Source organism: Gnatocerus cornutus, chromosome 5 (assembly GCF_029298725.1).
Source record: "Gnatocerus cornutus isolate USDA-ARS CGAHR chromosome 5, icGnaCorn1.1, whole genome shotgun sequence".
In the NCBI taxonomy this organism is placed as follows: Eukaryota; Metazoa; Arthropoda; class Insecta; order Coleoptera; family Tenebrionidae; genus Gnatocerus; species Gnatocerus cornutus.
The window spans coordinates 13,299,287-14,409,321 of NC_142237.1; the positions used below are offsets into that span (position 1 = coordinate 13,299,287).

The 1,110,035-nt window shown below is 35.0% G+C and overlaps 151 protein-coding genes, 4 long non-coding RNA genes, 1 other non-coding gene and 6 pseudogenes across 226 annotated transcripts; 89 read left to right on the forward strand and 73 right to left on the reverse strand.

The window, feature by feature from the left end:
* Window positions 1–3,582: 3,582 nt before the first annotated feature.
* cbt (Kruppel like transcription factor cabut) lies at window positions 3,583–5,105 on the reverse strand. Its single transcript, XM_088037409.1, has 2 exons — window positions 4,920–5,105; window positions 3,583–4,748 (listed from the first exon to the last, which is right to left on the reverse strand). Exons 1-2 carry the CDS (start codon window positions 4,974–4,976, stop codon window positions 3,870–3,872), a joined length of 936 nt encoding a protein of 311 aa, XP_087893535.1. The 5' UTR covers window positions 4,977–5,105; the 3' UTR covers window positions 3,583–3,869.
* A 5,093-nt stretch (window positions 5,106–10,198) lies between these two features.
* LOC148174759 (potassium/sodium hyperpolarization-activated cyclic nucleotide-gated channel 2-like) lies at window positions 10,199–11,878 on the forward strand. Its single transcript, XM_088036915.1, has one exon. It carries the CDS (start codon window positions 10,199–10,201, stop codon window positions 11,876–11,878), a length of 1,680 nt encoding a protein of 559 aa, XP_087893041.1.
* A 2,848-nt stretch (window positions 11,879–14,726) lies between these two features.
* ush (Zinc finger protein ush) lies at window positions 14,727–96,803 on the forward strand. Of its 2 annotated transcripts, XM_088036684.1 has the most exons (4): window positions 14,727–15,061; window positions 41,623–41,679; window positions 93,501–95,689; window positions 95,745–96,803. In XM_088036684.1, exons 1-4 carry the CDS (start codon window positions 15,022–15,024, stop codon window positions 96,342–96,344), a joined length of 2,886 nt encoding a protein of 961 aa, XP_087892810.1. In that variant the 5' UTR covers window positions 14,727–15,021; the 3' UTR covers window positions 96,345–96,803. The 2 variants fall into 2 exon arrangements, with proteins under 2 accessions (XP_087892810.1, XP_087892809.1); XM_088036683.1 differs by lacking the exons at window positions 14,727–15,061; window positions 41,623–41,679 and adding an exon at window positions 73,222–73,425.
* Window positions 48,740–50,629, reverse strand: LOC148174761 (uncharacterized). The gene is made up of 2 exons (XR_015770173.1): window positions 50,036–50,629; window positions 48,740–49,283 (listed from the first exon to the last, which is right to left on the reverse strand). It is a non-coding gene; the product is annotated as an uncharacterized LOC148174761 (long non-coding RNA).
* Window positions 96,804–100,274: 3,471 nt separating the features above from the next.
* Window positions 100,275–101,453, reverse strand: fs(2)ltoPP43 (female sterile (2) ltoPP43). Its single transcript, XM_088037176.1, has 3 exons — window positions 101,226–101,453; window positions 100,842–101,176; window positions 100,275–100,791 (listed from the first exon to the last, which is right to left on the reverse strand). Exons 1-3 carry the CDS (start codon window positions 101,379–101,381, stop codon window positions 100,389–100,391), a joined length of 894 nt encoding a protein of 297 aa, XP_087893302.1. The 5' UTR covers window positions 101,382–101,453; the 3' UTR covers window positions 100,275–100,388.
* Window positions 101,454–101,582: 129 nt separating this feature from the next.
* On the forward strand, window positions 101,583–102,791 carry Chmp1 (charged multivesicular body protein 1). Its single transcript, XM_088037175.1, has 4 exons — window positions 101,583–101,769; window positions 101,891–102,154; window positions 102,206–102,407; window positions 102,460–102,791. The coding sequence occupies exons 1-4, from the start codon at window positions 101,736–101,738 to the stop codon at window positions 102,581–102,583; spliced, it is 624 nt and encodes a 207-aa protein (XP_087893301.1). The 5' UTR covers window positions 101,583–101,735; the 3' UTR covers window positions 102,584–102,791.
* A 241-nt stretch (window positions 102,792–103,032) lies between these two features.
* On the forward strand, window positions 103,033–110,773 carry LOC148174764 (uncharacterized). Its single transcript, XM_088036145.1, is given in 15 exon segments — window positions 103,033–103,377; window positions 103,533–104,120; window positions 104,173–104,408; window positions 105,530–105,873; window positions 105,925–106,169; window positions 106,226–106,529; window positions 106,934–107,058; window positions 107,109–107,220; window positions 107,268–107,365; window positions 107,412–107,821; window positions 107,870–108,333; window positions 108,385–108,577; window positions 109,778–109,997; window positions 110,049–110,217; window positions 110,268–110,773. Coding segments are annotated over 14 exon segments (3,876 nt in total). The 5' UTR covers window positions 103,033–103,377; window positions 103,533–103,571; the 3' UTR covers window positions 110,675–110,773.
* An 839-nt stretch (window positions 110,774–111,612) lies between these two features.
* LOC148174765 (uncharacterized) lies at window positions 111,613–114,029 on the forward strand. Its single transcript, XM_088036916.1, has 7 exons — window positions 111,613–111,625; window positions 111,670–111,742; window positions 111,794–111,819; window positions 111,888–111,975; window positions 112,105–112,214; window positions 112,297–112,364; window positions 113,513–114,029. The coding sequence occupies exons 1-7, from the start codon at window positions 111,613–111,615 to the stop codon at window positions 113,669–113,671; spliced, it is 537 nt and encodes a 178-aa protein (XP_087893042.1). The 3' UTR covers window positions 113,672–114,029.
* A 1,627-nt stretch (window positions 114,030–115,656) lies between these two features.
* LOC148174766 (BPTF-associated chromatin complex component 1) lies at window positions 115,657–116,420 on the forward strand. 3 transcript variants are annotated; one of them, XM_088037324.1, is made up of 4 exons: window positions 115,657–115,739; window positions 115,847–115,938; window positions 115,984–116,082; window positions 116,140–116,420. In XM_088037324.1, exons 1-4 carry the CDS (start codon window positions 115,722–115,724, stop codon window positions 116,369–116,371), a joined length of 441 nt encoding a protein of 146 aa, XP_087893450.1. In that variant the 5' UTR covers window positions 115,657–115,721; the 3' UTR covers window positions 116,372–116,420. The 3 variants fall into 3 exon arrangements, with proteins under 3 accessions (XP_087893450.1, XP_087893448.1, XP_087893451.1); XM_088037322.1 differs by having other exon boundaries at window positions 115,705–115,787; XM_088037325.1 differs by lacking the exon at window positions 115,984–116,082 and having other exon boundaries at window positions 115,705–115,787.
* Window positions 116,414–117,271, reverse strand: LOC148174767 (putative RNA methyltransferase CG11342). The gene is made up of 2 exons (XM_088037321.1): window positions 116,991–117,271; window positions 116,414–116,944 (listed from the first exon to the last, which is right to left on the reverse strand). The coding sequence occupies exons 1-2, from the start codon at window positions 117,165–117,167 to the stop codon at window positions 116,414–116,416; spliced, it is 708 nt and encodes a 235-aa protein (XP_087893447.1). The 5' UTR covers window positions 117,168–117,271.
* Window positions 117,272–120,810: 3,539 nt separating this feature from the next.
* LOC148174768 (uncharacterized) lies at window positions 120,811–123,796 on the forward strand. 3 transcript variants are annotated; one of them, XM_088036220.1, is made up of 4 exons: window positions 120,811–121,045; window positions 121,302–122,296; window positions 122,957–123,146; window positions 123,195–123,796. In XM_088036220.1, exons 2-4 carry the CDS (start codon window positions 122,196–122,198, stop codon window positions 123,729–123,731), a joined length of 828 nt encoding a protein of 275 aa, XP_087892346.1. In that variant the 5' UTR covers window positions 120,811–121,045; window positions 121,302–122,195; the 3' UTR covers window positions 123,732–123,796. The 3 variants fall into 3 exon arrangements, with proteins under 3 accessions (XP_087892346.1, XP_087892347.1, XP_087892348.1); XM_088036221.1 differs by having other exon boundaries at window positions 121,302–121,653; window positions 122,244–123,146; XM_088036222.1 differs by having other exon boundaries at window positions 122,244–123,146.
* Window positions 123,797–143,392: 19,596 nt separating this feature from the next.
* trbl (tribbles pseudokinase 2) lies at window positions 143,393–159,650 on the forward strand. Its single transcript, XM_088036046.1, has 5 exons — window positions 143,393–143,553; window positions 143,807–144,184; window positions 147,849–148,138; window positions 157,155–157,346; window positions 158,641–159,650. The coding sequence occupies exons 2-5, from the start codon at window positions 143,885–143,887 to the stop codon at window positions 158,885–158,887; spliced, it is 1,029 nt and encodes a 342-aa protein (XP_087892172.1). The 5' UTR covers window positions 143,393–143,553; window positions 143,807–143,884; the 3' UTR covers window positions 158,888–159,650.
* A 14,678-nt stretch (window positions 159,651–174,328) lies between these two features.
* LOC148174770 (NADH dehydrogenase [ubiquinone] flavoprotein 1, mitochondrial-like) lies at window positions 174,329–176,661 on the reverse strand. Its single transcript, XM_088035949.1, has 5 exons — window positions 176,546–176,661; window positions 176,190–176,417; window positions 175,619–176,142; window positions 175,017–175,249; window positions 174,329–174,967 (listed from the first exon to the last, which is right to left on the reverse strand). The coding sequence occupies exons 1-5, from the start codon at window positions 176,592–176,594 to the stop codon at window positions 174,565–174,567; spliced, it is 1,437 nt and encodes a 478-aa protein (XP_087892075.1). The 5' UTR covers window positions 176,595–176,661; the 3' UTR covers window positions 174,329–174,564.
* Window positions 176,662–176,819: 158 nt separating this feature from the next.
* Tap42 (immunoglobulin binding protein Tap42) lies at window positions 176,820–178,078 on the forward strand. Its single transcript, XM_088035950.1, has 2 exons — window positions 176,820–177,065; window positions 177,110–178,078. Exons 1-2 carry the CDS (start codon window positions 176,943–176,945, stop codon window positions 178,016–178,018), a joined length of 1,032 nt encoding a protein of 343 aa, XP_087892076.1. The 5' UTR covers window positions 176,820–176,942; the 3' UTR covers window positions 178,019–178,078.
* A 1,619-nt stretch (window positions 178,079–179,697) lies between these two features.
* On the forward strand, window positions 179,698–317,077 carry LOC148174772 (uncharacterized). 4 transcript variants are annotated; one of them, XM_088036211.1, is made up of 11 exons: window positions 179,819–179,845; window positions 218,288–218,350; window positions 259,897–259,954; window positions 301,477–301,567; window positions 301,633–301,943; window positions 303,079–303,262; window positions 303,311–303,661; window positions 303,711–305,733; window positions 306,511–306,579; window positions 310,941–311,006; window positions 316,467–316,527. In XM_088036211.1, the coding sequence occupies exons 3-10, from the start codon at window positions 259,902–259,904 to the stop codon at window positions 310,961–310,963; spliced, it is 3,105 nt and encodes a 1,034-aa protein (XP_087892337.1). In that variant the 5' UTR covers window positions 179,819–179,845; window positions 218,288–218,350; window positions 259,897–259,901; the 3' UTR covers window positions 310,964–311,006; window positions 316,467–316,527. The 4 variants fall into 4 exon arrangements, with proteins under 4 accessions (XP_087892335.1, XP_087892337.1, XP_087892334.1 ...); XM_088036208.1 differs by lacking the exon at window positions 310,941–311,006 and having other exon boundaries at window positions 316,467–317,077; XM_088036209.1 differs by lacking the exons at window positions 218,288–218,350; window positions 310,941–311,006 and having other exon boundaries at window positions 179,698–179,845; window positions 316,467–317,077.
* Window positions 276,227–277,762, reverse strand: LOC148174773 (uncharacterized). Its single transcript, XM_088036059.1, has 2 exons — window positions 276,358–277,762; window positions 276,227–276,304 (listed from the first exon to the last, which is right to left on the reverse strand). The coding sequence occupies exon 1, from the start codon at window positions 277,119–277,121 to the stop codon at window positions 276,624–276,626; it is 498 nt and encodes a 165-aa protein (XP_087892185.1). The 5' UTR covers window positions 277,122–277,762; the 3' UTR covers window positions 276,227–276,304; window positions 276,358–276,623.
* LOC148174774 (uncharacterized) lies at window positions 288,925–290,183 on the reverse strand. The gene has a single exon (XM_088036750.1). The coding sequence runs from the start codon at window positions 290,134–290,136 to the stop codon at window positions 288,955–288,957; it is 1,182 nt and encodes a 393-aa protein (XP_087892876.1). The 5' UTR covers window positions 290,137–290,183; the 3' UTR covers window positions 288,925–288,954.
* Window positions 317,078–320,732: 3,655 nt separating the features above from the next.
* On the reverse strand, window positions 320,733–328,935 carry chic (profilin chickadee). Of its 2 annotated transcripts, none has more exons than XM_088036038.1 (4): window positions 328,649–328,935; window positions 323,236–323,407; window positions 321,413–321,512; window positions 320,733–321,327 (listed from the first exon to the last, which is right to left on the reverse strand). In XM_088036038.1, exons 1-3 carry the CDS (start codon window positions 328,757–328,759, stop codon window positions 321,415–321,417), a joined length of 381 nt encoding a protein of 126 aa, XP_087892164.1. In that variant the 5' UTR covers window positions 328,760–328,935; the 3' UTR covers window positions 320,733–321,327; window positions 321,413–321,414. The 2 variants fall into 2 exon arrangements, with proteins under 2 accessions (XP_087892164.1, XP_087892162.1); XM_088036036.1 differs by having other exon boundaries at window positions 320,733–321,331.
* Window positions 328,936–329,281: 346 nt separating this feature from the next.
* On the reverse strand, window positions 329,282–333,575 carry eIF4A (eukaryotic translation initiation factor 4A). Of its 2 annotated transcripts, XM_088036157.1 has the most exons (5): window positions 333,450–333,575; window positions 332,317–332,959; window positions 331,027–331,478; window positions 329,920–330,109; window positions 329,282–329,343 (listed from the first exon to the last, which is right to left on the reverse strand). In XM_088036157.1, the coding sequence occupies exons 1-4, from the start codon at window positions 333,467–333,469 to the stop codon at window positions 329,965–329,967; spliced, it is 1,260 nt and encodes a 419-aa protein (XP_087892283.1). In that variant the 5' UTR covers window positions 333,470–333,575; the 3' UTR covers window positions 329,282–329,343; window positions 329,920–329,964. The 2 variants fall into 2 exon arrangements, with proteins under 2 accessions (XP_087892283.1, XP_087892282.1); XM_088036156.1 differs by having other exon boundaries at window positions 329,282–330,109.
* Window positions 333,576–334,019: 444 nt separating this feature from the next.
* LOC148174777 (uncharacterized) lies at window positions 334,020–337,002 on the reverse strand. 2 transcript variants are annotated; one of them, XM_088037075.1, is made up of 2 exons: window positions 336,664–337,002; window positions 334,020–336,241 (listed from the first exon to the last, which is right to left on the reverse strand). In XM_088037075.1, the coding sequence occupies exons 1-2, from the start codon at window positions 336,746–336,748 to the stop codon at window positions 334,902–334,904; spliced, it is 1,425 nt and encodes a 474-aa protein (XP_087893201.1). In that variant the 5' UTR covers window positions 336,749–337,002; the 3' UTR covers window positions 334,020–334,901. The 2 variants fall into 2 exon arrangements, with proteins under 2 accessions (XP_087893201.1, XP_087893203.1); XM_088037077.1 differs by lacking the exon at window positions 336,664–337,002 and adding an exon at window positions 336,289–336,574.
* Window positions 337,003–337,998: 996 nt separating this feature from the next.
* Window positions 337,999–339,401, forward strand: LOC148174778 (uncharacterized). Its single transcript, XM_088037177.1, has 2 exons — window positions 337,999–338,274; window positions 338,321–339,401. The coding sequence occupies exons 1-2, from the start codon at window positions 338,140–338,142 to the stop codon at window positions 339,392–339,394; spliced, it is 1,209 nt and encodes a 402-aa protein (XP_087893303.1). The 5' UTR covers window positions 337,999–338,139; the 3' UTR covers window positions 339,395–339,401.
* A 58-nt stretch (window positions 339,402–339,459) lies between these two features.
* Window positions 339,460–340,726, reverse strand: Rab18 (RAS oncogene family member Rab18). Of its 2 annotated transcripts, XM_088037178.1 has the most exons (5): window positions 340,646–340,726; window positions 340,402–340,505; window positions 340,041–340,350; window positions 339,865–339,990; window positions 339,460–339,818 (listed from the first exon to the last, which is right to left on the reverse strand). In XM_088037178.1, exons 2-5 carry the CDS (start codon window positions 340,467–340,469, stop codon window positions 339,708–339,710), a joined length of 615 nt encoding a protein of 204 aa, XP_087893304.1. In that variant the 5' UTR covers window positions 340,470–340,505; window positions 340,646–340,726; the 3' UTR covers window positions 339,460–339,707. The 2 variants fall into 2 exon arrangements, with proteins under 2 accessions (XP_087893304.1, XP_087893305.1); XM_088037179.1 differs by lacking the exon at window positions 340,646–340,726 and having other exon boundaries at window positions 340,402–340,639.
* Window positions 340,727–340,916: 190 nt separating this feature from the next.
* Window positions 340,917–341,857, reverse strand: Polr2G (DNA-directed RNA polymerase II subunit Rpb7). Its single transcript, XM_088036591.1, has 6 exons — window positions 341,737–341,857; window positions 341,573–341,682; window positions 341,361–341,520; window positions 341,261–341,311; window positions 341,073–341,210; window positions 340,917–341,024 (listed from the first exon to the last, which is right to left on the reverse strand). Exons 1-6 carry the CDS (start codon window positions 341,746–341,748, stop codon window positions 340,974–340,976), a joined length of 522 nt encoding a protein of 173 aa, XP_087892717.1. The 5' UTR covers window positions 341,749–341,857; the 3' UTR covers window positions 340,917–340,973.
* A 201-nt stretch (window positions 341,858–342,058) lies between these two features.
* Window positions 342,059–356,764, forward strand: LOC148174781 (uncharacterized). Of its 8 annotated transcripts, none has more exons than XM_088037767.1 (14): window positions 342,059–342,118; window positions 348,931–349,158; window positions 351,182–351,261; window positions 351,351–351,515; window positions 351,942–352,139; window positions 352,196–352,810; window positions 352,858–353,369; window positions 353,416–353,754; window positions 353,805–353,982; window positions 354,118–354,286; window positions 354,339–354,509; window positions 354,563–354,791; window positions 354,862–355,000; window positions 355,345–356,764. In XM_088037767.1, exons 2-14 carry the CDS (start codon window positions 349,050–349,052, stop codon window positions 355,399–355,401), a joined length of 2,961 nt encoding a protein of 986 aa, XP_087893893.1. In that variant the 5' UTR covers window positions 342,059–342,118; window positions 348,931–349,049; the 3' UTR covers window positions 355,402–356,764. The 8 variants fall into 8 exon arrangements, with proteins under 8 accessions (XP_087893893.1, XP_087893890.1, XP_087893895.1 ...); XM_088037764.1 differs by lacking the exon at window positions 342,059–342,118 and adding an exon at window positions 348,481–348,619; XM_088037769.1 differs by lacking the exon at window positions 342,059–342,118 and adding an exon at window positions 348,481–348,619 and having other exon boundaries at window positions 353,805–353,970.
* Window positions 342,110–343,811, reverse strand: Dus2 (Dihydrouridine synthase 2). The gene is made up of 6 exons (XM_088037773.1): window positions 343,608–343,811; window positions 343,423–343,561; window positions 343,040–343,372; window positions 342,706–342,993; window positions 342,331–342,657; window positions 342,110–342,277 (listed from the first exon to the last, which is right to left on the reverse strand). The coding sequence occupies exons 1-6, from the start codon at window positions 343,774–343,776 to the stop codon at window positions 342,169–342,171; spliced, it is 1,365 nt and encodes a 454-aa protein (XP_087893899.1). The 5' UTR covers window positions 343,777–343,811; the 3' UTR covers window positions 342,110–342,168.
* On the forward strand, window positions 343,828–345,018 carry LOC148174783 (uncharacterized). Its single transcript, XM_088037778.1, has 2 exons — window positions 343,828–344,375; window positions 344,423–345,018. The coding sequence occupies exons 1-2, from the start codon at window positions 344,222–344,224 to the stop codon at window positions 344,836–344,838; spliced, it is 570 nt and encodes a 189-aa protein (XP_087893904.1). The 5' UTR covers window positions 343,828–344,221; the 3' UTR covers window positions 344,839–345,018.
* Window positions 345,075–346,484, reverse strand: LOC148174784 (uncharacterized). Its single transcript, XM_088037777.1, has one exon. The coding sequence runs from the start codon at window positions 346,184–346,186 to the stop codon at window positions 345,431–345,433; it is 756 nt and encodes a 251-aa protein (XP_087893903.1). The 5' UTR covers window positions 346,187–346,484; the 3' UTR covers window positions 345,075–345,430.
* On the forward strand, window positions 346,585–348,121 carry LOC148174785 (uncharacterized). Of its 2 annotated transcripts, XM_088037776.1 has the most exons (3): window positions 346,585–346,757; window positions 346,807–347,061; window positions 347,117–348,121. In XM_088037776.1, exons 2-3 carry the CDS (start codon window positions 346,812–346,814, stop codon window positions 348,043–348,045), a joined length of 1,179 nt encoding a protein of 392 aa, XP_087893902.1. In that variant the 5' UTR covers window positions 346,585–346,757; window positions 346,807–346,811; the 3' UTR covers window positions 348,046–348,121. The 2 variants fall into 2 exon arrangements, with proteins under 2 accessions (XP_087893902.1, XP_087893900.1); XM_088037774.1 differs by having other exon boundaries at window positions 346,585–347,061.
* A 35-nt stretch (window positions 356,765–356,799) lies between the features above and the next one.
* LOC148174786 (FAD-dependent oxidoreductase domain-containing protein 1 homolog) lies at window positions 356,800–358,636 on the reverse strand. Its single transcript, XM_088037772.1, has 6 exons — window positions 358,183–358,636; window positions 357,864–358,132; window positions 357,593–357,818; window positions 357,397–357,542; window positions 357,124–357,349; window positions 356,800–357,074 (listed from the first exon to the last, which is right to left on the reverse strand). Exons 1-6 carry the CDS (start codon window positions 358,495–358,497, stop codon window positions 356,820–356,822), a joined length of 1,437 nt encoding a protein of 478 aa, XP_087893898.1. The 5' UTR covers window positions 358,498–358,636; the 3' UTR covers window positions 356,800–356,819.
* Window positions 358,637–363,075: 4,439 nt separating this feature from the next.
* On the reverse strand, window positions 363,076–365,395 carry LOC148174787 (pancreas transcription factor 1 subunit alpha-like). Its single transcript, XM_088035919.1, has 3 exons — window positions 364,949–365,395; window positions 363,567–363,877; window positions 363,076–363,298 (listed from the first exon to the last, which is right to left on the reverse strand). Exons 1-3 carry the CDS (start codon window positions 365,161–365,163, stop codon window positions 363,147–363,149), a joined length of 678 nt encoding a protein of 225 aa, XP_087892045.1. The 5' UTR covers window positions 365,164–365,395; the 3' UTR covers window positions 363,076–363,146.
* Window positions 365,396–370,203: 4,808 nt separating this feature from the next.
* Window positions 370,204–374,416, forward strand: rngo (DNA damage inducible 1 homolog rngo). Of its 2 annotated transcripts, XM_088035917.1 has the most exons (7): window positions 370,204–370,306; window positions 370,651–370,942; window positions 370,992–371,180; window positions 372,610–372,864; window positions 372,910–373,142; window positions 373,195–373,390; window positions 373,618–374,416. In XM_088035917.1, the coding sequence occupies exons 2-7, from the start codon at window positions 370,681–370,683 to the stop codon at window positions 373,815–373,817; spliced, it is 1,335 nt and encodes a 444-aa protein (XP_087892043.1). In that variant the 5' UTR covers window positions 370,204–370,306; window positions 370,651–370,680; the 3' UTR covers window positions 373,818–374,416. The 2 variants fall into 2 exon arrangements, with proteins under 2 accessions (XP_087892043.1, XP_087892042.1); XM_088035916.1 differs by lacking the exon at window positions 370,204–370,306 and having other exon boundaries at window positions 370,365–370,942.
* Window positions 374,417–374,443: 27 nt separating this feature from the next.
* On the reverse strand, window positions 374,444–375,416 carry LOC148174789 (cuticlin-1). Its single transcript, XM_088035920.1, has 5 exons — window positions 375,214–375,416; window positions 374,914–375,167; window positions 374,734–374,867; window positions 374,554–374,684; window positions 374,444–374,505 (listed from the first exon to the last, which is right to left on the reverse strand). The coding sequence occupies exons 1-5, from the start codon at window positions 375,284–375,286 to the stop codon at window positions 374,486–374,488; spliced, it is 612 nt and encodes a 203-aa protein (XP_087892046.1). The 5' UTR covers window positions 375,287–375,416; the 3' UTR covers window positions 374,444–374,485.
* A 729-nt stretch (window positions 375,417–376,145) lies between these two features.
* LOC148174790 (ATP-binding cassette sub-family C member 4-like) lies at window positions 376,146–377,040 on the forward strand. Its single transcript, XM_088036917.1, has 5 exons — window positions 376,146–376,207; window positions 376,254–376,478; window positions 376,523–376,802; window positions 376,833–376,967; window positions 377,011–377,040. Exons 1-5 carry the CDS (start codon window positions 376,146–376,148, stop codon window positions 377,038–377,040), a joined length of 732 nt encoding a protein of 243 aa, XP_087893043.1.
* A 43-nt stretch (window positions 377,041–377,083) lies between these two features.
* On the forward strand, window positions 377,084–379,042 carry LOC148174791 (putative multidrug resistance-associated protein lethal(2)03659). Its single transcript, XM_088036079.1, has 4 exons — window positions 377,084–377,167; window positions 377,224–378,438; window positions 378,496–378,835; window positions 378,884–379,042. Exons 1-4 carry the CDS (start codon window positions 377,118–377,120, stop codon window positions 379,040–379,042), a joined length of 1,764 nt encoding a protein of 587 aa, XP_087892205.1. The 5' UTR covers window positions 377,084–377,117.
* Window positions 378,984–380,452, forward strand: LOC148174792 (ATP-binding cassette subfamily C member 4-like). Its single transcript, XM_088036080.1, has 2 exons — window positions 378,984–379,318; window positions 379,368–380,452. The coding sequence occupies exons 1-2, from the start codon at window positions 379,072–379,074 to the stop codon at window positions 380,255–380,257; spliced, it is 1,137 nt and encodes a 378-aa protein (XP_087892206.1). The 5' UTR covers window positions 378,984–379,071; the 3' UTR covers window positions 380,258–380,452.
* A 1,721-nt stretch (window positions 380,453–382,173) lies between these two features.
* Window positions 382,174–386,547, forward strand: LOC148174793 (putative multidrug resistance-associated protein lethal(2)03659). The gene is made up of 10 exons (XM_088036918.1): window positions 382,174–382,242; window positions 382,289–382,516; window positions 382,563–382,993; window positions 383,042–383,198; window positions 383,259–384,473; window positions 384,524–384,863; window positions 384,914–385,064; window positions 385,110–385,340; window positions 385,391–386,284; window positions 386,414–386,547. The coding sequence occupies exons 1-10, from the start codon at window positions 382,181–382,183 to the stop codon at window positions 386,545–386,547; spliced, it is 3,843 nt and encodes a 1,280-aa protein (XP_087893044.1). The 5' UTR covers window positions 382,174–382,180.
* An 80-nt stretch (window positions 386,548–386,627) lies between these two features.
* On the reverse strand, window positions 386,628–388,943 carry LOC148174794 (uncharacterized). Of its 2 annotated transcripts, none has more exons than XM_088036001.1 (6): window positions 388,330–388,943; window positions 387,802–388,279; window positions 387,621–387,745; window positions 387,447–387,571; window positions 387,198–387,404; window positions 386,628–387,151 (listed from the first exon to the last, which is right to left on the reverse strand). In XM_088036001.1, exons 1-6 carry the CDS (start codon window positions 388,687–388,689, stop codon window positions 387,058–387,060), a joined length of 1,389 nt encoding a protein of 462 aa, XP_087892127.1. In that variant the 5' UTR covers window positions 388,690–388,943; the 3' UTR covers window positions 386,628–387,057. The 2 variants fall into 2 exon arrangements, with proteins under 2 accessions (XP_087892127.1, XP_087892126.1); XM_088036000.1 differs by having other exon boundaries at window positions 387,796–388,279.
* Window positions 388,944–389,464: 521 nt separating this feature from the next.
* Window positions 389,465–393,408, forward strand: LOC148174795 (putative sodium-dependent multivitamin transporter). 3 transcript variants are annotated; one of them, XM_088035996.1, is made up of 10 exons: window positions 389,465–389,554; window positions 391,058–391,229; window positions 391,282–391,503; window positions 391,549–391,705; window positions 391,752–391,935; window positions 391,985–392,255; window positions 392,302–392,448; window positions 392,503–392,727; window positions 392,772–392,944; window positions 392,991–393,408. In XM_088035996.1, the coding sequence occupies exons 2-10, from the start codon at window positions 391,107–391,109 to the stop codon at window positions 393,247–393,249; spliced, it is 1,761 nt and encodes a 586-aa protein (XP_087892122.1). In that variant the 5' UTR covers window positions 389,465–389,554; window positions 391,058–391,106; the 3' UTR covers window positions 393,250–393,408. The 3 variants fall into 3 exon arrangements, with proteins under 3 accessions (XP_087892122.1, XP_087892125.1, XP_087892123.1); XM_088035999.1 differs by lacking the exon at window positions 389,465–389,554 and adding an exon at window positions 390,207–390,403; XM_088035997.1 differs by lacking the exon at window positions 389,465–389,554 and adding an exon at window positions 390,796–390,895.
* A 693-nt stretch (window positions 393,409–394,101) lies between these two features.
* On the forward strand, window positions 394,102–395,595 carry LOC148174796 (GTP-binding protein Rheb homolog pseudogene; annotated as a pseudogene).
* A 1,801-nt stretch (window positions 395,596–397,396) lies between these two features.
* On the forward strand, window positions 397,397–400,200 carry Hsp83 (Heat shock protein 83). The gene is made up of 2 exons (XM_088037851.1): window positions 397,397–397,544; window positions 397,859–400,200. The coding sequence occupies exon 2, from the start codon at window positions 397,859–397,861 to the stop codon at window positions 400,022–400,024; it is 2,166 nt and encodes a 721-aa protein (XP_087893977.1). The 5' UTR covers window positions 397,397–397,544; the 3' UTR covers window positions 400,025–400,200.
* Window positions 400,201–401,249: 1,049 nt separating this feature from the next.
* Window positions 401,250–402,619, forward strand: PIG-S (phosphatidylinositol glycan anchor biosynthesis class S). Its single transcript, XM_088037860.1, has 3 exons — window positions 401,250–401,386; window positions 401,448–402,432; window positions 402,485–402,619. Exons 1-3 carry the CDS (start codon window positions 401,332–401,334, stop codon window positions 402,588–402,590), a joined length of 1,146 nt encoding a protein of 381 aa, XP_087893986.1. The 5' UTR covers window positions 401,250–401,331; the 3' UTR covers window positions 402,591–402,619.
* TM9SF4 (transmembrane 9 superfamily protein member 4) lies at window positions 402,608–405,299 on the reverse strand. Its single transcript, XM_088037852.1, has 7 exons — window positions 405,111–405,299; window positions 404,671–405,059; window positions 404,465–404,620; window positions 403,936–404,417; window positions 403,464–403,881; window positions 403,232–403,415; window positions 402,608–403,151 (listed from the first exon to the last, which is right to left on the reverse strand). The coding sequence occupies exons 1-7, from the start codon at window positions 405,120–405,122 to the stop codon at window positions 402,912–402,914; spliced, it is 1,881 nt and encodes a 626-aa protein (XP_087893978.1). The 5' UTR covers window positions 405,123–405,299; the 3' UTR covers window positions 402,608–402,911.
* Window positions 405,300–405,379: 80 nt separating this feature from the next.
* Window positions 405,380–406,999, reverse strand: CstF50 (cleavage stimulation factor subunit 1 Cst50). The gene is made up of 3 exons (XM_088037859.1): window positions 406,825–406,999; window positions 406,198–406,774; window positions 405,380–406,149 (listed from the first exon to the last, which is right to left on the reverse strand). Exons 1-3 carry the CDS (start codon window positions 406,908–406,910, stop codon window positions 405,499–405,501), a joined length of 1,314 nt encoding a protein of 437 aa, XP_087893985.1. The 5' UTR covers window positions 406,911–406,999; the 3' UTR covers window positions 405,380–405,498.
* A 101-nt stretch (window positions 407,000–407,100) lies between these two features.
* On the forward strand, window positions 407,101–407,978 carry LOC148174801 (uncharacterized). The gene is made up of 3 exons (XM_088037863.1): window positions 407,101–407,491; window positions 407,537–407,708; window positions 407,757–407,978. The coding sequence occupies exons 1-3, from the start codon at window positions 407,426–407,428 to the stop codon at window positions 407,903–407,905; spliced, it is 387 nt and encodes a 128-aa protein (XP_087893989.1). The 5' UTR covers window positions 407,101–407,425; the 3' UTR covers window positions 407,906–407,978.
* Pink1 (PTEN-induced putative kinase 1) lies at window positions 407,972–410,471 on the reverse strand. The gene is made up of 4 exons (XM_088037854.1): window positions 409,885–410,471; window positions 408,688–409,795; window positions 408,540–408,638; window positions 407,972–408,379 (listed from the first exon to the last, which is right to left on the reverse strand). The coding sequence occupies exons 1-4, from the start codon at window positions 410,178–410,180 to the stop codon at window positions 408,164–408,166; spliced, it is 1,719 nt and encodes a 572-aa protein (XP_087893980.1). The 5' UTR covers window positions 410,181–410,471; the 3' UTR covers window positions 407,972–408,163.
* Window positions 410,472–410,836: 365 nt separating this feature from the next.
* LOC148174803 (protein brambleberry-like) lies at window positions 410,837–412,971 on the forward strand. The gene is made up of 4 exons (XM_088037855.1): window positions 410,837–411,219; window positions 411,269–411,923; window positions 411,975–412,364; window positions 412,414–412,971. Exons 1-4 carry the CDS (start codon window positions 410,968–410,970, stop codon window positions 412,779–412,781), a joined length of 1,665 nt encoding a protein of 554 aa, XP_087893981.1. The 5' UTR covers window positions 410,837–410,967; the 3' UTR covers window positions 412,782–412,971.
* Window positions 412,972–413,075: 104 nt separating this feature from the next.
* On the forward strand, window positions 413,076–417,712 carry LOC148174804 (glycerol-3-phosphate dehydrogenase, mitochondrial-like). Of its 5 annotated transcripts, XM_088037850.1 has the most exons (9): window positions 413,077–413,292; window positions 414,199–414,323; window positions 414,995–415,377; window positions 415,422–416,473; window positions 416,518–416,727; window positions 416,777–416,976; window positions 417,041–417,139; window positions 417,182–417,283; window positions 417,405–417,636. In XM_088037850.1, exons 2-9 carry the CDS (start codon window positions 414,222–414,224, stop codon window positions 417,537–417,539), a joined length of 2,283 nt encoding a protein of 760 aa, XP_087893976.1. In that variant the 5' UTR covers window positions 413,077–413,292; window positions 414,199–414,221; the 3' UTR covers window positions 417,540–417,636. The 5 variants fall into 5 exon arrangements, with proteins under 5 accessions (XP_087893973.1, XP_087893974.1, XP_087893976.1 ...); XM_088037847.1 differs by lacking the exon at window positions 417,041–417,139 and having other exon boundaries at window positions 413,076–413,292; window positions 414,220–414,323; window positions 417,405–417,712; XM_088037848.1 differs by lacking the exon at window positions 417,041–417,139 and having other exon boundaries at window positions 413,076–413,263; window positions 414,220–414,323; window positions 417,405–417,712.
* A 28-nt stretch (window positions 417,713–417,740) lies between these two features.
* On the reverse strand, window positions 417,741–419,939 carry Dlic (dynein light intermediate chain). Of its 2 annotated transcripts, none has more exons than XM_088037858.1 (7): window positions 419,787–419,939; window positions 419,543–419,733; window positions 419,077–419,486; window positions 418,789–419,018; window positions 418,629–418,740; window positions 418,430–418,579; window positions 417,741–418,150 (listed from the first exon to the last, which is right to left on the reverse strand). In XM_088037858.1, exons 1-7 carry the CDS (start codon window positions 419,834–419,836, stop codon window positions 417,896–417,898), a joined length of 1,398 nt encoding a protein of 465 aa, XP_087893984.1. In that variant the 5' UTR covers window positions 419,837–419,939; the 3' UTR covers window positions 417,741–417,895. The 2 variants fall into 2 exon arrangements, with proteins under 2 accessions (XP_087893984.1, XP_087893983.1); XM_088037857.1 differs by having other exon boundaries at window positions 418,397–418,579.
* Window positions 419,940–419,969: 30 nt separating this feature from the next.
* LOC148174806 (uncharacterized) lies at window positions 419,970–422,377 on the forward strand. The gene is made up of 4 exons (XM_088037853.1): window positions 419,970–420,372; window positions 420,425–420,501; window positions 420,555–421,335; window positions 421,388–422,377. The coding sequence occupies exons 1-4, from the start codon at window positions 420,281–420,283 to the stop codon at window positions 422,247–422,249; spliced, it is 1,812 nt and encodes a 603-aa protein (XP_087893979.1). The 5' UTR covers window positions 419,970–420,280; the 3' UTR covers window positions 422,250–422,377.
* LOC148174807 (uncharacterized) lies at window positions 422,343–423,518 on the reverse strand. Its single transcript, XM_088037862.1, has 3 exons — window positions 423,198–423,518; window positions 422,733–423,089; window positions 422,343–422,608 (listed from the first exon to the last, which is right to left on the reverse strand). Exons 1-3 carry the CDS (start codon window positions 423,385–423,387, stop codon window positions 422,343–422,345), a joined length of 813 nt encoding a protein of 270 aa, XP_087893988.1. The 5' UTR covers window positions 423,388–423,518.
* Window positions 423,519–423,579: 61 nt separating this feature from the next.
* Mo25 (calcium binding protein Mo25) lies at window positions 423,580–426,291 on the reverse strand. The gene is made up of 5 exons (XM_088037861.1): window positions 425,564–426,291; window positions 425,347–425,515; window positions 425,135–425,299; window positions 424,968–425,072; window positions 423,580–424,646 (listed from the first exon to the last, which is right to left on the reverse strand). The coding sequence occupies exons 1-5, from the start codon at window positions 425,950–425,952 to the stop codon at window positions 424,464–424,466; spliced, it is 1,011 nt and encodes a 336-aa protein (XP_087893987.1). The 5' UTR covers window positions 425,953–426,291; the 3' UTR covers window positions 423,580–424,463.
* A 727-nt stretch (window positions 426,292–427,018) lies between these two features.
* LOC148174809 (UDP-glucuronic acid decarboxylase 1-like) lies at window positions 427,019–428,640 on the forward strand. Its single transcript, XM_088035929.1, has 5 exons — window positions 427,019–427,187; window positions 427,241–427,473; window positions 427,523–427,922; window positions 427,971–428,291; window positions 428,337–428,640. Exons 1-5 carry the CDS (start codon window positions 427,127–427,129, stop codon window positions 428,573–428,575), a joined length of 1,254 nt encoding a protein of 417 aa, XP_087892055.1. The 5' UTR covers window positions 427,019–427,126; the 3' UTR covers window positions 428,576–428,640.
* A 349-nt stretch (window positions 428,641–428,989) lies between these two features.
* On the forward strand, window positions 428,990–430,984 carry P58IPK (dnaJ homolog subfamily C member P58IPK). The gene is made up of 4 exons (XM_088037317.1): window positions 428,990–429,210; window positions 429,256–429,366; window positions 429,420–429,619; window positions 429,673–430,984. Exons 1-4 carry the CDS (start codon window positions 429,111–429,113, stop codon window positions 430,756–430,758), a joined length of 1,497 nt encoding a protein of 498 aa, XP_087893443.1. The 5' UTR covers window positions 428,990–429,110; the 3' UTR covers window positions 430,759–430,984.
* Window positions 430,985–432,511: 1,527 nt separating this feature from the next.
* LOC148174811 (sialin-like) lies at window positions 432,512–434,804 on the forward strand. The gene is made up of 11 exons (XM_088036919.1): window positions 432,512–432,561; window positions 432,610–432,781; window positions 432,830–433,493; window positions 433,539–433,815; window positions 433,860–433,980; window positions 434,028–434,191; window positions 434,338–434,376; window positions 434,465–434,556; window positions 434,597–434,609; window positions 434,676–434,726; window positions 434,783–434,804. The coding sequence occupies exons 1-11, from the start codon at window positions 432,512–432,514 to the stop codon at window positions 434,802–434,804; spliced, it is 1,665 nt and encodes a 554-aa protein (XP_087893045.1).
* Window positions 434,805–434,990: 186 nt separating this feature from the next.
* Window positions 434,991–438,531, reverse strand: LOC148174812 (sialin-like). Its single transcript, XM_088035749.1, has 7 exons — window positions 438,451–438,531; window positions 436,936–436,998; window positions 436,713–436,881; window positions 436,002–436,665; window positions 435,687–435,963; window positions 435,517–435,637; window positions 434,991–435,465 (listed from the first exon to the last, which is right to left on the reverse strand). Exons 2-7 carry the CDS (start codon window positions 436,974–436,976, stop codon window positions 435,286–435,288), a joined length of 1,452 nt encoding a protein of 483 aa, XP_087891875.1. The 5' UTR covers window positions 436,977–436,998; window positions 438,451–438,531; the 3' UTR covers window positions 434,991–435,285.
* Window positions 438,532–439,050: 519 nt separating this feature from the next.
* Window positions 439,051–443,122, reverse strand: LOC148174813 (vesicular glutamate transporter 1-like). Its single transcript, XM_088035821.1, has 5 exons — window positions 443,014–443,122; window positions 440,810–440,984; window positions 439,820–440,760; window positions 439,655–439,775; window positions 439,051–439,607 (listed from the first exon to the last, which is right to left on the reverse strand). The coding sequence occupies exons 1-5, from the start codon at window positions 443,070–443,072 to the stop codon at window positions 439,410–439,412; spliced, it is 1,494 nt and encodes a 497-aa protein (XP_087891947.1). The 5' UTR covers window positions 443,073–443,122; the 3' UTR covers window positions 439,051–439,409.
* A 654-nt stretch (window positions 443,123–443,776) lies between these two features.
* On the forward strand, window positions 443,777–451,795 carry cnk (connector enhancer of ksr). The gene is made up of 11 exons (XM_088036039.1): window positions 443,777–443,968; window positions 444,022–444,185; window positions 444,238–444,774; window positions 444,827–445,077; window positions 445,130–445,322; window positions 446,409–447,141; window positions 447,192–447,851; window positions 447,903–448,117; window positions 448,166–448,973; window positions 449,024–449,811; window positions 449,863–451,795. Exons 1-11 carry the CDS (start codon window positions 443,911–443,913, stop codon window positions 450,061–450,063), a joined length of 4,608 nt encoding a protein of 1,535 aa, XP_087892165.1. The 5' UTR covers window positions 443,777–443,910; the 3' UTR covers window positions 450,064–451,795.
* A 347-nt stretch (window positions 451,796–452,142) lies between these two features.
* GC (gamma-glutamyl carboxylase) lies at window positions 452,143–455,269 on the forward strand. Of its 3 annotated transcripts, none has more exons than XM_088035833.1 (10): window positions 452,143–452,299; window positions 452,480–452,651; window positions 453,036–453,191; window positions 453,241–453,406; window positions 453,457–453,642; window positions 453,689–453,852; window positions 453,898–454,163; window positions 454,210–454,435; window positions 454,485–454,784; window positions 454,833–455,269. In XM_088035833.1, the coding sequence occupies exons 1-10, from the start codon at window positions 452,297–452,299 to the stop codon at window positions 455,252–455,254; spliced, it is 2,061 nt and encodes a 686-aa protein (XP_087891959.1). In that variant the 5' UTR covers window positions 452,143–452,296; the 3' UTR covers window positions 455,255–455,269. The 3 variants fall into 3 exon arrangements, with proteins under 3 accessions (XP_087891959.1, XP_087891960.1, XP_087891961.1); XM_088035834.1 differs by having other exon boundaries at window positions 452,143–452,259; XM_088035835.1 differs by lacking the exons at window positions 452,143–452,299; window positions 452,480–452,651 and having other exon boundaries at window positions 453,098–453,186.
* Window positions 455,270–457,117: 1,848 nt separating this feature from the next.
* LOC148174816 (uncharacterized) lies at window positions 457,118–457,818 on the reverse strand. The gene is made up of 2 exons (XR_015770122.1): window positions 457,374–457,818; window positions 457,118–457,318 (listed from the first exon to the last, which is right to left on the reverse strand). It is a non-coding gene; the product is annotated as an uncharacterized LOC148174816 (long non-coding RNA).
* Window positions 457,819–459,214: 1,396 nt separating this feature from the next.
* On the forward strand, window positions 459,215–460,836 carry LOC148174817 (macrophage metalloelastase-like). Its single transcript, XM_088036920.1, has 5 exons — window positions 459,215–459,222; window positions 459,264–460,063; window positions 460,266–460,278; window positions 460,326–460,696; window positions 460,763–460,836. The coding sequence occupies exons 1-5, from the start codon at window positions 459,215–459,217 to the stop codon at window positions 460,834–460,836; spliced, it is 1,266 nt and encodes a 421-aa protein (XP_087893046.1).
* Window positions 460,837–465,744: 4,908 nt separating this feature from the next.
* On the reverse strand, window positions 465,745–466,573 carry LOC148174818 (sodium channel protein Nach-like). Its single transcript, XM_088036921.1, has 5 exons — window positions 466,471–466,573; window positions 466,200–466,419; window positions 465,987–466,155; window positions 465,820–465,939; window positions 465,745–465,753 (listed from the first exon to the last, which is right to left on the reverse strand). Exons 1-5 carry the CDS (start codon window positions 466,571–466,573, stop codon window positions 465,745–465,747), a joined length of 621 nt encoding a protein of 206 aa, XP_087893047.1.
* A 591-nt stretch (window positions 466,574–467,164) lies between these two features.
* LOC148174819 (pickpocket protein 11-like) lies at window positions 467,165–468,135 on the reverse strand. Its single transcript, XM_088037558.1, has 4 exons — window positions 468,025–468,135; window positions 467,820–467,973; window positions 467,674–467,771; window positions 467,165–467,625 (listed from the first exon to the last, which is right to left on the reverse strand). The coding sequence occupies exons 1-4, from the start codon at window positions 468,119–468,121 to the stop codon at window positions 467,468–467,470; spliced, it is 507 nt and encodes a 168-aa protein (XP_087893684.1). The 5' UTR covers window positions 468,122–468,135; the 3' UTR covers window positions 467,165–467,467.
* A 56-nt stretch (window positions 468,136–468,191) lies between these two features.
* LOC148174820 (sodium channel protein Nach-like) lies at window positions 468,192–469,374 on the reverse strand. Its single transcript, XM_088036922.1, has 7 exons — window positions 469,299–469,374; window positions 469,031–469,250; window positions 468,815–468,983; window positions 468,629–468,768; window positions 468,455–468,584; window positions 468,259–468,408; window positions 468,192–468,206 (listed from the first exon to the last, which is right to left on the reverse strand). The coding sequence occupies exons 1-7, from the start codon at window positions 469,372–469,374 to the stop codon at window positions 468,192–468,194; spliced, it is 900 nt and encodes a 299-aa protein (XP_087893048.1).
* A 419-nt stretch (window positions 469,375–469,793) lies between these two features.
* LOC148174821 (adenylate cyclase type 6) lies at window positions 469,794–554,106 on the reverse strand. The gene is made up of 26 exons (XM_088035765.1): window positions 553,914–554,106; window positions 532,886–532,925; window positions 519,293–519,397; window positions 494,235–494,477; window positions 493,773–493,967; window positions 491,293–491,518; window positions 491,096–491,187; window positions 489,196–489,384; window positions 488,852–489,001; window positions 488,081–488,202; window positions 487,731–487,823; window positions 487,237–487,383; window positions 480,490–480,648; window positions 480,278–480,419; window positions 479,792–479,889; window positions 479,158–479,317; window positions 479,011–479,108; window positions 478,873–478,963; window positions 478,707–478,823; window positions 478,536–478,658; window positions 478,301–478,476; window positions 471,808–471,938; window positions 470,940–471,049; window positions 470,669–470,888; window positions 470,321–470,577; window positions 469,794–470,183 (listed from the first exon to the last, which is right to left on the reverse strand). The coding sequence occupies exons 3-26, from the start codon at window positions 519,395–519,397 to the stop codon at window positions 469,941–469,943; spliced, it is 3,687 nt and encodes a 1,228-aa protein (XP_087891891.1). The 5' UTR covers window positions 532,886–532,925; window positions 553,914–554,106; the 3' UTR covers window positions 469,794–469,940.
* On the reverse strand, window positions 475,025–475,324 carry LOC148174822 (uncharacterized). Its single transcript, XR_015770107.1, has 2 exons — window positions 475,245–475,324; window positions 475,025–475,197 (listed from the first exon to the last, which is right to left on the reverse strand). It is a non-coding gene; the product is annotated as an uncharacterized LOC148174822 (long non-coding RNA).
* Window positions 482,040–482,657, reverse strand: LOC148174823 (uncharacterized). The gene is made up of 3 exons (XM_088035427.1): window positions 482,610–482,657; window positions 482,352–482,553; window positions 482,040–482,301 (listed from the first exon to the last, which is right to left on the reverse strand). Exons 1-3 carry the CDS (start codon window positions 482,623–482,625, stop codon window positions 482,040–482,042), a joined length of 480 nt encoding a protein of 159 aa, XP_087891553.1. The 5' UTR covers window positions 482,626–482,657.
* LOC148174824 (uncharacterized) lies at window positions 484,032–484,986 on the reverse strand. The gene is made up of 3 exons (XM_088035766.1): window positions 484,899–484,986; window positions 484,639–484,847; window positions 484,032–484,590 (listed from the first exon to the last, which is right to left on the reverse strand). The coding sequence occupies exons 1-3, from the start codon at window positions 484,908–484,910 to the stop codon at window positions 484,119–484,121; spliced, it is 693 nt and encodes a 230-aa protein (XP_087891892.1). The 5' UTR covers window positions 484,911–484,986; the 3' UTR covers window positions 484,032–484,118.
* On the reverse strand, window positions 485,421–486,506 carry LOC148174825 (uncharacterized; annotated as a pseudogene). Its single transcript, XR_015770106.1, has 3 exons — window positions 486,439–486,506; window positions 486,179–486,394; window positions 485,421–486,124 (listed from the first exon to the last, which is right to left on the reverse strand). The product of XR_015770106.1 is annotated as an uncharacterized LOC148174825 (transcript).
* On the forward strand, window positions 499,088–499,907 carry LOC148174826 (uncharacterized). The gene is made up of 3 exons (XM_088037242.1): window positions 499,088–499,145; window positions 499,189–499,484; window positions 499,533–499,907. The coding sequence occupies exons 1-3, from the start codon at window positions 499,137–499,139 to the stop codon at window positions 499,834–499,836; spliced, it is 609 nt and encodes a 202-aa protein (XP_087893368.1). The 5' UTR covers window positions 499,088–499,136; the 3' UTR covers window positions 499,837–499,907.
* LOC148174827 (uncharacterized) lies at window positions 500,025–501,047 on the forward strand. Its single transcript, XM_088035767.1, has 3 exons — window positions 500,025–500,139; window positions 500,184–500,419; window positions 500,471–501,047. The coding sequence occupies exons 1-3, from the start codon at window positions 500,131–500,133 to the stop codon at window positions 500,781–500,783; spliced, it is 558 nt and encodes a 185-aa protein (XP_087891893.1). The 5' UTR covers window positions 500,025–500,130; the 3' UTR covers window positions 500,784–501,047.
* Window positions 501,277–502,274, forward strand: LOC148174828 (uncharacterized). Its single transcript, XM_088035429.1, has 4 exons — window positions 501,277–501,332; window positions 501,411–501,456; window positions 501,502–501,743; window positions 501,797–502,274. Exons 1-4 carry the CDS (start codon window positions 501,277–501,279, stop codon window positions 502,107–502,109), a joined length of 657 nt encoding a protein of 218 aa, XP_087891555.1. The 3' UTR covers window positions 502,110–502,274.
* Window positions 502,653–503,706, forward strand: LOC148174829 (uncharacterized). Its single transcript, XM_088037014.1, has 3 exons — window positions 502,653–502,731; window positions 502,783–503,030; window positions 503,080–503,706. The coding sequence occupies exons 1-3, from the start codon at window positions 502,723–502,725 to the stop codon at window positions 503,369–503,371; spliced, it is 549 nt and encodes a 182-aa protein (XP_087893140.1). The 5' UTR covers window positions 502,653–502,722; the 3' UTR covers window positions 503,372–503,706.
* On the forward strand, window positions 504,126–505,141 carry LOC148174830 (uncharacterized). The gene is made up of 3 exons (XM_088037013.1): window positions 504,126–504,323; window positions 504,410–504,630; window positions 504,682–505,141. Exons 1-3 carry the CDS (start codon window positions 504,315–504,317, stop codon window positions 505,010–505,012), a joined length of 561 nt encoding a protein of 186 aa, XP_087893139.1. The 5' UTR covers window positions 504,126–504,314; the 3' UTR covers window positions 505,013–505,141.
* LOC148174831 (uncharacterized) lies at window positions 507,336–508,135 on the forward strand. Its single transcript, XM_088036655.1, has 3 exons — window positions 507,336–507,441; window positions 507,497–507,732; window positions 507,778–508,135. The coding sequence occupies exons 1-3, from the start codon at window positions 507,433–507,435 to the stop codon at window positions 508,040–508,042; spliced, it is 510 nt and encodes a 169-aa protein (XP_087892781.1). The 5' UTR covers window positions 507,336–507,432; the 3' UTR covers window positions 508,043–508,135.
* Window positions 512,312–514,268, forward strand: LOC148174832 (brachyurin-like). The gene is made up of 6 exons (XM_088035430.1): window positions 512,312–512,378; window positions 512,426–512,573; window positions 512,619–512,788; window positions 512,840–512,929; window positions 513,715–513,854; window positions 513,907–514,268. Exons 1-6 carry the CDS (start codon window positions 512,312–512,314, stop codon window positions 514,075–514,077), a joined length of 786 nt encoding a protein of 261 aa, XP_087891556.1. The 3' UTR covers window positions 514,078–514,268.
* A 5,088-nt stretch (window positions 554,107–559,194) lies between the features above and the next one.
* Window positions 559,195–564,731, reverse strand: yps (Y-box binding protein ypsilon schachtel). 2 transcript variants are annotated; one of them, XM_088036233.1, is made up of 6 exons: window positions 564,539–564,730; window positions 563,834–563,931; window positions 561,926–562,251; window positions 561,501–561,825; window positions 560,242–560,274; window positions 559,195–560,073 (listed from the first exon to the last, which is right to left on the reverse strand). In XM_088036233.1, exons 1-6 carry the CDS (start codon window positions 564,612–564,614, stop codon window positions 560,029–560,031), a joined length of 903 nt encoding a protein of 300 aa, XP_087892359.1. In that variant the 5' UTR covers window positions 564,615–564,730; the 3' UTR covers window positions 559,195–560,028. The 2 variants fall into 2 exon arrangements, with proteins under 2 accessions (XP_087892359.1, XP_087892360.1); XM_088036234.1 differs by lacking the exon at window positions 560,242–560,274 and having other exon boundaries at window positions 564,539–564,731.
* Window positions 563,533–563,668, reverse strand: LOC148174834 (small nucleolar RNA SNORA53). The gene has a single exon (XR_015770217.1). It is a non-coding gene; the product is annotated as a small nucleolar RNA SNORA53 (small nucleolar RNA).
* Window positions 564,732–564,992: 261 nt separating the features above from the next.
* fws (Conserved oligomeric Golgi complex subunit 5 four way stop) lies at window positions 564,993–567,864 on the reverse strand. The gene is made up of 11 exons (XM_088036326.1): window positions 567,720–567,864; window positions 567,412–567,665; window positions 567,203–567,365; window positions 566,986–567,146; window positions 566,702–566,938; window positions 566,438–566,655; window positions 566,247–566,390; window positions 566,066–566,199; window positions 565,826–566,014; window positions 565,583–565,775; window positions 564,993–565,533 (listed from the first exon to the last, which is right to left on the reverse strand). The coding sequence occupies exons 1-11, from the start codon at window positions 567,769–567,771 to the stop codon at window positions 565,026–565,028; spliced, it is 2,253 nt and encodes a 750-aa protein (XP_087892452.1). The 5' UTR covers window positions 567,772–567,864; the 3' UTR covers window positions 564,993–565,025.
* A 32-nt stretch (window positions 567,865–567,896) lies between these two features.
* Window positions 567,897–569,404, forward strand: mTTF (mitochondrial transcription termination factor). The gene is made up of 3 exons (XM_088036327.1): window positions 567,897–568,662; window positions 568,709–568,959; window positions 569,007–569,404. The coding sequence occupies exons 1-3, from the start codon at window positions 568,129–568,131 to the stop codon at window positions 569,386–569,388; spliced, it is 1,167 nt and encodes a 388-aa protein (XP_087892453.1). The 5' UTR covers window positions 567,897–568,128; the 3' UTR covers window positions 569,389–569,404.
* Window positions 569,384–570,448, reverse strand: l(2)k14505 (ATP synthase mitochondrial F1 complex assembly factor 2 homolog l(2)k14505). Its single transcript, XM_088036328.1, has 5 exons — window positions 570,334–570,448; window positions 570,091–570,284; window positions 569,934–570,044; window positions 569,696–569,876; window positions 569,384–569,648 (listed from the first exon to the last, which is right to left on the reverse strand). Exons 1-5 carry the CDS (start codon window positions 570,401–570,403, stop codon window positions 569,398–569,400), a joined length of 807 nt encoding a protein of 268 aa, XP_087892454.1. The 5' UTR covers window positions 570,404–570,448; the 3' UTR covers window positions 569,384–569,397.
* A 123-nt stretch (window positions 570,449–570,571) lies between these two features.
* On the reverse strand, window positions 570,572–578,463 carry Cul3 (cullin 3). The gene is made up of 8 exons (XM_088036017.1): window positions 577,924–578,463; window positions 577,182–577,379; window positions 574,164–574,349; window positions 573,280–574,041; window positions 573,060–573,230; window positions 572,200–572,307; window positions 572,027–572,151; window positions 570,572–571,971 (listed from the first exon to the last, which is right to left on the reverse strand). The coding sequence occupies exons 1-8, from the start codon at window positions 577,987–577,989 to the stop codon at window positions 571,272–571,274; spliced, it is 2,316 nt and encodes a 771-aa protein (XP_087892143.1). The 5' UTR covers window positions 577,990–578,463; the 3' UTR covers window positions 570,572–571,271.
* Window positions 578,464–578,971: 508 nt separating this feature from the next.
* On the reverse strand, window positions 578,972–579,962 carry LOC148174839 (coiled-coil domain-containing protein 43-like). The gene is made up of 2 exons (XM_088035352.1): window positions 579,688–579,962; window positions 578,972–579,641 (listed from the first exon to the last, which is right to left on the reverse strand). The coding sequence occupies exons 1-2, from the start codon at window positions 579,862–579,864 to the stop codon at window positions 579,186–579,188; spliced, it is 633 nt and encodes a 210-aa protein (XP_087891478.1). The 5' UTR covers window positions 579,865–579,962; the 3' UTR covers window positions 578,972–579,185.
* A 136-nt stretch (window positions 579,963–580,098) lies between these two features.
* jub (LIM domain-containing protein jub) lies at window positions 580,099–584,232 on the forward strand. 2 transcript variants are annotated; one of them, XM_088035348.1, is made up of 5 exons: window positions 580,100–581,471; window positions 582,682–582,851; window positions 582,912–582,974; window positions 583,025–583,190; window positions 583,239–584,232. In XM_088035348.1, exons 1-5 carry the CDS (start codon window positions 580,319–580,321, stop codon window positions 583,472–583,474), a joined length of 1,788 nt encoding a protein of 595 aa, XP_087891474.1. In that variant the 5' UTR covers window positions 580,100–580,318; the 3' UTR covers window positions 583,475–584,232. The 2 variants fall into 2 exon arrangements, with proteins under 2 accessions (XP_087891473.1, XP_087891474.1); XM_088035347.1 differs by having other exon boundaries at window positions 580,099–581,471; window positions 582,682–582,974.
* A 70-nt stretch (window positions 584,233–584,302) lies between these two features.
* On the reverse strand, window positions 584,303–585,600 carry LOC148174841 (mitochondrial inner membrane scaffold 1-like). The gene is made up of 3 exons (XM_088035350.1): window positions 585,368–585,600; window positions 584,875–585,306; window positions 584,303–584,823 (listed from the first exon to the last, which is right to left on the reverse strand). The coding sequence occupies exons 2-3, from the start codon at window positions 585,225–585,227 to the stop codon at window positions 584,406–584,408; spliced, it is 771 nt and encodes a 256-aa protein (XP_087891476.1). The 5' UTR covers window positions 585,228–585,306; window positions 585,368–585,600; the 3' UTR covers window positions 584,303–584,405.
* Window positions 585,601–585,646: 46 nt separating this feature from the next.
* On the forward strand, window positions 585,647–588,845 carry dbo (Kelch-like protein diablo). Its single transcript, XM_088035349.1, has 4 exons — window positions 585,647–585,852; window positions 585,906–587,050; window positions 587,158–587,644; window positions 587,695–588,845. Exons 2-4 carry the CDS (start codon window positions 585,981–585,983, stop codon window positions 587,884–587,886), a joined length of 1,749 nt encoding a protein of 582 aa, XP_087891475.1. The 5' UTR covers window positions 585,647–585,852; window positions 585,906–585,980; the 3' UTR covers window positions 587,887–588,845.
* Window positions 588,846–588,958: 113 nt separating this feature from the next.
* Window positions 588,959–591,698, forward strand: LOC148174843 (ATP-binding cassette sub-family F member 2). Its single transcript, XM_088037369.1, has 8 exons — window positions 588,959–589,069; window positions 589,317–589,685; window positions 589,736–589,924; window positions 589,971–590,238; window positions 590,295–590,493; window positions 590,542–590,862; window positions 590,913–591,308; window positions 591,356–591,698. The coding sequence occupies exons 2-8, from the start codon at window positions 589,328–589,330 to the stop codon at window positions 591,473–591,475; spliced, it is 1,851 nt and encodes a 616-aa protein (XP_087893495.1). The 5' UTR covers window positions 588,959–589,069; window positions 589,317–589,327; the 3' UTR covers window positions 591,476–591,698.
* LOC148174844 (transmembrane protein 98-like) lies at window positions 591,688–593,018 on the reverse strand. Of its 2 annotated transcripts, none has more exons than XM_088037375.1 (5): window positions 592,759–593,018; window positions 592,539–592,697; window positions 592,254–592,488; window positions 592,001–592,207; window positions 591,688–591,955 (listed from the first exon to the last, which is right to left on the reverse strand). In XM_088037375.1, the coding sequence occupies exons 2-5, from the start codon at window positions 592,691–592,693 to the stop codon at window positions 591,872–591,874; spliced, it is 681 nt and encodes a 226-aa protein (XP_087893501.1). In that variant the 5' UTR covers window positions 592,694–592,697; window positions 592,759–593,018; the 3' UTR covers window positions 591,688–591,871. The 2 variants fall into 2 exon arrangements, with proteins under 2 accessions (XP_087893501.1, XP_087893500.1); XM_088037374.1 differs by having other exon boundaries at window positions 592,539–592,720.
* Window positions 593,019–593,125: 107 nt separating this feature from the next.
* Rrp6 (exosome component Rrp6) lies at window positions 593,126–597,321 on the forward strand. The gene is made up of 9 exons (XM_088037368.1): window positions 593,126–593,310; window positions 593,362–593,754; window positions 593,803–593,984; window positions 594,661–595,339; window positions 595,403–595,551; window positions 595,603–595,765; window positions 595,814–596,248; window positions 596,298–597,092; window positions 597,137–597,321. Exons 1-9 carry the CDS (start codon window positions 593,212–593,214, stop codon window positions 597,233–597,235), a joined length of 2,994 nt encoding a protein of 997 aa, XP_087893494.1. The 5' UTR covers window positions 593,126–593,211; the 3' UTR covers window positions 597,236–597,321.
* A 51-nt stretch (window positions 597,322–597,372) lies between these two features.
* LOC148174846 (chitinase-like protein Idgf4) lies at window positions 597,373–599,505 on the reverse strand. The gene is made up of 5 exons (XM_088037372.1): window positions 599,339–599,505; window positions 598,546–598,805; window positions 598,192–598,495; window positions 597,975–598,143; window positions 597,373–597,922 (listed from the first exon to the last, which is right to left on the reverse strand). Exons 1-5 carry the CDS (start codon window positions 599,448–599,450, stop codon window positions 597,451–597,453), a joined length of 1,317 nt encoding a protein of 438 aa, XP_087893498.1. The 5' UTR covers window positions 599,451–599,505; the 3' UTR covers window positions 597,373–597,450.
* Window positions 599,506–599,770: 265 nt separating this feature from the next.
* Window positions 599,771–602,707, reverse strand: LOC148174847 (chitinase-like protein Idgf4). 2 transcript variants are annotated; one of them, XM_088037370.1, is made up of 7 exons: window positions 602,551–602,707; window positions 601,104–601,354; window positions 600,922–601,054; window positions 600,700–600,870; window positions 600,224–600,652; window positions 600,143–600,175; window positions 599,771–600,075 (listed from the first exon to the last, which is right to left on the reverse strand). In XM_088037370.1, exons 1-7 carry the CDS (start codon window positions 602,648–602,650, stop codon window positions 599,864–599,866), a joined length of 1,329 nt encoding a protein of 442 aa, XP_087893496.1. In that variant the 5' UTR covers window positions 602,651–602,707; the 3' UTR covers window positions 599,771–599,863. The 2 variants fall into 2 exon arrangements, with proteins under 2 accessions (XP_087893496.1, XP_087893497.1); XM_088037371.1 differs by lacking the exon at window positions 600,143–600,175 and having other exon boundaries at window positions 602,551–602,706.
* Window positions 602,708–609,878: 7,171 nt separating this feature from the next.
* LOC148174848 (uncharacterized) lies at window positions 609,879–611,469 on the forward strand. Of its 2 annotated transcripts, XM_088037629.1 has the most exons (5): window positions 609,879–610,168; window positions 610,213–610,392; window positions 610,439–610,603; window positions 610,651–610,860; window positions 610,915–611,469. In XM_088037629.1, the coding sequence occupies exons 1-4, from the start codon at window positions 609,968–609,970 to the stop codon at window positions 610,834–610,836; spliced, it is 732 nt and encodes a 243-aa protein (XP_087893755.1). In that variant the 5' UTR covers window positions 609,879–609,967; the 3' UTR covers window positions 610,837–610,860; window positions 610,915–611,469. The 2 variants fall into 2 exon arrangements, with proteins under 2 accessions (XP_087893755.1, XP_087893754.1); XM_088037628.1 differs by having other exon boundaries at window positions 610,651–611,469.
* On the reverse strand, window positions 611,023–612,690 carry SCCRO (defective in cullin neddylation 1 domain containing SCCRO). Of its 2 annotated transcripts, none has more exons than XM_088037626.1 (3): window positions 612,600–612,690; window positions 611,700–612,293; window positions 611,023–611,650 (listed from the first exon to the last, which is right to left on the reverse strand). In XM_088037626.1, exons 1-3 carry the CDS (start codon window positions 612,600–612,602, stop codon window positions 611,462–611,464), a joined length of 786 nt encoding a protein of 261 aa, XP_087893752.1. In that variant the 5' UTR covers window positions 612,603–612,690; the 3' UTR covers window positions 611,023–611,461. The 2 variants fall into 2 exon arrangements, with proteins under 2 accessions (XP_087893752.1, XP_087893753.1); XM_088037627.1 differs by lacking the exon at window positions 612,600–612,690 and adding an exon at window positions 612,434–612,524.
* A 72-nt stretch (window positions 612,691–612,762) lies between these two features.
* Window positions 612,763–614,726, forward strand: GluRS-m (putative glutamate--tRNA ligase, mitochondrial). The gene is made up of 7 exons (XM_088037625.1): window positions 612,763–612,987; window positions 613,033–613,267; window positions 613,313–613,508; window positions 613,559–613,773; window positions 613,830–614,061; window positions 614,102–614,560; window positions 614,608–614,726. The coding sequence occupies exons 1-7, from the start codon at window positions 612,876–612,878 to the stop codon at window positions 614,695–614,697; spliced, it is 1,539 nt and encodes a 512-aa protein (XP_087893751.1). The 5' UTR covers window positions 612,763–612,875; the 3' UTR covers window positions 614,698–614,726.
* Window positions 614,664–672,519, reverse strand: LOC148174851 (diacylglycerol kinase eta). Of its 4 annotated transcripts, XM_088037623.1 has the most exons (15): window positions 672,283–672,519; window positions 664,170–664,280; window positions 626,956–627,036; window positions 626,397–626,539; window positions 625,076–625,271; window positions 623,500–623,591; window positions 622,454–622,656; window positions 622,204–622,400; window positions 620,180–621,180; window positions 619,695–620,023; window positions 619,117–619,382; window positions 618,631–619,069; window positions 617,824–618,196; window positions 616,804–617,773; window positions 614,664–616,756 (listed from the first exon to the last, which is right to left on the reverse strand). In XM_088037623.1, exons 1-15 carry the CDS (start codon window positions 672,424–672,426, stop codon window positions 616,454–616,456), a joined length of 4,848 nt encoding a protein of 1,615 aa, XP_087893749.1. In that variant the 5' UTR covers window positions 672,427–672,519; the 3' UTR covers window positions 614,664–616,453. The 4 variants fall into 4 exon arrangements, with proteins under 4 accessions (XP_087893749.1, XP_087893748.1, XP_087893747.1 ...); XM_088037622.1 differs by having other exon boundaries at window positions 617,824–618,154; window positions 619,117–620,023; XM_088037621.1 differs by having other exon boundaries at window positions 619,117–620,023.
* Window positions 657,598–661,978, forward strand: LOC148174852 (uncharacterized). Its single transcript, XM_088036309.1, has 2 exons — window positions 657,598–657,663; window positions 657,710–661,978. Exons 1-2 carry the CDS (start codon window positions 657,652–657,654, stop codon window positions 661,946–661,948), a joined length of 4,251 nt encoding a protein of 1,416 aa, XP_087892435.1. The 5' UTR covers window positions 657,598–657,651; the 3' UTR covers window positions 661,949–661,978.
* Window positions 672,520–674,164: 1,645 nt separating the features above from the next.
* Window positions 674,165–676,135, forward strand: ebi (transducin beta like ebi). The gene is made up of 6 exons (XM_088037187.1): window positions 674,165–674,368; window positions 674,441–674,728; window positions 674,776–675,056; window positions 675,114–675,266; window positions 675,319–675,510; window positions 675,558–676,135. Exons 1-6 carry the CDS (start codon window positions 674,311–674,313, stop codon window positions 676,056–676,058), a joined length of 1,473 nt encoding a protein of 490 aa, XP_087893313.1. The 5' UTR covers window positions 674,165–674,310; the 3' UTR covers window positions 676,059–676,135.
* Window positions 676,136–676,266: 131 nt separating this feature from the next.
* LOC148174854 (tRNA-uridine aminocarboxypropyltransferase 1) lies at window positions 676,267–677,385 on the reverse strand. The gene is made up of 2 exons (XM_088036605.1): window positions 677,090–677,385; window positions 676,267–677,041 (listed from the first exon to the last, which is right to left on the reverse strand). The coding sequence occupies exons 1-2, from the start codon at window positions 677,291–677,293 to the stop codon at window positions 676,304–676,306; spliced, it is 942 nt and encodes a 313-aa protein (XP_087892731.1). The 5' UTR covers window positions 677,294–677,385; the 3' UTR covers window positions 676,267–676,303.
* Window positions 677,386–703,664: 26,279 nt separating this feature from the next.
* ich (zinc finger protein ichor) lies at window positions 703,665–715,391 on the forward strand. Of its 2 annotated transcripts, XM_088036660.1 has the most exons (3): window positions 703,665–703,776; window positions 713,158–713,729; window positions 713,760–715,391. In XM_088036660.1, the coding sequence occupies exons 2-3, from the start codon at window positions 713,246–713,248 to the stop codon at window positions 714,650–714,652; spliced, it is 1,377 nt and encodes a 458-aa protein (XP_087892786.1). In that variant the 5' UTR covers window positions 703,665–703,776; window positions 713,158–713,245; the 3' UTR covers window positions 714,653–715,391. The 2 variants fall into 2 exon arrangements, with proteins under 2 accessions (XP_087892786.1, XP_087892785.1); XM_088036659.1 differs by having other exon boundaries at window positions 713,158–715,391.
* A 7,267-nt stretch (window positions 715,392–722,658) lies between these two features.
* Window positions 722,659–748,995, reverse strand: jbug (filamin-type immunoglobulin domains fbug). The gene is made up of 18 exons (XM_088037559.1): window positions 748,514–748,995; window positions 740,970–741,212; window positions 740,694–740,917; window positions 738,609–738,750; window positions 738,341–738,504; window positions 737,382–737,670; window positions 737,169–737,332; window positions 735,530–736,811; window positions 735,313–735,480; window positions 732,296–732,670; window positions 730,418–731,266; window positions 728,292–728,513; window positions 727,914–728,242; window positions 724,632–726,465; window positions 724,146–724,585; window positions 723,695–724,097; window positions 722,976–723,640; window positions 722,659–722,929 (listed from the first exon to the last, which is right to left on the reverse strand). The coding sequence occupies exons 1-18, from the start codon at window positions 748,854–748,856 to the stop codon at window positions 722,798–722,800; spliced, it is 8,268 nt and encodes a 2,755-aa protein (XP_087893685.1). The 5' UTR covers window positions 748,857–748,995; the 3' UTR covers window positions 722,659–722,797.
* Window positions 748,996–753,484: 4,489 nt separating this feature from the next.
* Window positions 753,485–754,722, forward strand: LOC148174857 (uncharacterized). The gene is made up of 2 exons (XM_088036923.1): window positions 753,485–754,354; window positions 754,408–754,722. The coding sequence occupies exons 1-2, from the start codon at window positions 753,485–753,487 to the stop codon at window positions 754,720–754,722; spliced, it is 1,185 nt and encodes a 394-aa protein (XP_087893049.1).
* A 1,438-nt stretch (window positions 754,723–756,160) lies between these two features.
* LOC148174858 (sodium-coupled monocarboxylate transporter 1-like) lies at window positions 756,161–758,724 on the reverse strand. Its single transcript, XM_088036365.1, has 8 exons — window positions 758,503–758,724; window positions 758,179–758,456; window positions 757,913–758,135; window positions 757,723–757,863; window positions 757,452–757,670; window positions 757,135–757,405; window positions 756,919–757,088; window positions 756,161–756,858 (listed from the first exon to the last, which is right to left on the reverse strand). The coding sequence occupies exons 1-8, from the start codon at window positions 758,667–758,669 to the stop codon at window positions 756,642–756,644; spliced, it is 1,686 nt and encodes a 561-aa protein (XP_087892491.1). The 5' UTR covers window positions 758,670–758,724; the 3' UTR covers window positions 756,161–756,641.
* A 435-nt stretch (window positions 758,725–759,159) lies between these two features.
* On the reverse strand, window positions 759,160–761,140 carry LOC148174859 (sodium-coupled monocarboxylate transporter 1-like). The gene is made up of 7 exons (XM_088036924.1): window positions 760,974–761,140; window positions 760,650–760,927; window positions 760,383–760,605; window positions 760,193–760,333; window positions 759,922–760,140; window positions 759,605–759,875; window positions 759,160–759,555 (listed from the first exon to the last, which is right to left on the reverse strand). The coding sequence occupies exons 1-7, from the start codon at window positions 761,138–761,140 to the stop codon at window positions 759,160–759,162; spliced, it is 1,695 nt and encodes a 564-aa protein (XP_087893050.1).
* A 3,963-nt stretch (window positions 761,141–765,103) lies between these two features.
* LOC148174860 (L-selectin) lies at window positions 765,104–767,093 on the forward strand. The gene is made up of 4 exons (XM_088035812.1): window positions 765,104–765,247; window positions 765,302–765,437; window positions 766,297–766,457; window positions 766,605–767,093. The coding sequence occupies exons 2-4, from the start codon at window positions 765,308–765,310 to the stop codon at window positions 766,965–766,967; spliced, it is 654 nt and encodes a 217-aa protein (XP_087891938.1). The 5' UTR covers window positions 765,104–765,247; window positions 765,302–765,307; the 3' UTR covers window positions 766,968–767,093.
* Window positions 767,094–767,635: 542 nt separating this feature from the next.
* Window positions 767,636–769,727, reverse strand: LOC148174861 (folate-like transporter 3). Its single transcript, XM_088036790.1, has 3 exons — window positions 769,360–769,727; window positions 769,101–769,308; window positions 767,636–769,049 (listed from the first exon to the last, which is right to left on the reverse strand). Exons 1-3 carry the CDS (start codon window positions 769,681–769,683, stop codon window positions 768,349–768,351), a joined length of 1,233 nt encoding a protein of 410 aa, XP_087892916.1. The 5' UTR covers window positions 769,684–769,727; the 3' UTR covers window positions 767,636–768,348.
* Window positions 769,728–770,197: 470 nt separating this feature from the next.
* Window positions 770,198–772,493, reverse strand: LOC148174862 (folate-like transporter 2). Its single transcript, XM_088036926.1, has 6 exons — window positions 771,518–772,493; window positions 771,263–771,467; window positions 770,485–771,215; window positions 770,419–770,422; window positions 770,302–770,352; window positions 770,198–770,250 (listed from the first exon to the last, which is right to left on the reverse strand). The coding sequence occupies exons 1-6, from the start codon at window positions 771,827–771,829 to the stop codon at window positions 770,198–770,200; spliced, it is 1,356 nt and encodes a 451-aa protein (XP_087893052.1). The 5' UTR covers window positions 771,830–772,493.
* Window positions 772,494–773,470: 977 nt separating this feature from the next.
* Window positions 773,471–774,057, forward strand: LOC148174863 (uncharacterized). Its single transcript, XR_015770201.1, has 3 exons — window positions 773,471–773,689; window positions 773,765–773,850; window positions 773,907–774,057. It is a non-coding gene; the product is annotated as an uncharacterized LOC148174863 (long non-coding RNA).
* Window positions 774,058–774,709: 652 nt separating this feature from the next.
* On the forward strand, window positions 774,710–776,217 carry LOC148174864 (folate-like transporter 3). Its single transcript, XM_088037822.1, has 3 exons — window positions 774,710–775,039; window positions 775,092–775,296; window positions 775,429–776,217. The coding sequence occupies exons 1-3, from the start codon at window positions 774,710–774,712 to the stop codon at window positions 776,130–776,132; spliced, it is 1,239 nt and encodes a 412-aa protein (XP_087893948.1). The 3' UTR covers window positions 776,133–776,217.
* On the reverse strand, window positions 776,172–777,412 carry LOC148174865 (ankyrin repeat domain-containing protein 16-like). The gene is given in 4 exon segments (XM_088036927.1): window positions 776,172–776,185; window positions 776,307–776,780; window positions 776,829–777,038; window positions 777,089–777,412. Coding segments are annotated over 4 exon segments (954 nt in total). The 5' UTR covers window positions 777,345–777,412.
* Window positions 777,413–777,485: 73 nt separating this feature from the next.
* Window positions 777,486–778,410, forward strand: LOC148174866 (microtubule nucleation factor SSNA1-like). The gene is made up of 3 exons (XM_088037824.1): window positions 777,486–777,778; window positions 777,836–778,035; window positions 778,091–778,410. Exons 1-3 carry the CDS (start codon window positions 777,727–777,729, stop codon window positions 778,196–778,198), a joined length of 360 nt encoding a protein of 119 aa, XP_087893950.1. The 5' UTR covers window positions 777,486–777,726; the 3' UTR covers window positions 778,199–778,410.
* Window positions 778,305–798,283, reverse strand: cnn (phosphodiesterase 4D interacting protein centrosomin). 3 transcript variants are annotated; one of them, XM_088037820.1, is made up of 10 exons: window positions 798,120–798,283; window positions 788,955–789,010; window positions 785,119–785,309; window positions 784,902–785,072; window positions 784,000–784,143; window positions 783,054–783,890; window positions 781,585–781,662; window positions 779,458–781,533; window positions 778,898–779,411; window positions 778,305–778,842 (listed from the first exon to the last, which is right to left on the reverse strand). In XM_088037820.1, the coding sequence occupies exons 1-10, from the start codon at window positions 798,176–798,178 to the stop codon at window positions 778,601–778,603; spliced, it is 4,368 nt and encodes a 1,455-aa protein (XP_087893946.1). In that variant the 5' UTR covers window positions 798,179–798,283; the 3' UTR covers window positions 778,305–778,600. The 3 variants fall into 3 exon arrangements, with proteins under 3 accessions (XP_087893946.1, XP_087893945.1, XP_087893947.1); XM_088037819.1 differs by lacking the exon at window positions 798,120–798,283 and adding an exon at window positions 795,998–796,337; XM_088037821.1 differs by lacking the exons at window positions 784,000–784,143; window positions 798,120–798,283 and adding an exon at window positions 795,998–796,337.
* Window positions 786,464–786,993, reverse strand: LOC148174868 (uncharacterized). Its single transcript, XM_088037823.1, has one exon. It carries the CDS (start codon window positions 786,984–786,986, stop codon window positions 786,561–786,563), a length of 426 nt encoding a protein of 141 aa, XP_087893949.1. The 5' UTR covers window positions 786,987–786,993; the 3' UTR covers window positions 786,464–786,560.
* A 112-nt stretch (window positions 798,284–798,395) lies between the features above and the next one.
* mRF1 (mitochondrial translation release factor 1) lies at window positions 798,396–799,735 on the reverse strand. The gene is made up of 2 exons (XM_088036268.1): window positions 799,122–799,735; window positions 798,396–799,074 (listed from the first exon to the last, which is right to left on the reverse strand). The coding sequence occupies exons 1-2, from the start codon at window positions 799,630–799,632 to the stop codon at window positions 798,407–798,409; spliced, it is 1,179 nt and encodes a 392-aa protein (XP_087892394.1). The 5' UTR covers window positions 799,633–799,735; the 3' UTR covers window positions 798,396–798,406.
* Window positions 799,736–799,797: 62 nt separating this feature from the next.
* On the forward strand, window positions 799,798–803,643 carry Gnf1 (germ line transcription factor 1). The gene is made up of 11 exons (XM_088036269.1): window positions 799,798–799,935; window positions 799,984–800,629; window positions 800,677–800,828; window positions 800,877–801,000; window positions 801,050–801,901; window positions 801,949–802,169; window positions 802,215–802,561; window positions 802,612–802,869; window positions 802,920–803,133; window positions 803,183–803,356; window positions 803,405–803,643. Exons 1-11 carry the CDS (start codon window positions 799,927–799,929, stop codon window positions 803,501–803,503), a joined length of 3,096 nt encoding a protein of 1,031 aa, XP_087892395.1. The 5' UTR covers window positions 799,798–799,926; the 3' UTR covers window positions 803,504–803,643.
* A 574-nt stretch (window positions 803,644–804,217) lies between these two features.
* Window positions 804,218–807,441, forward strand: nan (transient receptor potential cation channel subfamily V member nanchung). The gene is made up of 14 exons (XM_088035978.1): window positions 804,218–804,361; window positions 804,405–804,583; window positions 804,635–804,722; window positions 804,769–804,945; window positions 804,993–805,182; window positions 805,233–805,386; window positions 805,437–805,587; window positions 805,634–805,737; window positions 805,784–806,272; window positions 806,320–806,581; window positions 806,629–806,810; window positions 806,856–806,972; window positions 807,023–807,148; window positions 807,200–807,441. Exons 1-14 carry the CDS (start codon window positions 804,271–804,273, stop codon window positions 807,332–807,334), a joined length of 2,445 nt encoding a protein of 814 aa, XP_087892104.1. The 5' UTR covers window positions 804,218–804,270; the 3' UTR covers window positions 807,335–807,441.
* Window positions 807,442–807,542: 101 nt separating this feature from the next.
* Window positions 807,543–808,618, forward strand: LOC148174872 (von Willebrand factor C and EGF domain-containing protein-like). Its single transcript, XM_088036928.1, has 6 exons — window positions 807,543–807,858; window positions 807,913–808,031; window positions 808,077–808,334; window positions 808,392–808,430; window positions 808,480–808,508; window positions 808,553–808,618. The coding sequence occupies exons 1-6, from the start codon at window positions 807,581–807,583 to the stop codon at window positions 808,616–808,618; spliced, it is 789 nt and encodes a 262-aa protein (XP_087893054.1). The 5' UTR covers window positions 807,543–807,580.
* Window positions 808,619–809,514: 896 nt separating this feature from the next.
* On the forward strand, window positions 809,515–810,754 carry LOC148174873 (uncharacterized). The gene is made up of 6 exons (XM_088036602.1): window positions 809,515–809,623; window positions 809,671–809,899; window positions 809,951–810,069; window positions 810,121–810,375; window positions 810,440–810,478; window positions 810,530–810,754. Exons 1-6 carry the CDS (start codon window positions 809,575–809,577, stop codon window positions 810,673–810,675), a joined length of 837 nt encoding a protein of 278 aa, XP_087892728.1. The 5' UTR covers window positions 809,515–809,574; the 3' UTR covers window positions 810,676–810,754.
* Window positions 810,755–812,751: 1,997 nt separating this feature from the next.
* On the forward strand, window positions 812,752–814,077 carry LOC148174874 (uncharacterized). The gene is made up of 6 exons (XM_088036235.1): window positions 812,752–812,971; window positions 813,020–813,242; window positions 813,290–813,408; window positions 813,459–813,716; window positions 813,774–813,812; window positions 813,862–814,077. Exons 1-6 carry the CDS (start codon window positions 812,923–812,925, stop codon window positions 814,011–814,013), a joined length of 840 nt encoding a protein of 279 aa, XP_087892361.1. The 5' UTR covers window positions 812,752–812,922; the 3' UTR covers window positions 814,014–814,077.
* Window positions 814,078–814,887: 810 nt separating this feature from the next.
* On the forward strand, window positions 814,888–816,120 carry LOC148174875 (von Willebrand factor C and EGF domain-containing protein-like). Its single transcript, XM_088037071.1, has 6 exons — window positions 814,888–814,995; window positions 815,044–815,266; window positions 815,318–815,436; window positions 815,485–815,739; window positions 815,800–815,838; window positions 815,889–816,120. The coding sequence occupies exons 1-6, from the start codon at window positions 814,914–814,916 to the stop codon at window positions 816,032–816,034; spliced, it is 864 nt and encodes a 287-aa protein (XP_087893197.1). The 5' UTR covers window positions 814,888–814,913; the 3' UTR covers window positions 816,035–816,120.
* Window positions 816,121–816,251: 131 nt separating this feature from the next.
* Window positions 816,252–817,657, forward strand: LOC148174876 (uncharacterized). 2 transcript variants are annotated; one of them, XM_088037073.1, is made up of 7 exons: window positions 816,252–816,421; window positions 816,506–816,725; window positions 816,772–816,908; window positions 816,958–817,209; window positions 817,257–817,295; window positions 817,349–817,503; window positions 817,553–817,657. In XM_088037073.1, the coding sequence occupies exons 1-6, from the start codon at window positions 816,370–816,372 to the stop codon at window positions 817,492–817,494; spliced, it is 846 nt and encodes a 281-aa protein (XP_087893199.1). In that variant the 5' UTR covers window positions 816,252–816,369; the 3' UTR covers window positions 817,495–817,503; window positions 817,553–817,657. The 2 variants fall into 2 exon arrangements, with proteins under 2 accessions (XP_087893199.1, XP_087893198.1); XM_088037072.1 differs by having other exon boundaries at window positions 816,253–816,421; window positions 817,349–817,655.
* A 50-nt stretch (window positions 817,658–817,707) lies between these two features.
* On the reverse strand, window positions 817,708–819,007 carry LOC148174877 (inward rectifier potassium channel 18-like). The gene is made up of 3 exons (XM_088036929.1): window positions 818,949–819,007; window positions 818,402–818,897; window positions 817,708–818,351 (listed from the first exon to the last, which is right to left on the reverse strand). The coding sequence occupies exons 1-3, from the start codon at window positions 819,005–819,007 to the stop codon at window positions 817,788–817,790; spliced, it is 1,119 nt and encodes a 372-aa protein (XP_087893055.1). The 3' UTR covers window positions 817,708–817,787.
* Window positions 819,008–820,872: 1,865 nt separating this feature from the next.
* LOC148174878 (ATP-binding cassette sub-family C member 4-like) lies at window positions 820,873–825,045 on the reverse strand (annotated as a pseudogene).
* A 774-nt stretch (window positions 825,046–825,819) lies between these two features.
* On the reverse strand, window positions 825,820–830,001 carry LOC148174879 (ATP-binding cassette sub-family C member 4-like). The gene is made up of 9 exons (XM_088036930.1): window positions 829,829–830,001; window positions 829,551–829,775; window positions 829,075–829,505; window positions 828,867–829,023; window positions 827,611–828,816; window positions 827,232–827,565; window positions 827,036–827,186; window positions 826,753–826,983; window positions 825,820–826,706 (listed from the first exon to the last, which is right to left on the reverse strand). The coding sequence occupies exons 1-9, from the start codon at window positions 829,903–829,905 to the stop codon at window positions 825,820–825,822; spliced, it is 3,699 nt and encodes a 1,232-aa protein (XP_087893056.1). The 5' UTR covers window positions 829,906–830,001.
* Window positions 830,002–831,248: 1,247 nt separating this feature from the next.
* On the reverse strand, window positions 831,249–834,995 carry LOC148174880 (ATP-binding cassette sub-family C member 4-like). Its single transcript, XM_088036931.1, has 7 exons — window positions 834,782–834,995; window positions 834,384–834,540; window positions 833,120–834,331; window positions 832,730–833,074; window positions 832,547–832,674; window positions 832,206–832,436; window positions 831,249–832,156 (listed from the first exon to the last, which is right to left on the reverse strand). The coding sequence occupies exons 1-7, from the start codon at window positions 834,993–834,995 to the stop codon at window positions 831,249–831,251; spliced, it is 3,195 nt and encodes a 1,064-aa protein (XP_087893057.1).
* A 1,300-nt stretch (window positions 834,996–836,295) lies between these two features.
* Window positions 836,296–840,681, reverse strand: LOC148174881 (ATP-binding cassette sub-family C member 4-like). The gene is made up of 9 exons (XM_088036224.1): window positions 840,578–840,681; window positions 840,306–840,533; window positions 839,828–840,258; window positions 839,625–839,781; window positions 838,352–839,566; window positions 837,974–838,298; window positions 837,771–837,921; window positions 837,494–837,724; window positions 836,296–837,444 (listed from the first exon to the last, which is right to left on the reverse strand). The coding sequence occupies exons 1-9, from the start codon at window positions 840,652–840,654 to the stop codon at window positions 836,546–836,548; spliced, it is 3,714 nt and encodes a 1,237-aa protein (XP_087892350.1). The 5' UTR covers window positions 840,655–840,681; the 3' UTR covers window positions 836,296–836,545.
* Window positions 840,682–845,214: 4,533 nt separating this feature from the next.
* LOC148174882 (putative multidrug resistance-associated protein lethal(2)03659) lies at window positions 845,215–849,805 on the reverse strand. Its single transcript, XM_088037318.1, has 7 exons — window positions 849,722–849,805; window positions 849,446–849,679; window positions 848,967–849,400; window positions 848,765–848,921; window positions 847,105–848,720; window positions 846,828–847,058; window positions 845,215–846,781 (listed from the first exon to the last, which is right to left on the reverse strand). Exons 1-7 carry the CDS (start codon window positions 849,787–849,789, stop codon window positions 845,871–845,873), a joined length of 3,651 nt encoding a protein of 1,216 aa, XP_087893444.1. The 5' UTR covers window positions 849,790–849,805; the 3' UTR covers window positions 845,215–845,870.
* Window positions 849,806–850,523: 718 nt separating this feature from the next.
* LOC148174883 (sialin-like) lies at window positions 850,524–852,197 on the forward strand. Its single transcript, XM_088036599.1, has 3 exons — window positions 850,524–850,631; window positions 850,762–851,616; window positions 851,664–852,197. The coding sequence occupies exons 1-3, from the start codon at window positions 850,601–850,603 to the stop codon at window positions 852,173–852,175; spliced, it is 1,398 nt and encodes a 465-aa protein (XP_087892725.1). The 5' UTR covers window positions 850,524–850,600; the 3' UTR covers window positions 852,176–852,197.
* A 2,391-nt stretch (window positions 852,198–854,588) lies between these two features.
* LOC148174884 (putative carbonic anhydrase 3) lies at window positions 854,589–857,908 on the forward strand. Its single transcript, XM_088035831.1, has 7 exons — window positions 854,589–854,953; window positions 855,300–855,338; window positions 856,716–856,865; window positions 856,915–857,035; window positions 857,079–857,181; window positions 857,231–857,464; window positions 857,514–857,908. The coding sequence occupies exons 1-7, from the start codon at window positions 854,902–854,904 to the stop codon at window positions 857,703–857,705; spliced, it is 891 nt and encodes a 296-aa protein (XP_087891957.1). The 5' UTR covers window positions 854,589–854,901; the 3' UTR covers window positions 857,706–857,908.
* Window positions 857,909–858,067: 159 nt separating this feature from the next.
* Window positions 858,068–867,483, forward strand: LOC148174885 (ATP-binding cassette sub-family C member 4-like). The gene is made up of 9 exons (XM_088037509.1): window positions 858,068–858,187; window positions 858,236–858,460; window positions 858,506–858,939; window positions 864,189–864,345; window positions 864,394–865,614; window positions 865,663–865,990; window positions 866,039–866,189; window positions 866,236–866,466; window positions 866,512–867,483. Exons 1-9 carry the CDS (start codon window positions 858,111–858,113, stop codon window positions 867,417–867,419), a joined length of 3,732 nt encoding a protein of 1,243 aa, XP_087893635.1. The 5' UTR covers window positions 858,068–858,110; the 3' UTR covers window positions 867,420–867,483.
* LOC148174886 (putative multidrug resistance-associated protein lethal(2)03659) lies at window positions 867,467–872,490 on the reverse strand. Its single transcript, XM_088037499.1, has 11 exons — window positions 872,434–872,490; window positions 871,665–871,770; window positions 871,383–871,616; window positions 870,903–871,333; window positions 870,697–870,853; window positions 869,445–870,653; window positions 869,050–869,395; window positions 868,850–869,000; window positions 868,571–868,795; window positions 867,578–868,521; window positions 867,467–867,522 (listed from the first exon to the last, which is right to left on the reverse strand). Exons 2-11 carry the CDS (start codon window positions 871,748–871,750, stop codon window positions 867,484–867,486), a joined length of 3,822 nt encoding a protein of 1,273 aa, XP_087893625.1. The 5' UTR covers window positions 871,751–871,770; window positions 872,434–872,490; the 3' UTR covers window positions 867,467–867,483.
* A 399-nt stretch (window positions 872,491–872,889) lies between these two features.
* Window positions 872,890–878,255, reverse strand: LOC148174887 (putative multidrug resistance-associated protein lethal(2)03659). Of its 3 annotated transcripts, XM_088037507.1 has the most exons (11): window positions 878,210–878,255; window positions 877,092–877,206; window positions 876,810–877,043; window positions 876,330–876,760; window positions 876,123–876,279; window positions 874,874–876,079; window positions 874,463–874,811; window positions 874,264–874,414; window positions 873,983–874,207; window positions 872,993–873,936; window positions 872,890–872,941 (listed from the first exon to the last, which is right to left on the reverse strand). In XM_088037507.1, the coding sequence occupies exons 2-11, from the start codon at window positions 877,175–877,177 to the stop codon at window positions 872,921–872,923; spliced, it is 3,804 nt and encodes a 1,267-aa protein (XP_087893633.1). In that variant the 5' UTR covers window positions 877,178–877,206; window positions 878,210–878,255; the 3' UTR covers window positions 872,890–872,920. The 3 variants fall into 3 exon arrangements, with proteins under 3 accessions (XP_087893633.1, XP_087893632.1, XP_087893634.1); XM_088037506.1 differs by lacking the exon at window positions 878,210–878,255 and having other exon boundaries at window positions 877,092–877,416; XM_088037508.1 differs by lacking the exons at window positions 877,092–877,206; window positions 878,210–878,255 and having other exon boundaries at window positions 876,849–876,931.
* Window positions 878,256–878,595: 340 nt separating this feature from the next.
* On the reverse strand, window positions 878,596–885,178 carry LOC148174888 (putative multidrug resistance-associated protein lethal(2)03659). 4 transcript variants are annotated; one of them, XM_088037503.1, is made up of 12 exons: window positions 885,098–885,178; window positions 883,400–883,451; window positions 882,833–882,938; window positions 882,551–882,784; window positions 882,072–882,502; window positions 881,866–882,022; window positions 880,617–881,822; window positions 880,216–880,564; window positions 880,017–880,167; window positions 879,736–879,960; window positions 878,745–879,688; window positions 878,596–878,693 (listed from the first exon to the last, which is right to left on the reverse strand). In XM_088037503.1, the coding sequence occupies exons 3-12, from the start codon at window positions 882,916–882,918 to the stop codon at window positions 878,673–878,675; spliced, it is 3,804 nt and encodes a 1,267-aa protein (XP_087893629.1). In that variant the 5' UTR covers window positions 882,919–882,938; window positions 883,400–883,451; window positions 885,098–885,178; the 3' UTR covers window positions 878,596–878,672. The 4 variants fall into 4 exon arrangements, with proteins under 4 accessions (XP_087893629.1, XP_087893628.1, XP_087893630.1 ...); XM_088037502.1 differs by lacking the exon at window positions 885,098–885,178 and having other exon boundaries at window positions 883,400–883,604; XM_088037504.1 differs by lacking the exons at window positions 882,833–882,938; window positions 883,400–883,451; window positions 885,098–885,178 and having other exon boundaries at window positions 882,072–882,533; window positions 882,582–882,645.
* On the forward strand, window positions 885,099–890,079 carry LOC148174889 (putative multidrug resistance-associated protein lethal(2)03659). The gene is made up of 11 exons (XM_088037500.1): window positions 885,099–885,312; window positions 885,700–885,799; window positions 885,846–886,079; window positions 886,139–886,569; window positions 886,623–886,779; window positions 886,831–888,036; window positions 888,085–888,436; window positions 888,487–888,637; window positions 888,687–888,911; window positions 888,960–889,903; window positions 889,961–890,079. The coding sequence occupies exons 2-11, from the start codon at window positions 885,714–885,716 to the stop codon at window positions 889,994–889,996; spliced, it is 3,822 nt and encodes a 1,273-aa protein (XP_087893626.1). The 5' UTR covers window positions 885,099–885,312; window positions 885,700–885,713; the 3' UTR covers window positions 889,997–890,079.
* A 948-nt stretch (window positions 890,080–891,027) lies between these two features.
* Window positions 891,028–896,279, forward strand: LOC148174890 (putative multidrug resistance-associated protein lethal(2)03659). Its single transcript, XM_088036932.1, has 11 exons — window positions 891,028–891,033; window positions 891,416–891,513; window positions 891,560–891,793; window positions 891,839–892,266; window positions 892,314–892,470; window positions 892,517–893,725; window positions 893,773–894,094; window positions 894,139–894,289; window positions 894,335–894,559; window positions 894,604–895,550; window positions 895,600–896,279. Exons 1-11 carry the CDS (start codon window positions 891,028–891,030, stop codon window positions 895,639–895,641), a joined length of 3,819 nt encoding a protein of 1,272 aa, XP_087893058.1. The 3' UTR covers window positions 895,642–896,279.
* A 1,308-nt stretch (window positions 896,280–897,587) lies between these two features.
* LOC148174891 (putative multidrug resistance-associated protein lethal(2)03659) lies at window positions 897,588–902,588 on the forward strand. 2 transcript variants are annotated; one of them, XM_088038055.1, is made up of 11 exons: window positions 897,588–897,675; window positions 898,294–898,409; window positions 898,456–898,689; window positions 898,735–899,162; window positions 899,210–899,366; window positions 899,413–900,621; window positions 900,669–900,990; window positions 901,035–901,185; window positions 901,231–901,455; window positions 901,500–902,446; window positions 902,497–902,588. In XM_088038055.1, exons 2-11 carry the CDS (start codon window positions 898,324–898,326, stop codon window positions 902,536–902,538), a joined length of 3,801 nt encoding a protein of 1,266 aa, XP_087894181.1. In that variant the 5' UTR covers window positions 897,588–897,675; window positions 898,294–898,323; the 3' UTR covers window positions 902,539–902,588. The 2 variants fall into 2 exon arrangements, with proteins under 2 accessions (XP_087894181.1, XP_087894182.1); XM_088038056.1 differs by lacking the exons at window positions 897,588–897,675; window positions 898,294–898,409; window positions 898,456–898,689 and having other exon boundaries at window positions 899,075–899,160.
* LOC148174892 (putative multidrug resistance-associated protein lethal(2)03659) lies at window positions 897,592–910,940 on the forward strand. 2 transcript variants are annotated; one of them, XM_088038054.1, is made up of 9 exons: window positions 897,592–897,675; window positions 906,471–906,575; window positions 906,623–906,856; window positions 906,905–907,335; window positions 907,383–907,539; window positions 907,664–909,486; window positions 909,533–909,763; window positions 909,811–910,760; window positions 910,809–910,940. In XM_088038054.1, exons 2-9 carry the CDS (start codon window positions 906,481–906,483, stop codon window positions 910,839–910,841), a joined length of 3,954 nt encoding a protein of 1,317 aa, XP_087894180.1. In that variant the 5' UTR covers window positions 897,592–897,675; window positions 906,471–906,480; the 3' UTR covers window positions 910,842–910,940. The 2 variants fall into 2 exon arrangements, with proteins under 2 accessions (XP_087894180.1, XP_087894179.1); XM_088038053.1 differs by lacking the exon at window positions 897,592–897,675 and adding an exon at window positions 905,204–905,364.
* A 4,031-nt stretch (window positions 910,941–914,971) lies between these two features.
* LOC148174893 (clavesin-1-like) lies at window positions 914,972–924,624 on the forward strand. 4 transcript variants are annotated; one of them, XM_088036538.1, is made up of 5 exons: window positions 914,972–915,103; window positions 923,382–923,527; window positions 923,572–923,666; window positions 923,715–924,059; window positions 924,112–924,624. In XM_088036538.1, exons 2-5 carry the CDS (start codon window positions 923,386–923,388, stop codon window positions 924,424–924,426), a joined length of 897 nt encoding a protein of 298 aa, XP_087892664.1. In that variant the 5' UTR covers window positions 914,972–915,103; window positions 923,382–923,385; the 3' UTR covers window positions 924,427–924,624. The 4 variants fall into 4 exon arrangements, with proteins under 4 accessions (XP_087892664.1, XP_087892662.1, XP_087892663.1 ...); XM_088036536.1 differs by lacking the exon at window positions 914,972–915,103 and adding an exon at window positions 917,732–917,948; XM_088036537.1 differs by lacking the exon at window positions 914,972–915,103 and adding an exon at window positions 920,357–920,512.
* Window positions 924,625–931,431: 6,807 nt separating this feature from the next.
* On the forward strand, window positions 931,432–938,129 carry LOC148174894 (clavesin-2-like). The gene is made up of 6 exons (XM_088036058.1): window positions 931,432–931,779; window positions 932,035–932,174; window positions 935,826–935,920; window positions 936,761–936,911; window positions 937,043–937,236; window positions 937,282–938,129. Exons 2-6 carry the CDS (start codon window positions 932,036–932,038, stop codon window positions 937,567–937,569), a joined length of 867 nt encoding a protein of 288 aa, XP_087892184.1. The 5' UTR covers window positions 931,432–931,779; window position 932,035; the 3' UTR covers window positions 937,570–938,129.
* Window positions 938,130–938,229: 100 nt separating this feature from the next.
* Window positions 938,230–938,958, forward strand: LOC148174895 (DNA-directed RNA polymerase II subunit RPB9 pseudogene; annotated as a pseudogene).
* A 2-nt stretch (window positions 938,959–938,960) lies between these two features.
* Window positions 938,961–940,827, reverse strand: LOC148174896 (uncharacterized). Of its 4 annotated transcripts, none has more exons than XM_088036054.1 (4): window positions 940,603–940,827; window positions 940,423–940,505; window positions 939,126–940,293; window positions 938,961–939,074 (listed from the first exon to the last, which is right to left on the reverse strand). In XM_088036054.1, the coding sequence occupies exons 2-4, from the start codon at window positions 940,432–940,434 to the stop codon at window positions 939,022–939,024; spliced, it is 1,233 nt and encodes a 410-aa protein (XP_087892180.1). In that variant the 5' UTR covers window positions 940,435–940,505; window positions 940,603–940,827; the 3' UTR covers window positions 938,961–939,021. The 4 variants fall into 4 exon arrangements, with proteins under 4 accessions (XP_087892180.1, XP_087892179.1, XP_087892181.1 ...); XM_088036053.1 differs by having other exon boundaries at window positions 940,423–940,517; XM_088036055.1 differs by having other exon boundaries at window positions 940,585–940,827.
* A 1,325-nt stretch (window positions 940,828–942,152) lies between these two features.
* Window positions 942,153–943,839, forward strand: LOC148174897 (alpha-tocopherol transfer protein-like). Its single transcript, XM_088036217.1, has 6 exons — window positions 942,153–942,275; window positions 942,399–942,607; window positions 942,663–942,754; window positions 942,802–942,952; window positions 943,001–943,305; window positions 943,357–943,839. The coding sequence occupies exons 2-6, from the start codon at window positions 942,433–942,435 to the stop codon at window positions 943,549–943,551; spliced, it is 918 nt and encodes a 305-aa protein (XP_087892343.1). The 5' UTR covers window positions 942,153–942,275; window positions 942,399–942,432; the 3' UTR covers window positions 943,552–943,839.
* A 3,471-nt stretch (window positions 943,840–947,310) lies between these two features.
* On the forward strand, window positions 947,311–976,713 carry Ac3 (Adenylate cyclase 3). Its single transcript, XM_088035895.1, has 19 exons — window positions 947,311–948,122; window positions 957,618–957,767; window positions 958,611–958,726; window positions 959,849–959,960; window positions 960,088–960,215; window positions 964,477–964,635; window positions 965,591–965,729; window positions 965,885–965,998; window positions 971,777–971,862; window positions 971,914–972,075; window positions 972,136–972,226; window positions 972,279–972,377; window positions 972,426–972,679; window positions 972,731–972,806; window positions 972,854–973,079; window positions 973,740–973,822; window positions 973,870–973,968; window positions 974,018–974,266; window positions 975,730–976,713. The coding sequence occupies exons 1-19, from the start codon at window positions 947,598–947,600 to the stop codon at window positions 976,075–976,077; spliced, it is 3,216 nt and encodes a 1,071-aa protein (XP_087892021.1). The 5' UTR covers window positions 947,311–947,597; the 3' UTR covers window positions 976,078–976,713.
* Window positions 976,714–977,358: 645 nt separating this feature from the next.
* Window positions 977,359–1,006,580, reverse strand: LOC148174899 (uncharacterized). Its single transcript, XM_088037437.1, has 5 exons — window positions 1,006,331–1,006,580; window positions 1,003,852–1,004,094; window positions 982,125–982,271; window positions 980,921–981,061; window positions 977,359–979,570 (listed from the first exon to the last, which is right to left on the reverse strand). Exons 2-5 carry the CDS (start codon window positions 1,003,855–1,003,857, stop codon window positions 978,968–978,970), a joined length of 897 nt encoding a protein of 298 aa, XP_087893563.1. The 5' UTR covers window positions 1,003,858–1,004,094; window positions 1,006,331–1,006,580; the 3' UTR covers window positions 977,359–978,967.
* Window positions 989,885–991,815, forward strand: LOC148174900 (putative cytochrome P450 6a17). Its single transcript, XM_088035526.1, has 3 exons — window positions 989,885–991,266; window positions 991,314–991,565; window positions 991,608–991,815. The coding sequence occupies exons 1-3, from the start codon at window positions 990,147–990,149 to the stop codon at window positions 991,769–991,771; spliced, it is 1,536 nt and encodes a 511-aa protein (XP_087891652.1). The 5' UTR covers window positions 989,885–990,146; the 3' UTR covers window positions 991,772–991,815.
* LOC148174901 (putative cytochrome P450 6a23) lies at window positions 992,027–993,912 on the forward strand. Its single transcript, XM_088035353.1, has 3 exons — window positions 992,027–993,280; window positions 993,327–993,578; window positions 993,627–993,912. Exons 1-3 carry the CDS (start codon window positions 992,149–992,151, stop codon window positions 993,788–993,790), a joined length of 1,548 nt encoding a protein of 515 aa, XP_087891479.1. The 5' UTR covers window positions 992,027–992,148; the 3' UTR covers window positions 993,791–993,912.
* Window positions 996,955–998,032, forward strand: LOC148174902 (uncharacterized). The gene is made up of 8 exons (XM_088035431.1): window positions 996,955–996,977; window positions 997,035–997,048; window positions 997,107–997,124; window positions 997,160–997,276; window positions 997,323–997,370; window positions 997,447–997,460; window positions 997,535–997,736; window positions 997,782–998,032. Exons 1-8 carry the CDS (start codon window positions 996,955–996,957, stop codon window positions 998,015–998,017), a joined length of 672 nt encoding a protein of 223 aa, XP_087891557.1. The 3' UTR covers window positions 998,018–998,032.
* A 17,298-nt stretch (window positions 1,006,581–1,023,878) lies between the features above and the next one.
* On the forward strand, window positions 1,023,879–1,028,044 carry serp (chitin deacetylase-like protein serp). The gene is made up of 5 exons (XM_088035756.1): window positions 1,023,879–1,024,032; window positions 1,025,467–1,025,618; window positions 1,025,753–1,026,002; window positions 1,026,517–1,026,838; window positions 1,026,892–1,028,044. The coding sequence occupies exons 1-5, from the start codon at window positions 1,023,981–1,023,983 to the stop codon at window positions 1,027,718–1,027,720; spliced, it is 1,605 nt and encodes a 534-aa protein (XP_087891882.1). The 5' UTR covers window positions 1,023,879–1,023,980; the 3' UTR covers window positions 1,027,721–1,028,044.
* Window positions 1,028,045–1,039,470: 11,426 nt separating this feature from the next.
* On the forward strand, window positions 1,039,471–1,043,802 carry verm (LDLa and CE4_CDA_like_1 domain-containing protein vermiform). 2 transcript variants are annotated; one of them, XM_088035783.1, is made up of 5 exons: window positions 1,039,471–1,039,714; window positions 1,040,501–1,040,618; window positions 1,040,928–1,041,061; window positions 1,042,240–1,042,389; window positions 1,042,446–1,043,802. In XM_088035783.1, the coding sequence occupies exons 1-5, from the start codon at window positions 1,039,666–1,039,668 to the stop codon at window positions 1,043,600–1,043,602; spliced, it is 1,608 nt and encodes a 535-aa protein (XP_087891909.1). In that variant the 5' UTR covers window positions 1,039,471–1,039,665; the 3' UTR covers window positions 1,043,603–1,043,802. The 2 variants fall into 2 exon arrangements, with proteins under 2 accessions (XP_087891909.1, XP_087891910.1); XM_088035784.1 differs by lacking the exon at window positions 1,040,928–1,041,061 and adding an exon at window positions 1,041,193–1,041,305.
* Window positions 1,043,803–1,046,147: 2,345 nt separating this feature from the next.
* Window positions 1,046,148–1,050,778, forward strand: myd (stromal cell derived factor mayday). The gene is made up of 4 exons (XM_088035561.1): window positions 1,046,148–1,046,744; window positions 1,046,792–1,047,048; window positions 1,050,107–1,050,313; window positions 1,050,360–1,050,778. Exons 1-4 carry the CDS (start codon window positions 1,046,383–1,046,385, stop codon window positions 1,050,647–1,050,649), a joined length of 1,116 nt encoding a protein of 371 aa, XP_087891687.1. The 5' UTR covers window positions 1,046,148–1,046,382; the 3' UTR covers window positions 1,050,650–1,050,778.
* LOC148174906 (prostatic acid phosphatase-like) lies at window positions 1,046,869–1,048,531 on the reverse strand. Its single transcript, XM_088035562.1, has 6 exons — window positions 1,048,265–1,048,531; window positions 1,048,124–1,048,219; window positions 1,047,837–1,048,076; window positions 1,047,479–1,047,788; window positions 1,047,247–1,047,428; window positions 1,046,869–1,047,194 (listed from the first exon to the last, which is right to left on the reverse strand). Exons 1-6 carry the CDS (start codon window positions 1,048,343–1,048,345, stop codon window positions 1,047,057–1,047,059), a joined length of 1,047 nt encoding a protein of 348 aa, XP_087891688.1. The 5' UTR covers window positions 1,048,346–1,048,531; the 3' UTR covers window positions 1,046,869–1,047,056.
* A 40-nt stretch (window positions 1,050,779–1,050,818) lies between the features above and the next one.
* On the reverse strand, window positions 1,050,819–1,052,354 carry Ing5 (inhibitor of growth protein 5). 3 transcript variants are annotated; one of them, XM_088035565.1, is made up of 6 exons: window positions 1,052,154–1,052,354; window positions 1,051,915–1,052,105; window positions 1,051,711–1,051,867; window positions 1,051,483–1,051,659; window positions 1,051,238–1,051,386; window positions 1,050,819–1,051,182 (listed from the first exon to the last, which is right to left on the reverse strand). In XM_088035565.1, the coding sequence occupies exons 1-6, from the start codon at window positions 1,052,188–1,052,190 to the stop codon at window positions 1,051,081–1,051,083; spliced, it is 813 nt and encodes a 270-aa protein (XP_087891691.1). In that variant the 5' UTR covers window positions 1,052,191–1,052,354; the 3' UTR covers window positions 1,050,819–1,051,080. The 3 variants fall into 3 exon arrangements, with proteins under 3 accessions (XP_087891691.1, XP_087891692.1, XP_087891690.1); XM_088035566.1 differs by having other exon boundaries at window positions 1,051,489–1,051,662; XM_088035564.1 differs by having other exon boundaries at window positions 1,051,483–1,051,662.
* Window positions 1,052,355–1,052,502: 148 nt separating this feature from the next.
* Hs2st (Heparan sulfate 2-O-sulfotransferase) lies at window positions 1,052,503–1,053,921 on the forward strand. Its single transcript, XM_088035563.1, has 3 exons — window positions 1,052,503–1,052,818; window positions 1,052,866–1,053,290; window positions 1,053,342–1,053,921. The coding sequence occupies exons 1-3, from the start codon at window positions 1,052,710–1,052,712 to the stop codon at window positions 1,053,801–1,053,803; spliced, it is 996 nt and encodes a 331-aa protein (XP_087891689.1). The 5' UTR covers window positions 1,052,503–1,052,709; the 3' UTR covers window positions 1,053,804–1,053,921.
* Window positions 1,053,922–1,056,747: 2,826 nt separating this feature from the next.
* LOC148174909 (inosine triphosphate pyrophosphatase) lies at window positions 1,056,748–1,057,537 on the reverse strand. Its single transcript, XM_088035359.1, has one exon. It carries the CDS (start codon window positions 1,057,438–1,057,440, stop codon window positions 1,056,880–1,056,882), a length of 561 nt encoding a protein of 186 aa, XP_087891485.1. The 5' UTR covers window positions 1,057,441–1,057,537; the 3' UTR covers window positions 1,056,748–1,056,879.
* A 58-nt stretch (window positions 1,057,538–1,057,595) lies between these two features.
* LOC148174910 (U6 snRNA-associated Sm-like protein LSm6) lies at window positions 1,057,596–1,058,049 on the forward strand. Its single transcript, XM_088035360.1, has 2 exons — window positions 1,057,596–1,057,789; window positions 1,057,845–1,058,049. The coding sequence occupies exons 1-2, from the start codon at window positions 1,057,699–1,057,701 to the stop codon at window positions 1,057,991–1,057,993; spliced, it is 240 nt and encodes a 79-aa protein (XP_087891486.1). The 5' UTR covers window positions 1,057,596–1,057,698; the 3' UTR covers window positions 1,057,994–1,058,049.
* LOC148174911 (solute carrier family 41 member 1-like) lies at window positions 1,057,861–1,063,799 on the forward strand. Of its 3 annotated transcripts, none has more exons than XM_088035358.1 (3): window positions 1,057,861–1,057,949; window positions 1,062,215–1,062,325; window positions 1,062,372–1,063,799. In XM_088035358.1, exons 2-3 carry the CDS (start codon window positions 1,062,239–1,062,241, stop codon window positions 1,063,713–1,063,715), a joined length of 1,431 nt encoding a protein of 476 aa, XP_087891484.1. In that variant the 5' UTR covers window positions 1,057,861–1,057,949; window positions 1,062,215–1,062,238; the 3' UTR covers window positions 1,063,716–1,063,799. The 3 variants fall into 3 exon arrangements, with proteins under 3 accessions (XP_087891484.1, XP_087891483.1, XP_087891482.1); XM_088035357.1 differs by lacking the exon at window positions 1,057,861–1,057,949 and adding an exon at window positions 1,061,148–1,061,227; XM_088035356.1 differs by lacking the exon at window positions 1,057,861–1,057,949 and adding an exon at window positions 1,061,940–1,062,167.
* Window positions 1,058,043–1,059,942, reverse strand: LOC148174912 (uncharacterized; annotated as a pseudogene). Its single transcript, XR_015770095.1, has 3 exons — window positions 1,058,689–1,059,942; window positions 1,058,186–1,058,644; window positions 1,058,043–1,058,137 (listed from the first exon to the last, which is right to left on the reverse strand). The product of XR_015770095.1 is annotated as an uncharacterized LOC148174912 (transcript).
* A 125-nt stretch (window positions 1,063,800–1,063,924) lies between the features above and the next one.
* LOC148174913 (solute carrier family 41 member 1-like) lies at window positions 1,063,925–1,067,212 on the forward strand. Of its 2 annotated transcripts, none has more exons than XM_088035354.1 (5): window positions 1,063,925–1,064,157; window positions 1,065,347–1,065,662; window positions 1,065,712–1,065,891; window positions 1,065,943–1,066,234; window positions 1,066,286–1,067,212. In XM_088035354.1, exons 1-5 carry the CDS (start codon window positions 1,064,147–1,064,149, stop codon window positions 1,066,990–1,066,992), a joined length of 1,506 nt encoding a protein of 501 aa, XP_087891480.1. In that variant the 5' UTR covers window positions 1,063,925–1,064,146; the 3' UTR covers window positions 1,066,993–1,067,212. The 2 variants fall into 2 exon arrangements, with proteins under 2 accessions (XP_087891480.1, XP_087891481.1); XM_088035355.1 differs by lacking the exon at window positions 1,063,925–1,064,157 and adding an exon at window positions 1,065,157–1,065,297.
* A 1,641-nt stretch (window positions 1,067,213–1,068,853) lies between these two features.
* Window positions 1,068,854–1,076,103, forward strand: LOC148174914 (myosin-VIIa-like). Its single transcript, XM_088037016.1, has 8 exons — window positions 1,068,854–1,068,961; window positions 1,069,008–1,069,268; window positions 1,069,316–1,069,500; window positions 1,069,582–1,071,865; window positions 1,072,210–1,072,775; window positions 1,072,825–1,075,145; window positions 1,075,193–1,075,689; window positions 1,075,735–1,076,103. The coding sequence occupies exons 1-8, from the start codon at window positions 1,068,935–1,068,937 to the stop codon at window positions 1,075,945–1,075,947; spliced, it is 6,354 nt and encodes a 2,117-aa protein (XP_087893142.1). The 5' UTR covers window positions 1,068,854–1,068,934; the 3' UTR covers window positions 1,075,948–1,076,103.
* A 282-nt stretch (window positions 1,076,104–1,076,385) lies between these two features.
* LOC148174915 (adenylate kinase isoenzyme 1-like) lies at window positions 1,076,386–1,078,561 on the forward strand. 6 transcript variants are annotated; one of them, XM_088035926.1, is made up of 5 exons: window positions 1,076,719–1,076,747; window positions 1,077,688–1,077,762; window positions 1,077,834–1,077,971; window positions 1,078,018–1,078,389; window positions 1,078,434–1,078,561. In XM_088035926.1, exons 2-5 carry the CDS (start codon window positions 1,077,760–1,077,762, stop codon window positions 1,078,503–1,078,505), a joined length of 585 nt encoding a protein of 194 aa, XP_087892052.1. In that variant the 5' UTR covers window positions 1,076,719–1,076,747; window positions 1,077,688–1,077,759; the 3' UTR covers window positions 1,078,506–1,078,561. The 6 variants fall into 6 exon arrangements, with proteins under 6 accessions (XP_087892048.1, XP_087892047.1, XP_087892052.1 ...); XM_088035923.1 differs by lacking the exon at window positions 1,076,719–1,076,747 and adding an exon at window positions 1,077,202–1,077,337; XM_088035924.1 differs by lacking the exon at window positions 1,076,719–1,076,747 and adding an exon at window positions 1,077,202–1,077,337 and having other exon boundaries at window positions 1,077,693–1,077,762.
* Window positions 1,078,562–1,078,591: 30 nt separating this feature from the next.
* On the forward strand, window positions 1,078,592–1,078,795 carry LOC148174916 (adenylate kinase 1 pseudogene; annotated as a pseudogene).
* A 26-nt stretch (window positions 1,078,796–1,078,821) lies between these two features.
* LOC148174917 (adenylate kinase isoenzyme 1-like) lies at window positions 1,078,822–1,079,311 on the forward strand. Its single transcript, XM_088035927.1, has 2 exons — window positions 1,078,822–1,079,156; window positions 1,079,205–1,079,311. The coding sequence occupies exons 1-2, from the start codon at window positions 1,078,827–1,078,829 to the stop codon at window positions 1,079,307–1,079,309; spliced, it is 435 nt and encodes a 144-aa protein (XP_087892053.1). The 5' UTR covers window positions 1,078,822–1,078,826; the 3' UTR covers window positions 1,079,310–1,079,311.
* Window positions 1,079,312–1,083,928, reverse strand: LOC148174918 (uncharacterized). Its single transcript, XM_088036933.1, has 4 exons — window positions 1,083,895–1,083,928; window positions 1,080,964–1,083,752; window positions 1,079,704–1,080,915; window positions 1,079,312–1,079,656 (listed from the first exon to the last, which is right to left on the reverse strand). The coding sequence occupies exons 1-4, from the start codon at window positions 1,083,926–1,083,928 to the stop codon at window positions 1,079,387–1,079,389; spliced, it is 4,305 nt and encodes a 1,434-aa protein (XP_087893059.1). The 3' UTR covers window positions 1,079,312–1,079,386.
* A 1,861-nt stretch (window positions 1,083,929–1,085,789) lies between these two features.
* On the forward strand, window positions 1,085,790–1,090,373 carry LOC148174919 (vitellogenin-5-like). The gene is made up of 4 exons (XM_088037449.1): window positions 1,085,790–1,085,901; window positions 1,085,956–1,088,675; window positions 1,088,726–1,089,901; window positions 1,089,949–1,090,373. Exons 1-4 carry the CDS (start codon window positions 1,085,877–1,085,879, stop codon window positions 1,090,276–1,090,278), a joined length of 4,251 nt encoding a protein of 1,416 aa, XP_087893575.1. The 5' UTR covers window positions 1,085,790–1,085,876; the 3' UTR covers window positions 1,090,279–1,090,373.
* Window positions 1,090,374–1,110,035: the final 19,662 nt, after the last annotated feature.

Below are 1,110,035 nucleotides of genomic sequence, written 5' to 3' on the forward strand. Positions count from 1 at the left end.
TGATCTTTCAAGAAACATGGTGAAAGTACCATGAGTCAAGAACAGCGGGATTCACTGAAAATTACTAAATGGTCTGGTCAACACATGTTTGTCATGATTCAGAATATGCAATTTATTTATAAATATGAAAGCAACATAGGTACCTATCATTCAAATTTTGCAAAATATTATTATTTATGTAGTAAGCAACAAATCAACCACAAAATAAAATTAAAATGCCTGCCTGGGTGCATAGTTTAACGTTCTACTCACGTCATTCTTATGAATTTAAAATGCAATTAGGAGTATTTGTTTATTTTTGTTTACTTTTCTTGGTAATCTTTAAAAATATTTCTACATATTGTTAACCACTAAAAGATTTTTAAATGGTTAAACCAATTATTAGTTTTAAATTTTCCGAATGCGATAATTTTATTAGTCATATTTTTTCTATCCATCATCCAGTACTTACGCACAGCTGCACTTTTTGGATTTTGGTCAAAATTTTAGTGGCCAAGTTAAAATAATTCATCCGTGCTTCGTTAATTTAATGAAAAATACATAAGATAATATGTAAGAGCACAAAATTAGAAAGTTTTACTCACTTGTCTTGGAAAATTTTAACAGACGCATAAGATGTGTATTTAATTAGAATTTTCCAATCGATTTTAAACACGTGTTTTAACCTGTCCCTCATTGTTAATTTAGTCATACGATTAACTCTAAAGATGTAACAATGCGTAATTGACTGTAAATATTAGCGAACAATTTACACGTGTATGCTCTTTTTATTAGGGATTCAAAAAACAACGCGATTAACACCTATCAAAACACATGTCAATAAACAATGTTTAAAAATACATCGAAAGCAACGTTTTCATTAGGTATACGTTTATAAATTAAGTCGACAGATTTGAATCAAACCTCATTTCGTATGTGCAAAATATTGAATTTTAAGTGGATAAACAAGAATCACCATGAACATTTAACAAACAACTTATTCATTTAGTGGTCTGTTAAAAACTAATGATGGATTAACCTGTTTTATACAGGTGACTCCCTTTATAACGAAGGTATGTATAATGAGGCACTTGGGAATAATTTTCTTAGAAATACCTGAGTATAGTTGTTAATCCCACTGTCCACAACATAAATAATTACCCAGTTCATATTTATCCATCTATTAGCTTATGCATACGTGACAATCCATTACGGCTCTTTGTTTTCGTGTCTCTATTAATAGACTAAAAATCATAAAGCAGATAAAGGTTAAAAACAGCAATTTATTATCATCTGCATTCACTTGTTTTTCGCGTGATATGCTCCCAGCCCCCAATATCTGATGTTTTATTGGATATCATGAATGGTTTAATCAAATGGGAATTGGTGTAACCGAGTGCGTGAGAAATTTGCTCCTACAGCCATGTCCTCGTATTTATCAAAACAATCGAACTTTATATTGTGACTTACCACGTACTACTTAATGTATTGTTGCGCAAATTTCGTATAAAACGTGTGTAGGATGCGTGATCAGAGCTTTATCTACACGAGGATATGTGAATCATTTTTTGGATTGGCGACGTATTACTGAAGTTACAGGAAGTGAATGGGAAATTCTACTTTCTAAATGTGTTGAACTGTTATTCAGAGTTCATATTATTCAGAGGTGCAAATTTATCAATTATGCATTGCTAATTTAAGAAGATTAGTTGGGATTATATGACCCATTTTTATTTTTAAGCCTGTTTTTTCGATTAGAAGATTAGATTAGATTACGATCAGTTAAATCAATATACCAACATAAATAAAATAACTTCCAATTTTCCAGATAACGAGCAAATATTTGGTTAGTAATTTGCTTTTGATATTTTTCTGAACGTGGGAGAACGTAGTTCAATTTTCTCGAGATTAAACTGCCACGACCGGCTTTTACTTATAAGTGAGTCCAAAGACTTGATCTATCTAATATTTGATCAAACACTGATCATCTTTGTGGATCGTGATCAGCTGGTTTCTAAGTAAGAATTACGTTCAGATTTTTTGTGATAAAAGTTTTACAAGTTTTCCTCTTTACAATTTTGCAAAATGCTAGACTTAATGCACGACTAAAAAACTGTAATTTTCCCTAATATCATTCATAGCTGTAGAATAAAAACTATCAAAATTACATATTTTGTCAAAAGATGATGACAATTTTTGCTTGGTCTTGAAAATGAAAATTTCTAAAATTTGAGTCTTTCCCTCTACATTTTCGCAATTCGGTAGAGTTAATAAACGATTCAAAAATAGTAACTTCCCGAAATTTCATGGCTTTGGCACTTAAATTATCGAAATTAGGAAGTTTAGCAAAAGTTGGCGGTATTTTCTGCTTAGTTTACAAAAATAAAAAATTCTAAAATTTGAGTCTTTTGCTCTAGAATTTTAGAATTTGGTCGACATAATAAACGACTTGAAAATAGTAACTTCCCGAAATTTCATAGCCGTGGGACTTCAATTATCAAAATCACGAATTTTAGTAATTTTTTTTTAAAACTGGAAATTTTTTTCACTAAAAATGAAAATTTCTAAAATTTGAGTTTCTTGCTATACAATTTTGGAATTTGGTAGAAATAAGAAACGACTTGAAAATAGTAACTTCCCCGAAATTATACGGCTGTGGCCTGTGGCACTTAATTTATCAAAATTACGAATTTTAACAAAAAATGTGAATTATTGTTATATAGCTTGTCTTAAATATGAAAATTTCTAAAATTTGAGTCTTTCGCTTTACAATTTTGCAATTTGCTAGAGTTAAATCCACGACTCAAAAATTATAACCTTCCGAAATTTCGTAACTGTAGCACAAAAATTTTCAATATTACGAATTTTACCAAAATATGTCGGCATTTTTGTTTGGTTTACAAAATTAAAATTTTTAAAATTTGGGTCTTCCGCTCTACAATTTCGCAACCGATAAATTATTCCCTTGCATCCTTGAACATTCGTGCATTTCGTGCATTCATTTGACATGCACTTGAAATAACTTCTCTTATCGCCCGATCTATAAAATTTCCCTCAACTCCTACAAGAAAAGAAACCTCTAAGAAGGAGGAAGTGTTGAAAACATGTTTATGCTATGTCTCCACGAAGCTCTATTTCTGAAGCAGGTTATACAGAGTTGGAAACATTTACATTAGAAAAACAAGGCTGAGGATTCGTACTCAATTGAGCAACATCGGAGGTGTGATAAAATTTTCCTCCACAATTTATCCACGTGCGATTTTACTTACAAAGTCAAAACTAAGTAAACGATATCTATCTACCTTGAATGAACTTTTGTGATTGTCGACTTGCAATTTAAATATTGTGCAATAATTAATTATACGAACCATTCTGTCAATAGTGGATACGACCATGTGCACTTAATTTGCAAGGGCAAAACTGGTAGACGAACTCTTGGAAGTGGATATCAAAACCAGTTTTACTTAAAACAGTACAATTATCTAAAGCGTTTTTCCAGAGAAAATTAGCTTAACGGTGCATCTTACATGGGTTTGTTGCCACGTATGGTCTTTATTTCATGTCCACTGAGTTATTACTTCATTTTGGTACAAAGAAAACCAGTTTTGTATTAAAAAAGTTATTATATTTTCTCTTTATGGAGAGATTTAAAAGACTCACAATTTGTTACAAATAGCATAGGTACATAATACGTGAGCTGTAATACATAAGTGTTAGCTACTCTCTAAAATAAATAATATAAAAAAAAATCACAGATAACATTGTAATATGTCTACCTAAAATTGACAATCGATTTATGAAGAAATGGAATGTACATATTTACAATGAGAAAATCAGTTCACTCTTGTGCAGTTTGCCTACTGTGCTTGAGCTTAATCGAGAAGCGAAATCTATGCAGCTCCTGCAAGTGCAGGTTGCAGAGGTCTCAACAAAGGTACAAGACTGATCCTTTGGGGTTGGATCCCAGACCTTTCTTTGGTGTGCCTCTTTACATGTTTCGCCAAATGATCGGATCTCATGAACCCTCTTTGGCAAACACTGCACTTGAACTTCTTTTCTCCAGTATGAGTCCTTTTATGCCTCGACAACTCATCAGAGCGCGAAAACCTCCTCTCACAATCTTCCCACTCGCACTTGTAGGGCTTCTCTCCCGTGTGCTTCCTACTGTGAGCCTTCAAATGGGAAGACTTGAAATAATTCTTGTTGCAACCCTTGAAAGTGCACTCATACACACGGCGACGAGCCGGTGGAGGCGGCGGTTGCGTGGGCGGCGGAGTTAGCAAAACCAACTGTGCGTTGATGAGGGTAGTAGTGCCGTCAGCGGAAACAAAAAAGGCTTGCGGCGACTGTGTGGGGGCGAATTTGGGGGCGATGGCGGGAAAGACGACTTTGGGTTGAGGCTTCGGCATCTCTTTCCCGGTGTCTTTACTGTTTACGTAGACTTCTTCTTTGCGAGTACCCATTTTGAACTTCAAACTTTTGACGATGTTGTATTCGCATGGTTCTGAAGGAACTGGGCTTCGGGTGCAAGAGCCATCTTTGTTAGCCCGCATTATCACTGAGAAGTTGCGGGGTTGCTCTGGCGGGGGAGTGTGGCTCAAGAAGTGGCGAGCCAACTCAGTTTCGTTTCTACAGAAACGCTTCTTTGGGGGGTATTCTATTTCTTCACTTTCGGAGTCTGATGGCTGGGGGGTGAGGAGAATTGGGGAGGCACGCTTCCTTTCCAAAGCTGCCCGGACTGCCTGAAGAGACGATTCTTCGTCGGACATCTAAAATAAAAAAAAAACATCAGTCAAATTGTTTTTAAAGGAGAGGGTTAAATAATATGTTGATTATGGGACACTTTCTAAATACCAATAAGAGTAGAAAAAGGGTCAAGTGGGTTACTATGGGTTGTATTGCGTACGGAAAATTAAAAAAAAATTGTAATTGAAACTTACATTTTTCAAGGGAGGCGTGCTTGGGGGCGACAGCAAATGTGTAACTTCGTTCATCATCTTGACCAAAAGCACTGTCTCTAACAAACTGCTTCGTTGTAGTGGTCACATTAAAATGAATCTCTGTGTCGAAGCGTTTCGTGATGTTATTGCTCTGGCATGAGCTTTTGGGGTGTGTTTGGCGCTGAACAGCTAAACGAGCCAATGAGAAGCGGGGGCTCGTCGTTTTCAGCCAATCAACGTGAAGTGATCATGCAGCCAGAGCGTGATCCCTAGCGTGACGTTCACGTGCTACCCGGCTGATATCCGCGGCCACGGCCGTGATGTTTACGTCATGAAAGCGTGTCTCACGGTGTTCTACGTCACAGGCAAGCCCCAGTGTGTCTTGCGTTGGAGATCGATGACAACATTGCGCTCGGACGCGCTATTTTAAAAGTCCGGGCAACGGAATTGCAGCGGTTTTTGAAAGGGTTTGAGGGCTATTTAGGGACGATTTTGATGGGAAAATTGCTGTAAATGGAAATCCAATATAAATATTTACAGAAGGATTTACGTCAGTGGTTCTTAACCTTTTGCATATCGGTGATTTGTTTTTGAAAAATTAGTTGATATATGGGTTTTTATCATTCATGAAAACTCATAAAATGTTTGCTATTGTAATTGACGTTGTAGTAAGCTTTGCCATGCTAAAGGTCGAGTTTGGTTAAATAATTCTGTTTTTTTGTTAGAATTATTTATTAATAGTTGGTAAAATTTCGATTTGTCGGTGCCAAACATACCAGAATAATAAGTCTCATTTAAACTTCCAAATGTGTACTTGTTTCTTGACCAGCAAACAATAAAAAAACTATTCAAGCTCTTCAAGAATTGTTTTCTTTGCGAAAACAATAAAAATAGTTAAATTGTTGTACAGTTAAGATGGTGGTTTTTCAAGATTTTTAAAAGGTACATGTTCAACTCAGCATAACTCAGTAATTGTTATTTAGAAATTGACACTTTAGTCTATTGAGGGACAATTCATTTCGTAATCCATTTATGTCAAGAAATGTGTAGATAATTAAAAAATAAAACCAAATTAATTGACTTTGGCAAGTGACTACAGAACAAAGCCCCAAGTCGCAAATATACGTAGCAGCAAAATGTTTAGAGAGGGCTTTGCTGGAAGTACCTAATAAAAAAGTATATTCTAAAACGAGTTTTAAAAGCGTCTATATTAAAACACGAGTCTAGGAGTCCAGGTTCTCAATTAAATTCATTTTTTACATGTTTCTACGCTTAACATAGTCCAAACACTCCCAGGTGTAAGTTTTATGGAAAAAGTTTTTTTTTATCTCTACAAACGGTACTCCAAATAGGTTTTACTATTTTTCAATAAAAATATAAACAAAATAATAAAAATGTACCTACTTAGTTTGGTTTACTGTACATGGCAGTGAACTGGAAACATAATTTAGATAGTACATGCTCATATCAACAATTTGTGGTGATTGATAATGATAACTCATCCAAGAACCAATGATACTAATGGTCTTTATTTATTTATGTCTTTGTGTGATAGAAGGAATACTTACATAACTGTTATTAGGTCTGACTCATATTTTTTTCTGATTATTTTTACACGTGCATGTTGATTGAATTTTTTTTTGTTTTTGTGGTATGTATTGTGCATATTGTTAATGCATTTTCCAGGTATTTTCTTATTGCAAACTCAAGTACAACAAGTAACGTTCTCTCCGAAAATGTCAACAAATTCTTGTGCTGAAATATTTTTTTTCTTTTTTAAAGACTTGCATTTGTTGTAATAAAGCAGAATTGTTAAGAACGCGAAATTTGATATAAAGTAAAACTGTTGAAGTCGACACTAAAATATACAAATTGCAGTTTCTACAAAACTGTTTACTCAAAACAAAAAAATTTCTTGCTCCACAAAATTTAAAATGACCCCTCAGGTGTTTTGGACAGCTAATTCGCATAAATTACGTCACAAGCCTTCCAGAAGTGTGCCACTAGGTTTTCCACCTGTTATTAGAACACAAAGGAAAAATACACAGGATTTAGTTACCCACGCCAAATTCCTGGTTTTACGTTCGATGCTAGGTATTTTGGGACCAAGGAGCGATTGCAAATAATTTATTATTGATTGTTGTTACTTATCGAATTTTTATGATGTTTGCAAGAAACAATGAAGCGATGGTCAAATACCATGACGATTTTATTTTAATGGGCGTGTTGGCGGACACAATTCGGGGTCACCTGGGAACAACGACGCATCAATGTTGTGTCTTCAGACCTTGAGGAGATTCGACTTCCAATAATGTGAAATTTCAATAAAAGTAATTCTTTCGATACGGTGTTTATTGCCGATTTATATTTAGGTTTTATTCTAAGCTATTTTTGTAAATTGGAGCATTCAATAAAATTATGGATTTTATCGGTCACACACTCATCAGTTATTTTAGTAATAGGTACATATTTACCTACTACAAATTGTACATTTTTTAATAAAACCTTCCTAAATCCTAAAAGGTATCTAATTGCTTGTTTGTTATTCGTACTCCGGTAACGGGTACAAGGTGAAATACTTTTGTAAATAACGGAAAGTACCAATTTTTGAATGTTCCTAGTCATTCCTTTTAAAATGTTCTATTGTTACTCCTTGGCTACACTTGTAGTTTCAGGTTATTGCAAGGAAAGTTGCGTAAAATAAAGAACGTACCTTGTTTTGAACATTGTCAACAATCATCCAACTTTCTCGTTTCTGTTTATATCACATTTCAAGACCCAGTTCACACCCATTTTTTGGGTACCTACCCACAATGATTTTCTTTTATAATTTAGCCACTGTTATCTAAAAAATGAGTCCTAACACAGTTTTAGAAACCTCTCATAGTTTTTAATCAATGTCACTATTTTTATTAATTAATTTTCTTATTTCCCTGGCCTCAAATTCGCTATTGTTCTGTGAATTTACATTTTCCTTTTACTTTCATAGTAATTATTTCAGACTTTTGTCATTAGAATTTCAAATTTTGGGATCAAAGTACAACAAACAGGGTTATAAAGTCATGGACACGTAATTTCTGGGGATCTCGGTACAAAAATCACTTCGATGTTGTGAAAAATTTACATTCGTTGTTATTTTGCGTAATGTGTGAACAATAAACAAAACCAATCGATCGTTGATCTTTGTACTGTTGTGGTAAAAATTGTTATTGTGTTTGAACATAAGTTCGAATTAATTTGGGTCGTTTGAAATGAATAAGATTTTTATTAGCAAGATTTCTAAAAGTATATTTCTAAATTTGGGCTTTACTCTCCAGTCTCTTAAACATTTTGGTTAAATTTTGTAAAAATTCCAATGATGCTGTATGATGATTGTTTTTTGTTTGTATGTACTGTTTTTTTTTGTTAAATAATTTATTTTGTTGTCTTTAGCAATTAACAATGTAATATTGCAAAAAGTCGAAATAAATGCAGGAACTTGGGACCTTTTAATTTCAATTAGACCTTTGATGAATAGTTTGAATAGTATTGAAACAAAGTCCATAATTTGATTTACAGACTACGTAGAACAACTGGGTAAATATGGGTAAGGCCAAAATGCGAATGAGTAACGACTTTATAAATGAATTAGATTCTAGACACGAGGCAAAATTTAAATTGTGAGTTGAAGAAATACTAGTTGAGTATGAAGTTGGAGGCGGACACGTACCGCCATCTCTTAACATATAAACGGATTGTGTCAGGTTTCTGTACACCGTATAGAAACGATTATGTTGTTTATAGTTTTTCTGAAAGATGTCATTAATATACAAACTTCCAAGGTTGGTACCACTATTTGAATTCTAAAAGTCAGTTCTACCAACCTTTTGGGTATTTACGTTGTAAGCTAACTTCACTTTGTCTCATCGAAAATGTCTTAAAATAATTACTATAGTTATCATGAGTTCACTGTCAAATTTAAGATTAAGAATACCGAAGTCCTCATTCAAATTGATCTTCAAATTGTTAAAATACAAATTACATAGTTTTATAAACAATAAATCAATCTACATTCAAATGCATATCAAAAATAAAACAATGGGATATACTACTTTATTATCTTCTCGCTGGACGAACATCTTCGTTCCTCTGTGACAAAACTGGCTTCCATAATCTTGGTCAAGTCGGTGTCGTGGAATCTGTCCTAGGTAACTCTTCTGTACATTGTGATCTATGTTTCTAGTCTTTTCTCCAACCGCGAAAGAATCCTCGAAAGCTTTTTTGCAATGGGCAGGTCATCATATCCCCAGTCAATCGCATTACATTTGTAAGAATCACAAAAGTTAAAATGTATCTATGTATCTTTAAAATCCTATTCTTACTAAGTACAAACACTCTGTATATTGAACTGTTTTGTTAACACTTACGAAGTGAAAAAATGGACAATCAAACGTCTAACGTTTTTTTGAATTGAAACCTCTTCAAAGTGTCTAAAAATGAATATATGGTAGAACTTTACCTTTCAAGAATTTTTCACAGAACAGCACTCTGTAGCACAAATTTTCGAAATGACCGTCTTTATCAAAAGTCGAAACACAACTAACTCCAATAAAGAGATTAATAGGTAATTTCATAATTGCTTATTTCACCACTTTTTCTTGAGCGAACAAAAAATTATTTGGTGGCGCGCTATTGCAATAACAAAGGTAATAAATAATGACTTTTCACAAGGTCGAGTTCCAAAATAAATCTAAATATCAGACCAATTTGTAGACAAGACTGATTTTGCAAATTTTCAAGTGGTCATATTTGATAATTTAAAATTATTTCAAAGATAGGGCCGTGATCATATAAATGTACATACAAAGTTTGAAAATTTTTATTTTGATAAGGTAGCAACAATAGCGCAAGAAAAGCGATGGCGGAAACTGAATCTTTCATAGCTCCGAAAATTTGTAGCATTGAAAATTCCGGAATAAATATCCACTAAAACAGATTTACATTTTTATTTATACGGATTTAATACACGACTGAAAAGTAGTAGCAGTAACGTTCTCAAATTAATCGATTGATCACTGAAAAATAGTTTCTAATGTGGCCAAACAAAAAATTTTCACCAATTTTGCAAAACCTGCAAAACCTGCAAAACCTGCCTTCTGCAAGAGGTTTACTCGTATTTTAGTTCATAGTGTATCCCTAGAAACTTAAATTTCCAACGAAAATAAAGTGACAATTTTGCATCCAAAATGTCAACGCCGCTTCCAACATGGGTGCGAATAAGAAGAATCCTGCTGTGCCAAATGGAGCAAACCGAGGCCGAAATCCACAAATGCACCCTTCCATCAACCGGTTCAAACAGTTTTCTTCCACCTCTGTCGCCCTATACATCCTCGGTAAGAAGACTAAGGCGCGCCTTTCGGAAGATCACTTTAATCTCCGAGTACAACCCCCAGAGCTACGAATATTTTCGGAGTAAAGCAGAAATTTTACGGGTGCGACAAAATCACGTTCTGAGCGACTCTTGGATTATCCACCCTTTTAGTAATTTTCGAGCATACTATGAGATGTGGATGGCGCTAATTTGGCTGGTGGTGCTGTTCTATATGCCGGCTCAAGCTGCTTTTAATTTTTTTGACAAATCGAAGTATAATCTTCTGAGTGAAAATTTTGAGAAGAAAAATTATGTTGATTATGTTGGATTTTGTTTACGGCTTATATGTCTTTTTGATATTGTTATGAATTTCTTTACTGGATATTGCGTGAAGAAGAAGCGAAAAGTGGTTATGAAGCCGTTGAAGATCAGTAAAAATTATATATTAAGTATTTACTTCATCACGGATTTGCTGGCTTCTCTTCCGTTGGATACGATTATAGACTCTTATGTCATGCATAGAAGTGTGGATTGCTTGGGATTTTTGAGGATTATAAGGTTGCCAACTTTGTACTTTTACGTGACGCGCACTTTGGAAATTTTTGGAATCAATCTCTCAGCTTCCGTTCTTGTTAAGCATATTATAGTGCACTATTTGGTGTTTCATTGGTTTGCTTGCATCCAATACCTTATCCCCCAAATTCGCTTTTTTCTGTATGGAGAAATTATCGCCGAATCTTGGGTGGAAAGAACGGATCTCCCGGCATTAGACCTGCAAACTAGATACCTCACCTGCCTCTACCGAGCAATTGGAACGATATTTTGCATTACATTTGAAGAAGCAGCAATTGAAGCTTGGGAAGAAAAATTCGTCGCGATTCTAAGTTTTATTTTTGGAAAAGTCTACATGTTTTATCTCACCGTCCTCATTTTAAACTACCTTCTGGCACAAAGGTCCTTAGAAACGAAATACTTCGAGACCATCAGTCAAGTCCAAGCGTATATGAGCCAGAAACAACTTCCCATTTCTATGCAGCTGAGACTTCTCCAGTTTTACGACTACAAATACAACAAGAGATTCTTTAAAGAACGCGGTATCTCTGGTTTATTATCCGATAAACTGAGGGGCGAGATAAACCTGAGTATATGCAGCAAACTCGTGCAGAATGTAGAATTATTATCACACTTACCACAATCACTTCTGGAGCAAGTGGTTCTTAATCTAAAACCGGAGATATATCTAGCTAATGATATTATCATCAAAGCTGGATCTGTGGGTGATTGTATGTACTTTTTGGCTAGTGGTACTGTAGGTGTTTGGACACCGTCAGGCAAAGAAGTGTGTCATTTACAAGATGGAGCGTATTTTGGTGAAATCACTTTAGTATTCAAAGATAAAAGAAGAACTGCTAATATTGTAGCTGTAGAAATTTGCGAAGTTTATAAGTTGGACAGGAGGATTTTTAAGAATTGTTTTAAGACGAGTAGTAGTCTCTACAAGATGCTTGAAGAAGTGGCTAAAGACAGAATGGTTATCACCCAAACATTTGAGGATGTTCATGCTAAATCATTTATGGAAATGTCACATCAATTACAGCATCATATTTGATTGTTTTATTGTTCAGTTTAATGTTTTTAATTTATTATTGTAATATTCCATAGACATTTTTATAAATAAAATTTTGTTTACAAGGAGCGTAAAGTTGCTTCGGTTTTCCTTTTTTAGTTGGTTGTATCTTTCATACCGGTTGAATAATGTGTTGCCTACCTAACAGTCATGTTTTGGAATTGAAATCTGAAATGTTTCTATTACAGTTGCGGCCAAAATAAAGTGGACAAGTCTTAGACCACATGTTTTCAAAAATTGAACTGTGTAAATCAGGTTTTTAAAGTAGGCATCATGATAATTATTATAGGCTAAACAATGATATTAATAAAACAAAAGAAAAAATTGACATTGATGAATGGTTGCAGTTGTAGACTAGTACAGTGGTTTGCATCGCAATCTATAAAACACTTGTAAGTCAATAATTTTTAGATATCTAGTGTTGGTAGTTCTGATAACGTCCTATTAGTAGTTCAACAGTTTAATTTTTGGCCTGGATTAGAATGTCGTTCAAGAGCTGTATTACTTTTATTTTGGCCGTCACAGTTTTTCGTAACTATTTACTTCTTATATTTCTTCTAAGAATTTTTGTTGTTTAAGAAATATTCAAAATAAATCTACTAGGCGATTACACTGAAACCTCCTAAATGTGTGCTGTAGTTCAACGCAATTCCAGTAAATTTATTAACACCTTTTACCAGATTCTGCCTATAAATCCCAGCAATATTTTACTCAAAGTAGCCAGATTTTAGGTTAGATGGGGAAAGTAAGTAGATATTCCACAAGTGTGTGAAGGAATTGAATGCGAAACGCTTGAGAAGTTTAATTTCATTTCCCAGTAAAATATTTTTTATGTTTATTTATGTACAGATATTTAATAGAAAAATCTATGAAGGTTATCTGGTAAAATCTACAAACAAATACATATATCGGTTGCAATATTTAGGTTCAATAAATAAGCTTCGAAAAAAATCAAGGCTTTCCATTTAAATTGATTATGCCAGATATTATAATAATATTTACTTATCTACTTATCTAACTTTGGGGGAAAAGTCGGATTATTATCGTGTGCTAGATATTTAAATTACCATATTTTCATCAGTTTATTCACATATCGTACTATTTTATTCTATTTATTAGTAATAAACAAGAATTGTAAAAATAGAAATAAATGTATAAACGTCATGTTGTCTATGATATTTATTTAAGTGCTTTTTATAAACGTGTACAATATTAATTATTTTTTGATAATTTTAATAATTATTGTTTTTGCAAAAAAAAACGACCATTACTGTTAATTTTGATCCAAACAACAGGTAAACAGAACAATGACTCATGGTATATGGTACTCGTTTTACGCAGAATTTCCAAATTCGTGCTCAAAATATACGGTACGACAACAAATAACTGAGCTATGGTTATGGGTTAGTTTCGGATGTCAGGTTTTTATTTTTGAATTTTTTTGAAAAAAAAACGACTAAAAAGATGAAAAAATGTAATGGGATTATTGGGGCTCATTTTCTGCAGAATTTCACAATAAATCCAAAACTGTAATAATTTTTTCCCTAAATCCACAAATAACTGAATTAGCATAAAAGCAATTGAAATTTTGGGTAGTAGCTAGAGGGGAAGAATTTTAAAGCTCTGGAACATTTGGTGCTGCATATCTCCGGAGTTACGACAGATAAAAATATGTGGTTTTTGCCATCGTTTTTCTCGTATTTTGTTTGTATTGCTAAGAATTTGTATTTACCGGAATTTTGAAAAAAAAAATCAACTAAAACTATGTAAACTTCGGTCGAGGTTTCGATTATTTTTGGAACAATCTAATTAGGGTACTCATTTTACGCAGAATTTTAGGCAGATTTGGAATTCTCTGCTCAAAATATAACTCACGACAACAAATACGTGAGTGATGGTTCAATTTCGGATATTTGGTTTTTATTTTGGGAGTTTTAGTGCTCAGTACCTCGGAAATCTACATTGTTTTACATTGTTCTAATTTTTACTGTCGTGCTGCACACAAGTTTTAATAACACGTATTTAAAATAACACATTTATTTTATCATTTTTGTTTGCCAAGAAGAAAAATAAATAAAATCACTACCTAGATACAATCAAAATTTGACTGCTTTGATGATGGTTTATCACATCACTTATCAGCATGCGATGAACTTTGCAATTGCAATGGTGCAATGTGTTAAAAAATAACGATTAAAACACGTGGTGATAATTGATAAAATACGATAACTCCAATCAAAGTAATTAGACACTGTTTTTACTAAATCTTCGATTCTTTTTTGTCTTTGCGTATTACACCTACATGGTTGATTATGTAAAGAAAGACAATTAAATGTTCAAATGTATGTATGTTGTTCGAGATAAATAAATAAATTGTCAATTAAAAAGCAAGTTGAACAATTATTGACGCAATTGTAAAAGGAAATTCATTCGACACTTTTGTGAAAGCCAACTTTGACCTGAAATCTCATGATTTACCCGTTTCTATTGAATAAAACAACATTTACAATTACCTTATCAAAATCCGTTTATTAGCTATTTTGTTTAGAAAAACCAGTCATGAAAAACCCCGAAATAAAATCATATGCTGTTTAAACTCCCAGTAGTGCGTAAGCATGTTTCATCGAACTTCTGACTCATGACCGGTATCGATATCAATGCTTTTCTATTGCGCGCCGATAAAGCAAAAGAAAAGAACAAATGCTTGTAAAACTTTGAATTGATAAGAACTTTGTTGTCGTCTGATAACCAGCGAAGAATACACAAGAGCGCACACACCAAGTATTACTGAGTGTGCGCGCGAAAGCAACAATCAACAAACTTCAGTGAGTCACTCGCCAGTCGTTCCGAAACGTTGTGTGAGGGTGTTCTGTTGGTGCGTTGTCCGAAGAACACACGTGAACAACTGTCAAATTGTCCAAAACATAACCTCTACAATGCAAAAATCTGGCGCGATTATTATTTATAGTCGATTCGAATTGTTGAACTGTTGATTCTCTTTTTTGTTCTGTTTGTTGCTTTGTTAGTGTCCAAGTGCTTTTGTGTTTTTTTTGTGCTTTTATTTTTACCATGTTCGTGCCATGTGACTTTTGGCTTTAACTGGCGCTTTCGGGGAATTACCAACGATGTCCAGACGAAAGCAGAGCAACCCTAAGCCTCTCAAAAGTAGGTGCCAAAGTTGTGTGTTTCATAATTGTTGCTGACATCCACTGTTTTGTTTGTGTCGTATTGATAAGACGATAATGTGCTCGTTATTATTACCCAACAAAAGAATCAAAGTCAACAATTATTGTTCGATTCATTTTTAATTACCATGGGACCATTGGTACCATGGCCGGTTTTTTATCAGTTTCAGACTTGGGGTTTATACCCTGAGATGTAACTGAAAAGATAATCTTTTTTAGTGTTGGTCTGCTGAAACGGGCGCGCCTACCTGTCAAACATTTTCAGATCAATGTGATTGGAATGATTCATTAATTTTTATCAGTCTGTAGTTTGTTAATGCCTCATGTTATAGTTATTTGCAAAACTGTGCGCGTATTGCAAGGTGTGTATCGGATAAAATAATACGATTCTTTTCGAACGTGATTTATGCTTTTACTGCTCAGCTAATCCTGCTGCTATCGTTCCTGCGTTCCTTTAACTCTCGGATTTGGGAACTACGATGCTGTTAAATTGTAATCTTATTTCAAAACCGATAAAGAAATATTTTTGTCTCGTTTGTCAATAAATAAGAGATATCATTTAGTATTTTTATTTTGTTCTTGGTATTTATGGTGTTTTTGACTCGTCTGATGTCGATAAGCAGCGACGAAGTGATAAGCATTCGATTGGATTCGAAAATGATCCAGGAAGTCGTTTTATGCTGCCATACACAAAGCTACATGTCATCTCATTATCCACTCGGAGGACGGTCATATTTTATTAAAACTTGTATCATAGATTGTATCAGTACCTTTGACCTCGTTTACCTAATTGCGATGGACAATGGAGTGAAAGTCGACAGTTTGTCAGTGCACATATGCAGATCATTCATCTAATCATTGGGATATGATCGGCAAAACTAACTATAATCTGCGTCGGTTAATACCTGCAAGGGACAGTATTCCGCCCAGTTATCGTTTCGCAATTTGTATTGTAAAGTGTTAAACGCTGTTCAGCACCTATTAAATAGTTTCACATCCATTCTATTGTTCCTTCACACACCTGCGACAAAGCAGCCAGTGGTGGAAGTGTGGGCTTACTAAGCTTGTCCATTCGATGTAAATTTCCAACCATTATAATTTGATAGTTTTGAAGATGTAACGCCTCCGGTATTAACTATGTCGTTCCTGTTGTTAATTCCGTTTTTCCTGTTATCGACATTTTTCTACTACGACCTGTTATTACGTTATTGAATTTTCGTATTGAACCGGTAATTATCGCTTTGATAACTAATCTTTATGCAAAGCACCCAGACGAAATTATTACTTTTCGAATAGATACTTGTTTAAAGAGGTCTTGCTTGATTTTAGGTTAGGGATAAATATAATTACTGGAATTTTTTGATTGGATCCAAATGCCGGGTGTTTTTTCATTCATCCGGTTCATACAGTGTATCTATATTTAGTCGATATCAAAGTACAAAGCTCAATTGATTAGGATCTACAAATAATAAAGCCGTGGGTGCAAGACATGAATGTCGACAGTGCTCAATTTCTGATTATAATTTACTAAATTAAACATTACGCATTTTTCATTGTGGGAATTTTCTTGATAACGATTCGTAATAAAACCACAACAAAAACAGATTTTGTTGTCTTTGCTGCATTTATCAATTGAATATTGTTATTCTATTAAATGGGTATCTTTTCTTTCTTATCTAATAATGATCTGTTGACATATTCTATCTTATTTTCTTCTGATAAACGGGTCAACGATAATTTTTTCTGAAGCCGTTTTGTGGACAAAAATTGAACTTTTTACTTCTTGTGGTTCATTGCACCGGCGATGAGGAAACAAATGTGACGTTGAATTCAAACTATTTTATTTGCCTTAGCTCGATTTTTATGAACTCGAACTTTACAATAATAAAATAATTTAAGAAAATATTTTTATTGTTCAAAAGTTGAGCTAGTGTTATTTATTTTTTTAAATTTTGTGCATTATTAATACATATGTTTGTTTTTTAAATTTATATAAAAATTATCTAATTTGCTTTACATATTATTTTTAAATTTGTATTAGAAATTTTGGAATACAAAAATCAAAATTACACTTAAAAGTAGTAAAAGTAGAGCCTAGAACATTTTTTATGAAATTCGGCAAACAAGATTGCTAATTTTAGAGAATTTAAAGTAAAAGTTTAGGATACATAATAGTTTCAATAAGTTAAATTTGAAGATTGAAAGTTATGGAGCTGGAATTAAAAAAATTAGCCGTGATATTGCCCATTTAAGAAAATTTAAAGAATTTGACTTTTTGTAAAAACGAAAAAAAATTATTTTTATGAAATCCTTATTAACATAGACATGGATAAAATTTTGAAATTATAGAATATTTGAGTTTTGCAGAAACGAAAATTTTCAACGATATTATTGGCATAACTCTGGTGTCTTTCGTTTTTTTTTAAATTTGGCACAATTAAAATTTTTTTTATTAAAGCGGCAAAAATTCAAAATAATATACCGCAGGGTCTGGTTTTCAAAAGCAAAATTAAATTGTTAATTTATATTAAATAAATATTAAATTATAAATAAATAAATTGTATATAAAATATAAATTGTACTCAGGGCCGGTTTACCCTACAATTTAATTTAAATGAAGTTAATTTTGCAACTAATTTGACGATTGCTGACATTTGATTGGCGGAAAAAGGGTCACATGCCACTTATAACATAGCCATAACATTTAGATGATTTTGTCTGGAATATTTGTAGCAATTTCTATAGTAAAAAAAATGTTTACGAAGACGAGTTCAGTGCGTAAAAATATTGGCAAGTTTAAAAAAAAATATTTCTTTTATAAATAATTTATGTGACATTTTTTGTGCAGCTACTAAGAGCTTTTTAAGGCTTTTTTTGAAGGTGTCATAGATATCTCTCCCGGAGTCTCATTTTTATAAAAAAATTGCAGTCTGCACTTGTCTCCGCGAATGTACTATAGAATCCAGGGAAATTTTTTTTTTTGTAGTTTATTGCCATCGACGTTGTGAAAAGTTGTAGGTGTTTCTAATAACAGTAATTTCTAAAATTACCATTTTTATAGCTTCACCAATAAATTTAACTATCAAATTTCCTGTAGAAAAAGGCTCAATTCTAAATTGTTTTAAATAAAGGTAGGTAAGTATTTAATTTTTGCTTACTGTTGATGATAACTATAAATAAAATAATAGAAATTGAGTTAGAAACGAGTGTTTTAAAACTTAATAAGCCTAGCATTTGATGATTAGTTGTTGGATAATTCAGGTGTTGAACGTAGGCCAACCGGTTTAAATTGGCATATTTTCCAAAGCCCACGCAAAATTGTCAAATCTTCATTAATTGTTAATAAGCGAACGTGATTTTATCAGGAATCTGAACGGATTTCAGGATTGTTAATTATTACCGAGTTCAGCGACCCGTTCGATGTGTAGATCACTGTAACACCATGTGATATGAGTGATTACAAATGATAATTATTATTATTTTCTTGGCCTCGAACTGCCACTGCTGCTACTGCTGATAATTTAGATTTAAATCTTCCATTAAGATTTCTCATTATGTTCTGATATAACAGGCCTTTATTCATGTGTCAATTTTACATGTCATCCTGTTTAAATAAACAAGTTTTCTATCGAAATGAAGACAAACCGTCCAAATGAAGTGAAAGCTTACCTTACATCACTGTACCACCCTCAGCGTTGTCTTGCGTCATATGACTGGCATGTATTGTTAATTTTTTTTCCCGCCGTCTCCACCTCATTATCCATCTATCCCTGTGTACATAAAGGCGAGATATATCACGGATATATCAAGCTTTTCCATTAATTTCACGGTTGAGTCCATTATTCGAGCATTAAGTGTTGGAATATCAAGTCGGTAGACGAAGTCATATATCAGCCATGTGACATTGCATTTTACACGCTGTATTATATGGTAGTAATTGTTTTCACAACGTTGCGTTTACTTTCGTTATCTGTGCGGAAAAAGATATCAACGATACGAAATGCACACGTACAGACATTGTTTGCATCTCTTTTGAGTACTTTGCTTTACATTCGGATGCGCTAATAACACACAACATCATCGGATTTGTTTCCACGTCAAGAAAACACCCTCATCAACGACTCTACTGAATATACAATGCTGTGCTTTTACTTATTAATCTTACCTTGCGTGAGAAGTGTTATTAATTGGAAGAGTTTCTACGTTTGTTGTTCCACATGCTTGATTCAGAGACACATTCATACATATTATTATTTATCTACAAAAACATCTCTTCAACATCGAAAAATTTAAATTACAGACAAACAAATGTGTTGGAGTTTTGCTGAACTAGGAAGATATTTGCCACGTCTGCGACATTTACGTATGCGTAGTATCTAAATAAATACGACAGTCGTAACTACAACTTTATCTAAATAACAAAAACCATGCGGAACTGTATAAGTTATATTTTATTGTCCTATTATCACTTAGCGAGTAAATGAAAATTGATGGAAGTCCGGTAAGTATGGAGACTATCTGAAGAATATAATAAATTAAAATGATTAAAAGACTGACTAATAATGTGGTAATGAATTGTGCATTGTATAAAATTGCGGTCTCACTTATTTACAAACTTGCAAATTCGCAAGTTAATTTCACAAGTGTCATCACTCCTCTTTCCGCTATATCATCTCTGTGGATATTACTGTACAAATAGCGCAACTGATTTAAATATCCCCGTGCGCCACTGACCCTTCCTTCTCCCCCGATCATTGATAACGAACATAGACCGCAGTGTCGCCGAGGAAAAATATCAAACTTGGTGTTGCCGCCTTTGATTCAAACCGATAAAATTCTTTTAGTGTTCTCTCTGGTTTATTTTTGAAGCCGTATAACAAGGGATTGTTTTGTTCGGTTTTTGGCTCTAGTTCTTCGGAAATTATTTACGAGAAAAATCTCACTGAAGGATCTTGAACGGACGAAAATACTGCGATTCGGTGATTAGAGGTTTATCAGAAGGGGTAGAAATGAGGCTGGTTGTTAGTGTGACAGGCAACAAGTTGTCCTGGCGGCAGCACGACACGCTGCAGGTATTCAGACATGCGTGTTTACATTGCCTACTACATGCTACGAAGAATGTACAGAAACTTACACCTGCTGATGACACCAATTTGTTGGAAATAAAAATCAAGGATTTGAGGAGTGGTAAATGAGCTGGAAGATTCAACTGCTGCTAAAAAGAAGTGTTGAGAATTTTCAATCAGAGAGCCCAATTCCCAAAATTGGGCAATTAATTAGAAGTATTTTTCATATCTAAGAGTTTTTGCATTTTTTGTTATCAAATCCTCGTAACTTCTAGAAGTTAAATCCACTCAGTTACTTATTATCATAACGCAATATAGGTATGTAATTAATTAAAAAATCGCATCAATTTAGATTAAAATAAGTGGAGGTAGGTAATTAACTGCATGTTTATTTTTTTTTAATTTAGTCGCAATTAAAGTGGGTTATATTTATTGCGTTACGGTCTGGACTAAGTGCATAGAATCTGCCAAGCTAACGGTAGAATTGCTAATGAAAATGTAGCAATGTAAAATAATCTTCGCAATAAAATGTATGATTTGAATAAAAAAATAAGAAATTTGCGTCTGCTAATGTTGATACTGATTGATGTGGTAACGTTTTTGTCTTTTTTATTTGTCGATGGTTTTAACTTAACGATACAAAGACCAATTAATTTGGACGTCAGTTATATTTCTCGCACCGGACGTCTAAAGCCGCCTTTATTTCCGTCCAAGCTGACGTTTGAACTTCAAGTCTGAGATGTTGATTTCGACCGAAAGTTTGGCGAATAGCTCAAAAATACAAGTTAAAATGATAATAAAGCCTCATTTACATTCTTTTTGAACACATTCCAAAGTGCTCTAGCTGTTCCTCTCATAAAAAATATAATGACATAGATGATAATTTTTATAAAACATCAAAAGCTGTGCTTTTGTACTCATTTGGTGTATTTTTTGTATTTTTCAAGTTTCTAAATTTTCTACATCTAGATGTTACAGGATTTGTTACATGTTTAGATGCTTTAAGTTATTTGAAATGATTTGCTGCAATATTTTTGATTTATGTATTCATATTTCTTATTTTTTTAATAATTATTTGACATTTTTCAATTTTTTTTTAAGTTCCAACTCATTTTGTTTATTGATCAATACTTCAAATTTTCTAAAAATTAAAAGCTTCTTGTCTCATCTTGGAAATACAGACAGATTATAGCCTTTGGGATTTATGGTCAGGATGTACGTAGTGAAAGCTTAATATCAGTCCCAAAAGAACTGGGCCGCGGAATGTGAAGCTTTCCAAGAAACGCGTTTAAATACCTGCTTAAAGAAAAATGACCATTAGCTTTTGAAACTAGCTATTTCCCCTGGCAAAGTTAAAAACTGTTATTAAACCGTTGCATAAAATTGAAATAGACGAGCGGAACCGAGAACCGATTAGCAGGACTAATGAAACGTCTGTTGCGCCAAGCAGCAGACGTTTCTAGTGTTTATTGCGTTACGCTTTCAATACGTCGCTAATCTTCCTCAGAGTCTCCAGAGCCAACCGGTTAGATATCTGCAAGAGCTGAACGAAATTTCAAAATAAGTGTCCCATTTGATGTCGATAAGCAAGTCTCCTGTTGTAGTCTCGGCAAGAAACACAATCTGTTATAAAGCCTTACATGATATATAACACGCCGTTACTGAGAAATAGTTAAGATCAGGATCAGCAGGACTGCAGTGAAGAACAGGTTTGTGGTGGAGGAGAGAATTACGTTTCGCAATGGGCTCGTTTTGTACCGTTTAGTGTGGTATAGAAGGATGTCGAGATAGACTCTAATAATTGCTGAGCAAATATTTTTATTGTTTCAATGCATCGCTATCTGCTAAAATCGAGGTTTTCCTATCATCCCATATGATGCAGGAGGCGGGTTACTTACAGGTCGTGCTCAAAGGGCGGAGCTCTCACTTCATGAACGTGCGTCTTGTTAACTTTCTGATTTATTACCAGATTCGTACCCTGTTACGTCTAATTTAGTAATAGCGCTCTGTATGTACCAGCAACAGTTTGTTTTCGTCCTCGCTGATGATCGCCTTAATTGACTATCTTAGGATACGGTTGTAATTAATGGCGAGACGACCGTTTCAATTCCGCATTGGGCTGTTTCGTGCTGAACCGTTTTATCTGTTGTGAAAAGGGGAGCGCCCAAACCCATTAAAATCTGGATACGTGGAACTTAAAGGTGCTAGTGATAGATAGACACATGGAGATGTTATCGAGACTTGGTCATGCAAAGAAATATAATGGTCACATATAGATGCTTTATTGTTATTGGTTTCTGCACCCATTTTAAAAGTTCTAAAACTCTATCCAATAACATAAAATTGCTTCGCTGCAACTGGGACGTAAAACTGATTCAATCTTTAAATGAACGATCTGGAATGATAATACTTATTTAAAATAGAAACAAGGTTACAAATAATATCGTTGGCGCACACTAATTTTAAAATGTTCTGTCGTAATGTAGTCGAAATATTTTTGTTTTCATGTAAAAACTTCTTTGAATAGTTTGAATTTTTTTGACTCTTATCTTTACGAATATTTCAATGATAACTGAGCTCAAAAACAAAGAAGATAAAACATTTTTTTGGAATACTTCCATTAAACTTTGAAATTTTAATGTAAAAGCTCGATTTCTGGCACACAATGTCTTGGAATTTTACGTTTACTCAAATTAATATTCTTGTATTTCTAAAATTAGCGAAAATACGAAGTATAAAAATAATATTGCAAATTTTTAGTTCGTCCTAAAATTAGAAATTAAAAAAAATGTTTTTGGTTCTAAAATTTTGGAATTTTGGTTAAGTTAACATATATGTCAAAAGTAGTAATTCCTCCAAATTTCATTTTTGTATTTCTAAAATTAGCAAAAATACGAAATTTTATCTAAAATATTGGATTTTTTGTTCGTCCTCAAATAAAAAATGTTTAAAAAAATTGTTTTTGATCTTAAAATTTTGGAAATTGGCGCAATTTAAAAGTGTGACAAAAGTAGACAAATTTCAATCTCGTACTTTTTACATTAACGAAATTACGCAAAGCAATCTAAAATAAGGGAAATTTTTGGTTCGCTCTGAAAACAAAAATTTCTAAAAAATTTGTTTCTACTCCTCAAATTTTGAAATTTAGCATAGTTAATAAGCGTGTCAGAGGTAGTAATGTCTCCAAATTCTATTCTTGTATTTATAAAATTGGTGAAAATACGATTTTTTTTAGAATTTTGGATTTTTAATCAATTTAATCAATTCTAATTCGAATTTTTTTAGATAATTTTCTATATTTTATAATATCTTTTCTACAAACTTAAGATTTTGATTGTGATTTTAATTTTGAATTTCTAAAAAATTGTTAGGCCCCAATGCGTAAAAGTTACATTAAAGTGCGTAAAAGTGAAACTCAAAACATTGTCAGAACAGTCACTTGAAGTCTTTATCATCAAATTTTGAATTTTGCTGCGATTGTAGAAAAAATCTTTGTTTTTACTTGTGCCAAATGGATGTCTAGTGCTTAAAATACTATGATTTCGCGACTTCTTGTAAAAACAACTATTAAACTTTCTTGGATTTTTGATTCTTTTGAAGTAATTTTTCTAAAATAAGCTTTGTCATGCTCGTACTGGAAGATGTGGACAGAAGACCATCCAAAGTCTATCGATTGTTGGCAAAACCGAGTGGATAATATTCCTCATTTTCCATGGGTAATTTCAGGAAAGCAAAACGCATGAATGCAAACTGCTCGACACTGAAACAAGCATTTTGCGTTGTGAAATGTAGTGAAAAGAGTAACCCGTCCCTTTAGCTTCCCGACTGTATTCTCTTAACGTCGATAACATAGATAAGTCATGACGCTTTATGGACGTTTTCCCCACCTTTTTTTTATCAATATGTATCTCACGTTCGATAGAGTTGGCATCCGCCCACGCGAGATATCAGGGTATATATCATCATGTATTTATATAATGTCCGCCGGGCTGCGAAGGGGGTCAGGTTCTGCAAAATGTAGATAGAATGTGATACATCTTTGGGTTACACTCGGCGATTTATGGAAGAATCCAAGTGCTCAATAAGCTGGAACTAAATGGATATATGAAAGTTATCAAGTTTTATGTCGAAAGCGCTATCGCGGTGTTTGGTTTGGCCCACAATAGATTTTTTCGGGCTTTTGTGTTAAGTAAATGACGATACTCGCACGGTAATTTATTTGAGTTATCAGCGGATCTGAAGGTTCACTTTAAATAATCCTGATAAGTGATCTGTGGAGTGGCGGGTATAGTTCGTCATCCTTTATTTGGGCATCAACCGTGGGCACTGTATCAGTAGAAGAGTCCTTTCTGGAAATTAACTTATCTGATGACTTTTGAACAATTTATATTTTAACATCTCGTGGAAGACATAAATAAAGCATCTATTGCGTCCTTTCTAAGATTACGCCAAAACCTGAATTCTTACTTGGCAATATTAATTTAGATTTTTATCGAGGTACCATTAATTCATCATGATTATTTTTTCTTTTTTATCTCTAACTTTACGACGCGCGGTGGGAGGATCCACCCACGCCTATTTTAGATTACTTATTGTGATGGTGATTAGATATCTGTTTATTTTGTATTTTATTTTTGGCCTGGCCGGAGCGGTTGTAATTATGAATATTCTAGATAACGAAGCGATATTTCAAAGCGATTAGCTCAATTCCATGCGATTAAAAAACCGATGAAAACCATTCCTGATATCACACCATAAATATTCCAAAACTCTGGATTTTACCATTTTACCATAAAGACTGATACATATTCATCTCCTTAATTATAGTTTTATGTTGACGAAAAAGCGCGATTAGAGATCAGATAAACAGGAAAATGCGACCGATGACGATGGCGCAAAAGGTCTTCCGGTTAAACCAGATCGCATTTTTTTAAATCGACACTTAATTGATTAGAACAGCTCCGAAACTGTCACTGATTATTTGCCAATTAAACTGATTAGAAGGAAGAGCAGACTCGAGTTATCTTAAACGCAAATGATCCGTCCTTCGGTGGAGCTTTTTGAGATATAATTAAAGGCTTGTTCTTGGGTAGTGCGCTAATGGTGACGCCATGTTTTGAAAATTGCGGTCACCCGTCATCCGATATATTCCAAGATTAGATTTTGCGGTAGATGGGCGTGTCGTTTATTATTACAAATAAGGAACGAATGCGATAATAAGAAAGATAAAATCGAATATGCTAAATTGTCCGTTGGATCTCTACACTCGAAGTTTCAGACCATTACTTATGCATTAATTTAATTGTTTTTTCGTTTAATTTATCCCCGTAAAAGAACAATTCCCGACAAATTTTCCTTCGCGACTAATTAGCGAGAAATTGTGTGCAAGGGGCTCGGCAATCGGCTGAGATGGATGGGGACAAATCGACGATAGGCGATATTTTACCACGCAACGTTTTGTTTTTATCCCTTTGATCTGACTAATCTACAACATAGCGGTGAATAATAACAACCGCTGGTTAACGAATGCATTCAACGTGTCCAGTTAACATAACAAACATTCCACTAAATCCTTGGAGTGTCGCAGAGGCCGTGATTACTTTATAAGCTTGAAATCATATATCACCGCAGCCACTACAAATTATTTCCTTCGTTTCCCCGCAATACAAGAGTTCTAGAGCCGACCCTTGTATCGTGTCATTGTTGTTCCCGAGTTGTTCTTGTGGGCGTGTTGCACACATCGCCGAAGATTACCTCGACTTGTTTAGATTGTTGCTTTCAATGTCTACCAACTGACAGCGAACATATCGCAGGACTCGTTACTTTACTAATAAGGATATTTCGAGGAGAGTCGAACATTGGTGTCGGGTTAATCGGACATCACAGGAAAACCATGTCCTAAGTTGTTGCATAGATCTCAATTTTTAAGAACTTTCTACTTGAAGGCGCTGTCGAACAAGATAAACATGACTTGGACTTGATAACGCAAAATTATACAAAGTTTCCAGCTGTACTGAAGCCGCCTGTGCTTTTCAATTTTAATACATAATTGTAAAGACTTTCTCCAGCAAGTAAAAATCCGTATCTCTTTTTGCAATTCATCATATTTGGTAGTGTAAGGTCGATTGCTTAATTTTGTAGGTAATTAAATTCTCTTGTAGGGTAAGGTGTGATATTAATCCAGTGGAAAAGTTCCGGCAGTTAAATTGACACAAATTTTAATCTTGTACTCTTTACATTAGCGAAATTACGCAAAGTAGTCAAGGAAATTTTTGGTTCGTCCTGAAAAAATTTTGGAATTTGGTAGAATTAATTAGCGTGACAAAAGTAACAACCCCTTAAAATTCCAATCCTGTACTTTTTACATAAGCGAAATTAAGCAATAAAATAAAGCAAAGTTTTTGAACGTCCTGAAAACAAAAATTTCTAAAACTTTTGTTTTTACTTCTAAAGTTTTAGAATTTGGCAAGTTAATGAACGTGTCAAAAGTAGTATTCCTTCTAATTTTTATTCTTGTACTCTTTAAACTAGCGAAATGTATGTAATGTAACATTATTTTTGGTTTGTTCTGAATTTTTTTTTTAATAATTCTGTTTTTACTTCAAAAATTTTGAAATTTGGCAGAGTAAATAAACGTGTCATAAGTAGTAATGCCTCCAAATTTTATTATATATTGTAATTTTGAGTTCGTTCTCAAACAAAAAAAAATACAAACAATTTTTTTTCTGGTCCTAAAATTTTGAAATTTGGAAGAATTAATTAGTTTGTCAAAAGTAGTAAAGGGTTCAAATTTCAATCTTATTCTTCTTATATTAGTGAAAATACACAAAGTAATTTGAAATATGGAACATTTTTGGTTTGTCCTGAAAACAAAAATTCTAAAAAATCTGTTTCTGGTTAAAAAAATTTGAAATTTGGAAGAGTTAATAAGTGTGTCAAAAGTATTAAAGTGTTCAAATTTCAATCCTATCCTTCTTATATTAACGAAATTACGCAAAGTAATCTAAAATATGGGTCTTTCTAAAAATTCCTTTTCCCATTTAAAAAATTTTAAAATTTGGTAGAAGTAAGAAGCGTGTCAAAAGTAGTAATGTTTCCAAATTTCATTCTTGTATTTCAATTAGCGAAAATACGAATTTTAATTTAGAATATTGGAAATTTTTGATTCGTTCTCAAATAAAAAAAAATCTAAAAATTCTATTACTGGCTCAAAAATAAATGTATCAATAGTAGTAAAGGGTTTAAATTTCACTCCTATTCTCTTTAGATTAATGAAACAACTCATTTTTGGTTCGTCCTGAAAACAAAAATTTCTAAATATTCCTTTTCTGTTTCAAAAATTTTGCCTCCAAACTTCATTCTTGTATTCTTAAAGTTAGCGAAAATACGAATTTTAATTTAGAATATTGGAAATTTTTTGTTCGTTTTCAAATAAAAAAATTCTAAAAAATTTGTTTAATGAGCGTGACAAAAGTGGTAGATAACGCCATGAAATTTTAATCTACTGCTTAAATTCGCAAGATTACTTAAAATAATCTAAAATAATATCTTCGAATTTCGTTTTTGTACTTTGAAAATTTCTAAAATATTTGTTTCTTCAAATTTTATTTGAGATTTCTCATTATTTACATTATAAAGCAAAAGAGAAGAAGCTAGATCCACGAAAAAAGCGAGGTCCATCGACTTCCGCGGGCCATCTGTTCACATTCTAAATTGAATGCCAGCACCATTTCAATTGCTTATTGTCTAATCTTACATCCGAAGCGTTGCATGTGATTTCTCAGATAAAGATTCCAAGCCACAATTTTTCATTTTTGAGTAAAAGATATATCGTTCGAGCAGTTTTTGGCTGCAAGAAAGCAATTCCGTTCTTTCCGCCCGAGCGAATTAAAATTTTGATTTGCTCTCCATCTTTCGCCGTAAATATTAGATCCGGAGCGCGTTAAACGGGCGGCAAATGCAGTAAATCTCTTGGTGAGGATAGGTGATAAATACTGGCCGACAGCTCAGTACAAATCGAGACGCAACTGAATCAGTTAGCAGGTGGTTAGTGGCGTGCAGTATCATCGCTGCTAATGTTGTACGAAGCAGTACGGCGTGTTTTATGGCGATCCGGAGCCGATATATAGGGCCCGGAGCACTGCCGGACCGTGGAAACTGCTGCTTGATACGTCCTCCGGAATATATATAGTGCGGACCGTTATTTACATCAATAGCGAATGGAGGATTTTAGTGGTGATGTCCGCTGGATGGAGGTCGTAATTTTGTTAATTAATTTACGGGAAGTCCTTCCGGACACCTGACAGGTTTTGGTGGATTTGAGATTTAGTTGGTTGTAATGAGATTTCTTATCTTGATTGGTAATTTATGTTTTTTTCGTCTTAATATGGAGCTAAAATGGGAAATTGTGGATTGATGCTTGTTTAGCAAGTCTATCGGCTATTCTTTTAATGGTGCCAGGCTTGGCCCGTCAGAGCTGTATATCACAAGCGGGGCCATCAACATCTGCTCGACTGATTAATGAACGATCTCCCGACTGTGCCTGGAATTAATTTCAGCAAACAAACAGCAATAGATAACCGAAGCATAGAGTTATCGCGCATCCTCGCTAGAAAACGTGAGAATACGCAAATCTGATAAAAATATTGAATACGGCGAGCTGTTCTGGCTATCCCCGACCCCCCGGCTGTTTGCCCGAGATCGCACCTGATAAACTGAGGTGCGCCAGACACGACCAACTATAGCCAATACCCAAACAATACCATCAAGATGACGCCCCTTAAAAATTAGGTATCTATCAACAAACACGAAAAAATTTGCTCTCCACCGGCACCTCATTTTTTACCTTGGAGAGAGGATGCAGACCAGCTCGTCGTTTTTTGGAATAAATTCGTGCCCTGGAAAACTTTGCCTGTGTTATTTCCCTCAGGACCACAGCTCTTCTTTCCCGCTGCTGGCGGCTTCAGTAAAGTAAATATGGATTTGGTTAGTGGCGTTATTTACCGAACTACTCTTGAAACTACGTTGAAGATTTCAGATATCATGTTTGGAACAATGCCGGATACTCGAAAGTTCACTATTTGATAAATTTTCAAGTGATTAGAACTTCCTTTTGAGATGTAGATAAACTGCCATTATATAGACTTTGTATATCCGCGTTTACAGTCATCTTGATAACGACTCACACAAATATACATACAAATAAAAAAAAAGTGGATCTACACCGGTCTGAACAATATTTTAAATTGTATCTCTCAAGGTTTAAGCGCTTGTAGATTCTAATCAGCAAAAATGCATCATTCTGCGTTGTTATGGTGCATTGTTTTAAATCGCAATTTTGAATCTGTGGAATTTGTGGGCAATAAACGCTTTGTGGGGTTTAACTGATGTTAAAGGAAATTCTGGCTGTAGTTTGCAATAAATCATGCCATTTTTCTAGGTATTGCTCAGTCAGCTATATATTTTAATATTCATGTTTTGATCTGATGGGAGATAATAAAAATACAAGGATCTTTAACAAAAGTGATCGTTTTGTTGTTGTTTAGTGTTAAAATTAGACATGACTACTTTTAGATACTTGATACTATTTCATCAATACGTTTCGTTCGGTATATATTTTTTATCAGCCTTCAAACTCCGCTTAAAAATCACATCCTGGGATCCGAATTTTGAATTTTTTGCAGATTTTTTATCCAGTTTATTAGTATTTTGGATTTTTTAAATCTTACAATTTCAACCTTTTTGTATTGACTAATTTTACATTTTTTGTACTTACTTTTAAAATTTTGTTCTAATTTGTACTTTTAAAATGATATTTAAAAATATTACTCTTAAATTGCTTAAAAATATTCTCTCAAAATTTAGATTTTTTTAGAATTTTCCAAAACTTTCGAAACGTAAAAATTAAGAGATCCAAATCTTCTTACTCAACTTATGAAGCTTTTACGATAAAATTACTGACCCATCAACACATTCTTGAGACTGTCAGAATAGACTTTTTTCTTGAACTGCAGTTACATACACATGACTGATGACGTTTAAAGTTGCATTAAAACTGTTTATGCCGCCGCCTGAGCGCGCTATCTGCTGAGATCACACTCTGGTGGGTGTGTAGTGATACTGGTTTTGCCTTTTGCGATTCCTGGTGCAGACTAGGTGTTAAGGCGTGACTAACTTTCACGAGTGCATTACAGTCTACCACTTGCATTCTCAACATTTGATACTGCATTCAACTTTGCCTTGTAAAAAATTCTTCAATTTCTAAATTCGTAGGTTTTTATTAGCTTTTTATCAAAACTCGCGATCACCGGAATGAGAAGCTGCTATCTTCCACAAATTTAAATACTTAAAAGTCATTTTATTGCCAAGTTGACTTGGCTGTTTTGGTTTTATAGACGCATATTTTTATTTCGCACCTTTTGTAACTGTATAAAAAGTTAAATATCTTTGTTAAAGCAGGAGGTTGAACAGGTGAAGAGGTTTGATCAAGTGCATTAGCGATAGTGGAGTCACGAATATTTGCACTCGATACAGCTTGATTTATTGAAACTTAGATTCCTCCTCTCTCTTGCTGAATATTCATGAATTCGAATCTCCCCGAGATCTGTGAATTGCATGTACTCGGGTCGTAGTGATGTTGTACTAATTTATGTATTTGTTGACATTTCAGCTAATTCGATGCCACGTTATAAAATAATCATCTTATCAACTCATCTAACGTCTTAAGTAAAAACTTGTCCTTGGTCTAATCGAAGCTTGAATTTAAGAGCGTCGTGGTCTAGGCGTTTCCCTGAGTGATAAATGTATCTGATTGCTTCATCAGGTTCTATTAGAATTGGTTTTACGAGCAGAGTTATGCTCTTTAAGATGTTGAAGCCCACATAGTTTTAAAATATCACAAGTAAACGGCTATTTAATTGTGTCAAGTTCAGATAAAACTGGAGGATCTTCCAGGGGTTTTATTTTCCTTGCTCGCAAACAGCACTGTCGTCCTTCGAAAGGTGAGAATCCCTCATTTACCTCAGTTTTAATGACTCCAGTAATGAAGCGTTATCATTTTCTTAGAACAGGATAGGCGTAGCCTTCCCACCTGTATCGACTTCTAATCTCTCGTGATAAACATCCGACTTTAAAAAATTACAGACAGCCCTAGCGCACGTTTCAATTCCATGATCCGATTCTCTTCCACGCTCGGACAGCTCCAGCATCCGCGTTTCTTCGATAAATACGACCGTGCATATTAACTTTTTCACATTTCCTGTTAAGCATGGATTTTTCTTGTTTACGCACGTAAGTTTGATGATAAATCTTGGTCTGGCGGTACCGGCATGATAGCTTAAGGTCGGTTCATTACCATCGCACAAGTCGCACACTCAATATGCAGTCCGCACGACTAGTTCAACGCGCCCCCGCTGAGTGAGCGGCGCTAGTGTCGACAAGATTAATAGCAGCTTTTGATACAACACTCGCTGTGCTTTATGACGTTTCCCGTGCTCTGTCAGCAGCACATTTGTCAGGTGGGCCAGTCGAAGGCAGAAATTAGCACAGAAGTCAAATTTTGGGGAACCGGAAGGACGCCTTGAGCACGGTTTCAGTGGCTCATAGTAAGAGTAGTTTGGGTCGATTGACACATCTTAAAGTCGCCATTTTTACAGGAATTATTTTATATTCTCATAGTCTACTCAATTTTTTTATATTTTTTTGTAAAAACAAATCAGTATAAACAAGAATGTACAGTAGTCTCGTGAAAATCTCATAGCGAAAGCTTTCTTATTGAATTCCCAAATTCTGATTGTATTTTCATCTTGATGAATTAATAAACCCAGTTAAACAAGAAAATAAAGAAAAAGTATAACCCAAGCAGAGCCCACGCCAATTAATTAGTAGCAAGTCTATCAGTGGTCGCATTTAATCACCTCAACCTCTTTACAACTCGAACAATTAGCGATTAGCAAGCTTCATCGGACTAATTAATAAATATTCATAATTACCCAGTGTCTCCGTGTGAATGTAAAAAAGCCGTTCCCAAGTGAACATGGCGGTGCAGACGTTATCGAAAGCAAGAGAAACCCGGCGATTATGGAATGAGTTTTACCTATTTACTTATCAAACTGAATAATTTATACCATTAAAGCAAAAGATTAAATTCCGAACTGTCCTTGCTTGCTATCAAATCATATCTTTCAGACCAGTCTGTCGTGTTTCTACCGTTTCTTTCCACACAATAAAAAAAGTGTAAAGATATTTATTTAGATTGAAGATATGCCTAGAAGACTTATCAAATATCGCTTATCAAATTTATGCTAATACATGTGACCGGCACGCAACTTTACATTTTTACACTTATTTTGAATTTATACGCATAGTTTAAATTGTGGTGTTTCCTTAATTTTGTATATGAAGATTGAATGCACGTAATTTATGGTTCAATTAATAATAATTTATTTAAATCAAACAGAATTAATTACGAAATTGAGAAACTTTGGGACCAGCGAGTGTAGGAACCAGTAGCTCAAATGTTCATTAACTGGCCCGAATTAAATCGTAATTTAAATACTAATTTCCTGTTTTTAACTGTGTATTACACAAAATATAATTTCAAAGGTGCTCGCTTTGTCCAGTTTATATTAAGCTTATCAAGTTGTCAGACGACCTAGTTTCAAATTTATCTGTTTATGAACACGTCTCAATAAATCGAACAAATCTGGAATGTGTTATCGGTGCAGCTATAATCGTTAATGAATTTTTAAAACTAGGATATTTAGAGATATTGTTGTCGATTGGCTAATCGAATAATAATTCGAACCTCGTGAGTTGTAAACAGAAAATAAATTAGACAAATCCACGATAAGTTAGTGTTGTTGCACCACGAAATAATAAATGACTTGTGGGAAACTCGTGTTAATCACAGAAACATCTTAGCACTTCCTGTTTTGACAAATTTCCAAATCAAGTCTGTAGAAGATAAAACAATCAATTCGGTTCTCAGTGTTCTGTGTTGAACCTCCAACAGGTTTTACAACAGTTGAGTAATCTTCCCAGCGAGAGCTGTTTAATTTTAATCAAATTAACAAAACTCCCCACGAAAAAACCTCTTTTGATAACAGCCCCTGTCGTCGTGGGTCATTTCAATCACGCCTAGAAACTTTTCTTCCGGTTGTCGATATGTTCCCGGATTGACTGTCTCGATCAACGCGATTAGAGCAATGCAATTGAATGATAAGTACATGGAGCTTTTCATGAAGCAGTGGAAACGGTGGCATTTCCTCTGGAAATAACGACGTATAATTCCAATCTCCAAGTGCGAAGTGTAAATATAATCGAAGTCCATTTATTACCTCTCACGGTCCTGTGTGCATCACAACAACGAACGCATCATATCAGTGCTTTATGATTTTGTATAAATATGCAGATTCGTTCCCATTTCGTTTACGATCTGTCGGCGGAAGTTGCCGGCATCTACAAGAGATGTAATATCCCGCTGTCTCTCCTCTACTGATTAATGATGGAAACGATGACAAGATTTTACAAAATCAACATTCTGCTCGCCCACCAACTACAGGAAATTATCGCTGAACGAGAATGTTCGCAGCATTTGTAATTTTGCAATTAAGTCGCATGCAGAATTTTATTTGTTATGAGAGCGGGGTATCTCATGCAAGGAAATTTATAGAACACAAAAGAAGATCAAAATTCTAAGACTGCTTAAATTTCAGGATTTCAAGACTTTACAGACTTCATATGTCTTTGCAGACGATTTTTGGGTATTTCTTGAAGTTTTTGAAGAGTTATGAAATTGGAAAATTGTTGTGAAATTAATTATAAACGCGAAACTGACCGAAAAACTACAATTTTGTGGACATTCAAATTAAAATTTTTACAAAATCTTCGAAAGTTAACAAAACTTAATTCCTTTTTTCAAATTTTCTTCCATATTGTTTGTCAGGTAACTTCTAATTTTTAACACCGCGTTTTTTCTCAATTATCTTGGCAAAAACAACTTTCCCGGCGACTTCTTTAGCTCGTTCCTTTATTTAATTAATTTAATTATTTTTCCAATGATGGGTTTTATCAAATTTATTATTTTGCGATTTTGAGCTAACAAAAGCGAACGCGGTGCACTAAAAAAACTAATTATCTCTGATGGAGGAAAACAGGGTTTAGATTTAGAATCAGGAGGCAATTCTACTTTAGAAATGAACTTCCACTGCTCCAGTGAAAAATTTAAGTGGTCTAAAAGATTCTATTATTCATAGTTTTTAAAAGCTATAAAACCTGGAGAATTATTTAGTAAACTATGTAAGGGATGCAGACACCAAAAATATATAGAATAAGTGGAATATAGAGCAATTTTAGAAATATAGAGCAAATTTAAAAAAAAAACAAGAAAAGTAGAAAACTAGTAAATCTCAACTTCTAATTCGCTGACCGCGAATTTAAAAGACCTTCAGAATTCGCAAAATCCGAGTAACTAATTTATAGCACCTAAAAAAAAGATTCGTGAAATCGCATCCACCGAAAAAAAGAATTTAGAAATTTTGAAAAGAATTAATTTGGCTATGCTACCAATTTGTAAATAAATCGTAAAATCAACAACAAACAACGTTGAATAAACAAACACAGTATGTTTGTCAACTTACGTGTTTATTTATTTATTTTAGAGTAACTGAAGTAGGTACTTGAATTGATGACGTTGTAAAAGTTATCAAAAGACGTCTTACTTTAAATAATTAGTACTTGCACTATAATGGAAAATTGAAGTAGTGAAACTGAAGACCCACCTACTTTCAAAAGCATCAATTTTCCTCGAAATTCCAACTCAGTCAGATTACAATTTTCGACCTAAATTATAGCTTGAACTTTTGACGTGATTTTGTTTACATGGGAAATCCACAGTTCCATTTAATATTATAACATATTTTTAATGATAATTGGCCTAATCTTTATTCCAGCAATCAGTTAATGACTGTTATTGATGAAATATGTATATCAGATCATGATTGTATTGCATAAAACAGACACACAATGCAATAACAATCCTGTGGTAAATTATCATCTGGTAAATCACACCATGATTAATCGATTGGTCAGTGTTTGCTCGAAGCGGTCTAATCTAATCACCCCTAAACGTTTCTTTGTTTAACTGAACACGTAATTATAATATCGTTTAAAGCGACCAGTTAAAGTCACATTTAAATCGTCTCCAGCGGGAAACGAAACAATAAAAATGAGAGCATTATGCGGCCTTTTTAAGAATGTAATTATTTTTGTAATTTTTTCGTTGCCGGTGTTATACCTGGAAGCGAGCGATATTTTAAACTTATCACAAATGATATAAAGTAGTGTAATTTTTACATAAAATTTTCCGCTACAGTTTTCCATTAATCTGCGGCTTTATCTTAATGATTCTTAGTCTAAAGTTAGCGGAGTTTTTAAAAACCCCCTAGATCCTATCGGGGCTTATCTTAGCCAGACTTGTTGTTTATAACGGAAAGGTTTCCACTTTCCAAGACAATCTTCGAAACTAACCAAGGTAGGATATTTTCCTTGCTCAATAAAGAAACCAGATTAGCATAGCAAGTGTTAAACTTCCGGGGCTCCTAGAGGAAAATTTATCCCGTTATGACTAAATGCGTTAATCATTAATTTATCATAACATGTGTGTGCAGTCACCAAGAAGTCGCCCGCAGAGATGATAAAAATAAATTTCTCTATATGTTAATTTTCTGTCATTTTCTGTGAAAACTTTAATAAGTGTCCAGGTTTCGGATTAACCTATTTTATATATCCTTGTTTATGAGATTTGACTGTAGATAAGACGAACTTTAATAATATCTTTAATATTTTTATTACCGGCCGTCAACTAATTGGGGGACATTTGTGTATTTTTCTAATTAACAATTTCCGGACTGTGATGCGTCAAGTACCGCTTATTGGTAAAATACGCGTTATTTCATGGAGTCAAATCGGTCAAACTCAATTTCGTGAATTTTTGAGTTATCTTCGCCTTCGCTTTCCGTTTTAGCCTTTTAGCCATAACAGAACAGACATTGCTGGAAACTCGATAATAGAAGGATCATTCTTGCGAAGATTTATTTGAAGGGATAGACAGAGGCCCGACAGAACAGCAAAGGCATAACGCATTCCGCGCACGGCCGCGCTAAAATTCATTTCCTGGTCGACGGCGTGTCTTCAGCCACAGTACAGCGCTTGATCAGGAAACGAATCCGGACTCGAAATGGAAAACAAAGCATCGCGACTACTTATCACAACCGTCGCATGCATGGAGTTATCCTGTTCGCTACATTAATATCACCTATTTCGTATATCCTCACACAAATACTCTTTCAGCTTGACAAAAATTGCGCCTCATACAAAATAAGAGGCGATGAAGATTCAATGGCCGCCGTTTCATCCCCCGGAAGTTTCCAACAAATGTCATGTAAGAGATTTTTGCTATTGTGGAAGGAGACTTCATCGCAAGATCTTATCTCATGTTAATTTTTCTTCTTATTGGGGCAAAAACACTTTTCGGTGGCGCCTTACAAAACCTCGTATTGTGTTGGCGTGTCGATTTCTTTATTAATAGAATTATCACTCCATCGTCATTAACGTCGCGAATGAGTTTGGATGTCTGGCCACGAGTGGAATTAATCAACTCGGCGGAATGGTGGAGGCGATGGTGCACTTTATCGCGTTTTGCTCGGATTGGTTGATGTGCTGATGTATTTCGCAGATTTATTAAAATAAATTGAAAGCAGCGGCTCGGTTATATTCTATGGAGATAAGTAGAACTGATCGTGGCCACCGTCTCATTTCCTGCCCAGGGCCGATGCAGCAACCTCGCATCGGTTGGTCCTCCGGCTTACCCGGAGTTATCTATTCCTGCAACACCCGACATTACTCACAGACATATTCCTCGTATATCATCACGGAGTATGGATAGGTGTTTATGTTGCTGGCTTTTAACCGATAGTGGTAAAGTGGCCGACCACAAAATAAATACATTTAATCTTCGACACCATTTGAATTTTAATAAAATTGTTGATTTATCACACTTTATATTTAGGAGAGGACACCACTAATTGGTTATAATGTTAAGGAAGAAATATTTCCTTGCACAATGTAACCAATAAGAGGTTTCTGCTTTCTGATTAAAATCTACGACATTAAATACTGTCACGTTCATATTTTATATTTTTTTCTCTGTCTTGTAACAGTGTAAAATTATAATCATTTATATTACCAGCAATTTTTAAAAGTGTTTATAACGTTGATAATATCAATAAATGCTTTTCATTCGTGTGCATTTTTTCAGTCATTAAATGTACGATCGGTCTGCAGGTGAGATAGAACTATTTTATCTTTTATCGGTTCTGCTGGCATTCCAATTTTATGCGATCTTTTTAATTGTATAATTTATTTTACGATGGATCGAAGGAATTTATTAGTGATTTTTTAAATTTATTTGGCACGGCGCATATCGATTCTGCCAGATAAAACTGTATCAGATCGAACCATTTAAATAAGGAATGCGAATGACACTAAAGTTTTTGAATGGCAAAAAATTTGATTGAAGATTTCGATTTTGCGTTTCCGTTAATTTTGAATAAATACTCATACTTTTTGTGTAATTAAGTCTAATTTATTATTCTGGATATTTGCATATTGTACATGCTGTTGTCATATTTAATAATAATTAAACTGCATATTCTGTTCGATTTTAAATACAATTATTACATATTAGAGACGATTGCCACGATCGTTTTTCTAAAAATAATTTGGAAAACAGTTAAGAGGTACGAAAAATACTGTAGATTTCCATGTTATTATTTACAGTTTGGATCTTAATTTTTTATGTTAAAAACACGAAACCATTGTCATGTAGTTTAAGTTTATCAATCTTTATCATGAAAACAATTCTAAGGTTTTATTTGTTGAAAAGAGTCTAGAAACAATTTGCGCATAATAATACAGTGCGCGGCAAAATTCGAAATTTTTAGTTCGAATTCTTTGTGGCATATAAGTAATTACATTTTCTTCTTCTAACTTGGCGATTTTTTGCCACATTTGCGTTTTGAAAGGATTGCAGAATGCCACTTCATCACTTTAGTTTGAATTTTTGTATTGTTCTATAAATGCTCTATCTAATTAAAGTGTTGTTAAGTTAAAAGAAATTGTCAATATTTAAGAAAAAAAGGAGAATAACAGTATTTTAAAAAACAGGTTACATTAAAATAACGAAATTTAATGTTTTTGTTTTATCCTAAAGAATTAAAAAATACTTTAAATATGCATTTTCAAGCATCTAAATAATACAAATAATTCAACAAATTTAGAACATTAAAGGAATTTTGATAAATAAAAAAATCATGAAAACTCAAAGAATCCCAGATACGAAAAGATAAAATCTGAAAAATATGAAATAGAAAATTTCGCGGATTTCAAAAAATTTAGGAAAATTAAGAATAAAAAGAAAAATCAAAAAATGGAGGAAAAATGCAGAAAAATGTTTCAATAAAGAAAAATTTTAGAAATTCTGAAGAATACAGAGAATTAAAAAAATAAATTATCGATTATAAAGAATATTCCAAAAAGCCTTTACGAAATGCCTGTCTACGTAAAAGAGCAAGAAATGACGTAATCTAGATAATTTGAATTTAGAGTCTCTGTTTAACCGATTATAAAATAATTTGGGAAAAATAATTAATCTGAATGACTACAATATAAAGAAAACGCGAAAATCAGAATCAAAACATTAAAAGGTTCCAAAAATTTAACAATTACAAAAACCAAAGGAATTTAAAGAAATGACCAATTGTTAGAAACGATTATAATCAAATGTTTTATTGGTTTCAGGTTTCATATTTCGTTAATAGGACTAATATTTATTTACGCCCAATCTATAATTTGATTTGATTGCGATTAAGTTAATCTATTTGATTGGCGGGAACAACAGTGCATGTCATTTTAACATGGAGTTGAATATTTAATCCTGCTTAAACATTTAATTTAGCTTCTGTAAACCGGGCCATCCACTTCCTTCTTTTAACTTTTTGCTTTTTAAATGTCATTTAATTTCTTACGTCTTTCATTTTAAAATTTTTAAATGTGTGATATTAACATTATTTCGTCGATGTTTGTGTCACAAGGAATAAAATTGCAAAATAGATAATTAAGCCCTGCAGTTGCAAACGTTTTATCTTGCATGCTTCTTTCTAAGATATATTAACCACGTTTTACGACGGCTTATTGTATCTTAATTATCTGTAACGGCGCTGTTCAGCCAATTCATGAAAATTTCTCAGAAACTGTTTAATTAATTACAAAGTTAACTGTACAATAGTTGGAAGAACATCTTTATCTCAGGTGGAAAACATGTCTTTTAGAGTTTTTACGACGAGTTAATTAATTGACAAAAAGCTCCTTAATTTTTGAAAATTCTCGATAAAATCTCAAGGAAGCTTTCTCAGCGATTGAAGCCTTCAGACAAAGACATTGAATTGATGTCCGTTGTTTGTTTATTCTTTTCCGAGCATCGATTTGTTGCCATTGTTAAATGAAGCATTAAATTGATCTTTAATTTTAGGTTTTCTGAACTCGACTACACAAGTAATTTTATTAGCCTCGTCCGTTTTATTTGAATGTGTTGCTTGGTAAATCGCGTTAGGAGGAGCAAAAAGCAGATGCTCGGATATGTTACAAGCATCAAGTTAAGTTCCGACAATATTATACCGATAGGTAATTGGTAAGAGGCGATCGTGATTGAATCACAGCGGTAGTCTTTTTGTTCGGATGGATTTTAAATTGAATTTCTGTCGACGCTGGGCCCGCTGTGCCACATCATAGTCTTGTCTCGATACCTTTTAAGTGTCGTTATCGTCTCATCGCTCTGTTCTACACCGCTACAGTCACATCACATCATGACGAGCTCTTCGTCGCCCTCTAACACCTCTAGTGCCACATACCTTAAATTAATTTCATAATAAAAACGGAGGTAGACCGTAAAATCTTGAGCTTTACATGCTCATAACTAATGTTGGTGTTCACCTGCAGTGTGAATTATTTTATTCTCACGTCATTGTGGATGAAAAATCAAAGGACGAATTGGGTCATGGACAGGACCCAGCGGGATACAGTTGTCGCGCAAAAAATGACATGTTTAGATTGATTAGACGACGATTTTAATGTGAATTTCTAGTTCTTTAAACCGGAAGCAATTTTTTAAATTGCAGCTTGGAGACCTTGCATACAGACGCATAAATTAGAATTATAGACGATTTTTTAGGGTAATAACTTCGATAGCCATCAAACGGATGCATTGGTATGATCCTTTTGCAACAGGAGAAATATTAATGTGTGAACTTTTTGATAGGAAGGTTTACAGATCAATCTGTGCCACTTCTCACAAAGTTTACATCACAACTTACATCACTTTGCTTTGATAATAGCTATTTACAAGGTAATTTATATGCAAAGTAAAACTATTAAATACTGATCGTATCTGATACTGATTGAATTGATCAGTGATAGCAAAATTCCAGAGCTCTGATTCGTCACTATCAATTTATGTATTTTTCTAAAACAATTTTCGGAATAGATCGCTGATAAGGAAATGAACTAATTTATTCGAATTTAATGGACATTCTACCAACCGAAATTAACAACACGTTACACATTTTCCGAGATAAGCCCAAATTGTTATGAATAATGATAAGGTTGACATATCTGGGAGTTTATCGAGAAAGCTTCAAATTCTTACAAGAACCGTTTTGATTTATGGAGCTTTTATGATTTGAATGATTTACGTTTATAATTTTATTGGGTGAATACCGCAAATTAGTTTTAAGTAGCTGATTTCTAGGCTTGTACAATCTAGTTCCGCGTTGCTTGGAAAATTAAGGCCAGCATAAGTGGTGAAATAGGTTTATTCACTTTTTTCATTTTTAGAACGCCAGTTTTCCGTGGAGCTGATTTTAATGTGCGCGTAATTAACTAATTAGTTTTATCACAAGTTTGGCTGTGAATTAATTCTAATTTACTGTGGTAACAATCGTTTTCTATTGAAAAAACTTAAATTTTAGATTCGTTAGTTTGCACTAAAATGGGAAAATTCTCAGGGCATTTTAAAACCACAAATTTAAAAAAAATGAAGATGTTTGCTAATTTATTTAATTATTGCTAATCTTACAGGAGTTGTATCAGCTTCGTCTATAAAATTTTAGTTGTGATAATTAGCCCATTAATTATTATTATTATCCGTCATAAATTAGATTTAAATTAGCTCTGTCAAAACACCTCGTTTGCAGATACAAAATAATTATATATTTTTCGAATTTCTACCATTTATAATAGGAATAGTCAGCTATCAAATCGATTTAAATATGTACATATCTAGTGTCTAGTAGCAAATTCAATCGCCACTATCGTGTCACCTGCTTTGCACCAAATTAATTTACATGTTTAATTTTTGCAGGTGATCCTCATGAGAAGCTGCCTCTGGATTTTCGCAACGACTCGGAATTACGGAAAGGTAAGTCCAAAAATCGAGTTGTTTTCTTTTTCTGTGTTAATTCCCGGACTCCTACGCAGAGCAGGGTGATAAATTAAGCCGATAAAAAGTAAATGAAAAAGTAAAACAATCCGCTAATCAAACAACAGATAGCATCTATCGCGGAATATTTATAAATGCAAATGAATATGAGTGAGATCTTTTTATCGTACCAAGGTCGGGCATGAATATAATCAGGCCCTAATAAGTCCGGTAATTGCATGTATAATTTAACAGAAGGTGCCATGATAAAACCGTATCGAAAATAATAAATTCTAATTTATTCGAAAACTTGCTATAGTGCATGCGCAAAATGCATGCTCTGTCATCATTATCTTCTCCTTAGCAATTTATAGAGGAGAGAAATTTGTTGGGAAAGAAATTGGTTGCTTTCAACATCTCTGTTATGGCTTCCGTATACCTATGCGTTAATTGTTGCAGGGTTGTGATTTTATCACTTACCAAGCAGATCAACTATATTTTTATCTTTATATTTCAGGGAGCAGATAATTCAGTTAACAGTTCTTCAGAGCATCTGCTCAGGAAGCTCACTTCTATTGATTTAATTAAATTTACGATCGCTAAAAGTGCAAGAAATGCCGTTCAAATTAGGAAATGAATATTTATGTGCCTTTCAGAAATGCGACTTTCTTCAGACATTTCTTTGTATATAGAGTTATAATATTTCCCATTTTCAGTTTGTAAGACATCATTTCCACTCATCGGCTATTCATATTCTTGAACTTTTGAAGTTCTTCAATTAAAGATATTGTTTGTTTTCTTCTGCCTACTTTAGTAAATTATTTTTTAAGCAATTTTTAAGACTAACATTAAGTATTGCCATTTCATGACCACCAAATGATGACATATAACATTAATAGTTATTTGTTTCACTACGCTGGAAAATATTTTTTTGAAAAAGCGAGGAATTTTATTTTGACTTCGGGTTTGAATTTGAAACGTCATTTACCATTTAGGGAAATGTTATCAGTTGGGAAATGGTTGGCAGCACCACTTTCAAATCGAACAATTGAAGATTAATTCAAATTCAAATATCAAAATTTTGTCCTTTATTTTCTGTAAATAGTTTATGCGCCTCCGTCATTTTTTACGACATTTGCGGTATAAGACCATCATCTACGCATTTAGACATTTAAAATAGTTGGTTTTAGTTTGCTAGTTGGCATAACTGCACAAATGTCAGTAGTGTCAATTCGTGTACCGTTGTGACAGCTAACGACCTTCAAAAATAGGGGTAAACTTATTAAGTTGCAGCAAACATTTGACAAAAGCACGAAATTCTGAGATTGTCCCCTATTGTTTGATCTAAATACGGTGCTAGGTTTCCCAACTGATAAAATTTCCCTAAATCAGTGAATTACGTTTCAAATTTAAACCCAAGAACTATTAATTGTCAGTTTACAAAATTTTGTGTTTAACTTGGAAAAATTTCTAAGAAATTGAAATTCTCATCTCTCATCTGGGCTCAAACTTCTAAATATTTTTCTTACATATTCAAAAAAAAACATTTTTTAGTCTAGTGAAACAAATAACTATTTAGTTATAATTTAGGGGACTACTTTTTATTTTCTAAATAATGTTTTAATACTAGTCAAAGTTTCGACAAAATTTTGAGCTTGTCCTGATAATTACGTTTTAAAGTTTCCAAGATTCGAAGCTCTGCAACTGATTCACGAGTTCAAAAATTTACAATCGAGTTTAACATGTCTAGTTTTACATATCAATGGAAGTATGAAATGAATACATCATTGCTCACAATACCTGTCTAGGAAATTGTGTTAGACAGAAAATGCATACTTATTAATTATAATATTATAATTACCTACCTTGACACTTCCATTCGACTACCTTGTTGACTGATGTATAATATAAATATAAATAAATAAATGCTTGAACAACATTTTGCACGACTTAATGATCCTATAAAAATTTAGATAATTATCTAGCTAGACTTTATTAATTTCATATCTTTTGAATATCTGAATGGACGTCATTCCAATGTTAAACAGAAACGGAAACGCAAACAAGGTATCATTGGTCAGTCACCCAGTATCTGATAAAAGTACTTTGCAGAATTTTTAGTTCTAAACTATTCATAATAAACATTAGATATGCGCCGGATAAATTATTTAGCGGCGATTAGAAATGTTTTCGCCCCAATTACAATAATTAATTGGAATTTTGATAATTCTATTTGATGTCTAAAATTAGGTAAATCGACATGTAAATTTTGGCCTGAAATAAAAGTTTGTCACAATGACAGGTGACAGTCAGTTATGTCTTTATTACTACTAGGAATGATCTCTTTGGAGGCACCCGTCGAACTAATTGATTATTTTTTAATGATAATCGCCTTATATCACGCTAAGCCATCTTTTCTAGTATTTCAATGCAGGTGTCACTGGCATAGAAAAATTATGCTCTAGGCATTTCAAACTTGTTCAGTTCGCTGCAGGCAAAATTTCGGTCAAAACTAGCAAATCTGAAAATGGGTGTATCTGCACATCTCTCAAGAATGTAGAAAATGGTTTTCTATGCGTGGTATGTTGTGGACACTATTTTCGATGGCACCAGATAACATATTCTTGCCCTTGTTTGACATGGCAGTTGTTATAAACGGATCAGACTTATATTTACGTGAAATTCTTTAAATAAATTTGGTATCTTAATGTTCATCTCGTTTTATTTTTTTTTGGTTTTGCCATCTGTTCTAAGTCAAGTTTTTTCGGGGTTTTGAGCTTCCTGCCTTTTTTGTCCGTCTAATTTGTAATAGTACGCTGTAATAAAATTACTTTTTTAATTTATAACCAGAATCTTGTTAAATCTAACATCATTCATCAAGGGAAGCCCATAAATTACTTCCAGAATATGTTATTTTTAAGGTGTTAAGCGACAGTTCAATCCTCCCATTTGTCATACTAACGTGCAAATTTGATGTCGACATGAAAAATTGTGACCTTAGCGTTGCGCTATACACATTTAGACGTGTTTTACGATCGTGATAATTAAATTTTAAACGAGCTTAAAGCATTGAGTTATAAAACTAATTTATAAGCCGCCTAAATGAAGGAATAGATATAATTATTTTAATTAATTAAAAAGTGTAATTACATCTTATCGCGATTTCTGATATTAAGATTAATTGCATTTGTGGGATAGATATACCGTTCGTTTATTATAGCAGTATGCAAATCATGTGAAATATATGATGGAATGGAAATTACAATATTAGGATTCTATTGCACCATTGTGTTTTGTTGCATGGAAAAATGATGAAAGCTTGACAGGACTGTGCAGGGAAATTCTCGGTGGAAATGCTTAACGGAGGCAGCAGCTAATTAATTCAAGTTAAATTAATTAAAACCTGTAAATGTGTGACAGTACAATACAAAACGGTCATACATTTAACTTAGAAATTTTTTATTATGAAGAATGGAGAGAAAGCGCATTGGAATTTATTTCGCATAGCAAAATGTGAAGATGGATCGTTCCAAGTATCTATTCCTCTTGTAAGAAGGTCTATGAAGAACTTGCACGTCGCTCAATGTCGCCCCAACGCATGTTAGATTACACCGGCATTTATTCAAATGTGAAAGCTTGGAATAACGTGAACCATATCACGATCTAATTGTTGCACTACGTCATTTGGTATATCTTAAGAGATTATTTGTGAAATTAACCGTGGCTGGTCGTTTCCTGTTTGTTTCTTATCATCACGCCCATAATTGGTGAAGATATTGAGTTGATCAGAAAAATAATAGCGTCATTAGGGTGAAAAATTTCTTTAACTTTCGTCATGGTTAGGACTATAAACCATAATAGATCCTTGATATTCCAGCAAGATAGTAGAACGACCATATGCTTTCGACAAGTTATCGTTACTTACCTGTTACAAACGCATTTTCGTCCACAATCTCGTACATTCAATCCGGAATCTCATTAATAAGCAATAGCATTGTCGAGTATGCGTGACATTGTATGGATATTAACTAAGCTGTAGGGTAAGATTGATAACGAATGATAAAACTCTTTACAGTATGTATACGCGAACAGACCGTTAAAAATGGTCAACAAATATACGACGAGAACAGCGATAAAGGAATATTATTATAAGCGTTATTTATTTCGCATTGAATGCCACTTCCATGTTAAGTTGCTCTTCCACTTCTTCTACTCTTACTTATCTGATCCTTTTCCATGGAATTGTTAATTCTAGCGGATGGTGTAACATTTGGTACACCAGAAGTGTTTGACCGCTGACAGCTCACCTGGTTGTCCTGCTTATTATTACTTAAGATCAGGAAGATATAAAACAACAGATGGGGGATAAGTCGCGCATTTCTTAGATACCCGGCTTAAGTACACACGTTCAAAAACTATTATTACCTACACGCTTGAGCAACGTGCGAAAGCGACAAACAATAATTGATATACAATTTTTATTTCTTTTTGTTGTTATTATTCATGACATAAATAAACACTTCAATTTACGATTTGAAAGCAGAAAACCTTTCATTTAAGGACCTAACTGGCGCTTGCTAAAGTCTATCTCACTCCTAATATTCCTGAAAAAATGTCAAATCTTGAAAATAAGAATTGACACTTAATTTTCGTGTAAAATTCGAAATTATCAAAAAATCAGGAACCCAATATTGTTAAAAAAAATCGGGAATGGGATTTCAATGAAACCAAGAAAATTACGTGTAAAATAAAAAAAATCCATAATAGAAAGTGTAAAAATCTAAAACGTTAGAAAATACAAAACATTTAAAGGACCCTCGAAAGGATCCAAGGACTTTAAAACACAAAATCTATAAAAAATGTTTGTTGTTTAAAAGAAACTAAACTAAAGTAAAGAAAGTATAGATTTAAAAAAAAACAACAAAAAGAAAAATTAAACAAAAAAGAAATCCACACGATCTGAATAATTCAAGTTTCGAGAAAATGTATAGGTAAAGCTTAAAATAAATTCAAAGAATCAAAGAAATCCAAATAATGTGAGAATTTTGAAAATTTAGAAATTTTTGGAAACTTGGAAGAAGTCTATGAAATTTGGAAGAATTTGAAGAATCGAAAGAATAAAAGAGTGTACAGAATGTATTTAATTAAACAATTTAAAGAACCTAAAGGAGTTTGCCGAAGAATTGAACGAAATATGCGAAGGAATCGAAAATTCTGGAAATTTTGAAGAATACCCAAAACAAACCAATTGAATTGAAAATAAAAAACTTAATTTAAAAAATTCGAAAATCTAATCCAATGTGTGTATTTCGTGAAGAAGAATTCAGTGAAAGTTTAAATTGTTCAAATTTTGATTACATATTTTTTTAAAATTATATTTGAACACATTTTATGAAAACTGAACTCTATCTTTAATTGACCATAAATATGACGATAATCTTACATTTTCCGGAAAAGTAAGAATATGTGTTAAGTAGAAATATTCTTATTTCTTTGACATCACAGTCAGATGTACTGAAATGGAAGAATTAACAAATTATTTACAAAGAAAAAGTAATTAAGATATAATCAGATGTGGCGAAAGAATGATAATTTATATTATGCAAGCTAGTAGTTGTTACTTTTATTTGCTCAGTATACAGTGAAATGTAAATTTCAGTTTAGGTGGTAAAACACACTGATTTAGCGATTACAGCAAACTAAATTATTCACATTTGACTGAAAAACGAGTGGAATAACATTCCATTTTTCGGAATACGAGGTCAGATATTTAACATGATATTCTAAAAGCGACTTATCAAAGTCTGACCGATGCTGTTGAAAGTTTGAAACTATACAAAATGAGATAACCTTCCTTTTGTGAAGCGTGCAATTATGATGGTCTAGGAAACAGTGTTTTTGATGTGTCTGTTGGATGTCGCCTAAAATATGCACTTATCAGTTCAGAAATAGAAAAGCGTGCAGTAGCGGTACCAGCATCTGATAGTTCTTAGCTTTCCTATCTGGCACTTTAGCGAGGGTATAACAGATTATTCTCGACCAGATGGAGATAAGCCGAAATGGAGGGTCCAGCTAGTAGATGAAGTGGGAAAAGCTCACTTGACCACTCGTTAAATAAAATAAAACATTCAAAGCTTAGTAGAAGGGGCGACGAGTTGCTTATAAATTCTAAAACGACGTAATTGCCGACGTTGGGGGGCGCGACGGCGGCGGAAGGACTATAAAGGGGATGTGTGACGCCTGCTTTGCGTTCTGCAACGGTCCTTTGCAAATCGCAAATTTGCGCACCATTACCTGTCGGTAAAGGGTTGGTTTCGCATGATCGACCGAATCATTTTTTGGCTGAATTATGTTATTACTTCGCTTCCTGTAGAAATTATTCCAAAGAGACTCCAAAAACCCTAACGTCCCAGAAAAATCAAAGCTCCAATGAAGCGTACAGTGGACTTCTTATCTTTCTGCAACGGCAAACAATTCGGGTCTTGTGTTAGTTCCGATTTCAGTAGTGGGAATTAATCTGAGATGGTTGATGAAATGCGACCATTACGGCTGATGCACTTGAAGAGACCATTGGCCCCTTTTCCCCGAAAACTAAGGAAAGGCGTCCACGTTATTGATGAGAACTCATGTGAGCCAGTCTTACTAATCGAGATATCACGTCATGGTGTGAGAGGAAAAAAACTCGCTTTGGATGAGTGTTCCTCAGCTTAATTCACGCCTAATAACAATGTTTGTTACTATCGTAAGCTGTTATCTCCTCGTAAAATTATAATAATTAAGCACATGCACATTTTGGAAATTAAATTTGTGGATAATGTAGTCGCTTGGAAAACTAATAACAATGTGAATTGATTTTTATCAATTTATTGGCGAGACGTTATTTGCATTTTGTTGTTCGATCGAAGTAATTTATTGATCTCGGAGTGGTGACGTGGGCGGGCATTGTGGTTTCAAAGAAAGATTTATCGGTTTCATTGATCGTGTTTGAAGTGGCTCGGGACCACATTTTAATTTGTACTTTGGGGATTTCCGAGGATTGTCTGAAATAAAAACCAGCAAATATTTAAATACTTAATTTAATAACGCAAGGACTCTTGAGTAATTTTATTAGCTGATGGCTCCTCTGATAAAATTCAACAAAAATGATTGAAGGTCTAATCCAAAAATTAGCAGTTCGACGTTCTTCCACGCAAATGAACCCACCGTGTTGGCAGAGATCCGCTAATTTCCCCACTTGTTGCTCGCTGGTGCGCCCATTTTGTTTATTGACGATGCCTATCTTCACATAGTAACTGCATTTTTCCCGTGTTCCATGAATTTGTTTTGTGGAAAGTCACATAAATTCCAGATCGTGGATAGACACGTATGTGTTCATAAATTGTGATCCAGCATGTTATCGTCAAGTCCAGCAACATATCGGCATTATAATGTCCATCAGAATGTGTTTGAATGTAATCGGTAATCTCATCGTATCATGTATCGGTTGCTCTCTTGTCGTCCAGAAACAGTCCAGCATCCATTAACATTAGACGAGTAATGGTATCGACATAAGCCATGTATCATAATTCGAGTTGATGGTGGCCCCCCAACGCATCACATTGGATCTATGTCGATGAAGATTATTATCCCAACATGTGTTCTTAAGTGACGGGTATGGATGTTGCTTGGCACATCGCCATACACGGAATGACGACCGCGGGCAAATATTAGCGAAGGTTGATGATGATGATAATTAATTGCAGCAGCCGGGACCAATTAACGATTATTGGCACAAACATGCGATGGGCGCTTTATTAAAACTTAAGCAGAGTTTTTATTTTTTGATCTGACACTTAACTTGGCAACTTACAACAAAATTTTTATTAATTGCTGCAAATTTTTTCTTTGTGACGACGGCGATGTAACGAATATTAATGGCAACTACTTTTTTTAATAAAATACAACTTAAAACATCGATTATTATGTGGAATAGTTTTTTCTCCGATCCTATCGCATGTTAATTCTGATCATTTGAATTTAAAATAATTTAATTTTAAGTGAATCATTATAAGGCATAAAAAAGATATAAAATAGTACAAAGAATAATCAACATGCTCTTCACCTAAATTAAAGACATTTACTATACGATAACACATTTTATGGTGTAAAGTGAAATGTAAATTAAACTCGCAGGTTTGGTCAATAACTGTAATTTCCAAGCTGTGAAACTTAAATTCAAATTAATTTATCTTTATTGGGTAATTAAACGATTGAAAATTATTTTGGACATTTATAAAATGTTTGTAAGATTTTTCCGCAATTTGTAGCTCTCTTTGTGTGGCTCCGAGATATTACAGTTTCTCACAATTAAACTCACCGCTTGCTATCAAGATTTGCTTTCCGTCGACGGATGCGTCTCCATCTGTGGTAAAATTTGCAGTTTTGGCTGTTTTTTTTTCTTGTCATTTTTTCCTCAAGCTCTTCAATGCATGTTGGCAAAGCGCGTTGACTCCGTGGAGTGGAAACGATGGCAATTTTATTGTGGATAGCCCCCTTAAGTGTCTGTGCGATTTGAAGATTGCGAAGTATGGAGGTGGTAGCAATTGATTTCTTATAGCGTTTGAGGGACAGAGAGATGGAGGCGGTGGAGGCAGTGTCGGCCGGCTTATCTCCAACTCCCAGATTGAATATATTTCATATGTTTTCATTGAACTGCAGCTGGCTACCGGCGCTATCACTCACCACCACCGACGTCCATTATGAACGCCATCACAACCCCACACCGCCATTTTTAAGATCGTTAAATCCACAAAGCTGTATCTCGTCGGTGCTCGAGATACAAATTACTGTATTTGTAGTGTCACCTGTGTAAATAAATCGTCCATTCGGTGTAATTTTTCTCTCGGATTTTTTGCGTCTGCTGTGATTTAAACAAATTCGTAATATCTCAACTAACAATAATAAAAACAGCCATTATTCGTAGGAGCTCAAGGCGACTGCATATCAGCACAATGGCTTTGTTGTGTTCGTTGTGATAAGGAATCTGCGGTGATAAGAGGCGAACGGTCGTGTTGCGATAACCGTTTCAAAATGGAATATTCGTGCTATTCGTATGTTGTCTTATCGGCTGATATCGCCGCCCCAATGACAGAATGTTCGGGCTCTTATCAGGACGGATAACGCTTTGCGATTAAAAATGTTGCTCGCTCAAACCAGACGCTAATGGCTGGGTACTTGTTTTATAAAAAGCTAAATATAAATGGACATTTTTATTTATACGCACTAAACTAACATGTTATTTCAATTATTTTATATCTTAACAACATTTTTATGGCAATCGAGCGCAATGGGCTTTAACTCACGTTTATCATATCGAAACGCAATTTAAAGTACAGTTGATATCAAATCTTTCGATGTCCAAGAAAGTTTTTAGGTTTATCTTCGATTAGGTACACTCAAATCGTGCAATAAAGTGCAATTTACCTAGTTGGCGCGATAACGATAAGTCCTTTGCAACTGAATATTTTTTATGGTCTTATAGAAGAAACGAAACAAGTTGAAATTAACATTGAATTGGACTATCTGTGTTGAATCTTGAAACAGCTGGCAGAAGTTTTTTGTAAGAAACTCAAAATTAATGAAATATTCAAGAAGATTCGACTGTCTTAAGGCGGAAATAGACTTGCGAGAAACTTGCGTGAGTTCTCGCGCGAGTTCTTGCTTACCTACGTACCCAAATGCCTCCTGAGCCTTATTATTTATTAGTATCGTCAAACAGTTTAAACATTTAGAACCTTTATGAATAGGTATATAGGATATTCCAGAACGCTCGCACTTTCGTTTACCGAAAAATTCTCCGTCAAAATCTGAGTTGATTTTCGTATTGCACATTGTTGAGGCCCTTACAGTTTTTGAGTTACAAGGTCTTTAAGTTGGCCAATCATAGCCCATAAATCGCTAGACAGCATTCTGTTGCTGCCATACCTGCGAAATTTTTCCTTCAGTTGCACGAAGATGCGCTGTGAATGGTCAACTTTAAATGCTTGTAACTTGAAAACTGTAATTGCGTAAAAATTGTGCGATACGCCGATCAAGCACAATTTTGCCCATAAATCATAGCCCTAGCCTAAAAATTGTGCGATACGCCAATCAAGCACAATTTTGATGGAGAATTTCCAATTAAAAGGAAGTGCGGGTGTTCTAGGACACTATATGTATAAAAAAATTATTGAAACTTCTAAACCATGTATAAATTAATAGCCATTTGGAAACTAGGTAACTATTGGAGGAGGATTTAATAACAGGTTCAGATATTCGAAAATTATAATCTTGATGATCTACTCATTCATTTGGTAATACTAATAACAATAACAATAAAATTTCCAAGGTCTGTGCAGGCAGCTATCGAGATTTTGTGATGAAAGATTAATTATTTAATAAAGTATAATAAGTAAAGAAAAAATCTTATTATTCACTTTTTTGTCGGTGTTTTGATGTGTTTTATAATATTGTGTTGATCCTTTATAGGATTCTTGGTATTGATGTCGTCCCACCTTTTTAGCCATCCACAAAGAGTATCATTATCTCTGTCGTACCGCAACATCAGATTTAATATTGCTTAAATGATACATGGAATTCACATGTTGTAATAATGTCGCAACTTCAACACACACGTACAGAAAATTACAAGATGTGATCAGAGAACGATCTTGATAACGCTCTAAATATAACGCTTTCAATATTATTTGCCGTTACAAAGTTTAAATTTTATTAGATAACCGAACTATCTCCTAATAAATATTTAAGTAATGGCGATAACATCAGAGCAATGATATGGAAATTTCTAAAATTAATCATTATGGTTCGATAGCCATAATCCTGATTAAACAGTTTTTTCCTTGTTGCACAACCGTTTATCTGCGCTTCTTTCTACCTTGCAAATGTAATACAAAAGTGTAAGCTGTAATACGTCCGTAATATAACAAAAATGCAATGCCGTGTGTTGTTGGTTTATCGTCAGATCTTTAATTTTGCTTATCTCCATCGGTATCCGGTATGTCGACCCGACCCGACCCGTTATCATTACAAACACACAGATCTTTGTACGATTAAAATGAATTACACATAAAAGTATGGCGGCAGTCTAATAACAAATATCAAAATATATTATTTGTAAAAAAACGTTCAGTGGATTTATAATCGCCCGACTATTTTAATGAAAGGTTTGATTAATTGTTTTAATTAAAAAAGAAAAATTATCATATGATAATTTTAATTGGAAATATGTATACGCTTCTATTGTTATCCCACGAATCGTCCGGTTTTTGTGTTATGGGGAAAAGTGATGAGTTGCAATTTTCTTGTAAAAATAAGGTTTTTGTAGATACGATCTTATAATTTACGGTCATGCTGTTTATCTCCGTTTCTATGAAGTAGTTCGGTTATCTTACGGTGAAATCTTCCGTCTTGTTTAATTATAAAAAGTATTATTACAGTAGCGAAAACAACTGGAACGTCATTACTACAAATGGAACAAATTCACTTTTATTAGCTGCGAATTGATTTTCTATGTTCTTATAATACAATACCAATTAACTAAATTAAACAGGAATAGCAATTATGTGGTTGATTTTTATTACTTTTGACACAGAAAAGGCGGAAAAGATGTTAAACACTTGTATGTTCAATCATTTTTGCTTTAATTGCATGTACATTATTATAATAACTAATGTATTAACACCTTCACATATCTGAACTGTAATTTATTAATACAAACATGTTTTTACTTTGTTTTAATTTTAGTCAGGTTTCAAAGTCGCCGGCAATTATTGTTAACAAATAGAATTCGTATTGTTGGTTGCATACATATTCATTATTTTTTATCTATGTTATCACATTTTAGAACAAAAACAGTGTTGAAAAACATGTTCATAATTGAGACACACGGAAGTTATTTTGATGGAAAAATTATCTTATTTTGTCTAATTTCAATGGGAGCACGTGTTTCTACGTTAGGGGAGCGTAATTTGCTTGGTCCGGCGCATCCACCAAAATTTCTTTTCAAGAATAGCGCTCTTTTTGAACTAACCAAATATCATAAAAGCCTAGATGCTTCATCTATGAATAGGAATTACACCGGAAATAATTTGTTTATTTACCTACTTTGCAACAGTTCAATGACTAGTGCTCACGTCAAACACTGATTTGTTTGTATAGTCCTTAATTAACAATGTTAGGATGTATTTTCACGTACACAGCTCATGATGACCTAATAAACACTAATATATTGAACAAAAATAGATTAAAATAATATTTAACCACTTTTGTTTGTCGACTTGTAATCATTGAAAATAGCATTAATACGTAACAAGTTTGGCTTATCAGGAAACAAAATAGATTAGTACTGCTGTACTGGTAATTATATGATATTTAACAGATAGCAGAAAATAGATAACTGAACGTTCGGCGTTGGAAGTTTTGCATATTGGTGTACAGTCGTAATAAGTAAACGTCGAAATAGAAAATCGAATTTGGAAAAAATGTGAATTACCTATAAATCAGTTAGAAATTTAATAATCACAAAATTCGTGAAAATTCAAACTTTGAAACACGTAGTTGGGAAAACTCAATGAATTAAAAGAAGATTTGGAAGCTCCAAAAGCGCCAAAAATCTAACAAGTGCAAAGAATTCTAAGATTTCTAATCTAAGATTTAAAAAAGTACAGTTATTCTAAGAAATGAGTGATTTGAACGAATTAAAAAAATCTCAAGAGTCATAAAACTTGAAATATTTCAAAGGATACAAAAAAAAGTTCAAATTATTTTTAAATGTTAATTTAAAGTAAAACTTGTGCGATTTTTGTGCGATACTTTTATTCTTACGGAGCTTCGTAAAACAAATTATTGTAACACACAAATTTCAGTTTTAATTTCTGAGTGCATCAATTACATACATCTGAGGATATGTAGGGTTCCTTTAGAACTCCGCCACAGTGACTTTTCCTTTTTGTCATCTTTAACTTTCACGTTGTGCCTCAGCAACAAATTCCCCAATTGATTGTTTCATCCCCCTCTCTCCCATTCAGCAGTGTAACGATGCAACAGGTGATTTCGCACCATTTCTCCCTTCTCTTCTACAACTGGCAGAGGGTCGTACACGAGGTCGGTCCCTTTGATCGCCCCGTTTTTGACAACAGACAGAAACTCGCATCGGGGCTAGATAGTTGTACGGTCTTTCCAGTGAAGTAGTTTAAATGGTGGTTTATATCGACTACATGGGTGAGTCCACTTCTTGATCGGTCATTTCTCGTCTCTCTGATTAGAATTCTAGTCGCTCTTCTTACACGTCATTTCCCCGTGTTACCACGATATTCGCGTCGCTAAACATCAGGATCGAGGGACCAACTCTCTTACTATTGCCGGATCTGCACTTATCCTAATTTAAATCGAGGGAATTGTCTTGGCGCACCTCCGGTTCCACAAAATACAAACTATGTGAGGGCATTCGAGTAAAAAGATAAAGGGAATTTAAAGTCTATGATTAAATTAGTACAAATGCAATCGCAACTAGAACCAGACGTGTTGTTGCAAGTTGCGATAAGACACGGATTATGATGTGTTTGGAAATTGTTGGGTGTAATGGCTTCTACAAAAGCAGTAAATGCAAATTTTCAGATTGCGAAACTCGCAAATGCAATAATTTTTGCGTAGGTTTACAAAGGAGCATTTCCGCTAGAAAACCGATCAATTTTCGAGCACTATCTTCTTTAATCTCGTTCGATCCACTACGATTGTTCCCAGATGTAAATCTAATCAGTTTCTACATTAAATGATTAATGAAGCCTTTTGACAATTATTCATGCCTGATAGTTATCATGTTTATGAAGTTTTATGATGATAGATAACACGAGATGTTAATCTCCCAAAGCGACCTAAAACATTTATCATTTTGATAATTTCGTGTTTAAAAATAGTGTTAGCAAAGAAATCAAATAATTATCCCATGGAACGAGTCCTGGCATTTTACATGGCAACGAAGCTGATCCTAGATATACACACATTGCAGCAGACAATACACTGGTGAAGATGGTAGAAAAAGATACGGCACCAGCGCACCGGTACCGGCTGCGCCGCTGTGTTGGAAGAAGATGGTCGCGATAAGATGACAGAAAGGTGATAAGGATTCGGTGCGATCCGAGATATCGCGAAATGGGATGAGATTTTATCAGATGATGACGATGGCGGACTGTCTACTCCGTTAAATCCGAAACGCGAGGAAGCGGTTCCAGGTGACGCTTTCAAGTGATAATGATAAAGAGCACCTATTGGGACAACACGTGTTGAATTTCTATCTCTTCAAATATTGATTGATACGTTTTTCGTAATGTGAAGGGGTGCAGGTGGGAAATTAAACCAACTGCTAATATTGGACTGTTATCGATGGGTTTGCAATATGTTGCGGTTTTTATAGAAAGTTTTGATATTAATTGGTATCATGGGGGAGAATGGATAACAGATTTTACTTTGCGCGGATGTACTACATGCATTGTGTGTTTAAAAACAATTTATAACTTCAGCTATTGATATTATAAATGGAGGGATGAATTTAATTAATACTCATATTACATCAGCATGTAGGACAACAACAATGAGCGTTCATATCGCATCAAACCTATCAAAATATATTGCTAGATTGCGTTTTCTGTTTATCATAAATGTAAATATTTTTCAATTTGGATTAAAATATTTAGTTACATTACATTACATGAACGAGGTAAATCGTTTTTAATTGGAAAACTGTAAAAATATCTGTTTCTGTAATGAACTCAAAATTTTCAAATATATCTCAAGTTTTTTAAGCACATGTGGTGTTTCAATTCTTCATTCTAAAACAGTGAAAGAGAGACAAATTAAAAAAATCCAAAGTCTAATAATTTTGACAATTTAATATCGGCACTAGTTTCGACATTGTCTTCATTTTAAAAACTGGACAAACAAAAATATTTTTTTTATCTTTACCCTGTACATATGCTAAGTTAATTATTTTATAGCAGTTCTCCGATATGGCATGAGTAAAAAACGGGAGTGCCTAATAGTGTAGGGTCTGTCGCCACGCCAATTTACATGATTATAAAATTCAATTTTATCCGATTTCATTAAAATTAAGTAAATTTAATTGCATGTAAATTGCAGTTTAGTTTACATATTTTTAATTATTGGCTAAATGCCCGTTAACTCGTTTTAACATAATGCGTCAATGTGCGGTCAAATGCGTTGTTCCTGAATGTTGTTGTTATCAGTTGGATGGAAGAGGATAAGCACAAAAAAGGTTTATCTTAAAACCCATTTCATACAAGAAACCACGTAATGAGTTTGAAAATTTTCAGTTGAACACAATCTCACGTCATCATAAAATTTTTAGCTTTTTGGAGATTATTCGATAAAAAAAATGACTTGGGCCCTTCATTGTATAAATCCATGAATTATATACTTGAGGAAATTTTGTACGCTTATTAGCATTTTTGTCGGAATTAATTCTAACGATTCCCATTCCGAGTTAATAATAGATGCAGTACAACCATAAAAATGCCCATAAATGTTCGGCAACAAAGCCGTCTTAATTAATTGAAGAAGCGGGCAGAAGCGAGAAATTGGTTCGTAAACCACAAAAATCGACCAAATAAACGCATAAATCCCCTCCTCAGCCATTAATAATAATTATTGTTAATATAGTTATTACATGTAGCCGGCGTTTAGTTTCACACCTCCATCAGCTCGGATAATGGATTGTTGTGTTATTAGGTGCTAGTATGATTTATGCTTTGTGTTTTATGAAAAATTCAAGTTCCCTGCTGGTGAGATAGGATCGGGCCTGGGTTGGCCAAGCTAGTTAAGCCGATAAGATCGGTTCTATAGAGGCCAAATAGCCCGATTCGTTGGACGATAAGAGCTGGTGCTGGGTCGCGGAATGAGGCGGGGTGTGTCGGGGGTACGTCAGCGATGCATGCTGCTGATAAGGGCCGGCCCGAGCCTTATCATTGCTCATCAATCAGCCAGTAACTGATAAACAAACTCTGCTTGAACGCTGGGGGACCGCTTATCGGCCTCGACGGTTTCAATCTATAAAGTCTGCAGGCACCACCCCTCTCCCCTCCCACCCTCTGTTTCGCCCACATTCCATTTTAATTAAAAATAAAAAATTGGACTAGGAAAGGACCTGTAAGTCGAATTCGGGCTTAGAGACGATTTGGAAAAGTTTTGATGCGAAAGGAGCGTGGCTAAAAATTTTAAATCAACAGCAGTTTTAATCGTTCCAATGGCCGAAAAGTTGCCTGGGAAGATTGTCATTATTAAATTTGCGATACGCTAATTTTAGCGCTCAGATAACAGGCGTATGATGACAACACGAGTATCATCATTATCATCAATCATCAGGTGCGACACAGATTTTTTTATAATAGCATATAAATCTATAATTTTGGTATCTTAATATTCATTCATTCTCCAATAACACTGGCTTCTGTTTATTTGTTTTCTTAACTTTTAACTTTATTTGTTTTTCTTTTAACTTTTTAGTCTTAAATTTTGCTAATAAAGACAGTCGGGGAAAGCTTTCACTAGCGAAAAATTTCAGCCATTTTTCGCTTATGACAATAATTGCGATACAAAATATTCTACTCCAATATATTTCGGTCGATATTTAGCTTATTTGTGGAGCAAACTTCAGTTATTGGTACTCATTTTACGCAAAATTTCGCACAGAATCCAAAACTGTATCCGAAACATTAACAAATAACAAACTGAGTTATCGCTGATTAAAATTTAAGGTTGTTGCCAGAGGTCTAAAATTCGGAAGATCTGGAAATATGGGTGCTCTATATCTCGAAAACTGGTAGAAACAGATAGAGATGCGGTTGAAGCCATTGTTTTTCTTGTATTTTCTTTGATAAGAAATCGCTTTTATATTTTCAGGAATTCGAAAATTATTTTTTTGGATACAAATTTATCCGACTAAATAAATCTATGTAAATCTACTTTTGGTTAATATATTGCTTATTTTTTGAGCAAATTTAAGTTATATGCTACTTATTTCACGTAGAATTTAACGCATATTCAAAATTTGTGCTCAAATTTAACATGCGACCAAAGATGCGACGACAAAAACTTATAATCGATTCTAATATTTGGTTTTTGTTTTCGAAATTTTAAATTCTTAATATCTCTGAAACTACGAAAGATAAAAAGATGCGGTGTTCAACATAGTTGTTCTCCTGCTCTCGTTACTTAGAATCTGCTTCTCAGATATCCGAAATTCGATTGTCGATTTTTTGTAAAAAATCCGACTTAAACGCTGGAAAAAATTACATTTTTGTTTTTTTAACTCGAGTTGTTCTTTCGATTGATACATAACTTAAAGATATTAAACGTCGTTTTTACCCCAAAAAGCCTCGGTAGCCGCCAAACGGCTAAAATTTTGAAGTTTTTCGAATTTGCGGTGTCCGTATCTCCGGAACTGCGACAAGTTGACGCTATTATTTCTCTCACCCTTTTGTTGCTAGGAATCCGTTACACATCCTCAATTCAAAAATTCCATTTTACTCCTATTTGAGTAGGTATTTGGACAAAAGTCAGAAATAATAAAAAGTCTTACTTCTATTTATATCTGCATACAAGTTTGTAAACAATAGAAACTTTTTAGAAATGCAAGTTGGGTTTCTGTTCGATGGAACAAATTCATAAAAGGCTTGTGAGTTGGGGATCGAACTTATTGTAATGCCTATGTAATTTTATAATGTGACAAATAATTTTTATTCTTCACTCTATATAGAGAACATGATATTAAAGAAACTAATATTGGCGAATTAATTTTACATTAATTGATTACTTGCATAACCACAGAGAATGTTTTAATCAACATTTCTTTGATTAAAATTTTCATTGCCTGAACGTTACAACCACAATTTATGGAATAATCGAGTGTAGAGCAATAAAGATTTATCTTAAACCAAACGTGATCTCATATATCTAATTCTTAGACCACGGTTTTTGTAAAATATTAGTAATGAGTACGATAACGTCTATTACACAAGTACATTTAATTTACTGTGGATACATTAATCTCGCCAGCACAACAAGAACCAATTAACATTTAGTTCCACTGATAAGATTTTTTTTCAGTTCTTCACAGCTGAACAAGTGTTTTCTGTTCTACAAGGAACATTCGCTTCTGTTTTGTTTTAATTTTGATTTATTTTATTTGCGTTACAATAAGTTGCTTGTTTTGATCCCCTACAATTAAACAGATGGTATCTGGTCTGTGTTTCAAAATGTGAAATACTTGGTCTGTTCTCGCAAAATTATTGATCGCTATCTGCATTCTGTCTGGGAACTAGTTTGTTTGGTGAAGAGGTTTGTTTTTAAGTTCTGTGTGGTTTGAAAAAAAAAACTCAGCAACCGTAATCAGTTCTATCTATTTTGGACGAGGTGATAATTTTCATGACGAAAAATAAGGACTTAGATCTTGTCTGTACGTTTCCTTCCATTATTAGTCATGTTGTAAGGTCGTTATTTTTATCTGTTTTGACTTTTAATTGTGTTTTTATCTGTGATCGGTAATCTGACTCTGCCATCTAATAAAAACTGATATTTATAACGCGATATATGCCCACGGCGTGCTTGTATATGTCTTTCGATATCAAGTTACTTAAGAAAAGTATGAGATTTCAATCACAGATAATGCGGATGTCATTACAAGTCGGTACATAAGTCCATCCTTTGTTATAACGTGAATACTCTTGCGAGATAATTTAATTGATGGGACCTCCTTTAAGTAGAATCGTGGATTTAATTAGATATAGGGACAGATGAGTCAGTTGAAAATAATTTAATCGTATCAGCGCCATGCAGCTCGTCGTCTTAAGTAATTTTTTAGGCGTTGGGACACTATCACAAATTCTTATCATTGGAAATATAAACAACAGTGATATAATTATTCATTAAGGTGACACTTGGAATTCCACCTAATACAAGGAGAACCTTGAAAGCCAACTTTATCGTCATATCTGAGTATAAATAGACCGGACCGTGGTTATCAAAATACTCCGTGATGACCGGAGAGTGATTTTAGATGTGACAGTCTGGAAAGATATCAGCCATTAGCGTTAAGATAACCATCGAAATGTAGGGACCGACAAGTTTTCTTGACATTTAGTTTGACTCTTATTACGAAGGATTTCAGCGAAAGTAAATGCAAAGGTGCAGATGCGAAGAAACAATATTTAATGACTCTTTAATGTTATGAAACCTTTTATTGGTACTTTGGTAATGGATATAATTATTTTAATGGCAAAATACGAGCGATAAAACAATGTTGAATTATTGGTTGCACGAATCGCGACCGTTCTCGGATTGGCAAATACGAACAATTCTTGAAAGTTGGCCGAAGATGAAGAACTTTGCATTATAATTTAACAATGTTAAATTTTCAGTGTCCACTTTGATCTCTTCTTAATATGACTGGAATTTCCAAGTGACATAAATGATGCCATAATTCGGAATTTACCGATTTCAATGTAACAAATATGCCGACTTACCTCTTCTGAGTCAGATCCATTGGGATTATAAATTTTTATAGTTCCGGGTAATGGTGGGCGGTACTTTTTATACAAAGATAGCGTTTTAGCCAAAATTTACGTCGCTCACTTTTTAACTCTAATTTTAATTCTCTTTTTGGAAAAAAGAAAAGTTCTTCCAGAAAATTAAAGAAACAGAATTCAATTAGGCAAGTTTGTTTTCTAAAACAAAGTTTCAAAACCAAGAAGTTCAACCTAACAAGTGATTCATTTTGATATCGTGAGAAAGTTTTAATCTTTTAGGTCGCCAAAAATGTCTACCTGAGCTATCTAATCGTTGTTTTTACGCCGAAGAAATTGAGTTGTAAGTACGAATTGTGTTGGAACTATAACTGTAAATTAATTATATTGGGAACAATGGAACGTACTGGTAGCAATTATAATACTAGTTTAATTATATGAATTAGTAATTAATGGCCTCAAGTCTATTTAGCTTTTGCTTGAGTTATTTAAGGTACTTCCTTAGGGCTCTAGGGAGTTGAAGAATACAGTTAGGTTTATTTACATTGCCTAAATCTCATACATTCTACATCTAAATATTTTTTAATTATTTACTCATTCCAATTAATGTCTAAATATATTTAATTTATCTCGAATTCTTTTTTCTTCTATGTTCTTTTTCATTTTCTGTTTCTCTCACTTTTTTCTTAAGATGTCTGTATCCAGAAGTTTAGTTCTCAAAATTTGAATTTCTAGAAGTTTAGAGAAGTTTTAAGCTCACTTGGTTAAACTTGCTCAAACAACCCTAAAAAGTCTTAGATATCTAAGTTTTCAGATTCTCATTTCCAAGAACTTCAGCTTTTCGTTCCAAGTTCAGGTTATCAGATTTTCAGTTTATTGTTGCTTGATTTCTTAAGCAATTGAAAAATAATCTGATACCTAATGTAATTGACGTAAACCTGAAAACCTAAGAAATGAACGTATGTAGGGCATTCGATTATAAAAAAATGTGGCATTAAAAAGGTGAAAATCTAAGAGCTTTAGGTCCTGAGAAACTAAAAAAGCTAAATACTGAAGAGTCTGAAAACTTTAGGAAATAATAAAATCATATGGATGTGAAATCTGGCAGTAGAAGAAGTTGCAATCCTGTCAAATCTTGAAAGAGCAAGAATCTCAAATTTCTAAGAATCTGAAAAGAAGCTGAAAATATTTAAATTTTCAGAGACTCTAGTCTATAAAACTTACACATCCCAGAGCCTTAGTATCAGAATCTGAAAATCTGAAATATTGGGAAACTGTGTTTAAGGTTTACAAATATGTATCAGAAAAAACTTGGGTAGGTACTTAAAAATTAGAAAACTAAAAAATTGAAGAATTGGAAATCAGATAATCTGAATATCGAAGATATATATGTTTCTCTAAATCTGAAATACTGTGGGTCTGAGAACTCGAGGGCATTTAAGAGAACTCGAGGACCTGAAAATACGAAAAATTTAGGCTGTTAATTGTAATTTTTTTAAAATAGTGCACAACTTGCTAAAAGTGCTAGCAACACTTTTATTATCCAACACAGACTATACTTTTTGAAAGCGTCTGCCCCTCTAAAACGTGTCGATTTTCAGTGTCTTACTGAACACGAGGCGAGAACGTCCAGTTTTATTGTCCGACCTCGAATCGGTATTGCACGATCAAGCAGCATAACAAGAGCGATATGGCCGTAATCTGATTAGCGGTGATAAATTACCCGGGCCGCTGTTAATAGATATCTTTGCAGACTCACGACGTCGAAACCGCCCACATTCACTATTAAACGCCCCAAGACACCATACTCCTTCGCGACTTATCTCAATATCTTCAAAAATGCGCTCAATTTATTTTAGGATAACATTGTTTAAAGTTCAGAGGTGATGCAACATAGATATTTAAGACTTACTCGGCAGTTTTAGTATCATGTATTTTCTTGTTAAGTAATTACATCCCACTTCTGATGATGTTGAAAGGGCCGACGGCGAATTTCGATGATCGAGGGCTTTTATTTCGTTAAGAAAGGGGTAGACGAGGCATAAATCAATAAGTTCATACGTGGTATGATCGAGGAGCTAGAACATTGTGTAAACTAGCTCCAAGTATTATCCGAGAGGGCGAACAAAAGGTAATAATGGTGGCGAGCTTTTTGCTGTGCAGATTTCGAAGGCGGCTAGGGCTGAATCCTGCAGATGAACGACTAAAGATTACATTATATTCCCGATTTATCTATTATTTCCAGCACCAGTGCATTCTCAGCCTGAGGTATTGTTAGTCTTTCTCACCCGCCTATTGTTTCAACGTAAATCATATTTTAATTTACTGATATATACACCTGTTCCCTTCGTTTCGCAGTATTCAATTGAGAGACGCATCCATTGTTCGATTCTGTTCCTTTTCCTTACTGTCAACGGATAGATTATAACGCCTCAATTTCATAATCCACTATTCCTAAAGAGTTTTTCACTCACATTTTGATTGCTCATCCACCAGTATTTTCTGAAAAGAGCTAATTCCCAAGCTAGTCCGTTTTATTATTCATAACTTAGTTTTAATTGTTCATAATTTACACATATTTTAATGTTTTTATTCATAAAATTTAGTGTTACTAACACTAGACTACCAGTAAAATGCTACTTTGATAACAATCTTAGATTATACGTTCGCGTAAAAACTAGCAAAGTCAGTTTCATGATGAGTATGAGATTCAACTATCAGATAATGTTCATAGAAGCTTATTACTTGAGAAATGATCAGTTAACTTACTCATCTTATCATGTTTTAATTATTGTCTTTAAGTACATGGTCCAATCAAAATGTGTCACGAACGCTGCAGATCCTACTTTTATATCCTTTAAGCTGAAGACTGATTAAGAACGCAATTCTTGTGTTTTGATAATAATTATGATCTCTTATAAGTTGTAATGTGTACTTCAAAAGGTACTAACAGGTTTATTTTATTACTTTACATGGTTATGCAGATTGTAAGCTTTGATATTATGGGAAAAAATTGTGCCTTATTTGGATATCAAGAAATTACAGTTCTGGTTTTATTCACATCTTTTTTTTGTAAAGGCCACAAACTTTTAAAATCTTAACGATTTCCGTAAATTTTATGCCTACAAGTTTTTGCAATTAAAATTAAAGACTACGTGGTAAACGAAGAAATGTGCACTAGATCTTGTGTTGGCATAAGTAATTGTAATGACACTGGAAAGGCAACAGAATCAAACTTTTACTTTCACGGTTGATGTGGTGGTGTGTCTTTGCATGTCTCTGTAAGTAATCATAATCTATATGAGACAATAAATTTGACGCAATGAAAGCGAGATTTTACGACCCATCTCATATCATAAATAAGACCTGGATGACATTTTTATCAACCAGCCTTAGTCTTCACACTCCCTTTGAACTTGACCTGTTAAATTTGATTCCTTCTTCTTGGCTAAATCTTTAAGTTGAGACGATATGACGAGCTGTCATCAGATGCGGAGTGAGCCTCTCTTTGGGAGTTTCCTCGTGTATCTTCCGGCTCGATCAAACGTCGTCGAAGTCTTTCAATGTTCGACACTTTTGTCTCTAATAAAGTCGGTCACGTGTGATCGAATGAGTGACATATCTCGCGTCGCCAGCCATTCTGCATTCGGCAGCGGGGGTTGTGACAGTCGGGGTGACATTTCCCTGTGCGCACGTTGACTGCTTATCTGTAGGACGCAAGGCGACCACGGGACCGGGCTATCACACTTTGGCAGGCGCTGGTGGCCTAGCCCTAGTCGGTCACCACTCGTGTGGAAAAATGATAGTGACTGCCGATTCGCACCGACGACGGGGTCTAACCATCGTTGAATATTCTCATTCTGAATAAAAATAACAGGATTGATAATGGGGGAATCGGAGCTTTTTGGGGTTCTTTTATTCACCTGGATGGAGGGGTGATTAACAAAAAGGTGGAAACTTACGCTTGTTTTGTTTATCGAAACAATTCTTTTATCTTGTCATTTTTCATGTTAAAATATTCATGTTTTTATTCATAACACATTTATCTTGCGTGGGTCATAAACGTCGGGTTTACTGCCCAAGGCAGAAAAAAATGATTTTGTACTGTCATCATCAAAAATAGATAAACCTTCAAATAGATTGTTACGTTCTGAAATACATTCGGAAAGTTTAACTTCTAAAAAATTAAAAGTGGCTTCAATGTGATCATAACTGCCAATTTGTCGTTTTGCGATTTTTCAGGAAATGCCATTCTAAATTTTTCAAATTAAAACAGATTGTTAGTTTAATATTTTAATGACCAGTTTTTGTATGATTTTGCTCAGTAGCATGTTAATAAAAAAACTGAGGATGAATGAAATAATTTAAAAAATCTGAGGAATATTGAAAATCTGAAGTAGAGGAAAATTTTGAATACATTCATATTCAAGTACATAATTTATTAAGAGAAAAAAACTATTGGGAAAACAATGAATATAAATAATGTAAACAATTAAAAAAAGAAATTGCAAAAATTTTTACAAAAAGTGTTTTTATAAAATAAGTCTTTATAAAATAAATTTGGAAGTTGTAAACGATGCAGAGACTTATTTGTTGGAATATTGGAAACAATCAATTTCAGTGGGTATCTAAAACAGAGGACATAATCTTGCAAATGTATTTTATGAAGTTTCTTTAAAAACAGAAAAATGTATTTTTTTATTCTAAAGTTGTAGGACCTAAATGTCTGAGAATATTGGGAAACTGATAGAGCACAAAAAGTATTTCAAGGATGTGAGCAATCTAGGAATTAAGAACATTGAAGAAATTTGCAAAATCTAAAAAAAATGAAGAACATGGAAAATTTGGGGTTTTAGAGTAAACATTTTAAAAAACAAGGAATTAAGGAACTCGAAGATTTTAAAAAGGTCTAAAAAATTTAAAGAGGTTGAAAACATTAGAATTTGTAAACCAAATCTCGAAAATGTTGGAAATCTGAAAATACAATTGTTTCAATTTTTAATTTAAGACAATTCTTTCCATTTCCGGGTGATCAAACTGCGTTAAAACTACATTTTAGCACCAAAGATTTTTATTGTAGTCTTGTTACAAGTTATGACATGAATTAGGCTTGATAGATATCTGACGAATTTTATGGCCACTGAAAAACTTTATTGTTTTTTTATACTCCTATCTTATATGAATTAGATGGAAACAGACTTAATATTGTCCAAGAAATTGCCAAATTTAAGAAGAAGAAGTGTTTTCTATCGTCCCCAATTTTGTATCTCAATTCATTTCGATTTTATCATTTATCGTAAACATAGTTCGAGTATTTCCAGAATAAATTCAGAACAAACACTTCAAACGACTGTCTCCTTTAATACCCATCTCATCAAAGCAAACAATTTTTATTGCAAACGATATTGTAGATTATCTTCCAAAAATACTTTTCGGTTTTTTCCAGAGACTAAACAAATTGTGATAAACGAAGAATTTTTAACAGCAATCGGTGTCTTTGAAATTTGAAACGCACCTTTCGTCAATTTTAAAAAGCTTTCGTCACCTTAATTTACTTATATTTGTTCAAAGCGTCAATCTTAGAATTCCAAATAACACCTTGGACGTATCTTTTAATCTTAATACTCAATAAACCATTTTTTCGTGAACATTAAGTTAAAACGTGTTCAACCAGCACACTTTCTTATCTGTGAAGTATTTAGAATTTGGCTGTAATTTATTCTTTACATGCATTTTTAGCATTTTACATAGCAATTTTACATTTCTCTGAAACTGAGTTTTGGAGTTATTTAGGTAGATTAACGATAGTCTGGGTATCGTTCATGAACTTGGAGTTATCTCATGACATCAATTAATATATTTGCTTTTGTGGGTATAATAAATTAAGTCTACAGATATTTTATCTGTGGGCAAACAATTCATTGGTTTGGAATTTTCATTTTTATTAAAATCCCAAAAATTTATCATATTTATTGTTTATCTATTATTTTGTCATGGTGCCCTCAGTGACTTTAATGATCAATGAAACAGGAAGCGTTTGTTAAATGATGCCAAACATTAGAAAATCAAGATAATTGATTGTCGTGCGTACAAATAGCCTTGTGATTTAAATGTCTTATCATGTAAAGACACGATCAATAAATTCAATAATAAATCACTGATCAAACATCAAACGATTATTGCAATCAAAGATACTGTCTTCCAGTGACATGTTTATAAGGAAAGCGTTCGCATTGATGCGATAGTCGCATTAAGAGCACTGATTTTCTTGTCATCTTTGATAAATTATTTTATTTGCTTCCTCAATTAAGCATGAGTCATTTTTCCGATAGAAATCTTCATAGTTGCAATTTTGCATTTACTATAATTACAGCAATTGAACGTCTAGTATCAACTGTGTAAACTGATCCAAACAATCTCGGGACATTCTTGAGCCCCAATCAATAATTACAACGCTATCGGCCTTTCTATCTGTACATGTGATGTTCAAGACATGAAGTGCGAGGAGCAGCGAAGAGTAAACTAGTTCCTGAGTATAATTAATTGCATCAAAGGTAGAACCACACCTTGTTTAACGTAACCCGGCATTAGTATGTCAAACAACTTAATCCACTGAAGCACGCCACACCGATTGCGTCTTTCTTGCTCACTTAACAGCGTTTATTAACCAGAAAACTAATTATTTCTGAGCGTATGAACACGATTGCCGACAGGTGCACACTCATGAGCTTGGCTGAAATTCAAAGAGCTTCCTTAAAAGATTTCCTTACAAGTACCCACTTTGATTGTGACTGCGGATGTCGATCTCGAGGATCGTCTTCCTATATTATATGCATGAAAAAGCTTAACTTTGAGCACGTGCTAATCGTGGGCGGCCAAAGCTGCGACGAACCACTTCAAAGAGGCTTTGTTGTTGACATGGCGATTGTCTTCTACGAGCAAGAACGGAAGTAGAAGCTCCACCACAGCTTCGAATTTTTTCCCTTCGAAATCGGTTTGTTTTTCAGCTAAATCAGTTCGCGCATCGTTTTGATGATGCGTTAAAAGAGGATCTGACGGAATGATCTCGATGGGCGGAAACAAGCCCATAGTATGCCATCAGCTCGTGGCTTTTTGTTTGCTTTTGGTGGCGTGGCGAGCTTCGATACTGATCTAATTCTATCCGCTTTCGTCCGTTACGAATGCATCGCGCACTCGCCATCGCCAAAGAATTCTTCAAGCCAAGTCTCGCCTTTCAGATTTTAACAGTTTTTGTTTCGAAAAGCTCGCCACTTAAATATCTGAAGAACTGCTACGAGATCTTTATCTTTATTCAACTAACGACGCTGCGGTGGGCTGTTTAAATTCCTGCTATCATCGTAACTTTCTCATATTCATGAAAGGTTGTTAAAATTTCAAATGTTGCGACTTGAAGACATGTTTAAGTGAGAAGGATTATGACAGGAGTGTGAATGAGTAGATAAAAATTCTGATTGAAGGAAAGTTTCAATTTCGTCGTCTTTTTGTGTAGATAGAAATTTTAATTAAATACCCACTTCTAATCACTTTTAAGGTTCAGATTTTTTAATTTTAAGTGTAATATTTATTTACTTATATCTAGTTGAACGATTTATTTCGAAATGTTTAATATTAGCGGAAATGTTGCAATGTAAACAAAAATAGTTGTATGCTCTTTCAAAGTACAAATTCAACTTCAAATATTGAGATCTTATAAAGCATCTTTTGATGTTTTACCTCAACCAAAATGTCAATAGTTGATATGTTTGCACTGAATACATTAAGGGTGTGATAACGCTTTTACTCGACTTATTGCTTTTAAACTTCCGTTATTTGTGTTTTCCTAGTATCTGATTATACAGTTGTACTTAAAAATACTCAAAAACGCGATTTTATTCGATCTTTTAATATATCGCCACGATTTTTGATGCGACATTAACATAAATTCGCGGAATGGAATGATCAAAATACATAAAAAATATTAAAAAATAGGTGGGAACTGCAAAATTAAAAAAAAATCCTTTTCAGATTTGACAAAGAGGAAACATTATTAAACAAATAAAAATTATTTTCGGAAAAATTTCAAATTTTGTGGCGCAGACGCTACGAAATCCCTATTATCTAAATTTAAGCGTTTTTATTCTTCTATTCTTTCTTGGAGTATGAAATTTTGATAATTTTTGTGGGAAGGTGTGCAGACGCAATTAAATGAATTTAGTAATTTTTTGCTCTAGTTTTGATAATAGCCGTCTCAAAAAGTACACATTTCGCACTTTATGATACTGTAAAATATTGATATCTTTACAACTTATTTTTTAAGGTTTAAAGGCTGTCTACTGTGCCGGAACAAATCCAATTCTGCAAAATACCGTACTAAACAGAATTAATTTTGTCGGCAAACCCTTGATTCCGCCGGTGGCCAAATCCCTCTGATAAATTCGTCCTTAAAAGAGTCATTTTCAATTTGTTGGGACATTAAGGCAATAATATTTAAGCCAAGAACGGGCTTCGAGGTACAAGCCACCTACATGGTAAGATAACATCGATGGAACTGGTTCGACCAAATTATGAACCCGTAAACATTAAAATAAACAAGGCCGACCGAAACCTGGCCTGATGACGGTGATTTAGGCCGATAGATACCGTCGTTTTCCCAAAACGTGATATTAAAAAGGTATAAGGAGGCAGCATGAAGCCGTGTTAATTTGACCATGATGGACGAGCTAGTGAGTGTGAGAATTCAACCAGCGTTTTTGTTTGCTGCGCCCTCTGCACACGATAAAGAAATATGTGATCTTTATCAGACTGTCTGGTCTTCCATTAACACTCAAGAGACCTGACTCCACGCCAAACCGAGGATGTAGAATAATCGCATTAGAAATATTGCTGAGCATTTTATTCTATTGTTCTTCAGTTATCTGGTATTGATTGTTATCGGATGGTTTATGACTGGAATGGGATATTGCGTGACTGTATCTCGATATTCATTTTTGCCTAAAAATCCGAATTTTACTTCCGTTGACATTGATAGCGATAGATGGTTGTGACGCTTCTTTTAGTATTGAAGCTTCTTTAAATGGTTGTCCTACTGAACCCATTCCATATATCAGTTGAAGGTTTCAAAGAGTTCTTCCAAGAAAAAAATCCACTCATTTACAGCAATGATTGGCAAAATTGGCGGTTTGATTGAATTAATTGAAAATTGGTGTAGAGTGTTCAAGACAGATCGATGAGAGGTGATAAAGGTGTGAATGTTTTACAAGCCATCTGTTGAGATTTGGGGTATGAATGTAGGCTAATACCCGATAAACTCAAATTTTACCATTTGCTCGATGAAAAACAGACTTTAATAAGCCAGAATTGGTGTCAATTATTTTTGTTATTGATTATACCATTGTTTACCATAACAATAATTAATTTTTTTTTCAGGTAAGTCCTTCAAAAGATCATCTCGTGATTGTTCCCAAACCGGTAAGATAGCAATTCCTAACCATTCTAAAAATTCTAAGAACTGTTACTCAACATCACGTGTTTTAAAGACACTTCCCTGAAATCTTAAATTAACTGATAGCGATAGTGACACATAATAAATATCTTCTTAATATGGATTTTCAACGGAAATAATTAGCACGACCCGTTGTCATTGTCTTAAAAAGTTATTACCCCGATAATCCCAAATTAAAATTTCGCGATATCATCACAGACGTAAATACACCGAAACGATAATCAATCTTTCCAGTTTTCGTTGGATTACTATCTTACCAAACTGTGATAGAGTGATAGATAGTTCAAATATTAGCTTTTTATTTCCCTCAAGGTTGGACGTGTGAAAGGACAAAAAGACCCACACTTAACTCCTCTAAAAAGACCATTAGAGCTTTATTCCTATCAACGTGTCACTCAAGGAACTTACTCAAACTTCCCGAAGAACAAATACAGTTTTATTATTTATTTACTCCACGCAGACACTTAATGATAATCTTTTATCTTATCTGATGGAATTTTTTTTAATCTTAAACATCAAAGGACGAAGATGTTAATTTAGACGTATGATTTGTATTGTTTCATTAATTTTCACAAAAATTCATAAATTTTATAATCGGCTTTTTCATGTGTAATATCAGGATGATGTTTGCTTTTATGGGACAGTTGTCGGTCGTTCCCAAGGTTGTTGTTATCAGGGAATAACATTCCTATCAGCTTATCAGCGACCAACCCTATTTACACCCCTGCTTCATATGAGGCCGCATTCACGGAACGGAGAGATTAAAAACTCGATAATGTAAAAATGTACACGGTTGGAACGGGTAAATTTTAAATAAAACGGACTTGGGAAATTACAAGCAAGACGGGATTATTATGGAGGGCGGAAATAATTTGGAGGTATAATACTGATGGAAAACGCATAATTGCCCAATTTTTGTATTTTTGTCGAGAAGCAAGAAGTACATTTTGACTTCTTACTAACGATCTTTACATAACATTGCAAAATGAAATAACAAATTTTAAAAAATTACAACAAAAGCCTGAATGTTACATTTTGTTCTCTAGCTGGTTTGTCCTGTTTATTGGTCTGTTTAATTTTTTTATATTATCGAAATCCCTTATAGAATCCTCTTGATTCATAGTTTTTTTGGACTCTCTAAGTCTTGAATTTTTCAGATTCAGCTTCTTAAATTTCAAAGTTTTAAACTAATCTTTATATTCTTTGATGCTTGTAATTTACTTTCTTTTATCTATTAAAACCTGTAAGACCTACGTTCGCAGGTTTGCGAATTAATTTCTATGATTCTTGGATTAGATAAATGATTAAAAAAATTTTTCTTTTTGTAATATCTCGGATTTGAGCTTTTCAATTTTTAAATTTTCAGGTTCCTACATTAGCTTTCGGTTTTCAAGTTTTGAGATTTCAAAGTTGTGTTTATTTGGATTTTCTAAAAGTCAGTTATCTTGGGAAAACTGTAAAAGAAAAATTTGAGGAAAATTACAAATTTTGATATTTCATAAAGTGAGAAAGCAGAGTGTTCGAATCAGCTAATGTTATAAAAAACAGGTATTTCCGAAGCCGCAATGTAGACTATTTACCTTTTAAAAATTCGTGGAATCTTTATATTCTTTGAATCGTTTAGATACTCTAGACTTTAAGATTGTTCATTGTCTTGGAATTCTTCACATCCGCTTAAAAAGTTTGGTTTCAATTTTCCTAAACTTTTTATGACATATCTTCAATTATTTAAATTCTTTAATTTTTTTATTACGACGAATTTTATCCACGAAGCGATAATCTATTTGAGTGGATAAAATTTGTTTATTCACGTGTAGCATACTTTTTTTTTTCAATTTCGTCGGATTTAAAAAAAATGCTTAGGGTCTACTCTTTGTCGTAAACTAATTTTGATTTTTTTGACAACAAATTGGATATTGCAACTGGACTTTCGTTCCAAACATCTTCTGGGATGCTTTCTTTGGTCATTTATTATTTAAAACACACTTTCAGACTGTAATTAATAAGAAAATTGCAGAATAACTTTTTTATTTGTGTTGTCTATGAGGACCAGTAAATAAATGTATGAATACCTACATTAGTCTTTAAGTTAAATAAAATTACTCCTACGAATGTAAAATTAAAATTGAAATTTCCTAGTTCAATTTCTGCTTTTCCAAAAGTGATAAGAATAAAATGTGCACTATCTAAATTTCCCAAGCTAGAAAAGGATCAAAACTAAAGCAGAATCCTTGATATTCGTAATGTGATTGCAGATCAAAACGTTAGACAAGGTAAAAGGATTCGCCTGCGATAAGACTGTATACTTTTCCATGAAAATTTCGGCTTGTTGGCTATGTTTGTGAGTTCTCTCTCATCTTAAACTAATATCTCTTATCGCTTTATCATTATTTCGATAAGGAAGTTATATAAAGGTGAGGTATCGGTTGGGGCATTTAGTTGTGAAGTTATTTTCCAACGAGTTTCTGCTATGAGTAGACCCTATTTGAAACCCTTCTTGGATGTGTCGTACAGGCTTCAGCCTTGCAAGTGTGCTTCAAAAGTGGCGAAATTAAAAGCAGACCATGTTGGATACATGCATTCAATGGCAGGCAGGACATGCTCCTACCAAACTTCTGATGAATCGCTACTTGCGATCGGGCCCATACAAGATTGCTAGAATCAGAAATAGTGGTAAGTGCAAAGTCTAGAAAGTAAAGAACGTCATATGCGTGCTCCGACTGTATGCAAACATTTTAATCTTCCCTCATTATTTGTATATTGACTTTATAAATTGCGTTTCTGTTTCCTTGGGGCTTTATCGGATTTATCTGTTTGTTTTGGCGTTAGATCGTCGATGAAATCGTAGCCCACGTGATCATCGTTACCGCTTTTTCTCCCGCTCAAGTACAAATGAAGTCCTTTTTACCGCCAGCTCGACAAGGATAAATTGCAGTTAACAAATTTATATCCACCGAAAGGAGCGCGCGACAAAAAACCCCGCTTATATGAGTACGTAATAATCGTCGCGACGGAATATCCCTGTCTTTTTCTGCACCGCGTCAGGACGCCGGGCTTCGGCGTCGAGGCGTGTGAGGTGCGGTAATAACACCCTGCAGACAATGATAAGCGCAATCAGATAGACCGGGGTATATATATCATATCACAATGGCATAGCAAAAATGATTACGAGAGACGTTCCTTCCTATATCACGCCAACTCGGTCGGTAATGTGAATCACGCTCTGCCGGTTCTTATACTCGCTTCTTTACCGACTGATTTATACATTCTGCCGCAAATACCTCATAACTCTATAAATCTTGACGGTTCGTGTTTCGTATCTGTAGCAATTTATCGACATTAGTGCATTTGTCATTACCAAAAGATGCTTTCAAGTAGGAAACAAATTCTTCGCGGATTATATTATTGGCGCCAAAATCCATTCGTCTGATTTTGATTATCGCGGAGATAAAAAAAATCTACAAAAATCTGATAGGGAATTTTTGTCTTAATCTTTGTTTTCAACGTCTTAATTGCCAATAGAGATATAATTTCACAATGTCCTTTGATTATAATCTGTGTTTTTATTTTTAATCTACAAGTACCTACTCCACTTCTACTACAAATACGATGTTCTACATTGCGTCTAATTTCTTTGTGCTTATTAGTTGGATACAACTCTTTACAGCAGCATTTTACATTACTTTAAACATTCTTGCTTTGTTATCTTATCTTGAGGTTGTTTTCTTAATTTTAGTAGACATTCTAACAACTTAAAAGTATAAAAAAATTATCAATGCCCCATTTCAAGCAATTTGCGTCCACCATCCAGCAACACGAGTGGAAATAAATTTCCCCGATTCGAACTAGGAAATATGATTGAATACACTTTACAATTCAGCGCTCAATTGGAAATTCGAGGGAAGCAAAGTAATCGATGTTTATACACATTCGGATGTGTGAATCGGAAGAGTATATCTGAAGTTTTTGAACGTTCGACCGGAGCCGAGTCTGGAAGCCACTAATGGCAGATCATTAGGGGCCCAGGTAATCTGCAGCACTTTTTTCTAAACGCCAGATAAAAATAATAAATCATTGTGGTCTCCATGCGCGGTCTCTTCATGTAATTCTGATTACGGTGCTGCCGATAGATAACGTAACGTTTTAACTCTGCAACCTGCCCAACGTGTGTTCTCACTGTAATATACGGCGTGTTCCCATACATACCAAATTACCACCACGGCTATATTTATTCTGGGCTTATCTGATTTGGAAAAATTTAACGGGATGGATGCTGAATTAAGGAGGCTTTCGGGATAAATTATATCGCGGCTAAATAATAGTTATCTAGAGTACAAGCGCCGAAAAGACGGCATGTAACCGAGATTTCGCTGTGAGCTTTTCGCGAGAGTACTGTACATGTTTTTTTATATAGCTTGTACGTTTTTAATAAAAAGTATTTTAGTAATGTTATCAAATACATGTTGGTGTTAACTTTGACACTAAGTGTCAAAACTACGTCAAAGCCAAAAACGAATCAGTTGAGCCGTCCCTGATGAAACATGTTGGAAATAAAATTTATTACATTGTCATTTTCGGTGATAGCAGTGCAAAAATTAAAAATTTTGATCTAAAAAACCGTAACTAAAGAAATCTGGATAAGATCTGTTATTTGAAAATGTACTGTTGATTCTTAACAGTTATTTTATCTTTGGTACAATGGAACAGATAACATAGAAACACTTCTTACAACATGAGCTAAAAATATATTGAACTTTATCATGATTAGGAAGATCTAACAATCTCGTAGAATTATCTAACTTCTCTTCATTTTCACGTTTCACAATAACACTGTGTAACAACAAAAATAGTTATGTTATTTTTTTCATATGTATTGTTAGAGACCGACGTACTTTTTGACATGTTATCATTGGTTTTGACGAAATGCCGTTATATTCAGAGAAAAAAACATTTTCAAAAATTTCTGTTTTCGCTGTTTTCCTCACTGCGAATTAAAAAGTGGGCACAAATGACAGTGTAAATTATTTCCGGATATATTAATCTCCGTATGGGAGTGTTCTATAACAATTAATAACAATAATAACAAATAAGTGAAACTCAAAATAATTTCCGCGACGAAATTTTGAGAAGCGTACACAGTCTATTTCGGCATTAAAATCTTCAAATCAAGAGCTCAATTTTTTTTACCTCTTTAGTCTAAAGGCATGGTAATCATGAGTCTTTGAAGTCAATGACATTTAGAAATCCCAGTATCTGGAGAACTTCAAGATCATTTCAGTAACTGCAAATTTGGTTGCTGGTATTTTCCATTTGCTAAGAAAAAGGAAAAGAACAAAAACTGTATTTTGAATTTTTAACATAAAACCGCATTTTATTTTCGTAGTTTATTGTTTTTTTAACACTTTTGTTTTATAAATACATATAATTCTTAATTTTCAAAAGCTAGAAACAAATGAATTTATTATTTTTCTTGGGGACAACTCCGACAAATGATATTTATATTCTTTAAAAGAAAGCTAAATTACAACTATATTAACAAAAAAAATCTGATAAATATGACTTTTGTAAAATTTTGTTACACAGTGTAATTGATTTTGCCAATTGAAGAAATAAGTATGTAGTAAAATCCGTGGTAATGTGAAAAAGAAAAATTTCGCGGTATCGCTAATTATCAAATTTGATAATTTGTCCTTTGTCATGCCAAGATATAATTCAATTTTGTATCAATGATCATCTGTGGTGACTTTTGAAATTATGAGCCAACTCTTCGATTAAAAAATTATCGCTTATTTATATCGTTTCCTTTGACGTTTTTAGATCGATCTTGAAATATAACAAACTGCAAAGCATGGGAAGGTGTCGTGATCGACTTATCATTGGATCTTTCTGAATAAGTTTAAAAAATAGTCGATCTCTGAACTTTGAACTGCACTTCCATTTCAAAATTTCTGTAAATTTTCGATGCTAGTTGATAGTTTTTCCACGTAAAAGTGGTGTTTAAGATGGTGTCGTAAAATTTTCTCATAAATAAGATTCAGTGAGAGCTTTTATCTTATGTCAACGGTTCAAATGTATGCGTTAGCTATCTGCTTGCAATAAAGCGATGTTGGACGCGATACACCTATCAAACGCCAATATTTAACGACATCGTTGTAAAGTCAAATAAATAATTGATTCAAAAAAAGTCATAAATAATTTATTTGTAAGCTCGTTCGACGTAAATTTCTCCTTGACATACAGTTTGTATGTTAAAGTTGTAAAAAGATAAGTCGCCTGCTTGGGTGGTTTTCGTACTTGAATGATCCCATGCTTGATAAGAATTGCGTATATACCCACATACAATGTATTGTGGCCAAGTAAAGATGGAATGAGAAGCAACACCGGATCTCAACAACAATCGCAATATGCATATCTTAACAGCGTGGTTTATCTTAAAATCTGCGTCTTGGTGCAGAATTAACAGCGGCAGAATCAGATATGAAGAGTTATTGACTTTGCGGCACGATTTACCTTTTTGTACCTTCTTGCGGTGTTAATAATCCCCCTCGCCCATCACAGAAAAAAGACAAGATAATCCCCGAAAAGTTGAATCATAAATATTCAATACCGCTCATTTTTCCTCGGCTACAAAGGACGCCTGCCAAGTTGTCACTGTCTGGTAGAATCTCGTAGATCGCTCCCTTTCGTGACGGATAAGAAGGTGCGGAGGCGGCGAAGGGGTGGCGTAACCGAGTGGCTCATGTAAATACATTGACTTATCGCCTGTCAGATTTATAAAAGTTCCACGAGTTGAGTACATTGTTATCTGTGGATCGCATTAGCGGAGTCTGGTGCTTGTGGTATCTCTTCTGGACGGAGAGGGAGATAGAAAGCTCTGTCGCGGTCTGCTCTAACAGAGATATCGAAAGCTTTGATGGAACTCGCAAGCTAATTATTGACCCATAATGAGAAGATTACACGAAAATCGGACTAAATTTGTTGATTCTTCTTCTACGTGAGCTTTAAAGTTTACAACAGGAAAATGTTATCTAAGAATGAAAAATTCGAATTGAAACGAGATTTAATGTCGGGAATATAACGCGAAAAAACGAACCTGCGATAACAACTCCACCTTAAACTTAATGGTTTATTGATATCTACATAAATCAACCTAATTGATTAATCCTGAGAAAGCTTTGATAGGCATCAAAGCACTGATTTAATGACTATAATTATGTAATACGAAGTTAGATTCTACTTTAGATTTTAGTTAAAAATGAAGGGGTTTAACAGTTTAAACACGTGCAGACTGGATGGTCTCTGAGGAAAATTGTAACGAAATTACATAGTTTTACTGCAGTGTCTGCATCTGAAGAAGATTATATATTACAAATCTTGCAAAAATGACAAGATTCTAAAGAATTCAATTGTCATTCAGCACTAAAATCAGGTGTTTGAACCAGCAAGTTGAAATCGTGTTCGGAAAAAGCAAAAATTTACGATCTGTTTTCCTCGGAAGTTGAATTTTTACTTTCCCGATTGGTGTATACCGAGTCCTCTTCTAATGGTGTTGAAGATAACATAAGAAAAATATGGCAAGGTGTACCAAAACGGTGCGCCCAAGCAGTACATAAGTAACAATTTAGAATCTGATTACGCCTCGCCCTATTTTCTTAAATTACTTTGTTTTAAGATAACAGCCGCTGGCAGGCCAATCTTAAGCATCCTTCAGGGAGCCGAAATCTGCGAGTTTTTATCGAAATAACGCAACACTGGTTTTATGTTGTTAGTAGGGTGCGAGTCTAGCTTAACAGCAAATAAAACCTGTGCAAACTTATCGCCCACCCCTTTTATTTATTAACATTGTTAAAAAGTATCGAAATAAACCTATATAATCATATCGGTCACGCTATCACCCCGTAAAATTATGAAACATAATCGTCTACAAGTCCGCTAATAGAATTCGATAAAGTGAAAAATTTGGCACGACGCCACTGAGGTATTGTCCATGGCAGTCTAATAAACATTTCTGCTCATAACTGATAACGCCCCATTGATGAATATAAATAAGGCGGTGGCGGCAACGTTATCGCAGCATTGCATTGGGGGCGGTGGGCGACAGGAGGCGGCGTCCCCGAGCGGACTCGAGCTAAGGATATTTAGATATTCTAATAGTGGCGGCGCTCGCTGATAACATGTATGGTAGTGCTGGCCTGGCGCGATAAGCGCCGCGACGGAGAGGTCTGCTGCTGATAAAGACGCTCTGCGTCGCTGTTCTGTTTCTCCGACGCGATAACGGCAGATATCGGCCGCGCCGCAGAAATAATAAGGCAGCCGGAATAAATGCGGCCTTCCATGCACTCTCTCAACGTCTACCCAACACCCACTAATCCCAAACCATAATAATTGAATTAGCAGATACGCCACTGCCTGATTCGAATTATACCAACCTGGGGGAATTGTCATGCTAAATTATTAAGCTGACCCTTTAAAAATACCGCTCCAAAAATGGAAAGAGATAAGACAACGTACTGTCAAGAGTTATTGTCTTCTTATCAGCCTGAACTAATTTAGAATTGGACAAAAACTCTAATCTGATTATCTTGATTTGAACAATAGGAACGTGTAAAAATCAACATCTTGATTATGATATGATCTAATTACAAATCGGTTTTCTGAGAAATGAAATGTTTTGCATTTATCAGATTTCAAAAAGTTTCAATTGTATTAAAATCGTGATTTTTGTGATCCAAAGGATTTTAGCACATTTACGTCTCCAAAGATAAGTTTATATGTGTAGGCATGAAGATATCCCTACTAAATAGCTTAAGATAGGCAACCCAAAATACGCTTTTAATATCTACTTGCAGGAATGAAATTTAGTTTCACTGTTTGGAAACAGACCACATAAAGGCATATTCTCAAATTCATGTTCTGAAGATAGAGAATCCAACTATTTACTGTTATCTTTTTATCGTGCTTGAAAAAATAGTGTAATAAAACATGAAGGATGTGTGTAAAAGTGTCAATGACAAGTGTGCGAACGAAAACATGTTTGTAAAGTAATAAAATCAGGTTCTAGATTGCCATCAGTAGCTATATTTTTTAAAATTAGTGAAACGTTCTATTGCAAAGCTATTGTTTCTCAGCGATTGTAATCGGTCGATAAAATTCGAGAAGTAATCGCACATCCTGTCAATCATCTATTTGAAATCACTGAGATAATCATCAGATCGTGCAAAGTTATCATTATCACGATCAACCGAATAGTATTAACGCAATCCACAAGGAAAAAGAAACTGAAGCAATCTTTATTGCTCAATGTTTCCTGAGTGTGCTATCAGTGTCTGAAGAAAAATCGCCGTATTCATAATTCATAAAGTATAACATGTGATAGAGGGATCGAAAGGATGTTCAGACCATCTACTTATTCGCCGAAGAAACATATAGCCAGTACACATAAGAACCGATACGAGGCTTATCACAAGCCGTGTGTATAAACGTGTTTGGAATCACTTAGTTCCGACACATAAAGAACAATACCCAGAATACATCATTAGAGATTCGGGTCGTGTCTAAAGCGAAGCGATCGCTATGCTCGTAACTCGATGCACTTCCCTTCCCAGACCAAGCGACGACTACCGTTTCTTGCATTGAACATTGGCCATTTCCATTGCGAGAGATTGATTTAAAAGGCTTCCAAAACGAGCCTCCATCACATACAACCAATAAATCAAAGAAAGAAACGCGGAAGAATTTAGATGGACCATCTTAATTGAAAAGGGAAAAAGTCGAAAATGGTTCGAACATGTGTTCAGCGTCGCAACTTCACCGAATTTCGTAGAATATCAGATAATAAGGGTGTGACCTAAAATGTATCACGGACCACAGACAACAGGTGGTCCTCGTTCCTTCATATTTCTTTTGAGACCGAACCATGAGAAAGTATAACGAGTTTCCGAAGAATGGAAAGAAGAGAGCATCTCGCCGTTTCCAGCAATTAAAAATATTAGCGGGCTGGTTCAAGGCTGCTACTAAAAGCCTGTTTTGTCATTAAGTAGGGACGTCACGATAAAATTGATCTTTATCTTGATTCCACCAATTATATTTTAATCCTTTCATGACGTTTAATTGACATAATTATCACACGGCTCTAATGTATGGCTAAGAATTTTTTTTTTACTCATTTCGGAAAAATTGAAATTAATGGACCGACAAGGTTATCTTCGATGTCGCAGGACAATAACAAGGTCCTGTCTGCACCACGGAATGCTGCTTCAAAATGAGTTTTTCTTCTGCGTAATTGTCTTAGACAGCACATAAGATTTTGATAGAGAAACTAGCATGAAACTTAGCAGTGTTGTATAAATGTAATAATATTTGAATGGAGCCATATAGTTGTCGTATCAGGTAAGAAGACAAGGGCCACGTGACAATGGCTGGCCTGTTATCAGTGCGACGTTGGGGGTGTCTCGTCGCTGGAGGTATTCAGCCCAAGACGTTATAACCGAATGCAAGGCATAATACCGAATTATCAACCATGCACATCATGTAATCTATGCAATGCAGCACATGACGTAACAACCCTTTCTGCAACGAGACATCCAGACATTAAGTTAATAAGGAACTGTGAACAAATCGTCGAATTTTCGCGAAAGAATTGCCCGTACTGATCGTAGATAAGGAAGAATTGCAACCTTGCTGTATTTCTACAAGTGACTCCATCTTCGTAGCGCAATAATTACGACCTAAATTGGTGCTGATCTGTGATAAATTCATCTAGAAGAGGGCGCATGTCGAATCTACCTTTTCCAGCTTTGGAGAGGTTAACGCGTTCAGCTTTTGATTATGTCATTAAAACAGATGACAGATAGATCACATTTTCGCTCTTATTTTAGCGGCTCCAACCATGACGGTTTATTAAAACGATATCCTCTGCACCCGCCTGACACCCATCGATTAGAATATTTATGATCCAGTTATTGTTGCCGCCGGTTATTGTTTTGGAGGATATCCTTATCAGGACGAGAATGATAATTTGTCCGGTTTTTTCAATTTGCTGGTGTCATCTTGATTTATTTTTCGCAAAGCACGAATTTTCTTGGCGATTTTTTAGCCCTGTAAATATGTAGATGTCGTAAACTGCACGCTATAGTTATGACGTCCTGTACCTCGTGCAGTGGAAAACAGTGAAAACGTCGGGAAATCCTGCATGAATAATTAAGCGCCCGGCGAATAAAACAAGGCAATTCTGTCCTGTTATAGTGGTGTATGGCACACGTTTTATGTGACGTTTTATGTGTTTTAGAAGAGTCTGGGCGTTTTTATATCTCGAAAACATCAGGTATACACTGCTGTTACGCAAACATCTCGTTGCAATCTCGTTCCTAATCTACTGACCCAAATCTCCCCATAATTTATCTCAGTCTTGCATCGACTTCATAACAGTCCTCGAGATGAACAAGACAGAGAGTTATGTCAGTCGGTCAGCGCTTTATTCAAAAGTTTCAACTCAGCCGGTAAACAAGGGCGCGAGATAAAACTTGGCATTTTTATCGGAAACAAGCGCACACTTTAACTGTAACTTTTCATATAGGTTACTTATCTCCAACTTCAAGGGAGGAAGAGTCCGGGAGGAGCACACTGTGTAATCTTATCTACAACGTTGAATATACCACAGGACAGTGTTCTCATTGCGTCTTATCTACACATCTCTAACTATTCTGTGGTCTGTCTGAAGACATGCATATCTTACATCGTATTCTCCGGTCGCTGTTCGCTTGCTGTTTCTAGACTTGTAAGAGGCGCGCACCTACACAAGCAACGGCGGCTACGGTGGCTACGCTCCCCACCACTTGACCACCGGACTCTCCGGAACATGTTCTAAACATCTTACCACAACTTCTCACCCCCGGAACCTGCATTCAGCGAATAAAACGGACCGTTTCTTTAACATCAAAGACCAACTGAGGGTGGTTAAAATTACACCAACTTAAAAAATTCAAAATCCGGCATGATGCCTTGTTCCCAAGGTCCTTCACTTCAGTGATAATGACCGATTTAAATACAGGATGTTCAAGATAGCATCGCCGCGATAAAAATTCTCGCACCTCCGCCGTTTTCACGGAATAAGAAATCCGATAAAGATCCAAACTAACTAATCCCCGAGTAAATTCATCTGGAACCAAGTAAGATCTTTTGATGTTTCAATAATTCCAAGTTGCGGAAACAAGCAGTAGAGAAATACGGTGCGGGCCGCCTTGGTCTCGAGTTTTCTCCGATGTCGCGGTATTAATCGGGGCGTTATCTACAGCACATAAACACACGTATGTGTATGTGGGGCGATGTTGGCGGCGATACCGTTCCATGTGGGGGTGTAGCTGTTGGGGGTATACGGGCCTGTTCGCCGTCCGATAGCGCCAAAGATACGACCTGGAAGTAGGAAACGAGACAGTGAGATAAGAAAGTAATATGGCGGCTGGTGCAAAGAGATAACGACTGATACGACCTGCACCAGCTCCACCGTGCAACGGCAAGGACATGTTTGCTACACTTCACCAAAATCACTTTTTGTAGACGTGGGCTGTTTGACAATAAACCATTGAACCAGATGGATTTTATTCGCGAAAAATGCATCGAAAATAGGTTTTGTAGTTGGAGCGGCGAGATAAAACTGTGTTTCTAATTCCGGATCGGCATTGTTGGCTCATTAACTCCTGACCTAGTAGACAGTGTAATTAAAGCAGCGAATTTTATCTCATGTTCAGCTTGGCCCCGGCGCAATTTTTCTATGGGAGTCCGAAATGTGGCCTGCAACTAGAAAACAATACAAAAGGAACCCTATGGAAAAACGCACGATAATATTATTATTGCACGCCACAATCGCTATAATCAAAAATTGCACATGGTTGCATTCATGTTTTATCTCGATGATGCATTTATCGCGCATTTCCCACCGAAACTGGCTTTTGGTGCCGACGCCATATCTATCTAGGTAGACTTACATAACATTTTGTAAATATTGTATTATAACTATCACATATGAATATTTAATACCGACACAGGATGTCAGTCTGTTTGTATGCATCGCGCCGTTGTAAACTCACAATAATACCTTATCGTCCATCAGTTTGGTCATTTTATCGGTTTATCTTGTTGACAGAGAGCTGGTTTTGCAATTTTGTGACCGCACCTTCGAACTGATGCGTTTCTATCGATTAAAAAATGTATTCGAAGACGTCGGAAAAAGCGGTAGCCGGTCCTGGAGCCGTTCAATTAAAATAGCGGCGATCTGATAGGCACTGATAAAACATTTCTTGTGTTTTTGCGTGTTGTTTCTATGTATATGAGAATTCCATTTCTGGATCATTCTTTGTTTGATAAACATCAGAACTGGAAATTATTTCAACAATTTTACAATATCTCTTTCCCGTTTTAGTCATCTCGCCGTTTAAAAATTCAAATATATCTAAGCTGAGATAAAAACACAAACAAACGAAGGGAATAAAAGAAAAATGCCGCTGTATTATATTTTAAAAGTGTTTTTGATTCGTGGAAAGATTACTTTGAATATGGGACGGACTAGTTCTTTGTGTCACGACGAAGACGGTCATCTTTTCGCATATGTCGCAAGACTAACTTGTGCAGGAAGAGCATATTAGAAAACTTTTTCGAACTCAGCGATCGGAATCACGGCCAGGAACACCGAAGAATAGACGCCCGTGATAACGAATCTGCATAACAAAGCCAGGGCCGGAATGTAGCAAATGAATTAACTTGTTTTCGGGATTTACCCCAAACGGAACGCCACAACACAGTCTCGGAAATTTAATGAGACAAATTATATCTTGTTCCACAGTCATCGAATAACTCGATAATTAAATCTGAAGAAAGGAGACTCCGAGATCGTCTTTTCCACGAAACCGCGTACTTATTATTGACAGAACCTCTCAAGATGTTATCACGAGTAAACTCGATAAATGCCCGTTTACTAAATGCACATTTTCGTTATCAGATGCGAACAGGTTATCATTACGGCCAGGAACTGTGTCCAATCGATACATCAAAATCGTTACATAAACGCATCGACCGCGGGGAATATAAACAACTATAAATCATACATGCTTTAAGCATTCCACGGCCACGATAAAAAATGAGTTCGTTATCAGTTGACGTTGTGGGTGTCTCGCTCCAGGCGGATTTTTGAACGCCGTTCCGCCATTCTGACATGTTTACTCGGTTATTACACCGAACGAATTATACAGCGCGGAGTGCGGACAACAATTAGGCACCTACCAAGTGGAAATAAGCTGGTAATTTGGCCATTTGTCTCTGTTGAAGGCTTTCACCGTGACTAGAAGCGATCGAAATTTATTGTTATTCATCGCCTTGATCATGCTTGTTCTGTCACTTCTCCGCGTGCTAAATTGATTGGCTTTTGGGCACCTTGTAAACAAGCACATAATTAGGGGAGTGGTAAGCAGCGCTCTAGCGAACCGGTGATGGCCACTCACCCACCCAGTGTGTCTCTTTTTCATCTTGATAGAGCCTCACTGTAATGAGCTCCGTCTGGAAGCTGTCAGTCGCGCTGTTCGAAGTCGCTGGCTTCCTTATCTTTCCCCGATAGTCTCGTGCTATCTGTTCCCAGAGAATCTACTTTAATTAGGCCACCTTAGCCATTGGCAGTCTGCATCAGTTATCGTAGAGGCCGCTGACCATTTCCCATCTCTTCAGAGCTATGATCTGTTTTTAACCGTCCAACTAATTGCCTGTCGCCCATAAAAGATGATTCCGTTTCTTGTACAAATTGATTAAGACGTCCCGAAGGATTATTCCAAGTGACATGACTGGTTATAGTTGATTCCCCATTGATAGAGCAGCGAGAATAACCAGCTACTGTTTTAATTCGAGTCTAGTGATTGTCGATAAGCAAACGTCGCTCAAATCTGTATTCATAATTTCAATCTACCGTTCAATCCATCATAGCTATATGCGTTCTATTCTACTGCAATTAAAAGCTGTGGTGTCGTCCAACTTGCCAAAGTAACATATTGAAGTGGCGAACTTGGCAGAGAGCGCTGTTGCAGTTCTAATTGTCCTTCCATTTAACATACAATGGTCGGACCACCGCCATATATCGGCATTGATTTTTTAATGTAGCCTGCAGCGGCAAGATTAGCTATCAGCGCTACCATCTTGGTCCACTCCGCTATTTACAAATAGCTATTGTAGCTATGCTGATCTTAGATCGACTCTCTCTCAGTTTCCCAGACTAGGTAATTGTATGCTCAAAGTAATGGTCGATCGCTGAGTTATGGTGTTGTAGACGATTATACGCGGTGGCCGTATTTATCCCGTTGTATTTATTACCAGGTGGAGCAAATTGCAACAGAGTCGAACACAACAATGTGTGAGGAATGCATTTTTCAGGCGGATCGCACGCCTCACTCAATGTTTTACCGTCAGGCTTTCTGTTAACAAGCGATTTTTTACTGGGCTTTTAACTGGTCAATAGCTGCACAATTTTACGATTACATCTTTTATTTGCTACGACTACATTCTATTATTAACGACTTTCGCACAGGGGCGCTCATTATCGACATCATTTGCTACTTCGGGTAAAAGAACTTCGTCACCGTCTATGCCAATTCAGAAGCTGATATAAAAAACTGGGCACTGTTGCTGGTTTTTGCGGCTTCTTTGCCACTTTGCTTCAGACTGATAGACTCTCTCAGTTAGTCTTTTATTTATACTCTTCTTAATTTACCCGCACTTTCCTACAAACTTCTGGACATCTTGTTTATTTTACACTGTCTCTAATTGAGACGTTTTTTGAATTCATTCGATGAGAAAATTTTGATAACTAGAAACTTATAATATATTTTGATATTCCTGCAGTATTGACGAAAATCTGTTACTCTATTTTCCCACTAATTTAATATTTTACCTTGCTTTACTTATACTTCATTTTTCCTGCAGGATTTGAAAGGGATAAGTTAGATACCTATAATTAATGAATACAAGCTTTAGTGAGAATTTCACAAATCTAACAGTTTTTATTTGACATTCCACGGGAGTAGCGGTTTAAAAACACCAGTATTGTATAACTCGCTTTGTTAAAAGACCAATCCCAGAGTCGCATTTTAAAATATCTGCAGGAAAATGAGGTTTAGATATCTTCCGAAACATAAAAGCCTTCAAAGAACAAAAATTGCATTTATGTCTTAAGATTATTCCGAATTAAACATCCCATTCGAATTTAGCTTGATGTAATTCAATATTTTATCTTTGCAGGCTGTAAAGGATGCGCGGTTTAAAAAAAAAATTAATCGTTCGTCGTGAATCAAACAGAAACATTTATGGCGTCTAATTGCAAAAAAGCGGCATCAGTTATTTCTTCTGCTAATTTATACCCAGAGTGTGTGTCTGTCGCAAATGCCACTAAACGGTAGACACGGTTTAAAGTACCGAGGGATAGCCATGATTGCGCTTTATTCTAGGAACATCCAATCGGGTCCGCATTGGCAATACCTACGCATTCCCAATCGATCGTCAGGTGCGATAAGAGAGACACGACATAAAATAGACGTGTTAGTTGGTACACAACATAAATAATTCATAAAAGTCAGAAACATACCAAAATTAAACGAAACTGAACTGTCGTCGCCCCTGACCGTAACAAAAATGTCAAAGAAGACGAATCGAGTGCCGATATCTTGAAATCGCAGATGTTATTCGCGGCCATCCAGCCTGCAACTTTGTTAGATTTATTAAGTCGGCTACCTCGAGATAACAGTTGTGAGAAAAAGTTCTATACTGGGTTCCAATCAAAAATGCAAATTGGCGATTTCAGGTGTTGACGGTCTAATAACTTGTATGTAATTAAAATTTAGAAACTCTCCATGTCAAAATAAATTGTCGGGGGAAATTTATGAGGTACTTGTGGTGGACAACTATGCTTCCTTTATTTAATTCCAATGTTGTACGGCGCTGACAATTTACGATTGCTGATTGATAAGGAGAGCGCTCTCAGCAGGTGTGGACAGCCTTGTTAGCAACTCCTTCGGCCTCTCACCGCGACACTCTTGTGTCCCCGACTAACACTTGATTCACTAAAGGAGATGTGTAATCGCACTGACACCTCGTGACACTACGCTATAATTACAATTATGTTAATTGGCGGACAGACCTCATGGTAACGATGACGAGATAAGAGAACTCAACAATGAACCTGGATTATTCATCAGATTTCTATCAGATGTGTTGTGTCGTGCAGTTTACACTATTTTGCAACAGAAAGAAAAGAAACGAGCCGTGTCCGAGGAAACGCGCGGCAACGAAAAAGCTCTTGTTTGACATTTTGATAATTTCGCCGCATCCTCCGGTTGCTGCAGGATAAACCATTTTAAATCTCGTGATGTTAATCCGAGAGTGGTCCTGGGGCGATGGGCGTTGAACGGTAGCCACTATTAGTGGGCCGTGTCGCAGCCGCACTATTATTAACGTCACTAAAGCTTAACCTTCCCCAGAACACGTGTAGTTCACAGCTCCCGGTCATTCAAACCAAAAAAAAGAGAATTCGTTAGGTACTCTCCTTGATTAATGGAATCTCATTCAATCGATGATGGCGCAAACGAACATCCAGACTACTAAAAATAAAAAAAAACGAACGTTACCACTAATCATTTAAATGCTTTTATGGTCCCTTATCGAAATTTTTCTCTATTATCTCGTCGGAGGAATGGTGGATTGACTGCTACTCTTTTACTGTGGCGCCGGCTGCTATTGAAACCATCACACCAAGACTGTTAAGGAACACTCTCGATCACTATCGGTAATCTCGCGAGTTATACAAGTGGATATAAAATTAAACGAGGTCAATACGTTTGCAATATGACGATACTGCTTTGTCTGCTGCCAATTAAGTACACCGAAACGTTCCAAAGGCGTTGCTCAAAATGGTAAAGGCGCAATCAGCGGCGATTGGTCTGAGCAGAAGTGGAAGATAAGAAGGAATCATTTTGTGAATACCGATAGCTACGGCGAAATGGAAATCCCAAATAGGAAGCGGTGTGAAAGGACAGGAATTCAATTAGGGACTAATGAACCAAACGCGACCCAAATATAATTTTTTTTCACTACTATCTTGAAAACTGTGAAATTAAATTTCTCTCCTACAAGCGTATTTTGGGTTGCCTATGAGAAAAGTGTCATCTTTGGTATATAATTACTGATATTATATTTGGACAGTGTAGATGAAGTACTTAATTAACATGCAGTGTGGGGCAGAGAGCCGGTAGCTGCCCTTTGGAAATAATCTTGAAGGGGCGACACGCCAATGGGGTAGAGGAATACGTTGTCCGGACAAATGAAAAACGGCGTCCATTAGCCGAGATATGAAGTATGAATGCATTTCCAGTGAGGATTAATTCAACAAAAAACGTTATCATTATCGGGACCTCGGCTGCGGGGTCCATTATGTAAGGAGAGAAGTCCGCTCGGTGGGGGCGGCGGCGGCGGGCCAGGTGATTAGTAGCTCAACCGGAGAGAGAGAGTGATTGAGTCCCGTCGAGATACGTGCGACGGAATAAACCATACCCGGCGGTGTTATCTGCTCTGGCAGCGTCGCTCCGGCCTTTTAATCATCCCTTAACACATTTCTCACCTTATCTCCCTAAACCTTTAAAAAAGTTTCGCTGGTGAGCTCGATAGCGCATAAAATGTCTGCAGATGACAGAGGTGTGCCCGCCGATTTAATGCGGATAGAATTCACAGATCAATTTTAGATTTGAAACGATTTATAACTTCCTCTTATACAGCGGCGGCACTCGATACCATCTATCGATCACGCTACATTAGCATAAGACATTGATTTATAATTATACCGACGGTAAGGCTCTCCGCGCCGCCGCCACCGCCGCTCAACCCGGACTTTTTCATGAATTGGAGGAAACATCCACTTACCCCCACAAATCATAGCGATCTACCGCTCCAGACTACACGGCTGAATGCTCGCTTCGCGCGCTTTTACTTACAACGGCGTTTTTGCTCGCATTACTCACATACTCACAATTGGAACACTTTGACATCGCGGCTTTGTTTAATTACACTAATCATTACCGAGATAATAATACCACTTTGTTCATAATTTTTTCACTCTTCCTGTCCCACATTTGCTCCTTTGTAAGTAAGTCGCCATTCCTGCTGTAATCTTTGTAAAGAAATCAAGAAAAGTTATGACCTCTGGAAACATTGTTCCTTTGCCGTACTGGCCGTATCTAACGAAAATCGCCGCGACGGACGTTACATTATGAAGTGTTATCGTAATTCCCCCAGCAGCCATCAATCTAAATTACTTTATTTTCGCAAACTGGCCAACCTCATGAAAATGTAATAAGCAGCAAGTAAATGATTGTGTTGTGGAATGAATCTATTGACTTAATTAGAGCGGTAGCAGTGTGTCGTACAGTGTCGTGCGTCACGATCTCGTACATTTGCATATCGCTGGGGCGTCGCGTGGCCCACCGCGAGACGCCAGTACCATATATGTATTCCAACAACTTCCAACTTCCTCCAAAAACACACGAAACTCACTTTCAATAAAAATTTACATCGTCCATTAGTATTTTAAGTCGCTCTACATTTCGAGCGATTGGTAAAGTCGTCACGAGTCTAACTGGAGACTTGAACGGGCGATAAGTACACGATCACATCCGTTCGATAATCGCTTGTAATGGCTGCTGCAAATGTTATTCGTACACGCACAGCTTCCTTGCAGGAATGCCTGGTGCGATCTTGGAATTGCGGGTTAGTGCATCTTGGATCGGTAAAGCGTGGGATAGCTTACACAGTCGCTCCACACGGAAGCGAGGCGAAAGGAAAAATCAATTGGAATTAAATAAGCGATCTTCTGATTTTCAAATGAGGAACGAGGAGGTTTTATTATTCAAATTTGAAGAGATAAAAGAAGGCTCAAAGTGCCGTTAGATACAAGAAAATCGTTAACAGAGGTTTTGAAAAATTGTAAATACATTATTTATCAATTTTATTATTCTGTCACAACTTTGTAGTTATCGCGGCATTAACTTTATTTTATCGCCGTGTTCTTGTAATAATATGTATTTCACAATTAAGGAAGCGTTTATTCCAATTGCTTCCATTTTACTTATCATAATCTTATTCATGGATATTTACGTGCTTTTATTGAAATTTTTACTATCTAATGTAAAGCACCTCGACACCTCCAATAACAAATAATGGACAAGGAAAATCTGTGTTTGTAGCATTTTAATTTCGCGTGTATTTAGAAGTAACACCACTAATAAATTAGCTTCTAATCTCGCGATTATTATTATTGCTTTACTTTCCCATTACAGTCGTGCACAAATTAACATGGAATGAGGTATATGTGAACGAATGCTAAGGTCACAGCGGTGGCAGATACAAAATAAAAGTCGTTACCAGTTGGACGATAACCACTGGCTGATAGCACATACAACTTTTTAATCGCACATTTATGGCCTATTAGTATCGTATTCAATACAAATTGAGGAGCCGTATTTTATCCCTTTTATCAGCGGTTTTATGCTATCTTTTCTCTAATTATCGTTACGTTCTCCTTGTTTATTCTAAGAGGGTTATTTTTAAAATAAATTCCTAGACTTACATTAGTGGAGGAGATAAGCGATAGTTGGTGGCGATAACTTGATTATTTTAAGACCAGTATCCCACCACTTTAAGTAATGTTTATGGGCTAGTAGCGAACTGTGATCTATCTGCAATGCGTTTTTACCGGCTACTTCACCTCCACGAAGAATTTCCTCTAGTATTTCATATCCATATTTGAGCGCGGCTTAGATGAACTTTAGCTCCATAATAAGAACTGGAATTTATTTTGAAAAGATGTCATAAATTGCGCTAGACTACAAGATTCTTGGCTCAAGATTTTTGGGGTTTTCTTCAAAGTTGTTCTTAAACTTTTTCTGAGGCACTATGAAACGAGCTGTTATCTCGCGTCGTTAATTAAACAGATCAGAAAACGTCTTGATGATGAAAAATTTTGACATTGCTTGTCGTTAAAGAAATCTTAAGTTCAAGAAGATTGATTACATTATCTCATCAGTACATAACTAGTTATTTACAGTAGTCGAAGAGCTGCATCTGAGCGAGCTTTCGCTATGAGCTTGCGAGAGTCTTGTACACGATTTTTTTTCACTGCTTTTTCTATAATTATTAATGTTAGGTGAAAATTGCGACATATTGAATAAACTGTTGTATGGCAAGCCTCGTCGGTTAATTTTATCTCGTGTAGGTAATCTCTAAAATAACTCACTTATATTTTGGAAACTACTGAAACTAATGATGAGTTCAAAAATTTGTTCGTCGAAAAGATTATTTAATTACCTTTTCAATACAGTATCGGACTATTTATTGCTTTTAAAATTTTAAGTGAAAACAAACCAAATTTTAAATACAGGGTGATTTTGAAATAGTAGCGGAAAAAAAACACGGCTTTACGGAAATGCGTAAAAGACGTTTTCGGTGATTTTTATTAATTTTAAGGTAAAGATAAAAATTCCAAAATCCGGACCTTACTCGGCGCCACTTTGTTCCTATGCATAGCAACCTTAGTAATCACTGGCGTAGCATGAAAATTGGAATCAATTTTTTAAATTTTTTTCTTAAAATTGAGACAGCGATTTAAAAAACGAAACCTACCAAATGCCTTCATTTACAATAAGCTGTAATGGATTTTTTCCGCCTCTATTTCAAAATCACCCTGTATGTACATCTCTGAACCGTGTCCTGATGGCGCAGAACCGGATTGTTGAATTTGACTTTGTAAATGAGTACCCACTCCAGTATTTTTTCAAAGTGAACTCGTTATGAAGAAGATTGTCGTTGCCGATTGGTAACGAATTTCTATATTAATTAGTTTCGATCTGTAGTTATTAAGTAGTGTCGTGTCAGTTATTGGTCGATGTAAACAACAAGACACTTAACAAGTTGTAAAACGGTACTAACGAGAAACAGACCATATTACGGCGACATTCATGATTGACACCGGTTAATGCAGTTTGTTGCGTACGGCGGCTCTGTACATATTGGTTCAAGCCGGGGGCCATGTAATTAATAACAGTTTTCGATGTTATCGACAGTTCACACACATACGCACTAGACTCACACATACACACAATCGAACGAGGCAACCCTGCCTATACCTATACAGATCCCAATCTCTTCGGCTACACATTCCGAACTCTAATTAAAGATTGTTATCGTTCGCGAGAATTCCCATCCAGAGTCTTATTAATTCCTAATATCTTTTAATCTCGAACGCTATCAGCATTTTTGCTTGGTGTTATTGCTATTGTTTCCAAATTGACAACAATGGAAACTTCTGGGAGGTTGAAACGAGATTCAATCAAAGTACTTTTTGGAATGGGCGTCGTTAACACTTGGTGGCGAAGTGATGTATGTACGCTTGTGTACCTACAGGTCTTGCGTGGGCAGTTCTGACGGACTGCTTCATTAGAAGAGGGCTGCGACATGCGCGACCCGTGTACTGCTCGCTCTTATCACTGATGCATTTGTACCAACCTGTTCTCCCGTTCCCATCTATCGGAGACCAGCAATAACTTAAACCGACCGAGCAGTATTTTATTACTTATCACCTCCGAGTATCAAGTACCCGCTCCCGATGCTATCTTTTCTCATGTTTCCTGGTAAAGCGACGACATTCATCCGTTAACATTTGCATTTTGTTTCAGGGGAGGAAGAATGGGTGAACAACACCGATGAAAACAGTACTGCCACAACTAATTCTGAAAAACCTTCTTCCGCTACACCGCCGGCCAAAAGCAAGAGTCCAGACAAATCAGACGAGGATGATCCAAAAACTACGATCAAAACCGAAGCGGAGTCATCACCACCTCGAATCAGGCTTAAGGCGAATTTGGCCACCGATCCAGCACTTCAATCGCAGCACGTCACCATTCCTAGTTTAAAAACCGAAATTGAAACCAGCCAGTCACCGAGCGAATATCTAGCAGCCTTACCTTCTGCCATACAAACCGCTCTAGCTTCCAGAGGTTTCTTTATACCTAATCTTTCTGAACCTAGACCGGTTGACACTCCAGAGGTTGCGCGACAACCAAGTGTACCTCTTTTCGTCTGTCCACCTTGCGGAATACGGTTCTCATCGCTGAGTACTTTGGAGGCGCATCAAACGTATTATTGCTCGCACCGAGCCAATAAGCCTACAGATGATGACGCTAAGTCCGCCAGCGGAGTTGAAGCAAGTGGAAGTCAGTCGGATCAAGATCCTTCGGAGCCTTCCACCAAGAATATACGCACCGGGAAACAATACACTTGCACCCACTGTACTTACAGTGCTGATAAAAAAGTCAGTTTGAACCGACATATGAGAATGCATACTGTTTCTCCTAGTCCCGTCAACGTTGCCACTACAACAATGCCAAACGGCGACGCTTCTAATGATAGTCAAGATCGCTACTGCGCCGAATGCGACATACGGTTTAGTTCGCAAAAGACCTACAGAGCCCACAAAATGCATTATTGCAACTCCCGACATGTTGTAAAGTCTGGAGCAAACGTCGCTTCGAAAACTACTTCAAGTTGCACATCTGGATCGTCCCCAACCTCTCCGGTTGACACTACTTGTCGAACACCTCCTTCCCCAGGCACTCAGATTCCTCCTCAACAACCTTTCCTAGCGTTACCAACCAACCCCATCATCATTGTGCCATATTCGTTATTCCGCAGCGCTAGTGTTCTTCCTGGTCTTCTTCCATCAGCAGCCGGTCTGCCTAATCCCGACACTCCTTGTTTCTTGCTTCCTAATGGTACCTTGCAACCGATGACACAAGCTCTCAATAATCCTCCTCCACAACCCACAGAAGTGTTAAAAGCGATCAACAAACCCAAGGAAAATATCAATAACAAAGAAATATCATCTGCACCTCTGGATCTCAGCATAAGAAAATCGCCTGAACTGAAAAACTTGGTCATTGATTTAGGCGACGACCAGGAGAAAGAAAATATGAAGCATAGATCTCCAACACCGGAGAAAATCGAATGTGTGCCATCAATCCACGGATCACCTCCTTCAACACCTCTGTCACATACCGGTGCTTCTCCTGTCTTAAGCATTTCTCCAAAACGCAAACACGATGAAACTTCCAGAAGCAACAGCCCACGACTGTCTAGATCAACGCCGAAATCTAATTCAACAAACGAACGTTCGCGAACTAGTCCAGAAGCCAACCCAACCATATTCGACATTCCCCCAGGACTTCATCCACTGCTAATGAGAGCCGGATCTTTAGCCCTATTCCCACCGGAAGTCCAGATGAGGTTAGCAGAGCTTCCCACTTTACCCCCCGTAACCCCTCAAGTCCTTGTAAAGCAAGGCGTTTCCAAATGCAAAGAGTGCAACATAGTTTTCTGTAAACATGAAAACTATGTTATCCACAAGAAACACTACTGCTCAGCACGGAGTCAAGAAGACGATGGATCAAAAACATCGGGTAGTCCTCCAATCAGTCCCAGGAGCGCTGGTACCACCAGTCCCGCCGGACAATACCAACAGCTGATATGTTTAGCTTGTGGAATCAAATTCACTTCTTTGGATAACTTAAACGCACATCAAGCGTACTATTGCTTGAAACGTGGAGAATTAGAGGTGCGAAGATGTGGGAAATGCAGAGGTGTCGCTGAACCTGGCCATCAGTGCATACCGACGGGGGCCCTTTCGGGGTGGAAATGTCCCTGTTGCGACGTAGTCAGCCCCACGGCTAGTGCTGCTCAAAGACACATGGAGTCGCACACGGGGGTTAAAGCGTACAGGTGCACGATATGCAGATACAAAGGCAACACGCTAAGAGGGATGAGGACGCATATTCGGATGCACTTTGATAAGAGGTCTCCAGATTTACAGGTAATATCACGAAAGAAAAAACTTTGTACCCAACTTATAACGATTTATTTTCCAGGAGGAGAAGTACATCACTTACATCCTCGAGGATGACAGTGCGAACGTGATGGAAGTGAACGTGTCTCCGACGGCGAGTGCCCCCAGCGTGACCGACGACCGGGCGGCGTCTCCAAGTTCGGAAGGCCGTGGCGAAACATTACACCACTGTACCCAGTGCATGTACAGTTCCCCCTACAAAGCGAACGTCCTCAGACACGCCAAAATCGCCCACAGTCCTCGCGACACCGAAGAAGTCACTGTCAACGGTTCCTCCGACAAAGCCAGTACTCGTTCCATGCCGTCGTTGGACGACGAAGACATCATAATCAAAAAAGAAGCCATTGAACCTGAAGTAATCATAGCACCTATTGAAGATTCGCCGAAAGAGAAGGTCGCGGAAGAAATAGCGAAGAAGAAAGAACAAGAAGACGAGATTCTACAAGAAGCATCCAAATCCGGACCGAAGTACTGTAAATCTTGTGATATTTCGTTTAACTATTATTCGACGTTCATTGCGCATAAGAAGTTTTACTGTTCGAGTCATGCTGGGGAGATCACCGCCGCTTCCGCTAATAACAATAACAATTCGACGAGAGCTGCAGAAACTTCGGTGTTGTAAGAAGTGTAGAGACAGAACAAGTGATTCTTAAGTGTTGAAATCTGGGCCAGTCCTCTGTATACGCGTACTTGTTATTATATATCTTGTAGATTTTCGCAAAGCGACACATAATCGCAATACGTTAACATTATAACTATGAATGTAAAAATTTATAAGTTTTTAAGCTTTGTTTTGTATAAAGTAAAGATTTATGGATATTTTTATAGGTTTAAGTTGTATTATATGAAATAACATAATGTTATGCCAAAGCTGTAGTGTATGATTTTCCTTTTATCGGATTTTGTAGGGACATACATAAGCGTAAGCCTCTTTTATTCATATCGTTTAAGGGACTATGTCTGAGTTGCAATGAAAATAGCTAATGTACAAGTGAATTCATGTTATATAATTATATAGTTGTTTGGTGTTCAAAACACCCACCGAAGGTTATATAAATATGCAGTGATTACCCTTCTTGGAGACAATAAATTATTTATTTGTACAACACTTTTTTATTATTGAAAAAACTTATTTGCCACGTCTCAACGCAAATGAAGGTAAGTTAAAGAAAAAGTTAACCCGGCGCATCCACCACTATTAACATTTATTTTGACCGATTCTATTTTTTGAAGGTAAACAAATTGTGACTCAGTATAAATAATTGAAATATGATTATCCTCATCACTTCTTGCACAACGGTAAATACCTCAGACAAGGTGAACTAAAAATAGAAAGTATTACAATAAATCCGCGCACTATAAATGTTCAACAGTCGTATCTAAAGGTGAAAGATAAAAGATTAGAATATTTTATTAAGATTTACCCACCTACCAGCTGCCACGTAACTAATTTTATGATACAAAAGAAACAAAGAGTGTTATTCTCTTCTTATCTCTCTAATGCTATCCACAATTACTTACGTAATTGAGCTTAATAAATTGTAGTGCGTGAAATAACACTACAATCGATGAGAAAGATTATTTTCAAATAACGCAAGAAGTAATTTAGATTCTTTTTTAAATATTTATGCAAAATACGTAAAAATCTATATAAGTAATTTGCATCTTTCATGCAAGGTGCGTTTGAGGTCAGGGGGCTTAAACAAGTAGCAAAACAAACCCTAGGTAATTGAAAAAAGCACGAGACAATAGGAGATATTATGTGCTAGTTATGAATGAAATAACGAGGGCAGAGGAACGTCGATATTATTTTTGCGGTTTTCAAGACCAATTGTATCGAAATATTAGTACCTTTTCTTATTCTTGGTACGAGGTTTTGTGTTTTCACGAAGTTCTTAGACTTGATTCTAAAGTACGTTTTTGTAACATCTTTTTTGCCGTGTATTTTCATCCTATTTTTTTTATCTTGCCCGATACTGTTAAATGAAAATATTAAGTACCATACTTAACTACTGAAATTAACGTCTTTGCATGTAGTCACGATTTAATAAACTACGATAAGCGAGAACTTCATGGAAAGTACAGTTACAATTGCAAAATGTACTGATTGTGGGTAAAAAAAATTAAGAACTTTTGTACAAACTTGGTACTAACTAATAAATTTTACCCCATTAAAACGTTATCTGAAATCATCGAACTAAAAAACGAGCTCATTTAACATAATGCCTAATCAAAACTCGTGTGTGGTTTTTTCCGATAAAAACAACAAACAAAATTTGATCAATAAATTGAAAAATAGTGTCCAACCGAACTTGTTTTGTATCTTTGTATGTGTGGGTTTAGTTCTATTTGCTTTATCGTGTCGTTGCAAAATATTAGCTATATCGCGCGCTATCGCCGGCCGCTCGTGCATTTTTACCGAGATACGGGAATCATTTGCATAAGGCTATAATAAATAAACGAAGTTATCTGGGTGCATGGAATATATGCATGGTCGGTTCAGATTACCTAGATTCGATAAGTGCAGCCACATATCGCCCCGCTGCCCACGGCCATTTTTAAAACGGCACTTCCAACTACTACGAGGGGTATTCGCAAAATCTCGTGGAAATGCAGGTTATACAGGTTGTGTGGCTATGGAATATTGAAAGTGGGAAGGCTGTTTAAGAGTTGACTAGAAATTATTATTATGGCACGAATATTTAGTATCTTGTCTAAGCTTGAAATTTAAACTTAACACGAAAACTAGTTTGCTTTCATTATAATTAGGTACATCTAAATTTTTGTTTAATTATATCAATCATCACAATTTGTAAAACTATATTTCTCGCCCCTGGTTGCAAAAAAGGGTTTTGCGAAAAGTGTTCTATTGAAATTGTCAGAGGAGTTTGTTAACTCGGATCGTGAAAAGAAATAAATATTTATCACTACCACCACATCTCAATAATCCTCAGTAATATTTGTTACCGTTTTTTTCGCACTTTTGTTACTAAAAATCTGGTCTTACATATCGCGAGTTCGAAAATTCAATTTTTTCAATTTACAATGTAAATTTATTTCGCCGAATATTTTTTCTGGAATGTTGCTCCACATCTCCGGAACTACGACAGACAGAAACGCTTTCGGTCGAATTGAGTTAATGGCATTTTTAAGGCAGAATCCAAAACTGTGCTAATTTTTTTGGTACACCAACAAATAACTAAATTAGAAAAGATTGAAATTATTTCAAGTTCCAAATTTTTTTTTGTTCCATCTCCAAAATAACTAGATGGAAAGATGCGGTTTTTGCTATGGTTTTTCTCACACTTGCGTTGCTAAGAAGCGGGTATTATTGCAAATTCAAAAGTAGTTTTTATTGATTTAAACGATAGAAAAAATTAAATTTTTGTTTTTTGATCGCCCCCTGCAAACTGCTTGAACTACTGATCTGAGATTTGGTCAAGTAATAAATCTCAAGCTACTATTTCAATTGCAATATAGCTTGAAAGAATTAAACATTGTTTTGGGCCTGAAAAAACTCCTTAAAAATGCCTCTGTTAACACCTCGTGAAAATCTATTTCGGTGAACATCTAGTTGATTTGTGAAGCACGCTTAAGTTATTGGTACTCATATCTCGAAGAACTATAACTTCACGTAGAATCGTAACTGTGCTAATTTTTCACGTACGTAAACAAATAACTTATTAAGAACCGATTAAAATTTCTAATAGTCTTCTTCTCTAAGGTTCTTGTCGCACTTTTCTTTCTAAGAATCCGGTCTTACATTATTCCGATTTCAAAAATTTTATGTTTATAATTTTAAGTGTTCGGGCTTTTGAATGCCTAGGAATGTCCACAACATCTGAACATACTGTAAATGAAGTGTGGCACTTCGGTCGTAGAGAAAATTTAGTTCGTTTTTTATTAGTTACGTAGATTTCTAAACCAAAGTAATATGAAAAAACTTAACCAAACATAAAAAAGAAAATTCTTGTTTGCAATAAACATATTGCGATTTTCCTTTCCAACTTAAAAATTATTTTATTCCATTTAAGTAATGTTTAAATAAATAATTTTAACAGCAAGAAAAACAAAATCTATATAAAGTTAATAATTATATGTATGTACTCATAGCGCATCCACCATTTCCAAAAATCTTAAAAAACGTTTTAAATTTAATTATTATGTAATTTTTTTTAAATGCAATAAAAGGCTCAGAATCAACATTCCATAAGACTTTATTTTTGAAATAGGCAGGATTACAATTTTAATTACATAATTGGTGAAAAAAGGGAAATCAATAGGTCAACAAAAACTCCTCATATTAATTGACTTTTTTATTGACAAATAGGCACAAATTGTAATTTTAAATCGTTATAACGAAAAGAAAATCATGATCCTAAATATTAGATATTTTACCATCAAACTCGTAATCGTCAAATGCATGCAGAAACTCTCTGCTAATGTATTTTGGGTTGCGTTTTCAAATTACAAACCACAATGAGATGCAATGATGTAAATAACTGTTTTTTTTTCTATTCGGGAACAATAAAACTACCATAAAAACAAAAACTAAAAAATGAGATAATTATATTTGCACTTTAGGGATATTTAACACAGGAAGACCTGCTTTCCTCATAAACAATCAAAATTTGACACACTTATTAAACAAAATACTGAGATCTAACTAATAATAATATTCCTCTTCATCTATATCTCCATAATACAAATCGTTATTTACACCAGTCGTTTCAACAGCTTTCTTGTGCCTCGCCTTAAATCTCGCGTAACGTTCACCGTATCTCTGTACATCGGTATCATCAATATCTTCTTCAAACCCTGCAGATTCACTATCTACGCTGTATATAAACCCTTCTTCTCCATCATCACTAGATAGATCACTTAAATCACATTTTTTCATTGCTTGAAGCATATCGTCTTCAGTTACACTCTCCATGTCAGATTCATCAGGATAATCATTTTTCCAGTTACATTCTGCATTAGAATCTTCACTGTCATCACTATCTAACTCATTAAGACCATTGTCTCTCATGGAACCATACATTAAGCAATCATTGTATGGATACATACTGAAAGTACAAATTTAGTGAAATTTAATAACTAGATAAGTAACCAATACTTGACATAGTCCTCAAACTGAGCTTCACCAAGATAATCTGACATTGTGTAGTACAAATCATAAACATATTTGGTCCCATCTTCTGAAGTTTTTGGCTCAGTCTCATTGCAGTCGGTTTCTAGATCATAAATTGTGTACTCTGACTCATTTCCTTCAATTGATTTATCTGAACTATCATTTTGTGAACGAAAACAGTTCACGACTTTATATCGACTATTTTTAGAGTCTTGTTGCTTTTGCGCCCTTAACTTGGAGACTAAATCAGTGTTATGTTTTTTAAACTGTTCTTCTATCTCCACCTTGGTCGGTTTTTTCAAATGAGCGAAGATATCTTCCTGTTGTAAAAACCATTAGTAAGAAGTGAGGTTAAGTTTCATTTTCTACCTGATTGTGGATTGTTCCCGCAAACTTGAGAATTGTAGATAATTCAGAATCTCCTTTTACATCATTTCCATCAATTTTACGTTTCTTACAATTTAAAATTAGAGCATCTGAAGGTTGATCATCTAAACGCCTTTTCAAACGAATCACAGCCGCCATTTTTGAAACAATAAACGTTAATTTTGACAGGTGGCAACACTGCTTGACAATTGACAAAATTGACAGTTTCAAGGTTTTCAACTGTGGGAAATAATTTTTAATGTATTTTAATGGAAGTAGCAAGGTAATTTTCAACACAAAAATGAATTATGATGCGTTCAGATACGATTATTTGTTTTAATTCACAACTTGAATTAAGAATGTCAAATATTTATTATTTATGTTGGCGGCCCTGTTATTAGTCATCTGCAGAAATACGTCAATCATTTGTCATCGCTTGTTATTGAAATTATTAGTTTTTTGTGAGATTACTTGTTGGATTCGGTGTTAAGGTTTTACAACAAGTGTTACAAAATGGGGAACGAAATGTCATCTTCCGCCATGGACAGTATCCTTTCAAGTTTTATAGGTTATAATCGTTACAAGGTTATTCCCAAAATTACCCAAATTCTTTGATCTCCAACAGTTTCCTCTATCAGATTTTCGTGTAACACCCTTAACTCTCTAAGAACACCTTTTTAATTTGAAGTTTGCGGTCAAAGAACTGGAAAGGAGCTCAAAACGATGCGAAAAAGAAGAAAAACAAGAAAAGGCCAAAACAAAACAAGCAATACAGAAAGGGAACATGGAGGTCGCTAGAATCCACGCGGAAAACGCCATCAGGCAAAAGAACCAAGCTCTAAACTATCTCAAAATGTCAGCCCGAGTGGATGCAGTAGCCAGCAAGATACAATCAGCAATTATGACCAGAAAAGTCACCAACAACATGGCAGGTATATTTCCAATTGTTTCACGTAAACACAGTGTTCTAATGCTTTATTAAGGTGTCGTCAAGGCTATGGATGCAGCCATGAAAAGCATGAATCTCGAAAAAATTTCCAATGTCATGGACAAGTTTGAGACACAGTTTGAAGATTTAGGTGTTCAGACCGACGTGCTTGAGAACACAATGTCACAAACCACCACAACTCTAATTCCCCAAAATGAAGTTGATGGACTTTTACATGAAGTTGCCGATGAAGCTGGGTATGAAACTGTGTTTTACTCCCAGAGTAGGGTTTCATTGCGAGTGTTTCAGATTGGAGTTGAATTTGGAGCTTCCGTCCGGCGTCGAGGGAGGCACAATAGCAACCCCAAGCGAAGCATCGCACGAGCAAGACGAACTCACTCAACGACTCGCCCGATTGAGGCAGGCAGAATAAGTACTTGATTTGTGATAACATAATTTTAATTCCCAACACATTTAAATTTAAAGTGCTTTATAAATATGTCCAAGCTAGGTTAGGCTAACGTGTATGCTTATGTATAATAAATGTGTTTTAGTTTTTAAGTAACACGTTGGTTTGATATTTTGTTAATTATTATACACGTATTTTTTATTATCTGGTTGTAATAAAATATCAACAGTAAGTGACATTTTGAACATAACCTAAAAATCCCGAGAAGTCAGGTTAGAAATTTAAATCCGTCCCGCTCTCGTAAGAAAACAATAAATCCACCAATGAGAAAAAAGAAAATTTGTTACCATAGAAACATGTAAACAACCCTGCAACCAATAAAAAGAATAAATCGGATCACGTGGCGCGTTTACGGGTTCTGATTGGTGTGTCGGTTGAGATTCAAAATTCGCGCCGGAGAGCAAGTTGCTGGTGAGTCGCTGCAGTAAACGTGACAACACCGCAAATCAGTCAACAATGATATTTTGTTAACGGCTGGTTTTTAATGAAAACATGTGATTTTGGTTGGAATCGGGGCATTATTAGGGACGATTGAGTCTAAAGAAGAGCTTTCTGGCACTTTGTGAGGTTTTAAAACATAACTTTGTTAATTAGAGGCGCTGTAGTAGTTCGAAGTGACACGCCATTTTAGACGCAAAACCACACGTTCGTCAGGAATTTTAAGGAATAGTGTACCGTTTTCGAGTTATTTTCGTGAAAATCCCGTGTGTTTTAACTAGGAAGTGTTAGTTTCGCTAAATCAAAGTATATTTAATCGGGTAAGTTCAATTTTAGATCACCAACAATACGGTGTGGCATGTTGATTTTCATTGTAATTTAGTGCTTTGCGAAACGTTTGTTCACGTTGAAATAGTAACGTGGTAGCTTGCTAAGACGTTGTCTTCAACTTCTAACGTCTACTTGTGGATTTTAGTTGCAAACCATGTTCTGATATTTGCTCTAAGTGCAAAGAATGGCCCAGTATTTTCGCGTGTTGAGCCAAGAAGATAAAAACTCCGAAGAAGTAGCGCAGTTTTACCCGAATATCGATGAAAACCAAACAGTTCAATATGTAATTGCTTCTGATGGCACTCAGCAACAGTTTCAAACCCAACCAGTAGTGGTGTCTTCAGATCAGTTGATGGTAGTTGAAGGACAAGGGCAGCAAGTGATTATAGATCAGTCACAAGTTGCGTTCCCTTCATCCCAGTACGTAATCCAGGATACATCATCTATAGAGTTCCCAAATCGCCAACAGCAAGTTTATTATATGACAAATACCCCACAGACTCAATCTGTCATTGTTGAACAACCAGTGACACAACCTGTTGTTTTAAACCATCAACTGATGCAAGGACAGTTGACAAAGACTAATTTGGCAAATACTGTTCATCAAACTTGCTCTCCTAATAATCTCAACACTCAAGTTATACAAGAAAAAAACCTGATTCCTGTCAGAAATCAGTTAAAACTACGACAGGGTAATGTTATAAATGCGAGAGGGGTGGTCATGAGCACACAAGTAACGTGGTTTGTAAGTGGATGAGGTTTTATAATAATTTTTATTCTTTTAGAAGATTGGAACACAACCCATTACTAAAGAAGGAGGCCAAACTTTTGTGAGGAGTAATTCTAATGAAGAAGAGGTAAATTACTTTATTGCTTTCTTCTGTAATTACAATCTCTTACTTTAGAGTGAAAGGGAGAAAGAAACTGTTGCATTAACAGACGGAAGGATGATGAGCTTTACACAATATAGAAAACTCATGGCACAACAAAAACAAAACCAGGCCCAGGCAATCCAAGACAGGTATGAATTATTTATCAAATTGAAAAATAACGTCGATTTTCAATTTCATTTTTTATTTTTAAATTTTAAGGTTGGTAACAATGTTATTGTCATTTTACGGTGCACTGTCAAGTTTTATCAACTTTGGGTGATTGATCTAAAGTTAGGTTAGGAACTCAACAAACTTTAATCATTAAACGTGTGCAGTGCGTATGGTGAATTAACGAATAACACGTGTAAAAACAACATTCCTCTTGCAAAGAAATCTTAGAAATACCAAAGTAAATATCATTGTTTTCATATTGGCACTCTCACTCTTCATTATGTCCTTGACAGGAATTTCATATTTTATTGTTGAGTCAATTTATCCGTTTGGAGAAGAGTCGAAGTACCAATTTTGGTTTCAATCTAAAATTTACCAAAACTATCAAGGGCACTGTTTCATTGGACTGTACCTTCTGTCTTCATCAAGTTTGAAGTTGTTCAAATAAAAGCTTATCTTCAGATACTTTCAAAATTACAAGTCATGTCTTTGATTGTTTAAACGAGCTTGACGTCGAACAACTCTTGCGAAACTTTTTGAGGAAGATTCTTTTATGATATGTAATTTGACCACAGCACCTAATCGTGTTTTGTAGTTGCAATTCAAGACAACAAAAAAAACGTTTGTTTAATCAGAGACATGACGCAAAATTTCATTGACGATGAATTTGTCCGTAAAACAACACACAAGAGTGATTCCGCCCACCACTGTCATAATGCAAAACATATTTGGAAAGGTCAGGGTCAACTATCAACGATGCTTATATCACGGAATATTTTTCTCCGAAAATGCATTTGTGGATGACAATCAACTTGTAATCAATGAATAATTAATTAAATATTGATTATTTTTCCCTCGGATTACTGGTTATAAAACCAGTTATTTAAAACAATGCGTTTATCGATCCCCACCCGCCCCAACTATCCACTCATTCATTAGGGAATTTAAATAACTTCTTCCAAACACCAAGAACCCACCCATCATACATCAATACAATTTAAAAATAAATGAGAAAGTGGCGGCATTTCAATAATACCTTTAAAGTATTGATCAGTGAATATATTATTTCATCGACAGTTTTATGATGAATAATTTGCAGGATTGCATCGCCAGGACTAGCGAATATAACGCAAAGAAAACCGAAAAATCCTCCACCGACTAAACTTCGCAATGCTAAACCTAAACAGGCTCACCGTTTGAATCGTAACAATTTCAATCAAAATTCTTCTATGGATGAGTCTTTTGAAGAACAAAAAACAGAAGTTAAGCAGAATGTTTTGCAGCAGTTTCCTAATCAGATTCCTCAAAGGATGAATAGACAAAGTGTGGCTCAAGAATCTCAAAGTCAGTATCTTATTCAGCCGAGAGCACGCGACAACAAGCCGCAGGTCCATAGACCGCTGCCTCATTTCTTGCATTCCAGTCAGATTCAGAATATTATTGGTAAGAGTTCAAAGAGTTCTTTATGTTTGTCATTCTTTTGTACTTGAACAGACAGCGCACCCAAAAGCGAAGAGTACACAGATTCGATACGTATGTTGGTATTGCTGGATAATGGAGAGCAAAGACTTATTACTTTCACTCTACCTAAAGAAGCGTGTACGATCCAAGAAATTTTAGAGCAAGTCGGTGTTCCATTTACTAAAGAAACACCAATTCAAGTCTCGGAAGCGAATTCGTACGGTCTAAATTACATAGTCGCTGTCGGAATTGTCCCTGGATTTTCTCTAGACGGAACAGTAAGTCCCGCAGCATTCCAACCAAATCCAAATAATTCTTATCTTTATTATATCAGCACGAAGAAACATCTCAAGAAAGCGAAATATCCACACAACTTACATCCCAATCTGATCAACAAGATTCGACGGAAAATTCCGAAACACCAACTCCGGAACCTCCTAAGGAACTTCCTCCAAAATTGATTGAAGGACAAGTGGCTGTGTGCCCTTATTGCGGTTATTCGTCGGAAGATTTTAACAAGTGTATGAGGTGTAAAAGGAAGTTACCGGAAAATGTTAAGGCGCGAGCTGCAACTGATGGGAAGAAATTGGATCCAAGGGGTCTACTTTTGGACAAGAGAATTGGATTGAAGACCAATGGTTCGTTTTCATAATTTTTTGTTTGGTGTTGGCGTAGTTCGAAAGTTTTGCAGCTACTTGGCACCACTGTAAGGCATGAACGCATGTTGGCATGATTTTTGTTAATTTATCATGTGTCTTTTGTTCTTTTCTCGTTAATGTGGAAATATTCAAACTTCGCGCCTAAAATCATGGCTCGTGCATGACAATTTCCTTGCAACGAAACGTCACAATCAACAAAACGGTTAACGGTTAGGTTAACGGATGACAGTTGCAACTTTGATTTGATAACGGAAGCGCGAAATTTGAAATTCAAATTTCAATAATTAAAATTATTTACCATTCAAAATCCCTCAAAGTATTGTTTTTTTAGTAATTTTTATAAGTTCATTAATAATACTCAAATCCCTTTTTTTTTCTTGCAGGTGTCCCCAGAATGAATCTCTTGCCCAAAAAACGGCCTCCAAAGCCTAAACTACTAGAATGTGAAACAGTTGTCGTAAGTTCCGATGAAGAAGACGATTCTGAGAAGAAAACACCGGTTAAGAACGTAAGGAAGAATTCCACATATTTTACCGTTTTTTTATTCTCATTTTATAGGTAAGTGAGCAATTACTAGAAAAACTCGGCGCTGCTGTGACTATAAGTCCAATCTCGAAAGAACCTTCCATTGTGGATATCCAAAAATTGAGCATAGCGTCTGCATTAAAAGGTAATTTTTTATCTTACTCATGCCTATGTAATTTCATTACATTATAGCTACCGAGAAGACAACAGCAATAGATAAACTGCATAGTACAATGATCTTATGTAGAACTGTAAGAATAGGTTCCTATCGTTTTGTTCCTCCAGAGCCAGTAAGTTATCAAAGTTCCACGCCACGATTTTAATGTTCTCTTTTAGATCAAAATTGACACGAACGGGTTGTCATTGAAGGTACCACACCCGAAAAGTGACAATACGATTAAACTCATTAAAATAGAAAATTGTGACATCGTGAAAGTGTTGATAAGCTTCCAGAAGTCGCTCCCTGTTTTGTTTTATTATTTGTTACCGTGCGTGGGTGGGATTGTTCGGGCAGCTTTAGAAATGACTCAAGGTACCGATTGTTATTTCGATCCTTTGTCAGAATCAGAGGAGTCACACAGAAGAATCACGTTATTACCAGAGACGCTCTCAGAGGAATGTAAACAAACTTTGCATAAAGTCTACTCCAGAGTTGGAATGTTGGAAGAACTAACATACAAAGAAGCTAATGATATTTTGATCAAGACGTGTCCCAAAGAACTTTCAAAATCGGTGTTGAGTTACAGGTAAAATCAGAGGTACAAATAGATAGAAAAAAACATATTTTGGTGTAGTGTTTCAGAGATAAAACCAATCCTCATGTACCCTGCTGAAGGCCGAGGAAGGATCACCATCAACACGGAAGACTACATGTGCTTGGGCCAAGACCAGTTTCTTAACGATGTCATCATCGATTTTTATTTAAAATACTTGCTATTAAACCTACCCAAAGAAAAGCAAGATAAGGTGCACATTTTCTCAACTTTCTTCTACAAGCGGTTAACCACGAAGCCAATAAAAGCATCACGAAAGTCACAGCCTACGGAAATCGATCCTAATTTAACCCCAGCGCAAAAGAGACACAGTCGTGTTAAAACTTGGACAAAGAATGTGAATATTTTTGAAAAAGACTTCATTGTTGTGCCTATTAATGAAAATTGTCATTGGTTTCTCGCGATAATCTGTTTTCCTAATATGAACGGTAGTCAAACTATGGAAGGGCAGCCCATCAAAATCGAACCGAAACAATCAAAAAAGAGTAAGTTGGTGAGATTGGGGTGGTAGAAGTTTAACGAATGGGTGATTTTAGAAAAAACTGTTGCTCCTGTAGCTAATGTTGTAAAAGAGAAGAAAGTGGAACAAACGATTATGTGTGAAGATCCGGAGTTGAGTGATAAAGATGAGGCTGAAGGCGATGATAGCGAGTTGGATTCTGATGATTCGGAAGAACCGCCTCCAACTTTGTCGGTGGAGAATAACAGCAAGAGGCCTCCTATAAAACAGTGAGTAGCTGTGTTGGCAAAATTATGTTGTTTTTCACGGTTGCGGGAACAACAGAAGCGATTACAGCAAAGGTTCTAAATAACAACAAAAATTACCCCAAATTGAGTCAAGTACCTCATTTAGTATTATCAAAACATTATTAAAAGTCATGATCTAAGCAAAAGTAACGCAAGCAGTATTGCCAATGTGGTAATGTTAAAAAATTGTAAGACTTGCAATGTCTTAAGATAAAACGCTACAACTTACCTCTACAGTTTCTATGTTCAAAACTAAGCTTCAAATATAAAATTCGTAAGATTTAGGTTGGACATACTCGTGAAAAAAATAGGGTTAAAACTTTTGTAGGTTATGTCGTGTCAATGTTACCAATCGTTGGAATATAAATGTGCAACTAGTGGTTCTCAACAAGTTTCATTTTTAATGCAAAAATAAAATTGAATCTAATTTTTACAGTTCACTAAAATTTAAGAAAGTAGCGCTAGGCAACTACTGATTTATAACTTTCATTTGAAAGAAAGAAGCATTGGTCATTTCTTGTTTGTAAGTTGACATTTGTTCATTTTTTTGTCAGTGTTGCCACTTCTCCGAAAGAAAGTAGTAAATTTCCACACTATTAAATTCTCAGTGTTGCCAACATTATCAAATCATTGGCGGTTGGTCACATTTGTTGATCAATTTCTTTTTTTTGTATGCTAATTTTGAGTCCGTGTTGCCAATTGTCTAAATTTAAAACAGTGCTTCTCAAAATGTTGCATATTTTAACTATTGTTTTTTCCTAGCACTGACTGTAAAAAGTAGTAATATGATTCAAAAAAACGAGATTATAAATTGTAATAATAATTATTAAAAAAAAATTACACGATATAATGTGTAATTCGCAGAAAACTTGAACCCTTCAATAAATGCAAAACGAAAATCATAAAAGAATTTTCTAAATTCTGTTTATATTTTTTTTTGTCCGTTCGTTTCGCCGCAGGGTTGCCAATTGTTGGAATTTTATCATATCGTTCATCCTTGTTTAGTATTTCAATGTTGCCAATAGTGGTAATTAATTCTTTTACTATTGTATGCAAAGTTACATATTATGTTATAGGTCAGTCATTTTTTTATGAAATGCTTGTAATTACCAACAATATTTTGAATCAAATATAGAACCGTATTAATTTATATCGTTTTAAAACTGAATAATTTATTTCTAGGCCATGCATTTTAATATTCGATTCTTTGGCTGGAGCGAGTAGAAGCCGAGTCGTTGCAACTCTGAGGGATTATCTAACATGCGAATATAAAGCTAAACAGAATATCGACAAGACCTTTACTAAAGACGTTATTAAGGGAGCTTGCCCTAAGGTGCCGCAACAAACTAACTTTACAGATTGTGGGCTATACCTACTGCAATATGTTGAACAGTTTTTTAATGTGAGTTTCAGAAAAAATCTTTAAACCTAACTTAATTGTATTGTTTTTCAGGATCCTATTAAAGATTATTATATTCCAATTTCTCACTTAAAAACGTGGTTTGAAGAAATTACAGTGACTAAGAAACGCGAAGATATTTCACTTCTTATTCAGTCATTAATGAAAGAATCTGGAAAAGACCTGGAAATTTTACCGGAAGTAATTTTTCCTACTCAAAATGGTAACATGGTACTTACATCTTCGGACTTTTTAATTATTATTATGTTTTAGGTGAGCTTACCGAGCGGGCACTTTTAGAGAAAGAAGAAGATAAGTTTGTTGATCCAGATGAAGACATGGTTGAAGATGAAGATGAAGATTATGTACCTCCAACTAATAAATCGAAAACCAGTGATAGTGCTAGCGAGAATAGTGAAGTAACTAATGATTCGTACGAATCTACGACTAAACAACAAGCACGTGACAGTTTTAAAGTTACTTTAGAACTCTTTAAACAAGTCGTCACCTCTACTCCTCTTTTAAGGCAGCCAGAAATTAGTGACTTACCAAAACAAAGTAACAGAGACACTTTATCGTATCTTAAAGCGAAACGTATTATCAGACACAAAAACAACGCAACCAGTGAAGGCGCACCCGAATCAAAAAAAATAAAAAGTGCAGACACCAATAACCCGTAAATTTTTGTTCTAGTTATCATTTTATATCATACATAAAATTGTGATTAAATAAAATTTTCAAAACACCGTTTGAAATACGTGTTTTGAATGGTCTTTTTAGTTTGGATGATTTATTTATGATTATTTGTAAATTGTTATGAAATTGTAACAATATTTGTGTTTAAACTATGCAGTATATTGTATTGGAAAACAATAAATTATTAAGGATCATTCTGTTTTTACGGAAAAGGTTAATGACCCAAGCAGTGTTACCACTAGTTGAGAAAAAAAATTGGCAGGTGCTCCACTCAACGAAAAATTGATAATGGCATGGTTACCAACCGACGGCAATTAAATGAGTCAATGGTGCCAATAGAATAGTTCGTAAAAAATCCAAACAGGTTTATACAAATTTAATTGAATGATTTTCTTTATCTTGAAACCACGTTGAATCGTTACAATTTCTGTTTTTCTGAACACAAAATTGGGTAATATCAGTGCTGCCAATCAAACTCAACTGTATAACTTCAAGGTCACTAACTGTAGATGAAGTGTTGCCAATGAAGAATACCCAATGATTTAACACTGTTCCCAGTAGAAGAGAATTTGTTAAAACTTTGTTGTCGTTACTTTATTAATGAAACCACAATGCATTGAGTCAATAAGCGAGAATAAAAACGTATGTGTTTAAATTGCAATAAAATAAAGCACCAACCATCTGCTTAGTTGAATTTAGCTACGGGTGTTCGAAATGTAGGTGCTATCTTCGACAAATTCGAGATCCGCCTAAATTTCTCCATTTTTGTTTTGATCCGAATTTTAGAAATTCACAGTAAAATGTATTGTTTTAGTAGTCATTTTAGGATAGACTGTGACAAAAATTATAAATTATTTTTACAAAACTGTAATTTACAGGAAAAAAGTTAATTAATACAAAATAGCTCTTAAAAGTCAAGGTGATGACTAAGGAAAGTACAAAAATAGTTAATCGAAATACTAAAAAAAAGATTGGCAAGGTGAAAGGACTATTTTTGTCCAAAATATCGAAACTTGTAAGCACTGCAAAAACATTAGTTCAATTTTTTTAATGTTGGACGTGTTTTAATGTATTAATTTAATTTACGTAAACAACGTAACAAGTTATCAGCACATTTTGTATTGTCGAAGTATGCCAGAAAGATCAATAAACCAATTTTTGTTTTTACTTATTTTTCAAATAAAATTTGAATAATAGCTGTTCCCGCGTTTCGTTCTCATTGGCTGATCTTAAAACAATTCCTTCTAGGCGATCTAGGCAACCTGCGATACACAAAATTCACTGGGTAAGTCAAATTATTAATAATTTTAAGTAGAATTTGTCTTTCAATAGAAAACAAATTAATCCTCACCAATATTTAAACAAAGTTTTGCAAATCTCTTGCAAAATTTTGCTCACAATAGACTTGGCTTAGCTGTCACATTTTTTCATTGAGGTTATGTAACATTCTAAATTTAAATTATTCTCAACCTGGAACAAGGTTTTGTCGAGTGCACATTCACATTGTAGGTACCGGTAGTAGAGGTAATAAATCCCACGGTCACTTTTTTTCTCATTGTCACATAATAAGAGTTTTTGGGGTGTTCTAACAGGTTCCTTGTTGCAGGCCCTGGAGTATTGGAGATGCACCTGTCACAGGCTAGGTTGCTTGCCCTTCGTCTCGCAGTTGCTCAGGTATTTTTTTTTATTTAAGTACTATTTAATATTAGGCTAAGAGCAAAAAAGCCAGATTTTTCAGAATTTTACAAAATAGGCGTTCCTAGTGTAAAAAAAGCGAACATATTTTTCTGTGTCTTGTTTCAGTTATTTATCATTCAAGATAAAAATTTGTATAAAAAACTGGCAAATAAACCGTAACCTACTTTAAACCAATAAATCTTTCTGATAAATCGTTTTATTGCCAGGAATTGTTCCTAGTTTATTTGCAACTGTGCATGTGACATAAATATAAAATTTTATCTCAAAAATTGTAAGAACTATTTCGATTTATTCTAATTGATCCGCAGTAAATTAAAAAATGGGGGCACAAAAAAACTCGTTATCTGGATTAGACACATGGCGCCAAAATATCGTTAGGTAACAGCGCCCAGAATTAAGATAACGAAGGTATTTAACCTTCGTAAGACGTCAACGCAATAATTTTGTACCTATAATCTTTGCCGGCTTTCAAGTCCACTAAAAATTCTGCTGCTAAAGTACATCATTTACGCACATAAACTTTTAATTTACATTTGGCACGTGTTTTTATCAACAAAACCACGTTTAACAAGTATGCATAAAAATATAAAATACGCTTATGACCTTTTGATATGATTTAATAACAATAATATCAGTGCCCATGTGGAGTGTGATGTTCATCGACGTTTAGAATCATTGATAACTTGAGAGGGGGAAAAAGAACAATGTGACCTTGACCTATCGTGCTTATTTTGGGGGCATTTATAAATATAATAACTGTCAGTTTGCCAGCAAACAAATATTCGAAGTACGATTTTCTTGATTAAGCTCCCACTGCTTGTGTTTACGTCCGTTGAATGTACTTTGTTACTGATATAGTTTCAATGTGCCCCCAAGGAAGTAAACAAGGCTATAATAATTTGAGGCGCCTCCGTTAAGTACTCATTTTGAAAAAGCCACGCTGTTGTGAAGAATACTTGGAAATATGTTCAGAGTAAGTTTATTTTGGGAACTGTTTAATTAGTATTGACCGCGTCGCAATATAATAATTAAGAATGAAATTATCGTCACTGGTAGACTATTATTACAGCTTGTTTAGTCTTATAACGATTGTGAAAACAAAGGTCAATGATTGATTGTTTCAGAATGTTCCGGTCCCGAGAAGACATTTCGACAGACTAGTTTTTCCAACGGCTTTCCTATTGGCATCGATCGGAGTTGGAGTCTCTTCCCTGAGTGTTAAACAACTCCTCAACTCCCCAAGAAAACGCAACGCTATAATGCAATTGCCAAACTCTTCCTAATTTCGTGATGTGGATAGTTGAGCATTTATTTTAAAATTATGTGTCAATGTAAGATGATAAGTATTCATCAGTACAAAAGGTACTACTTTAAATTTATCTTTACATGTCTTCTGAATTTCGCCAACTGTTAGTGTAATAGACTTTTTTTTAATTATGATTTTTCATTGAGCCTCTTTAGCGAATTTTTGTAAGCATTTAGGCCGGATCGCACAATTTATGGTGATACTTACAAGAGTAATGAGAAGTCAGAAGTTGGTTCTTCCTGTTTTTGGTTATACAATTTTTGTATGCAGATTATTTATGATGTAAACAAGATTAGACTCACGTTATGAATGTAAGTAGTAAATGTTTAAATTGATACTTTTTTTTTTCAAAGTACAAAGCCCAAAAAACCTCCAGTGCTGTCAGGTACTTAATTTCAGCTCAGAATATGCAAACTTTGAGACGTAAACATTCTAAAAAGCGAAGACTTCGAACTCGAAACCCAAAAGGTCTTAAAACATCTTAAGAAATTGAGAAACTGGAATACGAAGATCTAAAATATTGTACACCTGAAAATCCAGGTATGAGACCTGAGAACTTGAGCCTCAAAAAAGTGTAACAAATTTCAAATTTTACGGAAAACATGCTTTTTACAAATAGAACTCTGCAAAAAGTTTTAAAGCGAATTTGCTAAATCAATTTATCCCGACCGCTTGTTCCGCCACTGCCCAACGTGCTGGGGTGTGTTCATAAAATGAGACGTCTGTTGGAGCGTGTGACGTCAGAGTGATGTGATTAACACTCAGATTCGCCAGTGTTATTGCGTTTATGAACGGTTTCCGTGGTTATTTAAATGTTTGACAAATCGGTAAATCACCTACATACAAAACCCAACTTTCGCAAAAATTCATGACTTAAACTATGCCAAATTTCTGATATCGACATCTCGCTTATTTTTTTGAGTAAACTTAAGTTATTATACATCAGTGTACGCAGAATTTTCCGCAGATTCCAAATCTGGGATTTAAATTCAGATCTAACAACAAATAACTGAGGTATGGCCGATCAAAGTTTCGGAAAGTTGATTTTTATTTTTTCTCATTTTTCGTAATTTTTAAAGTTAAATATCTCGGAAACTATTTGAGATATTGAGATTCGGTTTGCGCCATTCTTTTTCTCGGCTCATTTTACGTTAGAAAATGTTGTCAAAAGCCCAAAATTCGATAGTCGACTTTTCGCGAAAAAAAATTCTGACTCAAACGATGAAAATTTTTAATTTTTTTTATTTTTACTCATAGCTTGTAAACTATTTGTCCGATCGATCTTAAATTTAGCCAGTAGATAGATTTTGAGCTCCTCTTTCGACTGATGTATAATTCAAAGCTATTAAACATCGTTTTCATTTGGAAAACATTGATTGAAAATCACCCTAAAATAACGTTTTCAAAACAGTTTTTGGCTAATGCCTCGTTTATTTATTTAGCAAACTTAACAAATCTGGGCTTATTTTATGCAGAATGTCACGCTAAATCCAAAAACATGAGAATTTTCAATTTTCGTCGACAAATAACTGAGTTATGGTCATTTGAATTTTTGGGTTGTTACCAGAGGGCCAAATTTTTGAAAGTTCAAAACAATTCGTGCTCGATATCTCGGAAACTATTTCAGATATTAAGATGCGGTTTGCGCCATCGTTTTTCTCGCGATTTTTTACATAAGAAATAGTTCTATGATTTTTCTACAGTCGAGGTTTGCAAATTTTCGCAAAAATTCGTGACTAAAATTGCCAAACTTCTGATATCGATAACATTTGACGTGCATTTGAAATCCAGGGCATTGCGCATGTGGAGCGTTTTTCATCTTTATGAACGCTTTTGTGTCACATTTTACACAAACTTTACACAGAGTGATTTTTATGAACGCAGCCCTGCTGTCTGGTGTCAACTGTGGCTGTCAATGTCAATAAGCGTCAGCGCGAGTGGCGCTCAAAAACGAAAACAAGCTTCTAAAGCATAATTGCGCGTTTCGGCGTCCCAAAGTGAACTATTTCAGTACAAAATATCAAATTATGAGTTCAGCGAGTAAGGTGAGTGCTTCAAATTCGTACGCAAATTGTACAACGCTAACACAAAAAGTGAGGTTATACCAAACAAAGTTTAGCTTCTTCTCTAAAGCACGATCCACAACTTTCAGGTGGGTGAAATTTTCACGGCCGCGGGCCAAGCGTTCAACAGACTCGGAGATTTAACAATGCAACTTCACCCAAACGTGGAATCTCAGTCTGGGTAAGTCGCATCCGAAACATCCAAACATTTCAATTTTTTCTCCAGAAAATGGACCGATGAAGAAATTGAGATGCTCAGACAAGTAGTCAAACAGTTTTCTGACGGTTTAAACCAAATTAGTGAGCATATAAAGAGGCGAACAGTGTAAGTCATCCCAATTTCTTCATGAAAAAAGAACTTATTACATGGTGTTTTGTTTAGGTCACAGATTAGAACAGCGTTGAAAAAGAAAGCATTTGAAGACGCGGGACTGCCTGTACGACAGTTGAATACAGTCTCCCAACAATCACAGCAAAATGTTCAACAGCCACTCATCAAATCTGAAGTAACTTTAAACATGTTGAATGCAGCAGAATCAGAAGTAGATGTTGAAGGATTACATGAGGAAGTTAAATTGGAGTTTGATGGTGCAAATGAAGAGGTTTCCTCGTAATTGTAATTTTTATTAACATGTTTTTATTGTAATTAAATTATTTTAAGAAGGAAGGTGTTTGAACACGAGTAACTTGCGCCCCCATTCACTTAAGTCACTTTGGTAGATTTGTGACATCCCACATTTTTCTTCCAGGAACTTTTGAATTTCTTCTTCAACAGTTTGCTTTATTTTTAACTCCTTAAAAAGTGTGAACTCTGCGCCACTGATTTTCATGCGTTTAACGGCAGTTTTGTAGCACTTCCATGGTTGGGGCTCTATTATAATTAAATCACCGAACTCGCAAACAGTTTTCAAAAAGTCTTCTAATCCTCCATCGCCATAATTCAAGTGTATCCACATTGTTATAGAAAAACAGAAAACTGCATCAAATTTGGTCAACTTTCGTCTCTTTAAATAGTCTTTGATTACAGCCCTACTGCTTTCCTTCATGAAATCCAAACAATAAAACTGAATGTTTTCAGTTGCTTTTTCTTTGGATCTCTCTACTAGCGTTGGATCGATTTCGACGCCAAGAATGTTGCAAAAACTGTTTTTTTCTTTCAAGAAATTATACAGGGAGATGGTAAGATCCTAAAAAGTCCCTTTACTATTTGTTTTATAAATAATTTCATAATACCCCTGCATTGCTTCCCAAATCCAATGCATAGAAGGCTTTGTTTTTTGGCCAAATATCGGTTGGTAACAATTTTAGGCGGTTTTCCGGGGGATGAAATTGGTAATAGTTTATAAAATTACCATACTGGACTGCCCCGGGGTTTCCCCCTTTGAAATCTAATTCTGGTCGTTCCGACATAGTTCTAGTCTATTTAGTCCTAATAACTTGTTTCTTTAATAATTTTAAGGTTAATACGTAATAAATTATAGGGATTTTATTGTTGACGTTGTCAAGTTAAGTAGGATTATTTATTTAATTAGTTAAAGTTGACACAAGATGGCGGCGTATGTGTTGGAGCGTCTTTATATTTTTATCTGTAAGATCTGTTTTTTCTATTTCTTATTGTGACAACATAAATATTTTTTAAAATTTTAAATGCGTCAATATGATTTATGTTTGCAGACTTTATAGGAGTATTTTTCCATCAATTATTTACGTGTTTTAAATTAAACGAAATTAGCAACAAACAAAAAACAGTATCTGCTTATCGCACTGTTAAACAATGCGAAAATATTTTTTCTAATCTGCCTTAAAATTTCGACTCTTAGTTAATTATCAAGTAATCAGCTTTCAAGTTAAAGTGTTTAATTTATATTTACTTTTATGTTGGTGCGCCTGTATTTAAAATTTGTGAAACCGATTTTTTTTTAATTATGTTGGACATTATAAAAACAAACCTGAAAGGACATGAATAAAAAGCCAAAAATTGCGCAAATTACCATCTGGTCAGGTTCACCAACCCACGAAATTTGAGTCAATCATTTGTAGTCAGTCACATGGTGTTATCACGAACGACTAAGCACAACTTTAACGCTCGGAATAATATCCAATTATCCAGATTTGAAACGTTGGAAGCATGTGCTTACAATAATTAATGGTTTTCTTTATAGAAAACAAAAAACGAAGGTAATCTATATAGGTTTCAGCGAACACATTATAAAAACACTTTAAATAACTTTTAAATGATACTTACAGGTAAGAAGTAGCTAGACATGAAACTAAGAAGATATTTAATGAGAATGAATCACCTACAAAGGTAAAAACAGTCACGCAAAATTGCGAGAGACGGTAGACTACAAATAAACGTATACAGAACTTATTATAATTTGCAACCGAAGCCAATTCATATTGAAAGCTCAGCAGCAGAAAATCAGTTAAACTACAAATCTCATTCTATACATATTTCCAAAAAAATATCAGGTTTTCGAAGGTCTTTTTTTTAACTGATTTTATTTTTGTAATGTTAAACACACTACAGGACCACCAAAAAACTGCAACCACTTTAAAACACAGCAGAAGCCATAATAAGTTAAAAAATGAAGAAAATAAGGAAATAAATAATGGAGGCAGAAATGCAGGAGCGCTGGTGGAAGTGATACAATCAAAATTAAGTACAAAAACAGCAAAAGAAAAACTACAACTGTCATAAGACCGGTAACCTTATATGGTGTGGACGGTAAAGAAGATAAAATAACAAAGAATAAAAATGTGGTCAAAAGAACAAATAAGCATGGAGAGCAAAGTACTTTATGGCTATAAGAGCGACCGCTGCTTCTAAAAGTAAAAAGTCCAAAGGCGGATATAACAGCGGAAAAAATGAACAAGGACAGTAGAAAATTATTTTAAGAAACTAAATAATTCTCAAAAATTAGAAAAGGTCTAAAGTATGACCACTGATTGAAAGCCAGTTCCACTTACCTTACTAAAATAATTAAATCACCGTTTGGAACCCACAGCACGAAGAATCCCGCAATTAGTAGTGATGTGGTCTAAAATTAATCCTCGAGAAAAAACTCACAGCTTTTAGTAAAGGCGAACAACAAGTCGACTCACACACTCCTCGCACTTCACCATTTATAACATGCATATTTATACCAATTTGGGTACAGGAAAATCGCGATAATTCGATACGAATATCAGACAATAGTCTCCGACGATAAACGACAATTAACTGAAGAATCTATTGGTAGTTATGTGCATTCTCAGAGTACCTAAAGCACAAAAAACTCCAACGTAATCATAATAAAAAAAAAACATTTTTTGCAAAAAAGAGTGATGAAACTGCTGTTCGAGTTTCTTCCAAAAATTTAAAATGCCCTTTCATTTATGACTACTCAAAATGTTTTTTAGCAAGTGTTTGCAGTTTGAGATTTTTAATGCACTCAATTTTTGAAATTTACAAGAGAAACTTTTTTTGGATCAGCGACCTAATCCCAAGGTGTCTGTTATCTGCTTAATGCGATTTTTTATCTCACACAATATGAAGGATTGACTTTTAATAACTGACAGTTTCTAAAACTGAACAAGATAACACAGAGAAAATTCTCAAAAAATGACCGAAAAGTGACAGACAAAACCTGAATTATCAGTATCAATCTAAAAGCACTTATGAACCTTTAAAAACTTGCTAAAATTCTCTTAGCTTGTGAAATTACACGTCATTGCTTACAAAAATAAGATAACTTAGTTGCTATACAATGCAGAATAAACACAAATAATTTCGCGTTTTTAACGACTCGCTAATTTACTTTTAGACAACATGTACAGTGTCATGGAAGAACATGCGAAGAAATAATTAAGTCACACATTTGATGTCGCGAACAGCGTTTCTCTTTAATGAAAAAGATGAAACTAGAGTGTATACCCAATTTAACAAGATAACAATGAAAGACCAGGAGACATCTTATCACGTAGAGTGAAAGTAATTGTAACAATCTATAAGTGAATTTTCAACTCCACATACGCACTGAGGCACAACAAAAAGTCACGTTGCATGTACATTTCTTGGGTGTTTTAATATGCAAACTAAAATGAAACTGTTTTATTTATCTGATATGCAAAAACTGGTAGTCTAGTATAAACATACAAGGCAAGTAATTTTTTATTGAGATTTATTACAAAATTCACACTTTGTAAGAAGACATTTTTGAGATATCAACCAACAAAATCGTCCATTATACGTATCACATACTCACTAATAAGCACTTAAAGCGTATTAGCATTATTACCAACATTAGTTTAGTAGTTAAACCTTTTATTGTCGTCATTCTGATTATTTTAACATAAATTACGGTGGGCGCTGTTTGCCAACAATTTGATTTTTATCTTGTTTAAACGGTATAATTATTAATGTTCTCTTCTTGTATTGTTATATTATGACACTGTATTAGTTGTCCCCGACCTGATTAATAAAGGGGACCTTGTTATCGATGGAGCAAAACCCAGCCGAACCCAGTTGTTATACTTGACCTAGCCCAACATACGAATTTCATACTTTTTTCAATTTTTACTGGCAAAATTTATTAGACGTTTCCATAAGTTGCAATACAACTCAGAAAGTTGCACCAAAAATAGATTTTTATCAATTTGTGTAATAAAAACAAAATCTTTTTATTTTTACCCGCTAATGAGCTTTATTTCGTAAATATTTTACAGTTTTATCTTGTAGGAGTACAACAAACTTGACCAAATTAGAGTCTTCGTCTAAATTCTTCGATAAAAACAAGTTCTTTTCCTTCACAAACAAGAGCAGACAAAAATGCTTCGATAAATAAGGACTGGTTGGTCACCCTAGTCGATGATTCATCCGCCTTAAGGTTTTTAGGAATTTTAAAAGCATGACTGCACGACGGACAGACCAGGGGATGACGTTATGATGATTGTCTCCGTACAATCTATCAATAGGTTGTACTTCGAACTCGGAGTATCAAAGTGTATCGACTACTTGTAGTCATACTACTAATTAAATAGATAAACATAAACAATGATTGTTGCTGGTAAATCCGTCACGATCATGAGGGACTGGCTGATCTTCGGTTTGACGCAATAAGTTTTACAATTTACAAAGTCCACATCATCGATTGTGGATGTTATTGTTTCTTACTCATTGGCACATACGTAATTTCGGTGATTACGTAAAATCCGTTTCTTGTTTATCGAAGTTTAATGTCTCAGCAGAAACGAATTGTGTATAGCAAACGTCCTTTAAGTGTCGGAAAAATGTAGGAAACTGAAAGGTACGTTATCTTTTTATTTCACAATACATATTAGAAGGTCTATAAATAAATTAATTAAAAAGAATTAATCTCAAATTTCGTACAGTCAAACCATTCTTTTGAGATTGCATTTTAAATTGTGGACCCCAGTCCTGCCAATAATTCAAAACTTCAAAATGAGCTCTAAATGTTCACTGCCTACTTCGAACTCCGGTATAATAATCCTCCGGGGCACTGCAGCTATTGGAGCAAATAGCACTTTTTCCTCTGTCGGTAGGTGTTCAGAGCTACTGGTCGATGGCTTCTGTTGATCTTCGCATCTTTATTTCAACTCCATTCATATCGCCATCATCGACATGTTTCTTTGACAAGCTGTCTGGAAATCTGAGACGCGGTGTCCATTGAAAGAGAATGAAGACATTCATTTTTTGTGCTTGAAAAAGAGTGTAGAAATTTGAACTTCGCCTATTTTGGTCAACTAAATGTCCAGACACGTGTGGGATTCGATCAGTAGGAAGTCTGGAGACTTTGCAGAATCAGTTACAAGACGCTGAGACACAATAACTCCTGAAGAAATAAATCATTTGATAGAAAGTATGCTTAGACGCGTTAATGGATACAATTAAAAGGTGATATCACGCATTAATTGTTCTTTAAAAATGTTTTGATTAATTTAATTGTTTTCGTTACTAAATATCATTTTGTTCTTAACGTTTCGTAAACATGTCCGATTGTGGGATGCTAACATCAAAGGAAGTCACTTTGAAGCCAATCTGGGGAGCTAAAAATATTCAATTTTAATCCAACAACACTTGTCAACAAATTTAGGAAAAAAAATTACCTACTGGAGAAGTGGAAACTCATTTCTAAAGTAAAATGACCTTCTGTTTCTGAATCTGAAGTCCGTTTTACTCCATCAAATCTGGATTTAGATATCTTCTTAAAAAAAGAGCCTCTGCACATACATAAATTAATATGTTAAAGTTTACTGGACCTTAAAAATGCCAACTTCAAATTTGAAATTGCCCTTTTTCTATTAAAATAAAAAATCATGATGTCATTTTATGTATAGTGATGTATTGCAGTTTTAAACATCTGAAAAGACTCTATTTATTCAACCTTGTACTAATTTATAACTATAATATTTCATTTCGGGATTAAGATAATAAAAATGTACTTAAATATCAAAGAATTACAAACTAAAGGGGGAATTTTTCAGGGATTACAACGCCGCGCCGTCTCCTTTGTCAGTCCAGAGGAGAACGAAGAATGGTAACTTTTTACACACACTTAACTCTGAAAAGAAATAGGTGTGGTCGTCCACATTTTTGGAAAAGTCGATGATTACCGTCTGGTGCCGGGTGGTATTAGTTAATGCGATTTACAAATACTTGTTTTTTGAAGTGGACATAATGGACGTTGAAAGCAAACCTACATAGATATGAAATATTTGATATAATTTTTCAAATCAAATATTTAAGTGAGAACAAGAACGAAAGTTGCTAACGAAGTTAACAAAGCTCGTAACAGTTTAATCAATTCTGTAACTTTCTCCAGGAATGCACAATAATGAATCATCTTCAATTGTGATATTTTTATTTATTAATAACACTTACCTCGATCACACGTCATTCATTCATCTTCGTTGCCGTGAATGCAATCAGTCACACCCCAACACTTTGCAATTGTTGCGTTTACATTCACTTATTAGATAAAATAATGAAACTAAAAGAATTATTTTTTAATTGTGTTAGAAATATCGAAACTCTTAGCGATTTAACAGAGCATATAAAATCTCTCCCCTAATATTGCATGTTATACAGTCTATTAATACGAGATATCTTCAACAAATCCACAGTTAACACTTGTTGGTATAGAAATGAAGAAGTTATTATTACTCCAATTGTTAATTTGTGGTGGTTTTATTTCAAGTGCGCTCGAAAAACGAGATGTGCATAGAATTATTTTAAAGGAAGCGGGTCCTAAGAGAAAACCGCATCGTTCACCAAGTCATCATCGACATTATAAGCATCATAAAAATCATGGACATGATTTCATATCGGAAGAATACGATAGTTATGACAGTCTTCAAAGCAGTGAGGAAAGTAACTACAAATATAAAGTAGGTAGCGTTCTAATAAATTAGTTTCATTGATTGGGTCTCTTGTAGGATTTCCCTTTACCTAAACCAATCAAGAATCAATCTTACTCCCATTTAAATGGCCAAAAACATAGAAATAAGCGACAGAAACACCGTAGAGAACCAGATCAACTAGCCTCTAGTTCGACTAGTTTCTCTGTTCATCATAGATATCCAAGCAGAAACCATCGTACGAAATCTAAAGACTTCTTCGACAACTCGTATTTTCCTCTAACTGGCCAGAGTGATCACTTTTCAGCATTTACTTTTAACCCGAAAGTGGGAACTAGTACTGAAAGTGGATTTGTCCCGTCAAACTTTGGATTTGGAACATCGTTTGTTAAAAAAAATGCGACGTCGTACCAGGTCTATGAAGAGTTTCCTCCTTTTACTGAAAAGTCGATAACGTTGGCACCACCTCTCAGTTTTAATTCACATGGAGAAAAAGACTTTGATGACGTGAATATCGTTCACGAAAATTTGAGAGGATCGAAAAGGAACAAACAGTCTAATAAGAAAAACGCGGCAATTCGTCAGAGAAGAAAGAAAAAGAAGAAGAGTCAGTGAAACGCAATTTGGTTGAATGTTGTAAAACAATTATATTTTCAAAAATAAAGATGAGTTTTGAACTCGCCGACCTTTCTCGTATGATACCAACAAAAAGGAAACAAAAACCAATTTCCTGTTGTTTAAAACTGAGATATTTTTTAATAAACAATTGAGATACACGAATTCTCGGATATATTTAAAAACACTTATTAAAAATAGTCAACAAACCAGTTATTTAATTCAGGAAAACAAAGATAACTAGAAAAGACAAAACAACTAAAATTCTTTGTTTACACTGTATAATCAAACTAATAATGTGTTGTCGCGTTTCCGTCTGCACGCTTCATCTTATTTGTTTCATGACTATCCTGAGTATTTTGACCAAGACGAAAACGACGACAAAACAATTCAGAATCTTTCGCAATATGTTTTTTGTTATAGTTGATTGATAAATTATCGATTTTTCGGGTGTTCTTTGCCATAAAGGTAAATAGAATATTGCGCGATCGAGCACTTTAGATGTGAAATATGTGATGAAAGATTGTTTAATAATATTACTGCAACAGGTATTGTATATTAGCTGTAACAAATTCGAGATTACCTCATTCTATAGACACTTATTCATGGAACACGTATATTTGATATGGTTGTCAACAGAAGATTGTTTGCAAATTGTGGAATCTTCAATTATTATTTTTTTGGTGACACACATTCTTGTGAAATTTCTTTAAATGAAGGCGTTAAGGTGGTCTAGGCGAAAATGAAAGTCCTCCGGTTCTAAAATTTCTTCGGTTCGCCGTATTTCGCTTACATGAACCTACTTATCGGTATGTACACCATGCATTATCTTAATAATTTTTGCCATCGTCTTTCACGTCTTTGGTTGCTAAAACAAGAATCCGGTCTTAGATCTCCCGAATTTGAAATTTTAATTTTTTCGATTTTTTTTTCCGATTACGGTCGATAACTAGCTTATGTGCGGACCAAACTTAAGTTATTTGTCTTCATTTTATGCAGAATTTCATCCAGAATCCTAAAATATCTTAATTTTTTTTGTATGTCAACAAATAACTGCGTTAGAAGCGATTGAAATTTTGCAAAGTGAATTTTGAGTTCCATTTTTTTTTTACAAATCTCCGAAACTACGACAGATAGAAAGATGCTGTTTTTCTCACCGTTTTTCTCACACCTTTATTGCTTAGAATCCGCTCTCAAATATCCAAAATTCAATGGTCACATTTTTTCGAAATAAATTCGATTCCAGCCATAAAAAAATAGGAGTATGTTTTTTTCATTTTTTGATCGCCTCTCGCAAATTACTTGACCTACCAATCTAAAATTTGGCCACATGATAAGACTTCGAGCTGCACTTTTAATTGGTATAAACTCAAAGATATTAAATGTCGCTTTTGCTCCGAAAAAATTTCTTAAAAATCACTCCAGATAGACTCCTGGAAACCTATTTTCTCTCGTTTATTTGTGAAGCAAACTTACGTTATTGGGGCTTATTTTATGCAGAATTTGAAGCTGAATCCAAAACTGTCTTCATTTTTCCAGTATATTTATAAAATATTTTTTTATAAAAATGATGCAACTCAAACCTCGGTCGATATCTAACTTATTTGTGGAGCAAATTGAAGTTATTGGTACTCATTTTGTGCAGAATTCCACGCAGAATCCAAAACTGTCCTAATTTTTCCCAATAAATAACTTAAAAACCACAAAAGAACGTAGCCACGGTCCAAATCTTGAGAGATGTGGAAATTTTACTTTCTTTAAAGGGCCTACTATGGGTAGATAAAACTGATGTATGTAAGTATGTCAGAAATTTTTAAAAATTTTTGATGTGGGAAGTTACCTACTATTCAGACGCCATAAGGTCAGGAACAAGTGTAAAGTGTGTTGCACGTACGACCTCCTTTAACTGGATTTTTGAAATTTTTTATTCTCTTGAAGCAATATTAAGCTTAATTAAACTGGATTCTCCACATTTTAAAAATTTTCTACCTTCGGATGCATGTCAATGGCAGAAATCCGCACTTTAGCATACTTACAAATAAGCTTGACAGAATTAGCTGCAAGGATTTCCTATTTATGTTTACGTGTCCACCGGAAGGTCAGTAATAATCACAGTAGTCAATGCTTTCTAATGAATTTTGCAAATTAGACATCAACCTTCAACTTGTGGATGTTATCATGCCTGTTGTCCTTTCGTTAAAAATAGATGACGGTTGTCGGTTTTGCATTTAAAAAATCTTCCACATCCCGGACTCATCTTGACACATAATTTTTTTAGATTTCCCAAACCTATAACAGATAACAGATTTTGGTCTTTTGTTCCCCAATTCTTATCAGACTTGATAAACACAAACGATAACTCCAAAACAATATCTGTGGACTACAACCCGCAAAACAATTTCCTGGATTAGCGGAAAATTATTTTAATCCGAAAATTCCAGTTCGTCATACTCAACAAAATTTCAAGTCCTTATCAAATTCGCATATTTCATACATTCAAACACTGATAGGAAATATCAATGAAAAATATTTTCACGGATTTGGTTTCTTGATTATTGTGGTGAAGTTATCAGGGTTCCGGTTGTTTGCTGTTTTCGTCTTGGTAATAAACTACTAAATATTTTTCAAAAGAATTGGGCAACAAGACAAGACTTTGTTTTTTTTAATTTGCAAAGTGAAACGCCATCAGTTTTGGATCTCACGTCCACGTGAACAGGCAGTGCAACTGTATAAAAAACGTATTTTTATTTTTTATCACTGTGTATAGATAAAATTAATGAACTCGATTTAAAGCACAAAAAATCTGTTGAAAGATAAAACTATTCTTTCAACATCATCTGCTGACTCGGAGGAGGAATATAATGTATCCGCCTAACATTATTTTTTGGCACAGTTACAGCCGTTTCTTCAGCTTGATGATTAGAAATCCTGTTGCGATTATCCGTATCATTTGATATACGCTTTCTTTCTTTCTTTCTTTGTCGCAGAGCGTTGAAATTTCACTCAGCGACCCCCAAACAAAGCAATAATTTTAATCGCAGAACGTTGTCTTTTCTTTGTTCTAAAGTTGGTAATCATCTAGTGCAGGTCATAGTCCTTTCTTTCAGTATGTCCAATCGAATTTTCCAGAAATAATTGAGCATGTAATAAATACGAATAACTAATGGGCCATTAGAGAGATATTTATATGTAATAATTTTCTCTAATAAATTTAATAAGGGACCTGTTGCAGTGATCAGTTACCTGTTACTTGTTTGTAATAAGGTGGAAGTTAATAAATTTATTATGTAATACAACTAATCAATTATAATTGTGCAAAACCAATCTATACACTCAATACCGATCGTAATTTTTCGTGTTGTAACATCAAAATCTGATACCTTTAACGACGTTGCACCTACACAATAATAAAATTGTGAATACACAATCAGATGTTAGTCAATCTTGATTTTGGATCGAGTATTTCCTAGTTTTTTGAAACCAAGGTAGAATCGATCAATTTTGCAAGCTTATTGCTTTTACCTTTGCCTTGCAACAGTTAATTAACAAAATGCCGATTACATCACGTTCAAATTTGGTTATCGTTGTGTTTCCCGAAACCGCGACCAGCATTTATCAGATTCACGTATTCATTATTTACTTTTTTGACGCGAAAGGTTGTTTCGCAAGGTGCATTTTTATTAAACAATTAATTTGTTTACATCACTGTAATTTCTAATACTCTCCCAATCTAACAAGTAGAAAACATTCTCAGGCAACTTATAATATAGAAAGGAGCGGAGAACGAACTTCGAAATTTTAACGGAGTACTTTCTCTGAGTTCATTCACCGTTTAGAAATGGTTGACCTACGACAAGGAACAAAATTGTGGGTATGTCATTGGATTATCAATTCGATTAAACAGGTAAAAATGAGATTGTAAAGCGGAGCACATTTCCTTGTGTGTCACAAACTATTATATCAGTTTGGTTTTGCAATGATTTTTGTGTTCCAGTGAGCAGGAATAATTATTATTGCGAATTGTGACGTGGCTGATTTAGTTGGAATATTTCACAATTTTTAATTACCGGTCTTGGCGTATTGTGGTGGCGTTTGTAAATAATTTAGTTGTCAACAGAAATTAAGAGAAAAACTAGAATTTTAGATGCACGGATTTATAACGGTAACTTGTAGCAACCATTGTTCCCGTCGTATTTAAAGTTATTACCATTATGAAATCTTGTCGTTCATAAAATATAAATATATTTAACGACATGAATGTGGCAATAATTATTTAAAAATAGAGAAACATGTCAAACTATTGTACAATTGTATTAAACATACGCCTTCTGGGATACATCATTTTGTAATGTGTAACGAAATATGTATGAAATAGCTAGCTGTGTCTTCATTCCTACAGTATTTGCTTTGGTTGTTTTCGACGAGTAAAAAAATGAATAATTACCAAAAGCTCAATTACATTATCTGTAATGGCCTCTTGCATGTTGAAACATGATCTATTTCTTGATAACGTTACACGGAAGGATATAAAAAATGTGTACATTTACTTCAAACTAAATAACGATACAGGTACTTGCAGTCGTAAATTTATAGATTAGAAACTGACAGGGTTTAATTTTTAACTTTATCTTAGGTCACATTAGTTATAAATTCAAAAGAAACCCAAGCAGTGTAAGTTTAACAGAAATATTTTGCGCAATTAGATCACAAGTTATAGATTTCAGCATTAAGTCAAGATTGGGCTAGACATGTTTTAATGATGTTTATAATTTAATCTTTCTTCAGGGGTTGGAAAAGTACAACTTTAATTACGTATCGGGCTTAACCAGATTCGGATATCTCAAACAGAAAATTTGCAATAAATAAAATTACAGCAAGTTGACATTCTTTTCTTTCTCTTTTTGTCCAGTTCGTCCTAATTTAGAATTGATTCCATTTTTAGGTCCTTCCTCTCCCATTAATTCTATTGTCTCATTTTACATAATGTTTTCAAATTGGAGTTGGCTTGACTCATTTATCCTATTGTTTTCATATATTTTTATGATGAATCTTAAGCGTCACTAGCAAGCAGATATTATTTTTGGGAACTTATGGAAATTTTAAGGTAATGGTGGGTATTTATGTAAAATTTAACTACCTACCTTGAATTGTAGGTAAGCATGATAAGCGTTGATAAGTTGGAAATAATAAGGCAGTTTTCGTTATTTTAAACATGTAAGAACGTGACCGGAACAATTTCAAATTCTGTAGGTTTGTTATTCCGAATTAAATAAAATTAATTGACAAACTTTTCAAAATAATAAAATAATAAAATTTGAACGCATGCTTTTTTAATATTTTATTTAAACATGTATCTAATGTAGAATATGCATAAATCAAAATTAAAATTTATGGAATTTGCATAATGTTTTGAAAGTTGGTTCAAATGTGTAATAAATATTCGCAATCAATTTGTGTCAAAATATGTCAAAGCTCTCGCTAGCAAACTAGTATACCGTGAAAAAAATATGGGCCTCAATTTTTTGATTGTAAGATAACGTCAGTTGTTTATTGTAATCGTGATTAAGCAATTAATTCTCTGTCAGAAAAAGTTGCTTGTAATTTAGATTTGTAATTTAGAATTCAGAAGATCTAAGTTTCAAATTCTGTAATCAAAGTGTAGTTAATTTAATTCTCCTATTTAATAAGGTATTGAACAGTTATGACACTGACAACAAATTAAGAATTAATTATTCTTAATTGTTTGATCTCCGACCCGGATGGTGAAGAAGAATTTTGTCCAAGAACCCACAAAACCTTTCTTCTTGGACACTCTTCTTCTATTGATTTTCTCTCTATTTCAACTTTTAAATTCGTTGAAGTGCGTTCCTGCCTCTACTTCTTGAAGGGAGAGTTTCTGATTTCGAGTTTCCTTAGAAAGTGTAAATCTGTTTTCCATGCAATTCGTTGTAAAAAATCATACACTTTCTTCAGTGTATTTATTTAAACTATTATAAATACTCAATTTTCAGATATTATTTGTTCATGCTCACACATCGGTATCTCTTCTCTCCACCACAAATTTTGCTCCAAGAACTTACAAGTTCGGCGCTCCGGGCGTTGAAATAATCAAATTTACATTAACTACGTCATTCTTTTAATTCGATGGACGACTAGTATTTATTACATTGAAAGAACTTCAAATTTCGTTAACGAGGTGATATTTTTTGCAGTATTGTAATTTCACTTGTTTTTTGCTGGTGTTTTTTCTGCTCGAAAGATTTTTGGCTAAAGAAGCTACCAACACATTTCAAATTACAAGTCGCCTTCAATTCTAAGTACTTTGTAGATTTGATCAAACCTGGAAAATAATTGCCACTGATTTAATTATCAAGCTGAACCTGATGCTTATTTCATTTAGATTGAACTCGTAAAATGGCAGGTATCTACTTGCAGAATTCGCGTGTTTACTGTTTACCCTACTAGTTTAAACTTGTCGTCTCTCGACGCTAAGATGTCGTAAAGTTTGTATAGCTTTTGGAGTGTCTATAAAATTCTAAAATAAAGTTTCAGGACATAGTTTTTTAAACAACATGTCTTTATACCAGTAGCTGCAAGCATGTACCGTTAACATACCAGAAACTTGTTGGACATTACGTTTATTGAAGTAATAAGAACGTTTTATTGCACTTATTAATTTTTAGTAGTTCAAAAACCGCAAAAATTTGTTAGCCCCCGGAAATCAATTTAAGTATGTACCTACAAGCGGATTATTATTGAGATGCCGTGTAATGTAATTTTAGAATAGTCATAAAACAATCCGTCGTAGGTTTACAATGTTTAACCAGCTTGTACTGCCATAATCATAAAGAGAAAAACATTAAACTGGGTACCTATAGGTATAAAATAACAAGAAAAGTTTACACAGATAATATTAAATGTAATGATTTCGTTCACGATAAGTAGAAATCTAATAAACATAAATCTTGAGATCTCGTTTCATTTTAAGTGACACAATTTAATTAATGAGACTCGTGTAAAATTATAATAACCGTAAAGTTGTAAAACGTAACGAGATGGTTTTAATGGCGCAAAATAGACTAAAAATTTGTTCAATAAAATTATAATATTCCAGCAATAAATTTAAATATGTAGGTAGATACAAAATGCCTAGAATATAGTTTTCAGTTTACGACCGAGCGCATCTATTAGAATAAATCTAATCAGATCAAACGATATCATTTTAGTTTAAAATTTAAAACTTCACACTGTAGTAAGTGTGTAATGATTCATTATACACGTTTGACAGTAAATATGAATTCAGGGTGATTCACCCTACGATTGCAGAAACTTGATTCGGCTGACGCTTAATTTTCATTCAAATAAACATGTCTTACTCATTTTCTAGATGCATCACTTTCATTTAAACACGCACTAAACTTTAAATAATTTAATGTCAGCACCTAACTACTACCTACATTACAAAGTTTACGAGAAACGCATGTTGGAAAAATGTGCAAAGCATATTCGTAAAGATCATCAGATTTTAGCGTGGAGAGTAAAGATCAGGCATGTGATTCAGCAATTACCGTATGCAAAGTTTCTAAACGTAAATATGGCAATGGTTTTGCCATTGAAATTTGTTTAAAATTGTTGAAACTGTTTCTCAAATGCTTTGGGTTTTGGGTTTCCTAGTTTCAGACTTTCACATTATTCTGCTGAAACTGAGAACCTGAAAACTCGAAAAAATAAGGCCGTACATATTCCTATAAATAAAATAATCTCATACACACACGTTAAATTAAAATAGTCCCAAAAAAAAATGAAACAAATGTGTAAGTGATTACTGCAAGTATCAACTCTATTTTCAAGCTAGACAAAATAAACCCGGAAATACCAAATCAAGCGATTGCAGCACCGCACCGCACCGTACCGCACCGGATTAAAAATAATTCTTCGCTAAATGCAACTCTGACAAATTTATTTCAGCAATGACAGCCTACGCAATCAAATTAGTCATAATAATTAATAAAATTCCGTGAAGAAACTCTTTGTTTTAACAATACAAACCGCAACATAATTGAATGTACCTCTGCTCGAGACTGCAAAATTTATCGGTGTTTCAAGAAATAAAGTTTACACTTTTAAAACATATTTGTGGTTATTGCATAATAAGGAAAATTAGCAGAGATAAAGTTGATGCGTAGTACCGCGTGTGAAATTTAGATAAGAAGATTAGACAATTTCATAATTGTTATCGCCGATGCTTACGCATTTTCAGTTCCACATACGCCAACCTAGTTAAAGTATCGATTTTTATGAAAACTTTAAGAGGCACCCCCAGGGAACGAAAATCAATTTTCAAAAATAATTTACGATGCGTGCCTGTTTATTTATTTTTGTTCTCCAGTAGGAGCGGGTCGATGACTCGTGAGCCAATTGTTAACCTGCTTTTGACGATTTCAGTTCAATTAAATTCTGTTTGGTACAAAACAATTATAAGAATTTAATAATCAATTGACTGGAAACAAAGTGAACTCAATATCTGTGTTTACGATTTAAAGAACAATATTTTAAGGAAACTTCATCTTTGTAGTAAACACAATGATTGAGCCAAAATATCAGCAATTCGCAAAGTACAAAATGATCCAATTTTTAAACGAATTACCACAGATCTAAAACAATAAAAATTATTATCAGTTGAAGTGTATACGAGAAATTATCTGAGTAAATTTCCTTTGAATCTCCAGTTCCAAAGTAACCACAATGTACAAAAATCCAAAATCTTTCCTCACACTTCTCTGAAGCCGACTTGTTTAATTTTCCATATCTTTTTGATTAAATACACTCTAATTTCATAACATCAAATTATTTGTTGACATGAACTTTGTGTTAAAAAATAAATATTGATTTTTATTCACATTATCACATTTCAATTGATACTTTACAGAAGTTTCAGTGAATTGGTGTTCGTGACTTGGAATATTTTCCGTAACAATGAAAATTTGATTTGAAGTTATTACACCACAGAGTTGTTTTATTTATGTGCAGTTGAGTTGTAGTGTAAATAAGTCACAATGAGAGTATTTCTAAACATTTACACTCAACAAATGTGTTTCATTGTGTAACTCTATGTAATATGATTTACGAACAAACAATTTTTCCGACAATGCAAAATACCGCAATGTGGTTCACGCAAATAAGATGAATGCGCCACGAAGCGGCTAGATCTGGGAAGGTGTTAAAGTAATCGATTTATTGGATTCGGTTAAATTTTATTTCTGCTTATAGTATTTATCTAGAACAGCCTAAATAAGAAAAAAATAATTCTGGAGTTAGATCTTACAGATAAGTAGATTTTATTCACTGCTTTATCAACCGATCTCTTCTTAAATTTTATCTTATTACTTTAAAGCTTTTTGATTGTCAGGCTTACTCTATTGTCGCAGTTATGTTCTTTGTTTTTATCAAAAGTTTTTATTTTTAGAAATAAAAATATTTCGTTTTCGTCGTTGTTATCTGGAACAATGTGCAAATGACGTTTGGATCGAAGAGATGTATCTGTCAAAAGATAAAAATGCTTTTTTAAGCAGGAGACAAAGAATTTTGACATTTAGATTAAATAAATTGGCTGTGTCATGCTGATATGATGAAATACGTTGTTTTATTTTTTCAGACATTTTGTTTTCACTGCTGCTGTCTTTTCTTCGTCTTCTTTAATTCTTTAGATTCTCTATTCATTTTTTTTATTCTAGATACTACATTCAACTGTGAGAAGTTGAAATGGTCAAATTGAAACAACACAAACTATTTAAAATTGTCGACAGATGCGTTTTTTTCCAGCACTTTCACTCATCAATCTTTCCGCATTTTTTGTCACCTGTATGTACGTAACTTGTACTCTTCCATTCATTTCTTATTTTTTGTTAATACAAGTGTGTAATATAATAATCTTTATTTCAGAATAATACGACTAAACTAAAAAAATATTTTTGTTTCCACCATAATTTTATTACCTTCAATATTTTATCATGTCGACAAATTAACATAAGATCATTGTTATGTGCAGCCATATACTCGTATTATTGTTATCTCTGAAATGTTTATTAATAGAAATGGATTTTAATTTAATACAACATACAAAGTTGTACAACATCCAATCCCCTTTTAATCACATTGTAAAATCACTCCACGAAATTTACTTATTCTGTACGAGGATGTGGGCACTTTTAGTTTAACGACTTTTTTATGTGTTTATGTAAACGCACCTTGTGAATATTTATACAGGTCAGTATCTATTTCCTAATTTTGTTTAGATAATATTTTAGTAGTAACACCAAAGTTTTGTGGTTCACAATTATGTAATATCGATCCAAACAAAGTCTACTTATTAGTATGTTAATTTTTTTTTTCTTCCGGTGCTATCACCTGCAGGAAACGGAGTTATTTTTGATCTATATAACAGGTAGAAAATAGAATTAATTTAGTTAAGTAGACGCAACGTGTTCGTATTTTTGATTTTTTATTGGAAATTAGTGAAGAAAAACTAAACACGTTAGAGTTGTTTAATATTCAATAGGGGCAGCAAGTTGTTAGATGTGGATGTGACAAAGGAAATTAGTTGTACGCAGAAGGACTTTTAACTAGGCAGTGAATTGTGTAGTAATGAGTTGATAAAGTTGTTTATCGATAATAAATTAGGAATTAAAATAGAGCAAAAAATTCAAACCTTCTGTTGCGGTGTTTCCAATTCTTGGTCTTACATCACAATGACTTGAACCAAAAATGAATATTTCATTATAGAGATTGCTGAAACATCAATAAAGTGTGTCAAAATGAAATATTATTGATTTTAACGTCATTTACTTCCAGAGGCGGCGAGGATCATAAGAAAATGGGAACATGCTTTATTTAAGTTATTAATTTTTCAATATCGTGTTATTTGTCAAACTTAATTATTTATGCCTGTAATATTGCGGTGCTTTTATACAGGGTCCGGCAACACTTGTGTCCACCCCCAAAATCGTCTTTAATTTTAATAAATATCTCAGCTGTTATTTTAGATTCAATGCAAATTGTCTTCAACATTTGAATAAAAAATGGGCTGTGATCAAGTTAGTTTCCAATTTCATTACGTCAAAATTGGTAACTACGTTTACACCCATCTGTCAACATCTTGTGTCACAAATGACATCTATCCTTTGGCTCGCTTTAGATTGTAACAAAAGTCTTAATTGGTGAAATTGTCGTAAAGTGCAACATGGCCGTGTTAATCAAAAATAACCTTTATAAAAAGAATGAAGTGACTTGTGAAATTTTGGTGTAAACGTAGTTTGCCGCTGCGCTGTCAGAATTTTGAAAACTAACTTGATAAAACAGCGTTTTTTTCGCAAATTTTAAACACAATTTGCATTAGATTTAAAATAAAAACTCAGATATTTGTATCACAGTTATGTTGAAAAAAAAAATGAATTTGCGAATATTTCCGCAAGAACCCAAAAATCGCTTCTTGGCGTTGCGACGCCAACCAAACCTAGACAAAAAACAAATTTTTGCGTCAGCTTCTAGAGCTTTGTCAACTATGAGCGTATGCAAATTTTAAAAATTGTAACTTTAAAATTAAACACGATTTTGGGGGTGGACACAAGTGTTGCCGGACCCTGTATAAAATACAAAATCGATAATACCGTTAATGTCATAACCTTCCGTCTTCATGGTTTTTATTTGTTTAAAAAAATTGTGATTTAGCAGATCCAATAAACTTATTGAAAGTGCTAATGTGTTTAAATTTTATTATTTTATAATTAAAATTACATTAATTTTACTAAAAATCTTTACAATAAAAAAATCTAAAATTACTTTTTTTGGAATTTTATTGTTTTATAAAATTGTGGACTTTTCTACCATAAGGAGGATTTGTCTAAAATAAAAGTAAAATTTCTAGTTAAAATTCAAAATTAAATTGACAGATACGTAATTAATTTGATTAAATTAATTCACTGTTTGCAAATCATACGTAACATACGTAATTGAATTTTCATAGCAAATTCTAAATTTAATTACTTGAAGATTTTTTTCTCGCAGAAATACCCTGCAAGATTAACAAAACTGAAACCGACACTTTATTAAACATCCGAAGATTTTTTTCCTGTCCATTACAAATTTCGTTAATTAAATTTTATCTCCAACACGCCTTTCAAGCATGTCCGAATCCGGAAGATAAAATTAACTTGGTAATTAATAACACTGAGGTTATCTTCCCCTGATTTACCTCAATATTTTAGATACTAAAAAAAACTAGTTTTATGAAATCGTTCAGATAAAACAATAATAAATTGTTAATATTGGGCAATTCAGCCGAAAGAATTTTAATTATTGTGCACACGATAAATCGTATGTTGGTGATTATGCATATTTTTGTAGGTAAGTTCTGATAGGTTCAATTACAAAACGAAATATGATTCGGACAAAAAGCTAATTTTAATCACTCGATAAAACGAATTCTGTTTTATCTCAATTATTACTATCACAGTCTCGTTTAATTTTCGACTAATAAATAATAAATTGTATTAAACCCAACAGTGGCTATTTAAAATTTTAATTTATTTATGCTGTCGTGACATGGTTTGATCAATATTTGTACCCTTTACAAAACCCAAGCTCTAAACTGCAATTTTCTAATTAAATGAATCTCATAAAATAAATTGTGCTGATTCATTTCATTTAAGATGACAGATAAAAGATTGTTTGCGTAATGTTATACCTGCAAGCTTTGTCGCATTATTCCAGCAATTAAAAACATTTAGAAAATGCGGCTATCAACAATAGTTAACATTTTCGCGGTATGCAAAATGAGGTAACTTTCTGTGGAAACATATCAGCATGACAACAGTCCCTTCCTGTTATTTATCAGTGTTTTAACTTAACCCAAAAATGTTACAGTTCGCTAACCCTTGTAGAATTGGATCTGCACACAACGGTATTGATTGCGCAATGCGACAACGTTGTCATTATCTATCGGCTAACAAGTTAATTAAACTTGAGACTTTATTTTTACGGTTGGTATTTTATGTAACTATGTTAACAGCTACGCAAATCCATTGATTTACAATGAATAGGTAGAGTGTCCTTCCTTTAGCCTAGAACTTGTGGACGTGATCGCCGACAGCTCCAACAGTCGTTTGCGTGTAGTTTATCAATCTTGCACCACAAAGCACAATATGGGATCAAATTGGAGGAAAGGAGGCATAATGCACGTTTCCTGTAGCCTTGGACGTCATCAGCATTATCTCGGTGATTTTCAAAAAGCTCTTGACGTCAGTACAAGCTTACACAAAGTTGTGCTGCTGTTAATTTCTTCAGCTCCATTGTGCTGGCTGCGTTAATGACCACTATTAATAATGTTGTTGTTAAATATCCAATTATTGCAAGAACAATGCCAGCCATATCTTGTGTTTTCCTGTTATGGCTATGTTCTGGTTGTTATGAAACAACACTTTTAGACCTCCTTATGGCTACGGTTATCACCAATAACCACCTTTGACATATATAAGTAGTTTTATTTACGTTACGGCCGTTCTTATAATAATTGTGATTAATTCAAAGGTTAAACTATTGCTAAACGTTTATCTTTCGCACAAGAATTTTGCAATACCACGCGTCTTTTATCAAAAACTCGAAAAAGATAATGTGCTCGTAATTTAAACCATTGTTTCGCGAGATTATATTTATTTGAGAGAAAAAATACATCTAAAGCTGCCATTCATTCATTTCGCAACGATTTTATCTCAATTAGCAATAAATAATACTCCTATATGTTTAATGAAGTTAAGAAAAACGAATTGTATAGTTGCGAAAAGTGTTTTTCTTTTGCACAATTTATTGCCTCTTGTGCAAAATTCTTAATCCAATAAACTGTGGCAAATATTTAAAATTTTACGTTACGGTTGTTGCGTCAAGGCGTAATTACTTTTTTTACAGCTTACGTGGTTTTGTGTAATAATGTTCCACGTTATAAAGGCTCAGAGATAATTACAATCAGGGTTAAGTACTTTTTCTTCAAATATGTTTAATTTAAGATACAACATTATTTATTGGAGGCCGTTAAACATATAAATTGCTGACCAATAAATAATTCTAAAGCTGTACTTACACAGGGTCTATGACACAATAAACTAAATTCCGGAATTTGTATTTTACGGTTCCTTAACTTAGTCATAAAAGAATATTTGCCAATGACCATGATAAATATTTGTCTCAAAAGGGAATCTTTGAGAGATAAACATTGGGTCATAAAATTTCAGATTTCGAACTATTTTGGGACAGTGGTCACAAACAAGTGAAAAAATAGATATGAAACTAATTACGGATTAAGTAACAAACAACGTTTTGTTTATTCTAAATCAAAGGTTGGAGTAATCAACAATTTGCATAATATTTTATCAGTTAAGACGTCATCGTCAGAAGACTCAATCAAATACGAAAGTGCAAATTGGTATCATCCATGCTTTAATTCGTACGCCAGTCATAACAAACTATAAATCAATCATTTATAAAATGGTGCAGTCTGGAAAAACACAATTAGAAATTTTAATAATATTTTTATCAAAACGAATTGGGTAAGTAGTATTAAAAAAAAACAAGGAAGCGTCAAAAATCCACAAAAAAAAATAAAATAAAGCTTAATAAAGGAGCCGAGGAGTAGGTAGAACAATTTTTACACACTTTTCTTTTAAGGTTTTTTTAAGGTCTGTTACTTTCGTACCTTTAATGCTGTAGACATGAAATTTAGAAATGTTGCTACTTTCGACTTATCATTCAATTGTGTCAATGTTTACACTAATAGAACAAAAAACAAATTTTTGAAATTTTTATTTTGAGGACAAGCAAAAATTTTTATTTTTGTGTTCAAAGTTGTAATTTTTGTACTTTTAACGTTAGAACAATAAAATTTAGAGAAGTTACTGTTCCTGTTTTGTTTTTTTACAACAGATCTTGTAAGACAACAAATCTTATTCTTGGAAGCATACCTACAAAAACTTTTTATTCTTTTTATATTTTTATTTATTATTATATATATAAAATTTTATTCTGTCATTTTTGTAATTTTATAGTTATAAGCATTAAATTTGGGAAGGTTATATTTTTTACTTGTTTTTCAAATGCGCTACAAAAAATATAAAAACGTTGTTCTAAAAAAATTGAAAATTTTAAAGCCTTTCATTTTCATAATTTTTAATTTTAATTTTTAATTTCATAGATAGGTATAAAATTTGGCAGGGTTCTTGAGACCGACTTATTTTTCAACTGTTATAGTACAAAAATGGCAGGTTTTGTGGATTTGTTTTCTTGGCAGGATGCAAAAAATTTCAAAGTTTGGACTATGAGGCTTGTCTTATAATCGCATCATTAAAATCCACTTTATGCACTACTACTCTTCGTAAATCATGAAAATAACAATCTTAATAAATATTGACTATAAACGATGTTTATAGACAATTTCCTGTTGTCATCTCATATACTACAGAGAAAGTTATCCATTTAATAAACAGTCAAAGTGCCTGTAGGTAAAAATAACATAATCAGAATTATCAATACACGTGTTAACCAATGATCATAAATCTCCTGTTTTTTGTCCTCAACAATTTCTTCTGTAAATGTCCTATTGTGAAGCAGAACTAAATTTCTAACTTTCTACAAGTTCAATTTATCTTCCTTTTAGATGTTCCAACGTCTTTTTACTTTTTACGTCAACAATGTGTAGTCACCTTGAAAAATCAATGAATAGTCAAATAAGTTGATCAAAATAGTGTTGTCACCTTGAAAAGGAACCAAAGTTGATAATTTTTTGCTAAAGCGGCAAATAATAAATATTAATAATGTTCATAAAACGTGAATATAAAGTAAGACAATGAATTGTAAAACAAGCTAATTTTTGACAACTTTGACTTTTGAATGGCGCAGTGTACATGTGACATTGAGAAAAATAAAACAATGCAAATACGTTTTATGACTAAAAAATTGGTAAAAGTTTGCTTCAAGTAATTTAAAGCAGCCTTGACAATGAAAAAACCCACGCAAATTAAATTTCAATTGAACCGATGCGTGACGAAATACTGATTTATTGGATTACTTAATTATCTCTATGATCTCTGTTTGTGTATTCTTTTATGTATTTTCGATATTCAAAGTAGTTTACAAATGACTGGTTGTTCTTGCCACGCGCTTTTATAATTTTATTTATGTTACATTGGTAACTTTTGATAGAAACTTTCAAACTTCCATTAACATCAATGTCAAAATCAATTTCATGAATAATTTAAAGCACTCAATTATAGACCACACAAACCATTTTAGAATCGCTGCTGTGGATTTGCCACCAAAATTTTATTTAGGTTGTGCAAATCAAGTTAGTCACACCAACCGCACTGACAATTTTGAGTCATTCAAGAAGGGAGCACCTTTTATTGTGTGCAAATTGTATTGACATTTTAAATTTTTTTATGTTAAATGTGTCTCTCAGAGAGAGTGTTTCTCAAGATTATCTGGTCACTATTGTCCAAAAGATTAATCACCATCAGGTCCTAAAATCTGGGAACCAGGAGTTAACCCTTTGTCGAAAGGTGAGGGTACATAAATTACTTTTTTATGTTTTACTATTCGACATTGAAATCAGACAATGTCAGATAGAAAAATAACATTACAATAATAAGAATAAAAGTAATATGTCTCTTACCATAAAACGAAAAGATGCAAAATAATAACAAGAAAGGCGAAACGATTGAAAAAACAACTAGTTCACTTATCTCATTTGTACTGATAAATTTTAAATGATGTTAAAGATTGAGGTCACTTCAGTTTTAAATCAAGTACAAGTTTCAAAACAACACAAGAATAATTTTGTGTACGAAAACACTCTTGCTGCAATTTCGAAGAATTAATTTTTGACCCCTTTAATTGTAAAGTACACTTTTAGGCAACCTTACCTCGCGCTGTCAGTGCGGAAAAGCTGGGGCAGTGCGGCAAACGAGACAAATTACACTGACCGCTCAAGGACATTTAAAAGGAAAATAATTTTTAGTACAACAAAGATTATACATCAAAATATTATTTATACAAGTTGTTTCGTTATTTAATAGATATAATTTTTCCACCTTAAAAATCAAAATAAAATTAATTTTATTGGTGGTGGCATTTATTAGAATTTGGTTTATTGGCCAAAAGGCTTTTTACAAATCTTGCACTGTAAGAATTTTAGGTCTCTCCATAAAATGCCGCTTTCACCTGCGGCTCAAGCGACAAACATTAAAATTTCTCGCTTATAAATAATTAAAAAAAAATTATATTTTTTTCATTTTTTTTTAAATAGAAAACACATATTGTAGTTTTTTGTTTCTAATGATTTTGTAAGCATTTCTTATTTGAAAGAGCACAAATTTTTCCAAATACATATTAATTTGATTTTTTTCCAAACTCGTATAATCTAATCTCAGATTTTTAAACATAAAAAAATAATCAATTTACAATTTGATAAGTATTTTAGATCATGATATCGAAGAATGTAGAATTCTAAAAATGCGTGTTTAAAAACGTGGAACTTTGGAATTAAAACAATAATTTTCATCCATTTTTGGGAACACATAATTTATTAGTAAAGTTCACCTTTTTGACATTAAAAAGTGCAAGGAATGATATCTAAAGTGAACATTTATGCAAATATCATTAAAGTAAATAACGACTTTAAAATAATTGCAAACTTGAAGTAAAAATAATAGTCTGATATTTGTAATTAAAATGTTGATAATATGCGCAGCCACATAAATATGAATCACGGAAGTACACACAGTTTGAGGCTTTATACATTTCTAAAAATTCAATAGGGTATTTGAATATAAATGCACTAATGAATTCACAGTATGACATACTTCCAGAGCTTTTATGTCGAAGTTTTCCCATGCGGTCTTTCATTTCAATTTACCCGCGAATTCGCAGGATCAACACTGGTCTGTCGTAATGTTTACATCTTTATCAGTATTGACATCATCAATATTCCATTACTGATTTTTTTCTTCGTCACATTTATCACCTATCTAATATAAATACGTTGATATCTAATTTTTATTTTTCTTTAACGCGTATTTATCTTCTTCTTAATGTGTATACAATTTTGTCAGTCAAATAACTGTTATCAGTAAAAGTAAAAGTTACATCCATGAGACGGGTGCTCCCTGATATTTCCGATTATTTATACTTCTTTATTGCGTACAACTTCATCATTCGATTTATTTATTGCAACACATTTCTTCATAAAAATTCGATTGATAAAGATTTCAACAGAAAACTTTAATTGAGAAATAGGATATTAGGTCAATTTTAAGTGTTCTTTTTATGAGCACAAATCTCATCGTGATTTTGCCGGAGTTGGGCTATTCAAGATAACAAGGGTGAATTTACATTTTTTGTTGCTTTATTAGGTTCACCCTACTGAATAAATCTACATAGGGACAGGAGCTGCAGGCTAGAATAATATACAGGGTGCTGTTCCTAGAAATGAATCGTATTTTTTGTTTGTTGTTTTGCATGTTTAAATAATAGTTGACCTTAATCAGGTTGCTTAATAATGTTTGTTGTATTGGATTGATCAGGTGGAGAAGGTATCTTCGCCTATTGACATTGCCTCATCACACCTTAAGTTGACAATTTTTGTTGATTTATTATCTAACATTGCTCTATATTTTGTTGAGCAATGATTTATTTGGAGGTGTCAATGTCACTAAATTTTCATAAATCGATCTCGATCCTGGAATCGATTTGTTGAGCAAATATTTTCTTATGACTTATTAGTATTACTAAAGATGGAAAGTCATTTCAAATTGTGCACACAAATAGAAAATATTGATTCCACACGAAACGTGAATAGAAATTGGTCTTCAGAACAGTTACGGAAAATTTTGAACAATTTTCTCAGAATGTTTGCACAACATTAATCACCACCCTTGCTCAGTTATTGCACAATTTTATGCAAAGTTTTTAAATACGAAACATACTCGAAAACACCAGAATTTCTGTACCATGAAGTTTTAGTAAATCGCAAATTTTGGTTAAGAGTAAGAAGTATTTGATCTAATGAGCCAACCCGCTGTGAAATCTCGTTTTGGGAATTTAGTAGCTTAGACCAAGAGTTAATAAGGTCAAGGTACAAATCTAGAGCCATAAATGTTGGTCATTAAAAGCTCGTTTCCAATTTTGAAGAAAGTAAAGTAAAGTGATAAGCTACCGAAGGAAATTCAAGAATATTGTTAGAAAGCTTCGCCGGTGTGTGGTCAGTGGAAACTTTATTTACGTTTGCACCCACCCCCCAGGTCTAGGCAAAGACAAATATGTAATCACGTCCGTCCGAAACCAAATTCCTAGGCAGATGTACCCAATCTGAAAACGGAATCACTACAAAAAATCAGGCCATCTGCCCCATCTTTTGTTGGTGGCATTTTTTCAATGGGGTTAAATAGTGGGTGGCAAGCTGCACCACGCACCACCTTATTTATATGCCGATGTATCTCAGGTAGATTGTCCGAAGGAATACAAAAGCGCCCTACGCTACACACTCGCAAAAGCTCTGTTTTGTTGGTACGCTTGCGCGGCCCCCTCCGGAACATTGCGTGAGACTTCGCCGGAATGGATTTCAGATTTTCAGTCAGTAGCGCGATGACTTTGGTTGTGCGCACACTCACTGTGGAAGTGTTAATTTTGTGTTAACATTATCATTTTATTTAGTTGTTTAATTTTTTTGTTTCGGTAACTTTGGTTACACTTCAAATTTCGTTACGGATTCGAGGTCGGAAAGGTTGGTATTGTTATAGTTAATTTTCTTCAATGTCAGTCGATTTGTTTCTTTTGACCTTTATTGTTTACAAAACACCTTGGACAAATATTTTTCATACCTGCAGAAATTGTTTGGCTTTTGAATCGTCCGCTCCTGAGGACGCCGATAACGTTTTATCATCGATTTTTGCGGTCTTTGTTCTTCTCCGGTTCGTGTCGGCTCCTTTGCGCAAAAGGACTGAGAAACACCGCCTGATTTTTTGTTTCTGTTCCAGGTGGACTAGTGCCGATTAGGATAACAAATTGACTCTTAACCAATTTAATTTATTAGTGTTGTGTGGTGAAGTGCGAAAATGCAAAGCGTGCAAGACGTGGTGTCGGGTGTGAGGCCGGGGGTGGACAAAATCGTGGAGAACACGGCTTCCGCGAACGATATGCCCAAAAAATACAGGGTGTGTCAACCACGAGAAGAATGTCGGAGGCCCAAACCTACCACCGATCGGGACCAAAGCGCACCCCCGTGTCCTAATCAAAGTGATAAACAATTCCAAACTTCCGTTGTCGCGGATAAGTACCTTCTTCTCGAGCAAGCTGAGGGTAGTTCTTTGTACCGGTGCGTGGACGTCAACACCCAAGAGGAGTTGGTCTGCAAGGTGAGGGAAAAGTTCGATTAGTGTATAAACCACCATTACCTTTGACGTTAGCAACCCTTAACGCAGTACAAAATCCAATCATTCTTTACCTGCCCCTATTGTATGCACCCCCTTTTGTGCTAGGAAATTGTGCAAAGCACGGCCAAGGCCACGGGTTGTTTATTTTCTAGAGGTTTTTTCCGGACCACGTGACTCGACGGTTAGGGTCCAATATTTCATAATTTTTCTCAAAGTGAGATCATGGTAATGAGTCAGTGGTGGCGGAAAATTCGGATTAGGGAGTGAATCAGTAGTCCAAACGTTGGGAAAAATTCTCATGGTCACCCTAGCTACACACCATTAATAGCAAAATTAATTCAAAGTGCAAACCCGTTTGGTAGAACTGGTCCATTGCACTATTCGCGTGGTCATCCGATGTGAGAACCTCTTCTGTCTGGGGAGATGCCCCATAACCCTTCACCTCTTACGTGCATTTTATAACCAGATGTTGATTAATTGGTGATGCATGTGGGAAATAAGGGAAAATTCTGTCGCACCCTAACCCCACGTTTATTTAAATCGCGTCAAAAGGGTTCGATTCTAGATTTGCATATCATCGATTGCAAAGCTTCGTAAAATTCCGCTGCATTTTCGAGTTGCAGCGTTTGTGGAATGCAGGTAGAAAGCACCCTCGAACAATGCCCCAATCAGACCCAACGGAATGACCCAAGTATAACCTTCCGTTCGACGTCGTACGATTTCATTGACAAGCACGTGTCTCGCGATTAAATACTTAATTGTCCTTCTACGTAAAACCCCCACGTGGCCGCGAAATACGTTACGAATTAATTCCGCCGAGAAATATTTCCGAAGGCCACAATATTTATTCGTCTGGAATATCCATTTTTGCTGGTGTAATAACAAGCCAGGATGTACCGTTCCACTGCACTTCCGTAATTGGACTCTCTTCTACACCTTGATAGTGAAATTCTGCGTGCGCAAAAGTACTGCAATTTTCCTTCACGAAACAAAGGTTATCAATCAATGTCATCAAACAGACTCGTGAACAATGGTACCGAAGGTGTAAATGGTACATCGAAATTAATCCACGCTTTCTTCTCTTGTTGGATGCTGAAAAATTCCAGTAGTCTGGTAACGACCTGCTATGGTAAATTAGCGGCACGTAAACAAATCACGTCAGACACGTAGTAGTAATACAATGGCGTTTTATAAGTTATCGCACGGATTTTACATTTATAAGCAAATTTAATTTTATGCAAACTTTTGCCGTTGACCATGTTGCAAGTTGAGCGTCGTAAAAGTGTCATCGTTCCCTTTGAAGTCCCCGAAACGGACAACTGCTTTATTTTGTCAATGACTACCGCAAAACTGTCCGTTTTGTCGTCAAAGACGCCGCCGCCTCTTCGTGCAAACCTAGAACTGTTACTACCGTAGTAATAGTAAAGTACCGGAATTTACGCTCACCCACTCTCCAGCTCTTTATGACCGCTTGTATTCATCCCAGGTTAATTGTTCGCAATTAATTTTAACAGTTTGAACGGAGAGGAACAAAGCTCGACGTCCATATTATTTATAGAAGCACTTAATTATGAATGTTAACCTTAGAAAATGACGGCTACTTAAAAGAAATTTCGCAACAGTTCCGGAAAATTTTTTCAAAGCTTGTCGTTGGGACAGCCGCAGCACACCTTTGACGAAAACAGGAACGTCGAAGGTCAGTTTTTATTGCCACCGCGATCACAGTACTGGTTTAAACTTACAGCAATATTCACGTTTCAAGTACCATCGAGTTTTTTTAAACAGCGGTCACAATCAAACATAACGAGCGTCCCCGCTGTGCTCCGGGGACGTAGAAGCCGCGTTTTACCTCATTTTCTTATCATCGGCACGGATTAACCCCGAAGTTAAGTACCTGCACGGTTTGAATCGTTTTGGTCTTCACCACGTCCCTCAAGTATAATTTATTCCTCGACAAATGCGTCTGACATTGAATGTGAGCGTGGTGTGTCGTAATAATGATGAAGTTGGTCATCTAACTTTGTTGGATTAGAGCACAGTTGTGCAAATTCAAGGGGATTTGGGAGCGTGCGGCTCCTTTTGATGGATTTGTTTTAATGTGGTAACCAGTTTAAGCTGATTGCTGAAGAACAACCGTAGAGAATGGAGACAAAAATAAACAAGATATGTTGCTGAACTACTGTCTTAAGAATTTTGTTGACATCAGCAAGCACCGCACGTGAGAAACAAGTGCTTTGTTGCGTTCGCATGCCAAAAGAAGGATGTAATTGTCAGCTCTGCATTAGGAAATGATGGCAAAAACTGACGGAATTATCTTACCAAAAAGTCAGATTGGCAAGATATTAAAAGGCATTGTAATAATTCGAGACAAATTACAGTTACCGCAAAATTAATGGGACTTTGACGGCTTGCAACTGAATAACAATAAAGCAATTTGTATTGAGCAATTTACAAGAGTGCAATTACGTTAATGGTTTAAGAGGCGAGACAGTTCTTGAGCATCTCTCATCCATTTTCTCGGCCTTGATGCTTCTTAAAATCCGCGTCGGTGAGATAAAAACGGACGGAAGTTTGTTTAGGTATTTACGATTTTCCAAATGTTAATTAATTTCGGCCATGAAACGCCTGTAAAATCCGTATTTGAGCAAGTGACACCATTCACCCAATATAAATAAGGTCGCCTATTTCGATAAAAATAAAATCAAACGAGATGATACTTTGTGGTGTGAGTTTGCTTAGGATTTCGTCATAAAATGGGCGATAAATGATAGTAAGTGGGGGGTGCATGAAAAAATCGTAAACATACCGATAAATGTAATGAGTTATGCACTTTAGCCTTACTGGTGATGTGTGGAAATGTCAGACGAATTCGTGATTAAATTAACATTAACGGATCACGAAATGGAGCAATTTTATAGAGCTGTTACTTTGGGCGTAGATCTCCCGGGGCGTTTCCCAGAGGGTTGGTTCTCTCGGTGACCGATGGTACTTGATTATGGGAATCTGTACTCAGATTGATTTAGTTTTGGGGACCCTGACATAGAAACGATGTAAATATGCACATTAATAAATGGCAATACGTTTTATAAAGTCAATTACTCAATACAAATGATGTAAGATTACAAGGTAAAATGTTAGCTATCGGACGAAAAATGAATCAACTGCTAATTAAATTCAAAAAGGCACTTGAATTTACGACACTTGCCTTTAACTCAGCTGGATATGATCTAATGATACAGAAGTAGGAACGGCAAGACGCATTGTTAATTTAATTGGTATTAAAGGAACGCTGGATTACTACAAGTACTATGTACAATTAATAAATTAATTGCTCCACTTTGCGGTTGTGCAAGGCCGGAGCCGAAATGCATAAATTTCAAGGCTGCTACATCTCTAAAGGTCTCGTCTCATCTCGCGAATATTCACTTAAAGGTTTTTTATTTCGTCAAGCAGGTCTGTGTAACAACAAGGTTGCCAGTTACCAAACACATTTGTAAATAGTCGGTTGCTCAGCAACATTACGATAAAATGTGCAATGTCTCTTGTTGCAACCAGCACATAAATATGAGATATGAAATAAATGGGCCGACTCGCGACAGGCGGTAGATAACACAGGCAAATATTTACAGGATAATTTTCATTCCAGATCGTTTCAAAGGACTGCCATTCTCTGGTTTCTGCCCACTATCGCCTCGATTCGCATCCGAGGGTTTCTTCCTTACACGAAGTGGTGGTCGGAAATCGGTACTTGTATTTAGTGTACCCCAAGGCTCATGGCGACTTACATTCGTACGTGAGATCGAGAAAAAGACTGAGGGAATCAGAAGCAAAGAGGCTGTTCAAACAAATCGCAGAAACCGTTCAACTATGTCACACGAATGGAATAGTATTAAGGGACCTTAAACTGAGGAAATTCGTCTTCGCGGACGCCCAAAGGTGAGTACCGATAGTTCGAAATGTTGCAACCTCTCCGGATGCGAGAATTTAACCGAGATCGTAATCTTCTAAATCGTTGTACCCAACATCCTCGACGGAAAAGGATGATTTGATGAAACGCGTTTTTGATTGGGAAAGCTTTTGTTCTGCTGCTCCGCGTTGCGTTTTTTCAAAGAATTTGGAAGAAATGTTCCCACGACGTGAAAGACGTGCAATGTAATGAAATGATGATAAAGAAGAATTGTTTAGTGTGTAGCAATTTGTAATGAATCGTCGGTGAGGCGCGTTTACACGTGTCTATCGTAAGAAGTGGGATTGGGCAAGACTTGAACCTCAGTGTCCCGTTTACGATTACCTCATCACATTGTAGGCTTGAATGTCTGTAATCTATTAATACCTCTTATTACATTCCCAGTGCTAGTTGCGGGTGTGGTTAGAATATAACGTTACTGTTCCGTTGCGAAAGGGATCAAACAGGAAATTGCATCGATCGACAGGATGTGCCGAAAAGCGCAGCTGCGGTGCATCCGATCTCTTCGAGAAAATCTCCACCCCCTTGCACACGGTTTTCCCATTACCATTCTATTCACACCCCTTACCTGGCCAAGTTCACGCCGTTATAGCGGAAGCCAGTTGCGAAACGTGAACTCGACCTCTTTGCTGCGAAACAATGCCCGCTCATGGCAATGATTACAATGAATTCGACGAGGAGTCAACTCTTTGGGTTGAAACAAACCAAAATTTGCAGCGGATCGACACGTTATGTAAACTTACAGCAATGTTATGAAAATTATGTGTTTGCAATAACGTGCGCAACATTTAATTGTGCAAGTATTAAGAGATTGTGTTGCCCTTCAATCTTTGTGCTGATTCAATCCGCGAGTGCAGAGGAGTTTGCTGATTTCAAAAATGTTTCCTAAAATTAGATTCACGCGGAAACTAGAGCAGGTATTCAGAAACAAGGTGCAGATGTTACAAGTTTTTGGTGAAATTGCCACCACTTCTCTTTGCCCACACGTCCATTTTAATCAAGCGCCCAAATGGAAAATATTTTCATTGTCTATTCTATCTGTGTCCAATAATAAACATCTTTCGGGGCCAGCTAGGTAGTCATCTGCGTATGCAAAATTTGCATTTATTGGGGTCAAAGCCAAGTTTTACGACTATCCGAAACTAGTTCTTGGGCAAACGCGACTTATCCTATATCATTGTGCATACCCAAGACGAGCCCGCATTGTTCGTTCTTTTTTGAGACCTCATTAACATGTCTTTTGATCGACAACCGTGTTCCTCGCGAAATTTCACCGGGTCATGTCTGTGACACGGATATTTCGGCTTGGCCAGATCGAGGACCTCTTACTTTTGCCAACCGGAAACAATATTTGACGTCAAAGGGTGCGTTCACGGTCTATAAATACAACGTCCATTTAAAAGTAATATAGCACGCGTGGCTTCTGTATATGAATGAACGAAACGGAAATAACTCAAAATGGCGATGTCGGACGCGAAATTTGTGGGGCGTGAAGCAAGGAAAAAAGTTACTCGATACGCGGTGTCACATGAGTAACAAGGCCGCGGAAACGATCCGCTGTCTTTTCTGTTTGTTTAGCATCGAGGGCGAATTTCTCGGATTTCTTGTGTTGAGCTGCTATGAAGTGGGTGTCAAGAACTAGGAGAACGTAAATCAGTTCTTGGTGTATTATTGCGGGCGACCTTTACACTTGACTTTTGACCTAGTGTTGCCAAAGCTGGCACAGGTCCAAGTATAATCGATTGATTCGAAGGATTGTCGGCTATCACGATACGAAACGGTGTTTTTTTTTGTAGGTTTTTTATCTAGTGGAGGTTAATGCCTTATATCCTGTCGTATGTACGCAATGCATGTTAATGAAACAGAGATGTTTTGAAACCTCTGGTCGTGACTGTTGCCCAGATAAATATAACATAATTGCTCAATTTCTGTACAGAGCATTAGCTCACATTTGGACCCACTACAACATACTTGAACGCCTCATCACTTGTGGCTATTGCAAAATACGCACATGTTATCAGTTGATAAAACTTTGCGGATTTTCCACTATAAAAATAGTCGGATCCATTCATCAAGTTGATTATTTTTTTTTTGCTTAAATATTTATGTAAGTGCGATTGTTTTATTTTGACTAAATTTGCGACCTCCGATTTTATAACTCATGTTTGTTTTGAGAAAATTGCGAAAAATTAAATACGTTAAGAATAGCTCACTCGTCAGGTTACACAATCCGGGTTAACCACGATTAACTCCTTATATCTAAAAAAAAGTTGACCCAGTTCTAGAAATCCAGTTAATGATAGCAAGGGAAAACTAGGCTTTCATACGTTTCTCATATTTGCTTTTCAAATGCAACAATCGCAGAATAAATGACACGTCAGATTAACGATTTCTTATTTGTCAATACTCAGGGGTGGTAGAGGAAGGGCGACTGAAAGAAAAAGTTTGCTACAACAAATACGCGATAGTTAGTGCTCGTGATAAAACGCTTATCGTACATTTCTGTTAATCTGCACAATCCCATTAATTGTCCCCCGCAGTTAATCGTTTTTGTGCAAATAAGTGAGATAACATCATTTCAAGAGTCATTTCCGGGCGAGTCCGGGCCTCCGGCAGTTTCTTAATGGTCGTCTGGCCGATGAGCTAAATTTAGGATCAGGATGCGACCGAAAGAGCCTGGCCGGTTTGCCAGATTCTTTGTTTGGGTATAAATACGTGCAAATTTTTTTTACGTCAAAACTCGTAAATTTTTTTGGCAAGCGTAGTTGAGGTCTATTTTCGAAGGCGACTGTTAAACGGAGAAATAAACAGGGCAGTTTCGTCAGGCGTTGCTAATATCTGTTAATGTACACTGTTTGATTTGCAGTAACGATACGGTAAATATGTATCATGTGTCGTAATACGCAAATTGTTGCGAAAGCCTTGGCTCGGGAAGGTCGTCTGCGAAAATTAAAATTTTAAAATAGACATGGCGCTATCGCGTATTTTAGTTCTGGTTCTGTCGTGGTTGCCGGGGTGTGCTTTGAAGAACAAAGGCGACCGGTCCTGGGACCTTGATGTCCGCGGTGCCAAAAAGAGTTTTCCGCATTATTATGGATTAATTGAGTAGTAATTAAGCTTGCAGCACGTATGGCAAGCTGATCTGATGGAATGAAACAGTGGAGCTTTGCGTCAGAGTCGGTGTCGAAAGAGTGTTGCATCAAAATGTTGCTGCAGTCATTATTCAATTTATAGTTTCGTCATTGAAGCGCCCAGGGCTCGTAGAGTTTTATTAAAAAAACCATCATCGCCAGTGTTAAAGAATGCCGTACAGGCCACGCGTCAAGATTTTCGGACCATAAATCTCCCAGTCCAATATTTTCTTTGACCCAACACCAGGTGTTCAAACACCTACAAAAAGTCTTTATTGCACAAAAGATGCGATCTGAGCTCGGCTTTTGTAGATCGATGGCTTCAGTGCAGATGTTTCTGTGGACCACCAGAGCAACCTTCAGCCAAACTTTACATTTAGTTTCACGAATAGCCAGCAGGTCCACAACAGTACAACCATTATTGTTCTCCAAAATTCGCACATGTCGTAAATTTCTTCCAAACTTGGATATCTCTGATCTTTCCATCTGATGTCGCGCGCGTCTTCGACTTCCTTTGCTGCAACCCTTAAAATGGTTTTTGTTTTGATTTTTTTTTGGTTTTTCGATAATTGACTGTAGTAATAGGTCGCACATGTTTCCTGTTCTCGGTAAGCATCTGCTCTTTACCTGGCCCTAAAAAGTACTTCTCCTTACAAATTGATGTATCCTGATCTCTTTTAATGCGTGCATTTTTTGTGCTTTTATTGTTGGGAATGACGGTACCTCAAACATCTGCCACGCGTCTGCACGCTTCAAAATGAACCGGAACCTGGTAATTCGAAGCTTTCATGCGAACGCAGCACCAAGTGGTTCGCAATTTTATATCACAGTGGTCCCCAGCAGCCGTCTGCACAATTGCAATTTCATGCGATTTGCCTTCGTCCTTTGTTCTTCGCTCATTGAATTAGCGCGATTTTAATTGAAGTAACAATCCTTGGTGATTTCCTTTGCTCTGACGGATTGAAATTCATTGTGTAAAGCAAAAAGGAGTGCTATAGTTCGTTGTTGCTATCAACGTGGAATTGGGAAATTTGATGTGAAACAAAACATGTCCACCTTGATTCCACCTTGACAAAAATGGGTTTTGTATGGTACGACTATGTAGTGGCGATTAACTGGCAACAATAACAGTAAGAATTCGCTGGCTCAAAATCACATAACATATGAGAATGATGGAAAGGCCACCCAAGGATTGCTCCATAACAAAAGTGTCGTTAACCAGTAAAGTGCTGAGAACCTTAGGCACACGATCAGCAGCAACTCGAGTTTATTGCGATAGTGGCAACTTTTGCGAAGGCAATAGGAATAAGTTGCTAGAAATAACGACAATGATGTGATATTTAAATCGAAATTACGGTCGTTTCAAAAGCGTTGCCGTAAAGATTTTGCGAAATCGGTTTATAGTTGGTTGCCTTACATAAAGTGTCTTGGATATCGTTGAAGGTATCCGATTGTTAAACAAGTTTAACGATGGTTTTACAAAAATATTTCTCTGGACTGGCTTTAAAATCTCTTCGGTATCATCTCAAGGCTACACACATGCAGTCGTAAGGTTGCTTCATTATAATTGTAAAGTTCAAATTGACGCCGATAAATTTGCATGGAAATCCATCACAAAAGCTGTTTTTATTACTGTGTACTTGTCCTCGACCGTCGGTCAACAGTGTTTGGATCTACGTAACGTGTCGTGTGTAATTTGGGACAGTGAGGCTTGCAGCAATCCGCGAAAAATTTACCAATACGATATCCGATTGTTTCGGAACTGCGGTATCTGCGTCTTTCTCTAACTCGCAGCTTTTTACGGACGTTTCCGGCGATGACTGTTGGACGTGCGGCAACTTTCAATGCGAAACCTTGCCTGGTCCTTAACCTAGTTGCGTGTGAACTAACTTGCATTTTGTATTCTTGGCCTTCTTTCGAATAAAATGCTTACACTATAAGGTTATTTGCGGTTCTTTCTTTTTTCTCTATCAATCTGCTGGATTTGTGTCAAAGATACCGGAGTTGACCGTGTCAATCAATAATTAAGTTTACAAGAAGAAACTGTGGCTGATGCCAGAAGATCAAGGTTTGACACTCGACAAAAATCCTCGCGATTTCAACACACACGTGTGGGCGCCAGATTGGTTTTCATCATTTTCCTCTCGACCAAGATATTGCACCAACTGAAAAGTTCACAATTCTCGTGGTTGCGTCAGAAAAATGATCGTTCGCAATTTCAGACAATAAAATTGCGAACTCGCCTACACACTGCTATTAAACGAACATTCGGATTATCACTGATAACACACAATGTTATCAAACTACGTCCACCCACCCACATTTCCTCGTTTCCATGCTATTATTTCACCCAAAGTGGAACTGGTGCATTACACTCGTTGCACCTGTAAAAGCTCTACAAAAATGTCTAGTTGCACACACGTAACTTGAATTGCCCAACGTTTATTAGGTTTAGTAATATCGCATTAAGTTCCTCAGTTTCAAATTGGGTGTTGCTTATCTTAAGTAACTCCGCACAACTTCGCAATTTGAGCAGTAATTGTGCTATTGCAGTGAATTAATATGGAGAAATTGCGATTTTAATACGGCGTTGCAGTTGAGAGAATTAATTAGAGACTTGCAATGCGTAGACCACGACGTAACTGTTTCGGTCCATTAGACAGTCTGCTTCCCTATGATGTTTTTTTAATGATTCAACGGGTCCTTGCTGGTCGCATCCTGTGCCAATAGACCAAGATAATCTTGGATAAGGCGCCAGGTAACGATCCAACTGTCGGCATTCCGGATGTCTCAATACTTTTTACTAATTGAATGTAAACACATTTGAAGGAAATCGGGTGTTATCATTCTAATTGTCTTTGAACAGTTTCATGTCTTTATCTGCAGTGGAAGGGTCACTTTATTTATACCAAAAGATACGATATCCAGCTTCTTTTGATTGAGAATCTTCACCCTATGGTTGCTCCAACCTTGCACTCCCACACCTCGCCCTCGGTAGCGATGCAGTTGCTGCAAGTGCAGCAGTCAATTTCCGCATTTCTCTCACTTGCTGATCACTCTTACCGGAGTCTGTGGTACACCGGTAGTGCGCGCGCATCCCGGTTCATTGCTCTATGCATTAATAGAATTAGAAATTACGACATGGGGGCGGCTGCCGCCTTTCCTAATCGCTCTAATAACCCTTAATAGCAGGTAGGGTTGCAAGCTGTAAGTTGTTCAATCTTGGAGGGTTGGCGAAGGCGCTTTTGTGTTGCAATGGACACTCCTCGGAGGTGTTAGGCAAGGTTAGTTTCCGAATAGCTTGGCAAGTGTTTCTCTCTGGATTTGGCCCGCAGCTTGTACTTTGCAAGTCAGTTGCCCAACCCTTCCACTGTCGTAATGATTGCACATACTGCAATCGACTGTTCAAAATAAAACATTCTTATATGTAGCAATAAGTTCGAATACAGCGTAACTTAATACCAGGACCGCGTTCTATCATACAGTCCGATAAACAAATTGAGCAAATTAGCTAGTTGCGGATGACGTAAACCACCGGATCATTGTAACAACCTTGTTATTTTAAAATAACGGGAAATTCCTACATAAATAGATAATCAAAGTGTTTTTTAATGCTTCCGTCTTGTGCGAGTTCCACGCTCTGTATTTGTGACTATAGCGGGAACTCGAACTTTTCTTCTTCGCAAAAGTATGTAAATATTTACGCGGACGCGGATCCGTCTCTTCTAACAGTAAACGCAACGTTAGTCGTGCTTAAATTATTGAATGGACTACATTTGCCAAGCAAAGAAAGTTTGCCGACGATGGCGCAACGCAAAAAGAAATGTGTGAAATGTTGTAGACTGAAAGTTAGGTTCGTTGACACGAGTAGTGCAATAGTGTTATATTTGTAACACATTCTGACTCCTTCCCGGTATCTCCACGTACGACTTTTAACAACGCTCCTTGATTAATTGGAATGAACTTTGGTAACCTGCGAAAATCGTGAGCCAATTCTGACAACGCAATTACCAAATATACAGGATCTAAACTAATCATTTGCATATGTATAAACTCCTATCACTGCGTTCCATCTTCTGCAATTTCTCAACAATTATTTTCAACCATCTATGGCCTTTCAGCATCCATCTATTCATTTTAGATACGAGATTGCCAAAGACCTCGACGGTGCCATTAGGATGTTAGGAAATTACCGACTGTTTTGCGTTATTCATTAACTGAAATTAAATTCTTGTTCGCATGTCATAATTTATTCCCGCAACGGTGCGCAAAATTTTTGTCCGAAATGTTTTTGCGAATTTAGAAAGTCTTCTTCGTATAATGAGAGACAAATTTCTTTTTGCTAACACCACTCCGTTATGGTTTGTACGATCAATGATTTTAATTTCATACTTGGATTAATGTTGAATAGACGTTTTTTCTAGGAATCAAGTGTTCGCATTGTACTCCACAGCGCAAAACTGAAAATTTTACGGTTTCTTCTCTTCCATTTTTGTTATGCGTCTAACGTAGCACAGCTGGAGATACAATCATCTTTTCAGTATATCACGATAATGAACACAAACAGTTGCTTGATGCCTCCTATGTCAAGAACTCAGGTAGAAAGCCTTTAATCGTGATCGGCCGCATCCAAAAAATGGGAGATCCGAAGCATATTCAAGAATGTTAAATCATAGAAAAAATAGCGAGTTCGTGGGAGAAAAAATTTGAAGCTTTTAATTCAATAATTGGCTAGAGTGGGTGCAGTACATCCCGCATATAAAAAGTGTGGTTTATCGACGAGTTTAACTTTTTTTGCGGTGTCAAACATCGAGATGTTGCGGTACGAGTTTTGAGAACTTGTTGCCGGGCCCGAAGACGTTCTTTGTTGTGGTTGCAGGCAGGCTCTTGTCCATGACTTGTCCTAATCTGCAACGTTGGCGAGGGCATTAGTTCCTACTCTTCGCATAATTTCGTGGCATGACCGCGAGATGCAAAAAAACTAGTCTTGCAACAAAATCTCGGCCCATAAAAAGTGGCCCGTTGTCCCGTTCGGCGGCATTTGGCGTTTTATTGACCCCGTCGCCGGTGTATGCGGCCAAATAAGTAATCAAAACATATCGGAAAAAATTGCATGGAAGCTATCTGGTCGCACCCGTGTAGGGCGGGGCCGCCGAATTCGCCATGGAAGCTAAACAATCTTATAATCGCTTTCATGTGTATTGTTTCGTTGAACTCTTGGTTTTGCAACGGCGACGCATGCAGAGATACCGGCGAAATTGGGCTCTCCGGCTAAGGGTAACAACACCATTAATAATAGGTATTGCAAGAGGTGCTGTTGCAATACTTTGCGGAGAAATGACACTTTCATTTGCAAAGGTTCTGGCTACCTTCTTCGCTTTCTCTGGCAGTGCGCGAGTTCGTTGAACGGGCATGGGCAGCCGGAAAAGTCTTGTGCAATTTTCGACAGATTCATGACCGCGAGCAGCGGAGCGGCAACACATTAGACGGGAGCTAGAAGCTCGCAGCAATCAGCTATAAGCGGAATTACAATTTGTACGTGTTATCCAATACTGGCACCATCGGGTTTTGGTATTTTGACAGAAACAGAGCAGCATTGTTGCAAGAGCTTGCCCAACATTTTGTTAAAACATTCGATGACGTTACGTTTTAATGCTTTCGACACTGGGTTGCGGAACCCTTTTGTACACAACTTTATGTACATATGTAATAGTCGATTGTTTAGTTTGCCAGATAATTTGCAAGCAGTTTTGGGCGAACGGGGCCCACGCCTTTGCGACAAATTCTTGATTGGTTGCGACATAACCACCATATGCGGTTTTTCTAATAAAACTAATTGATTATTTCCTTGCAGGACCGAGCTGAAATTAGAATCACTAGAAGACGCTGTTGTGTTGGAAGAACCGGAAACCGACTGGCTGCATGATAAAAGAGGATGTCCTGCTTACGTGAGTCCGGAAATTCTCAAAGCCGGCGCCCACTACTCAGGAAAGGCCGCGGATATGTGGTCTCTAGGAGTCATCCTTTACACCATGCTAGTCGGCAGGTAAATATCCAAACATCCAACCCGTGCAAACCAGTCAATGTTCAAAACAAAAATCCGAGGCACCTGTCTTAATTAAAGCCTGCGATAAACCCTTAATTCCGCACCTGCCGTGGAAGAACGCGCATCAGGTATAGGAGATGCGGAATATCACTCATGGTGGTGGTTTTTCTTTGTATAGCCGGCAGCGCTGAGAGATTCACCTGCTCGATGCACCCTTTCGAAATCGTCAGATTATTTGTAGTATGTCAGACACCACCTGCCCCCTATCACGGTAGGCCTTATATGAGGGTAAAAAAAAAATATTTCAAGATGAGCATGTGGCAGGTGCGTTCTTCAGACGTCTGTTGCAGCCACCACGCGATTGTGAAATCACTATTTTGTCATTACAAACTCGGCCGAATTATTGATAAACCAAATCAAATTAGACTTATCATTAAGTCTGTTTTTCGAACATGTTTACGGATCGTTTCCGAGTCTAAATTTAACCCGATAATAGTAACAAAAATCGACCGCAATTTCGCGAAAGAACACTTCCGGCAATAACGACCAATTTCGGTGCGGAAAAAAACGTTACTTCTTATTTCTTTATTTCCCAAGCTATGATGCGTAACGGATCCACCATATGTCGGTACAGGTGAACATAACAAACTCTTCTTAACCGCACTTAACAGTTGGTATAAGGGGGTTGATGTCTTATCGTCCACCATATGACGCTTCCTGAAATGAATTTTAAGAAAGTACATTTCTATTCGTTGCAAAGCCACCGAGTACCCGAGTCATGGTTCGATTATTTTAACTAGTCCGTGTTATAGCCGCAGTGATTTTTTCTTTACTTAGTCACGGTCGAGGAACTGCATTCAATTTGGTATAATCAGACCTTGAACTTGCGGTGTACCGAGATTTACACCTTTTTGTGGGTTCCGCCACCGGATATTTCTTCATCTCCACAATTTGAATGTTTAGAGATAACCGTGGGTCAAACATCCTTATCTTGCTCTTTATTTAAAATTTAAATACATTAGTCACTTTCCTTTGTCATTCTTCAAGCAGTCACATCTGACCGTGATCAAATGACAAAGAATTTGCATTCAACATTGAGCCGGATCATTAATAATGTACCACCGACAGGTGCGGATTTTGGTACTAAGTAAATTTTGCATGACGACCCCATTGTGTCGTAACACAGGTGTCCCATCACACGTGGGCTCCCTTTGTCTGGAGCTTCCACTTGAGATATGTAAATGATTGATTTTTCCCACGCCAACAGTGTCTAATAACGAAATTTCTGTTTCAGATATCCGTTTAGTGATTCCGAACACGCTTCACTATTCGCAAAAATTTCTCGAGGCCATTTCGTAATTCCTGAATGTCTTTCATCGCGCGCAAGATGTTTGATTCGTTCGTTGTTAAGAAGAGAACCTTCGGAAAGAATCACGTCCGAAGATATCCTGTACCATCCCTGGCTAGCGAAAGAAGACCGGGAGTGGACATCGAGGGCTTGTGATCAATTAGTACCCGAATGTAGTCTTTACGACGACTAAACGAAAAGAAGAAAACGTGCAAGTTCGTGCTGTGTTTTAGTATAAGAAGCCATTCGTTTTTTGTTGTTAGGAGTAATTTATAATTGTTTTTCTTGATCATTTCTTTTTAAACGGGTTTTAGTCGCACTTGTCAGGTGATGTCGTTTTCTTATTTATTTTGTTTTGTTTTGTTATGTACGTCACCTATCAAGTGGGATCTCATCATCCATTGAAACATTTCTGATATTACAAAGTGGTTTAAAATCTCATCTTAGCGAGTGGTACATGGACTGAATTTTTCGAGGCATCACGATATCTTAGTGATTAATTTAAAGACTGATTGAGCGGTTTATTGTTTCAAGCTAATTCATAAAGCGACCAATCGTGCAATGTAGCTTTGCTCAAACTTAAGTTCAGATGTGACCATGAAACAATTCTTTTAAATTGAAATCTTTAAAATCATGTGATCTGTAGGTCAATATCGTTGCAATGTTAAAACTAGGATAAGTGTAGATGAAATAATTTCGTATCGTGATGCTAATAGGAACGTTATAGTTTGCAATGTGATCTCGGTCAAACCAACTAGTTTGACCATTGACGTGTAGGTATATTTCTGTGGAACTGAGTTGTACATATTTTGTTTTTATTTCGTTTCCTAATTTATCATAGGGTCCTAGGTCTTATTCTATGTAAATTTTGTACATAGCTTTGCATTTTATTTGTGAATTCGTTCATGGTTGTTCTCTGCTGTTGTTCATAATTAAAAAAATCATTATTTATGTAATCTCTCTTTTATTTATCCCTGAGAAGATGAGCTCACCGCACTCGCTTCACCAAAATAAAAATACCATTCTAAACTTAAACGTGGTGACCCACAGTGCAATAAATCTTCCAGCTAATAGTTACAAAAATAGCAAATTTCTTGACGACGCACAAAGTATCGGTCCTGCGGCGAAGAAATAATTACCGAAGTTAATCACTGCGTACCGCGGAGACGCGAATTTGTCTCGTCCTTGAACTTATTGAAAGAAACAAGCCACGTTGTAGGTCAATATCATCGAATTTATTATTATCCGATACTATCTTAGCAAACAAGATAATTCTAATTTCGAGATCAAGATTACGCAGGATCCGCACCTACTGTTTCATCCTTAATGATCCTTGAAAACTGTAATAAAAATGTTAGCTTCTACAAGTAGACGTCACAAGGTGGTGTTATAAACACTGAAGGTTACGAGGAAGACTTTGCGGTTTATGCTAATCGAGCCAAAGCAATTACACATTTTCCAAAAAATTTACAACGAGCGTGTTTTTCTGGGGAAACACAGGGGCAAAACTTCCTATATCGGGAGATTAAGGTCAGCACGTTTTGTTGTAATTGGTTTCAATTCTCCAAAACAAAGATAATTGGATTAATTACGAAGTATTTGTGATGATTGCGAAAATGCAAATGAATGCCGAACATTATCGCAGAAACAAGTACGTAAATATACTAAAATATTGTAAATATGCACTTAGGCGGTGTTATTAAAATAGTTACTTGGAAAGTATGCATTTTTACAATATTTTTGGAATTACGTTTTTTTTAAGAAATGGTTTCACTTTCCATTCTCTTTGAAATACATGTTCTGCAACTTAATTTAAATTGAGAAAATACTTAAATTTGACGATTCAAAGAGAAATGTTTTATAATTAGTTCAGAAGATAGATGTCTCATAAATTTAAGTACAATTCAAGTTGAGAAAGTTTGAGAGTTTTATATCTTATGGATACCATCAGCTTTAATTCATCAAGCTTCCATAAGACTTATCCACATCTTCATGATGCAAAGGAAGGATTTAACCATTTAATTCTCCGCAAGATCACGAACCACTCAAGCTTCTATATATAATTCCTGCACGAATTCTTTTTTTCTCTCCTCGCTAATGGTAACAAAATCTGACTGATACAGACGACTAGGGACGTACAAAACGCTTTTGAAATTTGTTTTCTAATCTTCTTTATATTTAATTGACAGTGGTGTAGTTATTTTACTTATAAATTTCCATTTTATTTCTGAAATTAAAAAAAAAGTCAAAATGAGGCGTACTTTTTTGTGTACTGGGATTTTGGGACCTAACGAAATATTTTTTTTACATAAATAACAAAATTAAGGCAAATATAAGTTTGTTTTTGGTTCCCAACATGATAATAATTCCTCTTCCTCAAATTCCATTGATTTCAGCGTGTTCCTTTGGTAATGATTCGTTGATTTTTTTTAATAGCTTTGCCAAAATATTTTTGTCAGCCTTTTCAATTTCTCTCCAGTTTTGAGTTTTGAGTAATCCGTTTGGCATTTTACTTCTAAAAAGCAAAGGCAATCATTAACATCATTACTACAAGAAAAAACATGAAAAAATATTCACTGAAAAAATATTTTCAGTCATTCTGTAAAGTTTTTATTACAAAAATGATGGGAATTTAATTTAAATAAATTCCCTTCCCACTTGGGCGTAATAGCAGTACTTAATTAAAATCCTTGATGAATCATGGTGAAAAACTAAAATTATAAATAAAATCTTTGTGTCCTCGATCATATCTCGAGTCGGCCCTGATGATTTCACACCTAATAATTAAAATGTCTTTAAGATTTAGAGACATACTGTAGAATTTTATCTTTATAAATATCAAAAAGATGGTTTTGAAAGAACCTAAGAACTTTTTGCCAATTAGAAATTCGTCTCTATGTACGGCAAAAGAGCTTCTAGTAATCAATGATGATAAATCATTCAATTTTATTGCCATAACGCAACGACGTATCGAATTTTATTTTTCGAAGCGTTTTTAGGACACTGAATTTTTCAGTGTTGGGAACGTGAGGGCTTTATTTATTTATAGTTGATTAAACTTTGATGGTTTTAGTGTGCATACCACACAAACTATTTCCATCATAAATTAGACGAGTTTACCAATAGTTTTGTTAGACAAAACCACATAAAACTTTGCCTGTAATTATTCCTGACGTGAAATTTTAGACCACCCGACTGAAATTCTGCATACTCATTGTAGTCACTTAGTAATAAAAACAGGATTTCCTTATTGAGTAATTTAATTATATTTCTGACATGAACATGCTTTATTAAGGCGGCAACACTGACAAATAATTATATATTGATACATTATAGATATTGATAAAGCATGTAAAAATGTGCAATATATTCTAATGCGCCACTGTCTACGATTACGTTCTAAAATGTCCTTTTCCCACAATGAGCTTCTGATTTTTTTTCATTCACAAGGGCAGTGTCATAAAGTCATAATATTCCTTAGATTTATTGGAAACTGAAAACTAGTAAAAGTCGTACCTTTCCACAATACTTGAAATGGTGGAACCACCTGTCAGAACACAATACGTTTTATGACTCAAAAGAGCACATTGTTGCATTGTCATGTAGTTTGCTCATAAAATCCTTACTCTATAATCTATGACACTTTTATTATACACCAAGGATGATTACGTGCGAAATAGAATAGCAGACAAAGCAGTCCCCGAGAAATGAAGATTTTTAAACGAACGTTCTAGCTTTCAATCACTTATAGATGATTGGAAAAGAAGAAAAAATCATTCATTTCCATCTTGATGTAGATCTTTAAAACGCTTAATGTTCGACAGTAATTGAAACCCTGTTTTTGTTGGCACTGTTAATTATTTACTTACAATAATTGATAGAAACTACTAAATTACGACGTTTACTACTTACTATTCTCTTTTTATTGTGTTTACTCATTTACTGCTCCTGCGAACACTGCAGACGTGTGAAATTCATCTTTTACGCTGACGAACTAAGAATTAACAGACATAATAATAAATTGGTGTCATTATCAGCATGCAAATCTAGAATTCAAAAACGAGTTCATCAGCTGAGAACCTGTTCCAGCACTTAAAATTTTTTAGAGACAACAAGACTTTTCCAAAGACAAAATTCTTGATGAAACCAACATGAGCTGCGGGAAATAATTTCCTTTGATAATCATGGAGCTGCGGGCCCATTAATTTGAAATGCAAAATTTTTTTTGCTGTTTTGGATTAAGTTTGATACGGCTATCGTAAATAAGACTGTCGCTTTTAATTTCAGTCATTTCGGTTTGTAGGTATGTAAATTGTGTTTTTGATAATTAGTACTCAAAAAACAGGATTTGGTTATTATTTTTTTGAGCAAATTCCCAAGCATTTGACTGTGATGGTTTCGCTATTAGACATCTTGAAAACACGGAATTAAACTCGTACGAGCCCTCCGGGAAATTAAACAAAAATTAAAATAACATAAAAGAGAGGAAAAAAATTAAGAATAAATAAATACATGTAAAAAAACAGTAGAAGTAAATTAAACATCAACAGAGAACAGAAATGTTAAGTTGGAAATGTAATATTGAAGAAACTAAAGGGATGTTTTTTTCATTTTCCTTTCTTCACATTCCGTTGTCTAAGTCTTAATGCTTCGGGTCAATATTTACCGTCTCATTAGGTAGCCGTAACATTTCCTAGAAGCACACATAAAATACCCCCATGAAGTCCAAGAGGAATTTTATTTTCCCTAATTATACGCTGTTAGTAAAATTGACCCTTGTTTGATCGAAATCTCGGTAGAAAACCAGGTGTGAATACATTAGCAAACACACGATATCTCTACAAACCCGTTTAAAATATAGGTAAATTGCAAAAGTCGTAAGCATAATATGAAATTGAAAAAAGGTGGAATAATATATTACCATAAAAGAAGATATAAGTACAAATATCTTACATTTAACTGGGTGAGCGAATCCGGTTTGGTGCTGCAGACAGAGAGCATTTTCACTGTTTAATCAATGAAGTAGGTTTCCTTGAAGAAGATAATAGTTCACGGCAATGAATTTTGTGCAAAGTGCATTGGCTTGGAGTCTACCTTAATTGCCTAATTATGGAACGAATTAGTTAATTACATCCTGTCTGGAACTTTACTTTCTGAATATGTACAATACGAGTTAGATGTTATTATCATGGTCAAGTAATCGTTGAATAAATATGAAGATTCGTCTTAATTACCATTTTTCTGGCTTCAGATTTAAATTTTATCAAAACGACATAAATCACCAGCAAATATGAAATCACTTGTAAAATTAATGATCGTCGCTATTACACAGAATGAGTAGTCACTTCGGCTTTCAAGTCAGCTTTTAATCATATTTTCTTTGAATGTTCATTCATAAGACGGACACGTAACACGGAAGAGATTTTTTTACTATTTTCTTGTGAACCGCGTTGATGGTTTAGTAGTAAACACGGAAAGTCCGCATTATGCAGATTGTATCGACGATGTAAACCGGAATTTTACATCCAAGAAACAATTCTCAAATGTAGGAAAACTATAATGGCAGGTCATTAGAGGTATTGTCGTTGTATAACAGTAGTTGCGGTTGTTAAAAAGTCCTTTCGCGGTTTAATTTTTGAGAAGGAAATTATATAAGAATCAAACAAATAAATCGAAACTGTCATAAAAATGTGGATCTTAATGGGTGAATTAGTTATGTACTTAGTTGGTAAAAGAGCAACAAGATATTTGTGCCAACTGAAAGTTATTTACAACGGTGTCTTTGGTTTTTTCTAAGAAGCTGGTTGTGGAATATCGGTTGTTCACATCTGAAAATTGCGATTTTAGTCGTTTTTAAATGATCTCAGAAACTGGAGCACATATTGCAAAATGGTGCCGCATGAACTTTCTTAGGATCACATCTAGGAAATTCAAAGATCTTATTGTCTGAAAGGCTATAAAGGAATCAGATGATCTTTGATCCTGAAGTTCGATTAGTATTAATTGCATCTAAAAGAAGAACTAAGATTTTTGTGCGTTATAAGTTTGACTTGTAAAAATACCAGATATAAGAGTGCATCATATTTGGATCCTAAGAACTAGAAATTGAATAAAATTGCTGCCATTAATCAACTTAATGAGATTAATCATCACAATTATAATTAATGTGATCATCACGAAGACCTTATTAAGCGCTTCTTACAAACATCTTTACATTCATTTTGCTAGAAAGTAAAATGGAAGTGTGTGGGTGCTTATAAACTTATAAAAATGAAAAGTTTAATAAATACACCACTCAACAAATTTTCAAAAAAAATTGTAAATAAAATGGCGTCCTGATTCTGAATTTGAAGTCCTTTTTACAGCATCAGGTCTAAATTCAGAGGTGTTTTTAGGCTACACTATACAAATTTATTTTATTCGCTTTTTCCACAAATTTAACAAAGTTATGGAATTGCTCGATAATCTTTCTAACGACCTATAAAACTTATCGCTAGAACTAGTACTTCCTTCAAAATTTAAAAAAAACTGATCTCGTGTCCCAAAAATAACAACGCTGTTTTTGGCAATTTACCATATAACTCAAGAATAGTTAAATCAAATTTTCTTTGTAAAAAGACTGAGATATTTTGTCTTTTAGATGCGCTGACAAACACATTGCTATCTCTTATCATTTTGAACTTACAGAAGAACAAAAATCATTGAGAACTTTAAAAAAAATAAAATCTTTTTTTACCTTTAGGCGATTTCATTAAAAAATCAATGCTATTATTTGCAAAAACGTAATTTCTAGGCACATATTAAGTCTTAAAATGACCTTAATGCTATAAAAACGTCTTCAAATTTATTTAAAGTAAAAAAAAAATTAACAGAGATAATAACGTGTTTAACACCGCTTTAGAAAGCAGAAAGATCAACTTTTATAAAAACGTATTAATATTAAAAAAGTCAAAATGCCTACTTAGGAATTCCAAGGAAAAAAAGTATCAACAAGTATCATAAAAACTGTTCGTTTTTCGAAATTTTCATCAGTTGTTCTCAAATATCATGGCAAAAACTAACTCTCTCTATAATTTCTATAGTTCGTTGCAAAGCTTATTAAATTACCTTTTCAATGATGTATTATAAAGTTTCATGACTTTACAAGTTGTTTATTAAGCAAAATTGAACACTGAAACCTAAAAAACCTATTTTAAAAATATCAAAGTCCAGTTCGATTTTAGAAATTACTTTCCACCGCTCCAGTTCAAATTTCGTCCAAAATTTGTTGATATTAGAGAATTATTATTGTTAAAACTGCATAAATCTGTGACGTTTAGAAGCCTTGACCATTCCCTCCAAAGATTGTTGAAACCAAATCTAGCCATACATCCGATCTTCCTATTTTTTGTACTGCACAGTCATTGGTCCGAATCGAAGTAAATACAACACTTTTAAAGAATCATCGATCCGAATCGTTTACTTTGTTTTTTTCACATTTCGAGTTTTTTTTAAATTTATTCGTAAATACTGCACCGTGAAGGACATCTTTGTAAGATTTTATTTTTAGATGTTTCATTCAACGTAAAGGAAGAGAAAAAATCGTGGAGAGATTACACAATTTGTGTGATTTTCCCATAAAACTGTAAACTCAAATTTTAATCACTGCGTTGAAGCAAATAATAGGAATTTTTAATTACATTCTTGATTAGCATAAACTATAATACCAGCATATTCGCAATAATTGTAAATTGCATAAAAGCTAATGTTTCATTTCATTTTAATGTTGGTATTTCCAATAAAGCTGTATATGAAAATGATTCCACGCTTTAAGAGCGACATCCTGGTACTGAATCGCTGTTTAAATTTGAAGTTGCAACTCCTGAAATACATTTTTGTTGCATTACCAATTTGTCAATAAATTAGCCAAGCTTTGTGCCTTTAAAATTCCAATTGGCAACTGGATGTCAAAGTCGTGCCAGTATAATGGGTGTTGAGCAAATATTTAATTAAGAAAATGTAAGCCAATAAATACCATGTGGTAAATAAATCTGTAATTACGGTGTGTGTCTACAATGGCAGATACCAAGGTTTACATAATTTCTTGCACAAGCAAAGTGTTAGTACCTTTTACCTGCCAAACAGTCAAAGTAGCTGTATAGTTTGCAGTACCTATAGTTGCAACTTTAATCATAATTAAGAAGTTGGGTAATAGTTCAAACAGGTGCAGCCGAGTATTGTTCATGGGCCAGCGCTAACTGGGAGGAGATTGAACACTATCTGTTCCAAACAAGAGGTACGATCTGACCTTGACAGGTACCATTGCTCAATGCAATCGATGTAATATCAATCTACATAGCCCTGTCGCAAGACTACATTGTGCAACGTGCAACCACTTGTGTCACAAGCGTGGAATTAAACGGAGATTTAATTTTTATAATCAGATAAACTATAGCTTCTGTAATGGCAGGAGGTGCTAATTCTAGCACCTGAAATTAATAGCGCTGTTCACTATTGACGATAAATTATTTATTAACCGATGACCATCATCTGACACTCGCTCAATGAAATGCTGATGGCTAAATATTATAGACTCTATTTGGTATGGCTACTAATGAAATGAAGATGAGAAGGTCAAGCATTGTCGACAGAGGATTATTGCAATAATGTCATCGTTATATGTCAAGATCAATAACGTTGCATCAAGCACTAGGCCAAACTCGTAATTTGTTTCATTTGTGAATTTTTGTAAATGTTGAGCAATGAGATGAAATCATGTCAAAAGCAATGGAGACGAATGAGATTTATATAGGAGAGTGGAGCACACGTGTGCTGTCGCTAACTTTATCTCCAGCGATTTTAATCCTTCAAAAAAGTTTGAAGTAAAGCCTCCAGTAAAGAAGATCAAAATTTTTTTTAGCAGAGCAGGTCGGTCAACCAGCTTCTCTCCGTTTTAGTATGACAAACTATGACAAGCTTTTACATCGTTAAATAAACTATGCAGTTTAATTAGACATAGTCCAAAGGCACTTATCCTCTTAATTGCAATTTCCATCAGTGTAAGGAAAAATCTCAACAGTCTAGAATAGAATCTCCTATTCTTGCTACAGTTAATTATCCCTTAAGCAACAATTGATCCATCACTACATCTTTTCTCCTCAATTAGCCTTCATTGTCTAACAAGTGCCTCTAGCAATAAAATTCACTGATGTGTTCTCGAGCAATGGCACGAACTAATTAATAGATTCCTTCACTATTACATGGTCGGAAAGGTTATCACATTGAGCAAGAACGAAACAATCGTGTTAAGTACTCGTATCCAATTGTCGAAACGAATTTATGAAATATCGTCGAGCTTTTATTTTCCAGCGATTATCCAAGTGTGAGGAAGTTGACAATACTGAAAAGGTCACAATCGAAGGTTACGTTAACCTGGGTTAAAGGGGGTAGTGGGTGTTCGACTGTTACAGAATTAACGTGTTTATCGTCGGGGTCATGTTGAATCTGGCCGGGGACACGTCAAGGTCCCTGTATATGGCTTTTGCAAGACTTGGATATTACGTCATATTTCTGTATTTGCAGCCCACCGTTTGCGCACCTAAATTTGGGAATGATTTTAGGTGATTCACGATTTCAGTTGGGTTCGTTGTCTATTCTTAAGGGTGAGGTCACTCGGCGGTTAAAAAGCAAATGTTGTTGGTCGTACAGTTTAATGATCCCATATTTTGTCAGAAAATATTATATGGTGCGTCATCTTTGTTCTTGTATCTGTAATGTCATCGATATCAGCAAACGATAACTCAGAGCACAGAGGCTTGCGTTGCGGTGCAACTGTCCCCTATAATCATCGGTAGGTTATACGTCTGCCACCTGTAATTACTCGTAATAACAGCTACTTGTTTTTTGCATTGTTAAACTCAAGTGAATATTGTAATGAAATTAAGAGTTGAAGAACCAACATGAAAAATGATAAAAAGGTTAAATAATACAACAAAGACGAGGCTTAAGAAGAAGTGCTAATAATAATCTTCTTACTGATGTTAATATGTTTTATGATTAATGATATTGACGGTAATCGAGAAAACAAGAAGTATTTCAATGTCACAAAAGGATTTCAAACAGCTAATTGCTTTTTGAAGAGAAAGAAGTTGATAAAACATTGAAAAGCTCTGCTGGAACTTCTTTATAATAAACAACCTTATTTTAACTAAACTCTAATGACATGGAACATTCTTTACAAATTTTATAACAAAGTGGAACTAAACAATTTTTACGGCTCTCAAACGAAGCGGTGATTTTACAACGTTCTTAAATTTCATACAACACTCAAGAAAAAACGAGGGGTAGATCACGGTCAGATTACGGAAATTGTTCAGTTTTTCAAAATGGAAAATATGTCTAAAAAACATTTATCAAGACCAAGAAAAAGTCGGCGAAAAATGGGAAAATTTAACAGGTAAAATTCAAATCAGATAAAAATCGCCGAATTATAAAGTGCAAAACTCATTATTTTAGGAAGAAAGCAAAATTTGCTCTTAGAGAAGCAAAAACTTCTGGTATCTTTGCTGATACAGTTGTTGAAGATCTGTCTTCGGGCCAAGAAAAAGTGTTTTCAAAATCAATCAAGATATCAAAAGAAAAAAGAGCGACCACACCAGAAACTGTCTCAACAAAAGCAACAATGTATAAAGAGGAAACATTTTCTAATTATTCTAAACAAAATTTATCATCAAAAGAAAAGTATTTGTGGTAAAATTTCAGCAAAGAAAATTTATTGGATCAATTCTTGGTGTTGACAAATTATTTATAAAAATTACAATTTTTTCCCAAACACCAAATTTTTACAAAAAATGCTGACGCGCGTTTCGATAGCAATGCTATCATCAGAGCGATGATTAAACTCATGATAGCATGGCTATCGAAACGCGCGTCAGCATTTTATGTAAAAATTTGGTGTTTGGGAAAAAATTGTAATTTTAATAGTAAAATTTCAGTGTTATTATTTACTAATAACAGTAAATATTTTCAGGGAAGCAAACGCTTGCAATGATTCCGTTAATAAATAAAACGCCGATTTTCTAATTTTATTTTATTTAATATGTATTTGTGTCTATAAAAATGTATATAAAGGCGGATATATTATCTTCTTGTCAGTCACTTATGAAAATAGTTATTCTGTAAAATCAATTTATGGAAATATTCATTATTTCATATTCAGTTCACACATAATAAAAAAGTAATAAATAACTAAAGAATTGAGAAGAAATAATAATTTATTCCTAACAGTTTCTAAACTACAAGAAACCTACTTTTTTAACATAACACAAGATCTGAAAAATATCAGTTGCCCAAAGAAATTAAACCATTACAATCATGAGAATGGATTTCTAAAAAGACTCAACAAACACAGTAATTTAGAGAAACAATTATGCTTGACGCAAGCAATTGCGATGCCCCAAAATTCCACTTCGAATTTCCCAAATTATGACCTCGCACCACAGTGCTCTTCTCTACAAAATAATCAAATCAGTTACACAAAACATCTCTGTGTTTTATAAGGTTAATTACACAGCTCAAAAAATAGCAAGGACAAAATAATTTGGAACAAAAAATGTAGCTCGCAGTCAGCAATTAACATTACATTGAAAAATTATAAATGATTTTAGTTTCGCGACAAGTAGTGACAAGATTTTATACATTGGCGACAAAAGGAGTGCAAGGAATAAAGAAGTGTGCTAACTTGTAGCAGGTGCATAACAACAGGTGAAGAAAGTACAAAATTGGTAAATGCTGCAACTTGTAATTTGTTATAATTATGCGTATAACCAGATGCTCTCGTCGTAACGGTGCTAAATAACAAAAATAACTACAGATTTACCTAAACGTCTAGTAATTACAACACCTTCCACTACCCACTTTCCTTAATTTAGCTATTATTGTAACTTGTAATTAAACTACAACGTAACTACTGCGTTGTATAAACCCTGTTTATTAAATTATAGTTAGACTTACAATATTAATTAACTCTGCAGAATTTATAGTGGCAATGTGTTGTAATTAGTTTTGTAACGGTCCTTATTAAATCCATACAAAAAGCACTTGTTTTTGTCATGTAAATGTTGCTGTTTATTATTTATATGTTATTAATTCATTTATTTCTTACAGCGTGCCAGACTTGAGTATTCAAGCAATGCAGCAGCGAGAACGCAGACTATCACTAGCACATTCAAACATTCACGACTGGATGAAATTAGAAGTAGATGAATCTTTCCGCATTCTGCATGACAAAGTTGGATGTCAAAACTAAATTTGCTAAAATAATCTCTAGATCAGATTTTTTTTTGTATTTATAATTCTTTCGATTGCTAACGGTTTGAATAGAATCACTGGAAAAAATACAAAAATGTCATCAAATTTCGTAGTAATTTGTCCAAATCCATTTTCTCATCTTAATGACTAAAAAAATTTCAACTTATTGCTTCATTTGTTAATATAGCGTGCCGTTCATTATGCCGAGCTCTGCTGCAGCAAGAACGGAAATCCACGCTATCGCATTCATGTATTCATGGCTGAAAGAAATTAAAAGTCTGATGAATCCTTCCGCGTTTTGCTTAACAAAGTCCGCTGTCAAAATAAACCAATTCCTCAGACTAATTCTTGACAAAGTAGACACGATTAACGAGATAATGTTAAATGCAAAGGTCTGGCAGTGGCTCAATTTTTGCTCATTAAAATGCAGATTCTCATGTCCAGAAAAACGAATGTAATTTGTTGTTTCGCAACGCGCTCATTAACATGAACCCAAAGCTTATGACGCTTGTTTTGTAATTAAATCTTTAATTTTCCATTTTCAATTTTGGAAAAAAACGACACCATTAAACTTACTCGCGTCAACACGTGCGTAGGCAAAAATGACGTTACCGGGACTCATCCATTTCCGGTGAGGAATTTACAAGTGACGAAGGTAATCCCGCGAATTGTAATGGACAAGTTTATCAGCTTATCATATCAAACCGCATTTATAAACAGGCGAGCAAAAGTATTAGTCTGACAGATGGATCTGTACGGAACATCGCAGTTGTAAAACAAGTTTGCTAAGCGCAATTTATTAAATATTTTGCTTATTTGAAAGGTGCGGAGTCGTAAATGCCCGGTATGGGAAATTCGTGAAGTTGTAAGAATTTTAATGTGTTTGTAAACAGAGTTTAACCTTTATTGTTTGTTTAGATATATTTTTGCTGGATTTGGCTAATTCTCCTTTTGAGAACGCAAATATGCGTCGACAGAAATATGGCAGTCTGGAATCGTCATTAAGCTAAAAATTATTACAAATAAGTCATGCTAAACTTAAGTGGGACGTTCGTTGATTCAACCTCCAAAAACGCCATTTGGCAAGTTTCTGTAGCAGTAGACACTGCGCGATTTTTCTAGTCCAATTTTGAACTTCCGCTTTCAAAATAAAAACAGTTTGCAAATATTTGAGTAGCTAATGCCTTCTGTGACGTCGCTAATGACTTAGCACTTTTGAAACTTGTCATGTTGTCATGTTGTCATGTAGGATATTACGCCTTACAATAATATTTACCGACCACTCATAAAAGTGATCTGGTTCAGGATGTTATTTATTCTTCGCATTATACACGATGCATAAAGTCTCTCCAGACACAATTCGAAGAAACAATGAAAATCAATTTTTTTAGTCAGTTACCAGTCTTGTAGCCGGTTCTGCATAAAGTTTCATAATATATCAGTGTACAGTTGATATAAAATTTTAATGTCTTGAAGAGGTACCCACATAATCAAAGGGTTGATGACTTATCCAAGACATCTTCCAAGACCTTGGTGAACTTCACTTACAACCATAAAAAAATCACGACACTGCAAAGATATTCACCAGTTCTAAGCAACGAGAAGTTAATAGATAACTGATTGGATTTGCTATTATTGCCAACTGCTGTTAAATTTGTTAAACTTTTGTTGACTTGAGCCAACGCTTCTGGAGGGCATAAAGCAATTAAATTTTAAAAGCTAATATCTATCTTTTGTTCTCTTTAAGTTCTAAAGCGGTGGCAATAAATCTTCCAGAAGTGATAAAGATGGTAAGTATGGAAGTTTTATGTTCTCTGTTTAAATAACTATCGATTAATGTCAATAAACGAAGCTTCTTATTTGTTCTCCATAAAAGACATTCTTTGTTTGTGATAATATTACAATGCTGCAAGGGAAGATTGTTAATCATTACCAAAAGTGTCAATATCATCTGAATCCAATGTTACTGAGTCCGTAAATTAATACTTTAGTGGACTCATTTGAATTCGCAAAATGCCGCTTTATGGACTAGTCACTCATCAGATACTATTAAAACACCTTGTAGGGTCAGAATTTGTTATCAAAAATTAGGGGAATCGATAAATAAAACCTTAAAATCACCAATTCCTACCATAGCAAAATTCGATATAAAAAACATCTTAAAAATCAATAGTTTTTGTATCCACAAAAAGTTGTCCCCGGCAATGTGAGTTACCACATTTTAAGCCGTAAATATCACCGAAATTCCAAAGCAAATGAGTCAAAATAAACCTTTATCATCGCATTTTGACCTTCTGGTTTTAATTCCGGTACAACAAAAACGCAATGATTATGAAATTCGGACAAAAAATCCGAGGTTACCATCACATTTCTGGTGATTATTTCATTTCTGCAATAACTGGAAAACAATCCCATTTCCAGTTTTATTAGAAAGAAAAACTTTTGAACTTTTATTCTTAGCGATGACCAACACAACAACGCATTTAACTTTGCCCCAAAATCCCTAGCGAATTAACTTTAATATCTCCTCTTTCAAGTTCAAAGATAAGAGAACAGGTCGGGAAGCCATAAAACGGGTTCCTCAAATAATTTCACGTGAGGTCTTTGTGTTCTCAAATACAGTTAAGTGAAAAATACACAAAAAATTGCATTTTACAGAACAATAAAAACTAACTGATGACTAGAGACAAATCAACCCGTTCTCGCTTGATTTGTGAGAACCATCAAATAACAGTAATTTATCTCGGGCATGAAAAATGCTTACCATCGTGAAGTCTTATCAACCCCAGCCGGCGCAGTAAAAGCAGTTATCGGCGCGATAAAAAACCTATCAATTCTCCCAACTGTCTGAATCGACAAAAAGATGAAAAAGTAGTGTGGAGCACATATAGCAATCAGTCTTTACTAATGTATGCAGAACACATTGATGTGACATCGAAGGATAATTAAATCGTAATTATTACAAAATGTGGACGGTCGGTTCATTTCACAATAAGTTACCTTCAACACTGTTGGAAAATATAACGTTATTTAATATTGAACCTTATAAGAAACAGTCTGAACATGTGTGCGTACTTCATTTTTACGATAACTGGAAAGGTATTACACAATTTGCGCGATTTATGTAACACTAACATTTGCAAAAGTATGTTTTCAATTATAAATGAAAATTTATTTTATAAATGCACCTATTAAGTAGACAAATATCGCTAAATAACATTTTTTTTCGAAAAACACATTTCTCGCAGGTAAATAACACGAAGTGTCCTAGATAAAATCTTGTTCTAAGGTTCAACTGAAAATCTTCAATCAACCTTTCCAGCCTATGGTAATTAAACGTGGGAACTTCAATCTATGTTTTTATTAATCTTAAGACATAATTATATACATTTAGATGAAGAATAAAATTCACAAAATGTCAACATTCAACAATTGTACGATGTTAAGTGCCCCAATCAACTGTTGAAGTGTTTTCGGCAGAAGAAAAAGCATAAAAAATCAAACCCTTGGACATCGTTACATAAATACTTAAAAGTAAACAAATGTACCTCGCTTATACCTATTTCGTGAAATGCTAAAATTTTAACATTGAGCAGCACTTCGATTCTGCTCGTGGAACTTCCTCATTCTCTCTTCTAATTCCGGTCTAAAGTGTCTAATAAGTCCTTGGACGGGCCAAGCAGCGCCGTCACCAAGAGCACAGATCGTGTGTCCTTCAATCTGCTTACTTAGCTCCCACAACATGTCGATTTCATCTGGTTTGGCATTACCATCAACAAATCTATACATAATTTTATTCATCCAATTAATGCCTTCTCGACATGGGGTGCACTGGCCGCAAGATTCGTGCTTATAAAACATAATCAATCTCGCAATGGCTTTGACAATGTCAGTTTGCTTATTCATAACGATAATAGCTGCCGTTCCTAAACTGGTTTGAGCGGCAACTAACCCATCAAAATCCATTATTACATCTTCACAGACGCTGAAAGTGATAATTTTATTTATTAAATGAAAATGACTTAAAGAAGTACCTCTTGGGGATTAAAGGTGTTGAAGAACCTCCTGGAATTATGGCCAAGAGGTTATCCCAACCGCCTAAAATACCACCAGCGTGGCGTTCGACGAGTTCTTTGAATGTAATGCTCATTTCTTCTTCGACGGTGCAAGGACGATTCACGTGTCCGGAGATGTTGAAGAGCTTCGTACCGGAGTTTCGGGTGCGGCCGAACGAGGCGAACCAGGGCCCGCCGCGGCGGCAGATTGTCTAAAAAAAACAAAATTGCAACAACAATAATTCTGAAAAATTTGTAAAATATTCCAAGGTTTATATACAATTTTTTGCAGTTCTTAAAAACGCAACGAGAAAAACTCTAGAAATAATATATTCTTTATTTCAATTTTCTCTTGTCGTTCTTCCAGCCGGGTTTCAAAAAATTTTGCAAAAAGGACTCTTTTATTCCTCCAAGCGGCTTCTAGAATTTGAAATCTATTGGTTTCTCAGCCTCTTACATAAAAGCAGCTTTTTGAAGCTAAACATCAGCAGAACAGGACTACCAACATATTCCAAATTTCCAGCTGTTTTCAACGTAATTTTGGCCTAAAAATAAACTTCAACTTGCAGAGTGAGACTTACAGGTGCCACAGCAATGGTCTCTACATTGTTGACAGTGGTTGGACATCCAAACACTCCAACATCAGCAGGGAAAGGAGGCTTCAGCCTAGGCTTGCCCTGTTTTCCCTCAATAGACTCAATCAAAGCTGTCTCTTCTCCGCAGATGTAAGCCCCCGCGCCTCTATGCATAAAAACATCAAAATCATAGCCAGAGCCACAGGCGTTCTTTCCTAATAGTCCAGCTTGGTAAGCTTCAGCTATAGCTACTTGCATATTAGAGGCCTCGTTGTAAAACTCGCCTCTAATATAAATATACGCAGCTTTAGCCCCAATAGCTCTACCAGCGATGAGACAACCCTCAACCAATTTGTGAGGATCATGTCTCATAATATCTCTGTCTTTACAAGTGCCGGGTTCTCCTTCGTCGGCGTTTACAACAAGATATTTAGGACGTCCATCTCCAGGTCTGTTCATAAAGGACCATTTCATGCCAGAGGGAAAACCAGCTCCTCCTCTGCCACGAAGGCCAGATGTCTTAACTTCATCTATAATTTCACATTAACAACAATATTGAACATAAAAACAAACATACTGATAATCCAATCGGATCCCTTCAACAAGATTTCTTTAGTTTTATACCAGTCGCCTCGTTTTAAAGCTCCCTTGAGCCTCCAGTCATGTTTACCATAGAGATTAGTGAAAACGCGGTCTTCATCGGAAAGAGGACCAAATGTGGTTTTTGTTTGGGGTGGAGGGGTGCCAGGAGGGGGTGCCGAGAAGAATGCCACTTGGATATTGTTACAGTTTGCAGCGAGAAGTCCTAGAACATTATGTAACGGAAATGAGGTTATGTCCACTCGTATAAAACGCATTCAAAACATTAAATGAGTTCGACAAAAAAATGTCTGGTGATAACGTAAAAGTAATCTGTGTTTAAATGAATATTACCGTAATGATTTCTTGCCACATTCGTTACTCGAGAAATTGTGCCTGCCATTTTGACATTGGCACAAAAATCCGCAGAAGCACGTCACCTGTCAAACGTCAAACTCGCTGTAGTAACTTTTATAACTCATATTGGCAGCCGTGCTTAATAAAATCTATCCAAGTTACCGTTGAAATTAAATGTTAAAAATTACGTACTATTTTCCGATACATAATGACCCACAAAATCTCTTATTGTAAACCCCATTCCAATTAATAGAGCTTTACGTGAAAAATCTTAATTTTTTTTCTAGGGGTTTCAGTTTGTGTGGTTGTCACACATGAATTTTGACACTTCTATGTTTTTATTTGTTATTAGCAGCAGATCCTCGTCAAGTTTACGTAAAATTAATGTTGTAAAATGGCAAATTCCGATGAATCTGGGCACGATGTAGAAACTCTCTCCTCAATTTTTGAAGAAGGTTTAAATTTGTATAATGAAATCTGCAATAGCAATGAACCCACAAATAGTCCTTCAGTTCAGGTAACTTTGTTTCCTTAAAAATGCCAAATTGACATCTTTTGTAGATTAACGTGAAGAAGGCAATGGGTTTGTTTGAGCAAGCCACACGTTTGGTTTCTTTTGTTGGAGTTTTCAGCCGCAATGAAGGAGTAGAAGAGGTGGCCACTACTGATCTTCGATATTTTCTTCTTCCAGCGCTCTTGGGCTCTTTAAGTCTTAAATTAACAACTGGAGAACGTAAAGATATTATCGAAGTAGCTGAAGTTTACTTTAAAGATTACTTAACTAGATGTAGTGATTATGGATTGACTAATTATGATTCTAACAACAAAAAAGAAGAAGAGAAGGAGCCCCAAACAGAATTTGATAAAATAAAATTTTCTGTTAATACCAGAGCTAATAAGATTCAAAGGTTTAGAGAACAGAAGGAATTAAAATCAAAATTGGTAGATCTGAAAAAGAATTTAGATAATGAACACGCTGATGAAGAAATCAAAAGAGACTACTTCTTAACAATGCTCAAAATGTACATCCATGAAGCAGTCGACGAGTTAAGCAGCATAGACAACGAAAAACCCATTCTAGAATACATGGCCAACATGAAGAAAGATGAAAAGAAACCAGAACCCAGAAGACCAGTCACTCCACTTAAACCTATAATCATTACAAAAGATGAAGTTCAGAAAGCTGTTTTTGGTGCTGGGTACCCTTCTTTACCATCAATGACAGTACAAGAATTCTATGATAAGAGAGTCAGAGATGGGGTTTTCCCTGACCCTAATAAAAAACCCACAGGTCCTATGAGTTTGCAAGAGGCTGCTTTAGCAGGTGTTGAAGTCAGCAATGAAGACAGAGAAGCAGAAGAAAAAGAAAAACTTGAGAACGATGATGAGTATGTTGAGCGGATGCGACAAATGGACGAGTTTAAGGATGAACATAGAAGGGGTTGGGGAAATCGCATGAACAGGAGTTAGACGTGGTGCGAAAATTTGCGGAGAGTTGTAATTTGTGATGTAATAAAAATTATTAATGAAGTTATTGTTTCATTCGTTAATTTTACAGGAATAAATGTATAAAACTTTATGAATAAGTAGCTACTTATCGTAAGTATAATGAACAGTATTAAGTGAAAAAATTATTATAGTCGTAAATTCCTTGGTATAATTACTATAAAGTGCATATTTCTGCTTCGATTTTTACAGTATAAAGTGCATTCCTTGGCCTTTTGCATTTAACGGTATAACTGGTTGCATAACATAAGTCTGTTTGATTTTACAACGTTACGCCTTTTCAGTGTTTTGCTTTTTTTGTAACAGAAAAAAGAACAAAATGGATGTGTACTAGTTAAAATTTTATTTTATTTGGTTTAAATTAAAAATAAAAATTGTTTTTGCACTACAGTTTATTTGATAAATTAATTACGTAAATATTTCTTTTCAATTTAGTTTATTACAATAAGATTAAGAAATTGTTTTTTTGATCCCACTAAATTGTGTTGTAATTTTTCCTTATGTTTTTCTAAAGCGTCGAAATTATGTACTTCAACGAACATTAGATAAAAGGCCACTTGAAATGTAATTAGATAAGTGAATGCTTTTTGCTTAAATAGTATGACTAAGAAAAGATGTTTTTATCGCAAGAACCTTTGGAAGTTGAGGAGAAAATTGGTTGAGATAAGAAAATTAAAATTTAATGAACGAACTGCGGTTTGTATGTACAAGTCATACTAAAAGTAAAGTAATAGTTATTTACTTAAGAAAGTCGAGTAACGGAACTGGGAAGTTTCCAGTTTGCGAAAATTAGGTCCCCACGAGCCTTGTGCTATTGTGTTCATACTACGTGAAATGTATGTAAAACTATGCCTTGTTTTTAAAGATTTTCAAAAGAAATCAACTGAAAAAAGAACTGAGAATGATTCAAATAAGCATTGGTCACGTTTTGTGTAAAATCTAAAAATACTGAAAATGATACCAGTGAAGTTAATTTCGCAATTAATCTTTCCTCAAGACGTGCATACCTATTGTTAGCTCGTACACCTACACGAATTAATTTCTACCTGCGCTTGTGCTGAAGAAATGGGTCACTAACCCCCTCACACCCCAAAATTCCGCTAGTGTGATCAATATCTTTCAGCCAAACAGATTCCTTCTTAGAATCCTGCTGGATAATGTGCCTACTTCTCACCAGAGGTCATAAACCGGAAACTATTATTTAAACATTTGAGGAACACCCAAAATATCTTAGTACCAAATTCCAGTCTATTTTTCACTGAAAAATAATTCCGGTTATTACTCACTTTTCCTTGTTATCAACTTTATGGCATTGCGTATGATAATGACAATAAAAATCACTAATGATAAGAAAAAGCAATAAAACTAGGGTTTGTAATAATTGATAAAACGATAAGATTTGATAATCCTGTGAACTTTACGAACAATTTGATATTTGGGCGCAAGCGTCCACATATGCGCTGCGCGAAGGTCTTCATAGAGATTTTCTTCTTGCGCGCACCAGTGTGTTGTGGACCGCGGTGCAGTGAGGTATTCGAACGTTTTACAGTTGCTCTCGAACATGTGTTTATGTTTTTATTGATATCTTACGTAACAGTGATCCCTGAATACAATAATAATAAAAAATTCGGTCCCCCGAACCAGTGATTTTTGACCAAGTGTTCCTTTTTGTGTCTGCTCCATTTTTGCGTTTGATCCCAATTTTTTTGTGTTTTCGTGCGTTCTTGTGATTTTGTTTCTATATTTTAATTTTGGATTTTACCCCAACATACACGGATTCAACCTCCTCAGGTACGTTATTGAATTTTCATTTCGATTTCAGCGATATTTCCCATTTTCCCATCTGCGCTGTCGCTGAAATGAAAGTGAAATGAACAGATGTTTGGGGATGTAAATTTTGTTTGTTTGCCGGCGCAGCGTGAAGTTTAATTAGTTGCGTTCCAGGCCTTAATCGCGATTTAATTATACAATTTTGTTAAGAAAAAGGGCTGAGAATACCGGGCGAGCGGACAAAAATTCGCCAAAACTGGTTCTGAATTTTTCACATTTTTATCATCGTGGGCGCCGTTTTAGGAAAAATACGCTTTTATTTGACGTTCTAAATATTTTTGGTGATCTCACTCGATGTGCATGACTTAACTTTATTGAAATACGACGGCGTCATCGACAGGAAATAAATCGAGGCAATTTATATTCATTTTTATAACTTAATGCATGATTAGAAAAAACACAATATGATTTCATCCAATTGCAAGGCAGACAGGTTCATCAATGTCATATTAACACGAAACTCAGTTTTAGATTTTGGCATGCAAATGTTGATATCACATTGTGTTCAATTTAACAGTTCGTGCCTCCACCAAATTATTCACCTTCATTTTTGAAGGGTTCCACTGTACCTCTCGTTACATATTGCTTTGTAACGGAATTTGCTTACGGTGTTATGCTAAAGAAAGCAGTTTATTTTTATAATAGCATACCTTTCATAAAATTTGCAAACACTCTCTAATTGGACTATTGTGGATTTTAGGGCGAATAAACAGTTGTGCATGCATTTCGTAAAATAAGTGTTGGGAAATTTGTTTTTCGACTGTTGACTTGGTCGTTTAAAAAGGAAAAAAATGACTTCCAGTGGGTGCATGGTGTGTTTTAAAAATAATTGTGATGTTTGCGATAAAAATGTAGGTAGACAAGTACTCAGAAAAAGTTGTTATTTATATATTAATTTATTCTGGCATCTGTTGTCACTGGGGAATGCCCAAGTGAGATATTTATTATGCATGCATAAGTCTGCATCTTGAGTAATGAGCTCTACTTCTAACTTATTATTAAATGTTTATGTGAAATAATATGAGAAATGTGTTAATTAAATTAATCTGATTGTGAGAGCTAGATAAGATAATATAGGCGATAATCAATAGAATATTTAATTATACACCTGTTAAAATAATTCCACCTACATCCAAAATTGAGTCAAAATAAAATCGTGTTTTTTTATTATTTGACAGATTCATGGCAAGGGCACATTTAAACTTTTGTTGCCTCAGGTTATAATTAGTTTGCCGCCCCTTTTGTTCCCATGGGATGCAATGACCACGAAATTTATTATTTAACTGTGGAAAATTTGCCACAGTAAAGACCAGCTTAAATTTAGGTTTGTGAAATAGTTTTTGATGATGTGCTAATTTCGAAATTCTCATTGGGTTCTCCAGGATAAATAAATGTGCTAAATTTGGCGATGTTACTATTTTCTGTCTCAAATCCCAAATTTTTTTAGCATCGGGGACATATTTTAGAAATTGTAATTACCAAGACGAACCACAAATTTCCAACATTTTTTATTTGGACCTGTAATTTTGGCAGTTTTGATGCTAGGGCAATAAAATTTGGAAAGATTACGACCTTTGACCTATTAACTGTGTGTCTTAAATGACAAAAATTTAGAGCCACAGGATAGATTTTACAAATTTTTATTTTCAAGACGAGTTAAAAAATTCGAACTTTTTCTATTCAAGTGTGTTACTTTCGTACTTTTGATGTTAAGGCAATGAAATTGAGAAAAATTATTAGTTTTAAGAGATATAAATAGCCTTCAAATTTTATTTTTATAATGTAAAGACTACAAAAACTACACGTCTCGGTGTAAAATATTGGAATTAAATTTTAATTTAGTTAAACTAACTCAGCTGTAGTAATTATTATTAATAAAGTTCATTTAAGGATAACCAGTTTTCAAACATTTGAATAGTTTTCTTGTTTTAAAGAATTGATTTAAATTTTTTTTAATGGTAAAGTGGATTTATTATTTGCCATCCGAAATAGTGGTAAATATAGTCTTCTATTTTCCCCAATTGTCATGTGAAAAATAATTTTTAAAATAATAAAAAAAGAATTGCAAAAATAAAACAAAAAAAAAGCAGGATTGAAAAAGAACTTTTATAAAACGTGACAGATTCTTAATTTTATTTATTTAAGAGAGGAGTCTACCGAGCAGATCACAGAATAATTAAATATATGAATAATTAAAATAATACTCCTATGTAATATAATATAATTAATTTAAATATAAATCACTCATCGTTATCATTGTCATTGGAGCGACGAGATTTGAATCGAAACTCCCTGTTATGGACTTGCAATAGTTTTAATATGAACTGGACTTTATTTAAGTTTATTTAAAAAAAATCATTTTATTGTTTCTATTTTTGTTTAATTTTTTGGACAATTTCTATTTGTCTAGTGGGTATTATACTCGGGACATTTTAGAAAAGTTAATAAATAATTTTATGGAGGCTTAAAGGCAAACCCCCAGCGACTCCCTATATACATTATTAAAGTTTAGATCCGTTACTCTAGCCGAATTTAAACAATAATTAATTTAGTTGTTTTTCTTTCCAGTTTTATCCGCAATTCTCTGGGGATCACTTTGACACATGCCCATGCATCTGCCGTTTAACTTTCTGTTTGTTTGTGATTTTCCTAAATACAAATACATACGAATTTTTCATAGAATCTAATTTGAGATGTACTTTTAAATAGCAACCCCTCATCTTGTTAGGATCCTTAATGTTTGCATATCATAATTAAACTCCCTGTATATAAAAACGGCTTCTTTGAACCTCGAAAATCCAATTCCATGTAATTACCGAACATAATTAGGCCAGATTTGTTCGTTTCCCCTTTTTGCACCATGTTTTTCGTTACATCAATTATCACAATGCCTTTTCCTGGTTTGTTTCCGCCCATTGTGACAACTTTTTCCATATACCCTTGAAGTTTAAGCAACCCTTTTTGCACCTTTATCATTTGCGGTCTTCTTGTCCATTTTACCAGCCATTTCCTTTATTGTGTTCTTGTTCATTCTCCGTGTTCTTAAAATTCATGAATCGTCTATTTTTTCGAGCTTTGAAGAAAAATCTCATGTTGACTCGGTACACAATTCTCCTGTCTTTAACGTGCAGCTCATTATTCTCACTGCTGGAGTGAATGGTGGCTCTCACCCTTATTTTTTAATCCATATGGTCTCGTAATGTCTTCCGTTAGTTGGAGGTCATCGGCCGACTATGTCGCGTAGTCGTAGCATACATTAGTAACAATTTGTGTTACAGTACGACTCATCATCTCATAATAGACTCGTGCTTTCGACCTTGATTGATCTTTTAGATACAAATCCTTAAGTTCCTCTTGTCCCCTTCACTGCTCTTCGTAATTGATGCCAGCGATAAGACAGTTCTTTTGAGATCCGGAGCTAGGCATACTTATTCCGAAGAAGGAGTTCTACGATAACATTCTAATTTATAAAAACAAGCGCCGCTGCCAAAAAAGTGTCATCAGAGCAGAGATACATACGATGTGTTTACATTAGTGTCAAATCCATCAAGAGTCGTACGTTGTTGGAACATCTGTTCGTAATAACCTACACCTTTACATGAAGGAAGTGGTCATTAACGTATTGTGCAATATTGACTAAATTACCGCTTGGATGCTGAAGATATCACTATTTTCGGTTTAATGTTTGTTGTTTCTTGATGAGTATATGATAGGTTTGTTCTTTCTTCACCAATGTGGGTCAGCCTGACGTTATAGCTAACAAAGAAATGTGTTTCTTATAAAAGCATCAATTTTGTGGGTTATTGGCAGAAAGCGGTTTAACCCATTGACCTGAGTTCAACTTGAAATACGAAATATTGTCATCAAAGTTACTTTATCCTTATATTCACCCAAGGTTATCTTATTTGTTATTTTTGGCAGTGTTTTACAACGTGGCGGAATGTCTAACATAACGATCTCTGGGGGTTACGTAATGACTAGACAGTTCATTTTATTTTACAAGAAATATTGAGTCAGTCTCGTTTATATTGACCAATTAAGATTCTGGAATGAGCAGAGAACGATACTGAATACATGCATAAGTTCCTTTCCTGTAAGGAATATGGAAAAGAGGAAGCTTACGGCCATTTTGAGTCGGAATATTAAATTAAGCATAATAAATCAAAGCCTCAAAAGCAAACTGCTGATTAACATAAACAGAGAATTCAGTGCATGGATGCTATACAATTTCATAGTCAATGAATCCAGCCGAAACAAGACTTTAATCATCAAAATTAGCATTTTGTACATTAATCGATAGTCAAGATGGAGAGCCTCCTCTAGAGACGATATTGAGAATTCCAATCAAGAAACTAAGTTAGACGTAGACACAACAATAACCACAACGTCAAGTTTGCAAAAACTAGAATCAACACCGTTAAGATTATTTATGAATTCTTACAATAGATGAACATCGTCACCACAGAAAACAAAGTTACATTAAATCACGTTAAGTGTGAACTAACCATTGCGGTACACCACAAGATAAAGAGGAATCGATAAGAATTTTTTAAGGTTGTATGACTGCGAATTGAACTGTTATGAAAGTATGGTCACGACTTTCGGTTACCAGATCGGATTTTTTCACAGTTTCTGAAAGTTTCAGTCTGAAGAAAAAAGTTGATTGATATTGTTTCATGTTTTCATTGTCAATTTCACTATTGTACCTTTTGTTTCGGAAATAAACATTTAAATTTGAGCAACAAGAACGGATTTTAAATTTTTTTATTTTTTGAACGAGTTTAAAATTTCCAATATTTTCTAATTGGACCTGTAATTTTAGTGGTTTTGACGCTAGGTCAATAAAATTTGGGGAGAATACTATGTTTGAACTGTTGACTGTCTGTCCCAAAAAAATTTTTTAGCAACAGGGATGGATTTTAAACAATTTCAATATTAAGACGAGCAACAAATTCCAATGTTTTCCATTCGGACCTGTAATTTTAGTAATTTTTACGCTAAGGCAGGCGAAAATTTGGAGAATTTATTATTTTTGACCAGCTGACTGTCTCTCTGAAATAACAAAAATTTGTATCCACAGGGATGGATTTTATAAGTTTTCATGTTCAAGCAGCGATCTAAAAATATCCAATTTTTTCTATTCAAGTCTGTTTATTTTGGTAGTTTTGATACTAGAGCAATGAAATTTAAAGAGATTACTATTTTTGACTTGCTTATTGTGTGTTCCAAATTCCAAAATTTTTGAGGTACAGGGACGGATTTTAGAAATTTTAATTTTAAAAAAGTGGTAAAAATTTCCAATATTTTCTATTTGGACTGGTGATTTATGTGATTTCAATTCTACGGCAATGAAATTTTTATAAATTACTATTTTGGATCTGTTGACTGTCTCTCCGAAATAACAAAAATTTAGAGCTAGGGGGATGGATTTTAAAAATTTTCATTTTCAAGGCGAGCTAAAAATTTCTAAGTTTTTCTATTCAAGTTTGTTATTTTGATGCTTTAGCAATGAAATTTGGAGAGATTACTATTTTTGACTTTTTTATTGTGTGTCTCAAAGATTTTTTGCGCTGAAGAAAGGGATTTTAGAAATTTTCGATGTCAAGACGAGCCACAAATTTCCAATATTTTTCATTCGGACCTGTAAGTTTAGTAGTTTTGATGCTAGGGCAATGAAATTTGGAGAGAATATTATTTTTGACTTGCGGCCGGCCCGTTTCAAATAACAAAAGTTTAGAGCCAGGGGGACGAATTTTAGAAATTTTCACTTTCAAGCAAGCTTAAAATTTCGAAAACTTTTTTTCAAGTCTGTTATTTTGGTAGTTTTGATGCTGGGACAATGAAATTTGGAGAGATTGCTATCATTGCCTTTTTTGGTGCCTGTTCCAAATCCCAAATTTTTTGAGCAACAGGGACGGATTTTAGAAATTTTCGATAGATAGATTTCGATAGACGAGCCACAAATTTTTAATATTTTACATTTGCACCTGTAATTTTGGTAGTTTTGATGATAGGGCAATGAAAATTGTAGTGAAGATTATAATGAGTTTTGCCTCAATTAATTAATGCATACAAAATATTAAGCAACTTTGGAACTTGGCGAAATTATTGTTTTTTTTTCTGCTAATAATTTGGTTCAGTTAAAGCAATTCAACTGTAGTAATCATCGCGAATTTCATTCAAGGATAACCAGTTCTCACACATATCAATGGTTTTCCTGTTTTAAAAAACTGATCTTGATTTTTTTGAATCGTTGTCATGCAAAGAGAATGTATTATTTGCCGACCGCAATAGCTGCAAATATAGGTCTTCAATTTTCCCCAACTTTCATATGCATAATAAGATTTTTACTGTTCCATTGTAAAGTTTCTGTATTATTCTTATTACCGAAACTTTTGTTAAGCAAATTATACATCTCGCTGTTAGAAAACGTGCTACAATTTTCGGATAATGCGTAATGCGAATATAATGATGGTCCAAGCTGAGTTTGGAAATGCAACCTCTCATTATAATTGTAAGGCAATTTGTTATTCTGACTTCAACCTGTTACTGACACGATCTGTGTGGTACATTCTCACTTCCACAAAGTTTTCTGATGTCTTTTATTATTTTCCCTCCAACTCCAATTTACACCACGTCCAAATTAGGTAGTGTTATATGACTATAATCCCCAAATGTCACTCTCAGTATCCACCTCTCAAAGTAACCACATTCTCTTTTAATCTCGTTAGCGCCTTTCGTGTTTGCTTTATGTCCACTTTCTTGATCAATAATTGCGTAATGATAATGTTTAGTCCTTTGTGCTCACTTCACGCGATTAAAGGACGGATTACTTACGGCCTTGGCGATAAAAGGGCACTTGTAAAGTCACCTCCGGTGCGTATAAGCTGGGCTTTTTGGCGAAACCATGTTTCGGATTAAATCGATACTCGGAGGAATCAAACCTGTTGAATCGAGGGTAAAATTATAAGAACACTTAACACCACAATTAAAATGCTAATTCATAGAAACGAAAAGGAAGCAGATGTTGACTTTGTCTCGGAATAGATATCTTTTTTCTTGTTTGAATAGAATTGTCGCTTTTCCTTTTCGATTATTCTTTTAGTTTGCTTAAAAGTTAGGGGCCAAACCCGGACAAGCTCTTAAGGGGAATTTATTTGACGTTCACGCCGATATATTTGCATGTTTGTTTGGTTTTAGGGTGGCCCTCCAATAAGGAAACGACTCTTGACCCGGTCCCCAAAATTGTTTCTAGCTATTTGTACGAGCCGGTTTAATGGCTGGGGTTTTTATCAAAATTTTATGATTTGTTTGTGCTGACACTGGGTTATCTACAATTTGACACATTTTTGCTGTCGCGGGTTAAACATCATGTTTACACCAATAGCTCAACCGGTTTAATTGAAATCGAAATACCAGTAATTTTACATAACTTGTCTCGTATTTTGTGGACTTTGCAACTTTTCACGAGCTGAAGAATGTAAATATTAGATGAAATCTCTGCTGAACAAGTTGACAGTCATTAAAAATAATCGTGATGGCGGTGTTGGGTTATAAAAACTAACAAGACCAAGTGCTCCTCCCACCGGCGAAGTGCTCATTAAAGGTCATTACGATGTTTTCATGTAAATGTCTTGTTTAAATGCCAGACCAGATTGGTGAGAAAAACTTCATTAAGAGTTCTATAAGTGGCAGCTTGGAGATTATAATTATGTTTGTGTAAAATCAGTTTTGAGGGACCAGTTTTATTTTACCGCGAAATTGGGAAGAATGTAGGATTTTCCAGACCGAGCCAAATTTTTACTTTCAAGGCGAACTAAAAATTTTCAACTTTTTTTATTGCAGATTGTTTTTTGCGTAGTTTTGTTTCTAGGTCAATAAAATTTGGGGTGATTATTATTTTTTACTTGTTTATTGTCTGTCCCAAATTCTAGATTTTCTGATCAACAGGAAATAATTTTAGAAATTTTTATTTTGAAGACGAGCCTAAAATTTTCAATATTTTCTATTTGGATCTGTCATTTTGGTAGTTTTGATGTTATAGTAATAAAATTTAGAGAGATTATAATTTTTGACCTGTTGACTATCTGTCCCAAATAACAAATATTTAAAGCCACCGGGATTGATTTTAGAAATTTTCATTTTTAAGGAGAGCTAAAATTTTCAACTTTTTCTGTTGAGGTTTGTTATTTTAGTAGTTTTTATGATAGGACAATGAAATTTGGTGAGAGTACTATTTTTGATTTCTTAAATGACCTAAAAATTTTCGATATTTTCCATTCCGATCTGTAATATTGGTAGTTTTGTCCGTTGGGCAAAGTGGCAGCTTGGAGACTATAATTATTATGTTTGTGTAAAATCAGTTTTGGGCGCCCAGTTTTATTTTACCGCAAAATTGGAAAGAATGTAAGATTTTCTCAGCCCGAGCCAACATCTCTTTAAAAGTCCAAACAAGCCTCTGCTAACAAGAGAATTAGTGGCCATGATACCCAAAAGTCAATATTTATAAAACCGATATTGTATTCAACATTGTCAAATATTAGTTTTCTTAGCTCGTTCCAACTCCAGCGTCCTTGATTTCATGCAAGGACGCTGCAGTTTCCAATTCCATCTCGGAGCGTTTAATTGGAGACGCTTTGATGGTAATCGATATAATTACACGTACCATATGGTCGCGTCGTGATACGTTTTGCTGTCCCTTCGGTCTTCCTTTTGTAGGCGAGTCACGAAGAGACGTGGGTGTTTCTCTGAGACCCAGACAAGCGCTTCCATGAAAAAAAGGCAACCACCATAGCAAGAAGCCGCAGGCTGCTCACTTGAATAAAACGCTCTTGTTTTGAGAAAACGGGATTTAATTATACCGTTTCTTCGACGGTTATGGTCCCATGGAGACATTTTTTAAGTAATGGTTTTTCGTTTACTTACGGATCATTGCGGGTTAAGTAGCGTAACTGCTTTGGAGATGATTTGATGTAAAATTGCCAAGCAAATTAGAACATTGGCTATTTTTAATTCGGTGGAAATCCAATTAGAATAACAGCATCACTCACTTGTCAAGGCGTTGGTTGCTGCCAAGATGGGATTTCTTGTATTAATAGATTCTTTGTTGCCTTTTTGTGTTCACCCAATTATTTCCATCCAAAAATTACATTCATGAACCTGGGAAACAGAATTCCACAAGCCGGTTTTTCGCATTTATTTTATTAACATTCATATGAAGAGAACATGACATCTCGGCACTTAGATTTCTCACGTCTTAACGAAGACGTAAACGATAACTACTGGTAATAATTATCTGCATTCCTACCTCCATTGTTAACTTTGTTTATCTTGGTTATGACTGTGATAGGATCATTGACATTCTCGTTTTCATTTTTATTTACAAAACTTCGTTCAATATTTGCTAAAGGACGTCGTAAAGAAATGTGCCCTTTCGTAACCTTTTGTGATGACCTGAAGACAGGTTGGGTCAAACAAACGAAGCGGAAGTAGACATTTTCGAGAAAAACCTCATTTCCTTCGGGACCTTCAACATTTAAGGCAGAAATTAGAGTTTATTTTTAGTCGATGTTTGATCCTGATAAAAAAAGTGTAGATATGGTGAATTCTTGATGCCAGGAGAAGAGCATTATTGTGCTTTATATGGTGTGGGACGAAAGGGAAAGTGCGTATCTCTCTACTGTAATCTTGTCGCCGGTTTCTAAGCTCCTTAGTTTTTTACTGCAAAATGAAACATAAATTACACCACTTTTTGCTGCAACAGGATGTTCAGTTTGCAGTACACACACTCATTAATTAGGAATATGTAATTAAGATGTACAGATACGCCAGTGTGCGTTATATGTTGTAAAAATTTTGCATCCGATCTTAAGATTAGTCCTTCCTCCAGACTTTAAAGGCTTAAAATAACAAATTTTCTAACAAATACATAATACCCTCTACCTACACCTTTCACACAGAACCTTTTGTCTCCAAAAAAGCACTCGCAGCGGTTTTTAGAAAACTCTTCGTGAACAGTCGGACAGTCGCAAAGTTGATGAGGCCGACCCTTGTTGAGTTTTTCCAAGACTGCACGAACTCCTTTGTTAATCACCAATAAAAGCAGTTTAACTTTGTATGAAAGAATCTCTTCATCGGAGTATGCATAGGGTGAGAGGTGAGTGGAACAATCGTATTATATCGAATTCTTTCAACTGTGATGCGAAAAAGATACGGAAGAACCTTCACAACGCGGAATGATGATAGGTTAGAATTAGATTGTCAAATAAATCGTATCCTCGAGAAGTTTTATCTAAAAATCTCAAGGTAATAAATTCCACAACTGCTAAACATTGCGTTATAGTAAATATAACTTTGCTAGTAGTCCATGGAACACTTTGCAATGTTTAGATAGAACGTTTGTAAACCGCCTTCCTATAAATTATCCAAAGAAGTTGGCTAGAAAAATGAATTCTTGAACTTTCTTCTCTAATCTTCACGTCCATATTTCATTTTCCTGCATTATTAACCCTTCCGATTTCTACTGGCTCGTGTTTGTCGTAATTTTCAAAGTTTACTTACTTAATAACTTAACACTTGGTGACACAGCTTTGAACATAATTTCATAGAGTCACCAGAGCAAAATGAGCACCGACCTGATTAAACCGGACCTCTGTCAGAGCAGAAGGAAATGAAGTGACTTCATAAAAATTCGCCACTGGCGTAATAACGTTATTACAATAATTACTTGAATTGTAACATTTATAATGAAGACACGCAATATCCTGCGAAAGAATCAATGGGAAGACCATCACACTATCGCTTTTCTTTCAATGATTAAGCAATGGGAAAAGTGATCTGAGCGAGCTACTTCTGTTTACTCTTCATAGAAGAAAGGCAATTGAGCTTTCAAGAACGCGTGGCACGTTTGTGTTTATTAAAGCACATCGACGTTTATGCAACATTATGAATTCTGTTGAAACGAGACGTGTTGAAATGGCGTCGTGTTAACTGTAGAGTGTTTCTGTCTTTTTTCGTCTGTTTAACGCATGTTGTTCATTATCTAGCGGTAATCTTCCGGCCGTTTGAACATTACCATTGTTTTAAACGCCCATTACTGCAAACAGTCCATTGACTCTGTTGTCTTGCAGATTAGTGACAGGTGAAGGTGAGACTTGAGTCATGATCCGAGATTACAAGGGTGCATCGAATGAAAAATTCGAGACGTGGAAATATAATTCCCCATCAATTCTTCTTGCGGTGCTTGGTTAAGTGCGCGCAGTTTATAATCTCTTGTTTTTACTTTTTCTCCTCCATAATTGTTTCCTTTGACTTTTTTCTATATTTCAACCATTTTACCGATCGATCAAATACATAAAAGCCATCCCGGAAACTTTGTTGAAGTTTCTGCATTATTAAATTTGGCGAAAATTGTTACACTTCTCGATCCTGTGGGTTCATATTACAAGGTAAACACGGCTGCATTTTCTGTTTCAGTAAAGTATTAAAAATTTAACTTGAAAGGAAACTTTCCTCATAAAGCGTGAAGTTAATTGCTCATTTTGTTTTCACTCAAAATACGCCGGCATAGAATATCGAAATTACTAATTACATCTCGTTACACTTTTAAATGAATTATTCTCACGATTTTACAACAAACTGGGCCATAAAACTATTCCTACCGTTCTCTTTAAAGGTTCATTGTGGATAACTTTTTATAATTTTCTCATGCATTTGAAAAGAGGAAGCTTCTTGAGTATTTTGCGTCGCTAGAAAGAACTTGCATCTTGCAAAGTAGGAAGTTTCACAGTGTGCGCGATGGCTTTAGTTTGTGGTTGTACCTAAGTTCCGAAATTGAATTTGATAAAATCAGACTTTTTCATGAGGTCATTAAAATTAAACGACGAGTAATAAATCCAAGTGAAAATGCGCCGGCGACACTGTTGAAAGAAAACATTTATTAATTTTTCTCACACCTTTCGTTTTAAGTTTAAATACTTGTGTGCTCAACAAAAATATTTTTGGTGTTTCGATTCTCGTAAATTTTCTGGTTTCTGAAGTTTTATCTATGAACTCCCATAGCAATGAAGTTGTTTCACAAAAGAGGCGACTAACTTCAACGCAAGCCAAAACTAATAAAACGTCTCGTTATTTTGATAGTGTCGTTGCGGTACATCGAAAATACTGTTATTGACAAGCATGTGGGCATAATAAACCAATGGATTTAATTACCTATTTAGTTATCTTGTATCGTAAACGCTTTGGTGCATCGTGTAACTTACAATTACTAGGCACGCTTGCTTCTGCCCCATTTCGTTCATATTCCGCTGGCGTTTTTCCTGCTGGTCTCATTGTTCAATTTAATCGGAAGAAATAAGTGTACAAGAGTGGAATGAATGTAGGTAATTTAATGCGCTATTTCAATTCAAGCAGCACATACGACATTGCGGTCAATAAAAGCCAATAAAGCGGGGTAGCTATAAAATCCCCTCTCAAAAGATTTATCGGTTCAATAGTAGATAGAACAAAAGTTGATCCTACACTTCATGCACATTACAGCGACGAGGCAACTGATAAAAATATCGTTGCATATTACAGGTTTAACACGTGTGTTCCGCAGTTTGATCGATAAACGGCTTAAACTCGCTAAGCTTTGTTTGACTTGCGTTCTGTCGAGAAATCTAATTCACAGTGTAGGCTCGAACATGATTTAAGTGCATTTTAATGAAGAACTTCAGCCTAATGGAGATTCCCGTTTTCCAATTCAATAAAAGAGCACGTTGGGAATTGCCGTGTTTCACTTTAGCACTTTTCTTCGGTCGGTAAATTGCAATAACTCCCGGGCGGCCATCAACCATTTACTTTGACGGTGACCGGCCACTTTCTTTCTCTCATGTCCGGTGAAAAAACGAGAGGATTTTTGATGCTTCACAGAGCATTTTCAGTGAGGATGAAAAGGAAAGTTGAATAAAATTCCATACTGAGCTCTTAATTTTTTAGCAGAAGCAAATTGTAGGTTTCAGACTTTGTTCCGCTAATGGCATGCGGAGAATGGCGGAGTTGTGCAACTTTACTGTTTGCACAAAAAAACAGTCTCGCCGAACTTCCAAACAGTTTACATCTTCATAGCTTTGGCATGTAAAACAGAACGCCTCGGAGGTACGATAAATAACTTTTCGCACATTTAGCAGAGTGTGATTTACGCGGATTTTACCGATTTTAGAGAAAAGAATTGTCAAATCAATCTCGATAGTTCTCCAGGGACACTTTTTGGTGGGTCAATTAAAAATACCGGAATCTGAGAGATTGATGACTGCTGAAAATAAACTCCGCAGTTGGAAGCAAACAATGCCAAAAACTTTCTTATTCGCAGTCAGGGAATCTGTGATAAAATCGATTTTTTTCTCGTTTTCATTTTGCGACGAGCCTGCCCCTCTTAGTTGACGTTTATTGGCCTGTAGTTACCTCCTCCGGGGTGTTGAGAACCGGCCGAAGGCAGAGAGAAAAAAGTCAATTTCATTCAAGATTTTGTTTAAATTATAATCACATTCTTGTCATGCCTCACTATCCACATTGTGCGTCTAAAAAGATATTGCTTTATTGATTTTATGCGTTGGTAGTCCAAAGAAAGTTCACATATCGATTTGACATTCCTGGAGAAATTCGCAGCGTTAATACAATACAAGCAATTACAAATATTGCAGTTTCAGCATTTTCACTTATTTAATTTACTAAATAAATTCGTTTTCGTTCTCATTACTTACTCAGCGTTTCTAATCAAGCAGCATTTCTCTCCTTTATTTTTGCGAACACCAAAGCAATATTTCATGTTTCCATTACACTTTCTTTACAGGATGTGTAGATAAAACGCTCATATATCGATTTAAATTCACCTCATTGTTACGCACCCTTTTAAAGACAATAATTAATCATAATCATCACTATCATAAAAGAAGGGTACTTTCATCTAGCATCTTTACAATTCATAATTTACAATAAACCTAAATTTGCGAAGGGCGGTTCAGTCGGCTAATTCGCATTAATTATAAACTCATCCTAAAAACTTCGTTAATTTTTTCTCACGCCGAAAAAGTTTTAGCTGAATTAAATGGGGTGGTTCCATCCCGCAATTACGTGTAATTTTTTTGTTGGCGCTATCGCTGTAAATGGCTGCAAATGGCCGGAACGACCAACTAAACTCTATCAATAGTATCAGTATTTGTCGCTTCAAACTAAAAACAAAGTGCACAATAATGTAAAACAATCAATCAATCGAATAAACACGGTGTCAAATAGATTGGAAGCTGTGAGCACAGGATCGGACCTCTACATTTTGAATAACGCTCACGAACTGGGTTGAAAAATCTCATTAGCCAGCGGGATTATTGAATGTAACGAACGGAAACAAAGAAGAATATTGAATTAAAAACATGAGAGTTAAGAGAAATGCGATCCGGGAGAGAGAACAGTTGGGATTCCACCACATCGAATTGATTAGTGACTACCTGATCAACTTGTCACTTATAAATCACAATAAAGAACTGTTATTATTGTCCTCACAATGTTACAATCGAACAGGAGAATACACAGAGGCGGAAAAGAATTCGAGTTAATCTAAATATGAAGAGTAGCACTTGACATTTGAAAGAAAGGGGGTGCAAATGTAATAAACTCTCCGGAAGAAATTTTATTCACCGGTGGGTGAATGACGATACGCTGCTTACTTCTCACTGTCAACCATGCGTAAAATTTAAATGCTTCTGCATGTTTATACAGTTCCAGTATGCACGTGTATAAAATGTATTAATTTAACTCTTTCAGAGGACATAAATTACAAAACCGCGAGCGTGATTCATAGCACTTTCGTTTTTATACGGAAATCCCACATGCCTTTTAAATTTTTATACGCGTGGATATTAAATAATTAGAACGGCTTAAATTAAATCCACAATATTTTACGTAAGGGATCAAAATAATCAGTATTACGGATAAGATATGCTATTAAAATTATTTGAATGGCTAAACTTTCCGGACATAATTGTGTTTCTCTGAAGGGATTATCCGTGGCACGAAAATTTAATATTGTATTTTTAACTTTTTACGGTTATGAACGTACGGGTTTTAGCCGCTGCTTATTTTCGTTAATTTTGTGTACAAAAATATTTTTCATGTATTAAAAGTTAATGAAGAATTTGTTGGGAAGTGATATTGCTTTCTAAGGAATTTGTGGATAAAACAGGGACTAAAATTGCAGGTTCGAATAACGTATAAACTGAAACGCTGCACCGAAATTCGTTCGAACCATTCGTGGTGATTATTCAGTGAAATGCCACAGATCTGAAATACATTGTAATAAAGCAAAAGCCGCACTGTTCCATTATAGATAGCTGGGATACGCATGAATATGAGGAAAGCGGCGATAATTTATGTGGAGGTCCGGAATATACCAACAATAAAATTATTTAGGTACCTACATATTTTAACAAATTTTAAATTGTCATTGCAGGAATTGAATGATCCTCGAATTATTTCAATTTATTTAATTTATTTCTGAACTTCTGGCAGCTACTTCTATTTTTACATTATTTTTTTGTATTCATGTCCACTCATTACTAATAGAAAATCAATTACCTCCTTCAAGGGCTCAAGTTTAATCTAAGTTTGAGGGAAACTAATAGTAGTTTGGGTAAGTGGAGAAATCGGTCTTTATACCTACTAGTGCACATGAAAGGATCACAAGTTTTGAAAAGGTACTTACACACTTCAGACGCGAATATCTATTCCTATGAGTGAGTGTATTTTTTGGTCTGTTGAATTGTAAAGTACACTTTTCTGTTGCATGGCAATGGAAACCCCACTTTTGCGCTTTCAGTGCGGTAAAACTGCAGAAGTGCGGCAAAAAATCAGATTACAGTGGCCGCTTGGGGGCATTTACAAGGAAAGCAAACAAAGCTCTTTCTTCTTGACGTTCTCCTGCCATCTTATCTTAGCTTGATATTTAGTTCAAATTGTTTGATTTGGATCACAAAGCAACTGAATATCATCTCTTTCAAAATTTGGCTTTGTGCCTGTTTTGGAGCTAGAAATGTTTTTTTTCATTCGTTTTCTTTTATTCTTTTTCTAACTTTTGTGTTTTGATTTATAATTGCATACTTATCAGCTTAGAAAACTTTCAGTTTCTTTTTACAAAGTGGGTTCAAGAGCAACTGTAAGTTTATTTTACATTCCAATTTTAATCTAAAACTCTCTGTCTGTAATTGCCTTTAACAGCCGTTTGTTTTCCTTGTGTTCGAATAACAGCTGAGTGGTCAGGATTTGGAGACCAAATAAATGGCGATTGAACCAAATTAACCGATTTATCGTGACGTGTTTGGGGCTGCTGATGTATAACGGCATTTTTCACTATTCTCGAAAGAACGTATTCAAATCAATAAATATGCAAAATTTGAACATTAAAACAAACTTCTTATTTATTCAAAAACTGGTGAATAAATCACTGGTATTGTGTCTGAGAAAGAAACTGAAAGCTGCTTTCCTCGTCACCAGTTTCTGATGTTTTGCACTCAGGAGCAGAAGAAAGTGTTGAACTGGATAAACAATACTTTCCAACAGCAGTGTTGGATTTCATGACGCTTTACAGTTTGAAGGCGGTTCTATAAATTAAACAAAGATTTCCATGTTTATTATAATTTGTAAATCTGGAAATAATTTGTCAACCTTGGCCGTATATTTGTGTTTTTCTGCGACATTTATTGACCTCTCCAGACATTTGACGCTGATTGGAAACGGGATGAAATACACAAAACGACAAAAATTTCGACAGATTCTATGTTTCCGTTATTAATGTGGGGGTTCTGTCTAACTCGACCATTTTTTATGGATTTTCTCCGCCTTCGATTTACTCGTATTCGATGATGTGTAATCTCGATATTGACAGAGACAGATAAATATCAAATTGGAACTTAAATAAGTTCCGGTTCGGACGGTAGCTAACTTAATTAAAGAGGGTTCAACACAAATCACTATGAGGAGAGCATGAGACCACTACTGCAATTTGCATTGTATTCACTTTTACATTCACCATATCCCAAATCCATAAAATTCATTTTATAGCATAATTATGGACCTAACTTCAGCGAAAAGGAAACGTTAAAACGTGACTTGGAGATCCTTCCTGCAATAATTGGCCAATTCCTGTTTATCTAAACTTTTGAATAAAATATGGGATTCGGGCGATACGCAGCGTCACGAATGCGTCCTTTTAGTTTTGAAACGTTCGTGTTTATAGATCAAGAGGTGATAGTGCGCTTTTCGCCTCTAAATCAGACCGAAATGTCATTACGGAATCAGAGCGCAAACATTACTCATCAGATCGTAATTTATTATCACGCTTGTCTCGTCAAAACCACGAGATAATCCGGGATATGTCATTCGTTTCGTTTTTTAAATGGTTGTTCTTTTTGGCAATTTTACGGTTTTCTTTGATTGATTGCCAGTAATGCCTCCGGCTTTGCTTGTTGACGGATGGGGAAAATGAACACGTGTCAATGCGCGCAGGAAATTTATTTAATCACAAGAAAAATAATTTATTATTGCAAGACATTTTTGTCCGAAAAGTAAAACTTAATTTAATTTGATCTGGCTACTATCAAGTTTTATTGATGTCAGTCACGTGAATTACAATAAGCTTTCAAGAAATAATTGGATTGGAAAGAGTCAGGACCAGTGGCGTAGGGTTGAATTTTAGGGTCTCTACAAGTCGCTTTGAGTTTGGTTCAAGCTCATTCCTGAAATCTCTTTAGGTAATTTAATATGTCAACTGTGGGGGAATGTTTACGATATACAAGATAATCCGAGCTGGAGACATGAAAATTAATGTTATAGGAGATCATAACAGTTATTCTTCGACTTGTTTACAGGATTATCGAAGTCTCCTGAAATGTGATCGAAGGAAAAAGTCATGACACGTTTTCAAGGTTTTTAGACACTCTTTCACTCTTTGGGTTTTTGCAACAATCAATAAATGTCTCCAAATTTCTTTTTTTTTCAGTGTCACGTTTTGGATTTTTTTGCCGGTTTGCAATAGGCCTGAGATTAACGGAACATGTGTTGGTTATAATAAAGTTCTTGTGCAATCCCGATGTGTATTGCAACTCAGCAGACGCAAATCAATTCGCTTTTTGCAGTTTTTTGTTGGTATTGAACTCCAGTTTCTTTCAATATGTAAATATAGAAAATTAGAATTTACAGTCTAGTAATTCTGTTGTTTTTGCTCTCCATTTCATTGGCTGTAAAGTAGGGAGAGTGTTAATTAAATATCTTTCAGATTACTTTTCGTTTTCTCTATCGTCAAGTTTGCCATCTGTTCGGATGCAATTCAATACAAGATATTTAATATCTTTTAAATTCCATAACTCAAATAGTTTTAGTTCTAGGACAATGAAATTTCGATGCTGGACTACTTTTAATATGTTTATTAACTGCACTAAATTACACAAAATTTGAGTTCAAGAAAGAAACTAATAATAAAATGAATGGATTCAAAACTTTCAACGAAACTTTCTATTTCAGCAAAGTCACTAAATTAATACTCTTCCTTGCAAATACTGCGGGAAAATTTAATTAAAATTATAAATTAACAAATGTGAAATTAAAATTCTGTTCCAATCTGACCAGGCAAAAAATCGGGATGAATATCTTTATATTTATTTTGGTCATTTTACTAGTCCGCTGCAGCAGTAAAACTTTTGCCATGAAATTCTCTCAACCTGTCAAAATATTGGCATAAATCCAATAGAAATTTGATTGCTAAAATATTCCCACATTTGTCAAAACAGAAAAGCGTGAAATAAATTTTTTGCTGAATTTGAACAGGCTCTTCAGTGGTATTAAAATATAAAGAACTGTTTATAGTGAAAATAGAAATAAATGATCGAGAGGAATAAAAATATAAAAATTGCTTCGTTGCAAAATCGCGTGGATCATTTTTTCGGGATAAAAATGTGAACCTTGGGAAGTTTAGCTAATGGATTTTATTCTGTCCTACGCAATGTATCATTTTCTGGAAACCCTTCTTGACACGATTTAGCTTCAGTTCAGAAAACCGAATTGAAATTTAGCGCTTATGTTAAAGTAGACGCATAACTTTAATGCATAAATTTATTCTACAGTTTACGAAAATTTATGTGGAGACTTCATCAATGCTGCGTCCATTAAACTTTTCGTAATTCTAGCAGGAAAAACTTGCTGCAACCCGCCGCATTCAGATGAATACATTGTGTCTTTTTTAATTTGTCGTTTTCCTCTCAGCTTCGTTCGCAAGTCATCAAGTGTTGTTTATTTCATTTTTCCCGGATTTTATTTACATCTACCCCAGATGATTAATCTTCTCCGTGGGTGGCTATCGCAGTAATCAATCTGAGATTACACCGCACTTCGTAATAATAACTCCGCAAGTTCCAAGAGTTAAGGGTTAAAAACGACGTCTTTGGTGTGAGCTAATTGAAAAATACGAGTTTTGTTTTGATTAAAACCTTACAAAGACAATTATCACATGTAACTCGGAGACCGGTTCGCCAATTTGGTTAATAACACGATGCTCCAACTGTTAACTCGTGTAGTGGAGCTGTTAATTATTTTTTATTTAGGCCATTTATTGGCCTTGGAATTACGGCTGATGGGTCTGATGCGTGGAACTGCATCTTATCTTAGTTTTATCACAGTTTTCAAGTGTCGATTCCTATTTGATTGTGATAAATTTTAATTGGGCGTTAACACTTCGGTTTAATTAACGGAGTCGTTGATAGTTTTAATCGACGCCGTTATTGCTTTAATTACGTGTCACTTTCACAGTAATTTAAAAATGGAGTAATTTTACGGTGAGTTACGTCGACGGCCCGGAAATTTTCTGCCAGTTAAAGTCGTATTTATTATTTTGTCAAATACTTCCTAGAGACACGTTTTTATTTGTAATTTGCCACGAAATTGCATTTTTGCGTGAAAGTCGGCATTGTGAGACCAAACTTCCATGCTCTAATTCTTTTTGTTGCACTTCTGTCTGCAATTAATCTCTGAAATTTACATAAACACCTGCTGACTTACGGATCTAGATTTAAGCCTTCCGGCGGATTATGACATCTGTCTGAAACGCGAAGTTTTTTAGTTCCGATACATAAGTTGTACGATCATATTTCTTTCTCAGAAAAAGATGTTACCATTGAAGTCGTAACTCGTATGACGGATGGTCAGATATCACACGTAATATTACTTTAAAAGACGATACAAGTTTTGATATCAGTCATAAGACGTGTATTGTGAAATGGATTTAGAGCGAAAAATATGGACAAGTCGTTTGAGCTTTTATGGAATGTGGTGCAAACCATTGTTCTAGTAGGTTATAACACCTTATTTCATAACGGAGAGTTTTATGAGCGATTTTATATGGCTGTGTTTTTAGTCAAATTATCGATGACGTAGGTATTAATTATAGTTTTACGAACATCGAAGAGACAAATGGGGTAATGCAACTGTCACGTCATATCGTTTTTACGTGTTCCTGTGGGATTATTTAATTTGTTTCTGTTTCAATTGGTATTTCATTTTGTTTAGTTTTGTCATTAATTGCTGCAAATTAGTGGCCGTGTAGTTTGGTAAAATAAAAACGTAAAATATGTAGCATTGTTTAGTTGGAAACGTTTTCATATATTCAAATATATTTCGGTGAATATCTAGCTTATTTGTGGAGCAAATTGAGTTATTAATGCTCATTTTATGCAAAATTTCACGCAGAATCCAAAACTATTCGACTTTTTTCCGTACGTCAACAAATGAAGTGACTGAAGTTTCGGATATTGAATTTTTATTTAGAAATTTTTTTGCTCGATATCTCCGAAAGTACGATAGAAAGATGCGGTTTTGCTATTGTTTTTCTCGTATTTTATTTACTGAGAATTTGCTCCCACATTTTACACAATTTAAAAATTTAATTTTTTCAAAAAAGCATTTTTCGACTAAACCTGTAAATCTAAGTTTGGACGATATTTCGCTTATTTTTGAAGCTAACTTTATACTCATTTTAAGCAGAATTTCACGCAGATTCCAAATATGTGCTCAAAATCTTCCTACGATGACAAATAACTGAGTTATGGCCTATTAAGTTTTCAGATAGTTGGTTTTTATCTTCGAAATTTTCAATGTTTGTTATTTCCGAAACTACGACAGATAGCAAGATGCGGTTAATTTTTTCAGAAATTAATAACCTAAAATCTAATCTAAGAACTAAAGTAATATCATTTGGAGTTCTTCAGAAGTAAATTTTAGCATATTTAATATTTTTGTCTCGTCAAAAACAATTTAAAAATGCCAAGTCTCTGAAAATTATTTAGTTTATCGTGAGAATTCAAGAATCCTCTTAGGAATTTTGCATATAATTTTGCAACTATGAAGCTTGTTCCAGTAGAGTAGTTCGAAGAAATTTAATTACGCAGTAAAGTAACAAAGTTATTCCTAACGTTATCAAAATCCTTCAAACTGTTAAATCTTAAGCGTTATATTTATATCTATCGTTTTCTAATCCTGTAATGAAAATGAAAATTTATTTTGCAACAATTTGAATAATTCAGCGGTCTCGAGAAACTTACTCAATTTGTCGGAAATATCTTAAATAATAAATATACTTAACATGAAATCGAACCACTTTCATTTTACCACATCTTTCAATTAGTTTTACTCTGTTGCAGGTGAGACCTAGACGCTGTAAATAGTGAGTATTCCGTCGTCAAAGAAGCAACGTTGTGGTGGCTCACCACAAAGCCATACAACATTCCCTCACCAATTACATTTTACGACTCAATAATTACCCCAACAAAATATTACAACTTTAGGTTTATTGTGCAAAACCTGCTCACACAATGTAGGAACTTTCAAACTTCAGAACTGCATTCCCAACTTTACTGTTGTGTTTTTCAGAAATACTCGTAGTCTGTTCCAACAAACGTAAAAATCAGTGCAAGTCCAGTTCAAGTAAATTAAATTTTTATGCGCTGCAAAAAACGAGTCTGCTGTAGGCGTGTTGGTAATTCAGGAGTCAATGTCCGGTCCAAATAAGGTTCCATGGAATTGTATGCTGAAAGAACGCACCCTTTCGTCACTCAACAATTTCCAACGAGAAAGTCGCGAGTTTAAAGACGTTAGGACACTCTGAGCTTTTCCGCGGGATGAATTTGCAGGGTTTGTGGTTCGAACTTCTTGAATAATGCCATAATTATCAAAAGAACAATTTTGCGTTAAATTAGAATAAGTCATTTCTAATTTGGCACCGCCTTGTTAATCTTATCAAGTCCATCGCCTTTTTGTAGTCTCTTTTGACTCACTGCTTACTTTGAAACACAACCGCAGAGATAACTGGAACAAACAACACTTCCTGCGGTATCCAAGATCATTTTTCAGCTTATAAGTAGCTGTGTTTTGTTGCGGACGTCGTTTTGGCGTACAAATACATCCGGACTTTGGAAGCTTTACGTTATCAAGCACTTACCATCTTGAATTCACCTGCTGCATCTGTATGGACATAAATTAAAAAAGTTAAACATGTGGATGTTTGACATAAAAACGCGAGCAGGAAACACCCAAATTATAATTTTAGTACTGTCGGAAACATAAGTTGGAGTCTTTATCATTATCATGAGATGATATTTGAAAGAATCTCAAGCCAAGCAAGCATGAGATAAATTATATTCATGACAGTAATCGAATAAAATTATGTAAATTAAAGAATTTTATGTTAACTATATAGTTGTTTTAATTCAAATTTTGTGTGGTCTGGAGATCATGTTGTGTAATATAAAAACAAAATGCACAGACTTATATACTCATGATATAAATAGTGTAATCGAAACTGGGGAGGTCTGGTACGGAAAATTTCGTTCCAATTTTTGTGGATTGATTTATAGAGGCGGAAGTAAACAGAATGCTAGTAAAATAGTAACGATAGTGATGTTATAGTTCAATCGCATTAATGAATGAGTCGATAGCTATTATTGGGCTTATGACCGATATTTTTAATTTTACAGCCATTCAAAGTGTACAATAGAAATGTGTTAGCGGTATTATCTTTTTCTCTGTTTGGAAATCAATATAAACGTATGAAATCTGTTGAAATAAACAACAAAACAAGTTTATTGTATGGGAAAATGTTGAATAATAACTGGAACAATCAAATAAAGTACTTTTTTTTAAATATTATTTTTATTGCGGTCGGGCTGTTATCGTTAAACTCGTTTTAAACTTTTAATATTTGCATTTTTGTGTGTGGAATATAAATTTACTTGTAATAAAAACGGCCATGTAAGATGGAACAATTAAAATGCTTTATCCATGGTTGTAATTTTAAGTAATTATCCAATTAAATTACATTATATCTTATCATCGAATAAAACTGCGACAAAATGGGCTCTGAAGTAAAATATGTTGGTAGTCTTGTCTGTCTTGTTGACAGTTTGAGGTTAAACATTAATTCTTAGGCAACTGTGTCATTGTTGACATTTCATTAGTTGTGCAGTGTCAAAATGGATAATTAACAGTGCTGCCAACAAAAATGCACGTTTTATGTCAATAAGTTAAGTCTAAATTAAATGACTCAAAAAAATAAGAAATCATGATCTGTGAACGTAAAAATGCGACTATCACTGACAATTGCGTTATTAAATGTGAATAATAATGAAGGTCCCCCTGTGACAATTTGCGTTTCATTATTAAATGACAGAAACGAATGGAGCGCACTGCAGTTTTGAACCGTCCATCGCTCGGTTAATGACAGGCGTTTTTACCATTTGCACGAGCATTAAAGCATAATCGAGTCATTCTTTCGCCCTCCCCGTTTCACTTCTTCACTTTCAGTGATTGCTAATTCGCATCTTCCTTTGAAAGACTTATAGCATCTTTTTAATTGATCCACACTATGCACTTCCCCTTTAAAACCGCCATCAATTTCATCGTGGTCCTATTAAAATCCCATTTAATTACGAGACGCACAATGAGGCCGCAGTTCCGAAAAAACACTTTCATTATTAGTACAATGAAGCCCGCTGAGTGCTACGTCCAATCTTAAGAATAAAAATGTCGGTTCTGCATAGAGATTTCATTAAAAGTCTCAGAGATAAGTCAGCAGAGCAATCGAGCGTTGGTAAATAACAAGCGGGACGAAATTGCTCTCGGGGAAAAATTTCATACGGTTCTCTTCGGGAGACTGCTCCGGAACTCCGGTGTCGCAATTCGTAAATGGTGCTTCACTGTGGAAGGTGATACTGATTTTCTACACCGGAAATCGTTTCCGCAGAGGTTGTGGCTTGCTAAGGGTGTAATGACCGAAATCTGGAAAAAAATCAAAGTCGTATACAATCATGATTGACGGTATTATTATGCAGATTGTTGAAATTTCTATCCGGCCTCATTAATGAAAATTTTGGCTACCATCGTAAATAAATCCAGAACAAACTGTAAGTTTTAATTTCGCAATTTTTGGCTTCAATCCAAGCGGAACACGCTGCCAGCTACTTTTATTCGATTCACTATAACATTAGAGGCAGTTTATGTTTCATATACAAAATAAATCCATTTTCCTGGAGCAGGTTTCCTAGACATAAAGCTATAACTTTAAAGGAATTGCTCAACATGTATTTTACATAAATCGGATACTGTAAGTTGTGTTCAAATTTCACTTTTCTTGTATATCTGACGTGTGATCTGTTACCACATAATTAAGAGCGAGCAACCACAATAATTATGACGTGATTATAGGATTTCTCGATATTAATTTATGTTATGTGACAGGAAACTTCAATTCAAGCACCGGTGAGCAAATTTACACGTTTTAATTAGATTCTTTTCGCGTAACTTTAATTTGAGCACCTATTTATATCATAACGTCGACTTAATTATAACAAAGATTCTACAAAAAAGCCCGCAGCTAATATTGTAACATGTAAATTTTTAACCTGTCTGCGATAGTAAATAATCGTTATGTTAATTACAAAATCCCATAAGTTAATTATAAATGTGTTCTGCCTGAATGTGCAAATCCCTGCCTATTAAATAAATCCAATATGAAGGCATTTATCTTTTTTTTTTTCGAAATAAAAACCTGAAATTTTACAAATCGGTTTAATATATTCGAGTTATAAACGCGACAGGAATATTTCAATTGCTGGTATATACTGTTAACAGAAATAAAAATTACAAAATATCGACGAGTGCTTCCGTGTTCAACGTAGCACAGCTGCTATCGCTCCATAAATTTTGAAACTGCCGAGTATATTGTAGGTACTCGTATTTTATATTTTAAATTTCATACATAGATTACAAGTTTTTGTGTAGCAGAATTTTGCGATTAGATGTGTAGTAGAAAAGTCTAACTGAAAATGGGTGCACTTTTCTATTTTTTTAAACAATTTTGTTATTCGAAATATTTACATTTGTTGTTTTATATGTATCTGTATCTTCAAGGACATTTTTATCTCTCAATAAATTAAGCGCATTTGCTTTATTTTTGTTTGGTCTTGAATTAAAATTTGATTTTTTTTTTCTATTTTAGACCTAACTTTTTGCATTTTGTTTGTAGAATTTTAACAATAATTAACTGATAAAAAAAGACAGATCAAAAAAATGGGTGTAGCACACATCAAAGGGTAGGTAGGTACCATATTTTGTTTGGCTTCGCAGTATTCACATTGAAACCACTTTATTTTGGATTTTATCCAGACTTATAATAAAAATATTAATCATCAAAATGTGAGAAGATGAGAAAGCTGAGCATTACAGAATCCTTAATGTTTTCTAATCGTGGGCGATACATTAATTGCGTATATTTTTTAGTTTTCCAAATTTCTCTGCGCAAAACTGTTAAATTGTCATTTTTTTAAGTAAAAGTGTGAAGTGAACACGACTAATACTTGCTCACTAATTTTCTTCAACCGTTTTTTTAATTGTTTAATTAGTTATTTAGAAATGCATCTGTAGAGCTTTCATATAAGGTTTTAAAATCTCTTAATTTATTTAGCATAATTTTATAAATTTGTGTCGGATGAAGATGCATCATGTAAATTTCTACACCAAGAAAGGCTGTGAAAGTGGCTTTTTTAAAATTAATGATTTGTATAAATAACTAAAATTAGAAATTTTCGTAATAAAAAGATTTGCTTACTTAAATCAGGAAACGTTGCAAACTCAAAAAAGAACAAAAGGATCTGTATTTATTAATTTCAGGCGATGTAGGAGCGCAACTTATTTCCTTTCAACAAGATACTTTGTGGGATTTCTTTTTATTTATTTTCAGTAGCTTAATAATTTTATGGCATTATTAGTGTTGTTATTATGCAAATTATATTACATTATTATATCGGAATGAAGCAATTTCTGTATTTCCAATATCCTCTATTTAATTATTGGGTGAATAAACAGATATTGCTATGTAATGTAACTATCCAGGTTATAGTCTGTTTGAAAGTTTTCAACGCTTGTGAATCCCATGACACTGAAAAATAGTCTGCAAAACTGCTAAATGCAACATTAGTTTCACAACTTCTCATTTCCGTAATAACTAGATAAACGACCTGTCAATGTTCCATAATAAACTACGCAAATTCCGCTCATTACCCAGGTAATGACGTTCCACACTGCAATTCTTTTACTCCGGCCCACATACGTTCTTATCACAAACCAGCTCTAGAGAGGTTTCTATAAATGTTGCTAACATTTCAGTTATTTTAATTTCCCCGATAACATTGAAACATCCCACAAAGTGCATTGTTGCAATTAAGAGTTTCTATAAACACCTCATTCTCGAAAAGTGTTCCACATTCTCTGGGGTAAATCTACTATCGATGTAATTTCCGATACGAGATTCTGAATTGAAGTCCACATAAACAGAACGTGTGGAATTGGGTCAAACTAAAAGTGGATGACGGCCATATGGGAGATAATGATGCTGAAGGAACAGTAGATGCACCAACAGAGCTCGATGTGTTCATTAATGCTCTAATCCTATACCACTTTGATTAGATTTTGTGGGGATATAAACTAACGTAACTTGGTTAACCAAGTTCTCTTCTGGATTTGGAATATTCCATTAGACGCTGATGGGATTTGTGAAAAAGACACTCCTAGAGCCATATTTTTGAATTCTAAATGGTAAAATTCATGTTCCATGCACGATTATCTTACACCCACGCTTTCTACATATTTATAGCAGTTTACTCAATCATTTACGTGGATGTTCGTATACACTTCAACGAAATTACTTAGGGTGCTGCCATGAAAAATGGAAATAAGAAGTATATATTAAGTTTTTAGATCCTCCCTTCTCAGACTTCTTAATGTATTCATTTCGATACTGTTATCTCCTTCCAATCGTTACTTTCCTGACATTGAGAGCTCTGTTTTAATTATTTCGAATTCCGTCACAGAATCTCATTTCGTACAAAAACCTTGTTAATTTTCTGTCTGATCAGCAGGTGGTTTCTTATTAAATGTCACTTCCTCGTTCACGAGCGCTAAACTAAATAACATTGCCAGAACAATAATGCAAAGCTTCTATTATTTTATTTATTTTGCCAATTACGCGGTAATATTAAACAAAATTGGTCGACAAATATTTAATAACATGTCCACATTGTTTGCCTAAACATATTCTCTTTCAATGAAAAGCGCTGTTTATAAATATTCAGTAAGTATTTATTTTATTTTATGTGTTGTGTTATTCTAGTTCGGGTTTTAAAAGAATATGTATTAACATGTCTATTTTAGTAATGAATAAAGGAGGCGACATGTGTCAATATCTTGTTACTTTGCGGGGGCTGTATAATGTTTTCTTGTGGGTGTTCTGTAGAGTTTAACAATGCTATTTGCACTCTCTAAAAATATTGGAATATTTATAGACCGTGTACATGTATGACAATGTTTGTGCGTCATATTAGAAATATTTTTTTATTATATTATAATCCTTTTTCATCAAAATTTGCATATTCAGATGTTAAAATTCTTGTGATTTTTGGATCTTTAAAATGCTTCCGGCTCTTTGGATTCTACGATTTTTAGTTTTTGTATTCTAAAATCCTTGGATTCTTTCTCCTATTCTTCAAATTCTTTGAATTTCCAGAAAATTTACAGTTTTTTAAACATTTAAGCATTTTAGGGCACGAAAAAAAATTTTGGCCGGACCCAAACTTTGGAGACAAACTAAATCATCTAAACATGTCGTAGCCAAGAAAAATGGAAATTGCAAAGGAGTGTGCTGAAACTAGCAAAAACTCTTGACCACTCCATTCTAAGAGCCCCAATGACTTTGAGGCCTGTCACGATTAAAGCAACAAGAAGATCCTATAGAAACTAAAGACATAAAACTTTTTATGTGTAATTAAACATGTATTAGCACTACTAGCAGTGCTTCGGCTTTTACAATAAATTGCCTTTGAGATTCACCAGCTTGCACCGTTTCCAATCAGAATGAGTAAGATAATTTTACAGTTCCACTGTACCAGTAAGGTGAACGATTGACTTCACAATGCATTTTTGCAATCGTTGCTCGCATATTCCAACTCAATGATCCGTCAAAGTTTACGCATTCTCGTTAAAGACAGCGCCCTTTTCTCGTCCTCTGAAAAGTCAATAACCTGAAATGAAATTAAGAAACCAATACAATGCAAGTCTTTTCTCCACATACAATGCTTCATATATGGCACAAATTTACTGTAATTAATTCGGGTGTTTGATCTTTCTTTTAATAACCGGAAGAAATTGCTTCCGGGCAAGTTTTAATCACATAGAGGCAATTATCCCTTTTACGGTCTTCTTTAAGTTGCACATACTAGTCGTATTATCAAGAAACAGCGGATATAGCAATAAAATACGTGCAACTTATTGATTTCGTGCCAAAGCTTCTCAGTACAGAGCGATTCCCACGTTACATCGTGCAATCATTCCTGCTGCTGAGAAAGTTAAAATTAATTTCGCGTGCTCGCTCTGTATTACATAAAAAGTTTAAACAAATTGCTTCGACATTTCTGGTTCCGTTGAAGCTTCCCATCGTTTATTTAATGAGACTTTTCATAAAAGCTTATAGCGTCATTTGTTGTTAATTTGTCTATTTCTGTTTACTTTCACGTTGGTAGTCTTGCAAAACTTCCATCAATTTGTCACGTTGCCAACATTAAAACGTCGCATTTCCTCGCCTCAAACCACAAACTGTTTAGTTACTTTTAACCTTCCATCGCAAGTGCAGTCTCATTCATTTTACAGTTGCTCTTTATAGAAATCACAATTTAAGTTAACTGACGGCTCAACAAATTTACGGTTATAATAAGCCTCTCGCTAAAATCTGATTTTTCTATGGATTATGATTACGAGATAAAAACTTGAGGCGTAAAAAGTGGAATGAAAAGACGAGATGATTTAGCAGTTTTACCGGTGGCGCTGAAAAGGATATCTCGGCTTGAGGAAGTATACATATATGGCACTTTGGCGAGGAAAATGTCGTAACTTAATATCGTGCGTTATTTATTTTGTTCTTTTGTAAAGTGAAACCGATCCTGCTACTTTCAGGAGAAATATTACCACTCATCCCAAACGAGGATTTACCTGAAAGCGAGCCACAGTATGAAATTTTGCGGTTCAAGATTTAAAAAGGGCCCCAATGGAGGGAGCTTGCAACATTTTAAAAAGTCGAGCAAAGGGAAGTTGAACAAACGAAAAATCCGAAGAAACTGAAATTGGCACAAAAACGCTAAAATAGATTGATCGGCTGCAAAAAGAGAGCAACGACTGGCAGCGAACTAAACGAAGTGGAAGAGATGCAAAAAACGATATGAGGGAAAATAAATGAACGCAAAAGTTCCGCCGGACTATAAAGTTAGAAATTTAACTTCACTAATAAAAGGAACAGCGATCCTAAGACTAAAAAGGAAAATGTAAAAAGATCGGAAAATCGCGAGTTCGTTTAACGACTTCAGCTAATAAACAGGACATTTCTAAAACCAATTTTTTCATTTTCTGTTCTGTTTACTTCTTTGGGTTGCGCGGAGGGCCAATTACTGTAATGAAAAACGTAAATTATTTTTTTGCTTATTTGAAAACAGAAAGATACTAGAATTTCAAAATTAGAGAATTTTTGGATTCTAATTTTTTCATACTCCAATTTTTTTCAAATACGTTTGCATTATCGTTTAAAAATGTTTTGCCTAGGCGAGAAACCAGTGTAAAATTGTTTACTTAAGACCCGTGCGCCCCGGAAAAAGCTTTTTCATCAACTTGCTTTCAGTGATCTTAATATTATTAGAAGGTTCAATACTCTTATGCTTTAAATTCCGGTCGACTCAAGTGCAGTTTTGTATAAAAGGAAGCTGCTCTTATTTTTTAATGAAAATTGATAAGAACCGTCTACAGGGGGATGTCAATCACGTCTAAAGAGATTGCATCGAGCCTGATGAAGGAGATCGTCAAAAGATTTTAACGTTTTTACAAAATTTCGAGAGCTCCAATTTGTAATATTGTAATGCAAGCGCCGCCGCCGCCGTGTTGAAAAAATATCCATCCTATGTTTGGGGTTGTTGTGCATCATCACCTGATTGCATTTGAGATATGTTCTTTGTGGGCGTCCTTTGAAGTTTCTCCCCCACAACTTTTTTTATCGGTGCCTACTTATTCTCCTTTCTTTTGATCAGTATTTTCAAAGACAATCTTAAATATCCTGACCTCTTGGATATATTTTACGGCAGTAAAAGTGAAGTGTTATTCTCGAAAATGTGGCGGATATTGCCCCAAAATTTCCAGATCGCAAAGGGAAACCTTTTAACGGTATTGTGTTGATGCGAGTTAAAGCCGTCGTAGGCACGTTGCTACAATATTAAAAAAAAACATTCGATTTTGTTCGATCGTGCGAGTTTGATATTTTATTGTTTTGTCGGTGATTTTGGTGACGACGTGAAGTTAATTTCGCCACGTTCAGGTATGCAAACATTTTTATGGAAATTACTTTGGAAGTTGGGCCTTTTTTATGGTTCACTTGAAATTGTTTAGTTACAAGAAACTCAGAAAAACTCGCGTTAACCCACTTCCATGACACGCGGCTGCTCTCATTTGCAACATAATCTCTTTTGATGTGACATACCCATCCTCTTCAGCTTTTATGTTCATGAATCTTCATCCGGCTTACACAGAGAATGAAATACAAGTGTACTATTCTTGTATTATTTATTATTAACATGCGTGTTGTTTCTATAGGCTTTAAATAAACATTGTTATCTCTTACTCTTCAGACCTCGCTTCACACAACTGCGAGCTCTTAATTTATCCAAATTAAATTAAGATTTGAATGATGTAAGTGGTGTACGAGCGTAATTTAGAGAGCGTCATCTAAGATGACGAGCTTCGTTGTCGTCATATGTCCTTGACTGAAATTGCAAGGAAAACACTTCCATCTTGTTCTTGTCGTGGTAAAGCCCAAATTGACAGATTTCACTTGATGCAGTTTCTCGGGTGAATGCACGCAAATTTGGGGAGGCATTTTGTTTGGTGGAAATGAGTTAACTGTGTCATTATTTTTTAACAATGGATGGATAGAACTTTCTTCAATGGCTATTGTTTGAGGTCTAAATAATGATTTGCATGGCTTAACTGAGGTATAATTATGCATTTGGTAGACATGGCGAACTTTCTTTCCGTACTATCCTTTTTTGTTAGTATAACAAAAGGATTAGCATTGGGCACTAATCAAGCAGCGTGTGCTTCCACGGATTTGCATAATAGATTTTATGGACTTTGATCCATTTTAACTTTCGACATGTGAATCATTGTTGAGGTTGTTCCGCGAAATTCCACCAACTGGAACATATCAATTTGCGGAAGAATGGACTATCAAATGCGTCGATGAGTCACGCCAGTCATCTTCACCTTGGAAGAAGTCTTGTTAAATTGTCAGGAAGTTTTGAATGAAAAAACGATCGTATTTAGCTTGTCTTCTCAATTTGTCGCGATTCCGAAACGCATTTAATTACAAAATTAGCCGGAATCTGTTGCCAGTACCCGTTTTTTATCAAAGCTAATGAGCTCCATTTGCCACCGAACGAAATCTAAAATCCTGATTTTTCAATCGACCCCAAAAGCCGCTCTGGATTTATAAAGCCATTTCATCGAAACTAACAAGAATACAGGGATTGGAAGCTGGAATGGAATCGGCTGAAGGTGTTAATTGAAAGTGTGTGTCCTCTAAATTGCGGTTTCTATACCACACCCTTCTGATTTGTTATCATGGGTTTTGTTCTTCTAATCAGGTGTTTCATACATTTGTCTGTTTATTTGAAGACGACGTTGAATTCTATTACCGTTTCCAGGTGAAGGGACACTCTACAATTGTACCCGTCAAAGTGTGAAACAAGCAATTAGCAATTACCATAGGTAGTTTGCGCGTTTCCTCCGACTATAACGACATTTGTCTGTGCCCACGTTAATTAGAATATTTGCTGAACGTTAAATTTATTGAAAAATGGAATAACCTCCCGCTTAGACTCATCTGAAATGTGCGAGGATTATTCAGTTCCACAGCTGAGCTAATTTGCATCGGTGCAAGCAAACAAGCATTTTTATTCTTTTTAGATACAAGTTTTCACAGGTAAATTTACAAAGTAACAATCCCGTTTAAATCAACGGATAAAAATGACTTGAATATCGATACCGACTCGTTTTGAAACTAATTAACTTTATCTTCGGACGTTTGGATAGAGATAATTGTTTTTAAATTGCATTCGGTCATATCTTAACAGTGGTAATCGTGAAATGTCAGCGTCAGATAAATCGCTATAAAAGAATTGTATAAGGTCTGCTGCAAGAGCGTAATGAGCTGTCATTTTGTTTTGTGATGGAAAAAGAGGAGATAGCCGAGTCGCAACTTTTCTGCAGACTGCAGAGAGAAATTCGTGGATTTAGCGTTTTAAAATTAGTTTGTTTGCTTCTATAATTTTGATAGATATGTGTGGAATTATTCGGTATCGTTCAGTTGGCAAAGCTGACTGATAATAATCGTCTCTTCCTATTAGTAGATATTAATTAATTAATACCAACTCAGCGATGGATTAAATCTTCTTATTATGTCAATTCGTCTATAAATGCGGATGTTAGATCTCGACTGCAGCTTGTTTTGTAGCTGGGTTTCTGACAGATGGTAGCTAAAACCGCACATCTAAAGACGCCTCACCGTCTCCAATTTACATAAAGTATAAATTATTCTCGAATAATTCTCTCTGTTGACACATTGTTACTGAAGAGAAACGAAAGTACGTTCATCACAGTTTCATTAAGTCAACTTTGATTGAAAATTGATCGGCTCTGAAATCGTCCCCAGAAGGAAGTTACCATCATAAGAAACTCAATTAAAATAAGGCAAAACGTCCGGGATTTTATGGGTTTATGATTCCAACGAGGGAAGAAATAAAGAATTAGTAAGAGAAATAAAAAGAAGGCATTTTGTTTATTTTAGAGTTTAAGAGGATTTCTTTAGAACTGGGGACTTAATTAAAGGGAGCGAATCAACTCACTCAAGTTTATCTCATTAATTTCATTTTCATAATGGCTTTAGGTGGGAGGTAAAGAGCTAACTGCGTTTCATGCAAAAGAGGAATTGTTTTTACGAGTATTTTGTTTGGAATTTTTGTTCAGGGCTGCGTATGTAACTGTGTCTAGACGTCCAGGCGGCCACTTTTTACGTTAAACTGTACAGGGGTTAATAAAATCAATCAATTTACCAACAGTAACACGCGATTGTTATCAGTACCACTTTATGAGAGATTAAGGTTAGAAGAACCTGATAACGAAAATTCATGAATAATCCAAAGTGTACGAGGGATGCTTATCGAAGAAGATATAAAAATTACTGTCTTAAAATAACACTAAAACGTGAGCCGCCGTCATGTCATTGCGTGATCTGCCTTTTCGTTAAGTCTGTAAAAACTTTAGTACGAGCCGTTTCACCTTCATAGTAAATGACTGGTTTGTGCACTACTGCGATTGTGTATTTGTGCGGGAAAATTGGCTAGCAATGCAACAGAAATCCGATAATAGTGGCTTTGGAGGGAACAACATTATTCTAACTTTGCATATGTCATAATATATCCACTGGCTTTTGTTGGTAAATTTATAATTGATTACGCGTGTTATGGGCCACCTAATTACGCAACATTGATATCAACGTGATTATTTGCGCGGACTACTGAATCACCACAAAGGATTTCCGATTTCGCAACATGCTGCTGCGTCTCTGACACCTGAACCCATCACCAGTGGCCAGCTACTTTTGCTGTACGATTAACTAAAGGGATTATATGCTTCGAATTACCAAAAAAATAAGAGAGGTTTTAATAAATTTGAAAAATATACTTTGGTTTATTATTTTATTTTATCCTCAATTGTAATAGTAACAATAACAGGTTAGCAACGGATTGCGTTAAGGCTCATTTAACAACACTAGTAACGTAAAAAAAATCTTTACAACACTGCTTTTTTATTTGTCACAATTCTGAGTCAACAACATTACTAACACTAACGTTGTAAAGCTCCTCTCGCCTGCAACGTCCAAGAATTTAAAAAATTACAGCTACTTTTACAGCCAAATAGTCTTCAGGGGCATATTTTAAAAATGTATTGATCTCTTCTCGTGTGAATATACGGGATAGCTTTGGTGAGTATCCTGAACGATTTCACTTCAAAGGAAGAAATGTTCACATTTTCATGGGAGAGCAACATTTTGTCAACATGGAGATTTCTGTCCACACAGAAGACGGTTTGAACTTCCCTGACTAAAAAAAGTCTTCAATTAAGCATCTTCTGAATAATTAGCACAGAAAAACTTACCAGTTCCGAAACATAGGCCAACATTACATGTTCGATAATTCCTGTTGCTCTGTTGGTTTGCTGCCACTGTTTAGATATATCCAGTTCTTTTATATATCTGTCTACAGACTCGTTGGGTATCAATTTTAAACGGGCTGCATCAATTATTAATTCTTTTGATTCAAATTTGGTTACAAATTTTAAATTTTTTATCGTGTAATTCATCGTTGTTGCAAGTGTTGCAATGGTGGTGTTCTGTGAGTGAGGTTTTGGAGTACAAAAGACGATCGTGTCAATGTAATCTGTCGGACATAAAGTTTGTTACCATTTTTAAACAGCAGTCGCATATAAGGAAGATTTCAGTTCACTAAGAACACGTTTAAGGGCTCGCACTAATTAATTAATTATTTATTGTATCAATTTATTTCCTTTAATTAACGTAATTATCTAACCTTGATACGCAAAACCTACCTACAATAAAGCCAACCTTATCATTTAAAAATTTCCAAAGTGGACATTTGCACCCTAAACTTAAACCATTGACAGAATCACCATTATTTTGTAGCCCAAAACCCAATTCACATAACATCGCCATTGCAACATTTGCAACAGAAACGAATTACACGATGAAAATTTTAGAACATTTGCAACTTAAAGCAACTGTAGATTTTTTCTCTCTGTCTTCAATTTTTATAAGCAAACTGTGGAGAATTTGAAGTTTATGTACAAAGATGAAGCCAACATGTCTATAAGTGAAGTAATTGTGGTAATAAAAGTAACAGTTTCTAGCAGTTTACGTGGCATCAACTCTTTCGTCTAATGTTTTTAAAATTAAATCTTAAACGATAAAAATCACAATTATTGGGCACTTCATCTTTTCTAACATAGCCACTTCATCGCTCCCGGCGACAGATTTATATCCTTTACATGGTGATGGTTACTGAGGGAGTCGTTGTCTTACAGCGGCCCCATATAAACGTAAAATACCGTATGATTTCTTATTCACGGAAGATGGTTCTTTGTAACCGACCGGACGTAATACTATTATACTATAGGGAAACAGATACAACAGAGAAAATTGGAAAGCGAAGACAGCTTAGGATATCTCGTGCTTATTAAGCTCTTACGGACTTACGTTTCATCCTTTCGGATAAAGTGGTTCTGTGTCTTTGTGAAATTATCGGAGATGTGGTCGGACATGAGAATAGAGGAAGGTTTACGACTTCTTCAGCAATGGTAACGTTACTCATCATTTCGATCAGAAGGAACGAGCGCTTAAAATAGCCATAAATTCCGTATTAATTGCCTCTAAAATTCTTTATGAGCTCACTGAGCTGACAACTAACATGCAATAACTTTCATCAGAATGTTTCTGATACGTGTCCTATTGTCATAAAATTTCAAGCATCCAAAGATGATGCATTAGAGATTCACGTATGGAAGTTTAATAAAGCCAGGGAAACAATGGAGCAGCCTCTCCAAAGTTCATTCAGAAATTACTGACTTATTAAAAGCAGACGACCATGGCACTAAAAGCTAGTTTGAATAGGTGTTTGTATTGTCGACAGGAGTTTTGCAGTACCTATTTAAAACGACAGCGTTAAGGGCGAAAACGCACGGGAACAATAACGACACGCTATGTGTGTGCTTGCAGTTTTTCCCCTTCACTGCAAATATTCCTAAATGAAAGTCCGTATTTCTCATACTCGTGCTGAATAATAGCCAGTTTCAAATTGTAAAGGGCTGCTTTTGCGGCACACCTGAATATTTTTTTCTACTAAATTTCCCGAAGGATTTTTGCTACCCTTATTTCGGTATTGAATAACGAGGGAAATTGGATAATAATGTTTCAGCTTAAGAGTTATGGCCGTAGGGGTGGCCGTTAATTACTGCAAATTAAAATGTTCTGCAGATGAAATTAACCCTAATATGTAAAAAATTCAAGAAAAATTATTTTAGGAAAAGGTTCGGTTTGCACCATTTTAGAACGTAATGATTCCTAATTTCCCACAAAAGTCGTGGTAAAACATTTCTATGCTTCCAAATAACCATTTCTTGCCGCCTTTAAAGTACTTTTAACATTTCTCATTCTGGATTTAACGATAAGTTTTAACTAACGGTGGCTCTATTTATAGGCCATAACCGTAGCTGCCGCCAAAGTTAGTGCCTATAAAAATAGTTATCTTGAAAATTAGTAAATGTACAGAGGTTTTAGAGCATTTTATGCGTAATAGTTGTGTGGTTACATATTTCGCAAATAAACAAAATTTTAATTAAGTTACTTGATGTTTATGACCGCTAAATTTTAGTTGCTTTATAAAACACTTGTGTGGTCATACTGTAACAACACCGGTTACATCTTTGTTACTATTAAATTATTATTGAATAATTACTCTTGTCGATTGTCAGGTCATATTACAGTTGATTCGAATAAAATTACTGTTGCAATAAATTGTGAGAAATTAGATTGACGGAACTTTAAATATTTGACGTTTTGTAAATAAATCATTATAATTGGCAGATTTACAAATAACTAGAGCTGAGTCGCGAGAATTTTTAGAAAAAATCTCGTTTAACTTAATTAGAAATATTCGTTCTGCTGAGGTTACAAATGCCTTGATTGTTGGTCTTTAATTAATTAACGGAAATGAGGAGAAATTTGAACCTATAGGTAAACTCTCGTCCTTTTTTAATCGATTTATTATTAAAAAAAGGGAAAATGTGTGAAAAATAAACGAAAACATTAATTTTGTTTTGAAATTGTTGCCTCGCAGAATATTTCAACATTCTCTCGATTTTTACATTTTAAATTCCCTCCATATTTATTTTTAGATATTCTAATTTTGTATTTCTTTTACTTCTTTAATTTTTTATATTTACGCAATCGTTCAGATTTATAATCGGTTTATTTCTTTATTTAAAGTTGCATTAAGTTTGAAAATTTTAAGATGACAAGGTTGGCATTATTGTCCCCAGAATTTGACATTTGCCGATTTTGACATGAACATTGCTATGCATCAGGTTTACGTAGTTAATTAGTGCGAGCTCACATGTTTAAAGTGAAATGAAATTTTCTTCTGATGCGACTGGTGTTTAAATGGTGCCAAACAAATTTAATTTCAACACATTACATTAATAGAACTTACACAATTTTTTTTTATATTTCAAAACCTAATTTACATTGCAACAATTGCAACAGGATCGAATTACTCCATGAAAATTTAAAAATTTGTTATCTTGGGTGGACATCTGCAACCTAAACCAAATATATTCTATTTCCTGTTGGCGACTGAAACTGTGAGCATCAATTTGTTTTAATAGAAAGATGAAGGCAGAAATTCTCGTGCTTGAACAATAATAATAACTTTCAGGTACATTTCCAGCTCTTGCTCCCGCAGTGTATCAGTCTTAATTATCTGTTGGCAATTGTTAAACCGTGAACTACACAACCACCCGCATAATGTACTCAACTAACTAAGTATATTCTCTTTAATGTTTATTTTCGAAATAAATTTCACTGTGATCTGACTTGTAATGCTAGTTTTCCTTTTACAGGAGTTTGCATTTGGAGTACCCTTATTTACTAGATGGAGTTTCCAGTCCAGAGGAACATTTAAGGTAAATGCAAATCGAAATTCACAGTTTAGCCGTAACACGTCTGCAATGCAGAATCTTAACCAACTCAATAAACAATAGAAATTATCATACGACTACGATAACTTCACCATCTGGAGAGTTTGAATAAAACTAACTTGCATTTACATAGAACAAGGCACCGCCACCGTAGCAGACGGCGGGGTCATATTCTAAAAGTGCAATAATCATAAAGAGTGCAAATAAGTAGTTCAACTAAAACCAATCTCTCGCTTTTATCCCACCTTTATCCAATATCGCGAGAAACGTCGAGTAAAAGACATGATTATGCGCGATATTCGTTACTAAGAAGCTTGTTCGAGTGTTGGAGCTTAAATGTCGCAAATCACGATCCGTGCTTTTGCAATGATGTTGAGTGAAAGCAGGGGCGGGTTGAGAGGTTTTTACGTACATTTTATATTTTGCTGTCGAGATTTCAGGGGCGTTATTTACTGGTGGCTGGAGCGATCATAAAAACTCAAAGAGTCAAGTTGAATTGTTGAGAGGATTAAGTTTTAAGCGCCGACTTCGCTCACACGGACGAAGGAAAGTGATTTTCAAACAGCCACGATTGTTTCTATTTCCGGCGTAGACTCGTTAGTGATTAGCACCGAATTGAAAATTAAATATGATCCTTCGAAAATGTTCATATTCAGGCTTAATGCAACCAATAAACCGTAATGATGCAGTAATGAACGCGGTATTTGTGTGGATTGAGCACAATTTCCATTATTTGATTGCTTCATAGTTTGGGTTCTACTGGGAAGAATATGCATACCTACATACAAAGCGCGGGTGCGAATTTTCAGCTTGTTTTCTGAGTGAGAAAAGCAGTTTTCGTGGATTTGGAAAGTCTCCATTCTATACCATTTCTGATTCTCTTTCCTCAAACGCTTGAGTTTCTAACTAAAAAAAATAATGTTTCAGGCCTAAAATCCTACCTACATTTGCTCGAATGTACATAACTATTGCGCCACAAGTTATTTTCTATACAATATATCTGATTCTATTTAAATTAAAACAGTCATATTTTACATAGTTCCTCTTGTTCTCTAATCTTCCGTGCAATTTATTGATCCTTCGTTGTTTCCAGAACTAATTTGTTCACTCCCACATATTCTTAAGTTTCTTTGTCTTGAGCTAATGCTTTTTGTTAGCTTTGTCGACGTTAGTTCTTGCAGCTTTGAACAGCTTCCTTCTGAAACTACATGTCATCAACCGCTTCTGCTAGCGCACAATTAAATAAAACTTGCAACTTCTTGTATTTTAATTACGTTTAGTTTATGGTAGTTGGCAAGTAAAAATGTGCGGACAAAACAGCATTACGAACTTTGCGCTGCTGAACTATTCGTTTTATAACTTAATCCATTTGCGTGAAAGTGTGCTTAACTCGCCTGGTAGAGTTATTGGAAATTGTGTTACCCTTGAAACGCAGCTTTACACTGAAACAAGTTAGCTTAGTAAAAACCCTTTAATAACCCACCTAATTGTTCTTGAACCGCAGCGAATATAATCTAATTCCCTTTGAACTACCTCCGTGGTCTCCTATGCCTCTAAACTTTACCAAGCAGGGTTAAGGACCAGACGACAGAGTCACAGCCCTTTTCGGATACTACGCCCTATCGCGTATTACACTGCGTATACTATGCTTCACAGCTTCTACGCCTAAGATCGATACACCAACCCTCTGCGTTCTTCCGACTCAAACTGGACGCTTTCGTTTGCCAGACTCGGAATAGTTTTACTCTGGAATTCGTCCCATTAAATTATTTTTTTTATTAAACGTAGCAGTGGTGACGAGACGAGTTATTTATATCGTGGTGCGGAGAGATAAGGGAATTAAGGGTGGTTGTTGACATTTCGGATCTTTATTCGGGATGCTTGAAGAGGACTGACCCCAACGGAGGTGTTCGTTGCATATCGATAATCTTTGGTGTGGTTGAGATTAATTAATCCGGGGTTGTTTGGTCGAGGGCCCGGAAATTGCCGGGGGCGGGGAATTTTCAAAGAACCTGTAGGTCGCCTAGTAAAATAAAAAAACTGATTTTCTAATTCTAATTTTCTGTTCGTTTTCATAATTAAGTTTTATTTTGTATACTCATTCTGGTGTAATATAGGTCATTTTACGTTTAGATTAACACGGCAGGAAAATGTAGGATTTCTCTATTGTGATCCTTTACGTCCTAACCACATTTTACGGGACTTTGCGCATTACAAGCAAAACCTAATCTCAAAATTTAAATATCACACTAAATCATTCTCGTTTAATACGTTCAGAGACATTGTCTCCAATGTGAAACGTTTTAAGATCGTATTTACCAATCTCATATTTAAAATGCAGGAGAGATTGCAACATAAACTCGAGTTTTCTTGAACTCCCATTGCGGCCATTTTAAAAAAGACTTTACATGTCTACATGGCGAGTGTCTACAAGTCAGCACCGCTCGTTTTGCTTCACCTGTGAATATAAATGACGAACAAAAAAGGGCACAGAGAGGTTCTATTTTTTCATAAATGGTTGTGTATAAAAGGACCCCATGGAGAGCTTCGTCTTATCCTGCAATATAACTTTATAATGCATGCGAGGGATTTATATCGCGACACGAGTAGGTGTGAGGGTTCGCATTTTATGGTTCAACAAAGATAATTCGAAGAAATGTCGCGTTTTTAAGGTCGGATCGAGAATTGTATCGCTTCATTGCGTTCAAGTATAGGTCACGGTCTGACATTATGGGCACAATTTATTTCTTTGTTGACCTAGATTCATGGACAGATGTCGAGTTCGATGTGAAGGAAGCCTCGGAAATGTCAGATATAATAAAGGCGTGATCGGTTTTATTGTACAAGGCGAGATATGAAGAAAAATTACGATAACTGACTTGTGTTTAGAATAATTTTCTTTGTTGCGGAAATCGCGAAAATTTACCAATTAAGTTTCCCTTTCTTTGTCGAAATCCCGGCAATCACATGGCATTATAACACAATGGCACATTAAGATGCAAACAACTCAGTTATGTGGAATCTGCTTTATGCCTCCTATTTCATCAGCTTAGCTCTGTTTCTACGAAGGGAGTAAATACAGTTTTATTAAAATATAAATGAATTCGAATACATGTGGAGAAGTTTAATACTCTTGAGCAAGTCGCCATCTGATGCTGACGTCGTTCGATTCGGTGGAACGTGTCTGATGTTTAGGGAATGAAAATTAGGGCATATTGGTTCGGGTCTTCTCGAAACTTTATTATTCGAGGTGAAGCCGAAGGAGCGAACAATTCAGTGGCACAGCAGGCCCTCCGGCCCTCTTCATTAGCTTTAAACGTTGAGAGTTGGATTTCGAGTCTCTTAGTAAAACAATCAAACCTGGCAAAGTAGGTCCGAAGCTCTTCCAAACTTGGTTGGATCTTAAACTGGCATTCAAGTCGGATTAAAGCGACGTTCGTGTTTTATGTTTACCGTTTCTATATGGGCTTTAAACGGTGTGTTTGCTTCTTAACAATAGAGCCCTCGATATAATAGGCGTTGTAAGAGAAAACCTTGTATCATTGCTGAAGAGCAAACCTTGCCACTCTAACGGACCCGATCGTCGAGACAATCCGTTTATCAAGAGCAATTGTTATCGATTCCCGTGATTCTTCCACAATTCCGCTATTTTCAGAAATGAACCAATCTCGATCAGTTGTTTGCTTTAGTCGTGCGATGAATAGATGATCGAAATGCCGACGATAAATTAATTTTTTTTTCAGACTGAGATGTCGAGATTAGCTTCAACTATTTGGAAAACAGCTTGCTGTATTCTGGGACATAAGAGCTCCAAAAGAACGTTACGACTGCGATCATTCTCTGGGGGAATCAAAAATTCCCCTTCGGAGTCGTTGGCGTTTTTTTCTATTTTATTTCAAAACATTTCGGTTCAAGGACGGCGCTCTTTCTTACCACGATTTTCTTTTCAGCGGATTTCCGCTGATTCTAAAGCAAACACATTACGTAAATATCAAACTTTTCATTGAAATTACAACAATAACGCCGCCACATTCCGGAAAAATCCGGAGCAACTGTTGCAGAAATAAAAAATAAATACTAATGTAAACAAAGGACCAGTTGCGGATCCCTTCACTGGGAATTTCATTCTAAAACCACCAGTGGCCACACAAAAATGGAAGCGTTTGTAAAACAATAATTTGCAGGATCAGAATACAACATCGCATATTACATAACAATTGATTTTATAAAAGAATTATAGTAAATAGAGCTGATAATGTTTATTGAACATTACTCTATACCCCTACATTACGTATTTGAAATATTATTATCATTTGATTTCATAGTTTTGTGGATAACCTGATAACTACCGTTCGTTAAATATTTAGATATTAAAATAATCTGATAAATCAGATTCTGAATAAATAGCACATATTTTATGGTAATTTGGATTCTAACTTGTTTTCAAATTACACGTAATTATTTCCCAAGCCCACACATCGAATTTATTACTGCTTTTACCGTTGTTTTCCAAATTTAGCAAGTTTAATACGATTTTTATACCCCCAAAAACATTGAACTAGTCTAGAGTTACCACATAATTTAAATTTGCTTCCTTTTAAAACACCGACGTTTAACTTTCGATCTTTCAGATCTCGGGAAATAGCAATTGTGGGGCCAGAAAAGTGTGTTGTTTTTTGTTTTCCGTGGTATATAATTACTATTATGTTCCTTCAACCAGTTTCTGTCGCTTGTAAATCATAGAGAAGTTTAAACATTAGCAGTAATTTATAAGGTAACTCTTCTGGGATTACCATTGTTTACAACTGGCTTGAGATTATATAAACTATATTGCGTCGCCAGAAAATTGTAAAAGTAAAGTGCAAGCAAGCATAAAGCAGTAAAATTTCGTCGTTGCCGACGAGGAGGGAATCGTAGATTCCTCTTCCATTTAAGATGTGCCCTATAATCCGGGTCTTCCTATAAATCTGCATCAAGTTCGGCATTCTTGCGTCTACTTGCCGCTGATATTAGGTCTATAAGTCAAAAGAAATCGTAATAAACTCACTCGAATTCGCCTTTATTTAGGACGAGATGTCAGCGTTTTTAAGCATAAAGTAAGCATCTTGTCCATAAAGTCCTGGACCTCATTATTTCCATTTTTGCCGTACTTCAACTTAATACCGTCTTTGAACGAAGATATTCAATTGAGTATCGTTTATCAAAGAGACTTATAGATGGTCTCATGGGGTTAGAGAACGGTGCTACTTTATCCAGTCATTAGTCCGCATTTCGGGGATCGAGGACTGAAGCATTAAAAATTTAAATTCTCTCCGAATCCGGTCTTCGTTAATTAAACCTCAAGTAGTATTGATCATGGTTTTTGAGGAGTCTTCTAAATTCCAACACTAGGTATTTTGAGAGTGTTCCGGAACTCCGGTGAGGTATTATTCCACGGAATAATTCATGCAAATTAATCTTCGGGGCTGTTTTCTTAAGTGTCTGATGAATTGCTTGCGTGGCTCGTCTCGAACCTAATCTCAACTCTCCATTATTGTTATCGGTACGTTTAAAATAATATTCTGGCTTTTTCACTGCAATTTGGGATGAATTGTACGACGCTTAGTACATTATAAAAGCGAATTAAAAGCGTGTTTCTTTTCCGTATTAGTGAAGATGAATGTTCCAGTAATTTCCTGAAAGTAACAAACTAATTTATTTAGGCGGAACTTTATTTAGACGAGACTCGACGGAATTGAGAAGACGGGGACTCTATTATTGTCATTTATTTAGGGATCTAAACATCGATTATTTAAAATTCCGAGAGAAGGGCAAGTTTTCATCACAACTAAAAATGGTGGAGGCGCCGGATCAAAATGTTTCAAACCGATCTGTTGTTTATAATAAATTTTTGATGAGCCTTTCATTTATTCAATAAGAAAACAGACCTTTCTGATCAATAAAAGAAACAGGTTAATGATATTTAGCATCGACGCGAGCGCGCATAAAATTTCCAATCAGTGAGGCATCTGGAGACACCTGCTACGTGTCATTACAGTATTGAAAATTAGATTACAAGGAAACGGTTCTAATTTTGGATACACCTTCAGATCGTGTAATCTCCTGAATCTTTCTCGGTATTTTCACCCTTTCACGAACACAATTCCGCTTTACAACCTCTTTGTTTGCGTCAAAATTCTCCACCATAGTCTGCAGCGGTAAACTCGTAGACAACTTTTCGGTAATTGTTCTATTGATTTTCCGTCAAAATTTTTATTACTGTCTAGACACGCTTTTGTGAATCTTATTGCGGTTGGACGTGGTTTTATCACACCGCAAGTTCGATCAGTGTGAGACGAAAATCGAAAAAGCTTTCAGTCATGTGTTTTCTAAATTAGTCGAGTGTTGAAGCTTGGACAGGTGTGTTAAGAGAAAAGTAGGATAAATGACCAAGCGACCTCTTCAATCCGTGGGTTTAACCTTTTTCGGAAAGTGGCTTCCACTGTTCATATATTTTCGGAATTGTGTGACGTGTTGGGAGAAAATTTCCAAGTTGAAGTAGGTAACGAGATTATAAATGATATTTGCTTTGTTGGTGTTGACATGGTTAATTTTTCATCCCGAAATCGATGAGTACAACAAAAGAGTCGGTTTGTGAAGAAGACGCTGCGATTTTTTCTTATTTTGAGTTTATTTATTGAAGGATGTTTTTTATTCGTCTGCAAGATGAGATTTATTGGTTGCGATAAGCTCGCCATTGAGAAGTGGGAGATAATAGGCAATAAAGCTCACTTATTGGAAGTTTCTTTTTATTTCCATTGTTATAATCGCGTGGGGTTTGTTAACAGCGCGCAATGCAAATAGCGTCAAATTGATTTTTGGCGGTCACTTGGGGTATAAACTTCCGAGCTTTATGAATTTCCACGGTGTTGATATTCCGATGAACTTACGGATTAATCCGAAAATTATGCGTTTCCACCGTTTCAAACACCTGTAACCTAAATAAAAGTGAATTTGAGCACGTCATAAAAAACTTTACTATGTAAATTCGTGGAAATTTATGTATCGCCGTAAAATTTGGAGGACATTACCGGAACAAACCTGAATTTGTTTTTATAACCCTTAAGGTTCGGTGAAAGTAAGAGACGATCGTTAAAACGTCGGAGAAACGAAGCACACCGAAACCATCTTTTTGCTTACACCGAAAGCTTTTCCGCTATCTAGACGTGGAAATGGTGAAAATAAAACGACCACTATGCCACCATCAGTTCGAATTGATTCGATCCGGGGAAATACCGAAACTTTGTGAATTTTCATTCGTGGCGCTTGTTAGCGCATCTTCGTTCTATCTAATCTCATAAGACATTCATAATGTGGAGGAAAAGGAGCGAGACGCCGGAAGGTGACGCCTAATGTGTTGAATTTCCCTTCAGCGAGCATTAGCTAAGCGAACCGATAATGGCCGGTGTGCTCCGCTATATTCATATTTCATTAACTCGACCTCATATCGTCACTTAGAGGAAATTATACTGTGGACGGAAAAGTGACAAGTTTTCACACTGTAAATCTTCCATTTCTAGCGTCATTTTCGTTATAATACAAAACGATCGAATAAAAATAGTTGATCACCATTCCTCTTTATTGCCCTCGCGATCTTCTGCCCTATTTGCTCCTCCTTTGGTGTAGAACAATAGCCAAAATTGCCCTGTCATTGATTGATTCCTGCAGGGACGATCCCGAAAAAGTCCGTAAGCCATGTTTACAATTTCCATTTGCTCGGAGGCAAGAAATGATTGATGATATGCAGGATAAAATGCATCCTGATGCTATCTGCGTGGAAAAATGTGGAAAAACTTTCGGCTTCATCAATATCGTGTCACGTACGCGTGTTATGTAAATCGGAATCGTTCTTTTAGTCGATTTCGATGGACGCGAATCTGAAAAACGCAAAACATAAACTGATAATACCACCGTGCAGCATAAGCTTGAGTAAAACCAACCTTTCAGCAGTAAATCCGTTCCATTTTAAACGGGTTGATCACGAAAGTGCTTCAATTTAGATGAAGCTATAAATAAGGACTGGCTACGTTTTGGGCTGGAGGAATATCGTGGAAGGCTGCATGTAGTGAGAGAGTAATCATAACGTCTTGGCTGGTAATTAGTGGTAAATACAGGAAGTGAGAAGTCTTTGAGACCAATTAGGATATAAATAATGTTTTATGTTGATTTCAAAGTAGTGTAATTGCTACCGATGAGGCTCATTTTCTAGTACATAATTTAAAGCATGCATGCTTCTTTGACAAAGTAATAATAAATACAAAGAAATCTACGTCCTGCTGAGAAAACTATTTTATTAAAATGAGCTCTTCTGTATACATGAAAGTTCATCAGGAAGACATCAAATTGTATTATTGGTCGAGAAACTCTTCAATTTCTTGTCGTTTAACTGTTATCATAACGAAACGCTTATTTAGACGACATGTTACTATTATCTTTACTTTCATTTTTAATCGCATGCAAAGAACGTATGTCACGCAATTTGCCTTTGCAGGTTTTGTATTGAGCAGTTTGTTAGGTACAATATTTGTTTCCGACTTTTATTCCAATATTCTAAACGCTTTTTGAATAGGATAGATAGATTTTAACTTTTTAATTTTAATATTTATTTTTTGGTTTGTCTAGATTCGGTGGAAACTTTATAAAAACTTTTTTTTTAATTTCTTGAAACTTACAGATAATCTTGAACATTTCTGGTATTACTAAATTCAAATTAACTTTAAAATTTGTAACGGAATATTGTTTTGCTTTCTTTTTTTATTCTTTAATTCTTCAGTTATTTAAATTTTTGAAATTTTCAATCTTTTCTGTTTTGTTTTCGTTTAGTTTTTTTTTTGCATTTTTGTAGTCCTGGAATCTTATTTAAGGTACCTACCTTCTTTCTCATTCTTTATTATTTTCGAATTCTTCAGAATTTTATGTTTCTTACAAGTTTTTTAGCTTTATTCTATTTTTAAAATTGTCTCATAGATCTCAAATTGTATTCATAGATTTAACTTCTTGGAGTTTTAGATTTTTTACTTTCCAGATGTTTTTAGTTTTCATATTTGGTAAATTTCTTTTTTTTTTAATGTAAGTTTGTATTAATTATTGATTACAATTTATAATTAAATAAACAATTTTTTGTTTTTTTTTAATCGTTTTAGCGTGTTTTATAGTAACCGTCTTGTTTGGAACTTTTACTTTATACATATAAAGACGAAAATTGCAGTCTGTTAGTAACCACAAGAAAGGAAAGAAAGTTCTGGGCGAGAATAAAAAAATTGCACACTAGGGCGAACAGGTTTATTTTTATTTTTATTTAATTTGAAAAAACGGTAGAACCGATCCAATAGTCCCATCAAAATTTTACGACTTAACACTTTACTTAGCACCATCCATTTCTATACAACTTTATTCGTTATTATTAGCTCGAGTATTGATTGCCGGCACCTAGCAACAAGTAGATGTTAAAGTTAATTTATTTGCATAATAATGCTCCTAATGTGATGAACTAACAAACTAATGAAGCACAAACAACCTTGTCCGCGATTTAGTGGAATTTATTGTGTAAATAATGCATTTTTGTCGGATGAAATAATTCGTGAGTGGCACAAAGTCGTCCATAATTCACCATTACCGCGATTATTTATTTAGGTAGACTGAATTAAAACGAAAATGTCAAAGTGAATAAATGAATGGTGGCTCGTGTAAATTCGGTTCATAATGAATTGCTGCGACATATGAATTAAAAAAAAATCGGAAAATTTTATATGCATTCGAACGACAAAGTCGTGTTTGCTGCAATGCTGGATTTTGTAAAAATTCAAGTACAGTTTTATATTTTCATGGAATTTTGCCTGGTAAAATCACGGTTTAGTTTTTTATCGTAAAAGCTCGGACAGGAAGCGATACTTTTTATTGCAACTTCTATGGCAATTACTTGTTTGCTAAAGCAGAGATGTGTGAGAGATTTTTTTAAACAAAGTAAATTTTAATGAAGTTGATAAATCTGCTTTTAGGAAATTTGCTGGCAGAGCTGGTGCTGGATATCCACCCATGTTTAAAGCTTTAAAAAGCTGTTCCAGCTTGGTTCATTTCCTCTCGTAAACTTGAGGCAGAACTCAGTTTATAAAATTGAAGTTCAAGTTAATTGCATTATGAGGTTACTTGTTATAATGACAGTGTGTAGGATATAAGAACCTGCAATGCTTCAGATGTGTACCCGATGATTAAACACTTAAAATCATGCGACGAATTAAACCAGTTACAACATGATCGAAACGATGGAAATTAGTTGTCACGCGAAAGTGGAAAATTTCACTTTAAAATGGTCGGTTGGAAACATTGTGGCTGTTTATTACAAGAGTTGTCGCTTCAGTGTGCCACCCTCATCCCATTCCCGGTAATGGCATTAATTAAGGAGTTTGGTAATATTCCAGAGCATGTCGTCCAAATTCCATCCATAGAAAATTCGTTTTTCAGCTTTAACAAAACATTTCGTGCCATCCTCTCCGTCTCATAATTAATAGCATTAGTCGACAAAGCGGTCAAATTAGGAAGCCAACAAACCATAAAATGCTGACGTGCGAAATCTTCTATCTACGTGGTGCATTTCCCTACTGAAAATTTCATGAATAGTTGGCAACATTTTTATTTGACTCTCGTCTCTTTGGTAGAATCATTGACAAAGTTTTTATGAACTCTTACAGGGAGGGCGTAAATGCTTCAAATTCCTAAAGGGGGTGACCTCGTTTACTAGACCACCGTTTTACAGACATTCTTAACACAAAAACGAGAAAACGTAAAGGGGAGGTTTTTAATTGACAAATTCCGCTGCTGCTGCGTTGGGGAAGTGTGATATGCTCGAGTGCTCGGATTTTTCCCACTATGTCCCATCATCTATTTCTGCTTCGATTCAAAAGCACTAGAATATGCAACTGCAACGGCGGTTTAAAGTGAACGACCTTTTATCGTCTCAAGAATTTTACAGTCACGTAAGCGAAAAATGTCGCCTGTTCAGACTGCCTTTCTTTAATTATTTAGTAGATGAACAAGCTCTTATCAGATGAATGAAAATGTAGCGGTGTTATCCTTTACTGTATATTCAAGACACGTGGTGGGACCCTGAAATATTAATTAACTGTGTGTAACTCAGATTTCATGCATTCTGAAAGGCACTATCTATACTTAATGATGCCTCCATCTCCCAGAGAAATCTTAGGCTTCCCGAGTTCTATACACTGTAATCACAGCCTTACTATAATAATGTGTTGATAACTAATAATAGGACGTCTAAAACATCTGGAAAACTATTCAGAGGCCAAGCAACTCGGCAAACTCTAAACATTACAACTAGTTAAAGTTTTGATAGGAAAAAAAAGTAATTGCAATCTATACATAATTGCTAGAAGCTTGTTGGATGGGAAATTATCGATTGCATGATGAGATTTGTTGTGAGCTTCGAGCAAAACCACAAGAGATTTGTTGCTAGATTTAGTCTGTATATGAAAATGATAAATGTTCCGAACTTCTTTACAATCTAGAAGTATGCAAATTCTTCATGCGACTTTACATAGTAGTGCACCTGTGGGAAGATGCCTCTAAATGTAAACGATTTTAATTTATTTGAGTAGGTTTAAATTTGAAAGTCGGTAATTTGCAGCAGTTGAAAGGTGAAAGTTCATTTTATAGCTCACAATTAGTTTTGGTGATATTTCACTTTTAATTCAAGCAGCTCTAAATTTCACCCGTAAACAGTTTTACTGTTCGGATGTCTGGGAGTTTTATTCAACTTTTATATACAGGAAAATGTGATTCAACTTTTATGAATTTAAATTTCACGTTCAGTTTAGTCAATAAATGTTTACCAAATTTAGAAAATTTATTCTGACTACACGTAGTTTCAAGTTAGTTTCACTTCTCCGAGTAGAATCGGTTTGTTTTTCGTTTAGTTCAGATTGTTTAGTATCATTTCAGCATATTCGTCTTTTATGTAATCAAACATACTCAATTACCATCAACATAGTATGCACCACTTGACCCACCACCTCCGGAACAACCCTATCGTTTATCTAGTCATGTCCGCGCTCCCACAACTGGAGTCATGGAATTCTTGTAACAAAAGCTATTGACACCTACTTTATCGACGTTTAATATTGGAGTAACTTACCGGGGGTGGTCCACCCCCTCATCGTGGAGGGTTTGAACTGTCTTTCGTGTAATTTCTTGGCGGCGGCGTCGGTTTTCTTCTTGATGTGTTCCCACCTGGGCATTCTGCAACAACGTCCTCAAAACAATCTGAAGCGATATGCGAGTATCCCTCGGGAATCAACCACCCGGGAACGGGTTTACCTGCCAACTGTCTTGCTCCGCATGTGAGTCGTTGCATTGGATTGTCACAGCGAGACTAGCCCGCCATTGCATGAATCAAGGGTGCCTTGGTTTTGTAGAAGGATTTTCTAGGAGCTTTAACGTGTTTATAAAAAGATTTCCCATCATATTTTGTGTACTAAACACAGACATTTGTGAGATTTAAAGTTTTTTGCTTTAAGGGCTGTGGAAGGAAAAGAACCCCTATAATAATTACTTAGATTCCATTTTAATTTCTGTACTTTTAAGGGTGTCATAGAGACTCCTTCGCCAACAGTGTACGTGAACAAAAGGGGGCGAAACCCCTCCAGCGCGGGCTTTGTAGTTGTATTATTTCTTGTAGTTTTAAGGTCTTAGTTAGCGAGGTATTTATAAAGATATACGAAATAGGCTTAGTCAACACTCTTTGTTAAAATTAGAAGGGGCAGAATTCTCCCTTTGAATTTACATTGTTTTCTGTGCTTTTAATGGTTGCGATAATGAAAAAACAAAGCACTCATGGCAATGCTAACTCTAGCTTTGCGTGGCCAGTGCGGAAAAACTGTAGTAGTGCGGCAAAAAAGTCAGATGAGACTGGTCGCTTAGGAGCACTGCAGTTGTTCGAATTTAAATAACTATTTAGTACTCATCCAGTTGATATAAAATTCTTGAAATTTTCCAATTTGGAATTATACATCCAATTATTATTGAAAACTTAGCCGAACATGATGAACGAAATGTAGAACTAGGAAGTACAAGACAACAAAGGCTTTAATAAAAAGGAGACCCAAGACAGGAAATGCAGTAGATAAAAATGAAAGCAAGAAAAATGGAAGCAAACTGAATTCTAAGACTTTGTTGTGATATAATTGAGTCGTTTAAAAGTTTGATTAATTTCTAAAGCGGTCCAACGCATTTATCGCTAGTTTGCTTAACCAATTAATAAAAGTCAAACATAAACCAATTCTAGCATTGACGCATTTATTACTTTCTACCACAATAAATCCAATAACTGATAAATATGTCCATGAATATTGATCACTATTCACTCGTGCTGTTTATCACTTCTAGTCTCTTGTGCCAACTCAACTAGCTGATTGCTCGACGAAAGAAACTTGAATTATGAATTTCTACACACGATACTTTTTCTTTTTAGCTTCAACAGTTGTGGTCTATGAATCCCACAGAACTTTTTCCGTCGTAATAATTCAGCTCGTGGAGTTATCTTAATGGGTGTTGGCAACATTTTTTAAATACCTCAGTCTCATTAATTCGTTGCACTGTCGGACTTCTTTCAGTGTAATATTTGTTCAGTGTGATTTACAAAAAGCGATAACAACTTTTCAACGGACTGATTACCATTTCCTGTAACGCAAGTTCTCGTGCGAGAGAACTTCGTATTTTTTTGCATATTTGGGTGTGTATTAAATGTGGGTTAGTAGTAGGTAAAGCTGATCTTGATACGAGTTCTGAGAGGATTAAAACAGCGATATTAGGGTTTGTCTTTACACATGTTGTGTTGCAACATTGTACAGTTAGTTTGGTAAAAAGTTGTGGTTAAAACCACAAATTTTTTTTTTTTCGAGCCATTCTTATTAAAGCGTCCAATAACCACAGGACGTGTTCACAAAGCAGCGTTTTTTCGTCTCAGTCATGTGCTGCATATATGAAAAGTTGCTTCTAGGGCCATTAGAGTGTCCAGTTTCACCCTCTAATACAAATCCATGTTTATTTATTAACTTGTTCTAATGGTTGCTGTTTTCAACACAAAGAGGTGGGAACCAGTTTTAGTTTTAATTCGTCTATTATGCATTCCGAGCTACCCTTTATTGTTCTCGGGCTTTTATCACAATGTGTCGTCTGGTTCGTCCCTTTTGATTCCTTCGGATTTGCATACCTTTCTAGTTCTACTCGTTCCACTTGATTCGACTTTTTATCGGTGACGCTGGCACAGAAAACGAGACAATTTAATCAGTGAGTTGAGTAGTGGAACGAGGGTGCATTCTAGTGTTTTCTGTGACACTTGAATTGCGGTTGTCGCCGGAAAAGGGTGGTTTTTACTGTTGTCGACGTGGCGAATTTTCCCATTGAGAAGATACAGAGTGATGTTAATTACAGGTATTGTGGTCTCCAGCGGATATACTCCACCCTTGTCAGTAATTATTTTGCATGATATAAAAATTGGCGCAGTGAGGTGATATATGCGTTGAAATTCTTAAAATGTAGCTTTTCACCCTTTTACAAGCTCATCAACATTAAAACGCATCAAAACACAGGCGAACAATAAACCGTCTGGGAGAGTAATTTTCTCTTGCTGTAATTTTTCATGGCGTCTCTGGTTTCAGCGTGAAAGCGTTTGAACATGTAAATCGACTTTTAGGATAATCATCATGCGATCTTTTTGTTCTGTGATAGGGGTTGGCTGGGTTATTTTCATTCGGCGCCCTATTCATTGAAAATTTCACTACATGAAATCTGTATCGTAGTACAAACTCGTACTACGACGAATTGACAATGTGCCCACTCACTTCCTGAATAATTTGCACTATTGAATTATTGAACCTTGCCCTCCGACAAATAACACGAAGTTTAAAAAGGTTTCAGACACGAAATGTCACTCGAAATCCTGTAAGCAGAAGATCAGACTTGTCTACCTCTGAACTGTTCTAAATCTAGCTAAATTATTTATGAGTTTCTTGAAATACTCACAGTAACCTACATTTGTCCAAAAAATCAACTCCACGACGCTGACGACAGACTTTATAGTGCTTAATAACCCAATAACTGTCCCGAAAAATGAAGCCTCTCTTATTATCCCAAATTTTCTTTGATCTTAGTGCATTATAAACATGCTTCTACTTGTTTGAAACGTAGTTGCGGAAAGCTCACTAACAAGTTCTCCCGAATCTGAAGTCTCTTATTAAAATTTAATGAATACCAACTGAAAAACTGTGCTTTATTTTTTATCTCAAAATTTCATTTATGAAACGCGTGCCTCCGAATATCAATCGTGTTGAGTTTTAACTCTATCAAAATTCATGAAATAATTAAGATGTAGAAGAGCAAGTTTTAAAAGAGGCCGCCCTTTCATGATTGATAATTGATAAGATGTGGAGAAATTTATTTTAGATTATTAAATTCCAAGCACTCATGCGAATGGCTCGTTTGTTCACTGATTTAATTGAAAGTTGTAAGCCTATTGCTGTAATTATCGGGCGTAATATCGGTAAGTAAGTGTGATTCTGATACTCAATAGCGCGATTAGAGTGTTAATAAAACACTGATGTTCACAGCAGTATTTTTGAGCAATTTTTTATTTAACTAGAATCAACAAAAATTGGCTTGGAATTTCTTGCTGTTCATAAATGTAAATTGAGATGTTATTGCAACTCGTTTAATTACACAGACCCAACAAAATCGATGAATTTCTATGTTTATAGAAATATTTCATTTTTTGCGACCAGATTTGTGGATATTATTTTGAATTTATCGAGTTTGAATAATCCTTTTTTGGTTGGCAGGATTAATTGATTACAATTCTTTTAATATTGTGGAAAGCTTTGAGAGGATATTCTAGATATTATCACAATTCTCTGAATACCGAAGCGTAGACTTTATTGTTTGACGTTTGTATTGGAAATTCTACACAAAACTATTTAGTTAGTTCAGTTTAATTTTACCGGTAAATATGTTAGCAAAATTATCTACACGTAGATGTTACGGATTAGGTCATCAGAGTAGAAACATTTTTTATACTAATGCAACAAAAGTGGTGCTGTTAGTTTGAATAAAAAGTATAAAAAATCATGCACAGTACTCTCGCGAAAAGCTCATAGCGAAAGCTCGTGTCTTTACGGCGCTTGTTTTGGAAGTAACTATTCTTTATTTCTTACTATTCTAAAGATATTTAAAGCAGTCTTTCCTTCGAAAAGAAGATAAAACTGAGCAGTAAACAGACTAATTTGAAGCTAATTAAATTCTAAATTCTAAAATCCTCTGCGTCTTCGTGGACAGAAATCTATCAAAACTCCACTCGTGGAAGCACCCAATTTCGGGCATCACTGCGATATTACATATACTCAAATATTAAATGAAATCCCAGAATTTAGTTAAAAGTTATAATAGCATGAAATTACCAAGTGAAATTAAATAGCACTACAGGGCCCTCCATAATACTAGTAGTCCCCTGAAGGGAGAAAATTTACTCAACTTTCCCCACTATATAACTTCCATATTTGTTTTGTTTTATATAACGCAAACATTTATTTTGTGGAGATAAAATCGCGTGCAATTGGAAGTAATGGACTGGATAACAAATTCCCTAAAAAATATGAGAGCCCATGCATTTTTAAGGGAAAACTTTTGTGTGTTTTGTGTGGAACTAAAGTTGCACAGACGATTTCGTGTTTTATCGCAATGAGTTTTTCCTTTAGGTGCTCGTTAAAAGATCGTTAGAAGAGTTTTCAGTTGATTAAATTAAAAAAATAAGACGAGTTATAAATGTTATAATAAAATGTATCTGCATGGTCGTTAATATCGGTGCTATAATTATAAATTTAATTAAACAGGTTGTAAAGCCGGTGGTGAAAAAACAGGAGAATTTTTTGCCACTAGTTTATAATTAATTATAATTTTGTTTTTTGAGCATTCATTCTATATCGTAACAAACTTTATATTTTACGCTTTCAATAGTAAGTAGTTTGATTTACACAGTGTCGCTTTGTAGTCCTTTGATATTAAATTAAACCCACTTTCACGCCAACGCTACGCATAGAAAACGAATGGTAATGTAACCCTCGAGAAATCCGATATAACTTTCTGTAATACGGCGGATATAAGTAGTGGAATCATGATTTATTTTGATAAATTATACCGCCATCAAGGTAATCCAATTACTTGCAAGTACGTTAAGATAAAAAGGTCTAGAAAACCGAATTACGTGCTTGAAGTTCCAAGGTTTACAGAACGTGAAATTTAAATTATATTTTCTTCTTAAAAAGCAATTTTTTCTCGCTTTCTTGATAAAGCAGATACTTTGTACCTCGTGAATAAGAATTCATTTTACCTACTTAAAATAACCATCTCTTGCCTGACTGGTCATTTCGATCTAATTAAAAAACGTGCAAACGAAAATGGGAGCTTTTAGAATCGAAATTGTTGGTTGACCTATTTCCGTCATTGCAGACTTCAAAGCAAACACAGTTTCACATTTTGATGCTTTGTTCGAGGAGAATGTGCTTCTCAAATCCCCTCTTTTCAAATAAAACATTGTCAAATGTATAGGAATTGCAATGCCAGTTTATTTTGTTTGTTCTATAGAAGGAACAGGTGCTTTGGGGTTGTTGGATTTTTTAACGATTGTGGTTTTGAATTGTGTTGCAGATTCACTTTTAGGAATCAATTTCGCTAAAATGCTCGCTCGGTAATAGAATCTTAAATTGGGGAGCTTTTCTAGGATACATTTTGGTGCATGAAGCTCATTAAACAAGATTGAAGTTTTGAAGTCATTACGTTGCAATTTTTCTAGTTTCCGGAAGCTTCTTTATATTTATCTAAGCAGAACTAAATTAAATTAGAGGAATTCAGTGCTTTGCTTCTTATCCAGATTTTTTTAGACATTCGTCCGTTTGATAAGATTAGATTAGATACCGAGGATTAAATTACCAACTGTGCCTCCCGCATAATAAACAGACTATAAAAATGGTGAATGCGCCATATCAGATTCAGATATTAAAAATGCATCTATTTTCTTCTAAATTTCCAAGAAAACAATTTTAAGAAAATATGAGAAAAGTCCAGCGCATTCTTTATTATTGCTGTTTGTGTTGCACCATTCATTTTAAATTAAATTAAGTTTTTGCGAAGAATTCCGCCATCATTGCCGCTTTGTCCTCCCGACATGCAAAAGCTTGAATAAATAAATGACAATTTCTTGTTATCTATTAACCATTCATTTTAGAGTATCATGTCTGCAAACTTGATACACAAAGTACCTCATCTTCTTTTGTGTCTACAGAAGAGCCCAACAGACACTACAATCTAATCACGACTTGACATCACGAATTCACGATCGTGCACAGTCATTACCAAGCCTGTTAAGTCTTGGTGGTGCATCCAACGGGTTTCTTTGATCAAGCACATCTCTCAAAACCGTTTAATCTCGAGGTATTTGAATGCGAGCATCGAATTTTCATTTTTTCAGGGGTTTGTTAGACGGGTTTAATTTTGTTACAAGATCCTTTCGTGTAAAGCAAAGTTGCGTCAGGTCAAGGGTTGTTTTTAGGCAACTCCATCATAGTTGACTTGTTCTCCCATTAGCATTAGTCTTCATTTAGAGGCGGGTGGATATGGTCATGATCCCTTAAGACGCCTCAGCGGAATAAGGAAGTCCGGACAACCCTTCTTTGTTTACATAGAGATTTAGTTTGGTTTGTCAAGAGTACCAGCTGTACATACGAAAAATGGTAAATGGTTTCAGTGACTAGCAGGAAATGTTTTTTATTTATTCCACCTGCAGTGTAGTATGCGGAAGTTGTTCTCTTCGCATAGGGGAATACCGGCAGTAACGCCCTTGGCGTCACAATAGAATATTGATTCCAACGCCCTTATGACGATTATTTGCTGCAATTTTCATCTCATCAACACAAAAATTCAATTTAATACATATTTATGCCTATTACTTCTTCAAATTGGCAACTTTGGGGTAACGAAAAATATGTTTGCGTTTTCGAATTGCTTGATAAAGTACGAAATAGAATAAAATTATGAGACCTAACTAATCTATTGGCGTAAAAATTCGCTCTTTTGTTAGGGGAGGATTCTTTTGAACTTTTCTTGGAGGGTTAAAGTAATTAAAAATTTGATTCAACTTTTCATCCTGTCGGAGCGGATTTTAAATTTTTATTTAATTTTTTTTATTGCCAGGGAGCGGAAAATATGAAACAAGTTTTATGACAATATCACCATACTGACTGCCGCAAAGAGTTTATGAAAGGATCATGAAAAATGACAACAAAACAACGTATGTAACCGAACAAGAAGTTTTAAACAAGTTTTGAATTACACTTTTAGAATATCTAATGAAAAACGAACTCTAAAATCGTACATTTCGCTGATAACTATTTGTTTTTCAATCTAAATTTCCATTGATAAGGTATCAAATTGATCCCAGCTCAGGACATTTATTTGTGGTCCAATAGTTCAAACTGTTTCTCTCTGCAGATAGTTCAGCCTTTCTTCTTGTCGCAAACCATATTGATCCCAATGAAATATAGCATCTTTAACCCAATAACGTAATTTATTCTAACTGAGCGCCATGCATTTTTAACGAAGCTCTTAAACTCCCCGGATACTGATTTCAAACTTTTTATCGGATGAATTACAGCTTATTGATTTGAAAGTTATATGAACTTGTTTTCGCGTAGAGAACTCATTTTTGTCCAACAGGTGGCTAGACAGTTTTTTCTGTCATTGTCACCACTTGTTTTGCGTTTTAAGACTGAGATTAATAAGATTCGTGAGTTTTCTGGAAGGTTGGATTTGTACAGTGCTCACCGTCTTGTAACGAAACATCTTTTAGTAATTACATCTCATGGTTTTGTGCACTTAAGAAGTGTAAAAGGCTGTTCGTATGTATGTCAATGAAGGAGGCTTTCCAGGGAAAAAAACATATGTTTGCATCCCTCGTTAAATTGCGATTTAATGTAATTTTGCCTGTTGTGGTCAGCGGTCCTTTGACAACTTGTCTCGGGCTAACCCAAACTTCGAATTTGCCTCTGTTCTCATATGCTGCAACCACAAACAGGAAATTTCGTTGTACTAAGGAGAGGTCAGGTATTCACAGTGCGATGACAAATTGCATTACACAATTGCGCAATATTGCAAAGGACACCCGCATTCAGCCTCTCCAGAAGTCGAGTTAATTATTGACGCGATATCAGTACATCAATAAACCGTTCTAAGTGTCCGCCCTGAAGATCGTTAGCCGTTTGAAATTCCGATATATTGAGTTGTAGCTTTCACGATTACCATAACTGATGGTGCGGCATAGATCAAAGGGAGAGTTCTGTTTTGATTTAGAGGTATTTTGTTCGCACTTTCCACCGAAGTCGGTGATCAATGATCATTGTCATTAGATTCCACAGTTTCGAGTTGTTGTTTACACTAGTTTTCCTTTGAGACAGACCGAATACAATTCGGGAGGAGGTGCTACCTGTATTATGGACTCGAAGCTCAAGGGATGACCCTTTTCCATATAAACTTACGTTTAATACTTCCAATTTTGTTTTCATGTGTTTATGTAGCTTGAATGGAGATGTATTCACCAAGCAACCAAATTACTGAAAGGGCGAAGTTCATTTAGCATATGGTTCTGTCTCTGGCAAGGCTTAACTTTCGTGACGCAAGAAAGTTCGTCCCTTTTGCTTGACCTAGATTCAACTCATATCAGCTCAAAATAATCAACCCTTTATGAGTTCTGCTATTTTGTGCGGTTTTTACTGTACAACTTGTCTAAAGATCCTAAGGGATTCTTGTTTCTAAACCGAACATGAAAGTTAACAACTCGCCACGTAAATAAGCGCCTATGCAAAATTTATGATATCTGTTCATATCAGGCTTTAGGTTTACTTCCGACCGCACTTGTCCCTTACAAGATAAATACCTACCCTTGCCATTAATTATGGTTCCATCCAACTCGGCGGGGGCGGTTAGTTAAGAACTGATAACGGTGTTCAATATCACGATAGTGGCGGTTATGTGGGAATGCGGTCTACAGGTTAAAGCGAGTGATTTATTACCAAATTTTGGCGCAAAGATGATGGAATAAGATCCCGAAACCTAATTTTTTATTTTTTTTTTAGGTAAGTCGTGCCAAGTCTACGTCCTCAATACTTTCTCCATCCTCTGGCCACCCGCTTCTTCACCACGCTCCGGTAAACCAAAAAGGTTTTCAACACATGTAAAGCTTATAATTGCTTCCGACAGAATCAGTTCGTTGCATGCTCGTCTTCAACAACATCAATCACTTTTGCCACAAAACGTGATTTGGCTTTTCTTATTGGAGATTAAAATTCCTGAATGGCTTACGTAACGCTGTTTGATTATGCAACGAATATTGAATACACCTTTTATTTGAAGGTGCAGACAAATCAAGTCAACAGCTTGAAAAGAGGAAGTACAAACATTTTTCTTTTCCGAGTGGCTTAGATGCTTTAAACCAATTGAAAAGGGTCGATTTGGGGCTTAAAAGTGGTGTAAGAATGTATTTGATGCCCACAATCGCATACATATTGACTGGCTAGGATGTTGGAGTGAACGATGGGCTTCTTTAGCTGATGGACGAGACTGCAGCGGGTTGCAATGTAAAAGTGCACTAGACTGTTCAGTTAACTAAGTGTGAACAAATTCAGCTTTGATTTAATGCTATATCCATATTTTTAATACAAATATCAGTATAAAAACATCGTATTATATTGTGTCCACACCCGGATAAATCCGGTCAGTAAAATAATTATTAATTCCGCATGAGTACACTTTGTAAAATTCGCATGTTGATCATAATTGTCAGTGAAAGTTTTGACAATGAGCCTGAAGCATCAACTTTTTATCAGACTAAACGAAACTGACAAATTACCAGAATATATCTTCCTTTATTAGTTGGATTGTTCGCCATTTATCAGTTTTATATCAAACTGCCATATGCTGACAATGTTGACAAAACACAAATATCTCATAAGTGGGGATTCTGGAAAGAATCGTCACCATTAGATGTTTCCAAAGTTGACGGATTTATTGTCCACATACACAACAAATGATAAATTGGAAGCTTGTTGAGCTTGGTGGAACGGATCAATTGGTAGAACTGTGTACAAAAGAGTCTCACAGCGGAGTGGCTTATATTAAATTGTTTTGTTACAAAAACTAATTTTGATTAATTTTTTGTAGTGTTAACTGTAAGAAATAAAAATTTGTTCGAAAAAACGAACGTCAGTGGGGGAACTCCGGGAAGATTTTTCGTCGTGTATAGAAAATGAGTGAAGCGATTAGATGACAGAAGAAGAAGTAAAAAGAAAAATGACAAAATTAACAGATCAGAAACACAATAACTCCGCCGCACCTCTCATTTCATTACAAACTTAATTGTCTTAAATGTTGATTCACCACTATTACTCATCATTGTTCCAACTAAGGAATAAAGACGCCGGAAATCTATGAATTTTGAATTTCGCCTTCATTGAAATTTTAACCTTGTCGATTAAAACTCCTATGCTAAATCTTCTTGTCACGTAGAGTAAAACCTCATGACAGGTAGAAACTGCCGCTTGGATTTTTTCAACATCCCTAAATCTCCAACCCTACATGGACATCACGTCAAGTCCTTGCTGAAAGTTGATGTATTTCGCATGGAACGATCCGCAAAGAAGGAGTTTACCGACGCGCCCCCGCATATTTAACTCGCATGGATTCACCTCTGACCTGCTAAGGAGCGTCATAAGACGCGATATTATCATGCATAATACTCGTTCGTGTGGTGCCTGTTAACATATTCGCTGTTCGGATCTTCATAACATTACGTGCTACATATTTTTTCAATTAAGAGGATGTCAATGTCGTGCCGGAAAAGGGCTTACCAGGCTCTGTGTTAGAGGTTCTTTGACATGGACAAAGGTCGAACCGCAAGCTGTAAATACGAACATCACGATATGGTTGAAATTTTGACATTTTAGGCGTTAATGAAAGGTTTACGATTGTAATAAACGAAGTCACTTTCTGGAAGAGAGGACAGTTGAATCCAGCGAGACATTTACATACAGCGCACGTAACCAGTAAGGATATTGTTGTTTGAAATTTTGGACTTACCAAAATGAAACGAGTCGGCGAAATTTAATTAAATATTCCGTTGATTCTTGCAGAATTTCAAGGCACTTCCGCCCATAAGTTGTTTTAGTACTGTCTAACCACTAAATACAACTAACTAAAACTTATTTTTTACATTTATGCTGTCACGACCATCCATTTACAAAGGAAATAAAACGTAATGATGACTTCAAATTATTGCTTCTATTGTCTAAAGTCGATGTGCTGAAGTCATAAAATTCTTCGAGTTGATTATGATGTTAGCAGCTGAAAAAAAGGAAACGAAGTTAGGTTCAATAATCCTCCGTAAATTGACAGATTGCCTATAAACTTTGCGTTGTAACTTCCCCGCGCTTTTTCATATAAAGTCAATTTTAAGTGGAAATTTAATTCACCCGTTTTCAGCGAACGGGGTGGTAATAAAAAGTTATGTTTGACGGTTTTAGAATGTCACTAATTTTAAATTGAAATTTCCGTGATTTTCGCTGTCCGTTCTCAGAATAGAAAGCACAGGGGGAAACATGTTCTCATGTTTTTACCAGTGGAAACGAGAATCTCGCGTGCACCCTTAAAAATCACATCAGAAACTTTTAAGATAATGATTGGCTTTAGTAGACATGCAACATTCTAATCATTTGCTGTTAAAATTGACATCGTCGCACTTCTCCGTTTATAGTCCCACCTTTTGTATTTTACTGCCCCGTAAAATGAATATAAATTATTATATGAAATATTACAAAGTTCGTTTTATTGCGAAATTAAATGGCCGAAATAACGCGATTTAAGTTAGTATATTAAATTCGTCATTTTTGAAGGATTTTATATGGAAATTTAGAGCTACATAATATGAAAAGAGGCTGTTAAAAATAGAAAATGAATTCATAACATGGGGAATAATTTGGGCCTTTAGAATCTCCCTCCCTGCTCTCAGCTGTTGATACATGTTTATCCGTTCCTATCAATCATAAACTTTTGAATTTGTCTTTCTATCCGTCGTGAAAAGAAAAAATCGCCGCCATAAAATTACAAACTCCCATTAATATAAAGGGTCGTCCTTTGAGATTTATCCCGACAGATCTGTAGTAAAGTTAGGAAAGATTTTAATCAACGAAGTCAATAAAACAGGAACATGTTTAAAAGTCAGGTCTTCGACGAATTTTTATGGCTCCTCTTCAATATCAAGTTGCGTTATGTCTTTCAAGTCTGATGATACTCCTCCAAACCCAACTCACTAAGAATAAAGCGTTTCAATCAAAGCCCAAGTGCTTTTCCTTAGATAAACACAGCATCAATTAAGGGCATTATGGTTGCAAAGCGTGGCTGATTCAAAGTTTTCGTCTTTTTGTGCCGTTGCGCTATGAATTAATTTAATGAATTTGGAAGACTCCTTTGTCTGGCATTCGGAAGGTGCGCTTTCCCAGAACACATAGGTAATGGGAAAGCGCAAGGGTTTCCAATTTAGGGTAAAACAAAGAAACCACCAAACCAACGCACATATCTCAAATGAAGGGAAGAAGCTCAGTGTTCCGAATGCTTTTGATCGGGCGATATTAAAATCGTCTTTGTGGCATGAAATTTCGACCGTTTATGAAGTTGATTGTTGAAAGCTCTTCTTATTTTTCGTGTCTCCAAAACCGAGTTGAAACATTTCTAAACTTGAGCTCGAATAGAATCGTAATAATATGCATATAATATGCTAAACTTGCCTTTGTCTGCTGAGTCGGAACTTTGTGTAGAAATTCCATGCTGGCCAGTCTTGGCGTATTGTATTCTGTGGTATCAGGATAGATCGGAACATAAATCTCTCTCATACGCTCCTAAATGTTGTTGAAACGCCATTTTTCACCCTCTCACACATCGAACTTGAAATATTCGGAATATTTCAGGCCAGTTTTCCCAAGCCAATACATAATTCATTGCGAAGAGCTTTCTTGTCTTTGTATCGATAATTACCTCGTGGCTTGAGGAAATGAGCGTCGATTTGTTCTCCTCGGCGACATCCTTTCTGTTTTTAACCGGAATTTGATTTGTTTGTTTGTGAATATTTGTTCAGTCGACTCGACTGCAAACACACTGTATAAATAATATTTCGTACCATTTGTATTCAAACCACATCAGCTAAAAATTCGATCTCATGTTCAATTTGTCGGGGCGTTCGTTAATATATAAAAGAGGCAAAGGAAAGGATCCGAGACAGCGGGATACATGCGAGATGCATGTCAGTAAATAAGGCATTTTTTGTTTTTCTTCGGGATCTGAATTCTTTATATCCTATTTACCATGATGAAAACATATTATCCTTCAGGAATAGGAAAAGTCGGTTCATTTAACCCGACAAAACACAAGATTCTTTCTTTCGTAAATCCGACGCCCATTTAAGGAAATTAAACGGGAAAACTTACTGATGGAACTATGAAATCTCTCTAGTTTGGTATTTTCCTGATTTTTCAGAAAACAACAGACAGTTGTCTAATTACAAAGCAAGAAAAACTGGTCAATGCTGACTCCTCGGAGGCGGCGGTATCAGCAGATCTCATGTAATTAGTTCAATTTGAGTTTTCCAGTAAATTGTCTCCAATAAAGAGCACGAAGTAACTTTGGAAATACACGCAACAGAAGTTTTCTCACTTCAGTCTGGGGATAATGAGTTCTTTTTGTTTCGCTTGTGAAACATGGAAAACCTCAAACGATTTTTTGTTTATTTTAGTTGCTTTGATGGTATGAATGTATTCAAAAATAATTAAACTCGAAAACTACAGCGAAAAATTTAATGAAAGTTGTTTTAATATTTGATACACTCATTATTTTAAATCCGAGCTTATAATTTTATTAAATAACGAATTTCAAATGAAACAAGATGGGTTCAACATAAATTTTATAAATTCGTTCATTAATTACAGACCTATTGTATTTGCAACGTTGTTAGAAAATATTTACAGTGAGATACTGAAATAGTACGAGAACTATAAAATATTAATGAGAGGATCGGAGTATTACTACGCTATCGATTGAATTAATTTTGTAAATTTTCAATATTTCTATGCACGAGTGAAACTAATTAAACGCGTAGGTGTAAAGTAATTTCTCCTGGGGTTTTATTTATTATAGTTCGTAATAAATAATTAATATCCTGTTTCATTTACAGGCAAATTCTAGAATAAGACATGCAGGGCGTTAAAAACGTTAATTAGAGACTATTTTCAGGTTCAAAATATTTTTTTCGGCTCATTTAGAATGGCTTTTTAATTTTGTTGGGGACACATCCATTATCGGGTTTTACTGGAGGCATTTTCTGTGGGGACTAAAATAGAGTGTCCTGCTGCAAAAAACCGAATAATGTGTCAGTTTTTATTGGTTTTTTAACAACTAATAGTAGAACCGATTTGGATAACTTTTGAGTAACGAATTTGACCCAGAGGTTTATTCTGCTAAGTTAATTTAATTGAGCCGTATAAGTGCATGGGTATTTCTAACTTTTTTAGATTTTTTTATTTTAAGAACAAATCATTTTCCATTAGGATTTTGTAACGAAACTTGAGGGGCTTACTGTTTTTTAACTTGCTCAAAAAATCTGCCAACTAAAAATTTATAGCACAAAAGAAACGATTTTTTTATTTTTAGCACGAACATTTCTGACATCCAACATGTGTATTCAACAATTAATATTTCTTTTGAAATCGTGTGTTTCAGCCTGACTCAGAACCTTGGCATATCAAATCAAGTGTTTTTAAAGACGTTAAAATTGATGGAAATTGATATTTTTTGCTCAGAAACAAGTTAAAAAATCATTCGTCTTGTGACATCAGCGATACTTAAATTCGCAAATATTTTAATTTCTATTTGAACTAAATATTGCCGTCAACATAAGCTCATTAAAGCCAAAAGCTATTCAGAATTTAATAGTCTTACATAACATTTTTGATTGCTACTTAAATATTATCTTCTAGAACATTGGTACGTTGACCTGTGCCGTCCAATTTTATTCTAATTACATTAGTACCTATTACGTTTTCGTGATTGCTACAATTATTTTCAAGATGTTTGCTTTTATACGACCAATTATGTTAGAAAAAGCTATCAAACGTAATAATTTTTTGTTGATTCTTGATTGGGAGATTTAATCCAATTTTTTAGGTGCAAGTTCAACGTACAAACTTGATCAACTTTTTTTCCAATGGATTCTATTATTAGATAAGAAGCTCAGCTCTTTGGCTACTTCAATCCGTGCCCTAGATTTAGATTTTCTATTAGTTTTCCTCTACTTTGGATTTACGTTAATTGAAATTGAAGGAAATTCTGGTCTGACTAGCGTGTGAACGAACATGACCACTGGCTTTTAAAATGTTGATGAAAGCGTGTTCGCCACTGTTTTTAGTGTTTGCCGATTCTCCCACATCTGTTTGCTTACACGGCTTGTGCATTATATTTCTTTTTGTAGAAAACCAATGAAAATAGGACGCTTTCTTAGACTTTTCCCAGAATTTAATCACGTTTCTTTCATCAGAACATCTCATTGATTTGAAAATAAATGCAGATTGACAGGAATCAGACTCAGATAATAAGATTGAAAATACTAATTTAATCATAAAAAAATCCACGACTCCCGCATATTAATTAACTTCCAAACTGTCGCGAACAAGTTTCATTAAGACTCGTTTTATTGAAATCCTTTCAAGTCCACTCGACAAAGAATTTCAACATTTGCAGAAAACTGGAGTAATATTTATCGCCGGCTTAAAACTTTGATGGGATGATATGATAGAGCAAATTTGATTAGAATCATTGTTAGTTCCAATATTTGATTCGAACTAGGTCACGATTCCATAGTTCGAAATTGTGAACTATTCGGAAATGTAAATGTTCATCACGGAATTGCCGAGTTCAGCTCAGACTTGTTTGCAGAACCTTTTCGTAGTGCAAAAATATACACGATGGAAGGCTCTAATTCTGCACCCTTTTAAATGAATTCCAGCCAGTTCCAACATAAATTTTCTACCTCTATACTTAATTGCGATCCGAATAAATTCAGATTTATGTAGTGCAGTAATTAGTATCTTATCTCCCGAAATCGATCCTGTTATTTTATTGCCCCACAGGGATCTATACAGTTTCTGTGCGAATTTACCTTTATTAAGCCGAGCATTGTTATTCTGATCTTGCTTTGTAATTTTGACTTAAACTATACGAAAATAAATAATTAGATTGCATCCCACGATTGTTATAGTTTCTGCAGTGTAAAAATACACGTTGAATAACGGAATTCGATATAGAATTATTACGTGGGACGACTTACAATTACTGTTTGGAACTTGCTCTGTTTTATTGGTCTTGAGTCAGTTACAACAGTGCGATATTTCTGGAACTGCAAACATCTAAAGCAAATGTTGTAGGCAATTAAAATTAATTATCTTGCTTGTTTCATATTATTTATGATCTTCTATATAAGAATATTGTGCCATTATTGTTTATTGACATTTCTGTAATGGTACAAACAAAGCGTTTGTCGTGGAGAAAGAAAGTTAATCGCATATATTTCTATAACTATTAATTCAATGTGAGCTAGTTGTAGAAATAAAATGATAATGACGGAGCAATAAATGTAATTTTATTCATAATTTAGTTTCTTTTTTGTAGCCACATAACGAATGATATCTTTTACATCTCTCAGCACTTCATTCATCTAAGAAATGTGTGCCTCGCCTAATCTACTCCCATCCACGAGAAAACCTATTTAAACTGAAAATGCATTTCCACCTGCACTTGCAAAATGAATTGCCCCCGGCAAACTTCCTTAGACACTGTCTCTTCTTCTTTTATCACCTCAAAAGGAGTACCCCGTCAAGAAGCATTTCCTTTCTCAGTAATTAAATAGAATGCACCTGAAAGCGCGACTAAGAGCGGATTTTGGTGGATTTACCGGCAATAACACGTGCCATAACTCTCAGATATATTTCATCTCTCCAATTATCGTGACGTGATGTATTGGCGTGATCGTAGATGACATCTAGCCCAGTCTTGTTTGTTATTGCATCCAGTTCTAATCCTGAGAAGTCCAGTGCGGCTCTAGGATACGCTGCGTTAATCCCACCGGTCCGAGGCGTAATTAAAGTAAGAACCCTGCCTGAAACGATTAATTAGACCCACGCCTCATCTAGCAACGAAATAATTTAGAGACACGCACCAAAACCGCGGGGAAACTTGTTGCTAGCAGGATATTGTGCGTTAAAATGTAATTTATTGAAATATGGGGAGGAGAGGTAGGTGCAGAACTCCCCTGAAAAAATAGTCTTATTTAGTTCCAAAGTGTTGGAGTAGAAGAACAAAGCCGTCGAGCAGTTTTCCTATCAGTTTCAAGTTCATTGAATTTCCCAGAGCGCGTGCTTTACCCTTTCGAGATTGATCTCCTCACCTGCAGTTTCCTCTCGGATTCCCCTAATTCAAATGAAAATACAAGTGCACTTTAATTTCCATTGTCAACCCTCCTAACCCAGAATTTTAATTAAAACCTTCCTTTATAGAAAAAGTCTTTGTGCCAAGACATCTAATGACCCTGATGCGTGTACAGAAGAGTAATTTCCCCCAAAAGCTCCGTCTTATCAGCAGTTCGCAATGCGCTGCGCTTTGTATAAGACAAACACTTTCAAACCGAATGAAGTAGACCAAATATCGAAATTTCGTTTCACCATTAGCACGCTTAAATAGCTTCCAAGTTTGAGTCGCGGTGCAATCAAGGCAAAGTGCCGGTTCTATAACGCTTCAGAGACAGAATGCCAACTAACTTTCAAGAAGCGTAAATTTGGCGACCCTGTTAGGGCGGATTATTATTAGTGGCTGCCAACTTTCGGTGCAGAAAGTTGAGGGTATTAACAATGGTCGTAAACAAGCGGGACACTCGCTTATATGGGTTTCTATATGGAAAACTTGGACGAAATTTTAACGGTTATTTCGGTCCAGCCATTAATTTTTGATTCAGTTCATCACAAGAGACGGGGCTCTTGTGCTACGATGGCCGTAGCCAGGTTATGAACACCTTTTAAGAATATATAGCTTTTCTTATTAAAGCGCTCAAAGAAAACTGAAATGGGGAAAGGGCGGTAAAAGGAAAACAAAGGTATGCGCAAAATTTCCCAGACAATTTAGAATCGACAGTAGTTTTATGTTCACAGCATGTGACACTCATTGCGCTTATAAAACTCTCAGCTAATTTCACGACGAAATCGATACTTTTAAATTCCGTTACACTTGATAATAACCGCAATTTACATCATCAGACACATTTCTTTCATTGCGGCGACGAGTTCTTTCGTTGTGGTCCAGTGATCGAGGATTGACTGACAGAGGCTCGTTTGCTCGTTCAATTTATTTATTGAACTTGATTAAAAATTGTTGTTGGAGAGTTACGAGTTCGATTTATACGGAATTCTCTTTCACGTAATTGAATGAAAATGAAAATGTAAATCCATCATTTTGAATGAAAACACATTGTTTGGAAAAGATGTATTGTTTGTTGTTCGATGTTGGGCCTTGAGCCAAATCCGTTATTCCGAAAAGGACCAATTCCGAGATGCAGAAAAAATGGAAATTCGTCTGTGCTCTTCAAAGGAAAAATGATAATTAAGTTAGTATGAATCCCTGCAAAAAACATCTTCAATTACGTGGAACAAAACCGCAAAGCGATGAAATAGCGCACAATTTTTTTTCCACGAACTAAAATGACCGTGTCAAATTTGATCGTACAATAAAGCGTCCGAGTCCAATTGCATTGCAACTATTTCAACCGTATTACTAACAAACTGAGCTTGAAAATGCATTATCTTCTTACTGTAGTTTCCTGTCTATTCCCATTCTTCGAAACCTCGGCAGCCCATATCGCGAGCAGCACACAACCTGCCGGCTTTGGCAAAGTCGAGCGTTATAGTATCGACATTATCGAACTTTAATATGGATTTCTCGTCGAGCTGTATCTTGAAATAAATATTTACACGAGGAAAACATTCATTTAACGCCTGTCTAATAAATTTCCTTGTGAGCGAATCGGCGAACCGGAAAAAATAAAGCGGGCGAAAGGGTTGAGCTAACACTACACTGGACGTTAATATTTTCGCAGATTTTATTGGCCGGACACAATCACTAAATTGTCTGTTGGATTAAAAGCTTACAGAAAACTCTGGAGTTTGATGGTAATAAAAAGCATGAAGAAAATTATGGACGGGCTCCAGCAACCAAAATTCGTTCTAATCAAGTTAGGTTTATGAAAGGTATTTCGTGTTGTTAAATTGTTTTGCAGATTATGGGGGTTTATTAAAATTTATCGATCTGATGACCTGAGTGGATTACGCCCTTGCATTAACATAACGCAAACTAACGATGCTTAAAAGGAGATATTACCATACCTTAGGTGGCCATTAGAGTTCGTGGTTGTTTTTCAATTCGGGTCTAAGTACATTAATATCAACTCGGACTGTTAATTAATTTACGAGATAAGAGGTGGGACGTGTGGTTAATTGCCTGCAACGATAGTTCATTTTATTCAATCACGATTAAATCCGAATGCAAAAGAGTCGAGGAAGTGATATGTATCGTTGTTCTTTGTAAGCGAGATTAAATTTCGGGAGATAATTTTTAATGGGCCCGAATTTGCATGACGGAAGAGTAACGAGAAGAACAAACGGAGTCTACTTTCTTCCTTCCTTTTAATCAAGACTAACAAATACAATAGAATTGTAAATTATACACCGGCAATCTAATTGCTTAAAGCGATGATGCTCGGAGAAAGAAGAGGTATTACAATGACAAATGGTGGCCATCACGGGAACATTACGCACGTAAAATGCAACCGTAGCGGTGCCGTGGATGTCGTTAAGACCCTCAGATAAACGGAGTTGAGAAGGCTGATTTATGCTAGTGTACATTTGATTTGGGGTAGTCATTAGGGCGAAATCAAATTTCGGTTCAGTACCTACATCAACTACAAGGGACCTGATCCCATTCTTCACGAAAAAACAAACCGTTATAAACAAATCTAAATACGTGTGACACTTAGGAAAACATCCCAGAAATAGAAAGTATTACACGCCTCAATTCCAGTCGCTGTAACTTTTTACGGATTTATGTGGGAGTCATCATAAAATTCAAACTTCGGACAAAGCCCAGCCATTTATTGATTTTTGTTTGGGTTAGATAGTATTGATTGGGCCAGAGACTGTGTAGTCATTTATTTAAGTGTATGTCTTATTGTGGGTGGCTAGTCATATTATTAAGTGACCAGGTGTGAGTGAACTGCGCCTTATATTGTTGGCAGCCTACAGCATAAATGTCTTTCACCTTGGAGACTGCATACCAAGGGCCGCCTGCACAGTTTCATTGCACTTGAAAATGGTAAGACAAGTTAGTGTCAATCAAGAAACCTAATTTGGGGTAATAGGTTAGTAATGAAATCGCCGGTTAATTATAAGGGATATCTGACGTAATAATTGCATGTAGCCCTCGGAGGATAACTGTCAAATTCAATATTGTGTCTAACGTGTTTAGTAAATCCACCCAGCTTATGGAGCAACTTTGCTGGAAGCAGCAAGGTATCGATAATAATTCATTGTTGGACAGATGATTCTCACTTTTTTGAAAATTTATGGAGAATTTAAACTTTCTAAAATTAAATATACAGTGCCAGGAATACTTCTTGTGAAATGTTGTTTAGTAATAGTCATAAATAAAATTATGGGATCATTACAGAGAGCTCCCGAACTATGCAAAAACTGTTAATAACTACCATTTCGGATAGAAACGGGAAATAGCTTAGTTTATGTAAAGTTAAGTTATGTTAAATCTTTTAATTTTCGAAAATTACCGACATATTGCTTTCTTCGTGGGTTGGATTTAAATTGTAATAATTTATTTTGTGATTAGAACTAAGCATATTTAATTTAAATAACAACAAACCCACATAATAATTAAACTTGACCAAGACGTTTTAGAAAGAGTTACAGCGAAAGGATTTGTCTATTAAGGAAACTTTCTACTCATTATCCTTTTTTTTAGGAATTCAATGCGTTACAAGGTCAATTACCAAGAACATTTTAATTGTTATTATGACGTTGTTATATTGTTTTTTTAGAGAAAATGACTGATTAACGCTAAATTAAGTGAAGCAAAATATCAGGTAATTTTGTTTGACATGATACGCATTACGTCCGCATAATTAATGGATAATTAATATTGATATCGTGTTTAATTAATACGAAATAATGAAAGGAGTTGAAAGGGCTGAATTTGTGGAGCATTAACAGGTCATGGTCATGACATGATCGGCAAATTATGTAGTAGGAATATTTTATTTCAGTTCAGTAACTTTTTAATTACAGGCGTCTTGAAAATTTTGTTTTCCGATCCGAAATATAAGTTTTCGTAATGTGAGATTTCCGAAACAGCGATGCTTCATTAAGTGATTAGAGAAAATTTAATGAAATTCGAATTCCGAACTTCAGTTCTTACTCGACTTACGATTCTCATATTTCCCATAAATCTAATAAATGAAATTAACAGTTGCAAAATACAGAATTTGAAGTAGTTGGATTCTCTTAGTTATTCGTCTTCTATCCCAGCATGAATATTTCGTATTTCTATCACCAATAAGCACTTTGCTGAATTGCTGTAAAATTTGACTTTGTTGGTGACCTAAATTCAGGAACCAAATTTATTTTTAACCACTATAAAAAATAAGAAAAACGTCGAAGATAATGTGGAAATAATTTTCATAAGGGACAGATATTTGGCAATAACCGTCGCGGGAGTGAATGATGGTATTGATCCACCCATCTTATAAAAACTCTATTTATACCACCATAAAACGTACACCAGGGAAATTTTTTTAGGCAGTACAGATGTCGCCATAGTATAAAGCTCCGTCTTTTACATTACAACAGAGACAATAGGAAGGATGACAAACTCCACATTTCCATCCCCCTCGATAATGATACCTTTATAGGTCAGTCTGTGAGGAAGAAACGAAACCCTTATGGCGTGCAGACTAATCACTTTATTGATTCCATATTTGAAACGAATATTTTATGATTGTGACGTGGCTGTTATGATGAAACTTGGGGCTATAAACCCCTAACTTGCCCAATTTATCATGAAAATAGTATGAGGTGCCATAAACTTGAATCGTTTTTGAGTATATCTCAATTATTTTGCTCGGGGAAAATTACCTTTGCCACACTTTCAAAATGCAATAGTTTGGAAATTTTTTCAGCGTCGATCCATCATTACATTTTAAACCTTGACGTCAAAATCAGCTGTGAACGCTTTCATGCAGAAAATTTAACAAACCTCGTAGGGTCTATTCCCCTTAAGCAATAATTCATATCTGAAGTGCCGTTATTCATTCAGTCTTAGAAGGGTTGTATTCATATTATATACAGAGCAGAATGGACCTCGGTGGCAAGCCCACTTTTTCGCTGACAGATATCTCTACAACATTCCTTTCTCAAATCTGGGGTGGGAATGTGTTAATATGGCAGTGATATAGGGCGATCCAATACAAAGGGGATCGAATGTACGAGGGCCTATTTGTTATAGAATTTACACAAATCGTGCGAAAGTTCAGAATGTTACTGGGTTAGAGTGTGTTTCTGCTATCGATTCAACCGACTCCAAAAACGCCAGACTTTTGCCGAAGATTACTTCTTTCAATTTACACTAAGACTGTATAACACTCCACTGTCCTTTGATGTAGACTTACTCCATCCAGCTCCATTTTCATTCCAAGAATTAGACTTTGTAGTCATCAGCGACGTTTGAAACGATTCCACCTGATCTAGATAAAGAACGACAGGAACTTATTCTTCGCCTCCCACACCAACTTGTATTTAATAACAGTGAAAACTGTATCCAATAAAGGTACATTGTAGCGAAGGCGTTTAATGGTAATTGGTCTTCGCTTCGTATAAATCGAGCTTTTAATTTGTAAGCTCAGTTCTCGGTTCTAGCAGACTTGTAGGGTGAGGGCAGACTGCTGCTGAACTCACCCTATTCTGTCTGGCGTCCGTGCGTACAGAACACACCAACCCCAAACTCGGGTAGAAAGTGGCAGGGGTTGTCTCGCTCTCCTTCGTCGTTTTAGCGACATTCCACCCAGACTTGCGAGAAGACAGTTCTCTCAACTTTTTCCACTCTTTCGATATACGGTCACGTGCCAAAAGTTATCGAATGTGTTTCTGGCCGTCTTGAACTTCAACATCAGATGTCTCCGCAGAGAACTTTACAAATGCTTTTTGTAAACGTGGTCCAAGTAAACAAAACGAGATTTTCGGTGATAATTAAAATGACTCGACGGTTTATCTCTTGGAAACTACATGGAATTCTGTCAAGTGAAATAATAAACTGGTAGTCTGGGCTCTTGCTCAGACCACAAAATTATACTCTCTGTGTAAACTGGAAGATTTTTATTATGGGTTTCTTAGATTGTGGGGAGAACTGGGATTTAAAATACTATTTAGAGGATCATAAAATTGTCTGTTCAGCGTAAATCTGGGAAATTGAGAGTTTCACAAATAACGTCGCGTTGATTGAGAGCGAAGCATTTTTAGAAATCGAATTCCAAATTCCGGAGAAACTGGGTATGAAACTAAGGAGCAGGAGAATTTTCTCCGGAATATCGTTTTTTAAATAAGTACGTGTCTTTTAAATTCTGTCTGTGTAAACAATGGCTGATGTAATACCAGTCAAATTTGACGATTTTTCAGTTTTATTTTAGTGTAACTAATCTTAAGGTAATAGTAATTTCGATCACAAGGCCGGAAAGTGCTCTTTTGGAAGTCTGAGTGAAATTGCGAAGATTTCTAAAAGCATTTTCGGACGTGTGATCCACTTTATTTTTTAGGTCAACAAAATTTACCAAATCAAAAAAAAATTGATTTAGTAACTTTTACTTTTCAAGGTTGCTCTTTTAGTACGTATTTTCTAAATAAAACATTCTAACTAATTTTAAAATACTTCAACAGCAGACTCCTGTGTCAATTGATGACAGTGCGATACCAACTGGTAAACAAAAAAATATCTAGTTTTTTTTTAGAGACTTAGGCCACCAAACGCTGTTTTCCGGTCTATTTATATGTCTCCAAAACCGTTAAAAAAAGGACGGCGGCCTATAAAACATTTTATTATTAGCTAATTAAAAATAAATTGATACCTGCGTCTCCTCTAATTTTTCAAACTTGATTGAATAGAAGGAATTTGCCTTCTGTGTAAGTTCTTATTGCTGCGGTCGTTTGGATCGATAAGACATTTAGAATTCTGTTAAGAATAAATCTTTGGTAATTTGCTGAGAGAACTAAAAAGCTGGCCATTAGCTTCTCAATTAAACTTAAAGCTGATTATGCTAGTTTCAAAGTTCTTGTCTTTAATCAAACCTCATCAATTTCCCCGTCATTTTGGGTGACTGACTTCGACTGTCAAAATAACTCACTTATTTAAAATTTAGTTTTTACTTCTCTTTTGGATGCCCGAATGTTTTTTATTTAATTCTTTTTGTATCTACTTGTTTTTGATATTTTAAATTGTTTGGATGTCTTGCAGTTAAACATGCAAGTATAATTAAAAATATTTTTCTCTGATCTTGAAAACTGTTTTATTAAGAACTAGCAATTAGACACTTAAATTGTAAAGTAAAAGAAAGAAGCCGTAAGGCAGTAAGGGGAAAATCACTGAGCAATTCTACAATAATTGTTTCTGACGCTTGGTCTAAATAACACCGTAAAAATGCGAAAAGAAAAAGAAAAAGATTATAATGTCTTAATTTCAGAATTCCTTTGTAATGACTTCTTTTAGCTTACAGCATACCACTGACGTTACAGAGTCGAGAGAATCAAGTTACAAATCTGTTGCCTATAAACGCCACATGTTTGAATTAATTACTTGACAATCAAAAATTACAGAATGTGTTTATTTCAGGAACGACAATAAAACATTACCATAATAGTTATTTACAGTACAAGCACCAATAAGACCTGTATATGAGCGAGCTTTTGCTAGCTGCTTTTCGCGCGAGTACTGTACACAATCTTATATGCAATTTTGCTTAATGGGTGAGTTAAACATCACACAAAACGCATTTTTATGATGTTTAATAAAAAATATCGATCTATGTCTTTAAAAATATAATCTTTTTTTATCAATTATTAATCTGGGAATTGAAAAAGAATTATACGTCTTTTTGGTCAAACGCTCATTGTCATTTTCGATGATGGCAATCGAACTGGGCGGCATAGAGTAAACAAATATTTTTTTCTTGTTTCAACCAATACACAGTAGTTTTTTTAACGTTTACTGAAAACATATGTTATGTTCGTGTTTAACGACAAATTCGATTCGGATAGATGTCAGTTATTATAATATGCCTAGTTATAGTTTTTAGTTTTTTTAAATTTGATATAAAATGTTTTAATTAAAATGTGAACTGTTTGTGAAGGCAGAAAGGCGTATAATTCGACAATGAGCATGAGAGCAATTTCATATTATTCACGCATGAAAAGTGCACTTCGTCTTGGCGTACGAAGGAGCAACTTGGATTTTGCTCTTTATAATGCCTATTAAACAACTAAAACTATAATAAAAGTAAAGTACCTAGTTTTACCACTCTGCAAATGACATGATGATAATGAACTTCGGAATAAATAAATGTGCACTAAGTGCAATTCCGATATTTCTGTCGTAACTTTAACGAAATACGATACAAGTAACGGGTTCTTACATAACAAGATTCGTGGGAGTGTGGTAATTATCTTTGCCTAGTTGAACATAATTTGAGAACATTATTGTGGTCGTTCAGGGCTGGGCAAGCTTAGCCGAACAGACAATCTTCATCCTTCCTAAACATCATACCTACTCATTTCTCTTCTCAAAATGGAAACAATATACAACGTCTCAGAGGAGATTAATTATTAACATTTCGTCGAACATTTTTCTGCGAATTTATTTAGGTCATCTGCTACGCTTGTGGCAACCCGGCGCCTCCACCTTTTTTGTATCTGCTACAGGTTGCATTAATTCGAAATGTTCGCTTTCCCAATTCTGGATTATAACCGCATCACCGAATATATTCTCGACGTCTTAAATTCTGCAAATATGAAAACATTTCAAAATCAACAAGTCTCGGAATATGTAAATTTAAAAATGTTTTAGTACGCTTCTGTGGAGCGGGAGATGGAGTGGAGGAACATCTCGCAGCGACTTCCGCCTTGGGCCACGCCACAGGAAAGAAAATTTTGCCCAATTTTCGTGATTTATAACTACTTTACCCGTCTGTGTTTATTGGAAAGTGCGTTGAGGCAAAGCCGCCGGTTATAATTCATAAAAAAACATCATTGATGGAACGATAATTCATGGAGATTCATTTTCTCGCTTCCGTTTCGAGTTATTAAAACAAATTGGAAAAAGCCTTCTTTTTCCGTCTGGGATTCAATTAACCGTCATCATTTGAATTCTTGCTGTGATGAAGACGATTGGAAGAGTCTTTGTCGTAGTTTGTTGTAATTGCAGGGGCCGAGGCGCCTGTGGCTCCAACGCTACATTTAACAGGTTGATGCTTTCCTAAGTGAAATGAAATTGTGTATTATACACCAGGTTGGCTTCAGACCGACACGGATATGTATCTATCGTCGTGTTTGCACGGATGAAGGGTTTGAACGCCCAATTACTCTCTTATTAGGTTGCACTTAATTGCATTCGGATATAAGTCGAATTCTACCTTGTTTCGTCTTTCCGACACGAAAGAAAAATTTGCAGGGGCCGCTAACTTCATTAAGTAATTTCATTTTACTTCTTCGGGAGTGCGATTAAATAGAATTTATCGTACTGTGTAATTGAAAGTAGAAGGAAATGACGGTTTCAACTTTCCACGGTTTTGATTGTTCATTTCAATGTAATGTAAATCATGTTGGATTTAATGCAAAGCTCGTGCTCGGTAATCAGAGACGTGACTTTTTTCTGCAACGCAGAAATGTGTTTTTCTTTTAAAATAAAACATTTCTCTAGCCACCAACAATGTTAGATTTCTGTCGACAAAGGCACCCTCGAAATTTACATTTTCCCTTGATTTCATATTTAACTAAACCAACTTCGTTTCGTTTCATTATTATGCATCAACCACACTGTTGTCAGATTTATTGTGTTAAGCCAAGAAACAATTGTACGGGCTTACGAGCGCAAAACTATTTTCTACTTTAGAGGTACTTAGGATTTAATTGAAATGTCTGCCTGTTTACGCCTTGAACGACACTCCACAGACATTCCAAACGAGGAATTTATGTCTGACCGATTTTTTAATTGCACTTAAATTAAGTCGCGGTGGGATTTCTTGACGAGACGCAGAATTTATACGAAACGATCAATTTTGCGAGCAGATGCTGCGACATTTTTGTTCATTTTGTGCAATTATGGGACTCGAAATGGCATAAAAATTCATTGTTATGTGAGCTTTTCATCATTCCATTCTATTTGCTCCATAGAAAGGAGCCGATATCATGAACACAAGTAATTTTTCTCCGACTCAGTTTCTTTCATTGTTTATTAGCGTCATTTGCAGTATGGTTGACAGTTTTCCGTAGTTTTAACAAGAATTTTTCGACTTGCCAAAGTTAATTTATCAGAGTTTATTACGTCTGGGCGAGTTTGCGGGTAATTCGTCTTTATCTCGTTTTACTACATGTGTTGTTTTTCCCTCGTGTAATTACGGGGATTGTGATCTCGGCTAATTCCAAGATAGATAAATAGAGATGTCTATAATGATTGGGGAAGTTAAGTTACCCCAACTTTGTAAGTTTTGATTCCAGGATTGTTTATCTGGGGGGAAAACTTGTACATTTTGTTAATATTTCAGCAGTCACTTTCAGAAATAATTATAATTCATAAGCTCGGAGATATCTGATAACCACAAGCAAAGGATTTATCAGATATAAAGTCCTGAATTATTCCGTAGCTTTGGCGAAATTGAATTCTTCATTTCGTCCGAATCCCATCTCCTTTCTTTGTCTTAAGACCCGCTCTTTTCCAACGGATGAAGTATCGGAAACTGTTATTGCATTAAAGTTAACGAAAACTTTGCTCTTTTATTCTCATCGGTTTGAAATATGTACCCCATTTGCGAATTTCACTACGTTTACTTTGTAGTGTAGTTTGGCTGATTTATTTTATGCTCCGATGCAAATTTGATTTCGAGCCGCCAATTAATTCCTAGAATTTATCGGAGGAAATTACTTGAAGGAGTCGCCGCTTAAATAGAGGGAATTTAATAGCCAACATATTAAGTAATTTGGCAGAGAATTTGTACCTACTCACGGAATAAGGAAGCCACACGTCCTTTCAGCTCAAATTAATTATCTCGCGAAATACCATCTAATGAAGATATCATAAAACCCGGCGACACTGCGCAGTCTAATCAATAAACCTTAAATAAATATTCATTTTAATCCGAAAAATTAGTACCCACTTTAGCAGAAAAATTCGCTTCCAAAGCTTCATGAAGATAACCAATTTCCACTTAAAAATAATTTATAGGTAATTACCCAGGATCATGTCGTATTTGTGTTTGCGACGTTCTTTAAAGTTGTAGGTTTATATTTTTGAAATAAATTGTAGGCGACCGTCGTCGTAAGAAAATATAAAAGGCCTGCTCTCATAAAAGGTACAAAGGAGCATTAAGAGCCTCGTATATTATCAAACGTAAGATGAAAACCTTCCGTTAAAAATTCATAAAAATTCAAAACGTGTTTTTATGCGTCCTAATAACAATTTTATATCCCGAATAAATCAGCAGAAGTACTGCCTGTTATTTATTTCGCTATAAATTAATTTAAAACAGTTTAAATACCGTTTTGGTAAGTGCTGCAGCTTTACACTTTTCTACCCCGATAATCTTGTTAGAACTTATACAGAGAATACAAAATTATCTGCACAAACTTCCCAGACAAAGATTTGATTTAAGAAGAATGTATTTTTCACCCGCAAGCCCAGGCTTGTAGACGTACCACATTTCCATTTATTAATTTCGTTTGTATCTGTGGAAACTTTGAAGTAAGCGCTCATAAATATTATTTTAATTAAAATAATGAATCAGTTTCATCACCTTGCAGTTTTCTAAAACTGCAGCGAAAATTAACAAGTACGCGGGGACGTAATTGAGTTCCCTCTTTAATTCAATTAAATTTAATTAAAATTTCCATTTAATGGAACCCCAGGTCGGTCGCATTTACTGATATAATTACATTTTTGATGAGCGTTTTTCTAGATTTATATAAATATGTTTGTTTCAGGTGGAATGGCACGAGCTGGGATGGCGCTGAGGAGGGGAACGAGTCATGGAAATGCCGAGTAAGTTTCGCCAAAACTGTTAAATTGTATGGAAATGCATGTTATTCAGTATTACATGCAGGCAGCAATTCAATAAATTGTCGGAATCAATTGCGTGCCAATTGTGGACACGTCCCAATATATGGCAAATATTTCATAAAGCGTGTGATGGATATCGGGGAAAGTTCATGAATATTGATTGCGCTAAAGAGCACTACAAATTGCCTTTTCAAAGCCGTTGCGGCAACAGAATTTCTTAATAAATGTTTCAGTTTTCTATTCCGGACGGTATTACAATCAGGCTGAGATAACAAGATGTGGGAAACTGCGCAAGTTTTCTATTGAACGAAAATAGTCTTTATCTAGCTTTGTTCTTGTTGGGTTAAAAACTATTTGAAAGTGAGAGTTTAAATTTACACCAGGAAACTGTTTCTCTGCTTTTATTTTATGAGTTTTGTGGAAGCTAACAGATTGTTCTAAATATATTTCTTATCGACTACTTTTTCTATTGTCGACATGAAGTCACAGCGCCAGTATTAAACATTTATGCGGTTTGATTCACCTGTTGCTGTATTCGATTTTATCTTCACCTTATATTTTTTATTGTATTGCAAAGACGATTTTATTTAGTTTGTTTTATATTTCTTACCGTGAACACGAGGATGTTATTACTTGGCTAGAATCGTGATAAAACATAGTCGTGTTGAGCTTTGCTAATTTCGCTTTCACTGGTGCAAACTTTGAAGTTCGAATTTCAATAGTCAAGTCATTTAAAGGTCAAGAATATTATTCAGTGGCAAAAAGTTAAGCGACTAGTGTCTCTGCAACTTACTGTTATTCAGTAAATAGAGCACTTTTTTCCGATCGGTTCGCTTCGTCCTCGATCAATTATCCAGTCCACGATGATTCAGCTGCGGTATTTGCAAACATGTCAATTTTTATCTTCATTTAGCTTGACCGAGTTACGAACTGGATTTTATGGTGTCTTGCCACCGTCAACATTCACCTTGGAATCGTAAACTTGCCACCTTGACACAGTCTTCGTTTCAACTTTTTGCAGACTACAAAAACCCGGATTAGAAAAACCTCAGCATTGATCGCTTTTGTCAAATCCCGGATTTTTATCAAAGAGGAAATAAGTTACAAACTGTTCCCATCATTCCTCGACAGCTGATCTCTCAAAGCCTGAGCGATGGTGAATGATGCGCTGCAGTTAGAATTCAAAGGATTTAGTTGTATAGTGAAATTTTCCTAAACCCGATTTTCAGATTTGCTGAAGTTTTGGAATCGCATTTGTGACTGCTGTTGATCCCTTTCGGTAATAATACCGGAAATTTGCATAGGTATCCAGACCAGCAGATGGCGCAAAGTGTCCACAACAAATGGAAAGTTTGTTTATTTTACACCTTTGAACAAAGACGCTTTTAGTGGTAAATACATATAAACGGGGATTAAACGACGCACGTTTCTAAATCCGCCTTTATAGTGGTACCCTTGAATGGCTAAATATTGCAGGGTGGACCCAATAAGCGGGATTTAATTTTGATGGAGTGTGCAGCCGCCACGTAAAGGTCTGAGGGTCGGGAAATTACTACATAGGTGGTAGTTGCGCGTCTTCTATTAACAAACGAAATTAAAAAATATGCGAGCCTCCCCGATACGTATTGGAGGATTGTGCAAATTCAGGGAGTTTTTGATCCTGGATTTTATTAGACGTAAAATATAAGATGTTGCAAAAGTTTATGAGATATTTCGCTGACTTCTGGTACTTATAGGGTATCATGAAATTGTTATAAAATTTTATGTTGTGTGAAATAACTCCGTTTTTTGTTAATTAGATGTGCACCAAGAATGATATCCTAATAATAAAAACAGAATTTTTACAAAGTTACAGAAAACTAGTGTTTTTATTTTGCCACCCTCACGTAATTACCACGAAGCGCAAACATTTCATCAAAACTTGCTAATGGAATTTGCTCATTTTTAATCCAAAAATGTCGATGATGGACACGCAGTCGCGCAATAATTTCGAATTTCATCATTTGCATCGATTCCAAAGCTGCCACCTTTTAAAAAAACTGATTCAAAGTTGTGAAATAACAAATAACATCTCCACAAAGTTTGATGCATGGCAATCTCGCCAGTGAATTTCTTGGGCGGATTTAAGGGCTGTTTTATGCCTTTTCTTCTTGTCATTTTTTATACTTCCATAAAAACGTGCCTTAAAATGCATGATAGAACTCAGATGTGTCGAATAGACATCGCATTGCGAGAATTTTGTAACTAAAATTAAGCACAGGCATCCCAACAATTTTGCCTGAGGATTTCCGTTTCATCAGATTTGGTATCCTCTCTGGAAAACTACAATTCCATCGCTCCGAACGAGTAATTTACCAGAATTTCATTTTAACTAAACTGGGGCTTATACAGGCGTGAATAAAATATTTGGGCGCCACTTTATTATAATACCCCGGAAATATTTTCTCTTTTATGGCAGCAATCAAGAAATACTCGAATTTTTCAGCCAAGTTTTTTTCTATTATTTTAACGCTGCTTTGAGTCAATCTTAAACACTCAAATGTATCCAATAAAGACGGGGGATGTAGACGTACATTTTTACGATGCCACTTTCTGCGAATATTATTTCTTGTTCTGGCAGAACATTTTCCGACGATGCGAGAAAGAAAATTGTGTTATGATAATTTTGCTGTACTTAGCTTCTAGGCCCATCCTTAACCTTCTATCGACGGATTTATTGGGAGTTGTGGCTCCCTTCTTGCAGGTGGTAATTTCTATTCTAACAAGGTGCATCACTCCCCCCTGTGCATTCATTAGAATACGTTGCCACGGGCACGGAATCCCATCTTAAAGTTGCGTTTTGATGTTTCCCGGATAATAACTCGTAAGAAGACGCGGTGTGACTCCTTGTAAGCGCTGCTTTACGACTCCCCTAGGATAGTGAAAGTCCTACAGGAGGCATAGTATTGATCTCAACTCTCACTTTATACCACCAGCGGCTGTTATTTACAGCCATAATTAACTCATCTCGCGCCCAATAACTTGCCTAAACTTGTGATAAAATCAGGAATAAGTTATTCCTTGGAGATTTTTCCTCCTATTGTAGTGTCGAAGCTCGAAAACAGTTTCGCGCAAATGTGCATATTGCCTAATTCAATGGAAGTGAAGTGGAGATGCTCTCGTCGAGTTGTTTTCTCGCGAAATTGAAATTTGTTGCGTCCCTCACTCGAAGTTCCAAAAGTACTTTCGCTACTTATAAAGTATTCATGTTATGTAGCAAGGACGTGCCTATATTCGTAGGACATTACTGGAATTTACAGGTTACTTGTTGGAGACTTTAACGACGGAATGGCCCATTAACTAAAACTGAAATTTTTACTTTGTGAACCGGCGCATCCACCATTTTCCTCTCCGAAGGAAATCCGTCAAAAAAATTTACGGTGTAAATACCTCTCGTAAAACATGAGAGATATGACTATTTCATACATGGAAACAATAAAATTTGAAACACTCAGCTTCCGGGTTAGTTTTTATTACGCGACTTATCGACCCCAGCTGCTCCGAATTTCCTTTCGCATGCAGTAGCACAATCTCATATGGGAATTATTAACAACATCCCCCAATTAGGGTCGTTAGCGCTTGCGAGAATTATTAACTACGCATCTTCGTATTCCCTTTCACATTGATTCTGCTCAGATGGGATAAAGTTATCTGTATATATAACACAATACCGTAGACGATGTTTTAGTTCCATAAACAGCCTCGATCCTGATGGTAGTTTGTTTGAATAAGCGCCCTAATACCTTCCTTATCTACCAAAGTTTGTCATGCAGTATTCATGTCGTCTATGAAGATAATTAATTGCTGCAAAACGTTGTTCCTGTGATTATCCTTATTTAACGTAACCAGATGTGCGAGCATTTATATTTTGCGGTCAAGCTACGTTTTATCACTCCCAGACGATCAGAAAGTTGCCCTTAAGTTTGTTTAGGACGAGTTTTGAGACTCGAGAACATGCAAAGTTTCTGAAAGTTTGCTTGACATGTGTGAGTTGAGAAAATGCTGATTGCTTAAAATTAACGTCACGCGAACTTTCACTTAAAGACGCGAACTTACTTCCTGTCCTAGATCAAATTGCTACGGATTTACAATGACACGATCGGTGTCTCCAAACTTAAACTAAACAGTGGTAACAACTTTGGGTGATGAATTAACTCAGTTTCTGTCACATCACCTGCTCCACATGCCTTTTTTTTTGTTGTGGGAATGCAAAGCTTTTTCTGCTAAACTGTTAAAAATTGAAGGAACCTTCTTTCACCCTTGTCCATTCTCTGAAAAGGTAAAGTGGGTTATCGTTTGAATATTTAATGTCCCTTTTTTCATTTTTATCAGATATGTATTAGGTTATGAAGTATTTATTGAGGCAGTCGGCAATTTTCAGAGACCCTTGTTAATGAAATATTTATTATTGTGATACGACCTAATACGAATAAGTGGCAATAAACACAATTTACGAGCGAATAAACACTTGAATTAAATACCGTACAGTTGAATTGAATCAGGTTTTTAATCGGTTGGAGGTATTTTTAGTATTTAGAACGTCAAGCTTTCATATTGGCGATATTTGCATTGATTCTAAAATTAAATTGTTTGGAAAATACGACGCAGACGAATTTAGAATTCTAAAAAATATAATTAATTCCTAATTTAAAAATAAATATCTGAAAGAGTAGAGTTAGAATCTAGAACAAAGGAATTCTTAACTACGATTTCTTCAAGAATCTTTAGAAATTCTATGATAAAAAAATTTTAACAGTCGCCAGAATGATGGTTTTTCAACTTTTCCAGTTTTTCCAGAAGATTCTAAGATTTATTCTAAAATTCTAATGATTTCCGATATTCTTCCGGTTTCTGCAAAATTTACGAAATTTTCATGGTTCGTTAGCAGGATAATTTAGTAATTTTTTTGGATTCTTTGAATCATTTAAATTTACTCAGATTTCTCTAGGTTTTAGGATTGTGCAGGAAGCGTTTTAAAAAATCAGCATTGTATAACTCGCTCTATTAAACTAAAAAAATCAGAGAGCCTAATTTTAAAATTAGCGCTTAGAAAGAATTATCTGCAGGAAAAATGAGGTTCAGACTCTTTTATGTTTTAGATCCTTCAAGATTCTTCAAGGTCTCAAAGACTAAGATTTTCTAGTTTCATAGGATTCAAAGAATTGGATTCGATTGCAATTTTATATTTTCAAAACAATTAGACTTAATTTTATAAAAAAAACGGTAAGTTAAGGAATATAAATAAAAGGCGGCCCAGTAGTAAGTGAAGAAGGATCTGCGTTTGAAGGATTTTAAAAATATCATGAATTAAAGATTGAAATTGAAGGATATTATAGAACACGTTTAGGACGAAATCCTAAAAATTTCGAAGCAACAAGAAATCAGTAGAAAGAAATAGAATCTAAAGAGTGTAGATTACAAAATAATCTAAAAAATCTGTCTGAAAGATCAAATATTTGAAGTAATTCTAATAATAATTGCACTAAATTTTAGTATACAAAAATAGTTTATTTATTTATTTCCAGATTGTGTTTAACTAAAACAAACATTTTGAAATTCCAGAACACATTGTTTGGGAACAAGTATCTTCAATTATTTTCCCATCGTAATATTTGATTCGTTAACTAGATCCAAATAGCCATCGAAAAAAAAACAAATAAACTCAACATGATTATTTATCTTAACAAACGCAACAGATTCTTTTGTGTTTCGGATCATGCAGCTCATTTGAGAAGAACAAACAAATTACGCAATAAATTTAAACCATTTAGATTACATGCTATTTTATACTTGAAGTTAAAGCAATAAACTCGATTATTTGAAAATAAAAGTCAGATGTCTTTTGGAGTCCGTGGCGATTTATCATTGATATCTTCCTGTAGGAGTGCTTGAATTTCGCCTGTAATCTAATGTGGATTTTATGGATTTATTCACAATAAATGGCGCTAATAACCGATAAAGTGTTTTGGTGTCTGCATGAGTAAGCTTTTTAGCCATTTTCAAGGTTTGAATGCATGAAATTTTTGCTTCAGTTGCAGTATTTGAAGTAATTTATTCTATCACAGCAATCCACACACACACACGTATATTCTGTAAACATCCCCTGTGTGTGACATTTGTGATATCTAGCCCGATTAGCCTCCCGCAGTCACTAATTCCATACTGCCATTATCGATTTTGCGAACTTAATCTAGCAGTGATAATTGACGATCCCCATTGTAGGGTCAGAGATTTATAGATTATATAAAGATGTGAGAACCGACGTTTCACACAATAAAACCAATAGCTACTTTTTTCATAGGCCATTAAAATCGAACGACATCATTGTATCGCGCCGGATATTTCTCCGGAGTGAGATTTTCTCTAAGCCTATTTATTATACCTAGTTTTTATTTTACGGGATTTAGAACGCCGCAATGTGTGACTCGGGGAAGCGTAAAACAAATAAATTCGATTCATTGGTGGAGTAGATAAGAAGTTCCAGTAATTAAACAGAGGGGAAAGAATCTCCATGTGCGAAAAACTGCTCGTAAAAACACAATCTCAAAGGGTTGAGGAAATTTAATTATACGGCTCGCAATGGCACGTGGAAACGTAACACGTCCTGGGAATTTTCCCATTTTAAATTGCTGATAATGTTTGCTCTGCTTATTCCAATAGAACCGCTCTTGTGCCCCCATAAAAATTTCTGAATACTTCAGGAGGCCACCTAAGTAATTTCCCTGGTGCCGCACAACCACAATTGAATCTTGCGATCGATTTTCCATTTCCCAGATTTTTAATCCGGGTAATCGTCCCATCTCCGTGCTTGGGTGTAATTATAAACACGGCGGTTTCTTTCAGAAGAAAACGGATGTGTAGAGTTACAGCGCGATAAAAACTCAACTTCTTTTCTAATGAAACAAGTGTTGGGAATATTTTGTGTACGCCACATGCATTACTCTCATCATGTCGCTCTACAGAAATAGTAGAGTTCTATTTTTGTATAGACGGATAACAAAATGATACAAAAACGACACGGATGTAATGGAGTTTCGACAAAAAAAATCCTACACTGCTGTTCCGGGGAATAAATGGAACGGAATATATGAGTTTTATGCTAATCTTTTTCGGCAACATCAATTTCACAATATCTGACGTGTATCTGAAGAGGGGTTCGATGGAAACTTGGCATGATCGGGAGGAACTAAATTTTGGGTTGTGTACCGGCGGTGGAAGCCACTATTAAAAAATACAAAAGAAGTCCGGAACCATTTCTAAAGAATGAATTTTAGGAGGGTGGCCAGATGTTGCCTAATTAAAATTAAATTTACGTAAATGACTATTTTATGAACTCATTTAAATTGCAACCAATTTCAGACCCATTGTTTTAATTATTATTGTACCTTTTATTACCAATAGATGTTTATCAGCCTGCCAATGTAACGTAAAATCTCTCTTAATTATCATTATGCTGCCGTTATTAGAACACAAAACACTTTTTAATTGCCGCGAGTAAAATTTAACGCCGATCTGTGGTCTGCATAGTTTATGACTGGATGGAGTTTTCTATGGTCCTATCGTATATTCAGAGGTGCAGTATATTACATTACATTATCGCCATCCAGGGAAATCGAGCTGAAAGTGATGAATCAGCCTTCATACGCTTTGATGAAGATACGCTTTTTGCTATATTTATTTTAAGGATACCTGGTGTGAATGTGGTGAAATTATTTACTGGTTTTTGGAAATGGAATTCCAGTCCCGAATCAAATGTTTGGAATTATTCTGCTGAGGACAAATTAGACTGTTCAACAACATTCACACTTTCATTTAATTGAATTTTTCGAAAGTAAAAGAAGAAAATTTTGAGCGAGTCATAACAAATTTCTTTCTAAAACTTCAGTGCCACAGCCCTAAATTGGTTAGATTTTAAGTAAAAATGTTTAAAATGTCAAGAAAATTGGCAGAGCAACATTTTTGCCATTTTTTTAATTCCCTGTCGCAGAGCCAAATTTCTATTTTATAATACATACTTTAAATTTAATCAATTTTTCGAGTTTTATCCTAAATAAAACAAAAAAGAAAATAAAAAGATTCAGCACGTTTTATTGCAGCCATTTCAGCTTGAAAAAGTTAGATAATTAAACTGCGCTGTTTAATGAGTCAGTAAAAGACACAAGACGATTGCATCAACTTTCCACAAGCTGATTAAATTTCCACCTTTTACTTGCTTTTCAGCGGCATCAATGTAAACAGGACAAAGGTTAAAAGCTCTTGATAAGACTGTATCAGGATAATTGGACACAAGCAGCTTTTAACACACTTTGATATTCATTTTCATTTGTATAAGTAATGTTTTGATAGTTCCACTTTAATCCAAATTTTAATTTCTGCAGTGGACATGATAAAGGATCTCCTAAGAGCTGGGTAAATATTGGTAAACTCAAGTCGGCAACATGAAAACGAGCTTCGTTTAAACGTACAATCAATTTGAATTTCAACACGCAAGATTTTGTTTTTTTCCTTCACATTAGTAAGTGGTCCGAACATTATCCTCGGACAATGATAAGAGAACTCGTGCGTTTATCCCGATGAGAACGCGTGACAGTTTCGGGGGACAGAACAATGAAGCCATGTCATGTGCTTAACGCCCTTGACAACACGTGCGCCCTTCTGAAGGGATCGAATAGCTGCCGATTTCAGACGTAAAGGACAAACTCATCGTGGCGATGACACAACTGTCGGACATTACCACGCAATATTATGGGAATTTAACAATTCTAATCGATTGACATGGGACTGGGAGGTTTTCAAAAGAGTTTGCTCGCAGCTGTACCATTACGATTCCAATCCCATCAAATTTAATCTTACCACTGTGACATCTCCGACATCAAAGCCTTCCACTGACGTTATTGGGAAAAATCTGCCATTTCACGCGCAGGAACGAACTGTCTGCGTTACCAGATGAAACTTGTGGCCTCTAGCGACGGCCCATTGCGACTTGATGTAGAGCGTCGCGACGCTGGAATTACAGATTTTTTTTCTCCGTTCTGATATAGTTTTTACCGTTGGGAACGGTGAAGTCGCATCATTGCGCCATAAAAGCGTTATGTCTTGTCTAAGCTCGGTTATGGATTGAAATGAATTCGTACTTTAATCACTTAACCCTTTTATTCGAACTGTTGGGGCATTAAACTCAGTTTGACTGTAATTACGCCACTTCCAGTTTCTTATCAAAATAATTAAGAGGCTCGGTGCCAATTTCTTTTAATTAAGGTTGTCCCTCGCTACGAAAATTACATTAGCACTGATGGAGAACTCTTGGATTTTATAACAGGAAAACCGCAATAGTATCTACATCATATGTAAGTACGAGCTTTAGTACAGTTGGAATACAATAAACATCTTTTATCTAGTCATGTTAGAAGCAATTTAGCCGCTGGGATTATGTGCACTATTACCAAGCTGCCAGAACAGTCATTTTTGGAGATATTAGACGCTGAACTCACGTATTTGTTGTTATCTGTGAGTTATACAGTGTATTATGGTCTTAACACAAACTAACATTTATGTTTATGGTGCAAAGTATGTGATTCGTTTTTTTTGAAATAAATTTATGGGGATGGAGACTTCCACTACCAAACGCTGTGTTGGTGGAAATTATTACCACAATGCGGTTCATCGCGCACATGTGAATCTCAGCTATTTTATAAAATTAAACTGAATATGAAAACAATTTGCATTTTCTGTAATCAATGAATACAAATAAAGTCTTTTATTTTATTCTTGGCTTCATTTGAAACAATGTAATAAAACCGAATATGTACATTCAGAATTGATAAAAGTTTATTGCGTTCGTGTGAAGTTTTCGTAAATACCTCGCTTTGGTATTCAATTTTAATAAAAAAACTATCTTGATAGAAAAATTCGTATCAATTCCAGATAACGAACACATTGTTGGTCGTAAACTCTACGGAATTTCAATGATACGAGTCTGTCTTTTGTAGCGTGCAACTATGCTGCTGGTCTACTAGGAAAATCACCAACATGAAATATGTCGCTATTGAGTTATGTAAGACTATGAGTTATGGCCGAGTCGGTAAATAGAGTTTCTACTTTAAAAGGAAGTTTCGATTAAATTCTGCTGGAGGCGATCAGAGTTTCTATATTTTATTAGTTTCTTTCTGCTTTAACTATAAGAGATTCTGTTAAGTGCTTTGTTAAGAGAGCCTTAAGTTCCGGTGGTCGTTTTTTAGAAAAGTGCGTCTATGAAAAGATGATAAAAGATGTGGAAATGCTTCGGCATTGCAGTAAATTAAGGGCGAATTTTATAAAAAAATGTATTTTTTTTAATAATTATAATTATTAATTAATTATATTAGATTTTTAAGGCTAAACATTTTTCCTGCATTTTTATAATTCAAATAACTATAAAGAGTAATTAAAGAATTTACAGTTCAAAATCCAAATTGAGAATATAAGAATTTTCAAAATTGCCACAATGAGATCTACGAAAATATACAGTTTTTTAATTTTTATTTTTCACAGAATTTCAAACTTTTATTTTTGTAGAATATTTTAGTTTTAATCTGAAGAAACTTTCATCGTCAGTTTTCTTTAGTTTATAAGTTCGTTGATTTATTAAAATCTAATAATTTTAGATCCTAAGAATATTAACTAATTAAAAAACGACCACGAAAAAAAAATAGACAATCTAAAAAACTTTAGAAATATATGGAATAGTAATAATACTAATAATTATACATATATCAGGAGAGAGAAGACAATTTTTTAGCCTGAGCGTTATTTCCCGTGATCCAAAGGATCGCAGTCGCACATTTACAACATCAAGGTATAAATATTTTATGTAATATAATTTAAAAGGTCGAACAAATTTCAATAATTTGATCATTTTAAAAAAAGTCTGAAAGACCAAAAATAATCTGAACAATCGGAGCCATGTAAAGAATCTCTTTCATTTAAAGAATATATTTACATAACGCTAGGATATAAAAAACGTGAGGCAGAATATGAAAGATCTAAATCTCGAAATTTTGAAAGACTGAAGAATGCGACGAAGGAAGAGCTAAAGAATTTATGATGCATCTGAACAACCTTCAGAGATTTAAAAGAATTAAAAAAAATCTTGACTACCAAGGCCTCAATAAATTTAATGTTTTACTTATTTTTTAGAGATGGGTGGATATTTTGTAAAAACGCCATGCATTAAAATTTTGTCATTTTTTTTTATCGAATAAAAAAATTCGAGAACTGCAGCCACCGTTTGCTCAAAATGTTTATCTTGTTTTCATTAAAAACGAATGAGTTCATTAAAGGTTAACGCGTTTTTATTTTTAAACAATCGATAAAAAAAGAGCAACAGAAAGTGAATTTTTAAAATTAGAACTGAATCTCGTTACTCGCCAATTATTTCAGTTCAGGCCAATCACCGCTTTATTAATTATAACTTTAACATGTCGACCGTTCTCTAAAATGTTCAATGTTTTTTGCAGTTCCACCATGTTTCCCTAACAGAGCTGTCATCATCAGCACGATTATAATTAGTTGTATTTGTCTGACAATGGCAGTTTTACAGTAATTGGAAACAGCAAAAATTGCAGTGTATGTTCCGGAACACAAGACTTTTGAGGCAAGAAGGCGCTTTATCAAAAACGCGAACTTAGACACAGGTATCGATCGTGCAGTTTTTTTTACTTTTATAGCTTTATTATGTAGACTCCAGAAAATATTGTCTGGAATTCAGTCCCGATTCCACGCCGCGCAACTTGAATTTGTTATATTTGACTTTGTCATGCAAAGCTCGTTAAGCCGGTCTTGGACTGGCTAAGACACATGAGAAGATCCCATAGGAATCCTAAGTGATTAGTTATTACACGTCTTAAAACAAGCTCAGTTTCTTTTTCTTTACATAACTGTTGAACTAGTGGGAACTCCGCATTGCTTGCAGAACGAAGTAATGAAGAGCACACACAATTCCAGACAATTTAACATTGCCCAACAATTTTGATCTGTCCCTGATGGTTGCAGTCACGTTCTGGGTCAGACAGTCTGCTTTTTCATCCCATTGATATTTAATAGCCACCGTCGACGTACCATAAATCACTAGTGCAAGTACAAAACCAGCTTACAAATTACATGTAAGTGAATCCCTTTACATCCACACCTTAATCACGCCAGGAAGCAAACCGCGAGATCTCCCCGAAGCAAATTTATTCAATCATGCCACGGAAACGGTTTAGCATAACATATAGCTCCCAAACTTCTTGTCACCACTTAAGATTCAGATAAGCTCTGCGGTATCTTCATCGTAGTCCAGACCAAACCTGGATCAAAGCCCTAATTCTATGTCCAATGTAGTCATATTAGGGGTAGCAATTCTAATCACGCTCGCACTTTGTAGTTCTTGGCTTTTACTGTCCGATTAAAACCCCTGCACTGCTTTGTCAGAGGGTGGTTTGTGAGCGCGCAGAGGGGATTATTAATATTTATATCGGAGTGACGTGATATTTAACTGGGGAAAGGTATTAAAGGTAGAGGGTGGAAGAATTATGGGAATTTTTGGGTGAACCGGATCCAGACTCGTTATTGCGAAAATACTGTTTAAATTAGAATCCTCCTTCGTGCTTACTTTGCTACACATATAATCTGTAAGGGAAAGTTAAAAATTATCGCTAGGGGGTCGAATCCGAGATTTGCCCGTACAATTAAGGGAAAGTTACTATGTCGTGCACTTGGCAGCTACATCTCTGGAGAATATTTATGTAGCTTTTCCCCACGTATTCACTTTTTTAATTATTAATACGGAAGCAGATTGCTGCAGTTTTATCTGTCTAACTCGCACGTTCTTTGTGTTCGAAAGAACATTTTTTATTGCTACAGATAAAGTTATCTTCCCTCGTTTTAGCAACTACCCATACGTATTAAAGAAGGGAAGGCAAGTTGGTGATATAAATAAGGAAGCTGGGGGAACAACCGTACTCTGATTCTTATTGTATGAAAGAGAAGGAATGGAGGAGATGGCGCATCGCTTTTCTCGTTTGCAAAATCGGCACCTGTTCTCCAGACCACGATTTCTATATTTTATGGATTCAATGTGCCACTTTCCAATTTAACTCCAACTTCAAATGGAAGCGTAGTTTGACTGTGGAAGTGGCATAATTGAATGGAGTTGAAGCCAAGTTTTCTCATGCCCTTGAACTTTGCCTTTGTTGATAGAAATGCGCGGGTTTTTCGTTTAATCACAGGTTAAAAATTAGAGTATGAAACCAATCCGCCATTTCCTATCATAGCTGGATCAGTTATAGTTGGAAGTATTATTGCTAGAGTATAAAACGGCACTTTGTTTTAAAACCTACGAATTGAAGTTCAAACATTACCAAGTCGATGAGATTTTACCTATTCTAGCGTGCATTTTTAAAAGCTTCTGTTTAAAGCCTCGTGATGTTTGATGCTCGCATCCTTTTTCTGCATATTTCAGCACTAAATCAGAATTTATATTTGCCGACCTAATGGATGACACATAAATTGCAGTTCCTGCGGAAAAGTCGAATTTGTATTTTGTAGTTTATTTTTCATGTGCTTGCTGTGAAAATACAATCCATCTTTTTTTTCATCTTCCGCCGATTTCAACAAGAATGATAACTATGGAGCGCATTTTTTAAATTTCATTATTTGCTTATTTCCTTTGATTTTTATTGGTGACAGAAACTCAACAGTTAAAGAAAAAAACACAATATAACTGTTGAAATAGGGAAAATTGACGTACATAAACTTACAATAAAAGATTTTTGAACAATCAAATATAATATTCTCTTCCAAAAGATGCAAAGCGTTGAAGAATTCCATATTTGGTATAATTCATTTTTGATTTTACACAATTTTAAATAATTTAATAATTCTATTAAATTGTATAGCGAAAGACACAAATTTTAGAATTTTCTCTTTTAAAACGAAGCAAAAATTTCCGCCATCCTTCACTAAAATTTGTACTTTTGATAGTTTTAGTGCCACAGCGATGAAATTTGAGGAGGTTATTATTTTTACATCGTATAAAAAGCGAAATAAAATAAGAAATTAGAAGAGACTGAAAACTTTGAAGAATCTGAGAAATCTGAAAAATTTTAAAATTTTATTTTTAATTTGAATCCAAGAATTATACTTCTTTTTATTTTCTGTGGAAAGAAATGAAGAACTTTTGTAAAAGTTAAAATTCAAAAGTATCCCAAAAAACACCTGCATCTTAATGATTACGAAAATCTAAGAAATCTGAAATGAAATAATAGAGCAGAAAATGGCAACAACCTAAATAATTCAGTGAAACCAAATATATGAACAATTTAAAGAAAAAATGAGAAATCATGAAATTAGAAAATTTTGTATCTAAAAAAAGCATAAAATATAATAAAAAGCCTCAAAATGAATGGGATCTAAAAATATGACCCACAAATAACACGGCCGTACTTTAGTAAATTTCATTACAATTTTGTGGTCTTTTGATAATAACCGATAAAAAATACAGCTGTGGCAAGCCAATATTGTCACTGTCACGTTTCCTGTTTTAAAGTCTTCGAGGGTGACAATTTAACACCCTTCTTTCTACACGTGAGGGTGTATAAAAACACAAGTTTACTATGCATCTACGTTTGCTGGAACAATATAAATCAAAGCAATAAATATAAACTTGAATATATGTCTTTGTGGAATTTACGCTTGCACTGCTTTTATATTTTCCAGGATTTAAATTTTTAGTACTTGATTTTCTCATTCCATCTCAATGTCCAGAGTTGAATTATGACATATTGTTTGTGATTACCCGTTGAAAAATAATGTCGAGTTTGTCTGGCTGTTCGTTATTGCGAGAATTACACACGCAACTTTTAACGCGACATTAACAGCGTTGATTACAGCAAATAGAAGCGTTTTGTGCTTTTAATGTAGAGTGCTTTCAACTGAAAATCGACGGAATAAAATAGTTTAAAATAGGATCGTCTAATAAATCGTGAGGATAATTCTTGGAACCATTTTCTCCTGTTGTACCCACATCAAAACCCGGAACATGACCTGTTGTTATTCGCCATTCACCTACGCCGACACCCGTAGAATCTCGATTTTGGTATTTAATTAAATACTGCAGAATGATCGATAGATAAATGGGGTAGATTTTGCAGCTATTGCCGACACTGACCTACATTCCAAATTCCATCCAGCGTCATCATCATCATCAATTCTTCCGCGTTTGCCTTTTTCCACCGCTAAACACAGTCCGCACTCTTTCGATAACATTATGAAAATGCACCTGTCAGGTTTGAGTTATGACCATCCACATTTTAAAATTGAAATTTCGCGTATTGCTTGAAAATTGATGCATTGTTTTTTAAACTGCGCAATATATCATCAGTGGAAGACATTGAAATTTGTTTTTAAGCGTCGTCCAATTGTCACGCAATAAAAAAACAAACTGACCGACTAAAGTCGCTCGGGCCGGCTGGTGACAAAATTACGCCGGTAGCTCAGTCTGGGTGGGTTCGTTAAAACTCACCGACCCGACAATCTTGAGGGCGCCAGGATCCTCCGGCTACGACTTGCGAGTACCCGGATCCAAAGTACTCGGTGTAGCTTACCCGAACGAGAGAAAAAAAAAGAAAACGAAAAGAATTCTAACCAGGAACGAATATATTAAAAAAAACACACTAATAAAACCTAAACAAAAAAATACAGGAAAACAAAGACGTCGTCTTTACACCGGCAATCGTTGCTGTTAGATTTACGACGATTCGCTGTAGACCGAACGCTTGCGCAAGCCGACGGCACACCGAAAATCCGCGCAACAATTCGATCGTACAAACTCGCAATTACCGGGTCCCGACTTACAAGGACGTCTGTACAACAAAAAAACAGAAAAAGAAATGACCAAGTGTGAAACGGTTGATTACAGTGAAGCTGTAATCTCCCAACTACTAATTACAAGTAACAATTAACAAGGACGGTTACGGTGAAGCCGTAAACTCCTACAGGAACAAGTTAACAAAACGGTGACACGATGACTCGAACAAAAACGTGGATAAAACGATCTGACCTTGACTCCTACAGCTCCTCCTACCGACTCTCCTCTAGGTGCTCCCGACTGGTGAGCCTTCCCGAATCCAACAGGGAAGAGGTTGTACGGCTCGGTCAAAACGGTCAGCCGCAATCCAGTTTCGAACTTCCAGTTCGCGCCCCCAACCAAAAGGGGAAAAAACGAAACAGAGAATAGCCCAGAATAGAACAGGCTAGAACCCAAAATAGAAGGCCCTAGGGTGGAAAATACCCTTAGGAAGATGAATACACTGGAATACTTTACTTACTACGATGGAAAGCGGCCTTAAAGTTTTCCACGTGGTTCACGTCGTGGTGGCTTTACTCGATCTCGAGACCCGACAAATTCCGGTTGCCTCCAGGAACCTTAGTGACCCAATCCAGATACCAATGTACCAATCAAACCAAAAAGGCCACTAAGTCACACTCCAAATTCCAAAATACCGAAACACTCTGGAGCACCGTACGCCACGAGATCTAAAACGCAAGAGAACCACGGAACCAGAATGGCTGCTATCGCTTCTTCGGCTCTACGTCACATTTCGTCATTGAGAAGGTGACCCCTTGACAGGTGAAAATTTGGGGTTATTCGAATCAAAACAAAGAATGAAAGTGATCGTAAAGAGTAGCAAAACGAAGCCAACGGTAAGTAAACAGCTGGAAAATTATTCATCAACCAATCGTAGACCTCAACGCACACTATGAACAAAATAAACAATCGCCAGAAGACAAAAATAGCAAGAGTAGCACCGTTGATGTTGCGGTCAAAAAGAAGAACGACCCACGACACGATCAACACCAAGCAGGCTAACGTGGTTGTGAAAAGGAAGAAAATAGAAGTTAGAAAAGTTGAAGCAAAGATGAAAACTAAAGAGTTGCAACCTAGACAACCCTGAGGAACTTGTAGCAGTCCTCCAGCTAAAATTCTGAGGCTCAAACGTATTCCTCCAGTCACCTCCGAACTGGTACCTAACAAACTGGTAACTATAAACATAATTGAGCAGAATTCGTAACGGACAATGTAACTCGCCATGCGGTTACACTAAAATAGGCAACCAATAAATTACAGGAGTCAAAAGGTCTCGAAAATCAACCCTTTCTAACACCTTCCCGTTTAACTCGAAATTGTCACGTTACAAATCCCTAACACAAATTTATACCGTTACATAAATCCCACCCTTTCCTCGTTAGAAATTTTCCCAAAATTTCTCAGTGTGAGGTATCGGCGAAATTTGTACTTCTCAACCTAATGTTCTCCACAACTTACTAAAACCCGAAAATATTACATTTGTTACGAGCGATTGGATCACCCTTGTGCCCACACTCTAAATTATGCAGCTACCTTAAAGGTTGGGCGCTTGATCCTCTCGTCAAAACAAAAACCACTAAACAAAATCAAAATAAAACTCTCTCGAAAAGAACAATACAACGGAGTGTCAAAAGTTCACCGACGACCACGAAAATCGACCGGATCATCACAACATGAGGTCAAAGGCTCAGCTCGGACCCTCGACTCCTTGCATCATAGCTCCTTAGTGAGACGAAAGTTCTCAATACATAATTGTCAACAACAAAAGAAAAGAAGACGTAGCCGAACACCTGTATAGCCAATGGAAGACCGAATCAAACTCCCTAATCAAGGCGCCAATGCCAACTTCGGAACTTCACTAGCTGTATAAGAGGCTGAGGTACAGATCGATACGACTCAACATCCCGACTGCAGCGGAAAACAACCTAACGAATCGCACCTACCCGTACAAACTGTCAAATCCTAAACCAAAACGGAATCAATCACAATATACCAAAGAACAACCAAACCAAATTGCGAATGATCCCCAATACAGTAACACAGCCGATGGAATCAAAACTACACCTCATACAAGGACTAATCAACGTAGCACACCGCAAAACGAATCTCCACTCCACACAGGAAAATTCGGTGTCAACCTAGCCTTAAACAAAAGAGGTTTGTCGGCGTTGCGAACTACTTCGACTTTACGACAATTATACCATCTACAAATATCAACACCAAAACCATCAAGAAAACCACAGATCCAAAGATACAAAAATACACGAACGATGACACTATTAACGTCGCTCCTCTGGAGACAGACACGATAACAGCTCATTATTGGACACAACCACACGACCGCTTCTTCGAAGACAGACGCCGAAGTGGCTGATTTCGGTAGCCGACCACTCTGGTGCAGACGCTACTGAAATCCACACTGGGGAAACTGGCTGTACGGACTACCCATATCACCGTAGCAGGTTACCCTGGCCAGACATTCCTGGGGTTTACACGTCGGGGGGATCTCCGGGGTCTTCCTTAAGGTCTTTGATGTTCCAAACTCCACTTCTCTTACCTTGAAGGTCCTCTAATTCGTAATTCCAGGGGTTCAAGCGTTTCCGAATCACAAATGGCCCTACAAACTTAGGCAATAGCTTGGAGGTGACATACGCAGCGGCATTCGATTGTGCCATATTCCTTCGCCAAACCCGCTGGCCCTCCGAAAATTGTACCTTCCGGTGTCGTAGGTCGTAAATTCGGCGGTTGCGTTCAAAAGCCTTATCAAGTCGTTTGCGAATATCCTTGTACAGTTCTCCAAAAGCAGTAGCACGGTGTTCTGGTGAGGGTGGTTCGACTTCCTCCTCGGCTGTTGGTACAGAGCGGGGTCGCCCATCTAAACGAATTTCGCGACCGAAATTTATAAAGAATGGCGTTTGGTTGGTGGTCTCGTGTTTCGATGTCCGAAGACAACATGCCACCTTTTGGAGGTCTTTGTCCCAGTGTCTATGGTTGTCCGTCGTATATGACCTCAGAATCATATTGAGGGTCCGATGTCGTCTCTCCACCGCATTAGCCTGGGGATGATAAAGGGAAGTAAACTGCACCCGAACTCCATACCTCTGCAGCATGTCACTCAGTTCACGACTAACCAGTTGTTTCCCATTGTCACACACCAAGACTTCAGGCACCCCAAATACACAGAACACGTGATCTTCCAGTAACTTCGCCATAGACTTTGCGACGGCCTTACGCAGTGGGAATAACAAAACGAACTTACTAAAATAATCCTCCACTGTCATAATATACTCGTGACCCTGCGTCGAGCGCGGAAGCTTGCCAACAATGTCGATGCAGATAAGTTGCCAGGGCCTGGTGATGTTCGGTCGGCCTGCCATTTGTCCAGCTGGTGGCTTATTGTCAGTTTTGCTGGCGATGCATGTCCTGCAGTGCTTCACGTAACGAGCGACGTCGGCTCTCATGCGCGGCCAATAGTACCGTTCCGCGAGGCGGTGGTAAGTTTTGAAGACGCCGGTGTGACCGGCAAAGACGTCGTCGTGGTTCTCTCGCAGGAGGGTTAGTCGTCGGTCCTTCGGCACTACAATTTTCCAGGCAAACTCCGAGCCCCGTAAATCTGTGTTGGGTGTCTTCGTCCTTTTATACAAGACCCCATCCTCTACGCGCCACAACGGGTATGACAACGGCTTATCCTCGACCTCTGTCGTCATACGCTTGTGCCAAGCGTCACCATTGCCTACGACATCCACTCGAGGAACCGCTCGGGATAACGCATCAGGCACCACATTGTCCTTGCCCTTCCTATGCACCACGGCAAAATCGTATTGTTGTAGGGTCACACTCCACCTTGACAGCCGACCTGAGGGCGACTTCAAACTATGCAGCCATTTTAGACTGTAATGATCCGTGACGACAGTGAACTTATATCCTTCCACGTAAGCTCGAAATTTCTCTATCGCAAAGACCACAGCCAAACACTCCTTTTCGGTGACCGTAAACTTGCGCTCACTCGCTGACAAGGATCTACTCGCATAGGCAATCACGTGATCACCATCAGGATAGTTTTGATAGAGCACTCCCCCTAGACCATAGTCGCTGGCGTCGGTTTGCACAAAAAATTCTCGCTCGAAGTCCGGACAATACAAAACGGGGGCGGAAACGAGTGCCTCTTTCAAAGTCCTGAAGGCGTCCCTGCACTCAGGTGTCCATAGGAATTTCTTGTTCTTCTGTAGCAGTGCGTTGATGGGTGCGACAATCGCGGAAAAATCCGGTATAAACCTGCGGTACCACGAAGCCATGCCATGTAGGCGACGCACTTCCCGTACGTTGTTGGGAACAGGGAAGTTAATGATCGCGTCTACTTTATCCGGATCCACCCGAAGGCCTCTCGAATCCACCACATAACCTAAAAACTTAAGCTCCGACCGACATAGACAACACTTATCACGACTGACCGTCAACCCAGCTTCCCTGAGACGACGGAAGACTTCGCCCAGAATCCGCATATGCGACTCGAAGTCACTAGAAACCACGATAATGTCATCCAGGTAAACGAAAACCGACGGTGCCAAGTCAAAACCTAAAACGTGGTCTATAAATCGTTGCCAAGTCGCTGGGGCATTATGGAGGCCGAATGGCATTCTTCGGAACTGAAAGAGTCCGCGTCCGGGAACAGCAAAGGCGGTTTTTGGACGACTTATTTCCTCCACAGGAATGTGCCAGTAGGCCGATTTGATGTCTATCGAGGAGAGGAAGGTAGCGTCACGGAGACGATCTAAAATTGTGCTCACCCGTGGCAATGGGTAAGAGTCTCGCTGAGTAACCGCATTGAGTTTGCGGTAATCCACGCAAAACCTGTAGCTATTGTCCTTCTTCTTGACCAGCACTATCGGCGAGCTCCACGGGGATGAACTCGGTTCCACAACACCCTCTCGTATCATGGTGTCAAGTTCTTTGTTTACGTGCTTCCACAACGCCGGTGAAATGGGGTATGTTCTTTGCCGTATAGGCTCAGCCTCCGTCCTGATCTTGTGTTCCACTTGATGTGTGACACCTATGCCATGGTCCGCGAATGGAATGGTTAACCTCAATTCTTCCAGGCGTCTGGTCTGCTCCGCTGTTAAGCTGTGAGAGCTTTCGATGGCGTTGATTTGCGTTGGCTGACCCTTACTGTACACCCATTCCCCACGTCTGACATCTGGAACTAATCCAACGTTTGTCCAAAAATCTATCCCCAAAATCAGGACATGTGGGAGAGACGGTATTGCTAGAACCTCCAAAACATGCACACGATCCTTTACCCTAAACGGTACGTGAAAGATACCCTTAACCTGACATCTATCCCCATTAGCCACCACGCACGACGATACATTGGCGGGGTGGTCCAGCCTTAACCCTAACGATTCAAAGATGGAAATACCGGGTTGCCCAACGCAAGTCCTACTGGCTCCTGAATCCAATAAACCTAACACCCTATGACCTAAAACAACAACACTCAAATAAGGTCGTTCATCTCCGACCGCACCTTCCAAAATAAAATCCAGCCGAGCTCTCAGCGAGGTCGCTAGCCTAACCCGATCACCGTTAGATCCAGAACCCACGGAGCGGTTGAACTCCTTGAAACCAGCCAGCCGCCCTACTGTTGGTTTCGTGCGTCGTTTCCCGACGTCGACGGTCTATCGCGGTTACAATCCGGGCAGTTCCTCGTAGTGACGCCTTCGCGCTGGCATCGAAAGCAACGTAGTCTCCGAGGTTGTCGACATTCTCTGGAGAAGTGGCCTGTTCGTTGGCAGTTGTAACAACGACGATCGTTGTCTGGAGTTGATCGTTGGACAGCCGAAATTTCGGTGGGAGCCACGTACGCTAGCGAGGGTTCCACGAGATCGCGACTTCTTCGCGGTGGCGGCTGGTAGCTGTCTACTCGATACTTGGTTACCTCTAATCTAAGACATTGTCTCTCCAATTCCTCTAAGCTTTCCACAACTGGTAATTGTTGGACGTAGAACGGAGCGAGGTTACGGGTAAGGATGTCCAATCTCAGCTCCCTCGGAATGGCTCCATGTCGATCAAACAGTGACGTCATACACGCGAGGTACTCGATAAACTTCTCTTGCTCGCCCTGCTTCCGTGCCAAGATCTCTCCAAATAACCGGTGGCTGTAGTCCGGCGGCAAATAGTGGTACCGTAGCAGATCCACCAACTCTCCCCAATTGTGTACTCGAGGCCGTACCGAACGGAACCACGTTAGGGCCTTTCCCTCAAACAAATCGATGGCCGCAATGAATAAATCGCGTTCGGAGAACCTTCGTGCTACCCTCAACTCGGAAACCCTATCTAAAAATTCGGGCACCGATAATCCTGATGGCTCTCCCGAAAATTTGACACCCCATTTGTGTACGGGCATATCGCGATGCTCCGTCGGGCCTCTCACGACGCGACTGGAGTTACCCTGCGGGCTGCCCTCCGTGTCGTCTAAATCACCAGACTCCTCATCCTCCGACTCCACGGATTCGTCTCCCGAAGGTGGAACCACTCCCATAATGGCGCTAAGGTTGAAGTTGCCAAGGCTGCGACGGGCCTTGGTTGCTTTATCCAGAGTTTCAAACAGCTCCGACACCTGGGAAACCAAGGAAGCCCGGGACGCTAGATGTTCCGCCGCAGCATCTTCCAACGGTGCGCGGTTAACCCTGTGGAGGAGGTGAAGCAACCGACTATAAATGCGTTTGAGCCTATTATCACGCGTCGAAGGTTCCTGATACACGTTGATCGCCGTCAGCAGTTCCTTATACTTGGCCTTTATCCTCGGCACCTCGACCTCATACTCATACACAAACTGTGCGTCGGTAGGGTGAGAGGTACCGTCCGCTTCCGCTTTGAGAAATACCCCCAATTCCTCTCGTAACACCTCCACCGACCTCCCGCTGGGGTCTACTCCCCTAACCCGCAGTTCAAATTCGAGCTCGTCGCGTCTTAGGTGCCTTGCCTCCATCACCACGGCCGCAAAAAAAATAATTTCCAAAAGAGCAGAAAAAAAAATAAATAAAAAAATTGAGTTAAATGAGCTGTCTCTACTTGGGCCCCACGTTGGGCGCCAAAAATGTCACGCAATAAAAAAACAAACTGACCGACTAAAGTCGCTCGGGCCGGCTGGTGACAAAATTACGCCGGTAGCTCAGTCTGGGTGGGTTCGTTAAAACTCACCGACCCGACAATCTTGAGGGCGCCAGGATCCTCCGGCTACGACTTGCGAGTACCCGGATCCAAAGTACTCGGTGTAGCTTACCCGAACGAGAGAAAAAAAAAGAAAACGAAAAGAATTCTAACCAGGAACGAATATATTAAAAAAAACACACTAATAAAACCTAAACAAAAAAATACAGGAAAACAAAGACGTCGTCTTTACACCGGCAATCGTTGCTGTTAGATTTACGACGATTCGCTGTAGACCGAACGCTTGCGCAAGCCGACGGCACACCGAAAATCCGCGCAACAATTCGATCGTACAAACTCGCAATTACCGGGTCCCGACTTACAAGGACGTCTGTACAACAAAAAAACAGAAAAAGAAATGACCAAGTGTGAAACGGTTGATTACAGTGAAGCTGTAATCTCCCAACTACTAATTACAAGTAACAATTAACAAGGACGGTTACGGTGAAGCCGTAAACTCCTACAGGAACAAGTTAACAAAACGGTGACACGATGACTCGAACAAAAACGTGGATAAAACGATCTGACCTTGACTCCTACAGCTCCTCCTACCGACTCTCCTCTAGGTGCTCCCGACTGGTGAGCCTTCCCGAATCCAACAGGGAAGAGGTTGTACGGCTCGGTCAAAACGGTCAGCCGCAATCCAGTTTCGAACTTCCAGTTCGCGCCCCCAACCAAAAGGGGAAAAAACGAAACAGAGAATAGCCCAGAATAGAACAGGCTAGAACCCAAAATAGAAGGCCCTAGGGTGGAAAATACCCTTAGGAAGATGAATACACTGGAATACTTTACTTACTACGATGGAAAGCGGCCTTAAAGTTTTCCACGTGGTTCACGTCGTGGTGGCTTTACTCGATCTCGAGACCCGACAAATTCCGGTTGCCTCCAGGAACCTTAGTGACCCAATCCAGATACCAATGTACCAATCAAACCAAAAAGGCCACTAAGTCACACTCCAAATTCCAAAATACCGAAACACTCTGGAGCACCGTACGCCACGAGATCTAAAACGCAAGAGAACCACGGAACCAGAATGGCTGCTATCGCTTCTTCGGCTCTACGTCACATTTCGTCATTGAGAAGGTGACCCCTTGACAGGTGAAAATTTGGGGTTATTCGAATCAAAACAAAGAATGAAAGTGATCGTAAAGAGTAGCAAAACGAAGCCAACGGTAAGTAAACAGCTGGAAAATTATTCATCAACCAATCGTAGACCTCAACGCACACTATGAACAAAATAAACAATCGCCAGAAGACAAAAATAGCAAGAGTAGCACCGTTGATGTTGCGGTCAAAAAGAAGAACGACCCACGACACGATCAACACCAAGCAGGCTAACGTGGTTGTGAAAAGGAAGAAAATAGAAGTTAGAAAAGTTGAAGCAAAGATGAAAACTAAGAGTTGCAACCTAGACAACCCTGAGGAACTTGTAGCAGTCCTCCAGCTAAAATTCTGAGGCTCAAACGTATTCCTCCAGTCACCTCCGAACTGGTACCTAACAAACTGGTAACTATAAACATAATTGAGCAGAATTCGTAACGGACAATGTAACTCGCCATGCGGTTACACTAAAATAGGCAACCAATAAATTACAGGAGTCAAAAGGTCTCGAAAATCAACCCTTTCTAACACCTTCCCGTTTAACTCGAAATTGTCACGTTACAAATCCCTAACACAAATTTATACCGTTACACAATCTGAAATTTCAGAGGATTATTTTAGTCGAGTAACGCCTTGTCGTTGAATCTGCGAAAAGATTAATGAACACATGTCAAATCCTTGTGCAACTGTCAACTCTCTTAGAAAAGGCTCAGAATAGCAGGAATTGATGTGGATGGCGGAAACGTACGTGGCAACTCACAATATTTACTTTAAGAAGATTACGTTGGAGGAAGGACGTGTTTACAAATAGTAAAGGAAGCTGGGACGAAATGAAATGGTGGGCCAACCTATATCGGCACTTTACACGAGTTGGATTGATTCCTGCTGTAACATTACTTAGTCCAACAATTTAACGGATTGCAATTCAGCTCTTTGCATTGTTGGATATGTGCACAGCCGCTGATACTTGGTGTGTTTACCAGATACTTTCTTCATCAATTACGCCGCCGCAATCAAAATAAGGCAGCTATAAATTAGCTTGAGGGGGTGCATAAATTAATTACGCAATCACTGCTGAAGCACGTTAAACTTTCATTGCCGGACAAGACACCACTAGCGAGTTTAATCTGTTGATGTGTCCACGCCACCGTGCAGCTTTATTAAAACTCGAAATTGAACAGCAAATTTGCAAATTAATTTGTTAGTCGGGATGCTCATTAATGAATTAAAACCAGCGGCGCCAGACATCCAAAGTTAATAAACAGTCCAGTTAGTAGATCTCGATGTTGCAAAAACTGAGTTAAACAACAATAAATCTCCACAGTTTTGCATTTCCCGACATGAATTCTGTCAGTGACACCAGATGTGTTTTCTTTTTCAGTTAGCATAAATTTAAGTTTGTCCCAGTTCTTCCAACTTCTTCGCCGCTTGTTCGCAGGTTAGATAAAAATGAAGTTAGCATTTGTGTTGAAGGCTTTTTTCACTTTTCAATGCAAGGTGTTGTGTTTTTCGGTGGAATGTAAATACAATGTGAAAATGATTACATAACCGTCACGAGATGTTGTGATTGATGATTTGCATCAGATGTTCAGACCAACGCACCATGAAGATATTATGTTCTTTTTATACACACGCACGCACAACATCGTTTATGAATTTGTTCAGCTCTGACAAGATTTCATTTTTCAAGGGAGGTTTTTAATAAATTCCGGGAGCAACTGGGCCATAAAAAGTTTCTTTAAACAAGGAAGTGGAAGCAAATATTAAAAGCATGGAAAAGAACCTTAAATTTATTTTGCTGTGGCCATGAGGAGTGTGGAGGATTTATGCTTCTGGGAGGACAAAGAGAACTTTAAATTACAGGTGATGATATAAATTCGCGTTACCAAACGTAAATTCTCGAGTTATCACAGTAGACAGTTTTCAATAAAATTTTAAATTACTATTGGTCACATTTTTTTTGTCTTTTGCATCCAATGAGCAAAGGCCAATGAAAACGTTACCCAGCAAATCCAGAGTGCCATTTCTTTTATTTTGAATTGATTCTTTTGTGCGGCTAATTTAATTAGCTTAGCAATTTATCCAATAAACAACAGTTTTGGATAACTAGCCAATGAACGCAATGTTACGATCGAGTTGGTTGTTCGGCTCTGTTTTTTGTTATAAAAACCACTTTGATAAAGTCAATGCGAGCCAATACTTTTGGGTTTTAATCCGATTTCAATCACATCTCCATTTTGATATGAAAAAGGGGTGGATCTTTAATAAAAATTTATAAAATTTGTCTCTTTTGCTATAGGAGTTTGTAGTTTGAGACGATTAATAAGAATGTCAAAAGTAGGAACCTTGCCAAATTTCGTGAACGTTGCATTAAAACTACCAGATTTTTTTTTAGTTTTTAGAGATCTGACAACCTATGAACTCCCGAAAAGCCTGAAAACCTAACAAATCCCAGAATAAGCCTACGCATGGGAAACTAGAAATTTGAAAATCTGAGAAACCGGAACAAGTTCTTGGTGCTTGCCATGTAACTGACATTAATGCATCAAAGACTCAGGTCTGAATAGGGCACGTGCATCTCCTAAGAAATAACGCAAATACCCAGCAGTAAATCGGTTTGTGGTCTTTCATATCGTATTCTTGCCTCCCATTTATTTCTCCTCAGACTAATGTCCAAATCAAACGAATAAAACTGACGCAGTCCCCAACAATTTCTCTTTGTATTCATCCCGCAAATTCTTGTACCTTGCTTTTCCCTTATGCGGGTGTGCTTCTTTAATTTTAACGACAGCGGCGTTGTGTTATTCCACCATCAGCTTGCTTTTTGCACCCTGACTTGTTTTATGCTGTAATAAATCACGAAACACATTTTTATGGGCAGGACGCACAGGGTGCTAAATGCACACGTAATGTTCATCGCTCACCTCACGTCTAACCTCTTAATTCATTTAAGTTCGCGACTACAATGTAGATAGTAGTTCTATTGTGAACCCCAGGTCCAATTAAACCGTGGTCACAGATGTTCCCAATGAACTACTGCGAAAGAAAACGGACCACCACGTCGACTTAGGCCACATTCATGCACGTGTAGATTGTTCATTTCCACGAAGACACCCTCCTGCAAGGGTTTAATTTGTTTCACATGTTGGAAAGGAGGATTTGACACTCTTTTCGTTTGCATTTTATGTCTGCGGAACCACGAAAGGTGGAAAGAAGAGATAACGCGTTTTTTTATTGCCCGTTTGCCTCATGAGATCCTCTGTTCCTTCAGCATCAAATTACAATTAGATGTACTTGCGCCAAACTTTTATCAACACTTAATGTTTCCGCAAGAAATAAAACGGAATAAAAGACAATAAATTACGAGGAATTGCGCCACGAGCATTGTCATTTATCATTGTTACTTTCTTTTGATTAATGCCCGATCTTATTTGGACAGATTTGCATGGACGATAAATAATTAAATTCCGACGAAATCCTGCACGTAACTTTAAAATCAACCCTTCGTTACCCTTCCGGGGTGGATAATTGGAATTGTTGGATCCGCGGAACGTTCATTGCTAATTGTGTATCTTTTCCGAGGGTTAATATTTGATTAATTTCCACGCCCAGTGGATTAATGGTCAGCAACGTCTTCTAATCTGCAGAAGCAACTTCACGCTGAAGATGCCGATAGTTTTCAAGCAGTTATGCATGTGGAAATTAACAGTTCGATGGTTGGTATGATTAGTAGTCGAAAATTAAGTAGGTTAATTATCCTCTGGCTTTCCCGCAAAGTGATTTTACCCCTTGTAACGGAGATTAATGATTTATCCGCAGTCGCTAAATTGAAACAGTATAATTAATAAATAATATGGCCGTAACAAAGCTACCATTGTAATGTTATACGTAATTGATTAATTAATAGAGTGTTAAATCATCGTGGAATTGAGTTTGCTGATCACCTGCAGAGGCCGGAATGTCGGAAAGTTACAAGTAATTTTACCCAAAGTAGAAGCTGAGTTAATTTGGAAAAATTAAGTTAGAGAATATATGGGCACAGGTTAATGAACGGGATTCATTTATATTGTTCCTCTGGATCGTGCTCTACGGGAAATCACGTTCTACTTAATTTGGTTTATGAATTTATGATAAACTAGGAATGCGTTATTTCTATACATTTCCAAGTAAATGCAAATGCAGGTAGTTTGAGCCATGGGAGCGCCACTTTAAAAAATCCTCCCAGTCTTCAGGTTCTTAGCCTTGTTCACACCACAGTTGCACTTTTATATCCAACGGTTCCAAGTGGGCGCACCAGTTGGATTTATTTCCGCAAAAAAAAAGTATCATTAGCGTAGATTCAATATTCTGCTCTAATTTCAATACATCGATCCTCGGCAGCGAGTGGGCGGATTACGGGAACCCCCCACGTAATGCAAAAGTAACTTATTCCTTTAGGAGCAATAATGACCAACATAAATTTTGATTCGGCTCACCTCCTCGAGTTCATGGTCAAGAACGCCAGTGTGGGATTCGTGATTATGGCGCCAGTGGAGTTGCGAAAAATGATGTGCCGAAGCATCTCATTAAAAAAATATTAGACATAAATTCAAAACGAATTAGAAATGACCTTTTATGTAGAATTATCGTGATTATTAAAACCCAAACTGGAGGAGGATTTCGTAATTTGGGCTCTAATTAAATGCTGGATATGGACAGGAAAAAGCAGCTGAAAAGCAGCTGAAAAGATTAACACTTTATTTTTAGTACATTATGTCATGCTGACTATATCTTTCCCTTTTACTTCACGAAAGAGATCACAAGGTAAATGTTTCATCCTCTCATGCACCGCTCCTACAAATCTTCGGAGGTCTGCTCTACTTTCGGTTGGTCTGTGTCGACATTCCCCCTGTTCAATACAAATCGGAAAAGTTCCAGCTTTTGTTAACTCCAAGTTGCATTTACTGGTTGTGAAATTATATCGGAGCATCTCTTCTTCCATTTTCGTCAAACATTTACAATTCCACGGGTTTCCGAAAAGTGTAATAGTCATCGGTTTTGTGTTGTCGGGAATTTTGATGTTTGTTAACAAATTGTAACTTAACAGCAAAGTCATCCTCGCAGTTTTCACCTTCTTGAACGTTTTCAAAGAGAATGTTTCCAACTTGTTGCTGCTAAGATCCAAATAGACGAGATCTTTCAGATCCTCGAGGTCTCCATCATTGATGAAGTTGATGTCGTTGAAGGAGAGATCGAGCTTTTGGACATTCTCCAACGTCTTGATGTCAGAAACCTGCGTTAGTCTGTTATGGCTCAGTGAGAGTTCTTTCAAATTCACTAAGTTTCTTACGAAGCATTTTTCAACGTACTCCAAATTATTATAATCAAGTCGGAGGACCTCCAAGTTACCATCGAAGGCCTTCTCGTTAATATACGACAACTTGTTATTTCTAATAAAAATGATTTTAATTTCTCCACCGCGAAATGCATCTTCCGGAAGCATCTCAAGCTCATTGTTCGATAAGTCTAGACGTTTTATCACTGATCCACCAAAAGAGAACCTTTCAACGGACTTGATGCCATTGTTTGTCAAACTAAGTCTGCTTAGTTTTCTAAAACCGCGGAAGAGTCCTTCACTCACATGCTCGATACGATTCCCGTAGAATTTAAGAGTTTTTATTGTTTGTCCGATGGTTTTAAACGCGGCGAGCGCAATGTCATCCGTGGAATTAACGACAAAGAGAAGTTTTATTTCTTCGAGAGGTTCAAAAGTTGTATTGCGGATAGATGAAGAACAATCGTGATGAGTGGAGTCGATAATTACATCTGTCCAGTTCGTGCGATCGTAACTTCTAAGGTCTGATACACAGTCACAAAACGTTAAATATTTTTCGTCACAGACACTATCGATTTTTGGTAGCAAGAAAAGGAGGATCGTCGTCAAGAACAACATTTTAGGAGGAACTAGAAACAGCAAGTTTATCTGGTGACTGCTAAAATTCATGTGGTTAACAAGTGATCGAATCTTGTTTACCATTTTACGAAGCGATAACTTCATTGAACAGAAATCTATTTTTAGTTTGAATCTGCAATGGTAACGAAGTTTTGAATGTGTCCGCCAAACTTTTTATTTTTTAACGAATTTGGTTCAGTAAACTGCCAACGGTACTTTTCTATGCTTTTTTTATTTCTAACGGAAATTCTGTTGGCATAAATTTATTATTATATTTATTTTATTAAAAATAGTTTTTCCGAAATTAGATGTTGACTGCATTCATACTTGATTTTATTCTCGACTAGAGCTAATGGAAAAAATGGAACAATTCCGCTCCACACTTTTATTTTCCGGTGTCCGCTTCCGAAACAATTATTATATGCAAAATTTCGTCGGAGACATAAAAGTAGCAATATGGTGATGATCAGTTTTGGTCGGTTTTGAAATGAAATTTTGTTGTGCGGGAAAAAACAAAAAATGTTTTGGGCTCCTCCATGTTGCTTTTTGATATTTTTTAATTTTTAATGTTTCGCTCTGCTTTAAAAATCTGAGCTTTTCATTTTCCTAGCTTTAGATTTTTTGTTCTAATTGCTTGGAATGAACTGAAAACTCGCACTTCACGTCTAGATGAAATAAAATTAATCATTAAATAACAAACCGCCGTTTCCGAAATAAATTGAAGCAGCAGAACATTTACCTGCCACTAAATAGAAAACAAATCAATTTTTAACGAGTGTGGTATCGAAAATAAATGAAAAGAAACGCTAGAATAGATAACTTCTTTTTCATTTTTGACAGCTGCTATATTTCCGCGTGATTTATGGAATTCACCCTCGTTCAGTCTATTGATCGAGGATTCAGGTATTTTTTTCCGTCTCTATGATTAGATTTTTGTATTCTTACCACTGTAAATCGTTCAATTCATTTAACCGTTTTAAACTGTTTAAAGCAGCCGCTTCACGTTTTTACGATTGTGGAAAATTTCGTCGGAGATTGGGAAGCAGACATCTTTTTGCACTTTTTCATTTTCTCCGCCAATTTAAAAACCTATAAAATATAGAAATACAATTTTATATTTGACATTTTATACATTTTGATCCGTCAGATACAGCTTGAGGCAATTTCAGATAAATAACCTCACATGTAACACAAAATAAGTTAAACGCAAACACACAAGTTTCCTCCACTTTGGCGGAGCATTGCAGGGAAATTGGGTCCTCCTCCGGAAACTTGTTGCTCACATAAAATAACTAAGTAACCACGAAATATTTAGTTATTTATTTTTTAACACTGAATTTCCGCGTTTCCTAAATATCCAATTCTGTTGGAGTTCAGAAATGTTTCATAGTTACTTTTGTTTCTTTCGACATGACCCAGGAGTGACATCTAAATAAACATAAACGATGTTCCGTGAATTCTAGAAATTAAGCTCTCAAGAGTGGTAAAAAGTCAAGTCTCCGGAGCGCGGTCAAAGTCGAGAACTGCCGTCGTTCCGTAAAATTCATCTCTGGAGCGGGTGGAGCTAAAGTTTGTTTTTTGTCGACAAAACGGTAATTAACAAAGTTTTATAAGCGAAGTAAACAATTATTCATCAAATAAAATGCGGCAGCTGCATTTAACTATGGTTTAACAGGGAACTATTTCACAGGTTTAATCGCCAATTGAAGCTTTTTTTCCTGTTTTGAAGCAGCAACAACTTGAGCCGTGGCGTCGTGTAAAGTTTCGTGGAAACTCCATTTCCATAAGTCATACTTTTATAAAATCTCCTTACCGAACAAAGCAGCAGATAAATTTTATTGGTAAGTGCCTGTCAATAATGTTGCTTTTCTAATACAGGAAGTACACAGAGAGTTGAAATAACAATATACTCAATTTTCTGAGAATCTAGTCTTGAAGTTTTTGCAATATTTGCAGCAATTGGAAGAACGGTAAATTTTCTACACCTCACCAATAAAATATTATCCGTTTCATATCTCTTCGTTAAAAAATAGAATGAATCTGATTATAATCCCGTCATTAACCGTAACGAGCTGTTATAAAAATGAAAGCATGTGGGTTACCCTCCTACACCAAAAATAAATCTCAATTGAATTTTTCAACGGAATTTAATATTCATAACGTACTATGACCTCATTTTCTAATGCCACAAGAACGTAAAAGTAAATGGGCCATTAGATGGCAGCTTGGATTAATGCTAGGTCTCCGATCAGACAGAACTTCCTATGCAGTAATTGCATATCTAAAGTGTTCGTTAATTTTCCCATTACCATTCCGGAGCAAACCGCCACGCAAATTATTGCTGGGTTTGGCGATTGACTGTTGCGAATAGGCCTATACCTGTATTCTCCACAGTAATAGATAGTAAATAACCAGTTATACGCCAGAAACAGACGCGGAAATTAACAATGTTACTACCGATCAAGCCATCAAAAGGGAGGTCCCACACACTCAGAGATTCGCAATACATGCTTTGAACCAAGCAATCTGGCAAATGGATAGATTTCTTAAGATGTTGCTTCCAGCAACGGCTTCGGTAATGAACAAACTCGAAAGGGACACAGCAGAGTTCAATCATACTGCAAGTGCTGGATAATAGCCACAATAAATTGTTGCCTATTTCCCGGCGTACCTCAAAAGTCAGATAAATGATCGCACCTGAAACTTCTCTGAAATATTATTGCAATATGTCAGTAACTTGAACCGTAATCTCGATATTTATGGGCGTATGTGTGTACAAGAAGATAAAAAATGTGGCTAAAAACTCGCTCTTTGCTCTTTGAATGTTTGATGTTCTCCAAATTGTACTAAATGCCGTTATTAATTAATGATAATTCCAAGCCAGGAGCAAGAGGCAAGGTAAATGTTTATTTTTTTTCTGGGTTTGTGCTTAAAAGTTGTAACTCCGGCAATCCGATTATGTACATAAAATCGGACTTTTCATTGAAAGTGGATGAGGGAAGGGAAATAATCAAATTCAGGATTTTTTTTTAAGGCATACAATAATCTCTACATTTTCTAGGTGAGTATTTCTCATTTCCTAAATTTTCTAAATTGTTCTAGAATTTATAAATTTGGCGTTTTTGGACTTTTTGGACGCACAAACTGACAATTATAAATAACTTAATTTATTATTTATAAAATTGTAATACAAATGTTTTACACAATCAGATTTGGGGATAAAAAAAATTTCCTGTAAATAAAAAATTGTAAAATTCTTACTTCTCGTTCGAAAATTCTGTAATTTAGTATACTTATTAAACGAATTCTAACAAATGAGTCCACGAAATTTTATTGCTATAGCGTTAAAACTCTAAAACCATACAAAATTTGATGTACCTACCTAAGTAACATAAAAAAAAGTTAATTCGCACTACATGAAAGAAAAATTCTAAAATCGTTGTTTTTTGTTACAAAATCCTATAAATTAAAATAGTTAATAAACGGCCCTAAAGTAATAGTTTCTCCAAATTTCACTGCTTTATGGTTAAAGTTATCGGACGATGGAATTTTATTAATACTTGCAAAATTTACAATTTTTCTTTATCCTACAAATGAAAAAATATAAAAAATGTATTCTGTGCTCTAAATATCTGTAATTTAATACATTCAATAAACACTTCTAGTGTGATAAGTGCACCAAATTTTATTGTTGTAACATTACAATTACCGACTTACAAAATTTAATAAAAATAATAATTTTGACTCTGGAAGAGTCCTTGGAAGAAAAAATTCTAAAACTTTTAATTCTTGTTCTAAAAATCTGTAATTTAGTACATTCAATTTAATGCTTTGGACAAATAAGTTCAGCAAATTTCACTGATTAAGCATTGATACTGTTCAACTTACAGAATTTGATGTAAAATGAAATTTTTAATTTACATTATACAGAAAAATATTGTAAAACTTTTACATTTTTTTTAAACATTTTGTAATTTTTTTCAATAACCGCATATCAAGTAATAATTCCACCTTTGATTGCTCCAACGTGAAAACTCGTTGATTTGCCGAATTTAATTAATAAAAAAAAATCGTCCAAGAACTGGAAATGGAATTTTTCGATCCCTTCTAGACTACTCCGGTAGTGCACCTATTTTATTTTATTTTATTTTATCTTTTTGACAGATTTCCTTTGATTCTTTGTGTTATTTTTAAGGCTGAAAATTTGAATTAAATAAAATAATATGCTCTTCTACATTAGACGTTGAGTCCGTGCGTGGTTTTAATTTAATTTGCAAAGCGTCAAATTTGAACCAAAAAGTGTGGCCAAAAGCAGACACTTAACTCTTTGAATATTTGATGTTTTCCAAACCGTACTAAACGCTGTTATTAATTAATGATAATACGAAGCCAGAAGAGGCGTTCCAAGGTAAATGTTGATTTTTATGCGAGTTTGTATTTAAAAGTTGGAACTCCAGCAATCCGATTGTGTACATAAAAACGGACTTTTTAATTAAAAGTTGACAGTGGAAATAAGGGAGGCATCGAAACAATCAAATCCGCTGCAATTTTTTATTGATAATTATCACTTAGACAAACTTACAAACTCCTTGACGACTTAAACGATTAATTAAACTTTAGAACAGTTTGATTGCTTTTATCAAATTAAAACTGGAAACTTTCGCTCCGTTGACGGAGTTTGGCGAACATCTATTAAAAAGGTCAATACGGGAAACTTATTTATGTTCTCAGGTCAAGGAAAAAATGTTGATTTTCCTTTTCGGTGTAATTTTAAACAGTTATTTCGTCCAAGATTAGTCAGTTAATTAAAACGAGCTAAAACGAAAGTCTGTGTTTGAGCCAAATAGCAGGTTTCATCTCGAAACAATGGATACAAAGAAAGACATTATTGCTGCCAGACTCACAATAGAAACTAATTAATATAAGCATAATCTCTGATTATATCTGGAAGTGATCTTCCGTAAACGCTTCTTTGTGCTGAAATCAAAGAATTTTCCTACTGACGAAATTGCTCGCAAGGTAAGAAAATTAAGTGGAAGATTATTGACAACCAGTCGATCAACAATCAGACACGCCGTGTTAACTTCCTGTGTGTTCATAAAAGGCATGAAGATTACTTAATTCCAGTGTTTATGCAACTCGTTGAATCTTTTCACAGTATTTTAATGGGATAATGTGTACCCTTTTCTTGTTATGGAATTTTATAAAACTCGAGCTCAAAATCAACTGTTACTTTCGCTTGAGTTGCGCACCATTAGTTCCATGAAAAAAGATAATTAAATGGGGGGGAAGAGCGGCTAATGATCTTGTCAGTTACAGTGCAAATCGCATTTCTTTCATGTTGATCCATCAGTTTGAAGAGATTATAATCCTTTTAGTGGAAACATTGATTATTATTAAATAGTCCTGACAAAAGTTTTTGTCGCTCCCTCGCCACCATGAAGCCACAACTTTTGTCTTTTTTATGACAGTCCCATCGTCCCAAGTACGAAATTATTAGCTAATGTTGGGCAGGGTCCCAATAAAAAATTGAAACTTCTGGGAGTTTCGTATCAAATTTGTGATGTCTTTAGTCCTTTATTGCGTCCGTGTAAAAGGACTATTTGGTGCGCAAGACATAAACTTTTGCCCCCATCACCTCATTTCAACATTTCGTCTTTTAATGACAGTCCCATTCCCTCGATGCGAAATCGATGCAATAAAATATTCATGAATGGCCCAAATAAATAGATTGGGAACACAACGAAACACCGTGTTTTACAATAACTCTTCCACTCAGGATGTGTACTAAAAACCATTTAGAAGGGAGAAAGATACGGAAACTGAAGCAGTAAATTCATCACGTTTATCAGCTGTCTGAAACTCGATAGACCGATGGTTAGTTTCCCTCATTTTGACGGTCTGATGCCGCTGCGAATTCGCATCTTTGTGGAAAAAAGCGAATGATAGAAACGGAATTAATTTAGATCGGAGTTGCGCTAATGAAGTCGCTGAAGAAGAAGTAACAAACTCGTTAGAATGAAGTTTCGTGATGACAAGTCAACTGGTGGATCCCTTTAGCTTTGACAGATCTTTCAAGCGAACTGACCCGCTATCAAAAGCGCTATCGCGATTGACGAAACCGACGTTTCAATTTTAAATTACGAACGCAAAATTTAATTGAAATTGGGTTTATATTGGCTGTCATCGAGATTTATTTAATTGATGTTTATGTGAGATAAAGTTGGGTCGATGGAAATAAACTACAAATTCCGATGTGAAAACAGATTTTTGAAAAGCTGCGTATTTTTCAAATGAAAGAAGTTCGTAAATAAACTTGGCCAGTTGTTCAGACTTTAATGGGAAAGAAATATTTATGTAGCTACAATGTAATAATTTTAATAAGAGCGCAATTTATTGTGAAATAAAAGTGAAAGACATCATTTGACTACAATTATCTTCATCTGTGTCGTGTATGTAAACACTTTGAAAGTTATAAGTTTCTCCAATTTTTATATCATTCATATTTCACTCATTTTATAACTGCATTAGGTGAAACCACCACTATAATTATTGTCACTGGGAAAGCTGTCGTGTTTGCATTGTTGATTTCGCATCCACTTTAAAGTAAAATAGCAGTCTTCATTTTTTAGTTCTTTCCACATTTAATGATGTGTGCACGTTCTAGCCTCGCAACGTGCTCTACTGATTGAAGCTAAATTTAGATACGTGTTTAAAGGTTAATAGGTTAAAATTGTGACTTCGTCATTCTGTTCACGTATCATTTATCATCCACCACCTTGCAGTAATGTTACACTTACTTTATTTGTTGTTTCTTTCACTTTTATTATTGCACCTATAAGATCGAAACTGTTTCCGAATTAGCCATATTTCTCTTCAAATTGATTTTTAGATTTGAAGTCGAATAACAATAAATTGTAACTCAAAATTGAAAGCTCATAGCACTGAGCTTTTATTGGTGTCGTTGATATTTCCTCCTAACATGACAGCGACATCTGTCCGTACCAGAATCAGCTGTACATAGATCTCTACGAAGGATAAGATTCGTATTCATTAATTTTATTTTATTATTAAATGAAAGCTGTAAGAGAAATGTAGGAACAGGGGCCCAATTGTCCAGATTTTCCTTAATTGTTGTTGTTAATTTTGTATCGAATTATCTATGTGCTCCATATAGAAAAAAAATGTGAATCTACTTCAGTCTATATCAAGCAAACTTAAGTTATAGGGTACTCATTTCACGCAGATTTCAAGTCCTGGTTCAAAATTCACATACGACTACAAATGACTGAGTGATGGCTTATTAAAATTTCGGATAGTTGATTTATTTTCAAAATTTTTACTGCTCTATACCTCCGAAACTCCGACAGATGGAAAGATGCGGTTTTCGGCATGGTTTTTCTCGCATCTTTTTTGCTCAGAATTTTGAACAGAAACCCCTTAATTACCTTTGATGTAAACATTATTGAAACACGTATTCAATATGATGCTCATTATATTTCCCATTTGAATCTAGGAACTGATTTAGCAATTCGAACCATGTCTAATTTAAGAATCAAATCGACAGATAAAATAAATCAATATCAACTCATCACATCAGATTCGTTTTTTGGAGAATTTCCTGAAGATTACTTTATAGATAAAAATAAAACGCGTCAAGTATAGAAAACACGTCAAAATCGAAAATTGTTCTTTGGCAGTTGCTTCTACATTCCGTTGAGATTTTATTGGAATGAGTCTCTCTGGATTACACAGTCCAAACCGTTCCGTTTCCCCAACATCGGAAATAGACTGATTATTCCATACACGCTTCCACGTAAATCAAATCGCGTTGATATTTCGATTATATGAAATGGTTTTGGACACGACCATCTTATTACCGTGGCAGATGCGTTCGTAGATGAATTATTGATTTCTTGCTGTTTTTTGCCCACTTCGTCGATGTCAACTGGAAACAATTACGGTTTACACGGTCAACAAGTGATTGATGCCACTAATTGGCTTTATCGTCACAACCCTGGATAAATCACTCTCGATTTATACGAGGGTCATCCCTTGTTATTATTATCGAATTTATTTTTAGCACCGCGGTTGCGACTGCTGAATGAAATACGATGGTATTTCTAATTTGATCTCTCGTGCAAAAATTAAAAGCGTGAGGGATGATCTGGGTTTAATGAAAATGGACATGCGTATACTCACACCCTGACCGCAGCAGGGATTTTCTAAACGATTCACATTTTTTTTATTTTCATTTCGTACTTTATTGAAGCGTTCTAACCATTTTTGGCGCTTTATTTTCCTCGAAATCGCTAAATATACCGAAGCAACAAATTTTAAATTTCGTCATTGTGGCAATTTTGGAAATATCCACGTAATTAAACCGTAAACGAATTTTTACAAATTGAGTTGGACGTTACAAATTCATTTTTAATTCACATGTCTGTGGACGTGTTGTTAACTTAATTACGAATCTTGCCTCATTATTTTTTCATTGATAGGAGTTCAAAATTCAATGGAAATTTAATTCACTTTTAAATAATTAATTTTGAAACAAAGCAGATTTAATATGCACCGCGGCCATACTGCATGTCGATTACACATTGCAAAATATTCATAATAAGTCTTCTGATTTAACACTGAACAAATATCGTTTAAAAGTCACATGTTTTGTTAATTTAAAAATATAACAGCAAACAGAAATGTGCTAAATAATCAACAGTGCGAAAACATTGTAAATACAAATATTTGCATTACAGGTAAACTGTGAACAAAATTATTGAAAATATTGACGTCGGCGCCTCCACCAAAATTTCGTCATGCAATCTGACAACTCCTAAACACTGAACTTTAGTGCTAGTTATTTTTACATTTGTACAATTCGCATTACTTCCGTTTCCGCGCCGCAGACGCTTGGATTTATCCATTTCACGCAACATGAGCCGTCTCTGTATTATTTTGCACATTATGCAGCAATACATCATTTCCACTCCTACATTCCAAATGATAATGGCGCATTACTTCAATTACGCCGTCCACAGATAGTATTTCCTAATGATATATTTTAGTCTCCCAGCAAATTTCCGAGAACAGGGCAGTTTTTATCAGCAATAAACCGAAATTTAATGTGCTTCGAAGTGTGGAAAATTGAAGGATGTTCGGGATAAAATTCCACGTATCTTTTTCCTTAAAAAAATCTAGTTGGGCCCTTGTAAAACCCTATAAATTACACATGACACGAAGGGGTCACGACCCGGTAAAAAACAAAACCAGAGAAGATAGATAAATAGCAGGGGGGGTGGAAAAACACGAACGACGTACACTAGAGAGAAAAAATACAATCAATCTTGGCCGCAGGACGGCCAGGTCAGTTCTTCCATATGTGGCGGAGCTGCAGCATGAAGGATCGAATTGTGTTGAATATTGCATGTCGACGTGAAATATGAGCTAGTGGAGCCGCAAATCACGAGAAAATATGAAAAAAGGTTATGACAATCAAACCCCCATCAAAGCAGCCCCATACATGAACTTCGAGTTCGTTAACAAGATAAATAAGGAATTACATGTGACTATTGCCCCGGTAAACTTTCTCAAGCTAATGAAGTTGTCCTAGAGATTTATGTAAGAAGACGACTGCAAATCCAGGCTAAATTAAATTAAGACATTGCCACAGATAGTTGCTTAGAGTCGTACAGTTGTACAGTAAATTTCCCCGGAAAATTAACTGTTGATACAACTTTGGTCCAAAACCTAAAGTAAAGTCCCCAGTTAATTTCTTGCCACGTCGCTAATAATCAAGCCGAGGAACCTCTGTTCTCGTATAAAATTACTTATTTGATAATGATATTTACGTTTGTTGGCTTGAAAAAAGTGCCACGTTGTTATTAGTCAGCGGAATTGTAACAAAAGCCTTTCAGGTATTTTCTTGACGGAAATCACTTTTCTAGTCGTTGTTATCTCTTTCAATTTTCACGCTACATCATCCCCGATTTGTCTCGACAGTAATGAGCAGACATCAAGTCGACTTTTGGATGGCAGCTTTTAAATTAAACATGAAATTCGTTGAAGAATATCGAAAATTTCTCTTTTCTAAGGGCGTTTTCACTTAACATTACGGCTCTAAAGTCACCGGCGCCATCGAAACAAAAACAGTTAAGATTATGTAAATTACGAGCTTTATTTTAGATGTTGCGCCGGTAATCTCACGCCATTTTCGACCAAAATGGTTACATTTACAGCAATAATGGTGGTTTAGCGAGGTAGTCACCACCGCGACAAGACTATTATTTGGTTCAATTAAAGCAGCGAGTTTTCCAGGAAAACAGTAGTTAATATGATGGGTGGTTCGAATAATAGATGAAGCAACAAGTTTAATTCGGTGTGGTGCGGTCTATTTTTAGTTGCACAGAGTGCAATCAAAGTTAAAATATGCAGTTACCTTTCTCTGCATTGTAAATTGGACGCCAATTATTTCTTTTTGAATACAACAAAGTTCAGTTCTGATGAGGGCCTTCTAGCTATTTATTAAAATAACTGTTTCTTTTATTGTAGAAACGACTATATCAAACGGTTGAAACTGAATTAATTTTAACTCGGCCAAATAGGCTAAGACTAAGACTGCGCTTATTCAGACTGGGTAATTTGAGTCTAAATGAAAGAGAAGGAATCCACAATACATCACATTACGTAAATAACGAGGTTCTGGTTCCAATAAAATAGACGCTTAGCTTAAATGTTGAAATATGCAGGCAATAATTTATTATTATTAAAATTACTCAATCAAATCAAATTTAGACGCGAATTATTTTACAGCAATTAAGATAGAATGAAAAATCGTTTTGACCCGGCGCCTCCACCATTAAAACTTCTTGTTTCATACTATGCTTGCGTCCTTAAATTCATTATGAGCAACACATGTACCACACTTGATGCATTTAGTCGTCGACTGCAAGAGCAGCTTTTAAGTCATTATGTATTCTGCTCATTTCACTTGCATAATCACATTCCCCGGCTTGTAATTTAAAAATAAATCGGTCTTTGTCTTTGATTTTTTGGTGTGCATTTGCATCCCTTTCAGTCTGCGCTTAGTGATGTATACTTAGTTCCAATAACGCGAAATTTCGATGGACGTTTTTTCATTTATTACGATTATTACAATACAAAAGTTGAACTTCCCTAAATATCTCACTGTAATTACTGAATCGTAAAATCAACCCTGTGCAACCCTCCCCAAAGTGCGAATATAAAAGAAACTCGCCTCGACCTCCACAATTTTTTATTATGAGCACGATAACAAAAGTATTCAAAAGGTCTTTTATAGCCCACCTTCTTTCATTTCAGAGGAAACGACGACGTGCAGCGGTCCATCGAGCTGCTCGACAGGGTCTTGTCCGAATTCGACGATGTGGAAAACGCGAACCAAGTGCAGAACGTGAGTATCTCGCTCCTGCCTGGTTATTGAGTGATGGGAAATTTCCCATATCTTCCACCGTGCAGATCCAACAAATTACCACGTCGACGTCGACGCCACAGCTGAGACAAGTTAGCACGAACTCAACCACTGGGAACGTATCATCCACTCCAGACGACGAGAGCCCTTCTCTTGGTCATCAGTCAGAAGATGACGGTTACATGAGCATGAACGGCCGCAAACCTAAGTTCAACTTAGCCTTCAAGCCCTTGGCTGAAGTGCCTGTCCATCACGAGAATGCCTCGCAGTCGCCCACAATTATGCATCCTGGAGATCCTGACGACTTTCCGCCGCCGCCGGAGGAGGCGCAGAGGCTTATAGCCACGTTGCTGCCAAAGTAAGCCATTTGTCACAAATTTGCGCTGCAACGAATTCGGGAATTAAATCCACTGGAATTCGTTTATTCTAACGTAATTACACTCCTTTATCCTGTAATCTTTACGTTCAACAATTTAGTTTTGGGCTTGTCTTACGCAAAATCTCATGAAGAATTCGGTGGTGTATGCAGAATCCACTTACCACCAGTTGCTTCAAAGTTTGAATTTGAAATCGAAGCGTATCCTGATAATTTATTTTTGGTGGATGTGCCAGGTTCATAACTGTTAATTAGTTCCTCATAAATTTCTCGTTTCGCGTATATATTTAGAATTCCATTGTGTCTCACTTCATACATCTGCAAACGCATGAATTTAATTCACAATCACCAGAAAACATTGTCGATTCAGCAGCGGTATGTGTATAAACAAGTTTGAGACAGTTAAATTACTGACTCGTTAACAAGTAAAGTTAATTATTTCGTTTTGCCGTGGAACTGTGAGCAGCTTTCAATCACGAACTGCATTTCTATGACGATATTATACCAAGAACAAGTGTGCAATTGGACAAGTATTGAGGATTGTTTGCAACCTTGGCAAGTATCGATAAAACGACAGTTTTTATATCGAGATTCTTCGCTGTGAGCGAGACAGGTCCAAATAAAAATTGAGAGAAGTTTTGTGTTGTTTTTTTACTTTTTGTCAACTTATTGAATCTCGAAAATCCAAGTTTGGTTTCTTGTATCGTTTATTGGACTGACGATGATTTATTACGAAAGTTTACTAAAAATGCGTACGTAGCTTTTATGTTTTCCAAAGCTGAAAAACATAAATGGATCTAGTTTTCAAGATAAGATTAACTAAACATTGCAATTTTGTTAAACAAATAAGACTTCTAACGAAACCCAAACGACCTTTCTCCGCCCCCCGGAGAGCTGTTGCGCTGGTTGTGTTGGAAAGAGCCCTGCTGTGTTGTGATGACAAGCTTAAGTTAACGCGCCAGCAATAGCGCATCGTCCAATTACTATTTCCTTTCCCACTAAATGGTCATCCTTCCACCATAAAAAACTTTATTGTCCTAATCTCCCCCCAAACTGCAAACTTCCATAAAAGGACCCTTCTTTCCACCACTAATAATCGATTATTTCTGTCTTACAGAGTTTCTCCAGCACATAAGCCAAAAAACATCAGTAATTCAAGTAGAAACCGGCAATTCCCATTAACACAGTTACCGGTGCGAGTAGAAACGATACCACCGCCTCAGAAGTTCCAAAACAATGAGTATACGTCAATAATAAATGGCTTACCCGATCCAATACATACAGCCACTCAAACGACGTTGGTAAGTAAATCTGCTCGTCGTTTTTCTTTTGGTAAATGAGATTTTTAGCCAAAAACGAGACATCAGCGTCCTTATGGATGGGAAAACAACGATTTTACGTTAAATCCGCCGCCGCCACCACCAGGATATCGTTTTGGTAGTCTCCCGTTCCAACACGGCATCTATCCTCTCACGTCTCCAACCCGAGTACCTCCAAGAACTATCCCCACAGCTTTGGAACGTCACCGGGAAGTGAAGAGACGAAGTAGCGAAGACAATCTTTCTAGTGACTTAGAAGGTTCTGTTTTGAGACCTTTGAGTGAATTAGCTGATGACGAGCATTTCTCCGATGACTCGTTGGAAGAAATGCTGCCTCCTCCACCCCCAATGACCAACAAACGCGCCAGCATCGCTTGGGAGGTGAACAATACATTTCCGCATTATCACAGTTGCTAACACTTTTTTTTAGGTGCCGTTAGACGACGAGGCCCTCCTCACCCCGGGCAGTACGAAAGTCGTCGGTAGAAGACGAAGAAAGTCCGGGTCTCACTCTAGCACTAGCTCCATACCGAATAGATTAAAAGAACTAGAAGACTGGCCCGATCCTCCTCCTTGCACCACGGAAGACGAAGTCACTTCCCCGTTTTCTGATTCTGACGATCATGTGATTCTGCCACCGGAACTAAACGCGGATCACTTATCAGGAACAAGCACTTACATCGTCCGAAGAGGAAAGAAAGACAGAAAAACTTTAGTCAATCTGGGAAGCTCAGTCAATTCAAGTTCATCGCTCAATTCAAGACTGAGTTCGGACCTGAGTATCCCCGTTTCTCGATTTAGTACAGATTTGAACTGTCGACTGAGTCGTGATTTGAACACTCCAAGTTCTAGATATAGCGTAGATTTGAGCACGCCGCATTCGAGGCTCAGTCAAGAACTCAATTCTCCCAAATCTAGGTATAGCTTAGATTTGAATAATTCGAGACATTTGAGTCAGGAATTGAGCAGTTCGCCTTCGAGGCTCAGTGTTGATCTTTCTAGTTCTAGATCTAGCACACCTCAAAGCAAGCAAGGGAATGAGTTTAAGAAGCACAGCACCACGTTTGATAATATTAAGTCGTTAATTAAAGAAGGAGTTATAGAGAACTATAATTCACCACCTGTTGAGTGTACCTCGGAGCTAAATCCACTTGTTCCTCCAATTGTTAGAGTAGTATCCTTACCCAGTTTGAACGCTGAGGAGTATCCGCCGCGACGAGAGTTAGATGTCACGGTGGAAGAAGAAGAGGATGGTGAGACTTCTCAAGAAAGTGCGGAAATCTCACCACTTCGACAAATTGAGCAAAATATCAGTGAATTACTCGAAAGACGTGATATTGAAGTTATTCAACAAGACGAGAAATGTTTGTTGAACGGAGTCGAGTCGTTGAATAAGAAAGAAAAAAAGGAAAAGAAGGAAAAGAGAAGAGCACCAGCCAAACCGACAAGAGAATCGAAACGAGGACACGATTTGCAAAAGTCTAGTAGCCACAATGAGATTCAACGCTCGGAAGATTACTACCGACAGTTGTTGATAGAAGGCGCGAGTGCATTTCCTAAAAGGAATGGTATCCAGAAGTCGGAGAGTGCTAAAGAAATGTTAATTGCGCACCGGGAAAATCGGCCTTTGCCTACGTCCACTTCTGCAGATTTCCCTGTGCGCGTGGAGGTCCTCCAACACGAATTTCCTCCTTTACCACCATCGCCGGTGGAAGAGGACGAGGATGAATACTCCGAAATCATCCATCCGCTCGAAAAGACTAGGGCTGACACTTTGCCCGCAAGTAGTGAGCCACCTGCAGTGCCTCCACATCGCGATCCCGTATCAAATAGCTTAAAAACTCGTTCAATGGACGCGAATTACAGTAGAGGTAGACGAAATCATTTCTACAGTTCGTCTAGCAGAAACATCCCATCTGAAAGACGCACTTTACCCACGGAATTGCAAGAATCGAAACGAAAGCCGTTCCAGAAGCGTTCGTCGCACAGTCCTCAGGAAGAGCATCATTTACAAACGTCTTGTAGTCTACCAGAGACTCCAATTTTCGCCAGAGGATGCGACATCCCGAGGACTCCTCACAGAAGAGCACCAGATGTACCTGGAGGAAATCAAACGGCACCAAGACAGAGCAACACGATAGGTAGTCTGAACACGATAGGGAACATGTCGACGGGAGGTTACAGGCGAGGCATGTCCAATCCAGGTCTTGAGCAAGCTGTCCGAGGCGCGGAGATGTTAAGATTGGCGGGAGGACCAGGGAGAGGGTGGTATCCGAAACAAAGACATCGAAGGCCAGCCTCTATTGAGCATCTAGACAGAATGGCGTCTGGCCACAATCCTTGGGAGGCCAACAGGAAACCTCTCACTCTCCCGCCGAATTTAACACCCAAGTTCTTCCAAAGATCACCACGGGATGCGTTGCGAAGGGTAACCAGCCTACTCATAAGGAAAGGTTAGTTCAGAATTCCTTATTTAGTTTCTTCTGTTAGCATAAATACGTAATTTGGCGCAATTAAGGTGCAAATAAATCGTTAAAAAGTTAATAATAGTTATGTTAGCTCATTTGGTAACGTCACGACTTTGCGATCTGCGGAATTTCAGTCATGTCCAAGAAATGATATCATAGACCCATTTAACGGACTGAAACGGTAATTAAAATTGTATTTAACGATTTGCAGTAAATTTGTTTAATGGACGAGGCTCTTTTTCACTTATGCAGATTTAATAAAGTACTGAGATAATTTCAAATTTTATGTGACGGTAGTTGGTGGTTAAACTTTAATTTCCATATAAATTTAATTTGAACACTGAATACAAAATTCAAATTAAAATTCCCGGTTTGGATCAGTTCCGCCGCAAACCTTCGACAAACAGCACAACTTCGCTTTTCTCCACGAGGTGTCGCAGCATGTTTCACACCAAGCCTCCTGAGATAAATTTATCACCGGAAAAAAAGATCACGTGACGAAGAAAACCAAGAATGACCTTGAAATCTTCGTCTTTATTTCGAAAATGACTAAGCGGTTTGTCTGAGAAATTTTTCAAATTACACATTGCTATTTATACGTGTAAAGATTATTCATCATTCTCCCTTATGCAGTTATCAGAAATGTTTCTTTGGATTACAATTGGAGCGATGACCTTCGCAATGCAAACATGATCCTGATAAAACTGCAATAACTCCTATTTTATTGATTGTAAATTGTAAATTTCGTTTCTTTTTTCGCAGGAAACAATGGAAAAGAACCAAGAAAAGAGAAAGAAGTCGTGTCGCCCACGATCCACGAAAACGCGAATGGTAAGTTTGGTATAGTAACAAATTTGTGACCTTTATTCGAATCTCTGAAATTGAATTTATTGGTTACGTATGGGCGTCGATAATGGGAACACATTGGCGTACGTTGTCTGTAAATATTTACTCGAGTCGTTGAGATCCTCTTTTCGACTGCCAATGTGTGACAAATAGTGCACACCAAATTTCCCATCTTTTCATATTTTTAGCAGTAAATCGTTAACATTCCGATTTTCAGTAGACGGTAGATATATGTCCTGTCACTAAATTTAGATACCCCCCACTGTGCCATCACTACATTTTGGTTCATCGGTTGCAGTGACAACAGATGTTGTGATAGTGCACGACGTGCAGAATTCATTAAAACAAAGCGAATCATTTTTCTGATTCAATGCTCAATGAATCATTTTTGTGTCCAAGGATACTCTTATCGAATGTTTGAAATGCCAAAGAACTGACCGTTTTCGGTCACGAATTTGTTTAAATTTTCATCGAGCTATAAAAGAGTTAAATTAACTTTTTTACGCTATCTACCCATAAACGCGATGTTTTCGTTCTTGTTTAATTATCTACATTCATTATTTTGAGATCAATGGGAGTTCATTGTTGTTGATGCCCTTTTTATTAATCATTATTTCTGCATGATTGAGAAAAACATAAATTCTCGTCTTGCGAAGTCGGACGATCACATAAAGGGATTATACGAACGAAATTCGTGCCTCCGCCCATGAGCCATTCTTTCCTCTGCAATCCCCCAACACTCCTGGATCAATATAGAAAGGGAGAGTTAGCAACAGGGCAACTCCGCCAAATTATCAACTCAATATTTATCGTTTGTGGTTTTAATACACGCAATTAATTAGAGCCGTATTGTTCGTTTCAAAGTTAAAAAAGACTATTTATGTGTCTTGTAGATATAAATAGGAGTAATGTGTTTTCTGAGTGGGGGAGCGGAGACACACATCGCTGAAAGCAGATAATGTTACCTTTTGCATCCCGATTTCGAAAGGAGGACAGCTTGGAATGTCTCTTTGCCCTAAAATATCATCGGCTCGTTTTAAACTTTAAAAAATGAGTATGTAGGCAAGTATGTCGTTAAGTTCACGTTTGTAGTCACTAAAATACTCAGGTAAACAACGATAAGCGGTTTTATGGAGTAAGTGGCCATTAGCGAAATGGTACCACTTTTTCCGTTTTCAGGGAACACGTTTATCGGATTTCTAGACAGAATGATAAGCAACGTTATTTACCGGTTTCAGAAGAAATAAATACGAATCATAGATAAAACTCGATTTGACGCATTTTCTGCCATTTTATTTCTAGATATCCCCGAAATAACGCAGTTTTCCTAAATTTTATCAAAGCTTTAAAGCCAGTTTCGGACTCTGAGAGCTATGCATGTGGTAATTAACGATTAGAAATGCACGCGCAGCATTAAACCGTCTAAATTTTCATGTGGAATTAATCGTTTTTATACCAGCATAAATTGAGAGATTAGAACACAATCTTTCTATTTCTAGATATGTGGTCATAAATTCTTCATAATGCTAGGCAATGCAGGGGTGGAATGATAAATAGGCAGCATTATAACACTGCTTAATAAAAACAAATGGTCGTAGCTCTTTTAGGACGATGAAGAACGTTTTCTTCAACTGTTATTACAACTTCTAGCTCATTGGAAACTCTTCATGAAGTTGAAGCGAAGAAAATCAATTAGTCTTAATCCCACCGAAAACCCTAACCTAATCATTTTGTAATTCTGTCATAGAAATGACAAATTCTATTGAGAAATATCTTGTCCATGATCTAAATTAAATTAGTACTTAGGGGTCTTAAAACCCCCAAAGAAATAATCAAGATTTAGGGAACCACACGATAAAAAGTTCTAAGTTTCGAGCCTTTTACTGGGAATAAAATAACGCCCCCTTAAAACTGAATCTACTATTTTTACGGAGGTTTTAATTAGCGTTCACAGAAATATGTTACATATAAAGACCCATAAAAGCACAAGAAGGACAACTCAAGAATGATTCACCCTGTATAAATTCGACAAAATGACTCCACCTTGGCTCCAATTACAAGAAAAAGAATGACTAAGAAAACAAAAGGAAAATAAAACTCCAGAGAGAACAATGCTAACTCCGTTTTTAATAATTAGCACCACGTAATCGTTCAGCAATTAATTAATGTCGGAATTGAATTACACGTTGCATCGACTTTCATTTCCGTCCCAAGCCTCAAAAATGATATTTTAGCAGCAGAGCGATACGATATCCTATAGAACCAAAATGATTTATTATTTCGTTGAACAATATGGTCATTGTGGTGGATTCTAAAGAATAACTGATTAATTTTGTTCTAATTATTCTGGCTTTTATTGTATGAATAATTTTCTTTCCCCCTCAGATTATACAGGTAATATTTCAGGGTTATTAGGGACTTATCTCAGGTCAAGAATCTTTAAATTCCGTCAATATCTCGTGTAATTATCTTTATTGAAAGTTGCCAGGCCCGGAGTTCAGTTAAGTTCACAATTCGATTATTTCTGTTTTCTTCCACTTTATTCATTAACAGAATTAGAGACTAAAAGTTGGACGAGTTGCATAAACCAAATTAAAAACGAATCAGAAAATTTGTAAATAAAAGTTTTGCTCGTTACAAATGGAGCTAACAAAGAAACACAAGAGGTAAAAGAACCACGACATAATAACATAAGAATTTTTGCAGTGACACCAGTACCAATTATAGCCATACATCTTGCAGTAAATTCTTCATAGAATTATATCGTTTAAGCTCAACATGCCTCTGTCACGATTTGCACAATTATTTCAGTCAGTTAACAGTATTTCCGCTTTTCCTTAAAGAAAAATGCCCCCAACGACAGAGCATTATTAACATCATTACAAAACCAAGACACTTAATTATAACGTATCACACTTTTTTAACAAGGAGAGGTGATAAAAAGTGTCTTGGGATTCTGCCAGGATCTGTTTGCATTCGGAGTTGGTTTTTGCACTGAACGTGCAATGACAGAACCAACCTGAATTGTGGATTTGTGAGCTTATCGGTGTTGTTTGAAGTGTTTATTGTTTGACGACGATGCGATAAAAACTTGATCGATTTTCTGGGAAGTCGATCGCAAAAAACGATCCAAGAGCAAATGAGATACGCAACTGTGTCAGGATGAGAGATTTGGTAGGACCATGGCTGGTTTATAAATACAAATTTTATGAATCATTAACTTATTGATATGCTTGGAAATCAATCGAACTAATAACAAACCTGAACAATAAGCACTTTAAATCACAAAGGCTTGACATGATTCACACTGCAATGTGAGATTCCTGAGAAAAGTTGACGAAATAATCTGACCATCAACAGTTCGTATTTCTTATCAAAGAAATTATTATTTTATTGTTGAGATCATATAAGAGTCATTCAATTCTTACTGTATTTTTAACACATGACACATGAATGGTACTAAAATCGTTTTATTATTATGAGAAGAAAAGTGATATTAATATAAAAAATAATTGCAGTGAGAACTAATCCGAATTGTGAATGGTGCGCCTCTAATCGCATTCAATCTAAATTTCTAACTATAACGCTTTTCCCACGTGTCCAGAGTCTAAATTCTTCTCCGACAGTTACGAATTTTCATGACTTTCATTTAAAGCTCTCGATTAAGTTGAGCAAGTTTTTAATTACAAAAAGTTATGACGTTTATCTCATTAAAAGCTCTCTTTATTTTTAATTTCCGTAATTTCCTTTTGTTACCAAACTAGAAGAAAGGGGAACACTATCTAAATATTTGAGAGATAGAAGACTGCTCATTAAGCTAAAATTACAAGCTGGCGTTCTAGACACGTGAATATTTAATTCTGTAACATTACAATCAGCAGTGCACCACTGTATTGATTGATTTAAGTGAGAAAATAACTAATATAGGGCAATAGGTGAAGATTGTGCTACGACACGTGGATCTTATCTCGAAGAATCCTGCACGTGAATGTTATGGTTGTGGGGCTTACGGCTTACACTCCCCAGTGTAGTTGCATTTAAGAATACACATAAGCAATCAGCGATAATTTTGTAATGACATGTAATCATATAAGTGAAACTCAATTTATAGCGTCTGAAGCAAACATAACATTACTGGAATTTATGATTGTTGATCACAAAGCAATGAAGTTGAAAATTGAATATTTTTCTTTTTGATCTTCAAACAATTTAATCGGCCACGGTTTTGCTTTCACCTGAAAAATTACACACGCAACATCCGCAGTGGAAGTCGGAATATTTATTAGAATAATTGTTGATGTCGCAACGAAGGAGACGCAGCTTTTCATTTACGATTTTTTTTGTAGGTTCCAACATTCGCAAACACTAAACTGTAAAAAGCAGTGCTCTACAAACAAAATTTGAGATGTCAGGTATGTGTCCTTCACGTTGTTGCACACTTGACTTCACATCTCTCCAGCACTGTATTATTTGAATATATCGTTGTGTTTATCACTCTCTTCCATTTCATCACAAAACGCATTCTTCAGAATCATTTAAGCAATTTCCGGTAAACGTGTTTGTATAGCCCGATCGAAAAGGGTGGGATATTTGTAAGTGGCAGAAAACATATTCTGTTGGCTTATCAATATTAAATGGAACCTCTAATCAATTTCGGTTTGCGGTTCTGTGTTCCCACAATGGTTTCCTAGAGCTTCAGTTGCGACAACCCCTTCCGGAGTTAATCGACCACTTTGTATGCTCGTACGTACTAATTTTCCTGTGGTAAAAGTCCAGTTCCAAACACTATGTTAAATATAACACAGACCTTTGTCGGTACTGAATAAAAGACCTGTGATAACTGAGCTTTCGGATACAACTGATACGAAAGCGTGCAAGTTATAGAATTTAAAGACAATTTACTCTTATCTCCAAACTTCAAACTACCATTCCCATCGCTTTATATTACGGGACATTGGAACACAAAGACCTATAAATATTTAGCCTAGTTAGCAAAACTATTATGAAGAAACGCCGTGTTTTTGCAAGTCAGCTAATGTTGGAAAATTACCAAGGAAGATGCCAAGGAACCTGCTTGCACTGTCTTTTTTAATGAATTTTTGTGCTGTGCTAACGGTCCGTTTTTTGGCGGTGGTTTCAATCACAATATTGCGAGGTCGATGTCAGCGAATTCGTGAAGTTTAAATTAAGTTTCGACAGCTTCATTCCAGTTCAACTCCGAATTTTAATTTTAGACGGATCTAAATGTGGGCACTTCTGAACTGTTTCTACTGCTTTAATAAATAAAAAAATCTTCATCAATTTTTCATTTCGGAACGCAAATAATCCGACTCCTTTGATGAGTGAAAAGTTTTAATTCGGCGTATTTTATTGGAATCGAAAACATAAAAGTCAATAAAAACTACCCAAATTTAGTATTGGCCAAGAAATTCACTTAACATTTCGTTCTGCGTTTAGTTTCGTGGTTTACGATTATAAACGGCGAAAACTTTTTTGCCTCCGCATGAACGCTGTAATTTTTTGTTCAGTGGTTTCTTGCTTCTTCCAGCATTTTACGCCCTTGAATTCATATCTGTCACAAAAGTTTTGCACGTTGAGTTTCGAGATACATTCACATTAAGTTTGGCAATCATACAAAGTGATAACAACAGACTGGTGATACTTTGGGAACTGAAATACGGATAGAAAAAGAACCATTGTAACTCGTTTTAAATGTTTGGTAATTGAAATTTCATACTCATAGATTCTGAAGACCTTAAGCTCTCAGAAATTCAAGATTTTAGGTCCCATAGTACTAATTTAAAGTATTGTTCAAAGAGATAAATATTCTCTGATTTTTTTACATTCTGAGACGTTAACTGTTAAAAATTCGTAAAGTACATTTCTTCCTGTAATTGCAAACGGGTTTGCTGTTATTATTTAGTACTGATGTTATCTGAGGTGGTAAACTCGAGATGGTTTTGCAACGGTACGGGTGCCTGAAACCTTCTGTCGTGCCAAATTATGACACTGATTAAACCTTGGAGATACCTCCACCTGTTTTTGGACAACTGCAAGAACTTAGACTTGTCAAAAATTGTGAATTCTTCTTACTATAAACTATTAAAAAAGTGAAAAATTCTCTCACTAAACAAAAATCAATTTACGAAATCGCCCGACTTCACGACGTGATGACCAAATTAGAAGCAGTTCTCCTTTCATTAAAAATCAATTTAATTCAATAAACTAATTATTATTGGCAGTAATACAACTTGAATTGCGAAACCTCATGTTAGATCAAAAGGCTTGCATCTTTCATTTGTCCTTAGAATGTAGGTCGAACATTCCGAGGTACTTTCTGACAAAACTTTTGATTACTAGTTACAAATTGCAAGGATGCAAGGAACGTCTCTATTTCACAACAACTTTTATAACTACCATAATTCGTTTATTCTGTCAACAAAAATAAGATTTTTTGCAATGACATAGATAAGATTACTGGAGTCTATATAACTTTAAGCGTTTACCCTTAATTCGCAAAAATAGAGTTTGATAACAGACTCTATTCAAAATACCGTTTTCACTTCCTCTAAAATGAAAGGATGACATTTTATCGCGTTGTATTCAATAGTGCATTGATTATTTTTCACAGACTAGAGTTATAAACGAAATCAATATTCTCAGGAACAGGAATATCATGTTAATTCCTATTTATTCAATTTTTGCTGTCTGCGTATTCAATCACATGTACATAACTGCCAGTTGAGTTATTAAATATAATGCAGTTGCAAAAACATCAAGTGTTATCACTGTGGTTTTGCGATGTGATAACAAAAATGAGTAAACACGTTTTCAGTTAAAATAATTAAATTGAAAGCCTCTACAAACTCAGGAAATTACTAAATAGAAATGCATTCTCCCCAGAGCCGCTAATTTTAATAGAAATTTCATGGCATTGTGAAAAGTTTAATTCTCCAATCCTCTAATTTTTGAGGTTTTTGTATGCACACATAAGGTTCGTACAATACGATAATTGCAGTTTATAATGTGCCTACAGAACAAAAAAACGCGGCTTATTTGTAGATCTAAATTAATCTGTTATGATTAAATTTTCTGGTGTTGTTATCCTGGAAAAGCTTTCATATAAACGTTAATTTACATTATTGTTTTATTTGTGGCGTGAGCGGTGGTCATCGGCTTTTTGAAATTCAATGCTCTCTGGAAGCTCGTTGATGTTACGATGATGTTGCAAATGTATATTATTCCTTATTCATGGAAGCAGAAATCAAACCGGAATATTGATATTTACCAGGTTAAGGAAATTCCTGGATTATACAAATTTTAATTCGTCATCACTCTATTTTCTAAACCAAGTGAACAACTTGAAAGTAAGGAAAAGTGCTTTAAATAATTCACTGATGAACTTATAAGTCAGGGAAATTTTTTATTCTCTTATTTGGATCCACACTTTAACCTCGTTTGGCACTGCTTTTTACTCAGAGGTCGTAAAGATCATCATATTAAGAAATTATGTAAATTAAACACGTTAGGACCAGGAATTTGGTCAATGTATCGGTGATTCTTATTCTCGTGGAGTATTGCACAATATTACAGCTCAAGCTGTTACAAAATATTCAAGTTTGGATGTTATTCGAAAATTGTAAATTGTTTCTAATTAGTAAGTGTATTAGTAATGCTTCTGGTATCTAATATTTACGAGTCACAACCCAACAAGTAATTGCAGGTTATGCAGGTGATTGAGTATAAATTATTTTTTGTACATTAGTCAACTTGGTATTCTAAACATTTAGTCGAAATATAATGCCCAATTATTAAACAAATAAAGAACCGTAGTCTCAAAATCGTATTTTTTTATTTCTTCTATATTTTTAACTCTCAGACTGACTTTAAAGTAAATAGAATGGATTTTCAAAGCTCAATTCTTTCGGATGATTGATATTTTGATTCTTTATTTTAATTCGTTTTTGTTCACTTACGTTTTGGGTTTTTGTAAAATCAAATTAATACGAATTTCAATAGCAAAATAAATTCATTGTCTCAATAATAGGAGTAGTTCTTTGTTCTACATAATATTTGCGTGTAAGAACAAATGTCAAGAATTGGAGGTTCAACAGACTCGTAAAATTATTATCTTAAAAAGTACTTCCTATTTGCCCAGCAAAATTATTAGCGTTTTCAAATTTCTAGTTTTAATTTTAATAACTATAATCAATATAGAAAATTTCGATAAGTTTACACAATCTTATCTAGCTTTTGGAAATTTACAATGTGGACATTGACTTGGATTTAAAAAATCCGGACTTAATAATGAGGAATAGATTAAAAAGTCAACAGTATCTTAAAAGAATCTTCCTTTTTTTTCAAAAGAACCTGCAACCTGTTTAGACATAAAATTGTTTTGTATGAAACAACAATAGTAGAAAGTTCGTACAATTAATTTCCTAAGACAAAGCTCTGACATCACCTGATTTTTATTACCCACCCACATTTGATGGATCATTCATTAAATCATATGATTTTCAACACATCAAAACAAAATGAATGTCAAAAATAGACGAGCACCTAGAGATCATCAAAAGAGGCAATAAAAAGCTTGGCTATAAACACGCTTGTTGCTATTCCGTTCCAAACAAATCTAAACCCATTTTACTACTCACTGTGTAATAGCATCAATAGGATTTAAAGTTAATTGCTGTTAAGTAGTATGACCGACTTTTCGGGTCGCATTGTATCATTCTTTTACACACCTTTTCGAGTTTGTTTGGGTTGGGGATCAAGGAACAATAAAAAAATCAATATATTGCGATAATAAAAGTAAGTGAAAATACGTTGGGTCATTTTTTTGTCAAACGATTTGTAATAAACTGGTTAAAGTACAAAAATTACTAAGTTGCTCTTCAATCTCATCATATTCGAAGAATACCTAATTAACTTTATTAGCAATTGTTGGAACAGATCTTTTGCTCTACCCAAAATTTTTTGTAGATGCATAAATTATTCTCAAGATGCAAAGTAGGGATTCAACAAATCCGATTACATTTTTTCTGTTTTCTCTCGTCTTCCTTTACGAAAGACATTCTAAAGACAAAATTAATTTATTCAGTATTTGAACCAACTTCATATTCAGTCTAAAGAAGACTTCTATTTACAAAGTATTGATATAACCGCAATGGGGTTTCCCTAAACTCCCGAAGATTTGATAACCCAACAAACCGACTTTAACGAGGACATTAATTTGTCTTTCCTCCAACAAACTCATGTTGATTAAAACTTTAACTTCACCACTTTCGTCACCATTATGAACTCCAATGTTTCCGAATTCGCGTTGTAAACAAACGAATTAATTAAACTGTCGTCGACAGAGGATACACTTGGCACACTAAAATTGGCCACAGCAGATCGAATCTCACTTCTCATTGCAATTATGAAATGAGCACTTTTTGATTGTTTTATTAGGTTGTTCATTTTCGCCAGATGTTTTCGTCGTCCACTTTCCATTCAAGATAAATTTTCGATTTGGTCCTTGGTGTGGCGTGTAGGCAGTAACATTACAAGATAAGGGGTTACTAGGGTCGCGTCGTTTCCGGGGTGTCGTGAATGACAGGAAACTGAGAAAGATAAAAACACCCTTACCATCATTGCTTTAATATTATGATGTTAATAAAGGAAATTGATTTACATAAATAGACTCGGGAACAATAAGTGATAGCTTATCACAGATTTTTTTGCATTGTAATAACGTTTTGTTTTGCTGATTGGAATAATTGATTTCGCCCGGATTTGATTGATTAGCCGTGAGTGGGTTTTTAATTAACATAAATTTTCTGGTTAAAGACGGATTATCCTTTGAGTTAATTAAATTTTTGTTTCAGGCGAAGAAGTGCAGAAGAAAAAGGGATTTTTTAAAAGCTTCTGGAAACGGTCACGGCATTACTCTTTAGAGCAGCAATAAAGTGGTCTCGCCCTTTCCCGGTATAGAAACAAATTTACCTAATTAGTTTTTGTGTACATTTTATATAACAATAATTTAATAATTCTAACCGATTAGTATTACTATTTGTATCGCTAACAAGAAAAAGAGCACTTGATCCTAATATTACATAGTTGTAGATATTTTAACTAATTTATTATTACATCATTGTGTAACAAAAACAAAGTTTAGAGTTCTTGTAACAGTTCGCATTTTTATTTGGATTTTTTGTTATGTTTTGCTTTGGAATTGTATAATTGTACATTAGTTTTATTTATAAATTTTATTTTTATCTGTGTGTTTTTGATTTAATAAAGTTTATTTAACGATAATTCTATTTGAGTTTAGCCGTTATTTATCGCATAAATCAACATCACTTTTTTTTTCGAGATTTTTAATCGGCAGTGCAAGGTCACCACACAGATAGAGAACACACACTTTTATACGTTTCATTGCCAACTTTCTACACCATAAAAATAAGAAACCGTTTAAAATAAACCTGATTCGACTGTAGCAATTTCTTGAATTCACTCTTTCCCGATCCCTCCGCAAAACGAGACATCAAGAATGGCAAAAAAGTACTCATCTCCCCTATTACAGAAAGAATTACTACTCACTGAACATCCTCGTACAAAAGCAGGTTGTTTGATGATTTTGTATAGATCAGGTTTGTTCGAGGTCTTTGAACTTGGTCCAGCGAACAGACTGCCATTGTAATCTCTATAGCAACAAGTCCTTATGTCCGATTTTTAAGAATTGTCTTTAGTTATGTCATGCCAAAAGAACAAGAAAAACCAACAGTTGCGTTATAATGACTGATTGTCATCAACGCCAACGGTGAAACATTATTTATCAAAATAGATGTCATCAAACTGATAAACTTCTCCATTTCAACATTTTTCATCAAGTGACGTACCATCTTCATCGAAGGCCGTTGCTTCTATGCAATCACACGAAACATCAGAGGTCGTCTGCCTCCTAAGAGTTGACCGATTTGGTTTCGGTGACAATGACAACGTTCCAACACCAAAGAAGAGTATCCAGCAATAACACGGCGTTAATGGTCAGGTAAGTTCGAGAATGTGCATGGGATTTTCCTTAGATCGATCAATTAGGTACGTAACTCTTTGAGGTATAAAAAGATTTTACAGACTTCCAAAGAAGCGACATGCTCGCTGAGATTTTTATTACCATTTTCATTTCAATGGCACAGACTCGGGGCTATCATTAAGGATTTATAGAGATTGATGCGATGACTGATCCGGTAGGTGAAGTTAAATCTTGTTAGTTTAATGAGCTTCAAGAGATGTTGGGAATTGGGACATGTTTCGCTAAATTTGAGAAATTGGTAATCATATTATCAGAGCTGTCATTTCGTCAAAGTGCTTTTACGAAATTTGCTCGTGCCTCGTAATTTTGTCAAAATTTTTCAATTTTTCTACAGTTTGTGCATTTTGACAGATAACTTTTCGATATAAACAGTTTTCTTCGCCTTTTCTTATTGACAGCGTGAATGTAAAGTTTTTCTGATTATCGAAATAAAAAAATTGGATTCCGGAGGAATCGGCACATTCTAAAATAATTTATCAAAGAACTTGTTGATTTTTAATTTGATGCTTCTATAGTAAAATTCCTCAATAAGTAGACACTATCATGTCTTCAAAGCAGATTGCATCTTTCAATGAAATGTAATTTGTTACAAATGCGTCGTAAAATTGATCGAATGATTGAAGTGCATGTCAGTGCGCATTTTACACATTTAAAGCCTCTAAATCTTCCATAAATGATAATTGAGTACCTTTTGAAGCAAATGAAATCCTATATGATCGACAAAGCTGTGACATTAATTTCTAATGTTGGCAACTACGTGTCAGTCACTACAGTCACTTTGATATTGTAAAATGACATTGCAATGTCAAACAGGGTTACCAACGCCGCTGAAATTCCAAAGCCGATTTCATTCGATTATGTGCGATTATCCAAATTAAACGATCGGAGCATGACGTGAAAACAAGTCGAGAGTATATTTATAATGAAAACAATGACAATGGCGAATGCTATGTAAATAAATGGACAATATCGATCTAGAAGCTTATTTATAAATTATATCTCGTTAGTTTAGTCTGGGTCGCTCGACCGCTATTTGAAATTTTGATGACAAAAACTGCACTTTTTGCAACGATCAATCATCACTCCCGTGTCTCGGTTAGGAAGTTAACCGATGAAAACTTAAAATTGCAAGAAAAATCAGTTTTTATAAAAATTTTCGCTTTTTTCACACTCATTTCGAATCAATTTCAATTCAGTTCTCTGATCCGATTCGCATGCTGTGTAAATTGTGAGAAAGTGGAAAAAAGCGTGTAAACACCCGAAGATCTCCTTTTTGATCGTAAATTCTTCACGCCATATTTGCAAACAAAGTGACGTTAATTGTACAATTATGCAGCTTATAGTGCCATTTGCATCCGCCCTATTATTCTGGGTTCCAGTCCGGGAAAAAAATTATGCAACTGCGGTACAATTTCTAATGTAAAAAAAGAAAAAGTGTTGGTTTCGAACAGGAAATCTCATCGTTTTATCTGATGTAATGCAATTTTTGTACGCTTTTTTTCTCTTAAAGTTTGGTCAGTTTTTAGAGCTGTCGAGTAAATTCCAGAGCAATTTCCTAAAGCCTCGACGATGCAAGTTATACGAACAGCTCGCCTCGACATCTCGACATTTCTAAGAAATGTCGCAGCTGGAGGGTTTCATTACAAATATTGAAGAGCCTTCAACGTGAAATTCAATTCCACGACGTTTCAGGTCTAAAATTTTAAGAAAAACCATACATCATCAGTCTTTATGAGTCGCTTTATTGCTTTTGAAGCCCTGAATAATTCATTGTTGAAAACAATGTACGTAATCATTTCAACATTGATTGCGATATTTTGACACGAGCGAAACGATGGGAACAGCCGATAAAGCGGTTCGTTACCCCACGAGGCGCAATCCTCATGGTAACTACCGACGCGTCTGCGGCATCGATCCAGACTTCCAGGGCGTAGTCAGCGCGGTCGACACGGCACATGGATGTACTGTATCCCTAACAAAAGACAGTTTACCTTTCCTTTAACCGCTTGAATGCTAATGACCGTGTTCTAATATAAGCTAACATTTCACAGAATTTTCACTTTACTTACTCTGGTGCGTTGTAGTCACCAGAGGGTCCTAAGCGCTCAGCGAGATGAAGGGAAGTGACCGAAAAGGGAGATGAAACATGAGATTTCATGCGAGACATTTACGAGGTGCGACATCTAATAAGAAGCAATTTGGGTAGATCGTTGTCTAGGAATGTGTTTTTGGCAGAATAATAAGTTGTGATAGGGTGTATCCGGAAACGCCGGTTAGTCACTGCATCCATATCCGTTCAAGTTTGAAAAGGAGTACGTGGTTAGGAAGCAGAAATGAAACCGCAGACTTTATAATACAAATTTATTATGTTTTTTCATTTAGATACACAATATCCCTCGCGAATTATATCAGAAAAACTTTACAAAGCTACTTTTCGATTTTAAAAATTAAGAGGTAAAAATAATGTCTCTTACAATAAAAGGACAATATGAGCATTTAACGCGTTACAACAATATTACAGCAGCATGCAACGAGCTATTGTCACCCGATGCGGATGTAGAATGACTCGTTGCAGGTTATTTTCTGATTGGTGTAACAGTCACAAGGAAGTAAATACTGTCAAAACCGTCTAATTCTAAAATTATCACAAATTTCAGCGTTATGCTCCGTTCTTTAACCAAGTGTTCCAATAAAACTAGTGCTTGAATTTAGATTACATTTTAGAGAGACAGGTAAAAAGACTAATTCACACCAATCATATAGCACAAGATTACTGACATGAACAAGCAAGAACACAAACAAAATATTGCTGAAATCATCGTAAAATTGCTACAAAATCAGGGAATACAAAAACCTTACCATGACCGTATGAGAAGACTCGGCAACTTACAGCTAACTTTTGTGCTTTTTGGGAAACAAAATCAACGTTTGCTCCCTTTTATTAAGGGCAAAACACCACAAACGGGTAAAGTTTTCACATCCAATAATTTCATACACTATACGGTACAAAGCTTCGGGTTCAAGGGTAAGAGGTAAGGAAATAATTAAAGAAGAGAACAGCGGGACTAGAGATTTTTTTATTAAAAAACCCTAACTGTAATTTCTCAGTATCAAATATTTAAAGATAGCAATGGTATAAAAAAAGCTAACACGAAATGCTTATTTTAAATAATTAAAAACGACCCAATTTCGAAAGCACATCCCGCGCCTAAGCGGAAAATGCTTCCAAAACACCGGTCTAACTTAAGAAATGTATCCTAAATATCCCTAAAAACAATGATCGGTATTTATTGAGACCACAGTCTAAAAAAATCAAAAATAAACCAGAGTAGACTACCTTATAAGCACTTGCATCGAAGCCAAAAAGTCGAAATCTACTAAAAATAACAGGAGGAACGTGTTGGTTTTTGATGTTGTTTCCATCGAATGCTTATAAAATAACCTACATGGGAACAATGAAAATTAAAAATCAATGATCGCAGTTACACGCGTTATGATTGTTTAAAGGAAATCAACCGTTCCTATAGTGAATTATACTGTTTGATGCACTCGAATATACACATTGCTGTTCGCTGTTATTATTGAAAAAAATACAACTTTTTGTAATATATAATAGTCGCCGCACGGCAATGGCTGTCTTGCAGCGGCCCACACTATCTGAAACAAACGCAACCCCCAATAAGACTACAATCAAACACACCCCTCACTTAATTCTACCCCCAAAACAAAAACACTCACCTCTAGTATCCGCAGGTAATTAAATAATCACCTAGCTTTTCTACGACTGACGCTGCTTGTTGAGGTTGAATAGGATCTTCATAAAGGGATACTACAACGGCTGAAACAAACAAAATAAATCACTACACGACCGGATGCACGTTTACAGCTTGATTAGGTAAGTAACAAAATTCAGAGAACTTCGTCTGCGACTTAAACGTCATTAAAAACAAATCAAGCGCGCGTGGTGCCTTACTGAATTGTGAATATCTTAAGCACTCCACTTCAATTATGCAAGCTAATGCAGACGCGATATTGATTAAAATTAGAACTTCAGAGTATCAAGGTTGAAAACTTCCAAATTAATTTTTTAGAGCTCCAAGAAACGAATGCGCCTCCTCGTTGAGAAGGGATTTCATTTAAAATTTAACGAGTACAAACCCTTCACACGGCACCACTTCAAACTGACGTTTCTAGCATAAAATGCTGTGATTTTATTAAAAATGCAGAACCTACAATGGAAACCACGAGAGGTAATAAATTCATCAAAAATGAAAGCCGCTTTAGGATCTCCCCGATTAAATACAAAAAACATTTGGAAGTTCTCCCTTGAAGTTTAATTAAACAAAGTTATCTGAGCTCGTCATGGATCAATTGTTTGAGAGCCCTTTTAACACAAATGTAGGCTACAAATTCGATAAATGTTGATGATGCTTACACGAAGGTCCTGAGATCGCGAAGTGGGATTGCTTTTACTCATTCTAAATCTATCCATTTTCTCTAATGTCGTTAACTTTCCATTTCAAGTAAAGACGTGAATTCGGGAACCTATACAAGGAAGTCTGCGCGAATTTAGATAATGGCACATTTAAATAATAAAACGCGTTTTACAACAAGAATGGTGAAAGCCCGTAAAGCGACTACAATGGAAACGAAAAGATTTTCGGGGAACTTTCCCAAAATGCGTGTTTTAGCACAAAAATCAACAGGTAAGGAAAAGAAACCCGATAGAAATACCTTCTGGAATAAATTTTAGCCTAATAAATTACAAGCTTATCGCATGACACTCCAACAAAAACATAATTGCTTTATGTACCACTTTAAACCGAAGTGTAGCTCCTCTCAATCAAAAAATTAATATGGAGTCTCATTCAACTCATGCAACCGTCAAAAATATTGTACAGTGTTGTGCAGGTAGGGAACCAAAATACGAAAATGCTAATTCACTAAATTCCATCAATCATTTATAGTCATTTGGTAGTTAATCATTCGCTTTAGTATGCCTAACAAGTGAACAATTTCGCAAATCTTGAAACGCTTTCCCGTTACAAATGCAAATTTCAAATAATTAAAAACTCATTACATATTTTCCATAATCTATATTTTTAGTGAATGTCGCAAGGTTCCCCGACCTTGCCTATAACCTTATTCGTTAGGATGGTGCCAGGTGTATTGCACTCGTGCTATCAGTTCCAGATAAACTCGAAGGCTCATTACACATAATTACATGCTTGCAGGTACAAATAACGGTGTGTACAAAATATCATTTAACGAATCCGCCACCGAATCGCCATACAAGTTACGCTTTGCCAAAACCATAACCACCGTCAAACATAAAAATATACCGTTGATTAATTGGTTACAGCACTGCCCTCGGAAAAAATACGTCTATAAAAACCTCGTAAACAGTCCATTACCTGATCAACAGATTACTCATTACGCTTTTTCAAAGAACTGAGCTGTTTTTTGGGGGAACTGAATGGTTTGTCGCGTGGGTGGAAAACTGGCACACCTTGATTGTGGAATTTTTTCAAATCGTTTGTTGACCCGAAATATTCACTCACCTTGTGTCGTCTTCATGCAGTGGACTCCAACTTTTCCCAATTTCGCTCTAATAACACGATCTGTGCCAGAAAGGTATATGTATCGGTTACCGGCCAAGGTGACTCCTGACGACGTAAGGATGTCTTGTTTTTCGAATCCTTGAACCAATTTGGCTAATTCTTCTTTCGAGACCTGCAGCAAACAGAAGAAGATTATACTCAACAGCTGGAGATTGCAATTCGATCGATTTCGCAACAGATTAAATCGTTGAATTTGAATTCAAACCGGCGCCTCCGAACATATGTCCGTTGAAATGACTCACGCGACATACTGTCGACTGCGTCATCGTCGTTCCCTTGGCTCAGTTACGCACACCAGACTTGCCTTTCCAACGTTTTCCATATATGAGACAAATAGATTGTTCTTTTTGGTCTGCAATAACATCTGGCGGACAGATAGACAATCCTCGGCCGATAAACAAAAATGAGAATCAAAATGGGGACAAAAAACCTACACCGGCCTCTCCTGGGGATAAAAAAAACCTCTTCAGCAAGAGTCGTCTAAAAGGTCATGTAATTCAACCGACCTTTCCGTCCGTAATCCAATCACGATGATAAACACGACAACCTCGCCTTGCAGATATCGTTCCTGCGAGGACTAAGCTAATTATAGGGGAGGAAGAAAAATTGGTCTGCTTTGAATGGACGATCAACAGGATAATTAACACGACCGATAACTCAAACTTTGATACCCATCTTGGTTGCTACTCGTGTTTCATCAATGAAAAAACAAGAGTCATACAAGTGTAATCTTCACTTGATACCACCTGTAAGTGGGAGTCCTTGGACACACCATGAATAAACAAATCAAAAACGAAGAAAACGATTTACTTTCGAAGCAACTTGACCGAAGCAAAACCGATTACCACCTAGTCATTTCAACGCTTTATGCCCGTTGCACTTGAAATCTTGCATCACGTCCCAATTTCGCAAAAGAAAGTGCATTGTGAAATCGAGATGATTTCGCTTTTTGCGATAACCAGCTTTCTGGTAATGTTCAGATTCTTTTCGCAAATACAAATCAGAATTCAGGCCAAAGGAAAACGTGTGGGCCGGAACTGATTACAAAAATAAATACAAATCTTTCCGTGTCCAATTCAGTTAGGTTCATTCGCAAAAACCGCGTTGAATTATATTATCTTTATTGAAGAAATAGATAGTTGTCAATAAAAACATTACATTGCTTCAGAACAAATAAATATTCGAAGAGGTATGTCTACTATCCATTACAAGTAAGAAACAATAAAATAGCGGACACGACAAAAGAACGATATGTTTTCTGTCAATTACAGTACCTCGAAGAAACACACCTGTTCTTGACTGCTTCCAATTTAAGTGCAACAGATAATTTTAGTTACCGGATTCGATGGTTAATAATTCATTTAGTGAACTGAACCAGTCAATCAGGTCGCGCAAATGAACCACCGTCTCTTCCTCTTATTTTGCACAACGTGAAAAAGTAGATTAGAGGCATGAAAATCTTTATTAGTATTCAATATTATGCAACAACTGTCTACAAATTGCAATGATTAATTGTACAGTTTCTTATCAATTTACAGTTAATGCAGGAAGTTTCCAAGACCCATCTCCGAGGTGTTTACCTAATCTCAACACATTTTTGTTTATTTCTGATGTAAGCGGATAAAAGTGTTTTTCAGTTATCTGGAACATTAATCTGTTCATAAATTTCGAGGTTTAAAGTTGTTCAGACCAGATTTATAAGAGATATAAATTGATATTTCGCAGTATGTGCACTTCACAAGGCTTTCAATAATTTTCTGTATTGAAGTAACAGCCCATGAAGTTAAGCAACTGGAACCATCTACTAGAAAAGCTTAAAATATTTGCTTTCATAATTGAAGATAAGCATTATTTTATGCTGATAGAAGCGAATATACAGGATATTATTAAAAAATATGTCAAATATAAAAACTCGGCATTGAATAGTAACAATATCGCAAACTCCTACTGTGTTATCACAAATGAAATAAGACCATATTTAAAAAGTGATCTTATCTAATTCGTCAAGGATGAAGTAATGCATTTTCGCTATCAGGTACAGAATTAAAGATTACATAGTTCTAATTTAAAACTTTTATGAAAAAAACAGATTAAATAATTTGATGAACATGCGTCACTATCACAGATAACAAATATCAGAAGGAATAAAACTAAACAACACAGTTATAGTTAAACCCTTCTGATGGATTTAAAAACAAAACATGTACCGCCATTTCCTGTCGAAATAAAAAAAAAACAATTTAGGTTCATACAATTCAAAAGAAATTAAATTCGTGCCAGATTATCAAATTTCATAAGGTCATTCACAAGCAACATTTATTACCAATAAAATTTCTGTTTGCAGTCCCCGGAGTACCAACAAATTTTCGTACGGTCAACTTTTCATTTTAATGACACACGATGTAGGTATAAAGTTTATTAGGACATTTAAAAAGGATACGTTGTGAACCCTAATTTCATATTGGCCTCGGGGTCTTTCCACCAATGCCAAGTTCCATCTGTTTATGTATTCCGGCGTTATAAGATGGGCCAATTATTAACAATTACATATGTAAAATATAGGTTAAAAACTGAACAACCTTGCTAAATGTATTTGAATAATTAAAATAAAAAGTAAATGAGAACAACCCTAGAGCATACTTCATGTCTTAATTAAGAGTCGTAACATAATCACGCCTCCACGATTAGGATACTAAATCCATAATTATAACATAACTAAATTTTCTGACGGGATGTTTATCTGACTTTAACCAAGCTTCCGTTTAATTATGGATACACCACGAATTCCCTTGTCAGTCATTTCCTGTGTTCCCGATATTAACACCGCCCGTGATAGAGTGGCAGTTTTTCACAAACCCAATGACAATAGAATAAGACTTTTAATAACAGTACTACAAGATTAATTATAGACAAGAATGTAACAGAAAACAACTTGTAATGGAACATAATACAACACATTCCTGCATCTTTAAGAATGCATTGTGATACTGCCCATATCAATGTAACAGCTAAAAATCAAAGCACCTACAAAGTTGGCTGTGTTTGCAAGTACTGTATTAGCTGTAAAAAGAGAAATCACCGACTTTGTTAAAAAAATAACTGTTCCTTACGTGTTTATCAAAGGGCAAAACGTGAAACCATCGCTGCCGCCAATTTACTTTAATTAGATGATTCATTTTAACGGTAAGCCTACTCGAATTATCACGTTGATAAAGTAACAAACATGAGGGACAACTTTTAAATCTAAATTATCAACGCTAACCAGTTTAATGACATGCACGGTGTATGTTTATTCTCTTCATTGATCGTCGTTTTACAATTGCCACTTACCGCAGGTCAACATCGGGGAAATGTGACTAGCAGTTGCCAACTATGGACCAAAGAGAAGTAATTATTATTCCTTAGACAAAGACTTGGACTCCGTGGATAAGATAAAACTTGATCCATTGGGGATAATATCAGATAAAAACACAATGCAGCTTTAAGTTTAACGAACCAGGGCTATCACTACGAGGTGACAGTGGGCAAATGTATAATAGAATATGCTTCAGATAGCTGTAGCTACCTTAGATAATGTCTTGTCAAGTCCACAAGGGTACTGTAGATACGTAGGAAAAAAAAGGTCGGCAAAAACAGAAGAAGACAATCTCTTCAGCTGGTCTTTTGGAAGAACTCTCCATACAAGGCATATCTGTTTTTGTACTTAAAATACAGTGCGAAAGTTCTGTCTAGGGAACTGGCGAGCTTCCTATTTCAGCTGATGATGCAAGTCCTGATAGAAGACACCAACTTTAGAATCGGTTACAAAGGAAATATCGTCTTCTTTCCAGCATTTCTGTGGTACACGCATGTGATATGAATAGTTAATAATTAGTTTCTTGTCAATCCACGAAATACGAATGAGACATTTCAATTTAATACTGTATTCAGATTTCTCTGTGTAATCCCAATTTCATCGTCAAAGAATGAAAGCTGTCAAAATAATGGAAGTTCCACCTTTTGAGTGGTGTGGATTTAGTTCATTCTGCTTGAATGCACAATGTTAAGAGGATTATCACGGTTGGTCGTCATAGATTCATTGAAGGGAAGCGACACGTCTGAAAATGAAATCTATAGGCAAAACTATATTTCGTTTCAATATAAACCAAATGGACAAAAAGATTGATATTGACAGGAAACCAGAGAGTAGTTCAAAACAATCACTTATTGGTTCTGCAATGAAAATCGACAAGACAATGCAAAGTTTTCACGGGATGAGTCACATGGAACGAAGGGGAATCATTACCGGAAATTCTTATTGAATAATTCAGTGAAATACCACTTGGTCTGCGAGTATCGGCAAGGTTCCTCGGAAGGCTGCGGAAGAAGCTCGAAATTTATAAATAAAAGATTGTTGTATTTTGATGCGTTGGGCTCAATTTGGCGAAGCCTTGATAAACAACAGAGCGAAGGTTAAGGCTACGATGGGAGCTCAATGACCGTCACCGACGATCAATAAACGGGTGCATGCAAAAGCTGAACCACCCCCTCGCGTGGGACGTTTATTCATCGACTTGGATGAATGAGGGGCGATTAATACTACAACAAGACCAAACAGAACGGAAAATCATATCCATTTCCATCGAGCGTAAAGCGATTAAACGCAGTAATTAAGAAAGCCCCCCAATTAAGATTCGGAACATAAACAAACCTTAGATGTATAAATACATAAAAATCATACGGAATTTCGACTGCACAAATTCCAAGTAAGGCGAGCCCGAGTGATGGCCCCCTAGCAGGTCCACCGCAAACATTTCGACTTAAACAGGTTTCGTGGTGAATTCGATTAAAATTAATACTGTCGCAAGTGCAGTGTGCGTTTCTAAAAAAGGCGAACTCAATTTATTTTTACTGGCCGAATTCCTGGAATGACGAAATAGACGTGACGGAAACGAAAATTGCTCGCACCCGAACCAAAAAGGGCACAATTTTTATCCCAAGATAAAACCGAACTATTCGTAGATAAAATTGCCGGTAGCGACAAATACGGCGGTCGCCACTTATAATTTCTACACGTCGCATAAAACGGCGGCCATCTTGAATTTAGACCGGCACTTGTAGAAAATACGACAAAAACCCGATTTTTACAGAAACTCCCGAATTTACACGTCTTGGCGCTTTCTCCTCGAAGAAACCAACACTTCTATGCGGCCGTTTCAAAAAATCCGCCCAAAAATTGAACATTTGCATGGCCAAGCCCTGTCGTCTTTTGTCTAGAGACATGTCAAATTCGAACTTTTCTCAACTGAACAAAGTCATTTTGGTTCCAGAAAGGACGAGGCGCAGACAGATGAGAAAGGCGCAAAGGACTTACATCGAATCCGTCCGATTTTGCCCAAACATTTCCATCATGTCCTGCGATGGCGGCTTTTGTTACACATCTTGAAGCCAAAAGTTGCTTGTCTACGTAATCCTGCCAGCTCATTTTGATTAAATAAAATTAAATTATCACCTCACACACGGAGCAAACACTAATTTGCAACAAATACAGCAGTTGCCTCACAGCAATTACAGCAAACTGAAGCCGAGCAGTTGTCTGAACAAGATTGCAGCAACGGAAGTATCGGTTGACAACTGAGCAGTCGCATAGCAGTTTTCATTGCCAACGCAACAAAAACAAAAAGGCGCCATTTTCAAACTTACAGGTGGAAATTACACTGAACGCAAATTATCACCAACTAATGCCTCTAAATGAATAATGTACTACTCATAATAAACTAGAACTTTATTCCTAAAAGTAATAATTACAAAAAAGTGAAATAAACGTAGAACGACTTCCTAGCTCCCTACTGAACAGATAACAGGTGTGGAAAAATGCTTAATTAAAAATCAGCTCCAGTCTTTAAGTTACAATAAAATAAATAAAAATATATATCCTTGAATGAATTAAGAAAATCTTGTTAAGGAGTGACGGAAAATGGAAAGTTAGGTAAAGCAAAACCACTGATGAACTTATTAAAATGGAATAAAGATCTTTATTTTCCAAAATCCCACAGGTATAGTTGCTGCCTAGAAATAAAACGAGTATGAGTATCAAAAAAATCATTTCAACAATGCAAGGGTTTTGGTTTTTGGAGAGGTGTTACGTAATAAAAGTCTAAATTGTTATTACCATTTTATTCAGATTATAATACAAAAGAAATTCCAAACATTAAACACAGAGCGGCAATATTTCCTTCTAATTTTTTTATATTTATAATAACCTTTCCAGAAGCCAACTAAACCCCTGTGGAGACGACAAAACTGTTGGGAGGGAAGAAGAAACCGACCGTTTGTGACATCCCTTAAAGGGAAAACAGGACGCTCCGCAGCCCCCATACAGGAGCGAGTCTCCTCAATTATAAATACTAATTATCTAATATAATTTAAAACTAAAACTAGACGAATACAATTATAGGTTAACCAATCAAAAGAATAAGGAGAAACGACAAATATTTATATATTTATATAAAATTGACACACTCAAAAAGTTTATTTATTTAGATAGGCAGCACTGCGCTTGAATACGGCGCTGGCCTAAAGAGACGAATTGGCGCACAATATTCGCATTAAGTCGCAGACTGAGCACGGGCAGCTAATACTCACACCAAAAGAAACTCTAGGCAACGTCGGATCACAGCAACACCGCATTTATATCAGGTCGGCCACATTCATTGGCATTTCGTCAATTTTTGTATTATAAAACTGCTCAATGTCCTTGAGCGTACGTTTATCCTCTTCCGTCACAAAGTTTATGGCCACGCCCTTACGACCGAAACGTCCACCACGGCCAATCCTGGAAACCACAAGAATCATCAAAATTTCACCATAACAATCACCCACTAGTTTAAATTAACCAGCGAGTTATTGATAGAAACTACAAGCTATTTCTGGTAGACAATCGATAAATGACGTCAATTGTTTCAACCCCTAGACAAGATTTAAAAAATTGAGAGATAAACAGTCTCTTAGAAATGTTTATGACTCGGCTTAAGTTTTAAAAACTTTTACAACAAAAGCTAGATTTATGACAGAGTCGTTTTTGCAGTAAAGATTTGTTTGACTTTTGGGGTGAAACGTCTGACACTACAACTCAACATTATATTCCGACTTGAAGTAATTTCCAGACATGCCATATTAAGATTACCAAAATCGTTAACACTGTACGGGTTTTTTGCTTAAAGCTGATTATTAGTAAAATAAACTAAATTAAATTAAATTTGGTTAAATTACACCAAAAACTCTAACAATGATAATTAGGTGATGCATACTGATGATGAAAGTGTTATTTATATGAAGAAAAAAAAAAACAAACTAAAAAAACGACACCATAATTTAGGGGTCCATTTTTAATTATTTGGCATCAGAAAATGAGTAGAACCACAACTGTGAATGTACAGGTTGAAATGTGCATGACCATATCTTCCGAGTCTTAATTTATTACCACCGAAACTTTCCAGTCCTGGATTTACACTTTTTTAAAACCAGTTTTCGCGGTGCATTGCATAAGCACTGTTAAATTGAAAGAACCAGAAAGAAGTTCCTTTTTTTTTTAAATGATGTGGTTACCCACGCAATGCCGCGTCAAACACAAATCCAGTGATAAAACCAGAAATTAAAATTAATATAAATACAGTTATTACATTCCAATCACTCTGACTCTGACGCATAAAAAGATCACATCGGCTTTTTACAAAACATAAAATATCATACCTATGAATGTAGTTTTCCCTGTTTGAAGGCAAATCGTAATTAATAACTAGTGAAACTTGTTGAACATCTATCCCTCTAGCAAGCAGATCCGTCGTGATTAAAACTCTAGATGATCCTGTCCTAAACTGACGCATAATGACGTCACGTTCTCTTTGTTCCATATCACCGTGCATGGCTGACACCGTGAAGTCTCTTTTGTGCATATTTTCGGTAAGCCAATCGACCTTACGGCGAGTATTGCAGAAGATTACTGCTTGAGTGATGGACAAAGTATCATACAAGTCACATAGGGTCTCCAGCTTCCAATCCTCCCTTTCTACATAGACGAAGAATTGTTTGATACCTTCTAGGGTTAACTCTTCTTTTTTTACGAGGATACGTACGGGGCTACGCATAAACGACTTCGTTACATCCAACACGTCACCTGGCATCGTGGCCGATAGAAGAATAACCTGCAATTATAGAAATTTATATCATTAAAAAAAGATCATGTAAAGAAGATAATAAAAGTTTAGCCATTTCGTGAAACGTCGGATAAGTGGCAACGACATATGTAAATGAGCTTTGAAAAAAGTCGGCAACCAGAACCAGATTGTGCAAGATCAAGATCACACCTATCAGGAGAAATTACTACCGTTAAGATAAATATCAAGGCTTTACAAAAACCATTTTCATATTCCCAATTATTTCAGGTCAAGTTCAATGGAAACAATTATGACAAAACTTGTTACTGAAATTATTTTCAGAGAACCTTGTTACAAGTTGTAATAAATCATATAACTGTCAATTACGATAAAAAGTCTGATTTGAAAGAGTTTGATGAATCAATAATGGACAAAAAATCGACGTTTTCAACGACTCCAAGACGGAAATTTATGATTTATAACAAAATAATTGTATGTTGAACCATAACTGTACATGTTTTGCTTCTCATTCTTGTGAACAATAGTTAATTGGATTTTGAATAAGAATTTAAGTAAAAACAGATTAGATAAAAAGAATCTAAAAGTCCAGACAGAATTTGAGCAGCACATGTCTAACAAACACACAATACGGTATATAATTATCATGAGTACCTCAAGGACTTGGTGTTGATTTAGATAAGATTATTCATTTGGCCACTTTAGTATCAATAATTATGTAATTTCCTAGAAATATTTTTTATTCTGAATCACAGGACGACAATCATGGTGAACATTAATTTGATTGGTGTTGCTATGAGCTTTAATTTAAAGAGTGCCGGAAGCCACTTGAAATGAATCTAAAAGTACTTAAAACCAAAGTAATTACCTGAACATCAGAGTTGAGCATTCTGAAGACGTCGTGAATCTGATCCTTGAAACCACGAGACAACATCTCGTCAGCTTCATCCAAAACAAACATCTTGATGTAATTAGCCCTTAATGACCTCCTATTGATCATATCAAAGACTCTTCCTGGCGTTCCCACAACAACGTGGACACCAGCTTCCAACTTCCGCATGTCTTCCCTGACATTAGTACCTCCGATGCAAGCATGACATTGGGCATTCATGTAGTCACCAAGAGCAATGACTACCTTCTGAATTTGTTGGGCTAATTCTCGTGTAGGAGCTAAAATCAACGCCTGACATTCCTTAAGTGTAGTGTCTATTTGTTGAAGAATTGATATTGAAAAAGTGGCGGTTTTGCCGGTACCAGATTGCGCCTGCGCAATAACATCGTGGCCCTTAACACATGGTATGATAGCCCTCTGCTGGATCGCGGAAGGTTTTTCAAAACCATAAGCATAGATGCCTCGCAGCAGTTCCTCTTTGAGGTTCATGTCGTCGAAGTTGTCGACCACTTCTTCCCAGTTGGATTCGATGACACCGTCGGGGTCCATTCCCGGGGGGCCATCGTACGCCTGAGATTCCTTCTCGGAAGCGGGACCGTTTTTGTCCCATTCTTCTGTTCTAAAAGCATCAAGGATTTAGTGAAACGACCTTCAGACGAAGGTGATACAAGCGCAGCATATGTTTGGGCGCGTCGGGGCCACGAGGGCGCTCTCAAAAGCGCCAATAGCCCCCATATCGCGCTAAAATTACATAATCCACATGGTTTCTTCACGTGGAGCGTGGAAGTAACCAGACGATTACCGCACGCGGGAGATTTTCTTAGCCAAGACGGCTGAATCTATTTATAAGCTAGACTTATCCGCATCACGCCATTTTCTGCGACAGGGTTAGAACGCCGCAATATTTAAAAATTGCTGAACATGCCTATGCGCCATGTTGGCATGAGGCAGTGTGAGTTCACGCCGAAAAATTCCACGGAAAGTGACTAAAGTACACGCCTTGTGGCCACTCTGACATTGCCAATTTATCAAACACAGTCACAGCGACATTGTAAGTTACAATTTGACATAAAACACGACTTAATTATTGTCAAAAAAACAAAACTTACCTTCCTTGGTTCACTGACATGATTCACTCGCGTTGAGTTAAACGGAAAGACTTCCACTGCTAGATGCAAGGTGTTATATTCCTACGCCAAGGTAAATCTGGACCCAGAAATACAAAACGAACCGGGAAAACAATTTTTTCTTGACACGACAAGTTCTGTGAAAGATTTGTTCACTGAACACGAGCGTTGTAGAGCTTGTGATTGTTAATTTATGCGCGAAAATTGTACGAAATCGTCGTACAATTTTTTACTGCGGACAAATATGGTCGCGGTACCGTTCTCCCACGTCGGAAGTTGCTCTCACTGTCAAATTGAAGCGCGAAAATTTAAAGATTGCTTGACATGTACACTGCGAATTTTGTCAGTTTGTTGTCGGGATATGACAACCGATTTGCACAAAGAACAAAAGACGGACTTGTCCTTACAATGAAAAAGACGTCCCTGTATGATGGTGCAAACAGCTTCTCATTATTTGCATTATTCTATGAGTTGCAACGAATTTAATAAAAGTGTCATTTCATTTTATGGAAATTTACATCCAGAAAATTAAAAAGAGAAATAAAACACTAATTACTTGGGCTGTTTTTATTAACATAAATTGTTTTCGTAAGTTGTTCAAGATAAGTTTATTCCTAAGAGAATTAACTAACATAAGGAGCAAAAAATCGTACAAAAATTCTTATTTTTATCCTAACTTAATGAAATTTTGTGCATTGGTTTGTGATGCGAATAAAAAACTTTCAATTTAAATTCAAATTGTGAGAACAACCTTCAACAAGTAATGGTAAAAACTATAAAACTAACAAAAGAAGATTTGCGAGGTTTTATAAATATTATTTCAATTATACAACTTATCGAATTGTTTTATATTATGAAAGCCACGCTCTTTCAAAGATAATCGAAAAAGCATTGCTCGCCTATGTATTACAGTTATGGCAAAAAACAATGCAAAATTAGCACGATACGTGTGAAATTTGTTGTTATAAAACGATAAAATTTGAACACAATTAATTAACAAACTTAAATTACCAGTCCTTAACTTATTTGATAAGCGTTAGATGTGTGGAATTGAACATTGTATGTAACTGTAAACACATAATAACAACGACGAAAAATACATTTTGAAATTTACAACTTTCTTGGAACAATCCTTGTAATATCAATAAATTTAACGTATATTAGAGTATACATATAAAATGAAAAATATTGATGGTCCTGTGGTCAGCTGAGTTTTTTGGACCAAAATTTATTTCAGACAACTCAACAGAACTCGTATTGCACATCATTCATTTGTACATAATGTATTCCTAAATAAATAAAGTAAAATATAACAAAAGAGTTTTCAGGCAATCTTAACAAGTGACTGTACAATAACTATTTCTTCACAACCTGCTGTGAAAACCTCTAGCTTAAGACATAAATATCACAATTGTCTGACAATACAGATAATGGTTACAAAAATGCGCATCCAAGTATTAAAAATAAGACAGTAATGGGAAAAATCATATAAATGGACATTCTAGGATGACACGTACTAACTAAAAAAGTAATATCATCGCCTTCATGGTCAATACCATCTCTGGTAGGCACCTCAACGATCACAGTGTCATCAGACCAAAACGACAATGGGAAACTACATTCGGTCTGATTGATACAGTCATTTCCTTTGGAAGAATTTGTATAATGATACGTGGGTTTGTAGATATCAAAAATAGCATGTATATCATTTTTCACGAAATCGTTATCTGAATAAAAAATATAGTAGTAATATCCATCACGAGCTACCTCATGTTCAGTAACCATGTGATTACTTTGTTCTAACTCCCTAACGTTACTACAGTGATCACTGGGAGGAAACCCCTCCGTTAGAAGAATTTGTCCATCATAACAAGTCAACAAATCTGTTTCAAAACTTGAAGCACTGCTTTCTTCAGGCTGTAAAGCAGTGATGTTGCGAGCATTGCCCCCGTGGGCTATATGTCCGTCCAAGGCTGTTAAATCGCGCTTGACTCGATTATTTTCGTTTTCGTTAAGTGCGTGTTCAAGTTTTTCAACAGATTTTCGCCTCGTGTGCCTTTTGTGATGCCGAGTTTCATCAGTTTCATTATTTGATTTAGTTAAGGTACTTGTTGCAGTCTTATTTATTGCTACATTTCCATCAGACAGCTTAATTCTACCCTTATTAAGACGCGTTTTGACATACAACGTTACATCGTCCTCATTGTCATCTTCCGCAGCTGTGTTCCTATCCACCAAGTTGTTATCAACGACCCCCATCATTTCAGCCGCATTTTCAAACGTGACTTTAACTCTGTTGTGTTCTTCATCCATTTTGGCACCATATTTTTGGAAGTTGTGTTCAAGAAGGCCACAAGTTCTCAGATTCTTTTCACCTCTTACAACTAGAATTCTAGAACCGTCAAATCGAGAACATACCCGTAATTTTACAATTGCTCCTTTCAGAAGGAAGAAGCCCCAATATTCTAAGGTGTCATCAGGTAGAGTCATGGACTTCTTCAATCTGATGTGTTTACGTTTCTGGCTTAAAGTAGGTTTTCCATACAACTGGAAAGCATTGAATGTTGAATTCATTCGAAGACTATGAGAACTACAGAAAACTGAAGAGACTCCATCTACTATTGCTACTACATCTGATTCAGCCACTGGGTATGTAACATCAGCGAAAACACTGTGCCTCAGATATAATGGGAGGATTATCAATATTGCTGGGAACAATACTGTTAGCAAGAAGAATGCCAAGACTCTTTTAGCACCATGAATTTGACCCATTTCTGCAAAAAAATGTTCAATGATAAGCAGGTGAAAAAACCACTGTAACCTTTGGCTGTGAACACTTAATATAATAACGGAGAGCGAATGTAGCGGCTAAATTATACATTCAATCTCGGGGGGGCTATCACAACTTGCAGTAAAAAATGTCAAATGTAAGCATGTGACACTGTAACATTGTAAACATGGAAAGCTTGGAAGTGTTGGATTTTATTTTATAAAGTTGTTAAATTTAGCGTAAACCAATAAATTTGTTTTATTTACATTTCTAATTTTGAAGTTGTCACTGTCATAATTGTCAAACTTATGTCAAAGTAAAAAATATTCGGAACGCCATCTAGCCTTGGCGGGAATTTCAAATAAGATTCAAATTGTCCTAAATTAGTGGTTATCATTGTAATTATACTTAAATAATTCAACTTACTGTGCAAACTCGAAATAGAGCTATACTTGTATCCATTGTAATATGAGACATGGCTAATTGAATTTGTTGTTCCTGAATTCTTCATGCTTCAACGATGATTTATAACAAAATGTTTGGCCGTTTTTACTTTTTTGCGTCTGTTATGATGCAACATCAATTAATTATCACATAAACTTGTTTACATTTTCAATATTTTTGATATTCAAGGATACACTGAAACCGTCGCCTTTCAAGGAAGTTGTTTTGAACCAACTTCAATGGTTCACTGCAAATTCGTTGTTACTCTTCATAAATATGTTATTTAACGACTAACAAAGTTCGACTGATTGATCCTTGTTATCACAATTACAGTAAACAAGAAATATAAATGTGTCGCTTCCCCACTAGAAACGATGAGATAGTGACAATTGTGTTCTAAAAATGTCTAAGTTGTTTTACGGATTTAGAAGTTTCAAGTCTTGGAGATTACATACAATTTAACTGATTAAATAAGTGATGATAACGGACCAGAGCCATGATCTTTTATTTTTTTATTGTAAGTCTGAAAGAAGCGCAATCCGTAGGTACAATAAAATTGGGAGACAATAAATTATTTCATATTTAATAATGCTGGTCTGGTAATAATCAATAATAAAAATTTGCTGAACATTAATAAATCTGTTTATTATTGCTTTTAGATAAACTGATAACGTAAATGACGCAAATAAATCAGAACACCCGCACACGTCATGTAATTTTTGCCAAAGTTAAATTTAGAGCAAAAGAATTGATAAGGATGATAAAGTCCTATAGATTAAGTCGTGCATGCAAATATTTTAAAATCAAAATTGTACTGTTTTTAGAAGTGCAATAATTATTTAAAATTTTACCGATTTTAATTTTTTCTTTATATTTTGTTTCGAGACTACTCTTACTGTGATGTCCAATTTATTCAAATTATAAAAATGTGTCTGTAAATTTGTACGGGTCAATTAGAAATATAATTATAATAGAAGGAAAGACCAAGTCCATAAACTACGATGTTTATCATTCAATTGTCTTCCGTTTAAAATGCCAGATTAGTCTAAAATACATAAATAAAGTTTGTATCATATATTTTATTGTCACTGTTACACAGAACGTGTTAATTATACTCCAATTACCTAAATGGAGTCATAAAAACAAAATAAAAAAAAATTACAACAAAAAGAAATACATAATAGTTATTGTTTGCTATCGCGGAGTTTGAGTTGTATTTCCATAAAACCTTTCAAGCTTATCAAAAAAAACTTACCTGAACAATTTATTTATTATCGTGTAGCATTTTCATTTTTATATTTAAATATCATCTTAATTAAATGTACCGCCAATTAGGACCAATTAGGAGAGATCATTTTGACAAATCAAGTGTCAACAAATAACCTAACCCAACTTTCTAACTTGTCAGAAGTGTTTTTAAAATTTAAAAGATTTGAAACTCAGTTCTTTGTTTAGAAGATGACCAGTGAAGAAGAAAATCTTCAAACTTGTAGAGCATGCTTGTTATTATCACAAAAAATGTGTCCAATTTTTGAAACGGCGCTTGATGCAGACACAACAATTGTCTCAATGTTGAATTATTTCTCAATTAAAGTACGTACATTTCCACCGTTTTATTTATTAAAACAGGTAATTACAGATAATAAAAGAAGACCACCTACCAAAAGGTCTATGTCCTCCTTGTGTGAGCAGTTTATGTACAGCCTACAAGTTTATGGAAACCTTTATGAAATCTCAAAAAATTTTAACAGACAAAAGTGGCAAAAAGTCCAGTGTTTTAGATTTCAATGGGATTAATCAAATTAATAGTTTGGAAGAGAGTGAGCCTGGTATAAATGAAAGTGGCGTTTACATCAAAAGAAGTATGAACCCTTCATTTAAAAAAAATGAAGAGGCGTTTGAAGAAGATGTCACCATCACCTGTGATGATGACAGTGACGAGTCTGTTGATGAGGACTACTTAATAGCAAAATCAGTGAGACTCACAGAAAAGTGGAGGATGTATAAAAATGACACCACTGATTCAGACTCTGATCGAAACTTTAAACAAGTACAAAAAACAAATTCAGAAGGATTGGAAGAAACTTCTACCAAACCATCAGATCCTTTAGATTTAGTCTCATGTCCCATTTGCTCACACTTTTTTGAGAATTCATCTCTACTTACCAATCATGTAATCCAACACAATCTTCCACTAGAGTGCAAAGACTGCTGTTTGCGTTTTATTAGCGTAGACAGTTATCTCAAACATTACCAAGAACATAAATACAGTTGTAATATTTGTAACAAGTGGTTCCTTACCAGAGATCTCTGTAGCGCACACATAAAAATGCACAACAAATGTAAAAAGTTTGTATGCACAGGGGAAAATTGCACAAAAACATTCAAGAGCAAACAAGCTCTGAAGAGTCATTTCGAGACCATGCATAGCGAAAATAGGAATTTTTTATGTAACTTATGTGGAGCAGCTTTTAAAAACTGCGATAATTTGCGGTATCACATCAAAAAACATCAGGGACCATCGCATATTTGTAAGGATTGTGGACAAGGTTTTATGCAAGCGGTGCATTTAAAGGACCATATGTGGAGACACACCGGCGAAAAACCGTTCAAGTGTTTAAAATGTGAAAAGAGTTTTCTCACAAATAAACACTTGAAACGACATACTGAAAGCCATTGCGGTACTGTGAGAAAAAAGCGATCGCAAGATTAATTAATTAATAAAAAAAACTTCCATGTATACAGTCTTTTTTGGGCACTTTATAGAAAATCCACCTGAATGTTTTAAAAATATATTACATTTTTTACAATAACATAGATATACAAAAAGTTAAGCTGCTATTGCAGTAAAGACAAGTACTAAATTTTATTTTAAATTATATTCTCCAAGCTGTCACTCCCAAAATAAAAACAATAAAGAAGAAAATTAATGTAAACATGTAAAATATGACGAGATTGATATTGGTACATCCTTAAAAATATAAATTGATTGTACAACAGTTAAGCCAAAAGCTGTGAGTTGAGTATTAAGCTAAACTGCAGTAACAAGAACTTGAATCTTCTGGATGATCTTTGTTATCAACTTGAAAGTTACCATTTAAAGCAAAAGATTCCCACAGTCCTGGGGTTTGAATTATCTGAAAACACGATTTCTAGTTTGTAGACTAACCTTTTTTGTTTTACCTTATGAACTAGTTCCTCAAAAGCACACTGGACACCATCTCTAGTTTTTGCACTTGCTTCAATATACAAAGTTTGATGCTTTCTAGCGAATTTCATTGCTTCGTCTCTACTAACTTCGCGGTTTTCCTGTAAAAATTAATTTGACGATCTTGACAGTTACAATTAAGTGTACATACCATATCAATTTTATTCCCAACAATCATTTTTACAATATTGGGCTTTGTTGAGTACGTTTCTAATTCATTTAACCACGTTTCTAATTTTGCAAAGGTAGAATAATTAGTGACATCATAAACTAGAATAGCTCCTTGTGCTTCACGATAATACGACGGCGTTAACGTTCTAAATCTTTCCTGCCCTGCAGTGTCCCATATTGCTAACTTTACTGTATTCCCGTCGAGCGACAGTTTTTTAGTTTTAAAATCAACGCCGATTGTTAATGTTTGATCAGGGTCAAAGTTGTCTTCAGTGAATCTAACCAGGATACTATAACCAGATTTTTTATACCTTGTATTCTATGTGGTTATTTGTATTTACCTCGACTTTCCCACACCGCTTTCTCCAATTATAAGGATTTTTAAAGTTGTTAACACTTCTTCGTCCATTGTTTTCACTGATTTTGCGTCGTTCCAAAATAATGACTATAATAAAATTATTTAAATTATAAGCTGGAAAAAGTATTAGTGTATGAATGGATTAAAAGGTTTTTGATATGCAGGTTTTGTTAGCACTGACAATGAGTCGTTAATGCGTGATCGAAGAAAAACGAAATTAAATTTACATTAAATTATTGGCACTTTTGACAACCACATTGACAGGTATGTGTCATTGTTTACATCACACCCATCGGTAATGCAGATACCTAGAATACGAAAATTATTTTTTTCGAAATTTTTTACTACAGGGGTCTTAAATATACGTAATTTTATGATGTTTATGTTTAGTTGTATCACAATTACGAAAAGACTGAAATGTAGTCTAAAAAATACCAATTTAAATGACCCAGAACAGGGCCATCTATTATTTTTTGCCATGAAATTAAACTCGAACAATGCGTAAAAAAGTTCCTTTATTAATGGTATTATCTCGTAATTAAAAATATCTTAATTCTAACTGCTAATTAATCCTAAATAGTCGTCCATTAAGGTTCCAATGGCAAACTAAAACAAAGGGGATTAGGAATTCAAAATCACCCTTTTGTATCTTACAATTCCAGTGGCGTCCACTCTGGTACCCACAATTTTAAGTCTAATTTCACCCTCTGCATGAATGACCACATCTTCATCTTTAGTTTTATAGCACTGGGGGTTCACATTGGGACAAAATTCCATTTCTGCTGGTATAGACTGCAACACTTGTTAAAGACTTGGTTCATTTGATACTGAATTGAACTTACATGATGAGAAATAAAACATGATAATGGACCAATTTCAGCAAACATCCCAACCTACAATTTCATTGAATAATTCACTCTTAATTGTGATTACTTGCATTACCTTATTTACTTGACGCACAACAGCATCAAGTACTTCCCCTTTAAAGGGTCTAAACACTATAGCTTTATATTTTACCGGATACACCACGTATCCTTGTCCTGGCAAAATTAGACCTGCCCCTATCCCATCAATGGTGGTGACAGCAATAACAAAGCCATATCTACAGATATATTATATTAGTATACAAATGTTATGCCGAATTTAGCACTCACTTTCCAGTACAAGTTCCTTCTACTTCGGAATACAATTTTGCCTTGACTTTTTCATGTAATTGGGGCCCAAAGTATTGGGGGTGTAACAAAATTTCATGTTCTAGTGAAATCTAAAAAACAAAACGTTTTAATGTGTAAAATTTAAACGTAAATTAGTGTTTTACATGATAAAACATTTCTATTTACGACGAAATGACTTTCCACTCAAAATATCAAATTTCGTTGTTAAAAGTGGGGTTATATTTACATGTCAAATGACCGGTACAACTTTTGACGCGGGCAACTAAAATTAAAATTTATTCGTTCTTGATTGTCTAATGTAGCTTAAAAACACTTAATCATCGTTTATTAGATAACTATAATTGACCCCAATTACGTAAAAATATGGAACAAAGTAGAAATTTTTATTCAAAAGAGCATAAATTGAAAATAAGCGCGCTTTGCCAGTCAATGTTTTTGGTTTAAAAAATGAAAACCCTGTCAGTTTGAATATGGCTGGTGATGTGTGGGTCATTCTGTTTTTAGAATTAATCAAAATTTTCCACGGTGAGTAAAACCACTTTATTTAAATATAATAAAAATATATGGAAATCTCATTATTCCAACATACTGCCGTCTTTAATTAAATCTTCTTTGCTAATTAATCCAAGATGGCAAGCTAAAACCATTGCAGCTCCTTGCTCTGCAAACCGCTTGTTCTTCTCCCTGTAATGTTTTTTGATCAATTACATTATTGTTAGTAAGAATGGCACAATTACCAATAAGATGAACTATAGTTTTTGCCTTGGAATGTCGCCACAGCTCTAAATAATTTGTCTTGATTTATAGTTTTATAAGTGGGCAAGTCTATTTTATTCTTTCCACAGTATGCAATGATTTTGGACTTGGGCAAGTCTGGATCTTCAGGATAGTTTACTCTGATGAAGGCACATTTCATTTCAATGAGGTCATCATCTAATTCAGTCTTGATTTTCTTAGGTTTGGGGCTAAACATATCAGGGGTGACTTCGCGTCGACCTAGGATTCCTTGTGATTGGAAAGATAATTGTTTTTTCCGGCAGTAATCGGCCATGTCCCAGATTGAACTAAAATACTACATGAGTTTACAGAAATTAAAACAAAGGAGTAGACACCAGATCTGTTCCAATGTCTGACATTCTAAGAATTTTTTCCCTCTTGGTGTTTCTTGTAGTTCTTTCAACATGTTTTGGACGCAGTATTTGCTATTACTAGGTGAATTGTCGTAATCTACAGCATATTTCAAATAATCTACAATTACAGTGTCTATATCTAACAACCCTTGAGGTCGAAAAATGGAGCAGTTTCCTTCTGCTGCTCTTGCAATCATAACACTAGAACAGCCACATTGATGTTTGAAGTTGTGAATATCTCGATGTTTGTCAATTTCTTTGGAACCTCCACTGAAATTAATAAATAATTGCCATTCTATATTTAAATCATACATACTTTGCGATAACTGGAATTGTAACACTTTCTGCAATCCTTTTGATTGTCTCATTTCTGTTTTGATGCTGAGGTCTTTCCGTTTTTGTTCTCCCATGAACAGCAATGGCTGCAATGCCTGTTGATGCTAATTCTTTGACCAATTTGATTGTCTCTTCAACATCTTCAAAAACTCTAATTTTGCACGTGATTGGAATACTTATATTTTGAGTAAGTGCAAGTAAAATAGCTTTGGCTTTCTCTGGTTGTTTTAATAAGGCAGCCCCCATTCCTCCTTTCAATGAAAACTCCTTGGGGCAACCCATATTGATGTCTATCCCAGCAATATCATTCTCACTGCAATATAAAATTATGAAAAAGTTTTTAACTAAAGCCACGTTTTGTACATCATTTTAGCCACTTTTAGGGCTCTTTCGACGTCGCATGTTCCTAGTTGTACCACCACTTTCTCCTTCTCTCTTTGACAAGTTCGGAAAACAACAGAACCATCAGATTTGTCTAGGTAGTCAACTGTACCTAAAACATCTGTAATTGCTTTGTAGTTTGTATGCACGTGGGATTTTAAAATTACCGTTTACACGTCGCACTGACTTTAAAAACTTCCAGTCGATTAGCTCTTCACTATAAACAATGTCGGCTCCATAATCCAGCGCAAGCAGTCTCATGGGTAAAGTACCCACCCGTACCATGGGGGCCAATATGATTTTGTTTCCATACTTTAAAACATTCGTTTTCGTCATAGTGAGTTCTGAATATTTTTAACCTGCAAGTGTCATTACAATAAAATTACAACTGTCACTTGTCATGTGTGGTTAACCTTAAATTACTTGGTTCAACGCCGGCGTTATTGCCAAATGTCACAGTCACATGTCGCTCAATTTTTTTAACTGTTTATTACACTGACAAAGTCGTCTAACCAAATCCGTCTTTTACGCACAATATTCGTAACTTCAAGTCCACTTTCAATATAAAAAGAAGTTACATTTGTATTGGATTTATGAATAAGACGAGTAAGTGGCAACGGTGTGGTTATTTTCTTTTTTTAGTTTTTTGAAATTTGGAATGTAAACAAGTAGGTAGCTGTGATAAATTTTTACATTTCTGGCATCAACAATGATATTCAATACTCCTTAAACATTATTTCTTGAGAGAAAGTTAATGTGAACAAAGGCATCAAACTCAGAAATGCCTCACCGATTCTCAACAGCCCTTTCCCATATCGCTTTGGCAGGCACAGGAATTTATTGCCTTGCCAAAACTTCCGATTTTGCGGTACATTTTCCACGCCTGACTTTTGGAATAATTACAATTAATTCAATGCTTGGGGTTTGGAGGTGGGGTAAGTGCAGGTTTTACATTTGATAAAGTCTTATTTTCAACTTTTAGGAAATCCTGAATATGGTGACGATGTTGATATATTTTATAAACTGACTACTTATGTGCAGTTAATGTTGGCTCTTCCTTGTCTTACAATAGCTGAATGTCTGCAACTTGGTTATAATCCTTATGCATCTTGGGCGCTCATAGCAATCCCTGGGCTTATGTGTATATACTGGATTCTATGTTCAGACGATATTTCTGAAAAATATGATGATCTTGTTGTTCCTATTGAGGTAGCTGTTTTAGGTGTAGTGTCGTTTTTAGGAGAAAAATATTGGGGGATTGCAGCTGCTGCATCTTTTGTTATTAATTATTATTTAGTTTGGAAACAACGTGACTCTGAGTCAATACCTGCTCAAGACTTGTACAATTACGGCCTATGCTTCTTTACATATTTTGCGCTAATGACCTATTTGGAGTAATCTTTTTTGATACGTGTATTTTGACCAATTTTTATAACTGTTCGCTTCGGAAATTGCATATCATTGTTGTCATGTCCGTATATATTTTTATATATGATGTTTCATGCTATTGTATATCCTTTATTATACTGTATTTGACAAGATTATATGTTGGATAATATATACAATGTTTTCATGCAACTGGAGTTTTGGTTTTTCCATAGAAAAAAATCTGTAGTGGCCGTTAAAAAATGTATGAAATATGTAGAATTGTTGTGAATCTCAAATACACTTTAATGAATCACATTCTGTCCGTCGTAAATGGATACTTCGTGTTTGTATTCACACGACATAATTAGGAAACGGAGAATATCCAAGTAATTTAATGTTAAATTTCACTTTTGTAGGCAATAAATTGTACGTCTTCATGGCTGCTTAGGTTTAGTGAGTTATATTTTTTTGTGAATTATTGCAGTGAGGTAAGTGTAAACTTCACAATGTTTTTTTGGCAATTTTAGCCATTACGAAACATTCGTTAATTGTATGTTTAATTTCCACCTTTTTCGTTACACAAAAAAGACAAAACAAAAACATCTTCACTTTTGCTGTCTTTTTAAATGACACTTTTAAAAGCGCAATAAGTAAATAGAGCCATGGAGTAGTTATGAATCTGCTTCGATGCCGGTTCCATTGACATTTCATTTTTGAGCATAAAGACACAGTACGTCAAAAAAGACAAAACGGCACATCCCGTGGCATAGGCATCATTATGTAAGACACCAACCCCCATCAACGAGATGGTACTTAGTACAACACTGAAGTCGATAAGATCCTGTCTTGTGTAATGTTGAAACAAAAAAATGTAAATTGGTATTAAACTGATGATGGTGTGCAGCCAAGCTACTTCTTTCTGGGCAACGGCATACTTGAGCCATATTTCTGTTGTTAAACATGGTACTGTTAAAGCTGCTTCAAACATTTCTAGAAGAGCTTTTACCGAAGTCATGGCGTTCTCGGAAACTAGAAAACACTTTGAGGTGGTTTTAGGAGTGTTGGTAACATACAAATTTGGGTGACTCCCATGCAACTGTTCAGTGCACTTATGCCCAGTGTTACATACGCAAATCGCATTAAATCGTGCGGGTATTTGGCGTTGTATTGAATTAGACAATAAACAGCTACATATGCCCATACTGCGTAGGAAAGCGATACTAAAATGATGCCAATGTGTGTTACCTGAAGATATTTTTAGAAATAAGGTTTTAGTGAGTAAGAGACTTATTACTCGACAACAGAGGAAGTACATTAATCCGTGCAGGTGATTTAATGGAAAAGGATATTCAGTTGTGTCTTCTTTTTGATTCTCCATGTTTGTTTCTCAATTTTTTGTTAACTGCAAGACGGAATTCAATCTCACAACATCTTTATTCTAAAATTTAGGAGCGACAGCTGAATTTTTCTATTTTGATTGACAAGAAACTTCAATTTTTTCAAATGTATGCAGATTTATGAAATCGTCGTTCAAGTGGCAACTTCTTCTATCTCAAATTTTGGATTTTTTCGTTTTTGCTTGTTTTCAAATTGCTTCTTCATGAGGAATGTAGCCGTATTTTGAGGAATTTCATTGTTTCCATTTGTAAGACTGAGCAGCTGGGTAAAAACATGTATTGCGGTTCATTTCAAAGCATAGAAGACTTAAACCACTTGAAGATATTATTATATTTATGCGGGTTTGCGGTAAGGTAGCAAACTATTTAATAAGTCAAAGCTATAACCGCACTAGATGGTTGGGTGAACTGTACTCAACCTAGGTCATTAACACATTAAAATTTTGAATTAAGTATCAAGACCACTATTATTTTAAATTTGGTTTGTCAGTACTAGTTTTTATCGCGCAGACTTGGTTACAAAACTGTCATCTATTTATTCGTTAGATTGTGGTTAGACTATATCATAAGATCCTCATAAGTAATCCTAATATCGTTCAAGGTTGTATGAAAGAAGATCACAATAGTAATGACTGTAATACCAATTTGATGGCCTCAAATCTTGATGGTGAAGTTTCTGCTTCCATACTAGAAACGGTTCTTCAAAATTGCCTTCAAAATGGTAATGGAGATGTACCATTAATTCATGACAATAATCACCAAATTACGAAGGCTAATCCAGAACCTCATTCTGAAAATGAAGATGTTGTCCACCCTGTTGAAGCAGTAACTAACGTGGAGTTATATCTTCAAAATGGTAAGAGTATCTGAAGTTAAGCCCAATTCTTAAAGTGATGGGGTTTTCCCCGTAGTTGGTGAGAGTTCTACTTCAAAAGGTAACAAGAAAACAAGAAGACAAACTAAAAATATAAAGGAATGGAAGAGGAATATTACAAAACAGCAAAGAATGGAGGGTGGAGCATACACAGGCTACCGTCGACAAGACAAGAAAAAGACGAATGTCATCATTCATGATGTTAATCAGCAACCACGTAAACTTGGGCCTGCTTGCAATTCACAGACTTGTGTAAAATGGAAGACTCGTCTGTGCAATACAGTCACAGAAATGCAAAGGAAAACACTCTTTGATGATTTTTGGAAAAAGATGTCTTGGGATTCGAAAAGAATGTATGTTTGTTGCACTGTCAAAGTTGAAGAAAGTAAACAAAAAACCACGAAGAGTGTATCTCGTCGACATTCTACCTACATTTACCATCTTCAAATAAATGGCAAGCATGTGCCGGTTTGCCAGTTTATGTATTTAAATACTCTTGGCTTAAAAAAAGATTTTGTCCATTATTGGTTGAAAATGTTTCACAAAACTTATTCGAATCAAAGTTGTGATATTCAAGAAAACTCCGAAGATGATTTTGAAGAAACGCAGGTCAGAAATGAAGACGAACCTGAGAATTCAATTGCGGTGCAGACTAAAAGAACAATTGCTGTGACTCAAAAGTTTACATTTTTAACACAGTTTTTTGATAGCCTGCCGTTGTTGCCTTCTCATTATTGTCGGAAAAGCGCAAAGAAAAATTATCTTCAAAGTGATATTAAAACTTGGAACCAACTTTATATCATGTACAAGGAAAAGTGCAAAACATTTCAGGAAGGACATTTATCACGTTACTCCTTCGATAAAATAAGAAAGGATCGAATGATTGAGATATTCCAACCGAAAAAAAGTCGTTGCGACAGTTGCCTTTCTTTGAAGAGCAAAAATCAGAGTCGGTCATTTCTTTAGAAGATAATTGTTTTATTTAAATGAAATTTTTAATAATTGTTTGAAAAATAAATATAGAAAATCGATATTCCAAAAATGTTTTTATTCTCTGAAAAAAACAGTTTCTTTACCGTTCTGTAAAGTTGCGGAAATTAAGATACTGGAAGTTGCCAACTTGGACAACGAAATATTAAAATAAATTGTTATTGATTTAAAAATGTTTTAATTTTTCAGTTATTTTTGGTAATTTAAATGTGAAAATGTGGTGGATGCGCCGGGTCAAAAGTATCTCATTAGATCCGTGTTTATGTCTAAAATAATTTTGATTTTGTAACTGTTTATGTCTAATTTTTATGGACATTTTTAAGTGTACTTTTTAAACAATTTACTGAAATAGTCATTTCGTCTGATTCGTATTTCGCGGTCTTGATCCTACGCCGGCGCATGCGTGTTGGCGCGTTACGCAAAGCAAAATATAACAAAAAACAAAATGGTTGCTGTATAGAAGAATGTGTTTATAATGCATTTTTACACAAAAGTACGTGCAATGTGGCCTAATTTCTCGAATTCTTGAATTCACATAAGAAAATCAACGGTAAATATATCTCCAGTAAACAGTTTTGAGGTGAAATAGTACAAATTAAACTCAACAATGACATGACGCTATGAGCACGCTAGAGTAAATAAATAGTGATTCGTCTAAATCAAACCAGGAGGTTTCTATTTATATGAGAAGCTTATATAGGTTAACAGTATAAGTAAAGCAAACGGTGTTGTTAATGTTTCATTTGCGTAAAGTGTTATTACATAACAGGCGATAGTTTGGTTTGTTTTTTGTAGCATATAAAGTAAACAATGTCGCCTCTTTGGAGGTAAATTATAGTGATTTGTTGGTATTTGTTTCAGGATTCTTTAGTTGAAGATGTACAACTTAATGGTGTAGCCATGAATGTGAACTTATTGCATTGGAAATGCGGGGTGGGATTGTCGAATCGCTAGTTTAGCAAACTACGCTTTTTTGCATTATGAGGGAGATGGTAGGAGGTTGTTGTGTTTGTTCTGACGATAGAGGATGGTCTGAAAATCCACTTGTTTACTGCGATGGACAATCTTGCACTGTTGCTGTTCATCAAGGTAATCTTAGTTTTAAGATGACAAAAGAACTAATACAAAAACGAAACGGTCTTACAGTAGTGCGTTCTGCTACTGTTATTACAAAATAGGAGGAAAATCGCGAAAAATTTTGCGAATTAATGCTTCAGGTGCTCATTGATTGAAAAAAAATTGAGGTATTTTGGGTTGCCGCCCAAACTCGGTCAGCAAACTGTCAGTTAATGGCCTTGAATTATCGACGCTTCTGAACACCTGTTTGTGTGGTTGAGGATAGTGGTTATAGCTCTTTTGCAATGAAATTTAGCGGCACTTTGTCTTTTCAATTAACCTTATTTGGAGTCCTGACGTTGAATGGAAGGCGACTTGTCTTGTGGGATGGGTGACTATTTGGTGATTTTTAGTTTATGACCCTAGAAATCCAAGGCGGGAAATTTGATGTTGTGAAAAAAATTAACTAAATAAGCTGATTTGTATACACATTTGCCATTTTCGAGAACCATTAATAAACATTATTTTTGATTTTGAATTGAATTTTTGCGATTTGTTTCAGTTTGCAGAAGATAAAATATTGATATTTGAGCATAAATTTACTTTGATTTAGTCTAGTCCCAAATTAGGTAGCCTCCATAAATAATTTAATCCATTTCTGTATCCATCATCAATCACATTTAATCCGTTAGTCGTTAGTCCACTGATTTTAAATCCTATATAGTCCACTTTAGTCCAACCAAATACACCTCCTCCAATTTTAGACTGACCTAGTCCTAGTTAGTGGTGCATTTTGTCGAACAGTCATTGATCTGTTTAATAAATTAGTCATGTATTGATGAGTATCGAAAAGATTTTTTTCTGAATTTTGTTTTTCTTTATTATTTTGCAATTGCATAATATTAACTTAATAACATTTTTTATTCTATCATCAACATCTTTTATTGAATGTTCATATTTCGCAGCAACTGCAAGGTCAAGTTGAATTGAATTGTTGCATAACATGTAAAAATTTAGGTTTCCATATATTAGTTTTAAGAGGAAAAGCAATATTATTTTTTGCAAAAACTAAATATTACTTCTAGTTTTTTTTTAATTTTCCAAAGACGAAACTGCAAAATTTATTTCTGTTGGTTCAATAATTATTTTAAATTAGACAGAACTTTGATTGTTTATTTAATTTACCATGCATCAATTCGGCAAACAGCTAAAAATAAGCCAAGGAAACGAATTAATTTACGAAAATATTCAGAAACGGCATTTTTGAGATTCTCTGGTTATGAAAGAAATTCAACTGGCTGTTTATTAAATTTGATAGTTCAGCAAATTTATTAGTGTTATTTATTCATGCAAATCATTATTTTATAGTCCATAGTTTACGTTTTATAGGTATTTTAGTACTTTTGCCTATTTGCGTAACTCATATTAACAAAGTTGCAACTGTTGGTATGTTATGTTTGAACTAAAGATTCGGAAATGAATTCAAGATTTTAGTAAGTAGAATTATTTTTATTTCAGTGAATTTGTCTCGCCAAATAAAAAACGGATCAAACGACCTTATTTCTCTCCTTCCCGCCTAAACTGTTTTTCTCATAATTAGTACCTGTCTCAATAATGAGCATAATAAGCTTTATAATTACGTTAGGCTTTGCATTTAAGTGTGACAAAAAATATCAATTATTTAAATTACTACAAATCGGAATGTTCATTAAACGTGCTATTGCATAAGTTGATACGAGCCATATGGATTTAGTTTAAAACGGTAAATTTGTCTTTTCCTCGAATTGCTATCTCCGTTTTGTTGGTGTGTATTGTCGTCCGTGACAAATCCAGGGTGAACTCCGAGAAATTGGTGATGACAAAATCTTCAGCAGGTAGTTTTACCAAGGGAAAGCTATAAAGGCAATATCTTTATGACCGCTCTGTACCGCGACCGTCTCGAATTTCTCCCAAACAAACAGTATCCGAACGCAAAGTTTGCAAACACGTGCTTGTTTCGTTAACTTACAAAAATCCATCATTATCTTTTAATTAATGTTAATTAAATGATTTTCAGCTTGCTATGGTATAGTTACTGTTCCCACTGGACCGTGGTATTGTCGTAAATGCGAAAGTCAAGAGCGATCTGTTAAAGTGGTGAGATTTTTTTTTTCTTGAAGTATGTTCTATTGGAACCTTCATTGAGAGTTTTTATTAATGATCTGTTTTTGGGTGATATTTTGCAGAAATGCGAATTATGTCCCAGCAAACATGGTGCTCTCAAGCGCACCGACAATTCGGGCTGGGCCCACGTTGTATGTGCTCTGTACATTCCAGAAGTGCGCTTTGGAAATGTTACTACGATGGAACCGATTCAGCTCCAATTAATTCCAGCCGAGCGCTTCAGTAAGGTAAGCGAAATTCATGTCATATCCTGTAACATAACGTTGAAAGATGGATATTTGATGTCTGTATTTATGTTTGTACAAATATTGGAAAGAGACCAAATTTTATAGTTGCCGACGGTTATATCAATATTACCTTTACATCCTTTAAAAATAAATTATTCGATACTATTGCAGTTAAAAAAGATAATGTTATGTAAAACTAGAATGGTATAATGTCAAACTTTATAACTTTGTAAGTAGAATGTTTGCTTTTGTAAGTTTTTTCTATAAAGTGTATCAACCACATAATTCGCTTTGATGTATTTTCGCTCAATAAGCAGTTTTAAATAGGGAAATCGATAGTGGTCAATATCGTTGCTTTTTTCATAACTTTAATTGAAGTGTTTTTTCCTTGTAATTTCGAAAATGAGTTCGCAATCCTTTTTTTAGACTTGTTACATATGCGAAGAGAAGGGTAAGGCGTCAAGTGCTTCAGTTGGTGCGTGTATGCAATGCAATAAAACTGGTTGCAAACAACAATTCCACGTAACTTGTGCGCAGAGTTTGGGTTTACTGTGTGAGGAAGCAGGGAATTACCTAGACAACGTGAAGTACTGCGGCTATTGTCAGCATCATTACAGTAAATTGGTAAGACACTAAAATTGTAGTAATTACAATCAACAAATTAACTATACATCATGCAGAAGAAAGGAGGTAACGTTAAAACTATCCCACCTTATAAACCTGTATCGTCTGAAAATCACCTGTCTGACTCAAACTCTGAAAAGGAAGCTGAAGGCGCCGTGGCATCGAAAAATTCAACAACAACAACGACGTCGGCGTCGTCGTCATCTCAGTTGTCTTCGAGTAAACGGAAGACGAGTTCGAGTAGCAAAAGCTCGTCTTCAAAGACGAGCTCGAGCACGAAGAGCTCGTCTAGTTCTTCACATCAGAAAACCGTCCATACCTCGAGCAGTAAAAGTTCAGATAAACTGAAAGTTTCTAGTTCGAGTGTTCGAAGTAGTGCCAAAAGTGTAGAAGACAGTGGTGTTAGTGCTGATACGCTTAGTGCGGATAGTAAAACTGATTCTAGAGACAGCAAAATAGATTTAGACCAAAGTAAAACGGACGTTAAAGATTCGAAAAGTTCGAAAAAACGTAAGAATAATTCGAGGACGCCTACGCCGGTTACGGTAGTGCCCAGTGAAGCTGGTGGTAGTACCACTTCGACGCCCAGCGTTGTGGTGGATAATTTGGCTGGACCAACTTCAGCTGGAGAGAAGAAAGGAAACGTGATTGACAACATTGAGAAGAAGAAGGTTTGTTAAGTTTTTTATTCTTCCACGTTCTCATTTTCTGGTCGTAGATAAAAGTGGAGACCACTCAATCTATTCTAACAAACCAACCGATCGTTGCCTTAACTTCAATATCAACGATAAAAACCATATCTCTTGCATCAACGACTTCAACATTATCTGAAAACATCGGTCTAGAAACAGCTCCTTCGCCTTCGTTGCCACCTCAGTCCATAATCCAACCAACCCCTCACCCTGTTAACTCACTTGTGGTTTCTGTACCTTTAACCAGTACCAATCTGAGTCCCCATCCTACAATTCTCAGTAATCAGACGAACGTCGTTACTTCAGCCCCTCCTGTTTTGCACCCTGAAAGACCTGTAACCAGTCCTGAACGTGCAACACCTAATACAACATCAGTGGTCATGACTGGCGGCAACAGTAATCAAGGAACTTCCATTATTAGCTCAGAGATGAGTGGAGGAGGGTTAAAGATCACCTATGAGAAACAAGACGCTGTTACCACTGAAGTTGACATGGAGTTGGAGGTTTCTCCTTCGAATCAAGATATTGCCCATAAAAGGTACTAAAACATATATTTGTGAAAAGATATTTATGTGGGATTTTAGGTCGCATTCGTTAGATAAGGTAGAGAAAAGTAGTCGAGGAAAGAAGAGAAGTTCAGGAGGAGCCAATGGAATCATCAGCCAGTTGAACAATACTTCGATTTCTTCGACTTCCTCAACGAAACGCTCAAGTAGATCTCAAAACTCTTCCACGCCTCCAGTACCAGGAGCTTTTGCGAGTATATCTCAGTCACAGATAAAGGATTCTCCGCCAAGTAGTCCGAGCTCGGAAAGTCAAAGTGCTTCGATGTCAAGTAGTCGTGGAAAAACCAAAACAAGAAAGAGTGCTCCTTCGGCACTTGCGAGGTCACAGTCGCCGAAAGACACTAAAGAAGTGAAGCTGTAAGTTTGCGTTTCCTTCCCGGAGCGTTTAAATTTACAGTTTGTCTTAGGTTTCAGAATGGCGTTACTGCACCGCACATGCTTGGAAACCAGCTAAACCCCAACTCCAATATGGCGCAAAAGATGTCGGACCATCTTAATTCCGAGTTGGAGGCTCACAGCATTTTTAATCCCAACGACAACTCTAATATGGTCGGACCTCAGCTACATCATAGGGTTATTGCTTCGGTATTTTTTCGTTTTCTTTTGTTCAAATTTTCTTTTTTTATTTCCTTTCTGAATGGTTCAAAAATACGTGTACTAAAAAGCGAATTTTTGGATCAAACTGCGAGAATTGTTGTTTTATTGTGGTCTATTTCTTAGGCGAGGGCAAGTAGTACTGGCGGCTCCAGCACAGCCTCTGCAGGGAGCGGTTTCTCGAGCATGTTAGGAGGAGGCGGCGGGAACATCCCCCAAACTCTTGATCAGCTTCTCGAAAGACAGTGGGAGCAGGGATCGCAGTTTTTAATGGAACAAGCTCAACATTTTGACAGTGAGTACATCTCATGGCATTGTCATCTTTTGTTACAAAACGAACGTTGCAGTTGCATCTCTACTCTCGTGCTTGCACCAACTGCGAGCCGAAAACTTGCGGTTAGAAGAACATGTGAGTTCTTTATTGCAGAGAAGAGATCACTTATTGGCTGTTAATGCAAGATTGGCGATACCATTGACTGGTCAGCCAGCAACTCCTCAGTCTTCCCACTCCCACACAGGTTTGTACAGTTGGTTTCACTTTGAAAAAGTGCGAATTTCTTTGATTTCTCAGTGAATAATATTCACCCTGCCGTGGGGGCGAGTCATGGCGATGTGCCCCGCTCCACAACGCGACACAGCGGCAACGGCTCGAATTATCCTGCACACCCGCAAGGCTCTCAGCATCCGAATCCCGCGGTTGTTGTAGAAAATGGTTTGCCTTCTGACCCTGCACAGGCGTATCCACCACATTCCCATAGAAGTCCGGCAACGAGTCAGTCGCAACCAAGTCCATCGATTAGGTAAGTTCTGCACTAGTTTAAACTTAATTGTGGCCAGCGCGAAATTACAATCAATGTAAATGAATTGTAGACATTCGCCGGCTGGTTCAGGGTATCCCAATAGTGGTCTGTTGCGTCAAAGTGCAGACACTAGTGGACGCTCTGCTCCCAGACCTCAGCCGTATCCGTTGTATCAAGGGCAGGGGCCTGGGCCTTCGTCGCAACAACAGGTATTTTGACTGTTAGAAGTTGTTGCACTGTTTCTTGCTTTTCGTCATAAAGGTGGTCTTATTGTTGGGTTGTTCAGCTTGGTTTATGTGGAGGCGCAAAGTTGTGACGACGCAATTGCCATGGCGCGTCAGTTTGATATGAAATGTAGAAAATTTGCGGCCGTTTAACAATTACTGGGCTGAAGTATTCATCGTTTTTTTCAAGTCATTTAAAATATTGACTTGGAATTTCTGTATCTTTTTGTCTTTTAAATGTTGATTAATGCGCAATGGTGACGCTTATTAACTCATATCATCTACTAATTCATTAAGGCAGTGGTCATGCTAAAAATTTTCTTTCCCAGATGGTAATCAGAAGAGATTCGGATGTTTATCATCAGTCGACATCGAAACCTAGCTGAGAATACGTGGATCCATCGTTCAGTATAACGAGGCTTTTAGACTTGCATTGACAAATCACTAATTGATCGTTTGTTACTTGTCCTCGAATCATTGTACTTTATAATAATGAAATGTTTTTCTTGATAAATATTTATAAGCAGAAAAAAAACGTAAAGGAATTCGTAGGTTCTCTAGGTAACTGGTTATAAAAATGTACAACATGTTGTACTTAAGGTGGTTCCTGCAAATTACTTTGTTTATAGTGGTACGGCATTTATAAAAAGCTGCTTAGAAAAATTGTTTGCTTTTGCAATTTATTTGCATGTTTATTTGTTTTTTTTACGCAACGACTTTTAAATCGAAGCCTAAAATTTTGGCATGCTCACCTGGAACCACCATGTTTGTGACTTGATAGCTAGCTTCCGAATGTTCAATTTAAAACTTGTGGCAAATTTCATAAACTGTTCAACGACTGGGTGTCAAAACTGTTATCTTTCGTATTCTTCGAGTACTATTAAGTTATAATTGTTAACTCATTTTGTTATGTCATATTAAAGCTTTAAAAAGGATCATATTAACATAATTGTGTTCTGTTGTAGTGAGTATGAAGGTATTTCCATAATTTTAAGTAGTTTTAATTTTTATGACATTTACGAATAATTTATAGACTTAATTATCACTGCCACTGCAATATGCTCAATTACGTTTCTATTAAGTCTAGTCACACTTAAAAAGAATGAACTCAACGTCTATTGAGGATAAATTTGTTGACATAAGACTAAGTTATTGAGATGCATGTACATTGCTACTGATTAAAAAATGCGTGAAACCATAAATAATATTGCTAATGTACAATGTTAGAGTGAAATTGTATAGTTTTAGTTGAGACTCAGGGATATTACTATAAATCTAACTTCGTAGTATATCGCAGCGCCTTTCGCTGAGATGTTTTCATTTTGTTACGCATTTTTATGCCAGTAATTAATGCCATATTAGTTGATTAATTGTAAATAATAATCATAGATTAATTTAGTAACTTCTTCTGTAAATTTGTTAGTTTAGCACTGATAAGTGATGTTCTTTTCATTTTGTAAAAACAGTCGTTTAAACTAGGAATAGTTTTGTAACTACTTTGAAACAAAACGAAAATGTGAATATCCCTATTTTTTGCAGATATTTTTGGGATTTTTTGTACTTTTATAAATAAGATTTTAGAGCGTAATCTTAGACGAATATGTACGTGAATGTTGTCTGTATATTTTGTAATATTTCATTTTGTTTTTGTTATGTAAGATATAGAATTTGTAGAAGAAGGTCTTTCAGTTTTCACCTGTCTGCAACAGAAACTTAAGAGATCTCATAAATAAACAACAGTTATATCAATCCTTTTATGTTTTTTGTTCAACAAAAACCTGATATATTATGAAACCGAATTTATTTATGCTAGTCCCGTCTCAAACATTGGTTTGTCTACAATAAATCGATCGAAACCGAACCTCGTAAGATCTATCGTTTTGAAATTGCCATCTAAAATAAGTTCAGCCACAGCCCTACCAACGGCGGGTGCATGTTGAATTCCGTACGAACTGAATCCTGTTGCTATATAAATATTATGGTAATAAGGATGAGGTCCAATGATTCCACTATCATCAAACAAATTGTTTTCATAGATTCCCTCCCAAGAATTCGTCATCTGTAACGAAAATTTTAATAAACTTATGAAGTTAGTAACTTTTCGTTACTTTAATTGATTTGAATGCAGGTACTCTATTTTCTAAACGAGGGTAGATTTCTTGGTGGAAGTACTGTTCATTTGAAATTTCAGGTTTTTCATATGGTGAAACTCCACCTATAAAGGAACCACCTAGACCGTTTCTCCTAAAGTAAATTCCCGTGGGATCAACAGTCAGTGGGGTGTTTAATCCAGGGGGAGTTTCAAGGCAGTCGAATTTATATAAATATCTATTCCTGTAATGTAATGGTTAGATGTGTGAACACAAGTAATGAAAGAAAACCTCGATTCAATTGGCATTGGTACTGATAATATCCCTGAGCCCACTCCTATTTTTGCTAGTTGCGCCAATTCAGGACTTTCTACTCCAGCAGCTATGATACAATAGGCGAATTCAATTGATCTGTGCTCTCCATTAGGCATTTTTATCTTGAATAAAAAGATTATCTGAAATAAAGATAATTGTCCAACTAACTTACCACTGCCTCATGAATGGCTTGATAAGAATGTTCTTCTATACCTTCAGCAACATAGTCTTGTTTTTCAGAAAACATAAAATCGACAGCCTCTGCTTCAATATACTGCGCCCCCAAATCAGAAGCACCGTATCTTAAGACACTGAGGAGAGCCCAAGGGTCAAACCAACCGTGGTTTTCAAGCCCTAAACAGCCTAATTCTATGTCTGACACATTCATCCAAGGAAACCTAAAATTAAGCCTGACGCCTACATTGGAGAGTGGTTGATTTTACCTTTGCTTCAGTTGATCTTTTGTTAACAATTGATTTACAACACCAAACTCTTTCTCAATGATGCTGTTATCAATCAACTGTTGGGCCCCTTCTTCATTGGCCAGCACAAGATGGCCTTGGGGGGTATACTGTACATTAGCTCCTGCTCCAAATCTTTTTTTGATGGTTCTAAGAAACTGTGCTCCATACAGAGACATTTGAATATTTTCTGGTAAAGCATACTGTTGGTGTAAACTACCAGCTGATAATACAGTTGAGCATTTTGAATACTAAAACAAAAAATTAGTATGTTGAAAATAGTTCTACTGTCTAGCAGTACCGTGGTATCTTTTTCAATAACCACAACTCTTATTCCTTCTCTACTACTTTTTTCTTTTAACCAATACGCGATTGAAGACCCAGTTGCACCTCCACCAATAACCAACACATCTGCATGTCGCGGAAACAAGCCCATTAAAGCCCTTTGTCTCTCTTTGTCATTTTCACTTGGTCCTTTCATACGAATAAAATCATCTCCGAGGATCCTGAGAGTCCTGAATATGGGATTTTCGAATTCCTTGTGGGTTCGCGAAGTTGCATGTAGTGAACGAATAGATGGTAAACGTATGACTCTTGAAAAGTAGCGGCGAAACATGTTTCCGGTTAATTACAATTAATTGTTTATTTAAACGTAAATTAATTGTATATAATAATTCTTATTTTAACATTTTAAGGTTATGTGTCAAACGCATGTCAGTGTCAAACTTATGCGGATGTGGCTCAGATGACACAACTGGTTACATAACGTATTCTGGTAATGTGCCATGACAATTCAGATGGACTTTTTAGTCCAAACTTGAAATGAAATACAAGCTATTTGATCAAAATGACTTGAATGAGATTAACAAATGAATGAACAATTTTTTACTAAATCATGGAAGTTTGGTAATAAATTATACTTCTTTTGAAGGAGTGTTGTCTTTTTATTTAATTATTTAATGATTTGATTTAATTTTAGCAATAACATGTTTTTAAAAAGAAGCCCTCGTCTATCACCACAGGGTTTTTTTGTAGAAAAAATGTTGGGTAATCTAATTCGCTAATCATATACCAAATCCTTCAATTAATTAGTGGTTCAATGTTCTCACATCCCAGGCAAGCCGACAAAAAAAGGGTTAACTAATTGGTTATTAAAGTCCATCGTTTATTTAACTTTAATCAGTCGTGTTCGGAGTTTCGTCTAAGAAAGACGTGTTTTTTGGCACCTACCTGTAACCTTTCTTTTTGCTTTTTTTGTGTGTATAATTTGTTTAGTTAATTATTATGTTTGAGATGGTTTTAGTAAGGACGTTGGTGGTCCACTGCCGGGATAAAGAAAAAAGATCTGTGGGTAAGTTTAACCGACGACTCGTAAATCTACCTACTAAAATTCTACTTGAAAGTCATTGTTTAATAGTTTTGGGAAATTGTTTATAGAAAATTGTTCTAATAGGAATTGTGACTTTTATGTATTATATTGTCCATATTATTCATATTGTTTTATTTATTAAATCAAATTTTAAATTAAAACAAATAAATATAAATTTTTGTGTTACACAAATTGCTCATTTTTATTATAATGTGATCCTATACACCATATTTCAACTGAATCTGTGGTCCAAACTTCAACACATGCTCAAATTTTGGGACTGTACACGAAATTGTGTATAGGACTGTATCACCTAGTTACATTTTTACTTTTGTTGGGTTTGCTGTTAATATCTGAAATATTGACAAACACGTCAACCTGTCAGAAACCAGAAATTATTTTTGATTTTGCACAAATTTAGAGACTAATCGTCAATGTTGTTCGTTACATGAAGAGCTTTTCCTGTCTTAATATTGTGACTTTAGGTTGGGTATAATGAAACCCCCAATGTAACAGCAAACGGGTTGTAGTTGAACTTAATCTAATCGTGCCAGTTTTTAACACTTTAAGCCTGGAATAGATTAGAGAGAATCTTGCGACACTTCTAGCGCGAGTTCTTGCTTATGTGTTTACACTGTTTGGAATAAATACTGCAAGTTTCTCTCGCGAGAATCTGGTGACTTCTGGCTTTTGCAATTTTTCACACTCCTTATTTGAAAGAACTTGAGCAAGATCAAAAATGCTTGTATACACTGGACAGAAAATCTCTCGCGCGAGAATTTCTGCGAGTTCCAGAGGGTCAACTTGCAGCGGTAGTTACATTAGGAACAGCACTGTCCGACAGAAACTCAGGCGAGATTTCTCGCAAGTCTATTTCCGCCTTTTGATAAGAAGATGCACTGGGTGCAAGTAATGTTTATATTATGACTGGGCTCATTTCGATTTTCAAATTAAAACCCTTACGTTGAGATGTTAATCATTGCCGATCGTTGCACATGAAACAAAAAGAATCTTCGAAATTTGAGATGTTGAAAATGTCGTCTTTTCCTTTTTATTCAAACATATTCATTAGTTCCACTTGCTTTGTTTCTAAACTTACTAGCAATTAAACGAATCCAAAACGGTCAACTCACAGTAAAATTCGGAAAAACACAAGTGTTTTATTTACAATTTTTGTTTTTTAAGTTGTAGATCACGCATAGCACATAGTAAAACTTCTTTATTATTCACTTTGCATCGAATGGGACGTAAATCTTTTGCTTTTCCAACAAATTCCTGTTTTGACAAATAATGTCAATAATTGTAACCAAACTAATTTTGACAAGACTCCCAATCTTTAAACCATTACCAATTTTAAGCAAAATCACTAGCTGTCCAGATACACTCAGCACTTACATACACTTGTCGCCACCAAAATTGGGGCCACAGTTTCAGTTGAAATACCGTGTAGACTATCCTTTACCCTCCCTTTCAATTACTTTTTTTAACATCCAACAACGCTAGAATTAAACTATCAAGATTCCACTATTTAATTTGGCATGATCTAACCTCAGCTGAAAAAAGTGGATATAATCCTTCAACAATAGTCAGATTTAACGATAGCCATCTAAAAGGGGATCTAAATAAACTCCCTATTATTAAATTCTAATTCCCGTTTTAGATTCTAGTGAATTAATTATCGAATTAAATTTTTTTTATCAACATGAACATTGATTAAAACTGATACGATCACAACATTGTAAAAATAAAGAAACGAATAAAGTACAACGTTTCTGAAAATCTGTCATATGAAGTGGTGATTCAAGTTCAGGAAATGCAACATGATGGACTTAATTCCGGTGTCCTGACCCACAATGGGAGATTTAAAATCCCCTTACCGAGGCGTGAACACGATACAGACCGTCCCTAATGCCACTCAAGTCTTCCCTACATTTATTTAAAATTAAATAAACAAGTATACGCAGCTGGATATCATACCTATTATTTGACCCCTTAGAAAAATATTATTAAAACAGAAACAGAGGCAGCACCTGTGAGTAGCATTGAAACATTTTATTGCAACTTTTTTCAGTAAATTATTTCAAATTGGTCTGCATAGGTGGCAGGAATTTTTCCAATCACATTTGTAAATATTATATTTTGTAAAAATTCGAAAAAAATGAAATCCTAAATGTTTAGTGATTTTTGGAAACAATGCGTATCAATTATTATCGCATAAAGTTGTTTGTAAATTACAGGTGTTTGTGTGCACACCTGGCTGTACGATATTTGGAATTGGAAAACATACTTGAAAGAGCGATTAACACACATTCAGGTGACTGTTTGATCAAATTTATTTTATTTAAGAGTGGCAGGTAATGGAATGGGGCCTTTACATTAGGTACTTCAAAAGTTCTGTTTTCTGAATTTACGACTATTTTCTACAGTTACTAATAACACTATTTGGAAAAATTTGTGTTGGAAAAGTGAAAAATAATTTATGAAAAGTGCTTGGAATTCAGAGGATAAGGTATTCTTTTAGATTCTACTGTACAAAAATTTACTTTCTTTAGTTCTTCTTGAACTCTTGGAAAGATACGGAAATTCTCGACATTGTTTTGGAAAGCCAATTTAATAAAGTCTTTCAACAATCTATAAAACTCATAATTGGGTTTAGTAGTTCCCATAATTTAAAAAAAATCTCTGTTTTTAATGATTTAACTCAAAAATTATTATTATATCGTTTTTTCATTGTAATACATCACTGAAAATATGTACTGGAGGTTTTGCCTGTTTGACGCGCTGACAAATGCATTGTTATCTCTTATCATTTAGAAGTTACAGAGAAGAAAAAACAATAAGTTTATTTAAAAAAAAAAATTTCTAGGCACATTTTAAATTTTAAAATGACTTGAATGCTAACGGAGCGGGGAATGACACATTTGAGAAAACTTCTAGATGATGAATAATTCTTAGTTTGCTAATGGACCAAATAAATTAGAGGGTGGAAGTCTTTGAAAAGAATTGTTTAGACTTTTCTGGTAAACACAATGACTAACAATTAAACACAAATACTCGCCAATCTGTTGGAAACTTAGCACAATATCAGAAGGTGGATGTTATTGAAAGTTATTTTGTTGCATTTTTACATGAACTTTTTTCGGACAATTTGGTAGCAGTAAGTAACCAATGAAGATTTCATCAATATTACAAAATTTTATCTGTTACAGCTTTTTAACAGTTGTTGCATAATTCTGCTAGATAAAATCATTTAGAAACGCAAGATTAATCAAAAACTCCAATTTTGAGGACATTTTGAGTTTTACAAGAAATCATTCGCCTGAGAATTGAGTATAAATTGTTGCGTCATCTTTCTTCATTGTTTACTGATACTGCGGTAAGAGATGCACCCATTTCTCTGTAATTATTGTCAACCTACAAGTGTAGTAAATCCGGCTGTACCTGTCTAAAGCGACAATAGTAGTGCCTCAAATGTTCCCTAACTCTAGTAAATTATTTACGTATTTGTACCAGAATTTTCAGGGAGCAAAACAAATTGAAGTCACCTGCAAGATTCCCACGCTTCAGCTCCTACTCGTGACGTCACGCGGCGCTAGACGTCGATATTCTCCAACCGCAGCTATTGGTCACACTTGTTTTCTCCCACGATAAATCAAGATGGCGACTGAATTTTGGATTTATGATAAGAATAATCTGTTCTTTTACACGCATTTTCAGAAAGGAAGCTATTTTGTAGGTAAATAGTTTATTCGTTTTTTTATTTACAATAATTTACAAAATCTCTGCTTATTCGAGTATTAATGACTAATGACTAGCTTGGACTAGGTATAAGTTTATAAAAAATAGGAATAACAATAACAAGAACATAAAATAACAAATTGATTAGAAACGGAAGTTTAGTCGGACAAATTGAACGAAGAACTGCTACCCTCCTTGTTCGTTCTTGGATCCTCAGGTATCCAGACTTTCGCGTGCATAATCCCGTTGGAATTGGGCTCCTTCGTCCGGGACCAGGACAAAGAATGCGCCGTGTATAGCCCACCAGCACCTACAAACAAATCTATAATTTACTTTTGCACCCTTGAAATTACAACATTTGTCTGCGCATCATACAGGATACAGCTGCTTTGCGTAACGAATTACGATGGGGTGCTATCATACCTTGATGGTATTATTGAAGGGGCGGAACACCCCCTGACCTAAGTTCGATCAATCTAACCACGAATTTCGCAGCGTCATTGTATTTCTTTCATACTTAATTACACACTTGTCTTTTTCCACACAATTATTTGAACATTATTTTTTTGTACACTAACCTCTTACGATGACCTTTTTGGGTTCGTCTTTTTGAGTGTTGCGGTTGTGACCGTTGTAACAATCGGTGTTCGAGTTTCGATCGGTTCTAACCAATTCACTGAGAAAGTTGATGTATCCTATTGCTAATTTTAAGGTGTCTACTTTGGAAAGGCGCTTTTCGTAAGGGAGAGTGGGTATGTGGGCTCTTAAGCCTTCGAAAGCGTCGTTGATGGATTGCATGCGTTTTCTTTCGCGTAAATTTGCCGCTTGACGTTGCTGGATCTGCTGCTGAGGACATTTATTCCGGCGGCGGTGTCGGTGAAGGCGGCCTCTGAAATTACATGGAAAAATTAAAAATTATGCTGTTTTATCATTGGTTTGCTACCTGTTTCAAGTTCACACTAGTTTAAAAATACTGCTCATAAATTATCGCATTTTATTGATTGGCTTTTGGAATTGATTAATTTTTAAGTACATTTATGATCATTCACTAATATTAATATTTGATGCAAATATGTATAAAACTGTTATTGTTGTTTTTATATGTGCAAGTTTCCGAAGAAAATTTTCAACAATGAAACGTTGAGATAGAAACTTTACTATTTCGGACTATTTTTCTGAAGGTGTCTATTAAATACCTAAATTATAAATTGATCAAAATAGATCAATAATCGTGAAAGTATAATAAACAGATCGTTAAATTAAAGTAACTGGGTATTGTAAAAGATTTACTTCAAAGTTATAACAAACAGTTAAGCACTGAATTATTAAACAAAGATTACGAATATTTTATACCTTTTCTCATTTTTTTAATAATTAAATCTTCTTGCAATCATCAGATAAATTTATTTTTCCGGTAATTTTTGACTTTACAAGAGACTTTGTGGCAAAAATAAAATGATTTCGGCAGAAAATTCCTTCCACTAAAGACAAAAAAGTTAACAAAGAGTATTTTTAAAAGCATTTTTTCTTATTGCATTTACTTGCAACAATTAATTAAGAGGCACATTATGCAAAATTGGTAAAACGTTTCCTTTTTTACCAAGTTCATACGGTTATAGACTAATTTATATATGTGCATTTTTCTTTAAATTTTTTTTAAATATTTTGAAACAATGGTAATAATGTCACGGCTCACCTACCTGAAAAATTAATGTCTACAATTGTAGGTTTGAAACCATCACATTTCTATGCAATTTATTCTAAATATTTTCGATATCATGTCATTATATTATTCAACTACATTTATTATTGTCAAATAATTGCGAGATACAACTTGTATTCAAATAAATATTTGATAAATACCACCAATTATCTAAACTCACCAACTATGAATTTTTAAAACGTGCAACAGTTTTCATGTTTCATTTACGATATTTCTGATTTGTTTAAAAAATCTTACTCTTTTGATCCGGAGCTGTTTTCTTGATCACTGCTGTAGGAATACGCGGAACCAACGGAATCACTGCTATTCTCATCATAAAGAAACAAATCACTGCTATTGGAGGATCCTGTTGTGCTCCCAGTACTACTAACCGCACTAGTAATAAACGGACTAGAATCGAAAAAAAACTGTCTATTCACTATATCTAAATCGATATTCTCCATATTAAACATTCTGTCGCAGTTTTTCCCCAAAAATTGCACACTTTGACTAGATAATTGGCTGCTCAGTTAAAATCACAGCTTGTCACTTCACATCACTCTAATAGTTAATTAATTGGTGGTTTGTAAACGTGTTTGTGCTTTTTAATAGGACACGCGTGTCGCCACGTGTCGTTTCTACAAGAGACACGTGTCTCCGACAACTGAGTACCCGGATTTTTGGCGGTGTCGAAGGACACACAGAATATCTGAAGCTTAAAATGAGCTTTGCAGATACGCCGGCGCTTAGGGGTGGTTCGTGGAAGCTCCGCCTTCTCACAGGATAACAAAGCTAGTGTATTGACCAAATAGGAGTTTTTTATTGCTTTGGAATATGCAACAAATATCAACACCCGACATGAAAAATATTTGCATCATGATGGTGGACAATGGTTGCGACGAATCGATCATCGATGAATGTTATTTTTAACACATCAATAGGAAAACTTAAAGAATTCCTACCGATTTTCATGTATGGAAATTGCAATGTGAAGTTATAATAAAATATTTAAAGAAACCAAATGGATTTTCTTTATGATGACTTAATTTAATTCTGTTGATCAACTCGAATTCGATAATTCAATTTTTTCCAAAAACATTTTTTGCCTTGGTCAATATCTAGCTTATTTGAGGAGCAAACCAAGAGTTATTGGAACCCACTTTACGCAGAATTTCAGTAGAACTCAAAATTGGGCTAATTTCGCTAATAACTGAATTATTGTCGCAATTTTGTAACTTTGGTGTAACTCCACCTATCTTTTCAGCGAATATGTAGAGTTCTAGTTGAAGTTTGTTTCACTTTGCAACATTTTTACATTTGTAAGACGTGGGGCTAGAAATATTCTCAGATTAGAAGACGAAATTGCATTAAAATGGACGAAAATTTCACGATTAATTGAACTCGTGCAAATTGAAAATTTTCTCGACATGTGTAGAATCTTCAAATTTGTTGGGTTTGTCATTTCGTGATTCGTCAAATTAAAATAGTGTTTGGTTCATATGTGGGTGGAGTTAAAACAAGATACAAAATTCTGACAATAGAAGCTTCGGATATTAAAATTTAAATAATTGTTTTTAAATAAATTTTTTGTTCCATTTCTCCGAAACTGCGACAGATAGAAAGATGTGGTTTTGTCTTCGTTTTTCTCGCAATTTTTAATGCATTGTTGCTAAAAATCTGGTGTAACTTATACTAAATCCAAAACTTTTTTTGCAAAATAAAATCCGACTCAAACAATAGAAAAATTAAATTTTTGGTTTTTTGACCGCCACTTGTAGACTATGTTATTTGACATACCAATCGGAGATTTAGCCAGTTGATAGATCTCGAACTCCTCTTTCAATTGATGTAAACTCAAAGGTATTAAACGTCGTTTTTGCTCCGAAAAAGTTGCTTAAAAATTATCCTAAAAAAACTGATCTTGATAATTTGGAAAGCAAACTCAAGTTATTGGTGCTCATTTGACGCAGAATTTCAAGCAAAATTCAAAACTGTGAGTGTTTTTATCGTACATCAACAATTACTCGAACTAGAAGCGTTTAAAATTTTGGGATGTCGCCAAAGGGCAAAAATTTTGAAACTCTGGACAAAAACTTGTTTGATATCTCCGGAACTACGGCAGATAGAAAGACATTTTGCTAAGAATCTCACATGCAAATCTTGAATCCGAAATTTCTATTTTTTTCAATTTATACAATGTGTGTCGCTTTCGGTGGACATTTTTTCCGGTATTTCTTGCAAATTTTTATTTTGGATCAGTTGATAGGTATAGTTTAGCCAAGTTGGTCTGAGCTACCATAAAAGCATAAAAATTTGCGGGCTACCGCAACGGGACAGCTTCAAAAGATTCTCAAGTGCACATAATGAGGGTTTATTTGCTCAAGTTTGCACCCTGCGATAAGAACAACATCCCTAAACAGGCCAGATGTCTCGTCATAAATGACAAAATACCGCAAACTGTCCGTTTGCGGTTGCCGTCTAATTTTTATAATTTTATGGTGGCTCAAACTAACTTGGCTGAACTTGCTCGCTTCGTCGGAGTTGAGCCTGTTAAATTTAGTCTTATCATAGTTGAATGCTTTAAGGGCTGATAGTTTCTAAATTTATTGATGTTCATGAAATTATTATAAATTTAAACCTCTATTTTATAATTTATTACTTTCTAAAATGAACTATGTAACATACATTGTGGGAAAAGAAAAATGAGGTGGAAACGTTTAGAAAGTTGAAAATTAAGCAAACTTTAAAATTGATTAACAAAAATAAATGCGAAATGCTTTGCTGGAAAAGTAGCAAGAGTGTGAAGAACATCTTAATTTTTGCTATACGCTCATTTGTACTGCTCTCGCTCCACACTATAGTAAATTAGCATCTATTGAGTCGATAATAGCCTTTTAATGTAGTTGCACTTTCGCCCCTATCAAGTGAAACTGCGTGGGGCGTTCAGTTGATACATATGTTTCCATCAGATTCTCTCTCACAGTAGACCAAAAATATAATCGACACTTAATATAACAGAAACAACCCCTAATTTAACAGACATTCTATGAACACACGTTGGAATTACTTGTCAAATAAAAGAGCGTGAAGAGAGGATTAGGTGACAAATTGCAAGTGCTTTACTACAGAGTGCTTTCTATTTGTTCACATTTTATATGTAGCAAGGGGTTGTTTTTTTTAATGTTTTAAAACTTAAACGGTGAAGAGCACGCACCGGAAATCGACGTCATCAATCATGCTGGTTTCCTCATCATAAACTTAATTTAAGTAGAGGTAATTAAAAACACATATTGGAGACATAGAAAATTTATAGCTGGCTCACAACTCATATTTCTTCGATGAATAGCCTTGGGGTTGCCCCGTGTCATAAATAACGGAAATGCACGATATGTTTTTAATGAGTAGATATGAGTGGACCCCACAAATTACACCTTCGACCTAATCTGCACCCCACAAATAGACACCTGAGCCAGGTCCGAACTCATTCTTTTTGCACCAAAACACACGAAATTCGAACTAGGAACTTTTTCTACCCCACGATTACTACTGCTTTTGTCGGGTTTTTTCATCTTCATTTGTGCAATTAGCGAATGTGTAGTTTTGATAACAAAGGATTTAGTTGAGAATGTGTTTATTTTTCCTCAACCCGAGTCTGGAACAGGGCTAAAACACATTTTCCATGGTTGAATAAATTTACCCTGCATGTCAGGGGCTCTACGCACCGCATAAACGCACGTGTCCCTATCTCACCAAGCAATCACATGTGTTTATTTAGCTTTGGTTTACAATTTACATTCAATAATATTTGCGACATTGTTTATGTTGGTGAGATAAATGTTATTAAATGGAAATTATGTACACATAATGCGTTTTATCTAAGCGGTGTAATTTTCACGTCAAATACAATTGTTTTATATGAATGTCTATGTCTATGGAGTCATAGAAAATTGAATTTTAGTTCGATTTTTTTTTCTTCCGAACTAAAATAATAAAGTCTTTTCAGATTACAATCAGCAGGACGAAATTAATAAACAATCAACGATAACCATACCCATACCCATACCTACAATAATATATATGTATGGTGCGATGCACATAATAGCCTTTAATAGACTTTAGAATAAGAATACTTTGTTTATCTCATTTTTATATGAGAAATTAAACACAAGCAAAAAAACCATAACCAATTGAAATTTTAGAAAGTTGCTAAATAAATGTCAAAAAATGTAAATTTCCGGTATTTTTAGAGCCTCATAAGTCCGAAACTAGCACTAATTTAGAAGGATACGCTTGACATTATTGTTTTTCTCATGATTTATATGATAGTAATGCGGTCTTATCTTGACTTTGGAAATATTAAAAAAACTACAATATGAACGATGGAAATAATTTAATTCGTCGTTTTTGATTGCTCCTAAACTACTACACCCATCGATCTCAAATTTGGTTTTATAGATCTCGAGCTGCTCTTTCGATCGATACAAAGGTTGTAAACTTGTTTTTTCTATTTGTGCCAAAAAGAAATGGGTCTTAATTTCACACACAATTTCACATAGAATCTAATAGAGTGTTTGAAATTCTTCTACGACAACAAATAATTGAATTAGAAGCGATTGAAATCTTGAAAAGTACTAAATGCCAAAAAATGTAATATTTCTGAATTTTTGGAGCTTTTTATGTCCGGAACTAAATATGTAGAAAGATGCGGATGACACTATTGTTTTTCTTGTGTCTAATACGATAAGAATCCGGTTTTAACTCAATTTTAAAAATATTATTTCAAAAAACTACGATACAATGTAAAAAATTTAATTTTCAGTTTTTTTTTTCTTCTAAACTAATAATTCTTAAATTTGGTTAATTTATAGATCTCAAGTTGCTCTTTCAATCGACACAAAAATATTAAACGGGCTATTTTTTTTAATAAAATAAAAATTGTGTTGATGTCAAAGTCTCGTTTATTTGAAAAGTAAACATAAAGTAATGGACTCATAATTTCACAAACAATTCAACACTATGTTTAACTTGGGAATTTTCAAAGCCTCATATCTCCGGAACGAAAACAAATAAAAGGATGCGAATTTTCTTGTATCAGACGATAAGAATCTTCTCTTATCTCGACTTCAAAAACTTCGATACGAATGATAAAAAGAATTAAAATTTTTGGTTGTTTCCTGGTTGTCGTAAATTACTTGACCTATCGGTTTCAGATTTGGTTAGTTTATTTTTTTTTACTTTTGTTTCGTGTTGCGAAACTTTTTCCTTGTTTATGCAGTGCAGAATTTGACTCCTAAATAGAAAATTAAAATTATTAAAAGCTGTTTTTTAGTTGGCACTGTATGTAAAAAAACGCAATTGTTTGTTTGAAAAAGTCTGTTTCGCATATCAAAAAAGTAGGTAAACACGATACAAGGTAAAAATGATAAAAACTTTACGATTAGCTCCTATAAGTTCATTACTATGAGGAACTTATTGTGGTATTATATACAACCAGTAAAACAGTACTCACCTCGTTTGCGTTTTTTGTGTTGCCTACATACCACTTTCCGGTCAAAAGTTCACCGGTTCATTGATTGCTGGTAATTTGTAAATAGCTATAATTTGAAAACACAGCAAGTACGCATTACTTTAAATCCTATTCTTCCCTCTACCACGTGTACAATTTCCTCCGTTTAAAGTATTTTTTATCTTTAATTGCCCAAAAAAATCATAAATTTTCCGAATCTAACAAACAACGTTGTTATTGCCAAATCCTTCATTATGTTAGTTAAAGTAAAAATCTAAAATCGTCGACCTTGAAGTATTTTTGAATTTTTTCTTTGTTATTTCCTTTGCTTTATTGCCAGATTTCCCACCAACATCGCCTGTCAGCATGATTCTGTCATTTTGATCTTTCTGAACGTTGTTATTTTAGGTTAGAACTAAAATGTATTGTTTAATCCTGTAATTTCTTTCACTAGTTAAGGACGTTTTTTCGTGAAGTTATCAAAATGAAAGTGACAGTCACCACGCTGACCGATTTTATTTTTGTGCTCGATGTGTCTGAAGATTTGGAACTAGAAAATTTCAAAGCATTTTGTGAGGTTGAAACGGGTTTCCCAGCTTCGGAAATCGTCATAGCATTCAATGGAATGCCTCTTATGGATAACAAGAAGTCTTTAAAAGACCTCGGAATTCGGGATGGTGATGCTGTGATACTTCAACACATGTTGCAACATGGAACTCAAAGTTCCTCAGATCAGCAAGGCGGAGGTATTGTACAAATTGGATGTTGATCTTGATTTCTAAGCGTTAATTTTAGTTTCCTCTTTGGATTTTAGTAGTATTCAAGTACCTTCGTCCACAAGGGGGGCGAGGGTTTCACCAGCAAGACCTACAGAGGATGATCCTGTTTTGATAAGGGATATGTTCCTGGCAAATCCTGATCAGTTGGCTTTACTGAAGCAAAATAATCCAAGATTGGCGGATGCTCTGCTCAGTGGCAACATAGGTAATCAATGATTCAGAAAAATTGACCTTATTTAGGGCATCAGTCTCATTACCATTAAGAAAGGTAGAAGCAACCTTAAATAGTCTATTTTGTTACCATCTAAATTTAATACAAGAAATTGTATCTAATGGTCTGTAGAAATTAAAATAGGTTGGCAGGCTTGAGACGTGCTTCTCGTGAGACTTATAACCCCCACATTACAGTGCTAACAATATGTAAAAAATTAGATCTTTTGGCACTATTTGCTACAATTTTCTAATATTTTATTTTCTAAATTATTATTCATTGGTTGACTCAATAAATGCGTGCGTCATGTAAATAGATTTTTGCGGTAATTAAGTATTTGAAAACAATTGAAAACGTGCTAAGTTATGTAAATATCTGTTATAGCTCATGTAGCACTGAAGTAATTTGTTGAGACAGGATGTTACAAAAAAAATAACTTTTTATACTCATGTGAAATTATATCCAAGAACTTGTCGAGTGCACGATAAAAATGCTGAAAGTTAATTTATTTGCTTTAGGAAATTTTAATCAATCGAATTATGTGGTAATTTTGGTTGCAATTCGGGTAGTTTCGGTTTTTTATTTATATTTTTTACTTTTTTAAAAATGTAGAGTATAATTCAGTTTGTAAACGCATCGAAATTTGAGTTCTACTTTGCCTTTACGATTGTGTATTGATATATCTCATTTTTTGTCTCAATTTGTCTCATTTTATGCATGTACGATCTCCATTTACGTTTCCTTAATCTTCTTCTTCCCAGTTCTACTACTTCATTCATATTTATGTTTTCCTGCTTGTCAACACTTTGTTCTAGATAATTCGGGTGTTCATTTTATTTATATTTTGTACTTGTTCCACCTGTCTTCCTTATGAATGAAGGTTTCTTCAAATTTATATGGATCTGGTTGTTTAACACTATCAAACTGTGCCAAGTTAGAAAATTACAATATCCAATGTTACTTAATACAATTAGAACTATGTATATTAAAAGAATCATTGTTAGCATATTTGACCCAACTGGTGCGCATCTATCGGATGTTATTGTTTGTATTTCCATCAGATTTCGATTGTAAATCCAAATGACAAAGTGATGAAACTGATGCAATCGTGTCATTGTATTTTACATTGCATAATTTCGAGGTTTTCGGATAAAGCGTTGACTGTTGCGAATAAAAATCAGTAATCCAGCTTTGATAACAGTGCAGATTATAACAAGTTATGTGATTATAAACATTTTGAAAATAAGTTTTTTCGTGCATTCACATTTTGTTTTTAACGACCTATTTTCGCCTCCGAAATTATCCCTGCTATTAATAACATCCGAATGCATTTTATCTGCATTTTTTGGCAGCGCATGAAACGTAAATTCTTATTTTTTTCCAATGGTTTCGCTGGATGTTTTCACCTCATTATTTATCCCAGATACTTTTGCATCGGTTCTCCGAGAACAAGTCCAAGCTAGACAAGAACGCGAACAACAAAGACTCAGGATGTTAAACGCGGATCCTTTTGATACAGAAGCTCAACGGCTAATCGCCGAAGAAATCAGACAGAAGAATATCGAAGCAAACATGGAAGCAGCTATGGAATACAATCCTGAATCCTTCGGTACAGTCGTTATGTTGTATATCAATTGTAGGGTAAACGGATATCCCCTCAAAGCTTTCATTGACTCAGGTATAACAAAATCATTAATTATGTCATCGTAAAGAGAGTTTTAAGGTGCTCAAACCACCATCATGTCAAGTAGTTGCGCCGAAAGATGTAACATAATGCGACTGGTAGACACTAGATGGGCGGGAATTGCGAAAGGTGTAGGAGTTCAGAAAATCATCGGCAGAATCCACATGGTACAAATTCAAATAGAAAATGACTACTTAACCACAAGCTTTTCCGTTCTTGAAAACCAACCGATGGACATGTTGTTAGGTTTGGACATGCTGAAACGACATCAAGTGAGTGTCCATTTTCCTTTAGATAACGTCAGTGATTACATGAATTTTGTAGTGTTGTATAGATTTGCGCGCGGGCGTCCTAACAATTGGTACAACAGGAACTGAAACTAAATTTCTTACCGAAAGTGACTTACCGGAGTGTGCTCGACTCAGTACCAACAGCGAAGAAGATGTGATTTCTAGGTCTATAAAAGAATCGGAAGATCGACAACTCCAAGAGGCGCTAAGAAACAGTCAATTGACATCAAGTAAGTATCGGGACGAGTTTCCCGATTTTAACGGCTTTTCCAGAAAAGTCGAAGCGACCGAAAACTGGGAAATAAGTTGCAGGGGAGCATTTTCGGACATAAATTCTTGTTAAAATAAAGAGATCGATTTTTTATTTATTAAATTCTGTCGTTATTTCTTGTTACATTTACATTGGCGAGATGAAGTTTTTTCCGCCACTCTTCTTTACGAACTTTCTGCTTTCCAGATCCCAACACTGGGTCAAGTTCCAGCACGACATCGCCCAATACTCAAATTTTGCCAAGTGACAAATTTTCCGAAAGGGACGTTATTGAACTTGAAGGTTTAGGTTTCTTCCGAGAACAGGTCATATCGGAACTGCGTGCATTTAACGGTGATAAAACACAAGCGACTGGAGCTTTATTCGCAAAATCATTAAAATTTTGAGTGCATTTAAAATGGTCGTACAGCTTTCTATTCATAAGTTTTTTTAGATATTTGATATTGTGGTCGATAATAATTCGTACATTTACATATCTACTTTACGTGATTTGTGTTTTATGATTATTGGCTGGTCCACTCGAGTGTTCGGTGTGTTTGCCTAAGATGTAACACAAATATGACACAAGAGTTTTTATAATGATCGTGCATTTTTATAAGACTGTTTTCACATTGTTGTACTCTCTCGGTATGGTTTTAAGAAATTTATTTTTAAGGTAAAGGCAGTAAGACCTGGTACGTTTGATTTTGTGAAGTGCTCTATTTACCGCAATAAGCTCCAGGATGTACTATTTTGTTATTAATATTTTGAAAATATCTTCCGCCTGATTATAATTTATTGTTATGACTACGTGTATGAAATTATTTTAACTACTGAGTAGAATTATTAGCATAATTCATAAGTTATATTTATATATTGATATGGTCCGATGTTCTACTTACTGTATTGCTATAAAAGGGTTCGTTTTTAATGTATGTATAGGTGGGTTTGACTTTGGTATTGATATTGAAAAGTGGGACTTGTGTTAATAAAAAAATAACAAATATCTTGAAGTGTGTTATGTAGCCTCCAATTAACCAACAAGAAACTTTATTCTCTAATTCAACAGTACAATTTAGATAGTTGAAGATTTACCTGAAATACATACATCAGTTCTTAGACAAAATCACAGCTCTTCCTTACGCCTTTTCAAAAACTCTTGGGTTAAAATAACAGTGTCGCTAAAATTTTCGGCCGCCCTTTTGTCCCTTTTAGCATTTTTTGTGGAAGGATCAGCATCAGCCAAAGTGATCCTCGACACAACAGCGTTTTCCCTGTAAAAATTCACTTGAAGACACTACAATTCGCTTCAAATTGACTAACTTTTGAAGATTTGCTTTTACTGTAACGTCTCGCGGCTTGCTGTAATCACACTCCAAGTAGAAAGCGGCGTCTCCTGGCATTATCAATTCTTTATCATGTTGGAGCACCAACGTGTTGGAATAGATTTCCCCGTCCTGAACATTTTCAAGTACTTTTCGAGTAGAATCGTATCATAATTACCTTCTTCGTGTTACACTGATCCAAAGGAAATTTAATGGAAAATGCCCGTTGCCCCCGCTTGAATCCCGGATCTAAGAAACAAGCAGATTTCTTATCGAAGAAGTTCCCTCTGGTGTAAATAACACCCTCAAAATCTTCATCGGTTTCTAGTTTAACCACCATGGAGTTGGATCCGCACTTCAGTTGGACACTTTTGTACCCCTCATCACTTATTCCGATGGTCATTTGGTCGCTCACGTCGGAAAAGAAAATGCCTATAAAACAGAAATAGGAATAAAAAGTTTGTTGGTGTAATCATACCATTTTTTTCACCACTGCTGGTTTTTAACGTTAAAATACCGACGAGCAACAAGAAAGGATTTGCTGCTACCATTTTTTCTTACGAAATCTGTTTCATCATTAGAGATGAGTAAAAAAGTGTGATGTCTTACAAACACGCGACCGCGAACTTTCATCGTGAGTAATGCTCGGAGGTAAACGAACTGGTTGGTTCACCTTGACTCATTCTTTAATTTGTTATTCTTGATGGTTGTGCACTCTTTATTGTTCTTTGAATAAATATGCATTTTTTAGAGGACGTAAAAGTTATTTTTATGTTTGAAATTTTTGTCTTTTTTTAATTTGTGTCTTGCACATCTATTTTAAGTGAAATTAAGAAATTTTATAATGTAATTTTTTTCTGCACATTTAACTGTTTCCCTTTAGGTTGATCGAAGAATGAATTGAATTTTCATAGAAGCTTGTCCGGGAGATGTTAGTTTCAACATTTTTTAGGCTTTCATGATGAATCGAAAATTATATTATTATTATTATTTAAAGAATTAATAAATGGACAGAGTTGGAAACGCAGATGATTTCAATCTTAAAAGTGGTTGAAGCATTTTAGTTTTTCAAGTTTGCATTTTCCAAAATCCGGAACGCTCAATTTTTTTTTCAGTTTTTTCAATTTAGTTTTATTTCACCTTTATCATTTTAAATGTTGATGATAACGAAGTAATGCTAGAATTTTATCTGTTTTATAATTATATTGTTTACTAGAACTGACAATAAATAATAATTATTATGATTTGTTTTATTGCTTCTATCAATATAATTAGAACATCATGATATATCTACCTAAAGCTTCTTTGTTAACTTTGATAACGATATTTTATTACTTTAGAAATACATTCTCAAACTTACCACACTCTACAATACCACTTTTCTTCAACTGATAACTCCATTTTCCTCAAATGGATCAGAAGAAAATACATCCTTGGCAAAAATCCAATATTTGTTCGAAAATCCTGTTCCTGTAACCTTTAGTAAATTTGTCGATCATTTGTTGACTTTTTTTGCAGATACACATTACCACTGTTTAAAAAAGGGCTGAAAAAAGAGCTTGAAGATGATGATCTGTATGAAACTCTTCCGGAGTTCAAATCTGAATTTTTAGGAACACAAATCGAAAACGAATGGAAAAAACAAAAACATCGAAAACTCGCCATGTTCATGTTACTTTGGAATCTTTTTGGGAAATACTACACATTAATGGGTTGCACGGAAATTATTGCTATCACTTTAAGGTAATTTTGATACGACTATCCATTACGTTACGATTTTTTTGTAGCATAGTTCGACCCATCATTATCGCAAATTGGGTTTCGTTTTTTATTCCGGGGCAAACAGAACTGTCTTCGCCGAATTTTTACTTATACAGTTTTCTGTTAATCGTACTAAATTTTATAGAAGTGATTTACCGACAGAATTACTACCTTCTTGCTCAACTTTTGTCTATTAAACTTCGGACAGCAATATGCTCTTTAATATACAGAAAATCTCTTACACTTTCTTTAGCAGAAACTGAACACGCTCCTTTTGGAAAGATTGAGAATTTGCTCACAAGAGACGTGAATTCATTTGAGCTGTTTTTTTATCAGTTTAATGATGCCTGGGCTGGTTGCATTATTATTTTTATTATTTGTTATAATATGTATTGGAGAATTGGGTTACCTACAGTTGTCGTCGTTCTTGTTTATGCAATATTTTTTCCATGCCTAAGTAGGAAAATTTATGTTACTGAGCTGAATAACTTATTATGATAAAAACTCGTTTTAGTTTATGCAGGAATTTATATGGCTAAATTAAAAATTGCAACTTCGGAGAAGACGGACGAAAGAATTGACATTTTTCAAAAAATTCTGTTAAATATAAGGACTTCAAAAATGTATGGCTGGGAAAAATACTTGGAGACAGCCATAATTAAAGCTAGGAAGTATACTTTTGTCGTTATATACTTAATAATTTTCAAAATTTTAAACGTTTTTACAGGAAGGAAATGAATATTTTACTCAAGATGGTCATGGCACTATTTACTGTCGTAGTAGTGGGAATTGTGACTCATAATTTCACCTTCTATCTTATTCTAATGACAAGTTTTTGGACGGGCGGAACTATAACAGCTGAATCTATTTATTTCTTAAACAGTTCTTTTCAGAGCATGTTTTTTACATTAATTATTGCCATACCATACTCATCATTTTATGTTGCCCAAGTATTTGCTGCCATAAAAAGATTTCAAAAACTTGTGCAAACGTTGGAAGCAAATACAACAAAAAGAGAATTAAAGGAAGAATGTACAACGCCAAAAATTCAACTAATGGATGTCTCACTGATTGTAAAGGACAAAGAGATTTTTAAAAACATTAACATTGAAATCGAGGAAGGACTATCACTGTTGGTAGGAGCCGCAACAAGTGGAAAAAGTTTATTCCTATTGATGCTACTTCAAGAATTTTCTTTGGTTGAAGGAACATTGGAAGTAAAAGGAAGAGTTTCATACGCTCCTCAAGAACCATGGCTATTGCCTTCAACAATCAGAAAGAACATTCTCTTTGGAGCAGAATTTGATGCTAAGCGCTACCAGGAAGTCCTCGATGTGTGCGCTTTGCAATACGATTTTGATTTCTTAGAAAACGGGGATGAAACCATCGTATCAGACCAAGGAATTAACTTAAGTAAAGGTCAGCAATGCAGAATCAGTTTAGCTAGAGCTCTTTATAAGAAAAGTGAGATTTATTTGCTTGACGATTGCTTGTCAAACTTGGATCCAATCGTAGCTGATTTCATCTTTACCAGATGCATTAGACATTTTTTGAAAAACAAACTTGTGATTTTAGTCACAAATAACTCTAATTTGACGCAATATGCTGAGAATGTTGTAAAAATCAAAGATGGAATTGTAAGATTAGTAAAAAACACATCAGACGTGAAAGAACGAATTTCTCATGACTGTTACACTGATTATAATTCAAGAGTTGTAAACGAAAATCAGCGTGAAACAGAAGTCTGTATTAGAACCAAACTTTTGGACAAAGGAATAAAAAATGTTTACGAAGAAGTTAAAAACAGTGGGTCTGTTTCGTTGAGCAATTATAAATCTTATGTGTTATTTGGAGGTGGCAAATTATTCTGTGTAATAATATCGTTTGTAGTTATTTTGGGACAAATATCCATCACCTGCAAGGATATTTTAGTAAGTAAATGGTAAAAACTGCAATTTATTTAAGTCATGCAAAATTTGTCTCATCGAAATTATCGTAGGGCTAATTTAGAACAGGAAATATCTTCTTACGCTACGAAGAACAACACGACTTACACAACTGAATTTGTTGACCTAGAAAAACGTCGAAACTTCATTTTGTATGTTTATACACTTGTAATAATTGGTTTGGGGTTAGTACTGCTTTTTCGAGCTTTGATTATATTCACATTTTCTAAAAATGTGTCTGTGAATCTACATAAGAAAATGTTGAATTCAGTGATCAATGCAACAATGGAATTTTTCGACACTAACTTCATTGGGAACATTGTAAATAGATTTTCTAAGGACTTGCTTATAATTGATGAATGCATTTCTGCCACATTGTTTCATTTGATTGTGGTAAGTAAAAAATGGACTTGTCGAAGTATTTCCAATGGTTATTTTCAGATTGTATTTGAAGTTTTCGGAATTATATTTTTGATTTGTTTTGGGAATGCGATGTTTCTGATACCGACCACAATTCTATTTATTTGTTTAATTGTTTTACGGAGAGCTTATTTGAAGACAGGGCGTGCACTCAAGAGATTGGATGCTTCTAGTGCGTAAATAGAAATTTTTATGTCTTTTTGTAAATAATGTACATGATTATAGCTAAGAGCCCAATAGTGGGACACTTAAATGCAGTTTTAAAAGGACTTCCAACAATCAGAGCGTTTAAAGCAGAAAACCTGCTTTCTCAGGAATTTGATAATTATCAAAACGTTCACATTTCTGCCTCCTACTTGAATTTAACGTGCATGGGAGCTTTTGTCTTTGCCGTAGATATGTTGGCTTCAATTTTCACTTCTCTAGTTGTGGTAAAGATTGTGGTTTTTGATCAAGGTAAAAATATTTTTTATCAGTGGAAAACACTTTAAATAAACATCCGTAGATGCCGCTTCCGGTGACGTAGGTTTAACAATTTCACAAACTTTCATGTTGAGTCGTATATTATATTATGGATTCCATAAATGGGCAGATTTGGAAACACAAATGACTTCAGTTGAACGATCTGTTCAATATATGCAAATTTCGCAAGAATCTAAAAGTGGGCGAAGAGTAAGTGACTGGCCAAAATCCGGAGAAATTAAATATGAAAACGTGACGCTTTGTTTTAAACATCGCTTGGCATATGTGCTCAAAAATGTGACTTTTACTATTAGTGCTGGAGAAAAAATCGGCATTGTTGGACGAACAGGCAGTGGAAAGTCTTCTTTAATATCTGTCTTGTTTCGTTTGTACGATTTTGAAGGAAAAATCGCGATAGATGGAGAAGATATCCAGAACCTATCACTCGGATTTCTGAGAGCAAAAATTTCTGTCATTCCGCAAGATCCGTTTGTCTTGGATGCACCCTTAAGAGACAATATTGATCCAGAAAAACAATTCAGCGACGAAGAGATATGGAAAGCGATCGAAAGCGTCAAATTAAGACATTTGTTTCCAAGTCTGGATTCTGAAGTTATAAGTTCTACCCTCACATTTGGTCAAAAACAACTTATTAACTTGGCGAAAGTTTTAATTCAGAAAAACAAAGTTATTATTTTTGACGAAATTATAGAAAATGATGATTCTGAGACTGAGAATCTCATCAGTGGTATTATTGACGAACATTTCTGTTCATGTACCGTCATCAAAGTAACGCATAAAATGAAATTTGTGATGAACTGCAACAAAATTGTGGTGTTAAACAATGGGGAGATTGTTGAATTTGGTAGTCCTCACGTTTTGATGGAAAATAAGGGATGGTTCCACAAAATGATTGAAATATCGTGTCGTTAATGTGATTTTTCATTGGAATAAACGAGTGTATAATTTTGAGTTTTTAGTTTTTCGGGTTTCCAATCTTTTTACTTTTTAATCACGCTTGAACTGTTAAGTTCTTTAATCTTTAACGTTTTTTATGTTGCGGTTTTTATGTTCCAAAATTTTACTCTGTTTTGTAGACTTTGAGATTTTGATAAATAAATAGTTAGCTTTTATGTAGTATACGATGTTTTCAAATTCGATTTCACAATCCGTGAAAATTAAAATGAAATTTTATCTTTTGAAGTTGATTCTAGACATTTTTATTGATAAATAATTTTTTTAAATTATTTATCAATAAAAATATATGTATAAAAGAGTAGATAAGTACATTAATTGTTGTACCTACATGAGCAAATTTGGCAGTCATGTGAATAACATTCATTATCGTTATCACGAATATTATTATCGCTTAATGTTATTACATTCGTGAAAAAGTTGGTCATTCTTACGAAAAATTGTTTTTGGCATGAGTGAATGGAATAATTTTTGTATGACCATATTTCACGAATTTAACGTTTTACTTTCTACTTATAAAATAACTTCTGCATTTTTTAATTTCCAAGTTTTTTATTTATTTAGGCTCATTCATTTTCTGGATTCATAACAGTTTTTTTATTTTTTTTTCAATCCCCGAAATTCTCAAATCCCGAAGATGTTAGACGTTCAAGTTTTCAATTTTTGATAAACATTTTGATTCTTTCTCTTTTTTCCTACATTTTGAAAATATCAAATTTTCGAATGTAAAATTTTTTTGGTATGAAATACTAATTAAATTTTCCGTAATCCACAACTTGGTGGTTGCCATTTTTTTTTTAAATATAGTGATAATGGGACAACGTTGATAATATAATTTTATTTGCAAGTACAATTAAAAAAGTTAATCGTTGTTATTTCTGTACATTTAAAATTGGAAGATAAGCCGGATTGTGACTTCTATTAGGACTAGTGCCTGTAGTCCGGAGGGTAAGGAATAAAATTAGCTAAACAAGATTACACTTTCTGAATAGGCAATGACTTTTTGCACATCTGTAGCTATGGACTGTACCTTTATTTAAGGGCTGAACACATAAGATCGGACAATGCAGACAAAAGTTACGCGGTGCTGAAGACCATCTTTTCGGTTGCGGTATAAATTACATTTTTTAATAGCAAAATTTGGAGATATCTGTAAAGAAAGGCAAAAAAATAAAAAAAAAACTAATTCTAATTCAAAAAAAAACCTAAGCTTAAATCCTCGCAATAATTTTCTCAAAAAAATCTTGAACATTAGATGTTGAACAATCCATATTAAACAGTGATGGCATTTCTCTACTTGACGTGCTACATTTTTTGGACTTCATATCTGAATTTTCATTGCTTTTATTTGATTTTGTATTAGTCCCTATATTTAATTGCTAGGGAACGCACCTGCTGATAACAATACAAAAGGGACGATTATTTGGCAGTAACTACATTTATTAGTCCCATATAGTCTTATACCTTTTGGACCAGTTTACGACAACGTTATTGTTATTACTATCATTAAAACATCGATAATCGTGAATATAATGGTGCATTTTTGAACTATAATTTTTTTAATTAATTTTAGGCTTGCATATACCTACAAAAACTATTTTTAATTAGATTGCGAAGTGAAATCAACTTGCGCTTCCGTCCAAAACGGTTCGGTAAATAAGTCAAGTTTGTTTTATATTTTACTAAAATACTTTATCAATCTATGTATAATAAATAATTATGATTTGTTTTACTACTTCAATTTTGACAACAACATAGGTAACCACGACTAATTTGTTTTTGATAACACGGTGTTAAAATTTAAATAGTTTATTTTTTCAGGGGCCAGAGAGTTATTAAAACTTACTACTTTCTTTATTTCATTTCTTCATTGCATTTAAAATGGATCACAAGAAAAAACACCCAAGGCAAGAGTCCAATATTTGTTCCAAAACATTGTTTCTGTAATATTTGATCAATGATATTCGTAGCATTGATTTTTGTTTGCAGATACACATTACCACTTTTAAAAAAAGGCCTAAAAAAAGAACTCGTAGAAGAAGATCTCTACGAAGTTCTTCCAGACTTTAGGTCTGATGTTCTAGGAAAACAAGTCGTAAACGAATGGAAAAAACAAAAACATCGAAAAAATATTGCTATGTTTGTTTTGTTTTGGAATCTTTTTGGAAAGTATTACGCTTTAATGGGTTGCACGGAAATTATTGCTGTCACTTTAAGGTAACTTAAGTACGACTATCGGTATTAAGTTAGCATATTTTTGTAGCATAGTCCGACCCATCATTATGGCAAATTGGGTTTCTTTTTTTATTCCTGGTCAAACGGAACTGTCGACGACAGATCTTTACTTATACAGTTTTCTGTTAATCCTACTTAATTTTATAGAAGTGATTTACCGACAAAATTACTATTTACTGGCTCAGCTTTTGTCTATTAAACTTCGAACAGCAATGTGCTGTCTAATATACAGAAAATCTATAACACTCCCACTGACAGAAATTGAACATGCTCCTTTTGGAAAAATAGAGAATTTGCTCACAAGAGACGTCAACTCATTTGAATTGGGTTTTTATCAATTTAACGATTCTTGGGTTGGTTGTATTATCATTTCTATTACTTGCTACAACATGTATTGGAGGATAGGGTTACCTACAATAATCGTGACTCTTGTTTTTGCAATATTTTTTCCATGCCTAAGTAAAAAATTTACATTGCTGAGCTCACTAAACTAGAAACAAATTTTAGTTTATGCAGGAATTAGTATGGCCAAGTTAAAAATTGCAACCTCGGAGAAAACGGACGAAAGAATCAATATTGTTCAGAAAATTTTGTTAAATATAAGAACGTCAAAAATGTATGGCTGGGAAAAATATTTGGAAGATGCTATAATTAAAGCCAGGAGGTATACGTTTGTGGTTATACTTTTTTGCGTGTTTAAATTTAAATCTCGGCATTTTTATAGGAAGGAAATGAATATTCTGCTTAAAATGGTTATGGGATTATTTGCTGTTATAGTAATAGGAGTTGTGACTCATAATTTCACTTTCTATCTTATTTTAATGACGTGCTTTTGGCTGGGGACTACTGTTAATGCGGAGTCAATATATTTCCTAAACAGTTCTTTTCAGAGCATGTATTTTACATTTACCACTGCCATACCATACTCGTCATTTTATGCAGCTCAAGCGTTTGCAGCCATTAAGAGATTCCAAGAAACTGTTCAAAATTTGGATGCAGCCACGACAAAAACACAATTTGAGAAAAAATCTAAAGAGCCAAAAATCCAACTAAAGAATCTATCCCTCACTGCAAATGGCAAAGAAATTTTTAAAAACGTTAATATTGAAGTCGATGAAGGATTAACATTGCTTATAGGATCTGTTTCAAGCGGAAAGAGTTTGTTTTTACTGACGCTTCTACGAGAGTTTGCTTTTGTTAACGACAAAGTGGAAATAAAAGGGAGAGTTTCATACGCTCCCCAAGAACCGTGGTTGTTTCCCTCGACAATCAAAAACAACATTCTTTTTGGAACAGAATTTAACGCAAAGCGTTACCAAAAAGTGATCGATGTGTGCGCTTTGCAATACGATTTTGATTTCTTAGATAACGGGGATGAGACCATCATATCAGACCATGGAATTAATTTAAGCAAAGGTCAGCAATGCAGAATCAATTTAGCTAGAGCTCTTTATAAGGAAAGTGAGATTTATTTGCTTGACGATTGCTTATCAAATTTGGATCCGATAGTGGCTGATTTCATCTTTAACACATGCATTAGACATTTTTTGAAAAACAAACTCGTGATTTTTGTTACTAATGATTCTAACTTGACGCAATATGCTGAGAATGTTTTAAAAATAAAAGACGGGAGTGTAAAATTAGTGAAAAACACATCAGACGTGAAAGAACGAATTTCTTTTGACTGCTACACTGATTATAGTTCAAAAGTTGGCAATGAAAATCTACATGAGACGGAAGTCAGTGTTAAAACCAAACTTTTGGACAAAGGAAGAAAGAATGTCTATGGAGAAGTTAAGAAAAGTGGGTCTGTTTCGGTGGACAATTATCAATATTACGCGATGTTCGGAGGTGGCAAAATAATTTGTGCATCAATTATATTTGTCGTTATGTTTGGACAAATATCAATCACCTACAAGGATATCTTAGTAAGTCAATGGTAAATCACGAAGTTTAGGATCTACAAACTGTCTAATCAAAATTGTACAGGGCCAATTTAGAGCAAAGAATTTCTTCTTACGACATGAAAAACAACACGAATTTTACAACAGAAATTAAGGACCTCGAAAAAAGTAGAAGCTTCATTTTATATGTTTTTACAGCAATAATTATATCTATGGGGGTGGCGATTCTTGGCCGAGCTTTTATTATTTTTACTTTTTCTAAAAACATGTCTTTGAACCTACATAAAAAAATGTTAAATTCGGTGATCAACGCAACGATGGAATTTTACGACAATAACTTTATTGGGACCATTGTGAACAGATTCTCTAAGGATTTGCTTAACATTGATGAATGCATTCCATTCACATTACACCATTTAATTGTCGTAAGTAAAAAAAATAGTATGCAGCTTGTGAATTATGTAATTATTTTCAGATTGTGTTTGAAGTTGCTGGAGTTGTATTTTTGATTTGTTTTGGTAATCCCATGTTTTTGATTCCTACGGTGATTCTATTTATTTGTTTAATTGTTTTACGGAAAATGTATTTGAGAACAGGACGTGCACTGAAAAGATTGGAAGCTTCTAGTGCGTAAATATAATTTTTTATGTCTTTTTTAAATATGTTTACAGCTAAGAGCCCAATAGTGGGACATTTGAATGCCGTTCTAAAAGGGCTTCCAACAATCAGGGCGTTTAAAGCAGATAAACTGCTTTCAGAGGAGTTTGATAACTATCAAAACGTCCACAATTCTGCTAGCTATTTGAATATAACGTGCATGGGAGCTTTTGTTTTTGCTGTAGATATGTTGGCTTCATTTTTCACTTGTCTGGTCATGGTAAAAATTGTTGTTTTTAATCGAGGTTTTTGATACTGCTTATCAGTACAAACCAACTACAATAAATTTCCGTAGATGCTGCGTCTGGAGACGTAGGTTTAACAATTTCGCAAACTTTCATGTTGAGTCGTATATTATATTATGGATTCCATAAATGGGCAGATTTAGAAACACAAATGACTTCAGTTGAACGATCTGTCGAATATATGCAAATTTTGCGAGAATCGAAAAGTGGACGAAGAATAAGTGACTGGCCAAAATCAGGAGAGATTAAATATGAAAACGTGACGCTCAGTTTCAAAAATCGTTTGTCTTCCGTGCTCAAAAATGTGACTTTTACTATTAATGCCGGGGAAAAAGTCGGCATTGTTGGACGAACAGGCAGTGGAAAGTCTTCTTTAATATCTGTCTTGTTCCGTTTGTACGATTTTGATGGGAAAATCTCCATAGACGGAGAAGATATCCAGACATTATCACTCGGATTTCTAAGAGCAAAAATTTCTGTAATTCCACAAGATCCGTTTATCTTGGATGCACCTCTAAGAGATAATATAGACCCAGAAAAACAATTCAGCGACGAAGAGATATTTAAAGCAATCGAGAGCGTCAAGTTAAGACATTTGTTTCCAAGTTTAGATTCTGAAATTATAAGTTCTGCCCTCACATTTAGTCAAAAACAACTTATTAATTTGGCGAAAGTTTTAATTCAGAAAAACAAGATTATCGTTTTTGACGAAATTACGGAGAATGATGATTCTGAGACTGAAAATCTCATCAGTGGCGTTATTGACGAATATTTTTCTTCATGCACTGTTATTAAAGTGACTCATAAAATGAAATTTATTATGAACTGTGACAAAGTAATTGTTTTAAATAATGGGGAAATTGTTGAGTTGGGTGATCCTCAGTTTTTGTTGCAGAAAAAGGGGTTGTTTCATAAGATGGTTGGAATATCGTGTAAAAATTCAGGTATTTAATAAGATTATACTGGTTTGATAAACAAAAATATATTATGTAAACATCACACGTCTATATAACTGATTGTTCTTTCATAATTAATTGGTTTTATTGTTATCCCGTGGCTAATTTATCTTAAAGGCAAGCATCTTAACCCGGCACCTCCACCATTTTTTGTATCTAAGATGAAAACCGTCAAAGCGTTGATTCTTGACTTCTTGACTCGTAGAAAACTTCTTATTTTACTTTGCAACGGCATTCCCAGAAGAGCATAGATTACTTCAATTTGAATAGCGCGCCGTTAATTCAGTCACGTTGTTCTGCGACATCATAAGCGCGGAAAAAAACACAACTCTTGAAAAAAATGTTTTTTATTTTAAAATACAGTGGTTGATACATAAATAAGTACAACTAATACACTCATCCATAATATGTAATTTGATTCAAAATAATTTTTAGGAATTAATATCATTCAAGTTCTAACTCACATAACAGCGTCATTATCACATTGTAACAATTACCAAAGAATATGTAACTTAACAAAGGTAATTAGGTCTCTACCTAATTAATCTAAAGTGGGTATATTGTCTATCATGACCTATTCAAAATATTGCTTAAACTCTAAATAAATACTATACAACTTGTCATGTACCAGTGAAATTTTACTCGCCACTTATTTACAGAATATAATAAGAATTACAAAAGATAAAAAAACGATCACCTTTTTTATATAAACTAGAGCCACTGGCGGGCATGTGATGACTAAAATTTCCATTTAAAAACACTTATCTTTTTGAAGCTTTTCTTTTGCCGGTCGACCTCTTAGCAGGTACTTTTTTGGTGACAATAGGATTGTTCAACCAGGGTAAATTAAACTCGCTAAAATGGATAATTAAATTAAATTCTATTAAAACTAAAATCTCACCTAGACAAAATTTTTGGTACTGGAGATCCAAAAGCAGACACCGGCAACTGATCTGAAACTTCGAGATACTTTATATCGTCCACGCTAGGCCACAATGAGTGCATTGGTTCAGTCTGTTCATCAGTCCTAGAACCTGAGCCCATTCGTTCTTGTCTTTGCTTTAATTTTTCTATCAACCTTTGTTCTCTTATTCTTTGAACATCCCATCTAAAAAAAAAGTAAGTGGTGTTTTTTGGGGTGACTTTTTACCTTTTTCTCCGCCGTTCGTCATTTTCTAAACGACTATGTCTCTTATTGTATACTTCATCATCTAGATTTTCTGTTCCTTCCATGGCGTAACAACTAGCGTAGACCTTAATCCGCCACCGCGGGACCTAGAAAATTCACTTTTAAAAAGACAGTTACCTAGGCTTGGTCCCTAACCTCTAAATTTTCATTTGACATATCGACTGTCACATCTGGCACATTGGCTAACCTCAAATTCGTTTTGTTGGCCTCAGTGACGTAATGATCGGAAGTCATCAAGATCTGGGAGTCTTTTATCACACCTACAAAATAAAAATTCATGAATGATTGCCAAGTTTTTGGACTGACTAACGTTTACGTCGTTTTTTAAATTTTCGAAAAGATCGTTTTTCGTCCAACACGGAGTCGTTATTAGAAACAGCCGACGAGTTACTTAGCCTCTTCCTACGTATGCTCATCCTAAGATTTTTCATAGGATCAAATTCACCACCTGAATTGTCAACTGTGAATTCTAGTCTGTTTTTACACTCCCTATCACTGTCAACTTTAATTTTGTCACTAATATTGTACTCAATCTGAGGATCAAATTTAGTTTCTAAGGATGGATTTTCGGTTTGAGATTCGCCGTCACTTAAACTACGCTTGTCTTTCACAGTGTCACCATTTTCACAGTTCAATGTAAGGAGATCCAGACAGTTTTTGTTGTCTTCATCACAGGGACTTGAGTCTTGAGTCATATCTAGACCCTCATCGAGAAACGAGGTAGAATGGTTGCCGAAGAACTTCCTCGGCTGGAAAGGAGCACCCCGTTCCAGACAGTTTATGCGCTCTTTAAGCTAAAACAAAATTGAATAAATTCAGATGAAATCAATAAAAAACTTGTTACCATTTCATTTTCTTGTTGCAAAATCAGAATAGTTCTCTCTTTATTAAGAATTTCATCGCTTTGTTGTTGGATTAGATCCAGGTGAAGAATCAACCAATCTTTCAAAAACTTAACCTCACTTTCGGCGTCTTGACAGTTTGGTTCCGAGAGATCTATTTCACCATTTTCCGTGTTGGAAGTGTACATATGATCGTAGGAGAGATTCAAATCACTATTTTTTTCACTATCTTTCCGTTTTTCTAAACAATTTGCAGAAGCAAGCGATAATTTTCCTTTGGTTTCATCTGGGAAATGCTCGGACATCTTCGTGTCAAATCGGTTTATGTTTTGATCATTGTTGCAATTATTTATTGGCATCATACGAACGGCAAATTACCAAAAAACGAATCATGTCGAAAACGGTGTCATAATTTCGGTGGAAAAAAATGCGATGCAACTCAACACCCAGAACTGTTGGCCCAACATCGAAATTTTGAGGTTAGAACATGTCCGAGGTCCTCCACAATTTGCGGCGCAGTGGCACGAATTTCCCTCTAGTGCAAATTTCAACCCAAATAACAACTTTCAAAATTCACGAATCTTTATAATGAAATGTTGGTAAACAAAGACACGCAACAATGATGAGTTTACTGCTTTTATTATTTTGTTTGTTGATGTGATGAGACTGTCGCGCTCGACTTTGTTATTTCCGGTTTCATGGCGGCAAATTCAAATATACTTGTCACAGTCGTACTACACGTGCGATTTAATTTTACCAAATCAATTTTATTGAAATCCTTGTACTAATCCCTCAGATTAAAGATAAAAGGTATTGGAACACAATGCGTATTTAGTATTTTCGTAGAGGTGACTGTTCTATTAATACGCACTCCCACAAGTTCAAAACGGCAAAAGTTCGAAATTCCAAAATAATCGTTAGAAGAAATGTTGCAAAATATTGATGTTTTTTGGGAAACCATCGTATCAGTAAAATTAACGTAGTTATGACCACATCTTTCGCCTTGATCTTCGGCATTCAAATCATAAGTAAGTTTGAGGTTAGCCGCACCGTTTCATGGGCTGCGTTCGTTCAACTTAATGTAAACTCATTGATTACCAATAATTTTTTATGTGTAAGCATGAGGCATTTTTAACACGTCACAGTATGGTCTGGTTGTTGGGTGCTTAAGCTTATGGTATTGAAGATTTGAAGACATGGACGGAGAAGGGCCACATTACTTCTAAAGTAAGTCCATATTCTATAATTAGTTGTTTTCTTAATTAACTGGAATTTTCCGTGCTTAAATTTCGAGGCTAGTTGTCGGAAGTTGAAAACACCACGAGGAGACTTTTATAATTAAATTACGCAATTTTCTTCGATTTTGCAAGAATGTTTCGTTGGATCGAACTGTCAATGCATAGAAATGTCACAATGTAGAGCGCATTTTCGTGAATTTTCAAATTTTTTAATTTTAGTAGATGTTTATGCAGCAAGGTATTAAAATTGGACTTTATTCATAAAAGAGACGAAACGATTCCGAGCCAAGGATACTCATTTACAATATTTTTAAATTGATAATATAGTTTTACAATGATGCGTAATCGTAATGGATAATATTTTACAACTTTTATTTTCACACCATGACTTGCACATATTTAATTCGTGAGTTTCTGTCATGGTATTTGTAAAAAAATAGTGAATTTTTATCTCAAAACCAGCTTGAATAATATCCGTTCAATTAAAAATACGTTAAACTGCACTTGTAAAATTGCTTGCATTCATTTATTTTTTATGCATAATTTAAAAATTGATATTCAATACTATAATGTGCAGTGACAGTAAAGACGATCTGAATCATCAATAAAACTTCCAGTTAAATAATATAATAAAATACATATTATGCAAATAAAGGATATGCGAATGGAGTTTGTTTACGCGTTTTGTTACGTCATCTTTCGCAAGCAAAAACTTACAAAAACTTTTTGTTTTTAACGAATTCTTGTTAAATACTTTCAGGGAGTTATCGGAACGTATAAAAGATCCAAAGTGAAATTAAAAACTGTATTGCCAAAATTGGTAATTGGATACAAATTGGTATGTTGCATTAGAAATAGAAAATTATTTTTTTCGAAAAGCGTTTAACTACTGTTTGATTTTTTATCTTATTATCTAAATTATTGCCCAAATCTTTCGTTGATTTAAAATAATTTGTAAGAGCTCCAGATTACATAAAACTGCACATGGGTTTTAAAAAATATTTTAAAAAGTACGCAAAATTGTGAAATTACACATTATAATAAAAAACAACTTATATCTCTACCTATTAGCCTAATCTTTTTTTATCTCATATTCTCAAACCTTGAATAAATCCGTACAAGAAGTTTATTACATAATTGCCCACATTGTTAAAAGTGCAACCATGTAAATCAATAGTTTAATTATTCTTTATTGGCTTTTTAAGCGTCCTCATTCCAAGTCCTGTTGTAGTTTTGAGTGGTCTATGTTCGAAAACACTTGAGAGATCAAAGCTGCTCTTTGCACTATCATCAGACTACGAGACAACGGCAATCCCAAATCTTTTAATCGGTATATTACTTTTAATCCACTCGTTTTGAGTGTAGGATGTAATTCCTTTATTTGCTAAGATAAAAGATGTTTGGATTATTTGTCTATACCCATGCAGTCAGTACTGTCGGGTTTTTTAAGTATGAATATTTGTGAAACTTTCTAAAAAGTCTTTTTTTGCAGTTCAAATTTCCTTCAACGGGATCATTACGAAAAGTAATAGCACCAGAAAATGGCAGCAGGACAGCCACATTTCGGTGTTTGGGACTATGTAGTCCTAGTCATAGTCCTCTTGATCTCTTCAGCCATCGGTGTGTACTACAGGTTTACCGGTGGGAAACAAAAAACAATGCGAGTAAGTACATTTTCTTTGCCGTCAATGATAATAATCATTTTGTATATTTAAGGAGTACTTGTTGGCTGACAAAAACATGTCGATAGTTCCTGTAGCGTTCTCTCTCATGGCTTCATTCATGTCCGCTATTACTCTACTGGGTGTTTCAAGCGAGAACTATACGTTTGGTTTCCAGTTTGTTGTCATTAATATATCATATGGAATATTCACGCCTGTTGCTGCCTATTTATACTTGCCAGTGTTCTTCAAGCTCCAAGCTACAAGTGCTTACGAGGTGCTACATTTTAGTGATTTCTTGTATTCAACAATTTGGTTTTAGTATTTGGAACGCCGCTTTGGTAAATCCTCCAGACTTGCCGCGTCTTTGGCGTACAGTTTACAAATGACGTTGTATATGGGGGTTGTTCTGTACGCCCCAGCTCTAGCCTTAGAAGCCTTAACAGGGATAAGCAAAGTGGCGGCAATATTATCCGTCGGTATGTTAGAAAATTTTAAAAGAAGATCATCTAAGCGTTTTTCTAGGCCTTGTTTGTACCTTTTACTCAACGATCGGTGGAATGAAGGCCGTTCTTATTACCGATGTCTTTCAATCAATACTAATGTTTGCGGCTGTCTTCAGCGTTATTATCTACGCTGTGATTGACAAAGGAAGTTTTGCAGAGATTTGGAGGATAGCTGAACGAGGCAACCGCACTGAACTTCTTAAGTACTACTATAAAAAACCCACAAGACTCATTTTTACACGATTGTTACAGTTTCAATCCAGATCCTACAGATAGACATACGTGGTTCTCACTGATTATCGGGGGAGGAATCACATTCTTATCGTTGTATGCCGTGAATCAAACTCAAGTACAAAGATATTTGACCATTAAGGATTTAAAAGGGGCCCAGAGAGCGTTGTGGCTAAATTGGCCTATTTTGACCGCACTGAGTCTAAGCACGTCGTTTGCAGGTTTATCTATTTATTCCAAGTATTCTGATTGTGACCCAGTCAAAGCCAAAGTTATCAATAGTGCTGATCAGGTAAAGAAGTAAACTATCAGGCTTCAACTTGATTGATTTTTTTTAGTTAATGCCACTGTATGTTGTGGATACAATGGGGAACATTCCTGGCCTTTCTGGGCTTTTCGTAGCTGGAATTTTTAGCGCTTCTTTGTCCACAGTTTCAGCGTCTCTTAATAGTTTAGCAGCAGTCACGATCGAGGATTATTACAAGGTTGATCTTCCTCTTGTTCTTGCAGTTTGTTAAAATTCAATTTCAAACCCGTAGCCTCTATACAAAGCGATTTTCAAGAAATCGTTGACGGAAAAAAAGATCGCTGTCCAGTCAAAACTCATAGCTTTACTATTCGGATTTATTTGTCTGGCGGTAGCCTTCTTGGCACAGTTTTTAGGCGGAGTCCTGCAAGCCGCACTGACGATATTCGGCGTTGTCGGAGGACCTCTTCTAGCACTTTTTTCACTAGGAATGTTTACAACGACGGCGAACGAAAAGGTAATCACGTTTCTGAGAAGTACTTTTATCAACTAAAGTTTTAGGGATCGTTATTTGGATTGATTTGTGGGATCTCTTTCTCTTTGTGGATGGCTTTTGGGGGTCCGAAACCCCCTTTACCGGCACTGCCGGTCAGTACTGATGGCTGTGAGATTGGTTTTTCTAACGTCACCATTACACCACCACCAATTTTTGTTGGGGCTGCGACTGGAGACACGTAAGACACTTCTTCGACGTTAACAAAAACTGAATGTTTTTTCCAGGGAATACTTTTGGTTGTATAAAGTCTCATATTTATACAACGGTGTATTTGGATTATTGATAACGTATATTGTTGGCTATGTTGTTAGCTTAATTATCTACCTGGCTAAAGGTCGACCTGCTCAAAATTTAGATCCAAATTTGTTTATACCACCGTTGGCGCGAAGATTGGAGAGGTCATTAGATATTCCGCTTAACACAAAGCAGTTGTCGGATTCTCAAGAAGATTTGGGTACTAAATATGTGACGAGGAAATATTAGTGTGATGGTTTAGTCAGGGAAAAGAACTTTTATTGTACTTATTTATTACGTAACGAAGTCTTCCATTATGTATAGCGCAGTTGTAAAGTTTCGAATTGTTTTTTGGATATACATTATGTAAGTATCAGTTTAGGTGAATACATATTTCATATAACGAAATGTTTTTCATTAAATATTTTGAGAATTCCCCGTTTCTATGTTTAGAGAGATTAAATCTAACAAGAAAATGATTCCTTTCCTTGAGTTATATTGTGATTAAGATCGATATTTTTGTGATAAAAAATGGCGCGTTTACCATTTTTGGTATTTACCAAAATTGATCTTTCTCTCAGAATAAGAAATTTACTAAATTTTTAAATATTGCATTGAAATTTTATATTATGTAATGTTTTGTTGATGCATTTTATAACATTATGTAAAAAAAATGTATAATAATAACTCGATGATTCAATAGATTGATTGTGAATATTTTTTGGGTGAGTTCTCAGGATTCCACTAAACCAATAATTGAATTTATTATTTTCTGCGAATCTTTATCTGTTTTTTTTCGCTGGAATTTTAAATTCCTAAGTGTAGTTTGCAAATATTTAAATTGCACAATTTATGTTGCTACAAAGTCCTCAAATGGATTGTAAATTTGGAGTGCTAATTGCTTGTGGAATGTTGCAAGGAAATGTACGGTCAAGACGGTTTTTGTTTACTTTTCAAAAACCCAATGTCAGATTTTACAACATAATAAAATAATTGTTTAATCTGATTAACAAAGTTAGAAAATGTGTCAATTCTGTATTTTCGAATAAAAGAAAAAAGCGTTTGAATTTCTTTCGGTTTAATTTGAAATCCGGCGCTCTTTTCCCCAGTTTTGCCAACCCCCACTTGTCAATCTCCTCCACGTGCGGTGTAAATTGCTTTTGCGTCTTTGTAAAAAATCAACATTAAAATTCGCGTCGTGGTTCGCATCTATTAGTAAAAGAACTGCTTTGAACTTTACATTTGTACGTCGAATTGGTCCCGTGATCTCTTCATAGTGTTTTTGCGTCTTAACATGTCCCAGACAGTGAACTTTGTTCCGTTATGGCTGTCAAAACGTTGAACCATGTTGTGTGAAGAAATAAAAACAATAATAATTCCCTGCTTGCTAATTGCGTAATCGTTGCTCTTACGAAATGAAGAAGTAAAGTAGTGACTCGTGCTTTTCTACTTGAATCCAGCGCAAAGCCACCAGGTGTGTTCAAGTGCGTCGTTCTCAGAATGTGAAAATGCCTGCACCCAAACAGAGAAAAATCGCCCTCATGGGCTACCGCTCCGTCGGGAAATCATCGCTCAGTATGCAATTCGTGGAAGGCAAGTTCTTGGAGTCGTATGATCCTACAATTGAAAACACGTGGAAAAAATCTCTTCGGATCAATTCCACCGAATATGAGCTCATTCTCGTGGACACAACAGGCCAAGATGAGTTCTCAATGTTTCCTTCTCAGTACAGCCTCGACGTGCACGGCTACGTGCTAGTCTACAGCATCGAAAACGCCAAATCGTTTGAAGTAGTTTCAGCCCTGTACAACAAACTGGTTGACATCACCGGGAAAACGTACTTCCCCTCGGTGCTGGTGGGTAACAAATCAGACATGTACAACTGTCGCGAGGTTTCCGCAGAAGAAGGCCGGAAATTGGCAGAGAAATGGAAGGCGACGTTCTTAGAGACCTCAGCTAAACATAATATTTCGGTTTCTCAAGTTTTCCAGACGCTGTTGAATGATATCGAACGCGCCGACAGCAACGAGAAACCCAATTGCTGCATCAATTGACTGCGTTTGAGTGGCATAGTTTTGTATCTATTTTTTTATGACTGTCTAATTTGCGTTGTGGTGCACAAGAGTGTGATTCTGTCATGCATTAACCTTTTTTTCTTTTCTAGGAATAAGTGAGATATTCTCCCTCAACTAGTTAACTTCTCATAGATTTAAACGTGTTGTCTTGATTCAAACTGTACAAATGTTGGATATATTTTCATAACGGGACGCCACTGAGGGGGAATTGTAGGTTTTTAAGTGTTAGCTCTGTTTGTATTTATTTCTAAAATAAGTAAATGAATTTTTTACAACTGTAAGGGCACCGTGAAGAAACAATGTGCAATACGGAACCCTTAGCTGACTTCAAACGTTTATGTTCAGAATGATTGTTGGAATGTCTGTATTTTTTTTAGTCGGATTACAGACACTACCCACACTCATTCTGTATAAAAATGCCTTTTTGTAGTATACTTTCCAACTGTTACTGTGGTGTACACTTAATTGTTTGTATTAATGTATGATATACAGATATAAATAAATTGGATACTTTATTTTATGACTTTTTTTATTTTAGGTCAGTAGGTCACGGCACGCCACTGGTCGCCGGAATGTAACAATTTTCGGGGGTTTTTCCTTGAAAAAGCTCACACAATGTATTTTAATACGTAACTAACATGCAATGTTAGAACGAAATTAACTTTCTAAAAAAATAAAACTTCAATTGTGGACTTCCTGTTATTCGGTTTTTCCCAACTCTTATTTTTCACGGTGTTCATATGTGGTTGGTGCGGTAATCAAATCATTGATAACACAGGTCAAATGCTGTGTGTTTTTCCAAAAGATAACAAGTAAAGAAAACAATTAAATATTACCCAAACAGTAAAAGTTATTTAGGTAACAAGAATGGTAGCAGCATTTTTCAGAGCGAGGATGTGTCAGAAAAAATAATTTATTTTGAGTTTTCATTTCGCGTTTTCAGTTTTCATCTTAAAATGGTTACCTAAAATTAAAATATGTTTTATCTCTGTTTCCTAGAAATAAATCGAGCATAATTTGATAAGAGTAAATCTTACATAATAAAGTCAACCATAAAAAAAGGATAAATTGAATTTAAATTTTTATCAGTTACAAACTGTGGATTCCTGCTAAGAGAAAGTGTGTTTTTAAGTTTATCACACAGATGGAACCCAGGTTGTCAATTAAAATTCCAATAAAATTTTCCAGAAATTCTGATCAAAATACTTTTGGACGTAAATGCAATTTTACGATTGTTGTCAACTAATTTCACAATAATCTCCGTTTACTTAACTATAAATTTAGCACATTGAAACAGAAACATGTCGCAAATATCCCCTAAATGTTATTTAAAATTCCTAGAAATTTTATATCCATTACTTAATTTTAGAATTTGGAATTTGGTTTTGTGGTTTTGGCTTTTAATTTTTCAAGTCTTGTACTTCTAGTATTTTGAAAAAAGATTCTTTAAAATATTGTTTTTAGAACAACAGTGTACACAAATCAATAAAAAAATTACAAAAAAAATTGTTCAAATTTCAAAACAGCGGAAACAGGCTAGCCAACCTTTCACTACTTTTGATTGCAATCCCCTACAATGTAAACAAACGCGTTTTCGAGAATGATTCCATTTCTAGAATTTACACGAAGGATGTTTTCTATTTTTTCATTTCCTGTCCATGAATCTTTCGAGAATGTTCCACAATGAATATTTTGCAAACTTAATTAAAAACAAAAATCCAGAACTCTAAAATGAGGTTAAAAATTCCATCGGCAAAAGGCAAATACCAATAAATCATTGATTTTACCTTAAATATCTGAATTCAAATTAAATTAAATCCAAATATGAAACCAGCATTTTGTTTTTTCTTGGCTAATTTACGTGAAACCGATTTAAAGTGATTATAAAAGAGAAGACACGTTTTTTTTCCACTTTTGTTCCACTGAAAAAGCTTATAGTAACATTGGATCCTGATTTCAAATTATTAGACCATTTTTTACGTTCTAATCATTTTCATCTGTACATTCACCCCAAAACCCACGTCTTTCTTTTAAAAATGGTCAATTTCGCCTTATTTGTACTTTCGATAGAAAACAACTTTAAAACCAAACCGATTTCTTCGAATTGTAAAGTCCTGTAACATCCCCTTTCATTTTACAACACCTTTTATTCATTTTTCCTAAATTATTCCAGAAAAATCAATAAACACGTTCTATATTTTAATATTCGCGCTCGTTTTACCGGAAACGAGTCGCCTTCTATCCTTGTTTAACAACGCTTTGGAAGCTTCGAAAACCCACTAGATTCTTCTCGAATAGTCTAGAATCCGGGAGGCTATATAAGGATCCGAACAAACACGAAGCATTCAGAATTGAAAAGCTAAGCGAACAGAGAGGAGCTAAAAGCTTAAAGCCCAAAAGTTCAGTGAAGTTATAATTTTCCAAGTGATTTTCAAGTGTTTAGTGAGTTTGTGCATTAAAACATAAAAGGTAAGTCATAATTTTTCATTTTAAAGCCGAAATTAAATGACAATTTTGTCAAAAGAAAAGCCGGTATTGATTTTATTTGTAAATGGAATCGATGCGCTTTTTTACGGACATTTTCCAACTTTTGCATCACGAACTTGGATAATTTCGGTGATTTTTTTCGATTTTGACCACCATTTTGTTGGTTAAAGTTTCCTCGTGCCGGCTCCATTTTCTTTATGCGAATTACTCATTTTCTCACAGTTAGTCAACATTTTATTGCAATCCACTTTGTGACTCATTGGGTCGACATTCTCTGAAGGTCATATTTTTTCCAGATGCCTGAAGAAAACCAAAATGGAGAAGTCGAGACCTTCGCCTTCCAGGCGGAAATCGCCCAGTTGATGAGCTTGATCATCAATACCTTCTATTCCAACAAAGAAATTTTCCTTCGTGAATTGATTTCCAACTCTTCAGATGCTCTCGACAAGATCCGATATGAATCTCTCACCAACCCATCCCGATTGGATTCCGGCAAAGATTTGTACATCAAGATCATCCCCAACAAGAACGATGGCACTCTCACCATTATTGATACTGGTATTGGTATGACCAAAGCCGATTTAGTTAATAATTTGGGTACCATTGCCAAATCTGGAACCAAAGCTTTCATGGAGGCTCTCCAAGCCGGCGCTGACATCAGCATGATTGGTCAATTCGGTGTAGGCTTCTACTCAGCTTACTTGGTGGCTGATAAGGTCACGGTAGTCTCTAAGAACAACGATGATGAACAGTACATTTGGGAATCGTCGGCTGGAGGTAGCTTCACGGTGAGATTAGACCAGGGAGAACCTTTGGGTAGAGGTACCAAGATCGTCCTTCACATCAAAGAAGACCAAACTGAATTCTTGGAAGAACACAAGATCAAGGAAATCGTTAAGAAGCACTCACAGTTCATTGGCTATCCCATCAAGTTGATGGTAGAAAAAGAACGCGAGAAGGAACTCAGCGACGATGAAGCCGAAGAAGAAAAGAAAGAAGAAGAAGCTGAGGGTGAAGACAAAGAAAAACCAAAGATTGAAGATGTGGGTGAGGATGAAGATGAAGATACCAAAAAAGATGAAAAGAAAAAGAAGAAGACCATCAAAGAAAAGTACACTGAAGATGAAGAACTTAACAAGACCAAACCAATCTGGACCAGAAATGCTGATGACATCAGCCAAGAAGAGTATGGGGAGTTCTACAAATCTTTGACTAACGACTGGGAAGACCATTTGGCCGTCAAACACTTCAGTGTTGAAGGTCAGTTGGAATTCAGAGCTCTCTTGTTTGTTCCCCGTCGTGTACCATTCGACCTCTTTGAAAACAAGAAGCGTAAGAACAACATCAAACTCTATGTGCGCAGAGTATTCATCATGGACAATTGCGAAGAACTTATCCCTGAGTACTTAAACTTCATTAAAGGTGTCGTCGACTCTGAAGATCTCCCCTTGAATATTTCTCGTGAAATGCTCCAACAGAACAAGATTCTCAAAGTCATTCGCAAGAATTTGGTTAAGAAATGCATGGAACTTTTTGAAGAGTTGTCTGAAGACAAGGATGGCTACAAGAAATTCTATGAACAATTCTCGAAGAACTTGAAATTAGGTATCCATGAAGACTCCCAGAATAGATCAAAACTTTCCGAATTGTTGCGTTACCACACTTCCGCCAGTGGAGATGAAGCTTGCTCTTTGAAAGACTACGTCAGCCGCATGAAGGCAAACCAGAAACACATCTACTACATCACTGGTGAAAGCAAAGAACAAGTGGCCAACTCTTCATTCGTTGAGCGCGTGAAGAAGCGTGGGTTCGAAGTTGTCTACATGACTGAGCCCATTGATGAATACGTAGTCCAACAAATGAAAGAATACGATGGAAAAACTCTAGTCTCTGTCACAAAGGAAGGTTTGGAACTCCCTGAAGACGAAGAAGAAAAGAAGAAGCGTGAAGAAGACAAAGCTAAATTCGAAGGTCTTTGCAAAGTCATGAAAAGCATCCTTGACAACAAAGTAGAAAAAGTCGTCGTATCGAATCGTTTAGTCGAATCACCTTGCTGTATTGTCACCTCGCAATATGGCTGGACCGCCAACATGGAACGTATCATGAAGGCCCAAGCTCTCCGCGACACATCCACCATGGGCTACATGGCAGCAAAGAAACATCTAGAAATCAACCCAGACCATTCTATCGTCGAGAACTTGAGACAGAAGGCTGAAGCTGACAAGAACGACAAAGCCGTCAAAGACTTGGTTATTCTTCTGTTCGAGACTGCCTTGTTGAGCTCTGGGTTCACTTTGGACGAGCCCCAAGTTCACGCTTCTAGAATCTATAGGATGATCAAATTAGGTCTTGGAATTGATGAAGAAGAAGCAATGATCACTGAAGATGCCCAGGGAGGTGATGCACCGGTTGCTGATGCCGCAGAGTCTGAAGATGCTTCCAGGATGGAGGAAGTTGACTAAATCTTGTCTGTGTTAGGACATGTGTTTTAGTATGTTCTAATGTCATTCCTAGTGTTTTCTAATTTTTTCTAATTATTTTTCTATGCAAATACAAGTATTATGTTCTAGGCCTTTTTGCCTGAAATGTTACGTGTTCAAGTATTGAATTTGTTTTTCAATAAATTTACCAACTTTAATCCTCTTTTTTTTATTCCTAATTAAACACAATAATTAACACCTTAACATTCACGATAATAAAAATAAGCCAAAAAACAAAAAAGAAATTGAAAATTCCAATCTCCACTGGACTTATAATGCATTCACGATCTTTTTAGACCAGAGTAGGCCATGTTTTTTTTTCTTTTTGTTGGCTACAATGACTGACATAGGTAGTTTTTTCACTGTCACATCTGACATGTGTCTTTCATGCATGCAAGTTTGCCACTTTTCTGATACCGAAAAAATCGTGTGTTTCCTTTTAATCGTGAAAGTAACAGTTTAAAGGCATTATCTTCAAAATATTGCAATAAAATGCCTAAAGTGCTTTCGTTTTCGAACAAAAAATGCGGCGTGCAACCGTTTCCAATGTTCTGGACACCAAAGATGAAAAGTTTTGGCTGATAAGCGGCAACAATTAGAATTTTATGCCGAGAAAACAACACTTTTCAAAATTATTAAGTCTATGAGTTACAAACACAGAGAAGTGAACGATCACAAGACTTTATGTAAACAAAAACAATTCAAATTCTAAATTGCTGCACTTTTTAGTTAACGAAATTCGCCAAAGTTTGCTTTTAGTGTGAGATTCCATAACATAAAACCCTGGCTCAAATGCTAATTCGATCAAATAAACTTTTTTAAGGTTTTATGACTAGAATCAAGACCTGGCAGAAGTGCTTCTTGAGAATGGTAAACTTCTTGCCAATGGAATGTACTAGCAGCAGTAATGTCTTCCATTATGATTAATATTGCATTTGTTGAAAAATAATTTCAAAATTTTAGATAAAAATTTAATAAAATTATCAAGTTCTGAATGTTCGGTTCAAACTGGCAACAGAGGAAAGGTTTCAGACACAATTCATAACCAAAAAAAGGTGACAACTCCAATCGACAGAACAAATGTCAATCATTTTCAGGAAACTTTGGCTCACAAAGGTTGACTACCAACCAAGTTACTAGATTTCCATGGCTTGCCGCGGTCTAAAAAGATCGTGAATGCATTATACAAACTCACAAGTTTAGTAGAATTCGATAAAAAGACACGCCCGCGGTGACAGCTGTCAAATCAGTCAAATGCTTAACCTCAAATAATTTCTCTTGTTTTTAAAATGGGAACCGATCAAATGGACGATAAAGGAAAAATGCAAAAGCCGGCCCCCTCAGGTACATTTATGCCTTGACTATTTTCAGATCTTTTTCACACTCTTACATTCTAATTTTCTAGATGATCCTGAGCGAGTATTTCGAATCTACAACGTGATATCGTACTTTATCGTTCTGGTAGTGATAGGAATTCCCATTTGGTGGTACACTACGAGAGTTTATAGAGCTTCTTTGCCCCTAGATCGGATGTTTGATGTCACACTAGCAAATAAAACCGACAAACAGTTTGGTATCCTCCTAAGTCTTGAATACGACGTATTAATCACAATTGTTAATCCCGAACCCCAAAACTTGGAGGTGGAACTTGAGGGCCAAGACTTGGAAGCTAATTTGGAGCCGTTTTTGGAAAAGGTGGCCCCCATCGCCGATTTTGTGGTGAAATCTCAGTGGCTGTATTTAGTTGAATTGGGGGCTATTCCCCGCAAAATCGTCGACCATTACGTCTTGTCTGAAGACCAACTTCCCCATGTTATTACTCCATTGGAGAAAAAACTGTGGTCCCATTTATCTCCGCGCCCATGTTTAAATCTAGTCTTGTATATTTCCCACTGCGATGTTCCCTTATACATCCACAACAGCAAAAACGAGCGAACTGCCAACGCCTTTCTCAGTCCTCGATGGGGTGGAATTTTCATCATGAACCCAGATAAAGAATCATGTGAAAAGGGAAATTTCCAACCCGACATCAACGTGATAGCGTCAACATTCACAACGCAATTAGCAAAAATGCTGAAAATGGAAGACACCAAACCGGAGGATTTACTAGAACTGCAGAAACGCAAAGCTGAAGATATGGTCGATTCAACGCGACGAACACTGAAATCTCTCGCGCAGTTGTTGTCGGAGATCAACAGTATTGTAATCAGTGATGATGTTGCTTTGAAGATCAATATTGCAGTTGATAACGCTGATTTAGCAGAGAAGTTGTTGGCTGAAGGTGATGTTGAAGACGCGCTGACGTTCGCAAAAGTCGCGTTTCAAAACTCCGAGGCGGCATTCAGTGATCCATCGTTATTAGCACTGCTGTACTTCCCCGACGACCAAAAGTATGAATTCGAGGTGTTAATTGCTTGATTAGTATTAATTGTTAATTTCCAGGTATGCTGTTTACATTCCTTTATTTTTGCCTGTGATGATTCCAGTGTTGATGTCTTTAATAACGCTGCGAAAATGGTTCAAGGAGAAGAAGCTAAAGACCGAGTAGTGTTGTAAATAAAGAAATTTTACACAAAAGTATTTATTTTATTTATATACAGTTATTACAATGAAAGTCAAAAATTGTTCACATCTGTACACGGTGCGAACTAAACATATGCCCCGACGAAACACTATAAAAATATATTTAGGTGAAGAATAAATTATTGACTTCTACTCTATGTAAGTAATAAAAATTAACTAACTTAACATTTACCACCTACAATGGGATCTTCGAAATGTGACTATGTGATTCGTTAATTGGCATTTTCGGTTTGACAACCACTCCGTATTGTACAACAAAATGAAACCAGTCACATCAAAACTAAAATTAGTCGATTTTCACCGCTGAATAGATTTTTCTCACGAAAGCGTATGCCGCGAAAAACCCGATTGTTCCAGTAAGTAACCAAAACGTTAACACCATAAGTCCAGTGTATCCAAAATACAACAAGGTCGGAATAAATTCGGTTATTTCTAGTTTAGTCACGAAGTAGAATAAGGAGTAGCCTAGAATGTACAAAGCGGAGCCTCCAGAGACTATGAAGCTCCTCCACCACCAGTGGTAGTCCTAAAAAATAAATTAATAAAAAATCGTTCGTATTTCTAAGGTACTATGATAGATATTTGTGTAAGGAACAAGGACGTTACCTCTCCACAGAGCTGGAAGTAGACCATCACTATCGAAATCTGCGAGCACGAAATCACCAATATTATAAACACCAAAAACAAGAATCCAAACAAATAGTAGAACTGATTCTCCCATATCGCTGTGAATATGAAAAAAAGTTCGATGAAAACGGCCCCGAAAGGCAGAATCCCCGCCATCAGAGTGCTAAAACACAATAATTAGTTTAGTTTTAACAATAGAGGCCTCTATTACCATAGCATAGGATTCATGTACCAGTGCTGATCAGGAACTTGTCGTGGAATCTGATTCGTCCTTACCGGATGTTGATAGGGCTGCTTCCTGTACCCAAAATAATATCCCAAATACACGAGAGGTAATGAAATGAAAACCCACATTAACAACAACGAGATCATTGTGGAGAATGGAACGGCCCCACTACTAGCTTTTCCCCAAATAAAGAAGTTTAAAAAGAAAGAACTACATGCTATAATAGCAGGATATAACGTAGCTGTCAAAAAAGCGGCCCTTTTCCATTCACGGCCCTTCATTGTTTTATAAAGGCGTGCAGAAAAGTAACCGGCTACTAATCCCATGAACATGTAGAGGAATATAGCGGCGGTGGTTAGAGCTCCTCTGGAAGCAGGTGACAACATCCCCAACATGGCGAAAACTAAAAAAAATACAACGATTATAATGGAATTAATAGAGCACGTTTTGAGCGTACATAAAGTGATTAGCGCCATCAGGAAAATTTGGATCCCTGACCCCACAACCGCGGCAAACAACCGAGAATTTTTCGGGGGTCTGAAAACATCTCCGTGGACTAGTTTCCAGCCCGTTTCTTCGATTGTCTCATCAAAGCTTTCATCGGCGTTGTATTTGGCGATGTCGCGTCGCAGCGTTCGCACCATGATCATGGTTAAAATTCCAGATAAAAAGAAGATTACGACGATAGAATTGATGATAGAAAACCAGTGGATTTGGACGTCGCTCATGGCCAAGTAAGTGTCCCATCGTGACGCCCAACTGATTTTCGACAACTCCCATTCAACTTCATAGGTGAAGAATAATTTAGTGCCCGTTGCGGGATCAACAAGTTGTGGTCGAGCTTTATTCGGGAACGTGCACGTCTTGTCGATGAATTTTAAATCGTCCATGTGGACCGATTTGGCCTCCACGTGAAAACCGACCACACGGTAAACGTCCCTGGAATAATGAGTAGTGAAATGGGGACAAGAATGAATAAAACATACGGCGTTGGGTTGTGGTACAGCAGTGTCAGCTTCAAGTGATTGTTAATGTAATTCCTATCTCCTACTGTGTTTCCTAATTTATATCCGTGCTCGTATTGAATTTCGTTCGTTTCTGGGTTTAGGACTGGAGTTGCTGCTGGAAGATTGTCAACCAACCTGCAACCAAAAATTAGCGAAAATGTCTGAGACAGTCTGAGTACTCTTACAAATGCACAAAGTACTCGTGCTGAATCCTATCTACGACAATCTGCGACTCCCCAACGCTCCAATTAATGGGGTCTTTGGGCGAGTTACACAACAGCGTACACGGCGTGTTCTTCGCCATTTTTACGTCATAAGGGGTGTTCACAATGCGGTCGCCCCTCAAAACTTCCCCCAAATTCTCGGACTTGTAATGTATCGACTTGAGACCACCCTTTGGTAAACAAAACGGCAAAGAATAATACTCGTACGGTAGCTGTGTGTGTATACTCGTCATTTTCACAGCCTTTACTTCAATCGTGTCTCCTGCTTTAAAATCAGCCGGGGCCATTCCCGGTACGTAAAACGACCAACAATTGGAAATGCATACTGTTATTATAACAATTATACAGTACTAGAAAAATTGAGGTTAGGTTTGAACGTGCAAGTTATGGAGAAATAATACCTTTTGATACATTGTGAAGTGATTGAGCTACAGTGGAGCTGCTGAAGTGGAAAACACGTGTCCGATTAAGTCGCTAGAATAACAAAATAATCATTTTAAAGCAATTTTACACGGAAATGTCGCCGCAGGAACACCAACAGTTTTGACAGGTGAAACGTCATTAACGTCATTAAGATGAAGATGCCTGTCAGGTGGGAAGAGGTTAGAAAATGTCGAGAATATTTTTGATTTCAGAAAATTATCTCTTTTTCCATTTATAACTAAGTCAGTATTAGCCACAAACGTTTTAATTCATTTTTTTTTACATAAGAAACCAATTCACGCAACATTGCAACTCCTTAATTAAACAAAAAAAAATTAAGTCTTATTTTAATTCAAATTAAATCTACTACAACGTAGGTGTCCTCCTGTACCAAAATCTGGCCCGAAAGTCGTCCGAGCATGTCAAAAACGCTGCTTGCGTTGGAGAATGAGCGATTAGTCTAACCGCGCCATTGTGCCCCAGTGACATTAACTGCTTCCTTGAGGCATTTCGGGAATTCCATGCACACAACGACGTCGTCGCCTCATCGGGGAACAAAACGTAATCTTCTGTATGATTGAAGACAGCTTGGGCTTCATACTCTTGTTTCCCCGTCGTGCCGGCGCCTGTATAAGCGATTAAGCAACGGCTAGTTGTCAATTCCCACAGTTTACAAATAGAGTTTTTGCCTGAAGACAACAAGTATTTGCCGTTTTTGGAAAAGGCAACTGAACAAACTTCAAGACCGTCATGTGCTTTCTGGAATGTATTAATACAGCGATTGGAGACGGCGTCCCATAGTTTTATGTTGCCGTCTTTGCTACATGTTGCAAAGACTCGGGCATCTTGAGACCATTTGAGACATGTAACACTTTGGGTGTGTTGATGAGATGGAAAGGCACAAACGTAACATTGTAGGGTGTTGACGTCATAGAGGCGGACCACTGGATGTTGTGTGGCCACGATCATGTGGTCGCCGCCGGGGTGAAATGACATGGCTTTGATTGGTTCAGCTTCCTAGAAAAAACTCTGAGATTCATTCATTCATTTTTGACTAAGACATACAGTTATTGTCTTGAACGCCTTCTTCACGCTGGCTTTGGAAATGTCAAACATCTTAATTGTGTTATCTTTAGACCCAGAAACTAACACAGGCTCCTTGGGGTGAAACTCTAAACATGTCACCTCCTCCATGTGGTCATACAAAGTCCTAATAACTGGATGTCCCTGTTGCTCACCTCTTGACGGGTCCATTTCATCTGGGGCCGACTTCGCCAACATTCTATCAACATCCAAGATCTTAATACTAGCATCAACACTTCCTGTCGCGATCAACTGTCCGTCGCTAGAAAAGCACCCAGCCCTGCAATTTCCTTTATGCGACGTAACATAAGCTGTCTCGTACAGCGCTGGTTCGGGGGCCGGTATATTAGACTCAGTCTCAAACTCCAGATCAAGACCAGGACCAATGTTATTGTTCCCAATACCAGGATTTTGGGGACGCTCTTTGCGATCGGGTTCATGTTCCAACCCTGCCAGAACTATATGAAACAGACGATCACTGGGGGCACACGGAGGATCTGCTTGGACCGCCGCTGTAAGATTTGTACCTATATTTTGGTGGCCGTCGTAAAACAATTGACTAGAAAGATACAAAAGTGAGGTTATAAAAGATTTTTGTTGCTTTTTTACCTGATAATGAGCCGGTAGAGAAATTCACGGCTCTTGATGAGGTTACTTGTGTCCACATCTTCTTCTTTTAGGCCGGAATTCGTCATTTTGCTCGTGAATTCTGAAATTTAAACTTGGTTTGTCAACAAAATATTTGGGGGAGGAAATGTTGGTGTCACTAGTTTTATGTTGGTAGCACATTTGAGATATGGCGCATTTTTAAATCATTGAAAGTGGGGCTACACTACTTAATTTTTTATAATAATGAACATCTCAATTACTAACGTTTTTGCTTATTTATGTAGGACTTGGCTCTTTTTAACATTTCCCTCAATCTTCAGCGCAGAATGTTATGTAAATTTTGATGTAATCACTGTTAAAAAATATGAAAGGAGCACTACCACATTTTCTTTTATAAGATTGAAATTTCAAGGCGCTAACTCATACTTTATACCCATTGGTCGACCATATCTACCTTCAGCGTTTTAATCTTCATCATTCCGGTTTTTGCACGATAAAAAAGCACCACAAAAAAACTGAAATAAAGGAACAGCAGCAGAATTTGATCACTTTGCACATTCGACTCGTTTTGGCAGGACTAAAATGACCTCACGATTATAAAATGTCGGGCGAATTCCACAATACCGTTGAAGACGTTATTCTCCCAGAAGAGGATGAACCCAAAGATGTAAGTACAATTTTTTTGAAATCCCTTTTTAAGAAAAACTTTCAGACCCTCTTTTGCGAGCTGTGCAATGTTAAAGTTACAAGTGCCAAAATTCTTCAACGCCATTTGGAAGGCCGGAGACATCAAATGAAGGCTCAAAGAAAAGGGAAAAGCTTCATTTGTGAATTGTGTGATGTTGTCGCAAATAGCGAAATTCAATTGAACATACATCTTAACAGTGAGTACGTCTGTTTCGTTATTTGAGTTACTGATTGATTCATTATAGGTATTAAGCATAAGAACAAACTAACGAAAAAAGATGAAGGCAAATTCACGATGCTTTCGACGACCAAAGCTGGATTGTGGATTTTGCTCTTTTGTGCTGTTTGTATTTTTATTAATTTGTTGCTGTTGTTCAGAGTGATTTGCAATTAGTGTAGTGTTTATTGTTCTATTATTGTATATTTACCATTTTTTGTATATTTGCCAATATTAAAACTGTTGTTTAATTACCCAAATATTTTATTTCCTTTAATAACATAATCTATATACAAGCTGAAGGGTTTTCACCTATAAAAACAAATTTATAGGAAAAACACGGTGCTTATTGCATCACAATTCTACATGTTTAATTTTAGTAGAAATAAACTTGAACAGAATAACAATAAATATATCTCAGTAACTTTAATATTATTAACAATCAATTTCCGGTATATTTTCTTGTATCCACGACAACGCAGATCGAATATTGGACAACTTAGCCCTGCACAGAAAGCTAGAAATCAATAAGTACTCAGGGTAGGTTCTTCTCCCCCCTTTTTTTTTCACATCATTATGCCCATAGCTTTTATCGTTAATTTTTCCTTCACAGAGAACTTTTGTAGTCAAAGTCAATAGCCATTGCAAAATCTGAAACAAAGGAAGATCATGCATGGTGGTTTTTATTGTTATATCATAACGGTGTACTTTACACCGTATAATTACGTCTAATAAAACAATTTTGTAATAAAATTTTATAATTAAATTGCAGTTTTTTCGTTTTTATGTGCTTAATAAAATTTCTACAAACCTCAGCGCTGGATGGCAATTTGAGGCCTTGTTTCAGCCACGAGCTAGGTGCCCACAAAAACAATTGACAAACGTTCGCAGCCACTTCAGGATGGAGACGCTGAAACGAATGAATTTAAATACAAACATTAAAATAAAAAAATATCAACCTGTCTTGGGTTACGCTTCAGACAATTTCCCACCAAGCTCCTTATAATTGTTGGCACCTCTTCCGGTAAATTCGGCAGATCCTGCTCCTTGTAGTTCACATTTTTCAACCGATTATCGCCATAGAATGGATTCCCGCGACCAAAAATTTCATAAGCAATAGCTCCCACCGCCCACAAGTCAGACTTTGTGTAATTTAGAACGCTAAAAGTTCCGGGAGTCTGACAAATGATTTCTGGTGCCATCAAAGCTGTGTTGCCTCCCTTATCAATTTCGTAGCTAGTGTAAGGTAGAGTGAGCCCGTGGGTCTTGTCAGCGAGACAGCAACCAAAGTCGCTGATTACTAGAATAGGGCTCTCAGGCTCTGCAGTGTCCAATAAGAGATTATCGCTTTTCAAATCGCGATGGGCGACACCATGGGCTGCCATGTGCGCCACACCTTCTAACAACTGAGCCAGAAGTAAAACCGCTGTTCGAGTAGACGGTGGAGTTGTCAGGAAATTCTGCAAGTTGCAGTTGTAACGTTTCATCAGGAGAAATAGCGACATGTTGCGCCCTTCACCGTCTGGATGTATACGTCTCGGAAGGGCTGCGGGGCACAAATCCTTGCTACCCTCAAATTCCTGGATAAAATCGGTAAAAACTGAATAAATCGCAACAATATTTGGATGCGGCGGAAGGTGCTTATTGCGATTGGCCAACTCGGTTTCCCAGTTATTTATTTCATGGGTAGGATTGTATAGGCGAGCGGGGACAGTTTCTCGATACATAGCCTTGAGAATTTCCATTGAATTAGATTGGATGTCGTAGTTGAACATCATTTTCAGGGCAAACGAATCGGTGGTTTGGTCTTGTTTTAGTTTGGTGGTATATACAACTCCATTAGCTCCTTTTGCGATGGGTTTTCCTAGAGTAAGGTCGTTCAAGGACACAGGATCGGTTTCGAAGCGGTTTTCGTCGATATCGTATTGCCATTTGATTTTAGAAATGGCTTCGCGGATTTCCCAACAGACGCCTTCAAGTTCTTCTTCTTTAGTTAGGATTCCAGTTCCAGAAGCCAAGCTCACTCCAACTAGGGCGAAAAACGGACCGGAATCTCCAAACAAAATCCTAGTGAAATTAAAGCACAATTAGCTATGACTCAGTAGTTTTGATACATTTTTACAAATTTTCTTTATGTGTTTAAATGACCTACGAACCTTCGTGTAGCCTTTTTCCTCAACTCTGCCGAAAGACTATTAGTGACTCTATTTAAGACGTTATCAATAAGGATCCTCCTAGCCTGCAGCCCCAGCTGCACCCCAACATTTCTCAAAGCGAAATTCTTAGGTACTGCTTGAGTCGGTGATATTTGTACCGGCGGAGGTGCTGCTGTTGCTCGTAAAACAGCATTGCTTTTGTCGCCAATTGTGGTGTTAAGGTCCCGTTTGCAGATCTGCTGGAGAAGGCTTCGACCATGTTTAAACAAACGAGTTCCCACGGCTCGTACGGACATTTTGCACGAAACTAAATGTCAGCACCCGCAATGGGGCACACGATTTACGAAAATCAACACAGAACAGAAATTATTTTCGGCTATTCTCAGACACCAACTGACACACTGACATTTCGCCCTTTGGGTGCGCGTCCACCATATTTATTTTGACGCACAAAAAAATAACCAAGTGCTTTATCCTTGTTTATTATGTCATGTGTATTGGTTGGAAAGAGACGGAAGTTTACTTGCATCTGTCAAAAGTTTATGTAATGTTTATTTCTGGATTTTGCGCTGCAGGTCAAAAAGCAATTTAGTTCACGCAGCGAAAGAAACAGACTAAACGATCGTAATTGCACAAATTGAATACAATAAAAAATTAGCAATAATAATCGTGAGTTTAAGCGTGAAAACTTGACAGATGGCGCCACTTAGAGAAAAACGATTCAAATAATCCCTGTTTATTGAGTTTAATCAGCATTATGGGGAACACACTTCATAGGCACTTGAAATTGATAAGGTTACTAGATGAAAACCAATTTTTTTACTTTACAAAATGTTTACTATTTTTTTCCCATAAAATACCACATTTTAATTTTAAAATTCTATGCAGTTTTCTTTAATTTTATGTTTCGGATTTCAGTCACAGAGGACGCACGTTTGAAAACGAAAAACAACCCTAGCAACGGTTTTCCGTGACAGTTGACACCTGTCAATAATGAATTTGAAATTGTGGTAGTGCAGTTTAACTGAATTTAATCCATTTCCTTTAACCGGTGCCAGACTAGTCATAACTTATTTATTAACAATGTACCTTAACTTTTACACTACAATTTTACTAACATTTTTAACCTTCCAAACCAAACATGCTGAAACAAGTTTGGTTGATTATGTAAAAACCTTTAAAAGTTATTTCACTTATGAAGAACCAGAGACAGAAGTGGGTGAATTCCCACAGAGAATTCCGTATGAAGTGTCGACAGTTGATGAAAAATTTATATCAGAAGCTGCTAAGCTGACAGGTGTTGCGCTATCAGAGCTTGACTCCTGCCAGCAAAGGGTTGGTGTTTATTCATAGATTATCGATAATGTAACTGACGTTGTTGCAGGTGGTGTTGAAATTGAAGTCTGATTGTGATAAGCTCAACGACGAGCAGCTGGCGAAAATGGCCGTGCACCTTTTAAATTGCCAATCGTATGTAGAAGGGCGCCCCATTTTTCCCTGCACCGATGATATGAGCATTCGCGATTGTACCAGTAGCATGGATTCTGACACCTGGACCAGCTATCATTTGATGAGTAACAGAGCGAGAGCTGTTTGTTACTCCATTAGACAAATACAATTTAGGGGCTTGGCGGAACATACCGTGAATAGATTGATGGATGCCGCTCGCGATCAGATACAGACTTTGGGGAAAATTGCCGATAACCAGCAAGATATACGAGATCTGACTGAATATACACTCACTTCCATGTCTGAAGGTCATTCTATGTTGGCCAACCAGCAGAGAGACATCCAGAGGGCCCAGTTCCACGGTCAGTTGGCTCTAGAAGATAACATCCGGAAGTTGTCCAAAGAGAAAGAATTGATCGCAGACACCCACAACGAATTAGTGCAGATGACCCAAAGAATCCAGAAAAAACTTGAGGATTCCACTAAAGCCATGGAGAAACAAGCAGGAGAAGTCAAGGACAATCACCAGGAATTGTTGGACGATTTGATCGCAATCCAGTTCAAAGCAGAAGCCATTTTTGAAAGAATCGGTACTTTTATAACAAATCTTTGTTTGAATTCGTCGCTAATCTAGGTTTTAGAAGAGTCATCGCGGCTGCTTTTGGAACAGAACGAAAATTTCAAAGTCCAGTATCAAGAAACGCTCCGAAATTTGGGTGAAGTTAACAAGACAGTCCACAATTTAGTGGTTTTAGTCGGAGGAACTCGCCAGGCTTTAGAGGAGCGACTAGCTTGGTTAACTACAGCTCTCGGAGGCACCGACTTGGCTGTGGAGCGGCTATATCTTATAATTTGGCACGCTGCTTTCATGATGGTATCAATGTTGACTTGCGCGTTCCTCTCAGCCAGGCTAGGAACGAGACTTATGGTGGCAATCTTGCCACCGCTGAACTTAACGTTTGCGCTGTGGGGCAGCGAGCACCAGTTAGGACCTCTCAGTTTAGGGGCGACCATTTTAAGTTTGGTTCTTGGTACGATTTTATTGTGAAAATTATGCGGTGATTACACTTTTTACTTTAGGTCAGATGTTGATTCTTTGGGCGGCGTCTTTCAAAGAGATTGTGAAGCCACCTTTACTGGGATTAAGGTTTTCAAAACCTCGAGTTTCCACGGAGGAGTCTTCAGATGTTGCTGATTTTGAGAAACCGGATCCTGTAGACGACGATTTTAATATAAATAGTTTGGGTTCTCCGACTCCGCCGCTTTCGAGGAGTGGATACTACAATTCTAGATCCAGAAGTAGAAGTACAACTCCTTTGATACTCAACGGGAGTACTAGAGGGGTCTGTCATGCTAAAACTCGAGTAGGGACCCCTTGTAAATTGTCTAGTTTACCGGGGCGCGACTACTGCTACCGGCACCAATCCGGGGATTCGGTTATGGGATAATACATCACTATTGGTCAACTAAAGCACTTGTTGCCGGGAAGGAGGAGCCATGTTTTAATGTTATTTTAATTTTTTGACCAAATCTGTTTTTTATTTCTAGTCTAGTATAGGACTGAACAGAGCAACTAACGATTTTATTACAAGCTCAATTTTTGTAAACTTGAAAATAAGAATAAATAATTCTGTTCCATTACATGTCCTGAATACCCGCCTCTTGGCCGGTCCGCGATTTTTATATTGCGCAATGTTACTATAAAAGTCGCGTTACTTGGCAGGACCCCAATTGTATTTGATAACACGCAATTATAACGTGTTGACTAGCCCAATTTAAGAGGATCGCGAATTCATGCGTTTCAGACGTGTGTGATAAGATCAATATAACTCGCACGTTTTTGCACGCCACTGGATTAGTCGTCGCGCAAGTGTGAGAGAGTGGAGTGTTTGCAATCACCTTTACCTAACCTCCGATCGTCCGAAAGATGGTAAAAGGATTTATAATTGCATCTATAGCGTAAGTTTTTTTTTTGTCGATGCGGCGAGGATTTGACTTGAGGTTTTTCGAAATGGACTTCGCGACAAAAAAGTTTTTTTTTAATATGCACGTTTGGTTAAAATTATATAATAAATTAGATTTCCTCATGTGCCTAGACGACCTTCACAGACGACAATTATCAGTCACACGACTTGCGTAATGTTATTTTAATGCAAAATAATGATAACTTGGAACCGCCTGAAAAATAGTTTTTTACAATGCTCATTCATAAAAACTCTAGCCAATCTTGCGAGTTATGTAAATAGTGTGAATCATTGAAATCCAATCATTCAATATCACTCAAGAATCGCGTGATTTTTTTTCGCGCTAAATTAATAAAATTAATAAAAAATGTGCAATAGCACATAAAATTTATTGTCTTGTATTCAGAACAAATGGAAAAACGGTGGAACCAGTTTTTTCTGTTGAGTAATTTTAAATAAATAAATAATTATTAGTTTGCAGTAATACGAAGGCAAACACGTGCTTCGCATGAATGATGAAATTTCACAAAAGTAATTAAGTTGGATTTTTAGTCCCGATCCACTTCAGATAAAAAATATTTGCTGAATCAAGGAAACAATGTGCCGAGGTTTTATTAGATGAAAAGCAAATATTCGCAACAAAGGAAAATCCCATCATTAATGATTACTACCTATATCTTGTGTAATATGAGTAATCATCGATATTGTAACTTTGAATTGGTATCCGACTGGTTTAAACAACATTTGTTTCAATTTTACAGCTTCATTTTAATTATCTGCTATTTCTGGATTATATGATGTAAAAATTAAAAAAAAAACAATTTATGACAACTGTCGCCTCCACGTCAAATCCTCTACAACAAAATGTTTCCTTTCGAATATCACCTTAGAATTTTTATAGCTACATGTAAAGTAATCGCAGCTATGGCCTCTCGATTAACCAAGATTGCAATTGGGGGATTTACCACAACAGCGGGAGCAGCTTGGGCCGCCTACCTTTTTTTGACAGATGAAAAAGACAGACGAGTAAGTGGAAATTGCCTTTGTACGGTGTCTCTAGCGTTCTATTATCAATAAGAGCCCACAGAAAATTTAAAGAGTCAAGATAATATCACAGGTCCTTAAAGAACCCACTTAATGACTCAAGTGTTGAGTTTCTGTGCTATCGACTTTATGGAAATGAAATAAGATTGTGTAAAATACAATTAAATTTATCACAAGGACGGAAAATTTGAGACTAATTATTATTAATATTTGGTAATTATGATAAATAATTTGCAGACAGTCCAAGGAAAGTTTTAGATTTGGAAGATGCAAAAGTATTTTGTCTAGAAATTAGATAAACTTACGTATATCTAATGGAATTTTACCACACGTTTGGCAAATAAAAAAAGTACTCAACGTGAGTACTTCTTATCTCAGTGCACCGAAATTGTATTGTAGTTTTAATCTATTATGCAAGTTTTTCTTTGATCCTTCAGAGAACATTTTAGAATATCTCGGTTTCCACCTCATTTATCGATTCTTTTATTATCAATCGAAATTGATATGCAAAATTGGTTACATTATAATCAGTCTTTACATAACAAGTGTTTTGGATAATTACCAAAATGTTAATAAGTAGTCAAAACATTCGCTCAATGAACAAAAAGAGAGTTGATTTAAATTAACTAATATCTCCACATATTTTATTATAGTGGCCGACAGTCAACGCCGAACGCCTACCTCTCCGAGCCAAACGGCCCCTTCCTACGCGCGAAGATCAAATCAAATCATTGCAAAACGACGCCTTTGATGTTGTAATAATCGGTGGCGGCGCTACTGGCGCCGGCTGTGCTCTAGACGCCGCCACAAGAGGCCTAAAGACCGCTCTCATCGAAGCCGATGATTTCGCCAGTGGTACTTCTAGTCGTAGCACAAAACTTATCCATGGAGGAGTCCGGTACTTACAAAAAGCCATAATGCAGTTCGATGTGGAACAATACCGTATGGTCAAAGAAGCGTTGCATGAAAGAGCGAGTATGTTGAATTCGGCACCGCACTTGGCGCACCCGTTGCCTATCATGCTACCAGTCTACACGTGAGTATAAACCGATTTATGAATTCTTGTCTTATTTCTTGTAGTTGGTGGCAGGTTCCTTATTACTGGGTGGGCATCAAAATGTATGATGTTGTCGCTGGTAGCAAAATGCTAAAAAGCTCTTATCTTCTGTCTAAGAAGAACGCGCTGGAGTTGTTTCCTATGTTACGCGGAGATAAGCTCTGTGGGGCTATTGTTTATTACGACGGTCAGCAAGACGACGCTAGGATGAATCTGGCGATTGCTCTTACAGCGACGCGGCACGGTGCCACTGTTGCTAATCACATCTCTGCCACAAGTTTAATCAAAGAAAAGAATTCTGATGGAAAAGAGGTGATTTCTGGTGTGAATGTTCGAGATGAGTTAACGGGAAAATCGTGGATGATCCCTGCCAAATGTGTGATTAACGCCACTGGTCCTTTCACTGATTCCATTAGGAAAATGGATGACCCCAAAATACCTGAAATCTGCGCGCCTAGTAGTGGCGTCCATATAACATTACCAGGATACTACAGCCCCGAACAAATGGGGTTGCTCGATCCCTCCACAAGCGACGGTAGAGTCATTTTCTTCCTGCCATGGCAAAAACAAACCATCGCAGGCACTACAGACTTACCGTGCGAAGTAACACACAACCCTAAACCGACGGAAGACGAAATCATGTTCATTTTAGAAGAAGTTAAAAACTATCTTAACCCTGACGTTGAAGTTCGCAGAGGCGACGTGTTATCAGCGTGGAGCGGTATTCGCCCTCTTGTTTCCGACCCCAACAAGGCCGACACGCAATCTCTAGCTCGAAACCACATAGTCCATGTAAGTGATAGCAAATTAGTAACCATAGCTGGAGGAAAATGGACAACGTACAGAGCCATGGCGGAGGAAACAATCGATGCAGCGATCGCCGCTTGCTCCCTTACACCCCCTGAAAAGAAGTGCAAAACTGACGGACTTCTTCTGGAAGGAGCCCATGGATGGACCCCCACCATGTACATTCGATTAGTACAAGACTTTGGGTTGGAGTGCGAAGTTGCGCAACACTTGGCGACGTCTTATGGAGACCGTGCGTTTGCTGTTGCGAAAATGGCTGCATTGACAGGTACACACCGTTATTTATAAAAACAGGACTAAAATCCGTTGTAGGGAAACGGTGGCCGATAATCGGGAAAAAGATCCATCCAGAATTCCCGTACATTGACGCGGAAATTCGGTATGGAGTCCGCGAGTATGCTATGACGGCTGTGGATATGATTGCCAGGAGGCTTCGTTTGGCTTTTTTGAACGTACAAGCCACCCAAGAAGCCTTACCCGACATTATTAACATCATGGCCGAAGAACTAGACTGGACTGAAGGTAAAATAAAGACTTTAACGCGTTTTTGTGTCTACTGGATTTCTTTCAGCTGAAAAACAGAGGCAGGCAAAACTTGCAACTGAGTTCTTGCAGAACGAAATGGGCCAAAACGTAAACCGCGCGAGTCGCGACAAAATCCCCATCAATCTCAAGAAGGAGGAAATCCAATTATACGTCAAAAGATTCCAGATTATTGATAAAGATCGCAAAGGTTACGTTTCCATCAACGACATTCGAAGAAGTCTTAAAGTGAGTCGAGTTGATTTCTCGTCCCTCATGTTAGTTTTCCTTTAAACTATTAATTCTTTCGTAGTCTTTAGGTATGAAATTAACAGATGACGAAATACATACCCTTTTGTGTGATATTAACGTAACAAACAACGGCCAATTGGAACTGGCTGACTATTTGCAGGTGAGACCACGTTCACTGATCTAATTTTTCCCTACTTTTCAGCAACAAGGTGAAAAGGAGGTTTCTGGTGAGGAGCTTCATGAGATTCTACGAGAAATCGACACAAACATGAATGGACAAGTTGAACTTGACGAGTATTTGCAGGTTTGACAAAAAACGTTCAGTTTTTGTGTTTAGTTTGTTTTGGCATAGAACAGCTCCCTCGCACACCTCCCACCACCAAACTAATTTTTCAAAACATGTTATAACACTCTTCTGTTTCTAGATGATGTCGGCCATCAAATCCGGGCATGTAACTTACTCGAGATTCGCACGAATGGCAGAGTTAGAGGAACAGAAACACGAGAAAGAAATGCTCAAGAAGAAGATTTCAGTAGAGCGCAGTGGTGGAGGTTTATAAATCTCCTTAAAAGTATTGCAGAAGAATCACGCGTTTATACTCAGGAGAATCATTCTGTGTCAATCCTATTTATTACTAAATTATTTCATTCAGATTAAGTAATTAAAATTGTTACTTTTATTGACTGTCTGTAGCGACAACTCTTAAATAAAAATGTGGTCCACGTGTTTTCAGCGGTGGTTATAAAATTGAAAAATCACAGACTGTTATAGAAACATTTATTACTTCTTTGAAGAAATTAGTTAAAGCATGCATTGCCCCTTTTCAAGTGAAAAGAAAATATAAGTTAATAATAAAGTTAAATTAAATATATCGCAGCACATCGTAAAAAAATAACAAATATCATTGCAGCTAATTTAACAATCGGATGCATTGAAATCTACACCGCTCGGTGGAGCGCCTTGCTTCTTACCACCTCTGGCGAGTCGATCCAATTCGGCTGCAGCGTCCGATCGCATGCTGGCTTTCTCAGTGAGCGACTCCGGTCCTCCTGACTTGTTCGCCAAAGAATTTCCCGGACTTGATCCGGTTTTCTTGTGGAGTAATGAATTGAAGAAGTTTGCGAGAACTCCTTCGCCACCGGGAGTACTGACGACTTTGGAGCTGTCCAGCTACAAAACCGCGTTTATTAAACTGATAGTGTTTGAGCTGGCGGCGCCAAAAAGTAACCTTTTAACCAAAAATGTACCAGAAGAAGCAAAAAACTAAACAAAGAAAGCGTGCCGATTCTTGGCGCCTTCACATAGGGGTCGTTATTTACCAGTTAGTTCTTAAACCGAAATAGTCATGCTGCACTTAGTTATAACGAAATTAATAAACAGATCGGACACATGGAAAATTTGGAAAAACGAGTTTACCTTCTTGGGCGAGCCTTGACTTGGGGTTCTTACCGTTGCTTTTCCTAATGGTGAGGACCTCATTGGTGACTCTCCAAGTCGGGGACCCTGCAAGTTGTTGCCACCCGCAAACAGAATTTGCTGCTGCCTGGCTAGGAAGCCTTGTTCGTCTTCCGCAATTAATTCGTTCTCGCGATTGATGATCTACAAGAGGAGATTAGCTCGAGTTAAAGCGCAATACCCGAAAAATTACTTTTCTGGTGGTTGGTTGGACTATGATGTCCCGGAAATAATCATCAGGTTTGCAAGTATGAAGATTCTCATACAAGATTCTAATTTTGTTCATATTATCCCAACCAGACGGTCTGTGGAAGAATTATAAAAAAGAGTTTATAGACAGAAATGTTAGTTACATGAACACGGCGTCTTTCTCGACTACTAAAGCTGGAGTACGGAAGGGGAATCCGTAAATGCGGTGGGTTAAGTACTTGTAAAGCAAATCGCAATTTTTATCTTCTTTGGCGCTTGTATAGAAGAGGGCTGCTCCATACTGTAAGCAAAATTTACGTATCCATTGCTGCATGAAGTCGAGATGCTCGTCGCGATAGTCGTGCTCCTTTTCCAAAGTCTGAATGTAGTCGGTCTGCAAAAAAAAAACAGAAAGATGACGTCAAAAATATAATTCTCATCATAATTCGTACTTTGGTGACCACTACGACAATGTCTAGACCCAAGTTATTGGTGAGAGTCCCCTCAGGAAGTGACGTGGCATCATCCAGCCCATCCTCTCCCTCCCCAAAGGTTCTAGAACTCCGCTTCATGGGTGAAGCTGGGTCTAGTTCATCCCCAGGTTCCACGTATTCCTGCCACATTTTAACTAAATGTTGTCGTCGGTTTTGGCGGAGATCCACTTCTAGACTTAGTTTATCCAAGTGATCTGCCAAAACTGACGCCCAGTGCTGAAGCTGCTCAAGAATACTCCACGGAGCCGTCATGGTCACAGTCAAAATGACTAGAGTATGTTGGAATGTTTCTTCATTTAGTGCAAACCGAAGAAGATCAGTGTGACCTGGATCCCCGTCCAGAACCCAAACACTAAGTCGAGTTTGGTCTAAAAACAAACAACGTGTGCTATTCATTTCAATATGGGGCGCAAAATGAACTCACCATCGCGGTAATCATCCCTCACGTCGATGTACGCATATTCCAATCCAGAACCTTTTTTTGGATCTTCCACGCCCTGGAGCTTCGCCACAATTGTGGTTTTCCCCGACTCATTGTCCCCCAAAACCAGAACTTGCTTACAAGAGGGCAATTTGGGATTGCCATTATTTTGAACGTCACTCAAAATTTGAGACCTGACAGTTAGGTTAAGTGAGTCATCGGAGTTAAAATGCTTTGACAAACTTACCACAAGTTCTTTTTGTTGTCGTCGGTGGATTTTGGTGCTTCTTCCGGCATTTTCAAGATTAATCTAATATTCTAACGGGTTCTTTGGAGCAAAACCGACAACTTTGACATTTAATGATTTGACGTTTGCGACCTTGGATGAGTCATGCTTACCATCCTCAACTAAAAAAGATCGAAAGAAAATAATTGTAGAAATTTGAAAGATTTGATTATTATTTCCGATTTGTTTATGAAGAAAATGCAGGAAACGAATGATTTTCGTGGTTTGTTTATATTTTTGAGGAGTTTCTGAACTGGCGGTAAAGGTGTACCAATTGCAAAAAGTTACCAGGTTTTTGACATTTGTCATATCTTGTAGTGAGCCTTTTTGTACGCATTTTGTGGCATTTGCGTTGTTTTTATCAATTTGTGCGTACAGCTATGTTATGAAAGTCCTTGTGTTACTATTGTATCGTTATATTTGCCCGGATTTTGTAACTTTAGGCTTAGGTATCAATGACAATGTTGGAATCTATTTTGCAGTACGTTAGAGGCTGGTTTTCGGATAAGGAATCGCCGAGATCTCATGAATTGTCGCGAAAACGCAGGTAAGATCTTCTACCATTTCTGGTGTGGCGATAAACATTAGTTTTATTGTAGAGGATCAGATATTCAAACGTTTTACAAAAGCCCCAAAAGTAGGAGAGTTCTGTCACCAGTGCACAACATTCTTGAAGGTAAAACTGTTGTTTTATTTCACGTTGTTTTAACTAACTATTTATCATTGAAGACGACTGTTTTGCATCACCATTGAGGTCGTCAATATTACGCCCGTTGAACACTGAAGTAGTGATAGACAACGATGATGATATCAGAGTTCTAACAAAACCAATCAACATCAATCAAAGATCTTTAGAAAATCGTTTCAAAATGAACGGATCTGACGATTTAACTTTTCTAAAAACAGTAAAAAGCACAACAGAAAAAAAACTGGATGCTAAAAAGAATGGTTTTGAGTATATTACGCGCTTTAACTCAAGTTATGAACCCACATCCACTAAACCCCCTCAAAATGGGACGAAAAACAAATCCAAAGCTTCTCCCCTTGTAAAAAGTGAGCGAAAAGGCAATTTTAACAACATGTCTTCACCAACACTAGATTATTCAATTCGATTAGATGACAAGAAACGGTATGAAACATTGTTGGATAACCTGATGTTGAGTAATTCTAGCAATGATTCCCTTAATTTGTCCTCCATTTATGGGACTCCTCTGGGAAGTTCGTTTAATCGTTCACGAAGATTAGTGGAGTTGGCAAGATCTCCACGGGAGAGATCATTGGAAGTTATAGATCTTACTAAGGGCAAAAGGTTGTCGACCAAAGATAGGGTCATTAAAGTGTTAGACGATTTTGAGAGCGAGCCGGCGGTTATCGAGGATTCGGACTCGGATGTGGAGATTTTGCCGTCTCCGCCGTCACCAAAGCCGGATATTAAAGTGGATCCGATCAACAGCTTAAAGCCGATTATAGAGACTTCAAAACCTACCCATGAGAAGTGGCTGGAAGACATGTATGTATTTTAAGTGCATTTGCAATATTAGGTGACAAACTTTTTCTTTCAGAACCCGCAAACATGAGCAGTATGTCCTGGACAAGTCGATGGAAATCAAAGCGTATGAAGAAAACTCATCCACTTTGAGCGAAATCAACCGCGACATGATGATCAAATCGCTGACGAAGAAAGTCCAGGATTCCCTTTCCATCAAGGACACAATTTTACCGATTATCGAAATCGAGGAAGAGGTCGAATTACCTCCTCTAACCGACGAGCAACTTCGTGCAGTTAAAAAAGCTTTGTCTGGTGACCCTAACGAGGTCCTCACCAAGAAGTTTAACTTGAATGTGAATCGTCGGGATATGCAGACATTAGCAGGTCTTAATTGGCTTAACGACAATGTGATTAATTTCTACATGAACCTGATCATTGAAAGGGGCACAGAGTCGAAATGGCCTCGAGCTTACGCAATGAACACGTTTTTCTACCAGAAACTTACGACGAGTGGTCCCGAATCGCTTAAAAGATGGACGCGGAAAATAGATTTGTTTTCGTACGAGTTCGTTTGTGTGCCCATCCATCTAGGCCTCCATTGGTGTATGGCTATCATTAACCTAAAGGAAAAGACTATAAAATACTACGATAGTATGGGAAAATCAAACCATCGGTGCCTGGAAGCACTGAGAGGCTACTTGGAGTTTGAGCATAAAGACAAGAAGAATGCGCCGTACAGCACCAAAGACTTTATTCTTGAAAACGTGGAAAACATTCCGCAACAGATGAACGGAAGTGATTGCGGAATGTTTTCCTGTACATTTGCAGAGTTTGCGACACGGAAAGCGAAATTTACTTTTCACCAAAATGATATGCCATATCTCAGGAAGAAGATGGTGGTGGAAATTTTAACAGGACGTATGTTAATACAGTGACTCTTTTGTTATTGATTACACTTAAAAATTAGGCTAAAATTATGTATTTGTGTTATCCAGCTAATTTATTACGTCTAATATGATATCGTGATTCTATGAATTCAAATAAACTGTTAATTTCAGAATAAGAGTGTCGTTGTCTAAGTAGTGCCGTTCTTCTAGTTTAGCGTAAGGAACTCTGTAGACGGATTCGGAGCTTAATGAGTCAAAACTTGGCGAAATGATGTCTTTGCTCATTTCAACTTGGTCTAAAATTGTAAATTTGTGTTTCTTTGAAAAGTTTGTGACGGGTTTCAGCTCCATTCCTAAGTAGTTCGGGTCCAAATGTTGAGAGTACAATTGCAGGCATAACTGATTTCCTAAGTGGTAAAATAGAGGACAATAAATTTTGTTATTGAGTCTAATTAATTTTTTAACAATCGCATTACGTAAATGAAATTACATGCGACTTTTTATACGAAATATCTCACTGACATTACTTACCAAGGACGTAAAAATCGGAACTCCGTAAACGAATTCCACTTTTTTGTAGAAATGATCGAACGTTCATTACTTTCCAATAATACGTATAGACTTTTTCGCCGTTTATGGTGTACATGGTGTTATTGAGCTGATCAATTTCATTCCGATACCATAAAAAGTCATTTGTTAGCGTTTCACTGATTGTTATGATGTCCTCTGTGGGTTTAGGTCCATCTAAACTTTTTTCGTCGTAACTAAAATATTCATATTCTTCCGTTGTGCGCCCTGGCGGATGTTGACCAGTGAGGATCTCCTTAATTTGATCCAGTTCTTTGAGTAACTTGCGCTCGAGCTGGCGGAATTTCCGATCAATTTGTTCTAGAAAGAAGTTAAGCTCAACATTTTTAGCTTTACATCGATTTAATTAGCAAATTTGGTCCCTGGTAGCCAAAAATACCCCGCGCCACCAAAAACTGGTTTACTTACTGCTCGTGCAGACTCCTTTCAATTGCCTTTTGATGGTAGCATTGGCGGAGGTTTGTATTTCTTGCGTGATGATTTTACAAACTGCATGTTGAGTTTCTTCGGCTGTTTCTTCCGTCGGTAGTGGCACCACTTCGCTGTAACTTGTGTATATCACATTGAAAATGAGTAAAGAGTAAAGAAGCACCATCATCGATACGTCGCTGTATCATTGTTAGTGTGACTTCAACCTAAAAATACCGCGAGTTGTTTGTTTTTTGATGAAGAGTCTTCCTGGCCTCATTCTAACAAAAGTATCGAATACACAAAGCTTGCGTAAACGAGTCGAATCGCCAAAAGTGGCGTAACAAGAAGTTTCCGTCACTAATATGAATGAAACTGCGTCTGATCTAAAAGAATGTATTTTCCATTTTCTGTGTAAATCATATCATTAAAATAAATACAATCAATAAAATACATATAAGGAATAATTAAAATTGCGTAGAAAATAAGGGTAATTTTTCCTCGAAACATCAGCACGACGATTCGCTAACTTTGTGTTGAATACTTGAACAAGTGCCTAAAGAATTTATACAACACGCACCTCCACTGTGGAATAACAATCCATGTTACTTAGTTCGACCATAGAAATTCTTTATAAAACTATTAATTTCAATAAGATTTAGAATTGTATTAGGTATCCTATTTAAACTTTATTAAGTATGCTAAGAATAGATCTTATTAGCGATTACAGCCGTCATCAGTCGGTCAATTAATTCCTAATAAGACGACTCGTTTAAAACTATCCATAAGCATTATAGGCACCCCACTAGTTTTAATTGAATTAATGGATTTAAAGAATCATTCACTAAACTAACAACTAGACTTATTTTTACAAAACAAAAGTTACACTTAAGTATGTACGAAATTATTGCTAAAAGCCGAAACAACGTACAGAAAGGAAACGATAACGGAACAGAATTTACAAAGGCAGAACAAACCGTTTCTTCATTTAGGCAATTCAGTTCGTGAAACCGTCTATTCTGCTCTAAAATTATACACTTAACAACAATCGAATATTTAGTATAAATATATTATCATAAATACACTTAATATGTCCGACGACCCTAACTGAATCTAAAAGAGATATCACTCAATTTATTACTGTCGTTTGAGCAGGAAAATCAAATTTTTTATCAGACCTGAAAATCATCTCTGTTGGGGGTTCAAAGTGTCGGTAACGGCTGAAATTAAAATATAACAATAATAATAATTTTAATAGGAAAAGTGTTAGTGGCCAGGCATCGGCCTTAGTTCTTTAATTTGCCTAATGAGGTACGCTTTTTCATCGTTGAACTGTTCGTCTTCGGCTCGGTCTGTGTGAAATTTCATGAGGAAATCTACTAACTTGTCTTGATTGCGGAGGAGGATGTCCAGGATTGGTTTCGGTTTGTTGGGGTTCGCCACAAAAACCTGCAAGAGGCAGAAAGTGTCAAATTTCAACCCCCAAAAATAGAAAAACTGGTATTGCCACACTATGATGAGAATGTTTAAATAATATCCTTTTAAAAAAAGAAGTTTTTCTAGATTTAATATGTTAATCTTATTTGGGATTTAAAAATAATATATATTATATATCATAGATAATATTTTTTCCTAGAAGTCATATTTTCGTTAAAATAGCAATATTTATAGCACCACAGGAATTTTAATCTTTAAATCATCTGGGGATACTAATTATTATCACCAAGAAAACTGATCTCATTTGATTGATAGTAGGAAACTCCCCATTACCTTAAAAACATGGAAGGCTTCAAATTGGATGTTCCTAGATCTCTCCTTAAGCATATTCATCATAAGTTTAAGATTGTCAGGGTTGGAAATGTACCTCGTCATCACCTAAAAGGCGCCAAAAAAACGTTATGATTCTGGCACTTGAGATAAGATAGGAAATGACTCACAGTGAAATTATGCCTGTCGAGCAGCAATTCTCCAAGTAATTTCAGACTTTGACGGCGCGTCACGTAATTTTCGGAATTTAATAGGCGCTGATAATGGCCGAAGACCTTGTCATAATTAACCTCTAAAAAATCGGCACACAGGATTTTGTGACGTGTCAACAATTCCTAAAACAAGAAATGAATAACCTGTGGTTATTGTATGTAAAGAGAACCTTAAAAGTAGAGAACGCGTCAGAGGCAATGTCAAAGGTGGACACCTCCACATATCTAAAGAAATGGTAAAAATCGTCGGAATACAGCATAATTTTGGCCAACGCTTCATATCGAGCACATTCGCGCAACATTGTTCCACAATTAAGCGCGATTTCTTGCAGTTCATACCTGCAAAAGAAAAATCATTCTAATGCCAACTCAAACCTTCACACTAACCCAGTCATTAATGTAAACAGAATCTCAGGTTTTGTACAGATATATTCCACAGTAGGTGAACGAGTCCCGATTTGTCGCCTTAGAATGTTATTAAACACTTGGGCGACGTCTTTTTTCCCCTCAAAGTCAATTCGGTGAAGGTTCTGGATGAGTAACAACAACAAATTGCTATTGTACAGCTCCTGTGCTAGCTGTGCTACGATGATGTCCGTTTGGGGCTCCGCATCTGAAGTACCATACAACATATTCTTGATCAAAACCAAGTTTTTGCTAACATCTTCTTGGGCTTTCTCGGCTTTTTTGTCGCCTTTTTCCAGCGAGTTCACCGCTTCTTTCAACGCTTTCACGATGTCCGTGGGGCTCTTCTGCGACTTGCCGAACAGTGGCATCTCGAAAGTTGATTTGGTGGAGAGGAGAATTGACTTGGTGAAGTGATGTTCCGCAGGGATGTTTTCAGGTTTTCGGCTGGTTTCGGGGCAATTTGCGGTCGTGCAGGTTTCTCGCACTGAGGACTATCAAAAGTTCACTTTATACATCACAAATTGCTTTATTTTTGTTGAAATGTGGAGATTTATAGACACATTTGACAGAACGAAGTCATAAGGATCCTCAGACAGGTTTTTTTTATTAGATTGGCAGGATTACCAACATGAAGTGGTTGCGAGTGCGTTGGAAAAAGTTTTATTTCTTCGATTTGAGGTTTCTTAATCTGGATTATCACCTAGAAAACTACGTTGCCGACGTGATGACACGCGCGCGCAGGATTCAAACTCGAGATAACAACTGATAATGATTTTTCAATATTAGCAATCATCATAGCAAAAATGGTAACAATAAACAAAATTATAGCGTATATCCCAACAACAGCATAAAAAAACAAATTAAATTCGACATGTTTAATTAAACTGGAAGCCTGTGTGATCGTTGTTTTCAGTTATTTTAATTTTGTTGTGGTTTTGATTTTAAAACAAATTTTGAAAAAAGTTGGAAAAACCTTTGATTCTTTGGGTTTTGTTAGTATGATATGAAAATCGATCGCTACATCTCACGACTACCAAACGTTCAAGGTTCTCTATATATACCAACAGATGTTAACATTTAGAGGGAAGGTCTGATGCCTCTCGGGATAAAATCAATGAGCAACATACACACAATGGTTTAAGCATTCAAGTAAATATTGTTTACAATAAAACCCCGTAGAGGTGACTGTGACCCTCCTTTTTGAACTCACAGATTACAATTTGCATTTCTTTTTAAAATTCACAGTCCCAACTAATTTTTAGTGATTCAGAGTAATGCTCAAAATTCTACGAAAAAATGTGCGCTTTATTTTTTGCTATTTGTACTAATAGGCCAATAAACCGTTAAAATAATTATAAATCTAATTTAATTAATAAAGAAACGTCCACAGAGTTTTTTGAATTTTAATTATAACTAACTTCACACCATACAATTCAGACGACCTTGGGCATTTGACAGATCTGTCAAATTGAGTCAAACAAATGTCAAACGATAAGTTTTAAAATTATGTAAATGTATTAAAATGCGCTTTTCTACCGTACTATGATTCAGGTGACGTGGAAGATTAAACATATAATCGTGTCTGTGGTACTAACAGTGATTTGTAATGATGCAACTTTGTTAGTTTTTATAGGTTATGTCATTCCTCTGTTTTAGTGTTGTTTATTTTATATTTTAAGTACAGCAGCCAGACTGATAATGAAGCATCACCGCATGGATATAATAAAATTAGGTATACTGAAGAAATCGAGTACAATAAGCTTTTGCTTAAAGAAGCAACACAACGTATTCAGGAATTGGAGGATAAAATCCTAGCTTTAGAGTCTAGAGTTCCAAAGACGTACCCAGATGTGAAGTTTTTAAATTATCTTTCACGTAAACGTATTTTGGTACTAGTTCAGTTTTTTTGTTATTAAACCGTAATATTTTAATTTGTAGATAAGTGGTGGAGCTGGTTTTGTAGGTTCCCATTTAGTTGATAGATTAATGCTTGAAGGTCACGAAGTAATTGTCGTTGATAATTTTTTCACAGGCCGGAAGCGGAACGTAGAACACTGGATAGGTCATGAAAACTTTGAATTAATTCACCATGATATAGTAAATCCTTTATTTATTGAAGTAGATGAGATCTACCATCTTGCTAGCCCTGCCAGCCCTCCTCATTACATGTATAATCCTGTGAAGACTATTAAAACTAACACCTTAGGTACAATAAACATGTTAGGGCTTGCCAGAAGACTGAATGTCAAAATATTAATAGCCAGCACGTCAGAAGTGTATGGAGATCCTGACATACATCCACAGCCTGAAACGTATTGGGGCCACGTGAATCCAATAGGTCCCAAATTAATTTGATTAAAACCGAGTATTGCAAGTTTGATTTTAGGACCACGCGCTTGTTACGACGAGGGTAAAAGAGTTTCAGAAACTCTTACATACGCTTATGCAAAACAAGAAAATATGCACGTCAGAGTAGCCAGAATTTTCAACACTTTCGGTCCCAGAATGCACATGAATGACGGTCGAGTCGTGTCGAATTTTATCCTGCAAGCCTTACAAAACGAAGTCATCACCGTTTACGGCCCAGGAGAACAAACACGCTCTTTTCAGTACATTTCTGATTTAGTTGATGGCTTGGTAGCGTTGATGAACAGTAATTACACTCTTCCCGTGAATTTGGGAAACCCAGTAGAACACACAATCAACGGTACTTTGGTTGCAAGAATTTTCTTTTTGTAACGACAGTTTTCAGAGTTTGCGTCGATAATCAAAGACTTGGTGGGCGGTCGTAGCAAAATTAAACATATGGCTCAAGTAGAAGACGATCCTCAACGCCGCCGTCCCGATATAAGTAGAGCTAAAAAACTGCTGAATTGGGAGCCTAAAGTGGACCTTAATACGGGACTCCAAAAGACTGTTGAATATTTTAAAAATGAATTACACCGGTTTAAGCACTCCCAGCGGAACAAGTTTTTACCAGAAACGCCATAACTACTGTTATACTGTTATTGTGATATATTGTTGTGTTGTTTTAATAAAACGTAAGATCAAGAGGTTTTGGTTTCTTTTTATTTTAATTTTCGCCTTTTTCGTTTTTGTTCCAATTTTTAATAATCTTCTTTTTTGTTTTGAGTACAAACAATGTGTTTTATTATATTAGACATAAATCAAGTGCTTTTTGTTTTTATCAGATAAGATAAACAAAATTACAATTCAAATTTTGATTATTTTATATTGGTAGTAATGAGTGGGATACGTAATAAATAATTAATATAACAAATAAAAATTTACATTTTCGGGCAGCTTTATAAGTCTAACTAAATTACTGTCCTTGATTTTAATTATTATCGCTACAATCTTAAAAATTCATTTTATGCTTAAATTTTAAGCGGTTGGTAGTACGCATGCGTTTCAGAAGTTTGGAATGCGTTGGACCAATGAGAGCGGCCCACGAAACGTAAATTTGTTGTGTTCGTATGTGTCAGAAATGGAATGAATCTTATGAAATAATTGTTATTTGTTAATAATGTTGAAAACAGTGCAAATGGTGAACTTTATGAAAGTGACTCGGAAAAATATCTGGTTGTCTTTTGCTCCATATTTAGCGTTATTTATTTTCGTTGACAGTAAGTGAACATAACCTCAATTTCTAATCTTAAAAGGAATTTTAGTTTCAGAATGTATCAGCCAGGCTGAAGTCAGTAGGCACTTAGAATTAGGTAAACAGTATCTAGCCAAAGGTCAGTTAGCGGACGCTCTCAGTGCATACCATTCGGCAGTTGGTAAAAATTTCACACCCACTAATGACCAAAAATACATTTCTATTCATTTTCAGAGGGCGATCCTAGTAATTATTTAACTTATTTTAAAAGGGGAACCGTCTATCTTGCCTTGGGGAAAGCAAAAAATGCCATAAGTGACTTTGATTTAGCTTTAGAAAAAAAACCTGATTTTACAGCTGCAAGAATTAGCAGAGGCAACATCCATCTAAAACAAGCTGATTATGATCTGGCACAACTAGACTACTACAATGTTGTAAGTAACGACGTTCTCTCTTATCTTCACTTTCTGTAACATAAATATTTCAGTTGAAAACTGATCCTTATAATCAAGAAGCAAATGAGTTAATAACTAGGATAGACCCAGCCAAAGAACGATTAGATTTAGCCAAGTACTACTACGCTCACGATGATTACCCAAATGCCATTCATTACTTATCAGAAGCGTTGGAAATTAGTCCATGGGCGGCGCCATTGTACGAACTTCGAGCAGATATGTACATGGCCAGTGGTGACGAAATGGCGGCGGTGAGTGACGTTCGTGCCGCCACCAAACTGCAAAGTGACAACACGGAAGGCTACTTTAAATTATCACAAATGCTGTACAAACTAGGACATGCTACTGACTCCCTCAAGTCCATCAGAGAGTGTCTTAAACTGGATCCTGAACACAAAGATTGCTTCCCTTTTTATAAGAAAGTAAAAAAAGTCGAGAAGTTTCTATCAGAAGCGGAGACTGCTCTGGAAGAGAAAAATTATCAAGAGTGTATTGATGCAGCTCTGAAGGCATTGAAGAACGAAAATGAAGTCCAGAACATGGTTTACAACGCTAAGCGCCTTTTGTGTGCTTGCTATTCGAATGATGAGCAGTCAGCCGAGGCTGTGACGATATGTACGGAAGCTTTAGCCATCAATGACGATCCAAATGTCTACTGTGATAGAGCGGAAGCTCATTTACAGACAGAGATGTACGATGACGCCATCCGCGACTTCAAAGCAGCTTTAGAAATGAATTCACAATTTGAGCGAGCAAGAGAGGGGTTAAACAAGGCGGAGAACAGGCAAAAACAGTCAGAGAGAAGAGACTACTACAAAATTCTAGGCGTGAAAAGAACTGCTAGCAAAAGAGAGATCGTCAAAGCTTACAGAAAATTAGCGCAAAAGTGGCACCCCGATAACTACCAAACGGACGAGAAAATGAAGAAAATTGCAGAAAAGAAGTTTATTGATATAGCCTCAGCTAAAGAGGTGTTGACGGATGATGAAAAAAGGCGGCAGTTTGATAACGGCGAGGATCCTTTGGATCCTGAATCCGGACGAGGAGGAATGCCCAACTTCCATCACTTCCAACATTTCCATGGCAGTCCGTTCCAATTTAAATTTCATTTTAATTAAATTATTAGGGAGTTTGCAAGTCATTTATTATTTGGTGTCTGTGCAGTGTACCATGGGGAAACTCAGGATCAGTGTGATAAAATGCTGTCATCACTTAAATGCCAGAACAAGCTTTTAGTTATTTACTCATGTAAAAAGAACTGATATCAAATGTACATATTTGAAGGATTTTTACCATTTGTTCTTACTCTGTACATATTTATATTATAGTAAAATATTTATATTTTTTCGTTTATTTTAACCTACACGGTTTAAATTTCTGTGATTATCCAAAAGAGCGAGTACAAAAACTGGTTGTTACTTAACTGTGACATCAAACTGCAAAAAGTACAATTAGCTATTTATAAAGTGCTAATTATGAAGAATGTTACGTAATACTAATCACTCCAGAACAAAATACTGCATGATTCTTTTTTATAAAAATGGAAGTCAAGAAGTACAATTTGTAGAAGATCGCGGAAACGGAAACTTTAAAATTAATTTTCAATAAAGCTATTCAAAAAATTAAAAACTTCGTCCACAAAGAAATTTTTGTCACTTCCTTGCGCTTTCTGAATCAGGAATGCATTTTTGGAGTGTTTTAATAAATTTTATTCCTCACGGCTGGTTGCCTAATCTACTAAAATGCCACCTGCAATAAATTAATAAGTAAATCTTTATCATTATTATTAGACGAATTAACAAACACGTAGGTAGCTTAAACAAAACATTTGGTTTGTTTTTTATCAAAAAAAAAACATATTTTCGTATAAATCCATGAAACTACATTTTCTTCATTCACAGAAGATGTGAGATAATTTACAAATAAAATATAACTCGACTTTGGATTTAAATTAATATTTGAATATACATTATTACGTACTGAGCAACACTGTTTTGTCGTGAAAAGAAACCTTAGTCATTGAAACCTAGATAAGAGAGAATTTATTAGGAAATCGATTTTTTTTCTCGCTAATATAAAAGTTTTTCACTGAATTCTTATAACTGGATTGTGATTGAATGGTCAGTTCATTTGATGTAGGTAGATAATCGAAGCCTTACTGTATTTCTTTTACCAGTCATAAACATATTTTGCAAAGATAAATGAGATTAAGGCATCAGCAGCAACAGAATAATGTATAATAAAATAATAATCCTTGAATAAAATTAATATGAATAAAAATAATTTTTCCCGAAAGATGTGACTTAGTAACCTTGAATTTTACTTTTTTAACTTTATACTGCAACAATACAAACGGGCTAATGTAGTAATTATAACAAATAAATCAGTTTTTTAGTAATTCGTATGTAACACAATAACCCAATAGTTATAATTTATTAGTCAAGCAGAATTTGTCTCTTTTTATTGAGTTTTTTTTCAAATTACTGTGAAAAATTTCACATATTTTTAAGTAAGTTTTTGAGAGGTTCCTAAATTTCAAGTCAACTGAAATATTACTTGAATTAAAATTTTGACTAACTAAATATGGTGGAGGCGCCAGGCCAATAATTCTTACAAAACTATAATTTATGGAAATGTATACGAAATGTCTGTGTAAAAATGGTTCTAACTTTCCACGTTTAAGTTTAATAAAGTAAATAATTATAAATATAATCTTGTAAAAGCTGTGATTATGGGTTTACGTTTTATCTTTTTAATACTTTTTATTGACTGAATTATCTTCATATAAGAATCTCTCGTCTAGATTTTATTTTCTTTTATCTCATATCTTGAAAAATTATGTGCTTTTTATTTTAACAATTTATCTCTACTATGTCTCCAACTCTTGAAAAAGGACTTTATGAAGTACCAATTGTACCATGGTAAGTCCAAATTAAATAAAACAACATTTAAATCGATACCCATTTTAGTAAAGAAAAGTATCCAAATTGGATGTTTTGGAAAAAGCGTCGATATGTGGTCGCATGTTTTGCATTCTGTGGTTTCTTTAACGTTTACGCTCTTCGAGCGAATCTTAGCATAGCAGTGGTAGCAATGACAGAAAATAAATCAATAACTTTAGAAAACAATACAGTTATCTTTGTAAGTAAGTATTTTTCAAATTTAAATATAAGTCAAATTATTTCACAGGAAAAAGATTTTGATTGGGACTCAAAAACCCAAGGTTACGTACTTAGCTCTTTTTTCTATGGCTACATTACTACACAACTATTTGGCGGATGGATATCTGCAAAAATTGGTGGAAAAAGAGTGTTTGGAGCAGGAATCGCAGTAACAGCTCTTCTAACTTTAGTAACTCCATGGTTAACAAATATCCACGTTGGTCTTTTAATAGCACTAAGAATAATAGAGGGGGTGTTTGAAGGGGTGACTTACCCTTGTATTCAATCAGTTTGGGCAAGATGGGCACCTCCTTTAGAACGCACGAAGTTAACAACAATTGCTTTTTCCGGAAGTTATGTAGGCACGGTTGTGTCAATGCCTGCAAGCGCTTATTTGTCGACTTCTTTGGGCTGGCCTAGCATTTTTTACTTTTTCGGTGTATTGGCGTTAATTTGGTATGGATTTTGGTGGTTTCTTATCACAGAGTCGCCGGCGGATGATCCAAGAATTTCGCAAGATGAGTTAGAATATATTAGACAGTCTTTAGGGAATATTGAGGCTAAGAGGAATATCACACATCCTTGGAAAAATATTTTGACTTCGTCGGCAGTTTGGGCTATTATAATTTGTCATTTTGTCGACAACTGGGGATTTTATACTCTGCTCACGCAACTACCAACATTTATGAAAGGCGAGTAATTAAAAAGATTAAACTTTTGTTTATAAATGACTTTAGATATGTTTAACTACGACTTGGGTAAAACCGGATTTCTCTCCGGCCTGCCGTATTTATCAATGGCTATCATAATTCAATGCTCCGGACAACTTGCTGATTGGTTAAGACAAAAAAAAATCTTGACAACGACACAAGTTAGGAAAACGTTCACTTGTAGCGCCTTTATTATCCATGCAATTTTCATGGTGGCAGCAGTTTATACTCCATCGACTACAGGAACAGTAGTTTGCTTAGTCTTAGCTGTTGGTTTAGGAGTTTGCACGTGGTCCGGCTTTGGGTAAGACGTAAACTTTTATTTTTTAATCTCAATATGTTTTTAAGGGCAAACTACTTGGATCTTGCCCCTCAGCATGCCAGTGTTCTTATGGGTATTAGTAATAGTTTTGCTACTCTAGCTGGCATTTTAACTCCCATTGCGACTGGGTATATCGTAACCACTTCTGTAAGTTCTGTAAGATAATAATTAAAAGAGAAAAAAAATGTTTTTAGAGTCCTGAGGAGTGGAGAATTGTTTTTTGCATAGCTGGTGGAGTATTTTTGATTGGAAGTTTGGTGTATGGGATCTTCGGATCGGGGGAGTTGCAGCCGTGGGCTATAGAAACAGAAGCTCCAAAAATACGAGAAGAAATGACATGTGAAAATAAATCTTTCGAGTACGATTAATTAGGTGTAGAAACGTTTTCATTGAATCTTTTCATATAACAAATAAATAAATGTTGACAGACTACTCAAATATTTTTTAATATACTCTCCTTATTAATAGGTTTATTATTTATTTAAAATTGAGAATATTCTAAAGACATACAATTTCTCCACAGACGAAATCTGCTTTAAAATAGTCAGATTTACGTAAATCTAATTTTTTCTGCATAGAATTTTTTATAGACGTCAAATTTAAAATATGGCTTAGTGATTGGTTGGTTCAGCAGCGAAAAACACAACGCTCATTTTTTAAATTTCTCCAATTTCTACAGAATGTCAAAAAAAATTGTCACATTTGTCAAATTGTCACCAAATGGTAGGAGCATTAACAATAAGTTTGTACTTATTATTTTCAGTGCAAATTAGCAGGTATATTTTTATAACTTTTTTTTTTGGAGCCATCTAGTAATTAAAATTAACATGCATTCATTACAGGTATCTTACTTATCCCTTTCTAATTCTGCTGATTTCTAAAATGGCTTCTTTGTAAATCGAAAATTCTCTGCAGGAAAAATAATGTATAGATCAACCGAAAAGAACAGAACGATTGCGGCAAAAGCATGAAGATATGGAGAATAGGATAAACTCTAAAAAACAAGGGCAAAAGATGATAAAAATAAATCAACACGTGAATAACCCAACGAAATATACATTTTAATACCAATAATAAGTATATAATTGTAATAATTGTACAAACTATAATAATATGCAAAAAAATTAAACTACATAAAAGACAACAAAGGTAAATAGAAACGTAAGTAAATTCGGTGTAAAAATTTGTTTAATTTGCGGAATCAATCAGCAAATATTTAAATTTTCTACTTAAACGGGACAAAAAAGTAAACGTTTGGTTGACGCCATTACTTGTGTAATCAAGCTAAACTATTTTTTAAAACTCAAAGCTTCCTCCCCACACTTCAATGTGGTTTATAGCAAGGCTAAGAGTCCCGACATGTAATAATTATTGCAAATGACATAGTTAAAGCAGCACTAATTGTTATTTTAATTAATTTGAGATAAACTGTTACCTAAAGTACCACCTATCTTAAAAGGATTCAAAGGACTTATTGTCGTAAACTTCGGACTCTCTCTTATCTACGTTTTCTTTTTCGTTATCCACCGCCCAAGGCTGCACTTCTCCAGATGCAAACAAACCATACAGAATACTTCCGACGATAAATATCCCAGCCGCAATGCAAAACACAATTTGCCATTCTTCTCTCGACTGAAAAATCCAAACAACAATGTTTAATGAATAAGATGTGCCACCACTTACCCCTTCCGTTACGATGTACCCAGTGAGAATAGGACTGCAAATTCCTGCAAGTGTAGCTACGGTATTGCTCAAACCCATGATGATGCTAGCATGTTGAGGCGCAATATCAAGATAATTCACTCTAAAATTGAATAAGAATTATTTTGTGCGAAACTAAGGATGTAAGCTACCCAAATCCTGCCCAAGAACACACTCCTATCCCAACAGCAAAAACTAAACAAATCATCGTTCCTGCTGTTGATTCCACGAAAACTGCAGCTACCATGAAAATCGCATGGAAGATAAAACCACCACAATTAAAAATTTTGCGGACTTGGGTCGTGGTGAGAATTTTTTCTCGTCGGAGATAATCAGCGAGATGTCCGGAAAACTGTACCACAATAGCCATGGCAAGGTACGGAACTCCAGCAAGGAATCCAGTTGTACCAAGATCATAACTAAAAAGGTCTAAGACACTTTTAAGGAAATTGTTCGTCTAAACTCACCTTTCATGAATGTTGGGAGCTGAGTTAGAAGAGTATAAAATCCCCAGTTGTCAGTAAAATGAGAAATAACGATAGCCCAAACCGGGAAAGAAGTTAAAATGTCTTTCCAAGGATGTTTAATGTTTCGTCTCGCGTTAACATTCCCTAGGGATCTTTGGATGTGTGCGAGTTCTTCTTTGGATATCCGCGGATCGTCTACTGGAGACTCGGGGATAAAGTACCACCAAAATCCCAACCAGATTATAGCCAAGGCTCCGAAAAAGTAAAAAATGCTAGCCCAGCCTAATGAAGTAGCCAAATAAGCGCTCAGGGGCATAGAAACGACCGTCCCTATGTAGCTTCCTGAAAAAGCAATTGTTGCTAACTTCGTGCGTTCTAAAGGAGGTGCCCATCTGGACCAAACAGCGTGGATACACGGATACGTCACTCCTTCAAAAATCCCCTCAATTATTCGCACAGTTAATAACAAATTAACATTTGTTTTGGCTAAAATTGGAGTGAATAAAGTTAAAACGGCGGTAACCCCGACTCCTATTCCAAAAAGTCGCTTTCCTCCAATTTTTGCAGATAACCATCCCCCGAAAAGTTGAGTGGTAATGTATCCGTAGAAGAACGAGCTGAGAACGTAGCCTTGGGTTTTCGAGTCCCAATCAAACTCCGGTGCCTATGTTTAAACAGTTAATTGTGTTAATTTCCAAGCATAGAACTTACAGTAATTGTTACGTTGTTTTCAATAGTGGTCTTGTTTTCTGTCATTGCTACAATAGCAATGCTTAGATTTGCTCTGAGTGCGTACACGTTGAAAAAACCAAGAAGTGCAAGAGCTGCAACAACGTATCTTCGTTGTTTCCAGAACATCCATTTTGGGAAAATTTCTGGACTTTTTTAATAAAAAATTGTAAGAAAAATTTTTTTCATAATTTTGTGTTTTTACCTTATTGGGTCGGAAAATTCGGATTCTGTTGAAACTGTCATCGGTACACTTCACGATTCAAAACTGATAAAACAAACTTACTTGTTAATCAACACTATATTATATCAGCACATAATTTTGGTTATACATGCGCAAAACATAAATTTCAAGCATATGTGTTAGATTTAGATATCATCAATGCTCACATTGTTTTATTTGTTTAATAAAAATAGTTATTGCAAACCATGACAGGTATATTAATTCAGGCATGTTAGAAAACAATGGTATTTGTGTCAATTGGACTAAAAATAGTTCAAATAAGGAAAATAAAGAAAATATTTTGAAAGGGATTCACTATTTAGGTTGAACAACCCAACGATAATTGGTATAAATTAACAGCATTAATTAATGTTGTATTTATAAGGATACTTAAACACGCCCTTCGATTTGTTTTTCTCATAAATAAAATGCTCACTTAACCATTAAGGACAGTGAAACACCCTGTATATACATTATAAAGTTTGCTAAATCCGTGTCTCAATAGTGCATAAAATTAAAATAAATGTTGAAATTACATCTAAATAGTGGAAGTGGTTTGCGACAAATTGTAAGTTAAGTGGTAATTCATTCACGAATAACAGAAAAAGCACTTACCGACAATACATATTTTGGAGCAATAAAAGAACGTAAATATTAACAAGGTCAAAAATAGCAACAATAAAAATAAATTATTATCTATAAGTACGTGATTGAATTATTAGGATTGTGAAGTTATCAAAAATTTTCATAAGATGCACATGATAACTGTTTCGATAAAACCATGCCTGGATCAAGCAAACTTGAGGCCCGGGGCTAAAATATAATATAGGGCCCAGTGCATTCAAGGTTAATATTTAAGGAATACTTCTGGGTCATAATTGGCACCAAATATTTGTAGTTGTAGACAGATTTTGAGAAGTTACACTTACATAATTTAAAGGTTTTTGGTACAAAATGACAAATTTGTATGGTACAAGATTCAAAAGTAAAAGCTGCAACAAGAATTTTTCTATAGCTGCGAAAATTAGAGTAAAGGTCGGAGTATGCATTTAAACGCTTCAAGTTTTAAGCGGCAAGGCACCTCTATAAAAAGACAGCTACAGCACCCTAAGGTCTCCCCTTAGTCCGGACGTGGATAAACTATGTATAACAAAAGACCGCAGTTCTTATCAGACGTTTTTAGATTAGAAACAAAATTTTATAAACGACAATAAGTACTTTTTTTTAATCGCAACTATCGGTTGTTATACATTTTTGATAATTTTGTCAAGGTCTACATTTTTTAAATCTACAATTTCAAGTGCAGCACAATTAATTTTTATCATATCAAACCATCTGTACATCTCAATGTACAAGAGTTTTTTTGTAATGTCATTTAAAAATAAATAATAATATGTGCAATTTTAGGTCCAAAATTTTTCTGATATATTAAATTTTTAACTCTTGTACCGCTAAAGCCTGATAAAAAAAGGGTTAAATAAAATCGTTATTACATACTTGCTCTTTTCTGGCATCACAACTAGTAGACGGGCAGCGAAAAAGTTACACACGTTTAGTATGATAAGAAGCCGTTTAACGATAAATTAAATGGAAAAATAAAATGTAAAAATACCTACGATAATAATGAGGTGCAGTTTGCCGGACAAGCTGCGTTATTTACGGGTTAAAAATTAAAAGAAATAACAAAATTGATTTTTTTTTCAATTTTTTCTTGTATTTGCAAGTACAGTAGACTTTCGATAATTTGAAACTCAAGGGACCTGGCAAAAAGTTCAAATTATCGAGAGTTCAAAATATAGTGCGATTCAAATAATTGAGAGAAAGAGAAGAAAACATTCAAATAAACGAGAGTTTAAAAGCAAACAGACAATAGTCAGAACAAACAAACCAGTCAGAGAAGAATGGTCAAACGATGGTTAAAAATTGTCAACGCGATTTTACTGCGCATCTATCGCTTTCGCCATCTTAAAACGCACGGACTGTAGGTACCTACAAAATGCAAAACCTCCTAAAGTTTAATTAAGAAATTTGAAGAATGTTATTACAGATACACGTACTTAATGGAGAAATAAATTTATTAATGATAAGTCACTCTTTACATATATTCTTTTTTTAAAATCACAAGTTTGAAAGCTTTTTGTTAAGTTGCAACGGTAAATATATCTATCAATTTCTTATAACTGAATCTGAAAAGCAGTTTATAAGGTATTCCAACAGGTAAATCCGTATGAAACCTTCAGTTTAAATCGCCTTCTCTAATTCGACAACAAGAGTTTTACGACACTGAATTATTTAAGAATCTATTACAGAAAGTTAAACGTTCAAATTACTACATAAGCCTTCAAATAATTGCTTTACTATTGTTAAAAACTAGATACATACTTAATTCTTAGATATATTTTAACTTCTAAATCTATCCTATCACAATGTCGTCTTTACTAGTTTTCTACAAAGTGCTAAGCATCAGGTTCAAACGATTTATTATCCTGGCCTGTCGCTTTGGCGTTTCTTTCCTTCATCGGAGTGTCTTTCGTTTTATCTTTTACAATAGCCCACGGTTGAACATTTCCTGATGCAAACACCCCGTAGAATATCCCACCAAACAAGTATACACTACTTGCTATGTAAAATATGATTCTCCATTCTTGAGCGGTCTAAAACAGATTTGTTACGAATGCCAATAAATTCCGAATTGGCCTACCGGAGTCGTGACGATATATCCTGAGATTATGGGGCTCACAATTCCTGGTAAAGTTCCTACAGTGTTACCCAAGCCCATCAAGACGCTCGCGTGTTGAGGCGCAATATCCAGATAATTAACACTATAAAAGGAGAGTTATTTGGGTAGTAACAAAAGAAAAGCTACCTAAATCCGGACCAAGCAAATCCTCCTAAGCCCACAGCGAGGGTTAGACAAAAAATTGTTCCAACAGGTGTCAACCAGAATGCTGCAGTTAACATAAATACAGTTTGGGCAAAGAAGGCTCCACAGTTGAAAACTTTTCGAACTTGTGTGGTCGTCATGATCTCTCTTTCTTGTAACCAGTCAGCAAAGTGACCAGATATCTGGATTATGATGGACATAGCTAAATACGGTACTGCTGACATAAATCCAGTTTTTCCTAAATTAAAATTGAGAATTTCATTCATAAATTTGGGGAGCTGAGTCAGGAGGGTGTAAAAGCCCCAATTTTCACTGAAATGCGAAATTACTATAGCCCACACGGGCATCGATGATAAGATTTTTCTCCATGGATGAACAATTCTTTGGTTGGAGTCGCTGTATTCTAGAGACTCTTTAATATAAGCAAGTTCCGCTTTTGAGATTCTTGGATCTTCAGCTGGTGACTCCGCCACCACGAGACACCAAACCATCACCCAAATCAGCGCCAGAACACCAAAGAAGTAAAAAATACTAGGCCATCCCAGCGCTTTGGCTAAATACGCACAAAGCGGCATTGAGACAACAGTCCCCACATAGCTTCCAGAGAAAGCCAAAGTTGCTAGTCTTGATCTTTCCAGAGGCGGCGCCCACCGTGCCCATACAGCATGGATACACGGATATGTCACCCCTTCGAAAATTCCTTCAACTATCCTGACTGCCAACAAAAGATAAACATTCGTTCTTGCCAAAAATGGCGTTGTTAAAGTTAAAGCGGCAGTAATTGCGACTCCTCCACCGAAAACTTTTTTTCCACCGATTCGGGCAGAGAGCCAACCGCCGAAAAGTTGAGTGGTGATGTAGCCGTAGAAGAACGAACTTAAGATATAGCCTTGAATTTTTGAGTCCCAGTCGAATTCCGGTGCCTGGAAGAGAATCGTACAGTTATGATGTTTTGGTTTTTGGGAAACTTACTTGAATTACAGTACCATTGTCTAGAGTTATGTTTTTGAGTTCAGTCATTGCTACGATTGCTATGCTTAAGTTGACTCGGAGGGCGTAGACGTTGAAGAAGCCGAAGAATGCGAGCACGGCGACGACATAGCGGCGCTTTTTCCAAAACATCCAGTTGGGGTGCGGGTTTTCAGGCCTGGAAAACGACTCAAAATATAGTGGAGATAGGTATGTAATCATAATCATACTTAATTTAAATATGTAGTAACTAAAATGCACGATTCGTAAAATAAAATTGTTTGATTGGTTTTAATTTGTAATATTGTTTTTTTCAACGGTTAATTTTTGAACTTCTGTCTAATGATATAAAGATATTCCAAATAATACCTAATTAGGTTCAAAATCATTTGCTCAGATCTTTGCCGTAATTTTAACAACTTGATTAAGACTGATTTACCTATTACCTAACTTCCTCTGAACAATAAGTTAATAAAATACTTTACTAACAAGCAAAATACATACTTAGTACTTTTTAATTTGTCACTGTTTTGTGGTCATTTATGTGTTTTCGTGAACAATAATAAGGTGTACTAATAATTAGGTGTAAGTCACCTTGTTTAGTCAAAATACGGTCATTAAAGTTCGATATTACAGGTAATAATGCGAAGAATTTACATTGTATACTTACTCATAAAGTTTGAATTTATAAAATTTTATTACTTAATCATATAATTTGATCTTTAATGCTAATATTCATACGGAAACATAAAAATTACACTGGGCAACAGTTTTCCAAAGTTGTAAAAGAGGTTTCTGTATATACAGAGCGTTCTGATTACGAAACAGTAATTAGTTTTTTAAGATCAGCTTTAGTTTTTGAAAAAATAGTTACTTTGATTTCAAAATTCAAATTTCAGCCTAAACAAGCTGTAAAACAATACTGTATGTATTTTAGAATTTTTTTGAAAATGTCCTCAAATTCTTTTAAAATCAATGTTACTTTACCAATTATAGCACTAAATGTTAGAGCAAGATCGTTTTTGTAAACGCAAGAACTAGTCTAAAATAGTATATTAAAACACCGAGTTTCATAAGGCAAAATTTTTGGCTCGAATCCAAGTTTATAAAACGAGCGGCAAAGCCGCGCGTTTTATAATGGATGAGTGCCTAAATGGTCTTATGAACGAGGTTTTTATATTATTTTTCCTAATTTGTTCTTGTAACAGAGCTATTTTCGCTATTTTCGCATTCGTTTTCAGTGCTAGAATATCCATTTCGATACGAAATGTTAGAATAGCTTTGTTTCCATAGCAACTTGGGAATGTTTAAAATACAAATTAGGAAAAAACATGTAAAATTTCATGATTTTATTGATTTTCCATTTTCTTCGAAAAAAAAAAGAAAAGTTAAATTTTGCAGCGCTGTGTTATCGTCTCAATACTTGTGTAAGTATAAAAAAGGCAAGTTATGTCTTATTTTCATTTAAAAAATACAAATTTGAAGAAAACATTGCTATTAAAAGTTATTTATCATAATCTACGCTTTTTTTTAATATTGCCGAACGGGATGAAATCAGAGCTTCGGTGCTGTATTATTACATAATCTACCAGTATTCTATTAAAAAAAATGCACAAAATTGACTTATCCTACTTATCTAGGTATCTACATATCTATTAAAGCGTCTATAGGACTCTCAGTAAACATTTTTTATCAAAAACAAATAACAGCAGATGGCCATTAAAATTAAGTTGTTTTATTGATCAATTTAATTTAATGAAAATCGAATATTTTATGTAAAAAGAGTCATGCCGATGTCTTCTAGCTTGCCGAGATTTATAAGTGCAGTTTTGAAATAATGTTTAAACCAATTTCAATCAAATTGATATAATTTTGTAAATGATCCAACTTCCTGTTGTTTTCAAGGTATGCTTTGTTTGAGTTGGTAGAAAGACATTTGATTTTTCTAATTTAATTAAAAATTGGTTAAAAACAAATCATTCAGGTAAAATTAATTTATAAATTTACAAACCAACATCTTAAAAAATTGCCCCACCTAAAATTTATTCAGTAAAAAAAATGTAGATTATTCAAAAAAGTGCTGTAGATTCGTATCAGTGCAGATCTGGACAAGTTCAGATTATTCTCAAATAAAACTTTCACCTTCCGTAGAATCGTGATAAAACAGATTTATTACGACTCTGCGGCATTCTTCACCTTCCTCCTACCTTTCATCAACGGTTGTTTCAGTCCCATATGAGTGCACTTTTTCGTTTGTGAGTGCCATATTGAAGACACTTCCACACTGAGCATGCAAACCGCACTAGTTACAAATGTTAGAGAAGCCCGGAGGTAGTGGTAAATTGTGGCCTCGATTTCCATTCTCCTATGTGGCGTTCGTGATATCGGTGATATTCAGGAGTGAATAAAAATTCTTTTCAAATTAATAATGAGTTTAAAATCCAAAGAATTTCAGTCGTGATTGATTTGAAGGTTTTGTACATGCATGAAATTATTTATTTAGTCGCTTCCTGTGTTACAAAGAAAATGTAAACATGTACAAAATGTACACATTCATTTAATTAGAACTGAAAAATAATTTTGCCGTTGATCACATTGAAACCACTTAGTTGAAGTTGGTTATTTGTGTTTAATTTGTATGTACTTAGAAGTAACTATACTTTTGTACGCATTTCAAACAAAACATTTCTAAAATTTGAGATTTTACCTAAACCATAAAAAAAAAACTGGAACAATTTTTTAAATTTCAAAACGTTTGTGAAAAATGTGTTACTATTGAAAATATGTATGCTATAAATTAAAGTGTTGAATGTAGAAATAATTAAAAAATTACTCTTACAATTGATTTTATGTAACTTTTTTATTTTAAATTTTGTCCTGTTTTTTACTTTATACAACCACCAAATTTATAGATTTCTTTTTCTTCCTCTCACATTCTAGCCACTAGGTGGCGCCACGATATTTCATTCATGTTTGCTTGTTTTTTGGCAAGTAGATGACAAGTTCATTCATGTTTAGTTCAAAACACAAGACTACGTTCAAAATAATGTTGTATAACACTTAATTAGCGATAATAGTGGCAAAAACACCTCAAAATCCCAATAATGGCGTATGTCAATGTGCGAGATTGGTCAGTGGATCAAGTAGTCGACTGGCTCAAAGGTAAATTGATTTTGATTTTTCAAGGATACCTAACCTCATTTTTGTATTTTTAGGCCTAGATAGTATTATTTTGCATTATACGACCTCATTTTTGAATAATGGGGTAACAGGACATCATTTACTTAATCTAAGAGCTGATGATTTGGATAATTTGGGAGTTAAAAGTTTGGGTCATCAGGAGTTGATATTGGAGTCAGTGGAGCACCTGAGGCACTTTGTATGTTTTTATTGTTGTTACACTTAACTTGTTTAACAGTTATAATTTACAGCACTTTGAGTTGGATAAAGAAAACTTGCAGATGTTATCGCTAAAAGTTTCTTGTGCCTCCAATTCTCTGTATAAAGAGTTATTGTTAGTTGATGAGGACTGTCCACTTGTCTCACCCCAAATGATGTCAGACGTCCACAATATTATTATGACGGTTAAGCCTTTGGTTTGTTGGCTAGATCGCGCCCCTTTTCTCGGTGATAAAGATTACAATGACTGTAAAACTCAACTATTAGACTTAAGTTTTGAAATGGCCACAAGAGCACACAGAGGAAAATTCTCCGAAAAACCCGCCAGCAGTATCAGAAAAATCTGCGAGAAGATCACCAAACTGGCAGATCACATAATACAGGAGATTTCCGATCCTATGATTCTTCAACCAGCTTTTTTAGATCTTGCCACTTTAAAGAAGAAAGAACAGGAGTTGGGGTTTTTTATCTCTCCAAACAACCACCATATTCATCAAATCGCGGAAATTAAATATGGGTCCCCAGCGCACGGAAGCACGAAAATTGAAGAAGGGGATGAAATTGTTCAAGTAATCATTGAGGTTTTGTTTTTACGAAGTTTACAATTTTCTTGAATTCCAGGTGAATTACCAAACTGTGGTTGGATGGCAACGCAAAAACGTCATGCTTCTGCTACAAGACTCACCTCCTGAAATTGTATTAACGTTGAAAAAGCGACCCCGTCACACTAAAGTTTATGGACAGATTTACATGAAGCCGTATCGTTTGCCGAGTAAAAAACTTGAGGGTCAGACGTATTTTCGTTGGAGCGACAATATGCCTGCCCCAAGATTGCTTCCTATTCATAATTTATCGCCGATTACTATTCCAAAGTAATTTTTAGTGTAAAGTTACGTATAATATTTTATCTTGGTGTTTTTGTAGATTGCCAGCAGTCATTGAGCCTCCAGATGTTGAGACTGAATTAAGTAGTAGTGACGACAGTGAGCCTCCTGATAGCCCATTAGATGGCAGTGGGAGGATGTACCCTTTGAAGCCAAGGCCCATCTTGCAGCGGCGCAACACTATCACTGGCGCTACTCCCACGAGTAAGAGGCCTTACCCATCAGTAGAACAGGTAGGTCGTTATTTTGATTGAACTCAATTTTTGAAATTGTCGGAATTTTTCAATGTGATTCTTGCATCAAGGTCAGACTCCTTATTAGCAGAAAAAATCTGTACAGCAATTGACAAAACACTTAAAACCGCTTAAATTTGCATTGTCGTTCCATTCAACAAAAAATATGCTTATGCCTAAAGATGTGGAGATTAAAACAACGTAAAATGTACTTGAAATTGTCGACGGCATTTCAAAATTACCTCCATTAATTACATGGAAAATTAGTTTCTTTAGCATTTGCAATAACACGCTAATTTTTTGTGACATAATTTTATTACAATTACGTATATGACGAGTTGCAGGTGTTTCTATTTTTTTGATCGATTTGAATAAAGAAAATATATTGAGCCTAAAGATATAAAGGAAAAAAATATGGTGAAACGAGGTGTTTTGAGATTTATTATTACAAAAAAAATACGCGTTTTTTGGAATGTAAGAAGTTCTATTTAGACCCGCGTCGAAATGACATGTAACAAACATTTTTACTTTCATGACTTCATTAAATTCGACCATGAGACGTTAAAAAATACTGACGATAAACACAAAAATGTCGCAACTACCAAATTACTAGTCATACGTTTATGGATAAACAGATAAACACCAGTTTTTTCAATATTTGTCTGTGAAGCCTAATTTCTTTGTCTTATTATTATAAATTTAAATTTATTCTGGTTGCTCGTAGCAGATATGTGATTCATCATCATCACAAACACGTGTCTAAATACTCGTAACTGTGTAAAAAGAAATCCTTCGATCCTTTCCAGTGAAGCAACTAAGCAAACTAGGGGACACTGTCCATTAATGCTAATATGAAGGTCGCCTTATTCTTCGCCTTGATTGCCGATCTTTTTCTTAACGTATGTCCTAAAGCGACCGAAATTCACAGAACGCTGACGCATCGTTTTTTTATCACAATTTCACACAACCGTATCAGTGTTCTAAAACTCCCAGACTTCTTTACATCCTCCCGCGATAACTGATTAATTCTGCCATGTTAACAACGATCGCATCAAGACCACATCGTTACAGTTTATTTTCTTGCAGTACTGGCAAATATGGAAAGATCGCGCCGTTTCTACCCACTCAAGTTCCTACAACATTGACAATTTTGATTCTGACGCGAATTTTCTTCGTGACAAGAGTGCTTCATGTAATTTGGGACTTGATTTGAGTCCAAGACCCACCACTGTGATTGGTCTTAGCTCGAGTCGTCGCAAGAATTCGTTAAAAGAAAAGAGCGCGAAGAAGAAGGTGAATTTCCAGGAGAAGAAACTTGAAGATTGTGAGAAGAAGGAGAGTTTGACGAGCAATTTGAACGATGAGAAGAGTGTCAGTGTTAACAGTTTGGCTAGTTTGACTAATGAGAATATTGCGTTTATAGACGAGGGTCGCGAGTTGACTGATAGAACGAGTATGGTGACGGAAAATGATGATATTAAGAAAGATTGTGAACATTTTCACAATACTCAAGAAAGAGTGAAAGATGCAGTGCTTGCCGAAGTTAAAATACACGATATTATTAGGAAGTTTGATGAAAAGGAAAAGGAGGTTATTAATAAACCGAAGATTTTTCCCAGGTCACAGATTAAAAAACCACCTGATGTACCACAGAAACGTGACGCGAGTAAAAAACCGCTGGTGCCACCTAGAAGCGCCACAACCAAGTTGAGGGGGCGACTAGACAAAAGTCATAGCACCCCTGCCTATGATTTGACAGGGGATGAAAACTCACCTGTTGAGAAATTTGTGATAGACAAGACGCCCACGGAAGTGACAGGTAAGATCATAACATTTCTGCGTTTTCAGAAATGATCATATTTTTTTCAGACGATGCTAATCCTTTTACGTCTGAAAACAAACCCGAGATTGAACCCTTTAGTGAAACCAAATATGAGCTAGGGATTCCGATAGTCGAAGCCATAAACTTGCCACTAACTCCAAACGTGCCAGTTATCGAGGAAATCAAATGTACACTTACTTCACAAACTATCGAAAAACCTCCAGAAATCAAAGAAAAATTTGACGCCGATCTTCCACCGAAGCCTCCACCAAGAACCTTTGGAGTTGTAGATGTAAACAAACCGGCTTATCCGATAGATTCACCCAAACCGAATTTACCGAACTTGAAAGCAGACTCATCGTTACCACCGAAATCTACAGTTTTTGAATTCCCAGAAACCAAACAATCGACGATTCATACTGTAGAATTGACCGCGACGGCTGTGACAGTAAAACCACCAGAATCTCCGGCTATGCTGAAAGCGAATGAAAAAACACAAAAACATTTTGAACCGAAAGTTATGTCGACACCAAAAGGTAAAGATCATTCGGGAGAAAACGATGGACTGGGGTATAGAAGTTCGCCAAATTTTGATGTGCAGAAGAGTATGAGTGACAGCAAGATTTCCCCGACGAATTCAATAGTCCGTGCCATGATTTACTCGAATAAGAACAAAGCTGGAAAGAAGAAGAATACCATCGCAGCCAGTAAGTTTCACCGAACGATTATTGCCTGTTTAATTCTTTGATTTATTGCAGAACGACGAAAGGTAACCGTCAACGACCTAAATCCGCCTGATAATCAAGGCTTCCTGTACCAACGTCTGCGAAGCAAACAAAACCAAAATATCCATTGGGAAAAACGGTGGTTTGTTCTCCTAGGAAGCTGCCTTTACGGCTTTAAAACGAAAGAAGATCCCAGAGCCGCATGTCTTATTTTCTTGTCAGGTTTCACAGTGGCGGTAGCTAGTGAAGTAAGTTGAATAAATATCGCTAAGATCAAACTTCAACCGTAATTTTAGGTAAAATCGCGCTCAAACGCCTTCAAAGTGTACCACACTGGAACCGTTTTTTACTTCTCCGCCGAAGATCCCGAATTTCTCCAATCTTGGATCGAGTTAATCACCGCGGCGACTCTCAACAACGACTTGAAGGTCAATGATGGCTCCCTCTACTCAGAAACTGACGAATCTGACACGGAGAAACCAAAGAAACCGGAAACTGAAAAAAATCCTGAAACTATCAAAAAATTCGGATCTCTGAAAAAACTGACTTCAAAGAAACACGACGCTGCTGGAGGTAGTACCAGTCTTGATCGGAAACGCTTTTTTAATAAATCCAGTAGTCATTCAAAGAACTCACTTCCGGTACCAACCGCCCAGTTCAGATCTTACAGGAAAATAAAAACTACTGAAAGCCAACCAGGCAGTGTCACTACGGGTAATTTTACCTCACATGTGGCATTTTTTGCTCCTAGATCTGAAATTCCCAAGTTGCAACAGTCAGTTCAGAATGTAAGCGTTCCTAATTTAACTGAACACATGGGAAAGAGTCAAGAAAACGATAAAGTGTCTTCCACGAAATTGTCAAAAGTGAAACCGTTGAATTATGTGCATGCTAGTAATCCGAGTTTGTGCAATATTAATGATTTTAATGTACCGAATTTTCCGAAGAAAGGTTTTAAACGAGAATGTAATGATAATTTAGCGGGATTTGTCACTTTGGAAGAATTGATGAATAAACAGAGCGAAGAGCGAAAATCGAATCCTTATAACATGGGCGAAGATGTTTTGTTGAACTTCAATCTGATTAAACCGGATGTGGTTTATGGTGAGTAATAAAGAGAAAAAATTCGCGGACATCTCTTATCTTTTTTTTAGGCGAGGTTCCTATCAGGCCCAAAGAAAAAATTGAGGTTGAAGAAAAACCAGAACCCATCAGCAAAAAAGGGCACTCCCGCAATGCTTCCGATTCTCAAAAATCGTCCGAGAAAGAGTTCACGAGTTCTTGTTTTGGTAAACGTCTCGGCTCATTGAAAAAAATGCACAAAGAGGATGACGATTACGAAAACCGTACATCCACATATCCAAAAGCCAAAGGTTTCGACCAAAAGCTCAACCGATCGCTCCCAAGAACTCACAAATTACCTGAGAAACCTGACACTTGTAGTCGCTATGCTTCTGATCGAAACTTGACTGGAATAGATCGCGGCTATGAGATGATTTACTGCCCAGAAATGGTCACCGATATCCAGTTTGCTCAAAACCGAAACTTGGATGATCGAATGTATAAAGACACCCCGAAGAAAAGTCACAAAATTAAGAAGCAACACAGTTTTACGTCTTCGGATAAGAAGGGGAAAATGAATGTTGATGGGAAATACACGAATAAGGTGTCGGACTCATCGAAAATTAAACTAAAGTCAGCTTTACAGTACACTCCAATGTGTTTGCCGTTATCACAAGACCAGAAAACACGCCCAAAGTTGGCATTTGAATTGAATCTAGACGATAAGGCCTCAAAAGGGGGGAAGTTCAAACAGATTTTTAGTAAACAAAGTGAGGGGAAGAAGGAGAAGACTTTTTTAGGCTCACCGAAGTTACATCGTACGATTTTTAGAAAGAATAACTCGGGATCGGAGATAAATTGGGCTTCCACATCGTCTCAGGTAATTTATACAACATTTTTTATCGGATAAAAAACTACGTTTGTTTTTCAGCCTATTTCAATGTCGCAGAGCTCCTATTCACTCGAAAGTTCTCCGCCGTCCTCTTCAGAACCGCTATCTATAAGTATTAGTCCACACGCAGACTATCCAGGTCTAGAATATCCTCCTGTTTTTGAACCGGAAACGTATTCTCTTGCCGATCCCCAAAGTAGTCTAACTTTGTTACGTAAACAAGGTAAGAGTAATAATTGATGTACCTACAGAAATGTGCAATCTAATAAGATAGAATAATTGTTAAATATGTTCTTTTAAAATTCAATAATTGTGATTAATTGGCGCAGAGATTTGTACTTATGTGGATAATTTCGCGACAATATCAGTACATGTCTTGGCCATGATATTACCTAAACCATTCTCGCCATTTTTTGCCTATATTGTTTAAAGAAGAGTTTATTTTTAGATTGTCTGACAATAAACTGTTGGAGTATATTTAGGTATATGCATAAAATTAAGATATGAGAGTAAAATTGACTGTTTAACATTTATTGTCAGCCGCAAGTAAAATGTAACACCATTTGTTGTGATACATTGAACATGTCAATTATATAAAAATTATTTTAGTAGAAGTTAAAATTATACACCTTGTAGACTATTGATATTGTTATTTGCCAAAAACAATAATTTAAAATCTTAAAAGATATAATTGTGTTGATTATTTTATCTACGACCGACTCGATAATCACCATTAGTATTGACGACAACCAAATGTGTACGGCAAAATTGTCTAGCGTGATTTCCATTATAGGCGTACTTCGTTATTTATGACACTTATTGACAGTGGTTAATTAAAGATGCATAGACATTTAGCTGTTGTCGAAAAAGCAAGAGTCATTGCAAAATTAGGAGAAAACCGTTCGCTAAGAGCAGTTGCTGCTAAATAGCAAATGTTGTATAGCTAAGATTAAATGTTTATGAAAAATCAAAGAGAACGCCACTGCTCAAAGCCTGATTTACATTATGGATAATAAGGGAAAAATCCGTGCCAACGAAAACATCGTTCACATTTCGGTGTCGCTAATAGTATGTCATTCATTGTTGTTATGTAACAAGTTCTATTACATCGTTACGTAACTCATTTCAATCACTTAAGTAATTAATAAGTAATATAATAAGGCAGTAAGCGGTCTTGGATAAAAAACTGTACATCACACTTGGGTTAGAGCATACTACAATATTACAGGTTACTACCTGCCAACTGTAAATTCGTAATTGTAAAGATGCTTTTAAGCCACTTGTAATGTAAATAACTGTTACAATTATTCACAATAAACAATTAATTGTTTTGTTGTCGGATTGTGCCAAATTTATTTGTTCAGTGTTCCCTTCTAATTAGAGTACATCTTGAAAAAAACGAATCTTTTTAGAAGCCTTGAGCTATTGAGTTATATCACCTCTTTTTTGCTTGCGTTTTTGGCACGATCCAACAACTTCACTTTGTATTGACAAATCAGTTTGTCTCAAAAATTCTCCAATAAATTCCAGGCTTGATATTTACAATAAATTCTGCACTGTTAGTCACATTTCGGTTTGTTCGAAACCCATCGTGCGAGGAGCCATAGCGATAAACTTATGATATTGAAACTTCAAGATGTAATGAGATTTTCGTGTTGGAAGTTTCATTGCAATGTTTTTATTCAATAATTATACGAGTTTTTATTAGATATTTTTACTATTATAGGCTTGTTATTACTTTTGAAATATTGCAGTATTATTTGATATACATATTTTATTGTTGTAACTTTGGATGCTGTTTTTTCTCCATATTCCAGAGGTATCGGTAAAAGTTGTTACAACTCAGCTGTATATAGTACATATTAATTTATCCATTTTAATATTTATATTTTGCTTTTTACTTTAGGAAGTGCCAAACAAGTGACCCTGAAAATGTTACGTTTCCAGAAAATAAATTTTATTATTTACTTGATTTGCATTTTTAACGATTTTTCCCTATAATTAAACGCGCTATAAATAATCCTCTCTCTGATGACCTATAAAGCTTCCCTGTATAAGAAAATACATAAAAGATGTGGGCCGATGTCAATTTCTTGTTCATATACGTCCTTATGGCCTTGTTTGCGCTACGTCAGAGCAATTTAGTTTGCTAAAATTGGAAGCAATATCCAAAATCTCGTCGCTAGCAACAATGAAGAACCAAAGAATTTGCCTCCAGCGCTCAACTCCTTCCGACACGTTTTTTATCACTGATTTTTTCGTATTCTCACTTTTGTAATTAACTTAAAAGGTGTAAAGTTTTTACTGATCGATTCTGGTACTGGAAGAAGCCGCGACGCCGTCGTTATGACAACGCAACGAGATAAAGGGCGAGTTTCCAGCTGGTTTTCAACATTTCCAGCAGAGTCTGGACCGTGGAAAGATCTGTGATCATACGTGAGTACAAACGTGATTTCTTCATTAAATGTAATAGATGGTAATAGAACAATTTGTGTCACCGTTCCTAATCGAAATTAATGACGTATGCACCAGATAAAAATTATCACGCGTTTTATTGCGATGTTCTTATTGACTTCTTGACTTTGTTTTCTATTTATAACTGTGAAAAAAAGAATGAGATTAGTTTGGGTGGAAAAGTTCAAGAGCGGTTTTTTAGGAGCACAGAATAATGAAGGAAGAATGTAAAGAAGACTACAACGAGGGAACGAAAGAGGAAGAAAAAGGAATAACATATCGGAACTTTAAAGAGTTTTCTTTTGAAAAGTTTGTCACGTACATGTATCGGCCGACGGACCCATCTAGCTTGGGGATTGTTAGGTTTTTATTTGGTAAGTATTCGATTCAGTGCACACAAAAATACACTTTTTCTTAGATGAAGCCACAATTCTGAGAATAATTTTCTCGCTTTTCTCCGAAAAAATTATTTATTGTTGCGGATGATAAATCCTCATTACAGCTAATGAAAGCATACCTACACTATAATTTTGTTTGACAGATTTATAAGTAGATAATATTAAAGAACACGTTTTATTATTCGTGGCGTTTTTTAATACCATCAATACATTTCCAATTAGACTACTAATGACTTTGATTTATTTATTCAGACGTTTTTATCTAATTGAAAATAATTACGTAATGTTTATGGTTTTTCAAATAAAAACAAAGTTCACGCTATTAACAAAAATGGTAAAAACATTTGCTCTCACTTCTAGGACTCCTCATGCTCATAGACCTTCCCGAAGAACGCGGAGGTTCCGACATAGATTTGCGTTGGGGCGAACCCCGAGACTGTCATTTCCCTTTATTTTCATTCATGAGACCCCCACCGTTCCCACACACAGCACTAATGTATGGAATGATGTGGTTAGGTACCAGAACCATGTTTTAGATTTTTTAATACTATTTCCAATTTTACAGGAGCCTGTGGGATTATGTTGGGATACAAATTCCGGACGAGTGTGTTGTTGTTTGGGGTACCATATTGGTTCCTTCTTTTCCTGGATAAATCGTTCTGGAACAATCACAGTTATCTTTTCGGACTTGTAACCATGTTACTGTTGGGCTCATCGGCTAATCATTATTTGTACTAACGACGCGAAGGTGTCGCACGTTTTCTAATAATAGCAATTGTAGTTCGGTTGATGGGATTTTTGACAATAATAAGAGAAACCGGCATGTGCCCTATTGGAACTACTTTATACTGAAATTCCAATTTTTTCTGCTCTATTTTTTGGCTGGATTGAAAAAGACTGACATGGAGTGGTTGGAAGGGTACTCCATGGTTCACTTAGGGGCCCATTGGGTGTTCTCACCTTTCAAGTAAACAATTTAATTTTATGAATATCCGACTATCTTTTTATCGTAGGATATTATTGACCACAGACCAAATCGATTATTTAGTGGTTCATTGGTTCGGATTTCTCCTGGATTTAACAGTGGGATTCTGGATGTTGCTGGAGGTGACCAGACCTTTCGCTATGATCTTCTGTGCGTGTTTCCATCTCATGAACTCCCGACTTTTTAGCATAGGTACTTTAATAATCTCGACGAGAACTTTCTTACTTTTTCTTGTAGGTATGTTCCCATATGTGTGCCTCGCAACGATGCCTCTCTTCTGTTCCGAAGACTGGCCTCGAAGAGCACTCAGAACCTTCACTAAAAGTCTTAACGTCAGTGTAAACCCTAGTCCCGCCTGTGTTTACAACAAAGGACAAATCAAAGAATACAAAGATTTACAGCTTCCGGAGAACATTACGTGGAAACATAAATTAGTGGTGTCACTGCTATTGACCCACTGCGGGCTTCAAGTTTTTCTCCCGTACTCTCATTTCATTACAAAAGTGAGTTACGACTTGACCGATCCACGAACTTTATTTTGCTGTTCAGGGATACAATAACTGGACAAACGGCCTTTACGGTTACTCTTGGGACATGATGGTGCACTCGTGGGACACCGCGCTCGTTCTTGTTAAAGTTGTAGATAATAACTCCGGAGCGGAATTTTTTCTAGATCCAGAAGCGTGGACTCAGAATGATAGATGGAGCAAACATGCTGACATGTGTGTGCAATATGCTGAATGCTTGAAAAGCAATCTACTGCTGGATTTAGAACGTAAAACCGAAACTGTTTTTCTACAGGTTTTATGGTTGTTTGTTTCCAGATGAAAAGTCTGCAGAATTAAAAGGATCCTCAAACGAAGTGGGGCTTAAACACATAACTTCAGACAACATATCGATTTATGTAGATGTCTGGTGTTCGCTTAATGGGCGATTTCAGCAAAGAATGTACGATCCAAATTATGATCTTCTTAAGGCCAACTGGTCGCCGTTCAAACCAGTGGAGTGGTTGCTCCCAGTTTTGAATGAGTATAATGATCTAAGAAATCAAATGAGTGCTATAACTAATGAGGTGTATTCGTGGTCGAATTTTAGTGATGTGTTGTTTATTGCGGATTTTCCTGGTAAGTTTAAAGTTTGTAACTTCAAGATGAATAATTATGCCTTTGTAGGTTTATATCTCGAAAATTTCATCAGTGACGATTTGGGAAACGTCACACTAACTGTTTTAGAAGGAGAAGTTTTTTATGAGATTGAAGACGAAAATTCGGAACAATCCTTCGGGATTAAATTGAGTCAGAACGAAAGTATTCCCGTGGAAGTAGGAATATTCCATAAAATCCATACTATCAGTGCAACACCGTCGTGTTACATGTATGTTTATGTAAACAAAACCATAGAATACTTAGGGGATGTTCCTAAGAATGTCGGTGGGGACAGAGATGTGATGTATTCTCCGTTTCCGCTGATTGAGGACGTGCAATTTCGAATTGATTCGTTCCTGAGAATGATTGGACATATTTCGAATTCTTTTTTGCATATTTTGTATGATCAGCCTTTGGTAAGGAGGATGAGACTGGAATTTACTGAATAAAAGTGTTGCATTTGATAGATTAATTTATTTGACGCCGTCGTACACACATTTGCAGAAGTCGTCGCTTTAAGAATGTTCTGAAAGATCAAACCTAAAGATAAGTTGTAATGACTGATTTATTAATTGAATTAGCACTAACTCATTCTTTAAATAGTGTCTAGTTTATTTAAAGCCATGATATATGCAGGTGCAGAAATCGTCTTCATAAATCACATTGTAGTAAATATAATTGCGTACTTTATAGCCGCAAAATAGAAGAATTTCTGCTGCTGTAATCAAACTGACACCCAGAAAAACACCGCTGATTCCTCCAAAGTTGCCTGAAAATAATGTTTTATGGTCGTTTTTTTTATACATAATATCTTACTTAATATTTCAAACCAGTAATATCGCAGATCTTGCTTGAAGATTGTTGCGAAGCGACTATTATAATAAACATGCACAATACTACGGTTGGTATAGTCTCTAAATGAAAAAATCTAGCATTATAAAATTCTGACTTACGGGTGTTTAATGGATCCTGTATTTCGAGTGACTCTATAAAAATAACTGTCACAAACAGGGAAGCATCTCTCTTTGCATGATAGAGCAAAATGAGCCTCTCTTTGAAGTTCTGCACCAAATGAGATATCCGAGGGTTGTAGTCTTTCCCATTTTGCTAAAATTGAAAAGTGTGTCGACTGTTACTATTTGGGAATAAAGTACCTTTATATTTGGCTAAACACTCGGAATCGGAAAGACCACAAATATGAGTCTGATTTTGGGGAAACATAAAAGGGACGCAACCACAAAGCGCTGCCATACTATCCATTCTACAGTTTATAAGACAGTTACTTTCCGAGTAGAAATCCGAGAAAGTTGCTCCTTCATACGAAAAAATGCACTGTCTCTGAAAATAAAAAATATTAAGAGATTCTTTATTATACAATGTTACTTTATCTGGAGGATATTGCACTGCATCTTCTACTGTGTGAAGTCCAACTGGCTTCACTTGTATAAAAACCTCACTGGCTAGTCACTACAAACAAGGCCCCTTCAGAACACAACACATTTTTAACACGGTCCCTTCAGAACACAACACATTTTTAATAATTTCAACCTGGTTTTTCAAGATAACTTTTGAAAAGTTAAAATTTTTAAAGAATTTGCCCGGTTTTTCCAAACGTACCCTTTTCAAAAAAGTCACCATTTCAAGGAAAATACACCGTTTTTTCAAACAAGAATACGGTTTGGACCAAACAAATTTCCCTTTTAAAAACATTTAAAATTAGGAATTTTACCTTGATTTCAAAGATTTTACACTGTTTAGAATTTCGTACTAATATGGCCCCTTGAGAACACAGCTACTTTTTAAGGAAAACACTCCGATTTTCAAGGATTAACAGAAAAGCAGAAAAATCGTGAAGACTCCCGTTTTTTAAGGTATTTTTTAAAATTAACATTTTTTTAAATGGCCCCCTCAGAACACAATACATTTTTAATGCTTTTAGCCTGGATTTCAAAGAAACTATTGAAAAGTTAAAATTTTTAAAGAATTTACCAGAGTTTTCGAACTCGCCCTTTTTCAAAAAAGTCACCATTTCAAGGAGAATACACCGTTTTTTCAAACAAGAATACAGTTTGGCCCAAACAAATTCCCCTTGTAAAAACACTAAAAATTCGACTTTTAACCCTGTTATTCTGTTGGGGGCACTTCAGCACAAAAATGAATACGGTTTCTTTCAAACAAATTTCGAACAAAATCCCCATGAGCGAAGCGAATTTCCCTTTCAAAAACACGCAAAATTAGAGATTTTACCTTTTCATGTATATTTTAAAATTAATATTTTTCAGACTTTCCCTTGTTTTTAAAAAAGTTAAAAGTTGAAGGTACTTATTTTTTTATTCAAACATACATTTTTTTTAAGTTAATACACTATGTTGAAACTAATTGAAAAATTCATTTATTATGATGAAGTTGAGGATAAAGTTGATCTTCCACTATATGTTGAAACTAATTGAAAAATTCATTATGATGAAGCTGAGGATAAAGTTGATCTTCCCGACTCGGGGCTTGGGCGATTACTATTAATGAATGAACAAAACATAAGATTATAGCTATGTATATGTACTTTCTCACCTGAAGGCTAATACTCTCTTGAGGGCTTCAATAAATGCATCTACTTGGACTTGCTCTACAAATAATAATCGTATGTTTGGTTGCCCATGAAGAAGTAGGGTGGCTTCCCCAGGCACTGTATCATCAAAACTTTGTATCTCAATATCTTCCAAAAACGACAATTTTACACCGTTAGAATAATAGAACAGCACAGTATCGTTTTTTAGGGTAACCTTAACATCTTCTATCTGAGGGGACTCTACCTGTTTATATGTTACCACGTAGGAGGACATTTTCGCTTTTATCAACTTTGTTTTTCGACGTTCACGGGCAAACTGGCGAAAATTGCTTATCCTGTTTTTCATATCCATTTTATCTAAAATAAAAACTACCTATTCTCTCAAACTGTAAACATCAGGTAAACATCAAATGTGTCCATGGGACAAGACTACACGCGCGCGCAGTTGTATGTATAAATGGTTGCATATGTTGCATACCGTAAAATTAAATCGAGCGGCTTTTATGTGATTAATAACTCACATTCCCAATAAATCGCTTTGTTTTTAAAAAAGTACAACAATATCCCATTTCTTTATCTAAGAGAACAAAAACAACAATTTTAAACAGATTTTAAAAATTTATGCACACGTTCTTTCACTTCTTCTGGAGATAACTTTGTGATTAAAATAACAGCAACTCGTAATTTTTCGCAATAATTCAACTTCTTCATCTATATACCATATAACCGAAGTATTTTTAATAATGTTTTTTAAGGAGAGAAATATTAAGTTGCATCACTCTGCATTCTACATACTTTAATTTTTTTTTGTCTAATTAATATCCAAAGGGTATTGTATCAAAGTTTTTTAGAATAACTCTCTTGTCATAAACAAAACCAAATTCCTTTGTTTCTACTTTATTTAAAAGTTCTTTAGTTTTAGTATCTCTGGTAATTCGATTATATTGTGTACTGATTTTACTGTTTTTGTGTCCTAAACTATTATTCATGCTATCGGAATTAATCTTTTCGGACGTTTCATAGTTTAATGTAAATCCTTTAATTTTGCAAACAACTTTACCTGTATTAGTTTTATAACAATAACTTTTTGGACCTGTTGATACCCAATCAGCAACCCATACGTCCTTACCTAATTCATCGGTCCAATCTCCCAATAGACAACCTGTTTTAACAGTGTTTTTACCATTATTTATATATACAATGCTATCTGTATCATAATATATTACACTTTCTCCTAATATGTCTAACATTTCGTACAATCTTAGTCTAGCATTTGCAGTTGTAAAAGCAGCTATAAATATATTAGTATTGAAATCATTTTCTACATAGCAACCTTTATACTTGTAATCAATTTGTAACATATTTTCGTTTAATTCATTGATATGTATATTATCAAGTCTGTCGTCTAATAAGATCTCATAAAATCTCTTAATATCTGTAACATACTCTGTTGCCCCCATATTTTGTCTTTGACCAAATTTACCCCATAAGGAATTTAAACAGATTTTTGCAACAGCTCTCTTTCCAGGATTATTTTCTATTTTACCCAATTCAATACCTAGATTTTCTTTTACGGCTTTTCTATATTCTTCTTCTGATTCAAAATCATTTCTCCATTCACTTGTCTCTAACTTTATTTTCATAAATGCTTTTACATATCCTTTAAACAAATAACTCAATTTTTGTTCAAAATGCCAAACTTCATCAATAGTTATTATTTTGTATCCTTTTTCAATTGCTTTTTTTACTTCGTTTGTACACCAGGTTCCTCTGACAATTCTTTGAGATTCCGTATGAGTACACTTATCTTTTTGATTATTTAATTTTGCACACAATTGACATAATGGAAATGTTAGTTTTTCAAAACCTTACGATGAATCAAAGATTCAAAGTTATTTAGAACAATTTGGGTATTCAGATAGTAATGAATCATCATTAACAGAAACGTTCTTGACTAGTGCTTCGCATATCAATGAAGCATTAATAAGGTTTCAAGAATATTACAGTTTATCTGTTGATGGAACATTAAATCAACAAACATTTGATTTGATTAAACTACCGAGATGTGGAAATAAAGATAATCCAACAGCATATAGAGTTTATTATCAAAAATGGAATAAAACAAGTCTTAAATGGTATTTTCCTTTAGCAACAGTTGATATGAAAGAATTGACACAAAAAGCATTTAATCAATGGCAGTCTGTTTCTAATTTAAAATTTTCCTATAATAGCAATAAACCAGATATAGTCATTTCTTTTGCTAAAACACCATTTCAACACTATAATAATGCTCGCTGTCAAAAAGGAATATGTAACAATAAATTTGATGGAAAAGGAAATATATTAGCACACGGTTTCTTTCCAAATAATGATGAATGTCGAGGAATTCATTTTGATAAATCAGAAAACTGGTATTTTGGTGAACCAAGTGATACACCAGATGGACAATCAAATTTTTTTACTGTATTATTACATGAGATTGGACATACATTAGGTATTGAACATTCTGCCAATAATAAATCAATTATGTATGCCTATTATACTGGAGATATTTTTGAATTATCACAAGATGATGTGTGGGCAATTCAATATTTGTATGGAAGACCTGAACGATTAAAATATGAATTAATACCAACAACAACAACAGTTAAACCTACTGTAGGGCAAAGCGTCCCTGAAGATCAGCCTAGAGGTATATTCAGTAATTTATGTGATTTTAATAAAGAAATTGATACATTCTTAATTGCAAATCATCATATGTATATTTTTTATAAGAAATATGTTTGGTTAGTCAATTTAAAAGACATGACTTATGATAAAGAACCAAAATTAATTAAAGATTATTTATATTTTTTAACAAATGATTTTCAAGAAATTTCACATATTTATCAAAGACCTTCAGGCGATGTTTTAATGGTTGTTAAAAATTTATATTATTTAATTGATTTTCCAAGTTTTAATGTTAAAAGTGGATATAACGGTCAATCTATTGAAAATTTAGGAATACCAAAAGGAAAAAGAATTGATGCAATATTTAGAACTTATTCTGGAAAAACATATATATTTTATGATAAAGTCTTGTACATTGAGTTTGATGAGTGTTTGTTTAGATCAAAGAAAAATGGCCTTATTTCAGAATTATTTGCTGGAATACCTCCAAATATAAGCAGAGCATTCAGATATAGAAATTTATATTTTTTTAAAGATAAAATTTATTATGAATTTGATGATATTTCGAATACATTAGTTAAATCTGATAAATTTGACTTGACAGTTTTTGGATTTAAATGTGGTCTTATCGATCAAATAATAAAACTAATTAATCGTTTGTGATCATTTTCATATAATTTTTTTAAAAATAAATGACTGACTCTGACTTAAGTTATTCAAGTGACTCAACTGACTCAGATGATAATTCCTCTTATATTAGGGTTAAAGAAAAAGAATGGAGAAAACTTGACTTAATGACGGAAGATGATATGAGAAACAACAGTTATGAAATTGATGATTGGTTTTACGTTTCTGCTAATAAAGAATTATCTGAAGATTTGATTAGAGAATTTAGATCAAAAGTTGATTGGGAATGTGTATCATTCCGTCAAAAATTATCTGAAGAATTTATTAGAGAGTTTCACAATGTACTCGATTGGAGTGCAATATCACAATATCAAAAATTATCTGAAGATTTTATAAAAGATTTTGCCAATAAAGTTGATTGGAGTGCAATATCACAATATCAAAAATTATCTGAAGATTTTATCAGAGAAAACAAACACAAACTAAATTTATTCATTATATTATGCTATCAAAAATTATCACAACATTTTATACAAGAATTACAAAAAGATCTAGACCAACTTATTTCGAGCGAAGGCAAACAACAAATATTTTCAGGTTTTATTACTTTAGGTACACTTTATAATTTAAAGAGATATGAAAAAATATTTAATCAAAAAGTTAGTCACAATGATGAAATAGAAATTAAATTTAATTATCCAATGAAAGAAGGAGTTATTTTTAAATTTAAAAATTGTTTCAAAGATCCTATTAGATATCTCGATCTATTTTACTTTATCCGTAAAGGATATATGAGAATATATAAGGAAGAAGAGGAAAAAGCTACAGAAGTAAAACCTTTTCCTAGTCCTTATCTCAGACCTGAAACAAATGGTCCATATGGTATTTATGCACATGATTGGAAAACTTTATCAATTGAAGGAATTTATAAACATGGAGATGTTTTTACTCTTCTAATGGGATCTTAAATAATTACATCTTAATGTATCATTATTATCTTATTTTATTTATTTTTACATGCTGTAATAACATTCTGACGATTGGACGAAACAGTATTCATATGTGCGCTGAAATAGCCCCCAATAGAAAAACCGAGCAAATTCTTTAAAAAATGTTAATTTTAAAAAATACCTTAAAAAACGGGAGTCTTCACGATTTTTCTGCTTTTCTGTTAATCCTTGAAAATCGGAGTGTTTTCCTTAAAAAGTAGCTGTGTTCTCAAGGGGCCATATTAGTACGAAATTCTAAACAGTGTAAAATCTTTGAAATCAAGGTAAAATTCCTAATTTTAAATGTTTTTAAAAGGGAAATTTGTTTGGTCCAAACCGTATTCTTGTTTGAAAAAACGGTGTATTTTCCTTGAAATGGTGACTTTTTTGAAAAGGGTACGTTTGGAAAAACCGGGCAAATTCTTTAAAAATTTTAACTTTTCAAAAGTTATCTTGAAAAACCAGGTTGAAATTATTAAAAATGTGTTGTGTTCTGAAGGGACCGTGTTAAAAATGTGTTGTGTTCTGAAGGGGCCTTGTTTGTAGTCTAGTCCCACTAAAAAATCTGTCAAACCGCCACTATTTTTGTCAGGATAGTCTTCTGGGTTGAAAAGGTGAATCTGAAAAGGGAAATGGTAATTTATGCATTATGGGATTAGTAAAGACTTGCATAACATAAAATTAAAATTACTTTACGTACATTTGCTCCAACTGTATCCATTTTGCTAAAAAAATAATCATCTACATTGTGGTTTAGCACAAATGTAAGGCCTTGCATGCACATTTGCTTCTGCATAGCGAATTTCTGCATTGTTGAAAGATTCATGTATCCTGAAACGCGTTTTATAGAATATCATCTTAACTTATTACAAGAACCTACTCTTCATGCGACGTTTTTACGTAGTTAAAAGTGCAGCAATAACCTTCAAACGTTAATCTCGTTTGAAAAATGTCACTACAGTTTACGACGTGGCGCATCCACGAACAAGAAATTAAAAGATTTTCGCATGAAGGTGCCAACTGCAATTTTTTTTATCAAAAATACGATGGTAAGAAGTAATTGGTTATACGAGTTTCATCACATCTCGTAGTCCGTATTCAGAAGCGTTGGGTAGTTTTTCTAAAAGTCTTTGGAAACGCATTTGTTTTTGAATGTACGAGTCATCAAGATCATAGATGGTTCCAAGAGTTTGTACAAAGTCTCTGATTGTGTTAATTTCCATGCCGCTACTTTTGGATCTAAAATTAGCTTTATTATTACTACGGTTTTTTTGAGTGCTAACTCACATAAAAATAGTCAACTCTTCGGCTTTCTTCCGACTTATTTTATTTATGTTACAAATAGAAACAGCCGGGAACGGTACCTCATTGACGGGAAAATTGCTATCTTCAAGAGACGTTACAGTTGGAGTTTCCATAAAATCAATCCATAATGTTGTAATTATTGAAATTGTTACACCCACCAACAGTATATTGACGCATATCCATATAATTTTGACGGTTAAATCTAAAAATTTCGTTTCTATTTTTTCTTACTTTAAATGTAAGTAAGCACCTTTATTTTGCACATATTGTAAACTGTTGAGAGTGGAAGTCTGCGATTTTTTTTGTATTTTACATTACTCGGCAACATTTCGCGTGCACACTCGAATTTCGGTTGTTTTTTACTTAAGGATTTGTATTGAATAGTCAAAAGAGGAGATAGAAATGCACCAAGTATCGTGGTGGTGGCTTATTAATACCGAAAAATATTGAAGAAAAAACGTACTTTGTTTACTAGCGGTAGGATAAAAAACCTCAAATGTCCAAGCTGGTTAAATACATACAATATTTTTTATGTATGTCCTAAATTAGAAAGTGAGCAGTTTCTGAAATATATAGCTAATTTGTTCGTATTTGATTCTGATTTATTGACGAGATTTATATTGATATTTAATAAATTAATTACAAACGACCTTTATCAACATTATCTAGTGGTAAAAATACTCTAAATATGTAGTTAAAACATGTAAATTAAATTTTGTGTTCTATAAATAGCTATTTTTAACAAGCGCTACATGTTAACATTTTGATTGGTATTTTCATTTCGGAATGACGCACGTCCAGGCACAAGTGCATAAAGGTGACGTACGAGTGCGTAAAAGTGACATGAGAGTGTGTAAAAGTAGTTGTCACTTTGACAAGCTTTGAAATGCAAATAAACAATGGAATTTGCACCCGCATTTAGAGATGATTTATCGATTTTTGTGAGATTTCACAGATATTCGTTTCGACTATTCTAATTTCAATCATTGAATTTGCGTAAAAGAACATGTGGACATTCTTTCAAATGATGTAAATTCTAAAATAAATTGTCAGTAGTTACCTTTAAAGTCGATTTCGCTGCGATTGTGGAAAAAATCTTGTATGCTAGTGTTGCGAAATGTATTAAAGAATTAAAATTTAAAATTTGCAAATTTTATGTTAATAAAGTGACAGACTTATGGCAATAAATCAACGAATCTAAAAAACAATAAACGTGGTCTTATTTAATACAGAATTGCACAAGAAACTTAGTGACGTGTTCAAAGTTCTACGAAACTTCTAAAAACTTACACAATCTAATTAAACAATCTGTAATTGTGTTAGTTTTGGAAATACAATTTTAAGACTTTCGGATGTTTCCTTTCTTAGTGTCTTTATAAAGTACACCAATTTACAAAAATTTAGATCATCGAGGACCGTTTTTAGAAATTTTAAACTTGATGATGAACTAAAAATTTGTTAAACACTGAAATTCTGTTGCTTTTGAAAATACAATGACAAAGTACTATTTTTTTTACGAATTCTAGTGAAATCCATGCAAGTATAGGATTTATTGAGGCTCGTTTTGCATAATCAAACTTTATAAAAGAAATTAAACTAAAAATGCTAAATAAAATTGTAACGATTGATTTATTAACTAAATTTGCACACCAAATGTTTTTAACAAGGTACCTAATTTATTTAAAGCCGTGATAAATGCATGTGCATAAATCGTCTTCATAAATCACATTATAATAAATGTAATTGCGTACTTTACGCGTGCAAAATAGGAGAATTTCTGCTACTGTAATCAAACTGACACCCAGAAAGACACCGCTGATTCCTCCAAAGTTGCCTAAAATCAAGTAATGCTTTATGCTCGTTTTTTCTAACATAACATTTTACTCAATATTTCAAACCAGTAATATCGCACATCTTGCTTAAAAATTCTTGCATGGCGACTGTTGTAATAAACGTGAACAACACTGCGGTTGGTGTAATCTCTAACGAAAAATTTTAGTAGTACCGCTCCTTCTTTCCGAAGTACTTACGGTTCCTTAATAGAGCCCGTATTTCTGGTGATTTGATACAAATAACTGTTGCAAACTGGGAAGCATCTATGTTCGCACACTAAAGCAAAATGGGCCTCTCTTTGCAGAGCACTATGAAACAAAATATCTGGGGGTTGTAGTCTCTGCCATTTGGCTAAAATTTGAGAATTTGTTAATTGTAATTCGTTCAGAATAAGTACCTTTATATTTAGTTAAACAGTCAAGGTCTGCAAGAGTACAAATATCACTCAAATTTTGAGGAAACATAAATGGAACGCAATGACAAAGTGCACTCATACTTTGCAATTTACAGTGCATAAGACAGTTACTTTCTGAATAAAATTTTAGAAAAGTTGTCTTTTCGAAGGGAAAAAAGCATTGCCTCTGAAAACAAAACGTATTAAAAAGTTTAGATTTTAACTGGTATTGTTACTTTATCTGCGGGATAATTAATAGTATCTTTCATTGTATGAAGCCCAAGAGGTTTCACTTGTATGAAAGTTTCGCTTGCTAATTCCACTAATACTTCGGTCAAACTTCCACTATGTTTATCGGGATAGTCTCCAGGGTTAAAAAGATGAATCTGAAGATAAAAAAATTTTGATTTTTATAATTTCGACCTGTTACATACATTTGCTCCGATAGTATCCAAATTCGTAAACAAATAATCATCAACATTGTGGTTTAGGACAAAGGTGAGCCCTGCATGCACACCTGCTTCTGCATGGTGGATCGTGTTATTAAGAAAAGGTTCAGCTATCCTGAAAAACCTTGGGAAGTATTCGTTTAAGGTTATTGATTACCTACTTTTCCGTAGAAGATTTTACGTAATTAAAAATGCAGCAATATCCTTGAAAGGTCAACCGTGTTTGAAAAATTTCGCTACAGTTTACTTTGTGTCGCATCCATGAACAGGACTCTAAAAAGTCTTCGCATGAAGGTGCTAGCTAAAAATGATATTTCATTATGAAGAATATGCTAATTTTTTGTTTACATTTTTCATAACTTCTCTTAGCCCATATTGAGAAGAATTAGGCAATCTTTCAAAAAGCCTTTGGAACTGCATAAGCTTTGGAATGTACGTGTCATCAATATCATAGACGCTTCCAAGAGCTTTTATGTAGTCTTTAATTATGTTCATTTTCACACTACTATGATTGAACCTATAACTTGTGTGACTATACAGTTTTCTTAAGTAATAACTTACATGAAAATAGCCAGTTCGTCTGCTTTCTTCCGACTGATTTTATTGATGTTACAAATACCAACAGCCGGAAAAGGCACTTTTTTAACTGGAAAATTAGTATTTTCAAGAGTCGTCACGGTTGGACTCTCCATGAAATCAATCCACAGCGTTGTAATTATCGAAACTGTTATACCCACCAACAAAATATTAACGCATATCCAGATAATTTTCACCGAAAATTCTAAAAATTTGTTTGCTTATTCTTCTATGTAAAACATCGCGAACTAAGTACCTTTATTTTGCACGTATTGTAAACTGTTTAGAGTTGAAGTTTGCATAAAATGTTTCAGAGAGGTTTTTTTGTTTTGTTCAGTGCTCGCATTAATACGCAACATTTTGTATTGACGAAGATTATGACGATTGTTACGAATTTTTTTGTAATCATTAATCATTTGAGTAAAAAGGACCGTGTGAAAGAAGTCAGAATGCACGTTCGTAGTGTAGAGGTTGGTTAATTAATGTTGAAATTCACAACAGGAAAATATTTCTTGTTTACCAGCGGCAGGATAAATGTTTAAATATACAAGTTGGTTTAATACACACAACATTAATTATTTATATTATTAAATTAAGAACGAATAATTTTTCGAAATATGTCATTAGTTAGTGTTATTTTGCACAGAATTTTAAATGAAATTTAATAATGCGTTTTCACTACTTATTAAGAACATGTCATTATATTGTTCCGAACTGTTAAATTAAATTTCTTTCCCACAAGTAGAAAACGATATTTTGGATTGCCTATATTAAACTAATATTTAGTTAGGATAAAAAAAATGTCAATAATAAGGATGTTTTATTGGATTTAAGTTAGATATTTTTATTTAACAATTGCAAATTATTAATTAATCACCTATGTATTAAAAATAAATTTACATATATGTAGATCTTTTTTCGTGGACATAAATGTGCTATTAGTGAAAAAAATAAATATACCTACTCGTATAAACCACGGGAATTAAGACTTTTTGGTCCTGGGCTAGAAAAGTGTCTTTTCTCCTTTGGTATAATTACAATTAATGTAGGTACAGCTTAGGCGCGCCTTTTTGTTGATATTTAGGGTGATATGATACTCTGAAATAAGATTTATGTTCGTAAGAATGTTGGTGGAGAAAGAAAGTCGACAAATGCCTGTTCCGGCATAGTTTATTCAGGATAAATTAAGCTGGAAATTACTTGAAAAAACTGCATCCCCTAATTTATTAATTTAATTTGGATAGTTCATCTTTTTATTTGAAGCCATCATAAATGCAGTTGCAGAAATCATCTCCAACAATCACATTATAGTAAATGTAATTGCGTATTTTATATGCACAAAATAGAAGAATTTCCGCTGCTGTAATCAAACTGACTCCTAGGAAGACGCCGCAAATTCCTCCAAAGTTGCCTTAAATATAGTAATAATTTACAATTATTTCCCTATAAGCCATCTTACTTAATATTTCGAACCAGTAATATCGCAAATCTTGTTTATAAATTGTCGCATAGCGGCTATTATAATAAACATGAACAAGTGTGCGGTTGCTGTACGTTCTGGATAAAAAAAGTAGTCTAACTTTATAGTTATTAATAAAGACTTACGAATTTTTAATGGGGCCCGCATTTCTAGTGATTTTATACATATACCCATTACAAACCGGGAAGCATCGATCTTCGCATATTAAACCAAAATGAGCCTCCTTTTGTAATTCTTCACCAAATGCAATATCCGCGGGTTGCAGTCTTTCCCATTTAACTAAAAGTTTAAAGTTGATTAATAAAATTAGTCAATTTTTTCGAATCGTACTTTTGTATTTGGCTAAACACTGCATATCTGAAAGAGTACAAACACGAGTTTGATTTTGAGGATACATAAAAGGAACACAACCACAAAGAGCTGCCATACTCGTCTGTCTGCAGTGCGTGAGACAGTTACTTTTCGAATAGGAATCCATGAAAGTTTTACGTTCAAATTTAAAAATACACTGTCTCTGGAAATGTAACACTTTAAAAGAAATATTTCTCTTCTATACATAGCTACTTTGTCTGGAGAATGTTGAAAAGTATCTTCCACTGTATGGAGTCCAAAAGGTTTCACTTGTATAAAAACCTCGCTTGATAATCCTACGATAGTATCCGCCAAAGCTCCACTGTTTTTATCAGGGTAAGCTCGGGAGTTAAACACATGAATCTAAATTAAAAAAGAGTTGGTTTTTCTAATTTTGCCACATACCTACATTTGCACCGATTGTAGTCATTTTGGTGTAAAAATAATCGTCTATATTGTGGTTTAGTTCAAATGTCAGCCCATCGTGTATACCTTCTTGCCCATACAGAACTTTCGCATTAAGAAAGGGTCTAGCTATCCTAAAATGCCCTTTATGCGAATGATATTTACTTAAACTACTCACTCTTCTGGTGACGTGTTTACGTAGTTAAAAATGCAGCAGTACCCTTCAAAAGTTAATCTCATTTGAAAAATTTCGCTACAGTTTACGTTGTGTTGCATCCACGAACAGGAAATTAAAAAATCTTCGCATGACGGTGCGACCTATAAGTGAATATTTTCTATGAAGAATACATTAATTTTTGCATACTTTTCTCATAATTTCTCTTAGACCAAATTCAGAAGGATTGGGTAGTGTTTCTAAAAGCCTTTGGAAACGCATTTGCTTAAGAAAGTACATGTCGTCAAAATCGTAGACGGTTCCTAAAGTTCGTATGTGGTCTTTGGTCGTATTAATTTCCACGCCGGTATTCTTGGATCTAAAAATAATGAAATTATTAGACGTCATTTTTTGATAAAAATTCACATGAAGTGTGCTAGTTCTTCGGCTTTCTTACTACTTATTTTATTAATATCACAAATAGAAACAGCCGGAAAGGGTACTTCACTGACTGGAAAATTGGCGTTTTCCAGAGAGGTCACCGTTGGATTATCGATAAATTCATTCCATAACGTTGTGATTAAGAAAATTGTTAGACCCAGCAACAAAATGTTGACGAATATCCAAATAATTCTCACCAAAAATTCTAAAAACTTTCTTCATCTTTCTGTAGAACATAAAACTTAGAAAGTACCTTTGTTTTGCACATATTGTAAACTGTTTAGACTAGAAGCTTCCATAAAATGCCCCAAAGATTTTGTATTCTTCATAATGAACCTCACCGTAAAACTGCGTGTTTTTATTAGCATTAGAAATTAATTTTTCTTCAATAGTCGTTAAATAAAATCAACGTACTCACCCTTTTAAGACGGAAATGCACGTAACACATTAATCGAAATTTATGAAAGGAAATTTTTCATGTTTACTACCGGCAGAATAAATGGTAAATATCCAAGGAGCTTTAATACACACACATCATTATTTATTCATGCCCTTAAATTAGAAAGTGATCATGTTTGAATTAGGTGGATAATTTGTCGATAGTTAGACCTGATTTGAGATTATAATATCTAAAGTGGGATTATAAAACGGTATAAATAAATCATTTTTTATTTTTTTTAAAAAATTATATACATAAAAATAAATTCGAAACTAACAGTATTTACAGAGTATTTTTGACAGCTCAGCGGTCACTTTTACCCACCAGGATGCATTTCATTTTGTTCCTTTGTTATAAATTATTGTCATTTTATACAATATCAACCGTATTTATAAGTGTGTAAAATTAGCCGCCACTGTCCAGTGTACGTACTATAAAAATAAATAAATTATCAGTTTACATTCTTTCAGAGATTGTATCTAACACAGTTGTTTGATGAGGTGAAAAAGATTTACTATTTTCTGAGTTAATAATAGCCAAAGGATTCACAGTAATGTTGGTCTCCAGCAGCAGCGGTTTTTTGCAGCGTCCTTCTAGAAAGTACGTCTCCATCGTCCCTTTTCCCTTCACTTGAATAGTCCCTCTGCAAGATAACGGGTACCCTTTTGAGCTTAAAATTTGATACATTTCCTTCGTAACCTGAAAAAAAAAACATTTCTTTAAACAACTAATGGAAAATTTCGGCGCGATATCGATCTCTTGGAGTGTGTCCAAATGTGGGTTGTGTTGAGTTGAAATTCGGGGCATTAATAAAGGATGAACTTCCGATGGCTTACTTGAATTTTGTCTAGGACGCCAGTGCTATCCATGCGGCTGGCAACGTTCACAGCATTACCCCAAATATCATATTGAGGCTTCCTGGCACCAATGACTCCAGCCACGACTGGACCAACATTGATGCCGATTCTAATCCTGAAGTGGTTGAAAGAGTGTTCGTTTACTTCAGCGAGCTGCTCTTGGATTTTCAGAGCATAGTCGGCCATCGCAGTCACGTGTCTGTAGCCTTGCATATCGCAGGTGTTCTGAGTCAAACCTGTAAGGAAAAATTGGTTTTTAATAACTTCTCAGCGAAATCTCAGGTTTAATTTGCCATGTGACGGTCCTAATTGGATTCCCTTTCTTACCTGAAGCAGCCATATACGTGGCTCCTGTCGACTTAATTTTTTCGATATATCGAAACTGGTCTTCGGATAGCAATTCATCGAAATCCGCTATAATTTCGTTAAGAAGCCTCAGACACTCCACCCCTTCGTTGTTGCCTTCCAGTTCAACGTAAAATTCCGAGAAATTCGGAATTGAAGCGAACATAACGCAGACGAAATCGCACTGTTCGTGGTAAAGTTCCTGAAGACAGCATCGCGATTACATGGAAAAATTGTATACTTTCGAACTTACGTCATTATTTTTATCGCTGTTGAGAAAATGTTCAGCGACATGAACTGGCAAGATATTAGCAAGCAATTTACGGTTGTACGCTTCTAAGTGCTCCATGTCTTCTTTCTCCTCTGAAAAGCACAGATTTTACATTTAACAAACGAATTTCGAGCAAAAACCTAATTGAACTTTCAAGTCGTTATAAATCCGACGAAAACTTGAGATGTACCAACTTTATCAAGCGGATCAATTTTAAAGTCCTATATTGTGAAAACTGTGAAATTAATAATTGTGGACTACAGTGGGGTTCACTGACGGAAAATGAACGAATTCTATTCAACGATATGATTGAGCCAAAAGTTAAAATTGATTTATTTGTAGCTAATTTGTTTTTTAATTAGATTTTTCTTTGATATTTAATGATTGATAGCTGTAAGCGGATTTAAAGTGAATGAAATTAAAATCCGCCAAGATTGGTACCGAAGTTTTGACCCGGCGCGGCGCATCCACCATTTAATCAATATAAAATTCACGTGTTTACGCTAAATTCAATCAGAACAATGCAATACTGACTTGGGAACAAAACAGCTATTTGAAGCGTTGGCATTCACTGTAATAAATAGATTTCCAGAACTAGCACATTTTTTTCAACCCTCATTATCTTTCTGGTCTTATTTCAAACAAAACCCTCTGACCTCAATAGCTGACCATCCTGGAGTCCAATTACTGATCCAATTAGAAGAAAAAAGTTGACACAGCGTCTTGTTTGCTCGTTACGTTTTGTTTGAAATTACAAGTTATATAACCGGAATGACACACAAATAACCTGGTCACGTTGGACTGTTATTGTGGTTGTCTGGATCGAAGTCCGGGATATTTGTTTACCTACCTGTAGCTTGTAATTTCCAAACGAAATCCAATCTATAAGTGGCTTCTGTTTGTTGACCGTGCAATATTAGTGCTATCACGAAGCCTACTAATATCACAATGTTGACGTACTGTTGAGTTAAAGTTGGCTCACTGAAACATTAAGAAAATTACATTGTGAAAAAATAGTCTGTTCAGTACAATATTGGTAAACGCGAGTAGATACGCCAGGTAATTAGCTGATGGCTCTCAATGACGCTGAATCCAATAACCAAATAATATTTACGAAATAAAAGAAAGTCTAAGGACATTTATTTTCTCAAGGGAGCATGAAAAATACACAACTTCATAAGCACAGAATGTGGTTAAAATAAAGAGCATTGTTATTTTCCTAGTCCTCCTCCTATTAAAGTATTCAAAAGTGTATCTTCAAGTGGAGCGCTTTGTGTGTTCCAAACTTGGTACAGGATCACCAACAATCGTAAAAGATTAAAATTCTTTTCTGAAGTATGTGAAGAAAACTATAAGTTCAACATTTTATCGTAATTAAAGTGTTAAAAGAATCCTACCTGACTGTATGGGCTATTGTTTGATAACAATAGCACAAAAAATATTTCGAGTAGTTTATCTGCGTGCATTTTAAAGTAACGAAAGAACGTGGTTTTAACATTGAATGTAAACAGAGGAGCTAGACTGTCTGTCTATTAAAAGTGGAACTAAAACATCATTACCTGCATAATTATACTTTATTTGTAGCGTTAAAACATAAGAATAATAACAAATAGTTGCAATAAAATATGCAGTGACATTCATTACTAATTGATTTTATAAAGACGAGTAGTTAAAATTTTATTATTCTTTTGTTGTGTACGCTACGCAGTATGGCTCGTGTTTGACATTGTAAAAAATATAGCTCGTTTACGAAGTCGATAAAGAGCGTTTATTTTGCATAGTTAATTATGGGACGTGTATCGTAATGATCAATTTGCACAAGCGAAAGTTCACATTGTTACTTATGGGCTTTGAATTTGAATATTTTCTTATATTTTACGTCTTTTATTGAACATATTTTTAAAATCACAAAGTACGTTTTAATGCACAAGCCTGCACTTTCCTGATATAAAATTCACGTATAAGTTTACATTGGAGACCGAGGCTCTTTTTTGTTGTTCGTTATGTGGTGTTCTCTAGGGATCCCAAACATTGGTGAAAGCATAAAATTTTATCTTTTATACAGGGTCCGGCAACACTTGTGTCCACCCCTAAAATCGTCTTTAATTTTAAAGATAAAATGTTGGAAATTTGCATACGCTCATAGTTGACAAAGCTCTAGAAGCTGACGCAAAAATTTGTTTTTTATTACGGTTTGGTTGACGTCGCGACGCCTAAGAAGTATAATTTTTAGCGATTTTTGAGTTTTTGCGGAAATATTCGCGAATCCAATTTTTTTTCAACATAACTGTGATACAAATATCTGAGTTTTTATTTTAAATCTAATGCAAATTGTGTTTAAATTTGCGAAAAAAACGTTGTTTTATCAAGTTGGTTTTCAAAATTATGACAGCGCAGCGGCAAACTACGTTTACACCAAAATTTCACAAGTTACTTCATTCACTCTTATAAAGGTTAATTTTGATTAACACGGGCATGTTGCACTTTATGGACACCAGAAATCGTTAATTAACATCGACAAATCGACAATTTCGCCAATTAAGACTTTTGTTACAATCTAAAGCGAGCCAAAGGATAGATGTCATTTGTGACACAAGTTGTTGACAGATGGGTGTAAACGTAGTTCCCAATTTTGACGTAATGAAATTCAAAACTAACTTGATAAAACAGCATTTTTTTCTCAAATTTTGAAGACAATTTGCAATAAATTTAAAATAACAACTGAGATAATTTTAACACATTTATATTGAAAAAAAATTAAATTAGGGGTTGATATCACAAACTTACAATTAACTAAAAATTACATTTTTAAAGCGTTGCGACGCCAAAACTATCAGTGATAAAAAACAAATTTTTGGGTCAGCTTCTAGAACTTTGTCAACTATGAGCGTATGCAAATTTTCAAAATTTTATCTTTAAAATTAAAGTCGATTTTGGGGGTGGACACAAGTGTTGCCGGGCCCTGTATAGGGGGTCTCCGCTCTTTTTTAATATTAATAGTGAATTGCGTTCTTTTAAATGAAAATTGTGGGGTTAAATACATTACTGTATTGTTACTGTCATTCTAAAATATGTAAAATATTTTTACAGAGTTTCTTCAAAAATATGTATCTATTAAATAGGCAATTCTCAACTTCTTTTGAAAGTTATGCTCCTACTGTTGGTTATTTTGTGCCAGGGGGTTTTCCTCTTCATAGGTAGGCCTGTCTTTTAAATCTTACAATTTTTTGACATTACGTTAAGAATTACTTAAGCCGTATTCTTTTCAACGGTGAGATAAACACATAATTTGAAAGATAGTGATTTTTTTTTCTACATGTTGCCTTAGAAAGTATAATATATAATTTCATTACTTCTTTTTCTTAGAAGTTGCAGCTATTAAGGCAGCACATTGTATATTAAACTCCTGATACAAAAGTACCAATAGCAGCAACAAATGCTTGAAATCTATTTTAAAATGGGAAAATGCTGAAAAATGGTTAAAAAGTAATGAATTTAAAGGCCAATTTACCTAAATATTTCACCACCGTCGTTAAAAGTAGCTAGGAGTAAGTAAGTAAGATCAAAAATTTTACGTCCATTATTTTATTCTTGTGACTGTATGCACAATCTTGAGAAGTTAGTTCTACTAAATCTTGGAATAAATTTTACAATTTGTTGCTTAAACTCTGCCCTCAAATACCCAAAATTTTATGGTCAATTATTTTCGCAAAAAAAATCCGACTCAATCGATAAAATAATAACTTTTTCGTTTTTTAAACGACTCTCGTAAACAGCTTGTCTTCCTGATCAGAAATTGCGGTTTTCGCCATAGTTTTTTTTAGCATTGTGTTTGCTTTTTAGAAATGTGGTTGAAATGTTTGTTTTTTTTGTTAGTTATTTCGTGCCAGGTATGTACATACCTGACAAAGACTGTAGAGACATAGAATCCCAAAAATTAGGAATAAGTTGATTTTAATTTTGCTTAATATTGAATTATTCAACCGAATTAATTGTGATGAATTAAAGAAAAAAGTTGCATGAATTGCATAAAAATTTTGAATCAACTGTGAGATAAATACAATAAATCAATGATAACTTTTATTGTCCATTTTGCCTCAGCAAGTACATACTTTTATTTTTTCTTATTAGCCAAAGTTAGTGCAGGAGCACATTGTATATAAAACGCTTGATACATAAGTACCAATAACAGCACCAAATACTTGAAATTCATTAACAGCAAGAATGTGTAAAATACGAACTGAAAAAAAAATGGTTAGAAATTGATGAGTTTTAAAACCAATTTACCTGAATATTTTACCACCAACAGTCAAATGGCATAATTTGTGTACATTTATGTACAGTTTATATAGGAAAATAAAGGTCCCCACCACGCTGCATAAAATATGTTTACCTTTTATTAAGTGTTTTACTAAGTAGAGCTACCATTTTTGTTATCTCGGAATGCTTGATAACCATACAAAATAATTGATGAAAAATAAAACTTTCCATTAATTTTAAATACCTTTTTATTTAAAATACTTATTATGTAAAATGGGAGCAATTTACGAGTATTTCAAGGAAACGCTGGTCAAAAGTTTACGCGAACAACAAAATTTGTTTCAGCAAAAAATGTTAAAAACAAAAAATAACTACAGACAAATAGAATATTATAATATAAAATTGTCATTGTAACTTTTCTATAATAACAGGTATCAAAACCAATATTGCAGCATGATAAAGGCATTAGTGCTCGGCAGCAAATAGGAAAAATCCGCCTGTAATCTTAACTTATACAGCATGATTTTTTAAAAACGGCAGGCGTTGTAGAATTTTTATTTATGAACCGATTTTAAAAATTAAAAAAACAAATTAAATGGTTTTTAATTTACTATAAACTGATGATTTTAAGAATTTTTCTAAATGTCTTAGTATCTTTTGGGCGATACTCAACTTTCTTATTTTAAATTGACACCCATATTTTTTTTTTCATAATTTGGAAGATATTAATTTTCTATTTCTAATGGTGTAAAAAAATAGAATACACATAAATAAATTTTTCATACATTTATTTAACCATAAACGTAGGTTTCAACAAAAAAAATCGACTTACTGATTTCAAAAATGTTTTTAATAAAATTTTTGACAATTTACACCAACTTAACACGACTTTAATTTGATAAAGCAATAATTATAGATCAATTCAAAAATACAAATTAAACTTTTATAGCAGCATTCTGCAATCCTTTCAAAACTAATAGTTTCATTAACTGATTTCACACAAATGTGGCAAAAGACTGCTAACTAAGAAGTCAGAAATATTAATTGGCTGTATGCCACGAAGAATACCTACTGACTGTTATCAGTGTTATCGGTATTCGAGGAGGTAAAATACTGTTAAGGCCAACTGTAATACTTGAAGTGAAAATCACAGCGATTGCCACTTTTGTCTTTTACACTTTTTTTGCAAGTGTTTATTTATTGGAAAAAATTTGATTTTAAATTGTACAAATTGTTTAAATAAGCATGTTTTAGAGAAAAGTTTGAGAAAAAAAAACATGATTAATTTAAAAATAGTATATTATGAAACGCGTTTCATAATGAACATTTTGTCGCACGCACGATTTTAAGTGTCATAAAGTAGTAAGTGCGGTAAAATGCATTATGAACAAGTATCATACGCTATTTTTTCTATTTCGCCTTATTTTAAACGGGAAAAACTTGATTTAGAAATCTAGAGAATCGGTAGTTGGCATTAGAAAATGTTCGGGAAAAAAATTCGAAGTAGCCAAATCCAATTTCAGTTAGTTTGACAGGTGTGACGTTTTGAGGTTACCGAAGCGCAAGGGAGCCAAGAGAGCAAAGATGTTGATCATGATATGATGGTTCTCTTACATCCAAAGAGTTTTTCTGCGATGAATTATTAAGCCAAGTACAACAAGAAATAATAGTGTATTGATCGATTTATCATGGTTTATCAAAACCAAAATCTAAATTGTCAACGTTGACAGCAGGTTGACGGTTTGTCTACTGCAAACCTAAGAAAAATATAAGTTTCTGGAAATATTGGCACGGGATTGGTTCATTACGATACCGAAATACGCTCAAACGCGTATCGAAATATCTTCATTATGAACGCGAAATAGAAAAATATACTATTTTTTAATTTTACGTTAATTTTGCGGCCGCAGGGTAGAATATAATAATAATATTATGATATAAAATTGCCACTATAACTTTTCTGTAGTAACAGGCAACATAACCAATATTGCAGCATAGTGGTTTGCAGCAAATAGGAAAAATCAGCCTGTAATCATGTAACTGATTTACAGGGTAAATGTTTCATGTTTTACAATGCATCGTTGTATTACGATAAGCCGGCAATTATCGGAAAATATCAATTTTGCATTGGAGTATAAAGTCCATATTAACAGGTAGTAAATATTGCACCAAATTATCTTGCTCTAAATAGCAAAACCGTGTTTGTGCTTTCACTGACGTATTTCTATTTCATTCGGTTTGGTGCAATTTTGTTATCGGAAAGTTCTATCATGCTTGAATAAAATAAGTATACTTTAAACAGTTCTTAGAAACGTTTTACCTTATTTGTTGTATTTATAATTTTTTTAAAACCATCATTACTTCATAAAAACCGACACTTTTATCTCTCTTAATGATAAAGTGTCATTTTATAACTAATAATTTTATGTTTGTGCCAACCACAATAAATGTTTTTGTCTCGGTGATATCTTCCTTGTTTATAGAAAATCTGATGTCCTGCAGTCACGATTTTCTTTGATGTATTGAACGCGCAGCAAAGACAGACAGACAAGAGGTGCAAATATCAATCTTTTGACTTGTGCACAGCTTGAATCCCTACCTCCTTTTGATTGTACGAAAATAGAATAATGGCCGGCTTAGAAATTAATTTGTACGATGTCATTAAATAAGAGGAAATCCATGGTTTTAGACGAACATACAATTTCATCAACAATAAGCGTTAATCTTCCAAACGGATGCACTTGACAATAATTATTTGGTTGCGGATTATGTGCAAAGTAAAACTAGTGAAACGTTATCGGCAAGGGAAATCAGTTTAGAAACAATATTTAGGCCAAAAAAATTTAAAGTGCAGTTTTATTCAATAAATACACATGTTCGCAATGAAATCAGAATGCGTTGATGTGGAATGAAATTAACACATATTTATTCGGACATAAAATTTTTGTAGAATACATTTGGATTGCAGTGCGCAAATAATGCCGACTGCGATAAATAAAAATTCAAATTTTTGATTTTTTTTTATCCCGGCGCATCCACCATTTCTCTGCCGTCAAAATATCGTAAATACAAAATTGACTCACCCCTGTCTGGATAAACAAAAAAATCGCTGCATGGCGTGTTCTTCTTTGGTGTACGCAATGTATGCGGCAATAAATCCAGCCATTCCAGCCAGCAGAATGATTGTCTTGAATAGTGAACTAAGAACTTGATAAACAGCGCACGCAATCATAGAGATGAGAACAAGCAGCAAGAGATACTGGAAAAATTAAAACACATGTAAGCTCGTTAGAGCACGAATACGCTGAAATTGCTTACATCTATCAAGAAGTAAGGTTTGCAGTCTTTATTTTCGTTATTCAACGAATATATGGTGAAATTCGTACAGTTGCTGTCGATGATGGTTGAATTGAGACATTGTATTTCGTCGGGGAGCGACGTCTGTGAAAAGAACCTTTCAGGGAAGAAATGGAAGAACAATGAACTTACAGAATGCAACATAACTAATCCATATATACATACAGCCATGATGAAAGAAAATATTTGAGCAACATTTCTGTTCTTGTGGATGAACTTCGATACGGCAAAAACTTTTAAGTGGACATCCTGAAATTTAATTTGGTGAGAGTAGAGTTGGAGTAATTTTGGGACAAACCTCTAAATTGACATTTTCAAAGTAGACTATAATGGGAATGAAAACTAAGAGAAATATGATAGGAATTGAGAATAAATAAGCAGTATCGTTCCTGGAACAAAAAACATTACGTAAAGCTCCTCCACTTTTATTACTTACCTTCTCATAACAACAATTTGGACTAAAAAAATCGCAGTAAAACAGAACGTCGAGCAGAAAAAATACAAAGTGAGCATCCTATCCTTCTCCAATACGTACTGAAAAGCTTCCATAAAAAAGACGAAAAATAAAGGAGAAAATACCAACTTTGGCCTCCTTGTCTCGATCCCGGAAATGGAGAAGCAACGTCCGGCAATGCTCAGTCCTTAATCTGTCTATGCTGCGAGCGTCAATGGCTCTCATCAAATACTCGTTCACTTCATCTTCTGGATTTTTTTCTCTTTCAGGTGGATCGCTGAAACCCAACCTGGAACGGACAGGATGAGCTAATTAAAGGATCCGTTGGGCGATATGAAATGTTCTGATAATTTGCGAAAACTCTTCCTATGAATATTTAAAACGATTTTCCCAATTAATCTGCATGGAGAACGGTAATGTTCTTCATACCGTTCATTTTGGCTCGCTTTTGTGAAGCGAATCCAACCCGGCAACAAACATATCAAATTCCTAACGGGCGCTCGTTTGCGATAAAGAGAAACAGGAACAAAAAAATATTGGAAACCCTGTTAATTATAACTTTATCAATACGGACAAATTGGAAACCTACTATTAAATGAGGGACGATACAACGAGAAGTTTTACAGAAATTAATTTCACAAGAATGTTTTTAATAGGTTAAACCTGACCTTTTTGTTTTTAAGCTTGTGGTAAACGTATGAATATATGAAATATTGTTCTTGAAAATTAATGAAGTGTAGAAAAACCTTTCAAACCTACTCACTTGGACGAATGCTTTCCATGCTGCGATCCATGCCCCATAACCCTCATCTCCTTAGAGATGTTTCCGTTCATTGAATGATTCTGGTATGGCGTCGAACCCTAAAAAATTCCAATTAAATCATAATGTAACTAACTGAAGAAATTCTTTTGTGTAGCAAAGCAATCCTGAGACACCATTACCGGTGATTGACAACATAACAATGTTTTAGGTTTATTGAAGCGACAAACTTTTTTAAGAGAAGTCAACGATTTATTTCACACTCAGATCGGCACGTTAACGGGACAAACATTAAAAACTTCCCCGGAAAAGAGAAACATCATTAAAGAACGCCAACCCGAAAAAAATCTCAGTCTCAGTAATATCTTCGTCCTTTACACCAAAAGTTCGTACTTGTTGCTTCTTAAAAGATCTTTTATTCAACGACTTCATTACAACGACCAAAATAAACCGCACAACTTCCTAGAATTCGAGTCAGTCGAAACTTACCCCTCTATAAGACGGTGCAATAATTAAGTATGTATCAATGTTGTGATCTTTGAGATAGGAGTTGCGGTCACCCCCGTTGCCAGGCTCCACGACGTAATCATTACCGAGGCATTTGAGGGTCTCTTTGGTAATGTGAACACGTCTGGAAAAGTACAGCGTTTGATTAAAGCTTGTGGTTTGGTTTTGTTCCAGACGCGAAAAAAGACACTTACCCTGGAATCCCGCCACTTTCCATGTGATTCGCTAAAGTGACGTCGTTTGACCATACGTCGAATTGCCACTTACGAAGCCCAAGAACGCCGCAATGGACGCGGCCGGTGTGGATGCCCACTCGCATGTTCACGTTGACGGACATTACTTCGCGGACTAAACTGAAAAAAAAAGGTTTTTGAAGTTATGTAGAATCTGACCCGGCGCATCCACCATTCGTACTTCAAAAGCTTTTTCAGGATTGCTTGTATGCAGTCACTTTCTAACACATTTAGTACTTTTGTTGCTTTCAATACTCTTTGATCTCTTTTGCCGTTACGTGAACAACAAACGCTCATTTTGAATAGTGCCCGAATAATATTCTGTGTGGATATAGATCATGAAATAAAATTAAGACACGATAACAAAAACATTCAAAGATGTCGTCGCTTCGAATGCTTTCACGGTTGGTAAATCCAAGAAAAACATATTTTCCCTGAACTTAATTACTGAAACATTTTCGTCTCGCCATCTTTGTACAAGTCATCTTGTTAAAAGCTTCATTTATTTCACAAATGACTTCACATTTGCCCCACACACCAGGGATGAAACTTACGTTAAAACGTTAGTAGCATTCCTAAATAACACTGCCATTTCAGATTCATATTTGCGACAGTAACGCGTTCTGCACATTTAAATTGTGAAACTTTTCTGGGGAGAATTTGTGTGACTTTATTCTTTCTTTTTAAGTCTTTTCAATGCGCGTAATAAACTAAATTAGAAAATGTGACATATGATTCTTGGTGAAATTTACGACGTGCTTTGTTTTCCATGCTTAATTTGCTTATAAATATGCAAAGTGGAACAACACTGCCGCCACTTCGGACGTGGTCAACAGAATTTTTACGTGTAGATCATAAGAAAAAATTTCCGCTCCCTTGTTTGGTTTTACCACACCTCATTAAAATAAACGTCGTCAAAACAGGGAAACAATTCAGACAAGTGAGTAACCCATTAAGTTAGGCACAAATGGTGCCATTTTTAATAATGGGCTTTTTGAGTGGGTGCTCGACCTGTTTTTTAGTTTTGCTCTCGGTTTAACGATAGCTTACGGTTTAACCTCTAACAAGTTGAGGGGATTTTTTTTAATTAAGGGGGTATGTTACTTTTTGATGTAGTCTTTCCATAGAAAATTGTGTTTTTTGGGATAATTGTTCGATATTTAAACATAAAAACTGAAACTGGATTTACAGGGGCGTGTAAACTTGCATTTTGCACTGATTGTTATGAGCAATTATTTTAATGTTTGTTGTGAAATGGTTCAGTTCAATGAATTGAATTTCATTCCAATAAAAACATATTGTAATGCAATAAAATGGTGGAAACCGATAAAATTGTTTGTTGTACATTGCAGTATTATGAAATTTTTAGTATGATTTAAATCCGTAAATTTTATTGAGACCAAACAATTCCATACATTTTATTGTAAAAGTTATTAATAGTACAATTAAGATTCTAATTGATTAACGGCAAAAACCATTTTCGACAATTATTGGAAACATTTCTTTTCATTTTAACCCAAACTGTTTCCTCCAATTAAGCTTGCTAAAGCTGCTGAAGAGATTCCAAATTTTGGCACTTCATAATCTACGCTTATAATAAATGGTCGATAACCATTTTCATCAGCAATGTAGCCGATATGCCGAATAACATGTTCCCCATTTTCATTATCGTATTCATCGGTGTATTGACCCCTGACCACCTGAATTTCATTGTCCGTTCCTGCATTTTTTAATTCACCCACTTCAACACGTTGTTGTCCAACCGCATCAAACCTAAAATCGAGTATAATTTATGATCAAGGAACTAGAGGATAATTATTTACTCAAAAAAATAATTTCCTGAGCCGTCATTCGTTAGATTGAAATTGTAAGGGTGATTATTTTTGGACTCCGACATTTTTGGGATGTCTACATCTAAATAATCAGTTCTTTTGCCAAAATGTGCACTATCGTCTTGATTTACATTTCTAGTAATGTCTTCATTGGTTGGTTTCCCAAGAACACAAATAAGGAAAACGAGTAAACCTGTAAGGCACTAATAGAAAATGAAGTTAGAATATTATTTTTTTACTATTTATTACCAAGATGAACAAACATTGTGTACTTTGTACTAAAAACCTGGCTCTGAAATCTTGATATTACTTACAGACGTATCTTTGTAGGTGATGCAGACTCAAGGTAAAACCGTCTCTTAAAAATTGTTCACGACCTTCCAACAAGTCGGACAAGTTTCTCTATTCAAGAATCATCTTTAAATTATTGTGGAAAATAACCACTTTTTTGTTTAGTGGCTTTAATGTCAGACGTGAAAATACTTAAGAAATTATGCAATTTTTAATAAAGGCTATCGGATATGTCTATAAAATAATTTGGACTTTGATTTTGTTGTTGTCATCGTAATTATATTGAAATATTAATTTCCATGTTAGAAGTATTTTTAATCAAGTTTCTATACTCGAAATCTCAAACTCCAGCTTAAGTATAATTAAATTAACGCGGAACTAGTTCGATAATTTAATTTCTCCTATTCACCTTGTTAACTGCAAGTGTGTTCATTTATTTTTCAAAGTATTTATTTTTGGTAGAAAATTCGGTTGCAAAATCCACGTACTCGTTGAATAAAGAAGAATAGAATGACGATGGAGCTAATAAAATAACATAGACGAACTTTGTCATCACGTTAATCTTGAATTTTTACTGATCTTATAAGAGAGAAGGTATTTATATTGCTGTATTTTTGTACTATTATTCATGATCGTGAATTATTATTTCACGGTATTTACGATCATAAATTTAATTGAATAATAATTAAATTAATTTATTTCAAGTAAAAATTTATATTTTTAAATCTCCTCAATTCATAGCAATTTATACTTTCACTTTTTTGTTTCGGACATATTTGGGATGTCTACATGGAAAAATTAGTTCCTTAGCTGAAATGTTTTCACTATGAACTTAACAGTTACATTTTTATATTATCTTTACTACAATTTTTCAGAAAGTTTCAACAACATAGATACATTTTTCAATCCTTCAATCAGTGATCGTGTAAGATAAACGATTTCTTAATTTTCCCCTTAATGTCAGAGGTGAAATTAGTTACAAACGTAATTACGCAAAACCACCTGTTGTTTATTTTATTACTGTCTGATGATTCCAAACTCAATTCAATTCAATTAGAACTGGAATTTTTACTTTTAAGTGAAGGCTATGGGAAAACTTGATAAATTAATTTGGACTTTGATCGTGATCGGATAATACGAAAATCTCTACACTTTATGATAATAATAAATCTTGAACTTCATCGTGCCCATAACCTAGGTTAACGTTAATGAGGTTCTCTTCCCTTGACATTTGTTAATTGCAGGCGGGTACTTTTCTTTCTCTAATTACATAAGTTTTTATTTACAATTAAATTTTAAAAGATGCGCAAAGTAACAAACAATGATGGAATGACGAAAATAGCAACAAATAAAACCGCGAATCTGATGAGATCATGTCTCTTAGAATAAAAACTTCACTTTATTTCTTTTAAGTGAAACGAATGCTCAGCTTACAATTTGTTTTAAAAAATGTAATCTGCCGCTACTTCAGCCCAGAGAGTTTCCACCTATCAAACTTCCCAGCGCTGCTGAAGATATGTCTTTTTTCGGACCCATTGCAGAACCTGGAACACCTGGTCCATGACTAGATCCAGTTATACTAAAAATGGGTTCCGGAGGAGGTCCTGTTGGAGGTCCAATAGATCCAACTCCAGGTGCTGGTGCAAAAATTCCAGGTGTACCAATTCCAGGTGCACCAATTCCAGTTTCAGGTGAAAGAGGTCTTGAACCAAACGGTCCAGTTGGTTCTGACGGTGTCCCCGAAGCTGTGTCAACACTTATAATAAAAGGCTGATACCCATTTTCATCAGCGATGTATCCAATGGTTCGAGTAATGACCGCTCCACTCTCGCTCAAATATTTATCAACATACTGCCCTCTGACTACTTGAATTTCGTTATCAGTTCCTGCGTTTTTTAGTTCACCTACTTCATATCGTTTAAGTCCATCAGTATCAAATCTTAAACAATTTTATGTAAAATTTGTTACACTATTCGGGTAAACATACTCAAAATTATATTTCCCGGAGCCGTCGTTATTGAAAGTAAAATGGTGGGGTGAATCGTTACCGAATTCGGAATGTTCCTTTTTTGGTGGTAATTCAACGTGTGTAAAATCACTTAGTTTACCAAAGTGAACGTTTGCGAGTTCTTGTGCGGCGCGGAGATCATCTTGGTTTGCCGAAGACACGAAAAAAATCAGACATCCTATCAAAATCTGAAGGAAAAAAAATCTTTTTGTATGGGAACAAGTAAATGGGTACTTTACCACCGCGTTCATGTTGCACTTTCACAAGAACTCTATGCACTGGTGTCTTCAGAGAGACTTGATGTTTACCTTGTAAATTATCTCATTAAATAAGAATTTACGGATGTCTGATTTTTAGATGGAACCGGTCGACGAATTTTGGAAACGTCGTCACTTAAAGATGTTGAAAAGAATTTTCTTAAGGTTATCAAGTTATTATACTAATATTGTACACATTAGTTTTTTGTTCATTTGCACTAATTTTCATGTTACATTGCTGCTTGCTCAAATTTACAACAAAATTAAATTTAAATATTTGCAAAATGTACAATCAGGTTGCAGATAAAAAAAAAATGTAGTTAGACACTTTACTTGAAGATCCATGATGAACATATCCACTAAAACTAACTCCGGAGGAATGGAAATGTATGCGGCTACACCGCTGCAATATTAGAGAACGAAATTTATTACTGAGGTATAATAATAATAATAATAATAAAAGAAAACAGTTTATTCTATAATAATTTTAAGCATAACCTCCAGTTGTGTCGGTATCAATTTCATAATCGGACAGTTATTTATGTAATGAGAACGATAAAATCAATATTTCTGAACATATCTTAGCTGAACCTGTTTAGCAAATAATGTTAAATTTCGTAGATCATCTGCTATTTTAGTAAAAAAATTATTACTACTGACTATTATTGTGCTTTCATAAAATAAACTGCTGTTCAAATATTTAGATGTTTTCACGTTCAATAAATGAAATTCTCGCTAAAATCGGTTTATTTTTTACTGGTCACCGTTTCGATTTGATAAATTTGCTTTTAAAATTTACTTAAAAAAGAAATTGAGAACTAACAAATTTTGCACGACTAATGTTGATTTTCGTTTATTTAGCAAACTGCAATATTTATTCCGCGTCAAAGTTGTGAACATTTTTTTTAATTTTATCCCAAACTGTTTCCTCCAATCAAGCTCCCCAAAGCTGCTGAAGAGATGTCAGTTTTCGGTCCTTGTGGAGCACCAGGAGGTGATGCTGCTGTCGACAGCACAAAAAAGAAACCTATTACAAATGGTCGATAACCATTTTCATCACAATATAGCCGATATTCCGAATAACATGTAACCCATTTTCATTAACGTATCGCTCGGAGTATTGACCTCTGACCACCTGAATTTCATTTCCATCTCCTGTATTTTTTAACTCGCCCACTTCAACACGGTTTAGCCCAAACGTATCAAACCTAAAATCGATTAAACCTTTTCTGATAGGAAAACAAGATGTAGTAATATTTTACTCAAAAGAATAATTTCCTGAGCCATCGTTGGTTAGGTTGAAATTGTAGGGATGATCATTGGAATCGTCCAATTTAGCTTCTGGTATCTCTACATCTAAGAAGTCAGATTTTTTTACCAAAATGTGTACTGTCTACTTGCGTTACGTAGTTTATAGCTTCTTGATGGAGTGCCTTCCCGAAAACACAAAAAGGGCATATGATTATACCTATAATGCACTGATCAAAAATCAAACTATACTTCTTTCTTCACTAATCATTACCAAGACGAACATTTTGCACTTTCCACCAAAAAACTCACACTGAAGGTTTTCTGCGTGATGCACATTCAAGGTAAAACCAACGTGTTAGACACGTTGCTTATTCAAGAATCATCTTTATATTATTGTAAAAATTATTATTTCTTTATTTGTCAAAAAGAAATTATATATGAAATTACGCAATTTTTACTTTAAGGTGAAGGCTGTTAGAAATCTATAGGTACCTAAATTAATTTTGACTCTAGTAATAAAATAAATATTTACTTCAATATTAATTTGCATTTTAGTTAGTCACAATTATTATAGTTACAGGCGATTTTTTTAGAGTCAGAAATCGACTTATAAAAATTATTTAACAACTCATGGGGCCCTTTTTGTATAATCTTAAAAGTTTAGGATGGCTATTGTTGATTTCGGTTTAGCGAACTGGAATATTTCGTAACCGTAAAATAAAGGTGAGCAGCATTATGATTCCAGTTTTCACATATAGTGCAGAGTGAATGGCCCATTATTAAAACGGTTATGTGTTTTTGGTATGAAAAGTATTTTATGACCACTTTTATGACAATGGATGCACTGATTCCTATTAAAATTTAATGATTATAAAAAATTATTATGATCGGTCAAACAGTACCGCCATTCCAAAGTCTAGAAACGTAGGTAGTTCATAAATATCGCAAATAATTTTAACAATAAATAATCAATCAGTTGTCAGTCAGTTCAGATCCCCGAGCTGTTTCACATTGTATAAAATTCACTCATATAAAAAACAAATGAAGCAAAACGAGTTACATTACTTACGCTATGGCGTCGATCATATCCAACCCCATTTCCACCGTACAGTGAGCATGATCCGGTCTCGGTTCCGGTAAACCGGAAACGCAATAGTAGCAGTCACCCAACAGCTTAATCCTCAAGCAATGATGTTCAGCAGCCAAACGGTCGAACCTGCAAAAATCAGCGTGCTTAAGTAAACTCGTCCACCAAATTACTCTTAATTAGCATCTTCGAGTCGAGATTAACTTTCGTCGTCGTCGTCGTCGTTAAATTGCAATTAAAAGGCTCGTTTGAGGCAAAATGTACTATAAATTAACCGCCCTGCATTTTTCGCGTGAGGATTAATTTTCAGGTGGATGAAAATTCTTTGTTCTAAATTTAGCCACCGAGAATATTTTGCCTGTGATGTTGGCGAGCTCTCAGCGCAGATGCTGTTTTATATAATTCGTCTTTCTTTCATAATGCAGGGTGAAGGGGCGCGCAAAAGGGGTAAAAATAAATTGTATTTACAAGCTCACCTGGCAAAGAGTTCATTCAAGATTCGTACTAATTCTTCGGCGGTGCACTGGTCCGAGAGGGTCGTAAAGCCACAGATGTCGGCAAAGAGAATGCTGCAATACAAGGTGGTCTTTGAAATCGGTATTATCTGAGTTTATTGCGGCGTTTTAGACTTGTTGTAAACATAGCACAGAAGAACTCGTTTCTAGCCGCCTCAATAACACACAAAGATATTAAGTTCCAAGAAATCAATCGTTCGCTTCAAGTAAACACGATGGAAGATTTCCGGAAAGCTTTTATGCAAAACGATTCAATTTGCTTGAGTTTCATTGCCTTCACAATAAGAAACAGAAATGTATCCAAATCTCACCTGACGTTCTCATGCCTCTGAATATAAATCTTATGAAACTGTTCTTCTTTGGGTTGTCCAGCTATATCAGCCTTCATCTCCATGGCGACGTGTCTCGGCAACACCGATAGCAGAAGACGTTCCTACAAAATTTAATAACGTCACATTAAAAAAACAGAACTTCTCTTTTCATATTGAAAATTTAGTTATCAAAATTTTCAAAGGGAAAATTTCTTGTACGCTCGGTTAACAACCGGAAATTCCAAGCCGGAGATCTTAAAAGATGATAAGGATTTATAACTCCGACATTACGAAATTATTTTCAGACAGCCAATTTTAAAATTGTCGCTGGTAAAGAGAGTGGAATTCGGAGCCACACGGTTTTCTTTTATGTTGTTTTAACGTCAAATTTTGAATTAGAAAAATAAACCGCATGGGATCTAATGCAATTACCATTCCAAGGGTGTGAGGAAATTAGATTATTTTTTACTTTGCTTGGAATTCGGAAAGCCAAATTTGATTTACAGTTAACCAATTCTAATTTAATCGAAGCGTCGGAATTCGCTCCAGTTTTCAGAAGAGCTCCACAATTAAAGATCGTCAGAACTGGAAGTGTAGACAAGCGTCTGAGGTTTCTCAAATGGTTTTGCTAACAAGTTAAGGGAGCTGTTAAGGTTTCTAAGGTCCTGTTTAATTAAACTCGTTTACAAAATGGATCCCTTATGATTTATAAATTAAATCGAAAATGGTCCGAGCATGATCTTCATTCGATATAAATTGTAATAAAGCTACCTGTTGCTGGTTCTCTCGTTGGATTTTCAGACGAGCTTCTATGCACTGTCTCGTCTCTAAAAAAGCTTTACGTTGTGCCACTTCACGGGGATAATGGGTGCAAACACCGGCAACGTTTCCGCATAGAAGGATCACGAAGCAGCTACTAATCTGAAAAATGAAAAGAGGATCGCTCGTTTGAAAAAACGAACTCTGCTTTAGGTGGAGATTTAGATTCGAAAAGACCCCATTTATGGCAACGTTAAGAGATGATGACTTCAAGCTCACAATCTTCACGTAAACAAAATAACAAGAATTGGCCAAATGGCGTTTCTTTGAATAACTGACGAATAAATCATACTTACGTCTGCTATGGCGTACACTTGTCCTACATAAACAAGTAAAATAACTTGGGTCAAAGCCAAAACCGTCCCCGCTAGAAGGGCGTCTTTCAGTCGAATCGGCATCAAAGCGTATGTTAAGTAGGTGGTGGCGAGGGAGAATGTTGGACCCAGCAACGGCCGCTCTTTCTCAGTAAGAAACGAAATACAAATCTGGAAGAAAACAAATTTCATAAACAATAAAAATTAAAATCGCTTATTTCGGTCGATATTTAGCCTATTTGTGGCGCAAACACAAGTTCCTGATGCTCATTTTACACAGAATTTTAAGCAACATCCGAAACTGTGCTCAGATAGTAGATTTTCAATTTTTTTGCTCCATTTTTCCGAAACGACGACAATTAGAAATATGCAATTTTTGTAATTGTGCTTCTCACACTTTTTTATTAAGAATCCGCTATTTCCTATTTCGAATTAAAAAATTCAATGTTTTCAAAAACAATTTTACAACTAAAACAATGTAAATCTATTTCGGTCGATATCTTTCTTGTTTATTTATAAAGCAAACTCAAGTTATTTGCACTCATTTTAAGCACAACTTCATGTAGAATTTGAAACTGTCCTAATTTATCCCGGACGTCAACATTTTAACGATTTTCTTCGCTTTCCTCAAGAGGCTTTGGAAAATATTTTGAGCATATCAGATTTTCGGTTCGTGCAAAATTGAGGTTCAAATTACTCAGTTTTAACGAAGGCTATATTTATATACTTTGAGGAGAAGAGGTTTTAAAACAGAATCTCTGGGGGGTGTACTTCTGAACAAAAGAAAAAGAAACTTCTGTTGCAATGAATGTTATGAAAACACCTTTAAGCTAATTAAATCCCAGTGGCCAAAAAAGAGAAATATAATTGTGCAGGAGTTCTCTGAGGAATTCTAAAATCGATTCAATGTCGACAACTAATAACTAACAAAACATATTTTCCTCTAGCAAATTAGTATCGAGTCGGTTAGAGTTATTGGTAGATTAATTTTTGAGTTTACAAAAATGCCGGATTACGGATCTATTTTTAACTTGTTCATTTTCCGGAGCAGTTTATGAGCTTAAAACCTGAAACTTCCAAAGTGAAACTTTAAGTTTTTTTTTGATTTTAGAGTTTAGATAAAAAGTTGGCAGCTGATTTATCTATTTCAAAATATGGCCAACTAGCATAATCTCCCACAACTAATAAGTAAGCTGGTTTGCCTAAATCTGAAAAGCTGGAAAATTAATTACAGAAGTTGTACCGAAAATGCGGTTTATAAGCTTATAAGCTGTGTGAAATCAATTAATTTTTTTCCTTGGATTAAAACCTTTATTTCCAGAAAACTAATAGTAAGCTCCGTTAAACGGATCATATTAAACGTAAAGTTCTAAAATATCGCAAGTTCTCCTTTAAGAGGATATACGAATACGATCTCAAAATATTCCCCCGAGATCCCTGTTTATAAAATGTTTATATCAATGTTTACTTTTCAATAATATACCCTCATAAAACTCAATATAATGATGTTTGATATTTCGTAATAAAGAAATGTTTACAAATTTAAAAATGGCGGATGCGCCGGGAAAATCCATTAATTTTTTAGTTGTAAACTCATTTTAATATCAATTTTTCCTCTTTAGAGTTATTTAGCGCACACAGCTGCAATTTCATAATAAACTTTAAAACTCCCAACATTAACCACGCTATAATCCATCTTCCACACAAAACAAACATTGATTCTCCGAAAACTTTGTCAAGCAAGTTCTTATAAACTCCAACCTGAGATTGTTAAACATGTTAAAGAAACCATTAAGAACTTTTAATTAAAATACATCCTTGATAACAAATTTATGTTGTATTAAGACTTTAGCGCCGCTAATGTAATTGTCTTTTAACTTACCTCTAATGTTAAAAATGTCACTAGGATAAAATACGAGATGATAATCAAATAGACCTCGTTCATGGCGGGCTTGGACAGCACCGCCAAAAGAACTGAAAAAAACTCACTTTAGCTAATTTGAACCATTACAATTCTGGTTTTAACATGCAGTGTGAGCTCTCGCATTAGCACCAATTAATTGCTCACAGACATCTTACCTCCATAAATTGCTATGCAGCATCCAGAGGTTCCAATGAGTACGAGTAATTTGTCTAATCGCTTTGAGTGCTGTTGAGGAAGATCTGTTTCTGAGTGGTGTACCATTACAAGATCTGTCGCGGCAAACAGGAGGAATCCCACGCATAATAAGAGTAGAAGTGATATCAAGTTCGTCATATTGCTTTGGTTCATTTTTAGGAAATATCTCTGGTACAGCATTTCGACCTGAAACAATTAAATTCGAAGTTGAGATTAGATAAAGCCAGAACTTTGCAAAAGAAAGATTAAATCATGAAAGAGCGGACTGAATGACGATTTTATTATAAAACAAATTCGAGAGAGTTGCACTAGTTGAAGGGAGTTTTGAATTAAGTAACTGTGCTTAGAGCGAATTTATAAAGGAGTTATAAATTAGTAATGAAATGGCTTTTCGTCGTAAATGTGTACTTGGTGGCCTAATGCTGTTTAGTTTCACGGCATTATGCATATTAAGACAAAGAAAACTAGAAGTGTTGCGAATTATTCAGAAATATAATAATAATTAATATCATTTTAGGAAGTAGGAAAATTCTGAAAATTTTGTTAAGAGACTTGAAGTGCTTCACAAAAGCCGTCCTTCGTCACTTTGTATAAGAATTTCTGCTATGTAATTTAATACATTCATCCCCGAGCTTAATGTTTAGTGAATTCGGCATTTGAAATAATTTCTAGAAATTCTACACTTTATAACAAATTTAGAGAGTTGGAGTGCTAATTACACTTCCTCTTGTATATTGTTAATTTAATGGCAGATTGCAAACACACCGTTTCCTGTATAATTGCCCGCTAAAGTGCTCGGCGTATTGACTGAACGTTAAATTTGTGCAGTTTAGGCAGGGGATTGTGTACTTCGGAGTATCAAATAGAATTGGTTATGAAGTTAGATCGGTCAAAAAAATATGAAGGTGTCTAGACAAATTTTTCTTAGGAGGTGCATTTAAATTTTCTTGAAATCTTCAATATTTTTTTTAGACATAATGTATTCGTTTTTTATATGAAGTTACTCGGTACCACACGCACTTCTCGAATATTCCCGTCACGAACAAGCGACTAACAAATTAGGAAACTATCAAAAACTTGTTCTAGACATTTGGTTATCGATTTTAAGAGTCAAGCCGTGTTTACGAGTAAACCAAACTTCGGAACTTATTGATCTAACCTTCGCAATGTTTAGATAGGTCTCATTTGTTTACTCGTATTTTTGCTCTGAATTGTATGGCGTTGTAAAAATTGTAATAATTCGTCCGGTTTCCACATCTCTGAGTCTTCAAATTTTTCAAGAACTGCGGATCTTCTTCGAACCTTTGAGATTTTGCTTTCTTGGGACTCGGAGGATCAAAATATTTTTAAGAATTTATCAGATTTTTTTATTTTGAAAATTCTTTTATTTTTGATTATTAAATTACATATTTTGAATAAAATTTGTACTAGAGCTGTGAAAAGTCATTTCTAAAGTAGAACTGTTTCATGATTTTGAATTCGAAGCCCGTTTTGCTCATATCATTGATTTTTTAATGAAATCGCTTTAAAATAACAAAAGTGTTAACTTTTTGAAAGGCTTCTCAGTGTTTTTTGTTTTGGAACTAAATTATTGATAAGAGATAGTAATGCTTTTGTCAGCAAACAAAATATATCTCGATCTTTTCAATGATGCATTACAATAAAAAATTGATGAAATAATTCTTAAGTTATATGCAAAATTGTAAAATCCTAGTGATGAGTTTTATAGGTCGTGGTTTTCCGAAACACTGCCGAGCAATTACATAGCATTGCAAGTTTTTAAGAAAAACAGAAGAAAATAAATGGCTGTATCTACTCTTCTATATATGTTTCCAGTTATTTGTAACGACAGTCTACTTAAAAAACTGAAACCAATCTGTAGAATAAATATAGGAGAATAAAAATAAAATACGCCCTTTAACAGTATAAGCTCTAAATTCACACTTGTTTTAACAAAGACCCTTATAAGCGAAAAGATTTTGAAAGTTCTGGCTTCAGAAAAAGCGCTCTTCATTTAGATAAACGACTTGAAAACTCCTGAAAAGTTGTAACTCTGAAAATATATGCACTCTTTATGCACCGAGGAACCCGCTTTATTTCCACTCAAAAGATTTCATACACCGTTGTCTGCCAAAGTACAAAAGAGCGACACGAACAGTTTTAAAGTGACAAAATAAACTTCCTACATCGCCGTTGAAAAATTTAATCCTCGCTACACAAAATGAATTACAAAAGCGCTTCTCCAGAAACAATTAATTCTTAAATAGAAAACCTTGAAAACTGTATTAAATATTACATTTGCTTGATGTTTACTTAGAAGTAGATTAGACGTTCTAAATTAAACTCTCCAACTTTCGTTATTACGATTTTCATCTACCTGAAGAGACATCAAAACTGTCGGCATAACTGCCAGTTAAAAGCCGGATAATTTATAACTTACTTGTTCATTTTGAAACTGATGAGTACTGAATAATTTCTTGATGAGTCTTAAAAGTTTACCGAAGAAACCACTCGATGGCTTTGGAGCCGAAGACATTAATAATTCCGCTTCGACTTCGTGGCCTTCAAGCTCAGGACTAGAATTTGGGGCAGAACCATTTTCTTTTGCTGGAGGCGTTCGGGACACACTGCCAACCTAAAAAAACGAAAACAATCACTCAGGGGGATCTTAAAATGGATTAAAAATTGGAAAGTTAGAGCAATCACGAAAATGGGTCAGAAAAGATTAATAGGCACTGCGGGAAGTTTATTGGAGCAGGAGAATTGAACATGAGTTTGATAGTACGACTGACAATTGCTGAGATTTCGAGTGTCTTTAATCCGAATCAAGAATTCTTCACTTTGGCATCCTTTTAAGAGCAAAAGTAGATTCCATTTATTAATTAAAATCGCTATCACTTACCGCTATAAGACTCGACGAGAGGCTTCCTTTATTATCCTTTGAACCAAAGTGCTCAATCACCTGCCAATTACTCTTTCGCGTCCCCTCGTTCGCCGCCGCTGGAAGGGGGCTTGTGTTGGCGGTTGACGGAGTTGAGAGGCCACTGCCATTTCCGGTTTCTGTAAGAGGTTCAGTACATGATCGAGGATGCTGCTTCAAACTAGTCCAACGACGTCCACATCCTCGTCGAACTGTTCCAGTATCCTTAAACAAATTACGACAATGAGACATGCTTTGAGAATAATAATTAAGTTTAAAGTCAGAATTTAATAATAAAATCCGAATTCATCAAGACTTATTCAGATTTTTCTTCAAGCATTTAAGTCGATAGTAATCAAGATGAATACTCGAGCTTCCATAAAGCACGCCAATTATATCATTTGGATCGAAGTTCAAATTATTATTTGATTTGAATTTTCCGCGCCAGTGAATTTGCTGATTAAAAACACTGAATGTCGACGACAGAACTCCGGCGAAGTCAAATTAAAAAACTCCACTTTAAAATAAAAATTACACGATTTAGTACAATTAGCAAGAATGGAAGCAGATTTAACCTGGTAAAATTAAAGACAAAATTTCTTGTTGTTGTTTGATCATTTTCCCCATACTTTACGTAGTAAATATTTAATATCACACATAAAGTACTAAAAAGTTATGTGTTTTATGTACAATTATTATAGGCAGGTAACTATAAACATCAAATTTCAATTTAGTACGATCCAAAAAGCACACAAATAGTAATAGCTTCCTGATAGCTTTACTCGTAAAATTTTATGGACCTTCCTAATCGTTATAACCTAAAGTTATTTTTGTGTTAAGTTTTCAATTTAAATTTGTGAAAAATCGTCACATTCTAGAAGTCCAAAGTATTACAATATTCTAAAAATAGACAGTCTTACAAATTAAATAAAATAATAATAAGACAAGTTACATCGAAAGGACTCAAGTATGTATTATTTATTATTATTTTTTTTAGTTATTTATTTATTTATTTTATGGGTAAACAAGTCGGATAATATTTGTTTCCTTTATTTGTAAACTAATTCTTTATATTATTATGTAATAACTAATAATATTCTGAACCTTCGTACAGCGGATTTCAATTATTTTTTGTTTCAAGTGTTTGGGTGTACTTTACTTTACTTTTATTGCAGTCTGAAGTTGGCAAAGGAAACCCAAGAGAAATAATAAACTACGACATTTCAAATATACTCAAATTCCTACAAAATGTACGCTTTATTAGACTGTATCCCAGAAGACTCGTAGAGTAATAAATTGGAAATGTCTAGACACTGTGTACCCAAAGTGTTGGATTTTACAGGAAATTGAGTCAAACCACTAAATGTTATTAGTTCTGCAAATCATAACAACTACACTCTAAAATTACAATCTCCTTGCCCGAGTAAACATCACATTTAGTTCTGAAACTGTAAAAATGGTGGATGCGCCGCATTACATAATTACTTTCTTTTGCCTCAAAGTTCATTTTAACAGAACTACCATTTAAAACACAAACCTTGTAACATATTTCGCGCAAAGATAACATAAAATCTCTCTTAATTAAAGCGGTTTCGCGTGGAAAATATACATATAATAATTAGGATGTGAAGTACAAGCGCGGAGGTGCATTCTGTTTAAAATCATATTTATCTTCATTTTAAAACATGTAGATAACTACCGAAGTTTCTAAAGAAAAACAAGTTTAAAAAGCTCGTCGCTGAATACAAAAGAGAAAGACAAACAAATTTGTGAAGCTGTGCAATATTATGCATCGCTTGATGGATGAGAAATTCAGAAGCTCGAAATCCAATCCAACAGAAGCGAAACTCATTTCATAGTGTTAATAAAAGTGTTCTCATTACTAGGTTTTCGTTTAGTGGTGTCTGACATCTGATTTCTCTAAACAAAAATCTGGCACCTAATCTTAGTGCGGTAATTGACTGAAATTCTATTCCCGTCGTTCAAACCTCAGTTTGAATGAATTGACATCTCTTCTTCCGCTGAATTAATTATTTTTCATTAAATAAACTCGAGTAAAGACTGTGTTTATTGATTAGATCCCATTTACATTAAAAAAAAACCGATATAAAACTCACATTTTAAAGTTCATGTTTTATGCAACGACCAAGTTGATTTAGGTTGATTTTGACAGTTTGAAAATTACTTTATGGTCGAACATATTAAACTTCAATTTCGTCCAAATTTCCAGGGAAAAGGTATATTTAAATTTAAGTAGAATAAAAAACTTATTTAAGACGTTATAAAAAGTTTAGCAACGATGAATTACGTGCTGCCTTTCGAAGATAAAAATGCACACGAGCTCGCGTGGTTCTTGAATAAAAGCATTTCATTTCTGTCGCATTCTCTTTGTGACCTTACGCACAATTGTACTATAAATAACGTAGAAAGTTAATTTTGAGATTCCGGACATTCTTCAACACGTTGTTTGTGTTTTCATGTGAAATATTCGCATTTAAACATGGAACAAGATTATGTAAGTCTCTTTAAGAAAACTTACTGTTCATTCATTATGCGAACTTCATCCTCTTATTGCTGTTCTTTCTTTGATGTGATGAGATTTCTGTTTAAAATTTAATTAGACAAAAGACGTGAAAGATTGAGAAAGTAGTTCCGTAAGACAAATTGTCCTTTATCACTTCATTTAATTATACACAATGAAAGGATTTGTAGCGCCGAAACAAAGGTGTGTTTCGACATTCAGTGATGAATTAATCCATTGGACGCCCTTCATTTTCATTAAGAGTGTTTTTTTAGGTTGTTAGTCAAATTACGAAGTATGGATATTGGGGTTCTGTCGTCGCTTTTCAAATAAAGATTATATTATTAGGGACGTATAGTACAATTCCAGTAAAGTACTAAAATTTCTTTTTTTTTAGATATTTTTTTTGACATGGCGCATCCACCAATTACTATATTTTTTACTAATATTTAGGAAGAATTTTTTTTAAAGTCAAACTGACCATTTACTTACATTATTTACTTTTTGTCGATTTTGATCTACGGCAGAAAATTCAGAATTTATATACGATTATAAAATAAATATGATATAAAGAAATATGCAAATGAATGTTTTCCATGACGCTAATGCTTGTAATTTACTATATTTATAACAGTAATATATTCAATTGGAAACATAATAAAGCTACAACCTTGTTAGAAGTAGTATAATGTACCAAATAAACGAGTAAATTCGACCCACTGACATTTAGTATTACTTTATATCTCTTTATACTGACTGATGCACATTTTATCAACCTTTAACATAATTAGTATGTCATTTATTATAAAGTTTAAAATAAAGTTATAAATTTATTTACACTAACCAACATTTTTAATCAATTTGTTCAAGTTTTTCCGCAAATTTCATAATAAACAAATCTGGTCTGTCAAATAAATAATTTATTACGTATAAATGCATACAACAATTAATCATTCGCTTCTTTCGCCACTTTAGCTAACAAGTAGATAGTAAATTACTCTCTTCACTCCTGGGAGGTATTTGATCGACCGAACAGTATGTGGTTATAAATCTTACAATAAACGCTCTGCATCCATTTTCGTCAGTAACATACCCAGTCGTCAGGAAGAAAATATGCACGTTGTCTTCATTTACATAAACTTTTCTGTAAACTGTCCTGTTATTTTTACAGTATGAACTTCATTTTCAGTGTCCGGATTTTTTTTCTCGATTACAAAGCGTTTAAATCCCAAAGTATGAAATCTGCAAAAAAATCTTCCAGTAATGGTACAGATCAACTCGTAATAAAAATCTCCTGCATCATTGTTGGTTGAATTCAATCAATGTTCTTTTTCATGTTTTTCATGGATTTTCTAAAATTCTGAACGCTCCACGCTGGTAAAGAAATTCTTACCTATAAATACCAATTAATGTCAGTCTAATCACAAGGTAATAAGCTGTCTATCAATTTCCTTTGTTCTCCATAATTCAGAAATTCAATAAATAATTGGCAGCGCCGCTTAAAAGGTCACATTTTGGTCTAAAGCTCCAGGCAATTATGTACCTTGCCTGGTGCTTTGTTTTGGTAATAATTTTCTTTAAAAATTCTCACAAGTGATCAATTTAAATAAATTGAATCTATTCTGATTTATTGCGAGTTTCATTTTAACTTACACGATTCAATTAAATTGGTGTAATTTCATTGCCGTTTTCCGAGTTGAATTTGCGTAAAATATAACAATGCTTTCAATTACCGTTAAATTTATTGCAAATTGTTAAAAATTGGTTATTTCAATTACTTTAATTGCGGACTTCGAAAAATGTTCTTATGGGGGGTTAGTAATTTATTGGGACAATTATTCCCAAAAAAGAGTTCAATTTTAAAACTATATTCAAATTCTGAGGTTTCAGTAGACTTTTATTTTTATTTCAATCAAATGTATTGGTAAGTTATTGGTGGAATAAATTTAGATTTTAGAAGAATGTCTAAGAACGAGTTCTTGCTCTAATTTTGACATTACATTTAAATTCTGTGGTTCTCCAGACGTTCTGTTTTTTTCGCGCTATTTTTTTTAATCCTGTCGACAGTTTTATTTTCATAATTTTAATTTTTTTTCTTTAAAAAAACCTTTTTTTTAACTGATTATAGTCAAAATTCTTACCTAATTACTAGGAAGCAGACGTCAAAGAATATTTCAGTTATTTCATTCATGAATAAAGTATTATTATGTAAATATCTCCTCATTCTCCTTATTAAAACTTAATAGAGACGGTTTTCCCACCTACTCTTGCCTTCATATCTTTTTATAACCGAAAACCAGATTCACTTTCATGATCTCAACGTTAGTCTGCTTGTCGACGAGATTTGAAGTAGTTTATTAAATATGATTTGGGTAAATTATGTCTTTTTTAGCCAGATGTGACTGTCATTTTTAGCTCTTCACTCTAATTTTAACATATTTCGCCACTTACACACAAAGTTCTTCTCCGACACCGCCACCAGCACCAGAATTTAACGAAACTCAAACAGTGAACTCCGAAACCACCAGTTCGGTGCGGCGCTCGAAACCTTCTGAAGATGAGAAAATCATCAATGAAACCACCGCAAAATATGGACTTCCGAGGAATTACCAACAACTCGGACTGCCAGGACCTGAGCTACGTACAGACGATGAAATCATGTCAATCGAAAACAAATTTTCAAATGGAAACCCAGAAGCTTATACACTTAAGTTAATTAATATTCTTGGTAACTTAATTTAATATTGTGTCGTTTGTAGAGTTCGTACGATAACTAAGTTCTTCAGTTACAACGGCCGCTACGAAGAAGCGCAAATAATGAAAGACAACGGGCGCCAAAAAGTGGTGACTTTGGGTCAGTTTGGGGAACATTTTAAAAGGAAGACTGGTGGATTCTATATTCGTACAATTGGATATACTCTTGACGACAACGGTTATCAACACTTTTTGATTGATCTGACGAGAGCAAAAATTCGGAGCAAACATGCTAGTCATATCGGTGGAAAGCAACCAATTTCTTCAACGGTGCTTGCGTCATTAATTGGAGGAAATTCCTTGGGATAACGCCTAGGCCCTTTTATGCTGTTATTTTCTTGTGTTGCATGTGAAATTGAATAAAATTACCATTTTCTTTGGCTCTGTGCGTTTCAAATAAGAGTTTAATTTAATGACTTGCAGCTATTTTTAATTACATATTATAAATACATTTAACTGTGATGAATGAACGAAATGCATTTAGTTAAATAATTTCATTTAAGCTGTGATCATGACCGGCTCTGATCTTGTTTACAAAAAAGTTTTTTAACAAAGCTAGTTTATTTACTTTACTTATTAGTTTTTTCGTTCAGTTCACTAAAAATGCTTTTGGTAAGTCCAAATACATTTTTTTGTATACTATTTTTTGAATCTAGTTTTGTATTTTTGTTGTGACGACATTCATCATTTCTTCGCAAAATTCTCCTCTACCATTTCCAGTAGAAGAAGAAAAATCTACCGAAGACCAAAAACTTATCAAGGAAACAATTGAAAAATATGGATCTGTCAGAGATTACAAAAAATTAGGACTACCCGGACCTGAGGTTCTTGACACCGATCTCAAGTCAATTCGGACAAAATTTTCTATTTGCTCCGGAAACTACACATTGAAGTAACAAAAATTTATTTATAAAGATACACCATTGAATCTATTCTTTTATAGGATTCGCACTCTTACCGAATTTTTCAGTTACAACGGTCGCTACGAAGAAACTAAAATTGTAAGAAATTATGATCAAGAATTTCCAATCACAAAAGGTCAATTTGGAGAACACTTCGAAGGAAAGTACGGAAATTTCTACATTCGTACAATTGGCTACACTCTTGACGAAAATGGCTATCAACAATTTTTGATTGATCTTACAAAAGCAAATATTATAATTGTCATCGCTCAATCGGGAGGTCCTGGTAGCGATAATAAAGGAATTTCGTCCACGGTGCTTGGAACATTAATAGGAGGAAACTCCGTGGGATGACAAATTTACAAATTCTCTGTGAATGCTGCTTGAATTTGCACTAATTTAATAAATTAATCTCACATTGGCCAGGGAAACTTCAAAGTTTTACTTGAGCTAAATATTAGTCCGATTAACATTGATTTGTAAGTTTAAATATTCCACAATTCCAGCTCTCGAACTTTGGTGTAACAGTTACAATGTTTTTATTTTTAATATTAAGAAAGAACAAAACAGAAAATGTCTTCTTAATACGGAAAAATATAATAGTAATTCCTAATTATTATGTCATGTAAATTTTAAACATTCGGATTTTCTTGAACTCTCTTCGCGGAGATTTTAATGACTTATTACGCTGTGTACGTTTCAAGATTTATTCAAAAAATTAAAACGTTTGTTTATACTGAACTTTTGTTAATAAAACAATTTATGTAAATTGAGTTTATTTATTTATACATATACCTTACTCACAGATTTTAACATTAAATTAATTAAAAAATATCACTTATATATTATGAAGTACATAGAATTGCCTGGTCTTGCCAATCTGATCTTGTTTACAGAAACAAAGTTAGGAAACAGCTTTTTAGGTATAAACACGAAACTGGCTCGTCTGTTTACCTCTTCACATCAACGTTTTTTGTTTAGTTTACTTACAGACTCCATCGTGTACAGTTCACTGAAAATGTTTTTGGTAAGTACAAATATTTTTTTTTTTTGCACTATTTTTGGGCTTTAGCTTAGAATTTTTGTTGTGCCTATTTTCATCACTTTCGCGCAAAATTCTTCCGCACCACCAGAACTACTCCTCGAGGAAGATCCTATTAAAAATCAAAGAATCATCAATGAAACCATTGCAAAATACGGACCTGTTAGAGATTACAAAAAATTGGGATTGCCCGGACCTGAGGTCCTTGACACCGATTTTAAGTCAATTCAGAGTAACTTTTCCACTGATGGCCCAGGAAACTATTCATTAAAGTAACAAAAATTTATTTCTAAAAGAACACTCCATTGATACTGTTCCTTCATAGAATTCGAACTATTACGGACTACTTCAGCTACAACGCCCGCTACGAAGAAACGAGAATTGTTAAAAAAGATGATGGAGAATTTCCAATCACGAAAGGTCAATTTGGGGAACACTTCGGTGGTCAATACGGAAATTTCTTCATTCGTACAATTGGCTACACTCTGGACAAAAATGGCTACCAGCAATTTTTGATTGATCTTACAAAAGCAAACGTCATATTTCTCTTGGAAGCATCAGGAGGGCCAGGTGGCATTAAAGATCCAATTTCGTCCACGGTGCTTGCAACATTAATAGGAGGAAACTCTTTGGGATGACGAATTTACAAGGTCTCGGTGAATCCTGCTTGTGTGCACATTGATTTAATTACTCTCATTAATTATTCATGTGCTAAGGAAACCACAATCTTTTATTTAAGTTAAATGTTAATTTGATTGACTTGCGATTAACCCTGATTTATTTTTAGACATAATTTTACTCTCGTTGGCTAAGTACATATTTGATTTTAAGCACGCAATTCCAGTTCTTGAATTTCGGAAATGTAATATGATATCAATAAAATGAATAAAAACTGTCACATTAATGTAAAATTGTAGCCCAAACGTGGAAAACAGGTAAATTTTTACCGTGCATTAAGTCAGTAAATAACCGCAAAGAAAAATGAAGAAAAATGCAAACAGTTCTGGATTAAACTTAAAACTTGCCTCGAATTATTGTTTTATCTATTTTATTGTGTACTCATGAGGTTTTCGTAGTAACAATTACCGACAGAAGCATAATAACATAATTTCATGCGATATTAAAATCTCATCACGAGTTTTTCCGACTGATCTTGTCTTCACGGGGGCAAGGTTTTGTTTTTATAATAAAACGAGACTAGTTTAATTACTTCCATTATCTCAACCTAGTTTTCTGGTCAGTTCAGTGAAGATGTTTTGGGTGAGCAGATATCCTCTTTAAGTTTCGAGCACATTTTACTGTTAATTCTAGTTTTGTGTTTCCTTCGTGTTTTTTGTTACATTTGTGCAACATGCTTCTCTGATGTCTTCACCATCATTAAACGAAACGCGACAGGAAGATAATGAAGATCAAAGAGTCATCAATGAAACCATTACAAAGTATGGACCCCCTAAAAATTACGAAAAATTAGGACTACCAGGACCTGAAATACGTGATTTCACTGATACGTCACTTGACAGTAAATTTTCCACTGAAGGTTCCGGATTATACACTATTAAGTAAACAATTGTTATTATTTATGAAGTAAACAAATTTAATCTATCGCAGAATTCGTGCCCAGAACTCGCTGGTGAGCTACAACGCTCGTTACGAGGAATCGAAAATTGTGAAAACGGAAGATCGAGAGTTTCCATTCGTTAAAGGTCAATTTGGAGAGCATATTGTAAGGAAAGGAGGAGGATTCTATATTCGAACAATTGGCTACATTCTTGATGAAAACGGTTATCAGCAGTTTTTGATAGATCTTACTTCAGCAACGTTTGACCAGATGCCCATTATTGGACTTGGAATTTCGACGACGGTTCTTAGAACATTAGTAGGAGGAAACGCGATGGGATGACGGAAGCATATGTTGTTGCTCATAATTTTCACAAATTGAATAAAATCTTGAGTTCATTGGTTATTTTCCTCAGAGAACAAAATACTGAAATTTCTGCAAAAACGTCCGCAACTATTGAAATGCAAATGAAACTGATATAGACAACTGGGTAGTTCGTTTGTTTTCTTATCTAGTTTTTATTAGTTCACTTCCTTTATCGTCGACAGTTCATTGAAAACGGTGAGTAAAACATTTGTTTTTTTATTTTGCACTTCTTCGGCATCTTTCACAATAACTTTTACACGTAAAGAGAGTCCTTTGGAGTGTCGACTGATAAACAAACCGATGAAGGACCTGAGAAAGAACCAGAGAATCACACACAGCTAAATATAGACTTAAAAAGTACAAAAAAAACGCCATTAGTGGGAGCAAACTCCTTAGGAAGACGAGTTAACAGCTAAAGGTGCAGGTTTAAATTCTTGTCGGCCAAATGCACACTCTCATGAATTATTCCTGTTCTGCAGAAACTACTATTCTATTGACTTGCAGTTGACCTTGATTTTTTGTCAAAGTTTTACTCTCGTCGGGTAATTATTTAATTGAGCACGCAGTTTTTGGTCTTCACCTCCAGCCTAACATGGAAGTTATTAATTAGGATCTCGTGGAATAAAAGTGTGACGAAAACAGCAGAGCACAAACAAAAATATAAAGTTACAATCCTAAAGCGGAAAACCGGTAGTTTATTATTGTATTTTAAATCAGTAGCTAGTTTACTACCTGCGAATAGAAATGCACACAGCTCTGGTACGACTCACCTAATTCCAACCGAACAATACTTGTCCCCGAATTACGAGAATCGGAAACAAATCAACATTTTCTATATGGAAAACAAGGTCAGTCGGTCTCTTCGCTGTTAAGATAATTTTCACTTTAGTAGTGTGCAATAACAACGACAAAGTGCATCATGTTACTGGTAAGTTTATGTAGATAACACGCGATCCTGCCGACTTGCATTATCGCGCACTCTTTCGTCTTCAATAATGATAAAAACGATTGCAGTTTATAACGCTTGTGACATTCTTCATCACCCACTCGCAAGGTGAGGACGTTTTGCAATACACTGAAGATCAACGAGTTGTCAATGAAACTATCTCTAAATTTGGACCACCTAGAAACTACCAAAAGTTACAGCTTCCAGGACCCGAAATAGCTGTAGATGATGAAAAACTGTCATTACATAATTCGTTCATCTTTAATAGTACAAAGTGTTACGTTTTAAGGTACCTTCTGCTACACTTTTATGAATAAAATTTCAGAGATTTTTTTTTTAGGGTTCGTAACATGGTTCAGAATTTTAGCTACAATGCCCGGTATGAAGAAACTGAACTGAAGGTTGTTGCAAATGATGAAATTGTTGTTACGAAAGGGCAGTTTGGAGAACATTTCAAACGCAAATCGGGAGGATTTTATATTCGTTCGATTGGTTACACTCTTGACGAGAAGGGTTACAAAGAATTCTTGATCGATCTTACAACGGCTGTCACGACAGTGAAGGAAGTTATTGTTGATAATTTTGGAGGTCTTCCGGGTGCTCCGGTTAACAAAGGAACTATTTCTTCGACGGTACTTGGGACTTTGATAGGTGGAAACGCAGTTGGTTGACAAAATGTGTCTTAAAAAGAAACTTATTTATTTTGTAGTTAATTACGTATTATTATATTTTCCTAATGCTGCTTCTAACCTATGAAAACAATGTGAGAACCCCTTGAAAAATAAAATATATCAATCTAATCAAGAACGTCGGTATAATTAAGCCAAACTTCTCCACCGATTGTCATCATAAAATTCTTAGGATGGATCATATTTAAGCATATTTAAGAATTTATATTTTTTTAAGAAAAGACAGCACAACTTTTACTTGCATCATTGCATTGTACGTCGGGATTCAGTGCTAATTCAAAAAAACAAAAGGTCATCGTAGTGGAAGACTTTTCAAAACCCGCCAAGAAAAAAAGAAACGATTGAGCAGCGAGATCATCGACTTTACGTGTAAAGCCTCCATTTTCCAACTTATCGGTGCTCTTCCCTAGGACACTGTTATCATCAACGAGTTTTCCTCGGTTCTTCAGTTGCAAAAGAAGATGTAAGAAGTCCCCTCAATAAATGTTGTTCTCTTCACGATACTTCAGGGTGTTCTTAATAATTTTCACAAAGAACTTCGATACAGTCGGATCGATAGCTTTAACTCTAAGTCTTCGCATAAATTTGGAACAATTAAATTCAGAAGGTCAACATTTTTTTCCAAAGCCGAGGTGAAAAAAACCGTTTCAAATGCACAACGAAGTTATTGTTTGGACCTTTCATCGAATTACAGTCAATACCAAAAGCACAATCTCCTATAACATCCGTGGTAAATCCAGCTAAAAACTGTTTGATATTGACCGACTTTCTCCTCACATGTTTATCCATTTCGGTAATTAACTGATCACCGCATTCTACCAAAGTTTCAAACATCATTTTCATTTTTCCGGAGGTAAACATGGGGGTTAACTTCGTGCGTAAATTTCGCCATTTAAAGACTTCCAATGTAAATAAATGAGCACATGAACATTGCGTTCGTTATAATAGGTACACCGCGCGATCAGTAAAATGTTCAAAATTGTTCTGAAGAATGTTTTTGATGGTAGTAGGATCAAGAGGCATGTACAGGGGCATAAATAGTACGTATAATCCTTCATCATGACAATTGTGAATTTTAAAATAGTTGTACAATTTTAATGTGAAATATGCAAAAGATGCCGTTTGAGCGGCAATAGATTTACCGTTTCCAAAATAAAAACTCTCCGGTAGGAGAGGGTTTACTCCTTTTCTTTGCCAGTGAGAGTGGATCCATTTTAACCAGATAAAAAACGTAATTACAGATTACATCAGTTGTGAAGAAGATGGAGTCCAACAACCAGTTATTCGTTAATAGAGCCATTTCGAGAAACACTAGTTGTACTGGCACTAATTATTCTGTTTTGTAATTTAACGCTTTACCACTTTGTACATTCGCATTTATCAGAAAAGTAACATTAGAGCTGATGTTTTAAGTGCACTTGGACGAACCGTTATTAGTTATTATACTAATCTTGATTATTGTCAAACAATAGTGCTTGTTGAATTGTGCGCTTTCGCTTAATGTATGATAAAGTGAAGGTGAAGCCGCTGTGGCAATCAAAAATGCAATAAAAACGAGTTTGATAAAACAAGTGCTTTTAAGTTTTATAAAACAAGTTTTTTTTATAAAATTTTTCCTAATTGGCTTATTTAATACTTTTTTATTTCCAAATTTTCTCAGCTGTTAACGCATCCGATATGGAAGTGTGAAATTAAGCATTCTAAACAAATGCGGAAATAGCTCTGTTAAAACAGCAAATTAGGAAAAACATTTTTTGATCTCTTCAATTGGACATTTTCCGTGGCACACACGGGAACGGCAACGGTAAATTAACTTTTGTTCAGCAGTGCGGAAAAGCTGCAGAAGTGTGGCAAAAAGTTAGATTAATTAGATTAGATTTTACAGATTCAAGGGGATTTAAAAAGAAAGCAACCCTTACCAGAACTCTAGAGTATTATTTTCACAAGTTGTTTCATTATTTAAGATGGTTTTTTTTGACCTTAAAAATAAAAAAAATTTATTGGTGGCGCCATCTGTTAGAAGATGGTTTTTGAGTCAAAAAACTTTTTGCAGATCGCACTTTTCTTCAAATGCCGTAAATGTTGCTGTCGAGTCGTAAATCCCTGCCTACAGTTGCTCGAATGTAAATTACTATTGCAGTTTGCTTATTTGCAAATCTCTCAAATATGCAACTAAAATTAGCAAATAAAACAATTATTAATAATTTTACGTTTTACTAGTCTCTCCTCTCGTCAATCTTGTATGAATTGCAAACTATACGAACAAATTTCGTCCTTCAAAAGTTGTTTGCGCAATGCACAAAAGAACCAGAAAAATGCCTTAAGGTAAATCGCTTCTCACCTTCTTACGCGTTTGCAGTAAATACAGTGTAATATTTCCTTTTTAAGCAAGAGCATGCACCATGAAACAGGTAAGACTAACAAGATCTAGATCAAGATCATTATTTATTTGCTTCGTTTTTACAGTCATTATTTTTGGTGGTAGTTTCTTTTATCAACTTTCTGCACTGTCAAGACTTGTTTGAAGAGGCAAAACTAAAGGGCGATGCCGAAGACCGACGCGTCCTTAATGAAACCATCGCGAGATATGGGCGTCCTGAAGACATAAAACTAGAATTGCCCGGCCCTGAAATACTCTTGGATAAAAAGAAAAACGACCTAAACAATCTGTTTAATGGTGATCCTGCGAATTACACTTTAAGGTAATTGAATTTTACCTCAACTAGTGTTAAGTATTTCATTTTCAGAATTCGGAGAATAACGTCGACCTTCAGTTATAATGCCCGTTACGAAGAAGGTGTTATTAATGATGAACCGGTGGCGAAAGGTCTCTTTTCTGAACACTTTCAAAGAGACGCTGGAGGTTTTTATATTCGCACCATAGGTTACACACTTGATGGCAAAGGTTATCGACAATTCCTCATTGACTTGTCCACAGCGATACCGAATATGAGAACACGAATTTCGTCAACTGTTCTAGGGTCTTTAATTGGCGGCAACTCAATTGGATAAAGGTGTGATTTTATTTTATTTTTTTACTTATTATTCACATAAATGTGCAACTCTTAGGAGTAGGATCGCAAAGAATAAACGCATATTTTAGAAGTCGTTTTTTATTGTTCCTTCCCTCAACCGTCTCAGAACCTAGTTTTCAAATATAAATAACTTTCAATAGGTACTATCAAAGTAGATGATGTTCTAGCACAATTTTTTTTATTATATTTTTAAAACAACTTAGCTCGAGATCAAATCCATCTGTCAGTTACCTTGGAGGTGCTATAACTTCGAACATAAACAGACCATTTTGAAGAGATCTAAATTTATCTAAAATTTGAATACATACCTAAAATTGACTCATTTGCATAATTACCTCTATTTTACAAAACGAAAATCTATTTTAAAAATACCAGAAAGAATTAAAAGAATTATTTTACACAACTGAAGAGGCGTCATAGTAAAATACGATGCACTTCCTGCGGAGTATTTTACGGCTCCGTCTCAAGTAAGACATTTAAGCTATTCAAAGTGACTTAAAACCCTGCAAAATTGGATTCTAGGAGATTTTAGGAAAGAAAACAAAAATCGTCTACTTTTTGTGTTTATTCCTTACGATGGTTCCAGAAATTGCATAAGTATGTGTAATAAAACCATCACAAGACTTGGTAAAAGCCGAGAATACAACGTCTGAAACCCTGAAATTTCCAATTGGATTTCCGCCTATTAAAGTCCGAGAGCATCTGTGGAAATTCGTGATTTTCCACCCGGCATCGCTCTAGACAAATCAATGAGAAATTGTTGATAGCCCTTCTTATCAATCATATAACCGATGGTACGGATATAAAAACCTCCAGCATTTCTTTTAAAATGCTCAGAAAAGAGACCCTTAATCACTAGAATACCTTTTTTAACAATTCCTTCTTCGTAGCGAGCATTATAACTGAATTTCGGCGTTACTTGGCGAATTCTGGAAATGTTGTTCTTTGTGTTAATGCTATAAAGATTAGGTACTGATAATAACATTTTACTTTAAAATATAATTTGAAGGATCACCAGTGAATATGTTAGTTATCTTGCTTTCATGACCGTTTGGAAGTAGTTCGGGACCTGGCAGTCCGAATCGTTTTCTGTCTTTTGCTTGGCCATACTTAGCAATGGTTTCGTTGAGTACCTGCTGATCCTCCACAGCACCTTCTTGATCAGAAGTACTTTGACAATATAAAATGTTGAAAAAAGAAAATGTAAAAAGCAATAAAAACTGCAAAATTAAAATCAAAACAAACGTAAAATGATTGTTAGTCTTACTAGATTCATAGCGTCCGAGTTCCAAATGCTAAAAAGGAAAAACTAGCTTGTCATTTACTTTTTGTTGCTTTTATATACAACCTGGAAGATTTGATATTATGAAAAATTCGTTATGGTTAGCGCGATGAATTGTAATTTATACAAGATCGTGCTTTGACATTAATTAGTTTAATTAAGAATGTATAGTACAAAAAATATGCTAAACTGGAGCTGGTTTAGATACACCGCTGATGGAAATTTTTCATAATACTGACACCCAAAACAGTTCAACTTTGGTGCAGATAAATTAGTAAACGTTCAACTTCCCAGGTAATTATAAGAAATTTTTGACGCCGAAATTCAAATATTTTTGTAGAGAGTTTTGATGAAATTTGTTCGACGTCTAAAACAAGTGTTAATTCTACAAACAAGATGACAAGAAAAGAATTGTAATCCGCTGGTTTGTCTCTTAAAATACCACCAATAGAAGTTTTCTTCTATTTTTGTTGTAAAAGGAGCTGCATAAAATCTTTACGATAACGTTTGTTTTCTTCAGCATCCTAATGTACTTTTTAAAGAATTTTTATAACACTCTGATTAGAATTATTGTACAATTCATTACAATTTTATAGATCCTCTCTCTTAAAAATCGAAAGCAAATAAAATTTTAAGTGAAATGGTCAGTTATTCTGCGCCCCTGAACAAACCCCAGCAAATTATTTAACATGTTCCTTTCATCCCTCCTCCGCAGAGCCCTTTTAGTCGATATTAGTTTCAAGTCAGTCATGGTTTGCCAAATGGAACACCTCCAGGGTGCTGTTTGCTCTTGTACAAGACACTCACCTGATTACTCTCCATCCCTTCTCTTTTCTCTCAACACCACAAATAAACCCACACAAATGATTTTTCATAAATATGTCTGAAGACCCACGCAACGACTCCACAAGACATATCATGAGATTCTATTGTAGTTGTTGTACAAAAGTGCCAATTTGTGGCGCCCCCAAACAGAATAAAAAATCAGCAATTTTCAGCACTCACATAACAAGAAATGTGAATGGCCGCATCTCCAAGAAAATATCGAATCTACTTTGAAAAAAGTTCGAGACTACAAAGCTCGAAAGCTCAGGACTAAATGCCAACATTTAATGTGTTTCTAGACACGTAACGTCGTTTGAAAGTCACGGAGATATTGCCGTCAGAAGGTCTTGTTTGCACGAACAGAGATGTCTGGAAAAATATTTCGTCATGATCCGTTACAGCAATTTCACCAACATCTACACTATCTACAAATTTCCTGAAAACCCACGAACAGCTTTATAATTTTCTATATGTATGCAAACTGCGATGGCGCCGCCTTTGAATCCTCCAAACCAGTTTCTGAAAAAGCTCTTCCTGTGTTTTTAACCCTTGTATCTTCCCACATGCCCTCTCTATACAAACCTGATTTGTTTGAGGTTCAAAAACTTGAATAAATGAAAGAGGAGGCGTATTGCATGCACCGGAATGTTTCCGGGCTACCGGAATTAAACCGGAAGCTGCATGTAATCCTAGCGGCCAACTAGCGCTCGGACTCCGGATGCTATTATCTTTGATTACAGGTCGTTGTTTCTACATACTCTACGTTACTACTAGCGGTGCATGAATAAGAATCATTCACATTGTTTTGATGGTTCTTTTTCTTTAAACGATTCGTATATTATTGATGTTTTGGCTACAATCGCAGACATAAAAAGAGCGTCGCGACAATTGACCGTAAAAGTTTGTTTCACTCCTAGACACCCCTACTGATTGTGAGACGTATAAAATCTGTTCCGTTTAAGTAAACAAACAACGTTCCAAATTGCTAACTTTTTGTTAGGTCGATGCTTCATTAACTTTTGTAGCTCAAACCATTTCACATTACATACATTAATTGGATATTAATTTCTGAAATGCCTGGACCACGAATCAAATCCATACATAAATCGATGAAGTTATTAATTAGAAAACTATGGAAAACGTAAAGAGTGTGGTGAGGTTTTAAACTACTGTCTTAATATACATACTTATAAAGTTATTTTCGCAAAAAGCCCGCGGGTTCTCTTCCAGTTATTTCCAGTTTTCTGTAAGTTTATCATTACTGTGTGTTGAATTTAGAAGTTTCTGCTTCCGTATAAATAGTTTCATTCGTTCCCGTTCATTGGAAATTTCTCTGTTTATTTATCAGATTTTGTTGATCAATTTGTCAAATTTGCTGGGTGTAAACCGTGACTTTTTTTCACGAAATAACCAAAATAACGTATTTATACTGTTTTAGCAATCCTTTCGATAAACTGAAAAAAGCAACACTTAACCCAAAGCAACAAATTGCTTTTTTCGGCAGTGAGTTTCGTTTAAAAATGGAGCAAACTCAATTACGAACTTCGCCGGAGGGATAATGGATTTGTTGTTCGAAGAGACAAACTTATTCTCAATTTTCGCGTTCGACAATTTTTATTAATCGATTGTTAACAATGTAATGTTATGACAAGTTGTATCTAGACAAGTTTGCTTGTTCAACAAGGTTGGAGGTTTTGATCTAAATCCTGGATCTAATCTTACTTTAGCACTTCGGCGAGTTTTGCTACTGACATGGTAGAAGTAATTAGTTTGTCAAAGAGATTTTAATTTTCCGCGACAAGTCTAATAGTTTGGGGATAGGAATTAACAAGTTGGTAGCGTGTAACGAATTCGTGTCGGTTTCATGATAAGTGACAAACTGAAAAATGTAAATAATTAATGAAGCAGCGGATTAATCTAAAAATGTACTAAATTGAATTGAATTTTTAATGTACTTATCTGAGTCTATTTCTGGATCGGAAAAACGATTAAAATTATCTTGATCCACCGCTCAAACGCATTTATTCTAGTCTAATCTTCAGAAACTCGTCGATACTCAAAGATTATCGATAAAATTTTGGTAATCTTTTAAATTTACGAATTTCCTGTCACACATTTATCATAGTGGGTGTTAACAAGATGCAGTACGCTTTCTTTCTTTTCATTTCTTCCATTTGGCTCGTCACCGAGCAAGCAACTTCAAGTGGTATTAAAATAAAATTTTATTGAGTCATGAAGTAAGACTTTTTCCAGGTCGTATTATTGGCGGCGATGCAGCCAGAGCAGGCCAATTTCCTTTTGCTGCAGCCATCCATGTCCAAACTGCAGACTCCAAATTCTTCTGTGGCGGTTCTATCATTACCAAACAACACATACTAACAGCCGGACATTGCGTTGATGGGTAGGTGTGGTTTCTGTGAATTTTTTTACGTTTTTTAACATTTAGAGCAATTCTTTTTACCGTCCAAGTCGGTTCAAACTATTTGGAAGGCGAAGACCCTTATCGTTACCTGTCTGCCACAGATAATTATGTGTTACATCCCGAGTATAATTTAAATACTGGTGAACATAATTTGGGTGTGATCGTGTTAAGAATGGAATTGCCGTTGATTGTTGGTTTGTACTTTTAATTATGTCATTTTAAGAGGTATTTAAGAAGGTATTTAGGATATCGATGGACTGTTTCGTATTTACCAACTGAAGATGTGGAGGCTTCAGAAGAGGTTATTAGTATCGGTTGGGGACAAATTACCGATGGTGAGTACGTTCTATAGTATATTCAAGGAGACGAGTCAGTCTAATTATCACTTGATAACTTACTTAAAATATGCAGAACACAAAAAAATCTAAAAATAGCTAAAAATCGTTGCTTTTAACACTTTTTTTACACTTATTTTCTAAAGAATTCAGTTTTTTGGAAAATCTATAGCAATTTTTGTAAAAATTTGTATTATTCTTTACGGCACTTTTCCCCATTTTTACTTAGATCAAAGATCTAATTATTCAGATATTTTTGACGCAAAAAGATAAAAAGTAGAAAGGCTGCACAATAATTTTGTAGTTGGGCCATTTTTTTTGCATCCAATAAACAGAAGCCAATAAAAAAGTTACGCAGCGGAGCTCAAATTCTTTTATTTTGTTCGTTTTTTTTTTGTTATGTTATCAGTTATCATTATCAACATCCAATGCATTGATTCTTAATAAGATTGCAAATTAATTCAATAAACAACAGTTTTTTACGTCAAGCCAATATGAATAAAGAATTACGATAGAGTTGGTTGTTTGCGTGCGTATTTTGTAATCAAAACTATTTCGATAAAGACAATGCGAACCAATGAATTCTTTGTTAGGTTGTAATCCGATTTCAGTAACATTCTCCATTTTGTTACAAATAATGGGCAGATTTTTAAATAAACATTTCTATTTGAAAGAGAATTTCAAGATCTCATCTATTTGGTTTGTAAAAATCTATATAATTTGGCTACGGTCACCACAATATTTCACTCCTATAAAACACTAACTAGCTAACTTCTTCAATTCAGAAACTCCCGGCCCCGAAAACGTCTTGAGTTACGTCAACTTGGTTGTATTATCAAACACTGAATGTAAGATAACTTATGGTAACCAAATCACCGATGACATGGTTTGTGCAGAAGGAAATTACAATGAAGGAACATGCATTGTGAGTAAAGGTCAAAACCGTATAACTCAATTTATGTTAATTTTCATTATAGGGTGATAGTGGAGGTCCTCTTGTTCAGAATGTTCGCATAGGCCTAATGAAACAAGTTGGTATAGCAACTTTCGTAAGCGGAAACGGATGTGAAAGCACAGATCCTTCTGGATTCACAAGGTTATATCCTCATCTAGATTGGATAAGAAATGTTACAGGAAGGGAAGAATAGACGCGGAATCGTCAATAAAAGCAAATAAATTGATTCGTGTTGGAGCTTGTGGTTTCTTTCTATGATCAAATTTAGTTAGCTCGATATGTGATTTCTTGTTTATTGGATTTGAAACAAGACAAACGATCTAATAAACAAACTGCTGGGAATAAACCGACAAAATGTTATTGATAAATATCGCCCCATTTTGCTGACTTATAAAAATTAATGATCGAGGCATTCAAAAGCAGTTCTTTCTTTGTTGTAAAGTTTTCTTGGTAAAAAAATTCAATGGAATAATGAAGCACTGTAATAAACTTTAAACCAGAATCCGCCTTTCCAATTAGCAATAGAATTGAGCTCAAATGAAGTGTTAAAATTAGTAAAAAGGCTCAAACAGAAGTGTCTGTTAAAAATAATGGATCGACTTGAGTATTGTAATAAAGTTCTCTTGAAATGAATTCGCCATCCCAGGAAACAAGTCTTCATCGCGCTGTTCACTTTAGTGCAACAAATCTTCTGTTACACTTGTAACAGTGACAGTTTTATACGGAAAAGCTTTCTAGTCTCCGAATCACAAAAATGGAAATATCGTCATTATTGTTTTCATCAAATACGCTGAACGGTTGTGTTGACAAATTTTCGAACAACTTAATCTCTAATCCGTATCAGAACTACCCGAAAATAAATATTGGAATTAGATTTTAATCACCACGATCAAAGAGATTAGCAATTAGCGCGTCACATCGTCTCTGCCAAGTAAATCGACGCATCCTCATCTCTTATATTTCAACATGCATGTCGACAACAGCTCCTACTGTGGCACATTCACATCCAGACAACCGTCAATAAATGCTCTCCTCGTTAATTACAACTAACGACAGGTAACTGCGCGAAACTCTATCCAATAATTGTCATCAATCAATTACAGACGTGATAGGAGCTAGCAGAATATTCTACGCACATCTGATGTGATTTTAACGTCATTATCATCCCAACGACCGCAACTAATAACTTTCGGTTTAGAAGATTAAAAAACACGCAACCACCAACACGGAATTAGAATTATAAGGTTGATGGAATTAAGTGTACCGGGAGACGAGAGGAGTGCAAACACGGGACGAAAATTTGCACTAATGGACTAAATGCGAGCGGTTCTGACAATGAATAACACCTTACTAAAAAAACGTAAATGCGTTATTACACCACCGGCGCCAAGAAAGGATTTTACATGTTTGTCACGTCGGAATATCAAATAATAGGACCGAATTTTGTGGCGTTGCTGGGCTCAAGTTTTTATATTCTGGAACTTGAAATTATAGCTGACTCCAGGAATTGAACGGTGGAACATTGTTATCCTGCATGTCAGGTTCTAATGCCGTTTTCCAATGTGGTTTCAAGTTCTGGTTTGGAAACGAACAAAAAATTGAAAGAAGCTGGGTGTTATTTTAGTTTGCCAAAAATGGAGGATGCGCCGGTCGGGTCGTTTAAAAAATGTGGATTTTTCAACGGGCTATGATAATAATGGACACGTGTGATCCTTGTAGACATGGCTAATTTAGTGTAACAATTCCATATGGAATCGTGGTTAATTAATATGCACATACATGTAGCAATTAGGACAGTTTCAGGAGACAACCTCAGAACGTTCAATCAGTTTTGCCTGTAAGGGATCTGGTTATTCTGTGTAACTTATTTTTTATACTGCAGTCACCGACATTGACAATTACTGTTTGACCAAAGAGAATAACACTTTTTTGTCATATCTTCTTCCCAACTGTAAAATTAATTTTCTCCTGCATGTGGATAAAGAAGAGCGTATTTTGGGTCGACTATATTAAACTAAAAATTTAGCACTATAAAAAACATGTACAATACTCAGCTCATAGCAAAAGTTCGCTTACATGCAGCTCTTCGGCTACGCTTACTGTAAATAACTATTGTAAATTTCACACCGAACAAGGTAACAGACTTGAAAAACTCCTGAAGTAAACTTTCGGCTGAAATAACCATAATAGCAGTCATTAGAATTTCAAAATGAACCCGTAATTACGTTCAAACTTTCTCTCTTTCAAGTTCCATAAGTAAAAACAACAATTTTTGAGGTAAATCAGTTTTCACCATCGCGTCTGAAAAGTGTACAATTTAAACCTCCTTAGCAACTTTTTAATTTGATCTCATTAGTAATTAAACATCCTCAGCAAAACTGCCAACGTGTTAAAACGGAAGGAGAAAACTTCTAAATTAATTAAAGGAGCATCAATTCTCAGCACCATCAGCCTACTCCTTTTCAATCCAAGTTTCAATACATTACAATACGTGAAACCACCTCAATGTTCATTGATTGGTTTGTCAATGTTTGAAAGCTATCGGAACAACTTAACAGACGAGGTCAAACAATTGCTTTGCATCGAAAGCATTTATTATGTTGGTTTGTATGGGAATTTCGCGTGTGTTCAGCAGAAGTGCGATTTATATCATAGCAAAAACGGAGCTCAGGATGAATAACTGCACGAAAGCGATATGTAAAGGAAAAACTAGCGAAATTTTACATCGAAATTCGAGTGGTTTAGCTACGATTTCAAAGATAACGACAGATAATCCGCGTACTTTTGATTTCGTGCTTCCTTTACCGATTTATGAGCTATCTGGTAACTTCACACCATTGGAATATAGCACGATAAATTAATTCCCTTGTATATTTCGGAATCATCAGTATCAGTGTGAAACAACAGCCCCAAATTTCCCTTCCTGTTTAAAAGTAAACCCTGCGCTTCAGAGCGTCGCCTGACAGAATATAACAAAAACATTTTAAACTTGAAGACCGGATGTAATTTCTTGCGAGTTTGTGTGTCTTTCACAAACACGGGCAGTATGGAGAAAAATTTCCGTGCAATGGAGAAACTGTGTTCGACGAGGAATTTTTATTAAACCCAGGAATTCCGACGATGGCTCCTCCGTCAAGTCAACGCAAATTATGTTAATTCCTTCATTGCGTTACGGTAATTTTATCATCGTCTATAGAACCATTTATTTCATTCCGATGGTTGTTATCAGACACAACAATACGTCAAATACGTAAATGTGTGGTGTAATTTATGTAAGTTTTAGCACGAACGTGATCACGCTCATTAAATAAACTTAATTTATTTTATGAGTTACGTGTCTATTTACTTAATACAGCGGGACGAATTAATTAAAATTAAACAAAAAAATTGATGGTTATGTAAAACACAAAAAATTCAAGCATGGCAGAGCAAATAACTGTTTAAAAGCTCTTTGCAGTAAGTATAAACACCATCAAATTATCGATATGTGTTTACGTAAACATCGCTTGAAAAATTAAAAAGTATCGTATTTTTACTACTTTGAAGAACTTAAAGCAATAAACAAAATTACAATTTCTCCATTTTCTAAAAAAACCTCAAAAAAAAATCGAAAATGGTGGATGCGCCGGGTTCCATGGCAATTTTATTCAAATTACAATTATAAAATTAATGTTTTAACCGTAAAACGGAACTCAAGATATTACCCTAGAATCTAAAATCTCAAAGCTTAAAAACCCAAGAAACTGAAAATCTGCGAATTTAGGAATTAAATAATTACTATGATTTCGAGATTGTAACTTCTAAAAACTTTGTAGACAAAGATATTCACCTTTTTTCGATTTTAAAGTGTTCGACTCTCTTTTACGTTCTCCGAATCTGGAAATTTGATTCAAATCTTCTCAGGTTAAAACAGATAATTTCATTATGAATAAATGAATTGTTATAGCTTGCAAATTTGACTTTTTTTCAGCTGATTTCTGATTCAAAAGAGTCTGCTTGTTCGTGTTTAAAAAAATTAGAAGAACGGAAAAAATATCCACCGAAACGCATTAAATCTAAATTGTAAGTGAAAATTATCCACGCGATAATTTAGATTGACACTCCCAAATATCGGCTGGTTAGCACACAATGTCTGGAATTAACGGCCATGAGTAATTAACCAATTTAACCAATTTGAAATTTGTGGCAAACCTAAATACCCCTCAAAATAAGTTCCCCGGCACGTACTGAAAATAGCAGAATTGCACTTCGCTTCTCCACATTAAATGAATTCGTGACATTAATTTCCACGAATATCAACCACTAAACAGTTTGTTAATAGCATGCAAAGTTTGAAGTTTGAGTAATTAACTAATTTGTAGTAATTTACGAATCTGAATATTATAACAGATTGAACCGAATCGCTTAATTTCAGTACACACGAATTAAATTCCCGCAAATGCGATTCTGGGATTCTGTGGAAGCAACCACCATAAAAAGTCCGGAGCGGGCTAAAAAATGATGTTTAACCTGGCGCCATTATTGTAATATATGTTAGACATTTTCTGCTGAATTCGCCAGTTAAAAATCAATGGTATGTTTTCGTGTCTGGTAATATTTTATCCTAAAAAAATAAAAATAAGTTACAAAGGACTTGGCAGTTTAGAGTCATATTTTAACTTGAAATCAATAAAAACCATTCTGTTAACATATCTATAACCTCGTTAAATATGAGAACGTAGGCACTTCTCAGATTATTCGATAACGAGTCACTTTATATGCTTCAAACGCCTTAAGAAGTTTTATTATGCCGGTGTAATGTGAATCTGCTAAACAAACATTCTGAGATGCAGCAGCAAAACATGGAGATAAATTCAAGTCGAGATATGCTTTAGATCTAATCTTTAAATTGAATAATGCACAGAATTTCCACGTAAAAGCAAGCAGTGTTGCTAATTTAAAAATAATAGCTTTGAGGTTGTCTTAATGCGTTAACACATCAAAAGAAGGAGTGTTTATTATTTTTCGTTTCATAAATACCCGATTACGGATGTTTGTAACCGAGATATGTTTGCTCGCATTACTACAGCATGTTTAAAAACGTGTCACTCTTAATCATCTAGATTTTCCATCATTTAACTAATAAAAATGTAAAAATAAATATGACTTGTTTACGAGTTAAGCTTCAGTTCGAAGAATCGTCTCACATTCTTCCACTTCTTGTGCAAATTTGCAAGTCTATAAATTCGCTCCGTTCGTCTATGTAAATACAAGTAGCATCTCCATGCAACAGCCCTTTTTAAACTTAAATCGAGACTCTCCGTTTTCATCGAAAAACTTCTTTGTGTGTGAATTTTGAATTGCTCTTTAGAGATAATTCGAACATTATTGTTTGTTCAATCGAGTATGTGAAAGTGGAGTCCTCTTACCGGATCCCTCCGTCGATTATCCCTCAAACTGAGTCTTTGCTTCCAATCCCGTTTTTGCGAAGAGTCCGAACTGAGAGATCTCAACATCGGATTCGACTGCATCATCTGCAAAGAAAGACAATTTGTTATTGATTCCAATTCACAATGAAAACGTCGTTGCGCACAATTTAGACGTCATTGAGGAATTTCATAATAAGTTTTCAAGTGTTTTAATCTCAACTTGTTGTTGAAGCCTTTTCCACAAGAATCGATCGCTGTCAGGTAAAGACAAAAGGAGCTTGAGAGGTAATAAAATTTGATTGATAGTGGAATTAAAAGAACTTTTATTCAAAAGCGTTGAGTAGATGCATCGGACTTTTTATTTAATGTGATGAGCTGGGAAGATTAAAGTAAAAGATTAGTTTGCTTTGCACTCTTGAAAGGGTACAATTTTAGATTGAAAATACGAAGACTATGCTTACTTTAACCTGAATAACCAAAGCATCAATCACCGCGATAATGATAAGAACGTTTTATATCATTCTGTATCATAAGGAGGGAAAATTGGTTTTTAGGGCATGAAAACAGCGCGCTTAACACGGCACTGTCTGCAAAAATTGAAAAGTGGAGATAGAGTCTCGGGGGGTTTATCTGTCTAGAGCATTTGCATAATCTATTTTTATGAAAACAAACTGCTTGATTAGCGCAATTTTCTCATTTCTTTTTATCCTTCTTTGATTTTATTGATTCTCTCTACTTTATTTTGCCTTTTCTTTTTTGCCTTCAGGTTTATCAGTTTTCCGTACTCAATTTTATACATTAATTAGACTTTTATTTGATCACGGAGTATTGTTAGACTAAAGTTTATTTTTTTCTGCAGAAATTTTTTTGTAGGCGCCAAATTTAAATTACGACTTTATGATTGGTCATTCAGCAGAGCGAGTTATACAATAATGACATTTTTAAACATGTCAGTTGCTTGTGGAGTCATCTATTAATCAAAATGAACATGTATCTATTACAGATAATTAACTTATCTCTTTCAAATTCTGCTGATTTCTGAAATTGAGCCTTTGTAAATCGGTAAATTCTCTGCAGGAAAAATGACGTATAGACATGTCGAAATAAACATTGCTCTAATTGCTTGACGCCCATTTTAGAACAAAATTATTTGTAAAGGCTGCACACAATAGAAGCAGTTACACAAAGGTAAATTGCTTTCAAATGGAATTCTTCTGAATTCCACAAATATTGTTCATATGAATAAATTATTTGTGATTTTTACCAATCTCGTCGCATTGCACCTTTCAGCTCGCATATTTCGTGCAGAAATTAAATATCAAATCCCTTCAGGCCATTTGAAAAACCGAATGAAATGGAAACTGTGTTTGTTTGCAAGTAAAAGTTTGTTATTCCTTGTTAATTCAAATGAGGCACCGCAGCGTTGAAAACGAAGTTAATCTACCTGACAAGCTTTTTGCCGGCTTTTGTACACGCCATCGATTTTTTCCTATGCATTATAGTATCAGCGATCCGTGAATTTTAATTCGAGAAATTAGAATCCGAGTAAACAGAATAATAAACGAACCAATACTAAAATAGAGTTTCAGCGAAACATCTTTTTTCTTTTGTAAAAACAAAAGCCCGATATTTAAAGAAATTTATTAACCTCCTCAAATAAATATTTATCGACGAGAAGTTACGTTTTCCGCCTATTTTTATCACTAACAATCCACGTTACGTTCACTTTTTTTGATTTGGCCAATTTCAACTCTGGAAACTTTCTCTGAAATTGTTTGCGATGGAAAGTACTGGTGAATAAATATTTAAAGGAGTTTACATCGCGAGTGTGTGTTCTTTTAAAAATATGAAGCAATAAACTGGAGCAAACGATCGTAATCTTGTTTCCGATTGAAAATATTTTTCGGGAATAAAAAACAGACTGCCACAAAAAACTGACATCACATCGATCATAAAGTTTGTTGTGATTTTGAAATCTCTGAAAACGGAAAGTTGGTTCGAGAACACTGTTATTTTGCGAAGAAACAACAGGCACGGAATTTACTTTCAACAAACGTTTCGTTGGCTCCGCCACAAATATTTTTAGGATAAATTTCGGGATCCTATGTTAGGTGGTAAATTCTGAATTTGTTTCCATTTCGCTAAATAACGCTTTGTTTGATTTGAATTAGCTGACATCAATAACAGGGAAACTTTAGCTCTTGAATTATAACGTTGTGAGATTTTCGGGAAGTTTCCCATCTAATGATGAAAATTTGGGTATGAAACTTCACTCATTAGCGACTCTTCATTAGAACAGGTTTGCTACAAGATGACGGATTAAGAAAATTAGTGTAAACGGAAACTGGTGGTTTCAACAATAGGGAAGTGAGTTTTTACATATTTATAAAATTCGTGGAATGTTCCTTTGGCGGCGAAAACTCTTTAAATTACAGCTTAAACAATAAAACAGGAATGCAAACAAAAAGGAAGCATGTTCTACATTTTATCTTACAAATATTTGTATACTTATTTTAGAAAGCTCCCCCAGGGTAAAGTGCTTCATAATTTTTAGGCTCACCGTCTTAAACTCAAGAATGTAATTAATTTTCTACATGGTCTGAGAAAATGGCGCTAATTAAAAAAACACTATTTTATAACAAGAAGTCTCCGTGTCTTATCTTAAAAAACGTGTGGTCTCAAATATTTAATCCCGAAATACATCCTTATGGCAATACAAGAACTGTTACCTAAAATGGAACTAAAGTAATCCTTTGAAGTTTGGTTTTCATAAAAATGTACTAAACTTGAAACAAATTGCACTGCATATATGCATACATTTTAGACCCAATTTTACTGCACCTCCATAAAAACCACTCAAAGTTTACAAACTGTGAACTCTTCAAAATAAAATCCCAGATTTCACAACTTTGTCCCCTATTTTCTTTAGTTTAAAGCAAATACACGTGTAGATCTCACAGAATATATTTAATACCAACTTAAATTTCAAGTATACCTATAGCAGATTTGCGAAGAGCTTTCGTGCGAAAGTGAGCTTAAATTCGTAGTTGACGGGATGAACGTGAGAAAGAGAATTTTCATTTGATCCGAATTCAGGTGTTTGTGAGAGGCGAAAGAGGTTTTTTCGGCCCGTTAATTTTTAAAAGAACGGAGAGAGAAATTAAATGGATTTGGAAAAGGACAAGAGCGGATAAGCGGCGATGCCTAAGGCACAATGTTAATTTTAGAACATTTTTTTTACGCCACGGACAGTTTGTCTAGTTCTCGATCATAGAACTAAAATTTCAATTTAAGTTTGATTAAAAAAATTCATGAATAAATATAAAGACGCAGACATAAGAAACCGTGGTTTGTTGATATTGAAACGAGTATACAAAATCGTTAAAGCCGCCTAGCCAGAGAACAACAGAATCCGAGATATTACCGTTTTCCAAATGAACAAACAGTGTTTCGGCTTCCCAACAGATAAAACTAAAGCAACCTTTATGGATAATATATTACACAAACCGCTCGTATTTTCTAGCCAATTTCATTTTAAGACAGCCCATTTCTATTTGTAGCCATTTATTCTAGTGCTGTGAAATCTTATTGTTATCACAACCAGAATGACAAACAAATTACTTTAGACCCGTTCTCGCGTTTGTAATGAATTTCCATCGATAACAAGAATACAATCCTTCATTTCAAACGATCTGTTTTAACCAAAAGTGGAGGTTTTATCGTAAGTCTGACAAATTGTAAAGGTGGGTATTTTAGCTTAATTTAATTGTTTTGCATACCTCTCAAAAGTTCAACCATTTATCTAACTTTGCCTGAACGACGCTGTCGAGATTTTATTGTAGATGTCATTGAAAACAAAGACGAGCTTTAGAAACGGACAATTTGTTTCAGTTTCAGGAGTATGAAAGCTAGCTTTCCATAAATTAATGATATGGATGAAACCTCGCCCTTCGAAACGGCGCTTTGATATTTTAATAAAGAGAAACAGTGGTCAAACGAGTCAACTAACATGGTAATCTCAGCTTTATTTTGACATGGAAATCGGTGTATGTTTTACAAATAGATTTTATATATGAAATCCTCAATTTCGGTACATGCATTTTTAAAAGTTTTCCTAGGGCGTCGGATAGAAAATTGGATTTGCAAGGTAATACGATACCACGTCCCATGCGAAGAAAATAAAGCCTTCCATGCAAATATTACATCATAAAAATATAAATATATCTGAAGGCTTCCGTGAGATGGTATCTAACGTTTGGTTTTTATACTAACAATGTAATTAAAGATAATGATGGCGAAAACATGTCACGAAAATAACACCCACGTCACTTTATTTCTATAAAATTCTATTATTACTTCCCATTACTATAAACCCATTTTGCATTTCAATTATGAAAGAGATAAAGCAAATTTCGCCTCGGTTAAATTGCAGCAACCACCGATTTTCCCAATAAATTAATAGAAGTAATAATCTCGATATAGTTAATGCAGTGTTCGCATTTAAACCAATTCGAAACGTTCCAACACTCACGAAATTTGCGAACTTAATTAAAACCGAAATCGGTCACTCTACTTATTTCCGGCCCCTTTTAACTCATCAAACAATTTTAAACAACCGTAAACCAATTCATTATCTCCATGTCCTTCTCCCACCGATCAAATATTTTGAATACCAACAAGGAACGGGTTAATAATGAAACCGAGAATCCCATTTTCATCCCAAAGGATCAGTTAAAATGGACAAGAAGAAGGCACCGAGATTTTCGCATTAATTTCGAACAGGGAATTTTAACGAATTGAGTGGTTGCAGAGATGGCGTAATAAATTATTCAACAATAGGAAGTTTTATGGGTTTTCAAGAACGTATTGAGTACGTAATGCCTACCTTTTGAGGATAATTCCGTTGAGGGCAAATGGTCCATTAAAAATTTAACTGGCAGTTTTGCACAAGAGAGATCAACAGGAAATTTCATGTAATGTTGCGAGAGTTAGATTTTAAAAATGGATTGTTTTTTCGGAAGCGGACGTCACTGGAGATTGTTTTTTCAGAAGCGGACTTCACTGGACGGTGCAAAAAATCTGAGCGATGTTAAAAATTCATACTGAGATGAACAAAGGTAATGGAAGTAAAACAAATTTTACAAGGCAGATTACAGATTTAAGCGAACACAAAACACCCAAAATATTGTGAAAAATGGTGAAAGCGCCGAATTTAATAAACCACATATTACAAAGTAGAATAAATTCATATTTTTCTATTTCACGTCACAAGACGCGTGGTGTTATTGACGGGATATTTTATTAAATTTGTTGCCTCGTAAACAGAATATTAGTCTTTTATGTTTTTCCGTGAAGTTTTATGGAGGCAAACGTACTAATTTTACTCATAACTACTACGTTTTTAATTAAAACTGACGCCAAGGGATAAGGATAAGCGCCAAACAATCCAAAAAATATTCTGACTAATATTAAAATTTCCACTCAGCCGTGTATTCAGAATAGTTCCAATTTACTTTCACATGTTCGTTCCAATTTTATCCCTTGCCAATTCAGTTTACGCGTCAGTTATGCTAAAAAATGCACCTGCAAATTAACAGGAATTGGAACAACGATTATCTGAAATATTGCTTTGTTCGAAACATAAAAGAATTAACATTCAAAGATAATGCAGGAAATTCAGACGAGATGAAACAAAATTAGATTATGACTGTTTGTCAATGAAGTTTAGTTCGAAATGACTGTTGATTGGGTTGTGTTAAACCTAGAGATATGTGTAGTTTTTGAAATTTTAATGCCGTTCGCCCGTTTGCTTTTTGTTCCAGGTTGCTCAATAATTCCAATCCTGCAGCGATTGTCAAATTTATTATTAAAGCTCCTCCGGGCAATTCACATTTTCAGATGGAAGTTCAACCTGACCGCTGTAACTAACATCTGGAAAAGAACTAAATTGAGATAAGTTACTCGCACCAAGTTTCAAACTAACTGTAATTAATTAAATTGCAATAATTGCAGCTTGTCTTGAATCAAGTCGATAATTTCTGGGATTGAAGTTCTATTGGAGGTAACAAGCAGATATTAGCTTAAACACACGCTTCAGGAATTTTAAACAAAGTTTGATGGAATATGCAAAAAACGCCTTTGTGTTATTCACGTAATGGACAAACATGCAAGGCCAGTTCATTAAAATTCTCTGTGGAACTGAAATCACCGTTTTGATGATATTTCAACCAGTGGAACATGACACAATATTCCTGTTTTTTCTTTGTCTCCTGGAGTCATCGCAAGCGCTAATTAGTTAAGACTTCAGTTTCGTCTTAACTCTAACTCGGAGGAAACTAACCAAGTCTACACAATACTTTTTGTATGTTCATCATTTAGCTGCAAGTTCTGCGTTGTATAAACCTAATTGTGCATGTGTACACAGCTAGTCGTGTGCTAGAATTTCAATTAATTGGCGGCGTCTGCAACACGACCTGTGTTATTAGCATGCCAGAAATGCCAGGGCTTTTTATTAAATGTCTAGGTAAAGGCGTCCTTCGCATCTAATTTCAAACATCAAAACCATCAGAATGTTTCACTGCTCTATGTATCTACAAAGATGCATTCGTGATTTTGAGAGCAAGCCACAGATAATAAAGAGAAAACTAACAGAATGTAATACTGATCTAATTAGAGCACTCCATGAAGTTTTGGACGTTCTGGGTGTTTACATTGTCCTACATGCTTCAAATTTGCGCTCTATGAAAGGAAAGAGGTTTTACTCTATTTTGGTGTGATAACAAATTATTTTCCTTTCTAATACGGATATTTATATTTCATGTTGTAAAAATGGTGGATGCGCCGGGTCCACAAACCCGTTTTGAAAAAAACACAATATGAACATGTTATCTAAAGAGAACAAACAAAAAATACTAAAATAATAAAAAGAATTGTCTCAGGCGCTGGGTAAAGCTGAAAGAGAAGCACTCGATCAGAAGAGTCAAAATTGATCTTGACGATGTCTCCAGAATCGCAAGAAGACGAATCGCGAAAATCAATGCAATGTCCCGACAGAGGAAAAACGCAGACATGCTTCTAACTCTGGTTTTTATGCAGATACAAAGAAGCGATAGTGTTCCTTAGGCGACATCTCAGAATCTGATGAAGGCGCCACAAGACGTGACAAATGACTATGTTCCGGAGGACGGTGCACGACTCCAGAAGCTAGTCCAACATGTAACTGGAGTTAGTTTAAGATTTATGACTGCAAAAACTCCATGTCTATTATGTTTCCCGACATTTTCAAACAAGTTTTACCAATTTTTACCTTAAAACAATTAAGTTAATCCAATAGATTCGACTTTTCCGACAAATTTTTATCTCCAATATTGTTTCAATTCCTCGTCTATTGTGAAAGGAAACCGTCGAGCAAATACATCAGCTCGACTTGTAAAAACACAGAAAAAGAATCCAACTTCGTCTTTACCCAATAAAAACCCAGAAAAACTACTTTTCATTGTACAAACACACCGAACGATAAAATATCGTTTCATGGAGTCTGTAAAATAAGTAAAAAGTTCACAGCGCGATTATTCGCCACACAAGTTTTTAAAATAAACTCAAATAGTTTTACAATTCTGCCCACGGAAACGTTTTCTATTTTCAATTATAAAATCACATCTAAAAGGTAACAGCTTTCAGCCGTGCTTTAATTAATCCGCTTACTCAACTATCCACATAATTAGAACACAAAGTAATCCCTAGATAGCAGAATATTCAAGTTGTTTACCATGGACTAAATTGTTAGTTAAATGCAGCATTTTCCAATATCACGTTAGTCGCGTGATTTAACAAGTACCACTTCGGGAAAAAACCGCCACGTTTCAAAAAAACGAGAAACTCGTAATTAAACCTAAAGCCGTCTCTCCCATGATTTTTTAAATGAACTAATTCTGAAGGGTAGTCGGAATTGGCACAATTTTAATTAAAAGTTGTGGGATTATCGTAAAAGTGTAGCTCAGCAAACACCGAAATGTCAGGTAGAATTTTGAACTAAAAATGCCATTGTTTCGAAATTCAATAGATATTGTTCGTTCGTCGAACATGGATAACCACAATGCAGACAGTGTAATTTTGTGCTTACCGAAAAGCCAGTGGGAATACAGAGATAAAAAGTTCAGATCTCAATAGACTCAATTTTGTCGCCATATTCCGTAATTAAGAGCCACACCGCAAGAGACACGCCAAAATATTAAATGAGTTTTCAAAGCGCTCACGTTAGAATATTGATGTACATATGCAAATATGTATTTATATTTATAATGTATGTGTAAGCTCTCGGGTAGGTAAAGCTACACAAAAGGGAATTTGAATATTCATTGTACTAGTTGAGAGCTCTTTGGAACTACTCGAACAAGTCCCCTAATTCCTGGCGTCCCGAAAATATAACCTTTTATATCCCGAAAACAAATCTAATGGAAATTTAAAGCCCTCCACCTTTCATACCGGCTCCTCGAGAAAAAAAAAATCAAATAAATCTCCATCGTCGGAAGAATTAATTTATTTTTTATTACAACTTGCAGTCGCTGATCAAATAAAATCCTCTGGACTTTCCTTTTTATTCCAAATTCAATACGTCACAAGTCGTTACAAAGAAATGTCTCGGATTAAAGTCACCCGCTGACGTGTTTCTGTTATTGAAATTTTTTGAGTAAACCTTTCTAGAAGATTAAGTCGGTCTACGCCAACAAACAGTGTATTATAGCCTCCTTTGTGGGAAAAAAATGATGTATTGACTAGGTTATAAATTTCGCGCTGCTTCAAAGCCCAAAATAGATATCGATTCCAAGCTTCGGTCAGATTTAAATAGGAGACTTCTACAATAAACATAATGTGATCCAAGAGACGTAAAACGTTAGTTAATAAATTGATTCAATGTCATTACAAATTTTTGAATAAATTTATTCAAACAGTTCGGCTACATGTGAGTTCTCGCGATTATGTGCACGATACACTCACAAAAAAGCACTTTTCGTTATTGTAACGAGCACATTAAACGCTAAGCAGATTTGCATTCATTATTATTTCATTGCTGTTTAAGTAGTTTCTGCCATGCGGTAAATTACCAAACAAAACTGCAACGGATTTAATGTATTTTTACTAAGCCTCGATGTGTGGGAATTTAAACACATTGCTTATCAAAAAAACGGAACCAATAACAAATTTTAAAAACACTTTTTTACAAGTAAAGCCAAAAACAATTATTTTAGATCCTTTTTACTCGTTTCCATATAAAAGTCTTTAAATCATTCAAGAAAACAAACAAGAAATCCGCAGAAATGGATTCTTTATCGTAGAGACAATCGTTTCTGAAAGAGATTGAAAAAATTGCATATGAGTAAAGTCGATCAGTAAATATTTGAGAGCCGACATTGGAGATACTGAATCTAAAACAAAAACGCTCTTTATTTAATGAAAATTTATAAGGGATTGGGAGCTTTAGAAACTTCATGAAAAATTAAATGAAGTTTTCGAGTTAGCAGCTGTAAAAGTAAGAATTACAAACATAGTTAATCATAAATTCATAAACCATAAAATTTCTAGTTAGTTAAATCCTGGAACTTTCTAATGGGTGCTTTAATCCAGCTCCAATCTGAAGCTTGCGCAAATAAACATATTTTCCCGACTGTTTCAACAATAAGAGGGAAAAATATGTTTCGCTGTTGATATCTGTGTTCCCGACAAGTTGAAATAAGTCAAAAACAAATTACACACTTATTTTTACTCGAGGAACGACGTTAAAGTGTGGGAGTATTTGTACTGCTTGAAATGAACAATAAAAGTTTAAAAGTAAATAGGCGGAAACAAATTTTCCAAGTACTTAAAAAAGCTAAAATTAAAATATAACTTTAGGCTTTTAGGAACATAAAAAATTAGAAAAAGATAAGAAAAAATAAATATGAAAATTTTAAAATCTAAAAATTTTAAATTTGCCACGTTTGATTTAGGTACTTTGAATAATCAAACCATTTCACCACAATTAGATATATAAAAATTTAAATAAAAATTATTTGTACATTAAAGTTTATTCTATATTTTTTGTTGTTTTTGTTCATCTACACAAACTTTGCAAATAAATTATTGTTTACATAAAATTCAATTACAAATTATTCCAACAACATTCAGTTCAAATAAACCTGATTTTTATGTATAAGTTAATTTTCCGTAATAATTCGTGCTACAGTGTTAAACAAATATTAAAATTCATGTTAAACCTCAAAAATGTGCTGACCATGTTTATATGGCAAATACCTCAGTATAAATTGAATTCAGGGCTGAAAATGTATATGTGCAATAATTAGAGTCAACTTATTTATTTAAATTTATAAACACTGAAAATCCTATTCTAAAAACTTTTTAAGAGAAACGGACCCGGCGCATCCACCAAATTTAAGCTACTTGCTCCATAATATATTTTATTTTTGTGGTGGAAAAATCATCAACAAAACACCTTGTCTAAATAATATTTTGATGTATAAACTTTGTTGTAGTAAAAGTTACTCTATTTTGCCGCACTGTTGCAGCTTTTCAGGAGTGACAGCGGAAAAGTGTGTTTACAAATTTGTGCAATGGAAAAGTGTGCTTTATAATTTAAGAAACCAACAAAAATATAGACCTAATTTAAAATTCTACTTAGCAATAATTTTACATCATTACAACTAATTTATTTTTACGGAACTCCGAACTTTTCCTCAACTATTTTAAAAGTTTTCGTAATATTAAGGAGAAACGAACTACCACTAATTAGTTAAGCTCCCAACTGTAGAAAACTCTGTGGAAACTTTTTCCCTATTCGTTCGAATACAAAATGTCACCTTTCCGTGACGGTTACAGTAAGAAAACAAGTTACATAAGATGCTAATACATAATTTCCGGATTTTGAGTAAAAAGCTTTTGGACGTAAAAAGTAAACAGAATGACGAAAGTTTCCTACAAGAACTTACGTCACTCGCTGTTAGGTAAGATAAGCACGTAAGACGCAGAAAATTGGATGTTGATTATGCCACGTTGATACATGAAACACAGATGAGATTTTATGAAAAAATTATCGGATAATAAAAGTTACTACGATAAGCTTCCTGCTGTGAAGAAAAAAGTTTCCAGTGAGCCGCTCCAAAAATTAATGCAAAATTTAATCCCCTCTAATTAATTCAAATTACTTAAATTGGCGCCAATGCGAGTGTCAGGCAATTTTTCCCCGCCATTTAACTTCCTTGACAACGGTTATATTTGATTTTCTGGTCACCGGCAAGTTATTTACTTTTAATAAAACTTCCATTTTCTTCGTAAAATTGAAAATCTTAATAATTCCCAAACGTTAAAAATGAATTCCAGATATAACGGCAAAGCAAACAACCAGTTTCAAGCTTAAATTAAAGAAATATCCGGCTTCGGTTATAAAAACGTTTTATTTTACCTTCAATTTTTAAATTATCATGTTTGCAGTTGAAATTTTCATTCGTAGTCGCGCGAAGTTTTACCTTCTCCTCTTTCCTTCATTTACAGCTTCTTAACATTAGTACAGAGGATGGTATGACATCAAAGAACTGTCGTAATTGGGATTTGAAGAGAAAACAAATAAAAATCTTATTAAGACGGCGACAAAAGAATGAAGAACTTGCCGACAACGCTTCTCGTAATTTTATTAAATTTCATGAATTTTATACCGAGAAGTTCCGGGGTTTTGTCTTAAAATTCCCTAGTGGATGCTCTTAAATTGTTGGATATTATTTTACTCCACTTTCATGACAAAAAATAAAATATTAACCGCAAAAATCGATAAAATTTCACAAAAATAAGATATTCAAAACTTTTATTTCTCTCTCAATATCCAGGAAAAATCATCCCGGCAAAACAAAGTCTTTTACAGACACAATTTAATTTTTAAGATTTGTATGCTGAAACTTTGTTTTCGGAAGACAATGATATTTTTCTACCTTACAGCGAAATTGTGTCGTAACAAATATTGTCTGATGCGAGAATTTGAGATGAAATATTTTAGTCGTCTTGAAAATATCAATTTAAATTTTCTCGGATATTAAATAAGGATACTTTCAAGTTGACGTTTCGAGAAACCGAATGTTTTCAATTACATTTTCGAACCCATTAATTATAAGTTCTAAAGTTTCAAAAACGTGCAAAATCATGGCATCGAATAAAGTAATTAAAATTAGCTGATAATAAGCTTTATTTATTATTTTAATAACATAATTAGAAACAATTAAAGTATCGGATAAGAGTAAATTATAAGTTCTAGAATTTTTGAGGCTCTATTTCACAACAATATTGATACTAATCAACAAAATTGATGAGAATATTCATGTGTACATGTTATATTCCAATATTGGTTCTACCCGATGCACTGAATCATTTCTTGCAAATTAATTCCTTTCATGTCAATTTGCTTGGGAATTATGGTTATTAGAAGACATCAGTACAAAGACACCTGCAAGATATGTAAATTTAATCTAATGAACCACACCAAGTCAGTCTGGTGTTATGTTGCACATAATTACAAGCTTATTTAATGAACAATATAAAAGACAAGCATTCAACATTGCCTTCATAATTTCAGAGACAAAATTATAATATTCCAAACCGCAGTAATTTAAACGCAAATCATTTTTGGTAAGATCACTTTTTATTATTAAATTTGTCAATAAAATTTTTTTATCCTCATTAGTTTTTACAGTTCCATGACTAAATTATTAATAACAATTATTTCAATAATAACAAACCTAACATCAACAATATTACCCTGTGATAACATCCCCAGACGCAATAAATATTTATACTTCAGTCAAGTTTCATCAGAAACTCAAGCACACTTTGGTGTTGCACGGATATAAAACTGGTTAAATTATCGTAGCTATATTTATAAATGGTGTCTTCAGAGGAGCCCACTTTTACCTCAAGAAAAACAAAATTGCATATTCTCTAAAAATTCCCTCACTCGCCATTTTCCGACGGCACACACGTGTCTTCAAGTTTTAAATTATCTGTCATGCACTCAAGAGACCTTAGTTAGATTGAGTCGGTTCCAGGTCAGCACATTTCCATCATTTTAATTTATTCAAGTGTCTGATGAATGTGAAGAGAATTAAGTGGCATTAATTATACCTCACAAATTTCTGCATGTAAGTGCAAGAAAATATTGCGCTTGAAATACAATAATTTATTCACGGCTAGCGGTCGGAAGTTGTGCGACAAGTTGCAGTTGTTGACTTCTCTGAAATGATGAAATGGGTAACTCTAGTGAGAACGTTTATTCTAGAAATTTGTGACCCTTGCGCATCAATAAATCCAAGGATCAAAGTCAGGTTTACATTTCCGGGCAAATGCACCTCCTAACAAGGAAAAGTAGTTTGATGATTGATGGACGTTAATTTTTTTAGCGTCACCAAAGTTCCAAAATGTGGTTAAGATCTCTAATTACAGTCACAAACTTCCAAAATGTTGTTCAAATTACAGTCTGATCAGCAGAAACATGTTCTTGTGTGTTATGTTTGCAAACATAAAGTCAACACAATTACAAAGAGCAACATTGTTACTTACCGATGGAGCAAACTACGATGTCGGGGATGAGATGGAATTTCTGAAAAGTTAAAGATATCATTACACAACTATCCTATCTGTATATCTGGAGAATAAATCTAATTATACTAGTTTGAAACCGACGCATCCACCATTTTTAGTACACAATAATATTTAATTTGTTCTTCATGAGTAAGATGCAGTCTTCTAAGCCAAATTGAACTTTGGTTTATTTATCGACAGATCTAAAATCCGCTCTAGCAAACCCATCATTGAAGCATTCCACCCAAATCGACTTCCATTCCTTGGTGTTTGCGTTGTACATTTCACCTTTTCTATCCAGTCGATTCTTATTTGATTACAAGTCTCTAAGGACCTTTTTCTATTTTTAGACTTCGTAGCGTGTTGAAAGAGAATTTACGTCACGAAAAGAACCGTGGTAAAATTCTTGGCAAAATGGTGGATGCGCCGGGTTCAAAATTTAAACCGTTATTATGCCATATTTCCGCTATTCTTTTCAAACCCGTTAGGTATTGTCGAAGATACATTTTGTTTTGGACAAAATCGAAAGAGATTTGTTACCAGGCTCTTCCATTTTCGACGCTGAATGTTTTACAAGGTTTTCGTTTTCCCGGGTATTGAGAATACATTCAAGTTTCATCGGTGCAGTTGTTGCAATAAAAGAAAGTCAAGCCGTTTGTGAGTACATATTTACTCCTGCAGTTTGAAAGGAGAATACTGAGAGCCGCTTTATTTCCAGTTGTTTATGGAAAATGCAAAATTGAAGTTCAATTCAAACGAATGGATAGATGACTTTTTCTATCAAGAGTCACGTAATTGTTTCGTGCTTTCATTGCGCTTTCTTACAAGCAAAGTGGAAAGACTGCAAAACTTTTAGTGCCATTTTATCTCTCAAAGCAACCTAGGCCAATCAATGTTTACAAGAGCTTTGTAGTGACCGGGTGCAACAGGTTGGTCATGTCTATGTAATTGATTTCGTTATTTTTAACGCAAGTATTTTCTATATTTTATTTACAGTCAAGCTCTAGTGACTTTTTATTAAATATTGGTATGAAAAAGCTTAAATATTTTTAAATATAATCTTGACCCGGCGCCTCCACCACTATTTGTAAAAAATCGACGTTGACAGGACTTCAATAACTGCTCAAAACTATTTTCAATGTCCAGCTTAATACTAAATCACTTCGGTTCGCCACAACCATTTGAAATAATTCTACATGCAGCAGAATTGCGTTGTGATCCAACCGTTTTACTGGCTGCCTACCTCGCCGAACAAAAAGAATTTAATATATTCCACCGACCCTTTCAAACCTATTTTAGCTATCATTCCATTCTCCATTCCCATCTTAGAACCAGCAATAAAACTGTCGTTTCCGGTCAATAACACAGTTCCTTAATTAAGAATTTAGTGGCCATTACGAGTAAGTTTTACAGTGCAAAAAGCGCCGACCCGTTTTCCTTTTAAAGAAACCGCATTGTCCACAATCAAAATTTTCAGCGTCATCAATTTAAAAATAAAAGGACTATTATTACAACGGAGCAAATTCAATTATCGGTGCTTTTATAATTCCCGCAGCGGCCGAAAATGACGACATAATGTCGTTTTCACGCTTCCTTTAACCTGATTAATGAAATTTTAAAACCATGAATTTTACAAGTCTATTGAAAAAAGCCGGATTCGTTATTAGACGCTTTGACGCCCACCGGTGATATTAAAAAATGGGAATAAACGGTTTTCCCGGATCTATCAACTGCCAAAATCAATTCCGACCAAGTTGAAAGCCCATCACGTAATATTAACATGAAATCTAAATTTGGGTTAGATTGGGCATGCTGTCACACATAATTATTACAGGGTGATGTTCTAACACTGAACAATTCCACTTTAATCTCTTCTATAAACTGCGCTATAAACACCGCATATTGTTCGGAAGTTTAACTAGACAAGTTTCTCAAATTTTCAAAAACTGTTAATATTATAAAAGAAACCTTGAAGCTGAATGCCTATCTCGGTGGTACATGGCGATATTGAGTTGCTTTTAATTTTTCTCCTTTGAGATATTCAGATAAAATTAATCCTACCTGAGCGAACTTAACAACATCAAAAGATCTTCAGATATTACATTTTTAATAAATATCAAAATGAATTGTTTGGTGTCGTTCACCTCGATATTAATAAATCCACAACAACGAAAATGAGATTTTTATTTTTTTGCAAATCAGAAGAAAAGCAAGGAAAAAGTAACACTGCACGATCCACTGTGTTGTTCATTATACTTTTGAAATAAAACCAAAAAGATTTAATGTAATTTGCTTTTCATTTAACCACTACTACATTCTTCCGTTATCACATTTTCATGTAATATGAAAGCACACCGGAGCAGCGCTCTGAATACATACATTATGTATTTAAATTACAAGGACTAGCGCGTCGCGCAACGAAGACACAAATATTTTTTCCTTTAAAAGAAGGGAAAAGGTCAAAGAGATTCTGTAAATACTTTCTACTTCAAAAAGAAATTATTACAAACGTGACATATTTGGGTATTCATGCTGAAATATTGAACAAACACTCTTGCGATTTGTAACAATATCACACAGATTTCAATTTGGTTTTCCCAAAAGGTATAAATATGCAACTGAGTATGATGGCAAAGTTGTTGCATAATTATAATTATTCCCACTCCCACAGGATGAGCAAAATCTGGATCCAACGTAATACTAAATGTCAACACGAATTAATTGAGCTTAATATAATCACGAATGGGAATTTATGTTTAACCACTACAGGTTATAAATTATAGTTTGGATTGCGTGTACAAAAAATTCGAACATATTCCTGTCTGTAAATTAGTAAATCTTATATTTTGTAACCAAAAGTTACCGAGCTTAAACCAATTTTATTAAACTCCTCGAAACAGGAAAACTGCTACAGTGTCTTTCCATGTTGGGTTTCTTCTTGTTGTGTGTCTGCAGTAATGCTGCCGATGAAAATGGATCGGAAGAAAAAGGAAAAACCAAAAAGAAAATTAAATTCTTTTTTACTACTAACTTGAGAACATGTGATTATGTCGTCTGCTTCGGAACTGTGAAATTAAATTTCTCTCCTACAAGTAGATAAAGAAAAACGGTTTTAGAGTTGCCTATATTAAGCTAAATATTTAGTCAGGATGGAACGGTATACGTCAAAAATAACGATATTTTATTACTTTCCTTTAAATCTCGGGAAATAAAAACGCTCGGACCAGAAAAGTGTTTTTCTTCTTTGGTATATAATTACTGTTTGTAATTTATGACAGAGTTTTGTACCTCATTTATTGATCTTATCTTAAACAGAATTTAGAGCTGTCAGATTTGAAAAAATAAGAATATAATTGACATAACTGTTGTCTCAATTGTCAAGTTTAATAAATATATTTGCATTTATGACTAACTGGATATTGCGTGCTGAATTACATACCTACATAATTTATTAGCCTAATCTTCCAGCATAACATATTATAAACAGTATAAATCACTGACATTTCATGATTATCTCAGTAAATAATCCGTTTATTACTAATAAAAGTTTAATTTACTTAGTTGTCTCTGCGATGATCCAGCGAAAATTTTGCATAGCTTTAGTAGCAAGTATGTCTTTATTAGTTATCAAAAACAAACAAAAATATAAAACAATAAACATTTCAGAAAATTACCAACATTTAAAGAAACTAGATTTTGTCATAAAACTTGAAAAAATATTTAAAATAATAAAAAAAGTGAAAAAAGGCAACGAGAAGCAGAGCTCCGATTAATGACAACTTATGTATTACCTCCGTTAGAACAAGGTATGCATGACACTCCAAGGACAAAATAGAGTTTCATTCTTCAAGCTTGTTAAATTACAGCATCAAGTATCGTGCGAAGCAAAAAACGCGAAAGCCCATCTATTTATAACTGAAAACACATGATCGGTGTGTCACCTATATCGGTTACTTTTACCTTCATCTTGAATTTAATGGTGCTAACGAAGTCTTAAGCAAACATGTTTCCATGCAAATATTTACTTTTTAAATCCAAAATTACAACCGGTAATGGCTTCCACCTTAATCAGCTCTGTGAAACCTGTCCCGAAATAAAATCCATGCAACGATTTTCCTATAAAAATTAAAGCACACCTAAACATCTTTCCCACGGCGGATTTAATAAAATTTGATGGGATTTTGCAACATGTTACGAACAAAATACATATGGAAATGAATCTCCAGGATAAAGAAAAATAAGAAAAGCGGTACGTAGAGGGATAAGTTTAAGCGGGCCAAAATCTAGTTATTCAGAAACAAAACTGGGGTTTTAATAAAGGGAAAATCTGTCTCAATCCATTACTTAAACGTGTAAATTCTCAGATTTCGCTGTTGGGGGATTGTGGAATTTAATATTTTAGTTGGATCGAAATGGAAAAACAATTAGGGTTGATATTTTCGTATATTCCTGTTAATGGAAAATTTGTATTCGTTTCGTCTGCGTCAGCTTTCAAGGAATTATTCATTCAAGTCCGTTGGCGTGTTGACATTGATTAATTAAAAGGCGTCTTCTCAGATCAGAGTTATCAAAATACATATCAGAGTTCTCAAAGTTCCCAAACTATCGTTAACTGGACCAACACTACTTATTCATGTCAATCGATATTTTCTCCGATGAGGTTTCACCTTGGACACGTGTCCACTTAGAAATTAATAGGCACCAAGGGTTTAGGACCAAAGGCCATGACTTATATCACCAATAGTTACATGTGATCATCAAAGACCCTTTGTGCAGACCCGTATCCGTCACCAATCTTTAGATCTATAAAAGCGACATCTTGCCTCCTGAATAAAGGATGAGCATAATTTCTCTTAGCCCATTATATTAAAGCAGCTCGTCAGGTTTAAGTGTCAAAGAAAAATTATAATAACCGGCAAGGACTCTGATGTATGAACTTTACAACTTGGTTATGACTGTAATTTCCTATGAGATGAAAAAGTAAAAAAGTAAAGTTAATAAATCTTCGGAAAGTTCACATTATTTGATGGGCTATTGACCCAAACATTGGAGTTTGAAAGAAGTAATAAAGAATTGTATTTTTGGTACTACAGAAAACTTGCCTGGGTCAAGGAGCAACGTCTATAATGAAACATTCACGTGCTGATAATAGGTTTAATGAAAACGCTATACAAGCACGGAAAACAATATGGTTAGAAGAACAATTCAAAACGATAGTGGAATTGCTGGTCATTTAGAAGTACATTCTTCTAATTTTCAGAACAAGGAAGTTCTCAAAAGAATCAATTAACTAATGAAAATTTATAATTCTTTACATCTCGCGAAGAAAAGACCAGTTAAAGGATGAAATATTGTTCAAACTGAATACTCAACACATATGTATCTCCTCGAAGCACACCATAAATCAATTTGTTTATAAAACAACAATTTTGCCACACCTCATTTAATCATCAATATCTCCGCCCACATTTAAATTAGTATTGTTGTAAAGCTATCAAACTGAATTGAGATAAAAAAATCGATTCCTGTATGTAGTTTGTAACCACCAAAACTTGCAAAGACTGCAGTAAAACGTGGGAAATTTGCAAGTTCACTCGAAAATTAATACCATTCAGTACAGTACAATGGTTACCAACTTCATGTCTGTTAATCAATTCATTTTAATGCAAATTGTTATCATAAATTTCTCTGACCTTCGCACAATAGATGGTGAGGAATGACAATAGTGTTGGTGAGGTAATTGACTCTCTGGTTTACGCTCAAATATTCTTTGAGATTATGTTGAAAAACGTTTTCACAATTAAACGGTAATTTTTGATTACAGCGGAATAACAAAATTGGCTACAAAACGGACGATCATTTCATGTTCTCTTTATGGACAACGCTAGCTCGCGGCGCATTATTAATGACCAGACCGCCCATCTAGTTGTATCGAAATTAAAAAAGTTATTGTTTAAACATCTATTAATTACAAACTGAAACCGATTATACGAACGCAGCCGAGATTTTTAACAATTTATTCAAACAGTCGGGAAACTCAATTAATTTAATTAAAGAATTTAACAATTTAACTTTCTCGAAGTCCAAATTAAGATTGTAATTGTATTTGATATCGCACGATCCTTTAAATTTCCATTTGAAGTGGGTGGATGGCTTAAATGTTTGCCAGTTACGCAACGTAAATGTTTTTGGAAATTCCCGTTGTATTTTCTTTGGCGATTACAATAGGCTTGGGAACATTAAAAGTAGAAGTTCTAATCTCTCACAAGAGCAAATCGGAGTCTTTTTTGATACTTAGGGGGCGAGAGGACGCATAAATGAATTATTGCTTGTTAAAAGTTAAATCCATCCAGTAGAGGAAAAATGAGAGCTAACTCTCGTCCTTTACATCGACTCTTTAATGCATATGTGACAGGTCTAAAAATAAATTCATTATTGTTGATGACACCCTTTTAGCCTTATATGCCATTCAGCAAATATCCGCTTTGTGATCTAAGAGTTTCAACAGAGACGAATCCAGGGATTATCCCGAATTACAGTCAACTTAACGGGAATTATGGCCAGAAAGCCATTTATTATTATGTAATTCAATTACTATAGTCAGAATTTTGTAACTTTGGTTTAACCCCGCCCACATGAACAAATGACGATTTGAATTTGTCGAATCAAGAAATGGCTAGCCTCCTTTACTCAACACTATCAAAAATTTGACGGCTCAAGTGTCACACATGTCAAGAAGATTTGCGGTTTTGCGAGAATTTATTTAATCGTGAAAGTTTCGTCGATTTTGATAGTGTTTCATCTTCTAATGTGTGGACATTTCTACCCCGACTTTTAGCAAATATCGACGAAGTATCAAAATTTTGCAGAGTGAATCAGACTTCCAGCTAAAATTCAATTGGCCCAAAAGGTAGGCGGAGTTAAACCAAAGTTACAAAATTCTGACTATAAATTTTAGTCTATTTTCGGGATTCTTGTCCATCAAAGGACACTTTTTTTTTAATTCTGAATGTTTTTTGTCCTTCAACTTCTAAACGATAAGAGATAGCGCGTCAAAAAGGCGAAACAAAAGCACAACATTTTGACATTTGAATTTAAATTAATTGTTCGATTTGAATGCGGTGCTACCAACTTATCTCTCAAATTTCCTTAAATGAGTGAATAAAGTTTCAAATTCTAACCAGAAGTCAAAATAATAGATATTTATTATATAGAGCGGAAGGAAGCAAATTATTCACGACAACAAATCAGTTATTCTCGAAATTGTAGATCGAGAGAATAACATTTTTGGAGTGAATAATTTGCTCTTACACTCGAATGTAATACTAGATTTTATCCAAGGCCTCTGCTGGTTGCAAATAAGGCATTAAAAGAATTAACAGAATTGACAGCAGTGACATAGGCGTTATTATCATGGAAATGTAACATAAAATTCTTTATGGTCTCTAAAGAGAAATATTTATTTAAGTATTTAATCTGTTTCAAATAAGTGAATAAAGAGAATTTTTTTAGTGCATTTTTGGACGAACAACTATTAATTGTCGACGCACAATTTTTGTGTTTAACACGTCTGGAAAATGCTATCACCGCATTTCCAAAAGAACACTTTCCAGTCTAGTTAAACAAATACATATACTACATACGGCTACCAACCTACCTAAATTCAAAAGTTCGCATTTCTCAGAAACGTCTAAAAACAATAAATTTCCAAAAATGTTCAAACCTAGAATTTTTAAAGAAAAAGGAGTTTGATCGATATTGCCTTCTGGATTAATTGAGACGAGAGTTTCCAGGAAAATACACAAAAAAATGGATGAAACAAAATAGCATTTTTATAGATTGTGCAGTGAATTCTTTGAAAACTGTATTTACCTAACTAATTACCATAAACTGTACAGTTTACCATTTCAAGCTATCAGCAAAATGATATATGTATCAATTAACTCAAATTAAGCTTTAATTCGTTAATAAATTTTAATGAGTTCGCAATTTACATTTCGGAATATAAATGTAGCGGCGCCAGCATGATAAATCAATCATACACAAATACATGAATTCCTGAATTTACATAATTAATTGTTATAATTTTACAAGAATATTAGAAGTTTATTGGTTTGGTCTTTTTTTTTTGACTAATATTCCTTTGAGAACGTGATAGTGCACATGAAAATGAGGCTGTATAAGTGTATTATTATACTTGGCAGTAAACATATTTATTGCGATTTAAATATACTACCCTTGTCACCATAATGTCACGAGTTCGAGGCATCCACAATACCTTAATCTAACTAGTCATTCATAACAGCCAAGCTCCATACAGAGTTCTCTAGTGAAATTATAATCGTTAAACGCTTTAAGCGTGTACTTCCGAGATATAAGTTTCCTTTCAACCCGAATAATTGCTTTGAATAATAGCAGTTGCACCACTGCATAAAGTCATTCAGAGTACGCGCATCTCTTGAAAATAACCAAACAGAAAATCAAACTACTTTTAATCCCGTAAGGGCAAATCTGAGACAGTGTTTGTTTAATGTATGTCATAAACATTACACGTACACACGCAAATCAAATTAACGCGAGTGAATTGTGTAAACATTACACACCTCACTTCATTAGCCGTAAAATATTTGTACGAAACTTTCGCAGGTTTATCGAGATTAAAAAATGGGTAAATATAGCAAGGAAGGTTTCTTTTCGACTCCTTACTGCTAATTAAAAACGCTTTAAAATACCTGGTAATAACAATTTTTCTGGAAAGTTCCATTTTCCGAATAATTAGCCTTGCTTTGTCAAGTTTTTCTCGCTGTTTGACAAGCTCTCTAAAAGGGCAATTATGAGTTTCAAAAGAATGTAATTGTTTTAGTTGGAAAACTTAAAGTCACTGGGAATTATGCATGGGTTGCTCCAACCTGGAATTCCATTTAGTTGTAGTAAATTAGAAATTAATTAAAAGTCCCATGCACCTCGCCGAAATAGATTTTCGATTAAAAAATACCCCATGCGAGTGACCTAACATTGGCCAATCCAGCGGTATCTCTTTGACAATTCCCTTTACATGCTTACCGAATTGAAAATTATATTTATAGCTCGCGAACTCCGCTCGAGATTAAGTTAAGATGTTTAGTTCAACTTAATTAAACGTCCTGTTAGTTCAGAAAGACTTCCTTTATTCCTAAAAACACCTAAAGCTCTTCCCAATGCCAATCCCACACGACTCAACATCTACTAAAGCCAACCCCAGCCTTTGTTCCTCCTCAACACAGACGTTTTAAATCTAATAACATTTTCTTATATTAAAAATTAAATTAACTGTAACTGTCATTAGGTACAAAAAATTTAATAAAAGCTACTTGAAGCGAAATTAAGAGGGTTTAATGAGCTTAACATTTTTCTTTATTGCTACAATGTTTTCGCTAATTAATTACCGTGTTGTTGCCTGACTTTATTTAAAATGAAATATTGTCGCTTATTTAGAGAAAAGAATATCTTCACTAAATTAAATGATCGGAATTTTTCATCCGCGCTTCATTAAAAAAATACTAAACAGACACTTTCTATTTGTTTCTACTGCTTCTGTGTTCTCCCCAATTGATTTTTTATTGCGAGGATTACCCGCATGTTTACGCCAGCACTTCTTCCGCATTAATTTTAATCAGTGACATCACCTCCATCAGCGGTTTATTGTCAGAAAAACAAAGGCCTGTTTCCAACAGTAGCATTTTGCTCCAATTATAAAGACTTCCTCAAACATATAAAGATAACACTTATCACCTGTATCAAAAATAGAAAAGTCATTAATAATAATAACCGAGAGGTCGTATCTCATTTAATTAACTATCAATGTGATTATTTCAGGACTAATTTGATAAGAATGCGTCTGCTGAAAGTGAAAAAAGCCTGATTGGAAACGAAGTGTATAATTAGAACGTTTCCGCTGTTACTCCAATTTCATTTAAAATAAAACACATTACGCGTGCCTTTGTGCTGATTGTGCAATAAATTACAGTATTTTAATCTATATAACCTAATAAATGTCGATTTGAAACGAGTGAAATGTCAAATCACATAATGGAGCAAACCGCATGACCTGTTATAGGAAAATAATAATCAAAAGTGGTTTCAGTTCATGCGAAATGAGTAATAATTGGGCGATTGACATTTGCTGTTCGCGTAATTTGCCAGTTGTAAATTACTAGATATTAGATAGTTTTATCTGTGAAACTAGAACCTGTAATAATTAGCGAGAGTTTTTCAAAAATACGTATCTAATGGTTCTAGTTGGCGGTTGGCGGAGAGTAATGAGGTTTTCAAAAATTTGCCTGCACTTTAAATCATTGCTTCCCTTCGACCATTTAAATTTTTCATAAATGTTTAATTCAACGACTATTTTAAATTATTCTTTTCAGTGCAGTGATGTACGAATTTAAATCATTTTTATATTCCCTGCGTTTTGTATTTTCCAGGATTTTCCATCTGAGACAATATGAAAGTTCTCGTTTTGGTTTGAATCTTTAATTTAAAGCAGTAAAACGTGGTAGAATGACAAATTTTATCAATTTCTGTAGTTTCAATGTTTTATTGCTTCGAATCCAATTTAATATTCACGTTTAACAACTAAGTTTTCTCAAATGGCGTTTTTTTCTGCAGTATTATCTATCGATTTTGAAGCTTGAAATTTTAAAAATGGCGTCTGATTTAAAAATCAGTGCTGCCAACGCGGTTTAGGTAAATTTCAAAGCTTTCGACTATGTCTAAACTAAATCTTATTTAAAGCTCATAAATCGGTTTAGAATTAATCAGTAATCCTACACTTAATTTCTAATGCTGAATTTTGTGTTCCGGTCGGGTTGTTTCATATCAGAATTCAACAGGATTGGTAACTAAAACTAACAAAGTTAAGAAGATTTTGGGAAATGGCCGGGGAAAATAACGAGTCTGGAACTCTTGAATTTGGCTCTCAAATGCACACAGAAATAATCTCTATTCACAAATATGCTTTTATTCTGTTTTCCATTACAACCCTTTGATTTATGGCAATGTTAATCTTTAAAAACACAAATTTGTCAAAAAAATGTTACAAGTGCAGTGGCAATATTTCAATGCTCTATTGCCATTGATTTATGCACTTCCAATCGGGAATTTCAGGTTTATTCTATTGTGGTTCTGGTTGGAAAAGCTATAATTATTCGGCTTTTGCAACTATTTGTTACCGGTCTGTTATTTTAACAGAGATAAAAGGTATACAAATTACCACATGGTAACATGAGAATGCAACAAAAATATGTTTGCTGTTAACTCATCGAAAGTTTTAATTAAACAAACCTGCGGTTTTATAACTGGAATAATTATTTAGGTGGCTTTTTATAAATCTTTTAATTCTGTATAATTATATTAAAACGCGGTTATAAAAGCCTTAGGACCGGTTTATAGAAACTAATTGTATGTTAAATCTTTAATTTTAATTAAATATTTAATATCATGTTAAAGTGACATGGGTTCGTTTTTTCGCCAATCAAATGTCAGCAATTGTGAAATTAGTTGCGAAAATAACTGAATTTCGGGTCAATTATTGTGTAAACCGGCCCTTACTGTTCTATAAAATACCAAATCCACAAAATCCAAAAGCATTAACATGAAAATTCTAGAAAATATTGAAATAGTCTGAAGTATCTGAACAGTACGGGACAAATGGGGAAAAAACAAAGAATGCAAAAATATTATAGTACCTAATATCAAAAACGAAATACGAAAAATCACAAGAAAATCTACAGAATTAGATTCAATTACGCAAATGTTTTCAAATTAAACATAAAATTTATTGCATATTTATGGCTACATTTTCAATTATTATCCAGCATAATTTTCCACTCTTCGTTAATTAAATGCCATCATAACTATGTTAAGTAGACGGATTTTATTTACCTACATTAATAAAGCCGGAATTATGAATTTCTTCATTTTAATGTACTTCACTCTAATCCTGACAGAAAAAATAAATCATTTTGTGCTTTCGTAAAACTGACATTAAATTCCGTTTATTTCTACACCCACAAAAGTCACCAAAATACAATTTTTCTAATTTTACTCGGAAAATTTTGTTCATTTCATTTATATTAGGTACGCTCACAAAAATAGAAACGTGAGTAAGAAATAAACTTTACGTCTTACAAAAAAAAACAAAAATATATCAATAAAATAAAAATATTAAAATATGAATTGTAAAGGTGCTAGGTACTTATTTTGAATTTATTGCCTTTTGTCCATTAAACACCATTTAAATAGACACCCACGGGTGAGATTATGCATACCACCAATAGAATAATAAAAATATATCTGTTTTTTTTTCATGCAGTTTTGCCACACAATAGAAAAAATCTTCCTTTGTTGTGGAAATGTAATCTGAACACTTTGGAAGATTAATATGCCCAGTCAAGAGCAATTACAAATTGAAATAAACAATTTTAAATATTTACGTCCGTTTCCGTGTCAATTCTAATTTATTTATCACGTTTTGGATGATTCGTTAACCTGAATTTATAGATTGTTTTACTCATTACACATTACTGTCAGATTTTACCGGTTAAACAGCGAGAAGAAGTGACACGTCGTGGGCGTGCATAGCTCAAATGAATTACGCACAATAATTTAGAAATAGGATGCAATTATTCGCGTAAAAAAATAAATGGGTCAATGAAAGTGCCAACAGATATAATAGCGACTAATTTAAACATAATTGGAGTGCATTCCAGCTGCTTGAGATGTCTGTTTCCCAGATATTTTCACGCTCTTCTAATTAACAAAATAAAAACACAGAACGCTGAAATATTGCACATTCTTTATCAATGGTTATCACAGCCAATGTGTCTGGTGATAAACACGAGCCACGTGCCAAAAATGCTTATCAATAACCTTTGGTGGAAATAGACTTAAATCCCGGAAAACCATGATTTGTACTTGACGGTGCTACCGATTGATGGATCAGTTATTTTTTTTCGATTTATCTCGCTTAGATAAGCGGTTTATTCATAACCAATAGTGATAAACTCGATTCGTTTCGAAAACCAATTTTTCAACAGTCGTAATAAATAAAGTACGAAATTTGGGTAAAACGCCAAGACATTTTACAATGTAGTCTCTCGAAGTTGACGTTTCTGTAATATTTGTCTTCTGAACACGTCACGTACAACATCATTACGAATGACAAGATGATGGATGATCAAATGGTAGAGAATTTTAATTTCGCAAGTGTTCATCAGCTGAAGAAGAGTTTTATATTACTAAGCCAGAAAGTTGAACAGAAAGCAGATTTTTAATAAGAGTAATTTATAGGACCACTTATTATAAATATTTAATTGGTTTTTAACATAATAAAGATTTGACTAGTTTATATTCAGTAAGTTAGTACCTAGTTCATCTAAACTGATTTAAGGAGTCCGAGGATTTTGAATATTTTATTTATGGATTTGTAAATTTATTAGGTAGTCGAAGGAGAATGTCGAACTCTGTACGTAAGTTGCAGTTTTTTCTAAAACATTTAAGTTTGAGCAAATTTTCTTGTAGATTTTACTTTTCCAAGCCGAAATATCTATAGAATTAATAAAAATACAAATTATTAAAGATGTTGAAAAAATGGTGGATGCGCAAGTCTGTTTAACTTAGCTTCATTTTCAAAGTCTTTGTCATGCTGGAACTCGCAAATGAACTAAATAGTTATTTGTTTCAATAGACTAGAAAATGTTCTTTTAAAAATGCGAGAACTTCCAAGACTTCCAGGTGCCAAAAATTACTAATTATCTTATTTTAACTACTTGTTTGAATTTGATTCATTCATTTAGGGAAATTTTATCAGTTGGAAAATGGTTTGGTAGCACCGCATTCAAATTGAACAATTAAAGCATTTCGTGCTCCTGTAAATTTTTGCTGTAATTTTACTTAATCCGCAACGGCACACGAATGACACAATTGACATTTATGCATTGATGCCAACCATCAAAATAAAACCAACATGACATCCAACATAAGCAGATCATGTTTTCAGTACATTTTTTTTTATGAATAGAAGTAGTGTTGTGGTAAAAGAACAACAAAACAACATTTTACCCTTGAAACCCCAGTCGTCGACTAAAACCACTTCACATCAATAGGCTGAGTAAAGCAAGTTTAAGATTAGAACCTCAACAAAGTATCAGCTATATGAAACTTATTCGTAAATAACACTTTTATAGTAGCTATTACCAAACTTCCATAACCTTGAACTAAATAAAATTCGAACACGAGTGGTCTAAAATTAGTTCCAATCTACCCTTTTTCCGTGTACCTTCCTTCACTCCCCAGTTTAATTTTAATAATCTATAGCTCCATAATACAGCTTTCATCGATCTTAAAAGTTCCAAGCTATGGTAATAAATAAGGAAAATGTTCTTTCAGCACTTTCTTTAGACAATTAGAACTTTTTAATGTTTCTCTGTAAACTTTTCCGCACTGTCGCCAAACCTATTAACAATGGATACAGCAAATAAAAGGAAATAAACAAATTAATACATATTTATTAACCGTTTAAGAGACTAAATTATTGATGCGGCTATAAATACCGGTCTTAAATTACACAGGTTGTGGTCGCAATAATTAGTTATTCGTAAAGACATTAAAATGTGATAAACACTCAGGAAGGGGTTATTACTGGGAAATTTATTGTCGGCGAAAACAAACGATCTCTGGTGAATTTTCATTGAACAATGAGCTGAAATTTGTTGATGTTTTAATTGGAAACTTCGTGCGATGCAACCGGCGTTTTGTGGCTTAGCACCGATAGCTAAACGATTTGTCACTGGCAACTAAAAATGTGCTCTTTTTGCAGTGATCTCCACAGGGTGCAATAAAATACAACAGTTTTTTGTACTCGTAGCTCTCATCGTGCACATTTCAACCCGTACTTTTAATTTTTGAATAGGTGTGGTAAAAACTTTGTCAGAACATAAACCGGCAGAGTTTAAATAGGAACCGAAAATACCCAAAAATAAGAGTAAGGAGAAAACTGAACTTGAAGCGCCACAGAATATGGAATTAGTTGCTTGAATGGAATCATCGCACTGCATTTTAATAATGAAGGAAACCTTGATCAATAATTAAAAACTTCCTAAATCAATAATTTTACTTCATTCTTAATATAACATGCAAACAATTAGTATTATCTCAATATTTGTCAAAATTGTCGTAAAATCTGCCGTTTGATGTGGCGACAAATTTCAGTCAAATACGAATTCTTTTTACTGCATATCTTCATTAGCACGTTTATTTTCAACCAAATTATACAATTATCACTGAGAAGCCAAACAGTGATATTTCTTTATAGATTAAAAATAAATTTACCATGACAAACTCATATTTCGTGCAAACATTACGTTTGTGTAATGTACCAATAAAAACATTGTTAATTCACGGTACTTTTATAGCCACGCTAAAATGAAATTTACATGAATTTTGAATGGGATCCTGGTAGCGCTGCATATTTTTCTTCATCGATTTCCGAACGTTAATTCGATCGATTTATTTTCTTTCAATACAGATTCCAAACACTTTTGCAGGTGTATAGCAACCGGTGCTAAAATGATTTAAAGTTTCACTATATACCGTACTGTAATGACGTCGTAAATCATGTTATGACATAAATATCAACACAGGAATTAGAACGGTTTTCACGAGAATTTATTTTATTTCAACTCGGAAAGGCATTTCATTCAAAAGTTACGATGTTCAATTAGACAGTTTTATTTTCATAAGGAACTAAAAAATAAATTCATCGACGTACGCAAATGTTATTGTTTATTTTAATAAACTCTGAGTAAACAACAGAAGAAAATTAATAAACATCGTAAGGAATCAGCAAACCTTGCAGACCTTTTAAATATAGATGGAGCTTCTTTGCAAAGACGCCATCACCAAAAGCTGTTACGAGATGATAACCTATTAGTAAATGAAGCACATAGAATATGAGCCAACATGTTCTGAGTTCAAATAAGTCACTGAAAAAGACTGCATTATAAAGTTGGGGTGAAACAGAAATGAGATTTCAGGAAACCGCTCGACCACAAAGCGAAATCCAACCAGTCCATTCAAACTTTGACCAGCTGAAAAAAAATAAAATGTTAGTTATTTGAATGTTGGCAACAGTAGAAAGTTTCGGATCACTTTTATAACAGGAATAGCAATCAACTTGAAAAAATAAGCGAAGAGAAAAAAGTTCGAACTGAAAAGTCTTCCCCCTTGTCTTTGAGATGTGATAAATGCAGTTCTAAAATAAGCACGTTCATTATTATTTTTCAGGTTTAACATCAAGACGAAAAAATATCTCTTCCTGGAATGAATTGTAACGAGATTAATGATGGTTGAGATTCATTAAGATATTAAAAATCCGTGCGATTACAAGATGAGCTATCTCAAAGAATGTAGAGCGCCTTATTAGAACTGATGAAAACGCTTCTCGATTTTGACATAGTTCACGAAACTATTTCTACCGTAATGTCGTATGCAAATCTTTAAGAAAATTCCATTGTTGCAGTTCTATTCGTAGAATAGTAATTTACCATTCAACAGGCCTTAAAATACCTATAAAATCCAGCATAAATTTTCCACAGAAAAAAGTTTTATATCCTAGATCTCTAGAAATTCAAGGTTTAATTTTCTGTCATTAACAATCAATAAATTCCGCTTGTGCATGGTCACGTCAACAGGTTAAAAAGACATGTCTTAATAAATGACTTGGTTTATTCAAATTAAAAGCTTTTTGTACAAGTCAACGGAATCTGTTGGTTTTCACTTAATTAAGTTTTCCTGGGGCAAGTTTTTTGATGAGCATTAATTTAATAACCAAACGCAAATCAAATTTTAATTTTTATTCCGGTTCTTGAGCCGAAAGTCCAATCCAATGCTTTTATGGTTAAAACTATAAGATCAGAGTTATGGTTTGTACTAAATTCAAATTGTTTTAAAATTCCGCTTTTGTGTTCTAAAATTTTGAAATTTGGCACAAAAATGTCACGGGTTCCGCCGCCAAATTTCTATGAATAGGTTAATCGATTGGGATTGCATAAATAAATAAATAAGCTAAATTGCGATTCAAGCTAAAATAAATATCAGCATTTTGTTGTAATTTGATCCCACAATACTGCCGAAAAATAGCTCCCCAAAAATGAGAAAACGTGGAAATGTACAATGTGAACCATCTTCAAAATTTCGTTATGCCAAAGTTAAAAAAAAATGTAAAAAATCTTAATCTTAAATTAAAGTTCATTACCTCAAAACCCAATTTTCAAGTGCACAGTAAACCGAATGCATTTAATTAGCATATCATTAGCTCAACTTTGGAATCAAAACCCATTTCATTATCTGTCACGATCCACCTTAATCCCGAAATCAACGTGAAATTAAAGTTTAATGATCAACTGAATAATGATGAAGATATTTGTTGATCCGATCCAAATGGAAACGTTAACCATCCAGATCAACAAGAAACGACATTGATTTATTACCTAAATAAAATAATCAATTCTAGATTAAAATCTTTCATTTTGATGTATTTATACTGTCATGTTTGAACTTAAATAATGTATAATCATATATTTAACCTTCTGGTAACATTTAGGTTAAATTTTTTATCTTACTTCTTGTAGTTTAAAGCTCTTAATCTCGATTTAAAAACAAATGGTTTTTCTAACAGTTATGAGCAAATATTACTCTATAAAATTTAAAACGAAAAACAAACTCACTACACTGCGAGCAGTAAATTAGATTAAACGTTTATTTACCTATCCAAAGATCTCATTTATTCCAAGCAACAATAAGATAACATTCACCTTCAGTTTCAGATATTTTAAGGTAGAATAAGTAAAAAAAACTTCAGTGTTTACCCGGTCCAAAGGTTTAAAAAAGTGCCCCCCAGTCAATTAAGCCCCCCTGTTTTTATAAAGGTCTTCTTTGCTTAGTAATTAGAGTTTTGTTGTTAAAATCCTTGGAAAAAGATACAGCAAAAAGAATATTTTATTCAAAGCGATACGTATGTTCCACCAAAAGGGCGAATAATAAAAGTGTCATTTCGTGTTAAATATTCATGTGGCTAATGGACCTACATTTGTTATTAACCACAAAATTTACTACGCACTTTGTATTCTTATGAGTACAGACTCCACATCGAAGACTCATCGACTGTCAATACGTGATTGATCTCGAAAATGGTAAAAACTAATTATTATTTTGCAATAAAAGTGTACCTACGTACCTACGTTATGTCTCTTAAATAATCTTTGATGTGACAGCTTAATATCGCGAGTGAAACCGAGGAATAACTTATCACTTTTGTCTTGACTAATACAAATTAAATATTCATTGTTCCAAGAATTTCTTGATGAAACTGGTTGTAACACGTCTCGTTTCTCCATGCAAAAATGGTCTTGTAAGACAATGCAAGGGTCTCACAAAGCAACCTGTCGATCTTTATTAGTCCTCAATTTTAGAGAGAGAAAGTTTAGCACTCAATCCAAGGGAGCACCTGCGACAATGCAAAAAAAATATTGAAAGACAGAAGTAATCACATTTTTCGATGAAAATATTTCTTCAGGTCTACGTTTTGAATGTAACAAAGGCTAAACAAACACTTTTGACACAGCACAAGATGTTACTTTCAGTGTGACTGCTCTGTTAAAAGATTACCTAATTAATTATGGAAACCTCTTTGTTGTGAAAAACAACGCAATTTTGCTTACAATAACTCGCCCTGTGTTATTAAATTATACTTTAATCAAATATACGAAGAACGGGAACGAAATAAATTGCTAAACACTCTTACCCATAGCAAATTGAATGGCACATTTTGTAATATTTTATACTTTTTTTGTAGTTGTTTAAATGAGTTAATCATTAATCTTGTGGTTTTAGGCGCATTTTGAAACGAAACACGAATCATTTATTAGGTGGAACATACAGTTCTTAAAGAAAACACCAGAAATAATTGAAACGAAAATTGTGGGAAATTACCCGCAGAAAAAAAAAGGAAACTATATGCTAACGTTTCCTGTCTCCTGCTATAATAAAGTTCTCTTAAAATTAATTGAATCGTGAAATGAAGAAATCCAATAGAACCTCATATTCGAGCTTTATAGTCGTACATGCAATAAGAGAAGCAAAATTGAGTAATATTTCAGAGGCCTTTGTTGAAATATACAGAACATTCAAAAAAGACCATAAATGTTTCCAGGCAAGAATACATCAGTGTAAAAAGTCGAAATTTTACGTGCCATATCCAGCTTTCAGCAAATATACTCTTATAAATAAATGACCAACGATGTAAATAAAATTATCTGAATTTTATTTCTCAAAAGCTCGTACTTCTGTTGAGGTTTTTACTCGGTTTTTACACATTTCCAATTGAATGTAAATTGCAATTTAATTTTCCAATTTATGTGCGGTATTTTTAGGTTTCTACTCTGATTTCGTGAGTAAGCGAAGTGAAATGTTTATTTTAATCGAACGAAGAATCCTGTGAAAATAAACAAATTTTGTTGGGAAAAAGTCGGAAACTGGTATCATTCTAAAATTACAAATTCATGATGTGAATCACTAAAATATGAAGAAAATTATTGTTATATAATCTTCTTGACTGCAATCCTCGGATGTCTTTGTTCGTTTGAAGCTACTCAGAAAATCGTTAGGATTATAATATGCACTCCAAAGTATGGAACAAAGAGCGTAATACTGCAGTCAATGGAAAATTTCAATAAAATCGTTTGAGAAACTTGACAAAGGAATATATTTTATTATTAAAAAATTTAGTGGTTAAAGCTTTTATCTAAAATTCCGCTTCAATATCCTGGTGTAAACTTTTTATACTTTTTATTTAAGCTGCAATGTAAGCAGTCAGATTAAAAGCTTATTTATTGAAGCTCGTTATTCGTTTGTGCAACATTTATGCAGACTCACAGTAAAAAGATGCAAAATATCAATTCCGCAGAAATTCTAAATCTCTAAAATTCCAAACACAAAAGCTAGACGGTACAGTCATATTTCACTTGTTTTTATAATAGGACCCAATTATTCACGTTAATTTTAAAACCTGTGTACGCCCCGTGAAAATCGCGTTCCTGAAAATTAATTCAATTGAATCTAAAGAAACCGAAACATTCCCAACTCCAGTCTGGAATAAAAAACTGCTCTAAAAATTAATTAAAATCTCTAAAGTAACTCCAATTGTATTAATTTAATTAGGCCTCTTCAACGTTAAATAAATTTTGATGTGATGTCGCCAGCTAATTATACAAAAATTTAGCTCCTCAATTAAGACTGTGGAAGATCACAAAGCGACTAGACCGGTACCAAAAAGTAATAAAAACACTTCAAATTAAAAGAAAAAAAATGTTATAGACGTAAAAAATTTAAATCATTTGTTTGTGGCAGTAAGAAGAACTTTGAAATAAATATTATCAATAACAATGTTAAACACGGTGTCAGAATCTGCAATTATATTCATTTAAATTAATCAGATGTAAATTCCGCTCTTAAAATAAATGTGGAATATGTACTACAAAAAAAACTTTTCAGTTTCATTTGTTCAAATTAATTTACATTTCATCCACACTAAACTTTTCGGACAACTTTCACAACAAACTCTAACTTTCCAGGAGTTGTTGACCAACACTTCATAATGCCCGAAAACCAATACACGTCTTCAAACACACCGGAAACCCCGAAAAACCACAGATAAAACTATTCTGCGTCAATTTAACCAAGCGCGCAATTTAAATTCATAAACTATCCCGCTGTTAATAACGGTAATCCGACAAAAGCAAGTCGGTAATAGAATATTAGTTTCAAGTACGCGGTTGTGTAAACAGATGCAACAATTGCTGCCATTCTACCCATCGACTTTATCAAATATTGATTCACAATCATCGTAAATCCGCACAAATACCACGTTGGAGCGACGTCGAATTTTTTGCAAGAAGTCCTCAAAGTTTACCTTTAAACTGTCCGAGAGCGAAGTTGACCAGCATCCATGTTGCACGTTGGTGAGGACAAGTTGTCACTGTTGTTCACGACGACGACGACGTCACAAGTTTTGCGAAAGTCGCGGTAACTGCAAAGTTCGCGCGTCGACTGGCGTTGAGACGCGAGCGCCTGCTACAGGTGGTGAGGAGTCGTCATTGTGCGCCTACGCATCGTCTCTTTTACGGTGATAACGCATCTCGACAACACGCAACAAATAATGGAAATTAAATGCTTGTAATCGTCATGTTCGATGTGGTTTAGTAGCGAAAATGAGCGTCCGGAAGTTGTAGAAAGAAGTTGCGAGTTTGAAGAAGTTCGCACGTCGAGGGAGTAGATTGTAACAAGTAGTCGGAACAATAAACTTGCGCTTATTTGAGGTGCGAAAATGAGAAACAGAGGAAATTGGGGTGTTACCAATATCTTTGATCATGACTGATTCGATAGTGAAGAATTTCAACGTGTGAACACGCTGCGTGGAGGAGTAATTAGATTATTTATGCACCACCGTGTTCGTTATTCGAGTAAATCAAATAATGATTATGGTTGAATTATTTCACGCGTATTTATTTACGGTATGGCTGCCTAATTTTGTTTGCAGGTTTGTTCCTAATTTATTGCTTCTCAGTTCTGGAATTTTATGTTTTCCTGAAAACTTGAAGGGGGAAAATAGCGGAAAATAACGACAATTCCAAGCATTTTGAACATTATTATGCAAGACCTGCTATTTTTAGAACGGTTTACTAAAGTTTCACTAGACACAGAAAGAAATCCAGAATACATATAAATTTAATTAACAAATGGCAAAAAGTCAGAACCATGACCGCACTAAAATTTGAGTCCAACGTTTTTTATATCATGTGACACTTTTATGTAGTCTTTTGTGGATAATGTTTTAATTATTTCAATTTTTAAAGTCATAATTTAATAAGCTTTTCAATGACCTATAAAACTCATCGCTAGAGTTAGTTCTTCCCATAAAATTTTTAAAAAACTAAGGTATCTTATGTCCAAGAAAGTGTCTGTTATTAATAATTTTCATATGCAATTTTGCATATATCTAAAGAATAAATAATTACATCTATTTTCATCGTAATATGCATCACTAAAAAAACTGAGATTTTATCTTTTTGACGCGCTTAGAAGTTACAAGATAAAAAAAACATTCAGAAATTTTTCAAAAAATTAAAACTCTATTATTTTTGGCGATTTCTTTAAAAAATCAATGCCATTACTTACAAAATCGCAATTTCCATATTAAGTTTTATTAAAATGACTAATGCTGACGCTATCCAGAATAGGTAAATACTTTTAGATTTTTTTTGATGATGAAAGTTCTTAGTTTGCTTATGACCAAAAAAAATAGAAAGTGGGAATCTTTTAAAGAAATTCAAAGAAAAATTTTCTAGAAAACACAGTAGGTAATTAAATTATTAAAGACATATCAGTCTGTTGGAAAGTTTGCACAAAATACGAAGGTGGATGTCACTAAAAATGTTTTTTTTGTATCTTTACTTAAAAAGTATATAAAGTATATAAAGTATATAAAGTAGTAAGTGCGGCAAAATGCATTATGAACAAGTATCATACGCTATTTTTTCTATTTCGCCTTATTTTAAACGAAAAAACTAGATTTCGAAATCTAGGGAATTTTAGGGTACCTAGTTGGCATTTTCAAAATGTTCAGGAAAAAAAATCGAAGAAGTCAAATCTAATTTCAGTCAGTGTGACAGGTGTAACGTTTTGAGGTTACCGGAGCACAAGAGAGCCAAGAGAGCGAATATGTTGATCATGATCATGCTGGTTCTCTTGCATCCAAAGAGTTTTTCTCCGATGAATTATTAAGCCAAGTACAACAAGAAATAATAGTGTATTGATCGATTTATCATGGTTTTTCAAAACTAAAATCTAAATTGTCAACGTTGATGGCAGGTTGACGGTTTGTCTGCTGCAAACCTAAGAAAAATATAAGTTCCTGGAAATATTGGCACGAGATTGGTCCATTACGATACCGAAATACGCTCAAACGCGTATCGAAATATCTTCATTATGAACGCGAAATAGAAAAAAAAAATAACGTGTTTAAACCGTATCGAAACCATACATCTTAACCGTTAAAATAATGACGTATTACATAAAAAATTAAAGTGCTTTTAGATCGAAATTTTCATTAGTTTTTCTCAAATATCTTGGCAAAAACTAACTCCTCTTACATAGTTCATTGGGAAGCTTATTTAATTAATCTTTTTAACGATGTATTATAAAGTTTCATAATTTTCCAAGTTGTTAAGCAAAACTGACAAAAACAAAAATGAAAACGGTGAACTTAAAAATATATTTTTTTAAATATCTCAAAATCCTGACCTGATTGAGCAAAACCTGCTTTGGATTCAAAATGAGAAGATAATTCTACATTTCCCAAATATTTCATCAATTCCTGTTCCCAATGACTTTCGCTCGACTTTTTAGAGCTGAATTTTCTGGAAATTATGCATTCATTGTAGTTATATTGTATCTAATTGTAAAACCTCGTCGTTACCTGAAACCCCCTTTATTAAAGTCTCTCCTTTTATGCATTTTTATAAGTAGGTACTTATAGAACAGCATAAAGTTAATGCTTCAAACAAGTCGAAAATAATGTAGTCAAGTAAGACGATGGAACCTGCAATTTTATAATGATCATTATCGTTATTGTGTCGTGAAGAAGTGATTTGAATTTTTAGCGGAAGCCCCAGCCATATTAGAAGACTTTGTTCTTGTGGAAATTTTGTAACTACACGTAGGTAAATATGCTTATTCAATAAAGATTTTTCAGCAGAAATTTTATAAGAGTAGTTATCTTTTGTTAACATAATTGACAATGCAAACGAACGTTATCGATGGTTTGCTAGTTATCTAATTTGCAGCTATGATTGTGAAAACATGATACTATTTTATCAATACTTGTTAAAAGCACCAGCCTACCCAAAACTTTGTGAAACAGAAAAAACCTTACATAAGTGTTTCAATTAACGTCACTGCCTTAAGGAAAATGATAATAAACTCCAATTCTTATGTTCGACAAAAATAGGACAATCGTTTATCCAATCGAATCGATATTGATTGTATCATAAATTTTTCAACGGATATTTCTAATAATAATAAAGTTGAAAGAATTTATAATTATTATGAGAATATATATATTTACTTTGTGTTCAAAACACCATAATAAATATCCGTATTTTTTTAATAAAAAATTATTTGACCCATAGTAAAAATTATATTCGTTGTGAAAACCTGTTTTGGTAAACAAATTAGGATTTCGAAAAGACGAATATTTAGTGTAATGAATGGCTTGTTGCCAATACAAAAGTTAACACTTGTTCTTGTAAAGTTAACGTGGGAATTAAATTTATTTCTAGTTTTTCGTATAAACAATCGTCAGTCATGTGCTTTGAAAAATTTATACAGAAATAGTCCCTTTTTCCAAATATATTACAAACACGTTTTATTTTTGCTCGAATCTAAAATAGCACACCAACTATTCGTAGAATGATTGACACTAAACAAATGTACCTATTAGCTTTACTTTTCGCGCAATTGACTCATTTCGTTATAGTTATAGTATGTATTTACTCGAACAACTTGTTGAATGTAATATAAAGAATAATTATTTCTCAACTTGTAAAACACATTAAGAGTTATAGAAGCAATTACTCTGTATTTCTGAACAAGCGATTAATTACAATCCAACAAAACCTATGAGCACGTATATGCAATTCCGGTCAAATGAACAGCTAACTGGAAGTTTCATTTTGTTGTATATTTAACAAAGAATTCCAGGAATTATTTAGATTATTGCACAGTAAAATCAATACACGGTAATGGTAAATAACATACATTCACATACTGGGCGATTTTTTATCAACTACTACTGAGGTAGTCAAGCTTGTCTACTCCACTTTCTGGTGTATTAGAAAAAATATTTTTATTTATGACTTTATTGTAGTAGTATACCTAGTCATAAATATCGACGTTTGTAGGTCTTGCCAATTGCTAATTTAATTTCAGATTATTTCAAAAAGTAAATAAATGTGACGGAAATTATAAACAACGATTCTTTGGAAAACAAAAAATTCAGTTATAAGGTCGCGAACAAAAAATTGTTGACACTAAAAATTCTCTTTTCGCTTTTATCGGTCCGAAGAGAAATTTATTAGAAGAAAATTGCTCATGAAAATGAAAACCAACACAACAATGTGTTTTCTGCAAAATAGTTGCAAAAAACAAAAGTGGGAATCGCTGATTTAACATTTCTCTACCACGATTATCGCTAAAACTAACGGGAACTTCGACAAAGACATTTTTTGCCATTTGTTCATTAGCGTTTTTATTCACAACTTTTCGATGGACTGAACTGACATTGACATTGGTATTGTTACCTCAGCAAACCTGCAGAAAATTTTAATCATTTTTTTTCGAAGACGGTGACGTTTCGAAACGCGAAATTTGGCCATTATGTCAAACTGTGTTGTCTGATATTAGAGCTAAAATATTTGCACTTTATTCGGGTTCGCTCTGTATATTAAAGTAAAACACAATTTTTAAATGCCATTCATTTCCTATAAAATTTTCGCCAGAAAAACAAAAAAAACAACAAAATTATGTTTGTTCTAATTTCAGTAACGGTCCTAATTAGTTCTATACAGAATTTGAAAAGGTTCACTTTTGTAATTTATAAGCTTTTTGCTATGAACTGATAAAACTTATCTTCCAACATTTAGTAGTAAAAGCGCTAGTAAAGTTTTTTCTATTGGTCGAAAAATTAGGGTTGAATGCAGATGTGGAATTTTGCATTTAAGCGACTCAATTATGTCTTAACATCTACTTTAATAAAACGACAAAAATGATGATATTCATAACTAAATAATTTATCCACGAATGATGCTGCCCTCTATCCGTGCATCATGTGAATGAATCATACTGAATTATAGATTTCTTTTAAAATTTAATTTTTTTGTAAAATAAGAAGTGGAAACAATTTGCAGCTTCATTAAAAAGATTTCCACATATTAAAATGTAAGAAATAAATAAAGCTCCACTTAGTACCTACTTACCTTAAGAAATAATTTTCTTTTCAGCTTTTACAGCTTATTTAAAACTCCATTTGCAATTATTTTAAAATCACTTGATGATGAAGACAAAGCAAACTTGAATAATTCAACACTCATCAGAAATTTTCATGGAATTCAGGGTAAGTAAATAAATAATTCATCTTTCAAGAACAGTATTTATTTCCCATTTTACAACTGCTCATTAAATCAATATATACAAAAAGGTCTTATAAACAAAATAAGCTGCAATCCAATTACATTGAGAAATGTTTGCAAGTCTGAAAGGCTTTTAAAGTATTCACAGCAAATTACTTACATGACTAGCACCCAAAATACCGACGAATTTACCGAAATAAATAAAATCTTTACAATGTATTCGTTATATGTAAATATACGAAAAATCCCTACAAAAATACCTGAGAAATAAACCGTTCCTTTTTATATTTTTCGAATTTTTTTGTAATTTTTTACTTAAAGTTCTCTTCCCTGCTCTGCAACTGGGAAAAGACAAGTTGCAATCATTTTTTTTGGTACAACGTCCACCAATAGTTGTTGTTCTGTAAAGGTAGACGTTGAATTTTTTGTGTAGTATTTTTTATTTGTTATGAGGGAAAAATTATTTTGCAGCAAGACATAAGGTCTTAAGACATTTCAAAAACGTACTAATGAATCAATTAAACAATAATTACAGTTTGTCGCCGCTTTCAATCGGGTTGCTTTATGTAAACACTTCACAAATTATCGATTTTTTTCAAGGTTTTTTATATAAACATCAATTGAGAAATATATAAAAAGTATCAAAAATGTAGACGTTCCAACCGTCTGGAAAGCTTCGGCGCCAAACTCGGAAAGACGCAGTTCTGAAGGAATTAAACTTGATGTACACACAAATTAAACCGTAATGAAATGCCTTTTGTCTGCTTAAAAACTCACGCGCTAATAAGTTGTTAACATAGTATGGTTATAGTAAGAATGGTGGACTTGAGCGCGACAACGCTAAGCCGTGCTTTCAGTGGTGGTGTTCTGCACTGGCTGACTCTCCTGAAAAGAAGAAACAATATTACCACCATGACCCCACTTATAAAATAAAGGTTAAAATATTAACATGCAAGACATTCATTTAACAATAGCAATCCCAATTCCATGACCCTTGAAGAAAGCAAAGAAAAACTAGAGAAACACACAGATAGAAAAAGTGATGTAACTTACTTCAGTCTTCACCGGTCCAGTTGCTTCTGCCTGCTGAAAATAAAGAAGAAAGAGTAAGGGGAAGTGCATGGAAAACTAATTACTAACATGAAAATGTAGGAAGTTTCTCTAATTACTACTTGCATTGTTTTACTAATTCGTATTAATTAGAGTTCTCTAGAAAAACGAGCTCAATGAAAGAATATTGTCAAAGGACATCATTTTATGTGCCTGAATGAGAGATGCACAAGCAACACATTTAAATGGGTAAGAATTCAAAGCAGCCGACGATGTTTTGGTTGCAATGATAGCGAGTCATTTTCTGTTTATTCTGATACTAAATTTTCTGTAAGTAATTAATATCGATCTAAATAAACAAAATAATCCACAAGATTTCTGTATTATAGTCAGAATTTTATAACTTTGGTTTAACTCCGCCTACCTTTTAGGCCAATAGAATTTTGGATGAAAGTCTGATTCAATCTGCAACATTTTGATAGTTCGTTGATATTTATCTGAACTTAGGGTAGATCTGTCCACACATTAGAAGATGAAATGCCATAAAAATCGACGAAGGTTTCACGATTAATTGAATTCCTGCAAGACTGCAAATCTTCTTGACAAGTGTGACACTAAAGCCGTCAAATTTTTAATTATGATGAGTAAAGGAGGCTAGCCATTCCTTAATTCGACAAATTCAAATCGTCATTTGTTTATGTGGGCGGGGTTAAACCAAAGTTATAAAATTCCTGCTATAATTTCCTTTGTTTCAAAAGTTAATCCAAAGTTCAAGACCTTAGGCGGGCTTCGCATGTTCCTAATTCACCAAACCAACGAAATAATGGTGGAATTTCTAAATATTGATTGGATTCACGGCAGTACTACAAGCAGTTTATTATTACACACTTATTAAATATTTTCAACCCAACTTTCGTTTTGGCTAGACCGTCAGATGAATAATTAACAATTCGAAATTAGAGGAAAAGTCTCATTAAAATCCGTTAACTTGCTATAAATAAAATGAAAAGGTAGTAAAATTTTCACCAATGAATTCCGGTGATGAAAATATTTTGTACCGGTTGCTTTGTGCTCATGATTGTTTCGTCTAAGCTTAGTCATGTCAAACGGAAATAGAAAAAAATAAAAATATCAAAATTATCAGCCAACAGTAGTTTGTGTGGGTTGCAACTACCAAATTATCAAGACCACGACACCTACATTTACTTCTATTCCTACGAGCTTAACATTTTAAAAAATAGGAAGGACCAACAGTAATTTACCTTGTTGTTTCCGGACTCGGACTGGGAGTTTCCGCCACGGGGACGTGGTGGTCCGCGTCTACGGTAGCGGGGACGTTGTTGTCCACGAGGTCCATCCTGACCAACCTGTTCTCCAGCCTGGCCCTGGCTGTCTTGAGATTGTGGTCGTCTTCCACCGCCTCTTCCGCCACGGAAGTTTCTACGGAAAAACCTTCTTGGGGGTCCACGCCCTCTTGGCGCATCTCCGTTTTGATCCTGATCGCTGCCTGGTGGGGGGCCACGGTACGGTCCTCTGTAATAGCCACCGACGTAGCCGCCGCGCCCGCGCCTAGGCCTGTACATATCACTGATACATATCGTTGAAAAAAATGTTATGAACCACCACTTAAAAAAAAACACAATAATACCGCAATTTTAGATGTAATATCGAATTTTTATTGTCTCACCTGTAACGACGCGGTGGTCCGTTACCGCTGCCGCCTCCTTCACCACCAGACGCAGTCCCGTCCTTGCCACCTTCGCCTTCGCTTTGACTCTCTCGTGGTGGTCCACGTCTTGGTCTAGGTCCGCCACGGCCGCGAGTATAATACCATTGGCGATAACCTCGACGACGGTCAGCCGCATAGGGTGAACCTCTCACTGGCTCGCCGTTGGGACCGGTCACGTTCGCCGCTTCATTTCCCTTTTCACCGACGACGACGCTAAACTCGACGATCTCGCCGTCGCCGACCGAACGGACGGCTTTCTTAGGGTTGTTTTTGATAATGGCCGACTACAAGAAAAAAACAAATTAATAAGCAAATATAAACAGTGATTAACTATGCTAATCCGCTTTTGTACCAATACCTTCAGCACATGACGCATAGTTATTTAACCTTTCAAGAATCAACAAAGAAATACATTTTTCACCAAAAATTTACTTTTAAAAGTTGTGGAAGAATCGTTTATTTCTGATAACCGTTCCCGGATCATAAAACATTCCGAAAAGAGCCATAAAAAGTAACACGAGGAAAGTTGTACGAGCATAAAATATCATCAATAAGGCATAAACTCGGAGAAATTGTAACATTAATTTCCAGTTGAATTAAACTTCCCATTTTGAATAACGCAAACATATTTTGCGAACCTCTTAAAGTCCTGAATTGTTTCCATAAAATATCGTAAAATCCAATGACTTAATAACAAAAAATATGACTGTCAGAACAATTGTTGAAGGTTGCCAAATTGAATACACACGTGGATTGGCAAATACTTTTCCAACTCAGTAAAACTTTTTAAAATTAAGAAAATTAGAACGAGAATATTAGATTTATACATTTATACAACGCTGTAGAGCAAAATATTTTGATAAAATCCACAATATGTACCAACTGAGACATGTTATCAAATAGATAAATATTTTGATACGTCGACATTAAACAATAATTTTGGGTGTTTACACTCGTGCAAAAGATAAAGCTGTAACAAGCCGATTTCAAGTTGGTGGCGCAAAATTGCATCAATTTAGAAGTAACCTGTCAGTTTCTAAAACTGCAATTACTGCATTACTTGGAAACACTTTGAGTACAAAAAACCGAAAGTTGCCGAAAAAACAAGAGCATCAATCAAAATAAATGAATTGTAAAGTTCACCATTGAAAGATCGTGGTTTCTAAAATTCAACGATTATAATTATTTAACGGATATTACATTGTGATTAACGTTCTTTCTTGCCCCATCTTAAATTACCAACTCCATCAACAAATTTGAATAAACTAATTACAACTTTCAAAGTCGTATCATTAATCAGTTTTTTAGGAATTTTAATTGTGAGCAAGTTCATATAATCCATCAAATAAAAACTTAATTGGACTTACTGTTTTATCTAAGAAGTGCAACAATAATTCGAAATGGGATTACGTGTGATAAAACTAGCGATAAAAATGGGAGTTTAGTTTTATGACATTCATAAATTGCAACAATAAATTCCAATTCCGTCAGCGATCGTTTCGAGTGATTTTTGCACCATTTGTGACCAATGAAATTAACATGATAAGTTTTTGCGTTCTTTTTTAGTGTTCCCCAAAGTTCAATTAGCTGCGAACATGAAGCCGACAACTGCATTATTGAACATTGGAGTTGTCGTTCTTTAGCACACCAATGACTCAAGCATCTCCTTAGGTAACCAGAGATGGATCTATGGAGTGTGCATTTTGATAAACAATGAATATAAACCTACAATGTTTACATGACCTTTACATTTGAATAAAATGGTCAGGGCCTTGAAAACAGTGCAAGGAAACGTTGATAAGAAACACTATCAATTCCAATAAAGCAGTAAATCACAATTATGCATACAAATGAAAAATGACTTACTTGGTGTACAAAAACATCCTCCTTGGTGTCGTTTCGGTTGATAAATCCGTAACCGCTCTTAACGTTGAACCATTTTACAGTTCCAGTTACTTTGCTCGCTGTAAAGAAAAAAAATGGTTTGAATTTTTTAGGGTCTTTAGGTCTCGTGTGTTGGTATGTATTTCCCCCCTGCTATTTTTTGTCCGTTTTTTATACCGTTTTTTCGCCGGTACGCGTGGATAATTAAATTACAAACCAGAAAGCCAATTATGAGATTTTTCACCTCAATTCAAACCGGAAATTGAAAGAATTCGCTAAAAATAATCATGACGCAGTTGATGGAACCGACGCGCTCAAAAGCCGGGTCGCCTCCACGTGACGGCTACATTTATAAATAAAATGCATGATGGAACAAATTTATGCAATAATTCAGCGTAAACAAAAACATTTATCGGGATTTGCTTGAGATTCTGTTCTACTCGAAAGATTTTACCGCGTCCTCTCACAATGGCGGCAGCAACGCGCCAAGCCATGCCAACCAAAGAAGGCGACGATTCCAAACAATTGCCGATCAAAGGAAGAAAACGTCAAATTTCCCAAAAAATGTCAAATCGAAACGAAATATATTCAATCCGCAGTCCTTTCTTCGGAAATGCAGCCATGTGCTTCGCCGAAAGAAAATGGACGCCGGGCCCACACGAAATTTGTAAAGTTTGTTTTACTCACCGAGCACCTCTTTCTGTTTCTGCGCTTTCGGCGGTTCTGCTGCTGGTTGTTGCTGTTGTTGCTCAGCTTCAGCCATGATGGTAAAAGGGCCGGTTGGCTGATGTTAAACTCCTCTTTCCACGATGTTCTTCCTTCCTCCTTCCTGCCTTTCACAGTTGTTGAAGATCTTGGCGATGTTCAATTTTTTTCAACGTTAAATAAACTCTGTGAAACAATCACAGACAAGCGCCGTATCATCGGTCTTTGTTTTGTACATTACACACGCGAACGACGTGTGTGGGTAATCAAACAAAACGCGACCAATCAAAGCGCATGTGCGAAAGCGTTTTCTATTGGCTAATTATGAAACTATTGTTTGTTTATTAATAATCGTACCACTAGAGGGCTGTAACGACTTTACCAGTGGCGTAACACATAATAGAGTAGTGGGAGTCACATAAAATAAATAAACAAATCAGATAAAATTTTATTTCAATTAAACACTGTCTTATTTACGACTCTTCACTGCATTTTCCAAGAATTTGCTCATCACAGGATACACAGGATCGTAATTCACCGAGTTTTTTTGCCTCACTAGATTCTCATACTTCTGCAAAGCTCCAGCAATCAAATCCAGTCTGTCGCTTTCTGATGGATGTTCGTCCAACCAAACCGACAATTTCGGAAGAGACCACGCTGTATTCTGATGAGGACTCGCTAATTCACTTCCAGCGTACGAAAAAAGTAATAACAAAACAGTACTGTGAGGAACAGAACTCTCTGAAGCTTGACTAGCGACGATTTCTTCCGGTGTTAGCGTTACCAGAGATGCCATAGATCTCAGAAGTCGATACGGACGCCCCAAGTCGCTTAGATGCGGACAAATCACTTTGAGACAATGTTCTAAATGGAGATAATCGGAATGCAGACGGATTCGGCCCCCTTGAGACAAAGGACGCAAAAGCGAAGAGTGCCGAACTAAGAGTTCTATACAGCGAATGGCAATTTCGCTGCACCTACAAATTAAAATTTAGCGAATTATGACGAAGATACGAAATTAATTACTTGGATAACAGAACTTCTTTGTTGTTAAAATTTGAAAGATACGTGTGATAGACGCGTGTTATAAATTGGGTGAGTTCACGCATGTATGGGCTACATGGAACTGAATTTCTATTAGGCGGAATTTGAAGCTTCGCCCAATCCGTTTCAAGATGTATTGTTACTACAATTGTCTCTATTGAAGATGTAATTGATACTAAAAAAAAGAATTAGAAAGTCAGATAAATAACTGAATTGACTACTCACCCACAATGGGTTGTATAATAGCCGCAACTAGATTCTCAAGCACTTGTAGGCTTTCTGTAATAATACTAGCACCACCCGCTGGAATACTTTCTTTCATATTAGATAACATTCTTTGAATTTGCACTTGGAAGTAGTACAAAGCGTTGGCATACAAGACATTTCTTTGTTGTCCCGAATTAGCGTTTCCTCCTAGAATAGCATTAATAATTGAAAGGTTTTGTTTTCACGCATGCAATTTACCAATAACTTGTGCCGCTTCTGGTCCCGTTTCTATCTGCTGCTCGGTCTTCAGCGCGTACATTTTAATAGATTTGGAGACATTCTTGCATATTTTTTCACTCAAATTTTCTTCCACCAAAGCAACACTTAATTCACTGAAAACAAACGTTTAAAGATCACGCCTTTGAAATGTTTTAATTACCCAGTGATTGTTCTAATTAACGAATCAATCTGATCGTGAGATGGCACTTCGCCTTCGGTACTAAACATGGACTGGGCTGGATCTAACAATCGGTTTAATGAGGAAGATAAATACGAATTTTCGCACTTTTCTAGAACTTGTCGGCTAAAATTTATACAATAAACAAAAAAAGAGTAATTAAAGTAACTTACTCAAAGACGAACTGATCATATTTCAGTTTTTCATACATGTCATAAAAACACTTTAGAAATTTAGGGTAGTCTTCTTCTAACATTTGCTGGACTGCCGAAGAGCTACTCTTAATTTCAATCTGAATCAACTGGCCGAGTTTTACCCAAAATTTCGACGCTATTTCCGAATCAATGCTTTGTGCATTTAAGTTATTGATTGTAATTTGCAAAAATTTAATCTGTAAATTAATAATTATAATACATTTAAGTCGTCGGTTGACTCACTTGTTTGCAATTTTGATAAATCTCTTCAGAAAACGCCTTCTCTATTTCAATCCAAATTTTATTTCTGAAGCCCTGGGAACTCGTCATGGTGATACGACCAGGTCCTTTGCTCACTTTAGAACCACTTGAAAAAGTACTTAAGTCAAAAGCTGCTTTGAGGCATTCCCTGCATTCACTTAAACTGTTTTCAGTCGTGGTTTGAAGAGTACTGTTGATAACGCCCAAGTTGATAAAAATCTAATAATTTACAGTTAAGGAGAGTTAAAAAATAAGTAAAAAAATACTTGTAAAGCTGTAGTAGTTTGTCCAACATTCTCATTAATTATACCTTGACTCAGTGACCCTGTTGCTAATTTGACAACTTTTTGCTGTTGGGCTCTTATGTTCCTGAGCTCTGATGTCACCGCGTCGATGTCTTTAAGGTCAGAATCAGAAGCTAATTGTTCTAAAATTATAATTACAATTATGAAATAAAATCTCATCTCTCAATTTTTTATTCACCTAGTTCATGCAAAATCGTCGCTTTTTGCACAGGATCAGTTGTGTTAGATAATCTCTTACTCAACTGCTGTATTCTATTGACTTGTCTCAAAATATGACTAGCCAAATGTAAACGCCCCAAAACTTTAGTATGGGTTTCTAAAGCACTGTATGGTCCTGCAATCTACAAGAAAAAATTACTCAAAGAACCACCAATGAAAATGAAATACTTGATTTCTGAGTCTTTCAGCATTGGCAAATAAATTCTGAACATGACCATTCATGGTATTTAAAACATTCTCTAATTTAGTTGCATGATTGCCTTGTCTTAACAAATCATCATGTTTTTCCAACACTTGCTTCTGTAACTCGCGACTGATTAATTCTATGCCTTCGCCAAGTTTTTTGACTTGCTCAGTAATAGTTAAAGCTTGAGGAAGAGCACTGTTTTTCGAATTTGATTTCAAGAAACATTTATAGAAGTCTGGAAAAAAATTGTCGTGAAAACTGATTTTACGAGAATTAATACCACTCTTACCGTCATTCTCTATTTGGTCGACTAAATCACCGTCTGAATTAGCCGTATCCATTGGAAAAATTCTTTTATTTTTATTTCGAGTTTTTTGCTAACCTACAACTCAAACGTCATTAACTTCAAAACTTGACAACTTGACAAGTAGAGCTACTGGAGTAGACCAATTGTATTACCCTAGTAGTCTAAATCTCCTTCTAAGGTGTAAACACGTCACTGGTAAACACTGCTGAGTGTAAATGACATAAATGTCAAAGTCACGTCAAAGTTATTACACTAAAAATAAATTTAAATTATTATTTACGCATATTTCCAATTTATACAATTTTTTTAGCATCTTTTTTACCTGAATAGCAACCCAAATGTGTAAACTTTTGATATCAAGCTGTAGTTTACATTTCAACATAACCTAACTATGGCAAGAAATCTAAACCATTTTCTGAAATTTGAATGTGTTTACCGTCAGTTCCTGAAGCCAAGTAGCTTGAAGCTTCCAGTCCCTGAGTTTTCTTACGTGGCGGCTGCTCCAGTCAAGAAAAATCGGCCAGAAGGACCAGTTTATAAAAAAACCGATCATGAGTTTAAAGTCTCCAGAAAAGCGACAGTTCATTGTCTTGAAAGCATCCTGGGCATCAAAACCTTGGATGCCTTACACATTGTCTTAAATAATCCATGTTTTCGTAATATTCCCAAACAAGTGATGAAAGAAAATCATGGTTTTTATGAGAAAAAAGGGCTAACGCGTGAAACTCTTCTTCAGTACCCTGAATTACTAACAATTTTTGATCCAGAGACGAAATTAAATGAGATAATAAAGCTTCCATATGATGTGAACTCACTAGCAATTCTTCTAGTGTTGTCAAAAAGCAATTTGATGAAGTTTGTCTATAGTGAGGTGATGCTAAAAAAATGCGACGGTAAAATAGCAATTCTGTCAAATCTCTTACAGGTAAATTAAATTTTCCGTTTTATTTTTGTTTCATTAGTTTTTTCAGATCAGTCCTCAGAAAGCGTGTGAGTGTATAGCATACAAACCTATTCTAATTCAACTATCTAACAGAAAAATGGAAAACAACTTGAAAATATTGATAGAATATGGTGTGACTTCAGAGAACATTTGCAATGATTTGTGGGTTTTAAAGTACAGTGAGAACCTCATCAAAACGCGTCTAGAACTCGCAAAAAAACACGATATTGAGACCATGAAAACGTGGATGGTAAGAGCCCAGGAGAAGATATTTCAAATGTGAGTAACTCTCCAGTTAATATCACAGTTAATTGGTTTTATTTTAGTCATGTGCAAAGAAAATCCGACAATAAAAATATCCTGGGGGACAACTCTTTAGCTGAATATCTTTCTGAAAGGCTAGAATGTAGCGTCACGTTTGCAAATTATCTTATCCTGAAACAACCTTCACTAAAAAAGAGAAGTTTGAAGAAAATGAAAGAACTAATTGACTTCTTGTATTCTCACGGCTTTACGTCTCATCACATTTGCAGGGTTCCTAAAATTTTAGTTCATAGTGTTGAAACTATCAGTAAAAGATTGAAACAACTGGAAGAAAAAGGCATTCAAATTGATAGTCTTTCTATGTTAACAAAGAGTCAGAATCAGTATATGCAAACTTATGAAGCTTTAGTCAAAAGTAGGAATAAAGGAAAAACCAACAACTGACTAATTGTTTTATTGAATCGATTTATCTTGAACTTTACTTGACTGAGAATTAAAATAGGTGAAGAGAATGACTGCAGACAGACGAGCTTGAAGGTCTTGTTGGCTCAAGTCATGGGCCCATTCCACGCGGCCCCAATTCCCAGTTTGGTACTCTTCTTCTAAACGGGATAGTAAAACTGCTTTTTCAGGAGTTAAAAACTGTTCTACGCTTGCGAGGGTTAAAATTACTGATTTTAAAGTGTCTACTCCATACAATATTCCTAAAAAAAAGATCTAGAATTTAAGCTTGCAAAAATTGATTTGATACCGCATATTGTTGCAAAATTATGGGATAAAAGGTGTTTATTTAATATGGCTTTGTCTTTTTCGCTAACGGGGGGAATATCCATTTGCTGTGATTTTACAAGATTCACGTCAAATCTCTTATTGAACCATTCTATGACTGGATCCCACTGTTCTTCTTGCACTTTCAACAGTTCTTCGTCTTCCTGTGGTAAAATTCATAATTATATAAAAATAGAAGTTAAGCTGAGAGGTGAACTTACATTCCCTTGAAATAAAAGAGTGTCAGTATCTAAATAATTTGTTATATAATTTGCCATATCGTATTTTGTTAGATTGTTGGGATTATCTATCACAGTATTGCATAATGTTGTCTAAAAACAAACAATTAGAAAACATTTTTTGTAATTGTTCACACACCAAATGCATACTGGTTTGGACTATGTTCTGTTTCTGTGCATCCCATTCTGTAGCTACAGCTAGGGCTAAAGGTTCACTTTCTACAGTAAATAGGTTCCCTTTGGGTGTTTTCAGCTTCCTTTGGTCTAATATAATTTCAAATTTTCCTTCACTGCGAAGAATCCCAGTGTTTTTATAAAAACGTTTTTTAGTAGCTATAAATATTAATTTAATGTCTCGTTTCTTATAAAATAAATAACTAACCATAGTGTCTCACTTCTTTAGTTGCAACCTTTTGAAACCAAGAAAAACCGTGCAAAAGTACCCGTAACATTTTTTAGGTTACCGAAAATATAACCCAACTTAATTTTTAAATGTCTTCACTGAAATGTCTACATCAAATTAGTGGCAAATTTAAATTTTCTTCTCTTGAGTGATCGAAATGTTAAACAAATTAGTTGCGATTGAACTTTTGTCGGTAGAATAAATAAAAACGGAATCATCGACTTCACTGAATTTTAATCTCAAAAAATCGTTTACACTGGCTTCAAATTTCTAATCTGGGCTTTCTCAGAGAGCATCAAACAAAACAGGGCTGTAAAAGGGAAGAAAAATCGACATAAAAAATTAAAAAGTGAGAAATTCTTCTTATGAAACATTATGTCCATGTTTATTCTTCACTTCATACCTAACACAAAAGAAGATAAGAATTTAAACAAAAAAATATATAGACAAATTTTACAATCGTAATTAGATTAAAGCACAAAAGGATCAAGTCCAGTAAAAATGCGAATTTTACATATTAAAAACATATTGATTTATTTTGTCATAGAGATAACGAAGAATTTGGTGGTGCCAACATCTGCTTGTTGAAATCCTGGACAAGTTTAAATTTGACAACTGTTCACTGATCAGCACAAATAGAGAACCTGTGATTTAATAATTTTCCTTAAATATGATGAAAATATGTACAATGTTCAACTGGATGAACTGGAAAATAAATATGAGAAACAAATTGGATGAAATAAAAAAAAGATAACTAAAAAATAAGAAAAACAAAGTATTTAATTATGCGCATGTTGCGCAAGAGAGTTATAAGGGATCGCTTTTTAATAATTTAATGTAATTAAAATTTTCATATATAGTTTTGCGTTGAAGGATCCACTCACATATTCCACCAAAACAAAACAAAACAAATAAGTTCAAGCAACGTAAGTGTAAACTTTCCTGTCTTCAGGTGTTCGCGCTAAGTATTCTCGTTCTATCAAGCCTTCTATTCGTTTCTTAATAATAACAGGTGATGGTAAAAATCTGCTCTTCAACTGTTCAGTCACTTCAGTAACCAAAATGTTGTGTGGCATCCTCTTCCTCGACTTCATTATTCTAACAATAGCTGCTTCTATTTCGTGCTTTCTGTCTTCGTCTACCTTATTCCTAGTTTCACGTCTTTCAGGTTCACTTTCACCTTTAGCCGCAACTGTCTGAATTTTGACTCTATGCAGCTTTGACGTAAAGGAATCGTTAACATAAAACTCGTGGCTAGATTCTATTTCTTTCGTTTTGGGATTCTTTATTAAAATCCTCTGTGTTGCTTTGCCCATCGCTAATGATTGCAACGCCCTTATCAGATCCCTTTCAGGTATATCCGACTCGTTCAAAATTTCTTCATAAGTCAGTTTTTCATGATTATTAAACAACATCAAAACAACCATTTGGTACGTCGAAACTTGAATGATGTGCTTCCTTGGACCTGTTCTTGGAGAAATCGAACTGGTCGACGAACACGCGCCCTCTTTATCCGGATCTTCTTTCTTCGGCCCGAAAAATATAGCGTTGAGATCTGCATTGCCTAATTGGGGCTGTAACGTCAACTGCCTCCCACTGTGTTTGGCTAAATAAAACCTAAAAAACACGGGAATCAGACGAATGGCATCTGAGAGTTTGTGCAAATACCCACCTACTAAAACATTCGAAGGCAGCTAGTGGAATAGCGGGAATGTGGCACTTGGGGGTGGCGCTCTGCGTAGGCCAGAACCCGGTCGTCAGAACGCGCATGAATAAATCCACCCCGCATAAACTTGACTACAACACAAAGTCACACACAAGTTCAAGCATAATTAAGATAAGTACCTCGGTTTTGGTGATATGATCCTTGAACTCATCCATGATGGTATTGGAAACGGTCATATCCTTGAACATACCCTCTAGTTTCGAAGTGAACTGACAACCGCACTCAGTCTAGAAGAAATAAAGTCATTCAACAAACCATATCCATTTAAAAACTCCGTTATTTTTGTATCTTGTTTTACACCGTGATTATTGAAATTTTGTAGGTAAAAAAAACAAACAAGAAAACAAATTACTACTTTCTAAATTTGTGTAATTGATACATTTAAATGCAAATCTAGTTAATAAAAAACTCCCAAAAAAGCTTTGGCATGCCCCCGCATAATTTATTACAGACAAATAAACAAGTTCAAAATATCGCGAAAATATAAAATATTAATGAATATCTTTACTTCAAACACGAAAGTGTTGTCATGTCACGCCTACATTTTGTCTGCAGTAACGAGGACTGAACAATGTTATCCACAGCTTTGATTATGTCAACGAAAGCACTAGCACTCGTGTGCTTTTCAGCGTAACAAGCACGAAATTTCACATTGCCAACTTATCTGATAACATTAACCCAGTTCGAGTTTGTACTTTAAGGGTTATTACCATGAATCCCATAATTTGTTAAGAATTAAGCGATTCGGACAATGCGATAAACTGTTGTAATTCAATAAAAAAGAACTTTGTCCATTAAAGAAGTAAATTCTTACGTCTTGGTACTTGTCTGTTGATTAAACATTATTGATTGATGTTATATTGAATGGTCTGACTGGAACTCAATGCTAATAATACCACATTAAATGAGGTGATAAGGTAGAAAAAATGTAATCAACGTGGTGTATTAAATAATAACGACGCGATTTTACATGCCTTACCTTTAGCTTAGAAATCATGTTTTTCTCCCAATCATCACTGACTGATTTGTTGAGAAGCAGTCTCTTTGCCAAGTGTTGTTTATAATATCGTTCGAACACATCCTTCTCCTGTAGGAATCTAAAGAGTACCATAGATTTGTCTAGAACCAGCTCAATTTCTTGTTCGGACATCTGCGAGAAAGGCCGTAAAACAAATTTTTTTCCTCAAAAGAAAACTTACCCCCTTGACACCTTTTTTCAATTTATCGTCTATAAATAACGAAAGGTATTCCGGCGACTTGGGGTTTAGATTTAGAAAATGTTCGAAATCAGAAGCGATCATCTGCTTGAATATTTTATCGTTATTGAACGAATTCTTCAAGAAATGATCGAATCGATCCTTCAGATCTAACAACGACTGGACGAAAGTGATGGCATTCGTGGATGGTTGATGTTCCTCTTCTTGTACGAGCGCCTTTCCCTGTTCTCTCAAATACTGACTCACGCAGTCAGCCATTGTTTTGAGTCCGTCAGCCACTCTGCCGAAAAGTTTATACATACAAGCAAGGTCTTCGGTTTTTTGATGTTTTAACATGTGGACGACGCCGCTGTTTTCCATTTCGACTATCGTTTTCATGTGTTTTTTAATGAGTTCTTCTTCGACCACCTCTACGATTCTGGATTCGGTGGATTCATCCAGGTAATGTTTCGCTCTATCAGATTCTTCGTTAATTCTGGCTTCTACTTTATTTATATACACGGACGCACTATTTTCGGCTAAAAACTTCTGACTTTCTACTTTGTAAAATTCGGCAGATTGTTGAAGGAAGGGTCGCTCGAAATCCTCTTCGTAGACGGAGCGTTGATTTATGCCGAGAACCATCAACATCTGACAGGCGTTCTTAATCGAGATCCTGTCGACTTTTTCGCCTCGTCGTTCTCGCATTACCATGTCCAAGAGGGTTTCACGTAAATGGTCGCGAATACAACCGTATCGCACAACCTTATAAAAACAAGAAAATATAAATAGAATACAGTAACATCATAAATTATAAAAAACGCACGGAGATTCTTTCACTGTTTCTTTTTTGTTATGAAAACAATAGTTTTTATGTGTAAATTTACCTGATCTCTAAAAATAATTAATCCCAAATTATACACGTTGTCAACGTCATTTTGTTGAACATAGACGCGATCCATGTACATGAGGATGTCCCGAATCATCACCATCGACGTTTGATGATCGTTCCAGGCTTGATTCAGCGTCATAAGGAAGCAGTTATGTAGGGCCCGAAGAACATCTTCCCGGACCTATAAAAAATAATATGAAAATAATTACCCCCTTAAACTGCATTATTTAAGAATATTATGTTAAAGCAAGCACAAAAAACATATGTATTGGTAATAACTTTCCGCCGGCAAACTTGACTAGGGTCAAAATTAAAAACAAAATTACTTAACCATTCACTGGGTGTTATTCCACATACGCAGTTGGGTTTGAACCCCAAATGTGAACTCCAAAACTCGAACGAATACCAATCATTCATCGCACAAGTTCAATTACAGCACCAATGTCCAATACGGCAAATAACATGATTTAACATGTCACGTTACCGAGGATCCGCAACTTGATGATTAAATTAAACGGACTTAGGGAACTCGCATTTCCAATATCATCAAACGGAATACATTGATAGAAATGACAACTTTGATCCTTTATATTCGTCCTTCAACAAATGCGGCCCGGTTTTGCATGCCCGAAAATTTTAGCAATAACAATGAAGGTACATGAAAATTTCATTATTTATCACAAGTACAGTTGCAAAGTCGTAAAGTCCGTCCGTTAACACGAGAGGTAGTAACTTTACTTAGAAAACACAAAAGCTCTTATCCATGTAACTACAGTAGCTGCCAGAGTTTTGTTGATGGATGTAAATAGGTACCACAAAAACAAATAAAATATGCTTTGACCGTAGCGTTTTTATTCATTATCATTATTCTTGTCGTGCGCACTTACAAGCATGCAATCTTAATAATCAAAATAGTCTATTGTTTAAAAAAACGATAATTGTTGATGCAGTATGTTCAAAGGTGGTTAAAATTAAGCAAAAAATACTTCATTAATTTCCCAACAATACATCCGGATATTTTAATTTGTTAGAAATATCATATTTCATGTTGCAAAGATAACAAAGTTTATATTGCTGCAGTACTATAAACACAATTGAAGTACTTACATATACATAATTTGATTGATAACAATGTTAGAGTTGAGCAAGGAACAACAAAGTGTTGTTGATAGCTTGAATTTCAAAGTTCGCGCCTTTAATTTATTACTGCAAAATGATGAAGTTTTAGTATAAATCGCGATTTGGTTTTACAACAATATTTGTTTAATCAAAATTAAAGGTTTGACAAAATGACCTGAATAAGTAATCGGTATATCTGTCAATTAATAGAAATAGATAGGGAATTTTCCCGAATCATCGATCAAATGATTAGAAAAAAATGCTTGATCCTTATCTTCTGAGTGCCACATGACGCTTAACTAAAGATGACTTGCCTTTTGAGACTTTTTATGAAAACTGTATTGTCATGTTTAAGTTTCTTTTCCCACGAGCCTCTCATTTTCATTTGGTTCACCTTGCGATAATTTTTAAACACACAGGATAGGAACCAAGTCCAAAATTTTATTCGCAATTATCCAAAATTCAGATTTCCAGGTAGTTTCAATATTATTTTACAAACCAAAAAAATTAATACAATTTATCTGTAAGAATACACATATCTATCGATCTGTTAATCCGATTTATTGGTTTGATAAATTGTCACGTATTAATTTGTTCAATTAACGCCACAAATTAGAGAATTTTTAAATTGGAACCAATAACTTTTTCTTTAGCGAACAAACATCCCCTTTAAGTTATATTGCATTTGTATAGAGCAATAAAAAATGTTTACACGATTTTATAATCGTGTAAACAGGTGCGAATTTATATATTTTTGAGGTCGTTTCTCCTGTTTTAGTAGGAAATTTGTTTACGTAATACTTCCACCAACCGTGCCCAAAACTTTAAAGAATAAAAATTTGCTCTAATTTACGAGCAAACGTTAAAATTTTGTTTTTAATTGGTGCATTTAAAAAAATCTATATCATATAAGCTAGCAAAATTTGTCATTTCGAAGTGACAATAATAGTACCAACCGATTTTAAATTCCAAGGCCCCCCGAACCGCCAGTGATCTGGTGCCTCCAGTTATTGTTATTAGGTACTTCAAGTGTCGTAGATCCTAATTTTCAGTAGATAAAAAACAATCCAAAACAACTACATTTTCTCTTCGAATCTAGACTCATTCCGATAAAAATAAGATGACATTGTGAACCCCAGTCACACAAATAATACGTATATCAACAATTTAAATTTGCGTGTGTTCTGTCACCACCAGTGCACCGCTCCAAATTAGTTTTTTTTTATTCCTTTGGATAAATTAAACAAAATTAATTCATGTTGGACCGTATTGTTTTGAAAGGAACTCCACGTTCAAAATTACAATAAAAAAAGATAAATTGTGTCCTCTGTAAATATGGTGCGTGGTCTCTGCAAGGTCAAGGTTATTTTTTAATTTGCATTTGGTCTCACTTAATTTCCAATCAACCGACAACTGGAGCCCCGTATTCAAATAAAGCACTTATAAATCAGTTGCACCTGATAATGTCATTTTGGTTTTAGCTGAAACTATAATAAATAACAATGTATAATACATTTTGGTGGTAAATTAGAGCCGATAATTTGCGTCAGAACGATCCAATAAATAAAAATCTAAAATGTGTGTACGAGTGATTCAAACTATTAATGATTCATTATACAATCTGATTACATTGACTGAAGAAAAAAACAATACTTCATGCAAAAGTCTGACCTTTTATTGCCACTACGACTTTATTACAAACATTTTTAATCGAATCCTTAGTTTAGACAACACAATTACCTTAATGTATTTTTTCAAAAAACACGGTTAATCGTAAATTGTATGTTTTTAGTAGCTACATGTTTTCATAAACAATTATTTTCTAAATAGGTCACGAATTTTCCTGAAGCAACTTGCTTGTTGACTGGTAATTGAAAGCCAGCTTCCCTCTTACCTTTGATTCTAAATGATGAGTAACAACCTCCTTGAGCCCTGTGTACAGCTTCTCTCCATGTTTATGTAGTACCATAGTGTAAGCATTTCTATACAACTCTTCGAAACTTAGACCTGAGTTGTTCTTTTTCTGGATTTCTTGAATGGCATTTTTGAGAAGGGCCCATATGCTTTCAACGTACTTCTCATCCATAGTCATCTAAAACAAGGGCCCCATTATTTAAATGTTCATTGTAATGATGATCAAGTACTGTTTTAAACGTGATGTCGCCAGGAGGATCATTTTGATCGCTAAAGTAATTGTTTTTCATTACTTAATACACGTAAATTTTGCACAATTTCAAAAGTGGTTATGAAACAAAAGTGAAAAGAAATGACAAGTATGACAATGTGGTGTGTTTTTTGTTTGAATCTTTCTATAAATATTAAACGAAATGTGAAAGAGTGAGAGTTTTGATTTTGAGAAGAAAAAATGGTTTCGTTGAGTTTTGAACTTGAGTTTTAATTGTCTTTGTTGTTTTTGGGAGAATGACAGGCCAAGGTGGCCATGATTAACTGCCAAATCGTGTCAAAAATCGAGCGGAATTCGAAAAAATATGCAAATTTGGCGGTGAGCTTGCATATTGTGATGATAAGTGTATTATATGTAGGATTTTCGATGGTCATTGATGATAATTATCGCGTGAGGTATCGGTTTGACATTTGCTTAGAGGACAATGCACTTCGAAATCTGGGAGACTTACTGGGAAGGCACGGATTCTCATTTTGCCTTCCTTCTTGCTGAGTGAGGAATTCTTGATTGCTGACATTTTCGTAATTGTTGACCACAAAACGGCACGCACCAAATTTAGCAATTACACGGATCACTCAAAGCTGAGATCGAAAAAGGTCGCTTTTTTCGGCGTCAAGTCTTTCTTTTTGTAACAACAACCACTCATCTTTAACCATAACACTAAACAACAATACACGTTCCTGTTTTTCCAACTTGGAGACGAACTTGGTATAGAAAAACGATCTCACTAGCGAAAGTCAATCACACGAGACAGATTTTAATTGGCGGAAAATCTCGCCGACCTGGACTACGATTGTCTTTTCGCATTACACGCGAATTTCGATTTTTGGGTACACAAACTTCACATCGCCATTGTCAACGTCGAAGAAAACGAAGAGAAAGTTCTTTTGCTTGCTGTTAAGCATTCAGCTGATTCGTTTTTTTATTAGGTTCATGCAGCGCTGCCAACTTGACACTCGATCAACGCCAATATCCCTGGATTCAGAGACAGACGTCATGTTGACGGCGTCATCGCCAGCGCGGGAAAAATGATTAATTGAAAATCAAAAAAGCCAAATTTACTAAAATCATTAAATTTGTAATTACATGTTGACTCCTCCAAAATTAGTAATTAAATGCAACAATTTTATAAAGACAAAAACTTGGTAGTAATTTTTTCAAGTTTTTTCAGTTGTCGGTTACAGAACAATACATCACTTTTTGTAGTTAAAATTGAATAGATAAAACCTCAAGGGGTGTATTCCCCGTTGTATAATTGAGGTAATAAATTCTTATTCATTTATACCTGGATGGTTCAGATAATCCCCGCCCTTTGAACATACAATAAAAGGTTTAGACCCCCTGAGTCGCCAGTATCTATCCTTGTTTACACATTTAATAAGGCACGTTTTTTTTGTTCCTGTAACCTGAATTCATTATACTTTGTTAATTATAAAAAGCGACATTTTTTTGTGTTAAAATGTAACAGTTTGCCCTTGAAGGGCAAATGAAACCAGCAGTTATCACACAACATGGAAGTACGCATTTATTTAAAAAAATACGAGTTAAATCCACAAAATGGTTACTTTAAGACTCACTGCACATCTTATAAAAATAATGTCATTTTTCTACATAAAATTGTAAAAATCAACTGTCTCAAACATTTCATATTTCACTCAAAAACAAACCGAAATTGAAAAATGGATAAAAACGGTCTACTTTTCTTTAATGATGCTACCTCCTCCTTTCCCCCTTCTGAGTTTTACGTTTCTCTTTCTTTTCCTCCCTCATCTGTTTCTGCTTCTCTCTGTCTTCTTTATCCTTCTCCTTTTTTTTCTGACTATCAAGTTTAGCTTGTTCACGTTTTACCTTTTCAGCATGTACAACTGATTGAACATTGGTGTTTTTCTCAATACTGTTTTCTTTATGGTCACCAACTTGATTTCCGTCATCATTCTCCTCCTCATCATCAGTCATTTGAGAATATTGAGATAAAATAGCCTCACGGATTTTCTTCTCTTCTTCTGTGTACTTTTTCTGTTTAGTTATGGCCAGAGATTGAGATTCAAGCAACTTCACTAGTTTCTCATCCACAGCTTCAGCTGAAAGTTGACTTGAACATGACTCTTTTGGTTTGTGAAACTGCCACTTTTCCAGCATTTCGTTACAGATTCTGTTGATATCTTCTTCCTGAAAAGGAGCCTTAGTTTGAACTAGATAAATAAAGAACACTCACGTTTTGAATGATCTCTGCAAGTATTCCTTGCAGAGCTTCGATTTTCTCTTCATTTGAGTCTTCGCTGTCCAAAATGCTCAAAATGTAGGAACCGAAAACACTCTCGTCTGTGTTTAGTTCCTCCAACGTGCGACTTAACCACGAAGAAAAGTCTTCGAGTGCGGTAGCCATCTTCATTTAAAAATGTAGGGAGTTTTATTTGTTGACTGATGGTAGTGTTGGTTTGACATTTTGACACCAAGGATAAATTGCCAACCGACCCAATTATGTAACTTATTGTAAAATTCTGTTGTTATTCCATTGTATTGACACCATTTTTAATCGTCAGTGTCACTAGTAAAAACAACTTCTTACGTAAAGACATCGTTTTTTACGTTTGAAATGTAGTAACTTTAATGTTTGATGGCCAGCCTGTTTGAATGTCATTTTGTCAGTTGTCAAGTTTATGTCATTAGTTCAATCGGTTAGTTTATTACCTCATCGTTTCGTATTTTTTTATAATAAAAGTGATTATTATGTATTTATTTATGACTAGTATTTGAAGTATGACAATTACTTCAGTTGACGTATCTACCAAGTGTTTTTCTGTGATATTCCACGATTAGCTACAGTTCACAGTGTTTTGACAATAATGTCGAATATTCGCAACGATTTGGATCCTTCGTTGGATCAGTCCTACGTCCAGAAGATGCAGTATATGACTATGAATGATAGCAATGGAGATCCGAGGTACGGCCGAATTATGGTAAAAGCAGAGCCGGCGGTGCCCCCATACCATCAGAAACAAAAGTCAATTGGAGCTATTGAGAGTTTTGCATCTGAAGGCCCCACCCAGAACAAACAAAACGATTACACAATGTATGAGCGACAGAATATTATCGCTAGTTCGAAATTTGCGACCCCAAAACAAGTTGAAACTCTAACCAGTCACAAACAAACTGAAGAAAACGATGTGTATGTTCAGTGTGCTAAACCACAAGTCCCCCCTAATGCAAGCCCAACGCACTCTTTAAGTGGGTCATCACAACATTCAGGTAGTCCTAGAGCAAGCATGGCAGCTAATCCTAATCCAGTTTATGAAAACATTGAGTATTATCCCACAAGGACTTATCAGAATCCCTACTATCAATCTGAAGGCAATTATTGTAAGGCTCAACCACAAGTGCCTTCAGGCAACAGGAACATAACAAGAGATGGTGAGGCTTTACCAGTTTATGAAAACCTTCATTCTTTGGGGCACAAGTCAAGTGGGGCTACGCCAGGGCCACAAGTGCCTTTTAATCAAGCACCACCACCTTATCCTACTCAAACTTACCAAGAGAGCTATGCTCCAATGCAAAGGCATGGGGTGACGTCTCCTTATTCAACTTACCAAATGCTTACTCAACAACAAGTTGATGAAATCAACAGCAGCGACTATGTCTGCATGACTGGGAATATTTCTCATACTCTTAGTACTAACGTACCCTTCCATACATCGTCTGCCAAGAATTACAACAGGGAACCTGCAACTGGAATTGCGTCCACTCCACCAGTTTTGCCAAAGGTTCCTGTTGTTAAAGAAAAGGTTGAAGTGAGGCCACCCCCTGTTCCAAGCCCCACACCAAGCGCTTGTAGCACCTCAAGCACTGGGAAATTGAAGATGAGCGGAAAAACGTTGCTGCCATATAACGTGACGCCACCCAGACCAAGGGGGCCCACAGAAGCCGAGAGGAAGATTGAGGAAATGACTAGACAAATTGAGGAAGAAATGGAGAAGCACGAGGAGGAGGGAGAGTATTTCGGTAATTTTCTATTGATTGATTTTCCTACTTTTTTACGAAAATTTTATATTCTTTCTGCTGTGTTGGAATGTTTTTACTAACGAACGTAATTTTATGCGTGGTCATGTACAACGTGACTGTTTTGTCATGTTATGCTAATAAGATTCCATTAATAAGTATTATGACCAACACTTCTGCTGTTGTTATGAAATCATGTACACCTTACGAAATTCATTGTATTTTGGCGTCTAGACAATGTAATTTAATTATTTTTTATTTCTGGCCAAGTTCATTCTAACTAGTTTAAAATGTTTGTTTTTCTATTTGTAGAAACATTTTCTTGACGTTTATTTGTTTTATTCACTTAACGCACATGCAATCAATTAGACCGTTTTAACCATTGTAACTTCCCTTGTGACATGTTCGTCAATCAAAGCAATGTTTGTTAATGGAATTATTTTTTTTGAATAAGAAGTTTAGATTTTATAAAATCCTGTTATTAGGTTTTGTCTTGGGTTTTTCGGTCGCTTATCAAATATGCAATAGAAGTTTATATAATGATGTGGGGTTGTTTTTTATCGATTTTCTTCCCGATCGTTGCTTTTGATCAAATATTTATGACGTAATACCAAATACATAAATCTATTTGGCATAAACAACTTCGCACAAAATTGGTTTTATTTAGTTCACACGCTAATTAACTATTTTATCATGTGCATTGTCTGTAATTCTTGTTTTTATGAAGCGACCAGTATTGTAGGTCGTTAATTTTTTAATCACGTGGGCGGAAAACCGATATCAACTAAAAATGATTAATATTTCGTCATAATTGAAGCAAAAATGCGATTGTAGGATCGGGATATTTACGATAATTGGGCATTTTTCTACGCTAAGCAGTGACTTTTACATTTGACGCGTGCACGTGTGCGCTTCTTACACTTTTTGTTAGCATTGCACAATAAAAATTGGTCTTTGTATTGAGATGCATATTACGTTGACCTAGTTCCCAAGGTTTCTCTAAGACATTTTGTAGCAAAGTTAAAAAGTTAAATGGATTTGACCGCCACCTATTGATTGAACTTATATGTTGGCATAAGTAATACTCAAAAATCTGCGAAGAAATACTACAAAAAAACTGTATATTATGTAACGAGGACAATAAAGAGCACACTTGCGGCTCATTGAAGTTTACATTTTTTTTATGTTTATTAATGAACCTTTATCTTTTAAGGTATTTGCCACACTTGCGGCGAAAAAGTGACGGGCGCTGGCCAAGCTTGCCAGGCAATGGGTAATTTATACCACACGAACTGCTTCATTTGCTGTTCATGTGGACGCGCCTTACGCGGTAAAGCGTTCTATAACGTGCACGGAAGAGTATACTGCGAAGAAGATTACCTGGTAATGACTAAACCAGACACCACTCAAACCGAAAATGAAATAATTAATGATGTTTTGCAGTATTCAGGATTTCAACAAACTGCGGAAAAGTGCGCAATCTGTGGCCATTTAATCATGGAAATGGTATGCTTTCCACTTTTCGCAAAACAGTTGTAACTCTTGTGTTTTTACAGATTCTGCAAGCTATGGGAAAATCGTACCATCCTGGGTGCTTCCGTTGTTGCATTTGTAACGAATGTTTAGACGGTGTTCCCTTTACTGTCGACGTCGATAATAAGATTTATTGCGTCAACGATTATCATAGGATGTTTGCACCTAAATGTGCTTCTTGTGGGAAAGGTAATATTTGCAAGTTTTGGTAGTATGATCTAACGATGTGTTTTCCAGGTATTACACCAGTTGAAGGCACTGAAGAAACCGTCCGAGTTGTGTCCATGGATAAAGATTTCCACGTTGATTGTTACATCTGCGAAGAATGCGGAATGCAGTTAACTGATGAGCCTGACAAGCGGTGTTATCCTCTGGAAGGGCGTCTAATGTGTCGAAGTTGTCATATTGAACGGCTACAACACACTCCAAGACAGATGCATCCAGTTGCTGCCACATATCAATATACGGGCTAAGTGTTAATATTAGATTTTAGTTAGGTTTTGTCGAGCAAATGTGAGTTTCGTGTTTGGGAAATATACAGATATTTTCATCAAGTTTGATTAGAAGAGTTGGAAAATGTACTGAGGGTTTGCTCATCTATTGTGCTTTTAGTGTGTAGATTTAAGCTTGTTATATTTGATAGTAACAAGTTAGGAAGAGCGCTAAAAGTTGTTTTAGAGTCTAGAATATTGTTATGTAAGTAAAGTTTAAATGGTAAATCTATCACCTAGTTGCTTATGAAATGTGATTGTAATAGTTTATCTCGGCATTTATTATTTATTTATAGTTACATCGAAGTTTTGGAGGTTGATGGACACGCCATAGTTAAACAGAACTGACTAAATTGTGAAAGTAATGTAAACCAACTTCCATTATCTTACAATATTTTCTCTTGCTTACTGATTATTTTAGGATTATAGCCACAGTATTTGAACATTGATGATCTTCAAACGAGCGCTAGGGAAATAAGATAAATTATATAAAATCGGAATTTGTGTCTGAGCCACATGATTCAATGTTTAGATGTTAAGTGTGTTTCCAAGTCGTTCCTACAATAGAACTTGTATTTTTATTGTAAATTTACATTGCAGGTTTTCTTCAGCATCTAAACGATTCTACAAATTTATTAAATTTTTAAATAGATATTTGCTGTGATATATTTTTTAATGACAGGACAAGCTTACTGATTATTTTCATTCCAATTGATGTTTTTATGCTTTTATATTGAAATAAAAATGTATAAAAAAATGTTTGTTTTCAGGCGCCTCGGGAAATTACAGAGCCTTAAAAAGAAACTAGAGTAAGGAAATAAATTCACTTTATTTTTGAAGGTAGCTAGCTACCTTTCCAAATAAATATAAGCAAATACTTTAGCATCTTAGCCACTAAATAACATTCGATAGTTTAATCCTTATCAACATTTTTCTTTTCTTTCTTCTTTATCTCGTCAACTACCCGTTCTTTCCCCTTAATTTTGTCCCCTAAGTTTTTAATGCTTTTATCAATATCTTCAATAATATTCTCCTTTTTATCTATAATACCTTCTTTAGTTTCTCTCATTGTCTCCAAAATATTGTCTTTCCTTTCAAGATACATTTCTTTCAGCCTCTCTGGACTTGGGGCTGGTTTAATGTAGCCCCATTTCTTTAAGTAGTTAATTGAAACTGTAGTTCCACCTAACGTTACAGTATATCTGACTGGGGTAGTTACTTTATATAATGCATAAGATACTGCAATGTAACCCATACTAGAATTCTTTAAAGGATCAGTGATCTTTTCGCTAATGTGCAATGAATTTAGAAGTGCAGGAATATCCACGCCACTGAAATGACAACTCGTTAGACTCTATACACTAATTAAACACAAATTATACCTTTTAGCCAAGTAGTAAAAACCACCAAACCAAACTGCAGAAGTGACAAGGTGAACAGGTACTAAAACATACCAATAATCTTTATACATTTGCTTGAACCTCTGAAATATAGACAGTTTTGGCTCTTCCTTTTCTTTCTTTTCAAGACTGCTCTTGTCTGAGTAAAATTGTATTCTACTAGCCCCCATGAAATGGGGCAACTTCTGGTCAAGGTGATGAAATGACGGCCCGGTATTTCGGTTAAAATTAACGACGAAAACACTCATGCATCTGTTGTTGTTTGTTATATACGACAAATCCTTCAATTTAGTGAAGTTTCGCCCCAAAAGTCTTCTTGTCACGACACTTGCCATGGTTAGATTATAATGATAACCTCAAAGTTAATGGAAATCTTACAGCGGCGGAATAAGTTATAAATTAGTTGAAAATACCCTAAAAAAATATTAGTTTACAATTAATTTCAAGGTAAAGACGTGTTTTCTTAAACACTTACCTTTTTATTTAAACATTTTTGTTACAATGCATGTGGCAACATATGACGTGACTTTACGTACGAAATGTTAATGTTGGCATTTAAAAAGGCGATAAAAACAACTTATAATTAGAATAAGGTTTCGAGTAGTTAAATGTGACTGACGCAATCGTGTTTTTATAATGTTGTTGTTTAAATTATGTGGTTCTTTAAAACCATTGCCGCGACATTTTGAATGGTAGAAATGACTTTTAACCACTTTAACTATGAAATTTCCCTAAATTTAGACATATTTTTCCCAAAGTCCCTAACCCGAGACAACTAAAATGACATATGTTGACATTTACGTCAATACAGTTAGTTTTTGAGGTGTTTATATATTTTGTGCTGTGAAAAAGTGTAAGATGTGTATTAATGCAATTATGCATTGAATTCCAATCTTGTTTTTTCGCGAAGACTGAGCGATTGGTTTCGCTTTTGACCCGAGTGCAAGAAAAGGACCGAAGGTAAATGTCGAAATCATGTGATTATGAAATTGGAGAAGATTATGCCTTTACAGATAGACTCCGTGTGGGGTTGGGCGTCTCCGCCCTTGCGCCTCCAACTGGCCTCCCACATTCGGGGTACCTGCAGAATGGGGGAGGTGGCAGTTGGAGATCGCCCACCATCTCCAGCAAGGCTCTCCCACACCTCTGATAAACACCCAAAGAACACACTCACTGAATTGAATTTATTGCGACGGCACCGAGAATTATGCGACGTCGTTTTAAACGTTGGCACGCGGAAGATTTTCGCGCACAGAGTCATTCTGAGCGCTTGTAGTCCTTATTTTAGAGCAATGTTTACAGGGGAGTTGGCGGAATCAAGACAAACTGAAGTAACGATACGTGATATCGATGAAATAGCGATGGATCTCTTGATTGATTTTTGCTACACTTCTCATATCATTGTGGAAGAATCAAATGTACAAATGCTACTGCCTGCCGCTTGTCTCTTGCAACTCACTGAAATTCAAGACATTTGTTGCGAATTTTTGAAACGACAACTAGACCCGTCGAATTGTCTTGGAATTAGAGCGTTTGCAGACACCCATTCTTGCAGAGAGTTGCTGAGAATTGCTGATAAATTCACTCAACACAATTTCCAAGAAGTCATGGAAAGTGAAGAGTTCTTGCTACTGCCAGTTGGACAATTAGTTGATATTATTTCAAGTGATGAACTCAATGTTAGAACTGAAGAACAGGTCTTTAACGCTGTCATGTCTTGGGTTAAATATAATGTGACTGAAAGAAGGCAACATTTACATCAAGTCTTACAACATGTGAGGTTGCCACTCTTGAGCCCCAAATTTTTAGTTGGGACTGTAGGCTCGGACCTTTTGGTTCGTTCAGACGAATCCTGTCGCGATCTCGTTGATGAGGCTAAGAATTATTTATTGTTACCCCAAGAACGACCGTTGATGCAAGGCCCCAGGACTAGACCTAGAAAACCCACAAGACGGGGGGAGGTTTTATTCGCAGTGGGAGGGTGGTGTAGTGGCGATGCTATAGCTTCTGTAGAAAAATTTGATCCACAAACCATGGAGTGGAAAATGGTAGCCCCCATGAGCAAAAGAAGGTGTGGAGTCGGCGTCGCTGTATTAAATGATTTGTTGTACGCCGTCGGGGGACACGATGGCCAGAGCTACCTCAACAGTATTGAAAGGTAAGAAATTCGCCTTCAGATTATCGTCTAAAAATCAATAGCCAAAATGCAATTTAATAACATGATTTACATTTAATAACATGATGATTCTCAAAAACCAATTTTAGATATGACCCGCAAACGGACCAATGGTCGTGCGACGTGGCGCCAACGACGTCCTGCCGAACCAGCGTCGGCGTCGCGGTGCTCGACAACCTCCTCTACGCCGTGGGAGGTCAAGACGGAGTTCAATGTCTCAACCACGTAGAAAGATACGATCCCAAAGAAAACAAATGGACCAAAGTAGCCCCCATGACAACCAGACGCTTAGGCGTCGCGGTCGCAGTTTTAGGAGGATATTTATATGCAATAGGTGGTTCCGATGGTCAGTCCCCTTTAAATACAGTCGAGCGCTACGATCCGCGTCACAACAAATGGGCTTTAGTGAGCCCCATGTCAACTCGCAGGAAACATTTAGGATGTGCTGTCTTCAATAATTTAATTTATGCGGTAGGAGGTAGGGACGATTGTATGGAACTTTCCAGCGCAGAAAGGTATAATCCTCATACAAACACGTGGAGTCCGATTGTAGCCATGACGTCAAGAAGGAGCGGGGTAAATACTTAACTGTTAGATCTAGACAAGAAATTGAGGTCGTTTTTCAGGTCGGTTTGGCTGTGGTTAATGGACAGTTGTACGCAGTGGGAGGCTTCGATGGGACGGCCTATTTAAAAACGATTGAGTTTTACGACACTGAGCAAAACCAATGGAGGCTGTGTGGATCGATGAATTATCGACGATTAGGTGGTGGCGTGGGGGTAATGAGGGCACCCCAAACGGAAAACCGGATATGGTAGCTTAAGAAAGAAGCAACTTATGTGTGGATGCCTTTTCCTCACAATTTTGTATAAACCAATTCAGAAACAGAACTAATTGGCGATGTACAAAATTGTAAGACGAAGATTTGTGATTTGTATTTATGTGTTGGGTTCAAGTCCTAAACATTGTTTTATCTTCGTTTCATTTCGTAATGTTTCAAGGAATTTATTTATTTTGCCTAAAATGTCTAAGTCAAAAGTAGTGAATGATTTTTGACAATTTTTGAATCAAAATTTTAGTATTGTAAAATTAATTTATACATATCTTTACGAGTTTTTTTATTTCGACTATTTTTGAAATTACAACTTGAGGAGCTTTGTCATTTTTAAAGAAAAAAAATGCCGAAAGGGCTTGAGAAACCACAATTTGAGTTCATTGTCACAAGTAATTGGATCTGTAGTGAAGTAGAAAGATATGAATTTAAAAATATGTACAAAACAGTTTAAACGATCCAAGTTGTATAACGATTTGAAAACGCGCATTCAAATCTACTTCAAGATCAAAATAAAAAGAGCACCTTAGAGAAAATTAACATCAGTCTGCGGTGTTTAAGTAGATTTTTCTTACGGACTCGATCCAATCAAACTATCCGTTGTATATATCCTAAAATTCTTCATTTTAGTAATTTATTTATGTTACATTTTATAAACTATACTCAATTATTTTATAGTTTCGCACCGCGAATGTATCATTAATGATCATAGTTTTAGAAAGCTTCTCATTAGTAGGAATTTATGAGAATTCCCAGAGACTTACAAATTCATGTTGAATGTTAAACCTTCAAGTACCTAATTGTTGATCTTTAAACTTTTATTCTTTATTTGATTCTTTAAATTTTTTTTAGTGTAATGTCCATGAAAAATAATTATTGTAACAATTTTGTTGACAGCTTTTTCTTTTATATTTTACAAAATAATAAACTGTTACAAAGTAAAAAGTTTTTTTATTTGAAAGAAAGAAATAATAAAGCAGAGCGGGAAACACGTCATGGAATAAAACTGAAAAAGAAAATCAGTTGTCAGCCATAAAAGTCCCTAGATATTTGATCTAGAATTGGTGTAAAACACAAATTCCCCAAGTTCTTTCCGGCTGTCTTTTCCGACAGCGGCTGCACGTGAAATTTGTGTTAATCTACCAAATCTCTCTAATAATTAATTTCCGGTAAGTTTTTTATAATTTCCCATATTCTCGTTGTCACAAAAACACAATTTCGCATAATTGCCACTTTTTCTCAGTGTATTCCACCCTATTTCTTTCATGACCTTACTGAGCATTTTGCCCAAACTTATGAGAAATTGCCACAAAGCATGTTTATTCGTGCATGTAATTTGAAAGTGATTAGATCACTGTGAAATTGTACATTTCTTTGCGTTGTTGGTCTGGTAACAATACCGTTACTTCTTATTAGGTTAACTCAGAATGCCATCCGACGCAAAAAAACGTGAACAACAGAAGAAAAAGGGGGCCGCGAAAGCACGACAAGGCGGGAAAAAAATTCCAAGCAAGAATGATGAGCAGAATTCATCCAATGGTGATGCGCAAAATGGTTCAACTGAGTTGAGTGCTGAAGAGGCACTTTGTGCCAAGCTAGAAGCAGACGCTAGACTCAATGCTGAGGCGAGAGCGTGCACTGGATCATTGGCCGTCCACCCCAAGTCAAGGGATATTAAAATCGCCAATTTTTCTATTACTTTCCATGGAAGTGAGATGTTGCAAGATGCTTTGTTGGAGTTGAATTGTGGGCGGCGGTATGGGCTGCTGGGACTCAATGGGAGTGGTAAATTGATCTTTTTTACAATCGATTTAGTTCTAACGTTTCCTGTTTAGGCAAGTCCACTATTCTGGCAGTGTTGGGAAACAGAGAAGTTCCTATTCCTGATCATATTGACATTTTCCATTTAACTAGAGAGATGCCAGCTTCTGACAAATCAGCTTTACAGTGTGTTATGGAAGTTGATGAGGAACGAGTGAGATTAGAAAAATTAGCTGAAGAGTTAGTTGCATGTGAGGATGATGGTAAGTTGTGATAAAATGACAGGACAGTCCCCAAGCTTTGATTTAGAATCCCAGGAACAATTGATGGATATTTATGAACGTCTGGACGATATGTCGGCTGATACTGCCGAGGCACGTGCAGCCAACATTCTTCATGGTCTTGGTTTCACTAATGAGATGCAAAACAAGAAGACCAAGGACTTCAGTGGTGGTTGGAGAATGAGAATTGCGTTGGCGAGGGCGCTTTACGTCAAACCTCATCTTCTTCTGCTTGATGAGCCAACTAACCATCTTGATCTTGATGCTTGTGTGTGGCTGGAAGAAGAGCTCAAAAAGTATGTAAAAAACGTTTGTTGTTATTAAAATGACTTAACTTTTAACATTTTCACAGCTACAAGAGGATTTTGGTTCTAATTTCTCACTCGCAAGATTTCTTAAATGGTGTCTGCACAAACATCATTCACGTAAACAAGAAACGCCTGAAGTATTACACAGGAAACTATGACGCTTTTGTACGTACAAGAATGGAGTTACTTGAAAACCAGATGAAGCAATACAATTGGGAACAAGACCAAATTAATCATATGAAGGTACGCTTGATGATGTTTCATTAGTTGCAACTAAAATTTGTGTTTTAGAACTACATCGCCAGGTTTGGGCACGGTTCCGCTAAACTCGCCCGCCAAGCTCAATCTAAAGAGAAGACCTTGGCGAAGATGGTCGCGTCTGGTTTAACCGAAAAAGTAGTAAGCGATAAAATCGTCACGTTCTATTTTCCCAGTTGCGGAAAGATCCCACCGCCGGTAATCATGGTACAAAATGTTAGTTTTCGGTACTCGGATAAGGGACCTTATATTTATAGAAATTTGGAGTTTGGTATTGATTTGGATACGAGACTGGCTCTTGTAGGGCCAAATGGTGCTGGGAAAAGTACGCTGTTGAAACTTCTCTATGGTGATGTAAGTAAAAGTTTTCAACAGTTTGATCTTGTTTACAGTTTTGTTTTCAGTTGGTACCCAGTGAGGGCATGATCAGGAAGAACTCCCATTTGCGCATCGCTAGATACCATCAACATCTCCACGAACTCTTGGACTTGGATCTATCGCCGTTGGAATACATGATGAAGTCTTTCCCGGAAGTAAAAGAAAAGGAAGAGATGAGAAAGATTATTGGAAGATATGGTCTAACAGGACGCCAACAAGTGTGTCCAATTCGGCAGTTATCAGACGGACAGAGATGTAGAGTTGTCTTTGCTTGGTTGGCGTGGCAAGCTCCCCATCTCCTCCTTTTCGACGAACCTACCAATCATTTAGATATGGAGACCATCGACGCGTTAGCGGACGCCATCAACGACTTTGAAGGAGGAATGGTACTTGTTAGCCACGATTTCCGATTGATTAGTCAGGTAATAAGAGCCACTGGTCTCAATTTTGTTCTAACACACTTTTCTAGGTCGCTAACGAAATTTGGGTGTGCGAAAAAGAGACAGTCACAAAGTGGAACGGCACTATCCTTGAATACAAGGAACACCTGAAGACGAAAATTTTGAAGGATAACGCAAAACGAAAATAACTTGCCAGTGTCTTTTGATAGTAAATTTTTTTTATTATAGAAACGCGAGTTCGTTTTGATCTTGTACAGTTTTTAGATGAAATTAATTTATTGTTTAAATAATTATCGGCTGTTTCCGCGTATTGCATGTACTAACAAATTTTGCATTATTTAAAGAAATGGGTACACTGTCGTCACTTGACGTGTTTAAATTTAAAGAGCAATTAAAACAGTTTAAATTTTATTTATTTTTATTGTCAGATCTTACCCAGCGTCAAGTTGTCATGTTATTAATCTATGTCGTACTAAATATTTGTTATCATAAAATATATGAACAAATAGGAGGCATAGCATTATACCTCGACAATTTGAAACTAGAGATGCATTCCAATACTATTTGTTCTTCTTTTCCACTTTTTAAAGGCTAGTATTGTAGTTGCCATTAAGAGCATTTTGTATCTTGCTTGATGCTTCTTGAGTAAGTGCAGCTTCTCTTAACACCTAAGACTTTATTTAAAACAGATTGCAATAATGGGTCATACATACCACCATATGACCATCCATTTCTGCCAAAGATTTATCAATCCAAGTAAAACTCTTTTCTCTTTGCCCACACTCATACTTTGCTATAAGAGCAAGATGACTCACAGCTAAGGAGAGAGCTGCAGCTCTCGCTTCCAAGAGCCTGGGATCCAGAGGAGGGTACATACTCCTCACCATATCATCAACTTTACTGGAAATTCTCTTTGCGTTCTAAAAAACTATTTTAGTTTGAGAAATCGCAGTTTAGAATATTGACCTCCACAATTAAAGACAGACCACTTCCTGAAGCTTGAGTTGTCCCCATTGCTAACGCAGTGAGGCGCTCAGTTAAAAATCTGCAAGTTTTCAAGATTGACAAACAGTGGGGTATCAACCCAGTTGCATCATCAATCCATTGTTCATCTGCCAGGATTTGCTCAAGGTTGGCATTGAGTTGGACTTCCCCCAATTCGAGTTCTGCTTTTTCTGGTTCAATCAGCATGACCTCGGGTCTGCGGAGTTACCACTACATGATATTCCAAGGGATATTGAGAGAACTTACCGCGATAGTTCATTCTGACTGTCCAAATATGTAGACTTGTAGTAAAGTCTCTGTCGGCGGCATATAATGATGAGAACCACGAAGGCGCTCACGAAAATCGCTGATAACACTCCAAATGCTATCGCCGCCACCATTTCTGTGTACTCAGGGGACATTTTGCTGAAAAACATGACCAAACGAGACTAATAACAAATACAAATAAGAAATAATTATGACTTACTGTTTGTTTTGCAAGCGACGATTTTCACATCATTACAACATTTGATGTTCAAATCAAAGAATTCCGAGCAATGTTTGATGACCTGTTGCTTCTTGTAACTCTAGAAGATTGTTGTCCAACAGCTCGGAAATAGTTTTGATCATTTCCGATAGTTACTATAATGCACTTTCGCTCTTACACATCAAAGTTTATTTCTAAAGTGGGAGGAATTAAAAAACGATTAAGCCGTATCATGTTTCTCTTTGTTAAGAATTCGCCCTATTTCCAAAGGACATGAGAAGGTTAATTTGAGTGTAAACAAGTCATCAACTTAGATTTAATTTAAAAAAAAAAAGACGTGCCACAAATTTTTGAAATTTTCTGACATTTACTGCCAACGTGCGCATGCGTCACCTGTCAATACTGTCATTTTAATAAAAATTCTTGGCCATTGTTAATAAATAAAGGTGAAAAATGTGTGATAAAACTTGTAATTCTGGTGAAACTTCTATGTCAAAGGAAGAAGAACGTGAGCTCATCCCTGGGTACAGTTCAATAGAACAGTTTACAAAGGTCTGGTTTGCATAATTTTGAGGTTATGTATGAACCATGCTTTGCTTTCAGGATGGATTTAAAACGCTTATGGAAGCTATTAAACACTCAAACGCACTTCCTTCTGGTCGCGACTGGGATTTTTACAATACATCAGAGTCGTTTAAAAAAATAATCAATGATGGAAGCAGTAATGTGATGTGGTTGATGAACCAACTCCTTCGCTCCCATGACATTGATAGCAACATTAGAAACAGGGTGTTAGATGAAAAAATAGAATTAGTCATAGAAGCAAATGATGTTATATTGGAAAAAGTTGCCAACAATATTGATGAGATGAATGGGATTAAGAAAACTGGTATTGCTCCTGTTGTCCTTCAGACTGTCAGTGCACAGTTGCCTGTAAATGGGTCTTGGAACAGAGCCAGTGGTCCGACTTTTACAGTTAATTCAGCAGCCTTACAAGTAATTAGAATATTATTTTTGATCAAAATTTTACCTTAAAGATTTTAGGGCGCAAGCAGAGAAAAATGCATTAAATTGTTGACTGCTAAGAATATTGTTAGGCCACAGAAATTCTTTAAGGATCATTTAGATAACAGGAATAATGTTCCTTGGTATCCAAGGATTAAAGATAAACCTAATTCACTCAAGCCATTGGCTATTTTCTTGGAAGAATGCGATGATAGACAAGAGTAAGTGAAAAATTATGCATGTTGCTTTTAATTTTAGATTGTTTAATTTTTGTTTACTAGTTTGGTTCGCATTATTATGTTTAGAACTATTTTTGGGAACGATTATACAGGGATTTTTAAATACAAGCGGTTAAAATTTTACATTTTTTAGACACAAAAAATCACTTATATAATATAAAAGGATTATGATCCAAATAGTTTAAAAAAAAAACAATTTATGAAATATTTGGGCAAGAAATGATTTGCAAAAAAAAATCTTTTCCATAGTTAAATTACGTTATTTTCTTAAATTTCATAATTGTACTTCCCTGTTTCTGACGAAAAGTCTTTCAGATGGAGTAAAATATTTCAAAAAAACCCTGAAATTGTTAATGAATGCAAAATCTCTCGAAATACGTCTTCTGAATGTTATTTCGTTTATCTATTTTGTACCATGTATTTCAAACGAACATTCAAGTTTCCCAAGACATATGTATTTAACAATCATCCTGTATATCTTTTAATTGGGTTTTTATTTGTAGTTTTCTTACAATTGCTCTAACTTCCATATCTTGTGCAGTTGCAGATTTTGTTCAGATTTTTTTTTATTAGCACGAATTAATTTTATTCTATTGCTCGTTCTCCCAAGTGTGCACTTTCTGCTTGCTAGATCCCAATCTTATCAAATCAATTTTAGATACTCTCATCCCTACGAGTATGAACTAGATCGTTTTGCACCTACTTCAGAGCAGTTACTCGAAGAAAAACCTGTTCTACCAAAAGCTTTATCAGATACTCCTTTGGTAGAAATAGATAAACCGGAGCAACTCGACGATTTAGTTGAGACTTTACGCAATTGTAAAGAATTCGCCGTAGATGTTGAGCATCATTCTTACCGATCATTCATGGGGATTACATGTCTTTTGCAAATATCCACGCAAGATAAAGATTACATTATAGATACGTTAGCGCTACGCGATAAACTTTACGTACTTAATGAGGTGTTTACAAAAAACGATATTCTTAAGATATTCCACGGGGCGGATTCAGATGTAGAGTGGCTACAGAGGGATTTATCAATTTATATCGTGAATTTGTTTGATACACATCAAGCGGCGAAGATGCTGCAGTATCATGGATTATCTTTGGCGTTTTTGATGAAAAAGTTCTGTAATATCCTTCCAAATAAGCAGTACCAGTTAGCCGATTGGCGCATTCGGCCCCTACCTGCACAACTTAAAGCTTACGCTCGTGAAGATACTCATTATTTGATCTACATTTACAAAATGCTTAAGAAGGAATTATTAGCTAAGGGAAATGAAACTGAGAATCTTTTGCGATCGGTGATTGAGCAGAGTACGGAAATTTGCAAGAAAGTAAGACTGGTTTTATTGATCGCGTTGTTATTTTATGCCCGATTCTACTATCTCCCTTTGTAGAGATATTTTAAACCGATTTTGGACGATGAAAGCCACTTAAAGGTGCTACGAAGGTGCAAAAAAATGTTTGACAACCGCCAATTGTACGCTTTGAAGGAGATTTTTGCTTGGCGGGATCACCTAGCTAGAGAAGAAGATGAAAGCTGCGGGTAAATCATTAGTATTAATTGTTATTCAAATAAGTGATAACGATGTTGCAGCTATGTTTTACCCAACCACATGTTGCTTCAAATCTCAGAGAGATTACCTCGCGAAATGCAGGGTATTCTGGCTTGTTGCAACCCAATTCCACCTCTTGTCAAGTCTAATTTACTTGCGCTACATCATATTATTTTAAAGGCTCGGGAACAACCCGTGGAAAAGGTATAGATCCAATTCTAAGGCAAAATGGTACAAATCTTTTGTTTTAAGGCTATTATGAAAGAAACAACTGGTCGAGGCATCCTTAAAGAAACCTCGAAGATAAACATTGAAAGCCCTCTTTATTGCCCACATGACTTGTCAAGATCTCAAGAGTTCAGAGATGACTTACCGACGTTATTATGTAGTGACGTTTTCAAAGTCGAGACGAAAAAGACAGCCGACGTTGATCTACTACTCGAAAAACCGTCGACTTACTCAATTTTTGACGACACAATTGAAACTAAAATTGCTTTCAACGAACGCGAAACATTCAAGAAACTTCGCGGTTTTGCGTTTTTTAGTCCTTATGAGCGGTATAAGTTAGTAAAACCATTCGTTGAGGAAGAAAACAAAGCGACAGAACCTCAGAATGATGAACCTGTGAAAGCAACACAATCGGAAGAAAAGCCGTCGGAGAAGACAGATGAAGAAAGGATAGCTTCGGTAGTTTTTGTTGTTATCGTGTCGGTTTAGTTTTGACTTGTGATTTTAGATTAGAGACCACTTTGTACAGCTCTCTAAGAAGTTTAGTGAAGAATTGCAAGTACAAAAGGCAAAAGACGATGAGGAGCACCAACAGAGAGAACGCTCACTTCTACAAATGGGAGGATCTAGGAAAAGAAAACGGGAAGAAGACACTAGTTTTTCGCAACAACTTGAAGAATCCATCGATCTTCATTGTCCTGTACCAAAAATGAACCCCAATGGTTTCCAGTATGGTAATAAAAGGACTAAAGGCAAAAAAAGAAAGTTAAATGAAGCGGACATCCAAGAACAAATGCCAGCAAAAGTAAATAAAAAACAGAAGAAACGCAAACAAAACCATGGCAAACAGGTCAACTCACAACAGCCTCAGAATCAGCTACAACAAGACGGTTGGTTTAAACCCAGAAATCAACAGTTCCAACAAGGCAACTGGAATCAACCCCGAAATCAACAAGTTAGAAACCAACAACATAATCACAAGAATCAACAGAGGGTTAAAAATCCACAAAATCCAAATAATCAACAGAGGGTTCAAAATCCAAATAATCAACAGAGAGCGCAAAACCAACAACAAAAGCCCAAAAAGAAAAAGCAACCGCCAACACAAAGAGGTGGATACCAGCGTCCCGTCCCTGGAACTAATACCAACAAGCCACAGAATAATGAGAGACGAAACATGAATATGAGAAATGATACGAGTTTCACACCGTACGATTATGCATCTGTTGATTTTCGACAGTTTCAAGGAGGTGCCGGTGCTGTTAATAGCGGGACACAAATTAAACCTAAATTTAAACCTAAGGTAAGCATAAAACATGTAACTTGTTTTGCAATGTTTTGTTTCAGAACCAGAACTGGAAAAACAAAAATAAAAAAGGAGCCAAATCTTCTACTTTTACAGGTGGAAAACAGAATCGGGGAGGATACCATGGCGGGAATTTTTGATTGTTAAATTAAATAATATAAATGCATGTATATTCTTATTGTTCATTTAAACTTATTTTGTTATAACGAATACAATTTTGATTGTAGCTCTTTCTCTTTTCCGTCAGGTGTTAATTTGGCCCAAGGATCAAGAAAAGTGAACGAAAACTATTTTTTTTTATTAATCTAAGGTACATGCATAATGCAGATAACAGCGCTGATTATGGTTACATAATTTACAAATTCGATTTCACAACCTTCAACAGATCGTACTTGTCGCTTCCACAGGCTCCTTTGAAGTCATCCAAAGTCAAATCAACAACAGCAATTCCACCTAAACCTTTGGCTTTAGCATAGCTTGTTTTGTATCCAACAGTATCGGTGTCTTCGTAACCGACCCAGAGCCCACCATTGTTATTTTCATCAGCAATTTTAAAGGCATAAGATCCCCGTCGTTTGGAAGAATCAGCAATTCTCTTCGCCTGGGAAGGTTTCGGGAGTTTGGCATTGTCGGGATTATTCAACAAACCGCAAATTTCTGGATAACTTAACAGTCCTGCATCTTTGGTGGTAGGTCCTGGAGCAGCAGGACCATCAATGTGTAGTGGAGGAGTACCATTAATGTCGGATTCATCATCCATAGCCCAAGCACGTCCATAAGTAGCCAAACCAAGAACGAGTTTGTTCGCAGGAGCACCATTGTTCATCCTAAGAGTAAGAGAAGAAATAAATTAAAGAGATTTGACGGTCGCGATTTTACCAGTAGCGAACTTGTGCGTCGACATTTTCGTCCGGTTTTCTGTCCACGAGTTCGTAGAGAGGAGCTGGGTAATCGGCTTCTTTCGGGTTCCTTTCAGGGGTGTAGAAGTCGAAAGCTTGGAGCACGACGAACTCTAAATTCGGAGCTAAGTTTCTGGGGTCGTAGTAAACTAGAAAAATTGTTATCAGTCACAGAAAAAAATGTTTTCGGCACAAACCTGTGCTGTTAACATTGGGCAGCACTGTCAAAGAAACCAACAAGTTCTCAGCTTTCAAAGCGTTGTGAAGTTCCCTCACTAAACTAACAAACTGATCTCTGTGTTCTTCGGCGTTTTCGTCTATTTTTGTCGAACCTCCAACAGTCTTTTTAATTGAATGCCAGATTCCTCCTATTTTTGATCGGATTTTCTTTGGTTTGTTAACAGGGAACTCCCAACCGAGGTCTAAGCCATCAAAACCGTAAGCTTTGATGAGCGTGTAGGCGGAATTAACGAAAGCTAATCGTCGGTTCGAACTCTCCAACTGAAAAAAATGAATTTTGATCTATTTTGGGAAAATGCGATTAAAATTACCAGTTCTCTATACTTGAGGTTCTTCTCCGCGTCTTCTCCACTAACGTCAGCATTTCCTCCAACTGAAAGAAGAACTTTCAGCTTAGGAAAACGGCGTTTGAGGTCGGTGATTTTCCGGTAGTTGTCTTTGATGACATCGAATTGTTCGTTCAGAGGGGTGAGTTTGAAAGTATTTTCGTCAATCGCAGCGTATCCATAAATGAGGTGGGTGCAGTAGTCCAATGCTGGGACTACGTCTGATGCTTCGAATTTCGCTTGACCTGAAATTTTGTTGTCAACTTGCGGTCTGAACGAAAATACTTCTAATTTGTAAAATTTGCTAATCAAATTAAGCCTGCAAGGTTGAGCAATTTTCCAATAATGTTAATTATCTAGTTTAAGAAGAGGAGATTTCCACTGTCGTTAGGTGGAATGTAAAAACTTGAAAAAACGAACTCGATGCATGTGATAACCCCGCGATAGATAACAATTCTTCGAAATAAAACATAAACAAAATCATCATGTAAAATAAAAAAATATTCCCAGTGCGTCTAAAGGTGACTTTATTTTATTGTTTCACAGGTTTTTGGCTCTTTATGATGTAATACTTGAATCAGAGCTACGATACATAAATATATGCAAAACTGAGCGACGGCCATCCGAGTTTCAGTTCACGGTCGAAAATATGACTAACACTGTTTTCAAGTCAAGGTAAATGTTTACCATGATCAAAGATTGTTTATCAAAGGATGAAAAATGTATCCAGTTTATTATTTGCGTTGACACTACCAAATTCTTAGGAAATTAAACTTACCTTGTCTTAAGTGAGACCTGCTGTCATAATAGCAAACGATCTTGCTTTCTGCTTTACAATAAGCCGAAAAAGCGGCTACAAGAAGCAGGACGATTGGTTTGAAGGAGACCATGTTCTGTGCAGTTCTGGTAGTCTACTGAGTGGTAAAGCGAATCTGCTGCTCAGTTTTAAAGAACCGAGTCACAACCCACCTCTTGTCGCTTACTAATGCTTGTTTACCATAATTATACAAATTGGATCATCATTTATTTTTTAATGCCATTCTAACAAGCTGAGGCCAAAACCTGGACCAAGAACTCAAAGTGCAAGAAGCAAGAAAAAGCAGAATTGGGGCAGCAGTAACTTGAAACAGAAACCCTTTTTAAGTATTTATATTCTTGCATTTTTTTTTGGTTTTTATGGTACCGATACGAATAAATAAAACTTACAAAATTAATACGTGTAAAATTTTATTTGCTGAATTGTGTATCACGGTTTGAAAGAAAATTACAATAAAAAAGTCATGACAATGGAATTCGTTTGCAATTACAAGCGAAACTTAGCAGCACGCAAAATCGGATATTTGTCGCCGGTGCAAAGACCTCTGAAGTCGTCCAAAGTAATATCGATAACTGCAATTCCACCCAATCCTTTGGCTTTGGCATAAGAAGCTTTGTTTCCTGCAGTGTCAGGATCTTCGTACCCTACCCAGATTCCTCCTTCTTCGTTTTCATCAGGTGCACGGAAAGCAAAAGTACCTGAAACGAAACGGATTGGTATTTTCTCGCAGTAATACTATAAAACAACAAAATACATAAACATTACCATATCTTTTAGTAGCATCATTTCTCTTCCACTCTACAAAAAAGTCCCATCACCCCCGACCCACCACATTCGAAATCTTACCTTTCCTCTTTGATGGATCTCCCATCTTCCTCAAATGTTTCCCGGCGGCGGTAGTCAACTTTTGAGGATTAGCGAGTTTCACGCAAATTTCGGGGTAACTCAACAACCCTTCTTCTTTACTGTAAGGCCCAGCTTCAGCGGGGCCATCAATGCTCAATGGTGGTACTCCACTAATTGAGGAATCTTCGTCCATTTTCCAAGCGCGCCCATATGCGGGGATTCCCAAAATTACTTTATTGTTGGGAGCTCCCTTTTGTAACCAGTATCGTACTTGATAATCAACATTTTCATCGGTTTTTCTGTCGATTAATTCGTAGAGAGGTGCAGGGTAATCGGCTTCTTTGGGATTGCGCTTGGGGGTGTAAAAATCGAAAGCTTGAAGGGTGATGAAGTCGAGATTGGGGGCTAACGCACGAGGGTCGTAGAAAACTATAAAAGAAACGGTAGAGAAGATCGAACGTTTTGTTAGGACTTACCGGAGCTGTTGACATTGGGAAGAACTGATAGTGTTAAGAGGAGGCCGTCGTGGCGGAATGCGTTTCTGAGCTCGCGGACGAAAGCAGTGAATTGTTCTTTGTGCTCTTCCGCTTTGTCATCGATTACAGACTCACCAACGATCTTGTGTTTCAACTTGCTGAAGAACGAACCTAAATTGCGAAATGATAAGATTTATAACTAAACAAATTTCGAAGACTTACTGATACTTCCACGGATCTTCTTTGGTTTCGTCTCTGGGAACTCCCACGCCAAATCTAGACCATCGAAACCATAATTCTTGATCAAAGCTTGAGCAGAGTTCACGAAGTTTAAGCGATGATCGACGGACTCAAGCTAAAAATGTTTTCTTAGATTGTTTTTTAATAAAAAATAATAAACTGACAATAGTTCTGTATTTGAGATTATGATCATCTCCAATATCTTCGTTTCCACCAACTGATAAGAGAACTCTGAGTCCTGGGTATCGTCTCTTAAGATTTGTGATCTGTCTGTAATTGTCTCTGGTTACGTCAAAGTGATCGTTTAGTGGAACTAGTTTGTGGGTGTCTTGGTTGATCCCAGCGTATCCATAAACCAGATGTGTGCAGAATTGTAGGGCTGGGTCTATGAAGTTGGTGTCGAATTTTCCTTGACCTTCGTGAAGATGAAAATAAGTAACATGTCATTTTATATTTTGTTGTGTTTTAAAATTCTAAATTTTTTCTTATCGATTTGTTGAATAATGAATTTGTTTGTTGTTATTATCGAATTAATTGATTGATTTAAACTTGTATTTAATAACAAATAAAAGGACTGAACAATGAAGAATACAGCAAGCAAACGCAGAAAGAACAAAAATGTAAATAAGGAATAAGAAAAACAATAAACAGATAAATACATAAACGTACTTAAAACAAATTATGTGGTTTTTTAATGCTAAAAAGCGTCATTTTGTAAACAGATTGCATTTTACGGACAACTTACGCAACAGTTTATACAGACAGTGGCCATAATTAAATTATGTTCAAGAACGTCACATTTATTCGAAAAAATCAATTGATAATGCGATGACCTTTTAGATCATTTACATAAATCTTTCTTGGAAAGTGTATTGAATAAATATTATTAATAAAAAGAGTTAAATAAGATCTTGAACTTTCTAGAAACTAGGTCCAAAGATATGCATAATACAGTCTTCAACAATAAGTAAAAAATTAATAATTCTTATTAAAATTGTTCATGGTCGGAACGCTCTATTTATATTATATTTCCATGTTCAAGGTAATCACCTATGAGAAAAGTGGAGAAATAATTATTATTAATAACACCTTTTTGTGCTTCGTTTGGAATCATTTTGACTTTTTCACTTTTTTTATTTGGAAATTTATTTTAATTAAATAATATAAGTTGTATAAGATGTTCGATTGATTTACATAACATTCGTTTTATATCTTAGCTAATACGAAGGTGTGAATTTAGTGTTTTTACCGGGAGTTCTAAAATTTGTTAAAGAAACCACAAAAGGTTTTAACATTGAATAATAATAAGATAAAAAAAACTGATTGAAATTCAGATGTGCGTAACGCTGACAAATAACAAAGACGATTTATTCACTGGTTTGGTAATATCTTTTTCCACATCAAAAAACCACCTTGAACTCGATAATAGCATTATTATTATCCTTAAAAACTCACAGCTTCCGTGCCTGATTTTAATTGCTGGGATTATTTTTTTCGCGGAATGAAACGTGACAATAAATAAAAAATCGACTTCTTAGTATGGGCACCGATAACAACACATTTAATATCTTTATTGATTTTCGATTTGACCAATTTTAAATATCCTCTTACCTTCTCTGAAATAAGCTTTGCTGTTATAATAACACACCACTTTATCGTCGGCGGCGACATAAGCCCCTAAGGCCAAAACGGCACAAATCAAAATTTTCATGGTACCCACGATGTTTATTGTAAAACAGTTCACGAGATACTAGTCGGTTATTTTCTTGGTCAACTCTTTTAGCCAATTTCTCATAAGAATCGTCATCGTTTTTATAGAAGGGGAAGAACATTGAAAGCGGTGTAAAAATCGCTTTATCGTTCTTGTTGAAATTATAGTTCACAGAAGAAATTTTAATTATTCAAATGAGCAATGGGGGCAATTTTAAAGTTTGTTGTTGTTGAAGGTACGGAATTGAATAATTCGGCGATTTGCGTAAGCTGTTGTTTCCTTCTTAGATTATCATGTTGGTAGACTTATTTAAAGATTTTAGTCATTCTTTTCTTCGGATGGATATTCGCAGAAACGCGCGATATCAAGACACTCTTGAAAATAATATCTTTTTAGAAACTTTCCATAAGTTTTTGAGTATTCCTTTGCTTCTGGTATTTGAAAGTTTTTTTTGTTTTTCATACGTCTTGCTTCATACGTCTTCATATATCTTCTGTTTGTTCTTCATTCAGGACAACAGGGGTGTGTTCATAAAGTAAAGGTCTGTTGAAGCGTGTGACGTCAGAGTGATGTGATTAACACTGTGAGTTTCCGTGGTTAATTAAATGTTCGACAAATAGGTACATCACCTACATAAAAAACGCAATTTTCGCGAAAATTTATGACAAAAACTATACCAAACTTCTGATATCGACATCTCGCTTATTTTTTCGAGTAAACTTAAGTTATTAAACATCAGTGTACGCAGAATTTTCCGCAGATTTCAAATCTGGGATTTAAATTCAGATCTGACAACAAATAACTGAGGTATGGCCGATCAAAGTTTCGGAAAGTTGATTTTCATTTTTCCTCATTTTTCGTAATTTTTAAAGTTAAATATCTCGAAAACTATTTGAGATATTGAGATGCTGTTTGCGCCATCGTTTTTTTCGGCTCATTTTGCGTTAGAAAATGTTCTCAAAAGCCCAAAATTCGATAGTCGATTTTTCGCGAAAAAAAATTCGGACTCAAACGATGAAAATTTTTCATTTTTTTTATTTTTGGCCATAGTTTGTAAACTATTTGTCCGATCGATCTTAAATTTAGCCAGTAGATCGATTTCGAGCTCCTCTTTCGACTGATGTATAATTCATTGCTATTAAACGTCGTTTTCATTTTGAAAACATTGATTGAAAATGACCCTAAAATGATGTTTCCAAAACAGTTTTTGGCCAATACCTCGTTTATTTATTCAGCAAACTCACAAATTTGAGTCTCATTTTACGCAGAATTTCACGCTGATTTCAAAAACATGATAATTTTTGAATTTTTGTCAGTAAATAACTGAGTTATGGCCGTTTGAAATTTCGGGTTGTCGCCAGAGGGCCAAATTTTTGACGGTTCAAAACAATTCGTGCTCGATATCTCGGAAACTATTTCATATATTGAGATGCGGTTTGCGCCATCGTTTTTCTCGCGATTTTTTACATAAGAAATAGTTGTTTGATTTTTCTACAGTCGAAATTTGCAAATTTTCGCAAAAATTCATGACTAAAACTATGGCCAAACTTCTGATATCGATATCTTGCTTATTTTTTAGAGTAAACTTAAGTTATCATACATCAGTGTACGCAGAATTTTGCGCAGATTCCAAATCAGGGATTTAAATTCAGATCCGACAACAAATAACTGAGTTATGGCCGATCAAAGTTTTGGAAAGTTGATTTTCATTTTTTCTCATTTTTCGTAATTTTTAAAGTTAAATATCTCGGAAACTATTATAGATATTGAGATGCTGTTTGCGCCATCGTTTTTTTCGGCGCATTTTAGGTTAGAAAATGTTCTCAAAATCCCAAAATTCGATAGTCGATTTTTTGCGAAAAAAAAATTGCGACTCAAACGATGAAAATTTTTCATTTTTTTTATTTTTGGCCATAACTCGTAAACTATTTGTCCGATAGATCTCAAATTTGACTAATAGATAGATTTTGACCTCCTTTTTCGACTGATGTATAATTCAATGCCATTAATCGTCGTTTTCAGTTTGAAAACATTGATTGAAAATCACCCTAAAATGATGTTTCCAAAACAGTTTATGGCCAATGCCTCGTTTATTTATTACGCAAACTCAACAAATCTGGGCTCATTTTACGCAGAATGTCACGTTGAATCCAAAAACATGAGAATTTTCAATTTTCGTCAACAAATAACTGAGTTATGGTCGTTTGAATTTTTGGGTTGTTGCCAGAGGGCCAAATTTTTGAAGGTTCGAAACAATTCGTGCTCGATATCTCGGAAATTATTCCAGATATTGAGATGCGGTTTCCGCCATCGTTTTTCTCGCGATTTTTTACATAAGAAATAGTTGTTTGATTTTTCTACAGTCGAAATTTGCAAATTTTCGCAAAAATTCATGACTAAAACTATGGCCAAACTTCTGATATCGATATCTTGCTTATTTTTTAGAGTAAACTTAAGTTATCATACATCAGTGTACGCAGAATTTTGCGCAGATTCCAAATCAGGGATTTAAATTCAGATCCGACAACAAATAACTGAGTTATGGCCGATCAAAGTTTTGGAAAGTTGATTTTCATTTTTTCTCATTTTTCGTAATTTTTAAAGTTAAATATCTCGGAAACTATTATAGATATTGAGATGCTGTTTGCGCCATCGTTTTTTTCGGCGCATTTTAGGTTAGAAAATGTTCTCAAAAGCCCAAAATTCGATAGTCGATTTTTTGCGAAAAAAAAATTGCGACTCAAACGATGAAAATTTTTCATTTTTTTTATTTTTGGCCATAACTCGTAAACTATTTGTCCGATAGATCTCAAATTTGACTAATAGATAGATTTTGACCTCCTTTTTCGACTGATGTATAATTCAATGCCATTAATCGTCGTTTTCAGTTTGAAAACATTGATTGAAAATCACCCTAAAATGATGTTTCCAAAACAGTTTATGGCCAATGCCTCGTTTATTTATTACGCAAACTCAACAAATCTGGGCTCATTTTACGCAGAATGTCACGTTGAATCCAAAAACATGAGAATTTTCAATTTTCGTCAACAAACAACTGAGTTATGGTCGTTTGAATTTTTGGGTTGTTGCCAGAGGGCCAAATTTTTGAAGGTTCGAAACAATTCGTGCTCGATATCACGGAAATTATTCCAGATGTTGAGATGCGGTTTCCGCCATCGTTTTTCTCGCGATTTTTTACATAAGAAATAGTTGTTTGATTTTTCTACAGTCGAAATTTGCAAATTTTCGCAAAAATTCATGACTAAAACTATGGCCAAACTTCTGATATCGATATCTTGCTTATTTTTTAGAGTAAACTTAAGTTATCATACATCAGTGTACGCAGAATTTTGCGCAGATTCCAAATCAGGGATTTAAATTCAGATCCGACAACAAATAACTGAGTTATGGCCGATCAAAGTTTTGGAAAGTTGATTTTCATTTTTTCTCATTTTTCGTAATTTTTAAAGTTAAATATCTCGGAAACTATTATAGATATTGAGATGCTGTTTGCGCCATCGTTTTTTTCGGCGCATTTTAGGTTAGAAAATGTTCTCAAAAGCCCAAAATTCGATAGTCGATTTTTTGCGAAAAAAAAATTGCGACTCAAACGATGAAAATTTTTCATTTTTTTTATTTTTGGCCATAACTCGTAAACTATTTGTCCGATAGATCTCAAATTTGACTAATAGATAGATTTTGACCTCCTTTTTCGACTGATGTATAATTCAATGCCATTAATCGTCGTTTTCAGTTTGAAAACATTGATTGAAAATCACCCTAAAATGATGTTTCCAAAACAGTTTATGGCCAATGCCTCGTTTATTTATTACGCAAACTCAACAAATCTGGGCTCATTTTACGCAGAATGTCACGTTGAATCCAAAAACATGAGAATTTTCAATTTTCGTCAACAAATAACTGAGTTATGGTCGTTTGAATTTTTGGGTTGTTGCCAGAGGGCCAAATTTTTGAAGGTTCGAAACAATTCGTGCTCGATATCTCGGAAATTATTCCAGATATTGAGATGCGGTTTCCGCCATCGTTTTTCTCGCGATTTTTTACATAAGAAATAGTTGTTTGATTTTTCTACAGTCGAAATTTGCAAATTTTCGCAAAAATTCATGACTAAAACTATGGCCAAACTTCTGATATCGATATCTTGCTTATTTTTTAGAGTAAACTTAAGTTATCATACATCAGTGTACGCAGAATTTTGCGCAGATTCCAAATCAGGGATTTAAATTCAGATCCGACAACAAATAACTGAGTTATGGCCGATCAAAGTTTTGGAAAGTTGATTTTCATTTTTTCTCATTTTTCGTAATTTTTAATGTTAAATATCTCGGAAACTATTATAGATATTGAGATGCTGTTTGCGCCATCGTTTTTTTCGGCGCATTTTACGTTAGAAAATGTTCTCAAAATCCCAAAATTCGATAGTCGATTTTTTGCGAAAAAAAAATTGCGACTCAAACGATGAAAATTTTTCATTTTTTTTATTTTTGGCCATAACTCGTAAACTATTTGTCCGATAGATCTCAAATTTGACCAATAGATAGATTTTGACCTCCTTTTTCGACTGATGTATAATTCAATGCCATTAATCGTCGTTTTCAGTTTGAAAACATTGATTGAAAATCACCCTAAAATGATGTTTCCAAAACAGTTTATGGCCAATGCCTCGTTTATTTATTACGCAAACTCAACAAATCTGGGCTCATTTTACGCAGAATGTCACGTTGAATCCAAAAACATGAGAATTTTCAATTTTCGTCAACAAATAACTGAGTTATGGTCGTTTGAATTTTTGGGTTGTTGCCAGAGGGCCAAATTTTTGAAGGTTCGAAACAATTCGTGCTCGATATCTCGGAAATTATTCCAGATATTGAGATGCGGTTTCCGCCATCGTTTTTCTCGCGATTTTTTACATAAGAAATAGTTGTTTGATTTTTCTACAGTCGAAATTTGCAAATTTTCGCAAAAATTCATGACTAAAACTATGGCCAAACTTCTGATATCGATATCTTGCTTATTTTTTAGAGTAAACTTAAGTTATCATACATCAGTGTACGCAGAATTTTGCGCAGATTCCAAATCAGGGATTTAAATTCAGATCCGACAACAAATAACTGGGTTATGGCCGATCAAAGTTTTGGAAAGTTGATTTTCATTTTTTCTCATTTTTCGTAATTTTTAAAGTTAAATATCTCGGAAACTATTATAGATATTGAGATGCTGTTTGCGCCATCGTTTTTTTCGGCGCATTTTACGTTAGAAAATGTTCTCAAAATCCCAAAATTCGATAGTCGATTTTTTGCGAAAAAAAAATTGCGACTCAAACGATGAAAATTTTTCATTTTTTTTATTTTTGGCCATAACTCGTAAACTATTTGTCCGATAGATCTCAAATTTGACCAATAGATAGATTTTGACCTCCTTTTTCGACTGATGTATAATTCAATGCCATTAATCGTCGTTTTCAGTTTGAAAACATTGATTGAAAATCACCCTAAAATGATGTTTCCAAAACAGTTTATGGCCAATGCCTCGTTTATTTATTACGCAAACTCAACAAATCTGGGCTCATTTTACGCAGAATGTCACATTGAATCCAAAAACATGAGAATTTTCAATTTTCGTCAACAAACAACTGAGTTATGGTCGTTTGAATTTTTGGGTTGTTGCCAGAGGGCCAAATTTTTGAAGGTTCGAAACAATTCGTGCTCGATATCTCGGAAATTATTCCAGATATTGAGATGCGGTTTCCGCCATCGTTTTTCTCGCGATTTTTTACATAAGAAATAGTTGTTTGATTTTTCTACAGTCGAAATTTGCAAATTTTCGCAAAAATTCATGACTAAAACTATGGCCAAACTTCTGATATCGATATCTTGCTTATTTTTTAGAGTAAACTTAAGTTATCATACATCAGTGTACGCAGAATTTTGCGCAGATTCCAAATCAGGGATTTAAATTCAGATCCGACAACAAATAACTGAGTTATGGCCGATCAAAGTTTTGGAAAGTTGATTTTCATTTTTTCTCATTTTTCGTAATTTTTAAAGTTAAATATCTCGGAAACTATTATAGATATTGAGATGCTGTTTGCGCCATCGTTTTTTTCGGCGCATTTTACGTTAGAAAATGTTCTCAAAATCCCAAAATTCGATAGTCGATTTTTTGCGAAAAAAAAATTGCGACTCAAACGATGAAAATTTTTCATTTTTTTTATTTTTGGCCATAACTCGTAAACTATTTGTCCGATAGATCTCAAATTTGACCAATAGATAGATTTTGACCTCCTTTTTCGACTGATGTATAATTCAATGCCATTAATCGTCGTTTCCAGTTTGAAAACATTGATTGAAAATCACCCTAAAATGATGTTTCCAAAACAGTTTATGGCCAATGCCTCGTTTATTTATTACGCAAACTCAACAAATCTGGGCTCACTTTACGCAGAATGTCACGTTGAATCCAAAAACATGAGAATTTTCAATTTTCGTCAACAAATAACTGAGTTATGGTCGTTTGAATTTTTGGGTTGTTGCCAGAGGGCCAAATTTTTGAAGGTTCGAAACAATTCGTGCTCGATATCTCGGAAATTATTCCAGATATTGAGATGCGGTTTCCGCCATCGTTTTTCTCGCGATTTTTTACATAAGAAATAGTTCTTTGATTTTTTTACAGTCAAAATTTGCAAATTTTCGCAAAAATTCATGACTAAAACTATGGCCAAACTTCTGATATCGATATCTCGCTTATTTTATTATACATCAGTGTACGCAGAATTTTCCGCAGATTCCAAATCTAGGATTTAAATTCAGATCCGACAACAAATAACTGAGTTATGGCCGATCAAAGTTTCGGAAAGTTGATTTGATGAATTGATGAATTTTTTAAACCATTTGAACAAATATTCTTCGATCATGACACGATTTTCAGCAGGATCATCTTCCACTTTCAATTATAAAACTTCCTAGAAATTGTATTCTTTTAAAGTTATCTAAACAATTATATTCTTGTTGTTGTTTTTGGATTATTAATCAAATTTCTGTTACAAATAATCTTAGCTGCAAGCACCTTGAACCAATAGCTCTGTGCCCCAATTCCAGATTTTTATTTCTTCATTTTTTTCCGAAGTCTCCAACACAAACAACTCTATAATTCCTCGCATGGAATAATCTCTTTGATAACCTCTGCGTTTCTTGACTTTTATGTTAAATCTCAAGTCCAAAAATAAGTTGCTTTGGCAGGAGGCAACGAAATTTTGAAGTGAAGTGTTACAAATATGTCAAAATTATCAAATGTAAAATGTCTGATTGTTCCGAACTACCATTTTTTCCAAAGTATGAAACGAACACTTTACAAAACCATTCTGAGATAAGGGTAACATTCTTCGAGTCAAAATTTGCGCAAAGTCATTACAATTATGAAGATGTCCCGATTTCGAGCAATGCTTGTACTTTAATTGCCGTTTTAATGGCGTCTTATTGCAGACACGAAAGGATTATTGTAAGTAGATGCGATTGATAAAAAGTAGTTATTAATTCTTGTAGATTAACAAACCGGACAGTCCTTTGAATGTAAGATTGATTTATTTACTTGCATTCAGTATTCTCGATGGAAATAAAATTCATGACAGTCTGAAAGCGAAAGGTACTTTGGATAATTTTAATTTGACCGTTCCTGAAGCAATGAAATTCGCTGGATATCGGGCTGAGGGCCTAACAGAATGGGTAAAAATCAAAAAGAAGCGAAATATTCGAATTGTAATTTTTTCAGAAAAGTATGATCTACATGGAATCATTATTCCAATCTCTTTATGGTAACATCAAAAGCAACCTACAAGAATGGAACAATTTCAACCAAATCAAACAATACACCGATTTGTTTATAATTTTAATCGCTGATAACAGAAGTGTGCTTTTTATTTTACAGAAAGAAACGGTGAGTGATTCTTAATTTTTTAAGAAGTTTCCAAATACTATTTTCAGGTAACTTTGGTTGATTCACATTCACATGCAGATAATAAAGGTGCTCTTATCGCTGTGGCTTTCCGTGAAAAGTTTAACGTCTTGTGTTTATGGTTCAGTCACATCATTAATAAGTGTTATAAGAATGATCCAGGTTTATACGAATTATCGTTTCTATATTTTAAACGCAAAGATTATCAGAAGTAATTAAAAATAAGAAAAATAGATTTTGTAATGCATTCAGAGTTGTAATAATAATTATTTGGTAACAAAATTTTGTTTTAGGACGAATTAAAATTTCTAACAGAAATTTGGGAAGGTTACGACTGTTTTTTTTTAACTTAATTGACGCGTTGGAGTACTTTTGGCCCTGGATATAAATAAGAACGGCAATTTATTTAAAAACAATATAATTATTTATTACAGCTGATGAAAATTTACAATTTTAGTGCTCAAAATGTTTCATAATGTTCGCTATTTACAATTTTTTCTATTTTTAATAAATAAAAGAAAGCAGACTGAATGACATTAAATCGGAACCGTCGCAAGTTACTTGTAATACACGATAATTAAAAAACTTTCACAACAGACAAAAATAATTAATGAATGCACAATCCGCTACAATATTTGTATTAAATTTTATTTAAGAATACTAAAAGCGCATCTACTCTCTTAAATTGTTAAAGTAACAGTGCGACGGATTGGTTTAACATTTTCAGGGAATTTTCTCATCTCCTCATAAGGAAAGTCATAAATAAAATTAAGTATAAAGGCAGATTAATGTCATCCAAGTCTGATATTCGGCACGTTGTTTTTCAAATAAATAGTTTCGCTAATCAAGTTGGCTGGTACTAAGTTGTTGATTTCCTTTTGTTCTCGTCGAAGCCCACTCAACGAAGTCATCAATTAGGACGGGCCATGCGCCTTCTTCATCATAATTACTCATATCATCTGCAATTTGTTGAGCAAAGTCTAGTAAGAGATTCCAGGTGTCTTTTGGAATCGATCTCTTGTGGTTTTCCTACAAAAAAAGATCATCATGCTTTAGAAGTACAATCAGAAGTGAGCACCTGTAGAAACGTGCACCATAGATCCAGGAATTTGAATTTTCCTTTTAGTACGATATTCCAGTAAGCAATAGCCATATCGAGGTCCAGTCCTTTCTGGCCCGGATTTTTCGCATAGTTAAACGTAAAATGATAAAAGTCCTTAAATTTGTAATTATCGCGGATTTCATTTTCTAACGTCGACAGTCTGGCTTTTAACTTATCGATATTATCACAACCTAATTCTGTCATACCGTTAACAAACTCATCTCTAGTAAATTCACACTGAGTAGCTGCTTTGAATTTCCACGCGATTATTAGAACGAGTTTAGATTCAGGGGGTAGACTTAAATCATCTAAGAATTTCATAATACCATCAACAGTGATTTTGTCTGGTTCAGTGGGGTCTTTGTATCTATTGTACAACAACTCCAACTTCTTCTTGTCGACATTTCTAGGTTCTTTGTAGTAAGCATCTGGGTTTTGAAAGTAATTATCACTGGCTAAGTCTAACTTCCAATCGTTTTGAGTAAGGCAATAAATCGCTGTATTCTCTCCAGTCTGAGTAAATGATATAAATTTTTTCACTTTCTCTCTTTGGGACGACTTGAGTTTATGCTGAAACAAGGGGGCTTCCATCATATTGTTGCTTTTCAAAAGTTAAGTTAGGTTAGCTGCTTGAAAATAAATTTGACAGACGAACTTCAAACTTAAAAAAACACTTTACGCCGAATTTTTTCCATCCTGCGTTTACTTACCATTCTCTGATTAAAGATTTCTACTTGAAATTTGCGAAAGAACGATGATAATTTAGAAATTACCAGTTTTCAGAGGCTGGTTGAGGTTATGTCTATCAAAATAATTTTGACAGCTCCATTAAACTGTTTGTGATCTTTTCTTGAACAATGGACTGGACTTACTCACCATGGTAGTTAAGGACTTTTAGGCTATAGATTTGCTAAAATAACTGAATCATTTGAATGGGATTTTCATAAATGAATTCGGAGGATCATCAAATAACCTTAAAAGTACCTACACAAGGTTGCCACTCTAACAATATTAACGCAATGGAAAACTAGGACGAAGAACCAAAACGTGAGAAATAGAGAAAGTGGAAAGAAAGTGCAAGTTTGTGCGTGGGGGTGATTTTATTTTCTCTATTTTTTTTACCGGCGACTGTTTTCACATAACCTCGAAAAAATGTTTATTCTCAATTTCAAACTTCCAAGGACTGTCACATCCCTTATAATCAGGCACAATTCGGGAATAAATCCTGAAATTGTCCGAGTCCGCTTCGCCCCAAGTCCCACAGGTAACTTTAAAAAAAAATGTCACAAGTTCAATAGAAATGTTTTAGGATTTCTTCATCTGGGGGGCTTACGTACCGCCCTTTATAATTTTCTCTTCGCGAAGTCTCGCAACGGGAAATTTATTCTGCGCATTGAAGACACTGATCAAACCCGTTTAGTAGAGGGGGCGGTAGAACAACTTCAGCGCGACTTACAGTGGAGCGGGATTGAGATCCATGAAGGCCCCAAAACTGGGGGGCATGTGGGGCCTTACATCCAGTCGCAACGGCTCCACTTATATAGGTAACCCCCTAATTTTGGTAAAACTGCTACTTTGGATATTCCTAGGGAACATGTTAAGACGCTACTTGAAAACGGTTCAGCCTACCATTGCTTTTGTACAGAGAAACGCTTAGAATTACTACGCAAAGAAGCGCTAAGAGCTCGGGAAATACCAAAGTATGATAACAGATGTAGAAACTTGGAGCCTTCACAGATCCAGGAGAAGTTGTCCCAAGGAGTACCATCATGCATTAGGTTTAAAGTACTTTTGACTTAAATTCCCCCTTTACTTTTTTACCAAAGTCGCCGTAGTTAAACTCAGAGGTTGAAAGTTTCCAAGATATGATTTACAGTACCATAAGTTATGATATAGCGGCAAGTGAAGGTGACCCTGTGATAATAAAATCCGACGGTTTTCCAACTTATCATTTCGCTAATGTGGTTGACGATCATTTGATGGAGATTTCCCACGTTTTGCGAGGGGTGGAATGGCAAATTTCCACCACCAAGCATTTACTTCTGTATAGGTAAATTTGTAACTTTAGGTTGGTTGTACCGTCCGTAACTAACTGGTACTTCCCAGGGCTTTTAATTGGAAGCCACCCCAATTCGGTCATTTACCTCTTTTAATGAACCCCGACGGTACTAAACTAAGTAAAAGACAAGGAGACATTAGAATAAGCCACTATAGAGACAACGGAATATTTCCTTTGGCTCTAATTAATTTTATTACAAACTCAGGGGGTGGTTTTGAAAAAGACACTGAGCGAAACGTTAAACCGAAATGTTATACAATCGACGAGTTGACCCAACAGGTAAGTTTTAGCACCAGCAAGATTCTAATAAAAATTGTAGTTTGATCTCTCTAGAATCAACACACATTCAGGGAAATTAATGCCGGAGCGGCTTTCGGAGTTCAACAGACTTGAGTTGAAGCGAATGTTGGAGAATGGAAAGGAAGGCGAACTTGTGGAAACCGTGCGCCAGATGGTGAAGAGCCACTTTGCGGGATGCGACTCTCTTGAATTGAGCTCGGATCATGTAAAGTACATTCTTAATTGGTCGCTCAACAGAATTACAAAACTGCCGGACTTACTCTCAAACGATTTGAAATTTATTTGGGTTTCGCCAAAAGGGCACAAAGTCAGTGACAATGAAGTGAGGTATCTGACCGCTTTCACTGAAGATTTGAATAGAATGGAGGACTTGGATAAGGATGAATTGAATAAGTTTTTGCGGCAGTTTTCCGAGACACATCAGATCAAGTTCGGGATCTTCATGAGGACGCTGCGGTCAGTTCTAAGCGGACTGAAGGTACAGAAATTGTTTTTTTTGGGATATCATACAATTTTTTTTGATAGGAGGGTCCGGGGGTGTCAGATATGATGGAGATTTTAGGGAAAAAAAACACGATAGCTCGTCTTCAATGCTGCATAAAAAACAACAGTTGAGATAAATATATTTAATATCTTTCATAATACATTACAATAAAAAAATCTAAAAAACAAATTAGCGTGAATTTCATTTATCGAATAAAAGTATATGTTCATCATTTCACAAACCTAACTTGTATGAAACAATAGAGAGAGTTCACTAAACAATATAAAAGAAGGAGTCGTATTGCTGGCCATTTTATTAAAGTGACTGCAAATTTTTTATCACAGAAGTTCAACAGCAGTCTTAGGTAAAAAGGGACAGATTTCGAGAACGCTACCTAGTTATGTAACTCCCGTTCGAATAAAGTTCTCGAAGTCTGTCAAACTAATAAGAAATCGGTGAACACAAATTAAGTAATCACAGAATAAGATTGACCCGTTTCGTGGTGGCGATTGCGGTGCTTAATCAACCAAACGGCACGGCAGCCCCCACCAACAATTCGGCTCGTTATTAAAAATGATAAGGAAATTTTGGTCCTCTTCTAGAGTAGTGCTGCCTTTCAATCAATGATTGTTCCGAGTGGAGCGAAATGGACTTAAATTAATAAAAGGAATGCGTAATAAAATTCCTTAAAACTAGCCATTTTGTACACGTGGGAATGATCGTAAGGCTACAAACAATCTTGTGCTAAGTAAGATATAACACGTTTAGGAAGTTTTGGTTAGTGCTGTTATGGCAGTCAACAAAGGACGCCAAAGGGCGTCAATGCGAGTGTCGTCACTCGGTACGCTATTAGGTCATAAAGAAAAACAGGTCTTTATGAAATGGAATGACCTGTCTTTGATATGGTATTGTGCGAAAAAAATACAACTCTATAACAAGAAGACGCTTCAGGAGCGTTTTAGAAATAAGTTCCACTACAAAGCTATAGTTTGACACAAAAATCACATTAGGCTAACATGCAAAGGCAATAAGTTAATGATTATCATAGTTACTTCTATTAACTGTCTTCTGTATTCAACGAAAGGTCTCAAATCAACATAGATTAGCTTAGACTCTTACAATTAACGTACTAAACTAGTTCTATATTCTTTATAAATACTTCAACATCCAAAAAAGCTTAAAAATATAGATGTACAAATGGTGAAGACTACACGGTTGTCTACACATGTAACGGTACGTATCTTGTCTATATTGCACTAATTTATGATATAATGCTATTGTGATTTTATTCAGTTGAAGAATTTGGTCGCTTAGAACAACGCGGTGTCGTAAATAAAAATTTTATGAAAAGTCTCAGGACAAGACGACAGATAAAACAATGCGCTTAAAGATAGAAGACTATAGCTGAAATATATTGCTAGGGAAAGATAATTGCTTTTAGTTTAGAATATAAGTTATATTAATAAAATGTTTGTTATTTCTTCAAGAGAATTTGACCATAACAGTAAAATTGTCCTAACAAGTTTATAAGCGTACGATTTTAGTTAATTTTTAATTATTTTTGGTTTTATATTGAAGAATAGATGAATTTCTCGATTTGATGAACGAACATACACTATCATTTTCACACTTAACTATATTTTATAACTAGAATATACTTTTTGGAAATCACAGCAATTTCTCATATTTTTAACTAATATCAATACATCTATACGGGGTGGTATCATTTTTTAACGTCGACAATTAAATGGAACACCGTTTTGCATTGACCAACATTGTTTATATTCTAAATGGCCCCGGACCTAAAAACTCGATCGAAAATCGCACCCGACATATCCTACGTAATATATTTTGATTGTTGGTCAACACATTCTATGGGTTTTTTATTTATAAACCTTGAGTCAAATCCTTAATGGCTTGCAGTATTCTTTTTACATGTCCTACTTTAGTAACACCTAAGTCTTTCAGATCCCTCCTTGCCAATGTAAGAAGCTCCCGTCCCCTTATATCATTTTTAACGAAACTATCGATATATTCAGCCAGTTGTAGAGTTTCCAGCCAAGTCGCAACCTCCTGAGTTCCCCAAGAATTAACTTCGCGTCCAGATTTCTTGCTGGATTGTTGTTGCGTAGAAGTCGCTCCTTTGGCTCGGAATTTGAGCCAGAAGAGCCCTTTGCGTTTGTGCTCAGACTAAAATCACACCATTGAGGAAAATGGGAAAATAAATTAGTTCTTACCTGGTCTCCCTGCACTGGCTGAAGGTACACCAAATTTCCCCCGGATCTGTCGTACATCACACATTTCCTTAATTCTAATTCCGTATTAGCTAAACTGGCACTTAGTTTATTTTCAAGGTCCTCTCGTAATTTTAACTTATCTCCTCTATCGTGTAACAAACAACAACTTTCTTCATATAGCTGCTTAATGGCTGTAACTAACTTAGTAAACTCAACCCGTAACGAAGGTCCCTCTAATATTTTTCCGTTTGGATGTATATTTTCAAGGCATGCATCGCATTTGGTCGCTAGCGTATACAAGTCCGCTTCCAACGAATGAGTGATTGCTAAAATCTTGATCCACTTCGTTAAAGTTGTAGCACATTCGATGAAATTCAATAAAAGATATTGTTCTTCGTCACTGAACAAAATATCCGGTTCGATGGGCGCCGGCGGCTTCTCTACAAAAGTAACAGTTTGCTGCTTTTCGTGGTGCACCGGCACAGCACCACTGAACGAGTGTTGGCGAATCTTTTCGAAATTCACGCCCAAGAACGATTTTTCATGACTTGGCATGCTTTGCCGAGTCAGGCTCTGTCTTCCTTTATCGTGCGAAATGGAGTGTCTTGGCTTGCCTTGAGCCGCAATACTTTGTCTTTGCTTCTCTTCCCAGGTTTTGAGGGAGTTCTCGAGAGCGCGATTACGACATAACATTTGCATTCGATTCTTGTGGAGGATCCTGATGATCCCAGGAGGTTGAATCCACGCCTCTCCATCCACTTGAATTGGTACACCTTCTTCTCCGAGAATGTTGATTTGGATGCTTTGACACTGCGCAATTCTGTGATGCTGCAAGTTTATAAGACGAGATGCTGCCATTTGAACCGAGCCGAAAACTGCCACAACTTCTAGTATTTTGTCGTCGAACGATGGTGGGATGAAAATGTGGTCTTCTTTGGTGCCGCCCCAGAAGTTAATGCCGCCCATAAAGCTAAAACAAACTGTTTGATCGATGGTACTTTACAAAAAATGATAGAAAACCTGGGAATGTTCAGTATGACAATTCCTTGGAGACTCGGCAGCGGGATTCTTTGTCCGTCGCACTCTAATTGAACTCTCTGTTCCAAGTTTTTGTATGTTTTCTGCAGCCATTGTTTGCTACCGAGGACTCCGTACCACATGTAGTTTTTGGCACGCGAGCGGCATTTTTCCGGGTGCTCTTCGCGCTTATGATGGAAATCCAAGGAGATTTTGGCATCGATTCCGATGCCAAAATAGTTATTCATGACGCATCTTTCGTAGAACCCTTCTAGCAGTGTTTCGTCGGGATCAATTAGAGGACTTACGGCTGCGCAAAGGGTGTCTGCATTAGCTAGAAGACATTTGCTAATGAAACCACTTCCCGTGCTCACATCTAAAATGCGATACACACCGATAAGACATTCAGTAACACTTCTACTTGGCGTTGCTGGGATATTAAAAAAAAATCGCAAAAATCAGGGAGAACAATGCTTTGTCAGTAATATATAAAATGTTACTTCCGCACCAGGATATTCGCGTTAAAAACAAAGCAGATTCTAAAAATTTAATAAAAGATTTTTGAAGGATTTTAGGTCTTTTTCGGTTGTTTACTTTTAAAAAACAGCTAATTTTTTAACTTTATGCTATGTTTTTAACGCGTCAAATATCCTGATCCAGAGGTAACATTTTATATACTACAACTTTTGTCGATGGCATCCTAAAAAAATAACCAAGACAAGGCACAAGGGTTATCTCATTCCCCAATCATTTCAAGAAACTAAAGGGGGTCGCTGTTAACTAGACTAGGTAACTACAAGCATAACTTACTCGGCCAAGCAGGCAGTCTCACTAAAGGATTGATAATGGGTAGTTTTCGATTTTCCTTTTCTTTGTCATCCTTTTTCTCCTTTTCCTTCTTATCTGAATCGGCGTAAAAACTTGTGGTAGCAGCAGCTGCGGCGGCCAAAGCTGCAGCTTCCACAGGATTGAGCATACTGCAACAGGAAATTCGTCGTGTGGCAGCTGGAGACCTGGTTAAAAAGTGCTCGTTGTCAATTCCCAGCAAGTTTGAATTCGAACTATTATTGCTTGTTACATCACTCGTCGAAAGTTTATCAGCTTTAGAACATAAGTTGCGGATGTCGAGGTCTGAACCTGAATCAATTTCGATTTCCACGCCAAGTTTTACAATGCGCTCTGTTCGAATTTCTTCGGTTAGAACTGGAGAAGGGGGCTCCACTATCACGCTCACTTGGGGGAATACGCACTGCAAGAAACGTGTGAAATTAAAGGGGTAAAAAGAGGATGAATTACCGTTTCAGTTTTAGGTGTTTGCTCTTCTTCCGTGGTTTTCTCTTCCGGTTCTGTTTTCTCGTCTTTGTCGGATTCAAGGGCTTTTAGGGTGGATGTGGAAACATTCGAGAGTTCTTTTTCTAGCTTGTTGAGGTTGTTGTGTGATCCTATAGGGGTAACTTCGTTCTCTTCCAGAATGCTTTGTCTCGTCACGTTGGCTTCAGTTTTCGACATTTTCGTTGTGGTCCGGTTCCTTTTGAACGACCGTCTTGCTATATCGTTTCCCTCTACGAATTGAGCTAAACTGCAATACTTGGTAGGTTCAGATTCTATTTTGTTATCTAAGTATACATGTTGTGACATAAAGGCACGATTTTCAAATCCAAATTGCGCATCTTCGTCGACTTTGCTTCTGGAACTTCTTCGTTTCTTCTCCAAAGACTCCCGTTTGGAGCTCATTCGTCTTTCAAGCTTGATATCGGCAATGTCGCTGGTGAAGAGCGTCGTGTCGTCGGTGTAGGTGTTTTCTATACTGTCTTGATCGTAACCATACAATACCTCACCTAACATGGAACTGAGATCGTCCATAAGAGACTCACCATGTAAAGCATCAGAGTTTGGATAAGTGTCAGTTTCGGGTGAGTCTATGTGGTAGATATGGCCGTTGAGGTCTTCTCCATCGCTGTTCTTGCGAGGACAAAACGATTTTTGGTCCAAAATTTCCGATGTGATGCTGACTTCTTCGTTGGAGATGGCGGATAGAATGCTGCTACACTCCTTCTCTTCTTCTTCGTATTTTGTACTTTCGCGTCGTTGTCTGTCTTGAACGACTTCCACTTCCTGTTCGTTGGTTTTTAGATTGCCTATTGACATTAGGGTTGAGCAAGTTTCTCGCAAAATCTTCTCGGTGGCGGCTTCCACTTCCGTGCTACAACAAATAAACAAACAAAAAGCTAATTTAGTGCATTAATAAGTAAAATGTTTGAAAAGTCGATTAATATCCCATCAAAATGTGCGCGGGCTTTAATCCTCGCTTTTAAAGTTTAAAGCATATAAAACAGTCAGTTTCAAGTTTCAGGCTTACCTTGGCTGCACGTGGCTTGACCTCCTACTGTCGGCGAAATCCGGCGGAACAGGCAAAGAGGCCAACAAATCTGGATCGTCGATGGCCGAGTCACGTCTAACGTCAGGCATTGGTGATATGTTAGCTAATCTAGCAGTTAAAATGGAACTCGTGGGTGATGGACACGAACTCACGTCTGTACTCGATCCCGATTCAATTGTCGGAAGTTTTAACGAATCAACTTTCACAGGCTCATCCTTATCTAAATCTGAAGTAAGCGAAATTTTAACGGTCGGTATCGACATCGATGCCTGCCTGTTTTGCTCGTCCACGACTTGTTCAGTGTGTTCGACCAAACTCCGAATAGCTCTCTTCAGACTATTAGCCCTCAACATCAACGCGTCTTTTTCTCGTTCCATAAACCTCGACGTGCGTCTGTGTTTTCTGAAGTTAAAGTTACTTAAATCTTTCTCGGATTTTTCGCTTTTCGCTTTATCGAATGAGACTTCGCTGTCGGTGTCTTCTTGTTTGCTTTTATCGTCTATGTTAGCAGCGTCCAACTGTTCACTCGTTAGAGTGGCTAGTAGTAAATCTAATTTCTGTTGTAAAATATCACACTTCTTCCCTAATTGCTCATCACCTCTCGTTATCGAACTTTCAGCGACTTGCGTCGCGAATTCCTTCACCGTTTCACACAGTCGTTTCGCCGAGTTTAAAATGACCGAAGTTTCGTCTGATTGAAGAATATTTTGTAAGTGAGTAACTAAAGAATCTTCATATTGCGAAATTTGAGTGTGTAATTGACCATCGGGTTGGCCGGGGGTTAAAGACAGTTTAGGCATTGCTATCGTGCGCTCGAAGGCCATTATTGACCAACGATCTAGCATTTTCGTTCCGGCTTTCTCGTACTTTTCCAGTAATTGTGGAAGATGAGTGTCGTCGTCACAGGATGAACCCCATCCCAGCACACGCGCCAGGTCATTGCCTGTACCTAAAGGAAGCACAGCCACTTGGCATTGTTTCTGAAAAGAACAACACACGTAAAAATGCGAATCTTTAATTCACTACAAAAAGACGTCGAAATATACAAACGTGTGTTTATCTCATTATTTGCAAATATAACGAAGTGATGTGGCGGCAGAGCGAACATTTCAGTTCAGTTAGGAATGTAATATAATAAAGCCGAATCCATCTCGAAATAGCGGGATGAATTTGTCGTACATACGTAAGGCAGTGAGCAGATTTCAATATATCTCCCGTGTTCCGGTTATAAAAATTGCAGCAGAAGAAGCGTTTCGGTTGCTGAGTAAATCATGTTGTAGGGATTAAGAATTCACCATGGAATCAACGTGCAGAGTGCTCTTCATGATGAGAAAATATGGATTGGGAATGGAAGCGTAAATTATTTTGATCTTATTTTAGGAGTCGGGAAGCACCTAAGAGAGAAAGCTCTTGAGAGAGTTGATAAACATATAACAAAGAAATGGGGGTGGCATCTAAAGCCGCTATAAGGCAAAAATGACAGCGTGCGCAAGTTGAATAACAAGCTGTATGTAAGCAGAAACAGATCTGTTTTATTGTTATTTTCATTGCACGGAAAATTCAGAGTGAAGAATATGAAATAGGCGGTTGTTGTTTTTCAGGTGCATTTCGGCAAATGAATGGAGTTGATGTTTTATCCTCGTAAATTCTAGGCATATTAAACTTTTTGCTCATTTTATGAAACAGCCGTTTCAGCTATAATGATATGTGATCCGAAGTCTTAACCCGTCGAGCGCAACGGAATTAGAGCCGAGTATTTTATTATCCTGTCAGCTTACATTCCTTTTTATTATTTTTGCAAATTTCGTAACGCCGTTCCACGTTATTATCTAACAAAAGAGTTGGAATATCAATTTCATGGAACCTCAGCTTAAAACTTATCTCGCTTGACATTTAATGGGATGTCTGTGAAAAGTCAGATTTCCAGCGCCCCAGCTTTTGTATTCTCCCAGCGCTGTATTATAGAAAAATTCTGTTTATCCCGCTGTTTCTTTCGAACTTACGTGCATGTCTAACTTGTCGATCTCCGACAGCACCCATCCCACGGATCCGTCTCCGCTACAAACTAAAATACGGAATGGATCGAAGTGTCGAAACAGCCTTAAACCTAATCTGGGCCCCGTTGAAATGAGATCGAATACTTGTGCAGGATTGAGTAATTGTTTGAACCTCCGTAGAAATTTCACGCCTTGGTTATCACCTGCAAGCACCGCGTTGTTTATCAAATAATTGGGTTGAAGGAGCGTGCTTTACCTGATTTGGAATTCACGAATACTAACAGTGGAGAAGAAGCTTGCGGTCGTACGGCCTCCCAGGCTTCATCTTGGATGGAATGTAGAGCCGTCGGTGGCACCACACTCACCCTCGCAGGGCCCAGAGGACAGCTGGGTGATAAATTGGGTCGGCATTGGGTGTGGACCGTCGCCCGACACCACAAACATCGCCAGTCTTGTAACCTGGAAGTTTTAAGCCTCTAAGCTACAAAAAGTTTAAAAAAGTATTGATCAAAATTATTGTTATCCTTTTTGGCCTGCTTTTAGGTGTCAAGGATCGATACAAACAAGGTCAAAAATATTTACATTCCTCACTTCCAATTTATTAATAAGGTCATATAACAACATACAAAATTATGCTAATTATGCTAATTATGCTAATTTAAGTTTTTTTTTACTAAATAATAATTAAAAAAAGAACAAAAACTCTTTTGAGTTAGTTTCCAAATTTACTTTTCATTTCGGGTTTTTGCGCTCTCTGAATTAGCTTTAATTTTGACGCTTCCCAAGTAAACAGATAGAGAGATTGAGGGATAAAATAAAATAGAAACGCGTTGTTGTTTAGTTGGGAACTTTGTCTGAATAAATAAATACCATTTCCAGGATAATTGTAGCTCTAGCTTGTTCGTATGTTTGAAACTTGTATTCTGTATTTCAGTTCTTTGTGCTTGTACTTGAAAAGAAACTTACAAGCGTTCTGAAACACCAACAATGCACGAATTATGTTCTGTTTAATTCCCAATTCCCAGAATTAGGATTCTCTCCTGGTGTTATCATTAAAGAGCTATGTTCGATGAATTTTGGAGGAGCGGAAATAACTTTTCTTTATCAGCACTTGTACCCTTTTGGAAGATATTAACGTTTTCCAGATGATTAAATTAAGAATTTGAAAGAAGTGAAGCGGAAGTTAATCCACTTTCCGGATATTAATTATTGATTTCGAGAGATTCTCCTCGAAAAACGATTACATTTATATTGTCAACGATGTTTGTAAGTCTCTAAATTAGTTTGTGGGGAAATGCTTACCTAAGTACTGAACCACAGGTTTTATCACAAACAGCACATTTCGCAGAAACTGGCAAATTTCCTTCCATCCACTGATGCGGCATTGTAATAATCTGAAAGAAGAATTATCCTTATTATAGTTATTTTTAACAAAATGCTATTAAAATTAATTGCTTCCATGCATTCATTGTACGCGAGATTTTAATGGGAAAAGCTTTTTTTAATGAAAATCGAATAGTTCTTTGAAATGTTTTCCGGTTTTATTTCCTAGAGGCTATAATTACTGCTTTGAATACTTTCGAACCAATAATTCGTGCTGGCGAACGCGACGCTAAAAGGGAACAAAAACATGGCTTCATTTATGGTGGTGATTTTCCGCTAGGTGTTTTCGTCTGTAACGTAAAACGACTTTTTTGTCCGATGCTAGATCAATGATTCAAAAGTCAAAAAAAGTTGCAGACAGGTGAATTTTATTTTTGCTGAAAAACGCGTTTCTATTTTTATCTAATCTTTTGTTAAATCTCATATTGGATGCCTTCAGGGCTGCTTATATTACCAGAACCAGCTGGGGTGTGATGAGATTAAAATTCTCCGTTTCATAAGTAGAATTTTCTCCGCGAACTAAATTAACAATAGTGTTGCCAAACATTACCGCATATTCTAACATTTGTTAGAACTAGGTTACAAACATTATGCATAATGAACAGTGTCTGTCTTTAATGTATGTTCCGAATTCGGGACAGAACATGAAAATGGTCGCAGTGAATTATTTAATTTCCCAACGCTTCAGTAACGGCAAACCCGTTTCATTATTTTTTCACGATAGAGAGAATAGTTGGGGTTTGTTTTATTTAGTACATTTCTGGATGGGGGATGAAAGTCAATATAAATGGGTGTAGCACCAAGAGAATACCTTTCAATGATTATTGATAACACTTTGACCTTTAGTAGACTACCGTGAAAATATAGGGGAGAGGAATAGCAGTAGTTAAGATTAGTTTGGTTAAATTAAGTAAACTGAGCGATATTGTTGACTTTGGGAATTAGGTCAAAGAAAATGATGGAATTGTTGATCTAATTTAATAAAGTGGTACGATTGATATTTGTTAATTAAGAAACAAATAAATATTGAAGTTTTAGTGCACCCGGACCCGGCGGTTCCACCATTTATGACACACCAAAGTATAATAATAGTGAAATTCGTCTCATTTTCCCCATTTCTTCATTTTCCTAGATCCGCGCTAATGTTTTAGTTCTGGTTCGATAGCCACCCTTTGCCCGGCACTCTAAATTCAAATTTCCTCCAATCTGAAATCCTCGTCTTGTACTTGGTATTTAAATTTCTCCATGAGCTCTATGTAAACTACCTTTTTTGACGTTCCTTGAAAAACTGCCTCTCCCGCTTTATTCTATTCAACCAGACGGCGCATATAATGTAATACCATTTTTTAATAATACAACCTGAGCTCGTTGCATCCCCAGGAGACAAATGGGGACGCATTAAAGCGGTCTGTACCAGACACCAGGTGTTCTCTCGCGCTTTATCATGGGCGCAGGAAAATCCCTCTTCTTTTTTTTAGTAGTTACTAAATCTTACCCCGTCGGAATCCTCGACGATATCTTTCCCGACCGAAGCCAAAGTCGTCCATTTGCAATTGTTGATAGCCTTCGCGGCGCATCTTTTATGAACTTTACACTTGCAGACCTCACAGGACAGACCGTGGCTTGTCACGCCACTAAGAGCCTCTCTGCAGACGTTGCAGTAGGTTGGGCGAGCATGAGATGTGGCGTACCTAGAACAAAAAGTTTGTGTAAAGTTTTTTTCACACACATTCATCACGGGCTCATATGAAGTTTGTGGGGCGTCGCGACGCCGGATTCTCAAAAGTTAGAATGAGTCTGTTTTATGTACGGATCTTTGGTTTAGTTCAGCGTGAATGTGACCATAGATCTCCATTTATTCATGATGGTGATAAATCTCATTTGTTAGATGACACTTTTTGTTTCCATAGAGTTTTGTCTTAGTTTTTGTCAGGGGCGAAATGGGGTTGTTCACCTCTGATACGGAAAAAATGGAAAAGACGAAGACGAAGGTTGTCATAAAATTATTATCTCCAGTTCTTGTGGAGTAAAGATAAATCTGTTAAACCATCAAAAAGAACTAGAAATAAAGCGGTGCATTTTACTAATCTTTCTCTTTGTTTATTAAAAAAAAAAACGATTGCAGTGCAAAATTTGTAATTAATTTTCCCGGCGCATCCACCATTTTTCATTTTAAAGCCCAAATGAGCAGAAACTTTCAGTTAAAATAAAGCAAAATGTAGGTACCTGTTTGTTTACGTATTATTTATCAGTTTACTAAGACACTCTGCAAACAGCTTCAGCAAGATAAAAGCTACAGTGATTATCATTTGCATATTAAATTGCACTCCTGAAACTCACACGGAAGCTGGTTTAATGATATTTGCGATCGACTTCAAAGGACATTTGAAATGCTAATTAGACTCATAAGAACCTATCAGGAGAATTTCGAAGAAAAACAGTGGACGACTCAAAAATGACAATCCAAAAAACGCATATTATAACAAGAGTAAAGATTTTTGAAATACTTCTGATTTTACTGTTCTGTAGATAAAACAGCTGAAACTAAATTGCAATTTAGATTCAATTTTCTCTTCAATTATTCTTTATTCGACGTATTCTTAAACAACCAAGAATAAAACCACGGGATGAACGACATAAAACTCTTTTTTTTCCCACTCAATCAGTGTAAGCATTACTTTTACGCCACCATCGTAACGTCTTTATGTCTCCACCATTTGTATTTTATTCTTCCAGCCCGTTTAATTTGAGCGTGCCCGCCAACACTTTGCTGAAACTTTTACTCTGAACTCTAATTACGTGTCTATTAAACGCACCAGTGATGGTAACCGGAAAGGCAGTCTGGCTGGTCGGGTTCGTGGAAGCGGCGCTGGGAGGCGGCAGTGAGGGCGCCGAGCCAATCCTCCATCTCGCGGCGGGACTCAGCGCACAGCACCAGGGATCTGAACGGGGTGATCACCTAGAAAAAAAACACATTCCACTTTCACTTTTATAGCGAACGAAGCTCTTAGCAAACTTTTATTGGCCACATATCGCTTTAGAAGTTATTTCATTAAAGTCGAATTTGTAGTTCTGGTTCCGAATACCAGACATTTCTTTGAAAGAGATAGTTACCACATGTGTTTAATTAAATCTATGAACTCACGACGGTAATATTATGAATATTGAGTTTGGAATTTCTTCAGTAGTTTGTACATTAAATATTGACTGAGCTCACATTTGTCATACACCTACCTTGCAAAATTCGCCTTCTCATAAAACCAATTTCGGAATATTTCCATAACATTCCACAAAATATAAACCTAAACTTTCTGTTTTGTTATGGTAAACACAGTATTGGGGACCGTGGCTTTCATAAAATATTCATAAACTCACCTGAAAACTGTGATTGACGTTTTTGGTTGAACACTCGGCTAGGCACAGGTCGGTGAGTTCGATTTCATCGAAAATCACAGCCTGTAACAAAAATTAATCTCAACTGAAGCAACTGAATCGATACTCCTTTAAACAAAATTTCATTTCCACCCGTTACAGGAATTTTAATTTAAAAATGATGTTATTAAATGAAAGACTTTCTTTCAGGTCTGGGCCTATGGCGCAAAATTCGACCTGTTTTGTGGGAGCTTTGTGTTTTAATCGTCTCGTTAATAAAGTTTGATACTAAAAATGTTTCTTTCATAGGAAACTCAATTCGGTTACAATGAGCTGTTTAATTTAATTGAACTTAAATCAAAAATTGACGTCGGTGTTGACGCATTGTAAATTTTAATTAAAAAATATCCAATTTTGATTATAAAATTATCTCGTTAAGGTCTCTACGATTGAGGTCGTTATCACGGTTATGTCCATTACATTAATGGATATTTGAATCTTTCTGGGTCACCCTCTCAATATTGTGGGTATTAATATCCTCATACCTACAACAAGAGCACTCAATTTTCGAATTTGATCTGTGCATAAGCTATAAAATTTTTATCGATGGTATTAAGCGCTTCCCGCTATTTTATTTTGCGAAATGAAATTTTGATCCCGCAAAAATGGAAACTACTCAAAAGGTTTAAAATAAATCCTTGCTGCAATGTTAAATATAAACGCACCTCCAGGTAATTTCAAGCTTGGATTTTTGTTCTCAAGTGTTGCTAATAAAGGATTTTACTTCAGTTTTACTACTCTGCGTGGTAGCGAATTTAATAGCGATAATGAGTGTTGGTGTTAATAAGGAAAGTTTTGCTATGACGCAATAATCGTTAATGTCGTCGTCAACGATTTTTTATTTAACTTCTTCATTAAAATATTTCAGATGGATAACAATGAAATTATTATTAATTATAATTGAAGAATAATTCGGCGTTGCGTAACGATCCTTATTTTAATGATCTATTCTTGCATCGCTCTCAAAAAGCTTCGTTATCTTGATATCCTCGTAATAAAGCTCCTTAACTTCGAGTTTTATTAATCCACGACACTAATGGAAAGCGACTTCGTTAAGATCTTGGATGCTAATTTCAATTTTTGAACTTTTGAACTAAAAATTTCAATAGTCAAAAATCCTCTACAAACACATTTCGTTGACAGAAACTGATCCACTGCTTTTATCTATCAAGCATAAATCCTACTCGACTACCTCCCTATAAATCAAGCGAGGATAATACTGGGAACTAATCGTGTCGATTTTTTCACTCTAATTCTTTTATTAATCGAATCGATGGGAAAAAACAGGCTGTTGTCGAATCTTGAATGAAATTCGCTTGTTTTCTTCACGCGAAGAAAAAGGAGCTGATATGTGCTTTTCGTTTACAGTCTACGAGCTACATTTGTTATCAAACTTTAGTTTGACGTGAAACCGAATACGCCTTGAATTACTAAAAGTTTAGTTTTGTTGCTTTATTCGCGTCTGTGCACTAATGAGTGTTGATGTTTTATTAAATTTTCTACTCTTGTTTGTGTAATCGAAATTTATGTCGGTGTCGGATCAAAACGAACGAGTTAGTTTATACGTTTCTCTCATTAAATTCTTAGTACGTTGATATATCGCTCCCGTTCCTTTGTAGTTTTCGGAAAAAGGAAATCTAGATCTTAGATGAAAATAGAAAGACATTCAAAGGGTGTACTTAACGTTTCGGTGTGGACGTTTCCTTTCTCCTCCTTTATCAGTCGTGAAAATACTCCTCCAAGTTCGGAGAGCTCCACTAAACCTTTCACGCGATTCTTATCCGGAAGACATAAATTTATTATAGAGTCTGTCCATGAAATCCTTCCATGTCAATGTTTTATTACCTCTTAGCCGCGGTAATGAAATCCGATGTTTGCTGTTGCTCATTTATTAAAGGAACGAGCTTAATTATCTGATTTATTTAACATTTGTGCTACACTAGAGTTTTTATGTCAAATTAAATTTTTACAGAGAGTAGGAGTTATACAAAAAGTAGGTAGGTAGTTGGTAGCTTTTAATTTCAAATTATCGCTGCTTTAAGTTATTTCGAGGAAAACGGGCTAAATTAAATCTTCAGATAAATTTCACGGAAAAAAACTTCGAGTGAAACTTGAGTCTAATTTTAGACGCCGAAATTTATCAAAAGATTTTGAAATTGATTGTTGTAATAAAGTTTGCCAAAGATGACGTTGTTAGCTTTCTTTAAAGATATTTTATTTAATTTGGGCAAAAATGTTAAAAAAGAAGTTTGTCATGCAAATGAAATAAAACCGTCTTGTAAAATATTTGCCGGACTAATCAGGGAAATGGAATTTCGTGCTTAAATCAGCAGGAAAATATTTGTTTTGGGATGATTTTCGGAAAACTTGTTTATTTGATAACACACTCAACAAATTTTGAAAGAAATTTGTACTGTAGTAGTGGAAAATCATTAGTAAAGTAGAATTGCATCCTTATTTTGATTCCGAAACCCGTTTTGCTCAGTTCAAAACTGAGATATTTGTAAATTTTATTGGCCATACCATACCGTACCATACCGCTTTAGAGAAAACTTCCCACTTTTTCAGGCCAATTTTTTTTTCAAAATTTTGTTGTGTAATTTGAAACGGAGACCATCAAATAAATTAGATAAATAAATAACTACCCGCAGAACGCTGGTCTTCACGTAAAATTGTGAAAACTACTTCTTCAGCGCCATCGGGACTGCAATTATTGGTATTGTTAAAGCCTCGGTTAAAACTAATGTTTCTGAAACTTTCCGGAGATTACAGCAATTGGAATAAAATCCTAGTTAAATAGCTTTCGGTGAAATCTAAATTCTGATCTGAAGTGAGACGTTTCAGAAACATTCGGTGGAAATGTCATCATCTCAAGTAATTTTCATACAAATTGCGGTGAGTGGTGTCGAACTCGACTCCAAAAATAACTTTGGGAACGTTTCGTCTTAAATTCCACGTTCAGTTCAGCTTATGGGAAAAGTTAGTTACATTATTCATTTATTAGATGAACTATCTTTTTTTAGGGTCCATTTTTAATTTCCCTGGGCTGAAAGCGCAGTTTATCGAAAATAAAAGAGTTTCGAATGCCGGTCTTGATCAAATGTTTTGTTAATGGGATTAAGGCGGATTCCGGCAGCTTTAATAAAACCCACCGAACGTGTGATCCGCTCCAAAGTAATTTATCACGAACAAAATCCGAGGCCCGCCCTTAAACACAATTATGGGTCGATGTAGCGAAACTAACACGTAGCGTTTTGATTTTGGCGCAGGTGAAAACCTTAACCCTTTCAGCTGGCGTAATAAATTTCAATAATTCACGCGAAAACTGAGAAATCGGACCATGAAATTTTCACCACAGTATCGTACTGTAATTAAGCCAGGGAAACGAATCGCACATGCGGAAAATTTTTATCCCCATTTGGTATCTCACACCTCTCATTTTTTCACTCGTAAATCTCTCCGTACCATTTATCAAATATCGCTTTGTCATCGTAAATCACATATTATAGCCCAACGCAAAATCACGAAAGCTCTATTCTCTAGAGTGCGTGTTTAATGATCGGGGATTCCCCTGAATGCGTTGGGTTATATAAATTAAGGGGTGGCTTCCACGATCCGCAGATAACTTGTTTCTAATGCGGATAAGCATTCCCTTAAGACGTTACTACGCCGGCTAAACAGATATTATAGCGGTAACTCGGAGAAATCTCTCGTGAGATAACATGTTCAATGTTCACGACATTCCCATAATAAATTTAATTTGGTTCTGAGACGTTCGATTTTGTATTATAGAACGTAATTTCTTTACTGGGAAACTTAAGACGAAACATTAGCCCAGATTTGGGATTTGTCTAGGAATTGATCGATGGAGCTGAACAACTTAGAGATGAGACCACATATTTATCATTATCAATCACACTTTATCAATGCATTTTTTAGTTTGGATGAATAATTTTAAGTAGGCATAGTTGGTAAGGGTAGTTTGTATTTTAGACGACCACTGAAACTTTTTTTAATAAAGTCATTACCAACGTCATTCTTCATTTTCTCTGTCTGAAAGTTTTATCAATATTTTTTATCTGCATGATTGATAGGAAAATTTGATGAAAAATATTTAATAAACACTGCAGACAGAAAATCAACTTTTTAGGATAATACAATAAGGAAACACTTTAAGTCTGAGCTGCAGTTTAACAAATCGGATTAATTTTAGTGCCTTGTTTCTTTCCACTTCTAGTTCTTTCTTCGGCTTTAGTATTCTGTCTCTTTAATTTTATGGCAAAATGTATATAAACACTCGTCAATTTCAGTTTTATCCACAGTTCCTATCACGTCACTTTTAGAAGTTACACGCTTCACTTTTGAAGAAAACAAATTTTTAAAACAAAACTCCTAAAATTCAAAAATTACGAAATTTAAAAATTATATAATTCGAAAATTTAAAAAAAGAATTATTAAATCCTCACGCCCTAAAACATCTCGATTATTATATTTCGAAAATTCTATACGAATTATAAAACAAAGTCTGCTCGTGCAGAGGTTCTAATGCTGTCAAACGCTCCAAAAATGAATATAAATTGTAATTGCGGATTAAGTGAAACTCAAAATCATAGAAATGTCCCACAAAAAATTGTGTATAAACTCGAGACTTTACGCTTCAAATTTTACCAATTCAGCTAATATGACACATTTTTTTTTCGAACATCTTATCCATTGTACTGTTAAGCTTGAATTCTAAACAGTATTCTAACAAGTAATCTCATTAGTTGAGTCTTCTTTCAGACTTGTAACTCGATCTTTTTGTTCTCCTCCGCCATAACGTAAGCGTGTTCTACGCACAAAGCAAAATTACGATAAACTAATTTGAATAATGGAATGCTGAACAAACATAAATAGTACGTTTTGTAGCCCTGTACTATTGTCCTCTGAAAATTATTGTGCATGAACTTATTGGATCACGAAATTGGATTCTATTGTCGATGCCACGCAACACCACAAAGATAATTGTCGTTAAGGTGATTTTTTGGGTGAAATGAATGTTGATTGTTGTTAAAAATAGTTGTGGTATCGAAAGCAAAATGAATATAACCGATGCTGGCGGCATGAAAACCAACGATATTTTTATCGTTTCACAAACAAACGGGATTTTTCAATTCTGTTTTATGGACGAGGATAACAAAGCACTGTTGTGCTTGTTAGTAAAGGTAAAAATGTTCATCAAAAATATTTCCCTCTTATTACTCGTTGGCATGACTCTAATTTTAGCACTATAATCCCTGCTAAACGAAAATCGAAGTCGAGTTATATATAAATTATCATTGTCGATGCCGCATTTTAGATCAAATATTTCCTGCCATTAATTCCAATGAAATTGGATGCAGGATAAATTCAAAGTTGTGGTCACATGGTTCGATATTCCATGAACTCTGAATTATATTTTTATGCGAAATTTCCCTACATGACAAAAACAAACTTGTTTGAGCCCCTCTTCCACCAAAACTAACTTTCTCTCAATTTGAATTACACTCCAGGCTTAATTTAGGTAGTTGGGGTAGACTTAATTGATAAGTAAAGTTCAATAGGTTCAATATTAGCATTTGTATGGAGCCTAGTCTATGGTTTTAAAGTTTAGAATTGTTTAGATTAGGCACATTTAGCATATAGTAAAACACATTTTCACTGATGGAAAACCATGCACGAACATTAAGAAAAATCATGAGATGGAAACATATTTTTTGTATTAAATGACTATGAAAATGCGTGAAATATTAATTAAAATTTTGTTGAAGATGGAGCTTCTCGTTCCATCTCAACGTTCTCACAAACTTAAAAAAGCTCCTCTTTAAAACTTCGGGTGTTATCCTCAGCCACAGGTGCTACAGAAAACATTAACTTCACACTTTGATGTACTCTGCTTTCAACTCTAGTTATTTGTGACGTATCGCTTGCGGCCACCCTCAGTCGTATTACATAACAAGTTTGCAACCAAACTTGCTTTCCATTATATGCACACGTGTTCCCAAACCACAGCAAGAGAAACGCAACAAAGCGCCGTTCCAAGAACTAAATTAATAAAATATTTACCCGGCGCATCCACCATTTTTCGAATAACTTTTATTTGCTATTTTCAACACATGCAAACATCGTTTCTATCGTCAAGTTACTAATTAAGACTACCGCTTTGTTCTGGCGTTCTCCGTAAAAATTTCGTCCAAAAAACAGGTTCAGCTGAGTTGTAATGATGAGATCTCTGACGAGAGATCATTGTTTTGTAGTCGAGTAGTTTCTGCATCTGCCACATCGTTAGTTCAACGTTGACGTTATAATTAAATTTTGATTGGGTATACAGGTGGCAACACCGTGCTATCAGTTTGTAGCTCTGCGGGGTCACTGTTTGACTGAAAGCATGCCGTGGAATTTTCTCTGAGATTATTTGAATTGAAAAGAAAAAACTTAAAGAAAAAATGTCACAAATGTGTTGAATTTGACGCTGAAATGGGCTGAAAACGGAGAGAATGAGCGCCATTTTTGTCACTTGTGTTCATTGTTTCAAATCCGTGCAAAAGCTGTTTAGGAGCTTCCGCCGCGAGCATAAATTTCCCATCAGGTTTGGCAGGAAACCGCAGTCAATTCTGTAACATCACGTGCAACTTAGAAAAATGGAAATTCATAAAGTTCGATTACACGTGCAGCGGAAATTTGATTAAACTCTGTTCCTAGATCTCTCCATTTTTGTTAATTTTGCAGAAAATAGGAAACTTTGTTTTTACGATGCTTGGAATTTGCAACGTGGATTGATTTTATGCGGTAAAGGATCGTTTGGGTTGTTATCAAGCTTCTATAGTCGCATACTAATGAATCGGGAATTTAATGGACTTTTGCTGGATTAAAAGGTATTTCTGTGGTTTTCACATTCTGCTGCTATTATTGGCACCTTCAATGATTAAAGTGATCGTATTTAAAATGTTATGACCGCTCTCAAGGATAATGAAAAAATTTATTGATTTAACATTTTATTAGTGTTAGTGCGGTAATTAACAAGTCCTTCGGGAAAATTTATGGGAAAGCTACATTGTTTTGTAGGCAAATTGATTAATGAGATTTTCACAAACTAGCAGGTGCTTGTTTATAAATTAGAGAGTATGTGGCCATAATTTCTTCTTCTATAACAATACACCGGTTGTGGCAGATCTTTCAATAATTATACTTATTATCTATTTGCTCAACATTTTGTTAATTCGTTAGTCCTTGTTTGCATAGCGAGCAGGTTGGGTTGTTATAGATAAACAATGACAGAGTTTGCTTTTGGCTGATGGATTAATGTTTATATGTGTATTTGCTGTATAATCGCTATCCTGCTCCACTCTATCAACTCATAGGGTATATCTTCATTATTATTGTTTGTCCTTAATTTCAGGGTTACCAACAATGCACATGTTTTCAATGGTAAAAATGAAACAAATTCGATAATAAATGGCCATGACAGAGCAAACAAACAAAATTTGTTCCATTCAAAATAATGACAAACAAAACGCCTTGTTCTAAATGTTTAATGTTATATCGACTTGTTTGATATTTGCTGATATTATAAGCTGGAAAATGGTAAAGGACTAAAAAGAAAAACAGTTATTGCAACTGAACTCATGAAAGATCCGTCCAACAGGTCCTTTAATTTTCATAAGTTTTAAACTAGTTTATTCATGGATGAAGGAGCGGAAAATATACGGAAAAATCGTAATTAGTTTAAAATATGCAAACATACATAAATTCCAGCAAATTTTCTCGATTCTCCTTAAAATCGCAACATAAAGTAAACTTCGTGATTTTTTTTTAACCCAAATGCGACTTTTGATAGATTTCACGCATATTCGCGCTGATTTCTCCAATTCCAAACGTTAAATCTGTGTTAAAAATTACTTATAACAGTTCGGAAATTCTGTCAATGAAGTTTCTATTTGAAATAGCTATTTTAGAACTGTCACTGTTCCAGCTTTAGAGCTTCTTCTTTCTTTTGATGCTGTTTATTTGCAGTTTGTTGTTTAAATCTGCTAGCAAAATACGAACATTTTGTGTCAATATAAATCAGACTCGCAAGTTTTCAGTTCTTCTCAATTTAAACTCACTTTTTATTGGATCATTTTTTAAAAGTCAACAATTGAGAAAAACAAAACGTATTTTTTCAGTCCATTATTTCGTTTTGAACTTTAGATTTTAATTGCTCAATTATTAACGTAAAAATTTGAATATTTCGAGGCACCCAATAAAATTTTCACAGCTGCTGAAAGCATTTCATATGACATTTACGTAAAAGCTGTTGGTGCCAGGTCTTTCGTCTTCCTCTAAAAAGGTGCTGTGATGTACTTTTTATTTGTGAAACAGAAAAAAATGTTCGTGACGGCGCCGTTCATTAACTGCAAGTGTAATTTAATTTGAAACAAGCGACTGTTCTGTAATTTTACACAACTATTAGGGCGTTGACATTGCTGACAATTTTATGTCCAAGAAAATTGTAGAAATATGTATAACAAAATTTTCCTGACGGTGAAAATATTACAATGAAATTGTGACACTTATTGGAGTCCCAAATAACTCGTGGAGACTTCTGTTCCAGTTACAACACAATAAACTTTATAAAAGGTACGGAAAGGTGCAGACTTGCATCCTAATAAAATTGGGAAAGTTATGAGAAATTTGACCACAAAGGGTGTCACAGACCCAACGTCAGCAGTAACGAAATAGGAGCGCTTCAGCACTTCTATTGAAAATCCCAGATCCAATACACTTTTCCCCAAGGGAAAATATTGGCCGAATTTTGATTTCGCCGTAAAAACAGACTTGATCGTTGGTAAACTCGAAAATGTGTGTGCATTTGTAATCATCCCCGATTTTGTGGTGAAATTTATCGTCCCACATATTACATTCTGCGTTCGAATTATTACATTTTAATCCCACTGTTCCAATTGCTCTTTAATTATAGTTGTTGATAAGTACTTATCGGCGCACAATTTTTGATAAGACAAAATTACACAGCTTAGCGTGACACAAATTAAATTTGATTCAACCCCTCATAACTTTCTTGTGGTTGCTATTATTAGAGCCCAGTCTCTTGTATCCGTTTGATGTACATGCACATGTGATTCCATGTTTCTTGTACGCTTTAATTAAACTGAAACTTGTCCTCGTTAGAAGATAATTGTTGATTATTTTGCAGAAGCGTAGAATTCAAAGCGATGACGAAACAATTTGGAAGCAGTCATCAAATGGAACGATTATTATCGTTCCATTTAGTATTATTTATTCAACAATCTTAGCAATCGAGCCTTCTTGGAATTATTTGTCCATGAATATGAATTAGATACTTTGCCGTATCCTTCACCAACAAAGAATTTCGGTGTTTTTGTTATTCAAATCGTGGCATAGCAGCGCACCGGTTATCGGTTTAATTAAATTTTTTCTGGAACGTGTCAAGGACGGCTCACAAAGATGGAATTTCTTTTAAACTAGGGGAAGAGGCAGGTAAATGTGAAGAGCTCTTAAATTCGTATTTTTAGAGTGGAGAGGTTATTGTTCAACTTACGTGATAGCACTCAGATTGGCCTTTTTTTTCTGCTTTCAACGAACTGAACAGGCCCCACTTGTGTTGAGACTCTTTATCATGATTGTGACGAAATATGAAAACGTCCTCAATGGTTTAAGTAATCGTAATTAACATTTATGCAAATTCCAAAGAAGCGTAATTAAGCAAACCGTTGACAATTGAGTCGACGTGACGGTTTGCTCAGAGACAAAAAAACTCCTAATTAAGCAAAGGGTGCATTTTGATAAGTTTTAATTTGTAAATCACAAATTAAGCTTCTGAATTACAAACGACGCAATTTGAATCACAATTGGGTTTAACTTAATTTAGCATCCAACAATTCAATTGGTGGTGAAATTTTCAGTCATCTTCAATAGTGTGTGGATCGTTAAAAACTTGGAACATAAATTTGGTGGAGGCGCTTGGCAAAATTAAATTCTCAAATGTGCCGTTATTGTTTCTTAAAATTCTGAATAAAGAACCCCTTGCACAAAGCGAAGCAAGTTGTAACGAAGTTTGAGGATACGCTGTTACTTTGTTGTTAATTGTTCGTTCGAACGTTTTAAACTAGTTCTACGAACCTTAATTCTATTTGCCAATCCTTTACTGTTTTATATCTCTGAAGCATAAAATGGAAGCCAATTAATTGAAAACGACATTCTGTGAGCTGGAGAAACCTAAAAAGAGCACTTTCTATCTGTTTAGCAGTTTCGTAATTTAATCCGCTATTGACATTTAGATGCAAATTGTATTTAGACAATTTGTCTTTGATGATGATAAATTTGGGAGTGCAATCTATTACGTTAGTATTAGGACGTCAGTGTCAGAAGCAGGAACACTTGAGGATGGGTACAGCGTGTGCTATATTCAAAATAGAGCACATGTGCGCGTCGATCGTACTAAAACTATTGTACCTAATATACACGCTTGGGTTTAATGGCGGAAGATGTCACAATGTTGACCTGTCCATCGATTTCGAGTTAAGCAAATGTCGGAGATAATTAATCTGTCGTGAGTTTGTTGATATATCGGATGGGGCGAAAACAAATGATTAATTCCGATCTGAGAACAATACACCTCAGGGTGTCTTCCAACCAATATTTGTGCTGTTTGATTCATGGTAATTGCACTTATATGACTTTAAATTACAAGTGTAATAAAATATATTCGAATCGTGCAAACTTCAATTCCTTAAAGCTTGAAATAAAAGATTTAGCTCACTTTACTTTAATAAGCAATAAAGAAAGATATCGTTTTTTGAAGTCAAAACCGTGATGAAAATTTTACTGCAGTGACATAACCATCAACGACAAACATGTCAGAAAAATATGTCAACATTGGACGACGTCATGTTGATGCAATTTGTCGGCAAAGAGGATTTCTTTATTGGAACTGAAAACCTACGGAAAATTGGTATATTTCTCATTATAAACACAATTTTGAAGGATATTTAAGAAGTTGGGATTTACAATATAATTTCGTTAAAATTCGGTTTGCTTGGCCGGAAATTGCATTAAATGCGATTTTCCGCCATTTCGGGGCAATTATTTACGATAAACAGGATAAACACAGCGTTTTAATATTACAGAATTTCTATTAAAAAAATTTAAATTACATGCCAAGGGAGAGAAGACTTTTCCAGCCCAAGCGTCATTATTTCTCGAGGTCCAAAGGATCGAGAGAAATTAGAAAGCAAAGGCTAGGAAAGTTTTCTCTCTCGTGGTTGATTTTTTTTTTCTTGAATAAAATTTCTAACCGAAAGCTATTAAAACAACTTTAATTTTTGACGTATACTAGACTGTTCTTTCTATTTCCACTAACTTATTTAGCAGTCTATTTGTGGGAGAGAAATTTAATTTTATAGCTCGGAAGCAGGCGACATAACATATTCTTAAGCTATAATAGCAGTAAAAATAATTTTAAATGTATTTTACTTTCAAAACCAAATTTATGAAAACAATAAATTCTGGCCAACACCCACTTTATATAGAAACTTTTCTTGACACTTCTGGGCGTAGTAAATGGTTTCTTTTCTCCATTGTGTGCTTGTCTGTCTTGTCTGATTTTATTTCCTAGCCTTACGTAAGTCCTTTTGATACTCAGACAAAATCAATTTCTTTATGCCTTTAATGAATCCTATTTTGAACCGATCGGAGTGAAACCAAAGAAGATTGATTGGGACGTGATCACACACGTAATATAGTACTGCGACGGTATGTAATACGAAAATAGTATCAAAAGAGATTTATGTAAGACTTGGCTTACGTTACAAAGAACACGAGGCTTATTAGACATTTGTCATCATCGATTTTACGTGGGTAATGATACGCAAGGTGTATTGAGTTGGAGGGAAAAATTTGGGAAAAACTTTAAAAAATGGGAAGCAGCAGATGTCTAAAACGACATTTTAATGTAAGCATGTTCGAAATCCATCATAAATAATTGACATTGTTGATTACTTGTTGCGACCGCACAATATAAATGACCTCATTGCTGTAAATACAGAAAATTCATTGGTCGCAAAAATGGGTTACCTACGTGAATCCACAGTTGGTGATTTTCAAAAACAAACTGCTTTTAATGCGTCATAAAACCACACAAAGCATGTTACAATAACAATTTAATAGAAATATAAAATTTTTATTAAACCTCAAACAAAATAATGTTTTCTTTGCACTGATTCCCTGAAATCCTGTTGTAGCGGTTAAAATAGAAACATCATTTTTAAAAAAAAACACAAGAACTGAAACTTGAACGAAGTGGAAGCAATTTAGTGTGAACTCAACAAGGAAAAGATGAAACTTAAGTTGAGAAATTACTATGCAGTTCTTTTATGGCTACAAATAAGGAATTTCAACGGTTTTGATTAACGTAACTTGAAAACTTAAAAACAACATCAAATAAATTTACAGCCAAAAGAGAAATTGGCGTTTTAAGTTTACAACTCATTCAAAAGATTTTAGGAAAAAATACTTCAACTATAAAAGTTTTCATTTAACAAGAAACGCTCGGAATAGCAGCGATAATAATTTTGCCATTATTGCAACGAATTTGCTGTAAAAGCTATTTTGGGCTTGTTCTTGCGGTTTTCGTGGAGTAATTCAAAACATCATAAATCTCCGATCGTGCTACAAAAAACCAAAACACTGATTAATTCAGATATTATTAGATCCGCTTTCAGCAACTTTCAAGTAAAGCAGCACAAAAAGCTAAAATTATATTTTTCACATTAGCCCAAATTAATCCATCGCTTTTAATATTTCAAGTTTACATTAACACCCAAAAGCTCTTTAGAGGTTTGTTGAAGACAGTAACCGTATTTCTTTTTCTCCCGTTTTCACTTACCTTAAAAGCTCTTAAAGTGCTCTTAGTACCCCGAAATAGAGAAAATTGTAATCAGTGTACAAGTCCTAGTTTTTTGTAGAAGAATTTCCGGTTTCAAAACGAATTATTATTCCTTCAATGTTCGTTTACGCTAAAAATTTAATGGCCGCGATGAACTCGACTTTCAGAGTCAATGAAGCGAGGTCAGCGGTCGATAAATCTAAACGTGATGAATGTTGAACCTCAACAAGAGTCTTGCGATAATGTCCCAATCTTGGGCCTTTGGAAGCGATTGATTAGTCCATTCTCATTCTCCTATTGATTAAATAAACATGTTTTGTGCGTGTTTGATTGGGTCGGCTGATGGAATGTTGCCCCTTTGAGATGAACTTCTTGTGCTGACTGGTCAGTCCTTTCGGGGCCCTTGTATTAATACTAATTTCCATTTTAGATGAGAAACTTGATCTAACGTTTACCGACATTTACTATAGCTTAGTTGTGAGGTGTCGATTATTATCACATCCAGTTACAAGGGTCACAGAGACTGTGATCTCTGAGTTATTTAAATACAGTCATGTCTGGAAATATGCGTCTGCATTTGTGCATATTTTTAGCATAGTGCAGACTGGATCGATGATAATTTACTGGAAGCTTGACAAGAACGAAATAGCATGAGAACGAGGCATGAGAGCGTGAAACTGGGAGGCTATCAAACTACACATATTGTGATCGGGACTGAAAAGGTGAATACGGGTAAGTGGGATATATGCCTTCTTCCTACTTTTTTTTCAAGATAGTTGGTACAAAGGAGGTTGAGACACGTATTTCGAATTTGTTAAAATGGTGGATGCGCCGGGCGAATACATTGGATGTCAAACATTTTTGAGTTCAAATTGAACTATAACCGCAAGTGAAAACGTAATAAAGCCACAAATAAAGCATTTTCATTAACCCACTCGTTTTCACATTCCTAATTCCGCAAATTCTTGAATTTTCAGAATTTTTTAAAATCAGATTTACAGAAATTTTCTGTTTGTCAAATTTTTAGAATTTTTAGTTTTCAGTTTTCGTTTACTAATTATCGAGAAGAAAGATAGAATCTCGATTAACTTCAGCAAGCTCCCCCAAGTCATTGACGATTATTGATAACACATTAGAAGTAAAAAATCCCGACGAGCTGCGAAATTTGATCATTATCTTAACACGAAAATTTCTTAAGTGACTCTTCTAATTTGCCTCCCGTGACTTTCCTTTTTAAATTCCACGCGTCCTATCTCGTAGTTAATCAACTTTAATTCCATCTCGCGCCCTGTTACGTCACGTTTACTTAAGAACTGCTGTTACAGGAGTAGTATTTTCTTAAATGCAAGCGATATGCAATTAAGGTACTTACGGAGAACAAGGGAAGGGCAGACTAATTATTCCTGATTACATGAAGCTATAATTAGAAACAGGGGCAACATCTAAAGGATACTCCAGTGCAAAGTCCGGAATATAATGTTATCGGTGACGTCACTCCGTCGCAATCAATAGCAAGTGATCTCTTGTTCAATAATTTATTTAGCAAAGCGTAATATTTTCTGGTCGATGTGGTCGTTAAATTGATAGTTTTCTGGAAAATCAATCAAGGATGTCTGCGGTAAGTAAATAATTTTAATGAAAAATTGTAAGTTTAATGTTTCTAGTCATTGGTGCATTAATTTCCTGCTAAACCGAAGCGGCCATTAACTTTAATTTTCATAGCAAATCACCGTAGTAAAATTATTTATAGGCACTTTGCATAAATTCTATCTCTTCTGACGTCAGGGCGTAATTTTCAATTAATGTTCCTATGCAAAATTATAAACTTGGAGAAATTGGAATACCTTTTTAGATTGTTCACCTACTGTTGATAAAATGTTTATAAGAAACGTGTCTGTGTTATTTCGTCGAAGATTCTCCAATAAAACTGGAATTTCCTCCGTATAAAATACCATTTATAGCTTCATTTTGGTTTGGAGAAAGCGTAGAATGCGTAAAGAATTCCCAGTTTATGTTTATTATTTGGTGATGTGGGTTGTCGTCGACACATCTAAAATCCTCTCACATTATCGTTTTTCTTCGTTCCATTGCCTTTTAAGCCCAACTTTAACAAGAAACCTAAAAAACCGCCGTCAAGGGACACTTTCAATTTAATTCAAACACCATCTAGAGACTTCCCGGCTAATTCCACATGGGAGATTATTGACGAGAGAAACCGCATTTGTACCCCCGGGGAACACTAATTTTATTTATTCGTATAAACATAAAAAAAAATCTGGAAAGTTACCTATAATGACCACGACAAGAACAGCAGTAAATCTTTCTTAGCCGTCAGTAATCGATTCGCTATCAGTTTGATTCGTTTCTTTCCCCAGCTCGAAATGTGAATGTTGCGTTTCAGATTAATTTAAAATTTTTGAAGTAAGAACGTGCACGAGAGGGGTGTAAATCACTTTAATTGGCTGGGACAAATTGAATTTGGGGTGTTGATTGGACAACTGTTCGATGAATTGAGGGTAATTCGAGAAATTGGTTTGCTTTTATTTAAAAGAAGGGGAGATGCTTGGAGTAATTAACGAGATGAATATTCGTCATTTATTTATGATCGGAATTAAATTAGCGAAAGCCTGAGATCACGAGAATTGGATTAAGGAAACTGACACTCTTAAAACGGCGGTTAAATGGAAGGAAGTCATACAATTTAACCGGTTTACGATAAATATGATACCATCGCCAAGAGAGTCTGTACTTTCTAATATCGATGGCATGTTCGTTAATTTTAGCAACAACGACAAACTCTAGCGCCAAGTTGTCAGTTTTAATAAACCAGCAGGTAATTAAGCGGTAGCGTTTCCAATGGCAGCGTTTTAATAATTTTCTCTCCAGCAAGGACAGTTTAGTATTAAAATTTCTCATCTCTTAGAAAACACTTAACTATATTCTCAGAGGTGCTCGACTCCTAAAAAACATGTAACTTTGACGAGTAAATAATAAATTTCGCAATTTCTGACAGCTACATGTAACTATTTTTAAAATTTGGGTCGTTTCCTCTAAAATTTAAGAATCGGCTTAAACACACGTTGTGTCATAAATATGTTATATCAGCGCGAACATGTAACATTTCGGTACAATTTTCATGCAGGTTGTCAGTCTGCTGCTTTCATATCGCGCATACCAGATTTTTTCTTGAAATATTTCCCGGGGAAAAATTCAGGGAGGAATTCTAAGAAACACTTTTATCTAAGTTCGATTTATTGCCTACGAATGGGGTGGAAAGTCATATTTTCGGGATTTCAGGGCTTCAGTGGAGATGGTTATGTTAATAAACAAGGAATATTGACGGTTTTAAAGACGTGGTTTCTTTGCAGGTTTCCTTTTGCTCAATTTTTATGATTTCACACTTTGGAAGAGATTTATTGACAAGTGAGCGGATAAAGTTGAGAGATTCTCGTATTTCAGTGAAACAGTTTTAGAGGTTGTTGGCATCCGTGTTATACTTAGATGAGGGTTTAGAGCGCTAATATATTACAGAAATGACATATTTCCACGTATTTAATTCGGTGTAAATATTATTTTTAAACTGAAACATGTTGAGTGGAAATCAGTCTCCACTCAACTGACTGTAAAATTCAAATACTGCTATATTCGGAACGTTTTCATAAAATATGAAATATAAATAGATATGAAATGCTCGGTTTCAGTTTTATTAAATAATTGATTGTACACAATAGACAAATTTTATTTTTCTTCTTGAAAAAATAAAAATAATACCTACAATATTTTTATTCGAAATATTTCTTTCCTTTAGAAATTTATAATACCAGACCAAAGCATTATCGAGTATAAAAATTAAATAAAACTCCACTTTTTCTGTTAGTTTAGCTAAAAACGAAAACGTTTGAACTTTCCATCTGAGTTTTGTTGACACGAATGAATTAAACAGTCTTTGTACCTGCAGGCACTTTGTAAATCGAAGATTAAAGTTCTACATCCCCGAGTTTTTTACCTTTTTTATATTCCATAAAATCAGTAAAAAATTATCTTCTTTTTCATCGTCCCAACTCGAATTATAATAAACTAGTTTGAAATTTAGTCTAAACAATGCTATTATTAGTTTAAAACTTGTGTTGATTCTTCAGGAAGTTATAAGGTCATGTAGAACCAACCAAATTTAAATTTAGCGTCAAGAATTTATGCGTATCTCGAGATTCTATTATAAGATCTGAATAGAGGAAAGCTAAAATGATTTTAATGAGAATGAATGATAAAAAACGTTGCTATAGAAATAGAATCTATAAATTTGACGGTCTAGAAATGGAACAGATCGTCTGGAAGAGATATGTGCGTTTTCACAACTCACACAAACCAAACTTTCTTTCAATTTATTTCTAAAGAAAGTTTTCAAATATTATTGATCGGCTCCGTTTTGTGATGAAGGGGAATTGTAAATGAGGCAAATTTAATGTTCAGAATAAAATTAATTTCCACAAAACGCTAAAAGACTGAAGTGAAATAAAATTTCCAAAATTTTAGAAAAGACTTGTCGGAGCCATCATTTTAGTATCTCGTTTCAGTTTTCCTTATACTCAGTTTGTCAGATTGTAAATTTTTTTACGTTTTATAGTGTAGCTTTTTTAGGTTTTACATATCCCGAATTGGAAAATTCCCAAAATATTTTTTTCCCAAATTTCTGGGGAAAGAGAGATTTAGACGGTTATTGCCAACGTTTTTCTCGCACTTTTGCTGCTAAAAATTCGGTCTTACATATTCCGAATTCAAAAATTAATTTTTTTTGATAACAATTTTCCTAATTAAATATGTATACCTCGATATCTAACTGATTTGTGGTGCAAATTTAAGTTATTAGTACTCATTTCACGCAGAATTTCGCAAAGAATCCAAAATTATGATAATTTTTCCAGTACGTAAACAAATTAACACTTACTATAATTATATTAAAAGCGATGAAAATTTCAGAGATTAAATTTTAAATTTCGATTTTTCTTGCTCCATATCCGAAACAACGCCAGAAAGAAGAAAGATGCGGTCAACGCCATAGTTTGCTCGCGCTTTTGTTGTTTAGAATTCGTTCTCAGATATCCAAAATTTGTCGGTTTTATTCGAAAAAAAAAAATCTGACTCAAATGATGAAAGATATTGAATTTTTTGGTTTTCAAGTGCCTCTCGTAAACTATGTATTTGTCTTACATAATGATATATTTCAAGCTGCTCTAATGATTGGTATACAGAGTGTCCCAGAACTCATCACCCAGAGAACAAGGGGAGGTGCCGACAGCAATACAGATTCTTCATTTTGTATGATTATCGGATAAAAAATTATAAATCTGTGTAAGTTCTCGGGCACTTTCGCTTTCGCACTTGTCGACCCGATTAAAAGCCCTTACAGTTTTTAACGAATCTCCAACTCGAATGGAGCGAATTCTTCAAGATGTTTCGATGAGCAAGCGTCCGAAAACTTTATAAATCGATTCTCTGGTCGAGTGTTTCCACTTTCTCCCTGCACCACGCACCTTCTTCCTTTAAAATTCTATCGATTTCCGCATCTTCTTCCAATTTCCGAAGAATGATTCCCCACTTATTTAAGTAAACAATGAAATGGAATAGAAAATCGCACTGGAAACCCAATTTCGTCTTGGAAGATCCCCCATGTTTAATTAAAACATCGTCTGAGGGTGTTTAAAGCAACTTATCAGAAGTTGAGAAAATTGGCTGCGCTGAATTTTGTATAAGATTTTGATGGATTCGAGGATCTCTTTGGCTTCTGTTGCTGTGCCAATAATCAAAGTAAACGTCGCGTTTAAGAAAGTATTTAAAGCTAAAAGTTTTGATAAGAATTTCCCACTTCGTTACTCCGGAAAATTGTCACGTTAGCTTTGTACCTACTTCTTGACCGCCTAGGCGCTTTGATCTTGCTTTCAGTATTCTGCGGACGCTCTCATGCATAATAACTTCAAAATGCGTACACTCATTTTATCATTCTCTCCTTTGCTTCTAATTTATTTGTGTTTTCTTAATCAAGAACCTGACCGACATTCGCGCAGTCAAGTTCAAGGCGCTGGAAATGCGTCAACAAAAACAAAGTAGGAGCAATGAAAATGAAACGCTAACGACGCAGCAAATAATTAAGTTCCTTTAAAAAAAACAGAATTTCTATAAATGTTAATTAAAGGATGTTAATTAATTTTTGTGACGCGTGCCGAAAGTAATTATAGCTCCTTTAATAAAAATAAAAATAAAAATTTCGCCGTTTTACCGCGCTTCAACAGCTTCGAACGTTGAAAGAATGGGATTGTTTAATGAGCTTCAAATTAATGTTTGATTTGAATCCATTACGCAAGGATAAAATTTTAATGAGGTTTTTGATCGTGTTAAAAATAGGAACTGGGTTGCAATATCGAGGACACTTGTGTTTATTCAGGTAGAGAACCGAAATAGATTCCAAGCGATTTTATTTCTTTTGTATTATTCTGTTTCCCACAACAAAAAAGAAAATCAAATATGTAAGAAATAGTGTAAACACGAAAATAAAGCTCCCACCCCTAAAACAAAGCGAGCTTTCGGCAATTACCAAAAGACAACAGACTGCGATATTTGTGGCTGTGGGTGTGTCACATTTCGTCTGACGAAACCCGATACTAATCAAATATGATATTTATGACGTCACGCCACCTCATCTAAATTTCACCACAATATTTTGACCTTTCTCTCTTTTTAAGGTTGTTCCCAACCCCTGAAAAACCACCCTCATCCTTGTGTAGTGACCATTAATTAATCCCACGTCCATTTCGTTTGAAAAGGGTTGGAACATCGTCACTTTGACAATTATCTCGAGACAATGCTTGAGTTTTGAGTAATTTCTATCATTTAATGGAATCTGTGAAGATTGCGGCTTCGTTAAAGGGCTTTAATGAGGGTACCTGCAGGAGCGCTAATTTCCGCTCCATTTCAATTTTTCGTTTCATTATTCTTCAGGCGACTCCACCACCCAATTAAAAAGCGATTTAAAATACGAGTGAACAAATTGGAGGTGTGTAAATCTCTCGTTTACTTTTGGAAAATGAAACTTCATAAAGAGCCATCATTTTTAATTTTCCTGGAATGGGATTCACAAAGAAATGAAAAAATTAGAGTGTTTTAACATTCAATCTCGAAGTTGATCGTTACACGTCAAAAATTCATCGCAATAGTCACGCGATGGGGGAAATGTGAAAAAACACAAAGGGTGAGTTATGCCCTTTAGGAAAAGTCAACAAAAATCGATATGTTATTTTTGGTTTCATTTTAAAAATGTATGCTCTTGTGATCCAACTTTACAATCCTCATAAACGTCTTTGGTATTAAATTCTGTAAGCGACTTTTATAGCTTATAAACTCTTGTAGCGATATAAAGTCTTGTATAAAAATTATATTTAAAATTTTCTTGTCAGCAAAGACCATTAATTTTTAAAAATGTCGCATTAACGTAAATTATTAGGTTAGTAAAGTGTTCTTTTTCCGAGTATTTGCGTAGGTGTCAGGTGTAATATTTTGACAGCGGCAAACGATCAACGTGTCATAAAATTCAGTCCAAAACATTTTATCAAATTAAATTAATTGGACCTGTTTTAGCGAATTTACAGATGCTGTTTCTTAGAAGTATAAATTTATATCGTCAGGATTCGTCAATTTCCAGGAATCAGTAATCACTACAATGTCCAAAGGGTCTGGAGATATTGAAGGGCCAATCTGAGAAGAATTTCGGTAATTAAGCAGAGATGTGAACAATTAAGAAAATTCGGAGAATTAAGAAAAGGCATTTGCAGAAAGGTTTAAAGAATCTACCGAATTTGTGAAAGGTTTTTAAAAATCTTAAATATCCGAATGAAAAGAAATCAAGGGTCTGGAAGATTTTACACGTAAAACTGGATTATAATAATAATCTGATAAAAAGCTTTGGAAATTTAAATAATCTGAAAAAAATGCTTGATACACACCAGTTTTGTGGGTTAAAAAAAAAGGTTAAAACAGCTTGAACTAGGCCCATAAAAAGTCCAGAGTGCCCAAGGAATCGATCGATTTTATTGTATTTCCAATTTTTCGCTCTGAATTCACTATTAATAATTTATTTGAAAATACAAAAGCCACCCAATGTGTGCTTAATTTTTATTTACATGGTAAAGAAAAACAAAGAATAATGATGTAATCACAGCCTATTTTCCCCAACCAAAGTGCAAACACAACCACCCACTTTCCATTTACGAAAGAAAGCTTTGTAATTATAAATGAATCTACTTTACCTCTCTTTGTTATCTCACGTCTTCTTATTCTTTGGTTGGTTCCACCTTAATGTAAAACTGTCTGGAAATTACATGAAACTGACAACCCATCAAAATAAAAAATTACAAATTAGATTTTCTTGCAGTGATACCGTTCGCTAAGTAACTGTGTTTCTCTTACTGATAAAATTACGATTTAATTTTTAATCAACGTGGAAATAAATTTAAACACTGCTGCTTTGAAAAGGTTTTGTGGCCACTGTTTCTAAAGTGTTAATTTCACTTTCTCTTTTCAGTTTACGACACTTTGAGTGAATCCACGTTCGTAGTTTATACAACGTCCAAACAAAACTGTGCACAATTATCATCAGAGTGAGAACAGCCAAACAATTCGCAAAAGCTAGTCCTGTTTTTCTCCAGTCAATAGATTTATAGACATATGGGTCTCCTTGTTTGTTCTCTCCACCAAAAAGAAAGTAAATAACAGTGAGAAGACCATAGCACGTGAGACACAACACTGAATACCAAAAGTGGGAAAATTGAACTGGATGGCCTACAATGAACAAATCCACCATCATTAACACAGAATTATTTGCATGTTTTAGTAAATCAAATACATTTTCTACGATTTGGTCCTCAACAGTGTGAATAACACTCCAATAAACAATAGTGGTTAAAAAAGCCGAGTCTTCAGCAAGTGTGTTAGTCAGCCAGTAAACACTATAATAGGAATATTTAACCTCAGTATTGTCAGATTTTTGAAGTCTTCTTGACAACAATACCGCGATGAAAACTGCTTGAAAGGTGCAAACAAGATAACTCAAATTTGTCCAGTATATTAACCATTTGACTTGGAATGAGGGTGTTTCGGTTCGATCTTTCACTAAGAAGGATATTAAAGTGAAGATAAAAATTACGGCCATCGTCCAACGGTAAACGAGATACGTGATGCTGACTCCGGATGTCTTCTGCCATTGCGAGGTGACAAAGACGGAAGGGTTTTCGTGGGTTAAAGAAAGTTCGGCTTTGCAGGCAAACATTTAGAGCAACGTCACAATTGTTGGCAGGTTTTCTTGGCATTTAAAAGAAATGAATCTATAAAGTTTTGATTTGTCGAAACGTCACTGTCATTTTCAGAGTAATTTCATGACATTACCTTCACTTTGATTGGGGATCGAATGATAATGCAGTCAAAGCAAGATATGGAATTTGAAATGGGTTGTCTATCGACTTTGACACTTTATAATCGTCACGAAGGTCATAACAACCAGTTTAACTTCGTCTAGTAAAATTGGTAGTGAAGTATGTACGTTTATTTCATACTTTATAGACATTTGGGGATGGAAATAAGAGTTATACCCGATAATACGCCCATCACATACATATTTATTTCTTGAATTTCAATCGACGAACTCTCCAATCTTTATTGAAGAGGGAATTAAATTTCCTCCAACGAGCTATTGCTGTTTCAGAAAATAGTCCAATTTTTGTTCAGATTCACAAGAAAATGAATGCGAAACAAACAATAGTTTCTTATTACCTCGATATCTATTAAGTTTCAATTTAATTTTTTGTTGGATATTGATAGTCTTTCTTCGCTCACAATAGTCACTTGGCACACCTACGTGATTTAAATAAAATTTATAAAAGCATAAAATTGACTAACTTGCATTGTGCCACTCTCTGTGTTTGCAGAGTGTTTACTAAACTTTTGAAACTTTAAAACATAAATAGCGAAAATCAAAACGTGAAAAAATTAAATTGGTAATTTTATTTATGAGTTCATATAAAAAATTACAGTTTTAGAATGACGATGTCTTAAAGATTCCGCAAACTATAAATTCCTATTGCCGAAAAAGAAGGCTTTTTTGAATAATTATAAACTGTACACCTGTTTATAGAAGTAGTTATTTTCTGTTAATTTAAAATTGGAAATTAAAAAGAAAAAAAAACTTTCATGGATATTTCCTTTGTCATTTTAGTTATTTGGAACGATTGAGAATATTTTATAATTTGGATTCAGAGGCACAAAAATGATTAAAAACTGGTGGAGACGCTTTTTATGGAGGGTGCATTTTTAAGATTTCCATAAAAAATAGTTAATTTAACATTTAATTGTTTGGCTTCAACATGTAAATTGGTTTGCGTGTCTAAATTTGCAAACGTGAGTAAAAATCAGAAAAAACGAAGTAAATTATATTCCTATCCTTTCCCAGTTTGCTTCCACAGTAGTTTGACATTTACTAACTACACGTTTTACTTCTGAAGAGTTCCCAATTTAGACCGTTATTGAGATGCGATTCCGCTTTAAGGAACTTTGAACTTTGTGAAATTCTGGAGCTGTAAATAATAGTCTGATAACTAAGGTTTCCTAATGTAGTGGAAGACAACAATCAGTGCCTCGAAATTTGATATTAATCGATAACTTCCATCAAATCCATCACGACACACACCAAGTTTAAGTAGTTCTGTCTTGACACTTAAATTACGATAGTTAGAAATGCAAACTATTGCAATTAAGTAAAGTGATTGATACGGCTATAGCTTTGCTATAAAATTTGATGAATGCATTTCACTTAAAAGTAAACATTTCTTGACGTCACCAGAACGGCTTGTTTCATTATGACTGTCACAGACCATTTTTTCCCCTTCTTTCAATCTCAAGCTGTAGTGTCTTAACAAAAGCGTCTGGAAACGATGAATTATTCAATCTGCGGCGCTGTATTTACTTTTTTAATCACGGGATTTTCGGCTAAGACATATGAGATTGTTCCCAGTGGACAAAATCGCCACAGAAAAAAATTGTTTTACTTATTTAATTAGAGAATAATTAATTAGGAAGATGATTTAAAAAATTCCAGAGCTCGACTGTTAAACCACTAGCGAGTCGTGCAATTAATCAAATATCAGCTAAATCGAGTTTGTCGGTTTAACTGCAGTTTCAACAAATAATCCAATTTTTTTTAATAACGCACGAGTACTCGAAAAAAGTTTCCGGCGAGCAACATTTTATTCAAATTATTCGAGGGGCGCGTCCTATTTATTTTTAATAGGCACTTTGAGTTTAGGACGCAAAATTTAAGCACATACGACAGGCTCCACAATTCAATAGCATCATACATGTTTAAAAAAAAGTCTCATCTGGTCTGACCATGACCTTTATGCCGCACTTTTGTGGAGATGAAATCGAACATGCTCTTTATTATTTCATGCCATTTTTGCAACATCCTATGTTATCATTTTGTGCTTATCCTGATCTAATCAAAGTGCTTTAAAACAGTTTTGGTGTTTTGGTGAAGAGTGCACGTGCCAAGTGATGAAATTTTCGTAAATACATAAAAGTTTACAACATTGTCCAAATTCCAAATCTTTGAAATAATTAGACTAAATCCTTAGCTACTTCTTTCTGTATTTATAATCATAATTATGACAAAAGTTTTACAACCCGCCCTTCTAAAAATAATCATCTAAACCTACCTGTTCTTGTCGATTCTGTCAAACTTTACGAACCCTCCGGCTCGGCAAATAGTCGTCCCGTGTGGGACTGGCTCACACGTGTCTGTTTTGACAGAGATACGTTGTGATGTGGGGCATCGATAGCGCGTCCGTTTCGTGCAGCGGCGTCGTCGATACTGAAAACGGGACGTCGGCGTCGGCAGCGTCGAGGTGCTTTCCCATACTATACGCGAAAAGGGGAGGAGCACGCAACGAGAAAGCTGTTTCTGTGACGTCATCAGTGAGTTTACGCTCTACTCCGACGCATTAAAACGCCGGATGGGTTAAACGACCTTCTGGGTATACGTAAACCAGGTCCGGACTGTGATCATTTTGCTCCGTTGGGAGGATACAGGTGTGTAATGGAGGATTAATGTGTTATCTTCCTGTTTGTTTCATGGAAGACTGGGTTTAATTGTGCTTCTCGGAATTGTTGTGCGCGAGTTGGCGGGTAATTTGTTGACTGTTGATGATGCGGGGAGAAATCTGACAGGTTTTACACGGGGAGAATTAACGCAGGAAAATATTAAATTTAATACAAATTGGAGGTGTTTATAAATTAAAAAGGAGGGTTTTCCGATCGATACGAACTACAAATTAAAATAACTCATTGCATTAGAGTTTATAAACAGAGGAAAATTTATAAATAATTTTGAATTTAGTAGTATTGATATTTACATTCATTAAAAACAGAACGTCATTATAACAGTGAAATATTCATTTCTTTAATGTTGTCTGGCGTAATTATGGTGGATGCGCCGGGTTAATTTCCTGTTTCGACATATTTAATTCAAGTTTCTTGGAACTAATGACGCTAATATGTTTTCACATTCACATGTGATTGAGGTAATGTACTAATTTTGTTTAATTAATTTGGATAAAATTATTTATTTTTAATTCAAGCAATGTATGAAGGTAATACACTTCCCCGGCGGAGTTCTTCGACCTAATACATAAAATTATACGATTTTTTTTAAGTTTGAATATCGGATTTTTTATAAATCTAATTTTATGATATTCCCACTAGGATACAAATTCTGTTATCATATCGTCGTTGCTTTTTTTTACAAAAGTCGTTTTAAGCTTTCAAAATATCTCAAGAGATTACACCTTCAAACAAAGCAATTTATCAGAACCAAAATATAACTTTTATGCTATATCCAGCATCTGCGTGGGATCTGTAATCATATTTTAAAATCTTCAAAGTATTTATATTTAAATAATTTTATGGCACATGCAAAATATGGAACAAGATTGACGTTCGCTTTATTCTTCTAAGACTTTGCAATTTTGTAATTTGTGTTAAAAGTAATAAATAAATAAAAGTTTTATTACTCAAACTTAAAGAATGAGCTCTTGTTTTACATCTAGAAAAAGTAAGTACATTTTTTACATCTAGAAAAACAACGCAATGAAATAAATTTTATTACTTAATTACTTAATTAATTTTATTATTTATTATTGATGTGAAAATAATTGATGTCAATAAAGCAATAATGGTAGTTCTAATTTTTTATTGGCACTTCTGAGTTTATTTTTATTTTTATTTATTATATCTAAAAAATATTTGGGTAATTTCTTCTCTATTTTTTAAAGCCGATTACAATTTGAAAAAAAAATCGAACCTCTATTCTATAAACATATAATATATTCTATATTCTTTATAGAAGCCTCTCAAAATATGATCAAAAAGGAATCTAGAGATACTTGTCCTCTACCAAACGCCCTAAAAACGAATAAAATCGGCTAAAAAATAAATTATTCAAAATTCAAAATACGACTTAGACGCCAGAATGTATCTGTCTGATCAGAAGAATCTTATTTTTATAAATAGAATTAGACGGCTAGAAACGTTGCAAAGAAATCGTGTAATCGCAAATTGTATCTTCTAATATGTTTGTGTACGTTACGAAGATTAGATAAAAAATGTTGCATAGATATCACAAGAACTCAGTTAATGATAAAACTATAGTTATTTGTTTCACTAGACTAGAAAATGGTCTTTTGGAAATGCGAGGAAAGTATTGAAATCCGAGCATTTCCAAAACATTTTCTAGCCGTGTCAAACACGAAATTTTGTGCGCCGACAATTATTAATAGTTATTTAATGTAAATATTGACACAACCTGATATAAGCACAGCGTTACTACAATATAATCAAAGTGTACAACTGAATAAAATGCGAAGAGCCTGTATAACGATATTTTGTCGTTTCCATTCGCCAAATCTGGCAATTTTATAATTGAATTATCCGCCATCGTTGTCCAAAATCCATCTCGAAACTTTTTTCATCAACCCTCCTCTGAAATTCTCGATTTTCACCACATCCTTGAGCACAAGCACAAATAGAACTCTTCAGTTGGAAAAGTAAACTCAAAAGCTAAATTAAATTTATGAATGATTCAGGGAATAGCTTGTAGTTGCTATTTTTACTGAGAACAAATATCAATACGCAATACAATCACACGTGTAAATAAAAAGAGTAAACAAACCTCACCTTAGCCAAGTAAATTTTATTGAAAGACGACGACATTTAGCGAGAACACATTTGTAGGAAAAATAGTGTTTGCGTTGGCGTGAAGAAAAGTGTGTTTTTTCTTGGGCTAGACCACGCACGCACTTCTTTACACAATTATAGGAATAAATAAGATGCGTGGTTTCATTACGTTTAACCTTACTTTAATTGGAATAGCAAAAATTCCAAGATAAAATGAATATTAATGAACGTTTTTTAACATTTTTGCATGATATATTACCAAATTTTTTCTTTCCGGTGTTGGCTGCAACTTCGTCTTATTGTTTTCCCCACAAACATATTTTTGCCCGTAGGTGTGTCCCCGTAAATAACACCAGAAATCTTCGTTAAGATGAAAAGTTCCAAGTTGTCAGCAAACTTTTTAGATAGTCAAAGTTATAATCATCCTTCAGTGACTGAGGATTATGGAAGTTCCAAACAAGTTATTTTCTTTATCGGGTGTTAACCTTCGGCAAGTTTATTCCTCAATTTGTGCAAACACACGATCCAACGCAAAACTTTTAATACGTCATCATTCTCCCTAGAAAATCGCCAAAGGGTGGAATACGTTCGTATTGATTTAGAACTCCACCTAAATAAGACATTCCCTAGTCGAGAAGAATCCGGAATGAATTGTGAATGAATTCTTAATAAAGCATCGCCGTTCTGCATTGTGATAACCCTGTGTGGACGATTCCTGCTGGGTTGCTTTTTATTTATTAATTGTGCTTTGATTATTCGTAATTAGCGTTTAACTCCTATTGTTAACTCAACAATGTTGTATTGATTACGGCTACCATGTACCTATGCATAGTTGTGCAGATTTCTCCACAAAAGCCCACCGAACCGTGAAATTCCAAATGTTTTATCTCCATTTAGTCTTATCTTATTGCCAACTGAATCTAACTGTGTAAACGTGAAAGCGGTATCGAATTTAACAGAATTTCGAACCAACTAAAATAACTCAAATACATAAGAACAGTCCAAATACGTCTTGAAATCTGTGTATTCAATTTACAGCTCACATTTAAAGTTGTATTGTCTATTAAACCAGGATTTACGCTTTTAATGATAAAGTTCTGATTTTCAATCACTAAGTTATAATTTGCTATACCAATTTAATCCACCGAAAGTTAAATTAAGCGCCTCTAAGCAACTCTAAATGTACTTTATAATTGATGAAGTTCGGTCTTGAATTAATAATTTGAGTAATTAGAGTTGGTATAATAATACATGATCGGCGTAGAATTAAACTGACCTTTGAGATATTGATATGCTAAAAATAGGTTTCAACGTTATGAATTTGCCAAGCGCAAAAAGCACCGGATCTGTAAAAACAGAGATATTCCAGAAAGTTAGCCAAAATTTATTCCAACTAGTTACACAAACAATAATTTATTAAATAATATAATGTACAACACAAACGATGAGAAAGCGAAACCGGCATTTGCTTTACAATAGGGTAGAACAATAGCACTCATAAGCCCGGTGCAACAAGAGCCTTTCCGGCTGTTTATGGCGAGCGAAGCGAGCGTTGTTACAATATCAAGGTCAAAATGTACTAAATAAATATAATAGTAATATTAAAACAGATTTTCTGATTTTAAGATTTCTACCAAACATTTTTCGACCTTCGGGTGAATTGAAAATTGTTATTATTTTATAGAAGTATAAGCCAAATGGACCTAGAAATGTTTCCTTTGTCGCTACAATATCTCCACATCCCATGCTTTTGACATAAACTTATAGGTCCGACTACTGTATCTGAAATTCAAAAACGAGTTTCCCTCAAACTCGTTTCCGAAGCAATTTGTGTAAAATTTTTTCGTTACGTTATGACAACAAATGTAATTTTCCTTTTATCCGTTTGTGACGGGACGATAATTTAAAAGCTCAAGTTTGAGCACTGTAAACAACTGTGCAACTCTGCTTGATGTTGAAACTTAATTTATAATTCTTCATTCTTTTATGATAGTGAAAAACTATAAAGCTGAAATAAATAAAGTGACGCTGCCAGTTTCGTTCTGAGGATTAAGTGATTATTGTAGTTGACAGTGCGAAGAATGTTTTATAATTTCGACTGTTAAGCATGCGACAGATTTACACAAATAAACTAGCTATTATGGTTAAAAGTCTTAAAAATCGTTGAAATCACTTCAATTTCGAATTGATATAGTCTATATCTATTATCTAGATTGTGCTTACTACAGTGCTGGTGTTAAGTTAGTACAAATAATAATTACCATTTCTACTAACAGTTAACAACAATCAACTATCTCTAAAAGCCCTATAGACTCACATGAGGTTGATAGGGAGGTTTGTGTGGTTAATCTCCTAGTTTTGCTGCTATTACACGTCATCTCTGTTTATATTCCCCACAAATTTTCTGTTTGACTTGTTTCCACAATTCCCCTTTAACAAGCCCGTATTGTTCAAAAGTAAAACCACCTCACTACCTACCTGAAAAAGAAAACGATAACATTATCTCAACGAATTCCAGAAGCCTTAAAGCTAGAAACAAAGTTTTACTCAAATCACAAACGAAACGAAAGCTTCGCAAATCATCTGCAGACCGTTCGTGAAGCTTTTTTATCTATCGCCGTTGAAGTATTCCATCTTCGACGTTCTTTTTTCAGCGGATTAAATTTGGCAACAGTTGTTGAAAGCTGGCGCTTAATGTGAAAATGTTTAAATTGAAAGAGGTCAAACACGTGGAGCGTCTGGAGCGTCATTACGGAGTACTTTAAGTAAAAAATAAATTTGAATAAAAAATGTCCTTTAAGTGTTATCGATTCGCTTGGAAATTTACGAATATATGGTTGATGGTAAACGAATTGGAAACATCGACCGCTGAAAAACGGCTTACGTTTTTCGATTTAATAACATCGACAGCGTCGTCATAAATCAGGAACTATTGAGGGCTGCAAAGGGCCCACAACTCGGGCGACATTTCATACATCAAAGGATGTAATACAATCAAGTTTGGAAATTTCTCTGTCTTGGGAAATTCATGGATTTTTCCAGGTCACTCACTACATGCTCACGGCTAAATAATAGAACATTTGAGATGTCGACTCGTGAAATTTGATAGTCTAAAGGCAGACGCCGTGAATGGATTGTTTGTCTTGTGCAATCATTTTCAATTGATAAATCGAGAGGAAACCCTTGATAGAATAGACCGCGTGAAACTGACACTGAAGCTTTTCATCTCCCAGTGAATACATTTTCAATGAAACCTTGCAATTTCCTAATGAGGGGATTGAGAGCACAACTACAACATCGTTTTTTTGCATTTTATAAAAAACAACCTTATCATTATTGACTTACTGATAAGCTATCGAACCAAATAATACTCTTATCATCCGAATGCAGTGACAAACAGTGAATTCAATCGAAAATACCCAAAAAAAATCGTGTTAAGAAAGTTTCAAATGAGACCTGATGTAAGTACTAAAAATTCTTGAATTTATAACAAATTACCATCTGCAGAAATTTCGCAAAAGACCAGGAACCACCGATGAGGGTAAAGATTACGAAAATATTCTTGTAGCTTATTACTCCCTGAAATTCGTACTGAACGACGACATCGCAGATTTTAAAATAAGTTCAAACGATGATAAACACGGATCATTCGATGACTTGGTTATTCAAGTCATTTACACGAACCGCGAAAAAGAACAATTCAACATTCAGGCCAAACACAAGCAAACTAATAAAAACAAAACTTTACTACTTCAAGCACTAGCAGCAGAAAATGGAAAATTCAGCGTTAAGAAGCGGCTCCAGGAAATCAAAGACAATCAAGACGGTTCCAGGTACATTCTTTTTACAAACAGACCACTTCAGATTTCTGATGACAAGAAACTGATACTAGAAGAAGAACATTTTTATATCTTCATTGTTCGTGCCGGTGACCACCATCTTGTTAGCACTGCAGCTCAGGGAGTTTTTAACATCAGTATTGAAGAAAAAAACGTCAAGAATAAAGAAGCATGGAATGAAATCAAACAGTACAAGCGTCTTAGTAGCAACTTCTATTTCTTCACAAATCAGAAGAACGTAAAAGAAGTCCAAGAAGCTGTGCTTTCTTTATTTCAAGAGAAGTTCAAATGCGATGCTAACATTGCAAAAAATTACGTTAAATTTATTAAAGATTGGAGCGATCGTGATGGGAAGAAAAATAAGCTCGATAAAGAATTTTTACAATTGAAAATTGCGGAGCTTTTGCTGACGCCTTACATTTTGATTCCTTCATTTGATGTGGAAGAAAATGAGAAATCAAATTTATTGAGAAAAGCCATTGATAGTTTTGACATTACTGTCACAACTACTGACAGCAGGAACAACTTTTACAGGATCAAACACAAAGTGGATATAGATACTTTAAATAAAACTGCTAGAAAATATCATGTGTTGCCAGAGTACGTTTTATCAGAATCAGAAATTTCCAGTTTACAACGAAACATTTTGATGTGGATTTTAAACAAACAACCATTGATGGTAAAAGTTACCAGCAGTAACGAAACTTCAATTTTCCAAGCGGTTAGACGATGCTCCGGACAAAAAAAGTTTATTTTAGTAGGAACCAAGAAACAACATCCAGAGCTTTTAACATTTCGGAATTTAACAGATCTGTACATACATTGCAAAGAAATATACAAACAAGTTGTACAAAAATTTAGTTGTGCTTTTAATGGACAGAAAGAAGTCACCCTTGAAAAAATCATAGGCAACGAGGAAAAAATTCGCAGCGCGTTTTCCACAGACGAACTTATTTTAATGCTTGATGAAACTGGGCACTTTGGAAGTTCAAAAATCGTCATTCCTAATTTCTACTTAGAAAGACGATTAACTAAAATTACGATTGATTTTAAATTTATCGAGAAAAATGGAGATAATAGTCACATTTTGGTCAGCGGTAACACAAAACTAAAACGTCTGAAAAGTCTTCTGCCAGACGCCAAGTACTTAACACCGGAACAAGGCCCCTTAAATTCACCAGTGGATTCTTCAATTGAGTTCTTCGGAAAATGTCTCTACATTGCAGATCAGTCTTACGCAAAAGAAGCGTTTAGAATAATATGCGAAAACAACCCTTGTCATCACTTTTGCCTCGATGACGATGGTGAACTCCTTTGGTTGCAGAGTTCCCAAAATGTTAACACTCTGACGCACTTTGCAACAAAATCCAATCACTTTGTAAAAGAATTCGAAGTTCCTGGAACGAGTAAATTGCACATCATCTGTGCCGACGCAGGCATGGGGAAGTCAATGATGATGTCAAACCTTAAAAATAGTTACTCGTCTGACTGTTGGGTGCTTAAAATTCTACTCAGAGAGTACATTTGCTTTTTCGAAAAAAAAGTCCACCACGAAGAGTTTTTTGAGCATTTATCCCAGCAGTTAAAGTTGAGCATGTTTGAACAAAAAGTTTTTGATTCGTTCAAAACTCAAGGAAAGATAATATTAATGTGGGACGGAATTGATGAAATCAACAAAGAAGTCTTTGAAAATGTGTTATACCTCATTGAAGACTTAAAAACGGAAGATTTTGTCCAATGGATTACTGCCAGATCGAACTTGAAACAGGTTCTTGAGGAAAAACTGAACACACTTTCTAGGAAAATTGAGCCGTTTGAACGAAAAGAGCAGAAAGAGTTTATAAAGAAACGCCTTCATGATGACGAACTCAAAGATACCATCGACGAAATCCTGCAGAAAGTGGACGATGCACTGTTACGCATTCCTTTGCAGCTCTTTATGCTAACGGAGTTGTACCGCAAGAACAATACGATCTGCAAAAATCTTTTAACGCAGAAGTTCTCAATCATTGACCTCTTCGAGTTTTTAGTCGAAGAAGCGTTCGACTTCTATTACAAAAAATCAAATATAGACGTCAATAGCAACAACATCGCCAAACAAATCGTTGAAGAACATAAAGTTCAACGCATGGAATGTTACCAAATCGTGGCGTTACATCTGTGCCTACATCCAACGATTGTAGCTACATTCAAGTTACCATCAATTGAGAACTTCATACAAAAGGTGAAACAGGAGGGTGACTCTTTTGGGATAATTGAAATTGTGAATAACACTCCCAGTTTTTCTCACCAAACATACGTCGAGTATTTCGTGGCTCTTTGGCTGTCGATGAACTTCACCAAAATTGAAAACTTGCAAAGTTTCTTCTTCGATGAAAGTTTCAAAGGGGTGAGATTCATGTTTGATTTAATTTTATCGAAGAACTGTCCCGTCCATAAAGCCGTTCTTCACAAAAGCGTCGAAGGTGTTGTGAAAAATTTGAACCAAGTTAATTTAAAAGATGAAGCTGGTAGAAATCCTCTTCATATTGCGTCGTCGTGGGGTCAAAGTCATGTTCCTCTAACTACTCAAAAGAAGGGGAACAAAACTATTGTAGTTACCGAAAAAAGAATTTTTCCAAATAGTGAAAGTGGAGAGATTTTGGACATCTTTAATATTCTTATCACAAAATGCGACATCACAGAAAAAGATAGACTTCTTCGTTTTGATTGTCTTCAATACGCTGATCGATCGTTGTCGTTGGCTGCGTTGGATTCTTTTGCCCAAAGGATGCGCATTGATTTTCAAGCACTTCAAAATTTCAAAAGTCTTGAGAGTGTTCTTTATTATATCGTTAAATTTGATTATGGAAATCTGCACAGAGACCTGATAGAACTTCCGTACATAGAAACCGTCACCGGAGGGAGCCTCTTACATTTATGTGCGGCTCACAATCGCCAACAGATTCTTCCAAAATTGTTCAACAATAAAATGTACCCTAAAAATATTAATAAAAGAGACCACCGAAAATGGGCACCGGTGCATCACGCTGTACACCATGGTCACTTAGAAATGCTCAAAATGCTAAAAGAAAAAGGAGCTGACATTCACTTGGGGAGTTCAACCGGAGAAGAAACTCCTCTTTTCGTTGCTGCAAAATGCGGGCATCTTCAGATATTAGACTATCTGTTGAAAAATGGAGGTGATATGAACATTTCCAAAAAAGACGGTTGGACTCCTTTACTAGTGGCTATCCAGAGAAGCAAAATTCAAATTGTTAAGTATCTTGTGAACCACAAAGCTGACGTCAATAAACCAAACAAAAATGGTTATGGCCCTCTGCATGTCGCGGCCAGAAAAGGAGACTTCGAAGTGGTGAAATTCTTAGTCTTAAAGAAAGCCAATGTGAATATGGTTGGAAAAAACGGGGAAACTCCTCTGTTTGTTGCTGCAAAACTGGGTTTTCTAGACGTAGCAAAGCTTTTAGTTCGGCATGGAGGCAATGTTAATGCGGTCAAGACCAACGGATGGACACCTTTGGCAATAGCTACAAAGTCTGGAGACTTACCAATGGTCAAGTTGTTATTAGAGAACAGAGCTAGATGGGATGCTACTATTAGAAGTAGCAAATTATTGAACCCCATGAGTTGGAAAATTGAAGCCGTTAATCCATTAAAAATTGCCATAGAGAAAAACTATCCACAGATCGAAAAACTATTGGGCGAATACGGGGTTCGTAATATTTTAGAACCCAGAATTTTTCAAAGCGCACCAATGCCTATACCTGAAGCTCAGGCGCTTTTAGATAAAGGTGCCAATAGCAAAACAAAGGAAATTATTATAAGCATTTTAATTATTTTAGTTTTTGTTTTAATTTATTGTTGCAGTAATATGGTGAGGATCGTAATGGATAAATTGTGGTCGTAATTTTCAGTAAATAAAATGTATTTTTTATGACCTTAATACTTTTGATTGATACTTCAAGAGTAATTTATCAAATTGCTGTCAAGTTTTGTTTTCATTTTTGTTCCTTCCTAAAATGTAGGTCGGAAAGACCTAATCTATAATTGATTTGTGATAAATTGAATCTTTTCGCTACAACCACTTGAAACTTGAAAAATAGATGAAATACAATCGAAGTAGGTGGAGGTTACAAAACTTGAAGATTTGTGGAAAAAGTAAAACCCGAATAAATTAATGTAAATTAAGAAGACAAATGGAAGAAATTTTGCAAAAAACATTTTTGGGTTGCCGACTACACCTGGATTTACTCAAATATTCAAAATAAGTTTCTTTAGAAAAAGAATAAAAAAAAAATGCAAAAATGGTAACTTATTTGAGGACGAAAACCAAAACTGATTCCTGGATTATATTAAAAAATGAGCTCATACTAAATTGCAGCAAAACATCTCTTCAAATTTGACTCAGATTGAAATAATTTATTAAAAAAACGTCCTTTCAAACTAAATTTCACCAGAAGCAGTCCTAATTGTTTAATTCAATAATAAAAATCCGTGTCCATTAAATAAATTTATTACGCAAATTCCAGCAAGAAAATTTTCGCTCATTACTCCTATTCAGAAAAACACTTCACAAAAATCCTCACTCTCCATTTTGAATATTAATCCCTTGATAAAAAATGTCGTTTGTACTTTCCGCGAGTCTGTCTCAAAACCCTGTAAAATCCCCTAATATCAGTAGTCATACAAAAAAGTTTTATGGAATTTTATTTCCCTCGTGACATAACACGAAGTCATAAAGGTACCCTACTCCAGGACGACATAAAACAGAAGCAGGTGCGTTCGTAAAGGATAAATGTACTGCGCGCAGAATCCAATTGATTGCCCGGACCAACTTTTCAGGAGAAAACCCGGAACGTGTTCCCGGATCATAGCTCCGGGTCAAAATACCAAAGCAAAATTGAAAATAATGAAGCGGGAACGGGATCTATTGTGGTTTAGGATAGGCATGGACGTATGGAGTCTTCACAATCTACTTAGGTAACAATAGAAAATTCTTCATCACAAGTCTATGCTCATGTAAAATCAATTAACGCTTCCGGGTGATAAAAGTGTAGCTATCAATGCGTAGAACTGCGGCGTCAGTTTTAGTAAGAAAAGAAGCTGAATTTTAATGCAACTATAAAATAAAAGTGTTTTTATTGGGGTTTTAATTCAGCAGGACGTGAAAGCGGATTTATTATCACTGACATTGTGTTCTTCCACTTTTTAACTTTTTTCCGGTGGCGATGATTCAATATAATTTATCTAAGCACGTTAACAAAGCACCTGAAACTACCTAAAATTGTCCGCTCTCATTCTTCCACACGCTCCTCGTTCTCTCTTCTCTTAATTGACCCAATTATAAACTAAAAACGTTCCCGCCGCGAAGGTTTTAGGATCGCACCACGCTTTAAGTGCTTTATTGAAAGAGTAAATTCAACGCGAGTGTTAATAGAATTCGACGATGACGACAGCTTTATCTAAAAAGTGGATTACGCACTAGGCGTTCCATCGAAGAACTCTCACAAATGCGAAAACCTCTTAACAGAAACAAACTCGAGTCGCACTAACGAAGAGAAAATTGTATTATCTTGACACGTTCGTCAATAAAAAGTGCAATATTTACGCTTACAGTACAGAAATTTGATTAAATTCGCTCATTTTACCTGAAACCCTCGTGTCTGAAAGCTCTGACAAGCGTTTTATGCAATTAGCTTGATGATGCAATGCTGCAGCGTAGAACTCCAATAATGCGCAATTCTGTTTCTATAGAAGAGTTTGCTACTGTAATTTAATTTACTGAGTGTTCCTTTATTTCCGGGTAAGAGAGTAGTGACATGTGAGTATTCATAAAATAACCACGTAGCACGGAGCGCCAGAATAATTTCGTTTTATCAAAACCTATTTAAAAATGCAAACACTGTCACAAAGTAGGATCACATGTCTAAGCTTTCAAGGCATAATTTTATGAGAAATCCTGCCGGGTGTATAAACACCATTATGAAATTTTTACGATATTAAAAGCGACAATTTTCATCATTCATTTTCAACGGCGCTCAAGCTGTCGTTGAAATGAACGACTCATATTAAAACGACGTTTTTACACAAACGTGTCTCTCATTCTGGTTAAAATTGTGTAGTTTTACCTTTGTATCTTTGGCGTAGTATAATTTGCGTCCTTTTAACTTGAAGTATCTTCTCCTCCATCGCTGGAACGACCAGGTCTGTTTTAATAAATACCCTTCCTTGATGGAAGCCTGCAAAACAAGACTACGATTATTATTGTAGGAAATAGAAAAGAAAATCTCTAAAAAATTCATCCCTTATCCCAAATGTGCACGTTTACGGTTTATTGCATTTTTCGCAAGCAAAATTACAATCATAAATTCTATACAAAGATTGTAAATATCATTTTGCAATGGTTATTTAAGAACCTCCTACTAGATTCTAAAATATTTAGGATCTAAAGTTGACTGGTATTGGTGGTTGAAATTTTAAACCCTAATAATTATTTTTAGCAAAGAAATTAAACTTTTTGTAATTATAAGGTTTCCCAACTTCTAACATTCGGGTTTTAAAAGTTTATCTTAATATTTTTACCTGAATTTCAGCTTATTTCATTTTTAATTTCTTAAACTGTTTTAAGCGTAAAAAATTGTAGTAGTGTTCTTCCAAGATTATAAAACTTCTCAGATTATTTAAATTGTGTTTTGAACCACAGTACATGCAATTTTTAACTTCTTTTAGTTTTTCTAGTTCCTCTAGATTTCGTAATGCTCCAGAGAGAATTTCATATGTATTCTAAATAAAATATTTAAAAATGACTGTTCCTAATTTGGTTGAAATAATCCAAATTTTATTTTTAGTAATTTAGGTTTATAGAATTCGTTTAATGCTGCAGATTTTCCAGACTTGGACTGTCTAGAAGAATACCTACACATATATGAAAATGTTGCTAGTTTTTTAGAATGCTTAAAGTGATTCTTTTTAAAAACTTTAGATTTTTTCCAAATTCCTTCCAAAAATTGAAATTGTTAAATATTCGTAGCTTTCTTACCTTCTTCTTGTATTTTTATGTTCTTTACAATAAATATGCTTAGTTTTTTCTATTTATCTTTAATTTTTCAATTAACTTTCAATCCTAATCTTTAAATTCTTTATTTCGTAGTATTTCTATAGTTTCATTAAATTTAATTATCTGTATTGAGAAGAGTAACTCTTTTTTTCACATTAGAATTTCTAGACACTTGTGCGCATTCCTAAAATTCTCAGTAAGTATGAATTTAAAATTTTGAGTTTCTATAAATATTTAGAATTTCTTTTGAAAATGTTTGAAAAAGTTAGTACTGCAGATTTTTTAAGAATTTAGTCGTGTTGAAAATAGCAGCTTCGTGTGTCTAAATTCTACCCCAATAAATTTTGAAATCATTTAAAAAACAATTAAAAATGCTTGAAGAATAATCTGAAAATTCTTTTTCTTTTTACTGAAAGTTAGTGTAGAAATGTGTGCTCCTTTTGAAAAGCATTGAATTTGATTTATTAGTTGTTTGTCCACTGAGCACACAGCAGTAATTTGCAATATCACACTTCAGACTGCGATAAGTTTAATACAATTCCCCAGGGTATAGGAAAATAGGAAACGAGGAAATTAATATAGGATTTACCGCTGTAATCTATTATAACCGCTCAAGTTTAGATTGCGTAAAGATGATATTGTATTCTCTCGACGCGACGTTAATAATAATAATGAACGGAAACATGAACTGTTGTCTCAAAAGCTGTATTTTTAGAGACGAATATAAACAAACCTGTCCTGCAAAACCGGTGCAAAAACTTTTTGTTGCTCTTTCCCTTTTTCTTGCCTCCTTCCAATCCTTTGCTAGGTAAATAGGTGGTTTTCCTTGGGCCACAGCCTAACGAAGAGCTGCCATATTATAATTACTCAGACAAGAAATAACACACAGTTTGAGTAGTAGACGGTTTTATAATCTCAAAACCCCCAACTTTTCGCAGGATTAACCTTTGACATTTTCCTTTATGTACAAAAGTTCGCCAACAATAAGCTTTTCCATCCCTTCGCTCCAATCCCCTCATGAAAACAAGCTCCGCTTTATCGCCATAATCTTAAGAAATAACAGCTGCCGCTTTAACACATTCAAATTTCAGAAATATTTGTTTAACTTGCACTGGCGGTAAAGAAGCATATTAATTGATGGATTCATCCAAGGGTTAAGGTCAAAGGTTACAGACGGGCTAATTTTATTCGAGAAATGTTTGGATGAGATTTAAATATGGCATTTTTATCCGATTTCCTCGTAAATATTTAGTATTTTCGCTTTGTGCCAATAAGCGAACATGTTTTTCAAATCCCCGCTGTCAGATTGATCTGATGAATAAGTAAGTAAACGGCTGTGATATAGAAAAAGGCAAAAAATAACGGCGGATTTTGTGTGGATTCAATCCTTGACCTCTGGAGATTTTAACTGAATTACGCCGCAGATTTTTTCTGGTTATGAATAGTGGAAACTCGGAAAGTTACTGGCTTAATAATTTGTTAAGGAAGTACTAGAACTTTCCCAAACACGGGAAAAATCCGTGTAAATAGTTAGCTTAGCCAATACTTGGTATTCAAATGCCACGAAATCGCTTCTTTCAACAAATTTTACAAAAAATTCAGCAGACTTTACCTCTTGTAAAAAACTGGCAACAAACGAATATTGTTATAACGGTGGAACGTGCATTAAAAGCACAAAAAGTGCACAAAAGAAAATATGTTTTTGACAGCTTAAGAAAATTCGACACAGAAATGCTTTCAAGTTTTAGTGTTTTCCATCCACTTTTGTTATTTTCAATTATAGGCTTTCGTAATCTCGATGGCTTACCTATTATTTCTCGTAATTGCTTTATCCTAGTCTTTGTCGGATTCGTATTCAGCAACGCCGCTTCATTCTTACAGAATTTTATTTTCAGAATTGTTGTGCAAAACTACAAAAGCAGCCTCTCCGTTTCAAACAAGTTCTAACTCATTACCGTTTTTAATAAAATATTATTCCGAACTTGCAACTTCAATTAAACTGCAAAAAGTCTTTGTGACAAGCACTTTACAGAATTCAGTTATATGTTAGTTTCAACAGCAAAATTGACTTTATGTACTTATTTTAGAGAAGCATCTGCAAATCTTCGCTCTACTTTAAAAGGATTCTCAGCGCATTTTATCAAAATGTGGAATCATTCCACTTCGAAAATTTAAAAACCGCCAACAATAGATTCCCACAAAACCCAATAATTCGATAAAATCAAGATTGGTCGTATAATATGAACTAGATTAAAGAATGCTCTAGTTCCAGCCCGGATAAAGCAATCCTGGATTTAACGACAGAATGATAAAAAGGACTAACTGGACAACTGATTTAACGTAGAACGCCTTCAACTAAGAATCCCTTGCCAAATAGCTGTCAAAATAAAAGAGAGTTTATGGAACAAGGTTTCAGAACTCTGCATTAAAGACCCCAAACTAGTGCAATAAATTAGAATTTACAACCGATGCAAACTTGTCGCTAAAATGGACGTCCATAAAAGACAACGTCACCGCAATCATGAATTGCAACGTTTGCATCATTCTAATTGGATTCGTTGTAAAACGCTGTGCACGGCCTAAATCGACCTAAATAAAATTATCCGCGTCCTTTTTGAATTTTCCCACTTCATTATTTTATTCATATTGACAAAACGAGCGCTTTCATCCTACCAAAATGAGATATACAATAAAACGATTCAGGGAATTATTATTTTCGAGACGGGTCGTTTCCAACATAAAGAAATTTTATTTTCAATTTACTGAAAGTTTAATAAGTAATTAAGATGTCTTTTAATCAGTCAGTATTTTATTTTTAGTCACAACCCATGAAAGCAGTTCTGGTTTTAATTAGTCCAACTATGCCATCGCAAAAGAGATCCTCAATGAACGCAATTTTCTGGCTTCGTCATCAAAGCTTTGCCCCGGAAATTACAATTTACGTGCGTCTTCAACTTGCGAGTATCCTCGCTACCATTGTCTCAACTGCAGCGTTCATGCACCACATCTTGAGTTCAAAGGAAAACAAACACGTTATCTTAAATTAAGTCGATAAATAGAGTGAGCTAAGCGTGCAAGAGGTTTGAACTTCTGTTAGTCACGTACAAAGACTTGTTATGAATCTCAGCCAAGCGAAAATTAAAGTTGGGCACACGAGGTGTTAAAGAGAATTTTAATTTCATGTTCCGACACGTGCTCTCGAGATTGAATTTTGCCAGATGTGAAAAAAGACGTCATTTAGAAAGAGTTATTAGAGACAGAAACGAGCGCTGGGAGTGACAAGAAATAAAAATAATAAATGTACACCAAGTCGTGAAGAAACGTAATGTCAACAGACACAATGTAATTACTTAATTCTTCTCATTTTTATGCTGGAGGAGTTTCTTGAGTAAGCTCCTCACTATTAATCTCGAAAGCCGTGCGACAACTTTCGCCCAAATTAGAGGAAAATAATAATTCATTGCTAGTTGAAAATGGTGGATGCGCCGGGTTGTTTTTATCACCAACCAAGGAGTTTTCGTCTATATTTCACTAAAAACTTTTGCTTTGTTCATTTACTGAAAGACGTTCCATTAATTCAGCACGTAATAAAACGACATCGCGTGCGCCAAAGAAAAACACGTCTAAAGCATTTTTTCTCGTAAATAGAAGAAAAGTGTCTGCCGCTTTCGAAGTGTATGCATTCCCGAGACATTATATTGATTATGTTCCATCACAAGCCATAGCAAGTATTCTTTCAAATTTGAATCGGAAAAATTCTCTCTAATTCAAGTCAAATAATTGAAAAATTGCGAAACAACAGAGCAGGAAGTTCTTTTCCAAAGAATTAAACAACAAAATAAAGTGTTTGAAAGGAGCAAAAAGAGCAAATCTCCAGCAAAGTAACAAAGGAAAGTAAGAAAAATACAGAAAGTAAATAGTTTCTCTGTAGAAAAGACAATAGAATAAAAAGAATGCAAAAATGAGATGAATGATTAAAAAACGAGCCGCGAATGGAGTTTAGCAAGCATTAAAAAGAGAAGGAATAAAGATCATAAGAATAATCAAAAGCAATAAAATCCTGGAAAACGTGGATGAGTAGTTGCAAGAAAGAATGCAATTATTGCAGTAAGCATTTCATTTAATATCACTTAAAAATTTAATTTAAAAAGAAATTCGTCCGGCGCATCCACCATTTTTAAAATGACAGAGACAAATTATAACTCAATTAGAACAAATTGACTCAAATTCTTTTCAAAGCTACAACTATTAAATTTATTGATCTCGCTGCTGCAACTTCGGAACTCAATTAATCAGAAATAATGCTTTATAATCGAATTCGCTCATTTTAGAAAGTAATAAATATAGACCAATCATCTTTTCCAGAAATAACCGTTCTTTGTTAAAGGTCGACGTCATATACACGGTTTTAAAGGTAGCTCGAATAAACTGCCCGTTGCAAGTGTTCATAGATTGGTAAATTTAATTTTTATCTAATGTAAAAAGGGAACAAAGAGAATTGTTAAATTTACGGGAAATTGTTCCAACTAGCTTTGAACGAACGGACTAAATAATCCAATGTGGTTATAATTGTATTTTTTTTCATTAGATGAGTACACAAAAGGGTGACGTTACAAGTAATCTAAACAATTTTAGCTATAATGAAAAAGTTTAGCTCATTCAAACAAAGCCTTTCATTGACGTCTACGTTGTGTTAATTAAACGGAGGCAGCTTGGGAGTTTCAGGTGGGAAGTTTTTATTTTTAATTACATAAAAAAAATTTCATTAGAATTATAATTTAGATTACACCAATTTGGAATAATCTGATGGTACCACCAATAATTCCGTATACTTACTTAATATTCACTTTTATAGATTTTTCCTTTATGTAAAAATCTCAAATAGCAGATCAAAGGATAATTGAAACTTTCTGATTGAGCATTATTTCGTTCTAAAAAAGCTGGTACAATGTAATTTTTTTTACTGTCCAATTACTGCTTTCCATTAGCGAATTCAAGACTGTTTCAATTTTTCCTACTCATCTTTTTACATCTGATACATCCGAATATGTATACGAAAAACTGAAACAGTTCTTTGATCTTGCAACTGAAATGGCATTACCCGAACTTTTAGAATTGTTGCGTTTTCCAGCTGAATAATTTCTATGGGTAATCAGCGAAGATAAATCGCTTTGTATCTCATTTTCGTCTGAAATAACAAAAACGTCACTGTCAAAACCTAAATGATATAAAACGCGGAACGCATTTTTCCCTGCCAACAAAAAATTCGACTCGGGACTAATTTGCGTTAAAACGATGGAAAAGGAAGCGACGTTTTATTATCCCTATTCAAAATGCTTTTACACCATTTGATGAGCTCTCGCGCACATTTTCAAATCTCGTTTGTGTCGAAAGAAAAAATAGAAAATAATGCGCAGCGATTTGCAAATCGGTTGGTCAGCAATTTCCAGGTGGGGATTTTCGGGCACACGTCAATATTTATTTTATCCGGTCGGGATAACGATTTGGAAGGTGCAGTTGACAGGAGCTTTCGGGTTTTTAAGGGGCGTCAAGATGCCAGAAAGGCCCCAGACTAAGGGAAGAAGATTTTATGCTTCTTTTTAGAACAAGTGGAAGCTACACCAATATAGAAGTGATTCCTGAAATTACCGAGCCCTTCAATTTCTAATTTGTTTATAAATAAATCTAATTGATGATTGCCATTGCTACCTACACCGTCTCGTAGCACCTAATTACGAGAAAATCTTCTAGTTTAACCCACAGCTGCGAGTCATAATTTATGAACTTGCTAATCCTTTGAAGTGTTTATTGCATAATTTAGAGTAACAGAAAGCAACGCCTTCATTATTTCCGAGAAAATTTTAATTACTTATCAAAGCTTAGGTTATGTGCATATTTAAGATATCTTCCTAACATACTGAAAAGTAGCCGCGACCTTAAATTTCAGGCTTTGAACATTTGCTGTTGTCTCGAAAGTCTTCACAAAATAATTGGAATTTTTCCGACATTCTGGTGCAAATTCAAAACAGATTAATTGGTCCATTTTTAGCTTGTTCCAAATTCGCAATTAGTCGGTCAATTTAGACAGTTTGATTAAATCGGCAATAAAAAATCGTCATTACTGCGTCCTTGAATAATTTTTATTGTGCTGTTAATAACTCATCGTGGGACGCTTCCAAAGCGACGACATTTATCTTCCGAGAAAAATGACGGAAAATGTAGCTGATATTTGCAATTTTACTTGTGAAATGGACTGAATTTCAGCAGAGATTTTAGGCGCGTTTGTGCTTGCTTAAACAGAAATAATGTTGGTGTAGTAAATGTTGCTCATACATTTGATTTATTAACATGAAATAATTGATTATCAAAAGATTAAAAAAGAGAAATTTAGGCACCTTTCCCATGGTTGATTACCACGCGCCGCTTCAGTTAAAAGTTAAAGGAGTCACCTGTGAAAATGTTATTTACTCATACAACAGTCGTAAAAAGGTGGCTATATTTATTCATCTTTTTATTGGCATTATAAAGATGCGTGATGGCGGCTTTTAAATTAAGTGCGGTTGGCAACACTGTGTCCTTGAAATAAGAAATTTAGGTCAGGAGGTCAACGCCCTCGCTCCTTTGCCGCATCGTCTGTTTCTGCTACGCTCGTTCGCATCAGGTAATCAGAAAGATGTCACAGTCTCAAAAGAGCTATTTAATGCTTCAAAGTTGCTGTTTGTTATTGATCTTCCAACTGTCGACATTATCGCATTTATGTTTTCCTATTATAGGTAAAATGCCATTAACAGGTGTCTAAATGTGTCACCGTCTGAATAGCCACCTGTTACGCTTCTACCAACGGAAACGCCTTCAATGTACCACGGAAAGACAAAGCTCAAAGAACAAAAAAGGCAAAAACCATTCCACAAAAAGACAATGAAACAATCGGCAAGCATCAAACTCGCGACAAAATCCACCAGTAAAACCACAAAAGACACACATTGTCGAGGGGCGAAAAATGAGGTGTCGAGGCGCGAAATGGGGGCGTGTGAAGCTCGAAACCGAAAGCTCCCAGCACCACGCCTACAGCCGACCGGCGAAAAATCAAAAACACCCATCATGCTGTCTTTGTCGACTGTAGACAATAAAGGAAAGCACAGCTTTTTGGTTTTTGGTCCGGGGAAAGTACAGGCAAAACCTACCGAACATTTAATATCGCGGTTAGTCGACAGACGCCGATGGAAGGATTTGGCCGGCTCTGTCTCTCCATCGCTTTCTGAGGAGTCTTCACCGCCTCCCGGAGACCGTCCACCCAAATTCTTCGCACTTTTACCACCCGACGCCATACTACAATGCCGACATTTTATTTCTTCTTTATTTATAAACACGACGCCCGAGGACTCGATGGCCCGCCGGTAGATGGCGTGCCACCGGAACGAATTCCTGCAGGTTACTCGGACACGGCCATTAGTCGGGCACGACGGGGGCTTTTACGCAGCCGCAGCAGGAATTTCACTCTGGCGATACGCTCTAATGGGGAATTTTAATTCAATATAAATTTATCATTACTCTTATTAAATGTTCAGCGTACAAAAGCGGGGTTAAATTTTATAGAAGACTCGTTTCTTAAGACAGTTTTTTAATAAATTAGGGTTTACTTTTTTTGCCAGAAAAGAAATTCGTATTTTTGTTATGAGAAATTCGGTCGTTTTTGTTTTCCAGCAGCGTATTTAGGGTAAAATAATAATCCCAGGAGATTATTCTGGATACTGTATAAACGATGTTTTAATGTTATCTCTGCAAAACAAAGAAAATCTCGAGCAAAACTGGTGAAAACTTTAATTTTAATTAAGTTTAAGATTGTTTTAAGAAAAGTCTACACTGTCTAAATGTTTATAGTTTATAAATGGTAATTTTAAAATATTATAATTTCGAGAGTAGCCTCTCTTTTTAACCAGACGTTTTAGTCCTAATGTTTATAAAACTTATTATTTCTGTTCATTTCGTAAAGCTTTTCGTTACTGCTTCATGTAGAACCAAATAAAATTAACGCAATTTTTTTGGAATTTATCTATTTATGTATTGTTTTTTTTAATTTAGTTTTGAGCTACATTTTAGAGCTAATTGGGAGCTCATCTATTGTTTTTTAATGTTTTTTTGGAATATTTTAAAATAACAAAATCTAGATAAATTAAAAAAATAAAAAATGCCGCTAAGATCCAACATTTATTTTTATAACAAGCCCGGAGCTTTTTTCTGTACTTGATAAAGCTTCTCCAACTGCGCCACTTGTTGCTGTAACTCCGTCATACCAAGCTGAGTTATCATAAGATTTTCCTTCAATAATGCCAACTTGTCGGTTTTCTCCTTTGTAAAGGGTTCTGGTGCTGTCTTGACAAGTTTTGGCTTCGGAGTTTTGGCTTTTCTCCCAGATCTTGCTTTTGAATCATCATTGCCTTTAGAATTTTCTTGATTTGCTGGTTTTATTAAATTCTGGGGAATTTTGGAGGCAAATTCAACAATACTTTCACTTAAAATGGCGCAGGCACAGAGAAAATTTTCATCAAGAGCTTCCGTTGTTCCAGATTTTGAAGTCTCAAGTGCATCTTCTAAGCTCTCGACTAATTTTATGGTGGCTGATGTGAAAACGTCCAAATTGTTTATAAGATCAGTCCAATGGTCTTCGTTTTTTGTTGCGGGATTATTAGGCTCTGACATTTTTACTGTAATTTTGACACTTTAAGCACTAAATAAAATGGTGTTTGGGCATCAAGGTTGAAAAGATTTTATTTTAAGATTTAGATTGGATCGAAAAACCTGTATAGTTTAGACATAAATACCTTTTTCTTTAACTAATGCCATCACAACTAAGCCAAGAGGTCAAGCAAGAATTCAGGTCATGGCTAAATTTCAAATGATTTTGAACAAACTGCTCAAAACTGTGGCGAGATCGAAAATAAATTCCAAGGCACGTTTTTTCTTAGCCATATTTTTTTTAAATTTGATCAAAATTTCTCCATATGCGCTTTTGTTGAACTATCTAAACCATTTTCCGCAAATCCTTATTGCGTGAACATTCCTCCAACGCCGCCAAACAAGTGACAGGTCAGTGACGTGCGACGTTGCCATATTGCCCGCATCAAAAAAACACAAAACTGGATGTTTTGGTGGCGTCGTGTTTCTAATTTTGTCGTGAAAAACAGGAATATTGCGTAAACAATATTACCAGAATGAGTTTTTCGAGCGACGAGGTCAATTTCCTTGTTTATAGGTACTTGCAGGAATCCGGTGAGTAGGCTTTGGTTAACATAACCACACTTTCCTAATTTCAATTTGTTGTTGTTTGGCGTTCTCGAACAGGTTTCCAACATTCTGCGTACACTTTCGGCATAGAATCGCACATTTCTCGTTCGAATATCAATGGAGCCCTCGTCCCCCCAGCGGCGCTTCTCAGCATTCTGCAGAAAGGTCTCCAATATACTGAAGCTGAAATTAGCATAGGAGAGGATGGATTGGAGCAGAGACTTGTGGAAAGTTTGAGTTTAATCGATGCTGTGATGCCGGATGTTGTTGCAAGTCGTCAAAATCAGCAGAATGCACAGAAGCAGCCAATTAAAGCGGAAATTACTGATACCAATGGAGAAGAAGGTTTGTCGCAATAATCAGAACTCAAGTCATAAAAATTTACTTTGCAGCTGTGGTGTCCACGCAGAATGAGAATATGGAAGTTGATACTTCTATAGAAATCCCTACATCTAAAGCTACAGTTCTGAGAGGACATGAATCTGAAGTGTTTATTTGTGCTTGGAATCCCACCACTGATTTGTTGGCTAGTGGCTCTGGAGACAGCACTGCACGAATTTGGGACATGTCTGATAATACCGCAAGTCCTAATCAGTTGGTACTCAGACATTGTATACAGAAAGGTGGGACTGAGGTTCCTAGTAATAAAGACGTTACTTCTTTAGACTGGAATGTAAGCTGACTAATTTCTGTTTTATACAACAAGTTGACTTGAATTTCTCTGTTTTAGTGCGACGGCAGCTTGCTTGCCACCGGGAGTTACGACGGCTACGCCCGCATTTGGACAACAGACGGCCGCCTAGCAAGCACTTTAGGACAACACAAAGGTCCCATCTTCGCCCTTAAATGGAATAAACGAGGGAATTATATCCTTTCTGCTGGCGTGAGTATTCACTCCCAATCTCTCAAACCATCAATAAGCATTTTTATAAAAGGTCGACAAAACTACAATCATCTGGGACGCTGCAAGTGGTCAATGCACACAACAATTCAGTTTCCATTCTGCTCCAGCTTTGGACGTCGACTGGCAAACCAACACTTCCTTTGCTAGTTGTTCAACTGATCAGTGCATCCACGTGTGCAAACTGTCGCTTGATAAGCCGATCAAATCCTTCCAAGGGCACACAGTAAGTTTAGTTTCATCTTAGAGCAGTTGTGATCATGTTTGTTACAGAATGAAGTCAACGCCATCAAATGGGACCCTCAAGGCAATTTCCTGGCGTCGTGTTCTGATGATATGACTCTAAAAATTTGGTCGATGAAACAGGATAATTGCGTCCACGATCTACAAGCGCACTCGAAAGAAATTTATACAATTAAATGGTCTCCTACCGGTCCAGGGACACAGAACCCAAACATGAATCTTATTTTAGCTTCAGCTAGTTTTGATTCTACTGTGAGACTGTGGGATGTAGAAAGAGGAACGTGCATTCATACTTTGACTAAACATACAGAACCGGTGTATTCCGTGGCTTTTAGTCCAGATGGTAAATTTTTAGCTAGCGGCAGTTTTGATAAATGTGTGCATATTTGGTCCACACAATCTGGACAACTAGTGCATAGTTACAAAGGCACGGGTGGGATTTTCGAGGTTTGCTGGAATTCGAGGGGAGACAAAGTGGGGGCGAGTGCTTCAGATGGGAGTGTTTTTGTTTTAGATCTACGTAAATTATAATTTGACTTTTACTTTTTAAGTATTTGTAGATAATTTTATATTTTAACTACTACGAAAATAAAAGAGGCATACATATGTTACGATTTGTCATTGTTGCCCAACTGTGACAAAAATAAACTTGATTGCAAAAAATTGTGCGTCATTTCCACGGTACATTGAATGAATTCAATTGGGGACTAATGCGTAACATAAAGAAAAAATATATCGCAAGTATTTTTATTATTACGTAAGTACAACGTCTGGAATCACATTAAGCGCCTCTTGTAGGCGTACAAATTATCATGGTCGTAATATGCATGGATTAGATCATACATGTGTTTGAAGAAAAACAACAAATTATCGTACTGTCCTCTATAAGAAGTGTTATCATCTTTATATAAACTCTCAAATTGGTTTAACATATTCTCGGTAAAACAATTATAAATCCCTTTGTAGTCGGGATTGAGCCCCCAAAAATGTAAGTGTAATTCTATCAAAAACTGATGTATTGCTTCAATCGTCGCCAAGTACCACCTAGGGCTCCCTTTCTGGTGCCTCCAAAACTGAGATATTCGATTCTGTATAACAACACAGGGAATTTTTTTTATTCTATCATCTTTATAAATTCCTTTGCTTTGATTCCACGTGCTATCAATGAAAATTGCTTTAGTAATAGGTAACTTATTTAGATGACTCATAGTAATTGAATTGTTACTTTTCGGTGCCATTTTCATTAAAGTCCCAGGATTGAATCCTTTTGGAAACTCCTCCACAGAGACATTCTTGTTGATTATACAATCATAACTCTCCTTCTTCACTAGCTCACTAATACTGATTGCATGTTGACTTGGAAATATCAGCACAACATTCTCATTACTATAGTCTGGAATATCTGGGTAAGTATAGATTGATATATCCTGTGGGGCTAAAACCGCGGCATGTCCCGCCGTACTTTTCCCGTCTATTTCGTGCTTGTGCTTGATTATATCTATTTTTATGGGCAACTAAAAAGTGAGGTCAATTTTTAAACAAAGCAGACGTAACACGAGTACCTTGACCACGGGAAGTATTCCTTGTAATTCAGAAATTGGTACATAACAAGTGTAACAGAAAAATTTCCTTGATTTTCCACACTGGGGGCACGGGTGTCTTCCATCTAGTTTATCCAAAATTGAAGTGTCGTCGATTTGGAAGCCTTGGAACGGGTCCTTGTCGATGTAAGCCTGACGGGCTTCGTCACTTTTGGGGTTTGCCATAAAATTGTGCTTTTTGTGTACATTTATTTGAGGTTATGACAGATGTCAAAATTGTCAGTTTGACGTTTGATGCGAGGTGGCGCCGCCTGGCGTCGATCAGTTTGAGATTTTCAAAAACAAAAAAGTTTCAAATTGGAGAATTGTTAGTTTGGGTCGATCAAACTTAATTCCTTAAATATTTTTGATTATGTTGTGAGTGTTGACGTAAATAATAGTTTGATTTAGAAAAAAAATGTACAAAAATTTAAAGAGCGGGTATAAGAATTTTGTTGTTTTTTCTTTTAATATGAAATTTTTTGATCCCATTTAAGCCAAATTTGTGACAATGATTATACAGGGTGATGAAAAAAAGGCGCTCATGCTACCTATCATGTTGCAGTTAAATCTTTCCTGAGCCCAAAATTGAAAACCAAAACGAAACTTGTGCATTTTTTACTAAGATAGAAGCTTTTTTTTGTAAACGTTTAAACTCTGTTTATAATAAACTTTTTATAATAATTTCATAGTTTGACATTACATTTTTTACAGTTAATGATATTCTGTATCAAAAAAAATAGAAGAAATAGTGCTTTAAACCAAGATTCTTCAACTTTTCAAAATACCATTTCTTGGCTTTGTAGAAATTGTTTTAATGTTGCAACATTGTGAAGCTCTCAGTATTGGTTGCTGAGCTGCAGAGACGAATGTAAAATTTTATTATAAAAGGGTTAAGCAGCATTGCCAATTTTTTCCACCCCAAAAAAAGATTGTGAAAAGAAATGAGTTAAATTTATTTTGCTTTAATTTCCGAGATGGTTTAACGGAAAATGACATGATACTTTTACTCATGGGCGTTTTTTCTTCATCACCCTGTATATTGATAGTTGAATGCGTCCGTTTGTTTGTTCGGTTGTAAATCACAAATGTTTTTACTCGAATTGCTCTAAACTGATGAAAGAACAATAACCGATTTTTGATTTTTAAGCTTTTTTCAGATTTTTCCAAGTTTTTCCAAATTCTCTCTCTCAATCAGATTGAGGCTTAGAAATCTTGGAACATTTAAATATGTATGTTCTTAAATTACTAATTTCGAAGGTTTTCAGAAAGATCTTAAAGACTTAAAAGTTATTTTTTGTCTTTTTTGCTATGTATTACATTTCCAAAATTTTAATTACTTTTCAAGGTAATTTTGTTAAAAAAATTTTATTGTTTTTTTTTTGATAAAATGTACAAATATTATTTATCTTTTAAAAAGGCGAAAATCAATAAATTTTACGTGACCTAAAAAGCATCTACCGGTTTTAAAGCATTCTGATTTCCTGAATCTGAAGTTACAAATTTATTCTTGTTTTTATACGACATTTTCCAAAATTTCCATGAAATGCGTTATTCTAGAAACAAAATTTGCTAAAATTGCTTATTGTTTTCTCAACGAAATGCAAATATTTCTTATCTCTTAAAAAGGCCTAAATCAATAAATTTTATTACTTATTACTATTATTAATATAGTTTGTCATTTCTCCACCAGCGGCGTTATTTGCTCAGCATTGTCTATGGCGCCTCTTCTCATGATCAAACACAATCCAAGGGAAAGTTTAAAGAGATTTGATCTTTGGCCCGAGTTCAAGAAGCCACATGATCATAAATTATGACGACCAAGAGAATTTAAAGATAGATTTTTTACAAAACAAAAAGACCTATTGACCTCAAAACTCGCCGTCTGATCGTACGGTATTTCGCCAGTACAGTTTGCATTGCAAAAATTGGCAAAATAGACAAAGAATTGTTTGACAAAAAGTAGATTTTTTCTTTACTTTGCTTGTCTTTGATTGAATTCAATGAAACGAGACGGTTTGATTAAACAGTGTGTCAGGTGAGCAAAGCATGGTTCTAACTGTGGTAACTGACACGGTAGCTACATTAAGACATATTTAGCCATCATCAAGCAACCACAAGCAGCTAGTAACTTAGTAGAGCGTGCAATGAAAAGAGAAAGCAATCGTTATTGTAAGTATGCTCATATAGACATCTTGTAACGTCCAGTGGACACGAACTTGGTCAATGTTCATCCTTGTCTAATAGTACACTAGAAAAAAGCACCATTAAAACCACTATCTTTGTAGGTATGTGGTTTACAGGTCGATTTATGGAAGTTATCTTATTATCTTAAGATTGCGTTTGTATGCAAAAGTGTTGAGTGTTTGGAAGACAAGAAGCATTCGCGCTCCACTTACTTGACATTTATTCTAAAATAATTAAATTAATACGAATCAAATCTATTCCTGCTGATTAAAACATTAATTCCCTTTTTTATCAAACACTTTCTAATGGTTGTGTTGGTTGGAATCGCCACAGACTGCAGTTATAAACACGCAGGAAGTACCAAACGTGTCACAACCCAAGATAATGCGACACCTTTGTACCTACAACCAGCGGCAGTTGTCAATGATACATGTAGCGACGAACACTGTTAGCACGCAACAATATGTAATAGATACAAGAAGAAATTTACGGTAACCGTGTCAAAAGAAATGTTATTAGGCACAAACAAAAACCACTCTTAGAAAATGCAAGTTTAACCTACTTAGTAACGTGTTTATATTTGAACACTTTATGGTGATAATTACGCTCTCGGTAACTTCAAGCCTTTGTAATGGATCATAATATGGACTTTTTTATCTTTTAACCCGAATGTGGTATTTGTCTTGACACCAGAATTAGCACTGTGGTTCTCACAGAAGAACTGAATCAGAACAATTATTACCACCAGCAGATGTTAAAATTAACTTTTTCATCGGCAAATTGTGCGTATAAAAACCACTGTCGATATAATTTAGTGGTAGTGGAAATTTTCCTTCGTCAGATTTAAGCTAAACGGAATTGTTTACTGTCCCGGAAGTGTGTCAACCGGACATTATGCTTGACCACTGGCAGCATTGCTAATTGTTGTTGTAATGTTTAATGCCATATTTGATTTGTTGATACAATTACACAGTGGACCGGAGAAATGTCCAGATCAGTTGAACTAATTTAACGTTCCAGATGGTTGAAATGTATAGTGACAATTGACAAACTCCAAGACGGAAAAAAGACAAAAAGCACAACAAAACGCATTTTTTATTTATTTTACAAAGCGTTACGTCACTCAACTGGGGGTGTTTACAAAGGCGGTTCCGCGAAATGTTTAAATTTCACCACCGTTAAGCGTCATATTTTTGATACTACCTTACATATTCTCAATTACCATTCTTGACTTTTTCGGTTTTTCAAATTACAAAATTGTTGCATATCGCATGTAAAAATGTCGATAATTTTAAAGCACGTGGCAGTTTGATATTCAGGTGGTCTACTTTGGAAACGAATACTTATAATTCGAAAAAATGTCAGCCACCTGCTTGTTGCAGCTTTGCAGTGTTTCTACACATATATTTTGATCCATTACTACCTACAGATGGCCCAAGAATGTAAACACTTACCTATATTTATTATAATGAATAATTTTTATGCCACCTTTTCTTCCGCCCATTAAGTATCTTTATGTCAGCCAATAAACAAATAAAGTTAATTGAAATGTGTATGGACGCTTGGTGGTCTTAAGTAGCAATTATGTTTAATCATGGTAATTTTTAAACTAAAAAATGAGTTTTCTGTTTAAAATCGTGCCTGGATTATAAATTGTTATTGCCAAAATATACATTGTAATTATTATTTTCTGGTGGAAATGAATGTACACACGGAAGACATATGGTATGTTTTTGTTACATAAATACAAAATCTTAAGAGATTGTAAAAAACACCAGCTGGGTAAAGTAATTTGACCATTACGCACTCCTAACTGGAGCGTGTATTGTTTTTATAGCTTTTACTACTCCACTTCAGACATGCAAAAAAAATTCCGGAATCTTACCTTTAAAATATATTCCCGAATATTTATTTAAAACTTTTGTGGAAACGAATGATGACCATATTTGTGATATTTAAAACAAAAGACTTTCTTGTCTAGCAATAATTATTTTGACCGGTTGGCATCACTGTTATCTTTGATTTTGAAACATGTCGATGCATATCAACGAATGTTAACCTCAATCTGTCACGAGAAACACTGAGATAATAAGCGGGACTACCGACACCTTTCAAATTTTAAAATTTGCCTTAACGCCGTTTTATTTATAAGTTAAGCACACAAACGTAGTGGCACGAACTTTGCCTTACTTTTGTTTTTTTTGAATTTTTTAAAATTATACATACCTACACTTTTACAATTTTGTATTTTTAAGCTCTTCGATTTGTAGGTTTTATAATTTTATAATTTTAAAATTTTATTTGAATACCTACTTGAATTTTTTATTTTATTAGATTATTAATTATTAGGTTACTAGTTTATTGCCGATGGTCCTAGAATTTGGTGATAATTTTAAAAATGTGACAGTTTGCGGGAGAATAAAAAAATCAGCATTGTGTAACTCGCTCGGCTGAACAATCAATCACAGGACCTCTTTTTAAATAAAAAAATTCTCTGGAGGAAAAATGACGTTTCTTATATTTTTAAAGATTTCTTGACTAAACATTTTTTTAATTATCTCAGTCTATAATTTTAAATTTCTTAATTTTTTATCATCTGAGATTCATCTGATTCATCTCAAAACAGCAGAGTGTTAAGTTTATACTTTTTCGATTTTTACAAATGTAATCAGTATGTACGGATAATCAAATTTCTGAATGTAAAAAATGAGACGAATTTCACTAAAAGCACCGAAGCAAAAATTTTAAATATTTAAACAAAAAATACATTTAAGTAAATAGGTACTTCAAACTTAAAGTTCTTCATCAAATATTTACAACTTACGGCATCTGAAATTAGCGTTAGTTACGAATGTTACAAAACAAATGTGCAAAATTAATTTAGAAAATGTAGAAATAATTTTGGTTCTAGGAAATAAGAAGAGGCCATTAAATGTTTGTTTTTCTAGGGAATTAGTCAGTTCCTCATTCTTATTAGCCTCCAATTGTCATCGATCTGCATCACCATCTGTTTATAATATAAAATGCGTATGTTTATAACTTTACATCGATTAACATTTTTAACTTAACGAAGTAGGTTTATAGAATAAAAATGTCCAAGCATTGCGCACCGCCGTAAAAAATCCTTCGTCAGTTGGCAGACAATCTGCCATCTCTAGAGATAAGCAATCACAAGCTCATAATTAAAACTAGACCACAAAATTCCGCCTAAAAAAATTTCCAATGCCCTGTTTATTTCCCACTCCATCATAGTATCTGCTTTGTCTGTTTCCTAATATGGTTTATTTATCTATGATAAGTGAATAAAAGATGGTTAGGTGCAGTACGAAGCGTGAACCATGCGGCTGGAGGCGTTGGGAGTTAGCCAGGAACTGGGCGAGTGGGTCACTAGGTCGGGGCGCCTCGCAGATGTTTACCGTGTAGCCAACCTTCCTTATGTTCCAACTAACATGCATATACGTGTAGGTACTTGGGTAATACATGGCTTAGTCAGCTTATCCAACCATTAACATATTAGCCAACGTATAATAATGTAACAACAGGAAAGACACAAAAAGTGTGAGGTTCGTGTTCTCATCTACTATTGTAGTCTCCGAGTAAATTGTATATTCCGTAAATGAGAGACGTTCTTTTGGAATTTTTGACAGTTGAACTGAGTCATATAATTTTTATTGTTCGACAACGAGGGATTCGGGATATTATAGACATTCAGTGATATTAATTATATCTGAGGTTACGTTAAATGAACGCTAAGTGGTATTAATAGACGCTCATTTATGATAACTTGTCAATTCTGTTTTATAATTTTCTATCGTGGCTAATTGACGTGAAAGCCAGAGGTTGTGATTTTCATTCTTCAGACGACTAAAATTATTGAAGACGAATTTGAACAATTCACTTAAGTATCTACTACTAATTTTAACTGTGTTATACAACTTAGTAAAATGGCGGCAGGGACTATGTAAATTTCTCTTAAGAACCGGAAAAAATTATGATGAGTCATTGTATGTGTATAATCGTTGAGCAATTTTGGTTTACCGATACATAGGACGTTCAATATGCTGCAAGGCTGGGTATATTTTATTCAACAAGGTAATGGGATATTTTTAAAAGACGAGTATTATGTCATTACGTTCATTTAATGCAGAATTTCATGAGGAATTTAGATCTTATTTTTTTCTACACATGACATTAAAATCAGTCATTTTGACAATGACTCCGGTGGTTGATATAGCATCTCTACCATTTGGGATAAGGGATTAGGGATGCTCGGACTACCGGAATTTTATAATGTTTGAGATTTAATTGTTGACAAGCATTTTCATGTTAAATTTCTTCTAAAGTGCATTAATTTGGTTAAATGGGCAATGATAGTTATGTAGAATTAGAACAAAATAACAATGCATTTTCTGACTTACTTCTTCCCAAATACATATACCTATATACAATTATTACGAAGCACTTACAGTTTATGGACTGGAGAACTAAAAACTAAAGCAAATCGTTTTTTGAAGAAGTAGTATGTACTTAACACTCAAGGCTGAAGAAAAAATCATATTTCAAAGTCATTTTTAAAACTCACGCACAAAAATCTAAAATCTTTACCACAGAAAAGATAGCCACATTTATAATTTAAGCTCTTAATCATGTTTAGTTGTTGACAAATGAACGTACAAAAAAAATGTTTATTAAAGCTTATTTAAAAGAAAAAACGAAAAAAATATTATATGCAAGTTGTGGCTAATAAAATTTCAACGTTTCAAGGTTCATCACCTACATACAAAACGCAATTTTCGCGAAAATTCATGACCAAAACTATACAAAACTTCTGATATCGACATGTCGCTTATTTTTTCGAGTAAACTTAAGTAATTATACATCAGTGTACGCAGAATTTTCCGCAGATTCCAAATCTGGGATTTAAATTCAGATCCGACGACTAATAACTGAGTTAATGCCGATCAAAGATTTGGAAAGATTATTTTCATTTTTTCTCATTTTTCGTAGTTTTTAAAGTCAAATATCTCGGAAACTATTTGAGATATTGAGATGCGGTTTGCGCCATTCTTTTTCTCGGTTCATTTTACGTTAGAAAATGTTCTCAAAAGCCCAAAATTTAATAGTCGATTTTTCGCGAAAAAAAATTGCGATTCAAACGATGAAAATTTTTCATTTTTTTTTATTTTTGGCTATAAATCGTAAACTATTTGTCCAATAGATCTCAAATTTGGCCAGTAGATATATTTTGAGCTCCTCTTTCGACTGATGTATAATTCAATGCCATTAATCATCGTTTTCATTTTGAAAACATTGATTGAAATTCACCATAAAATGATGTTTTCAAAACAGTTTTGGCCAATTCCTCGTTTATCTATTAAACAAACTCAACAAATTTGGGTTTCATTTTACGCAGAATTTCACGCTGAATTCAAAAACATGATAATTTTTTAATATTTGTCAACAAATAACCGAGTTATGGCCGTTTGAAATTTTGGGTTGTCGCCAGAGGGCCAAATTTTTGAAGGTTCAAAACAATTCGTGCTCGGTATCTCGGAAACTATTTCAGATATTGAGATGCGGTTTGCGCCATCGCTTTTTTCGCGATTTTTTACATAAGAAATGGTGTTTTGATTTTTCGACAGTCGAAATTTGCAAATTTTTGCAAAAATTTATGACTAAAACTATGGCCAAATTTCTGATATCGATATCTGGCTAATTTTTTAAAGTAAACTTAAGTTATTATACATCAGTGTACGCATAATTTTACGCAGATTTCAAATATGGAATTTAAATTCAGATCCGACTACAAATAACCGAGTTATGGCTGATTAAAGTTTCGGAAAGTTGATTTTCATTTTTTCTCATTTTTCGTAATTTTTAAAGTTAAGTATCTCGGAAACTAGTTGAGATATTGAGATTCGGTTTGAGCCATTCTTTTTTTCGACTCATTTTACGTTAGAAAATGTTCTCAAAAGCCTAAAATTCGATAGTCGATATTTCGCGAAAAAAAAATCCGACTCAAACGATGAAAATTTTTCATTTTTTTTATTTTTGGCTATAACTCGTAAACTATTTGTCCGATCGATCTGAAATTTGGCCAGTAGATGGATTTCGAGCTCCTCTTTTGACTAATGTAAGTTCAAAGCTGTTAAACGTCGTTTTCATTTTGAAAACATTGATTGAAAATTACCTTAAAATGAAGTTTTCAAAACAGTTTTTGGCCAATGCCTCGTTTATTTCTTAAGAAAATTAGACAAATCTGGGCTCATTTTACGTAGAATGTCACGCTGGATCCAAAAACATGAGAATTTTCAATTTTCGTTAACAAATAACTGAGTTATGGTCGTTTGAATTTTTGGGTTGTCGCCAAAGGGCCAAATTTTTGAAGGTTCGAATCAATTCGTGCTCGATATCTCGGAAACTATTTCAGATATTGAGATGCGGTTTACGCCATCGTTTTTCTCGTAATTTTTTACATAAGAAATAATCCTTTGATTTTTCATCAGTCGAAATTTGCAAATTTTCGCAAAAGTTCATGACTAAAACTATGCCAAATTTCTGATGTCGACATCAACTTGAGTTATTATACATCAGTGTATGCAGAATTTTCCGTAGATTCCAAATCTGGGATTTAAATTCATTTGATTTTTGAATTTGAATTTGTGTATTTTTTGTAATTTAAAAATTCACAAATCCAGCTTTGTCACTTTGTCACTTATTCTACCTCTGAACCTGGCTTAGTTTAACATCGTGCTAACTTGCTCAAAAATGTTTGTGCAACGTAAAAATCATATTAAACCTGGGTTAAGTCAGATTTAAACCGGTTTAAATTTTGAACCGGTTCAAATTTTGAACTGTGTTTCTGCAACCGGACCTAAAAGTTTTCTGATTTTTACTTTAGTTTTTTATTACTTCTTTAAAAAAAAATCTTGATTAACTTTTAAAATGGACCAACATGAACCAACTCAGGATAATCGTTTCTATCGTTTATGCGCCACTGAAACTGCCTTCTTTTAAAATCATTACAATATGTAATTATAATGTATTACGTGTAGGTAGAAATATAAGTATTGGATTTCCTAGAAGGTGTTGCGCTTGAATGAAAACAACAAAGAAATGTATAAACAATAAATACGTAATCTTGAAGCTTACTCGCGTTTAGAAACACCTCTAATAAACCATGTCCAATAATTTACAACATTTATCTATCTTATTCGATAAAATATTATGTAAATCCATGATTGTTATTATGGATATGACAGGACTTTAATTGCAGTCAGTGAACGATATTCATCAGCCGCAACAAATCGTTTATTCTGTTTAGAAACTCCAATTCTTTCTTATTAGATGAAAGCACGAAAGCACCCTCACAGGTGAATATTCTCCGCTTGATAGCGTAATCAATTAGGTCCACTGATAACACCACCATACTGGTATTCAAACAAACAATGTAGCTCAACACAACACCAATTAACCTTTAACATTCCATGAAAAAGGGACAAGATACCTCCGGAGTGTGCCGTCCCTTTTTCTCAAAAGCTTCCGGCACAAATTCAAAAGAGCTGACAATAATTTATTTACATGTTGTATTTGTGCTGTCAACAAAGACCCAAATATTGACAAATATCCACAGCGTGTCGCCCGATCTTTGTCCTTTTGACACAAAGGGCGGCTGTAAACTTTGACGTTTTGATGATTTTTTTCTATTTTATTGTACTGATCGCGATCAGAAGCTTGAGCGGTGCCCTAAATCGTGGCCTTGACATTAAAGAAACCGAGTTTGTTAACAAGTCGTACAAACAGATGTTAGAGAATTCTTACTAACCTAAATCTGCACCATAGCGTTAGGTGCTGTCATTAGAAAGCGAAAATATTTAACAATAATTACCCTTCTTGGAACCATGGACTGAAACCATTCGTTGCATGCGGACACTATTTAAGTATTTTTAAATGGCGTGAACGTGACCGCCATAAATAATAAATTCGCAGCTCAACAAGCCCAGAGTTTAAGAAGTGAAAATTTAAATTTACACACTTGTCAGTATTTTTATTGGGAAAATAATCAAACAATTTATTTAATCATCGACAGATGTGCGAAGAAATCTGACCATATGAGCACCAGTTGCAAATGACTCCTCATAAAATAATTTTCAATAAAGATCTCTTTGTGTTTCACCTTATAATGACAGCTTTGCATGTTTTTAATGAAGATGGTCGATAAGAGAATTTGAAATTGCCTAATAACAGGTGAGGAAACTTTGATCCACATGAATACCTCCAAGCAGAGGCACAAATTTCCACAACGAAATTAATTAATTAAGATGTGAATTCAAGAAAATCATTGAAGGAAAGAAATTGTAACATTCTGGATTGCGGTTCGATCGTGTTACCACATCTAGACGCTGAGATATTGGCAGGCAGTCAGAGACTGCAATGGTGGATAAAGCGACGAACACGCCAAATTAGTTTTTTGCTGTCTGCGCTCAACAATGAACAATGTCTTTGAAAAAATGATCACAAGCACAATAGAATGAATGGACCATTTTTCAAGAACAATAACCCATTACATTTCCATGCGTTTTTTAATTAGTATGAGTGAAAATGAGCTCACGAGCCGACGCTGTAGAGATGAACATTGTGCGATGAGACTGACCCGTTTACAGATAACCGAATAAATTTCCGTTTTTACTTGTAACTTGTTAGATCTTCTTTACAGAAGCTCGTCGATGCGTGTTAACTTTCGTTTTTATTGGACCAAATCACAAAATTTGAAGGAAAACATCGATTATACTGTGACATTTTACTCTGATTCTTAAGTATGCCACAGATTAGAGGTCATCGGGTTGAGGGATTAAATAGCAAGGGCCTGTCGAACATTTTATAATGGATGAGTCGTGTTACGGCTGATGTCACGATGGACCGGCTGAGTATTGTTGGTTGTATGGCAACCCAAATTCGCGTCCACGCTCGGAGTACCATGGTACGGTGGCCGCAAGTAGGTCTTGAGGCGGACTTGGCCCAAACTTGACGCCCAAACAACCGGGTGCCCCCTCTAACTGTAACACACATTCGGTTTTATCGAGAGCAAATTTGATTCTCTTGAAGATGTAGGAATGGAGACGTAATGAAGTTGCATAAGGGGTTTTTTGTCTTTGATGCAGTGAAATTGCAAGTGCATTTTACGTCGTGAACCACCGAAATCGTATTTCTTAAGAGGTTTTGTGACACAAGCTCGTTGCGTAGATATTGTTTTTGTATGTTAGCAGTTAATTAAAGCAGTTTTAATTACGGAAAAAGTGTTAAGTTTTTTAGTTCTACTAACATTAACCTGACTTGCAACAGAATTATATAAACTTGTTGATGTTGCCTTTGTCGTACGTATTTTTGAAACAGAACATCAACTTTTTATACACAGTGTTTATGGTATTTAGATTAAAAACTCGCAACATTTATATTTTATGTGCTATCCAGTTCGTGACGATTTACGAATGAGCAGTTAGTTTCACTCATGTCGTGGTCACAATTTATATTCTGTAGATACCTAGACATGGCAGCGATTATATCAAATTGATAAACTCTTAAGAAAGATCTAACAGCCAACAACATAATAAACGCACCCATAAAGAAATGATTCTTTGATCAGTTTGTTTTATCCTGCTTAAATTAATTTCAAAAAGTAGTCTTTAAATCTAAACTGTGTTGGCAGCTCTGTCTCTTATTTCAAAATATCGCTCCAGACAGTTTGAGGTTAAACATTGATTCATATGCAATGATGTCATTGTTGACGATGTATCTCATGACAGTTCTTAAATGTCAGAGTAGAAAACAGTGCTACCAACATGTTGTAATAAAACAATGCTTTCTAGATGATGTCCATGCATGAAAGAAGAGCTGAACAAAGAAGACAGATGCGAAGCTTTAATAAAAATCTTGTAAACAAGAAAGATTAAATGTGATAAACAATAAAAAAAACAACGGAAACTGAAACATCAAGAATATGAAAAATAAAAACTGCAAGTTTTGCAAAACTAAATAAATATGGACTGGCAGTCCTAAAAAAGCAATTCGACTCTTAAACAGGAAATTAATAAAACACATTAGTTGATCGAGGAAATAAAAGGCACAACCGAACAGAACAACAAAAATGAGAAAATGACGGAATAGTTTTAAATGATTAGTTAAAAAAAGAGAAGAAAGTTAAATTTGAAAAATGGGATGAAAACTGCATACAAAGACACTAACAATCGCAAAAAATAAAAATGAAGAAAAAAATGTGTTGCAATAACGAAGAACCAGTGTTTTGTTAGTTAGTGCCATGTGAACACAAAAACCGATCCAAGAACGACGGAATCAAGAAAAGAACGCTCCTAACAGAAATGCAACAACTCTCTGGGAATTACACTCAGAATAACAGCAAAACTAAGAAAAATATTGCAAAATCTTGTCAAGAACTCGGTTTTAGACTAAACAGGTGTGGTTAATGCCATCTCATTATAAAACGAATTAGTGAAAAAGCTATAAAAGGGGCAGGAACGCCTATGTTTTATCGACTTGGAGAAAGCTTTCGACAAGACATATGGAAAACATTACAGAAGAGAGGAGGCAACGGAAGAACAATTAATGGAACAAACTGTTAATTCAAGACAAAACTGAATAAAACATGCAAACAACAAAGGGACTGGAAGAAGGATGTCCATTATGGTTTTCACGGACCAAAGTATAAGGAAAGCAACGAAGGAAATTGAAGGCGCCAAAGGCTAATATTAAAAGATGAAGAAGTAGCGATAAAATGAATACCATTTGCTGATGACTTAGGGCGAATTGCGAAAGATGAAGGAAAACTGAAATACATATTTGTAAAAAATGTTTGGAAAAATTTATATGAAAATAATAAGCGAGGAAATGTCGAAAACAATGCAAATATGCAACAGGAAGAGAAAACTGCAAATTCAATTACAAGAAACTAGGCTGAAAATCTATTTTAATATTTCGACATAGTGTCAGGAGAAAAATGGAATTTTCCAAGACGAACTAGGTCTAAAATGAAGCAATTAAGTTGTAAACGACATATGAAGTTATAACTGAATAGAAAACAAAAGACGGAAAACGTACCTATATAAAAGATAAGTAAAAGTAGATAAAAGATAGAAGAATATTTATCCCTATGGCCTGACATCCGATGTATCAGTAGAGATGAAGTTAAAAAAACACAAAATGAATGAGAGACGTAAAACAGCTTTATAGGCCATAATCAAACGGTACCAAATGTCTATCATTAAATATCTAATTTTATTAGAAACATTACACAAAATTCGTACGGTAACTTCATACTAATGTTGATGGATTGTCTAAACTCGACCTACGATCTCGGAACTTTATCTTAAATCACAATCTAAAACCACAAAAAGTCAAGTCACAACTTCAATATCTCAAGTGATCTTTAGCCACATAAGCTAGCAAGAAATTTTTCAACGTTATGATCGAATGAAAATAGCTTAAGCATTTAGGATATGTCGCTAGGACTTGCCTCTGTGACAGTTTGTAATTAAACAAAAATTGATATGCAAAGATATGTGTAGATATGACTGATGAAAAAGGAGAACTTAGAGCATCGTTTTTTCTGGTTATTTTCCTGTAGCTGTGGGTTACGTATGTCCACAATTTTGTTGTGAAAATACATGTCATTACACACCAACAAGCTAATTTAATTTGCTACAGCTGCCGTTGGTCTCGTTAAGCAATAGTCGGAGGAATAACGTCGAATACCAGTAATTATTTTAATGGTTAAATTGAATCCATATCACGGCAACAACCAGCATAACAAATAAATTACCGGTTTTAGACTGTACGAAACGATCGACAGTTTTTTTAATTTAAATACGTATCTATACAAGTACAACAAAGTAGGAAAAGAGGTCAGTGCATTATTATTCATTATTATTACATTTATTCAAACATTTTTACAATATTAGCACTGACGAGTTTACCTTTGACATTAGCAATTTCTCATCCAACATGCGATTCAAAGAAACATTATAGATAATGGTATAATGATCACGAAAATATGCGATCTTAAACCGTGAGTCAGGACAAAAATCACTAAAAAACTTAATGCACGCGGATGAAAAACCCTAATAGTAACACTTTTTCACGACCATGACCACCGAAAGTCAAATATTCAAGCTCTAAATATGGCGCGGTTTGACAAAAAACCTAAAAAAATTCACTCTCGTCAACCAATTGCAATTGAGGGTGATTATTTCCGGCCCATTTAGCACAGTTCAAGAGCAATTACTGAGCACGCGACCTCAAAATTCAAGTGTCCTTGAAGTTTTGTTTATTAGGGACGATTTATGATCACAACGCCATAAAAATCAAGTGGGCCGGACGTCACTGGCAATAAAACACAATCGTTATCAAAACCGACCTGATTGGAAACGTATTAAGGAATTTTCGGTGATTGTCGTATTGCAACAAGGCTATCAAGTTGGCTAGTACCATTGACATTGACAGTTTATCAGCGCACTCTACGATCCATTCATGTCAATTCAAGGCTGCTTTTGTTTACGTTTTTTTCAATTAGAGTACCGTAATCGAAATTTTGTTAATTCGTATCGAATTCGGGTACAGTTACTGCAGGAATTTGATTGTCAAAATTGACAGATGACTGGTACTGATGGGATTTTATTTGGAAATATTGCGTAACCGACTGTAGATTTTGGTAATGAGAGCTTGGAAACCAGACGATGAGTGTTAAAATGCAACGGTACTTCATTCTTAAAAAATGGTTATTTAGGTTGGACCATGGGTATTGTTGTCAAGGTTATTCTAATTCAACAGATTAATTGCTAAATTCACTCGCATGAAGGTGCCGATATAAATTTACTGTTAGGACAAGTTTGGATTTCTACATCGAATATATACATTAACACCTGATACGCACAATTGAGTACTAATTTTGACAGAACCATATACATAGATGTAAGTGGTTAAAACTTGAGTTAACAAGAGCCGAAAGAGGTTTTCTTATTTTGGAAGTCATTAACATTCCTATATTGTCGGAATATGCCAAGAGGCACCAAGCCGATAAAAATAAGTTGCAACAAAGTGGTACCTACAATATTGTAAGCATACAAAATCTGTTGGTGGTACCAAAATTGTTCGTATTCCAGGAAGCTTCAGTGTGTAGATATTTGTTGTTATTATCGTGTTGCAACAATCATTAAAAAATCAAGACAAAGGAAAGTTCAATATTTTACCTGTCAACGCCGTCATGCTATATGCATTTTTGAATTTTGGTAGTGCTGAAACGTCTAATTTACTGCTACGTTAATAACGATAGCGACAATTATTTCCACGCCTTCATTTCTCCAGCATTATTGACTTGATACAGATGAATGCTGCTATAACTCGTGGAAAACAAATCGAAATTTCCTCCAGACAGACGCCTTTACTTACTTTGACCACGGAAGATTTACAACAGGTACCTACCTGTTACATTTAAGCGTTTTAAAGTGGCAATAAAATAAAAATCTCTGACAGGTAAGTCATAACAAAGTCACCATGAAACCAAATTGTGGCCAAATTTTACAAGGTGCGCTAATAAATCTTCAAAAAGGTACAGCTTCTTGGAAAATTCCCAAACAAACAAATCAACAATACGCGATTGGTGGTTAATAAATAAAACAAGCAATGTATTGAATATTTTGCTACGGTTTCTGGTTTTACTTTTACTTGTGCTCTGAATTGTTATAACAATTAAATAATTAGCAGAAGCTCTGATTTCACTCGGTTATTTTTTCTTTGATTTAATAACAGATACGTGGCATGCAAGTTTCCACCGACTACCGAACCGAAATTGTAAAATTGTAAAATTAAAGTGTCTCATAAATCAAACCGTCATTTTTTTGGTGTTATCATTGAATTGCCTATAATAACCATAAAGCTGGAATTTGCCTTGGCCTAGTTAACCCTAAAGTAAATGTGGTGCCGCCTCTATAAAATGACCTATTACCCAACCCTTTATTAGAAAACGGAACCATTGTAGGTACTGCAAGTTATACCGTTTCAGGTATACAAAAAATCGTTTTATTCTAATAGTTTTATTGTGTACCATAGATTTAGGGCCAGCCCTCCAATTGTCCAACAGCCGTCGATCGATGACAGATGTCGAATGGTATGGGCACCGATTTAATGATAGAGCGGGCAAAAAAGGGATTAGAGACAAAATTTGGGTCAGGGTAATTCGAGTTTTTCACAAAATTTCTGTAAACTGAATAGAATTTAGGTAAACCCGAAAAAGTGTTAAAATTTTTTAAAAAGTCTTAAAACTAAAAACAAAGGCAACCTGACAATTAAAATTGCATTCAAATATTCAAAAACTAAATTACATTGCAAAGATACAATAAATAGTTATTTACAGCACAAGCGCCAAAAAGACCATGAAAAAAGCTGCCTTGAGCGAGCTTTCGCTATGAGCTTTTCACCAAAGGACTGTACATACTTTTCTATAATTACTGCTCTATCTATAATTACTAAAACAAATATTTTAATAATGTTATTAAATTCGGGTTGGTATTAACTTTGTTACTAAGTATTAGGTGTTAAAACTATACCGAAATAAAATTGAAGATTTTTTCCCACAGACCAAACTTTGCCAAAAATGCTGACGCATGTTACGAGAGCAAAACCATCATCAGAGCGAGTTTGAAATTTTCATGCAATCAGTGTTGGTCATATTTCAAACTCACAATCTTTGCATTGACATCTTTCGTCTCACCGAAGAAAAGAAAAAAATAGGGTCTGTCTGGTTCATTTATATAGACCACCGTGTAATTGGAGCGACTGTAATAAATTGTATTTCAAAAAAAAAATTATAATGAAGGAATGGCTCTGTAGTCTACCTACTAAAAATACACTTTGCAATTTCTTAGCAATTTCAAATAAACGCCCATCTCTGCATATTATTTACCCATTAGGCAAATATTTTTCCCACTGGCAAAGTCACGTTTATTCCTTTTCTTTAAAAGTGTGGAAACAGTTATAATATTATTCTCATGTAACAAAATTCATAACAACCTCCTATTTATAATTTTTTAGTACGTAAATAATTCGCCGTGCTTAAGTTAGTTCAATTAAGCAACTCCTGTGGTGACAACACCATCAACTACCCTTTACCCAACTCTCAATCCGCACGACATTTCTCAACAATTACGTATTTCGCTGCACCAAAAGCAGCAAAAAATGGCGTTTTTGTTCAAGTTCAGTAACCTTTCCATTACCACATAAATCGGCAAAGTTGTAAATATAAATCAGAAGTTAAGTAAAATTCGTCTGAAGTAGAACAACTCATGCACGGAACTATTAAAGCATAGCGCAATAAAGTAACCTGTAACATTGAAGTCTTGTTGATTTTATTGTTACCTGAAAGAGGGTTAGACCGTTTCCACAATATTTACAAAACGTTTACCTTCGCCGACACAGCAGGGATACAGGTGAACGAGATTTCCTTCAATATACCCCCTAGTTCCTTGTGGCCAAAAATTTAAAACGCTACGAACAATTGAACTACCTGTGTTTCGGCATATTGAAATGTTTTGTGGCAGGTGCAACGCGGGGGGTTTTCCACGTGATGGTGAGGGAGAAATTTATTGCAATTCACGTCCAACTCGTGCCAAGGTTTGAATTTATTGCTTTTGTGTAAGATGTGCTCTTTGTGTGGTTTTTGCTTCTGCGTGTAGGATGTAAATGGCTTTTAGAAAAGCCATGGCTTCTGAAACAAAAAAAGAGAATGGCCACAATTGTGCATTTTTTGTAGTGAGGCTACCAACACTTGTTGCACAAGTTGTCATCAAAACATTTTTTTTTATTTTGAAATTTTGAGTGTGTATTGATACAGCCCACGACTGATAAATTGTAATATACCTACGCACGATTCATAATAACTACATCGTACTGAAGTGTCCCATATTTTACAACAATAACGGCAAAGTAACTACTCAGGTCATAAAAATTCAGTCCTAATAGAATACCAAGATGAGGTCAGATTATTCCATCATTGGATATGGACTATTCTATCTTAGTTCTCTTCCGTGTGTCGTACATTTGCGCTATTCTTATATCGCCGTTTTGTAATCTTTTTGTTGTTAAAATTTAATACGTTTAACTAACGTATTGTTATTTATATAGGAGACTATTTATTACTCCATATAAGTCATTTTATTATGCAGTTACAAATCACAATTTGAATAAAATTATCGACTAGTCTATTACAAGTATTGAGGAACGTGCATAGAATGATATTGTCGATTTTTGTTTAGTAGAGCTTCAGGTCATCAAATTTACATCTTTCTTGCATTGTGCGTATGTAGACGACAACCTATATTTTGATGCAACATAAACTATAATTATGTAACTACACAATTTGACAGATAAATTAACTAAGGCAATTAACTCCACACAATGGAATACGTGAGCAATAATAATTTATTATTACTGAACTTCTTCCTTCATATTATACCAATTAATTGGCAAACAAAGTGTCGCAACCATGTTAATTTAAAATTAACACAAATTTAAATTATGGGAACTTTTGAACCGTACAATAATTATTTTAATAAATGCAGCGTGTACAGTTTATTATTGTAGAGTAGTTTATAAAAAACTTTAATTTAGAATTATTTTGTAATCGCATTAACATGTGAATAAATCAGAGCTTAAGTGCGGTATTTTATGAGTTGATTATAATTTTACCAGAGGCCATTCACTTGATTGTAACGAGATGAAAATAAATATAACACATTACAGGAAATCAGGTAATAAGTTGATAATAGAGAGCGTTTACAATGTCTAAAAAATAAATAAAAAGTACTTCCGTGAAAAAAAAAATTGTTCGATTAAAGAGAATGCTTCGTGGTTTAGTAATTGAAAATGTAAATACAGATTAGAGCAGTGATGACGAAATTATTAAGAACAGATTAATTTACACTTAACATGCTTACAATAATAAATTTGTCTCCTTTGATTAAAAATCTTTATCTGACATCTTTGGAGCCCGAGGCCAATGTTATGCAGATTCTGTTATATAATATTTATGGGTGTGGGTTAGAAATAATTTTTATTTAAATAAAATGTTATCAATTGGATTTCGTAAATTCATTAAATTTCTTGGTTCACCCAGTTTCTGTTGACTGAACTCTGTTCAATACCTCCATTGCTTGGATCCGTTGAATCATCATACTCCTCATTTATTTTGAATACCGCATTTCAAGGTCAAAATTTGTGAAAATTGTGGAGCTCTACGGCCAATTTGAGAAGATTTATCCATTGAATTGAACATAAACGAGTACTGGAACACCCAAAGACCTGTTCATGATTGTTTTCAATACATAAATCCTCTTAAATTTGTCGTAGAGCACCACAACTGTCACAAATTATGACCTTGAAATGCGGTATTCAAAATAAATGAGGAGTAAATTAATTTTGTCTTTCGTCGCATCATTTCCTTGGTTTCATTAGACTCTTTTGGAAGTTTTAGATTATTATTATTTGATTTATTTTGTATATTTTTTTGGTGAAATGTGACATGTTTGAATATCTCAAATTTCGAATTTTTTGGGATATGGTAGACACTTGCTTACTTTTAACTTTTTATTATATTTTGCATTTTTGCTATTTTCTAACTGTCATGATTTTTTTTAATAATTATTCTTTGGATTCTTTAAATTCCTTGAATTCTATGAATTCTTTGGATTTTTGGATTTTTTGAATTCTTTAGATTTTTTGGATTATTTGGAATTTTCGGATTTTTTGGATTCTATGTATTCTTTAGATTTATTGGAGTTTTTGAATTCTTTAGATTCTTTAGATTCTTTGGATTCTTTGGATTTTTCGGATTTATTGGATTTTTTGGATTCTTTAGATTCTTTGGATTCTTTGGATTTTTTGGATTCTTTGGATTTTTTGGATTCTTTGGATTCTTTGGATTCTTTGGATTCTTTGGATTCTTTGGATTTTTTGGATTCTTTGGATTCTTTGGATTCTTTAGATTCTTTGGATTCTTTGGATTCTTTGGATTCTTTGGATTCTTTGGATTCTTTGGATTCTTTGGATTCTTTGGATTCTTTGGATTCTTTGGATTCTTTAGATTCTATGGATTCTTTGGATTCTTTGGATTCTTTGGATTCTTTGGATTCTTTGGATTCTTTGGATTCTTTGGATTCTTTGGATTCTTTGGATTCTTTGGATTCTTTGGATTCTTTGGATTCTTTGGATTCTTTGGATTCTTTGGATTCTTTGGTTTCTTTGGATTCTTTGGATTCTTTGGATTCTTTGGATTTTTTGGATTCTTTGGATTCTTTAGATTTTTTTGATTTATTTTCGCATATAAAATTGCTTATATTTTTTACATTATTTTATTTATATTTGTTTAATTAATTTATCCATTTCTTATAATGCTTTTAAATTTAATTAAACTGTAGCAGTGAAGCGCTCTGCTTAATTAATTAAGCCTATTTTGGGTCAAGAATTAAAATGTTTAGCTCCATTTTTTACCTAACAGTATAAATAAGGGAAGAAATTGTGGTTTACGTATAAAGCAATTGATTCCAAAAAAAAAATATGAAAAAGATTTTTCGACAACATTTGAAAATCCTTCTAAAGATGTCAAGGAAATAAACAAAGCAATCAAATTGTCCAAGAAATAAAAATTTGAAAATTCTTTAGAATTCTAGAAATCAAATTATGGGACGCACCAAAAAAACATTCGTAAAAAATCAAGAATTAAAAAATTAAAAATAAAACGAGTAAAAACAAATATGTATTTCTAAAAATTTTTAAAATTTATTTTTAACTTGAATCAGTTAAAAATCTGGAAAACTAAAAACGTTTTGATGTCGTAAGTAATGTATTATAAATCAGATTATTTTGTAATATGAATTTAATAAATCATGAAATAATAACGTAAAAATTTCGTCACTATTGCCACCCTCTCCTTCCCGAATTTTCCAGTTCCTTCTCTACCCATTGTTTATTAACAATTCATCTGTATACCATTGCAACAACCGCCTCAGCTTGAGTAATAATGATAATAATAATCTAGGCAGTAAAGCGCAGAAAATTTCGCAAGCAAGGAACCCGTCACCGGACCGTGATTTCGATCGAAGCGAACGTGTGTTGTTCGTTTGTTGCGCTTCTACGTCGTGGGTTGGTAGGACTGATACATGGCGTGTCGGTAGTGTACGAGTGAGTGTCAGCAATGTGTTGAAATCTAGGAAGTCCCGCGGCCTTGCAAGGACGTCGCACCGTTCTTTCACCTCAACGGCTACGTCCTTATTACTACTTGAAAATAATTAGAAGGAAATGTAGGGACCACTGTTCTTGTTACCGAATAATTTTAGTAGAAACATGCAGATGCGCTTATGCAAGCAGAGTGTATGCTTAAGTTTTTAACAGAGTTGTTAGCACCACATAACTCTTCTTTTTTCTATTTGGAAAAATGTTGGAGAAAAGAGAAATACTTAGATCATAAAATAACGAACTTTTGATTAATTCATTCATTCGACAATTTATTTTACGAGCATTAAAATTGCCTTGAGTTGTTTTTAGTTTGAATTGGCTGCTGAATGATTCGCAGAAGAAATTTCTGACAGGTGATGTGCATAAGAAAGTATTTATATTTAGTGATTAGCGTTTACTATCATGTCTTATTTTATTGCTTTATACTCTTGACACTTTCAATTCTTAAATTTGCGTAAGAACAATGTCTTGGAGATTTCGGCCTCTTTTATAGTAACTATGCAATTGGAATTAAAAAAACAAACAATTCTCTCGAAAACGAGTCAATATTTTATTTCTTTCTGCAATTGTACCCATTGTTTGCGTTCTCAATGTTAATAAATATTACTTTTAGAGCAACGTAGCTGGCGGAACGATATTTTTGGAAAGTGCTGGAGGCGACCTACCTGCTTGGAATTTTATCGTGTGCGATCTCCAACAATTGCTCACAATTTAAAACATAATGTTTAGTTAATTGCCCAATAACTCTAAAGGGCAAAACCAAATTAACATCTTTTAAAATTCCAACCCCATGTCGCCACCTTTAGTGGTCAACTCCCAGAATCCTCAGGTAAAATTGAGGATGGTCGTTGACTTCTTAATGATTTTACAATGACAATGACGGTTTATTATGGAAGGTTTATAGGGGCAATAACATTTTAAATTTAATTTATGAGAGTAGCGGCCCATCGTTGCTACTGGCACTGCGGTTCTTCTAACCACCTCAAATAAAATGGTCACGTCCCATCATTTCATCTGGGACTGTCATAATCGTAAATAGATGACGACTCGGATTTTAACAGGTGTCAAAAAAGTAATGCATAACGGGAATTTTGTAAATAATGGAGCTTTTTGTATGTACGTGTAAGTTGCAGCACCTTTTCATGAATAACGAAACTGTTTTTTGAACTCATATATCTTGAGGAACATAAGCAGCTGTAGAAGTTCCAGTTCATTATGTCGAAAAGTTTTTCTTTCTCTCACAAAATGTATTTCTCTTCACGCTAAATAATTGCACTGTTGCGTTTTTGCCAAGTGGGAAAAACGCGAAATGACCGTTTTAAAATGACCATCTCCAAAACCAAAGCAGAACGGTTTTTTGAGCAAAAATTACGATTCTGTGATTTTGTGCGCCTCCCAAGCCCAAAACCCCAAAATCACATCCGGCTCCACCATTGCAACGTCAATAAAATCGACTTTACGATCTTGTTAACCCATATCCAATAATGCCAATGGTAAAATCTGCAGTAAAATGGTCGTCATAAAAACGTAATTAAAATTCGGTGCCAGTCAGTCAAGTCAGTCCTACGAATTTTCAGGTTCTTCCTTTCCACACAAAGTAAACCAAGAACAGGGTTTTGCTAAAGTTACAGCACCTTGTGTATGAAATCGCTTGTCATAGTCACAACAAGAAACCATGACGTGTTACCGAGTGGTACGACTCTAAACTATACTCTATGTGCTGTGCTCTAATTTTTAACGCAAAAAACCGCTACCGCTAAATGCGAGTCTTTACTAGACAATGAAAGTGAACGAAAATTGTTTTTCTATTTCACTGCCACAAAAGTGGTTGGCTGGTTTTTGTGGTCTGGCGGTAATGAATATTTTACGAAGAAACAATTTGAAGTGACATAGAATTAATACTTTTCTGTTACTAGCGGTGAGAAAAATGAAAATTATTATAAAATATTGTTGCATAGTACTTGGTTGCTTTGTAAGCGAAGATCGGCGTAGATGCAGTGATATTAATACATATTAGGTATCTGTTATAAGATAAGTGATCTCTAGCTCTTCATTACGCCTTCACATCACGTATTCCAGCCTTGATACAATTTTCCTTATAAATTTTCCACACACGCCACATTTTCGCAACAGGAAATTGCTGAAATCTTGGAGATTTCAATGCTCGCGCAGAGCACGAACCCCTCTTCCATCATTGTCGATGCATGTGCATAACACAATTTCATAAAAACAACAGATACGGATAATTAAATTAGTACGGTTAATTAAACGAAATGTGTAATGTGCATTTTAATATTCTGACGTCACTGTTTTTTTGATTGGTTTAGTCTATGATGTCTTCAAATTAAGTCATTGACATACTACGACTCCGATTTTAAAAAATAAATAAGTAAGATCTGACATAAAGGGGGCAATTATGCACTTCCATTAAAATAACGAAGTTGTTGGTCTGGTTTTGGTAAAATAGCTGCGGGTTCCTTGAGCATGAAAACAGTGAAATAGAATAGTGAATAAAAATAAATAATTTATGAAGGATGAGATATAAAATAAATAACAACACTAGATAATTAGTGCGACATGCCGAAGTACAAGAAAAAATTAAGTCCATAGATAATGATCATTTTGTATTGGAGGGGTAAATCAGCGCTACAGGAAGGGTAATTTGCGGCTGCTCTCCTAAAGCTTAAAGAGCTTTTCTCAGAAAATATTTAAGACAGTAGTTTTCAGCTTTGGAAAACTATTTTTTAACTATTTTCAAATTAAATATTGAGTTAGTTTATTTAAGAAAATAATACGATTTTAATAATAAGGATTTGAAGAATTTATCATTTTTGATAATTTTAATACTTTCATAAAGTAGATTTAAGTAGGCTGATTTACTTGTCAAGTTTTCGCTTTTTTTATAAATCATTGGAAAAATAGTCGCAGATTTATTCACCAAAATTGCATCCAAAGAATGAGACGAAAAATTTGATACTGACATTGCCAAAACTTATTTATAAGTGGATTATGTACCTTCTTGGTCAAAATTCAAGAACTAGAATCTCCTGCTTGACTTACTAATCTTAAAACTAGTAATGTTGCAAAAACATATTAAATCGTCAATGTTTTAGAAAATTATTCCCTGAAAAAAGGCACAAATGTGGTTGTGGTGGAAAATTTTTCGAAAATCAGTTTGTCCAAAGTTTGTCAAATCAAAAAAACAAATTTAATAGAAAAATGACATGGCTAAAAAAAATGTAAAAAATTACATTTTGGTGTAATTTGAGTTTAACTGGTCAAATTTGAGAATTCTAATTCACCGATTATACCTACAATTTTTTTATGCTCTTAATCTCATGTTGATTTAGATTTTAATGCTTTTTTGATTTCTGCTAAACGTTAAAACTTCAGCAGGTACACAATGCATTAGACAAACTAATCTGTCTGTCGCCACCACTAGCAGAAAAAGTATTGTGTTTAGCCAGACAGAAAAAATGTTGACGTCATTTTGCCTACTTGCTCGTTGGAAGCGAACAGTGACTGTAATCAAATGTTAAAGATGGTTTTTGGATTCACGCCTTTAAAAAATAAATACAAACTATTAAAAATTATCCATTCGAAATGTGATAACCAAACTAAAAACCTTTTATTTTCTAGTTTTGAAACAAACAAATTTGCAGTCTTTCAAACTGCAATTCTGTGTTTAAAAAATAAAAAAATGGTCCAATAATAATAATTTTCCTTCAGGCCGAAATCTTTTTGTTTGATGCACCATGTGGTGGACAACAAAGTTGCTTTTTGAAAGCGTCAACAGAGCTTTTAAAACACTTGAGGCAATAAAATTGTAGATTATCATTAATTTTTCAGTAAACTGTTATTTGCCTTTTTTTTTCAAAAAACATGCAATCAATTTTTTCTTTACATTGAGTGACTACTGCCTAAGCAAATTGAGTTGAAAGTACTCCTTAAACCAATTCCCATTTGGATTTCAGTTTAAATACAAAGCCGTTTGACTTTCCATTCCCAAAATCTCCTGAATATGTACCAACAAAGGTCTGAACATTGAACCAATTTTTTTAATAGGTACTCCTATAATTTTACAAATGTATGGAACATCAAACTTTTTAAATGCGGGGACATTTTCGTGGAACGCCGGACCGTCCAGCTAAATCTAGGATTTGCATCCTTTGGCATAAGTAGGTACTTGACTTTACCTAAGTCTCTTTACAGGGGGTTAATGACATTTTTAACGACTTTTAATGTTCGAGTTTCCAGAAAGCTAGAAGCGTCGATATAAGCCATTTTCTTAAAAAATAAATATAAAACACTTGTCTTTACTTTTCTTCACCACCCACCCGTCTTCAGTTTTTTACCCCCAAATGGGGGTGTTTTTTTTCCTTGGTCCAACCCTTACTCTCCGATTGGATAACACCCGAGTGCTCGCTCCGAAGACATAGACAATCTGCAGTCATCATCTAGACAGAGCCTCCCCACCAGACCAAAGTAGGTTACCTCAGTGTACTCAGTATGGATCTACAACAGGTACAGTTATATTCTTGTAGAGGGGACTTCTAGGGGCCAGTGGTATCGAGTAGGGCTTCCACTGTCCAGTAGTGCGTCCTCTGTCGTAAAGAGCACGTCCGTGTTTACCAAAATTCGGCAAATTTCGGCGACCCCAAAAATTTACATATTCAAGAAAAAATCCAACCCCTCTCCAATAAGTGACTTACCATGTGATATTTTCATAAACAGAGTGTCTGATGAAGTACCGGATTGGGTGTCCATCTTAGGGGTGTTTTTGAATGTCGTTTTGGTTTTCGGAAAAATCAGTGTTGGACGTCCCGGAAGACAGTGCATTGATGGGTTGACCCGGAGCGAGTACGAGAAGAACTGCTCGAGGACTTAAACCAATGACACCATAACACACTTATAAATAATTATTTGTGTTACAAAACAAAACCGTATCGAGTGCTCAAAATTCGCTGGGATGTATTTTCGGAAGAAAACGAAGATCCTGAATAAACCCAAACGGTGATACAGGAGTTTTTCTATTCAAAACATACAACTAACCTAAATCGAGTGACACTTGTTTGGACGCAAAAACAATAGACTTCAAACGGATGTGCATAGTGTGTTCTCACTTGTTGCGGATATACATCAGTGACCTATTTTTGTTTTATTAATATCGGAATTTACCCGTTTTTGTAAGTATTTTTATCATTGTTTTCTCCTCTGCGCTCATTTTTTGAATCATTATTATCAACCTTGGCCATGAACGCGGCGCGACTGTTTATCGGACTCGATGACAGCGCCGGCGGCGGTAATTGACCCAATTTAACAGAAGATGCTAATGAGCCACCCCTTTATATGCCACTAGCAACTACTTAAACTCCCAAATTTATTATTAAAACCGTAGAAAAACAATTCTGTTCCATATAAACCTAACAATAGCGTTATTATTCATGTGATGCTAATCGTCATTATTTGCATGGAACTTATAGATTTTGACTGATTCACGAGATTTTGACTTCGTCACCAAGTTCTGTTACTCTGACTTGGGTTTACGAATTTGAGGAAACTTGTAACTGTATCTACAAAATTGACGAATTTATTTACCGTACTGTCATTTAATTAATGGTAAAATTGGTCGTAATAATGTAATTTGGCGTAATTTACTCCACGTTGTAGGTTGATTAGTCAAATTTGCGTTGTGCCATATAGCAACTCACGTGCTTATTAATTCAGAACGTTTACCACTAATTTGCCCATCACATTTTACCATCGAGGAACAGCATGGCGCCTCTTCTGTCAAATCATGCCTAAGCTTAATTTGACATTTCAGAATCTTAATGTCAAAAGCCAAAAGAGCGATACGAAGATGACTTACGTATATCATAAAATCAAAAAAATATTCAAGTGAAAGTCCTTTTGCTAAGTGTCTTGTATCGATGAATTACTCTTTGGAACTGTAACAAAAACAGAGACTTGTGAACAACCACTTAGCACTGAAATTCTGTTGCAAAACTGCAATTACCCAACAATTTTCTACAAGTTTAATTCCGCGAACACACAACGGAACCGTTGCCAAAATGTGTTTGCATTACGCAGCAATTTTACTCTTCTTCACTGTCATATTGAGGTTAGTATTATATTCTTTTTTTGTGCTAACAATAATGAGAAGAAGATAATACGAATTTAAATCTGTAGCTATCACGACCTAGCACTAATTTGCAAAGTGCTAAAGGTCAAATACCCAATTTTACATTTATAATCTTCCGTAGGCTTATTTTATATTTTAATGCGTGGTTAGAACAGTTTTTATTGCTGGTTTATGCTATCAGAGGTTTTAAGAATGAACAATTAATGCAGAGAAACTGTTATAGTGGCTGATTAAAATGCGTTTTGAGCGTAAGTGGATGCATACAGTAGAAAAAGCAGGTCAAAATTTTGTTCAAAGATAAATCATATTCAATTGCTCAAATGTTTAGTTATTTGGTGTTATTTGTCTGTTTATTTCTTTTATCTGTTTATCTACTGTTTGGAGAATCAAAACGTTTTATTACTTTTGAAATTGGTATCTAAAGAGGCAATTATTTCCTCTCTTTAGTTTTAAAATCTTTAATCAAATTTTACGAGACGAAACTTGTACAAACACAAAATCATTGGTACCAAACTTTGGGACTTTAGAATTAGTTCCAGGCAATAGTTACGGAATTACGAGTTTCTAAACGAAAAATAATTTGAGTTAAATTTTTTGGAAAATTTGTATTAAGAAATCAAAAATGCCCTCGTATCTCTTCTGCCCCCAAAATTCAGATATAACAACGCCATCAAATGTTATTTACTCTCTAAATTGCCAGCTAGCCGTCTCCAATAGACGCATCTAAATTCCAAAACCTATGAATTATAGTAATTCTGCAAATCATAGATTCCCAGTGGCACTAAAACAGAAGAAACGACCACCAGACCTTTAGTATGCTCTTCTATTAAATTTTGCTCACGAAGCAGCGATTATTTCATTCTGAAGATTGTAGTTGTCTAGATTCAAGGAGCTATGTAATGACACTACTTACCATTTCCACGTTTTTCTTATTCAAATTGTACGAGAGAAATTTGCTTTTTTTGGAAATGAGCTTTTACTTGTTCGCGATATGGTGTTTTATTGACTCTGAAACATTTTTATGTGTTCTAATTGAGGAGAAAGATCTTCACTGTTTGAGAGAGTTTGATGCGTTATCCTTCAAGCCCAGACAGAACCAATTTCTTGTGCTATTAAAAATATGAATTTTCATAAATATTCATTGGAGCCTCCGTAAACATGAAATTAAGAGTAGAGCGTGGTGAACAGCAATCGAAAATACGGAATTGCGAGTACATTGACATAAATGTATGTAATATTCATGCAAAAGTTACTGTAGGTTATGAATGGAGCAGTGCGTTGTTGCCTTGTCGCGGATTTTCTATCGGAAATGCGATTAAGAAGTCCACTGCAAAAGTAAAAGTCGCCATCAGAAAATCCGTTAATTACCGGTTCCGGTCATAACACGCTCCCGGCCAATTCTTGTGAGATAAACAGAACGATTATCAAAAGAAATCAAGCCGAATTCGACTGAAAATCGTGTCCATGCAAAACTGCAGTTTCTGAGTAGATACACTTTGGTATTTGGTTTCGTTTTCTCCTTCCTAGAGTTAGCCTATATTTGGTAAGATCTTCTTCATCTTGTTGAAGATTAATTTGTGTCGTGAATAAGATACGAATCGAGGCCGAGGAATCTCTTCTTTGTACAAAGACAAGATACAAGTATTCAAGTAAAGTATGCGTCGTTGCCAAAGTAGGTCATTGGACTACTTACTAGCCCCTCTCGCGCTCCCACCAACATCTATCTACATCACATCAGTGACTCCGGGTACCCCCGCCGCCCCGGAGTACCCCGGACCCACACGAAGTCACTCTTCCGGTTAACACGCCAACAAAGACTAGCCCAGGAATAATAGCTCGCGGCAATGGAATACCACATATTTTTGCGCGGCGATTTTAGATGGAAAATACTCTCACTGGGAAAAACGGTTAACTTACAGATAAAACCGAGCAAAAACGGATGTATCTCGCGCCGACAAGAAAACGAGTAGCAAAAAAATTGGCGTTGAAATGGTGAAGTCACGTCTGTTCTTAATTTACACACTTTCTGAAATAAAATTAAAATGTCAAATCTGGGACTTACGTCAAACGTGTTTTCAAATTATTTTACATGTTAGTGAACTATTGATCAAATCGTTACAACTTTTGAAACTAACGCTGACCTTTTAATTTGTGCCTGTCGGGTTACTATTCAGAATTAGAAGCAGACATGACTTCAAACGCGTGCTTTGATGACAAATTTTCTTATCCACACCTTAATTGATAAATAAAACGACTTCAAGTGGGAGTTGCATTTTTTACACGTTGGTAGCTCAGTTTATTAATCGCTTTTGGACATAGAATCTATGGTGACAGCTGTCAACAAACTATGACACTCAGGGCCGGTTGCAGAAACACGGTTCAAATTTCGATTTGAACTAGTTCAATTGATCCAGTTCAAATTTTGAACTAGGGTTAACCTACCGTCGCGTTGCACAAACAAAATTCACGTGAGGATTAATTGAACCGGTTCAAAACATTAAAACGGGAGATCTACCTTGTTTTATACGTCAATTTATTGAATTTCCCTGCGATTCCACGGTTGGCTACGCTGCAATTCTGTCAATTTCTGGGTTTCGCGCTTAAAAAGTGAGGTTAAGAGATGTTATCTCTTGTGTAGAGCAGTTTGTTACTGTGATAAAGTTTTTGTTAATAAAAGTAATGGGGAAAAGGGGTCAAAATTTCACCAATCTATCGCACCAATCGCACCAGGAAATTCAGTTAGAAGGAAGAAACTTTGCTTCACTGCCAGGCGTTCCCTTCTCGTTGTTGGCATTTCCACGTAGTTGTTTTTCAATAAAGCAAGATGGTGTGTGACGCGTTTGATAATCCTGAAGACACTGCTCTTGTGGATAACTCCAAATGTATCGCCAACAACTCCTTGAAATGTGCCCGTGCATAAAACCGGAGGGCAACCAGTATTTGTAGGAGGGCAGAAAATGACTTGTTCCGGTGCGTGTGGGGTTCAAGATTTCTACCGATTTTATGTTGTGAAACCATGACTGTAGCTTTGGAAAATCGAAACCTCGTTTTGAAAAAAAAATAAAATAAAACATGAAATTTTGTATTACATAACCTTTAATAAACAATTGTATTTTGAACTTAAGGTTGATTAAAAACTGCACCAGAAACCACTGCGGTATTGCAAAATCAATTACTACGCATAAAATGTAAAAACTTAGCTTTTAATTCGTGTATTTTTGTAATTTGAAAACTCACAAATCCAGCTGTCACTTTTAACACCGGCTTATCCCACCTCTGAACCTGGGTTAGTTTAACACCGTGCTAACTTGTATTTGAACCGCTCAAAAATGTTTGTGCAACGCAAAAATCATTTAAGCCTGGGTTAAGTCAGATTTGAACCGGTTCAAATTTTGAACCGCGTTTCTGCAACCGGCCCTCAGAGGTACCAATAATCTGAATTTATTTGCCGTTCTAAATAATGATTTCAAAATTAATTAAGTCTTCACATTTGTATTTCTTTGAGCAAAGCTACTTTATAAACTTGGAATAAATTAATAAATCGACGTAGGTTCTAGACAATTGTTTGTAATTTGTTGAACACCTACAAATTGAATCATGTCTATTTAAAGTACCTATCCAGTCTAAAAGCACTTAAAGCAACTAACAATAATGATAATAGTACAGAACATGACCAGAATATTTTTATCTATGATCTTTTAGAAGATTTAAATTATCTGCATTTTTTTAAACTTTCATTTTATTGTGAATCTTAAAATTTTTACAATTATTTGTGTGATATTTCTTTGTGTTTCCTCAATGATGACATTATCATGAGTTACTCTTCCTGTTTTTAAATATTTATTTTATTGTTGCATGTGCATAATTTTTGTAAAAAGGAAGTTTATATCCGTCTATAACATCTAGATAAATAGAATAAAAATGTGATTGCTGCTTCACAGAAGTTTACTAATTTTGTAAAATTTGGTCACCAAAAATTTTCGTTAGTCACGTTATTAACTTGGTCAGGAATTTGTAAACAAGAACCTCTAATAATTACATAACTGTCCTATTAAGAGTGAAAATTGTACACTTGTGCTAGATTCTTTCAAGATACGTCAGAAAAATTACACGAAATTTTCATACGTGCTCATATCTTGCGAATCTAAATAATGTCGCTCCGATTAAAATGCCGGCTAATAAGACAAGTCAGTTTGAAGAATGTGGCAAAGATTTATGTATTTATCTACATCTGCAATTTATTGTCTCACATTCTGAATTTAATAACGTCTACCTAATTTTGAAACGCAAGAACCGGACATGATGCAACTTCTAAGATGTCTTATTTACTGGCGTATATTCCTTGATTGCACCACCTGTTATTTCTGAAAAACCCACGAGGATGGTTCCTGGTGGACCAATTTGTCGATTTCTTTGAACGTTAAGAAGTCATTGCCTCGATGATTAATAAGTTCTCGAAAACTCCTGACCACTTTCTCCAACTTATGTTCGCTTCAATGGCGTCCATTAGGAAATTCACTCCGAACAACACTTGGCAAGCGAAATATCATTAATAATTATAATGATTAGTGTAAATAAAATTTTCATTTTTATTAAATAACAATAGGAAGAAAGTTGAGCGTGGGGGCGATAGAAGTAGACCACTGCTTTTTGAAAAACTATTTTGCACTGTTTGGAATGCAGATGTGTTCATTGCTCTCTTCTTTCTGGACCATTAATTTTACTATCTCTATAAACAAAATAAAATCTCTGATTTATTATTCCACCAGTGTAACCTTTACATTGTGAAGGACATTCAGGGTCAGAAGTAACTGGTCACACCTACCCAAGTTCTTGTAGGCAACAACAAACGTTTTAAACTAATAACTGTGGAACTTTGGTGATGATTAAAGCGTACTCATATTTCAAACGTCCACTACAAATTAATGTTTAAATTTTTAATGATCAGGTGTCAATTATCGTTGTCTCTCGCTTAATTTTTATAAAATATGATCTCCGAGTTTTCAATTTTTATCTCAGATGGACCGTTATAACTTAATAACCAGCGTTCTCATATGGAAATAGATATGCACTTAACTGATACGAGTATATTACTGCCTGTGTGTCCTGCCCAACATCCTGTGAAGAATAAGTGCTTGTTATTAATCAAAACTGTTATTACGTGATATGAATATAATTGCTGCGAAAGACCCAATTAGATGTCGAAGAATGTGGCGGAATCAAATCCTGCAGCCGTAGATTGTGTTATGGGAAAATATTTTGCTCTTACTGTGTTATCTGGAATTATTCGAAAAAAACAAACAAAAAGGTTGCAGTAGTAATCAGTACTTTATTGAAGACATTGAAAGAATTCAGTGGAGGCTAAAGACTGGCTCGCTGGCATTTTGCTCTTATCGCTTCACCCCGATCACCTTTTTTCCAAGAACTCTGCAGCGACCTTTTGGCGTCAAATTTGTGTAATGCCGTCTAATTCCTTTATGATTGCCGGTTAAATATTGCTTGTCTGTCAAGCAGCTAACGAGAACTGATTATGTTTAGTTGCTGGAGGTGGCGATGGTGCACAGATAAGCACTCCAACAGTATGACCATTGAATTCTCATTAGAGTAAAATTGTCCATGCAATTCGTTTCTGTCGGATCCAATGAATAAAACAGTTAACGTTAACATTAAGATCAGCGAGATAGCACACAATCGATCCGAACTCATTTACAAACAATACCACGAAAACCATTATTAGGACAATATTTATGAACGAGTTGTACAATATCTGGCCGAATATTTTAACCGACAGTTCCGTTAGTCTAAAGTGTGCTTTTTAAGGCTTATCTTTTATTTAAAACATAAGGGTGTGATTTTCGCGTTTATATTGGAAATGTTTTATTCACAGAGGTACTTTACGGTATTGCCCGCATTTATTATTTATTGTTACAATACAGTAAGTTTTTAGGTTAACAATGCGTTACCTATATTGTGATGCATTAAAAATCTATTTTTAAATACCGTAAATGCGAGCCACACGAAATGTGCCGTTACACAAACATTACCAAATTTTTACCGGTTGTTGTATTGGAACCTGTTAGCCATCGGCGAGGTAGATCGTAATGCAAAATTGAATTCAACTTTATGTTCATTTTTTCAAAGAAACATCCGAATAAATGACTAAGAACTAAATTACGGGTGATTTTAAATCGCCTCGCGGCTTATATTCTTATAACGGCTTCGTATGAAATTAAATCCGGATGTGGTCACTAATAGCGTGTTTACCCCACTGATACTCAGCTGCAAACAGTTATCTTCGTCAATAATTACTTATTTTAGATGTGTCTCTTTTGTCACCGCACTTCCGGTTTGATTATTGAAATTCCCAACTTCTAAAAATCACGAGACTTTGAAATTTTCTTGTTTGTTGGTAACTCTGACAGTTTGAGGTTGACTATTATGACATGTTCATGACAGATCTCAATAAACAATTTCAACATTTTTGAACTTGTTATTTATTGGTTCTAAATACATATTTGTTTATTTTTTCTGCATTAATCAAGCTAATTTGTTCAGAGTGAGATAAGTACTCTAGAGCTGTCACTAATTTCGTTATTACCTAACGCCCAATAATAAATAATTGGTGCACTTGCATAGGTCGTCGTAATTTATTAATGAATGTGCATAAATTATTAGTTTATAATTATTTTACAAAACACTAAATTTATAAAACTGCCTTTTATGAAGTAAAATTTACAAATAAATATTTTTTATGTTTTTAATTTTTATTTTCAAAACTTATCCAAGCGAGTAAATTAGAGTAATTAATTTAGTTTCACAACTTATTTCCGTCGAATTTTAATTTTAAGTTTTAAGTAATATTATATAAGAATAGCGTGATTACTTTTACAGCTAATAGAACTGTTCTAAACTCGTTCGATTTTATAGTACTAAAGTTTCCAGTGCTATTGTTTTGATTTTTGGAACGAAGAATGATACTCCGTGATCGAAGAGGTGAGCACGAAGAGACTGTAAAATCAAACAGAGAAGCATCTGACGCGTAGAAATGTCTATTGTTTGAGACCCGTTCGCTGTACGATAGCTTTGAGCATTAGTTTAGCAATTGTGCTTTTAATTTTATTAAAACCTGTAGGAATGCAAAGTGGAAAAGATGCCTCCAAGTTAAATAAGTTGTCTTTCAACAACTCTTGTCTGGTGATTTGATACTTCAAGAATGTTGTTGAATCTTTGTTAGTAATAATTATAAAAGTGCATTAGAAATCATAAGCAACTCTCATTCATCTATTATAGAAAATTACCATGCATGGCATTTCGGTTTGAAAAAAATCGCACTCTCCGTCTGCGGCCTCCAGTGACCTTTCCCTTCCAAATAAACGTCTCTTCGGTCATTGCTATTGAAAAGAAACCTCCAGCCTCCTATAAAATCTCCAATTATCCAGCAGGATTTTAGTGTCCGGCAATAAAACCGAAGAAATTCTCGCTGGTCCGCCGCTGATTGTCATCATCACCATGCACGATCATCATAAGAGCAGTGGAAGTGAAATAGTACCGTTACCCGTTAGTCGTTTGTTTTGATTGTTGGTAGGAGAAGTACTGGTAACACACTTTCCGTCAGACACACAGACGGACCTACCTCCCACCATCAAAGCAGTACCAGGTGGTATCGCAGCCCGCGGTACTCATATAGTTCTCTTTTGCGGCAAGCATAGCGGTATACAATGCGTCATGTTTTGGATAGAGCGAATGCCGACTGCTGCTGCTGTAGCGGACAAACCGTTAATTGGATTGAAAGTGAAGTTTGCTGAGCTGATTCCGCGACCCACTTCACAGGCTTTGTTTTTTAAAAAGAGGAAAACGCTACGAATGTTCCGGCAACAGGCAATGATACCCCATCGCCGGCTTCAGGCAGATTAGGTCTGGAAATGCCACTTTGGACGAGATTACTACCTTCCTCAGCTTCTCCTGCAAATTATCGGAGATCGCGTTCTTCGTTCTTTTTATCGCGGGATTGTTCCCAGAAGCTGTATTGTTGATTGCTGCAGTTTGTCGTTACCACGCTCTAGCACGAACGAATCTCAACTCGTTCATTAAATTCCAATGATTTTGCATACAATATCGGTGTAAAATTTAATACTCGGTCATTCGAAATGAGTCATGTCTCACAAGTTTTGTTAAGCTGCTTTTGGGCCGTTGACTGGGGCTTATTTACAAACAATGGTTATGTAACTGCGGTATAAGATGTTATTTGCAATATTTGAGGTACATGTACAGTTAGTTGCTACACTTCGGTATTGGTAAATCTTTAAAAGTCCAATGACACGAATCGACATCTTCTGTTTATAACGTACTTTAGGAACTATTTTTCTCTTCAATTTTGCTTGTTTGGTATTAAAACAGTTGTGTCATTAAATTTTTCTTGTTACAGGTCCGGCGACGGCCATGCGGTCGCCCTTGTTTCCTTGTCGCGTTCATTAGTGCAACGCGATCCAACCTCCAGCAGCCACCACACTCAAATGGCAACAATGAAATATCCCAACGTATCTGGTGGCACCAATATGGCAGTCAGCGGCAATGGCTCTCACGTTGACGAAGTAGATTCCCTCTTCAGTTCATCATGTTGGCAAAACTCCAACATGAATCTTCAAAACGACTTCATAGACACTCACTCTTTAACTCTGGATAGTTCAATGAGTAATCTAGGAGCAGATAAGCTTCTCTTAGATTCGCCAATTAGTCAAGACGATAACGAAATCGAAACGGACGCTTTAGATAAACTTTTCTTAAGTTCCCAACCCACAAACTCTAGTTTGGCCGAGTTAAAACCTTTGCCTCCTTTTACTGGGTACACAGCTAACCTTAGCATAAATGGGATCCAGGGCCACCATTACCATACGATATCACAGAGGATCCCTGAAGAGAACAATAATAGTTATAACAGTTACAACGAACAGAACATTGTCTCAAGTTCGACTTGTAACGTCAGTGCGGATTCCGCGGGTGATTGTGCTAAAACTATGTACTCAGTAGATGAAGTGGTAAAATTAGGTTACACGGACTGTGCGAAAAACCCCGATTCAGTGTCCAGTGCCGAGTATGACATTTCGATAGACTTTGCTAATATTATCGGTTCGGCTATGGCCGACACCACCGTCCCCAACACGAATCCGGAAGAAGACCCAGCGGGCTCGAGAGACAGTTGGATGGACATCGATGCCTTCATTGGAGAGACGTGCGGCGAGCAAAAAAATCTCATTATCACACAAGACGGGTTGTCTGAATTTGTCATTCCTTCAACCAGCGCCGAGTATACCAAACCCCAGCAAATGCAGCCCCAACAGGGCGGCTCCACTCTGCAGACGCTTCTCACACATGGTTATATGCCACTGTTGCAGAACCGCCTCCAGAACGGTCCGCCTATTAAACAAGAAGCCCCCAGCTCTACCAACTTTGGAAACGACCTCATCACCACCTCCAGTCCGCCCGCCAACGTAGTTTCTACCACCGACAACCTGTTGTTGACGGTCAACGGCCGCTTCATGCCGCAATACGGCGTGCACAGCATCGACCAAGACCATCGTATTCGCAGTCCGGATTTGATGGGGCCAAACTACCCGCACACGACGACCACTACGCCCAACGCGCCCAAGAAGTCGCGGAGTCGAGCCCAGAAGAAGCAACAGCAAGCGAGTTCGACGGTGTTCCAAAACGAGCAGAATTTGGGGTTGTTAGGGAAAGAGAAACCTGTTCATAGATGTAGCATCTGCAATCGGGGATTCCTCAACAAGTCCAATATAAAGGTGCACTTGCGGACTCATACGGGGGAGAAACCTTTCAGATGCGATACTTGCGCGAAGGCCTTTAGGCAAAAAGCACATTTGTTAAAACACCAACAAATACATAAGAGGATCGGACGCGACTGATCTTTCGTGTTTGCGAAGGTAAGAAGTCTTGCTTTTTTCTTGGTGAGTGACATCACGCAAACCCTTCGGCTCTTGCGTCTCTCATTGTTCAAGGTGTAGTTGAAACAACACTTCTTATCCCACGCGGACCAATAAGGCCAATAAGCAAAAATCATATTTGCTCAGGTTTTCGTTTCTTGCCATTGCTTCAATTGTGAAAATACTTCTCAACCTGAGTGGTTACACATTCAGTTCAAAATTGAGGAATTCAAAAAACAATACAACGTGCTGCGTGACACTATTCCACTTTAGTATGCCCTCTGTTGGTACACGATTTAACCTTCGAGGTGTGCTACTATGCTGATTCTTCTAGTTCACACAGATTTTTTATCAAATAACGTGATTAACTTTGGCGATCTCTATGTTTGTATCGTTAGTTTTAATTTGTGTTCTTGTGACTGCGTATTTTTGCTGATTGGCCGTTAATTCCAAACGTGCTATAAAAAAGGTACCTCATATTTTACAAAATGTATATTCCTATTGAATGGACAATGTGCAATTTCATCTAGTGAGTCGGTGCAAACAACAACGAATCTAAATCTACCCTTCCTCTACATTGTTGCTCAATAATGTAGACGAACTTGATTTGTAGGAATATCACAGTTAACTTTGGTGGCTTTCTTTGTCCTATTTTTATTATTTATTTATATTATTACGTTGCGCATTGTTGTGGTATATGTTTTTTATTTATTTAAAACTTGTATTATATCGTTCTTCCACCCTCCCCCACTTTCAACTCTATTTATTACATTAGTAGTACTTTGTTGTTCTTCCAATTTGATGTGTTGAAAAATTGTTCATGATTTCTCAGGTTCCCCTTTTTATGCACTCCTTGTGATAAAAAATACTTAATATTTAAGTACGGAATTAAGTATTTGTATTTTTACAAAATATTTAATTGTATCGCGTAAATCTTTTATTGATTGTTGTACCTACCTAGGATGTTCTAAGGCAGACTTTGAATACAACGAATCCTTTTGTAAATTTTGTAATTATGTGTACCTATAGTTTTCTTTTCTGTATATTGTTGCTTCTGCCTGTCTATTCGATTGAAATAAAGGTTTTTCTTAACCAACGTTATGATAGATCTCAGTATTCTAACAAAAAGTTGCTTGCACCTAGCAATTGTGATTTCAGGCTTGTCACATCGCTTTCAACCTCCCCTTACGCCGCCATTAGGCGTTGTCATCTCTCCCGATGCGATGTTGTCATTCTGTCTGGTCATAGCAACCCGGACGTAGCTCTGAAAGGTTAAAGTTTTAAAAGAAATAGTTGATTATGTGATAATCAGAAGTATAAATATGTAATTTATAAATAACACATAGCAATCTGCTTCAAACAAATAAATTTTGTATGTATTTAGAAATAAGTACAGTAAACAAATAATTTTAAGTAGCCTACTTAGACACTTAAATTAATTATTGTTATTATTTTATTGTTGATTATATTAATAAGTATGTTGTATTATGAACACCATTATTTTTAATATGAAAACTTTTAAAAACCTACCGTTTTTTTGTTACCTGGAGGGGGATATGTGTCGAATGAGGTGGGGGATATCGTGGCGATTTTTTTATGCTGAGAAGAGTCTCCTAGGATGATGTCCTCGTTTGCGCACCACGTCCGTCAATGTAGGAAGCATGTCCGCATAGTTGGTGCCTCCCCGGTGCCCCCTCGTCGTCGTAAAGTGTGTCGTGTTCTACTTACAAAGCGAGTGCATTTGAATAGCAGCGGCGTGCGACCTGATGGTACTCAAAGGAACGACTTATCATAAATTCAGATTTATTAAAGAAATAACCGACACGGCATCGAGTTTCATACTTGAATGGGTAGATGGGAAATGGTTTTGTTTCAATTAATTAACTGTGAAATTCTTAGGGTTTAATAGGAAATGACAATGGTATTTTAACTTGAGCTGCTAGAGTCGTTCGGTTACATTTTTTTAGAAGTTGATCCACATTTACTGAAATAAGAATCGGTCACTAAACTAGAATTAAATTGATTACATCTTGATTATTTACATAATGATAGAATTGTAATAAACTAATTAAATTCTTGTACCGCTGCTTGCAAAAAACAGTATAACTGCTCATGTGCACTGAGTAAATCATATTAGCTTTAGTTAAGTTTTATTTAATTTAATTATAAATAAAATAAGTTGGGATTAATTAAAGTATATTTTTAGTGTATATAGGTAATATAAAAAAGAAAAAAAATGTAAACAAATAAGATTTTGTTTCATAAATAAGTTTCTGAAAATTTTATTTCGAGAAAAATGTTTAGTGCTAAAAAAGATACCTATTTATTTGGAACTTTTTACCTTTTTAATGCTGGTGCTTCAAATCATAATTCTTGAATGAATTCTTCTCCGTATTTATATTTAATATTTTCAGATTTCATTGTTCTTAATTTTGTATACTGGTCCATTTTGTATATTTTTTTTCTATAGGAATACAGGTACACATGTATGTATAGCATTCAAGTTTTTTTTTTATTTTATTTTAAATATTTGAGGTTTTCAGGTGTTAATCCTTAAAATTCTTAAATCTAAAATTCTAAATTGTCATTGTCAGGTCCTAAATTTCCAGATCGCAAATGTGAAAGTACCATATTATCTGACATTCTTAAATCTTAACAATTTAGATTTCTAGAACCTCTACTTGACGTTGAAATTATTTTTGATAAAATTTTAGATGCTCGAACTCTCACTTTAACTGCCATAAAATCTTGCTAAAAAAATCAGTTAAGCCATTCCGTCATCAGTGAAATTCCCAATAAAACATAAAACGCATAATGCATACTTAAGAGCTGTTTATGAAAAAAGTTTCATGTAACAGCTCACGTAGGTACTTTTTAACAACCGACCTAAATAATAGTTCAAATATAAAACGTCCGTTAACACGCTATAAAATTTTTAATACAAGCGATTCTTTTCTTTCCATAACCTTTTATCTTGTAAATTGCTCTCAAATTAAAGAAACGATTTTCCGTTATTCTCAGTAAGCCAAATTTTAAAGTACACTGAGTCTATGTATTGTTAAAAATTTAATTTTGTTTTTTTTGTTTTGTTCTTATCTTTTCGCAACAATTAAGTTGAAAAATTGTGCACAACAAATAGACCATAACTAATTATATTTTTATTTTAGAGATCGTAAAATGTTGTCAAAAGAACAAAGAAGTAATTACCTTTTTTATTGGAAGAATTAGTTACCGTCCAAAATGTGTAATAGAAACATGTGATTTAAGGGGATCCCAATTGAATTTCCTTTATGGGAATTGCATTGTAAAAAAAAATTTCTTGACGTAAAACGTAAATTTCTTAACGCAAACGTAAAATTTTTTGATCAATTTTTTAAATTTTTTACAGAAACTCAATTTTCCTGATTTCAATTTTTTATCAAATTAAATTTAAAAAATATATTTTTTGAAGTGCTCTTTTAGGCAGAATTTCACACAGAATCCTAATTATCTATCTCTAATTATACCTATCCTTAATTTTCCAGTACGTCAACAAATCACTGAATTACAAGCAATTAAAATATCTCGGAAACTACAACAGATAGAGCGATGCGGTTCTTACTGTTGTTTTTCTCGCATTTTGTTGGTTAAGAATTCGCTCTTACATAGTCTAAAATTCAAAATTTCGATTTTTTTAATATCCCGACCAACAGTAATACTTCAGTCAACATCTCGCTTATTTTTCTACCAAACTTATGTTATTGGGCCTCATTTTACGCAAAATTTTTCGCCGAATCCAAATCCTTGCTCAAAATTCTCGTACGCCTACAAATAACTGAGTTATGCCTGATTATAATTTTGGGAAAATCAAAATTTTGAAGGTTTATAAATATCGGTGTTTCGTATCTCGGAAATTACGACTGATGGAAAGATACAATTTTCGCCATAGTTTTTTCGCATTTTGTTTCGTAAGAATTCGCTCATAAAATTTTCAGAATTCTACAGTATGTCCCCGGATTGAGTTCACAAGAGGGAAAAAAACGTTATTTTTCATTTTACAGAAAAATGACAAAGGAATAATATTTTTTGCTTAATTTAAAATAAATAAATCTTTAATTAAAACTTTAATATTATCAAGCTGTGTTCTGGAAATCGAAAAAAACAAAAAATAACGAAGAACTTTTTTATTTTAATTTAGCAAAAAATGTCAAAGAAATGAAATTTGTTTCTTAACTCAAACCAATTTCTACTATTTGATTGGCCCATTACCTGTTTTAGCACATAGTTCAATTCTAACTCGTAATTTTTTTCGACTGTTTCGAATTTTCTCAATTATTATTAAGGATGCAATTGCATTTTTTTCCAATTTTTTAATACTTATACATTATTAGGAAAATTTTTCTTTAATCTTTAACGCACTATTTGATTTTGTGAATCCATAGCCTGCTATTATTTGAATACGATTACAAAATTTAATAAATAAAAATAATGAAAAAATTAATTTTAAGAGTACAAACTAATAATTTTGAAATTTAAATTGCAAATTTATCTGTTTTGAAATAAGCAAAAAATGTTATTCCTTTGTCATTTTTTTGTAAAATGAAAAATAAACTTTTTTTCCCTCTTGTGAACTCAATCCGGGGACATACTGTATAATTTGATTAAAAAATTCGACTAAAATGTGTATGTAAATATTTTGGTCGATCTAACTTATTTTTTAAGTAAACTGACGCCATTGGAGCTCATTTTACGCAGAATTTTAGGCAAATTCCAAATCCAGACTTGAAATCTTAATTTTAATTTTAGGCAAATTACTGAATTATGACCAATTAAAATTTCAGATAGATGGTTTATATTTTTAAAATGTTTAATGTTGAATTTCTCAGAAACTTCGACAGATAGAAAAATGCGTTTTTTGCCATTATTTCTCTCGAGTTTTTGTTGCTCAAAAAATATCATCTATTGGTCAAGTGAACATTACACTCTCGTTTTTGCTCCACCTTTAGAATAAGCTTTTGGGATTGGTTGTTAATTTTTTATTCTTTCTCGAATACTATTAAATTTGTTTTTAAATTCACCATCTGTATTGTTGTCGGCACCCTTTTTTGCTCTAGTATAAACTAATGTTATTGTAGCTCATTTTAAGCAGAATTTTTCATTGAATTCCAGGCATAAACTTCGCGTATGCTTACAAATAGCAACGACAGATAGAAATATGCGTTTTTTTCATCGATTTTTCTCACTCTCTCGTTGCTAAGAATTCAAATTTAATTTTATTCCGAAATATAAAAAGAAATTAGCTTCTATTTATATCTGCATACTTATTTAGAATAGCCAAGTCTCATGTCACCGAATTTTGAATTTTACTGTTATCTTTCGAATCGAATCCTGTCAAGTGTAGCAAATTTTTCGAGAGAGCTCCTTCGCCAAAATTCTGTTCTTTGCATAACAGTGACGCTATTCTCTCGGTTATTTCGTCATGATACGTCATTGAATCAGGGCACTTAAAAATTTGCATATAAGTATTATTAAAAGCAGTAATGTACGCAGATAAAGTGTCAACATTTTCACGCACGTCTATTAAAATTCAAAATACAGTGTACTTGGTGTTTGTGAGATATGTACTATTACAAGTTCCCTAGAGAAAATTACCTCCATTTCAACACTGCTGGGTATTGTTAATTTATTAGCAGAATTAATGCAGCTATGAATCATAAGAAATACAACTGACTGCATGAATGCATGACAGCTGTGTAGGTCTTGTCTATGCACATTTTTTTATCATGTCCTTTAAAATAATTATTCCGAAGATAAAATCAGAAATTTATCGTATTTAAAACAAACAATATCATTTATCATTCAAAACCTGTTGAGTATTAATTCTGATTTATAACATACAAGATGTCAAATGCAACATGTTGCGAGAGGCCACTCCCACGATTTCAACCCTACAGCCAAAAATACAGATATTTTCTAAGCAGAAATGCGTTGACTAATTAAGTCGTTTGATTTATTGTTCGGTTTCTAGAATGTGGGTCGAGAAAAATTCTTTGTAAAATAAAATGTAAACAAACTGTTTTCTTGTCTTTTTATATGAATAATGCAATTTTTATTTACTAATGATTTGTTGTGGTAGGACATTCAATTGAATATATTTTACTGACATAAATAGCTTTCCAACATTACGCTTAATCTTGATTACATTTTTTGCCATTAAACTACAAATGTACAAACGTATTTACGTTACAATAGATAATAAATTCGATATAATTACAAAAAAGCTCGGTATCGTTTATAGCGCTTCAAGGTGCTTGTTTCATTAAAAATTGCTTGATTTAACATAACAGCAACATACAAATGTATAATTTTGTTTAGTTCACAGAATCGATTCTTGTGAGTACAGTTTTCGCGCTTGATCTGACGTTGAAGTCTCCGCATAGGTGCAATGTTACTTATAGGTTCTGAGAGCTTTGAATTTTTATTTCATTTTGAAAGTTGAGCAATTAGCAAGATTTTAACGTTTAAAATGAATTTTTAAGGTAATATTTCATATTTATATTTTGGTAAAAAGCTGCTAAATAAACAACATTTTTATAATAAAGTGTTTCTTTGAAATACGACGAACAGGAATAGTTTAAATAAAGTTGAGATTCTACAAGATGTTGCTACTAGTAGTTCCAGTTTTAAAATCTCAATTGATTAATTCTTTTCCACGCATACCAACTAGGTTTTTTCCGATAAGCGTCGACCAGAACAGGTATTTTTTTATGTAGATCGAGTGCAACTAGGTTAAAAATAAGTAAAAGTGTAGGTTGGAAGAAACCAAAACTAATTTAAATTTTGCTAGATTCACCGTCGTTCTCCAGAACTAGTCGCATCGTTGCGTTCACCAAAAACCTCCTGACAAAGAATCAGTCCGTAAAGTTCCAACAGAAAGAACAAAACCGCGTGATCAATTCAATCCCCCAAAAATCTAAGCAACTTTCATCTAGTCTGACCTAGATCAAAGGAAAAACGAACGAAAATCGCCAACATTGTTCTTAAGTGCATGTTGACGATAACAGCACATCCTAATGGAGAACTCCTGCACTAACTCGTGTGTGTGTGAAGCAAGGAGAAATTATTGGCCTTGTTTCTTGACCTAGAAATACGAAGACATACATAACGACAAGGCCGTTAGCATTTAACACAAACGAAAAAAAGAGAGCATGATCGCGCATGCGTGTCTTATTCAGTCGCGGTGTGCTATGGAAAATGCATGAGAAAGATGAAATGCGATCTAGTCACCCTTGATGAATATTTGGCGTTCGAGAGCAGACTTTCCCTTTTTGTTCTGCTGATGCTTTTCTTTGTTGGTCGCACCAGAAACCAGATTTTTGTGGAACAGTTGTTGATCTCTTTTTGACGACACTGCTGGCGGATCAAGTTGTCAAAATAACTCTACTACAATATCTTTATTTCGAAGTGGGTTTTTTGGATACATTTTCATTGGAATGCGCGAAGAAACTTACACCTTGTTTACGCGACAGCTAAATTTGGAGACTTAGAAAGTTGATTAGATTCCAACATTTGTGTAAACAATGCAGACTCATAAGTAAATTCACTTTTGCACTTGTTACTGACAAAATCAATACTTCATGGAAATTTCTGCACTTAGGATGACTGACTTGGTAAATATAAATTCTTAGAAAGTATAAAATCGCAGTCCTACATTTTAAATATGAAAATAAAAACTCAACTGTTTTTACAAACATTAACAGTATGGCATAAAAATGATCATATTTGCACAATGAACCGTGCGATTGTTTAAAAAAATACATCATTTTGTTGGTAATACTGAAAAAATTGAATAACGCCAAACATCAATTGTTTATTCAGTGAATTAAGACTCCTAATTAAGAGAGATTATATTCTTATAGAACATAATTTGGCTCTTCTTTTCAAATCTTTTGTATTTCAGTAAAGGTAATTGCATAAAGCAAAACTATAAAATACAAAAAAACACCACATTTTGTCAGTAAGTATATTAAAACACATTTAGTTCTAACATAACATTAATAAACCAGTCCCCTAGTACCATTGCAACATAAATTACTTAAAAAACTACAACAAGATATAAATTTACAATAAAACAGGTTTAAAAGAAATCTACAACGAACTAATATATCGTCTCAGTTCTTCTTGTGTATCGAAAATCATAACAGGAAACGGTGAACCCGGAACTAGTTCTCCTGCCCATTTCACCTCGACACGATAATCTCCTGGCTCAGTCGGATCGTACTAAAAAAACAGTTTAAACTCACTCCTTCAAAATAAAAAAAAATACCTTGCATAGGATGGTCCTATCTTTCTGACTTTCCCTCTGCATCTCTACCCTGAACGCCCCTTTCGGCCCCCTCACTCTTACAGTGAGTTGTCCAGCTCCAGCCCCTCGTGTGTCACAGATGAATCTAGATTGAAAAGTGGCTAGCACACCGTGTTCTATCCCAGGTCCATACACTCGGACTTTACTAGCATCAGGAGCTCCAGCAACTCTTAAAGTGAACGGAGATCCAGGAACATGTTGGCCTGCATACTTGATGGTCAAAGCGTGTTTTCCAGGTTCTTGTGGTTTTACGTTCAGAGTGAAAGTTGCATCTCCGTGGTCGTATAGTTCGCAATAAGCCACTTTGCGGGGACCGGTGCAATGAGCTGTGAGTTCGCCAGGACCGGCTCTTCTAGTGTCAATCCACGAGCGGATTTCACGTCCCACTACGCCTTGACGGAGGCCTTCGCCGGAACAGAGGACTTTTGATGCGTCGGCGCCTCCTTTAGCTTCTACCATTAAAGGACAGCCTTTGACGGGACGGCCTGCCCAAAGAACGGAAAGAAGGTAGTTGCCGGGACTGTTGATGGTGTAAGTCGCTCTCCAGGTCTTTTCGCCGGCTAAGCTGATCATCACGGGAATAGGAAGATTGGTGTCGGCGGCGTGGAGGGTCACTTCTGGGTTTCCTAAAACGCAATAAAAAAAATTGAGAAATGGTGGAGGCGCCGGGTGAAAATTACCTGTTCCTGCTTTAGAACCGTCGATGGTAAAAACGGCTGGTTCTCCGCACTGAGCATTAGCGAGTCCTCTTCCAGTTAACACCACCTGGTCACCAAGCGAGATTGCAGACTTAGGGGCGTGTGTAAGAACAATGTTCGCAAATCTGATATCCAAGTCATGTTCTCCAGAGTTGAGACCTTCTCCAGTTATGTCGTATTTTATCCTAGTTCCTGCTTTCTCAGAGTTGATCTTTCGACCCGAGATTTTACAATCTAAGATTCCAGGACCGGCGTTGGCTATATCGAAGGCTAATTTTGCTGGAAGCTTCAATCGTCCGTTGTCGTCTAAGTATTGGTTCCAGCCTCCAATCAGTCTCACGGCTTTTGGATCTACAATAACGGGGCGGAAGGGCGATCCAGGAAGCTAAAAAAACTTCTTAATTTTTTTCTTGGCTAAATATGAACAACTTACGTCGTTAGGTCCAATGCTGATAATGACATCGTAAGTCCCAACCCATTTAGGTGTGTAAGACACGAGGTACTCGCCAGGTTTAGGACTCTGAATGTGGGCATCAATGTTTCCTTCCACAGCTTCAACTTGAACTCTTGGTTGGACAACACTGCTGATGGTAAAGGAGGTTCTTTCTCCTACCTGTCCACTCTCTAGACCTTTTCCAACAGCTCTCGGTGGAGGTGTTGGCCCAATAGGTCCAACGCCCAAAGCAAGAGGCGAGCCTTTCACAGGAACGCCTCCATAGGTTATAACGACTTGGTACAAACCAGCCATTGTCGGCATAAAAGAAATTTGTTTCAAATTGTCTTCTACGATCTGACTCTGAGTTGACATGGTCTGACCAATGGGATTAGTGACTTGGACTTCTAATTCCCCGTCTCCTGAGCCCTTTGTTGACACTACAACTAAAAATGAGCAAATTGATAAAATTAGTGTTGTTGTTACCATTAAAGGTGACTCTTTCTCCGACATTTCCCTGGATGTGAGGAATATCCAAAACTCGCACGTACTCAGGATCGTACGCTTGGCAAACAAACGGGCTACCATTGAGAGGTTTGGATTGGTGAAGAACTTCAATTTTATGGCTTCCAACCTCTCTGGTTGTGTACTCCGCTTGTAACTTCCCGGTTTTTGTTTGGTAACACCTCACAGGGATGGCAGAACCGCCGGGTCCGCTAATGACGACGTCGAATTCTCTAGCACTTCGTCCGAGAGTGTCAATATGGAAAGAAGAGACTTTTCCTACCCGAGCTTGGTACAGACCAAGACCACCAGCCCAAGGCTCGTTTCCAGGACCTTTAACAGGAACCTCCAGCACCCCAAACTTGGGTACATTGTTATAGAAGAGGTTAATACGATGTGGAGCGGCGTTAATCGGATGGAAGACGATCTCCCACATGTTAGGGTTTGTTGGACTTTGTCTAACACTGTGGGCAACGTCTCTATTCCCAACCTTAACAGACGCTGTTAGTTTTCCAGGTCCGACTTTGTTCATGTTGACGCCAATCACAGCAGGACGGTGACATAAAGCTTCAGGTGCGTTAATAACATCAATTTTAGAAGTATCAAAGACATGAATAGTACGAGTTCCAATAATCTCATGGCCGCGGTAAATTTGTACTCGGTAAGTCCCAGTTTGGGTTAAATTAAACTCAGCTTTGGAGTTGTTGACCACGTATTTGACGTGATGATTGTTGCTATCGGTAATTTCAAGCTTGTGTTGGTCGCTTGGTAGATCCATGTAAGAGATAGTTCCTATTTGTACAAACTGAGTCGCTTCGATGACTGAACAATGGAAAGGGCTTCCCACCACCGACATATCGTTGAATGTTATGTTGACAAAATGATCTTCGGCGGTTTGAGGGATGAAAGTAACGTCGTACAACCCTCGCGCACACGCTACCACCTCTGCTTTGATGGTAGTGTGTTGTGTTGAAACCACCAGCTCTAAAGTACCTTCTCCTGCTTGAGCAGCATCAACGCTGAAAGTCACGGGTTTGCCAACTTCAGCGGTCGCTACATCGCTACTCAGATCGTTCATGATTCTGTTAAGATCGTGGGACTTTCGTCCAGGAAGCCCCGAAACAATGACTTTGTTCACATCGTAAACATTGCAACTAAACGGTGACCCAATGACGTGTTGGTCGTTAATTAAAATCGCCACCGAGTGCCGTCCCACCATCTCCGGAGTAAACCTTGCAATATACGAATCTCCACTCGCAGTCAACTTCGTTGGAATAATCTTCCCAGTTGGTGCTGTCGTCACCACTTGCGGTTCTCCCCCAGCAATTCCCTCAATCTTAATTTCAGCGCTGTGACCAACAGCCGCCAACTCAATCCCAGAACCAGAAACCGGAATTCGCGGTTGAGTGTTACCCGGGCTCACCTTACAACTGAAAGGAGATCCCGGAACAGGTTGACCGTTGAATCTCACGCTGAGAGTATGCGTCGCCGCTTCTGTTGGTTTGAAATTTACTTTGAAGCGAGCATTGCCTTCGCTTTGGACAAAATTAGGAACGTTCCTTCCACCTACGGCGACAATAATTTCCAAGTTTCCAGCACCGGCTTGGGATGCGTTGATGCTGAAGGAAACGGGTTTGCCGACAACGCCATCGGTGATGTCTGTCACTGTGACTCTGTTAGCATCGTAGGCTTTGATTAAGAAGGGACTTCCTTCGATGTGGCCTCCTGGGAGTCGAACTTCGACGCTGTGGTCACCGACGTCTATCGGGGTGAAGGAAATGTCGAATTTGCCTGGAGAACCAGCTTGGGGCGTTATCTGCAAGTTGGAGTTGTTGAATGAATTGCTTGAAGAATGTTAATGTAAAAAGAATGCGGAGGAAGAGGGTTGGGCTGCATAACTACAAATCATTTATGTAGATACGTGTGTGATATATTGTAACGGAATTCTAACACGTAGTTTGCAAGCCGAAAGGTCAAAGCAAAGAGAAAGATTCTTGAAATGTGTTGCAAATGCTACTTAAATGTTCTAGAAATTCCATATTCTTCTTGATTAAACAATAATAAAAACTTTAGTCATAAAAACGCCCATTATATTTAATGAAGACAATTAAGTTATTTTATAGGAGAGCCCAAATGTAATGGAATCAATAAATGTTTTATTTTCCTATAAAGCAAATTTCAAGTTTTAAAATTCCCTCCTGAATGTAGGTACCAACACTTCTAGGAACAGGAGGAAAATCCCATTCCCCTAGTAAGAAAAAATTAATTTCATTGAAACAAGTAGTATTTTTGTCAAAAATATATAAAACCGACTTAGTCGTGCTTTAGACCAGGAACTATTTACCAATGTTTAAATATCGAAAAGTGCCGACCAAAATCCCAAGACGATTTAGGGATCTTATCTATCAAAGTTGGTGACAATAGTGACAATAATTTTGCCTGATACGAATTCAAGAATTAAAATTTTGTGAAAAATGTGTGAAAATGCGTGTTTTTATCCTAAATTACCTGTAATTTCGTGTTAAATTCGTTAAAAGTGTAAAAGACACATAATCTTAATCGCGCATCTTCAAAATTTTAAATTTTTTATGTTCCAAAAAAGTGAGGTTATGTGGCGTTCAAAACGGCGCTATGTTTTAAACGAAAAATGAATTCTTGTGCTAGTTGGCTTAAAGAGGGGCCTGATCTGCATTCCTGGGGTAAGTACCTTTACTTTCATGTATTATTTAGTAATTGTCATGTTAACTTAAGTGTTGCCTCTATGAAATTGGGGCTATACTGCTCTCGTTGGGCTGTTTATGAGTAATGGGGCTAATTCGGTAATTGTATGGCAAGATGAAGAAGTAAAATTTTTCTTTGCTGTTTTCTAAACGATAAAAATTCTATTATCTACCGAATAACTAAAGGAAACAAAGTAGGAATGTGAAAGTTATGATAACCAGTGTCTCCGGAAATACCTTCTCTAACATAATCCTCAAAAAACACGCGAAGTATACTTGAAAAATGTGAAAGTAAAGCAAATCGTCGTAGTAAAAATCGTAATCCTATACCAAGAAAAACAAGTTATAATAACTTAACACGATCCGTAAATAATAAAAAACCGGAGACCCAAACCATAAAAAATCTTTTGGATGGGAAAAATGTGCCATAATTAAGTTGCTCACCAATTATACACATGCACATGTTATGCAAATGCAACAATAAAAGAATATTATAACGGTCTCCTTTTCCGTTCTTGAGTCATGAATACACGAAAATACAAACCTGTGTTGGTAGAGATCTTCTTGCCGGCCCCAAAATCTCCACAATTGGTGGATTAGGGCTCTCCACAACCAGCGTGCAAACTCTCCCAACCGACACTTTATCCAAAGCTTCCGGTCCAATGATTTTTGCCGCTGGAGTAACATTACACTTAAAAGGACTCCCGGGAACATCTTGTCCATTAAACCTTAAATCCACCGAATGTACTGTTGCCTCCCGCGGCGTAAAAGAAATCGCATAAGTGTGGGGACCCTGCGCTTGTGCTGATGTAGGTACTCTGCCCCCGTTCACTGTAACTTCCAGGTTACCAGGACCGGCTTGACTTGTTTCCACTAAAAAATGCCACGTTAAAAAATGAACGAGTTTTTACAAGGGTAGTACCCAAAAAAGTGACGGGCTTTCCAACGACGCCACTCGATGTTTCTTTAACTTTAATGGCTTGGACATCGTATACTTTCGCAGCGTATGGACTCCCAGCTGTGGGAATTCCGCTAACGCTCACATTGATCCTGTGTTCCCCGACAACTCTCGGAACAAACTCGGCTCGGAATTGGGAATTTCCCAGCGGTTGTACTTGAGTTGGTACTGCTTGACCTCCTGGGCCTAGTCCGAGACGATTAATTTAAGGATGGATAACGGGAAATTGACCGGGGTTTGCATTTTGTCGTTAATTTTGTCAATAATTAGCACCGTTTTCGTCATGGAATGTTTTAGCATCGAAATGTACTCATGTGCATGTATGAAAAGTGTGAAACACCCACAATCCACCCAATGAAGAGGACAGTAATAGAAAGCTGAAGGTTATAGACAAGAGCGGAAATTATTTAGACATTATCAATTGTTAAAGCAATTGACTGGCTAAGAGCTAAATTGAACATCTGTTAAGTGTATCAAGTGTGATTGAAATTTCTTTGGTTAGTAGGTCAGTGGGATGGATACGCAAGCATTAATCATCAAATTTCACGTTTATTTATAGGAAGTTATTTACTATTTCTAACTCTACTACCTGAAGCAATTTGTTTATATAACTTTGTTACGGTTAAGTGGCAGTGTTACAACATTATTAAGACGTTAGATTACGAGACCTAATCTAAAATTTTGATTTTATTTCAATGTTTCTAGACTGTGCAGACAGTCACTTAGTTAAGTGCTAATTAGATTGATGACACATGCAGTTTAGAACTCATTACACTAATAATTATATAACGCTAGTTTAAATGTTTATGACGGTGTTACCAATTGAGGTAGTAGCTGCTTATTTCTACATGCTTCAGGTTCAAATATCAAGGTTACATTATGTTGTAAAGGTTAAAAAAAATCTAATTCGTCTAAACTATAAATATAATATCAAAATTAATGGCACTTTTAAATAAAATTGATTAGTGCGTCCCGTGCCAAGTCTCAATTACTTGAGAAAAAAATGTGTTATTGTTTACAAAAACAAAGCCGAATAAACATTTTTCTTCATCACAACAATGCTTAGAAAGTTGTCTGAAATTACAGCTTGCAGTTTGTAATTGTTATAATAACTCTAACATCTGCATCCCGCCGAGAGAAAATAGAATTACCGGAAGAAATTCCGTTGATTTCAATTGGTTTCTAGTTTTGGAAGTAATTCCACGCAATTCTGATTAAACTGCATTTGTTCGGTAATAATAGATTGAATTTCACAAATCGAAAGTTTTAATCGTTTTAAAGTCGCTTTAGTTTAATTTATTGGTAATTGTTCCGTGTTGATTTAATTCGTAGTTGTTGGATTAAATCCTCTACTGAACTAGACAAAATTTAAACCGTGCAAATATTCAAATTAACTTTTTATTAATAATTAAATGAAAGAAATCGTTTTGTAAATCGAACGCTTTAATCTTTGCATGCAATCAATTTCACGCTGCTTTGTGGAAATTATTTTTCAATGCCGAAGGACTAGCATCTTTAATGAACACGCCACTCGTGAAATTTGACGTTTTATGAGTAATAAGTAGAGCCCGGCCAATGATAAAACATTCCATGAAAAGAATTAAATTAACAATCGTAAAGTTTATTAAAAATGTTTTAGAAGGTGAGGGAAGAAGGATTTTAAAGTAGGATATAGAGTTAGTAAAAGTTGGCTAATACAAAAGGCGCCGGTGACCTGAAAAATGAAAAGAGTGCAGACAGTGATATGACAGTGAAAAAACAACAAAACGAAGAGTGTAAAAGGAGGCATGCTTATATTTCACACATACAAATGAGTACATTTCTCTTATATTATACACAAAATAACTTATCTACACGGATATACACAAGAAGCGAACCCCTGCGAGATTGAATAAGGTCGGTGTGCCACAGAGGCGATGATTTGGGCCTCTGTTATTCAATCTGGCGATGCCAAGCTACAACCACAACCCGCGGAGGGCTATATGCATCTAGCAGGAAAAAGCCCGAATTGGAATTTCGTATTTTTACATTTTCCGGCTAGATTGCGATTTTTGCCCACCGTGCAACTGATGAAATAAACAAATCCTCACCCTCAACATTAACCTCAATATCTTCTAGTCTTCCTGGATGATTAATGAGTAAAGTACTAGGTCTATGTACAGGTCCGGGTCCTGGTAAAGTAACGCTCGGTCCGTTTCCTCCTCCACCCACACTAACAATTAAAGGACATCCCATCACAGGTCTCTTATTAAAAGCAACGTTCACAACATGGTCACACGCTTCTGCTGGCACGAAACTAACAGCAAACCTCGCATTTCCTTGAGGATGCACTTGAGTTGGTATATTCAACCCTCTTGCACTTATGGTTATCTCTAAATTTCCTTCTCCGGCCTCGCTAGCATCTACTGAGAAAGTCACAGGCCGTCCTACTGATCCTCTAGCCACAGTCCCAACAGTCACTTTGTTAGAATCAAAGGCTTTGGCTATGAAAGGAGTGCCTTGTACAGCTCTTCCGTTGTAATCTACGCTTATTTGATGAGCACCAACTTGTGCGGGCGTAAATTCGGCCGTGAAGCCAGAATGGATGTCGCCTGTGACTTTTACAGGGAGTTCTCCAATCGGGCCGCGCACGGCTACGGCGAGTTCTGCCGCGCCGCCTCCAGCCACTCCCATATGGAAAGAACTAGGTTGGTTTACAGGGATTAGCTCCAAGTGAGAGAGACTTAGGGTTACTCTACTAGTGTCGGCTACTGAACATACAAAAGGGCATCCTCGAACTGTTTCACCGTTGAATTTTATGTCTATTAAGTGGGGTTTGGCTTGGTCGGGGGTAAAGGAGACGAGACAACGACCACCGCCGACCACTTGGACGTGGTTGGGAACTTCGCCTTCGTTGATGGAAATCTCGAGCTGTCCTTCACCGGCTTGGCTGGCGTCCACTAAAAAATAAGGAATTGTTAAAATGGATTTAGATGGGCGGATTTCACACTTTGGAGTAATATCCTTTCAATAAGGGGAATTAAAAAAATCTGATTTATTCATTAGCAAAAAACTTATTTGGTTGCCCATTCTGAAGATTTTTTTTAATATTTCAACCATTAAAAAAACCATTAGAAAAAACTTTCTATAGATCCTCATATTTAGATCTTTGTTATTTTTGAGGACACTCTAGTGGAACCAAACAGACAACTATTATCCAAGTTAAGAAACCGATTGTTGCAAAAAGCTTCAGTCATGGCGAGAAAAAAAGTGCATTACACAATTTTTACTGCTTGCGGGCACCAAATTAGTTCTCACCGTTTGAAGATGACACTTTTAACATCTTCAAACGGTACCATTTTTTAATTATTTTTTTGCTTTAAGCAAAACCTTTTTAATTCATTGTTATGGTTAAGTTCAAAGGAGATCACTGGCATCACGCCAGAAACTCGCAGAAATCAGGTACTACCAGAAAAATGTACTCTTGATAAACGAGTCAAGGATATAGAAAGACGAAGGAACTGCAATATAACCAGATTTGTTACTTCCCCGGCACTAAGCAAATAGTTCTTGAGCAGGATATTACAACAAGATGAAAAATCTCGTTTCCTTTTTTTTTTTGTTTTTGTTTAATTTGATTACTATACTTTTGCGAAAGTACGAGATGCAAATGTTGCAAACAAATAAAAATACTTGTAAACATATGTTACAGTGAATTATCACGAACAATACGTTACTTTCTATAATTAAGCTGCACCTGAACTTCAAGGTGAGCTAGGATTTCGGATCACTGAACAAGTACCATCTAAAAAAGTATGAATGGATCGGTTACAACTTACCGAAGAAGAAGAGTAACTTCTTCCTGGCGAGTTATCGAATAACTGAAGAATTTCGGAGGTTTTGTCGTACTTGGGTGATTCCATACATATTAATTCCGATAAATAAATCGACTTTCACAAAAGTACTACTAAATATTTCACCAGACTTACCTCTAAATTGGACAGGTTGTCCGACAACCCCTCCGCTGACATCAGCGACTTGTATTAATCCAGCATCGTAAACTTTAGCAATAAGAGGTCCTGATGGTAACTTATCTCCATTGACAGTTACTTCGATAATATGAGTACCAACTTCCGTGGGCACGAACTCCACACTTTGCACTCCTGTCCTGCTTCCTGGTAGCACCCTAGCTTGCACTGCTCTTTTGCTCGGTGCAATCACATGCACCAGCAAATCTTCAGGTGCTACATTGGTACTAGTGATAATTTCGAAGACCGCGGAAGTATTGGCCGGTACTAGCCGAGTTGTCTCTCCCAAAACTGACAAATTGGAGTTGGACATGATGTTCACATGCCAGGGACTTCCTTAAAAGCACAAACGTCTTCGTTAACCCACCAACATGGTCCACTGATATCGGGTACGACACATTTCACGGTACTACACTTGATACTTAAGAAAATAAGTAAAAGAGAGTTTCTTTACACGTCGCTCGCGAGATGAAAAGTCGAACGTCCGCAATGGTAACACGCTGACTGGTACTACTCTTGGATAGAGCTGTGGGCAACACAATCCAGTAGGCGGGGTGAGAGGCGAGCGACATTCCTACGTTAACTACAGGTAAACTCGCAAAGCCAGTGGCGTGCGACCGACGAGCATTCATCCGAGTGAAATTTACATGTTCCACAAGAAAATAATTCAAAGGGAACGCGGACGTCTCTTGACGAGTTGTTCGTTGACGTTTCAACTCGCTTTAAAAGACCATTCATTCTCTTATTCTCAAGTTTAGAGAATGAAGACCTACGCCATTGATTGAAAATAGTACTACTGATCGTTCCGGTGATGCTCACTGAGACGCTTCACCGATTTCGGAAACACATAATCTCGTATTTTCATATTCCTTGGACATAAACAAACGTACTTCTTCGGCAACATTTCAAAAATACAGATCAAGTGGGACGTTGAACTGTGAGAAGTCGTACCTGCGCAGGTACAGATGAAAGCGGAAAAAGGAGAAATAACTGAATACTGTGGCATTTAATTTTAGTCACGTTGTTGGTGACTGGAAAAATGCAAATTATTCAAACCAAGGCAAATTTTGAAAGAACGACTTTATTGTTCCTAGACACTAATTGAAATAGTTTCAGAATGTATTCACTTTGCTTTGCTTTGATAAATCGGACAAAAGAGATTTCTAGGGTCAATGGTGAAATTCTCTGCATTGTTGTTGGGATTAGCTGTGAGCTTAGGTTTGGCCGATTACTAGGTCATAGAAATGTGCAGATGCTTATATAACATTTCTTTTTTTTTTGTTATAAAAACTTGATTTCTGAGTTCAATGTAACGAATATCTCTAATAACGAAGTTGAAAGGAACATGACTGGAAAATTTCGTTGTTGGTGTCGTTGCAGGTAGTAATTATTTTAGAATGCGAAAATTAAAGGTTTTGTCAGATACCACAATCGCTCTTGATGGCATGATCTGTGTGAAAGAGGATTTTCCTGTTTTTTAATATCCTTTTAAGTTGTATGATTGACAAGCGTTTGTGAGAGTTTTTAGAAATTGTATCTTTTACATCGACTCAGGTAAAGAAACAATGCTAATAAAAACTTTTGGATAAAGACTCAGGTGAAGTTAAATAAATAGAAAGGCTATACAAACACCAGAAAATGAATATACATGCACACTTATTGCATTTAACAGCAATTAAATTTTACGAGATCGTTTACGACCAATTTGCTTATAATAAACCTGTCACGCTTAATAGAGCACTCTTATTATGGCACAAGCACCTTTCGAAGTTTCATTCAAAAACTGTACGATTTTCAAAAAAAATCGTGCGTGCTACCAAATTTGGTTGCGAAAATTAATGGCATAGAAGAATTTATTAATAGCTCCGCTGTTTTTTTAGATATAATTAGTTAATTATACCATATGCGAACTCATCCCAGTTAGGAGTAACCTCTGTTAAACTGGCATCCACTTAACATTTCCAGTGGGATATAAATTATCTTAAATTCCTATTATATCATCTCTTAGCGGTTTACGTAACAATTCTTCCAACTTCACGGTAGATGCACACACAAAATATTAATAAACTCAGATTCTTTGCAAACATTTATGGTTTAGAAGAGTTGTGAAATATTTTATTCGGTTGAAGAATTCGGTTTAAAGTCATCAAACTAACTTTGTCTTGTTCCCACCGATTTTTTCGCAGAAGTTTGTTTAACAATTTATTTTTAACGGTCTTCTAACTCTGTCTTGTTCTTTATTATTTAAGCAAACTCAAGTTTTTAAGCATGTTGTTTGGTCGTACCTTTTTATGTGCCCTTTAAGTTCTAGAAATTTCGTAAGTTTAAAAAAAATCGGATATTAAGCTGTTAGTACGCAATTTTTTTCAGTTGTACCTATATTTTTTAGAATTTTGTTATTCAGATTCTGCTGTGCTTAATCTAAATTTTGATTAAATGGTAACGTAGCTCTGAGCTTTTTATTCGGAGCAGCAAATTCCAAAACCACTTTTTATTGTTGCATCGAAAACCACTTCAATAACTATAATTAAAGTTGTCATCAGTCTGATGCGCTAAACCCACTCTAAATTAAAAAACATTAAATTAGCAAAAACATAAATAAAAAATTCGAGCGCATGTAGATGAATATTCAGAATGACATAATATGCTTACATGAATTAATTTATCTCAACCGGTTACGTTTTGAAAACACATCATTTTTGGTCACAGCTATTCTATAGAATTCAGCCCACAGCACAGTTCTATTAGGTATCGACATGTTAATCAATCATAAGCATCACCCACAGCTGCATCTGCACATTTTTGACCAAACTCCTCCACGCACTTTGCCTTCGACGTGAAGGAGACGGAATCCCACTTGTAAACTTTCATAAATCACAAAAAACCGCTAAGAAGAGTTGTTTCCGCCAACATCTGCCTCTCCGTTACGAAATCGTTTTCTATAATTTTGATCCAGACGTAATAAATTTGGCACTTACCTGGAACCGTTTCACCGTTAAACTTAATGTCAACTCTGTGTGGAAGAGCTTGGTGTGGTGTAAATGCCGCCTTAAACCGTTGTCCTCCGAGACTTCTAACACTGGAAGTGACGCGACCACCCTCTACTAAGATTTCTAAGTCACCAGAGCCAGCCCCACTGCCATCGACTAGAAACGAAAAATCAGCTCTAGATTTATTTGATTCTAGAAAAATTACTTTCAAACTCCACTGGTTGTCCTAAGACTCCATCTGGAACTGGTTGAACTTTGACCGAAGAGGCTCCTCCGGTTCTTATCCCAGTTCTGTACCCTGATGGTGACCGACTTTCGTACTTGTCTCTTTCCCCATAGATGTCAATATTGTTCGAGTACTTTTGGGACGAGAAGCTTTGTTCCTGGGAAAACGCTTTGTTGTGTTCCTCCACTTTCCTCCGTCTCAAATCTGTGTCCAGTTGTGCATCTGTTAAGTTAGCGACGGATTCTAAACTTCGTTCCGAAAGAATATTCCTGGTTTTAGCTATGGCATCCCAGGAGTCTCGTCGCGCTGAAGACTGATCTGCTATGGCCGAAACTTTAACAATAGGACTAGTATCAATTCCATCGTTTTGATCAAAAGAATTCGAGTAGGTTCTACTCTCGTTGACTCTTTTTTCGTAGCGCGTGCTATAGCCCACATCCGGACTAGATCTCTCTATAAAATTTGGACTTCTAGAGTCAGAAATTCTCATCGACGACATCTTCGACGTGTAACTGGTATCATATTCTGACGACTTTTTGGCAAAACTGGGACTAGAAGTGTCGTAGCGCTTCTCATTTAGTCTTCGACTGGTGATGTAATCGGGACTATCCGACCTGTTGTTGTAACTGGGACTTTGGGTTCTTTGCATGTAACTGGGACTCTGTGTTCTCTGCATGTAACTCGGACTGTTTGTTCTGTTTAAATAACTGGGACTGCTCGTACGATCGTTAAAACTGGGAGAATTTCTCTTTTCCGCCAAAGACATTTTATGGTACTCCTGGGCGTACTTGTGCGTTTCGTTCATGACAGGACTAGCATTTTGGCGGTAGCTAGTATAACTCGAATTTTTCATGTGGTTGATAGGACTAGGACTAGAACTAGAATAACGACTAGTGGGACTCTGTCGGTATGTGGAATTGGGACTGGGACTGCTGGAGGATTTTGATCGTTTTTGGGTTCCTACTCTCATCATATAAGGCGAACCTTTCACATCGTAGCCGTTAAAATACACGTAGACGCGGTGCTTTCCTACTTCTTTTGGGGTAAAGTGAATTCTGTAGAGGAGACCAGAGGAATCCACTCTTTCCACTCTACAGTGCACGGACCGCTTGTCGTGGACGATGTCGGCGAAGACTTCTCCGGGCACTCCTACTCCTCGGCAGTCTAGGTCTATACTGTGGGGTACTAAGGGCAGAGCGCCTTCCAAACCGGAGACTTGGACACCGTTCGGGTCGAAGACTGAGCATGTGAAGGGACCGCCCTAAAATCAAGGAAAAAAATTGTAAAAGAATTTTGGTCGGGTGAACCACCGGAATTTGAACCCATTGTGTGTTCTCTGTAAGGATATAAATACGTCAATATTTTAGCTTTTCTGTTTTGCTTTGTCAGTGTTGTCTAATATGACATGTTATTATGGGTAAATTATTAATTATACTGCCATGGCGTGTGGTACAGTCTATTCATACCGAAATGTAACGAACTTGTGGTGTACCAAAAAGGATTACAATTGACGCAATAATTTTAGTATATTAGGCTCTGTATTTCTGTACCTATTAATTTAATAATAACAGAGAGGCAAACATAATTCAAATTCTAGAGGCTTAAATTAAAAACAGACCTGGATTTGCTTCCCTTGGTACGTAATCTCAATCCTCCACTCTCCCGGCTCGTCCGGCTTGAACGTCGCACTATTAGTCCCATCAATGGTCTTCAGCGGACAATCCAAAGGTCTTCCTGTCGGACTATAAGCTGTAACCAAAATATCCTCTCTTCTCGGAGCCCCTAAACACATTTATTAACCTTCAGACACCCCACAAAAAAACTATCAAACCTGTGGCGTTAACAAGAACCTGCACCAAAGATCCCAAAGCACAAGGTGCCATCCCTGGAGGTGCGACTTCGACTAGTTGCGGCAATACGCGGAAATAATGACCACTAACAACTTCTTGTCCTTCGTACTTCACGACAATCTCATGCATGCCAACTTTCTGCGGCACGAAAACACCTCTTCCTTGCTTGAGGTTTTTCACCAAGTAGATTTTATTGTCGGGGCCACGAATTTCAACGGAAACGTAAGAATAGGACAAGGAGGAGTCCAAAAGATTGACTTGGAAGTGTGTCTGGAAACAATATGTCACTTTTAATGGTAATGCAAAACTGGAATAAATATCGTTGCGCTACAACTTTCTTAATTATAATAAAAGCCAAATGTGTGTCAAGTCAATTTTAATATGACGTGTTACGTGTTGCGAAAAGTACAAAAATACATAAAGTTTTGTCAAAATTTTTCGCAATAATATTACCAATTTGTACTTATGAAGATGAATTAATTATAATTCATTCAATGTGCGTCCGGTACTTACCACCCCACATGGAAATCCAATTAATATTGCTGATAATGAAATGAGAAGTAAATTGCTGAACCAAGAATCACTGTAAATGTTCTTTGAATTTTCAAAACAAAAGTGAAATTAAATGGTGTATCAACACAACACACGTTTAAATTTGCCCGTTCATGGTACATTCACCATTGTTTACACTTCGTAATTACAGTTTTTTATTAAAGCAAGCAATTTTGGCGCGGATGTGGACAAGAAATAGTACTTTAGTACTTAAGTCCAAACAAATAGCAATGTTTTGTAATAACAGTGAAGGGCATGCAATAATGGTAAAGCTTACCGAGCAACAACAATTCAAATGTACATGCATGTGTTATTATTTTCTATTATTCAACATTAAAATAATTACCAATAATTTTATAATAAAAATGGAGCTTTTAAGACTACTCACAGACTCTCCTACTCTCCCCGATGTAGAATTCAGTGAGACGGTAATCAAATCGTGTAATGGTGGCCTCTCTGGTACCCACTGGAAATGTGCTGCATACGCCATCACTCCCAAATGTTCAACGTGTGCGTCGGCTATGTCCTTGGCTGATAGTATAGGTTGCACACCTGAGTCATAAACAATTAGCATTTTTTTCATGCACGTCTGACTGATAGGTGAAGTGTGAAACATGCTCGACCGGGATTTCCAGAGGAAGAGCATTTCAACGTACCTAATCTTTTTCCAGCCTCGATGGCTTGGTGGAGGTTGGATTCCCAGTACTGGGACTCACTTCGCAACTTTTCTGGAGCTGGAGCGGAACCACCCAAAGATCGAATTACTTCACTTATTACTTTACCGTCGTTCCAGTCGCTCTGGAATACAAAATCTTTTAGAATAGGTTCTTTTTAAGGTTAGCATTGAGGAAAGTCGGCTAGTACGCTTGAAATGGTGCTTTTATCAGTTGTACCGATAAAAGTACATTAACAGTACTCTCGGTATCAGCGAAGGTGAGTTGAAAACCTCGACCATGGTAAAATTATTCGTGTTTTGATTGATTTTACTTTTACTTAGTTAATAATAATTACGATATTGATAGTACTACTAGCTTATTGTTCAGTGTTTGTGTTTACAATATTTAAATTTTATGTGTATAATGTGATTTTCAAGGTTTCAAGAAAACAATTAAAACGATAATCAGTTTCACTTCTAATTTCAATGAGGAAATTGAACATTTAACCGGAGGGAATAAAACCTTAAGTTAAACGACAAAACATACAAAATATTATTGATAAATTGAATTACAATGAAAGAGATACAATGAAACGTGGAAGAAAAGTGGACATAGTTTGCACTGAGACCCGAAAAGATAAGCTGCAAATAAAAATATGATTTTAAGTTAATTTCCAGTGAGTAATTTAGGAAAAAAAACAAAAAAACTTTTAAGAATCAAAAAAACAAAACTACGAAAATTCCAATTTTTAGTACTAAGTCGGTACAAAATATAAAAGTACAATAATAATTACTCCTATTTATTAAGTACACATTAGAAGTATTTCCTATTTATGGAAAAATAATGATAGCAGTTAATAGAGAAAACATCAAATAAATTTAAAAAGAACAGTTTTGAGATAACTAGTCTAGTCGAAGTTAACAAGGGATAAAATGGCGAATATGGAAAGAATAAAAGCTGCTTGAAACAACCAGAGGACGAGAAGTGGAGAGGAAACAAGATGAATGGTAAAAAATAAATACGAAAGAGACTCGCGAAAATTTAAGTTTAATTCAATAAATTAATACTACTCTTTCATTTTTACTAAGCCTTGCCCCGCGCGTGGCCGTATGATATTCAATGAACCTAGAAGCTACAGTCCTTTCAACTGGTGAAGAACATGAGACACGTTTCAGAGTATTAACGCATATATACTTAGCCCTAGAAATCTTATCTCATTATTGTCAAACTTTAACTTTCTTGTCAGAATCTATCAAAAAATATTTTTAATAGGATATTTGGAATTGGAACAAATTTCATTTCATCAATGATTATTATTATTATTATTTTCATAATTTTGTTGAATTTTAGACGAATTCATGTAAGTAAAAACATAATAACTCTACTAATATGTATAGATATATATTTATTCTTTTTACAGAATTGTTTCACGTTCTCAACCATCCAAATACATTTTAAAAGAATTACCTATAACATTATGAATTCAGTTTTTTAATTTCGAAATATAATTTAAAACGATGTCAAAAGTAATGTATGAGATCAGTGGAAATTATACTAGAGGCCGTAGCTCATGAAAATTCTTAATTTACTGCTTTGTTTAGCATTTATCTTTGAGTAATTTTGTTAGGTATACAACCACTCTTGCATTTTCGTGTTACAATGCAAATTACATGCATTTTATTCGTGAACCATGAAAGTTACCGCTATCATAATAAAGTTTTAAATAACCACTTAAGGTTATTAAATTGGAATTAGTCAAATTATTTATCTGCCATTAGCAAGGAGACGGAGACCGAGACATATTACTCATCCTGATGAGTAACTGTAATCATAAATTAATAAGGCCAATCAGAACTACAATCTGGCGGTAATGAAAAAAACAGATATTGTGTCTAAGTTCCACAGTTTCTCTTAATTTCCTTCTTCCTTAATATCCCATTCTTCCTCTATAATAAACTCTTCATTAAAACATAAAGATAATTACATTTTTACACTTTCTACACACCATACCGCCGCAACTTAACACCTCTATTTTCTTAACTAGCGCTCATAGATAGATGTTAGTAAAGTCATGCGTCCTCTTACAGTGAAATTATTAACAGATCTTTCCAATCTCGAGTTAACCCATCTCAGAGTAGCATGAAAACCAGGAGATCCAGGCTTCATGAAGTACGATAAATACGTCATGCCCGACAATTCGTCTAACCACGGAGATGCTAGATATTCCGGTTCAAGGACAGCAGGAATTCCTAGATCACGTTGGGCTAGATCCATGGCACGTCGACAGTTTTCGATATTATTGTGTTTATCTGAAAAAAAACAGTTCAGAGAGTTGTTGGAATAATTTAGATTGTTGCGCACCTAACTTTCTCCAGTGTGGGAACAGACCAGGTTGACAATAGTCAATCAAAGCCGATAACAAAATTCCGGAATTCCAGTCTGTCGTTAGGTTGCTTACTCTGCATTCTGGTAGAACCGCTTGGAGCCATGCTAACATCAATTTTCGCGGAGGGAACTTGGAGCGGCCGATTTGGTAGCGCACGATCAAGGACCAGATTAGGCCCAAGATCAGCTTAAGGTTGCCGTTGACGATGTCGACATTTCCTTAAAAAGATAAAATATTAATAACAAAGTATGGTAAAAATTATATTCTGGTTTGACTGACGACTGGGAATTTTTATTCCTAAAAGGGTTTGAACTTATATGACTCAAACAACAAAATTTGACTAGAATTGGCTACAATTTTTGCTACAGTTGTCAAAGCAAGCTTTGATATATGTACAAATTATTGTAATTTAATTGTAACAAAATGTTAAATTGTCAGCCATGCATTACAATTGGAATTTAAGTGGTTGCTACATATTAAATTTGTACTATTTGTAAAAACAAAAGCCTTTTCACTACTACATAATTATATATTATGAAAGTTTATAATAAAGTAGTGCGAAAAGAACTAAAAATATAATAACTGGTATCGAAATAATAACCTGTTATTCACTGCACCTACCAGGCTTATATTACAAATACTCCTATTAATTATCATAATAAATTCAATTAGTATACGAGAACAGGTAAGCGGTATGCGCAGTTATTTTCGAAAAGAATCGACAGGAATGCAAAAATAATGCGTTCAAATATGTAATATCGCATATGTAACATTCGAATTTTTAAGAAAAAAAAATTATTGTCTATACCTCATTTTTCCTGCAGAGCATTTGTAAGTGCTAAAACGTCAAAAAAAAAACTGTCACATTGCAACTTAAATTTGCGATTACTAAAAAAATTGACAGTTGCTTGTGAGGCCATCTATTTAACGAAATTGTCATTATGTATCCAGTGTAGGTATTTAACTTATTCCTTTCAAATGTTGCTAATGTCAAAAATTACTCCTTTGTACATTTCTACATTCTCTGCAGGAAAAATGACGTTTTGTCAGTCTTGAAATCGTAAACTAAAAACATTGTGCTCATTATTTCTCATTTCATTGAACATAAATTGGATTAGTGCACAAAGCAAGTATGACAAATGTCTCATTATAAGCACCGTCTTTTATGACATCAAAGCTATTATCCACCTAATAATAAGATTTTACGTTTTTGAACTTGATAATTACAGCATGTCACTGTAAAGCGTGTCATTTGTCTAATAAATTACAAAATTACGATGATTTAAACAATTTACTTAAATTAACCATGAAGAGCAGAGTGACTGGACAAGAATGATCTTATTATGGCATTATTAGGCTTTGCTAATAAAATGGTAGTAAGAGGTGCTTTAAAACATTTGTGTGGAAATTCTCCAACAATGTATCTTAATGTTACACCTTCAAGAACATGAGATGACGCAAAAGAACTTAATTTAACGAAAATATCAGCTTTGTTACTTTAATTGTCCATGTCACGATTCGTGCTAAGTGGTATTGCATAGAACTTTTTTTCACTGATTACTTTCATGACAACTGAACAGATTTTCGTAGGAAAATGAACGTTTAAATAAATTCAATCTTTCCATCTGACGCAGGAGCAATAGCACTAAATGATGATAACTTCCTGTATCCTTCATTTTTCATCCCAACAATATTCCTGTACGTGCTAATTCTATACCAAAAACTCCGTAATTAACAGAATGAACCTCTGATTTTCGGTTGCTAAAGTATCAAGTAATTTCCCATAATGACTAGCTGAATTTGAATAGAATTAATAAGCACATCATTGAACTCTTGAGTCTTTTTGAAGAGACATGCAACTGGTAACCTTGGCATCATCTTACAGGTAGTACTTTTTCATGTAAAATTAAGTAATCAATAGATAACCATATGGTAATTTGTTTCACCTTCTTCTTATCGTGCAATTATAATGAAATCCTGAGATGAACGAAGGTAACTTTTTGTATCAAATAAATTTTACACCTCTTAGATCATCACAAGACCACATTATGCAGTGTGATCTAATGCCTGAGCCATTCGCAGTTTCCGTTAGACTTTTTATAATCTTCAAGATGTCAGGAGATACAAATTTAATCATGAAGTATTAACTTTTTTGTCGAACAATTTAAAACCAACTAAGAATCATTACCGTTAGGTTTATTGCACAAAATTGACAACATTTACTTGTAAAAGCTAATTGTTTTATGTCAAACAACGTCGTGAGTTGAATATTAGCTTGATTTTAAATCCTTGGAGAAAATGTGCTATTATTTCATGTAAAGGTAACTGGCAATAAAAATAAATTGTAAGTAAATGTTAGTGCTACAAAATTTATTGTCTTGTGGCAAAATTTGTGACACGATAATATTTCTACCATTAATAATGCTTCTAATAAAGTTAATGAGCTTTAAATGGATTTTTTGAGCACAGAAATGGCACTGTACTATCTACCAATATTTCACAGAACATAATTACGTGTGGGTATAAAAAGTAGGAATGTTTCTTAGTCATGGGTTATGGGTATAGATTTTGCAAGATGGATAGGATGTAACAACGTCAATAGACGATAAAATTGATAAATGGGTATCGTATTTGTGGAAAGGCCAAAAATCATCCAATGAATTGATGCTTTTTTGTGCCTGAATTAACTAGCTTAGAAATGTATCCAATAAACAACATCCAGCCAATGAAAGAAGAGTTACGACCGAGTCAGTTGTTTGGGTTCTTTTTTTTTTATAAAAACTACTTTGATAAGGACAATCCTAGCCAATGAAATCATTCTTCTTTGGATTTCAATCACATTCTCCATTTTGCTTTAAAGAAAGGATGGATCTTTGAATAAAAATTTCTAAAATTTGTCTCTTTTGGTCTAGAAGATCGTAATTGGGCACGATTAATAAACATGGCAAAAGTAGTAACCTTGCCAAAATTCGTGACTGTAAATAAGTAAAAATTTCTAGAATTTATTTGTTTTGCTCTAGAATTTTGTATCTAATTGGACACGGACAATTTTTTAATCATATTTAATCATAATTTTGGCTTGTTTAAGAAAAGATTTTAAATCAGGATTCAAAGATTTATTCTTTTTTTTCACAAATTTGCTGTAAACTAGTAAACTAATTGCTGTAAACTAATTAATAAAAAAATCTGATAATAAGGCCAAAATAAAATTTGGGTTTCAGAATACGTTTAATGTATTCTTGAGTTTTTGTCTACCAGTAAATTTTGCTTCAGTAGTGCAGTATCATAAGTTGGATCCTGTTAAATTTGATGTTTGGCGATCGGTTTATTGATTTTTCACTTTGTCAACAAATAAAAGACTGCTTGAAAAAACCGCTGGTTTTGTGTAATAACTTGTCTAATATATAAATTTTTAAAATGTAGGGAAATCCGCTTATTTATTCTGCTCACAATGTTTCCAAGTGACACAATTTAGCTTTCTGTTGAATTTTTAACATCTGAGTAAAAATAACTTTGACAAGAATGTTAACACTCTCCGATTTACTTAGCCCAAATACATATTTTAGTAAAGAACCAAACATAGCCGTTCCTTTAATGAGACTCGAACTGGGATAAAATCTTTGACCGCGTTTTTAGTTTACAATTTATGTGAGAATTAATTCAATTCTTGTTAAAAATTTAGTTTATTCGTGATCAGAAATATCGTTCTTTAACACTCCTCGAAGTTTTTATTGCTTTTTGAAAAACGGACGGTTTCTACAAGTGAAAGCTTCCCGCAAACGGAATTCACAAATCTATTGTCCGCCTATTGAATCAAACAATATTTTTCAAGCAGAGCAGGTCAGGAGTTGAGTTTTCCACATCAAGTGCATCAAGTTTCATGCTAACCACCGTAAAGTAGAGCTACTATAATTATGTAATTTTACACAAAGATTCCTGCACAAAAACCGTGAATCCAATGTCGTATTGTCTGCTTTACAAGAATAACAGCATCATGGATACTGACAATTATGGCAATAATGCAATTAAGTTGGCAATATGGACATACCCTACTTATCAACAACCACAAACAGACAATGTCGCAACTGTAATTTGTTTTGACTAAAAATAAACTTGATGTCAGTAAGAACTGATCTTTCGGTATTTATCTCAGCGTCGTCTGCTTTACCTTGAATCTTGACAACGAAGGACAACGTTAAGTATCTGATTTTTATAACCGTTGACGGCTGCTCTTTTGTTAGAATTCATTCATTTAAATTCGTGGGAGAATTAGTCTACAATTTGCGCCAATCGAGAGTTGTTACCTTCAAACAAAACGATTTGTAATGCAATAATGGTTTAGTTTAAACAAGCAACTAACTGCAGCATTCGTTTCTAATTATTGCTCGGTTCATTGTGGTTATTAAAAGTAATTAAATTTGAACCTCGATTGCCATTGTTCTTTTAAAAAAAACAAATGATTACAAGCAAGGTGCGGAAATGGTTTGATTACGAATACTGTTAGTTAAATTCAAGAGCGAAAAGTGGGAGCTTGGAATTATTTCTCCCACGAATCCTACATATTGTTTTTTAGTGCGCTCATTGAAAAATATTCAAGGCCACTTCTCACACTTGATAATTGATAATTTCAACAATGTCCAAAAGCTTCCGTTGGACCTTCGTAACAAGACGATTTACGTCTCAAAAAATTGAGTAAATTCAGTGGAGTTGCCTCTTCAGCTTCGGGGCATAATTTGAGATGAAGCAATTCTGCCGGCTCTATCAAGATATTAATCAGGAGGGAGTGGTTTATCTTTCATCTTAGTTTATTATTTTTACCCACAGACAAAGAGGTGCATGGTACGACTTCTAAATATAGATCGGTGCGAAATCGAAGTGTGGTTCTTAGAAACACAATTCCCTACTTATATAGTACGAGATTATGGTTCTTGAGAACTTTTAATAGTGTGGGATTCTTTTAATCCATTCACATTCACGATGAATTGACCTAATTAAAACTTAAAACCGATTATAAAAAATGATTGTTGCTTCACAAGACGTGCTCGATATTATTTTCCTTTTCTTATTGCGCAAAAGTTTAAAAACTCGACATTTGGAGCGATATTATCTGAGTTTTGGGGACTTGGTATTGTTCGTTTTTTGAACGAGATAAAAGTGACGCAACTTGTTCAATGAAATAAATCTGCAACACTTTTACATCATTGTGCATGTACATGTGTAATCCTTGCACAAAGCAATGAATAATGCTTACATAAATGCATTGAGTTGAGCATCTGTTGAAGCTTTGATGAAGTACAACAAAACTATACGCTCACAATTAGAAGAATGTTGGAATTTAAAAAAAAAATGTTTGAATGCATTATCTGCGACCTTCACATTGATGTGTTGTTTGCACTTGAGAGTTTAATTGTTGACACAACGATGTAAACAATAAAAAACAAACTAGGTACGAAAGGAAAATCGTTCTATTGATTGACAATCATTTCAGGCTGAATAACTGTGTTTGGCAATCAAATGCCCGCATTTTTCGTGGTTGCAAATTAGCAAAAAATAATGCTGGATGTAAAGTTTGATCAATTTATGCATACTTCTGTTTCGTTGTATAAATAATGTGTACTTTCCCTTTTCATCTGTTATTCTTCTTGACAATATCATTGCATCAAGTGGAAAAAACAGGAGAAAAGAATCGTGAGATCGAGACAGGAAGTCACACCTTCTGCGATGTTGACTGATTGTTAAACAAGTGTGGTTTCGAGATGAGTATGAAAGTTTTCAATAAAATATTTTTAATAAATTAATAACATTAACAACCTATCGGTGTCATAATATAATTGCCCGTCATTTGAATGAACATTATGGAAATCAATCGACTGATCGTCATATCTGTTTGCTCATCGCCTGGTTTGCTCTATTAGGTCAGGGTTCAGATATATTTAAAAATGATCTGAAGAAAATTGGAATTGGGGTCCAAAATTAAAGGATATAAAATTCCAAATCTAGAGAAGCTCTAGAGAATTGAAATGGAAAGAGTTAACCAAACAATCCGAAAATAAAGAGATTACTTTAATAAATATAAAAACTATTTTTGAAAGTATGTAAAAATTTATTTAAAGACAGGTAATTTACCTTTGTATTGATTCCAAATTTCAAAAAACAAATCGTTTTTAATTCCAAAAATTTAATTTCCATGAAACTTTTGTCTTTGTAACACTGATCAGGCAATAGTTTTAGATTGTTTTTTTCCTATTGTCTATCCATGTTGGCTAATTAAAATTCCTAACAATTTCTCAAAGCTATGATAAATTAGTGTTAAATTTATGATAATTTACGAACATCAAATAAATATTTATCTTCCCATTTCGGAAGAAAACAAAAATATTTGTTTTTCATTTTTGTTGCCATGTAACATAATAGAAATTTGCTGGATCAGAAACATTAATCTGTTCCTATTTGTCAATTTGAAATGGTTTTATTCCAGTTTTTATTTAAAATAAGAGATGTCTAACAAAAAATTTTTCATTTATTTTTCACAAGCGGAAAACATGTAAATCTCGAGAATGTCAACGTTGAATGGTTACCAATAAAAATTAAACAGACCTTGTAAAATGAATAAATTATTATTGTCAAAACAACACTTTAATCTTCTAAGATTGGATGATTTAGATTTTCGGAATTTGACATAATTTGTAAAAATTCGTACCCAGTTTCCTTGAATATTTTTTCAAATCCTTCCAATCATCTGATAAACGGAATATTATATTATTACAGTGTGGCTGATTTTAACACTTGTTACAAAAATATCTGTTAAAATCAATTAAGAATGGAATTTGTTTCAACTTATTAAATTAGTTATTAAGAAATAAATAATAATTACGACAAAACCAATTCTCTGTCGTCCGAATGTTTTTATTTCAAATAAATTTGCTCCGCAGGAAATAGTTGCTCAAGATTATAGCGATTTTGATATAATTGGCCTAGATTACCTTAAGTGGTAAACAAATTAGATAAATTGCAAGGATTAAAGAGCGCACAGGAGAAACAAGCAATATAATTATCAATATTGAATATTCTTGGTATTAAGTCCGGTTTTACATGTCATAATAATTGCGTGTGTTCTTGAAAAGCATTTCCACCTGGACTTATATGGAGATCAAAAATGTTTAGCGCGAAGTTATGGAAAAGTCAAAAAGAAGAAAATAACTGAATCATGAGTTGAATCATAATTTCTAGAAATCTAAAGGTTGGGCTCTTCGTTATTTTTTTATCCATAGAAGGTTCTAATTGTACTAATCTTTGAAAACTTCGTCTTGTTTAATTTGTGATTAATTAACAAATGTAACGCCTTTTTCATGACCAGAAAACCCAAATTAATGAGTGGGACGTCAAATCGGAAATTATAGCCATACAGGAAAATTATAATTGTGTTTACATAATGTTAATTAATGACGTCACTTCTAGACGCACAAGGTCAGGGATGACCAGAAGCTTGCCAAGCTTGCCAAGCTTCTGTGGTCCTTACCGATATTAACTAACTTGACCCCATCCTGCTCGACAGCATTTAAAGCAGTGGTAACATTTTCCAAATAATGATGTTGGTTAGCCGGTCTCTTATTCCACGCGGGTTTTAGGGGATGTCCCCGTAGCGCCTCCACCAGCGCACATAACCTCACTCCCGTACACAAATCCTGTGCCAAATCCGTCACCCTTAAATTTTGTGGCAGGTGTTCGTTCACCCAATTTCTAAAGGTGTTGGCTTGTATTTCGACCCACACATCTTCGTTGCCCTTGATTTGCATACCACGAGCTGCATGTCCTTCAGGACTACGAGCCAATAGGCCACTATGTGAGATTTTTGCCTCCATTGGGCCACTTTTTCACAACACAACACAACACACGTGACGCGCTTTTTAAAGTTTCATTTCGCTGTGTTTCGGATGAAATCTGCGCGACTTGTGCGGGGTTGCGCAAGTAAACAGTACCTGTATGGCGATTGTGTGTTCTCGGAAAGCAGTTTTGATGCAAGGTTGGCAGGACTGGAGGGGCTACGCCTCTTGAATTTTACTGCGGCTGAAGATAAACAGCAGGAGAAGAGAGTTGGGTTCGAGCGGAGAGATCGATGCTAGGCTAAGCGGCAAACGTGAAGAATACGAAATGTGCTCAGAGCTGAGCTCGTAATGGTGATAAGATGGGAATCCAAGAAAAGTTTTTAAAGTAAGCTAGCCGACAGAACATTGTTTTGGTTTTTAAATGCGTAGCAATCATTTATCTACCCACATATTTAGAATAGTGTTGAGCAAAGTAAATATGGTAAATATGTTACGCATGTTTATTCTAACTCAAAAAATTTGTACTGTTCACATACAATATTATTAGATTGCTAAGCATCTATTCTCAAATTTTATTATTAATTCTAAGTACGTGGGAACAAAATTTTGTATTGAATGTAATAGTAATATTAATAATTGAAAAGTGTAGGATTAGAAGAATTAATCATAGATAATGTCAACCGCTAGACATGAAATACCAAAATTGTTTTCCAAATAAAATACACTTTTACAAATAAAGAAAACATTCCTTTCAGTAAACAAAATGAGAAAACAAATCCTGTCAAATATTTCTGCTCTTGGATTTTTGTTCTTTTATCGAATGAAAAATTACCGCCTCATAATTTTCAGATTAGATATTGCGAATTTAACTAATTTATAATAACGAATCCTGCTATAATAAGAGAATTACCAACGATTTGCACTCATGCTGTTTTGCAATCAAATATAAATAATGCTAGCTCATTCTAGTTCTAGAGCTTCTTGGAAGGTTTCCTTCTTTATAGCCCGGATTAGTTACATAAAATGACGGAATAAAATTTATTACTTATAATACCGCGTATTGCTTTATCGAAAGTATTTAGATTACATATGGGAGAGTTATTGTCTCCACACTTATTTAATTGCGTCACTGCGTCCAAACATGGTACTTCTTCCAGATGCGCGTGAAAGTGATTTGATTTCGTAAAAGTTAATCCGCTACGGGCGGAAATTGCCATTTCCGTGTACAAAAACGATTCGATATAGATATTTGTCACATTCGCTTAATTCACATGTAAATCAAGCACATGAGTATTTAAAATTTTACCATTTTAAATTAAGCTGTCATTCGCAGATGTTCAATGTGTGTAAGAATTACGTTTCAAGGACTTTGCTATTTTCATTGACCCGCATTGATCTGTTTGGAAAATTAATGAACAGGTTGGAGAATGTCACATGTTTGATTCATTGGAAAATTCAAATTGAACGCACTTTTCTGTGGAGTGCGCAATATTTTTCTGAATTGTGAAGAATTACAAAACTGTTTTAGATTTTTTCTTGTTGTGTAGGTACTTCTGTATTCTTTACATTGTTTGTTTTCTAAGAAGATTTTTCTAAATTCTTTTAATTCTTCAAATCCCGGATAAATTCTTTTCTAAAAAAAATCATACTAGGCCAGTTTGATTAGTAAAAAAATCAATCATAAAGTTTAAAGATTATAAAAAAATGAAAGACTGAAAATGGCTACTAAAATAACTTACGGGTGGTAGGCGTTGCCACGAATAAAATTGAATAAAAAATTGGTATTTCAAAATTTACGGCAAATTTTCTATTTCTTAGCTAGTTGGCGAGAAAATGATTAATATTATATTTTTATTTTTTTTTTTAAAACCTATAAATAGCTAGATAGCATTCTGTTGCTAAATTATTTGCGAAAATTTTCCTTAAATTGCACATGAATGCGCTGTGAATGATCAACTTTAAATGCTTGTGACATAAATACCTACTATAAAAATTGCCTGAACATTGAGCGATACGACAGTCAGATTTTAATAAAGAACTCAGATTTTAATGAAGAATTTCTCATTATAAGGATGTGCGAACGTTCTGGGAAACCTGCATAGTGTGTTAACTCCTGATTTTTTATTTTTCAGCCGATTTCATTCGTTGTTAGGGGGTTTGATACAGGCCAAGATTTTTGAGATCTCATTTTGATCAAATTTTGATACGATTTTCTAACATGGCAATAAACTAAAAAAAAATTTGACGTTTTTCTATTTTTGGAATTTGTCGAGATCTCGAAACCACCTGTTGAATCACTCAATAATAATTAAAATGAAAATTGTTCATATTTAAATTATAGACAACCAGCAAAACAAAATAAATATGTGAATTGTGAGATTAGTAATAAGCGCTAACGCAACCAACGGTACATCACATTTCTATAAAAAAAGTCCATCATAAACCTATTTCGCTTATGTAAAAATTATAGTAAATTGCTGTCAACCCCATAGAGTTTAGTAAATTATCTTGAAGTGCTTAATAATTAGAACTACAAAATATGGTGGTGTGGCCCGGCGCCTCCACCATTTCTAATTAATTGAAAAAAGTCATTAATTTCCTTTGCTGCTTCCAAAAACAAATTTACTCATCAAATAAATAAATAATTCGTTGTTAAAAATACTCTAATTTAAGAAAATGAATCACATTAGATACTACCGAACAAAAAAAAATTATACTTGTTATCAGGTTTTAACTTCATGACTGAATTCATTGATTGAAGGTGACCTCACAAAAAGTAATTCATTAGAAAACTATTTGTTTATATTACCTTACTAATAAGAAAAGCTGTATCCAAACCGGACTAAACTGGTATTATTCCTAGTTTATTTGTACAAGTTTGGAAAGAATCAACAAATTTTGTTTAATCCGGCTTCTAATCAGAGTAATGGAAACATGCAGTTTTTTTCCATTTTGGCGGCCTTTGAAAACCTTACTGAATTTTTTTTCTCTTCTACCTCATGGCCAAAAATCCCTAGCATTTACAATATTACTATTTTCCGTTGTAATAACAGCTTTTACAGCATTTCTTAAAATAACAAGAGTGAAAAATACGGACACTGTCACAATTGTCGATGTAGCCACAACTTTAACAGTATCAATTTGTGTGATTCTCTCCATAACGAATATTCGTTTTTTTCGTCAAGAAGACATGGAAAGTTTACTGCAGACGCTGACAATTCTTACCCAACAACTCCGTTTGAAATACAAATGTAAATTTCCAACTTGTGTGAAATTCAAAAGAAACTTTTATTTCATACAATTCATGATTGGATTATTTATATTTGCAGAAGCATACACGAGTTTCTCCATTGACTTCAAGTGGGGACTCCGATTTTCAATTAACTACATTAACACTTACATTGTCGTAACAACCGTGTTGTTTTATGACTGTCTGGTGGTGCTCATCGAAGAAAGACTTTCTTTCTTGAACGAGAAATTAGAAGACTTGAGTATGTTTTTCTTAGCACACAGAACATTAAAATCCAGGAAAGAAGAAGGCGTTGTTTTAGATGCAATTGATATGAAATTTTTCTTAAAAAATTACTCGAAACTTCAGAAATCTGTGGATTTGATCAATAATGTTTTCGGAACAACAGTGTTGTTCTTTTATGTGATAATTCAAGCTTTCATAATGAAATCTCTTAACTTTGTAGTTAACATTCTGTCCACAGTCAATTTTCAAGCAATTTTTATATCTATTTTGTCTACAAATTTTTTAGGCACCATCTTATTTGCAGTAAGTTTGAAGAAAAAATATCAATTGCAATAAAAAATGTTAGAAATTGTAGTGCCTTGGTTTTGTCATATCAGCTGACTGCTTCATTGCTGCTTATGAAATTAAAAAGTCGTCTTTTGTCGCTTGGAAATTATTGATAAATATAAACGACTGTTATGATATTCCGAGTGACATTGAAGAAGATTTAGTTCTTCTCGCAGGTTTTCTTACAAATGGAAGTACGGTATTTTCAGCCAACAAAGTTTATAATGTGAACTTTGGAGTACTATTTTCAATGCTTGGCTATATTTCCACATTTGTTTTATTAGCTATGTCATTTGCACCAAAATATGATTTTCAATAAATAATCGTAGTGACAAAGAAGACATGTTCTGTTATTGTAAAAATTTTAGACTTTAGATAATTTTATTAGCATTTTATGTGTAATATTTAAATCGTAAAACTTAAGTTTTACACATTTAACACAGAATTTCACGCAGAATTTACAAAACTGCAACATTTTCCCGTATGTGAACAAAAAAATGAATAAGAAAAGATTACAATTTTGAGTTGTAAGTGGAAAAATAAAGAACTACGACAGTAAACCTAAAAATGTGGCTTACTTCATCGTTTTTCATTCACTCATATTGCTAAGAATCCAGTTTTACATATCTGGAATTAAAAAATTTAGTTTTTTTTAAGAATGAATTCCGGATCTACCAGCCAAAATAAATTATTATTAATAGACACAATTGACAGTACTATTAATAAATAAATCAATAAATTAATCCAAACACATGCAACTGACTGAAAGTATTGCGCACTTATTACAATAAATTTACGTGAATGTTATATAAGAAAGAATTTCCAAAGTAGTGAAAACTAAATTCACTTACTGATTAACAGCATGCCGAATTTACTTGCAAACCAGACAAATTTTAAGTTCTATAAACCCTCAACGATTAGTTTTAGTATTTTCGGTATTTTGCCCCAATGTTCATACAAATATTCGGTATACATTACATTATTGGTATCTGTTACGATTTCAATTTTCTACAATTATTGGTCTTTGCTCTCTCGAATGCATCTAGATACTGTGCAACTTATAGAACTAATCACAAATTTATTGGTGTCAACATGCTCAATATTAACAATTATACTTTTAAATTTTTACCGAAGAGCAGAAATTGGTGGTTTAATTAATACGCTAACTACAATCAATACAGATGTTTATCAACAATATAAGTATCAATTTACAACATGTCTCAAGTTTAAATTCAATTTTTTTGTCAGTCAAATTTTAATTTGGGTGTTTATAGCAACGGAGTGTATAACGAGTTTTCACATGGGACCTAAATTTGGACTCCAACATTCAATAAATTATATTAACACTTACATAATAGTACTGGTAACAGTTCTATACAATTTTCTAATTGTATCAATTAAAAATAGATGTATTGTCTTGAATGAAAAATTCCTGGACTTAAATGTAAAACTTATGTCGATATATAAAACTACAAAGTTTACTAGAGCACGAATAATTATAATCCAAGATGTCAATATAAAATTTTTTGTAAAGAGTTACACGAATATTCACAAAGCAGTCAGCTTAGTCAACGATATCTTCGGGGTTCCACTTTTGCTCGTTTTTATTATCATAGAAGCGTATATTATCAGAACTTTACAAATCACCGTTATGGCTTTACAGGATATCAATTTCGAACAAAACAGTTTATCAATTATGGCCACAAATTTAGTAGGTAGTATTGTTTTTCTTGTGAGTGTTTAAAATTGTCTTAAATGCTATAAAATATAAATTGTGAATTCCAGTGTTATGGGTTTATGATATCGGGAGATTGTTCCTCAACTATAAGCGACATAAAGCAAGCACCTTTCATAGCTTGGCAATTATTAGTAAATATAAATAAAAGTGATGATATAAACAATGAAAATTATGTGTTTGAAGAAGATTTAATTCATCTGGCAGGACTACTTGCAAATAGAGTGACAACTTTTTCAGCAAACGGGTTCTTTGATATTAATCACAACTTAATTTTTTCCATGCTAAGTTTTACATCAACGTTTGTCATCTTGTCCCTGCAAATCCATGTTGCTCATGATCCAAGGAGACCTGTCATCAAATAAATTTGAATCTGGATGATTTACAACAAAGATAAAAGTTACCCAAAAAAAATATTTTACTACTATTTACTTCAAATAAAAATATATCTACAGTTGGTTTAAGTCTAGTATGTAGTTACGAGCTTCAATAAATTATTAATTAAAAACGCCTAAAAGTTATACCGCAGAGAATACAGCAAAATGTTCTGTGCAGTGTACATACCTATCATGGTAAAGAAACAAATTATGTATAATGTATGAATACAATATTTTAATCATATATCATAGAACAACAGAAAACATACAGGTATTCAAGAAAGTCCGCATTTCGGTCAAAGTTAAAAACTCTAAATGTCTAAACATTTTGGCTACAAAAACCATTTCGGATTTTGGTTGAGAATTTAAAAGGAAATCGAGCATTCTAAAACAGTATATTTGCATTTAAAAAATGGAAAAACAAACTATGGAAATTTAGTTCGTAAAAAGTAAAAAAAAATAATAAAACGAAAAATAATTATTCAAAAAACTGAAAAGCAACGACTTTACTTCATGTGTTATGAAATGTTTTTTTTTTGTTTGGCTCGTGGGATATATTTTCTACTTAGGTAAATTATAGTTGGCAGGATTGTTAGACAATAATGTACCTACTGTGTATCCAAAGTCTCCTCTATATGGTCATGTTTACAGTGTAATGAACAAAAAATAGAACTTTTGCTGAAATATACTAATAAAGTACAAGGTGTTTATAAATGTTTCTAGCATAAAGCGTACACTATTTTGCCGCTTTGTTTTCATAGTGAATGTAACTATCTTGAAAATTATTTATAATGTTACTAACTTCAATGACGTTTTAGTTACGGTTTTGTGCCCAAGTTTTCGATTTTCAGGTTTTAAGCCACAACTGGAACAGTTTATTTCTCAAAACTTATTTTACTTCATGTTTGAGGTTAACTGCAAATGTCAGTTGACAAATCGAAACCCATATTTGTAATGAACCGCAAATTTCTTTGACATTTCATATCAACCCTTGATGCTAGAAACATTTATAAACACCTTGTATTAAAACATAAGGTACCAATTAATAAATTGAGTTAAAGAAAGTCGGGAAGTATCTGGTCAAGTTCAAGGATATACTTACTATCTGATTAATTAAATGCATGACAATCATGTACCCAATTTAATTTTTATGTATCTACGTAGGTAAATACTATGCCACAAAGAATTTCATTAAATGTAGAGTCAAAAGATTAAAAATGATCACAAAACACACTTATTTGATTAAAGTATATTTATTTATGTTAGTACTGTTATATTAATAATAACTTACTTTAATTATCCAAAATTCAAAACTGTTTAGCTTATAGAGAAAAAATATTGATATAAAAAAAAAATTCTTCTACATTCTTGTGGATTAACTAACAATTTATTTCACAAACACGTTTTTTATATAAAAGTAGAGAAATAAAGATTATAAAGATGTCTTTATTTACAGCTTCTGAAATATTAATTTCTGACAGTTTTTGCAACAATGTGTTGTAACTGAAACTGTTCTACAAAGGTTCTAATAATGTCACGATATTTATATGATTTGTATTTAACATGTAAATTTGTGTAAATTTATTTTTAAAACGAAACCAGGATCAACATTGTTTCGTGATCTTCATAAGAAAAAGCTTACATGTCATCAAATTAAATTCTATAAATAGTTACATTTTGTGTTTAAATTACAATAAAATGTGTGCAACAAATTCCCTTCATTAAATACTCATTTTAAGTTTACCAGAAATCTTAATTTAATAGGGTAAGTTGAAAATATGTAGAAAGCAAACCGAATTGTACCTAATTATTGTTATTGAATCATTTCTAAATAGTTTTAATGTTAAGTTTTTTTCTTTGAAAATTTAAGAGATCCTTATTAATAAAGTAAATAAAATAAAAACACATCATGTGGCGTCCACTGAATTATTTGGAAGTGTGTTTTGCGTTTCAGTTCGATGTAAAAGAGGATGACTGACGGATTTCTGTTCTTCACGTTTTAGCGACTTGACGGAGTAACTTATAATTAAACTTAAAATGATGGTAATGATAGCTCCTAAAACGCAGTAATATGTGTAAGAGATCCGTAATAAAAAAGACAAGTTGGAGTGTTCCGATCCACTTCTAAAACAGTGAAATTAAATTATTTTATAATATAATTCAAAAGTAATTGTCATTTCATACTTTACTGTAATATTGGTAAAAGTAAACAAACTATGATTCGAAACATCACAGCCATCAGTAGAGAACGGTTTCGAAGGATAACTGAAACCTTCTTTGGACCTGTGATACATTGATAACACGTATAGTATTGTCATAGTCATCACACCTCCAATTGTTCCCCAAAAAGCCCCCTAAAATTAAAGTGTATTATATTAAATTTGATTAATCGTCTACAACAATTGAATTTGTTTGTGGAAAAAGTACGGCCAAAGTGAAGAGTCCCAGGGAAGGCCCATCAATAATTCCTGTTAAACCTGAAGCCAGTGGAATAATTTCACCCAAATGTTGTATAACTAAAATCAGACAAGTACACAAAACACCCTCGGCCACGACAATCAGCTTCAATATAGCAATGGTTTCACGTTCTGTTGGATTTCTTTTTAAAAACTGTTTAACAAAGTCGTTGTAGATTACGCCTGACAATGAGTTTAAGCTCGATGATAAAGTGCTGAAATAATTTTGTATGGATACGTTTTGAATGAGGGAGCTTGTACCTAATGGATGCGCTGACTAGCGTTGCTATGTAAAGCCCATAGATACCAGAAACTTTTTTTGAAATTCGGTCGATCAAATAAGGCACAATCTCGTCATTTTTAGCAATTTGGTGATTTGAGACGGGATCACAATCGGAGTAGTTTGCGTAAGTAATTAATCCTAAAAATGCTGCCAAGGTATTAACTATCCCCCAAGAGATACCAGAAATGACAAGTGATCTGCGGAGCAAAATGTTACATATTTCATTAGCAAACAGGTGAGTAAGTATACTTTCTGCACTTTTGAAATGATGAAAGGCTTAAGTATTTCTGCACACTTGATTGGGATAAACAGAAATAGTACAAAAATTGTGTTCCGTATCCAAATACACATATCCAAAAACTGTCTTTTTTGGTGGGATCAAGATCAAAACTGGAACGTTATAAAATTAGTAGGAGATTACAATAAAGGAGTCTTGTACTCGAAGATATCGAGTCTATGTCCTTTTACTGCAGTTGTCCAAACTTCTGAGAGACCTCCAGCTGATTGAACACCATAGCTGCAAACCACCCCCAAAGAAACGATTATTATGGCAAACTGCAGGATGTCAGTCCAAATTACTGTTCGTAGTCCACCAATTGCTGTGTAAAGAATACAACTTCCACTTAATACTATAGCAATCCAATGGATCTCAAAACCTGTGGCTAAAAAACTTTATTTTTTCTAAATTTGCCATTTTTTATTTACCCGAAGAAAGCGCTAATGTTGGACCGTATACAACAATTGGAAGCAAGAGATTTTCGTACAAAACATATAAAATTGAGCCAATTAGCCGAATTTTGCGGTCAAATCGTTTTTCCAGATATTCGTAGACGCTTGTTACTTGTTCTTCAAACAGTACAGGATAGTAGACAAAAATTGACGCGCTAATTAGACCAATCAAAGAAAGTGAGGTGAGCCAATAAAATGCTCCGTATTTGTATACATCTGCAGGACCTGCTACGAATACTACCCCAGAAAAGTGTCTGGAAAAATTTGTTTAAAAAATGATTTATGAGGTGACGAATTTACCCAACGCTCACAGAGAGTGCTATTGGAATAATTTTCATCCGTTTTCCTCCCAACAAGTATTCATCTTTGGTTGCTTGTTTGCTTCCAAAACATCCAAAATAAATACCAATTAAAATGCTGGATACTAGCACTACTAGTAATATTGCATAGTCGTACCATGAAAACATTTTTACAATAACAAGTATTACAGATATTCAATGGCTTTTAAATGATAGTGGTGTACCTACCTATTCAGTCTGTATAAAATAAACACTTACTTTATTATCATAACATACATTTTACGTATGACATTTGTATTGTATTGTTTCATATAGAAGTAATAATGTGTTCAAAGGAAAATAATACAAACTTAGACTCTTTTGCACTATTTCTATTTACTGTTTATGTACATTAACAAATTATGTAAATTTTTAATTTTAAATTAAGAATAATATTTTATTATTGAACTAAATTTTAAAGCTCATTAAAATGTCGAATTAGTACAGTGTAACTACATAATATCTCTACTATTGAAGTTCGATCAAGAGCTCCTTTATATCAATTTTTTGACATTTGGTTTATTAATTGCTATGTAAAAAGTCGCTGTTATATAGTCGATAGTCAACCTATAAACATTACAGAGAATCTAATCAACAAAATAAATAAATAAAAGCCACGTCATGTGGAGTCCATCAAATAATTTGGTGGGATGTTTTGCGTTGTAGTCTTAGTTTCAGTTACATGTAGCAGAGGATGACTGACGGATTTCTGCTCTTCACATTTTTGCGGTTTTACCGAGTAACTTATAACTACACCTAAAATGATAGTAATAATTGCTCCTATAAGGCAGTAATACGTGTAAGAGATTCGTAACAAAAAAAACAGGTTTGATTCTTTTGGCCCATTAACTGTATTGTTGCTAAAACTAAGCAAACTATGATTCGGAATATCACAACCATCGACAGAGAGCAATTTCGGAGGGTAATAGAAACTTTCATTGAATCTGTGATACATTGATAGGATATACATGATTGCCATAATTATCACTCCTCCAATCGTTCCCCACAAAGCACCCTAAAATGAAAAAAAGTAGTAAAATTAAATTTAATTAGTCGTCTTCAACCGTTGAATTTGTTTGTGGAAAAAGTACAGCCAATGTAAAAAGTCCTAGGGAAGGCCCATCAATCATTCCTGTTATACCTACAGCCAAAGTAATAATTTCACCCAAATGTTGTATGACCAAAATCAAACAAGCACACAAAAGACCTTCGATCACGACGATCAGCTTCAAAATCACGATGCTTTTCCGTTCTGTCGGAGCTGTTTTAAAAAATTGACTAAGAAAGTCGTTGTAGATTACTCCTGACAGAGAGTTTAAACTCGATGATAGAGTGCTGTAATGGAATCTGTAGATGCGTTATGAGTAATCGATATTTTTACCTAATTGATGCACTGACTAATGTGGCTATAAAAAGACCAGAAATGCCTGAGACCTTCTCTGAAATTTTACCAACGAGATAAGGAATAATTTCGTCATTTTTCGCGATTTGGTGGTTTGAAACGGGATCACAGGTGCTGTAGTTTGCATAAGCTATTAAGCCTAAGAAAACTGCAATTGAATTTACTACGCCCCAAGAAACACCAGAAATGATGAGTGATCTACGGCACAAAGTTTTACATATTTAAGAAACAAGATTAGTACAAGTCATACTTTCTGCACTTTTGAAATGATGGAAGACTTAAGAATTTCTGTACACTTGATTGGGACAAACAAATATAGTAGAAAAATCGTGTTCCATAACCAAACACGCATATCCAAAAACTATCTTTTTTTGTCGGATCAAGATCGAAGCTGTAATATTTTTAAATTAATAGAAAATTACATTATTGGAGTCTTGTACTCAAAGATGTCGAGCCTTTCTCCTTTTATTGCAGTCGTCCAAACTTCTGAGAGACCTCCTGCTGATTGAACACCGAAGCTGCAAACTATCACCAGAGAAACAATTATTATTGTAAATTGGAGGATGTCAGTCCAAATTACTGTTCGTAGTCCACCAATGGCAGTGTAGAGAACGCAGGTTCCACAAAGTACTAAAGCTATCCAATGGACCTCGATACCCGTAGCTAAAAAAACTCTACTTCTTATAAGTCTTCCAGTTTTCACTTACCAGAAGAGAGAGCTAATGTTGGGCTATACACAACAACCGGCAGCAACAGATTTTCGTACAACACATACAAAATTGAGGCAGTTAGTCGGATTTTACGATCAAATCTTTTTTCTAAATATTCATAGACGCTGGATACTTGTGGTTTGAACAACACGGGATAATAAATAAATATCGATGCACTAAATATACCAATCAATGATATTATGGTGAGCCAGTAAAACGCCCCGTACTTGTACACATCAGCAGGAATTGCTATGAACAATATCCCAGAAAAGTGACTGGAAAAAATTGTCTAAAAAATGATTTCTGAGATGTTAGAATTACCCAACGCAGACAGAGAGTGCAATTGGAACAATTTTCATGCGTTTTCCACCCGACAAGTATTCTTCTCTAGTTGCTTGCTTATTTCCAAAACATCCAAAATAAATGCCAATTAAAGTGCTGGATACTAGCACTGCTAGTAATATAACATAGTCGTACCACAAAAACATTTTGACAATAACAACTCATGGAATATTAAAATTGTGAAAATAGCTTAATGACTGCAACACAGTAGCCTTATCACAATTGTTGTTATCTGTACCTATTTTGCAATTTTCCTCTTTGTAAATAAATTAGAAATATTTCTGACACTAAGGTGACTTAAGCAATGTCCATTTGAATAAATTTGGCTGGTTGTTTCAAAACGTTCGACTAATTGGAAATATTAAAAAACCATATTTATTGAAACTAAAATTAGAATTTGAACCTTTTACTTGTGCATTTTCTGAACACATTCTGAAAATTGGTTAAGTTTCAACTTTTTTTGTCACAAGAATACAAAATAACAGTTTTTTTATATTTATATTTTCTTTATATTTATACTATATTTATACTTTCTTATGAAAGAAGTGTTTGATCAAGTTTGAATTAGGTACAATTGATAATTTCTGATGTTTACTTATTAAATTTGAATTACAATTTTTTTTTAAACAAACTTGGAAAAATATACCTTGGTAGTAGTGAGAGTATGTTTTACGATAACAAATTAATTATAAAATTGCAAAAATTAATGGCTTTAAAATGATAGCTGTATGTCAATTATTGAGCCAGTATAAATAAAACATTTAGTTTATTGTTGTAACATAAATTTTACGTATGACAATTATATTGTTGTTATAGCAATTTTCAATTACTACAGTAAATAAAATAACTCTACAAGTCATAAAGAATTTTTTAAACCATGGTAACAGAGAACCAACGGATTTCTGTTCTTCATGTTTTGTTATTTCGTCGTAGAACTTACAATTAACCGAAAATTATCGTGATGATGAAACGGAAAATGTAGTAATATGAGTAAGATATCTGCAGAAGAAAGAATAAGTTTGACTATTGAAGCTCAATAAAATGCTAAATTAGTAATATCTTTACCTCTGAGCTTCTTTACATCAATTTTCCTAAGAAGACTGCTAAAAAGTTAAACAGCAAAGTTTGTCACCAGAAAAATCTATAGATTCATAAAACCATAAAGTCTTAAAAATGTTGATAACTGTCATTTATTTAATTTTGAGTCGTAACATACACTTTACGGCCGCAGTTAAAGTTTAATGAATTACAGAAGAAACCTCATTGAAACCACTTTATTTATTTTTATTTCTTTGTTGTTACCATAAAAAGAAACAATCGTTTTTAAAATAAGTTTATTTTACGAGTTTATTATTATTGTGAGTGATAATTTGATAATACATAAAAATTAATAAATCAGATACATAGCATTTATTTATAGATCTTCAGGATTATAAAAGTACACAATCCGTTCCCCAGGAATATTTTCTAATTTGTGAAAGTAAACAAATCGTCCCAACAAATTTTTGGCTAACGTGCTAAAAATATGCAGGCTGAATATTCAGTTAACAATCATCTCACTTTCGTTTCATTGGAAAAATTAATCATGAAATCGAAATTGTTTTCTGAAGTACCCAATGCATACAAGTATAGTGAAAGTAATGTTTTTTTAAGCCGGATATGTGTACTTGTTTGAATCTGTCACACACATAATGCCCAGCCACAACCTGAACATTATTGTTATTATTCAAGAGATTACACCGTAAATGGTAAATAAACCGTAAAAGAACATACCAAATCAATTAACATAAACTTTCTTTTAGGTACTAATTATAAAGTATCGGTAATAATGACTTGAGTGAGCTTGGAAAAGACAATAATGGTGTTCCAAGGTGAAAAGTTTACTTAATTTCAATCACAAGGTCTGTCATTATTATTCAAATAGAGTTACTTTTAACTATGGAAAAACCGTCGTTACTTAGAAATCGGCTTATCACAAAATGGTCCTTAATTCACAACCATAAATAGGTCATAAGTCGTTTGTACCGCTTCTTGCACAATTTTAATCATCATGCTGTATTATCTCGCTAAAACAAGGAAATAAAATCAATTAGAAGATTAATTAAGTGTTAATTTATTGATTCGTGATGAGTGGTGACATTGGACCTATTGTCGAGGATCAGTTGTGCAATGATCATGTGAAATCGTGACACGTTTGATGGTCACTAACTTTTATTATATTGTAAACAAATGCATTCTACAAAATTATCTTCAATGAATGATAAGAATGACAAATAGGTGGACGTGGTTTCAATTTCGGTTTTGAGGTTAATGGAGTTATAAAAAATTACAGTAATTGTATTTTGATAAACACGCGATTTCCAGGCAAAAATTTATGGCTAGTGTTTTAAGAGAAATTTTAAAAGTGAACCCAAATTTTTTAGTGAAGCAAATATAAACTATTTAATACATTTAGCATTAAATCAATTAAAAAAATCATCGCTTGTCATCTTTTTATTTGAATTCCTATATTTCTTATTTATGGGGAAATTTTTAAAATTTGAATTGAATGATGGAAATATTTGATTCGTTCTGAAAATCTGAAAATTTCAAACAATTCAGTTTCTTGCTTTAAAATTTTGGAATTTTGAAAAAAAAGTAAAACCAGCAAATTAAGTTAAGTTAAAATTTTTGCTTTACAGTTTTCAAGTTAAACATTGTTGATAAGCCAATCAAAAGATCTAAAACATCCACATTTAACAATTTTAGGTTAGAAGTTTTAGGTGTAAAATTTTTGGCTCGTCTTCAAAATGACATTTTTAACTTTCTGTTTTTTGCTCTAAAATTTTGGGATTTAGTACAGTTAATAAACTAGTCGAAAATAGCAAAATTTGCAAATGTTACCGGCGTTTTATGATTGATAGTGCTAAAGTTACGGAATTGAAACGAAATGGTTCCGGTAATAGTTTTAGTATCAAAATTACTTGATAATAAATTAATTAATTGATTGAATGATTCTGTTGTGATTTTTTATCTTTTGATTTAATGTCCAATTTCATTGCCAACGTGTATCCAATTACTAATTGGTAGGTACTAATTACTTTTATGAAAGCTTTGGAATGCAATTTGAAGGAATATTTTTTTGAATTCGTTAAAAATTGAATCAGCAGCACTAATAACTTAAGCAAAGTGTTGATTATGTTTATCGTCTTTACACCTAAATTTGTGTTTTGACACAATTTAATAAAAAATTTGGTGATTTACGTTATTCAACCAAATCAAAATCTAAAAACCACCGATTTAGAAAAATTTTAAGCATACAATTGTATAATTATCTCTTGATTAAAGTACCAATTAAACCAAAATGTTTTGCAGCAATGACGTCTGATAATTGTTTATATTAGAAGTTTACGATTTTTTTCTGTATCATGTTGTTGTTTTTGCGTCATATCATTAAACACCTATTTAAATTTGGTTTTTAAATATGCTCAAGATATGACTAATAAGTAATAAGTAATAATATACTTCTACAAAATTCTTTTACTACGTACGTCAACAAGTTAGTGGATTTAAATAAAGACTTCTAATTGCTTAACTGATCTATTTTTCTGCTAATTGGTAAATACAAACTAGGAGCCCAATTTGCAAAACCCGGATATGTCCGTTTTTTATTTTGCATTCGAACTTTGACCCTGATTTTCCAGTGAGACTTGCCTATAAACAAATCCTATGATATCATCGCACAATTTACAACAACCGCGAGCAATGAATGTCAACCATTTTCTTCGCAATTTTATATTTGCATCAACTTTCTACCAACACTTTGTATTTAACCAAAAAAATATAAAAAATCCACCTGGAATCATTGGAAACTAACGAAATTGAAAGCAAGTCACAGTTCCGATCAAGTTCAAAGAAAGTATTTTACACGTGCCACAGTTTCCACACGTCCCATCAAATCGCTGTGCAAATATTTAAAAAACTCATATTTTTCGCTTCACTTAAAGGGAGAAAGTGTCCCAGAATCGTTTCAAGGTTTACCCACAAGGGACCCAACTTATCACCAAGCAACTTATTCAAAACAAATTTTTTCGATAAGATCTCAGCTTTCACTCGCTCATAACTCGCATTCTCGCACCAAGAAATTCAGAGGTCAAGGCGAAGAAGACGCTACCTGTAATCGGTATGTTTCTCTTTCTCTAGACATGACCCCACCTTCGTATATATAGGGGTCTTTACAGCTTTTGGACTTCATTTTAAGTCTGTCCCTTCTGGTAAGTTGTTGCGAAATTTTTAAAGAATTTGTTTATTATTTCCGTGCTTTGTAGTTCAAAATGATAAGTGCCGTTTTCATTGTGGGTCTTTTCGGACTGGCTTTGGCCCAGTTCCCCAATGGCAGGATCCTGGAACCACCAGTACCTGCTCTGTGCTCCCAAAGGATTATCCACGAAAGGACTCCTGACGGTAAGTCGAAAAATCAGTTTTGAATTATTCGCAATTTTTTCATATTAAAATTTGGCGATGGAAGGTCGCCAAACAGGATGAGATGGTTATAAAAAGCGTTTTGCTAATTTTATAATAAGTTTGTTTGAATAGCAATTATTTCCACTTTGTTATGTAAGACTTTTATGAGTAATTTAGTCCTGAATACTATTTTACTGCAAATCTAAGATTCTGCACATTCTATCTAAATAGGAATTGTTTATTGTTTTCAATATACGGGTCGTAAGTCAACAACCGAAGAACTGTAATTAGTTCTTATAATTTCCTGTGATTATAAAAAATTATAGATCTGCAGTCACGTGCAGAATTCTCAGAAATATACGGTTTAAAAACCCGTTGCTATGTTTTAATAATGAATATAATTTTTTGGCTTCACTTTTTGCTAAAACCTTTAATTAATTGTTAATATCAAAATCCTAATTTTTATGAACAGTAAATAAAATTTATTTGCGCATTTTAAATTTTATGTTCTTCTATTAAGAACCTAGGATATAAAGATAAAAGTCGTTAAATTTGGCTAATCTGCATTGTCAAAAAATTCACACCGTATTTTATGAACACCTCTTGTTCTCATTTCTCAATAGATTCTCATCTATTTCAGACTTTTGCAATTTTTTACGGGCTCTTGTCTGATTTATCATTCCTATCCGACTTTTGTTGTTTACTTTGTGTTGTAATTTCGATGTCCACTGTGTTTTGTTCTTTTATGGTTTTATGGCAGGATTTTCATCCGTTTGATGGGAACACAATTTCTCAATATTCCGCTGTTTGTAAAAATTGTCTATTTAGAACATCGATGATTAACTGAAAAAAATTTCAGGCAAGGGCTACTTCTTCAGCTGGCGCGACCCCGCCCTCAAAGGCGTAGAGGAAGATTGGCTCGGTGGCCGCAACTACTGCCGCCAACGTTGCATGGACCTCGTCTCTTTAGAAACCAGTGCCGAGAACGAATGGGTTAAAAAACGTATCGTCGACGAAAAGGCAAGTTCTCATTAACATCCACTTAGAAGCGTGCCGTTTTCACTTTTAACTTTCTATTTTGAACCATCCTTATTAGAACCTAATTACAAATAAAGTTGTACCTTCCCCAAGCACGTACATCTTATACAATCTATTTCTCATCAACAGGTGAAATACATTTGGACTTCCGGCCGTTTGTGCGACTTCAAAGGCTGTGATAGAGCAGATCTCCAACCTTTGCCTATTAACGGGTGGTTCTGGACTGCTGTTTTGCAGAAATTGCCTCCTACGACTCAAAGAGACCAAAATGATTGGTCGGAAAATGGTGGAATTGGGAAACCTCAGCCTGATAACAGAGAAGCGCAACAAGGAGGTGCTAGCGAAAACTGCGTTGCTATTTTGAATCAGTTTTATAATGATGGAGTTAACTGGCATGATGTTGCTTGCCATCATCGCAAACCGTTCGTGTGTGAGGAAAATGAAGATTTGTTGAAATACGTTCGTTACACTAATCCTAACTTGAGAGTTTAAGTAAGCAGGGTATGTGCTGTAGACTGATAAATTATGCAGCAATTCGAGGATAATTATAATTATTATTATGTAATTTATTTTGTAATTATTTTAAAAGATGAGATTGAATAAATAGCTCGATTTTAATGTGTGTGTTTTTTTTATGACAACAGGAGATTCAGAGATGTAGGTACCCAAGAATAATGGAAAAACTGAAGCAGAACTTTCCAGATTCTCTTCGTTTTTCTTTGAATTCTAAAATAGGTAATTTATATTTGAGCAATTGTACGATTTTCGACTCGACAGCAATGTTGCTGGCAAAGGTCGCATTTGCCGGAGAGACCTAACCTTCTTACAGTGCGAATTTTGTAAACAACTGAATTAAAAATGTTGATCTGACACCTCTGACAATTCTTTGGCCACGTTACTTGCAATTTTCGAATCATCTAATAGATTGCACCACCGATAAAATTAATTTGTATTTTTAACGGGGAAAAATCATCTTAAATAACGGAATAATTGTGTAGATAATACTTTTGTGTATAATCTTTGTTGTGGTAAACGTTGCTTTCCTTTTAAATGCCCCTGAGCGGCCAGTGTATTATGTTTTTTTTTGCCATATTGCTTCAGCTTTTCAGCACTGAGGGCGCAAAAATTGAGTTACCGTTGCCAAGTATGTTGATTTTCTATTGATTTAAAAAAAAAACATCAACACTCATCTTGTTTTTATGCATTTGATAGCATACTAAGGTGGAGTGTATTTGTGACGTTCATTGTTACGAAGCTGTTAAAACAATTTTTATCAGATTTATCTGAAGTGCTACTGTTTCCGCACAATTTGTAAAGTTTTCTGCGAATTCGACAAAAAAATATTAATATAAAATAATTTTAATGTATAGGAGTTTAAAATAAATAAAGTGTTGGTAATTTTAAGCTTAGGTAAAGTACCTACTCTTCTTCTAAGCTATTTTCTGTGTTTACCTTTTAATACATATACAAGTGTCCTAAAATTCGCGAATCAACAAATGGTAGCTATACTATTAAGTCCAAATTCTTACTTTTTGACTATTATTATTATCTTAGTTTTGGCAAAAGTACATTTGGGGTACATACATACTTTCAGTGTTTAAACTTTGATAAATGTTGATTAAAATCATGATATGCTACGTTCTTTTGTTATAAATCACGACTCTAAATAGAGAGATTACCATGTAATTTCAAAATTTACAAATTAATTTTATAAATATGTATGTAGGTAGGTACACCTACTGAATATCGACTTATAGACTAGTTCAAACTAATGCTAATTGGATAAATTTATTAGAAAATTTGGACTTTGGAATTTGCAGTATTTCCAGGCTCCATATCACAAGATCATTTTAATAACTATCAATAAATTAGATCATGATTCTGTTCGTCGACACACTGTTTTGAAAAACAATTGCAAAGACAACAAGAACGTGATGCCTAAGAAATAGGCGCCATATACCAAAAACTCTTCCGTTCTCGTCAAATGAATCCCATTGTTATTAATCGTGGATGTAAAAACAAGATTTACAATCGCTGTAATCAATCCAATAAACGCGAAAGCAATTCCGATGGAACCTTTCCGGAAAACATTCTTTGCAATAATTGCAGATATTATCGTCATAGCAAATTCAAACACGACTTCAAGTAGTATGTACAAAATTGTACGTGTCAATGAGGTATCAACACTGGCAAAACCAAAAAGCAGTGCACTTTGAAGTAAAGACACCAAACATAGAAATAAACCTTCGTGGATCATATTCGCCTTTAGAGTTCCACAGAGTAAGACGGCTAGAAGAGCCAGGAAACTAGTAACTGCCATGACAGCTCCGTTGTAAGGTGGTTCGGAATTTTCAAACTGGGATTGTCTCCAAACAGTTTGAACCGGGAATACAAGTTGAATTTGACCACCAATAATCAAACCGCTCCATATTGTCCATTTAAGAACCTGATGGTTTGAGAAAGTGTCGACTATTCTTTGTTTTAACCAAGAAATCTTCCTTCTGTTTTCTGGTGGTCGTTCCCAGTCTTGCAATATAGGTAAATAGACCAGCAGCAAAAGACCATGGGCACAAGCTAGAAAGAACCACATTAATGATTTCTTTTTAAAACTACCAAAAAAGATACCTGGAACGTTCAAAAAAGCAACTTCTGTGTAATTCAACCATTTATTCGTAAGGATGACTTGACCAACTATCCCAGCAACCATTTTTGCCTGTAATGGTATTCCTCTAATGTAAGAAGTGAGGGCGCCAAAGTCCTTTTTCACTTCAGGAACTGTGTAAATTGAAGCAAAATAAATCATTTTTGAAGCTTGGACACTTCCTTTAAAACCCTAAAAGTCAAAAATTACCTCTTCGTACAGTTCGAACCTCGCATGTCTTACCTCGGCCACTTGCAGATCTACCGAAGAAACATTTTGCCACAGAGCCACCGAAAAGATCAAATTTCCCAGGCAAAAAACCAGTAAGAAGTAATTATACGCACAAAATACAATAATAAGAAAAATTAGTATGGAAGTTATCAGTGTGGCGTATGTTGATATCGCTCGAATTTCGTGAATGTAGTGGTGGTCAGTGATGTTTTTACCAATCGCCAGCATCTCATGGTAGAAGGGGTCAATTGGTCGAAAATTGACCAAAAATCCAAAGAGGTAAAGAAGGTGGTGGCGTCGTAAAAAGCCAAGATATTTCAGTTCTAATTCAAACATGTCACAAACTATACTTCGAACAACTTAACAAGTGATAAAGAAGTGTGCTTATCTGTGATTTGGTGAAATACTGATAAGCGTGGTCTGTAAATAACTGTCAAATTTGCAATAATTGAGATCATTATCTGCAAAGAATGGAAATTCATTTTCATAAATCATTTTTAGTACTGTGTTCACATATTTTTGTGCAGATGAAGCACATTGCAAATAAATTGTAAAAATTCAAACACAAAGACGCAATTTTATGGTGCATTTATCTTGAGATAAAAAGTCTTTATTTAAAGTTTGACACAGCAATTATTTTGGTTTTGATAAAGTGTCTGATATTTCGAAATGTTAAAAAAATCACATTCATTTTAGCAAACTACTGTAACCAACTATTTGCAACAAAAAGACAAAATTGTGAGGTTTTCCGGCTTTGTAGCACATTCTCTGTGTGAACCATGTGACAGATAAAATTGTTATCTTTTTCGTTTTAGTACCTTTTTTGTCGAAAGATCCATTGCATTATTCATTATCTCATCCTCGACTTGTAGTTCTTAAAAATCTGCCAGTTCAAATAATTATCTACTGATTAAACTACAAGCTTAATCGAGACTGGCGTCTAATTTCTTTGACCTTTCAAAAGCGTAGAAAGCACCTGCCTATCAAACCATGCGTGGAGAAAAACTAAACAAATCATCAATCAGATTTGCACCATCTGTGAAAGTTGCTACTCTAAAGTCGAATTTTCACATGTCTATAACGAAATAAGAAATGATGGGTTACTTAAGATTTTTATTCCAAAAACTAGCGTCTAGCCATAAGTGTTTGTATCCTCTTTTTAATTTCTAGAGACATGAAAAATATAACGTAGATCACAACAAATACTGTAAAATAGACAAAAAACTGCTCATGAGGCGTAAACTTATACACTGCGATCCTATCATTAACAATCATGACTATTATGGTGTTAAAGAAATATGCGCACATGTACAAAAACGAAAAAACCAACCCAAAACAATTCCTCTGCTGGTTTCTTGCAATTTCTGCAGCAATGGCTGTGACCACAAAATAATGAATCCCTCCAAAACACACGTAACTTATATAATTAAATAAGATATAACCGTTACTAAACGCAATCCCGCTCAGAAAAAGAATATACTGGAAACCTGTCAACAGAGGCATAATTATAATGGTTCTTTTTTCCCAGTTGATGCTTTTGAATCCAGCCACCGTTACTGCGAAAAATGAGAAAATTGCTAAAGTTGCTTCAACTAATCCGTTGTAGAAACTGTTATGTAGAGTCTCCCATAATGGTTGGATGAAAATAGAAATTTGATTGTAGCTCCAAATGGACCACACAAACCAAAACGACCATCGCTTTATGTAGGTTTGGGTGAACACTTCGAAAAACTTCATCTTCATGTTAAGCAAGTGTTCTTTTATTTTTTCCGAAAGGTCTTTGTGGGCAGCGACCGGTTCAGACATCTGATAAACATTTTCTTTTGGTGTCGGGATCAAAAAACCTGAAATCGCAGCCAGTCCAATCGCTAAAAGAAAAAATTAAAGTACTGAAACTCGAAGAGTGGTGTCTTACCAACTAAATGGACATACTCGATTTTCTCAAATGACGTCCATTTTTTATCCAGAAACTGTTGGACGAAAATGGCTGACATTACTTTACCTAACAGAGCAGAGATTCTTGTATAGGCAGTGGCTCGTTGATAAGTCGCCAAATCGTGATAACTATAAACGTAAATATAATACCCGATTTCTGTGGCTTCGGAAGTTCCGCGAAGTATCTACAAACCACGTTACTTTATTCTTGTTGGAAAGAAATGAAAGGACTAACTTCAGATATTACGGTCTCAGCTAAGGTGGTGCCCCAAATTCGAATGGATGTAGAAATTGCGGCAAAAATTGTCGAAACTATGATCAGAGCTTTAAAACAGTACAGCCCGGATAATAGAAAAATCAGTGCGAAGTGAAACAAACAACTGTAGGTCAAAACTGGCAGGACGTTGTGACTGACCTTATCCTCCGTGAGGTTGTTGTGTACGATGAAAAATTTATACAGAAATGGATCGGTTGGACGAAAATTTGCACAAAATCCGAAGAAATATAAAAAATGGATTCTTCTGAGGAAGGTTAATTTTATCGCCATTGTGAGGGTACCCGTTTGGTGATCACTAATTTATTAAATACATAAAGTTATCTTCTGGTAGTGTTATAAACATGACTGCTAATAAAGCGGGTGTATTGTTCTCAATAGAAAATTTGTTGTTGTTTGTTTGCCAAACTTAAACATAAGGAGTGGTTCCAGACTTTGTCTAAAAAGGCGCCCGAGTGTATGCGTATTGATGCTAATTCTGCGAATAAAGCAAAATTCATGAAGCATCGATGATTTTTATTTTATTTTAAAATAAAGACGGTAATTACTTGACTTAGTTTTAGGGTTCTTTTTGTTTTTAAGAGTATCATGTTTTCTAGTTACATTATTCAAATTTTCTACACTTCTTAGATATTCATTTTCTAAATATTGTATATTTTGCAATTTTTGTATAAATTCACACTACTTATTGAATTTTTTGGATTGTCTACATTGTTTTATATTTCCTTGATTTTCTCAGTTTATTATATTTTATTGGTGATTTATACGTACAATTTCCGAAATGCAGAACTTAAGATTTAAGATTTACCAGAATCTAAAAATTCTTTTGGATCTTTTGCCCGTCATTTGATTTTTAAGATTTTCAAAATATTTCTAAAAATTTGTACATTTCTTCTGTTTTATAAATTTCAAGTCCTGAAACTTTCGAAGTTTCTATCAATTTTCTCATTTCCTTGTAATTTCTGAAATTCCCAATATTCCGCGAAATTTCTATATTCTTTAAATTCTTTAGATCCATTAGATAAATTTTGTGGATTCTCTTAGTTTGTTAAATTTAATTGATTATTTATAAGAACAATTTTCTAATTGTAAATGTATAATTTTAAAAATTTTCCAAGATGAATTCCTTAGGTTTCGCAGACGTTTTAAATCCAGTGGCATCAATTGATTTTTTCGATTTTCAAAATATTTCTTAAAATTTGTATTCCTTTCTTCTGTTCTATGAATTCCCAGTTCTTAACCTGTTTCAATTTCTTCGCTCTTTCAGAAGTTTTTAAAATTGCGGGAAATTTTATTTTCTTTAAATTCTTTAGATCCGTTAGATTTTTAGCCCTCATTTAGAATTCAAGAAACCAACCAAATTTGATAAGTTTGGCATAGTGCAAAATTGGCTGTGGAAATTGTAAACTCACGACAATAAATAAAAGTCTAAAAATAGAAAATATATCGTGTTTATAAAAAGTAATAATTTCCTGTCTTATCTTGACTAGATAAAATCAGGTTGTCAATTTCAGTTTTCACAAGTAGATCCAGAATAGTCTTCTTCTTGTTAATTCATCAACGTTTGTCTAGTTCCTAAAGTAAAGTTTTAGTAACTAAAAATGTATAATCTTTATTTTCATAAATTTATTTTGGACTCGAGAAATAGACTTTCATAGTTTGCTTTCCCGTCTAGCTTCTTACAAGAAGAGAAGAAATATATAGGGTGTTGGAGAATAGTTCAATAAACGTATAAACAGGCTATAAACTAGAAGTGTGCTTAAAATAGCTTTAATCAAAAACATTTTCCATTCAATCTGATTAGATATTATTATGAAGTAAATAATTAGACACTCAGCACAAATTTTGCTGATTCAGCGCCCTGTGTTTTACCATTTTAGCCCTGAAGATAAAGTAAATTCTTTTTGTCGCATATGCAGTGTCACTTGACCTCGACTATTATCATTTAAGTAAAACACAGAAATAATGAACCAAGTAGGTACAAATTTAACTGCCTTGGCAAATTAAACGTGTTGTTTTAAAAATTGAGACAATAGCATCAATCACACCCACCACAATTTTCGAACTAAATTTTGTTTGTTTCCTTGAAGGTATTAACACTATCTTTACCTATTCAACGTCATTCTAATTTATGTAAGTAGAAACACGTTCATATCTTTTGCCAACCAACGTAAAACTCCTTTAATAAGTCGGTTTATACTATTTCAGTGCCATGTCGGAGTTTATGGAGAAAATTGTACAAACAGCTCATTACGCAATTCTCGTTGCTTATTTTCTGAAGTTTGTCTTTGCAGGTAGGACTGTAATCCATTTGTATGTCAACAAGTGCTTTTATTTTATTGTCTTGTAGTTTCTTCATGGATACGGAATTTTTATAAAGACGATGATAAGGAGAAGGAACAGAAAATTATAAAGAAAAAGAAGAAAGTAGTCAACGAGAAGAACAGATCGTGGTTTGTTCAAAAGTTTTACCAGTTAATGATCGTCTTTTCTTGAAAAAATATTGCTCAACATTAAATTTCGAATTTGTCAACTTTAGAGAATCTTTAATAAATAGTAGATAATATTGTGAGTTTGTGCGTCGACGCGGCACTGGAATTTGAAATGTGTTGGCAGCTCTGCCTCTACGCAATTTCATGTCATCTGTAAACATCAAAAAGGAATGGAAAACACGTTTGCCAACTGCGAATGCTCAAAATTACTATCAAGACTTTTCTTAAAACCGACGACTACTTAACCATATCTATGACTACGATAAGAATTCTAACTTTTGTTATGATGATAAACATACCTATCATTACATTAAAAATTATAATATTCTTTCCATTTTAGCGTCACTTTGCTACTGACCTCGTGTAAGTATTCATTTTTATTCAATTTTTATATTGTACTCGTGGCTCATCGCTTTAAAATTGGCACAGGTTTGGCTCAAAATTCAACACTACTTATCTATTAATATTTCAAGCAGTGTCTAATAAAATAATATAAATTAATCGTAACACACTCATATCTACTTCCAGATATGCGAGATAAGCAAGATAAGTTTTCTCCTAAATCACCGGGATTAACCCGAGCACAATTCGCAGTGTTTTCGTTACGGCAGTGATAAAATGTGATGTAAGGTGTGGTTTTTGTTTAAAATTCGCAAAGACAATGAAAATTAAATGGAAGAAGATCGTTTCGTTCCAGTGGTTTAAGCAACTATACGTGTTGTATATTTTTGGATTGGTCTTACATTTTCGACCATCTTCCTCATTTTTTTACGAATTTCTCAAGACTGATAAGAAACTTCCAGAAAATGTTGCCAGCGGGGAAATTATACCGATGTACTTTTACAGCGCTTCCGTGGCGTTAGTACCAGTGTTTCTGTTCATGGACTTTTTTAAATTCAATCCTTTTATTATTATTTCCGCGTTGACTGGAGTTATAGCAACGAGTTTATTTATTTGGACTGATACTGACGTCGACTTGAAAGTAGCACAGGTAAATTAAAGAAGGAATCAATTCACTCTTCAAACCATCTCGATGGTTTTAGGGGTTCTATGGTTGCCAGACTGCCGCCGAAGTTGCATACTACGTGTCCATTTATTCTCATGGTGATATCAAAAGTTATCAGAAACTCACGTCTTTTGTGCGAGCGGCCCCTTTGGTAGGAAAAATTCTGGGGAATTTTGTCGCTCAGGGGCTTGTTGCGGCGGAAGCGCTCAGTTACAAGTCGCTGCATTACTTCAATTTGGGAGGTAAGAGTTTTTGGGAAGCTAAGAAACAGGAAGAAAGAATGAAAAAAAAGCAAATATGTAGTGAAATTATTTTTACACCTTTTTTCGAAGCTCATTACATTTTTCCAACTCTTTACTTTACTTCTTTTTTAGCTTTCATTCTTGCGACTTTGCTAGCGGTGCTCCTGCCGTCAATACCGGAAGAAAAACCTGCTGACTCCGACGCACAAACCTCACTAAAAATAACTTCAATTTGCAAGAATCTCACTAGAATATTTCCTAATAAATACGTTGTAAAATGGTCAATTTGGAGCATCCTCACAATTTGTGGTCATAATCAAATTTCATTCTACATCCAACATTTGTGGAATTTTATACAACACGAACATGGAGTGGCCGTGTACAATGGCGGTTTGGAAGGACTCTATGGAGTTTCGGCGCTTTTGGGAACAATCCTTGGGGGCTATGCCATATTTGACTGGAAATTTAAAGGAGATCTTATTCTTTCCATGACTTCTTTATTAGAAGGTTTTATGTTACTTTTCATGGCGCAAATAACGGGGGTTACACTGAATAGTATATTTTATCTGATCCTAGGATTTATCTACCATTTTACTCTGACAATATTGCATGGAGAGATTGCAAAATTTTTGAATCCGGGCTGTTTTGGTTTAGTTTTTGGATTAATAGCGCTGTTAGGATGGGGATTAAGTTCTGGGATGGTGGCATGGTACGGAGCCCATTTCCACGATTACCAAAGTTTGTTTATGCTGTATGGATTTTACCATATGGGGGTGTCAATCTTGTTCATAATCATCGGACTTGCTTATTGGTTTGCCAAGCATACTTACCAATAGGAACTTTTGTGTTTTACTATTTTGTTAATAAATTATATTTTACGTTATCTGCTCTGTTTATTTAGAAATAAATTAAACAAAACGACTCATGCGAAAACTTTTATTGTCACAAAATCAAGTCATAAAATCATTGCTAAACACATTAAAATCCAAAATCGTACAACGATCAATTACCATTACAAATCTATTGAGGCGAAATTAAAGCAGAAGACGGACTGATGGCGTGGTTTAAAAAGCTAGAATACATCAATGGAGAGACCGCGTAATTAATAAAATGCGGCTCCGTCGGTGTGAAGTCCGGACTAAAAAAAAAGTACGGTGAAATCTGTGGTGTAACCGGAGAAACTCCAGGAGTGAGCATCAAAGGTGTTGTAATATTCGAAGAAGTTGACAAGTTAACACTGTCCATGTGACCAGTTAATTGAAAATGAGGACTTGCCGAATTCTGAGGGCTTATGATGATCATCGGAACTTGCGGTTTCTGGCGCTTGGTACTGACAATATCGATGTTCTTAGTTCTTGTTTCCCTTATATCCAGCGCTCCTTTCCCAAGATGGTTCTTGGCGTTGATGTCCGCGTTGAACTCCAACAACTGATGGAATGCCTTATTGTTACCGACTGCTGCAGCGAACATCAGCGGAGTAAGACCTGTGAGGATTAGACAGTAATATGAACCTTCCAGTTTCTCTCGTTTACCAGTGAAGGGCATCGCAACATTTGGATCAAAACGTCTGAGTAGCAAATACCGAATAATCTGATCGTGTTGAAACAAAATCGCTACAGACAAAGGAGACATGACTTTCTGCATGGACTGTCTGGAAACTCCTCCACATAACAGATGATTTAAAATTCTTTCGACGATTTTAAGGTCACCGCATGTCACAGATATCAAAAAAACATTCACACCTGAAAAAAGAAGCGTGAAATCGATAGAGACCCACAAAAACTATTTTTACCAAACTTGTTCTTCTTAGTAGCGTCAGCTCCGTTTTCTAGTAAAAGCTCCACGGTTTCTGCGTTACCAGTTCGGACGGCCATCATCAGCGGGGTCCAGCCTAAGTAATTCACTGGGTCAAGTTTTTGTCGGTTCTTCACTGTCTTCTTTATTTCGTCAATGCTTCCCAAAACGGCGGCATAGTGGAGTCTGGTATTCTTATCTTCGTCGACAATCGTCACTTTATTTTTCTTCAAGTATTCTTCATTTGAAGCCATTTTAGGTGCGATAATTGTCACGGATCGACGAAGACTGCCGTAGAATGGAGATAAAGTCTTCAGTTTTTGTCTTGTGGAGATAAGTTTTTACAAGTTCATGTCTGATTTTATTCGTCATCTGGTACATACAGAGAATTAGGATGCTGTAATAACCTGGTAATAACATGCAAAAAATCGTGTCTAAATATAATAGCTAAAAATTTCTCTTGTTTTTTAAATTTTTCTATAACAAAAGATTTGAATTTTCCCGCCTATTGCGCCGGTTGCTATGGGCCACAGCGTTACTGTCCATTGGCCTGATTTGAAATCCAAACAACACCTGTCAGATTTGCCGAAAATTCAAAATTTTCAGTAAAAGAAACGCATTTTTGTGCAAAGTAAGATGTCGCAGCATGGAGCGACACTCCAAACCTACAATCAAGAACTGGTAAAATGTAACTAATTGAATAAAATTAAAAACGTTGACAACTAATCCTAACCTAAAATTCTAGGCTTGGAAGATTTGAAAAGCAAGAAAAGTAGTCTCTTGGAAATCATGAGCGAGGAAGAAAAGGAAAAACGGCACCTAGAGAAAAATATTGAAGTCTTGCAAGAAAAACTTTCGGTTGTTAACGCTAATTTGGAGAAACATAAACTGTTGTGTGATAATTATGAGAAGACAATACGCGACACGGAAGCGGGATTTAAAAAGGTAATTACTGCCAAAATTGTTCGTTTTTTTTTTTAAATTGTGTGTTTAAATTCAGATTCTAGAGAGCAGTCAAATGCTGTTAAATTTAGCTCAACAGGAGGCCAATAAACTTAGTGTTCATGTTAAGCATAAAACCACTGAGAAAAACTGTTATGAATATTAATATTAGGTTTAGATTAAAAACTGTTACAATATCGCAATATATTTTAAAATTTTGCTTTGTATACTTATAAACCACACGTTGAATTTTAGGGGCAAGTAAAACTCAGTTTTCTACAAAAATCAAAAACTTCCTATTTACGAATATGTACAACTAGTAAAATATACACTTTATCACAACACTGTAAAATTCAAATGAATTTCTTAAAAATAACACTTAGAGACTATTTTTTAACAATAACTACGAAAATTTTGTACACTCTTGGCACAAGAAGACACAGGAAATATCACATTCCAGTCGTTTACGTCCTTAAAAATAAATGAATACAAACGAAAAAAGAAAAAATATAAAAAGTCTTTACTACACTAAAATAAGACAAACAAAATAAAAAATTGTACAAATACACTACTGCTTGTATACATCAGTCTCGGAACCCGAATCTAAATTAGCTTTAGCCTTTCGCAGGACTTGACTCGTTTTGTGAATCTGCCTGCAAATGGTCTTCTCAACTTGCTTTTTCCGTTGATTTGCTAAAGTCAACTGGGTCACTGTCTCCTCCAACGCCCTTCTGGTTCGCAGCAATTTCCTCTTCAAGTCGCTGTTTTCATGCGCCATTTCGAGAGTTTTTTGGCAACAATGGGAGTTATCTGAAAAAATCATCACAATTATTACATTGCCACACATCCTAATCCAATCATTTACCACAGTCCGCTGCTTGCACGTCATTACTTTCGACATCCAATAAATTATTCATGGACTCAGTCAACTCTAAAGTCTGAAGGAACGGTCTTTGCACATTCAAATGCGTTTCCAAACTGGAAAACCGCCCGTGGTCACTTTCGATGCCTAAATCCGGCGACGAATTGGCTTCGTGTCTCTCAATTTCGTTCTGATGAGGCATCAGTCTGTGCAAACTTCTTCCGCTGATTGCTCGAACGTCATCAAAAATCAACGGATCTTCAGACAAGTATCCGGAATTCTCTGAATGCTGCCGTCTAAATGACACTATCTGGTTAACGAAATTCGGGGTGTTGGGTAAAGAGGTTGAAGTGAAATGATCCCCGCAACCTGCTTGAATCTTAACGAGTCTGTTGTGGAGTTCGGCGTTGGATGACTCCAATTCGCTGACGCGCATTTCGAGATTGGCTTTATGCGACTGCAAATCAGAAACTTGTCTTTGATGACTCGTCTGCAACTCGTACAGCTCATTTTCAACCTGAAAAAACCGTGTAACTCCAAATTTGAACAATGAAAAGACAAACCTGATCAACTCGTCTTTTCGCATCGACGTCCTTCAGAGCGTTTCGGTTCAGTTCTTGCTCAATGAGGGCTTTTTCGTTGGCGATTTTAGTCTTCTCGAGAACCGCTTCGGAGTATTGCAACGTGGCGTTGTCTAATTCGTTGCGCAAAACGTTCACTTTGTCTTCATATTCCGTTAACTTATCGACAGCATGTTCTTTTTCATGTTTCAGGATTTCCATGCGATTTTCAAACGACTCCATTTCAGATTTCAGTCGTTCGATCTCCACGATGGCTTGCTCAACTTGGCACTTCTTCACGTAGTTTGTTGAATACTCGGCTTGGATCTGTTGAATCGTGTTATGGAGCGTTTTAATTTCGAGCTCCGCACTGGTTTGAATGTCGTTGATTTGCTTGAGTGATTCGTCCTCAACAAGTTGAATTTGGTTTTCGTAATCAGATTTGATGTTGCCGATTTGTTCTTGTAGCTCGCGGAGTTTGTTGGTGGCGAGCTCCATATCGTTCTTTGCCATTTCCGCGGCTTCTTCTGCTTCTTTAGCGACGGCGAGGGCCTCCGTTTTTTCGCGCTCCAACTCATTGATCTTTTCTTGCAACTCTTTGTCCTTCTTTGTCAAGTTTTCAAGCAAATGTTCTTTCTCTTCTTGTAGCCTCTCCGCTTTGATCTCAGCCTCTTCCTTTTTGTGTTGAGCGTCTTGTAAGAGTTCTTCAGTTTCAGCTAGTTTCGTCTTTAAATTCGCCATTTCTTGTTTAAGTTTGTTGTTGATCTTGGAGGCTTCATAAAACGCCATTTCTTTCTCACTCGCTTTCTGTTCAAGTTCCACGTTCTGCTTATGGAGTTCTAAAATCGCGCTTCTGCTCTCATTAAGAACTGATTTTTTAGACGATCTGGCGCTCTTGGTGACCTCTTCGTCTTCCGTGGAGTCCGTGGAGGTGATCGGAATTGTTCGTTTGTTCGAACTCGATCTCAAGTTGTTATCAAGACCAATTCTCGCTCGCGAAACGGATCTATCAGGTTCAGACCAAGCCTCCGATTCCGACTGGTTATCACTCTTGTACTTCAGCGTGGTGGATGTCGTGTTCAGAGCGGACTTTGCAACATCATCCTCTTTATCAGACGAAACTTCTGTTAAATTCACACCGACGTTAATCTTGTTCAACTCAACATCTCTTAGCCGGAGCTCGTATTTTAAATTAACGATTTCTTCACGAAGAGTTTGGATAATCTGCGAGTTATCTTCGTCGTTTTTCTTGTAGAGATGGCTGCGATAAGTGAGACTACCATCTGACGGCACTAGGCTCAAACGACTGGCGCTCTCCTCTTCTTCATCCTCCTCCTTTGCCTCAGTGTCGTTTAAGATACTCGTAATACTCGTAAGTTGGAGCAAACTTTGCTCAGGATTGATGATCATGCTCATGGTGAACGATCGGGAGAGATCGAGGCTTTGGTTGATGATCTGGCGCAGCCTCTTGTTTTCCTTGCTGCCGAGGAATCCCAACACCGATTTTTGTTTGAGCAAGGAATCGAGAAATACGGCGAGCTCCTCTAACCGGGTGCTCAAAACCGTGCACATCTCGTTCGCCTCCTGTCTCAATCGCTCCGACTCTTCCAGTTCAGCTTGCGTGTGGTTCTCGAAGTTAACATCGCCGCTCTCGAAATCAACAGCGAAGCCCAACTCGGAGATTTTCCCTGTGATGAGCCCCAATTGTCCGTCTTTCTTTTTCAGTTCATTCAGTAGCTTCTCGTGTTCTTCGAGGAACTTGGAGGATTGTTGTTGGAGTTTCTCGATTGTCCGGTTCTTCTCCCACAACTCGGTATTGACCAAGCCTTGGAGGTCGCAGTTCTTTTTGCGAAGTTTCGAGGAGAGGTGCTCAATTTCCTCGTCCTTTTCTTTAAGCTGGTTGATGTAAAATTCAATGTTGGTTTCACCGGTTTGTTGATCCTCGCCGACTGACAATAATTCGAACTGGAGATCAACGATTTGTGACTCCTTTTCTTTCAAGTCGTCCATAATTTCCGCAAACTGGTCTTGAATGGCCTTTAAGTGTTTGTCTTTCTCGTTGAGGGTGGCTTCAAGTATCTGTAAAAAATTGTCTAGAGTGTGTTAGAGAGAGAGAGTTGTGGTACAAACCCTGTTCTTCTCCTCCAGTTCATCGGTGAGAGCTTTGTAATGCTCGATCAACTCCCCGCTTTGTTCGTCCATTGAATTCTACCGAAAAATCATTTAGTGGTTACAGAGACATGGAGCAACGAGCAAATAAAACCAAAAACCAAAACTTGCATGCTTTTATTGGAAACACGTTACACAGAATTACAATCGTGGCTTTATCTTAACACTGTTGTGTCACACGTCAGCACCATGCCTAAAAAGCAAGCTATTCAAGCACAATTTCCACACCCAAAGACCTTAGCTAATGCCACAATACTAACACTACAAACTATACCTTTTTGGAAGAACAAATGCAAGAAAACATCACTAGATAATTTCAAACATTACTGTAACAATAGGGGGATGAACAGGGCGACTTTTGACATTTTTACAAGGCTTCGCTTTTCTACAGGCAAGGGAAAACGGTGACTGGGGTTGAGAAACATGGAATGAACTCGATGCTATTTGGGTAGATTTATAAATAGACGAAGGCGTGTTATAAACATTGGCCCGACTCGCTTACAGCTAGTCTGAGTCGGATGCGGATTTGGTTGTTTCAGAGCATGCGTTTGATTGAATTTTTTAATTATGAATGTTGCAGAAAAACAATAACAAATTAAAATGATTTAAAATAAATTTGCAACATTCTTTAAAAATGAGGTCGGCACCAAGGAAGACTGTTTCGTTACAGGATTTTATAACATTTTTATGTCTGTAACATTAATCTCAAAATTGTGTTTATGAAGCATATTTTGACGTGATATTTATACATTTCATGGGCTATTTCATTTTATTCTTTTCGTTGCGTGCTGTAATATGTCAAACGAAATGGGGCGGAAGAGTAAATTAATATTTTCAAGAAATAATTGCAGGAATGCACGTCTGAATAGTGGAGTGCCTAACGTCATTTATCGTTAAATGCATAATTTCAAGGGTTAAATATAAAATGATGCTGACAACGCACTATAACCGTGGAGTTAATTTTCCAGACTTTAATTTTATATTGCTGATGTTATGATTTCAAGCTAACTTAAAGAAAAAACCTATTAATCCATCTTGCGACGGTAATTTGAAATTATTTAAATACTGATTTTTAATATTCTACTGGATTGCTATTAATTTCCTAGAAATTTGTTAAATTAAAAACAGTGAGACAAACACAGTTTACTCGTAATACTGACTAATTAAATTGCTAAAATTATGCGTTAAACTATAATAATAATAAGTTAAAATAATTTATTGCTGCCCTATTTTTAACAACTGAAAATTCCAGTAATTGTTATTATCACTTCTGTACAGGCAAGTTTTGGTAATAAAGTTCGTTCTAAAAAAAAATTATAAAAAAATAGTGACTATCTACTCTAAAAAGCATCACAGACATGCAATAAACCAAGCAAGTACGAAATCTGATTTAAAACCACCCCATTTCAAAAAGCAAATTTGGTGTGTACCTCATTGGGTATGGTGCTTCCGGGCAACTTGGACCCTTCTCCCTCCGCCTTCATCCTGGACACGACCCCCTCTAGCTCCCGCTCAAGCTCTTCATTCTTCTGTTTAAGACAACTAATTTCATCATTGGTTTTGTTTCGAGAATCAATCATGCTCTTTATGATCTTACAAGCCTTCATTTGCTCGGCTTTGAGTTTAACAATTTTTTGGTGTTGGCCATCGCGTTCATTCTTAAGTTGCTCTATGATGTGTTTGTAATTGAGGCCGGTGGCGTCGTTGAAATTAACAGAAGGACAGGGAGAAGACGTGGGAGTGATTACTGGCGAAGGGAGTGTTGGAAGAAGGAATGGGTCTTTTTGCGGAGATCCAGGAGATGTTGCTGGTTTCTGAACTGAAAATGAATCGGCATCAGTATTTCCGGATCGCCGGCCGGGACTCTTAGACACCACAAGTTCCTGGCTCTTCTTTAATTCGGCCAAGGAAGCTTCCAGTTTGTTTTGGAGCTCGGCAATTTTGTGTTCGCTGTTGACTTTTAGTTTATCGGCGCGTTTGCGTTCTTTTTCCAAGTCGTTAGACAGGAGAGACATCCGTTTGCGCAACTCCGTGATTTCTGAAGATAACTCGTCGGAGTGGTGCGATTTTTCTTGCAGTTTTTTAGCCAAGCCTTTGTACTTTCCTTCAGCTTCCTCCAGCTGGAAGTTCAGATCGTTGTATTGTTCCTCAGAAGACGCCAGCTGTTTGTGCGCTTCTTCGAGTTGCGAGACTAAATATTTGATTTTTGAGTCGTTTTGGTCCATGATTATCTGGATTGCGGCGTTACTTTCTTTTTCTTCCGACAACTGAAAACAGAACCACACTTTAATAACACAACACACCTCACTACAACGTGAGAAACGCAACAAAAACAACTAAAGAACCACCACAAAAACTACAATCGATAAAAAGTACCTCTTCTTCCAGACAGCGAATTTTTTCCTGGAGGTCTCTGACTGAGCTGGAACTGTCCGCATTGATAGTTTGCGTAGAATAGAATTCAGAAGGACCCGAATGGTAACTCTTCGTTGACAGTATTTCGGTTTCTGCTTTTATATCCTTGAAGAAAAAAGCGAAAAATAATTTTGAGTTTAATATTGTCTAAACAGCAGAAACGGTGTAATTATTTTGGTAACTCATTGTGGTTGCAGGTGACAAAAATGCTGAACATGGAAAAACGAAAAAACAAGCGCGTCCAAATACCCTCGAAAATACACAAAAAAAAGTAAAAACTGAATGCTCCGCCGAAGAAGATACTTATGTATGACGATTCCTTGGACAAAATAACCTCGCTGACTTCCAGCTAAGTCGGCAGAAATAATAAAATTGTGTAACTAATGTACGTTCCAGCTGCTGCTCAGAAATTAAACACTTCTAATGAGCCAAATATTTTTGTATCTGTGTGGAAGGAAAAACAGTTAATTGGAAACGTGCCGCATATTTTAAAAGAGGTAGTGTAAACACCAAACGGTCAGAAATGTATGAAATTATACCAAATTCCATTGTGTAACTACACCATTTTTTTTAACATTTATTATTTTGTGTAGACATAAAACGTAACATGAAACATATTTCAGTGTTTTATGCACATTATTATGTCACTGAACTCAAACTTTAATTTTGCGTTCGTAATGAAGGCAGCATTAAGCTTAATTGAGTGCTTTAAAAAGGTCTTTCGGGAAACAAAACATTTTACTTGAAACTTCATCAAAGCTTCAGAAATAATAAATCCAGTATACAAGTTAATTTCTTGCAGTTAAAACGGTATAAATTTAAAATTTCAAGAAAATTCAATTTAGACTTTACTGGATACTCACCATCAACTGAGTCTTCAGATGTTCAATTTCATGCTGACATTCGGCAATACTTTCATCCTTCTCGTTCAAACACTTCTTATGTTCTTCATCCTCCAGTTCCATCGCTTTGACTGCTTGACACAACAAATCATGTTTCTCTTGAACTTCCTTCCGTAGACCTTCAACCTCAACCTGTTCAAAACAGTCATTTTAAGCCCTTTAAAGTATCCATACTCACCAAAAGTTCAACGTTTTTCTTAATGATATTCTCTTTATCTAAATTAAAATTAACGCCCATCCGCTCTTCTAGAAAGTAAATCCTGAGTTTCAAATTAAAATTCTCCTTTTTGAGATTAGCTAGCTGCTCTTCGAACTCTTTGACGGACCTGCCGCGCATGGGTCCAGTTGGTGATCGCAGACCCATCGAATCTGCAAGAAAAAAAGCGCCAATATCAAAACTGGACTTCACCTGTGATAAATTCACGACTGGCTTCAACGTCTAATTCCTCGCATGACTCCGACATTTGTAGTTCTTCTGCCATTGCAGAGTTCTCAATGACCGCCTTCAGATATTCTCGAGCCATCTTGGCGCTCCTCCTTATTGTTCTTAGTGTAACAAAGTAATTTTAATTGCAAGAAGCGTTGATAAAAATTTTAAAGCGACCCTGAAGGCTTGTGGTGGAAAAACTACAGACAATTTACAATGGCAACATCGAAAGAATCGGTTGTGTCAAAAGTGACATCCAAACAAAATCAAGTTGCAAAAAACGTCTTTGATATTACGTGCTAATCGTGTTTGGCAAACTTTCAGGCGATCTTCGAGAGCAGCACGCATTTTTGAACGACGCAAGTGCGATTTGCCAACCGATTTTCTTGGAAGCCAACCATGTAAGTTAATCCGGATCTAAATTTGAATTTACCTTGCTCTGGTTTTGCTCTTTTCATGGTTGATGTAGGTACAATTAAAAACAGGAAAAAGGTGCAACCGCATATTGTAGAAATAGAGCAGTGTCTTGGTCTTCGAACACAATAAAGAAGACGTAATTACGTAGTTTTAGGGGTGTGTCCTGTCTATTATAAAAGGGTTTATTTTAAGGTGAGTGCGTTATTAATGAGTGTTGAGATGGAGTCTGTCAAGTGAAAACGGAAAGAATTGTGGGTACGACTTCCGGAGGTTCTTAGATTGATGAGTACATTAGCAGACAAGTTTATAGAAACAAGGAGGATGTCAACGACTTGAACAAAAGTTTCAAATGTTAACAATTATTCATTTGAAACATTGGCGAACATTTCGCGTTACGTAGAAATCCTATATTAGAAATTCATTTTCTTTTTTGAGCTCACACCGGAAGTTTGTCTATTTATTTCGCAAATTCCACCCAATGGTGGTCTTGACTCCCGTGCCACCGTCTCCCATTGGATTAAAATGCCATTCATCCGTCAGTTATTGGCTTTTAACGAGCATGTGCAATTAAGCGTACGAAAATACGCGACTTAAAAACAAACCGAATTAAATGAAACCTGATTTTATGCCAATTGTAATTATGGAGGAAGAATTAAACGATTAATTTGTTTCTATAAACTGTTTATTGCTTCGTTCTATTAAAAGATTGGACTACACCACCCCCCAAAATCGAAAATAAATATAAAAAACTGATTAATCTTACAAAAATTTTGATATTAAATGAGATAATCGTAGTAATGTTGACCAGAATCAACGAAAAACCCAGAGAAACTCGGATAATATCCGTACAGCGGATACCCAAATTGCTGGGGTCTAGGCTCTTCAGCTGCCTCGATTTCAACAGTGTCTTCGTCTTTTAGTTTCTTTAGTTTATCCAAAGTAACAGTCTTTACAGAATAAATTGGAAACATTGGCGATGTTGGGACAGGTCTCTCATCAGTGATATTCCCAGATTCACCCATGATGGTCGTTTTAACCACAGGAGTTTTAAAACCGTCAAACTTCATAAATTTCAGATCATGTCCTGACTTAAAAGCGACTAAAGGAAAAGGAAGTGAACGATAATTAAACGTTGGTGCTACTGGGACAGGACGTTCTTCGGTGATGGTACCGGAATCACCCTTGATGGTCGTTTTAACCATCGGAGGATCAAATCGTGGTAGCAGGAATGAACCAGCGTTGACCACAGTCAAAAAGACTGCCAAAGATACGAGTTGCTACAAAATTGTTTAAAAAAAATGACGTAAAGAAATAAAGACTTACGGCAAGCATGGTCGAGATGTTTGTCCGAAAATGACCCAATTTTGATTTTTATTTATAGGCGGTTTTATCACCGGAATGATTGTTTTCATTTTCTTAATTATTTTTTAAATATCTATTTATGGTAAAAAAGTGGTTTGTAATGTTGATGGAGTCTTTATCAAGCGCTAGCAAGGATAATAGAAGAATTATCAACAATTTAATGGTAAGTGTATGGTTGGTTGTATACTCAAAAATCAATACCGCGAAATGAAACCTTTATAATTGTGTTTTGACTGCTGATATTAAAAATACGCTGAAACGCAGCTGCACTAAGCATAATAGAAATTATAGTTTTCAATACGTTACGTTTCTCATTCATTACAGTAATCTTCGTAAACAAAGAGCTTTGCATAATGTTTTCGATTGTGTTAACTCAAAACATGTGGACATGGCATTTTAAACAACGTTGGTGGGCATTTGTTAGAACATGTGCAATGTAAATTTCACTGTTCAGTTGCACCTCTGTATTTATGCATTTAATTATCAAACGTTTAATTGAATCGTAATCGTAATCGTATTCATTTATGGAAGTGGATAAAGAGAGGCAATTATTACGCAAAACCACATTAAAAGTAGTTGATTACATGTGTAATTTTGTCTGAATAAAATAGTATATAAACCTCGGCTACGCCTCTGGCAAATAGAGCTTTTACTGTCTCACTATTATTATTGTTTTAAATAAAATTTATTAGTTTTACTAGACTAAACAAGTGTTATTTTTAAGAGTATTCAAGTATTTACAAAAAAAATTCAAATGCAATTATAATTCCTGTGGCACTTTGCTTCTCTTATTGATTGGCACCCTTTCCAAAGCCACTGCCAAACTAAGCAAAAATTAAACTGGTTCGTCACCGGCTAAACAAACTTTAAACGCTCCGAGAATTTATTACTCAGATAAACAATTAACTATTTTAGTCAACTGTAAAGATAACGTTAATAGTTCGCGGTGGAATTCGGATTATGTAATTTTTCGTGACAAAGGCGAAATTCCTTTTTTTAAAACTATTTCGGACAACCTTGTCGCAATTTGCTTATGTAACGCAAGATTGATGCCCGCGTCCAGAGCTTTCGCCCTTGAAATCGTTATTTGTAAAGTTCCAAACCCGTGCTTTGTCATTCCAGCGTGGAAATTTGCCAAATTACGTCGCACAAAGCGCCCAATTAATAAAAGTATCCTCCTCAACAACACAAGCACCCGCTCCCGTTCCACAACTTCCAAGCGTCTGTAACAATGCGCCATTAAATAATCCATTTACATAACTTGGGCGATTTCAAACTGATTTAGAAGTGCCGGAAATGAGACAGCGCGGCGACATTACCGCAGTTTATTACATGATGTTGATGACTGCCTCTTCAGCTCTAATCAAAAGCATTCAGCGTACAAAGTGCGTTCCAACTATGATGGCTGTGATTTTTTTGGCGTGGAAACTGAATATTTGTGCCAAGTTAGATGCTTCCTTAAATTTACGCTTTGAAGTTTTACATGTGTGTGTCGTCACGAATAATATTTTCGTGGGCCAATAAAAATTTTCGCACTTTAACCAACAAAATTTTCGTTTTTAGATTCAAGGTTGGTAGGAACATCTGGAGCTGACGCGTGGCCGAGAAGTTCGCAAAAAACTCAGCGAAAAAACAAACAGAAGATGCAACTGAAAGAGTAATGACGTTTCGCTTTTTTCTGTTAAGAGAAAATACCATAAATGATGGCTTTCCAATATCGACACGGATTGCGCTCGATCCATCTTTGGCGCCACAAACACCTAACCGACAAGTTACCAATTTTGGTGAATGCGCCGGTTTTTACTTACTTGACAGCGTGTAATCTTGATCCAGCGTAACCTCCTGCAACTGACTAGGGCTGGTACTGTAACAAAACGAAAAATCTGTTAAAAATGGAATCAAATTACAGGTGCGTGGGATGGAAAATATTTATGATTTGTTGAAATGGGTCAGTTGCGAAAGCACCTTCATCAAAGAAGAACACCGAAAATAGAACAGTCAGATGTTTTGAATGAATCAAAAGAACATAACTCGAAATCGATAACGACAAAGAAGCCTCTTCTGTTGATAAAAGAGGAGTTAAATTTATTAATGGATCTTTCACTGCTCGAGTAGCTTCATTAATCACAGAAAATACAAACACAGGGCTAAATTTAATAGTCGCTCAGATTCTACCTAGTCGAATTCAAATCGATTAAACCAAGCTAATGCACTCGAGCTTGTTTGTTTAAGTTTACGGAACGCCCGTGAGGTACATAAATAAATGGAAATACAACTTTGTTACACAACAATTACGGAAGCCCACGTTGAAATTTTCAAGACAACGCGTGAAAAGGAAATCTCATCCGAGGTGGCACAACAAAATAAGAACAAAGCATCAGCTGAAGACTTAAAAAATTAAGTTGTGTGAACATCTGGAAACGCTTAGATTATAACATGTGCAAGTTGATTTATAACACCTATAAAAAGTTTCAAATATCCGTTACTAAAAAAAAAAGTGTCAAAAAAGCCTTTATTGCTTTTTTATAACAAAGCGTGATACAATTACTTTTTGAAAGTGCTCTCGTGAATTTATTTTATTGTATTGTTTGGGCGTTCGTATTATTAGAAGCTGCAGTTGTGCCAACAACCCACACTGCAGAATTTTGTACAACAACAAAAAGCATGCTCTAATTGTTTTATGCTACATTGTCATAAGCTCATAAGATTATTATTTATAATTGTCACAAGTTTGCTGCTCGGCCAACTTATTGTTTTTTTTTTCAATAAAAATGAATTTATTATAGTGGTTATAGTTCTGACGGAAAACCACGAATGCAAAAAATACCCGGAGGAATTCTGAGGTCGTCAAGTTCAGTATAAAAAAAAACAAATTTTCGTTCGAAATTAAAAAAGAAAAAACTCCCACTCTACGTGCCACCGATTATGTTATTATTAAATTTCGATGTCGTTAGTCTTCCACTCAAATACTATCGTGCCAGATGAAGACGGAGGCTTGTTTAAATTTGGACTAGGGGATTTTGTTCTATTTGTTTCCTCTTGCGTATGCCGTGTGTCATCGTCTGTGAAGTCTTTAGGACCTGTGATACTTTTACAATTTAATTGAAACAGAAAACATCTTGTGAGATACGAAATAGAATGAAATACGAAGGACGTCGAATTACGACAACGGACGTTAATCTGCACGCGAATAAGACGATGTGTGGGAGCTGCGAAAACAATTTTTCGATCAAAACAGTTCGAAGCGGGGAAGCTGTTCTATCGATTTTACTACTGCAAACTAGGTGAAGTAGATGAATAAAAACAGATGCCCAATTGTACGCAGTTGTACTACTCCAATTTTGCAAGTCGTCCTTGAATCCTAAGATTAATATTCAATGGATCCCATTACGCTTCAAGTGAGGACACTTTTGGGAGTCGAACCACTAAATTTACAACGCAGGCGTTTTGAATATTGATTGAGATCAATAATAATTAGTTACTAATTAAATTCAAATTAGTGCCTAATTCAATTGACAAAGTTTGGGTTTAATTTATTTAATTACTGAACTATGAGACCGGAGAAAATATGTAGAATTCAATTCAATTCAATTCAAACGTCGAGATTATCCCCTAAACAACAGTTTTAATCCTCTAGCCAATGGATGAACTGTTACAATGAAATTGGTTGCTTTGGTGCGTTTTTTGCTATAAAAACTGCGTTGATAAAGAAAATGCCAGCCAATGAATGAATAGTTTTTTGGGTTTTAATTCAATTACAATCAAATTCACCATTTTGTTCTGAATAAAAGGTGGGCCTGGAAACAAAAATTAATAAAATGGGTTTCTTTCACTTTAGAATTGCAATTGGGCACAATTAAGCAATAAACATGTCGAAAGTAGGAAAACTGAATGAAGTCTTAGAAAAGCAAAACTTCAACAAATGTGCAAAATTTTTGAGCTTGATGAAAGTATTTTCTTGAACCGTAATCCAAACTGATGGCCTCATTAATTTAATAGCTGCTATAAACCAAGAAAGCATCTATTAAATTTTAATTTTATTAAAAGTTAGTCATTTTAGAATTTACAACCATATTTAAAAAAGATAAATGCATAATTGTATAACTTATCAAGTTGTGGCTCGTCTACAACTCCAAAAAAACAGTTATTTATTCCAACAAACACATAAAAACATTATTACACATGTTTTTGAAAGTGGTAAGTAAATCTACCACAGTAAATCTCTGCAATTTCCGTCAATTTGTTTCGAGTCATTTGGACGTCGCTTGGCTTTGGAGACAAAGCCTTTGACCACGTTCATATTACCTCCAAATTGTTTCTCTCATGTTTTAGTACATTTACTCTAATTAGATTTATTTAACCGACCGTTTCTGGCTGCATTGTGTTGCGTTTTCCTTCTTTTGGAGTTTTTCTGCAAGCCGTGTCCAAACATGAAACTTAACAATTTCAAAGATGTATTTGAATCTATACTCATTTAACGAAACGTTAACCACTTCATAAAAACCCTCTTTATCTCCAGCTCTTCTCATTATCCTTAATTACAACTCTAATTTGTATCCATCGCGTCGCGGCGCTTCTATCCTCCGTGTGGGACAACTTTTGGCCTCCTGCAGGTTCAACGAACCTAAGAAATGTGTGTGAATTCACCGTCGGGAACTAGTACAGACGTCGCGATGCAGGTTGCATCGATAGTAGCAAGGAATTTATAAATATAACGCGCAACGACATTTGATATGTAAAATATGAAGATGGTTAGGGATGGCCGATGTTTATGACTTGTTACACGCACATGGTGTAATGTAAACAGTAGAAAAATTGGAAGTTATGACGTTTAGGAGCTATTATAAATAAACACTACTTGTTATCCATTGATGACAGAAGTCGAAGCAGTGGGTGCGTACTTTGATAAAAATAAAAGTCGCAGGGACTGCGCAAATGGAAATAAACAATATAGTTAAATTAAGCTTCAACGAAACTATTATTCAAACTTTAGACATGGAGATGTGAATCATTGCCCCAACTACTGGGATGATAATTGTAGGTCGCAATAAATACGTTGCGAACTTCAACGTTGGGTACTTTATTTGTGATTAAGCGTACTGAAACATGAACCCGAAAAACCTTCATTATCACAACCGGAAGTGCATCAATTACTTTTCCACCGCTCCACTTAACTTTCGTGAAATTTAACATAAAAATAAGTTCATCAGTGTATCACATTATTATATTGTTAAACTTTGACCTACAGAAAATGAATACCTCATCTGAGACCAATAAGAACTTTGTTTTAAAAATGTATCGTGAGAACTAACATAACTATTCTTGCGAGTGTGAGGTTTCAACATCAAATGTCTTACTCCCAATATGTCAAGTTGAATATTCCATATAAAACCATGTGGGTGACTTGACAAGGTCATTGCACGATTTACCATACAACTGAGTTAACTTGGTAACATCTGTGTTAAGTAATTATGCAGATAGCTGGGTCAAATGTGCAAGTGCAAGTGGTAAAAAAGTCAAATTTGGAAATATGACATTGGATTTTTGATGGAAGGAAATGATGTGGAACATCTTGAGCAAATTCATCAAATTTGTTATCAAATCACGGTTTTATCTTTTCTTTCAAATACGCACGTTCGTGTCCGCCAACACGATTCACCACACCACAAATTATGGCAAATTACGCCATCATATTACATATTTTTTCTAGTGCATACTTTGTATGATGGATGGTCGTGACATAGCTCCCACTTACTAACACCCAACACGTTGTTCCAAGAAGTGTTCCAGCACTAGCCACAACAGGAACTTGATATCATATACAATAAAATATAAACAAACGTCACTCTTGGGCCAGTTTACGTTATTCACCAAAGTAAACATTTACTCCCATTAAATGCTGTATACTTTTGTTGACGAAACAAAATTGATAAATCGAAATACAGGATTAACCGAAAATAGCATTCTCAAATCATTATTTGCTCAAGCTGGATTGTTTGTTTTCGTGTTTGTCGTAGCAGAGTTTCCGCTGAATGAATGAAGTTGTAGCGTTGAAATTTTTAAGCACTGAAAGACACGCAAGCGAAGAATGTAAATATGCTTTCGGCAAATGCTAATAAAATGCGACTATGTAGAGTAGTGTCAAGGGCAGTAGTGTCTTAATTTGTTGATTTTGGAGATGCGGTAAGTTTGTATGATGGTGGATGTGACAACAAAGAAGCTTATCTTATCCATAGTTTAAAGTAAACGAAAGTGATGTACGACAACATATTTTTAACTATGGCTTGGTTAAAAAAAACTGTCTTTTCCTAACTTTGGGGTTCTTACCCTCTGAACTTTGAAGTAATTTGTTAGGTCTCACCACGGGAAGAATAAAATGAGAACTGCCGAAACGTAAAATTCGATCAGTTATACAAACCAAACCCTTATCATTGTATGAATAGGAGAAGAAAAACCCAAAAGATTGAAGAATTATCTTGATATATCACACACTTCTTTCTATTTCATAACGAATTGAAAATAAGTCAAATCATCCTCCTAATTATTTTTGACATCACTTTTTAGCTTGAAGAAGTTGCTTAAAATTACATCATTAGTGGCAAAAATTCCAGTTTGTTCCATCCTATTTTTACCGACTCACTCCCGGCTCATTTTTCATGTAGCTCTGCATCAAAACAAAGATAACATATCTTAACCCTCCACTCTTTGAAGTGCACAACCATACAACTCCACCATACTTCCTTTATCTTCGGTTCACAACAGGGCCACCCGAGCATAATTAATTTTAGTCCCTGTCTATGCAGCTAGGTAAAAACCTCGAGCTAATAATAATAATGAACCGAAAATGAACTAGAAAATGAATAAAAGGTAACAGTAACGAGAATTGGAAGTTGGCACTTGACACGTGGCAACAGGACTTAAAAAAGTAACATTGAAAACTCTGCTTAATGGTCGATTTGCTGTCGAATGAATGATTTAAATTGACTATTGAGACGTCGTTGTTGAAGTTATTAGACAGGGAGCTATTGAATTGATAGGAACTATGTCTGCACCTGTAACGTCAAGGATCATTGAACACGACCTTCTAATAATAGGACGCGTTGTGAAGACTAAAAAGGGATTTTATGGGGAAAAGCTTTTAGGGTGTTCTGTTTTTGGGGGGTGGTGCGGCCAAAATAGAATTCCAAGTCACAGAGATTTCGTTGCAAAAATGCTTCAAAAAGGAAATTCAAGGCAATTGAAAGCGTCTGTTTAATAGTTCATTGAGTCATCAATTCCAGTTTTGATTAAATCTGATTGATTTCAAAGTCGAATGCATAATATTTATGGGAATTATTATTGGGCTGAAGTGGATCCCATTAAATTTAGATGTGTTCGATCTGGCGATGATTCCATTTGATTAATTCGATTTTGATGGGGCAATAAAATGAAGATAATTTCAAATTGAGTCCATACGTTTACAGTTTTTTTTTAATAAATTAAAAGAGATGCAATGGTATATTTTTTAAAATCTCTCATTTGATTTACTTCCTTTCTTTTATTCAGTTCCTGTTTTTAATTTAGTCTGCAGCACAAAATGTACTTTCTGAGCATTCTTTCTGCTTTTCTCCCTTATTCTTATTTTGTCGGCAACTTCTTATGTTCAGCATCGTCCAATTATTCTCTTTTGCTTGGCACTTTACCTAATTCTCTTTATTCTTCGCCCTAGAAAAAAGAACCTTTCTACCACCACAAAACTTTACTACCTTGTGGCTCCAAAGTCGAAAACTGCGGATTATAGACCTAATCTGCTTTTAATGAGACCATATTTACCTTCTAATGACGTCCAATTCTCATTACCGTACCAAGAAAATATTGACCTGTCCCAGCACGAAATTGGTTAACAAGTATAAAACCTCTTGAACAAATATTTGATCGAAAAACGTGCCTAATAAAAGTATTCTAACTGCACATTGCACAACATATTTTTATTACCCATAATTGTTCCACATTGCCATACATGAGCATTAAACTTCCAAGAACCGCAGTCACATAAATTATCTCATCAGTCCGGATAAGACTCGCATTTCCTTTATGAATATACGAGATTTCCTTTCTGTATGAAGATGTGCAGCTGGCTCACGTCCCCTTTACGACATCAACTTTTTGTGTGTAGAAATCCGCGAATGATGAGAAAATCATAAAAAGACTGGTGATGCTTCGAACATATCGTGAATACTAAAAGGATACAAGGACATTTTCATTCATTCTATTAACTCGTCGTCTGATCGCCTACTGCAAAAGTTGACCGGACTCTTTTTGGGTCGATGGTCGTCGATAAGGGGGAAATGAAAATTGTGCCCATTTTGTGAACTGATTTGATGTTATATGTGGGTGGTTGGACGAAAAGGCGATAAAAATATCGTTCGTATTCATGTTGGATTTCATTGATAAGTGTTATCTTTGTGGGTTTGCATTAGATGAGGGTGATTTCTAACCGGAAAAATCAATTTGTTTACTGCGGACGGTATTATAATGATTTGGGTTAAGTCCACGATCCAAGTCAAAATAATTTGAGATTGATAACATCAAAAGTGAAAAAGGTCGACGTCCGTCTGTTACTATCTTCTTATTTAAACATCATGCGACAATAGGTAATATAGATAGACACAAGAATTTTTTTCTGGCACAGAAGTTTGAAACGTGGGCGGATTTATATAAAAGTAAAATATAAAAAATTACAATAGTGCAAAATAAATTGGAAGAAAACCAAAATAAATAACTTCCCACCCTCTCTTGCCCATTGGAATGATGACTAATTCCACCCGCATCCCTTCGAAAACATACATCTGGCGTAGAATAAAAAACTCACCAAAAGGGACTAGTTGGGGACGGAATAATCAAAGGCCTCGTCGGAGGGCTATGAAACCCACTTATATTAAAAAACGACATATTTACATCCACAATACTCCGGAAAAATACAAGCACTACCACCAGTGTCTACAAAAAAGTCTTTCATTAAGGGGGCATTGTCACAGCCCGTTCTTCATCTCAAAGCTACTGTCATTCAATTCCACAAAAATGTGTGACAATTTAATTTAAAAAAATCAAAAAAGGAATATCCGTCGTAGTCACAACAAACCGCCGCACTTCACCACCACTACGCTTCCGTTTCGATTCTCCACTGAAATGTTTGGATTCGCTCGACGCAGCCTCAGGTCGTGGATGGACCATGCGTGCGCTTCTAAGTTCCGACAGACTGTTGGCTAGTCTTCAAGTTTCAAATAGCAAGCAAGAGAGAGATGATTGGACTCAAGAATGAGTTCTTTCTGGAAGGACTGTGGTTTTGCCAGGTATCGATTTCGGGAACAGGAAACACGTGGGCGGTTTAGATCATGTAAAAATCTTTGATATCGGCGTGAGCAGCGCATCTTAGATTTGCTCATGCAAATAAAAGTTAATTGTTGTTAAATTGCCATCAGTCACACCAATGAGAGGAAATTAATGTCAGGCAACGTGGAGTGGCGTCAAAGGCAAAATTGGATAGTTCCTCTATAAAACAGTCATCGGAGTTTTGACGCCGAGGTTCTGGAAATGGAAACTCTTCCGCGAAAAGATATTTCCTTTGCTAACACCAGTGTACGGCACTTTTCGCAGAAAAAAGACGAGTGGCGTTTGGAATAATGAATGGATTTTTATTAGTGCCGTTTAGAAATTTGCATTCAGTTTTTTTATGGCACAAAATTCTGAGATATCAAAAATATGATTCTGAAAATTTTAGTTTTAGAGGAATAAATATTTGGAGAATTAAAAAACGTATTTTTGATAATTTCAATACCAAAGTGACGAAATTTGGCAAGGTTACTATTTTCGACATGTTTATTCATCGTGTCCAAACTTTTAGAGCAAAAGAGTCAACTTGTTTAAAATGTTTATTGAAGGATCCACCCTTTCCCCACAACAAAATGTAGAATGTGATTGAAGGTGGATTAAAACCCAAACAAGAAGTCATTTATTGGCTTGCATTATCTTTATTAAAGTGGTTTTTATAACAAAAAACGCAGCCGAACAACCAACACGATCGTAACTTTTCATTCATTGGTTAGATGTTCGTCCTCAACTATTGTTTATTGGATAAATTCCGCCAATTAACTCATGCAAAAAAAGAATCAATTTATTGGATGTTGATAACGAAAAACGCACAATCCCCCAGAAATGGAGCCGTGGATTTGCTGCTTCTTGATTGGATGGAAGACAAAATATATGTCCATTTACAAAATTTCAGAGCACAAGAGTGATTTGAAATTAATGCTGACTTGAAATTCTTTAGTTTTATCATAATTTACTGCTAAAATAATTATAAAATATGTTACAAAGTCGGACCGCCATGCTGTACCGCATTCGCATTCGATTAACCCATTAATGTTCATTAGGGATTGAGATTTTAAACCATTTTCATTACTTGAAACTTAATGTTATTTGCATATGTAATTCAAAAACCAAGAAGTCCAGAATATAAAAATTAATTCTAGGAATTGTCGGCCGGGAAATTGGTTAATCTGCGATCCAGGAAATTATTAAATGGACTAAAATACGATTTTAGAATTCAAAATCTGAGAAATTTTAACTGAAAAAAAGATTCGGACGGATTTCATCAATCGATACTGCTAAATATTTAGCTTGATATTGACCTGAAACACCTCGAATTCAGCAAGAAGGTAGTAAAAACTGCAATACTTTTTAAAGCAAAATCGAAATGATTGAGTTAAAGTCCATCTAATTTCATTACGCTAATTGGATTTTCTGCACCTTAATATTGAAAATAAATTCGCTTATAACAATTTTAAATATAATAAACTGAATATAAATTGTACTTGAATGATATTCAAGTGATCTCATTTATGTAAAAACTAGAATTAATGATCGAAAACAACTGAAAATTTGAATTAACAGCTGATTCAGAGGTTAGAGCAATAAAAACCAAAATTACTTACATATCGCCAAAAGTCATGGATAAATCCGTATTGGTGACGTCTGGAGCACTTCCCTCCATATTATTATCACTTAAAATCCACAAATCAAATATTCAAAACGGAAAAATAACACTCCGATAATAGCACACAGGTGAAAACCGTTAATATTGACATTTAAATGTTTTTATTTCAATTTGCTCTGTTTTGATTGGTAGCCAAGACGGTTGCCATGCCAGCGCATTGTGACCAACTCCACCAAACAAAACTCACTAGAAAAGTTAGGTTACATAGACGTCATCAAATTTCAACTATTTATTTACGTTATTTACAAAACTTAACAACAATTCTACTTTCGAATGCTGATCCAATTTAGCCATAAGTTCTCCTAAAGTTTCGTTCCCTTGAAGAAATCCTTTGAGATTATGTATGTTACATCCTTGCAGCCTATGATCAGTTATCCTGTCTTGAGGAAAGTTATAAGTTCGTATTTTTTCGTTCCTGAAATTCGATCTGACTTGGCTCTTTCGTAAAGTCTGACTCTTCTCAATTTGGTCCTCTTTTTCCTTTTGATAAAGCAACGCACGCAGTTTCATCATAGCAATTTGCCTATTTTTAATCTGGGATCGGTCAACTTGGCATTCAACAGATAAACCACTTGGTAAATGTGTTATCCTGACGGCACTATCAGTGGTATTGACATGTTGTCCCCCAGCTCCACTCGCTCTTTTAGTCTCAATTCTCAGATCTTTGTTCTCTATATTCACTTCAATTTCTGTAGGTTGAGGTAATGCCATAACAGACACGGTGCTCGTATGTATCCGCCCTGCTTTCTCCGTTGCGGGGATTCTCTGCACCCTGTGGACGCCAGCTTCATGTTTAAAATAACGATATACATCAACGCCGCTAATGAAAAGACTTCCATGTCGAATTCCACCAAGATCAGTGGTGGTGTAGTCTGCAATTTGAGTTTCCCAACCTAGAACAAGTAATGTAATCACTCATTTTAATGAGATTTTACCTCACCTTGGTGCTCTGCAAACTCAGAATACATGTTAAAGAGTTCACTGGCGAAAAGCATCGCCTCTTGGCCGCCAACGCCAGAATTTACTTCTAAAACTATAGAGCGACATGCATCGTCTTTATCTGAGGGCAAAAGAGCGTCTAGAAGCTTCTCATCAATTGACTTTATTTTGTTTTCAAAAGTTACCTTCTCTTCTTCAGCGAGTTTTTTTATTTCAGGGTCTGTTTCAGAGAAAAGTTCTTGCAAATTTTTTATGTTGGTGACGATGGCTTTGCGCTCTTCCAAGACATTGAGGACTGGTTGTAACTCGAGTAATTTGTTTTTTTCTGCTTTTTGTAATGCATTTTTGTATTCCTGCTCCAAGTGTTTGATGTAGTTTTGAAGGGAAATCCCTTGAATGCTTAAGTTGATGTCATACGAAGTTGAGGAATACAAAAAATGATTTGGAGAGTGGATTTTCCCTTTTGAGGCGAAGAATTTGTAAGATCTAGTTATGTGTCTCAGTAAACGCATTTTTTCTTTTTCAGTCTAAAAAAAAAGTACTCTTTTAGGTTATCTTGTCACATTTGTTGATCGTTGATCGCTGCGCTTGCGCAATACCAATCACTAATCACAACCCAAAGCGAATTATCACGTGTCATCAATGTCATCTGTCAGTTGTCAGATCGTTTGTCAGTATTAACTGTCAAAATTTCATGGAAGTGGCGCGAGAATAGCTGCTAGTTTTCTCAAGAGAAGTGTGGATGTAAAAACATATTTTGTGTTATTGATATTTATCAATCTTTTGTTTATATTTGTTTCATCACAATGCCACGAGTAAATAAAGAATCTTTTTGTCTACGTACTTAACCTTCAAACTTTCAGGATATTCGTTCCTTCTTTACAGTCGTATCCAAGAAGTCTGGAACAGATTCAGTAAAGCCTCCAACTCCAGCAAGCAAGAAAAAAGCTAAAAGACTAATAGATTCAGATGACGATGACGTGATTGAATGCACCCCTGAAGCTAAACCAGCAAAAAAGCAAAAGGGTAATGATGGGGCCAAAACTAAAGCGACCAAAGAGTCGATTAAATCTCCTAAAACAGCTCCAAAGAAACCTTCTTTAATAGAAATTTTGAGCTCTGATTCTGAGGATGAGGGTGTTCAAAAGAAAACTCAGAAGCCTAAGAAGGCATCAAAGCTAAAACCTGTTAATATAAGTGAGGTGTTTAAGAAGACTCCTATAAAACAGTCTAAGGTGGACCCACCAAAAACTCCAAGCACCAAAGAGGAACTCAAGAAAAACAAGAATGGTAAAGATGCAGAAAAGAAAGTTCATGGGGATCCTGATTTTGAAAAGACGCTAGAAGATTTGGATGATGACTTCTTTGAAAAACACTGTGATGAACTGGAAATGTCTGTTTCAGAGGCGTTACAGAAAGAAGAGTTGTCTGAAAAGGCTGAAAATTCAAGCAAGAATGAAGAATCAACACTACCTGGAAGAAAGAGATCTAGAACTGACTCCACTGACAGTAAGGCTTTCTAATTCTTATATGTTTCATTCAAATTTTTTTTCTAGAAACACCCAAGAAGAAGAAATTGGAGCATGTTGATTCTGGAATAGACCCAGGCCAGGAGGCCCATGAGAAGAAGCGTTACTCTGCAATGCTGTATCAAAAATATTTGAACAGAAGCGGGCCAAAACTTCATGGAATGAAAGAGCTACCAAAAGTAGGTTGAACCTTCCAATTTTTTTTTAATCTAACTTGTATTGTCTAGGGAAAACCAAACTGCCTCAACAATCTCTGCTTCATGAAAACTGGAGTACTAGAGTCCTTAGAATCCGAAGAGTTTGGAAAGCTCATTAAAGAACATGGGGGCCGCGTCGTCCAAGGAATATCCAGTAAGAAATAAAATTGTGGGAAAGAGTTTGTGTACAGTTCCATTTTCAGAAAAAGTGAATTTTGTTGTGGTTGGAGATGATCCAGGCCCTGCCAAGCTAGCAAAGGCTGAGAGTTATAACATTCCTACAATTTCCGAGGACGAATTGCTGGATATGATTCTGAAGAAATCGGGGATGCAACCGAAATATTGCAAAAATCGTTCAGGCAGTAGTGAGGACTTGGGGGTTGAAGCAGACCAGAGAAGTACACCCGAGAAGGAAGTTGAGAAGGCTAGTCCAGAGACAGTAAAACCAACTGACGAAACAGACAATAAAAAGGGGAAAGAGTCCAAAACTCCAGAGAAGAAGAAGGAGCAAACTAGCGGCATTAAATCCACGTCGTTTTACAAGTCATCTGAGCCTGGAACTTCCAAAGCTCCTGAGAAAAAGAAGGTCACTCCAGTGAAAGTAAAACCAATTGAAACAATGAAATCTGATGATGATAAAAAGGGAATAGAACCTACACCTATTTTGAAATCTCCGGACATTTCAAATTTGCCTCTTACTGAGAAATACAAACCGAAGTCGCTGCAAGCAGTCGTGGGCCAGCAAGGCGAGAAGAGTAATTTATTTAAACTGAAAAACTGGCTGGAGAAGTGGCACAAAAATCAAGATCCCAAAGTCAAGAAGTCGTTGGTACGTCCAAGTCCGTGGGCGAAGAGCGATGATGGTGCATACTTTAAATGTGCGCTGTTGAGTGGTCCTCCCGGAGTTGGTAAAACCACAACTGCAACTCTTGTAGCCAAAGAGTTGGGTCTGGACGTTGTTGAATTCAATGCTTCCGACACGAGAAGTAAAAGAACGCTACAGGAAGAGGTGTCTCAATTGTTGCACAATAAAACTATCGCAGGATTTGCCACAGGTAGATCGTACCTATTATGCTTTTTTTGGTAAAAAATTGTATTCCAGGTCAAAAGATGACGAACGACCGCGTACTCTTAATGGACGAAGTCGATGGAATGTCCGGCAACGAAGACAGAGGCGGCATCCAAGAACTAATTCAGTTAATAAAAAGCTCAAGCGTCCCGATTATCTGCATGTGCAACGACAGAAACCACCAGAAAATGCGAACTCTTGTGAACTACTGCTTCGATTTGAGGTTCCAAAAACCGCGACTTGAGCAAATCAGAGTACGAGTTTTTCTTATTGAGTCAATTTTCTACATTGTTTTTCAGGGAGCTATGTTGTCTGTTTGTTTTAAAGAAAAAATTGATATTTCGGCCCAAGCTCTAACAGAGATCATCGCGGGCACAGGTTGCGATATTAGACAAACGCTCAATCACCTTGCAGTATTGTCCTCCACCAACGACAAAGTAACCCCAGAAATGGCACAAAAAGCCGCGCAATCGGCGAAAAAAGACACGATTATGGGACCGTGGGAAGTTTGTCGGACTGTCTTCACAAAAAGCGAACATAAAGACATGAGCGTAGCCGATAAAGCTAGGCTATTTTTCTACGATTACAGCTTGGGGCCTCTTTTCATTCAAGAGAACTACTTAAGAGTGCAACCAGAGGGAGCCATGTAACGTTTTTGTAGTTTTATTGCCAGTAGTCTTACTTTAATGCTTTTAGGTCCAAAGAAACATTACTCAAAGCCGCGCTGACTGCGGCTTCAATAAGTACCAGCGACATTATCGACGCAAAAATCAGGAAAAATAATAATTGGTCTTTGCTCGAGTCTCAAGCTTTCTATGGTTCAGTTTTACCGGGACACTACATGTCTGGTCATTTTACAGGACAGATTAATTTCCCGTCATGGCTTGGAAAGAACTCCAAGAAAAACAAGTTCCAGCGGCTGCTGACCGAGTTGCAAATGCACACGCGTACTAGGTACATATAAATAATTTTATTTAGTTTTTTGTGTGATTCAATGATTGTAGCGCGTGTGCCAACAAAATGGCCATGAAGTTAGACTACTTAGTTCCTTTGCGTAACGCGATTATATCACCTTTACAGAAAAAAGGTCTGGATGGTGTAGATCAAGCAGTGTCTGTGATGAAAGATTATAATCTACTCAGAGAAGATGTTGATAGTTTAGTCGAGCTTAGTTCTTGGGCCAGCAAAGACAATCCTATGAATAGCGTCGAGTCTAAAGTTTGTTTTTTTTTTATCTAGTTTTCGTGTTATTTTTGATTTTTATTAGGTGAAGGCTGCTTTTACGAGAGCGTATAACAAAAAAGTGACTTTATTACCATATGCCCCTACTTCTGGAATTGCAAAGAAGAAAGCTGCAGCTGCAGAAAAGGATCCTCTGGACGAGGAAGAAGTTTCGGATCATGAGGAAGACGATGATATTACCAAAAACGCCATGATTAAAGTGAGTTTAATTACATTCAGATGTTTATATGTATTTTCTGTTGTTTAGGTCAAAAAAGCGACTACAAAAGGTAAAAAGTCTGCTGATGAACCTGGAACTAGTAAAAAGAAGGCAGCAACAAAAAGAGGTGGAGGGAAGAGAAAGTGATTCCTAGTTATTGTTTTAAATTACTCGAACCTTTTATTTTATTTTTTTATCAAATGTCTTATAATTTGCTTTACTGAATTTTCTTTACATTTGTTTGATAAGTCATTGTAATCGAGTTGAATAAAGAAAAATTTTTAGAACCTCAAGTCTTTTTATGGACTAAAAATAATATTTTGAGTTTATTAGCTTTGAAATGAAGAAAAAAATTCTCTCTTGTTTGAAAGTATGTGTTCGATATTTTTTTGGTAAAAAAAACAAAAAGTGGGTCATCCGAGAAGTGGTGGATATACTCATATAAAAGAATGACTAAATGTTAAAATTCTGCAGAATTTTCTCGGCGCATCCACCATTTATAAGAGTAACTCTAACAGAGTCTAAGTTCTCAATACATCTTTAATACGAAGAAAGAAGTTAGGTTTTCTATGCTGGGCAATAAAATATCTTTGCAAGCACAAATTACAAAAAAAGTTATAGTGAAGAAGAAAAAGATACAAAAAAAAATTCAATAGGAACTGAAAATATCCACCCCATCATGCAATCGACCCATTTCAGTATAATCTCCCATTTCAAAGGACAATTCAAGTACACTAGTGTTTGATCGATATATTTGACTAAAGTCGTCACAAAATTCACCCGTAAGAAAATGATTTTCTATCAAAAGGTATTGCTTGTTTGGAAAAAAATAATAAGAAAAACGATTTTCAAAATACTAAAACCATCAAACAACGTTGTTTACTATGTTTAAAAAATCTCAATAAACACTCAGCATGGGAAATACAGAAAGTAATGTGACCAGTGGTGTTAAAAAACAAGCTGGTGCTTCCATCCAACCCATATACAAACTGTGCGATTTAAAAGGTAAAGAATACAATTTAGTTCACTTGTAATGTAATTTGTTAAGGTGGTGGGCTACTGGTTGAACTAATGAAACGCGCAACACAAAATAAACAGTACGCTGAACTAGACCACGCAATTAAGACTAAAGTTGAGCACTTTTTGTACAATAAAGGAGCCGGTAGATATTTCACCATCTCTGATTTGGTTCTGTTGAGGAATAAGGAGAGGCCACGTCACAAATTGGTTGGTACTTCTACTGAAATTTTTTCTTAATTATTACCACTATGTACTTAGTTACCACAATTGCGAGGCATGGAAAACCCCGATGACTTCGAAATCGATGAAGACGGACCTGAAATAACCGAAGAAGAATACCGAAAAAGTATTTCTTCAACACGTAGAAAAAAAAATATGATTTTTTTATTTAGATCCACATTTGTATCGCCACGTGTGCTGGAAAATCAAAGAAAGAGGAGCCGTTGGAGAGAGCATCATGCATTTGTGTTTACTAAACGCAACTTCTTTACATGCGGATATCGCTAAGAGATTGTTGAGGTTTTACCCAAAGCTAATCAACGATATTTATATGTCGGATGAATATTACGGTATTTTTCACTCCAGTTTTGATCGGTCTTATCGTTTTTTTATTCAGGCGAAAACGTTTTGCACATCGCCATCGTAAATGAGGATCCATCCATGGTTAAATTTCTTTTAGACTCAGGAGTAAACATCCAAGAGCGTTGTTTTGGTAATTTTATGTGTCCAGAAGACCAAAAATCGTCTCGCTATGATTCTCTGGATCACGAATGGGTCAATGTCTGTGCCGAGACAAACTACGACGGGTTTGTAACCATACACAGTTTTTATATTGCTGATTATAATATTATTTTAGATATGTTTATTGGGGCGAATATCCTCTAACTTTTGCCGCCTGTTTAGGACAAGAAGAAAGTTTTCGGTTAATGTTAGCACGAGGTGCTGATCCCGATGCGCAAGATACCAATGGTAACACTGTCTTACATTTATTGGTAATTCTTCAAAAGTTGGTATGTTCTTAAAAGAGTTTAACAGATTGTACGATAATTGAAAAGTGTAGGAAGCTTTTGATATGGCTTACGAAGTTGGAGCAAGACTGGCAATCCGCAACGTCTTGAATCTCACGCCTCTGACTCTTGCAGCAAGACTTGCCAGAATTGATATGTTTTTTCATATTCTAAACTTGGAGCGCGAGATTTACTGGCAAATAGGTAACTATCGCAAATTGAATGACGTCAAATAATTTGTTCCTCTTAGGCAGCATCACCTGCGCTGCTTATCCTTTGGCTCAGATTGACACCATAGACATGGAAACAGGTCAAATTAGCAAAACCTCGGCTCTCAATCTTGTGGTCTTTGGGGTACAAAAACACATCTCCATTTCTTTTTCTGACTGTTGAATTACAGGATAAAGACGAGCACTTAGAGCTAATGGACGGAGTGTTAATAGACCTATTAAACGCAAAATGGAACACTTTCGTCAAGTTCAAATTTTACAAACAATTCTTCACGTTTTCGTTCTACTTCTTAATTTCATTGGTAGCTTTTACTTTACGCCCAGGCCCTCCACCACACAAAGAAGGTTCTCATTCAAATAGCACAAACACCACGCACACAACTCTGCACTCTCACGAACTAAACAGCACGTCTGCAAAATGGGAAAATTTGACCTCCATTCCTATCCTCAAGAAATTAGATGAAGACGATGATGACAGCGACGTGGAGGAATGGTGGGATAACTTACAAGAAGAGTGCCGTTTGATGCAACTTGACTCACCTGAAGACAAAATCCGATTTTTTGCAGAAGTTTTGATTATTGTAGGCGCGTTCTCTTACTTAGCGGCCGCGATTCGCGAAGCTCGCTTTTTAGGAGGAAGAATGTTCTTCGAGAACTTGGTTTGTAGCGTGTTAACAGTCACTGTATGAAAACTTTGTTGTTTCAGATGACTGCACCCTCAAGAGTCATGTTTCTTTTTTCCTGCATCTTAATGTTAATCGTGCCTTGCTTACGAGTAGCTTGCATGGATGAAATCGAAGATCTCGTCGCTGTGATCATTATGCTTACCACTGCTCCGTACTTCTTGTTTTTCTGCAGGGGATTCAAAACAGTCGGTCCTTTCGTCGTGATGATTTATCGCATGGTCATGGGCGATTTAATCAGATTCGCTTCCATTTATTTGGTGTTTGTCATGGGATTTTCGCAAGGTAACTATTTTTATAAGAGGTTTCGAAAGAAAAATTTGAAATTGTAGCATTCTATATTATCTTTCTTTCGTTCGACGACCCTAAGACTCCGGATGATGTTGATGACTCAGCTACTAATCCCATGTCAACTCCTATTGAATCCATAATGGCGATGTTTCTTATGTCAATGACGAATTTCGGGGATTATTATGCTGCTTTTGAGCGCACAGACCACGAATACGAAGCTAAAGTAAGATTGAAGCAGTTTAATTAACTTTGATGTGATTTTTTTAAGATGCTCTTCGTGGTGTTTATGGTGATTGTCTCCATTCTGCTTATCAATATGTTGATCGCCATGATGGGTAACACTTATCAAAAGATTGCTGAAACAAGAAACGAATGGCAGAGACAAGTAATAGTGATAGTTAAAAGATATTGTTGTTACATTGGTTTGTATTTAAGTGGGCAAGAATTGTTTTGGTAGTGGAGAGAGGAGTGAGTCCTGCGGAGCGATGGAAGCAGCTGATGGTCTATTCTCAACCTATGTCTGATGGAAGAAGAGCTCTAGTTTTGCGATTGAACCAAACGGTAGTCTTGAAATTGTTCTTCTCTTTTTACTGCCTAATTTACTTGTTTTAGGACGAAGATAAAGAGGAAATGAAAGAAATTTTAGAAATGCGGCGCCGTCACGAACGACACATTAAGAAGAGACAAGAGAAACTTGAGGAGCTGTCGAAGCAAAATGAACACGCCGCACAGAAAATTAGCTGTTAGAACTGCACTGCTGGTGTTTCAATTAGACATTTATTTGGAATATTAGAAAATAAGCAGAATACAAAAGATTTCTTTAGATGTAAATTATTAAACTATCGTTATAGTTATCCAATGATAATAATAATATTATTAAATTATCTTTTGATCCAAATCCTCTTATCCTTGACCTAAAAATTGATAAAAACATATTTATCTAAAAACCGTTTACAAAACGTGCAGTCCACCAAAAAATTATAAATCACAACAATGTTGTTTTTGTTCACATATTTGGCATTTGTTATCACACTGGTTACAGGTGAAAATTGTGATAAATTCGGAATTCTCGCCTACGAAGATTTGGGATGCACTCCTATCCACGCAGAAGGTAGAAAGTGTCCGATTAAGTACACATGCAATGGGCTAAAACGGTCTTCAAAATCTTGCTATTTTCACGGAAAGGCTTATGAAAGTGGTGATGTTGTTGGTGACGGACTCATAGTTCCTCCTTGTAGTCTAGGGTGTTATTGTTCTACACAATGGCCGCAGTGAGTTTTCACCAAACAATGTAGGATAATATCAAAACGAAAATTTTCTTAAAGACCCAGATTTTCGTGTCCCGCAGTCGATTGTGCAACTTGGTTTAGTAAAGACGGACGAAATCAAAACTGCTATGACAACTATACTTTGGATGACTGTTGTCCTTCTGGGTCAATTTGTCGTATGTATTTTATAAAATAAACAAAAATAATACTACGAATTTCAGCTCCTTTTGACAACATCCAGAAGTGTATGGTCGAAGGAAAAGAGTACAAAGAAGGACAATCATTCTATCCTTCGAACACTTGTCTATCATGCGTTTGTTTAAAAGATTTTAAGGGTAAATTTGAAGCTCCGTTTTGTAAAAGACCAGCATGTGGAGAACAACTTTGGAGTCAGGAAAAAATACAAAATTTATGTGCTCCATTTTACGAGTCTCAGAAGAAAGATAGCGTTGTTTGTTGTCCTGACGATTGGATTTGTCGTAAGAGAAATATTATTGATCCCTAATTTCCATTACGATTTTTCTTAATTTTTCTAGCTAGCGAATCAGAGAAAATTGTTGGAGAACCCGTGGCAGGTAATTTTTACGATTACAAATCTTTAGTTGTGTACAAATTAATTTTTAGATGAGTCTTGCAAATTTGGCGATCTAAATGTAAAAGTTGGACAACATCTTGTTAAACATAATTTTGTCGGTAGATTTGGGAGCAAATTCGCCGTGGTAAAATGCGAGTGTGTGGTTCCTCCTCTTCTGAAATGTGTTAACGTTCAACAATAATTGCATTTATAAAATAGTGATGCAACATTATTGTAGTTTTTGTTAGGATAATAAAATTGTTAGAAATAATAAGTAGGTATTTTATGTTAAGATGAATTTCAAAGAATTTCGAAGTTTTATTCTTTCTCCGCTTCAATTGTCCTTTATTAATATTTAATAAATAATTTTTAAGACGCATTTTAAGGTTAAGTAACCAACGTTCCAAACATCTTTCTGAAGCGGCTTTTTTTAATTTGTGCGGAAAATCATAGACTAGATATTATTTTTTTTTAAATACGCTGTACTTTTGGTTGTGTTTATAGATATTATTGTGCTTATCAACATGCTGAGTGCCGTGATAGGCAACACTTATCAAAAGATTGATGAAACAAGAAATGAATGTCAATAATAATATTTAAAAAAATGTTCTTGCTAAATTTGTTTGCATTTAAATGGTCAATTATTGTTTTTGTACTGCACAAGGGTAAGTTCTGTTAAGGATCTACTTCCAACCTATGTCTTACAACTCTAATTTAGCAATCAATTAAGACGTTCCTCACCTTTTTACTAATTTTTTGTTTTGAGAACAATAATAATTAAGAGGAAATAAAGAAAAAATTGGAAATGGGCACATTAAAAAGAGACAAGAGAAACTTGTGGAATCAATATCAAAGCAGAATGAACACATTGCACTGCACTTACGCATGACGTTACAATTATAAGAAATTTCTTTAGGAAGTTAAGAAAATAAGTGCAGTAAAAAAATGCAATAAAAATGACAAAAATTGAATTAAACTATTCACATCTAGTTGCAATAAGTTAATACAATTATCTACTTATCACATATTGGTCTTCAATCAATTTTGAACCATAATATTCTCTTATCCTTGACCTTCAACATACATATTTATCATTAAAACGTTTGCAGCGTAATTATGCAGTTGGTCAAAATTCACTGATCACAATGTTCCTTTCGTCTGTATATTTGGCACTGATTATCACACTAGTTACAGGTACCTATCCAAATTAAATTTAACAATATTAGACTCTTGTTTTCCAGGTCAGAATTGTGATAAGTCCGGAATTCTCGTCTACGAAGATTTAGGATGTACTCCTATCCACACTGAAGGTAAAAAGTGCCCGATCAAGTACACCTGCAATGGGCTGAAACCGTCTATAAAATTTTGTTATTTTCACGGAAAAGCTTTTAAAGATGGTGAAGCAGTTAGTGAAGGGCCTACAGTTCCTCGTTGTCACCTAGGGTGTCATTGTTCTACAGAAAATCAGGAGTAATCTACCACCGAAAATTAATGTGTTCCGACATAAACATTTTATTACAGATCTAGATTTTGGTGTGCCACAGCAGATTGTGTAAATTGGGTTGGCGTTGGCGGAAGAAATCAAAACTGCTATAACAACGAAACTTTAAACAGCTGTTGTCCTGTTGGTCCAATCTGTCGTACGTTCACAAAATAAACAGGAATAATGATAAAACTAGAGATAATTTTAGCACCTTTTGACAACATCCAAAAATGTGTGGTCGATGGAAAAGAGTACAAAGAAGGACAGATGTTTTATCCTGCAAACACTTGCTTAACATGCGTTTGTTTAAAAGGTTTTAAGGGTAAATTTGAAGAGCCGTTTTGTAGGAAACGACCTTGTGGAGAACAGCTTTCGAATCAGGGAAAAGTGCAAAGTTCATGTGCTCCTTTTTACAAGTCGGAAAAGGATAGCGTTGTTTGTTGTCCTGACGATTGGATCTGTCGTAAGAGAAATATTATTAATATTGCCATTTTTACTATGAATTTGGTTAATTTGCATGTTTTCAGCGGAGGGATCTGAGAATATTGTAGGAGAATCGGAGTCAGGTAATTTAAAGAATTGCAAAATTTGAGTTTGTACCTACAAAATAATTTTAGATGACACTTGCAAGTTTGGCGATACGAATGTAAGAGTTGGACAACACCTGGTTAAACGCAATTTTACCGATGGATATGGACGCAATTTTGCTGAGGTTAAATGCGGTTGTGTAGTTCCTCCTCTTCTGAAATGTGTTAACGTTTAAAAATTGTAAGAATATATCACATTGATACAATATTTTTGTAGTTTTTTGTTAAGACAATAAAATTGTTAAAATTAAGAAATAGGTACTACATATATTTTGACATTTTATGTATCTCGTGTAAATGACGAGTTTTAAAGAGTATTTATGCTGCTTTTAATCTGATCACAAATATGAGCTAACTTACCGCATATATTTTAATTAACATTTTAATATCATTTTCATCCTTTTGTCGAAAAATGGAACAAGATAGTTTCAATTTCCCATCAGTTTCTTCATTTTAATTTTTAAACAAGAATAATAAAAATAATAAACTTACAATAGTAGATTTTGTTATACGGCAGAAAAGTGGTACTTTTTGTCGAGCAATTAAATTGCAGTAGCAAGGCGAAGCGTAGCGTAGCCGAGCGTAAAGTCCTTTTTTTAAAAAAAAAACATTAACACCGCGCGATCCCAGCACTTTACAACCGGCAACGTCGTCGATGCCCGATGGTGACTTTTTGGTGATAAAATCAAATAGGTTAGTTGCCTAATTGACAATTTGATTACACAAAACGGCCTTTCAGACTCTGCCGAGTCTTTTCACTATTAAATCCTTTGATTTGCAATTCAACAGGGTGTAAAAGAAACGTTTTTAACGGAAATACTGCCTAATTTTCAGAAATGTCAAAAATTTGACAATTATTTTCTCACCAAAAATCTCTCTAGGCAACGTTGCCGGTTGTAATGCAGGGGAAGATTGCGGTGTTGGTGGTTTTAAAAAAAAAACGGACTTTATGCAAAATTGCGAGACAGCAAAGCCACTGGCCAAATAACAAATACTACTTTTTCTCCAAACGTTAGATTCAGTTCCACGACCGACAATGAGTGAACGCAAATTGAATTATAAACATGGATGGCTATGCATGTAGTTGTCATTGATGACATTTACTGTGAAAAATATTGGTTTCAAAGAGTTTCAAAGTTAAGATCGTGCAAGTGCAAGTGCAAAATGTAAGTCTCAAATAGTATCCGTCACACAAAGTACTTTTTCTGCCTAGGCAGCAAAACTGTTTCTATGTCAACGAGCGCTTTTCATTACTTATAACATAACAAAATTGCCTACTTTACTGTCTAAAAACGACTAAAAAATAGTGACTTTTTGTGACGTTTGGAGAAAAAAATATTTACAGTTTGACATAAATTATTAAAGTATTCAGATACCAAATTATATTATGTTAATACAATTATCTCTTTATCAGATTGTTTTTGAATTATTTTTGATCCATTTCCTCTTATTCTTGACCCTCTAAATACATACAGCACATGCGTTTTAGGATGGCGAGAGTTGGCGCAGCCTAGAAGTAATGAAAGGTATATAACACTAGTCAACAGTGATTTTGTTGCCCTTGATGTAAGAGTGGTTTCGAATACTTCTATGCCAACAATTCACGAAACTATGAATGGTTTTGGAAAATTGGCTCTGATTTTTTTTCAATCTTGATTTTCATATTTTACTAAAAATCGGTAAAATTGAGAAAGAAATAGCAAGTATATTCTCAAATATTTTTTTTTTTGGAAATTATTACAAATTGTTTCGTTTGAATGGTTAATTAATGTACATAGAAGTTGAAAAAGAAAAAAAATTATAAAACTTATGTTAAACTTGTGAATGTAAATAAAACGCATTTTATATTTTTTATGCCCTTATTTACTGAAAATCTTGAAGCATTCCAACTTTTGTTGGTCACGTGGCGTGCACAAAAGCGAATTTTAACATGATAATGAACAGTTTATTATAATTCGTGTTCTGAAGAGCCGACTCAAAGTCTAAATTATTAAAAATATAAAATACGCCAAAATCATAAAAACCAGAGCCAATTCAGTACTTTCAAGAATATATTCGAAAACTATGGTCTTGAAAACATAGAAATCCGCAGATATACAGGGCAACAAAAAATTTTTTTTTTCGTTGAGCTGTGTAATGTATGGCAGGGTGCTTTACAACTTTGAAACCACTGATAATGTTTGCGTAATTCGTTATTGCAGGGCCATAATAACAAGACTCTGTTTGGACAAGCATACTTCTTTGGTCACCGTTCGCAACTCAAGGTTTCGAGTTCTTCGCTCATGAGTGGCCAAGTATTCAAAAATTGTGAGCGTAATTTTACTGCGCATCAATCGCTCTCGTCACCTAAAACGCACAAACTGTATTTATCTTAAGACCGGTTATAAAACTTGCAGTCCTTTAAAAAATCGCCGATCACTACAATGTTCTTTTCGTTCACATGTTTGACACTCATTATCACACTGGTTACAGGTACCTATCCAAATTAAGTGTAGCAGTATTTATAGCAGTGTTTTCTAGGTGAGGATTGTGATACCTCCGGAATTCTCGTGTATGAAGATCTCGGATGTACTCCAATCCATCCTGAAGGTAAAAAGTGTCCGATTAAGTACACCTGTAATGGGCTAACTCCGTCTACAAAATCTTGCTACTTTCACGGAAAGGCTTATGAAGATGGTGAAGTAGTTGCTGAAGGACCAACTGTTCCTCCTTGTCGTATAGGATGTTATTGTTCTACAGAAGGGTAAACTAACACCAAAAATTAGTGTTGAAATGAAGATGTTGTTACAGTTCCAGATTTTGGTGTGCCGCAGTAGATTGTGCAAGATGGTTTAATGCTAACGAAAGAAATGACAACTGCTATGATAACCATACTTTAGATACCTGTTGTTCTGCTGGGAAAATTTGTCGTCCGTCGTTCATAAAATAAATGGACAACACTAACTAAGAATAATTTCAGCTCCTTTTGACGACATCCATAAATGTATGGTCGATGGAAAAGAATATAAAGAAGGACAAACCTTTTATCCTGAAAACACTTGCTTATCATGCGTTTGTCAAAAAGGTTTTAAGGGTAAATTTGAAGCGCCGTTTTGTAGAAGGACAGTTTGTGGAGTACAACTTAGGGATCACGGAAAAATACAAAATTCATGTGCTCCTTTTTATGAGTCTCTGAACAAGGATAGCGTTGCCTGTTGTCCAGACGATTGGATTTGTCGTAAGAAAAATATTATCGGTACCTACATTTCCACTATAATTTGTCTTAATTTTTTAGCGGACGGGTCAGAAAAAATTATTGGGGAATCCATGTCAGGTAATTTGAAACATTACAAATTTTTAGTTTCGTAAAAACTCATTTTTAGATGACTCTTGCAAGTTTGGCGATACGAATGTAAAAGTTGGACAACATCTTCTTAAACATGATTTTGTCGAAAGATTTGGGAGCAAATTTCCTGTGGTTAAATGCCAGTGTGAGATTCCTCCGCTTTTAAAATGTATTAACGTTGAACAATAATTGTATAATTGATGCAATATTATTGTAGTTTTTGTTAAGATAATAAAATTGTTAAAAATAATAAGTAGGTTTATTTTATTTTAATGTTGCACGTTTCATGTCAATAATAAATTCAGAGATTATTATCCGAATTGTGAGCGCACTCATCACGAATACGAAGCTAAGGTAATAAAATGAATTAAATAATTACTTAATTTTCTTTGTTGTTTTTCTGATCGCCATGATAGGCAACAATTATCAAAAAAATTAAAAAAAAAACGAATGGCAGACAAACATCGGTGATAATTTGCAAAATATGTTTGCTAAAATTGCTTGTAATTGTCGTTGATGGTTCACTCCCGACTCATGTTTTACAGCTCTAGTTAAAAACTAGAGCTGTAAAACTAGCTAAAAGCTAAACTTTTTACATATTTTATTTTTTAGGTAGATGAAAATAAAGAAAATATTGAAGAAAATGAACCACATTGTCTAAAAAATTGGTTAGGCCTACTAAAACTAAGCCAATCTTTCAATTATTAGAAACTTATTTACGAAGTAAAGAAAATAAGGATAATAAGATCCTATAATAAATTGATATAATATTTTATTGTTTTTGTATAAACATTTTATTTGTCGTACACTCGTGGGCAAAATCAAATATTGCTAAAAAGAAACTAATAGTAAAAGCGAGTAATGAGTGATTACATTTAGAAACATATTCTTATTTAAATGGGTAAGAAGACTTTACATGTGGAGAGATGGAAGCAGCTGATTATTAAGTCATTTAATTACGTAAATGCAATAATTGAATTATCTATTTCTCATGTTGTTATTGAATTATTTTTGATCCATATCCTCTTACCCTTGACTCTCTCGCGACTGATAAAAACTTTATATTTATCTTTAGACAATTTATAAAACATGCAGTCTACTAAAAATTCGACCATCATAACAATGTTTCTATCTACATGTTTGTTTTTACTCATTATCACACTGGTTAAAGGTATCTATTAAAATTGTCTTAAACAATATTTAAACCAACGTTTGGCAGGTGAGAACTGTGATAAATCCGGAATTCTCGTTTACGAAGACCTGGGATGCACTCCTATCCACGCTGATGGTAAAAAGTGCCCAATTAAATACACCTGCACTGGGCTCAAACTATCTAGAAAATTTTGCTTCTTTCATGGAAAAGCTTACAAAGATGGTGAAATAGTTGGTGAAGGACCTACAGTTCCTCCTTGTCACCTAGGGTGTTATTGTTCTCCAGAAAGGTTCTAGTATGAATTACCACTTAAAATTAGCAACTGTCGATGTTATTACAGCTCCAGATTTTTGTGTGCTGAAGTTGATTGTCCAAACTGGTTTGGTGATGACGGACGAAATGAGAATTGTTACGACAACGATACTTTAGATAGCTGTTGTCCTGTTGGAGCAATTTGTCGTACGTCTTTCATAAAATAAACGGAAATAATACAAGGAATAATTTCAGCTCCTTTTGACGACATCCAAAAGTGCATAGTCGAAGGAAAAGAGTACAAAGAAGGACAAACATTTTATCCTGCAAACACCTGCTTAACATGCGTTTGTTTAAAAGGTTTTAAGGGTAAATTTGAAGAGCCGTTTTGTAGAAGACGACCTTGTGGAGAACAACTTGCTTATCAAGGGAGAGTGCAAAGTTCATGTGCTCCTTTTTACAGGTCTGGGAAGGATAGCATCGTCTGTTGTCCTGACGATTGGATTTGTTGTAAGAGAAATATTACTTACTTCGACATTTCTACTATAATTTTTATTATTTTTTTTTTAGCCAACGAGTCTGAAAACATTATTGGGGAATCGAAGTCAGGTAATTTAAAGAATTACATAATTTTAGTTTCTCTGTTAACTAATTTTTAGACGACTCTTGCAAGTTTGGCAATAAGAATGTTAAAGTCGGACAACATCTTGTTAAACATAATTTCACCGATGGATTTGGACACCATTTTGCTGAAGTTAAATGCGAATGTGTGATTCCTCCTCTTCTTAAATGTGTTAACGTTTAACAATTGTAATACAATTGTTTATACATTATTGTAGTTTTACGTAATAAACTATTGCATAATACATAATAAACAACTTATTCTGTTCATCTACTGAATAAACATTTCTCATAATTAATAACAATAACACACGTGCATAATTATATCGAGTTATTAATATTCTAGTATCATTCAATAGAGATATTTGTGTTTTCTTCTATAAAACTGGAAATTGATAATGATTTATCACAAAGTCGCTTCTTGCTGCACAACTTATACTCGACGTCCTTGACTTTAATATTCCAATTCGTTGTATGATCCATCAGTGAATACCCATCCACAGTAGTGATTCAAACATCATGTTGTTACTATTTACTCTTCATGTTGTTTTTGCCGTCGCATTAACAGTTGGTGAGTACTCGTGTCAGTACTAAACAACTTTTTTTTATTTATTTTTTCTCAACTTCCAATACTAATTTAATGTTATTAAACCAGCCAGCGAATGTGACAAATCTGGGATTTTAATCTACGAAGACTTGGGCTGCACTCCCGAATACGGCAGCGACAAAACTTGTCCAAAAAAATTCTCTTGCAACTTGGACTCACCAGACAACAAATGTCTTTTCCGCGGAAAAGTCTACGAAGATAGAGAGAGTGTTGATGGTGATTTATCTAATCCTTCTTGCGACACAGGTTGTTTTTGCAACATCGACAGGTTACCCTCAAAAAATGTTATAATTTCCCTTAAAGACGTTTTTCAGGAGGTTTAATTCTGGTAAAAATCCCGCTTTTATTTGCGCAATTTTAGATTGTCCAGAATGGTTAGGACTGCGCCTCAAACCTAACTGTTACAGAAAATACTCTTTAGATCAATGCTGTTCTTCCGGACAAGTATGCCGTACGTTAGCTAATTTCTATTCTTCGCCCATCTAAAGTTACGATTTCAGCTCCGTTCGACAATATTGAAAAGTGTGTGGTTGAAGGCAAAGAATACCGAGAGGGCGAAAGATTCTCTCCTCCTAACAGTTGTCTCCGATGTGTTTGTCAGAAAGGTTTTAAGGGTAAATTCGAAGAACCGTTTTGTAAGAGAGCAGTGTGCGGAGCTCAACTTAAAAGCTCTGCCGCTGATGTAAGACAGCATTGTGCTCCAATGTACAACGATGGTGGTGCGCTTTGTTGTCCTAACCACTGGATTTGTCGTAAGAACAACAAATTTATTTAGATTTGTGTTAATACTTTGTTTCAGCTGATGGTTCTGAAGAAATTAAAGGTGAAACTACTTCAGGTAAGTTCTAGTTGCAATTTTAGTTATTTTTGAATAATGGAGTTTTGCTTTAGAGGACACATGTAAGTTTGGGGATAAAACAGTCAAAGTTGGTCAGCATTTAGAGAAAAAAGACGTGACAGATCGTTATGGACGAAGCTTTAAGAAAGTGGTTTGCGAATGCGTAATTCCTCCTTTGCTGAAGTGTTCAGGTGTTTAATTTTGCATTTTCATGAGGTAAAAATAAAGTCATCTAGTTACTTTAACTATTGGTAATAAAATAGTCCTATAACATGTGTATAAAAAATATGTATTTTATGTCGTCTGCTTCCAAACTGCGAAATTCCTGCGACAAGTAGATAAAGAAAAACGTAATTTTTGTGTCTATATTTTTTAATGCTACGAAACAGCCTTGAAATATTTAATATTATCTTATCAGTTAATTACCTACCTTCATCTACAATAAATAAGTCTTACAAATTAGTTACAAATTTTAAGATTTTCATTGTCAGTTTAACGCTGATGGCTATTCATCATATAATTCGACAACAATTTCAAACAACTCATAGAGAAGTTCTTTTTGCCAATTTCTTTCTCACAGTTCTTCAAATGACTTGCACTACATAGAGGCGTATCTAACAAAATTGTCTGATCAAACTTCTTCCTATTCACAACATATTCTTCCTTTTTACTGTTGTAATTTAAGCAAGGAGTAAACCAGTAACCCCATAAGATTTCGTTGCTTAAATAAGACGTTTGACTTCTCGAAGTTTGACCTGTGAGAACCGAACTTCCAACTAAAGTCACCAACAACTCAAACTTTGAGATTAGTAAATCCTGAGCTGAGATGTTCCATAGAGGGCTGTATGAGTCAATTTGATGGATTATTTCCACCGGCCAAAACAAAGTACCGTGAGGTAACAACTTAAGTTCAACTATGTAGTTAGGGAAAAACTCGCCTTCTCTTGAAAATTTTTCTCCGACGAGGAACAACTGAATTCGATTTGCTATCCAATGTGTTCCCATGCTGTCATTTATTCGGAAGATCAAGCAGAACTTACCATTTCGTAGACTAATCTAAAAAAGCACGAATGGACTTAATCAAAAATGCGCAGCTCTAAACTTACCACAGCTTTTTTGCTAAATAGGCCAAAGTTAATTTTTCTTGGAGGTCGGCTAATTTTGACATACACCACGGATATGAATGCACCATCGATAAAAATAGTAACAAGAGTACTACACGTCAGTACAACAAAAACAAGGGTACAATATTCGGTTGGTTGGAAGTACCCGTATCCTGTCGTTGTTATAGTTTCTATTCCTAACATAAAGAAACTGGTAAAGTTGTGAACGCCTCTGATGCACTTAGGAGTGGAAGCATCGCCGCTAAAATCACCACTTATCCAAGCATCTAGTAAGAAGAATTCAGCGAACAACAAGTACGCGGCGACGTTAATCAAAGACACAGTTAACATGAGCCATCGCCATCGCATATTGACTAAAGTGTTCCATAAGTCTCTGACGTATCGAAGAGACTTGTCGGGGATTTTCTCCAAATAGACGTAAAGTCGGCCTCTTTTGCTCATAATCCGATTTTCTTCATTGTAGTGGATTTTCCTGTTTCTTTAAAATAAATAACATTAAAGTTTTGAGTGAACTACAGTTCATATTTACCGAGGTGCTTGGCGTTTCTTAATAACCACAGGAAAATGATGTGTATGTAACTTCTCCATGTCACAAAAATAACTGAGAAAAGTAGATATTTTTATATTTTATAATTAATGTATTAATGAACACAATATGATGTATTTGGAAAATGTTTGTTTTCCTAAATCTAAAGATTATGTGAAGCTATTCTACCAGTTTTATCTTGTGGTCTCAATGGCAGAAAAATTCCGTTGCGTATTTTAAAGTGAAAGTGAGGCGTATTTAATGCTCATTCGTGTAAAAGCGTCCAAATATAAATAGAAGTACAGTTTGTTGTTGACGCAGATCTTGTGTTTGACAAGTTAATTTTACATATTTTGGATAAGATGTAAGTCCATTTTATGTACATTTTATTAATAAATAAACATCATGTTTTCATAATAGTTATTTATGGTATAAGTGATAAATAAAGATGAATTTTATCTACAAAAAAATATATAATTTCAGAGGATTGAAAAAAATATTGCTTAGGTCTGCCTTTTTGTAGACTAATTTTAATTCTTAAGCAATAAATTATCTGCTTTAATTGAATTTTTGCAGAATATATCATGGGAGGCTTTCTTTGGTTATTTATCATTTTAAATATACTTTCAGACTCTAAATTAACAGATAATAAATCTGCGGAAAGTGTCACGTATTTTACAAACAAGCAATTCGTAGAAATGAAAATCCTTTTGTATTAAGTATTGTTTTAATAATAATATTAATTTATTGTATAAAATGAGCATGTTATTAATAGAAATTCTAATTAAAATTATCTGATATTTTAACCATTACAACACAATTTTTACTTTTTCTATTACCAAAACATAAAAGCAGCTTAAATAGTGTAGGTACATACCTGATAAATGCAATTTTGTTGGTTTTTAGATACATAAACATAAGCCATAAAAACGTTTCCGGCATAATCTATTTCCTTATTTCTATTTGACCGGAAATATTTGCTTTTGTTTCGAGGATAGGAACGAAGAATAAGAATACCAAAAATCTCGAGTTCTTGTTTTATTTTATTCTAAAACCTACAATTTATTTAGATTAGAGCCAACTTTGTCGTAATTTTTTTCCGCGTTAGTTGAACTTTATACAGAAACCTCAACTAATTTATAATAACTCGTTCCCTAGCCACGTTAATCGTCTTATAAAAAATATTGTTTTGATTCGCCATAAGTATGCTGGGACTCACACTCCACAATCTCGCCCCTCTCTATTACAAGTATTTTGTCACAATCCAAAACAAATCTTAACTTGTGCGCAAGTGATTGACGATAGTACAAGACGCAGTGCTTTTCGATTATGTTAATAAATATTATATTTAAATTGTAAATACTAGAAATAAGGCGTGTTTGTGATGTTTGTGTAAATTCCATTCATGCTCGGTTTGGTCACCTATATTGTGCCTTTCGAACTCTTTAAGGACCTCATAGAGATCTTCTTGTAGTTCCTTGTTAATCCCTCTTTTAAAGAGTTTGAAGTCGTACCTTGAACAATCTGTTGTAGAATCTAAATTATAGAAAGCCTTGGTAAAACAATGTAGAAGTATAAAACTTTTAGAAAAGAAGGGAAGATATTTGGAAAGTGAGTTTTTGTTAGAAATATAGAAGAAAATACAAGAAATAAAAGTAGGGAAGAATAAAATTGATGAGGAACATACCAAAAAAATAATTTTAATAGTAGATTTGATTTTTGTTTAGGGATAACCTACCCCTCTTTTTTTACTTTACTAGACAAGTGCAAAAAATAACTGCAAAATTTAAATAACGGTTTCAATGCTCTATTTTTCGAAAAAGTACACTTTAGTTATTTTAAATCTTTTAAAATGGTTGTAAATAAAACAGTAAATATCCACAAAAGCAATTATTTTAAATTTACATTCCCAAATATTCATAATAAATTATAAATTAAGATGAGATTTTTGAACCATTTTATAAAAAACACTGTTTTGGTCAGCTAATAGCACTCGAGGATGTGCAAACTCTACCACTTCACCCTTGTCCAGTACAAGAATTTTGTCAGAATTTATAACAAATTTTAGCTTATGCGCTATTATAATAACAGTAGCCATTAAAAAATTCTTTTCTATTATGTCGGAAATCCGTTCCTCAGTTTTCGAGTCTACGCTTTCCACGATCTCATCAAGAACTAAAATTTTGTTGTCGCTCAGTAAAACTTTAGCCAGGCAAAGTAGTTGTTTTTCTCCAAAACTAAGATTTAGCTTCTTAATAGAAACAGACAAATCAGAAAGGTTAGTTTTTAATTGTATTTTTTCAAGAGCTCTCCAAATTTCTTCATCTGTATGTGTCTTGTTACGATCTATAGTGTCGCGGAAAGTGCTGTCTAAAAACATCGGATCTTGAGGAATCACTGAAATCTTGCTTCGAAGAAAATTTAAGGAGAGAGTTTTGATGTCGACTCCATCTATTGTAATTTTTCCGCTGGTTTCATACAACCGGAAAAGTGCGGAAATTATAGAAGATTTACCAGCACCTGTTCTACCAACTATTCCAATCTTTTCTCTTGGTTTGATAATAAGATTTATATTTTTTAGTATGTACGATTTTGAGTTATTCACAAGAATGGAAACGTTTGTGTATTGAATTTCAGGTATCTGAGGCCACTTTTCTAAAACCAAGCCTCCCTGAGGTTCACTTTCTATATGTGTGTACTCTAAAGCTCGTTCTACAGAAGTCATCTGTGTTTGTATGTCAGCTTCCATGTAAACAGCGTAAAAGAGTTCTCTCATGATAAACACCTGTGAGAGAGCAAGTCCAACATCTCCAGATGACACTCCTATAATCAGTTTATTAATAAGAAAAAAAGTTTTGACAAAGCAGTTTTTACCTTCGTCAAAAATTATGAATTGAAAAATTAAAATTGCCATGAATAAGACCGCGCAGATGTTTACCAAAAATACGAAAGCTTCCAAACAAGACATGTACGAATAAGTTGCTGAATTATACAAATTGTGACGTCTTTCAAATTCTTTTTTTAGGATTTCATTTAGGATTTAGTTTCAGCATTGAAAACTTTAATTGTAGCTAATCCTTCAATGGTTGAGTGTAAATATCCAATAACTGGGCTTTTCGCTGAAACATTTTACTGGTGTTTTTACTCAAAACAACAGATCTCTAATTTATTTACAACCATCAAAATAATTAATAAAAATTCGAGAACAAAATTTAAACTGTAAAGTCTACTTACTGATTGCATCCGACCTCTTAAGAGCCCTTCCACTTTTTAAGTAAGCAAATCTTAAAAAGAAAATACTCATCAGAAGACCAGCGATAAGAACCAATAATTTAACGTTAGTAGAAAATATAAGAACCAAATTCCCAATAGTTTCGCACAGAATCTAAAGCAGAATTTTTAGTAACATGTCAATGTAATAAAAAATATGTTTTAAAATTGCCGCTGTAAAATGGAGCAAGAAAAGAGGTATATTTTCGTCAACGACAATCAAATCTTTAGAAAACCGATTCACCAAATTTCCAATAAAAGTTGTATCAAAAAAATTAAGAACAGCGTTGCAAACTGATTTTAACATCTTAAAAGCAGATTAACCGAAACTCTTTTTGAAAATACGAACAACATCCAAGCTCTGATCAAAGTACAAAGCGACAGACTAATCACAGCAAAAGTGTATTGGTAAAAGAAACGTTTACGTTTACTAGTAAAAACATTGTAGTCAGAAACATTGACTTTCGTTCCGTTAAATTGAGAAATTTGGTCCTCAATAATTGCCCTAAAATAGAAATTAAGCTTCATTTTACATAAAAAAATAAGCTTACCAGTCACTGATTAACTTATCTTTATAGCTTAGAGACAGTTGAGTCGCTATGAAGACAGACAGAGTAACAAGACAAAAACTAAATCCTCCAAACTGAACATACGTTTTAAAAATCTGACCAGAGACTGCTCCTTTTTCTTTTTTTTCTGCGTAAATGTTACTACCTTGCATTGGAGACAATAATTTACTCTCTGCATCACTGTTATCACTTTCATCAAGTTCTGGTTCTGCAGTTTTTCCCACGGGAGATGTTTCCAGAACATTTGTATGCCCTATTGTAAACTTATTTTTACAAAAGCTGACATTGTCGTTATCTATATTTAGTACGTGTGACGCATAAGGAACTAGATTAGTGTTGTGAGTAACCAGCAGTACCACTTTGTCTTTCAAGTAGCTTAGAAGACAATGCGAAAAAATATAATTTGAGACCATTGAATCTACGGCACTAAAACAATCGTCAAGCAAATATATCTCACAATCCTTGTATATAGCTCGCGCTAAGTTAATTCTACATTGTTGTCCTCGGCTTAAGTTAATTCCATTATCTGCTATCACAGTTTTGTCCCCCATTTCAAGCCGCTCAAAATCATACTCCAGTGCACATACGTTTATCACTTTTCGATAACGACTTTCGTTATAGTCGCCGCCAAAAATTATGTTTTGTTTTATGGTTGATGGAAAGAGCCACGGTTCCTGAGAAGCATAAGAAATTCGACCTTCTCTAATCAATTGTTCTTTGACTATATCAAACTCCTTCAAAATTGTTAATAGAAAAACACTTGCCACAACCAACCGAACCAGTGACTAGTGTAAGACCTCTAGTGATGGTACCAGAAACCTTCAAATTAGTCTTGTCTAATTTTAATTCGACTTCTTTGAATTCAATTCTTGGTGTGCAACTCGACACATTGGGCGAGTCCTTGTTTTGGAATTCAAGTTTCAATAATTGAGTCTGCATTCTTTTAATAGCTGCAATCGCCTGAGATGTGTAGAAAGTGCCATAAGGCAAATTGGTAATCATGCAATATTGAAGGCCTATGAAAGCTCCATTGATGTAGTATATAGTTTCGGCAGTTAGGGTGTGATTAAGCCAGATAGACACGTCAGTACCACCAGATAGAAAGTAAAGCAGTTTACAACGGTGGCAGTAACAACGGTCGCTATCAGTATTTTAAACATTTTGAGAAGAATTAGAATTTCTTCTCTAAAAATTGTATATTTGTGTAGGTGTAGTGTTTAATGCTGTCATACTTTCTAGCTCCAGTTATTTTCTTTTCCATATAATTTTCGCTCACATACATTTTGATGCATCTGATATTACTTAACGCTTCCTGAAGCAACGCAATTCTTGAGTCTGTTTTGTCTGAAGAGAGATTTCGTATCCACGCCATCCAACCTCCCATACAAACTACCAATATAATAAAAATTAGTTTTTACAGAACTATTGGATTTACCTTGAAAGATCGAAAATAGAGCAAAAGCAACGATAGCGACTATTGCAGGCAAACCAATTTTCTGATACAGATTATAACAGTTTATAATAGTAGCGATAATTCCAGAACAAGTTTGACTTAAATTTATAAAACATCGGTCAAACGCGTTGACATCTTTTGTAATAAGATTAGTTATTTTTCCGAATGATATACAGTGGAGACGACTTGCTGGAAATTTCAAAATTTTTCGGTAAATCAGTGAACCAAATGCCGTGCGAACTTTAACTGATAAAACTTCGACAGCAAAATGATAATTATGGATCCAGAAAACGTGAATTATTTGGAGTATTATTAGCAATGATCCATAAAGAAACGCGTCTGTTTTAGTTGAACTCGCTTGGTCTGGTGAGAAATGAGAAACTAACAATCCTAAAAGAATGGGTCGAATGACACTAAAAATGGACACTGAAGTTAATATAAATAGAAATATCTGATTTTACTTGAGAGCAATATCAATTAATGTTGTTAAAGAAAGTAAAGAATAGTACTTCCCAAAGACATTCCAAAACACTAAAAACATTGTTTTTTGTTTCTGTGCATGTCCCATTGTTGTTCCATTTTGACTCCTAGAGTGGAAGTTTCAAGATCAGGAATTACTTCGTATAAGTCGTCTTCTTCAAGTTCTTTTCGGAAACTCGTTTTAAATAGATCTTTGTTGTACCTGAAAGGTATGTTATCGTTAACAAGAATACACTAATTTTGATATTTACCAAAAAGTTAGCACTGAGAAAATATTTGCATTTGTTTTTGGATTCAGGGTTCGTCTCTGCTTGCTTTCAATGTTCATATTACAAATTTTTCGTAGTTCGTGTTGCTGTATATTTCTGCTTTAAGTTTGGTTATTTAACAAATTGAAGTCTAATTACAAAAATGTGTTAATTGTCCAAAAGACAAAAAAACAATGTCAAAATAAAATTTATTTTTGTTAGTGCAGCAAAATGCAAAATTGATTGCAGTTATTTTTCAGTTGCCAAAAAAAATTTTTTTTAGTAGTTATATTATGCTAAAACTACCTATTACCACCAGAACGTCACATACTATAGGTAATGGATACAATGTTTATTTGTTCCATCTACTTAAATAGTACCTTGTCACAGATAAAAGTGTTTAAATTTAAAATTCTTGGAATTTTTATTGTATTTAATAAATAATTAATATTATTTAATATTTTAATGGCATCCGATAGTGCGATACAAAAATAAGTTGGCTCTTATTTATAATTTTTAATTTATTACCTACGTGGTTTTTAACCCATTGTTTTTATTTTGGATTAAAGCACTTTTTTGTTTGTTGAAAAGTTTCTTAATTTAATAAAAAAAGAAATTGTATGAAAATGGATGCAAAAATGTTTGAAAAAAATTGCTCTACTCTTTGTTGTTGTTCTACACCTATTTTTAAACATTTAAAAAGCGCAAAAAATCAGAAATCACTGGAAAATATCTGTAAAATGATTTATAACATTATCCATAAAATGCAGTAAGATTTAAATCTAAAAAAGTAAAAGACAAAGTTTTGATTTTATTTTTATTAACTTTCCAATGTTCCATAAAAAAATTACTTGTCAGTCATTACTAAATTTTTGAACCATTTCATAAAAAACACTGTTCTGGTTAGCTAATAGCACGCTTGGATGATCAAATTCAACAATTTCGCCTCTGTTCAATACAAGAATTTTGTCACAATTCATAACAAATCGTAGTGTATGGGCTATTTTAATAACAGTAGCCGACGCAAAGTTCCGATCTATTATCTGAGAAATGAGTTCTTCAGTGTTTAAATCTACGTTCTCTACCATCTCATCAAGAATCAAAATTTTGTTATCGCTCAGTAGAATTTTCGCCAAGCAAAACAGTTGTTTCTCTCCAGAGCTGAGATTCAGTTTTTCACTAGATACTGATAAGTCCGAAATAATAGATTTTAGGTGTATTTTTTCAAGAACAATCCAAATTTCTTCATCTGTATATATTTTGTTGGGATCTATGTTGTCTCGTAGACTGCCTTCTAAAAACATCGGATCTTGAGGAACTACTGAAATTTTGTTTCGAAGAAAATTTAAGGAGAGAGTTTTGATGTCGACTCCATCTATTGTAATTTTCCCGCTGGTTTCATACAAGCGGAAAAGTGCGGAAATTATGGAAGACTTTCCAGCACCTGTTCTACCAACTATTCCAATTTTTTCTCTTGATTTGATAACAAAGTTAATATTTTTTAGAATAAACGAGTTGTTTACGGAAAAACATACGTTTGTGTATCTGATTTCAGCTTTCTTGGGCTTTGTTAAAACTAAGCCTTCCTCAGGCTCATTTTCTATATGTGTGTACTCTAAAGCTCGTTCTACTGATGTCATCTGCGTCTGTATACCAGCTTCCATTAAAACCACATAGTAGAGTACACCTGTCATGATGAATACTTGCGAGACAGCAAGACCAACGTCACCAGACGTCACTCCTAAATAGATATGTATAAGAAAATTAATTTTATCGAATTTTTTTACCTCGGTCAAAGATTATGAACTGTAAGATTAGAATCGCAATAAATATCGAAGCGCAGAGATCAACCAAAAATACAAAAGCTTTCAAGCAAGAGATGTAAGAGTAGGTTGCTGAATTATACACATTGTGACGCCTTTCAAATTCGTCTTTCAGGATGATTTCAGCGTTAAAAACTTTAATTGTAGCTAAACCTTTCATTGTTGAGTTAAGATATCCAACAACTGGACTTTTGGCTAAAAAGTTTCTTATTTGAGTTAAAATCCAAATTTTGTATCGTGTGCTTACTGATCGCATCCAATCTCTTAAGAGGTCGTCCGTTTTTTAAATAAGTAAACCTTAGAAAAAAAATAGTGATCAGTAGAAAGGTGATTGGAACCACTAATTTAACGTTGGTAAAAAATATAAGGACCAAATTCCCGATAGTTTCGCACAGAATCTGAAATAGAATTTTTTATAACAGTTCCACATATTTCAGAATTACCGCTGTAAAATGGAGCAAGAAAAATGGAATGTCCTCGTCAACCACAATCAGATCTTTAGAAAATCGATTCACTATATTTTCAATGAAAGTTAAGTCGAAAAATTTAAGAACAGCGTTGCAAACAGATTTAAGGATTTTTGCATGTAGATTAATTGAGACTCTTTTTGTAAAGATAAACAACATCCATGCTCTGATTAGAGTACAAAGCGAGAGAGCAATCACGGCGAAAGTGTACCTGTAAAAGAAAGTTTTACGATCACTGGATAAAACATCATAGTCAGAAGCATTGAACTTCGTTTCATTTAATTGAGAAATTCGGTCTTCCAGATTTGCCCTGAAAAAGAAACTAAACTTCTTTCTATTTTTGCTTAAAACTTACCAGTCACTGATTAACTTATCTTTGTAGCTCAAAGAGAGTTGAGTTGCTGTGAAGACAATCAAGATAAGAAGACAAAAACAAAATCCTCCCCCTAAACGAACGTATGTTTTGAAGATGTGGCACGACACTGCTCCTTTTTGTTTATCTTCTGCGTAAATCTCATTTTCGTGCTTTGAGGTAAGTAATTTACTTTCTGGATTACATTTTTCTTCTACTTCTCTTTCTTCAATTTCTAGCTTAAAACCTTTTTTTTCGATGACTTTTTCAAGTAGTTTAGTAGATTCCAAATTTTTACAAAATATGACATTTCCGTTTGAAATATTTAACACGTCTGTAGCGTAAGGAATTAGACTAGAATTATGAGTAATCAGAAGTACCATTTTGTCATTCAAGTAGTTTAGAATACAATTTGTAAAAATATAATGCGAGACTATTGAATCTAAGCTACTTAAACAGTCGTCAAGCAAATATATTTCACAATCTTTGTATATAGCTCGTGCTAAGTTAATCCTACTTTGTTGTCCTCTACTTAAGTTAAAACCATTATCTGCCACCACAGTCGCGTCGCCCATTTCAAGCCGGTCAAAATCGTACTCCAGTGCACATACTTCTACCATTTTTCGATAACGATGTTCGTTGTAGTCACTTCCAAAAATTATATTCTGCTTTATAGTCGACGGAAAGAGCCACGGTTCTTGAGAAGCATAAGAAATTCGACCTTCGGTAATCAATTCTCCTTGAACTAGGTCAAACTCCTTCAAAATAGCTAAGAAAAAAGCACTTTTTCCGCTACCAGTGGGACCAGTAACAAGTGTAAGGCCTTTAGTGATGGTACCAGAAACTTTCAAATTTGTTTTGTCTAATTTTAACACGACTTGTTCTAACTTAATATTTGGAATGACACTTAACATACTTGGCGAATTCTTATCATAAACTTCAAGTTTCAAAATTAGAACCTGCATTCTTTTGATGGCTGCAATCACTTGAGAAAAGTAGAAAGTACCATAGGGTAAAGCTGTGACCATGTAATATTGCAACCCTATGAAGGCTCCATTAATGTAGTAGATAGTTTCGGCAGTCAAAATTCGATCAAACCAGATAAAAGGTAGTACTACCAGATAGAAAGTCAAGCAGTTTATAATTGTGGCGGTAACAACAGTCGCGATCAAGACTTTAAACATTTTCAGCAAGACTAGAATTTCTTCCCTGAAAGTTGTAAGTTTGTATAATAGCTGTTTGTTCGTTGACCTTTATACCTTCTAGTTCCAGTTATTTTTCGTTCTAGATATTTTTCAAGAGCATACAATTTGATACTTCTTATATTACTTAACACTTCCTGGAGTAATGCAATTCTCGAATCCGTTTTGTCAGAAGACAGTTTTCTTATAGAGGCGGTCCACGCTCCCATGCACACTATCAATAAAATAGAAAAGTTAGATTTATCATATTATCTATTCACTTTACCTTGAAATATCGAAAATAGTGCAAAAACCACAATCGCGACCACAGCAGGCAAGCCAATTGTCTGATACAAATGATAACAGATTACTATAGTAGCGATAACTCCAGAACAAGCTTGGCTAAAATTGTTAAAGCACCGATCAAACACATTGATATCTTTTGTAATAAGATTTGTTATTTGTCCAAAGGATACACAACGAAGGCGACTTGCTGGAAATTTCAAAATTTTTCGGTAAATCAGTGAGCCGATTCCCGTGCGAACTTTAACTGATAAAATCTCTACGGCGAAATGATAATTATGCATCCAGATAATTTGAATTATTTGAAGTAAAATTAGAAGTGATCCATAAAAGAACGCGTTTGCTTTAGTTAAAGTTGTTTGTTCTGGAGAGAAATAAGAAACAAATGTTCCTAGAAGAATTGGTCGAAACACACTAAAAATAAATTTGAGTTAAAAGAATCAAAAGTTGTTATTTTACTTGACGAAAATGTTAATGGACGTAGTTAGGAAGAGTAAACAGTAGTATTTTCCGAAGATGTTCCAAAATACTAAAAACATTGCATTTTTTTTATTTTTGTGCAGTTCCCACTCTGTTTCAAATTGATCGCCCAAAGCAGAAGTTTCAAAGTCTGGAATTACTTCATATAGGTCATCTTTTTTCAGCTCTTTACGAAAACTCTTTTTAAATAGTTCTTTGTTGTACCTAAATGTTATAAAAAATGTCAAGAGACTGTAATAATTAAACATTTACTTTACCAGAAAGTTAGTTTTGAAAAAATATTCGCATCCGTTCTTGGATTGGGTTTTCTTGCCTGTTTTTTTTCACTATCCATTTTACAAATTTCTTGTTTTCATGTGTCGCTAGCAAATAATACTTAGTTGTTTTAAATTGGTTTGTTGAACTAAATTCCTTTTAGAAAGAGATACCACATGGACATGACCGTTTATTAGAATATACTGCTTCTAGCGCCACCTATGACATTTTAATTATACATATAATACCATTTTATCTACATTTGAATAAAAAAAAAACTAACTGCATTTATCTTGAAAAACATAAAACTTTCTATGTATAAACAAGCAATAAATTTTTACTGTATAACTTTTCGTATTTAATTATAATTATAAATCTTTATGTTTTGGACTTGTGTTATATCGTGTGATGATTATTGTTTGTAATCGAGTCAGCCTTGCAAATTAATTTGTATGTCTTTGATAGACTCATACAGACAGATAAGTGATAGGCAACAAGTTCTAAACGTGGGAAAGTGGTAAATCGTCCTTGAGGATTCCATTCTGGCTCTGTATTCAATAAATTCCAAAATTTTTTTGATCTTCTCTTGCCACTTGATTTTATTAAGTAAATTTTATCAAATATTTTTTTTGATTGAATACTTAACAAGTTACACGGAAAAATTTTTGTTTTCAGTGTTGAGTTCTTTACCAAAGAAATCTTTCAACTCCAACCATTTTTATTGTGAGGAATAGACCATGCAAACTAGTGTCATTTACAAGTTATTCAACGGATCTGTCTTTGATAGATGTGACTGTACAAAGACAAACTGAAAATAAAATAAAATGAAGCCTATGAACCTAAATGATGGAAAAATGAAACTTCTAGTACAGTTAACTTGTGTCCCTGCATAATATGTAGGTTGTTTAAATTAGTTATTTAAAGATTTTACATTTATATGGTTGCTAAACAGTAATAAATTTGCATAAGTATCAAAATTTTCAGCTTAACTTATGTAGCAGGTTTTTAATTTCTATTTTATGTAGATAAGGTCGCAAAGCAACGAAATAATTTCAACTGTATTATACACACGTATAAAAACTAAAGGTAAATAATTATTTGTTTAATTAGTGCAAGATTATGTTTTTTTTTGTATCAAGAAGAAAGCTTTCAGAATGGTAAAATTGGAACCAACAAAGAAACAGTCATTGAAACTGAAAATATTTTCTGTCGTTGTCGCGAACTTTTGCCAGTAACTTAATGTGCTTAATCATACTAGGTTTTTATTACCTTTTGGAAAAATTTATTGGTGTTTCGTAGATAGCGTAACTAACGTAAAAATTAAATAGATAATGTTGATAAAACAGTATACAGACAACGTCATGTATGTACATACTTAAGTAAAAACCTACATTTATTTATTTTAAAGTCAAAATTTATTTCTCAATTTTCTACATAGTTATTTCCAGACGATTGAACCATATCATAAAAAATACTATTTTGGTTGGCTAATAGCACTTTTGGGTTATCAAACTCAATAGCTTTGCCCCTGTCCAGTACAAGAATTTTATCACAATTCATAACAAATCGTAGTTTATGCGCTATTTTGATAACAGTAGCCGACGCAAAGTTCTGATCTATTACCTGTGAAATTAGTTCTTCAGTTTTCAAATCTACGTTCTCTACCATCTCATCAATCACCAAAATTTTGTTATCGCTTAGTAGAATTTTAGCCAAGCAAAAAAGTTGTTTCTCTCCAGAGCTAAGATTCAGTTTTTTCATAGACACTGATAAGTCCGAAATAACAGTTTTTAAATGTATTTTTTCAAGGCCACTCCAAATGTCTTCATCTGAATATTTTTTGTTGGGATCTATGTTGTCTCGCAGGCTGCCGTCTAAAAACTTCGGATCTTGAGGAACCACAGAAATCTTACTTCTAAGAAAATTCAAGGAGAGAGTTTTGATGTCGACTCCATCTATTGTAATTTTCCCACTAGTTTCATACAAACGGAAAAGTGCGGAAATTATAGAAGACTTTCCAGCACCAGTTCTACCAACTATTCCGATCTTTTCTCTTGGTTTAATGACAAAGTAAATATTTCTTAATATGTACGATCTTGAGAGGTTCACAGAAAAAGAAACATTTGTGTATCGAATTTCAGGTTCCTTGGGCCAACATTGTAGCACCAAACCTCCCTTACTTTCATGTTCTGTATATGTGTACTCTAGAGCTCGTTCTACTGACGTCATCTGTGTCTGAATGTCAGCTTCCATGTAAACAGCGTAAAAAAGTTCCCTCGTCATGATAAACGCCTGAGAGACAGCAAGTCCAACCTCTCCGGACGACACTCCTAAAAAAAGTTAAACAAAAAATTTTTTTTTTGATAAATCTGTTGTTACCTTGGTCAAAAATGATAAATTGTAAAATTAATATAGCGATAAATATTAACGCGCTGATGTCTACCAAAAATACGAAAGCTTTCAAACAAGACATGTAAGAAAAGGTCGCTGAATTATACAAATTGTGACGTCTTTCAAATTCTTTTTGCAGAATAGTTTCAGCGTTGAAAACTTTAATGGTAGCTAATCCTTCAATGGTTGAGTTTAGATATCCAATAACTGGACTTTTGGCTGAAACATTCTGCTTGAGTTGTACACATGCATATTTAAAATAAAAAAATTAATTGTTAGAAATAAAAAAAATAATCTGAATTTTCTTGAGAAGGGTAAAGTGTACTTACTGATAGCATCCAATCTCTTAAGAGCTCTTCCATTTTTCAAGTAAGCAAATCTTAGAAAGAAAATAGTGATCAGAAGAAGGGCTATTGGAACCACCAATTTAATGTTAGTAGAAAATATAAGAACTAAATTTCCCATAGTTTCGCACATGATCTAAAACAGAATTTTTAGTAAGATATAATTATATTTTAAGATATTTCAGAATTACCGCTGTAAAATGAAGCAAGAAAAAAGGAATATCCTCGTCAACCACAATCAGATCTTTAGAAAACCGATTCACTATATTTCCAATGAAAGTTGTATCGAAAAATTTAAGCACAGCGTTAAAAACGGATTTTAACATTTTTGCATGTAGATTAATTGAAACTCTTTTTGAAAAGATAAACAACATCCATGCTCTAATCAGAGTACAAAGTGAAAGAGTAATTACAGCAAATGTGTATTTGTAAAAGAAAGATTTACGTTCACTGGATAAAACATCGTTGGGCTTCGTTTCATTAAACTGAGAAATTCGGTCCTCCAAGTCTGCCCTGTAAAAGAAATTGAGTTTTTTTCAACTTTTGCTGAAAGTTTACCAGTCACTGATTAACTTGTCTTTGTAGCTCAGAAACAGTTGAGTCGCTATAAAGACCGCCAGGATAGTAAAACAAAAAGTAAATCCTCCTCCTAAACAAACGTACGCTTTGAAGATTTGACACGAGACTGCTCCTTTTTGTTTTTCTTCTGCGTAAATCGTATTCTCTTTCTTCGGGTAAAGTAACTTACCCTCTGGATTACTGTTTTCTTCTTTTTCTTCTTTAAGCTGTAGTTTAGAAATATTTTCCGCAGTAGTGTCTTCAACTATTTTTGTACATGCCAATTTAAATTTGTTTTCACAAAAGTTGACGTTACCATTTGTAATATTTAAAACGCATGTTGCGTAAGGAATTAGATCCGTGTTGTGAGTAATCAGTAATACTACTTTGTCTTTCAAGTAGTTTAAAAAACAATTTATAAAAATATAATTCGAGACTATAGGATCTACGCTACTTAAGCAATCGTCAAGCAGATAAATCTCGCTTTCCTTGTATATGGCTCGTGCCAAGTTAATCCGGCTTTGTTGCCCTCTACTTAAGTTAATACCATTATCTGCTACCACAGTTTCGTCCCCGTTTTCAAGTCGAGCAAAATCGTACTCTAATGCACATACTTTAACCACTTTTCGATAACGATCCTCCTTGTAGTCACTCCCAAAAATAATATTTTGTTTTATGGTTGATGGAAAGAGCCACGGTTCTTGAGAACTGTAAGAAATTCGACCCTTTGTAATCAATTCTCCACGGGCTAGATCAAACTCCTTCAAAATTGCTAACAGAAAAACACTTTTTCCACTACCAGCAGAACCAGTAACTAGCGTAAGCCCCGTAGTTATAGTACCAGAAGCCTTCAAGTTTGTTTGGTCTAAAATTAACTCGACTTTTTGAAATTCAATTCTCGGACTGCACGTCGATATATTCGGTGTCCTTTTGATTTGGATTTCAAGTTTCAAAATAAGCTCCTGCATTCTTTTGATAGCTGCAATCGCTTGGGAAGTGTAGAACGACCCATAAGGTAATGTAGTGACCATGTTGTATTGGAGACCAATAAAAGCTCCGTTGAAGTAGTATATAGTTTCGGCAGTCAACGTGTGACCAAACCAGATCGAAGACAATACCACCAGATAAAAAGTCAAAGAGTGGACAATGATGGCAGTAACGACGGTCGTTATCAAGACCTTAAACATTTTAAGCAAGACTAGAATTTCTTCCCTGAAAAATGTAGTTGTACTCATTTTATTATATTTAATTTTTACCCTTATACGTTCTAGCTGCACTTATTTTTCTTTCCGTAGAGTTTTCGGATACAAACATCTTGATGCATCGTATGTTACTTAAGGCTGTCTGGAGCAATGTAATTCTAGAATCGGCTTTATTTAATGATAGTCTTCTTATACGAGCAGTCCACGCTCCCATGCACACTACAAACAACAAAGAGAAAGATTGAGTTTGTTACACAACCGAATTTACCTTGGAAGATCGAAAATAGAGCAAAAGCAACCGCCGCGACTATTGCAGGAAATCGAATTTTCTGATACATATTGTAACAAGTTATAATAGTAGCAATAACTCCAGAACAAGCTTGACTGAAATTTTTAAAACTACGATCAAACACATTGATATCTTTTGTAATTAGATTTGTTATTTTCCCGAAGGATATACTTCGGAGACGACTTGCTGGAAATTTCAAAATTTTTCGGTAAATCAGTGAGCTGATAGCCGTGCGAACTATTATTGTTAAACTCTCAACGAAGAAATGATAATTATGCATCCATATAACTTGAATTATTTGTAACAAGATTAGAAGAGATCCATAAAAAAACGCGTCGGTTTTAGTTAACGCTGTCTGCTTTGGTGAGAAATAAGAGACCAGCATGCCTAGAAGAACTGGTCGAATTACACTAAAACATAAATTGAAATTAAAGGAATTGAAGCAATTTTTTACTTGAGAGCAATGTCGATAAACGTTGTTAAAAATAGTAAAGAATAGTACTTTCCAAAGATGTTCCAAAACACTAAAAACATTGCATTTTTTTGCTTTCTGTGCAGTTTCCACTCTTCTTCCATTCGATCTCCTAAAGTAGAAGTTTCAAAGTCGGGAGTTACATCGTACAAGTCCTCTTCGTCAAGTTCTTTCCGAAAGCTCGTTTTAAATAATTCTTTGTTGTACCTGAAATATTAGATATCAAATGTTAAGAAGATGTAACTCTAATAGAATATTTACCAAAAAGTCAGTTTTGAGAAAATATTCGCATCTGTTCTGGGATTGGGTTTTCTTGCCTGCCTTTTTTTGCTCTCCATTTTTTAAATCTCTGAATAATAAACTAAAATGTAAATTTGAGTTTTAGTTAGTCACTTCTCCAGTTAAATTAAAAGCAAAAATTACATTTACATTAAATAACAAGTAGATAGTTCGAAGAAGTCACATTTAATAGCACAAACAACTGGGACAAATAAGTGTTATCTGTATTATAACACGCACAAATTGCGATAAAGTTTTTTCGAAGAACATAATTAATATAATATTATGCCACTAGTATATTTTGTACTTAGTTTATGTGTTAGTATGCACTTAAATCCAGTTCATAGTCCGAGGTCTCTGATAACCAACGATTTTTTAAGCTTTAAAGAAAAGAAGTACTTTATAAAAATGTGCCAGGAAAAGACAAACAAAATCATAACATAAAAGAAATGCGGGAACAACTGTACCTACAATTTATTTATTTTTTATTTATTTTGCATAGGGAGAGGGGGGCATAGCGGGGTACCGGAGCATAGCGGGCAATTGCTCCTCAATTCAAACGCCGTGAAAAAAGTCAAATAGCGTGTTTCGATTGGTTGTCAGTTGACACTTAACTATGTGTGTTTTATAAAACAAAGTGTGAAAACCTATACCTATGTATTATAAAACAAAATGTGAAATTCAGTGTTTTCGTTAAAAAATTCGCGAAATTAGGGAGCAAGTTTTTTCAAATCTAGTCATACAAATGTAGTGGCTAAATATGATGAACCTACTCATTTATGTGCAATATGCATTGATGACCAAGTAATTTTAAAATGTTACTTTTTCTAAGTAGGTACAAAGTTATCCAAAAATTGGATTATTTTATAGAGTACCCCACTGTACCCCTGTATACGGGGCAAAGCGGGACAAATCCCATTTTTCAAAATGATGCTCACATGTCGTAAGTTTTTTATTGTAATCAAAAAAAGTACATCAAAAATCATTAGCAATACATTAGTCTATGATATTTGGTAAAAAAAAAATTGTTTACTTCTATTATTTTAGGATGCGTGACTAATTGATTGTTAAGTAAGCTACTATGCCCTCCTCTCCCCTACTTATTTGATTATAATATAAAAACAAAAAATCAAAACTAATTAATCCCGGTTTATTAAACAAATTTTTGCTCAAATTAATATAAATTAGACTTTAAAATCAGACCATTTAAACATTTTATAAAACAAACTCTTCTGATCCTGCAACAAATTCTGAGGACTATCAAATTCCACAACCTCACCGTTATCAACAACTAAAATTTTGTCACACTTTCTCACAAATTTCAACTTGTGGGCGATTTTAATGACAGTGTAAGAAGCAAAGTGGTTGTCGATAATCTCAGAAATTAATTCTTCAATTTCAGAATCAACATTTTCTACCATTTCATCCAATACCAAAATTTTGTTATTTTTGACCAGGACTCGAGCTAAACTAACTAATTGTTTTTGTCCACAAGTTAAATTTAAATCTTGGACATCTATAGAAAGGTTGCAAACTATTTTAGATAATTGTACAGTTTTAAGAGCTTTCCAAATATCTTCCTCGGTGCATTGCCAATCAGGATCAATATTGTAGCGTATAGTTCCATTTATTAATATGGGATCCTGCGGGATTATGGATATTTTAGATCTCAGAAAGTTCAGTGAGAGAGTTTTTATATCAACACCATCGATGGTGATTTTTCCTTTTGGTTCATATAGCCGGAAAAGTGCGGAAATTATGGAAGATTTTCCAGCACCTGTTCGTCCAACTACACCTATTTTTTCTCCCGGTTTAATGACAAAGTTAACATTTTTAAGAATGTACGAATTTGAATCATTTACCGTCAAGAAAACGCGTTCGTAATTAATTTCTGGCTGCTCGGGCCAGTTTTCAAGTACCAATCCGGTTAGTAATTCATGAGGAATATCCGTGAATTCAATAGTTCTTTCAATGGAGGTCATAAAAGTCTGAAATTTCATAACATTCGAAACGGCATAATAAAAAATTTCAGCAACAAAAAAAGCTTGTGTTACTGCAAGACCCACATCTCCTGTTGAAACACCTACAAACAAACTTTTAATAAATTAAACAAACAACCAAATTTGTTAAACCTTCATCAAAAATAAGAAATTGCAAAACGATTACAGCAGCGAAGATCATTGCAAATAGATCGGCGTAAAACGAGAAGGCTTTTAAACAGCAGAGGTAGGAAAACGAAGCCGAATTGTAAAGATTATGGCGATTCTCAAATTCCGTTTTTAGGTTGAGTTCAGCTTGGGAGACTTTTATGGAAAGTAGTCCTTCTAATGTTGCTTTGAAGTAGCCCACGACTGGGCTTTTTGCTAGAAAAACAATTATTAAGGTTTTAAAAAACCTTTTTTAACTTACTCGTTGAATCTAATCTCTTTAGAGCTCTGCCAGCTTTTAGACAAAAATACATCAGAAAGATAATGCTGCTGATGAGCAACACTGTTGGTATTAATAATCTGATATTGGTAGAAAAAATTAGTACCAGGCTTCCTGAGGTCTCAAACACAATCTGTAAGTAAGCTAATTGAAACAGATGTTGCTGCATTGTTTTGGAACATTACAGTAACAAAATGATACACAGGAAATGGCAAGCTTTCGTCAATAGTAACAAGATCTTTCGAAAATCTATTTACTATATTTCCTATAAAGGTGACGTCAAAGAACCGCGAAGATGCATGCAGAACAGAACTCAACATTTTCCTGTGTAAACTGATTGCTACTTTTTTAGTAAAGTGAAATAGAAGCCAAGCTCGCAGTAATGCAGTCAGACATATCATAATTACAGCAATGGAATATTGGTAGATAAATGAACTTCTGCTTTCGATCAAATTAAATTTTTCAATGTCACTTGTATTGGTTTGGGATATTTGGTCTTCTAAATTCACCCTGAAACAAACATTAAATTGTCATTATCCATGTTTATGTATGTTATCATTTACCATTTACTTATCAATTTATCCTTGTAACTAATAACAAACTGGCTCAGGAGAAAAGCGCAGAAAATCACCGGCAAGAAGAACCCACCGCTTCCAAACTTTAGGAAAGATTTATATGTTTGTAAAGAAACAGCGCCGATTTTTTTGTGCTCATAAATTTTATTCGTGTTTGTCAAAAGTAACTTGCTTTTGAGATCCGTAGTGCCGTAGTCGTTTCCGTTTGCCATGACTTGCAAAGAAACATTTGTGGTGGATTCTTCACACTCATAGATTGACTTGGGTTCTCCAATATGTATGGGAACAACTCTTTGTCCTTCTAATTTTAACCCCGTTCTTGCATACGGTAATAAATTCAGATCATTACTAATCAAAATAACCAGTTTGTCTCTCAACAACTTAAGAATACAGTTTGCGAAAATTTGTCTGGCAACAATCACGTCCAGACTGCATAAAGCATCATCCAACAAATATATTTCTCGGTCTTGATAAACAGCTCTTGCTAAATTCACCCGAATTTGTTGTCCTTTACTCAAATTCGTTCCACCATCAGCAATGACGGTCGAATCTCCTTTTTCAAGAAACTGGAAATCGTATTTTAAAGCACAAGCTTTGATGACCTCTTGGTAGCGTTTCTGGTCGAACCGAGCCCCAAAAATAATATTTTGTCTAATTGTTGCAGGAAACAACCAAGGCTGTTGAGAGGCGTAGGAAATTGTCCCCTCAGAACGAACATTTCCGTCAACTACTTCACATTCTTTCAAGACCGTCAACAACAAAAATGTTTTTCCACTACCGGCATTTCCAGTGACTACAGTTAGTCCGGGAACGACTTCAAAATTAACATTCGTTAGAACAGTTTGGTTGCCCGTGCCAAATGTGGCATTTTCTATTTTGATTTTAGGGATGTTGGTGGTGGCTATTTGTTGGAAAATCTCCAGATTATGGGCTTCTAGTTTCTGTACCAATGTCTGCATTCTTTTAATCGCAGAAATTGTCTGAGAAAAATTAAATGTTGTGTATGGAATTGCCACAACTAAATAATATGAAATATTAATAAAAGTTCCAGTAATGAAATACATAATTTGAGCCGTTAGTTTTTGATTGAGCCAAATGTGAGTCATTATAACTAAATAGAACGCAACATTGTAAACCGTTATAACTGCTGATATGCTTATAAACAATGCCATGAACATTTTCATCAAAGTATTCATTTCATTCCTAAAAATTCGAAATTTATAATTTTTTACCTATTTTTTACCACTAGAGAGGGTGGTACCTTCTAATTGACAGAATCTTGCTCTCTACGTGTTTTTGCCAAACATACATTTTTATGGTTCTAATATTAGATAAAACCTCTTCAAGGTTCTCAATGCGTTTCTCTGTTTTTTCTGATGTTGCTGTTCTTAATGAATACATCCAAAGCCCAATACAAGCTGCGAATTAACATAAGACACAAACCATTGACGAAGAAGTTTATACCTTGAAACGGCACAACTAATATTAAAGAAACCACTACTACTAGTGCCGGTAAACCAATAATTTGATACATGTAGCAACAATTAAGCACGATTATTATGATCCCAGCCACAGTTTCATTCCAAACGACAAAAAATTCATCCCACACGTTCACATCTCTTGTTATAACATTAATTACCATTCCAAAAGAGATATGGCGTAGGCGTCTTATTGGAAGTTTGAGTAATTTTCTGTAAATGAGAGCAGCAATAGCGGTCCGAACTTTAATGGCTAGAGATTCTCCGATAAAGTAGTTGTTCTGTCTACATACAACTTCAACGAATTGGAACAAGACGAGAAAACAACTACAAAAACAAGCTTCTCTTTTTGAGACCTCGGTTTGACCAAAAGTAAAATAAAACACGAATTTACCTAAAAATATTGGACGCAAAACTCTGAAACAGTTTGGTATCAATAAATTGAGGCTCCTTTAATAAGTTACTTTGTTGTAATTATTATAATTTGGGTTAATCCAAGTAAACTGTACGTTTTTCCAACCAGGTTCCAAAAGACGATAAACAGTCTAGTTTTTTCGGAACATTTGTGTAAATTCCATTGACTTTCAATTTTATCTCCGAGTTTAGTAGTGTCAAATTCGGGAGGAATTTCGTAGAGATCTTCTTCTTCCAATTCTCGCTTATATCCCTTCTTAAACAGTTCGATGACGTACCTTAGAAAAAAAATGATTTGCGTTTAACTTATTTTAAATTTTACCAAAAAGTCAGCTTGGAAAAAATGTTTGCTTTCTGTTTTGGATTGACGTTTTTTTTGTGCGTCCTTTCAGTGTCCATTTTTGTCGTTGTTTGTGCTGATATTCTTTTCTATATGAGGTGTAAAAGATATGGCAACTATAAAATTGAAGTATTTATAGATTAAGTTTTAAAAACAATTCAAACGCTACTATATAAAGTTAAAAGGTGTTATTAAGCTAGAATTGTAACGAAAAAATTCCAGGCAGTTAGCAAACAAATACTTGCGCAACATTGACAACATTCCAAAATCGCGAACTGCAGGGATAATTCAAATTAACCTACTTGGCATTTTTATAAAACACTGTCTATAAATTTCACGAATTCTTTTTTTAATCTATATCTAGCTACATCTAGCTGAGAACCCCACAATGAGTTTTGCGAATAATTTTCTCATTGTTTGTCTGAAATTAGATGCTTCTCAATGTTCCTTTCTGAATAAATAATCATGTGCTAAAATAGTACCTACATTATGTCATTAAAAGCAGAAAAGAAGCTTTGTGTGTTGACCTTGTCCGCGTGTCTGCCAAACGTAGTGAGGCAGACATTAACAGGCGAAGCACACAAAGCCATTTTTGCTTTGAATGGCATATACGGTTTTTTTTTGCAAACGGTAGAAAATTACTCTATTTTACTTTAAAAACATTAAATTCATGCAAAATCATAGTGCAATGGAAACATTTCTATGGTTACGGTAGAGCCCAAGTACACAGGTGTCCCAGAACTCGCGCGCCAGAGAGCAAGGGAGGGTGCCGACAGCAATACAGATGGTAAATTTCAAAACAAAAATTGACTAAGTTTCATAGTATTCGAGAACTAATAAAAAGTTAACAACCCATCCCAAAAGCTTATTCGAGAAGTGGAGTAAATGACCATCCCAATTTCCTAGGCAACGAGAGTCTAATGCTTAACTGACCAATGGATGATAGTATGTGTCCATAGTTACCAATTTTCAAATTCTGTTCAGTTTCGGGATTGGCTACAGTTTTTTGTCTTATCTCGGTTATTTTTTGAGTTGGTATGGTATGGTATGGTATTAAGAGAGAGGGTGATGTATTCACTGCACTCAGGCCGCAATCCGCCCATTGGGCTGCCTCCCATTTTTCCCAGCTAGCTTCCTTCGAACCAGCCCAGCTTCAAAGCAAATTGAAGGAGGGCGGAGAGGGAAGTGCTTTTGAGTTAAAAAATTATGGTTTCAAAATTTTGGTTCAGAATTGTTGCCTCCATAAGCCCTTTCTCTCTGGGGCGCGAGTTCTGGGACACCTGTATAAAGTGCTGTGTTCTGTTTAAGCATATAAGTGAAACTTATACCCTGACAATCAAGCAAGATAATGTGTCACTTTTATGACGTTTGAAAAAAATACATTATGCAATTTTATACGTTATCATTTAATTAAGGCAAATGTGCGTCATTACAACTAATTGCAAGTAGAACGCCATTTGGTGTACCGCTGATAAACAAGACTATGAATAGTGTCAGGACAACACTTGTTGCTCTATTTTGAATTTTTATTTTTGGCGTAGATACATAAATCATAATTTTTTTATATTTGTTGTCTAATTTAAAATTTCAACATTCAAAATTATCCAACGATACATCTTTTTGTTATCCTTTTCATAAAATCGAAAACTCACTTTTGCCCTAAATGAACTTAGCAACTTAACAATTTAAGCCGACGTTTAGCAAAATTGGAAAAATTAATTCGTATGTACTGCACTTTTGAGGTAAACCTTTAAGCAATTTCCTGTCGACAAACACCGAATTCTGAAAAAACAACCGTAGAAATATTTTTTTTATACTGATGTCATTGAAAATGACAACTAACGTGCTGTTAGTTTAAAGTTATGTATGTTTTTTGTGTTAATGTCATTCGTGCTATTTTCACTTTTATGACATAATTTACCGAAAATCAATTCAAATAAAGTAAATTTTATTTCTAACAATAATGACCTGTTTTATCAAAAGCGGTTTAATTGATCAAGTTTGGTTTAGAAATTCTAAAAACGTGAAATACTTACATATTGAATTGATTGAAAGTTTATTTTATTAATGATATTCGATAATGTAGAAGTGGATGGTAAAATATCGAACTGTTTCGTTACATCTTTTATTGAAACTACGTTCTCCATGGCTTCAATAACAAGTCTTTTTGATCAGTGGAAGGCATTTGTTGTTTCTAGAGCTCATGGCGTGGCAGTGACATAAACATAAATAATAGTACAAATTTACGAAAGCATACTATAAAATCCAGGCTGAATAAATTTGTCCAAACTGACAGTTTTCAAAATGAACAAACTAATTAAGTAATCAGGCAAGAGAGCGTGAATTCCACTAACTTCACTTTTAAGAAACATCTTAAGAGCTCTTTATTAAACGACAGAAAACGAAAAATGTAAAATCTGATTTTAAAGCTGCAATGGGATTTTTAAGAATAACTTGTTCAGAAGTTTTCTGCTTTCCTTCTACAATTGCGTCCAAAAATAATGCACCATCCCATTGCTTATATCCAAACAACATCGGAAAACATTTTGAGAGCCTCGCCGAGGCAGGTACGAATCCGTTCTTGACAGTCCCAGCACATCTGGGTTGTCATAAAATGGTAATTCTTCAATGTTTGCAAAAATCCTGTTCTAAAATTATTTAGATCTTATTTTTCTGTGCTGTGATGGTAAAAGAAACGTATAAATACTGTGGTGCGTTTATGGCTGTAACTTTTTAAACAGTTTCCACCAAACTGACCGCAAGACCCTATAAACATAACCACCCTGGTGGATCTTGTCTGATGACCAGAATTGATTCCCAATAAATTACAGCATTTTATTGGAATTAGGGGAAAAATATTTGGAAATAAAGTTTCAGGACATACAGACAAATATATAGTAGATTACTCAACGTGTGAAGTTGAGTTTTGTTTTAATCTAATGTGGACTTGTAATAATAGAGTTGACGAATGATTAAAATTTCGATTATCTTAAAAGTGCAATGTGAAGTTCAAATTTTGCTTAAATTAAATAAAAATATATTTGTCAATTTTGACATGTCAAATCACTTGCTCTCATTGTTTGGTAACTTTTTCACATACTAGATAGTAGAAAACATAAGTTATTTACTAGTAAGAAAAATAAAAAAAATGAGTTTCTAAGGTCTCAAACAATGACAAATAATTAAAAAATTATAAACCCGGTTTACAAAAACAAAATTAAATCTTTGATTTTGATCAAAGATTTTTACGAAACCAAATAACGTTATTGGGAAACTCGAAAAAATGTATAAATTAATGCTTTAAAAATTATGAATGCTAGTTGGCCATAACTAGGTAGTATCCAAGATGTAAACAGGTGGGCAAAATCAAGAAATCAAAAAAACGCATTTACCAACACTAATATTGTTGCCAAATTTTTAACAGCACTAGAATTGTTAAATGTGCCTTTATACAATCTTCTGCTAAAGGAATACTGTTACTCTTTACAATTTAAACTAAAATGATATATTTAACATTATTTTAAAGTGACATAAGTAAATTGCAAGTATAATTAATTTCAATTAAATTATTGCGTTAAATCGGCCTATACTTAGTTACTTACTATTGATCAGAATTAAAAATCGATTGTTCTAAAATTTACTTTTTTAGCAATGAAAGTGAATTGTATAAAGAAAAATGAACGTTAGAATAATCAATAATTTTAAGAAATAAATTAAAATTAAAAATTACATTTTTAATTAAAATTAGTATTTAATTCCATCAAATGTCAGCAATCAAACTTAAATGCGAGATTAAATTAATTGCAATCAACTCATAGTAGGAACGGGGTCATTGATTAAGAATACAAACATTGATTCTAAATTTCTTTCAATATTCCTCAAACCAGGTCGTTTTGTCGACTCAATCTGCATGAGTTGTCGAGTGAGTTGTAAATAAAATTTGGTTGTCTGACGCACCCCTGTACAAAAACTGACCGCTCAAGCAGACCAACCCAAAAGTTCTAGGGGTAAAATGTATTGTTGGGTGCATATTCTGTTCATACCATGGTGCATTATTTGTGGACGCAAAAATACGTTCACAAGAGGAACTTCAAATTAACGAAAGTTCAAAAGTACATAAACAAAGATTACATGCAACTAATTCATGATGTTCCGGATAGCAAAAAGAGCTGCAAATTTAATAGGAGTATAAGATAAAACATGTACATAGTATTAATTTTGCTTCCATCAAATTTGCAGCGCTTTTGTAATTCTGTTCGCAAAGTTTAACAAAAATAACGCATTTCAAGTCACTTCCCGACCATTTACGATGCTGCAAATGTAAATTTATTGCTGTTTTTATTTGTTGGACAATTGACAAAATTTTAAAAGCTTTTGAAATTAAGTATGTTGATTATATTGTCTTAACTGGACTACACTGGACTAGACTAGATTAGACTGGACTAGTGTTAAAAATCTTAAACGACGACGTATCTTCGGTCAACTTAGAAAGAATGATTACTTTTTGTTTCGGATTGCTCGTTCAGAGTTAATTTTTGCTACTTTACAGTGGACAAGGCGTGCTTTATAGTTATAACGGTTTTTATTTATCAAGTAAAAGGTAGAAGAGGCTATTTGATAAGTAAGTATTTATGATTTATTATGCAAGTACTAAAGTACTTACTTATTTCTCTATTGCAAGTGTTTTAACAACAGTTTTATGAATACAATAAAACCTAATATTATGTATACAGAATGACTCAGAACTCGCCCCAGAAAGGGCTTATGGAGGCAACTATGTATTCTGAACCAACATTTGGAAACTAAAATTTTGTAGCTCAAAAATAGACGAGTTAAGACGAAAAAACGGTAGCCAATCCCAAAGCTGAATAGAATTCGAAAATCGGCAATGGACACATACTATCATCCATTGGTCAATTGAACAATACACTCTCGTTGCCTAGGAAATTAGGGTAGCCTCTTACTTCACCTCTAGGATGAGCTTTCGAGCTTGGTTGTTAATTATTTATCTTTTCTCGAATACTATTAAACTTAATCAGTTTTGTTTTGAAATTTACTATCTGTATTGCTGTCGGCACTTTTCCTTGCTCTCTGGGGCGCGAGTTCTGAATCATAAAGAAATTATGTATAACATACGCGCTCGAATTAATAATTTTAAAACTTTACACTTTACACAAACTTTTTATACTTAATCAAACCTTAGTTTTTTTAATCCTGCTTAAGAACTTTTAAATCTTCCACAGTTACATATTGGTTGAACAACACTTATAATCCCCTAAACTTCATCTTGTAAATTAACCAGCTTGTAAAACTCCCCTTTCGTATCCTGAAGAAGTGCAGAAGGAGCTCCAAATTCTAAAACACACCCATCGCTCATAACCAACACTTTATCACAATCCATTATCGTGTGTATTCTGTGAGCAATGGTAAAAACCGTACAATTCTTAAATTTTTTCTTAATGGTTCCTCGAATGAACTCATCAGTTTTCAAGTCAACATTAGCAGTGGCCTCATCCATTATCATTATCTTATTCATTTTTAAAATCGCCCTAGATAGACATAGTAGCTGCCTCTGCCCTACACTAAAATTTAATCCTCCTTCCGTCACTTTATGAGACAATCCTGACGGTAAAGCAGCGACCACACTTTTCATCTCTACTTCTGCCAAAACGTCCCACAATTGAGAATCATCGTACTCTTCGTAAGGATCTAGATTAGTTCGAATACTGCAAGAAAATAGAACGGGATCTTGAGGAATAATGGCAAGTTTTGAGCGCAGGATTGGTAGTGGTATTGTCTTGGTGTTGGTACCATCAATGAGCACATAACCTTCGAATTCAAACAGTCGGAAAAGAACGGAAATCAACGATGATTTTCCGGCACCGGTTCTTCCAACAATTCCGATTTTCTCGTTTTGGTTGATGGTGAAAGTTACTTCTTTTAGAGAAAAATGATCGACATCGTACCGTAAAGATACGTTTTGAAATTCTATGACCCCATTCGTCGGCCATTCTACTCGTAGTTTCTTCTCCTGTCGTTCTGGAGCAAGTTCTGTATATTCCAGCACACGTTCTACAGAAACCATTTTATTTTCAAGTTCGGCGTACTCTTTCATCCCGTACTGAACCATTCCAGTTAACATTATAGAAGACATGATTGATAGTCCTATGTATCCGCCATGGGTTTCTACGACACAGAAATTACTATAATGGTGGTTTTTAGTTGTAGTTACCATTATTGATCAAAACGACGTTAACAATCACAATTACCAAGTAAATAAAACTGCAGACATCTAACCAGAAACCAAAAGCTGACTCACAGGCTAAGAACATGTAGTTGGCGGCGGTGTGAGCATCCTGGCAGTACTCAAATCTTTCTTTTTGGTTGTCCACAGCACCGGAGATTCTTATCGTTGATAGTCCTTGCAGAGTTGATGTTAAGTGTGAGAGAACAGGACTTCGGGCTACGACATCAAATTTGATGAAGTCATTTCAATGCAGATAACTTACAGTTTGCTTCAAAACGTTTGAGAAGACGACTGGTACAAAGATATAATTTACGACAACAAGCCAGTATTCCTATGATAATCAAAGTGGGAATCACAATCCAAGGGTTCACGATTATGATCAAAATGATAAAGCCTATTGCATTTGAGCCGATAACAACCACATTTGTTATTACAATTGGAAGAAGTCTATCAATCTGGCCAATATCTGAGGAAAATCTGTTCAAGATGCGACCAGAAGGATTAGAATTAAAAAAACGCAGTGGTGCGCTAAGAACGCTTTGTAACATTTTACTGTGAATAGTTTGTGTAGCTTTGGTATAAATTCGTATTGCCCAGAAACCAGACGAAAGCGACAATGGAATCAGTACTACTACAAGAGACAAATATATGTAAAGAAAATTGCTTGGAACTACTTCATGGTTTTGTTCCAAATTCACCCAGACAGTCATAAAGTAGTCACTGCCGCATAAAACAGTTTGTTGTAAGAAGTACAGTAGTAGCATAAGTACTATTTTACTTAGACCACCACCGGCTTTAAAGTAGTTTTTGTACACTTTCTTCTGCACTGTTCCTAATTCCATATTTTCTTTCAACTCCACCGCATCTACACTTTCGTATATCTTCTCATTTCTTGCCTTTTCACTAACATTTTTAGACTCCCTTTTTCTCAATTTCATGCTTACAAAATAGTCGGTGTGTTTCAGATCATCGTAACTGCCGCTAGTCACAATTCGACCACCTTCAATAACATAAATACGGTCCACTTCATCCAGATATTCCAACTGATGAGTGACCAACACCACTGCTTTCTTTTTTAAGTACGTTTTCAGACAGTTTTTTAGTATAAATTCACCAACTTGGATGTCTACAGAAGAGAACGGATCGTCTAGTAAGTAAAAGTCAGCGTTTTTATACACAGCTCTGGCTAAGTTAATTCTTGATTTTTGTCCTCCGCTTAACATTGCGCCTTTGCTTCCAACAAAAGTTAAATCTCCTTGCGGCAAAATGAAAAAATCGCGTTCTAAAGCGCAAACTTTGACCACTTCCAAGTATTTTGCTTCGTTGAAATGTTCCCCAAGGAGGATGTTGTCTTTTATTGTACCATCAAAGATCCATGAGTCTTGGGATGCGTATGATAAAGTACCACCTATTTCAATAGTGCCGTGACAAAGAGGAATTTCTTCTAACATTACTTTGAGAATGGTACTTTTTCCGCAGCCCACAGGGCCGATGATTCCAATTTTCTGAGGGGATTTTACAACCATTGAGATTTCTTTCAAGATGTTTTTAAAACAGATTTCGTTTAAAACAATCTCTGTTGAAGTACTTTTTGTCTGATTCTGGTTCTCTGTGCATTTTAAGAAATGTTCAATTCTTTTGACTGCTGGTCGGATTTCACCGATAAAAAGTCCTCCCCAAGAGCAGAAAAGTATTCCTATAATTCTCAAGTTTTCGTAAAACATCTGTAAAACGAAAATGTAGGTACTTTGTAAGACATGACCTGTTAAAATGTGAAGAAGGACGCATGAGCAGACCGCTACTTTGTTTAGAAAAAATAATGAAGCAAGATTTATAGCGAACAAGTATAAACTAGCTGCTAGTTGAACCATTTCTGACCTGAAGCAAATGATGAGGTTAATAATTTAAGCTTGTACTCTTACTTTCTGTATGCTTCTGTTAGTTTGGTGAAAGGTTTTTCCCACACCAACATTTTGATGACTTTAATACCTTCTATTATTTCAGTTAGGAGTCTGATTCTTTGGTCGCTACGTTGAGACATTTTAAGGTACTTTCCAGAGATAGTTTTAGATAAGAAAACTATAACAAACTTAAAGAGTTAGAAGTTCTACTAATTCCACTTACACTGAAGAGGCGCAAAGACAAGAAACACTAACATTCCTACAGTGGAAGTGACACCAAAAATTGAATATAAAGACCAGAAGGTACCCACTATGAACAGAGGGAGTATCCATAAACTGTGAACGTACCGGATGAAGCCAGTATTAAATTTAGCGACATCTGTAGCAATCAGATTGATAATTTGACCAAAAGTGGCTTCAGCTAATGCTTCTTGGCTTAAATTTAAACACTTCCGGTATATTAAAGTAGAACAAGCAACTCTTATTTTGATTCCTAAATGCTCCATTCCGAACCAAAAGTGGTGATTACCAATGAGTTGCACGAAGGATGTAAGTATTATCAGAAAAGTGTAAATATAGGCAGAATTTTTTACGGTATAACCGTCCTCACTTGTGTAGAGTGATAATAGCTTCCAGACGAACCACGGCTGCAAAAACCTGTCATCAACAATTAGACAAGATTGTTTTACTATTGAATTGTACCTCATTAAATCTACGGGAATTAGAAATATTCCGTATAAAGCAAATTCCAACCCGAAGACTTTGAGCAAAACTTTCCAAAACGATGCATTTGTACCAAAATTTGAAACTTCTTCTAACCAGATTTTCTCGAGTTTGTCACCTAAAACTTTCGCCTGGTGCTCTTTTAGTGAACATTGAAGGTCTTTTTCACTGAGTTTTTTCCGGTAGCCGCGAAACAGCACAGGTAACTGCCACCTAAAAACTTTTTAAAAAGGCCTTTTTACTATTTTTACTCACAGAAAACAGAGATGAAGAAGGATATTTGTTTTTTCTTTTGGATGGAAATGCGGTTTGAAGTTTTCCATAACGAGTCTAAAAATAATGTGTGCATTTCACGACTATTTTTTAGTTATCAGGTTGGTTGTTGATAACTGTGGCGATATTTATTTATTCACATAATAAATAATAAGGTTTATAACACGTGAAGACCACAAATTTTTTTTATTAATTGTTATTGGATTATTTGGGATGAAATCAACAAGACTTTCAAAGTTTGCATTGAAATTTATTTTAAATTTGTGTAATAAAAATATACAGTGCGTTATTTTTAAACTATGATATGTTTAGAAAGATTATCATGTTAAATTTGTATGAGTTATTTGAGGTTGTATAATTTATTTTGAAAATATGTACATCTAAAATTTTACGATATTTTTACGATCACCCGGTATACCTACCTATCGCAATAGTGCTTTCAGCTGTAACAAATGCTTTTAACCTAAATACCTTAACACAATTTACCTTCATAGGAAAAAAATACGAATAGATAACTTTGCAGTAAAATTACAAATAAACACATAACTGTCTCGGCATTTATTAATTTTGAACGAACAATATAGCTATCAACAAATAAAATGCTTAGAGTTTCCATAAAAATAGTTACTGTACAGTAGCCGCTACGGCAATAATTCTCTGCTTAGTTTAGTCGAAATAATTATTATTGCAACAATAAATTATTATCTATGCTTACGTCACTTCTGTCTAGAGTAATTACATGTACATATTCACGCTTGTTTTACTTTTAAATATTGTAAAATAATTTAAGTTACAATGGTTGACGAGATAACGAGTATATGACATGATTTGATAAGTGCGTGCTTGTGTGGTTTTGAAAAAATGGAAGAAAATGTACAGATAAAAACGAAAGGTAGAAAAATCTAAAGAATGTGCTTGATAATGTTTTGATAACAATTTATAAATCCAAAGTAGACTACCGCAGTTCAATTTTCTCTTATCTCAACACAACAATTCATTGAACTTAAACATGTTTTTTGCAGGGCTCCTTACTTGCAGAAAAATTCTCTGCTTCATGGTTATAACATGTTTCATGGTTCACTACATGATCCGAGTGAACATGTCAATAGCAATCGTAGAAATGGTAGCGACAAACTTCTCAAATTCCTCTCTTCACGGACCTACTTTCCACTGGGACGAATATCAGAAAAACGACATATTAGGTTGCTTCTTCTGGGGATTCCTCCTCTCAGCCATCCCAGGAGGTCGTTTGTCGGAGATCTACGGCACGAAGAAAGTTCTAGGAATCGCAATGTTAATTTCTAGTTTTCTGACCATCATCACTCCTTTCGCGTGCTATTTACACTACTATTGTGTTTTGGCCACAAGAATTCTCTTGGGGCTAGCTCTGGGAGTGTCCTGGCCGTCTATTCCCCCGCTTGCGATAAAGTGGGTAGCTCCAGAAGATACATCAAAATTTATGGCTCATACGATCGCTTGTTCTCTAGGAGCTGGAGTAACACTGCCAGTTTGTGGATATGTCATCTCGTATTTGAGTTGGCCGAGCGCTTTTTACATCACTGGGGGGATATCGCTAGTGTGGTCAATTTCTTGGTTTTATTTGGTGTATGATTCGCCACAGAAACATCCGAGGATTAGTGAAGAAGAGAAGAAGGCTATAATTGTGGAAACGCGCCTCCATAAAACTAGTAGTAGTAAGAAAAGAATTCCTTGGATCAAAATTCTTTTGTCTGGACCAGTGTGGGCTATAGTAATAGCAGATATTTGTCTGCAATTCAACACTAACATGGTTTTGAACGAGTTACCATCCTACATGGACCGGATTCTGCATTTCAACATCAAGCAGAACGGTCTACTATCAAGTTTACCTTACTTTGGTAAGTTTGTATAATCGTCTGGTATTTACTACCTAATTTAATTTTAGCTACTTATGTGATGGCTGTTATCTTCTGCTACATTGCCGATAAGTGGAGAAAAACAGAAAAACTCTCGACGTTAGCCATAAGAAAATTATTTACCTCTCTTTCATTTACCGTCCCGGCCGTTCTATTCTTAATCCAAATATTTTGGGGATATAAAGCCGTTGTTTCTGTGGTTGTATTTACATTATCACAAGGATTCTTAGCTGCCTCAACAGCGGGATTTATATCAAATAGTATGGACATTTCTCCGGTTTATTCCGGAACAATTTTTGGTATTGCGTTTACTGGTGGTGCTTCAACTGGTTATTTTTCATCCAAGCTTGTCGCTTTTGTCACCAATGAAACTGTAACTTTCAAACAATGGCAACCGATTTTTGGACTTCTTGTTGCTCTGGATGTTGTTGGATGTATTTTTTATTGTATTTTTGCGTCTGGAGAGGTTCAACGTTGGAACTCAGGAGAGCGGGAAGGTGTGGAAATGGTTGAACTTAATCGGGATAAAAGTGGCGATTAATTTATTTGTGAAAAGTTTTTTTTATTGCTGCCATGTAACTGTTTAAGTTAAGCTTTATTTAATGCAATTTTTTCAATTTATGTGTATTTTTTTATTATTAATAGTTTATTTACTGTCAACACAAACATGTTGACATATTAATGTATTTACCACGATCTGCTGTATAATTACGACCTGTGCATTTGTGCAGTTCGACTGTTTCTCCGCATATGCTTTGGAGGCCGCCACTGCTCGGGCACTTTTGGGAATATTTTACCATATTGGGTTTATTACCAACATTGTTTTTGACATTTCAAATTTTAAGTTTGAATTTTCAAATTATTACACGTTGTTTGTTGCTTTTTCAAGTTTTCGTTGTGTGCTCTGTTTACGATTGTTCTACGTTTGTGTTTTTTGGGGCTTTCAAAAGTCAAAAATCTTACTAACCCCAAAATTCAATTTGTCAACAATGTCAAAAGCGCCCGAGCAGCAGCGCCCTCCTCGGCAAAAAATGCGTTTTTTCGGAAACATTCTTGATACGGGGAAATGAGATTTTGCACAGGCCGTAGATATACAGCAGGTCGTGGTATTTACAATAAATTAAATTGTAGAATTAGAATAACGTTTTCTTGTCTTCATTTCCAAAAGTATACTATAACAGTTTTAGGTTATATACATTTTCACTCCACTCTTAAATGAAAGGAGAAATAAAAAACACAATTGTTAAATCTACCTAATAAAAATAGCTCGTTTCTCATTAAAAATGTTGAAGTAACAGCATATCTAAATAAAAATTCTTTTTAAAACAGTTGGAGCTCGTTTTTATGTGAATTTAATGGAAATTTTATGACTTAAAATACCTGCTAATTTTATCACAAAATCAACGCATCTGTTTATACAGGTTTAGCTAAACCGTTCTACTTTATATTTCTAATTTTATTGCAAATGATCATTTCAATTGAATTAGTGAATTAGATAGACACAAAATCTGGTAAACCACTTGATTTTAAAAGTTAAACTACAAAAGCAATTCTCACAATTATTTTTCACCTAAAAATGTGCGGGAAAAATTGAGTAAAAAAAGTTAATTTCTGTTATTGATAATAATGACACATGTACCTACTATTTATTTTATTTACAATTAGGTATTTATTAACATTATTCTAATTGCATAATTAAAAAATTAAAGCACTTTCAAGGACTCGAAACAAACCAAATTGAGAAAACCCACCATAAATTTTGTCTCCCACTATACCAATAAAACGACCGACCTACAAGTTAAAATTAGGAATCATAAAAACTATTTACAAAGGAAATACAAATACGCTTGTGATGCAAATTATGCTTCCATAATTTTAAAAGCACAATTTTTATATTTGCTTAAAGGAAAAGGTTTCTTTATAACTCTCTAACTCAATTAAATTTACGTGATGACCACACTTAAAAAGTAACCAAATCTTAATTGGTCTATGTTAGTCATCATGAGCAACTAGGACTCAACCGATCATAATTAATTGGTCTAACATATTTGCAGTATTATTTTAAAATTGTTCAAATAAGCCATCAATAATAGCGATTCCCTTCATCAAATTCTTGTTATTAAAAGCAAAAGTGGTGTGGTCTGACCAACATTACAAGTTCTTGACGTCCTTGAGTTCACCTAATTCCCACACTTCTTGCGTACTCCCAAGGTCGACCGGTTGCTCGTAATGTGAGGAGTATAGAACTTCTTGAAGGACGTCTTCCTGGGCTTGTTTTGATTGGTCCGCTCGTTTACCGTTACTAGAAGCTTTTTAAATGGGAAAAATTAGAAAATATGCAATTCGATATTTGATTTGGAAATTCCATCGTTATTTTTGGTTAAAAATAAATGTGATTCTTTTATTTCAAATTATGTCATCCCTACGAAAATATTACACGATTGGCTGTTTTAAAAATACGACAAGAACCAAGTTTCCTATTGAAAAATGATCTTCTAGGTGGGTATTAGTCAAATCAACTAAATTGATTGGTCTTAACTCGTCCGCAATCTCCTGTTTAATCTGCAATAAGTTAATTAATTGAACTTATTGATTGTGCAGTTCAAGTGGCAAATTAAATTACAAAATACAAGAACAAAAATATTGCCTGCCACATGTTTGTTGGTAAGTACCTAGATATACCTACTTAATTTTTTAAATACAATTTTACAATTTATTAAAGCAGTTTTCAGCAGTTTTATAAAAATTTGATTAGGAACAAACTAATAAGGTGCACTAAAAGAGAACTGTCGCAATTACATAGTTGAGCAGTTATTTCTTCATATTTTTAGACAATCTAATTTCAAAGATTCTTGGCAACTCACAAACTCAGATTAACGGCAATAAAGAGAGTCACCAAATTATGTAAATATATTAACAAGGAAGCCGATGTATTAAGACAGTTAGTGCTGCCGAGTCTAATAAAGACCAGAGAATAATACGGTATTCAACATTCATTAGAAACTATTTTATTGGCATATGCGGTGTTCGTATAATAGTGACTTTTTTAGTTCCTAATTGGTGCAAGTTTTACCTTTAGGTCGTATTTAACTTACTGTTGTAGCAAAATTTTATCGTTAAAAGATTATAAATGTAATGGATGGATGTGAACTGAAAAGTCAAGTTTATTTTCGTATTGAGGGGCAGTTTGCCAATATGCTGTCAGATATTTCCTCAGAAGATAGTTAGAACGACTTTTATAACTTTTAGTTGTTTATCACAGTCAACATGATTAGGATATCAGTGCTGTGCATTTTTGTTTTCAGTTTTTATAGTGCAGGTGCGTATTGATTTTGGTTTTTATTGTTATTTTTGTCCCACGCGAAAAACATACAAACACCATGCAAAAATAAATGAAAGATTATCACAGTAGAAGATTTAAACATTCTTTTTTCTTATTTTAATCGTGGGGTTTAAGGTAAACTGTCAATAATTTTAATTAATGTCAAGTAGAAAAAACAAAATTCTATTATTTAAAAATCCTTTAATTCTTCGTTAAGAGCGACTTTTATTTGCCGCAATTAAAAATTAAGACCTCCATCCTCATTGTTCCCTTTGAAATGCGGCCAATTATTTTTGATCCATGGAAAAATACCACTCAAATCTTGCTAAATCGTTATTTTTAGGGGTGACATCGGCAGCAAGATGGAACTATAAAGATCTGGGTAAGTAAAAACTTTGCTAATTTTTTGTTTTTTTTTTTTATTAAAAATTCCCGTAGCGCATCATAATCGTTGCCAAAATGAAATTTAACACAATCGCAATGCTCTGGTCACGACTTATTTTAGAACTTACCTACTATTTATTATTTGAATTTTAGGATGCGTTTTATTAGCTTGGATAGGACAGTTTGTGTTGATTTTCAGAAAAATTACTAACTGAATGTTGAAATTATGATTTTTATGTTCTAAACAACCACCAAGCCAAAATGCGAAGTTAATTCATTTTCTTGGAAATGAAATATGTGTAAAACAAGTATTTGGTCTCTTAATTTTACGATTAGAGCCATTTAAATGCGTATTTAAATTTTCTAAAACTTGTTTTTTAATTTAAATTTAATTATGCGATTACGTTTTTTTCTGATTTTTCGGTCTTTTCATCATATTTCTTTATAAGATTTATTTGTTTTGTTTTTGGCTCTCTAGGATTAATAAGATATTAGAATTCTTAATTTTTGCTTGTGTTCTAGAGATTGCAAATTTTATTAATAATTTGACACTTAACTATTTGGGATTAATATATTATTATGTATTATTGCATTCTGTAAATACAGATTATCTGCTGCTTGTTTAATTCATTAAGAAAGTCCAATTTTCAGATTATTTTACACATTAAATTTTAATTCTTAAGATTTTTTTCAATATTTTGAATTTATATCAGTCTATTTTGTTTGATTTGTTTATACAGGATGTCCCAGAACTTGCGCCCCAAAGAGAAAGAGCTTATGGAAGCAACAATTGTGAACAAAAATTTTGAAATTACAGTTTTTTAGCTCAAAAAATAATCGAAATAAGATAAAAAAACGGTAGCCAATCTCGAAGCTGAACAGAATTTGTACTATCATCCATTGGTCAGATGAACATTAGACTCTCGTTGCCTAGGAAATTGGGATAGCCTTTTACTCCACTTCTCGAATAAGCTTTTGGGATTGGTTGTTAATTTTTTATCAGTTCTCCAATACTATTAAACGTAGTCAATTTTTGTTTTAAAAATTACCATCTGTTTTGCTGTCGCCATCCTTCTTTGCTCTCTGGGGCGCGAGTTCTAGGACACCTGTATCTCACGAATTCCTTAAATGCGTAGGTACATTTAGTTTCTTTAATTTTTTTTTGGTTTTGAGTCTTTTTTCACTTTTTTCTTTAATTTTGACTGTTTTTAGACTATTTTGGTTTCATAGAATAAAAATTTTAGATCTTTAGAGTTTATTATTATTATTCTAAAACTATTCAACATTTAGATTCCTTATTTTGGAAGTTTTATTATTTTTGCAAAAAACATAAATAGGAAATAGCACGTTTGCATCAAATCAATTTGTTTTGCAGATCAATGGCCCAAACAGTGCGCAGTAGGTAAACATCAATCTCCAATTGACCTCTCTCCGGACAACGCAGAAGGAAAAACATTTCCCCCATTTATATTTGAAGGATACGACGAACTTTATCCTTCGACCATAAGAAATAATGGTCACACAGGTAAACCAAAAAAAAATTTAAAACGAATCTAAACCAAATCACATTTTAGTTGAAATACGATTGGAAGTTGCTCCTAAACCCGCACTATCAGGAGGTGGTTTAAGTTCGAAATATGCTCTAGATTCTATTCATTTTCATTGGGACTCAGAACATACTATTGATGGCAGAAGGTAACAGAAATTGGATCTAAATCAGACCTACAATTTTTTTTAGATTTCCTTTGGAGTTGCATTTGGTGCATTACGACCGCAGAGCTGAAGATCTGGTTCATGCTTTGGCAGTTGGTCGTGTAGCCGTATTGAGTGTGCTTTTTTACGTAAGTACACAACACTTTTTATGTAAAAGGCAACACTTTTGTGACGCAGGTTTCGCCCGACGAAGACACCGAACTTTTTCCCATCTTTGATGCAGTCCAACAACTACAACAAAAAAGGACTGTTAATGTACCCATATCAATCCCAAGAGTAGAATTAGATGATTTTCTACCTCGCGATAGAGCAGGGTTTTATAGGTACAATGGTTCTTTAACTACTCCATCTTGCAACGAGGGTGTACTTTGGACAGTTTTTACCAATGGTTTACCCATTTCGCAAAGACAGGTTTGTAAAGCTGTTCCATTACCACACAAAATATGATTATTTTTTTCAGGCAAAACTCTTCTCCAGGTTATATACTAACGAAAATTTACCCATGGAGACAAATTACAGACCTTTGCAGGACATTAACGACAGAATTGTTTACTTGAAACTTAGCGATATGGAGAGTGCCGGATATTTGATAACTGTTGGAAATTCTTTGAAAGTGTTTATGTTGGTTGCCACGTTAATATCTGTTTTGTAATTACGGTGGACATTGTTTGGACTTCATAAATGTTGATTTATAGGTGTATTTAAGTTGAGAACTTAACAGAAATGTGTTATTTTTGTAAAAACTGCTACAATAGCAGGCTACTAATATGTTACAAAAATATTACTTTTAATTAATGTTGTGCCATAAAAATGTATCAAAATCCAATAAATAATAGATTGGGTGGGATAATTGAACTGTTGTGTTTTCGATTCTTGACGTTTCAAAATATATTTTTATCGTTCTAAAGCAACTAACTTAACTTTACTTCTTGATACTGTCAATCAACTTTATCGTTAAATTTATTACGGCAAACTTTTTAATTTTATTATCATTTATGTTCACTTAAAGTTTAATTGAATAAGCGATTTCTCTTAGTTGGCTAAAAGAAGTGAAAGAATGGAAAGTGACACTAAAGAAAAAAGACGAGTAAATCCAAGACAAACGGCCAATATTGTTTCTAGAATAACTTTTTGGTAATTTAATTTAATTATAAAAGTAAACGTTAAAAACTAAGTTCGAAGGTATATAATAAAATTGCTTCGAAAAGGAATTAAAAAAGAGCTGGAAGAACAAGATTTATATGAAGTAACCCAAGAACTAGAGACAAAAAGGATTGGGGAGCAGTTCCAAAAAGAATGGGATTTACATAAACATCAAAAACACCCCTTGTTTCTGGTTTTCTGGAAACTTTTCGGAATACCATTCGTCTTGCTGAGTATATCCGTAATAGTTCTTGTGGCTAAAGAGTAAGTAGTTAGAAGCTTCTTCTCTCTTTTATTAGTAATTTTTAGTGTGATTCAACCATTGATCATCAGTAAATTAGTTTTTTATTTTACTCCAGGTCAAACTGAAACTACCAAGTTTGACATTTACTTGTTCAGCATACTTTGGATAATATTTTACTTCATTAGTGTGTATACAAGACAAAACTATATGTTTCATGCAGAAGCACTGGCAATCAAAGTCCGAACTGCTATTTGTTTTTTAATTTACACAAAATGTATAAAATTGCGTGTAAGCAAACTGCAGCATATTTCTTTAGCCAAAATTGCGAGTTTGATCACAAAGGATGTAAATGTGTTGGATCAAAACTTTCTTCATATGACTTACACTACCATTGGATTGCCTACTCTTATAATTACCATTTTCAACATGTTTCAATATGTTGGAGGAGTTCCGACACTTGTTCCACTGGCTGCAGTTCTTGTGTTTCTGCCACTGCAAGGTAAGTTTGTGATGAGAATTATTCAGATTTATTGTTTCTACTATTGTCTTTTTGCTACTAGCTTGAGAACCTGTAATGTCGCTAATTCCGAACTGTGAAATGAAATTCTTCTCCAACAAGTGGATAAATAAAGCGTATTTTGGGTTGTCTATATTAAATTAAAAATTAAAATTTAAAAAATAAAATATTTTATTGGTTTTAGATTACGTAGAAATTTGTATTCAAAAATTGCAAATGGCGATATTTATATCTTAAAGCAACTCTATCTCACTTGGATTGAGTGATGAAAAGATACTTCAAAGTTCGACAAAATTTTTAAAAAATTTTGATGAACTGCTACATTAAGATTTTTGATTTCTTGGAGATTAGATAAAATTCTTCAGGGTGTTTAATAGTTTTTGAAGACTTTTAAAAGTATTAAAATTCTATAAAATTTTGTGTTTTTTAAGATTCTTCAATACATACGTCATGTTTTCAATTTTAAGATTATGAGCATTTTTTGAAATTATGCCTTTTAAAACTGTTTAAGTTTTCTTAGGATTTTCGAGATCTTTAAGATTCCGTAGGAATTTTGGGGTGTTTCTAAAATTGAGTATATTAATTACACTTCAGAATGATTGAGAATTCTTCACTGCTCCATCAGAAAATTCTGCATGAAAAGGAGATGATTTTTTGAGATTTTTTTTCAGGATTTTTTTAGACTACTCCAATAATTGTTCTACGAGGTTTTGACTACTTATATAAAATTTGGAGAACTGATTTGAAGATTCTTATAACATTAATTCTAAAAAATTGGTTTTTCGAGATTCCTTAAAATTTTTCAGAATTTTTCTACCGAAGAGGTAGAAAAGTTTCGGTTAGATAAAACAGTTTAATTTGTTTGTTTAGAAACCTTCTCTTTATTAAGTTTTAACACCAAATGCAAATACATACCAAAGATAACTGCAATAGAACAGCATTCTCTTCATTTCTGCACTACTCAAAAATTTTGCCTTCATACTTATAAAGCAGTCAACAACTATTTGTCATTTTAATATCAGTAAATAAACATCATTTCTTGGCACTTCCAATTTATTTTATCAACAACAAACAATTTGTTAGTCAACCATTTTACCTGCCATTATCATAAAATATCTGTTTAAATTTTGAACGCAGTTTGCTATTAGTGCTAGTTGGTTAAGAAAAGTAAAATAATGGAAAGTGACATTAAAGAAAAAAGACGTGTAAATCCTAGAGAAATCGCAAATGTTATCTCCAGGATAACTTTCTGGTAATCGATTCTAACTATGAAACAAAAAGTTACAAATTAAATTTGAAGGTATACAATAAAACTGTTTCGAAAAGGATTTAGAAAAGAGTTGGAAGAACGAGATTTATATGAAGTAACACGAGAACTTGACACGAAGAAAATTGGAGAGCATTTTCAAAAAGCGTGGGAAACCCATAAACAGCGTAAAAACGCTCTGTTTGTGGTTTTCTGGAAAGTCTTTGGAAAACGTTTTCTCTTGCTTAGTACTTCCATAATAGTTTCAGTGAGTCTTAAGTGAGTTTTTAAATTCTTATCTCTTCTTCTATAGTCATTTCTTAATTTTTAGTGTGATTCAACCAGTGATCATGAGTAGATTAGTTTTTTATTTCACTCCTGGTCAAACCCAAACTACTAAACTTGACATCTACTTATTGAGCATAGTTTGGATGTCAGTTTACTTTATTAGTGTGTATTCCAGACAAAACTATTTATTTCACATAGAAGCGTTAGCACTAAAATGCCGAACTGCAATTTGCTTCTTAATTTATTCGAAATGTATAAATCCGCGTGGAAGCAAATTGCAAAATATTTCGTTAGCTGAAATTACGAGTCTTATCACGAAAGATGCAAATATGTTGGATCAAAGTCTTTTTCATGTGGCTTACGCTGCCCCAGGATTTGCTTCTCTTATAATTACCACTTGCTACATGTTTAAGTTTGTTGGAGTACCAGCACTTGTTCTCATGACGGCAATTATCGTATATCTGCCACTACAGGGTAAGTATTCCGCGAGAATTATTTAGCAAATTTAGTACTTTGTTTGTTGTTTGTTTTTGTATATTTTTCTCTTTTTTTCGACTTTCTAAATCTATGCCTTTTGTTATCAATTATATTTAAACTATTTTTCTTAGACATTTTTAACGTATTTACATAATTATGTATCATTTTACGACTAGTTAATATACAAAATGGAATGGGCCTAAATAAGTTTGTTGTCACAAAATAAAAATAAAATATCTTTATTACAAAAACGCTTCTAAACTGCGTTATTATGTAAAATTCAGTTCGTAAGAACGTGTTTTTAAATTTGTACTACTTGTTTTCTCTCGGGAAAATGGAAAGTGATAAGAAAGAAGACAGAGAAGAAAATCCAAGACAAACCGCAAATATCTTCTCCAAGATTACTTTTTGGTATACTCTTTGCTTTTTGCTATTTGATCTATCACAACTAACTTAAAGGTATACCCGCCATTTGTTTATAAAGGGCCAAAAAAAAGAACTACAAGAAGAAGATTTGTATGAAATAGTCCCAGAATTAGACACACGTAAAATTGGCGATGAGTTTGAAAACCAATGGAATTTACAAAAACATCGACAAAATCCGTTTTTTATAGTTTTCTGGAAAACGATCGGTTTACAATATTTGTTGATTAGTCCACCAACAGTTCTCACCATTGTCATCAAGTAACTTAAATCATTTTCCTGAGCACAATTTAGAAGCCGTTTTTAGTGTCGTCCGACCAATTATTACTGGCAGATTGGTATTTTATTTTACTCCAAATCAAACCGAATTGTCGAAATCAGATGCGTATTTTCTGAGCGCACTTTTGATAGTCCTTCACACTCTTGATGTGTACACAAGACAGAATTATATTTTCCCAGCTGAAACGTTATCCATTAAATTTCGAACGGCTATTTGTTCCATGCTTTATACAAGATGTCTGAGATTGCCTGCAAATCGATTACGACACATTTCGTGTGCTAAAATTATTATTTTGATCACAAAGGACATAAATGTGTTTGATCAATTTTTTTATAATAGCCTGTTTTTTAATATTGGATTGGTTTCTCTTATAATTCTTTGCTGCTACATGTATAGGAATATAGGGATGCCGGCATTGGTGTTGGTGATTGCAATTGTAATATCTTTATCTATTCAGGGTAAGTTTTAACTTTTTAATGTTAACTTTATGAATGCTAAGCAAAAAAAAATACCTTACGTCACGTTTCATTGCTTCGAAATTTTTGGTAAAATTGACGAAGCCTCTAAATTAGCAGTTAAAAGTTCTCTTGAATAATTCAGTGCAATACGCGTATTGCTGTTGTTTGTTTAAACCAACATGGCAATAAATAACTTCACACAATTAAGTCTAACAAACTAATGAATTACTAGTGTTTAAGGTTTTAAAAAAATTATCATTTTTCCATTTGGATTTATTTTAATGTTCTCTTCGTTTATCTTTTCTCCATTTCTCCTATATTTCAAGCAAATATCATGTTAATTTTAGATTTAATTATTCTAAATGGACAAATAAAGTTTTTCAATACTTTGGCGTTAATTCATCAGAAAGTCGTTCGGTTAGGTCCCACATAAACAGAATTTCAAAATAAAATTTCTTGATTTTTTTATTTTCTAAAATATTCAAATTTTTAATTAGTTTTCATGATTTCTATTTTTTTGTACATATTTAGTATTTAGTCAATAAGTTGAAACAGTTTTCCTCACTTCATTTTACTTATTCTTTGGTTTCTGGGAGTATTTTCTATTCTTTATAATAATTTATCTTATTCCTATATTCTAGGTATATTCGTGGATATTATTGTTTGTTTTTTTCATGGCTTTCTTCTTATTTTTGACTGTCCTATTTTCATTAATTTTTTTAATCTATCGTAAGTTTCTCCTTAGAATAGATTCCGATTGATGCAACTATGCTTCTATATCAAACATATTTTAATTTTTATTCCAAATTCAGGATGACTATAAAATTTATGGCTAAACAAAAACCACATTTATCAGAAGCACAGTTTTAAATTGTATTATTATGGTAATTTGACTACGCAATGACTAGACTTACTTAAGTACTTTTAGAATTTAATTTTAGTTGTTTTTAAAGTTTAACGCCATGGAGTGCGAAAAGCAGCAAGAAAGACAAAAAAATCCAAGACAAACAGCGAATTTTTTGTCGAAACTCACCTTTTGGTATACTATTTGTTGTTAATATCTTTTACTAAAACACTTTGAAGGTACACTCGAACGCTTTTTGTAAAAGGGTTACGGAAAGAACTTGAAGAAAACGATCTTTATGATATTACACCGGAATTAAATACTCTTAAAATTGGAAAAGCAATGGAAGACAAATGGAATTTACACAAGCTCCGGTTAAATCCTATGTTCATTGTGTTTTGGAAAATGTTTGGGATACGTTACATTTTGTTCAGTTTAATTTCTCTGCTGACCATCGCTACTAAGTAATTTACTAATTTACGAATTTCCACAGAAGACAATTTAAGTCTGCTTTTTTAGTGTTGTACGACCAATTATTTTGGCCAAATTAGTTCTTTACTTTACACCAAATCAACCAAAATCCAAATCTGGCGCTTATCTTTTAGGACTGATTTTGATAGGAGGTCAATTTCTGGAAGTGTACACTAGGCAGTATTATATGTTTGCTGTGGAATCGTTAGGAATCGAAGTCAGAACTTCTGTTTGTTCGTTGATTTATACTAAGTGCTTAAGACTTCCTGCAGGTTTAGTACAAAGTACTTCTTTTGCAAAACTCACCAATTTGATCACGAAAGATATCAATTTGTTTGATATATTTTTCTTTAATTTAACTTTGGCTTGGAATGGGCTCATTTCTTTGATCATTATTTTTTACTTCATGTACGACCATATAGGAGTCCCCGCTGCCGTCGTTGTCGTTGCTGTTTTAATGTATCTACCATTGCAGAGTAAGTTTTAAAATAAGTTAAAAACTAGCGGAAAGATTATTTGCTTTTGATGTATTTTTAGTTTTTTTTTAATTATTTTGGTGCTCTGCTACTCTAGAACTACGGCAGATAGAAAGAAAGTTGCGATTTGCGTCATTATTTTCTTTGCATTTTTATTGCCAACAACTAAAAACATTTATTTATCAATTTACCACATAAACCTATTTCGGTTACATCTGTTTTTAGAATCGTTATTTCTTTCTGTTAAGTCCCAAATCTTAATTTTCAGTTCTGGTGGGACTATGGATCGCTTCTCTAAAAAGGGCCACATCAGAGAAAACTGACATCCGAATCGACTACCTCCAGAAGGTTCTTTCCAGTATACGAAGCACAAAAATGTACGTCTGGGAAAAGTACCTCGAGAAAAAAATCACACAAACAAGAATGTAAGACACTTTAGTCTGTATCAAACAACAATATCCGCTTTATTCTAGAAAAGAAATGGATATCCTATTAAAAATGTTCAACGTCTTGTTTCTTACAATCGTAACAGCGATAATATTCAACAACGTCACATTTTACCTAACTCTGATGACCCACGTCTGGCTTGGAATTCCGATGAAAGCAGAAACAATGTATTTCATTACAGGTGTATTTTTGAGCGTGTCTTTTAACTTAGGTACTACTTTTCCATATGGGACGTTTTACACAGCACAAGTAATCGCAGCTATCAAAAGAATGCAGAATTTGCTCCTGAAGCTGGAAAAATATACTGAGAAAAAAACAGTGCCCATTAATGAATCTTCGTCGAATCCAAAAATTAAAATGCACAACGCCGTTGTTGAAATAGATGAAAAAGTGGTCTTAAATAATCTCAGTATAGATATCAAGCGAGGATTGACTTTGGTAACAGGTCATGCAAGCAGTGGAAAAAGTGTTCTTTTAATAACGATCTTAAAAGAGTTTGAATTATCTTCTGGGAGTTTAACAACTGAAGGAACATTATCGTACGCTTCGCAAGAACCATGGCTGTTCCCGTCAACAATAAGACAGAATATCATATTTGGCAGCGAATATGACGAGAAGCGGTATCAAGAAGTGATAAAAGCGTGTTCTTTACAATACGATTTTGATGGGTTGGAAAAGGGAGATTTAACAATTGTTGCAGATCGTGGCATCAACTTAAGCAAAGGACAACAAAGCAGAATTAACCTCGCCAGGGCTATATACAAGGAGTGTGATATTTATCTTCTAGACGACTGTTTGTCGAGTCTAGATTCATTAGTAGCTCGTTCCATCTTCGTTAATTGTATTTTAAACTTCTTGCACGACAAGATTGTGGTCTTGGTCACTTATAACACGAATCTAGCACCTTATGCTACCAACATGATAAAGCTAGAAAGAGGTGCAATGAAACTAGAAAGAAACATGAATCCCAAGACAGAAAACATGCTTGAAGAATCTAGTTTTTGTAAAAAGAATTCTGAAGAAGAAACTGATCTAGAAGAAAAAGATAGCGTTTTAAAGTCATTGATCCCTATTAATCCTAAGAATAAAATCTATGGGGAAGAGAAGAGAACCGGCGCTGTGTCTTTACAAGTGTACAAATCCTATATAACATTAGGAGGAGGAGCGCTGTACGCTTTTATGATCTTTTGTCTCTTCATTCTAACTCAATTCTTTGTCAGCTACAAGGATAAGTTGATCAGTCAATGGTGAGTCAGTTCAAACTGTGACAACTTTACTGGTATGTTTGGTTTTAGGGCAAACATAGAAGATAACATTTCGGCTCTGAACAGCACCAACAGCTCTCAATATTTTGAATTAATTGAACAGCGTAACAATCTTCTCTATCAGTACACGTTTTCCATAGCTGGTCTCTCCGTTACAACGCTGATTCGAGCTTACTCCTTGTTCACTTTATCAAAACGAGTGTCAATCAACTTACACAAAAAAATGCTGCATTCTGTTCTCAATGCTAGTTTAAGGTTCTTTGATTCGACTTTTATTGGGAACATAGTAAACCGATTTTCTAAAGACCTTGTTACGGTGGATGAAAACATTCCTTTTCCCATGTTGCATTTGACGGCGGTAACCAATCAGTCAGAAGTCGTCAAAATCTATTAAATTGTTTTTCAGATCGTGTTTGAAACCATAGGGAACTTTCTTTTAATCTCTTCAACAAACCTGAGATTTTTGATACCAACGGTACTACTTTTCATCTTTGTGTTGATCCTGAGATCTTTGTATCTAAGAGTTGGAAGACCGCTCAAACGCCTGGATGCTTCTAGTAAGTAATTTCGTTGTAATAACGAAGTGTTAATAATAGTTTCTAGCAAAAAGTCCAGTAATTGGATACTTGAACGCCACTTTGGAGGGACTACTTTCAATCAAAGTGTTTCGAGCAGAAAAACTTTTGAAGGATGAGTTCGAAAGACACCACAATCTTTACAATTCTGCGTCTTACTCGCATTTGTGTTGCTTGAAAGCTTTTGTTCTTACAACCGATACCTTTGTGGCAATCTTCATTGGTATTGTTATATTGCAATTTGTGATATTTGACGAAGGTACGTTTTAATATCTATAATCAAAAATTTACAATGTTTTTTCAGGTGTTCTACCAGGTGACGTTGGACTTGCAATATCTCAGTCGTTCATGATGGGCGGAGTTCTTTACTACGCTTTTTACAAGCTCGCGGATTTAGAAACACAAATGACTTCAATGGAGAGAGCTGTGGATTATGTTAACATTCAACAGGAAAAGAAAGTCGGACGAAGAATTGACCAGTGGCCTAAAAAGTGCGAAATTAAATACGAAAGCGTCAGTTTATCGCTAAATAACTCGAAATCATTCTTATTGAAAAACATTAATTTCGTGATCAATCCCAAAGAAAAAATTGGTATTGTCGGTCGAACTGGTGCTGGTAAATCTTCAATCATTTCAGTCCTCTTCCGATTGTACGATTTTGAAGGAAGAATTACAATTGACGATGTGGATATCAAAACTCTTTCACTAGATTTCCTGAGATCAAAAATCTCCGTTATTCCACAAGATCCCGTCTTGTTTCATGGAACAGTGCGTGAAAACATCGATCCAGAGGGAGTGTACGAAGATGATGAAATATGGAAATCTCTCAACACCGTAAATCTCAAATGCTTCATTCCGAAGCTAGATACCGACGTAAAAAATTTAGATTTCACTTGTGGACAAACGCAATTGATATGTTTAGCTCGAGTTTTGGTTAAAAAGAACAGAATTTTGGTCTTGGATGAGTTGGTTGAGAATGTGGATTCGGAAACAGAAAATTTTGTCAATACAATTATAAACCAAAATTTCACTTCATGTATCGTCATTAAGATAGCTCACAAGTTGAAATTTGTCATGGATTGTGATAAAATTCTTGTGTTGAATAAGGGTGAGATCGTCGAGTATGACAGTCCTCAAAAACTACTGGAAAATAGATCTGGGTTATTTCATAAGATGGTGAAATTCGGGGGTGTGGAATTACAAGAAGATTAGATTATTGATTTTTTATTTCAAGACATTTTTAAAAACACTTAAATAAAAATACTGCAATCGTGTACTATAGAATTCCAGAATCCTTCTTCTTCCGATTGAAACTCTACAATTAAATTAAATACAAGTTAGAATCAAAGAGTTGGTTTTACTGTACTTACCTCCTTCGCAATTTCTGTTAAATTTGCGCTCATTTTCGTTCCAGTGTCCAAAACCAAATCGTAGAAAACTCCCTTCTTTTGCAATAAAGCGTAAGGCTGATCAAATTCCGCAGCATATCCGTCATTCATTACTAAAATTTTGTCTGAGTCCATGATGGTATGCAGTCTATGCGCGATTGTTAAAACAGTACAGTCTGCAAAACTTGTTCTTATAGTTTGTTGTAATAATTCATCAGTTTGAGGATCAACATTGGCAGTGGCTTCATCTAATATCAAGATTTTGTTATTCTTCAATAAAGCTCTCGCTAAACAGACCAACTGCTTTTGCCCAACACTGAAGTTTGAACCTCCCTCGGCTAAATTACTATAAAGGCCTGAGGTTAGCTCTGATATAAACTGCTTCAATTTGACTTTATCCAGAACGTTCCAAATTTGATCGTCCGTGTATTGTTCGAATGGGTCTAAATTGTAACGCACATTCCCCGAGAAGAGTACAGGTTCCTGAGGAATAATCGAAATTTTTGATCTGAGCGAAGAAAAAGATATAGTCTTTGTGTCCACATTATCGATGTAGACATTGCCTTCAAAGTCCACAAGTCGGAAAAGAACGGAAATTAATGACGACTTTCCAGCTCCCGTTCTGCCAACAATTCCGACTTTTTCTTTCGGATGGATGATAACATTTAAATCTTTAAGAACGTGCGGGTCATCTGGAGAATACCGCATCGAAACGGATTTCATTTCAATTCTTCCTTTCTCGGGCCAATGAGAAGCTGGTTTAGTCGTCGTGTCTTTTTCAGAAGGAACATCAATGTACTCAACTACTCGTTCCACGGAAGTCATTTCGTTTTCTAGTTCACTGAATTGTCGGATTCCCCATTTAAACATTCCCGTGAAACCTAAGCTTTGGGTAATGACGAAACCTACAGTGCCGCCGTAGATTTCTTGAAACTTACTATTAACAAAAATATTTTGTATTGAAGAGGTGCGTACCTTGGCTGAGTGCTAGAGCTGTTACACAAAGCATGTAAAACAGGCAAACTGAGTCGATCCAAATAGCAAAAGCACGGTTTGTTGCATAGCGCAGGTAAAAGATTGAATTGTTAACATTTTGATGGTCGTCAAATTCGTTTTGGAGAATTTCTGCAGCGTCGTACGCTCGGATCGTAGACAAGCCTTTTACAGATTCGGATAGATGCGAAAAAATTGGACTTCGAGCTAAAATTCATACAAATTGCAAAAAAAAAAAATCTGAGAGAAACAATTATTTACTTGTCGATATCAGTCTGGATATTGCTCTACTAGTCGTTATGTACACTATCCTTATAAAATACATTGCGACGAAAACTATAGTACCAGGAATAAGAGACCAGTAATTGACAAGAAAAATAGCCAACAAACTTCCGGCAATTCCAAATGTTAGCTAAAAATTTTGATTAATTGAAAATGATCACTTTGTTTCAATTACTTACCACATCAATATCCATCAGTGTGTGTGGAAGACTTTCATCTACATTTCCGATATCTTTAGAGAATCTGTTCAAAACCCTTCCTGAAGAATTTGTGTAAAAAAATCTCATTGCCGCATTAACGACGCTGTTAAACATTCGGTCATGCAACTTAACGGATGCTGCCATACAACATCGAAAGAACGACATCGAGCGAATAGTTGAAAACACCAACAGTAGGCCAATGATTCCAGAATACATGTAAATACAATTTTCTTCAGTAAAATACACGTCTTCAAAATATGAGATAAGTGTCGTATTTCCAGTATCTGTCAGATTTTCGATCATTTTCTTTTGCTCTAAATTAACCCTTTAACAAAACTTATGACAATTCTTTAAAAATCGTGTAAACTACTTACCAGAAAGTCAAAAAATATCTTGAACCCACTGTCAAAACCTCCGTACACATGGACATTATACACAGAAAAACAAAAGTAAAATAAGTGCCGCAAGCTCGCAGGTACGTCCCGTAAATCTTTTTCGCAACTTTTCCAGACGCTCTTGTTTCTTCGTCTTCTTTCTGTTCTTTGTTATTTTCTACCTCTTTCACTTCTTGAACGTTTTCAGTGGTTTCAAAACTCTCTGTATCTTTTAAGAGTTTTGTGAAATCTTCACCTGAAGCTTGCAGTTCGTAGTAATTTCCAGATGCAGTCACAGCTCCATTAACAATTAAGTAAATCTTGTCCACAGAGTTTAAGTACTGGACTTGGTGAGTGACAAGAACCACACTTTTGCTTTTTAAGTAGTTTTTTATGCAGTTGTTGAAAATTTGTTTACCGACACTTGCATCAACTGCTGATAACGGATCGTCTAGGAGATAAATATCAGCATCTCTGTATACTGCCCTGGCTAGATTAATTCTGGCTTTTTGGCCTCCACTCAAGAGAATCCCACGTTCGCCGACAATGGTGTTATCGCCATAAGGAAACTGTGTTATATCTTCTTCTAACGCGCACGCTCTGAGGACTTTGTTGTACTTATCGGCAATCATAGGTTCGCCGAAAAGAATATTTTGTTTCACAGTGCTAGCAAACAACCAAGGCTCTTGGTTTGCGTAGGATATTCGGCCATTTGTACTTAAAGAACCTTCGCTGAGGGGCAGTTCACCAAGACATAGTTGAAGAAGACTGGATTTTCCTCCACCGATCGGTCCTATGACTGCCACAATTTGCTCAGGTTCTACCGCAAAATTAACATTCGTTAGCGTGTTTTTTGTGGACTCTTTAGACCACTTTGCTGATGCCTTTATTAAAGATAGCCCTTTCTTTAAGGAAATATTAGTAATAGTTTTCTCCATTTCTTCCAGAAGCAGAAACTTTTCTAATCTTTTTACAGAAACGTTAGCTTGAAGAATGTGAGTGAAAGCCCACGCAAGACGATAAGAAACTGAGTCGATTAAAAGGTTGTAAAATGTAGTAACAACATACACATACTGTGCAGTTGGATTATTTCCGCTCAAAACGTATACTAATATGCACAGAAATATCGATGTCTTGTCAATAACATAAGAGAACGCTGTTGATATAGCAGTTAAATAGTTTCCAACCTTGATGAAATACATTTCTTTCCTAAAATTATAACTTCAGAACAATTCACACTGTTTAAACCTACCTTCTTATTGCATCTATAACTTTAACGAACGGTATCTCCCAAGTGTATATTTTAATAACTTGAATTCCTGATATTATTTCGTTCATGTGACGAATTCTTTCGTCAGTTTTTAAGGCAGTTCGTAATCGGTAAGATGCTGATTTCTTACTCAGGAAAACTAAAATGCAAAATAAATTATGTGTTTAGATGCAGGCATTTTTCGTTACTTTGGACCGGCATAAATCCAATAACTAAACCAAATCCCACTAATGAGGTAAGTCCGGACGTGTAATATAAAAGATATAAAACAAGAATGGCTTGTAAAGGTGCTGTCACAAGTCCATTAACAGTCCCAAAACTATTGGACAATTTGGTCAGATCTGTTGAGAGCAAATTCATGATTTGTCCTAGGGTAGTTTCACCCAAAGCTCTTTTACTAAGCTTCAAACTCTTTTGATAAAGCAAAGACGAACACGCACTTTTAATCTTCAGTTCTAATTGTAGGAAATATAAAAAATAGTAATTTCCGACAATTACGTCAAGAAAACTTGATAGTACTATAATGGATGCGTACAATATTGCATCATTCTCCGAAATCGCTGTTTCACCCGGTAAATAGTAACCCATTAATTTTCCTAAAGCTAACGGACGGATCATTCTAAAAACAAATTATTTAAACGGAACTGAAACTGATTAAGAAAAGTTACTTTAATCCGAATTCTATCACAAAGTTCATAGTCAGTGACCATAAAATTTGCCATTTAAAAATATTCCAAATTGCTCTCCACAACGAAGGTTTAACACTTTTTTTTACTTCTGCGTGCCAAATGTCTTGTAGCTGCTTACCAAGCGTCTTAGCATTGTGACGCTTTAGAGTTTGATAAATGTCTTCTTCAGACAAACCTCTTTTAATTCCAGTGCGAAAAATAGGAATTGTCCAGCTAAAATAACATTGCTAAACAAGGTATTAGTTTAAAAAAAAACCGTACCAATAAAAGAGATCCGACAAAAAATTAGATTTCTCTTGAGGATGAGGTTTAAGTTTGTATTTTTTCGTCACACTTTTGTAATCCATTTCAAAGGTTCAGATACGTGCTGTAAAAATAAAATCTTCAGCAAATACACTTTAATAAAGCAACAATGAGAATTGGATGTTTCCTCGTTAATCACTGGAACAATATTTAACTTAAAAATATTTTAACAATTTAAAACAATAACTGCTGTTTTCTGTCGCGTCGAAAGAAGTGCGGGTAAGAGACAAAAATTAGTTTTTTTGTAAAATCAAAACAATTTAGCTAATTAAAATCTAATTTGCGAATTTCGACCTTACATGAGTAATTTTCTCAATCACGTACATCAAGTCCGGACTAAGGGGGGGGCTAAGGGTGCTGTAGCACCGGGCCCCACTTTCCCAGGGGCCCCTTGCCACGTAAAAATTTGCTATAGAAATTGAAAAAATACAAATCAAGTACGTACGGATTTCTTTGCATAATTTTATCGATGGGCCCCCTTTTACGATTTAGCCCCGGGCCTCAAATTTTCTTAATCCGGGCTTGACGTACATGCATCCAACTAAATATCAAGCTTTGTATTGTCTATCTATCTATTTGTCTATTTGTTTGTAAAAATAATAATTTTGATATCAACGACCAATACCAAACTTGATATAATTTACTGCTAAGCGATTGGTTCGATTTCCCCAATTAAACTTAAATTTACAAACATAATAAAAACATTTAATAATTCAAAAAAAGTTACTTTTTCAGAAGTGTAATTTCGAGAACACCCAAACTGGACACAATTCATCAACTAACTGATCTGTGAATTGTGAATTAAAATGTTCATTGGATTCCGAGACTAATTGTTTGATAATAATGCAAAATGTTGTGAAATATTATGCGATCAACACGTGGTCGACGACCTTGGTTTCTCTGCCAATGCGCTACGGTCTCCGGAGTGGCATACTTAGATAGTTTTGAAAAGTGAAGTGCAGTGATTTTAATTTAGGGTCTCCGAACGAGTAGTTTTATATGTACAAAACGATAATCTACAAAGCACTCTATAAATTTTCTGGTTGCCTACATTATTGTTCTCCTTGGTAATACAGTTTAGTCTGATTTGTTTTAGAGGATAATGAAAATGGTAGGTGTGAAATTAGCTTCATTTTTAAATATGGTTTTATTAAGTAATAAGAATAAGACTTTAGAAAAAATACTGCAATTGTCGACTATAGAATTTCATCATCCTACTTTTTCCCTTTGAGACCCTACAATTAAATTAGAATTAAATTAGAACCATCGAGTTAATTTTACTAAACCTCTTTTGCAATTTCTGCTAAGTTTGCGCTCATTTTCGTTCCAGTCTCTTGAACCAAATCATAGAAAATTCCTTTCATTTGTAACAAAACGTAAGGGTGATCAAATTCTGCAGCATATCCGTCATTCATCACTAAAATTTTGTCGGAGTCCATGATGGTGTGCAGTCTATGCGCGATTGTTAAAACTGTGCAGTCTGCAAAACTTGTTCTTATTGTCTGTTGTAACAATTCATCAGTCTGAGGATCAACATTGGCAGTGGCTTCATCTAATATCAAAATTTTGTTATTCTTCAATAAAGCTCTCGCTAGACAGATCAACTGTTTTTGCCCAACACTGAAGTTCGAACCTCCTTCTGCTAAGCTATTATAAAGACCTGACGTTTGCTCTGATACAAACTTCTTCAATTTAACCTTATCAAGAACGTTCCAAATTTGATCATCAGTGTACTGCTCGAATGGGTCTAAATTGTAGCGCACACTCCCAGAGAAGAGTACAGGTTCCTGAGGAATAATCGAAATTTTTGATCTGAGTGAAGAAAGACATATGGTTTTCGTGTCCACATTATCGATGTAGACATTGCCTTCAAAGTCCACAAGTCGGAATAGAACGGAAATTAAAGATGACTTTCCAGCCCCCGTTCTGCCAACGATCCCGACTTTTTCTCTAGGTTTGATGGTAACATTTAAATTTTTAAGAACTTGCGGGTCATCTGGAGAATACCGCATCAAAACGGATTTCATTTCAATTTTGCCTTTCTCAGGCCAATTAGATGCAGGTTTAGTCGTCGTGTCTTTTTCAGAAGGTACATTAATGTACTCTACAATTCGTTCCACGGAAGTCATTTGATTTTCAAGTTCACTGAATTGTCGGATGGCCCACTGAAACATTCCCGTGAAACCTAAGCTTTGGGTGATGATGAATCCCACAGTGCCGCCGTAAGTTTCTTAAAATTAACAATTAAAACAATCTTGTTTTCAAATGGTACTTACCTTGGGACATCGCAAGAACTGTAGCGCACAACATGTACAATACACATATTGAGTCGATCCATATCGCAAAAGCACGATTTGCATTAAGATACATGTAAGTAAGCGAATTGTTAACGTTTTGATGGTCGTGAAATTCGCTTTGAAGAATTGCTTCGGCGTCATACGCTCTAATGGTGGTTAAACCTTTTACAGATTCCGATAGATGAGAAAAAACGGGGCTACGAGCTAAAAGTTACGCAAAAATAAATTGAAATTATCTCGAGAAAAGTAAGAATTTTTACTTGTCGACATCATTCGAGACAATGTTCTACTACTGGCCATATAAACGGTCCTGACAAAGTACATTAATATGAATATTATACACCCAGGGATGAGAGACCAGTAATTCACAAAAAAAATTGCCAATAAACTTCCAGAAATTCCGAATGATAGCTGGAAATTTTGGTATTTAGAATGACGACGTTCCGATTTAGTTCTTACCATAGCAATATCCATGAGTATATGTGGAAGCCTTTCATCTACACATCCGATATCTTTAGAGAACCTGTTCACTACCCTTCCAGAGGAGTTCGTGAAAAAAAATCTCATTGCTGCTTTAACGATGCTGTTAAACATTTTATCGTGTAGTTTTATGGACGCCACCATGCAACTTCGGAAAAACGACATCGAGCGAGCAGTTGAAAACACCATCAGTAATACTATGATACAAGAATATATGTAAATGCAATTTTCTTCAGTGAAATACGTTTCTTCTAAATCAAAGATGAGTGTAGTCGTATTTTCAGCATCTGTCATATTTTCGCCCATTCGCTTCTGTTCTAAATTAACCCTTTAATAGAAAAGCGTTTTTTAGAAAACTGTACCTACTGTTAGTAATAAATTACCACTTACCAGAAAGTCAAAAAATAACTTGATCCCACTCTCAGAATTTCCGTAACAACCGACATCATACATAGAAGAAAAATAGTGAAGTAAGAGCCACAAGCTTGTAAGTACGTAGCGTAAATTTTTCTTTGTACTTTTCCAGTGGCTCGCGTTTCTTCGTCTTCTTCCTGTTCTTTTTTATTTTGCACATCTTTCACCTCTTGTTCATCTTCATCGGCTTCAAAAGTCTCTGTGTCTTTCAACAGTTTTGTAAAATCTTCACCTGAAGCTTGAAGTTCATTGTAACTTCCAGATGCGGTCACAGCTCCGCTTACAATTAAGTAAATTTTATCCACCGAGTTTAAGTACTGGACTTGATGAGTGACAAGAACCACACTTTTGCTTTTTAAAAAGTTTTTTATGCAATTGTTAAAAATTTGTTTACCAACACTTGCATCGACTGCTGATAACGGATCGTCTAAGAGGTAAATATCAGCGTCTCGGTATACAGCCCTGGCTAGATTAATTCTGGCTTTTTGTCCTCCACTTAGGAGAATTCCACGTTCGCCGACGATGGTATTATCGCCATAAGGAAACTGTGTTATATCTTCTTCCAACGCGCACGCTCTGAGGACTTTGTTGTACTTATCGGCAATCATGGGCTCGCCGAAGAGAATATTTTGTTTGACAGTGCTGGCAAACAACCATGGCTCTTGGTTTGCATAAGATATTCGACCATTTGAGCGGATTGAACCTTCACTAAAAGGCAGTTCGCCAAGACACAGTTGAAGAAGACTGGATTTTCCTCCACCGATCGGTCCAATGATTGCCACAATTTGTCCAGGTTCTACACCAAAATTAATGTTCGTTAAAGTGTTAGTTATGGAGTCTTTAGACCACTTTGCTGATACTCTTGCTACAGAAAGCCCCTTTTCTGGAGAAAATTTAATTCTCTTTTCTATTTCTTCCAGTTGCAAAAATTTTTCGAATCTTTCTACAGAAACGTTAGCTTGGAGAATTTGAGTAAAAGCCCATGTAAGACGATACGAAACTGATTCCATCATAAGTCTGTAAAACGTTGAAAGGACGTACACATACTGGGCAGTTGGACTGTTTCCACTTAAAACGTACACTACTATGCACAGAAATATTGACGTCTTATCAATAAAATAAGAGAACGCTGTTGATATAGCAGTGAGATAGTTTCCGACTTTGATGAAATATATTTCTTTCCTAAAATAAAGTGTCCAGAAAAATTCATCTTATTTAAACTCACCTTCTAATTGCGTCTATAACTTTAACGAATGGTATCTCCCAAGTGTATACTTTAATCACTTGAATTCCTGATATTATTTCGTTCATATGGCGAATCCTTTCATCGGTTTTTAGGGCAGTTCTTAATCGGTAAGATGCTGATCTTTTACTCAGAAAAACTACAATTAGAAATAAATTATTTTGTAAAGATGCAGACCATTTTTCTTACATTGAACAGGCACAAATGCAAGAATTAAACCAAATCCGACTAATGAGGTAAGTCCGGACGTGCTATATAAAAGATATAAAATAATTATGGTTTGTATGGGTGCCGTAATAAGTCCATTAACGGTTCCGAAACACTGAGCTAATTTGGGCATATCTGTTGATAATAAATTCATAATTTGTCCAATTGTAGTTTCACCCAAAGCTCGTTTACTAAGCTTCAAACACTTTTGATAAAGCAAAGACGCACACGCAGTTCTAACCTGCATTGCTAATTGTAGGAAGTGTAAAAAATAGTAATTCCCGGCAATTACATCGAGAAAACTTGTTAGCATTATAATGGATGCGTATAATACAGCATCATCTTTAGATAATGCCTCTTCACCTGGTAAATAGTACCCCATCAATTTTCCTAAAGCTAACGGACGAATCATTCTAAAAATAAATTATTTGAAATGAATTGAAACTGTTTAAGCAAAATTACTTTAAACCGAATTCTATTAAAAAGTTCACACACACTGACCATAAAATCTGCCATTTGAAAATCTTCCAAATTGCTCTCCATAACGAAGGTTTATCATTTTTTTTCACTTCTTCACTCCAAACGTCTTCTAACCGACTTCCAAGCGCCTTAGAGTCATGACGCTTGAGAATTTGATAAATATCTTCTTCGGATAACCCTTTTTTTAAGCCAGTCCGAAAAAGAGGAATCGTCCAGCTAAAATATTGTCGCTAGATAACGATATTAGTTTGAGAAAAATTCTACCAATAAAAGAGATCCGATACAAAATTCGATTTTTCTTGAGGATGTGGCTTGAGTTTGTATTTTTTTGTCACGCTCTTGTAATCCATTTCAGACGTTCAAAACACGTATTGCAAATCTAAGTGCAAATAAGGAACAATGAGGAACTGGCTCTTATTAATCAGTAGAACAATATCGAACAAAACACATTTTGACAATTTAAAACAACAGCGCAACTAGTTCTTTCAGAGGTGTCGAAAGAAGTGGACAAGAGAGAGTTGTCCATATTTATATAACATTAAATTGTTTTTTTTTTTGTAAAATTTAAACAATTTAGATGACTAAAATACGATGTGCGTATTTTAACCTTAGATGAGTCATTTTCTGAATCATGCCGGTATTTGTAATTAGAAAATAAATACAAAGCTTGCATGGTGTTACCTAACTGTTAAGCTCTTTGTAATAAATAATAATTTAATATTACTAATTTAGCATATACGATCAGTGGTAAGCGATTGGTTGAAAGAGGGACTTCCCCACTCAAATTAGATTTGTTAACCCATGTAAACATTTGTGTGACAACCCAATAAAAAATCGTTACTTCAATATATTTTAATTTTAGAGCTATGGGAAGTATTTGAAGGAAACCCCGGAAAATAATAAATTGTGTACTGTTGTCTATTTCAAACGTTCATAACACGTGGTCTAAAAATAAAATCTTCAGCAAATACCCTTTGATAAAGAAACAATAAGAATTGGATGTTTTCTCTTAATCACTGGAACAATATTTGCTTGAAAGAATTTTTCTAATTTAGAACAATAACTGTTGTTTTCGGACGCGTCGTATAAGTGGGTAAGAGACAGTAATTCGCTTTTTTGTAAAATGAAAACAATTTAGGTAATTAAAATCTAATCTGCGTATTTCGACCTTACATGAGTAATTTTCTAAATCACGTTCATGCATTGCCAACTTGGTATTACCAACTGTCTGTCTATTTGTAAAAATTGTATAATTTTGATCATAGCGACTAATATCAAATACGATAACTGCCAATTTGCTGCTAAACGATTGGTCCGATTTCCCCAATTAAAATTAGATTTACAAACATGATAAAGACAGTTGGTTATTCTAAAAAAGTTACTTTTCCAGAAGAGTAATCCTGAGGACATCTAAACTTGACACAATTCATCAACCAACTGATGTGTGAATTGTAAATTGAAATGTTCATTGGATTCCGAAACAAATTGTTTGATAATAATGCAAAATGTTGTGAAATGTTATGTGATCAACACGTGGTCGACGACCTTGATTTATCTGCCAATGCGCTAGGGTGTCTGGAGTAGCACAGATCATTTTAAAAAGTGAAGTCTTGTGGTTCCATTTTAGGGTCTCTGTGCGAGTTGTTTTATAAGTGTACTCTATAAATTTTTAGTTGCGTACATAATTGTTTTACTCGGTAATAGAAGTTTGTAGAAAATAAGTTTGATTTGTGTTAGAGGATGGTGAAAATGGTAGGTGTGAAATTAGTTCAATTTTTAATGGTTTTTATTAAGTTAAACTTTATTAAAAAATACTGCAATTAGTGTCTATAATGTTTTATGATTCTAATTTTTCCTTTGGAGACCCTACAATTAAATAAGAATTAAATTAGAACAATCAAATTAATTTTACTGAACCTCTTTCGCAATTTCTGCTAAGTTTGCGCTCATTTTCGTTCCAGTCTCTTGAACCAAATCATAGAAAATTCCTTTCTTTTGTAACAAAACGTAAGGATGATCAAATTCCGCAGCATATCCGTCATTCATCACTAAAATTTTGTCGGAGTCCATGATTGTATGCAGTCTATGTGCGATTGTTAATACTGTACAGTCTGCAAAACTTGTTCTAATAGTTTGTTGTAAAAGTTCATCAGTTTGAGGATCAACATTGGCAGTGGCTTCATCTAATACTAAAATTTTGTTATTTTTCAATAAAGCTCTCGCTAGACAGATCAACTGTTTTTGCCCAACACTGAAGTTTGAACCTCCTTCAGCTAAACTACTATAAAGACCTGACGATTGGTCTGATATAAACTGCTTCAGTTTAACTTTATCTAAAATGTTCCAAATTTGATCATCTGAGTACTGCTCGAATGGATCTAAATTGTAACGTACACTTCCAGAGAAGAGTACAGGTTCCTGAGGGATAATCGAAATTTTTGATCTGAGCGAAGAAAGAGATATGGTCTTAGTGTCCACATTATCGATATAGACATTGCCTACAAAATCCACAAGTCGGAAGAGAACGGAAATTAATGACGACTTTCCAGCCCCCGTTCTGCCCACGATTCCGACTTTTTCTCTCGATTTGATAGTAACATTTAAATTTTTAAGTACGTGCGGATCATCTGAGGAATACCGCATCAAAACGGATTTCATTTCAATTATTCCATTCTCGGGCCAATCAGATGCAGGTTTAGTCATCGTGCTTTTTTCTGAGGGAACATCAATGTACTCTACAATTCGTTCCACGGAAGTCATTTGATTTTCTAATTCACTAAATTGTCGGATGGCCCATTGAAACATTCCTGTGAAACCTAAGCTTTGCGTGATGATGAATCCCACAGTGCCGCCGTAGGTTTCTTAAAACTATCAATTAAAAACAATATTGTCTTCGAATGGTACTTACCTTGGTAGAGAGCAAGGACTGTAGCGCACAACATGTACAATACACATATTGAGTCGATCCATATTGCAAAAGCACGGTTTGTTGACAGATATGTGTAAGTTAGCGAATTGTTAACGTTTTGATGGTCGTGAAATTCGTTTTGAAGAATTGCTTCGGCGGCATACGCTCTGATAGTAGTTAAACCTTTAACAGATTCCGACAGATGCGAAAAAACGGGGCTTCGAGCTAAAAGTTACGGAACAATAAATTCAAATTATCCCGGGAAAGATAATATTTATTACATGTCGACATCATTCTGGATAATGTCCTACTACTGGCCATATAAACGGCCCTAACAAAGTACATTAATATAAATACTATACACGCAGGGATGAGAGACCAGTAATTCACAAAAAAAATCGACAACAAACTTCCAGAAATTCCGAATGTTAGCTGGAAATTTTGGTATTAAGAATGACGACGTTTCGATTTAGAACTTACCATAGCAATATCCATGAGTATATGTGGTAGGCTTTCATCTACACATCCGATATCTTTAGAGAACCTGTTCAGTACCCTTCCAGAGGAGTTCGTGAAAAAAAATCTCATTGCTGCTTTAACGATGCTGTTAAACATTTTATCGTGTAGTTTTATGGATGCTATCATGAAACTTCTGAAAAGCGACATCGAGCGAGCTGTTGAAAACATCATCAGTAACCCTATGATACAAGAATATATATAAATGCAGTTTTCTTTAGTGAAATACTCTTCTTCCAAATCAAAGACGAGTGTAGTCATATTTCCAGCATCTGTCAGATTTTCGCTCATTCTCTTCTGCTCTAAATTAACCCTTTAATAGAAAGACGTTTTTTTAGAAAATCCTGTCCTAAACTATTACTTACCAAAAAGTCAAAAAATAACTTGAGCCCACTCGCAGAATCTCCGTAATAACCGACATCATACACAGAAGAAAAATTGTGAAGTGAGTACCACAAGCACGTATAAACGTAGCGTAAATTTTTTTTTTTACTTTTCCTGAGGCTCGTCTTTCTTCGTCTTCTTCCTGTTCATTTTTATTTTGCACTTCTTTCACCTCTTGAACATCTTCATCGGCTTCAAAAGTTTCAGATTCTTTTAACAGTTTTGTGAAATTTTCACCTGAGGCTTGCAATTCATTGTAGTTTCCAGATGCAGTCACAGCTCCGTTTACAATTAAGTAAATCTTGTCCACAGAGTTTAAGTACTGGACTTGATGAGTGACAAGAACCACACTTTTACTTTTTAAAAAGTTTTTTATGCAATTGTTAAAAATTTGTTTACCAACACTTGCATCGACTGCTGATAAAGGATCGTCTAGAAGGTAAATATCAGCGTCTCGATATACAGCCCTGGCTAGATTAATTCTGGCTTTTTGTCCTCCACTTAGGAGAATCCCACGTTCGCCGACGATAGTGTTATCGCCATAAGGAAACTGTGTTATATCTTCTTCCAACGCGCACGCTCTGAGGACTTTGTTGTACTTATCGGCAATCATAGGCGCGCCGAAGAGAATATTTTGTTTGACAGTGCTGGCAAACAACCAAGGCTCTTGGTTTGCATAAGATATTCGACCATTTGAGCTAATTGAACCTTCACTAAAAGGTAGCTCGCCAAGACACAGTTGAAGAAGACTGGATTTTCCTCCACCGATCGGTCCGATGACTGCCACAATTTGTCCAGGTTCTACAGCAAAATTAATGTTCGTTAACGTGTCAGTTATAGAGTCTTTAGACCACTTTGCTGATACTTGTGTTACAGAAAGACCCTTCTTTGGTGAAAAATTAATACTCTTTTCCATTTCTTCCAGTTGCAAAAATTTTTCAAATCTTTTCACAGAAACGTTTGCTTGGAGTATTTCAGTAAAAGCCCATGTAAGACGATAAGAAATTGATTCCATTATAAGGTTGTAAAACGTTGTAAGAACATACACATACTGGGCAGTTGGACTATTTCCGCTCAAAACGTACACTACTATGCACAGAAAAACAGACGTCCTATCGATAAAATAAGAGACCGCTGTTGATATAGCAGTTAGATAGTTTCCAACTTTGATGAAATACATTTCTTTCCTAAAATAAAGTATCCAGAAAAATTCATATTAATTAAACTGACCTTCTAATTGCGTCTATAACTTTGACGAATGGTATCTCCCATGTGTATACTTTGATAACTTGAATTCCTGATATTATTTCGTTCATATGGCGAATCCTTTCATCGGTTTTTAAGGCAGTTCGTAATCGATAAGCTGCTGATCTCTTACTCAGAAAGACTACAATTTAAAATACATTGTTTTGTACAGAAGTGTTTTTTTTTCTTACGTTGAACAGGCACAAATATAATAATTAAGCCAAATCCGACTAGTGAGGTAAGCCCGGACGTTGAATATAAAAGATATAAAATAATAATGCTTTGGATGGGTGCTGTAAGAAGTCCATTCACGGTTCCAAAACAATTAGCCAATTTGGGCATATCTGTTGATAATAAATTCATAATTTGTCCAATTGTAGTTTCACCCAAAGCTCGTTTACTAAGCTTCAAACACTTTTGATAAAGCAAAGACGCACACGCAGTTCTAACCTTCATTGCCAATTGTAAGTAGTGTAAAAAATAGTAATTCTCAGTAATTACATCTAGAAAACTAGTCAATATTATAATAGATGCGTACAATATAGCATCATCTTTTGATAAAGCCTCTTCACCAGGTAAATAGTACCCCATCAATTTTCCTATAGCTAACGGACGGATCATTCTAAAAAGAAATCATTTGAAGTGAACTAAAACTGTTAAGTAAAGCTACTTTAAACCGAATTCTATGACGAAGTTCATACACACTGAATATAAAATCTGCCATTTAAAAATCTTCCAAATTGCTCTCCATAACGAAGGTTTATCATTTTTCTTCACTTCCTTACTCCAAACATCTTCTAACCGACTTCCAAGCGCTTTGGCGTCATGACGCTTGAGAATTTGATAAATATCTTCTTCGGACAAACCTTTTTTTAAGCCAGTTCGAAAAAGAGGAAACGTCCAGCTAAAATATTGTCGCTAGGTAACGATATTAGTTTGAGAAAAATTCTACCAATAAAAGAGATCCGACACGAAATTCGATTTTTCTTGAGGATGTGGCTTGAGTTTGTATTTTTTCGTCACGCTGTTGTAATCCATTTCAGACGCTCAAACACGTGCTGTAAATCCACGTGCAAATACACTTTGATAAAGGAACAATGAGGAACTGGATATTTTCTTTTATTAATCACTAGAATAATATTGAACAAAAAACATTTTGACAATTAAGAACAATACCGCGACTGGTTCTTTCAGAGGTGTCGAAAGAAGTGGGCAAGAGAGAGTTGTCCATATTTATATAACATTAACTCTTTTTTTTTAATTTAAACAATCTAGCTGACTTAAAAATACAGCGTGCGTATTTTGACCTTAGGTGAGTCATTTTTCTGAATCACGCCGGTATTTGTAATTAAATAATATGAAGCTAACTCTCAATCTCTTTGTAATAATCTGATATTATTAGTTTAGCATATACGATAAGTTGTATGCGATTGGTTGAAAAAGGGACTTCCCCACTCAAATATGATTTGTAAATCGACGTAAACAATTGCGTGACAACCCAACAAAAATAGTTACTTACCCAGAACTGAGATCGTCTATACTGCACACAATTCATCACTCAACTAACTGATCTAGAAATTAAAAAGTTCATTGGAATCCGAGGCAAAGTGGTTAATAATAATAATACTAATAATAATAGTAACGCAAATTATTGTGAAATATTATGTAACGAACATATTGTCATTGACCTTGGCTTAGCCGGTAATCGTTAGCGATATGTAGTTGAAAAATGAAATTCGATAAAATCTAGTGTCTGTAAATTAAATGTTGTTTTGCGCGAAACGATAATCAACAAAGCAGTTTGTACATTTTCTGGTTGCCTACATAATTATTCCTTTTGCTAATATTTTAGTAAAAGTACTTTACTTACTTTAAATGTGTTGACGGTAATAAGAGTGTTAAATACAACAAAATGTAAAATAGTAATAAAAAAAATTAATACATACAGGGTCCCGCAATACTTGTGTCCACCCCCAAAATCGTCTTTGATTTTAAAAATTTGTATACGCTCATGCTTGACCAACTCTAGAATCTGACGCAAAAATTTGCGTCTCATTTTACGCAGAATGTCACGCTGAATCCAAAAGCATGAGAATTTTCAATTTTCGTCAACAAATAACTGAGTTATGGTCGTTTGAATTTTTGGGTTGTTGCCAGAGGGCCAAATTTTTGAAGGTTCAAAAGAATTCGTGCTCGATATCTTGGAAACTATTTACATCGTTTTTCTCGCGATTTTTTACATAAGAAAAAGTTCTTTGATTTTTCTACAGTCAAAATTTGCAAATTTTCGCAAAAACTCATGACTAAAACTATGTCAAACTTCTGATATCGATATCTCGCTTATTTTTTAGAGTAAGTTATTTACATCAGTGTACGCAGAATTTTCCGAAGATTCCAAATCTGGGATTTAAATTCAGATCCGACAACAAATAACTGAGATATGGCCGATCAAAGTTTCGGAAAGTTGATTTTCATTTTTCCTCATTTTTTCTAATTTTTAAAGTTAAATATCTCGGAAACCGTTTGAGATATTGAGATGCGGTTTGCGCCATTCTTTTTCTCGCCTCATTTTACGTTAGAAAATGTTATCAAAAGCCCAAAATTCGATAGTTGATATAAAAATAATTTTATATTGAAGTGGCCCAACAGGCTAGCTTATTTAAAATTTTAACTTTATTAAGGGAACTTTGAAAAATGAAAGACGGGATAGATTCCATAAAATTTTAAGTTTTTTAAAGATGAAAATCGGGGTAGATTTCATTATACATATTTTAACTTCTTCTTTAACTTTAAATAAAATGCTTATAAAACTAAATGTTCTGAACGGGCCCACCTAATAGTAAAAACTGAAGTATGTAGATTCAAAATTTTGAATTTCCAAAAATGGTGGATGCGCCAGGTCAATATTTTTATGTATATGATGACCAATTGAATTTAAATTTGTTTTCATTACTATTTTTTATTTGGAAAGAGAGAATTATACCTTAGAGTGATAGTTTAATGTCAGAAATATTTTTATTCATATTTATTATATCTTCATTTTCCTTAATACTCTAATGAATTTGTCGATATTGATTTGCTGTAGAAAAATCTATTGATAATAAAAGTATGTAGGCAACCAGAATAGAGTGAAGTTGCATTGCTGATTATCATTTTATCTTAAATGACAAGTACAAAGTGTTTTATGGAATTTATCTAGTTGTTGAGTATTACTTACACTTATAGCGTCATATATTTGGTCATTTTACTTTAGTGTTGCTTACAAGTCTCAATGAAAACATACAAGTAATGATCTGTTTCCCAATCGATACTGACTCGAAACCGACCACAGTAAGTTTCAACTATGGTGGGGAACCCTTCCAATGATTGCATGAATTTTAATTTACCGCTACAGTTTGAAATTCGCTGTTTCAGAATATTGTGAACTTAACGGTAAGTATATAATAATTAAAAAATTTAATATTTTTTTGTTCATTTTGCGTAGAATCTCTTGTATAATTTATTATTGCTTCAATATTAATGTAGCAACATTAATAAATTTTTTACTTATTTTATTTAATATTTTAAATACTCAAATGCAAAAATTACTAAAACTTTTGCTGACACATGACAACTTGCTTGCGAATGGTGTGTTCTAACCTCACGTATGAATTATTTTGACGTAAACTCAAAGTTGATTTGTCACGTTATGTGAGGCGCGAAATTTAATTACTGGAATTTAATTTGATCACAGATCACAAATATTAAAATCCGAACCAAATTAGCGGATTTATATATTTGAGGAATTTTATATGTTAGACAGATTATATTTGATTACAGTCGAACATCTGAACATGGAGTCCAAGAGTGCAGCGAACAAATTCAAATTCAAACCTCATCCCCAAGAAAAATCCAATATTTTATCGGATTTATTTTACTGGTTGATTAATTTTAATTAATGCGTTTATCTAAACAGTGTATTGTAGCTGGACGATTTCTATATTTCGGACTGGCCTTAAAAAAGGATTGTCCGAGGAAGATATTTATCAAACACTTAAATCTCATGATACTAAAAATCTTGGAAATAAACTTGAAATCGCTTGGAATGAACAAATCAAGAAAGGTGTTAAGCCCTCGTTATGGAAAGCAATGTGGAAGGTTTTCAAATGGGAGATTATGCTGTCCTTTTTTCTTTATTTTATATTAGAATTTATTTTAAAGTAATTATTATTTTAAGTACTAACTTGGTCAGAAAACATCTATAAATTATTTATTTTAGAACGATACGTCCACTAGCGCTAGGAAAGCTAATGGGTTACTACTTACCTGGTGAATCGTCTTTATCAAGAAATGACGCTACACTGTACGCAGCCATTATAGTCCTATCAAGTTTTCTGAACATAATTGTAGGAAACTACAACTTCCTACACTTCAAACGATTATCAATGAAAATTAGAACTGCAGGTTCTTCTTTGTTGTATCGAAAATGTTTAAAACTCAGTAAACGAGCTTTGGCTGAGACTACTCTTGGCCACATTGTCAACTTGCTATCATCTGATATGGTCATCTTCTCTCGAGCTTTCGGTACTGCGAATGGTCTTTTAACAGCGCCCTTAGTTGCGAGCTTAGTTCTATATTTACTTTATCAAACATCAGGAGTTACTTCTTTAGTGGGATCTATTTTTATCATTGTTTTTATCCCTCTCCAAGGTAATATGAGTGGTCAAAATAAAATGAAAACAAATGTTCTCTTTTCTTTGTAGCTTTTCTGAGCAAGAAATCAGCAGCTTACCGGTCACGAATTGCGTCAAAAACCGATGAGAGAATCCGCCACATGAACGAAATAATCTCAGGAATTCAAGTTATTAAAGTATACACTTGGGAGAAACCGTTCGTTAAACTCATAGACGCAATTAGAAGGTGAGTTTGAAAAAAAAAAGTGTTCCTATTCTTTTAAGCAAGTTATTTTAGAAAAGAAATGTACTTTATCAAAATTTCCAATTTCCTACTAGCTGTAACATCGTCGTATTCCTATTTCATCGATAAAACTTCAGTCTTTCTTTGTATAGTTGCGTACGTTCTAACAGGGAATACTCCAACTGCTCAATACGTGTATGTTCTTACCACATTTTATTTGATGTTGATGGATTCAATTTCGTACCATCTTATGTCGGCTTTTGACCAACTTCTGCAGGCTAACGTTTGTATTAAAAGGTTCGAAAAATTTTTGTTATTGGAGGAAATGGAGAACAATGTGAGCGTCTCTGTTAAAAAAGGTTTATATGTGGAAAAAGCGACAGCAAAGTGGTCCAAAAAATCTAAAACTGATACTTTAGCCCAAGTTGATTTTGCTGTAGAACCTGGGCAAATCGTTGCAGTTATCGGACCGATTGGTGGAGGAAAGTCCAGTCTTCTTCAACTGTGTCTTGGTGAACTGCCCCTCAGCGAAGGTTCTTTAAGTACAAATGGCCGAATATCTTACGCAAACCAAGAGCCTTGGTTGTTTGCCAGCACTGTCAAACAAAATATTCTTTTCGGCGAGCCCATGATTGCCGATAAGTATAATAAAGTCGTCAAAGCGTGCGCATTAGAAGAAGATATAACACAGTTTCCTTATGGCGATAACACCATCGTCGGCGAACGCGGCATTCTTCTAAGTGGAGGACAAAAAGCCCGAATTAATCTAGCTAGAGCAGTATACAGAGACGCTGATATTTACCTTCTAGATGATCCGTTATCAGCAGTGGATGCAAGCGTCGGAAAACAAATTTTTAACAGTTGTATAAGAAATTATTTGAAAGGCAAAAGTGTAGTTCTCGTCACTCATCAAGTCCAATACTTAACTTCTGTAGACAAGATCTACTTAATTGTCAACGGAGCTGTGACTACCTCCGGAAATTACAACGAACTGCAAGCTTCAGGTGAAGACTTCACTAAAATCTTAAAAGAAACAGAGACTTTTGAAACCGATGAAAACGTTGAAGAGACGAAAGAAGTTAAAGATAAAAAAGAACAAGAAGAAGACGAAGAAAGAAGAGCGTCTGGAAAAGTATCGAGAACTGTTTACTCATCGTACATCCGAGCTTGCGGCTCTTATTTCACTTTTTTTCTTATCTGTATCCTGTCAGTTTTCACTGAATTTTTTTCAGTGGGTTCAAGCTATTTTATTTCTTTTTGGTAAGTGATGGATACTCCATTCTAAAAAAATCTAACGTTTTATTAAAGGGTAAATTTGGAACAAAAAAGAATGAGTGAAAACTTGACATCTCTTGGAAATGCAACAACTACACTTTTAGCTGATTTTGAAGATGTGTATTTCACTGAAGAAAATTGTATTTATCTGTATACGTGTCTCATAGGGTTGCTGACGGTGTTTTCCATTGCCCGTACAATGTCGTTCTTCAGAAGCTGCATGATAGCATCCATTAAACTGCATGACAGAATGTTTAACAGCGTCGTTAATGCAGCAATGAAATTCTTTTACACAAATTCTTCTGGTCGAATTTTGAACAGATTCTGTAAAGATATAAGAAGTGTAGACGAAACTCTCCCACACTTACTCATGGATATTACAATGGTGAGTAGTTGACACGAATAAGAACTCTTTCTAAATGTTAAAACTTGTAGCTAACATTCGGGATTGGTGGCAGAATGGTGGGAATTTTTTTTGTAAATCAGTGGTCTCTTATCCCTGCTTTTATAATTTTTATTACAATGTACATTATTAGGATTATTTTTCTAGCAAGTAGCAGAACCTTAAACAGAATGATGTCAACGAGTAATTGTAATTCTTGAGACAACTTCAAGTTAATTTGTGTAAAATTTAGGTCGCAGTCCAGTCTTTTCGCATTTAACTGAATCAGTAAAGGGCTTAACTACAATCAGAGCGTTTGATGCTCAAGCAATTTTGCAAGATGAATTTGACGAGCATCACAACTTTTATAATTCGATTTTTTACATGGATATCGGAACAAATCGTGCTTTTGCAACTTGGATTGACTCAGTATGTTTAATGTATATGCTAAGCGCAACAGTTCTTGCACTGAGCCAAGGTATGTACAGTCTTAAGACAGTTACTGTTGTTAATTATGAGTTTCAAGAAACCTACGGCGGAAATGTTGGTTTTATCATCACTGAGAGTTTGTACATCACAGGAATGTTTCAATGGACAATTCGACAATTCAGTGAATTAGAAAACCAAATGACTTCGGTCGAACGCGTAGTTGAATACATCGATATTCCTGCTGAAAAAGACAAGACAGCTAAACCCGCGTCTGACTGGCCTGACAAAGGAAGAATCGAAATAAAATCTGTTTTTATGCGATACTCTCCGGATGATCCTCACGTTCTTAAAAATTTGAATGTTATCATCACACCAAGAGAAAAAGTCGGAATCGTCGGCAGAACGGGAGCTGGAAAGTCGTCTTTAATTTCCGTTCTTTTCCGACTTGTAGATTTTGAAGGCAATGTCTACATCGATAATGTAGACACGAAAACCATTGCTCTTTCTTCACTCAGATCAAAAATTTCGATTATTCCTCAGGAACCTGTACTCTTCTCTGGAAGTGTTCGATACAATTTAGACCCATTCGAACAGTACACGGACGATCAAATTTGGAACGTTCTGGATGAAGTTAAATTGAAACCATTTATAAAAGAGCTGACTTCAGGGCTTTACAGCTACTTAGCTGAGGGAGGTTCTAACTTTAGCGTTGGCCAAAAGCAGTTAATTTGTTTAGCAAGAGCTTTATTGAAGAATAATAAAATCTTAGTATTAGATGAAGCCACTGCCAATGTTGATCCTCAAACTGACGAACTCTTACAACAAACCATAAGAACAAGTTTTTCAGACTGTACAGTTTTAACAATAGCGCATAGATTGCACACCATCATGGATTCTGATAGAGTTTTAGTGATGAATGACGGATGCGTTGTTGAGTTTGACCATCCGTACATCTTGTCACAAAAGAGAGGAGTTTTTAGGGATTTGGTTCTGGAAACTGGATCAAAAATGAGCGAGAATTTAACGGAAATTGCCAAAGAGGTATTGAAATTATCGCATTTTAGTTCTGTTCAAATAATAATTATATTTTAATTTTAGAGCTATGAAAATTATTCGAAGAAGAAAAGAGAATAGAATGTTTTACAGAGAATGATTGTATATTATTGTCAAAGTTAAAAAATAATTTTACTATAATAATTAAACAAATATAAATATTTCATGGGCATTTGTGACTACCTTTGAAGTGATGTCTTCCGGAGTAATTAGAATTATTATGTCATTCGCTGCTTCTTATATAAATTCACAGTTATCGACCTTCAACACTGACGTAGGTGAAGGAGGTTTACGAAGACATTTAAACTGACGTATCATAAAATAATTGCTATTTAATTTGTCTTAATTTAATTATTTATTAATTCTAAAACTCGCTCAAATTCTTGCATTAATTTATGGTAATAAAAACAGACGATTAATTTATCACATTATTACTAATTAAAGATAAAGAAGTGTAGCGATTGATCTTTATTTCTTCAACGAATCAAATTGTTCGCATTACGTCAGCCATGCGATAAAATGATAAATGATAATAATCTCAAATCTGTCATTTTCAAAGAGCATCACTTCAAATTTAGTGGAAAAAATCTGCATTGCACAACCTTTGTTCAGTATTTAACCTCAGTTGAGTTCTACCGGGAACTATCGCAAGAAAACACTAAAAAATTAATCCATTGAACGAGTTTACGTAATATTTCACAACATTGAGTAAAATGAAATAATTTCAAGCAATTTGACGGAGCTCGAACCGTTCTTGCTTTAGTTAGTTGTTTTTCAAATTGTAGACGCTCCCGACGTGTCTGCGGAAATAAATTAGTTTGTGATAAATAAATTAAAGTACAAAAAAAATAGTTCAGATCTCTGGTATGTACACATTTTTCACTATGTTGTTTTTTTCGCTTTATGAACACAAAACTAGAAACAATACGCGTTGCCAATTGTTTTCGATACACGTTTTAGGTCACTTACAAACATAAAATTAGAAACTGCCGATCGATGTCCTTTCACTAAATTCTAATAAAGATTTTTCATTCTCCGAAAGCTGGCGGCATCTAGCGCCAATTATGAGAACGTTCAATTTTCGCGTTAAAGGAAATTGCATTCGCGTTCAAATGAAAGTACGAATTTGTAATTATAGATTAATTTTTCCAATTCCTATTAAGAAAATGCTCAATTTAAATAATAAATCTCTTTATTGAAACAATATTTTAATCAAAAAGATGAATAAAATGATTACACAAACACTTTATTCTAAAATTTGCCATTTAGAGTCTGAAAAATGTTTTCATTCATCATTTTCATTTAGTTTTCGAAAAAGAGTACCTAATTTTTTTTTGAATCCTACGTAATTGGAATAATTGGTATGTATGATACCCGTACAGAAACAAATTTTATTCACTCAAACACATTATGGCACTTTATTTACTTATACTTACCATAAATAGCAATTATTATTATTATTATTTCTTATTTTTTGTCAAGAAAAACTTCAGTTCCTAGAAGAAACTCAGCTTGGACGGAAAAAGTGCAATCAATGCGAACAAATTAAAAAAGCATCCTCAGGAAAATTCCAACTTCTTCTCAGATCTTTTCTATTGGTAATATTCAGTAAACCCTGAGAGCTAGCTTTAGAAATTTTTTTAGTTGGACAATCCCTTTGTTTAAGACTGGTTTAAAAAAAGAACTAGCTGACGAAGACATATATCAAACTCTAGAACGTCACGAGGCGAACACACTTATGCAGAAATTAGAAAAAGCTTGGAATCAGCAAGTCGATCAAAGTGTGAAGCCCTCACTATGGAAAGCAATCTGGAAGATTTTTAAATGGGAGATTTTAACGGTAATGGGTCTCTATTTTCTGGTCGAATTGGTCATCAAGTAGGTTATTGATTTCACAGGTCTATTTTTAATTTTCAATTGTAGAATATTACCTCCTTTAGCTTTAATGAGACTAATGGACTACTACTCCACTAGCCAGGAAACATCCAAAGATGATGTCATTATTTATGCCTCGGCAATCATTATAATATCTTTCTTTCACGTTATCGTTGGCCACAATGAGGTAATTCAGTATCAGCAATTAGAGTTAAAAGTAAGAGTAGCACTGTCGGGACTGTTGTACAAAAAATCTCTAAGACTGAGCAAAAGAGCCCTTAACAAGACGACCACGGGACATATCATTAATTTATTATCCAATGACATGCAGCAATTGTCTCTTGTCTGGGGGGGCTTTAGCGCCATTTGGGGCGCTCCTCTTCAAACAGTATTAGTTTTGTGCTTACTTTACGCAATTGCCGGACCTACATCATTGGTAGGGCTTGTATTCGTTTTGATACTCACACCTTTTCAGTGTAAGAGCTCAAAAATATCACATTTTCCACCTAACTTGTTCTTTCAGTATTAATGAGCAAGAAATCGGCGTATTACAGACTGCGAATAGCTCTCAAAACCGACGAGAGGATTCGATACATGAGCGAAATCATTTCAGGAATTCAAGTCATCAAAGTTTATACTTGGGAAATTCCATTCGTTAAACTTATCGATAGTATTCGCAGGTACGTTTACATACCCATGGAAGGCGGTACAAGAACTATTTTACAGGCAAGAAATACATCTAGTGAAAATCGCGAATTATTTGGACGCTCTTACAAGATCCTTCTCGTTTTTCGTTGACAGGACCGCAATTTTTCTATGCGTTCTAACATATGTACTGACCGGAAATGTAGTCAACGCTCAATACGTCTTCTTCATATCACCATTTTATGAGATTATTATGATCTCAGTTTCGTTGTATCTTTCAAGCAGCGTGTCAGACTTTCTACAGTCCAATGTTTCCGTGAAGAGGTTTGAAAAGTTTTTACAACTTGAGGAAGTTCACAGTGACATTATCATGAGTGAAGACGTGGGAATAACTCTTGAAAAAGCGACAGCCAAGTGGTCGGAAGACTCTGAAAGCAATACTTTAACTAAAATTAGTTTAACTATTCGTCCTGGAGAGACAATAGCCATTATTGGACCAATCGGTAGTGGAAAATCCAGTCTTCTTCAGATGATTCTCAGAGAGTTACCACTAAGCGAAGGCTGTGTTCAAATTGGAGGTAAAATATCTTACTCGAATCAAGAGTCGTGGCTGTTTGCTGGTACTGTTAAACAAAACATACTCTTTGGTGAAATCTTCAATAAAACTAGATATAACGACGTGATAAAAGTATGTGCTCTGGACGAAGATCTCGCGCAGTTTCCTTATGGTGATAACACCATCGCTGGGGAGCGTGGAATTCTTCTTAGTGGAGGACAAAAAGCTAGAATTAGTTTAGCAAGAGCGGTGTACAGAAACGCTGATATCTATTTACTGGACGATCCTCTCTCTGCCGTTGATGCAAGTGTTGGAAAACAAATTTTTAACAACTGCATCAAGGGCTTTTTGAAGGGAAAATGCACAGTTCTGGTGACGCACCAGATCCAGTATTTGAGTTCGGTGGATAACATTTACTTGATAACAAATGGAGAGGTGGCGGCATCAGGAAACTATAAAGATCTCCAAGCCTCCAATGAGGCTTTCACCAAACTTTTAAGCAACACGGAACAATACGAGCACGACGAGTTGACTCTCGAACAGACCACAGAGATTAAAACAGAAAAGGAACAAGTTGAGGAAGAAGAATCTAAAGCGTCTGGAAAAGTTAACAAAAAAGTCTACGCCAGTTATATTCGCTCCGGAGGATCATACTTCCATTTCTGTTTGATGGTACTTCTGTTTATTTGTACGGAAATGTTTGGGACGGGTGCTGACTATTTCGTCAGTTTTTGGTAAGATAAAGGCACTTTTGCTTCAATCTCATATTCCTCTTTTAAAGGGTTAACATCGATGAACGAAGAGCGAAAAACGAAACGTTTTCTAGTTTTGAAGACACTTATTTTTCCACCGAAAATTGTATTTACATATTTACCGCCATTATAGCCTCGCTCATTGTTTGCGTCGTGATACGTTCAATGACTTGCATCAGAAGCTGCATGATTGCTTCTGTTAAATTGCACGATAAAATGTTTAGCAGCGTTGTTAATGCGAGTATGCGCTTCTTCTACACGAACTCTTCAGGAAGAGTTTTGAACAGATTTTCTAAAGACATTGGAAGTGTCGACGAGATTCTACCTGATATGTTGATCGATGTTGCAGAGGTAAACGCAGCTTGTAATGTTTCAGAAATGTAAGACAATTTTAGGTGAATTTGTCTATAAGTGCGACGGTCTTGGCAATTTGTATTGTCAGTCCATGGACTTTACTTCCTGCTGTCTTCATTGTTGGGATTATGTGGTTCATTCGGAAGGTTTTCCTAGCAAGCAGTAGAAGCATCAAACGACTGGAATCAACAAGTAAGCTACTAGTTAGATAGTAAAATATCTAACTCAAAATTTTAGACCGAAGTCCCATTTATGCCCATTTAACGGAATCTCTGAAAGGTTTGACCACTATCAGAGCCTACAATGCCGCCGATATTTTACAAAAGGAATTTAACCGCTACCAGAATGTACATTCATCTGTTGATTACATGTACGCCGGAACCAACCGAGCATTTGGTACCTGGCTTGACATAATTTGTGTGATCTATATCTTGGCAGTAACAATCATCGCATTGTTCAAAGGTCGGTACTAATTCGACTAAATTTATGGTAAAATTTTCTTGTAGAAACTTACGCGGGTAGCGTTGGTTTTGTCATCACACAGGGGATGAGCCTAACTGGGATGTTCCAGTGGGGAATCAAACGCTGGAGCGAGGCCGAGAATCAAATGACTTCAGTTGAAAGAATCATAGAATACATAAATATCCCACAAGAGAAAGATACTAAAACCAAAGAAATAACCTTTACCTGGCCGCGACAAGGAAAAGTCGAATTCCGCTCTGTTTCAATGCAGTATTCCGAAAATGATCCTCATGTTCTTAAAAACTTAAACGTCGTGATTCAGCCTGCGGAAAAAGTGGGAATCGCGGGAAGAACAGGAGCTGGGAAATCTTCGCTGATTTCGGTTTTGTTCCGACTTGTGGACTTTGAAGGCAACATTTTCATAGACGATGTTGATACAAAAACCGTTGCTCTTTCGTCTCTCAGATCCAAAATTTCGATCATTCCCCAAGAGCCTGTGCTTTTCTCTGGTGCTATCAGGAAGAATTTGGATCCGTTTGACCAATACTCTGATGAGCAAATCTGGAACGTCCTTCAAGAAGTGAAATTAAAAGACTTTGTCTCGGAGTTACCCGCAGGACTTTATAGTAATTTAGCTGAGGGAGGTTCGAATTTCAGTGTTGGTCAAAAGCAGTTGATATGTTTAGCTAGAGCGTTGTTGAGAGATAACAAGATTTTAATTTTGGATGAAGCCACCGCGAATGTTGATCCGCAGACTGATGAGCTTCTGCAGAATACTATTCGGACGAACTTTGCAGATTGTACTGTTTTGACGATAGCTCATAGATTGCACACAATTATGGACTCTGATAAAGTTTTGGTGATGAACGATGGGTGTATAGCGGAATTTGATCACCCCCACGTTCTTATGGAAAATGAAGGGATTTTTTACGAACTTGTTCAAGAGACTGGGAAAAAGATGAGCGAGAATTTGATAGAAATTGCGCGAAAAGTACTAGTAAAATAAATGTATTTTCATTTTAAAAAAATTGTTATTTTAGGGGTATGGAAGCAGTAACAATGAAACGAAGAAAATGGTCTAGTGATTCAAAAAGAAAACGTACAAGATAATGTACAGTACAAAAAAATTCCTGGAATACATATTTTATTATTTTATTAATAAAAATAAAAAATTGAATTCAGAAATGTGGCTTTTTACTTGAAATTCTCAGTAATGAAATGGACATTTTATTTTATTTTAACTGAATCAGTAAAGGGCTTAACTACAATCAGAGCGTTTGATGCTCAAGCAATTTTGCAAGATGATTTTGACGACCATCACAACTTTTATAATTCGATTTTTTACATGGATATCGGAACAAATCGTGCTTTTGCAACTTGGATTGACTCAGTATGTTTGTTGTATATGCTAAGCGCAACAGTTCTTGCACTGAGCCAAGGTATGTACAGTCTTAAGACAGTTACTGTTGTACGCGTAGTTCATCGATATTCCTGCTGAAAAAGGCAAGACAGCTAAACTCGCGTCTGACTGGCCTGAGAAAGGAAGAATCGAAATACAATCTGTTTTATGCGATACTCTTCGGATGATCCTCACTTTCTTAAAGATTTATATGTTAAATCATCACACCAAGAGAAAAAGTCGGAATCGTCGGCAGAACGGGAGCTGGAAAGTCGTCTTTAATTTCCGTTCTTTTCCGACTTGTAGACTTTGAAGGCAATGTCTACATCAATAGTGTAGACACGAAAACCATTGCTCTTTCTTCACTCAGATCAAAAATTTCGATTATCCCTCAGGAACCTGTACTCTTCTCTGGAAGTGTTCGATACAATTTAGACCCATTCGAACAGTACACGGACGATCAAATTTGGAACGTTCTGGATGAAGTTAAATTGAAACCATTTATAAAAGAGCTGACTTCAGGGCTATACAGCAACTTAGCTGAGGGAGGTTCTAACTTTAGTGTTGGCCAAAAGCAGTTAATTTGTTTAGCAAGAGCTTTATTGAAGAATAATAAAATCTTAATATTAGATGAAGCCACTGCCAATGTTGATCCTCAAACTGACGAACTTTTACAACAAACCATAAGAACAAGTTTTTCAGACTGTACAGTTTTAACAATAGCGCATAGATTGCACACCATCAAGTTTTAGTGATGAATGACGGATGCGTTGTTGAGTTTGACCATCCGTACATCTTGTCACAAAAGAGATGAGTTTTTAGGGATTTGGTTCTGGAAACTGGATCAAAAATGAGCGAGAATTTAACGGAAATTGTCAAAGAGGTATTGAAATTATCGCATTTTAGTTCTGTTCAAATAATAATTATATTTTAATTTTAGAGCTATGAAAATTATTCGAAGAAGAAAAGAGAATAGAATGTTTTACAGAGAATGATTGTATATTATTGTCAAAGTTAAAAAATAATTTTACTATAATAATTAAACAAATATAAATATTTCATGGGCATTTGTGACTACCTTTGAAGTGATGTCTTCCGGAGTAATTAGAATTATTATGTCATTCGCTGCTTCTTATATAAATTCACAGTTATCGACCTTCAACACTGACGTAGGTGAAGGAGGTTTACGAAGACATTTAAACTGACGTATCATAAAATAATTGCTATTTAATTTGTCTTAATTTAATTATTTATTAATTCTAAAACTCGCTCAAATTCTTGCAATAATTTATGGCAATAAAAACAGACGATTAATTTATCACATTATTACTAATTAAAGATAAAGAAGTCTGTGTAGCGATTGATCTTTATTTCTTGTAATGATAATAATCTCAAATCTGTCATTTTCAAAGAGCATCACTTCAAATTTAGTGGAAAAAATCTGGATTGCACAACCTTTGTTCAGTATTTAACCTCAGTTGAGTTCTACCGGGAACTATCGCAAGCAAACACTAAAAAATTAATCCATTGAACGAGTTTACGTAATATTTCACAACATTGAGTAAAATGAAATAATTTCAAGCAATTTGACGGAGCTCGAACCGTTCTTGCTTTAGTTAGTTGTTTTTCAAATTGTAGACGCTCCCGACGTGTCTGCGGAAATAAATTAGTTTGTGATAAATAAATTAAAGTACAAAAAAAATAGTTCAGATCTCTGGTATGTACACATTTTTCACTATGTTGTTTTTTTCGCTTTATGAACACAAAACTAGAAACAATACGCGTTGCCAATTGTTTTCGATACACGTTTTAGGTCACTTACAAACATAAAATTAGAAACTGCCGATCGATGTCCTTTCACTAAATTCTAATAAAGATTTTTCATTCTCCGAAAGCTGGCGGCATCTAGCGCCAATTATGAGAACGTTCAATTTTCGCGTTAAAGGAAATTGCATTCGCGTTCAAATGAAAGTACGAATTTGTAATTATAGATTAATTTTTCCAATTCCTATTAAGAAAATGCACAATTTAAATAATAAATCTCTTTATTGAAACAATATTTTAATCAAAAGGATGAATAAAATGATTACACAAACACTTTATTCTGAAATTTGCCATTTAGAGTCTGAAAAATGTTTTCATTCATAATTTTCATTTAGTTTTCGAAAAAGAGTACCTAATTTTTTTTTGAATCCTACGTAATTGGAATAATTGGTATGTATGATACACGTACAGAAACAATTTTTATTCACTCAAACACATTATGGCACTTTATTTACTTATACTTACCATAAATAGCAATTATTATTATTATTATTTCTTATTTTTTGTCAAGAAAAACTTCAGTTCCTAGAAGAAACTCAGCATGGACGGAAAAAGTGCAATCAATGCGAACAAATTAAAAAAGCATCCTCAGGAAAATTCCAACTTTTTCTCAGATCTTTTCTATTGGTAATATTCAGTAAACCCTGACAGCTAGCTTTAGAAATTTTTTTAGTTGGACAATCCCTTTGTTTAAGACTGGTTTAAAAAAGGAACTAGCTGACGAAGACATATATCAAACTCTAGAACGTCACGAGGCGAACACACTTATGCAGAAATTAGAAAAAGCTTGGAATCAGCAAGTCGATCAAAGTGTGAAGCCCTCACTATGGAAAGCAATCTGGAAGATTTTTAAATGGGAGATTTTAACGGTAATGGGTCTCTATTTTCTGGTCGAATTGGTCATCAAGTAGGTTATTGATTTCACAGGTCTATTTTTAATTTTCAATTGTAGAATATTACCTCCTTTAGCTTTAATGAGACTAATGGACTACTACTCCACTAGCCAGGAAACATCCAAAGATGATGTCATTATTTATGCCTCGGCAATCATTATAATATCTTTCTTTCACGTTATCGTTGGCCACAATGAGGTAATTCAGTATCAGCAATTAGAGTTAAAAGTAAGAGTAGCACTGTCGGGACTGTTGTACAAAAAATCTCTAAGACTGAGCAAAAGAGCCCTTAACAAGACGACCACGGGACATATCATTAATTTATTGTCCAATGACATGCAGCAATTGTCTCTTGTCTGGGGGGGCTTTAGCGCCATTTGGGGCGCTCCTCTTCAAACAGTATTAGTTTTGTACTTACTTTACGCAATTGCCGGACCTACATCATTGGTAGGGCTTGTATTCGTTTTGATACTCACACCTTTTCAGTGTAAGAGCTCAAAAATATCACATTTTCCACCTAACTTGTTCTTTCAGTATTAATGAGCAAGAAATCGGCGTATTACAGACTGCGAATAGCTCTCAAAACCGACGAGAGGATTCGATACATGAGCGAAATCATTTCAGGAATTCAAGTCATCAAAGTTTATACTTGGGAAATTCCATTCGTTAAACTTATCGATAGTATTCGCAGGTACGTTTACATACCCATGGAAGGCGGTACAAGAACTATTTTACAGGCAAGAAATACATCTAGTGAAAATCGCGAATTATTTGGACGCTCTTACAAGATCCTTCTCGTTTTTCGTTGACAGGACCGCAATTTTTCTATGCGTTCTAACATATGTACTGACCGGAAATGTAGTCAACGCTCAATACGTCTTCTTCATATCACCATTTTATGAGATTATTATGTCCTCAGTTTCGTTGGATCTTCCAAGCACCGTGTCAGACTTTCTACAGTCCAATGTTTCCGTGAAGAGGTTTGAAAAGTTTTTACAACTTGAGGAAGTTCACAGTGACATTATCATAAGTGAAGAGTTGGGAATAACTCTTGAAAAAGCGACAGCCAAGTGGTCGGAAGACTCCGAAAGCAATACTTTAACTAAAATTAGTTTAACTATTCGTCCTGGAGAGACAATAGCCATTATTGGACCAATCGGTAGTGGAAAATCAAGTCTTCTTCAGATGATTCTCGGAGAGTTACCACTAAGCGAAGGCTGTGTACAAATTGGAGGTAAAATATCTTACTCGAATCAAGAGTCGTGGCTGTTTGCTGGTACTGTTAAACAAAACATACTATTCGGTGAAATCTTCAATAAAACTAGATATAACGACGTGATAAAAGTTTGTGCTCTGGAGGAAGATCTCGCGCAGTTTCCTTATGGTGATAACACCATCGTTGGGGAGCGTGGAATTCTTCTTAGCGGAGGTCAAAAAGCAAGAATTAATTTAGCAAGAGCGGTGTACAGAAACGCTGATATCTATTTACTGGACGATCCTCTCTCTGCCGTTGATGCAAGTGTTGGAAAACAAATTTTTAACAACTGCATCAAAGGCTTTTTGAAGGGAAAATGCACAGTTCTGGTGACGCACCAGATCCAGTATTTGAGTTCGGTGGATAACATTTACTTGATAACAAATGGAGAGGTGGCGGCATCAGGAAACTATAAAGATCTCCAAGCCTCCAATGAGGTTTTCACCAAACTTTTAAGCAACACGGAACAATACGAGCACGACGAGTTGACTTCTGAACAGACCACAGAGATTAAAACAGAAAAGGAACAAGTTGAGGAAGAAGAATCTAAAGCGTCTGGAAAAGTTAACAAAAAAGTCTACGCCAGTTATATTCGCTCCGGAGGATCATACTTCCATTTCTGTTTGATGGTACTTCTGTTTATTTGTACGGAAATGTTTGCGACGGGTGCTGACTATTTCGTCAGTTTTTGGTAAGATAAAGGCACTTTTGCTTCAATCTCATATTCCTCTTTTAAAGGGTTAACATCGATGAACGAAGAGCGAAAAACGAAACGTTTCCTAGTTTTGAGGACACTTATTTTTCCACCGAAAATTGTATTTACATATTTACCGCCATTATAGCTTCGCTCATTGTTTGCGTCGTGATACGTTCAATGACTTGCATCAGAAGCTGCATGATTGCTTCTGTTAAATTGCACGATAAAATGTTTAGCAGCGTTGTTAATGCGAGTATGCGCTTCTTCTACACGAACTCTTCAGGAAGAGTTTTGAACAGATTTTCTAAAGACATTGGAAGTGTCGACGAGATTCTACCTGATATGTTGATCGATGTTGCAGAGGTAAACGCAGCTTGTAATGTTTCAGAAATGTAAGACAATTTTAGGTGACTTTGTCTATAAGTGCGACGGTCTTGGCAATTTGTATTGTCAGTCCATGGACTTTACTTCCTGCTGTCTTCATTATTGGGATTATGTGGTTCATTCGGAAGGTTTTCCTCGCAAGCAGTAGAAGCATCAAACGACTGGAATCAACAAGTAAGCTACTAGTTAGATAGTAAAATATCTAACTCAAAATTTTAGACCGAAGTCCCATTTATGCCCATTTAACGGAATCTCTGAAAGGCTTGACCACTATCAGAGCCTACAATGCCGCCGATATTTTACAAAAGGAATTTAACCGCTACCAGAATGTACATTCATCTGTTGATTACATGTACGCCGGAACCAACCGAGCATTTGGTACCTGGCTTGACATAATTTGTGTGATCTATATCTTGGCAGTAACAATCATCGCATTGTTCAAAGGTCGGTACTAATTCGACTAAATTTATGGTAAAATTTTCTTGTAGAAACTTACGCGGGTAGCGTTGGTTTTGTCATCACACAGGGGATGAGCCTAACTGGGATGTTCCAGTGGGGAATCAAACGCTGGAGCGAGGCCGAGAATCAAATGACTTCAGTTGAAAGAATCATAGAATACATAAATATCCCACAAGAGAAAGATACTAAAACCAAAGAAATAACCTTTACCTGGCCGCGACAAGGAAAAGTCGAATTCCGCTCTGTTTCAATGCAGTATTCCGAAAATGATCCTCATGTTCTTAAAAACTTAAACGTCGTGATTCAGCCTGCGGAAAAAGTGGGAATCGCGGGAAGAACAGGAGCTGGGAAATCTTCGCTGATTTCGGTTTTGTTCCGACTTGTGGACTTTGAAGGCAACATTTTCATAGACGATGTTGATACAAAAACCGTTGCTCTTTCGTCTCTCAGATCCAAAATTTCGATCATTCCCCAAGAGCCTGTGCTTTTCTCTGGTGCTATCAGGAAGAATTTGGATCCGTTTGACCAATACTCTGATGAGCAAATCTGGAACGTCCTTCAAGAAGTGAAATTAAAAGACTTTGTCTCGGAGTTACCCGCAGGACTTTATAGTAATTTAGCTGAGGGAGGCTCGAATTTCAGTGTTGGTCAAAAGCAGTTGATATGTTTAGCTAGAGCGTTGTTGAGAGATAACAAGATTTTAATTTTGGATGAAGCCACCGCGAATGTTGATCCGCAGACTGATGAGCTTCTGCAGAATACTATTCGGACGAACTTTGCAGATTGTACTGTTTTGACGATAGCTCATAGATTGCACACAATTATGGACTCTGATAAAGTTTTGGTGATGAACGATGGGTGTATAGCGGAATTTGATCACCCCCACGTTCTTATGGAAAATGAAGGGATTTTTTACGAACTTGTTCAAGAGACTGGGAAAAAGATGAGCGAGAATTTGATAGAAATTGCGCGAAAAGTACTAGTAAAATAAATGTGTTTTCATTTAAAAAAAAATTGTTATTTTAGGGGTATGGAAGCAGTAACAATGAAACGAAGAAAATAGTATAGTGATTCAAAAAGAAAACGGACAAGATAACATAGAGTACAAAAAATTCCTGGAATACATATTTTTTATTTTATTAATAATAATAAAAAATTGAATTCAGAAATGTGGCTTTTTATTTGAAATTCTCATTCATGAAATGAGCATTTTATTTTGTTGGTACATAGTTTCGCAATCAATTTTTTTTATATAATTTATACCATGTAAGTAACTAACTAAATTGTGTTCTATTTGAATCAGCAAAATAATTTGTTATTGTTACAGACCAGTAGAAGTAATATAGATTACAAATTGTTAAACACTATTGCGCAATTCAATTTCACAAAGCGATGGTTATTTCGTCTTATCTATGCACTAATCCTTTTTCAACTAAAACAGCTTATTTTTCTAACAACTTTTACTAGAAATATTTAAAAATAAAGTTGATGAAAGTGAAAAAAAATTTTTTAACATTTTTTTTATCTAACCATACCTACTGTACCGACTACTAATGTTAAAGATGATGATTACGACTACCAAAACAAAAAAAAACAGTCGTAATTTCAACAACAATAAATTACTATTTCCGTAATTTACACACTCACGACAGGAATTCAATTACAAAAAATTTGCCGTTTAAATTGTGAACAACTAGATTTTGAACTAATTTGATGATGTAACTATACAAACAGCATTTTTCATTGCTACATTGTTCAGAGGTTGAAGCCAAACTATCATTTTAAACTTAAATTTGTTTTTAATTGTATGCACCGTGAACTTGAAACGAACCAAGCATTTAACAAAACAATGAAATCATTTTTAATTTCTTTCAAGGACAGGGTAATGATTGAAGAGTCGTGTGCTTTGGGACAGATATTGTCCTCAGAAAAGACCGCACAAAAGTTGGGTGTTTACATTGAATATCATTAAAATCTAATAGATCAAGTAAAAATTTTAGAAGTGATTATCTCCTTGATGGATTTTAATGGAAATTAATATTCCAAGTTTCTTTCAAATACAAAACAGTTGTAATTAGCCTGTTGATTAAAAATATATAAGTTATAAGTTTTATGTGCTATCTTGCTAGCTTACAAGATACGATTTTAGTCTCTAACGTATTTAGAACAAATCTAAATCTTACTAGTGAGTTACCTACAGTAGTTTTTCAAAATGAAAACAAAATGGTCAATTTTTAATGACTATGAGTGGAGTTGTAGATAATTAAAAAACTTATACTTTGACTTAGCAGACTTGCTTTTGTTAAATTAAACCTGTCAGAATATAAATGAAACTGGGTTTTACCGCATTACCTATATCCTGATAACTTCTCACGTAATTTTTTTAAAGTGACAAAAAACGGGTAATTACTTGTTAAACATTGTTGAATTAAGGATAATATAAGTCAACAAAAAAAATTTACCCATTGCCACTGATAAGTAATGATAAAGTTCAGATCTAGTATTTACTTCTAGGTTACTACGATTAAGTGGGTAATTATTTAAAATTATTTAAAAAATAGTATAAAGTTGTATATTACAATGAGCATGAATGGTACCAATTTCCCAACGCTACACTTTTTCTGCGACTGCGCATCTTCATTTATTCAACGTTCGAGTTTTACAGAACTTGTTCAGACCTGAAGAACTGATATGACGCAAATACAAAAAAAATTACGCAATATGACCTAGTCGCAGTAATATAAATGCAGATAGGATATCATAATGTGGCTTAACTCTAAAGCTAACTTAGTATTGACTTACTGGTAAGACAGCTTAAGAAAACTGTTTGTTTTGCATTAAAGAATACACTTAAACATAATTTTTGCTGTCAGTAAACGATGACTTTCATTAATTACATTTATTTCATATTGTTTCACAAGTCTTTCCACATAAAAATTAATTAAGTATATACTTTCATTTATTATCACAGCTTGCAAAATTCTAAAAGAACTGATAACCGTAAGTACACTTCTTAGAATTTTCATTCTGTTTCTTTCAAGATTCTGTTACATCATGAACCGGCCTGACCTTCAATCTTCAATCCCACACTGAACTATCTATTGTATAATCATCAGAAAACTTAAGATTTATTGTGGTCGCTGCAACAATTGTAACAAACAATAGGCTTTTAAATTAATTGTGATAATTGTTAATTGTAACAGATAACAGATTGTTTAACAAATTCATAATTATTGTATGGTACGATACTGAGTTAATGTATGAAGTACTTTTATTGGTTTACTGGCAAAGTTTAATAATTGTACGATAATATTGTTCATTGTTGACAATTTTTTAAACCTAGTTTGTTGAAATAACATTTAGAACAAGTGGCTTTTCTATCTAAAAATTAATACTCACGTCTCATGAAAATACGTGAGTGTAAGTTCAACGTTCTGATATATCGATCTGAAGGTCCTAACAAATTGGAATACAAACATGGGTGTAAGAGCGAATCTTGTAAATTGCAAATGAAAATATAAAAAATAAAAATGCCAAATTTTTTTTTACAATAACACGACCAATTTTAAGTCATGTGAATCAATACTATGATATTATTTTTAACGCCCTCTGAAATTTTCGCGAATTCCAAAAATGAAAAAATTTCAACACCAGTAGTAACTTCGCCGTCTTTGTTGTACAAAAATGTCCCATACATTCTTTTAACTGTAGATAAAATATTTGCGCGATAGAGAACGATATTCCCCGGCGTGACGCTGCTCATGTTCAGTCGCCAACAAGATGAGGTGGCGACTGGTGTAACAGTGATCGCGAATTTGTTAAGTCAATGACATAAATTTCCATCAAAAATCTTCATTGTTTATTTATTATTTTGATTTATTTATTTTTTCGTGGGTAAGTGAAAGGGAAATTTGTAGTGTGTTTTCGATTTATGTAATCTGTAACATGTCTCAACGTGTTTAGGAAGGAAATGTACCAATTATCAAATCGAGATAATAATTTCTTGTAAGAATTGTCCGTGTGTGCACATACAATGTCATTGTCAGTGTCAGTGGCAACAATTACTCGAACGTTGTGCGCTCGTGTTTTCATTCTAAAATAAATCAGCCAGCGCTAGAGAAAAAGGAAATTTTTTACCGAAATAGATTACTAAAATTGAACTTGTGGGTAGTTTGCTTTAATAATTTTCAATTAAGATAAATGAAATTGCAACAGTATTTCATAGGAATTTTTAATCGATAGCTGTACAAAGGTTCGTTTATAAACTTTTGTTCTTCGGTGCCGCAACACTTCTATCTAAAGCGATAAACGAAGTGCACAGTCAACAAGGCCGCATTCATTTTTATGATTTAATTAGAATAGAATTTATCGATTCATTGTTAATAAGAGTGTAGTGCTGTACCAAAAAATTAAGTGAAATAAAATATTGTCTTAAAATCTTTGAAACAATAATCTTTATTTCCCGACACTCTTAAGTTTCAAGGTTTCGAGCACATATTTTACATTGATTTATTATCTTTAGATTATTATCAATAGGTACCCATCCTGCACATTAATCTTCAATTTGTTTAAGATAACAGCGTTTTGAGAAATTATCAAAATTTACTTACGAGTAGACTCAACGGACCAATAATTTGTGATTTAGGTTTTAACTGCCTTATTTGCATACGGTTTACACCATAGAATGAGTGATTTTAAATAGAATAGGACTGATAGAATTAGAATGTCTCAACTTGAATGAATGAATAAGAATGAAGAATTTCCGTTACGGAAGAACTCAGGTAAACTCTTGTCGGGACCTTTTTTCTTTTTTGGGTCTTTACCCGACTTCTTCTGAGCAGATGACAAATATTCGGAACACATTGAGGCTTTTAACGTCAAGATATAAATTCTGACGTACAGAATGTCGTTTTGTTGACGATGTCTCAAAATTTTGCTTTGCAATTTCTCTCTAAATCACCAAATTATGTTACCATTTAAACATTTATTCATACTTCCAGTTAAGAAACAATGGAGGACAAACAACGAGCACAACTTACCGAAATTCATGATAAACCAACACATCCTAGGCGGAAGGCTAATTTTCTAACGACCACATTTTTTTGGTACGTTCTTGAATTTTTTAGCTTTATAGTCAACTTTTGATTTCTAGTTGGGCTCTACCGACCTTTGTGAAAGGTTTCAAAAAAGACTTGGCGGAGGATGATCTTTGGGGAAACTTACCAGAACATGAATCAAAGTATCTAGGGGACAAATTAGAAGACGCATGGATGAAAGAAATAAATTGTCATCGCAAACCTTCGTTATGGAGAGCGCTTATTAAAGTATTCGGCAAGGAGGTTGCAATCTACGGATTAGTTGCAGCTTTCATTGAATTTTTCGTAAAGTAAGAAAACAAAAAGGTTTAGCTTACTTATAAATTGGTATCTTTCAGGATGTCTCAGCCCATATTCATCGGCAAACTTTTGGAATATTATACGCCAAACCAAAGCACGATAAGCAAAGACACTGCGTATTGGTACGCTGGCGGCATTGTTATAATGTCTTTTCTGAATGTCCTCTTAGGGCACTCGTACGTGTTTGGTCTTCAACACCTTGGAATAAAAATTCGAGTGGCCAGTTGTTCTCTAATTTACCGGAAAGCTCTCAAAGTTAATAAGAGGGCTCTGATTGAAACCACTATTGGTCAGTTGGTCAACTTACTGTCCAATGATGTCAATAGATTTGACATGTGCGTAGTCCATAGTCACAACTTGTGGATATCACCACTGCAAACATTTGTTATTATGTACTTATTGTACATCAATCTTGGTGCATCGGCGCTTGTAGGAATCGGAGCTTTACTGTTATTTATTCCATTGCAAAGTACGCTCACAAATTGTATAAAAACGATATTAATATTCTTGTTACAGTGTATTTGGGAAAGAGAACATCTGTTTATAGATTACGAACAGCCTTGAAAACCGATCAACGAGTCCGCCTGATGAACGAAATTATCTGCGGTATTCAAGTTATTAAAATGTACACGTGGGAAAAGCCTTTTGCAAAATTAGTTGAAGTGGCCAGGAAGTATGTGAATGTATGAACCTTTATTTATTAATTATCATTGTCAAATCTGGAAAATTATTCCTACAAGTCCAGATTTTTCATTACGATTTTTAGTCAACACGTCATTTTGAGGCTTTATTTTCAGACTGGAAATTCAACAAATCAGAGCGGTATCGTACATCCGTGCTGTGAACTGGTCCTTCACGATCTTCCTCAATCGAGGAGCCATTTTTCTCTGCGTTTTGACCTATGTCTTAACAGGGAACACTCTGCAGAGCCAATTTGTTTACGTTGTTACTTCATTTTATGGAATGTTGAGGCAAGGTCTTACTATGTTTTTTCCTCAAGGTATAACAGCCTTGGCAGAAACCAACGTTTCAGTGAGGAGAATCCAGAAGTTTCTCGAGCTGGATGAAATTGAAACCGAACGGAAAGTGAACGCTTTAAATGGCTCTCAAAAGAAGAACAAGAATGAAAAGAACGGGTTTCCGCCCCTTATCCCAGAAGTGGCTACGTCTGAAATGGTCACGGGAATCAATCTTGATCAAGCTTCCGTCAAATGGGTGGTGACCTCCTCTGATTATACTCTCAGTAACATTACTATGAACGTCGGTCCCAATGAGTTGGTAGCAGTTGTTGGTCCTGTTGGAACTGGTAAAACTACTCTTCTGCACGTCATTCTTAAAGAACTCTCATTGTTAACTGGTACATTGAGAATTGGTGGGCGAATTTCGTACGCTTCGCAAGAGCCGTGGTTGTTTGGAGGCACCATCAGACAAAACATCCTCTTTGGAGAAAAACTGGAAATAAAGAGATACAAACAAGTGGTGAAAGTTTGTGCGTTGGAACGCGACTTTTCTTTGTTTCCATACGGCGACCGCACCATAGTTGGAGAACGTGGTGCAATGTTAAGTGGAGGCCAAAAAGCTCGCATTAATTTAGCTCGAGCGGTGTACAAAGACGCGGACATTTACTTACTGGATGATCCTCTTTCTGCTGTTGATACGCACGTGGGCAAGCAGCTTTTCGATGATTGCATCGACGGTTTTTTGAAGAATAAGTGCATCGTGTTGGTCACTCACCAATTGCAGTACCTCCGGACTGTTGATAGGATTTTCTTGTTAGAAAACGGCAGTGTTGCCAACAGTGGAACTTACAGTGAGCTAATGAAAGTTGATAATGAATATCTACAGAGACTGGAAAAGGAACCTGAGGAAGAAAAAGAAGAGGAAACAGAAATAGTAAAGAAATCAAAATCTTCTAAAAGCCTAGACCAGATAGAGTTACCGGTTGAAGTCAAAGAACAACGCGGCTCTGGAAATATATCTAGGAAAGTCTACACAAGTTACATAAAAGCAGGTGGTAACTGCTGCGCGTCGTTTTTAATGGCGGTTTTGTTTCTGGGAGGCCAACTTGGAGGCAGTGGCACTGACTACTTTTTGACCTACTGGGTGAATTTAGAACAAATTCGTTTACAAGAAAAAGAACAACTAGATCTCAATCTGAATGATACCAGCAACGGGACTTACTACAAAGAAGAGTTTGAAGAAATTTTCTTCACCTCTCAGAATTGCTTGTATATTTATTCCATCTTGGTAATTTTTCTCATCGTATTGACAGTGGTTCGGTCTTTGAACTTCTTCAGATTTTGCATGAAAGCCTCCAGAAATTTACACAACAGGATGTTTTCGAAAATCGTTCATACATCCATGCGTTTCTTTAATGTCAACTCTTCTGGAAGAATTCTCAACAGATTTTCAAAAGACATGGGAAGTATAGACGAGGTTCTTCCAATCGCCATTCTCGACACCATACAAATTGGTCTGATCGCTCTTTTTATTAACCTTGTTATTGCTGTGGTCAATCCATGGATTCTAATTCCGTCTGTGATCATATTTGGGCTGTTTTATGTCTTTAGAGTGATTTTTTTGGCAACTACTAGAGATGTGAAGAGAATCGAAGGAACAAGTAAGTTTTAAACATGTCTTTGTGTCAGGATTATGTTTTTTTGCAGCACGTAGTCCGGTTTTTACGCATATGACCGCTTCGTTCCAAGGGTTAACCACAATAAGAGCTTTCGGTGCTCAAGACATCCTCAGAGTTGAATTTGACCGCCACCAAGATTTGCACACTTCTGCTTGTTATATGTTTTTGGGTTGCAATAGAACTTTCGGATTTTGGTTGGATCTCCATTGTGTGATTTACATCGGTCTAGTGACGATGAGTTTTCTTTTTATGGGCACTGGTAAGTTGAATTTACGGTCAAACAGTTTTTACGGTTTTTTTTTTCAGAAACTTTTGGTGGGAATGTTGGATTGGGCATCACACAATCAATAACCTTGACCGGAATGTTACAATGGGGAATGCGCCAGTGGAGCGAGCTCGAAAATCAAATGACTTCCGTTGAGCGTGTCATAGAATACACAGAAGTAGATCCAGAGCCCGATGATCCGACCAAAACACCGCAAAAAACGTGGCCATCTGAAGGCAACGTTGAGTTTCGTTCAGTGTCTATGCGTTACGCCCTAGAAGAGCCCATGGTTCTGAAAGATTTATCATTTTCTGTAAAAGCAGCAGAGAAAATCGGAATCGTCGGTCGTACCGGTGCCGGCAAGTCATCTTTAATCTCAGCTCTTTTTCGTCTGACTGAAATTGAAGGCTCTGTCGTCATTGACGGTGTCGATACAAAAACAATATCTCTTCAAAGTCTACGATCAAAAATTTCAATCATCCCACAGGAACCTGTACTCTTCTCAGGAACACTCAGGAAAAACTTGGATCCTTTTGATGAATACAACGATGACGCTCTTTGGGACGCTTTAGGGGAAGTAGAACTGAAAACAGCCATTGCCGATTTACCGTCGGGTTTACAAACAATTGTCTCAGAAGGTGGTTCCAATTTCAGCGTCGGACAACGACAGTTGTTGTGTTTGGCTAGAGCTGTCGTTCGAAGTAACAAAATTCTTATTTTGGATGAAGCCACCGCTAATGTTGATCCACAAACGGATGAACTCATTCAAAGTACCATAAGAAAGAAATTTAGGGAGTGTACTGTTTTAACAATAGCTCATCGATTGCATACTGTGATGGATTCTGATAAAATTCTTGTGATGGAAGCAGGACGCGCTGCGGAGTTTGATCATCCTCATGTACTGCTGCAGAAGGCAGATGGAATTTTGTATGGTCTTGTTAAACAAACGGGGAGAGGGATGGCGGATAATCTTTCAAAAATAGCAGAGGAGGTAAGTTGGACGTTTCGAAGAATGAAAAAACTAAATTTTTCTTTCCAGAATTACAACATTGCGCCAGATGGTTCTGAATAATTGTGATGCGGGTTACTTAAACAAATATTTTATTACCCACAAGTTTAGGACTTAATTATTGTACTTTTAAAAAATAATAATATACAATATTCTATACCACATTTAGTTTTATTAATAAAGATTTAAGTATAAATTACTGTACGTGCTATTCACTTTCAATGTAAGAAATAAAGAAAAAGGGAATAGTTAATAAATTAAAACACTACCAAATTTATATCTTAATTAACGGCAGAATTTACACTTTTAAGGCTACATTTTGTATATATTTGTTTTTTTGTGAACAATCAATAAGATTCATACAGCTGCAATAAAAAAGTAAAAAAACACTTAATAAATGTAATGATCAATTTGATAAAGCAAAAAAAAGGAACTCCAGATCAAAATCCAGAGGTCCTTCACATCTGACGATATATTGACTTTCATTTCGTTTATTTTATATTGCTTCACTAGTGCTTCCAGATTAAAATTTAGCAGTTTTGACGATAGCTCATCGATTGCATACTGTGATGGATTCTGATAAAATTCTTGTGATGGAAGCAGGACGCGCTGCGTAGTTTGATCATCCTTATGTACTGCTGCAGAAGACTTTTTTATAATCTTGTGAAACAAACAGGGAGAGGGAAGGCGGATAATCTTACAAAAGTAGCAGAAGCGGAGGTTTGACGTTCCGAAGAATGAAAAAACAAATTTTTTTTTCAGAATTAACATTGCGCCACATAGTTCTGAATTGTGATGCGGATTACTTTATTAAACAAATGTTTTTCTAATTTTATCTTAATATTTACTTATAGATAATAATACAAATTATGTTACACCATGATTTTATTAAAAGTCTGGTTAGAAATACATTAAAAGTTCGGTATTCAAACACGTGAAGTGGCCGTTAAAAATTATGACAAATTCAACACTAATTATAATGTCTTAACGGAAGTCTGAATTTAGACATCCAAGGCTATATTTTATGATATTTGGTTACTTGTGCAATAAGCTTCCTACTGCTACTAATATGTAAATAACGCTTACCAATATTGTTATTAAAAAGTCGCCAGAAGAATAAAATTAAAACAAAAAAAATATATATAAAACACAAAAAAAGATATTACAAAAGAGAAATAAATATTAAAAACAATTTAAATCCGCAAAAAATTGAAAGTGTAAGAAAGAATCTAAAACCAATTAGAACGAAGGATAACATAGACTGAAGTTTCAAAGCAGAGCAACGACTTAATGAAAGGCACAGATCTTTAAACTTATGAAGTGAAGTGCCAGAGCAAATTAACGTGCGGTAGGTATTCGTGTACTCGGACATTAAATATTGTTGTAACCAATTAGTTAGGTTCTTAGGTTTGCCAATCAGAATTGTTAGTGTGAATGGGTGGTCTGAACTAAATTGCCTGCTGATTAATTCTTTTATCAAATTGATAGCACGGATGTAAAAGAATATTTGGTTGCTTTCTTTGAAAGAAGAAAAACCGAATATCAGACATGAGTGTAAAATAAACTACTATATCGTAAGGAAAATTTTCTTAGCCTAATTAATAGAAAAACGTATAAAGAGTTGCCTACGATAACGAACGAATGGTGTAACCTTTATTTTTAACATTGTTAAATTATTTAAAAGAAAATTAACAAAGTCTTGTAAAATTAAATTTTTTAAATTACTACAAATTGGTATTTTTTATTTTGACGGGAATAGAAATAATAAAACATTGACTTAGCGCAAAAAAAACTTTTATTACTGGTTCAAAAAAAACTCTATTCCGGTTGTAGCCTATGAAAAACAGGAAACGCAGAATAATTATATCGATGATTGATTTCAATGGGTTTCACCAAATTTACCTACTTTAATTGAATATTTTAATCTTTAGTTCGATACCTTTCAAGTGAGAAAGTAATTAATAAAACTGTAGGTGATACGGTAGTTAGGATTTGGCGTAATTATAAGAAGAAAATCGTAACTATTTTCCCATTTATTATTTATCACATTATCAGGCTATTTTCAATGATTTATGCCGTCTATTATTACTTTTATTGTTATTCTTAAGTAGAAGTCATAACATAAACAAGGTAATAGTTCTAATTTCCACAGAGACGGAAAACCGAGTTTCTCATTAAAGCACTGCAACATCCAGTGTTAATTGTGGTTATTTACTTTAGGTAATTGATTCTGTACCTTCGAGCATAAAATGTTTATCCAACTCTATCCGGAAAGGCAGTTTGGTTCTACAAAAAAATACAGCAATGAAGCAAATTTCATCAAATTAATACCTACCCAATAAAACACGTTTTACATAACAAACCGCAACTCTATAATGCCCCGCCGCTATTAATACCCATTTTAGCACTTGCTATTAGCAATTACCAACTAATTATTAACATTTGACATGTGCACATTTGAAGAATTTTATTGCAAACGTGAGGTGAATGCACTTTACAAATTTATTTAATGATCAACACAACACAAAAAGTGTTACGTGAAAAATGCCGGCGTTCAGTTCAGTAGGAGCAACCAAAAGTGAAAGTTTCGATGTAACAAGTTCCATTCTTATTCATAATTCACATATCGAATACTAAGAATGGTCATATATCATGTATGCATGCACAAAGTTATAACATGCGAAAGTGAAACTTTCAATGAGGTTACTTCATAGTGAAACAAATGCAAACTTGAATGAAACGGGAGAAGTGGATCTGTTATTGTTGTATTGTACACTTTTGATATTTTATTGCACTGTTGGACATGGAAGTATGTCAATTAATAATAAAAAAATTTTAATGGGGGCGAACGTGCAATTTTCATTGATTACTTAAAGAGTTTCGACATGTTTGGTGCAAATTGTTTTTAAGGCTTCCTGTAATCTAATTAAAGTTTATCAAAAAGCACGTTTTTGGTGAAATTATCTACTAATTGCTGTTATCACAGCTAATTTTAGGAGGTAGTTAAGTGAAAATTTCGTCTTTAGTTCTGAATACAGAGCCACAAGAGTTGTAATTCCAGTTTTTTTTCTAATAACTCTATCTTTGTACATGTCTGCTTCCATTTATCTTCTGTTAGGTATATCACTATATTGTATCAAACGCCAAACGAAATAGAAAGTAGGTGAGCCATTTATTGTGTAGGTGGTACTCTAAAATAACAAATTTGTTTTTCGCTGTAGCTGTCAGTTCATAACAAAATTTATTTTTTATTTTTTTATATAAATTATTTACCTTGAGAGAGCAATTTATGAAATTAATAATAAATATATAATAAAATATACTAATAATAATAATAATAATAATAATAATAATATAGTTAAAAAATTCCACTAGTATAAAGCAAACATGGACAAACAATTTTATGAGCCATTTCAAGCTGTCAATAAATCTATTTCATATTTAATTTCATTTAATTGGGGAAAAACCCATGCACATGTTACTTAAACCTTTGATTTGTAATTGCAATATTAGTCATGGAAAGTTAATTAACAATAACACGTTACGGTCTTTTGTCATTGCACTATTAACTGATTGAAACACGTCGATGGAAAATGGCTGTGTCATACTAACATTTATTCTTGTAAAAAAGTATTTTTGATTCCCATTCGTAGTTGAAAGCAGCTGTGTCATCTTGATATTTATTTTGTAAAAAATTTGAAGTTTCGTCAGGATCTTGTCACAATATGTGCTGCATAGAAGATGACTGCACAAAATAAGTACGACAGAATGACATATTTAGCAAAGATTAAAGTGTCATTAACAACAATTCATTCTCTTGAGACATCTTAATTAACAGTTTCTCGTGTTAATATTTATTTATTCATGTACATGTTTTATTTTAGAAATAGAATTTTCACGCAAAAGTCGATAGTGAAAGTGTTCTTTATTTATATTATTTTTCATCTCAGAACATGCAAGAGTCTTTTATCGGTATATTTTTAATTTCGATGTTTGTTTTAATGTATGTACCATTTATAGTGGTAATTGTTACTTGTTAACCAGTGCATAAATAATCAATAAAAGGTATAATTATACGTTATTTGCATTATTTGTAATCTAAAATGTACCGAACTTTTGCGCTAAGTAACTTTCTCGTGACGTCAAGAGGAGTCTGAGTCCATTGGCCTGGGAATCTTCCATGACCACGACTTGTCTCCCTTCAATGGTACTGTGCGACAAATAATAGGTTTACCTTGGCTTACTATTGTTACTTTCGTTAGCTGCGTTGTAAACTATCACATAGTCGTTTTCAGTTTTCCGTGTTTTTGAACAGAATTTAGTTGGTAAGTTGTCTAATACGAATCTCTTTTTTTGCTTTGATGTTGGACGGTTTACTCAATATTTTTAGCTGTTTACAGAAAAGTTTTAGTAAGCAATAATAGGTAATAAGTAATTCTTAGATCAAGTCAGGTCAGGTCAGGTCAATCTTCAGGTCAGGTTTCATATATGGCTTCCATAGTTTATAAATAAACGTTCGAATGCTCAAAAATGCAAAGGATCCCTAATAAAATAAATTCAAAAACACCAAAATATGTAAGTATGGACAGACAAACAATTTTTATATCAAAAGCATATATTGTTTTAGATGTTACATTTTCAATTTTTTTGTAAAAAAATACTGTAAATGTTCCAAACGCAAGCATAGTGTCAATTAAAAAAGACTCAGATAATGACAAACTCTTTTATGGGTTCTAATGTGATGTTTATAGAAACTTCAAAATTTCGGCTTTTCTACAAATTTAAAACTTAATTTTAAATTAAAAATTTGCACAATGCACCCCTGTCCCTGAAATTATACCCAGGATTTAATTCACATTATTTTTATCAATATTCTTCCTACAAGAAAAAGAAAACAAAATAGCGCTGACAAGACTTGTTTAATTTTAAGAAATGGCAGTACATATGGCATAATGAAGGTTTTTGGATGTTTTCTGTAGCTTATAAAATTCATAATAATAGTCGATAAATCGCGGGTTTAGAATGACAAAACTCTAACTGCAGTGAAATTAATTAGTGAAAATGCAAGATCTAACTTGAAACATTAAATTAATCCATAGCAGATAGAACTTTGTACTGCTGGAATTTCGAAAAGACATCAAACTACGTTAATTCCGATTAAGAAAACAGAAAAGCAAAGAGAGTAGAATTTTATGAAAATCTCAATTTTTGTAAGAAATGCAGTTAGAACCTTGTTCCAAATTCGCTAAATATTTGTGTTCAAGATTTATTTTTCTATGTTAAGTTTTTGGTCAACCAAAAACATTTTTTTAAGTTGGAGAGTGATAACACAAATTCGGTTTGAGATATGTTATTACCTCACAAAAAGTTAATATATTTTGTTTAAATTATGCAAATGAAAAAAATCTTTGATATGCAGTGTAGTCTGAAGAACATGAAAAATAGTTACAAAAACATACTGAATAATAATTTACTGAAAATCTAGAAAATTTAGACTCTAATTAACTCACACAAATAAAAGCCCAAGTACTCGTAAAAAAGTTAAAAAGCATGAAACAAAACATACATTTTTAATATTTGCAACAGGAAATATTCGTAATTTCTAATCGTTGCTTTATTGATACATACATTGAAAATAGAAAATTCAAATACCTTTATGATTAAAAATTTCAAACATTCTCTAGCATTACGTCTTCATTAGCCTAAAACTTATTAAAAAGTGACCCAGAAACTTATAGGAATATTTCCACTCATTGAATAATCTATACTCTTCGCAGGAAATACAGAAAATGCATAAATACGAGTAATAAAAGGGCTTACAACAATTTTTATAAAAAAATGCATCTGTAGAAATGATTTGTGTGTTGCGTTTTTTATTCTTGCAGCCTCATTATTACTCGTGCCAATTCACAATAGTAATACATCCAATAATTAATTTAGAAAACTTTAAGTGTTATTTCTGCAAATTTGAAAGTAATTATTAAGATTCATATCTCTAGAAAAAATCATGCACTATAATTTCAGTGTTGTTTGAATAAAAGATGTAGTAAAGTGTTTATTCCGCTTTTTTGATTTATTTTAAATTGTAATTTTCTGATTGATACCGAAATCAATTGCTTAACATTATATGTCTTCTTGCTATTTTATCGACAGGAATAGTAAATAGATTCATTATATACCGCACTGGTTATGAATTTATACGCTTTTCTACTTTTACTTACAAAGTCGTAATGGTTGTGAATTCTCCCACGGTAAAGAAGTCATTTTCATCCTTTTGCATGCGTTGAACTTTAAATTAAATTAAATTACAGATTTCTATTGTTATCATTCTTTATAATTAAAAATTATGACTACGATTACACCACCTGCAGTGAGTGGTTTCCCTCTTCCATAAAAACATCAACATTTTTATTTTAGATAATGTGTAGCAATTTCCATTTACCTTAATAAGTGGATACCTGTAATAATTAGCTCAAATAATGTTGAGTAATATTTACGTAACGGGCTAATGGTCCTCACATTTATGAGAAATTATTACAAAATAATTTTGATATGCTAAATTTGAAGCCAATAAAACTGTTAGATATTGCCTCAAAACAAAATTAAATGAACCGCAGGTACAAATTCGCAACATGCAACTTCTTAATGAAACAAACGTCAATTTTTATCGGGAGTGTATTTGATGACACCAGGAAAGCACGACTAATAAGACTTTTTCCGAGGACGACTCAATTACGACGTACTTAATAGATAATGTTAAAGAAGAAAATTGCCGTGCTTTCCAAGGTATGTCAATTATTGTTGATAATATAATGACAAGAATTTAAGGAGTAATGATATAAGAAAACCCGCGAAATCATCAAAAAGAACAATTTACCCACAGTAAATAAAATAATTAAATGACTAACTCCATGTGAATTTCCTGACAATAATCAACATTCGTAATTCAACTCTTGCAAATGGTGAACGTCTGATGACCATAAAAAAGTTTTCGCGGTAACATCGAGCGCAGTTGAATGCATGTTGTTGCAACAGCAAGAATACTTTTGTTAATGGTGTCGGAGAAGAAGCCGACAATAACATTGTTAGGTGCAAACAAACAATTTACAAAGTGAAAGAAAGTGACACGCTTTATTCTAAAGTTAAGTGATTGTTATCATTGCATCACAGGTATGAGATTTTAATTCTGCTTCTGTTTGTTGTGCGTTATATTCGGACTTGATGACGATGACTCATGATTTATTCGTATTATTTCAATAAACTCTTTTCGCAATGGTAATTTCTATCAAAATGACAAAATAGTTACGTGCATTGAAGCGGTAATTTTCTGTTGACAAATACTGTGTACGGAGTTCGGAATTACATAAATCGGCTAGAAATGCTTGTGTCGATTCCTTTGTGAGATTTTAAAATTTTGGTTTTAATTCTTTTGGTGAAGAATATTGTGTCAGTGGCAGTTCATCGATTGAATCTTGACCATTCTTTGACAACAAAAAACTTTGTCATCGATCAAACAATTTGTATTAATGGAAAAGTTTTAAAAGAAGAAAAAGCAGGTTAAACAAACTTACTTAGATTAGTCTGTCTATAAATTATTAAATGTATACGAATAAACGACACCAAAACGTTTGTTTATTGTGAATTGAAAAAGTTAGGTATATCTAACTTGATAACAGACTAATGTCAAGTTCAGTTGGTGTTTGCTGTTCTTTTTACATAAAATTATGATCAACTGCTTTGAAAATTTGCATGCTAATTTACGTAAACAAACAGTTTCGGTGTCTGCCACCATTCAAATCTCCTGCGCTGTGTTAGATAAGAGTTTGTGGCAAAACATCGCCCAAAAATTAATATTTTAATTGGAAGCTGACCTCGAACTTTACCTAGATATTCACTAATTTACTTCCTGTATAGTTTAGTGGTATTTTTTAGACAAACGTTTCCATTATATGCTACCAAACAAGAGAAAGCAAAATTATTTTTCCATTGTGCTCTACTTTTAAAAACACTGTCCGCATCGACATGGACGGTTGTATATATGCCAATATTGAATAAAAGTGGCAAATTTGCCTATAAGCACATTCTATTTGACATGTGCTTTTTCAGGTTTAAATGAGCGACAGCTGTCTGATTTATTGTTCCAAAACGAAAAATTTTATAAATTCCAATCAGGATTTCCGGGATTTTATTTAAAAATTTTCCACAACACTCGTTAACATTTAAATTCTAATAGAAGAGAGATAACTCTTTATTTTTAAAGACACAATTAAGTTTAACAGCTATTAACTTGTCTCTTTGATTTTTTGTAATCACAGGGTCTTTCAAATCGAAGCTATTTTATCAGTTTTTTTTCGGCTATAGAAAAATTTAGCTTACATTATAGAAATTTAAAGGTCTCATGGAAAAATTTTGATTACGTAACGAGAGAGTGAAAATGATAGTTTAATATTGTTGTAAGTTATATAAATACAAAAAATAAAAATATAGATTTGGGTAATCAAATTACTAATTAAATCGCTCATTTCAAAATAATGTCAAAATATGTAGTAAAATTTTTAATAAAAGGAAAAATAGGTTTAATAAGTCGATGATTCACGTGCTTTTTAAAACTTAATCGGTTCTGAATTTGTTTTTCGACGACCAAAACAAAACCAAAAAATTTCGAAAACCTGTAAAACCAAGATTTAAAACCGGAATGACGTGAAGTCAAATGAACAAAATAAATTCTTCGACAAAACTACAACATTCGAAGGAAAATTTGATTGGAATTTTTTTTGTTTTTATCCACGACTTTTACTTAAAACTTCCACTGCTCAGTAACCTGCCTTTAGTTTCCTCTGTAACATTTCACTTTAATGAAACATAAATTAAAATTAAGAGTGAGAGCACTGAAATAAGCACTAATCTGTTTCTTGTGCATTAAAGTATTTTTGTGTTTTATTTCTTTATTACGATTCCATATAATTAATTAAACTGTTGTAAGCGAATTACTGCGTTCTGAATCTTGAAATAATATAAAAATTTGTTTTTACATTTTGGTTGAGATGATTGTTCCAAAAAGTCGGTTCCTTGGCTATACATGCGAATGTTTAAATCTCTCTTAAAAATTATAATTATAGAACTTAATTTGATTTTAACACCACACCGTAAAAAATGATTTTATTATTTTTTGAAAAGCTCGCACATTTTTAATGCATTTTTGATTCAAAACAAGTAACCTTTAAGTGCCATTAAAAATGTAAGAGCTTACTGGCAATAATAAAATTTTGCAAATGAATAAACCATAAGTAATTACTTTCTCCTGCTGGTCGATAACCGGCGCTCCTTCATGAAGCTTAAGACTGTACTTGAACTTCAAAATTCTGCTGTAGACAAACATTTCTGGATATCTTCTTATCAAGTTCGTTGATATTATCAATAAATAAAATCAAAGTTAAATTATTCAGCATTTTTTATTCAAATCTTCTTATTAATGGTAAAAGCGGAAGTTAATAATAATAATTAAATTTGTAACATAGCTATTGTAACGTCTAAGATCGCAGAACTTGATTGGCCCTCAACTCTTTTAACGCAAATGAAATAAACAAAATCAAAGAGAACCGGTGCCAGTACCGTGCCAGTGGTGTTGCAACGGTGTTGGATTCCTCCAAGGTTGCTGTAATACCATTGTTACACTGCGGTTTATTTTAACAATAAAAGTAACAAACCAACAGTACGTTTCTTCATGCTCTAAGGTAACAATTATTGTACTTTTATAATAATATGTACTCCACAACAATCTTTTGTCCATCAAGGTGTTAATGCTACTAACAACCATAATGAGCCAATGGAAAATTACCGAAATTTAACTTGTCTGTACTTAATAGCAGTAATAGCAGACATGAATGTAATTTTTATGGTACCCCATAAGCATTTTTGAAAGTGTCATTACGATCAAGAATTTTTTAGAATTGTGTAGTTTGTAATTTGTTTTAATTTCCAACTGTCACTGACCTTTCCAATGAAGGTACCTACGTACAATCTCCACAGTAAACAGAAAGAGATTTAATATTTTTTTAAAAAGTGACCAACAGACGTAAAATTAAACTTGGTCAAACTTATTTCTGGCAGTTATCATGTAAAGTGTATGTAAAATAATAGTGCAATTTCTTGTTTTACATTCGATGGGTGTTTAACACTGGAAAATTCCGTTCCCTTGTAACAGTAACTAATTAAACATGTGTTTTTTTCTTTCGCATGGCTTGTACTGTATTTTTAAACGTTTTCCAAGGAAGTTTTCTTAAATTAGAAACGAATCGTCATGCGTCTATAGTTTGTCATTTTTCACTACTTTCAAAAGATGCCAGATCAGAGTTAGGTAATGAGAATTACTCAAAGAGCGACATTCTTAAAAGCAGTTTTCTGATTAGATACTTATTTATTATTGTTTTAATTGTTTCTGATGCGTTGAGAAACTCCTTAAACCACTGTTGAGTATTTTTACATGTACTTACATAAAATATATAAAATACTTATAATGGGTATACAAAAAAAAAACTTTTAATAAAAATGAATATGTCGGTATAATCTACCTAATTCAGTAATATTTTGTCCAATATTAGGTGCTATAACTAATGTTGTCACATATTACTTTGTTAAATCATAATATTGACATTAAAACCATTATAAACTAATAAGCAACTAAGTAAAACCGATAAAATTATCGTACTTTATAGTGACCTTCATGTTTAATAACGCGTAGGAGATGAAGTTGTTATGAATCTAACTTATGCATTATTTAACAATATGAAGATAATACTTCCAAGAGACTGAAATCAGTTGAGATCATTGACAGAGAAGCATTTAAAAAGGACACAAGAACGAATTTCTAAAAATTTTTGATATAGAACAGGTGATTAAAAAAAATCTTCTCCCACTAGTGAAAGAACAAGAAAATTAGGACTAAGAAGGACACCAACTTTTTTACGCTGCTGAAATTTAAATATAATATTTTAAGACATTCCAGATAGAACGAAGTTTTGAATTTTTTTTAAATTGTTGCTGGATTGTTTAAATTATTTATAAGAACTGTGCTAAGAGTCATATGAAATGAAATTATGACTGGGTTGACAATGAAGCAAAACAAAGCAGGGGCGTACTGAATTTGAAACCTTGAGTCTGCTGTTTGGCTGGAGAGTAGAAAATATATCATTCTTTAAAATAAAAATTGCCCAAGTTGCCTATTTTTATCGGACACACTGTAAATTACTATAGTAAATAAAATTTTTGCTGTTTCGGAATGATAACTGACCGAGTTGTGGATCTTTAGAGCACACAGTGGAAAATTGCGGTAGGTATGTACATATGTATATGTATAGGTACATAATAATCAAAATTTTTTTTAGAAACTAAAGTTGCAAGTTCCATCTTAAAAGACAAGTCTTAGTAATACTTTATGAAAATCAATAATATAATTATGCTTGACTTGACTTGAAGTAAAAGACATTAGAGAATTTTAGTGTCAATACAGTTTGGGGAAAATCGTATCAAACCAAAAATAAAACTAGCATAATATTTTTGCGCATGGTACAAATAAACAATTTTTTTGATGAATGTATTTATTATGAAAGATATAATTAATATAACTACCTGTTATTAAAAAGAATAAAGAGAGAAGAAAAACGAAGCCACATGACATGACATTCAATCAACTCTGAGCATCTACATAACTTGACCGTGAAGACAATCGCATTATACGGCTTATTAACTCTATAATAAAACCATGTCGCAAGTAGATCGTTAAATTATTGCTTTGGCTAATTATAAGTGCATATTAGGTAAGAAACGTTATATTATTCTTCACACAATGTATAAATCGCGAAAGCAACGCAGAGCAACAAAATGGCAAAATTTCTTTTGACTCTCACACGTTTAAAAATTGTGTTTTTATTGTTCAGTCGATGTTTACGGTGGGATTTATTGTTTGAAAGTTCCTCGTCGGTGTTTGTAAGGTTGTAACCTTACAGAAGATGCGGAAATTGTAGAAGGTTGATTTGCAAGATGGCGCAAATTGCCAAAGGCGATAATGTTTCTTGGGATGTAATTTTTTACATAATGGTATGCAAATATGATGTATGTAGTAGGTACCTTGGAACAATCTGCATTATAAAAACGAATTGTATTTAGCAAACAGTAATTTTTTTTCTAATATACCGTAAATAAACAAAAACTAGCAAAAATCTCAAATTTGTTTTATTTGTTTACAAACACTATGGCACCGGTTGTTTTGATTAAATTTACATATTTATTATTTATGTGTCTATTAAAAGGAGGTGTCGTCATATTCTAAACTTTGACCGAATTAAAAGCATGTTAAACCTAAAATATGCACACAAAAAACACGACTACAGTGTTATCCTCAAAGTAATTAAAAGGTATTTAACATTTAAAGCGATAATGGCCTGTTGCCTTGTAAAACGAATCACTTCAAACTTGAAACCACAACTAGATATATATCTTCATCCCAGCGATTGAAAACACAAAACATTTCGAACAGATAATAGCTTATCACTTGAAACATTTTACTTTGATAAACCAAAACTAAAGTGCGCAATATTTTTGCAGTACAATGTCGCAGGGAACTGAAATCCTCCATGAACTCGATTTGGGAGAACCCCCAGAAGAAGTGTTGAAATGGTCGAAAGAACACCTCGACGAAGATCCCGAAACGCGATGTCAAGTGATTTCAGATTTCAGAGACATGATTTATGGTAAGTACAACTTGTAACTCTGTACATTCTAAATGGCGTTTTAGCAAGAGGAGAATGTACCCCTCATCGAACGGACGACGCTTTTCTGCTCAGATTTTTGAGAGCTAGGTATTTTATTGTAGAAAGAGCACATAGACTGGTAAGTGGAAAAGTTGTTATTTCATGAAATTAAATACATGTCTTGTAGATTGCAAATTATTACGACTTTAAAGAGAATAATCCACAATTTTGTGAAAATGTGGATCTAGACGGATTGATGGATTTGGGAGAGGAACATTTGATTATTATACCACCATACAGGGATGGAAATGGTCGAAGAATAATGCAATACAGGGTCGCAGGATGGAATCCTGATCGATACACGGTGGATGAAGTCTTTCAAGCTACCATTGCAATTTTGGAGCTCGCAGTAATGGAACAGCGGGCGCAAATTCTAGGAGGAGTTTGTATTTTTGATTTCGGAGGACTTTCAATGCAGCAAGCTTGGCATTTAACACCGGGCTTAGCCCACAAAATTGTACAAGTAATGGTGGTATGTTTCTTAATTTGTCTATACCACCGTTGTACATTTCTTTTAATTTTAGACTTCATTCCCACTCAGAATCCACGCTCTACACATCGTGAATCAGTCGTACATTTTTGATATCATTTACAATATTTTCAAACCGTTCTTGAATGATGCCATGAAAGAGAGACTTTTCTTCCATGGGGAAAATATGGAAAGTCTTCATAAACACATTGACCCCAAATACTTACCTGAATGTTATGGAGGTATAAATCCTGATTATAATTACAGAGAGTGGATCGATAGTTGTCGAAAAAATAAGAAGCTTATCGAAGAATTGAGAGGTCTGGGCTATATCGTTAAAGACGAGGAGTCGCAGAAAAAAGAATCTTAATGATGTGATGTTAAAATTCGTATTGTTAGTAGTAAGAACTGTTATAAGCGATAGGTACTTTGGAATACACGTGTCATGAAACTTGTTGATTCTGTTTAGAAATGTTTAGTAATCCTACGATAAGTAGTAATATGACAAATATCTTCTAATTTTTATAATGTCGTAAGTTAAATATAATAGTCTTTGTCTTTATACTAATTTATTTGTTTATTTGTAAAACTAAAAGTATTCAGAAAGGTCAATGAGCTTCTGAGCAAATTAAAGTCTCGGAAAACAAAAATGGAATAAAAAATACCCGTAATCAAAAAGATGTAATTAATCTGGGAAACTATTTGCGTGCAAATGTATCGGGCCATCTTGAAAATTTCACTTCAACTGAAAATTTTTATAAATATCTCAGTTTTGAAAAAAAGGAGCATTATTTGAAAGCTTGTTTCCTTCTGTTTAAGATGACAAAAAAGTTCTAAGTTAATTTTATTAATTACCACATTGCCATCTTTTAAGGTGAAAATGTCCAATTTTCTCACTGTTAGAAATCCGATTTCATGCTTTTTTTAAGCTGAAAATGCTTAGCAAGCCATTTCGTGGTAACTTCTATTTGACGCGTTAAGCATATCAAACAGGCAAAAAATAATTTAAGTTCTAAAAAATGTATACTTCGGCTGTAAAATCAGCCTAAGCAGTTGCTTTACTTGAAACGGGACTCATCAGCGAGATGTGTCTCGTTGCTTAAATTTAAGCCGTGCAACAATTCAAAATCTACAGCAGAGGTACTTAAGAACTAGTGCCTTTACAAGTAGGCCAAAAACTGGAAAACTTCTTGCAACATCTCAAAGAAAACATCGATTTTTTGGCACAACGTCATTAAAGAATTGGAGATTAAATGCTGTGCAGACAAAACAACGGCTACATGAAGTTCGAAGAGTAAATGCTAGTGAATGTACTGTGGGGCGAAGTTTGAAGGAAAAGAATTTGACATCTTACAAAGTTGCAGCTGGTCCAACATTAGCTGCAGCTCACCGAAAATCTCGATTGCAATTTGCTAAAGATTATTTAGACTGGACTTTTGAGCAATGAAGTAAAGTTATGTTGTTAGATGAAATCAAACTGTGCTTACACGGAAATAACATAAGAGTAAAAGTGTACAGAAGACCTGGGGAGCGATTTGCACAAAGCTGCATAAACGAACGGATCAGTTATGGTGGCGCTTCATGCATGATCTAGAGCGGTTTTTAAGTGAAGGAAAAACAGATCCTGTTTTTGTGACTGGTTCTCGAATTGGTAAACGCAAAAGGGGTTTAACAGTCCAGAGATACATAGTGGATATTTCGCAAGAACCTGTAATGGTTTATGCTTATTTGTCGGAAACAGTTTCCTGGATATGCACAAGAAATCAACATCACACACAGGAGCAATCGTTAGACAATACCTTGTTAGAGATGAAATTCTGATTCTGGAGTGGCCGGCATGGAGTCCCAGTATGAATCCGATTTAACACATGTGGAATCATTTAAAAAATGGGTTTTGACCCAGAAATCCTGCGGCACAGTCATGGTTAAAAATGGTTTAAAAGTTGCGATCGAAGAAGAGTCGAACAATCTCCCTCAAGAAAAAGTTATATCATTGATCAGACCGATACCTAACCGTATGAAAGAGGTTATTAGGGCTAATGGTGGCAGCACCCGTTATTAAAAATAAAAAATTATTTGCTTAATCAATTGTACTTAAATGCTGCATGTTCGCTTTTTGTTTAAGTTTTACTAAAAATCCAGAAAACTTTTTAAATAATGAGTGCAAGACGGTATGAATAAGAAATTCTTAAATAAGAAAGTATAATCTTTTAAATGGTTCCATTTTTTCTAAATTCTAATAAGTCGTTTTTGAATTATTTTCATTTGAAATTAAATTTTTTAAGTGGCCCGATACATTTGCACGCAAGTGTATTTGAGTATAAAAATCAAAGTATCAAAATAAGAAGTAATAGTCTGATTAAAGCAAGCGGCAATCTAACAAAATGATAAATTTAAAGCATCCAAAAGTTAAAGAATAAAAAAAATAAGTAAAAAAGAGTTTGAAAAACATAAAGCAACTTGATGCAAGATAAAAAATATGTAAATTCAAATGGTTAAATAAAGTCAAAATCAAGAATATAGAAAACCCAGTTTTAAAAGCCATAAAACTGAATCCATAGCTAGATGTAAATAAATTAGTCAGAAGAACTAATAAAATAATCTAAAATTACAAACAATATAAACAAATCTACCGTAGCCAAGAATCTAATACAAATGAATAAAATCTAAAAAAAAATAAGTGATTTTGCAATATATGGGTATTATTTATTATTCTTGTTGTGTAAAGTTGGTTGCATATTCTCAGGACTTTAATTATAGTTGTCCTCATAATTCACCATAATTGTGTTTTAAAAGACCGAGTTGGAGAAATGCAACTTTTGTACTTTTTCAAAAATAACTGCAAAAGTCTTTTCTTAAAAGCTAATTAATGGCGATTTTTTACCATTTTATTAATCTATAACATATTCATTAGGTACCTTAAATTTTTTCCTTTTAAGTGTACCTATTTTTTCTAGTCATTTTATCGTCTTAAGTAATAAAGTATTGTTATTTCTATTAATAGTTGTAATGTGATGTAAATTACAAACACTAATGATAACAGTTCATAACGAACTATTACACTATTTTTTTACAAGCAAACATCACATCGCCTTTCATGTAAATTTATCGTTACGTCTAAAACAATCTATATAAGTAAATTTCGTAACGACAAGACCAAAATCTTTTAGAATAATTAACAATTTTAAAATAGAACGGATTTTTCCGCAATACAACTAGGTACATTAATTAAACGACCATAACTTTAACTCTGTAGTAAAACGCGAAGGGGAACTCTCGGTCTAAAGTTGAGAGTTCCCAGTTTAAGCGTATACTTTCAAACTTTCAAACGTATCTTTCTCCACGCTCCAGACAGCGTCGAGTTTCCCATCTAACAATGTGGCGGGTTTTTGCCCTGTTCGGCCATTTGGTTTTCGCGGCCGAGAATTTTCAAAATCGTTTTAATTTCCGAACCGAACCAACAACTATTACGTCGAGAGAAGTCATAAATCTGTAGACTTTTTACCCAAAGAAATGTTTGGCTTGGAGGCCGCAACCGAAGAAAAGGGGTGCCATTTTTTATACACACAACATGAAATTTGCTTCTTTTACTTATTAAAATCGGTCCGTGGAGATTGATTAAGTACCCTGAATTGAAGTGAAAGTATTTGTACTAGTTTTTTTTTTAATAATAATGTTGATATTTTGCGACACAGGAGTCAACAGGCGATGGCTGAAGTAACACAACAAATGTTGGCAAATGCCAGGAACAATTTATTAGGAAGACAAGGCTTTGTATTGAAGTTGGTGGTGAACACTTCGAACACATCATTTAGTTAGTTTAATTTAATTTCGATTCCTTTCTTTTGGTTTAGTTAAGTTTAGTTGCTCTTATGTGAAATGTCATTGTGACAGAACACACCAAAGTTGATCAAACAATTTATGGATATTTTTTTTCAACAATTCGCATAAATGTTTCTAAGGAAACGCACTAATTTTTTGAAAATACCTTTCGAGAAAGAGATTTGATTGGTTGAAGTAAAACCGTTTTTATTTGAATACTAAACATTATTTTACACTTTTTCTTGTACAGTTCGTTTCAAATTTAACATTTGCATCCGCTGTTAACGGGTCCTGCGCGAGTTCTGGGACACCCTGTATGTACGTCTTATTTTTAATACAGGAGGTGTCTACAAATGTTTGTTTATCAAGGTGGCTATCATGTAAACGATAATCGAAAAAAAAACGATTAACAACGTTTTCAGTATGTTTGCGTAACACTCTACTAAATCTTCGACTTGAACTTCATTTCTGCATTTTCGATGGCATTTTTTTACCAGAACATTTATTTCTGCTAATTGGATTTCTGTCCTATTTCCATTTTAATGGAAATGACGTTTTTCATGATGCCATTTTACAATTTTTGTTCCATTTCTGTAGAATTTTCGTTCTTATCTCAATATTCCATGTATTCTTTTTTTACCATTTTTTCCATTTAAATTTTTATCTTTTCTTTTACCACACTGTTTTTCTTCATTCTATTTTACCCATTTTGCTTATTTATTTTCCAATTCTATGACATTCTTTATATATTTTTTTATTTTCCATCTCTTCTACTATCTTCAATTCTAGTCTTTTTTTTTTCTCAATTTTCAGTTTTTTGGTCATAAACAAAAGCTTTTCCATTTTCAATTTTTCAATTCAAAATACAAAAATTTTAAAATTCAAAAATAAATAAATTTAGGAATCCAAAAATTAAAATAAAATTAAAACAAAATTTCAAAAATTGAAAAGTTTAAAAAATGTAAAAACTTTAAATTGACAAAATTAAAAATGAAAAATGTATCTAATCAATTAAAATTAATTTCATAAACTCAAAAATTCAAAAGTTCTAAATTGTAAAAAATTAAAATTGAAAAAATTTAAAATAAAAAATGTAATAAAATAAAAAAAAAATACAAAATTAAAGAATTAAAAATTTAACAATCCAAAATCTTAAAATTCAAAAACACAAAAGTTTAAAAGTTTTAAAATGTAAAAATATAGAATAAAAAACTATATTCAAAATGTAATAAATTCAAAATACGAAAATTTTAAAATTCAAAAATTTCAAAATTTAAAAATGAACCAGGTGGCCTCGGGAATCTGTGAATTTCGCTTTTGTCGTAGATCTCGCTTTTCCGCGAAGTTGGATATCAATTTGGAATTGCATATTTATTATACTATAATACAAAGAAGACCTCGGAAAACTAGGTCCACGAAAAAAGCGAGATACTCAGATTTCCGAGGGCCACCTAGTTGTAAACATTAAAATGCAAAAACACATAATTTAAGTAAGTAAGCGTAATTATTGCGTTTAAAGATGTCGGGGTTGCCCAGTTACAGGTTTTATCATAAGATTAAAACACTAGTTATTTTGCAGGAAGTAAAATATTTTCTGCAACTAGTTTGAAAAAATTTGCAATTTTTTAAAATTTGAACTGTGTACATAATAAATAATACGTCAATTTAGCATACATGCTTCTCCAGTACATGCTTTATTACTTCAAAGTGGCCCATGCGATAGTCTTCAATGATTCTCTTCCATAAGTAGTAATTAAAAGTGAGTTAACATAGATAAGTATTAATTATTGGGGTTATTCATTACCTCATTTCTCTTCATGAGCAAATTCAAAGGTTTTGATGTTCTTCATTAGTCACAATGTGTGATACAAAGTACAATACAATTATAACTCACTTGCGATAATAATAACTTTTGTTAGAAAGTAATAAAGTAAGAAATGTCAGGTTTCATTGTTTGTTTTGAGAGCTATTACAGACGTGAACCGTTTCGAATTTATTAAGGAAGTTATTGTGTAAATAAACCATTGATTTGTATTACGATTCTTATCACAAATACATTTATAACTGTATTTCTGCAAACTGCTGTTTTACAGTATCGGCGCCCCATCAAATTAAAAAATTTAAAAAAAAAAGCCGAGAAAAGTTTTAGCCAATATTGAAACAGGATGTTTCATGATCAATATTTATTATCACCATTAACACACAGACGGCATTTCTGATTTTTTTAACTCAGATTTAAAATGGCAAAATGGAGTATGTCAAGCTCTGATTAAAATGTAAAAAATCTTAAATTCATTACATTTTCAGAGAATAAATGAAAAACTTATTGTCTAAAGTTCAGGAAAACTTGACAATCTAAAAACCTGAAAATACGTACTAATTTTTGACAATCTTAGAACGAAGAATGTAAAAAGTAGAGAAATTAAAGTAACTCATTCTGAAATTTCTGATTTTGACTTAAAGGAAAAGAAAGTATGCAAAAATATGAGTAAACAAACTTATAAAAATGTGGGCTTAATTTAAATTCAGATATCAGATGTCCCTAGTGGATATTGAAAATTATGCGCATAAAAAACTGATTAATCATCGATTAATCAGGGATTGTTCACCTGGAAATGTCGAAAGTAGAGCGGCTCACAGTCCACGGTGGAGCAATCCTGATGTGACAATTAGTTGTGGATGCATCGACAGCAGAATACGGTTGCGTACCAGCGACCGAAAACTAGTTACATCAGTTGTAATGTTTACGAACAATAGATTTTAGTTAACATTTTTAGCATCACTGTGATATTTAATTCAATTTAATATTATATTAGATAGGCTTTTGTGAATAAACGATAGTATTGATAGAACCAAGGTGGTTGTCATTACTCACGCCCTCAACAAAAACTGTCAACACTTTTAAGTAGAAAGAGCAAAAATGACTAAGAAAATATGCAAGCAATTAAAGTAAGTAAGTGTTATTAGGAATACGTTCTTACATTATGTTGTTAATGTATGCTATTAACATACATTTTTATGATAAAGTTTTCAGTTCAATTAAAGAGACCAATTTCTAATAAAAAGGTCTGATTTTGTTTAGAACCACAATAAACGCTTTTAAACAAAAAAAATATAAAAATTCTGGTTAACGAACCGTATACAAAATATAATAACATATTTTATTTCTTAAAATTACTAATGAGCCGTATGAAAATATGTCGTTAGTCTAAAAATTACACGATTTTAACAAATTTTATCGATTATAAGAAAATTCATAATAATTTAGTGAAAGTGTAGCTAATTTTAATTTTGGGAGAATTTTGATTTTTTTCAAGTCATTTAAAACGCCATTGTTTTCTTTTTTATTATTGATGCAGCCAAGCCTACCTATACTAAATCTAAAATGTTAATCTGCAAACCTGTCAATTAAGGCTTGATACAAGCAACCTAATTTCCAGATTTGGCTCTATCATTAGAATACATAGTGTCGATAGTTGGGGAACAGATCAGAATTAGAGTAACATCTATCCTTGATTTTTTCTAAGACTAATTTTCATAACAATTTGATAAAATTAGCGCCCAGTTTATTGCGCACAGACAATGCTGAAAAGCGTAATCATTAAAGTCAGTTATCGTTATTAAATCATTACATTTAAATTACAATGCACTATTATTTTATGACTTACTAGCTCGTTAATTATCTGTGACGAAAAAGTGGACATAAACGACACATTGGTTCCACCATAAACATTGTTTTCAGTTTCGTTTTGCAGGAAGAAATAAAGTCTAAGTATTAGCATTTCACTCACAGTTCAGTACTTAGCAGTGCGCACGATGCTCGGTACCGTTTAATTACCAACAACAGTGACAGTGAACGCTAAACGAAAAATCGTGAAAAATTATAAACAAATTTGTTCAGGTTAGTTTATAAAATAAATACAAAACTTAAAAGTCCGAGATTTTGATAAAAAAAGTGACGAAATTCACTCAGATACAATTAAAAAAATACTGTTTGTCCCGGGTCAAAAACCTAGACTGCGCATTTACACTTGTTTTTTCATTTGTGGATGCATCCTGCAATTTTAAAATTTTCCATTCCTGTGCCGCTTATTAGTACCAAATATTGTGGATCTGCCCGCCATTTCGTGCAGCGAGTTTAATTTTGTAATTATAGAATGCCCGACACCGAAATAAAATCGCAGTTAGATCTCAGCGAACCCTCTGAAGAGCTCTTAAAATGGGCCAAAACCAACATCAAAGAAGATCCAGATACAACCTGCCAAACCATTGAAGAATTCAGAGACTTGATATACTGTAAGTTTGAATTATAACGTCTATCAATGTAATTACTTCGTGTCAACTTCCATTAATTTATCTTCGATTTGTAAATTAGGTCGATGCTGCTTCATTGATTATACACACACTTTCTTGTATAAATCAAGACACGTGTTGCTGTTGCCGTTTTGCTGAATAATCTCTGGTGGTCTTGTAGTAAAAATAAGACATGATCGCCATTTAAAAATGAATTAAAGTTTTCTAATTGAAGTGACAATGTGTAATGAATTAAACAATTAAATAATGCGTGACATTGTAGAAGTTTCACTGTACAACGATACTTTTTATGACTTCATGCTACAATAGCGAAATTACAAAACTCGAAGAAAATGAAAATTAAACGGTTATCACGATTTATTTATGTAAGATGCAAAATTGAGTTTTCTAATGTTAAAAAAAGAACTAATTTTGAAGATAAATGGTTTGTTTATTAGTCGTAATTGCCAAAATAAATTACGTTAAAACTAACCTTCAGCAATAACGCACTACTAACCTTGCCCGACCTTAAATTCAAATTACTGGTATTGTATTATTATTGTGTCCTGGACAACTCTTTCGGAATTAAATGCCTTTATAAGAAAAATCTGACAGTATCAGTAATTGTCAAGAAAGTAAACGATAAATTATTTATGATAAAGTAACATAATTGATACTAATTAAGTCTCAGACAAGTTCCGTTTAAGACTTTCAAATAACATGTTTTACTCTATTTGAGTCAAAAAATTAACTATTTTTCGGAAGAAGGTTCACAACTTATCCAATCTCCATACAAAATTTGAACATGTCTTTTCATTCGTGCCGCAAACAAAAATAAAGATGTGTCTAAGTAAAATAACAACACTGAATATTATGGGATCTTTGAACTCTGATCAGATAGCTCGGTTTATTCCATCATATTTATCCTTGTTGCCATTGCAAGATGTACGCTTTTATATCCACAGCTCTTCTTACATCACACATTTTACAAGTTACAATAAATCATTAAATAATAAATCCTCATAATAGCAGTGTAAAAGTGATTTCTCTTCGCCCAAGTGTTTACTTTTACCTTTATCTCATCACGTCTTTAACAATGTAGTTTCAGCACCATGACTATGAAGAACAAGTACCGTTCGAACTATCGCTATTTTTGGTAGTGAATAACTTTCTTTTCTGCGGCATATTCAATTTTACATCGCATATAAGACGTGTGAATGGTATTCACTGTCAATCATTAAACAATAAATTAACACTTGCTTTATAGGCGGAATAATTGGCAGATATTTTAGTTTGTTTTGTAACGTCAAATAAAGTTTTTGCGTCGGCTTGCAAAGAGACATAAACTGATGAAAGGTGGGTGTAGAGTTGTCAGACAAATATAAAAAGTTAGATAAAATAAAAAATATATGTTGTGTTATTAATCATAATTAGAAATGTCGCAGAAAGCAAAAATCTGCGTGCCTGCACGTGTTGATAATTTACTCGATGAAATAAGAAAATTTGTTGTACTTCCTTTATGTAGTAGACATAATTAGTGGTTTGTTTATTTCCTACCTATTGAACTTATTTGAAGAGTTATCTCTTTCGCTTTTCCGTTAATTTAATCTCAGCGTGGGAACTAATAAGGTCTTAATTTCATAACTTTAATTAACAATCAATGCAATGGTACTTTAGTTAATGGATCTGATTATAGCGCGAAAATAACAATGAAACCGCCAGTTTAATTAAGTGAAATTAATATTTAAATTGATAATTAATTTCCCAGAAACCGGAATTAGAGACCCGTTCAGACGCAAAGACGTGGAGATTGAATTTTGGCTGTAAAAATTGGTTCAAAAAATATTCAAAAATAGAAACAGTATAAAATCAATTGCAAAACATTTTTAGGATTTTTTAAAATTATTTTTGTGTGAATAAAATTCGTCATTGAATGTTGGTAATTTTTTTTATTTTTTTACCTAAAAAAACACATTTCTTAGTTGAATTCCTCATAAAATTCTGCAAAATATTAATTAACTTCACTTGCTAAAGCAAAAAAAAAGTCAATACAATCATTAAACCGCCGATAAAATGATTTCAATTCGCAATTAACTATAAATCTCTATCATTGTGGCTATATTTACTGTAATTAATAAGGCGTTTGATTTTTTTTTGCAACCGTCCACTATCTAATACAGGTATCTATTAGATACCTAAAAATTTAATTGATATTTTCGATCATTGTGTATATCTGAGAAATAAATTCACAAACTTTGAATTTAAGACTCTAAAAAGAGGCCAAATGTGCTGCAGAACCTGAAAGCATGTAACGGTTGGTTGTTGAATTTATATGCATTATTCGTATGACAAACTTTCAGTTTCGAAAATGTTCATTCTTTCCTTGACGACATGCAATAAGAGAAATTTTATATGTGTAGATAAGAAAAAGCAAAAATATAAAGGTATAAAAAGTAGCTAAACAACCTTGCATATGAAAGACGAGGTACAAAATAGAAATACATATGTACAGTGGTTAAGAATAATGTGAAAAAGAAGAGTTGTTGTTTATAAAATATTGCTTTAGAAGCTTCATAACTTTCAAAATTTACTCAATAATGGAAAATTGATGTTTTTGTCAAACAAAAAAAAAACAAATTTTAATTTTAATTTTCTTTTTCGAAATAGAAAAAAGTCCTAAAATTTTTCAAGATAAAATAAGCGTCTTTAACTTTTTCAACGGTCTAATAAAACCACTCTTCTTCTGTTTGACAGATAATCTAAAAAACTCTGCTTAATTCAGTAAAAGTAGGTATCTGCAAGAGTCTCACTGAAGAAAGAATTCAACTGTAAACTTAAATGCAATCAATCCATCACAAGTAAAAGGAGTCACTTCCAATTAATCTTGAGATAAAGTCCCATGCACTTTTCATAAAAAAAATCTCTGTATTATACAGCTAACCCATTTTATGTTGATATATCGAACGAAACAAGCTCGCTTGAAATTCAACTTACTTTCATAAAAATGCAATGGCTGCAGAAACTTTTTCCGTCAACTTGTATAAGTAATGTTGCTGAACATACCTCAGGTGGAAATAATCTGGCCTATCACTATCTTATTATGATTATAAATCTGCATGTAGGACAATATTGATTTATCACGGAAAGTAGTTTAAAATTTACTTATACAAAGCCAGAATCTACCCGTAAGTGAATAGGGTAATTATAACATGTGTACAGTAAATGTCGAACAAAAACTTTCTTATCATCTTAGCAATAGCAATAGTGTTCCGGAAAGTAATTCATTATTGCACATAAAGTGCAAGAAACAAAGTTTACAAGAAATTACTATCATTACGTAGATTACCTCATTTCAACGTAGTAAAACATTCATCATACTCTAGTACCTGAATTTGATTACTCATTAAATGAAAGCTGCAACATTGAAATAATTTAATAGCGTAACCGCATCGTAATATTCTTTAAGAAGATATACATAACAATTTTACTTCAATCCATAAAGTTACTCAACCATAACCCAGTTGTGAACGGTTAGATTTTTCTTAATGTTTTCTGCATGATGTTGATTTTTCAGTTTCATGATCATATTTTGTCACGCTTTGAAAATAGGTAACTTCCTAGCTCCTATATTTTGACTTTCAATTTTACTTTCAGCTAGAGGCGAGTGCACGCCGCATAGAGCCGATGATGCATTTTTATTACGATTTTTAAGGAGTAGAAAATTTAATCTGGACGCTGCACATAGACTTGTAAGTATGGCATTCATTGCATTTGCTATTAAAAGTATAATGATCTGCTGAATGTGGTTTGCTTTACCGTAAAAACAACACTTAACATACCGCAATAAATTTGCTTCGGGAGAATAGAAACAGGAAATTCAATCAGCTAGAAAATGCGGATAAAAGAGAGAATGTCATTTTAACTTTAACTGTTGAGTAGAAAACCATCGAAGCTTTCAAAAGCTCGTACCCAAGTCCTGTATTATAGGCTAACAAGCAAACATGTGTTCTTAAATGTTCCCTTCTTTCTATTCATCAGTTTTTTCAATAAATTGTAATCTTATTCATTTGTATTTGTATAAATTTCATTCATATCAATATCAATATCTAGCTTATTTTGTGCAATAAACTTAAGTTATTGGTACTCATTTAACGCAGAATTTCACGTTGAATCCAAAACTGTATTAATTTTTTCTGCGTGCCGACAAATAATTAAATTAAAAGCAATTGAAATTTCGGAAAGTAAATTTTATGTTTTTTCTTTTATCTCAATTTTTAATTTTTTGTTTTGTAAACTGACATTTGACCAGATGAAACACCCTTAGAAAATTTCGGTCAATATCTACCTTATTTGATGGTATTTATTTAACGCGGAATTTCAAGCGCAATCCAAAACGGTACTAATTTTCCCCGTATGTTAACAAATCACTGAGTTATGGCCGATTAAAAATTTAAGTTGTCGCCAAAGAGTGAAAATTCTAAAGATCCGGAAAAATCAGTTTTTCTTCAAATGAAGTAAATATTACAACTCGTTTTTATAAATAATGTTAAAGTTTTCATTTTCTCTTTTTTGAAATCAATGAATTTTAGATGGTCAATTACTGCGACTACCGTGAAGAGAATCCTCACTGGATCGACAACGTCGGTTTTGAAATCTTGGAAAAAGTCGGAGTAAAAGACTTCATAAGCGTTCCACCATACCGAGACCAAACAGGAAAAAGAATCCTCTTATACAAGCTTGGTATGTTTACCTTTAATTAAAACAACACAGTTTTCGTGTCACTGAACAAACATGTAGCTTGCTAATAAACCGTCGAAGTTAGTTCAACCGAAGAGAAATTATATAAATACACATACTGCGTTTTCTTAAAGGTAAATGGGAACCAGATTTCTTCTCCATGGATGATGTTTTCAGCGCATCTCTGCTCATCCTAGAGCTGGCGATTTTAGAACCAAAGGCGCAAATGAAAGGAGGAATTTGTATCATTGATTGTGAAGGATTTACGATGCAACACGCTTTGTATATGACACCATCAGTGGCACACAAGCTATTTCAACTGGCTGTGGTATGTATAAAAAGTGTCTTTTTTCTCTTAAAAGTTTTTTTCAAGACTTCACAACCTATGCGACTCGAAGCGATGCACGTTATTAATAACTCCTGGGTGTTTGAAACTTTCTTCAATGTGTTTAAGCCACTTCTGCATGAAAAAATGAAAGAACGACTATATTTCCACGGTATGGACATGGAAAGTTTTCATAAACACGTAGATCCTAAATGTTTACCTGAAATTTATGGAGGTGTACAGCCACATTACAGTTACAAAGATTGGTTAGACTGGTTCCGCCAAGATAACACTATTCTTAAAGAACTTACAGCCCAAGGATACTCAGTTTCTTAAAAGTAGACCGAAAATGGTGTTGGATTCTTGATAATTTGCTCATTTTATGCACGGTGTTCTTTTATGCAATGTAGAAGCAGGTGGTCGTGTAAAATTGCTTCATTAGTCAATGTAAATAGTAAACACGTATTTCCGACTGAAATCCAGAAATAGCTGTTCGACTTTTCAAATTATTCTAGCATGTAATTTAAATAATTGACATTGTTACTGGTAATAATTGTTTTTTGCACTAATTTCTATGATTATTGAAATTCATTTCAATGCAAAATAACTGGGAAAAATATGTTATTTAACAAGCACGGAAACTATTGTATTTTACACAAGTTGTAATGTTTATTCATGTGTGCTGAAAGCTAAAAAATTTTCACAAATTTCCAATTATAAAAAGTGTGTTAAAAGCACTGGGGAAGAACTGAAAATCTGATTGATTAAAAATTAAGAAAAAAAATAATAATAGTAGAAAAATATTCAAAGAAAGGCAAACAACTAAAACTAGTAATTTTAAGTATTTTGCTTAATTGTTATTGTTATTTTTTTATTGAATAAAATTTTTGAAACAATGGTTTTTCTAATTAATTGGGCCCCCGTAAAACATTTTCAGCACACTATACGCTATTTCGGTTGATATTATTTCTGGGATTTTCGGTGTCAATATCTTCGAAATTGCCACCGTTTTTCTCGTACTTTTGTTGCTATGAACATATCCAGGATTCAAAAGATCATTAACTTTCAATTTACAAGTTTGCTACAGCCACCGAAATTTGTTTTCAATTTGACCGTTATCTTTCGAAGAAAATCCTCTTAAGTACCTTAATTCCACAACACCTCATTCTTAGAAATTTTACCTGCCACCTGTCCCACCTTTGACTGTACTTACCCCTCTATTACCAGGACTCTCATAAATACCACCCTTTGTAAAACTCTGACTAAAAGATGTCATTTACGTGTTGACCCTTGTGAGAAACATGTCCACACTTCCGCCTTCCAATTACCTCCGCAGTGACGGACCCGCATTTGTTGGAATATTATTTTGTCCCGAATGCAACAACATGTTGTACCCCAAAGAAGAGAGGGAAACGAAGACGCTTTTCTACGCTTGCCGCAACTGCAGTCATAGACAACTAGCACACAACAAGTGCATTTATGTGAACAAATTGATGCAAGAAATCAACGAGTTGTCACAGATTGTTCCTGAAGTTATCACGGATCCGGCGTTACCACGAACCGATTTGCATCCTTGCCCTCAGTGTGGTTACCATGAAGCTGTTTTTTTTCAAGCGGACACTAGAAAAGCCGAAGATGAAATGAGGTTGTATTATGTTTGTAGAAATTCGAGGTGTTGCTTCCGATGGACGGAATGATTTTTTGTAACTTAAGTGATAAATAAATGGTTTCGTACATTGTATAAGATGTTTTTTAATATAAATTTACAAGAATACAGTATAAAATGAGCTAAATTTGTTCTTCTTGGCCAGTCTCAGGGGGCGCAGCGTCGTTTCCAGAACCTGAAAACAAGCACAAATAAAATACTTCTTTAGAATTTGTAGGAATACTACCACTAAGCTGATAATTCACTTTCGTTTCCTTTATACCCTTCAAATACACATAAAAGTCTTCATTTTCGTTAGCGATCTCTTCGGCTTTATCAATAGCTAGATGAATATCAGCCCCGGAATTAATCAAATAATCGAAAGTTTGAAGATCGTAATTCGTTGCGGCGATAGACAACGGACTGTTGTGATTGGCGTCGATTTGATTAACGTTAGCACCATGTTCCACGACGTATTTAACCATGTGGAAATTCTCCATTTGCACGGTTTTAGTTAAAGGTGTGCACCCACATGCTCCTGTGGTTGCCAAACTCGCCCCATTTTCCACTAGGACCTTGAACATTGCAAAGTTCTTTTCTTCTAAACATTCGAGTAGAAAATTCTTATTTTGTGACTGTGTGTATTGGACATCTGCACCGTTTTTTAGTAAGTACACAACAATTTCTAAATTCTTTTTACTAAGAGCTTTCGTCAATGGCAGGATTCCATCCTTATCGGGTATGTTAACATCAGCTCCGTGTTCGACTAGGTCTTTGATAACTTCCAATTCTCCGACTTCGATAGCTTTGATTAGTGGTGTTAACCCGTTCTTGTACTCCACATTCATGCGAGCCCCCCGATCTCTGAGTAATTTAATTATAAACAAATTTTTCGTCGCAATGGCGTCCAACAATACAGTCTGCACAGTCAGTTTGCAGCCGTTATCCAAAAGCCATTCTATAATGTCGTTGTCTTCGTTCAAAACAGCCCATGATAGGGGCGAGCGCCCCTGTTTGCTCACTTTACACATGTTAGCCCCCTGACTTGCTAAGTATTTCATGACTTCAGCTTGGTTGTGTTGTACTGACAGCGCTACCGCAGTGTTACCATCAGGATTAATATAGTTAATATCAGCTCCTTTAAAAATGAGATATTCCACTACTTCCAAATGGCCCCAATATGCCGCCCGAGATAAGGGGGTCTTTCCGTTTAGCCCGACTTTATTAATATCGGCTTCATTTTTGAGCAAAATTTCTACTATTGTGAGATTGCCCTTTTGAGCAGCGTTTGCTAGTGCGGTATTGCCGTAAGAGTCTATGTCGTTGACATCAGCGCCGTTTCGAAGTGATTTTTCTATGAGGTCCATGTCTTCACGTTGGACGCCTTCATGGAGCTTTTTAGTCCATTCCGATTTCTGAAAGCACGATAAAAATGGTTTAGACTGTGTAGACTATACAAAAACCCTGGAAATAAATTGAGAGGAACCGAATAAGAGAGTAAAGTAATACGATCAGTAATTTTTGTTTGTAAACATTTCACTTACGTGAGAAAACATGATTCTTATCTTCCATAAAACGCAGTGATGAACACTATTGAATTACTTGTTTGCTATTTGAAACAGTTTATCTGCAAACGAAACTATTTTATTAACTTAATAAGAATACCCAAAATATCTATTGATAATTTTAATATTGTTATTTCTAACCTCTGTGACGTGTCTTACTTTTGAGATTCTTAGTTCAGGAGTTGTGATGGCTAATAATGGAACGAAGAAATTGTAAAACGAGCAGATTGAATTAGATCCCGTTTCTCCTAATGAAGTGTAGAATTTCAGGGTTTTACACTACTTTGTGGTTAAGTAATTTTTCGCACAAATCACAATAAAGAGGATTGTAATTCACACATGCGCACATTGATATCTAAAAATAACTCGTCACTGCATTCCTGAGGGTTTTTTTCGAATTTCGAATTTTTCAATGTGGAAAAACTGGTCAAAATGGGGCTTATTTGACATTAAAGTTGGGGATAAAGACTGGTTGATATATTATTATATCATAAATAGATAAGTTTTAACCTATGAGATATTTTAAGGTGTGAGCAAACCCAAGATAAAGTTTTAATATAGGCAACTGGCAATACAGATTTTCCGCTGACAAAATGGTAGAACAAGCATGTAGATTCTATACAGCGGGCGATTCGTACAGTTCTGGGTGTACGAAGATCTTAGGGTCCGAAACGGTTGAAATATAAAGAGTTTATGCTTTATATTTAGCTGCATTTAATTATGTAAAACATTTTTTCTTCTAAAGTATGTATTAGATTAGATAGAAATAGGTAAGGTCAAAGCAAAATGTGATACATATGTATATTAATACAGTAAATGCTACTACAAAAGTACATTGTTTTGTTGTAAACTACAAGTATACGGTTACCCAACCTTTCGAAGCAGTTTTTTTCCATTTTAAGAAAGAGGTGTAAGTAGGTGCATCTAAATTTGATTACATCGTATTCTAGAAGCTCTAAGAAACATTATTTCATAAATAACTTTATGAAGACTCGTGTAGATGTAAAAGAATATTTCACTTAAAATTTTCAAACAACTAAAAAAAGTAAATTATTTAAATATTTTTTTAAAAATTTACCATCACAGAATTTGATTTTTTTTTTATAATAAGATGAAAGCCCAAATTATTGGCTTTTTAAATACATATGTTAATATATTGTTATATAAATATGTGGCAACTGAGCAAAGTGAAAAACAAGTCACTTAATTGCCCGCAATTCTGTGCATAAAACGCGGGTATAAAATTCATAGCATTTTAGTGATTTTGATAGCCTGTAATTTCTTAACAGCTTTGTCAATAATTCTGAAATTGAGACAATATCTGATGTCATCTAGAACTTGCATATGTGTTAACTTAAGCTTCATACTAAAATGGAAACATTTTTAGCAAAATTATTTTTTTTTAAGAATCATAATATCTATAATATTTATTTAACTCGTCAGGACATATTCATGTCGAGTTAAGTACAAGTAGGTGTTACGTACATATAATATAGAAAATTTTAAATACAAAATTTAGAAATAAAAAATCTTGGTGTTATTCAACGTTTTAAAAAGCTAATCAATCTTCTGCAAAATTAAGTTTTATGTCAACTATAAAAGTAATAATAGCACACTAATAAATATTCCTCTCAATTTATTTTTAATGTGTAGCAAGCGAAATTAACCCCTTATCAACCCTAAACACAGTTTTGTGCGCATTTCAGCAACGCATCCTGTGAAGGGTTTCAGATAAGTCAATAACACTATTCCATGTTTATCAAGCAACTGTGAGGGTAAATTGAGCTCAAGATAAACGAAATTTTATTGCATTATGTTGTAATATCTAACCGGTAAGCGAAAAAATATCACATCATTTTCTTGTTATCAATTTATCTCATTTATTCTCGTCACCTATACGTTATTTATTGATTGATTTTTTCTATTGTTTAAACGAGTAATGCGTTTATCCGTAGGAATTTTTTTCAACCCTCAATATAAAATCGGACAATGCCTATCGAAAATTCCGTTACGGTTTCACCTTTAAGGCAATCATTGGCTTCTGGAAATCCCAGTGGATCATTTTCTTTAGATCAAGAATGGCAAAAACGAGCTGAAGAAGAATTAAATGAGACTCCAGAGAATTTGAAGCAAGAGGTTTTTGCGTTACGTCAGATGGTAAAAAGTAAATGAAAGAACTAATGATGACAAAATGAAAAGGGTTGATTGCTTTTTTGTAGATGACACAAATCTTAATATTCCTGAGGACGATGCCTTCCTTGTACGGTTCCTGCGTGCAAGGAAATTTGATAGCAAGAAAGCGTTCCACATGGTAAGCCAATATCGTATTTTACCACCTCTTCATAAAGAATTCTTTAGATGCAGAGGTACTACCTCATGAAATTAAAATGTCCTCAGTTATTTTCGTGTCCATTACCTTCGGAATTTGGTAAAGTGTTTAACCTGCAAGCACAGAACATGCTGCCAGATAGGGACCAACTTGGACGAAGAGTTTACATAATCAGGATGGGTAAGACGAGCTCTTCGTCAGTTAATACAGTTAATTATAATTTTGTAGATTATTTCGATTCAAACGCTGTTACCATCGACGACATTTTCCGAGCAAACGTCTTAGCTCTTGAACAAATCGTTCGTGAACCCGAAACCCAGATTGCCGGAATTGTATTAGTTCTAGACATGGCAGGATTAAGTTTTCAACACGCAAAGTTTTTCACTCCTTACTACGCAAAGAAAATGGTCGAATTGGTACAAGAAACCTTCCCGCTCAGGTTCAAGGGCTTCCACATTGTCAATGAACCTTTCTACTTCGATGCTGTGATGGCTGTGCTCAAGCCTTTTGTCAAAGAAAAAATAAGAAAAAGAGTAATCAAATTATGGAGTGCCAAAAATATTGTCTAAGCTTGATTTTTACAGATATTTTTACACGGTAGTGATATTAGCGCTCTTCACGGTTTTATCTCCAACGATATTCTTCCTGCGGAATATGGTGGTTCTGGAGATAATTTTGATAATAAAACGTGGTACATGCAGCTTTTAGCCGAAGAAGAGTATTTCAGAAATTTACAGAACTTTGGCTACAAAATTCACGATACACCTGAAGATGAATAAATAATTCTAGTTTTGTAACGATGGCAGTGATGCAATAATCATTTTGTATTGGGTTTATATCGAGAGTTTTAAACCAGTTAACTCGTTGCAAGTGCTATTAGGTAGTATTAGGAGTTGAAACTCTTGGTATAGTCCTTGCAATAGAGTATAAAGTATTATATCTATTTATTTTGTTAAAGCTTGCATTGTTACCGTTGTTAAGCTTGGAAGAAAATATAGAAAATATGTTATGTGATGACTTATTTTTGTGAAGATGTATTTAATCTATTAAAACTTAAAAAAGAACAATAGATGCACAGGATTTTTTAAAAATACGTAGTTTAACTAGTAGGTGCAAATTTCCTAAAATATATGTAAATTTTTATGTTAGACTGCTTGAAAACATCATATGTTTACAAGTTTTCATTAGCTGCATATTTACCTTCACAAAGCAATGCAATAAGCTGAAATGCACCAACAAAGGTAATTGTGTAAACTTCCAGTTGGATTTAGCATTCGTTTTATTGGATTTGAGTAATAAAACCAAACTCACAGAACACATAACAAAACATTAAAACAGAATCCCATCAAACAGATTTAACTTAAACTTGCAAGTATAGAGTTTAAATTTTGTGTGGTGGTACTACAGTTGCGAAGCTTGTCTACAGAACAGTACAATATTTCGTTAATACATAAATAACACGACATTTGCAGAGCTCTAGTACAAATCCTGCATTTAACATTTATGCGCCAGTCTAAGAAGTTGTCTGCATAGTTTTTTCGACCTTCTATTCCTAGGAAATAACTCGGTTTGTTTATACGTCGTAATATATAGTTCAAAGGTAAGATAGTATTATGTGTAGAGATCTACAATTTTTCATTAAAAATAGACCTTGTTGTACAGAATGTTTAGAATTTAATCTCTGATGTATTCTTTAAGTGATTTGTAATGTAATTGAAAATTTTCGATACATTCTTTTTGCGACTCTTACTTTTAATATGACAAAATAAAAACAAAAAAAAAACGCTGCAAGCAATAAAAAACGCTTTGGTAAGTACACAATCGATTTTTTGTTGGAATTCTCATCTCTTAAGATGAGAAAATTTGCATCAAAATTCATAAACATATTAAAGATATACAAAATATACTGTCCTATCCAGTTGTATCTATAAATTTGTTCTGTCAAATTTTATAGATTTCTACTTCTTTTGTTTTGAATTATTTTTTATTTTGATTTTTAGAAAAGAATTCGTTTATATTTTATTATTTTAATTGAAAAATTATATTGAATAGATTTTAAATTTAAGTTTCTGTTTGAAAAAGGAATACATCTGTTTTTCCATATTTTTAGTTTTTTAGTTTATTGATTAAATTCCATTTTATTCCATTTTAGATTCCACTTGTACATAAAAGCATTTACTTTTTGTAGGGCAAGGTCTGTTTTACACCCTTCTCTTGGACTATTAATTGAAATGTAAATTCGTGCAGCGATTTTCGAAATAATGTTGATTTAATCACCCACAAATTTATTCTATTTTTGGGATCATCATAGAAATCAATAACTAGTCCAGTAAAATTAAGTTTCGACTTAAAGTGAATTAAACAATGCGATGTATAAATTATAAGAGTATTCATTAATCATGTCTATGCAGTGTTAAAAACATACGTTGTTTTAAGTATTCTTTTGTTGTAATAATTAGAGACTTTTATCTATTTTTGCTTATAGAAAAGAAAAAATGGTGGATGCGCCGCGCCGGTTTAAAGAAAACTTGTATTCCTCTGTTTAAAGTTTTGGAGGGCAATTAGAAACAAAGAAATAGTTCTAAGTGAATTTCCTGTTTAATACTAATTAGACTACCCGTATGACACTCAAGTTTGTGTAAATAAATACATGCATAGGATCCAAAATTAGAAGAGCTCTTCTGATTCTAATAAGAAATTAGAACTGTTAAGAAAGGGACTAATGTGCGAGGATAATGCCAGGATAAATGAGCTTAAACGAATTGGCGTTTACTTTAATTAGTTTTACATTAATCGTATCCTTAAATGTCGACGTTGTTCGTAATTACAAAATTGTACTTTAACATAAGAAATGTAGCAACAATTAAACTATAATAGAAATATCTTCTTTTGATAACATTAATTTCTATAGATTTTCCAAGCATGCAAAACTGAATTGTCTAATCAATATCGGGCATTAGTACTTGTTATCTCCTCGTTGCAATTAATTAAGCCAAAATTAATCATTCCGACCAATAGCACCTGCTGTATGTAACTAATTAAAGATGACAAATTACTCCAGAAACCGTAATCTTCGATGGTTTGTCGTCTCACCTCAAAAGGTTATAATCAGAGGGTACATCCGACCATTCCACACAAAAATCAATACCGTCCCTCTCTCGAAAGCCATACTGCCCTACCACAGAAACCCGTGAAAATGTATAGTGGGCCAATTATTTATTACCCCTAGCAGTTCACTTCACACTTACCTTTATACAAAATATAATAAAAGCCACACTTGTTATGTACAAAATTGCTCTGATTAATTCAAGAAAGTTAATCAGCCGCAGGAAGGCTTCACAGTTTTTCATTAGTGTTTTAATTTCAAAAGAAAAAAGGAACAATTTGTTTCTTTTCATTAGACGGGAATCAAATTAAACTCTGTTGTGGTTGCCCCTGGAACATTGATGGAAGAGTTTCGGATTTTTGTGATGCAGATTTTTATTACAGTGTTGTAAATATTTGCTGTTTTTATTGGGCTTTATATGAAAGCTAATTACGGCACACGGACTCTGGAAAAGTTATGTTTTTTATTAACAGGAAAACATTGCAATGCTAAAGTAAACAACATGAAAGGCGCTATATTAAAATGTTAAAACTTTTTTTTATATAAGTATTACCCTCGCTCAAAATGTAAAAAAAACAATTAATAGCGCGACACTCAAATCAGCGTTGAAAATTCTGCCCTAATTTATCTTTCTCAAGGTAGTTTTATGTGAAGAAAAGCAGCCACACCTAAGTTAGGGTGGGAACAAGCAGAAGATTTATTAAAGTGTGTTTCAATTAGCTTTTCTCAGCCACAAACCGTGAAATAAAAGTGGAGAAAAATCACTTTTACTGGCGGGAGAAGTAATACAATTTTAGAATTGGGAATAGACAGCAATTTTTCAGGTTGAACAAATCTATTAAATTAGCAATTAATTAGTTGAATTTGTGTTTTTCAGCGCACGTTTTGTTTTTTACATTTTGGTCGGTACAATTTGAAGCTCTTCTACTAAGTAGATTGAAGAAGCATTACTTATTTACATTTAGAATTAATAAAGATTTTATATAACGTTTTAAGCTAAATTTAGATTTTTGGTTATTCTTACCACCGGATTTATTTGAATTAATTCTAAGCGATATGAATAATTTGGAAACAAACAACTAGATGCGGGTCCTGCGGCCTAATTTATTTAAATCTAAAATGCTGAGCTGGCCGTCCAATTACCGTAGTAGTTTGCTCATTATTTTTCGATTAAATCAGTTATTGCGCAACTTTGATCACTTTCGGCAAGCGCAAAAAAACTTCGTCAAATAGTCCAGCATGGATTCCAGAGATGAAATTCCTTCCGAAGTAATAAAGAAATTATGAATCGTCTCATTTATTTCACGAAAAATTTGTCTCGATACACCCCCAACCCTCGCAAAGGATTAACTTCACATGAATCCCAACATCTGAGCGCGCTTGCGCCCCCTCGTGCAGTGCTCGATGCCATTGAAATGCTCCGGGTGAGGAAGACTCCGGGTAACAGTGAGCTTACTCCGGTTACCGGAACCGGTCCGGTGCTTGGACTGCTAAATCGATATTGTACGTGTATAGCAGGTTAGGTGGCTTTAAATTCACGTGCAGTGAAACGTTGATAATTCTCATGATAACAAGAAATCTGAATTTTGCCGCCTTTTCACGGCTCACGAAAACCCCACAGATTCTTTCAGACTGAAAAAAAATGTAACGAAAAGAAAAAAATGCTACTGAATAAAAGACTATATTTTGTATAACAATATTTAAGATCTAAGCACCAAAATGGATGAGCAAAAGTCTTACGGAAAGATGAAGAACTGGTGCTTCATCTACAACACCTTCCGCGATGGCTCTCTCGAGAAGCTTTATCAAAGTTTTAGTGTGAGGCAAAAGCGCGCTGGATTAGAGAGCTTTCTCATCACAGCGATTCTTTTTGATATTTATATGTTGGTGGTTCCAAGCGACCAAGATGTTGTGATTCTTGCTGTGATGGGAACTTTTCTGGTGATCAACTGTCTTCTGTTGATTTGGTGCAAGAAGGGATTTCAGAACAAGATTTTGTGGGCTATAGTGCCTCACCTAGCATTCCACATGGCCAACACACAAATCCTCTCCGGTCTGTTCCTTAAGAAGAACGAAGTCACATCGAGAGACAGCTTAGGCTGGTTCTTACTCCTCACCTACTTAATATACGTTACTTTACCACTAAGATTGCCGTGCTGTGTTTTACTTAGCATTGGAACATTCACTTCGTACATTGTGTCTTTGTGTGGACTGACGAGATCGCAGCTACATTTTGCCGAACAGGTAATTCGAATTCGATTTTTTATCTATTGATTATGCCACTTGGAATTGTTTTGTCCCGTTCAATTACGATAGCGACCGGTCTTTAACAATACAAACTTGACGCTAGGCCTATAAACTTTACGTCTAGACATATTTTTATATCGATCGTCAAAGTTTATTATCTCGTCACTGTATTCTTAATTCCGGCCAAGTAGTAGTTGATCGTTCTCGAGGACGACTGAAATTACATTCTTGTCTCGCACAACTTAGATAATTTTTATAGCTCCAAACTTTACTTGAGAGCAGATGTTGTATTTTGAAGATATAAAATCACAATGAGATAAGTATGATGAAGAGGAGGTTGTAATAAAGTGCCAATTTTAGGACAAAGACTTCTATTCATGGCGTAAATTTGCTCTGTCTGCAAGTTTAAATTTAAACGAAGGGGGCGAATTTTGTTGTGTGACCACATTTTTTATACGCGGAACAAATAAATTGTCTCTTCTGCAAATTTAAAAGGGAATAAACGCTGGAGTTTTGGGTTAGAGGCGAACGTAAATATCGTGTAAATTAATCCAGACACGCAAGAAGTAGATTGAGAAAAATAATGCGGTATTTCGCCTCAGGATGTCTAAGTCGAACAAAAGATTGTCATTTATTTAAGCTTTAGCAACCATGTTCGCCAAGAAAAGATCTAATCTAGAGCTACTGTCACAGATATAATTTTCAATTCACATGTTTACAACGTTCCCATGCATCCGACTTTAATGAATTAATGTCTCAATAATTGAATGTAAATAATTGTTTGTTGGCACTTAAGTCTCTAGAGTCTGACAGAACATTTACCTAAAAGCGATTTATAGAGAAATCGATACGAAATTTCATTCTGAAGGAGATATTTTGCAATTCATCATTTCGCAAGACGTCGTGTTGCAAATCTTGGAAAAGCTTTACTCGCAGCTAAGACTTCCTTCGTTATCTAAGTTTCGTTTCGGTTTAATAAAAAATTCCTTGTACACCATACAATTAACTTCAAGAATTTCGCTTAATCGACTTCTGAAAGTACACGCTATTTACGCTCTACACGCACTGTAGAAGTACTAAAGCGAACTTTTGATTAGTTTTAATTTTGGTAAATTCCAATTAATTGATGTCTAGCAAAATTTAGCTGCAATCGAGAAACTAAGTCAAACTAAAAATGGCTACAAAAGAATAGCCACAGCAAATAAATTTAACTCGGCGCATCCACCAAAATAGATAGTGAGCGAAGTCGTATTGATTTAGTTTAAAACTATTTTAAGCTTTATAGAAACTCTGTACCAACCTCGATTGGTCCTGTAATAAAAGAAATAAAAAGTTAACACGATTTTCTCTTCACTGTCTTCAATTTTAACTCGGAAATAGTTTTCACGGTATTATGGTTCTCAGCCAAAAATTTTAGTCACGTTATTCTCTATGTATTACTTTCACCCTGTAAATGTTAACGATAAATGGGGGTGTAAATTATTTATGACTCATCGCTATTTTACCCACACTTTGTGGTCTCTAAGACGTCATAAATTACACGTAGACTACGAGTGTAGCATTTAAAAAAACTGTTACCCTAAATTTAGCTTTTACTGGTCATAAAATCGTTAAGGGTCAGTGCGAACTTCAATTAATAATTTAAACGATAAAAAATCTTGTTTCCATTCTGATTCAACTAAATTAACTAACTGAAAAAAAAAACACGAAATGTTTGTTTCGTCGTTAATCTTGTTAAAGAGTGTCGCTCTGAAGAACCAACTTTCTTGTCTAAATGTGAATTTATTGTAAGGCTCGGCTTTGGAGTCCTTAGGGTGACCGATAATTACTGCTAACTCAACAAAAAGTTTTGTTGTCCTCTGGCTTTCTAACCGGATAATTTTAATACCTATTAAGAGCGGAAGATGTTGTCTGCTAATTACTAGAATTGCGACCCTTATAATTTCGACAAGTTGAAAAAAACGTGAGACAGCTTTTAATTAACTTATCATTGGTCTTTGAAGTGGAAGTCGATTTCAAAGTTTGGGAAAACCGATGAAAACATTTCCTAGTGTCGGTCTCAGCTCATGTGAATGCGTTTCGTTTTCCAGGGAAATGAGAGAACATCTTTTTATCTTGTGAAGAAAGTTTGCGGCGTTTGAAAATTGAACGAAAAGAAGGTTTTTTGTTTAATGTCACAAGTAAGCACAGAATCTTCAATTAATTAAAAATCAGACGATTTGCTGTCGAATAATTTAATATTTGCCTGCGTCAAATTTAGACAAAACGTTTTGGTGTTTTTTAGTTCTGGAGTTTAAAGTCCAAAACCCAGAGTTTATAAAATACATTTAAGGTTTTCTGCTTCGTTTGAAGCGAAATGATCGCAGTTTCTTTTATTTAAAAATAACAATGTTGCACTGTTTACACATTTCAACACGATGAGATTTCCACCTGAGTTCATTAAAACTGAAATTAATTCACCATTTTAACCGAGCATTCACAAACCCGTTTTATCGAGAAATTGGTTATAAATTTACTGAACGTCATACATCATTCTGTATCTAACTATACAGGCGTTATTTTACCCATTTAAAATCAATATGTGCATAAAAGTGAAAATAAAATTCGACAACATTAATGGAATGCACAATTTTGCTCCGCTTGACTTGCTTTAAGTTTCGAAGTCAGTGACTAATTCCTTATGGAAATACATGTGATCGGCGCGGAACTCACTTTAAATTTCAAATGAGCATGAAAAAAGAAAAAAGAAATGAAAAACTATGGCATCCCTTTGACCAATTTTAGGATATCGACAAGAAATAAAATAATGAGAATGAATTATTTTATGGTTAGATACCGCCCTACTTTGTGATGTTAACTAACCTTCTTCGGAGGGTTTATTTAGGTTCGCCTCTCTTCTTACGGTTAACGACGCCCTTATCATAAAAAAGATCGTAGGTTTAAAAAGTGGTATGGCGGGGAGATTAGAGATATTTTATGTAGTTTTTCTTATCGTCTAGATCTTAAAAAGCCATTTAATAGTTCCATAAATTTTTATAGCCTTTTGCTGATTGGGAAAATATTAAGCTATTACCTAGAAAATGAGCTAGGTAAACAAATAATTTTCAAACAATACAATCGTTTGCGTGCCACCTAATCCAAGTGGTAATCATGTAAAAATTCACTCACTTCCACTATAAAGTGTATTTTTATTTACTCCATTTCTCGGATTATGTACCTATCGATGTAAACAGCTCAACGAATACACTTACAGAATGTTAACGAGAAGCGACTCCTCAGAAAACATGAACTTCAAAGTATCAGCAAGACTGCTTAGGAAATGTTTTTATGTCTTAGTTGAAATGAAATAATTAATAATTCACCCTCCATTTAATCTCTAATCAAAAGTTATGTAGAGCAGTACACATAAAGTGCATACAACAATTCTATGAAGTAGTTTGTAGGAGAAACCAACAGTTATCAACGCTTACCGTCTACAACATTAATAAAATGTGCTAATAATAGTATCGATTATTATATCACTCAAGTTTATAGGGTAAAAGTTAATGTCAACTCCTACTTAACAAGTAAATGTACGTAGAATTTTTTTTAATGAGATGTTTTTATGGATTATTAAGGTTAATCTGTAATCAAACGAATGAGTGTAAGAAATAATTTCAATTTGTTATTTTAGTTTGTTTGAAAACTGACTTTAAAAAGTCTTTAATTTATTTATACTAAACGTTCACATTAGTGTCGACATTTTAATAGTATACTTACAAAATTAAATGTACTAATAACAAGTTTCTTATTGATGGGAAATCTTGATAATTGGTATGAAAAACGATCTAACACCACAATTTGTCAGTAAATGGAGGCGTCTGCCTACGAGACGTCAATCGTTTTCTTGCAATTATTTTGAAATATGTCCTGCACTATTTTTAACATACGTTATGGGACAGAAAGTGTACTCCTTATTCCACATAGATTTCAATTTATCTCTTCATGTGTTGTTTGGTAGCGTGTTATTGAAAGGGCTGCAATCGAGACCGCAACAGATATTTACAGTATAAGCGCCGAAAAGTTCTTATGGCAAAACGAGCGGTAAACGAGCTTTCGCTGTGAGATTTTCGCGAGATTACATGTACATAATTTTCATATACGGCTTTTTCTAAAATTTTTACGAATTTATTAGAAAAAAATGTATCCTAATGTGTAAGTCAAAACTTACAAAAACGCGCATTTTTAAAATGTGAAAAAATATGTATAACCTACGCTTCTCTTTGATCAAACGCTAATTTACATTTTCAATGACAACAGTATAAACAAATTTAAACTCTGAACTCGCCATTAGCGAGATTAAATATGAATATGAACTAATTTAAACTAAATCTCTGCAATAATGAGGGTAAATAGGTACTCACCGAAATTTTACAACTATTCAAACTGTTTGTTCATGCAGGGTTGAATAGAATGCTATAGAATTTTGAGGTCCCGCAACTGATTTTTCTACGATGAAGTGTGATGTACATTTTCACTTAGATTTTCCATTATATGCATTGACGGAAAAACATTATTTTCTTTATGTAAATTACAAGAATAAAAGAGTGAGCACTAACATGATTTTCTAATTTAAGGAGAATACAAATTTTCGTGAAAGTTGAAAACTTATTAACCGATTTATCTTTGAATTTCAATCGGTTCATTTATTCTCCGTACTCTTCATTATATTTAAATTCTAGCTAATTCTTGTTTACGTTCTTCAAATATTTTTCTTTTCGAACATTTTGAAATGCAAATTTTTAGTTTTATTTATATTTAAGATCATCGAGTTGGAACGTAGAAGAAGAATTGGTAAACTAAGTATGGAAGGATCCTCCACACAACGCTTTTTAAATATTCTAAATTTATTTTAAATTTATTTAGATGGTTTACATTATTTATCAACTTAGTTACATTCTCGAAATTTGCTTTAATTTAAAACTTTTATTAACTGTCAGCATGATAAAATTCCAATATTTTGACAAATTCAAATCAACAAAATTGTTATTTGAATTTAGAGAAATGTAGTAAAGAAATACACTTTTCATTAAATTTGCTATTTATATCAGCTACGAAAGAAAAATTCTGGAATAATTTCTCATTGGAATGAACTGCAGCATGTGCTTGTACTTCTTCATTTATGTACGGAAATGAAACCTTTCTGTTTACAACCTTCATTTGCAGGAGCTCTTATTTTTTCTGCGCTTTTTTTCAATCTTTGAAACTGTCCGAGTGAGTTCTCAATCCGCTTTTTGAAATGAGAATTTATTAAATTTATAGTTTCTTATATTTTATATGGAACGTTGGCACAAAAAAAAATATATATAAAAAATGGTGGATGCGCCGGGATAGTTATAGAAACTTTTAAGTTAATTAGATTATATTTATCAGATTAAAATGTTTCTGCTTTTCTAATGGTAGTTTTATCTCTCAATTTTAATATCAACATTTTTTCTCAAGTCTTTGAAAATTCATTTCGGAGATAAGGGAGCTTTTATCAGTGCACCTTTCATCTCTCATCCGGATGGCATATAACTCATGTTGAACTGAAAATCTTCTGAAAACTTCTATTCTGCTTTTCACGGTAATCTACTTAAGACTCTCTTGAGATGCAAAATATATCAAGTGGCATTTAAGATGCATTAAGATAAAAGTCTCCAAAACGTACAATAAAATTACCTACGTTAACAAATTAATAAATTTGCTGAAATTTATCCATCTCTCTCTCTGCAATAAATTCGAGAAAGTTTTGCGGCGTAAAATTTCTCCTTTTTGTCTACAGCTGAGGTAAAATAGTTTTGATTTAGGTAGTTTCATAATGAGATAATAACGTCAGTTAGTATGCACACAAAGATTACAAATGCTGCTCCTACATTGTTTAGGGGTTTCCTTAACTGAGCCAGGATTATTGATGGCACAACGTACCAAGATAAGCTGTTAGTGGTTTCAAACCTAGTATCAAGCTAAATGAAGTGGATTAAAACGTAATATCAACATAAGTGCGCCATTAAACACAACGGCTTGGTTCCGAGTCGAAGCGAAAAGGGAAATTCGGTAAATTCGTTAGAGTTTTCAACTTCAGAACATCCTATTATAACGTGAACTTAGGTACCGTAATAATGCACGCCTCTCACTTTTATTAAACTAATAAAACCCTTGTTTTGGACCGCAAAAAAATAGTTGAAACGGATACTGCCCGTAAAATTATGCAAAAAAGGTTCGCGCTTTTGTATTAATTAACAAAGGCACTCCTACAAAGTTTTGTCTAGACTTCACACACTTTCGCGAACAGTGACCATAAAATGTGGTTACACCTTGTTAAAAAGTGCTTCAATTAAGATAAAAATGTACCCACAGAGTCCTAGAAGAAGGTCGAGAGTTCACAAAGTATCGATCTACGTTGTTAATGTAGGAGTTTCAGTTGCACGTCTGAGAAGTCATTTCCAATGTACACTATATTCGATTTATTACAAGTACCACAGACTCTAATAAACAAGACGTGTTAAATAATAAATTAATGAAGATAAATAGAAGGGAAACTCAAACGCGCATCTTTATTGTTGTAATAAATTAATTATGAGCGTCTACAGGTTCATAAATGTAGCAACAACTTTTCAAAATAATTAAACATGAAAGTTGTGGCAGATACTTGATAGGGGTAAACGCGTTACAAGAGTAAATAAAGGTATATTTGAACGCGAACGTGATGTTTCGCCGTTACTAGATGAAAGTAATTAGAGATGTATGATAACGCTTGTAATTTTGATCGCCGTCTTTCACATTCATCAACGCTGTAATTTTCCAATGCTGTAGGTATAATCAGTTGATTCAAACCAAATACGTGTAAATGGACTTTTTAGGTATTTAGTGCGGCACTTCCGGCATGTCATGGCGCTGCAATGGGGAGATCATAATGGCCATCAGAATTTGTGGGTACGCTTTAGTGGACAATGAATTTCAAGCTTACTATAGGACAGAACGACACAAATATTTTATATAGTTCGCAAAGAAACTAAGATTTTGTTGATTGTGAGAGGTAATTTATAGCTCTGAGCACTTACACCACTTTTAAGTAATCTCAGTTAATGTTTCTACGGTTCTTTATTAAGATTGATATCTGACTTTTGCGTCAGATATATCATACCTTTAGATTCCAAGCACGCTAGGCTAGGAAACTTTATTTTGATTACAAAAAATCTCGTTTCCATATGGTAAGTTTTCTACTGGAATTTACAGCTGTAATGAAAGTTCTTGCCATAATGTTTTTTACAATAACATGAAAGTTTAATTTATGTTATTTATTATGCCGTTTTTATTACATTTTTAATGTCAGTTTTTAGTTGATAATAAGACAAACAAAGCTAAAACACACGATTAAATTCGTTAGATTAAAATTTTAATGAAAAAAAGAAATATAGAAATTTCTACACCTTCATCAATTCAGGATTGAAAGCAACTGGAAACATAAAACTTCTGAGTTTCAGATGAATTGGTTCATCGGGTTAACTTTGCTGTTTGATTTAAGCTTTGTTCTTCAAGCATATAAATCGATAAAACAAATATGGCAAAAGCGTCTTTTCTGCGTCTATTTTTAACTTGTTTGATCTAAAATCTATTTTCAGAGATTATCTGGATCCAGTAAAATTGATATTTTTGATATTTTGCCCCAAAACGTTTTTAATCGATTATTTTAGGTTAAAAAAAATTCCCAGCCATTTACAAGTCATTTAAAAAATGTCATTAGACAACAGAAGTTGGCAGTTTATATTTCTTTAAAAATAAGATTTTTTGGACAGAAACTCGATTCCTTCTCCGTCATATATTTAGAATGTAAAAAAAAACTTTAACTTTGACAGTTTTTGTTCTTATTTGTTTAATGATTTACTTTTACACTTTTTCTCAAATTTGTACGAATAAAAATTTGAGAATTTTTCTGTCAAATTGACGTTTAAGATTTGTCACAAAATTAATTCAGTAATAAATGAAAAATATTTCTTGTTTGCAAAAACCACTCGTTTTTATGAAACAATGGCTTTTGTCGCATAGACGAAAGTTAGTATCTTTAATGCATAGGCGGTTAACGGTTTTTACAGCAAATTTTCATTGATTTTTTTAATTCGAAAACGAAAGTATATTGGAATTTTTTTTATTAAGAAAAGTTTAATTTTACGCACTCATTTCCATAACACCCTGTATAACTCTGTACAGACAACATTATTTCAATTAGATTTTGCAGAATTCCGATAACCACAATCCTAAATCTTTTTAAATAAGTCATCCTACGTTCTCCAGCTGAAACTGAATTCGGACATTAAGCTGGCTAAATTTACTGTTCTAATTAATTAAATCAAAGCGCGTGGAACCAAATAAAAAACAAAGTAGTGAAAAACTGCCGGTGATAGTCGGAGAAAACGTTTTCGTAATTTTTCATGTTTTAGCCTGTTAACAAAGTTGTTAGAACACTTCAAGATTACTTCATTCTGTCATTTTCGCCAAAGCAAAGTGTTTTTCGTTCAAAATACACAAAACAAACTCAGAGAAAGAATGGGGACAATGGTGCAGAGACATTTAGTGAGTACATTTTTGACAATGGTCTGAATATGGGAAAATTGAAATGTTTTTCGAGTAATTTAATAGAAGCGAACAAAAGAAATAAAGTCCTTTGACAATTTAATTCATCAAAAAATTATTAATAACTGTAATTACATTCCATTGTTAAAAAGCCTTTGTTTATCGCTGAAAATACAATGTTAAACATTTTCCTTTATGTAAAAAAAATTGGAGTTTGTTCTCTTTATCGATAATTAGAAAAGCAACAAATTTGCCACAATTCCACCATGTCAATGCCGCAGATTTATACTTCGCACTAATTTCAATTAGTTCATCGATTGCATATTGCGGTCTTAATTCGTCACCTCGAATTTACCTGTACAATGCAGTTCCCACAGATTAATCCAAACAAAATACTTGAGACAGACTTGTGCCAAATGCACGAAATCCCAAGAACGAGTACAGGAAATTAATTACCGCCTACAAAATAACAAATGAGAAAAAGGCTTCCTCAATTAGATTTCTGTACCTCAAACCCCTTTCATTATAAAAATACACGAATCTGCTGGATAAATGAAGACTTTTATTAATTGTTTCATTCCACAGTGAGTTAAATTTGAGTAAAATTTATTCCATCGATTTAATCTGTTCTCTAAACCCACGAAAAATCGGGAAGATTTCGAGCTAGTTTAAGAGATATTAAACTCGTAAATTTTTCGTATCAGTGACAACAAGGTAATGTTCAGACAGACGTTAATTACATCGGTAATTTATCTGTTCGCGTTTTCCTCAATTAAAAATTGACGCTAAAATTATTAACGAGACGTAAAGTTTGTAATGGCAGTAATGAGACATAAATATTTGCTTAATGAGTAAAGCATTCTAAACCAACCTTTCTAACCCTGTCACATTTATTTCCAGCAAGTTTCCAACACTATCTTACTGGCAACTGCGAACATCTTAGGACTGACATCTTACCTAGTTGAAGATAAGCAGCAGCGACGAGCTTTTCTCGAAACTAGACAATCATTGGAAATGAAACTTGTCATTGAAGAGCAAAGTGCAGAACAGGTATGTATGACATGACCGATTTTCAATGTTCTATGAATCAAGTCAGATTGATTCACATTAATTTTTGTTTCCACGGTATTCTGTAAACATCGAATCGCAGAGCTATAACCGCATAAAAATACTTTCGAACAAGAATTAATTGACTGAAAAGTGGTTTTCATTATTTTTCTGAACTGAATGTAAATAGAATGTCTGCGGGTAAAACTCACTCTACCATAAATCAAATGAATATTGTTCTGCAAACTGCAATTTAGTGGCCAACAATAAACTATACAGGCTTTGAATATTGAGTGAGGACCTAGGGAAAAACAGCTCAACTTGAACTTGAAACGTTTTGAAAACTTATCTAATCACCACCATTTCATCGCTTTGTATTTCATCAAGCAAATACAACTTTTTTCCAATACTTGACGCTATAAATTGACCCAATGAAGTTCTTTGGAAGAATCAGGGCACAGATAAAATTATTGCATCGCTGTGAAATAAAGTTAGAATGATATACGAGAATTGAACGAAGTTTACATGTAAGATAATAAAAAATATCGAGAAATGTGACTTTATCACTCTTATAAATGCTTTAACTGTTGTTATTTATTATTATTCTTTAGAGGTTTTAATTAAATTTACTACAATGTTCGAAACCTTCTGGTTTTATCTCTTCTTTAAATAATGAAATTCCGTGGATTTTTCGAAACTCTGGAATTTTATTAATCTTGTAATTGTTAATTTGTCTCGATATTTTACAAAATTTTACATTCCAACGTGAATAAATAAAAAAATCTCGACACACTTCTTTAATTTTATTAAAAAATCTTGTATAAATAGCGCTTATTTGTATTGCAGGAACGGCTTCTTCTTTCCGTTCTCCCGGAACATGTAGCTGTTCAAATGAGGCAGGATTTAGACCAAGCCGACAGCCAATTCAAGAAAATTTACATGAGTCGACACGAAAATGTCAGGTAAATTAGCTTGCCCCAAACCGGAATATTGATTACCATCGTGTGTGCGTAAGTGTAAGAAAAATAAAAAGTGAAAATTCCACTCGTATTTGACCGAGTTGCCGCCGCTAAGACGTCAGCAAAATACATCAATTTTGTCTGGCGATAACTGGGATTATATTACAGTTAATGATGTCCAGAGGATTTTACGATGGTCTGGAATGGCCCAGTGCGGATAATTGGTTTCTTTGGTTATTGAAAAAACGGAAGAAAGTCAATATAAATAGCAACGTATCAAAAAATTTCGTTTTGATTTCTCATCGAACAAAAATGTAAATAAGTGTCTGATATAAAATTCACAAAGCCAAAAGGGAATTTTCTCGAACAATATGTAAATATATAATAATTTTGTTTGGTTTGTGTGTTTATACAAAGTTAATTTTTAATTATCCAATCGTTTTATAAATGCCAACAAAATTTCAATATAACAAACTCGTGTTTTACATTTTTATTTCGCCGGTTCTTCCTATCATAAACACGCACCACATTCGTCAAAGAAACGAAAATAAAAAAAGAAATAAATAAGCTACAAAAAATATTGATTTCTAGTTTATTTCCAGATAGATTGTGTACCAAAATAAAGTAAAGTAAGGTGAATGGTAAATATAAGAATTGTAGCTTCGGCTCAGCAAACAAATTTATATAGCATTTATTGATTGATCAAAATATTTTCTTTACATTCAGCTTCGAGAAAATCGTAAAGAAATAACATCTTGTGCTCGTAAATCTGCTCATTTTCTTTGAAATTCCTACGTTGCTTTGAAAAATTGGTGCTAGTTTAATGAAATATTTTCAGTACGAATTTGATACTGCATACTGGTACTTTTCGCTTGTTCACTGATAAGCTTATAAACCACAGCAAAAATGAGAATATCCAGTTTCACAATAGAGTAGGCATTTCCATTGTGAAGTCAGTCAGAACGCGATTCTTATCGGAAAATCGTATTCGCCTCCGACAAAAATGCGACTGACGAGTCCATAGAATACATAATTTAAGAAGAAACTACCTGCCAGTTCATTTCAAACTTCTATTATCAACTTTTAAATCAGTTTGATCTAGATCTCACTTTCTTCTGCTTTCAGTATTTTATATGCTGACATCGTGGGATTCACAGCGATCTCCTCAACTTATTCAGCGCAAGAACTAGTGAAAATGCTGAATGAATTATTCGCAAGATTCGACAAACTTGCCGAGGTGAGAATTTAGCTTGAAAGGATTTTCTTTTTTTACATTTTGAGATAATGCAGTTAGTGGATTAGTGAAAAATTTAAATTGGAGCTTTGGCTTGTTGAAATTTTAATTAGAACGTTTTCGTTTGCAGAAATATCAGCAGTTGAGGATAAAAATCTTGGGAGATTGTTATTATTGCATCAGTGGAGCGCCGAGGGAAAGACCCGATCATGCAGTTCTCTGTGTGCATATGGGACTATCTATGGTTAAGGCAATAAAGTGAGTATTGGAAGTATGTAGTTTATTTTTTGTTCCAAAATGTTGGAAGAAACTCTCGTTTGTTATTAACATGAAAAATAAGCATTCTTGACATAATTTAAGCGCGCTTGGTTGACAGTAAACATTCCGTAATGCGTTTTTAATCCATATATTTCCACTTGTGTTGTCAAGTACTACAATGAGTTGCCTTCATTTTGAAGTAGATGTAATGATTTATTAAATAGTGTTGTGGTTAAAATTCTATTTGCATGAACTCAGTTTTCGAATCTTGTTGATATTTTTTTAGTCGAATCAAAATTCGATATTAGAAGGAATATATTATTACTTCGACAAAAAAATGTATTGTTTAACCATAACAAGTTTGCGTATAATGATCTACAACTATTTACTAGCAGTAATGGTGGTAAATTACTATCGGCATAGGTTTATGCCGGAAGCAGTTCAAAATTGAAGTTCAAACTAGAAACTTAGTGTTACCTGGATCTGAATAAATTCAGTTTAATAATTTCTGTACCAGAATGTTAACTTGAAATGCTGACTGAAGAATAAGATATATCGGTCGGTTTGCTACAGGAAGACGGAAAAAGAGAATAATATGTAGTTCAGCTGAATCTTGCTTTACAACTTGACGTGAGATGTTCTAGATTTTCGTCCTATAATTGTAAATACGTCTCCTGTAACAGTACACAACTACTGTAATTCAATCTGATACTGTAAGATTAAACGGTTACTCTAACAATTCCTTTGTAAGACGAGGGAAATATGTAATAACATTTAGATAAATAGGTAACTCTAAGTTCCAGGTTTGGATTAGAGAGGTTTTAATGTATTTAAAAATCAATTTTTAATCGGCACTGAGTTATAAGTATTTATTCTACCCCTAAAAGGCAATAAATTGAAAAACCGACGTTTTTAATTTGTCCGCAGCTCAGTTAAAATATTCGAAAGCCCAATATAATTAATAGTCGCGAGTGAGTTGTATCGTATTTATTATAAAAACAGTGTTTAGAGGTCTGGACTCTCCCAAAAAGTAGTTTGTTCTGTTTTCAGACATTGAATTGTTTAATGGGGTGGTCCACCCAGTATTCATCCCCAGTAAGAGGGGAGGGGGTTTAATCCAACCAGAAAACCTAAACATATATTTTATATATTTTTTTAAATGGTGGATGCGCCGGGTCCAATTTTTAGAACTTCAAAGTTTTAAGAAATACCATTTTAATAACTCGTACGCAATAATAATAATAAACTGTTTAAATATATTTTTACCAACTAGCTTCTCCACCCTTTATCACGGAACTCATTTATTCCATCTCTGTGAAGTCGTTTAAAATAGAATTTCAATATATTCTCACTCTGCATTATTTCCAAACCATTACATTTTTTATTGATTTTATTATTCATTCTATCCTGCTTCTCTGCACTCTTCTCGAAAACTTTTGCCGACTGATTTGCATCCTCCTTTTTATTCTTAACTGATTTCAGTTTTCTCGCCTGGTTTAGCATAAATCCCCATTTGTTTCTCGTACGCTATTTTCCAATATCAACATTTAAATTCTATAGAACGTGCTGGTTTGTAATTAAAGATAACAAGCAATTATTCGCTCTATTTGTACAAATCAGCAATGGAAATCCTATCAGAGTATGGATTTGATAATTGAAATTTAAAGATTAAAGGAAATTAATACCAGTTGGTTTGCTATTGAAATTACTCTTTGATGTGACGCGGCGTTCAACTCCTGTTGATAGAATTACCGTATAATAAAATTTTGTCTAAATGGTTTTACAGCCTTTTTACTACGATTTACACTTTAACACAATCACTGCATTAAACGTACGCGACTGTTACATAAATGTCACATTAATTACTTTCATGAAGATTAATAGTACTTCGTTCTTGAAACGACGCACAACTCTAAATTTCATTCACAATTTTCGTTTTTGCTAATAATAGTTTGTGTCTCGACAATATTGTTACATAAACAAGTTGCCTTTTATGAGGCGAAGTTTCCCAAGACACCCAACTTTAATAAAATATTATAAGCGCTGGGGGCGTGGACGTGATGTTGAAAGTGCGATTTTTCGTGCCAACAGATATTAATCTCCACAAATTTGATGCAGACGCACTAACGTGTCGATTATGGAGATAATTAATTCAGAACATGATATAATCTAATTTGAATGAGGGCAGCAATATTCGGAAGTAAATACATGTTAACTATCGTGACTTCTGGTTTTTAGGAAGCCACAAACACTTTAATTTATGAATCGGAAAATGGGACTAGGTGTAGCGTCAAAGTCGCCTTTGGCTTCCGTCCAGTAAGTTAAACAAACAATTTTTTATTTGAGACAAATTCTATTGATTCCCTCAAGTCACGTTTTAGAGACTCTTTGTTATGATTTCTGGAAAAGTCCGGAGCAGGAAGTTGATAGATAAAAGGAACAGTTGATTAAATACATACTGCGAATTTTTGTCAACTTAAACAACGAACTTTCTTCAAAAGAAAACAGAACTTATTTTTGGAAAGTTAAATATTAAGAGCTTCGAAGTGTTGTGTTTTTAGCTATTTAACAAGTGCCTCTTTGTAACTGTTAACGTGTTGGTCCACACATGAACGCACGAGTTACCTTAATCAGGAAACAAGCGTAGAACATACCTAATTCATCCATTAGTTAAATAATTCTCTCAGCATAAAATGGTTCTACCGTGTTGGTTTGTTACGTTCGCTGAAATAAGAATGATAAAATTAAAACGGAATTTTACGTCAAGAGCACTCCAACTTTAAACTTCATGTGTACGTTCAGAGTTTAATCAGTTTCCGTTATGAAGAAGATCAGAGGAAAAATAAAGCTGATGGAAAACGGTTTTGTTTCTCAAATTATGTACACTTTGGCAATTATGAAAATAACAGTAATTATACACTAGAAGAGAGAAGACACTTTTCTGAATCGAGCGTAATTATTTCGCCAGATCCGAAAAGCTAGTAGTGAAAAAACGCTATTATACCCATGCGTCCATGTGTAACTAATTTACCTGTCGATGATACACCGCTTTATCTCTGCCCTAGACATTTTTGTTATAGGAAAATTTGCGCCTAAATTCTACCGCAACTAGCATAACTTTATTATAAAATTTGCAATGTAATAACGCACGTCTTAACTAATCCTCAAACTTGTCTGAAGTACTTAGTACCACTATCGAATCTCACATGAAGCTCTGAACTTTGTAATAACCAGAAAGATCATTGCTTTGAAATTAGTCGTCTTCCATTTATCTTGCCAGACTTCATTAAATGCAAATTCGCTGACTTTTATCCTGATAATATTTGCTTTATCCTTATTTATTTCATTCATTTTTCATATTAAAGACCGCTTAATCAAAACGACTTGACGACACATTCTTCATCATGAACAGGAATCATCACTGAGCATTGAATAAACAGTTCACATTTTATTAAAAATGCTGGATGCGCCGGGTTAAAACGTTTTCAATATTCTGTGGCTTAAATAGCAAACATTAGAAACATAAAAAAAAATTAACGACTTACACCTTTGATTACTTTATTCATAGATCTAAAAATAACTCATTGAGGTTGAATTCTTAATTAGGTAAAATTTAAAGACGTCGAGTAATAAAATTCAATTGAGTACGACGCTATTTTAGCTCCCCGCCTGTATTAAACAGTAAAAAACAAAAATTTTCAATTATGTTATGAACGAGCGGCTGGAAATTGTACTGGAACATTGCCAATTCAGTTGGTCTAATGCAATACACCCTGACGGAAATAATTTTTTCATAAAAGACAATTTTTATTTGTCGGCAAAAAATGATTGTTCAAACCAGTCTTAATTATGAAATCTTTTCTTTGGATTAAATTTCTTTATAACTCTTGCCATTTTGCAATGACTAAATCTGACTTTGTTCGGGAAAGAAATTTAGTTATCACCCACAAAATTTTATTCAACGTGACGTGGGCGGTTTTGTTGAACAGAATCTAAATTAAGGATGCATTTGAGTTAAGCCAATGAAAATTCATGGTGCTAATGCTTTTAAAACGGTTTAGTTATTCTTTGTAATTAAATGTAAAAAGTAGTTGTAGGCGCAGGGAAAATGTACAATGACTCATATTTTTAGTCGCATTATAATCTTGCCTTAAGGATAATGTTCTTAGAGAAAATTCTCCTTTGTAACTACATTAAAACCGGCAAATTCTCAAAATACTTCCGCCTACTAATAAAGAATGTGCTTTACCTTGTATTTCAGATATGTTCAGCAGACAGCAAATTCCCCTGTAGATATGAGAGTGGGAATCCACACGGGGGCGGTCTTGGCAGGGGTTTTAGGCCAGAGGCAATGGCAGTTCGACGTGTACTCCAAGGACGTCGAATTAGCTAACAAAATGGAAAGCAGTGGAATGGCAGGGTAAGAAAATCTATTTATGTTTATTGAATAAGACTAAATCGACAAGTACTGACAAAAAGAACTGAATATCACTTCCCTGTAATCAAATCAAATCGAATTGACACGAGTTTGAATTGTCATTATAAGCAATTCATGAGTGGCCTTCAATGCAAATAAAAGAGTCACTTGTAAAAAACTCAAATTAAAATTAATTCAAACGTAGTCAGCAGACTGACTGATATAAAATGGCTTTTGTTGTATCGCGTGTTTTCAGCAGTTAGCACGTTTCAGCAACTATTGAGAAATGTTACGTGCTTTTCATTAATTTTGCGGTTTTTGGGAAAAGTTAGTTGAAAAATTTATGCGTGGAAAATTATACACAAGATATAACTTTACTGTCATACTAATACAATAAATAAAAGTGAGTTTCCAATTTGTTTAAAACTTGCATAATATATCCGCGCTAATGAGATTACAGGTTGTGAAATAGGAACATCATTAATATTTATCATTAGTATCGGTTATCGATACTGTATGATATTATCGCGCATTTTGCACTGGTATTTTTCAACACGAAGCAAATTATGAGAGAAAAACCCACAAATTCAGCCCACAGCTCTTTGTTTTAATGACATTGTTAATTGTCAATTAGTGCAAACTGGACAAAAAAAAAATGTCAATTTTTCTACTTGCTAATTTTTAACTGTAGTATTCCGGATTTTTTTTTGAATCTACATACTCACAAGAAATAGCAACCCAAACACACAGCTGCTGCTGCCTGCAATATTATGTAGTCTATAATGGGCACTTTGAAGACAAATTAACCACTCTAGCGATTCTCTAGCAGGTTCAACATTTCACTGTCTAAATACAATATGCAAAAGGTTATGAGAGCTGACTGTACAATAATTAAATCATTACAAAATTATCCAACATCAAGCTAAATCAGAAGTTTACACAGAAATAAAAATTTTAGGAGGGTCCACATTTCCGCCACAACCTTTTCTTTCCTCAGTGGTGAATTTGAACTCGAGCCTGGTTATGGAGAAAAAAGAGAAGAAGCTTTACGAATAGCCGGATTAAAAACCTACTTTATTGTCAAAGTTCTAAAACCCGTAAGTTAAAAATTTCTTCTAGGTAGTTAGAAGTTTCTTAACAACTAATTCAAGTTCACTTTAAATAGATAACTGTTCATTACAATGTTGTGTTGCTAAAATATGTTTGAAACTATAACTTGGTGTTTATAACTTACGCAATCGGTTATTTATAGTTTCAGCCTCCTGCACAAGAAGTACAAAATGGTAGCAGTATTCTTCCTGAAGAAGATAGTTGTGTAATAGCAGATATATCGGACGCAAAAGAGGACGATGATACTGACGCAAATGTGAGTGTTATATAATATGATTTGGATTCTATAAATACAAAATTTAATATTTCCAAGCAAAGTAGGATTTATTTAAAAATATAACAACTAAACTCTGTTAAGTTTTAAAGGTCTTTATTTACAAGGAATATAATTATTACAGTAAATTGCCTTTGGGGTCAGGACCGCTAGCCGGTGCTCTGTCTCCGCAGGAGTCTTTCTCGCTTGTTCTTTTGGGATTGGGACCGCTGCCGGTGCACCGCTCTCAAAGAAAAGTCTTATTGAAAGATCAAGAAACAAGTGCTCGTTGTTGGTGGCGGTGCATCTTATAGAGGGTTGCGGGTGACCGTTACAATACAGCGCTGAGCTGGACCAATGAATCGTGAGGGTGGTGGAGTGGGGTCTTTGGCCGTTATGTCCGAGAAGGCGACGGTGGTGCCTAGGCAGAGGGTGGGGCGGAGCGCATTGACACTATTTTCGTTACAATCTCCCCCTCAGGCCCATGAAGACGACTCGGCTAGTGGGCCTGAATCTTGCATGGTCGACCTCGTTTTCGTAGGGGAGCGATGGGGTTGGTCGCTGCGTCTAGAGGTCCTCTAAATGGTATTAGATCGGATGCGTGGTATACTCCCAACACCAGGTCTGGTTGCGAGGGACTGGCAACTTCAAAGCTAGTGGCTCCTTTCTGTTGGAGGATTACATAGGGGCCATCTTGCTTAGGGGCAAACTTCGAGGTGTAACCTTTGGAGGCGTTGCTGAGTGGATGGGTTTTTAATGTCATCAACCACTTAAGAGGTTGGTGGTCAGTGATGACAATAGTGGATGATTCTTCAAGATATCCACGAAACTTTCTCACAGCCCAAACGATGGCGAGGGCTTCTCTTTCAGTAGTAGAATAGTTTTTCTCTGGGGTGGTTAAGAGTCGGCTTGCATATTCGAGCGGTTTCTCTTCAGGACCCTCCCCCTGGAGGAGCGCCGCACCGATGGCGTAAGAACTAGCATCAGTCCTTAGTATGAATGGAATGTTTGGATCTGCTTGTCTTAAGATAGGGGCGGCGACAAGATGACTCTTCAGTTGTTCAAATGCTTCCTGGCGAGTTGGACCCCATTCCCAAAGGGCATTCTTTTTTAGTAGGGTGCACAGAGGTTTCGAAATAGCCGCGAAACCGTTGATGAAGCGTCTAAACCAGGAGCAAGTTTGTAAGAACGACTGTAGTTGTTTTACGTTCTTTGGAGAAGGTATTTGTGTGACGGCGCGGACTTTTTCGGAATTTGTTGCGATGCCGGCCGGTGATATTATATGGCCGAGGTACTGCACTTCTTGGCATCCAAACTTGCATTTAGCTCGGTTGATTCGTAATCGGAATTCACGCATTCGCTCGAATACCAACCGCAAATGTTGTAGATGGGTGTCTTTATCAGGCGAGATGACGACCCAGTCGTCCAGGTATGCAAGTAGAGAGAGGTCTGGGAGTCCAGTGCGAAGTCGATCCATTAGTCTTTGGAATGATGCGGGCGCGTTTCGTAGCCCAAACGGAAGTCGCAAGAATCGAAAGAGGCCGAAGGGACATATAAAGGCTGTCTTATCTCGATCTTCCGGTCGCACCTGGATTTGCCAGTATCCGGCCTGGAGGTCAAGTGTGCTTATACACCCAATTTGCCCAACTGACTGGAGAAGGTCGTCTAATCGTGGCAAGGGGTACGCATCTGGCTGCGTGATAGCGTTGAGTCGACGGTAGTCGATGCATGGTCGAACGGTGCCATTGGGTTTGGGTACCAGCACTACGGGTGCTGACCATGCGCTATCGCATTCTTCAATGACCTGGGCTTGCAGCATCTTCTCGATCTCTGCTTGAAGTAGTTCTCGTTTGGCGGCCGTAAGTCGGTATGGGGGTACCGAAATTGGTGCATGACTGCCGGTTTCAATTTTGTGTTCAGCATATGGAGTTGGAGGTCCATTTTCTTTGAAGACGTCTGCGTACTCGTCGATAGTCTCGTTGAATATGTTGCGATCTTTGCCTTGGTACATCGTGCCTTCTTCGGGTCGTAAGTGCAACGATGAGATAAATATTTTGCGTGGGCCGCCGGGGAAAAGATCCATTTGCGGCATCTCTTCATAAGCGTCGGCGATGGCGACGTTAGCGTCTCCCCACATAAATTGATCTGCGTGCCGAGCTTGATACACGTTCCATACCCCGTGTGGAGTAATAATACCGGTCTGTTGTATCTGTGGGACAGGTGGTGCCGGACCATACCCTTCGTAGATGTCATCATCTTCCATGGGTTCGATCATTGCGTCCAAATTCATTTCTTGGAACACCGCTTGGACCTGTTCTTTCGTGGGCGTCTTATGTTTGTCCATATCTACAAACGGATGACGCCGATCGGGACGATCCCGGAAGTAGAAATATTTGCCACACAGGTCAGGGACCACCTGGGCGTCTTCCAAGAAGTCTGCTCCCAGCAGAGTACGTGTGTTGTTGTTGGTTGACAGGACTATGAAAGTGGTTTTCACAATCCTGCCCATGACCGCGACGTTAGTGGTTATAGAAGGAACCACCAGGTGCCGAGTTGTACCATCAGCGAGGGTAGCTAGCACGGGTTCTGTCTTGGCCGTGTGTCCCGTTTTCAGCAGGTGGTGGTACAGTGACGCGCTGGCTACACTGTTGCAGGCGGCGGTATCTAGGTAACCGGTTCCCTCTGAGCCGGCGATGTTGACTTGGATCGCTGGACGCGACCGTGGTATCAGTGTGGTCGCTTCCACGGCACAGAATGCCATGGGTTCTGTACTCGGCCCATTTGATGTTGGCTTGGGGTTGCAGTTAGGGCAGTTGCGTCGGAACACCCCAGGACGATTGCAACCGTAACATTTAATTCCCTCAGCCGGGTTCTGTGGAGTGGAGCTCGATGAAGGTGGCATTTCTCGCTTTTTCTTACGGCATTCTTGCTCTTGATGACCGAAACATCGACAGTAGTCGCATTTCGGTCTGGAAGCGCGAGTACCGTGTTCAGTCGTTTTGTGGCCTGCAGGTTCGACTACCGTCTTCTTACTTCCCTTCCTTTCTTGTTCGCCGTCTTCAACAGCGCGAGCTTTGTTTAGGAGATCAGCAAAGCTCGTAACGCTGGTGCGCGTGACACGGTCACGAATTTTGTGACGGAGGAGGCCATAAAGAATGTCTATCTGCCATTCTTCATCCAACTCTCTAGACATTCTGGACATCTTCTCCCGCTGGATGGTGACGTATCTATCTGTTGTCATGTCATCTGGTTGGGGTTGGTTGAAGATATCGACGAAGAGGCGATGATTCGGAACCGTTGGTGCGAAGGCACCCCGTATTAGCTTTACGGTTTCCTCCCAGGTTGTGGCGTTTGCCTTTACGCCGTTCCACCACTGCAGAGCTTCTCCCCTGAGAAGCAGTGGTAGCGTTTCGATGGCATCTGCATCAGCGATCTTCTCCACCTTTTTGTAGAGAGTCGAAGCGATGATGAATTCATCGACAACCGCGGCGTTTCTGGTACCGTCGAAGCGTGCCGAGCACTGGCTAAAATGCTTGGACACCTGGACCTGCGGTGCTTCAGGTGCTTGTGGAGTCGCTCTTCGCAGGTGGTCGATCAGTTGCTGAAACTGCTCATTCGACATCTGCAGTGCCATGTCGGGGTTCAAGCGAAGACTTCTTCGAACTGTAATCGGCGTCGTGGGCGCAATATTGAAATCTCTTGGCGGGATTCGGGCCCCACGTTGGGCGCCAGTTATAACAACTAAACTCTGTTAAGTTTTAAAGGTCTTTATTTACAAGGAATATAATTATTACAGTAAATTGCCTTTGGGGTCAGGACCGCTAGCCGGTGCTCTGTCTCCGCAGGAGTCTTTCTCGCTTGTTCTTTTGGGATTGGGACCGCTGCCGGTGCACCGCTCTCAAAGAAAAGTCTTATTGAAAGATCAAGAAACAAGTGCTCGTTGTTGGTGGCGGTGCATCTTATAGAGGGTTGCGGGTGACCGTTACAATACAGCGCTGAGCTGGACCAATGAATCGTGAGGGTGGTGGAGTGGGGTCTTTGGCCGTTATGTCCGAGAAGGCGACGGTGGTGCCTAGGCAGAGGGTGGGGCGGAGCGCATTGACACTATTTTCGTTACAAAAATGAAATTTCTCAAATGCTTGATCCTTTTCACTCTGTTTCTTGAAATATGAAAATTGGTCCTCTTAATTCTTAACAATTATCGTTTTGATTCCTGGGTTCATTTGCTTTGAAAATTTAGACTGAACAACGCTGAATTCAAAACTATGCTCATTTTACCCCTACGTTGAAAACAAATAAGCTAGAAGCGATTGGATGATCAAAATTTATAAAAGTCCGGAATTTTCCGGACCTAATCTCTTCGAAAATAGGATAAATTAAAAAATGAAATTTCAACATCATTTAACTCGCATCTTCTAAGCTCTTCCGCCTTAATCTTGACTTCGATTTTTATTTTTTTTTATTTTGTTGACCGAATTATATTATTCATTTAAATTTACGAGTAGTTTTCTAAAGTTTGCTCTTGCATTTAATTTTTTTGAAAAGAAAATTTCTGATTAAATCTATGCAAATCTACTTAGGTCGATATTTCGCCAGCAAAAAGTTTAAAATTTACTTTAAATTGGCGTGCTTATTACAGAATCCAAAAAAGTTGAAAGAATTTTAAACACTTTGAGGGAAATCAACTTTTGCGTATTTATTAAAAATCAACTTGAACCCAAGATCAACCTAATTAAAATGCTGGCTTTATAATTTGTTTTTCTCAATACAACAAAGTTCGATAATTACAATTACGAAGTAACTGCTGAGAAAGCATGCCAGGAACTCCCAAGTTAATCTCAAGAAAATTAGAAGCTTTTCGCGTTTCCCCTTTTGTTTTGATTGAATGTCGAAGAAAAACCGGCACCACCAAAACTCGACAAAAGAGATGATTATCTCATTTATTTTCTCAGATTTAATTAAAATATGATCAAAGGGCTCTACAACACATGTGGAGCGAAATAATGACAAATTGTCTACGTCACAATTTATCAAAATCAAATTCAATATTTCTTTATTGAGTTTCTGTCATTCAAAACGTGGATATGTAAAAAGTTCAATTTTCAGAAAATTTCAAATTGCATATGAGGCAGATAGTTCCCATTAAATTTAAATTTTGCAATCTTCAGCTCGACAGAATTTCGGATTGGTTTGTTCAAGCTGGCGTTCCTAAAAGAGATGCAGATTTTGCTGCATTACACGCCTCGTTGATTTATTGATCCTCTGTTTCTGACTACAGAAATTGAGAATTAGAAAGAGAGAATTTTAAAGCACATTTTCTACTTTCCAACTTAATAAGAAATGCGTTTCTGGAATTAATCCAGTTAATCCCTTCTTCCTACAAAATCTAGAAATGATTATAATACACATTCAAAATTAATTCTCAGTTTAAAATTTGTCTTTGCCCAAAAATCCGGCGCATTTTCTGTTTTAAACTGTTTTCTGGTATAAACAGGAAAAGCTTAAAGCTTAAAACTATCTAAAGTGGCAACGCGATCATTTTGGAATTATTTAATTAACTTCCTCGACAAACCGCGCAAATTATTTATACTCGTCTTGCCGCCAAAATTATGAATTACCGCCGCTCTCTTGCAAATTACATCAGCTAAGCTCATACAAAGAGGGTGTCGTAAAATTATTAGAAGTCGCCCGGTAAATCGAGCCAATCAATATCTTCTTTCAAAGGAAAAGACCTCGACATAATTATACCTAATAATTTAAAGGTTATTTTTTCTATTGCAGGATGTGAACCAGAAAAGATCCCGCGAAGATTCGAGAGACTTTAAGATTCGATTACGAACGGAACTCGTTAACAGGGACGGACATAAGTAAGTTAAAAACGAAGTAAAAAATAATGAAAACTTCTTGTCATTTTTCAGAGAACTGACTAAAAATACGAAATTCTTAACTCTTGGTTTTGTCGACGCGCAAAAGGAACACTCGTACCAACAGCAAGTTGAGACTTTTTCAAGTATAACTTTACTCATGTTCTTGATCGTACGTCTCGCAATTGGGTTGACAGTTTTCATTGTCTTACCAAGGTAAAATAAATATTTAGTTTTCACCGAAAAGAAAAACTGATGGATAATCTATACTTTCAGGGCCATGTCAATCAATATCTCGTATTGCACGGAAAATCTAATAATCATAGTTCTACTATCTATTTTAATATGCGACGAATTTTCTCCAGTTGTAAGTAGGTTCGGTCGTGGAAACGTGGAATATTAAATTGGGATTATTTCAGTTGAAATGTTGGAATGCTTTCAAGGACTCGATAACTGTGCGACGGATATTGTCGGCAATTTGTGTCTTTCTTTTAGGAACGGTCAATGTGATAGACACAGTGAGTTGAGATGGATTTGTAGAGCTTGCTTTGATGGGTTTATTCCAGATTTCTTGCGTTCAGTTCCAAGCAAATTCCGATAATTGCACATTCACTGATGATATAAATTCGTCGTGTCTTTATCCTTCATACTTCAGTTACTTCGCCGTTTTGATACTAATCGCTTCGTCCTTGCCAGCATGTCTTTCCTACCTCTGGAAGGCCCTTTTCATGTTCATAATAGCTCTAGCTCAATGCTCAGTAAACATCTTCGTCTTAGAGCTAGTGTTAGAGTGCGAAGAGTCCCGAAAAAACTGGAAGAGGTAGAATCCCTACGTCTTGAATAATTCATGCTTACCCTCGTTGCTTTTCAGCTTAACTAAAGGTAAATACACACTTTCCGCATTGTTACTGACGGCGACTTTAGCTCTGGCTTTCCTCGCGAGACACGTAAGTTTCCACATTTGCGTGCCCTCTGTATTAATGGCTGTTGGCAGATGGAACAGGTTGCAAGAGTTTTATTCTTGTGGCGATGCGAGGTGGAGGAACAGCGCGATTTTGCAGAGGATATGAGAAGAAGAAATGAAGCTTTAGTGTATAATATCCTTCCTCCACACGTGGCTGCTCATTTTATGGGCAACCGAAAGAGACAACACGATGAACTTTATTCTCAAAGTTATGCTGAAGTTGGAGTGCTTTTTGCTTCGATGCCGAACTTTTCGGGTGAGTTGGATGGGAAACATTTAGAGATACTTTGTTGTGGTATTAATTTCCATCTAGAATTCAAATTTATGTATTCCGACTCTTATGCAGAACTAATTTAAAATAACGATCGGTATTACACGATAAGTCCATTTTGTTATAAACAAAGTTAATGTTAACATGCGCTTCCCTTCACAGCTATATTTAGTTATCGGTTTCGGTTAGTTTACAGTTCAGTTCAACCCGAAACGAGCTAGTTTTTTTAGAGTGAAGTTATTTCAGATATGAAACGAACATGCGTCGTTTTTCATTAAAGTTATTTACTTCAGGACTTTATAAGCAGTTCCCTTCCTACATTTGATTTGAAATTAATTGCGAACCGTATGAGACCCGCAGTGCTTTTGTCAATGAAATTAGAAAACTAATTACTTTATAATAAGCGCAATTAACGCGAGCTTGTGCTTTCGTTGAACCAACATGACATCTGTTCCTACCAGAAGTTACCAAACTAATGCAAATTTTTTATTTTAATAGAATTGTCTAACATTGGAGATGAAACTGAGCTCTCTACGTTCGCGGTTGTATTTGTTTTACGTTCGTCTAATATTTCAACTCCTTTTTCCTCCATTCTCCACTTAACTTCACGTCTTTCAACAAACCACTAAAATGTTTTCATTGCAGATTTCTACTCAGAAGAAACCGTCAACAATCAAGGATTAGAATGTCTCCGCTTTTTAAACGAAGTCATTTCAGATTTTGACGCTGTAAGTTTGGCTTCGCCACAAATCTCGCCTAATTCTGTCTTTTCCAGCTGCTGGAACTACCTCAGTTTCAAGATGTAATAAAAATCAAGACAATCGGTTCTACATACATGGCAGCAAGCGGCCTAAACCCCACACGTCAGGTCAAAGTGGGGTCCCACAAACAAATAGACTTTTTTTTACAAAATCTTTTTTTAGCCTGAAGATCCTACAACAATACGATGGGCCCACTTAGCACTCCTTGTCGAATTTGCGTTGGAACTGAAGAAAGCTTTACAGGGGATCAACGAACAGAGTTTCAATCATTTCGTTTTAAAATTGGGAATTAATCATGGGCCTATTACGGCAGGTGTCATCGGAGCCAGGAAACCCCATTACGACATCTGGGGAAACACAGTCAACGTGGCTTCCAGAATGGAAAGTACCGGCAAAGCAGGATGCATTCAGGTTAAAATCAATAAACGTAAATTTAGTTAAATTAACGCGAGACGAAAATGCAGTAAGAGAATTCGACGCTGTTCTCAATCTAACTAGTCTAAGGAATTTTCTTTATAGAACCATGTCATGTACTATGATAAATGAAATTTAATAAGACGAGCGGAGTAGTGATGTCTATTTATTTAAATTACTAAACGAATTAAAATGCAACCAATTCGGTGAATTTCGCTAAGAAGGAAATAAATACAAAAAGTGCCATAAAGTCGGTCATTTATGTATATTGTTCATTTATTATTCATTAAAGGAGTCATTGTTTGTTTAGTAGGAGAATAATTTAATTCTTGCTTGATTTTTCTCTTAATTTATTCTGAATGTATACTAATTGCGAACGACAAAGCGAAATGTTTCCAGAATAAGAAAATAGATTCAACTTTCATCTGCGACTTTGGAGTTTAACAAAGATTAATTAATCGCTTGAAAAGTATTTTTTCGAAATCATTGTTACTCTTTATAATGTATTCTTTATAAATTCTTCGGAATAGTGTTGTCAAATTGAGAACAAAACAATATTTTTGGAAATTAAGTAGTAAAAGTTAACTGAAACTACCTACATTATTGTCAAATTTCGAAATATATTTGGGGCTGAAACTTTTTAGAATCCATTCCTGAATTTCGGAGACTTTATACCATCTTAAACGGATAAAATTTGAGGTATCTGCGAGCTTTTTTTATACTTTTAAAGTTTGAATTCAAAAGACTAATTATCTTAGTAGCCTCAAAAAAATAAGCTTTTTTATTTATCATTGGTTTTAAGTTCAAACTCCTAAAAATGTTGGTTTTAAGTTCAAACTCGAAAATGAACGATATTGATTAAGAACAGAAAGACTTGTAGCTTGCTGCACTGCATTTAGTTTCAAACATTCGATCCATCATATCAATAAAGGCTCAATTACATAGGACGAATTTACATTCTATCCACTCACCGGCCACAACAAGTAAATTACAGACATCTGCAGAACTCTCTCAGTCGGCAACAAGGTTAGTTTCCTAGCTGTTTTACTAGCTGATACTTTTGCATTGAACTGTAGTTAAATAGCTAGACAATGAAAACGACAGAAAACATCGAGAAAAGTGGCCATTTATCATCACTAGCTAGTAGCTAATAAACGCCCATTGTAGTTGAGCCTTTATTTAAACCATTAGTAATAAAAAATCAATAGCTAGACGTATTAGTTAACCAACTAGAATTTAGGTGAATTTTTCGATTCTCTTTCTTCGATTCCGTGCACTAAACACTCTCATCAATAACTGATTCAACTAAACAACCGGATACGTCTCACCCTGAACTTTGTCAATAATTCACCCCAGCTTCAGACCAGAATAACAGCCCATTAAAGATGAAACGTCAAGCTAATTTATAAACCCAAATCTGAAAGTGGTTGTTAATTATTACTGTCATTGTTATTGATTAGGTGACCGAAGAGACATGTGAAATCCTCCAACACTTTGGCTACCAATTCGAGCAGCGCGGTCTGGTGGCAGTCAAAGGAAAAGGCCAACTGATGACATACTACCTACTCGGAAAAGCAGGGAAAATCACCCCTCCAACAGCTCCGGTGTCCCCGATAATAGGTGTCACTGCAATGGAAACAGTGAACGAAGAAGACGAATCTCATGATAGTCCAACGTCCAAATCTGAAGAAAAAACGGTGATTGAATGTGGCGATCAGAAGATTGAAGATGAGGTTTTCACGAATGACGCGGAGACGGGCGATCAAAATTTTACTAGTAAAGAAGTGGAACCGTTGCTTCAGAGTTAATGAGATAGTACATAGACAAAGCACTGACTACTGTAGGCTGTCATTTTTAAAAATCATTTTGTACTTCGATCAATCATTCTTGTAATAGAGTTCAAGCGGTGTTTAGATCTTGATTAGGTTAATACCTACATGTCTAAGTATATACAATCAGAATAATATAGATCTTAAAAAGTAAATATGTAAACAGAGTACCAAGAATACTAGGTGTAGCTAAATCTTGTGTTTATAGCAGCTAGTTCAATTTTTGTTTTATAGAAAAACGCACATATCCGTGACAAATAATTTAGATCAGTTTTGTCGGCAATGTAGGTATTTACTTCGAATTTCAAACAAGGTGACATTTTACAATGTAAAATTTTACCTTCTTTGAGATGCAGCGTAGGTTTGCTATCACTACAATTAGACTTAAAACTGCAAGACCTAAGTTATACTTCGAATTTTTTATTGTTATTGTTAAGTACAAACTGATTAACTTCCAAGGGTAATTTCTGTGAAATGTTAAAAATAATATTCACTAGACTTACAAAATGAGCTCAAAGTATTCTTCTATCACAAAAGTATGAATTTTTGAATGGGATCAAGTAGGGGCTTACTTATAATATCATTTATAAAAAAGTAACTGCTATATTAGTTCGTCTGTAAATAATAAAGTTTTATTTATTATCTAATATTATTTTAGATATTACTATTGAAATGTTAGTAAAAAATGTGTAATAATGTTTAGTGACTAATATGAATAAACTTTACATTAGCATTCTTTTATTTCGATTGAACTTTCTGAGCCATATTCTGGACTAATCATATTTTAATTGTATCTAACTCGTTTACCAGTTTGAGCAAAAAAATATACAAAGTGCTTAAAATTTAGACATTAATTTACGGATGAAAAACGGCAACTAAATTGATTATCTTTACCAATTAATCAAAAATTCACATGAAAGCCAAAATTAATTAAAAAAAAATTTAAGTATTTGAAAAGTGAACAATTTGGAATTTTTAAAAAATATTAAAAAACATCAGAAAACTGATAAATAAATAACGAAGCAATATAAATCGAAAAACCGAAATTTAAAGAAAGGTTACAAACAGGAACATAAAATAATTAAAAGAATCCAAAGATGTGGAAATAATCAACAAATACATCAAAAAATCTTGATTGAATTTAAATACAACATTTTTACCAATTATACGAGTACATTGCTTACTTACACCTTAAAATTATTAAAATTAAAAGCCTCTTTTTTTGTATTAAGCCTTTAATTTATTTAATTGTTTGTGCATAATACAATAATTAACATATAATTGATTGTCATGTAACAAGAATATATTTCTGTAATTGCTGTATCTAAATATAATACGTAAGTACATATGCTTACTTCGATAATATTTAGTATTTTTAAAATACATTAATGTGAATATGATATTTCATACCTCGAAAACTTGGTTCCAAGAACATTGAAATGAGACATCTTTCTTGCATTCATTCATGGAAGCATCAACCAAAAGTTTTTATAAAATTCGACAAGTTGTCTAAAATGGGTGATAAGAATGGACTATCAAATATCATATAAAATTTAGGCCATTTGAAAAATTTTGTTACAATTACATGGATATTAACATTTACGTGTTCTTACAAGTTACAAGAGTTAGTAAACTTACCCAAATTACTTAGTATCTAGTTTATATAATTATAACGTTATCAACTTTTTTATAAAAATATAAAGCCGTTCAATCACAAAGTTTCTTTCGAATCGTTATGTTAATTGAACAAAAAAAGTGCAGTAGCTAAAACAATCCGAAAAAATTAAGACTAATTACTACAAGATATTAACGATTGTGGATATGCAACCAAATTAGTTTAGAGAAAATAGAATGGAATTCCACTGGTCGAATGCAAGTGACATTGCTGTAACAAATTAAAGAGTTGCATGTCAATATTGTTAATAATTCAGTCTGCTCTTGCATGCAGAAGCTATTTTTACTCGTACACAATTCTAGTTTTTAAATTCGTTCAATAGACAATATTTGAATTATTTATTCGAAGACACCTCAATGAAGCGTCAAATCGATTTGCGAGGCGTTGTCTAACAGCAATAAATTTTTCATAAGGTGGTGGCACATGGATTAATCATGAGAAAAAAGGGTGAAAGCTTTCAAGAAACAGGTGCACAGTGGAGAAAAGACGTTTCATTTTAACTTAGATTCCAAACAAAATTTGCGTGGCAAGCGAAAAGGAGCTTGTAAACAAAGCAATTTTCAGATTGTTAAGTGGACATTAAACACACCTAAGCCCTTCCCATGTCATGCTTTTTGCTATCAATATTGTTAATTTTATAAAAACAGCAGCATGATAAGAATTTTTTTTGTTTAAATCGATCGGTTCTAATAATAACAGTAAATAAAACCGTTCGTTATTGTTTCATGCAATTTTAAAAAAACGGGCACATGGATGAAAAAGCTTTCCAGGTCAAGCATAGAGATTCATTGATATCAATAAATATTTTATTTTAATTTTTCGAAGTCACTGCAATGTCACTGCATCATTTAAATAAAATATACAATTATATTTCACGCTCAGGTGATGTTGGATGCGAAAGCTCTCTTTAACTGATGGAATAAAAATTCTTTATTTATATCAGCATCATGTAACTATAATCGTAAATAATGCAAAGACTTTAGCTTTTGAGATTAAAGCCTCCTTCATCTACCCTACGTGACTACAATCAATTCCTTGAAACTGAACAGTTTCGCATTTCGAAATGCCATTGCGACTCCAGCTTCACTTTCACGTGACATCTCCAGCATTTCGATATTCTGTAGAAGGTGCCGACGAGTTTCTACCAACGGTAAACCGCGCATGTCTTGCTCCTCCAGGAGCTAAAAGTAATCCTCACGTCCTCACAAACTTGTAAACAACAGCAAACACGAGGACACTAACTAAAACAAGAACGAGAGCGGTCACACATTTCGCGAAGGCATTGAGACCACTTTCTGAAGGATCTAGAGGACGCGTGTTGTTATTTTGTTGAGAACGTCTTCGTTTACCAGCTAGACCGCGAGCTAACGCTGGGAAAGCTAAACTTTGGGTGAAGGTGAGTTTGTGCAGACTTTCACTGAGGGAATATGGACCGACGCTGCCTCTTGCTGCTGCTCGGAGAAGCGCGTACTCCAAGTCGAGAGCGTCGAAGAGGGAATATCGTGCTGTCATGGTGGAGGATCTACGACGGCTATCGGCGGAATCACTAGCACGGGTTGATGCGGCGGCTGCCACGGAGGTCAGCGAAGAAGTGGTCGATGAAGAAGGCGATAAGACGTGGTTGTTCTGGGAGTCTGAGACGTCTTCCATGGAAGTTTGCTCAGGTGAAGATATGGGGTAAAGGCGGAAGAGTCTTGCGTGGTCGGGGTGGAGCAGAGCGCTGCTTGGTCGACGCAGACTGGGCGTGGGGGAGTGAATTGGGGATGAAGAGGCACATGGGACTGGCGATGGTGACACCTAAAAACAAAAAGTCGATAATTGTTGGAATTACTATTCATAACGTGAAAGAGAACTGTACTATACAAAATTTCATCCACTTTAGGGGTATTACCATACAAATAGGAGTTTTTCGAGAGCTTTCAGGATTCAGCACCTAGTAACTGCAATAAAGAGCTGAAAACTCTTAAAACTAGCGAAGTTGTTTAAAAACAAACTTAAAAATAACAAGTTACGTTTTGTTTATATTTACATCGGTTTGACCACAAACTTGGCAATTCTCCCATTGTGTCGTAAACTTGTCGCAGGAAACGAACAAAAAATAAAAGAAGTACAGTCCATAGCTAACATAAAACTGACCTCTCCTAGAATTTTTGAAAAACATTAGCATACTCTGCCATGTTGTATTATTTTATCTATCTAATAAATTTGTTCACTCGCTGAAATATAAAGCCAGATCAAAAACGAATTACGTTTGCGAAATGTTCGCACTTTTTGCTAGCTTGATACATGAACGAGTGCATTAAAATGCTTTTTGCCCGACATTAAAATGTAAATATGGTGAATGAATCAATTGAGCTTTTTTGGCAAACGCTCTTTCGTGTCCTAGAAAGCGTAGCATAACAACGTCTGACTATATAAGTTGTTAATGCAACCAGAAGCTGTCACTAGAAAAAGTGAGTTATTTTTCTAAAAGAAAACAAAGCTTCATATTTGGTTACAAACTAATCAGGCAGATTTATTGCCCCTTTCGCAAAACACTAGAGGTTCCGATGAGGCATCTTTAAGAATTTCTAACTCGATAAATTAGCAATACGATAAGCTTTATAACTTCTTAGCACGCCAACAAAGCCGAGCTTAGTTCATTCAACTTTAATTTGGGCTAGGTTGAGTAAATTTAGTTCAGTTTAATTAACAAAACGTTTATAAAACAGTCGTGTTGTGCGTTTTATCAACTAAACCTCATTTTGCCTGTAGAGAATTTTTTATAGGCGCCAAATTTAAGATGCTGATTTTTTAAACTCCTAAAAATTTGTCAAATTATCACCAAATTGTTTTTCGTTATTACCAAAAAGCAGTTGTTTGTGGAGCCATCTATTAATTAAAACTGACATGTATTCATTACAGGTATCTAACTTATCTCTGCTGATTTCTAAAATGACTTCTTTGTAAATCGGTAAATCCTCTGCAGGAAAAATGACGTATAGTGCCCACTTTTCTCATTTCGATGACAAGATTTTTATGATCCTATTACCGAACTATGATTAGCCTCGCGATTCGCTCTTTTAAATCGTAATAAAAATGATTGGCGGATATGAGTAATAGACTGTTTAAACTGCAGTTACAGTATTGCAAACAGAAACTATTTACCTGCGTGGATTCGATTCCGGAGTCATTATGGCTGATTTCAAAACACGTCGAGTGTTGAGAGGTGGCATCTTCGGCGCACGATGGGAAAACAAAACTTTGTCCATCTGCTTCACCTCTTGGAGAGTCCGCACTGGGCCAAACCTGAATCACGGGCAAACCATTCATATTTTAACTTGTACAAACAATGATAAGAAGTAAACTAAAAGAAAAAATTCGTTTTCGCCACGTTAAATATAAATATATTTGAATTGGCCATGTCTATGTTTTCTATTTAAAAATACCACTAATTTCAATAAAATGTCCCCGTATTTCGTCCAACGAAAATAAGTTTTATAGCCTATAAAATTTTTTGAACCTTGAATGAGATCAGAGCCAAGCCGGCGTATTGTCTGTGTTTTTTTAGATAGTTTCTACCACGACGTGGGTTGTGAAAATAAAATGGCATTATGAGAAGTCTGGCAGTCTAATAACGAAATAGGCAAAGCGGTTGACATGGAGTTCAAATTGTTTACATTCAGCTGCTTCTTCTACAAAGATCGCGTCATTTGTCTACATTAATTTTTCTTTCACCCTCGAAATTATACGTCTCATTTTTCAAAAAATCATTTTGTGCTTGAACTCGTTACCTTGAAAGTTTCAAGTCATTAGTAGCATGCCAAACACACGTAACCTTTAACTTAATCTAATTTTTAGCTAAATTACACAATAATAGCCACAAAGTACAGGTCGTGTTTGCTTTGACAGCAACTAAATAAATGAACACTTTTTTTGTATTCGACGCTGTTTTTTTAGAGTGGAATTTCGTTTTTATTAAGTTTGTCGCGTAGTTTTTCACGGTTAAATTTCAAGAGTACATTAAGGTTGTTTTAAAAGCACTTTGAAACGTTAGCCTGATTTATAAGTTTATCGTTGCTTATACTGTATTATAAAACCATTTAAAATAAATGCGCAATATAGTCTCGTCGAATTAAAATTCAACAGGTTCTCTTCAAAAACTGGGGATAATGCTGATCTAACTTTTTTTAAATTAGCTATACTTCCAACATATTTCGCATTTATTTATCAATCACCGTCAGAGAAAAAGTCTAAATTGCGTTGACCAGTGTAGTGATCATCTGTCCCCCTCCTAAATAAATATAAATTATACGTTTCTATCTTTTCTGTAGAGTTCGCGCGGTAGGAAATTATATCAAAATGTTATTACCTGTAAGAGAGGAAGTGAGCAGTTAGGACCCGGTTTAGCTTCCTCTATGGTAGAATCCAAACCCTGTTCTCCGTGTGGTTCTGTATTATTGTTAGTTGACTTTACCGCCGACCATAACCGCTTCAAGCCGAGCTCTCGTAATGGTTTCTGCAAGAAAAAAAAATCAACACAAATTCTAATTTAATTTATCAATTTCCGAACTATTTTTCTTATCTTGCCCGTTTTGTTGTATTTAGGTCAGGAGCAAACTAAGAATTAGCTAAAGGACGGTCAATGTTATCTTTCGTAAACAGCTAAACATGACCGCAAAAGCCATCTAATGCAACTATTAAATAATTAGGTATGCGACATCTATTCAGCATCTTGTGGTTCATTAATATTTCTATGGTGCGGCTGCGTGGATGAGCTTGAACATCCTTTGAAATGCAGCAAACTGATAAACTTTAATTAATGTTAAATATCGTTTAATTATAAACATTGAGAAGGTAAATAAAAAACAATTTTGGAAGTTTACTTTAGAGGCATTTGCCACAACTTTACTCATTAATTAATCTTGAAAAGAAAAATTGAGTGAAATTGGTTTAAATCTAATTTCGCCTCGAGTAATAAAAGTACATGGCACATTATAGATTTTCGGCGACACTGCTTTACCGGTTTCCGTGAAATTTTATGAATTCAATTGTAATGTGGTGAGTTCACCTGTTGCCACGAACTCCTACATGAGTTCGGTGGAGCTCGTCAAATTTCCATCATTCAAACGGAGAAAACTAATTTTCAAAGTTTGGCCAGGAGATGGATAGTTCCCATTTTAATAATTTAGTTTGAAACAAGTACTCTTTTTTATATTTCATTAAATTAAAAAAGTTTTATGTTGGAATTAGGTGGAGTTGAATTTAAGGTTGTGCCGCAATATTTTCCTCGTGTTTCTTGGTTAATTCCTGACACGTTTGATTGAAAACAAATATCCGGCAATGTTGTTACAGAAAGTAAAAATAATGTTTTCTAATAACAAAGTTAAGGTTCTTTCGTGACAAACAACTTAGTGGCGCAAAAATAAGAAAATGACTAATACTAAAAAATTTGATGATTTTTGGAGGTAATTTCTACTTACTTGTATTTGTCTGTTATATTTTCTTTTTTGTTGATGACCATGTGATAAGTAAGGCCAACAAAGTATTAGGATGTGTCAAAAGATATTGTCGCGATTTTAAGAACATCAGTACAATGAAAATTCTTTACATGACCTTGGTAAGGCCCATTCTTGAATATGGCAGTGTGATCTGGTCACCGTTTTATAAAGTTCACATCGACAGAATTGAGAACGTGCAATATAAATTTTTTAAGTTCATTACATGGAAACTTCCAAGAGCTTTATTGTCAGATTATGATATGGCTCTTAGTTATTTACAACTGTTCAAGCTCGATCTAAGAAGACAATACATGCGTATTTGTTTTATTTTTAATGCTTTAAATAATTATATTGATGGTGATGATATTATTCACAATATCTACTTTCACATACCTTGCTATAGGAGTAGATCGGTGCCTGATTTTCACATTAAGATTTTTAAACAAAATTATGTTAAGTTTTCTCCAATGAATATACTATTGCAGTCTTGCAATGATGCAGATATTGATTTGTTCTTTCTGGTTATTTGTTAAATGTTAAATGTATGATTATGTAATGGCTATTAGTGGCGTCACTAAATTATTATTATTATTAAAAAAATTATTATTATGTTAATATTATTAAATCAATTATTCCTCGCCAGTTTGCTGGAAGAAAATCGATATTAATATTGTGTCCAAAATGGTGGAGGTGCCGGTTTCGTTCAAAAATAAAAATATTTCAAGCACAAAATAAATGATTTTGGGTTTCAAATTTTAAGTGGCAACTTTCTCAAAGCATTCTGTCCGCCAGTTTCAAAATTATTTGCATTAAATAGCACTTTGCCAATTTCCAATCCAAATTGCAAGAGACCTGACACCGAGCTCAAATTACTGGGTAGTTTTATTTTAGCAAAAGTCAAGTAACAGATTTATCAAAAAATTAAATTAAATTTAGAAAGAAATTTCCAAGACCTAAAAGACGTAAGAAAATAAAAAGTTTACAAATTTGAAAAAGTGTTTAAAAGAACTATCTCAAAGACTCAAAAAATTCTTACTACATTTAAGGCTAAAACTGGAAGTATTCGATAAACTTAAAAACCTCAAAAATCGATAATTTGAAAATTGAATTTTCAATTTAAATACAAAACAAAGAAGCAACTAAAAGTATTATAAAATTATTTGATCGCCTAGTATCCTACCCCACATAAAAGCAAACTACATTTTTATCTTGACCATCTCCATCATGTAAACCATTTTTATTGGCCTAAAACAAAGTCTTCTATCTTTTCCATTACAATACTAAAGCTTTTGGGAGGAAAACAGATAGGATCATATTGTCACTACCATAATACAAAAATTGAATTCCTACAGAGTGTGGTTAGACCTTTACATTATTCCTTACTATATAATGCAATAATCGTACGCGAGGGTCAAAACTATATTTAGACACCCTTGAAGGGTAGAAGTCCTGAAAGTAGGTCACCCGACAGGCGTATCTCGATGCACTTTTACTTGTAAAGGATTATAGCGCTCTTCTAACCTTCAGTCTTTCATCATCTTTTGTTCAAGTGTACTTCAGCTGTATACAAAATTTAAACTTGTGAATAACCTTTGACACATCAAATAAAATACCACGTTAAATTATACCGCAAGGTAAAAGATTTCCCCGGTAGTAAAAGTACGGAATTATACTATAATTATTACAAAGATGCCTTAAAAATTAAAGCAATTTCAGGGACATAAAGATTTTGCCGACGCACAATGTTTAAGTTTCGTAATAAAAGTCGTTAGCGAAACTTTGAACGGTGAGAGTGTAAACGTTGCGATAAAGGGGGAGAAATATAATTGTACGTTCGAGGCACAAAACATCAAATAAACATTGGCGTACCTTTGTCTTTTGGCGACAAACATTTCAAAGAAAAGATCAATAGAACAATGTGTTTCGAAGAACCTGACAATAGCCCTTAATTACAATTTGTTTGTTTTTGTAAGCTTTTCATAATTCTTGATTGAGTTTTATTGTGAGAAAAATATACCGAAACCATAACTAACTGTTTCTGGAATAAAATGATCGAATTATCAAACTTCTAGTGTAATTTCCGGTGAGTCAGCGCCCGGGGAAGTTGTCGATAATTTTTGTAAGTGGATCGAGAATCAAAGCTTTAAACAGGACATTGTAACATGCATTGGGAGATCAGGCAGATTACTTCCGATGACGTACTGCCGTGTATTGACAAGAATTGAAGATAATTTGAGTAAATTTAACTCTACAGCGGAAAGCCGTTCAAAGAGAGCTTTTTCCGGAGCACAACACAGAAGGGATTCTTTAAACAGTTTTTGTTACGTTCTGCCTCACAATAGCTGCATCTAGCTCGTAAAAATATCCCGAAACAATGTTAATTATTTCCTACTTTTTAGTCAACTCATTAAGAATAGCACTGTTAATTAAACCGAACAGAACCGCAACGGAAATATAAAGGAAATATCATTTGCATGTTCGTAACATCTTCGAGAAACTAATTGTTGTGTTTGTATCATAATTGGAAGTACAAAAAGACGATTAAATCCGCAAGCTGATTAGTTTAACAATTTCCTTTGTCTCCGATCAGAGTTCAAACACATTGTCGAATTTTCTTATCGTCCCATGTTGTCTTGGTTCACAAATTCTATTAACAACCCAATTAGATCTCGTAAGGCATTACCCCATGAATGGGTTATGATTAATAATTTCAGAATCCCTTGTTGACGAAGTAAATTGCAGCAATGTACGTTCAATAACACGAGAACTTGGAAATACCTCTTCTTTTGTGGACGGAATAATGGGAAAATACAATATTAATATTCATCCACTTGTTCACGCAAATTGAGCATTTCAATTTGAGCCCACTCAACAAGAAAAAATCATTCGAATGGATTGAAGACGCAGCGCGTCTGAATTAAACTTGAAAAAACAAGAGGCAAGTCAACAAATCTGTGTCTAAATTTAACAACACCTTTCAAAAATTTGACGTATATTATGCTAATTTACAAGTTCTTACATTAGAACATCAAACAAATTGCTAGGTAGCATGTTTGGCCAAACGTCCGATTTGATGCCAAAAATAAATTGCGTGATTAACTCATCAGAAACGAAGGCCAAAAATAATGTGTAATTACTACCATATTTTTGGCACGTGTTTCCTTCCGCAAACTGAGATTCGATTCCATTTTAAATTTGCTTTGGTTTTTCAGCTGTCACTGCAAAACTTTCCATTTGAATATTACTTTTATGTTATTTCCAATTTAATTTAATGGGAAAGTTATGTACTTTCAGACGCAAAAATTGTAACAACTGCACTTAGCTGGAAGCTGCACCCGCTGCTTGTTGCAAATCTAATCTAATTGTTTCCTGCAATTTTTATTCCGCGACCAATTTAATTAAATTATAAATATAAAATTGCCGGGAATAGTTGCTCTACAAATTAATTCAGTGAATTGTTAATTAACACTGGAAGGCTGAATTAAGGGCGCTGACACTATTTTGTTGTATCAATTTAAAGGAAATTCTTGTCGGTAGGTACTGTAAAAAATTGCATCGGGATTACGGCAAATAAACTACTCTTCGTTTAATGAACTGTTACGTTCACATACTATTTAAAAACGTGTATTTAGTTTAGTTCAATTTTGTATTAATTTCAAATTAATATTATTCAAATAACGTCATTAAAGCTGGAAAATTATGACAACCGACTAGATCATTAAACTGAATTACTTTAAAGTGAATTAATTGAGTCGAAATTATTCAAAATCATGGTCAGGTTGTTTATTTAGTTATCTATACCAAAGCAGTCAATATGTAATTTAAATTGCTTAATAATTTATCAATTTAACCTGTTTCACATGTATAAATAGAACTGTGGAAATTATAGAAATTTTATTAATCAAAATTCACTGTCGTTGAAATTGTATTTTATTGTATTTGTTCATTAAATTATGTTGATGTTTGTTAAATCGATATGTACATAATGTACATACATAATTAATTTTTTCCTTCTTTGCTGCGTACGAAAGAATTATCGTTCTTTTTCGTTTGTTTTTAAAATTCTTCAAGTCTAATCTTGTTTACTAACACTATAGATCACTGATCAAAACATATCAATCTTACTGATCTTATCATTATAATTAAACTCACGTGCAGTTGAAGATGAGTTTGTTCGGCAAAATTTCGCATCACACGTGCAACTGATCCATCAAACTCAACTTCATCTGCTTTTTATATCTTCTTCTTCATTTATTTTTGCTCTCATGTTGAATCGCCTAATTTTTCTCTATATGTGCGTATAATTGTTTTATTTGGCAACATTTTTTAAGCTTGTCAGGATACCCAGTAACTGGCTGCGTGCTTTCACAATCATAGTTAAGCTTACATATACACAACTATCGACTACCATTCAGTGAGAGCCACTTGGTGCAATCTCGAATGTAAAGTTTCATCGTGTCGTGAAACGGTCACTGTCACATAACTTTGTCAAAAATAATCGTCCTTTGCGCGACCTCTCCGCCATAAAGTGCTCGAAACAGCCATAAAAAAAACTAACGGCCATATTCACTAAAAGATCATAAAACAATATGTAGCATTACTAATACGTTCTTGTATTAGTATCAATAAAAGTGCACTAAACGTAAAATGATGTATTTTCTCAACATACTCGTAACGCGGACGTGTGTGCAACAGTTTCTTCAAGAAACGCATTTTTCGCTGACGAACTAGAGAGGATTTTTATGATAAATGAATTCTCAATACGTGCTTTTAAGCAAGATTTATCGAAGTCGGTGAAAGAAAGTAGAAAATACAAATATTCCTTACAATATACTTGAATATATTAATCATAAAAAGTCAGTACGTCGGAATGCTGTTAGTAAACAAACCGCCCGCAATGCAGCCGGCCATAAATTATTCATTTAGAGATGATTGATTTAAAAAGCTACTTTTCGAAAAGTGTAGAATTACGCTACTTGTATTAACATATTAATTGTTTTTTTTGTGTACCTATCTACCTATCCGTGTAGTTTCCCACAATTCAATTTAAATGAAACCGACGAATTGTACAAAATTTTATTAAATCAGTTATCGGCTGTCGGTAACAGTCGTTTGTGGATAAAAGGCCCAAGCATTACAACAGATGCAATTTTCATACCTCGTGACTTTCATATTTTGTAATTATATCAACTCCGGGTAAATCTGTTTCTGATCTCATAGTAAATAATCGTTTTCTATAAAAATATACAAATTACTTACTTTAGGGATCTCTTCGATTCTTATTACAACTCCGATATGTCAAATTTGATAGACAGCATGGCTACCAACTAAAATCAAAGTATTCTAATCCATCAAAAATAATTGTTTGTTTCAGACGAAATTAAAAATTTAACGTTTGCCACTGGATAAAATGAAAACTGATTTAAATGATCTGTCAAGGGATCGAACTGGTGCGCGAAATTTATTGCCCCTTTGTACAAAAAATACGAATCAATCAATTCATTTCGTATTTTTATTTGCGTATGATGGCTCAGACTTTAACAAATATTTCAGTTTGATATAATTGTTTCTTATCACGGACCGGCAAAAACATAAATAGGTAAGAGGTTATCAAAAATTTTATTAGTTCGAACAAATTGCTAAATCATTGATTATACAGAGTGTCCCAGAACGCACTTTGTTTTAATGGGAAATTCTCAATGAAAATCTGAGTATATTTGCCGTATCGTACAATGTTTAGGCATTTCTAGCATTCAACTTACAAGCATTTAAAGTTGACCATTTGACCAAATTTAAGGAAAAAAAATCGCAAATATCAGGAACACAATGCTATCTAGTGAGATATGGGCTGTAATTGGCCAACTTAAAGTGTTTGTAACTCAAAAACTGTAAAAACCTGAACTCTAGATATTTTGATCTCTTATTAGTCTTTTGGGGTGCTGTTTATAACTCTTGTAATTATGCTTGATTTTGTTTACTTTTGGGAAAATATCTAAATTTTTAGAATTTTTCCTTGCATTTTAAGACGCCAAATATCCTGGTATGTACCATCCCTCTCTGATTAGGTCTTGTTTTTCCTTTTTATTGCTTGCGCAAAATCGCTTGGTTCAGAAATAAAAAGCCATTTAGAATGTCTAAAAACAAGGGATTTTGACAGATTTGTAAGAGTGCTCTTGATATAATTTTGTATTACTTTGAGTTATTTTTAACGGTTTTTTATATGCCTAATTTTTGGTGTATTTGGATACTTTTAAGCTGCATAAAAATTAGTGTTTTTTGAGAGGTTTTAGGGCTTTTTTACTTGTTTGCTTTTGAGCAAACGCTAAATTTTTAGGATTTTACTTTTTAAGACGCCAGAAGTCTACTCCTACTCCTAAATCATCCATGAAGTTTTATGTTTACAAACCCAACTTTCTATTAAAATTTTTGATCTGTTTGAAGCGTTGTTTGGAATGATGGAAACAAAAGTAGGATTGGGTAATAAACCAATGAATTTTGGAATCAAATAATGGGAATTTGGTCAGATTTTAATCCGGAATATTGTAGTCAACTATTGTTTAGTGTATAATGCGTTGCATTACTCTCAGACTCTCACTCTTTCATCTTGTAGTATCAATTGCTATCTTACCGACTTGACAGTCATAATTGATGAAACGAAACTGTTATGGCGTCGTAAGTAAACAAAGGAATTCTCATAAATGGTACCTACTTCGTTCAAATTCAAAGGTAGTCCAATAAGTCTCAACAAGTGTTACGATTAAAAAATAATTCCAATAAAAAGTAATGAAAAAAACCGTGTTCTTAAAACCACTCCATTTGATAACAGAGATAATTTTATTTCTGTATTCACTCGAAGTACAGTGTTTCGTTTAGAGGCAGTTCAAACTATCGACATGCCTGTGTTGACCGAAAGTTGGGTCCTCGACTTTCTAAGTCTTCTGACCGCCCTAATAGTGCTACTCGTGTCTTTGTTAAAATATGCACAGAGCTACTGGCAACGCAGAGGTGTAGAAAGTCCACCGGTGTCCTTCCCGTTCGGACATGGTAAGGAACTCTTCACCCAAGAAGAATCTCAAGCTGACTTAATGCTGAGAGTATACAAGTATGTGAAAAATAAGAGTTTACCACACACAGGTCTGTACATTATGCATACGCCAGTTTATTTACCTATAGACATGGAAATAATGAAACGCATTCTCCAGACTGATTTTAATAATTTTGTTAACCGTGGAATCTATCACGATGAGGAAATTGATCCTCTCAGTGCTCATTTATTTTCAATAGAAGGTAAAAAGTGGAAAAATCTTCGAACGAAATTAACACCAACTTTTACTTCCGGAAAAATGAAAATGATGTTTGAGACCTTGGTGACATGTGGAGATCAGTTGAAAACGGAAATGGATACAGAGAATAAAACGATAGATATTAAAGACATGTTACAGAGATTCACCACAGATATTATCGGAAACTGTGCTTTTGGAATTGACTGTAATTCTATAAAAAATCCAGACAACGAGTTCAGCAAATATTTTAAACTATTCTTTATGGATAGTTTCTGGGAAAACATGTGCCAATTCGTTACTTTTGTAACACCTAATTTGGCCAAACTACTCAAATTGAAAGTGGTAAAACCAGCGTTATCTGATTTCTTTATGAAAATAGTAAAAGACACGATTAAGTACCGCGAAACAAACAATGTCCACCAAAAAGACTTCATGCATTTGTTGATAGAGATCAAAAACAAAGGGAAACTTGTCGATGACGATAGTTTGGTCCAAGACAGGCAAGAGTTGGTACTGACGGAAAATGAAATAGCAGCTCAAGCTTTCTTATTCTTCTTGGCTGGCTTTGAGACTTCTTCCACAACTATGACGTTTTGTCTCTACGAACTCGCTTCAAACCCCGATATACAAGAAAAATTGCGCAAAGAAGTAGAAAAAGTTCTTGAGAAACACGGCCAGTTGACTTACGAGGCCATCACGGAAATGCATTTCATGGAACAAGTCATCAACGGTAAATATATTGTCTTTTCTCAAACAAAACTTAATATTGTCTTCCAGAAACTTTAAGAAAATATCCTCCTTTTCCTATTCTGTTTCGTACCAGCACTAATGACTATAAAATCCCTGGAACAAATCTTGAACTTCAAAAAGGAACCATGGTGTGGATTCCGGTAATGGGACTGCACCACGATCCACAGTACTACCCAAATCCTGATAAATTCGATCCTGACCGATTTTCAGAAGAGAATAAGAAGACTCGTCCTTTGTACAGCTTTTTACCGTTTGGAGAGGGACCTAGAGTTTGCATTGGTGAGTTGGCACCTTTTTTCAATCATAAAAACGTCTGTTTAGGTATCCGGTTCGGAATGATGCAAACAAAAGTGGGGCTAAGCGTTCTCTTGAAAAATTACAAGTTCTCAGTCAGCTCGAAGACAGCAGTGCCTTTGAAGATGGAACCTAAGAGTTTTGTTCTGACCACTGAAGGCGGAATTTGGTTAGATTACACCAAATTGTAAATATCAAATTATTAATAACAAAAGTTGACAACAATATAATTAAACATTTTATTTTTTTGGGTTTATCTTGTTTTTACATTAGTCATTATGATAATTAAATAAACAGAAATTATTATCTTCTTAACAAACATTAGATAAGATTAGATAAATTTATTGATTTTAATGATTTTCATTTTTGCTCCAGCATTAAACTGAATATACATCACTATAAATCGCTTTAAACATGTCAGCACTCAATTATTTCACTTAGAAACTGATAAATAGATGACACTGCAGATTTTTAGATTAATGTCTCATATTATCTAATTTATTGAGACAAACAACTTTCATCAGTTAAGCAACAGAGGTGTTAGAACACAGTTGTGATCTTCGCGAAAATGCCTCTACTAACCGAAAGTTGGGCCCTCGACTTCCTAAGTCTTCTCACCGCCCTAATCGTCCTGCTGGTGTCTTTGTTAAAATATGCACAAAGCTACTGGGAACGCAAAGGTTTGGAAACTCCGCCCACGTCATTCCCTTTTGGTAACAGCAAGGACGTGTTAACACAGGCAGCTTCAAACGCCGACTGGATGTTGAATACATACAAGTACATGAAGAGTAGAAAGATGGCACATGGAGGTATTTACATCGTCAGCGCTCGAGGGTACGTACCCATCAACATAGAGATCGTAAAAAGTATTCTACAAACGGATTTTAATTATTTTGTTGACCGTGGAGTTTATCACGACGAAGAAATTGATCCTCTTAGTGCCCATTTGTTCTCTTTGGAAGGTAAAAAGTGGAAGAATCTTCGAGCTAAACTAACACCAACTTTCACCTCCGGAAAAATGAAAATGATGTTCGAAACTTTGACGAAATGTGGAGATCAATTAAAAATTGAAATGGACAATAATGCTGCTGCCAAAACTATAGATATCAAAGACATGTTGGTGAGGTTTACCACGGATATTATTGGAAACTGCGCCTTTGGAATTGATTGCAATTCTATGAAGGATCCTAATAATGAGTTTAGCGCTTACTTTAGACTATTTTTTATTGACAACCTCTGGGAGAACTTTATAGGATTTCTTACTTTTGTTGCACCAACTTTGGCCAGAACTCTCAGACTGAAGGTGGTAAAACCGAAATTATCAAAATTTTTCCTGAAGGTGGTGAAAGACACAATTGAGTACCGTGAAAAAAACAACGTTCATCGAAAAGATTTCATGCATTTATTGATTCAGATCAAGAATCGAGGAAAACTAGTTGATGACGACAGCATTGTCAAAGACGACAACACTGAAGTCGTACTGACAGAAAACGAAATCGCTGCACAGGCTTTCGTGTTCTTCTTAGCTGGTTTTGAAACTTCATCCACCACTATGACGTTTTGCCTGTACGAGCTTGCTGCGAATCCCAACATTCAGGAGAAACTGCGAAAAGAAGTGATAGAAGTACTTAATAAAAATAATGGTCAATTGACGTACGACGCTATTATGGAAATGCACTATATGGAGCAAGTCATCAATGGTAATATAACTACGTATTCTAAACAGAGATTGATTTCGTTTTCCAGAAACTTTGAGGAAGTATCCTCCTCTTCCCATGCTAAACCGTAAAGCTACCAAGGACTACAAGGTTCCCGGTACAGACCTCGTACTTGAAAAAGGAACAATGGTGTTTATTCCAGCCATAGGAATACACCACGATCCAGAGTATTATCCTAATCCTGAAAAGTTTGATCCTGATCGGTTTTCAGAAGAGAATAAAAGGACGCGTCCTGCGTGTAGTTTTATACCATTTGGAGAAGGACCCAGGATTTGCATAGGTCAGTAAAAGGAGTGTATTTTCCAAATAGAATTATTAAATGTTTTAGGGCTTCGATTTGGAATGATGCAAACGAAAGTGGGCCTTAGCGTTCTTCTTAAGAACTACAAATTTTCACTGAACCCTAAAACAACTGTGCCATTGAAAATGGATCCGAAAAGTTTCATCATGGCCACAGAGGGAGGAATTTGGTTAGATTACACCAAATTATAAGTTCCAAAAGTTAATGGAGTGATTTGACATATTTTTATCTAAGTATATCTATTTAAATTTTTAAAATTGGAGTCCAACCTGTATCGCATGTTAAAAGGAATAAAAAGATTACAGTTTTAAAACTTATATTTTTCCCAGTCTAAGCAAAAAAGCAACTGTAAGAAAACAATTCTCAAACAACAAGCATCATTAAGGTTGAAGCTGTTTAACTACTAAATTATGTTTTAAAAGAGCTCTTTACTGGAGAAGACAAGAACTTCGCAATAACATTGCGCTAAACGTAACCTAGTTGGATCTAGTAACTTGAAAAGTTGATTTATTGTCTTCGGGGACTAGTCTGTCATTGCTAAAGTAGCGCTTCTCCTTGCATGATAAATAGGAAAGCCAGGCGAAAATTTCACGTCTAGTCCAGGCTTTAAATCTGCCATTCCGAGAAAATCTTATAACGAAACAAAGCAAGATTCAGACGGAATATAAAATTGAATTTAGAACAGTTACTGTGTTAAATCGGTGGCAGTATAAACCTCATTTTTCCTGCAGGGATTTTTTTATAGGCGCCAAATTTAAAATGTGACTCTGTGATTAGTCGTCCAGCACAACGACGCTGATTTTTTTAAAACTCCTGTAATTTCTGCAGAATGTTAAGCAGAACTGTGAAATTTTTTAAAGTTGCATGTGAACCCATATTATATTACCCAGAATTAATATGTATCCACTACAACTTATTTCTTTCAAATCTTGTTATTTTCTACAATTTTTCCTTGGTAAATGGGTAAATTCACTGCGGGAAAAATGAAATAAGTATTCCTTATATGATTTGACGCATTGCCTTGAAAGGTACAAAAGTGCAATCACCCGAGATTAAAATTTTTGGTTAAAATTTGTGGTGATCAAATAATTTACAACTTTGCATGCAGCACGCTTACTTCAGATAAGAGGTTAAAAAGTTAATTGAAATTGCGCACAGTTTGTTTAAATGTGTCGCATATCGGTAACAATCGTTCCGATTAGCCTCGGTAATTCATACTCAAACAATATCATAATTCAAAATATAAACAATGACGACGCGACGCGGGTAACAGGTGAGGGATTGTGCCTGCAAACAATCAAAAACAGAACTGCACTGCCTTTTGTGTGTTTAATAGAAATCTGAGCGAACCGACGCAATTATCTAGTTTAGTTAATATTTTCGTTCATTTATCTGAAATTTACGCCATCCATAAGTGCTCTAATTTGTAAGTAAACTCAATTAGCGTCTTGCAGTTGACATAAATTTCATTAAGCTTTATAAATCATGTCCCGTAATTAAACATAAAATATAATAAACTGCGGTGGGCAAAAGACGACAGTAATAGATTTCCTCGTCACGTTAATTTATTAATAACTGCGAAACTTTTCCAGTTTCATATTTTCTAAACACACTCGTTTTATTATAAACAATTACTTTAACATTATTGTTACAAAGAAAGTATTTGTTTTTCCTATAAAAAAAGTTGAGTAGGTATTTAAATATTTACGTTATTCCAGCACACCGATCATGAAATAAATATTTGCACGTTTTTGAGTTACTAAATTTAAATTATGATCTAACCAATTACTTATCTAGCCTTTTATATAAGAAAAAATATTTTGGGGGAATCTAAATTTTTTAATGCTGCTGCCAAACGTTGTATTTTCGAGGCGACTCTCATCGATTGCTCTAAAATCGCCAAACAAGGACGAGCAGTCTGATTCGGAGTTATTAGGGCTCCAATAATGCGTAATTAAATTATCTTTATTAATATAGCCGTGCAAACTGTGTGTATCTTCCCATCATCACCTGGATTCTAATGCAATTATGCACTTAGCCAAAGTTGGTAACTGTAATTTTATTGAACCGAACCCTTAAAACCTTAAAATTGCACAACACTCGCATTCGCATGATATTCTATGCAATTACTTGACAAAACACGTACTTCATTTAATTAGTTAAGTGCAACTTCAGTTGTTTCTCTTAAGTGGATGAGCAACACATTTTGACAACATGTAGCGTCTCCATAATCGTCTATTAAATATTACATTAGACTCATCAAAAAAGTGTCTTCTTGAGAGTTAAGTTCTTCACCAAGAGTTGTTAGTGTACAGAAACTTTCCAGAATAAATACTTAAAATCTGTAGAACAATCAAGGGGAACTTATCGATGAAACTATGTTCCCATCGATGACAGGAAGAAACTAATATTTTATTTATTGTGACCTCCATCTCACATAATTGCGTGATCGTAATAAAAGCAGTGAAACAGGTATGATATAGGGGAAAGTTGTGCAAGATTAATTTGACATTGTAAGAGAGATTCTTTCTAAATGTTACGCTGAAAATAGAACAGCATGCTGTCACGTGACCGTTTTTTGCAAAGAGGTATAATGCTACCTATAATTCCGGTCTGTGGACATTTCATTTATTTGGTAATCCCAGAATAACGTTTTGTTCCTAGATTCCTGTAAAACGGTTCAGATTTTAGATAGCGCGGGGCTTAATTAATGTGCGTCTACAAGCATAAGGTCGAATTATCTTAAGCTGTAATTATTATACAGGAAGATTTAAACTAAATGTTTCGATGTTTGTAGAATTCAAAATGCAACGGTAATAAACGATGAAATTAATTCGAGGCCTCAAGAACCAACACTTTATAAAAAGATTTTTTTTTATTTAATTTTGTAAGCCATTGTTCCCAAATTTTGTATTTATATTTAAACCAGATATTAAAATAGTTATTTACAGTACAAGCGCTGAAAAGACCTTATCCGGCCGCACGTGAGTGTGCTTTTGCTATGAGCTTTTCACAAGAGTACTGTGCATGATTTTTCTACAATTATTACTAAATTTTTATCAAAATAAATAAAAAATAAAATTATCAAATAACTGCAGGTATTAACATGCAGCTCGTTTCGCTTTGAGGTCTTTTTGGCGCTTGTACTATAAACAATTATTTGAATCCCAGCTAAAAAGAGCATTGTTTCGAACTGTTGAACATTATTCTTTTAAGCAATTCATTGCACACTTCGTCCAGCAGGTCTCTAATTGACAAAATATTTTCGAAAATAATCACTGAAAACTGGAAAGTTTTTTTTTGTTGCATAAATTAGAAAATCGGATAATTCAATTTTCCAATCAAAATTGTTAACATGTCTTTAAATTATTCTTCACAGTTTTTTCTTAAATTTGTCAGATTATTTATACGATTTCTTCGTTTCTTTTTTTTTAGATTGTCTGTGAATTGTGAGTACATGTATATTTTCAAAATTTAAAAAGAATTCTGAAATTCTCATCTGCGTAGCAATCAATAAAAAAAAATGTTCCTACGTTGAACTTGTTTTTTGAAAAGTACAGTTTCTTTTCATTTGCCAGAATCATGTACATTTTTTGAAAAACCTCTTATTTCGTTTATTTTTTACATCGACAAACGGTTAAACACCTGTTTTTTACCATACTTACCCGTGTTTATTTGTAAATACATCGCGTGATTTACTTTAACAGAGTGCAATAACTGCAGTTTTTGTTGAGAATATTTTTAGATTTTTATGGCACCGTCTAACAAAGCGTTAGAACAGTTAAAATCCTTTATTAATGCAAAATAACTTAAAAGTTATAAAAGTTTTCTCTGACATCAAGTCAAGATTATAAGCCCCTGGTAATGAATTCTAGATCACAGCCATTTCCTTTAATACCCAATTGTTGCCTACGTTTGCATTGGCTGATTGTTAGATAACAGAAATCGTAAACCCGATAATCAGATTAATAGCTATTCCTGTTCACGCTTACCGATTTACGAGGAAATTACACTTCAGCAAGAGGTCCCACAGCTGTGGTCACTTTATTGTATCTTCTGATTTCGTACCGCAACAAATTTTCAGACTGTTTACAGCTAACAAAGCACTAATTCCTTGGTGTATTTTGAAAGCCGCAGGTGAGTGACCGTTCAAATTATTTAAATTATGACATATTTTTCCAGCTTGCACATACATCACCGTTAAAAAACGTGAGATTTTTTTGGATGGAAATATATATTCAAGCATGAAGTTTATGACGTTTCCTCTGAGACAGCATGCAGTCTACATTTTCGTAGCGGCGATATATACGATTTTCCATTTGGAGCACTCACATTGTCGGACGAATAAAAATGAAAACGATATGCACCCTTTTAGAAAATTATTTATAAATGCGCAGAATTACACTTTTGATGTATAATTCACTATGTTGTTAAGAAATAGGCTACATCTGTCGGTTATAAAAACTTGCAGTGATATTTTTGTAATACGTTTTATTAAAGCTTCCGTTCTTAATAGGGACTAATTATTTTGGTCTCTGCGGTTGATGTTATTCATTGCTGTTTTTGGGTAAAAAATTAATGTTATCTTAAATTAAATTGAACTTGACATTCCATCTGTTTCCTTTTAGGAGGTGGAAAATTAACGAAGTTAGCACGCCATACATTGTGCAAAATTTCCATAACAAAAGTTTGTTGTATTCAAGGCAATGTCGTTAGAACCAAAATTTTGTGTGGATAATTAAGTTTTAATAACTTTGCTCATCCATATTTAACTTAATTGTTATAAAAACAAGAGTGAATTTCATTTTGTAACAGTTTTTTGTTCATTTGCATATAGACAGTGGATTACATCCTGTTCGGTAAAGAGGATAAATATTTACAAAACGTTTCGAGGAATGTGGGTAGATGTCAATAAATTAAATTGTGCTAGACTGTCTGCAAAGGTTCAACATTGTGGTTCATTTTACCTGCCGACTATTTACTTGAAAATGCATCGTTGTAGTTTGTTAGACTGTTTGAACGCAACAAATATTTCACGGAATTTTTTGCAGTTGCTAGAGTGTAATTAAGTTTCTTTTCTTAACACAACTTAAAAGTTATTACAAAGATTTTAAAACTGCCTTGCAAGTGGTGTTTATCTACATTTATTCTTCAAGTTTGTTACAATATTTCTGAATAATTAAATCAAGATAAAAAATGGTGGATGCGCCAGGCGCGCAAAATTAAATTCGTCGTTCTTGGATCTAAAGCTCAGAAGAAACTGTAGCATGCCCAGGCCCCATTTCTAATTAAAACCTTCGTGTTTTCAGCGGTTATTAATATTTTAAATCATAAATAATTACATTACTTATCTTTACTGTTTTTTGACGAATATAAGTCAAACTCTTTGCGCTGTTAATGACCTCCAGTCGCTATAGTAAAATGTAAATTTTTCAATACCACCCCTGCAGAGCGTTTCATCAAATGGAAAGTGTATAAACGTAATGCGTAAGCTACTTCAGCCCACTAAAACTTTGAATAAAATTCACTTGATGTGCGTGTGAAAATGCGGTCTTGCTGACACTGCATTGCGTGTATGTGCGTAGGACGCAAAAATGAACGTTTTAAAGGAAACCAAATGGTTTGTCTGATGTACGGTGATGGTGAGATTAATATTTTAGTAATCATCGCTCCGATGTGTATTGCATTTTATTTTTTAAAGCTTCAATCTGCACCACTACTGCTACTAAGAAATTAAAGAAAATTTTCGATACTCAATGAAACAAACGTGTAAGCAGCAGACATAACAAAAACTCAACTTTTTTAACTTACTACGTGACTGTTTTAAGAGCGTAAAATGGAAACTTTGAGAAGAATGAACAAAAAGTAAGGAAATCCTTGAAAGGATTTATGTTGTGTCTTTCATTTTGGAAATGGAGAAACATGGAATTTTAAAGCGGAAGACGATTTTTTATGCCGCTGTTGTGGCAGCAACTAGAATAGAAAAACAAACGATTTAAAGAGTCACGCGGTTATTTTAGGTGTCTGTTTATTTATTGAAGAAATATGCTCTGAACCTAAAAAAAACTAAACTAAAAAAAGGAAAGAAAATAAAAATATTAAAAAAAAATAGACCAATGTGTTTTATAATTACACACAGCGTTTTAATGTTTTAGACTCTTGAGAATGCCCATAAAACTATCAATTTTTAATGTATTTGTTGGATATTGTAGATTCCTGGAAACATTGAGCGTTCTAATGGAATGAATGCTGCTGTAAAAACAACAAATTTTAATTAAACCAATGTACAAAGTCTGTGAAAATTAAAACAAGGTCTCTAGAATGTTCTGTTATAATACGCGCACACACATAAACTTGTTCAAAATAATTTTATAGCCTTTGACAACATTTCTAAAGAAAAAGTCTCTTAATATATCGCTCTGTCCATTAAATCTAAAATTATCATGAACAGTATAACATTGTTTCAAACAAACCTACACAATCATAAAATTGCAAAGAAACAATAAGTTCTTTCAGGCTCGTAATTGGTCCCAAAGCGCAATTAAAGACGTTACATTTTCTGAGCATGAAAACATTGAAAGTCTGGATGTTTTCAGCATAATTTGGAAGCAATGTTCTGAGTTAGCAAATTAGCTGCGTCTACAGACAGTCTAATTAAATTATAGGGGTCCTGTGACCTTACGTTTCTTCTTATAAGTGATTCGTCTTCTTATTATTTCAAATAATCAATCAATTACCAAAATGCATCGACCGAAAACTTCATTGTTCTCCGATAAAGTGGTGCTTAAATTTATTGATTAATCCTAGGCCATTTCCGAAGACAAACGACAAACTCTGTCCAGATATAGTCTTCTTGTAATAAATTGATGCTCTACGGTGGTCAGCAATCGAAAATGCGAGATTGGAATCTTTATTGTAACGCAATACCCAGATCACTAAGCCTACACAAAAGACAGTTTCTAGGAGAAGTTTTCAATCTCACAATTGTGTACAGTAGCATTTAACTCCTTTTTGCTTTGAGGGAATGGCAGTACAGAGACTGAAAAAGTCAACCGAGTTCATTGTTAGATTAAATATCGATCCACACTAAAAAATAAGCCAAAATGTTCGTAATGCGTTGCCAACTTTTCTGCTCCAAGCACTTGAAAATCAGTTCTTGCAGTCTAGTTTTGGGTTTAGAAATAGGTCGGTGGGAAGAAATATGAAAAATGTTTCTGCTTACTCGCATAGTTGATAAAAACTGCATATTTTGGATATCGGCTCATATTTAAATGATCTTACACCCTATTAAGAAGATATGAGAATTTTGAGAACTAATAAAGAATACAATGAGGCTAACTACGAATTTAGGTTTGAAGTTTCTGAAAACTGGTGACCAATATTAAAGATTGTAAAATCTCCAATCGTTTTGTCAAATTTCTCCTGGAATTGTAAGTGGAATAACCGGTTTTATTTACGGAAAAGTTAAAATATCAAATAAGAATATAAGAACACGTTCCAGAAAAAAGCTTTAAAAGCGTGAAGTGTACTTTCCGGTAGAATAAACATTGTGATGTTTTTACATAACATTACCAAAGTATACTAAAATAACATTGCTAACTTTAGGGACGATGTAACCTTAAAAAGCATTTTTTAATCATGACGGATTTAAAATACACAGCATGTTGAATACCTAATTTCTAATCTGTTTTTACTTTTACCGTAGTTTATATAACAGCTCCAAAATTTTTAGAAAATAAACGATTGATGCTTATTTTTGATGCTTATTTTAATGAAACATATTAATAGTGTTTACACTGTAATTCGACAATTGTAATTTAAAAACAAAGTTTGCGGATCTTTCAGTGGCTGATAGTTTATTCATCAACTTTACTACAAATGGCTTTGATCATACTACACCGACCACAAACAAATCCGCATAAAAGCACTATAATCAACCTGACCTTACCGACGTTGTAATTATGTCTTGTGTTACTAATTATGCAGAGTGCATCCGACGTTCCATTACTGTTTCAGTACTGTAAGCTTTAATATGGATAGTGTTTCAAGCGTTAACGACAGGAAGATGCTTTTGTACTTCAAAATGCTTCGTGTAAGAAAAGTGACGATTTAGTAGTTACAAATTGTTTTTATTAGAAAGTCTAATTAGTTTCAAGCACTGTTTGGATGGCTTGATAAGTCGCCTAATTGGATTCAGTCTCTCGAAAGTTACATTATCTTGTTGCACTTGCGGTTTCCAGTGCATCTACTTGACTGCCAATCCTTGGCGGTAATAGATACGATTTGAATAGGACAAGCATTTACGTTTAGCTGCTTGCAAATATTTTATGTGTGAGGTAAGTGGCCGCTTTTCTGGGTTATACAGTAGTAAGGGTTGCAAGGATTGTACCAGAAGTTGACATTTGCTTTTGATGTAACATTTCAAAAACTTAGAATACGTTTTTCAAATTATAGTATGAAGGTGCTTTTGTAACCCGAGTGTTGTTGTTTCCCAAGTTACGAAAAATTGAGGAAAACTAAAAATCAAGGGCTAAAAGTGTTTCCTCTCTCGTGTTTAATAGCTACATATAAAATATATTTACTTTTTTTACTACTAACATACTTAAGTTCACCAAAAAAGATTTTTTTTACGAATGAATGATTTAACCAAACTGTTCACTATTTAATACAGATTTCAGTGAAAATAATCTTCTGGTGTATTTTGAAGAAAAAGTTGAGATGAAGTAGAGAAAACCGCGTTTTTTGTCTATTTGTAGAATAGAAATTTAACTTTACAGTTTGGACGTAGACGACATAGTCTTCAAGCTAATAGAAAAAATTACATTAAAACTTTCTTTCATAATATTTATGATCGAATCTTTCAAAAGTCTGCTCAAGCCTAAGAGTTGAGTTATCAAAATTACAATTTACTCCCAAACACCAAATTTTGATAAAAAATGCTGACGCAAACACCAAATTTTGACAAAAAATGCTGACGCGCGTTTCGATAGCAATGCAATCATCATCAGACCGATGATTAAACTTAATAATTAATCATCGCTCTCGAAACGCGCGTCAGCATTTTTTGTCAAAATTTGGTGTTTGGGAATAAATTGTAATTTTGATAATTTGTCAACACAAGAATTGATCCGATAAATTTTCTTCTAAAAGTTGAGTGCGTTACTCCAGTTTCAGATTTTTAAATATTAATGATTTTACGAATTAAGTTTGCTCCGAATATGTAATGAATTAGAGCACATATCAGAGTGAGCAGCAAATCAATATGTCCGTGAGGGTGACGTTTCGGTTATGATTTTTCAAAAATAAATGAGTGAAATTGTGAATAATCCGACAAACAACGAGATATTTCAGCAATTTAACGTCAAAAAATTCAATCACATAAATTAACTAGAAGTGTCTTCACTGTACCATTAAAAATTATGATAATTTAATTTTTTCTGCGCCAAATCATTAATTTTCTTTTTCATCTTTCATGAAATATATGATGTGGGCTACTTTTTAATAACGTGGTGAATTATCAAATACACTGTTATTTACGTTACTCTCATTTTTAAACGTCACCGACGCGTCCTATGTCATCAATCATTTGGCGCTTTGTGTCCCCAACAAAAATGTCGGATTTGAAAAAATATTCTTTCATTCTACCCAATAATATCGGGAAATCCGTGCAAAATTGATAACATCTAGAAAGGTTGGACGAGAAGGTAAAATTATCTAAGCAAGATCTACCACTAGAAAAGTTTATTGCACAACTTAGGTTGTTCCGCAAAGTCCTCTTTCGCATGAGTTTCAATAACGCAACTGTAACACTTTTAGGAGCTTAGTGCAAATTACTTTGGCGCACTATGTATTCACATCAAAACTCTTTAAATTCCCAAGATAGAGTAACTACAAATCACTTTGAAACCCGGAAGTTCTATTTACTTATTTTAATTTCCTAAACAAACTGGTGTCATTCTCTTAAGCTGAAAAATTATGTTCAAGCTCCAGATACAAAGAAAAGTGTGATCAGCAGAACTTCCTAATGTAATAGAAAGAACTGATTTTATTTTCAGACGTAATATTAAGACAATTTATCGCCTCCATTTACAAGACGACTCATGTAGCCGAAGATAAGTGTTCCAACATTCAGAACAAAAGAGCATCTTTGTCGTCTCTCGATTCACCAATTTGCTCCAACGAATCCTATTTTTATTCGATCTCACAACCACAGATCGTGTCGTATTGATAGTAAATAAAATATAACCCTTACCTGCATGTTTATGAGAAAGCATTCCTTTGTGTATTTTGCTTTATATTCCGCACAACTTTAGTAAATTACTTCGTTGTTCACCATAATAGACACCACTTTGTGTTGAGCTTTTATCTCCATTCTAGTTTTAAATTTAATTTGCACTAAATCACGATGAATATTAGCTTCGTTAGTATTGAAATTTGTGCAGACGCACCGATCATTTTCATTTTAATTTAGACTGTTGCTTCTTCACTGGAATTACTGTTGTGGAATCGTGAACACAGACAGTTTAATTAATCGCGAAAAAAAAACAGTTTCTTTAATTAAAACGCAGTGTGTGTTGCAAAAATTAAAAAGTTTGCTGCTATAATTTAACACTCCTGAGAAATTCAGTATCATCGTATACCATTTAAGAGCTCCTCAGCACCAATCTATTTAAAAAGTTACATACGCTCCGAAAGACAAAAGTAATTAAAGTGCTTCCAGATTAAATCGATTGTGTAGACCGCTTTTAGCCAAGAGTAATGTACAGAGGAAGCTTCTGTGCAATAATTTCCATAAAAAGCTCATTGCCTTACCGATGTTAACTTTTAAAAATTAGCACTGAATAAACCCTTTCTGTGCAAACGTGATAGAAATTAATTTCACACGTACATTTCAAATTTCTTTCTGTACACTTTTACCATCGATTTTACAATCAAATTGACACAGTGTAGCTTAAAGCGCAATTGGTTATCTTTTTTACGACGATAAATTTGGGACAGAAAGTGGTAAAAAGAAATTTAATGAGAGAAGTACTGAAAGTCATCAGCGCCCAATTTAAGAAAAGAAGTAATTTCTCCATTTGATAAGCAAATTGTTAAAATGGATCGATTTCTTTAATGCACATGTCGTTTAAATAAATTGCTCTGTTAGCTATGCACTTGACAGCTAAACCTGATTTATCCCTACATGAATTTATTATTGAAACACAAAAAGTGCTCGGTTTTATTTGTTTTTCCGGAGTGAAACTATTTGTATGAATACAGAATTGTTTGGTTGAAATTTATTATTGAACGAAAATAATTTCCGTTTCTCTGAACACTTTTTGTCACAAGAATTTTGCCCACAGATGCCGCAAAACACCCCACACTTATTACCTACGAAACTTAACCAATAAAATTTTATGATGCTAGAAATTCCTGTTCGTGAACTGTATCAAGAGAGAAAAGCAATAAAGACATGTGTAAAACATACCGGACAAATCTCGGGGATATTTTTCAGGTTTAATTACGTGAAAAATGATTTATTTGTGTATCAGTATTTCAGGAACTCTGCAACTTACCAAAGCTCAGATCTGAAACCTGAATAATTTTCAGCAAGCCACAATTAAACAGTTAATGTCTGAAATCCTTCATAATTCCTTAGCCTAGAGCCACCACAAATGAGCGCAAACTAAGAGATTATTTACCTTCGCCTTGTGTAAGTGTAACCACAAATTAGAGAAGTAACATTCCTTGAAATTTTCATCAGATAAAAGTTTCTTTGGAGGGTTTGTGTTTTAGATAATAACACGAAACCAGTTATCGATTTGGGAATGACCGAACTCTTTCGGATTTGAATATTGAAAGCTCACAAATGTTTTATTTGATTACAAAACAAAAATTAGAAAATGGAAAATTTAATATTATGTTATTGAAATACAAAATTTTAGGAAATAATTAATTGACCAGAAAATGGAATTTCAAAAGCGCGGCTTCAAAATTCTGCTTTTAAAACCTTTTTAGAGCCAACGATGCAAGTACTCATACACTGATTAAGTTCCCCCTAATTTGCACATTTTATGTTTAAAATTTGCAACTCTCATAAATATGGGAGGTGATAAATTTGCAGCAGTTCCCTCGACGTGAAACTCAAATTTTCTCTGGAAGATTTTGAAATCGTAGTTTTAATTCTCGCTTGCATAGAATTTTATAGCGATTGAAAACAAGAGCATGGAGCAACAAAATCAATTGAAATAGATTCTAGAAAACTATTGAATATAAAGCGAGACGCTACAGCGTAAATGGCTAGAAACTCTCTGTGGAGTTTAAATCGAATAACTCAAAAAACTTTCTCTTTATTTATAAGGAAGAAACTCGGGCTGGTAAAAATTGCCAATATCTTAACCATCCGTAGAGAATTTTGAAAATAAGTTTATGGTGATATTACCTTAATAAATATTGATGCTGATTTATTATGAATATCAGTGCCAACATTTTTATTATTTAAAAGGATCAGCTGACAACTAATTGATTTTGTCGAAACCATCGCAAACTTCACTCTAATTGTAAGATTCAGCTGACAACCTTGAAAATGTTTCAGTAGTCAAAATCGATACCCTTTAATAAGAATAAGAGACATCTTCAAAAAAAAATTTCTGCAAACACCGTCACTCAAACATAATAATTAAAGAAGCTTCTGCGCCCAGTAAATGTCAAACAGCATCATTTTGAATAAAAAAAAGTCGATACTTTACACAAAACTAAATTTTCTGTGTTTACGATGTCACTGCACTGCATATTTTATCCTCTCAAAAAAGTTTTAACGACACTTTCCATCATTTAAACTTTTTTTCTCAATCAAAATAAACTGTAGAAGCACAAACTAAAAATTCCCGCACTCAGAAAAAAATTTCTACGGAATGTTTTTCTAAATTTTCTATAATCACGGCGCGAACTTCTTGCGTCCGCTCAAAACTTGTCGCGACGACTTCAGCAACAGTTTACTGACTCAACCGTAACGAGCTTGACGTTCGCCGTCGCGGCGCATGTAGTAATCCACGACGCGCGCACTTTTCCTGACCCTCCGATTGGGTCAAGGTTTCAATGTTAATGTCGTCACGTGATTGCAGTTGCATTTTACATAGGCTTGTCTTATTTAGCAGAGGAGGACTGCATTCGGTATGGTTTTCATTGAGTTGCGGCCCCGTTTTTATGAGTCATTAAATTTTATTGTGGGGCAAATTTACGCTTTGCCGCCGGCGTTTGCTAAATTGGAACGATGTATCCTGAAATATGCCCAATTCTGTTTTGGGAGATTAAAATTTTGTATTCCACTCAGGGAGTTTTGGAAAGCTGATTTAAGTGCGTGATAAAATTTAGAGGGTCAATGTTTTGAAGACGTTTTATAGCGACGTACATGTTTTTAGATACCAAGTAGGCTCAGTGGAGAATAAATGTCTGCTATGTTAATATTTAATTGGTTTTCGTTTTCTCGAATTTATGATTAAATGTAATCTGGCCCGGCGCATTCACCATTTTTTTTAAATTAAAAATGTCTGCAAATGCGTTATGAAACGATTTATTTAATAATAACATTTAATACTTGTCTGATGAATTTATGTATTCAATACCAAATCAATAAAACTTGAAGTTGATAATAGAATAAATTTAAATTTCCTGATATCCGCTTCTTGAATTTCAGACATAATTTCTAAACGCTGCAATTTTTGTAATTTATAAAAACTATTTGAAAATGTGTTAAAAAAATAAAAAATGGAGATTCATGCATCTGTAATCAAAATTATCCCATACCAAGAATAGACTGTTTTGCGGAGGAAGAGTTTGAAACTGTTTACTTCTGAAATAGATTATCGATTTGCTGAGAAACTACTAACATTGTCTAATAGACCAATAAAATTTAAAATTCATTCATTACCTATCTATTCATGAAATGTGTATTTTTAAATGTAGATGGAAAATTTTAGAACACGGTTTCAGAGTGCTTGCTTTGGCGAATTAATATTTTAAATGTAGAAACGTAGAAAAGCTAGAGCAAAAAAATGTTTTTACTATTATTATTGTAAATATTTAGTTTATAGCAATAAACATAAATTAGTTTTATATTAGTAGTTACGGAGAAGTAAAAGATTTTAATAACAGTTCTCAAAAATATACACATACAAAAAAGTACTTAAAATAAATTCATAAATACAAGAAAATTTAGCTGATGATGATAATAACAGCTAATGATCGCTTCACGTGACGACTTAATTAATTTAACGATCAAAAAAATAAAATACAATACCAAAATTTAATTAAAACTCTAAGTTTCGACTAAATAAAATTCCCCACAACGTGACTGCATTAAAAACTCCAGGAATAATTTTTCGTTCATACAATACAGAGAGCTATTTCAGTTAACTCTGAGTAGCAATCCATCATTCTTCGGAAGTTGTCACTAAAAACAAAGCCATTATCTTTCCTACTCAAGCAGGCGATTGAAAAGCACCTTGAAGTTGATTCAAAAACATAAAACAACGTCGCTCAAATGAACAGATTTGTTTACAATCTAGTCAAAGTTAAAACAGCTAAAAGGTATTCATAAACAGACGTTTTTAGTACATGCATTGAATTTTCCGTTATCACTAATTTCACACTCGTGAAAGTGCAAAATTAAAACTAACTTTGCCAGTTTTAAACATTCTAGCTGACGACCAGCTAAATAGAACATGGAGTTTCAATGTGCTTGAAACTCACGTGTAAATACACTTTTGGTACGAATCGATTTGATTGCAACTACAATTTTGAAATTATTTTATTTGTACACACGTTCCTGTGTCATAAAGTGCACGTCTTTACTATCTTACGACACCAAAAGAATAAATTCAACAATATCGACTGTACAGTGCAAGCCTTTTATTACTCGCCTACCTCGAGAACGTTCTTAACATTTTTCATGCCCATAATCTTGCACATCTTGCAGCGACATAAATTGAGACGTGTAACAAGAAGTATGAAAAATAATATTGACTCCTCCAACTCATCTAACTTATCCTATCTGTTTGATCCCGTTATTATATTCCGAGTAGTGAAGATAAATCGATCACAGGGCTCATATTAAAACAGCACTGCTTTTTTCTTTTCGTTTTGTTGTTACATCTCTTTAAAAATGTTGAAACTACTGACTCATTTACACATTTATCCCAAAGCAGTTGTGAAGCCACGATTTTATGGGCAATAAATTACATAATGTAGGCCCTTCGTTTGAGTTTTTCTGTGTGCGATTCACGTCCATTTCCGTATGAGCTCTCTTTAAATTTTAATTCATAATTAGAATAGTACGTTGGGTATTACATTTGTTAGATTAATTGAAGTTTAAAATTTAAATCCAGTTAATGGAAACAGATTAGCAGTCATTTTTTCGTAGAAATAAAATTTTTAATAGATACACGCCAACATTTAATGCAACCTATGATATTTGTCAGCTAAAATTGCAACGTTGCATTATTTATTGTGGGTGTCGGGTATTGGAAATAAAATATTAAAATCCAATTAAAAATTGCTGCCATTTAAAAATAAAAAACTGAAACATAAATTTTGTTTAGGATTAGAGCTACTATATGTATGGATCGCAGACGGAAATTTATGTATTAAAACTACCGATTGCAGTTTTAAAATACATTTGTTCAAAAGGAATACGGCAGCAATTGTTTTGTAGCGTACCTATTTCAAGTAGCATCCAAAGCGTAATGAATATTTTATTGGGTTCTGGTTTGATGCGAAAGTGAAACTTACATTAACAACAATAGTATATTAAGTATTAAAAACAGTAAGGACACTTTACCGATCGAAGACAATTGTTTGGAGGAGTGCAGCGACGACTACAATTATTGTCTGAGATCGGTAGTCCATAACGTTCGTGATGCTTATAATATTTTTTGCACGATAGACAAATTTCGATTATTTTTATAAAACTAAAGATGTTACAAATAATTGACATTAATTGTTCTTTAATAATTCCTGAAAAGTCAAAATTCGGTATGAGAATGGATATAAATCTTTTTTTTTAATGACAATTTTTAAATTTTTACTTACCGTTTTGTTTATCTTGGTAACCAGTAAATTCAACTTACTGTTCCAACAGCAGGCGCGGTAATTAAGCAAAATTGTTCTATCGTGCAAAAACTAAATTAAAATTATTAATATTTCCAGAATGTAGGCATGGAATCTTAATAAATACATTGCAATCCTAATTTTTTTTTCGTAAGATTTTCAAAAGTCATATCTTTATCTTATTAATTTTTATTTTTTAAATTCTGTTTTTTTTTTTAATTAAAGCGCTTTTAAATTCTTTCTAAACTTTCTAAACTATATGTTTCAGATTTCCAGCATTTCTTGAAACGACTATTGTTTTTATGAAACGCTAAAGTGGCACGCGGCATAGAAATCGAAAATAATCGTTTCCATTTATCCTTAAATTGATCTAATTTGTGTCGATTTTACGAAAAATGTGATAAGAAACACGAAATATATTGTAGTCACCACATTCTCGGAAGTTCACAGAAACACGAAAAGACATTCTTAGAATCCTAGACATGTTTTATATTAACATTATTTACTTCATTTATTTTCGTTTAGCAGAGGAACTTACTTTCTATAACTTAGTATTTTACGCAGAATTAATAGGTAGGTCAACTAAAATTTTTACTGTTTTTTATTTTACCGTTATCTTTGTAACAAAATACTTTTAAGAATTAAAAAGACGAATCCTGAAATATTTAGCTCAATTATCTCGCTTAAAACTTCTCTTGCCAAAGTTTAGTTCATTCTAAAGATCCAACAAACTCGTTTTTGTTTTCACCTAATTTAACTTTTAAGACTAAAAAACATATAATTACCTTCAATGCATTTCCTTAAAGTTTATTTTAATCACCGCAGGGCGTCCTCTCTTAATTTTGATCTGTATTAGATTTAAAATCCATGTGAAAACGCATCTTCTCCTCGAACTTCTATTCCGTGCACATTCCTTGCAAATGTGAAAAATAGTCCAAATCGATTTTCCAGATGCCATATTCTTCCGAAGAGCTCTTAAGTGGACTCGAGTAATGGATGTTTGGTCGAGCGTACGTTTATCGATCCGCAAACGGTAACCTACCCGTAACAGGTGGAATGTGCGCCGGGGTAATAGAAATTTCCCACCCTTCAACTTTATTCGTTATGTTGCCGTTTGTTTAGTTCGCGTTGCTGTCCATCACAAATTGAACTCGCAGGGGAGCACGTGTCACTGATCTTTGTCGCAAACCGGCCAGAGAATCTTTCATTACATTCGATGCAAATTCACGCTTTTTATTTTAGCACGATAAGAACTCCACGCGAGAGCTTTATTCAAGATTAAATAAATTTCAACAACATTAAAATAGAGGGTGATTCATTAAAATTGCGCTAATAGAGACTATTAACAACTAATAATAGAAGTTGGATGTAAAGTCCATGGAAAAATTCACTACTTTGTTTTCAAGGTTTGAACTTATTTTCTTGTTTTGGTTCGAGGGCGGGTCAAGTACAACTCAGCTAAGCACACAAGCTTATATTAATAGAAACGAACATTATTTGCCAAGCACAACTCAGTTTGAAAATCTGCTGTTTAAAAAAAAACTAGTTATGCAATCGATGGTAAACAAGTAATGTAAAATTCATTTTTTAGATACACCTGCAGGTGTTCTCAAATTGAAAGAAAATGTCACTGAGGAAGCTTTAAAGCAAGTTTCACGTGCGGTGTTACATTATTAACGTTTCTTGATCAATAAAAAATTGTAGGAAAATTCCACTTGATATAATATAACATAACTGAATAAGCGTTTTTTGATAATTTTTCCCGGCGCATCCACCATTTTTTTACTACTTAGACATTTTGCCAGCCAAGAAGGTAGCTAATTATTGTAAGTAAACAAAAAATCTTTGCTTTAACGCGACCGTAGAGAAATTGGGCGCAAATTTTACACAGGCACACAGGCGCCCAATCATCTCGTTCATGATGAATAAGACATCAAAAGATACGAGAAAACACAGAGAATTAACTCATAAAATATCAGATCGAAATATCATTTCGCGTTATTATTTGTTTACATTCCCATCGTTCCATGATTTCCAAAGTTTCATAAATCTGAAACAAGTTTGTTTAACTTGGAGATTGCACGTATAAACGGACCGCTTAAAAATGCATCTAAAGTATGGATTCCAGTTTTCCTGCTTGGGAAAACAAGAAACTCAAACATAGCTCTGATAAATCCCTTTTGCTCCAGATGAGTCTGTTTATTTACCTTTTTAGTTACAATGAATTTGATTACAATAAATTTGCATTTTGGAGATAAAAACCAGCCCGATATTGATTTTAACTTTCGGTGTAATCGATTGGGTTTCATACTCAGAAACATGAGTTTCATTATCTCTGTAAATCGAACTCTATAAATTTTGCTCGTAATGTTTATTGTGGTAAAGTATTGCCGACATTTACGACAATTTTCAGTCACTACAAATAAAGAATACTTTCGTCGATCACATAAAATTGAAATATTAAGTTCGTGAATATAGAAAACGTAAAGAACTTTTTCAGTTTATTAAAAATAATTGTATAGTTGTCATGTGTTTTAAAAACCGAATCGATACTGAAACGCCAAACATTCGGACTTGAATAATTCCGTGCCGCGCAATTTTATTGAACATACTTTATATTTACCGCAGATGTGGTTAAAAATGTAAACACTCGTAGCCTTGAACTGTGGAAAAAGTGGGTCAAAACCACAATCAACCCCTTATATTAAAGGGTGAGTTTTATTTTATTACGAACTGATCAATGTGAACAGAAACCTCGCGTGTATTGAATTACAAGACTATCAGTAAGGACGAATTCGATATCTTCTTGATGTAAAAATGTACGAATATCGATCATTTTTTTATGTGACAATGATTGACATAGTTTGCTTTCAACGACGTTTTGGTGAACGTTTGATGACCTCTTCTTCTCGACACGCATCTGATAAAATGGAAAAGTTTCAGTTACAGACGAGACGGTATTTTCGTGTCTCAAATGGCGCACTTAAGACCACTGAACCTATTTTAGTTTTTCAACATGGATTCAATTTTTTACTGGAAACATTCGCTATTTTTGGCACATCAGAGAGATAGAACTGAATGCAGTAAGAGCTGAATCTAAATGAAAGAATAAAAGAACACTTCTATTGTCTAGGACAGTATCAAAACTCGTTCCTTTTATTTTAGTAAACGCCACTATTTATTTTACTTTGTTCTTGCTCCAAATTAAAAGAAACTTAATCCGTTTAGAGAGTTAGCAAAACAAGGACACGAGAATTTAGCTTGCGTGTTTTAAGTGGGTCTGCAAAGTTTGTTTCCTAAATTCGCCACCCAAGTCAGTACATTCTAAAACTTTAATCTTCGTTACCTTTATCAAATGATCTAAGATGTGACATTTGATCAACACCTCCCGTTTTAAAACTTGTAACATGAAATCAGAACATTACTTAACATTTAACTAAAGTGAAGTTTACGGTAGCGTATTCCAGACTCCTTATCTATTTTGTTTTATTTTTCAACGACTTCAATGGGTCCGAGGCGCCACTGTGGCGTTTCCCGTCAGAACCATAAATTATTAAATCTAAGATACGTAATTATAGAAAGCTGAATTGAATTTAAAACGACTTGTAGAGCTCTTTGTTTGGTTTAATTTATGTTTGTTTGTCCTATTTCGAATCTTTCGTTTTTTTACATGAACTAAAGTTAGTTTTTATGACTTGTGCAAAGTTTTCAAATAGAATGACGCTCCGGCGGAATTATTAATTTTAATATGTCGTGACTAGTTTCATGCATCAAGTAGCACATGGCTTTATTATTCCTATGACCTATATGAGTATCTAACACGTATTGTTACAACTCATGTCAAGGGCCAAAAACTTCAAACTATTTTCTTCTAAGTTAATTAACATTGAGGCTAAGTAATATCTTTATTTCTATTTATTTATCATGTTACAGTTGCTGATTACTGTACGTTTGTTTCTTTATCACGACATTTAGAACGTGTTGGTGCACGAAAGCTCTTATTGATCAGTAAGGTGGGTATTAAAATTTAAAATACTTATAACGTTTATAGTTTTTATGCAGTTTTTTTAAACCTATAAATTTTCGCTGAATTTTCCATTACATTTCTTGTATTTCAGGAGCAATAGTTAAATTTACAAAGTGCCGCCGCCGAAAAATCTCTTTTGGAAACGAGCAGCATGTGATCTAGCTTTCGCTATGAGCTTCTCGCGAGAGTACTCTACATGATTTTTTTTACTTACTATTTTTTTATAATTATCATTATGAATTCTCACAGCGTTCAATGGCGTTTTAAGACTTTTATGTTTTTTAACAACAAGTACCAGTGCAAACCGATTTGTGAATTATTATGACATATGTCAAACTATTGACTTGCCACGATGACAACTCAAATTAATAATATTAAATATTTTCTATCAAAAGTCACACAACGCGTTTTAAAATGTTAAAGAAAAAATATCTATCTATGATGACCTTGGTCAAACGCTAATTGTCATATTCGATGACAACGGTATACAAAATCGATTTTAGAGGTCGTAAACCTTATTGATGTTCCTAAAATTATGTTTACGGTACAAGACTATTTGAAACATCATTTCGAAAGAAAATTATAGATATGTCTATTTCGTAATTTATCATCATCAAATATTTATTTTTCCTTGATTATTCAGTATATTAACACTCCTTGTATAAACTCATTTCTTTTTTTTTCTATGGTTAGACAAATTTTTTATATTTATACTTTATTATGGCAAACAAAACATTTCTCTATTTTTTTTACTTTGTTTCTTGCAAATCTGTGTCTTACTATTGAATTGATCTTAATTTTTAATGATATATGCTTGTATTAAAGTACAATCCATAAAATGTTGTCAACATCGTCTTTTTTATTTCTGTTTCTATAACATTTTAACTAATTTTGTTCACTTCCTAAAATTTCTTAAAATTTTAATTTTTTTCTCACTGATTCTCTTTAAATCTTCATCCTCTCTCTATCATCTATTTCTTACAATATGTACTGCGGTTTTGCCATCTCTTCGTTCCTCAAGTTATTAAAAGTTTGAGACAAATATGACGTTTAGATACTTACATAGATTTAGATAGCTCTAAGGGAATTAACATATTATGCAGCTTAGCAGGTTCGGCAATTAGCGGTTTCAGTGAAGGCATCCATTAGCGAACGAGCTATTGATTCCACAAGGAATTAGCGATTGATTCCACGCGGGATTATCGCCAGTAAGATCCCAATTCTGTGTCAATTTGCCAATATTTTTTTTATTAATTACCTGAGAGATCTAGAAGGACGGCAAACTAAAAAAAAACATCATTTTATGTAACTCTCATTATTCTCTTCAAGATTTTTTTCTACTCCAATCTATTTCTTTGTTTTTCTAATTTGGTTCTATTTTATTATCCTAGCCAATCTTCATCAAAACGATCCTTTAAATAATAAAGTTTTTCTAGCATGAAAGGTCTAAAAAATTAAGCAAATGCTTTGGTTTTAAATCAAAAAAAAGCTTTATTTGCATTTACTGATTTTAATCAAACTAAACTTCACAAAAGTCGTGCATTAACAAACTCCATATCTGTAATCACAATATTAATCATCGATTAGTAGAAAAAAGACAAAAAATAATTTACATAAATCTATTATGTAGGTATATGACACATTTTCATCACCACCGCTCTTCGTATTATTAGCCCACATAAACCCAGCCTGACCCACATTTTGAAGCTGACATTTCATAAAAATAAAAATCGGGATAAACTGCTTATTTTATTAAAGAACGAAATGGTCTGAAAAATCCACCATACGCTTACTTGATGAAAATGCCTGTTATCTTAGCAAAATCCATTAATTCCAGGTATGTAGGCAAGAACAAAACAAATGTCAGATCATGTTAGTATAAAAAAAAATCGAATAAAATGTAAAGAGAAAATGAGAAGGGTAAAGAGCTTTCAACGAACGTAGGTTGACATGATACGCTTCAAATTTTATAAAATGATAAAATTAAGTTTTCAACTAGTCAAACTTGATAGTTTTTTTATTTGACTATTCAATGATAAGATTAATTAATTTAAGTTTGGAGCATAACAGCGAAGGACGTGACACAAGTTTGTAAACACTCCCGGAATTTCCGGATCAATATTAAACTACATTCTGTTTACTGTAATTAGCATTAGTAATTAGCTTTTCTGTTAGGATAACAAACCAAATGCAGTGTGTTATTGTCAGCATAATTAAGCAAATCTTTTAGTCGTAGTTATGTGCTCATCCACTGAAAATGTACAATAACTTGAAATGAGGGGATTCAATGAATTATTGCATCAATCATTGCTCTATTTCTGTTATTGATAAATGAAGATAAATAGCTAATCCGTTCTGACAACATTACACGAACGCATGAAAAGTTATCTACCTGTTCAAACCACTTCGCATGTTAGATTCGTTAAATTTGATTCCTGCTGGTTTAAATTATTAATGAAACTTTCGCCAAAGTTTCAATATTTACTCATGAATTATAACAACGAAATAACATATTTGTTAATCCCGCGATTAAATGTGTGTCAGGTCAGTAGAATAGGAAAACTAACAAATTCCCTGCGATTTCGTAGAGAAATTTTTATTAGAATTGTAGATAATTAAAATAACATGGTCACGGATTTTGAAGACAGGCCGTGTTTTCTACTTAGATGTTATACAAAATATTACACAGCCAAATGCTGAGTGCTTTTTAGCACGATCTCGAAGATGAATTTGCCTTCATATTGGAAAAAATCTGCCGACTCATTTTATTTCCAAACTAACTGTCTCTTTCTCTACTTTCTGCCCTCCGGTAATCAGTGTAAAGATTGTGCTTCTGTTACTCCCACATTTTCATTTTTTTTAACTATTGATTACGTGTGAGCGTGGGTAATTATGACGTTAAAATTCGCTATTATGTAAATTAATTTATCATCAGAAAATGGTTCGAACACCCACTGGTGTGGAATGTCCTACTCGATCATTGACTTTTAATTTCCAAAGTTTTGAATAATTGAAACAGTTGAGTAGGAAACGAAAAGCTCACATAAACTGTTATTAACCATGTCGCTTTTAAACAAGAAGAATAATTAGGAGATGATTAACTTCATCACTCTTAATATTTTTTTCGATAAAACGAGACATTCATCATACTCGTACTAAACTAAAGAAATGTTTAGATTTTTCACACTGGACAGTCCCTAAAATGATTTTCCTTTATTTTCATTACCTTCGTCCTTGAACTGTGTCTGCAGGATAACATGACAGCATATAATTACAGTGTCTAAAGTTTCTAAGAATGAAAAACAATGGTCGCACTATCAAGATCTTAAAAGTACACACACATGTTGCATGTCTTGCATACTTGGATTATCTAATTCCCTTGACTTTTAAAATAAATGTTTGCACATTCAATACGTTGCCTTACACAGTAAGAATTTCTTATAAGGTTCGTCGTTATCTAGAGAAAAAACTAAACTAAATCAGGAACGCAAAGACAACTACAATTTATTAATGTTAGCTGAAGGAATAAGACGATTGTAAATTAAAAATTCGCTCATCGAATTTGACTCTTGAAAAGAAAGTGAAATCAGTTGGAACGAACTAACATCACTGACATGGTTTGTTGTTATTCCTCGATGAGAGACATCTTAATGGAAATGGACGTTTCAGTGTCAGAATTAGAAGTACGTCTACTTGTCTCAGTTTTGAATGTCAAATGGTTAATATTAATAATTATAAATCCCCTGAAAGGTTACATTCTTGCTTCATCCATCTTTGTATAATATATTTGGCTCATTGAAACAATAAATGTTTGTTGAATTATTGCAAATTCCTGACAAAATTTAGTAATCTTTAAAACTCATTATATTGCAGTTGCTAATTACTGATTTAATGTTGTGCGATTACTAAATTATAGTTTCTATTTTTAGGCTCACAATTCGTCAATCAAACGTTCACATGGTTAAACACTTCTGTAATAACTGTAATTACATGAAGTGTAGAAAGAAAAGACTAACAATTAATGGCTGACACGGCGGAATTCAAAAGGTGTTTTTACAAACACTTTATTGCAGTTGAATTTTAAATGAACTATTCAGGTTTGTGTCACGGATAATCGACGACTTCCTATTTTTCTAAGGTGACAAATTAAGAGCGGAACCTATGCAATCTATGCACTTGATAATAATTATTGTGCATTTTTTCAGAATCGGTTTGCATTATTCTTGACATTTCTTCGATTTATACCAGTTACAAAAATTTACGAATAAATTCCTTGGATTATTGTTTAAGATTCTAATAAATTCCTTAGATTATTGTTTAAGATTCTTGATCTCAAGACTTCTACGGCCCTTAAAAATTTGATATTAAGTGTCATTAGTACCTACAACTATGTGGTCAAAATCTCGCTCGGTAATTTCAAATTTCAGAAATGCCAAAAATTTAATTTATTTTAAAAATTATGAATAAAATTATCTCACTTTACTGCTTTTACGAGTTTCACCTTTAACATTACCAATAAGTGTATTTTTTAATAAAAGCAAACTTCGCTTCTTTGTATTCCGAATTTCGTCCAAATTAATAGCGCGTCTCGAGGTTGACATTCATGGAAGACTGCGTAACAATGAAGGCTTAATTTCAAACAATTTGTTAATTTTATTACATAAATAATTAAGCAGAAGCCGTTTAGAACAGTTCATAAAAAATGTGCTGCCACAAAATTTAATTAGTGGTAAGGGACCGAAAAAACTCTTTCGCACATGAGTGAATTAGATTAAGGATTTATTTAATTTATTAGAGATTATTGTTATAATTCAATAAGTAGCGGCTTATTGATCATAACAATAAGGTTATTAAGCCGTGCTAAATATTTCTTCTAGGGTGTCACTGACATTGAAGTGTTCCATTTAGTCAGTGCATGGAACTAAGTTTACTACTCCTATTTGTAAGAATTAATAATTGTCATTTGATTACAATAAATAATATCTTGCGACATTAAGGAACATAAAAGTGCATAGCAGCGGGAGAGAACGGAGCAAAATAACTAAAACGAAACAGTCACACTCAAAAGAGAATAATTTCAACCTTCTAAGATAAAATACGTCTTTTGTTAAAGTAAGAAGATAATTTCTTGAATATTAAATCGTTTCATTTTAGTTTTTTTTTTGTTTTTGATGTGCAAGTCTTTCAACTGTGGAATTGAAAATAATAATAATTGAAAATATCATGGCAATGCTGTTAAAGGGGAGAAGACTTTATTTTTTACTTTAATTCTGTCCCTTTATTTTAACTTCTGCACCAACTAAAATTAAAGATGGGACGTAAGTAATTATGCAAAGTAAGATTTTAACATCTTATCTAACTGCTGTATTAAAAATAGAAAACCTCTTAAGATTCCCTGTAATCTATCGGTAATGATTCTCGTTATATTACACAATCAAAATCAATTTAAAATATAATTTAAACTTTAGAGCAATTAAATTTCTTCTAATTTGACTATTATGCTAACGACTAAAATAAACTTATTGACATAAATTTACGAGAGTGAATTTAAAGGTTGTGAGGACGGCATAATTCCGACGTCCTTCACATTTGACTTTATTTTAAATTTCTGGTCTTTCTTTGTCGAAGTTCGAAGAATCCTGATAAAGTCTGCTTATGTAATCCACGATCTTCGTGTTATTACGTGGGTACTCTTAACCGGACGTACTACAAAAATTAACATGAAGACGTTTCCGCTGAGAATTTCACTACCTACTGAAGTTAATAAATTAATTTATTATCTAATTACGACGAGGTAAAGACACTCTACAGTGTTGCAATTTACCTGTAATGGCATCCTCAACATTAATTACGACTATTTATCACGCCTCTTATCAAATATTATGTTGAAGTGAAAGTAATAATAAAGATAATGATTAGGCTTAACCGTCCGATTCTGCATGGAAGAATTTAACTTCACTCATTAAAGTGAGTTTTTTGATCAAAAATGTAATTTTGTTCACAGACGGCGAAGACAAACCCATAAATTTTAAACTTTGGCACGCATGGCCTTTTCCACTAAATGACAAACTCTAAAATGTCATCGAGGTAAATCTCACTATTACACCTGCGAAAGTTTACTCCGAGATGGAATACCGCCAAAATGCATTATTTATTTCGGTCGAAATTGTACTTTTCTTTGATACGTGCTTCCTTTCGAAAAGACGTGTTAAGACTGTTCAATGGAAAAGGTTTGTTGAACTTTACATGCCACATATGAGATACCGAAGATGAAAATGGCTTAGACATTTTATGTCTGCGTTTTATGAGGTTGAAGGGTTAACGGTGGTATTTTCATACATGAATAAAATTTCGACTATAAATCGTTTAAGTCATTTTTGCATACACGACTAATATAAAGTGCAAAGAGCTTCTGGATTCTCCTTAACGACGCTGTTTTAAGTAAATATCGCCACGCATCATCGATCTTTACACAAAGTCAAGGTAAAGTTAAAGACATCCTCTGTGTTCGTTTATTTAATTCTAAACTTTCTCAGTTATTACGAGTAAAAACTACTTCGGAACATCGATTATAACTCGCTAAATTAAATCGTTAGATCGGGAAAAAATTCTGAACGTTTCTCAACCAATCCATTAGACTAATTTGTTCAGTAAAGTTAACGCGTGTTCATAAAGTCTAGAACGCCAGATTTTGCGATCTAATCTTGCAAAAACTTCACGAACTTAGCGCAAATAAGCAATAAACGAGTAATAGTTAAGATATTATTCTTTCAGATTTAAGATGTACCAGAAGTAGTGCCGCCGGAACAAAATTTTTAAAAATTTTAAATTTTAGGTTTAATGTTTTATTTATACTAAATTTATTAAATTAAAAATAAGTATTAAGTAGCCTAAAATAAATAAATAGTTCAAGACTTAAAAAATTGAAACCTTCAATTCACCTTTACTTAACATATTTGTTAATACATACTATTAAAATATGCGTAATTGCGTGTAATAAAAAATTCCGCTTTGATGCAAAAACTAACCTAAATTTTAAATATGTTCTACCATGGAGTTTTCTTGTGAGTTTGATCTGTGATTTGAAGAACCAGAACGTTTCAATTTTCAAAATAACATGCGTGTAATTATTACGAGAAAATTAATTACATAAAGTTCAAAACACGGTTTCTAAAACTTTCCAAGATTTTGTTGCATATGATATTTGTCAGAATGTAACGATTAAAATACCATTAAAGTTCCAAAGTCACCACATTCTGACTAAACAAAATTAAGCTTGAAAAATCCCAAAGAATAAACCGAACATACTTTCATCATTTTGTCCTTGGAAGTCTATCAAATTTAAAGTTTTAACGCGAAATATGCTCCAGTTTTTAAAACCATAACGATAGAGTCCGACATATTGAAATTTTAACAGTGAAGAAGTTGCTGTACGAGTTTGAAATTAATTTAACTTCTTTGTAATCCTGTCAGCAGAGATTCTAAATTGCAAATGTTACAGAAAATTACCAAGGTCTAAAACATTGTAAAGGAAGTGAAGTTTGAAATTGCACAATGTCACATAACATTTTATATTGTAGGTAATCAGATCAGTGATCAGAAATAGCGTTCATCAATCACGGGTTTAAAATGTTATGGGTAATTCGGATTGCAGTGACATACAAACTAAATTTCACGGCCACGCAAAATTACGAGTACGTTCTAAATTTCATACAGAATTTGATCTGGATAATTTGAATTACAATGCATCACTAAATAGTGTTGCTAAAACATGACAACATTTAAAAAAAGAACAGAACTAGCGGGAGAAGTGAAAAAAAGATTCTTCAAGGAATCGCGTTGTTTTACTGGATTTTTTTATCGTATTGTTACGAAATTTGTATCACTTCTAAAAGAGATTACTTTCACCTAATTCTGTAAACAGTGAAAGAATATTTCAGAAGTTGAATCATGAAAAACATAAAAAAAGTAATGTCACTGATTTTAGGAAACATAAAATGACCCTGAAAAAAATTATCCCGATTTGGGCATTCTCTACAACCTTAAACGAATTCTCTACAGCTCTAAATCACTTTATATAATATTTTTTGCTTATTATAAGGAAACTGAACATGCAAATATCGCAAAATAATGAAAGTAATTTAAAAGCCAGAAACTTGGCACAGTATTTTCGGAATAAAAACAATTTTGCTTCCAGGACATAAATTGGTGAAATGTCATCCAAAGTGAAATCTTTTTAGATAAGATAAGCAGTTCAGATATTTAAAAGCCAATTGACGCTTTTTTGCAGATTCGGTAACAGATCTAAATCTGATCTACATAGGCGCCAGTTTTTTCTATTTGTGGCAGATTACCACAATGGTTATTTTTTAAATGTAACCACTGATTGTGAGACACCACAAAACGCAATCATACTCGTACTTGAAGTTATGCATGTCGTCATGTAACAATTGTAAGAATTTAAATATGATTTTATTGTTATTACTGTTGTTAGTTTTAATTGCATCTGAAAATGCATGCACAGCATTAACTATTTAAGTGAAACCATAAATCCTAATTGCACCATTATACAAACACATTTGGAAGGACAATAAGTATTAATTCCAATTAAATCTACTGGTGGAAAAAAAATCGGAGTAGGAAATGCCATTTACTATTTAATTTAATTTTTAATATTTAAAGTCAACACGATGCTCACAATTTTTTAAAAGTAAATACGAATTCTGTCGTTATTATTATGATTCGTTGTTATTCAGTATTACATTAAGACAATTTAAGCAAAAATTTTCTTTTTTCAATTAATGAAATCGCACATCCGCTTAGGAAATATACGTGGATGTAATTAAGAATGATATAAAATGATCTGAATTAGAACATAACTTTAAATTTTATTATCTTTTTTATATGTTTTTTAATAATAAGACATTGAAGTGCTAAATTCCTTCTTCCTTGTCGAGATTTATTAAAAGATAATTTTTATTATTAATTACTTACATAACGATAGAATAAACTCATAATAATTTATATAAACGAGAATAATTCATGTTTACCATAAAACACTGTTATTTGAATTTACTCTTAACGTGCAATTACGAGCTTTAAATTTATTGTTGATTTTAATGAATATTTTTAATAAATTATCAACTGTAGATTTTTTTAATTTAACTTCAATTTGCGATTGGTAAAAACAAATCAAAATGTCGTAATTGCCAAATTTTCAATCTTAGTAATTTATTAATTAATTAGTATTACGATTAATTATTATTAGTTGTTTCATATTTTATCCTAGTCTCCAAGAGTGAACTATAAAATGGTAAATTCTAAAATGATACAATTTTTACATTCTTTGGATTCCCGTTTTTCTAACTATATTTTATAAGTTTATTAGTTTTATTAGTTCTCAGTTTTTGGTTTCGAAAGATCTTGGATTAGTTAATTAATTTTTTTGCATTTTTAACTTACTAATTTTTATACAGATTATAATGAATTTTTGTATTGACTCACAGACAATCTTCTTTTATTCTTATTGAACACAACCTGAATCTTTTGGAACCCGAAAAAAACTAAAATTCTGAAAGCTCGAAAATATGGAAATTCTTCAAGAGCCCAAAACAGAATAAATTTCATTTTAGTCATCTAAAAATCTTAGAGTTTTAACTGTTAAAGAAATTGATACTCAAGAACAAATTTTAAACGTATCTGTACCACTTTTGACTAAAAACCATTATTTTCAAAGATACAGAGTACTTTAATATTAATAGATCTAATTTGTGGCAACTAAAAATTGCTAAAGAAAACCCGTAAATTTAATTCTCTAATTTTTGTATTTAACACTTGGAGGACAAGTTGTGAAAATGAACCAAACCTACTATTTAATATCAGTACCATTTACGTACTTGATTTTTCTTCCGCATCAGGCAAAACATGCAAGCAATTTTAAGCATAAACCTTCATCTAACAATTTTCTCATTTACACCGATTTAGTAATTTATAAAATTCTGTTCCAAGAAACTGGACTCCAAAATGGGTCTTTGATGACAGTGCCCAAATGGTACCATGTCTACACCGCTCGCAGAAAAACCAACCTGCAACCATCAAAGAAAAGGCAACATCCCGGAGCCGAACCGCCAATGTTCCTCTGACTGTAGCTGAAGTGACGTCGGCCAATGGGGGTCGTAGATGTAGGCCGAGTATATAAGCACTCAGAGACAAGGCGGAGGGTCTGTCAATTGTGTTCAGCGGTGTAGTGCTTTAGTTTGATAGTGATGGCGCGCAAGCAAGGTGCGCTTTTCGTACTTGCTATATGTGCCTGTACCGGTAAGTACCAAAGCGGAAATTATCAAACTTTCAAATAAAATCTCCTTTATCTCGCGTGCTAATCACGAATAAGCGCCTGTCTAGCCGTTATACAGGAAGAAGAAATTTATTTTTATCGTTTGCTTTCACTTGTCACGAGATAAATACGGCCTTCGGTAATGGACACAGTAAACAGGTTTTCGATCTTTTGCTTTAATTTTTACTTTTTTATCAATTGCAATCAGAACTTTTTCTTTCGAAAATCATTACCTGTGCTCTGGATTCAGTTTGCGCTTACTTTGTATAAAGTAATTACTTTTGAATGCCCCTTCTCTGACACCTGCTTGGATACAGGTTAATACAGTAATTGCAAAAGAAACAAAATTTCACTACTGGCGGAAATAGTAAAAGCACGAGAGACTTCAATGATACGTCAAGACATTTTCCGAAATTCGCGAAAATGCAATGAGCGAATGACTAAAGAATTTAAAGTGGATCTAAACCAGTTTTGGCCCAAATAAACCAAAACACTTCTTGCTAGAATTCCAAAACTCTTAAGAATTCCATTAAGAAAACCAAATGTGTTTTAAATTAGAACATCAAAATGCTTAAATTTAGAATGAGGCTCAAATTATAGAAATTTTACCTGTAGGTGATAAAATATGTGATATCGTGAAAGTTGATTGCCTTGCAGTTTTCTCTCTAGATTTTTAGAAGATATCCAGTCATTTATTTGTCGACTTGTTTGTCATTCCTTGCATATTCCGGATTTATCGACTTTTTGTGATAATGTGTAAGCAATTACCGAAAGGTCGTATGACTTTCATAATCATTATAAACAGTCATTAACTAATGTGGTCAATTATTTAATTAGCATGAGCTGAATCTATTAGAAAACTTTACCAACAAACTGTGAGAATAGCTAGATCAAAAAAAATTATTATTTGAAATTTGACCCCCTTACGAATCAAATGAATTTTCATCACTGTTATGGTCTGAATACAATACAACAAATTAAACAATAATATTATGCAAGATTCATATCCCGACATAATATTAGCATCTTTGCAAGTATTGTCTTAATTATAAATTGAAATTCGCTACTTTCTTGGCTGTGAAAATCGGGGAAAAAACATTATACAAGATTTTCTGATATTTCGCGAGTTTGCATGTTGTAAATAAATAGGAGCATGAAACCACAGTCCACTTTTCAGAATATTACATAATTATTTCGTTACGTCAATACTTGGGGCAATTTGGTGTTCTGCGATTTTTTCGGAGTAAGTTCACGTGGCACAAAATTTTTATCTCGCCATAAAATCAGAATCTCGAAAATTTGACTTTCTCTCGCTCGCATGGTATGCGAATCTAAATTTAACTATATTGAAATGATATTCATGTCATTTTATTACATAATTAACGGTTTACACTTTGTTTTAATATCCTGCTTTTCAGTATTTGCACAACAACCAGCTGAAGAGGCGACCCCCAAAAAGGAAGACAGTTTCGAACAAGAATTATGCAAAGATAAAGACGCCGGTGAATGGTTCCGTTTGGTAGCTGGAGAAGGAGATAACTGTCGTGACGTCATTCAATGCACATCTTCTGTAAGTAACTCAGAACCTTCACTTCCTGCTCTCTTAATTATAAGTCAAAAACGCACCTTTCTTTCGACGCCTTGAATTTTAATCTGGTGGACAAGGCCATGTAAGTGCAGTAGCAATGATTTTATCTCTTGCAGGGTCTTCAAGCGATTCGTTGTCCGGCAGGTTTATATTTCGACATCGACAAACAAACCTGCGATTGGAAAGACTCCGTCAAAAACTGCAAGCTAAAAAATAAAGAACGCAAAGTAAAGCCTTTGTTGATCACGGACGAGCCTCTTTGTCCTGACGGATCTCTCGCCTGCGGTGACGGCAACTGCATCGAAAGAGGTCTTTTCTGTAACGGAGAAAAGGACTGCTCCGATGGCTCCGACGAGAACACTTGCGGTGAGTTAGAATGTCATCAGGTGTATTGTTGCATCCTTGGGTCATGTAACAGTCATAAATTGTGTGACTTTCCCTTTCGTGAGCTGGAATGCAGATGGATGGTTGTGTTTACGGTGATGGAACAAGTTAGATCTCGGCGAGCTGCAACCCAGGGACCTTGTGAGGTTACATTTAACGCGAAAGTCGATATTAAGAAATAACTTTCGTTGTCCTTGATGTAACGTCTACAACGTCGGCGGGTGCGGCGCCGTAATACATGCCACTTTGACGGCCCACTTTCCATCACAAGAATGTAGGTGCTCGCCAAAGCTGCCTCTCAACTATCAAACATCTTGTTGCGACATTATCACCCTTTACTCGATTTTTAATTGACCCGCAACCTTTACAAACCCGTTTCACTTTTTCTAAACTATTATGTTAATTGCTTTGATTTTTCGCGAGTGCTGTTTGTAAATAAAGACGTGATGAAAGTGCACTCTTACTTTCTTCGTGAATTCATTTAAGCTCCTTTCAGATATTGACAACGATCCCAACAGAGCTCCTCCATGCGATCCCGCGGTTTGCGTCCTGCCCGATTGTTTCTGCTCAGAGGATGGCACCACCATCCCCGGAGATCTTCCCGCGAAGGACGTTCCTCAGATGATTACTATTACTTTTGATGACGCTATCAACAACAACAACATCGAACTTTACAAAGAGATTTTTAACGGCAAGCGTAAAAACCCCAACGGCTGTGACATTAAAACAACATTTTTCGTATCCCACAAATATACAAATTACTCTGCTGTGCAGGAAATGCACCGCAAAGGTCACGAGATTGCTGTCCACTCCATCACGTAGGTCATTACAACGATTGATTGGTTCGGGTTTAACATTAGTATGATTGCAGGCATAACGATGACGAACGCTTCTGGTCCAACGCCACTGTCGATGACTGGGCTAAAGAAATGGCTGGTATGAGGATCATCGCGGAGAAATACGCCAACTTGACAGATAACAGCGTTGTGGGTGTTCGGGCTCCGTATTTGCGAGTAGGAGGAAACAACCAGTTTACCATGATGGAAGAACAGGCCTTTTTGTACGACTCCACCATCACCGCTCCTCTCAGCAATCCTCCACTCTGGCCTTACACCATGTACTTCAGAATGCCGCACCGTTGCCACGGAAACATACAGAGCTGTCCCACCAGAAGCCACGCCGTGTGGGAGATGGTCCTCAACGAACTGGACCGTAGGGAAGATCCCACCAACGATGAATACCTTCCTGGTTGTGCTATGGTGGACTCTTGCTCCAACATCTTGACCGGGGATCAGTTCTACAATTTCCTGAACCACAATTTCGACCGTCACTACGAAGAGAATCGAGCTCCTCTTGGTCTCTATTTCCACGCCGCTTGGCTGAAGAACAATCCCGAGTTCTTGGACGCTTTCTTGTACTGGATTGACGAAATCTTGGCTAATCACAACGATGTTTATTTCGTTACGATGACGCAAGTTATCCAATGGATTCAAAATCCCAGGACTGTGACCGAATCTAAGAACTTCGAACCTTGGAGGGAAAAGTGCGCCGTAGAAGGAATTCCTCATTGTTGGGTGCCACATTCTTGTAAGCTGACCTCCAAGGAAGTTCCCGGGGAGACCATCAACCTTCAAACTTGCGTGCGTTGTCCCAATAATTACCCATGGGTTAACGATCCTACCGGAGACGGTTTCTTCTAAGTCACCTATCTAGCTAATTAAGGGACTTTAAATAGTGTCACCCTTGCCAAAACGGCTTTTAACTGGGGTTTTAGTGATCCTACTGTTCCATCTTATATTTATTATTTCTCAATGACTGTATGCGTGATTTATTTGTTGATTTTTTGTAATAAATATTACCTTTGTAAGTTTAGACTGTTAATTTCGATCGACTCTCCTAATGACGATGTAGCGTTCTCTATGATGTGAATTACACCAACATGTAACATACACTCCTAGTAGGTTTATGTAAAGTGACAACGATTATGTTTTGTAAAAATTTGAATAAAACCATAATCATAAAAAGACGTCTTTCTCTGGCTTACTTACCCATCTAATTATGTGTACGATCAGAACCACTCAACCGATGGCAAATTACATGACTCAGTAGCAATTTCTTTAAATGAACCGAAAACAGGGTCAGCCCGATCTAGGAGTATCTGACCCAAACCTCCTTAAAAATTCGGTTAAAAAATTAATTTCAATTGGTAGCTATTCAAGGTAGCATTCCAGTTATCCTTGTTTTCCCATAAATGCAAAGTATTTTAGTCGCGATTTCCTCAGCACCACACCTACAACGATAATTACGTTGGCGATTAACATAACTGGGAAAAAAGCCTGCATAAAACCAATAATTTTATTCACAATCTAACGCTGGGTATTAATATTCAATACAAATTGTTGAGTGACTTTTGACATGACATTGAACTTTACGCTGGCGACGAAGCAGGCAAACTTTCATTTTCCTAAAAAAGATTAACGATAATTGACGCCAAATACAATTCTCCGAAGAAACTGTTAACTTAAATACATACTAATGACTGTGTCGAATGCCACGTTTATGCAATAAACGCAGTCAAATTCCCAAGTTTAGTCAGCTATTCTGATTAAAAAATGAAAGAATTGACTTAGATTTAGTTAAAAAATCTTAAATTATAATATAACACATTCTCTAAATTAATTATATTTGATTGAGTAATTAGTTATTTTAGTCACCGGTGTACCAGTTTGAGCGCAGACGACAAAAACGAAAACTTCGCACCCTCTTCCTAATTTTCCTCTTGAATCATTACCCTCAAGCGTACGTAGCATATGAAGTCATGAAACAGGTCCAGCTAAATCGCTTTCACCATTATTTACTTTCACTTTTCTAGACTGCTGCTACAGCAGCAATAAATATGCGAAGCTCCAGAAAATATCAATCAGAGCTTGGTACATACATGAAAGAAGAGAAAAAAGTTGATAGATACCAAAGAAAAATCTTTGTATGGTTGCCGGTTTTAATCGGTAATGATACACTTTCTATTACAAACAGGATGAGAGTGAGATTCACATCCGCAACGTAGATGCTAAAAAAAGTTTCGACTAGTATTTATTGGAAAAGACGGATCTAAAGAACATAAAAAAAGTGTTGAAACAAATGTTGGTATGGAAATTATAGCAGGCAGAGCATGCAGTACGAAGACTTGCATGACGTCTGGAGGCATTAAAGAGTAATTAATTCAACATTTGTGCATTTTAATGTAAAAATGTTTTATTTATTATTCATTCCCACATATCTTACATACATAAATGTGTTGGAAAAATCATCATTAATGGAGGTATGTCTATAAAATGCTCTTTTCAATAAATTACTCAAATAAATGTCTAAAGCATTCAATAAAGCGTATAAAGATAAAAAAAAATTGAAAAATGTGAGGGAAAAAAAATTGTAAAGAAAAATTCAAAGTTCTGAGGATTTCAAAAATGTGAAGAACCAGAGGTCTCGATAATAAACCGAATTTTCAAAGTTCTAAATGAGCGAAATGTGCAAGATCTAAACCATGCCCAAAAATCTAAGAAAAAATGTAACAATCCAAATAAGAAAAAAGAAGTAAAAAATTAAAAGTTTCTTAATAAAAAAATTTTAAAATATGAAAGAACATTATACAAGGTTCCACCTAAAAGTTTCGATTCCAATATCTTTGTTATATAATGGAACGGATTTTAATAAAATTTAAAATGAAGATAATTGAATACGTAAAGCTTAATTTGACATAGTTTTAATGATTAAATTTATTCAAAATGTTTAGAATCACGTTAAATATAAAAAATAAAAAATAGATCTTTGTTCCCGACAAGTTTGAATTTTTGCACATTCAATGTATCAATGCATTGCAATCATCTTTAAAAGATCGAAACAGAAAACCGTAATAGAGCCAAAATAAGCCTCTAGAAATTGAATTTAAATCATAATCATACTATAATCTCGAATAAGTATACATGTCAAAAATTGACCCTTATTTCATAGCTGAAAATGATTTTGAAGCTTTTGGAAATGTTAAATTAGATTTCTGCTACTTTTATAGGAAACTGGACCTGATAGACGGTTATTTTCAGCGGACGCTTCTTGTTATTGCCGCTTTATAAACAAAAAATTAATTTTGAGCGATTTAGCTTAAAGTTTTTACGAAAGTCTGTCTTGACCTCATCAGTTATTTTGGTTTTAAATATTATTAATTAAATTATTATATTAGGTTGAAACTTTTAGGTGGGCCGTTGAATATAAAATAAAATAATTGAAATTATAGAAGAATAAAAAAAAATAAATTTTTTAAAGTTCTTCGTTGGTAAATTGAATGGTAAGTTAAACATATAATAATAACTGCAGTATTTTAATTAACTGCAGTTGAGGTAAAAACTGGCTTGCTATGTAGCTTTGTTATTTTACTGCAGTTGTAAAACATGTTAATTATAAATAAGTGCTCTGTTAACAAGTAATAAGTGTTGGATTGTCAATAAAATCCTGTTTACATAAATCTCCGATACTGAACTGACTCGAAAAATAGATAAGCGAGTTTTACGATCTTTTTTCCAAAGAATAAAACAGTCATATTATACCTATAATAATAAATAACAATAAATTTGTTATGACGAATAAACGATTCCACCGTAGTGATTATTTAACGAGATTTCAACTGTTTTGTAGCCGGAAAACTACCCTCAGTGTTATTTTAAGCGCTGAAAATCTACATACAGAAGCTTCCGTGACTTTACCGATGTAGAAGACTAAAATAAACACTCCATTTACGTCTATTAAATTATTGCTTTACTTTGTCTGTATTTCTTGCATTGTCCAAAAAATTCTAATAATTTTAATCCTGACTTGGTTGAGCTGAAACTATTTTTTCCAAAACCATTAACATGTCCTCTTAAAACAATTAAACCCATTCGATTGGAACCACGAAATGTAAATCCGGTACATTTGCCTCGATATGGCCCCATTGATGCATAAAAGTTCCGCGAAGGTCTTCTGTGAATTTCATTGGGGAGTGCAGGAAGTGTAATGAGACTGAAATAAAATATTCCTGCCATGAAACACCGTGAAATAAGAGCAAAATTGAAGGTTAACTTCTTCTTGCATGAATGACGAAACTTCAAACAATGAGAGATTTAGCTGATTTGTCATATATGAGCGTTTTTTAGTTTTCTTCCGTGGTTTTATGAGAAACGACTTTGTAATGTTGCAAAGCTGTTCAGATATAAATAAAGATTTACGATGGGCGTCGAAAGGTTCAAACATTCCACGCTTAAAAGACAATTGCATCCTGGTCACGTAAAGTTTGCGTGATTGGAGTGGTCAAATATTATTTGTAGACGAAATAATGTCTTCCTATTAAACTTTCATGTTCATTGTCCTATTTTAACTTCCACTTGTTCAATGTCAGTTGCATTTTTATGAGTTGATGTAGTGATCCAAATTTTTGTTTTTTTCAGAATTTACCAATCTTTACGTGTGATTTCAGTACAAGGTTATTGTAAAGATTAATTAAAAACACTTGAGAAAGAAATGTCATTCATTCGAACACACTGTCAATTTAGCATCAGATCATGATGGATTAAGTATGTCTCCTGTCAAAGAATATAAATTGTTTCAGAAGTAACTTTCTTTACATTGATTTATTTGGTATTTAAATATATTTTGGAATTACTAGAGAGAAGGGAACCACCTGTAAATTCCTTTGGATGATTTCATCGAGAGATATAATGTGCGTTTACAAAAATGTAATTACAAAGTACTTGAAACTTTCTTTTCGTGAGCATGATGGTATAATTAACTTTTAACTGTTGTTGGTTTACCTAGTGTAGATAATTCGTACATAATTCACTTACACTTTCATGATTGCGAGAGAATGCGTGTGCAATTTTTGCAAAAAACTTGCTAATATGAATATTATATCATATCATTACGGGAATGACATAAATAAAAACATTAATGATAATGGCGGTGATTTTATATTATTTCACAGAACATTATCTTACGAGTAAGAGAATCATGCTAATTTTCTTGAGATGCAGGTCACGGTTTTTTGCTTGCTTAATACATTTTTCTTCGAAAGCTCGAATTATTTATAGATTTGACCAGTTTACAATTTTTGATTCTTTGGAAATGTTTAAGTTGTCTCATGCTTAAATTCTGAAATTTTCAAAGATCTCCGAGTCCAATAAATCCTTCAAGCTCTCAAAATCATAAATCGGTTAATGCACAGTTTTGTTGTCCTTTTTGGTAATCTATACTCTATCTATACCTTGTTCGCTCTTCTAAATCTCAAATTTTTAGCGCCTGATAATATCAGAATTTGGAGTATCCAAATCTACTAAGAAGCAAGGAATCTTAGAAACAGTTAACTAGAAAACATAACAATAAAATCTGAGAATCTTGAATAAATAACTTAAAATAAAAAACCACCTGAGAAACTGAGAATTTCAGAACTAAAAAATTTTGATATTTACTACAAGCTAGTTTGGAGATCTTGGAAGTATCCGAGTGCCTGAATATCTAAAAGTTTGAACGTCTTACATTTACTTGAATAACCTGAAAATGTAAAATATTTCAGAATCCAAGAAACAATGAATTTAGAAATTTATGGATCTATGCCACTTTCGCTGGACATTTTATATCTTCTCGTTCCAAGATCACCAACTGTAACTATAAACTTGACAGGTGCACATTTAATTATTAGAAAAATACCTCAATTATAAAGAGAAATTAAAAAAACTAGCGACAAATTTACAAATTTAGAAACGGAAACTACAAGTAACCAAGGATATTATTAAATTTCCTGAGCACCAAATCACGAACTGGCAGGTAATCTTTTCCTAGAGTAGCAACTATTATTTCATTGTTTACGTAACATCAATGGAATTGTCATTTTTCAAAGCCCAGCTTTCACAAATTAAATTGAAATATAGTTAATTATACGAAGCATTAATGTACAATTAAAGTGTGGCTTTCTTAGGCACCAGTGAAGATGCATCGCATTTCAAATGGAGTGTACCTTTCACAAACTTCATTGTGCTTAGGGTCAGTGAAAATGTGATTTCTTATTACATATGCAAGCCTGATGTGGTATGAATGAGAACAATACAGAGAAATTGTTTTCTATTGAAATAGTTCACTTGCAATTATGTATTGCAGAAGTCAATCCTGGTCGAATAGGTAGGTAGGTAACGCCATTTCTGAAATCGTGAACACACCTCGAAGGATGTGCAAGCTATTTTTAGAAACTAAATACCTCATTTGCATGAGCATAATGCATTTTAGAAATTATGTAGGATCGAGGAACAGGTCGAAATTTATGGCATATATCCTGCTGCTTTTCTAATATCGATTCCGAAGATTTTCAAACAATTAAGTCCCCACGATGATAATTATTGAGTCGAAAGAAAGTAGGTTGTTCTAAGTAATTTTAATGTGTTTACGAATTCACCTGAAAAAGCTTCGATTTCGAATGGAAAAATGTCCACCTAATATGGAAACGGTTCAGTTTTCGCTCTGTCCTTGGCGGTCTCACGGTCAGGTTCAGGGCCTTTTCCGTATCCGTTTACAGGCTTCAGAGTTTCAATCGATTTGTCTGTTGATAACCACGGAAGAAAGTGACAAAGTGTGTCAAGGTGTGAACACCACTACGACATTTGGTAGGTATCCGAAAACTATGGGATTTCACTTATACCTACACTTTTACTTCGTGTTTTCGTTTTGACTTGCTCCCAACACGCTGCTGCGAATTTCACTAGAATTGTTCGAAAATTACAGAATTATCCCAGCCGAAATCCATCCCATGCATTTTATTCAATAATTCCGCACGAATGGGAAACAACACGCAGGGAATTTCTAATTTTCGTGTGGGATAACTGCTATGCTAAACTTCCAAATACCATTAGCTAAACGACAAAATTTCTGTGGTTTATTAAAAATCCGCGATCTGGAATGTAAAAGAGGCGCTCAAAGGTTTTGCTTAAGCTCCTTGTACTGTTATACTAATTCGGTATGCAAAGGAGAAATAAAAAACATGGAGTTATTTTTCTTCTTTGTTTGTTGAACTGTGGAATAAAAATAACACTGTTTACCATAAATGAGATGGAGGACTTCCGAGAAATCTGATGGAATTTCAAACCACTGTTTTTATATTTATGTAATGTGTTGTCCACTGTTATTAAACATGAAAGATTCTTAATTCCATTAATTAAATCTCTAACGGATATTAATCAATAATTTATTGAATATTGGAAATCACCTCAAAATACCCAATAACAATATCAGATTTCATCAAAGTTTGAGAATGCAACCAAACAACTTCTGAATTTTACATTTAAATATAAATAAAGTAGATACAGGTCACGAATTTTTCAAGGGTTAATTTTGTACTTTGACGCCACAAAATTAACATAAGTATTTAGAACTAGTTTGATAATAATTACCAAATTAGTAATTTCAAACAAAACTACTTTATTGCATATTTTAAAAGATTTAAATCGGTAAAGAAATTTTAATTCCAAAATTAGAATAATATCCTGCTACCAAAACACTTTTCATCGGTTTCAAGGATTTCAGCTATTCCTAAATGGACTATAAAATGAAATCCGATATTTATAATGAGCAAATCTGGTTAAATCGATTGGTTTTTTATTAAAAGCAATAATCATGTAGTGGTATAATCCTCGATGTGTAATGGAGGCAATTTGTGGTTGTTTTGACTAAAACATGTAAATCCGCCACAAATTACAAACTAAAAGCGACATTGCAGTTGAGAAATTTATCATTCCAAAATTGCATACAAGGTCGTGGAAACAATGTCTCTGATGGGCAAATGATTGTTGGATAATCTCTTTTTAATTATATGTCTACGATTTGTCTCGGTTTATTAAGTAATATAATTGTAATGTCTGCAAAGCTCCCAGCAAAATAATTAAAAATCTCCAAGCTTGGATAAAGTTTAAGGAGAGTTTTAAGAGTGTCCAGTGTCTTCGTAGTTACACCAATTTCTACAGGTTTAAGAATGTTTCAGAGATTTTTAGCGAGTATTAGGGATTTGCTTAAATTAAATGGGAGAAAGCGTCCTTATTTTATTTCCTGTGCTTTTAAGAGCTTAGTTATGCAGAGCAGATATTCTTAACGTTCTAAAAAGAAGGCGGGTACAAAGAAACTGGTGAAAATAATTTTTATTACAATAAAATTCTTATTTAAAAAGATTCAGAAAATACCAAACCATCTTTAACGCCTGGACACTTTCAGAATGGTACTAAAAACATTTAACAGACCAAACGAATCGTGATGGAATAATCATAAGAACAACGATCAAAACGAATTTTAGAATAACTCCAAGAGCACAAAAAAAACTTTCAAAATAAAAAATCTTTGGGTTTTTTACACTTTTTTTGAATATTATTTTTTTGTATTCTCTTGATGAATTCGTTAATTCCTTGGATAATTTTAATTTTTTTTTGCATTTTTTGGATTTATTTTTGAATTATTTAATGCTTCTTTAGATTCTTTGGTTTATTTCGATAAATGTTGACTCTTATTGCTTTTCATTCTATAAATGCGTTCTTTAAATTCTTAAAATATTTCCTTTAATTTTTTTCTTTATAATTCTATTACTTACTTATTGCATTTTTGCAATTCGTACTTTAGATTTTTGAAATTCCTACACTTTGAATTTTTTTCTTTAGATTTTTTAGAATATTCTGATTTTCAGAACACAGATTTTGAAATTTAAGGTTAGTGTACTAGAAATCTCAAAAATACTAAGGAGGAGAATTCTTTTACATAACGTAGTTGGGGGCATTGAATGGCGCTAGTCATTTTCAGAGAATTTTAAAAAAATTCAAAATTTTACAATACATTTTTCATTCTTTGTATTAAAAATAATCATTTATTTTGCAGCTTTTTTTCTTGTACCTACTTGATAAAACTAATAATATACTAAATACAGGCATCTTACACCATAACTGCACATCCACAACTTGAAATAAAAACTTAGAAGCCGTCAAGAATCTCTACGGACTCATTGGCACAAAATTAAAGAAGAAAACGCAAGCAGCAGCACAGTTTTATAAAAATTACTATTATAAACAAATAAATCAGTTGCAGTTGAGACGTTGATTACTCTATTACTACCTATTAAACTTAATATTTGCTCAATCACGCTAATTTGTTGAAAAGGAAAAAACACAGACCGGTAAAAGATATAATTACCGCGATCGTATCGATCTGATAGAGCTTTCCGGTTATCACCACCAACATCTGACCTTTTCAATAATACGTAATTTTCCCATTTTAAACAATTTAGCGGGCGGTTCCCTCATGCGAATCGATAAAATCAGATTTTACGATTATTTTCAAATCCCATTTTTCCTTGTTTCCGATGATCAAAAACTCAACCTGTTACAAGAGGCAAGGACGACTACAAAGAGAAAGTTTAAAGATATAAACGATAATATAATCAATTTGAGAACATGTCTTCATTGTTTTCCAATTACCAAGAGAAGAGCAATTTAACTCCATTCAACTAGAAAATAGGTGAATTAAACAATCTGGGACGAATCAACTATATATAGAAGTTTTATATGAACTTTCTTCTTATTCTCTTGCGATTGGTTTTAGGTAGTTATGGTCCTGTGTTGCAACCAGCAGCAACCGCCCGCCGCTTTTTGGCACACTGAATAATTAGAATTGAATATTCCTCCCAACACAAACATAATACGTTCATCAAAGCTTCAATTAGCGCTCTGAAACAGCCAGCATTTCATAATTTCTCCGATATTCTAGTTGAGGCAACTGCAAGACACGCCTTGGTAATCTGCATAGATTTATTAACCAACGGCAATAAATCGGTTGCGAATTGTATTAATTACGTGGGACAGTCTTGAAATCCTTATAAAATTAATGAATTTATCACGTGGCATTCAACGTTTACCAGGAATTTCCTGAAAAAAACAATTCAAGGAACGGCTACACCAAAAAATTACAGTCATTTCAAATTAGTATTCTCCGGGATGTCTCTAAATGGTGGTATTTTTCAATATAGAAAGTATTTGATACGAAAAATGTCAAGGAAGCTACAATGCACAGGTTGGTACTTTCCGCTGTGATTTCGAATTGAAGGTAAACAGGATGGTTCACTACGGCAAATCACGCTAGGGACATCTAGCTTTGTGGTTTCGAAGCATTTTTTTGGATACATGAATCGCACGTTTCTGGCCGCCACCAAACACGTACTTTTTCGGAAAAAAATTACAAAAGACAGCAATTCGCCGTGCAGGTTTCTATCAGTTATATAATTGTGCAACATCAAAAATGTAATTTACACGGTAAAAAGTAGAGAGCGAAGATGCTAGCTAGTAAATTACGCAAGCAGAACTAGTGGTATTTTAAGACCTCGAGTTCTTGTGAAACAAATTTATTGATAATACCAAAAACTATTCGGTGATTTGCATTATCTATTAATCCCGCAATTTTACTCGCAAATTATAACATTTGGAAAAGTACTTAAGTAAATGAAAATCACATAATTACGTGAAAAGCCCACGTAATCAAGAAATGAAATGGGCGAAATAATTTAGAGAGGAAGCGGAAGCGTTATTTTTGATTAATAATTACATTCATTGAGACCTATTCAGAATACTCCACGATACAATATCGAAACAAAATTCCGTTTTCTATTGACTCTGAAGTGTTAATCACTATAAAATAGGTCTATTTCTCTTCATCAAAATCAGTTTCTATGTAATTACATCTGGCAAATTAATGCTAATTAACACTAATTAATATCAAAACAATGGTTTCTTCGTTGCTGTCAATTAATGTTTTCAACAGGCCGATTAATATCATCAGAGATGACTGAAAGTGATAATTCCGCCCAATGCTCGCTGTTTTCTCTAAGTAACACGTCAAAATTTTGCGAGTATATTCACCTCCACGTCCACTTAACTAAAAGCACAAACAGTGCATAAATAAATCATCGGTTGAAGTTCAGAAAATAACTCATAATTTGATACACAAGAAGGTATAAATCATAATTTCTACTCGAGAACTTAAACTTTTATTATGCGGAAATAAATCAATATGAGAGGTGCGTTTATTCCAAGATTTATTCATCTAAAGAGCTTAAATTGAGGAACGGTATTAAAACAATGCGTCTGGAATTTGTTCAAAAAAATTATAGTTGTTTATTAAACCAATTCCTTATTTAGTCAAAGACTACTTCGTTTTAAACGAGTTCTAAGAAAAAATATTTTAAATGCCATTATCAAGTGTTGGTGACGTTGCAAATGTGCAGCTCCTAATTAATTAATAATTAATTTAATGCTCTGTTAATCTGGAGCTGATAAAGGTTATAATTTTTCATTCAGAAATTAAAAAGTTAATTGGAGTAAAATTTTTAAATTCTAAATTAGCTACAATTAAGTTTTATTTTCAGGTACAAAATTCATCGTGTGTTCAATATGTCGATGCTATGAGATTCTAGGATCCTTCGGAAAGAATAAATTCAAGGAGAGACTGAAAGATTTGCTGTGAAAACTAAAGTCATCTGTGAAATTTTAAACAATCTGAGAAAACTCTTATAAAGGAACTAATATTGATTGAAAAGTCAAAAAAAATCTCACCAACCATAAAACGAGACAATTTTGAGATTTGAGAATTTAATTTTAAAATAAATCAATAAATTGTGTGTTAATAAATTTGTGTCGCATAAAAAATGTTAAATTTTAGCTTACTTAAATGTACAAATCGTTGTCTTATCTTCAAATTTGCATCGCCTGAAAAGTTTTGTATCTTCTTATAACTTATAAGCTTAAATACTATCTCGATGATTAATTAAATACTACTTTACTCCAATTTCTCAACAAAATTCAGCATTTCCAAATGCACAAATAAATGAATTATTTACCAATTTCATTATTCAAACGCAACCTTTAAAACGAAATGCTCCAAAAACATCTAATCAAAGCAATTAATTCTAGTGCTTCAACTCGAGTTGCTTAATTCATCGGATAGGTTTAGAGACCGATTAAGTTTCCCAATAAACTAAAAACAAAATTCAAAGAATGCAGTAATTTAATAAAAAAAACAAATAAGATAATTAAGTAGCATATTTCAGTAATGGTGGCTTGACCTTCATTTAGAAAAAGAAACGAGAATTTTCACTTTTAAAGCACTTAATGTAATGACTGCTTTTGAGTATTTTCCTGATTGTCATGTCCTAACGATTAAGAAGACCAGAAGAGCTTTGAGTCTCTTAATTAATAAAGTTTAATAACTGAAATTCTACAATAAGCACTTGCATCAAACTAATCATCAGTTCAATCTGATTGCCTTATATAGAAGGAGTAATAGTGGGGTTACTGCTTGATTCCAAGGACCAGAATTCCTGTGAAGAAAATAATGAAAGATATAAGTAGAGTCACCTATCGTAAACATTTTCAGTTGGCGGAGATCAGCCCGTAACGACAACTTAGTCCGGTGAAAGTGTTTTCAGTCCATCGAATACCGGAGGATTGGTCGTAAAAGAATCCATTTACACATGCGCACATACTAAAAAGGCCGCACTATAAATATATAACTTGCCAGTCTCCACTTCTTGGCTAGTGCTTGAACCTTCAGCATGGCTACAAAAACATTTTGGCTGTGTTGTTTGTTGCTTCTTGGGATAGGTAAGTTGTTTTTTATCTCTGTCATCCCCACCAATTTCAAAAATAACCCCCTCTCGTTTAATTTACATTTTTTTTTAATGAACGGTACCCACTTAATTTTAATTATTAAAACGGTAAAGAAAGGTCACGACATTTCATCAAAACATAATCAGGAAGTCTCAGAGACACCGTTACATCAAAGCTTCACTTTCCTTTTCTGATCCGGCATTCAAGTCACCGCGGTTTTGCAGTTATTTCTTAGTACCGTACCAAATTTTTTATTGTACTATTGCCGCTTTTTAATTAAGAAAGTTTTCTTTTAATTGGGTATCTAGGTTTCCTCGGTCTATCTGGTTTTAACCTTGACAATTAGATAATCATCGCAAACGCGGTTTCTGCAACTTTATGCTAATCAGTTGACTGATGCTTGACATTTGAAGCAGACAACGTGACGATTCACCCCGACAAATACCAAATATTTCACAATTCACCTGACTTCTGACCTTCTTTGTTAAACCATAACGAGACATTTACAATGAGATAAAAGAGGCTTGGCGCAGTGACTCAGGTGCCGCAAATTAGTACCGGCATTTATATTGCAAAATAATTTTTTATTGTCTTATGGGCGGAATTGTTCATTTCCAATATTGTCAATCAAGAGTATCTTATATAAACAATATAACTTTTTATCAGCTTTAGAAACCTGTTCTACATCTTATCCAAACAGCAACTTTCAAGTGACCTGGATTTCTTTTCCCCCCTCGCAATTTTTCCAATCGATATAAACCAATAAAATCGTTTTTATAGCTTTTGCCCAAGAGGACGAAGGCGGAGATGATGCCACAGCAGAAGAACTCTGCGAGAACAGACCGGCGGACGAATACTTCAGACTGTCGACGGAAGGTGACTGTAGAGATGTTGTCAGGTATGCCATCGCAAGACAAACACCAGGTGCTTTCCTTTTTGCAATACATTAATTCAGTGCCAGATCCGAGACAGGTTTTAAACGTGAAATTCAGTGGAGCCGGTACCACCTTTGGTGGTACGTAAAACTGTTGTGTCATGTAACAACAGGTACTGAAAACTTTGGTTTTGTACTTTTTGCCAAGTTCCGGCACCACTGCACAACTAGAACAGTAGTTTTCTATTATGTTCCTTTTAACACGTTTATCCAAAAGGAAGGCACCTGCAACTCGCCGTAAGCGAAGTAATAAATTTGCTTTTTGTGGTGTAGGTGCGACAAAAATAGTGACAACAACGGCGCCACAAGATTGGCGTCTGTTCGATGTCCAGTAGGTTTAGCCTTTGACATTGAACGACAAACTTGCGATTGGAAAACGAAAGTCTCCAACTGTGATGTTATAGAGAGTAAGTCGATGAAGAAGAAATAATGACGTATGTCCAAGCCGGTTGCCCCAAACAAGTCATTCGAATTATTGGCACGTATCGTCATTGTTTCTTGGTCAAAACTTGATATTAAGCCCACTTTTGACGTACAGGTGTACTAAGTCCGGTCTAAAGCAAATCACTTGTCCCAGCGGATTGGCATTTGACATCGATAAACAAACATGTGACTGGAAAGGAAAAGTCAAAAACTGTGATAAACTTGAGAGTAAGTCGCACTTTCCAGTGCGGTAAGGGAACGGTGTTTGTAGAAATTATGCGAGCGCTGTTTCGGCTTCAACGGGGCGACCAAAATTGTGTAAAAAGTATCAGAAAGAAACGTAGAAAGTAGATTTTCTAACTTTAAGCTCAATTAACTTAATCGTTGCATGCGCTTTTTGCTACTGACTAACTGGTTCTGGAGGGTAACATTTCTACAAGAATTGTAGATCTACTAACTGCATCTGTGGTAACACGACACTTCACACAATTTCATCCAAACTGGAAATACAATCTTATCAAATCATCTCTTTGTAATAGTCATTTATGTGCTTCTTTCTTCAAACCATCTTCTGCACTAAATGGTTGTTATCTACTGTCTGTTTTGTAACTAGAAAAAGTTTCTCTCTCATTTACCTTAAGTAGATGCATCATTTAGTCATGTCTTTTCTATCACTGTACTTGTATATGTGTGATAATTAATAATTCAAATTTCTTCGTCTACTTTCTATAAAAATGAAGAACGTCAGTAACAATGTAAATATTTCCTGAAGAACAAAATCCAGTCACAAAACACACCCAATTATTACACTATGTACATAGCGCACCTTAAAAGTTTAATTCATGGTCATATCCACAAAATACCGCAAAACGTCTTTGTGAATATGACACTCCTGCATACAGTTTGTAATAAAAAACATTTCAAGGTTCCCAAAACTCTGACGTAAAAATGTGAAATCGTATGTCAAATAGTACCGCTACCCTCTTACTTCCGGAAAACACATTAGTATGCAGCTTCCGCACTCCGGAAGCGGCACTGACATTTACCGTTTTTTATTACATACCCCTTCACTCTTACGTGAATATATTTTTTTGAAATGGTTGCCTACAAACTGTACAAGGAACTCAGCTACTGTGACCAATTCTAACTTCTTTCCCTCTAGAACCTCGCAAGGTTTTACCTAACTTCAAGACCGACGAGCCTATTTGTCCCGACGGAAAACTGTCCTGCGGTAACGGTGAATGTATCGACAAAGAACTGTTCTGCAATGGCAAGCCTGACTGCAAGGACGAATCTGACGAAAATTCTTGCAGTAAGTAATTAATTCCTTATTTAAATTCATATTTATACAAAGTGCGTCCTTCGCAGCTGTTGAAACTGATCCAAATCGAGCTCCTGATTGCGACACCACCCAGTGCGTGTTGCCAGACTGTTTCTGTTCCGCTGATGGTACCAGAATTCCGGGACAATTGGAACCGGCGAATGTGCCTCAGATGATTACTATAACCTTCAACGGAGCCGTTAATGTCGACAATATTGATTTATACGAAGAGATCTTCGGCGGTACTCGAGCTAATCCCAATGGGTGTCAAATTAGAGGAACCTTCTTCGTGTCCCACAAATACACGAATTACTCCGCCGTCCAGGATTTGCACAGACGTGGTCATGAAATCGCCGTGTTCTCTCTTACCCACAAAGAAGATCCCAATTATTGGAGTCAAGGGTCTTATGACGATTGGTTAGCTGAGATGGCGGGAGCTCGTCTTATCATCGAACGTTTCGCTAACATCACCGATGGTTCCATTATTGGTGTCCGCGCTCCTTATCTCAGAGTTGGAGGTAACAAACAATTCGAGATGATGGCTGATCAGTTCTTCGTTTACGATGCTTCCATCACTGCCTCTTTGGGTCGAGTGCCCATCTGGCCCTACACTTTGTACTTCAGAATGCCGCATAAATGCAACGGAAATGCCCACAATTGCCCTAGTCGTAGCCACCCAGTTTGGGAAATAGTCATGAATGAGTTGGATAGGCGTGATGACCCAACTTTCGATGAATCTTTGCCCGGTTGTCACATGGTTGACTCTTGCTCCAACATCCAAACGGGAGATCAATTCGCTCGGCTCCTCAGACATAACTTCAACCGTCACTTGAACAGTAACCGTGCTCCTCTGGGGCTTCATTTCCACGCTTCTTGGTTGAAGAGCAAGAAGGAATTCAAAGAAGAACTCATCAAGTTCATTGAAGAAATGTTGGCCCGTAACGATGTTTACTTTGTTACTAATCTCCAAGTAATCCAGTGGATGCAGAACCCAACGGAATTAAACGGCTTGCGCGACTTCCAAGAATGGAAAGAGAAATGTGACATTAAGGGACAACCTTACTGTTCCCTGCCCAACTCCTGCGCTTTGAATACTAGGGAGCTTCCAGGAGAAACTCTCCGTCTTTTCACCTGCATGGAATGCCCTAATAACTATCCATGGATCTTGGATCCTACAGGAGACGGATTCTCTGTTAGGAAATAATTTATTTTAAAATAATGTTTAAGAATTTTCTTTAATTTAAAAGACTTTGTATATAGCTATAACAAACTCCAACTTTTTAAATAAGTTCTGAATAAACAGAAATAGTTAATTGATAACTTGCCGAAGTTACTGTTTTATTATACAATGTCAGTTGTTTGTGAAGAGAAATTTTTGTTAAAAAATAAAAGATATAAAGTTCGCTTGCAGTCGTTTATTTCAAACATAATCCGTCCAGTCAGTAGAATTTCATAAAGATACGTAGAAAGCTACAATAAAACCAAGAAAATTTAACTGAGAAATAAAGCAAATCAATCAACCTTTGCTTTTAAAAATGGTGGATGCGCCAACAAACGGTTAAATTTGCATTAAACAGCAACAATTTACAAATAAGAAGAGCTTGATTTATAGAATGAAATGACATGAAAATAGATATATTACCGCTGACAAATGTGACAACAAATTGACGCGTATTACCTCAAGAAGTTTCCCCAAGTTTGTACAATCTAAATCTGAATCCAAACATCCTGAAATGTATCCAGGATGAAGTGTTTGAGAGTTTGAACCTACAAGAATCAACTCTTACTCACTACAAACTTTCCGACATCCCAGCAATCAAGCATATGGAATTGTTTGTACGAAGAGAATCAATTTAAACACCCAACGACGGAAATTTCAAATACTTATTAGAGAGGGAAAGTAAGAGTATGAAATTACGAATATGGAAATTCTCTAGACTAGAAAAAGAAAAAATCAATTGTGTTAGATGACACTTCTTGTTGCTTGAAATTCGATTTAAGGACTCACAATTGAGAGTCAGACATCAAACGATGTAACAATGTAGAAAGATTTATTGATTTCATTCTAATGGTTGATGCCAATTTGTTCTATCCGAAACAATATGTCAAAATTTTTATTTCTTTAATTCTTTCGATTCTTTTGATTCCATTATCTTACCCTAAAACTCGTTAATCAATTTTTCTTATTTATGTTAACTTGAACGCCAACCACTACGCAAAATCTTAAAACAGAAGCTATTTGAACTGAATTTTCTAAACTCTTTGATTTTTTCTTCTTAAAATCTATTCTGGCTTAACTCAGATTATTTATGGAGTGAAGTAATTTTATTGATATTTATTTGCGCAGAATTACATATACCCAGAACTCTTTAACGCAGGTCCACAAATAACGCGATTAATGTTTCGGGTAGTGAGTTTGACTTTAGAAATGTTTAACGCTCCATATCTCCGAAACTAAAACAGATAGAAGAATGCTGACTTCGCCATCGTTTTTCTTACTCTTTCATTTGTGAGAATACTCTTTCAGATCTCCAATATTCAATGGTCGATTTTTTTGAGAGAAAGTCAATCAATAAAAATTTTTGAATTTTTGGTTTTTGAGCGCCACTCGTAAACTATTTGAAGTATTGATCTAAAATTTCGCTAGTTGATATATCACAATCTGCTTTTTTGATTGATGTGTATCGCAAGAATTAAATTTTTGCCACAAAAAAGTTTCTTGAAAATCACTTCAAAAGATCTCCTAAAAACTTATTTCGCTCAAAATCTAATCTACTTCTTAAGCAAACTAAACTTATTGACGTTAATTTAACACAAAACTTTGCGCTGAATCCAAAACTGTACAAATTTTCAACGTAGGACAACAAACAACCGAATTATAAGCGTGTAAAGTGTTGAATTGTCGCCAGAGAGCAAAAATTTTGAAGTTCTGGAATATTTAATGCTTGATATCTCCGGAACTATGACAGGTAAAAAGATGCGGTTTGTGCCATTATTTTTCTTCTATTTTTTGCTAAGAATCCAGTGTTACATATCCCAAATTCGGAAATAAATTGTGATTCAAATCTATTTTTATTGATACAAGATGTCCGGAAAGTGGCGCACACCGTCGTCTCCAAGAGAACCAAAAAAATGTTAAAAAAAATTCCAGACTCTCTGTTTTTGCAGAACGACCAAAAGAAAATTTGGAAAATGGCAACATTGCAGAACTGTACTCCCCATAATTTAAATTTCCAGTATTCAAAGCTGTTGTATCGTTGGCGTTAGTCAGGTCGGCTCATGAACGATTAATGTAATTATGGTTTCACGTGAACGACGCCACACTGATCGAGATTGTTGATTCAAAAATTTTGTTAACAGTTTTCAGGTCTTTCTTACAAGGTTTTTCCGATTTTTTTTTGCAACATGTCTTTGCGGAAAATGTCATTTGGGTAACAAATTCATTTGAACGTAAAATTATTGCACAGAAATCGTTAATTTTTGCATCAAACTTTGCCTGTTCAATCCATTATATCTCGAAAAATTGAAGACATGGTTATTTTAAGATAACAAAAAAGAATTTCAAAAAAAACTAAAAACTTAACAGATTTTTAAGAATCAGGTTTGTGGAAGAACACAAAAAACATGTAACACTCTGACAGGCCTGAATTCCTTATAAAATTTTTATTTAAAAGTAAACTACTTATTTTAAAGAAATTTTAACAAAAAATAACTTTCCAAAAACCATTTACAAGTCGTAGGCAACACACAATTCACGAACTTTCACAGAGCGCGCGCGTCTACTTTCATTTGATCGATTTCAGTCCACAGCGTGAAAACACTGTAACCCATTTAAACTTCAGTTCTGCAATATGTTGAATCTCACCAAGCTCACACATTTTGTGAAATCAATAAAAACTTCAGTGAAATATTTATCATAAAATCTTATCTCTTCAAAATGTGGTTGAACCGAGTGCCGTGAAAATGTAAAATATAAAATGAAAAATGATAAACAAACACGAAAATGTGAACGAAAATGAAAAAATGAAATTTGCTCACAATTGTAAACACGTCATCTTACTATTAAGGTGGTCTTACACCGTCCCCGTGCTGTGTTATCTTACATTTTTCTTAACAATTTGGATGTTATCTGTTCCTCTCAAACCCATCAAAATTGTGAAGGAAATCCGACTTGCCAAACCTGAAGACTCGTTTGAAATCCGCATGAAGAACAGCAACTTTAACTCTGATAAGACAGAAGGTGAGAACAAATTACTGAACAATAAAAATGAGTACCTTATCAACGTGAACACGAACGAAAACGCCAATAAGGATCAAACCGAAATTTTGCAAGACGTTTTCAAAAGGTATGACCATGCTCAGTGGTTACTTTTAATTTTTCCACCATTTTTAGAGCTGATAAGGACAACAATAATAAACTTGACTCCAAAGAATTAGCAGAATGGATCCGGAAAAAAATTGTTGAACATATTTCTTCAGCTGTCAGCAACAATTATGCTTTATTTACAATGATTGATGTCAATCCAAGAAATGGAGTGATTACATGGAAAGAGTATCACACGTACTTTCTGAAGAAACGGGGATTTAGTAAGAAGTACGTGGACAATCACGATGAGAAGAGACACAAAGGATTACAAAGGTCAATTAAAGGTAAGAAACTAATTGTTACATTCTTCGCTCCAATTTGTGGGCAGCAATGAGACTAACGCAGTCTTAAACTCTCCCAGAGTGCAAGAAGGGCAATTCTGAAGAGTTATATCTTCAGGGTCGCTTCCAACGTCGTGTCTGTACTTCATCTAAAATTTTGCGATTGTAATACAATAGTAAGAAAGGTGGTTATGACAGTACCGAAATTTTAGAACTGTTGGATAGTTCTATCATGAACGAAGCACCAAAACCAGGTTTTAGCACTGAAGGATAGCCTAAAGTCTTCAGGATGTTAACCAAACTAATATCATGCGCCGCGTATAGAAAAAGACTTGGTCCATCAACTTTCTCCATGGCGGTAATAACATGACTCAAAAACACACCTTCAAAAGAGATTCTTCAATAACTTACTCCGGCGCTTCATAGAAATTACCTCCTTTCATTCGTTTCATAAAATCGGTTTCAACGAAACACTCCAAATATCTAGCCGCTAGAGTTTTCATCCGATCCAATGATACACTCTGGGTCCAATTCGGCAAAGTTAGATTGTGAAGAAGTTCAATCTCCAGTGTGTTATACAACAATTCAACTTTACCGATATCCCCAATTTTCTCCCCTGTGTGTTGTGTTAAATACTGAAGCAAATCCGCGTTGTCGTTGTTGATTTTCAAAATCTCCGGTGATGTTAAAACTCGTGACAACTCTTCATCGTAAGTTCTGCAAGGAGCCCTCATTGCAATTAACTAAAACATCCTCGACATTACAATAACATTTCTTTTTATCAAAAGTACGTTATCCTGGTTCCTAGGAACGTAATGAACCGGAATGGGTTGCCATAACAAGTCCTTATTCCAAATTTGTTCGTCTTGTGGCGGAAACAGTCCTGCTAATAAAACTTCAGCGCTCATTAAGCAACGATCGGCGTAGCTACTCAACACTTTGACTTCTTCAGGAAAGTAGTAACTCGGGATAAAATCAGAATACAGCTCGCGGAGTTTATGCCCAAGCAAGTACATTTCTAATTTGCCGCGCTAAAAGTATTGTTTAAACTAATAAAAGTGTGTCATTTAGATAATACGTTTGTTAGTTGACCCCATCCTCCAGACCAAGTGTGGTTTATGTACGGATCGGTCTTGTACGTTTCAGTGGGAGTTCTCTCGCCATGTCTAAATACCTGAAATTGATTAGTTGTATTTAGATAAAGCAATTTTATACTTACAATGTGTAGTTGTCTTAGCGATGATTCTGACGCAGCTATGGTAAATAAACCAAAGAGGAAGTGGTAGAATTTCACTGCCATTGATATGGCTGTTCGTCTCCACTGAACACTAACCTAAAGAATAGGTGGAGAATTTCCAGACTTAGATTTAATCGGAGAATGTGAAAACAAAATGACGCAATAAATTCCGAGCTGTATTCAGTTTGATAATTTTTATAGTGGAATCAAGTACCTGAATTTAAATAAAAGCACGTGATTCGTTGACTGGAATATTCTTGACGCTGCGGTTTAGCGAGTTCGAAAGAATAAGGTCATTGGGCTTAAGCGTCTTTCCAAGTAGAGGCATTTCAACTTCCAGTTTTAAAAATTAAAAATAAAATTCTCTCAAAGTTAATACAATTTATAATTTTATTGCTACACGCGTTCGCCGGAATTAATTAAAATTAAAATATGTAATTTTCTCTCTGAAATTTTTAAAAAGACAAATTCTTGTTTTTTCTATTTAAAAACAAATAAAAGACAAAAAACGCAGTAAATCAAAAGTCCATTTTTTTTGTTTCGTGTGTTTTATATCAACATCTAAAAATAAATTGATTCTTTTTTGTTCACGACTTACCTACCTCAGAAATCCAATAAACAACAATTGTAGGCTGCCAGCCAACGAATAAAAAGTTACGATCCAATTGATTGTTTAACTGCCTTTTTTGTCATAAAAACCATTTTGATAAGAAAGGCCAGCCAATGGGATGAATGGTTTTTTAAGTTTTATTAGTCCGATTTCAATCACATTCTCCATTTTGCTATGAAGTAAAAGCAGATCTTTGAATGAAAATGTTTAGAATTTATGTCTTTTGCTCTAGAATTTTGTAGGAATTAGACAAATTTTTATCTTATCCATTCATAAATTAAAAGCCGAGAAGAAAGTTATGTAGAAAATCCAGACACCGATTTATTTATCACATATATGTATACGTATACATTATACGTTTATATATTTTTATTATATACGTTTGTTATTTTTTTTAGACATCCAATCAATTAATTCTTTTTATTTTCAACTTAAATCACCTCACAAATGTATCCAATAAACAACAGCTCTGAACATGCAGCCAATGAATGAAGAGTTACGATTGAGTTGGGTGTTTGGCTGCGTTTTTTGTCATAAAAACGACTTTAATGGCAATGCCAGCCAATGAAATAAATTATTTTTTGGGTTTAGTCGGATTTCATTCGCATTCTCCATTTTGCTACGAAGAAAAGGTGTAGGTATCTTTAAGTGAAAATACTTAAGAGTTTTTCTCTTTTGCTACGGAACCTTGTCATTAGACACATGATTATCTTTTCCACTCAATAAACAAAACAAGCCGATGAAAAAAAATGCGCAACAAATTCAAAGCTCAAATTGTTTTGATTTGTGCGTTTTTTGTTACCAATGCGTAAAAAAATGATTTATTTTTGGGCATGACTTAATTAATTTAGAAATTTATCCAATAAACAACCGTTTTTAACATTTAGCCAATGAGTGATAGGTTATACGGTAGAGTTGGTTTTTTGTCATAAAAACGACTTTGATAAGACAATGTCAGCCGATAGAATCGATCCTTTTTTTGTGTTATAGTACGATTTCGATCGCATTCTCCATTCTGCAACAAAAAAAGGGTGGAGCTTTGCGTCTTTTGCTCTAGAAGTGTGTAAATTTCGTACGATTATCTACTAAACAAATTAACAGTAGTAATTACATGTATTAATTAAAACTATCGGTCTATAATTAATATTAAGTGAACATAGCAACACACATTTTATAGCGATACTTGGGTTCAAAATTGCACTACTCTGTTCCAGAACAAATAATGCGGGACAAGGCGTCCTGGATGGAAGCGGCCCGATCCAACCCCGACGCTCTAACAGTTGACGAGTTCCTGGCTTTCACCCACCCCGAATCCAGTGCAGCCAACCAATTAGCCTTAGTAGATGAATTATACGACAAATTTGATCGAGACGGTGACGAACTCCTAACAGAAGACGAATTTGCTATCTTACAGACTGAAGGTAAACAAAAAACGTTTTCTCCATTAATACAGTTTGACCTTTTAAGGAAACAATGACGAAACAGTTGTGGTACGTCAAGACGAAAACGAAAGACGAGCAGAATTCCGAAAATCTGTCGATATCAACGGAGATGGTCGTGCCGATAGACGAGAACTTCTTCATTATGTAGCACCACAAAGTCCAAGACACAGTGAACACGAAGCTGAGGCGCTTTTAGCTCTCGCTGATGGAGATCACGACAATATGCTATCGCTTGATGAAATTCTTGCACATCCTGATTTATTTTTGAAGTCGAAAATGGTTGATACAGGTCGTAGTTTTCACGACGAATTTTGAAACAGTCAATTGAGCCATAAATATAAGACTGGACTTTCAGCATTAAGTAGAGATGCTATGTGTATATTTTCCCTTCTTTGTTAGCTACAGAAGTATTTTTCAACTCTCGTAAATAAATGGTAAACCTGCTTTTGTTTTATTTTGAAGAAACAAGAAAAAACAATTTGAATTTTGCTTAAGACTTTAATAAAATCATTCAATCAACGTGTATTACAAAATGCCAACAATAAAATAAAATCTCAACGCATTTACACTTTGTAACGCAATTTGGATGAATTTAAATGATCCATTTCAAATATTTTAGTAATTCCAGGTATTACCAAAATTCAAACAAAGTAATATTTTAACATATTTTATACACAAGTCTTGTGTCAATTAACTAATGAGTTCAAACAATATAAAATTAAAAAATTGCCTACAATACTTTTTCTTTACTTCTTTTTTCTATCATGTGTACATTTCGGACAATACCATTTCCCCTTGGGCTTTGTTGTGAGACCAACACACGCAAAGTGAAACCACTCAATTGGACACTATAAAAAAATATAGGTACAAAAAATGTGACCACAAAAAGATGCAAATTCTTACATCAGGATTGTCACAACCAATCATTTCTCCATAAGAAACTTGGTGACATAAGCAGTAAGTTGGTTCATTTGGATCTACAGGCATATCTAATACATCGCTTGGATGAGCAATGCCAGCTAAACCAGGTAATACTGATACTGAGTCAACAGCTAAAATAAAATAAGAGTTATATGGATAGAATACTAATCCTAATCTAATGAATATGTGCAATGATAAGAGAATAAGTGATATGAGATGATACCGACCCTCACCTGAGGCAGTTTTGCCTCCACTGCCTGAGTTACTGCCACCATTTCCAGCAGAACCTGAGCCTTTCTGCTTCTTTTTCTTTGATCCTCTAATGGTGCCTGCCGAGTCCTCCTCGCTGGAGTTTCCTGGACGCTTTTTCTTCTCAGTTTTGCCATCTTTGGTTTTCTTGCGACCTTCTAAGAAGTTATAACTTACTTTGAAGATTTGAGATTTTAGATACTCACTTTTACCAACTGATGGCTCGTCTTGATTCCGTGAATTCAGAGCTTTGTCCTGAATTTCAGACTCAAACCGCGCCAGGTCATTATCTAGCCTTCTAATGTGCTTATCCACTAATTCATAAGTTTGTATAGCTAATTGTACTTTATCATCTCCCAGTTCCTTAAAATCAACTTATTAGATTTAAAATTAATTCATTGGCGAGTTACTTTTGCTTTGTTGAATAACGACTGGATTTTGTCCAACTGTTCTTTTTTTTCATCAGCTGTAATTGTCTTTTGATTGCGTAAGTAATTATCCGCTAAAGAGTCAATATTTTGCATTAAACCTTGAGCTCGAGAGTCTAGATCTCTCATTAAAGTAAAGTTTCGTTGTAGCTCAATGGGTAAATGCTCCAAACCTTAAATGTTTGATTATGAATGAAAGTTTCAGAGGTTAAACTACTTACTATCTAAATAATGTTCTAAATACAGCGCCGATGTCATTTTCGCAGTACTTCTTCACAAACAAACAATAAATCAAACGTTGCATTAATTTTAGGCGGTGAATCGAACATAAATATCAACAAATTTCAATATGTTGACAATCGGACAAGACAATGACAGCGCAGACACCTGTCATAGTGGTACCAACATGAATCTCCGATATAGAAGAGAAATTCCCTAACTAAAAATCCTCAATTTTATTTAAAATAATGAAATGTAATTAAAAGATGGGGTCTTGAAATTCATAATATGGTTTATGACGGACGGTGATTGAGAAAGAATGAAGACATGTTACTTCATATTTGTCGATCAACCTTCAATGTTTTTATCTGTCAATGTCAAATTTGACAGTTAAGCCCCCGCCTCCACATAACCAAAAAAAATCATGTAACAGCAAAATAATGTAAACAAAACTATGGTGTTTTTATGGCAATTTTTTGTGTTAATTATGTAACATGATGATATGACAATCTGGGCCTCGTTAAAACTTGTCTCAAAATTATTGCACCACTTGCAGAGATGACAAATATCAAGTTAGGCTTTTTCTTGACGATATTTGTTATGAGCGTCATTGCTATACTTTATCAGATGCAGATTGCTAGAATCCAAGAAAAATTATTTTACTTAGGTGAGTGTTGAGTTGACACGATCGTGTTCATAATGTTTTTTTAACAGAGATTATTCAAAATCAAAATGAACACAAGTCTGAGAAACAATCCTCCCTCACCGACAATATAGTCGTAATATACAATCGAGTTCCAAAGACGGGCTCCACCAGTTTTATAGGTGTAGCATACGATTTATGTAAAAAGAATAAATTCCATGTATTACATGTAAACATAACTGCCAATAATCATGTACTGTCTTTGAATAATCAGCATAGTTTCGTTAAAAATGTCACTAATTGGGACATTATGAAACCGGCTGTTTATCATGGACATTTTGCATTTATAGACTTCGGTAAATTCGGAGTTCCAAAGCCGCTTTTTATTAATATTTTACGTAAACCTCTTGACAGATTCATCTCTTACTACTATTTTGTCCGGTATGGAGACAACTACCGACCATACTTAGTGCGTCGCAAACATGGCAACACTATGGTAAACTCACTTTTTGATCAACCACCAAAAACTTTACGTTTTTTTTTCTAGTCTTTTGATGAGTGTGTAGAAAAAAGCTTACCAGACTGTGATCCAACTCATATGTGGCTTCAAATTCCCTTCCTTTGTGGCCATGCCTCAAATTGTTGGAAACCCGGGAACAAATGGGCTTTGATGGAAGCCAAAAAGAACTTAGTCAACAATTACTTGTTGGTTGGAGTTACAGATGAGATTGGAGACTTTGTTGCAATATTAGAACAGACATTACCTAGAATATTTAAAGGAGCTGTGGACCATTACTTAACGAGCAACAAGTCGCACTTGCGACAAACTGTCCAGAAGGATGTGCCCTCTGCTAAGACCATTAAGAAGATACAGGAGAGTCCGATCTGGCAGATGGAAAATGAGTTGTATGAGTTTGCTTTGGACCAATTCCATTTTGTTAAGAAACAAACGTTGAAGAATAAAGCGCAGAATGTCATGTATGAGAAGATTAGACCTAAAGTGAACTGAAGATAGATTTTCTGTTAAGGATTATTCTAAATATTTATTTATTTGATATTTTATTTTTAAATGAGTACATTACATACATACATTGTCTTTTTAATAAATAAAAATATGTACATATTTACTTACGTATTTCGTTTTTTATTTATGAGGTTTCCGATTAGTTCCTTTAGTTATATGGATGAATATGTTAGATGTGCATTGATAAACTAAGAAAAACTTTTTTGGCCCGGCGCATCCACCATTATTAATTGAAAAGAAAAATTCTAAAATCGTTTATTGTTTAGAAAGAACAGAAATGGATGTGTTGTATACAGAGTGATGAAAAAAGACACCCATGAGTGGAAACCATCTCAGAAATCAAAGCAAAATTAATTTAAACCCATTCCTTTTTACAATATGGATTTTTTCAAAAGAAAAACTTGACAATGCAGCTACACCCTTTCTAATCAAATTTTACATTCGGCAGTCTCCGTAACTAGCAACTAATACTAAAAGCTTCACAATGTTGCAACATTGAAAATTTTTTACAAAGCCAAGAAATGGTACTTTCAAAAGTTTAAGAAACTTGCTTTAAAGCAGTTTTTGTTCTTTTTTTGATACAAAATATAATTATTTGTAAAAATGTGAAGTCTAACAATGAAATTGTTATAAAAAGTTTAAAAGAGCTTCTATCTTGGTTAGTTTTCAATTTTGGGCTCAGGAAAGAATTTGCTGGAACATGCTAGGTATCTAGCTGAATACTACAAGATTATTCAAGTTTTTTCATATTTTATTGATTAAATGTGCAAATGAGAATGAACTTTCCAAGATCCAAAGTCCTTTAATAATAAATTTATTGTCCAATCTTGGTGTATTTCGTAAATATTAGGTAACAATCATTAGGAAAATGTTTTAGAAAATTACTCTAATTAGCAGCATGAATTTTTAATACCAAAAAGAAAAAGCTAGGAATTTTATTTTCGGTTTGTATTTGTACTAATTTATCTTCGACTTAACCATTAAACGTATAGTCGTTTATCATAATATTATAAGTAGTACTTATTATAACTATTCTATTTTGAATATATTTTGGGTAATAGTTATACATATAAATAAACTGATCTATTTGTTTTTATACCAATTCGTCTTGTAAGCGCGGGGTGCCATTTCTTAATCAAATGGAGTACCGAGAGAAAAAAAACATGTCAGGTAAAATGGTTCTTATATTATGGTAACAAATTTGCATTTGAATTCCTTTCAGGTGATGCTTTAAGCGTCGTGAAATTTTTAACATCGGACATTTTTCAAACAAGATTACTCAAGATGTATGCTATTGCAACACTCATAATTCATGGATTCATAATGATAATAGGATCTTACTATTTTATTTACGTTCTCCCGGGTGAAGAATTCATAAAATTTACTCCTGTGTACTTCGGAACTTTTTATGTAATAATAGAGGATAACTCTAATCGTTTTTACAAATTTATTGTAGCTTCTTTTGGCAATCTTTACCATTCTATTTAAGAATAACATGATCTCGAACATCAATGGTGATATTCCATTATGGTCGTTCGATACCGCCGGTGAAAAGACTTACAAACAGTTAAAACTTGAAGCTATAATTTCAAATATTTGGGTTTTTTCCACATTTTTGCTAGGCCACTTTGCGAGTTTTTTGTTGATGTGGGGTCATTCCCACGATACTGAAATGATTTTTAGTTTTCGACTATTTGAAGATTGGTTTCCAGAACATACAAAACTGTTAAGATGGATCGTGAAGAGTACATTTCCAATTGGAGCACATCTTTTAATAGTTCATGTTTATCAACTTGTTTATTTTATTCAACACTTCAGATTTCAAATGGTTTTGTTTCGGGAGCACGTGGTCCATATTGCAGACATTCCCGAAAATAGTACAGAAGAAGAGTTGTTTTATGAGAGTGATTATCAGGAACAAATTAATAAGAGGCTCATTTTTTGTGCTAAAAGATACGAAGAACTTATAAGGTAATATGTTTAATTTTGCTTTAAATGTACTAAAGTATGTCATTTTGTAGAATGTATCTTGTGAAAGTTGAGGAATTTAAGAATCTGATTGCGCCGTTTGCGATTTGTGGTTGTGCCTTAGGAATAGGAATATTTCTCTACATTTTTTCTGTAAGTACAAAAATCAGTAACATATATTTGGAAAAATATAATTTTAGGGGGATTTATTAGACAAAGAATATTACATTCCGATAGGTATTGTTATTATTACTACTTATATGACTTTTTTGGCTACAATGTACATCTGCCAAGCTGCTGAAACTGAAGTACCATCATTCAACTTCGTTTTCTAACTAAATAAGTTAATCTTTGATCGTAGGCAGACGATTTAGCCGACTCACTTATTGAAATCAACTGGTACAATTTCAATAAACAAAATAAACTCATTTATTTAATATTTCTGATAAATATAATGAAAGTACGTCGAGTGCAATTTTCCGAAAATTATTCCGTCAACTACGAACTCGGTATTGTTGTAAGTGGTACCGTCGATATGTCTTTTTATGTAATTTAATTTTGTTATTACATTGCAGATTGGTAGGAATGTTTATTCTATCTTAACGGTGGTAATAAATTTAAAAAATGAGAAAATTGGAAAGATATAAGAAGTGAAGTTTTTTCGTGATTTTTAAATTCTAAATGTTTCACATTGTTTACGAATTTCAATAATTTTACATTAAATCCAACATTTTCTTAGAACTAAATTTAATTCGTGAAATTTTTGCACGATCACAGCATATAATTCATTAATTTTAAGTCATCGAGATAAAAGTAAGAAAAATAAAATAACACATTTAATAGAAACTATTCTTAAAGTCACCGTGCACAATATGTAATAAATGCTTTAAATTGTGCTAAATAAAGTGTCCACAAATTAATTTGAATTTTTGTATAATTACAGGCGAAAATAAAATACAAATTCTTATTAATATTTTATTGTTACACTATGCATCTTTTTAATATACATATTTAGAACTTCAGTACTCCTGTACTTTTCTATTTAATTACGTATTAGACAGTACCGGTAAACTCTATTAATTAATTTTTGTGACTAACTTATAAAGTAAGACTTCAGAGCATCTAACGCTTTATACCTATGCGAAATTGTATTCTTTTCCGCCTTTGACATCTCTGCATAAGTTTGATTATAACCAGCAGGTTGAAAGCAACAATCCCACCCAAAATCTCTGCCCCCCCTTGGCATCACAATTTCTCCATCAGTTCTACCTTGAAACAAAAGTACTTCATCCCCTTCTTCTCCCGGATGAAACGCAAAAGTACAAACAGCTTGAGCACTCTTATCTTCAAAACCAGCCAATATTTTATTCAACCCTTCAGGTTGCAGCTTTTCAAGAAACCATTTAATGTATGGACCAGGTAAACCATTTAAAGCATTAAAACACAGACAGGTGTCTTCGACGAAACAGGGGCCTTTGATTATTTTGTACGCAGCTTGACATTTTTTCTTGCATATTTCGTCTACTTCGCCCTGAAGTTCGGGGAGGTCCACTTTCTGACTCACCACTTGACGAGGGAAGCTTGACCCAAGAATTGCCACAACTTCTTCAAGCTTTTTTGCGTTGCCGGTGACAAAAGTGAGTGGTTTAGACATGATTATGTTGTTTAATTCATTACTGAAAAATATGAAATTTTAAGGTTAAATGATAACGTCAAAAAGTAGGGTTATAGCACGTGATGACAAACGACTGACAACCTATAGACGTTAAATTTTTATATTTCTAGGGATTTTAGTTCTAAAACGCATATAGCGCTACCTGGTTTTTGCCGGTTTGTCAAGGTCACATCGTTATTTGTCAAAAAAACTTTTACTTCCAAGTTTTTACCATTATAATTCAGATTCACATTAAATATGAGTCGAAAAGAAGCTCTTTCTTCTTTTATTCAACAAATCCATGCTCGCCCTGTCGTGGTAAAGTTGAATAGTGGAGTCGATTACAGAGGTGAGGTTATGTTTACTTGTCAAACTTTTATTAAAATTAAATTTAAATGTTTTAGGCGTTTTGGCTTGTCTCGACGGGTACATGAACATAGCCCTGGAGCAGACCGAAGAGTATGTGAACGGACAACTAAAGAATAAATTTGGCGATGCTTTTATCAGGGGTAACAATGTTCTTTATATTAGCACCCAAAAACGTAGAATTTAAGTATACTTTATCGCTCATTTTGTAATAAAAAACCAATTGAAACATCAAATTAAAAATCATTTAATAGCGCGCACTGGTCAATCCTGGAAGAATTTGAGTATAACTGAAAGAGCTCATTGTCAGTCAAACATTGCTGTTTTTTTTCTAAAATTTGGAGTTTAAAATATTATGATACAATTTATAATAACTCACTTCTATTCCGTATTTTGCTGCAATCTTTTTTCTTTCGAGCGATCGTTGAAAACAGGGCTGCGGTTTGGTAGTACTCGCAAATAAACGGGAGCTTAATTTTGCAATTTATAGCTCTCCAGGTTCTGTCAACATCTAACATAACGCAATCTTCTTTGTTTCGGTGGGGGCGGGGATGGCCCACCGCCCACGCTCTATAATTACTGCAAGTTAGGAAATTGCCGTTGGGAGTACGAAACGTGCCCTCCATCTCCAGGTCATCCAGTCCCACATAGGCCGCTTTATACCAATTAGTCATTGGTTTTAACATGTTGGCTAAAGCGTTTGTCCGAAATTCGCTTAAAATGTCGGCTAAGTCAGCCCCTAAGTTCTGGCAGTAGACGATTGCGTCGGTGTAGTTCTTTTTTTCTTGGATGAGCGCGAAGAGGCCAACAGATTTGATGCAGGCGGCATTAGCAGTGGCTAAAATTCATAAGTTGTTAAATTATTATTAGGTTCAAACTTACAATTAAAATTGGCATATGCTGTGTAATAGTCGAACTCTGGATCGAAAACTAGACTCGAACTATTTCCAACTTCTGGACATCCAAGAACCTGACAATTTCTATTCCATCGGTTTTGGGTATCATTACTCTGACTCTGTGGAGCGAAATTGAAGGCAAGACCATTTTTATCTCGGGCGTGTTTCATGCAGTCACCCAAAGTCTCAAAACTCCTCCAAGAAACAGCGGGCAATTTCGACTTGAAACAACTTTCACCTCTGTAAAAACGCGTAAACTTTGTCTCGGGCAAACAACGTTTTATCCCTAAAACACACGAAAAATTTAAAGAAAGCATCAGCAGAGTAACTCGCATGTTGTTTTATTAAAAAATTTCGAAAATACAAAGCACCGGAAAAAACTGTCGGAAATGTAGTTCTAGAACGACATAATGGTGGAATCGAGTTCCTGGGACTGAGCGTAGTCCGACTCTGCCGTAATTTTACTCTTTGTGGTGATTCGAACTGATATTGCGGTTTCAATTTTGGTGTAGACATCATTTGGATCTTCGTGACAACGAATCTGCAAAAGAAACTGTTGATTTTGCTTTTGAAGGAATTTGTTACTTTTTCGATTTTGCTGCCGAATCTAGAGGTGCCTTCTTTAACCTCTTTTAAGTAAGAAATAATGAGCCTTTTAATCGTCTCATCATCAAAGCGACCTTCAGTTTTCTGTAGTTTCCGACTCACCAATACTGGAAGGTCCCCAGTCAAGTGAATAATCACGTCGACGTTATCAATCTCTTTGATGAAAAGCGCCGCCTGTTTGCTGTTCCTCGGGAAATTATTAATGACGTACCCTTTACAATTCGCTGACTTCTTCAACATGTCTTCTTTGATCAAATCAATGACGATATAATCCGGGATTTTTTTTCCACGGTGATGGAGAGCCTCGTTGATAAGTCGTCCTCTATCAGTATCCTTATCAGATTCGTCCCGAAGCAATCCAGCAACTCTAATGTGTGAAAACTCCAGATTTTCTGTTAGGAGCTTAGCTTGGGTGGTACGACCGGAACCTGGAGCACCCACCAACCAGATGATGGGCAAAGATTTGGACTTGATGGGCGTCATATCGTAACGGAGTCTTTGTAAAGGCGGCTCCTGCTGTAGGGAAAAGTGAAGTTTGAGAGACTTGAAAGTGATCTTACTTCGTCGATGCAAGAGAAAATGCCGCCCATGTTCACTTGTAGCTATTTTTGAGGTTTATAAGTAGACATGAAAGTGTTCGGAATGTCAAATTATTTGAGACATGGCTGCCTTGAGTAGTTTTTGATATTCTGTTTTAGTTCATTTTTCCAGACTTGGTGCGATAGAATTTTAGTGTTTGTTGATTCTTTTAATCTATTATTTCATTATATAGAATATAATAATAAAAAGTTTTCAAGTCTGAGTTTCCTAAATTTCTTGTTTTCAAGTTTAGGAAACCCAATCTTGTTTGTTTTTCCAAAGAAAATTCTTGTTTAGACATAACAGGAGCAGTGGGAATTTTAACAAATAGCCACTAAAATGACGCAATAAATCCCCCGTGAGACAGGGTATATGTATCCGGCAAAACATTCAAAGCGCATATATTAGGCAACCAATCTCGATCAGTTCCCAACTGAACCAGCATTTACCCTTTACTGGTCAACGAGAAAACTCATTTCTGAGACAGTTTTTCACCCTGAAATTTCACGCCTGAAGGGGTTGGACCGGATTCAATGTCAAAGGGACCATAAAATATGTCCAAAGTGGTAATTAAAAAAACATAAACGAGAGGTCTTGAGCTATGTAAAATACGGAAAGAGACGCACAAAAAGTGTAATAATATGAAGAGTAATAAGTTGGTCCAATTCCGTTCAAAAACCATGGTATGAACAGAATATGCATCTAACAATACAATTTTTTGAGATCTGAGTTTCTCTTACACTAAATTAAACTTCCATCTGCTATTTGAACCTTCTGTTGAACAATGCTACAATGGTAGGTAATTTTTACCAAGAAAGGACGTAATCACAGTAGTCAAGAGACTACTCAGTAGCGGGTTGCAAATATATTTCGAGCAGTTTTTGCGACGTTTATTTTCAAAATCTTGTCCCAAAAGAGCATAGAAAACTCGTTTTTTTTTCTGAATTTCTTTACCAACATATTTTTAAATCATTTGGAATAAAGTTTTCAACATTCGAGTAAAAAAAGTAGGAGTGCGATTAGAAATGAAGATAGTCAACAATTCTCATGCGTTATCGAAATTTTTTATGAAATCATCCAACAATGACTGTTAAAACACACCTGTTTCTTATGAAAAAAATAATTTCTTAAAACAAAAAGCTTCATCTTTTTCAACTTTTTTTGTTAAACATTTTCACAGTATTTTCAAAAATAACATTTTGTTTTCTTTACTTTGTTACCGCCTCTGATCTCTGATATTTGGAACACGTTAACCGGCTTGGTATATTTAGACACGAAGCGCTCTATTTTTAAACAATAATTCGAGTTGTTTCATTGCTTTATTGCTACAATAAGCTGCCGTAAGTTCTCATTGGAGTGCAGATTTGAGCCCCTTTCCTGCTTTTAAAAAATGCCAGAAGCATTCGTATACAGCATCTCTAAAATAGTTTGTCAAAATTCTTAAAATTGTCGAATTTGGTGTGAAAAAATACGATTTTCCTTAATGCGTTTTAAACATTCCGATAAGCACGACAAGACAATGTGCGGTTAAATTTTAATTGCTAAAAAAAACAATGTTACGTACGACGTCACTGCTGTGAAAAATTCCTCAAATTTTGAAGCCCACCCAAATGACGTCATAGTGTTGCCAACAAACAAAAAATACAGTTGGTGACATTTTTAAAATCAGTGTTTTCCCCGTCAAGCTGCTGTGTCAATACGATTTTTATCACTAACATTCTCTACCAATCAATCAACCTTTGTACATTATTAATAAAAGTCGTTTTAATTTGTTGTTAATTTTTAAATTAACTTTACGAGAGATTAAAACCCAGACGATTAATCATCGATTTATTGTGATTACCTGTAATTGCGTGTGAGTTTATCGTAGTCAAGTCGAAGTTTCTCAATAAATTAATAAATTGTATCGATACTTTTGAAAATGTTTTTATTTAATTTTAGTCGTACTGTTCATTTTGGTTGCAAGTAAGTTATTTATGGACTTTAATCGTGCATGAAACCATTGCAGTCGCCTTTCGATAAGAAATAATCGGAAAATTGATAAGATTGATAGCCGCAAGGTTATAAATTCAAGCGCGCCTAGAGACTTTTTACATTCGTTGGCACGCTTGTTAACTGTCAGTTTGACGTTTTCTGTTGCAATGTTTTGGATTCTTTACAATTTAATTTGTGTACGTGTAAGCCGACTCCACTGTTTATTTTTTAACTAAAAATTTAACTATCTTTCGATAACTGTTGTGGATGTGAAATGTACAAAATGCAGAATAAAATGTTTTTGAGGTTAGTTGTCAAAGTGACAGCCCCAATAGTCACCGACTTTTTTACAGGAATCGTTGTAACATCAACGTGAAATGGATCGGAAGTCGAACGTAAAACGTCGTAAACACAGACGAAAAATTGATGGCTCATCCAACATGAACCAGAAATATCAAGAACTGGTAAGAATGAATTTTTACTAAGTTGATTGTAACGTGGAGGTTGTAGTGGGACGAAGAAGGTAGTTCTGACACTTGCACGTTGCTTGAAAAAAATGCAGTTCCGCCTGAAGTTGTGACACTACAAAAAGAATCGTTATGGGAGACTGCCATTCAGATGTTCATCCCTTTTCTGCTGGCAGGGTTTGGGATGGTCGCCGCGAGTTTACTGCTAGATAAAGTTCAACATTGGACTGTGTACCAAGAAGTCTCAGAAGTCTACATTTTAGTCCCGGCGTTGTTGGGGTTAAAAGGCAATCTAGAGATGACTCTCTCATCAAGGCTTTCAACCTATGCAAATTTGGGGCACCTAGACACACGCCAACAAATGTTAAGTTTGGTGGTTGGGAACTTAGCTCTCATTCTGTGTCAAGCCATTGTTGTGGGGTTTTTAGCGTCATTAGCCGCAGTCATCTTCGGGTGGGTGCCATCAGGTGTGATTAACGTAAATCACGCACTTTTACTATGTGCCAGTAGTATTGTTACGGCTTTTGGGGCCAGTTTCATCTTAGGTTTAGTCATGGTTGGGGTGATACTTTTCTCACGACACTTTAAAATCAACCCTGATAATGTTGCAACACCTATTGCTGCAAGTTTGGGGGATCTTACAACCCTTACTTGTTTATCATGGTTGGCGTCGTTATTTTATGATACCATGGACTCCCATCCATGGTTTACTACAGTTATTATAATTGTTGGACTGATTTTAGTGCCAGTATGGGCTTGGATTGCTAGCCGAAACGAACATTCACGTACTGTTTTGTTTAGTGGTTGGTCGCCTGTTATCGCTGCTATGATTATTAGCAGTATCGGGGGGCTGATTTTAGATTTTACGGTCTCACAGTATAAAGGTGTGGCAGTATTTCAACTAGTCATTAATGGAGTTGGTGGAAATTTAGTTGCTGTTCAAGCAAGTCGAATTTCTACCGAATTACATAGCAAGGCAAAACCTGGAAAACTGCCTAGCAATATGCAAGTTTGTGTTAGTCCCTGCTCAGCTTTCTGTGATAGTACCACTACAAATCACGCAGGGACTGCCCGAATGCTCACTATGATGGTCATACCAGGACATCTAATTTTTTCTTATACGATAAGTTATCTTCAAGCTGGTCATACCTCTTTTACTTTGATTTTTATGGTGGTTTATTTAATAGCAGCCCTTCTTCAAGTCATGTTATTGTTATATATTGCCCAAGTAATGACTCTCAGCATGTGGAAACACCACGTGGACCCTGACAACTCAGCGATTCCCTATTTGACAGCGTTGGGTGATTTGCTCGGTACGCTACTGCTCGGAATCGCCTTCCAATTTTTGTTCCTAATCGGTGACCGCGACAGCGATGTTGGTGACTAAGAAAACAACAAACTATCGGTTGGCTTATTGGTGCTATCCTCTTGTATATAAAAGGAAAATAAATTTTCTATTTCATGTACCAAAGCGTCTTTTTTCCACTCGCAAACTCAAGGCTCTCACTCAGCAAATTCATGAGCCATTTTCACGCATTTAAACGACGCTATGAGGGCGTAATAGTATAATGACCATAATAACTTGTGGCTATTGCTGGACAATTGCGCAGAAAGCAGTTTGGAGTAAGACTTACAATTGTAAGGTACACCAAAAACATTCCAAGAACTCAGAAACTGTCTTATTCCAACTCGCGCTCACCTAATTACGTAAAACGTCATAAATCTAAGTGTCCGAGAGTATAAATGTATTCCCACGAGAACTATGGATTATAAACGACCCCAACATATTCGTGCTAGAAGAAACAAGAAGAGCTGCAGATGACCACGGGGTAAGTCTTTATCTCCTCATCAAACTTCGACATGATTTCAAGTCTGTGTCAGAAGTTGACTTACTTTTTACTAGAGCACAGGAAATTTGCTATTAGATCCAATAGGCGCTATCAAATTATCTAGCACCTTACCCGCCAAACTTTCCAGATTTAAATCCTCTTGCTCTCAAAATTTCCCATCGCCCACATTTTTAACGCATTTCGGCGTGTTTGATAACTAGCTAATTATTTCATAAAAGCTGGCAAACTTAATACGTAAAATTGTATCTTCAAGGCGACTTAATGAAATTGTCGGCCTGAACATTATTTAGCTGTTTTGGCATTACAAACACTTCTTACCTCATCTAAGTTTCAGCGTACGTAATAAATTACTTTTTAACTATAAATTACTTCCGTTAGACAATTCTATTAGCAAAAAGTTCGTAATTACACACACTATCGTCATTTTGAGTTTCGTAACGTTGATGACAATGTTTGCCGGTTTTTGTGTTCGGAACCTTAAATTAGTTCCGCGCTCAGTGATTTCGTTATCGTTCGCTAGTTTCAAATTCTAGATGACACTGTCTTTAAATTGTTGCCTATAAATGATGTAAGGACGTTTCAATGTTTTTTTTTCTTTCACAAAAAACTTTTAGTTCACCAATTTAATTATTTACTAAATCACGCAACGCAATAAACAATTAACAGCGCCCCAAGTTTTCCCAAAAGTTTATTTATGTATTATTAAATCGAAGTGCCGAAAGTAATTTCTCTAGTACCATCTAATTCGGTTTTGAACTTGACTAGTTTAGTTTGCATTCCTCTATAATTTAGTTCTTCTCAGTTAACTTAGTCTATAGATTAAGATTTAGCTTTTTTTTCTTGTGGTCGGTTAGGCGCCCTTCCAAAAACTAGTTATTGACCTCGCCCTTCCCGCCAATTCGCGTGATTTCTGACCTTTATATTGTCGTCATCCGTGCCCTTTACGCAGCCGTGTTGCCTGTAACAACCGGCGTCGAGACGTTTCTCATGACTCCAGACGTAGACAAAATCGATATCTTCAGTTCGTCACATGATGTAGTCGCGTGTATGTCTGTCGGGCCATCGAGCCTAAAAAATTGCCAAAACGCAACATAATCCAAACCCTTTTTATCACATTAGGTAGTAAAAGTAATGTTTTTCTTAATAGTTTAATAAAATGTGCTTTTAGTGAAGAAAACTATGGGTCAAAAGCCATGGGCAGTACCAATCATGTTCAGCTTTCGCGATCCTCAGAGACACCGAGCCCTTCAAGTGCCTTCGATGCCGGTCCTACAATAGATATGGAAATCACCCTTGTCAAGACTCCGCAAGAAAATGATAACGATAATGGAAGACTTCCAGATGTGGTTGTTGAAGCAAAGATCTATGACGATGAGGATCAGATACGGGAGACATATTTTTCGATCGCGATACAGGTTTTCATTCCTTTCTTGATTGCGGGATTTGGAATGGTTTTTGCAGGGCTCGTCCTTGATAGAATCCAGGTTTGTTTGCTTCAACCCTTAGAAAACAACCCCTGTCTCTTTTTTCTAGCACTGGCCAGTATTTGAAGAAATCACAGAACTAGTAATACTCATACCTGCACTTTTGGGCTTAAAGGGTAACCTGGAGATGACACTAGCGTCTAGGTTGTCTACACAAGCAAACCTTGGCCATATGGACACAGCTAAACAAAAAATAAATATTATTGTAGGCAATCTAATACTTATCCAGGTACCAACTCTTGAAATTAACGAGTGCCTAAACTAATTGTTAAATTTTCAGTGTCAGGCTATAGTTGTAGGGTTTTTGGGAGCCGTAGTCGCCGTTGTAATGGGTGCCATTAAAAGTTACGACGTTGAATTAGATCGTGCTTATCTTTTATGTGCCAGTAGTCTAGTGACAGTCTCCATAGCAAGTTTTGTCTTAGGTTTAATAACAGCAGGCGTTATCGTCTTGTCACGGCACGTTCACATCAATCCTGACAACGTCGCGACGCCGATAGCAGCCAGTTTAGGCGACATCACCTCGCTGACGCTACTATCGTGGGTTTCGACGGTTCTTTATGACTCTCTTGGTAAAAATCAAAGCAACGCTGTGGATCTCCTTTACCGCTGAAACTTTGTAGGTACTCAGGACTGGTTAGCACCCCTTATAATCGCCGGATACATCCTAGCGATCCCACTATGGGTGTGGATCGCCAAACACAACATCCACACTAAAGACGTCTTATACCACGGCTGGACTCCCGTCGTGGTGGCGATGTTAATAAGTTCAATGGGCGGCCTAATTCTCGATTTCATGGTGTCTCGATTTGAAGGAATCGCAGTTTTTCAACCTGTTATCAACGGCGTTGGAGGGAATCTCGTTGCAGTTCAAGCTAGTAGAATATCCACAGCCCTTCATAAGCAAGCAGAACTAGGAATTTTAACATCGGAATCAAACGTAGACGAAGATACTGTTATTTTCATATCACCAGTAACGAGCTTTTGTGGTAAAGGAGCACATTCCCGTACAACACGAGTTTTAATGTCAATGGTCATCCCTGGTCACGTCATCTTTATATACACCATTGATTACATGAAAGGTGGAGATACGTCTCTTAGCTCGTTATTTGTTGTAGTCTATTTATGTGCAGCTGTGATGCAAGTCGCGACTTTACTATACGTTGCGTACATAATGATACATTGGATGTGGAAGAAGAAAATTGATCCTGATAATTCTGCTATTCCATATTTAACTTCCATCGGAGATTTATTGGGGATTTCGTTATTGGCCATTGCTTTTCAGTTTTTGTATCTTGTTGCTGATCACGATACACCGGGTGATCGCTGAATGGAGTTTTAATAGAATAGACGCTGTTGGTGCAGCTGTTCCTTTACATACCTCTCTAACTTCTTTGTTGTGATAAACAAAAATGACAATAGCTAATTAGTATTATTGTCTTCGAACGACGAGAAGCGACTATCTTACAGTTAGATATATTATTTTAATATAGATCCCAATTTTCTGATATATCAATGTATTTTTTTCTTAGAATAAACAATGGCAACCATTTGGTTCTGATTTACCACCTAATCAAAAACAGAAGATACTAATTCCAGAAGTCAGATTTAGTCCAAATTAGTAAAAACTAATTGCCCGCTCTATTATTTTAAGAATGATTGACGACCCAAATTCTCGTGCGAGTAACCTTGAAAGCATCAATTTAAATATTTAGATATTTCCTTTTCTCCTACGACAGGAACCGGAGGTTCCCGTTTATTTAAAAAATGACAAAGTGCAATTTTATGTAAATGATGAGAAGATAGAGGGTTTGCGTATTGTTGGTTGCCTGCGTTGTGGTGTTTTTTTAAGAATATTGAAAATAGTGTCCGTACCTAGTCGGGGGCGGTTTGTCCGCATGTAGAGGCAGAATATTAATTGAAGCTGGGGCAAAAGGTCATTTTGGTGTCATTTTGCTAAAAATTGTGTGCAAAAAGCACGACGATCGGTAAAAATTCACATGTGAAAAGCGCGGCCAGGATGACCGCGCGTTATTTGAGGCGAAAATACTGAATCCGAATCCGGCGCTAACTTCAACTACGTTAATTATATTTTATGAATAAATAGGTATAAAAACTGTCGCACATGACTGAATTTGTCTCTTAATAAACAAACGACAAACGAATCGTTACACAACACATCCAAAGCCTGATTTCTTTTGTCATCAACATTTTATGAATTGATTCTTTTTTGTGCATGACTTAATTAGCTTAGAAGTGTAACCAATAAACAACAGGTTTGAACTGAGCCAATGAATTACGATCGAGGAGGTTGTCTGTGTACGTTTTTTATTATAAAAACTCCACTGGTAAAGATAATGCGAGTCAATGGATGCATTTTATTTTTGGTTGTTAATCCTATTTCAATCACATTCTCCATTTTGTTTGAAGAGGGAGCGGATTTTTTGCTCTGGAATTTAATAATTGGACACAAAACATAGGAATCCAAAATAAGGGTTTAAATATTTTTAAGAAATTAAGAGTTTGGAAAATAAAAGTATTTGCAAACTCGAGAAGCAAAAATTCCCATTTTCTTAAAGAATTAATATTTTGCTGTAAGAAATTAGCATTGAAACGATGACACTCTGGTCTTAAATTATTTTGAGATCAAGTAAAAATATGATGATATGAAAAATCATCTACATAATAATGGAATTTAATCAGATAACATTAAAACTTTTGAAGTGCAATCACAAAATGTAGTACGATCTACAAAAGTTTTGATGAAATTTTAATCCGAATCTTGATCTAATAAAACTTTAAAAAAATCGCATTGAATTTTTTCTTTAATGTAGCGACCTTAACTGGATAAATAATAAATAAATAAAATAAATTCTTCAAATTTCATCTCCTTAAACAAATTGACAACTGATTATTATTGCACCTTCCTAATAAATTTGTTTGGTAGTGTAAAATTGAAGCATTTAAACTCCAAAGTCTTATAAATCCTAACATAATCCAACCTAAAAATCAATCAAATGAATTGTAATCACGGTACTTCTCCGAATGCATTTCGATCCAATGAAACAATAAACTAAAATATTTGCACATTACTCAGTCAGCCTTATCAGAAAATCTATAAAGATTCGGATTCTCTTTATCACCGATAACAAATTTCACAAAAGCTAGGAGCGATAATTGGCTGATGTTCGCCATCGTCATAATCAGTTTGTTCCAATTACTGAATTAATCAATATGTACAGTGAACAAACATTCGCATAAAGTGTTCGGAAATGTCGAAAACTACAGGTCTTGTTGTGGTAAATAGTTTTAACGAAGAAGCAACAGTGCTAGTTTGAGTTTTAGGATGACCACATATGGATCCAACCTGTCACGAATGGAGAATTTGATATCTTGATTGGTGGGAGAATCACCACCGTTGAAGAAAAGAGGATTAAAGTTAAAGACGACGATGGACATGACATTTTTATTTCCCACCAACAGGTGGTCAAGAATATGCACGTCACGTCGGTGCAGGGTGTTGAAGATATGATTAATTTAGGGGATTTACAAGACTACGCTATTTTACGAAATCTGCACAAGAGATACAGAAACAAAGAGATTTATGTATGTTCTAACAGACTTAGAATAACATTTTACTAAGTTTTTTTAAGACTTATATTGGATCTATGCTGGTGGCCATTAATCCATACGAGGTTCTTCCAATCTACACTAACGCTCTCATCAAAGAATACCAAGGCAAGCAACTGAATGAGTTACCTCCTCATATTTTCGCCATCGGCGATAACAGCTACATGGATATGAAAAAGACTAGAAAGGACCAGTGCGTCGTCATCAGGTGGGTTATCTTATCTCGTTCTTTTTATATCTCTTTAATGACATGATCGATGATCACACTCAATGAGAATTTTTTAAACAGCGGCGAATCAGGAGCTGGAAAAACAGAAAGCACCAAACTAATTCTTCAGTATTTGGCTTCAGCGAGCGGTCAACATTCATGGATCGAACAACAAATTTTAGAAGCGAATCCTATTATGGAAGCTTTCGGGAACGCAAAAACAGTCCGAAACGACAATTCTTCACGTTTCGGCAAGTACATCGACATTCATTTCAACAGAGCTGGTAACATTGAGGGCGCTAGAATCGAACAGTACCTTCTGGAAAAAAGTCGCATTGTCTCACAAAACGCCGGCGAACGAAACTATCATATTTTTTACAGCATGATCGCTGGATTGTCAAAAGAAGAGAAAAAGCGCTTCGATTTAGCAGAAGCAGATCACTATGTCTATCTTCGCGGAGGAAAAACTCTAACTTGTCAAGGCCGGAATGAAGTTAGCGAGTTTTCCGACATCCGTGCCGCCATGAAGGTACTAAATTTCACTGATAAAGAAGCTGCGGACATTTTCCAATTGTTGGCGGCGATTTTGCACCTCGGGAACTTGAAGTTCAAGCCTGGGACTGCTTCAAACACTGATTCTTCAGATGTGCAAGACGCTGCTGCTGCTGACAGAATTGCGCGTCTTCTTGGTACTAACAAGTTTGATCTGGGGGAGGCTTTGACGAAGAGAACATTCTACGCTAATGGAGAGAAAGTTACTTCGTCGTTGTCACAAGAACAGGCGTCTGATTCAAGACATGCCTTTGTTAAAGGGATTTACGGAAAATTGTTTATCAATATCATCGAGAAGCTCAACCAGGCGATTTATCAACCGAAAGGGACATCGAAAAGTTCCATTGGGGTCTTGGATATTTTTGGGTTTGAAAACTTCAATGTCAACAGTTTCGAGCAACTGTGCATCAACTACGCAAACGAGAATCTTCAACAATTTTTTGTACAACACATTTTTAAGTTGGAGCAGGAGTACTACACTAAAGAGGGAATCAACTGGACGAAAATAACTTTTGTCGACAACCAAGAGATTCTCGATCTGATCGGGATGAAGCCAATGAATTTGATGTCGCTGATTGACGAAGAGTCGAAGTTTCCAAAAGGCACTGATTTTACCATGCTGGCAAAACTGCACAACACCCACACATCGAAGAAGAATTATCTAAAACCTAAATCAGACGTCACTCCATCGTTCGGTGTTCAACACTTTGCAGGTGCAGTGTACTATGACGTTCCTGGCTTCTTGGAGAAGAACAGAGACTCCTTCAGTCAAGATTTGAAACAACTGATACAAGACAGTGACAATGAGCTCTTGAGGAAGATTTTCACCGCTGACTTCCAACAAGAAGCTACCACAAAACGAATGGTGACCTTGTCATCGCAATTTAGATCATCTTTGGATATCCTCATGAAAACTCTCAATTTGTGTCACCCTTACTTCGTTCGATGCATCAAACCGAATGAAGAGAAAAAACCGCAAATCTTCGATCGAACATTGTGTTGTCGACAACTCCGTTATTCAGGAATGATGGAGACTGCCAAGATCCGTCAAACTGGTTACCCCATTCGGTACTCGTACAAAGATTTCGTTGATCGCTTCCGCCATCTTGGAAAAGCAATACCACCAAGCTCAAAAGGCGACTGTAAGGAATCCACCCGCAAAATCTGCGAAAACGCTTTTAAAAACAACGAAGACTACCAACTCGGAAACACGAAACTGTTTCTTAAAGCACACGACCACGAGTTTCTTGAAGAAGAACGCGCCCGCGTGCTATCCAAATACATTATCGTTCTTCAGAAGGCGATTCGCGGATGGATCTACAAGCGCTATTTCCGCAGACTCCGCGAAGCTGCTATTGTCTTCCAGAAGCATTGGCGGGCTAGAGGTTACCGCAACAGATTTCTTACAATTCGAAACGGTTACCAAAGACTACAAGCAGGCATTAGATCGCGACAGCTCACACATTCTCTCGGAAAAATGCGCAAACGTGTTGTTAATCTTCAAGCGGTGTCTCGAGGATATGTTGGAAGAAACATGTCGCTGTTTGGTCAGATCTATTCAATCGTGAAACAAAGACGTGTGGATGAACAAAATATGAAGAACGCCGGGAATAAGAACTACCGAGCGGATGCTGAAGCTAAAATGCAAAAGAGTTTGGCGCAACTCAACAGAGAATATTCGCTGAAGTTGCAACAACAAGAAGACGATGACATGAAAGCGAAGAAATTGGTCGATGACGTGTTCGAGTTCTTGCAAGATCCGAATCTGCCATCGACGCCGACGGCTATCAAAAAGGAGAATGAGGCATTTATGGTAAGCCGCAGTAGATTTAATGATTTTGTTTGTTTTTTAAGTACACTTTAACATAACCATTGGTCATAGAAAGAGTTGTTTTTCTTAAATATCGTGTGAATAAATTGAGAATCTCTGGTTTGAAACTTACACTTTTGAACCTAATCCACATGCGAAAAAACCGTAAAAGCGCTAACTTCCAGAGACAAAAACTTCACACCAAACACAATCGCTTCTCGGCACCAACTGTTAAATTAATTCAACTAATCGCTGTAAATGCCTTAATCACATTTTCCGATAACGTCCCTCAAATTTCTGACCAAATTAACATGTCGGCTGTCATTGATAACTTTAATCGCTTCCAGGACCTTCTCAAGGACGCTAATGGTTCTCTCCACGGTGACGTCCACGAAGACGACGAAGACCTTTCTGCCTACAACTTCCCTAAATTCGCCGCAACTTACTTTATCAAAAACACTAATCATCAATATTCGAAGCGTCCTCTCAAAGAGTCTCTTTTAGACTTACCAACACCCGATGATGTGATCGCTGCTCAAGCTCTTTGGGTGACTATTCTTCGCTTTATGGGTGATCTACCAGAGCCTAGATTTGAAGCAGTTATCAAAACCAACGAATCAGTGATGTCGCAAGTATCAAACACTCTAACTAGAAGCTTCGCTAATCGTAAAGAGTATCAAGATATTCTTAAAGAGGAACGGAAGATTGCAAGTTTGACTAAATCTGAACGAAAGAAAATTGTCAACTTGACGTTGCGTCGCAAGAACAAGTTGCTGGAAGATGTGCGTCAAGGACTTGTAGAGGATAATTACGCTGCTAAGAACTACTCGGACTGGTTGCACCACCGCAGAACTACAAATTTGGAGAAGTTGCACTTTATAATTGGGCATGGTATTCTTCGTCCAGAGCTACGGTGAGTGCTCATCCTTCTTATTTAATTTTTTACCTTTTTTATGCTACAGAGACGAAATTTTGTGCCAAATCTGTAAGCAACTGAGCAACAACCCTACCAAAGCTTCACACGCTCGCGGTTGGATTCTCTTATCTCTCTGCATAGGTTGCTTCCCTCCTTCTGACAAATTCCTCAACTACCTCAGAGCCTTCATAAGAACTGGTCCTCCAGGTTACGCTCCATACTGTGAAGGTCGTCTTAACCGAACATTCAAGAATGGCGCTCGTACTCAACCACCAAGCTGGTTAGAACTCATGGCTACCAGGAACAAGAATCCGATTACTTTAGAAGTCACGTTTATGGACAATTCCGTGCAACGCATCGAAGTTGACTCCGCCACAACCTCTGAAGAGATTTGTAGAGAGATTTCAACCAAGCGTGACTTGAGGGATGTCTTCGGTTTCTCTTTGTTTATTACGCTATTTGATAAAGTTATGTCTTTGGGAAATGACTCGGATCATGTCATGGATGCCATCTCTCAATGCGAGCAGTATGCGAAAGAAAAAGGTCAACCTGAGCGAAACGCGCCGTGGAGATTGTTCTTCAGAAAAGAGATCTTCACGCCATGGCACGATCCCGCTGAAGACTCAGTTGCAACGAATTTGATTTACTACCAAGTCATTCGTGGGCTAAAATTCGGAGAGTATCGTTGCAACGCTGAAGGAGACGTCGCGTCTTTGATAGCTACTCAGTACTATGTCGACAATGGAGCGCAGATGAACCCAGAAAAACTTCATACAAGAATTGGAGAGTACATGCCTTCGCACTTGGTGAAGAAAACTCAAGGTAACTTGGAGTTGTGGGAGAAGAAAATTAAAGAAGCCTTTCCCAAGTTGGTGTGCGTTAGAAACAAAGTTGCACCGGTGAAAGCCCAAGAATTTATTGTTAAATACGCAAAGACCACATGGCCCATTCTGTTTTCTAAATTCTTTGAGGCGATGCAAACTGGAGGACCTAAACTCCCTACTAAAAACATGATTGTCGCTGTGAACTGGACTGGAATTTACATGATTGACGACCAAGAGCAGATTCTTCTCGAACTCACTTTTAGCGATGTCAGTACTGTAAGTTTCGAGCGTCTTCCTCACACGCAACTTCATAAATTTGTGCTGACAACGGTTCGAAGTGAAGAGTACATTTTCTTAAGCCCTGACGCCGAGAATCTGTGCACTTTAATACAGTATCTGTTGGACGGTTTGAAGAAACGCTCGTTATACGTCGTGGCCACGCAGGATTACAAGCATCCAACCAATGCACCGTCGTTCCTCAGCTTCCGCAAGGGAGATCTAATCGCGCTGAAGAACGGTCTCAACGGGGAGGCACTAATGTCCGCTTCTTGGGGTTATGGAGAGTGTAACGGTTCCGTGGGCGACTTCCCGACTGAGAACGTCTACATTCTTCCTGCGTTAACAGCACCACCGGCGGACATTCTTATGGCGTTCAAAAAAGAAGGTGCTTTTGGGGCGAAGAAACCAACAGCTCCTGAAATTACGACAATGCAAAGGTTGAAGTTGTATACGTTGGCGTACTACGCGCAAGAACACTTTAGAACGGGGAAGAAGCTTGCGACTAATAAATCTTCCGTTATTACGGTCGCCAGGAGGTCATCAAGTGAAGAATTGTGGAAGTACACAAATGAGCCTATTTACCAACCGCATTTGAAGAAGTTGTTATCAAATGAAGAACTTAGTCAAGAGGCGTGTTCTGCTTTTACTGCCATCCTTAAGTACATGGGAGATTTGCCGGCTCCAAAAGCAAAATATAGCAACGAATATACCGATCAGATCTTTTCTGGTGCTATCAAGAATGACATGCTCAAAGACGAAATCTATTGTCAAATCATGCGGCAGTTGACTTTCAATCGCTTGTCTTTGAGTGAAGAACGAGGTTGGGAGTTGATGTACCTCGCCACTGGACTTTTTATACCGAGCTCAGCTTTGATGACAGAACTTCAGAAGTTCTTGACATCCCGCACTCATCCCTTCGTGGAACCTTGCTTGAAACGTCTTCAGAGGAGCCAAAAGATTGGTCCAAGAAAGCATCCACCGTACTCCGTGGAAGTTGAAGCTATTCAACATCGCAGTATGGAGATTTACCACAAGATCTACTTCCCGGATGACACTGACGAGGCGTTTGAAGTTGACTCCGTGACTCGCGCGTCGGATCTTTGCAAAACTATATCTTCTCGTTTGGAACTGGAGTATACGGAAGGATTTAGCTTGTTCGTGATGATATCTGACAAGGTCTTTTCTATCCCTGAGGACTATTTCTTCTACGACTTCCTTCACGAATTGATTGACTGGATGCGGAAGACCAAACCGAGTTGGAACAGTAAGTATCTCAATTCGATGTTATAGTTTGGTTAATATTTTTTTTAGGTGCTGCTCCTATTCAAGCCCAGTACCAAGTCTTCTTCATGAAGAAACTTTGGATCAACGCCACTCCTGGTAAAGACCAGAACGCTGACCAAATCTTCCACTTCCACCAAGAACTTCCAAAGTACCTCCGCGGTTTCCACAAATGCACAAAACACGACGCGACAAGACTTGCAGCTCTTATTCTCCACGCTCGTTACGACAACGACCCTCAACAAGTACAATCAGTTCTTTCCCACGTTAAAGATTTGATTCCTGTCGACCTGGTCAAAGCCGCAAGTTCTTCGGAATGGAAAAAGAGTATTTTGAACGAGTATCGAAAAGTTGGCAACATTAGTGTAGACGACGCCAAACTCAACTTTTTGAAAATTATATATGAGTGGCAGACTTTCGGGTCGACGTTCTTTGAAGTGAAGCAGACAACCGAACCGACTTACCCTGATATTATTTTGATTGGAATTAATAAACAGGGGGTTAATATTTTCCATCCGCAAACTAAGGTAATGAAGAGTTTGAGTTAGTAGCGCTCTAAAGGTATTTTGTAGGATCTTCTGGCAACACATGAGTTCTCGGAGTTGAGTAATTGGTCTTCGGGTAACACATTCTTCCATCTTACCATTGGGAATATCATGAGGAAGACCAAGTTGTTGTGTGAAACGTCTCAGGGTTACAAAATGGACGATTTGATTTCGTCTTACACGGATTACATCAAGAACAGTGCGAAGAAGGAGAAAAGAAAAGAGAAGTTTATATTATAAGTAGAATACTTATATGTAATAGTAGTAGACGTAAATATTATGATGAGGCATTGTCTTATTGTAAGTAAATATTTTAAATCTCCGCTAATGGGGTTGGTGTATTGTGTGTTGCCTAAATGATAGGTGTTTTGCATTAACATCATGATTATTTTATTAATAAATTTCAAAAATGAAATGTTTTCTTTATTTTTTGAACAAAAAGTTTTTACACTAATCTGAGAGGATTTAGTCATTTGATCGATTGATGATTTGTGTATTAACAACTTTTGCGAGTCAAATGTTTTTGATCGATTGGACGGATTTTCTTTCTCAAGTATTAGATAGGAGAGTCTTTTGTTCAAATAATACAATTATTATTACACCCTTTTTAAGCATTTCTCTGTAACCCCGTTCGCCGCGAATTATCGATTAAATGCAGGACCAATAACTAGTCCGAATCCTTTGACATTTCCAACTCCTGACCCAGTTCCTTTCCGAGTCCGTTTCATCATGACTCCTGACGAAGTGAGTACATTTTGCTAATTTTTATTTATTTCATCTTTTATTTACTTATTCTTTGTTCTCATTTCGTACCAAAATCACGGTTAATTGTTGAGGTTAACCCGCCGCGCCGCCCTTCTGCACAAAAAATTTAAAACTTGTATTTTTTAGCAAAATTTGTTTTATAAGCGCACCCACGTTAATGGGCCAAAGGAACGATATTTTTAGTCGGAGCGAAAATCGCAGTGATATTTTAGATGCTTTTAGATCTTGTCCAAATTTTTATTATCTGTGTTCTCTGTATTGTTTTTGAATCCAAGGTATTTATAAAATATAAAATGCCTCGCTATCACCTGCTAGATGTTTACTAATATTTTGTTGCGAAATAATTTGCCACAAGTCGGGAGATATGAAGTTTTTATGTTTGCAGGTGGATTAGATTAGTGGTAATAATTTTTATGGAACACATTATGCAGCGATAATGAACTGCCATAAATATTTTCATGCTCCAGTTTTATGATTCTCAATTTGATTAGTTGTTTTGGAAATATTGATTGAAAATTTAAGTACCTATGAGCAAAACAGTCAAGGATTTTACTATTTATATCACGTTTTTCATCTTTTATTGTTTTATTGATTTTAATCGTCCAAACTTTTCTTGTTAGAAAATCGAGTTTTCAACAAAAACATTTGAGATGACTAGCGGTTTTTCAAAAGTCCATTTCGTGAAACGAGACTAGCCGCGTGCTCTATTATAAAACTCTTTTATGATTTAAGTGCAGTCTATTTTTACTCAGTCTGAATAACCTGTTATAACAACAAGTAAACCATCGTCGAATTAATAACGAGCAGAATTTAATAAGCACCTGCACGGACTAAAAATACATTTTTATCTATATTTTATTAGAAGGTAAAATCAGATCTAACTATCAAAAATAACCGCATTACACAACACCTCATGCAAAACGACATAACAAACTAACAGCTTATTTTAACCAACACTGACCCGAATTTTATATTTGCCAATCTCACCGAATCATTCATTTAGCTAATTTCCGGTCACAAGACAACTCAACTCAAATTACTTCCTCCCGCTATCACTTTGTAAGGTCAACAATAAATCAACTTCAAGTCGCACTTGAATTTCATTACCTTCTTACGGTTCAATAATCATACAACATATCAAATTGATTTTTTCGGTGAAATCAACGCGAAAAACGTTGGCACAGCTCTATCAATGACACAACTTTGTATTCTAAGTTCAGTTAGCACGCGGTTATTCTCGGCTGCACAACGTCCCAGTGACCCATTGATATTGAAACTATAAATTCAATGGTGAGTACAGGTGGTAACTAACGAAAACAATGTCATGTCAAACTAAATTAAAAACATTGTGTTCTCCTAAGGCTCCCACCCCCGAAATCAAAGTCCCTATTGTTTGGGTCCTGGGAGGTCCAGGATCGGGAAAAGGAACGCAGTGTGAGAAAATCGTGGCTAAGTATGGCTTCACTCATTTATCTTCAGGAGATTTGCTGCGAAACGAGGTAAAAATCGACGATTTTTACAACTTTTTTACAAATTATTTTAAAGGTGGCGAGCGGTTCTCCTCGCGGTAAAGAACTGACAGCGATCATGGAACGTGGAGAGCTCGTTCCTTTGGAAGTCGTGTTGGATCTTCTCAAGGAAGCGATTTTGAACAGTCTTGCTAACTCTAAAGGGTTCCTCATTGATGGTTATCCCAGGGAAAAAGAACAAGGAATTTTGTTCGAACAACGCATCGCACCGGTGAATTTAGTACTGTTCTTTGACGCTTCGGAGAAGACTTTGGTGGAGAGATTGCTCGGTCGCGCGAAGACTTCAGGCAGAGTGGATGACAACGAAGAGACCATCAAGAAGAGGTTGCATACTTTCAACACGCACAACGATCAGGTTGTGCAACAATACACGGAAAAGCTCAAAAGAGTGAGTTTTCAACTTCCACTTCGTTTTTACAGTTTTTTTTGTAGATCAACGCTGAACGAAGCACAGATGAAATCTTTGGAGAAGTACAATCGTACCTGGATCCTTTAGTAGCCTAAAATCATAAAATGACATTTGTTGATTGTTATTTATTCGCAATAAACGTTTCACTAAACTGTCTTTTTGACGCGTGCCAAATTTCAGTATGGAAAGTCATGTTACAAAATTGTTAATTACGATTCCGATAATTTGGGTTATCGGTGGTCCAGGATGTGGTAAAGGCACACAATGTGCCAAAATCGCAGCTAAATATAATTTTCTTCATCTCTCGGTTGGGCAGTTGATCAGAGAACAAGTAAAGTCGTCGCGTAGAGATTTTTTCTATCATCACATTCCAGGTCAAAACTAAAACTGAAAGAGCCCAAAACCTAAAAGATATAATGAACAGAGGAGATCTCATCCCCGACGAGATAATTATAGACGTTGTTAGAGAAGAACTCTTCAAAAATTTGTGTAACATTCAAGGAGTGTTGATTGATGGTTTTCCTCGCCACGAGCGCCAAGGTGTCTTGTTTGAAGCAAATGTTTCTCCGACTACGGGCGTTTTGTATTTAGAAATCTCCGACAAAGCTATGTGGGATCGATTGAGGCAAAGAGCCTTAAGTTCTGGTAGAAGTGACGACAAGGAACACGTGATGGAAAAGAGAATTTCAACATTTAAAGATAACATAAGAAAAATTGTCTCAAGATACTCCCACAAGTTAAAAACAGTAAGTTGGAAGAAAATTTTTGGAAATTGTTTTTATGATTCCTCATAGATCAATGGAGAAAAATCAATAAACGCCACCTTCAGAGAAGTAGAAAATTATATGGAGGCGTTGGTTGTAGAGTTTGATGCGAAAACGTGTATACAAATGAAATAAAATTTCTTTATGAAAAATTGCTTTATTTTCAGCCTTGTTTCAATGCAGTCCATCGTATTTAAAAATATCCCTTCTTATTAATGATCGTAACAGCGCCCATGAAGCTGTTGGTCCACTTTTGGCACGACCACCACAACCTTGTGGTGATGGTATTCCACGTGAAGACCACTATTTTGCATCATCACAGCGACTGGTCTCTCTGAGTCTTGAGTAAAGACGTGGCAGTGAACCCAATCTTCATGGTGGTACTCGTTGACGGCAACAACTTGACCGTCGAGAGTAATCTGATGGGTGGCTCCATGGGGTACTATTTCGACGGTGTGGCCATGATCTACCATTTTTACAGCCTGAAATATTTTGTTAAGAAGGAAGAGGAGTGGTTCTGATAACTTACAAGTTCTTGACCGACACGCTTGACGTAGACCGCCTTCTGTGGGCTCTGCTCTGTGTTTCCAACAAAAAGCACCCAATCTTCTGGTACGTCTTCATTGTGGTCGTTGTGGTTCATACGATGGTGGTGAAGTTCTACCACACAATGATCCACAAATCCTACGTTATGTAAAAACTGGAACCATGTGGGGTAATCGATGGAATCTGGTTGGACTCCCATCCATCTCCAGTGATGGGTTGGTACCCCAGTCATTCGATAGATGTGTTGAGGAGTTGTTATATGAACATCCACACTTTCTTCTTGCATGGGATATACCATGTGGATTTTGAGATTGTGGTCTCCAATGTTCTCGTTATGTTCGTCTTGGTACTGATAGTAACTCATGTGGTAGCCTTTGATGGTATCCCACCAGTGAGCAAACGTTTTCCTGAATTCGGTGGGGACGTTCATGGTCTTCACGTTGTAAGTGTAGTGTCGCACTGTGGTGTGATCAACCAAACACTGCAAACTGTGAGTGTGAGGAAGCGAATACGGACTTATCGCTTCACAAGACTCATATTTGTTCCTTCCTCTGCGTTGTTCCTCGGAATGTTCCCCAGTCATTGTTACATCAATCACAGTGTCGTCTTTCACGCATTTACCATCGCTTGTTTGACTCATGGCTACGTTCAAATGTCCTTCGACTCCTTTTTCAGTCCACTTCTTCACGCCATCGACACAAACCTTGTAATCGCGCTGACCGGGAACTATTCTCGTGATGTGCATTTTAAGATTGTTAACAGTGTGCCCTGGATTCATATCAAGAATTGTGTTAATATCCCACGCCCTCAAGCTGGTTTCTTGGTTTTTGACCGAGTAAGTCATGCGGGTACTCCATTTAGTTTTTGGGCTGTAGTGGTAAGAGTCGTCAGGAACAGGCTCAGAGTGGAGACGAATAGATAGATCGATGTTAGAAACAACGTGTTGGTGACTAGGTTCAATTCTTGCAACAAAGCCGTAAGTTCCAGGCTTTGGAAGTAAGAGGAGGTACTGATGGAAGTTGGCACAAGTCTTGAATAAGTGGCTTAAAGGTGATTCCGTTGGTCGTGGGTGAGACCAACTGAAGCGGTGGAGTTGGTGGTTGAAACTTCCGTTCGAGATGTGGCGGCTGCTGTCGTACACACCTACATACCATTGTTGACCGGTGGACAAGTCGTCGTCTTGGGTAATGGTGTACTAAAAAATTAGATAAAGTACTGAAATCGAGTACCAAGAAGTACTTACGTCATTTCTGAATTGTTTTCCGTGGCTAACAATCACGAATTCTTTGCAATGAGGACTGGATGTTCCCAGAATGTTTCTGTGGTAGTCGTCTTTGACGAACACCATCTGCTTGACGTGAGTTCTGAGTCCTGCAACGTTCTGTTGGTGGTTGTTGTGTTTTTTCCACGATAACTGAAGACTCTGTTGTTGCGTATTCAAAGTAATATCAAAGTGCAGAGGCAAGACGGCGTCATAAGCATGGAATCTATTGATACCGTGCCAGACATCAGCAACAGGATTGTAGAAACTCAACCCGTGGCGGTAGTGCATCCAGTTAACATACCTATTGTCAACTCTCACATGGGCCACCTTATTAACAGTTTCTTTGGTAATGGTCATGTTGTGGTGGTGCACGACTGGCTTCAAAAACTCCCACACAACGGGAATACCAAGATCTGTTGGTATAACCGCTTGGTGATGTTCGTTGTAAGACACATGCAAAAGATGTTTGGACAACGAATGCGACTCTTTCGTGAAAAAGTCAAGAATACTGCCAAGTTCGTGGAGATTGTGTTGATCAAAGAAGTAGGTGTTAATAGCGTGGCCGTGTCGGTAAAAGACACACTCAATATGTATATCTTTGTTTGAAGTCAAGCTCTTTGATTTCCTTCTCATAATGTCAAGAAGCATATTACTAGGGTCTCCATGAGTTTGGATACCCGACAGTTTAATGTAAATCGCGTGGTCTTCGTGGTGAATATTGAACTGTTGCGATGTCATCACTAATCCGTGCATCAGTGCATGATTGCCACTAACGAAGTACTCGGTGAGGCCAGTACTGAACCCAAATTGAACATCTCTGTAGTCATGAATCTTTGTGAAGGATTTACCGTGCGTTGGGGGCGGCAACAAATGAACCATTTCTCTAACTTTTCTTCTGTACTCGCGAAGACAGTCATCGTTCGTATTAGCAATGTCGTGTAAAGTAGTGTAAGCAAAGCGATAAACTTCTTCGTTCTTCTCCCTCATTAAGACTTCGTGCATATTCATTAGTCGCGACTGAGAAAATTTGCCGTGATAAATCAAAAAATGGAAAGCAAGGACTCGCATCTCCGTAATTTCGTTTTCATCGACGAAGATTGGCCATACTGCCTCCATAAGAGTATCGGGGTTTTTGTCGTGATGTGCTGCCGCTCCCACTGCCCACAAGCTTAAAATGCGGGAGTGGTAGTCTCCAAACCAGTCACCTTGCACTGCTGGAAGCATGTGTTGGACGATACTATGCAACTTCATGTTGAACAATCCAAAGATGTAAGTCATTCGGACTTTGTATTCTTGCGTCGAACGAAGTTGGTTGATATACTCAGTGACGTACTTTTCGTAAGGTTGTTGGTGGCTATGGGAGTCACTATGTGGGACGTGGTGATCGAACTCTTGGATCTGATGAACCTTTTCGGTGAACATGTGCGATTTGTGAATCAGAGTTGCGAAGCACAAAATAGCACAACGTCGGACGTTCCAGTGGACATTATCTAAATGAATGAATTCTTCGATTTCTGATAACAACTCCACTGTGGGCTCAACCACATGTTCGGGTAGATGTTCAAGCATGTGAGCTGCAGTTTCGTCATCAACCACTTTATCGATTATCAAGTGTTTGATAAAAAGAATGGAGGCTTTAGTACCAACAAGTGGTAACACGTGGTGGAATGCGGTTAGAGCGTCACCTGTAAGCTTCTGGTGGAGTTCGTGAAGTTTGGTAAGAGTCAACATTTGAAGAAGTCTTTGAATTCTGTTCACCAGCTGTCCTCGTTTCGTATCCGGTTCACTGGTGTGGATGTGGTCTTCGTGCAGATATTGATGGATATCGTGTAACATCTCTTGTAGGTTTGTGATTAACTTGTCGTGGTTGACTACGTGTCTACCATTGGTAACGTCATGGACACTACCATCTTGAGAATCAACGAAGAAGTGGTAAGTGAGATGGTCTTCAAAATGCTCCGATGGAACTTCGAGTTTTTGTGTGATGGCAGTCATTTGAGTCAGTTCAAGAGTTTGATTAACGACGACAAACTGATGATCAGACTGCGCCCGGAATGGTTGGTAAGTTAACACACCGATAGAATGGACATGTTTAACTACATGGTGTCCATCTTGAGGACTTATATGGTAATCTCTACGACTCACATGAGTTAAAGGATTTTCACATCCTATATCACAATGTCCAGCTTCGTTGTTACTTACAATATTCTGATACAAATGCCTTTCATCTTCCATATGGTGCAACTTCTGCACAGTCACATCTCCATTCTTGTGCTTTCTTACCGTATAATCCGTATCAAACCTCCCATAAATCGAATGTTCTTTCAAAACGTAGGAATGATGATGATGATGATCTCCTTGCTTCAAAACAGAGTCATCCATTTGCAAGATGGTGGCCAACGCCTTTTTCATATTTCTTGAAAATTCCTTCTCGTGCGCATCTGTAACAATTCCAATAGCCAAGCCGTTGGTGTCGTACACCACTCTAAAGACTTGTTGAAGGTCTTGAATATGGACAGGAACACTATGAGCTTCGTGTTCGTGGACATGGTCTAAGATCCCGTTGTAAAGTTTGTACGTTAGATCTTTAATTTGCACATGAGTGGCGTTGTTGGAGGACTGGAGGTGGATTCTTCCAATGAGTTCAAACTGGGAGCCGTGGGGAGTTGGGAGGTCAGTGCCAGCTTTGACGAGTGCGTGCCAGTTGTAGACGACTTCTTTGTTATGCGGTGTGAGATGGTTAAAAGCGGATGCGGATATCGCCAAGGCTAAAAAAATTTGAACAAATTTAAAAAAAAAATAAAAATACATCTATAACGCTCTTAACTACCGAGTTTGTATTTGGGAGAAGTGCTTCCCAAATTGTAGTTTATAAAATAGCGTAGAATAAAAAAAATAAAAATTTCTTACCTATAAGCACAAGAAAAACTGTCTCACGCTTCATGGCTGAAGCAACTGAAGAATTCTGCAAAAGCAGCTATTTATAAGGGATGATAAATTATCATTGCTCCATTTTTTATGATTGGATTGCAGTTATTATGCTCGGAAATATACAGATACGACGTGATGACCTTTATTCACTTTGTTCCCAATTATAATAATTATTATAAAAAAGATGACTCCAAATCAAACTTTTTTTTTTGAAAAAAATAAAATGGATAAATTGTGTTCTGATAGTTTTGTCTAAAAGGTTTGTACCGCTGACATTGTTACTTTATTTAAAATAAATTTGGTAGATAATGCAATATAACGGAAAGATAATGCAATATTTATTAGTTTTTTGCACTGACAGCAAGGAGTTAATAAACTTCGGAACAAACACGTAGAGGAAATAAACAATTAAGTTTCCACAGTTGTTTTGAAATTCAATTAAATCTCAGATCATAACTCGAAACAATTTAAGAATTTATAAATGAGAGATAATTCAATTCTGATGCAAACATTTATTGGATTTGCATGTAACTAAATGTAACAATTTTTATTATTACATAAGACTTTGCTGTTTTAATTAAAATGATAGGTGTTCAAACATAGTACTTCTAATTTATTATTATATTCAAAGTTTGCCCCGCTTTTGCAATTTCTCACCAACTCGTTTACACTGACAACTAGGAGATCTTACTAACTTACTATTTTTGAGTCGTGGATTAATTCTACCAAATTGTAAAATTGTAGAGCAAAAAAACTCAAATTTTAGAAATGTTCATTTTGAAGTCTAAGCAAAAATTTCGGACATTCTCTAGTAAAATTTGTAATTTTGGTAATTTTAGAGCTACTTCTACGAAATTTGGGAAAGTTACTCATTTTGAGTCGTGTATTAACTCAACCAAATTTTAAAATCATAAAGCGGAAGACTTAAATTTTAAAAATTTTGAATGAATGACACTTTATTGTGCATAATTTAATTAGCTAAGAAATCGATCTAATAAACAACAGTTTTTGACATGCAGTCATTGAATGATAAGTTACGTACAAATTGGTTGCTCGGATGCGTTTTTTATTATGAAAACTTCTTTGATAAAGAGAATGCCAACAATCGCACAAATTCTTTTTTTGGTTTAAATCTGATTTCACATTCTTCATTATGAGAAAAGAGTCGATCTTTAAATATATACATTTCTAAAAAGTCTCTTTTGCTTTAGAAATTTGTAATTCTACACGATTAATAAGCATATCTATTAAAAGTAATACCTAACCATAGCAAATTTGGTTACTATAGCATGAAAAGTAACAGAATTTACAATTTACAATAAAAGCAAAGCATTTAAAAGACACAATTGTGTTGGGCTTGAGAGTTGAGAATATAACAAAGAGAAATTTTGAAGAAACGAAAAATTAAAAAAATAATTTTAATTGATTTTCATTTTTGTTTAGTAGACGTCTCTAACATTTCATATGTGAATTTTCTTCATAAAGAGAAATTAAGGTTTTTAATCGGTTGCACTTCATCATGATTGTCCATTCTCTACTGTGTGGGGATTGAACTTGCAGGATTGACTTGCATCCATATCCAAAGCATTTGGAAGTGTTGCGAGAACTTGGACAAGATGTTATACCCTGGAGAGCTAATCGCTCGTGCGAGATCTTCCGCAAATTTTAAAGAGTTCAGAGAATTGTAATGATATAATTCCGGACTGTTTTTAAAATTATTACAAATTTTGATGAAGAAAAATAGTGAAGAAGAAAAAGAACTCAAGTCTAGTTTTTTTTAGAATTATTACTAGATGTTTAATTGAACTATCAAGTTCGAAAGGTTATTGATATATTTTTATTTTATTAATACCGATAACGATAATGTTATGTAAATGAATTTATCAGACTAGTGATATTATTTGAATAAATTTTGTCCACTAAATTTAGTAGTTCTCTTCTCTATTCAAAAATTATCTACAATGAAGAAAGTACATCTAATCGCAGGTAAGTTCTGATTGATTTCACATGTACTTAAACTAATCAATGAAATCGTTCTAGTTGTTATCACAGTCGCTTCTACAACCACCGCATTTAACACATTCGTGCAATCAAACAAAGAAACAATTCTTTCGTGGTCTGCTGATGTCAAAGCTGGTACCCATTCACCGGAACCGTATGCGTCTCAGTTTTATCTTTCTGGAAACATTCATATCCAACCTAAAAACAACTCACTTCTAGTAAAAATCTCGAACGTGACCCATCGGGTTTATAACGGCATCGTCAAGGACCTCCACGACGACGAAATGAAAAATCTTCCTGAAGAAGTCCACGACTTGGAAAGGGTTTTTAAAATCGTCTATTACAACGATGGTACTGTTGAGCACATCGTCACACCAAATGAAGAAAAAGAGTTTTCACGCAACATTAAAAAGGCCATTGCTTCAATTTTTCAACTTAATAATACTATCGTGGGTGGGAACCACCAGCGACCGGAATCTTTTGTTGTTAAAGAGAATAATATTTATAGACACGGTAAAGAAGTTTATACGGTTTTTCCACAAAGCGAGAAAGAAATTGAAGTGCATAAATTACACAACTTTGCTGATCTCGAAGATATTTCTTCGTTTTCCGTCACCAACACGGAAGCTGCTTATTGTGATGTAAAAGGAACTGGAAAGACGGTGATGACTGATAGTTTGAAGAAATACACTCTGGTTAAAGAAAACAGTAATTTTCTTATAGAAAAAGTGACAAGTTTAGGTAGTGTTGTTTATCACCCATTTAAGGCGAAATCTGAGGCTTACATGATTGTGGTCAATCAGACTTTTCGAGTCAAAGAAGTGGTGGCTATTGAAAAAGAATATATCATTGAAAATGAACATTCCGAGAAAAGTTTATCTTATCGCCCGTTTCTTGAACTCCAAGACGAGCTCATTCGTGATGAGACGAATGGAAGACACAGTTCAAACTATACGAAACTGTATTCTTTGGTACAAGACCTGTTGAAGGACGTGTCGATGTATTTAAACGAAGATCATATTACCTCCGAAGAACCAGACACTCATCGTGGACAACTAATCAATCGGATTCGGGAAATTTTACGTAGTTTTAGCGTAAACAAGTTGCAAGAATTACAGAAGACTGTACCAGACGAGAATTTGAATGTTTATTACAATATTCTTCCACTAGTCGGGACCGAAGCGTCAACTCTCTACATCAAGAACCTGATTGTTAAAAAAGCAGTGGATGATGAACTATCAATAAATCTCTTGCAACAGCTAGCTGAAAACATCAGACCTTCGGCTTTCCTAGTGCAGAAACTCGAAACCTTTATTCATTTGGACTTGACTTATAGTTGGAGCGTCCGCAAGGTTGCAATTCTAACTTTCGGAAATATTATCCAGAAATCGTACCTTCATCACATTAATTTCAACGACCTGACAGATCCACAAGAACCTTTTGTTAAATACGTGGATGAGTACATCACGAAGCTTCGAAATTCTCATTCCTACCACATCCAAGTAACTTATCTTCTTGGTTTGCGCAACATGATGCTTCCAGTTCTTGCGCAACGACTAACACCAGCGTTTGACGGTACGTGGTGGTCCAATCCGCACCTCCGATACATGGCAATTTGGGCAGCTGCACCACCTATTATCTTTTTTGGTCCTGATAAAATAATCGAGACTTTCTGGCCCATTTTTACCAACAGAAACGAATTACGAGAGTTGCGCGCTTTTAGTTACTACTACATCATGTACTCGCGACCAAGCTTATCACTGTTGAGGAGCATCTTCACTTATATGTTAACAGAACCAGATGAAGAGCTTTACCAACTTCATTATACTTTATCACAGACATTGGTCCAGTCCACTGATTTTTGTCACCAAGATATGAAAAACCGGCTGGCTCAGGTGATGAAGTTTACTCCACCGCCTAGGAGGGGGTCATCTATGATTGGGTTTTTTGGTTATCAAGACTTGGAATTTGGATTTAGTGCTGGAATTCAACAGTATTATCTTAAAGGAAATAAGTTTAGAATCTACGCCGTTTACTCGACATTGCAGAGGTTTGATAAGTACGAAGAAGAGTACGCGGTGTATTGGAAGATTCAAGATGGACGAACTACTGATCCGGGGCTTGTTCAATCAATCATGGACATCATCTCTGATACTAATCTTGTAAACAAACTGGAGTTTCTCATAGAAGCGAGCATTGCCAAACGTGGTAAAATCATCAACACTTTTAGCTTCGACAAGACTAATATTCACGAGCTTCTTCAGTTTGTTAACCAGTTCACAAAACCTGATTTGTCGTTAAGTAAAAATTTTTTTTATGTGACGTTCCGGAGGTACCACTCTTCAATTATACCAACGGACTTGGGGATTCCGGCGTACTGGGAGTATTTGATGCCAGAAGTTCATTCCAACGAGTTGTCAGTTTCTAAAGACGCGAGTTTCAATATCAAGTTTAAAAACAACTATCGGAATTGGGTTCACTATCGCCATGGTCTGAGTTTTTACAACCCTATTTCCGACGTTTGGCAGGGTGTCAGTCGTTACCATTCTTTCGATGCTGCTTTGCCTCTTAATTTCGATTTGTCTTTGAATTTGAAAGCAAAAACTTTACAAGTGGATTGGGGGAAACACAACCAAACGCAACTGAATGTTTTTGGTCTTAGGAGTCACGTCAAACAAATGGTTTTTATTAAAGGTATTGATGAAGAAAGTAACGAAGAGGTGCAAATCGTCGGAGAAGAAAAACAGTTCAGAGGCGAAGTATGTTTTATTTTTTTTTAACAGTGATTGATTATATTCTTAATTTTCAGCATTTTCTTTTCGAAGCGAACAACCAAGACACTGGCTACAAAATTTCTTCGTCTATATTTGACAGCGAAATCGACGTTTCTTATCTCAAAAATCGCCTTTTTCGATTTCCAGACCCGTCATCCAAGTACTTTAAGTCGCCTTTGGAACATCTTCTGGGGGTGTGGCAGAACTTTATACATTCCACAGTGCTACTTCCAAGCGCTGGAACTTACGGGATCCTCTTCAGAGCTGAACCGAGTGAAATCTTCTCTGTAACTAGCAATACTTTATTTCTTCGTTTACAATACCATTTTTCTGAAAAAGCGCTGCATCATGATGGCTTAGATTGGAAAGCACATGTAGTCTATTCTGCGAAACAACAAGAAAAAATTGTGAGATCGTGGGATGTTAGCTTTTCGTTTGGTTTAACACCTGGGCACACTTATGGAAGTTTTGATATGAAATTGGCACGGATTACGCCAGAAGAGACCGATTACAAGGTTTGTTTCCATGGAGCAAAAACATGGAAAAATAGAGAAGTACTTGGAAGCTTGAGTGCAAAATTTGGAAGAACTGAAGACGACTGTTCTAAAGAGGCAGAAATTGAATTGGAGATGATTGGACAACGTTCTCTTGAACAGAGACGACGCAAGTCACAATGTCAAAACGGCGCGTTTTATTTAGTACCAAATGATAACAACTTGCAGTGTTTCCTCAAACACAGTACTCTAAGAAATTTCACTTATGCGGTGAAGATGAAGAATATCCCTCCAATTCTGAGAGCGGCTTTTGTGAACTCGTGGGACTCTATGAGAAGTTACTTTAGTTCTTCTTACACTAACAAATTCGAGGGGAATAACATCACCGATAATTTGTTTAAAATCAACATATTATATCCACTGAACTCTAATAAAGTTAAAGTAGATATCCTCACACCCACGCAAACTTATGAATTTTCCGGTTTACCGGCAGAATATTGGGAATGGTTTGGACTTCAACCTGATTCTACCACGTACCCTCTTTCTGTTCTAAGAAAATACGAAGACGATCAAATCGACCGTTGCGTCATCACCATCGACAACCTTTGGTTAAATAAAAAAATGACGCTGGACCATGTATCAGAAGAATGGGTTTTGTATGTCGGCGAGCAGTTAAATCGAAATGGAGTTTACCTCAAAGTCATCGACAAAAAAATTGTAAGATGACCAGAAAACTTTTCTTGTTTTATAACTTTGTTGTTCAGGCGGTGAAAATTGTTAGCAACGACAATTCGATCCAGATGGTACCTTCAAGTGGTGGTAGTAGCTATCAGATTCTTTTTGATGGTACTGTGGAAACGGAAACTGAGTATCAACACGACTGGATTCATTACCGGGTGCTTCATGGCGATGTTGTTGCATTCTTGCCAAAAATTCTGGTGCATTTAGTGTACAACCCAGACTGTGTTGTTCTGGTGGTTCTTCAAGACACTTCAATGCGTGGTCGATGCTACGGGCAGAATATGATAGAGAAAGCTCAAGAAGTGGTGACTGGTAGTCGGTTACGTGAAATTAAGTCAAAACTTCAAATTTAGGTATAATTTGTTGTTTCTTATTTAATTTTAATTCTGATTGTAATAGAAGGTTGTCAGAATGTGTACCTAAATACAGCACAATTTTGGTCATTGTTTTTCTCGCCCATTTATTGCTAAAAATCTGTTCTTGCATTTCATTAATTTTTTTCAATTAACAATACCCATATAATATTTTAATTTTGGTAGAACTCTTTGAGATTCGCCAGAGTGTTGTTGCGTTTATGAACGGTTTTCGTGGTTATTTAAATGTTCGACAAATCGGTACAGCACCTACATACAAAACGCAATTTTCACAAAAATTCATGATAAAAACTATACCAAACTTCTGATATCGACATCTCGCTTATTTTTTCGAGTAAACTTAAGTTATTACACATCAGTGTCGCAGAATTTTCCGCAGATTCCAAATCTGTAATTTAAAATCACATCCGACAACAGATAACTGAGGCATGACCGATCAAAGTTTCGAATAGTTGATTTTCATTTTTTCTCATTTTTCTCAATTTTTGAAATTAAATATCTCAGAAACTATTAGAGATATTGAGATGCGGTTTGCGCCATTCTTTTTCTCGCCTCATTTTACGTCAGAAAATGTTCTCAAAAGCCCAAAATTCGATAGTCGATTTTTCGCGAAAAAAAATTACGACTCAAACGATGAAAATTTTTCATTTTTTTTATTTTTGGCCATAACTCGTAAACTATTTGTCCGATAGATCTCAAATTTGGCCAGTAGATAGATTTTGAGCTCCTCTTTCGACTGATGTGTAATTCAATGCGATAAAACGTCGTTTTTATTTTGAAAATATTGATTGAAAATCACCCTAAAATGATGTTTTCAAAACAGTTTTTGGCCAAAACCTCGTTTATTTATTAAGCAAACTCAACGAATTTGGGTCTCATTTTACTCAGAATTTTACGCTGAATTCAAAAACATGATGGTTTTTTAATTTTTGTAAACAAATAACCGAGTTATGGCCGTTTGAAATTTTGTGTTATCGCCAGAGGGTCAAATTTTCGAAGGTTCGAAACAATTCATGCTCGATATCTCGGAAACTATTTGAGATATTGAGATGCGGTTTGCGCCATTATTTTTCTCGCGATTTTTTACATAACAAATAGTTTTTAGATTTTTCAATAGTCCAAAGTTGCAAATTTTCGCAAAAATTCATGACTAAAACAATGGCCAAAATTCTCATATCGATGACTCGCTTATTTTTTAGAGTTAACTTGAGTTATTATACATCAGTGTACGCAGAATTTTACGCAGATTTCAAATCTGGGATTTAAATTCAGATCCGACAACAGATAACCGAGTTATGGCCGATCAAAGTTTTGAAAAGTTGATTTTCATTTTTTCTCATTTTTCTCAATTTTTGAAATTAAATATCTCAGAAACTATTAGAGATATTGAGATGCGGTTTGCGCCATTCTTTTTCTCGCCTCATTTTACGTCAGAAAATGTTCTCAAAAGCCCAAAATTTGATAGTCGATTTTTCGCGAAAAAAAATTACGACTCAAACGATGAAAATTTTTCATTTTTTTTTATTTTTGGCCATAACTCGTAAACTATTTGTCCTATAGATCTCAAATTTGGCCAGTAAATAGATTTTGAGCTCCTCTTTCGACTGATGTATAATTCAATGCGATAAAACGTCGTTTTTATTTTGAAAACATTGATTGAAAATCACCCTAAAATGATGTTTTCAAAACAGTTTTTGGCCAATACCTCGTTTATTTATTAAGCAAACTCAACAAATTTGGGTCTCATTTTACGCAGAATTTCACGCTGAATCCAAAAACATGATAATTTTTTAATATACAGTTTGGGGAATTAGCAACCGTAATATGGCCATATGTATACCTACCCCGATTTTTACAATGAACACTATTTGTATGGAAATGGTCATTGTCAGGCACTAGGCAACAATTAATTACTGAATTCTTGAAGTGAAATGTTGCCAGATTAATTTTGCGCTTTTGAGCTTAATTTTAAAAGTGCAAAATAACGTTTTGCATCAACATTTAAGGCATTTAAGGCATTTAGGTAGGTAAATATCACCCAAAACATGAACTCTAGTAGAATTTTGTAAACCTTGAGTTCATTATAAGGAAAAATTTGTGCCATAATTAGCGCCCCTTTAAGTGGAGGTAGATTTCCAACGAAGCACTCAATAATTGAAAAAACTTAATTTAGCTACTAGTTATTATCTGAAGATTCACGTAGTGAATAGTTGGTCCGCCATTTTTTGAACACACTGTATATACCTACCCCGAATAAATAGGTCATTTTAGGAATTCCTAAAAAAAACTTGGTCATCTCGATGTCCTTGGTAACTTTTTTGTGCATTGTCATCTAGTTTCCAGTCTTTTCTCCAACCGCGAAATCATCCTCGAATGAATTTTCTTCCTAAATTTGTTGAAAAACCCTCCTCCTTTTTCCGGGCTTGGGACCGGCAACAGCCTCCTTAGAGATACGTAAAGTACCCCAGGGGGCTTGTATCATAAAACTTACTATAAAAAATTACTAAGGTATTTTTAGTTCAAACACAAATCTCATCGACTTGCAATAATTGTAAGTTACCACAGTAAGTTTTATGAAACAGGCCCCAGGATGCTGCAGGCGGAGTTACACCTAAAAAAAAAGTGTTAAAAAGGAATAAAATGGTATAAAATGGTATGCTTACCCGGGTATAATCGTCTTTTACCTAACAATTTCGTTTTCAAGAAGTGAAAACAACTGTTAATTGTACGAGTCGCTTAAATGCAAATTCAATTCTAATTTTCAGAGCAATTGAAAAAGATTTGTTACCGCTTTTACTTTTAAATGATGGATAATAAAATTAATAATAATATAATAATAAATATAAATAATAATACTGTTACGAGAAGATTCTGGAAGCTTCGAGCGCCAGCGCTGGAATGTTCCGTGCGTTTCGAGCAGTAATCGCCGTTTCTAGAAGGTCGCTGAGTCATAGGCGGAACTCCCGAATATTCTCGCAGCGCTCCAGCATTAGGCTAGTAGTAGGGGAATATCTGTATATAGGGGAGTAGCGATAGGATTGTAGATAGTCTAGTATTTGGAAGTCCTGTAAAGTGAATAATTGTGAAATACGAGAGTGTTCATAGTGCACAATAAAATTGTTATTGTTACAAGCGAGACTTTTGATTTTTCGGCCAACGTGACAACTGGTGTCAGAAAGTGGGATCCCGTCCAATATTGTCAGTGAGAAAATTCTGGAATTTTCGATCGGAAAATTCGTGACATTACCGGACTGTGACATTGTTACTTGATTGTGGACAATTTTTATGCCTGTTCAAACCAGACAGCAAGCCGCAGAAATGGAGGCGCTGCAAGAATTGATGGCTTCGATGATGGCGAAAATGGACACACAACAAAAGTTGATTACGAATTTAGAAGAAAGAAGACAAAATGAAAAACTGGAAGAAGAAGAAAGAAGACAAAAAGAAAAATTAGAGGAAGAAGAAAGAAGACGAAAAGAAAAATTAGAGGAAGAAGAAAGAAGAGAAAATGAAAAACATGAAGCAGAAGAAAGAAGACAAAAAGAAGAAGAAAGAAGACAAACAGAGAATGCAGCAATCCTGAACCAGCTTAAAGACATGGAACAAAACATGAACGTAACCATTATGGTTAAGGTCGATGAAATTCAAAAAGAGGTAGAAGAGTGCCTAGGAGGCGTTAAGGAGGAACTACTAGGCGTCAGAGAGGAAGTAGAAGAGTGCATAGGAGGCGTCAAGGAGGAGCTACGAGGCGTCAAAGAAGAGGTAACAGAGCGGCTAGAAGGCGTTGAAGGAGAACTACAAGGCGTCAAAGAAGAAGTTAAAGATCTGGAGCGTTTTAAACAGCACATGGAAAATGAGTTACTACGCTTAAGGCGTCAAGTTCCAAATAGGACCGGCCTGACCACAACGAAAGAAATGAAACCTCCGACTTACGATGGGTCGACCTCACTGGACAATTACAAGCTGCAATTTGAAGTGGCGGCCAAACAAAATGGATGGTCGGAAGAAGAAAAGTCCTCATTTCTGATAGTTTCCTTGAGAGGGGCGGCTCTGGACCTGCTAGAGACAATTCCAGGTCGAGACAAAGAGCGGTACGACCAGCTGATGGCAGCGTTAGAGGCCAGATTTGGAAACCAACACCTGCAGCAAGTATACGTCTCAGAGCTCAAGACGCGGCGGCAGAGAACTGGAGAGTCTCTGCAGGAATTCGAGGCAAGTGTCAAGCGCCTTGTTTTGCTCGCCTACCCTTCGGCTCCGGCGAATTTTGTGGAACAACTAGCTGTGGATACGTTCCTTCAAGGGATTCGAGATCCAGAAATACAAAGAACCGTCCGACTGGGTAGCTATCACTCCGCAAAAGAAGCTCTGGTGCGCGCTCTAGAGGTGGAAGCCGTTTTCAAGAGCTCTGTGAATGTCCCCGATTACCGACGAATTCGAGGTGTGGGTATTGACGAAGAAGAGGCAACACCTACCGCTTCCGTCACGAAAGCCGAGCTAAACGACATCCTCAAGGAAAACAGGGAGCTACGGATGGCACTGAAGCAGCGAACTAGCCAGACCTGCTATCGTTGCGGAAAACCAGGCCATTTTAAACGTGACTGTAGGGTTGTTCTTAGGAACGACCAGAACGGTCCCCAGTCACGTCCTCAGCAGTCGGAAAACTAAAGCCCAGCAGTGTCAAGGGGCACACACTGGCTGGGGAGAGCACAAGCCCCAAAGTTATTTCCGTTATGCGTTTGAAGAGGAATTTTGAGAGTTTGATAATTGAAGGAAGTGTGGATGGGAGAAAAGTGAAGATGACGGTCGACACCGGAGCCATGGTTTCCCTCGTGAGGAAGGACATGTTGGACAACAGGACATCTCTGGAAACAACGAGTGCTATTTTAAAAACAGTCACGGGAGATGTCGCCACAGTAAGTGCCGAGGCAGAGGTCACGGTCCAGTTGGGAGGTATGAAGTTTCGGCATCGGGTGCTGGTGGCAGGAATTGAGGATGAGATGATCCTGGGAATGGATGTTATTGGACGACATGGGATTTCCTTTAATCACAACGAGAAGATCCTCAAGATTGGAACCGAAAGCTTCGTGTTATCGACCCCAGAAGTAAAAGAAGATGGAGTGAAAGCGTTCGCCTGTGCAAAAACTTGTGTGGATGGGAACAGCGAGAAAGTGATAAGTGTGCGTTTAGGAAGTAACTTTGGGAGCTGCGTTGGAATGATTGAACCGACCAGAGACATGACAAAACCAATTCTTGTTGGAAAGACACTAGTAAAAGTGACGAAAGAAATACCTGTGCGGGTGGCAAATATCAACCCTACTCCAGTCACGATCAGGAAGGGCGATCTAGTTGCTGTGTGTGTTCCGATCTCCAGAATAAGTGACGCACAGCCATCAAAGAAAAACGTGAAAACCGTGAAAAAGTTAAAGCTGGAGGTAGACACGAGTGACCTTTCTGAAGAAGAGGCCCTTAAAGCACAGGCTTTCATCAAGAAGAATAAGGACGTGTTCGCCGTTGAGAATGAACCATTAGGAAGAACGAACATCGTTCAACACAGAATCAATACGGGCGACCATCAACCCATCAGACAGGCACCGAGAAGGTTACCGTGGGCGAAGCAAGAGCAGGCCGAACAGTTGGTAAAATCCATGCAAGAAGAAGGGATTATTGAAGAATCCAACAGTCCTTGGTCTTCGCCGGTTGTGCTCGTAACCAAGAAAGACGGTAGTACAAGATTCTGTGTGGATTACCGAAAACTCAACGATGTTACCAAGAAAGACAGTTTTCCATTACCCCGGATTGACGACACTCTCACAACTCTGTCAGGGTCGACGTGGTTCTCAACCTTAGACCTGAAGAGTGGATATTGGCAAGTGGGACTTCATCCCGAAGACAAGGAGAAGACAGCATTTTCCACGGGAAGTGGCCTGTACCACTTTACGGTTATGCCTTTTGGGCTTTGCAACGCACCCGCTACATTCGAAAGACTAATGGAATGTGTGTTGCGTGGATTGACGTGGAAAACTTGTCTGGTTTATTTAGACGACGTTATGGTCATGGGTAAAAACTTCGATGAACACCTGAAGAACCTTCAAGAAGTGGTAGACCGGTTTAGGGGTGCCAATTTGAAACTTAATCCGAAAAAGTGCCATCTATTTCGGAAGAAAGTGGAGTTTCTGGGGCATACGGTGTCATCTGAAGGAATCAAGACCTGCGAAGATAAGATTCAGGCGATTAAGGAATGGCCCAGACCCAAGGACAAGCACGATGTGAGAAGTTTTATTGGACTTTGCACGTATTATCGGCGGTTTGTAGAAGGTTTCGCCAACATTGCTGCACCTCTGCACAAACTAACGGAAGCAAAGGCATCATTCAACTGGACATCAGACTGCGAAAGCAGTTTCAAGCGACTGAAGTTAGCTTTGTGCACTAGCCCGATTTTGAGCTACCCCAGGACTCATGGGAAGTTCGTCTTGGACACAGATGCCAGTAACATCGGCATTGGAGCAGTGTTATCGCAGGTGCAGGATGGAGAAGAGAGAGTGATCGAGTACTACAGCAAAGTGTTGAGCAAGCAAGAGAGAAATTACTGCGCTACAAGAAAGGAATTGCTGGCCGTTGTAAAATCTGTAGAGCATTTCCACAAATACTTGTTTGGCCACGAGTTCTTGATAAGGACTGATCATGCTGCCCTTACGTGGTTACTACAGATGAAAGACGCCGAAGGACAAGTGGCTAGGTGGATTGAGCGGCTACAGCAATACCACTTCAAAATCAAACATCGACCAGGAAAGCAACACAATAACGCTGACGCTCTCTCTAGAAGACCTTGCAAGGATTGCAAGCAGTGCGCGAAGATTGAAGGGCCATTGCCGGTAAACAGGATGGTTATCGGTTGTGATGATGACTGGACTACGGAGAATTTTCGGAAGGATCAACAGGCAGACCAGGAAATTGGGCCACTGCTGGAGTGGAAGGAAGCGGATAATGGAAGGCCGCGTTGGGAAGATGTCTCGGAAAAGAGTCCAGGGTTGAAGGCGATGTGGGCGCAGTGGGACTCACTGCTAGTAGAAAATGGGGTACTGAAAAGGGCTTGGGAAAGCGCAGACGGGAAGAAAGTAACCTCCCAGTTACTAGTGCCCAAGAATAGAGTCCCCCAAGTACTCAAGGAGGTCCATGACGGGACATCAGGCGCTCACTTCGGAGTGAACAAAACCTTAAGTAAGATTAGGCAGCGGTATTACTGGGTTGGCTGCCGGGAAGATGTCGAACGATGGTGTAGGAGATGTTCAGTTTGTGGGGCGAGCAAGGGACCTCGAACGCGAACTAAAGGAGGCATGAAACAATACAACGTGGGAGCCCCGTTCGAGAGAATCGCTCTAGATGTGGCCGGGCCATTTCCAAAAACTGATGACGGCAACAAGTACATCTTGGTTGTGCAGGATTATTTCAGTAAATGGCCGGAAGCGTATGCCCTTCCCAACCAAGAAGCCACAACAGTAGCTCGAGTCCTAGTGGATAATTTCTTCAGCAGGTTTGGAGTTCCACTCGAAATGCATTCCGATCAAGGAAGGAATTTTGAGTCTGGCGTTTTTCAAGAGATGTGTAAGCTGCTGGGAATTAGGAAGACTCGAACCACACCCTTGCACCCGCAATCCGACGGCATGGTCGAGAGATTCAACCAGACGATGGAGGAACATCTGTCCAAGGTAGTGGAAGAGCACCAGAGGGATTGGGATCGTCGACTGCCCTTGTTTATGATGGCCTACAGAGCTGCCATTCATGAAACCACGGGAGAAACACCAGCGAAGATTATCTTTGGAAGAGAGCTGCGTCTCCCTTGTGATCTTCTGCTTGGTTCGCCTGGGGCGGAACGAAAGGAAGTACCGGAATTCGTCGACAACCTGAGAGAGACCCTACTGGATACACACCACCTTGTGAGGCAGAGGATCAAAATGGCTAGTGACAGAATGCGGTCCAGATATAATGTGACGGCTAATCATGAAGGATTCAACGAAGGAGACTTGGTGTGGTTATTCAACCCTCGGCGAAAGAAGGGCCTATCTCCGAAGTTGACACCTACATGGGAGGGACCGTATAAGGTGATCAAGAGGATCAACGACGTGGTGTATCGGATCCAACGCAGCGCCCGTTCAAAGATGAAAGTGGTTCATCTAAATAGACTTTGTAAATATCACGGAGAATCAGGTGTTTGGTCTGATCGGGACGATCAGAACTAAGAGGGGGGCAGTGTTACGAGAAGATTCTGGAAGCTTCGAGCGCCAGCGCTGGAATGTTCCGTGCGTTTCGAGCAGTAATCGCCGTTTCTAGAAGGTCGCTGAGTCATAGGCGGAACTCCCGAATATTCTCGCAGCGCTCCAGCATTAGGCTAGTAGTAGGGGAATATCTGTATATAGGGGAGTAGCGATAGGATTGTAGATAGTCTAGTATTTGGAAGTCCTGTAAAGTGAATAATTGTGAAATACGAGAGTGTTCATAGTGCACAATAAAATTGTTATTGTTACAAGCGAGACTTTTGATTTTTCGGCCAACGTGACAATACTATATATACACCTTCGTAACTTATAAGCTCTTACTTTATTTATTAGTAATAATTATTAATAATAAATAAAATAAAAGCTTATAAATTACGAAGGTGCTTTCAATGCTTGGTTTTACATTTAGGCGACTGATAATCTCTTACCTGTATGTTAACACACACTAACAAAAGCACTAACACTACCACTGCGCAAAACAACGGGAACACTAACACTCCGCGAAAATCCGCAAACGCAACATCCCAACACCATAAAGGAAAAATCCTACCTTGTGAGATCCAACGTCGCCATCGTCTTCGTACACGGACCTACCTTTAATCCTGATTCCTAAGCAGTATCGTCGCGCTCCTGCCACTGCATCCCCCTCTAGGTACCAGGAAGCAGGAACCACTCACTCACTTCGTTTCAAAAACGATTGTAATATTACTTTTAAGACACTAAATTATCTTGCGCACTAAAAATTACTTCGGCACTATGTTACGAAACTCGAGTTTCGAAACACTCGCGGAAGACGCGGTTTCGACGGTTCTTGCTGGGAGGTGACGCGACGCGATCGCGGAAGTTCCGAATTTACGAAGAGTTTATTATATTCATTTAGCTAAATTTAGCTCCGCGAAAAAATGCAAACTTAACTCTGAAGGAGAAACATCGCATCGCGAGGTCCATCGTCGTTCAAATCCCGTCACCCAGGAGGAAAAAATCCTACCTTGTTGGGTCCAACGTTGCCATCATCTTCGTACACGGACTTACTGCAAGAAAAATTTTATTAGAAATTTGAACCGACATTTTAAAGTTAGCAGTTAACTTACCCTTTAATCCTGATCCCGAAGCTGCATCGACAGGCTCCTACCACTGCATCCCCCTCTAGGAATCAGGAATCAGGAATCAGGAATCAGGAACCACTCACTCACTCACTAACTCACTTTGTTTTAAAAACGATTTTAATTTTATTTTTAAGACGCTACAGAAACTGAACTGAACTATCTCCCGCACTAAAAATGTCGGCACTCGAAATTAATAGTGGAATTAAAATAAGAGGAATATTAAGAAGAAAAGAGAACATTAATAGATAAAATGACAAAATTAAAAACGTCGTAAAATGGTGGAATGGAGGAAATTTTAATAAAAATAGTGTTCAGATGAATGGGTGGTTGGCCAAAGTGACTCATCGAAGATTGAACAAATAGGACACCAGTTGGAGTTGAAAAGTGTAAAGTGGCAAGAAAAAATGAATAAAATTCGGGTGACTCTCTCCCCATTTTTTAATAAGAAAAAAAAGAACATTGAAATAGATAAATTGACAAAATTAGGAGCGTCGTAAAAAGGTGGAATGGAGGAAAATTTAATAAAAATAGTGTTCAAATGGCGAATGAATGGGTGGTTGGGCAGAGTGACACATCAAAGATTGAACAAATAGGACACCAGTTGGAGTTGAAAAGTGTAAAGTGGCAAGAAAAAATGAATAAAATTCGGGTGACTCTCTCCCTATTTTTTAATAAGAAAAAAGGAGAACATTGAAATAGATAAAATGACAAAATTAGAAACGTCGTAAAATGGTTTAATGGAGAAAAATTTAATAAAAAAAGTGCTCAGATGGGGAATGAATGGGTGGTTGGGCAGAGTGACTCATCAAAGTTGGAGTTGAAAAGTGTAAAGTGGCAAGAAAAAATGAATGAAATTCAGGTGTTTCTCCCCCCATTTTTGGTCTCAAAATACACCCCTTTTTCGCGAACACAGACACCGTAGGGGATCTTGGTGGATTCAAAATGAACTCAGCTCCCGGAAGTCCACCATGTTTAACGAAACAAAAGTTTATCCCGTGAGTAAGCATCTTGACCAAGGTGTCCCGTAAAGTGTGTCCACCCTTCTAGCAAAACTAACCGGACATTTACTTTCAAACCAACTCCTAGCTAACCGTCTTGAAAAATAAATTACACAAAATCATTCTAAACCTATTGTGAACGCTATGGTCAATTTTGATTCGAAGGGCAGTTGTGCTTTCAAACGACAGCTAGCTAAACTCCCGTCCTTATAGTGTCCTCGTCCCCCTCAACATGATGTTCGTTCATCGCGCGCCCACATACTAAGGTCTGTCGGCTACCAATTGTCCAGTCGAGGCCAGTTTTTCGGTGGTGTCAAATGAATACTGTCCAACCAGTGTTGGAGAAATGAAAGCAAAATACCTCAATAGTTCCGTTCCAACCATTATGGTATAACACAATCCGAGCCTGGGGTATTGAATGACTAACATTGGCCCTGTTTCTAGGTTAGCATGTGATGCGACCGGAATTCTACTTCGGCTTTCTAACTAAGTCCCCCCGCCTTAAGGTTCATCCACCCCCTCTAAAATCAAATCGTGGAGATATGCAGATACAGCTTCAACTAAATGCGCTCTGAGAGTTTAGAGCTGCAAATGAAGTCATTCGTACCCGACGTCTGCTGGTCGGTATCGGATTGACACCGTCGCATCATTAGCTCACACAAACTGAACACCTTTAGAAGACTCTGTAAATGCCGTAACTTGACAAAACTAATGTGTCGGCTACAGAACATGCATGGATGTTTCCATAGACGCACGCAAAAGGTACCTAATTTCCTAAATGTGTGTGCCTACGTGGATGAACGTGGATCCCCTTGCTAGTGTTGGTATGCTTAAGTGTACAGGGTAGGTGGCAGTAAGTGTAGTGATGTTAAATTATGTGCAGAATACAGAACATACATGGATGTTTCCATAAACTCACGCAAAATGTGTGTGTATCTAATTCCCCAATTTTGTCTACCTACTTGTTTCCCCTTGGTTGTGTTGGTATAAAAGAACTGGACAGACTTTTCCAGTATTAAGAAAGAGAGGAAATAGAAGTTCATGGTTGTGTTGGTATAAAAAAACTGGACAGAATTTTCCAGTATTAAAAAGAGAGGAAATAGAAGTTCATTGTTGTGTTGGTATAAAAGAATTGGACAGAATTTTCCAGTATTAAGAAAGAGAGTTCATTGTGGTGTTGGTATAAAAGAACTGAACAGAATTTTCCAGTATTAAAAAGAGAGGAAATTGAAGTTCAGGTGGCAAAACGCAAAAGAGTCATAGAAAGGAGGAATTTCATTTCAATAGACATGAGACTAAGAAAAAGTATAAAAAAGATAAAATTGGTAAATAAGGAAATGATGCAAAAATGCAACAAGAACAGTGACCTAGAAAGATGCAACTAAACTGTCCTACCTTAATCCTTCGTCTTACATTCTTCAAGATGTTCCAAGGTTTCGAGTGAAAATTCCGAAGTTACGATGATATCTGCAACAAATAAATACGTATTAAGTAAAAGGATCGAATATTACGCTTACTTTTAAACCACCGTACAAGTTCTACCATTAAGTCCTGCAAATCAGTAAAACCCACTAAAATTAATTAATAAAGTCCGCAGCACGTCTTTCTCACTTAAAATTCAGAGCACAACTAAATAAATGATGGCTTTACAAGCGTTATTAGATAACGATTATTTAACTCTTTTTTTTTAAACACTCCGAATCTATTTGTAACTGACCTTCCTTTTCACTAATTAGGAACAATGCAGTTCCAATCAATTACGTATTCTGCGTTAAAAAATAAGACTAAAACGTCCTGAGAATTGCTATATTTTAAAGATGACAATTCGTTATTATTTCGCCTCTCGTCTTCAGAAGTTGGAAATATTGAAACTAATCAATCAGAAATTTACCGAAAAATACGACACAATTTTTGTTAAAACTGTTTCCTTACAATAAAAACTTATTGTGTTTAGCCTGCTTTCCAATGGTCAGATTTAATAATAACACATTAAACAAAATTCCGAATTTTTAAAGCACGTCGATTTTAAACGAAACTCCAAACACGCGTAAAAAATTAATAATGAAGCGTTGATTTCACTATGCAACAAAATTTAAACATTTAATTTTCGCTGGAACGCAAGTGGTTTTGAGCCTCACCAGGATTTTCAGCGAAAAGCAAATTTCAACACAAGGTTTATTAGTGTGATCTTTCTTTTGTTTAATTGGACTTGAAATCGACCAGAATATTCGCGAATTTATCAGTGTTCTTATTCACCTCTTTTTCTATCAAAAAAAACCTAATTGTTGTCGGTGGTTCGGTAACGCTCAACTTGTCTGCCCTTCAACTAATCACATAATTGCAGAAAGAAATTAATACGTAAGACCTAAAAGAATTTCAGCACGGTGGCGTGAGACCAATATGGAAATTTTCACGAAAAATCCAACCAAAAAAGGAACAGAATTTCTAGTAACACTTCAGTCAAATGAATCTTACCCATTCGCGCGATTATAAAGTTGAGTCTTGAAATAAATTTAAAATTGCAAGATTAATATTGGGCGACTAATTTAAAATAAATGTTTCCGTCTAAATAAAAAAATTTCAAAATTCTAAGAGCCCTGTTCAAAGTTTGTTCATCATATCCAACAGTTAAACGCAGATCCTAGATAAACATTTGAATGAAAAAAAAGTTTAAATGTATCTAACGTCCTTTAAAACCCGATTATTACTAAACATAAACACTCTGTATAGTAAACTGCTTTTGTTAATAGAAACGAGTCTCTGAATTAAAAACTCTCCAAAATGTCAATAAATGAATATGGGGTAGTACTTTACCTTAGAAAATATTTTCTCAAAACAGCACTCTGTAGCACACATCTCTGAAACGACCGTCTTTATCAAAAGTCGAAACACAACTGTTTTAATTAATATGTGATTTCCTAATTGCTTATAACAAAAACTATTACTTTTTTCTTGAGCGAACAAAAAGTACCTAATCAGGTGGCGCTATTGCCATGCCATAACCAAGGGTAATGAATGACAACAATTTTTCAGAAGGTTGAGTTCCAAAATAAATCCAAATATACAATGGGTAGACAAAACAGATTTTGCAATTTTACATTAGTTTGAAAATTTTCAATCTAATAATGAAAGATTAGCAACAATAGTGCTAGAAAAACGATAGAGAAAACCGCATATTTCTTATCTGTCATAGGTCCACAAAATTGATTTACATTCTAATTTAAACAATCGAGTTTTAGTGGTAACACACGACTTAAAAGTCGTAATTCCTCAAATTTCACTAAAATTACGAGAGTTATCAATTTTAGTGAAGCATTTGGGCATTAAAAATAAAAATTTCTATTTATGTCTTTTTATTTACAATTTTGCAGTTTGGTAGAGTTAATATTTGATTAAAAACTAGTTACTTCCCGAAATTTCATAACTGTAGCACTAAAATTACCTTAGTAGTACTTTACCTTGCAAGATATTTTCTCAGAGCAGCACGAAACGACCGTCTTTATTAAAAGTCTAAACACAACTGATTCTAATAATGAGATTTATTATGTAATTTCCTAATTGCTAATTACCTTTTTCTTGAGCGAACAAAAAATAATCAAGTTTTTGCGTTTTCAAAAGATATTTCATTTCAAGACTTGCAAAAAATACCATTTCGGCCATATTAAAACCAATCAATTAGAAAATTTACCAAAAAATGCAATGCAGTTTTTGTCAAAACTGTTCCCTTACATTAAAAACTTGTATTTAGACTGCCTTGCAATAATCACACTTAATAATTTCGAATTTTTAAAACGAAACTCCGAACACGCCTAAATAATAAATAATGAAGCACTGATTTCACTATGCCACAAAATTTAATCATTTGATTTTCGCTGGGACACTGATTTTGATTCCTTGTTAAGTATGCAATAATATGTCTGGGTTACATCAGGACTTTTAGCGAATTTGTCATATTTCCTCCAGAAAGAAAATCAATCAAGGCATATTTCAACAAAGGTTTATTAGTGTGGCCTTTTTTATACATATGTCAATAAATAACCGAGTTATGGCCGTTTGAAATTTTGGGTTGTCGCCAGAGGGTCAAATTTTCGAAGGTTCGAAACAATTCATGCTCGATATCTCGGAAAATATTTCAGATATTGATATGCGGTTTGCGCCATTGTTTTTCTCGCGATTTTTACGTAAGAAACAGTTTTTAGATTTTCCCATAGTCGAAAGTTGCAAATTTTCGCAAAAATTCATCACTAAAACTATGGCCAAACTTCTCATATCGATATCTCGCTTATTTTTTTGAGTAAACTTGAGTTATTATACACCGGTGTACGCAGAATTTTACGCAGATTTCAAATGTGGGATTTAAATTCAGATCCGACAACAGATAACCGAGTTATGGCCAATCAAAGTTTTGAAAAGTTGATTTTCATTTTTTCTCATTTTTCTCAATTTTTGAAGTTAACTATCTCAGAAACTATTAGAGATATTAAGATGCGGTTTGTGCCATCGTTTTTCTCGGCTCATTTTACGTTAGAAAAAGTGCTTAAAAGTCCAAAATTCGATAGTCGATTTTTCGCGAAAAAAAATTACGACTCAAACGATGAAAATTTTTCATTTTTTTTATTTTTGGCCATAACTCGTAAACTATTTGTTTTATAGATCTCAAATTTGGCCAGTAGATAGATTTTGAGCTCCTCTTTCGACTGATGTATAACTCAATGCTATTAAACGTCATTTTCATTTTGAAAACATTGATTGAAAATCACCCTAAAATGATGTTTTCAAAACAGTTTTTGGCCAATACCTCGTTTATTTATTAAGCAAACTCAACGAATGTGCGTCTCATTTTACGCAGAATTTCACGCTGAATCCAAAAACATGATAATTTTTTAATATTTATCAATAAATAACCGAGTTATGGCCGTTTGAAATTTTGGGTTGTCGCCAGAGGGCCAAATTTTCGAAGGTTCGAAACAATTCATGCTCGATATCTCAGAAACTATTTCAGATATTGAGATTCGGTTTGCGCCATCGTTTTTCTCGCAAATTTTTGCATAAGAAACAGTTCTTTGATTTTTCCTCAAACGAAATTTGCAAATTTTCGCAAAAATTCATAACTAAAACAATGGCCAAACTTCTGATTCGATATCTCGCTTATTTTTTAGAGTAAACTTAAATTATCATACATCAGCGTACGCAGAATTTTACGCAGATTTCAAATCTGGAATTTAAATTCAGATTCGACAACAAATAACTGAGTTATGGCCGATCAAAGTTTCGGAAAGTTGATTTTCATTTTTTCTCATTTTTCCTAATTTTTATAGTCAATTATCTGGGAAACTATTTGAGATATTGAGATGCGGTTTGCGCCATTCTTTTTCTCGGCCCATTTTACGTTAGAAAAAGTGCTTAAAAGCCCAAAATTCGATAGTCAATTTTTCGCGAAAAAAAATTACGACCCAAACGATGAAAATTTTTCATTTTTTTTATTTTTGGCCATAACTCGTAAACTATTTGTTCTATTGATCTCAAATTTGGCCAGCAGATAGATTTTGAGCTCCTCTTTCGAGTGATGTGTAACTAAATGCTATTAAACGTCGTTTTTATTTTGAAAACATTAATTGAAAATCACCCTATAATGATGTTTTCAAAACAGTTTTTGGCCAATTCCTCGTTTATTTATTAAGCAAACTCAACGAATATGGGTCTCATTTTACGCAGAATTTTACGCTGAATTCAAAAACTTGATAATTTTTTAATTTTTGTCAACAAATAACCGAGTTATGGCCGTTTGAAATTTTGAGTTTTTGCCAGAGGGCCAAATTTTCGAAGGTTCGAAACAATTCATGCTCGATATCTCAGAAACTGTTTCAGATATTGAGATGCGGTTTCCGCCATCGTTTTTCTCGCAATTTTTTACATAAGAAACAGTTCTTTGATTTTTCCTCAAACGAAATTTGCAAATTTTCGCCAAAATTCATAACTAAAACAATGGCCAAACTTCTGATATCGATATCTCGCTTATTTTTTAGAGTAAACTTAAATTATTATACATCAGCGTACGCAGAATTTTACGCAGATTTCAAATCTAGGATTTAAATTCAGATCCGACAAACAGATAACTGAATTATGGCCGATCAAAGTTTCGGAAAGTTAATTTTCATTTTTTCTCATTTTTCCTAATTTTTAAAGTCAAATATCTCGGAAACTATTTGAGATATTGAGATGCGGTTTGCGCCATTCTTTTTCTCGGCCCATTTTACGTTAGAAAAAGTGCTTAAAAGTCCAAAATTCAATAGTCGATTTTTCGCGAAAAAAAATTACGACCCAAACGATGAAAATTTTTCATTTTTTTTAATTTTGGCCATAACTCGTAAACTATTTGTTCTATAGATCTCAAATTTGGCCAGTAGATAGATTTTGAGCTCTTCTTTCGACTGATGTATAATTCAATGCTATTAAACGTTATTTTCATTTTGAAAACATTGATTGAAAATCACCCTAAAATGATGTTTTCAAAACAGTTTTTGGCCAATACCTCGTTTATTTATTAAGCAAACTCAACGAATATAGGTCTCATTTTACGCAGAATTTCACGCTGAATTCAAAAACATGATAATTTTTTAATTTTTGTCAACAAATAACCGAGTTATGGCCGTTTGAAATTTTGGGTTTTTGCCAGAGGGCCAAATTTTCGAAGGTTGGAAACAATTCATGCTCGATATCTCAGAAACTGTTTCAGATATTGAAATGCGGTTTGCGCCATCGTTTTTCTCGCATTTTTTTACATAAGAAACAGTTCTTTGATTTTTCCTCAAACGAAATTTGCAAATTTTCGCAAAAATTCATAACTAAAACAATGGCCAAACTTCTGATATCGATATCTCGCTTATTTTTTAGAGTAAACTTAAGTTATTATACATCAGCGTACGCAGAATTTTGCGCAGATTTCAAATCTGGGATTTAAATTCAGATCCGACAACAGATAACTGAATTATGGCCGATCAAAGTTTCGGAATGTTGATTTTCATTTTTTCTCATTTTTCCTAATTTTTAAAGTCAAATATCTCGGAAACTATTTGAGATATTGAGATGCGGTTTGCGCCATTCTTTTTCTCGGCTCATTTTACGTTAGAAAAAGTGCTTAAAAGTCCAAAATTCAATAGTCGATTTTTCGCGAAAAAAAATTACGACCCAAACGATGAAAATTTTTGATTTTTTTTATTTTTGGCCATAACTCGTAAACCATTTATTCTATAGATCTCAAATTTGGCCAGTAGATAGATTTTGAGCTCCTCTTTCGACTGATGTATAATTCAATGCTATTAAACGTCATTTTCATTTTGAAAACATTGATTGAAAATCACCCTAAAATGATGTTTTCAAAACAGTTTTTGGCCAATACCTCGTTTACTTATTAAGCAAACTCATCGAATGTGCGTCTCATTTTACGCAGAATTTCACGCTGAATCCAAAAACATGATAATTTTTTAATATTTGTCAATAAATAACCGAGTTATAGCCGTTTGAAATTTTGGGTTGTCGCCAGAGGGCCAAATTTTCGAAGGTTCGAAACAATTCATGCTCGATATCTCAGAAACTATTTCAGATATTCAGATTCGGTTTGCGCCATCGTTTTTCTCGCAAATTTTTACATATGAAACAGTTCTTTGATTTTTCCTCAAACGAAATTTGCAAATTTTCGCAAAAATTCATTACTAAAGCAATGGCCAAACTTCTAATATCGATATCTCGCTTATTTTTTAGAGTAAACTTATATTATTATACATCAGCGTACGCAGAATTTTACGCAGATTTCAAATCTGGGATTTAAATTCAGATCCGACAACAGATAACTAAATTATAGCCGATCAAAATTTCGGAAAGTTGATTTTCATTTTTTCTTATTTTTCCTAATTTTTAAAGTCAAATATCTCGGAAACCATTTGAGATAGTGAGATGCGGTTTGCGCCATTCTTTTTCTCGGCTCATTTTACGTTAGAGAAAGTGCTTAAAAGCCAAAAATTCGATAGTCAATTTTTCTCGAAAAAAAAAATACGACTCAAGCGATAAAAAATTTTCATTTTTTTTATTTTTGGCCATAACTCGTAAACTAATTGTCCGATAGATCTCAAATTTGGCCAGTAGATAGATTTCGAGTTCCTCTTTCGACTGATGTGTAATTCAATGCTATTAAACGTCGTTTTTATTTTGAAAACATTAATTGAAAATCACCCTAAAATGATGTTTTCAAAACAGTTTTTGGCCAATTCCTCGTTTATTTATTAAGCAAACTCAACGAATATGGGTCTCATTTTACGCAGAATTTTGCGCTGAATTCAAAAACTTGATAATGTTTTAATTTTTGTCAACAAATAACCGAGTTATGGTCGTTTGAAATTTTGGTTTTTTGCCAGAGGGCCAAATTTTCGAAGGTTCGAAACAATTCATGCTCGATATCTCAGAAACTGTTTCAGATATTGAGATGCGGTTTGCGCCATCGTTTTTCTCGCAATTTTTTACATAAGAAACAGTTCTTTGATTTTTCCTCAAACGAAATTTGCAAATTTTCGCAAAAATTTATAACTAAAACATTGGCCAAACCTCTGATGTCGATATCTCGCTTATTTTTTAGAGTAAACTTAAGTTATTATACATCAGCGTACGCAGAATTTTACGCAGATTTCAAATCTGGGATTTAAATTCAGATCCGACAATAGATAACTGAATTATGGCCGATCAAAATTTCGGAATATTGATTTTCATTTTTTCTCATTTTTCCTAATTTTTAAAGTCAAATATCTCGGAAACTATTTGAGATAGTGAGATGCGGTTTGCGCCATTCCTTTTCTCGGCTCATTTTACGTTAGAAAAAGTGCTTAAAAGCCCAAGATTCGATAGTCGATTTTTCGCGAAAAAAAAATACGACTCAAACGATAAAAATTTTTCATTATTTTTATTTTTGGCCATAACTCGTAAACTATTTGTCCGATAGATCTCAAATTTGGCCAGTAGATAGATTTCGAGCTCCTCTTTCGACTGATGTGTAATTCAATGCTATTAAACGTCGTTTTTATTTTGAAAACATTAATTGAAAATCACCCTAAAATGATGTTTTCAAAACAGTTTTTGGCCAATTCCTCGTTTATTTATTAAGCAAACTCAACGAATATGGGTCTCATTTTACGCAGAATTTTGCGCTGAATTCAAAAACTTGATAATTTTTTAATTTTTGTCGTCAAATAACCGAGTTATGGCCGTTTGAAATTTTGGGTTTTTGCCAGAGGGCCAAATTTTCGAAGGTTCGAAACAATTCATGCTCGATATCTCAGAAACTGTTTCAGATATTGAGATGCGGTTTGCGC

What these genes read in the sequence shown, in the direction of transcription:
- cbt (XM_088037409.1), bottom strand. Translation starts at nt 4,976, where the DNA reads ATGATGAACGAAGTTACACATTTGCTGTCGCCCCCAAGCACGCCTCCC. An exon ending in GCACGCCTCCCTTGAAAAAT is followed by an intron (nt 4,749 to 4,919) that starts GTAAGTTTCAAT and finishes TTTTTATTTTAG; the next exon opens with ATGTCCGACGAAGAATCGTC.
- LOC148174759 (XM_088036915.1), top strand. Translation starts at nt 10,199, where the DNA reads ATGGAGCAAACCGAGGCCGAAATCCACAAATGCACCCTTCCATCAACC.
- ush (XM_088036683.1), top strand. Translation starts at nt 73,317, where the DNA reads ATGTTGGATACATGCATTCAATGGCAGGCAGGACATGCTCCTACCAAA. An exon ending in TGCTAGAATCAGAAATAGTG is followed by an intron (nt 73,426 to 93,500) that starts GTAAGTGCAAAG and finishes ATTTTGTTTCAG; the next exon opens with GGGAGGAAGAATGGGTGAAC. An exon ending in AGAGGTCTCCAGATTTACAG is followed by an intron (nt 95,690 to 95,744) that starts GTAATATCACGA and finishes TTTATTTTCCAG; the next exon opens with GAGGAGAAGTACATCACTTA.
- Chmp1 (XM_088037175.1), top strand. Translation starts at nt 101,736, where the DNA reads ATGGGGAACGAAATGTCATCTTCCGCCATGGACA. An exon ending in AGTCACCAACAACATGGCAG is followed by an intron (nt 102,155 to 102,205) that starts GTATATTTCCAA and finishes TGCTTTATTAAG; the next exon opens with GTGTCGTCAAGGCTATGGAT. An exon ending in GAAGTTGCCGATGAAGCTGG is followed by an intron (nt 102,408 to 102,459) that starts GTATGAAACTGT and finishes CGAGTGTTTCAG; the next exon opens with ATTGGAGTTGAATTTGGAGC.
- LOC148174765 (XM_088036916.1), top strand. An exon ending in ATTAGTTCAATTTTTTTAAT is followed by an intron (nt 111,743 to 111,793) that starts GTTGGACGTGTT and finishes CAACGTAACAAG; the next exon opens with TTATCAGCACATTTTGTATT. An exon ending in CGATACACAAAATTCACTGG is followed by an intron (nt 111,976 to 112,104) that starts GTAAGTCAAATT and finishes GACTTGGCTTAG; the next exon opens with CTGTCACATTTTTTCATTGA.
- LOC148174766 (XM_088037322.1), top strand. Translation starts at nt 115,722, where the DNA reads ATGAGTTCAGCGAGTAAGGTGAGTGCTTCAAATTCGTACGCAAATTGT. An exon ending in AACGTGGAATCTCAGTCTGG is followed by an intron (nt 115,939 to 115,983) that starts GTAAGTCGCATC and finishes TTTTTTCTCCAG; the next exon opens with AAAATGGACCGATGAAGAAA. An exon ending in CATATAAAGAGGCGAACAGT is followed by an intron (nt 116,083 to 116,139) that starts GTAAGTCATCCC and finishes TGTTTTGTTTAG; the next exon opens with GTCACAGATTAGAACAGCGT.
- LOC148174767 (XM_088037321.1), bottom strand. Translation starts at nt 117,167, where the DNA reads ATGTCGGAACGACCAGAATTAGATTTCAAAGGGGGAAACCCCGGGGCA. An exon ending in ATTTGGGAAGCAATGCAGGG is followed by an intron (nt 116,945 to 116,990) that starts GTATTATGAAAT and finishes GGGACTTTTTAG; the next exon opens with GATCTTACCATCTCCCTGTA.
- LOC148174768 (XM_088036220.1), top strand. Translation starts at nt 122,196, where the DNA reads ATGTACTTAAATATCAAAGAATTACAAACTAAAGGGGGAATTTTTCAG. An exon ending in CCAGAGGAGAACGAAGAATG is followed by an intron (nt 122,297 to 122,956) that starts GTAACTTTTTAC and finishes TTTTATTTCAAG; the next exon opens with TGCGCTCGAAAAACGAGATG. An exon ending in AAAGTAACTACAAATATAAA is followed by an intron (nt 123,147 to 123,194) that starts GTAGGTAGCGTT and finishes GGTCTCTTGTAG; the next exon opens with GATTTCCCTTTACCTAAACC.
- trbl (XM_088036046.1), top strand. Translation starts at nt 143,885, where the DNA reads ATGCAAAGCGTGCAAGACGTGGTGTCGGGTGTGAGGCCGGGGGTGGAC. An exon ending in AAGAGGAGTTGGTCTGCAAG is followed by an intron (nt 144,185 to 147,848) that starts GTGAGGGAAAAG and finishes TTTTCATTCCAG; the next exon opens with ATCGTTTCAAAGGACTGCCA. An exon ending in TACACCATGCTAGTCGGCAG is followed by an intron (nt 157,347 to 158,640) that starts GTAAATATCCAA and finishes TTTCTGTTTCAG; the next exon opens with ATATCCGTTTAGTGATTCCG.
- LOC148174770 (XM_088035949.1), bottom strand. Translation starts at nt 176,594, where the DNA reads ATGGCAGGCACAATTTCTCGAGTAACGAATGTGGCAAGAAATCATTAC. An exon ending in GGGATCCGATTGGATTATCA is followed by an intron (nt 176,143 to 176,189) that starts GTATGTTTGTTT and finishes GTGAAATTATAG; the next exon opens with ATGAAGTTAAGACATCTGGC. An exon ending in AGACCATTGCTGTGGCACCT is followed by an intron (nt 175,250 to 175,618) that starts GTAAGTCTCACT and finishes TGTTTTTTTTAG; the next exon opens with ACAATCTGCCGCCGCGGCGG.
- Tap42 (XM_088035950.1), top strand. Translation starts at nt 176,943, where the DNA reads ATGGCAAATTCCGATGAATCTGGGCACGATGTAGAAACTCTCTCCTCA. An exon ending in CAAATAGTCCTTCAGTTCAG is followed by an intron (nt 177,066 to 177,109) that starts GTAACTTTGTTT and finishes CATCTTTTGTAG; the next exon opens with ATTAACGTGAAGAAGGCAAT.
- LOC148174772 (XM_088036209.1), top strand. Translation starts at nt 259,902, where the DNA reads ATGGCACGAGCTGGGATGGCGCTGAGGAGGGGAACGAGTCATGGAAAT. An exon ending in ACGAGTCATGGAAATGCCGA is followed by an intron (nt 259,955 to 301,476) that starts GTAAGTTTCGCC and finishes CTTTCATTTCAG; the next exon opens with AGGAAACGACGACGTGCAGC. An exon ending in GATCCACGAAAACGCGAATG is followed by an intron (nt 306,580 to 316,466) that starts GTAAGTTTGGTA and finishes TTTTTGTTTCAG; the next exon opens with GCGAAGAAGTGCAGAAGAAA.
- LOC148174773 (XM_088036059.1), bottom strand. Translation starts at nt 277,121, where the DNA reads ATGGCGAGTTACATTGTCCGTTACGAATTCTGCTCAATTATGTTTATA.
- LOC148174774 (XM_088036750.1), bottom strand. Translation starts at nt 290,136, where the DNA reads ATGTTGTTCTTGACGACGATCCTCCTTTTCTTGCTACCAAAAATCGAT.
- chic (XM_088036038.1), bottom strand. Translation starts at nt 328,759, where the DNA reads ATGAGCTGGCAGGATTACGTAGACAAGCAACTTTTGGCTTCAAGATGT. An exon ending in CAAAATCGGACGGATTCGAT is followed by an intron (nt 323,408 to 328,648) that starts GTAAGTCCTTTG and finishes TGTTTGCTGCAG; the next exon opens with GTCTCGAAAGAAGAATTAGC. An exon ending in CTGCATGAAGACGACACAAG is followed by an intron (nt 321,513 to 323,235) that starts GTGAGTGAATAT and finishes TGTTTGTTTCAG; the next exon opens with CCGTTGTAGTATCCCTTTAT.
- eIF4A (XM_088036157.1), bottom strand. Translation starts at nt 333,469, where the DNA reads ATGTCAGTGAACCAAGGAAG. An exon ending in TGCTCAACTCTGATGTTCAG is followed by an intron (nt 331,479 to 332,316) that starts GTAATTACTTTG and finishes CTATAATTGCAG; the next exon opens with GTTATTCTTCTATCGGCCAC. An exon ending in AGGGAAAACTACATTCATAG is followed by an intron (nt 330,110 to 331,026) that starts GTATGATATTTT and finishes TGTGGTTTCCAG; the next exon opens with GATTGGCCGTGGTGGACGTT.
- LOC148174777 (XM_088037075.1), bottom strand. Translation starts at nt 336,748, where the DNA reads ATGAAGAATTCAGGAACAACAAATTCAATTAGCCATGTCTCATATTAC. An exon ending in CTCTATTTCGAGTTTGCACA is followed by an intron (nt 336,242 to 336,663) that starts GTAAGTTGAATT and finishes ATTTTTTTGCAG; the next exon opens with AAATGGGTCAAATTCATGGT.
- LOC148174778 (XM_088037177.1), top strand. Translation starts at nt 338,140, where the DNA reads ATGACCAGTGAAGAAGAAAATCTTCAAACTTGTAGAGCATGCTTGTTA. An exon ending in TGAATTATTTCTCAATTAAA is followed by an intron (nt 338,275 to 338,320) that starts GTACGTACATTT and finishes AGGTAATTACAG; the next exon opens with ATAATAAAAGAAGACCACCT.
- Rab18 (XM_088037178.1), bottom strand. Translation starts at nt 340,469, where the DNA reads ATGGACGAAGAAGTGTTAACAACTTTAAAAATCCTTATAATTGGAGAA. An exon ending in AGCGGTGTGGGAAAGTCGAG is followed by an intron (nt 340,351 to 340,401) that starts GTAAATACAAAT and finishes ATCTGGTTATAG; the next exon opens with TATCCTGGTTAGATTCACTG. An exon ending in TTGGGAATAAAATTGATATG is followed by an intron (nt 339,991 to 340,040) that starts GTATGTACACTT and finishes TAATTTTTACAG; the next exon opens with GAAAACCGCGAAGTTAGTAG.
- Polr2G (XM_088036591.1), bottom strand. An exon ending in GAAGGAACTTGTACTGGAAA is followed by an intron (nt 341,521 to 341,572) that starts GTGAGTGCTAAA and finishes ATATATCTGTAG; the next exon opens with ATATGGCTTTGTTATTGCTG. An exon ending in TTGTGCGTCAAGTAAATAAG is followed by an intron (nt 341,312 to 341,360) that starts GTAATGCAAGTA and finishes ATGAAATTGTAG; the next exon opens with GTTGGGATGTTTGCTGAAAT.
- Dus2 (XM_088037773.1), bottom strand. Translation starts at nt 343,776, where the DNA reads ATGACGAAAACGAATGTTTTAAAGTATGGAAACAAAATCATATTGGCC. An exon ending in CTAAAAGTGGCTAAAATGAT is followed by an intron (nt 343,373 to 343,422) that starts GTACAAAACGTG and finishes TTTATATTGCAG; the next exon opens with TGAGAATGATATTGCTGGGA. An exon ending in AACTATAGTTCATCTTATTG is followed by an intron (nt 342,278 to 342,330) that starts GTAATTGTGCCA and finishes AAAACATTACAG; the next exon opens with GGAGAAGAACAAGCGGTTTG.
- LOC148174783 (XM_088037778.1), top strand. Translation starts at nt 344,222, where the DNA reads ATGCCTCACCGATTCTCAACAGCCCTTTCCCATATCGCTTTGGCAGGC. An exon ending in GCTTGGGGTTTGGAGGTGGG is followed by an intron (nt 344,376 to 344,422) that starts GTAAGTGCAGGT and finishes TTCAACTTTTAG; the next exon opens with GAAATCCTGAATATGGTGAC.
- LOC148174784 (XM_088037777.1), bottom strand. Translation starts at nt 346,186, where the DNA reads ATGGAGAATCAAAAAGAAGACACAACTGAATATCCTTTTCCATTAAAT.
- LOC148174785 (XM_088037774.1), top strand. Translation starts at nt 346,812, where the DNA reads ATGAAAGAAGATCACAATAGTAATGACTGTAATACCAATTTGATGGCC. An exon ending in GGAGTTATATCTTCAAAATG is followed by an intron (nt 347,062 to 347,116) that starts GTAAGAGTATCT and finishes TTTTCCCCGTAG; the next exon opens with TTGGTGAGAGTTCTACTTCA.
- LOC148174781 (XM_088037767.1), top strand. Translation starts at nt 349,050, where the DNA reads ATGAGGGAGATGGTAGGAGGTTGTTGTGTTTGTTCTGACGATAGAGGA. An exon ending in GACACTAAAGAAGTGAAGCT is followed by an intron (nt 353,755 to 353,804) that starts GTAAGTTTGCGT and finishes AGTTTGTCTTAG; the next exon opens with GTTTCAGAATGGCGTTACTG. An exon ending in GTCTTCCCACTCCCACACAG is followed by an intron (nt 354,510 to 354,562) that starts GTTTGTACAGTT and finishes TTGATTTCTCAG; the next exon opens with TGAATAATATTCACCCTGCC.
- LOC148174786 (XM_088037772.1), bottom strand. Translation starts at nt 358,497, where the DNA reads ATGTTTCGCCGCTACTTTTCAAGAGTCATACGTTTACCATCTATTCGT. An exon ending in TTATTGAAAAAGATACCACG is followed by an intron (nt 358,133 to 358,182) that starts GTACTGCTAGAC and finishes TTTTTGTTTTAG; the next exon opens with TATTCAAAATGCTCAACTGT. An exon ending in CCAATGCCAATTGAATCGAG is followed by an intron (nt 357,350 to 357,396) that starts GTTTTCTTTCAT and finishes ATTACATTACAG; the next exon opens with GAATAGATATTTATATAAAT.
- LOC148174787 (XM_088035919.1), bottom strand. Translation starts at nt 365,163, where the DNA reads ATGTTTAATATGGAGAATATCGATTTAGATATAGTGAATAGACAGTTT. An exon ending in AACAGCTCCGGATCAAAAGA is followed by an intron (nt 363,878 to 364,948) that starts GTAAGATTTTTT and finishes ATGTAATTTCAG; the next exon opens with AGGCCGCCTTCACCGACACC. An exon ending in CAAAAAGGTCATCGTAAGAG is followed by an intron (nt 363,299 to 363,566) that starts GTTAGTGTACAA and finishes ATTTGTTTGTAG; the next exon opens with GTGCTGGTGGGCTATACACG.
- rngo (XM_088035917.1), top strand. Translation starts at nt 370,681, where the DNA reads ATGAAAGTGACAGTCACCACGCTGACCGATTTTATTTTTGTGCTCGAT. An exon ending in CTCAGATCAGCAAGGCGGAG is followed by an intron (nt 370,943 to 370,991) that starts GTATTGTACAAA and finishes CGTTAATTTTAG; the next exon opens with TTTCCTCTTTGGATTTTAGT. An exon ending in AAACAGTCAATTGACATCAA is followed by an intron (nt 373,391 to 373,617) that starts GTAAGTATCGGG and finishes TCTGCTTTCCAG; the next exon opens with ATCCCAACACTGGGTCAAGT.
- LOC148174789 (XM_088035920.1), bottom strand. Translation starts at nt 375,286, where the DNA reads ATGGTAGCAGCAAATCCTTTCTTGTTGCTCGTCGGTATTTTAACGTTA. An exon ending in CAGCAGTGGTGAAAAAAATG is followed by an intron (nt 375,168 to 375,213) that starts GTATGATTACAC and finishes TCTGTTTTATAG; the next exon opens with GCATTTTCTTTTCCGACGTG. An exon ending in ATCAGTGTAACACGAAGAAG is followed by an intron (nt 374,868 to 374,913) that starts GTAATTATGATA and finishes GAAAATGTTCAG; the next exon opens with GACGGGGAAATCTATTCCAA.
- LOC148174790 (XM_088036917.1), top strand. Translation starts at nt 376,146, where the DNA reads ATGGATCAGAAGAAAATACATCCTTGGCAAAAATCCAATATTTGTTCG. An exon ending in TGTTCGAAAATCCTGTTCCT is followed by an intron (nt 376,208 to 376,253) that starts GTAACCTTTAGT and finishes CTTTTTTTGCAG; the next exon opens with ATACACATTACCACTGTTTA. An exon ending in ATTATTGCTATCACTTTAAG is followed by an intron (nt 376,479 to 376,522) that starts GTAATTTTGATA and finishes ATTTTTTTGTAG; the next exon opens with CATAGTTCGACCCATCATTA.
- LOC148174791 (XM_088036079.1), top strand. Translation starts at nt 377,118, where the DNA reads ATGTATGGCTGGGAAAAATACTTGGAGACAGCCATAATTAAAGCTAGG. An exon ending in GCCATAATTAAAGCTAGGAA is followed by an intron (nt 377,168 to 377,223) that starts GTATACTTTTGT and finishes ACGTTTTTACAG; the next exon opens with GAAGGAAATGAATATTTTAC. An exon ending in CATTGTTTCATTTGATTGTG is followed by an intron (nt 378,836 to 378,883) that starts GTAAGTAAAAAA and finishes GGTTATTTTCAG; the next exon opens with ATTGTATTTGAAGTTTTCGG.
- LOC148174792 (XM_088036080.1), top strand. Translation starts at nt 379,072, where the DNA reads ATGTACATGATTATAGCTAAGAGCCCAATAGTGGGACACTTAAATGCA. An exon ending in GATTGTGGTTTTTGATCAAG is followed by an intron (nt 379,319 to 379,367) that starts GTAAAAATATTT and finishes AAACATCCGTAG; the next exon opens with ATGCCGCTTCCGGTGACGTA.
- LOC148174793 (XM_088036918.1), top strand. Translation starts at nt 382,181, where the DNA reads ATGGATCACAAGAAAAAACACCCAAGGCAAGAGTCCAATATTTGTTCC. An exon ending in GATATCTTAGTAAGTCAATG is followed by an intron (nt 384,474 to 384,523) that starts GTAAATCACGAA and finishes AAAATTGTACAG; the next exon opens with GGCCAATTTAGAGCAAAGAA. An exon ending in AATATCGTGTAAAAATTCAG is followed by an intron (nt 386,285 to 386,413) that starts GTATTTAATAAG and finishes TTTATCTTAAAG; the next exon opens with GCAAGCATCTTAACCCGGCA.
- LOC148174794 (XM_088036000.1), bottom strand. Translation starts at nt 388,689, where the DNA reads ATGATGCCAATAAATAATTGCAACAATGATCAAAACATAAACCGATTT. An exon ending in TGCAACAAGAAAATGAAATG is followed by an intron (nt 388,280 to 388,329) that starts GTAACAAGTTTT and finishes ATTTTGTTTTAG; the next exon opens with CTTAAAGAGCGCATAAACTG. An exon ending in GTACCAAAAATTTTGTCTAG is followed by an intron (nt 387,152 to 387,197) that starts GTGAGATTTTAG and finishes TATCCATTTTAG; the next exon opens with CGAGTTTAATTTACCCTGGT.
- LOC148174795 (XM_088035996.1), top strand. Translation starts at nt 391,107, where the DNA reads ATGGCAGCAGGACAGCCACATTTCGGTGTTTGGGACTATGTAGTCCTA. An exon ending in TTATCAATAGTGCTGATCAG is followed by an intron (nt 392,256 to 392,301) that starts GTAAAGAAGTAA and finishes GATTTTTTTTAG; the next exon opens with TTAATGCCACTGTATGTTGT. An exon ending in CGATCGAGGATTATTACAAG is followed by an intron (nt 392,449 to 392,502) that starts GTTGATCTTCCT and finishes TCAAACCCGTAG; the next exon opens with CCTCTATACAAAGCGATTTT.
- Hsp83 (XM_088037851.1), top strand. Translation starts at nt 397,859, where the DNA reads ATGCCTGAAGAAAACCAAAATGGAGAAGTCGAGACCTTCGCCTTCCAG.
- PIG-S (XM_088037860.1), top strand. Translation starts at nt 401,332, where the DNA reads ATGGGAACCGATCAAATGGACGATAAAGGAAAAATGCAAAAGCCGGCC. An exon ending in GCAAAAGCCGGCCCCCTCAG is followed by an intron (nt 401,387 to 401,447) that starts GTACATTTATGC and finishes CTAATTTTCTAG; the next exon opens with ATGATCCTGAGCGAGTATTT. An exon ending in TACTTCCCCGACGACCAAAA is followed by an intron (nt 402,433 to 402,484) that starts GTATGAATTCGA and finishes GTTAATTTCCAG; the next exon opens with GTATGCTGTTTACATTCCTT.
- TM9SF4 (XM_088037852.1), bottom strand. An exon ending in CACGAGTACTTTGTGCATTT is followed by an intron (nt 404,621 to 404,670) that starts GTAAGAGTACTC and finishes TTTTGGTTGCAG; the next exon opens with GTTGGTTGACAATCTTCCAG. An exon ending in CTGTACCACAACCCAACGCC is followed by an intron (nt 404,418 to 404,464) that starts GTATGTTTTATT and finishes TCATTATTCCAG; the next exon opens with GGACGTTTACCGTGTGGTCG.
- CstF50 (XM_088037859.1), bottom strand. Translation starts at nt 406,910, where the DNA reads ATGACGAATTCCGGCCTAAAAGAAGAAGATGTGGACACAAGTAACCTC. An exon ending in CTCTACCGGCTCATTATCAG is followed by an intron (nt 406,775 to 406,824) that starts GTAAAAAAGCAA and finishes GTATCTTTCTAG; the next exon opens with TCAATTGTTTTACGACGGCC. An exon ending in AGGCGTTCAAGACAATAACT is followed by an intron (nt 406,150 to 406,197) that starts GTATGTCTTAGT and finishes AGTTTTTTCTAG; the next exon opens with GAAGCTGAACCAATCAAAGC.
- LOC148174801 (XM_088037863.1), top strand. Translation starts at nt 407,426, where the DNA reads ATGTCGGGCGAATTCCACAATACCGTTGAAGACGTTATTCTCCCAGAA. An exon ending in AAGAGGATGAACCCAAAGAT is followed by an intron (nt 407,492 to 407,536) that starts GTAAGTACAATT and finishes AAAAACTTTCAG; the next exon opens with ACCCTCTTTTGCGAGCTGTG. An exon ending in ATTGAACATACATCTTAACA is followed by an intron (nt 407,709 to 407,756) that starts GTGAGTACGTCT and finishes GATTCATTATAG; the next exon opens with GTATTAAGCATAAGAACAAA.
- Pink1 (XM_088037854.1), bottom strand. Translation starts at nt 410,180, where the DNA reads ATGTCCGTACGAGCCGTGGGAACTCGTTTGTTTAAACATGGTCGAAGC. An exon ending in TGAAGCGTAACCCAAGACAG is followed by an intron (nt 408,639 to 408,687) that starts GTTGATATTTTT and finishes CATTCGTTTCAG; the next exon opens with CGTCTCCATCCTGAAGTGGC. An exon ending in AATTGCCATCCAGCGCTGAG is followed by an intron (nt 408,380 to 408,539) that starts GTTTGTAGAAAT and finishes CCTTTGTTTCAG; the next exon opens with ATTTTGCAATGGCTATTGAC.
- LOC148174803 (XM_088037855.1), top strand. Translation starts at nt 410,968, where the DNA reads ATGTACCTTAACTTTTACACTACAATTTTACTAACATTTTTAACCTTC. An exon ending in AGCCATTTTTGAAAGAATCG is followed by an intron (nt 411,924 to 411,974) that starts GTACTTTTATAA and finishes TCTAGGTTTTAG; the next exon opens with AAGAGTCATCGCGGCTGCTT. An exon ending in CATTTTAAGTTTGGTTCTTG is followed by an intron (nt 412,365 to 412,413) that starts GTACGATTTTAT and finishes TTTTTACTTTAG; the next exon opens with GTCAGATGTTGATTCTTTGG.
- LOC148174804 (XM_088037850.1), top strand. Translation starts at nt 414,222, where the DNA reads ATGGCCTCTCGATTAACCAAGATTGCAATTGGGGGATTTACCACAACA. An exon ending in AGAACTAGACTGGACTGAAG is followed by an intron (nt 416,728 to 416,776) that starts GTAAAATAAAGA and finishes GATTTCTTTCAG; the next exon opens with CTGAAAAACAGAGGCAGGCA. An exon ending in AACTTGACGAGTATTTGCAG is followed by an intron (nt 417,284 to 417,404) that starts GTTTGACAAAAA and finishes TTCTGTTTCTAG; the next exon opens with ATGATGTCGGCCATCAAATC.
- Dlic (XM_088037857.1), bottom strand. Translation starts at nt 419,836, where the DNA reads ATGCCGGAAGAAGCACCAAAATCCACCGACGACAACAAAAAGAACTTG. An exon ending in TCCAACCAACCACCAGAAAA is followed by an intron (nt 418,580 to 418,628) that starts GTAATTTTTCGG and finishes CTCCTCTTGTAG; the next exon opens with ATCATCAATCGCGAGAACGA. An exon ending in GTCAAGGCTCGCCCAAGAAG is followed by an intron (nt 418,151 to 418,396) that starts GTAAACTCGTTT and finishes GCGGTTTTGTAG; the next exon opens with CTGGACAGCTCCAAAGTCGT.
- LOC148174806 (XM_088037853.1), top strand. Translation starts at nt 420,281, where the DNA reads ATGACAATGTTGGAATCTATTTTGCAGTACGTTAGAGGCTGGTTTTCG. An exon ending in GAATTGTCGCGAAAACGCAG is followed by an intron (nt 420,373 to 420,424) that starts GTAAGATCTTCT and finishes GTTTTATTGTAG; the next exon opens with AGGATCAGATATTCAAACGT. An exon ending in AGTGCACAACATTCTTGAAG is followed by an intron (nt 420,502 to 420,554) that starts GTAAAACTGTTG and finishes TTATCATTGAAG; the next exon opens with ACGACTGTTTTGCATCACCA.
- LOC148174807 (XM_088037862.1), bottom strand. Translation starts at nt 423,387, where the DNA reads ATGATGGTGCTTCTTTACTCTTTACTCATTTTCAATGTGATATACACA. An exon ending in GAAAGGAGTCTGCACGAGCA is followed by an intron (nt 423,090 to 423,197) that starts GTAAGTAAACCA and finishes ACTTCTTTCTAG; the next exon opens with AACAAATTGATCGGAAATTC. An exon ending in TTCCGATTTTTACGTCCTTG is followed by an intron (nt 422,609 to 422,732) that starts GTAAGTAATGTC and finishes TTTACCACTTAG; the next exon opens with GAAATCAGTTATGCCTGCAA.
- Mo25 (XM_088037861.1), bottom strand. Translation starts at nt 425,952, where the DNA reads ATGCCACTGTTCGGCAAGTCGCAGAAGAGCCCCACGGACATCGTGAAA. An exon ending in CTGTTTACATTAATGACTGG is followed by an intron (nt 425,516 to 425,563) that starts GTTAGTGTGAAG and finishes TTTCTTTTGCAG; the next exon opens with GTATGAACTGCAAGAAATCG. An exon ending in ACGCGTTCTCTACTTTTAAG is followed by an intron (nt 425,300 to 425,346) that starts GTTCTCTTTACA and finishes TTCTTGTTTTAG; the next exon opens with GAATTGTTGACACGTCACAA.
- LOC148174809 (XM_088035929.1), top strand. Translation starts at nt 427,127, where the DNA reads ATGATTCAGGTGACGTGGAAGATTAAACATATAATCGTGTCTGTGGTA. An exon ending in TGTGGTACTAACAGTGATTT is followed by an intron (nt 427,188 to 427,240) that starts GTAATGATGCAA and finishes CCTCTGTTTTAG; the next exon opens with TGTTGTTTATTTTATATTTT. An exon ending in GGGCCACGTGAATCCAATAG is followed by an intron (nt 427,923 to 427,970) that starts GTCCCAAATTAA and finishes GTTTGATTTTAG; the next exon opens with GACCACGCGCTTGTTACGAC.
- P58IPK (XM_088037317.1), top strand. Translation starts at nt 429,111, where the DNA reads ATGTTGAAAACAGTGCAAATGGTGAACTTTATGAAAGTGACTCGGAAA. An exon ending in GTTATTTATTTTCGTTGACA is followed by an intron (nt 429,211 to 429,255) that starts GTAAGTGAACAT and finishes AAGGAATTTTAG; the next exon opens with TTTCAGAATGTATCAGCCAG. An exon ending in TGCATACCATTCGGCAGTTG is followed by an intron (nt 429,367 to 429,419) that starts GTAAAAATTTCA and finishes ATTCATTTTCAG; the next exon opens with AGGGCGATCCTAGTAATTAT.
- LOC148174811 (XM_088036919.1), top strand. Translation starts at nt 432,512, where the DNA reads ATGTCTCCAACTCTTGAAAAAGGACTTTATGAAGTACCAATTGTACCA. An exon ending in TGCACGTGGTCCGGCTTTGG is followed by an intron (nt 433,816 to 433,859) that starts GTAAGACGTAAA and finishes TATGTTTTTAAG; the next exon opens with GGCAAACTACTTGGATCTTG. An exon ending in ACGAAATCTGCTTTAAAATA is followed by an intron (nt 434,377 to 434,464) that starts GTCAGATTTACG and finishes TGGTTGGTTCAG; the next exon opens with CAGCGAAAAACACAACGCTC.
- LOC148174812 (XM_088035749.1), bottom strand. Translation starts at nt 436,976, where the DNA reads ATGACAGTTTCAACAGAATCCGAATTTTCCGACCCAATAAG. An exon ending in GAATTTTCCGACCCAATAAG is followed by an intron (nt 436,882 to 436,935) that starts GTAAAAACACAA and finishes TTATTAAAAAAG; the next exon opens with TCCAGAAATTTTCCCAAAAT. An exon ending in TGTTCTTGGGCAGGATTTGG is followed by an intron (nt 435,638 to 435,686) that starts GTAGCTTACATC and finishes ATTCAATTTTAG; the next exon opens with AGTGAATTATCTTGATATTG.
- LOC148174813 (XM_088035821.1), bottom strand. Translation starts at nt 443,072, where the DNA reads ATGGCACTCACAAACGAAAAAGTGCACTCATATGGGACTGAAACAACC. An exon ending in ACAATGGTACTGTAATTCAA is followed by an intron (nt 440,761 to 440,809) that starts GTAAGTTTCCCA and finishes ATTCTCTTCCAG; the next exon opens with GCACCGGAATTCGACTGGGA. An exon ending in GATATATCGTCACGACTCCG is followed by an intron (nt 439,608 to 439,654) that starts GTAGGCCAATTC and finishes AATCTGTTTTAG; the next exon opens with ACCGCTCAAGAATGGAGAAT.
- cnk (XM_088036039.1), top strand. Translation starts at nt 443,911, where the DNA reads ATGGCGTATGTCAATGTGCGAGATTGGTCAGTGGATCAAGTAGTCGAC. An exon ending in AAGGGGATGAAATTGTTCAA is followed by an intron (nt 444,775 to 444,826) that starts GTAATCATTGAG and finishes CTTGAATTCCAG; the next exon opens with GTGAATTACCAAACTGTGGT. An exon ending in TAAACCGGATGTGGTTTATG is followed by an intron (nt 448,974 to 449,023) that starts GTGAGTAATAAA and finishes TCTTTTTTTTAG; the next exon opens with GCGAGGTTCCTATCAGGCCC.
- GC (XM_088035833.1), top strand. An exon ending in GATTGTTAGGTTTTTATTTG is followed by an intron (nt 452,652 to 453,035) that starts GTAAGTATTCGA and finishes TCTCACTTCTAG; the next exon opens with GACTCCTCATGCTCATAGAC. An exon ending in TCTACTGCTGGATTTAGAAC is followed by an intron (nt 454,436 to 454,484) that starts GTAAAACCGAAA and finishes GTTTGTTTCCAG; the next exon opens with ATGAAAAGTCTGCAGAATTA.
- LOC148174817 (XM_088036920.1), top strand. An exon ending in AATAATAAAACTAATTAATC is followed by an intron (nt 460,697 to 460,762) that starts GTTTGTGATCAT and finishes AAGTTATTCAAG; the next exon opens with TGACTCAACTGACTCAGATG.
- LOC148174818 (XM_088036921.1), bottom strand. Translation starts at nt 466,573, where the DNA reads ATGTTGCGTATTAATGCGAGCACTGAACAAAACAAAAAAACCTCTCTG. An exon ending in ACAATACGTGCAAAATAAAG is followed by an intron (nt 466,420 to 466,470) that starts GTACTTAGTTCG and finishes ACAAATTTTTAG; the next exon opens with AATTTTCGGTGAAAATTATC. An exon ending in TAAGAGAAGTTATGAAAAAT is followed by an intron (nt 465,940 to 465,986) that starts GTAAACAAAAAA and finishes TATCATTTTTAG; the next exon opens with CTAGCACCTTCATGCGAAGA.
- LOC148174819 (XM_088037558.1), bottom strand. Translation starts at nt 468,121, where the DNA reads ATGGCAGCTCTTTGTGGTTGTGTTCCTTTTATGTATCCTCAAAATCAA. An exon ending in GCGGGCCCCATTAAAAATTC is followed by an intron (nt 467,772 to 467,819) that starts GTAAGTCTTTAT and finishes TTTTTTATCCAG; the next exon opens with AACGTACAGCAACCGCACAC. An exon ending in TTACTGGTTCGAAATATTAA is followed by an intron (nt 467,626 to 467,673) that starts GTAAGATGGCTT and finishes ACTATATTTAAG; the next exon opens with GCAACTTTGGAGGAATTTGC.
- LOC148174820 (XM_088036922.1), bottom strand. Translation starts at nt 469,374, where the DNA reads ATGAAGAATACAAAATCTTTGGGGCATTTTATGGAAGCTTCTAGTCTA. An exon ending in ACAATATGTGCAAAACAAAG is followed by an intron (nt 469,251 to 469,298) that starts GTACTTTCTAAG and finishes GAAAGTTTTTAG; the next exon opens with AATTTTTGGTGAGAATTATT. An exon ending in TGACTACAATCGGTGCAAAT is followed by an intron (nt 468,409 to 468,454) that starts GTAGGTATGTGG and finishes TTTTTAATTTAG; the next exon opens with ATTCATGTGTTTAACTCCCG.
- LOC148174823 (XM_088035427.1), bottom strand. An exon ending in TCAGGAAATTATTTTTTTGA is followed by an intron (nt 482,302 to 482,351) that starts GTAAATAATTAT and finishes ACTCGATTTTAG; the next exon opens with GTTTGATGCGGTTGGACAAC.
- LOC148174824 (XM_088035766.1), bottom strand. An exon ending in TCCGGGAAATATAATTTTGA is followed by an intron (nt 484,591 to 484,638) that starts GTATGTTTACCC and finishes AAATTGTTTAAG; the next exon opens with ATTTGATACTGATGGACTTA.
- LOC148174826 (XM_088037242.1), top strand. An exon ending in CCAGAAGCTTATACACTTAA is followed by an intron (nt 499,485 to 499,532) that starts GTTAATTAATAT and finishes TGTCGTTTGTAG; the next exon opens with AGTTCGTACGATAACTAAGT.
- LOC148174827 (XM_088035767.1), top strand. An exon ending in TCCGGAAACTACACATTGAA is followed by an intron (nt 500,420 to 500,470) that starts GTAACAAAAATT and finishes ATTCTTTTATAG; the next exon opens with GATTCGCACTCTTACCGAAT.
- LOC148174828 (XM_088035429.1), top strand. Translation starts at nt 501,277, where the DNA reads ATGAAGTACATAGAATTGCCTGGTCTTGCCAATCTGATCTTGTTTACA. An exon ending in ATCTTGTTTACAGAAACAAA is followed by an intron (nt 501,333 to 501,410) that starts GTTAGGAAACAG and finishes TTTTTTGTTTAG; the next exon opens with TTTACTTACAGACTCCATCG. An exon ending in CCAGGAAACTATTCATTAAA is followed by an intron (nt 501,744 to 501,796) that starts GTAACAAAAATT and finishes GTTCCTTCATAG; the next exon opens with AATTCGAACTATTACGGACT.
- LOC148174829 (XM_088037014.1), top strand. An exon ending in TCCGGATTATACACTATTAA is followed by an intron (nt 503,031 to 503,079) that starts GTAAACAATTGT and finishes AATCTATCGCAG; the next exon opens with AATTCGTGCCCAGAACTCGC.
- LOC148174830 (XM_088037013.1), top strand. An exon ending in ACAAAGTGTTACGTTTTAAG is followed by an intron (nt 504,631 to 504,681) that starts GTACCTTCTGCT and finishes TTTTTTTTTTAG; the next exon opens with GGTTCGTAACATGGTTCAGA.
- LOC148174831 (XM_088036655.1), top strand. An exon ending in CCTGCGAATTACACTTTAAG is followed by an intron (nt 507,733 to 507,777) that starts GTAATTGAATTT and finishes TTTCATTTTCAG; the next exon opens with AATTCGGAGAATAACGTCGA.
- LOC148174832 (XM_088035430.1), top strand. Translation starts at nt 512,312, where the DNA reads ATGCAGTACGCTTTCTTTCTTTTCATTTCTTCCATTTGGCTCGTCACC. An exon ending in GGAATTGCCGTTGATTGTTG is followed by an intron (nt 512,789 to 512,839) that starts GTTTGTACTTTT and finishes GAAGGTATTTAG; the next exon opens with GATATCGATGGACTGTTTCG. An exon ending in ACAATGAAGGAACATGCATT is followed by an intron (nt 513,855 to 513,906) that starts GTGAGTAAAGGT and finishes TTTTCATTATAG; the next exon opens with GGTGATAGTGGAGGTCCTCT.
- LOC148174821 (XM_088035765.1), bottom strand. Translation starts at nt 519,397, where the DNA reads ATGATGCAGTCGAATCCGATGTTGAGATCTCTCAGTTCGGACTCTTCG. An exon ending in TTGAATGAACTCTTTGCCAG is followed by an intron (nt 487,384 to 487,730) that starts GTGAGCTTGTAA and finishes TGATTTTTGCAG; the next exon opens with GTTCGACCGTTTGGCTGCTG. An exon ending in GATATGATCGACGCCATAGC is followed by an intron (nt 480,649 to 487,236) that starts GTAAGTAATGTA and finishes TTTTTTTTTCAG; the next exon opens with TTTAGTCCGCGAAGTAATGT.
- yps (XM_088036233.1), bottom strand. Translation starts at nt 564,614, where the DNA reads ATGGCTGAAGCTGAGCAACAACAGCAACAACCAGCAGCAGAACCGCCG. An exon ending in AGGATGTTTTTGTACACCAA is followed by an intron (nt 562,252 to 563,833) that starts GTAAGTCATTTT and finishes TTTTTCTTGTAG; the next exon opens with TCGGCCATTATCAAAAACAA. An exon ending in CCGAGTCCGGAAACAACAAG is followed by an intron (nt 560,275 to 561,500) that starts GTAAATTACTGT and finishes CTTTATTTTCAG; the next exon opens with CAGGCAGAAGCAACTGGACC.
- fws (XM_088036326.1), bottom strand. Translation starts at nt 567,771, where the DNA reads ATGGATACGGCTAATTCAGACGGTGATTTAGTCGACCAAATAGAGAAT. An exon ending in AAACTACTACAGCTTTACAA is followed by an intron (nt 566,939 to 566,985) that starts GTATTTTTTTAC and finishes GTAAATTATTAG; the next exon opens with ATTTTTATCAACTTGGGCGT. An exon ending in AAAGAAGTTCTGTTATCCAA is followed by an intron (nt 565,534 to 565,582) that starts GTAATTAATTTC and finishes TTTAATTTGTAG; the next exon opens with GTGCAGCGAAATTGCCATTC.
- mTTF (XM_088036327.1), top strand. Translation starts at nt 568,129, where the DNA reads ATGGCAAGAAATCTAAACCATTTTCTGAAATTTGAATGTGTTTACCGT. An exon ending in TTCTGTCAAATCTCTTACAG is followed by an intron (nt 568,663 to 568,708) that starts GTAAATTAAATT and finishes TAGTTTTTTCAG; the next exon opens with ATCAGTCCTCAGAAAGCGTG. An exon ending in CAGGAGAAGATATTTCAAAT is followed by an intron (nt 568,960 to 569,006) that starts GTGAGTAACTCT and finishes GTTTTATTTTAG; the next exon opens with TCATGTGCAAAGAAAATCCG.
- Cul3 (XM_088036017.1), bottom strand. Translation starts at nt 577,989, where the DNA reads ATGTCAGCAATCAAGAATTCCTCACTCAGCAAGAAGGAAGGCAAAATG. An exon ending in TAATTATTTTTAGAGATCAG is followed by an intron (nt 574,042 to 574,163) that starts GTAAATTTACAC and finishes TGTTTTTATAAG; the next exon opens with GTTGTGCGATACGGTTGTAT. An exon ending in TGAAAAAAGGTGTCAAGGGG is followed by an intron (nt 573,231 to 573,279) that starts GTAAGTTTTCTT and finishes CCTTTCTCGCAG; the next exon opens with ATGTCCGAACAAGAAATTGA.
- LOC148174839 (XM_088035352.1), bottom strand. Translation starts at nt 579,864, where the DNA reads ATGAAGATGGCTACCGCACTCGAAGACTTTTCTTCGTGGTTAAGTCGC. An exon ending in TTGCAGAGATCATTCAAAAC is followed by an intron (nt 579,642 to 579,687) that starts GTGAGTGTTCTT and finishes GCTCCTTTTCAG; the next exon opens with GAAGAAGATATCAACAGAAT.
- jub (XM_088035347.1), top strand. Translation starts at nt 580,319, where the DNA reads ATGTCGAATATTCGCAACGATTTGGATCCTTCGTTGGATCAGTCCTAC. An exon ending in GGAGGAGGGAGAGTATTTCG is followed by an intron (nt 581,472 to 582,681) that starts GTAATTTTCTAT and finishes TTATCTTTTAAG; the next exon opens with GTATTTGCCACACTTGCGGC. An exon ending in GCCATTTAATCATGGAAATG is followed by an intron (nt 582,975 to 583,024) that starts GTATGCTTTCCA and finishes GTGTTTTTACAG; the next exon opens with ATTCTGCAAGCTATGGGAAA.
- LOC148174841 (XM_088035350.1), bottom strand. Translation starts at nt 585,227, where the DNA reads ATGGCAAGTGTCGTGACAAGAAGACTTTTGGGGCGAAACTTCACTAAA. An exon ending in TTTTACTACTTGGCTAAAAG is followed by an intron (nt 584,824 to 584,874) that starts GTATAATTTGTG and finishes TTGTCATTTCAG; the next exon opens with TGGCGTGGATATTCCTGCAC.
- dbo (XM_088035349.1), top strand. Translation starts at nt 585,981, where the DNA reads ATGGGGGAGGTGGCAGTTGGAGATCGCCCACCATCTCCAGCAAGGCTC. An exon ending in TACCTCAACAGTATTGAAAG is followed by an intron (nt 587,051 to 587,157) that starts GTAAGAAATTCG and finishes AACCAATTTTAG; the next exon opens with ATATGACCCGCAAACGGACC. An exon ending in TGACGTCAAGAAGGAGCGGG is followed by an intron (nt 587,645 to 587,694) that starts GTAAATACTTAA and finishes GTCGTTTTTCAG; the next exon opens with GTCGGTTTGGCTGTGGTTAA.
- LOC148174843 (XM_088037369.1), top strand. Translation starts at nt 589,328, where the DNA reads ATGCCATCCGACGCAAAAAAACGTGAACAACAGAAGAAAAAGGGGGCC. An exon ending in AGTTGCATGTGAGGATGATG is followed by an intron (nt 589,925 to 589,970) that starts GTAAGTTGTGAT and finishes GCTTTGATTTAG; the next exon opens with AATCCCAGGAACAATTGATG. An exon ending in TGAAACTTCTCTATGGTGAT is followed by an intron (nt 590,863 to 590,912) that starts GTAAGTAAAAGT and finishes TTTTGTTTTCAG; the next exon opens with TTGGTACCCAGTGAGGGCAT.
- LOC148174844 (XM_088037374.1), bottom strand. Translation starts at nt 592,708, where the DNA reads ATGTTTTTCAGCAAAATGTCCCCTGAGTACACAGAAATGGTGGCGGCG. An exon ending in AGTCAGAATGAACTATCGCG is followed by an intron (nt 592,489 to 592,538) that starts GTAAGTTCTCTC and finishes GTAACTCCGCAG; the next exon opens with ACCCGAGGTCATGCTGATTG. An exon ending in AAATGGATGGTCATATGGTG is followed by an intron (nt 591,956 to 592,000) that starts GTATGTATGACC and finishes ATAAAGTCTTAG; the next exon opens with GTGTTAAGAGAAGCTGCACT.
- Rrp6 (XM_088037368.1), top strand. Translation starts at nt 593,212, where the DNA reads ATGTGTGATAAAACTTGTAATTCTGGTGAAACTTCTATGTCAAAGGAA. An exon ending in CAATAGAACAGTTTACAAAG is followed by an intron (nt 593,311 to 593,361) that starts GTCTGGTTTGCA and finishes CTTTGCTTTCAG; the next exon opens with GATGGATTTAAAACGCTTAT. An exon ending in GTACGGAAATTTGCAAGAAA is followed by an intron (nt 595,340 to 595,402) that starts GTAAGACTGGTT and finishes CTCCCTTTGTAG; the next exon opens with AGATATTTTAAACCGATTTT.
- LOC148174846 (XM_088037372.1), bottom strand. Translation starts at nt 599,450, where the DNA reads ATGGTCTCCTTCAAACCAATCGTCCTGCTTCTTGTAGCCGCTTTTTCG. An exon ending in ACCTCAAGTATAGAGAACTG is followed by an intron (nt 598,496 to 598,545) that starts GTAATTTTAATC and finishes CATTTTTTTCAG; the next exon opens with TTGGAGAGTTCGAACCGACG. An exon ending in GACGCACAAGTTCGCTACTG is followed by an intron (nt 597,923 to 597,974) that starts GTAAAATCGCGA and finishes TCTTACTCTTAG; the next exon opens with GATGAACAATGGTGCTCCTG.
- LOC148174847 (XM_088037370.1), bottom strand. Translation starts at nt 602,650, where the DNA reads ATGAAAATTTTGATTTGTGCCGTTTTGGCCTTAGGGGCTTATGTCGCC. An exon ending in CAAAGCTTATTTCAGAGAAG is followed by an intron (nt 601,355 to 602,550) that starts GTAAGAGGATAT and finishes ATCTTCACGAAG; the next exon opens with GTCAAGGAAAATTCGACACC. An exon ending in AGATCCATCAAAGAGGAAAG is followed by an intron (nt 600,176 to 600,223) that starts GTAAGATTTCGA and finishes ACTTTTTTGTAG; the next exon opens with AGTGGAAGAGAAATGATGCT.
- LOC148174848 (XM_088037628.1), top strand. Translation starts at nt 609,968, where the DNA reads ATGTCTGATTGTTCCGAACTACCATTTTTTCCAAAGTATGAAACGAAC. An exon ending in GCAGACACGAAAGGATTATT is followed by an intron (nt 610,169 to 610,212) that starts GTAAGTAGATGC and finishes TAATTCTTGTAG; the next exon opens with ATTAACAAACCGGACAGTCC. An exon ending in CTGAGGGCCTAACAGAATGG is followed by an intron (nt 610,393 to 610,438) that starts GTAAAAATCAAA and finishes TAATTTTTTCAG; the next exon opens with AAAAGTATGATCTACATGGA.
- SCCRO (XM_088037626.1), bottom strand. An exon ending in TATGGTGCACGTTTCTACAG is followed by an intron (nt 611,651 to 611,699) that starts GTGCTCACTTCT and finishes CTTTTTTTGTAG; the next exon opens with GAAAACCACAAGAGATCGAT.
- GluRS-m (XM_088037625.1), top strand. Translation starts at nt 612,876, where the DNA reads ATGTTTATTCTCAATTTCAAACTTCCAAGGACTGTCACATCCCTTATA. An exon ending in AAGCATTTACTTCTGTATAG is followed by an intron (nt 613,774 to 613,829) that starts GTAAATTTGTAA and finishes GGTACTTCCCAG; the next exon opens with GGCTTTTAATTGGAAGCCAC. An exon ending in TCGACGAGTTGACCCAACAG is followed by an intron (nt 614,062 to 614,101) that starts GTAAGTTTTAGC and finishes TAAAAATTGTAG; the next exon opens with TTTGATCTCTCTAGAATCAA.
- LOC148174851 (XM_088037621.1), bottom strand. Translation starts at nt 672,426, where the DNA reads ATGGCGTCGGGTGGTAAAAGTGCGAAGAATTTGGGTGGACGGTCTCCG. An exon ending in TCGTCGAGGATTCCGACGGG is followed by an intron (nt 623,592 to 625,075) that starts GTAAGATTTAGT and finishes TTCTTCTTTCAG; the next exon opens with ATTATTACAATGCCGCATCA. An exon ending in GAGACTGCCTGCTTGGCCGA is followed by an intron (nt 618,197 to 618,630) that starts GTAAGTTATGCT and finishes ATCGCATTTTAG; the next exon opens with ATGTGAGCACGGGAAGTGGT.
- ebi (XM_088037187.1), top strand. Translation starts at nt 674,311, where the DNA reads ATGAGTTTTTCGAGCGACGAGGTCAATTTCCTTGTTTATAGGTACTTG. An exon ending in TGATACCAATGGAGAAGAAG is followed by an intron (nt 674,729 to 674,775) that starts GTTTGTCGCAAT and finishes TTTACTTTGCAG; the next exon opens with CTGTGGTGTCCACGCAGAAT. An exon ending in ATTATATCCTTTCTGCTGGC is followed by an intron (nt 675,267 to 675,318) that starts GTGAGTATTCAC and finishes TTTTTATAAAAG; the next exon opens with GTCGACAAAACTACAATCAT.
- LOC148174854 (XM_088036605.1), bottom strand. Translation starts at nt 677,293, where the DNA reads ATGGCAAACCCCAAAAGTGACGAAGCCCGTCAGGCTTACATCGACAAG. An exon ending in GAATACTTCCCGTGGTCAAG is followed by an intron (nt 677,042 to 677,089) that starts GTACTCGTGTTA and finishes CTCACTTTTTAG; the next exon opens with TTGCCCATAAAAATAGATAT.
- ich (XM_088036659.1), top strand. Translation starts at nt 713,246, where the DNA reads ATGGCAACAATGAAATATCCCAACGTATCTGGTGGCACCAATATGGCA.
- jbug (XM_088037559.1), bottom strand. Translation starts at nt 748,856, where the DNA reads ATGGAGGCAAAAATCTCACATAGTGGCCTATTGGCTCGTAGTCCTGAA. An exon ending in TAACGGTGAAACGGTTCCAG is followed by an intron (nt 732,671 to 735,312) that starts GTAAGTGCCAAA and finishes TGTGCTTTTAAG; the next exon opens with GAAGTCCCTGGCATGTGAAC. An exon ending in TCAGCATTGGACCTAACGAC is followed by an intron (nt 724,098 to 724,145) that starts GTAAGTTGTTCA and finishes AAGTTTTTTTAG; the next exon opens with CTTCCTGGATCGCCCTTCCG.
- LOC148174857 (XM_088036923.1), top strand. Translation starts at nt 753,485, where the DNA reads ATGCCGAATTTACTTGCAAACCAGACAAATTTTAAGTTCTATAAACCC. An exon ending in TAGGTAGTATTGTTTTTCTT is followed by an intron (nt 754,355 to 754,407) that starts GTGAGTGTTTAA and finishes TGTGAATTCCAG; the next exon opens with TGTTATGGGTTTATGATATC.
- LOC148174858 (XM_088036365.1), bottom strand. Translation starts at nt 758,669, where the DNA reads ATGTTTTCATGGTACGACTATGCAATATTACTAGTAGTGCTAGTATCC. An exon ending in AACATTAGCGCTTTCTTCGG is followed by an intron (nt 758,136 to 758,178) that starts GTAAATAAAAAA and finishes AAAGTTTTTTAG; the next exon opens with CCACAGGTTTTGAGATCCAT. An exon ending in CTAGTCAGCGCATCCATTAG is followed by an intron (nt 757,406 to 757,451) that starts GTACAAGCTCCC and finishes AAATTATTTCAG; the next exon opens with CACTTTATCATCGAGCTTAA.
- LOC148174859 (XM_088036924.1), bottom strand. Translation starts at nt 761,140, where the DNA reads ATGTTTTTGTGGTACGACTATGTTATATTACTAGCAGTGCTAGTATCC. An exon ending in GCACTCTCTGTCTGCGTTGG is followed by an intron (nt 760,928 to 760,973) that starts GTAATTCTAACA and finishes AATTTTTTCCAG; the next exon opens with TCACTTTTCTGGGATATTGT. An exon ending in TCATTTCAAAAGTGCAGAAA is followed by an intron (nt 760,141 to 760,192) that starts GTATGACTTGTA and finishes TTTGTGCCGTAG; the next exon opens with ATCACTCATCATTTCTGGTG.
- LOC148174860 (XM_088035812.1), top strand. Translation starts at nt 765,308, where the DNA reads ATGATAAGTGCCGTTTTCATTGTGGGTCTTTTCGGACTGGCTTTGGCC. An exon ending in CCACGAAAGGACTCCTGACG is followed by an intron (nt 765,438 to 766,296) that starts GTAAGTCGAAAA and finishes AAAAAATTTCAG; the next exon opens with GCAAGGGCTACTTCTTCAGC. An exon ending in AACGTATCGTCGACGAAAAG is followed by an intron (nt 766,458 to 766,604) that starts GCAAGTTCTCAT and finishes TCTCATCAACAG; the next exon opens with GTGAAATACATTTGGACTTC.
- LOC148174861 (XM_088036790.1), bottom strand. Translation starts at nt 769,683, where the DNA reads ATGTTTGAATTAGAACTGAAATATCTTGGCTTTTTACGACGCCACCAC. An exon ending in TAGATCTGCAAGTGGCCGAG is followed by an intron (nt 769,309 to 769,359) that starts GTAAGACATGCG and finishes TTTGACTTTTAG; the next exon opens with GGTTTTAAAGGAAGTGTCCA. An exon ending in TGCTTTTTTGAACGTTCCAG is followed by an intron (nt 769,050 to 769,100) that starts GTATCTTTTTTG and finishes GGTTCTTTCTAG; the next exon opens with CTTGTGCCCATGGTCTTTTG.
- LOC148174862 (XM_088036926.1), bottom strand. Translation starts at nt 771,829, where the DNA reads ATGGCGATAAAATTAACCTTCCTCAGAAGAATCCATTTTTTATATTTC. An exon ending in CTGAGACCGTAATATCTGAA is followed by an intron (nt 771,468 to 771,517) that starts GTTAGTCCTTTC and finishes CGTGGTTTGTAG; the next exon opens with ATACTTCGCGGAACTTCCGA. An exon ending in CGAGTATGTCCATTTAGTTG is followed by an intron (nt 771,216 to 771,262) that starts GTAAGACACCAC and finishes TTTTTCTTTTAG; the next exon opens with CGATTGGACTGGCTGCGATT.
- LOC148174864 (XM_088037822.1), top strand. Translation starts at nt 774,710, where the DNA reads ATGAAAATTAAATGGAAGAAGATCGTTTCGTTCCAGTGGTTTAAGCAA. An exon ending in TCGACTTGAAAGTAGCACAG is followed by an intron (nt 775,040 to 775,091) that starts GTAAATTAAAGA and finishes CGATGGTTTTAG; the next exon opens with GGGTTCTATGGTTGCCAGAC. An exon ending in GCATTACTTCAATTTGGGAG is followed by an intron (nt 775,297 to 775,428) that starts GTAAGAGTTTTT and finishes CTTCTTTTTTAG; the next exon opens with CTTTCATTCTTGCGACTTTG.
- LOC148174866 (XM_088037824.1), top strand. Translation starts at nt 777,727, where the DNA reads ATGTCGCAGCATGGAGCGACACTCCAAACCTACAATCAAGAACTGGTA. An exon ending in CAATCAAGAACTGGTAAAAT is followed by an intron (nt 777,779 to 777,835) that starts GTAACTAATTGA and finishes CTAAAATTCTAG; the next exon opens with GCTTGGAAGATTTGAAAAGC. An exon ending in CGGAAGCGGGATTTAAAAAG is followed by an intron (nt 778,036 to 778,090) that starts GTAATTACTGCC and finishes GTTTAAATTCAG; the next exon opens with ATTCTAGAGAGCAGTCAAAT.
- LOC148174868 (XM_088037823.1), bottom strand. Translation starts at nt 786,986, where the DNA reads ATGGTTAAAACGACCATCAAGGGTGATTCCGGTACCATCACCGAAGAA.
- cnn (XM_088037819.1), bottom strand. Translation starts at nt 796,077, where the DNA reads ATGTCGTTTTTTAATATAAGTGGGTTTCATAGCCCTCCGACGAGGCCT. An exon ending in AGAAAAACGTTGAACTTTTG is followed by an intron (nt 785,073 to 785,118) that starts GTGAGTATGGAT and finishes TGTTTTGAACAG; the next exon opens with GTTGAGGTTGAAGGTCTACG. An exon ending in CGTGCAAGCAGCGGACTGTG is followed by an intron (nt 778,843 to 778,897) that starts GTAAATGATTGG and finishes TGATTTTTTCAG; the next exon opens with ATAACTCCCATTGTTGCCAA.
- mRF1 (XM_088036268.1), bottom strand. Translation starts at nt 799,632, where the DNA reads ATGCGTTTACTGAGACACATAACTAGATCTTACAAATTCTTCGCCTCA. An exon ending in TGAGTTTGCAGAGCACCAAG is followed by an intron (nt 799,075 to 799,121) that starts GTGAGGTAAAAT and finishes TACTTGTTCTAG; the next exon opens with GTTGGGAAACTCAAATTGCA.
- Gnf1 (XM_088036269.1), top strand. An exon ending in TAGAACTGACTCCACTGACA is followed by an intron (nt 800,630 to 800,676) that starts GTAAGGCTTTCT and finishes TTTTTTTTCTAG; the next exon opens with AAACACCCAAGAAGAAGAAA. An exon ending in CGCGACTTGAGCAAATCAGA is followed by an intron (nt 802,170 to 802,214) that starts GTACGAGTTTTT and finishes ATTGTTTTTCAG; the next exon opens with GGAGCTATGTTGTCTGTTTG.
- nan (XM_088035978.1), top strand. Translation starts at nt 804,271, where the DNA reads ATGGGAAATACAGAAAGTAATGTGACCAGTGGTGTTAAAAAACAAGCT. An exon ending in CGAGATTTACTGGCAAATAG is followed by an intron (nt 805,588 to 805,633) that starts GTAACTATCGCA and finishes TGTTCCTCTTAG; the next exon opens with GCAGCATCACCTGCGCTGCT. An exon ending in TTTTGCGATTGAACCAAACG is followed by an intron (nt 807,149 to 807,199) that starts GTAGTCTTGAAA and finishes TACTTGTTTTAG; the next exon opens with GACGAAGATAAAGAGGAAAT.
- LOC148174872 (XM_088036928.1), top strand. Translation starts at nt 807,581, where the DNA reads ATGTTGTTTTTGTTCACATATTTGGCATTTGTTATCACACTGGTTACA. An exon ending in TCCTTCTGGGTCAATTTGTC is followed by an intron (nt 808,032 to 808,076) that starts GTATGTATTTTA and finishes TACGAATTTCAG; the next exon opens with CTCCTTTTGACAACATCCAG. An exon ending in TGTTGGAGAACCCGTGGCAG is followed by an intron (nt 808,431 to 808,479) that starts GTAATTTTTACG and finishes ATTAATTTTTAG; the next exon opens with ATGAGTCTTGCAAATTTGGC.
- LOC148174873 (XM_088036602.1), top strand. Translation starts at nt 809,575, where the DNA reads ATGTTCCTTTCGTCTGTATATTTGGCACTGATTATCACACTAGTTACA. An exon ending in TGTTCTACAGAAAATCAGGA is followed by an intron (nt 809,900 to 809,950) that starts GTAATCTACCAC and finishes ATTTTATTACAG; the next exon opens with ATCTAGATTTTGGTGTGCCA. An exon ending in TCCTGACGATTGGATCTGTC is followed by an intron (nt 810,376 to 810,439) that starts GTAAGAGAAATA and finishes GCATGTTTTCAG; the next exon opens with CGGAGGGATCTGAGAATATT.
- LOC148174874 (XM_088036235.1), top strand. Translation starts at nt 812,923, where the DNA reads ATGTTCTTTTCGTTCACATGTTTGACACTCATTATCACACTGGTTACA. An exon ending in TGTTATTGTTCTACAGAAGG is followed by an intron (nt 813,243 to 813,289) that starts GTAAACTAACAC and finishes ATGTTGTTACAG; the next exon opens with TTCCAGATTTTGGTGTGCCG. An exon ending in TTCTGCTGGGAAAATTTGTC is followed by an intron (nt 813,409 to 813,458) that starts GTCCGTCGTTCA and finishes GAATAATTTCAG; the next exon opens with CTCCTTTTGACGACATCCAT.
- LOC148174875 (XM_088037071.1), top strand. Translation starts at nt 814,914, where the DNA reads ATGCAGTCTACTAAAAATTCGACCATCATAACAATGTTTCTATCTACA. An exon ending in CATTATCACACTGGTTAAAG is followed by an intron (nt 814,996 to 815,043) that starts GTATCTATTAAA and finishes AACGTTTGGCAG; the next exon opens with GTGAGAACTGTGATAAATCC. An exon ending in TATTGGGGAATCGAAGTCAG is followed by an intron (nt 815,839 to 815,888) that starts GTAATTTAAAGA and finishes ACTAATTTTTAG; the next exon opens with ACGACTCTTGCAAGTTTGGC.
- LOC148174876 (XM_088037073.1), top strand. Translation starts at nt 816,370, where the DNA reads ATGTTGTTACTATTTACTCTTCATGTTGTTTTTGCCGTCGCATTAACA. An exon ending in TGTTTTTGCAACATCGACAG is followed by an intron (nt 816,726 to 816,771) that starts GTTACCCTCAAA and finishes GACGTTTTTCAG; the next exon opens with GAGGTTTAATTCTGGTAAAA. An exon ending in TAAAGGTGAAACTACTTCAG is followed by an intron (nt 817,296 to 817,348) that starts GTAAGTTCTAGT and finishes GTTTTGCTTTAG; the next exon opens with AGGACACATGTAAGTTTGGG.
- LOC148174877 (XM_088036929.1), bottom strand. Translation starts at nt 819,007, where the DNA reads ATGGAGAAGTTACATACACATCATTTTCCTGTGGTTATTAAGAAACGC. An exon ending in AAGAAACGCCAAGCACCTCG is followed by an intron (nt 818,898 to 818,948) that starts GTAAATATGAAC and finishes TTTATTTTAAAG; the next exon opens with AAACAGGAAAATCCACTACA. An exon ending in TATTTAGCAAAAAAGCTGTG is followed by an intron (nt 818,352 to 818,401) that starts GTAAGTTTAGAG and finishes GTGCTTTTTTAG; the next exon opens with ATTAGTCTACGAAATGGTAA.
- LOC148174879 (XM_088036930.1), bottom strand. Translation starts at nt 829,905, where the DNA reads ATGGATAGTGAAAAAAAACAGGCAAGAAAACCCAATCCAAGAACGGAT. An exon ending in TCCATTAACATTTTCGTCAA is followed by an intron (nt 829,506 to 829,550) that starts GTAAAATAACAA and finishes ATTTATTTTTAG; the next exon opens with TGTGTTTCGACCAATTCTTC. An exon ending in AAAATAACTGGAACTAGAAG is followed by an intron (nt 828,817 to 828,866) that starts GTATAAAGGTCA and finishes TACAACTTTCAG; the next exon opens with GGAAGAAATTCTAGTCTTGC.
- LOC148174880 (XM_088036931.1), bottom strand. Translation starts at nt 834,995, where the DNA reads ATGCTGGTCTCTTATTTCTCACCAAAGCAGACAGCGTTAACTAAAACC. An exon ending in ATTCTGAAATATCTTAAAAT is followed by an intron (nt 832,675 to 832,729) that starts ATAATTATATCT and finishes AACTATGGGAAA; the next exon opens with TTTAGTTCTTATATTTTCTA. An exon ending in TAAGAGATTGGATGCTATCA is followed by an intron (nt 832,437 to 832,546) that starts GTAAGTACACTT and finishes AGAATGTTTCAG; the next exon opens with CCAAAAGTCCAGTTATTGGA.
- LOC148174881 (XM_088036224.1), bottom strand. Translation starts at nt 840,654, where the DNA reads ATGGACACTGAAAGGACGCACAAAAAAAACGTCAATCCAAAACAGAAA. An exon ending in ATTATAATAATTACAACAAA is followed by an intron (nt 840,259 to 840,305) that starts GTAACTTATTAA and finishes AAACTGTTTCAG; the next exon opens with AGTTTTGCGTCCAATATTTT. An exon ending in CTGTGTATCATTTTGTTACT is followed by an intron (nt 837,922 to 837,973) that starts GTAATGTTCCAA and finishes GCTTACTTACAG; the next exon opens with ATTGTGTTTGAGACCTCAGG.
- LOC148174882 (XM_088037318.1), bottom strand. Translation starts at nt 849,789, where the DNA reads ATGGAAAACTTCAAACCGCATTTCCATCCAAAAGAAAAAACAAATATC. An exon ending in CTTCTTCATCTCTGTTTTCT is followed by an intron (nt 849,680 to 849,721) that starts GTGAGTAAAAAT and finishes AAAAGTTTTTAG; the next exon opens with GTGGCAGTTACCTGTGCTGT. An exon ending in CTAACAGAAGCATACAGAAA is followed by an intron (nt 848,721 to 848,764) that starts GTAAGAGTACAA and finishes CATTTGCTTCAG; the next exon opens with GTCAGAAATGGTTCAACTAG.
- LOC148174883 (XM_088036599.1), top strand. Translation starts at nt 850,601, where the DNA reads ATGGAAGAAAATGTACAGATAAAAACGAAAG. An exon ending in TGTACAGATAAAAACGAAAG is followed by an intron (nt 850,632 to 850,761) that starts GTAGAAAAATCT and finishes TGTTTTTTGCAG; the next exon opens with GGCTCCTTACTTGCAGAAAA. An exon ending in ATCAAGTTTACCTTACTTTG is followed by an intron (nt 851,617 to 851,663) that starts GTAAGTTTGTAT and finishes ATTTAATTTTAG; the next exon opens with CTACTTATGTGATGGCTGTT.
- LOC148174884 (XM_088035831.1), top strand. Translation starts at nt 854,902, where the DNA reads ATGATTAGGATATCAGTGCTGTGCATTTTTGTTTTCAGTTTTTATAGT. An exon ending in AAGAAATAATGGTCACACAG is followed by an intron (nt 856,866 to 856,914) that starts GTAAACCAAAAA and finishes ATCACATTTTAG; the next exon opens with TTGAAATACGATTGGAAGTT. An exon ending in TATTGAGTGTGCTTTTTTAC is followed by an intron (nt 857,182 to 857,230) that starts GTAAGTACACAA and finishes TTTGTGACGCAG; the next exon opens with GTTTCGCCCGACGAAGACAC.
- LOC148174885 (XM_088037509.1), top strand. Translation starts at nt 858,111, where the DNA reads ATGGAAAGTGACACTAAAGAAAAAAGACGAGTAAATCCAAGACAAACG. An exon ending in ATAGTTCTTGTGGCTAAAGA is followed by an intron (nt 858,461 to 858,505) that starts GTAAGTAGTTAG and finishes AGTAATTTTTAG; the next exon opens with TGTGATTCAACCATTGATCA. An exon ending in TGTGTTTCTGCCACTGCAAG is followed by an intron (nt 858,940 to 864,188) that starts GTAAGTTTGTGA and finishes CTTAATTTTCAG; the next exon opens with TTCTGGTGGGACTATGGATC.
- LOC148174886 (XM_088037499.1), bottom strand. Translation starts at nt 871,750, where the DNA reads ATGGATTACAAAAGTGTGACGAAAAAATACAAACTTAAACCTCATCCT. An exon ending in GTTATAGATGCAATAAGAAG is followed by an intron (nt 870,654 to 870,696) that starts GTAGGTTTAAAC and finishes TTATAATTTTAG; the next exon opens with GAAAGAAATGTATTTCATCA. An exon ending in TAACAGAAATTGCGAAGGAG is followed by an intron (nt 867,523 to 867,577) that starts GTAAGTACAGTA and finishes ATTTAATTGTAG; the next exon opens with AGTTTCAATCGGAAGAAGAA.
- LOC148174887 (XM_088037507.1), bottom strand. Translation starts at nt 877,177, where the DNA reads ATGGATTACAAGAGCGTGACAAAAAAATACAAACTCAAGCCACATCCT. An exon ending in GTATCGGATCTCTTTTATTG is followed by an intron (nt 877,044 to 877,091) that starts GTAGAATTTTTC and finishes ACAATATTTTAG; the next exon opens with CTGGACGATTCCTCTTTTTC. An exon ending in AGTTATTTTTTGACTTTCTG is followed by an intron (nt 874,812 to 874,873) that starts GTAAGTGGTAAT and finishes TTTCTATTAAAG; the next exon opens with GGTTAATTTAGAACAGAAGC.
- LOC148174888 (XM_088037503.1), bottom strand. Translation starts at nt 882,918, where the DNA reads ATGGATTACAACAGCGTGACGAAAAAATACAAACTCAAGCCACATCCT. An exon ending in AGTTATTTTTTGACTTTTTG is followed by an intron (nt 880,565 to 880,616) that starts GTAAGTAATAGT and finishes TTTCTATTAAAG; the next exon opens with GGTTAATTTAGAGCAGAAGA. An exon ending in AGTCCTTGCTCTCTACCAAG is followed by an intron (nt 879,689 to 879,735) that starts GTAAGTACCATT and finishes GATAGTTTTAAG; the next exon opens with AAACCTACGGCGGCACTGTG.
- LOC148174889 (XM_088037500.1), top strand. Translation starts at nt 885,714, where the DNA reads ATGGAGTCCAAGAGTGCAGCGAACAAATTCAAATTCAAACCTCATCCC. An exon ending in ATATTAGAATTTATTTTAAA is followed by an intron (nt 886,080 to 886,138) that starts GTAATTATTATT and finishes TATTTATTTTAG; the next exon opens with AACGATACGTCCACTAGCGC. An exon ending in CTCATAGACGCAATTAGAAG is followed by an intron (nt 886,780 to 886,830) that starts GTGAGTTTGAAA and finishes AAGTTATTTTAG; the next exon opens with AAAAGAAATGTACTTTATCA.
- LOC148174890 (XM_088036932.1), top strand. An exon ending in TGTTGATCGATGTTGCAGAG is followed by an intron (nt 894,095 to 894,138) that starts GTAAACGCAGCT and finishes AGACAATTTTAG; the next exon opens with GTGAATTTGTCTATAAGTGC. An exon ending in TGATAGAAATTGCGCGAAAA is followed by an intron (nt 895,551 to 895,599) that starts GTACTAGTAAAA and finishes TTGTTATTTTAG; the next exon opens with GGGTATGGAAGCAGTAACAA.
- LOC148174891 (XM_088038055.1), top strand. Translation starts at nt 898,324, where the DNA reads ATGGACGGAAAAAGTGCAATCAATGCGAACAAATTAAAAAAGCATCCT. An exon ending in TTCTCAGATCTTTTCTATTG is followed by an intron (nt 898,410 to 898,455) that starts GTAATATTCAGT and finishes AAATTTTTTTAG; the next exon opens with TTGGACAATCCCTTTGTTTA. An exon ending in CTTATCGATAGTATTCGCAG is followed by an intron (nt 899,367 to 899,412) that starts GTACGTTTACAT and finishes ACTATTTTACAG; the next exon opens with GCAAGAAATACATCTAGTGA.
- LOC148174892 (XM_088038054.1), top strand. Translation starts at nt 906,481, where the DNA reads ATGGAGGACAAACAACGAGCACAACTTACCGAAATTCATGATAAACCA. An exon ending in GTTATTTATTCCATTGCAAA is followed by an intron (nt 907,336 to 907,382) that starts GTACGCTCACAA and finishes TTCTTGTTACAG; the next exon opens with TGTATTTGGGAAAGAGAACA. An exon ending in TTTCAAAAATAGCAGAGGAG is followed by an intron (nt 910,761 to 910,808) that starts GTAAGTTGGACG and finishes TTTTCTTTCCAG; the next exon opens with AATTACAACATTGCGCCAGA.
- LOC148174893 (XM_088036538.1), top strand. Translation starts at nt 923,386, where the DNA reads ATGTCGCAGGGAACTGAAATCCTCCATGAACTCGATTTGGGAGAACCC. An exon ending in TAGAAAGAGCACATAGACTG is followed by an intron (nt 923,667 to 923,714) that starts GTAAGTGGAAAA and finishes CATGTCTTGTAG; the next exon opens with ATTGCAAATTATTACGACTT. An exon ending in AAATTGTACAAGTAATGGTG is followed by an intron (nt 924,060 to 924,111) that starts GTATGTTTCTTA and finishes TTTTAATTTTAG; the next exon opens with ACTTCATTCCCACTCAGAAT.
- LOC148174894 (XM_088036058.1), top strand. Translation starts at nt 932,036, where the DNA reads ATGCCCGACACCGAAATAAAATCGCAGTTAGATCTCAGCGAACCCTCT. An exon ending in ATTCAGAGACTTGATATACT is followed by an intron (nt 932,175 to 935,825) that starts GTAAGTTTGAAT and finishes TTTTACTTTCAG; the next exon opens with CTAGAGGCGAGTGCACGCCG. An exon ending in TGGACGCTGCACATAGACTT is followed by an intron (nt 935,921 to 936,760) that starts GTAAGTATGGCA and finishes AATGAATTTTAG; the next exon opens with ATGGTCAATTACTGCGACTA.
- LOC148174896 (XM_088036054.1), bottom strand. An exon ending in AGTGAATTATCAGCTTAGTG is followed by an intron (nt 939,075 to 939,125) that starts GTAGTATTCCTA and finishes GCTTGTTTTCAG; the next exon opens with GTTCTGGAAACGACGCTGCG.
- LOC148174897 (XM_088036217.1), top strand. Translation starts at nt 942,433, where the DNA reads ATGCCTATCGAAAATTCCGTTACGGTTTCACCTTTAAGGCAATCATTG. An exon ending in GCAAGAAAGCGTTCCACATG is followed by an intron (nt 942,755 to 942,801) that starts GTAAGCCAATAT and finishes AGAATTCTTTAG; the next exon opens with ATGCAGAGGTACTACCTCAT. An exon ending in AGTTTACATAATCAGGATGG is followed by an intron (nt 942,953 to 943,000) that starts GTAAGACGAGCT and finishes ATAATTTTGTAG; the next exon opens with ATTATTTCGATTCAAACGCT.
- Ac3 (XM_088035895.1), top strand. Translation starts at nt 947,598, where the DNA reads ATGGATGAGCAAAAGTCTTACGGAAAGATGAAGAACTGGTGCTTCATC. An exon ending in GTTTTCATTGTCTTACCAAG is followed by an intron (nt 972,076 to 972,135) that starts GTAAAATAAATA and finishes CTATACTTTCAG; the next exon opens with GGCCATGTCAATCAATATCT. An exon ending in ACCCCACACGTCAGGTCAAA is followed by an intron (nt 973,969 to 974,017) that starts GTGGGGTCCCAC and finishes ATCTTTTTTTAG; the next exon opens with CCTGAAGATCCTACAACAAT.
- LOC148174900 (XM_088035526.1), top strand. Translation starts at nt 990,147, where the DNA reads ATGCCTGTGTTGACCGAAAGTTGGGTCCTCGACTTTCTAAGTCTTCTG. An exon ending in CATGGAACAAGTCATCAACG is followed by an intron (nt 991,267 to 991,313) that starts GTAAATATATTG and finishes ATTGTCTTCCAG; the next exon opens with AAACTTTAAGAAAATATCCT. An exon ending in GGGACCTAGAGTTTGCATTG is followed by an intron (nt 991,566 to 991,607) that starts GTGAGTTGGCAC and finishes ACGTCTGTTTAG; the next exon opens with GTATCCGGTTCGGAATGATG.
- LOC148174901 (XM_088035353.1), top strand. Translation starts at nt 992,149, where the DNA reads ATGCCTCTACTAACCGAAAGTTGGGCCCTCGACTTCCTAAGTCTTCTC. An exon ending in TATGGAGCAAGTCATCAATG is followed by an intron (nt 993,281 to 993,326) that starts GTAATATAACTA and finishes TTCGTTTTCCAG; the next exon opens with AAACTTTGAGGAAGTATCCT. An exon ending in AGGACCCAGGATTTGCATAG is followed by an intron (nt 993,579 to 993,626) that starts GTCAGTAAAAGG and finishes TAAATGTTTTAG; the next exon opens with GGCTTCGATTTGGAATGATG.
- LOC148174902 (XM_088035431.1), top strand. Translation starts at nt 996,955, where the DNA reads ATGTCTTTAAATTATTCTTCACA. An exon ending in ATACTTACCCGTGTTTATTT is followed by an intron (nt 997,277 to 997,322) that starts GTAAATACATCG and finishes CAATAACTGCAG; the next exon opens with TTTTTGTTGAGAATATTTTT. An exon ending in GTGTATTTTGAAAGCCGCAG is followed by an intron (nt 997,737 to 997,781) that starts GTGAGTGACCGT and finishes ATATTTTTCCAG; the next exon opens with CTTGCACATACATCACCGTT.
- LOC148174899 (XM_088037437.1), bottom strand. An exon ending in GCTCACTTCCTCTCTTACAG is followed by an intron (nt 981,062 to 982,124) that starts GTAATAACATTT and finishes CCCGTGATTCAG; the next exon opens with GTTTGGCCCAGTGCGGACTC. An exon ending in CCGGAATCGAATCCACGCAG is followed by an intron (nt 979,571 to 980,920) that starts GTAAATAGTTTC and finishes TTTTGTTTTTAG; the next exon opens with GTGTCACCATCGCCAGTCCC.
- serp (XM_088035756.1), top strand. Translation starts at nt 1,023,981, where the DNA reads ATGGCGCGCAAGCAAGGTGCGCTTTTCGTACTTGCTATATGTGCCTGT. An exon ending in TGCTATATGTGCCTGTACCG is followed by an intron (nt 1,024,033 to 1,025,466) that starts GTAAGTACCAAA and finishes CCTGCTTTTCAG; the next exon opens with TATTTGCACAACAACCAGCT. An exon ending in TCATTCAATGCACATCTTCT is followed by an intron (nt 1,025,619 to 1,025,752) that starts GTAAGTAACTCA and finishes TATCTCTTGCAG; the next exon opens with GGTCTTCAAGCGATTCGTTG.
- verm (XM_088035783.1), top strand. Translation starts at nt 1,039,666, where the DNA reads ATGGCTACAAAAACATTTTGGCTGTGTTGTTTGTTGCTTCTTGGGATA. An exon ending in TTTGTTGCTTCTTGGGATAG is followed by an intron (nt 1,039,715 to 1,040,500) that starts GTAAGTTGTTTT and finishes TCGTTTTTATAG; the next exon opens with CTTTTGCCCAAGAGGACGAA. An exon ending in GACTGTAGAGATGTTGTCAG is followed by an intron (nt 1,040,619 to 1,040,927) that starts GTATGCCATCGC and finishes TTTGTGGTGTAG; the next exon opens with GTGCGACAAAAATAGTGACA.
- myd (XM_088035561.1), top strand. Translation starts at nt 1,046,383, where the DNA reads ATGATAAACAAACACGAAAATGTGAACGAAAATGAAAAAATGAAATTT. An exon ending in TTGCAAGACGTTTTCAAAAG is followed by an intron (nt 1,046,745 to 1,046,791) that starts GTATGACCATGC and finishes CACCATTTTTAG; the next exon opens with AGCTGATAAGGACAACAATA. An exon ending in TGCTATCTTACAGACTGAAG is followed by an intron (nt 1,050,314 to 1,050,359) that starts GTAAACAAAAAA and finishes TGACCTTTTAAG; the next exon opens with GAAACAATGACGAAACAGTT.
- LOC148174906 (XM_088035562.1), bottom strand. Translation starts at nt 1,048,345, where the DNA reads ATGGCAGTGAAATTCTACCACTTCCTCTTTGGTTTATTTACCATAGCT. An exon ending in GATGGGGTCAACTAACAAAC is followed by an intron (nt 1,048,077 to 1,048,123) that starts GTATTATCTAAA and finishes CAATACTTTTAG; the next exon opens with CGCGGCAAATTAGAAATGTA. An exon ending in CCAACAGTTCTAAAATTTCG is followed by an intron (nt 1,047,195 to 1,047,246) that starts GTACTGTCATAA and finishes GCAAAATTTTAG; the next exon opens with ATGAAGTACAGACACGACGT.
- Ing5 (XM_088035564.1), bottom strand. Translation starts at nt 1,052,190, where the DNA reads ATGACATCGGCGCTGTATTTAGAACATTATTTAGATA. An exon ending in TTTAGAACATTATTTAGATA is followed by an intron (nt 1,052,106 to 1,052,153) that starts GTAAGTAGTTTA and finishes CAAACATTTAAG; the next exon opens with GTTTGGAGCATTTACCCATT. An exon ending in CGTTATTCAACAAAGCAAAA is followed by an intron (nt 1,051,868 to 1,051,914) that starts GTAACTCGCCAA and finishes GTTGATTTTAAG; the next exon opens with GAACTGGGAGATGATAAAGT.
- Hs2st (XM_088035563.1), top strand. Translation starts at nt 1,052,710, where the DNA reads ATGACAAATATCAAGTTAGGCTTTTTCTTGACGATATTTGTTATGAGC. An exon ending in AGAAAAATTATTTTACTTAG is followed by an intron (nt 1,052,819 to 1,052,865) that starts GTGAGTGTTGAG and finishes TTTTTTTAACAG; the next exon opens with AGATTATTCAAAATCAAAAT. An exon ending in GCAAACATGGCAACACTATG is followed by an intron (nt 1,053,291 to 1,053,341) that starts GTAAACTCACTT and finishes TTTTTTTTCTAG; the next exon opens with TCTTTTGATGAGTGTGTAGA.
- LOC148174909 (XM_088035359.1), bottom strand. Translation starts at nt 1,057,440, where the DNA reads ATGTCTAAACCACTCACTTTTGTCACCGGCAACGCAAAAAAGCTTGAA.
- LOC148174910 (XM_088035360.1), top strand. Translation starts at nt 1,057,699, where the DNA reads ATGAGTCGAAAAGAAGCTCTTTCTTCTTTTATTCAACAAATCCATGCT. An exon ending in TAGTGGAGTCGATTACAGAG is followed by an intron (nt 1,057,790 to 1,057,844) that starts GTGAGGTTATGT and finishes TAAATGTTTTAG; the next exon opens with GCGTTTTGGCTTGTCTCGAC.
- LOC148174911 (XM_088035358.1), top strand. Translation starts at nt 1,062,239, where the DNA reads ATGGATCGGAAGTCGAACGTAAAACGTCGTAAACACAGACGAAAAATT. An exon ending in ACCAGAAATATCAAGAACTG is followed by an intron (nt 1,062,326 to 1,062,371) that starts GTAAGAATGAAT and finishes TGGAGGTTGTAG; the next exon opens with TGGGACGAAGAAGGTAGTTC.
- LOC148174913 (XM_088035354.1), top strand. An exon ending in TCGTCCTTGATAGAATCCAG is followed by an intron (nt 1,065,663 to 1,065,711) that starts GTTTGTTTGCTT and finishes TCTTTTTTCTAG; the next exon opens with CACTGGCCAGTATTTGAAGA. An exon ending in GCAATCTAATACTTATCCAG is followed by an intron (nt 1,065,892 to 1,065,942) that starts GTACCAACTCTT and finishes TTAAATTTTCAG; the next exon opens with TGTCAGGCTATAGTTGTAGG.
- LOC148174914 (XM_088037016.1), top strand. Translation starts at nt 1,068,935, where the DNA reads ATGTCGAAAACTACAGGTCTTGTTGTG. An exon ending in ATTCTTCGTCCAGAGCTACG is followed by an intron (nt 1,072,776 to 1,072,824) that starts GTGAGTGCTCAT and finishes TTTATGCTACAG; the next exon opens with AGACGAAATTTTGTGCCAAA. An exon ending in TTTTCCATCCGCAAACTAAG is followed by an intron (nt 1,075,690 to 1,075,734) that starts GTAATGAAGAGT and finishes GGTATTTTGTAG; the next exon opens with GATCTTCTGGCAACACATGA.
- LOC148174915 (XM_088035921.1), top strand. Translation starts at nt 1,076,685, where the DNA reads ATGCTTTTAGATCTTGTCCAAATTTTTATTATCTGTGTTCTCTGTATT. An exon ending in GTATTGTTTTTGAATCCAAG is followed by an intron (nt 1,076,748 to 1,077,833) that starts GTATTTATAAAA and finishes TGTTCTCCTAAG; the next exon opens with GCTCCCACCCCCGAAATCAA. An exon ending in ACACGGAAAAGCTCAAAAGA is followed by an intron (nt 1,078,390 to 1,078,433) that starts GTGAGTTTTCAA and finishes TTTTTTTTGTAG; the next exon opens with ATCAACGCTGAACGAAGCAC.
- LOC148174917 (XM_088035927.1), top strand. Translation starts at nt 1,078,827, where the DNA reads ATGAACAGAGGAGATCTCATCCCCGACGAGATAATTATAGACGTTGTT. An exon ending in ACTCCCACAAGTTAAAAACA is followed by an intron (nt 1,079,157 to 1,079,204) that starts GTAAGTTGGAAG and finishes GATTCCTCATAG; the next exon opens with ATCAATGGAGAAAAATCAAT.
- LOC148174918 (XM_088036933.1), bottom strand. Translation starts at nt 1,083,928, where the DNA reads ATGAAGCGTGAGACAGTTTTTCTTGTGCTTATAG. An exon ending in AGTTTTTCTTGTGCTTATAG is followed by an intron (nt 1,083,753 to 1,083,894) that starts GTAAGAAATTTT and finishes AAATTTTTTTAG; the next exon opens with CCTTGGCGATATCCGCATCC. An exon ending in AGCGTGTCGGTCAAGAACTT is followed by an intron (nt 1,079,657 to 1,079,703) that starts GTAAGTTATCAG and finishes AAAATATTTCAG; the next exon opens with GCTGTAAAAATGGTAGATCA.
- LOC148174919 (XM_088037449.1), top strand. Translation starts at nt 1,085,877, where the DNA reads ATGAAGAAAGTACATCTAATCGCAG. An exon ending in GAAAGTACATCTAATCGCAG is followed by an intron (nt 1,085,902 to 1,085,955) that starts GTAAGTTCTGAT and finishes AAATCGTTCTAG; the next exon opens with TTGTTATCACAGTCGCTTCT. An exon ending in AAAAACAGTTCAGAGGCGAA is followed by an intron (nt 1,088,676 to 1,088,725) that starts GTATGTTTTATT and finishes CTTAATTTTCAG; the next exon opens with CATTTTCTTTTCGAAGCGAA.